At 35.7% G+C, this 1,153,433-nt stretch overlaps 5 protein-coding genes and 1 pseudogene across 13 annotated transcripts; 3 read left to right on the plus strand and 3 right to left on the minus strand.

The window, feature by feature from the left end:
* Window positions 1-120,382: 120,382 nt before the first annotated feature.
* CTH (cystathionine gamma-lyase) lies at window positions 120,383-143,711 on the minus strand. The gene is made up of 12 exons (XM_080800370.1): window positions 143,380-143,711; window positions 140,330-140,411; window positions 138,308-138,403; window positions 136,430-136,539; window positions 134,244-134,375; window positions 130,524-130,581; window positions 129,987-130,064; window positions 128,232-128,384; window positions 126,580-126,701; window positions 125,142-125,194; window positions 121,626-121,764; window positions 120,383-120,961 (listed from the first exon to the last, which is right to left on the minus strand). The coding sequence occupies exons 1-12, from the start codon at window positions 143,545-143,547 to the stop codon at window positions 120,935-120,937; spliced, it is 1,218 nt and encodes a 405-aa protein (XP_080656496.1). The 5' UTR covers window positions 143,548-143,711; the 3' UTR covers window positions 120,383-120,934.
* A 47,118-nt stretch (window positions 143,712-190,829) lies between these two features.
* Window positions 190,830-289,171, plus strand: ANKRD13C (ankyrin repeat domain 13C). The gene is made up of 13 exons (XM_080800334.1): window positions 190,830-191,587; window positions 214,165-214,206; window positions 226,767-226,871; window positions 231,685-231,770; window positions 240,118-240,163; window positions 246,024-246,090; window positions 250,823-250,967; window positions 256,482-256,613; window positions 259,615-259,776; window positions 274,287-274,366; window positions 275,604-275,702; window positions 278,661-278,761; window positions 286,896-289,171. The coding sequence occupies exons 1-13, from the start codon at window positions 191,143-191,145 to the stop codon at window positions 287,024-287,026; spliced, it is 1,641 nt and encodes a 546-aa protein (XP_080656460.1). The 5' UTR covers window positions 190,830-191,142; the 3' UTR covers window positions 287,027-289,171.
* Window positions 289,172-293,468: 4,297 nt separating this feature from the next.
* On the minus strand, window positions 293,469-335,972 carry SRSF11 (serine and arginine rich splicing factor 11). Of its 7 annotated transcripts, none has more exons than XM_080800081.1 (13): window positions 335,880-335,972; window positions 322,729-322,950; window positions 316,272-316,405; window positions 312,399-312,508; window positions 310,315-310,407; window positions 309,570-309,619; window positions 308,053-308,180; window positions 306,166-306,247; window positions 301,695-301,826; window positions 298,824-298,913; window positions 295,481-295,576; window positions 294,943-295,081; window positions 293,469-294,836 (listed from the first exon to the last, which is right to left on the minus strand). In XM_080800081.1, exons 2-13 carry the CDS (start codon window positions 322,926-322,928, stop codon window positions 294,639-294,641), a joined length of 1,452 nt encoding a protein of 483 aa, XP_080656207.1. In that variant the 5' UTR covers window positions 322,929-322,950; window positions 335,880-335,972; the 3' UTR covers window positions 293,469-294,638. The 7 variants fall into 7 exon arrangements, with proteins under 7 accessions (XP_080656207.1, XP_080656209.1, XP_080656210.1 ...); XM_080800083.1 differs by having other exon boundaries at window positions 322,729-322,953; window positions 335,880-335,959; XM_080800084.1 differs by having other exon boundaries at window positions 293,469-294,833; window positions 335,880-335,952.
* A 123-nt stretch (window positions 335,973-336,095) lies between these two features.
* On the plus strand, window positions 336,096-381,455 carry LRRC40 (leucine rich repeat containing 40). 2 transcript variants are annotated; one of them, XM_080802517.1, is made up of 15 exons: window positions 336,096-336,267; window positions 347,459-347,640; window positions 348,709-348,782; window positions 351,466-351,595; window positions 354,785-354,908; window positions 357,985-358,127; window positions 359,554-359,726; window positions 360,994-361,081; window positions 361,199-361,244; window positions 367,059-367,167; window positions 370,239-370,346; window positions 372,644-372,754; window positions 375,161-375,238; window positions 377,513-377,698; window positions 379,949-381,455. In XM_080802517.1, the coding sequence occupies exons 1-15, from the start codon at window positions 336,117-336,119 to the stop codon at window positions 380,052-380,054; spliced, it is 1,809 nt and encodes a 602-aa protein (XP_080658643.1). In that variant the 5' UTR covers window positions 336,096-336,116; the 3' UTR covers window positions 380,055-381,455. The 2 variants fall into 2 exon arrangements, with proteins under 2 accessions (XP_080658643.1, XP_080658644.1); XM_080802518.1 differs by lacking the exons at window positions 336,096-336,267; window positions 347,459-347,640; window positions 348,709-348,782; window positions 351,466-351,595 and adding an exon at window positions 353,709-353,735.
* Window positions 381,456-400,570: 19,115 nt separating this feature from the next.
* On the minus strand, window positions 400,571-958,726 carry LRRC7 (leucine rich repeat containing 7). Its single transcript, XM_080802199.1, has 25 exons — window positions 957,454-958,726; window positions 831,498-831,595; window positions 738,594-738,796; window positions 698,064-698,181; window positions 682,037-682,115; window positions 670,429-670,518; window positions 667,157-667,213; window positions 595,916-595,979; window positions 543,936-544,010; window positions 537,384-537,528; window positions 532,578-532,650; window positions 514,856-514,985; window positions 513,719-513,834; window positions 510,108-510,177; window positions 508,054-508,153; window positions 505,236-505,360; window positions 497,997-498,197; window positions 489,285-489,396; window positions 488,892-489,072; window positions 485,520-487,200; window positions 472,947-473,066; window positions 448,196-448,417; window positions 435,668-435,760; window positions 416,855-416,929; window positions 400,571-401,273 (listed from the first exon to the last, which is right to left on the minus strand). Coding segments are annotated over exons 1-25 (4,338 nt in total). The 5' UTR covers window positions 957,456-958,726; the 3' UTR covers window positions 400,571-401,165.
* Window positions 958,727-1,125,087: 166,361 nt separating this feature from the next.
* Window positions 1,125,088-1,125,515, plus strand: LOC308340630 (large ribosomal subunit protein eL32-like; annotated as a pseudogene). The gene has a single exon. The product of its transcript is annotated as a large ribosomal subunit protein eL32-like (transcript).
* The last annotated feature ends 27,918 nt before the right edge of the window (window positions 1,125,516-1,153,433 follow it).

A 1,153,433-nucleotide genomic window follows, 5' to 3' on the forward strand; every position in this document is an offset into this window, starting at 1 on the left:
TTAATTTATTTTCAGCGTAACAGTATTCATTGTTTTTTCACGACACCCAGTGCTCCATGCAATCTGTGCCCTCCCTAATACTCACCACCTGGTTCCCCCAACCTCCCACCCCCCACCCCTTCAAAACCCTCAGGTTGTTTTTCAGAGTCCATAGTCTCTCATGGTTCACCTCCCCTTCCAATTTCCCTCAACTCCCTTCTCCTCTCCATCTACCCTTGTCCTCTATATTATTTGTTGTTGTTTTAATACAATGTTCTGGGGGCGCCCAGGTGGCTCAGTCATTAAGCGTCTGCCTTCGGCTCCAGTCATGATCCCAGGGTCCTGGGATCAAGCCCCACATCAGGCTCCCTGCTCAGCAGGAAGCCTGCTTCTCTCTCTCACACTGCCCCTGCTTGTGTTCCTTTTCTAGCTTTCTCTCTGTCAAATAAATAAATAAAATCTTTAAAAATATATATATAGTGTTCTTGTCCCAGCCCTAGAGAATCAGACTTAACTGATATGGAGTTGGACCTGGGCCTGGGAATTTTAAAAGCTTCCTAGATGATTCCAACCAGTTTTTAAAGTAATCCTTAAAAAAGTATTTTAAAAAACATCTACCACCTGCTATTATGAAGTCATCTAAAAAGAATCCAAATCTGAGCTATTTCTGTAGCTCCTTTCTGCCATTCCCACAGGGTAAACTCCAGAACAGGGTAAACTCCAGAAGCTTCCTAAACTTGCATTAACTGAGATCATTTAGGGTTAATGCTCCTCAATACAACAGCAGCAGAAACACTAATACTTTTGATGCTTTGACATCTTTGGATCCTACCAAATTCATAGTGCAATAGGTTTTTTTTTTTTTTTTAAATCTTTGTTGACTCATTGTCTCTCTTGGGAAAGTCTTCTCACCCAAGGGACTGTAAGTCCAAGACATGTATCATAGTCTATTTATCCACTGATCTACTGAAGGACATCTTAGTTTCTTCCAAGTTTGGGCAATTGGATAATTGGATAATTTGGGCAATTGTTCACTGCTATGAACATCCATGTGTAAGTTTTTGTGTGGATGTAAGTTTCACTCTTTTGGATAAATATCAAGGAATATGATTCCTGGGTGGTAAGTGAAAGTACATTTAGTTTTACAAGAAAGTGACAAACTATCTTCCAAAGTGGTTTTACCATTTTGCATTCCCACCAGCAATTGATGAGGGTTCCTATTGCTCCACATCCTCAGCAGCATTTGGTGTTGTCAGTGTTCTACATTTTGGTCATTCCAATAGGCATGTAGTGGTATCCCACTATTGTTTTAATTCGCAATTCCTTAATGACATATGACCTTGAACATCTTTTCATCTGTATGTCTTCTTTGGTGAGGTTTCTATTAAGGTCTTTGTCCCATTTCTTAATGGTTTATTTTCTTATTTTGAGTTTTAAGAGTTCTTTGTGTATGTGGATAATAGTCCTTTTTCAGATATGTATTTTGCGAATATTTTCTCCCAATCCATGGCTTGTCTTCTCATTCTCTTCACATTATCTTCAACAGACAGTTTTTAATTATAATGAAGTCTACTTTATCAATTATTTCTTTCATAGGTTGTGCCTTTGGTATTATATCTAAAAAAATCATTGCCATACCCAAGGCCATCTAACTCTTCTCCTATGTTATCTCCTAGGAGTTTTACAGTTCTGCAATCCATTTTGAGTAAATTTTTGTGTTGGAGAGGTCTTTGTCTAGAACCCTCTCCCCTTTTTTCTGCATGTGGATTGCCCAATTGCTCTGGCGTCACTTGTTGAAAAGACTATCTTTGCTCCCTTGTATCTCCTTTGCCCATTTATGAAAGGTCAGTTGATATTTATGTGAGTCTATTACTGACTCCCTAATCTATTCCATTGATCTATCTGTTTATTCCTTCACCAATACCACACTGTCTTGATTGTTATGGCTTTATAGTAGGTCTTGAAGTCAGGTAGTGTCATTCTTCTGACTTTGCTCTTCAATGTTGTATTGGCTATTCTGGATCTTTTGCCTCAGTTTGTCTATATCCACAAGACTATGGAACTTTTTATTGAGATACTACTGACATATAACATGGGCTATGGAATTTGTATTACATTTGTAAGCAATGGGACACCACTAAAATAGGTGAAGGAAGGGTGACATGTACAGAGTGAGCTTTAAAAAAGTAATTTTGGAATTGAATATATTAGGAAAATAATACAATAGGAGTGGAAATATAGCCTTATTTCTCTCCCTCCCTTAACCCCTTGCTCTGCACTCTCCCCTCCCCAATTTGCTTTTCCTTAATCTAGGCATAATCTGTGTTCACTTTAACCCCTACATGGGACCTCCTGTCAAGACTGGGCAGAAAAACCAACATAATGTGAGAGGGGTATTGTAAAAAAAAGGGGGGGGGCAGATATAATAAAAATATATAGTTTTTGTATGCATTTGAAGTGAAGCTGTTATCAACTTAAAATACTGTTATAAATATAAGATATTTTATGTAAGCTTCCTAACCACCACAAAGCAAAAACCTATATTTGATACATTAAAAAATAAAGAGAGAAGAATCAAATCATACCACCACAGAAAATCATCAACTCTTAAAAAGAGACACAAAAAGGATAAATGAGCAAATGAATTATAAAAACACCCAGAAATCAATTAACAAAATAGTAACAGTAACCCTATACCTATCAATAATTACTTTACATGTAAATGCACTAAAATCTTCAATCAAAAGATGTAGAGTGGCTGAATGCACTGGAAAAGAAAAAAGAAAAAAAAGAAACAAATTATTTGCTGCTAAAAGAGCTCACTTCAATTTAAGAACACACAGACTGAAAGTGAAAAGATGGATAAAGATATTCTACACAAATAGAAACCAAAAGAAAGCAGGGTAGCTCTACTTATATGAAACAAAATAGACTTCCCCCAAAGACTGTAACAAGAGACACAGAGGTCATTATAAAATGATAAAGGGATTGCTTCATCAAGGGGATATAACATTTGTAAATATTTATGCATCCAATATAGGTGCACCTAAATATATAAACAAATATTAAGAAATCTGAAGGGAGAGACAGGCAGCAATACAATAAGAGCAGGGAACTTCAATACTCCACTTTCAACTGTAGCCAGAACATCAAGACAGAAAATAAATAAGGAAACACTGGACTTAAAGGACCCATTAGACCAGCTGGACTTAATGGACATACACAGAACATTCCATCCAACAGCAGCAGAATACACATCATTCTCAAGTGCACATGGAGATTCTCTAGGATAGATAAAATATTAGGCCACAAATTATATCTGATAAAATGTCAATATGCAAAATATATATTTTTTATCCTTCCAAAATTTTTTTTATTTATTATGTTTTTAATTTAAATTTTGTTAACATATGATGCAATATTGGTTTCTGGAGTAGAATTCAGTGATTCATCACTTATATACAATACCCAGTGCTCATCATAACAAGTACTCTCCTTAATACCCCCCCAATCTAGCTCATCTCCTTCCATCAACCCTCAATTTATTCTGTAAGTAAGAGTCACTTATGGTTGTTTTCCTCTTTCCTATTTTTCTCTTTCCCTTTCCCATATGCTCATCTGGCTTCTTTCTTAAATTCCACATATGAGTGAAATTGTATGGTATTTGTCTTTCTCTGGCTGACTTATTTCATTTAGCATAATACACTCTAGTTCCATCCATGTTCCTGCAAATGGCAAGATTTCATTCTTTTTGATGGCTGAGTAATATTCCTTTGTATATATAAGTATACCACATCTTTATTTTTTTTAAAGATGTTATTTATTTATTTGAGAGAGAGAGAGCATGAGAGGAGAGAGGTTAGAGGGAGAAGCAGACTCCCTGCTGAGCAGGGAGCCTGATGTGGGACTCGATCCCAAGACTCCAGGATCATGACCTGAGCCGAAGGCAGTTGCTTAACCAACTGAGCCACCCAGGCGCCCCTACCACATCTTCTTTATTGTCATTCAGTCAATGGACATTTACGTGCTCTCCATAGTTTGGCTATAGTTAAAAATGTTGCTATAAACATTGGGGTGCATGTACCCCTTTTAATCTGTATTTTTGTATCCTTTGCATAAATACCTAGTAGTGTAACTACTGGATCAAGGGTAGTTCTATTTTTAATTTTTTGAACAACCATCAAAATGTTCTCCAAAGTGTCTGCACCTGTTTGCATTCCCACCAACAGTGAGAGAAGTTTCCCCTTTCTCCACATCCTCATCAACACTTGTTTCTTGTGTTGTTAATTTTAGCCATTCTCAAAGGTGTGAGGTAATATCTAATCATGGCTTTGATTTGTATTTCCTTGATGATGAGTGACATTGAGCAACTTTTCATGTGTTTGTTAGCCACCTGGATGTCTTCTTTAGAAAAGTGGCTATTCACGTCTTCTCCCCATTTTTTAACTGGATTACTCGTTTCCTGGGTGTTAAGTTTGGTAAGTTCTTTATAGGTTTTGGATAATAATCCTTTATCAGATATGCCATTTGCAAGTATCTGCTTCCATTCTGTAGGCTGCCTTTTAGTTTTGTTGATTGTTTCCTTTGCTGTGCAGAAACTTTTTATCTTGATGAAGTCCCAATACTTCATTTTTGCTTTTATTTTCCTTGCCTCCAGCGACATGTCTAATGTAAGTAAAAAAGTATACAACTTGGGATGCCTGGATGGCTCAGTCAGTTACGCGTCTGCCTTTGGCTCAGGTCATGATCCCAGGGTCCTGGGATTGTGTCCCACATCTGGCTTCTTGCTCGGCGGGGACCCTGTTTCCTCCTCTGTCTGCTGCTCCTCTTGCTTGTGCACGCTCTCTCTCTGACAAATAAATAAAATATTTATTTTTTAAATTTAAAAAAAAATTTTAAAAGACTTTATTTATTTATTTGACAGAGAGAGGGAGAGCATGAACAGGAACACAAGCAGAGGGAGTGGGAGAAGGAGAAGAAGGCTTCCTGCAGAGAAGGGATCCCAATGTGGGGCTCGGTCCCAGGACCCTGGGATCATGACCTGAGCCAAAGGCAGATGCTTAATAACTGAGCCATCCAGGAGCCCCATAAATCAAATCTTCTAAAAAAATAAAATAAAATAATTAAAAATTTAAAAACTATACAATTCAGTAGCAAAAATTCTGATTAAAAAATTAGCAGAGGAACTGAAATACTTTTTTTCCAAAGAAGACATAAAAGTGGACAACACTCTGGACTCCAGGAAATAAAATGAGAAGGGAGGGGGTGGGGGATTGGGGCAGCCAGTGATGGGTATTAAGGGGGTCATGTGTTGTGACGAGCACTGGGTGTTATACACAGCTAATGAATTGTTGAACACTACACCAAAAATTAATGATGTACTATATGTTGGATAACTGAACATAATTAGAAAAATAATAAATTAAAAAAACAAATTCAAAAAATAAAATTCAAAAAAAAGTGGACAGCAGGCACATGAAAAGGTGCTTATTATCTCTAATCATCAGAGAAATGCAAATCAAAGCCACAATGGTATATTACCTCCCACTGTTAGAATGGCAATCATCAAAAAGACAGATAACAAGTGTTGACTCGAATATGGAGAAAAGGTAAACTTTATGCACTGTTCATGGGAATTGAAGTTGGTACAGCCACTATGGAAAACAGAATTTAAGTGCCTCAAACAAATTAAAAATAAGACTATATATGATCCAGCAATCCCACTTCTGGCTGTATTTCCAAAGGAAATGAAAACAGGATCTCGAAGAGGTATCTATGCACCCTTGTTTATTGCAGCATTATTCACAATAGCCAATATAGAGAAACAATCTTAGTGTTCATCAACGGGTGAACAGATAAAGATACGAAATGCACACCAAATCGAATATTGTTCAGACATAAGAAGGAAATTCTGACATTTGTAACAACATGCTAAGTGAAATAAGTCAAACAAATACACATACTGTGTATTACTTACATGTAGAATCTAAAAGATGAACTTGTTAAACTGAGAGTAGAACATTGGTTACCAGAGACTCTAAGGTGGGAAGAATAGGGAAACATTGGTCAAAGTGTACAAACATTGGTGATTATAGTTAATAACAATGTATATATACCTGAAAGTTGCTAAGAGAATAGATCATAAATGTTCTCAACACATACACACACACACAATATATATATTTATGTGAGGTAATAGCAGTGTTACACACACACAAAAAGGATAATTATGTGACATGATAGAGGTGTTAGCTAATGCTATGATGATAACCATTTTGCAATATGTAAGTGTATCAAATCAACACATGTACACCTTAAACTCACACAATGTTCTATATCAATTATATAACAATAAAGCTGGAAAAAATAAAATATGCTGTGGCTGCTTTTAAGTTTTTCTCTTTGTCACTGATGTTAAGTAATTTGACTATGATCATCTTGGTGTGGCTTTCTTCATGATTTTTGTGATTTCATTTCATGGAGCTTCTTGGACCAACAGGAATTTGGAATGACAACCATTATTTCTTCAAACATCTTTTCACCCCTCACCCCCACTGCCCACCAGTTCTAGGATTTCAACTACATGAATGGTATACTGTCTAGTATTATCTAGGCAGAACCAGCTAGATAATTTGCAGGACTCAGTGCAAAATTAAAATGAGGGAGGCCTTATCCAAAAATTGCTAAGAATTTCAAAAGGCACCAGTGGAACATTAAACCAAGTGAGGGCCCCTTCTGAGTATAGGGACTATGTGATAAGAAGTGTGGCTCATAGGTTATCAAACTTTTTTCACAGTATTTCCGTCTTTTTCTCATCCTTCATCTTGGAGAGCTTGTGTTGGTATGTTTTCAAGATCATTTATCTCTTCTCCTGTAGTGTCTGAACTGCTGTTAAGCTCATCCAATGAGTCTTTAATTTGGGGTACGGTATTCTCAGTTCTACAAGTACCATTTGGTTCTTTTGAATTTCTTCCATTTCTCATTATGTTCATGTATTTCCATACATCCTTAATCATAATTAAGAATAATTAATGGTTGTGATATTCTGTCTAATCAGAAAACCAATGTTTCTCAGCACCGTGTGCTATCCAGAATATCTTGTTCAGCTCAAGAAATAAAAGAAAGAAAAAAAAACTGTTAGCTGTTCTTTATAAGACCTCAGTCATCCTGCACATGCACAGCTTAGCATTCAGACAAAACTGAAGAACCGCTTAGAAGACTCCTCTCTCCTCAAGCTCACTTTGCTTGTTCTCTCTGAATACCTTTAGCATTTATTACTTTGTTTGACATTTATTATGTGTTTCAGGGACAGAATCCAGGGAACAAGTGCAATGGTTTAAAGTACTACAATTTCTTAGGTGCCTGGGTGGCTCAGTGGGTAAGGCCGCCGCCTTCGGCTCAGGTCGTGATCCCAGGGTCCTGGGATCAAGCCCTGCATCGGGCTCTCTGCTCAGTGGGGAGCCTGCTTCCCGCCCCTCCTTGCCTGCCTCTCTGCCTACTTGTGATCTCTGTCAAATAAATAAATAAAATCTTTAAAATAAATAAATAAATAAATAAATAAATAAAGTACTACAGTTTCTTTAAAATAGGCTCCATCCCCAGCATAGAGCCCAACACAGGGCTTGAACTCAAACCACAACATTGAGACCAGAGCTAAGATCAAGCATCAGATGCTTAACCAACTGAGCCAGCCAGGTGCCCCTATAATTTTTTTTTTTGGAATACCTTCTCTAAAGTTTTTCCCCAAAATTGCGCAAAAATTATCAACTTCTTATTTATAATAAATATCATTCCCTAGCAAAGCAAAAATGCACTATATACCCACGAAAATGACATTTCAAATCAAGCCCCATGTATATAATTTTTGTCTTTGGTATATAAATATTTGCTTAGATTTAACTTATATACATAGCATAATCATGCATTTTTAAGCTATGTTAAAGATTGGAATCAATTCCAACATGCTTATTCATATATGTTCTGCACCAAGTTTCTAACACATTAGACAATAATAAATAAATGAATAAATAAATAAATGGTTAAAAAGTGAGAGAGAGAGAGAATATCAACTTAACAAGGGCTGCTGAGAAAACTGGCCTTTGTTTACCGGTCAGAATTCAGGACCTCCTGCCAGCTCTGTGCACATATTTAATCTTCTTTTCAGTGTGACTGATTGGTCTTTGTTCTATTCTTTTTATGAATTTTGTATGTTTGCTTCTATTGAGCTCTATAAGAGTGTAGTATCACTCATTAAAAGTTTCTTCAATTATGCTGAGTGAAATAAGTCAAGCAGAGAGAGTCAAGTATCATATGGTTTCACTTATTTGTGGAGCATAACAAATAACATGGAGGACATAGGGAGATGGAGAGGAGAAGAGAGTTGAGGGAGGGGAGGTGAACCATGAGAGACTATGGACTCTGAAAAACAATCTGAGGGTTTTGAAGGAGCGGGGGGTGGGAGGTTGGGGGAGCCAGGTGGTGGGTATTAAGGAGGGCACGTATTGCATGGAGCACTGGGTGTGGTGCAAAAACAATGAATTCTGTTATGCTGAAAAGAAATTTAAAAAAAAATGTAAATTCTCCCTTAATCAGTCTATAAACATTGGAATGTCAAATTAAAAAAAAAAAGTTTCTTCATACCCAACAGCCAAAACAAACTAAAGAAGTAAACAGAAGATGTAACTGTCATCCATAAAACCTAATTTCAGGTTGTTCAGTTCATCAAAATTGTCTCATTGTTCTCATTAACTAGCTTATTTTAAGTAAATGCTAAAAATTTGAATTTCTCAAATATATTTTTTTACATTTTTATATTTTTTCAGTGTTCCAAGATTCATTGTTTATGCACCCACACCCAGTGCCCCATGCAATATGTGCCCTCCTTAACACCCACCACCAGGTTAACCCATCCCCCCAACCCCTACCTTCCAAAACCTTCAGTTTGTTTCTGAGTCCACAGTCTGTCATGGTTCATCTCCCCCTCTTATTTACCCCAATTCACTTTTCTTTTCCTTCTCCTAATCTCCCCCCATGTTATTCCTTATGCTCCACAAGTAAGTGAAACCATACGATAATTGACTTTCTCTGCCTGACTTATTTCACTCAGCATAATCTCCTCCAGTCCCATCCATGCTGATACAAAAGTTGGGTATTCATTCTTCCTGATGGCTGCATAATATTCCATTGTATATATGGACCATGTCTTCTTTATCCATTCATCTGTTGAAGGGCATCTTGGTTCTTTCCACTGTTTGGCGACTGTGGCCATTGCTGCTATGAACATTGGGGTACAGATGGGCCTTCTTTCTACTCCATCTGTATCTTTGGGGTAAATACCCAGTAATGCAATTGCAGGGTCATAAGGTAGCTCTATTTTTAATTTCTTAAGGAATCTCCACACTGTTTCCCAAAGTGGCTGCACCAACTTGCATTCTCACCAACAGTGTAAGAGGGTTCCCCTTTCTCCGCAACCCTTCCAACACTTGTTGTTTCTTAAGGAATCTCCACACTGTTTCCCAAAGTGGCTGCACCAACTTGCATTCCCACCAACAGTGTAAGAGGGTTCCCCTTTCTCCATATGCTCTCCAACACACGTTGTTTACTGTCTTGTTAATTTTGGCATTCTAACTGGTGTAAGGTGGTATCTCAATGTGGTTTTGACTTGCATTTCCCTGATGGCAAATGAAGATGAACATTTTTTCATGTGTCTGTTAGCCATTTGTATGTCTTCTTTGGAGAAGTATCTGTTCAGGTCTTCTGCCTCAAATAAATTATTAATAAAATACTGTCTTAACATATTTTATAAGTCTTGGGTATTGGAAATCCACAGTAGATATAATTTTTTATCAAAAATATTTCCACTTCCAAAAATCAGTTTTGAAAAGCACTATTTAAGATGAACAAAAATCTTCAATGTTCAGAGAAACCCTAGACTAATTCTGGACTTTTATTTTTTCCTGGGCCTTCCTGTTTTTTTCTTTCTTGTCTTCCTGTAATCTCTTTCCTTCATTTCTACCTTATTATGACATGCAAGAAAAGCTACTTTTTCACAAAGGTTTCATAACCATATTTCTAATAATAACAAGGATGTAACAAAATTTAACGAATATTATTTTATTTAAAAACATTTACTTTGTTTCCCATATTTCTTCATTATAATGAGCACTATCGTAAAGATATTCAAGACTATAGAACAGTCCATATTTTATATTATTTTCTCATGACAGACTCAAAGTAATGGAGTATTGGATTAAAACTATTATTATTTATTTCTTGAAAGACTTTGTAGCAAATTATTTTCAGTAGACAGTGAGAGCCACTTCAAACTGGAAAACAAATAGTCTTATGTCAACTGTTCAAATTTAATTTCACAGAAGACTTTCTGCCTATTAAGTAATAGACATGAACCTGTTATGTATTTGTTTTGCATTCCTTCCTCCAAGAAGACTTCCCTCACTCACCCTACTGTCACCCCAAAACTGGGGATATATCCTTCCCTTGTGCCCTCAGGGACTCCTTTGTTTTTACATTTCATAGCACTAACATTGTTTCATAATTGCTCTTGGCCCTAGATTTTATGTACCTGCCAACAGGGCTTTATCTTGTTCAAAGATCTACTTCCCAGAACCTGGAACAGTGTCTGGCACATAGCAGAGATGTGAGAATTTATGCCAAATTGATTAATTATCTTTATTAAGGAAGTAGCTATATATCTGCAGAGAACTAATTCTACTTAGAATCCCACATCCAGACTCTTTCATTCCAAAGTAGGTGACAAAGGGGGCCTGGGTGGCTCAGTCAGTTAAGTGTCTAACTGATTTTGGCTCAAAACATGATTTTAGGGTCATGAGAACAAGCCCCATGTCATGCTCTACATTGGGCAAGGAGTCTGGTTGAGATTCTTTCTCTCCCTTTCCCTCTGTTCCACTCCCTGCCCCCAAATCACACATACACCCTCTCTTAAAAAAAAAAAAAAAAGTAAGGTGACAAACAAAAACTACTAGACCACAAATTCATATAAAAGAAACTTTGAGAATATACATTAGGTCACTTAAGATGCTGACTTTCATTCTAAATTTGCCTCTGACAGGCAAATCATTTATGAATAAATTTTTTACCCTTAATTTCTGCAATGAGAAAATAAACATGATGTCTCTAGAGTGCTAGCATGAACATCATGCTCTGAAATTTTGCCCCAGAGGGAGAGGCCAGCAAGGGAAAACTGTCTTCTGAGATTTATAAGCTAGTCACTTTTTACTTTATGGTTGCTATTATTCCCAAAGTAGGTTATGTAGCAAAAAAGAATATCTTTTTAAGAATTAATATCAAACAACTTTGATATGCTTTTTTGCATCATTAAAGGTCAAGGTCTAAATAGTCACCTTTTGGCTTGGAAGCTCCTTCACTTTCTTTTAATAAGAAAGTCACAGAAAGAGATGTCTGTATCAGTTCCCAGAGAGAAAACCACTAAGGTCCAGGGAAGACCACGGTGAAAAGATGCCTACTTTGGCCATGATTAGAAAAATTCTTCCTATAAGTTTACTTTCACTCACGGACTATGTTCAGGCACACGGAAGGGTGGTCAAGGGCAACAAGCAAAATGAGAATCTGGGAACTGGTGCTGGACAAAACATGCTTTCCTTGGAATTAGTCTATAACACTCATCAATCTTTTGCAAAAGATTACTTTGATGCCCTCAATCAATTCCCAGTGACAATGTACTCCTCCCATAGACAGCTTGTTCTGTGTAACATTTAGTAATGTTGCAATAATGTTGCTGTAATGGAGTTTTAGAAAGGAAGTGCTACTTCTTTCATTGTATATTAATAAAGGTTGATGCATGTCTCAACTGTTTCCTGATAAAATATGACTAAAAGTGAGCATAAGTAGACAGTAAATTTAAATCATCCACTGCCTTCAGGGACATAAACACCAGTTTTCTGCATCTCATACTTACCAGTGAAATTATATTAAGTGGTGAAATAATAGTTCTCTTGGCTTTTGTTTGCTTCCTACCACATAGTGAGGAAGCACTATATCAATCAGTCTGCTTCTTCCTTCTGCCAAATCTATTTCTCAGAGTTTCTCAAAAGACAGAAAGAAGGAACCAGAGATGATTGCTAATGTGTTAGATTATTAAAAATTAAGTCACCCAGAGTTCTCTTTTAAATTCATCTTCCAGGAAGGTATTCCAGGACACCTGAACAAAAGACAACTCCTTGACCACTGTAACTTTCAATTGCTTCATCCAGAAGGTTGAAGGCCAATCTCACAAACTGGGCATTCTTCTTTTTTTTTTTTAAGATTTTATTTATTTATTTTAGAGAATGAATGAGAGAGCACAAGTGGTTGGGTAGGAGCAGAGGGAGAGGGAGAAGCAGACTCCCCACTGACCCAGGAGCCCGATGTATGGCTCGATCCCAAAGACCATGAGGTGAGCAAAATGCAGAGGCTTAACTAACTGAGCCCACCCAGGGGCCCCACTACCTGGGCATTCTAATGGCAGTGTAAATTACTGACTCTAAAAAAATAATCCACTACATAAAGGACAACCAACTAAATACCTGGAGTAAATTAAGCTCAATGCTAATGATATTAGATAGCAGACAACCAGTAGGACTCAATTCATGCTGCATCATGTATATCATCAACAAAGGTGTCTTTTATCATGGGATGCATGAACAGATTTTAGGACAGAAGGGTAAAAACTATAACAAAATAACAACAAATTGCAATGTTTCCCTAAATGTAAACATCTTAAGTGTAACCCCTTTGTTATGCCCTAGGAAAGGCAGAAGATCCCAAGATCTATATATAAAGATCTTTAGTATTCTACATTCATAGCAAGAACCGGTGGTAAGATGCTGTAGTAGGAATCATCAAACAACTTATAGTTAGTATTCTGACATTAATTGGGTGACCCTGTGCGGGACATTACTTATCTCTCTGACATAACCCTATTTGTTCATAAAATCAGTGGATTTTGCTATATGCTTTACATCCTCTTATAGCTATAAAACCTCCCAAATTCTGCAATAATCTATTATAAAGCATGTAATACAGAAGTGTTGTTTTTTTTTTTAAAGATTTTATTTATTTATTTGTCAGAGAGAGAGAGAGAGCATAGGCAGACAGAGTGGCAGAGGGAGAAGCAGGCTCCCTGCGGAGCAAGGAGCCTGATGTGAGACTCGATCCCAGGACGCCGGGATCACGACCTGAGCCGAAGGCAGCCGCTCAACCAACTGAGGCACCCAGGCGTCCCCAGAAGTGTTGTTTTATTTAATGCTGAACTTCAGCATTTAGCATCATGCCCAGCACATAGTAAATTTTCCATAACTATTTCTTGAATGAATAGAGGCATAAATGTTTGTTGAATGAATGCATATTTCAATTTCTTACTAACTATATTATTATTTACATTCAGGGAATACGTGGTGAAGAATTTTTTGAAAACTCCTGAAGTACCGTGAGCTAAAATCCATGATATAAAAAAAACTCATAGAATAAAGATGATATTTTCTAACACTTTTTACTCCATAAAATACCTAGAAATTAATATGTGAGCAACTATATGCTGTCCAATAGACAAAGATCAGTAAGAACTGGTTAGTGTTTGGGGAAAAGAAAAAAGTACACAAAGTCCCTTTTTTTAATCTTTTGAATCTTTGGAACAAATGTCTCCCAGCCTTCTGAGTTTCAATATATGAAATTAACAAATTCTGAGACTACATGTTCAGACATCTAAACTGCAAAGGAAACTTATCGTGGCCTAGGCATGCTTGTTGGACTCCTATTATCCTTGTGCCTCTTATGCATATTTCAGTTTGAGACTAGGAATATATAGTGACTGCAGAAGAAACACATCTTGTGCAAGCTGACATAATGAGTTCATTGCTGGCTAATGAGTTTTGTTTTGTTTTTTTTTTTAGTGAAATCATTTGTATTTGTCTATGTAAACATTCAAACATGCATCTTAAATGTTGGTTTGACTAGAATTAGTGCTAAGCTTTTGCTGTTGATAATAAATAATCATACATTCAACTTCTACTTAGAGACATTTCTTTTCTGTGATTACAAAGTCATTTCATCTGTATGAAAGAGAATTTGAGAGGTCAGTAGAAGCAATGCAAGTAATAAAGGGGAAAACTTACAGAATTCAGTGTGCAGAGACCTCATAGAGTTTAGAAAGGCAAATGAGTAGACAGAAAATAATTTTAATAAATTATTATTTGTTGAGTGTCTACTATGTGCAATAAATTACATAATACTCATAACAATCTTAAAAAATAAATATTGTCACCATCTTATAGATGAGGCAGTTGAGGCTCAGCGAGATAAAGTAACTTGCCTAATGGCAAATGGTTAAAAAATCAGATTTAAATTTAAATTCTATTTGATTCCACAGTCTACACTTTTGACCACATCAAACTTCCAAAAGTCCTTTTGGAATTTTTCATATACCGGCAATATAGTTATAGTGCCTTCTGCTGAGAAATCATGACTTTGATTCTAATTTACACTTTGGTTGTCAAAACTGATCACTTGGCTATTTTATTACATATGCTGCATTTATGAGGTCTTAAATTAAAATGTGCTTAAATTTCCAAATATTTTAGTATTTCAGAGCAGGTAAAGCTTTAAAAAATGAATTCCAGTTTTTAGAGCTAAGGTAAAAACATGCCTTTAACTTCCTTCCTCTGCCTTTCTAATCACATCAATCACGGTATCAAATCCATACTTCTCAGAGATAATAAGCTCTTTCAGAATATAGTACCACTCTCTGTATCTGCGTGTGGGTGTGTATACACTTTTTTTTTTAAAGATTTTATTTATTTATTTGACAGACAGAGATCACAAGCAGGCAGAGAGACAGGCAGAGAGAGGGGGGGAAGCAGGCTTCCCACTGAGCAGGAAGCCCGATGTGGGGCTCGATCCCAGGACCCTGAGACCATGACCTGAGCCGAAGGCAGAGGCCTAACCCACTGAGCCACCCAGGCGCCCCGGGTGTGTATACACTTTAAATATGAGACTGGTTGACTGATCAGTCAATCTATATTTCTATTTTTATATACATTATATTTTTATAGCTATAGATAGATCAACCAACCTCACATTTCAGAAATAAAAATTGACTGCATTCTTTTGGAAGAATCTATAGTTTTTATTTCCAAGTTGTCTTTAATTTTATGTCCTTCCTTCTAATAGAATTGAGGTCCCTGAACTTTTCAAATGGTTTCCTCTGTATTTCTTGCATCTCCGTCTCTTAATTGGTGGCCTCTCTTTCTCTCTTCATTCCCTGCACCCCTACACCTGCCTCACTCAACTGCAGCACCCCAGCATCCATGCTGTTCCTGAAACATGCCAGGGTGCTCCTGTCTGAGAGTTTTGCATTTGACTTTTGCTTTTTTCCTGGGATAGTCTCTCTCTCAGCAGATATCCACAGAACTCACTTTTACCTCTTTTAAACCTTTCGTCAAATGGAAACAGTTCAATGAGCTTTCACTAAAAACTATTACTTTAGCAAACTGCTCCCCATAAGCTACACTTACCCTGCTCTACTTCTCCTTTAGTATTTGTCATCTTCAAACAGACTAAATAATTTGCTTTTTATTTCATCCATTGCTTACTGTCTGTCTGCCCTGTAGCCAATGAATGCTCCATGAGGACTGGGAGCTTAGTTTTTCTTTATTGATATATTCCACAGTGCTCAACACATAAAAAGCCCTTGATAAATATTAACTAAATGAATGAGCACTTCATATATATAAATTCTTAGAGTCAAATTTCTTAGTCAAAGAATGGGTAGATTTTAAAATTCAGATGTTTCCTAGTAAAGAGTTTATGCTTATTATAAAAATTACCTAAGGCAACAAAAATTGTGACCTTAAAATAGAAGTGCCTACATGAAAAAGTGTTCATCATCATTAGCCTTCAGGGAAATTTAAATCAAAACCATATTGAGATACCAACTCACATCAGTTAGAATGGCCAAAATCGACAAGGCAAAAAAGCAAATGTTGGAGAAGCTGTAGAGAAACGGGAACCCTCTTGCACTGTTGGTGGGAATGCAAATTGGTGCAGCCACTTTAGAAGACAGTGTGGAGGTTCCTCAACCTCCCTATGACCCAGCAATTGCACTACTGGGTATTTATGACCAAAGATACAGATGTAGTGAAAAGAAGTGCCATATGCATCCCAGTGTTCAGAGCAGCAATGTTCACAATCTCTAAACTGTGGAAAGAGCCAAGATGCCCTTCAACAGACAAATGGATAAAGAAGATGTGGTCCATATACATAATAGAATATTATGCAGCCTTCAGAAAGGATGAATACCCAACTTCCACATCAGCATGGTTGGGACTAGAGCAGATTATGCTAAGTGAAATAAGTCAAGCAGAGAAATTCAATTATCATATGGTTTCACTTATTTGTGGAACATAAGGAAGAGCATGGAGGACATTAGGGGAAGGGAAAAATGAAGTGGGGGGGAATCAGAGGGGGAGATGAACCATGAAAGACTATGGACTCTGAGAACAAACTGAAGGTTTTAAGGGGGTAGGGGGATGGGTTAGCCCAATGATGGGTATTAAGGAGGGCATGGATTGCATGGTGCACTGGGTGTTATACGCAAACAATGAATCATAGGACACTACATCAAAAACTAATGATGTATTGTATGGTGACTAACATAACATAATAAAAAATAAAAATAAAAAAAGTGGATAGGAGTGCTTAAAACTCTGCAGGCTTCACAGAGGACTCACTGCCTTAGTTTTTCTGCCTCTTGTGACCACCAACCACAATCATCTACAAAACCCCATCACTGAGGAGCAGCAAACATTTCTAAATCTGATCTAGTCACCCAACAAAGGTGCTTAAAACTAAGGTGCAGACAACCACTGTTCTAGACACAATAGTCATAATCTAGGTATTTTGTTTTATGGACCTTCTTTTATATGCAAACCCCTGAGGTAGTGTTCTCACCTTCCTTTTCTAGATTCTATTCTTTGCTGGTTTTGACATACCTGGTCCCAATCCAGGATGCTAATTCTTATCCCGGGACCACACTCTGCTAACCCTTCTGCCTCATGGGACTTGGACTCCTCTTCTTGCCTATTTCTTCAATTTCCATACATTCCAAGTTCATAGTCCCCATGTTCTCACTTTCTATAGAATACATGCTATATAATTTATCATACTAGCTGGACCTGTCCTCAGTTGACCTCCATATTCAAGCAAATACAAATCAAATATAAATGGAAAAAATTATATTTGTAAAATTATAAGTAAATATATATCATGTGTATATGCTCATACTTTCTTCCCTGTCTGGGTCCTTAACATGCAATAATAATAACATACTATTAATGCATGTATCTGTATCTCCATTTCCCTGTTTTTTCTAAGCCTGGTTCCCATTTAAGGTTCACCGCACATTTCAGATAGCACTTTTTCTCCTTTCACATCTCTCTTATTACTGAGAAGAGTTAAGCTTGCTCTTCATTGTGCTCAATTGTTTTGACGCTTTAAGTAAATGGAACAATGAAAGTAACACTCGGCTTTCTTTGTTACGTGCCCTGTGGTTTTCTCCTCGGCCCTACCACGTGCAAGTCCACCTCTGCAGCATTGTGTCCCCATTGTGTTCTGTCACGCGTTCTTCTGTCACACTCTCTAATGACACAATCCACAAAAGTGCCACGTTAACCCAGTTAGATGCAAATATATTCGGATGTATCTTTAACTCCCTTGTGTGCTATGATCCAGCATGTGTGCATTTTTCTCAAAGCATATTTCTACACATTAAGTATTCACCATTATAGTCTTGTACAAACTCCATCTCTGCAAGTTCCATTCCAGCTTCCCCTTTCTCCAACAGGAAGCACAGATTGACACTGATTTAGTGTGCTCTCCTAGATTTCCTTGCTATTTTCACTTCTAAGTCTTCCTAAACTTAAATCCACTTGTTTCTGTCTTACACCCATGGTGTTTTCATTCCCTATTAATTCCTGATGATCTTCCCAGAAAGGTTCCAAAGCCAAGCCTAGAGGGTGACAGAGCTGGTGTTCCTTGTTCCCTATCTCCTCTGGCTTCCAGACTGGACTCAACTCGCTCACATGGGCCATCATTCCAGGCCCCCACTCACCTGTCTGCTCACATTCATTATAGCTGGCATTATTTTCCACCTTAAAATATAGTGCAACCACAATAAAAGTCTTCAGTCAAACATCTCCATCTACACCATCCGTAGCATCAATCTATCAACCATCCAACCTGTGGACTCTATCTCATTTGCTTAACCAAAGATTAGAAATCTCAGACCAGGAAAAGGGTAAAGATCATGCATTATAAAACTGGCAGGGACCTTTTTAGAACAGGTGAATAAGGCTGTGTTCTGTAAACCATATTAGAAACAGAACATCTGACTTGATATATTCAAATATGGCCCTTTTTTTCCCTTTTCAGATAGATTTCAAGTCTCCCCACTCTCATCATTATCTAAAATGTGAGATTTTGCATGCCAATAAATTACCTTGTCAATCTTTTCTCCTGGTTGACAATATGTGCTACAGTCATCAGGACTTGATACCATGTAGTTAGCATCAAACTGCTGTCACCTGATTACAAAACTTAGCTCTCAATTACTTATTTTCAACCAGATCACTATTTTTGAGAACTTGGACAAATTACTTAGGCTTTCCTATTCATAGTTTCCTAACCTGTTAAATGAAAATAATAATTGAAGCCTTGGAGATCTGGCAAGGTTTAATGAAAGAAGAATTTACAAATGGGTGGGCAGACTTTAGAGAAGGTGGCAAAGAAGTGCTCAGTGTTCTCAACAGCGTGAGGGGCAAATGTCATGGCGGTTACCAAAACCAGACAGCTCAGAGGAAAGCAGTCAATCCAGTGTAATTCAGTAGGCAGAGAGCTGGGCAGTAAACACACGGACATCACTCTCCTCCCTTTTCCCTAGATCTCACCAGTATCTCCCATGGGCTGAATCCAAGTAGAAGGCAGAGAGGGCAAAGGAACCCAGTAAATGCTGTCTATAAAAGTCAGCTTCCTGGAGCACCTAAGCAGGAAGGGAGTGGCGTGGAGTGGATCTGGAGGAGCAGCAAAAGACAGTCATCACAATCTATCCATCTTGCTCCTCAACATCCATTCTGATCATTTATCTGGTAAAAAAAAAAAAATCTGTGTCCCCAATATAGATGACAAATTATTAGCTATTACTTCATTGCAGAGTGAGACCATACTCCCGCCTAATTTATAAAACATTAGGTATGACCAGCTCTCTACATACAGGGCAGCAAGAGGAAGCAGCAACAATTAATTAACATGAAATTTAAGTGTTATGGTCACTACCTTTGTGAATACTTACAAAGCCTCCATGGGTAACCACAACTTCCTTTTTCCACAACCAAGTTGTTTACCTTATCTTCTTCATTTCTATAGGATCCAAGTCTTTATTGGTTCAGTCACTGAGCTGCCACAGTTTTGTACTGACCAGGACTATTAGACATGAGAGTACTAAAGGACGTCCTAACAAATTCCCTAGGTTCCAGGCATAATCCTCCTTACCCTGATCATGGAGCATTTTTTCTTTGGCATTTGGGCTCAGTCACTCTGGCAAATACAATGACCCTTTCTCTGCCTGTTGCTTCAGTGGTATGAGAAGCCCAGAGTAGCCAGAGTGTAGTATGAACTGTCAGTTCTTCAGAACTATAACTAATCTCCCTGATGGAAGCATTGCCCTCTTGAGCATTCGGACTTCCAAAGCCCAAGCCCAAGGACAAGCCCAAGACTTCCAAAGCCCAAGCCCAAGTCTTTATTGGTTCAGTCACTGAGCTGCCACAGTTTTGTACTGACCAGGACTATTAGACATGAGAGTACTAAAGGACGTCCTAACAAATTCCCTAGGTTCCAGGCATAATCCTCCTTACCCTGATCATGGAGCATTTTTTCTTTGGCATTTGGGCTCAGTCACTCTGGCAAATACAATGACCCTTTCTCTGCCTGTTGCTTCAGTGGTATGAGAAGCCCAGAGTAGCCAGAGTGTAGTATGAACTGTCAGTTCTTCAGAACTATAACTAATCTCCCTGATGGAAGCATTGCCCTCTTGAGCATTCGGACTTCCAAAGCCCAAGCCCAAGGACACATGTATAGGAGGCAAAAACAACTTTAATGTGGTGTTTGACATAAAAGTAAGAAGTGTTCCCTCCAAATGCAAGTTGGTGCAGCCACTTTGGAAAACAGTGTGCAGAGTCCTTAAGAAATTAAAAATAGAGCTACCCTATGACCCAGTAATTGCACTACTGGGTATTTACCCCCAAAGATACAGATGGAGTGAAAAGAAGTGCCATATGCACCCTAGTGTTCATAGCAGCAATGGCCACAATCGCCAAACTGTGGAAAGAGCCAAGATGCCCTTCAATTGATGAATGGATAAAGAAGATGTGGTCCATATACACAATGGAATATTACGCCTCCATCAGAAAGGATGAATACCCAACTTTTGCATCAGCATGGATGGGACTGGAGGAGATTATGCTGAGTGAAATAAGTCAATTGACTCTCTCAAGCAGAGAGTCAATTATCATATGGTTTCATTTACTTGTGGAGCCTAAGGAATAACATGGAGGACATTAGGAGAAGGAAAGGAAAAGTGAATTAGGGGAAATTGGAGGGGGAGATGAACCATGAAAGACTGTGGACTCTGAGAAACAAACTGAGGGTTTTGGAGAGGAGGCGGGTAGTTGGTTAGGTGAGCCTCGTGGTGGATATTACGGAGGGCACATATTGCATGGAGCATTGGGTGTGGTGCATAAACAATGAATCTTGGAACACTGAAAAAGTAAAATTACATTAAAAAAAAATAAAAAGTGTTCCCATCTACCATGTGAAGACATGGCAAGGAGGTGGTCATTTGTAAATCAAAAAGAGGGAACTCATCAGAACCTGACTAGGCTGGCACACTGGTGACCTTGGACTTCCAGCCTCCAGAACAGTTGAAATTGTGGGAAATTAATAAAAGCAAATCTCATTTAGAATAGAGTTGGGAGGCCAGCAGGTGACACACTCATGCCCTTCCACTCATCAACTATAGACCCCACAGGAAGAGAAGCACCTTGAACATAGACACTTCTTTATTATCCCAGCAGGAAGAGGAAAGGCATTCCTTCTCACGCAGCAACAGCCCAGCCAGTGAGAGAAAGTCACAACTCAGCTAGTGAGAAACCACTATACTTCTAACTCCTAACTGACTCCAATGGACTTTTTATTTATAACATCCTTCCCAGCTCCCCTATAAAAGAGAATTCCTCTCCTTTGGGGGACTTGCCTATGGTTTTGCCATAGCTTGCTTGTCCTTGATTGCAATACTCTGCTATTTCCAAAAAAATCCAGTTATGCTGGTAATAATAATAATAATAGTAGTAGTAACAAAAAATTAGTAGTAACAAAGAAATAAATAAATAAAAATAAAAAAGAAAAGAAGGGCATATCTCTCTTTGCATCCCAGAGCTTCATATTCTGCCTAAGGGGGAGGCTAACATATGTGGGCTGATGACTTAAGGCGTGCACCATGATCTTTCTGACAGCACCCAAGCTTCCAGAGTGCCACCTCAGAGCTGGTACTGTGATTGCTTCTGGCTCACTGGAGTGAGGTAAAATCAATGAACCCTGTGGCCATGACCTCATTACTACCCTTTCCTTGACATGAAATTATGCCCCAATGGTAAAAAAAAATGTTGTGTGGGAACAGCGTGGTGCTAGATACAGCACTCTCAGTAAGTGTGACTGCTGGTGCTGATGCAAGCACTGTGGGCAGGGAGACAAATCAGTACCCAGAATATGTGTCTACTCTGATGGGAGCACAGCACCGCCTCTGCAGGGCTGAAGGAAGTTTGATGTGATCACTTCATCACCAGATGACTGTCAGGTCCCCCTGGAGAATGATACACACCCAGGATCAGCTTTGGTGAGGGGAAGCCCACATTTGTGAGCTCCTGCGGAGCTACTCACAACTGTGTGTAGGTGTAATACACACACTATGAGAAAATGGCAGATGGAGAGCCATCTTGCCAACCCGATTACTGGGGCCTATGCCACAGGGGACGCCCTCTGGTGGCGTGTAAGTGAGGCACAAATGTGCTCACTGGGAAAAAACTGTCACAGACCTCTCAGCCACAGCTTCTAGCTCTCAGACTCTCCTGAGTCATAGCTGTCCTGTGACTACAGAAGATGAGGAACTCTGTAAAGCTGCTACTGAGACCTGATTTTACACTTATTTCAGAATCAGACATTCAGGCACTTTAATTTTTTTCCTTTCACACTTCCCCTAACAAGAAGTTTATTTGGTGACTGCACAACTTCAGAATCTCACTTTAGGGGTGTAAATTCTGAGGCCACTCTTGAAACCAATTTTACCTTGTGAGTCAGGGTACGACCAATCTGGGTAACTACAGAGAATTACGGAGTTAAAATTGCGGGTAGAGTTTAAGGAAAGCAACAAGGAATGAACAGATATTAATGTAATCAGAGAAGGTGGGAGCCAGGAGGGAGAGCTTTCAGCGAAAGATGAGAACACTCATTGAAACCTACTTTATGCCACTCTTTTTATTTAGATTGGCTCATATAATCCTCACTACAACCTTGCAGAGTAGCATTAGTATTGTTTCACAGGTAGGAGCTTCTAAAAGTCAAGGAGCTTGCCCAAAGTCACACAGACACTGAACAGTAGAGCCAGAACACAAGTACAGGAATTTCTCACATCCCAGCCCCTGTCCTTCCTGCTGCCTCACGCCACACCAGAAGTGCTGGACGTCTCTTCTCTCCTGGCACACACCTACTCTCTCTTCCTCTCTTTGATTCCTTTTCTGACCTTCATCCCATTACGGAGTTGGTCCAATTGAAACCACTCAGCTAAACACTGACTCGCCTCAATTCTGTTCCTTCCCCCTGTCCTCTGCTCTGCCCTAGGCTTTGAAGAAGACACAGAATATAAAAGTCTCAGATAGAAGCTTTGCTTATGAACATCTAAAAATATTATTAAAGACCACACACACACATTGATGTTGTCATGCATTGACCCACTATTTCTTGAGGTCCTACTCTGTGCCATGTGTATGTTCTGGGCAAAGAAGAATACCTTAGTGAATAAATATTAAAATCCTTGCTTTCATAGAGTTTACATTCTATTAAGTTGGAGAGATAGATATTAGGGAAGAGGAAGACAATAAACAAAATAAATACAAGTAAATATATAGTGTGTTAGATGATAATAAGAGGGATAGGCAGTAGGTAGGGCTTGGGGAGAGAGGAAGCCTACAACTTTGTTATTTTTTTACTTTTTAAAGACATTATTTGACAGAGAGAGCGAGAGAGCACATGCAGGGGGAACGGCAGTGGGAGTGATCCTATCAAAACAGGAGTCAGGGGCGCCTGGGTGGCTCAGTTAGTTAAGTGTTTGCCTCCGGTTCAGGTCATGTCCGGGGATCAAATCCCACCTGGGCTCCCAGCTCAGTGGGTGGTCTGCTTCTCCCTTCTGCTTACAACCCCCAAGCTGTAACTTTAAGATGACCAGGAGGGGCACCCGGGTGGCTCAGTTAGCATCTGCCTTTGGCTCAGGTCATGATCCCAGGGTCCTGAGATAGAGCCCTACCTCGGGCTCCCTGCTCAGCAGGGAGCCTGCTTCTCCCTCTCCCTCTGCTGTTCCCCCCTGCCTGTGCTCACTCTGTGTGTCAATTAAATAAATGAAATCATTAAGAAAATAAATAAGATGGACAGGAAAGTTCTCATGGAGGAGATGAAATTTCAGCAAAGACTAGAAAGAAAGAGGGAGTCTTATCTATTTAGGTGGAAAGAGCATTTCAAGCAGATGGAATAGTGAGTGAAAGATCCTGAGGGAGAAGCCTGCCAGGCATCTATGAGAAACAAGGAGGAAGCCAGTGTGGCTGGAAAAGACTGACTCAAGCCAAGGTTGATTAGATGAAGTTAGAGTAACAGGAGCCAGATTGTGCAATGCCTTAGAGCTTTGTGAGTTTTACTTCTACTCTGAGTGATAAAGGGTTTCAATCAAGGAGAGACACGATCTGACTTCTGCATTTCAGGTTTGTTTTTTTTTCCAAGATTTTATTTATTTATTTGAGAGAGAGCACAAGCACATGAGCAGGGGATGGGGGGGTAGTGAAGAGGGGAAAAGCAAAGGCAAAGGGAGAAGCAGACTCCCCACTGAGCAGGGAGCCCAATGTGGGACTCAATTCCAGGACCCCGGGACCATGATCCGAACCGAAGGCAGACACTTAACTGACTGAGCCACCCAGGTACCCCTAACTTCTGTTTTAATAGGATCACTCTGGCTACCTATAGAATGTACTATGGGAGACAAAGACAAAAGCAAAAAGATGGGTTAAGAAGCAACTGAAAACACACACACACACACACACACACACACACACACACACAGAGCATTCTGCTATAGTAACCCAAAAGGATGAAAATAGAGCCTCTCTGCAAGCATTACACTAGCATCTTGTCTTCCAGGAAGACCTGACAAAGCCTCAAAAGAATTTTTGTATCTTTAGTGCTTATCAAAGTAAAGACACATGACAAAAGAGACCAACTTTCTGGACTGCCACATAATCATCTTCCTACCTTTGACATCGTTCCCAGAACTGCTGCATGTTTCCAAAGAAAAACCGTAGTGTTCCTAGAAATATGACTGCAGATAATATCTGCAATTACTTTTAAGGAAAGACATTTCCATGTAATTCAAGAAAGAACTGCAGTCATTTTTGCTACTAGAAAATATACATAAACACTATGCAATGTTTTTACATCTTAAGATTCCAGGAAAAGGAACTTTGTTTTTTAAAATACCAATGAGATGATCTGAGGGCCCAGAGCTCTGCAGTAATCCTGATGCTGTCCAGGATTGAGGTTATATAACAAGATTCTCTAATCAGAAATCAAGCAATCAGAGAAGCATGGGGTGAAGTCACTGAACTTCTTAACTTTAGCAGGTTTCTTGTACTTCACACTAGAAAAGCATTGACCTTAGAAATCGTATATATGCTTAGTGCTCCTGGGATCGTAGGAAAATGAAACAGATCATCATTTCTATTATAGTGTCTTCCAGCTTGAAGCAAGAGGTTTTGAGAAGGAAGAAATAAGCAAGGTTTGGGGGGAAAATAAGATGTTGGAGGTTGGAGGCACCTGGGTGGCTCAGTAGGTTAAAGCCTCTGCCTTCAGCTCAGGTCATGATCTCAGGGTCCTGGGATCGAGCCCTGCATCAGGCTCTATGATCAGCAGGGAGCCTGCTTCCCCCTCTCTCTCTGCCTGCCTCTCTGCCTACTTGTGATCTCTGTCTGTCTAATAAATAAATAAAATCTTAAAAAAAAAAAGATGTTGGAGGTTGAATTCCATCTGTCTTACACCTTCATGCCTTGTTAATGCAGTTTTCTTTCCCATCTCTCCTCGATTGGCTCATTCTTATTCATCCCTCAATTTCCTCTGGGGCACATCTCCTGCAGAAACCTTCACTCAACACTGAACTTCTCTAGTACTTGCGTGTGCATCTTATCACTTACCATGCATAGTGATAATCTTGTCCATCAGACTATAAACCTCTTGATGAAAGGAATCTTACTTGTGTTTGTCCCTGTAGAACCCAGCATGTAATTTAACAAATAAAGTACTCAATAAATGTTTATTACTTGAAATGGATTAAAGACTTAAACACAAGACTTGACATCATAAAACTCCCAGAAGAAAACACAGGATAGAAGCTCCTTGGCATTGATTTTTTTTTTAAAGATTTTATTTATTTATTTATTTGTCAGAGAGAGAGAACACAAGCAGGTAGAGCAGCAGGCAGAAGCAGAGAGAGAAGCAGGCTCCCTGCTGAGCAAGGAGCCCAATGTGGGACTCGATCCCAGTACACTGGGATCATGACCTGAGCCGACGGCAGCAGCTTAACCAACTGAGCCACCCAGGCGTCCTTGGCATTGATTTTTTTAGACATGACACCAAAAGCACAAGCAACAAAAGCAAAAATCTAGAGAATATAATGCTAAGCAAAACAAGTCAGTCAGAGGAAGACAAATATATGATTTCACTCTTACATGGAATTTAAAAACAAAACAAGAGGCCCCTAGGTGGCTCAGTCGGTTAATCGTCTGCCTTTGGCTCAGGTCATGATCTCAGGGTCCTGGGAACAAACCCTGCGTCAGGCTCCCTGTTCCTTGGGGAGTCTGCTTCTCCCTCTCCTTCTCCCTAACTCTCCTCCTGCTTGTGCCCTCTCTCCCTCTCTCTCTCTCTCTCTCTGTCAGATAAATCAATAAAATCTTAAAACAAATAAAACAAAACAAATGAGCAAAGGGGGAAAAAAGAGCAGACAAACCAAAAAACAGACTCTTGAGGCACCAGGGTACGTCAGTCAATTGGCTCTTGATTTCGGCTCAGATCATGATCTTGGGGTCCTGGAATCGAGACCTGCATTGGGCTCCACACTCAGTGGGAAATCTGCTTGAGATTTTCTTTCCCTCTGCCCCTCCCTCCTGCTCATATATTCTCTCTCTCTAAAATAAATAAATTTTAAAAAATAAAAATAAAAATAAAAGAAACACACTCTAACTATAGAGAACAAAGGATGGTTACCAGAGGGGATGCAGGTGGGGAGGTGGGGGAAATAGGTGATGGAGATTAAGAAGTGAAGTTTTTGTAATGAGGGCTGGATGATGTATGGAATAGTCCAATCACTAAATTGTACACCCAAAACTAATATAACACTGTATGTTAACCATACTGAAATTAAAATAAAAAGAAAAAACAAACAAAAAAAGTAAAAATCCACAAGTGAGACCACATCAAAGTGAAAGCTTCTGCACAGCAAAAGACATAATCAACAATATGAAAAGGTAGCCTAATAAAATGGGAGAAAATATTTGCAAAGCATGTATCAGGAAAGCAGTTAAAATATATAAGGAAGTCAAACAACTCAATAACAAAAAAAAATTTTTAATTTAAAAATGGGCAGTAGAGGGGCACCTGGGTGGCTCAGTGGGTTAAAGCCTCTGCCTTCGGTTCGGGTCGTGATCCCAGGGTCTTGGGATCGAGTCCCACATCGGGCTCTCTGCTCCGCAGGGAGCCTGCTTCCTCCTCTCTCTCTCTTTGCCTGCCTCTCTGCCTACTTGCGATCTCTGTCTGTCAAATAAATAAATAAAATCTTTAAAAAAAAAAATGGGCAGTAGAACTAAATGGACATTTTTCCAAGAAAGATACCCAAATGGCCTATAAATACATGAAAAGATTTTCGGCCTTACTAATCATCAGGGAAATGCAAATCTAAACCACAGTGAGATAGGGTTTCACATTTGTTACAATGGCTATCATCAAAAAGCCAAGAGATAACAGGTGCTGGAGAACCTATGGAGAAAAGGAAACAATGTATCCTGTTGGTGGGAATGCAAATTGTTGTAGCCACTATAGCAAACAGCATGAAAGTTCTTCAAAAATTAAAAATAAAGCTACCATATAATCCAGCAGTTCCCTTTTTAAGTATACGTCCAAAGGAACGGAAAACAGGATGTTAAAAATATATATGCACTCATAAGTTTATTGAAACTTTATTCACAACAGCCAAAATTTGGAAACAACCTAAGTGTCCACCAACAGATGAACAGATAAATAAGATGTGGTACAAATATACAAGGAATGTTACTCAGCCATAAGAAGGAATGAAATCTTGCCATTTCCAACAGCATGGATGGACCTAGAAAGTATAATGCTAAGCAAAATAAGTCAGTTAGAGAAAGACAAATACCATATGATTTCACTCATATGTGGAATTTAGGAACCAAAGAAAATTGAACAAATAAAAAAAGAGACAAAAAAAACAGACTCTTAACCATAGAGAACAAACCAATGATTCCCAGAGGGTAGGTGGGTGGGGGGATGGGTGAAACAGGTGAAGGGGATTAAGAGCACACTAATCTTGATGAGCACTGAGTAATGTACACAGTTGTTCATCACATTGTACACACGAAACTAATATAACACTGTATGTTAGTATTATACTGGAATTTTTCGAATAGACAAGTTAATAATAATAATTTTAAAAATAACAGATAAAGTAAAACTTGTAAAGAAAAAGAGAAAGCCACCATTATATTCAGCATCAATAGTTTACTATGACTTTTTATGTGCCACATTTCTTTTTTTAAGACAAAATTAAATCTTTTTTTAATTTAATTTTATTTTTTCAGTGTTCCAAGATTCGTTGTTTATGCACCACACCCAGTGCTCCATGCAATACATGCCACATTTCTTAATAATATCATTCTCTTCTTCCCTTGACCCCCCCCCCACCTCAAGATTTCCAGTTTGACAGATTTTCTAATCCTTTAAATTCAAAATTTGGAAACTGCAACTGACTTCTCCCTCGTCCTTTCCTCTGTCCCAGGAATATTCAGCCCATTCCCAAATCCCGCCGTTCCCCTTTAACAGACACCCTCCTATCTCTTTTTCTTTCCACTCTGCAATTCTTTATTTGGAAACTTAGCCCAGCTATTACAATGCCCTCCTAAGAGGTCTCCCTGATTCTGGCCTCTTCCCCTTCTGTGTATAACAAGATTACCCTCCTATATCATCATGCCTCATCCTTGCATAAATTATCTATTTTTTAAGATTTAAGATTTTAAGACGTAAAAGATTGCTTTATCTGATATTCAAGACCATACCTGATCAGAGTCGGTTTACAAACCAGGGACTTCCTGGTTGGAGTCTGAGACCGACCCCTGCATATGTAGAGGGCAAGGAGAGACCGCGGAAGCAGGCGGGTTTCACCGGGATGGGAATTTAGGAGGCTCGTCTTCAGCTCCACAGGAGGACTGGGTTTCCGCATTCCCGCACCAGCATCTTAAAAGTTTATGGATAATCCTTAACTGGGTTCAGTGACTTAGACAGTCCTGATCTCAAAACATCTTACTGGCTCCAGGTTGCGTCCTTGAAAATAGCTCCCACTGTGGGAGGGGTAGCAGAAGGTACATTCCAAGGACAAGGGCGACGGGGAGGAGCCTCCTATGCCCGCATCCGGCTCGAGGGTCAACTAGTGGTCAAGGCCTCTCCTTGACCTCCTCCAACAACGTGGCACTGCCTACTTGTCTGTCTTCTCAATCTCCTCCTTCTCTGCCTCAGTCGCTGTGCTGCTCCAGCCAATCAGGCCTTTTTAAGTTCTGCACACTCGCCCATGTCTTTCCCATAGAAGGACCTGGGTGCCCACTGTTCCTTTTGCTTTTATGATCTCCTCTGGGGCCTTTAGGGAGGCTGGTTCTTTTTTATTCTCCAGTTTTGAGTCAGATATCACCTATTAAGACTTTCCTGAACACCCCTAATGAAGTGACTCTCATTCACTGGTTATTCTCCACCCCATTACCTTGGATTTTATATATATATATATTTTTTTAGTGATTTATTTATCTAAGAGTGAGGGAGCCAGAGAGAGCACGAGCTGGGGGAGGGGCAGAGGGATAAGCAGACTCCCGGATGGGCCCAGAGCCCCACACTGGGCTCAATTCCAGAGCCTCAAGGTCATTACCTGAGCCAAAGTCAGACACATAATCAACCGACCCGCCCAGGTGCCCCTGGATCTCATATTCATAGTGATTGTAGCAATCTCTGATTATCTTACTCATTTATTTCTTTACTTGTTTATTGTCTAGTTCCCTCCACCAGAGGGTGATCTCCACAAAAATAAGAATTTATCTGTTGTTTATTGCTATACATTTAGTTCATTGCACAGCACCTGCTTCACAGAATGTGTTCAATAAATGTTATTGAATAAACTGATGAATTAATTCATACATGAATACCTGAACTCTAGGGTCAAGGTCAATCACACTTAAGTCAAATTCCAGATATATCTTTATTGATTGTATGATCTAATGAAGTTACTTAAATATCTGAGCTTTCATTTCTTAACATACAAAATAAGTATAAGAAAACTTCCCATGTCAATTATAAATATCCCATCAGATGGTATTTGTAATATTCCTGCATAGACACTGGCTTATATTAGATGCTCAGTAAATGCTGCATCTCTTTTCTGTCTGATTTCTGAGTTCCTCTTCTGGTAAGCTGCTTAAGAGTCTCATGCTCTACCGACTGAGCTAGCCGGGCGCTGACTGGTGAGCTGCTTAATACCCCAGGAGCCTCTTTCCTCTTTGCCTCTATGGATCATAGTGGGGATATCCCCTATTGGATGGGATAAAATAATACTTTACAGGGCTGTTCTGAAAAAAGTAATAATAGTGGTTAAAACATTTATTACTCTTACTACAATATCAGACACTAGATTATTGAAATATCCTGAAGAAAGATGCAAGGTATAATAGACATTACTACTGTTTCCAGTATCTGGTATTTTTCTCTTTGCTGACTGTTATAAGAACATACCTCTCCATCTCCTTGCAATCGGCCTTAGGTTTAATAAATGGGCTATCAAGTGACATGTGTCGCTTCTAGACTGTAGTGGTGAAAATCCCATGCAGGATTTTCTAGTCTGTTTTCCTCTTCAGTGTGAAAAGCCTTCTGTTGAGAAGTTTGAAACAAGTTATACCACTGTGTTGCCATTGGGAAGACAGTTATCTACCAGATATCCCAACATATTTTGTATAAATGATACAAAACTCTTCGATGCACTGAGACTGGGATTTATGCTTGCTGCCATAACCCAATTTATCCTGTGCTGACTAATAGACAGAGTCAGGGGATAATTCACTTCCTGGGGTAGTGATAAGCAGGACTTCTCAGAAGGTGACAAGGAATTCATAGGCTTCACTGTTCCCAGGTTTTATAAGAGAACCAGATGCATTTTAGGATGTGAAAATAGTCATAGCGTTGTGACATCAAGAAAATAACTAGATGGGGCACCTGGGTTGCTCAGTCTGTTAAGTGTCTGCCTTCGGCTCAGGTCATGATCCTGGAGTTCCAGGACTGAGCCCTAAATCCAGCTCCCTGCTCAGTGGGGAGTCCACTTCTCCCACTCCCTCTGCTTCTCCCCCAACCACTCGTGCTCTCTTTTTTACTCTCTCTCTCTCTCAATAAGTGAATAAAATCTTTAAAAAAAAAAAAAGAACTAGATATAAATGCCTCGATATATGCAGTAGAAGTCTGACCCAGGTTATCTCTATGGCTAGGGTTACCTAAGGTTATCTAGGGTTATCTAAGGTTATCTAAGGAAAAATCTGAAATTTCACATTCTTTATAAAAACGTTTGCCAAAAAAAGTATATGCAGACAGCAATTATTTGAAAGGTGACTACTGACAACTCATTTCTTTTAAATCATTTGTGTAAGGTCAAGAAGTCAGGTCTACAAGCAAAGTCTTATATCTATAAATTGAAAAATATATTTTATTCATATAAAAGTAAATTAAGAAGCTAAAAACTTTGAAATATTAAAAGAATTATGTGCGCCCTTTGCATAAAATGTGTGGAGGAAATTCTGGCCTGGGGGTTAAAAAAAATTAGTATCATCATGATCCATAAAATAACTTCTTTTAAAACCAGTGAGTCCCCTAGAATTATGTTTCTAATGAAAAACCTTAGGAAACTCACTATGTCTAGATGAGCTTGAGGGTATCCCAGCTTTCCCTCACATGTGTGGCCAGGGAGATATATTCCTCTTAATGGATACTGACTCTAAAAATATTTCTCAGAAGCCACTTCTGCAGTTTCTTTTTTCTTTCGCATTTTTAATCTCCACTTAACAATAAGGCTTTTGGCTGCATCTGACAAATTTACTCATAAGTTTTTGTCATTTTATAAAAATGTTGCACATATATTTCAAATTGGCTAAAATACAACTGATTTTTCCAAACTAACAACCATCTAATTTAAACCAATTATTAGAAAGTTAACACAATGATGCACTCCCTTAACTAATTCAGTTCTTTCCTTAAATGTCACTTTTTCACTGAGTCCCTCCCTGGGCACATTACCTAAAAATTGAATCCCACTGCCTCACACACACACAGTTTCCCTCTCCTGCTTGATTTTTCTCCATAGCATTTATCGTGTTCTAAGAACATACTGTGTATTTTATTTATTTAAGTTTATTATTTATGTATTTTATTTATTTATTATCAATCCTACTAGAACGTAAGTTCCCTGAGGATAGGAATCGCGGTCTGTTCACTAGTGTATCTGAAGAACCCAGAAGAACATCTGGCATATAATAGGTATTCCACAAATATGAATGAATGAGTGAACAAATTAATTCTCTTCCAGGAGACCTTGAAACACAGACCTGACAAACCACTGTGCAATAGGATCTGTGCCTGTGAAATGAAACGAGCCCAGAAAATGAGTTGGCACCCCTCTCAGCACCTTCTAGCTCCTCCATACAAACTCTAGCAGGAAGCAGTGCAGATACACGCAAACATAGGCTGATATGATCGGGGAATTGCTTCTGTTTTATCTATAAACACATCTTCCTGGAATAGGAAAAGAGAGGTGGCAGGTTAGCCAAAGCCTTGTCCAACACTGTATATTCAACAACAGCAACAAAACATTACCCAAAACTCAGCAAGAGCCCAGTGATTCATAAGTTTGTCTCCTCTCTCAAAAGAAACTATGTCTAACACTTCCCAAATTGTACTTGGTGTAAATTGTTTGGATAACGTAACCACAAGGTTAATATAATAGAACTGCCAATATTCTAGCACCCTGGATGAAATAATAAAGAAAACAGTGACGTGATCGTGGTTAAGCCTTAAACAACCTGCCTTGCTTTAGCAACCTCTAAAGCCCTGTTTTTAAGAGCTTAAAAATCATTTCTAACAAACTGGGCTCTGTGACTTTGTCTGGTCTTACCTATTACCATCACCAGCAGATTGTAAAAGATTGGTGATATCCTATGGTTTGTGTTACTGCTTCTAGAGGACTGACACAACAGAAGTGGTTTAGGTCAAATATATTATTTGGAACTGCAATGGCAAGCGGGAATCGAGTTCAAATGACAAAAGCAAAATGCCTGAAATCAAATGCCAAGACTTAAGATTCAGGGTTCAGCAGACAAAATTAGAATTTACGAAGCCTATTTACAACGTTCATTCATTTATTCAATGAAGTACTTATTTAGTGCCTCTTATGTAGTGGTAGTGCAGTCATGAACACAGCACTCCTGCTCACCTATTTCTTAAAGAGTAATTCCATCAGAAGGCTCTCAATTACGGGTAAAATTCAAATCAAATATATAAATTTCAGACAATCCAAAAGCATAATCAAAGAAATGGGAAAGGGATTATACAGATTAAGGCAAAATGAGGACCTTTAATTGTGTTCCTAGGTCAAATGAAGATGATTCATAGAAAAAAAAATTAAATCAATGTCAGGGTCCCCTGGGTAGCTCAGTCGGTTGAGCATCCATCTCTTGGTTTCCTCAGGTCATGACCTTGGGGTCGTGGGATTATACCCATATAGGGCTCCACACTCAGTGGGGAGTCTGCTTAGGGATTTCTCTCCCTCCCTCTTTCTGCCCCTCCCCCCTCTCTAAAATAAACAAAGAAATATTTTTAAAGATCAAATAATTATCAGAAGTACTAAAGAAGAGGGGTGCCTAGGTGGCTTAGTTGGTTAAGCATCTGACTCTTGATCTCAGCTCAGGTCTTGATCTCAGGGTTGTAAGTAAAATAATAAGTGTCAACAAGCAAAACACTACAATTAGTACCAGCCTCTTTTAACAAGTATAGTATGTAGCATAGTATTCTCCCCGGAGGACTCTTGGCATTATGTATCTCAGCCTTCTTTCTCTTATCAATTCAAAAAAAATGGTTTTCTCCATACATGAAACAAACAAACAAAAATGCAGCGATCCTCAGACTTTTCTCATCCTACAAGTTTCTTTTCTCATCATGACGGATACCACCCCACACTGTATTCTACTGGATGGCATAATGGCAAAGAGCTTTGGACCAGGAATCATCATGTCTGGATTTTAGTTCTGGATCTACCACTAATTATCTGTGTGACCTTTGTGTGAACTGTGACAAGTTACTTAGCATACATTGATCTCGTTTTTCTCATCTGTAAAGTTGAACAATATCTGCCCTAACTACCTCACAGGTTGATTATAAAGGACAAATGGCATAATTTGTTTGATAATTACCCATTAAACTATTATAGGGGAAATATAAGTCCAATACCAATGTTTTCCTTAAAAGTTATATTGATGTTCAACAGTGAAAGCAAGTAGAACATATGATTGATAAGATATTACTATATGTAATTAGGATCTCCATCAAATGTCTTTTTAGATCATTATGGTGGATTTGAACAAAGGGATTTTTTAGTTGGCATTCTATCAAGACCTCCAGAAGTTAAAGATTGTTGGGTGTATTATCTATCTAGTTATTTAAAAACAAAAGGCAAAAAACAAACACACCCTTATCCTACCTTGCAGTGTTAAATTTATTGGACAAGGAAGCCCTTAGCCTGAGAAGGTTCTTTTTTTTTTAGACAGATGGTTTTACTGCCTTGGCATCCCACATAAGCAAACCCAGACCTTAGCCTGTAAATGTCTCAAGGTGAAGAAATCAGAACTTAAGGACAATCGATCTCAAATAGCCAATGAGGCTTCCAAATAAAGCAACAATTTAAGCTATAACCAACCAGATAATTTCCTCGCTTTCCTTCTGTGTCTTCTCTATAAAAGTCTTACCCCTAGCTCCGGTCTGTGGAGCATGTTTAACCACATAAGTTGGGCGCTGCCTGATTCGAATAGACATTTGTTCGGATAAACTTTTCACATGATTACCATGCCTCAGTTTATCTTTCAATAGCAGTATGCCTCACATTTTAATACAGAAATCCAGCAGTCATCCTAGACATTTACCTCTCCCTGTGCTAGGCTTCCTTTTATTTTGTCACCAAGTCAATTGTTCTTGATATATGTGCCAAATATGTTCACTTCCCTTTCTCTCCATGGTCATCATTCTATCCAGGGCAAGATCAAGATATTTATGCATCCCAGAATAATTAATAATTCAGTGCCACTCAAAAAATATTCTGTGGGGCACCTGGGTGGCTCAGTTGTTAAGCATCTGACTTTGGCTCAGGTCATGACTCCAGAGTCCTGGGATCAAGTCCCGCTTCGGGTTCCCTGCTTGGCAGGAAACCTGCTTCTCCCTCTCCCAGTCCCCTTGCTTGTGTTCCCTCTCTAGCTCTCTCTCTCTCTCTCTCTCTGTATCAAATAAATAAATAAAATATTTTTAAAAATTCTATAAATATTTGTGAAATATTTGTTCAGGAGAAGGCAAAGTCTTGTAGGGGAAGTGGAAGACAATAGCGCTCTTTTTCTTATGCAATTCATTTCTATCCCCACCCAGCAAAAACAAAAGAGCTTGCCCATTTGATATGGCTACTATAAATTAATATTGGGACATTTTTCTTGTCAGAAGGCAGGTGGGGGTAGTTCATTACTATCCCAAGTAGCTAAGGGAATATTTCTTCAAACCAATGAATACTCTTCTTGAGGGGATTTGTCAAACAAAATTTTCTTCATGTTGAAGCATGCATATTCAGAGTTTAGTACCCTTAGTGAATGGCACTCTAGGATACTACTTGGGTGGTACATCCCTTCATCAAAGTCTAACTTTCATCCTAGTGATCTTTAACTTTGAACTGGACAACTAACTTGTAACTTGTCTTCTTAAATCAGTTCTTGAGCTCCTCTCCAATTCAATTTTTTAAAAAGATTTTTATTTATGTATTTGACAGAGAGAGAGAGAGAGCACAAGCATGAGGAGCAGCAGGCAGAGGGAAAAGCAGACTCCCCACCGAGCAGGCGACTGGATCCCAGGACCCTGAGATCATGACCTGAACTGAAGGCAGACACTTAACTGACTGAACCACCCAGGCACCCACTCTCTGATACTGACACCAATTACAGTATGTTTTTTTCCACACTACCGACCAGTTCTCTGACACCAGCTGCATGTCCTACAATTCAACTCAATTCTGGCACCCTCTACCTGAAGATAGCACCAGAACACACAGGTGAAGGATTCAGTCCCACAGGACTGCCCTCCTCACCCACTCCCGAGGCCAATTCCAAGACCAGATTGTTACCTGTGCTTCTGACCAACTGGCAATAAATGGGAGGTTCCACCAACTCCCACCCTAGGTTTGATTAATTTTCTAGAGTGGGTCACAGAACTCAGAAACATTTTACATACTACATTACCAGCTTATTATGAAAGGATATAACTTAGAAACAACCAGAAGGAAGAGACGCATACAGCAAACTATGGGAAAGGGGGCATTGAGCTTTCATGCTCTTTCTGGGTGCTCTCCCTGAATCTCCACATGTTCACCAACTAGAAGCTCTCTGGCCCTCATCCTTTTGTGTTTGTATGGAGGGTTCATTACTTAGGCATGATTGGTCAAGTTGTCGATCACTGGCAATTGATTCAACCTCCAGCCTCTCTTCATTCTCCAGGGGTGGGTTGGGAGGGAGACGGACTGAAAATTCCAACCCTGTAATCACCTGGTTGGTTCTCCTGGCAACAGACCCATCCTTAGAGTTATATAAAAGTCACCTTATTAACACAATAAAAGACACTTTTATTGTTCTCTTGGCTGGGAAAATTCCAAGGGTTTTAGGAACTCTATGCCAGAAATGGGACTGATATCAAATATATATTTCTCATTATAAATCACAGTATCACACCCTTAATCCTTTTTTTTACACCGTAGACAGAGTGAGCTTTACAAAATGCCTATGTTACTCTCTCACATAAAACCTGCTGATGGCTTCCCATTATCTTAGGACAAAACAGAGTACTAAACTACGTCTACAGGGCCCTCATTATCTACCTTTGCTGTTCTCCAGTTTCACCGGGTGCCCCTCTTTGAATGCCGGACCCACTTCTTTCAGCTCCACCAGTGTGCATTATTCCTTCCAACCTTGACTTCTGCTCATGCTGCCTCCGTCTGGAATATTTCCTCAGGCCCACCCCTATCCCTCCACATGCTTTGCTTACAAACTTTGCTCCATGACCTTTCTGCCTAGATGACACTCCCATAATTTAGTCCTTCAATACAATGCTTCTTTTCAAAGTACTCATCCAACTTATCACTAAATTGTTAATTCTCTACATACATATTTGAATATATGCTGAAATATATGCTTCTGAACTATATGCTCAACAAGATAAAGGGCAGGCATTATATCTCTTTTACTCATCTCTATGCCTCAACACCTACCGTATCTCATACAATATGCCATAGCCAAGCTTCTGAGACTTGAATATGATTTTTCATAACATATTCTCTTTTCTCCTCAGCACGACTTTCCCCTACTCTCTATCTCATGCAATTTCTCTACCTGGAATGCTCCTGTATATTCCTGAAGGCAAAACTCAAATATCACCTTGTCATTATCAGAGTTTTACCCTACCACCCACAGGAAGCAATAACAAATTCCACTTCATTGATCAACAACTTGATACATAGCTTATTAGAATGTGTGACAAATTCTATGGCACGTATTTCTATGGGCCCTACTTCCCATATAAAACTGTGAAATCCTTAAGCACATAAATCATCACTGAAATCATTTATTCTATTCCTTAAATATCTGGCTTTCCTCTTTCTGAGTATTTGGTTAATTTGTGCTTCCCATGCCCTCAAAAGCAGTCAATGATCATGTCACTTGCTTCCAGCAATGAAATATAAGTGAAACTGGAGTTATGGGGGTGGGGCGCTGAGGACCTTGGTGGCATGATTCCCATTTGGCAGAGTCTGAGGGGAGAGACCCATGCTTGGAAGAGGAAGAAGGAAGAAACAAAACAAGAAAAGAAAGAGAAAACGTATCCATATCAGCCTAGACCTATCATCTCCCTGCATTCATTCTCTTGACTAATTCAAAATTAGACATTTAAGAGTCATCTTTTAAAGTTCACTCACTATGACACACCTGGCTGGCTCAGTCAAAAGACAATGGGACTCTTGATCTTGGGGTTGTGAGTTTGATCCCCACACTGGGTATGGAGATTACTTAAATAAATAAAACTTCAAAAAATGTAAAGTTCACTCCAGCATCACTTGTAAGAGTGCCCTTTGTTACATATGATCTTCGCAAAGATATTTGCATGGCAAACAGCTACACGGACAGTGTATCCCTTCAGAGCAAAGGATAGGTTTGGAAGATAGAGATAGTACCTCTCTCTGAAGCAAAGGAAAGGTATGCTTACTGCCTTTTATGAAATATTCAGATTCTCAAAGCTAAAGATTCTTCTCCTGTAACATAATACACTATGCATACAGATGTCATCTGTCACTCTTGGCCCGGTCTCCAGGAATGGCACAAAATTGTTGATTGATGCTCTGGCTACTGCTATTTCTGTGAGTAATAAATTGACCTTGGTCTCTGACTCAGGGGTCTCCCGTCTTCCAACATCGATCACGAGACTGTGTCAGGCTAACTTGTTGGTTGTAAGTAGGGTAAAACCTCACTCTTGATGAATCTTAAATACTAGATAGGTGTTCAAGAATAAATATTTCCTTAAATATTGCTAATAACACAAGTGTGACTCTGTATGTTTTGATATATTACCTCTATTACCCTGTGATTCTTCCTTGCTAAGACAAAACAAGTATAATGAAATTGTCTGAGGAAGCATGATGAATCAGCAGAAAGGCAGAGACATGGTTTTTGAATTTAAAAACCCAAAATATTTAATTTTCAAAACCCCAAACATTTAATTTTCAAGGCTTTGAGTTTCTGAGGTCCCAAAATCTGAACCCTTAAAAATGTAAAATGGGGGCGCCTGGGTGGCAAAGTCGGTTAAGCCTCCAACTCTTGGTTTTAGCTCAGACAGTGATCTCAAGGTGGTGAGACGGAGCCCTGCCTCCAGCTCTGCGCTCAGCGCAGAGTCTGCTTGAGAGTCTCTCTCCTCCCTCTGCCCCTCTGGCTTGTGCTCTCTCTCTCTCTCTCTCTCTAAAATAAATAAATAAATTTTAAAAATAAAAAAATCAAAAAAATAAAATGTACAATGGTGGTATGTGTATACAATGGAATATTATTCAACCATAAAGAACAATGAAATCTTGCCATTTGCCGCAACAGGATGCAGCTGGGGGGTATAATACAAAGTTCAGTAAGTCAGGGAAAGACAAATATTATAGGATTTCATGCATATGTGGAATTTAAGAAACAGAACAGATGAGCAAATAAAAAAAGAGGCAAACAAACAAAAAACAGACTCTTAAATGCAGATGTTTGCCAGAGAGGTGGTGGCTTGGGGAGATGAATGAAATTGATAAAGGGGATTAAAAGTACACTTACCTTGATGAGCACTGAGTAGTGTATAGAATTGTTAAATCATTGTGTCGTCCACCTGAAACTAATATAACACTGTACGTTAATCGTACTTCAGTAAAAAAATGTTAATTAAAAAATCTTTTAATAAACTAAATGTGTGCTTTAAATGATAAATTAGAAAGAATAAAGGGAAAGACTACATAAAGACTCCCTTTTTTAAAAAAAGATTTATTTTTTTGAGAGCTAGAGAAAGCATGAGTTGGAGGGGCAGAGGGAGAGGGAGAGACTCTTAAGCAGACTCTGTGTTATCTGTGGCATGGTGGAGGGGAGGGCTCGATTTCCTCACCCTGAGATCATGAACTGAGCTGAAACCAAGAAGCTTGACAGACTGTACCACCAAGGTGCCCTAGGACTCCCTTTAACAGTGAGGCATGTGGGGGAGGGGGAGGAAGAAGAGAAGACAATGAAAGCAAGAAGGCTATATGCTGTTGATCCCCTAAGAAAGGGTCCTTAAAGCCCGGGGAGTGGGAGGCAAAGAAACCCTGGAATCTGAGAGGACAAGCAGTCTGTGTTCTCTGTTTTTACATAAAACAGAGAAGACTTGACAGCTGTGTCCTTCTTCTGCAGCATAGTAGGAGAGTAGTAGACAGAATACCTGTGAGATTTGTCTAGTTAGAGACATTCCCCCCTCAACATTGGGGTCCAGGTGCAGAGCTAAAGCTTCTTTATATACCAAGTGGGGTTCAGAGACCATGAGGTTCAGACACACATGTCTCAATGAACACACATGTGTTCTAGTGGCACACATGGACTGATTACTGAAAGTGAGAAAAAATTCTGTACATCCCAGCTAATGTCCTGTGCATAAATGACAATAACCAAGGATGAAAAAATCCTCTTGACCCCCTGCAAGCCCCCTAGAGCTTAGATACAATATAGGAAAAATGCATGGGAGAGTGGGAACCCCTGAAATGATTAAACTATGATTTAATCTTAACCAGCAGACAGCATAGGGGTTCAAAATAAAAATATAAAAAACGAGAAGTGCTTTTTTATTTGTTCTTGTACATCCTGGTCTGAAATCTGCACTTGAAAGGCCTGCATTCCTAAAACAATCAATTTTAAGGATGCATTTACTGTGAATCATCATCTAGGGAGGAAAAAAAGGGGAAACCATGTTTTCTTTTATGTTCCTTGCCAGAGTCTCCTGAATTTTCCAGCTCTCATTATTGATGGATTCCCAGAACTGCAGTGAGGTTGAAATCATGATGCCGTCCACCTGCCATTATTTCTACAGCAAGGGGATTTTTAGAGACCACCTCTAGCTAAACAACTGGGAGTCATATAAATAATGGAAACTATTCCACCTTACTCTGGCCTCCTCTGACTATAACTGCTTTGCAGACCCAGGGAATTGGCAATTTCAATTTGATAAATATTTCCTCTGTATGAGTAGATAAAAGAAATTTTATTTACAAAATCCTCAATTCCACATGCAAAATTAATATCTACACTGTATTATTCAGAGCCCAGAGAACTTTAAGATCCTGTATTTTCTGAGTCTCTCTGCATTCTTTCAAAACTGTACCTTAAGGGGTCCACCTTCATCCCAATATATTTTGCAAACAGAAATGTTAAATGAAATTGGAAAACTAGATAGATTTGCAGGCTTCCATAAAGTTTTTTCTTCTAGAAAAAAATTAATCGGTTTTTATAACAATCAAGCAGCAATTCCAAAGGTTAAATTATTTGGACGGGGAAGGGGGGGTTGTTTGTTTTTTATAGTAAATGTTTGTTTAGGTAAACCAAAGATAAAATTATTTTTAAAGTTTCTACCAAACCAAGGCATGCTAAAGAGGTTACATATTTATCTATTCCAAAAGGGAATTCAAGGTAACCAAAACAAGAGAGAAAAAATAAAAGATTTAAAAGAGAATTTGTTATAAAGCAGTCACCAATTCCCAGGTAAAGGTTATATTTGAGAGACATAAATAGAGAGAGAATAAAATTTTACTTCCCCAACACAAATCTTCCACAAACCTGCCTTGTATATAAACCTCTTCCCCAATATCTATGGCATTCTTGTATCATACTGATGTTGTGATGGCCTATGAAATGCTCTCTACACTTGCTGCCCCCCAACTCTGGCCTTATTTTCATCCATATATAAATTTTTAAATTATCTACTAACCCCCTACACACACACACACACACCTCTTGTAGCCCTAACTGATGTCTTCCCGCTGATAAACCCCCAAAATGTCTATAGCTCTCATTGCCAGACCAATAACACCTTTTGCATCCTCCAGTCTGTCACTTATGTCTGACTGATCCAATGGATCATGATGTTATTTGAAGGTCAGGAATGGGACTAATATAATTTTCTTATTCCCAAAAGAGCCCAGCCCCTTGTTAGGACTCAATAATTGAAGTAATTCTGAAAAATCTTCCAGAGTTTAATAAAAATTAAATTCCTTGATTCTACTGAGAAAATATTACACTCTTCCAAGAAGAAGAATTTACTAGAAGAATGGCCTCAGTTTATACTAATTTCGTATAGTAGCTAACTTGAAGAGATACCTGTAGACACCAATTACAACCTTGTGTTTAGGGCTTTTGGACTCTGATTTGCAATGTTTTTCATTATGAGAGGTAAAACAAAACTGAATTTAGCTGTTCCTGAAGCCCCGTATTTCAGAGATTATGTTGCAAATAAAAATAGTTAAGTTGACGAGCAAGGTGGAAATAAACCAGAAACAGTTGGATGATATTTCCCTCAAATCAGGCATGACTTTAAAAGTTTAAGACAAAGGTGATTGGCAAAAAGAAAAGAAAAAAAAAAAACCCACAACATAATTCTGAGTTTAATACCTTCCAAAAACTTGTACAAGATATCTTGATAGTACAAAATAATTTGGCTTCATCCATCCCTGACAAAGTGTACATAAATACAGCCTGCAATATCTTTCTTCTTTATTAGCCTTCAAGATATGTTTCTCCTTGAGTAAATGCACATCCCTCCCTTCTAATCTAATCTCTCCAATTCTTTCCCAGTTGTGCATTTCTTGTGCTTAGCATCATATCTTGGTAACCAGTTTTACAGAGCAAAGAAATAATAAGAGTTTTTAAAAAGCCAGAGATTTCTTTTTCTCGCTGCAGGGGTAGAAATACCTCACACACAAAAAAACGATGCATGAAGGTCAAATCAATACACCTAACCTTATTCTGACTTCAGATTTCAGGTAAAAGGACTTATTTGTTCTCTAACACATTTAAAAAATATAAAATATAAAAATATAATATATATAAATATATATTATATATACATTTACATAATATAAATGTATAGATATATAAATATATAAATATAAATTATAAATATGAACAAGTATTTGTCAGTGAAAATTATGTAATTATGTAAATTATATAAAGAATTATTCTCATCTTGGTAAAACACTCCTAGTACAAACATGCTAATGATACAAACAAATGATGTTAACCCTATAATGATGGAGGTGGTAAGGATGATGATATGATGGGACACTAAAGATCAGGTTTCATATCTAAGCATGTCTATATACCAGCTGTATAACCTAGTGTAACCTGTGTAACCCTAGTCTAGTTACCTACATCCTGCGTCTCAGTTTTTTATCTCTGAAATGCTGTAATAAGGATTAAATAAAATAAAGGATGCTCCTTAAAGAGAATCATTTATGAATGTTACTTTCCTTCAGTATCAGTGAGATTATTTGCAGTCATATGTTACAATTATCATGGTTTGCCCAAGTAGGCGCTTATTTTTATCACCTACCGGAAGAGGCACAAAGTCCAGGGCTGGTACAATGCTTAAGGAAGTCATGCAAGACCCATACTCCTTGCTGACAGCTGGTCTACCCACTTTAGCAGGTGGCTTCACCTCTATGGCCACAAGATTGCTGCTTTCCTCCCAGACAACACTCTTTTCCCCGCAGACAATTTTGATTCACATTAGCATAGCATGTTTTTACCTTTAATCTTTACTTTTAATATTTTTAGTTTGCTTTTGACCCTTTTGCCTTTAATCTTTCTCCACCTTAATATTTAAAGTGAGTTTTTTATATAGACAACATAGGTGGGTCAATTCCTCTGAACACACAAAAGATGGATTGTTGGATTATATGGTCATTTGATTTTTAGAGGAACCACCACACAGTCTTCCATGGTGGCTGCACCTGTTTGCATTCCTACCAACAGTGTACAAGTGTTCCAATTTCTTCACATTCTTGTTAATACTTATCTTTTCTTTAATATTACAGCCCTTGTAACTGATGTGAAGAGATAATTCATTGTGGTTTTGTTTTGTATTTCCTTAATGATTAGTGATGTTGAGCATCTTTTCATGTACCATGTTGGCTATCTGGATGTCTGCTTTGGAAAAATGTTTATTCAATTCCTCTGCCCATTTTAAAATCAGGTTATTTGTGGGATTTTTGTTTTGTTTTGGTTTTCGGCTATTGAGTTGCAGGAGTTCCTTGTATATATTGGATGGCAACCCCTTATCATAAGATATGTGGTTTGCAAACATTTTCTCCCAATCCATAGGTCTTGTTGTCATTTTGTTGATTCTTTTGCTGTGCAGAAGTATTGTAGTTTGACGTAGTTCCACTTTTTGTTTTTGTTGCTTGTGCTTTTGATGTCATGTCCAGGAAATCCTTGCCAAGACACTGTCAAGAAGCTTGTCTCATAAGTGTTCTTCTGAGTGCTTAGTAGTTTCTAGTCTTACATTTCAATCTTTAATTCATCCTGAGTTGACTTTTATGTATGATGTAAGGTAAGAATCCAACGTCATTATTTTACACGTGGATATCCAATTTTCTCAACACCGTTTGCTGAAGATACTATTCTTTACCCATTGTATATCCTTGACTCCCTTGTCAAACGTTGGTTGACCGTATATGCATGGATTTTTTTCTGAGCTCTCTAAAATGTTCCAGTGGTCTAAATGTCTATCTTTATGTGAATACCATAATGTTTTAGGAACCGTAGCTTGGTAATATATTTTGAAATGAGGAAGTGTGATGCTTCCAGCTTTGATCCTCTTAAGATTACTTGGGCTCTTTGAGGTCACTTGTGATTCCATATGAATTTCAGGATTTCTTTTTCTATTTCTGTTAAAAATGCCATTGGTATTTTGATAGGGATCACATTGAATCTGTGGATCACTTTGGGTAGTACGGACATTTCAAAAATATTAAGTCTTGCAGTTTGTGAACACAAGATGCCCTTCCATTTATTTGTGTCTTTAATTTCACTTAGCAATGTTTTTTAGTTTTCAGTGTACAAGTCTTCCACTTCTATACTTAAGTTTATTTCTAAGTATTTTGTTCTTTTGTTCTTTTTGAAGTTATGTAAAGGATTATTTTCTTAATTCCTTTTTTGATAGTTTATTGCTGATGTTTAGAAATGAAAAATTTTATGGTTGATTTTGTAGCCTACAACTGTACTGAATTTGTCAACAACTTTTATTGTGTAGTCTTCAGTGTTTTCTACATATAAGATTATGTTATCTGCAAACAAAGAGAATCTTACTTTTTCCTTTCTGATTTGGATGACTTTTGTATCTTTTGCTTGCTTAGTTGCTCTGGTTAGGACTTCCAGTACTATATTGAATAGAACTGGTGAAAGAGGGCATTCTTGTCTTCTTTCTGATTTTAGACGAAAAGCATTCAGTTCTTTCCTGTTGAGTGTGATGTTAGCTGTGGGCTTTCCACACTTGATTTTTATAACATTGAGGTAAATTCCTTCTATAACTAGACAGTGGAGAGTTTTTATCATGAAGGGTGTTGAATTTTGTCAAATGATTTTTCTGCATCTATTGAGATGACCGTGAGACTTTTATCTTTCATTCTGTTAATAAGGTATATGAAATTAATTTATTTTCCCATTTTGAAATATCCTTTCATCACATGGATAAATACCACTTGATCATCATGTATGATCATCTTAATATGCTATTGAATTTGGTTCTCTAGTGTTTTGTTGAGAATTTTTGCATCTATATTCATTGGGAATATTGGCCTAAAAATTTCTTCTCCTGTGGTGTCCTTTTTTTTTTTTTTTTAAGATTTTATTTATTTATTTCACAGAGAGAGAGATCACAAGTAGGCAGAGAGGTAGGCAGAGAGGCAGGCAGAGAGAGGGGGAAGCAGACTCCCTGCGGAGCAGAGAGCCCGATGTGGGGCTCAATCCCAGGACCCTAAGATCATGACCTGAGCTGAAGGCAGAGGCTTAACCCACTGAGCCACCCAGGTGCCCCTCCTTTTTTTTTTTTTTTGTTAAGATTTTATTTATTTATTTGACAGAGAGATCACAAGTAGGCAAAGAGAGAGAGGAGGAAGCAGGCTCCCTATCGAGCAGTGAGCCCGATGTGGGACTCGATCCCAGGACCCTGAGATCATGACCTGAGCCGAAGGAAGAGGCTTAACCCACTGAGCCACCCAGGCACCCTCCTGTGGTGTCTTTATCTAGGTTTGGTATTAGGGTAATACTGGGCTCATGAAACAAGTATGAAACCATACTTTCTTCTTCAACTTTTTAGGAGAGTTTAAGAAGAATTGATGCTATTTCTTTAAGTAATTGGTGTAAATCTTGTTCTGGGGTTTTCTTTTTAGAATGTTTTTGATTACTGATTCAATCTTCTTATTTGTTATTAGTCTGCTCAGGGTTTCTATTTCCTCACAATTCAATCTTGATAGGTTGTATCTTTCTAGAAATTTACTCATTTCTTCTAGGTTATCCAATTTGTTGGTATGTAATTGTGCGTAATTGACTCTTATGATCTTTTTTAAAATCAATTGTAGTGTCTCCTCTTTCATTTCTGACTCCAAGTCTTTTCCCTTTTTTTCTTAATTAGTATAGCTAAGGGTTTAGCAATTTGTTTACCTTTTCAAAAAAAACCACTTCTTAATTTCATCAATTTTGTTCTAGATTTCTATTCTCTATTTCATTTATTTCTACTATAATATTTGTTATTTTCTTCCTGCTGATAACTCTGGGCTTAATTTTTTCTTCTTTTTCTAGTTCCTTGAGGTATAAATTTATATTGTTATTTGAAATCTTTCTTCTTATTAATTTAGGCATTTACCACTCTAAATGTCCCTCTTAGTACTGTTTTTGCTACATCCCAAAAGTTTTGGTATGTTGTGTTTTCGTTTTCAGTTATTTTTTTTTTAAGATTTTATTTATTTATTTGATAGAGAGAGACACAGTGAGAGAGGGAATACAAGCAGGGGGAGTGGGAGAGGGAAAAGCAGGCTTCCTGCTGAGTGGGGAGCCCGATATGGGGCTCCATCCCAGGATGCTGGGATCATGACCTGAGCTGAAGGCAGAGGCTTAACCCACTGAGCCACCCAGGTGCCCCCATTTTCAGTTATCTTGAGATACTTTGTAATACCTAGCTTTCCTTTCGTTTTCTTCTTTATTCAAATGGATTGTCAAGATTGTGTTGTTTAATTCCCACATATTTGTGAATTTTCCAGTTTCCCTTCTTTATTAATTTCTAGTTTCATTCCACTGTAATCAGAAAGGCTACTTGGTATTATTTCAATCTTCCTAAATTTGTTTGTGATCTAACTTGTGATTTATTCTGAAGTGTACTCTGTGTGTGCTTGAAAAGAATGTGTATTCTGTTATTGTTGCAACATTTTGTAAATGTCCGTTAAGTTCATTTGGACTACAGTGTTGTGAAAGTCCACTGTCTGCTTACTGACTTTCTGTTTCAGTGTTCTACCCATAATTGAAAATAGGATAGCGAAGTCTCCTACTATTGATGAATTATTTTTCTCCCTACAGATCTGTCATTGTTTGTTTTATAAATTTAGGTAATCTGGTTTTGAGTCCATATATGTTTATAATTGTGATATCTTCCTGATGAATTGACCATTTTATCATTATATAGTGACTTTTTGTGACAGTTTTTAACTTAAAGACTATTTTGTCTAATGTAAAGTATTAACAACTGCTTTCCCTTGGTTACATTTGCATGGCATATCCTTTTCCAACTTTTCACTTTTAGCCGATATGTGTCCTTAAATCTAAAATGAGTCCCTTATAGATAGCATATAATTAGATTTTTTTTTTAATCCAACAGCTACTTTGTGTTCTTTGAGGGGTGTTTTTGTCCTACTCCTATCCCAAATTTTTTGTATGTTGAAATCCTAACTTCCAAAGATGATGGTATTAGTAGGTGGGGCCTTTGGGAAGTGATTAGGTCTTGAGGGGTGTAGCGGTCATGAATGGGATTAGTGTTCCTGTAGAAGAGACCCCACAGAGCTCCCTAGCCCCCTCCCCATGTGAGGATACAAGGAGAAATCTGCAACCCAGAGGAGAATCTTTCCCCAAACATGCTGGCACCCTGATCCTGGACCTCCAGTCTCCAAAACTGTAAGAAACAAATTTCCGTGATAAGCTATCCAGTCTGTGGTATTTTATTAAAACAGCCCAAAGGAACTAAGACAGCTTCTTTAAGATGATTATTTTGAATTCTTTATCAGACAATTCATATATCTCCATTTCGTTAGGGTCAATTACTAGAGATTTATTTTATTCCTTTGGGTGGGTCATGTTTCCTAATTCTTGCATGTTCCAGTAGCTTTAGGTTGATGTCTGCGCTTTTGAAGAAACCGTCACTTCTATCAGACTTTATAACTGGCTTTGACTGGGAAAGACCTTCATCAAACTAGCTCAGGCATTTAGCATTCAGTCTTTTTTCTTGTCTTTTCTTTCTTTTTTTTTTTTTCTTTTTTTTTTTTTTTCCTTGTTTTCTGGAACCCGTAACCTCTTGCTCCCTCTGGTGTCTAACTGTGCCGGTTCCTTGGGCATTTACTGGAAACCACAAACGGAAATTGGCCTGCAGGGAGTGCACTAAAACACTGGAGATGTTAAAGACTTACTCTGTTTCCTTCTCTCTCTGCTGGGGGAAAGGGCTCAGTTTGAGCCTTTTCCCAATCTTGCAGATCTATGTTGGCATCAGGGAGCTTTCTCCCTTTTTCCTTTTTCCTACTTGTTCAAGGCATTCAGACAATGACAATCCTTTCAGCACTCAGTGAGAGGCAAGACAGAAACCTGTCCTTTGGAGAGCTCAGCAAAAGAGAGGGAGACCAGGTGCATGCTCCACTCTCTTTCCCCTCAACATACAACTTTAGAAGTCACAGGCTGAGCTGCCAGTTTGTGGGGGTTGGGACAGACATAGATAAAATGAAATCACTCTTCTTACCCATTTCAGTGCAGCTGTTTCCAGTTTTATGTTTGTCTGAGGTGCTGCAACTCCTTAAATAGGTTCTGGACTTCTCCTAAAGATACTCTGGGACTACTGATTCCACCATCTTTCTGACATCACTCAGAAAAGCAGGGAAAATTAGTTTCATTTAACCCAATATACCCAAAATCTTACTTCAACTTATAATCAACATGAAAAAGTGTTAATTAGACATTTTATACTCTTTTTTACATACTAAGTCTTTGGATCCTAGTGTGTGCTTTACATTTATAACAAACTCAGGGTAGCTAATGACTAGTCACTTCACAGACAGTACAGTTCTAGATTTTCCCCCATCCATTTCTGTCTGCATATCTTAGTTCTTTTCCTGGGGGGCAATTCTCTTCATCTATCACTCTCCAGTTCTATAAATGAGGTAGACATTATAGAGAATGTCCTTCCTGAAGCTACATGGTTTCACAGCCCCCTCATATTTTACGTACGTTGGGAGCATTACGTAACTTTAGGGGTTGAGTAAATATAGTGTGTTGTTCGTTAAGTTTGTGTATCTTTGGCAACAGAATTCCCTCAAAAAATAAGCATCGTTTCTCTTCAATTCCTTATAAAATAATCCTATTCAAGACCTTGTGTAGACAGTTCCATAGGATGTCTCAGGAGAGAGCTGAACTTAGAAGAGAACTGTGGCCTCCGTATGATGCTTGCATTGGCTTTGGTGACAGACACAAAAGTGGTTGGCATTTTTATCCTATCAGTCATATAGATTGCAGGCTGAGATAAGTGTCTCCCCTACTAAAGATATACTTCCTGGGGTGACTGAGTAGCTTAGTTGGTTAAGCATACTACTCTAGGTTTCAGTTCAGCTCATGATTTTGGGGGTTGTGGGATCAAGCCCCATGTCAGGCTCCTTGCTCAGTGGGGAATCATGAAGGATTCTCCACCTCTGCTCCTCAGCCCCCTCAAAATAAATAAGTAAATCTTTTTTAAAAAATAAAACTAAAAAATAAAGATATACTTCCTTCTCCCTTTGCTTTCAGTAAGGTGGTCAACCATCTGGCTTGCCTCTGACTAAGAGAGTTCCTAGGATGTAGAACTTTCTATTTTAAGACTGAAATAGTCCCAGGCAAACAGAGGTGAGCTTGCGGGATGAGTTTGCCACACTAGTTTGCAGATAGGTCAGATCTAGACTTAGGTTGTCTCTTTCAGAAATTTTTTCCCCAAAGTTCCATCCCCACTGTATTTTAGGATCTGTTATTTATAGCAGGCTGCCTCCAGGTTTTAGATGTTGTCTTAGTTATAAGTTGTATTTAAATGCATACATCAGAAATGTAATTACAGAAAGTTAACCAAATAGAAGAATATTTTTCTCAGTAACTGGAAGTATGAAACTAAATAGCGCAAGTCTGCCGTGGTAATTCCATAAAAGCACAAAGGAGTCAAGTTCAATCTAACTTTTTTCTACTCAATGTGAGCATTTGGCTTTTGCCCTTGGCGTCACAAAAGGGCTGCTCCAACTTCAGGAACTGCATATGCATTTTAGGCAGGAAGGAGAAGGAAATTTAGGGTGAAGTAGCAAAAAAGGGAGTGTGTCAACTGAGGTTGTACTACTATTAACCAAAAAAGGCTTTCTCAGAAGCCCTGTCCAGTTGAATTTCACATATTCCTCATGCCTGGATTAAATAGCTACTCTGAGCTGCAAAGAAGTCCTGAAGATGAGTATTTTTTTAGGTCCATTGATGCTCCAAAAGACTACAGCTCCTGTTAGTTAAGAAGAAGGGAGGAAGAGATATTTATTAGGTAACTGATTAATAATGGAATACTAATATAATACAGGTAAAATTCATTTTATTAAATTTGAAAGAAAAATCATATAAACTTTTTGAAGATAAAGTAACAATGGAAGGGTCTAATCTTACACAAAATTCTTCACAAATGAATTTGTTCAGTGATTTGATTAAATTCATGACTTTTATGTTAAAAATTTCAAAGAGATGTGGGTGACCCCAAAGGAATTAGATTGAACCAAAGAGAATTTTGTTAACTCCAGTCCTTGTTTCTTTTTGGTAATTCTTCAGTGTCCGTGACTACTCTAAAGCCAAAGTCATAAACTCTGTCACCAGAGTGGTAACAACAAATCAGTGAAAAATATTGGTATAAGACATGTATTTTGATGACATGTTAAAAATTGCTTCAAATTCTTCACATCTAGAGAAAAATTTGCTTTCTTCCATTTTTCTTGAAGTACATTGACCTTTAGGTCTATTTTTCATTTTCCCACTTCTAAGACATAGGACAGAGAAATAGTTTTCTACTGTGAGAAAACTAACAGTTCAGGCACAATGATAAATGGCAACTGGCATTTGGCCTAGATTTGGAAAGCCAATTGTGAGTGCTTGTGTCCCGCAAATACGAGAGAACCCACTCTCTGTAAATGAGGGCCTGTTACAAAGAGCTAAGCATTTATTACTATACAGGAGTTCAGACCCAGTGTTGCCAGATTATGTGTAGGACCCAGACACTTTATATCAAATTTCCTGAGTCTTAACTGTTGTTTAAAAAAAACATAAAAACAATGTACAGAACCGGTAGACATACCGGTTCTATAAATCAGATTTGGATTATGAACCATCAGTTGGATACTTTTGCTCCAGGGAAAACCCCAGAAAGTTCCCAAAAAGCCTTGTATTTGGAAAGAAGTACAGGAGGATTAGATGTTTAGTTATGGGGCAAAGAGGAAGTAAAACTGGAAGACCAGATTTAAAGGAGAAAACAAACAGAAATCACACATGATATGTCCTGATGTCATAAAGGTGTAATAGATGCTTTATTAGGGGCGCCTGGGTGGCTCAGTGGGTTAAGCCTCTGCCTTTGGCTCAGGTCATGATCTCAGGGTCCTGAGATCAAGCCTCACATAGGGCTCTCTGCTCAGCAGGGAGCCTGCTTCCCCCCTCTCTCTGCCTGCCTCTCTGCCTACTTGTGATCTCTGTCTGTCAAATAAATAAATAAAATCTTTTTAAAAAAATAGATGCTTTATTAAAATTTTGCAAGGTCTCTTTGTATACACTTCAGACTGATTTCAATCACTTTTCAAGTAATGGTAGTAATCAATGCACTTTGATAAAAACAGGGCCAGCTAAAGTGGTCAGCACAAATAAATGCTAATCAATAAATGTTTTGCAGATTAAGTACTAAGTCTTAAATTTTGATCTACAAAAGTCTGCAAGGCTGTATATGAAATAGGAGCAAAAATGTTTGGAAGAAAGAAAAGAGAACTACAAATTGGATAAATAAAAACTTAAACAATATAACTGGATGGTTAAAAAAAATGGACTTTGGAATCAGGCAGATCTGGTTTAAAAGCTAGGACTTGGCACTTCATAGTTCTATGATATGTAATAGATTATTTTACTTCTTCAAGTATCAATTTTCTTATATGACACAGCAATTGCACTAATAGGTATTTACTCCAAAGATACAACTGTAGTGATCTGATGGGGCACCTATACCCCAATGTTTACAGCAGCAATGTCCACAATACCCAAACTGTGGAAAGAGCCCAGATGTCCATTTACAGACACACACACACACACAATGGAATATTACTCAGCCATCAAAAAGGGGAAATCTTGCCATTTGCAACGATATGAAAGGAACTAGAAGATACTATGCTAAGGGAAATACATCAATCAGAGAAAGACAATTTTCATATCATTTCACTCATATGTGAAATTTGAGAAACAAAGCAGGAGCATAAGGGAAGGGAGGGAAAAATAAAACAAGACAAAATCAGAGAGGGAAACAAATCGTAAGAGACTCAATCATAGGAAACAAACTAAGGGTTGCTGGAGGGGAGGGCTGGGGGATGGAGTAACTGGGTGATGGACATTAAGGTAGACACATGATGTAATGAGCACTGGATATTATATAAGACTGATGAATCACTGAACTCTAACTCTGAAGCTAATAATATTAATTAATTGAATTTAAATTTTAAAAAGTGTCAATTTTCTTATCTTCAAAATCTCACTAATGATAATCCCTAACTTAAGGGTTGCTGTAATGTTTAAATTGATGTTTAGGCAATATATGTAAAGCATTTAGCAAATTACCTAGCACAGAATGAGAACTGTAATACCTGATATATAGAAAGATTCTCTAAGAATGCATTTATTTTTAATGTATATTTTTATATATAATACTCAAGAAAGCTATCACATGCAAGCAGATTTCACCAGTTTTACCAGTTTGAATCATTTTCCTTGAAGATTCTAAATATTAGAGCATGAGTTTAACTATTGATTTAATATGTTTTCCCTGGTTACACCAGCATTTCTTGTAACTTAAGAAGACAAAATGTGTACCCTGAAGAACAGCATAAGTTTTACTGTGCTTTAACAACAATCTCGTTTATATATGGAGTTAACAAACCAAGTCTGCTTTGCTTTCAAGCGAAGGATGAGACTCTGAATGGCAGCATTGGATAAATGTGGAGTCAAATGTCTACTGAGGCCTAGAAATCAATCAACCATATTTCTGTTACTGACTAATGCAGACAAGACGGAACATTCCTGTGTTCACAGGCCTCCCTTTAGGGTTCTTTAGAGCCTAGAGGAAAAAAGTACCATATTTGTCAGCACTTTTTGAAATCTCAGAAATTGCATTTTAGTAGAAGACTCTGTTCCCTCTAAAACCCTTTGCTAAGGGGGCCTGGGTGGCTCAGTTGGTTAAGCCACTGTCTTTGGCCCAAGTCATGATCTCGGAGTCCCGGAATCGAGTCCCGCATTGGACTTCCTGCTCTGCGGGGAGTCTGCTTCTCCCTCTCACCTTCTCCCCTTTTGTGCTCTCTCTCACTCTTTCTCAAATAAATAAATTAAATTTAAAAAAGAAAAGAAAAGAAAAGTGCTTTGCTAAGTTTCTCCCAGCACTTGCAGGCAGAGACAATCTCTGAAATATCCAAAATAGCACTTAAAGTTTGCACCATTAATTTAACAATTGATTACTCGTGTCGGTTTGAGGGAAGTAAGCGAAGTTACTTTTATCTTGTTTCCCCTCTCAACAACAAGCATATAGATGCTTAACAAATGCCTACTAAACTACACTAAACTAATATTTTCCATTTCCTTTTAATAATGACTAGCAATGTAAATTTCCTACTAATGTAATCTAAAGTACATGCTTGTTCTTGAAAATAAAATGACAGTATAATGAATTCATGAGATTGAAAATCTATAAAAACCACGAAATCAGAGTTAATTCTAATAAAAGAGGGAGAGTGTTGAGTTGAGAAAGAATAAAATATTCTAATTCTAGATTAATACTAATTTTTCCTTAACTATGAGGCACGTTAAAGAGAGAAAATAATGAGCCCATCTGGTTTAAAGTTCAAAATGATTGTGTTAAATAAGAGTACCAGGATATTCTATGACTGCAAAACTCATTTGGTTACCTGTTACAGCACTCAGTGACAACCTATTTTGAGCAATTTGAACAAGGGAATTAAGGTTTCATAGAGGAGAAAATGATAGCAATTCCAGCTATGTAAATGTAAGTAATTCAATAAAATACTATTCCTTCTCCAGAATTTATTAGCATATCAAATAGATGAAATCAGTCTATACAGAGACAGTTCCCATTAGTAACCTCTCTAATAATAAAACAGATGGCATCATTGCAGATAATTTAAAGGCATGGCTCTTTAAAAAAACAGATGTAGGGCGCCTGGGTGGCTCAGTCGGTTAAGCGTCTGCCTTTGGCTCAGGTCATGATCCCAGGGTCCAGGGATCAAGCCCCACATCTGGCTCCCTGCTCGGCAGGAAGCCTCCTCCTCCCTTTCCCACTCGTTCTGCTTGTGTTCCCTCTCTCTGTGTCTCTCTCTGTCAAATAAGTAAATTTAAAAAAAAAAAAAAAAAACAGCTGAGAACTTCTGAACAGAATAGATAGTAGTAAGGTCACCTTCCACAAAGCCCACAGCTGAACCCTTGCTCCCTTAACCAAGCTCCCTTGTCACTTCTGTACTGCACCCCTAAGTGTTGACCTGTTGGATATAAGTAATTTACTAGTAACTTGACTGCAACCTGACTTCTTCTTTGGAGCAATATCATGACTGCCATTCCTTTTATTGTTCAACTGTTTGTTTAAAGTTTGTTTGCTGGATAGTAATCTCTATAAGAACAGAGAACGTTTTTAAAGAACAGCAAGGTAGAATTTATTAAAAAGAACTATCATGATAGTGCTAGGAACCACAGCAATGGGCTTTTGTAGTGGGGAAGAGTGATTGGACTCAACTCTAAGTACAACAAGAAAAATAGGGATTTATAGCAAAGGAGTGGGATGGGGGGTGGAAGGGAGTCAGTAAAATGGAAAATCAGACATAAGGGCGATTTTGGTTAAACTGACCTAATGGGATTCTTGCTGAATGTAGATCATGGTGATCAGACATTACCTGAGGGATGACGGGGGATGAGAGACCCAATCAGGTATTGATGGTAATCTGATATCAAGAACAGGAGATTCTGGTTAAACGGATTCAGAGTGTTCTTGCTAATACTGGACAATGCAGAGATCAACACAAATTAAAAAGTCAAGGCCTACTGGAAAAAGACCTCAAAACAACCCGATAAGAATTTAATCAAGGGAAGAGTCTTTGAAGAAAAAATGTGGAGGGGCAAGAAACTTCGTCCCTGTGATTCCAGATCCTAGCAGAGTGCTTTCATATGGCAAATCTTCAACAAATATTTGTTAAATTAATTAGGATAATAGTGAAAAATGTTGGTCAAATACATTGATTTCTGTTTTAGTGAGATCAATGGTTAGATAGTCTTTCCAACAATAATTTGTCAACAAGTTCTATTATTACTTAGGATCAGTCCTCTTTGGTAATAATAGAATAGCATAAAAGATCAAATCTGAGAAGAGATCAGTGCAATGAAAAGATTAAAAGTCTTTGAATCTTGGGGCAACTGGGTGGCTCAGTCAGTTAAATATCTGCCTCTTGGTTTCAGCTCAGGTCATGACGTTAGGGACCTAAGATCAATCCCCATGTCAGGATGCATGCTCAGTATGGAGTCTGCTTCTCTCCCTCTCTCTATCCCTCTGCCCCACCCCAACACACACACATGCTCTCTCTCTCTTTCTTGCTGTTTCTCTCTAAAATAAAAAAAAATAAATAAAATATTTTTTAAAAATAAGTTTTTGAATTTTATAAGAACTTTTTAAAACCCAAGATAATACATTTATTCTCTGTGTAACCTTAGGCAATTTATTAAACCTTTCTGAGATTTCAGTTACCTAGAAATTTATGGTTATATTAACTAGGTCACTTATCTATAAGTTAGAAGAGGTAACAAACCATTATCTATGGGCCAAATATAGCTTTATAATCTGTTCTTATAAAGCCTGGGAACAAAGAATGGTTTTCACATTTTTTAAATAGTTGCATGGAAAAAGGAAGAGGAGTACAGACCATATGTGGCCCACAAAGCCTCAAATATTTACTATCTGGCCCTTTAAAGAAACAATTTTCTAATCTCTGAGTGATGGTTAAATTTATATGTCAACTTGGCTGGGCCAAGGAATGCCCAGATTAAGCCTTATTTGGGGGTGTGTCTGTGAGCATGATTCTGGATAGGTCAGCTTTTGATCTGGTGGAATCAGCAAAGTCGATTGCCTTCCCCAATGTGTGTGGGCTTCATCCAATCCACTGACGGCCTTCAAAAAGAACAAAATAGAATAAAAAAGCAAAGGAAGGAGATTGTTCCTTCTTGTTTCCTGCCTGCCAGCCTGCTGAGCCGAGACATCAATCTTCTTCTGGCCTTGGAATGGAATTTACACCATGTGCTCCCCTGGTTGTCAGGTCTTCAGACTTGGGCTGGAATTATACCACCACCCCTCCCAGGTCTCCAGCTGGCAAGTGGCAGATCTTGGGACTTGGCCTCCATAATCATATAAGCTAATTCCTCAAAATAAACCTCTTGTATAAACCCTATTGGTTCTGTTTCTGTGAAGAACCTTGACTAATACACCCTAATAATGGTAAAATACTAGAGAATTGATACAGGTAGTTGAGGTGAGATAATGAAGGACTGAGTAAAAAAAAAAATTGCTTTCTATTAACCATTTTATTCATTAGTATAGGGGGAAAAAAGCATTCAATAGGTTAATAATTACCAAGTGCCAGAAGGTATGTTGATTTTCTCCACCAAGAGAATCTCATCTGGAAAAGCAACTGCTGGATTCACTACCAGATTAAGTTTACAATAATACACTTTCATCCTCCGAGATCTGCCTCTCTTCTAAACAGACAGAAAAGGTGAATTGAATGGAGCTGTGGTAGAAATCATCGTTCCTGTTATCTTCCAAGTCCTTATGGGCACTAGGCTCTGCAATCAAGTAAATGCTGTCATAGAACACTTTAGTGAATATAAACTCTTCCTGGTTTGCCTGAGACTTTCTTAGTTTGGGAATTCTAGGACTCCCCTCCATCCTGGACAAACCAGGGTGGTTTCTCCTCCTAATATAAGGACTATAACAGAGGGATTTGTTTCCTTGTAAGTGATCTAAAGAACTAGGGGAAAGAAAATTCAAAATTCAGAGTTTTAGGTTAACCACCCCAAGCCTGGGTCAGGATCTGAAACTGTATGACTGACTGCACTGAAAGGAACATTTGCCTTACCTAGGGATTAGATTAAGTGTCTACTGATGGCAATTTAAGTAACTATTTTGCCCCTGCATGCCATGAAAAGCAAGTGCTCTTTTTACCAATGGAAACAGCATTATTACTGCCTTTAAATCTAGTCATATCCAAGAATCAATTCCAGGAAATCCGGAGCTAATTCAGGATACCAATCCTTAAGGTTCTGTTCTTCTGGAACCACATCCAACATCAGCTTCTATAATAGGGTTCAGTCAGAGAAAAAGAACCGCCATATGTGATACAGAAAAAAGGAATTTATCAAGAGATTAGGCCTTACAGTACTCTGGGAGTTTGTGGTACTGTGTATCCTATTTGAAAGCAGACAACAAAATTCTACTACTTTTAAGAGTAAATTTAATCATTCCAGGTTAAACTCAGCCAATTTAGCATTTGTCATTTTCTGCTTTTCTCCCAAAAATGGCACATGAGTTCCCAAAGAAGGGTCATCATAAGAAGCAGAGGTGGGAGTGCTCTCTTTGGCCCCCACACATACTAAAATTGGAACCATACAGAGATTAGCATGGCTCCTGCGCAGGGATGACATGCAAATTCGTGAAGCGTTCTATATTTTTGCCCTGTGATGTGCCCTGGGTTTGTTTTCTAATAAAAGAAGAAAGTGAAAAGAGGGAGGAGGAGAAGGGGAAGAAGGGGAAGAAGAGGAATGAGAAGTAGAAAAAGAAGAAGGAGCAGCAGCAGAAGCAGAAGCAGAAGCAGCCGCAGAATTGGGCAGCGGAAGAGTGAAGGTAGACTGTTCTCACCTACGTATCCTGGGCCCTACACTCTGCTGCCATCTAGTGAGATTCCAATCCCACTCAATCCTCCATCCACATTGGCATTCACTGAGGCAGCCAATTTCCCACCTGGTCTTTGGTCTTATGGTCCACACCTCTTTCCTCTGTAGTGTCCTTCATCAGGAATTGAAGACTTGCTCAGGTCTACCTAGCCTCAATCCATATCTCTTCTCTCTCTTTCTCTCTCTCTCTCTTTCATTCTCTCTCACTTAACAGCTGCATTCGGCTTAAAGATATGGGGAAAAATTAGCACCACGCCAGTGCCACCAGGGTTCCATCAAACCCTCTGCCGTCAACACTTTTTTTATGATCCTCCTGACATGGTGGTATGGGGCCTCCAGAATACTGTGAAGTGGCATTCTTGTGTGGTTCCAGACAGAAATGAGAGAGAAAACAGATGCTGATACTATGCTGGGCAGGGGGAGGGGGGGGTTCCATCCCTCCTTCTTGATTGAGGACACAAGGCTCCTTCTCAGAGACCTTCACACCCATCCAACTCCATCCTTAACCTCCTCAACTCTTCTCCCTTTTCTAGCCCACAGAAGGTTCATCGTTCCTGCTTTGCCTGAATTTATTTTTGTTTGTTTGTGCTGCATTTGTGTTTAAAACTTTAATAGAATATTCTAAATATTCCACACACATTGAAAACCCGCATTATGTTACAAATGTTTATAATAAGGCAAAGCTGGAGCATTCTCTATCCGCCTGGTGATGATGTTGATGTTTTGCTAGTGCCCTGCCTGAAGACTGTTGTCAGACATTTCAACATCCTGCACATCAATTGAGAAACAGGCTGTACAAAATCCAGGGCTTTTAAAACAAAATAAAATAGTGGAGTTGAGAAATGGAAGCATTAATGATAAAACAAGAACTTAAATTTATGGTACAAAATTGGAAATTTATACTTTCTACTCTAGGCTTCTCAACATGAGAAATCAGAAAAACTAATAAAACGTGTCTCTTTTGGTTGGATCCCATTTAATTTTTAACTGCAAAATGAAAACAATCCTTCTCCTTTAATAGCTATTGACAAGAAGATTCAGATTTTCTGCACAGGCCACTAGCAATGATTAATAGATATTATTTCCTTTTGGACTAAGTTACCAGACCTTGAGTCACAAACGTAGCTTCAGAAATCTTGGAGATAAGCAATAGCCTAAGTGAAAGTACCTACGAACAAGATTTAAGTAATACACAAAAGCCAGTGTGCCCACTTTCCCCCACCCACCCTTTCTTGGAAAAATTAAAAATGTGCAATGTAAAAATGTAAGGAAAACATGAATTTATTCAACTTGGCTTTTCTGAGATGGTTAGTGTAAATACACATTTGAAGCTGCTTTTACATCAAGCAGATTTTAGTTCCTGGAAGCAAAATGTGTAAAATTTTTCTAAATTTTTTTCGAAAAATTTTTCTAATTTTTTTCTAAATTTTTCTAAAGAAACTAAATTCTTTTGCTGGACTGTGACAAAAGATTCTAAGAGCCTCTGAAGCCCACTACCATATTATCTTCCTGATCTGTCTAGTGACCATCCCAACACTACCACCTCCCAAACCACCGTTCCTCCCCACCATGCCCAACCTCAGTATGGCTTCTATTAGGTTCTCCCTCAGTGCAGATGGCCAAGATGCTGGGTACCCACGCTGTAAGAGCTTGATTCTTATTTCTGATAACATGTGAAGGACAAATAAAATTTTAAAAGAAAGAAGGAAGTTAAAATGAAAAGCATTCACTTGAAAAGAAGTTATCTGTAAGTACCATCAATAAGAGTTTGCTGCAGCAATGACTGAGTCTCCTGCCTACTAAGCCTGGTGTCCTGGCATACCCATTGCATGTTCAAGCCTCACAGCAGAGTTCTTGCTTCTTACTGCTGCATTCATTCAATGGGTTGGGTAGCTTTTTTCTAGAAATGTATGAAAGATACACAGATAAAAAATTACAATTGGGGTCAACTTCAGCATTATCTAACTTTTTCCTCCTTTCGCTTTCTATTACCTATGCTTCTCCTTTCTTACCTTCCTCAAAATTATATCAGCATGTCTATGGCTTCTCCAGTAAAGTGATACACAGTATGTGGAACATATTTCCCAGAAGTGAAATCCTTCTTCCAATGCTGATGTGAATTCTGAACCTTCATCCAGTGACTCTTCATCTCCAGATGCCATCAGAAGGCTCAAGAAGTTAATTTACAAAAAAAAAAAATCACCCCAAACTTGTTCAGTAATTGTTCTAACAGTGCCTAGACACCACGTTTCTGTTTTTTCTTGATTGTTTTAGCTGTAATAATTTTTGTTTTTTATAATTAATGTTACACCCATCACAGGCAACTATTTCAAAGCCTTCAAACCAAAAACTTCTGCCTTATCTGGGTCTGATTTTATCTTATAAGGTTTTGTCAGAACTTTATTGGTAAAGTAGTCATTGGGTTCAACATGGAAATCTAAGACAAAAGATATGGATCATCAGGACCCAAAAATTTCACTTTAATATCCTGCAGGTTTGTTCAACATTGGTTCTTCGCATTTCTGTACTAATTCACTTACCTATCTAGAGATTGGAGAATATTTCTAGAGCAGGAAAACCAGCACTTTGAAATTCAGTTGGGATCTGGGTTTCCAACTGTTGCTGCCTTTTCTTCTGGTCTAACTCATTTATTTTTCCTGACTGTTTTAGTCTCTTTGGGTTGCTATAACAAGATACCATAGACTGGGCAGATTATATGCAACAAACATTTATTTCTTATAGTTCTGGAAGCTTCGAAGTCCAAGATCAGGGTGCCAACACATGTGGGTTCTGCTGAGAGCCTTCTTCCGGATTGCAGACTGCCGCTCACTATGTTCTCACATGGTGAGTGAGTGAGCTAGCTCTCCAGAGTTTCTCTTATAATAGCATTAATCCCTTTTTGAGGTCTCCCATCATTACCTAATCAAAGGGCCCAGGTCCTAATACCATCAACTTAGGGGTTAAGATTGCAACATATAAATGTTGAAAGGACATAAACACTCAGACCATAGCGAGGACTCCAGACAATTTACTCTCTGCGTCATTTTCACCATGCCATTCTACCTTGGCTTCTGGAAGTTTAACATCACCACAGAAAATGTTTTCCCTTGCCAAGGAAAGATCAGGTTTAATGCTGCATACTTTATTTCCAAGTGTAATTTCTTCATAGATGTCAGTTTCCAAATAAGCACATTTCACCTGAAGGTGTTTCAGTGCATTGGGACTTCTTAACTGCTTAGGTAAAGTTTCAGTGTAGCTTGAAGGAATGTAAAAGACAGCTTTAAGTCATTCTTGAAAAGATACCAAAACAAAGATTCTGGATGCCCAGGTGCATTAGGTTTCCTTTATTATCACCTACTTATAGCAGCTTCTAAGGAATTTAAAGGAGCATCACCTGTTGTCAGGATTCCTGACTTGAGCCCTCACAACTCCTTTGACCAGGTGGCACGGTGGATGTGCTCACTCTTTGGCCGTGGTCCCCAGTAACACTGCTCTGGTGCCAGGGAGAGATTTTTAAACCTCTTTGCCACATTAATCCAGCTGAGTAGTCTCCCAAATTATATTTTATACCCATGAGAGGTGCTTTTTCTCACTGAAAAGCAATAATCATCATATGGATGTGTTCATGTCTACCCACGTTCCATTTTCAGGGGGAAAAGGAATTCTCTCAAAGGCCCTGGATCTAGGAGCACGGAGGGAGGGATCAGGGCATAAAAAGGAGTGGTTTGCATAAGAGACTCTTAATCTCACAAAACAAATTGAGGGTTTGGGGAGGGGGAGGGGGAGGGGGGTAGAGGGATAGGGGGGTTATGGACATTGGGGAGGGTATGTGCTATGGTGGATGCTGTGAAGTGTAAACCTGGTGATTCACAGACCTGTACCCCTGGGGCTAATAATACATTATATGTTTTTGTTTTTGTTTTTTTAAGGAGTGGTTTGGGTGCAGAGGGGGACATATGTGGTCACATGTTACAATATCATTCCACCACAGGACCTACAGTCCAGTTTCCTTTGTCTGCCTACAAGACAGTCCATGTGCTGACGACTCCTGCCAAGAATTCCAGCCTCATTTCCTGTTACTCCTAGTCCTTCCCTTCACACATGTACAAACCTGTACCTCTAGACTACCTCATCTCTACCTCATCACGCTTTACAACCAGGATGTAGCCTTGTTTTTTTCTACTCCACTAGAACTTTCAGAGGAGGGTTGATAAAGTAATACCCCCTCTGTCTAATAGTACATAAGTACTCAGTTTTATAAATGAATGAATAAAGCAAATGATGGACATTGCTTATCTCACACTGGATTTATTTTAATTTTTGAGTACTTACCTTACCTTGTCTTTTGATGAACAGACATCTGCTCACTTCCCCCACAACCCCGACCCAGGCCCCACTTCCATTATTGCCAGTTCACTGTGAAGTCTTTGAGGACAAGAAAAATTAGCTTGTGTACCCTGAAGCACAAATCACACTGCCTGGAACAAAATTAGTATTTTAACTGAATTCACAATATTTTCTCAAGTTGGCTTTTGCACCTTGTGTATCACTAAATGGACACACTTCTATCCTGCATAACAGGCTTTAAAATACATTTTACAGTCGTCTCACTTTATCTCATAAGATTTACTGCAAATGGAAGTCACTGTGAGTGATCCAACACTTATCCAGCTATTATGAAGATTTCAAAATGCTTTAAAATTGATTCAGCAGTAAAATATTTCTCCATTGCTCCTTGGAGAAGCTCTAGAAATCTTCCTTTTTTTCTTCTCCCTCTAACTTTATTTTATTTTGGTTTCTAAATGTGTTCCAGGACATTAAAACAAACCACTGAGACAAATCTATGAGGCAGTTTAAATGAATTGGAATTTGTAAGAACTTTCCTTTTTAATCTGGGACCTCTAGGGAGTAGTAAAGGCAACGTTTTGCTCTTGTAATCAAATTCATTCTGTCTTTTTCTTTAGAAGCAATAGAGCTTCCAGTATTAGGGCTCATTATTTGAACTTCCATAAGAATTTAAACACATTTGAAATGGTAACTAGCTTTCTGAGGAAAGAGATATGAGGAACTAGAAAATCCATGACATAAAATTGGAATTGAAGATAGAAATCTGATAGCCAGATAACACCCTTGTTGGAAAACTACTGGAATTTAGTCAGTGATGGGGTCCAGTGTTAATTATATTAAAGACTAATTCTCATGCAAAAGCCAAAAACGATTGTGCTTTGTTTTTTGTTCTGTCTTCCAATCTTGTCAATTTCCTCACATGGTATTTGGGTTCATTGCCAAATTATACCATATTGTGGGTAGGCTTCCAGAACCTTCCCACCGCCAAGAGAGGCAATGAGATATCTCACATGCAAGTACCCCCAAGAAATCAAATTACTCTAATTTGATACTTAAAACTTTAGATTCTTAATATATAACAGCATTTCAATACTCTATGCAGAGAGCTATATCATAAATTTAGTGTAGGTACTTTTTTCCTGGAGTAAAAAAAAAAAGTTTAAAAAGTTGTGGGGGAAAAAAATCAATTTTAACTTACCATGTCCTAGGGTGAGGGGGGGATGGGTGAAATAAATGGTGCAGTTGAAGGAGGGCACTTGCTGTGATGAGCACTGAGTGCTGTATGAAGTGTTAAATCACTATATTGTACACCTGAAGCTAATATTACACTGTATGTTAACTACCAGGAATTAAAATTTTAAAAAAGTTTACAAACACTTAAAAAAATATTTGCCACGTCCTAAAGAAGAAAATTATCACTGTATAATAAAAATGAAAGAATCCTCTTCTTCTAGAACTAAGTCAGATCTCATAATAGGAATTTGACATTCAAACAATGTGAAAAATCAGATTGTCAAATTTTGTTGAAGAAGTAACAAAACTACTGCTTTGTTTTATTTATCAAAAAATCATATTAAACCTTACTTGGGAATTATTTCTTCAAGTTAAGCAAACACAAAACTTATAACACAAACACAGAAGAACATTCATGAAAGGATTCCAGCAGAAACAAGCAGACATTGGTACTGTTACTTAACTAAAAGGAAAAAGGAAGTTGCAAGGTTTTGAGCCAAATGTTTGTGGCACCCAGTGTTTGAGGCTAGCATAAACTATTTCTTTGTCCACCAGAGTTAACCATTTACCTCACTCCCAAAGACTCAGCTGAATCACAGCAACACAGACATCTCAGCAACATCCCTCTAGGAGATAAAAGAAATAAAAGAAAACAAATACTAAACTTCTATCATTATTTTCAAAGGAAAAATGTTTAAAGAAGCTTCTCCAACTGGTTTTCTATTTTGTTGTTGTTTCATTTGGGTTTTGAGAGTGGAAGATTCAACCTCATCTTCGGGATCTAGTTTTCTTCAAGTGCACAGCAATGTATGTTGTCCAAATTTGCAGAGTGCTGGTGGAAACATTAAGAATCTTAGGGAATATTAACTGCTTTGTATCCCCTTCAATTTTTGTCATTACCATTTTATGTAATCAGAAAAAAAAACTAACTTATGAAATTAGAGATAATGACGTACAGTAGATGATAAAATTAACTTTCCCTAAAGTGGATCATTAATTTTTATATTAATCAGTTAAAAAGTGGCACTGAAATATGTCCGGCATTCAGAAGGACTCAGATCAAGCCTAAAAGAGCTATTTGGACCCAAGAGTTCAGAAAAAGTTTGCAAACTCAAAATGGCACATTTATGCTTTTCTTGAATCTCTGTCTTATTCTAGTCATCTATATTCCCCACACTTGTCACAAAATTCCTGGACATAAGAACTGGAAAGATATAATTGTGTGCTTTTATAAATGTTCAATTAATGTGCATTTTCATAATTACGAAATTTTTGTGACCAAATAAAGACCCTTATCTCACAACAATTGTTTAGTCTACCCTTTTCTTGAAGAGCACAATACCAGTCTGCCAAAAAAAGAAAAACAAAAGGCAACATCACAGAATGAAAACACCAAAAAAGAAATACTTTGGGGGGCACCTGTGTGGCTCAGTGGGTTAAAGCCTCTGCCTTCAGCTCAGGTCATGATCTCAGGGTCCTGGGATCGAGCCCTGTATCTGGCTCTCTGCTCAGCGGGGAGCCTGCTTCCCCCTCTCTCTCTGCCTGCCTCTCTGCCTACTTGTGATCTCTGTCCGTCAAATAAATAAACAAAACCTTAAAAAAAAAAAAAAAGAAATACTTTTGGAGGGTGGCATAACAGAATAGAAATTCTCTGAAGAGATAGCCTCAATTTATCATTTTTTTCCCCTCTTATCCACTGGAAAAGATCCTCAGTCTCCCAAGAATCAGTTTTTGTTTATCAAGTAGATAAACAAAAGAATCCACAATTTATAATGTAAGAATGATAATAAATTAGAATGCCATTATGTATATTCCCTGTGGCATCTTTTTATCTAGCAGCTGTCTCCTCTGTCTCTGTTCATTCTCAAAAACAAAACTAAATCTAGATAGTCCTCTTATAAATTGTGATATATTTCTGGGAACATTGGAAAATCTTCAGCTACAGTGCAATTGTGTCACACTATATATAGTAAGAAAATTATTATATTTTTGTCAACTTCCTGGTAACTGTTGGAATTAACTCAGGCTTTTATGAAAAATACCCCCCCAAAAACTGTTCTAATTATAGAATTACCATTTGAGTAAGTGAACATAAATTCCAACTTGTTCTAGTATTCTATTAATTTTTTTAAATTTTTAATATCATGTTGTTGGACATCAATAGAGGCATATTATAGTGCCTAGGAAAATGTCTGATACAAAGTAGACATTCAATAAAATTTTTTAAATAAACAATGAAAAAGGGGCTCCTGGATGGTGCAGTTGGTTGAGCATCCAGCTCTTGGTTTCTGCTCAGGTCATGTTCTCAGGGTCATGGGATCAAGCCCTGTGTCAGGTTCCATGCCTGGTGGGCACTCTTCTTAAGACTCTCTTCCTTCTTCTCTGCCCCTCCCCCATCACAAGCACACTCTCTCTCCAAAATAAATAAATAAATATTTAAAAATAAATAAGTGACGAAAAAGATACTCAACTTTATTATCTACCTTCATGTCAAGCAAAGTTTTGTTTTCCTGTTACTGTAATACCTAAATTTAAAACATTCCATCTGATTTGAACCATTAGCCCTACCTTAAAATAATCTGAATTTTTTAATTTAGGCAGCACAATTTAGCCAGACCCACTACATTCTTAATAGGACACGAACTGTGCAGAAAAAACTGCAAGGGTATAACGATCAGCCTCCTGCCCCTGAAGAACTTACAAAATAAGAAGGACAAGTACATTAATAGTTATAAGACAAGAGAAAATACAAACATCATGGTAGAAGAGGGAATATACAACGGTTAACCAGGGATCTCAGCAAAGGTATCGTGGAAAAGGTAACATTTGAAATAAATTATGAAAAGAGGTAACAAAACTTCGGCATATGACATTAGAGAAATAGGAAATCCCAAGGAAAGAAAATACAATGTACTTTTTCAGGTCTATTCAAGGAACTATGACTAACCCAGTTTTACTGAAACAAATGGTCAATGTAGAAATAAATTACAAGAGTAGTCTGAAAGTTGATGTTCAGCTTGGTTGGTTCTAGGAGTCTGTACTTAACTGCAGTAGGTAAAGCTGTAAGGTTTGTATCCATCAGGATCTCAAGCAAACAGCACATTCCCATGATATCAGTGAGTGGGGTTAGATGAAGAGAATACTTAGAAAGGGTGTGTGGGCTGAGTAAGAGACACTAACAAGGGATAACATCCCGCCACCGCAGCAGGGTCAGCACCACTCGTCCCAAAGGGGAAGTGGAAGGAAATATTCCTGGAACCTGCAGAAAGAAGCTATAACTATAAGAAAATGCCTCCTGACATGAAGCAAGACCATCTGCGGAGGTGGGTAGGCAACCTGTGGGTGAGCTAGGAGAAAGCCAGAGAAATAAATATCCTAACTTCTGGTCTTCTCTCTCCAATCTGCTGCTAGTGCCCCCTACTGGCTAAATCCAAATGGGAGCTGGAGGCAAGGAAGCCCATTGATGCTGTCCTAACAGGTCTCCCTCCCAGGGCGTAGAGCAGGGCAGAGAAGGGAATGGATCTGGAGGGGCAGAAGGCAAATATCCGGCTCAAAGTTTGGGGACTCAACTCTTCTTAGGAAAATTAATCTAACAGTCTGGTATTAATCCAATAGAATCAAGAGATGTGTAGCCTAAAACACTAAGAATATGATACAGAAGACTAGCAAAGAAAGTGAGAAATCGGGCCATGGCAGTGGAAAAAAGAGGTGAATATTTATCTATGAGAAATATTACAGTGATAAATTTTGGGGCTTCTAAAGGATTAAATGTATGGGGAAAGGAAAATTAGAAGTCCAAAATTTTTCATCTCAGTTCCTGGGAGAATAGGCCATTTTAGAAACATAAAATTAAGTGCTGTATTTTAGAGTTAAATAAAGTTGCCAAGTCCTTCTCAAGGAAATGGGGTACACTGAAGAATGTGTGCTAAAAGTAGTATCTTAGAAGCCAGGCACAAACCAGGGTCACACCAAAAAGGAATCTAGATCAATTTGGGGCCCAATATCATCCATATGCCCTTCCTTTAAAACAAAACAAAACAAAAAAGCTACTTTAAGAAATCATACCACCAATCCCTCTCCCAGGAAAAATATTCCAAAAACAAAACAAAACATGTAAATGTGTAAGTCATAGGGAAGGACAAATGGGAAATATCTAACATAGAATGAAAAGCAAACAACTGTAGTAATTGTAGTTATAAAACAAACTGTACAGTCATAACTCTTGAAAGGCTGCATAAAATAAAATCCGTGATTTGGCAATAAAATAAATAAAAATTCAAGAACATACCAAAACAAAGATTAGGAGAGGGAGGAGGGAATAACCTTCACTGTCAACAGTTAAAACAGTGTGGTAGTGTCATAGGACTAAACACATAGATGAAGAGGAAAGAATGATCTGTCTGAAAGAGAGATGTGTGCATGTGGGAACTGGAACATGATAAACATGTATTTAAAATTAGGGAAGGGGAGGGGCACCTGGGTGGCTCAGTTAAGTGTCTGCCTTTGGCTCAGATCATGATCCCAGAGTCCTGGGATCTAAGCCCACCCCACCCCTACCCCAGTGTGAAGCTCTCTGCTCAATGGGGAGTGTGCTTTTCCCTCTCTTTCTGCCCTTCCTCCTGCTCTTGCACTCTCTCTCTCAAATAAATAAATAAAATCAATTTTAAAAAGAAAAATAAATAAGTAAATAAATAAAATAAAATTAGAGAAAGGGAAATATGGATCACTCAATAAATTGTTTGGAAACAACTAATCTTTTGGAAAAGATTAACGTAAGATTTGTTATCATTTAGGAATGATTTCATGTGCAAGTAGCAGAAATCCCAACTAACAGTTGCTTAAATAAAGTTGGGGGTGGGGGGTTACATGGTTGTCCAAGAACTCTGGGAATAAGCATTTCAGGACTGACAATGGCTCAACAATGTCACCAAGAACCAGGTTGTTTCTCTTTCCACTCCACCATCATTACTCTGTTGGCTTTTGTTTTCATCCTTATGACCTCAGGATATAGACAGATGTTAGCTATACCTCATGATCTCAGGCCTGTGTTCCAGGCAAACAGAAAGGGGAAAGGCAGAGAGCAAAATGGCCCAACCAGTCTGCACATGCACCCAAATCTTACCAGTGGTGGCATCTGTAACTGGATTATTTTTATCATTGGTTTTTGTTTTTGTTGTTTGTTTGTTTGTTTGTTTTGTTTTGTTTTTGCTTAATCTGAATCTTCCCAATAATCATGCATTGAGTTTTGCCAGATATATATTATGAATCTATTTCCATTTTGCAGAGAGATTGATTAATCAAGGAAATCATAAATCTCTTCCTAAATCAGTAAGCCTCCATTGCTCTGTGACTCTCAGTATTTTGAATTATCTTAAATTTTATTTTTAGCACACACCACTCACTAGATTCCTTCTTGTGGAAAATGAGCTGCAGTGAAAACTTACTTTTATGTACCAAACCCCTGGGAGAACAAAAATTATGGGTTGTCTTAGCAATAATGCTGAGTCTCTAAGAACTCTATTTAATGCATTTAGATAAGTTGTGTATTTCCAAGTATCTAATTGCAACTGTTAAAATTATTCCCAGCATGATCTTCCCGGAAAGGGAAGATGTGGGAATGAGAAGAGAATAATCAACCTACAATGAACTTTTCAATACTTACCTCTATTTTCAGATTTTGCTTAAATATTCTATTCTACCCTAGGATATGTCCATTTTACCATGCAGATGAGTGTAATTTTTTGAGAATCCAGTAATATCATAGAGTACCAAAAAGATTGCTAAATTTTGGAAAGAACAGAGATGTCTGTGCTTGGGTTAGAAATAAATCCTCACAAGAACCTAAATGGTTCTTGTGATTAACTTACATGATACACTGAAGATTTTAATCAGGTGAATTATCTCATAATGTTGTTGGTCAAACATACTAACATTGGTGGCAGAAAGGCAGTTAAAGTCCAAAAGAAGAAAATGGTATTCAATTTCAGGTGACAGATTTTTTTTCTTCCTTCTTGGTCTTCAAATAGCTCAAAGAAGTCATTTTCCATAAGCCATTTCCTAGTGAGTTAAGATGCAGCTGTTTAATAACCACTCTGGACTTCCTCTTAGGAATTTTTAGGGTGCTATAGCAGACGGGCATCCGACCAGGCTGCTTTTCAGTCCTTAGCATGGCGCTCGGTTCATTCCATGTAAATAGAAAGAGGTTAGAAACTGGTGTTTTATGTTCCCTTCATTCTCTTTTCCGCTGGTGGGATTGTGTCTGAATCATGAAAAAGAACAATTGCTACATTAAACAAAACCTGTTGCAGTATTGTTCTCATGTTAGTGTGAATCTCTACTGAGGAGGTTCCTGATCTTTAACAAGTCAATTGACATGTTTGGTTCTCACTTTCCTCACTGGTAAGACAGGTGTCATTGTGAAGATGAAGAAAGATCATGATTCAACAGTGCCTTGCACATAATAATCGTTTAATATGTTTTAGCTGTAATGTCTATTGTTTTATATCATATTGTTAAAATTTGATCCATTTTTCGAGACTCCTTCATTCATGTCCAGCTTTCTCAATGAAACCATTGAGAAAGTCTAAACAATCTGCCCTTACTGATTTTTGTAAGACATATTATCGCCCTTTTTGAGAATTTAATTACATCCTATCTTACAAGTCACTCCCCGGCTTTCTCATGTTCTCCCAGGAGACCTTGATCCTAAAGGGTCTGATGTCCTAATTCTGACCAAAGTATGAAAAACACATGCTTCAGTCCAATAGCCCTGTGTTCTGGAATAATTCTGTGCTCTAATTTGCTCTTCATGCAAATGGATGGGCTCCAACCAACTTGCGTGTCCACTAGGCAGATTTTCCTTCCAACTCAGGTTTCCTGGCATATAAGCCTGGGTGTTAGAGCCTAGCATCTTTCCTTGGACCCACTCTCTTTTGTGTCTCTCACTAGCTCCTGCCAATCTTCTCCCTCGAAAGGGATGAGGTTATTCATTCCTGCTTCCTGCTTCCACCTCCCAATCACAGGTAAGGATTATTTTTAAAATATCCTGATCACGTAAGATCAGAATATATATGTTAGCAATGACTATTCAAGTTTTCTTTGGTTTCTAAATTGTCTTTGTCAAATCCCTCCTCTCTGATTTCAGCAGCAGGACCTCGAGTGCAGCCTATCTAACTTGCCCACAAGCCCACGTGAGGCCAGGCCTGCAGCCTGACAGATACTGTGATAGAACAACTGAGATTGTCCAGACACTTAAGGAGAAGGAACCAAGTTTATACTTTGTCACAATGAGAAGTCCCTGAGGTTTTTAAAAAGGGAAGTGACATGATAAAATTTGCCTTTTAGGAAAATCAGCCTGAGTGCAGTGTGAAGACATCTGGATAATATCTTTTTATTATAAACACCAAACCAGTTATGAAAGGAAGGAAAACCCTGAAGGACAAGAGGCCCAAAGAGGCCAAGAGAAAAAGGTCTAATTTTAGAAAGTGATGTGCAGGTGGAGAGAAATGGAAGCAAAATGTGACAGAGGTTTAATCAACAGAATTTTGTGATTATTTGAATATATCATGGGGTAAGAGAAATAAGAAAAATAAGTTGCTTACAGTCAAATATTGCATGTTTCCTGTCTCATATGCAACTTATGGTGGGAATGATCTCAAATGTTTTCATACACACTTCAGTGCCCAGTAAATATGTATTCAGTTAACCAAAAAGAACCAATAAGTTTGCCTATGTTATCAGCAACAAGCCTGTCTAAAAAGAATTCTCTTATTAAAACTGGAACCTAAGCTGCAAGACAATTTTTATCAGTTTTTCCAGGTTTGCATGGAAAACAATGCTGACAAAAATTGCAGAAGTGCCTGGAAACTAGAATATAAATTCATTGTTTTGGAGGTTATATGCTGAGCTGATCCTTCTTGGTGTTATTAATAATCCTTAGAATTATTTTGGATAGTGCTAATAAAGCTTATTTACTTTAAATCAAACTTAGATCATCTAATTGAAGATACACCAGTGATTCTCAAACTTCAGTGGGTTTTAACACCACCTGGAAGGTTTTGTTTTACTTTTAATTTAAAAAGTCAGAGTTCCCATAGATGGAACTAGAGGGTATTTCACTAAGCAAAATAAGCCTATCAAAGAAAGACAATTATCATATGATCTCACTGATATGTGGAACTTAAGAAATAAAACAGAGAATCAAAGAGGAAGAGAGGAAAAAATAAAACAAGACAAAACCAGAGAGGAAGACAAACTATAAGAGACTCTTAATCATAGGAACAAATGAGGGTTGCTGGAGGTGGGGGTGGGGGGTGGAGGAGTGGGGTAACTGGGCGATGGATGTTGGGGAGACTATGTGTTATAATGAGCACTGGGTATTATATGAAACTGATGAGTCACTGAACTCTGCCTCTGAATAGGTCTCTGAACAATAATACATTATATGTTAATCAATTGAATTTAAATTTTAAAAAATGTTTAAAAAAAAAGTCAGACTTTCTGATTCAGTTGCTTTAGAATAGAGTCCAAGAAATCACTTTGAGAACGACTGCCTTAGAACAGTGCTTCCAAAACCTCAATTATAAAAAACACCTACAGTACTCATTAAAAATAAAGAGTCCATGTTCCACCTCTGCTCACCTCTAAATCAAAGAGTTCAGGGGAGGCATTCAGGTATCTGGTTTTTTTAAAGGACTTCATGGGATTCTTATAATCAGCCAAGTTTGTGCAATGCTGCCTTAATGCACCCCATGAGGTAGGTTCTATTATTAGTCTTATTTTACCAAAGAAAAAACAGAGGTTTAGCAAGCTTTAGTACCAACAGATGGCAAAGCTCTTAACCCTTCTACTAGAGGGTTAAACCATCTTTCATGCTCAAATACAAAAAGTTTCTTAGATGGAAATACCATGAGCCCTTTGATAAAAGGGTCTTTATCTTATTTATTTTAGTATCTCTAAAACCTTGCAATATGCATATAGAATGGTTGGTTAGAACAAAGCCCTGTAAAATAATGCTATGCTTATATAAAATTTAAAACACAGAGCAGCTAACAACAAGCAAATGAATAACCCAGTCAGTTCAAAGAAACAGTGAAATGCAGGGAGCCAGAATCAAGTCATCATTTAAAAGAACCGACTAAAAAATTAAATCAAAATTCTCCACTCAGTAACTCCTAGTAGGGTAAAAATAGATTTGATTTTGATGCCAGAAAATATATTTTATTAAGTATTTTATAACTGGCTTGACATTTAGAATAAAAAGATATTAGCCAGATGTTAAAAGCTTTAAAAGTGCCTTACAGAGTGTTTTACTAGATACTTCAGGATTTTCAGAAGATGAACTATCACTGTTTGCAGCAAAGGTATTACATACACAAACTGTCCTTACAATTTTTTCCTCTAAAATGCTCCACGATTAGATCGAATGACTTTTAAAATATATAGTATTCTGTGCTCTTCTGACTGTAAGCTAATGTAAATAATAATGGTAACGTTTATTAAGTACTCTATGTCTTTTAACACATTGAGTCCTCATAGTAAATATTTAAGGTAAATATTATTACTTTCATCATTTACACATAAGGAAACAGGCCCAGTGAGATATGAAGCTGCCCCGGATGGCTTTGCCAGCAAGTGGTGGAGTTGGCCAGTGAAACCAGGTTGTCTGGGTCTAGAGTTCACGTTCTCAACCAGAATGCTATACTGTCCCCTATATTTTGAATAAAGAAGAGATATCCTCGTTTCACTTACTCTCTGAATTTGTATCTCCAGGTGTCGTTATTTGCAATAATAGAAGCATATTATAGATGAAATGGGAACAATAAAGAGGAAATAATAAAGAATGATCTCTCAGGGCACCTGGGTGGCTCAGTCAGTTAAGTGCCTGCCTTCGGCTCAGGTCATGATCTGGGGGTCCTGGAATGGAGTCCCGCATTGGGATCCCTGCTCAGCGGGGAGCCTGCTTCTCCCTCTGCTGCACCTCTTGCTTGTGCTCTCTCATGCTCTCTCTGTCAAATAAATAAATAAAATAAAATAAAAAGATTTCTCAAGAACAAAAAAAGGTGCGTAATTTGGGCCATGCCTAAGCAAACAGAGAAAGAATAGGTGGCCATTCCACTTACAGAGTTTAGAAAACTGGCTGCCAACGATTTTTCAAAGAGCAATTCTACATGGACAAGCAAATTCTGCCAAATCACTGTGAAAATCTTCTTAATGCGGCCTTGCTACAGTGCTTTCCTAGAGGACCCAGTCAAAGGATCATGCTCCAGGTAGTCTGATGGCTGCTGAATTTTGGTTTTCATTCCACATTCACCTTTTGGGGTTATGGGATTACAGTGTAAGCTGACATCACTGCTTCTCAAAGGGCACTGGAAAATTTGAATGGACTCAGAAGATCTGAGAAAGCTAAATCCCCAAACCCACTGTGCTCCTCTTACCAGTAAAAGCAGACCTCCCTCTCATTTCCCTTCTCCTCCTCAAGGGTCCTGAAATGACCCTACTGAGAGCATGCCAGTTCTCCTCCCATTCTGATTTCCTTACTGAAAGCACACTGGTGTAGGTAAACATTTTAAACATAATAATAATAAATCTCATTAGTTTTACAGTGTAAGATACACAACCCATTCATAATACATATTTGTTGAATGGGGAGTTAGGCAAAGTCTTAAGCCCATCTATTGTATCAAATTCCAGACTCCAGTGAGGCAGATTATAGCAAGAATCTGGTATGTTCCAATATTTTCTTCCTAAGTTTATTTGTCTAAATCCAATCTCATTAAAGGGAAGATAATTACACTAAACTTATAAATGTTGGATCTCCTTTCTGCACGGAAGAGCCCTCCACTTTCAATTAATAAAGATAAAAATGAAGCCAGATTTTCCCAATACAAGAAAAGCTTAAAGTAAATTTATTAATTCTATCTGCAGTGGCTTTTTATTTTCTATTTTTTTAATTTTTATCTAAGTAATATATGAATACGGTTCAAAAAATCAAATGGGATTAAAAAAACTCATAAAGAAAAGCAATTATTTTCTATAATATCCCTCTCCACCTGTCCATTTTACTTTCTAAGGGAAAACACTTCTTTTTTTTTTTTTTCTTATTTTATTTTAAGTAGGCTCTACACCTAATGTGGGGCTTGAATTCACAACCATGAGATTAAGGGTTGCATGTTCTACTAACTAAGCCAGCCAGGCACACCAGGGGAAACACTTCTGAAGTCCTTTCACTATTATGTTGGCAGTTCCTGTCAAATCTGAAAATAATATTTTTAGGCTGCTAATTATTATTTAGCTATTCTACATTTTATTTGTTCACTACTATAATGTATGCATATTTAAATCTGTTCTCCCACTCTCTCTCTATTCTCCATCTTTCTCCCAACACAGTTATATAAAGTTTTGGTTAACATTGCTGAGCTCTGTTTATAGTTTTAGGACTTTGTGAAGCCAAGAAATTTACAGTGATTATATTTCCTTTCCTGTACAAATTTCCTGGAGTTTCTCAATGTTTTTCTTTTCTTCATAAAATTTATTTTTTGTAATAGTTCTCCTTTTTTTTTAAGGCTCAATAGAGCACATCTTCTATGAAAACCCTGTTTTTCCAGAGACTTCCCTCTTGGAGTCTTCTGTTTTCCTGCTGCAAGCCAGGCTGTTTCTCAGATTTATTTCATGACTATCATCCCCATACTGAGCTTCTGGATCCCATTCTGCTTCATGATGGTTTCCTTCTGTATTTTACTGGAGTATACTCTCTATCAAACTCCACTGAGAAATAAAAGTCACTCGGGAGAGATACACATCCACACCTAAAAATGCATTTGAGATACCCTCCACTTGAATTACCATTCGAGCATAGAATGCTTAGTTAAAAGTCACTTTTCCTCTGAAATCTATATCAGTGGTGTATTCTTAGAACCTCCTAGAACAATTTCTAGCACATATTTGGCACTCAATAAATATTCATTAAGTGTATGAATGAATGAATGAATATGATGCTTTTTCAAACTCTTAAATTCTCATCTGTTTCCTGTCATTTTTCTGTATTTTTCTTTCTTTCATTGTTCAAGCTTCTCTCCCAAAAATACAGTGATCCTCCTTGTCTATTCATATTTAGGAGAAAGGCTCTGAAAAATGGATTAAGGCTATTATCCAGATGAATGGTTCTCAAAATATGGTCCTAAGCTTTACCTGGAAACTTGTTAAAAGGAAAATTCTCTGTCTTATTCCCAGTCTTAGTGAATCAGAAACTCTGAAGTTGGGGGGAAAAAAATCTGTGTTTTAATAAACCCTCCAATTGATCCCAATGCACGCAAACGTTTGAGAATCACATAGGTAGGGCCAACACTGGCAGCCGTTGCTTTTGGGTTACCTGGAGAGAAGTGAGCATTGATACAGGGAGATCCATTCTATATGACTGCTAATTTCTTCAGGGAAGAAATCTTGGGTCTTATGCCCACAAGATAAATATCTAACTTCTAGTGTTCTGCTGGATGGTTGAGAGTGGAACACAGTGACTCATGCCTCCGTTATGAGCACAAGATGGACAAAGTGACTCTTGGATCTCTAGAAGTGCTGTAATTTTTGAACAAAGAGCCATCGTTCCAATTCTCTAAGATATCTGTCTGTTTGGACCACTAATTCAGTTTCCTGTTCCTCCTTTCTGAGACAGTATCCTTTCCATAAACTGTAATCACCTGCGGTAACTGAGTATATCTCTGTTCTTGCCATCTGAAAGAACCTGAAAATGTACTCTAAAATTATAAACTTGTCATTATATGTACTATTTGAATTTCTTGCATCTCAAAAAATATGTGTCAGGAAACAAAATAATTTCAGCTCTTCACTTAATACTAGGTACATTTCATGTATTTCCATCGAGGACCATTAGGTGGCACCTTCTGCTCTGCGTATAATCACTTATTTTCTCTTTTCCTTTGGGGCAAGCCATTCATGGAGTTCCTTTGGCCTCTGGGGGCAACTTCTCAAGATCTCCTGAGAGAATGCTTGCACTTTGGTGACTCATTAGTCTGTGGTGACTTATTCAATTAGTTCTGCAGCAAAAAATCAAAGAATGTCTTATGACTGTTGACCATGCAAGTTGCATGGATTTTTGCCTTGCCCGGTAGGAAATCTGAATATGGAATTCCAGATTCAACAAACTACCACACACCTGCCTTAATCTAAAATGTAAAATGTTAGTAAGCTTGTCGCTCCAAGGATACTTTTCCCCCTTGCAATAGGATTCAACCAAATGAAGTTCAAAAGCGAAAACATGGCTCCTGCAAATAAACACTAGTTCCCCACACAGAGTGGTAACAATGGTCCTTTGGCTTTGACAGAAATTTTATTCTTACACATTTAAGTAATGTGCAAATCAGTATTTCATTGATTGTCAGAGGATTTTTTTATTTGAAAGGATTTCCTAAAGATTTTTCTTCAAACTTTTCCTATATATTTAAATTCTACTCATCCTTTAAGAATCTGCTCACCCTGATCACCTCTGACAAATCTTTACCAAAATCTCACTCTATTCTTGCTGAATTAGGGGCCCCTCCTCAGTGATCTGCATACCTCTCACATGGCACTTCCAACACTGTCTTAAAATTGTCTTTTTTGTGAGTTATACCCCCCTTAAAGATCAGGGCTGTGTCATAATCATTTCTATTTCCAGGTTCTGTTGTGAACATTGCCATAGCACAAAGAGGAGTGTCTAGTTAGATTTGCATTTGAAAAACAATAGAGGTCCTTAATTATTTGAGGAGACTGCCTTAATGTTAATTTTCTTTGTTGTTGTTCTTTTTTTTTTCTTAGAAGTCAGCAATCCAGTTAACTAATGAAGTGTATAACAGAGTAATACCAGTTAATATAGTTGAGACTGGGAAAGAAAAAAGATTACTGAACTGGTAGAGATGTCCAGAAACAGACTTGTATCTTACATGAGTGACACACTATTTGGTTGTTTCGCGTCCTTTAAAATGTCATAGATTTTAAAATATGTGAGTTTGGTCATTTGGAGTTTTTCCTCAAAGCTCTCACCTTATGACACTAATGTCTTACTAAATGACATATATTTTCACAACATGAAGCAATACAAAACATACAGTTGCTACAAGTTTTCCAAAAGTTCAGCAGCACTGAAAGATCAAGCACAGAAATTACAGTCACTGGCATACAAATTATCACCTGCTGGCCACTTTGCAAGGTAAAATATAAACGTGCTTCCTTTGAATTTCAGCAGGCTCTTATTGGATTTGGAGGATTTGGGGAAATGTATAGAGACATTCTAAACAGAGGTAGTAAAATGTGGTTTCAGTAGAAAAGAGGAATTTTACAATGAATGATTCTTTAACATTCTGAGGATGAACTGTGAAAAAAAAAGTCATCAAATGACTAAATATTAGAGAAAATATTATTAAAGACTCCACCTACATCTTGGCTGAAAAATGCTGAGCCTGCCTAAAGAGATAATAAAGGAAAACAAGACAGTAACCAACCTTCTTCCTTGGCTAGAAACGTCCCTGTTTTCAGTGTATAAAGAGTGTGAAAGTGACCCAGAAAAGCCCTGCTCCCTGGAATGTAGCCCAGCTCCCTGCCTCTCGTGCTGCCTTCCAGGCAGCCCAACAGCAGGACTAGACAAGAAGCAGAGCTGAGTCGGGGAGAAAAGAGAATGAAGAATGTGAGTGACCAGGACTTTGCTTCTGTTTATAAGAAACTTCCCTTCATCAAGTTCTTCTCAACAATTTGTCTATATGAACCTGCAAAGAGTAAAACTGTATAAAATAAACCCCTTATTTGGTTACAATCATATCTCACTAAGAGCCTTAACTAGGCAGATTTAAATATAATTTCATTTCATTTTGTTGTTTGGAGAGGAACCAATGGGCTGTGTAATTTCCATTCTGGGATGGATCTTGGTCTCCTGAGTGACAGGGAAAGCTGTGTCTTACAGTTTTAAGATGCAGAAAGCACAGAGGCCATGGATTCGAGGACTGGTGCTGACATGACTTTGAGACTTGGGCAAGTCATTCTATGAGCTTTGGTATCTCCCAAAATAGCAATGTTGGGAATAATTACTTCACATGACTGCTGCATGAGTCAGAAAAGGTAACACTAATGACCACCAAAATTTATAATCTTGGAATAAATTTCTAAAGAGTAATTGCTCATTGAGGGGTGGAATTATAGACTATTGTAGGCAAAGGACTCTTTGACAACAGGCTTTCTTTTTGGAGAACAGAAAAAAAAAAAGAGGAAAAGTAAGAAGAGTTTAATTGGAGTCAGTCATAAATCTAATTAATGTACCCAAGAAAAGGTAGGCTTGGCTGGCCACAAAAGTCACAAAGAGCCAGAGTTTTGTTGGGGAGTGATCTGCAGATCTGGGCTTTCTATTCAAAATGTTTGCCACTTGGTGTGTGTTCCTGAAACCCACGGGTTGTTTCCAAACCTTATAGGCTGTCTCCAAAAAGTCTTGAGCCTTGCGCTGTAGACACATCCACTACTTAGAGTGGAAAAAATTAGTACTATTCAGTTTACTTAACTACTTGCAATGAGCAGAAATGGCTTAACTATTCTTATTGTCACCTTCCAGAGGATTAGATTCAGGGTTGGGCTAAGTACCCTTAGGGCTTGAGCCATTTCTCTCCTCGGTATGACCTAATAATACCTCTTCTCCACTGTAAGAAATTGCAATGCTATACAGATGAAATAAATTGATAACTCCCACCAGTTTCAAATGTTCCATTTTCATACAAGCATCCAAAGAACAATTTTAAAATAGCAATTATCCCTTTGTAGAAGACTTTCCACAAATACTATTTCAATTTACTACGATGGACTTTAAGGAAGTAGAGATGTCACAAGAAACCTCAATCAGCCATGCGTATGTAATGAAATCTCCATAAAATCCCTGAACAATGGGGTTTGGAGAGCTTCCAGGTTGGTGAACATAAGGAGATGCTGGGAGAGTTTTATGTGCTGAGAGGGCACCCAATCACCCTCTTCACACCTTGCCCTTTGCATCTCTTTCATTTGACTCTTCCTGTGTTGTATCTTTTTTATAATACACTGGTAATAATGGGTAAAGTGCCTTCCTGAGTTCTTTGAGACATTCTAGGAAATTATCAACTCTGAGGAGAACCTACAACTTATAGCTAATCATTCAAAAGTACAGGTGGCCTGGGACTCGTCAATGGCATCTAAATCAGGAACAGTCTTGCGGGACTGAGACCTTAATTATGGGACCTGAAACTAATTCCACAGAGATAGTGCCAGAATTGAATTGTTGGGCACCCCAGTTGGCACCCAGAGAGTTGGAGAATTGGTTGATATGAGAAAAAAAATTCCACATAATTGTTGTCAGAAATGCTATGAGTAAAAATAGCTTAAGTATTAAGAAAATTTTGAAGAAAATAAAAATAAATTTTTAATACATTAGAGCTTAAAAATAAAGTTAGAAATGAAAACTTATGTTCATATGAAAGCCTACACATGAATATTCATAGTACATACATTCATAGTATTCATTTGTAATAGCAGAGCACTAAAGACCCAAATGTTCTTCAATGGGCAAATTGTTGAATAAACAAACTTTGATACAGCTCCACAAAGGAGTAGCACTTAACAATAAAAAAGAATGAACTATATACAGAAATCCATCAACCAAGAAGGCCCTCAAGGGCATTAGACTCAGTGAAAAAAAAAAGTCAATTTCAAAAAATTGTAATCTGTGTGATTCCATTTCTAATACATTCTCAAAGTGTCAAAACTATAGCAGTCAATGAAGAACAGGTTAACAATTTCCTAAGGGCAGGGTTATGAATGGAGGACTGCAAATACAAAGAAGTAGCATGATGAAATTCTTTTGTGGTGATGGAATAGTTCTGTATCTTAACGGGGATGATGGTTATGTAAATCTATACATGGGATTCAATTGCACAGAACTATACACATAAATGAACGCAGGTTAAACTTAGTTATGGGTAAATAAATTCTGGTTTATTTAACCAGGCTAGTGAATAGTCTGGTTATTAGTCTAGCTAATTTTAGTGGTCTAGTTAATAGTAATTTTAATAGTTTAGTTAGGATTTAATAGACTAGTTAACAGTAATGTACCACTGTCAATGTTGTACTATAGGAATATAAAATGAAACCACTGAGGGAAGCTGGGTGAGGGATACATGTGAGAGACTATACTATTTTATAACTTTCCATAAATTATAATTATTTCAAAAATGCAAAGGTAAAAAATAAAAAATATTAGTTAAAATAATATTTATGACAACAGAGATTTAAATTTTTATATTTAGATTTTGTTAACATCTGCTTTGAATTTCATTAATTTTTAAGACAATAAGAATTTCTTCCCCATGTGTTATACAAAAGTCATTGTCTTTCCATGCTCTATTTCTGATTTCACTTCATTCTGACCTAAAAGTAGGATTCAACATTTCATTGACTTCTCCATTTAAAAAAAAAAAAAAATCCATCTCACCAGGCACTGGTGAACAATACAGACTTTATTAAAATTTGCTTATAGGAAACATTGCATAATATACAACATTAAGTTCTTAATTAGAAAATACAGAAGGAGCCTGTTCACAACTGCAACAAAACCCATAAAATGAATAGGAAAAATATAAAAAAAAATGTATAAAGCTATACCACAGAAATTATAAAATCTTCTAAAAGATATAATTGAAAATTTAATAAACTGACAGAAAAATGTAAAAAATATAAAAGTTCCAGATGGGAGAAGATAATGTTAAAAAGATTCAATTATCCCATTATAATCTTCAAAGTCAAAGCAATTACAATCAAAAATCACAGGAAGATTTTTTTTCAGAAGATTTGATAAGCTTGTTCTTCAGTTGATATGGTAAAGAAAATGCATGATAATAAAAACAATGGCTAAAATTTCAGGTTACTTAATATTTTCCATCCACTTTCATAAATTATCCTATAATCCTCATTGTAATAATATTATCATCATTACAGATATGGAAATTGAGATTTAAAGAAGCTGACTCTTGGTTGTGGCTCATGTCATGATTTCAACATCCTGGGATGGAGTCCCACATTGGGCTTTGTGCTTGGCAGGAAGTCACCTTAGGAGTCTCAATCTCTCTCTCTCTCTCTCTCTTAGCCCCTCCTCCCACTCACATTCTCTCTCTCTGTTTTTCAAATAAATAAATTCTTAAAAAATAATAAAGAAGCTAAATGACTTGTCCAAAATCACCAAATGAGCAGAGGTAAAGCATTACCTCTGATCCCAACTGATCTGACCCAGAGTCTCTGCTTTTAGCTGCTAGATTCTTTTGCCTCTGAAGATATGAGTCAATAAACTCTTGAAAATGAAAATAAGAAAAAAAAATGAGGAACTTGGAATAGTAATTTAATAATGGTAATAACTGGAGAATGTTGGGTATGTAAAATAAACAATAGAAAATAAAGCTCAAGAAAGGATCTATACGCCAGGTCATAGGGTAGCTCTAGTTTAATTTTTTTGAGGAATCGCCACACTGTTTTCTAAAGTGGTTGCACCAACTTTCATATATATGTATATATGCAAGTATAAGAGGCTTCCCCTTTCTCCACATCCTCTCCAACATTTGTTGTTTCTTGCCTTGTCGATTTTTGCCATTCTAACTGGTGTAAGGTGGTATCTCAATGTGGTTTTGATTTGAATTTCCCTGCTGGTTAATGAAGATGAACATTTTTTGATGTGTCTGTTAGCCATTTGTATGTCTTCATTGGAGAAGTGTCTGTTCATGTCTTCTGCCCATTTTTTGACTTATCTGTTTTTTGGGTGTTGAGTTTGAGAAGTTCTTTATAGATCTTGGATATCAGCCCTTTGTCTGTAGTGTCATTTGCAAATATCTTCTCCCATTCCACAGGTCACCTCTTTGTTTTGTTAACTGTTTCCTTTGCTGTGCAGAAGTTTTTTATCTTGATGAAGTCCCACCCAAAAGTTCATTTTTGCTTTTGTTTCCCTTACCTTTGGATACGTGTCTTGAAGGAAGTTGCTGTGGCCAATGTCGAAGAGGCACTCCAATGTTCATAGCAGCAATGTCCACAATAGCAAAAGTGAGGAAAGAGCCGAGATGTCCTTCAACAGATGAATGGATAAAGAAGATGTGATCCATATATACAATGGAATGTTACTCAGCCTTCAGAAAGGATGAATACCCAACTTTTGCATCAACATGGATGGGACTGGAGGAGATTATGCTGAGTGAAATAAGTCAAGCAGAGAAAGTCAATCATCATATGGTTTCACTTACTTGTAGAGCCTAAGAAATAGCAAGGAGGACATTAGGAGAAGGAAGGGAAAAATGAAGGGGGGAGGAATCGGAGGGGGAGGCGGACCATGAGAGACTGTGGACTCTGGGAAACAAACTGAGGGTTTTGCGGGGGGGAGACGGGTTAGCCCAGTGATGGTTATTAAGGAGGGCATGTATTGCATGGAGCACTGGGTGTTACATGAAAACAAGGAATCTAGGAACACTAAATCAAAAACTAATGATGTGCTGTATGGTGACTAATATAATAAAAAATAATAATAAAAGAAAAGATCTATAGATCTATAGATGGAAACTTAGCTTATAATAAGGTTAGCATTTCATATTAGTAAAGAAAAGATGGTCTATTCAATAAAAGCTCTTAGTATAATTGAAAAATATAAAGTTTCAGAGGATGGTTATAGGAGCCGGCTACCAAAAGTGAGCATTTTTAAGCAGTATAATTCCAGAATAAATTGTAGCTGTCTTTTAAGAATGTGTTTTTGGCACTATCCTTCCAATTTTTTCATGCTTCTCTTCTCTGACCAAACAACCCTACCATTAGAAAGGTTACCTAAAAAGAACTACTTTCACCTACGCCCTAAGATTTACACATAGGTATGTTCGATGCAACATTATGAAGAATTTAGAAGCAGGTGTGTAAATATAAGGTATTTACAGAAGGTATTTACAAAAGCATCTCTCAGAAGAGTCATTTTATAATTGACCACCCCCCAACACACACACACACACACACACACACACACACACACAAGTTCTCTCACATTTCTCTGTGCCTTTTCAAACACTTTCTTTTGAACAGCCAAATAGTGTTCAAAGATGTACTAGATAAAAAACAAGATTTAATCGGTTAGAGAGACTGAAAGAAAGATAGAAAAATTTAACACAGATGTCATAATCATTCTGAATACAGTTCACAATTAAAAGTGTAGGATATGCAATTAGCAAGCCTTTTAAAGAAGACTTTTAAAAGCCTTTTAAAAGCCACCAAGTAAGTTGTGCAAAGGAATAATGAAAGAAGTTGTGCAAAGGAATAATGAAAAAAATCCTAACATTATGCAAACATTATGTGCTTTCAGTTTGGCTTGGTACACAACTTCAAGCAATGGCAGCATCAACGGGTTTAAAAACTAAGTGAAATCTTAGCATAGTAATGAAAATCATGTGCTCTAGAAAACTCAAATGATTCAAAACATGGTTCAATGACAGACGATGATAACAAGGCTGCATTAGAAGAATTTGGATTCAATTGTTTCATAATAATGTATGGATGACAAAAAACAGCTACTAAGTTAATATCTTATTCTATAAATATACAGTGTATTAAATATTTATGAGTAACTAAATTAATATTATAAGTGAAGATTTCATCTTTACCTTAAAATTTTATTTATTTATTTGAGAGAGATGACAAGTAGGCAGAGAGGCAGGCAGAGAGAGAGGGGGAAGCAGGCTCCCCGCTGAGCAGAGACCCCCGACCCGGGGCTCGATCCCAGGACCCTGAGATCATGACCTGGGCCAAAGGCAGAGGCCTAACACACTGAGCCACCCAGGCGCCCCTCATCTTTACCTTAAATGTTTATGTATTCAGTATGATCAAAAGACTTTTACATATTTGGAGGCTCTCATTAAAAGAATGAGAGGAGCTGCTTTATTTGGAAAGTTACCCTACTTTAGGGTAATAATTGCCCATCAGTAAGAGAGTCATTAAATAGACAATATCTAAACCATTTGTAGGATAAAATCAAAAGTTGGAAAGAATGTTTAGATCTACATGATGTGACATGAAAATTTCTCCAAGAGAGTTAAAAATGAAACGATACAGCTGATCCTTGAATAAAGAGGTTTGAATGGTGTAGGTCCACTTATATCCAGATTTTTTAAAAAATAAACACAGCAAAGGGGCACCTGGGTGGCTCAGTGAGTTAAGCAGCATCTGCCTTCAACTAAGGTCATGATCCTAGAGGCCTGGGATCCAGCCCACTGTCGGGATCCCTGCTCAGCAGGGATCTCAGGGATCTCAGCCCCTCTCCCTATGCCCTTCCCTCCTGCTTATGTTCTCTCTTTCACTTGCTCTCTCTCTCAAATAAATAAGTGAAATCTTTTTTAAAAAGTAACAAAATAAACAGTAGAGTGTTGTAAATTCGTTTTCTTTTGAAGATTTATTTTTACTTATTTGAGAGGGGTGAGTGGGCGGAAGGGCAGAGGAAGAGAACCTCAAGCAGAGTAGAGTCCCTGCTGAGCGTGGAGCCCAGCAATGTGGGGCTTGATCTCATGAAGCATGAGATCATGACCTGAGCCAAAATCAAGAGATGGATGCCAACTGAGCCACCCAGGCACCACCTTATAATTTTCTTAAATAACATATTCTCTTGAGCTTTCTTTATTGTAAAAATACAGTACCTAATACAAATAACATACAAACTATGTGTTAATCAACTGTTTGTTTTCAGTAAGTCTTTCAGTCAACAGTAGGTTAGTAGCAGTGAAGTTTTTGGAGAGTTAAAGTTGCACTTAGATTTTAGAATCCTTGGGGGTCAGTGCATCTAACCCCTATGTTGCTCAAGTGTCAACTGCACTTGTTTTTTTTGTTTTTTGTTTTTTGTTTTTTTACTATTTGAGAGGGGCAGAAGGAAAGAATCTCAAACAGACCTCCCACTGAGTGTGGAGCCCGCTGTGGGGCTTGATCTCAAGACTCATGAGATCATGACCCAAGCTGAAACCAAGAGTCTGATGCTTAACCAACTAAGCCACACAGGTGCCCCTGTTTTGTGCAAATTTCAAATATTGAGAGACTGTGAACTTTGATAAACAGACTGAGAGTTTTAGAGGGGAAGAGGGTAGGGGAATGGGTTAGCCTGGTGGTGGGTATTAAGGAGGGCACGTTTTACGTGGAGCACTGGGTGTGATACGTAAATAATGAATGTTGGAACACTGAAAAAGAAAAAGGAAAAAAAAGGAAAAGCAAATAAAATAAAATAAAAGGTACTAGAAAGACACACAACAAGACATTGTGAGCAGTTACATCTGGAAAAATGAGAAGTTAAGAGGGACATTAATAGTTTGCTCCTACATTTTTTATTCTGTGAATCCTACAAAGAATATATTTGTATGTTGCTTATGTAAATTTTAACAGAAGTAAATGAAACTGATATGGATAAAATGACATAGAAATATGGCAAAGATAAATTGTTAATTTTTTAATGTGATTGAATAATTTTTATAGAATCATGAGTACATGTATGTGCTTGTATAGATGTAATTCTGTAGGGATGTGTGTGTGTGTGTGTGTCCAAACAGATTAGTATGATTACCCCAAAAAAGGGGGTGGGGTAGTGGGATTTGGAAAATGGGAGGGACAGTCAATATTTCAGTTGTGCTTCCATTTTTATATATATATATGAAATATATATGAAAATAATATATAAAATATTTAAATATATTAATATATTTATTTTTATTTTATTTATATTATCTTCTTTTACATTTTTATAAAATATAGAATATATTTTTATATTTTATTTTATTTATCTATATATTATATAAGGTATATAATATATCTTATTATATTATATATTTATATATTTATATTTTATTTTATTTATGTATTTTATATTTCTTAATAAATATATTATTAAATATATTAATAAATATATCTTGTTTATTTATATTTATCTTGAGTATAAATATATTGTTAAATATATTTATATATTAAATATATTTTTATATATTAAAATATATTTAAATATATTTTAACAAAATATGTTTTATTCATATATTTTATATATAAATTATTTACTTACACATATTATATATCTTATATATATAAAATACAATAAAATGTACTTTATATTTTACATGTTTTAATATATAGATTATATTTATACTTATAAGTATATAAATTTTTAACATTTTGTATCATATATTTTCTAATAATTTGTGTTTTATATAAACATTTTTATATAAATATATTTATATATGTGTGCATGAATTTATATTTATATAGTTATACATATTATATATTATATATTGATATAGTATTTAATACATTAATCACTGTATTATATATTTATATATATTATTATATTTGTATATAAATATATATACATATATACACAAATGTATATGCACATTTATATATCTATATAAATATGTCTATATATAATTATAAATATGCAATATAAATAATTTATGTATTTATATATAAATATATTAATGTATAAATATAAAAATATATTTTTATATTTTATTATATTTTATATATTATTTTTCTATGTCTATACATAATATATATTATAAATATATGCATATATAAAAATATATAAATATATTTATAAAAGTATATAAATATATTTACATTTAATTTATATTAAATTTTTATATAATTATATATGTATATATATAATTGGTAATTTTAAAAAGTTTAAGGTAAAACTTCTCTGCCTGTAATTCACAGTCCTCTCCAATTGGCCTTAAACCACATTCTCAAGCTTTCCTTTCCAACACTTGTATAATCTTTTCACTCAGCTCAAAGCTGCTATTTACATAAAGCCATATATAATCACTCCAAGCCAAGACCACAGGATAGAGTTGTGTAAGACATGCCGTGCACAAGGGCATCTGGCCAGTAGAATAAGTGGGGATTCTCCAAGGGGGTGAGGAGCTCACCAACTCTGGCATAGGCCTAGCAACCTCTCTGACCTCAGCCAAGAGTAAGCTTGCTCTCCTATGAATTCTTCTGACTCAGTCACCATCCTTTATAGAACATTCCTTTGTTAACTTCCTTTTCTCCCCTTTAATATATTGAAAGCTCTTGAGGATGACAAACTGCACTTTACTATCCTTCCAAGTGCCTAGAACACATGTAATTTGGCAAGAGATTGCTGCTAAATGAAGAATGTATTTACAAGTGTGCTATATACACCAAGGTAGCATGAACCTCTCAGTTATTACATTTTAATATATAAACCTAACTTCCACTACAGTTGAGGATCTACATATCATCGCAATATCTTGCTGCCAAACTTTGAGCTAAATAGCCCATGAGAAACTGGGTAAGGCAATATCCAACTTACAAAGGAAAAAAATCACATCATTTAACTTCAAGCTGAGACCAAAACATAATTATTTATTAAAACATAAAATACTTTGCCCCTTGAATATATAGATGAACCAGGTAGGGGAAATAAACATTCTAATCAAATAACAATGCAGGATTGGAGAAAATCAAAGAGAAGAATGATAATTTGCATATGAAGGCAAATTAATTCTGTAAAGTATGTGACAAATATTGCTGCATCCAAAAATGTTCTGTGGACTAAATAAAGAGAGGAAACCCGGCTCCCTATGTGGTCTCTGTTAATAGGTTATTCTCCCGGAGCTCTTATGCTATGATTCAGATCAACAAGGATCATGAACCAGGAGCAGCTCCAATCTGTGGTCTACATTCAAACCAGGATGTGATGATTTGGCTCCAAAGATTGGACTATGGGGAGTTAAATAGTCAATAAGCTCTGGGGATCATATTTGAGTATCTCAGCCAATTTAATCAATTTTCTCAGCCAAATTAATTAATTTCGGTGCCAGTTTCCTTATACAATGTGTTTGTGCACTCAATAGATCCGTATGCTTGATCTTAACTTTATGGTTCCAGGATTTAATACCAGGATATCAATGGACTATATAATGGGCGAAATGAAAATTATCTAGATAGGAGCTGAATCCTTCTGCTATCCTTAGTCAAAATGCCCATGTTATTTGTTACCCACTGATAATAGTTAGAATCTTACTTGATTGCCAATGCACTTTATTCTTTATTGTCAAGATTGTCTAGGAAATGTGCTCAGAATTTCCAAATAATTTTATTTGACCCCCATAGTTTCGGCCCAAGAACTAGCTTGAACTCAAGGGCATAGAGCTAAATACCTGCATCATAAAAGTAGTTCTTTGAGAATCAAAGTCTCTCAAGGTGTTTCATATTTGATTTCATTAAATTTAAAAGTAAATAAGCATAAAAAAATAGTTTTCTAGAAGAAATGGCAAGTGACCTGCAGAGGACACGGCTGGGTCTGTGGACCCAATTCCCTGACATATGCCAGTCTGATATAAGGGGTGATCGATGGTACACGGAGTCCTGTCCTACCTCTGAGAGAAGTGGGTGAAGTTTCCCTATGATACTTTCCTTGTTTCTACAGTTTCTCCAAAGATCCTTCTTTTCCTAGATAGCTTAATTTTGTTGTTTGATATTTCCCAGGGCATGGAGTAAATCAATAAAGTAAATCCATAGAAAAACTAATTCACATTAAGGTATTTGTTACTAAAACATTTTCTACTCTCTCTCCCTCATGCCCCTGATCCCAATTTTAACACTGGTGATACTTCAGCCTTTCCCTCATGCCACATCTTTCCCAGTATATCTGTGTTTCTGAAGACCCATTCTCATGATCATTTTACTCTCCAATTCCTGGTATTAGGAGAACCTCAACATCACCTCATGCAATTCTTCCTTTCTTTCATTTCTTCACTTACTCAGGTATAATAGTTAGTCATTTTTCCTTGATTCCTTAAAATGCATTTCATGTACAGCAGACATTACTGAAGGTTCAGAAAAATGCATATAGTTCACATCAATGCAACATAAATGACCTAAAATTTAATGTTAAGCCTACCTGTACTTAAAAATACTTAAAAATGGCATGCTGCTCTATTGGTTTGGCTCCCTGCTGCAACACCCACCCCCTCCCCACCCTGCCCATTACTCCTGCTTGATTGGTGTAGGCAAATTCCTCTGTCTTCAAAGCCAGCAATGTCATCTCTTCCTGGCCATACTTCTGTTTTCTGTTGTCACATCACTCTGACCACAGCCTCTTCCTAGCCCAAGGTCCTTGCCCTTAATCACAATGTCAAAGTCCTTTTGACCAATTAAGGTAACCTATTCACAAGTTCTGGGCATTAGAACATGGACCACTTCATAGTGTGTGTGGTACAACCGATGAGCTTCTCTCAGGTGAGGGGAATGATGCAGAGAATGGCACTATTGTGCTTACCAAACTGCCCATTCATTGAAACCTTGGCATTCTCATATACAGTTAGTGGAACTGACTTGTCAAATTTGTTCTGGAGGTTGATTTCAAATATATCAAATTAAATGTGTACATTCTCTTTGATTCCACAGAATTTCACATCTATGAAATCTATGGCACAGACATACTTACACATTTATTCATTCAACAACCAGTTACTGAAAGTATGTTATACACCAGGTGTACTTCTGGTTTCTAGGAATAAAGAGAAAGTCCTTGATCTCAAGCCACTATTAGAAGAAGGCAAAGCATAAACAAATATATCAGGCTGATGGTGGTAGAAGTTTTTTCTAGCTGATCAGACCAAAAGCTTTAGAGATTTTCTTAATTCCTCTCTTTCCATAGAAACCACACATCTTACTGGTTCTATCTTCAAAATATGTAAGAATCTGACCACTCTATATACATTCTACATACACTCTATATATACACTCTCTCTATATATACCACAGTGTATATATATATATACACTCTATATACACTCTACATACACAAATACGCATTTACAAAAATGTTTCCCAAAGGAAACCATGACATTACTATCAGATAAAAAGAGAGCAAATAATGGATAGGACACAAACAAACAAGCATCTATCTTTATATCTTATACTCTAGCCAAGTAATTAACAGTTATGACACACTGGCATATCATGAAGTGTTTATAGTTATCTATCAAATTTTTATTTTTTGCGTAAATATTTTTATACCCTACCTGCAGATACATTCTTTTTTTTTAAAGATTTTATTTATTTATTTGACAGAGAGAGATCACAAGTAGCAGAGAGGCAGGCAGAGAGAAAGAGAGGGAAGCAGGCTCCCTGCTGAGCAGAGAGCCCAATGTGGGACTCGATCCCAGTACCCTGAGATCATGACCTGAGCCAAAGGCAGCGGCTTAACCACCCAGGCGCCCTGCAGATACATTGTACTATGATGATATCTGTTGGAAAGATCATTGAGCTAAATGAGTGATATAAAGCAGTACAGTGCCATATACAAATTGCTGTGAGTAAAAGCTAGAGTGACAGTGTAGTATTAAGATGGCACCAAAGTAAAATCTCACATTTTCTAGAACATATGAGAACCTTGTTTCTTAAACATGTAGGCAAATCCAATCAAGACTGCAACCCGTTTGTGGGCAAACTTTTTCTGTGAAGAGTGAGATACTAAATATTTGAGGCTTTGCAAGGACCGGCCCTTTGGAATCTGCTACAACTACTCAACTCTGTCATTAAAGTGCAAAAGGAGTCACAGACAATACATACTGAGCATGGCTATGTTCTGATAATAATTCCAAGTATCATATAATTTTACCTATTAAAGGGTAGGGTGAATATCTAAAAGATACTCTCTTTTTTAAAACATAACCATGTTTTCAGTAGTTGATAGGTCAGGGGCTAGAGTGTGAAGATCCTTGCCAGAACCAGTTCTGTACAAACAACATAATACTGAAAGACATGAAAGTGCCTAGTCCAATAAACATTAATTAAATTAAGTGTCTGCCTTCAGGTCAGGTCATGATCCCAGGGTCCTGGGATAGAACCCCACATAGGGCTTCCTGCTCAGCAGGAAGCCTGCTTCTCCCTCTCCCACTTTCCCTGCTTGTGTTCCCCCTCTCTCTGTCTCTCTGTCAAATAAATAAATGAAACCTTAAAAAAAAAAATAGTGTGCTATGAATCTGGTTCAGAACCACCCAAGTCCTCATTTGGCCTCTGCTAGAAGTGACTTTCTTCCAAGTGCCTGCTGCTAGGCTTCAGGGCAGTGAATGTCATAAGGTAAGAGCAGGCTCTAATCCTTGGTCTATATTCGAAACAAAAATATCTTGACTCTCTTCAAAAGAGCATCCTACCTGAAGCTTAGTAGTCAAGGAACTGCAGGGTACTCTATTTTAGTAGAGGTGCCCAGTTAATTAATACTTTTAGCTGAAACTTCAAATGGATTTGAGAACAGGTGCTCTAATCCTTGAGACTCTGTACTCTTGATGTTCCTTTCAGAGCAGCAGGATTTAAGACCTGGATATAATAGGTATTAACCAGTGGCTGTAGGGCACACCAGAGCATAGAGCATAGAAAAATTACTTGGACTGAACCTGGATTTTTCACTTGGCTCAATAGTTGACACTTATTTACTATGATCTATTAATTTTATTCCAACCGTTTTGGCTACCATTTTTCTTGGCTATAAAATTATTTTTCTTTAATGACAAGATTGCCAAATGACTGACTTCAGAAATTTTATTGACCACCAAAATTTTAGCTTGAGAGCTTGTTCAAACAATTGCACAAAGCTGAATTACACAATTTAAATCATTAAAGCAGTTGGGTGAAGATGAAAATTTCTGAAGAAATTCCATGTTGATTTCATCTTACTTAAAGCACATTTGAAAGCAAACAAGCATTGAAGTAAATATCTTACTGATGATAATTACAATTTTCTCCAGGGATCATTGCTAGGCCCTCAGAGTCCATTGCCTGTCTCTTTCTAGTATGAAATAAAGTGGAGGCCAAGGATCCAGGGAGCACCACATTTGGAAGTAAGTCTTTTATCACTCTCCTTAAAGCATTTTTTATCCCTTTCTCAAAAATACCCATGCCCCTTCCTAAGGCTCTTCTTCCTCATGGGCATGTGGGGCATTAATGTTGCCCAGGACCCTTACTCCTTGCTTAACAGAATGAAGCCTCTGATAAACTATCCAACGAAACATTAGTGACTTAAATACATTAGCTTCATCCTACTTTTTGGTACAGCCAAATCGAATTTTAACCCACATATCAGCATATACAACCTCCAGTCCAATCCTAGATCCTTTCTCGTAGGATTTCTGTGGTTAACCCTCTCCTGCCACTAATGCATCAGAATCCTTCATTATCACCTCCCATGACTGTGGTGTTCCATCATGTGAAACTCAGCTTTATTTCCTTGTTTTCTGCAAAAGGAAAAACAGAAAAATGAAAAACACACAAATCATTTGTATGGTAACCTTTTGTGAAATTCTAGGGACATGAGTGAGGTTATGTAGCAGCAACACACACAGAGGGTTCAATATTATCCCCACCAACTTTGAGAGAGGCATCTTCTAATGTTGCTCGCCTCTTTACAAACACAAGCATTTATTTATTTATTTATTTATTTATATTTTAATTCCATTAATTAACATATAGTGTATTACATTCAGAGTTCGAGTTCAGTGATTCCATCAGTCTTATATAATACCCAGAACTCGTTATATCACGTGCACTCCTTAATGCCCATCACCCAGTTACCCCTACCCCCCTACCCCCCTTCTCTCCAGCAATCCTCAGTTTGTTTCCTATGATTAAGAGTCTCCTATGGTTTGTCTCCCTCTCTGGTTTCATCTTGTTTTATTTTCCCTCCCTTCCCCTATGATCCTCTGTTTTGTTTCTTAAATTCCACATATGAGTGAGATCATATAATTGTCTTTCTCTGACTGACTTATCTTGCTTAAGATTATACCCTCTAGTTTCATCCACACCATGGCAAATGGCAAGATTTCATTCTTTGATGACTGAGTAGTATTCCGTTGTATAAATATATATACCACATCTTCTTTATCCATTCATCTGTCAATGGACATCTGGGCTCTTTCCATAGTTTGGTTATTGTGGACATTGCTGCTGTAAACACTGGGGTGCAGGTGCTCCTTCGGATCACTACATTTGTATCTTTGGGGTAAATCCATAGTAATGCAATTGCTGGGTGGTAGGGCATCTCTATTTTCAGCTTTTTGAGGAACCTCCATACTGTTCTCCAGAGTGACTACACCAGCTTACATTGTCACCAGCATTTGAAAAATATAACCTCTGGCTTCCCTTTATATATCCAAAGACTCATCCATATACTCTGATAATCATGGATCATTTTATCTGAATCTAACTTTTCTCTCTTCCTTCCCAGTCTCTACAGGCAAGGGAGCTGAATGGAGATTTATTTGTTCACTGAAGTGAATTACCAACTAGCTGGAGTTAATTTTTATTTATAAATAACTTTTATTTCATTCCGTAACATTATACATCCTTTCTACGGGGTTAAGTGTTTCTCCTCATAATGTTTTAAACTTATGTTTAGATTTCTCTTCCTGATAGACTATGAGCTTTTCAAAGTCAGAAACCAAATCTTACTGTTTTGTTTTTAATGGTTTATTATGAAAAATAGTCTCATGAACCTCTGGTACTCATTACCCAGCCTCACCAATTATTAATTTATGGCTGATCTGGCCTTGTTTTATTCCCTGTCCCTTGCTCTCCCCAAGATAACATCTTGAAGAAAATCCAGATATCATATAATTGTACCTGTAAACATTTTAGAATGGGTCTCTTAGAGATAAAGATTCGTTTAAAAACACATGACCATAATGGCACTATCATAAAAGTATTAAAAACAACTGCTTCATTTAATCATGATTTGTTTTCTAAGTCTCCACTCCTACACAGCACCTGGCACATGGAAGTGCCCAATCACTGTCTCCTGAACTACTGAGCTCTCAAGAAATCTCATTTTGAGGAGGCAATGTTCAATCTCTCCTTTTCCCCCCAACTTTTCAAAACTCAGTCCAATATTACCTTTTCTATGAAGATTTATTTAATTCTCCCAAATACAGTGAATTACTTCCTCTCAAGGGCTTTTATAATTCATCATTCATATTTTTATATGGATCTAAATATTATGTATTATAATTACCCATTTACTTGTCTGTGTTTCTGAATTTTGGCATTCTTTTAAGGCAATTATTGTACTTTGTTTCTCACAGTAACCTCAACTCCCAGAAAGCCTGGTTGTAAGAGGGATTATCTAATATGTGAAGAAAAAGAAAAGTAGGGAGGACATAACCAGCTGGGGCTCAGTTATACTTCCTGTCATAGGAAGTTTGTGGGAGCATTCCCATGACCCCCACATACCCTGACTCCCCTCCTAAGTAAGTGATAAGACAGAGCTATTTGTCTGTTTTACTTATTGTTTTATCTCTAAAACCTTCAATATACCTTGTAAGAGTTCAATAAATATTTATTGAATGAATGAAGAATAGCCCTTAACCCTACACAAAATATTGATAAGTTAAATGTGAATTTATAAATTGTTTATTATATTAACATTTTTTAAATGATTACCTGCTTTCACAAACTTTCACAAAACCAAAGATTTACCCAAGCATCAATCGTTTGTGTTCAAACCAGGATGTATTCCTCTCAGAAGAAATATACATTATTTATTGTCTTAAAAAATGCCTAATTCATAATCAGTGACATGCCATGAACTTGATTTTAACTTTAAAGCTACCAATATAATCAATGTCCTTGATTGATAGATCCAAAGGCAGAGGGTATTTCTGGGTGTACTGATCTTAATGCAAATGGAAACTCAACAAACAGAATTCTTGCTTCTTCCTTCAGGGTAAAGTTACTCAAATCTGGCAGGGAAAGCAGGGTGGACAGGTTTAGATAATTCGATTTACTGAGATAGAAATTGCAATATCCTTCTTATCCTTGGCTCACAAGCTCAGTTTGATGTACTTTGACCTGAAGATATTATCTGTACACTTGTCTGGTTGTCAGTGAACTATGGGCAATGGAGTCAGAAACCTCTAGTGAATCCTATTGGTCTTCCTCCTTCCAGCCTAATAGTCAATAACCTCAAGTACTCAGAAGAAAATCACCTCATTTACTGCTCAGAAAGACAAATATCCTTAACTTCCAAGATGACATCAAATTTCCATCATATCTGGGTACTTAACTCCCAGCTGTCAATTAATTATCACCTGCCAGTCTGAAACAAAAGAAAAACAGAATAGTGAGGGTATAGAATGTCAAAAAGAGTGAATGAGATTTCTGTCAGCCCCCAGTCTCTTTTTTACACTCTTCCCACATGGCCCATCCACCTATCAGTAACCCTTTTCAAATTTTCATGTTTTTCGTTTTTTTTTTTTAAAGATTTTATTTATTTATTCGACAGAGAGATCACAAGTAGAGAGGCAGGTGGAGAGAGAGAAGGAAGCAGGCCCCCTGCTGAGCAGAGATCCCGATGCGGGGCTCGATCCCAGGACCCTGAGACCATGACCTGAGCCGAAGGCAGAGGCTTTAACCCACTGAGCTACCCAGGTGCCCAATTTTCATGTTTTTTAGACTCTTTCCTGTCCTGGACTAAAATAATCTGATAAACAAATTCATGTCAAGATTTTCATGACATACTACTTTATTCTACACACACACACACACACACACACACATTTTTTTAACCAGGGGACTTCCAATTCATCCTTCAATTTTCAGTGTGTAAAAATTTCTCTGAGCTATCCATTACAGAGTAAATGTCCCTTCTCACTAGAGCTAAAATTATCTCAATAGCAAATTGGGAAGGCAAGCCACAGTGGGAAAAAATATTTGCAAATTACCTATCTTACAATGGACTTACATGAAACTATATAAGAAATTCTCAAAATACAATAATAAAATAGCTCAACAAAAAAATAGACAAAAGATTTGAACTAATGTTTGACCAAAGAAGACCTGAAAAGATGCTCATTATTATTAATTAAGAAAGAAAATTCATACCATAATAAGGTGCCACTACAAACCCGGTTGATTGCCTAAAATTAAAAAGACTGACCATATCAAATGTTACCAAAGATATAGAGTGAAAGGAGTTCTCATATAATGGTGAAAGGAAAATCAAATGGTACAATGGCTTTGGAAATCAGTTTGGTAGTTTTTTAAGAAGTGTAATATACGCCTCCTGTATAACCCAGCCATTCCACATCTAGGCATTTACCTAAGAAAAATGAAAGCATCTGTTTACATAAAAACTTGTATTCGACTAGTGATAACAGCTTTATTTATAATAGCCCCAAGCTGAAAACAGCCCAAATGTTCAACAACAAATAAACAGATAAATAAATTAGGGTTTAGCTTTATAGTTGAATACTTCTCAGCAATAAAAAGGAATAACTATTGATACACACAGAAACATGAGTAAATTTCAAAGTAGTTGTGCAAAGCAAGAGAAGCCAAACAAAAAGAATACATACAATATGTCCATTCATATAAAATTTTTAAAAATACAATGTAAATTGCAGTGACAGAAAACAGACCAGAGGTTGTCTGAGGAAGGGGGAAAGAGAAGAGGAGTTACAAAGAAACACAAGGAAATTTGGGAGAGTGATGGATATATTCATCATCCTGATTTCAGTGATGGTTTTGTGGGTCTCAAAACTTCAGATTATACATTTTAGATACATGTGGTTTATTTAAAGTTCATTTATACCTCCATGGGGTACCTGGGTACCTCAGTTGGTTAAGCCTCCAAATCATGATCTCATTGTTGTGAAATCAAGCCCCATATCGAGCTCTACACCCCACACAAGTCGGCTTGAGAGTCTCTCTCCCTCTGCCCCTCTCCCCACCACTTGCGGGCTCTCTCTCTCTCTCTAAAAAAAAAAAAAAAAAAAAGTTCATTTATACCTCCATAGGTCTGTTAAAACAATGTATTTCTTTAGGGATAAGGACCAAATATTAATTACATTTGTATCCTTGAGTTCTGGATGCTGCCTGCCCCTGCTACATAGTAAGCAGACAATGGCACAGTAATTAGTAGCAACTGGCAAATGAAATAAGACAGTGAAACCAGATCCTAAAGAGAAACCTCATAGTGCTGTGATGATGCAGATTGATTCTGAGCGAGTAAACTCATCTTATCTCAGTTTCTGCAAGAGTTACAAAATATTTGTGGTAAGCCTATTTCATGAGAATACTTTTGGCTTTTAATAAATATTTAGAAAAGACTTATTATCATAAATACCACTAAAATTATTTGGGTGGAACCTTAGTACTATTTGCTGTTCTTAATTTCAGGTTTTCATTGCCTTTTGGCTGATTCTTCATTCAGAGCAACAGAAAAAAAATGTAGTCTGTCAGTCACAAAGTTTGAAAAGAAGGAAGAAAAAGCAAAGCTATTTTATCTATTTTATCTTTGATTAGAACATGATGAAGAGTAAAATCATAAAATGCCTAAACTCCATTAAAAATATTTGGCAATAGATACAATAGTGAATAATTCTGTCACTTTATATAGCACAAGAAGAAATAACTGTGAAGTAGCATACATCCACTTAACCTGGGTTAAAAATTTATAATAAGGATTTTATTTATTTATTTATTTATTTGTCAGAGAGAGGGAGAGAGCGTGCACAAGCAGGCAGAGTGGAAGGCAGAGGCAGAGAGAGAAGCAGGTTCCCTGCTGGGCAAGGAGCCAGATGTGGGACTCCATTCCAGGACCCCGGGATCGTGACCTGAGCTGAAGGCAGTGACTTAACCGACTGAGCCACCCAGGCGTCCCTAAAAATTTATAATAAAACTATAAATCATGCATAGGGTAAAATTCACTCTTTGGCACTTCCATCTTAAAAAATCACCAGGCTCTATACATCTATATTTATTGTTAATGTTGTATCTGAATATAGGATAATAATAATGCCATTAGTTGAACCGAAAATCTTTGCCAAGACATTTCTTCTCTAGAAGGAAAATGGGAAAGACAGAGAGTTGATTAAAAGAAAGAAAGAAAGAAAGACAAATTACTCTCAAATATATGAAAAGATGTTCACTAAAATTACAATGAGATAGCATTTTTCATGCACCAGATTAAAAAAGATTAAAAATCTGGTAACTTCCTCTGTGTTGGCAAGTGTTGGGGAAAGAGGCATTTTTTATCCTTGCTATGGATGAGCAAATTAATGCCTAACATCTGTGGATGACAATTGGGCAATATCTCTCACAATTAAAAAGCACCTAGCCTTTGGCCTGGCTAATACGTATATGTTCAGTATAGTATATCAAATTTATGTTCACTGGGAATAAATGCCAATCACACATGTCCTTTTTCTTAATATATTATTTACTATTAATATAATTGTATGAATATAAGAGATCCCATCTAATATAAAATTTAAGCAATATAAATTTTGTCAAGATTGAAGTTTCCACATCATAGCTTTTCCCATGTGGGCTATAAATTCGCACCAAATGGGTCTTTTTCTCCCCTAAATGACTTAGCAATCCCATCTGAAAAACAGAGACATACCCATAGCGACACAATATTGGACCCAAAATATCTTTTTTATCTTTATTTCTGCTATGCTTAGCACAAGCACAGCACATCTGAGCGTTTCATACAGATTTGGTAAATTAATCTAGAGACTGAAGGGATTTAAGAAACACTGAGGAACTACTGCAGACGTGGAATTTTTAATCTTATGATATCAGTGATTTGCAAAGGGACAGCAGGGGTCTATTTTTGATTCGGAGTCCAAGAGGAATTTGCCAAAGCAAATTTAAAATATCCCCCATCCACAAACACAGCATGTGAAACAGAGAACCAAAACATCAAGAAGTCATTTTTATATATTAATGTAAATAAAAAGGCAGTCGGTGGTTTGCCAAACATATTAGAAGAAAGCATATCCTTTTGTAAAAGACTATTAATAAGGGCTTGATCCTTAAAGACTGCACTTTAAGTAGGTGCATAATCAAAGGCTGGCTTCCTTAGTAAGAGCCCTAAAGGAAGAAACTGACAGATCGTATTCTGTGGGACAAGACCCATGTGGGGATACTCAGCAGAATACAGATAGAACCAGAATGGAAACTATTTCTTTGCTACAATAGATAACGGATGTCACTAGATTCTTAGCCAAGGGAATTGAGGATTATTTCTGAAACAACTAAGAATGCTTTAAACTCTGTTATATGTAAGTACATGAGGTAAACATTTCTTCTTTCAGAGTCTGTTCATTTATCCCTGACAAATCATTTTATTATCTTTATTAACTCCCCAGTTAGAGATATCAAAGTAGTACAAGACTGCTGACTATGTTGCAAATCAGGGAATAGCCTGCATTGAAGAATTGTAATGAAACCTAGTCTAGAAAGGTAAAAGGTAATATTAATTTAGATTTTTCCAAACAGTATTTTTTTTTTAATAGACACGGCTGATGTTCCCTGGTTTGGGGGTAAAAGAAGGAGGGTCAAAGAAGAAGATAGGGTATTAGTTCCTTAGTTCAAAAAATGCTTACTACAGCCCTCTCTTGGAGATTGATAAAGTACACTAGCTTATTAATGATGGAGTTGCTGCAGTAAAGAAACATCTTTTTTTTTTTTAAGATTTTATTTATTTATTTATTTGACAGAGAGATATAGTGAGAGAGGGAACACAAGCAGAGGGAGTGGGAGAGAGAGAAGCAGGCTTCCCGCTGAACAGGGGCCTAATGTAGGGCTCGGTCCCAGGACCCTGGGATCATGACCTGAGCCAAAGGCAGACGCCCAATGACTGAGCCACCCAGGCACCCTGTAAAGAAACATCTTTAACTTTAGCATAGCATTTCTCAAATTTGCTTGATTAGGGAAAGCCTTTTTTTTTTTTTTTTTTGGCATGTAATGTTCAGTAATACACAGAAAGACTTACTATTTCACAAGATATGTTTTGGAAGAGTATGATACTTTGTGATAATCAGAGATATGCAGTGAGGAGCCTAGAATATAATCGGGCCCCCGTAAACAGTAACTGTTTTCTCCCACCCAGAATTATAAATCTGTTCAAGACAGAGACTGATGGTTTAATAACCAATATCCACAAACGGTATAATTTGAAATATCTTGGATAGAATGACTTCCTGGGGATTCTATCTTCAAGAGTTTGGTTGGGGAGAAATATTGCTGGATTGTTTTGTTTAACAAATTGGAGGAGTGGGGAAGAATGTAATGGGTCATAAAAGGTAACAAGTCACAAGACATCTAATATGATCTCGGGAAGCACAATCTCCATAAAAAGGCTTTAAAGGGAGTGAGGTTGTTCAAGTCCCAGCAGGAAGTTTCCTGAGGTAAGAAAGGGGAGAAGGGGAATGCCTGGGTTACTCAGTGGGTTAAGCATCTGCCTTTTGCTCAGGTCATGATCCCAGGGTCCTGGGATCAAGTCCCACGTCAGGGTCCCTATTCAGTGTGGATCCTGCTTTGCCATCTGCCCCTCCCCCTGCTCGCTCGCTCTCTCAAATAAATCTTAAAAATCTAAAAAAAAAGAAAGGAAGGAAGGAAGGAAGGTATAAAGGTTAAGAATTATGGGTAGGAGATCACTGGAGAAATTAATTTCATTTTACAAATATATGTTGACAAACTGACCTTATGTCACAATTCGCACCTGCTGTCTCAGCACAAAACTGGAAAGCATCCATTTTTACTCTCAAAAGTGTTTCAATTTGGATATAAATTACATGAGAACCCTGAACACCTGCCATGTTGCCAGTTGAACTAAGCAGTAATAAAATTTAAAGAATAATAATAAGGCAGGTTCCTTGCAACAAAAAAGTGAACAATCTCATTATAGAGGCAACAATAACATGTCTAAGACAAGCTGAAAACATTAACACGTTTTCGAGTTCAAGGTCAGTGTATAGTACAGCAAATAATTGCAAAAAGAAAGCAGCAAGGAAGGAAGGTATAATGCTTTCGAGGTGTTGGGGAAGGTAGATGGACAGGCTGGTACCTGGAACCCAGACCTGAGTCACTGTGCCCTGAGTGGAAAAAGGATGCATATAGACCTAACTCACTGACTCCACACTGGTGACTTCAGGCTGCCTTTCCTGCAGGAAGGGAACTAAGACTTCATTCCTTAGTGGACTCTCAGTTTTTTAAACCAGTTTCTTCAGATTAGAAGAGCAGGTACTGCTTCTACAGCAAATGCACCCCAAGTAAAAAGCACAACTTTCCCTCATCTCTTTCAGACCACAAACATACCAAAGTTGGGATTTTATTTTCCCCAAGAACATTTTACCTTCCAGAAAAGGGCAGGTTCTTGACCTCTAGAAACCAACCTGTAGGACTATTATTGCTTTTAGAACCCTTTCCGTGTCTAGGGAAGCCACTGGTTCTTGGTCTCTTCATTTTTCACTGTTTCAGCAGTCCCTTGCAAAATGTCAGCTCCTAAATTCAATTTGCTCCCCCTGGTTTCGGGGGTGAAACTCTGCCATTTTTCTAAAAAGCACTAATTCATTTTAACAGGTCTTACTTTTAAATTGAGCCACAGAAGAACACAGCCCTGTGCTCATAAAAGCACAATTAACATTCTGTGAGATTTGGTGGCCTAGGAAGAAGACACATGCTGAGCATGGCACAGAACTCCATAGTTGGTTTTCACAGGGAAAGGAGATGAATAACGAAATGTAATCATCCCCTCTGCAAGCAGCAGACCTGATGAAGAAAAGAGCCCTTTCATGTGGGTGCTTCCTAATGCTTTTCACTGACTTCACATAGCAACTTCAAAGCCCTCCTCTGCCAAGAGCAATTCTCCAATTTGAAGAGCAACACACAGTCTTTTCATAGATCCACGGTCCCCTTCAGACCTCGGGCCATCTGGACGTGGTCACTGGATGGCACTTCATTTCTAGTACCGGAAACAAGATCCTGATTCAGCCAACGAGGGAGGAAAGGGAATATTTTCAGTTACAGCCTTCCTGAAGAGCTAAGTCTTTGGTGTTGGCAAGATACTCACAGTGATCCAAGAGCCCAAGTTAGTACAACTCAAGATTAAAAGACAGCCTTAATTCTTGGATCACTAAAACAGAATCCCAGCGTGGGGGGCAGTTCTTATATGAGCAAATCAATCCTAATGCTATGTAAGACAGAATAAACTAATAAAATGAACAAAATACTGACTTGTGCAACCTTAATTTTTAGGCCCTCAGTGGTACTGTTGTGTAACAAACCACTTGATCCCTCAAACAATCAATTACTGTCTGTGAAACAAAATATAATTTACAACATCTTATTCAAAGGCAGTAGACATTTCTTCAACACAAGATATTTTTAAAGAACAAATGGTAAAATATGAAAGGATTTTAGGATCCCAAATGGTTCTAGAAGGCAATCTTCTACATAGAGATTTTGATCATTTTAGTACATCTTGCTAAAAGACATGAAAAGTGTGTGGAGGCTCTTACCCATTATGAATTGGCTTTTCTAGACAGATATCTCTAACTGGGGAGTTAATAAAGATAATAAAATGATCTGTCAGGGATAAATGAACAGACTCTGAAAGAAGAAATGTTTACCTCATGTACTTACATATAACAGAGTTTAAAGCATTCTTAGTTGTTTCAGAAATAATCCTCAATTCCCTTGGCTAAGAATCTAGTGACATCCGTTATCTATTGTAGCAAAGAAATAGTTTCCATTCTGGTTCTATCTGTATTCTGCTGAGTATCCCCACATGGGTCTTGTCCCACAGAATACGATCTGTCAGTTTCTTCCTTTAGGGCTCTTACTAAGGAAGCCAGCCTTTGATTATGCACCTACTTAAAGTGCAGTCTTTAAGGATCAAGCCCTTATTAATAGTCTTTTACAGAAGACTTTTCTAGGATTTTATGTTTTGTTTTTAATCATCCAATGCACCTTTACATCAATATTCTAGGAGTAATTGCTAGATTTCTACCACCATTTTTTTTTAATGGAACTGATTTGAAATCAGCAAGAGACAACTATGCACAGAACCTTTCCCCCAACAGATTGTTTAAACCAATTCTAATTTTTGATCAAAGTATTACTTTTGAAGCATTTTCTCTTCTGGTATTGAAATGCCATCATGAGTAGCATCGATAAAAGTTCATCATTATTTCTTGTGCTAGAAATTAAGTGAGATTTTCCAATCTGGAGTCACAGGTATTTCAAGTCTGGGAAATTTCCCAATATATCTAATTGAAAATTTCCTCATTTCTGTTTATTCTCTTCTTTTTGGCTTATGTTAGTAGGATGTTAAACATTCAGAAATAAGGTTATCTTTATTTTCTCATTTTCTTATCCTTTCCCTCCTATTATCTATCTGTCTTTTTATTTTTCTAGGGATTTTCTTAATTTTATCTCCTGAGTTTTCTTTTGAATTTGTTTTTAATTCAGGTATCTTAATTTTAATTTCTTGGAATTCTTCTGATTGTACCTTTTTTTATTATATCCTGTTCTTGATTAACAGATGTCATGCTTTTATTACCTCTCTAAGGATAATGACTTTAGTTCCTTTGATGTTTTCTTCTGCTTTCTGTATCATCTCTGCTTCCTCCAATGATTTCCTTTGTTCTGTGATTTGTCTTGATGTCTAGTGCTCCTTAACTATCAGGATGGCCCCTAGAGTTAAATGCATCCCACAGCCTATTTTTGTAAACACCTTGGTTTCACTTTCTCTAAAGACTAAATCTCTAGTCTCCTGTAGGAAAGAAGAGGATTAGTAACTTAATTAGCCAGAATGGGGGAGAAGACAAAGTCAATCTAACTGGTTCTTGTTTACAGACTTTTAAATAATCCCTTATCTGGGGGGCCCTTTAATAACATTTATGCCTACATTATGAATTATCTGATATTCCAATTTCTGAGCTTTTCCAGGGTTCTGCAGGGTAAATTAATTTGCCTGTCCAAAGGGAAACTGCTATCCCTTCTAGCGGATAACACATTCACCCAACACACAAGATCACTTTCTTGGGTCTGTAAAGAGCCTGAGGAAATGTCACCTATACAACAAAGAGCTGGCTTATGTGCTAAAATTACTATCTTGAGAAACTCAACTCAGGGTCAATATATTCTGTGATACAAAGATTTCCTAGAGGCATAATTGCTTACTGAAGACAGAACCCCATAAAGATGAGTAGGGGTAAAGAAATAAAAATGGAAACATAACCGGAATTAAACCATCTGGCAGTGATATTGCCAAATTCGATCTAGAGTGTAATTGAACATCTGCTTAATGACCTTTGAGAGCTCCAGGGAATGGTTTTTAGCCACTGAACCAAGGATGTCACTAACCACATTTCAAGTAGCCCAGAGTATGTCCAGAAGAATGATTTTCTAGTTAAGCAGAGACCTCTTGAGCTTTCCCACAAAATTAGACTGATATTAGAGAGAGTGTAGTAATGGAAATCTTTGAAAATAGATAGAATACATAATACAATTTTGCAAAGGCTGATTTGCTCTTAACAAATCCCATGTTCTACTTTGAAAACTACTCTGAGCTCAGAAATGCTGGCTTCACAGCATGTAAGGCATTTTGCCCTAATTTTAGTTTCAACTAGCCATGAGACAGAGAAAAGTGAGAGAAGAAGAAGATAGAAAAATAAAAAGTAACAAAAGATGATTCATATGAATAAAACAACCACTGACCTCTATTCAAAGATAATCAATGTTTTTTATTTTCTAAGTACGTAATAGAATAAGATGAAGCCTTGCTCACATGAAGCCTACTATAAAGACATAAGATGTGTATGTCAGAAATAAGAGGTCATAGAGGAGAGAGATTATTTCCAGTTAAAAAGACCAGAGATTGCTTTATGGAAGTATGATTTGAACTGGCTTTTAAAGGACAGATTAAATTTTGAAACAGATAGTAATAAAAATAAGAACCAGAAATTGAGATTCAAAGAAAAGCAATACTTCTACAGGTCAAGAGATATTCCAAATTTGAGGCACCTGGCTGGCTCAGTCAGTACAGCATACAACTCTTTATCTCAGGGTCATAAGTTCAAGCCCCATTTTGGGGGTAGAGTTTATTTAAAAAAAAAAGAGAGAGAGAGAGACAGAGACAGAGACAGAGACAGAGACCCACCTGGCTGGCTCAGTTGTTAAGTGTCTGCTTTCAGCTCAGGTCATGATCCCAGGGTCCTGGGATCAAGCCCCACATCAGGCTCCGGGCTCAGCAGGAAGCCTGCTTCTCCCTCTCCCATTCCCCCTGCTTGTGATCCCTCTCTTGCTGTCTCTCTTCTCCGGCAAATAAATAAAATCTTTTTTAAATCTTTTTAAAAAGGGAGCTAGAGAGAAAGATTTCAATTTTGAGGCTTTCAGTGTAATAAAAAGTAAAGAAATGAAAAAAAAATAAGATTATCAAATATACAGATAGATATATATACATATACATACATACATACATATATACATATATACATATATGCACACATATATACATACATATACATACATATATACATATACATAACTAGATATAGTTACAAAAATATAGCATAGTTTAAATATTCAGTCTTACATATATGTCTGTTTTATTTTGAGACAATATTAAAAAGTATGAATTTACGACTTTTAAAATGAAACCCCCAGACCAAGTGGTCTTTTGGTTTCTCACTATCATTCACCCCAAATAGACTCTGGGATATAAAAAGAAAGGAGACAAAATTACAAAGTTTTTTCATAAGAAATATATATGATCTTGAGGACAACAATATACAAGTCAGGTTAAGTGGTTTTTCCTTTTTTCTTCTCTATCTTTAAGAAAGTTTTAAGGAAGTTCTTTCAGAATAAAGGAGGCACACAAAATATAATTTTTAAAATGGCTTAAAAGCATTTATCTATGACCTTCTTATATCAGTCCTCTTGTCAGCTGCAGTAATAATTTGCCTTCCCCATAAACCATCTCACAGACTTTCTTCCACATTGATTTTGATTCTCCAGCAAAAGGAAGGATTATTAAAGCACAATGTGACTTTCCCTGAAATGGCAGCAGACATTCACGTCATAAACACCAGATGATCTCTTTACCAAGAGTCATTTCAACAAGAAAGAAATTGTGCTCTGAGGGAAGGAAGCTTTTCTTCAACAACAAAAACATTCAATAAAAATCATCGTAGATGCCAAAACTCACTAGCTCATAAAGTCACTATTTTATGTTTTGTGAATCCCTTTTGTTTTGCCAATTGCATTTCACACAAAATTCACTCACTCCCCTGGCTTTTTTCCTATGCATATGTTCTCAGGAATCATAACATTTTAGATGATGTTGGTGAACAAATCAGAGTTTATCAGACAGAGAAATTAGCAAATCTATATTTATTTCTCTAGACCTTAGAAGACAATGTGTTGGAAAATACCAGGCGAGATACTGGAAATAGGAGATGGCCAGCAGTCACAACAAAAAAGTTCTGAAATATGCTGGATAAAGTTTTTCCAGGATTAAAAACAAATAAAAATGAGAGCTATGAGTTCTACCTGAAAGTAACCAGAGCATTGTTTGAAAGTAGAGGTGTCGAAGTTATACTTTTGTTAGTTTAACTATTTAAGTAATATCTTTTTATGTCAAATGGAGTTGCTATTTATTAGCTTATAGAAGATGCATACTTAGTGGTCTTTTTTTTTTTTTAAGATTTTATTTATTTATTTGACAGACAGAGATCACAAGTAGGCAGAGAGGCAGGCAGAGAGAGAGGAGGGGAAGCAGGCTCCCTGCTGAGCAGAGAGCCCAATGTGGGGTTTGATCCCAGGACACTGGGATCATGACCTGAGCCGAAGGCAGAGGCTTTAACCCACTGAGCCACCCAGGCGCCCCTTAGTGGTCTTTTTTTTACAATATGATTTTTCTCCATTGATGAGTCAATGTAGGAAGACTGGTACTAGCATCATTTCTGATGGTTCCTAATAAAGGTAAGTATTTTTTAATAAAAAGAATTACAATTAGAGATATGCAATGTATTAGTCTCCTTTGGGGAATTCCCTGTCAGGCCTAGCTCTATTAGGAAAATTTGTTCAGGGGCACATGGGTCATTCAGCCGCTAAGTGGCTGCCTTCGGATCAGGTCATGATCCCAGGGTCCTGGGATCAAGTCCCAGGTTGGGCTCCCCACTCAGCAGGGAGCCTGCTACTGCCTCTACCCACCCCCCCACTCTCTCTTTCATTCTCTCTCTCTCTCACATAAATAAAATCTTTTTTAAAAAAAGAAAGATTTGTTCACCATCCCTCATCAGTGTGGCCTAAGAAGTCTATCACGGCCAGAAGTGGCACCTGGTAGGTTATAGAGGAATATATAGATGGCTCAGGGGATACGGTAGACAACTCCCTCCATGATTGTGATATATTAACTGCAAAAAGTCCCCAACCATTTACCTCCTCCCTGTATCCATATCCCTTGCAATGTGACTGTGACTCTCAGCTCTCCCCATAAAGAGGCAAAGTCTCTTCCCCATTCCTTGAATCTATGTTAGCCTTGTGACTTGGTTTGGCTGATAGGATGCGGTGGAAGCAACACTGTGCCAATATGAGGCCATGGTCTCAAGAGGCACTGCACATTTCCACTGGCATTTAGAATCCTGCTGCTGCCATGGTAACAAGCCGGAGCTAGTGCGAGGGCTAAGAGACATTTAGGGCAAGTGGAACTACTGCTGGATAGAAAATAAAACAAAAATACCCACAGGATTGATAAAACTTGGGCTTGAGGAAACAAAAGAAAGAATTAAGGTAAAATGAAGAGAATGTAACATTTATATCTTTTGCAGTTACAAATCATCATCTCAGATATTTTTGAGAGAATTTATATAAAGGGGGTCACTATTTACAACAATTGTTTCATGTAAATCAACTTGGTAGACCTCCTGAATACTGTAGTTTTATAGGTTATTTGTTTCTCCATATATATATGCATATATATTTATATATATATATAAAATATTATCTGCTGAAATCAATTGTCTGAGAGAATGATTAAAAGAAGGGAGAAGGAAAAATAAATAAATAAAAGGAGGCTTGTAAAATAATCTCTCTTGACAAATGAGGATATGTTTCTGTAGAAACAAATTTATTGACAATATAATCTTGTGGAACATATTTGCTGCAAACTTCAGTGAAATGAATCTCATCAGTGGGTTGCTCTGTCTGAAGTTAGGTACTTTTGGTTAGGGAGTGCCCTTAACCCCTCGTAAGCCGATTGTAGTTTGCTGTTTCTGACGCTATTAATAAAACTCTGGCACCAGAGCAGAAGTTCTTAAAGATTTACCAAGGATTATTGATTCAGTAAGTCTTTTTGAAAACAAAGAACCAAGAAAACACATTATCACAATTTCTAACAACTTTTAAAACACTGACAGTTTGAAAACGTGAAAAGCTAGAAGAGAATGGGATTTTGAAGTGTTTTTTTGTAATAGCAAAGCAAAACTGTAGTCGAATTTGGTTATAACTGATTTAGGACTTGGAGACACAAGATAAATACTTCTCTCTTATAGATTTTCCCTAAGGGGAAAAAAAAATCACCCAACATCCATAAGTACACAGGTTATGTGGAGATTCGAAATGAGCTCTAATCTTGGATCCACACAGTCATACATGTCCATGTGACCACTTCCAAGTTCCTTTTCAGTACCCTGGAGGTAATAACAGTGCTCTTTCAATAACGACTTCTTCTTGTACGTCAGATTCTGTGCCAAGCACTTGACAAGTATTCTATCAGTTGTGATTCAAAATATTCCAGAAAAGTAGGTGTCATTGTCATCCCTATTTTAGAGATGAAGAAACCAAGAGGAGAATAAATAATTTGCTGAAAGCCCCATGAAAAGCAAAACCAGGATTCAAATTCAGGCTGTCTGGCTTCGGAGTCCATATTTATAGCCCAATTTTGTATTTGAAAAAAAGTATGATGTATCCTAGAGATAGTACGTGAGGTATAATATTGAAGTGTATTTCACAGTATTGTAAAATATGCGATCTTACAAGTTAAAATATAAGTTTTATACATTAAAATTGTATTCCCTAATGATTATATTAAAACTGTGCTTAGCACAATTTTCCCCTTCTCTACTTCTGATAATACATTTTCCAGAAGATTGGTGAGTAGGGCAGTAGAGGGGCCTCTAGATCTGAGGGTCCTAATTGCCCCTCTCCACATGGACCTGCTTCTTCCATGAATTTAGGAAATCTGGCTTCTGGCATCCAAGTGAAAGAATCAAGTCAGATTGGTTATCCTTCACCAAAATGGGGATGTTTGTCTAAACGATACTGCTCCTTCCTATCACCACGTTAGATTCAGCTCAATATAGAGGGTAGGACCTGGTTATTGTAGGTCTGAGGAGCAAGGAGGAATCCACTAAGAACTGAGGAAGCTCTTAAAGTCTCAGTCTACCTTGTATTATGACCTGGGAGTAGGAAGGAAGCAGTGTTGTAGATCATCAGCCAGCTTTGGTGAGGGATAAGCAACAGAAAGCATAATCCCCTTCATTCCGCAATCTGAAGACCAGAAACCAGACTAGAGAGCACACAAGCAGATTGTAAACCTTTCCAGAATAAACTGAAGTTATAGCACCTCGGGTTATCCAAGTGAACTTAATCCAATCATATCAGCTTTTAAAAGTGGAAAATCTTCCCCAACTGGGTCACAGAAATGAGACGGGAAAAGGAGGAGAGATTCAAAGCAAGAGGGGCACTCAAACCATTGTTGCTGGCTTTGAAGATGGACAGTGAGCCAAGGAATGTGGAAGGTGGGAGCAACTGTAGACGGCAGACAGCAAGAAAACAGGATCTTAGTTCTACTGCTAAAAGGAACTGAACAAGGAAATGGATTCTCCCCTGGAGCCTCCAGAGAGGAACACAGCCTGGCTAATAATACCTTGATTTTAGGGGCACCTGGGTGGCTCAGTCAGTTAAGCATCTACCTTCAGCTCAGAGCGTGATCCAAGGGTCCTGGGATTGAGTCCCTGCTCAGCAGGGAGCCTGCCTCTGCCCCTTGCTCCTGCTCATGCTTTCTCTCTCATTGTCTCTCTAAAACAAAACAAAACAAAAAACCTTGATTTCAGGGGCGTCTGGGTGGCTCAGTGGGTTAAGCCTCTGCCTTCGGCTCAGGTCATGATCTCCGGGTCCTGGAATCGAGCCCTGCATCAGGCTCCCTGCTCGGCAGGAAGTGTGCTTCCCCCATCTCTCTCTCTCTGCCTGCCTCTCTCCTTCTTGTGATCTCTGTCTGTCAAATAAATAAATAAAATCTTAAAAACAAAACAAAACAAAACAAAAAAACCCTTGATTTCAGTGCTCTGAGACCTATGTGAGACATCTAAACTTCCAAGCTGTAAGATAACAAATTTGCATTGTTCAAGCTGCTAATTTTGTGGTGATTTGTGATGGTAGCAATAGAAAACTAATACGAAAGCGATCTTGGAGATGTTTTGGCTTATCCCTAGTTTTAATCAGTGAGAAACTGTGTTCTAGCTATGCTCTAGAATGTTCTTCCAAACCTGTTCACCTGGCTATTACCTACTCTGCTTTCAAGATTCAGACCCCTTTCTTCCAGATGCTTTCCTTGGCCCTCCAAGACTTATTAGGTATTCCTACTCTATGGTGTCATCGCTCACCATGCACAATTTAGCACAGTGTCTACTTCCCAGAACTCCCACTAAATTTTGAAGAACTTGGGCTTTGTCTTATTGAACACAGTATCTCCTAAATATAACATATTCCCAGCAGTTATAACTCAAAAACACTAAATGAAAAAAAAAAAAAGAAATTATGACTCCTGATTACCAATCCCAGACTCTTTCCCTCATGCTGCCAGAACATTCTATTAAAAATGCCAAAATTATGGCAGACAAATTAGTAACCTTGAAGTGGCAATATGACGTTAGAATCATACAAACCAAATTCATGTCCAGGCTCTACCATCCACTAGATGGCCTAGGCACGTTTCTTTAAAGGTTCGTTTCCCTTAGTGTTAGTTCCTCATTTATAAAAAGAAGGTAGTTAATAGCATCTGCTCAAATAAATGTATGAGAATTCATTAAAATGATGCTTATAAAAAGTTTAGCCAAGTATCTGGCACATAGAAAGAACAAAATAAAAATTGGCCATTATTACTAGGTATCTGTGATGGCTAATTTTATGGGTTAATTTGGCTGGGCCACACTGCCTGCATATTTGATCAAACATTATTCTGGATGTTTCTGTGAGGGTATTTTAGACAAGATTAACATTGAAACTGGTGTACTTCGAGCGAAGTGGATTGGTCTCCATGACACAGGTGGGCCTCGTCCAATCAGCTGAAGGCCTGAAGAGAACAAAAGACTGACCTTTTCCAAAAAGAAAGAATTCCTTAGCACATGGCCTTGAGACTCAATAGCAACATTGGCTTTCCCTGTGTTTCCAGTCTGGCAATACACACACACACACACACACACACACACACAAACACAGACACATCTTATTGGTTCTGTTTCTCTGGGAAACCCTGAATAATAGAGTATCAAACCTGTAAACATATTATTATGTACAATTTGTAAAAATAAAAATATGAGGATAAGTAAGATTCCCATTATCTATTGTAAGCAAATGTTTCCTTCATTTCAATATCAGATGGGATTCTTTCTGTTCAGAGCATCAGTAACAAGGAAATGAAAGAGGAAGTGGCTTAATGAAAAACAAACAAACGAACAAAAACAGAAGGAAAGAAAAAGAAGGGTGAATGGATGCCAGGCAGTCAAAAACAAGAGCTGGCCTCTCTTAACAGCTTAATAAAATCACCCTTATAAAATTTTGGTTATTCTTCCTTTTACAAAAGCTATTGGATTTTTAAGAACCAAAACCACAAGAGGGTATCTGTACTAAATTTTTTTTTTAAAGATTTTATTTATTTATTTGACAGAGAGAGAGAGATCACAAGTAAGCAGAGAGGCAGGCAGATAGAGAGGGGGATGCAGGCTCCCCGCTGAGCAGAGAGCCCGATATGGGGCTCAATCCCAGGACCCTGAGATCACGACCCTGAGCCAAAGGCAGAGGCTTAACCCACTGAGCCACCCAGGCACCCCAAGGAATTTTGTATTTCTTTTCCTTTTTTTTTTTTTTTTTAAATAAACATATAATGTATTTTTAGCCCCAGGGGTATAGGTCTGTGAATCACCAGGTTTACACACTTCACAGCACTCACCATAACACATACCTTCCCCAATGTCCATAACTCCACCACCCTCTCCCGACCCCCCTTCCCCCAGCAACCCTCAGTTTGTTTTGTGAGATTGCCTCTTATGGTTTGTCTCCCTCCTGATCCCATCTTGTTTTATTTATTCTTTTCCTACCCCCAAACCCTCCACGTTGCATCTCCACTTCCTCATATTAGGGAGATCATATGATAGTTGTCTTTCTCCAATTGACTTATTTCACTACGCATAATACCCTCTGGTTCCATCCACGTCGTCGCAAATGGCAAGATTTCATTTCTTTTGATGGCTGCATAGTATTCCATTGCATATATATACCACATCTTCTTTATCCATTCATCTGTTGATGGGCATCTAGGTTCTTTCCATAGTTTGGCTATTGTGGACATTGCTGTTACAAACATTTGGGTGCACGTGCCCCTTCGGATCACTACGTTTGTATCTTTAGGGTAAATACCCAGTAGTGCAATTGCTGGGTCAGAAGATAGCTCTATTTTCAACTTTTTGAGGAAACTCCATGCTGTTTTCCAGAGTGGTTGCACCAGCTTGCACTCCCATCAACAGTGTAGGAGGGTTCCCCTTTCTCCGCATCCTCGCCAGCATCTGTCATTTCCTGACTTGTTAATTTTAGCCATTCTGACTGGTGTGAGGTGGTATCTCATTGTGGTTTTGATTTGGATTTCCCTAATGCTGAGTGATGTGGAGCAATTTTTCATGTGTCTGTTGGCCATCTGGATGTCTTCTTTGCAGAAATGTCTGTTCATGTCCTCTGCCCATTTCTTGATTGGATTATCTGTTCTTTGGGTGTTGAGTTTGCTAAGCTCTTTACAGATTTTGGTACTAGCCCTTTATCTGATATGTCGTTTGCAAATATGTTCTCCCATTCCATCAGTTGTCTTTTGGTTTTGTTAACTATTTCCTTTGCTGTGCAAAAGCTTTTGATTTTGATGAAATCCCAGTAGTTCATTTTTGCCCTTGCTTCCCTTGCCTTTGGTGATGTTCCTAGGAAGAAGTTGCTGCGGCTGAGGTCGAAGAGGTTGCTGCCTGTGTTCTCCTCAAGGATTTTGATGAATTCCTGTCTCACATTGAGATCCTTCATCCATGTGGATTCTATTTTTGTGTGTGGTGTAAGGAGATGGTCCAGTTTCATTCTTCTGCATGCGGCTGTCCAATTTTCCCAACACCATTTGTTGAAGAGGCTGTCTTTTTTCCATTGGACATTCTTTCCTGCTTTGTCGAAGATTAGTTGACCATAGAGTTGAGGGTCTATTTCTGAGCTCTCTATTCTGTTTCATTGATCTGTGTGTCTGTTTTTGTGCCAGTAGCATACTGTCTTGAAGATGACAGCTTTGTAATAGAGCTTGAAGTCCGGAATTGTGATGCCACCAACTTTGGCTTTCTTTTTCAATATTCCTTTGGCTATTCGAGGTCTTTTCTGGTTCCATATAAATTTCAGGATTATTTGTTCCATTTCTTTGAAAAAAATGGATGGGATTTTGATAGGGATTGCATTAAATGTGTAGATTGTTTTAGGTAGCATAGACATTTTCACAATATTTGTTCTTCCAATCCGGAGCATGGAACATGGTACCAAATATTTTTTAAATCTTCCATGCTGTAAACTCATCCAACATGGAGTATTTTTACCAGTGAACTTTTTCTTGGTTCCTTTAAAACAAGAACAACTTCAAACCTTTTTGCCATGTTACAATTAACATTATGGCTATTTGGTGATGATTAAACTTACACTCTTACTTTATGTTTTCAAAATACTCCATTATCATTTGTATTAGTTATCACATATGGCCCAGCCAGATCTTCTGACCTTTCTTTCTGCAATATTCAATTAAATAAAAACCAAACAACCAAACAAAAGAATTCCCCCACACCAGTTGGTGGAAGCAGCTTGTGGCTAAAATGAAAACCTCTTCCCTTCCACCCACTTACCAGAATAACCGGTCTGTTAGTTAATAACAATAGTGCTCTAACTCTGAACTGCGACAGGAGTTGAACCCACAGGTTTTATATGCCATGACTCCAATATTCAAAACATTGTCTATATAATTAGAGAAAGAACTTGAAGGCATACACACAGACATTTTACAAGGGTTATCCCTAAGCCAGAGGCACAGCTAATGATGACTGAGCACCTACTGCATGTCCTTTACATTTATTATGGCATTTACTTCTCTTAACAACTCCATGAAGCAAACATTGTTATTATCCCCATTTTGCTTACACAGACAGACACTGATGCTTAGAGCATTTAAATAAGTCGCTCAAAACAAGGTCAAGTAGCTGGTAAACACATGTGAGTTGGGTTTTGAACAGTCTGATTTCCACCTTTCTATAATGGAAGCCTATTTTTTAAAAACTGCTTTTCTGGGGCACCTGGGTGGCTCAGTTGGCTACATGTCTGCCTTTGGTTCAGGTCATGATCTTGGGGTCCTGGGATGGAGCCCCACATTGGGCTCCCTGCTCAGCAGGGAGTCTGCTTCTCCCTCTCCCTCTGCCCTCCTCCCCGCTCATGTTCTCTTACTCTTGCTTGCTCTCTCTCTCTCTCAAATAAATAAGTAAAAATCTTTATAAACAAACAAATAAATAAATAACTGCTTTTCTGGAGTCAGGGAGCAAGAGTCTCCTATCCTGTTGAAGGTCCTTCTAGCCGGACTAAGATTGAATTGACATAAGACAGATTAGCAGGAGAAAATCAAATTTAATTTTGTACTTACAGGGTATTTACACAGACATGGGAATTCCAAAAACAGTTTTGCAAAATGCCATATATATATTTCTTTCAAACTAAGGAAAAGGGGTAGGGTCTGCGACTTTATTTATTTATTTGACACAGAGAGAGAATGAGCACAGGCAAGGGGGAGCCACTGAGGGAGAGGGAGAAAAAGGTTTCCTGCTGAGCAGGGAGTCTGACCTGGGCCTCTGACCTGGGACTTAACATCAGGACCCTGGGATCCTGGCTGGAGCAGAAGGCAGGCATTTAACCGACTGAGCCTCCCAGGCGCCGGAGTGTGGGACTTTAAAAGGAAAAAATTCAATTCACAGGAAGATGAAAAAGAGCAAATGTTTGGTACATAAATATTTGCTGGACCACAAAGGAAACAATGGGATATAGAGGACTTTGATCAAACAGGCCTTGCTAGATTCTTCCCTATTACTTCTAGTTCATAGTATACTATAGGTGATAAGTCTCCTACTGGAGCAGGTCCTCTATCTAAATTCTTTTCAGGTAGATAAGGGGCTGGGGGTTGGTAAAAAGCTTTTCCTGAAGCCCTTAGGTTTTGACTGCTTTTTGACTAAAAAAATAATCTTCATGCCAAAGTGGCCCAGGTTAAGGCGGCCCGCCCTTGACCCTATCACTGTAACTCCCTAAACTCTAGAGAACAAAATCCTTTTTCCAAAAAAGAAAAAAAATATATTATGGGAGGAAGGGAGGAAGGGAAAAATTTCATCATATTCCAATAATCACATTATAGCCACAGTAACTTTTTTAGACTGGCTGGGAGGTTATCAGATATATGTGGACAAGGCATAATTTAATACTTGCCGTGGATACTCTAGTACCCACTGGATATCCTTCACCATACAGAGCACCCACCCACACTTCTCCAAAGAATTGACCTGTGCTGGCTGGAGCCACTTCACCAGCGAGGTTACCCAAACCCTCTTCCACAGCCACTGACTTCCCTGTCCCTCTCCATCTCCAGTCCATAACCTAATGACTAAATAATACAGGACTATAAAAGGTAAGTCCCCTGGTCCCCATTTCTGTAGCGCATTTATTTCAGAGACCATCCTTGAGAAGTAGGCCAAAGCTAGACTCTGCTGAACACTCTTATTCAAAATAAAATAAGCTGTACGAATAAAATACGTGTCCATCTTAGAGAGTTGCTACCCTATTCCCTTTCCTCACTGGAACGGAAGGTTTTCCTTAGGCGAATTTGATCACATAATAACAACTCCTATAATTGCAAGAAAGTGGTTTGCTAATTGGCTTAAGAATTCTCTATACTGGACTGAAATGATGCAGTGTAACAATGAAATGAGTTCAGAAAACCAGAGCCACAGCCTGCCTCTGCTGTGTAATAAGGATCAGTCACAAAACCACTCTGAATCTTCCTTTCTCTGTCTGTGAAAAATGGACTCTACTCACACCTTCTAACTTAACAGGTAGGTATGAGAACAAGTGAGCCAAGTGAGCTGATAAATGAAAACAAAAACAGACAGAAAAGTCAGGCCTGAACTTTTTTCTAACTGAAGACATTGAGATATAAAGTATAATAAAAATAGTAGTGAAGTGAGAAGTGTCTAATCCCTAGCACTAGGCTCTAGGTGTTTGGTCAGAGGCATTTTACTCAAAAGATTGGGAATGTCTGCAGTTTCTGACAATTCTCACTGGAACAAGTTTAAATTGGTTTTGTGAGCAATAAGTCAACATTGAGTCAAAGGTGGATATTAAAAAAAAAAGACATACAGCAATCCTATCTTCAAGTAATCTTTAATTTCTACCCCAAAGCAATTATATTTTTCATTACACTCATTTTTTTCTAAGTTTGCATTTGCATTATGAAGCAAATGGTATCAGGGTTTCTATTACTGTGGAGATGGAAATTCTTTTTTTTTTTTTTATCTTTGGATAACTTCTAAGAGAGGTTTCCTTATTTTGAATAACATTACTTAATTTTTGGTTTAATTGTGTTCTCTCTTTTTTTTTTTTTTTTTGCCATTGCCCTTATGGTTTTTTTATGAAGCATTTGTTCTCTTCGTGTTTCTCTGAAATGCATTACAAGCTTTCTTTCCTTTGCCCTGAGATTTTCTTTAGGTCCACCTGAGTAATTAGGTGATTGTACTATTTTCACTTTACAAAATTACAGAGTATTAGATTTCCATCTTTGTGAAAATAAATTTGTAGTTCCCAGGTGTTTCTTGGCTTCTCCATGGAATTCAGGTCAGTTAAGGCTACTCTGTGGTTAAAAAGGATCTTAATTTTTAAAAAATATTCCAGATTTCATTGTTACTTTCTATTTACCCCTCACATCTCAGAACTAGTAGTCTTTGGCACAAAATTCCAAAATAATGGACCACCTCACCAGCCTTACCAATGACAGAATTCACTAAGAAAACATACAAGAGCACTGAGCGGATGAATAGTTGCTATTTCTTTTATTGTGTGATAGAAAGCAGCCAGAAGTCAGCTATGAATAAGCTCTCAGATACAAATACATGACTAAATTGAACCAAGAGCAAAAGAAATGAATGAGCTTGCTATACTTTCCCATGTCTGTAATGTTTTCTCCGAAACGTTATACAGCTGAATATAATAAACGTGATGCTATGTGGCTACTTGATAGTACCCACTGGTTTGGTATCAGATACTAATTTCACACCGATTTTCAACAGTGAATGTAGTAAACATGAGGGTAAAATGGAATTTGGAATAAAATGACCTATAAAGCATTTCAGTGAACATTAGTGTTCTGGAAGCCCGACTTCACTTAACCCAGCCAGAACATGGTTCATTATTTCCCTTCTACAAAGCCAGATGTAGTATGAAGGGGGTGGAAGGTGAGCGTGCATTGTTTAAACACTAAATCATTGTCTCAGTGTAAACTATGTTAATGGAGAGAGATGTGCTTGCAGATAACCAAAAGTTGTGGATAAACTGCATAAACCCTAACAAACAGGATGGTGCTCCCTCAGGCAGTAAGGAACAGTGCCCAAAACATGGTTATGATGGTTAATTTTATGTACCAACTTGGCTAGTTTTATGGTACCCAGCTGTTTGGTCAAATACCAGTTCAGATGTTACTTGGGAAGATGATTTTTTGACGTGATTAGCATTAAGTCAGTAGACTTTGAGTAAAGGAGACCAGGCTCCATAATGTGGGTGGCCTTCATCCACTCGACTGAAGGCAAAGCAATTCTGCTTCAGGCCTAGGACACAGAAACACCATGAGATTCCAGGCTGTGGTCCTGTCCTGCAGATTTTGAACTCAAGACAGCAACAACTCTGTGGGTCTCTAGCCTGCCCCATCTATTTCAGACACATCAGCCCCACGGTCTCGTCAGCCAATTACTTAAAATTAATCTCTTTCTCTCTCTCTCTCTCTCTGCACACACACATACACATACATACAGTGTCTCTGTCTTTCTGTTCTGTTCCTCTAGAGAACCCTCTCTAATACAAGGATAGTTACTGTTCACTGGAAGCTCTGAGAGACTGAAGGATAAATGGACAGTGGATAGACCCTACATAAAAGTAGAATTTTGACCTACCATCTGCAGCCAACCTTCCCTGAAAACCAAACTCTGTATCTACAAACAACAAAGAGCAGAGCAAGCCTGCCTGCTGTCGGACCTGCAGGAAACCCGATGGCTATCTCCAGTCACAATTCAAGAAACTAAACATTAACTTCTGGAACAATCGGCCCCAAATGGCCAGCACTTGATTAATAATTGACAGGTCCCCTAATTTTTGTTTATTTTCAACAGAGGACCAAACTTAGAAAGCCAAATATGCCTCCCTAACCAACTGCAGTGAGTGTCCTACCTCAAATGAGGCTGCCTACAGCTTCCCTATGCTAGCAGCCTCCAATCAAGGCATACCTGAAACCTTCCCTTATTTATTTGTTTATAACATGTTATTCATTTATTTTTGAGAGAGAGAGAGAGAGAAAAGGAGCAGAGGGAAGGGGCAGTGGGAAAAGCAGACTCCCTGATGAGCAGAGCCTGATGTGGGGCTCGATCCCAAGACTCTGGGATCATGACGGGATCACACCTGAGCCAACGGAAGATGCTAAACCAACTGAGCCGCCCAGGTGCCCCAAACCTTCCCTCTTTTACACTACAAAGCTTGTCCACTCCTCTGTCAGCCTTAATTTTTCACGTGTTTTTTTTTTTTTTACATTTCTGACAGTGATTTAATGCTATCCATTTAAAGGTCCTCGGACAGTTTTAAATATGGAAATTTTAGTTTCTCATCCACATTAACAGATATTAAAATTTCTACAATGCTTTATGCTCTGCTTCCCTTTGAATCTCTGTCAACATACAAGTGACAGTGGCTGACTCCCTTGGAAGCTTAGAATGAACAGTCCTTGCTTTTCTGATTTGGTCTGTTATCTCTAAGGCACTAAGGTATAGCCTCAAAATGCAGAGCCAGAATTTCCAGACTCTGTCATGTAATTCAAAATGTGAACAATACATAATACATAGCCTATGTGTTCGCCTCCTATCCTGCATTATTAATCAAGTTCAATAATACCCTTTTTAAAGGTGAAACAAATGCCAATAGCAAACAAATGACTAAAATCCTTTAATACAAAAACAATTTTAAACAACCATTTGACTTATGGCTTATTAACAATAACTTGCTGACTGTGAGCTTCTGTTTTAAGCATTTCTCTTTAGGCTCACTAAGTTTACTATTACAGGTAAAAATACAAATAAAAAGTGGTATGTCTCTCTATACAAGTGGCTTTTGACATTCCGTGATAGAATCTCTCATCTGCAAACACTAAGATTTGGACATGATAGTTATACAACTTAATTTATAAAAATTACTGCAAACAGCTGAGACCTCCCAGAGCTGAGGGTTAAAAGGGCCCAGGGATATGAGTTAATGCCACATAATATAGGAATATCACAATGGGATACATTTGGTTATTAGATTTATTTATTTATTTTTTAATAGTAAGTACAACCTTATATCAACAGAATTTCACAGTAGACTTTTCAAGTATTTGATTTTTGGCTTATGATAATTACATGTAAACCATTGCTTTGAGGGCTGTTTTCAACAATACGCAAAAATCACACTTGATTTAAGAACATTCATTTAATAATTTAAGTTCTTCAGAAAAACATAAAAAATGAATTATCATTATATTGTAAACATGATCTATATAAATCTTAACCTATGAAAAAAGATCACAATCCCAAACAGCAGCACAAATCCCACCTCCTTCAGAGGCAAATGGAAACAAAAATCAACAAAAACATATTAACGGAATTGACCTGTCAATTACAATAAGGGAAAGAGGAAACTTTTTAATAAGAATGATCCCTGGAAGGTTGCAGCTCTGACAGGTAATGAGGTCCCTTTACATTTTCACTTGAAAATTCTGCAAAGGCTCATTAATGGTCCATTCAATTACGCAGAGTTGGTCTTCTCAGGAAGCAACTTCCACTAGCAGTTCAAGAATGCTAGTTTCGACCTGCATTTGGAGGGTGCTGTATTAAAATCACAAGGAAGAAAAGTCATTAAAACTGCAGGCAGAGACTTCACTTCTTCCAAGGACTCTCTTCTGAATACTACCATTTTTTAAATATGCCCTTCAGCTGAGTTCCCTACACATTTATATACCCTGTCTATTATAGGAAAGAAGAGGAAACCTTCAGAATTCACAGTGAGGCCACTCTATAAAACAGTGACCACCGGACGCTGGGGTGCCTCAGTCCGTTGTGTCTGACTTTTTTTTTTTAAGATTTTATTTATTTGTTAAAGAGACAGCACAAGCCGGGGGAGTGGCAGGCAGAGGAAGAAGCAGGCTCCTCACCAAGCAGGAAGCCCAATGCAGGACTCAATACCAGGACCCTGGGATTATGACCAGAGCCGAAGGCAGACGCTTAACCAACTGAGCCACCCAGGCGTCCTGAGTGTCTGACTTTTGATTTAGGCTCAGGTCATGATCTCAGGCTCATGGGATCCAGCCCCACGTCAGGCTCTGTGCTCCACAGGGAGTCTGCCTGAGATTCTCTCTCTCCATCTCCCCCTGACCCTTCCCTCCTCACTTTCTTTCTTTCTCAAATAAATAAATATATCTTAAAAAAAAAATAAGAGTGACCACCACTGCCCAGATTAAGCCCCCAAACACACCAAAATAATTAAACTTACTGCTGCTTTCAAAGCTTGATCTAGATCATCGAGTAGGTCTTTTTTATCCTCTAAGCCCACAGAGAGTCGAATCAGTGTGTCACTAATTCCAAGGACATCTCGGTCACTTTTAGGCACTGATGCATGGGTCATGATTGCCCTGAAAGAAAGAATGAGCAAATCAGTATTACAGTAATGTATTGGTCTCAAATTGCAATTATCTTCAGATTTTTCTATTCTAAATATCAAATTCTTCATATGCCTATAATTTTCCACAGGCAAAAAAACAAGGAATTGTGAAAATTATCTTTTCTGGTCATTATTATAAGTGAAAACTAAGATCTTTTACCCTTTCTATACCATTAATATATTCAATCTAAACACTGAAGGTGCCAATCAAGCACTCCCAGGTAGGAGGGAAAACGATAGCCTCCAGCTGTGGATTTTAACATCTGCCTGAATGAAGACTTGGCCAGCAGTCGTAGACTCCACGACCAACCAGCTGGACTTATATAAAAGGCCTGTTGGACCAAGAGCCAGACAGAAGTTAATTCCCTCCTGGTCAATGGATTAATCCAGAACGGCACCCTGTGAGGCGGATCAGAGAAAGACAACCCAGGAACACCACCAGTGGCAACCAGTGAGCATTAGGAATTCCAGCAGATAACCCATGAATGTAGAGGCCTGGAAGGATTTTCAGAACTAACTAGCAACTCATCATCATCATCATTAACATGTATAAAGGTAAAACACCTCCTGGGGGTCAGGCACCATAGTAAGAACTGGGAAACCAAGAAAAACGAGCTATTTTTCTTGACCCTACATAACGAAGCAGAAGGCAAAGACTATGACCATTCATAGAACAGAATAGTCTACCGCACATGCCAAACAAGAAATGGACAAGGACTGCCAGAGCTGAGAGGAGGCAGAAGACTCTGTGGGCTGAGGCTGAGACACCATAGAGGAGAGGCTTGTAGTCTTATTGAGCCCTACATACTTACACTGCCACCAACACTCATCCTTTCCGGGCACACCACCCGCAAAATCAATGCCTGAGCTGTTTTGCCCTATCTCACTTCAGATCCATGGAGAGAAAATCCCGAATGTGGTCAACATAAATGAGTATCTTCTTTGATCACTCCACTAAAGTTGTACATGCCAACATCCTCCTTAAAATGTTCTGCCTTGGGCACCTGGGTGGCTCAGTCAGTTAGGCGTCTGCCTTTGGCTCAGGTCACGGTCCCAGAGTGCTGGGGATGCAGCCCCGCATCGGGCTCCCTGCTCAGTGGAGAGTCTGCTTCTCCCTCCTTTTCTGCCCCTCACCTCACTCAAGTCTGCTTCTCCCTCTGTTCCTTACCTCACTTGTGCTCCCTCTCCTTTAAAAATATATAAAATAAAGTAAAAAATGTTCTGTCTTTTCAGACTTTTAATTCCTCAAAAGAGAGTGTACTCACAGAAATAAGAACTTAGGCTCTGAGAGCAATAGACCTGCACATGAATCCTCTCCTTCACACACCGGCTATGTGGGCTTGTAAAAGTTACCTGTCCTCATAATCAATTTCTTTACCTAAAATCATAATAATAGCTATCACTTATTATAGGCTTCACCATGAGGCAGGTACTGTACTAGTGTACAGTGAATGCATACAGTAAATGAATTAATGCATTTGTGTGCATTAATTCACTTTTTTTTAATGAATAGAAGTTGGATATAACTCCCATCCCAAAAGTTTATCACAGTCATTAATGGAAGGAACATATATAAAGCCTTAGCAAGTACCTGGAATGTCATAGATGCCTAATAAAACATAATAATTCCTAATAGTAATTAACATTTATTGGGCCCTTAGTATGAATCAAGGCATTGGCTTGGGGATATTTTTTTTCCCCATGTTCCCATAATAAGCCTAAGAGCTGAGTAGTGTTACCCACATTTTACAACCATGGAACAGAGAACATGTAACTTTTCTGAGGTTGCAGAGTTAATGTGCATTGTCAGGCTGGAAGACCAGCCCAGCGCACACTGGCTCTGCTTCTTCCCTCCCCTATTGCAATTCTGTTCTCGTTGCAGCAGTTGGAAGTCACAGAATGAGGGTAACAGAAGAGACAAGCCCTGACCTAAATTCACTCGTCCACTGGCAGGCATCGGGGTTATGGCCTTGCTGGCTGGTACATCGGAGGGCCAAACAACTTTAAACCAAATCCCCGAAGAAATCAGGAGGTGTCGATTTTTAAGAGCGCCTTAAAGTAATACACACTTCACGACTATGAAAAACAACCCAATTTCATATGCTGAGTGTGCCCTCTTGTGCAGCCAGACTTACTAGCAAGCATCTTCTGAAAGACGCACAAAAACCTATGTGTGTTATCTTAATTATCTGAGTAATTCTTTGGGTATCATACTTCTGTTTTTAACTTTATGTGAAATTGCCTGACTCTCCCAAGAAGCTGCAAACTACTACAAGAGGACAGCAAATGTGCCTACATTTTGGTAATCCCTGACAGCCCTCAACATAGTGCTTCCAGAACATAGTTATTCCAGAAATGTTTATGAAAAGTAAAACACAGAAACACGCCACGTGCATTTAGTACTCTTGAAAATTATTTGGTAATGATGTTAATTACTAGTGCGATATTTACAATACATGGGCAGAGTAACATCCTATAAAATCAGATACAGCTCTGGAATGTTTGGTGGGACAGGTAATCCATAAATGGTAATTGTTATTTTAATTATTAATCCCATTCTGTGGATGAAAAAACTGTAGCTCAGAGGTAAGTAACTGACCTAGCACGTCTCAAATCCAGATCCAGGCCACTTTTACCTCCTCTCATTGTTTCTATGCGAAACCTCAAGAATGAAGTTGCTAACACATTCCTATGTGACATCTGAGTAATCAGCAAAACTTTCTGAATGTTTCTTTATCTAGAAAATAAGCTGTTGGACCGCTTGATGTCAGGCTGCATGTTCTAATATCCTCTGGTGCTTTGATACAATTAGATGAACTGATTGGATCGGGAATACCAAGTTAGATTTCGGGTTCATCTTGCAGAAAACATGAAGCCATTCAAGGTGTATCCAGAGAAGAGAAAATAAACAGATCTGGTGGCATCTAGTAGGGTCCTCCTCTGACTGTCAAGGGCATGGAGGTATTTCATCAGAAACACAGTCCCCATTTCAAACAAGTCTTGAAATCAGCCCTTCTAATAAAAGTTTCCAATCTCCCTTCCAGGGTGGAGTGGGATAGAACAAGTAGTCCTAGGTCAGAGGTCAGAGATCCTAAAATACAACTCTGCGGGAATCGCCTTCAGGCAGAACGGAAGAAAGCAAAATTGAGGAGGACACGTACAACTCACCAAGATTTTATGAGGGTCTCCATTCTACTGGGTTGAGAGTCCATTCTGATTCAATAGCAAGATGCTATTCTCACTGTCAAAATGTCCTGAATTACTCCTGATTTTACCATATTCCCCTCCAAATAATTGTTAAAGCAGACATCAAAGTTACAACACTGAGAAAAACAGAAATATACTCACGGAAGCTCAGCAAGACTTTCGTATCCTCCCAAGCTCTCTGCCAGAGTAAATAACTATGGCAAAGAAAACATTCATTTAGATCTTTCACTAAAGTAAAAACACAAAAATACAAAACTAAATGTTTTTAACAAAATGGCCCTGGACACAGGGTTGGAAATGGCGGTGATAATGGAAAAAAAGTACAATTTGGGCAAGAAACCCAGAGAAAAATGAAAATAGAATCTGTAATACCGATGTCGCCAATTAGACATATGGTGTGCAAACTTTTAAAACATGACAAGTTGAGGAAGGTGAATCTCTCATACCTTCCTGATTTGGCCCTCTATTTAAGTAATAATTAACATGAACCCTAAAACCTCAGAATTATTACATTTGAGACCTAGTTTTGTGGTTACCCTTTAAATAAAAATCTCTACAAGTCTACCAAGTTATACACACTTAAATTGTTAAAATCTATCACTTACTAAATTAATTCATCCATTTAACTTCCTCCTGGAGTAGGAAAAAAACCCCATTTTTGTATTTAGTGTTATAGTATCATAATTTTACAAATACTTTAAAATTACTCTCACATCTGTATTTAATTAAATATACACTATCTTTCTGCTTTTAGTACAACTTTGAGATACCAGTAGATGCTGAGTAATCTGGCAGCAGCCTATGCATTAGACCTCAGTAATTTAAAACTCTCTGTTGGGTGCCTGGATGGTTTAGTCAGTTAAGTGGTTGCCTTCAGCTTAGGTCACAATCCCTGGATCTTGGGATCCAGCATGGCATTGGGCACCCTGCTGAGCGGGAAGCCTGCTTCTCCCTCTCCCACTCCCCCGCTTGCATTCCCTCTCTTGCTGTCTCTCTCTGTCAAATAAATAAATAAAATCTTAAAAAACAAACAAACAAACAAACAAACAAAACCCCTCAGTCTGTTGCATGAGCTCTACAAGCTCAGTGTATGGAGTTAATAAAGGCCTCTCTCCTGGGAACCCTGAGAGCCTCTTGCCAGTGTGAAAATCAAACAAAGCCCTCCCTTCCTTCACGGCAGGCAGATGCAGCCTGGATGGCACAGGGTTTGGAAAGCCATTCCTAGGCTGGATTTCAGAGCAGCCTTTGTGCAGTGCACTAGCCACACATTACTTTGAAGTCTCACATAATACTGCATTTGGAAAAGGGGTTCCATTATCAATAAATCTGAAAACCAATGCATCAGGACAGTTGATCTCTCTCAGATTGATGGTCGTGTTTGGAGAGTTCAGTAAACAGACATACTCAGATGTCTGCTACTGCACCAATGTCATTTTCCAACCTAAAGCATTGCATGATCAAGAGGTCTGAGGGTATGACCTGCAGATACAAAGACATGAATCTGAGCTGGGTGGAAAGGAGAGTTCATGAACTACTGTAATCTACCTGGCCGATTTAAAAACCTCTTTTGAAAGCTTACCTTGAGGTTCTTAAGAAACGTCTGAGCATGCTGAAGAGTGCCCTTAATATAAAAGGTGATCATCCCCGGGCAGCCTGTGCACTGACGCTTTGCCAGCTCATGCTGAGGATGAGAGGGCAGCCCTGTGATCATGAGGCATAATAAAAGTCTTATTTTCGAGTCAAACATGTAATTTCATAACAAAAAAATTCCATGTGCCTAAAGCAAACTGCAAATAAGCCTAGTAATAATGAGCTTTACACCTTGTCCACATCTTATGACTCATGACGTGTTCTGGCCCCTGTTTCTGGGTCTCTAGCTTCCTTCTGACCCATCTTTTCTATCCGCTCCATGCTCGAGCTACATCAACTAGCAGTACTGCACTTTTTCATCTCCGGACCTTTGTGCAAGCTGTCCCTTTAACCTGGAACATTCTACCCGCTGACTGCCCCTCTATTAATTATATTACTCTGTAATTTCTTGTTTAACACCTGTCTAATCCACCAGACTAGCTCCATGTGGAGAAATTCATTTCTTTTGTTAATAATCGGATCCCAGGTCCTAGTTTAAAGCTTGCTCCATTGTGCGCAAGTCATAAACGTTTATTGAATGAATCAGAATGCTTGTCCTTGTCCTTCTAAACAAATGCTTCCCATTCTTCAAGGCACAGCCCAAAACTGTTCTCCCTCACTCAATTCAAAATACATACAGTCAATAGACACATAGGGCATTTAATCTCATATGTAGTTTTGTCTTGGCTTATCTAAGCTCCGTAAGGACAGGAATCAAACTTAATTCTCCTGTCCACCCTAGATCACATGACTAAAACCTCAAAGGGTTCAAAGTAACCATTTATTTAAGACCACACCACAATTTAATAGACTGGCCAAATAAATTCAAAGAGTAATACATAAGTCTGTTAACCGCACATGAGTTGGCAGAGGTGAAAAAATTTGAAAAGGAATTAAGAGACCTTCAGGGGAGTTTTGGTGTGTAAGTAGCAAGTCTCAATTTGATTAGTATCTGATTAGTATCAAGTCCCAACCTAAAACAGATTAAAGAGCTAATGCAGAATGGCAGCCTGAAAAGACTATAAGCAAATCAACTAGAAAGTACAATGTTGCAATCCTGGAATAGGTAAACACAAGCCTTCAAGCTAAAGACCATGGCAGGAAGGTCTAATGCATAAAATCAATTTTCTAACATCCAAGCAGCCACTAGATTATAGGCAACACAAGGACACAGACCACATCTATCTTCTGCACTACCAGACCCACCACAGAGCCTGACACACAGCAGTGGCCAATAATACATGAACAACAAAGAAATACATGGAAGCAGCTACCTTACAACAGGTGTCATACATAGGATACTTAGGAGAACCCATAAAATCCTAGTGTAAGCATATGTACTTAGAAATCATATCAACATCGGGGTACCCAGGTGGCTCAGTTGGCTGAGCATGTGACTCCTGATTTCAGCTCAGGTCATGATCTCAGGGTTGTGAGACTGAGCTCTGTGTCGGCTCTGGGCTCAGTAAGAAGTCTGCTGGAGATTCTCTTTCCTCCCTTCCTTTGCCTCTCCTCCCAACTTGTGTACGCTCTCTCTCAAATTAAAAAAAAAAAAAAAAAGAAAAAGAAAAAGAGAAAGAAAAAGAAATTATATCAACGTACCAGGATAAATAACCTTTTCCACCCGAGGATTAGATTCCAGAAACTGAGCAACTGCCATTCCATTTTCGAAATGCTTCTCCATTCGGACCTGGAGAGTCTTCAGACCTCGATTGCAGAGGTAACAGTCAACAGGGGAAGGAACTGCTCCAAGAGCTGACAAATGAACATATGCTGGGTTAGTCTGAAAGGTGGGGAGAGACCCAGGAGATTCTCTCACTGCCTTTTTCATTATAGTGATTCTGAGCAACGAGCTACAAAGGCCAGCGTTTGAGTTTCAGGGGCGAAATTAATATAGCAAATCAGAAGCATGAGAATGAAGTGCTCAAAGAAATGGTCTTTTTTTTAAATTATTTTTTTATTTTTATTTTTTTTTAGAAATGGCCTTTAAAATGAGGGGATAAGAAGATCCTGTAAACTAAACATGAACACAGTATGAACGTCTCAAACATGAACACAGTCCTTCCTATGATTTCCATTCAGTGACATACTACACGTAGTTGAACCTTGCATTTCTTTGAACACATGGGAAAAAAAGCATTCAGTTCCTACTGTTACCAAAAGTTCTACCAACATTCTACAGCATTCTATTTAGCTTCTGTCTAAAGCAGCCTAGGAATTACTTTGCCTCCACGATGTATACCTCACCTTAATGTTTTATAAATGAAAGGAATTTATCAAGTAGTAAGTTTTGGTTTACCTCCTCAGTGCTATCTTCTCTCTCTCTCTCTCTTTTTTTTTTTAATTTTAATGCTTATTTTCTTTATTTACTTAATATTTATTTACTTTATTCCTAATTACGTTTGTATCTTATCTGTCAAATCACAATGGTTAAACTAAGTATCTTCAAATAAATCCTTGCCCATACTTGAGATAACTAAACCATCTAAACAGGAAATGGTGTTTAGACATCTGTTGAAAAATGTCAGTTTATATATTAAGTGCTATTTAAAGTTAACCGCCATTCCAGATATAAAAGGTAGAGCATAAGAAAGCCATCATTCCAAATGTTTTATCTAAAGAAAAAAATTGAGTAAGTCCAAAAAGTAAAAAAATCACGTGGGCTTTATCCAATTATGGTCAAAATTAACATGGATTTGAAAATTAACAACACTCATCCCTTGAGTCATGTTGCAAAGCCCTGTTATGTTCTAACTATATTTTTATATCCTAATTTTTCTACTTTCCTTTAAAAACCAGAATCTTGGGCCGCCTGGGTGGGACAGTTGGTTAAGCAACTGCCTCAGCTCAGGTCATAATCCTGGAGTCCCGGAATTGAGACCCACATCGGGCTCCCAGCTCCATGGGGCATCTGCTTCTCCCTCTGACCTTCTCCCTTCTCATTCTCTCTCTCACTCTCTCTCTCTCAAATAAATAAAATCTTTAAAAAAAAAAAAAAAATCTTGGGCGCCTGGGTGGCTCAATTGGTTGGGCAACTGCCTTCGGCTCAGGTCATGATCTCGGAGTCCTGGGATCGAGTTCCACACCGGGCTCCCAGCTCCATGGGGAGTCTGCCTCTCCCTCTGACCTTCTCAGCTCTCATTCTCTCTCTCATACTCTCTCTCAAATGAATAAATAAAATATTTAAAAAATTAATTAATTTAAAAAAAAAAACAAAACCAGAATCTTTCTCCTCCATTTCTCATTTCTTCCTAATTTAGTAGAATGTTATCACTTCATGACATCTAGTAGAAGTACAAATACCAAATGTAGTCCCTCTGAGAGGTTAAGGGGAATTCTGGACTTTTTAATACTTACAATTTTGTAAGAAACGGAGCCTATTATGGAGGGTCTCAGAATTAAGAGACACTAAGCCCATGACGACATCACTGTGGCCTAAAACAAAACAAAAACATTTAAGTTAAAAACAATGTATGTTTATTCTTCATTCTAAAAATTTTTAAAGTGTAACTTTCACTTGAAAAAAACTCTTTGGGAAAAAGTCCTATAAAATAAGTTTAAATAAACAGTATTTAATTTGATAGTACCAAAAGCTATACCCAACAATGAAATAAAAATCATATAAAAATTAAATGTTTCTTTTTAAGCTGTCAGTAGAATAAAACTCTAACTTTTTTTAGTAAATTTTAATACTCTGATCATAAGTTATGAGCATAGTTTTGTCTGATATAAATGAAATCACATATTCAACCAAAGTATACATTTTTTACTTTCTACATTAGTCACAGAGAAAACGTGAATAATAGAAGAAAAAGGATCAAAATATCAAGCTCTGTGGTATTTTCATCTATCCATGGAAAGGAACATTCAAAGTATAGATTATGTATGTCTTACCATTCATATATTTTGTGGCCGAATACATACAAATATCAGCTCCCAGAGCCAAAGGCCGCTGAAAGGAACAAAAGGTTTTCATTTTAAATGGTAAATCACTTGAAAATATGCTTTATTACATGTCTATTTGCAATTGTAAATTTCATTCTTATTCTAACTTTTCAAAAATACATGCATCTTAAAATTTTCCAGGATCTCTGATGGTATCTTTCCCCTTCCCTTACCACCAAGCAAAAATAGAAAGCACTGGACCCAGTATTCAGTCCAATAGCACAAATTTTCTGGAAATAGCAGGTAAACTCAGGTCAACAGGTCTCCTGAACTTTTTTCATTAGAGCAGTTGCTGGCTGGTCCTAAGGATATTACTAAATTTTACAATGCAGTTGCTGGCGTTTTATGACTCAGTAAACATATCAAGTAGCAGACATAAACATTTAGCAATTATTATGTCAAGTGACTATATAATACATTTAGATTTTTGATTATTAAAACCTGATAATGTATGTTGTGATTATTCATTAGATGTGCCATGATCTAGACTCTTAATTACTATATTATACTAGTTTTGTCAAGTGTAAAGTCACTTAGAAATTTTTTTGGACTATTTTCTCTCACCCAATTTTCCTGCAAATCAATCCTTTAGTCTTAAAATGTTTTTGTTTATAGTGAGAATTAGAGCTATAATCAACTTATTCACCAAAAAATATATTATCAACATCTTTCTATTTATTTTTTCCTCTTCTTCTTTTTTCTTTTTTTTTAAGTAAGCTCTATGCCCATCACAGGGCTTGAAATCTTATCAAGAGTCACATGCTCTACTGACAGCCAGCCAGGAGGCTATTTACATTTTCTTTAAAAGAAAGTGTGTGTGTGTGTGTGTGTGTGTGTGTTTTAACCTCACCAGTCATTTAGTCTTTGGAAGGTGTTAGCATAAGAGACTATAGGACTTTCCATTTGGGGTGTTTCAAAAATAGTATGTTTTAAGTTAGGTATTACTCAAAGCACTCTCTACACAAGTGTTTGCACATCTCCAAAGTGATGGAGTCAAACTAGATGATGGTCTCTTCCAATGCTAACATTCTGTAAACTCTGTGGTCAAAAGAAAACAAAAAATGAAAACGAACAACTAACATATGTTGATATAATTATGTGCTGAGAACCATGTTAAATACTTTACATATATCCCAGTGAAGCACTATACAAAATATTTTACCTAACTCAATAAAATCAGTACTTTAAGATTCTCATTGTACAGATGAAGTAAAGGGAGGAAGAAAAACAAAACAGTGATTGGTTAAGAATCTGATTCTTGGGGCGCCTGGGTGGCTCAGTGGGTTAGGCCTCTGCCTTCGGCTCAGGTCATGATCTCAGGGTCCTGGGATCCAGCCCCGCATCGGGCTCTGCTCAGCAGGGAGCCTGCTTCCTCCTCTCTCTCTGCCTACTTGTAATCTCTGTCAAATAAATAAAATCTTTAAAAAAAAAAGAATCTGATTCTTGATTTGGCTCAGGTCATGATCTCAGGATGGTGAGATTGAGCCCCATGTTGGGCTCTGCACTAGACACGGAGCCTACTTAAGATTCTCTCTCTCCCTCTGTGCCCCCTCCCCCAGCTTGCCCTGTCTTAAAAAAAAAAAGGAAAGAAAAAAGAAAGGAAGGAAGGAAGGAAAGAAAGAAGGAAAGAAAAACAAAAACATCATTCAGATTAAAAAGCTGGTAGAACTAGCACTCACATCTAAATTATGGAAATACAGAGGTTCCACTCTCAAACTCTGAAACTTTATGATAGTATGTCCATTCTGCCTTTTGTGACATTTATAGAAGACCCAGAAGATAAAAGGCAGGGAAGAAAGAGAACATATCCAGTTTTCATGACGGTAAAATAATAAGAGGACCTTTTCAAAAGATCTACTGTATGGAACTAATACATGTGGCCACTTAGGGACAACATGATTCTGATTAACTCAACTGGAATGAATCCAGATTGAAAGGAAGCAAACTGCAGTCCCTGACATGCAGAAATGTGATGTGGGCTTCAGAAAGGTAGAAAAATTGGACCTATTTTAGTGACAGTAACGGGGTGGGAGGGGGAGAGGGGAGGGCCAGGCCTGATGAGTAATCTGGGCAGGCCCGGGCTAAAACAATTCATGCAATCTCTTTGGGAATATACAGGACTCACTGTGACTCAGCTAGACCAGCCCTATGCTGTGTTAACTGGCCTTTAATGTAAGTGGTATATGGGATAAGGAGTTGGGATAACTAATCTAAGAGAGAAAATCAGCTGGGAAAAATAGATGATGCCAGGAGATTTTCACTTGGAAACAGACTGCTTCAGCAGATACAAGAAGCACCCAAAGATATATTGTGAGCCAAAGGTAGGTGGCCCATGAAGCTGCCTGAATGCAACATAGTCAGGAAATGTATTTGAGGAAAACAAAATAAATGCGGTAGTGCCTTCTCAATAAAATGGAAGAAGGTGAAGAACAGATTTATACAAACTAAGGTAGCAGCCTGTGCCAACTGCAGGGACCCAAAACAAAAGGAGGGGGGAATATAAACAACTGAGCTATAAACATCTGCCTAGTTTAAGAGTAGCAGAAGATGAGCTGGGCTTTCAGGAATTCTGCAGAAAAAAAGGTAAAGTACAGGAGGTGTGATAAGTATGATCATAAGGTAGAAGCAGGAAGGATACCACGAGGAGAAGGTAAGCTCCTAACAAGGAGAGGAAACAGGGCTACTTGGAGAGAGAGAGAACATGTGGGGAAAGGGCAGACAACTAATCAATAATAGACAGATCCTCAGATGATCTACCAAAAAAAAAAAACAAACAAAACGGAAAGAAGCGTCTGGAAAAAAGTAAGAGAAAAAAGAAAAGGAATGGAGGATGAATGGGAGGGTTTGAGGTGGGAAGAGATGTATGTAGAGGAGTAGGTAGGAAAAGAGATAGTTTAAAAGGAGCAGTATAAAGGACTTGGTACTTATAGCTACAATGTGAAACAGGGAGTAGAAATTCCTAATACAAACAAGGTAAAGATAGAGAGAGCTGGGCACTGAAGGAAGAGAAACTAGAGAGGAGGAAAGTGGAGAAATAATATGTGTGACATACATTGAGATGTCATGCAGGATAGCTTTTGTTTTCCTTCTATTTGGAAGGCTAGCAAGGTTTAATTATATAACATGTATATTACATATATCATGTAACACATTTAAATATATATTAAATTATATAGCCTAAGATTTCATTATATATTTTAATAATTCAATATTATATATCAATATATTTTAAAATAAATATAATATATGCATTAAATATGTAACATGTTTTTCAGTCACATCATATATATAAAAAATAACATAACTGATTAATAACAGCACATAAACATTAAAGTCCCAACTATTTATAAAGCACTGAGAGATAAAAATCACAAAATAAGGCCAGCTCTTTAGAGAGTTTCCATATCCTGAGAGAACTTAAAAGCTTTAATTAAGACAACATTTAAAACATACAAAGTCCCATGCCAGATACGAACCTAGGGTTGGTTGAAGCAATATTAGTTAGTGGTAGAAAAGGTCCAATTTTAATTCTTTGTCTAATCAATAACTATGGTTTGATTCCGTGAGTTTCAAAATGATTTTAATGTAAATAAGTCTTTCCTTTCCGAGTTATGGGTATCTATAGTCTACTATTCATGCCAAAAAAAAAAAAAAAGTATTTTCATTTACCTGGAAATAGGCTGACATAAAAGTGTTATCCACAACCAAAATGATGTCACCATGTTTATGGACAGTATGTGCACAGGCTTCAATGTCAATCATCTTCAAGCTAGGGTTTGTGGGGGTTTCAATCCAAACAAGCTAAAAAATTCAATAGATAACAATAGTTCATAAAAATATACTGCACTAATATACGTTTCATATATTGTAACCATCTGGCAGACTATACTGGAAGAGTGTGGGTGATGAGGTTGTAAGGGTTGAATCTGAATCCTAGCCCCCATTAATTTCTGAGATACCATAGTTAAGTAACTTACCCTCCATATTCCTCAAATTTTACATCTGTACAATAGGGTTGATAATATTTCATAGAGTTGTTATAAAGATCAAATGAGATAATGTTATGTGTAAGAAGAAAAGTGCTCAAGTTAATCATTGTAATTACATTCCATTAAAACATGGACGGGTTTCAAAGACTTAATTCAGTGTCTAGGAATTTTGTTCTCAAAGGTAAATAACACAGAACATTTAAGATCACAGCCTAGAATTTTCATTAAAGAGAACTATCCCTTCAATGCCAAACATATCCGAAATATTAACTTAAAAATTCCAGCTGCATTAGAAACTATAAAATAAGTACCCAGAACTTGAAGAGCATGGGTTTTAAAGTGGGCAGGAGAGAAGTTACACACAACAGAAAACCTGGTCACAGCCCATTTAAGAAAGACAGTATCACATCCTAAAACCTAGCACAACTCAGGCACATAGTAGATGCTTGACAATGACTGAAAAGATCAAAGAAAAGAATTCTGTTTGTTAAACAGGATGCCACTGTATTGAATGACATTACCTACAGCTTTCTTTTTTAAAGGGTTAATGCTTCTTTGTTACTATAAAAATGAGCAAGATATCTAGTTGAATATTCTTCCTACTATATAGAGTCTCACTGTAGAAAAGATAAGGTAATTAAAATAATGTATATTCTACAAGAAATGAATTATTTTTAAAAATCTATAAAAAATTATTTCTGGGTAAGAATCTATTATTCATATAGATAATAAAAATAATTAAAATAGAAATAATAAAGTTGATTTTACAGGGACTTAAAAAATCTACTTCATATGATGAGGCAGATATTTCAGGGGGGAAATAATGTATTAATTCAAGTCAGTAAAGAGCCACTACATAAAGTTCTGTTGACAAGAATTAACATACTCACAATTTGCTTTCCTCCCTTAGACTCAGACCAGCTATTTTAATAAGTATCTTTTCTCCTAAGCAAGATAAAAAACAAGTTCCTTTGAAAACAAACCTTAATCACTCAAAGCTCACCCTGTGTTAATCTTCAAAGTAATTATTTGTGTGAGAAAAGGTTTTCATTTCTTAGCATTCACTACAACATCATCTTGAGTACAATTCAAACCCTTTAATCATTAGCAAAAAGTTGGAAAAGGCTGACTTATAAAAGACACTGGTCCTTCTTTTACCCATGCAGAATTTAAATGAGGCCCCAAGAAAGAATATCACATATGCCATTCACTCAGATACAAAACACCTTCCGGTGGCATGCAAGCTTCCCAGGACGGAGGCTAAAGATTGCTTGTGGCCCATTCTCTACTTGTAACTATTATTTTGTTGAAGTATGGCTTAGAATTCTTAAAAAGCCAGTATGCTTAGAGTCTAGGGTCTTGGCAAGCTTCCTTTTCTGCAACCCGATCTCTGGGATGATTTCTGTAACCAACACCAGCTTGGTAATGCAGTACAGAATCATATGCTTTTGAAAACAATTTTTTTCCAGTTATTATGAGATGGGTACTGTACTGAGCATTTCATATGCCTTATCTCATCTAATTTACACAACCACCTTCCTATAAAGCAAGTGCAATTATTCCCATCTTGCATAAGAAAGTGAGATGTTGGTTAAATAATTTGCCCGTGATCATACATCAACTGACACAGAATTAGAACTTGGATTCTGCTGTGGAATTCATGGGCCCAACCATTCTGCAGGAATATTCTGGAGAAGCCAGACCTATCTTAATCCTGTTGATGGCTTCCATTGGCTTCTAATAAAATGTATTATTCACAGTTAAATTATGTCCTCCAGTGAACAGAATAATTAAAAAAAAAAAAAAAGCAACAACAACAAAAAAACCCAGCACACACAAAACAGACAAAACTGAAAAGTGAGTTACCTTGGTTTCTGGTGTAATGGCTGCCTCTAGCAATTTGGTTTTGGAGCAATCAACAAAAGAAATCTTTAATCCAAATTCAGTTGCCACCTGCCTAAAGTACCTGTTTGTACCTGAGGCAGAAAAAAAAACAGAAAAAATAGGAAGGGCATGGTACTGAGAAATGTTCATTCCTTACTGGTATAAATACTTTAAATACATAAGTAAGTGTCAATCACCAATAAAAGTATAACTAACAGCAAATCTACCTCGGTTAAATCATTTGGCTATCTTGTATAGTAAAGAATATGAGGCTCGGATTTTAAACTGAAAGTTAAAGAGTCCAGTAAAATATAGTTGATATCCACACTAAATAACATGAAGCAGAAACATTTCTGAAAACCTACAATTTCTGCCCTTCACCCATTAAGCGGCATGTTCCCCACAATGGTAATTTATATTAACAATTTCTTCCTAGCACTCAAATTTAAAATAAATGAACTGATGTCAATAAAATGTTAAAAATAAATTTTTAGTCTGATTATATTTTGGCAATAGAATAACTGGTTATTATTCTTTGTACTCGCTCAATCTTTTTGTTATGTGGTTCTAAAGCTTTAATAGTTAAATGAGGCAATGTAAATCAAACAACTACAGTTTTATGGTGAAAAGATAAATCATTCAACTTAGAATAATTTCTCTTATAAACACTGTTCTGGATTTGATGTTTACACAGGCAATTTTAAAGGAAAAATTGTTCTTACTGATAGTTAACCAAAAAAGAAAAGGAAAAGGAAAAATACTCCATGATCAAAGATATATACTGAACTTTTGATGCTGTAGAGTGACCCTAGATAATATGATTGAAAAAGAATGTAAAGAATTATAAAAAATCAACAGCAATTTTCAAGATTTTGTATCAATGTGTGTCATGAGGTTTTCATAATGCACTATAAAAGTAACTGAAGGTGTGCTATTTCTATTCAACAAACTATCATAGGAAACAACAATAAATACAACGCACTCTGCAAATTTCTAAGAGGTTAAAACGACTACTAGGAGTCTCTTATTTCAAGGAACTTACAGATTTAACTTTTTGTTAATAGAAGATAGATAAAATGATAATATTCTAGAAATCACGTTTTAATTATTTGAAAGCATTTGGAATATATATATATACGTACATATATTAATAAAATTTTTTGTGATTGTTTTGATCATAAAAATCAGTCTTGCTTAAAGGTAAGGGCAACCCATCTTCTGTACCTTCCCTCTCACCACTTTAAATAACTTGCATTTAAACTGTTTAGAATCGAAGTTCTTAAATTTGAATCCCTGATGGACTTCAAGGGGTGAGACCCCTTCACCCTATAATTAAAATGATAAACACTGGGTGTAGTCTTAAGCACACTTTTCTACTTTGGGGGGAAAGGGGTCCATACTTTCAACAGATTTTTCAAAGGTTCGCTAAAATCCAAAGCGTATAAATGTGTTGGGAAGATAGAGGGGTGGGTAGAGGCAATCTCTTTGAGAGTGACTTGGGTTATAGTTCCTTTCCACTGCAGGCAAAAATTTTAAGTAACACTAGAATACTCTCTCTTTAGATACTGTCTTCTCTGGAGTAGGATATATTTGAAAGTTGATCAGATCCAACATCCTCGTTCAGGCAATTTAAATAAAATTATTAGTAAACAATCTCTCTTACAGGCAATTCTAGAACATAGACCCTAAAGGTTTATGCTCTTCCTTTATCAAGTCTGGGCCAACACGGAGGTGTCCATTACACCTTTAAAATATAATAAATAATCAATAATCCTGGTAACATTGTTAATATAATTCAGGACCCACTTTACTGTCTTTAAAATATCAGCTGACACAACATGCATGAGAGAGGTCACCTACCTCCATACACATCATCCATACAAATAATTTGGTCTCCTGCTTTTAAGAGATGGGTAATAGTCACAGTGGCAGCTAACCCTGAAGCAAAGGCCAAGCCTAAAATAAAAGCCAAGTTAGAGTAAGCCAAAAAAGTCAAACCTCTGGGTTGAAAAACTTGTTCTCTCTTGACATAAGGACAGCCATCGCTACTGAGTCACAAGAAGTCCCTGATGAAAATACAATGGACAACTACCCGTTTCTATTTCAAAACTAAAATATCTTTAAGAGAAAAACCATGTAATTCTGCTTTGGTGGTAATATTTCTCTGCAACGCTTCAAAGAAATAATTCTTCTTTTTTTTTTTTTTTAAAGATTTTACTTATTTATTTGACAGACAGAGATCACAAGTAGGCAGAGCAGCAGGCAGAGGCAGAGGAAGAAACAGGCTCTCCGCTGAGCAGGGAGCCCAACGTGGGGCTCATGACCTGAGCCGAAGGCAGCCGCTTAACCGATTGAGCCACCCAGGTGCTCCAAAGAATTAATTCTTTACAAAATTCTGAGATTAAAGGCCAACTGCCAATTCAATTACAGTTTAAAAACAACAAATTTTAAACAAAATTTCAAACCTGAGGAACAGAGCTATGGTATGATTCACTCAATAACTATATGGATAGCCAACTGAGCAAATATTTTAATAAAACTCAAAATCTGACCTGGGATGCATCTGGTAAATTTGAAAAATTTTGTTTTTAAAAATTTTTAAGTGTGGAATCTCCTTTCAACAAGTATGATCCCAAAATCTCTTATAGAATAAAAATAATGAAAACAATTTAAAAAGAACCATTTGGCACTGTGTACATTAAACACTATAAAAGAAAATATCCTGACAAAATATCAATGCATCACCTTAATGATAAAAATCACCTGTGACTGGTAGAAGGGATAATTCAATAAACCTGAAAAATGTAATTCTTATAAAATCTTCTCAGAAAAGTTTAGGTCAGAATTACAGTTCTCTAGTCAGCACATCTATAGTCTAATGGTAAATTTATATAGAAGACTAAACTTTATTTAATTTTTTAAAAGATTTTATCTATTTATTTGAGAAAGAATGAGTGTGAGGGGGGTAGGATCAGAGGGAGAAGCAGACTCCCCACTGAGCGGGGAGCCCAATGCAGGACTCAGTCTTGGGACTCCAGGATCATGACCTGAGCCAAAGGTAGTCGCTTAACCAACTGAGCCACCCAGGTGCCTCTAGAAGGCTAAACTTTAAACCCAGTCAAATACAATTGTGTTTTCTGGAGCCCATTTGAGAAAAATGTCTGCCATATGAATACTCAGCCTTTACACCTCCTGCAGGAAATGATGATCTCTGTACAGTACTAAATTACAGAAATTTAGTGTTCAAAATGAACTCCCCTCATCTAAAACAAAAGACCCAACTCCCCAAATCCCCCAAAATCCATATTAACATTTCTAACCCCGGCATTCTTGCTATGAGAAAATTCATAAGACACATTTTCTCTTCACTATTCTATCCTCATTCAGTATCATTCATATAAAAAATATGAGGATGATTTAACAGTAATCCACTCCCTTCATGAAAAAAGATTCAAGGGGTTAATCCCTAATCTCTAAGAACACATTTTCAAGGGCACCCGGTAAATGTTCTTTGGTGTTCTCAAGCGTTATCAGGTAAATGAACCAGAGTATCAGAAAGCTTATATTCTCAGTAGTGTTATAAAACTGTTAATATTTATTTATACTGACACCTTCAGATGAAGAGTGGATTTACCTGAATACTAAATGGCAAATTTGGTCATTTTCCCTCTATTCATATTTATTTTTACCTAATAATTACACATTTGCATATTATACCATCTATGGGAACTTGGACAAAAAATTCAGAGTCTTGGTAAAATAAAAGTTTTGAACTAGCTAATTCTTATTCCTTTCCAATTCTAACTTCTGTGCCTCTATGATTTTGTCTGTACATATAAGAATGGGTTCTCAACTTCACAGACTAGAATGGAAATCACTTACTGTACTTGGCCCCATCCAGTGCTGCCACTGCTTTTTCCAAGCAGTTCCTGGTGGGGTTTCCAGAACGGCTATATTCAAAACCCTGAAGAAAAGAAGTTAGAGTTTATCCTAAGAGATTTAAGCTTATTTTTCGGAGTCCTAATATAGACACCTCGACAACTAGAGGTTCGTCCTATGATAATGATTTTCTACTATTTAGTTATGACATTTCTTGCCATTAAATAGGAGCTTAACATGTCTGCCTTCAGCTCAGATCCCAGGGTGCTGGGATCAAGTCGGCATCAGGCTCTTTGCTCAGTTCAGTGCTTACTTCTCCCTCTGCCCCTTTCCCCTGCCTAGTGCGTTCTCTCTTTACACTGAAGTCCACCAGTCTATTTTAGAATTCTATAGCTGCCCCTTATGGGCTGTATGCCAAATAGGTAAATTACTTAACCTTTCCTAAAGTCAATCTCAGTAGCTATAAAATGGAATAAAATACAAAAAACTAATTTGTAAAACTGTTGTGATGATAAAATTATACAACATATAATGAATTCTCATTGGTGCCTGGCAAATGCTAACTACTAGAGAAATAGTTGTTTTTATTATTAGCATTATTATTATGTTAGACTCACCTTTACCCATTTAGCCGGGGGGACATCACGAAAAGGGAATCACTAGAGCCTACAGAATAAACTTACTTCTAACTTATATTTCATATTCTAAGAAATAAATGATACAAGTCCTGTTTAACACCCTACAGGAAACTATGAACAGATCCTACAAACGCTCGAAGTTCAGATCTCGGCTCTACAAAAGTAACAAAAAATAGACAGTAATTCTTGGCAAAGTGGCTATACACAATTTTTTAAAATTCGCTCTCTTTACATTTACCATACTAGGAGTATTCAGTCAGTCATTTTATTTAATACTCATGGTCAGCTTTCAGGAAAGTGAAGCAAAAGGTTATAGGGAACATCAGAACCAGTAGTCAAACCTAGGATTTAAACATTGACTGAAAATGCTATAGATTTCTCCACATGCTTCATATAGCACATAACAAAACACAACCACTTTTTACACATTGGTTCTGATTTGGGAGCTCCTAGTATTTTTTATATATATATATATATAAAATATATATAAAACATTATATATATTATATATATATTATACATATCAAATAATATATAAATATATAAATAATATATATTATATATATAAATATATATATTTACTTATATATTATATATATATATTTAACTCAAATATGTATATTTAAAGTTTGGTTGCTTTGTTTCCTTGTTTTTGACAAACTTGCTAGACATATTTTATAGGGTTCCAGGATATCCTCATCCCTCCCTCACCATCACCTCCTTGATGTGACCTGTACTCCCCAGACAGAAAAAATCTGTTTGGATTCATGTGGCTACAGCCACTGAAAGGCACCCATGTTTCCGTAATTATTCACTGCAGAGATTTAACTTTGGGGTGGGGGAGAGGCATATTTCAGTGGCAAATTCCCACCTCTTGCCCATTCAATGGCTTTCCAAATGGAACAGGAGAAACAGATGCTTCTCTTTAGCTCCTCAGATTCTCTTTAGTGCTCTTCACTGAGTTTTTAAAGGTACTAAGGGGTATCTGGTACTTGTAGATTTTACCACCCCTGTTGGCTCTCTGAAAATACTTTTTTTTCTCTGAAAATATTTAATTACTAATGTCTGGTTAAATGGTTAACTTTTGTACCAAGAGCTAAAGCTTGGACAGTCACACGTTCACAAAACCCTACACCAGCAACAGACTGCAAGCTTGGAAAACAGGCTGTGTACACATTTTGATTCCAAAAATGCAGTAACTTAGAACCCCTTAGAATTTCTAAACCAGCCCTTTAGAGCCCTTTAGAGCTGTACCTCACAAAACAAAGGGCTACATTTGAAAGAATTTTCCTTGACTTATGTAACAACAAACTAAAGAGGTTTTTGAAGTATAATCAAAACTTTGGACCTACAAAGTTTCTTGAACTGATTTCCTTGAAAGCTCAGCAACTTTTAAGTACTCCAAGATCCCATCAGTGTGTTGCCAAAAGGGATTAACAAAAACTGCTCTATCAAAACCTTACAAGTCATTTATCTACAACTCAAGGTCAGTTCCTTTTGTATAAAAAGTGTGTAATACCAGTCCTGCCCTCTGACCTGGTTGTTGTGAGGATCAAATGGAAAAAGTGTAAATGTGAACACTGTGAAATACCGAACTACTTAGCAATGACAATGTACCATAAAGCTTAACATATATATCAACAATTTATGTAGTAGGTACTGATTAACCCCATTTACTCAGGATTAACCTAAGGCTTGGATAGGTTAAGCAACTTGCTCAAGGTCACCCAGATCAGAAGAGGTGGTGTCAGAATTCAAACCTAGCCCCTCTGACTAGGTGATTTGTGCTCTTAATCACCAAGCCACACTGCTTAAATGATGCAATGGGTTAGACTATTGCTAGTATTATTGGAGTATAGCAGAGTGTAGTCTAATGCCTAAGAGAAGGGTTCTAGAGCAGGTTGGAATCCCAGCGTGTACACATACATCTGACATACTACATTTAAGTCTGTATCTAGCCCATAGCAAGTAAATCACTATTAATAACAGTACAGCCACTGGGCGTGATTTTGATTCTACGTTGAGTTATCAGACCCTGAGGTTTTTTTTTTTATTTGACTCCCTACATGTCTTTATAATTTTTGCTGCTAAAGGTAATTCAACAAAGTTATGACCCTCAGGTTTGAACTGCAAATTTGCCAAAATTACATGAATTTCAGTTCCAAATCTATATGGCAAGTTGGACAAACTGTTCCTTCCAGTTCTGCTTATCAAAAGAAATGTGGTCACTGGACCAGAGAATACAACGATTTAGTACAAGGCATATTACGGGTGTAGTAAACAACCGTTTGGGGTGCCTTCCTGATGTATAAACCATCTTAGCAATTACTAGCAGGCCTTTTTTTGTAGAAGCCATCTCTCTTTACCCGCCCAAACCGGCCCCACCCCCCACCTTCCCAGCCTGCCCCAGCTCACCGAGTGCTGGCCGGGAGCCTCTTGCTTGAACGTGGTGGACAGTGAGATGGGGGGCACTACGGCCTGGGAGGTCCATTGCTCCGGTTCCTGGCCCACATGGATGGCCTGCGTGGCGAAATGTGGGAAGCGAGGCTGGAAACCATACGGGGAGGCGTCCTTTTCCTGCATGCTGAGCTGCGAAGGAGGGAAAGAGAAAAGAGCGAGGAAGAGAAAACTAGAAACTGATGCGCCAGGGCCTGAAAGGGACACAAGAACCAAGAGTACGGGCGCTAAAGACACGCCTCCCTGCCGGCAGCGCGGACAAAAGCCGGACTCCGGCACTCAGTGGCTCCGACTTTAGTAGCCGGCCGGCTGGTTTGCGTTCGCCGCAGGCGGAACCAGCGAGACCCAATGAGCGAAGGCCCCGACGCGGCCCCCGTTCCTCATTGGCCGGAAGCGGAGGCGTTGCCTGGAGCGTCGCTGGGACCGCCCTTCCCCGTGCGGACAGTGGAGTGAAGCGGGAGTCTGTGTGTCCACGTGGCGTGGGTCCCCGCAGGCGAAATTCCTGAGTCCCGGCCGCGGGGAGGCCGCCGTGCTCGCTCCAGTGGGCCACCCCGGCGTCTGGGTGACCTCAGGCCGGAGGTTCGCCGGAGACACGGAGAAAGGCGGGCTTGGTGTTGAAACCGAGTAACCTTGTAAACAGGCCACACAAATAGCCTCTTACTGTAGCCAGTGTCCCTGACCCCTACCCCCAACCCCCTTTGTCCTGAGGGCGGTGCTGACCGACGCAAGCAACCAGGTGGCGATTTGTAGGAAACGCGTGACACAACCTGCCAAACCTGCCGCTTGGATTCTCATTAACTGCGGCGGCCTGCCTTTTAAGGTAAACTGAAATCTGGAATGACCCAGCACTTGCGATAATGGAAACCTGAGTGAGGGTCGTGTTTTTCTTAAGTAATGGCGAAGCGACTGTAGTGAAGATCTCTAATCAGAACTCTGGCAGTTAAGCTTAACTTTTTAAGCTTAAAAGTTCAAATTTGAGCTTTTTCAAGCATCATTATCTTCTTTCGAAGTATCCGGAGAAGCTCTCCGTGATGAAAAAGATTGTATGGCAGAAAACCAAAAAACAAAAAAACCTTATCGGAGCCTCAAATCCTTACACAAAATGCCTTCATTGTTGCACAATTGGCAGCAACATTTTTGTAGGAAAAGGGAAGCAGTCCGTGTGTCGATTTACCTCCCACCTGCACCCAGAGACCCACTTTCAAGGAGCACTTCTTTAAAACAAACAACAAAAATCTCCTTGTTCCCTAAACAATACAGATTTGACCTACTTACTATTGTGACTATTTTCTAGGACTAGGGAATTTAGGAATATTTCTGTTCTTGCAAAGTATAAGCTAAAGATCTGAAACTATTGAACCAGTTAAGAAAGAGGAGAATACAGAATGATCAGTTCTTAAAATTTAAGGACTGTGGCTTTTGCTTTTCAAATTGGCTTCGGGGACACTTAGCCATTAAGCACTAGAGAAGCCGTGCCTAACAAAGGGCCTGTGAGCTTTTAGAGGCCTAGCAAAATTGGTATGCCTGGGGGAAGAAATGGATAGACTCCCAAACACTGATAGATATTAATATATATTTAAATTTTTTCTGTTTGAAATATAACATGTCAACTGCAACTCATCTCGAGGTATATGTAACTGTATATATGTATGTTTTTATGTGACATGTTTAGGGACTGGGAGGGTCTAAAACAGTACCTCCTAATATTTGTGAGCAAAACTTGAGTTGTATAAATATGGATATTTTATTTAGTGTTACTGTAATAAAGGATTCTTTAAAAGATAGCACCAATATAAATCCTCTAAATTATACCCTTTTTTGCTCTTATAAATTGAGACTTTATTAGATGGCAGCTTAGTATTACATGTTGAGGATTCCTATGACTCAGCAATTTTGCTTGAAGGAGTTTTTCTTTCCCATGTATTCCTACATGTGTGCGAAGATGAGCCGGATGTTCTTTTTTGTTGTTGTTTGGTTGGTTTTGTTTTGTTTTGTTTTTTAAGACTTTATTTTCTTATTTGACAGAGAGAGCACAAGCAGGGCAAGGGACAAGCAGAGAGAGAGGGAAAACGAAAGAATGGAAAAGAATTTCCAAAAGAATGGAAAACATCTTAACTGCCCATCCATAGGAAACTGGTCAGTCAGTTATGGTATAGTTCTGTGATGGCTACAGTATGGCAGAGAAGCAGGAAGAAAATAATATGAGCTGGTATGTCGTGATCTCTAATTTCTGAGACAGTAAACCAAGGTGCAAAGTATATGTTAATGCTTCACCTTTTTTCAAAGGAGTATACCATGTTGCATTATTTTTAGGCAGATATATGATTTAATGGATATAGAAATCATTCTGGCAGTAGAGACCTTGGATCTGTAGTGGAAAGGTAACTTTTTTATATTTATTTACTTTTGTGTTCAAGTTTTATACCATGGGGATATTTTACCTTTTCAACAATAATAATAACAAAACTCCTAATTTAGAAATTGCAGTTAAGCAAGTTATTTAGCAAAAAACTTTCTTAAAAAAAAAAAAGATAGCCACTTTGTAGTAAATGCTATACAGTTTGGGATGTGTGCTTATTTTTCACGTAAATTAGCTTGTAAACAACAATATAACATCGTAATACCTACAGAAAAACTATTAATTCCCCTTGAGACTGGGATTCAGCAAGGCATGTGTTTTAGAGGAAATGGAAGACTTCTTATTTTTTATATTTCTTTACTTCTTAATCCTCTTATACAATAAGAAGTTCATTATTACTTTTATAATATAAACTCTTTAAAAACTATGAAAATGTCACTGTACTTCTTGCATATGTATACAAAGACTTAAACTACTCTCACTAAAGGCAGGCTGTGGATAATGATATTGTGACTGCATAGCAAAAACAACACAGTAAGGACCTGGGAGGGATGTCCACATACTATGTTATTATTGTCAGTATACATGTAGGAAATTATTAGATCCGTTTTGTTTTACCTCAAAGGAAAAAAGTTTTGCTCTTCCTTAGGCTTTTGCCAATGAAATTATTAGAAGGGAATTTGGGGCCCAGGGAAAAGTTCTAAGGAGTGGTGTGTAAGTCCTTAGTTTATGGGTTTGTAGATCACTGCAGTGGGCCAAAGCCCTCCAGATATCACTTGTTTGAAAAAAATAATTTAAAGATTTTATTTATTTTCAGAGAAAGAGCACAAGCAAGGGGAGCAGCAGGCAGAGCAGGCAAGAGGGAGAAGCAGGCTCTCGGCCAAGCAAGGAGCCTGATGCAGGACTTGATCCCAGGACCCTAGGATAATGACCTGAGCCAAAGGCAGCTGCTTAACCCACTGAGCCACCCAGGCATCCTGCACAACACTTATGCCACACACTTTCACCTGCCAGTGGAAACAAGTTGTAAAAATAACAACAAAAAGAAACAGTCTGGTTTTGATATGACATAATTGAAAGTGACATATCTTGAGAGTAAAAGTCTTGGCACTGTTGATGGAATTACTAAATTTAATATCAAAAGAGACGTTGGAGAATGAGTTTCTAGCACAATTGCTTTGTTTTAGTGATGGGATGCAGAAAATAGAAGTGACTTGCTCATGCTAACATATATAGTAAGTATCTTAGTCTGAGAATAGAAGAGTTTCAGGCACTTGGGACAAGGGGAAAAAAAAAACAGAAATCATTAGAATGCATTCCACAACGATATGAAAGGAGCCAAATATGACTGGAAAATGTAATGAGGTACTGACTCAGGAACTTTTGAATAACAGTAAAGCAGCTGAGTTTTGGAGTCGGAATGCTTGGGTTTGAAACTCAACCCTAGCACCTGCTATCGCTGTGACCTTGAGCAGTCAATTAACTTAACTCTGTAAATCTCAGTGTCCTTCTCTGCAAAATGAGGAAAATGGTAATACTTGACAGTTCTGAAAAAAATAAGTCTTTAGAAGCTCATGGCAGGTCAGAGATAGGATATGGGGCAAGTAGACTGAATGAATAGCACTTAGGCCAGAAAGCTACTTTGTTTTATATGTTTGCTATTTCAGTATCTTTGCAGAGGTATACTGTACTTAGGCCATGTAGTCCAATGGAGAAAGGGGGTGAGGTTTTTTTGCACGGTTCATAAACTACCACAGAGATAAGATATGAGATATAAGATAAGGTGACTTGTACTATCCAGACATGCAGAAGCCTTTTTCAACTGGTAATATAAAAATTGAAAAGCTCTTGACATAGAGAAAACATTTTAAAGGAAGTAATTCTCCATGTTTTAGGACTATTTGGCTTACTGCAGAGCTGTTAACCTTCCTGGTGGCCAGTGGCATACCCCCAGTTGGGAACCATGGATAGAGGAACTGAAAGACCATACTGAATTTAGTCTTTCCAACAAGGAGAATGGGGACATATGGAGCACTTTGGGAGAAAATTACTTATTATCTTGAAGATTATGGTATCTAGGAAAATGAAAGACAGATATATAACACATACTAGACCAAACTTCCCCATACTGTGGCCCAAGGAATATTTATACAAAAGAAATGGTTCTGTGGCCAAAAATGTTTGGCAAATACCATATATTCAGCAATCTTTAGATTCCTAATGCCCACTATTAGCATGATAAATAGAGAAATCTTACAGTAAGAAACTAAGTATGAAATATTTCTAAAGGAAAACTCTTTCCTGCATATACCTCTTAATATGTTCTCTTCTTCCTATGGCACTTTCCCCATTTCTGCTTTAATAGTGTTCTGTTAACAATTTGAAATGAGCTTCTCTGCACTGGTTTAAAATATTTAAGAAAAGATAAAATAATAAGAGAAGATAAGTCAAGAAATTCGTAGAGAAATTCCATCTCTTCCACTTTTTTTTTTTTTTTTAATGCAAAAGGAATGTCCGTACTTTAAGATTCTCTCTTCTAATCCTTTAAACCAATCACAAATTTCCATGGATGTCCACAACTGGTCAATTTCTTTTCTGAATGGCCACTAAAGCTATTGTGAGAGTTCCCCACTCTTTCACACCCCAACCCGAGGACTCTCTTCCTCTTTCTCTTCTTGACAACTTCTCAGAAAAATAGGTGTGAACTCACATAATTTTCCCCTCTGCTCCCTAACTTTTACTGGTCCTTTATTGTCTTTTGTCTTATCTGAAACTCACACTCTTAACAATAGTAATAGTTATAACAATTACCTTTTGTTGAATGGCTACTTATTTAAGTGTTCTACATAATTAGAGCTGACCTTTGAATAATGCAGGAGTTAGAAGGGCTGATAGCCGCACCCCATGCTATCAAAAATGTGCTGTTAAAAATCTGCATATAACTTTTGACTCCCCCCAAACTGAAATACTAATGGCCTACTGTTGACCCAAAGCCTTACTGAGAACATAAACAGTTGATGAATACATATTTTGTATGTTATATATACTGTATATTCTATTCCTACAATAAAGTAAGCTAGAGAAAAGAAGCTGTTATCAAGAAAATCATAAGGAAGAGAAAATGCCTTTATATTACTGTAGGATGCAAAAGCCGCATATATGTGAACCCATGTAGTTCAAACCTGTGTCATTTAAGGATCAACTGTAGTTTCTAATGCTTAGAACAATCCCAGAAGATAGGGATTGCCTTGATTTTATAAGTGAATAAAATGAAGTTCAAAGAGTTGATGTAACTTGCTCCAGTCACAGAGTTGGTGAATGAAGACTCTAAAATTCCAGATCCTATTCTCTACCTTGTTCTACATTTTTAATATATCCTCCCATCCAATTCCTTTCCCTAGGAAGCAACCATGCTCAAGTTCCTCCTCTTTAAAAAAAAAAAAAAAAAAAAAAAAAATCCTGAACCTCTTCATCCTTCTCTAGCAACAACCCAAATTCTCTTAATCTTTTCATAGTCAATGTATCTTTTAAATATATTTTCAGTTCTTTGTGCCCATTGTAGCTTCCTTGATCAGGTGCTGCTGTGTACTTCAGTCTGTTCCCTTTTCAGCTGACCTTACACATTACAAGCAGAATCATTCGTCTAAAGTGTAGTTTTGATCATGTCAACACTCAAGTCCCTCCTCTCAAGAAAGGACTTTGAAAGGGTATGTGCTATGGTGAGTGCTGTGAAATGTGTAAGCCTGATAATTCACAGAACTGTACCCCTGGGGCAAACAATACATTTTATGTTAATTTAAAAAAAAGAAAAAAGAAAGGACTTTGTCTGTAGAGCTGTAGATATGTGTGTGTGGCCAACTACCAACATTAAGCTATATTCATTCTTCATTAATTTATTCATTCAACAAACAGCTATTCATTGCCAGTTATATGTAATCATAGTGCTTTGTCTTGTCTCAAGTTACCTTGTTACCTCAAGTTACCTGTCATCTGGACTATCCATAAGTCCTGCATTCTACCAGAAAGAATGTTCAAAGTTAAGGTGCAAAACTGACCATGATATGCCCTGTCTACAAAAATTTTTAATTCCTTTATCTGACATCCCAAATCCTTGGTTATCTTGCCATCAAGATATGTCATTGAATGTAATTAAAAAGATATGACTGCTGGTTGGGCTGTGAGTTGGACCCCAGCACTTGGAGGTTCCTTACCCCCTGCCCTGCCCTTGGAATGTGGGTTCCACCTGTCTTTCCCACTCCCAGAGGTTGCTCCAAGGATATAGCCTTGAGGTAGTGATGTGGTATTGAGAACACCTACACAGTTTATGTGACTAAGCCCAGTTAAGGCTTCTATAAACTTTTAAGATTTGGTGGGTGTGTGCAGGGATCTAATCATCTTGCTGCCACCCAAGACAAGCCTCATATGTAGCTTCCTTTTGCTTATTAAAACTGCTACTACCAACCTATAGTGCTCTGCCTCTTTCTTCTGGTCTCTCCCTGTCCTCTGAGTATAGGGGCTAGTTTCAGATTATACCAGGGAAACTTCCAAAAGGATTGCAAACCAACACATCCCTACCCCTCTCCAGCCATACCAACTACATCTAGTTCCTTGAATATGTCAGTGTTCCTTTCATGATTATGGGTCTTTATACATATTGTTATCCTGGGATTTTTCCCTACCTTCCTCACCAGATGAGTGAATTCATATATATGTCTCAGGTCAAGCTTGACCTCTTCTGGCAAAATCTATCTGAAGTTACTATCCTGAGTTAATTTCCTTCTCACAGAAATGGGTTCCATAATAGTTCTTATTGTTTTTAATTGAAATTGCTTATATATATTTTTTTAAGATTTTATTTATTTATTTATTTATTTGACAGAGAGAGAGCACAAGTGGGCAGAGTGACAGGCAGAGGGAGATGAGTAGCAGGCTCCCCGCTGAGCAGAGAGCCCAGTGCAGGGCTCTATTCCAGAATCCTGGGATCATGACCTGAGCCAAAGGCAGATGCTTAACTGACTGAGCCACCCAGGTACCTTGAAATTGCTTGTTTAAATGTCTTTTGCTAAATTATATGTTCCTGGAAGGAAGGGAGCAATATCTTATCCTAGTATCACCAGTACTTACCTCTGTTTCTGGCATACAGAAAATGCTTAATAAATATTTGTTAAATAACTAAATAAATACTAAGCAATCAAGGCAATAGCAACACTCAATATTTGTCCACAAAATGTCTAAAAAAGTAAATAGTGAAAGCACACCGGTATTGCCACACTACTTACTGTGTTGTTTACTTGTTTTAAATGAAACTAACTTCTTTATAAAGCAAATTTGTTCCCAATGAACTATAAACAGCCAATTATAAGAAATTTTAGATATATCCATAGACCCTTTGTTGTCTGTTGGAGTGATTTTTCTGAAGTACAATTATGGCCATATAAAGAAATGAATATGGGTGAGGGAAACAAGATGGCAAAAGAGTAGGGGACCTCATTTGAGCTGGTCTGTTGCATTTAGCTAGGTAACTATCAAATCATTCTGAACACCCATGAATTCAACCTGAGATGTAAGAAAAGACTATCTGAAACTCTACAAGTAGAAAAGCGATCACTTTCTACAGGGAGGATGTGCAGAGAAGTGAATCTGTGGGAAGATATTGGAAGATAAATGGTACTGGGGAGGGAGACTCCTTAAGCCAGCTACTGGACAGTGAAATAGTCCCGGGGGGCCAAAATCAGAACCCTTAGAAATCTGCTCCAGGAAGACATCCCTGCCTGAAAGGTAATCACGTGGTGAAAAGGGGCAACATTCTAAGTGGGGCAGTGTGGTGCCTGGATCCCTAGGTCACAGACATATCGGGTGGGGGGGTGCCTGAACTGGTAGAATTCCCAAGCATTGGAACAGGGAAAGTGGTTACAGCCTATGAGCCTGGGAAGGGGCTCTCAGCTCTGTTTGCCATAACTGCAAACCACAGCTCCATCAGGTGACAGCTCTCCATGTGGGGACCACACAGAAGACAGGAACACAAGCCCCTCTGCCTTCCCCTGGGAGGGGCGAGCAGGTGCATGCATGATTGTAGCAACAACTCTCAGGGTAGGAGCTCTGTAAAGGAGCTCCTGTAACAGGGTGACCCAAAATCAATAAAAATAGATCAACACCCCAACATATAATAGTTGTTTATTGTTATTAAGAAGCTTGGAAATTTCAGAGACAAAAAGAAAATCCTGAAAGCAGCTTGAAACAAGAGGTTCCTAACCTACAGAGGTAGGAACATTAGACTTACATCAGGCTTATCCACAGAGACTGTGCAGGCCAGAAAGGACTGGCATGATATAGTCAGGGTACTAAATGAAAAAAAATGCAGCCAAGAATACTTTATCCAGCAAGGCTGTCGTTCAGAATGGAAGGAGAGATAAAGAACTTCCAGGACAGACAGAAACTGAAAGAATATGTGAGCACCAAACCAGCCCTGCAAGAAATACTGAGGAGGATCTTGTAAGCAAAGAGAGCCCAAGAGTAACATAAACCAGAAAGAAACAGACAATCTACAGAAACATGGACTTTACAGGTAATACAATGTCACTTATTCATAACTTTCAGAAGTTACTCTGAATGTAAATGGGCTGAATGCTCCAATCAAAAGACACAGGATATCAGATTGGATAAAAAAGCAAGACCCATCAATATGCTATCTACCAGAGTCTCACTTTAGACCTAAAGACACCTCCAGACTGAAAGTGAGGGGGTGAAGGATGATTTATCATGTAAATGGACTTCAAAAGAAAGTTGGGGTAGCAATCCTCATATCATACAAATTATATTTTAAGCCAAAGACTATAGTAAGAGATGAAGAGGGACACTATATCGTACTTAAAGGGTCTACCCAACTAGAAGATCTAACAATTATAAACATTTATTCCCCCAATTTAAGAGCAGCCAGTTATATCCACCAATTAATAACCAAATCAAAGAAACACATAGATAAAAAATACAACAATAGTAGGGGACTTCAACACCCCACTCATACCAATGGACAGATCATCTAAGCAGAAGATCAACAAGGAAACAGGGCTTTGAGTGACACATTGGACCCTATTGGCTTCACATATATATACAGAGCATTCCATCCTAAAGCAACAGAGTACACATTCTTCTCAACTGCACATGGAACTTTCTCCAAAATGGATCACATACTGGGTCAAAAATCAGGTCTCAACTGATACCAAGAGACAGAGATTACTCCCTGCACATTTTCAGACCACAAGGCTGAACTGAACTCAATCACAAGAGGAAATTTAGAAGGAACTCAAACACTTGGAGGTTAAAGAACATCCTACTAAAGAATGAATGGGTCAACCTGGAAATTAAAGAGGAATTTTAAAAATTCATGGAAGAGCACCTGGGTGGCTCAGTTGTTTAGTGTCAGCCTTTGGCTCAGGTCATGATCCCAGGGTCTTGGGATTGAACCCCTCTTCAGGCTCCCTGCTAGGTGGGAAGATCCCACTCCCCCTGCTTCTGTTCCCTCTCTCACTGTGTCTCTCTCTGTCAAAATAAATTTTAAAAAATTTTTAAAAATTCAAGGAAACTAATGAAAATGAAAACACAACAGTTCAAAACCTTTGAACTACAGAAAAGGCAGTCCTAAGATGGAAGTACATTACAATACAAGCCTGTCCCAAAAAATTAGAAAAATCTCAAATATACAAGCTAACATCTAAAGAAGCTGAAGAAAGAACAGCAAATAGAGCCTAAACCAAGCAAGAGAACAGAAATAATAAAGATTAGAGTAGAAATCAATGAAATACAAACCAAAAGAACAGTAGAACAGTTCAATGAAACTAGGAGTTGGTTCTTTGAAAGAATTGGTAAGATCGATAAACCCCTAACCAGACTTGTCAAAAAGAAAAGAGAGAAGACCCAATTAATAAAACATGAATGGAAGAGGAGAGATCACAACCAACACCAAGGAAATACAAACAATTTTGAGAACACATTATGAGCAACTATATGCCAACAAATTGGACAATTTAGAAGAAATGGATGTGTTCCTAGAAACTTACAAACTACAAAACTGAAACAGGAAGAAATCAAAATCTGAACAAACCCATAACCAGCAAAGAAATTGAAGCAGTAATCAAAAACCTCCCAAAAAACAGGAGTCTAGGACTGGATGGCTTCTCAGGGGAATTCTACCAAATAGTTAAAGAGGAAATAATACCTACTCTACTGAAGATGTTTCAAAAAATAGAAATGGAAGGGAAACTTCCAAACTCGTTCTATGAAGCCAGCATTACCTTGACTCCAAAATCAAAGACCCCATCAAAAAGGAGAATTACAGAGCGATATCCCTAATGAATGTGGATACCAAAATTCTCACCAAGACACTAGCCAATAAGATCCAACAGTACATTAAAAGGATTCTTCACCACGACCAAGTGGGATTTATTCCTGGGCGGCAAGGGTGGTTCAACATTCACAAAACAATAAACATGATACATAACATTAATAAAGAAAGAAGAATCATATGATCTTCTCAACGGATGTGGAAAAAGCACTTGACAAAATAAAACATCATTTTTTTAAAAACTCTTCAAGGTATAAGGATAGAGGAAACATATCGTAATACCATAGAAGCCATCTACAAAAAGCCCACAGCAAATACTCTCAGTGGGGAAGAACTGAGGGCTTTTCCCTTAAAGTCAAGAACACAATTGTTGTTCAACATCATACTACAAGTCCTAGCCTCAACAATCAGACAACAAAAAGAAACAAAAGGCATTCAAATTGGCAAAGAACAAGTCAAACTCTCACAAACTCTTTGCAGATGACGTGATACTTTATGTGGAAAACCCAAAGACTTCACCCCAAAATTGCTAGAACTTTTGCTAGAACTCATACAGCAATTCTGCAATGTGGCAGGATACAAAATTAATGCAAAGCAGTCAGTTGCATTTCTATACATTAACAATGAGACTAAAGAAAGAGGAATTAAGGAATCAATCTCATTTTACAATTGCACCAAAAACCATGATAGCTAGGAGTACACTTAACCAAAGAAGTAAAGAATCTGTACTCTAAAAATTACAGAACATCTATGAAAGAAATCGAGGAAGACACAAAGAGAAGGAAAAACATCCCATGCTCATGGATTAGAAGAATAAACATTGTTAAAATACCTAAGCTACCCAGAGGAATCTACACATTCAATGCAATCCCTATCAAAATACCATTGACATTTTTCACAGACCTGGAACTAATAATCCTAAAATTTGTATCCAGCCAGAAAAGATGCCAAATAGTCAGAGGAATGTTGAAAAAGAAAGCCACTGCTGGCAGCATCACAATGCCTGACTTCAAGTTAATTACAAAGTTGTGATCATCAAGACAGCATGGTACTGGCACAAAAATAGACACATAGGTCAGCGGAATAGAATAGAGAACCCAGAGATGAACCCTCAACTCTATGGTCAACTAATCTTCAACAAAGAAAGAAAGCGTATCTAATGGAAAAAGAACAATTTCTTCTATAAATGGGGGTGGGAAAATTGACCAGCCACATGCAAAAGAATTAAACTGGACCATTCTCTTACACCATACACAAAAACAAATTCAAAATGGATGAAAGACCTAAATGTGAGACAGGATTCCATCAAATTCCTAGAGAAGAACAAAGGCAGCAACCCTTTTCATCAGAGTAACTAAGTTTTGGAGATCCTCATAGGATGCAGAGAGATTTTCAGGTCATAATAATTGCACTCACTGTATGGCTGTTTGTGGGGGAATAGTAAGAATCTTGCTCTTGAGGAGACTGGATGTATAAAATAGTGGTTGAGTTACTGAGGTCTAGAATTAACATGGTTGAATTAAAATTCTAGTTCTACTCCTTGATAGTTCTGTGAGGTTAGGAATATTAATGAATAGCTCCAATTATAAAAACACAAGCACTATTATTACTTATCTCGACACAATAGATGCTGTAACAAAGATTCTAACACATCAATTTAAAATAAAGGAACTGTCAAAGCCATAGATTTCCTTTACCTTTATGCACAAAAGGAAACGGATAAATTCCAAACTCTTCTGTCTAAAAAACCAAGAGGATCAGTGTTCATTCTTTTAGAGATCAGAGATGTTCATCTGAATACTATTACTGGAAACAACCAGTTCACAAGTGAAATAAGCAGTTCAATAACCAAAACTCTTTAGAGAATATAGGATACATTTCACATGATAAAGTAACAATCTTTGAAGTGCAGGTATATTATATAACGTATTTTCCTTTTAATATCAAAAGGATATTTGTATTTATTTATTTATTTATTTGAGAGAGAGTGTGTGGGTGCCTGTGAATGAAGGAGGAGGGACAGAAGGAGAGGGAAAGAAAGAGAATCTTAAGCAGGGCCATTCAGTGCTGAGTCTGAAGCAGGGCTTGATTTCATGACCTTGAGATCATGACCTGAGCTGAGATCAGAATCAGGTGATTAACCAACTGAGCCACCCAGGCACCCCTCAACAGGATATTTTTAAAGTACCAGAAAAATGAACAGGTAGGTTTTAAATATAAATTCACAATTGCATCTTTATATTAGGCAAAGAAGGTATTTTTCAGAACGTTCTCAACTTGCTGCCTTATTAGAATAGGCAGCTTAAACTAGCTTCATTGTTTGGAATTCTGTTAACTCTGCAGCCTCTAAAAGAACAATTCTCTCTTCTTTATCTCTATAAATTCCTTTTACTCATGGTTGTTCACTAGGATGTCTTGCTATTTTAAAGGCCAAGTATAGGGATTGTATTTGTTGGCATTGAGTGAAAAGTATAAAAAAAACTAAAGCCTCTTTAAAATTACAAAATGTATGTATTTTTAACAACTGAAATATGTGGCATGTAATACTCTGCTTCTACATCTCGCTGCTGTGAATATTAAATGAATTAATACAAGTAAAGTTTTTAGAACACTAACTGGCACATAGTAAATGCTCAACAAATGTTATCTATTATAATCACGCATAATTGTTTTGCCAGAAAATGCACTCCCAAAGAGGTAGAAAAAGGCTAACAAGCCCACTCAAAGTGCTATAAAGAAATATCATGTGTTGATTCCCTCTGATTTTTAAAACCAAATCAAAACAAAAATATTTATCAAGTACCTACTATATGTAGGCCCTATGCTTTGTCCTGTGTGAGATGTGTTAGAAATCTGTGTCAAGATATTGTAAGAATTTTTTTTAAGATTTTATTTATTTATTTGACAGACAGAGATCACAAGTAGGCAGAGAGGCAGGCAGAGAGAGAGAGAGGAGGAAGCAGGCTCCCTGCTGAGCAGAGAGCCGGATGTGGGGCTCAATCCCAGGACCCTGAGATCATGACCTGAGCTGAAGGCAGAGGCTTAACCCACTGAACCACCCAGGCACCCCAGGATATTGTAAGAATTAATGTGCTAGGACAGCAGTTAAAACAATGACAAAACAAAAGCTACAATAACAAGTACATGCATTTTTTTAAAATTAGCTTCTCAAAATTAACAACACAAGAAACAACAGGTGTTGGTGAAGATGCAGAGAAAGGGTAACCCTGTTGCACTGTTGGTGGGAATGCAAACTGGTGCAGCCACTGTGGAGAACAGTTTGGAGTTTTCTCCAAAAGTTAAAAATAGAACTGCCTTGCAATCTAGCAGTTGCACTACAAAGTATTTTCCCGAAGGATACAAAAATACAGATTTGAAGGAGTATAAGCACCCTAATGTTTATAGCAGCATTATCAACAATAGCCAAACTATGGAGAGAGCCCAAATGTCCATTGACTGATGAATGAATGAATGAAAAAGATTTGTTATGTGTATACACACACACACACACACACACGTATGCATATATGTAATGGAATATTATTCAGCCATCAAAAAGAGTGAAATCTTGCCATTTGCTATGATTATATGTATTATGCTAAGTATATTATGTATTATGCTAAGTGAAATAAGTAAGTCAGATAAAGACAAATTCCATATGATCTTGCTCATATGTTGGAATTTAAGAAAGAAAACAGATGAAAGTATGGGAAGGGGAAAAAGAAGAGAGAAAGAAGCCATAAGAAATTCTTAATGATAGAGAACAAACTCGGAGTTTGTGGAAGGGAGGTGGAGGGGAATGGTCTAGATGGGTGTTGGGTATTAAAGAGGGCACTTGTTATGAGCACTGGGTGTTGTAGGTAAGTGATAAGTCACTGATTTATACTCCAGAAACCAATATTGCGTGGTATGTTAACTTACCTAAAATTTAAATGTAAACACACACACACACACAAACACAAAATAAAAAATTTTAAAAATTACCTCCTCAAATGCTTATCTCAACTTCCCCTCTTGCTATGCATCTTTTGCCCTTCTTTTTTGAATTTCAGTGAATTTCTATAAGAAAATTTGATAATAAAATTAAAATATATAATTTAGTTGAAATATCTGACATCTGAAAATTTTTGATTACTTTTGTTGAAAGGATTTAAAAAATTTGAAGAGTAGGGGCACCTGGCTGGCCCAATCAGTAGAGCATGCAGATCTTGATCTTGGGGTTGTGAGTTCAAGCCCCACATTGGTAGAGTTTACTTTAAAATAAAATAAAAGTAAAAAATGAAAAGAGTAGGATGCTGGAAATCTGATGCTCTGAATAAGGTTTCTTGACCTCTACTCCTAATTTCCATCCTTTTTTGCCAAATGGTGACACAGGGCCTATAGGAAGCTGGAAGCAAGACAGGAGTCAACATCAGTCCCCCAGTGGCTCTGCCTCATCCTCCCCACCTTCCAATCCTTTGGCTGGAAGAGTATGGGGAGATAAGAAAACACAGAGGTAGCAATGCCTCACTAGGGACTGGCAGATTACCACCAGTCCATGCAGAGAAAGATAGAATTGCCTTCACCTACTTGCTACCATTCTCAGGCTACCATTACAATCAAACTTACAACTCAAACCTGACAAAGAAAAATACGATTCATTCAAGGGACCCTGAGTGGTATGTCAGGTTCCCCTAGAAACAGTCTTTGCAACTGTAAGATTTGTGTGTAGGGGATTTATTAGGGAGAGTTCTTGGGAACAACAATTGTGATGGGTGAAGTAAAGAGAATTAGTCAGAAGGAAAAGATGAACAGCCATGCCTTTGCAACAGAGGCTCCAGCAGTAACTATGGGTTGCTCTGCACCTGAATGGCCTCTCAGCATTTTTCTGCCTTGACGCAAAGGGGATGGACTTGCCCTCCCATGCACCAGTCACTGGATATAGGTTATCTCCAGGGAGGGGATACATTGTTGAGTGAGGTGGCTCTCTTCAGCTAAGGGCAATTTCTAGAGAGAGACTCAGTAGTGTATCATCAGTCATCAGTATTCAAGGCAGCTGGGAGAATGAGTGTGTCCTCTGGGGGGAATCTGTGTGGCACCCTATGGCATCCACACAAGGCTTGGGAACTAAAGAGAGTGAGATCAATCTGGTAAAAAATGATAAACACTCAGTGAAAGAGAACTGCTAGAGGAACTAGACTTCACCTTAAGTGACAGAGTTATAACCATAAATGTAAGAGAGGTTAAAATAACCATAAGAGGATACTAAGTGTAACTATGGCAACATATTTGAGAAGTTAGAAGTGGATAATATCCTAGCAAAGTAAGCATTACCAAAATTGACTTAAGAAAGAGGGAAAATTTGAATAGGCCAAAGAACAGAGATGAGAAAAGTGAGAAAATTTCAACCATTGGAAAGTTATTACATGCAGCTCAGAGAATTTCATCTTTAAAATTTTTTTAAAGATGTATTTATTTATTTATTTATTTGAAGGGGAAGGGGCAAAGGGAGAGAGAAAACCTTAAGCAGACTTCCCACTGGGAGTGGAGTGAGCCGGTGGGCTCAATGTGGGGCTTGATCCCAGGACCCTGAGATCATGACCTGAGCTGCCATCAAGAACTGCACATTCAACCAAGTGAGCCACCCAGGAGCCCCAACGGCTCAGAGAATTTCAATGTTAGTGTTCATAGGAAACCCCTGAGAATCTAGTTAGTGTCAAATGTGGTTACTAATAAAGTAGATACAATGTTATGCCTGCTACTATAAATTTCCAACAAGCCTCCTGTGATAATAATACTACTGGTCCATAGCCCAGCCTTTGAGTAGCAAGGATTTAAATTGATGAAGTCATAGCAAATGGTGGAAGTTTCTTTGGTTCATATGACAATGATAATATAAAAAGAAGGAAGGAAAGAAGGGAGAGAGGGAAAAATACGAGGAAGGAAGGAGAAATAAAGCTATAAAACAATGTCACTTAATTGAAAATAAGCTCCAGCAACATATCTAAAGAAAGATATAAATAACCAAGGGATGAGTGTGGTTCAAGATTAGGAAATCTAGCAACCGAATCCATTAAAACAACAAATTAGAGGGAGAAAAATTTGTATGATTATAACAACTTGTAATAAAAATGCATTTGATAAAATTCAATCATTATTTTTAATGAAACCTCAAAGTATAATTTTAATACAAGGAAACTACTTAAATGTAATAAAAATTATATCCAAAATGAAATTCAATTGTTATCTTAAATTATTATCTTAAATGATCTTAAAATTGTCTTATTAAAATCTATCTTATTATTCTACATGGTTAAAAGCCTTAAAATCATTTTATTAAAATTTTTTTTTGGTGGGGCACCTGGTGACTCAGTGGGTTAAGCCTCTGCCTTCAGCTCAGGTCATGATCTCAGGGTCCTAGAATCGAGCCCCACATCGGGCTCTCGGCTCAGTGGGAAGCCTGCTTCCCCCTCTCTCTCTATGCCTGCCTCTTTGCCTACTTGTGATCTCTGTCTGTCAAATAAGTAAATAAAATCTTTTAGAAAATTTGTTTTGGTAGTTTTCATGAAATCATGATAAGGAAATAAACAAAAATTAGATAACTAACATAGACATCAGAAGTAAAAAGCTAGTGGTTTGATAGTATTCCTAAAAACACCTAAGATTGGCTAAAAAAAAAAAATCTTCCGGAATTAATAAGGTAATTTAACAAGATGGCCAAATAGAAGAAAATACACAAAAATCAATACCTTATTACCTACATTACCTACATAAGTACCTAAGAGGATGTAGAAAAAGATACTCTGTTCACAATATGAGCAATAACCATAAAATAGAAAATGTGTAGGAGTAGATGTAATAAGAGAAGAACAGAAAGAAAACAAATTATTGGAAAAAAACATGCCATGTTCTTAGATGGGGAGATTCAATAACATAAACATATTGTCACAAAATTAACATGGTGTTTTAATACAATTCCAGTTAGAATCCCAGTAGTGGATTGGGGGTGAGGGGTGGTGACTGAAATACTTTTAGAGGAATGAATGCCTGAAAAGAGCCAAGAAAATTATGAAAAAGGATAATAAGGAAACACTTGTTTATTAGATACCGGAACACACCATAAATCTTCCGTAAATGGAACTACTTCTGTGTCTGAAAGATTTAAAACGATAGGTTCTAAACCTATTTATGTAGGACAGCATAAGAGATCATTGAACAGGTTTTACAACCCATTGTCCATCTGTCTTCTTGTAAGAGGAGGTGAAGAAATTGATCAAGATGCAGGTAGCAAAGATTTTGTTTTAAAAAAATTCCACCATGCTGTGTATTTGTCATCCCTCTCCTCCCTAAGGGGAAGCTATTTTCTCTATCCCCCATATGTGAGTAAAAAACCCGAGATTTCAGAGGACCCCTGATTTAACATGGATCTCCTGGAATTTAAGGTATATAAAGATTACCTTTTTATACCTGAAAAAAATGTAAAAGAGAATAGTTGGCTGGTATCAGGCTTAATGGCAGAGCAAAGAAAGGGGAAGAGTTCAGTTGAGGCGAGCTGCAATTCTGCAATAGTTTGGCAAAGGTTAATGTTTCTCAGAGCATGATGTGGTCCTCACAAAAAGGAGCTATATGTAATAAGAAATCCACCCAAGAAACCTATCTGGAGGGATGAGAGTCTACATGCAGAGTGTACCACCAGAATCTGCCAGCTAAGAAGTTACAAGTGACAGTCAGAGGAGTGTTATATCAGGGACCTATAAGGGGATAATATTTAGTGATGTGTGTGTCAGGGGTGGTCATGAAAGATCCCTGCAAGAGAGTTAGCCTTTGGACAACTACCAAGACTGAGTATATTTGACAGCCAAGAGAGAACTGAAGATGGCACGAGTTACATAAGCCCTTCTGTATCCCTGAAGGTTCTGATGCTTTTATTCTGCCACCCAAGAGAAACAGGAAGTAGGAAGTGAAAGGGAAACAACTGCAGGACCCAGAGGCATGATAATAAAGACTGACCGTGCCGCTCCCTACCTTCTCAGTTCCAAGCCCGAATCAGGCATAGGCTTCGGATAAGCAGAAGGTTTTATATTAGATGAATGGTTGAAGCTTTAATATTTATTAATATTTGTTTATTTATTTGAGAGAGAATGAGTGAGAGAGAGCATGAGAGAGGAGGAGGTCAGAGGGAGAAGCAGACTCCCCAAGGAGCTGGGAGCCGGATGCAGGACTCGATCCTGGAAGTCCGGGATCATGACCTGAGCCGAAGGCAGTCGCTCAACCAACTGAGCCATCCAGGTGCCCCAATATTTATTAATATTTGAATGAAAGTGGCAAAATAATCTGGTCTTACTGTATCTGACTGAGACATCATGGAGGTGGAGCTGAGTGGCATGAAAATCTTTTGACAAAAGAGAACAGGTTTAAAGGTACAGAGATGAGGGGAGCCTGGGTGGGCCCCTTTGGTTCAGTGGCTGACTCTTGATTTCAATCAGGTCATGATCTCAGGGTCATGAGACCAAGCCCTGCACCCGGCTCTGCTCCCTTAGCACCGAGTGTGCTTGAAATTCTCTCCCTCTGCTCCCTCTGTCCCTTCCCCTGCTTGTGCTCTCTCTCTTTCTCTCCAAAATAAAATCTCTTAAAAAATAAAAAAAAGTGCAGAGATGAGAATAAAGTTGTTCATTCAGTTAACTGCTTGCATGATTGTATCAATACAGTATGAGAATAGGAATAAAAGAGCAGTGAACAAAAGTGAGAGTACAAAATTAGATCCACGGTAAAATGAGGGATCAATTAGTAAATTTTGCTGGAGTATAATCTAGGACACTGCAAGGACAGGCTTGGAGTTGGAGTTGGAGACCTCTCCACCCCTAGCCTTGAAACTCAGAAACAAAAAAACACATTTGATTTTAAAAATAAAAGACTTTGGTATGACAAAATTACCCCAATAGGTAAAAAAGGGTTTGGAAATACTTATGATCTGTATGTGATCTACAAAGAGGTCTTACAAATTTATTTTTTTAAGGAAAAAAAAATCCTTCTCTCTAAAAAAATCTGGAAAAAGATAAAATAATGATTTACAAGTCAGAAAAGCAAATCCAAAAGATGAATAAGTATATGAAAAGATATTCAAATTCACTAATGGTCAGGTTATTTAGAGTTACTGTGACAACAAATATCATTTTATACTTATCAAGCTGTCAAAAAATAACAAGGGATAACTGCTGAGAATATTGACTACTTATTTTCTTTAGGCACTACTCTATATGATTCGTATGAAATGGCTTATGTAATCCTCAGTACAACCCTTTGATGAAGGTACTAGTATTATCTTTACGAATAAGACAATCCAGGCACAGAGAATTGAAAGAAGTTGACATTGCTTACCCAGGTAGTAAATAGCAGAGCAAAGATTCACACTCTAGCAGTTACCCGCAGTATGAACCCTGCTTCCCACTATACTATTTATCTTCCTGAAGTGTGGGAAAGGGTACCCCTCACATTACTGATGATATGATGACAGCCTTTTTGGAAAACCATTTAACCACATCCATTAAAAACATGTAAATACATATATAGCCCTTGAATCCATAGTTCCATACCTGGGAATCTAGCCCATATAAATAAAACAACCAGCACATAAAGATAAATGTATAAGGATGTTTATGGAGTATGATGAATTAGGTGATGATATATCCAGAGAATGGAATACTATGACCACAACAAAAAAGAATGAATCAGAGCTGCAACAATTGACTGAAAATTTCTTTAAGGTATTGTTGAATGAGAAAAGCAAGATGAAAATAATTATATATAATATAATCCCATACTTATAAAATTGACCAACAAATCTTTATATGTATGTGTGTATATGATACAATCATAGAAGCCTGAAGAAAAATAAAGAGCCAAAAAAAGCCATAAACCATCATTATAAAATAATGGTTAGGAGCTTCAGTTTAGAGTCAAGTTTTATAGGTTCAAACATGAGATGTAACACTAAGCTGACTGTTAAATTTAGTTACTTATCCTCTTTGTTCTTAGTTTCTTTATCTACGAAATGGACATGATTCCATAAGAAAAAACACGGAGGACATGGGGAGATGGAGAGGAGAAGGGAGTTGGGGAAATTTGAAGGGGGGAGATGAATCATGAGAGACTATGGGCTCTGAAGAACCATGAGAGACTATGGACTCTGAAAAACAATCTGAGGGTTTTGAAGGGGCGGTGGGTGGGAGGTTGGGTGAGCCTGGTGGTGGGTATTATGGAGGACACGCATTGCATGGAGCACTCTGTGTGGTGCATAAACAATGAATTCTGGTATACTGAAAAGAAATAAAAAAAAATAAACAATTATAAATTTAAAAAAAGTGGACGTGATTCCAGTATAGACATCATACGGTTTTTTAGGATGATTAAGTGAGTTAATATACATACCTGAAAAAATATTTTATGGATAAAATTATGTCCACATATGTATACATATTTTAATAGACTTTGTTTTTTAGAGAAGTTTTAGGTTTATAACAAAACTGAGTGGAAGATACAAATATTTTCATGTACCCCCACCCTCACACCTGCATAGCCTCATCCATTATCAACAATCCCACCAGAACGTTCCATTTTTATATTTGATGAACCTGCATTGACACATCATAATCAACCAAAGCTCATAGTTTACATTAGGGTTCACTCTTGGTGTTGTACATACTCCTGGTTTGGACAAATGTATAATGATGTATTCATTATAGTTTCATAGAGTAGTTTTATTTCCCTAAAGATTCTCTGTGCTTTACATATTCATCCATCCCTCACCCTGTCAACCACTGATATTATTACTATCTCAATAGCTTTTGCCTTTCCAGAATGTCATATAGTTGGAATCATACAGTGTGTAGTCTTTTCTGATTGATTTCTTTCACCTAGTAATATGCATTTTAACTTTCTGTCATGTCTTTTTGTGGCTTCATAACTCATTTCCTTTTAGTACTGAATAATACTGCATTGCCTAGTTTGAGGAGTTCTTTATAGATCTTGGATATCAACCTTTTGTCTGTACTGTCATTTGCAAATATCTTCTCCCATTCCGTGAGTTGCCTCTTTGTTTTGTTGACTGTTTCTTTGCTGTGCAGAAGCTTTGGATCTTGGTAAAGTCCCCAAAGTTCATTTTCACTTTTGTTTCTTTTGCCTTTGGAGACATATCTTAAAAGAAGTTTCTGTGGCTGACATCGAAGAGGTTACTGCCTATGTTCCCCTCTAGGATTCTGATGGATTCCTGTCTCATGTTGAGGTCTTTTATCCATTTCAAGTTTATCTTTGTGTACGGTGTAAGAGAATGGTCGAGTTTCATTCTTCTACATATAGCTGTCCAGTTTTCCCAGCACCATTTATTGAAGATACTGTCTTTTTTCCACTGGATATTTTTTCCTGCTTTGTCGAAGATTATTTGACCATAGAGTTGAAAACTCAACACACACAAAACAGATAATCATATCAAAAAATGGGCAGAAGATATGAACAGACACTTCTCCAATGAAGACATACAAATGGCTATCAGACACATGAAAAAATGTTCATCATCACTAGCCATCAGGGAGATTCAAATTAAAACCACATTGAGATACCACCTTACACCAGTTAGAATGGTCAAAATTAGCAAGACAGGAAACAACATGTGTTGGAGAGGATGTGGAGAAAGGGGAACCCTCTTACACTGTTGGTGGGAATGCAAGTTGGTGCAGCCACTTTGGAGAACAGTGTGGAGATTCCTCAAAAAATTAAAAATAGAGCTTCCCTATGACCGTGCAATTGCACTACTGGGTATTTACCCTAAAGATACAGATGTAGTGAAAAGAAGGGCCATCTGTACCCCAATGTTTATAGCAGCAATGGCCACGGTCGCCAAACTGTGGAAAGAACCAAGATGCCCTTCAACGGATGAATGGATAAGGAAGATGTGGTCCTTCTACACTATGGAATATTATGCCTCCATCAGAAAGGGTGAGTAACCAACTTCTGTTGCAACATGGACGGGACTGGAAGAGATTATACTGAGTGAAGTAGGTCAGGCAGAGAGAGTCAATTATCATATGGTTTCACTTATTTGTGGAGCATAACAAATAACATGGAGGACATGGGGAGATGGAGAGGAGAAGGGAGTTGAGGGAAATTAGAAGGGGAGGTGAACCATGAGAGACTATGGACACTGAAAAACAACCTGAGGGTTTTGAAGGGGTGGGGGGTGGGAGGTTGGGGGAACCAGGTGGTGGGTATTAGGGAGGGCACATATTGCATGGAGCACTGGCTGTGCAAAAACAATGAATACTGTTACGCTGAAAAGAAAAAAATAAAAATAAAAGAAAATACTGCATTGTCAAGATGTATCAAAGTTTATCCATTCACACTTACTGAGGGACATCATGGTTGCCTCCAGGTTTTGGTATTATTAATAAAGCTGCTATAAACACCCATGTACAGATTTTTATGTGGACATAAGATTACAACTCCTTTGGATAAATACCAAGGGGAGCGATTGCAGTATTGTATGGTAAGGCTATGTTTGTTTTTGTAAGAAATCGCCAAACTGTCTTCCAAAGTGAATGTGCCATTTTACATTCCCACAAGCAATGATTGAAAATTGCTCCAAATTCTCACCAGCATTTGGTGTTGTCAGTGTTCTGGATTTTGACCATTATACAGTGGTATCTCATTGTTGTTTTAATTTGCGTTTTCCTAGTAACATATGGTATGCTTATTTCCCATCTGTATATCTCCTTTGGTGAAATGTCTGTTGAGGTCTTTGACTTATTTCTTAATTAGGTTATTTGTTTTCTTGTTTTGAGTTTTAAGAGTTCTTTGTATATTTTAGGGGCACCTGGGTCGCTCAGTCAGTTAAGCATCTGCCTTAGGCTCAGGTCATGATCCCGGCATCCTGAAATCAAGCCCCATATTGGTCTCCCTGCTCAGCGGGGAATCTGCTTCCCCCTCTCTCTCTACCCCTCCCTCTGTTCATGCTCTCTCATTCTCAAATCAATCAATCAATCAACATCTGGGGAAAAAAGGTTCTTTGTATATTTTGGATAACAGTCCTTCATCAGATGTGACTTTTGCAAATATTTTCTCTCAGTCTGTGGCTTGTCTTCTCATTGATATTTTCCTTCACAGAAGAAAAGTTTTGAATTTCTGTAAAACCTAGTTTATCAATTATTTTTTTCATAGATCATGCCTTTAGTGTAGTATTTTAAAGTCATTGCCATGCCCAACATCATCTAAATTTTCTCTTATGTTTTCATCTAGGAGTTTTAAGTTTTTGTGTTTTATGTTTAGGTCTATGATTTATTTTGAGGTAGTTTTTGTAAAGGGTGTAAGATCTATACCTAGACTCATTTTTTTTTTTTTGACATGTGGATATCGGGTTGCTTCAGCACTATTTGTTGAAAAGATTGTCTTTGCTCCATTGCATTGTCTTTGCTCTTTTGTCAAAGATCAGTTGGCTACATTGATGAGGGTCTATTTATGGGCTTTCTATTCTCTTCCATTTGATCTATTTGTTTATTATTTTGTCAGTACCACACTGTCTTGATTATTGGACCATTGTAATAAGTCTTGAGGTTAGGCAGTGTCAGTCCTCCAACTTTGCTCTTCTCCTTTCATGATGTGTTATATATTCTGGGTCTTTTCCCTCTCTATATACAATTCATCCATATCCACAAAATAACTTGCTGAAGGTTAGATTGGGATTGTATTAAATCTATAGATCAAATTGAAAGGAATCTATATCTTAACAACATTGAGTCTTCCTATCCATTAACATGGAATATATCTCCATTTATCTCATTCATCTTTGATATCTTTCATCAGAGTTTTACAGTTTTCCTTATATAGATCTTATACATAATTTGTTAAATTTTACCTAAGTATTTCATTTTGGGGAATATAACATAATATTTTCAATTTAAGGTGATTTCAATTAATGTAATTTCAATTTACTGTAAAATTTTCAATTTAAAAGCCCATTTGTTCATTCATGGTATATAAGAAAGTGATTAACGTTTATATGTGCACATACATTTTAATAATTTGATGTTTTTTTCTAGGACCATGTCATCCTTAAATCTATTTCTTAAAAATTTCTTTCTCAAACTAAAAAAATTAAAGTATATTAAACTTTGAGTTTCATGTAAATTCCAAATGTTCATCAATTTCTAGTCTAAAGAAAAAGTCACAGTAAAGGTGGACTGCAGTTAGAAGGCAAGTTCATTTAAAATAATTAGGATGCCTGGGTGGTGCAGTTGGTTCGGTGACTGATTCCTGGTTTTGGCTCAAGTGGTGATCTCAGAGTCCTGGAATCGAGCCCCACACTGAGCTCCACAACAGGCTCAGAGCTCTGCATGGAATCTGCTTGGGATTCTCTTTCTTTCTCCCTCCTCCCCTCCCCCTAGTACTCTCTCTGTCTCTGTCTCTGTCTCTGTCTCCATCTCTCTCTCTCTAATAGGTAAATAAATAATAAATAAATAAAAAATAGTTCAATTGTTCATCCTTGCTATCTCTGGCCCATGAACCTCAATGGGAAAAAAAAAAAGGAGAAGTTTATCTTTCTTGAAACTTGCTAGCATGAAAACACAATGGGGAATTTCATATTTTTCAATGGAATAATTTAGCCCATTGCAGAACATATTGTTCTTGCTAAATGAATCAGTAGAAATGAGTAGTTAATTCATTTAAAAAAAAATGTTTGTTATCAACCTGGAAAAAGATGGTGCTGGTGTTCTACTGAAATAGATACAGTTTTTAAAAATACTGATAACAATAATAGTTTTTAAAGCCTATCCATTTGTATAGCATTTTCAATTTCTAAAAATATTCGCTTATACAATATGTTATATAATCCTAACACTTATCTTCTTTTTTTAAGATTTTATTTATTTATTTGACAGAGAGAGATGACAAGTAGGCAGAGAGGCAGACAGAGTGAGAGGGGGTAAGCCCGCTCGGCGCTGAGCAGAGAGCCCAAGGTGGGGCTCTATCCCAGGACCCTGGGATCATGACCTGAGCCGAAGGCAGAGGCTTTAACCCACTGAACCACCCAGGCACCACAATCCTAACACTTATCTTTTGAGGTTGGTATTATCATGATCCCATTATATAGATGCAATAGCTAAGATTGAGCGTTTAAAAAACTTGCTTGAATTTATACAACCAATATATAAATTGACGTGCCTAGACTCAAGCTTGGGTTTTCTCATTCTAAATTCTAATGCTTACCCAAACCTGATTACCTACTACCTGTAAATATATATACCACATCATCTTTATCTGTTCATCAGTAAATGGGCTCTTGAGCTGTTTGCATTATTTGGCTAATATAGATAAGGTTGCTATAAATACCAGATTTATCTATAAAAATTATAGAAAAATTAAAAGGCTGAAAAAGAAAACCAGTCTAACCTGATATTTAGGTGGAAAGTAGATATTTCCATCTTTTTTCTACCTTAGATGAAAACACCAGAAGAGAACGAATGGGAGGAAGGAGCATGGGAGCAATGACTTAAAATATGTCTACAAATTTTACACTCTTGTCCTCAAGAGTTAGCGCCTAATTCTCATGTCCTTGAGTGTGGGCTAGATTTAATAACTCTCCTCTAATAAATAGAATGATGGGGTATAACTTCAGAAACTAAGTCAGAAGAGAGGAACTTAGGTCCATAGCCAATAACTAACACTAATTTTCCAGAATCTTGGAAAGAGATCCTCCAGCCCAGTCAAGCCTTCAGATGATTGCAGCCCCAGCCAACATCTTGACTACTATGACATGAAAAACCTTGACCCAGAATGTCTTGGCTAAACTGCTCCCCAAGTCCTGACCCACTTAGTTTAAACCCCTAAGTTCAGAAACAGTTGATTACATAACAATATATAACTAATATAAGAACTTTGGCATAAAAAAAATATAAGTGTAAACCAGGAGGCCGAAGAATATTTAGAAAATCAGAGGGACCAGGTTAGAGTCTAGAGGCTGTGTGTTATACTCATCCCTTAGTGTTTATCTCCTACTTGTTTGTACTAGGAGTTAGTAGGGAATTACACATATTGAAAATCACATGTGAGTCCATTTCATTGGTCACTGGAATAGCTGTTCACCTCATTCCTTTCCAGGTATATAATGCGTGATTGCCCAACAGAAGGTGGCCTCTCTTCACTCTGGAAGCAGAGCTACAGACCAATACTTCCTTTTTACTTTCTCATTTTCTCCAGCACTTTAGTCAGTCATCAGTAGTTGGCATAAGACCTTTGACCTGTTTCCATCTTATTCCAAAGCATACTAGAAATAAAGGGCCACACTTTCAAAAAAGTGTCCGATCTTTGAACTAAACTGAAGGAATGGTAAGACTTCCAGAGGTCCTTTGCAGTTATCTAGCCTAATTCATCAGGGGATTAGAATATAAAGAGGAATGATTGCTAACGGGTACAGGGTTTCTTTTTGGGGTGATGAAATATTCTAAAATTGATTTTGGTAATGGTAGCACATTTCTGTAAATATATTAAAAACATTGAATTGTACACTTCAGATGTGTGAACTGTATGGTATTTAAATTATATCTCAATAAAGGTGTTATTTTAAAAAGAAGGGTGGGAAAAAAATAAAAAGAAGGATGTGACGGAGTTAAGAAGATACAACCTTGACTTCTGAGTGATCAAAACCCAACTCTGACTTTGCAGTGACATCAGTGTTGATCCTTCTTCAGTTATTAGGAGTCACGGTTTTGAAAATATAACCTTAATTACTACAAAATAATGATCCAGCAAAATTAATTTATAACCCTTAGAAACAAATGCTTAGATATCTGAATCTTTATGCACTGTTTGAGCAAAGAAAGAAATTAACATTCATTCAGTGTCTGCTACTTGTCAGGCACTTCGACGTATATTATTCATTTAATTCTTGTACAATTCTGTAAGATGGGTATTACTATTCTTGCTTTAAGGGTAACAAAGCAAGTGATAGCGTCTAGATTTAAACTGAAGTTGTCCTTGGGGCACCTGGGTGGCTCAGTAGTTAAGTGTCTGCCTTTGGCTCAGGTCTTAATCCTGGGGTTCTGGGATTGAGCCCTGCCTTGGGCTCCCTGCTTAGTGGGGAGCTTGCTTCTCCCTCTACCTCTGCTCCTCCTGCTTATGTTCTCTCACTCTCTCTGTCAAATAAATAAATAAAATCTTTAAAAAAAAAACAACCTAAGTTGTCCAATTATAGGTTTAATGTCCCTTCCATACTATCACAAAGGTACCATTCAAACTGTTTAGCTGTCATATTTGGGTACCTTAAACAATCTTGTTAATTGCCTTTTTAGTGTATATATTATCTCTCCTTCAGTGATTTTAAGCATCTTATTGGCAGAAATCATTTTTTTTATAACTTTCATATCACCTTTTATTCCAAACAACTGGTCTGGTGCTAAGAACATGTAAATGTTTATGAGGATGAAAATGCTAAACCTGAAATGATAAGAGTAATTTGGGGGTGATAATTAATTCAAGATATTTGGGTTGATACTATAAACTTATGTATCATATATGCCACTACAACCCTTACAATCTGCAATATTATGCAATAAAAATAACAACATTGGATTGAGGTAGACCACTCAAAACATATGCAATTCTATGGCCAAAATGCTATCAAGAAAATAATTGGTACTTCAGAAGAAACTTTGGACAGCCTAGTCAGGCAGCTCAATATGTCTAGAAGCTACTTTAGGAAATAGTAAATATGTCAAGAAGCAGTAGAATAAAAATACTGATGTGAAGACAGCGTGAATGAAGAATTGCTTTGAACTAATAGGGTTGCTATTTCTCCGAGATGGAGAAAGACCCCCCCAAAGAGGAAACCTTTGAAGGGCATATCAGTGGCTTTAAAAATGACACTTATCCTCAGTTGATCATTAGTATCAGAATTAGGGGTGGCAGTTTGCTATCCACTGAGTCAAAACTGAAATTTATTCCATAAGGTGTTGTCTTTGTTTACCAAATATTATCTAAGTTTACCACATTCCTCCTTCCTCTCAGCACTGCCAAACTCCCTTCCCTCAAAAATCTACCAGCTGAGGTCACATGATTTGGGTTGTTGATGAATTGATTCTTGGTCAGGATGTGGAATTTCATTGTTAGCTCAAGGGTACTCATACCTAATACTTGATTATTAGGCTGAAGTCCTTTTTAAATAAAAGTTCCATGTGTCACCTTAATGGAACTTGCACATACACATCTTTCATCCCAATTTTAGTTTTTTGCAAAATAGGGTTTTTTTCAGATATTAAAATAATTAACACTTACTGAGTAATTACGTTCAAGGCACTGTTCTAAGTATTTCACATGTATTCACTCTTTAATCTTCATAATGACCACTGAGATGGAAACTATTATAACTCTCATTTTATAGATAAGGAAATTGAGTCACAAAAAGATCAAATAACTTGCCTAAAGTAACTTACCTTGAGCCGAAGCAGACTGGCTCCTGGGTTCCTATTTATAACCAGTAAATCACCTACTATTTGAGATGATGTCATGTGATATTTGTGGACCTGATCTGATACAAATATTGGCCACTTTGTAAGTCATTAGAATCTTATTTATAATTCACTGAGCAGGGTCATGTAAAGTACTTCTAAAGGGTTTATCTATCAGAAAATGGTGGGGGGGGGGGCGCCTGGGTGGCTCAGTGGGTTAAGCCTCTGCCTTCGGCCCAGGTCATGATCTCAGGGTCCTGGGATCAAGCCCCACATCGGGCTCTCTGCTCAGCAGGGAGCCTGCTTCCCCCTCTCTCTCTGCCTGCCTCTCTGCCTACTTGTCATCTCTCTCTTTCAAATAAATACATAAAATTAAAAAAAAAAAAAAGAAAATGAGGGATCAACTTTTTAGTTAATTCTTATATTTGGGATAGTTAATTATTTTATTATTATGGAACACATTGTTGAGTCCTCTTTAAGGTGCTTATTATATATGACCACTGGTGCTAATCAATGGCTGGATGCACCTTCTGCTTGGCTATCCTCTATTACCAAAGGGATTGATTAGCCCATTCAGTTCTGGCTCAGTACCTATTTTTTTTCTGGAAGCATTTGGCTCACTTAGAGTTCTCTCTCTATATATATCTTGCTTATACAGATAGAAAAAAAAGTACCTGTTTATATTTTACAGGCACTTACTTATGGAATTAACAAAATGCACAAGTGTATTAATGTACCCAATTTATATTGAAATCACTAAAACTTATATATTTATTATATTCATTCTTTCATATTAAAAATACTGTTTGCACATAGTATGTTAACCTTTCTTTTTTCAATATCATTACCAAGTTCATGGGCTTTTTATACTCTACTTGTTTTAGTTAGCAAAATCATAATAATAAAGATTCTGATGCTCAAATTGTTACAACTTGGTGGCTGGAAATCCCTTTACGGTGGCTTTGTCCTTAAATACTGCCCCTGGAATTCTTAAAATTATCTTTATTGTCTAATAATAATAGACAAATAAAAATAGATTTTAAAACATCTTTTAAATATTCTCCACAGAATCTTACTGTTTTTTCCTAGAATAACTTTAGGGACAAAAATCTGGGCTGCTAGGATTGCACACGACATTGGGTGGTAGGCAAAAATGCCGCTACTACTATTGGCGCTTGATCACTTTTAGCACAGAGATGGAGAATTATATTTATTTATAAGTTTATGAGTTCATATTGATTTTTTTCAACTCAACATTATATGACTTTGCATAGTACTTTTCTGATTTTATAAAGTTTCAACAACCACTGAGGCTTTCAACTATGCCTTCATGATCTGTAAACCTCAGCTACCTTGATTCCCTTGTTCGTAAAATTGGTGTAAATTCAAAGGATTGTTGGAATGAAACAACACATGTAAAGTGCCTAAAATGTTTGGTACACATCCATTGTTGGCTGTAGCTACAGATACAAAATTCAGGATGATTTTCTCTTCCTTGGTAACATCCCTTCCTTCCCCTGATCCACAGGGTGTACTGCAAGCCACCATATCAGTAGAATTCAGCCTTCATCCTGAACTATAGTTGTTTGATCTGGGACTGGTATTCTGAGGAACTCTAGATGAAATTCCTGTTTATAAGCCTTAATTATTATTTTCTTTTCCCTCGGAAATAATTGGAATTAGTAGATTATGAATATTCTTTTTTCATCAAAGTCAGTCATTTTAAGATATGTGTGCACCCTCTCCTAAGGATAACAGACGCATGTGTCTGCCTTGGCTTTTATGAGGCATCCTTATGTAGTTCAATCAGTCATGCAGAGCGATGAGACAGAATCTTGGAGGATAAAAACTACCTTGTTTTGTGAATTGGGGATGCGAAGGCAATTTTTGAAGAGAAGGGTCACTGTGTGACAGCAGGCAACCCCAAAGTGTCTAATGCTAACTTACAAAAGGAATTTTAAAAAACTCTGAGAGAAATTACTGATATTCTAGAGCAGTATAGTCTAGTAAAACTTTCTGTGAGGGTATAATCCTTTTATCTGTACTGTTCAATATAGTAGCCTCTAGCCATACATTGCTTTTCAGTACTTGGAATGTCACTAGTGCAACCGAAGAAACAGAGGAAGTAAAGTTAATTTTATATAATTATAACATACAATATATACAGTATAATTATATGCAGCTAGCACATATTATATTGGACAACAGAATTTTAGAAGTGTCAGTGAAACCGTGTATTATTCTTATTTAAAGCTTCAGAATTTGGAATCAATCCTGGGTACAAATTTGGTCTGTGCTATAGATCATCTGAGTGAATTTAAGAACATTATTTTACTTATCTAAACTTCAGCTTGTTTTCAACAGAAAAGTGGGTATAATAACCCCTATTTTATATAGAATAGTGCTACTCAAAAAGTGTGGCCTGCATATTGGTGCCAATCAGTGAACTATTTGTGACAGGTCAGAAGTTAAGAGTGAGCAGTGGAAACTTCTATAAAAAATTGACAGTAATTTTATGTCTTTTGGCTCTAATAAAATTTCATATGACGCATCAGATTTTCATTTTTCTAGGTATTTGTTTTTGTTGTATTTTACAAAAGTATCAGTGTGCAACAGATTACAAATAAAAGAAAGATGACCCTTTACCACAGATGATTTGAGAAGTACTATCAGAGATTCACTGGGAAGATGAAGCTAAAAGGTATAGAATGATGTCTGTTTTGTTACATGTAATTGATAAATGGCTATTATGAGTGTTGGTCTTATAGTTTCTCAATCTCTAAGATAATAGAAATAATTTCTCCTTTGGACTGCTCAGAATATAATCCATAAGGCACAATAAATTAGAGGCAGTACGAGTTAATAGCAATGTATTTCACTCAAATGACTATACTTTTGACTAAAGAATGTGTTGTTAATAACGTATGTAGGCAATGAGGTTTGTTAGTCCAAATGAATAATGAACAGTATGTATTTTAGTAAGAAAAATAGATTATTATAAGTAAAGTAGAGCAGAGAGGATTTTTAAGGCAATGAAAACAAATTGTATGATACTATAATGATGGTTGAATGTCATAGATTTGTCTAAACCCATAAAATGTACAATACTGAGAATGAACCCTAATGTAAACTATGGATTTGGGGTGAGTATGATGTATCAATGCAGCTTCATTAATTGTAATAAATGTACCACTCTGGTGGAGGATGTTGACAATGGGGGAGGCTGTACATATGGAGGGAGGAGGTATACGGGAATGTCTCTGTATCTTCCTCTTAATTTTGCGGTGAACCTAAAACTTTTCTAAAAAAAAAAAAGCCTTTAAATAAAAAGAAAAATAAATGATAGAAAATTTCTGCCTTAATGTAGAAAACAAAGATTGTTAGTCTTTGCTGCATTTGGGACCTATACGGTTATTTGGTGATATGGTTTAAGAAAAAGGTATATATTACATAAGAATATAATTTGTACTCTAAGAAAATAAGACAGGATTTATTACTGGAAACCCCAAAGACCAATCATCATTAATTTTTTTACTGGGTTTTATTAAATAAATGTATGCAGCTATTTTATGTTGAAAAGACTTTGAATGTTAAATATCACATCAAATAATCAATATGTATTTTTTTAAGTTTTTATTTAAATCCAGTTAGTTAATATAGAGTGTAATATTAGTTTCAGGCATACAATATAGTGAATCCGCACTTTCATACAACATCTGGAGTTCATCACAAGTGCCCTCCTTATTGCCTATCAACTATTTAACCCATCCCCCCATCCACCTCCCTTCTAGTAACAGTTGTTCTCTATAGTTAAGAATATGTTTGTTGGTTTGCCTCTTTCTCTCTCTTTATTTTTCTGCTTGCTCATTTGTTTTGTTTCTTACATTCCACATGCAATTGAAATTATACAGTATTTGTCTTTCTCTGATGCATTTTGCTTAGCATAATACTCTCTAGTTCTATCCACATCCTTGTAAATGGCAAGATTTCATTATTTTTCGTGGCTGAGTAATTTTCCATTATGGATATGAATATAAATGTTCCATTACATGTATAAATGTGTACATCCTACCTCTTCTTTATCCATTCCTCAGTTGATGGGCTTTTGGGGTCGTTTCATAATTTGGCTATTGTTGGTAATGCTGCTGTAAACATCAGGGTACATGTACTCCTTCGAATCAGTGTTTTTGTATCCTTTGGGTAAATACCTAGTGGTTCAGTTGCTGGATCATAGGGTAGTTCTATTTTTAACAGTCTGAGGAAACTCAATGCAGTTTCCAGAGAAGCTCCACCAGTTTGCATTCCCACTGAAAGTGGAAGAGTGTTCCTTTTTCTCCACATCCTCGCCCATACCTGTTGTTTTTTTCTTGTGTTGTTAATTTTAGCCATTCTGACGGTGTGAGGTGATATCTCACTGTAGTTTTGATTTGTATCTCCCTGATGTTGAGTGATGTTGAGCATCTTTTCATGTGTCCAGTAGCCATCTGGATGTCTTCTTTGAGAAAATGTTGCATCTTCTGCCCATTTTTTAACTGGATTATTTGGTTTTTGGGTGTAGAGTTTAATATGTTCTTTATATATTTTGGATATCAAACCTTTATCAAACCTTTATCAGAAACGTCATTTGCAAATATATTCTCCCAGTCCATAGGTTGCCTTTTAGTTCTGTTGATTGTTTCCTTTGCTGTGCAGAAGCTTTTTATTTTGATGAAGTCAGTAGTTCATTTTTACTTTTGTTTTCCTTGCCTCAGGAGACATATCTAGAAGGAAGTTGCTAGCTGATGTCAAGGGGGTTATTACCTGCATATGATTTTGTTGGTTTCAGGTCTCACAGTTAGGTCTTTCATCCACTTTGAATTTTTTTTTTTGTAAATGGAGGAAGAAGGTGGTCCAATTTCATTCTTTTGTATATTGCTGTCCAGTTTTCCCAACACCATTTGTTGAAGAGACTGTCTTTTTTTATTGGATATTCTTTCCTGCTTTGTTGAAGATTAGTTAACCATATAGTTGTGGGTCCATTTCTGGGTTTTGGATTCTGTTCCATTGATCTATGTGTCTGTTTTTGTGCCAGTACCATACTGTTTTGATCACTGCAGCTTGGTAACACAACTTGAGGTCTGGAATTGTGAAACCTTCCGCTTTGCTATTCTTTCTCAGTGTTGTTTTGGCTATTTGGGGCCCTTTGTGGTTCCATACAGATTTTAGGATCGTTTGTTCTAGCTCTGTGAAAAATGCTGTTGGTATTTTGATAGGGATTTCATTAAATGTGCAGATGGCTTTGGGTGGTATAGACATTTTAACAATATATGTTCTTCCCATCCAAGATGGAATGTCTTTCTGTTTCTTTGTGTCATCTTCAATTTCTTTCCTCAGTGTATTATAGTTTTTAGAGTAGAGGTCTTTTACCTCTTTGGTTGGGTTTATTCCTAGCTGTCTTGTGATTTTCGATGCAATTGTAAATGGGATTGATTGGTTCTTTGATTTCTCTTTCTGCTGCTTCATTATTGGTGTACAGAAATGCAGCAGTTTTCTGTACATTGAGTTTGTATCCTGAGACTTTACTTAATGCCTGTATCAGTTCTAGCAGTTTTTGGGTGGAGTCTTTTGAGTTTTCTATGTAGAGTATCATGTCTTCTGCCAATATGGAAAGTTTGACTTCTTCCTTGCTGATTTTGGATGCCTTTTACTTCTTTTTGTGGTCTGATTGCTGAGGCGAAGACTTCCAGTACTATGTTAAATAACTGGTGAAATTGGACATCCCTGTCTTGTTCTTGATGGTAGAGGGAAGGCTCTCATTTTTTCCCCATTGAGAATATTAACTCTGGTTTTTTCATATATGATCTTTGTAGTTTTTATTATTATGGATTTGTTGTCTCTAAACCCACTTTATTGAGGGTTTTTATCATGAATGGATGTTATACTTTGTCGGATGATTTTTCTGCATCTATTGAGAGGATCATATGGTTCTTATCCTTTCTTTATTAATCTGGTGTATCACATTGATTGAATCATTGTTGCAACCCAGGAGTAAATCCCACTTGATCATGGTGAATGATTTTTTTAATGTATTTTTGGATTCAGTTTGCTGATATTGTACTGAGAATTTTTGCATCCATGTTCATCAGGGATATTGACCTGTAGTTCTCTTTTTTAGTGAAGTCTTTATCTAGTTTTGGTATTGGAGTAGTGCTAGCTGCATTGAATGAATTTGGAATTTTTCCTTCCATTTCTATTTTTTGGAGTAGTTTGAAAAGAATAGGTATATATTTAATTTTTTTGCCCACATTCAGATACTGTGTATATGGAATATTAATTTTTAATAAGCAAATGTGTTATGATACCAATAAAAAATATTATTGTAATTATGTGACAAAATGAAGCTGTGAATATATCATAATATGTTTTGTTTAAAATTAATCTGAGTGTGTTTCTTCTTTTCCTTCTGCTTCTCATTCTCCTCTTCCTCCTCTTCCTTTTTAAATGATCCATGGTTATTTAAGAACTAATTAGAAGGGTTTTAAGAACTAAGAGAATTGTCCTGTATTTTACATGCATGTGTGTATGCATGCACATGGGCACCCATGCTCATGCAAAAAGGTTGTTTAAAAAGTTTAACAGATATTTTTAAAAAGATGTTATCTATCTATCTAGGTATGAAGGCAAAGGGAAAGAATGATTTTCAGGTAGACCCTGCACTGAGCTTGGAGCCCAACAGGGGGTTTGATCTTATGACCCTGGGATCATGACCTGAGCCGAAATCCAGAGGCTGATGAGATGACCCTAACAAATATTTCAATTGGTAAATCACATCTGTTAGTAATTTTCCTAATTTCCTACTTCCTGAGATGAAACATTAAAACCATTTTGCTTTTTATTTCACATGTTATCAGTATATACACGCAACAGTGAAAAGTCTCCCCAAAACATTAAAAAAAAGGGAAATAGTTATTTGAATTAAAATTAGAAATGATCGGGGTGCCTGGGTGGCTCAGTGGGTTAAGCCTCTGCCTTTGGCTCAGGTCATGATCCCGGGTTCCTGGGATCGAGCCCCGCATCGGGCTCTCTGCTCGGCAGGGAGCCTGCTTCCTCCTCTCTCTCTGCCTGCCTCTCTTCCTACTTGGGATCTCTATCTCTCAAGTAAATAAATAAATAAATCTTTAAAAAAATTAGAAATGATCACAGCATAATGTATAGACTTGTTGAATCACTTTGTTGTATACTGAAACTAGTGTAACATTGTGTGTCATCTGTATTTTAATAAAAATAAGCAAACAAATAAATAATATCTTATTAAAAGATACAATGAAATATAATTATATAAAGTTAGAAAACATTGAAAAATTCACATAACATATATGAGTAGAGGTGTGCAAAGTCATCTAAAGAAATACAATGGCTTCCTGGATCAGACTTGATAATAATCACAGGGAATATTTGTTTGTTTGTGTGTATGTTTCTCTATCGAAGTATAGTTGACACACAATGTTATATTAGTTTCAGGTGTACAGTATAGTGATTTGACAGCTCTAAACTTTATGCTATGCTACAGCTGTAGCTACCATCTATCACTGTACAAGGCTATTACAATACCATTGACTCTATTCCTTGCTATACCTTTCATCCTGGTGATTTATTCATTCCATAATTAGAAGCCTGTGTCTCCCACTCCCCTTCACCCATTTTGCATATACCCTTGCCCATCCCTTCTCACAACCACCAGTTTGTTCTCTGGTATTAGTGGGTCTGTTTCTGTCTTTTTGTTTGCTCATTTGTTTTGTTTTTTAGGTTCCACATATAAGTGAAATCATACAGTATTTGTCTTTCTCTGTCTACCTTATTGCACTTAATACCCTCTCAGTTCATTCATGTTGTTGCAAATGGCAAGATCTCACTCTTTTATGGCTGAATAATATCCCTGTGTGTGTGTGTATCACATCTTTATCCATTCATTTATTGATGGGCACATGTTACTTCTATATCTTAGCTATTATAAACAATACTGCAATAAATGTAGGGGTACACATATCTTTTTGAATTAAAGTTTTTGTTTTCATTGAATAAAGAGTAGTGGAGTTACTGGATTGTAGATATTTACTTTTTTAACTTTTTGAGAGATCTCCATCCTGTTTTCTACATGGCTGCACCTATTTACATTCCCACCAATATAACACATGGATTTCTTTTTTTCCACATCCTCACCAAAGCTTGTTATTTCTTTTCTTTTTGATACTAGCCATCCTGCCAGTGTAAGATAGTATCTCATTGTGGCTTTGATTTACATTTTCCTGATGATTAGTAATGTTTAGCATGTTTTCATGTCCCTGTTGGCCATCTGTATGTCTTCTTTGGAAATATGTCTAATTTGGTTCTCTGCCCATTTTTTAATCAGATTTTTTTGTTTGTTTTGAGTTGTATAAATTCTTATATGTTTTGGACATTAACACCTTATTGGCTATATCATTTGCAAATATCTTCTCCCATTCAGTAGGCTGCCTTTTGTTTTGTCAGTGTTTCCCTTCACTGTACAAAAGCTCTTAATTCTGGTGTAGCCCCAGTAGTTTAAATTTTGTTTTTACTTTCCTTGCCTTAGGAGATATATCTAGAAATATGTTGCTAAGGCCATGTCAAAGATATTACTCCCTGTGTTTTCTTCTAGGAGTTTTATGGTTTGAGTTCCCATGGAATGTTTTAATATATCTGCAGCTTTTTTTTTTTTTTTAAGCAACAAGTAGATGCACATGAGATTGGGGGATGGAAGTGTTAGTCATTCAGGAATGCAAAGAAAATGAGTCATAGAAGCACAAGTTGGCCCTGACCATCAAAGCGTGGTGTGCTGGTGAGGAATGGATTATTATTCCTCCGGTCTTGTGAGTCTCCATCTGCCTCCCAGAATTTCGTTCTTGTGGAAGAGTGCGCATCAGGCTATCAAAATGCAATGCCATTAAACATTAGAATCAAATACTTGACTCCTCTTATTCTGATTCCATGCTCACCAAGCAACCTTCTGCTTATTTGGCTTTGTATGCAGTTTGTCTACCAGGGGGTGTGCTGATGGATACTTCTAGTACACTCAATCATTAATTTTAGATTGGAATGCTATGTTAGTCTTTTATTCTTGGCTATCTCAAGCCCATCCCTGGAAAATGGACTCACTCTCAGGGAGCTGACAAAATTAGATTTCTTTACTTGCCACACTGACGACAAGCTCAAAGACTATGGTGAAACCATCATCATAAGTGCTGCTAAAGAAAGCTCTTGACTGTCAGCCAACATTCTACAAACAATAGTTCTTTGCATTCCCTAGGGCAAATGTTCCTAATAGTCAAGGAACGACAGTTGGTTTAGATTTTAGCAATAGGGGTCAATATGATTGCTTGACTTATTTTTCTACTCTTGAAACGTGGCATCTAGAGGCAGTACATAGGAGAAGTACCTAACCCAGATTTAGGTTTTTGGGAGCTGCAAAGGAAGAAAGTGAGGATAAGAGTTCCCTGAGTACTGGAATTAGAACGTCTGAGAAATGGAAATAAATAGAGTACAGTTGAAGTAAAGATGGTAACCGTATGATACCATACTTACAATACCAGTTTCACATACTGTTTTACCCTGCTCAACATGTTTTAAACTCAACTTTTCACACCCGTATCTCTCTTTTCTTCTGTTGATGATGAGGAGGACATGCTAAGGAGGAAAGATTCTAAGAAACAACTTAAAATCAGGCAAATTTCCTTCTGTTCCTTGGAGGAAGAGTGTTGTAAAATTAATAAAATTAATAATGGTATCTAGAAAACTGATAAACAGGAGAGGAAAAGCTCAAGGAAGCAAACCCAAGGAAGTAAAAGGAAGTTTTATTCTTTTATTAAGGTAGAAGTGCATTGATTCAGGATTCAGAGCTGTTAGTAAGTCACTGTCTTTAGTTAGCAGCACATGGACTTTAAGGAAAATGAAGGAAAAGAACACACTGAGAAGAAAATACAGGTAACAATGAAATTTTAATTGGATTCCATAAATGCAAATGTTAAGTATCAATGCATCATACCTACCATATAATGTAATAATGCCTGCTATATTTATTAAGTTTGAATTTTTAGATATACAAAGCAATTTTTAGAAACTTAACACGTAAGGCTAAGTGTGGTTTGTACAAGCCGAGGAACACTTGCTATGTGTTTATTCTAAACAACAAAAGCAAGACCCAGTTTAAGTGACAGGTGATGTTGATACCAAACTTTGCAATAGGAATGACAGAAGAGAACTTCATTCCAGGTAATGATTTCTAATCTACACACTATGAGGTGGTAAGATTTATGATTTCACCTAGATACTGATTATAAAATAGGGTTCATGTTAAAAGTAAAATTATTAAATACCTCAAGAATGTTAAATAAACCAGCCCATCATTCATTAACTAATCAATTCCTATAGCAAATATTTATTGAGGATCCATTGGTGCCAGGCACTGGGTGGGGGCTGGAGTTGTTATTATGAATACAACTTAGTCTCTATACTTTTAGATATGTATTCTAATGGGAGATACAGACAAGTAAGTCAGCAGTTACACTTGGTAAAGATAAATGTAAGTAGTGGTAAAAGTGTTGAATTCCCTGACAGTACATAGGAAAACTGTATAATCCAGATATAGATGAGGTGCCAGTGAATTACTGACAGCTAATTTGAGGTTTAAGGACAAGAGGGAAGAATATGGGCGATCTTTTGAGGAAAATTGTTCAGGACAGACTGTTGTGTGCAACCTGGAAGTGCCAAAGTTAGAGAGGTAAACAGAGTCAATGAACCCATGATGGTGCTTATAATCCACCTTCAATTCTTTGGACTTTATCTAGAGGGCTATTAAAGATTTTAAAAATATTTATTATAAATATTTGATGCACACACAAAACAAAGTAATACAAAAAACCTGTATAAACACCAATGAACTTAAGAAATGAAACATAAATACCCTTTTAAAAAGGGGGGAAAAACCTAAAAGCAAAAATTCAAAATGCATGCTGAATACAAAAATAGCTATAACAGAATTTCCTTATGGATAATTAACTGAAGGCACTTTTTTACTTTATGCTTCAAAGAAGCCACTATACCGAATTTGGTGTTATTATTCTGATTCTTTTGGATTTGTACTTTATTACATATTAACTCTAAATAACACAAACAAATGAGAGGTAAGTTTGCCAGATAAAATACAAGACAACCAGTTAAATTTGAGTTTCAGATAAAAATAATCTTTTAGTATAAGTATGTTTCAAATATTGAAATTTGCAATACTTGTAATATTGTCCCGCACAATATTTGGGGCATACTTATAACAAAAATTGTTTATCTGAAATTCAAATTTAACTGGATGTCCTGTAATTTTAATTATAAATCTGGCAATCCAAGGATTGAATGGATGCGGGTTTCTGCATATGCACTCATGAGTGGGAAATGAGAGCCAGAGACACAAGAGTTTGGAGGCAATTTTAAGTGATAGTGGCCTGAATCTAAGGATGGCTACTGTAAAATTGAGAGAAATGGTTCAGTTTTAGAGCTATGTGAAATGGTTCAATTTTAGAGCTATTAGAAAGGTCAAGATTTAGTAACTGGTTGAATGTGGGGCTGAGGGGGAGGGAGGAATTAAGGGTAATAGAATTGATATACAGGTTTGGCCAGTGGAACTGCTGATGGAAATAAGCTCTATATGGGACATGTTGAGTTGGATGTTCTCTTGAGGATTATTTAGGTTAATTGATATGGTATGTAGCTGGATGTATTCTAGGCAGTAAAATAGAACCAGGAAGCCATGGACACAAATACTGACCCATATCCATCTATTCCATTTAATCGCTTTACATATCTATTTATTTTATTTTAACCTCTTTCATTGGAAAACCCACTCCTATCCTTGTTCTGTCTCTTGTTCCAAGCCTTTGTTGGTGATCTAAAAATAATTTCACTTATAAATGTTGCAATGTATCTTGTCATATTCATCTCATAATGAGTTGTTTTCTCATTATGCTCTTGGCATCTTTCCTCCTTCTCCCTGCATAAGTCTGTGTGTTTAATCTGTCTCAGAGGAATTCCTTCCTCCCTTCTGGAACTTCCACAGCTATTGGCTCTGGTTTCCTTGGCAACCTCTGCATCTCTGATTTTTTTTCTGATTATTTAAGGGAAATCTGACTAAATCACTAATAGTTGCTGATCAGAAAGAGTAGGAAAAAAAGGAAAGTGCCCAACATTGCCTTGGAGGAAGGAAGTGGGAAGATTTAGAGGAAACAGGAAAATATTGAGACCTAGAGAGATGGATGTAAAATGTATGAAGAAGATATTGATCTACATGGCTTGTTATTTTCATTTTCAGTGCACTGTTAGGAATGTTATAGGGGGATGCTCAAGATGACAACCTCATTAGCCAGGCAGCTGTATCATCCATCCAACCAAAATTCTCCTAGACCTAGCTCAACCAGTATGGAGTGTAAGAAATCATATTTTAGATTATTGTGAAAATATGAAATACAAGCCTTCAAAGAAGGAGGGAAAAAAAAAGATGTAGACCAAACTTGCTTCAATGTTTACATTAGAAATATATTAGTACAGAAAGTAGGGAGGACTGAGTAAGATTAGTGAACTACCAATCTTAGTTGTAGGTCTGCTGATGCATTTATAAAATATAACCAATGAAATTTTATTATTGTGTACAGGGCTTCTGTATTTCATACTTTGACGTGATTGCTTTTATTAAATGAAGACACCATAATGGGGATCAGGTGCTTTGTCTAAAGCTAACAGAGATACATACATACATATATTTCCACTAAAATTCAGAAATATTCATTCTGGGAATCAGGCTTAATCCTCTAGTTATTGTTGGGTGTCAGTGAATTGACCACTATTTGGATTCTTAGCCACACCAGGAGGGAAATGAAAAAGAGGTAGCCTGTAGGACCAGAGTATTATCTAGTAAACTGGATAGTTGAGTTACAAATTCAGATTGTTGGATTGAATTCTATCTTGGTAACATTTTTTTTTTCTTGGTAACATTTGAATAGAAAATAAATTTGTTGTTGAAGTTATTCACTCCTTACCTATTGATATTATTGATCACCACAATGTATTTCATCATATTTAGTCCAAGACACTGTGACAAGAGGCAAGTTGTTTTTTTTTTTTTTTCCCTCTGAGTAAAATCTCCCTTTAAGTCTGAGTGTAGTACTTTTGCTGATCGCTTGTCTTTGTCTCCTTATCATCTTTCCCACCTACTTCCCATTATGAAATAGTTTCTGCAGTTTGGGAGTGTTTATCCCCAACTTGCTGGATTCAGAGATGAGTGCTGATTGGGCAAAACTAATCAAGGTAACCACCTCCCCGGAGGGATTTGTTTAGGTAATCCAGGCCTGAGCCAATCAACACTTTCCTGGATACAGGGATTGGTTAGGATCCTTTTATGAATGTCAAGGAACAGACATCTGTGATTGTGGGCCCTCCCTCCAGACCTGAAGGAGGGAGTACATGGCTCCTGTGACTGTGGGCAGGCATCTTGTTCCTTGAGAGAAGCTGGCCTTTGGAGGACAGTCCAAACAGGAAGAGGCACAATGAGAGTCACCTAGAAACTGACAGGTGGTTTAGACCAGGCCACTCTTGAAGACATATTTCTGCCTCTTTCTGTTATGTAAGTCAATAAATGCATTTAATTTAAGCCAGTTTCAATTGAATTTACTGTTATTTGTAAATGAAAAAAAAAACACCCCAAATTGAAATATTTATTCTTGGGTTTCATGTAAGAATCCAAGAGAGTAGTAAACTTCAGTGTTGTAGGGTTAGGATTATTTATTTATTTAACATCTCATCACTTAGTGTACAATTGTCTTGGTACATTGTAGATACTTTGGGGTTTTATATTCTAATGGATTGATTAATTCAACAGCTGTTTATTATTAATATTAAACTTCCACTATTTAACGACCTGAAAGGCACTGTGCATACAACAGTTTTAGTACTCGGAGTTTTAGTACTTGGAGAGTTCAGAGGACTGGCTGAGGAAGCAAACCAGATATACCAGAGAGGCATGCAAAAGTTAAAATGGAAAATCAGAAAGAAGGCAAAGGAGGAACTCCTAATCCAGAATATTGGGGTGTTGTAAAGAAAGAAGGAGGGGGAAGGTGTCGTTAAAGACTCCTAAGAAGGATTTACTTTAAAAATTTTTTTTTATTATTGAAGTGTAATAACGTGCAATGTTATATTAACCTCAGGTGTACAACCTAGTGATTCAATAGTTCTATACATTACTGAGTGCTCACCATAATAAGTGTAGTAACCATTTGTCATATGTTATTGTAAATGTTTTTGACTATATTCCCATTCTGTACTTTCCATCTCTGCAACTTCTTTATTTTGTTACTAGAAGTTTGTACTAACTTTTCTTTTCGTGCTGTGGACCTCTTTGGTAGTATGGTGAAGCTTAGGTGTAAATGATATTTTGAGATATTGGTAGCAATTGTAATGTGACACGGAAATATCTGTGCTTTCTTGTGATTGCAAAGGCACAAATACTGCTAATATTTTCATGGTTTGTGACCTACCTTCGTAATAGAAAGACATGCTAAATTTTATTTCGAACTAAAGTTCGACGTAATTTTCTGGACCCCTGGATTCTATGCCAAGTTTAAAATACAACAACAACAACAACAACAACAACAAAACCTTGTGCTAAGGAGAATTTTGAAAAGCTTTTGAAAGGCTGAGGGAGGTATCTAGGTGAATGAAATCACAATGGGTTTGGGACATATGGAACATCGTGTGCGCAGGCATGGAAACATGAGAGAGGATGAGGGACTGTCAGCAGATTGTTTTGGTTAGAATGAGGAATGAGTTTGGCAACGTGTAGGAGGCAAAGCTGGAAAGTTTGGCAGAGTCTCCTACCTTTGGAATGTGGGTTGATTACACATTATGGTGATTAAATGTGATCCTGTCTTTACTGTGTTTGAAATCCTTTACAGATTCTCCACTGCCCAGCATATATAGTCATATAGTCCGAATGTTTTACAGTTGCTCTTTGTAATCCAGCCCCAGCTTTCCTTTCTAGTCTTATTTGCCACCACTTTTCCTGTCACATACTATGCTCCAGTGATTGTCAAATATAATGCTGTGTTTATACATACTATTCTCTTTTTTTAAGATTTTATTTATTTATTTGACAGAAAGAGATCCCAAGTAGGTAGAGAGAGAGAGGAGGAAGCAGGCTCCCTGCTGAGCAGAGAGCCCGATGCCAGACTCGATCCCAGGACCCTGAGATCATGACCTGAGCCGAAGACAGAGGCTTAACCCACTGAGCCACCCAGGCACCCCTATACATACTATTCTTTTTATCTCTACTCATAGCTGGATGATCACTTCCTGGTGCCTCAGTTGCCTCATCTGTAAAATGGGGACAGTAAGTACCCCATAGAGTTGTTGTGAGATTAAATAACATAGTTATTGAAACTTGCTTGAAACAATGCCTAACATGTCATAAGCTCTCAGTAAATGATAGCTTTATTATTATTGTAATTATTATTACTACCTTTTGCCCCCTGTGTCCAATCAGCCAACTTCTTACATTCTTTCAATTCAGACAATTACCCCCTTCAGAAAGACTTCCTGATCAACTGACTTTCATTTCCTCCCGAGAGAATTAATAATAAAATTACATCCTCTTTTGTATCATGTCAGGATCTTATATAATTTCAATTCTTGTATTTTTCACAATGTATTGTAATCTTATATTTCTATATCATTTTTTACTGATTATACTGCTAAACCCTTAAAAATAAGGGTCAAATAACATTGATGTCTGCAATGTTTGATTTTACTAGGGAAACACTTAGGAGTTTTCACATCTATCCGTAGTTGGCAGCCACTAATGAGGTACTTTTAAATTCTGGATGCAGTGATAAGATACTTCTCAGATACAATGGTTGACTCTTTGGTGCAGGTTTTAATAATAACAGGGTACGAACACCAGTCATTTTATACATATCCTTTATATGTTAGTGTTTTATTCTAGACTGGACCTGAATTTCTCACACTGCACATTCTTTCTTGGGGAACTCAAAGACTTCTGTGGTATCAATTACTGTGTAATGATAACTCCTAAATTTTAATCCTGATCCCTGCTTCCTAGGGTCATTTCAAAATATTCAAAATGTATACCATCTAACTTCTTCTGGGTGAACAACAAGAAACTTCAATTCAATATGCCAAAATTGAACTAGTTTTTTTAAAGTCTTACCTCCTCTAACATCACTCTTACTAACTTGGTTCATGTTCTCCTAATTTCTCCTCATCTGAATTACTGCATACTTCTTTAAAATTTGATTTTTTTTCTGATTCATAAAAACGAATATTCAAGGAATATAAGAAATATGTGATTTAGCAATCTCATCTTCAAAGATAACCAGTGTTCACTCTGTGCAATGTATATATTCTGCCAGACTTTTACATGCATATACTAACACACTTATTTTTTTATTTATGCAGTAGTCTGTCTCTAGAAGAGCACCCATGTACTTTATTCTTGACATATACTTTTCTTTTCTTTTTTTTTTTTTTAAGATTTTATTTATTTGTTTGACACACAGAGATCACAAGTAGGCAGAGAGGGAGGAGGAAGCAGGCTCCCTGCTGAGCAGAGAGCCAGATGTGGGGCTCGATCCCAGGACCCTGAGATCATGACCTGAGCGGAAGGCAGAAGCTTTAACCCACTGAGCCACCCAGTCGCCCCCATATACTTTTCTAAAGTATGGGAGAGTGAGTGACTTTTCTAAAAGACAAATCTCATCATGCTATTTCCCTATTCAACATTCCCCATTTCTTGTGGGATAAAGTCTAAACTTTTAACGTGATATGGCCCTTTCCTATCTCTCTAGCTCTAGAATAAGGCTGGATTGTGCTACATTCCAGCTTTGAAGCATTAGGGTGGTTTTTCAACTGTCGAGTGAAGATTAAAAATAATATCACATGGAGATAACAGCATATAAAATGCCAAGCATACTGCTTGCCTTAGAATTAATAAATATTGGCTATCGTGGAAGAACAAAATGTTTTTGTATGCATATGTTCAGTCTCTTGGTTTCTGAGTAGGATTCTTTGAGGTGCTGGTTATGCAATGCTTGATCATAATTGGAACAACCCTCACTCCCCACAAAAGGAGAAGAAGAAGGAGAAGGAGAAGAAGGAGAAAGAAGGGCAGAAATAGTTCGATTTGAATAGATTTGAAAAAGAAGATGGGAAGTAAAAACCTGAGTGGCGGGGAAGGATGAAGAGAGGACAGTTCCCACAAGTTATTTGTTTATTTGCAGCGGAATGGAGGTGACAATAAAATTTAAGAAGCGATTTGAGAGAAGCTACTGTTAGTGTAAATGGGACTTTGGAGAGATAAGTGGGTGAAGGCAGACCTCTGGGATACTTCGCTAACCCTCCTCCCTTCTAGCTCCCCACAGCTTTAGTTATTTGATGGAGATTTTAGGGATTTTAAATTTAGGCTTCTTTAGAATTTGACGATGAGTACAATTTGGCCAGGAACTAGCCCAGTGACATCCCAGTCACACAATTATTATATGCCATTCTTTAGCGTCCATTCCCTTGCCTGACACTGACACCCGCTTCAAATTCATTTCTCTAAAATTTGAGTGACCTCCCTTCTTTCCGTTTGCTGAATAGCCTGTTTTCCAAGGTCAGCCCCTAAATTACGGTGACTTTTAGGACTAAAATTTGTCTTTTTTTTGGGGGGGGGGTGCAATCCAGCTCCCCATATTCGTCGCGCAGTGAACTACTGTACCCAACTGTTTGTCTTTCCTCCTCTGCTGAGCTCTTTGGAATGGCGTTTTAAAAATTTACTAGCTTAGTATACGGCACAAAGTAGATGCTTAGTAAATGTTTATTGAACGAGTGTCTTGTGCATCATCTTACTGACATCATATCCTGTGTGCAGTGGCGTCAGTTTGCATTACTCTGCGGGAGGCCCAGAGGCCCGAGGGTTTAAGTTATCGTTTATAACGTGCATCGAATATCTCAAACACAGGTTAAAGGTTTCAGACTGCACCGAAGAAGCGCGGCCACGGCGAGCGGTCGGGTTCTCAGCTTGGGGAGGAAACACGCTGCCTGGGAGGCGCCAGCGCTGCGTTCTTCTCCGCGAGTGGAAGGTGCAAGGGAGGGAGCGGGCACCTCACTTATCGCGGTGTTTCCTCCCTCCTCCCGAGGGAGCTCTCGCGAGAGAAGTCAGGGTAAGATGGCCGTGCCCTGTTTTTCGGTGTGAGGCAGGCGGCTGCGGCAGCAGGGACAGGGATCCTGGTGTCGTGGGCACCTGAGCTCTAGCTCCCCCCAGCGAGCGCGCGTCCCTTAGTGCCTAGGCGAGAGCCGACTCTTCCTCCAGGAGATGCGTTTGTCCCAGGCTCGGGGGAGCGCTGAGAGTACATGCTGCGCTGGAGGCGCCTGGCCACCGCTCTAATAGCCTTGCGCCGCCGCAGCGCTACCTCTGTCGCGGGCGGTGAGCCTCCCGGATACCCTCTCTGCCCCTGGCGGCGATGACCGGGGAGAAGATCCGCTCACTGCGGAGAGATCACAAGCCCAGCAAAGAAGAGGGGGACCTGCTGGAGCCCGGGGATGAGGAAGCGGCGGCTACCCTCGGCGGCACCTTTACGGGAGGCAGGATTGGGACAGGCGGCAGGGGCAAGGGCAGCAAAGCCTGTCATAAGATCTTCAGTAACCATCACCACCGGCTGCAGCTGAAGACAGCTCCGGCCTCCTCCAATCCCCCTGGCGTCCCGGCCCTGCCGCTGCACAGTTCCTCCGTGACTACCACCACCCAGTCCCCGGCTCTTCTAGCGGGCACCAACCCCATTGCTGTCGTCGCAGATGGAGGCAGTTGCCCCGCACACTACCCGGTACACGAGTGCGTCTTCAAGGGGGATGTGAGGAGACTGTCGTCTCTCATCCGCACGCACAATATCGGACAGAAAGATAATCACGGTGAGGAGTGCTCGTCCCTCTCCACCTTTCCCTTCCCGAACCTAGGGTGTGCCTCCCCAGGCCAATGGAATTCTAGGCTTCCCTCCAACGATCTTTCTTTCCTCTCCTTTGCCCATCACCCGGGCCAAATGCCTGTAAATCATGACCGTTTCAGTAATAGCATGCCAGTGGTCAGGGGATTGGTTCTTGTGGGTGCAAAGGAATGTTTCCTCTTTGCCCACTTCAGAGTTTCCTTTCAGAAGCTGTTTTGTTTATCTTTGAGACAGGCCTTCAATGTATTGGTTTTTGACAAATTTTAAATAGTCTCTTATCCAACCTGCCCTTCTTCTTTTGTTTGTGGAACTGTTTCTTCTCTTTCTCCCCTCCTCTCCCACCTTGGGATTTCGAATTTTGAACGTGTAAATGGCCCACCTCCCTCCATTACTCAGGTTCAGATCCAACTTGACTGCAACTGGTTGTTGTGATTTCTACCTGCCATCAGGTTCTGTTTCTTTTTCTCTGCTTTCACGAAACTTAGTTTGATACAAAGTGTCTACACTTTGCATTTAAGATAGAATGTAGAATTGCCTTGGTTGCTGAAAGCCCCACAGTAGAAATTTGTTGGCATTTGATACCTAGAGCAAGTAAAAAGTGACTAGAGCAGCCAAAATTTTGTTGGAGTAGAGTTTTGAGTGTTTTGTTTTATGTAATTGCTAATAATAATGTTTTATCTTGACTGTGATTAAAAATAGTACTATGATTTTTCATAGTAACTTCATCATAGCCTATATGACAAAATAGAGTATCATTTATTATTCAAGGACTGTATTTCTACTTTCTACCTTAACTCATTAGCTGATTTTTTGGGGTTTCTTTTGTTTTAAAAACGTTATATGATTGAGTTGATTTTATAAGCAACAGTAGATTTATTAATGAAAACGAAACACTGACATTTTCAACATTTAATAAGCCATTTTAAATTGGGTAGTTGACATATTGTTGCTAGCTCTGCTTCTAACTGAACGTGACTGTTGTATACATTCAATTAGAACACACTCAACTCTGTTCAAAATAATATATAACACATTAATGAAATGCTTGCCTGAGGAATAAACTCCTTTAATTCCATCAGACTCCAGGCTTCTTATCTAAAATTAGGGCAGAAATTGAGATTAAAAAAAAGAATAAGATTTTTCTTAGTGGCTTTATAATTCTCTAACAACTGCACTTGTATCTGAATTTACAATATTGTAATATTACTGTCATTTATCATAATTCAAATCCACAAAAAAGTACCTGAAAGCTGCACCCAGTTTTTCATTCCTACACTTATTTAATCACTTTACTGTTGTTACAACAAGCATAATAATTGTTTGTTGATGGTAATTATATTCTAACACTTTGGGAAACATATTGTATTAGAAGGTGTGTTGTAGTTTCAGGTTATTCATCATTTATTAGGGAGTTTGAAGAGTTGGCCTTCATAGTATGTGTATATATATGTGTGTGTGTCTATATATATATTTGTTTTTCCCTGTAGGGCCTTGAAATATCTGTGAAAATAGAAGAAAGTTTCTTTTTGAGAGTTAATTTCCTTTGAAAGAAGAGCTAGATAAATATGACTGACAAGTACGATAGAATAGTATTTTACAGTTGATCCTCCTGGTTAATCACAGAAGGTACTGAATTACAGGATTATTGAGCTTCCATATTCTGTAATTCAATGTTAAGTAGTTGGTCTGTTAAAATACAAATTCTGTTCATAGTAACTAGAATCCTAAATCTCTTAAACTCTTGTCCTTCATCCCCTCAACCACTTTTTAAATTGCCTTGATATACCAAATGTTTGTATGGTACTTGTATTTTTGGTGTTTCTGATGATTGTAACCAGTGGTTCACATACCTCTGGAAAGTGTAATTGTTTTTTCCCCTGAAATATATATTTTCATCTCTTGCTGTGAAGTCTCCTAGGAAGAGTAGCTTATATTTAATATGCTACTTCTTTAGTCCCTTTTCTTGGTAGCTGCATAATTTCCCCATTACATTACTTTTATTCCTGATATTTTTACTAACCTGGATATTTTATTTAGATTTTAAGGATATTTTTTACTTCACATTACAGAAGATAAATGTCTTTAAAAAATAAATTTTAAGTCACCAAACAAATATAAACAAATATAAGCTATATATTTTATTTGGATTGTTATAACATGATAAATGCATAGCAGATTCATACACTCATACAGGTACATAGCAAAGCCATACAGTCATTCTGCATCATACCACAAGGTTAGTTTTATATTCACCAAAGAGATTCCTTCTATAATGTGTTGATGATGATTATCATCATCATAAACACAATTTACTGAGAATGTCAGCACTATGCCAAATGTTATCTACATTATCACATTTAATTCTCGCAATAGCCTTGCAAAGCAGATTGTTTTATCCTTATTTTAAAGGTGAGGAAAGTGAAACCTAGAGATGCAGGGAAACTTTGTTAAAGTTGCATATTTGGTATAAATTGCAAAGCTGGGAACTGAACTAATAGCTGGAACTCAAGTCCATGGTCAACCTCTGTAAATATGTCTATTAATTAGGACACACTGTCCTGCACAGAAGTAAATTCTAATAATGTATAATGTGGTAATTTACAACAAAGTTCTTTAATATATATTTTCTCATTTAGTCTTTATAGTATCTTTTTTTTTTTTTTTTTAAAGATTGAATTTATTTATTTACAAGCAGGGGGAGCCGCAGACAGAGAGAGGGTAGAGCAGGGAGCCTGATGTGGGGCTCTATCCCAGGACACCGGAATCATGTCCTGAACCAAAGGCAGACTTTTAATGGACTGAACCACCCAGGCGCCCCTTTATAATAGCCTTATGGAGGGACGCCTGGGTGGTTCAGTCATTGGGCATCTGCTTTTGGCTCAGGTCATGATCCCAGGGTCCTGGGATCGAGCCCCACGTCTGGCTCTGTTCAGCAAGACCTGCTTCTCCCTCTCCCTGCCGCTTTCCCTGCTTGTACTCTCTCTCTGTGTCAAATAAATAAAATCTTTAAAAAAAAAATAGCCTTATGGAGAATTTTTTGCCATTGGACAACTTTCAGAGTTTTTCTGTAGAGCCCAAATCTCTCACACTTCTTTGTTCTGTTTCTTTTTCATGTAATGGCACAAGTAAATGGGCTCCCTCATCCACATGATAGCCCTTTAGATATCTGACAGAAGCTGTCATGTTCTTTTTTTTTTTTAAGATTTTATTTATTTATTTGTCAGAGAGAGAGAGCACAAGCAGGCAAAGTGGCAGGCAGAGGCAGAGAGAGAAGCAGGCTCCCCCCTGAGCCAGGAACCCAATGCTGGACTCGATTCCAGGACTCTGGGATCAAGACCTGAGCTGAAGGCAGCGGCTTAACCGACTGAGCCACCCGGGCATCCCAGCTATCACATTCTTATCTTTCGGTTAAACATTCCTGTCTTCTGTGTCCATTCCTATTAACAGCATGGTTTTTAAAGTCCTTAGATGGCCCCTGAAATAGTGAATACTATATAATGATGTTAAGTAAGTAAATGAAAATCCTATTCATCTTCTTTTTAATGAAACTCAGTTTATCAATTCTTCCCTTTGAGAAAGGTGCTCAAGACTAACCTTACGAGTAAAGACAAAAAAAGAGACCCTTTTGTTCTAAGCAATATATGTTTAGTAATGTGTACTACTAAAAAGCACACATTAAATAATACAGTGCAAGAGTATGTTAATTTTTTAATACTGCTTTTTCTCAAGTGATTAGCTATCTCTCCATTCTATCTCTTCTTGCAGGTTTTTTTTTTTTTAGCCTAAAACAGGACTTTATGTTTATTAAATTTTATCTTGTTAGTTTTGATCCTTTATTCTATCTAGCTGGAAAGCTTGTTGAACCTTAATTTGGTCACTGTTTAGCTCACTATTCATTAGCTCTTTGAGTTCAGTGATCTCTGATTTGATAAACTTTTTTTGGAGTGCGTATATAATGTGTATTTACAAATTACTGACTTGAATAGGAGCAAGGATCCAGCTTTTTCTTTTTTGGTCAAATGTTGGTTAAGTATGAATTGCCTTTTCTGAGTCATCAGTTATTTTGAGGAATATTGTATTTGGATCCAAATATATCTTTGAAATGTAAGTTAAATACAGTAATAGGTGTAACATCATGAATATACTGTGTTCAGATATGCCAAGTGATTATGACTCATTGTATATTTAGTAAAAGCATTTTTTTGGGGTGGGGGAAAATATACCTTTCATTAAATGTACACAAATTTGTTAAATTTTATATTTTTAGTGTATTTGAGTTAATATGTATTTTTTCTTTAGTATAGAATTAAAGTTTAAGTCTAAGCCCTTTTTCACATTGTAAAAATTTTTCTGAATCACTTCTTGCCATTGGTAGTTAAAGTATCATGGTGATATGCTTTTTTAAAAAATTATTAATGGTAATGAGTTTTACTTCTTTAGCATCTTTAGAATTGAGAATGCTTATGGAGCATATAGAACACTTTCTTGATTTTTGACTGCACTTCCTTTTTGTTAAACTTATAATTTTGGTTTTTTCCCCTTGAGTTAAATATCCTTTGGGCATTTGTCAGAAAGTCTTAGGTACCAGAGTGATGAAAGTCCTTGATGCATGAATTGCTTAAACCAGCCTTTCCTAGATGTGAGAAATTTGTGAGTGAGATGTATTCTGAGAGATTTGGCAGTTTCTACTGCCTTTAATGATAATTGCCTGGGATGTGACAAGCCATCTTCTCCATACAGTTAATTTTCATTTTTACTGAGATGTAGCATAATCTTTGTGTAGCTATTTCACACAGTAATTAGAAATTTCAATTGTGAGTTTAATTTCAATTGAGGATATTGCTGCCATTGTTGGTAACTCAAGGGAATGATAATGAAATGGTTAATATGTGTAGCCTCTCTGCCTCGTGGTGGTAGATTTCTTCAGAGAGGGATTTTAAAACATCTTAATTTCAGAATGATTTAAAGTGTATGTTTGAGAGTTGAGGCAGTAGGATAATCTGTTTGGTGCCTATGTGGTAGGTTTATTTTGGTTTATTCTATATACATCTTTAAATTTCCTTTTGATATTTTTCTGCTTTGTGTTTGACTCTAAAATCTTTATGATGGGTGATTTAAGAAAATAATGCACCTTATGTCTGTTTGAGAAGTGACTATAAAGTTACACTTTGCTTGGCCAAAAAAAAATCTTTTTTTTTTTTTTTAATATTTTATTTATTTATTTGACAGACAGAGATCACAAGCAGGCAGAGAGGCAGGCAGAGAGAGCGGGGGAAGCAGGCTCCCTGTTGAGCAGAGAGACCGGTGCGGGGCTCGATCTCAGAACTCAGATCACGACCTGAGCCGAAGGCAGAGGCTTAACCCACTGAGCCACCCAGGTGCCCCCCCCCCCCAAATCTTGAATTAAGCCTTAGATGAACAGTTTTAGCTAAGAAGGTTAAAATGATGGTACATCTTTAAAAGAACAGTAATAGTTTTGTATTTTTTTCCCTCGTGTTATGTGGTCTTCTCTGGACTTTGTTTTTGAAAAGCAGACCTCATTTTATCTTAGAAAAAAAGTGAAGTAGTTTCTGGGGGGTAACATAATCCATTAAAGTGTCCTGCACCCTCACTTGGAATGAGGGTGGTTTGGCAGTGAAATCTGTCACTTCACTGATCTATCAGGCTTGATTCAGTTGATCTTTATGACAACATGAATATGACCTTCCTCTCACCTCTTCTTCCGTGTGCATCTCCTAGCATGTGCATGTCCTTGGGTTAAGTAGACATGTTTCCTGATGGCATCATATGAGTATTAGAAGGTGACTTCACACTTGGAATTGTGATATGAACACATCTGCAGAGCTACCTCTTAAGAAGGTGGGGGGAAGGGGTGCCTGGGTGGCTCAGTGGGTTAAAGCCCCTGCCTTCGGCTCAGGTCATGATCTCAGGGCCCTGGGATCCAGCCCTGCATCGCATGGGGCTCTCTGTTCAGCAGGGAGCCTGCTTCCCCCCTCTCTCACTCTGCCTGCCTCTGCCTACTTGTGATCTCTGTCTGTCATATAATAAATAAAAATCTTAAAAAAAAAAAAAAAAAAAAGAAGGTGGGGGGAATCCTTTTTCCTGCACTGGGGAATCTCTCCTTTCCTGTACTGAGCTGTAATAGGAACAGTAATTCTGACCTTTCAACTTTGGCAAAAAAGGAAGCAGAAATAAGCAGTTATTGATCATGTTGTGTTCTTTGCAGCCTCAATAAGGCAGGAGAATTCTGGAGGTCTCCTGGAATAACAGAATTCTAGGCAGTCTTTCCCTAGTTAATGTCATTCTTGAGTCATAGAAATCTAATGCAGAGTATAGTGTAATAGGATGCTTTGGGTTCCAGAAAATGAGCATAGTTCCTCAAAAATTGGGAGCTGGGCAGACAAATGTGTTCCTGTTCACGTACTATTTATTTCTCTGGGGGATAGATGGAAGATCAGTTGTTTTTTTTTTAATATTTTATTTATTTATTTGACAGAGAGAGATCACAAGTAGGCAGAGAGGCAGGCAGAAAGAGAGGGAAGCAGGCTCCCCGCTGAGCAGAGAGCCCTATGTGGGGCTTGATCCCAGGATCCTGAGATCATGACCCAAGCTGAAGGCAGAGGCTTAACCCACTGAGCCACCCAGGTGCCCCTGGAAGATCAGTTTTAGAGCAATACTGAAGCATGTAAAATGGGGTAGGAAAACGAGAAAAGGTCTTTTTCCTGTCTGAAAATTATAAATGGTGTTTGTTACCAGGATATATGAGGTTTAACTTTGTGGCTTAGTTGAACTTCATCTGTTTTTGAGCCTGTTACTCTTGTTGAAATCCCAGAGATTATGTGCAAAACCAGAAAGCTGTCTCTGTATTTGGAATTAGATCTAGTTTTGAGACTATGCTTCTCTACGAACTAGTTTTTATGAAATTATACTATTTACTTAAGCACTGAAGTAGGTAGATACAATAATATCTTCCTTGTGGGGCATTATAGTCTCAATTGGGAGACTGCACTTAAAACTATTTTCAAAGGCTAATATAATAGTAATATCCATTGATACCAATATCTTACTCTCACTTGTGGTATTAAGTGCTTTTCGGCAGAAGACATTTTTGTTCTTAAGGTTTAGACAGCACTTCAGGTAAAGTTTCATCTGGTACTTGAATTTATACTGCCTGTCAGAGTACTAAAGAGTTAGGGTTATTTGACTCTCTTACAAGTCATCTTTAATCTGCTGGTATAACTTGGTTTAGTGTATTTGGATTCTTGGTTGTAGGTATTTATCAGGCATGTTAACACATGTGTTCTCTTACTCAGCACTACTGAATTCTATAAAACCACCTATGCTGTGTTGAATATCCTCTTATGCGTATATATCCTTAGGTTGACTTTCATAAAGAATCATGTGGAGACCTGCATTGTTCTGGGATGGAATGCTTTTTGGAGAGTAAAAACAGATTTTTACACTACTCTAATGGTTCTTTATATATTTTTTTCTTTTCTTTGTTCATGCATTCCTTCATTTAACAGATACATACTGAACTCCTAATATGTGGCAGTGTTTTAGGTGCTGGGATTATAGCAGTGAACAAAGTGGCTGAAGTCCCTGCTGTCATGGAGCTTACATTCTAATGGGAGAAGATAAATAATAAGCTAATAAATATTTGATATGACGATAATGATAAATATCATGGAGTGAAATAAAGCAGGGTAAGGAGAGAGAGAGTGCTGGGTGTACAGGGGAGGGGAAGTGCTAAGTATTTCAGTGAGGTCAGGGTCACAGAAGACATCAGGGATAAAAGAAGTTTAGTTACCTAAAGAAAATTAAGGAGCAGATACCTGGCAGAACAGAGTTTCAGACAGGGAATAACAAATGTCAATGTACCATGTTCAAGAGTCAGAGGGAAGGTCAAGTTTGGCTGGTTCAAGGGAAGAGTGGTAGGAGATAGGAGATTTGAGAGGTAGCTGTGGGTATAAGCATGTGGAACTTCTGTAGACCATTTTTAAGGATTTTGGCTTTTACTCTGAGGAAAATAGAAAGTGAGGATTTTGAGCAGAGGAGTAATACGATCTGATTTTAGAAGACTCAATCTGGCTGCTATATGAAACAGAAACTTGGATGGGCAAATGTCAAGTTTAACATGCTGTAAAAGTGGGGGTAGCTTTGAAAATAATGAGAAGGTAGAGCTGGTTAGGAGTTTATGATGGATATAATATGTGTGTATGTGGGTTTTAATAGTATAATACTGTTTATGAGAGAAAATACAAAAATTCTCCCTTTTTACCACTTGCTTGGATGGGACTTGAAGGTGTCTGTAGAAGCTTGAGCTATGTTGGTTCTAGTACTTAGAATGTCCTGTTTTCTCCCTAGTTAAGGGGTAGGTGAAATCAAAACTATTTTTGTAATAATATAAAGTCATTGCTTGCCTTTTTCACTAAGCTGACATTTTTGCTGATAGTACAAAAGCAGTGGTGAGTAAAATTGTTGCAACCTGAGTACGAGTCTCCCAAACTACTAGTATTACTTGCTTATTTACTGCCACATACTTGTAGTAAAAGGAAAAAGCCAGTTTCACATAATGTCTTTGTTGAAGTTGTAGAAATTATTAATTTTATTAAGTCTTAATCTCAAGTACTTATCTTTTTGATATTCTTTGTGACTTAATGTAGATTTTGCATGATCTTCTTTTGCATACTAAAGGGAAAACATTTGTATAGTTATTTGAGTTGTAAGCCACACTAGCAGCTTTTGTCATGGAACACCATTTTTACTTGAAAGAACAGCTTATAGGCAAAGTATGGTTATTCCAATTTGGATACTTGGCAGGAATTTTCTGGAAGAAGAATGAAGAAGCCCATGACTTCACAGAAAATAATTGGTAGTATTTATTGCCAAATAAAAAATTCAAGCTTTGAATCAAAAATTAACATTTGGGAAATTCATCTTTGTCACACTAAGGTTGACAGCTTCTCTCACTAAGTTTGACAGCTTCCCAATATTTAAAGACTTCCCTGGTCAGATTGGTGATATTACCAAATGTGTGGCTTTTGTTTTTGTTTTTGTTTTTGTTTTTTTGATATAGTGAAATGTGTTGACATTTGGAAGATCAGTATAACTCAGTCAGCTTATATTTTTCAAATGATCAGTACGTGGTATTTCAAAATCATGCATCAGTAAAAGATCCATTTAAAGTACAAGAGAAACCAGTGCATTTCAGTGTAACTCAATAGAAAAAGTTTATTGATAGGGTTTTAGATTTCACATTGCTGCTAACCTTTAAGAAATCACCACTTACTGGGGCACCTGGGTGGCTCAGTGGGTTAAAGCCTCTGCCTTCGGCTTGGGTCATGATCCCAGGGTCCTGGGATCGAGCCCCACATTGAGCCCCACATCGAGCCCCACATCGGGCTCTCTGCTCAGTGGGGAGCCTGCCCCCCTCCTCCCCCACCCCCCCCCCCGCCTGCCTCTCTGCCTACTTGTCATCTCTGTCTGTCAAATAAATAAATAAAATCTTAAAAAAAAAAAAAAGAAATCACCACTTACTGATTTCTGGTGTAGTAGCAAAGAACATCTATAATTATTTAAAAGTCTATTAAAATACTCTTCTTTCTTTCTTTCTTTCTTTTTTTTTAAGATTTTATTTATTTATTTGACAGACAGAGTTCACAAGTAGGCAGAGGCCGGCAGAGAAGGGGGGTGGGGAGCAGGCTCCCTGCTGAGCAGAGAGCCAGATGCGGGGCTTGATCCCAGGACTCTGCAACCAGGACTCTGGAACCAGGACCTGAGCTGAAGGCAGAGGCTTTTAACCCACTGAGCCACCCAGGCACCCCACTCTTCTTTTTTTCAACTGTGTATCTTCTGTATCTAGATTTTCTTCATATACTTCAAACCAAAGCAAAATTTACACAATTCAGTGCAGAAATAATTATAAAAATCTAGCTATTTTTTTCACTACATCTGTATCTTTACTGGGTATTTACCCCAAAGATACAGATGTAGTGAAAAGAAGGGCCATCTGTACCCCAATGTTTATAGCAGCAATGGCCACGGTTGCCAAACTGTGGAAAGAACCAAGATGCCCTTCGACGGATGAATGGATAAGGAAGATGTGGTCCATATACACTATGGAGTATTATGCCTCCATCAGAAAGGACGAATACCCAACTTTTGTAGCAACATGGACAGGACTGGAAGAGATTATGCTGAGTGAAATAAGTCAAACAGAGTCAAGTATCATATGGTTTCACTTATTTGTGGAGCATAACAAATAATATAGAGGACAAGGGTAGATGGAGAGGAGAAGGGAGTTGAGGGAAATTGGAAGGGGAGGTGAACATGAGAGACTAGGGACTCTGAAAAACAACCTGAGGACTTTGAAGGGGCGGGGGGGGGGGGTGGGAGGGTGGGGGAACCAGGTGGTGGGTATTGGGGAGGGCACAGATTGCATGGAGCACTGGGTGTGGTGAAAAAACAATGAATACTGTTACGCTGAAAATAAATAAAAAATTTAATTTAAAAAAAATCTAGCTATTAAGTCAGACATTAAAGCAATTTATTTTAATTTTTTAAGAGTTTAAAATAGCATACTCTTGTCATTTATTTTTATTTTAGAAAACAATTACTTTTTCATAAAAAATTTATATTGATATGTAATGGAGTTATTGTAAATATAAAGTTTTATAACATTTAATTTTAATTACTAATATAAATATCAATAGATTTGTCCATATAAATAATCCATATAAAAGTTGTTTAATAATTATTAAGAGTATAAAATGGGTCTTGAGACCAAAAAGTTTGAAAACTATTGGTCTGGTAAAAAGCATACAGATTTTAGAATCATGACTTACACATTTCTAGATATATAATTTTAGGAAATTACCTAACTAGTGTTAGCTTTATTTTTCTTACCTGTGAAGTAGGAATAATATTTGTCTCACAGGGTATTGGGCTAAGTTAGGGTTTATAAGGTATATAGCATAGTGCTGGGCACATATAATGGATGCCCTTTTAATGCCTAGCCTTTTGGTTGACAATTTGCATACTTTAGCACTGCAGTGGTCTTAATGTTACTGGAATATTTTTTATTCATTCGACAGAACAGAATTCAGTTTATTTACCAAATTAGAACCAAGGCATCTGATTTCAGATTTAACAGCTACATTGTGGAAAGTTGGCAGAAGGTTATTTTAAGTTTTTAGTATCTTTTATGTAACAAGTTAGCTGAAGCCGCAGGTTGAGGTTTTAGAAAGCTGAGGGAATAGTATAAGAGGTTTAACTGGGACATTTGAGCACTTAGTTTCATGGTATACTTGGCTAGTGAAGTAACTCCAGTGTTGGCTAGAGGAGGAAGAGGATGAGGATGAAGAAAATAATGATGATTTGCATTTAAAATATTGAAAGTGAAGCATGATATTTGGTATCCTTAATTATATGTGTATTTCTGATTATGTATTTACCTGTAAAGTAAGAGGGATTGGATGATTGAATCAAAGTCATTTCTAGTTCATAAATCTTTTGAAAATATGATTAATTTTGACTTGTTACAGTAATTTTAGTTTGTTACTTCAGTGGGTACTGATGATTTACCCCCCCCTTTTTTTTTCTTTCCAAATTTTAGTTTTTTAGAGGTGGGTAGGGGCAGAGGGGGAGGGAGAGAGAGAGAATCTGAAGCAGACTCCACACTGAGCACAGAGCCTGACTTGGGGCTCGATCTCACAACCCTGAGATAATGACCTGAGCTGAAATCAAGAGTCAGACCCTTAACTGACTGAACCACCCAGACACCCCACCTTTCATCTATATATTCCTTGAGGGTTTAAGAAAACAGTAATAATTTAGGTATATAAAGGCCTGCTTTCTTTACCTAGGTACTCTATCTAGACTTGGGTGGATTCTCCTTAATTTGTGTAATTTTTTCAAAAGTTACTATATTCAAATGCTACAAAATTATAAAAAGACATAAAAGATACATTATAAAAATAGTTTCCTTCCTGGTGCTCCTGGGTGGCTCATTGGTTAAGCTTCCAGCTGTTGATCTCAGCTCAGATCTTATCTTAGGGTCCTGAGTTCTGGTCCCCCTTTAAAAAAAAAGTTCACTCCCACTTGGGGCGCCTGGGTGGCTCAGTGGGTTAAAGCCTCTGCCTTTGGCTCAGGTCATGATCTCAGGGTCCTGGGATCCAGCCCCGCATTGGGCTCTCTGCTCAGCAGGGAGCCTGCTTCCTTCCCTTCCTCTCTAGAGAGAGAGAGAGGCCTCTCTGCCTACTTGTGATCTCTGTCAAATAAATAAAATCTTTCAAAAAAAAAAAAAAAGTTCACTCCCACTCATCTTTACCCTCTCAGTTATCCTTCTTGACAGCAACTGATGTTATCAGTTCCTTGTTTTCTTCTTGTCACCATTGTCACCATTTAGAACATGGTCTTTTTTCCTTTTCTCCTGGATGATAGAGAAATGAAGAAGGGTAACTATTATTACCTTTTCTAGTATTAAGGAAAAAAATGGGTATTCACAAATTTATATGTTTGGTTTTAAATGACTTTTTTTTTTAAATGTCAAATTTATTTCTCAATCTAGACTTCTCCCTGGAGTTCCCAGATTTTATGATCATCGCCACTTGGGAATCTCAGATATTTCAAAATTTGCTTGTTTAAAATGTTATTATTTTCTACCTTATCCACTCCCATTTGGCCACCTAGTCATTTATTAAATCATATCATTAATTATCTGTTTGCTCAAGCCTCAGTCATTGGGATCATTTGTCTTACCTCCTTCTCCTAACCATACATATCTAAAAGGTTATTTTGAACACCCTACTTTCTGTCTCCACTGATTGGTCTCCACCGCTGCTTTGAGACCAGTTTTTATTATCTTTTCCCTGGAATACTGCACCAACTCGTATCTAATTTCTCTGTCCGCCCCTCCATTCCATTCTGTATATGGTGATAAGGTGATCTTGAAATGTAATTTGTATAATGTCATGTCCCTGTTTAGATGCTTTCTCCACTTAAAAGTAAGCTCATATTTCTTTATTTTTTAAAAATTTTATTTATTTATTTGACAGATAGAGAGTATGTACAAGCAGGGAGGCCTGTAGGCAGAGGGAGAAGCAGACTTCCCGCTGAGCAAGATTCCCAGGACCCTGGGACCATGACCTGAGCCAAAGACAGACACTTAACTGAGCCACCCAGGTGTCCCTAAGTTCATATTTCTTACCATAATTATGGAGCCCTGCATGATCTGACCCTTGCCTGCTTCTCTGATATAATCTTATACAGATCTCTTTTTTCCTATGTTCTGGCCATACTTGTTTTCTTTCAGTTCCTTGAATCTGTCAGGTTATTTCTGTTCTTTGACTGTGATGCCTTTCTTCTCATTCTTTGATTTCTTAGTTCCTATTCCTCTTTAAGAGCTCATTTTAAAAATTACCTCATAGAGGGATTTTCCTGCCTGAAGAATTAGGTTATGTCTTTCATTATTATTTTTGGTCTTAGCTTTTTGTTATTTTTCTGAATACCTATCAGTCTATTTTGTTGCATTTTGTTTTTTTCTCTTTTGTGACTATAAGCACTGTGAGAACAAGAATTATTTCTAGCTTCTTAATGGTTGAATCTTTCAGATCTAGCACTATGCCTAGAACATAGAATGCTCAGTAAGTATTTATTAAGTGAGAGTGAATGGATTTTAGCTCCAGGTAAAATTTTGGAAAGATAACAGAACCTTTGAACTTCTCTTTCAATTTTATATTAAAATACAATAATAACTCTAGAATCAAGTAAACTAGATTATGAGAGGAGATTTTAATAACAGTAATATGTGGTTATATATAGAAATTATATTGACTGACAGGTATTCTATCCTGGAAGCAATACAGTGTGACATGAAACCCTTACTGATTACAGCATGGGTCTATGAACATAATAAAAGAGCAAGATAGTTACAGAGTTATTGAATCACTATGTTATGCACCTGAAACTAATGTAACATTGTGTGTCAATTATACTTCAATTAAAAAAAATTTTTTTTTAAAAGGGCAAGATAGTAAATATAGGCTAAGCTTGCAGATTGTACCATCTGTTGCATGAAAGCAGCCATCAGCCATGGATAAACAATCAGCAAGTGGTTACATTTTGTTAAACCTTATTTATGTCATGTCCCTGAATTGGAGGATGAGAATGTGCCTAATATGGGAAACAGATGGGTGCTTGGGTGGTTCAGTGGTTGGGTGTCAGACTCTTGGTTTCAGCTTGGGTCATGATCTCAGGGTGATGGGTTCGAGCCTCACATCAGGCTCTATACTGGGCATGGAGCTTGCTTGGGATTCTTTCTCTCTCCCTCTGCCCCTCCCCATCCCTTTCTCTCTCTCTCTAAAAGATATATGGGAAACAGATGGCAGGAGCAAGTCTGTGCCCTACAGCAAGCCTACCCCTTCCTTTTGCCTTCATTTATTGCTGTCCTTAGGATTATAGCAGTAGGAAAAAAAAAATTAAGCTATTTCTAGTACTTTATTGAGTAGAAAAATTCATGCCAAACAAGCAAGTGGGCAAGAAAGCCTTTTTAGTCCACAGCTAGACTAACCTGGGTGATGATTTTTTAAATTAAAAAAAAATTTTTTTTTAGTAATTTCTCTACCCAGTGTGGGGCTTGAACTCACAACCCTGAGATCAAGAGTCAGATGCTCTTCTCACTGAGAGACCCAGATGCCGCTACCTAGGTGATGATTATTACGGCGAAATAAGATGTCCAGTACAAAGGCTTTTGTAAGGAAGAAATCATTAGGAGCATGAATAAATATTTGCTGCAATTCTAGCAACTTTACTTATCCCCCACTTATCTTTCGTTTATTTATTTTAAATAGCTTTATTGTGATATAATTCACATACCATACATTTGATCCATTTAAACTGTACAGTTAAATGACTTTTGGTGTATTCAAAGTTGTGTAACCATAACCACAATTTAAACAGAAATCCTGTACCCTTTACCTTTCACTTCCAACCCCTCCCACCATTTCCCTCAGCCCCAGATAGCCACTAATCTACTTTCTATAGATCTGATAATTCTAGACATTTCATGTAAGTGAGATAAAACAATATGTGGTCTTTATGACTGGCTTCTTTCACTTAGCACATTGTTTTCAAAGTTCATCCCTGTTGTAACATATATCAGAATTTCATTCCGTTCTATTGCCAAATAATATTCCATTGCATAGATGTACCACATTTTATTTATATATTCACCAATTAATGGACATTTGAATTGTTTCTACTTTTTGGTATTATGAATAATGCTGCTGTGAACATTTGTAAGTTTTTGTGTGGACATGTTTTATTTTTTGGGGTATATACCTTTTGTTGGATTGTGTGGCAACTCTGTGTTTACCATTTTGAGCAACTGCTACACTCTTTTCCAAAGTGGCTACAGTATTTTACTTTATATGAGGTTATTTCCCTTCTCTTCTTTGCCAACACTTGTGTTCTTTTTTATTATAGCTATCATAGTGAATATGAAGTGGTATCTCATTGTGGTTTTGACTTGTATTTCCTAATGGTTAATGATTTTGAGCATCTTTTCATGTACTTATTGGCCATTTGTTCATCTTTTTTTTTTAGAGAAGAAGCTATTCAGATCCTTTCCTATTTTAAAATTGGGATTTTTAATATTCTTTTGTTCTGAGAGCTCTTTATATATTCTGGATATTATTACACATATAATTTGCAAAATATTTTCCTCTCCGAGTTGTCTTTTCACTTTCCTTATGCCATTCTTTGTAGCACATTTTAATTTTGATGAAGGTCAGTTTATTTTTGCTTTCGTGCTTTTGTGCTGTGTTTTTGGTGTATCTGAGAAATTGTTACCTAATCCGAGGTCACAAAGATTTCCTCATTTTTTTTCCCCCAAGACTTTTATAGTTTTAGCTCAGACATTTAGGTCCATGGTTTATATTGAATTAATTTTTGTGTGTAAAATGATTGATCCGTTAATATATAGATCTGTCTTTACACAAGATAGATGTCTTTATAAAGATCTGTCTCTATACTGTGTTGATTATTGTGGTTTTGTACTAAGTTTTGAAATTGGGTTGTGTAAATCTTCCCACTCTGATGTTCTTTCTCAATTTAGATTGTCTGGGTACTTTGAATTTTTATACGAATTTTAGGCTCAACTTGTTATTGTCTTCAAAAAAGCCAGGTGGGATTTTTTGATGGAGATCATTTTGAAATTATAGACAATTATGTCATCTTACCAATGTTTAATCCATGAACTCTCAGGATGTCTTTCCATTTATTCAGGTATTATTTAATTTCTTTCAATGCTGTTTTGTAGTTTTAGCAGTATGTCCTGCACCATTTCCCTTCTCTTTGATTCCCATGCAGCAACCATCTCTCAACTATTTGATTCTCTTTGTTTTATCTAGGGTATCAGAATAGAGTCTCAGAGGAAAATGCTTAAATATCAGCTTGTTCTTTTAGCTTCAGAGTTTAGAAGGGGTTTCTGCTGTTCATTTTTTGAACAAATTGAGAGGAAAGTGGGGGCAGTCTGATTGTCCTTTCCCATACTAGATTTGAATAAATCTTCATTTCAGGATGGATGAGCAGAAAAAAAGTCATTTGATGGTCTTTGAAAAATATTCATAATAAAAGATGTGTCATTATAAATATCCTGAAGATACTGTTAAATAAAGTCTTGACAGTATAGAAAATTGAATGAAAGATTTAAAAAATCAATTTGAAAACAAAGACTAGAGGAAAAGGAGAAAAATTTAAAGAATGAGGGATAAACAGTAGATTTCATGTTATGAGTAGTATGTATTTCCAGAGAATAAAATAGAATAAATGAATCAGAAGCAGTACTCAAAGTTATAAGTAAGGAAGAAAACATTTTTGATCTAAAATTGGTTCAGACTCCAAAGTCAGAGCTCATACTGTGTTCCAGGGAAAGTTAATGAAAAGAGATTCTTCATATTTTGGCGATATTTTGAAATTTAATGTGGAATTCTATACATATACAAGTAAAGAGCATAGATGGCTGTTGAACAAATGAATATTAATTTGGCCTCAGACCTCTCCAATATTAGAACATACTTGCTATTAATATCTTCCAACTGTAGAATTCTTTCTAGGCAGGTATTCATTTGTGGAAACAACAATGTTCTAGAAAATAGAGTAACCACCATGTTGTCATTCCTGAAAAGTATTATTCAAAGAAGTATCCCAGCTCATAAGAGATGAATTTATATGATTAATACAATAAAAGAGAAGTTGTATCAGAAAAGGTTGATAATGAACATTGAAACCAGTTAAATATACCATGCATGAAGTCTAATAATCATAGCAAATATGATTACAATCTTGAGAATTAATTTCCAAAAAAAATCTTTTGCTTCAAAATTTAAAAGACATGCACATATTCTATAAAGGGTAAGAGAAAGGTTTATAACTACTAATTAAATTAATGAAACAAAAATGGAGATGAGGAGAAATAAAAGTGTGGACTTTCTCATTTTTTGTTAAAGGGAATTGGGGTGCCTGGGTGGCTCAGTTGGTTAAGCATCCGACTCGTGATTTCAGCTCAAGCCATGATCTCAGGGTCATTAGATCGAGCCCCACATTGGGTTCCATGCTCAGAGCAGAGTCTGCTGGAGATTCTCTCTCTCGCTCTCCCTCTGCCCCTCCCCTCTGCTCATGTGCTCTCTCTCTCTCTCTCTCTCTCTCAAAATCTTTTTTTTTTTTTTTTTTTTTTAAGATTTAATTCACTCATTTTACAGACAGAGATCACAAGTAGGCAGAGAAGCAGGCAGAGAGAGAGGAGGAAGCAGGCTCCCTGCTGAGCAGAGAGCCCGATGCGGGGCTCGATCCCCGGACCCCGGGATCAGGACCTGAGCTGAAGGTAGAGGCTTTAACCCACTGAGCCACCCAGGCGCCCCTCAAATAAAATCTTAAAAAAAAAAAAAAAAAGAAGGAAATCAAATGTGTGGTTTATTTCTTTACTTTGTTAGATAAATATAAGTTTAAAAACATTTTTTTGAGAAAGGTATTAATTTTGCTACAAATAGAATTTAAAATATATGTCTATATTCTGTGTTTACTGTGGAAGATAAATTACATTTTAGAAGTCTGAATAAATAAGAATAGAAAAGAAAAACAAAAGCACTTAAAAAATAGGAATCTCCCAAAGTCTGTTTATGACAAACAAGATTTTCTATTTCTGTATCATATTAGTAATGTTCTCACCATTGTAAGTGAAACTCATTGCAAACTAACTTATGCCCAAAGGTATTTATTGATTCATGTAAATGAAAATGGTAGGGTAGGAGCTAGTATTGGACATGTATGTATCTACACTTCCTGCAGAACAGGACGTTTCTTTGGTTGTTGTTTTGTTTTTTAAATAATCTCTTAGCTTTGCTGTTAGGTAGAGCTTCCTCCTTTTCTCTTGCAGCTGGGCTTTATCTATTTCAGTCAGCTTTTCAACCTCTATACTTAACATTTTGTGCTGGAGAATTCTTTGTGGGAGGAAACTGTCCTATGCATTGTAAGGTATTTAGCAGTATCCTTGGCCTCTACTCTCTGGATGGCATTAGCACCCCCACTCCTCAGTTTTTATACCCAAAAATGTGCTAGACATTGCTAGCTGTTCCCTTGGTGTAAAATTGTCCTTGATTGAGAACCACTAAACTATGTTGTAGAGAATGTTTGGTCCCATACTCATCTTAAAGCACTGTAGTTCTAGCAGTAAAAGACAGTCTTCCCTATGAGTTCTAATAAAAGAAAAAAGGAAAGAAAGAAAAGAAAAAACTTTCGGAAAAGAACCATGACCCAGGTGGTGGTTGTGCCATTTCCTGAAGCATTTTCTGGTTGGATATCAAACTGGTTAGGTTTGAGTCATGTGTTCTCCCTGGTTCATGTACTTAGTGTATAAGATTTGTCATTGAGGAGAAGGACTAGGGAAAAAATTTCCAAAAATAATAACTATGACATCTGTTAAAAGAGAAGAAAAGGACTTTTACAAGACACCTCTAAAGGAGATAGGAAAAAATGGAAAATTTATTGTTGAGTTAATGATAAAAAAATATGAATGGCAAGATTAATTACTGATAAAATTGAACTTCAGGTAAAAATGATTTAAAAGCACTGAGAAAGTAATGGTGATAGAAGTTATAATCATTAGTGCTAATAAAATTATCTCATCTTAATGCATTAACAGTACCAAAGAATGGAAGGCACAGAATTACAGATACGGAGAAAAGTTAGCAAGTAAAATAGAAGTAGAATTTCTGCCTATAGTAATAATAGACTAGATGATTAAGACTAGTCTTCCTTTGAAACAAATAAGAATAAAATATTCAACTTAAGGGTATTGGAGATCTAATGAGATAGAAGAGGATTACTGGGTCAAGATTTAGCAGAAGATGGAAATCCAAAGATTTGAGCCTTACATTTTAGGTTATTTTGCCTCAGTAGCTTTTGCAAAGCCAAAAGAAGTAATTAAGAGGCTGAGCAGCACTTTTTATAGCCTCTCTGGGCTAAGAGGACAAAAGATAGAGGTCAGGGCCTATCAAATGTGGGATATCTCTTAAACACTGCTGTTTGGGCTGGTAACTTGAAGGGCTGCACCTTAGGAATACGAGTGAACAAAAGGTAAATCAGTTCTGATGGAGGCTGGAGCACAGCTTTGAGTCATTTGTGAGGGACAAAAAAAAATGTCAGTCCGTGGGCTAATAAAGTCTAGTACCCCCAGCCACATGTTAAAAGCAAGTGGAAGTATCTGGAGGATTTGTTGCTTAGGCTTCAAAGTTTTTATATAGAGAGCTCATTAAATGCTATATCCAGTATATAATTAAAGATGACCAGCACAACCTGAGTGAGAACCAGGCGGTGGGGGAGGGTACCCATCAGAGCTTCATTTTTTGTAATTATTATTAGAGGCTTTAAATAACAGTATTTTTTATATTCTTGGGAGATAAGAGACAAGTTTGAATATTTTAGTGGAGAACTGGAAATTATAAAAATTAAAATCATGTATTTGAAAATGAACTAAATAGAAATTCTCAAATGGAAAATATAAGCTGAAATTCAAAGCTAAATAAATAGACTTAATAATAGGTTTAGATCCTGAAGAAGACAGAATTCATGATCTTGGAAATAGGTTAGAAGAACATATCTATAATGAAAATGGAAAGGGAAAGAAATTTTAAAAAAATAGAAAAGTTGACAAGTTCTACTGTAATTGAACCCCCAGAGAGAAGAGAGGAAATGGAGCTAAGGCAGTATTTGGAGAGATACTTGCTGAGAGTTTTACAGAACTGTTGAAAGACACTGATTTGGAGATTCAAGAAGTCTGACCCAAGCAGAATTAAAAAAGGACTCCACATTGAAGTGAAATGGCTGATGATTTAAATGAAATAAAACAAGATAAATATAGCCAAGAATGTGAACATTACTTTCAGAGGAGGGGTAGAAAGTTCTATGGCTAGCTTTTCATCAAAAAAGGAGACCATAAGGCCACATATAGTGCAGGGGAAAAATAACAGCCAATCAATAATTACATACTCGGTACAGTGTTCTTCAAGATAGAAGTTGAACACACATTTACAAATAAGAACCTGAAGGAGATCACTTATCAAACCTCCACAAAAGGTAATCTTGAAGGATATGTTTTGGATAGATGAAAAATGATTGTGATGGAAGGTTAGAAATAAAGGAAGTAATGTAGAGCACAAAAATGGTAAGTAAATCTAAATGAATATTGACTCTTTAAGATAAAAATACAAACTTGTAGAACGAGATAACAGCCTGAAGGAAGATACCTAGCTCCCTAAAGAGTCTGAGCAATTTGGAAAATTGAAGTTTGTCTTTTTGGAAAATAGTTTTATACCAATAACTTGGTACCTAGTGAAGTTTACTTAAGTAGTATTGTGAGCAAAACCTATTTTCTGGGGACATGCTTCAATGTATGATTATTAACAAAGTTTGCATATCTCAATTGGAATTCATTTTGAGGTATGAAAACTGCCTAGTAGCTAAGGGAAATTTTATTTTGGAAAATCGTAATGTGAATTATGTTCCCAAATCTTCTTGTTGTTTTTGTTGTTCTAATATTAAGATAGTCCAGGTTTTTGTTTTGTAAAATTATTTACAGAGAAAATTTAAGTTTAATGAATTTATTAAACTTCTAAATTTTGCACAAAAATTGTATTCACAGCCAACAATTCGTATTCCATTGTGCTTGTATTGAGCAAAAGATTTTGTGTGTGTGTGTTTACCATTTTGGTAGTTTTGTCAAGCTAAGAGATTGGTGTAGATCATATATAAGGTTTTTAAAAACATAGTCAAATCCTGTTTTATCCTGTATATGATTTTTTGGTAAGTGTGCAGCTTTTATTGACAAAAATTGTTCATGTGGTGCCTTCTGTAAAAATGCTAATATCTGAAAATTAGTATACATAAATTTATTCAGTAACTTTATTTTAAAGTACTACTGTTGGGGCGCCTGCGTGTCTCAGTGGGTTAAGCCTCTGCCTTTGGCTCAGGTCATGATCCCAGGGTCCTGGGATCAAGCCCCACATCGACTCTGCTCAGCAGGGAGTCTGCTTCTCCCTCTCCTGCCTGCTGCTCCGCCTACTTGTACTCTCTATCTTTGTGTCAAATAAATAAAACCTTTAAAAAAATTATCTTCTGTTATTTTAAAAATAATAAAATTACTGTAGGTTTGCTTTCTTTTATAATCAAGATGTTTTTAGGCTACTGGGGTGGCTTAGAGTATCATTTCGAAATTAATCATTATATAGCAACTAATAGGCTATAGTCCAAACTTCATAGCATAGCCTCTAATCATCATTATCTTTTGCTCATCTTTCCAATTTCATTATTTACTATTCTCTTTACTGCCACTAGTCATAAAAATTTGTTTGCTTCCTAAATATAAACTATTCTTGCATTTAAATTTAATTGTTTTTAACATGGAATACTAGTCATTGTTGCTTTGTTTGCCTGTAAATTTCTAACCCATTTTTCAAGACTCATTCCAGTCTGTCCCTCTTCAATAGTTAATCCTATTTGTACAGGCAAAATTAGGAGCTATATTTTGTGTTCCATTATCATGCTATACTGTCTTCTGATAAATAATAATAGCAATTATTTATTTTCATATAAGACTTCTGAACACATTGAGGACTGGGATTGGGTCTTTTTGGTATCTGTCCCCAAAGATGAGTATATAGTAGGTGTTTAAATTGCTGAATGAACAAAGAATGATATGATAGAGAAATTAGTAACAAAGGAGTCTGTGAAATCTTTTGGGAGAAGAAACCTCAAAAACAAACTGGGTATCCTTTTTTTGGTAAGCGTTGAAGGGTGAGGAATAGAATACATTGTGTTTAGAAACCATGGTATGTCCTCTTACTTTGAATTTGCTGCATAAGGAAGATCATTTGGCAGTCACATTATTTTTGTTTAAAATCTGTCAGTGAAATTTCTGAAGGAAATAAAACTACCTTTAAATAAAATTTCCAATGTTTTTATACTAATATAATTTTTCTTTAATTTTAGGAAACACTCCTTTACATCTTGCTGTGATGTTAGGAAATAAAGGTTAGTAAGTATTTCCTTTCTTATGTTTAACTTCACTCATGTAATTTCAGATTTAGTTAAAATTTTTAAATTTTGTTTTTTGAGTTTTTCAAAATCTACCTGATTATTTTATTTGCTAATTGAGTTAGGTTTCAGTATATTAAAATTAATATTTTCTCATTTTCTGTAGTTTAACTTAAGAGTTAGTCGAAATCCTATACTAATTTTATGCTTTTTGAAACTATGTTTTTTTCTTATTTTATTATTTCATCAGTATTTATAATCTCCAACGATTAAGATTTATTAACTATTGTAATCCTTTTAATATTCAAAGAGTTTATAAGATTCTTTAATAAGGATTGTTTTATATATCTAAACTCAGAAGACTAACCTTTTGTATGTAAGATGATAGTAAGAACTTGTATATTCTTTAATTAAAAAAAACCTTCATCGACAGATGATTTAAAAGATTTACTTAAAAAGAAAAGATTTTATTTATTTATTTGAGAGAGAGCTAGCGCGCGCATGAGTGGTGGGAGGGGCAAAGGCAAAGGGAGAGGGAGAAGCAGACCCACTGAGCCAGGAGCCCGGATGCAGGCCTGATCCCAGGACCCTGAGATCATGACCGAGCATAAGGCAGATGGCTAACTGACTGAACCACCGAGGTACCCCTAAAAGATTTACTTTTTAAGGCTATCTCTAGAAGTAATAAAATCTTCCCAGTGATCCTGGAAAGTGAGGATTTCAGGTAGTGGATCGGCAACTTTTTGATGCTGGATTTTTAAATTTTAGATGTGTTTGATAAAAATTTTTAAAAACATATAGTCAAATTTTTAAAAAGGGTAATGAAGTTTTGTTAACACTTTTCTTCCTTTTGATCTAGAAGTATCATTCTGGAACATCTGTTATTGATACATAGTATAATACATTTGGTGTAAACATTTTATCTGAATGTATACAGATCCCAGGAGTATAACCAGAACTTGCTTTGTTGAGAAACAAAATTCTTTCGTTAGTTTGGTTTTTAAGTTTATATGCTTAAGCGTGTGATCTACAGACTGATTTAATTTTTATTTTAATTCTGTATAAATTGGTGACTCAAATTTTTTTTAGTTCTTTTTAAAATTTAGTTATACTTTTTTTTAAATACCTTCTTGCAAGGAACACTCACTTGAGTAACTTCTAAGTAAACAGATTTATTAAGTGGCTACATATTACAGAAACTCAAGAAATGAGGACTGATTATATCTCAGGAAGAGAAATGACCAGGACTATATGAGGAATTAGGCTTCCCGCCCCTGCCACATCTCTCTCTACCTACCTGCTTACCTACTATATGTCTATCTCCTATGGTGTGTCTGCTGTTTTTTATATATGTGTAAATTACATTTATTATATATAATGCTAAGAGGAAGACAAAGCAAATGTGATAAAATGTTAACAACTGTTGAACCTCAGTATGGAGTATTTGAATGTTCATTGTGATCATCTTTCTATTTTTCTGTATATTTGAAATTTTTTATAATAAAGTATTGAAAGAAAAACAGAAATGGCATTGTTGGGGTGCCTGGGTGGCTTAGTGGGTTAAGCCTCTGCCTTCAGCTTGGGTCATGATTTCAGGGTCCTGGGATCAAGCCCTGCATGAGGCTTTCTGCTCAGCAGGAACCCTGCTTCCCCCTCTCTCTCTGCCTGCATCTCTGCCTACTTGTGATCTTTCTCTGTCAAATAAGTACATAAAACCTTTAAAAAAAAAAAAGAAATGGCATTGTTATATTTTATCATAGATTTACTTTAGCCTGTCTAAATCATATTTCATGGAAATTAGTTTTATGGCATACTGAAAAATGTTTAGAGGAAAATAATAATTTCAAGTCAAATCAATTTGGAAAATAGTGGGTTAATACGTATTAAGCAGTTTTTTTTATTGTGGACTTTCTTAGAACTTTAATATGCTAATATGCATTGTGACCTTCTAAGTTGGGGCAGGTGGTGGATATACAGTCGTTGATCCCCAAAGTTATTTGATTTTTTTTTCCCCCACATGTATCTTGAAAGACTAGAATTCTGTGGAATGTATTTTTGCAGAACACTTGGTTAGATGATTCAGGATCTGAAAATAATACTCACTTTTTCTGAGTCCTTTTCATCTAGAGTAGGTACTATAGATAATATGCTGATCCATTTACATTTTTTTTTAGTTGCATATACTTTTTTGCTTTTTTCTTTATGGCCTTTAATATTTTTGAGATTTGCTTACACAGGAGCAATATTGAAATGTGTAGTGGAAGATAAAACATCTACCTTATTAATTCTATAAATTAATTTTGCATTGTACCACTCTTCAGTCTATGGCAATCCACTTTCTTTTATCTTCTTCCTTAGAGATAAATATGCTATACCTTTACTGATATCATTGTTGAAGGAAAACTTGCTATTTGTATGATTGTTTGTAAACGCAGTAGAAGGACAAATAGTATTTGTTGATTGACTTAAAGAGGGATATCCTAGAACTTCTGCAGTATTACCTTATTTTTTCAACATTGAAGTCTGATTTTTTCCCTGAATTTCTGGGTCTGTTGACCATGTTGTCCTTCTAGTCTGGGAAGTTGTTGAATTATGGATTTGAGTTGAAGTGGAAAGAGCATTATACCTAAAGAAGATTTCAGGAATCTTTAGAAGATGAAATAGAAAAGTAATCTTTATTTCTTACCCTTTTGGTTGGACATCAAAGAAAGGTTCATCAAACCAGTTGCTGCACCTTTTAGTATATGCGCTGCCGAAGCGAGCACAGTTGCTGCACCTTTTAATTCATTCTTCTGGATCCGCAGTTTTAACTTTTTTTCCCTGAGATAACTCTAGAGTTAATATGATTTCTTACTCCCATTAGAGTCTTTCTCTGGATGTTCTTCTTTCTTTGCACTGTCCTATTTATCCTATTCTCTCTCTTTATATTTTATTATCTTTATAGCTCTTGCTTATTTGTATGTGATTTCTGTTCTTCATAATTTCATTTTATTCAGTCTCCTCAGGTCCTAACTTCTTTGTGGCACATTTATGCATTTTTTTAAGCCTTAGTGCCTTGTTGTTAACTATCTTGTTTTTTTATTACTCATTGTTAAAATTACTGGGCGAGGGATTTGATTGATCCCGCCTTTTTTTTTTTTAATGTATCAGAATATGTCATAGGTGACTGGAATATTTATGATTATCTGACTTTTTTAAGTTACTCATTTCTACATTGGTTGAATTGTGATGGGTAGCCATTCAGCAGGCTTTATGGCATATTAGAAAACATAGCTGACATGCCTAGCATATATATAAATCATACCAATCTTATACCTTAGTTTATATAATTGGAATATTGCTTTAAATTGTTGTCCATCTTTTTAATAATTTTAAATTAAAAATTTTAAATGATTTTAGGCTATTAATATATACATACCAAAACAATAGAAATAAAACAGCACAAAGATATAGAAAAGTATCGTCTCTTCTACTTTTTTCCCTGATGTAATTAACATTAATAGCCTAGTGGTATCCTTGTACCCCTTTCTCCTTATTTATGTAACACAGGAGCTTAGTTTGTTTTTACTGAAGTTGAATCACCATACACAGTACTTTGCGATATTTTTCTTTTCATGCAGAAGTTTATCATGAAATAGTTCTGTAAGTCTGTAGATACCTATCCACGTTTATGTTGCCCTAACTTCATTATATGTACACACATCTATACCTACTCACGTAAAACCCTGTGATCCTAGATTTCTTGGAGAATCCACTTTATTTATTTAAAAATATTCTTTTTAGCTGGGCTGTCATCCTCTTTCCTTGTTAACCTCTTTCTTCTTCTTCTTTTTTAAAAATTCCAGTTAGTTAACATACAGTGTAATATTAGCTTTAGTTGTAGAATTTAGTGATTGATCACTTACATACAATACCCAGTACTCATCACAAGTGTCCTCCTTAATACCCACACCATTTAAACCATCCCATTGTCTACTTCCCTTCCAGTAACCATCAGTTTGTTCTCTGTAGTTGAGAGTCTATTACCTGCTTTGCCTCACTCTCCCACCCCGCCTCCCAAGTTCATCTGTTTCCTTCTTAAATTCCACATGAGTGAAGTCATATGGTACTTGTCTTTCTCTGACTTATTTCACTGAGCATAATATGCTCTAGCTCCATCCACATCATTGCAAAATGGCAAGATTTCATTCTTTCTGATGACCGAGTAATATTCCTCTGTGTGTGTGTCTCTGTGTGTGTAGCACACCTCTTCTTTATCCATTCATCACCCAGTGGGCATTTGGGGTCTTTCCATAATTTGACTATTGTTGGTAATGCTGCTGTAAACATCAGGGTGCATGTACTCCTTCAAATCAGTGTTTTTGTTTCCTTTGGGTAAATACCTAGTGGTTCAATTACTGGATCAAAGAGTAATTCTATTTTTAACTCTCTGAGGAAACTCCATACAGTTTCCAGAGTGGCTGCACCAGTTTGCATTCTCACCAAAAGTGCAAGAGTGTTCCTTTTTCTCCACGTCCTTGCCAATACCTATTGTTTTTTTCCTGTGTTGTTAATTTTAGCCACTCTGACAGGTCTGAGGTGACATCTCATTATAGTTTTGAGTTGTATCTCCCTGATGTTGAGTGATGTTGAGCATCTTTTCCTCTGTCTGTTGGCCATCTGGATGTCTTGTTTGAGAAACTGTCCATTCATGTCTTCTGCCCATTTTTTAACTGTATTATTTGTTTTTTGGGGTGTCAAGTTTTATGTTCTTTATATATTTTGGATACCAGCCCTTTATCAGAAACGTCATTTGCAAATATATTCTCCCAGTCCATATAGGTTATCTTTTAGTTCTGTTGTTGATTTCCTTTGCTGTGCAGGAGCTTTTTATTTTGATGAAGTCAGTAGTTCATTTTTACTTTTGTTTTCCTTGCCTCAGGAGACATATCTAGAAGGAAGTTGCCAGCTGATGTCCAAGGGGTTGCTACCTGTGTAGGATTTTGTTGGTTTCAGGTCTCACAATTAGGTCTTTCATCCATTTTGAATTTTTTTTGGTATATGGTGGAAGAAGTTGGTCCAATTTCATTGTATATTGCTGTCCAGTTTTCCCAACACCATTTGTCGAAGAGACTGTCTTTTTCATTGGATATTCTTTCCTGCTTTGTTGAAGATTAGTTGACCGTATAGTTGTGGGTCCATTTCTGGGTTTTGGATTCTGTTCCATTGATCTATGTGTCTGTTTTTGTGCCAGTACCATACTGTTTTGATCACTGCAGCTTAGTAACACAACTTGAGGTCTGGAAATGTGAAGCCTTCCGCTTTGCTATTCTTTCTCAGTGTTGTTTTGGCTATTTGGGGCCCTTTGTGGTTCCATACAGATTTTAGGATCGTTTGTTCTAGCTCTGTGAAAAATGCTGTTGGTATTTTGATAGGGATTTCATTAAATGTGCAGATGGCTTTGGGTGGTATAGACATTTTAACAATATATGTTCTTCCCATCCAAGATGGAATGTCTTTCTGTTTCTTTGTGTCATCTTCAATTTCTTTCCTCAGTGTATTATAGTTTTTAGAGTAGAGGTCTTTTACCTCTTTGGTTGGGTTTATTCCTAGCTGTCTTGTGATTTTCGATGCAATTGTAAATGGGATTGATTGGTTCCTTGATTTCTCTTTCTGCTGCTTCATTATTGGTGTATAGAAATGCAGCAGTTTTCTGTACATTGAGTTTGTATCCTGAGACTTTACTTAATGCCTGTATCAGTTCTAGCAGTTTTTGGGTGGAGTCTTTTGAGTTTTCTATGTAGAGTATCATGTCTTCTGCCAATATGGAAAGTTTGACTTCTTCCTTGCTGATTTTGGATGCCTTTTACTTCTTTTTGTGGTCTGATTGCTGAGGCGAAGACTTCCAGTACTATGTTAAATAACTGGTGAAATTGGACATCCCTGTCTTGTTCTTGATGGTAGAGGGAAGGCTCTCATTTTTTCCCCATTGAGAATATTAACTCTGGTTTTTTCATATATGATCTTTGTAGTTTTTATTATTATGGATTTGTTGTCTCTAAACCCACTTTATTGAGGGTTTTTATCATGAATGGATGTTATACTTTGTCGGATGATTTTTCTGCATCTATTGAGAGGATCATAATCTTCTTATCCTTTCTTTATTAATCTGGTGTATCACATTGATTGAATCATTGTTGCAACCCAGGAGTAAATCCCACTTGATCATGGTGAATGATTTTTCTAATGTATTTTTGGATTCAGTTTGCTGATATTGTACTGAGAATTTTTGCATCCATGTTCATCAGGGATATTGATCTGTAGTTCTCTTTTTTAAATGGGGTCTTTTTCTGGTTTTAGAGTTGGGATAATGCTGGACTCATAGAACAAGTTTGAAAGTTTTCCTTCTGTTTCTATTTTTTGGAATAGTTTTAGAAGAATAGGTATTAACTCTTCTTTGAATGTTCAGTAGAACTCCCCTAGGAAGCCATCTGGTCCTGGACTTTGTTGGGAGACTTTTGATTACTGATTCAATTTCTTCGCTGGTTAATGGTCCATTCAAATTTTATGTTTCTTATTGCTTTAGTTTTAGTAGTTTATATGTTTCTAGGAATTTATTTCTTCCAGATTGATTTTTTTGGCATTTAATTTTTCATGATATTCTGTTATAATTGCTTGCATTTCTGTAGCATTGGTTGTTATTTCTCACTTCTTCTTTTCTTATTTCTTATAAATTTATTTATTTGGGTCCTTTCTCTTTTCTTTTTAATATGTCTGGCTAGGTGTTTATCAATTTTATTATTTTTTTCAGAGAACCAGCTCCTGGTTTCATTGATCTGGTCTACTTTTTTTTTTTTTTTTTTTTAGTTTCTGTATCATTTTTCCACTCAAATCTTTATTATTTCCCTTCCTCTGTTGGTTCTAGGCTTTGCTTTGTTTGTTGTTCTTTTTCTAGCTCCTTGAGGTATAAAGTTAGGTTGTTTATTTGAGATTTTTCTTGCCTCTTGAGTTAGGCCTGTATTGCTGTATACTTCCCTCTTATGACTGCTTTTGCTTTTACCCAAATGTTTTGGACCATTGTGCTTTCATTTTTATTTGTTCCCTTGTATTTTTTTTTTTTTTAATTTCTCCTTTAATTTTCTGATTTGACCCATTCAGTCTGTAGTAGCACTTTCCATGTATTTGTGGACTTTCCAAATTTCTACTTGTGGTTGACTTGAAGTTTGATAGTGTTTTGGCCAGAAAAGATGCATGGTATGATCTCAATCTTTTCTTCTTTCTTTTTTAATTTTTAATAATTAAAAAAAATTTTTTTATGAACATATAATGTATTATTAGCCCCAGGGGTACAGGTTCTGTGAATCGCCAGGTTTACACACTTCACAGCACTCACCATAGCACGTACTGTCCCCAATGTCCATAACCCCACCACCCTCTCCCTACACCCCTCCCCCCCCAGCCACCCTCAGTTTGTTTTGTGACATTAAGAGTCTCTTATGGTTTGTCTCCCTCCCAATCCCATCTTGTTTCATTTATTCTTTTCCTACCCCCAAACCCTCCACGTTGCATCTCCACTTCCTCATATCAGGGAGATCATATGATAGTTGTCTTTCTCCAGCTGACTTATTTCACTAAGCATAATACCCTCTAGTTCCATCCACGTTGTCTCAAATGGCAAGATTTCATTTTTGATGGCTGCATAGTATTCCATTGTATATCTACACCACATCTTCTTTATCCATTCAGAGTCCCCTTTAGTATTTTTTGCAGGACAAAAAAGTCCTTTAGCTTTTCACCAAGTCCTTTAGCTTTTATTCATCTGGGGAACTCTTCACTTCTCCTATTCTGAATGGCTGTGACCTTTCCTTGTTTTTTCTTTTGGGATGAATTCCTCCATCTTGGCATTTTGTATAGATCTCTATCTTCTCTGTGTTAGAAAATCCTGTTATGTTTCCTGTTCCTCTGAGTAATGGCTTTATGAAGAAGAGGTCATATAATGTCCAGGGTCTGGCACTTGAGGAAGTGCCTCTGGTGTGTGCTACCTGTACTCTGCTGCTGTGTTTTCTCTGCCCTTTCCCTCAGGTCATTCCTCTACAGAGGCTCTCCTTGCCTGCAGTGGACAGTGTCTAGACCTTGGCCAGAGTGTGATGAGTTTTAACTAGGTGTGCTCTGGTCTGCTTGTAAAATAAGACCTGATGCTATTTCCACAAGAGTTGAAGCTTTGCAGAACTCTATGGTCAATAGACGTGGTGTGTGTGGGGGTTTGTGCTGGTCTTCCTGGGGAGGGGTCTGCTCGCTGGTCATTGGGTACACTTGCCTGAGAAAAGCAGCACCAGCAGCGCAGATGGGGCAGGAGCTGTTGTAAACATGTTAGGCAGCCAGTGTTGGTGCTGTGCTGTTTTCTGAAGTTGGTTTCTGCTGAGGGGCCCCGGAGGGAAATGGCTCCAGCCAACTCCTTTGTCCCAGAAGAGGGGAGTCCATGCCTGCTGCTCTCAGGTAGCCTTCCCAGAAAAGCAAATAATTTCCCCTCATGTTTCCTAGCCATTTTTGCGATCCCTGTTTTCACACTACCCGTGTCCAGTTTGCTTGCCTGCCTGGAGCAGCACTATTCAGTTTGGGCTCTATCACAGCCAAGCCTGCTTACTTTTAAGATTTTAAGAGAGCATGCTGACATGAGTGGGGAGAGGGGCAGAAGGGGAGGGAGAGGTAGAGAATCTCAAGCCAAACTCTCACTGAGTACAAACCTGATGCAGGCTCAATCCCAAGATCTGGAGATCATAACCTGAGTTGAAGCCAGGAGTTGGATGCTTAACCAGCTGAGCCATTCAGGTGCTCCCAGGTCTGCTTACTTTTAAAACTTCAGACTTTAGGGACCTTGTTGCTGCCCTGGCCCTGACGCAGGTTTGACCCAGAAGGGTGGTGGTGCCAGCGTTAGAGTGTGGTATTTGGAGCAAAGCATGCTAAACAGCCAGTTTCCAGTGTCTGGGTTAGCCTCTGCACTTATGCTGAGGGACTGGGGAATGAAATAGTGCCCACGGGCTCTTTTGTCCACAGAGAGTCACTGCTGTCACAGATGCACTCCAGGAAGAGTAAGCAGTCTCCCTCCATGTATCCTAGGTGATCCTCAGATTGTGCTATCTTCCCAGGGGTGGCATGCCTGCCTTCTCTCCAGCAGTAGGGCAGTTCCCTCAGGTCTCTATGCCAGCCAAGGCCGGGACCTCTAAAACTCCAGTCTTTGAGCCCTGCTGGTTGCAAAACCTCATGAGAATCAGCCCCTCTCATTTTCCCAGCCAATGGCTTTGGGGAAGTGTTCTTGTGCTTATCCCCGTGTGCTCCACTCTCTTGCATTTCTCCATAACCAGGGCTGTCTCCGCTCCCCAGCACCCATGATCCTTTTCTCTCTCAAACCACTTCTCTGCTCTTCCCACCTTCCTTGTTGTGGCCTTTTCTCTCCATTTAGTTGTGCAGTTTATTCTATCAGTCCTCAGGTCGAGTTCTTGGGTATTCAGAATGATTTCATGATCACAATGAACATTCTAATACTCTACCTAGGTTCAGTAGTTATTAACATTTTATCATATTTGCTTTGTTTTTCTCTTAGTGTTATATATATTATTTTCATTGTATCATTTGAAAGTTAAATGTAGACATCATGACATTTTACCACCAAATACCTTAGCATGCATCGCTAAGAATAAGGACTTTCTCTTTCATAACCACAGTATCATTATCACACTTTTTTTAAAAAAAGATTTTACTTATTTATTTGACAGAGAGAGCACAAGCAGGGGGAAAGGCAGGCAGAGGGAGAGGGAGAAACAGGCTCCGTGCTAAGCAGAGAGCCCAACATGGGCTCGATCCAGGACCCTGGATCCTGACCTGAACTGAAGGCAGATGCTTAGCCAACTGAGCTACCCAGGCACCCCTATCATTATCACGTTTAAGAAAATTAATAATATTGTTATAATCTCTAATATCTAATCCATATTTTAATTTTTCCAGTTCCAAAAATTTCTTTTATATGTGCTTTATATTGAATCAACATACTCATTTGCATTTGGTTGTTATGTCATTTTATTTTAATCTAGAGAAGTTTGCCTGCTTTTTCTTCTTCCTTTGTACTTCACTTTTTGAATAGAATTTATAGAATATTTCCCATCTCAGATTTGCCTGATTATTTTCTCATAATGTAATTTAACTTGTTCCTTATCTTGTATCTTTTCTGCAAATTGAAAATTAGGTAGCAAGGCTTGATTTGATTCAAGTTAAATATTTATGGAAAGAATACTGCGTAGGTGATGTTAGGAACTTGATATTACGTCACATTAGAAACACATAATGTCAAGTTATGTCACTATTAATGCCATTATGTTTGGTCACTTATTTAAGCTGATGATCTCCAGATGTCTTCACTGGAAATGAACATTTTTCTCTTTGTAATTAGTAAGTGATCTTGGGATAATACTTTGATACCATGTGAATATCCTCTTTTCCGGCACCATAGCATTTTACATAATGGCTTTAGCATTCATTGAGGACATTTGCCAAAGTCAGTTATTACTTTGGTGATGTAATATACTAATTTTCAAATTCTGCCATTTCTTCTATATTTATTAGCTGGCATTTTTCTGTAATTGATTGTCTTTAGTTTAATGTGTTATAACTAATCATTACTCTTTCTGATGCTCAGTTTCCCAAATTTGGCCAGTAGCTGACCATTTGGCCTTGTTCCTTTGTCCTTTTGATATGACACTATTCTTTTTTTTTTTTTTTTTTTAGATTTTTATTTATTTATTTATTTGACAGAGAGAGAGAGAGAGACCACAAGTAGGCAGAGAGGCAGGCAGAGAGAGAGAGGAAGGGAAGCAGGCTCCCTGCTGAGCAGAGAGCCCGATATAGGGCTTGAACCCAGGACCCTGGGATCATGACCTGAGCCAAAGGCAGAGGCTTTAACCCACTGAGCTACCCAGGCGCCTCTATGACACTATTCTTAAAAAATAGCTGTATATTACACCAGTGGTATAGATGCATCCTGTTAGTCAGTCATTACCCCATGGTGGATATTCATTTAGTTTTCCATGTATTTGCCATTATAAACTGCTACAATATATATTTTTGTACATATATTCTCTCCCTCTTTTTTGGGGGCAGGGAGAGGGAGTAAAGGTCGGGGGAGGGGCAGAGGTAGAGGGAATCTTAAACAGACAACACCAGCACAGAGCCTTATTGTGGGGCTTCATCTCGGGAAATCAAGAGTCAGACGCTTACTGACAGAGCCACCCAGGAACCTCTCTTATACCTATATTCTTATATACTGCTGTAGACTTTCTTAAGCACATTTGTGAAATTTCTATGTTTATATTACTTTATTCTAATAAAACTTAGTATAGTTATTCCTAGTTCTGTGTGCTGGTATAGTTATTCCTTCTATAACTAAGAATCACATTCTTCTTCCACCTGTGTTCAACTACAAGATACTGTCATAAGACCCTTATTTCCTTCAAAACACTTATCATTATCTGACTATTTTTTTTAACTTATTAGTTTACTTATTTTCTTCTCACAAAGGATATAAGCTCTCTGATAGCAAGACCTTATCTTCTCACTGCTTATATGGAGGACTTTAAATGGCATATAATAGGCACTTGGTAAATATTTGCTGAGTGATTAATTGAATGAATGAACCATTCCTTTAGGAAATTTGGAATGGATAGCCATCCTAAATTTCCCCATGAGTCTCAGTTTTGAATGTTTTGCCTATTAATTTACTTTTTATTTCTAATTTTTAAGAAGGGTATCCTCAACCTATAGAAGGGTCTATACCTTAGACTTCTTTTGGTTACTAGACTGTCCAGGTTTGTCCTTGGAATCATAAACAGATTTTTTCCTCTTTTGGGTGTTTTCCTGAAGTAAAAGAATTGTAACATTTGAAAAATAAGGGTTTATGGAAGCATTGCTGGTCCTTTTTGAAAGCACTTTTTTTTCTTTTTCAATTTCTTCTTTTTAAAGATTTTATTTATTTATTTGACAGAGAGAGGGAACGTAAGCAGAGGGAGTGGGAAAGGGAGAAGCAGGCTTTCTGCCGAGCAGGGAGCCGGATGTGGGGCTCCATCCCAGGACCCTGGGATCATGACCTGAGCCAAAGGCAGATGCTTAACTACTGAGCCACCCAGGCTCCCCACTTTTTTTTTTTTTTCTGAAATAAGTTAGGAACTTTCCACTTAACATTACATATATACAAATCCTCTTTTGAGTTTTATTAGTAGAATTTTGATATAAATTACTCTTGGGGATCCTGGGTTATCTTTTAGACTATGGAAATATTCTCAAAATAGTACTTCTTTGGAGAGATACAATCTATTTTTAAGTAATAGAATGGATGCTTCTTGAACCTGAGGATCTGAAATAACCTTGTTTAGATATATAGGACTTTTAAAAATTATTTTTCTTTATAGTACCATGTTTATACTATAGATCTATTTGTATTACACTGGTTTCTTAAATTTCTAAATGATTTTTATATTTAGGGATTCTAAAAATTACACGTTGTTTGATATTATTACCACTTCATGTTTCAGAATGTGCCCATTTACTTTTGGCTCACAATGCTCCAGTAAAGGTGAAAAATGCTCAGGGATGGAGCCCTCTGGCGGAAGCCATCAGCTATGGAGATAGACAGATGAGTAAGCAATACAAATTACTGTTTTTGCTATAAACTCTAAAAATATGAAGTGTTGCATTTGATATAATTTTCATTTAGTGTAACTTTCCATAGTATGAAATGTTTGTAGTTATTTATAAACTTATATGTGAATTATTCATGACTTAGGAACTTGGATATTAGATAGTACATAAAAAGAATTCAGGAGTCATGTTTAAAAGTATATTATTTATAATTTTTTTCTTTTACAGTATTCTACTCACTGATAGGCTTCCATTGTTTTATTTATTCAATATGAAGTATTTTTAAAAGCACCGAACCCTGATTGTCCTTTCTGGCAGCTACTTAATTATATGCAACATTAATTGGAACTGAAAATAATCAGTGTGTTATGACAGTTATCTTTTTACTTTAGTTGGTGGGAATAGGCTTGGCTGAAAGTGAGAAGAAAGTCTCTTTGTTTTGGTCTTTGAGAATTTCAAAAAAAGTCACATGTTTTATCACAGTATACAAAGTGTTCAGTTACTCTACCTTCCCTCCTCCTATTCCGAATTTTTTTTTTCAACTTCATATACAGGTTTTATTTTTGTTAAGCACATCTCAATAGTTTTTATAAAAATGAATTTTATAAAATTTATAAAATTTATAAAAATAAACTTTATAAAATTTATAAAGTTATAAATTTTATAAAATCTAAATCTGGATGAATAAGAATATTATATTTCTGGTAATATCTTTTTACAGTTTGAGGTTGAAAATAATGAAATCTCGACTTGTGGAAGGAACAATAAAATTTTGGGCAGTTTTATTAAATAAGTGCATCAAGATTGAATGTTCTTAGGATGTTATATGGATTTAGTTCTATTTGATACTTCATTTTGGGCTCTTATGTCTTAACTTCATATGTAATCCACATACTACATCTTTGTGGGGTTTCTTTGCAGCTTTTAATGGTGACATTACATTTGGGCTTAGGATTTAATGAGATAAAATTGTGATGATTTAACAATTATATGAGTATATATATATATTTGTTGTTATTCATTGACAGTTGTCCTTTTTGGACAAAATCAAGAGACTCTTTTGAGAGTAAGAAACCATAGTAATCCTAGAATTATGTCAGGGAAAGGACAAAAACATAAACAGATTAAACAAACTGATAATAAACTAGAAGTTGCAGCAACCAGTTCCTTTAGGAACTTTCTTTGATATTTCTAACCCATTAGTGTAATGGAGAGGAAACCAGATGGACTCCTGGGTTTCTGACTTACATTGAGACTTATGTGGCTTTCACATAACTTATTTAGAGTCAGTGAATATTTTTTGAATTCTTAATACAAAGCATGTATATATAGTAAGATGTGGAGAATGAAGACATGGTCTCTGCTCTTTAGGAACTTAATCTATTGGGAAGGTCAAGAAACCATTTTCTTGAAAAATCAGTTACTAGATTTTAATATAAAAGATTGAGGCCCATAGTAGTTAAAAAAAAAGCGATTTTTTTTCTATAGAGTGATATCTTAGATATACATTCTGAATAGTATTCCATTGCCAATCATTGTATCATTATATATCCATAATTATTCAGTGCTTTTAAAAGTTATTTCCCATCATATGAAATGGAAATATTTATTCTAAATATTAAAGAATAGGAAATTTAACAACTCTTAAGCTACATATTTAGAAATATATGGATATAATTATAATGGTATTAAATGGGTCTATACTTTGAAATTGTTTTAAAAATTATGATTTAAATTTTTGATTATTTAGCTTGTGTTACATTAAAAATTTCTAGGCATAGAAAATTACATTATTTTAAAAAATTAGAGATAATCTAATTATTACTGAAATATTATCTAATTAGCAAAATATAATCTGATACTATAAATTATTAGCAAGCACTGTGACCTATTTCTCTTTTGGTCTGATTTCTGCTGATGTTTTTGTGCTGTAGAACGAGATGATACTGTATTTTTTGGAGACTATTTAAAATTATTTCACTTAGGGAGGACACCTGGTTGGCTTAGTCAGAAATGCAGGTAACTCTTGATTTCAGGGTCGTGAGTTTGATTGCCCCAAGTTGTCTGTAGAGATTACTAAAAAATGAACTTAAAAAAAAAAAAAGAATTATTTCACTTTAGAGTTAATAAAATTTCAAGATTATGTTGCTTTTCTGCCTTATGATTGTTGTGTGGTGAACAGTGATCAGCCTAGGTCAGTATTGGAGAGCTATCAGTCTTGGATTTAATTAACTTGATGTTAGATTTGTTGAGTTTGAGTTATCTATGGTATGTCCACAGAACTGTCTAAATAAGAAGTGGGAAATAATTATTTTGGAGCATAGAAGGAAGTGGAGAGCAGAAAATACAGATATAAGTAATTCTTGGAGCAGGAGGACATAGTTCCAAAGGTTTTAGGCACAACCAACTGAATATTTTAAAAGTACTTTGTGTGGGAAAATAAAGAGAAAGTTAAATAAGTTGTGGTTTATTGGAGTTCTTTATTTGAGTCTTTGTATAAATTCTAACACCATCCAAATCCTCTAAAGCTAATTTTATCCTTATTATCAGTCATCGTTAATGTGATTCTTACAATATGGGAGTACAGATCCTGATCCCACAAAAACATACTGCTAATTTTGTATAATTGCATTCTGAATGTTTGTTTCCATTTCCATGAGAAAGTTTGAGTTGATGTTATTTTTTAATGTAATGTAAATCTCTTTATCACTATCTTTTAAATAATGTTTGGCCATTTTAATGTAATTGTTATTTACTACATGTGTTCAGTCAGTTTCAATATATTTACCTGGGGAAAAATATATAACTTCTGCTTTTTATTAAGATTTCTTTTCTATTTATGAATTGAATTCTTTCTATTCCTTACATTCAAAGAGGTTTGTTTGAATTTGAAGGCAAATTGCCTTCCTTAAAGGCAAGGAAGATTTATTAAGATCCTTGAGTTTATTATAAATTATAAAATTTTAATTAATTATAAAATTTTAATTATAACATTTTAATTAATTATAAAAAGAATTCTACTACATTTGGCTAATAAAGCTTTGATATTAAAGTTAAACAAACATGAGGTTAGCCAGATTCATATAAATTTACATCTGGAAAGAACTTTAATGATTATCCAGGTCATTGGTTCTCAGACTATTTGTATTTCACAGGCCAGAAAAAAATTGTATTTGAGGATTGAGGTGGAGTAGGTAACATTTCATTTTAGCGTGTAAAAACTTTAAAAAAAGATAATATAATTGCTTTCTTGCTGTGATCACCATTTTATTAAAAAAAGACATTTTGAAACCAAAAATAGCAGAAAGAATAATCCTTAAATTGAAAAAAATATTCATTTTACTGCATATCACTGGGAACTTGAGCAGTTGGGCACTGAAATGTAGACTTGTATTTGGAAACTATTGACCTACGTCACAAAGCTAGCTGTAGGACTATGTGATGAGATGTGGTCGCACACCTTGGTTTCTAGGGCTCATCTCAGCCTCTTCTGTTGTTCCAAAAGACCATGAGTAATTTAAATTTGTTCTTTGATTTTTGACTCTTTAAAATACAGTGGGGTTATGGTTAGAAGTGTGGTTCAAGGTAAGAATAGATTGCACCATTTTTCAGATTTTTCTCTAGTTTTTTTCCTATTTTGCCATTGTAAACAAAACAAATCTGGTTCAAGCTTTCAGTACAGTCTTCTTTCCTTTTTCTTTTTTTTTACCTTTTGCTTCTGTATTCCACATAAGGCTTTAAGTAGTTTATAAGAATGCATATTGTAAAATAGTAAAAATAATAGTATTTTCAAATGTATGTGAATATGTATATTCAGATATATAGATATATGTGAAAAATACGTCAGGACTAAGAGGAAGTCAGCATGTAGTGATGTACATATTTTCCCCCAGTGCATACTTTCTATCTTCGTATCTTTTGTTAGGCTTACTTGATTTAAGTCTAATATTTTCCCTTATTTTAGTAAATGTTGGGGACTGATTGATATTTGCTAGTCAATTTTAGACCTTTATTCTAATAGGTAAAAATTATATTTACTTAATTGCAGTCACAGTAGTAAGCAATTTATATTGAGCCTTTACAGAAATTCTGTGTAGATTTCACTTTAATTTTTACTTGGCAAATGAAAAAAAGAAACTGAAATTTAGGGATATTAAGTAACTTGTCCATTTACATATAGCTAATAATTAGTAAAGCTGGAGTTTGCAGTTAGGCAATGTGTTTAAATCTCGTCTGAACTATTGAGAAAAGACTATGGAGGGCTTCAGATTTTAAGAGATTCAGAAGTTCTTTTCACGGATAAAATAGGATTTGTTTTGTATTTTTTCTGCTATGTGGTGGTCTTTGAGAGTACAACTTCTAGGGAGAAAAGAACAGATACACCCAGTATTAATTACAAATAAGTACATTTTTATAAAAGTAATATCCAGTGGGATTTTTGAGATCTGTCTTAGAGATCTTTTAGATCAGTGTTACAACAGGACATTCATTGCATCATCTGATTTAGATTGGTTAATCTTGGCTCATTTAGGTAAATCCTCACTGATAATTAAAAACTAGGAATACTAGTGTGAATATAAGTTCATGTTAAGGTATCTCTTTTCAATTTTGTTTGGGGTTTGTAACAGCTTTATTAAACTTATCAACTTATTTATAATGTCTATGTTTATGTCTTTGTATAGTAAGCTAGTGGTGTTTTCTAACAAGGCAAAAAAGCTTTTTTTGTATAAATTTTTTTAATTGAGCTGTAATTGACAATCTAGCATGGTGAAATTTATTTTAAATTAAAAAAAATTTTAATTTAAACTTCAGTTACAGCTCTTTTAAGGAAGCTTAAGCAGCAATCCAGGGAAAGTGTTGAAGAAAAACGACCTCGATTATTAAAAGCCCTAAAAGAGGTAAGCTATATCTCTTTGCCAATCTTGTACTAAAGAGCAAATTGTAAGTGTATTTTTAAGCATTTTTAAAATGTAGTGTAATTTCTGGATTATTACAAGTCAAGAAATGGTAAAAGTCCTGTTTGAACTGAGTAATAATGATAAACCAAAATACCCAGATTATAATGGATAAATTTAATCCTATGGAAGCACCATTTACTTTGAACCAGGAAAGGAGATAAATAATTACTGTTTTCAAAGAATTAGATAAGAGCTCTAAGAAAAAAGGAGGTAGTTCATAAGTAATGGCAATAATTTTCCTTTGTCCTTTGGATTGGAAGATCCCCTAAGAACTGAAGCCACTATCTGCTCCAGGAACAGCATTTTCTTTATATAACAAAACTCTTTTTGTCTATCCTACATCCTGATGGTAAGAGCTGGATGTGCTGGCACAGAAAGGAAGAGAGCTTTGTTTTCTCTTATTTTTTGTCTACTGTATGTTTGATGTCTGAAAGAACTGTGAGAGATAGACCTATCATGTTAACTGTGTCTCCTCTGAAGTATGCTATTTTTGGTTTTATATCTCAAGAGATAAATTTTTTTTAGAATATTTAATCACAGTAGTTTCCTTAACAGTTATAGGCTTTGCTGTCTAGCTTCTAATTTGTGAAATACAAACTTAACATCTCATATGATGTAATTTCATATTTCAGATTTAGTAAATTTGTATTACCACTTTATAGAAAAAGTTTCTATTTCAGAGTGTCATTTTCTTAGTCCATTATGAGGCTGCACAAATAGTCATTTTGGAAGTTTATTTCATAAAACATCTAAAGGTTTGGCTATTTTTACAGTTATAGTTATTATTGTTATTTTGGTTATGCTGATAAATGGACTTTATTGATACCAATTTTTTATTAATTATTTTTATTAACATATAATGTATTATTTGCCCCAGGGGTACAGGTCTGTGAATCATTAGTCCTGCATACTTCACAGCACTCACCATATCACATACCCTCCCCAATGTCCATAACCCAACCACCGTCTCCACACTCCCCCTCCCCCCAGCAACCCTCAGTTTGTTTTGTAAGATTAAGAGTCTCTTATGGTTTGTCTCCCTCCCAATCCCATCTTGTTTCATTTTTTCCTTCCCTATCCCCCAAAGCCCCCACTCTGCCTCTCAAATTCTTCATATCAGGGAGATCATATGATAATTGCCTTTCTCTGATTGACTTATTTTGCTCAGCAAATTGACTTGTTTCTTTGCAAATAGCAAGATTTCATTTCTTTTGATGGCTGCAAAGTATTCCATTGTATATATATATACCACATCTTTATCCATTCATCTATTGATGGACATCTAGGTTCTTTCCATAGTTTGGCTATTGTGGACATTGCTGCTATAAACATTCGCGTGCACGTGCCCCTTCAGATCACTACGTTTGTATCTTTAGGGTAGATACCCAGTAGTGCAATTGCTGGGTCATAGGGTAGCTCTATTTTCAACTTTTTGAGGAACCTCCATGTTATTTTCCAGAGTGGCTGCACCAGCTTGCATTCCCATCAACAGTGTAGGAGGGTTCCCCTTTCTCCACATCCTTACCAGCGTCTGTCATTTCCTGACTTGTTAATTTTAGCCATTCTGACTGGTGTGAGGTGGTATCTCATTGTGGTTTTGATTTGGATTTCCCTGATGCCGAGTGATATGGAGCACTTTCTTTCTTTTTTTTTTTTTTAATTTTATTTATTTATTTGACAGACAGATTACAAGTAGGCAAGAGAGGCAGGCAGGGAGAGAGAGGAGGAAGCAGGCTCTCCACAGAGCAGAGAGCCCGATGTGGGGCTCGATCCCAGGACCCTGGGATCATGACCTGAGCCAAAGGCAGAGGCCTTAACCCACTGAGCCACCCAGGCGCCCCACCTATGGAGCACTTTCTAATGTGTCTGAAGGCCATCTGGATGTCTTCTTTGCAGAAATGTCTGTTCATGTCCTCTGCCCATTTCTTGATTGGATTATTTGTTCTTTGGGTGTTGAGTTTGCTAAGCTCTTTACAGATTTTGGTACTAGCCCTTTATCTGATACATCGTTTGCAAATATCTTCTCCCATTCTGTCAGTTGTCTTTTGGTTTTGTTAACTGTTTCCTTTGCTGTGCAAAAGCTTTTGATCTTGATGAAATCCCAGTAGTTCATTTTTGCCCTTGCTTCCTTGCCTTTGGCGATGTTCCTAGGAAGAAGTTGCTGTGGCTGAGGTTGAAGAGGTTGCTGCCTGTGTTCTCCTCAAGGATTTTGATGGATTTCTGTCTCACATTGAGGTCTTTCATCCATGTGGAGTTATTTTTGTGTGTGCTGTAAGGAAATGGTCTAGTTTCATTCTTCTGCGTGTGGCTGTCCAATTATCCCAACACCATTTGTTGAACAGACTGTCTTTTTTCCATTGGACATTCTCTCCTGCTTTGTCGAAGATTAGTTGAACATAGAGTTGAGGGTCTATTTCTGGGCTCTCTATTCTATTTCATTGATCTGTGTGTCTGTTTTTGTGCCAGTACCATACTGTCTTGAAGACGACAGCTTTGTAATAGAACTTGAAGTCTGGAATTGTGATGCCACCAACTTTGGCTTTCTTTTTCAGTATTCCTTTGGCTATTCGAGGTCTTTTCTGGTTCCATATAAATTTTAGGGTTATTTGTTCCATTTCTTTGAAAAAAATGGATGGGATTTTGATAGGGATTGCATTGAATGTGTAGATTGCTTTAGGTAGCATAGACATTTTCACAATATTTGTTCTTCCAATCCAGGAGCATGGAACATTTTTCCATTTCTTTGTGTCTTCCTCAATTTCTTTCATGAGTACTTCATAGTTTTCTGAGTATAGATTCTTTGCCTCTTTGGTTAGGTTTATTCCTAGGTATCTTATGGTTTTGGGTGCAATTGTAAATGGGATTGACTCCTCAATTTCTCTCTTCTGTCCTGATGTTGGTGTAAAGAAATGCAACTGATTTCTGTGCATTGATTTTATATCCTGACACTTTACTGAATTCCTGTACAAGTTCTAGCAGATTTGGAGTAGAGTCTTTTGGGCTTTCCACATATAGTATCATATCATCTGCAAAGAGTGAGAGTTTGATGACTTCTTTGCCGATTTGGATGCCTTTAATTTCTTTTTGTTGTCTGATTGCTGAGGCTCAGACTTCTAGTACTATGTTGAATAGTGGTGGTGATAATGGACATCCCTGCCATGTTCCTGACCTTAGCAGAAAAGCTTTCAGTTTTTCTCCATTGAGAACGATATTTGCGGTGGGTTTTTCATAGATGGCTTTGGTGATATTGAGGTATGTACCCTCTATCCCTACACTTTGAAGAGTTTTGATCAGGAAGGGATGCTGTACTTTGTCAGATGCTTTTTCAGCATCTATTGAGAGTATCATATGGTTCTTGTTCTTTCTTTTATTAATGTATTGTATCACATTGATTGATTTGCGGATGTTGAAGCAACCTTGCAGCCCTGGAATAAATCCCACTTGGTCATGGTGAATAATCCTTTTAATGTACTATTGGATCTTATTGGCTAGTATTTTGGTGAGAATTTTCGCATCTTTGTTCATCAAGGATATTGGTCTGTAATTCTCCTTTTTGGTGGGGTCTTTTTCTGGTTTTGGCATCAAGGTAATGCTGGCCTCATAAAATGAGTTTGGAAGTTTTCCTTCCATTACTATTCTTTGGAACAGTTTCAGGAAACAGTTTCTTCTTTAAATGTTTGGTAAAATTCCCCTGGAAAGCCATCTGGCCCTGGGTCCTTTTTTTTTTTTTTTTTTTTTGGCAGATTTTTGATGACTTCTTCAATCTCCTTACTGGTTGTGGTTCTGTTCAGGTTTTCTATTTCTTCCTGGTTCAGTTTTGATAGTTTATATGTCTCTAGGAGTGCACCCATTTCTTCCAGATTGTCAACTTTGCTGGCGTACAGTTGCTTGTAATATGTTCTTATAATTGTTTGTATTTCTTTGGTGTTGGTTGTGATCTCTCCTCTTCCATTCATGATTTTATTAATTTGGGTCCTTTCTCTTTTCTTTTTGATAAGTCTGGCTGAGCATTTATCAATCTTATTAATTCTTTCAAAGAACCAGCTCCTAGTTTTGCTCATCTGTTCTATTGTGGTTTTTTTGTTTGTTTCTATTTCATTAATTTCTTTTCTGATCTTTATTATTTCTTTTCTCCTGCTGGGTTTAGGCTTTCTTTGCTGTTCTTTCTCCAGCCCCTTTAGGTGTAGGGTTAGGTTGTGTACTTGAGACCTTTCTTGTTTCTTGAGAAAGGGTTGTATCGCTATATACTTTCCTCTCAGGACCACCTTTGCTATGCCCCACAGATTTTGAAGAGTTGTGTTTTCATTTTCATTTGTTTCCATGAATTTTTTCAATTTTTCTTTAATTTCCTGGTTGACCCATTCATTCCTTAGTAGGATGTTCTTTAACCTCCATGTGTTTTGAGTTCATTACCACTTTTCTCTTGTGATTGAGTTCTGGTTTCAAAGCATTGTGGTCTGAAAGTATGCAGGGAATGATCTCAATCTTTTGGTACCAGTGGAGACCTGATTTGTGACCCAGGATGTGATCTATTCTGGAGAATGTGATCTATTCTGGAGAATATGCACCTGAGAAGAATGTGTATTCTGTTGCTTTGGGATGGAATGTTCTAAATATATCTGTGATGTCCTTCTGGTCCATTGTGTCATTTAAAGATGTTCGGTTGTTGATCTTTTGCTTAGAACATCTGTCTGTTTCAGTGAGGGGAGTGTTAAAGTCCTCTACTATTATTGTATTATTGTCGATGTGTTTCTTTGATTTTGTTATTAATTGGTTTATATAGTTGACTGCTCCCATGTTTGGGGCATAGATATTTAAAATGGTTAGATCTTCTTGTTGGATAGATCCTTTAAGTATGATATAGTGTCCTTCCTCATCTCTTATAGTCTTTGGTTTAAAATCTAGTTTCTCTGATACTAGGATTGCCACCCCAGCTTTCTTTTGATGTCCATTAGCATGGTTAATTGTTTTCCACCCCCTCACTTTAAATCTGGAGGTGTCTTTGGGTCTAAAATGAGTTTCTTGTAGACAGCATATAAATGAGTTTTGTTTTTATCCATTCTGATACCCTGTGTCTTTTGATTGGGGCATTTAGCCCATTTACATTCAGGGTAACTATCGAAAGATAGAATTTAGTGCCATTGTATTGCCTGTAAGGTGACTGTTACTGTATATTGTCTCTGTTCCTTTCTGTTCTGCTACTTCTAGGCTCTCTCTTTGCTTAGAAGACCCCTTTCAATATTTCCTGTAGGGCTGGTTTGGTGTTTGCAAATTCTTTTTAAATTTTTGTTTGTCCTGGACGTTTTTTATCTCTCCTTCTATTTTCATTGATAGTCTAGCTGGATATAGTATTCTTGGCTGCATATTTTTCTCATTTAGTGCTCTGAATATATCATGCCAGTTCTTTCTGGCCTGCCAGGTCTCTGTGGATAAGTCTGCTGCCAGTCTAATATATCTACCATTGTATGTTACAGACTTCTTGTCTCGAGCTGCTTTCACGATTTTCTCTTTGTCACTAAGACTTGTAAGTTTCACTATTAGATGACGGGGTGTAGACCTATTTTATTGATTTTGAGGGGGGTTCTCTTTGCCCCGTGCATTTTGATGCTTGTTCCTTTTGCCATATTGGGGAAATTCTCTACTATAATTCGCTCCAATATACCTTCTGCCCCCCTCTCTCTTTCTTCTTCTTCTGTAATCCCAATTATTTTAATGTTGTTTCATCTTAAGGTACCAATTATCTCTCAGATTCTTCTTTCGTGGTCCAGTATTTGCTTGTCTCTCTTTTGCTCAGCTTCTTTATTCTCCATTTTGTGTTCTTCTATATCACTAATTCTCTGTTCTGCCTCATTTATTCTAGCAGTAAGAGCCTCCAGTTTTGATTGAACCTCATTAATAGCTTTTTTAAATTTCAATTTGGTTAGATTTTAGTTCTTTTTCTCCAGAAAGGGTTTCTCTAATATCTTCCATAGCTTTTTCGAGCCCAGCTAGCATCTTGAGAAATGTAGTTCTGAACTCTCGTTCTGACATATTACCAATGTCTGTGTTGATTAGGTCCTTAGCCATTGACACTGCCTCTTGTTCTCTTTTTTGTGGTGAGTTTTTCCACCTTGTCATTTTATCCAGATAAGGATATATGAATGAGTTTATAAAATGCCAAAAGGGTGGCAAAGACCGCAGAAAAATGTACGCTAACCAAACCAGAAGAGATCCAAAACTGGGGGGAGAAGAAGGGAGAAAAAGGAAATAAAAACAAAAAATAAGTAATAAAATATTTATATATATATACACACACATATATATGTGTATATATATATATATATATACATATACACACACACACACACACACACACACACTAGACTGGTGAATAGAACAGAGCCACTCACTTGATTTTGGGTGTATATTGGTCTCTTAGAAGAACCTACCTCCCAAAATTTTAAAGAAAGAAAAATTTATATATATATACACAAAAATAAGGGTAAACACAATGAAAGGATGGAGTGTGACTGTGAAGAAAAAAATTTAAAAAAAGATTCTAAAAAAGGAATTGGTAAGATAAGTTGGTTGAAAAAAAAAAAAAGAGGAGGGAATGTGCTTAGTCTGGAGACTAGAACAAAGCCATGTGCTAGTTTAGGGTATATTTTGATCTATTTGAAGAAATTGTATCCCAAAATTTTTTAGGAAAAAAAACCCCTATATGTATACAAAAGATAAGGTTAAATACAATGAAAGGATAAAATACGACTATAGCAATGAAGGTTTAAAACGATTTTTGTTTTTTTAGAAAGGTATTGTTAAGATAAACTAGTTAAAACAGTTAAAAGAAGAAAGAGGAAAAGTTAAAAAAATAGAATAAGAAAAAATAAAATTAAAAAAATTTAACTTTGCAAGACTAAAGGATCTTGGGGAAAAAGCCATGAATTGTATGCGTTGCTTTCCCCTAGCTCTGGAGTTCCGCTCTTCTCCTTGATTGGTGAGCTTGGTCTTGGTTGGATGTTCTTGCTGATCTTTTGCGGGAGGGACCTGTTGCAGTGATTCTCAAATGCCTTTGCCCTAGGCAGAATTGCACCACCCTTGCCAGGGACCAGGCTAAGTAATCCCGGGTTCGCTCTTGGAGCTTTTGTTTCCTGAATGCTTCCCGTACTGCTTTGGAGAACGGGAATGAAAATGGCGGTCTCCCAGTTTCCCGCCCGTAGGAGCTGAGAGCTGGGGGCCTCACTCCACAGTGAGCCCTCAGAGATGAGCAGTCAGTCTCTCCTGTCTCTCTGGTCTCTGGCCGCACTCCAAGCTCATCTGGCCTGTGACCAAGTGTTTCTATCTGTTTGGAGGTAGAAACTCTCAAAACTCTTATCTAGAGACCCCATTTGGAGTCTCCAAACCCAGCAGATAACTGCTGCACTGCTCCTCCTGGAGGAGGAAGGTGAGTCTCCCTTGATCTGCCGCTTATGGGGTACCTGCTGGAAGAGCAGTGGTCTGACTGTGCCTTGGATCCCGGTTTAAGGTAACCCTGATCTAAACGCTCACTCTTCCGCTCTGTCTCTGTAGTGGGCTTCCCCGACCCGATACCCTACAGCTCTGCCACACTCAGACACCCCCAATCTTTCTGTGACCCCACAGGACCTGAGACCACACTGTCTCCCTGAGGGCTTCACCCCTACTTAACCTCTGGAGCGATGTCCCTCAGTGGAGCAGACTTCTGAAAGTTATGATTTTGTGCACTGCTCTGCCACTTGCCGGGAGCCGGCCCCTCCCCCCACGGTCTGTTTTCCCGTTGCTTTAGATTCACTTCTCTGCACGTCCTACCTTTCAGAAAGTGGTGGGTTTTCTGTTCCTAGAGTTGCTGCTCTTCTTTTCTTCTATCTCCTGTTAAGTTTGTAGGTATTCAGAATGTTTTGATACCTATCTAGCTTAACTCCTGGGATCTGATGTCATTTCAGTCTGCTTCTTCTCTGCCATCTTGCCTCTCCCAACACTGTTGATACCAATTTAAATGCCTGTCAGTTTCAGATATGCTTCATTGTGGTTAAAATATTCTTGTAGAATGTACAGTTGGTGCATATTTTCCTCTGTAGATAAGTATAATAATGTGTACTATTGTAATGTTTTATTTTGTGATTTAACCATATTTTTTCTTCCAATTCCAGAAATTGAAACTACTTTCTATTCCTGTGTCTAGACCTTTTATGATTATAGATTGAAAAAAAAAAACAAACAAAATATTCAGTAGATATAAGAGCTGTTAAACTAAGATGCATTCAGTAATTATTTGTATTTTGTTTCTCAGCTAGGTGACTTTTATCTGGAACTTCACTGGGATTTTCAAAGCTGGGGTAAGAGTGTGCTGTGTTTCACTGTAAAATATGTACACATGCAGAAATGCAAGTGCAAAAATAACTATTCTGTGGAAATGTTAGCAAATTTGGTACTTGCCTTAAGGAAAATTAAATATTTTTCATTACATTGAATGTAATGCTAGTAAAGCCATACAGTAATACTTAATTATCCCAACCTAAATAATAACTTTCAAAAATCTCGGGTATGGTGCATAAACAATGAATTTTGGAACACTGAAAGAAAATTAAATCAACTTAAAAAAACTTTCAAAAATCTTATTTTTAAGGTTGAAAATTGTCTTTTCTTTTAAACAAAATGAAGGTTTGAATATTGTAATAAATATAAGGAATTCTCAAAGGGAAGAGAATAATTATAGGATTATTAAATTACTGAATTTAAGGAAATTGAAATATAGTACTTAGATCCCTGAATGAGAAGAATTCAGTTAACATTATGATTTTGTATATTTTGTCATCTTTCAGTCATTTTTGCCACTTTTATTGTATACTTTATAGCTACTTGTTTAACATACTGTTTGGTTGCTCACTGTTTCAATTATTTATAAGATCTTAATCCCTAGATATTTTGCAGTCATTTAATGATTTATCTTGGCAAGGTAAGTTTCCCTCATCCGCATTTTAAACCTCAGTCCATTTAGGGAGAAAACCTTCATGTCTAAATAGGAATTTGATGCTAGTGACCTTTACTAGTTAAGCAACTACTAAAACAACTAAATTTGGGTTGTTTTTTGAAGATTTAAAAGCAATTTAATTTGTATGTAGGCTTGGATATAATGAGCCTACATATGTTTTTTTTTAAAGCATTTCAATTAATTTCTATGATACAAAGGTATTTGAATGCTTAGTGATATATATCCCCCAAATCATCATCAAACTAATCAGATATTGACAACCATAAAAGTCACTGTTACTGTTCACGTGAATGCTTTCAAACCCTTTTCAAAATTAATACAGGTGTATGTGTGCATGTATATATACACACAAATGAATACATATATGTATATTTATCCTCAGAATTATTTTTTAATAGGATCATGCCATTATATCGTTATGCAATTTGTCATTTTTACATAATGTATCATAGACATATTTCCACATTGGTTCATGAGGAAGTACTTTATTTTAACAAATATATAATAATGTATAGCATGAATGATTAAAATTTTTATAGTGTTTTTTATCTCTAAATGTAAAGTTTTGATTTCTAATATAATCATTTTTTTCCAGCATTGTTACAACTCTAGGTTATTAGGTTAGTTTTGGCTCCATCAAAATCACACATGATTTTTTTACACTGTAGACCTACCTTGCCTTTATGCTTTATATAACATTCAGAGTCCTGGTGTTTTAGAACACTGAGAGAAAAAGGGATTTGTAGTAGCTTTGTAAAATAAAAGAACTCCAAGTCAGATTGGTGTAAAACCTGAATACTATTTTTTTTACCCCCACTTTTTTTTTCCATCTGTAAAAACCCCAGGCCTGCTTGGCAATCTTTTTTTAAAAATTTTATTTATTTATTTGACAGAGGAGATCACAAGTAGGCAGAGAAGCAGGCAGAGAGATGAGGAAGCAGGCTCCCTGCTGAGCAGAGAGCCCGATGTGGGGCTCGATCCCAGAACCCTGGGATCATGACCCGAGCCGAAGGCAGAAGCTTTAACCCACTGAGTCACCCAGGCGCCCCTGCTTGGCAATCTTATATTGAAGTAGTTCCTTGAGTATATTGGCTCTTTAACTGATTCTCAAGAAATTGTTAGTAGTTTAAATTCTAAAATAGTTTATCTAAAAAGTTTATCTTTTAAAATGTTTTAAAATATTTTAAAAGTAATGTTTCAGTTATGTGAAGAAACAGAAATGTATGTAAGCACTGCTGAAATTATAAATATATCTGTAGTTATAAACTTTATAAATATTATATGATCAAATTTATGACATAGCAACTGTGGTATTGAAAGTATTGCTTCTTGGGGAACTTGACTTTGATGCAAAAAAGTCAGCACATCTGTTTTATTGTTGATAAAGGATTTTACTGATTTCTGTCAAAACTACTAGCATCTAATGGTTAGATATCATGTGTAATTCTAAAAACTAAGCTCACTGGCTATATTTAATTTAGAAACTTTGGATTTAAAAAATGCAGGATAATCCCTATTTTTAGATTTGATTAATCAGCTTTTTTCTAGAATTTAGGTGTGTTTCTCTGCATTGTCAAAGCCCCTAATACTGGGGTACCTGGCTGGCTTAGTTGGTAGAACATATAGCTCTTGATCTCAGGGTTGTGAGTTCAAGCCCCATGTTTTGGGCATGGAGCCTACTTAAAAAAAAAAAAAAAGAAAGAAAAAAAAAGAAGGAAGAACTTATAAATTCCCTTTGCAAACATAAAATGCTACATAAATATGACACTTTATTTTTTTTAACTCTGATATTAAAAAAAATAAGAGCAACCCAGAAATAAGGGAAAGTTAGGAAATACTGAGATCCAGGATTAGGTTTAATTAGAGGTAGTAGAGCATGCACACCCTTTCTCATACTGTTATATCTAGTGTTTGACTGAAAATTGCTTCAGACTTGGCTATTAGCAAGTAAACTAAACTATTCCAGCTTAGGTTTTTTAGGTATAGAAAAACTTTAAATCAGACTCAGAAGTACTGGCTCCTATCTGATGTGGCAAATCATGTATCTTGCCCAAGTGTCTTCATTTTTAAATGAGGTTAATAACTACCACAGATATTGCAAACTTTTATTTTGGTGTGTAAGAAATGAAACTATGTTTTTGAAGGAAGCCCTTTTTAAACCTACTGCAAAACATTAAATAATTTGTAGCGTTGTAATAATCATGACTTCAAATTTAGGTTTGTGTATATAGCACATTTAAACAGAAAAACTAATCTTTAAAAGTTTCTTTATCTCATAATCTACAGAGTATCCATTCTGTATTTGAGACTATTATTTGTGTATTGTAGATGGAAAATACTAGGTTTAGAAACTATTCTTAAGATCAAGGCATAAATGACAGGAAAACCATTTTTTTTTATTATGTTATGTTAGTCACCGTACAGTACCTCATTAGTTTTTGATGTAGTGTTCCATGATTCATTGTTTGCGTATAACACCCGGCTCTCCATGCAGTCTGTGCCCTCCTTAATACCCATCCTAGCAACAGCAGTCAGACAGCAAAAAGAAATAAAAGGTATTCACATTGGCAAAGAAGAAGTTAAACTCTTTCTTTTCACAGATGATATCATACTTTATGTGGAAAACCCAAAAGATTCCATCTCCAAATTACTAGAACTCATACAGCAATTCAGTAATGTGGCAGGATACAAAGTCAGTGCATAGAAATCAGTTGCTTTCCTATACACTAACAATGTAACTGTAGAAAGAGAAATTAGAAAATTGATTCCATTTATAGTAGCACCAATAGCACCAAAACCCATAAGATACCTTGGAATAAACCTAACCAAAGAGTACAAGGATCTAGGAACTACAAAACACTCATGAAGGAAATAGAAGAAGATACAAAAAGATGGAAAAACATTCCATGCTCATGGATTGTAAGAATAAACATTGTTAAAATATCTGTGCCGCCCAGAGCAATTTATACTTTCATCACCATCCCGATTAAAATACCAAGAGCATTTTTTAAAGTGCTGGAACAAACAATCCTAAAATTTGTATGGAACCAGAAAAGACCCTGAATCAAAAGGAAGTATTGAAAAGGAAAAACAAATCTAAAATTAAAATGTAGAGACTCTTCTTTTTTCAGTTCAGTGAATTATGCTACCTTTGGAGTGCTATGTTAAACTCTCAGATTATGCTGAGATAACTTAAGATAAAGAGACCTCGATTGTTCAGTTTATATGAGGGAGGAAAAAAGTCATCACAGAATTGGGAAAATGCAAATTGCCCTGTTTTTGGAATGTATTAAAAGCTAGCAGGAATCTTTTTTTTTTTTTTTTGTCTATGATGTTCCTTTTTCCCTTTTTATTAGCTTTTGCTTTTCAATTCCTCAATTTATTTTGTCTCTGTACTTGTCTGTTCCTGTGTTTCTGATTTTTGATAAATAAGTATTGATACATAATTCTAAATTTTGTTTTGTTACCATAGGTTACCATACTACTTCAAAAGATGCAATAAATTAAGTTAAATTCACAAATTAGGGTACTATCTTTAATTATCTTTTTCACGCTTTACTAAACACTTAAGGACAGGAAAACTGGATCTTGATTAAAGAGCATTAAAGAAGAGCTTTAATCATTTATATAAGATAAATGCTATTATTGCTATTCTCAACTTCTGTTGTTTCATATGAGGAAAGATTTTTATCATATAATGATTACTGAGTCATCAAAAAGAAGGAAACCTTGGCATTTGCAATGACATGGATGGACCTGCTGGAGGGTATTGTGCTAAGTGAAACTAGTCAGTTAGAGAAAGACACATACCATATGATTTCACTCATATACGGAATTTAAGAAACAAAACAGATGAACATAGGGGAAGGGAAGGAAAAATAAGATAAAAATTGAGAGGGAGGCAAATCGTAAGAGACACTGAACTCAAGGAAATAAGTTGAGGGTTGCTAGAAGGGGGTTGTGTATGGGGAAGGGATAATTGGGTGATGGGTATTAAGGAGCGCACTTGATGTAATAAATGCTAGGTGTTATATGCAGCTGATGAATGATTAAATTCTACCTCTAAAATAAAAAAAAAATAGAAAATGACTTATATTCTCTGACTAGGGTCACTCTTAGTTGATATTCCCTTTGAGCAGTAACTTATTTTTGTATAAAGAAATGTCTAGAAAACTATATTTAATGCTGAAAATCATGGATTATATGACCTCTAAGAATTAAAAAAAGACATTGATATATTAATACACCTTTTATGTTAATTAGAAAATAATGATGCTTTTTAAAAAGTTAACTGAAAAACTAGCCTTTAATTTCTCTGAAATTTTTGTTTCTTTTTAACTGAGGTTGATTTATCATTCATTTTTAAAATGCTGAATTTTGTAAAATATGCATGTAGTATATCTTGTACATACATATTCTTATATACATATGTATATGTGATGTGATCTTGATTTCAAGTATTTTGAACTTCACATTTTGGTTTTTTCTTCTTTTGTATGTGGTAGCTTAGTATAGCCTGTATGCAGATTTATTAATCCAAAGAATAACTGTATTTCCCAAAATGTAAATATAGCAGTTAATAAATAATAAAAATATCAGAATATGCTTGTGATATGAATATGAACAATACTGGATATAGAAATCTGTAGGTAAATGTATGATTCCATTTTACAGATTTTGAAACTAAGGTGCAGTGAGCTTAAGTAACCAAGATCACATGTTTGTAATTCAACCTCAAATTAGACTATTTAGCTCTAAAAATGTCTGTGTTTTTAAAATACACATTGCTTTTCTACTATTTAATGAGGTTATATTTAAAGGATCAGGAAGGATCCAGGTTCATCAGGTTACCCATTCAGGATGGTTTGGTTGTCCTAGGGCACTGTTTCCTCATCTGTAATAATGTCCTACAATATGAACCCAAGAGTGACACTGTATTGACTCTGCTGTTCATGTGTGTGTTTGTGGGTGGGTAGGTGGGCAGAGTGGTGAACTATATAACAATTCCAATTAAATAGTAGATTTTTGAAGTTGCTCAGAATTGCTTTATATATTATTTTTAAGTGGAAAATACTATTTTAAAGGAAATTATTATGATTTTAGTGAATTAATAAAATGTTTAAGTTACTCTTTTTCTAATTAAGAAATTTGTAATGTCTCAAAACTAAGTAGTTATCTTTTATCTTTTCTTTTTAAAAATACAGTGCCTTTACTTTCCCGAATTCTGCCTTCTGATGCATGTAAAATATACAAACAAGGTATCAATATCAGGTAAGGTGATTAGATATTTTTCTGAGTAACAAAAAATTGAGATTTAGAGGAAGGTTTTCTTTCTATATTAATAGGTTACATTTGGATGTAGTATTTGATAACTTAAACATGCTGTAATATATTCACAATATGTTATCTTATTTGAGACATCGTATAGAGAAGAAACCAAAGATAAAATCTTGACTAAATCAAAGGTATTAACTCCTATTCAACTGCAGACTAACTAGGAGGCAAACAGAGTGAAGATCATGAAGATCTTAAAATGGGAAGATCTAAGGTGGTTATCTCTCTGATCCTGACTTTTTAAGAAATAGGGACACACATAAGGAATACCCAACTCTTGTTCTTTTTTCTCAATCCCTCTCATACCCCTCCCTCCTCTGCCTATCCATTTAATTACCTATTTAATCATCTATTCCTTCTAGGGAACACTTTAAGGCTAATTTTAATTTTCTTCTTTTTCTTTTTAAAGTTAAGATTGATTTTTGGGTCTGATGGTATTTATTTTACTCATTTTACTTTTATCATTCCTTATATCTTAAACTTTATATTAATATAGGTATATTTAGGGGTGCCTGGATGGTTCAGTAGTTAAGCATCTGCCTTTAGCTTGGGTCATGATCCCGGGGTCCTGGGATCGAGCCCCACGTTGGGCTCCCTGCTCAGCAGGAGGCCTGCTTTTCCCTTTCCCCCTCCCCTTGCTTGTGTTCCCTCTCTCACTGTGTCTCTGTCAAAAAATGAAATAAAATCTTTAAAAAAATACAGGTCTATTTATAAATTATACATATGTAAGATGTATATAATACTAATGAATATGCCAACTTTTATATATATATGTGTGTGTATTTATAAAAAATATATATATATATGTCAATAATTTTGTAAATCTGTGTCTCTCCATGTCTCCAGAATATTAATTTGGACATGTAAAGGTCTAGAACTGGAAATATCTTGAGACTATCTCATAAAAACTCTTTGTTTTAGTATTACTATTTTTAAAGATTTTATTTATTTATCTGACAGAGAGAGACACAGCAAGAGAGGAAACACAAGCCAGGGGAGTGGGAGAGGGAGGAGGAGTGGAAGGCAGAGCTTAATGACTGAGTCACCCACATGCCCCCAAAACTTTTCATTTTATAGATGAGAAAATTTAGAGAGGTGAAGTGATTTTTATAAGAGCATATTGTAAATTAATGGCTGGGTCAGGACCTTTGACTTCCTATTTGTTATCACCATGTCACAAGGTAGAAATTTTAGAAAGTCAACTCTGAGATTTGTTAAGGGTTATGTTAAATTATAGTGAAGAGATAATCTTTAGTTGAAAATAAGTTCTACAGTAATTGTCCTCAAGCAGTAGAATTTGATTAAGGTGGAAATTTCTGGTTTTTGTTTTTAAAAACAACCTCTTCAGATGTTTCTAATTATGGAAGTACTTAGGTATGTTAAATTCATAGTCCGTATAGAAACCTTGCAAAATACAGAAAAATAGAAGAAAAACTAGGAAAGGATTTGATAATGATGTAGATTTATTTCAGCAGCCTATTAACATTATATTATGATTTTTATCAAAAATTATTCATCATTTTAACAATGTTTAGGTGCTTACCAAAGGTAGTAGATAATTTGGGAGAACATTATTATTTTCCATATGCTACTTTTAAAAAGGTTAGTTTTAGTTCTGAGTCTTAAATGTAGGATGAAAGGAGCTTCTTTAAAAAAATTATTTCACATTTATATATGATTTTATAAGTAAATGATATGCATATTACATAATAAATAAAGACAATAAAATAATTGTGTCAGAGAGTATAGAGTAATATAAAGTAAGAGGAAGCTACTATAATTTATCAAGATGCCCACACCTGGGGCTTACAACCAACTGAGGATAAAGGAGATATGTGATAGGTTCTAAAGCTCTCATTACCAAGTTTACCAGATTAATGGAGAGGCTGGGTTTTAGGATGTATGACAAAGGGGTTTTTTTGCATAGATGAGAGGAACCTAATAAAAAAAAACCCATTAAGATTAAATAACTTTCAAATGTAAACATCATGAGATAGATTTTTTTTTTAACATCACTTCAAATGAAACTGAATTTTAAACTATGTTCAAAGAAATCTTTAAAGTTTACTTGTGTTTCATGACAACCATGTGATCATTTAAAATATCTTCTCTGGTGTCAAGGAGAAATGAATACTTTAGTGGAAATAGGAAAGTATGAGTAACTTTATTATTGAGAATATTAGTAAACATTTCACTGTTAATAATTATGAGGCATTCTGTAACCACTGACTGAAATGATCAGGCCAAACTTTGCCTATTTTCAGGCTTTTCCTGTCTCAAGAGAAGGCTCTATATTCTTTTTCATTGTTACTTGGCATTTTTCAAGCTTTTATCTCAAAAAGAATGTTTCCTGTTTTTTTTTTAACATTTTCTATTCAGATTTTTGCAGTTATATAATTTTTTTTCATGGCTAATCACATGGCAAAAATTAAAAATATTTAGACTCAAACGTTTAAAGCAAGGAATAGTTAATACATTAAAATGCCATCATGGTAATTATATCCTTATGAGGCATGTGTAATACAGTAGGCCATCTGGTATGTCAGGGATATTCCAGAAAAGGTACTGGGCAGTCTCCTTGTAATTGCAAATTATAAAAACACAAATAAAAATTGGCTATGAGTGATTTTAGGTATGGCTAGATCTAGGGTTTCAAATGTCACCATGTCTGTCTGTCTGTGTCTTCCTGTTTCTCTCTGTGCATCTCTTCCCTCACTGTTCTCATCTCTATCCCCTCCTCGTATCTCCATTCCTTCCAACCCACTACTACTTTTATCCAGTATAGGCAAGAAGGAAATGGAAGCAGGAGATTGTTCTGTTTCATTCCCTCTTTTATGTGGGGTGTGGAGTTCCTGGTAGCTGAAGTTTGAAGTCCAAATAGACCACTTAAATAAAAAGATCTTTTCCTTTTTTTTTTTTTTTTTAAGATTTTATTTATTTACTTGACAGAGATCACAAGTAGGCAGAGAGGCAGGCGGGGGCTGAGGGGGGGGGTGTGTGTGAGGGGAAGCAGACTTCCCACTGAGCAAAGAGCCCGCTGAGCAGAGAGCCCGATGAGCGGGACTCAATCCCAGAACCCTGGGATCATGACCTGAGCTGAAGGCAGAGGCTTAACCCACTGAGCCACCCAGGTGCCCTTGATCTTTTCCTTTTTGATATTATCAGTAGCTTACATCTTACAGAGGTAGGGGATGAGCCTCTTTTGCTGTCATTATTTTCTCTTATGCCATATATATAGGTAGTAACAGGGTATATTTAGTAGTACAGGCACTAGTAGTACAGTAGCAGGCCCCTGGAGGTGGACCAGGAGCTAGAATTCAGCAATAAAGCAGCAGGCAGGATTCACCCCTTCAGAAGTTTGTGACTTGCTTTTTTTTTTTTTAGGGTTTCTTGATTTTATTCTGTGGGGGTGTATACATTTTATATGGTTTAGAAAGGAGACCCTTGTATATAAGGTAACCAGACTTCCCTCTTTGCTCTTGGTTCCTCCCTGTTATCCTAGCAAAATTATTAATAGTATCACCTTTACTTTTAAAAGGTAGTAGTTTTATTGATAAATTTATAGGTAACCACAGTTACTCTTTTGAAGCAGCATCTAAGATATATTCCAGTTGTCAGATTTTTCTGTGTAGGGAAAACAAGAATGCTTATTTCCTTTGCCTGGAATGAGAATTGAATAACTTAAATGAAGTAATGAATTCTTAGAAACTCAGTAGCTAGGGTATAATCAGCAGCTCTTAACAGCTGTGTCAACCCATTTTTTAGATTAAGTACTGTGTTTTAAGTAGCCAGTAAGAGAGATCCTAATGTGATCTACAAAGCCTTCTGAAAGACTGAAGCACTTTGGGGGGCTTGTGAACTTTTCCTTTCTAGTATATTCCCGAATTTCAACAAACCGTGGTTTGTGTGATTTATTTGAGACCAATCCATTGGGCCTAGACCATGCCAGGTCTTAGTTACCAAGGAGTACGATAAATACACAAGTTTGTGAGTCCATGACTCTTTGGCACATAAATGATCCATAAGGTTTTTAGGCTGTGATGATGGGAAAGAGACTGCTGATCTGAACCTGGGAAGTGGAACAGAAAGGACAAGAATTTGGAATAAGTTAAATGATTTATCTAGTTGAAGAATGAAGCCAGGTTTGGTATTAGATGGCTAGGCCTAAGGCATAGCTGTAGATCAAAAGAGCAAGACTGGACACATAGTCCTTAATCTGAGAATGTGGTCCATCTATTGCTGTATGTGCCCTTCCTATATACTCTCATGAACTAGCAACATGGTCTTGTTGGGATCAAAGAATGTTAGACAAGTCTGCTTTCCATTAATTCCCTTCACAGTTGAAGTAACTTTTATGGAGTAGCTGCAGCAAGAGCAATGGTAGGGAACAAGGTATAGTTATGGAAATATTTGTGAACAATGTGGAAACAATCTTTTTCTTGTTGGAATAATAAAGTATATATTCAGGAAATGAAACATAGGAAAAATGGAATATACATTTAAATATTCTTTCAGTGTTTTTAAATAAAATACTTTAGCTTTTTACTATAAGTTTGACTTTGAAATATGGTGTTAACATCAATTAAACAAGCAACAAAGCTTGTTTAATTATCATAGAGTTTTATCAAAATTTTATTTGTCAGGTTTCTCATCTATCCGTCTTTCACAGGCTTGACACTACTCTCATAGACTTTACTGACATGAAGTGCCAACGAGGGGATTTAAGCTTCATTTTCAATGGGGATGCGGCACCCTCTGAATCTTTTGTAGTATTAGACAATGAACAAAAAGTTTATCAGCGAATACACCATGAGGTGAGCATGTCATCTTGTCAGTATTTCTCTAAATGGTTTTTTAAAAATATCTATGTATGCAACCAAACGTCAATGTAATTGTTTTCAAAGTCTTAAAGTATAGGTGAGATGGTTCATTTCCAGTGCTTTCATTTCTTTACTAATAGCTTTAAGGTTTGTTTGTTTGTTTGTTTTTTAATATTCTGGTCTTCATCCTGATCATTCCATTGAGACCATTTGCTCATAATTCACTGATGATCTTCTAGTTACATGAACTCCAACTTCTTTTAGTTTTCATTTGTAGCTCTGATTTGTTGCACCTGTGCCAGCCCTTTTACCATTTATTATCTTGCTACCTTAGCTTCTTTTAATCTTGCTGACCATCTCCATCCCCTTAGTAGCAACATCTCTTTTGGCTGTCCGTCTGTACTCTTTTTTGTATTCTTTTACTGTCCTTAACTTTTTGGCTACTTTATCTTCTCCCTCTTAAAATACAAAAATATCTTCCTTCTGTTATGTCGTATCTCCCCGTTGGTATTGCCTGTACAACAACCACTGAAAAATCATATACACGTTATCTTCATCCTTTGTTCCCTGAATGCCCTGCTATAAACCAAAGAAAAAGTTTTTCCTGTATCTATACATCATATATAGCCTTAAAAATGTTTTAAAATCAACATTTTATCTTACCACTGTTGCTTTGCTTTTCTCTTCTTTCTTCTCCTCTCTTCTCTTCGCTTTCCTGGTACCTAACACGGGGCTTGAACTCACGACCCTGAGATTGAGACTGAGCTGAGATCAAGAGTCAGATGCTTAACTGACTGAGCCACCCAGGCACCCTGCTTTTCTTTTTTTTTTTTTTAAGATTTTTTTTTTTTTTTTTTTTATTTGACAGATCACAAGTAGGCAGAGAGGCAGGCAGAGAGAGAAGGGAGGAAGCAGGCTCTCTGCTGAGCAGAGAGCCCGATGCGGGGCTCGATCCCAGGATGCTGGGATCATGACCTGAGCCGAAGGCAGCGGCCTTAACCCACTGAGCCACCCAGGCGCCCCATCACCCTGCTTTTCTTTTGTTTTTGTTTTTCAACACTTCATTTCCCTATATAGTCATTCACCACATCCTGTGGCTCCTTCCTTAATATCTCTTAGTTTAGACCCTCCTACTACCATGCCTATTGATGAGACCTTAATTACATTGTATGTGTACTACTAAATACTTTCCTAACTGGCAGTGAGCAATGAAGATTTAGATTGGAAGAGGAGAAGAAAAAGAAGGTATTCCTTGTGGAGGAAACAGGAGGAATAAAGTCAGGGAAGTGGGAATGAAAATGGTATGTTTGACAAACAGAAAAGAGGTCTGACTGTGGTGAAGGTTTCTGTTACTGAGAGTGGGAATGTGGTTTGTGGAAGGCTTTAAAAGCCAGATAAGATAACAGGGTCTGCGGTAGTTGGCAACAGAGAATCATGGCTTCTTAAATAAGGTATTGATTTGATCCACATGTAGTTTAAGCGCTTTACAGCTTTTTTCATTAAGTATTTAAAATAATCTATCAGAGCAAGTAGTAGTATTATCTCCATTACAGATTAGAAAATTGAGGCTTATAGATGTTAAATGACATCTTCAAGTTCACCACAGCTAGTATGTAAGATGGGTTGGGAAAATAGGGAGATTAGAGGTAGGGAACTTATGGAAGAAGTTTTTATTTTTTTACAGTTCTACAGTTGAGTAGTGATAAGGCTCTTAACTAGGATTGTACAATGAATACCTAAAAAAACTATGACTTACATTTCCAAGAATGAAAGATTGTGATTTGGTAGTAGTTTGAATGTAGTGAATTAAGAATTAGAAAGATTTGGGCGCCTAGGTGGCTCAGTTGGTTAAGCAACTGCCTTCGGCTCAGGTCATGATCCTGGAGTCCCGGGATTGGGTCCCGCATCGGGCTCCCTGCTTGGCAGGGAGTCTGCTCCCTCTGACCCTCCCCCTTTTCATGCTCTCTCTCTCTTACTCTCAAATAAATAAAAAAAAATCTTAAAAAAAAAACAATTAGAAAGATTTAAGGGTAAGTATAGTGCTTCTGCCTTGAAGAGTGGAATGATGGTGGTGCCAGTGATAGAACTGGAAGATCTGGAAATGTATATGTTTGATGTTTTAGATGATGTTAGTTTTGAGTCATTTGCTAAAATCAATGTACTTACTTCAACCCTGTCTTTATCAGACTTCTTGGTCTATTATTGGTAACTTAGTTCTTAAAATTATAATTTCCTTACGATTTGACTTTGGTCAAACGATCTTTTCCCTTCTCTTCTTATTCTTTGTTGCCTGTTCCTTTTTCTCTGCCATCTCTCTTTTTTTTTTAATATTTTATTTATTTATTTGAAAGACAGAGATCACAGGTAGGCAGAGAGGCAGGCAGAGAGAGAGGAAGGGAAGCAGGCTCCCCACTGAGCAGAGAGCCCAGTGTGAGACTCGATCCCAGGACCCTGAGATAATGACCTGAGCCAAAGGCAGAGGCTTAACCCACTGAGCCACCCAGGCGCCCCTTCTCTGCCATCTCTTGAATATTGGTGTACCCTCGATGTGGTTCTCTTTGTGACAAACCGTCAGAATAATCTCTTCCATTCCTACATCTTGAGCTACCTGCCATGGGTTGATGATAGATCTCTCAGTGGAGATCTATCTACTTAAGTTTCTAATGGACGTCAAGTACTTCAAAATTCAGCTTATCTAAAACTTAATTCTTTTTTTTCCCCTCTAAACTCCAAACCTGCCCTCTCTCCCATTGTCCTTCCTTTGATGAATGACATCATTCTCTATTCAGTCAGGAGACTGTGAGTTATTTTTGAAATATTTTCTTGTATTCCATGTTTCCTAATTAGAGAACAAGTGTGGTCATTTCTGTCTCCCTAATGTCTTATAATTACCTCTTTTTAATCATACCATTACTGCCACAATTCAGATATTCATTATCTCTCAACTGGACCGTTACAAAATGGTCATCAAAAACATGATCATCCTGGTCCCCTTCTTGTCTCCTTCTAAATTATCCCACATATCAGAGATAGATTGAACATTGAAAGCAACTTCGTGAAACCTGCCTTCTTTAATGATACTTTAAAAGATCCCTGTTTCCTAAAGAATGAAATCCAAATTCCTTAACATGACCTGGAACCTTCTGTGACCTGGCTTTTGCTTACTTTTCCAGCCTATTTTTAATTTACTATCTTAGATACCCTCATACTGAGCTCTTTGCAGTTTTTCAGATGTGCCATTCCATTTAGATCCTCATTTCTTTGTTCACATTGTTTCCACCTCCTGGAATGCTCTTCTTCTTGTACTTCCATACTTTTGGGGCATCTACTTAGTGTTACTTCCTCCTTTGTCAGGTGACCATTATTTTGTTTATGCTCCTACTGAATCTGGTACTATAGTACTTCTAATGCTATATTCATTTATGTAGCATTCTTCCTCTGCTCCCCATGGTTCCTTTAGTTGTATTCTCTGGTACCTAATACAGTGCATCAATACATTCCAGGCTGGAGTTTGGCAAACGCTTTCTGTAAAGGGAGAAATAGTAAATATGTTAGGTATTTATATATATTTTTTGGGCCAGATGGTCTCTGTCACTGTCTCTGTCTCTGTCACAACTACTCAACTCTGCTTTTAGAGTTTATACCTACAAATAGGTATAGACAGTATTTCAGTGAATGAGTGTGGCTATACTCCAATTTATTTATAAACACAGGTGGTACACTGGATTTTGCCTACTGGCCATAGTTCACCAGCCTTTATTCTAGACTTTTGGATAATTTATTAAATAATTTGACCTCTTGCATATTAAAGACAATGGGATAGCTGCCTAGGCAACAAGTGAGCTAGAAGCATGGCATTGAAATAGAAGCCAGAGAGTAAGGCTACTAGTGAAAATATTAGCTAATCTTAAAGTAGCAATGGAATTATGAAAGGATTGGTATTTAGGGTATATGTGTGTGTGTGTTTTATACCTAAAAAAATATAGAAAAGCTTGATTTTGAGCATCAGTTCTCAAGGCAGGGAATAGTTGTTTATTCTAATATACATACATAAATAATAACTGTTCAATAAATGTTTCTTGAACAAATGTTATTAATGATTGATCTTTTTCAATGATGTGGTTAGGAGATGGCCAGTCTATGATTTTTAGAAGAGTTATGTTGCAAAAGTTTGTTTAAAAAGAGGGTTTTTGAAACTTAAGGCAAATTTCTTCATAGACAGTGTTGTATATAGTATTGATCTGAAGCTAATACATGAAATCCTAATTGATTTAGAGTATATTTGAAACATAATGTCTGACAGTTCTATACCTATGCCAGCTATAGTTTTTCTTTAGAAATTGTGTTCAGAGTTAGTTTGGTTACCGGAGCTACATTTTCACCTCTTACAGCTTTAGGATTAATGTCAAGATTTTTCATTCTTCACTTGTAAGGGTGAAGGAAATGGCCCTGTTCCAGTCCCAGGGTATTGCTGTGTTGGTTTTTGTTTTTGTTTTTTTTTTTTTCCTGTAGACTCATAAGTTCAGAAATAGATTATATCTGGATGAAGTTTAGTGGTTAAGAATAGAAAATGGGCCTCTTAGGAAGCTAGAAATCTGGAGATAGGGGAAATAGAGCCTCTAGTCATCATAAAACCTTGTGGACAATTCTTATTCCCTAGTCACTTCTCTAGTTTATGACTTTTTTCTCCTTTCTTTCCCCTTAGGGCCCTGTAGTCCTAAGTATCAGAGATTCTCTTCTTGGCCTATTACAGAATAGAACCTCATTTTATACCTACTCATTTACCCTCTGTACCTGATCCTTTAGTCTTCTGTCTCTGAAGCAAGCACAAACCTTTTTTCTCATTAAAAAAAATAATTATTAATCAATTATTGTGTATCAGCACTGGGAAGTATTTAGAGGATAAACCAGAAACAAGACTAATTATTAAGTTTTGAAACCATGGTTTTTTATTTTCAGGTTCCCTTTCTTGCTATAAGGAATATAGAGAGGATCTCTTTTCTTCTTTCCTTCTCTCCTCTCTTTCTCTTCCTTTCTCCTTCCATTCCTTCCACTTACAGTTATTGGGAAAGAAAGGCTCAAATGATAGTGGTGGGTCTTTGGAGGAAAAAGAGTTAAAGTAAGATTGATCTATATTTGAAGAAAACCTTGATAAGGGAATTTTGTCTCAGACCTCTCAACTTAATCTTTTAAAATTGCTCTACATACTCTATATTTCTGTAATCCGTAATCCAGTATTGTTTCCATGACCTATCTTTAATAGTATAAGAGTACTGTATTTTATGTGCCCCATATTTACAGATTTATAATTAGCCATAATTCTAACTCATTTAGAGATGCAGAGTTAAAACTTCTGTAATTGGTTTTTAGATTAAGACTTAACATTTTTTAGAATCTGTCCTTTTTGGTTTTAAACTCTGTAACATCTAATTGTTGATATTTTCATATGTAGTACTAATAACCTTTGAAAACCTAGATTCTTATATTTAACTTATACCCTCACTGCAGGAATCAGAGATGGAAACAGAAGAAGAGGTTGACATTTTAATGAGTAGTGATATTTACTCTGCAACTTTATCAACCAAATCAATTTCTTTCACGCGTGCCCAAACAGGATGGCTTTTTCGGGAAGATAAAACAGTATGTGTAAATCTTAATTTTTCAACTTTAAAAATTGCTCAGTATTTCATGTTACCAAAATAATGTGGTGGAAGTGCGGAAGAAGTAACTTACTGAATTGTCTCCCAATGGTTTATTCCCTCCTCCTTAATCCAGATAGGGAATTATAATGGTTGTTTGCAGAGTTAGAAGATATTCTTACAAAATTGGAGAGAGAAAGTTTAGCTCATTTGACTTTTGTTGAGAAACATTCTTGCTGTCAGCTGCCTTGTTATTCACAGGGAAACATGGTTCCATTACATTTCTAATGCTTTTATTCCTTAAGACCACAAAGAGGGATACACTTTTGAATTCGTTTCCCTGGACCTTTCTTTTTTCTTTCTACTTTTAGACTTCTAAACTATTTACTCACTCAGTATCTGTTTCTCAGTATTCCATTCGTATGACTAGAATTAAATAAGCTTATGTTTCTAAAAAAATAAATAAGCTTTCATTTCTATAACAGTCATTAAATTAAATTTCCATGGAGGTTCCCTCATTTGTGAATTGTAAATTCTTTCCGTAATTCCCATTTCATCTGTCAGCAAGAGGTTATATAAGGCTATTCAAAATATATTTAAAAATTTTTAAATAGACCTATGAGAAGCATTTCATAAAGTTTTAAATACAATTAATAAGTCATCACAGAGGCAACTGGCTAGCTCGGTCAGTGGAGCATGCAACTCTAGATCTCAGGCTTAGGAGTTCGAGTCCCACATTGGATGTAGAGATTATTTAAAAGAAAAATCTTAAAAAAAAAAAAAAAGAAGAAATCACATAGGTGAGGGCCATGATCTACTGCTTTCAACAATTGGGTTTTAAAAATTATGTTTTATTACACACAGTAGAAATGAATATATTCTTACCGGAAAAGCAAAAATGGTTGTATTAGGGTTCTCTGAGGAGGAAATTGGTAGGAGATCACTCTCTTTCTATATCTATATTTCTACATGTAGATACATGTGTACCTATATACAAAGATTTGGATATAGAGAAAGAAGGTGGGAAGGGTTTTATTACACCAAAAAAAAAAAAAAAAACCACAACCAAAAAAACCCTCCACAGTAACATCTAGGCAGTGTTAGACCAGACAACTGGGCACCATAGTCTAGTTAAATTGACACAAAATTAACCACCACACAACCTTATACATAAATATGAAAAAAGCCCTTATTACTAACTCAGTCCCCAGAGTACTTTGTAGAGAATTATGCATTTGTATATCCTCTAGATCATTTTTTATTCTCTGCATACATAAATATGTATCCATAGTAATATCTAGCTTTAGTTGTTATTTATTTTTTCTAGTGTTATATTGTGTTGTTTGTAGCTTTTTTCTTCACTCTTTAGTATGTTTAGAAAACTTTTTCTTATCAGTAGTACCACTTCATTCTTTTTAGCAACTGCATAGTATTCCATTGTATGGATATATTGTAGTTTATTTATCTAGTCTCTTATTTATGGACATTGTGATAAATGACACACAATTGTGTCCAGTTTTCTGCTATTACAAGTGATGTTGCATTTACCATCCATTTATATATCCTTGCATTGTCTCTTATAGATAGCAAAAAATGGAATGGTTGGATTATGAAGCATATATACTTAAAATTTTTATTGATATGATGATTTACTTTTAATAAATGCTGTTTTATTATAAGATTTCAAAAACTGAGAATTACCTCCTCAGAATTTCTCAACCACAGATAAATTCTCACTATTAGATGTGGGTTCATGAACTTTATTTTCAAAGCATATTTGGCAGCAAATAGTATAGGATTCCCAGTTGTAAGCTCCCACACTGCAATCCATTTGTTGGCTTGAAGTCTTATTTGTTTGTACTCTGTTCTTCTGGACAGCATTAGAAGGATCACCTCAAGAGAAGATAAAAATTGAAGCTGCTATTCATCTAGTGCTACTGCTAAGCAGCTCAAAGCTCTTGAACAGCGTCTAGGTGATCTTCTTAAATCTTTGACAGGTAAGGAGGGAGTCAGTAATACTTACGGTTCCCATTTTATAGGTAGAAACAGGTGCAGAATGCTTTACTTTTTGATGACTGGTAAGAAGGCCACCAATAGCAAGGTGGACATGAAAACAGCCCTAAACACGTAGTTTTGGAATGCCCGAAAACATCAGTAAGATGGAGACCAAGTGATTTTCATGCAGTTAGAAATGGGAAGCTTGTTTTCAGTAAGCTTTTGATCATGGTTTTTATAGCAGGGTGTTTGAAATTGACCGCCCATGGGTCTGAAAAAGGTTGAAGGTTAATGTTGAAGGAGGTCTTCATTGAAAGGAAAGAACAACTGTTTCCTTGATACCATTTATATCACTTGCATTTCCTTATCCCTAATCCATAATGTAAACACTTAATTGTAATTGTATTGGTGAGCAAGACTATTCTGTTGTTCTCTCTTCTTTACTGAAAGCAGCAAGCAACCGTAACTTGAAGTTAGGTCTTGTTAGAGAATAGAGTATTGGAGCAGGTAATTATTTCTAGTTGTGCTAGGGATTCCTATGTGAATTAGAGTATTTCTTTTTATTCTACTTTTTTTTTCTGTCTATAAAATGGGAACAGTAATTATCCCTGACCCCTCCTTGTTACTCATGATTGAATATCAGCTAAGTAAAGTTTTCGGATAGCTTTGTGCTACTTGGGAATAGATTCTAAAGGAATACTATGTGGTATTTTTATTTAGATTTAATTCATTTGCAGATTAACTACCATACATCTTGTGTGTTTAAAATTTTCGTTTATAAATGTGAAATGTATAGTTTAAATATTTTTCAATTTAATAGAATGTGTAAGATAATTTGATAAGCTCAATTACCAAAGGGAGTATTTATTTTCACCTAAATGTTACATGTTATGGAAAAACGTGTATATTATTTTGAAACTTTTTTTTTAATCTAAGATAAACAATTCATTTTATTATTTTGAAATATTTGAATATTTTATTATTTTGATTATTTAATTTCATTTTAGGAAAGAGTAGGAAACTTTTTGGCAGACTTTTATCTGGTGAATGGACTTGTTTTAGAATCAAGAAAAAGAAGAGAACATCTTAGTGAAGAAGATATTCTTCGAAATAAGGCCATTATGGAGAGTTTGAGTAAAGGTGGAAACATAATGGAACAGAATTTTGAGGTATAATGTTTACTTCTAATTTATAATGTTCTAATAAGACTTCATTCCTGGCACTCAGTGAATTTATATAAGTACACTAAGTACACTCACAGGTTTTTTTTAAATTAATTAATATATATATATATTTATTTTACTATATATCACCTTTTATTTTTCTTTAATAGGGCCTTTGGTAATTTTTTGTGAATGTATTCTTGGTCTTTGAGTCTTCATTAATAGATTAAAATTGTTTTATAAGCATGAAACCAAGTGTTAATTTTTAATCCATGTCCCTTTGTATATCTTCTTTTTCCTACTTCACCAACTGAAATCTTGTGTTGCTTTGAAGGCCCAGCTAAAGATTTACTCCCCTTATGAAGTCATTTCTAATCTATACCTTCCCATAAGTTTTATGTAGCATGTGTATATTAAGAACATGCTATATGCAAAAAATTGTGTGACAGTAGGGGAAGGGTAGAGGAAGTTAGGAAATATAAAGGTATATGAGACATTGTCACTGGGATATTAAATTTATTTTTTATTTTGAAAATTTTAGATTTTAGATTTACAAAAAAATACAAAGAATTCCTCAGTACTCTTCATCAAGATTCCCCAGATGTTAACATTTAATTACAATGGTATAGCAGTGTTTTACAAATTAAAGGTGGCATAGGGACCCCTTAATTTAGGGACCCCACTAATTTAGTGCGCTGTGACCACCCTTTTTAAAAGAGAAAAAAAATTAGAACCTCAACAAAGATGTTAGAGTAAAACCAGAACACATGACATGTAGTATGGGTCATTATTTTATGAGATAATATTTTAGGGGTGTATGTGTTTATAAATACAGATATGTGTGAGTGCTGGTTTGAAGTGTCAAATGTGAGTCACAGTAGTAAAAAGATTATAGGTTACTATGAGGAGGCTTGAATCCCTTGAATGTTTAGTTTCTTTTCTATGGTATTGTGCCAGATTATGTTTTAGGGATAGATAAACTTTTCAGAACAATATGCCAGGTTCCAGCTAATGCATGGTAATGCCGTGCATGCCAGGAAAATATTTTAATGTTTCGAAAGTTCATTTGTTTAGTGAAATAGCTATAGTTGAGTTAAATAAGTGTAGGATATAAAATGTCTTAAGAATCCTTATTAAATGTTAAAGTTGTGATTATGCCAGTGTAGTGTGATCCTGTCCCCTTATGCCAGATCCTCTTTTTTTTTTTTTTAATATTTTATTTATTTATTTGACAGAGATCACAAGTAGTCAGAGAGGCAGGTGTGTGTGGGGGGGCGAAGCAGGCTCCCTGCTGAGCAGAGAGCCCGATGTGGGGCTCGATCCCAGGACCCTGAGATCATGACCTGAGCTGAAGGCAGAGGCCCAACCCACTGAGCCACCCAGATGCCCCGCCATATCCTCTTTGTACACCTTTTTCTTTTGTTCCTGGGATAGAGCATCACAGGACTTCATTTTCAGGAAGCCTTCTGGTATTTACTGATCTCTTGATCAGTAAGAGATATAGGACATGATATGCTCAGGAAATAGAAATGCAGATAAACTGAGAGAGGGAATGCTGAGCTCAGTCTTTAAGAAAGCTGCTACTCTCTCCCATCATAGACCAGACAAAAGTCAATTTCTTTGGACTTGCATTGTGATTAAAATTTTATTGGACTTGTTTTTTTTAAAAAATGGTTTGTTGTGGTTTTGGTTATTGCTACCTTTGTTTAAGTTTGGCAGTAAATTATTTGGGGATGAATACATAGAAACAAAACTTTATAAAATAGAATTTCATGGGCCATTTGCCATTTGTCTTCAGTTGTCTGATCTATCTACATTTAAACTTAACAGTACGCAACATGATTTCCTTTAGGGCAGAGATTGTAATGTGATGCACCTAATTGTTAATGGGGCCTTTAAATGGCATTTTAATCAGCAGTAGTTTTGAACTTTGAACTTAAAACATAGTTTAATTCCAAATGAGTATATAATAGAACAAAATAATATGAAATAAATTAACTAATTAAGCTTTTAATTTCTATGCAGAAATCAGAGGAAACATTTCCTATGTGAAGCATAGCCTTTTGAACTGTATAGTTCTTCATGAATATTTAAAATCAGCTCATCAGTTTCTACAAAAGATGAAAAATGTGGTAGGATTTTGATTAGGATGATTTTGAATATATAGATTAGTCAATTTTTACATAAAGGTCTGCTTGATTTTTCTGAATTCAACTATTTATTTTGAGATAATTATAGGTTCACATACATAGTCATAAGAAATAATACAGAGATTCTACATATATACTCACCCAGTTTCCTCAAATGGTAATGTCTTACAAAACAGTAATATAGCATAACCAGGGTATTTGCATTTATAAAGATATAAAACATGTCCCTCACCATAAGATTCCTCCTATTCCCCTTATATAGGCATACCTTTTGCCTTTTTGTGCCTTTCCTTGTCCTTTATTCCTGGCAACCATTAATCTATTTCTCCATTTTAAAAATTTTGTCATTTCAAGAATATTGTGTATAACCCTTTGAGATTGCCCCCCCACCCCACTCAGCTTAATTCCCTGGTAATTTTTCCCAGTTGTAAATCAATAGTTTGTTGGTTTTACTGCTGCGTAGTAGGCCATGTTATGATTATACCATAATTTGGTTAACTATTACCTGTTGAAGGACATTGGGTTGTTTCCAGTTTTTGGCTATTATGAATAAAGCTGCCAAAAATGTTCACATACAGGTTTTTGTGTGAACATAAGTCTTTATTTCTCTGGGATAAATGTTCTTTGGGAATGCATGAAGCTGGCTGCTTGTGTGTGTGCTTGAGGAGTAAATGGGCAGAGGGACCCTTGGGGAGTGGGCTGTAGGACCCTGTGTGCCTCACTGCCCTGGTGGCTGTAGAAGACAGTTCATGCCAGTTGTCTGATTTGTCTACTCTGTGTACCATTCATACTGTAACTGGGCCCGAGCAAGAGCACCTGTTCTGTGGGGTCCCAAACAGACCAGGTTCAGCTAGCCACTTGCCACTGGCAACATCCAAGGGCAGATAGACAAATGGTGGTGAAATAAGAAAGGACTTTATTTTGGTGAGGCCAACACCAGGAAGATAGCTAACTGATGTCTCAAAGACTATGCAAAGTGCTGAAAATACTCCTGGTTTATGTAAGGAAAATGTGGGACAAATGTACGTGGGTATGTGCTGCTGGACAGTAAAGGTCAGGTTGATCATTGCCCTGGGGTCAGTCATGCAGGGTCTTGCTAGTGTAGGGGCAGTTCTTATTGGATTTCTGTCAAGGGATCCTTTGCCTGTAGGGTTTTTTTGTTTTGTTTTGTTTTTGTTTTTTGTTTTTATTTTTGTTTTGTCTGAGTTAAAAGATAACTGGAAAGAAGGAGTTAATTAGAAAGTACAGACTGAGGTCAAATGTAGGTGGTTTTGAAGTCCTTTTTCAACACTCATCTCTAGAATGCCCAGATACTGTCTTTGCTCTGGTCCATTCAGAACTTCCTCCATAATGAAGAGTTCACATCCCTCCCTTCCGGGGTTGGGCTTGGGGTTGGGATGATGGAGGTGAAGGGAGGGTTCTGCACTCGGGTTCAAGTACAATTAAGAGTATAGTTGCTGGGTTGTATGTTTAGTTTTGTGAGAAACTGCCAGAATGTTTTACATTTTCCATTCTTCCAAACAGCGTATGCATGATTGTTTCTTTCATCCTTTCCGACATTTGATATCATCACAATTTTTATTTTACCCATTCTTTTTTTGGTTTTTATTATTTTTTTTATTATTTATTTTACCGTTTCTGGTAGTGTCTTACTTAGCTCATCTGGATAACAAAATACCAGAAAGTGGATGGCTTAAACCATAAGAATATATTTTTCACAGTTCTAGAGGCTGGAAAGACCAAGAGCATAAGCATGCTTTCCTATTTGCTTTCCAGATATGGATTTTCTTATTGACTTACAGATGGCTGACTTCTTGCTGTGTTCTTAGGTGGGGGAGAGCACTCTCTTCGCTCCTTATCTTAGAAGAACAGTAATACCATCATATGAGTCTCGCCCTTGTGACCTCATCTAAAACTAATTATTTCCCACAAAAATAGACTCAAAATGGATGAAAGACCTAAATGTGAGACAGGAATCCATCAAAATCCTAGAGAACAGAGCAAACTCTGTGATCTCTGCCACAGCAACTTCTTGCTAGACACATCTCCAAAGGCAAGGGAAACAAAGGCAAAAATGAACTTTTGGGACTTGATCAAGAGAAAAACCTTATGCACAGCAAAGGAAACAGTTGATAAAACCAAAAGACAACTGACAGAATAGGAGAAGATATTTGCAAATGTCTTATCAGATAAAGGGCTAGTATCCAAAATCTATAAAGAACTTTCCAAACTCAACACCTAAAAAACAAAGAATCCCTTCAAGAAATGGGCAGAAGATATGAATAGACATTTCTCCAAAGAAAACATACAAATGGCCAACAGACACATGAAAAAAGGCTCCACATCACTTGGCATCAGGGAAATACAAATCAAACCACAATGAGATACCACCTTACACTGGTCAGAATGGCTAAAATTAACAAGTCAGGAAATGACAGATGTTGGCGAGGATGTGAAAAAGGGTGAACCCTCTTAGACTGTTGGTGGGAATGTAAGCTGGTGCAGCCACTCTGGAAAATCGTATGGAGGTTCCTCAAAAAGTTGAAAATAGAGCTACCCTGCAAACCAGCAATTGCACTACTCCAAAGATTTTGTGGTTTTGGGTTTACCCCAAAGATGCAAATGTAGTGATCTGAAGGGGCACCTACACCCCAATGTTCATAGCAGCAGTGTCCACAGTAGCCAAACTATGGAAAGAGCCTAGATATCCATTGACAGATGAATGGATAAAGAAGATGTAGTATGTATATACAATGGAATACTTGTCAGCCATCAAAAAAAAAAAAAAAGATATCTTGCCATTTGCAATCATGTGGATGATATTAGAGGGTATTATGCTAAGTAAAATAAGACAGAGAAAAGAGAAAGACAGTTATTATATGATATCAAGTCATATGTGGAATTTAAGAAACAAAGCAGGATCATAGTGGAAGGGAGGGAAAATATGATGGAATTAGAGAGGAAGACAAACCGTAAGAGATTATCATATGAAACAAACTGAGGGTTGCTGGAGGGGAGCAGGGTGGGGGATTGGGGTAACTTGAGTGATAGACATCAAGGAAGACTTGTGATACAATAAGCAATGGGTATTATATAAGACAGATTACTCACTGAATTCTGCCTCTGAAACTAATAATACATTATGCATAAGTTAATTGAGTATAAATTTTTAAAAATGTTAACTGGGAGAATAGTCGGAAGATCCTACCAGGGAGAATGTTGGGGATAGCCCTTGGCACGTTGTAGGAACTGCTTTTGCTTCATCTGTGTTTGTCAGCTCTCTTGAATTCCTTAGGCCAGAGAAGATTTTGCCAGGTTTCTTTTGTTTCATTTTGCTTTGCTTTGAAGCCCTGTGCAGCGTAGGTGTTGTGATACTGAGTCACACTTCCCAGCCACCACTGTCTTTGTGTTCCCTATCATCTTAGAGATATGTGGCCTAGGAAATTGGATGATACTAGTCCATAAGCATACACTTGGCAGAGGAGATGGCAGAATAGCTCAGTGGCCCAGAGGAAGCCCTTCTGCAGAACGTTTTATTCTTTTTACTGCCTTAGATGCTGATAGTCAAAGGAGGGCCTTGATGCTTGTTTATAATTTATGCCTGTCTAATTTTCATGAGGTGAGGAGGCCTGTAATGAAGATCACATTTAGAGAGATGTTTGAAAAATAAAAAAGGAAAACCAGAAGCAGTGCTGAGGAGTAAGCAGAAAGTGCAGGAGCTGTGGCACAAGGTGAATGTCACAACTGAGCGTTACATTTAGTTCTGAATTTCCTCCTAGCGAGGGAAAGACTGGAAATACAGGGAATAATATAGTGTGCATTCCATGAAAGGAAGAAATAACAGCTGGCCTTCAGAGATGCGTGGTTTTGTGACCGGATGGAGGTGTTAGCTAATGATGTGGTGGTGGTCATTTTGCAATATATAAATGCATCAAATCAACATGTTGTACACCATAAACTCATATAATGTTGTATGTCAGTTATATCTCAATAAAACTGAGGCAAAATATTAAAAAAAATCTAATTACCTCCTTAAGTCACCACCTCAAACACCATCACATTAGTAGTTAGAGTTTTAGCACATGCATTTTGGAGGAATATAAACATTCAGTACATAACACATAGTGAATATTGCTATCTTGTTGTTTTATTGCATTTCCCTAATAGCTAATGATATTTCAGTGCTCATCTCTTCATGTGCTTATTTGCCGTAAAATATACAGATTTATATCCTCTCTGATAAAATGTCTTTTCCTGTCTTTTGCCCATTGTCTAATTGGATTGTTTCTTTACTGTTGAGTTTTTAAAGTTCTTTATATATTCTAGATACTAGTTCTTTGTCAGGTGTGTGTGCAGGTATTTTTTCCCTACTCTGTAGCTAATTTTTTTCATCCTATTAAACGGGTCTTTTGAAGAGGAAAAGTCTAATTTTGATGAGGTCCAGTTTAGTAGTTTTTGTTTTATGACTTCTACCATGTCTGTGCTTAGCTCCAAGTCGCTTAGGTTATCTTCTATATGTTTTTGATCAAAGTCTTATATTTCTACATTTTACATTTAAGTCCTTGAATTAATTTTGTTTAAGGTGTGATATATGGTCGGGGTTTATTTTTTGGATGTCTAGTTCATATAGCACCATTAAAAAAAGAAAAGGTTCGTCCTTCCTCCATTGAATAACCTGCTGGAATTTTTACTGGGATAGTGTTGAATTTGTAAATTAAAGTGAGGGTACTTGATATCTTAAAAATACTGGCTTTTCTGTTTCATGAACCTGGTGTATCTCTACATTTATTTAGATCATCTATAGTTCATCTCAGAAGTGTTTTGTAGTTTTTAGCATATAAGTCTTACTCACATTTTACTAAATTTCTCTCTCAAGCATTTAGTATTTTTTAGTGCTTTCATAAGTGGTAATGTTTTGAGATTTCATTTTCCAGTCATTCCTTGATAGTATATAGAAATACATATGACTTGTCCATATTGCTAAATTAATATATTATATAGTTTTTGTAGATTCCTTAGGATTTTCTACAGATGATCATGTCCAGTCATAAAGGTTTACTTTTTTATTTCATTGTTTTTCTTACCTTATTGTGCTGGGAAGTAACACCAATATAATGTTGAATAAAAGTGTTGAGCCTAGGTGCCATGCCTTTTTCCCGAAGGGATTTTTTAATATGTGTGAATTTTAGGAAATCATTATACTAATTTTCAGTCTGGCGTAAGTAATTTCTTAAGAATTACTAAAAGCCGTGGTTATATTGTTATTTGTTAATTCTATAATCCTTGTAAGATTACATTTTTGTTATTTTAGAATAAAAAATATGTATCTCATTATATATTGTTTGGACTTTTGATAGGGAAGAACTGAAGAATTACATATGAGAATCTTTTTGGAGTTCAATTATAAATATTTAGAAGAAATTTAAAGAAAATAGTAATTCTATCAGATACTCATCTGTACATATAATTTGATTTGGTTGAATCAGGTAAGGTGTAGGATGAAAGAACATCAAAATAGAATTGATAAATGTAATCATAAAAAAGATACAAATAATCTGTGTGGTTTTTTGTTTGTGTGTCTGTGTGTTTCCTCTTAGACACAATTTGCTAACACATGGAAAGCAACATGAAACCAATACCAGTTTCATTATATTCAATAGTGGGCATTAAAGGAGAAGAGAAATATTTCAATGCATTTTGTAGATAATTTTAGGAATGTAGTTCTTTTAAACCTATGTAAGCTTTTTAGGATACACACACACACACACACACACACACACACATATACACAAATAATTAAATTGACACACAAGGTTTAAAAATTGGGGTGAAGAAGAGTAAAGGGGGGATCTAATGAATTCAAGAGACATTTAATGATGAACTATGTTTAAAATTTTAACAGAGTTTAAAAAAAAAACACATACCACTATTGAAATTAATGGCTGCTAGGTCACATTTGGTAATACAAAAACAAATCAATTTTGGAAATCAATATGTATATGCTTTATTAACTTTCAAGTCAGGGTAAAATATAGATTACTTGTTCAAATGTATGTATTTTAATTAGTGACCATTAAATACAAAGTGTTACATTATATTGGAGAATAACAAAGGATTTTCCAGTGACCTAATTTGAAAGGACTACCATAAATCTAAATTCAGTTTCTACATTAAAAAACTTAAAAAATTAAAAAAGGTGAATCCATATTCACCTCAACAAGTTTTTCTTTCCTATTTATATTGGCTTAAAACATTGGAGTTGTTTTTAGCAGGGGTATTGTTTTATTTCATGTGTCATTTCATTTATTATAATGGCCTAATGAGATAAGTATCATTACCCCACTTTATAGAAAGGAACTGAGGTTTAAAGAAATTAATCTACATGAAGTCACAGAACTAGAAGGAACAAAGGTAGGTTTTGGTTTTAGGGCCCTTACCCAAGCTGCTTTGACTCTAAGTATATCCCTTTACAGCCAGCCTTTATTGTAGTTGCTTCTTTCTATATGCTCAGACTTTCAACACATCTTAATAACCCTTCAATATGTTGGGAAGTTCAAGTTGGAAAAGGAGTCAGGGAACCTTAAGATATGATTCTGGGAAAGATGCTATTCATAAATGTAGTAAAAAAATCAGTATTGTGATATTTTAAAAATTATGTGCATAGACCACATAGTGGTTAAAAAAATATTTTTGGCTTTGGAGCCTTATTGAAAATTTCAAGAACCTAGAAAATACATATGACAGTTCTGATTGTTTTAAAAAAAAAACATGACTTTTATGTTTTGAAGCTACTTTTTAATAGAATTTCAGTTCTTAAAAATAAATGTCTAATTCTTTTCAGAATGAATTTGTATTCTTCATTGTGAATGGATAGCTTTGAGTTTCTTTCTTTCTTTCTTTTATTTTTTTTTAAAGATTTTATTTATTTATTTGACAGAGGGAGAGATCACAGGCAGGCAGAGAGGCAGGCAGAGAGAGAGAGGAGGAAGCAGGCTCCCCGCTGAGCAGAGAGCCCAATGTTGGGCTCTATCCCAGGACCCGGAGATCATGACCTAAGCCCAGGGCAGAGGCTTAACCCACTGAGCCACCCAGGCGCCTGACAGTATTTTTTTTTTTATAATAAAATTTAAGTGCTCAGAAACTCGTAAGTCACCATACTTGCTCCTATATTTTTGGTGTTTGTTTTCCTCTTTGTTCTAACAAGTTATTGTTGGAGGAGGGAACAATGTTTCATTTATACCTTAGGCACAGAGTCATTGATAAAAGCATTTATTTTGCCCACCATATATATAGAATACTGAGTTAAGATCTATTAATTCCTATGTATTGTTTAAATATATAAAATCTAAATAGGAATACATAGATATAAAATACATGAATGTCTTAAACTTCCAGAAACCTTTGCCATATAATAGAATAGGAGCAAACCTAGCAATACATTAAAAAATCTGTGTTTTTTATATGCTTCAAGGAAGACAGGCATTAGAATTTTTGCATTTAATTATGAAGAAATGTTTGATGATACTTCAATTAAAAAGCCTGTTGACTTGGGAAAATAACATTAGGAAGCCATCTGGTATCCTGTGGCAGCCTTCATGTCTTCCTGTTTTATTAGATAGCTGTGGTAGTAGTGTAGCAGGAACACTGATGGATTTAGCTGCAAGTGTCACTATATAACAAAGGGACAATTAGAGTAAACAAACTTGGGAAGACGTTATTAAGATATAATAATTGATACCATGATGAGATAAAGTACTCAATAAAAGGTTAAATTATAAATTAGATTAATTACAGTCTTTTTTTAAAGATTGGTAATGTATAATGTATAGTTTAGAATGAATTCTAGGGGCGCCTGAGTGGCTCAGTGGGTTAAGCCTTTGCTTCAGCTCAGGTCATGATCTCAGGGTCCTGGGATCGAGCCCCGCAAGGGGCTCTCTGCTCAGCTTGGAGCCTGCTTACCTTCCTCTCTCTCTGCCTGCCTCTCTGCCTACTTGTAATCTCTGTCAAATAAATAAATAAATAAATAAATAAATAGATAGATAGATAGATAGATAGATAGATAGAATGAATTCTACTAGAAACAGAACTGCTTAGGGAAGTTTATTACCTGAAAAAATATACTTAAGTGACATACCACATTATCTAATCATGCCTGGCAAATGAGTCATATATATATATATGAAAATAATATATATCTATATAGATATATATGCATGCATGATAATATGTACATATATATATACATATGTAAATATATATATATATAATGTATAAATCTAGTCACAGTCAAATATATGCAAGTATTAACTAGACTGGAAGCAAGAATAGACAGATTTTAAGCAGTGTTCTGAAAGAGATTATGATTGATTATGGTCTGCTTAGTTAGAGATTTGGGTGGAGATTATAATTGATTATGGTCTGCTTAGTTAGAGATTTGTGTGGAGGCGAGATTAGCCTTTGTTGTTGTTCTGGGTTGGAGCTGCAGTCTTAAATTTTTCGTCTTCCCCTTAGAATTACACGTTTTGTTAGTGTGTATCTGTTTACCTTTTACAGTATCATAAGATACTGTTTTACCTAATATCTTGTTAAAATATTTGAGGGTCACTAACTACATTTTAAGCCTGCTTGTCATTCTACTAAGCCATTGCCACATGCCATAGTATTATGTGTAGTATCCCCATTATATGTATTAAACTGGTATTGATTACTTTTTTTCTCATATAAAAATCTGAGTTTGTGTGGTTTATCTGCTCTGTGGGTTAATCTCATTTTATCTTATTTCTCTGCTGTTCTTAGATGTGACTTTCATCCACATGGTATAAGGTCACTTAATACCTGTTTAGTATTCCAGCTAGCAGGAACTGTAATTCCTAATAGTAATTTTGAAGAACAGGGCTTGCCTGTTTTGTTTGAGAATCCAGTCAGAAGTTGCACCCATCACTCTGCTCATATCCCATTGGTTAGAACTTGGTAACATGGTAACACTTAGCTAGCTGAAAAGATGACTAGAAAAAAAGTCTTTAGTTTAGAAAGTCATATGTCCAGTCAAAAATTTGAATGGGAGGGTTTTTTTTTCCTTCCTTCCTTCCTTTTTTTTTTTTTTTTTTTTTTTTTTTAAACAGTAACAGGAGAATAGATACTGGGTAGACAACTAGTAGTCTCCAATGTCTTATTGGTTAGATACTATCTGATGTTGCTTCTGTTACCATGTAAATACTGGTAACTGTCACCCAAACTATGCTTTCAGTTATTACTTCTAATCCTCAGATCTGTAGTGCTTTCATCTACTCCACTTGGATAAACATAAGTATCTAAAATTTAGTATGTTTAGGGGTTCCTAGGTGACTCAGTTGGTTAAGCATCTGATTCTTGATCTTGGCTCGGGTCTTGATCTCAGGGTTGTGAGTTCAAGCCCCACATCGGGCTAACTGCTGGGCATGGAGCCTACTTAAGTAAATAAAAATAAAATTTAGTATGTTCAAATCTGATCAAACAATTTTGTTCCGCCTCCCTGTCTTCTCTATCTTGAGAGGTGGCACCATTATCTAGTACCATTACCCAATCCAGCAACCTGAAATTTGTCCTTAGACTTCTTAGCTTTTCTTACTCTGTGTCTGGTCAGAAACAAAATCTTGAAGATTTCTAGAATCTGTTTTTGTCCTTCCATTTTGAAACAGTATACCGTTACCATTTCTCATTTATATTACTGAGATAAGTTTGTGACGTACACACTGCTGTCCTAGTGATCAGCCTGAAATAGATTGAACTATGTAATGCCTATGCTCAATAGCTAAAATGTACAGAGTAATGACTACTTGTCAGACACCATTTTAAATTAAGTACTTTATATTTAACAAATCACTTTTATCTTCACAAACCCTGTGAGGTTATATAGTTGACTAAACTGAGACAAAAGAGGGTGAGTAATTTGTCCAAAGTCAGTAATTGGCAAAGATAGGGTTTGATAAGTTTGGCTCCAAAATTTGTGTTTTAAAAACCACATTATACTGCTTAAAGTATTTGTCCATTGCTTCCTGAGTAAAATACAGTCTACTCAGTGCACAAAACCCATCCAAACAACTTTTTCTCGTTTCTTTCTTTCTTACCCCTGTATCTGACTATTTTCTCTTCATGTATTCTACTCATTAAGTGGATACAATACACTTGTAGTTTTCCAGTACACCACATGACTTTTCTGACCTTTGTGCTTTCAACTGGTTATTTTGTTCTCTTTCTTTTAGACTCCTCTGCTCAGGAACCATGATTGCTGGCACTTATCTTTGGCTACCCCAGTCAGAAACCCTTTCTCTGATTTTATGTCATCCTTTAGATCCCTTAATCATAGCCTGCATCACTCTGGATTTTAACCCAACTTCTTTGTGTTTCTTTGTAAAATTTTCAAGAATGGAATTGTTTTTCATACTGCCTGATGCTCAAACATTGTTAGGTTCCTTTTCCCCCCACATCCTTCTGATTTTATTCAAAGATCTCAATCATTTCTAAACAAACAAACATACAAACAAACAAAAGTATGGCCTTTTTTCAGACTTCTTTCTCTTTAAAGTCCTTGTATTGTGATATATAATAGTCTTTTGGCCTCCATGACAACTTGATGCTCTAATTTTTTTTTCCTTATTGATTAATATCTGGCTCCTTTCTGTCTTTTTTTTTTCTCCCCCTTATGCATGTTGTTTTTAGGACTTAGTCATTAACTCTCTGTTTTCTCACTAATTTTTTTTTTTTAATCTATTCAAAGAATTCCCGTATCTTTAACTCTGACTTCTTCCCTTTTCTTTTTGTAACTTCCCTCTGGGAACTTCACGGTATATAATTGTGATTGTTACTGAATACTTTATTCTTTGCCAGGCATTATGCTCTTTCTATACATTATTGCCTTGGATTTTTTTTAAAGATTTTATTTATTTATTTGACAGAGAGAGAGAGAGAGAGATCACAAGTAGGCAGAGAGGCAGGCAGAGGGAGAGGGGGAAGCAGGCTCCCTCCTGAGCAGGGAGCCTGATGTAGGGCTCAAGCCTTGAATTCTTTTTTTTTTTTTTTTGAAGATTTTATTTATTTATTTGACAGAGATCACAGATCACAAGTAGGCAGAGAGGCAGGCAGAGAGAGAGAGAGAGAGAGAGACGAGGAAGCAGGCTCCCCGCTGAGCAGAGAGCCCGATGCGGGCCTCGATCCCAGGACCCTGAGACCATGACCTGAGCCGAAAGTAGAGGCTTTAACCCACTGAGCCACCCAGGTGCCCCTCAAGCCTTGAAGCCTTAACTATGAGATAGGTGGTCATGTGTTTTGCAGATGAGCTAAATTGACATAAGAGAATGTAGTGCCCAAATTTCCACAACTATCAGGTAATGGAGCTGGAATTCCAACTCAGTTTATTGTTTTCAGAATCTTGATTTTTTAACAACTTTAATATCCTGCTTATTAATATCTTATAGTATCCAAAACTGTACTATGAATGGGATCCTCTCCCAGTGTTAACTATTTATCTTATTATTTATATCAGTCTTTCATTTGTTATGCTTTTGCTCCATGAGTTTGTCTTGGTAATTTTTCTTAGCAATTTTTAATACCTACGGCCACTCCCATAGTTCCTTATTTGCCAGTTCATCCTGTGGTGATACAAATTCATATTTAACAAAGACATGTTACCATGTAAGTTTTAAGATCTGACATGACCTTTATCACTATTGTTGATCTCCTTGAACTTTCCAGTTCACATAACTTAGTCTAGTTGTGGTTTTTACCATTTAAATTTCCTTGTCTAAAATATTCTTTTTATTTTGTTTTCATTTAAATCTGAGCCTCAATCCCTAGTCTCAATTTAATTTCCATAGACAATTGCTTTTTTTCCTCCTGAACTTCTGTACTACTCAGTTTTTTGTAAGTTCATTTGGCCATTAATTATACAATACTTTGTATTTCTGACTGTTATGTCTGTATGGTTTTGTTTTTTTTTTTTCTTCTTTCCAACTCTGAACTGTAAATTCCTTGATGCTGGGGTTAGTTTTTATACCTCTCTTTAGTTACCATGTTCAACATCTGGCATAATGCCAGGAACATTTTAGATGATTAAGCCATTGAATGAATGGATTTTATTGCTTTGATACTGGTCTTATTTGAGATTTAGAAAAAAAAATGATAATAAATCTTACCAATAGAGCTTAAGTCACCATGGAATTATCTCAGAAGTAAATCCTTAAAATCATTATATTGAAGAGATTTAATTTAAGTAAAATTAGTAATTTACATAGTTTATTGCATGTTTTTATTTTATATTTTTAAAAATATGTCATTTTTCTTTTTTTCTCCCTCTCCCTCTTTCTTTTTTTCTTTTTTAATTTTTGGCAGCCGGTTCGAAGACAGTCCCTTACCCCTCCTCCTCAGAACACTATTACATGGGAAGAATATATATCTGCCGAAAATGGAAAGTAAGTATTTTTGTTTTATTTTATTTTCGAAAATAGGGGCTTTTTTTGTTTTATTTTGTCCATTGGTTTTTAGAAAGAACAGTTTGTAAAAATGTGGATATTTAGTTGTAAGATTATTTTAGCAAGAATTTTTAGTGCCTTCTTCTCTGAAGCAATTCTTTTATCTTGTAAAATATGGAGTAAGCATGATGAGGGAAAGAAGTAACCCCAGTTACATTTGAATAAGTTGTGGAGCCTTCTTTTTACATCCCTGCTGCCATTTTATACAACCCCAAAAAGTTACAGCACATTATTCTAAGAAAATATATAATGTGAGGAATTTCCCACTGCAGCTGCTTATTTGAGTTTTCTCATTATATGTGAACTTTTATATTCTTTTATTATCCTAGGTCTTTAGCATGGTGGGGAAAGCCATTCACTATTTTTGTGCTTTTTGCCTTTTAAAGCACATCCCCTTTCATTATCTGTTTCAGCCTGTGTCAGACCTTTTCTTGCCATCCTTACATAACACTTTGCTTAATGTTGTACTACTGATCTTTGCTAGAGTACCTACTACATGGTTTGTATGTAGTAAATATTTATTGAATTAAAGGATGATGAGTGAACAAATGGTTTATTTTGAATGGATAAATAAAAAGATTTTTTTTCTCACCAACCCTGTCAAAGAAGGTACAATTGTTTGTAGAAATATTTTTTCCTTTTGGTGGAGAATAAAATATTACCTACTTCCGTGATTAGGAAGAAGTTGTCATGACTTTTATTTCTTTAATATTTAAGGTTTATTATTGTACTTTTCTAACTTCTTCAAAATATTTCCAACTTATAATAGTCTATAGTTAACATAGAATTCTTTATTCTTCTTACTAGTCAGTGATAAGAAGTATAGACAGTAAAAGAGATTGAATAAGTGATCTTAGAGATATACAGTATTTTTAAAGTTTACTTTTTCTAGCAATTTGCTTTATTCCTAAAAACAGTGGTTATTAAATTATATTCAGTATGAAATTTGTTAAGATTTTTTTCTGAACTTTTACTTTATGCTAGTTTCTTTTTTTGTTACCCATGTCTCATTTTTTATACATGTCTTAAGTCCTTTTAGCATAATTTAAATTTATGTCTGTATAGATTAGGAAAAATTAATTTACTAGTGATATGATTAGAAGAGGACAGGTTCTTCATAGGATGATGATAGCATGTAGAAAAGGTTTCCTAATATTTTATTTTCTTCCCATTTTAGAGCTCCTCATCTGGGTAGAGAACTGGTGTGCAAGGAGAGTAAGAAAACGTTTAAAGCCACGATAGCCATGAGCCAGGAATTCCCCTTGGGAATAGAGTTGTAAGTTTGTCACTAACTATACAAGGCTATGAAAGAAACTATGAAACCTTGAAGGGTGTAATAATATTTGCATCTGAGTGTTGCATTTGGGTCCTTTGAAATGAAAAAGCAAATAGCCATTGCTTTGATAGTTTGTGCACTCTTCTAGACAATTTCTGTTTAACTATTAACATTTTTACTATTTTAACCAGATAAATTTTTGAATAGTTTTTTAGAATGATTAAAGTAGTAAATGAATCCATGCTAATTATTAAAAAAATCTAACAGCATGGAAGTTTATAGAATAAAAATTCGTTTACTTTTACCTCATTAATAGTTAATAAGGGAATAACTGGGGTGTTTTTGTCTAGATTTTTCTGTGTGTTTTGCTATTTTTTAAAATAAGATTGAGGAATAGTTTACATTTTGTTCTGTGACTTTCATTTTTTTTTTTCTTTTAAAAAATACATGTATCTTGGAGTTCTCACAATAATTACATTTTTATCTTTTTCTTCTTTCCTTGGTATTTTGTAATATTGATGTACTGTCCTTTATTTTATCATCCTCCTACTGATAAACATTTTGATTGTAGTTTGTCACCATTATAAGCAATACTGCAGTGAACATCTTGAATATATGCTTTCAAACCTCTACTCATCAGACGTTCATTTAGAGAAAGTTCAATTTGTGGAGCACTTGGGTGGCTCAGTTGGTTAAGCATCTGCTTTTGATTTCAGTTTAGGTCATGATCTCTGGGTCATGAGATTGAGCCCGGTGTTGTGTCCAACTCTGTGCTGGCATGGAATCTGCTTAAGATTCTGTCCCACCTTTTCCCTCTGGCTCCTCCTCTCAAAAAAAAAGAAACCCAGTTTGCAGAGGTGGGTGGAATGGGAGTGGTAGATAGGGACAGCTGATTAACAGAATTATAACTTTAGGCTCCTCTCTAAAATAGGGGATGAATGGAAGCACCAGGATATTTTTCCTTTTTAGTTCCTTCGCCTTCTCTGGCCTAGAATATCGAAAATTAATTATCAGAGAAGAAAGGATGACTCCTATTTTCTACAAAAGATATACATGTCTCTCATACTCCTCACTAACCAAAATTTAGAAAAATGGGTAGAATGAGCTAGACAACCATTAATCTATAGATCAGAAAGGAAGATTGTAGTTGTGAGAAGATGTGGGAAGGGCATTTAGCCATACCTACAAATTTGCATAATTCATCTTATCTTGGACCCATCTGACTCAAGGATCACCAGTTTTATGTTCTAATAAAGAAGAAAAATGTGGCTAATTGTAAGATGCTGTCAATTTTAGGAATTACTCAATTTCACAGTTAATATGTGAAAAAAATGGGTACATTAGAATTTATAAAATGTAGCCATTGTAACCATTCCTTCTGAAAACAAAACAAAACAAAACAAGAAACATACCGTGTAAAAGCCAGACAAAATATTCATTCTAGAATAAAACATGGGTCAAAGACAGAAGAAAATTCCTTGTAAGTGGTTTAGAAAAATGTAAAAAGATGTGAAATCAGCAAACTAGGTGATTCTAGATGAGATAAGATAATAGAATTAAATGAAAAGGAGACTTTAAAGCTAAGGAAATAAATTAAGCACTAAATAGCACTATTGCAGAACAAATACATTAGAAACAACAATGAACACAAAAGATGTGTCTGAAAAATAAAATGTGATAGCTCATAGTGAATTTAATGAAAAAAAGATTAAAGGAATTAGAGAAGCAATATTTATGGAGGACAAAGAGGGTTCAACATAAGGATCATTGGTGATCCCCTTACATAGAAAGCCTCCAAAATGTATCAAAATAGCATAGAAGTAGGGTAAAAATTTCTCTGTAAGGAAAGACTGAATCTGTAGTATAACATCAGGTTCTAGGAAAAATCAAAGAATCATTGTTAACAATAATTATCGTGACTAAACTATTTGACTTTGATTTTTTTTTTTTAAGATTTTATTTATTTATTTGACAGAGAGCTAGAGAGAGCCAAAGAGTACAAGTAGGGGGGAATGGTAGAGGGAGAGGGAGAGGGAGAAGCAGGCTCCCTACGGAGCAGGGAGCCCAACTCCCTGGGCTCCCAGGGCTCTATCTCTGGAATGCAGGATCATGACCTGAACCAAAGGCAGATGCTCAACCAGCTGAGCTGCCCAGACGCCCCTGGCCTTTGATTGTTAATAAAGAAATCCAAGAGCAGTTAGGCAAAAAAAGAGGTAAAAACCTGCCTTTACATTTTTTCACATCTTGACATTTCTGAGACAAAATGTGATCAGGTGGTATATCTGGCCAAGATATCATTTATGTATTAGGGCAATTGAAGAAAACATTGAATTAAAAAATATAGCAGCCATTTGGGTCCATTTTCAAAGAAAAATAATACTATTTGAAAATGAAATTCATTCAATTAAAAGATGAAAGAAGAAGTTATAATTAAAGACTAATGTAATACTAAATTCTGGGAAACATTATGAAATTACAATTCAGAGGGAAAGAAGCATAAACTGAAATTTTATGCCAGCCAAATTTCCCTTTAAATATGCAAAAAGAAACACTCATTTATGAAGTCTATAAGAAATCAAGGAATACGAAGAATATGAGAGCCCTTGACACAAAATTGACCAAGAAATTCAGCCACCCAGTGAGACTAATAAAGAACTCAGGAAAGTGTAGACTTCAGGAAGAACATGGGTGTAAGCCTTTTCATTTATATATAGATCTAAAAATCAAACAACTGTGGAAATTATGAATTCACCATCAAATGTAAATGTAAACTTAAACACAGTAAAAGGGTAATAAAACAAAAAATCAGAAGGAAGAAGGAGGTGACATTTCCTCATCCTTAACATCTAGAGATCAATACTACTGTCTAAGTTTGATGCATGTAGTTATAAAACAACATAAAGATACAAAGAAATCAATTTGGAGAATGATAACATTTTTTCTCCTTCAATTTTTCAGGTTATTGAATGTTTTGGAAGTAATAGCTCCCTTCAAGCACTTTAACAAGCTTAGAGAATTTGTTCAGATGAAGCTTCCTCCAGGCTTTCCAGTAAAACTAGGTAAGAGAAAATTTACATGTAATATCAGTGTTTGTTAGAAATATGGAGCTGTTTACTAACATTTAATAAGAAATGTGTTTTGAAGGAAAATGATTTCCAAGTTGCTTACATTTTTATAAAGTTTTTCTCTCATTATATAGATTGAGATTCATGTTTTATCAAATACGTAAAGTACCCAGAGAGTTCTAATTCTATGGGATTTAAGTTAAATGTAAGGGATTTGCAAATATTTCATACAAGAGCATGTGGGTGAACTTATAATGCAATGTGATAATGTTTTCTAATGTCAAATAAGGATACTGGATTTTAGCCCAGATTTTTAGCAGATTTTTTAGTTCTTGAACAGTGGGGATGTTTCTAGGATTAACGTCACTATTCATGGGTAAAGTAGTACTCATACATTTTATTTTTTAGTCTTAAATGTTTAAACTTAACTTAATCTTAAGCAATGATCTTTAAGAAGAGTAAGCTCCCATTTTTGTGCATATTTATCTAACTAAGTGTATCAGAAAACTGGGAACAAGAGACTATTAAGAGATTCTTTAGGAGTTTAGGCTTAGATTTAGCATTAATCTTCAGGAGAGCCTTTACTACCACCCATACTCTATTTGGATGGTGTTAAATATTCCACCAAATATTTAATCAGTGCTTGCTGTGTGCTCGGTGCTTTTCTAGGGGTAAAAGTCTCTGGCCTCTTAGGGTATACCCAGTGGGAAAGAAAAATAAATATGTAGTAAATATAACTTTATTTAATCCCTCGGATGGATTTTATTTTTTAGTCAATATTACTGAAACCACATTTCAGAATAATTAGGCCAAAATGCTTTTCTCACAGAACTAATGCTTTCAGAGGGCACTGGGGTGGCTCCATTGGTTGGGAGACCAACTCTTCAGCTCCGGTCTATGATCTCAGGGCTGTGAGTTCGAGGCCCACGTTGGCCTCCATGCTGGGAGTGCAGTACAGCCTACATAAAAATAAAAAATAAACGAGTAAATAAAGGAATAAAAATAAAAAAAAATAATGCTTTCATTGCTAAAAAGTAAACATGACCTTTTCAACTTTACAAACTTGGGAATAAGCATTTTGTGGGTTAAAATGGATTTTAAAACGTTTCAAAATGTCACTGTAGATTCCCTTTGTGATGAAAAATTATTGGGAACCCAGCGTGTACTTTGAGGACTTACGATAAGATCTTAAGGCAGAAATGATTGGAAAACTAAAGCAATCGAGAGGTGTGTTTGAGTTAGGGACCTAGATCATTATGTGATCGTTTCTGCAGAAGCTTAAAATCCCGCTGTAATTTTCTATAGCCAGAAAATAGTTGAAGCATTGGACTCTCTTTAAGGTACTATATTTAAAGAGGCATGATACCAAACTAAAATAGTGGGCAGGGATTGAATATATGAGAGTTTCAAACTACCCCAGCATTCAATAGATATTAAATAGCATTAATAGCATTAAATAGATATTAAGTCCAAAATATCTATTTAAGTCCTAAACTCCAGTCAAACCCCACAATACAATATAGATTTGTATACAGAAGAAGTATTTTGATTATGTGGAAAGTGGAAAAAAAAGTGTACAATGCTTCTTTGCAGGCATTTCTCTAATGTAGAATCACATTCTTAACAAGGGATTGATAATCTTTGGCTTGCATATTAAAGTTATCAGAAATTTGTTTACCTTTCTCTCTTTTGTCTTTTTGTCCTTCTTTTGAATTAACCCTGTAAAACTCTAGCCCGGGTCTGTTTAATCTTCCACCATTTCTGTTTCTGTGTTCAGCCTAGAAAATACAATTGAAGGGAAAATCATAAAAATTTAGAAATTGTTGTTAAGGTAATTGTGTTTGCAAAATCAGCCAGAGCTTTAAAATGCTAATTATGAATGATCTTTTCTCTTTTTGCTTCTTCCATTCTGCTTCAAGGCTAAATCTGAACCTCTTTTAACAGTCCCCAGCTTCTCCCACCACTTCTTTACACATCTAAGCAGATGATTTTTGCTTCCTTAGTTACAAAAAAAGACAATCAGAAATGAGACCTCCCTGTTACTCCCAATCCCCCATACAGACTTTCTTGTCCCAAGTCTCATCTTTTTCTTTATATTTCCTATCTCAGTGGAAGTGGTACTTCTCTTCTTAGCTTGAATAATCTCTTGATTTGTACTATGGATCTGTTCTCCCATCTCTTTTAAAAACCTTGTTCTATCAGTCTCCCCATATTTTTCTTTTATCTTCAGACTCCCTTCTCCTGCTTCTAATCTCTTAGCTGTTAGGCTTTGTTTAGGTATTTCTCGCTTAAAAATTCAACCAACTAAGTAAAATAACCCCTTTTACTCTTCCCTGCCCAGCACTTGCCTTTAGTCTTCGTTTTCATTGCCAGGCTACTTGAAAGTGTAGTTTTATATCTATCTCCATTATTACTTTCTATTTACATTTTTTTTTTTTGTAAAGGGGAGAAGGTGAAGGGACATAAAGGGAGGCAGTGTTTTCTATTTCACTTGAACTGCTAAAATGATGACACTAGATGACTATAAGTTTTATACACACACACACACACACACACACACATATATAGCTAAAGAAGCTATACAAAGAGGTGTATTCAAAAACACTATAGATAAATGAAATGAAAATGAAATTGTAAAATAGTCAAGTAACCTATAGAAAGATAAGAAAAGGAAACAAAGAAATGAAAAACAGAGACAACAAATAAGAAAATAAAATGTCAGACTTAAGTCTTAATATGTAAATAATTCCATTAAATGTAAGTAGTATAAATAGACTATTTAAAAGAGATTGACAAAACAGATTAAAAAACATGAACTATATGTTCTCTTTAAGGAACTGCCTTCAAATATGATATAGGAAGTTTGAAAGCAAAAGGATGGAAGAAAATGTTTCATATAAACATTAATCAAAGGATAACAGGACTACCTTTTTTTAAAGATTTTATATATTTATTTGACAGACAGAGATCACAAGTAGGCAGAGTGGGAGGCAGATAGAAAGGGCAAAGTAGGCTCCCTGCTGAGCAGAGAGCCCGACCCCAGGACCCTGGGATCATGACCTGAGCTGAAGGCAGAGGCTTTAATCCACTGAGCCCCCCAGGTACCCTAGGACTACCTCTCTTAATGTTAGATAAAGTAGATTTCAGAGAAAAAAAACCAAAAAATACCAGAAACATGTAAGGATATTATTTAATGATGAAAGGATCAGTTCATGAGGAATAGCAATTGTAAATGTATGTGCACCAAACAATAGAGCTACAAGATAGGTAAAACAAAAACCGAAAGAAATGAAAAGAAAATAGATCTACAATTATAATTGGAGACTTTATCACCCTTCTTCCCTAAACAGTTGATGTAACAACTAGACAAAATCAGCAAGGGTATAGAATATCTCTACAACACCATAAACTAAAGTACCTAATTGGCATTTACCCAACTTTAGCTAAATACACATTCTTTTCAATTGCGCATGGAAGATATACGAAGATAGGCCATATCCTGGTCCATAAAACAAACCTCAATAATTGTAAAAGAGTGAAAAATTAATCATCATAGAATCATACTAGACAATAGTAGAGAAAGAAGAGCAAAATAAACCTAAAGCCAACAGAAAAGGAAATAACAGAGTAGAAATCAGGGAAAGAGAAAACAAAACAAATCAAGAACGTCAATGAAGGAAAGAGCCGGTTCTTTGAAAAGATTGATAAAATCAACAGATTTTCAGCAAGACTGATAAAAAAAAAAGGGAGAAAATACCAGTTATCAATATAAGGAATGAAATGGGATAGCACTACAGGCCTTGCAGAAATCAAAAGGATAATAAGCACAATAAGGAATGAAAGGGCAGAAAGAAAGAAAACCTTCTCTGTTTGCAAGAGAGACATGATTCTATAAGTAGAAATCCCAACATTTCTACCAAAAACTAGAATTAATGAGTTCTGCAAGATGGCAGGATACAAATTAAATGTATAAGAATCAATAGTATTTCTGTATACTAGCATTGAACACATAGACACCAAAATTTAATTATTAAGTACCATTTACAATTGCTAAAAAATACTTCAGCATGACTTTACCTAAACATGTATATTATTTGTATGTTGAAAATGATATAACCCTAATGAAATTAAAGGAAGATCTAAACAAATGGAGAGATACACCATGCTCATGAATTAGAAAATTCAACATAAGAAAGATGTTAAATTGCTATACAGGTTTAACACAATTCTTGTCAGAATCCCAATAATATTTTTTTTTGTAGATATAGACAAGATTATTTTAAAATTTACATGGGAAGGCAAAGAATCTAGAATATCTGTATTAGTTTTTTGGGCTGCCATAACAGAATACCACAAACTGAGTGGCTTAAACAACAGAAATTTATTTTCTGAGCTTTCTCATAGCCTTCTGGGGCTATCCATGCCTCTCCCCTAGCTGCTTCTTTTTTTTAAAAGATTTATTAATTTGACAGAGAAAGAGAGAGAGACAGCGAGAGCAGAAACACAATCAGGGGGAGTGGGGGAGGGAGAAGCAGGCTCATGCCAGAACCCTGGGATCATGACCTGAGCCTAGCCACCCAGGTGCCTCCCCTAGCTTCTGGCAATTTTCCTTGGCTTATAGAAGAATCACCCAGTCTTTGCTTTCATCTTCACATGGTGTTCTTGCTGTATGCCTCCAAATTCCCACATTTTGTAAGGACATTGGCCATTGGATTAGGGATGACTATAATGACTTTTAACTTGATTACTTCTGTAAATTGCAGACCCTATCTGCAAAAAAAGTCACATTCTGAAGTACTAGAAGTTAGGACTAGAACATATATTTCTTTGGAGGGGAGAGAATTCAACCCACAACAATAGCCAAAACAATTTTGAAAAAGAAGAATAATGGAGCACTTGGGTGGCTCAGTGGGTTAAGCCTCTGCCTTTGGTTCAGGTCATGATCTCAGGGTTCTGGGATCGAGCCCCACATTGGGCTCTCTGCTCAGCAGGGAGCCTGCTTCCCCCTCTCTCTCTGCCTTCCTCTCTGCCTACCTCTGTCTGTCAAATAAGTAAATAAAATCTTAAAAAAAAAAAGAAAAGAATAAAATGTGAGTAGTCTACTCAGTTTCAGTATTTATTATATAGCTGTAGTGGTCAGGACTGTGTGTTATAGGCTGAGGGATGAATGTATAAATCAACATAACAGAACAGAGAATCCAGAGATAGACCCTCACAAATCTGTACAACTGATTTTTTTATAAAGAAACATTAACAATTCAAGGAGGAAAGATAGCCTGTTCAACAAATGATGCTGGCATAATTGGACATCGAAAGGCAAAACAAGGAACCTCTACCTAAGTCCTGCAGTTTATATAGAAATTAATTGAAAATGGATCATAGACTTGAATTTAAATGTAAAATATAAAACTGTAAAACTTTTAGGAAATAAACAGAAAGCATTAGGGGAGGATATAGGTTTAAGCAAAGAGTTCTTAGACTTCACAGGATACACAAGATGTATAAAATGAAAAATCAATGAATTGGACTTCATCAAAAGTGAAGACTGCTCTGTGAAAGACCCAATTAAAAGAAAGAAAACACAAGAACTTTTAAAACTCATCAGTAACAGAATGAACAGGCCCATTAGAAAAGGGCAGAAGACACAGACATTTCACCACAGAGGATATATAAATGGAAAAATAAGCACATGAACAATGTTCACTATATTAACCATTAGGGAACTGCAAATTAAAACCACAATATCAATTTACACACCTAACAGAATGGCCAAAATAAAACATGTGACAACACCAAATGTTTGTTCAGATGTCGAATTCATTTGTAATAGCCCTAAACTAGAAACAGCCCAGCTGCTCATTGCACGTTCTCTTTATGAGTTCCACTCTGTGTTTATTATTGATATTCATATTGTTAACTCTACCGGATACTTTTCTGTTATCGTTCTTAATCTCACCAAGATTTGACTGTTTTCTCTAGAGTCCTTGTCCGAGCGAATGATAGTTTTTCTTCAGATTTCCTCTGACTTCTTCGATAGAGTTCTCTCTCGATTTTCTTTCTGCCTGTCTACTGCTCCTCTGGAGCAGCCTCCATTATATCTTACTCTGGTCAACCTCCATTATATTCTCATTACAGCTGTGAAAACTTAAGCCAAAGCATGTTACTGCTCTGCTCACAGCCTTCCATTAGTTTTCCATTTCATCCAGAGAGTAAGTAGCCAGATACTTTTTGATCTAAGCCCCATTTGATCTGGGTTTCTGTTTCTCCCCTGATCCCCTTCTCCTGGTGGTCTTCCCTTCACTCAGCTGTTAGCCACACTGGTCTCTTAGCTGTTTCCAGTATACGCCAGACACTTTCTTTTTTAGGGCGTTTGTACTTGTTCCTTCTACTTGGGATTTTTTTGCTGTAGACAACTGTATGGTTCATACCTCAGGTCTTTGCTGAAAGGTCACTTTATCGAGGTTTTCTTAAGACCATCCTTTTCAAGAGCTCTTACCCCAGCACTGAGACTCCTTTCAGCCTACCATGCTTTACTTTTGTTTATCTTTAGTTACAGATACTTTTTACTTACTTACTATGTCTCCCAACCAGAATATAATCTCCATAAATGCATGATTTTTTTTCTCTTGTTCACTTGTTCTGTTCCCTTGTTTCCAGTGCCTAAAATGGATCATTAACTTTCTGAAGAGTAGTAAATATTTTAGGCTTTGCGGGTCATGTGGTTTCTGTCACAACTACTTAATTCTTGTTGGAAAACTAAAGCTGCCATAGACAATAAGTAAATGAATAGCATCCTGTGTTCCAATAAACTTTATTTAGGGGCACTGGATTTTGAACTTCATATAATTTTATCAGCATGAGATACTGTTTTTTGTGTATTTTTTTTAACCATTAAAAAATGTAAAATCTTTTGTTAGCTCATAGACACGAAAACAGGCTAGGCAATGGGCCTTACTTTGCTGATCCCTGAGTTAGGACAGCATTTGTAACTAATATACACACATGGATGATCACCACCCCCCACCCCCCCACCCCCCACCAGGGAAACTCTATAATCTTTATGTAGATTTTTTTTTTTTCCAGAAGAATGTTACTTTCTTCAGTAAAATACTAGCCTTGAAACAATTTACTCTTCGCTGTTATTCTAGACATACACTCACCTTAGCTTCATAGATCATTTCAGGGTTTTTTTTGTTGTTGTTGTTTTTGTTTTTTAAAGATTTTATTTACTTATTTGACCGACAGAGATCACAAGTAGACAGAGAGGCAGGCAGAGAGAGAGGAAGGGAAGCAGGCTCCATGCTGAGCAGAGATCCTGATGTGGGGCTCAATCCCAGGACCCTGGGATCATGACCTGAGCCGAAGGCAGAGGCTTTAACCCACTGAGCCACCCAGGTGCCCCTCATTTCAGGGTTTTAAAGGAAGCTTTAGAGTTTATTTTGTAGGTGAAATCCCTGAAGACCATGAATTAAATGATTTATAGGAATCAGAACCCTTTCTAAAAACTCCTATTAGGGATAAAACTAAGGAGAGTAATTAATGTATTTGACCATTTTTAATGTTGGATTTCACTGTAATTTCAGTGAGAAATATATTTTATGTAAAAAAAATGTTAGGCTGTGTTGTTTTATTACTCCAATTCTGATGAGACTTTTTATCACATATATTTAAGTGATGGATTGTATTTAGTATTTTAAAACAAGAGGGATTAATGTGTTTCTTTTGTATTAGGATGAAAATAAATTAGCTCGGAGTTAAAACAGTATGTATGCTATAACATGAATATAAAGGATGCCAGAATGCAAAAAGTACAAATGTATGTGTCACTGCCCCAAGAAAAAGATAAGAAAGCCAGATGGAATCTGGCATTATAGTTTTAAGATTGGGAAGCAGTGGGAACTTGTGTTTTTGATGTGATTCTTGATGCCTTGATGTCTTTCTCTCTTCACCAATAAAAAACCCTTCTCCAAATAGATACACTCACTATTGGGCATATATTAGGATCTGTCAGGTCCTTCAATAATACTTTTTTACATTTTAAGGAATATGGTTTTCTCTAATAGTATTTATAATCCATAAATAGATAAGAATTTTATTTTACAGTATTATCATTGATTTTCATCTCTAGATATTCCCGTGTTTCCTACGATCACAGCCACTGTGACTTTTCAGGAGTTTCGATATGATGAATTTGATGGCTCCATCTTTACTATACCTGATGACTATAAGGAAGACCCGAGCCGGTTTCCTGATCTTTAACTGACATGGAAAACGATGTCATCTAACCAAGGAAAGTAAGAGAATACAGAGACCCCAGAAGTGAATCCAAACAGAAGGGACAAATGTTCTGAGAAGAAAAGGGAATTACATTGAATCAACACATCAGTAATATGATATTATGAAACGGGCCTTTAAAAAGAATTTCAGCAAGTTTCCTGATGTGCCATTTTCAGTCTTTTTAAAAATATACATATTATAAGTGTAATAGTTTGACACCTTAATGACCCTGCGTACTTCTTATGTAAAACAGCTATAAGTGCTGTGATTTGTTTTTAAAAATTTTTACACTTCTTGTTGAAATATATATGCATATAAATATATCTATATCTATATCTATATCTAAAACACTCCTGGACCATTAACATAAATTAAATGTCTTAAGAGATGTGAAGCCCTTTTAAACTTGTCATCTTATATTCAAGGTGACATTTACAAATATTCCTTCGAGCTTTGTTTTCATAAAATGTAAACTATGTAACATTATGTATAGTTCAGTAATTTGAATGTTTGTTCAATATAATGAACTAGAAGGAATGCAGTTTTCTGTAGATGAATGAACCAAATGGTAACCATTAAACAGTTGCATTTATATGTTGCAATACATTTCAGAAGGAGCGTTCACTCTGCAGGGAATAAGGTACCTCCTTTAGCACCTTAGTGCAATTCATTGTGGTGCTATTTGTTTTTACCTGAATTCTTTCTTCACTGGAAAATGTTTGTTACTAATCTTCCTTTCATAGGACCTCTATTTTTTTTTTCTAAACTTGAGTTTAAAAGTCCTTTTTGTGTTCACGATAAGGTATGGCTAGCATGCTTAAAGATATTCCTCTTCCAAATCTCAGCACTTTAAAAAGTAACTCCAAATTTTTAAACTTGCTTCCTAATAAGTGCAAATCATTCTGATTATTTTGTTTGTTTTTAATGGAATATGGATGCATTCATGTCAGTTTTAAAAAAACAACCCACATATTTTGGACATCCCTACATATTTAATGCTTTCAAAGTAAGGTAAAAACATTTTATATGCTAACAGAATATATTTGTTACAAGCTAAATTCCAGAAATATACACGGGATTGACAATTCCTACTGTTTATTTTTTTAAGTCATAAGAAAATATTTATTGATTTTAATCTCCAAAGTGAAATCATGCATTACTCATTTTTGCATTAAAAATTTTTCATATTTATTCCAAGATGGTTTGAAGGTCCAAGACTGAAAATAAATTAGGAAGAATAATGTATAACAGTCACAAAATGTTATGTTGTATTTAAAGAGCTTAGCTAAAGAAATGTTTTTTAAATGTATCCTGATAAATGTGTCAGAATGCATCTGTCAAATTTTGTAGAGTGACCAATAGTTTAAACTTTTTCCAGGATTTTAAATAATTTGAATGAATTTAGAGACTTTTATTGAAGAGAGGATTTATTTAAAAATCCAAAGCATCAACCATAAGAAAATTTTATAATAAACATCTTTAAAGCTGCATCTTCCATGCTGAAACATACTACATTGCATATGTTGACATTTGATTAAATACATTTTATAATGAAGTAATCATAGTTAAAAATTCAAAGACCAATTACTACCTTATGTGGGTCTGTTGAATTTTGTGGAAAGAGTTGGTAAACCCAGATTAGGTTTATTGAATAGAAGTTGATCCCTATTATTTTGGGAATGCTTGTTGATAAGTGACTTGGAGATTGAATTATCCTGTCTATGATTATTTGAAGTGTGAGACACTGAAGGGTAGTAATCACTGTTGCTTGTAGGCTCCCTGACTTTGTGGGAATATGGTATGCTTCAGGAATATACCGGAGATTTTTTTCACACGTACAGACAACTTGGTGGAGAAGAAACATGGTAAATTGCAGCTTGTGATTTATCAATTTCCTAAAAACTGTGAATATTTTGCTGGGGTACACTGGAGGTAGGAAGACTACTGAAAACTTTTGCACTTGGATTTTCTTTTTAACTCTTATCTTTTTCTTTCATAAAGAATAGTAGATTATCCATTCCAAAATGTCTTTTATCTGATCACAAAGAAAAGCAAATGTATCTCTTATGATGGTGAAAACAAGGTGTTAATTAATGCAAATAAACTTTTCACAATATTAGACTTTTCAAAATGTGCCTTTTAATCCAATTGATAAAGCTCTATGTATGCCATATTTCACGTAAGTATATCAAAACAGCATATATTTTGATAATCGCACATGAAAATTTAGATTTTGTAGAAGTCCATAAAATTCTATATGTCTTCCATTTGTGATTGAAGAAACTATTCAAACTTGGGAGACTATAAAATGGTGACTTTCAGTGGTCCTTCAGAAGTGCTCAGGATTCCTGCCACTAGTACTTATCTTCGAGAAAATTTTTCCCTAGAGACAATTTGCCTCTGTCTGTAGTATTCATATACAGTGAATTGTCAGATTTCATAAAAGGGACACATAAAGCAGATGCTGTGATGACTTTGAGTACAGGTACATATGATGGTCTGGAAATTAACACATTTCAGAGAAGCTGACATCCAACAAGCTGAAAAGCTATGTATAGTTGACCCTTGAACAACATAGGGGTTAGGGGTGCGATACACAGTCAAGAATCCATGTAACTTTTGATTTCCCCCAGACGTAACTACTAGTAGCCTACTGTTGACTGGAAGCCTTACTGATAAAATTGTTCAACACATTTTGTGCATTATATGTATTATATATTTTTACAATAGAGAAAAATGTTGAGAGAATCATAAAAGAAAATACACTTACAGTACTGTATGTAGTAGAGCAGTATTTCTCTGCTGTTAACTCTAGCAAGAAGTACCTTAACCATGTTTTGCAAAATTAACAAAATGCATCCTTACCAAAGTTGCTATATTTGAAACTATGGGAAGTTTCAAAGATGACAGCGAAACTCACCCCAGAGATAATTGCATAGAGAGTGATAAATCACTTGTAAAGACAGCAAAATTAAACTTGCTAAAAGCCCATCATTTGTATACTATCAATTAGCAAAAATAACCCTTGCAAAGCATTTTGTTATCAGAAATCTGGGGCAATAGCTGTCCTAGGCCACCATCTCAAGTATTAATATATTCTTCAGATCATATGACCATCCTTATAGTAGCCAGTGATGAACTTTTGAAACTTTTATAGCTCAGTTTACAATAGTACTTTAAGCCACAATGGCACCTATGGTATGCAGAATTACAATTTCACATTTGCCATAGGACCTATAAATACTGAAGCAAAATCTAAGTGTTTTAAAGGAAGGCACTTGACAATCATTCCTGAATTTGTGTTTTGCTGGTGTAAATGACTAGCCTGAAGTTAAAACTTTGTGTAATATAAAAACAAAATAATAAGCCCACCACTTATATTATCTGTACATCCCATAGAGTTCTCGGTCACTAATGGTGTCCAACGACAACTGGCTGAGGTGTTTTAAATAGTGAGTGTGGGTAGCACTGGAATTCTGTAGGGCAGAAAGGAAGCAGAAATTTTATAGTTTATACACATTGTGGCTTCTCTGCTGACCGCTGTGGGATGATGAAGTGGTAGCAGGGCCTACAATTGCCTCACCTTCCCCTAGATCCTCCCTCAGCTTCTCAGACTCATGTGCCAGTGGGTGTTCACCTTCACGATGAAGGGCCTTGGCTTCCTTAGTACACCCCTGCCACCGAGGTCAGAAGAAAACAAGACCTGACTCAAGTTTCAGCCCATCCTTGCGGGCTCTGGCTCTTGTGGTTCCATCTATTCTTACTCCTCCAACTATCCATCTTCTCTTGTAGACTGCCTGTGGGCTTGCATCTCCAGCATCAGATACAAAGATGACAAACACCTTTGAGACTAATTAAGCAGCCCTCACAGTTAAGGTCAAACCTCTGTAATAAAGGTTGTTTCTAGTGTTTCTGCTCCTTTGAACACTTAGAAGAAAAACATTTTTAACCTACATGGTGCTTGTCCTCCAAAACTTATTAAGCAAGCAAATTTTAACTTTTTCACAGTGAATGAAAAAAGGCAGTTTTTACATTTGGTTTATCAATAAAATTGTATCTTGAGATAACTGAAAAGTGATATTAACCATCATTTGGAACATTCCAGACGTGACCCTGGAACTTTAATTTCTATGCACAAATCATACATCAGTTAACTATAGCTTTCTTAAAAAAAAAAAAAAGATGAAACATTTTAGTGACAGTGCACTGGGGAGAAAAAAAAAAAAAACCCTTACACGGTGATAACTTTTGAAAAGAATGGGAACATGTCACTTCCCTGATTTGTCTAAGGACATCATTATAAACGAATTAGTTCTGTTAGATCCTTTCTCTGTGAATTCTTTACCAGTTACATCTACTATACACTTTGTATATTCTTATAAAACTCCCACTGGTAAATTAGCATGGTTTACACCTGAGTTATTTTGCTGAAGAATGTCTGAATGCGTTGCATATAGACTTTGACATTATAAAATGAAAATAATAGAATAATAAATAATAAAATAAATAAAACAGACTCAATCTGCAACTCCAGGTTGGTCTCAATTAGAATGGTGCTTCTGATAATAAAGCCTTAATAATATTAATCCAGACATATTCTGGATGCTCTTAAAAGTACCAGTAGCATTTCTGCTACATCCATATTTAGCTAAAATAAATACAAGCAAATGTACTTGATTACAGAGAAGTAATTTATATAGAACATAGATGAAATTCATTAGCTTAGAGACAAAAGTTACAATTTCAATTCCAGTCTGAAAGATGTTCACCAATCTTCAAACAGCATGGCCCCCTAAGTATGTAACCTAGTGCCCAACTGGAGAAATTGGTAGCTTTGCTAGAGAAGTTGGTGTGTCCACGCTGATACCAACAGAACCTTATTCAACTCTTAAGAAGCGACACCAAGATTAAGAAAACTTACTGTTCTAGTGAAGTCCAGTTTGATTTTCTTTCCCCCAAGCACCTAACATTTTCCTATGCTCCACAGTATGTAATCACTAGGCTTATCCAAAATCACCTTCACAAAAAGGAAAATGTACCTTTCTCAAAGCTTATCTGTGCACAATTTATCTTAGAGCTTCTGCTAAAACATTTCCCCAAATTATTGTATACTTTAAAAAGCTCCATGATCAAATGCCAAGTAGCATGTACTGACCCAGGCACAGGGCTACATTGTTTTTCTGACGACCAAAACACATGGCAAGGTAGATGTTACTCCCATTTTAGACAGGAAAATGAAGAAACAGGTACCCTACCCGTAAATGAAGCCAAAATTCATGACCAGACTCTCATACAGCCTACTACTTCTCATTTATTGCTGAAGAATTTAAGTAAATAAATAGGACAAACAGTTTTCTAACAAAACCACTTTTATTTTTTATCATTTGTACTACCAAATACAGAACAAAACTCAAGCGTGGTGGCAGTATTCACTTCATTTTAACTGATTATGTGTTAAAGGCTTATGTCCCAGTGCAACCCTACCTTTGTGCATAAAATGTTCACTGAAAAATAACCTAAGTGTGGATTCCCTTCACTGTTAGCATCTTAAGTCAGTGACATTATTTTAAAGCCAAAAATTTCTTACTTTTTAAAGTTAGTATATATTTGTATTCAGAGACTAAGTGAGGGAATAGGCTTTAATATTAGGTTTAACCATGTGAAACTGCCAGTATTACTTGTTTTTTCACTTACAAAAATGGCAGGGTCACATGGTTCAACCTTTATCTACTAAAAAAGTTTTTGAAAGTTTAAACAAATGTCATTTGTGTTCAATTTTGTGTTTAAAAAAGTGCAATGATTAATAGAGGACTGTTACTAGAACTACTTACTCACTATAGACAAAATTCCTTTTGATAAAATCTTTAAAAAGCTACTTACTACAAACTGTAAAAACAATGCTGCTTTTCTATATGGCATTTCAAAGTTAAAAAAAAATTATACTCAAACTTGCATAAAAGCTACAATTCCAAGTCTCATTTCCTCCCATAATGCCAGCCACTCAAACACTACTCTAGTATTTCATAAAATGAATAAATATACTATTTAGTACTGTACAGTAGATACATACCATTGACAATTTCTATACTATTCCAGAAAAGGCAAATATTTATATTTCACTGAAAATAGAAATTTACTAGATATAGGTGGGATCATTTGTCCTAAAGTTCACTGCTTTACTTAACCCCATTCCTACACCCAGAATATGAGAAATAAAATTACACTAAGACTGCTTTCGATAGAAATAAAGCCAACTTTGACAATTCTGATGGCAACTAACTGCTACAGTGGTGGAGTTCATCTTACTATATTTAAATATGTGGATTGAAAGGGGAAAGATCTTGATTTGTAAAATGAATGAGGTAAATGTCTTACATTCAACAGCGTAAATAAATACAAATACAGTTTTACAGGAACATGAACATAAGTTTAAGGGTTTTATTATCAAAGTCTTGTAAAACAATTTCAGAAACTGTACATCAACATGGCACAGACTGTAGCCTACTTTTGTTTATACTGCACAAAAGTGAAGCTTGAAACTCCTGTAACTAAGAAAACAGTTGCCTAACTACTTTGCATTTAACATGAATCACTGTGTGCATAAGATTACTACTGCAGTAACAGTAACACAAATTTATTGGTTTTATACAACTTGAGATCAAATAAAAAGTACATTATCAAATAGATTTGTCTTATTTTAAAAGCATATGAAGGTCAATTTAAAATGCACTACCCCCTTTTTCCAACACTGAGATTAAAACAAATTAATAAAAGAGTGGAAAATTGAAAATCAGGACAAGAGAAAACTTTCTTTTACAGATGGACTCAGGATAGGCAGCTTTCACTGATGTAGATGTGGAATAAATTATTTCAGGAAAAAAAATTCCCAAACACCGTATGAGAAAGTATACAACTCTACTTCAAAATATGCTATTTACTCACTGCCAAAGACAGTTTCATTTGAAATCTTGTTTCTGTAATTAAAGCCTAATCAGCCATCAAAAAAGGTTAGTGCATATATAACCTTTCAAAGTTAAACAAAAGCCACAAAAATTTAGCCACAAGGCTTAAAGGATTATCTTCAGATGTAACTATAAGAATGTTAATCTGTCATGTCAACAAACAAGACCATAAGTAGATCCATCATGTTGGAGGATTTTAATGACATTTAGGATATTCCTGCCACAATTAACATGCAATCAGTGCATTCCCTACATGGCTCTATTACGGCAATGAATCAAATTCTAGAAATACTATAAGTGAACTTACTTAATAAAGGAGATCATACAACATAAACAATCCATGCCTGCTGTAGATGCATGCAGCTTTTCATTTTTGTTATGAAGCAGCACCAGAATAGTAAAACTGCTTGGTTACTCAATCAGATTTCACCATGTCAAGAATTGGCTGCTCATGTATCATTTTCTAAGCTTTTGGATGTAAATAACTAATATCAATATCAGGAGCTTTATAACCATTTATAACTCAGAGCTGTATACATCTAGGTTTGAGATGAACAAATATAGCATTAAGAAATCACACAAAGGAATGACACTGATGCATGTATACAGTTGGATTCCCACAGAGGCAATATTCAGTCACTCATATCCATGTCTTCTTCATGATGATCATCCCCATTCACTTTGGATTCTCTTAGTGAATCACCAGTTCCCTTTTCCACAGAGCATTCTTTTGTTTTAGGGGAACTTGGTTCTGTTGGCTTCTTCTCCTCTTTTTTCTCTTTCTCGCTGTCATACCCTTGTTCCTCTTCATCGTAGTCCCGTGTAACCTGCTTTGCCAAGGAGAATAAAAAAAGTAAACGTCTTCCCAGAAAAATCGCTTCTTAAAAATTACCAGCACTACCCCAAATATCCAAGTAAATTAGTTTGTAAACATACTTTCACATCTTTATCACTCTCTGATTTTCTTTCCCGATCCTTTTCCTTATCTTTACTTTTTTTCTTCTTGCTTGTTGATCGTTCTCTTTCATCTCGGCTTCTTTCTTTGTCTTTATCTTTTTTCTTCTCCTTTTTATGTCTAGAATGACAGTAAAATATTCTCAAAAAAGATGCTTTAAAGGAACCACTCGAGAAGTTTCACCCTTAAGTGTAGCAGTAGGTTTAAACTTATTCAGGCGGTGACTTTGACCCAAGTTCACATGACATGAAGAACAATAAAGACCCGTTTCAAAACACCGGATACAAGTTGTGCACTAGTGATACAGGCAAGATGACTGTAAGTGGTTACAGGTCTAAAATGCCCAATCCTAAACACTTTTTATAATAACACAGTCTCAAGCAGAAAGGAAATATATCAGCATATTCTTATGCACTTTAATTTTTGAAAAGGAAGAAAAAGCCAAGGAGAGTTTTTAAAATAAAAACTGACAGCTTCTGGAATGTAGAAAGTACAGATCCATAGCACCAACATTCTTACCTCCTAGGAGATGGTGAGCGAGACAATTTTCTTTTAGGTGACCTAGGCTTTTTAGGAGATCTTGTGCCACTCCTACTTCGTCGTCGTCGTCTCTCTCTAGAACCACAAATGTGCAAACTAGATTTTAAAATACAGTATTATCTAAAAAATGCAGACACATCATGGCAGATGGTGTCTACTGAAGGAGATTCACTAGGAACTCCAACAACAGGATCTGATAATTAAAAATCCATTTTCTTTTTTATTTTGTTTAGAGACTTTATTTTTAAGTAATCTCTACACCCAATGTGGGGCCTGAACAAAACTCTGAGATCAAGAATCGCCTACTCTTCTAAGCCAGCCGGCACCCCCGAAAGACCCATTTTCAAATACTGTTTTGAGCTGAAGAATCAAATGAGTAATTCTTTCACAAACTGCATCATTTTCCTTTCATGCCTTCAAGAAACCCCTAACTTGTGGCAATTTTTAAAGACAGAACTTCTGGGGTCCCTGGGTGGCTCAGTGAGTTAAGTGTTTGCCTTAGGTCATGATCCTAGGCTCCTGGGATCGAGCCCTGCATGAGGCTCGCTTACCAGGGAGTTCTCTTCTCCCTCTCCCTCTGCTGCTTACCCCTGCCTGTGCTCTTGCACTCCCTCTCACAAATGAATAAACAAACTCTTTAAAAAAAAAAAAAAAAAGGTTAAAGTTCTAATTCAGGAAGGAAAAATAGTCTGAAGCAAACTATTTCAGATCTCAATTTTAACAGTGGCCAGAACAGGTATAATATGCCATGATATAAGAGTCAATTGCTAATAAAATCCCAAAAAATTACTTTTATTAGGTAAAATTCAGGCAGAGTTAGTAGTAGTAGTAACAAAGATCAAACTGACTCCCTTCAAAAAATGATGCTCCCCCCAACCATGCTTTGAGCAGTTAGTTTTAAAATGCATATAGCATTTCCCCTTTCCTTAAAATTGTGGCGTTTTCTTTTTTAATATTCTGCTTCTGTCACTATTCTCAAAAAATTTAAAACTTGCAAGATGACCATTATTACAATTTAGGCACAAGGAAATAATAAAAAATGAAACCCCACACTTTTGGTTGGTTTTTTAAAAAAGCTTTAACTCTTACCAGCCCTCTGTGACCTCCCTTGACAGAAACATTACACACAATCTTGCATTCATCAAATATTAAGTCTGTCAGGTCTGTATACCTCCTATTTTTTGCTACTGCTCTGTGTAACCAAAACTCAAAATACCCTAGATGAAAGAGATGTTTTGTATTTCTGTGTCCCTGTACAGACCGTAGCACAACTGAAAACACAGCAAGTATATAATTAAAACTTAACAGAATACACCTTAACTTAGAATAATCCAATTATTAAAGTAGGATAAGGCACTTATAAAAGTATCTTAAGTAAAGCAACAGTTAAAAAAAAAAAAAAGCCTCTAGTTTTCAAGGTAAGAACATGTATGTTGCCATCCGAACTTTTATGCCCCTTTCCTACCTATGTATTCTGTAGACCTGGTTTAGCATTTCCTTAAGCATTCAAACCTAGTTTATTTTCTTGTTTACATATTTACCTTTAAGAAACTATCACCCTGGTAAGAAACGCTTTAAGTATTCATGCCAACCACTGATCTATTTTGTCTTTATAGATTTAACTACTCTGGACATTTCATATAAATGGAATCATACAATATGTGGTCCTTTGTGACTTTCATCTGTCATATGTTTTCAAGGCTCATCCATATTAAAGCATCTATCAGTATACTTTGTTTTCATTGCTGAACAATATTCCACTGTATGAATATATACCATTTTGTTTACCCATGTTAGTTAATGGACATTTGGGTTGACTTTTGGATTATCATGAACAATGACAGAAGTTTTTGTGTGGACACTGTTTTCACTTCTCCCGGGTATACCCTAGGACTAAAACTGCTGTGTCAAGAAATTCTAACTTTTTAAAAAAAATTTTATTTATTTATTTGACAGAGAGAGAGAGATCACAAGTAGGCAGAGAGGCAGGCAGAGAGAGGGGAGGAAGCAGGCTCCCCACTGAGCAGAGAGCCTGATGTGGGACTTGATCCCAGGACCCTGGGATCATGACCTGAGCCAAAGGCAGAGGCTTAACCCACTGAGCCACCCAGGTGCCCCAAGAAATTCTAATTTTTAAAAGAATTGCCAAACGGTTTCCCAAAGTGTCTATCCCATTTTTCGTTCATACCAGCAATGTACAGAGTTCCAATTTCTCGACATCCTCACCAACCACTAATTGTATTTTTTAAAAAATATTACCATCCTAGTGGGTGTGAAGTGGTTCTGATTTGCAGCATTTCCTTCATGACTAATGCCAAACATCTTTTCAAGAGCTTACTGGACATGTGCTTATCTCTGATGAAGCTATCTTTGCCCATTTGGTTATCTATGATTTTTCGATGTTCTAGATAACAAGTTCCTTACTAGCTCATATATAATTTGCAAATATTTTCTAGCATTCTGGATTATCTTTACCCTCTAGATAGTGTTCTTTGAAACACATGCTTTTAGTATCGATTTCCAATTTACTTATATTTTTCTGCTTATACTTTTGGTGTCATTTAGGAAACCACTGCCAAGTTCAAGGCCATAAAGATTTAATTCTATGTTTCCTTCTAGCAGGTTTTAGTTTAGCTTTTATACTTAGGTCTTTCATCCACTAAATTACTTTAACCCACTGAGCCACCCAGGCACTCCAACTAAATTACTTTATATTTATAAAGTGGGAAACTCCTAGTGAATTTGAACATCAAGATTAAAGAATACAATACTGCAGCAAGTCATGTGTAAATGAGACTGGAAGAAAATGGAGGTAGCCAGCCTTCCTACTAGCAAATGAATTCTATATTAAGAGTGAAAAATAGATTTTCTGTGGAGTAAAGTTACAACACTGAATTTTCACTAGCAGATTAAAGACATAATTACTAGTCTAAGAATGATATAAATCGGAACTTATATGGCCTCTCATTTTGTCAATAATGATTATATATGTGGATATTTTAAACATGACAGAATAATGAAATGAATTTACTGTAGTAATTCAGCATATATTAACCATTAAAACTTGAACTAAATCAGGATGTGAAATACATGTGGCAAACATAAAAACTGACCTCTGTTGAATTCCACGTCATTTCAATTGTAACACCATAACATATTAAGTAAAAAGAACTTTCGATTATACTTCACAGATTGCTTTTAAGTAACTTCAACACTGAAGTATGTACCTATGTATTGGAAAACATTTAATGCTCATGGCCTACTGACATTCTTGCAAACGAGGTTGTAAAATGTACCAAGAACTCATAATGCCACTTCTTACCTGCTTGCACTTCTGGAACGTCTGGCTGTGCTGTAACTTTTTGGTGGTGTTTTGGAACGTTTCTTTTCTTTGTCTTCTTTCTTTTTGTCTCTAATAAATGAACAAAATTTACAAATGCATTAGAAGATTCAGTGAATATAAATACAGCAATGACAAAAACAGAAGCAGAATGAAATCTAATCCTATTTTCTTAAAACATGAATATTCTTATAGAAACGTAATAATAGCTTAAGGGCATATTTGGTAAATAAAAAAAATCATTTCCTGCTATTCCACATAAAACTTCTCTCCAAAAGAGCAAAACAGACTATGTGATGAAAAAAAAAATATAGGATGTTGTCCAATTTCTTGGTATGTGTGGCAATAAACACCAAGATTTATTTATTATTAAAAGATTTTATTTAATCGTCAGAGAGAGACAGAGGAGAGAACATATAAGTAGGGGGAGTGGCAGGTAGAGGGAGAAGCAGGCTCCCTGCCGAGCAAGGAACCTGGGATCGTGACCTGAGCCAAAGGTAGATGCTTAACTAACTGAGTCACCCCCTGTGTCCCAACACCAATAGTTTTAATAATTGTCTCCAGGCTCTTCAACACCCCTTCTTCTCTCAGCAGATTACCAATTTCCCCACCTACTATGACTCTGTGTCCTCTACTGTCAGGCCAGAACCCACAAAGCACTACCAGATTTAACGATTAATACTACCAAATATTCTTCCAAAGTACATACCCCATTATGTTGTTAACCTTTACCATGGACCAAGACAACCATCTACTTTTTTCCCCTGCTACATAGTTTATGCTATCCGGTACTATCAGAAAAATATCCCATCACAATGGACTATTACTATACATACTTCAATTCTAAATCTTTTTAGAGATTCTTATAAATTTACTTTTATTTCCTACAGCATTTTTTCCTCCTAGATTACCATTCTCCCCAAGACTCTGCACAAAAGGTAATCAATGTATTTAATGAATGAGAAGTCCTTCACTCCCAGACATACATACCTATCATCAACTATAATGGTAGAGATTAAAGTATCCCTTTTGTTTTTCTAAGCTAATCCCTAGAGCTCCTATTTCTGTCCTTTTCTTCTTTAGTCACCCTGCTGCCATCAGTTACCCCCTCCCCTTTGTTCATGTCTTTATAATTTCAGATGACTGTTACTTTCCCTCAAAGATACTCAGTCATGTTTCCACAAACTGATCCTCTATCAGAAATCTTTTCTAAGTACAAATCTGAAAAGAGTAGTAACTCCTCGTTCCATAACTTTTCCATCTCTTCCCATTGCTTCCTGGATCAGGTACAAACTCCTTCGTGAGAACAACACAGCCTTCTGTGTGTCATCTGTCTTCCTATACTTTTCCGACCTTATTTCCTAGCCGCCCCCCATACCAAAATACTTGCCATTCCAAGAATTTATGCTAACTTTGAAAACAATATTCTCTACCTGAAACCATGCTCCTCAGTGTAGTTAAATCTATCAAAATTTAATACTCAGTCACTTCTCAATTAATTCTCTTCCAATACTACTAGCAGTGACCCTTCCTTGGTAATTACATTAACCCCTCTTGTATAAAAAAAAGTTCCCGGGGGCGCATGGGTGGCTCAGTTGTTGAGCATCTGTCTTTGGCTCAGGTCATGATCCCAGCGTCCTGGGATCGAGCCCCGCATTGGGCTCCCTGTTCTGCAGGAAGCCTGTGCTTCTCCCTCTCCCAGTCCCCCCTGCTTGTGTTCCCTCTCTTGCTGTGTCCCTTCCTGCTAAATAAATAAAATCATTAAAAAAAAAAAAAATTCCTTGAGGGAAAGGACACCCAATTCCTCTTTGTATGATATTCATTTCATTATGCAAGCTTGTTTGATTTGACTAGATTAAGACGACTCACCCTATAAAATACAGTAACTAAAAGCCTCCTTACAGGCTAAACACTCAGTACAGTTACCCCCCAAATCTTTGCTCCCAGCTGAGTTACATGGTCATGGAGAATAAACTGTTTTGGATTTCAACTGTCCTTATTATTTTAATTACATAATTAAATATGCAAATGGATAATGGATAGTATAAAGTAAAAGGTCTGCTTCTAAAAAATTAGGCAAATATTTAAGAAAGAGATAAGGACAGCTGCTCAAAAAATAAGCATTATGAAACTGTATACATGTGACAACTATAAATAAGAAAAATGTAACAAAAATCTAAGTACTTTTTAAAAGTGATAGTTCTCTTGCCACTGTGAAGGTGGTTCAAGTGAAAAAACAGTGACTTGTTAAATGCTACTCAAGACAACGTATTAATTTAAAAAGGTCTGGCCCTGTATGAAAAAGACGGACTACTGTATGAATTCACATTTAAGTCAAAATACAGTGTTAAAGTACAATGTTTCTTTAGTGACTCCTCAACTTTAACCTTCTACTCATTCCAAATCATGGGACAGGAGGCTCTCCAAATATGGTTCAATGTTTGCCATTAATTCTTAATAAATGTTTATAAGGTGCAGATACTGGGACTTAGAAAGGTAGATTAAGGCACGGTTGTCTGCCATAAACTAACTCTTCAGCATACTGTAAAAAATGGTGGTAGCACTATATCCTTAGCAGGGTTGAGTGGAAAGAAGGAAACGAAAGAATGTAGTAGGACAGATAAGAATTTTTACTACAAAGAAATCATCTCAGTTTTCAGCTGTAAGAAGAAACCTTAAGTTTACAAAGGAGCCCAGGAAAACAAATGTCAGCCTCTTCAAAAATTAAATAGTTCCTTCTCCAATCTAGCCCTCTCTCCTTCCACCACCCCTTTTGTCATTAAGTAGCCCACATCTAGGATTTTGGGAACTTTAAAATTTGTCTTCCCACCTAATGTCAATGGTCTACTGTACCTGGTTTTTGATGTGCTCCTTGACCTTCTACCTCTCTCTCTGGAATGAGATCTTCTCCGTCTTGGACTCTTGGATCGTCGCCTACTTCTTGACTTAGAATGTGATCTCCTTCTTGATCTGCTTCTTGACCGCCTAATAATGAAAAAGCCAATACATGCGTATAAAGGCAAACAGACTAGTTCTGTGACTGTTTCACTTAGCACCAAATGATTCAGACATATGGGTTAACCATCAGCAAGTGGGGGTAATTTCCTATCAGTTGGTGATATTATTTATTTAGTCCATAAAGCATTTTTAAAAAAAAAGATTTTATTTATTTATTTGACACAGAGAGAGAGATCACAAGTAGGCAGAGAGGAAGGCAGAGAGAGAGGGGGAAGCAGGCTCCCCGCTGAGTAGAGAGCACTATGTGGGGCTCGATCCCAGGACCCCGAGATCATGACCTGAGCCAAAGGCAGAGGCTTAACCCTCTAAGTCACCCAGGTGCCCCTCTTTTTTCTTTTTTTGAAGATTTTATTACCTTACGGAGCAGGAGTGACCAGGGTAGGGGTGGGGAGAATCTTAAGCAGACCCTGTAGCCTGATACAGGGCTTAATATCACAATCCCGAGATAAAGAGGTAAGTCAAAACCAAGAGTCAGATACTCAACTGACTTGAGCCCCCCACGCACCCCTAAAACATCTTTGATTCCCTAGAAACTAATACTTTCTAAAACCTAGAATTTCTCACCTTTTAACTTCAATCTTTAAGAACAGTCCTATGCCCTGACACTACAACTCTGAACCTAAAAACTGTACTAGAGAATGAATGAAAATAAAAACTATCTGATTCACTTGCATCATCTTCTGCCAACTATACAGAATTTTAGCATGTGTCTTATGTAATTCCTCACTATGGCAGGTTAACGCTATTGGTCGATTACCAAATACTTAATATTTGCTTACTACATGCTTTATAAATACTTAGTCTTACAATAAGCCTTTCAAGTAGGTACTATTATAATTCATTTTATAAATGGAAACCAGTTAAGATGTGTTGTTGCTTTCTATGATTTCTAATTTTTCTCTGAAATATTATTTTACTTCTTTGAATACAACCTCAGAGATATCTAATGTAGCTCTATATAGATATATACAACTCAGCACTAACTGCCTCTTTTACTCTCATTTCCCCTCACCATTATCACTAGCTCTACATGATCTCTTTCCTGTCATGTAACAGAAGTGTTTCTTTCTGCATCGTCTCCCAGCCTTTTCCCCCAATCCTATATACTTTCTCTTCCAGGACTTAAGAAGCACAATTAAAGTTTTTGATGTTGTCACCGATCCTCTTCCTCTTGTATTTTATTCTAAGAATAATTAAAAATAAACTGCATCCTCTGCTTAAGACTTTTATCATTTAACTTCTAAGGACCATCATTCAACCTGTTTCTATGGAAAACTTCTAATACAGTCAAACTTTTTACATTCACTTAAGGTACCCAGAGAATAGACAGTTCAGAAATGGTAAAGATTTATGTCCAAATCTCAGTTCAACGCCAGCAAATGGAGAGCATTCTTTGAGCCTATTACATAATGAAAAATAATAGCACTTACATTGTGAATATTTGTTATTTAAAATTTAAAATGAAATTAAAAAGTCGGCTCAGTGCTTAAATGTAGGTATATATATGAACTACTGATTCCTTTCTTTCCTCTTACTAATGTGCCAATATAGGTTCTGCTGTCTCCTTCTCTAAAACCACTATTTCAAAACCCATCACTAGTGTCTTATTCAATCAATAAACTTTCATTTTAATCATCTCCTATTTTTGACCATTATTTGGAAACTACTAAAACAATCTCTTTCAATAACATGTCTATATCCTAGGAAATGTTCATGTAATGCTTACCTACCTTTCTGTAAGCTTCATAAAAATGGGGAATAAATTTGTCTACCTTATTCAACACTATACTCTTAAGCAATCAGTACAGTGCCTGACTCTAGTAAAAGGTACTAATAGTATATTTTAGGTGACAGTGACTCTATGAAATATCAAAATCATCACTTTCTTCTTAAGAGTTAAAAAGGATTCTGGGAAATAAAAACTGATGTTATTAGAATTAAACACTACTCATCTTTTGAGTATACTGGCTTTAAGAAAATTACGTCGACCATCATTTTTGCTAAACTGAGTTATTCATTTTTCCTGCCTTTAACGTATACACAAAAAACAGAAGTACAGAAACAATAAATCATAAACATTCTCACGGTTTTTTTCTAAACAAATGATTAATAAAAGATAGTTTCAAAAATCTAATAAGCAGAGGTTTCACACCCATCTACTTACTATAAGGTCCTGAATGTTATTTTTTTAAGAGTAATGTGTTGCAGAGCTACTTTAACACACTTACTAGTTTATATAAGCTCTTTAAAAAAAAAATCAGAAAAATATACAAAATTAGTATTTTAAGTTTGTTGAAAGTAATCGTCATTTTACATGCCAAGATGCTTAAGATACTATAACCCATAATAATCCATTATGATGTATTATTACAAGTGTCCAAAAACACTCTGTTCAAGAAAATAAATGTTTCACTATTATTTCCCATAGGCTGTATTAAAATAATTCAAATTAAAACCTGAGAACACTAGTACGTACTTGGCATATACACGAAAAAAGGACTTAGGTTCTCAAACATTTTAAGTGTTAAATTAAAATATAAGAGCACGGTCCTGGAAAATTAGAATTATTAGTACCACCAATATTTCACATATTTAGCTGATCTTGAGCAAGCTAACAAAAAGGAGTTCCTCAGGTGGAGATGAAGATGTGAGAAAGAGCATTAGGCAGAAAGGAACATTATGAGCAAAAGCATGGAAGCATACAGAAAATGTACCTTCAGGCAAATAGTACCGTAATTAACTGTTCTGGAGTGGCAACTGACAAGTGTGAAGATAAACAGAGTTAAATAGTAAAGAAACGTGAATGCCATTCTAAGGTTTTATTTACCATGGTGTTAAGGCTAATAAGGGTGCTCCTCAAAGTTTAACAAGGCTGTGACGTGATCCAGACTTGGTTTTTTGAAAGACATTTATTAGGAATGAGAGGTTAGGGGAAGATGGGAGGCGGGGGTGGGGGGGAGGAGGACAACCCTGTAACATTTTGCTACAGACTGAATTTTGTGCCCCTTCCAAAATTCTTACGTGAAACCCAATTTCCAATGTGATGATACGGAGGTGGAGCCTCTGGGAGATAATTAGGTCATGACAGTACAGCTTTCATGGAATTAATAACCTTATAAGAGAGATCTAAACCCCTCACCCATTCCATGTGAGGATACAGTAAAAAAAACTTACAAACAAGGGTCCTCACTAAACACCTAATTTGCCAAGACCTCGACCTTGGACTTCCCAGTCTCCAGATCTATGAGAAATTAATTTCTGTTGTTTGCAAGCCACCAAGCCCATGGTATTCCATTACAGCAGCCAAGTGTACTAATGAAATGACTATGAAAAGACCTGACAATGTCATGGGGTCCACAGGCCAAAATTATTTAAAACAAAACAAAACAAAACAAAACCACCACCAAGATATTACTTGCCCTTTTCACTGTGTTGACATATGAACTAACAGTGCAAAAGCAATGGTGGTGTGGAAGGGTTTTATCATCTTCTTAGCACCAATCAAGGTAGCAGGTACTGAACTGCCCTAAGTAGGTCTCTGTATTCTTCACTGGCATTTGCAGTATGCAAGTGCAGTAAAAGAAAAAAACAAAAAAATGCCATTTTCACTAAAGAGATCATTGATGAAGCAGTAAAAAGACTATTCTATTAAACCTGATTCTTTGAATGCTATTAACCTAGTATTATGAACAGTAAATATTAAATCTAGGCCCTTGAGCAATGTTCTGTGCAATGAATACTAAATCACTTGTCATATTAATTAAAGTTAAATGACTGTTGTTACCAAGAAACACAACTCTGTGACAGATCTGAGGTTTCAAGAGAAAATTAAATTTTAGAACACTTGAATCTACCACTGTGAACATGACAGATTCCTAATACTTAAAAGGGTTTTCAGATGAGATGTGTGGTGATATTACCAAAAATTGTCATTTGCAAATATTCATGCATCAGATGGGTAAGTTGAAAGAGAAGTCTCAAGAAGTCTAGTGGAAAGTCAGAACTAGAATTCAAGTCAAAAGTTTCAAGTCTAGTGTTCTTCCACAGTCCTAACTCAATTTAGTGCTCCAGTTCCAGTGCCTTCCTCCCATCCCCAGATTTTGGAGTTTTAAAGTACCAATCGATCGTCTATTTAGCCCATACCTTTTCTCCATGTGTCCACATGTGAACTCAAACACTCTAATGTAACAGTTATTAAAACACCCAAAGCTAAGTAGGTTAACAGCTAGCAAATTAAGAAGGATTTGAGATACAGAAATTATCTTTTTATAAGGTACAATTAACTACCAATAACAAACTATCAAACCTGTGCCTAGAAGATGAGGGAGTCCTCCTCCTCCTAGAACGTGATCTTGACCTTGAGTGCCTTCGTTTCTCTTCTTTCTTATCTGGATTTAAAAAAAAAAAAAAAAAAAGAAAAGAAAAAGGAATCTGGATTTAGAAACCATAAAATAGAAAGATTATGCCCACTTAGAAGTCATTCTAAGAAATTCTTCATTATCTTAATTTTCAGGTTTCATATATCATCATTAAATGTCATATGATCCTTTTTTCTAGGCTTTCAGTAGATCCAAATTATATATCTGATTTTCAACTAACCAAAGCTTCCTTTGACTATTTCATTTGTACCAGATTTGGAAGGCTGTGATGTACTGTCCATAAACAATCTATGAAAAGAATTATCCATCTCAGAGGAGTCCCTATTTCCATTCCTTGGTTCTACTTTCCCCAATACAGCTCTAATTGACCCAGATTAAAACTTTATTTTCATGTGTCATATATTAACATCTCCCAACCAGTACTCAACTGTAAGATAAATATATTTAACAGATTATATAACAAATACAGACATTTTAAATCCTTGTTCCATTAAAATGTTCCTTCTTAATCACTTATGTCCTTCTTTATCACTTATGTGCCTCTGCTAAATAAATTCCTATATATTTATGTTACAGTGGTTGATTAATAAACTCAATATTTGGCCTTCAATTCCAGAGAGTCATGATTCATTCACTGTTCTCACTACACTCTGTGACAGAACTGGCTTTTAGTAAGCTAGCTTTCTTTTCTTAATCTGTCTGAACTACTTCTTCCTCTCTAATTTTCAACTGTGTAAGTCAGGAGACAGATCTAGATGATCTGACTTCCATTTCCTAGTTTTTAAATAATACATAAGCAATTCCTTTAACTTAGGACTTAAGAGAAATAAAGCCACTGCATTCTTCACATGTGGTCTACAATTAAAGTGAGACTGAGTTCGTTCACATTTAGATCATTTCATTAACTGGACGCAATTTATTGCAAATGTCAGTAATAAATTCACAAAAATCTTGGGGAGAATTCATAAATAAACCACTTTCAGTATTTCCAGTTATTAGTTTTCAATGAAAACAGAAAGTTACAGCATGGTGTTCTGGCTCTGGAGTCACATACATCCAGTTGTGTATCTAAAACTCTTACTCCTTGCCTTATGGCCTTGGACTAATTAATTCTGTTGATTAAATAACAGACATAAAGCACTTGGTATTAATTTATCCAACATTATAATTATCTTCCTAATACTGTACATATATAAAACCTTCCCATTTATTAAGAAATAGGAGTGAAAAATTAGTAAAACACTTATTTGATGTGGGAAAAAATAATCCAGAACTAAACATCCAATCTATATAGGCAGACAATAGGATAACCATTCACTTCACCTCGAAAAGACAATCTGCAGAGAGTAAGGTAATATTTTTAGGTATTTGGTTTTCTTTAAACAAATGTCTTAACAGAAGCATCTTTAATAGGTTCTCTAGGTCAAATAAAAGACTAAAATCAATTAGGTTACCCCAACATAAGCTAACGTAAGTCTAGGCACTACTATTAAGGAATGCATCATTGAGGGATGGAGTAGGGTGCCCTGGAGGATGTTTAGCTGTGTCCTGATCTTCTACCCACTAGAGATGCAGTTGGTACCAATATGACAATTAAATACCTCCAGATATTTTCAAATTATGTCTAGGTGACAAGTCCCCTCCCCAACCCAGGATCACTCTACTACACGACCTTTTACCAGAATTTGGAAAATTAAAAGATGATTATAATTAAATTTAAAAATGATTATAATATTCCCAAACTCATGCAATAATCATTTTTGTCAACAATCACATAGTTTAAGATTCAACACAACTGCCTAATGTATTTTTACCTGGTTCTATAGCAGCAGAAATTAGGGACTGTGCTTCTCGTACTCTCTTCATGGCTTCCTCTATTTCTTTACTAGAGGTATCTGATTTCAGACTTGGTGAAACAAGACCAGCAGCTACGTGATTCAACCTGAAACAGAACAAAGAACTGAGATCGAAGTATTTTAAAATGCACATTACAAATAAATGTAAATATTTCATGTATCATTTTAGTAAGATACTACTTGAAAAAGGGGTTATTTCATGTTAATTTTGGTAAAACCATGTACAGTATAGCATCCTTTTCAATGTTTACAATCTGCATTTTAAAGATTGAGAGACACCTGGAACAAGAAAAAATACCTATTTTATTTTGCGGAACATCCATTAACTTGCCATAAACGCACGCTGAAAAATGTTATTCCTGGGAATATAAAGATGCTGAAGATTTATGATTAACAGAACTTTCCTTCATACGATTTAAAAACTTTCTACAGCAGAATTTTCCTGGGGAAGAGTATTACTTCTAAGGTTGCAGAAGGGCAGAAAATGAAGCAGAGGCCAATGGCACACCAAAGTTACTCATGAAATTGTTGACTGGAAAGATGGACCTTTTAAAGGTTTACACAGGACAAAAAAAATTAAAGACAACAAATGTTAAAGATAGTTAAGTATTTGTGGAGAAAGGGCAATGTAAACAAGAATGGGTACTGAGGGAACTTCAACTGTACTGGTGTTATAAGCTGAATGATAGGTACATAATAAGGTTTTATCAGATAACTTTTAAGAAAAAAGGCACTAACTATTATAGTCAAATGATTGTGTTCTCCTTCCCACCATGCTCTCCAACTTACTTATAGTGAATTTCACCAAGCAGGAAAAGCTTAAGTTCAAATTTAATACACCAAGAAATTATCAAGTAAAATATTTCATGACTTTGTTACATATCAACTAGAGAATATAATAGTTACAGCACAAAGAGAACTTTTCAAAGCACCTAAAAAAAGATGTTGGTATTATGTGACATGTACTAGTCTTTTGCTCTGGGACAGTGTTTCCTTCACTTCTGTCTCCCTGACTCCTATTCATGCCCCAGGCTCAGCCTCTCTGATCTTAAGTTCTCCTTGTAATAAGTTCCCAAAGCCCCTGTGTACTTCCTCTTGTTCGATGCACATACTTAATTATATTTAAATAATGTCTCCTTTTCTGACTAGAGTATAAATGCTGTGAAGGTACAAGCTTACAGTAGGTACTCAGTATATATATATTTTTTAAATGAATCAACTAAAGATAGTATTTTGCTCTTTTCCAGTTATCCTGGCAAAAGCTATTCATCAAACTATTCAGAAAGACTCAATTTATACTGAAACAAAACCCTTTGTAGATGGGCTTACCTCTGAATTTTTCTCCTTGTTTCTAGAAAACAGAATTATGTATTGTGTAACTTGAAATAACTTTTTTTAACTATCAAAGAATAACTTCTCCAGACATTCACATACTATATCCGTATCACCAATGAAAACATGGAAAAAATCCTTACTTGGGATCAACAGTACTCATAAGCTTCAGCAACTGATCTGCAGCAAGCGACTGTAAAAACAAAAATGTAACAACAATGAGAATACATAAAATAAATGATTGCTATTTTATTTTTTCAGTATGTTGAAATGCCTTAGGACAATCTGGCCAACATACAAGAAGTTACATTATTTTAGGCACACTAATGATCAACAGAAATATAATGCCAGTGAAATACATCATATAAAGTTAAGCTGCTTTAGCAGTTAAATATGAATATGATTAGATGCAAGTCTAGGTTTTATAGAACAGTTACCTCCTGCTTATTTTGAGACTAAGGAGCTAATACTACAAAAAAATGTATAAAACAAAACTCCAAGTGGTTAGGCAGTACAATAAAAGATTTCCACAAAGTTAGGACTTCAGGAAAAAGTCTGGTGAAATAACAATGAGAGAAAACAAAAATTTCCAAGTAACAACAAATTATGAACCCATGTTCCCATCCTTTCATGACTGTTTACTCTGACTCCAAAAATACTGATGTATTGGCTTCCTGTGACACTACTCTGAATGACACAAAATGAGAAATTCTTTAATGGTTAAGGGGCCAATAATGCAGTGACCTTTTAAACTCCTAATGAAGTTTACATAAAAAAACACTATACTATAGCAATCAGTTATCTCCCATTCTGGAAATGCAAACTTAACAGTTAACAGAACAAATTCTTTAATTATAAAAAATGAGATCAAAAGGTATTCAGTTATACCTGAGAGTTCAAGTTTGCTCCAGGAAGCCCAAGTGCAGCAAGGGCAGGATCAAGAGTAGGAGCTCCCAAAGCAGCCAATGGAACAGCGCCAATCTGTGAAATTTCAAATTTTATTTATTTTAAATTTAATTTCTATTCTTGTTATTTCTGGTATTTTTTCCTGTTGAAAGGCCCATATAATAACCAATTTAAGTCTGAGCTATGTGGGCTCTGTTGCAACGACTCAGCTATGCCACTATAGCTTGTAAACAAAGATAATACTAAATAAACAAATGGGCATGTTTGTCAAATCAAAATTAACAAAAATGGGGTCTGGACCAAGAGCTATAGTTACCTTACTATCCCTGCCATATACAATGTCCTCATTTTTCACTTATTACAGCACATTTATCCCTAAAACCAGAAATTAGAAAAACAAAAAAATTTTATATATTCATGTGCCAATAATTTATATTTGTTGCTTCTCAGGTCCAAATCCACTATCCTTTGTCTTGTTCTGTGATAATGAAAATAGCACCCTTAAAAGCACTTCTCCCGTGACAGCTGGCATGATGTTAAGCTTTATGTGTATGGGGAGCTAGAAGGACACTGCGGAAGGGGTTTCTGTTCCTGGTTCCTATGTTCACTTTCTGATTGTTACTGCAGTGGGATGCCCAATGGCCTTCATCTTTTTAGTGAGTTTCAGTACCATCCTCTTGGGCAGCTTCTTACATGTTCTCTGGGCACTCCAGAGAACTTCTGTACTATCCATCCTTTTGAAGGTCTGAAACTTAGCCTTAAGTGGGAAGAGGAAACCCCTTATCTACTGGGTTTCCTGTGTTCTTTCTTCCTCAGATCTAGACGTATTAGTTGCTTCCTATACCTGCAATTACTGTATATTCATTGAAGTACCACTAAGTAATCTCCTGTTACCAGTCAGTAATTCTTTGTATTAAACTTTCTCTATTCAAATTACCAGTTTTTTTGTTTGTTTTGTTTTTTGTCTTCTGGCTGACAGAATTCTAACCAACGGATGTAAATTATGCAAAGTCCTATTGCAGGCAGTCTAACTTTCTCCCTAAAAACTGTGCTAAAAGTTCTTCTAGCGTCTAATAATATTTAATAAATAAAAGGTACCAAACCTTCTGTACTTTAACAATTGTTTATGGAGTATAATTAAACTAGTGTCCCTATAAAATGTCTACCTTAATTATTACACAATTTTATATAAAGGAATCAATCTATAAATCACCCAGATCCTCATTTTATAGGTTAAAAAAATGAGGATTTAAATGACAAAGTCATACTCAAAATGATGGGAATTCCTGATTTCATCCTTTTTCTGACTTTACAGTTAATGGAACTATTCAGACAGGCAAAATGATGTAACAGAAAAAAATGCTGTTAGAAAATTCTAGTTGAGGCTTGCTGTTTGCTATTATCTGTGAAACCGATGACCAGTTACAATCTCTCTGAATAAGAACAGAAATTTAAAGAGCTTTTTGGTTCTAAAACAATTATGCTTTTTATAGCATCCTATGAGGTTAGAAACACTACCCAGCAAAATTTTTCTCCAACTTTATTTCATCTTCCCCAAGTTAAAAATCTCCATTAAGAATTCACCTTTATTGCAATCCATGTACTTAATTCAGACCTCAAGAGCAAAAGCTTGAATGGCATTAAGAAAGAAAAAAAAGGAAAAAAAAACACCAAAAAGTCTGAATTTCACTTTTATTTTCTTTCTGGGTCCAAATGAACATACTATTTTTAACAGCATGTTCAACAGAAAAAGTCTCATGCCTCATCAAATTCCAGTCCAAACGCCCCCTCACCCACATGGTTCCTTATGGGTTATTTTGAGAGCTAGTGGCAAACCAAATGTAACAGATTTATGATTTTCATCAGAATGCTCTTAAAATGCAAACTCGTAAGAGGTTTTCTTCACTATTTATGATAACAATATAGCCTTTTACAATACTATGAACATGTGGTATCATTCTTCTGTGAACTCTAATCATTACAGCACTTAAAAAGCTCAAGTATGTTTAGGTTTATCCACAATTCTGTGTTTCTATCCTTTAAGAATTCAACAGAACTAGCAGTACCTGGGTAAGTGGGTTAGGGGTAGGCAGGAGTCCACCACCAGGCAGAAGACCTGCCACTGCATTAGCTGGTGCCAACAGAGACAAAGCCTTAGTCTCATCAGGAATAACTCCTGCAGAGAAACATCCTTGCATTAGAACACACTCTTTTGCAAGACAGAAAACACACAAAAACACCCAGAAAAAGTCTCCCTGATACACCACCTGAGTTTGTTGAAAGTACTTATGTTCGCTAAAATATAAAGCTTGACTTCTATGATTATTTATCATTAATTTTATGTCAGAATGAAACTTCAATGTGTGAAAATTTGTTTCCTTTTTCTCTACAAATGGTTAAGTTTCTAGAGTAAAAAAAAAATAGCACAATACACACTACTTTTTTGTTAACACTGCCAAGATTTCATCACCTGTACTCGATTTTTAAGTCATGAACCAAACGTAAGCAAGCACAGTCGGTTCTCCAGGGGTGTGCTCTCAACTTTCAAAAGCTGTTTTATGAACAACGACTCGTGTCGGCTGCTTCACTATAAAGCACACAGAAAAATCAAGATACACAAGACAAAAAAAGTTTGATTTAGGGGTTAATAATATGGTACAGTTACTATGATTTTCTTTTACACCTACCATACAAATTTTGTAAAAATTAAGAGAAGAAAAGTATGTAAAGGAAATATTCTGTTGGAATCAAGCGTAGGGCTTTTGCTGACTCATGAAAATGAATATGAATGTTTCTGAAGGTCTCTGAATACACACAGGATGTGTGTGTGAAAGTGGGTGAGTAAGAGAGAGAGAAAATAGGTAAAACAACATGGCACATTCCTTACCTGTACAGTAAAATGCTTTATGTTCCAACATGTGCCATGCTAACCATACCAAAAATGCTGCTACATAGTGTCAGTTCAAAAGCTAACTTAGCCAAACTCCTAAAGCCAAAAACATGTATGTCTGTTTTTAAAGCCTAATCTGTGTATTCAGATAAAATCTAAGGGCCCTAAAACAAATATTTATATGTAGACAATTTAAATTCTATCCAACAGCAAAAGCCCTATACAGATGGATTAATCTGTTAATGTGCCCAAGCCCCCAAAATGAGAGTTCAATAATACAATTAAACTACATATTTGCAAATACCAGTAGTATTTCTGTAATACATATTAAGAAACTGCATCTCATCATAAAACATACAATATGTACAGGGCACTTAAGAGAAACTGGATAAGCTGCAGAAGAAAACTGTTGGGTGGTATTTTCAGCAGGGCCTGGTATATAGTTCAGGCTGAACCAGGGAAAAGAACTGTAAAACACAACAACAAAAAAGAAAAACCACTGTTAAATAAAGGTAATGGTTCCTTCCACCTATACTGAGAAGTGCCGATAATATAAACAAATGTATACTACACAGCACTGTTATCTTGCTTGTGTCAGAGCTGTCATCAATTTAGATACCAAGAGTTATGGAGGGGTGGGGGGAGAAGATCATTTAGATATAGGGCATTAATGCATCAATATTAACAAACCTACAAAGATTATGGGATAATTTTGCATGCAAAATTATGTCTCAAGAGGATAATATTAAGTATCAACATCTTACTCAAATTAGTGCATTTGCAACATTTCTGGCAAACTAAAATCCTCTTGAATTTATTGTGAGACACCTGATAGAAGATCTGCATCCATTAAAAAAAAAGTCATGCATCTGATCCTCTGATTTAAAAAAGACTATTTAAAAATAAAACTACAATTTAAAAATAGCAATGAGGCCCCTCACCAGTTAATTTTCATGCGTCAAGAGTATTTTTTTTACTGCTGCTTTGATAGAACCATGAAATACTGCATGAATGTGTAGAAATGAAAGAAAAAGAAACAGACAAAAGAAACAAACATTAACCAAGGAACCTAAATAACCCCCAAATCCATTACTATTAAGAGTTCCTTCCAAATCCAGCTATCTCAGTTTTACCAATTAAGACTATTCCTTACCGTAGACTTTGTGTCTATTGTTCTAAAACACTGACCAAGAGCCAACACCAAAGTGTAAGAGCTAAAACTAGGGTGAATGGTGATAAAGGGATTGAGTACATCAGTTATTTAGCAGTGGTAACATTAATACAGCATACCATACCCATAATTAAATAAACCAAAAATAGATTCTGAAACTAAGTATTTCTGTAATTCTATATACATTCCTAAACATTTCATTTACAAAACAGATCTAGAAAACTTACTATAGTCTAAAAATACTTATGAAAACCAGTTATATGATATACTGTATTATGTTCAGGACTTGGGAACTATGATACTTAGCCAATAAGAATTCTTTAAATTTAAAGCCTAACTAAAGTTCTGCACATTACTCACATGATTTGAATTTTGTTTCAAAACTGTACTTTACTTATCCTAAATTTGAATTCTGTAAATTTTCTCTTGGTGATAAGTCTTACCCTATAACAGGTACACCGATATAAAAGAAAACTGCTTAATCAAACACACTAACTCATACGTTTATCAGCATATATATATATTTTAAAACCTTAAAAATAGGGCTCACACACTTTAATATCACGGAGACAGATGTACTATTATTATATAGCATGCCTTAATCCATCTATGAATGCAATTTAATTTCTTTAGAAAACCACAAAGGCAATTTTTCTAAGTTTTAAGGACTAGACATTTCAAAACTTTTACAAGGCATGGTGTAAACGTTCACACTGGTATTCAAAGATCTGAAATAGCATCTAAAATTAACAATATCAAAATTCTGCTTCTACTGACCAGTTTGTTAAGGGGAAAGCATTTAAATTCTGGTCAGCATATATGTTAAATGATTAGCTTAAAATCCAGTAATTTTATCATACTTCAGTGATTTCTTTGATCAAAATTTATAGTTACCAAAAAGCAAATAAAGTAGCAGTACACTGGGAACAAACTAATCATAAAATGTTTCAGAAAATTTTACAAAATGGAATTAATATAGTGCTGTCTTGTCACAGTGGCTTTTTTAGATCCAAAAACCCTGCTCATTTTTTTTCTGTCAAATTACTTTAACAGCCTAAAATGTAAAAAAGAGAGAAAATGTAGTTAACAAATGGTTACACCAGGAAAACACTTGGGGGACTTGAGTGCTTGCTGGCCTTTAGTTAATGTCTAGAATCCCCTGTAGCTGCAGAGGACCCACTGTTTTTCAGTCATCTGGAAGAGTTTTGCATTTGCCTTCTCCACTACAAAAATCACACACACAAATAACAGAGAGAAGAATTTATTATTTAGAGATATCTAGAAAATATAGCAAGAATGAACAAGAAAATCTGGCATAAAAACAAATCACCCAGTGCCCATCTGGCACCTAAGCTACAGGAAATCTTGAACTTTCATAAAAACCAAAATCATTGCAACCCTTGGTATACTGGAATTCAATGTGGGATATTTTTAAAAGTTATCTGTGAGAGGAAGCACTACATAAGTAAAACTAACCTATTATTTATTCAAAACAGAAATAACATCATGCATTTATTTGAAGGTTTCTACGTAAATGTGCATGGAGTGAACCGTTCACCTTCAGGACTTTTTCATAAAACTCAACATTAAATTAACTAAGGTATATCTTAAGAAATTACATTTAGGGATATGGTTTTAACGAACTTAAAAAGTTTAAAAGAAGGTAAAAAAGTTAAGTATCTTATAAAAACAGGCCTGATTTCTAATTTTTAGAATTAAAAAAAATCTACAAGTAAAAATATGGACTGCAGTATAACAAGGGTTTCAAAATGTTAATAGCTTAAACTTCTAACATGCTACTAACGCTCACTCTAAAACTATACTGAGGTAGATGGTCATCATAGGATGCCCTCACAGATAGTTAAACAAAGCACAAACCTTCTGCATATGGTACGACTATCAAAGCTCTGTCAACGAATACAGTGTTTGTCAGATGCTGTGCCACAACTGCTGAGTCCGGATCATGGAACTTAACAAAGCAGACACGGGATGAGACTGGCAAAGGTGAATCACTAAAAAGTAAACATAAAACATAAAAAAAGAGAAAAAAGAATATCAGTTAAAACACAAACATACGACTCACCAACCAACACTTGCATTCCAAAAGTAAAATAGGCAAATAAAAATACATACCACATGTGTTAGTTACTTTAGTTAACCACTTAAAAAGAAAATGACATTTCAAATAAGGTACTGCCCACTGAACTCACAAACTGCATATAGACAAAAACAATCACTGTTGATAAACTTGCATCGTATCAAGTTAAAAACAGTTTGAAACTATAATCTCAAGAGTTTGAGCAGACCACAAAAGTGTCAACATTTTTTCTATAATACCAATACCTGCTATTTTTAATTATAAGTAAAAATAATTAGTTTGGGTTTAGAAAACTTTTCACTACTGGTAACTTTTCAGAGTAAAAAACACAGAATTTCTACTTCAGGGACAAAAAAATATCGTGGGAAAGTACATTTATTTGACAAACAATGAGTTTTCTTGACCCGCCTAAGTGTTGTCTTTTCCACCTACAGCATAACGCTTAGGCATTATAAAGAACTAAGGCTATCTTAACTTAGATTGCCTTCAGAAAAACAAAACAAAAAATGTGTACACATATTGAGATACATAGTATCCGCTAGTATTATTACATAAAGATTCCCTCAGCAAACTGCTTTCTTAAGTAAAAAAGTGATAAAATGGAAACTCTGGTAGGGTAAGATAGATTAGGTACCAAGCAGGATTTTTTTTTTTTTTTTAAGATTCAGGATGGTGCAAATTTCTGCCACAAAACTCCGTGAAAGAGAAAGATTAAATAAAAGTCAGGGGTTGCTCCCATAACGCCCAACCAAAAGTTGTTTGAAAACCAACGCCTCAAAGCAGTAGTAATCACATCATCCCTGGCTATGCATCAGAATCACCAGAGGGTTAAAAAAACCCCAGATCTCACTCCACATCAATTAAATCAAGATCTTTAACATACTCAACGCCTCCTCTTTTTTAATTTTAATACACTGTGACCATCTTAATATGCACCTAAGGTAAAGAACAACTGCTGTATTATAAGAAGCCAACTGCATCTTAAGATTCAATAATAAAAAAGTAAATCCTATAATAAATCTGGATGGCTTTAGAAAAGAGCTTACCACTAACTAACAAATTAGATTTTCATGTATACATAAAAATGTAATTACATCAGATTTTGTTACACTGTTTATTTCAGAGTTAAGTACTTGTTGCAAAGAAAATATTCCTCATAATTTGAACACTAATATGAAGCTATTACATAGCCTAAGACTCAAACCCATTAGAACTTTTAATATTTCCTGAAAGGCACTGCCTGTATACTAAGCACAGTTCCAAATCTAGATTCAAAGCAAAGTTGAAAATATGTCTATCTAAATGGAATTTAAGCCACATTGTTAAGGAAGCTTATTGCCAAAATGTTTTTGAGAAGATACAGTTTTTTTTTTAATGTGGATATAATGTGTTTTAATGAAGCACTACAGGTCTAAAATTTAACAATGTTGCACCCATATAGTGGAAAGAATGCCATTTCAGCAGGTTTAGAACTAAAGCCGTAGCACTTTGTATCCTTTTCTCACATACCCACACTTTTACCACAAAATTAAAAAAGCTCTTTGGAAATGATGCTATCCTTCATTTTAAAACCTAACTTAATGGTTTGGTAAGTAACAGGCATTTAAATTTCTAAAAAAAGTGATCTCTATACTATTTCTTTGACACAACTGTTAACTTACCCAAGAAGAAAATGACTCTATAATATCAAGTTCTTAAAGAATATCAATACAATGAACAGTTCTTTTTAAAATAAAACTAGGAAATACTGCCTACATGTTCAGTGTATTTCCATGAATTTAGCAATTAATATTATTCATATTTTTTCTACCCATTCATATCATAGCTATTACTGGCAGCTTATTACTTGGTTTTATCAAACCTGTACCATAGTAGGGAGGTAAAAACATGCATTAAATACCATGGAAAAGAGAGTCATAGTAAGACAACTCAGAAGGGCAAATAATTCATTTCTCCCCACTTCAAACAACCTTGTTGAAAACAGTTATTTACTGGACCCAAAGTGACATTCTTTGATGTTCTCAGAATTTATTAATAGAATACACATGCTAGTAAGATAGCATGTTAATTTCACTTTCAGACCCGATGTCTGAAATTTTCACACCTTAGAATTTTCTACAAGTACCACTTCTAAAAATTTAACTGCTTTTATTCTTTAAGAAATAATATAGATAAAAAATAATATAGATAAGGCAGTTGATGAGAAGCTAAACAGGAAAGAGCAAGCCCTATATGATGCTTTTGGCTTTAGGTAAAGAGTGGCAGTATTTTTCCTTTTTTTTCCTTTTTTTTTTTTTTAAATTAAAGCATCCTCTAAGGGTTGTTTCCCAATCTTCTGGGATGCACATGGAAAATTCAGATTTCTGTTTTCCATCAAGCCCAATGAATGTGAGAATTCCTTTACAGGAGGGCTTTGACTCTGAAGATCGACACTTGGTATTCACGCCAACTAAAGTTTGAGAACTAAAGTATGAGAACTTTTGGTTTAGACTGGTGATAACACTCTTTCAACTGCCACCTTAATACTGTGTTAGCCATTTCTGGGTGGAGAATTTTGAGCTTATAATACAAACAAAGGCAACATTGACCTGAAAATGTGACTCCGTTCATCTAATATGCCCTCTCTTTCATCGTGTTCTTAGTTATATGAAATAGAGTAAAATGTTGCATGTAATAAAAAATTTTTAAAGATAACCTTACCAATTAGTTACTTATACCTATCATCATTAAAGTATCTATTTTTGGTGCTCACTTCCACAGCACATATACTAAAACTGTAATGATACAGAAAAGATTAGCACGCCCCTGTGTAAGAATAACACTCAAATTTGTGATGCATACCATACTTTCAGTTTTCTTCTAATATATTTTTTGTTAGAATGTCTGCAAACATGTCTTTAGAAATATAAGGTAGTAATTGTTTTGGTGGCTTTTTTTGTTTTTTTTTTGCTGTGAAAGAAATTTATACTTTTAGTTTTCCAGTTGGATGAGCAAAGAAGTTCAAAGTCAGTTTGTGAGTGAATTAACTTTCAAGGATTTAAAATATCAAATATATACTACACCACAGTCTGCTATAGTCATGGGTTTATGGCTACTTGCCTGTGCAAGTCTTTTGGTCACTATTAAAAATAATCTATTTTTGGTCACCGAAATAATTACCTAAATAAGTTATTTAATTGATGTAAACCTTCATTTAATGCATAACTTGGACATATGCTTCACTGGGATCATTAACATTACTCAATAAACACTTTGTTATATTCTCCATTCTGAAATACACTAAAACCAAATATTTAAAGAATACTTACTACTGTAAAAGAATGATTCCACTCATAAATAAAGGACAATCACAACACTGGGTTGAAATACTAATTCAGACACTGGTAGAGTGATTTGGAAGTGCAAAACTACCTATGTGAATTTTACTTCACCTGATCATTAAACACGTTTAAGATAAAAAAGGAAAGCATCTAGCATATACCAGATAATCAATGTTGAATTTCCAAAACACATTTTAGGATCAAGCAGAATTAAAATTTTTCTGTAGAAAGAGAGGAAATAAATGAGGGGAACACCAACAGGCTTTCAAATAGCTCTAAGGGCTGTCATACAAAAGAGAGGATTAGAGTATTATTTCTTGTGAAACAATATGATCACAGCGTAAAATTAAAGGTCAGCAATTTTTGGCTTAAAAGAAACAAGAAAGAGGGATTCAATAAAAACAAAGGGAGAAACCTTGAGGAGGTTGACACTGAACTATTTGGCATAATTCCAGATGCCAGGATCACCACTGCACCAGCTAACCCATAGGCATTTATAACTGAAAGCAGCATTTCAGTAGGTGTGGGTTAAGGCTGTCATAAATGTATTTTCAAAAACGCTCTGTAGGTAATGTTGCTGACCTAAGGAGCCACATATTCTAAAAGAGAAAGGAAGCTAACCTTAACCATCAGTTGGTGATCAGTGCTTTAGAGAAAAACAAAGCAGTTAAATTGAACAGGGGAGAAGCAGGAGTGTCTTATTTTCACAGAGAGTGATCAGGAAAGGTTTCTCTGAGTAGGTGACATCTGAGTAGCAAAAGGAAGCAAGCATGTCACAGGCATATTATCTGGATGAATATGAGTACCTTTGGGGAAAAAAATACGAACACCCCATAAAAAATCAAGTGGCAAACATGTTTACAATAGTCAGAATTTTATATATTCTGAACCACTCAATCTTATTCTAGGAGTAAAAAATATTTGGAATGATGAACCTTTTTGGAGTACTAGTTAGCACTTCACAGCACGTTATCCCTTGTAAGCTGCTCCTGAAAACAGCAGTCAAGCTTAAAGAAACTGTACAAAGTAGTTCCAAATTATGCATGTTGGATTAGCAATTGACACATATTTTTTAAAAAATCGACATTAAATGAACAAAAGTAGGACTCTACATCCATCCTATTCAAATCTAGAAGGCCATGAAGATAGTATTAGCATCTACTGAACTCTAACCTTTACAGTTTCAGATGAGAAACTATCTGTAGTCAGAAACATTTACGAAGGTGTCAAAGAGCAAAGATGTGTCAATTTTTATTTCTTCTTCCCAATACAGCGGGGAAGGAGGCACAGCACCCCAAACCATGTTCTCTGGTGCACATCAGTTATCCTGGTTATTATGGAACTACTTCTTTGACAACAAAGCAAAAGAAGCCAGACTCTAGTCTATCATGACTCTAAGATACTGATCATTCATTAGGTAAAGAGGAACCAATAAACAGCCTATACCTCTGTCAACTTTTTATAAATGCATCATAAAAAGAGCATCTTCAAAATAAAACATTTTAAAGTCAGGAACCGCAACAAAATTCTTAATAACTTGTTGGGCTAGAAAGAATTATTTCATCAATCAGTCCAGTATGTCAGGTATTTTGAGTAATAACATGATTATAATAATCATGTATGTCACTCTCATTTTCTGCCTTTTTGCTGTTTATTAATTTCATGAACAACTTAATAAAGGGCATGTTGTCAGAAAATGGAGTAACAGTAAAATATTTTTCTATGTTCATATTATGAAAGCTACTTGTCCTTCATTACTAAAAGCAGTCGTTTCTATTTAAAATAACGAAAATGTTTCCAGAATTCTACACTTCGTGAAAATCAGTAACTCTGAAACCTTTCTCTACATGTATATTCCCCTAAAAATTAAAAGCACACCCATTTGAAAACATTAAAAATCATGTAAAAGCAATTTAAGTAGAAAGTCATGAAATATGGGAAATGTTTAATATTGCAGTATGATTAACATTAATTATTTGAGTAAAAATATATTTAATGATTTATTACTGCCATCACAACAGTAGATTCCTTGAGAGTTCCAATTTCCTGTTTAGTACTTAAGTGACATCATAAAACTCTCAATGTACAGTGGGTACTCAGTGTTTATTTATAGTGTTACTATAAGTATTTTCACTCTTCACAGAGAGCACACCACTGTTTTATCATTTCAAATGTTCTAACATTTATCACACCTTACTTCAAAGCTTTATTTTTTTCTTTGTAATTAAGCCACTCATTCAATATTTTTTCAGTAAGAATGTGAGACAACAGAATAAAAACAGCCATACACTCAAAATTAAAAAATTTAACATTCTATAGAATTCCTTCGCAAGAACTGGGAAAATGTGTATGTTATTTAAACAAAAGAAAACCTTATGTTTCAGCTGTAACCCATTTTTGTCAGCATAAAAATTAAGTATTCCGGCTCACTGAATTAATCTGTCAAAGAGTATTAACTCTGAATTATATTCACTGGGCCTGAATCAGCTAATGGCAATACTTACAATTAAGGGAACTGACAACAAACCTCGTTATCAAATTAACATAAGAATTAATAATTGTTACTTTTCAAATAACTGAAACGTTTGATTTTTTTAAAAAAGCGATTAAAACTATATACGAAATACATGAAGTGTGGTTAGCCCTGCTCTAACTGCTCAAAAAACCGACCACGTTGTCACAATTTAAGAAGAAAACCACCAAATCCCGAGATTTTAAAAGGCTGTGTCTCTTTAATATCTAAAACACAGGCCCTGCTTCTCCGCGTTAAGCCTAAGTCGTAAGCAAAGGCAACAACAGCCAGCCTCAACTAAAGCAACCTGGTCCAGGGAAGTGTCGACCCCGGCCTAGGAAATGGTGTAGGTTAGGCCCCGAATGGGGAGGAGTTAGTAAAACGGCGATGGTGGACGATACTCACTCTGGCGGGAAGAGGCGCAGTTCGTCGATCTTGCCTAGGAAACCGAAGAGGGTCCGCATCTGCTCAGAGCTAGCGCTCGGGGAGACATTAGTCACCTGGATTACCTCGGTGCCGCCGCCTCCGCCACCGCCGCCGCCGCCACCGGGCCCGCCGCTGGGGCCCGGGCCCGCAGTACTGGGGACGACGGTAGTGTTGCTCATGGCGCTGCTCGCGTTCTCGCTCCTGCTTTAACACATCAAACACACAACAAACAGTGAGAGGGAGGGGGAAGAGGAACCAATTCGCCGGAGAGTAGACAGGAGGGTGTCCGATGCTACAGCCGCTGCTGCCACCGCCGCCGTTCCTCCACCCCGCCGCTTGTCGGGAGGGGGGGCGGGGGGAGATGAGAACGCGCGAGTTCGAGACCACGAGAAAACAAACGGCCGCCCCCACCTCGCTTCCAACCACCTCACTCGCGGGCCCGAGCTCCCCACAATGCCTTGCGGCGCATGGGCGCGTCACCGTCGGCTCCGCCCCGCGCAGGCCCAGCCAGCCTCGCCTGCAGCCAGAGAAACGCGAGAGGCACCGAGGTCTAATGGAAGTCGTCACCCCTGTTCGCACCCCCCCACACTTTTTTTTTGAAGAAATAAGTGGAAGGCATTAACTTTTTATGAAACAAACATTAACTCCTTTGCAAAAAAACTGTACACTTAGCAACTATTCTTACTAGAAATGCCCCCCAAATTTATTTCTTCACACATCATCTACAGATCTGTCCAGTTATTACTAAGGAAATTTCCACCCTAGCAACCAAAATTTTCCTCCCCATCACTATGAAATTTTATAGATCTTTACTATATACACATTTGGTAACACTAAAAAAATTTTTAAAGATTTTATTTGACAGAAAAAGAGTAGAAGCAGGGGGAGCAGCAGACAGAGAAGCAGGCTCCCTGCTGTGGGGGTTGCTCCCAGGACTCTGAGACCATTTCCTGAGGCAAAGGCGGACGCTTAACCGACTGGACCACCCAGGCGCCCCGGTAACATTAAATATGTAACCAATCTGTTTTGTCACTAAAACCTTGAAAAAAGATTTAGCGTTATACTTGCTAGTGCTTAATAAGCAAATCTTATTTCACAAACTGACTTTTTTTTTAAAAAAAAGCACGCTTTACGATACCTAAATATATTCACGTATATAATCTGAAATTCCTACAGAAAAATTTGATTTACATGCATATTCTTGCTTAAAATAATTTTGAAGCTTTGACTATAAAAAGATTGTCTTAATTTTTCAACTTCATTTGAACTACTCTCCTATTTTCATCCAATGTTATACAAAGACTTGCAGTTTTCCAAACATGACAAAATTTTTAATCTCACTGTACCCTTAAATAAATTATTAATGACCAGGCTTCATTTTTTTTCTAACTACCATGCTCTGTTTGGGGCCTGCCTTCACTGCCACAACTTCTGCAAGCAGAGTTAGGGCTTCCTCTTTCTTCTCTGCTCAATAACCAAAAATATACATACTCTACTTTTTTTTTTTTTTTAAGATTTTATTTATTTTACAGAGAGAGATCACAGTAGATAGGCAGGCAGAGACAGCGAGGAGCAGGCTCCCTTGCCAAACAGCAGAAAGCCCAATGTGGGGCTCGATCCCAGCACCCTGAGATCATGACCTGAGCTGAAGGCAGAGGATTAACCTACTGAGCCAACCAGGCACCCTACATACTATACTTGTTATATTAACATTTATCCTCTCCCAAAGTGGTTGAGCTTTCTGGGTCAGTTTAAGACTTAGTGCAATGTCTATCACATAGTAAATGTCCAATAAATGTGTTAAACACATGAATAAATATGCCTTAATGACAGAGCTATTTATTCCAAGACAATTGTTAAATTTGAACATGCCCCTGAATATTTTGGAGGCTAAAACCTGAGGCCTTACAAGAATATTTTTGTTAGTAAATACATCTATGGAATAATGAAGAGTATGATTTGTGAGAGATTAGAACACAAAGTTATCAAGACCTGGATGTAGAGGCAGTTAGCTAGGTTTACTTACTGGCTAAGTCACTTCTGCTAGTTGTTATAAAAACAAGGGATAGGTTTGTTGAATGTAAGCCTCAGGAAAATTACAAATTACAACAAATGGGATGTCACTCTTAGTATTTATCTGTGAACATAAAAAATGTCAAATAATTTATCTTCTCATTTTGAATCAAACACATGTAACTGCCAACTGTAGATTCTTAATTTGATAAAGTTAATTTGTATCAGGCGCCACAAAATGGGAGGCTGCCCTAATGGCCTGGCCCATGTCACAAATCTAAGTCATTCTGCACTTATGGGAAACACCTATCAAGAAACCCAGCATAGATTAATCACAATCTCTAACTCAGCTTTATTTACCTTACCTAGAGAACAGGACCTACTAGCTTTACTTTTTTTTTTTTTTTTAAAGATTATTTACTTATTTATTTGACAGAGAGAAAGAGAGAGAGAGAACATGAAGGCAAGAGACAAGCAAAGCGGGGAAGGGGGGGGGAATGGGGGCGGGGGCTGCAGGAAGGCCCATGCATGGCTCATCCTAGGACTCTGGGATCATGGGCTGAGGTGAAGGCAGACATACAACCAACTGAGCCACCCAGGAGCCCTGGACTGCAAGCTTTATAAAGAAATACCTCAATCTCCTGGCCAATCATACCCTATCTCTGTGCTGCCTCTCCTAATGTTCTCTAAAACATGCTCTTGTCTGAAATCTTTTGGGAAGAGTGTTCATCGGCTTGTGAGGCACTGTAATCCCCCAATCCAAGGACTGTCTTCCCTGTAATAAAGGACATCAAATTCACTACTAATTTGTTTTCTCTTGTTTGTCATTTGACAAGTTCCATACCTACTAGAAATGCCTACCATGTGCCAAACATGCCACAGTGTTCTATAATAAAAAGACAACACAAAGGTGGGGTTCATTCTGCCTTTTTTTTTTTTTTAATGTTAGCATCTTTTTATTCTTTATTGGTGGATACAAAGAAATCTTTCATGTTATTCTACATATATTTAACATATTCATAGTTAAAATTACATTTTCAAAACAAGAAAGTTTTGTGATAAGATAAAATCTTTTAAATCATCAGAAACTAGTTTATGTGTAACTTACTGAATATGCCTATAGATGGTGCCTTCAAGTGGAGAAATAATCTGCAAAAAAGAGTCTTATCTAATAAGGAGAATTTTTGAATATTTTATTTTCAACTCATCTGCCAGGTGGAAAAAATACTAGACTTGGAGCCAAGAGAGTGGCTTAGAATACGACCCTGTCATTTATTAAGTGTGATCTGGAGAAATTTCACTTCACTTCTGAGAATCTACTTCAGTCAGGAACTTAATCATAATTTTGAAAATCCTTCTAGGTCTAATAAATAGATTAAATAATTACTACTATCTTGACTTATTATTGTCTGTTGCCTATAAAAATAACTAAAGACAAATACATAAGAGCAAAAACAAATATATCCAAACTACAGTAATTTTAAATCACTTCAGATTTGTTTAGGCTCCTGATTAAACATAACTATAAGAAATACAGAATCTGGAGATGAGTATCATACCTGTACTTTAACCTCAGTGTCATAAGAGGTTGCTAAAAAACTTGCAAATTCCTTCAAATGTTATGCACCTGGTATGATCCGGGATTTTCCTAGACATTAGGAATACAGCAGAAAAAGATTGGCAATGTCCCTGATCTCCCATAACTTCAGTATGGCAAACTTTCAACAAACATAAGCAACATGTACAGGAATAATGTTTTGCCATGAAAATGAACCAGGATAAAAGACAGGAGAGAATGTGTTATTGAGCTGAGACTTTAATAAAAGGAGGAAGCAAGCCATTTGAATTTCTAGGGGAAGAGCAATCCAAAACAAGGAAATAGTAAATTATAAAAGGTCTTGAGGGTACAAATAAGTTTGAAACTTTCAAGAAAATTTGGAAGACCATTCTTTATTGAATGAATGCTTTCCAGTTTATATTTCAGAGGGAGACTTATAAGGAGATCCTGTCAGTATCATATGGAAAGTGAAGTGAAAGAAATATGCAAAGGGAAGGGTCATAGCTTACCTTTGGAAGTGGATTGGGAAGGCCTCCAGCTATATTTGAATGATAAATATTACCAGTCTTACCAAGGGCTAATGCTATTTCTAATCCAAAGCAAAAAAATAACCTGTCATAGAATATAGTATATGTGTATAGAATATAGTAGAATAGAATATAGTCTATGTGTATGTATAATCACTCTACCCACTAGATATCATGTTCCCAGTAGGATAAATCAAGTCACCTGTTATAGTTAGCTACTTTTGTGCACACTGATAGAAGAAATGAGTTCCCCTAATTGACACAATTTTGCAAATCTGAAAAGCAACAGGACTTCAATCAAATTAGTTGTTAAGCAGCAATTCTTCTCTTGCAAATACACTTTTTTGAGGACAGGGAAGACCGATATATTAGCCTTGTGTTTCCTCATGCCCAACAACATACACAGTATTTGATAAAACTTACTATTATCAATATGCTAAAAACCTCACAAACGCCTCACTCACATAGTATACTCAGCAAAGGCTTGCTGAATGAAGACATGAATGCATTTATCAGATTTATAAGGAAATATGGTTGAGGTAAACTCTCAAAGTATTTGGCTATACATTTTTTCCTCTATGGCTATAGAAAGCATACAAAAGACTGGGAAATAAACTGTGGCTTACAAATCCTCAACTTTAAAAAATTTATCTGCAGATCTATCTTAATTTGAATTTCTAATTCTATAAATCAAATAACTGTATTTCTATTTTATTTCTAATTCTATAAATTAGACACTTCTATGAACATTAATGTCTATTTTAATATTAAATTGTAAAGCTCATGCTCCCCTTTTTTTTCCTCTAAATGAAGGGAAGAGGATAAAGGATGAGTTGGCATTAGGGAACTGATAGATGGGCAGATGGACACACACACTAGAACAGAAATAAAAGTCTACTTAAATTTATTTCCAAATACTAGTTTTATATTGTCTGATTTATATTATCTACGAATAGCAGGAAAATCTGTATTTTTTAATTGACAGGGCATGGTCTGTGAATACCTTGAAAATTAACATAGAGGAAAAAAGTGGCAGCATGAACATTAAAATACTGTTGCCTACATACATATGTACAGTATTCTCAGCTATAATGCATATGCATTACTTGGAAAAATCAAAATTTGTACAGATTTGTTTGGTTTTTGGATTGAAAGGGGTCAAAATAAGTATCTGGATGGAGAAGCTCCAGATACTGACTACTCAATACTATCCTCTATGTTATATTAAGACTCTTTTGGAGCCTCAACTGAGAAAAGGCCATTCCTTTGAGGGACTGTTTCACAATCTTTAAAAAAAAAAATCTATATCTATATAATATATTTATATTATATTTATATTTATATATTATATATAAATTATATTTATATATTTATATAATATAAATATATAATATACTTATATTATATAAGTATAAATATATTAAATAGATATAGATATAGATAAATATCTCCAGTAGAGTTGTATCTTTATTCTAAGTAAAGAGTTTCAAGCATTCTAACATTAAATAGTTTTCCCTAATCAAGGAATTAGACATTTGTGCCATTTTAACCTTTTTTTCCTATGGTATAAAATTAATTTTCTCTTAATTTAGAAAATTATTTCTAAAGTTTGATAAAACTGGTAAAAAAGAAAGTGTACTCAACTCAGTAACGAGAAGATCTACACTAACTGAATGCTTTTAAAATGGCTTTTAATCCTCACAACACTTTAAAGGTATTATAGTGATTAAAAATGCAGGCCTAGAGTTAAACGAAAGGGGCTCTACCACCAATTAAAATAATTGTGAGCTTTGGCTCATTACTTTGTGCTTTGAATTTCTCATCTGAAAAATGAGGATGATAATAATGTTCACCTCCCTAGGTTATTATGAGGATGAAAATACTAATACAAATGCTTAGAAAAGATGAATATTAACTTCTATCATTATCCTTACTCTACAAATTAAGTCTTTCATTTTGAAAAATGAATGGTTACCTCAACTGGGTTCCATTTGACAACATCCCTCTATTCTAGGCTGGTACTGTGCCTTGGACATCATTCATATGAAAGAAGAATCAGAAGAGCTAATATTCATAGTGAGAAGAGTTTCTTAAGATCTCACATTTTAATACAGGCTTTATGGCATATTTTAAAATTATAAAGTAATAAATGCAAAATGTTAAATATTCAAACTATGAGTGCAAAAAAAGTACAAATCCCTCATTTCACTCCTCTGTGCATGTTCTCAACCACTATAATAGATGCTGCCTATAATGAGCCATGTGAGCCCCAATTCCCTTATGTGAAAAATGAAGACAAAGGTATGAGTTCTTAAGATCAGAAACATTATGGATATGAAGTACCTAGCACTGTGTCCAGCACACAGGCACTCAAAAAATGGTATATACCATTACAGGAAAGTCTATGTTCAACTTCCTTATCTTTTCAATGTCTTACCTTAGAGCATTACTGTCAAACGTGAAAATACTTTGTAAACTGTTTAAGTGGTAGTCAACAGGCAAAACACACTTATTATTACATGCCCTTTCTTTTAGAGGCTGCTGCAACTGAAACATAACACCAACAGATTTCAAATTTTCATATTCATTTTTGATCCTAAAGCAGGAATTTACCGATAGTATGCACAGATAGATGATGGCAAAACATTCCTTTTTATTTTTTTTAAATATTTTATTTATTCATTTGAGAGAGAGAGCATGAGCAGGGAAGGGGTAGAGGGAATAGGAGTAGTGAACTCTCTGCTGAGCAGGGAGCCTGATGTGGGGCTCAATCCCAGGACTTAGAGATGATGACCAGAGCCAAAGGCAGGTGCTTAACCATCTGAGCCACCCAGGCACCCCCAAAACATTCTTTTTTTGATAAAATGTAACCACCCAGGGTTGCCTGGGTGGCTCAGTTGGTTAGGAGTCCAACTCTTGATTTTGGCTCCAGTCATGGTCTCAGGGTAGTGAGATGGACCCTCTGTCGGGCTGGGCTCTGCACTGGGATGGAGCCTGCTTAAGACACTCTCTCTCCCTCTCCCCCCTCCCTCATTTCTCTCTCTCTCTCTCTCTAAAACAAACAAAACAAAACAAAAAATCCTCCCCCAAAACAATAAAAAACTACAAATGTTCCATGGAAAAATCTTCCTAGGAAGGTTTCAATTACTTTTCTACATTTTTAAAACAAGATTATTATTCTTATTTTCAAAAGTCATAAGCAATTGCATATATGCGTGATTAATCTTAAAAGTACTGTGACATGGGTCAGAGCAACAGACCATCAAATGACCAAGGCATGGGAAAAAAAAAAAAGGAAAATGTTACTAAGTACACTTGACGATCTAATTTCTGACAAATGACAACGCTGAAGACCATAATGCTTTTTCCCAGTCACCACCCCAGTCACTTGAAGCTATGAACTATGAGCTGGAATTAGCTCACGTTGAGGTCTAAAACATGTGGAGATGTTCATCAAATAATTATTTTGGAGGGAAGAGATGGTGGGAAGGTAACTTTCTAGGAAATGAATTAAAGGCAATAAAGGCCAGAATCTCTAAAGCGGAAAATAATCAAAACTGTATTAACAGTAAATAAATTCAGTGACCAGAGCAAAACATGTATCTCTAGAAAGATGAAGAACAAACTGGGTTTACAGATTTGCACTGTAAGGACCACATATTTAAATGTTCACTAGTATTTCACCATCCCAATGATGGTACCTTTCATGTTAAGTATATGCAACTGTGATACTTTAAGTGATGGGGAAGAAAACTGATGTGGAAAAAAACTCTGGACAGTCTTGAAGTTATTTTGAAAGTTAAACTAGATTTATCCTGATTGCAATTGTGAGTATATTCTGCTTTCAAATTTGAGTATCAAATTTTTAAGTAAAAATCTATTGATTGTGATCAACTATCAAATTATTCTTATATTCTTCTTTTATCAACCTAAGTTGACACTAAGAATAAAGTCTCAGTCATCCTCATATTTTCTTATTAAATTAGTTGGGGAGGGGCACTTGGGTGGCTCAGTTGGTGAAGTGCTGGCCTTTGGCTCAGGTCATGACCCTAAGGTCCTGGGATGAGTCTGCACTGGGCTCCCTGCTAAGCCAGGAGTTTGCTTCTCCCTCTCCCACCCCCCTGCTTGTGTTTTCTCTCTCGCTGTGTCTCACTTTGTCAAACAAATAAATAAAATCTTTAAAAAAATGAAACAGTTGGGGGGCTTTGCTGGTATAGAACAATATTTGCGATGTATAATCATGTGATTTCTCTTTCTGAAGTACTGAGCAAATGAAGTTGTAAGCCGAATCCAACAGAACAAAATTATCAGCAGGGAGTGATATAAAATCAAATTTTAAAACAGTAGATTTTAATTAAAATCAATTTTTATTTTATTTTTTTTTAAAGATTTTTATTTATTTATTTGACACAGAGAGAGAGATCACAAGTAGGCTGAGAGGCAGGCAGAGAGAGAGAGAGGGAGAAGCAGGCTCCCTGCTGAGCAGAGAGCCCGATGTGGGGCTCGATCCCAGGACCCTGGGATCATGACCTGAGCCGAAAGCAGAGGCTTTAACCCACTGAGCCACCCAGGCACCCCTAAAATCAATTTTTAAACAGATTTATTTGTTAGTTGTTTTGTATGTTTTAACACAAAGACAATGATATGAAGTACAGTCTAGGGTTTGGTGCCATAATTTTCTCTCATATTACTTTACTACTTTAAAGCAGGCAAATTCTAAAACCCTATAAAATTAATATTTCCAGTCAGAGAAACTTTGCTCTTGGAAAAATAAGCAAGAAAATAGCTTTCAAAGGTTAGGAATGGGAATCACTGGTAATAGTGGGAAACATTCTCAGATGATTTTAGAAAAGACAATAAACATTTATTTAATGACATAAAAAGATGGCTCTATAACCACCCATTTCAGCTTTTTTTTCCTTCAATGGAAAGAAAATAAACCAAAAAATAAAACTAATAATAATTGTGATTTTAAAAATATGTTTTTAAACTAGTTCCTCCACTATTCTCCAGAGGATAAACACTAGCATGTAGAAGACTTTTTATTTTATTCTATTTTTATTTTTAAAAATACTTATCTATTTATTTTATGGGGGGAGGGGAGAGGGAAAGAGAGATCTTTTTTTTTTTTAAGATTTTATTTATTTGAGAGAGAGAGAGCGAGCGAGCTACGGGGAGGAGTAGTGGGAGAGGGAGAAGTAGTCTCCCCACTGAGCCTGGAGACTGACGTGGGGCTCCATCCCAGGACCTAAGCCCAATGCAGACACTTAACTGACTGAGCCATCCAGGCAATCTTTTTTTTAAGATTTTATTTATTTATTTGACAGAGAGACGGAGAGGAAACAGAAGCCAGGGAGAGGGAGAAGCAGGCTTCCTGCTGAGCAGAGAGCTGGATGAGGGGCTCAATCCCAGGACCCTGAGATCATGACCTGCACCAAAGGCAGATGCTTAACGATTGAGCCACCCAGGTGCCCCTGGAAAGAGTCTTAATCAGATTCTGTATGGAGTCACATGCAGGGCTTGATCTCACAACCCTGAGATCACAATCTGAGCCAAAACCAAGAGTCAGATGCTCAACTGACTGGCCACCCAGGCGCCTCATAGAAGCCTTTTCAAAAGAGGAAAATGAAAATGATTATTTTCCCAAAGCTGGTGAACTGAGAAATTCTTTTGTCTTGAAAGCACAGGGAAATATAAGACCCAACATTTGAATCAAATATTACACTACCTAGAGAAAGCTCACTGCTTTATGACAAAAGTGAAAACAAGGGGCACAACCGGTTAAGCTTACAACTCTTGGTTTCAGCTCAGGTCAAGATCTCAGGGTCATGAGAGATCCAGTGCAAGTTGGGTTACCCACTCAGCGCAGACTCTGCCCGAGATTCTCTCTCCCTCTTCCTGCCTCTCCCAACTGTGCTTTCTCTTCTAATAAATAAATCTTTAAAAAAAAAAAAAAAAAAGTAAAAAAGAGAAGCACAGAGAACATGCAAAAAAATACAAATAATTATTCTAAAATAAAATGCACTCCATCAGAAAAAGTATCACATACTACTCACTAACAACAAAATTCAAAGCTACATTTGAAACTATGAATAAAATGCAAAGTTATGTACTGCCTTCAACGAAATAGTATAGAATGTTTCCTACTGACTTTTAAAAGTTGGTAGTTAGGGCATGAATGGAAAACATGTGAAACTGCAAATGAAATATTTAAAGGAAACTAAAAGACATGTAACAAACACCTGAAAAATTGAATATTTAAAACATGGAGAGCCCTGTCTGACATAATTTTGCTCTTGATTTTAATCACTTAAAACAACTTATTGATGTAAGGACAAACATAGAGAAAACTTTGAATAGTAAGTATATGACAATGTAAAAAATTCAACTCAAAAAACATTAATAAGCAAGATTAGGTTCAACAATGCCAATCAATAATGACAGTGTTAAAAAATGAATGTTCTCTCAATAAATAACTACCATAAAATAGCAGTTCCCACTGATTAGGCTACATTCTGAAAGATAAACAATACTAATTCAAAATAGGCTACATCTACATTTGTTAAGTTACACAAAATGAAACTTCTAGAAATGTCTGCAAAGCAAATTCACTTTGCTATTAGTTGATAACATTTTTAAAATAAATGTGCTTAAAAATTTTGTACAAGTTAATGCCAGCTTTCTTTACTACAGTTTCTCAATTTGCCTAGATAAATCTATCCTAACTGTACTTTTCCGTTTTGAAAAAAATCTAACATGTAGCAATGTTCCTTTTTTTTTAAGATTTTATTAATTTTTTTTTTTTTTTTTGACAGAGAGAGAGATCATAAGTAGGCAGAGAGGCAGGCAGACAGAGAGGAAGGGAAGCAGGCTCCTTGCTGAGCAGAGACCCAGATGTGGGGCTCAATCCCAGGACTCTGGGATCATGACCTGAGCTGAAGGCAGAGGCTTAACCCACTGAGCCACCCAGCGCCCCTCAAAAATCCATTTTTTTAAAAGCAAACATTTTTGCTATGCTCAACTTAGGAGAGGGTTGAGTTTTTTGTTTGCAATGCATTCTTCCTAAAGTAATAAAATTGATACAAAGTGTTAAGTCCCACAAATATAAGTATATATAACTATACTCTCTCATTAAAGAAGCTCAATTCAAGTTGCTTAATCTGTATTTGCTACACAGGTATATACAGTGTACTATAGATATATACAGTAAAATTTTTTATATATGTCAGTGTGTATCTATCGAAGTTTACCACAAGTATACAGTCACTTGGATTTTCAGAATTCCTTTGCCATTAAACAGAATTATGCTTCTCTTATACAAAATGCAGCAATGTTTACTAAAATTACATGCCAATAACGAAATATTTAACTTCAAGTAGAAGCACAATAAATGAAAATATTATACCTTGCATGTTATTTTAAAAAATATTGAACTAAAAAAAGAATCTATGATGGGGGAGGGGTGGCTACTGTAAACTTTTATACTTGAGCAATTCCTCCTCCAAAGGTAGGCTGTTGCGTCCTCCAAAAGAGGAAAAGTTTTTTCTCTAAAAAAAAACCAAAAAAAAAAACCCTCTTTTAAAACATAACTGAAGTGTCCCTTAAAGTGGTTCTAGGAATAAGGCATTGAAAATGATGAAGTAAGAGCCACTAGGTAAATCATGATTAACAAGACTTTGGAGACCTAGGTTCATAGTCTTGCCTATACCACTTACAGAAAATTGTGACCTTTATTCAGCAAGTTCCTTAATCCCTTTCAGCCTCAATTTTTTCACCTGCAAAATTGGTTATTGTGCTGAATAAGAGATAGCTAAGGAGGTATTATCAGCACTGAGCTTGTCACTTACAGCTGTCACTTACAGCTCAGGAAGGTGGCAATAATCATTACTGTTAAGATAAACTTGGGGTGGGAAGGAGGCTTATTAGTGGCCTTGCAAAAACTGGGGTCCTTGCATTAAAACCCACTCTTCTTGCTTGGTAGTGTAACTATTGGTACTTTCCTGCTATTCATTTTTAGTGTAAAGAACTCTAAAGAACCAAGAAGTAAAAACGAGAGGGGGTTAAAAACTGAATTTTACAGGTAGCAAGAACCTGGACTCAGGCAAAAGTCTGTGCTGAGTTTGTCAGTGGGCCATCATCCTATCCTACTGATCCCCAAGTTAATGGAAGATTAGGAGGATATTTCCCGGTATATGCCTTCTGAAACAGAATCACTTCAACACAGTACTGAAGATGATGAGTTCCTAATTATTTGTTGAATGAATCAATACAGGTGTACATTTCAGACAGAAACTAACTATCCAGGAAAACCGATGTACTGAACAAAATTTTCATTTTCTATCCTGGAGCCCCTTTCCTCACGAAGCACTCAACATTTAAAGCTCTATCTTCACTTATTAAAACAAAACAAAACAAAAATACCAAATGAGATAGGAATTGCCCCTAAATTCACGAAAAAGAAGTACGCTTTAAAAACGGCTGAATAAACTCCAAAAGTTAGTCACATGGCTGGTCAGATACAGAAGCAGCTGGAATTCGAACTCACATTTGGGCTTCAAAGTCCAAGCTGTTTTTGCTACACTAAAGTTTGCATCTCCACTTGTCTCTGTAAACTGTCTAGTGGAGAGAACATTCATCATTAAGCTCTCTTTTTTCTCCTCTGATGCCAGCCCTTCCATTTCACACTACCTCCTATGCTGGGCTATAAACTAAATACAACAGCAGGCAAGGCGAACTAATTCTAGGAGTCCGGGTGTACGCGCGAAGAACCGAAATCTGTTTTATTTGTTGGACGAAGGTCCCGGCGCCACCTCCACAAGCGACAAACACACACTAGGGTCCAGAGAGGCTTCAGACCGCGCCCAGGTCTCAAGTTTTAGTCAAGGCCCACGTTCAGGCCAAGCGAGGAGAGAAGGTTACCCTTCCCTGACACCTTCGTCAAGGCGGGAGCGCAGAAGAGAAGGTTGGAGTCGCAATAACAGTACAAACAATAAACCCTCAGAGCCCCTCTTCAGCCCGTTAAACGCACTTACTTGAGCGAAGTAATTGCAAGACACAAGGCCGGCACCGGCAACGGGAAGGGCTCCTCTACCCTCCACCCCAGGCACTGGCGGTGACGACATCCGGACCGCGCCGCCAAGAGCGAAGGCCCCGCTCAAGGCCACGAGCACAGTGCACGGCGCGCGCTCACGACAGGGGCGGGGTAGCACGCCGGCGCCACCTTTAAACGTCACGTGCGGCGCTCTGCTTCGGGACTCAAAGGTTTGAACATGTCGCGCCTGAAGGGAGTGGCGAAGACGGATACCCGAGCGGGTTTTAGAGCTGAGAGGAGAGAGGTCGATGCTTCAGTACCTCAGGGGCTGTTAAAGGCAGCGAGGAAGAGCGGCCAGTTAAACCTGTCTGGTCGGAATCTCAGTGAAGGTAAGATCCAGAGGTACGACCAGATTGCGCTATTAGAAAGCACTTGCCCCTGGCAGGCTCCCTTTCCTTGGCCTGCTTCTGACATCTTTGCCACAGTCTCCTAGCCAGGACCCTCGGGCTCTAATTGAGGCACCCATCATATTCCCACTGGTTAGGTCAGGCCCATTCAGTTCCTACTTTTCCTCAAGGAATAATGAGCATGTTTCCTAGATTGAGGATCTAGATAGATGCCATACAAAATAAATTTGGGACCATCCTCAGAAACCTAGTAAAGATCAACAAGCACCTGTGTACCATGAATGTATAGTAGCCATATGCACTTGTGATTGTCTCTTGTGTAAGGGAGGGAGTGGGAAGTGGGAAGAGAAAATATAGCATTCTTCCTGTAATGTTTTTCTCTACTTAAATTCAGGTTTGAGGGGCGCCTGGATGGCTCAGTGGGTTAAAGCCTTTGCCTTCGGCTCAGGTCATGATCTCAGGGTCTTGGGATTGAGTCCCGCATCGGGGAGCCTGCTTCCCTCCCCCTCTCTCTCTGGCCGCCTCTCTGCCTACTTGTGATCTTTGTGTGTCAAATAAATAAATAAAATCTTTAAAAAAAATAAATTCAGGTTTCAGGCTATCTGGGATTGAAACCTTCCATTTTCTTTTTAATGATTGCTTTTTTATTGTGTCATGTATAGAGTGGACCAAGCAAATACTTTCAGAACAAATCAAAGGGTATATGACATTAAATCTCTGCTCTATTTGGAAAAGCTTTTAATAATTGGAAACATAAATATCTTAAAGCTACAGCTGTACATACACATTTGTTTTTCACAGAGCCTGGAACATTTTCCTTGATACCTGACTAGGGCTTTTTGCTTCCTGTAGGACTCTGCTCAAAGGTCACACCTCAGACAGGTCCTTCCTAACTTGCCCTAATCAATATATATCATTGCTAACACTATGGTTGGTTGTTTTTTGTTTTTACCTGTTTAATTTTTTAATAACACTTCACTCTCAGAATTTATATTACGTATTTGTTTATCGTCTTACCTGCTCTCCCACTAGAATGTTGGTTTCATGAAATCAAGGAGCTTTCTGTTACTCGTTGTTGTTTCACTAACAACCAAAACAGTTCTTGGTTCATAATAGATTCTTATTCAGTGTTTGTGGAAGGAATAAGTGAGTGAATGAATCTTTCCAAATACTAAGTGCTGTACTAGAATGTACTTTTTATTGGAGCCAGATGATTTTGTTTATTAAAAGTTTAAGGGAGCAAATGAATTTTGACTCTTCACTCCATGTTGACATGACCAGGGCTGTTTAGGTTATCATTGTATAAACAGAGCCTACCACAATACCTGGCACATATTAGGTACTCAAAAAATTATGTTGAATGAGTAGATGTATAGTATTTCATAGAGGAGAAAACTGTAAATGGGAGAAGCACATGGTATTTGTAGCTTATAAATCAAAAAGAAGTCCTTGTTATCATAATATAGAAGATGTTTATCTAGCTATAGCCTTCAACAGCCCTTGTCATTCAACCTTTAACACCCAAACCACTGTAATTCTGAACCATGTATAGCCCCTATGGAGCCATGCTCCTTATCTGCATATCTTTGCTTATGTAACTTTGAGATGCTTAATTTCACTGTACCTTATTTTCTCATTTGTAATGTGGTAGTGATAAATAGGGCCTATTAAGGTTTAATTACCAAGTACACAAAGTACTTAGTACATAAAAAGTGCACAGTAAAAATTGTTACCATTTTTATTGCTATCACTGTAAATATTGTAATAGCTTCCTAAATGCTTTCCTGGATTTCTTTAAGTCTCACGCTCTAAATCAGTGTCATTACCAAGAGTTATCTTTCTTAAACCTGGATCTTATTATGTCACTCACATTGAATGACTCCCCATACATCACAAGATTAAGTATAAAATTCTTAGTGCAACATACAAAAACCTTTTGAAATCTTGCCCTTCAGTATTTACAAGGCCCTCCTATCTTTTCTCAGAATCCTATACTTTAACAACAATAACAGTAATGAAAAATTATTTTCCCCGAACAACTAACCATTTAAAACGAAGTTTAGATTGTAGAACAACAGTCTTTTTAGAATAGTTTTAGGTTTCCAGAAAACTGAACAGATAGTACAGGGTTCCCATATACACCCTTACTCCAGCTTATGCTTTCTCCTTTATTAACACCTTACATTAATGTAGTGTACTTGTTACAGTTGATGAGCTAATACTGATACATTAGTGTTAATTAAAGTCCATAGTTCACATTACTGTTCACTCTTTGTATTGTACAGTTCTGTGAGTTTTGAGAAATGCATAATGTCCTATATCCATCATTATGGTGTTATATAGAATAATTTTACTGCCCCCAGAATCCTCTGAACTCTACCTATTCATTGTGACAAGACTGGCAGCCACCAATCTTTCTGCTCCTATAGTTTCGCCTTTCCCCAAATACCATATAATTGGAATCACACAATATGTAACTTTTTCTGACTGGCTTTTTTCACTAAGTATGCATTTAAGCTTCCTCCATGTCTTTTTGTGGCTTGATAACTCATTTCTTTTTTATCACTGAATACTCTATGGTTTGGATGTACCATTTTATCCATTTACTTTTTGAAGGACATCTTTGTTTTTTCCAGTTATTGGCACTTATGAATGAAGCTGCTCTTGGTGCTCAGGTTTTTGTGTGGGTGTAATTTTCAATTTTCAACTAATTAGGAGTGCCATTGCTAGAGCACATGGTAAGGCTACACTTAGCTTTATAGGAAATTGCCAGACTGTCTTCCAGAGTGAGTGTACCATTTTGCACTCTCAACAGCAATGAATGAAAGTTCCTGTTGTTCCTCATCCTTGCCGATATTTGGTATTACCAAGTTTTTAGAGTTTAGCCATTCCAATAAGTATGTAGTCTTATCTTATTGTTGTTTTAGTTTACTATTCCCTAATGACATATGATGTGGAACATCTTTTCATAAGCTTGTTTGCCATCTGTTTATTTTCTTTGGTGTGGTGCGTGTTCAGATCTTTTGTCCATTTTTAAATTGGGTTGTTTGTTTTCTTACTTTTTAGCATGGTTGTCCTTCATCTTTTTATGCTGCATATCTCTGTTCAGTAATATAGGGTTCAATGAATAAGTGATATATAGAAGGCCAGTGGCCTGTTAGTTAGGATTTTTTAAAGTCTGTGTTATATGACGTATAGATGAAAGCTACGTAAGTGGTTATGTTTTTTGACATAACGTAATTGTAGAAAAATGATCACTATTTTCTGATAAACTTTTACTAATTTGTCCCTTTTACTGGTCTACACATTGTTTTACTTCTAAAAATATACTCATTTTTTAAAAAGTCTTCCTAGGGTGCCTGAGTGGTTCAGTTGGTTAAGCATCTGACTCTTAATTTCTGCTCAGGTCATGATCTCAGGGTCCTGAGATCAAACCCCACATTAGGCTCCACAGTGGGCGTGGAGGTTGCTTAAGATTCTCTTTCTCCCTCTGCCCTTCCCCCTGACCCCCTGCTTGTACACTCACTCTCTCTCTCTCTCTCTCTCTCTGTAGCTCCAAATAAATAAATAAAAATAAAAAAGTCTTCTTGTTATTTTTATTATCTCCAAATGTTATTACCTAAAATTATGAATTACTTACAAAAGCAGTGATCAAACATGGCTTCTTTCTGATTGCTTTCAATATGTATGAGAGATCATGAGATATTTTATATGAAAGATATGAGATAATAAATATGAAAGGTTTGAATGCTGTGGGGAGTTACAGATACTTATTTAAATTGCATTTTTTATATACCTTCTATCTATGTTTCTTCCAGATATTGTGAAGAAGCAAATTAACACTTCAAACAATTTATAGTCACATAAGCATTTTAATATGTTTTATTCAGACTTATTTATCAAGAATTGCACGTTAAACAAATTTTTGTGTTGTACTCCAGGTCTTTCTTCCTGCCATATTTATGCAGCAATTTAAAATTGCTCATGTCCATCATTTTATATTGGAAAAATAGAACCTGGCTTTTAATTTTGATGTATATAACCCAAAGCAGTTAAAATTCTGTTTATTCTTTCTCTTAGATGGTGGCCTTCTTGAATTGATTCTTCTTAGTGGAAGCTCTAAGAGCAGTGAGACATTTTATTACCCTAATAGGGTGTTAACTGTACACATTAATTTTTACCTGTAACTGAAATGAATACTCTTGACAGCTTTTATTTTTTTTATTTTTATTTTTTAAAGATTTTATTTATTTATTTGACAGACAGATCACAAGTAGGCAGAGAGGCAGACAGAGAGAGAGAGGAGGAAGCAGGTTCCCTGCTGAGCAGAGAGCCCAACGTGGGGCTCGATCCCAGGACTCCGGGATCATGACCTGAGCCGAAGACAGAGGCTTTAACCCACTGAGCCACACAGGCACCCCTTGACAGCTTTTAGTACCCTTTCTTGATAGGCCATAGTTCTTTTATGAAAATACCCATTTATAATTTTCTTCTTTATAAAAGCTTTATGTCTATTATAGGAAAAGTATAATCTATAGAAAGCATAAAAAGGGAAAATAATCATTCAGGGTTAGTCACTATTGATATTTTGAAGGTTTTTCTTCTAAAGTTTTTTGTGTGAATATCATGTATAATTTGCCTTTTTAAAAAATTTTTAACAAGCTTAGAATTGTATTGAGTTCTGCTGGACTCCTGTTGGGACATTTTTTGGTGTCACTTGAATAATCTGATTATTCTTAATGACTTTAATATTTCATCTTATGATTACTATAATTTACTAAAACGTTCAAATATTGTTGGCAGTTTTTTTAAGTTATCATTCTTAAGTGTCAGTTCTGTAACTTCCTGATAAAGTTGTGCTTAAACAAAATAACTGTTAATAACCAACTTCAAAGAAGAATATTAGAAACATTCTGGAAATTTTTGAATGACAGCTCCTTTTCTGAGCAAGTATACAGAAATATGTCATTGTTTGGTTTAGTATAGATATTGTAGCTTTTTCGTTGGACCAAGTAAAAGAAAGAAAGATGGAGTTGAAAAGGAGGTATTGATTGTTGCCTTGTAGTTACATGACATTGGTAGGATAGTAGTGTAGAAAATGTTTTTGGGTGATACATCAGAAATTGAATGAAAGTAAAAGGTGCCAGATTTTGGAACAAAAAAATGCTGTAAATTTTAAAGGAAACCACGTGTTTGAACTGACAAGAACATTGGTAAGAGGATACTTTTCTAAACCAATTAAATTTGTTTGGAAGCCATATTATTTGAAAGGGAAATATGAGTATAAGGCAATCCTTATTTTGCAGAGAGCAGTTTGGTTAGTTTCCATTTGTGGAATTAAGTAAATAGGTCTAGGGCTTCTAGGCCTCAAGATGTCATGCCATCTGTTTTAAGGTACTGAGAATTTGCCTTTTTCAAAAAAGTATGTACAGTTTGTTACGACACAGTAAAAAGTGTAACATGAACCATATATTTCCCAAGTTTTAAACAACCATCCTTAAATCTTATTAACTGTATTCTGCTTTACTATTTAGCTTAACTCTATTTTGACTACTGGTTGTCTTAATTGAATTTAATAGTATGAGCAGCTAATAAGAATTAACCAAAGTATCAGATTTTAATAATAATTTCAGAAAGAGGGGCGCCTGGGTGGCTAAGTGGGTTAAAGCCTCTGCCTTCGGCTCAGGTCATGATCCCAGGGTGCTGGGATCGAGCCCCGCATCGGGCTCTCTGCTCAGTGGGGAGCCTGCTTCCTCCTCTCTCTCTGCCTGTTTCTCTGCCTCTTGTGATCTCTGTCTGTCAAATGAATAAATAAAACCTTTTAAAAAAAATAATTTCAGAAAGAAACTATTTAGTGGATCATCCAAACAAGCTATTCTGGAACATTCTTAGAAATGAAAACAAGAGGAAAGTGTTTTAATCTGTATACAATGGCAGAATCTTGAGGTAAACATTTGGTTTTTAGTATACTGAAATCCAGGGAAATCTGCTTGTTTGGATTATGAAACAAGGAACTAGATGGTTAATTGAAAGTGCCATTCCTATTTCTTTGTCTGTTAAAATAGTTCTGAATCATTGTTTCAGTCTCTTGAGAAGTATATCTCAAGTTACTATCAGTGCCAAAATTTGTTTAATAAATTAGTGCAGAACTTAAACTTATGTTTATATTAATATGTTCACTCAGTTGCATTTTAGTATGTTTTCTTAGGTAGGAAAGGATGGGAGCATTAGTTGAGTGAATGACATCTGTCATAGATACTGTCACAGAAAAAGTACAGATTGAGAAGAATGGAATTACAGTTTCAATGAGTTTTATCTTCACTATAAAACTGACTATACTCTTAAAGTATAAATTTAAACTTGTTTTTCTCTTAAAGTGATTGGTAAAAAAATGTTTCCTTTTTTATATGTTAAGCATTGTTTCGTTTTTTTGTTTGTTTTTTTACAGTATCCTGCTAGACTTCAAGAGAGAACAGTTCTCTTCATACATTCTAATATAACAATGACTGAGGTGTTCTAAAACACAAAGATACTCAAGCTGAAACTGAGTTCATGCTTTCTATATAACTATTCGATTTTACTCTGGTGGTATGTGTGTATATGTGTATGACTGTATTTATTTCTTATTGAACTTTAAAGATAGTCTGAAAGTGACACTGCAGTATTGTGAATAGTCAGTAGGGGATTCTTTCTTTAATGTAAAGGGGCCATTGGTTGCCACGAATAAACTACTGTGAGAAATTTGGAATGTTTATCAGTGAACTTTCCCTGATCTTTTGCATAGTGCTAGTCTTAACTGGTTGATTCTTGTAAAATCCTCATAATTGGGTAGAGGGTTTAGAGAATGGCATTTGTAGGATAAGCTGATATTAACATATTATTCTGCACCTAGCAAAAGACTTTTTGTATTACTATTGCTACATCCTAGCATTTAAGTTAGTGTGGGGCTCTCTCATTTAATCAACAAGGAAATTGGTAACCAGAGATGTTGGATTACTGGCCTTAGGATTTTCTACATAGATGATCATGTTTTCTACTAATAGAGATGGTTTTACGTTTTCCTTTCCAATCTGAATATCATTTATTTACTTTCCTTACTACATTGGTTAGGACCCAGAGTAGAATTCTGAAGTTGTGATAATGGGCATCCTTGTCTTAAGAAGGCACTGAGAGAAAGCACTTAGTCTTTACATGCATGATGTTAGTTGTATGCTTTTTCATAGAAACCTGCTATGAGGTCAAAAGAATTCCCTTCAGTACTTAGTTTTTTGAGAGTTTTTATCTTGTTTGTCAGATTTTTTTTTTTTTTTGCATTTCTTGAGAATCATTGGTATCTTTTTTCTGTTAATATGACAGATCTCATTGATCTTTAGATGTTAAAACACTCTTGCATTCTTGATGTAATTATCACTTCGTTGTGATGTATTTTTTATATGTAGGTAATAAATTTGTTAAGGAATTTTGGGTCTATAATCATTAGGGAGTTTGGTTTGTAGTTTTTTTCTTTTTCTTTTTCTTTTAAAGTCTTTGGTTTTGGTATCGGGGTAATGCTGGCTTTATAAAATGAGATAGAGATTGTTCTTTCCTCCATTTTCTGGAAGAGTGTATGTAGAATTAGTATCATTTCTACTCCAAATGTCTGTTAGAATTCACCAGTGAAGGGGCGCCTGGGTGGCTCAGTGGGTTAAGCCTCTGCCTTCGGCTCAGGTCATCATCTCAGGGTCCTGGGATCGAGTCCCGCATGGGGCTCTCTGCTTGGCGGGGAGCCTGCTTCCACCTCTCTCTCTCTGCCTGCCTCTCTGCCTACTTGTGATCTCTCTCTGTCAAATAAACAAATAAATTCTTAAAAAAGAAAAAAAAAAAGAATTCACCAGTGAAGCCATCTGGTCCTGGAGTTTTCTTTGTTTTAAGTATGTTTTAAATATTTAAATGGGAATATTTAAAATAGCAAATTCAATTTCTTTAATAGATACAAGGCTACTCAGGTTTCATATTGTTGTTGTGGGTTTTCCCCCCATTTCAGGGAATTTGTTCATTTTATTTAAGCTCTTGAGTTTATAGATGTGAAGTTTATAATAGTCTCTTCCTTTTAACATCTGTAGGATCTAAGGTGATATTTCAATTTTCAAAGAACCAGATGTTGGTTTAATTGCTTTTTATCTATTCTGTTTCATTAATTTCCCCTCTTTATTTCTTTGCTTTTGTTTACTTTGTGTTTAATTTCTTCTTTTTCTGGTTTGTGATTGTAGCTTATATCATTATAAAATGGGGTTATTTATGAAGCAAGACTGGACTTGAGTTGATAATTGTTATAGGTGGGTGGTGGATAATGGAGTGTACTTCATTATACTATTCTTTAAATTTATGTATATATTTGACTTTTTATATAATACTTTAAATATTACATAAAGTAAATGAAGGACACTTGGGTGGCTCAGTTGGTTAAGTGTCCAAATCTTGATCTCAGGTCTGGATCTCAGGATTGTAAGTTCAGGCCCTTTGTAGGCCTCCATGCTGGATGTGGAGCCAAATAAATAAATAAATAACCTGACTGTATCGTAATTTTTGTCGCATTTATATGCCTATTGACATTTATCTTTACCTGATAGTATCTGTTTTATGCATTGGTAAGCTATTTTAGGATAACTCTATAGAATTCCTCTGTAATTAGGACTTTTTGTAACTTTTAGTGGTTCTTTCTGTTTTTGGGTAGGAGAAGAAAAGTGACATAAATCTTGATGCTCTAAGCTCTTGAAGAAGTTGGGATACCTCACAAACAGTAATGGGGAAAAGAAAGAGCAGTGTCAGTATTTCTGGAAAAGCAAATTGATACATGTTCAGTAACACTGTAGTATCAACAGTTATCCATACCTTGATAGTTCCCATAAGGACAAATTTTGCTAACAGAAAAATCTGAAATAATGATAACATTGTAACATTCATTTAGTGTAGTTGATGGGTAACAGATATTTTCATTATGTTGTCTATAAATTTCTTGTGTTCCTTGCCTTCATCCCCACCAAAATTTGTTATTACATTGCTTATTAATTATAATCATCTTAATGTACCTCTATATAGGTATCAGAGAAAAATAGATACACAAATGCTCTATATATTTTCTTAGGAGTAGAGTTGTACATATCATATAGTTTCCTCTGCCTTTTTGTGTGTGTTTTGTATTGTTTTGTCTTGCCTCTTTTTTTGTTCTGGAAATGTTTGTTGGTGACTAAACCTGGATGGCTCATTGGTAACTTATAAAAAAATTTTTCTCAAGAGTAACACTGATATTTAGTCAAATACATGAACATTCCCATTTATATGGGCTCTTTTGGTGTCAATAAATTCATATTCTAATCTGAGTTGATTTGTCATGTCTTATTCTTACTCAACCATCCATACCTATATACCAAAATAATAATAATAATAATAATAATGGTAGCAGTAATAATAGTAGTAGTAGTAACAGTGGCACATTTTATGGTGCTTTTGCTCTCGAAAAAGTTGGGGAGAGTGAATTCTTTTTATTTTGCTTTGCTTTAAAAATAAACCACAATCCACAAACAGAAAAATGAATACTACTATGAATATTCATAGTAGCTGGATTCATTTGTAGAAGTATAAAGTGACTACCTAACCAGAGAGAAGGGGTAGGAGAGGGATCTTTTCATTCATTCTAATATGAATATAGACACCCCATTTTTTTGAAGGAGCGTCAGTCTCATGGATTTCAGAAACTTTGCTTTGCTTCTATAAAACCATTATATCAGATTAGTAATCCTGAATTATACTTCAGTGTCCTGAATTTGAAACTTTGATGACACCTTTCCATTTAGTCTCATTCTGAAATCTTCGTCAGTGACTGCAGGATATAATCAATTGTTGCCTTGATGAAAGTTCTAATCATACTACTGTATAGTCCTACTTTTATGAAGGAATGAAGGACTCTTTTTTTTTTTTTAAGATTTTATTTATTTGAGAGAGTGAGAGAGAGAGCACAAGTGGGGCTGGGTAGGAGCAGGCAGAGGTAGAGGGAGAAACAGGCTCCCACTGAGCAGGGAGCCTGATGTGGGGCTCAGTTCCAGTACTCAGGGATCATGACCTGAGCCGAAGACAGAGGCGACTGAGCCCCTCAGGTGCTCTGGAATGAAGGACTTTAAGATAGTTCTGGTGTAACGCTATAGTAAGTTAATACCTTCTGGAGTTTCAAATTTTTTAGTGGTGAACTTGGACTCTCCCTGTTCAACTTATGTGGTCTTACTTGCTATGTTTAAGAAATTACTGTGTTTGCTGCAGTAGAATTCACACGATGTTGTGTGATGGAGTAAGAAATAAAATTGTATGTTAGGTAAAATAGCAGCTACTAGAATTAGTTATGCCTTCCAGATGTCCACTGAGAGTCAAGGCAATATAGCTATGCAGGTGTTTGAATCCCATTTCTGCTACCTACTAGCTGTATAGCCCTGGGTAAATTCTGTGCCCCATTTTTCTTGTCTATAAAATGAGAATAGTAATAGCATCTATGTCATATAAATATTATGAAGTTTAAATGAGTATGTTAGAAAATTACCTCTTACTTATTAGCTATTACTATTACCAGTGCTTTCTCAGACACTATATACTCCTGTTGTAAAACTTATGACATCATCTTATAAATGTTGATTTTCATGCTTTTATTGTGTTAGCATAATGGTAAAGTCTCTTCCTTACTGTCTTACATATTTACTACAATGTGCTATGCAGAGTATGTGTATAGTAAATATAGCTGAATGAAAATAAAAGTAAGGGACACCTGGGTGGCTCAGATGGTTAAACATCTGCTTTTGGCTCAAGTATTAATCTCAGGGTCCTGGGATCAAGTCCCACATTGGGCTTCTTGCTCAGCAGGGATCCTTCTTTCCCTTCTCCCTCTGCCTGCCCCTTGCCCTTCTTGTGCTCTTTCTCTCTCTCTGACAAATAAAATCTTCAAAAAAAAGTAAGATTTAATATATAAAATACAACTCTGTTTTTGAATAAAATCAACTTCGATTGTAAATTACTGCTTTTTGAATTTTTAAAAAGTTTTACTGTTTCAGAAAATGCTTTTCAATAGATAAACTGAATGGCTATTATAAAAGTATGTCACTTAGTATCTCATTTCTTTTCTTTCTTCTTGGTGTGGTGGTGATGGAAATAGTACCTCAGTGTGTCTGGAGAATAAATGTGGATATGCCTGAGGAAGCTAATCAGAATCTTTCATTCAGTACTACTGAGCGATGGTGGGAGCAGACGGATTTGACCAAACTAATCATATCCAACAATAAACTTCAGTCACTTACAGATGACCTACGACTCCTGCCTGCACTCACTGTTCTTGATGTAAGTTGACGGATATAAATATGGGTCATTAGTTAAAGAGACTCTGAAGGTAAATTTAGGCTTTCATAAGCAGAAAATGTGTTTAATTGGTGGAATGCAAGGAAGAATAAATTATTGATAGGCATAGCCTAATGGTTAAGAGTGCACTTAATAGAACATCAGGTTTCCAATTCTGACTATGTTACTTGATAACTGTGTGACCTTGGGAAAGTTACTTCATTGTACCTCAGTTTCCACATCTGTAAACCAGGACTGACACTATTTATTTTTAAAAATTGTTATTAGAATTTGATGCATTATTACATGCAAACAGAATCCATATTTAACAAGTGGTTGCTGTTGCTCATCTTTTTTTATTGCTATTATTTTTCTCTTCATTATTCTAGACATTAAAGCAGTACTTGAAATTACTTTTTTTTAAAACTTCAATACTGACTTAAATTATTGAACTTAACTTTTTGTGTGTTTATTCAAGGACAATTTTTTAGTCTCATTGCCATGTCATATGGTAAAGCATGAGTAGTTTATTTCACAGTCTCTGGAGTTTGGATGTACTTAGGAACATCAGAAATCTTCCAATTCATGTCAGAAAGTGTTAGATCTGGTCAAATTTCTAGAGAAGATTTTATTTTCCTCATTTACAAAATGCATGGATTGGCTTAGATGTTCTCTAAGGTTCCTTGTATCTTGAAAATAATATGAGAACATAATAGAGGCTCCCCCTCCTCTTTCTTGTTTTTTTTTTTTTTTTGTATATGTTGACATGAATCTTACCATCAAGTGCTAATTGTTTCTAACTCTCTCATCTCTCATGTGAGACTGAGATTCTGCTCAGTGATTTTAATTGTAATATCTAAAATTGATGACTTACCATTTCATGATTTTTGAACAGGAGCTTATTCAACTTCAAATTCCTTTTCTTCTTCTGTACATAGAACAAATTAGTACTCCAACTCTGCTATTGAATTAGAATAACAGAATTATTGTTGAAAAACTTTGTACAATGGTAAACTCATATGTGGTTAATTATAAGACTAAGATAATTGACCTTTTTTTAATACATTTTAGATACATGATAACCAGCTGACATCCCTTCCTTCTGCTATAAGAGAGTTAGAAAATCTTCAGAAACTTAATGTCAGGTAAAATTTAAGCTTATTTAATTTCAATATTGCTAATATAAGGGTGTAAATCTAATATCCTTTAAAATTTTTTTCTAATACTAGAATACTAGAAAAATACTAGAAAAAACTTTCTAATACTAGAAAAAACTTTATCTCAGAAAGTGGTAAAAACAGTATAAGAATTTTGTTTTTTTTAAAAGATTTTATGTATTTATTTGAGAGAAAGAGTGAGATAGAAAGCAGGGGAGAGGGGAGAGGGAGAAACAGACTCCCCACTGAGCCGGGACCTTGACGTGAAACTTGATCCCAGGACCCTGGGATCATGACCTGAGCCAACAGCAGATGCTTAACCAACTGAGCCACCCAGGCACCCCACAGTAAGAAATTTAAATTTTCTAAGATTATTTTTGTTTATTTTTGTTTTAGAATTGCCTACATGTTTTTCTGATTTTACAAATGTAAAGCCAGTTGATTTTTTAAGTCCTTTTTGTTTTATTTATTTATTTAATTTTTAAAAAGATTTTATTTATTTGAGAGAGAGTGTGTGAGAGAGAAAGCACGAGTGGGCAGGGGCCAGAGAGAGAGGGACAGGCAGACTCCCTGTTGAGCAGGGCGCCTGAGGACCTGGGGCTGAATACCACGACCCTGGGATAATTACCTGAGGCAAAGGCTGATGCTTAACTAACTGAACCACATCCTCTTTTTGTTTTATTTTTATGTAACAATTTTTACTGGTTATTTTAGTAACCTTTTATTGATATCTCAGGTTTTAAGTTACTTTGATTTTTTTTTTTTAATATCTCGGTTAAGCAATAGGAAAAAATTGGAAATAATTCTTTCATTAATGATGAAAAATGTCATGGTTTTAGTATTAGTAGCTTTTAAACTTTTCTGAGGATTCCTGGACTTGTTGATAGGTATTTTGGAAGCCAGGTGGCTAAGCCTCTGGCTAACTTTGTTTGCCCTTCAATACACACCTAGACTTCCAAGAAATAATAAATACCTTAGATATAATATATATACAGAGATTAGGGGAAAGGAATTTGGGGAGATTTCATTTAGGAGATAAAAAGGTTTATTAAGTGTTCAAAACACGGTTTGAAAAACTGGTTTATAAAATTGGTATGGTTACAGATCTAAGTGTTCTGTGATTAAGTCAATTGCTTTGAGGGAGAACATTTCCTTTAGTTAGAGTCTTCATCTGTTGAAAAAATTACCACAAATCAGCAAAAATATCTATACATCAAAGGTGCTAATTGTTTAGAGCTACATCAGAACCTTTTCCCCATACAAGTCCAAGGCATGGGTGTGACCTCCAAAGGCAAGAATGGGGAGGGTTGAGAGAATATGTGAGGAAGTATGCATTAGGTATGGCTTTAGCTTTAGCTTCCAGCACTTCAGACTATTAAGCGTTAGGATGGAGGAAATAGTTGGGAAAGAAATGGAGGAAATATGTAGCTAGGATTACATCTCTGCCCAACTACATCCCTGTGAAATCTACAAAGATTTCAGTTAAGTGACCAACAATAATAACCAATTTTTGACATTTTTTTTTAGTGTTTTTTATTTATTTGACAGAGAGAGAGAGAGATCACAAGCAGGCAGAGAGGCAGGCAGGGTGGGGAGGAAGCAGGCTGCCCACTGAGCAGAGAGCCCGATGCAGGGCTTGATCCCAGGACCTTGAGATCATGACCTAAGCTGAAGGCAGAGGCTTAACCCACTGAACCACCCAGGTTCCCCTAGTGTTTTTTATTTATTTTAGATGACATCTTTTGGTATTTTTGTTCCAGCTAGTTTTATTTTTATGTAATTTAAGGTTATTTTTACCCCATTATATTTCTTATTCCACCCTGTTATTTGTTAAGTAATTGTAGATGGCATGAAAATAGAATGGAATTCCTAAGTGAATAGTTGAGATAAATCTGGGAACAGATTAAATCAGGTCATCTCTTAATTATTAGGGAATGTATCATCTTCAGTGACTTGGGACTTGTCAAACAATAAACCGAGTAACTCTACAGAAAGATTGAGCTGAAAAATTGAGACTAAGTACAAAGAAGAGTGGAGTTGCATATTACATTTAGCTGGACATACCAGGCCCTTTAACAGAAATAGCTATTTTTGTCTTGAGTGCTAGCTTAAAAACATAATCCCCATAGAAGCTGTTACTCCACTATAATGTATATGTGCCCATATCTGTGTCAGAATCCTAAAATTCAGATACAGGGGCACTTGGGTAGCTCAGTTGGTTAAGTGTTTGACTTAGGCTTAGGTGATGATCTCGGGGTCTTGGGATCAAGCCCTGCTTCGGACTCCCTGCTCAGTGGTGAGCCTGCTTCTCCTTTCCCTCTGCCCCTTCCCCAACTTGTGCTCTCATGAGCACTCTCTCTCTCTCTCTTTCTCTCAAATAAATAAAATCTTTAAAATAAAATAAAATAAAATTCAGATACAGTATGAAAAATTAAAATTTATGATTTGGTTAAAAACCTTTGTTCTTTTATTTTCTTTGAAACTTTCAATTTGATTACTTTAGATGACTATAATCTTAATGAGTTGTATGTGAAGTTTGATAAGTTTTTAGAACTAGTAACCATATTTCATTTTTATAAATCAGCCCATGTAGTTGGTTAGCAAAAATACCTTTACAAATATTTATTATGTTATTACCAGATTACTTAGCATTTATTTTATCTATCAATAGCCATAACAAACTGCAAATACTTCCTGAAGAAATTACAAATCTAAAAAACCTGAAAGGCCTATATCTCCAGCATAATGAACTAACTTGCATACCAGAGGGATTTGAACAACTTTTCAATTTAGAAGATTTGGTAAGTTGTGATTTTCCTATTTTTATTTAATTTGGGGCTGATGTGATTTTTCATCAGGCTGAGAAATTGGATATATGATTGAAATCATGAAAAACATGGACAACTGATTATATGACTAGATTCTCTGAAACTGCATTTCAATAAGATTGCTAAATTAGTAACTGTTAAATTTGTTTTTCCTATTTTTTCTTATAAAGTCACGTTAGGTTTTAATAAGTAATAGAGTGTGGGAAGGGGGTGATAAGGAATGACTGTTATTCAGAGGATTTTATGGCTTTGCAAAATAAGGGAAATGTGTCTTTAGCATACAAATTCCCATTTCTATACCCGTTCCTTCTTTATTGTCCCTATAACCCTCCTGTCCTTTGGATGTCCAAACAGTCCCTTTAAGGCCTGCCTTTTCTTCCCTATTTTTCAAAATGTCCACCTTACCTCGCACATTTTCATTCCATCTATGTCACATCCTGAATGGAGATAACCATAAAGCGAAACAGATATTATTTTTTTTAAAGATTTTATTTATTTATGTGACAGAGAGAGATCACAAGTAGACAGCACAGCAGGTAGAGGGAGAGGAGGAAGCAGGCTCCCCGCTGAGCAGAGAGACAGATGCGGGGCTCTATCCCAGGACCCTGAGATCATGACCTGAGCGGAAGGCAGAGGCTCAACCCACTGAGCCACCCAGGCAGCCCAAAACAGATTTTATTTTAAGAGTAATGAAAATAATAAGCACTTTGCTTTGTACTTTACATATAGCAAGGTACATAGTTTTATCGCTTAATTCAGATATGGAACTACAGTTTATTAAAAAAAAAAAAAAAAGTACCTTATCTGAAGCCCTGTAACTAATAGGTAATGAATTCAGGATTTTAACATAAGTCAGTTTGACTCCAAAGTGTATCCCTTTTTTCCTCCTACTATACCCCTGAAGGAGTAAGATTCCACTAAAATATTCGATCTGAAAGACTAGCTAGATTAGATTAGTTGTTCTAATATATAATCTATACTGCACATAGTTATTTCCTCTTACATTCTTATTGTTTTTCCTATTACATGTTTTCAAAAACTTAATGTCACTTTAGTCAAAGTTTATTTCTCATTAAAGGGGAAATTAATTCTTTTACCTCTATTTTTTTCCTATAAATACATCTTTCTTGATATTTCCTTCATCTGTTCATCTGTTTGAAATCAACATATATAAATTTCCTTAACTGTTCTTCAGTATCTGTCTTTGTCTTTCAGTGTGATCAGATTGGAAATAAGGTTTGCAAAGTTAAAGACATAGGTAGATAAGATGAGTGGCTAAGGAAAGGGCCATCAGATTTTCTTATAAAGTCTAATGGTAAAAGATAGCAATTGGTATATTAAAAAAAGGAGAGTGTTTAGATTAGAAAGAAGATCTAATAAACTATAGCAGTTCTCAGTTGTTTCCTTTTCATGTGTTCCTAGATAGTCATTTGCATAATGAAAGGATAGTTCAGTTGAAAATTGTGTTCTTAGGGACTCAGTATCCAATCATAAATATAAGCAAAAGTACATCACAACATTAGAAATATAAGCATGTTTAATAATTTAAGCTAGTAATTTTCCTTAAAGTTATATAAAAACTGCTTAGCAATGATACTAAATATTTACTGAAGAAATGACAGCATAAATGCTGATTAATTTGTGTATAATGTACTTATATTTAATTTAATTATTATATTTAATTTAATAGCTGCAATAATTAAATGTTTAACCTTTTAAAGTATTTAATTTATATTTAATTTAATTATTAGCCACAATAATTAAATGTTTAACTTTATTAGTAATTTTGTTGATTTGGGTTCTCTAAAAGATCTTAAGAATTTATGAATTAATATCTTTTCTGTATCAAAAACTTTTAAAGTTTTTTATTTTGAAATAATTCTAGATTTGCAAAAACATAAAGAGATTACAGAGAGTTACTGTATACTCTTCACCTAGCTTTTCTTAATTTGATATTTTACATAACCATGGGACATTTGAAAAACTAAGAAATTAACATTGGTACAGTATTATTAACTGCACTATAGATTTTATTACGATTTTCCCAGCTTTTCCACTAATGTCCTTTTTTTTTGTTCCAGGATCCAATCCAGAATACTACATTGCATTTAGTGTCAGTAACTTTTGATATTACAAAATATTTATTCAATAGTAATCTGTTCATTCTTAGTGTTTAGAGTATTGGAGTTGTAGATTGTTGTTTCCTGTTGTTGATTATGATATGTTATTTTGTGTTATTTATAATTGTAGCTGTGTTTTATAAAGAATAGCTGATCTAGCGTTTTTATCTTTTTCTGTCTTCTTAATTGATTTAGAGTTAGAGAATGCAACTGTTTAATGTTAGGCTAAATGAGTCTTCAGAGAACAAGTTCCCTTAAGTCATTTTTTAAAAATTCATTATTACAACTGGCCCTACCTAACAGTTTGCTGATAGCTAGTGGAGTACTTACCCCTAATTCAGATGTCATAAGAGTTATTTGATTGTCTTTTAAACAGAGTTTCAAAAAACGTTCTCTTCAAAACTGTGTTTATGTTTTAAAGAAAGAAACAGAAACAATAACTTAAAAAAACAGATATAGACACTGATTAGGCAAGCTTAAATGAAGGAAAAGCAGAGAGTAAACTTCTGGACTTAGTCAAAGCAGACTTGCTGAGGTCAGCAGAAGAACCAAGAGGGAATATTTTTTTCTTTAAAAATTAAAACATCTGTTTTCTCAGGTTTATTTTTTTTCCTTTGAAGATTTTTTTTCTCTGGCAATGGCATTTTTCATTTCATACTACAGTTTACCTAATCAGTTTGCCTAATTTATCTTATGTACTCAATAAATATCAGATGGACAGATAGATTTTTTTAATTAAAAACATGATACATGATATAGCATGACTTAGTAATAACAGAAACCTTTATGTAAAGTATTTCTGAAGTTAGAATTCATTCTGATTCCTTTGTGCTCCATTACTGGGCACATGGTCTGAGGTAATGAATGACAGACAGCTTGTGAAATTGTCAGTGGATGAGGGTTATAAAAAATACCACCTCTAAAATAGTCTTTATGTTGTAATCTCCTCAAATCCTCGAATCTCTTTGAGGGATCAATTATTTATTTGCCAGTTGATTAACTGATGGATGGATTGATTGATTGATTCATTATCTTTCTAAAGGATATTTCCAACAATCGTCTTACAACCGTTCCTGCTAGTTTTTCTTCTCTCTCCAGTCTGGTGCGACTTAATCTTTCCAGCAATCAACTGAAGAGTTTGCCAGCAGAAATAAGTGGAATGAAAAGTAAATCTTCTCTATTTTAAAACATACATGAATGTGAAGTTGGTGCAACTTATACTTAGTAAAATAAATTTTAATATTGTTAGTTACAGGGAAGTAAAATAATAGATTTTATGTGGGTAAAGCAAATAATAGCAAATAGTAAGATTTTCTCCAGACCATTATTGTCTAGCTTAACTTCCTAAACAGTTATTACCAAAAGCATATTTTGGCATATCAAAAAGAGGAAAATAAAATATAATTATGAGTTATGGTAAAATTATATACCTGAGATATTGATAGGGTTTTGAGCTGTGTTATCTCTTCATTTATTCAACAATCACTAAGAGGTCATTCCCCTCTAATTGGTGATTCTACTTGTGGCTTTGTTATAGCTGTAGCTTCGTCATGGTCCATAAGTAATGATGCCAGGAGATAGTCTAGTTTTGCCCAAATGGTCAATCATTTTTTTAAAAAGAAAAGGTTAAAATACTGGTTCTATTGAAGTTTACCATTGAACTATTGTATTTAACATATTCTAGAACTAATATTAAGGGATAAAGAAATTGAAGGCACATTTCAGTAGCTTTTAAATAATTATAATTCATTATCTCAGAATTCTTGATTTAGAGGGCAAAATCATTTTTTTGTTGTTGTTTAAAGGCAAACTATTATTATTTCTTGGTTGATGAGCATACTGTATATTAGCTATCTACTCTTTACTTGATCTGGTCTTTTCTGCTAATCATGTATAAGCACTCTTCATTTTTTTAAACCTCCCTCTTGTGGAGGTTATAGGAGTGATTTTGTATAGTTGATTACAGATCATTTTGAGATAAATTTGTAAAATTGTGCTGTTTTATTTTAGATTAGTAGTAATTTGTCATTTGCAATAGGAGTGCATACATTAAATCTTCCATAAATTGAGTTGATATTTTAGGGGAGCCTTTACTTAGGATATCGGTAACTAAGACTTTGCTTATATTAGCCATTTTTCAATAAAGGTAATAAAAAGTAGAGCTAAACATAAAATATGTTATCTTAATATGTAAGAAGCTTGAAATTTTTTTTCATAATTTGAATGAACATATCTTGAGAGATGGGAAAAGAGGGAAATCAATAGGAAAATACTTTGAATTTATAGCAGTTTTTCCAATATACTATATAATTAATGATCAGATGCTTTCTTCCTTTAGCCATGACAGTGATAGCCATGACTTTTAAACTATCACCAGTAGGACATTTAGTTGTTACTTCGCTATTAATGACTGGACCCTAAGAACAATATCTAACATTTGTATGGTTCTTGGTAACTCAGATCCTTTTATGTATATTGTTTTGCCATCACAAAGTTGTGATGTTAGGGGAATGAGTATTTTTTACATTTCAAACGTTCATAAACCTAGGCTTAGACATTATGTTATATATCATAGAGACATGGCTGGAATCACAACAGTTCTATAAGGGCTTGAATCCTTTTACTCCATCCCTGTTATTCTTTTCACTATGCACTGCTTATATTCTCAGTCGGTACTCTTAAATGCAAACAATTGTAAAAATGTAGTGTCTAACTTTTAAAACTTTTTTATAGAATTTACTGGATTTGGGTGAATCACATTGTGACTTTTAAAATTTTTTATTTTGTTATTATTTTAAAAAATTATATTTATTTGAGAGAGAGAGAGCACAAGCAGGGGAAAAGTAGAGGCAGAGGGAGAAGCAGACTCCCCAGTGAGCAGGGAGCCCATATGGGGCTTGAACCCAGGACCCTGGGATCACAACCCAAGCTGAAGGCAGACATTTAACTGACTAAACCACCCAGACTTCCAACTGTGACATTTTAAAAAATGCTGTAGCCAAATAATACATAAATTATTATAGTATTTGTTGAAAGTAGTGCTATTATATTTGTTTTGAAAACAGTTAGCTTCTTTAAATATTAAAAACAGTCTAAGGCAATATCAACTCAGTCTTGCATTATGTTAAAATAGGCTCAAAGGACAGCAAAAAAGTTGTAAAAAGTATATCACCTATTCAGACTAAAGGGTGGAGAATAAATTGTGGAAAATTTATGGTGGCCACTCTAAGTGGAAGAATCTGTGATATGTATTAGGGAGAAAGCTGCTTACTGAATTTTTAAGGGAAAGAAGACCTTTACATCTTTCCATTTTTGTTTTCTTATATGCTTTTTTAAGAAAGAAAGATCCAGGAGGTAAGAGAGATTCTGCAAGTAAGAACATCCTTGTTGAGCTATAGTATGCATTCTTGTTCATAGTATTAGCTAAGACGTTAGAGAAAGCCTGTAATTTAAACAAAAATAGGTAAAGAAAGAAAGAAGACAGGGAGGGAGAAAGAGGCCATATGGATAGATGGAGGAATAGGAAGACAAACATAGAAATCCAAGGCTTTTTGACAGAAAGTCAACTGGCCAAATTTAAATACATGTATCTAAGCTACTACTAGCCGGTTACTTGACATCCATTCATACAGCTAGTATGCATCCATGTCTATCTTTAACTACCTTAAGCTTTTTCTTTTTAAAGATGGAGAATTACTGGGTTGCTGGGTGGCTCAGTTGGTTGAGTGGCTGACTCCTGATTTTGGCTTAGGTCATGATCTCAGGGTTATGAGATTGAGCCCTGTGTCAGGCTCCCTGTGGAATCTGCTTGAGATTCTCTCTCTCCCTGTCCCTCTGTCCCTCCCCCTGCTCTTGCTCTCTCTCTAAATAAAATATTTTTTAAAAAATGCATAATTACTGAGGGAAATAATATCTCATAGCTTGTAGTTTGTATATTTTAGAATACCTTAACAGAGTATTGAAGTATTTTGTTTTTTACCATTACAAAGATGATTTGGACTATTATTAAACATCATTTTTAATGTCATATCTGTTTAGTTATAATTAAATATAAAAGCGATCTCAGTTTATGTTTATTTCATTCAGTGGTATTGAGGATTCTTGATTATTATAGTAGTATTAGTGGCATGGGTTTGTAATTCTTCATGATGATGTACATGTTCTTTGAATGTACATACAATTATAGACCAGTATTTTTCTTTTTATTAAAGAATTTTTGTTTTCACTTATTATGTATTATAGGATTAAAGCATTTGGATTGTAACTCAAATCTCTTAGAAGCTGTACCTCCTGAATTGGCTAACATGGAGTCACTAGAATTGCTTTATTTGAGGAGGAATAAATTACGTTTTCTACCAGAATTTCCTTCTTGCAGATTATTAAAGGTAATATTTAGGTGATTATTAAATAACTATATATTTTCCAAAAGTTAATTATGAAAATGACATTTTTACATTGGGAATATGTATTAGTTATAGTGCTTTGTTTTTTGTATTTTTTTCAGAATTTTAGTATGACTAAATACATTAATGGTATTGTTAGCAGTAGTTGTTTTTTTTTTAAAGAAATAACTTAAGTATAAGAATTTGTCCATTTCTTCTGGGGAGTTGTATATAACTGGAGAAGTTGATGATGAGGCTAACATAGTATGGTGGAGCCATACTGTAGGACACCTGGAGTACTAGGAAGGAATATGTATCTAACTCTGTAAGTTGCCACCTTTTATGTTTACCTGATCATTATTGTGTCTTTTTAAAATTAATTACTTTCTTTTGGTTTTAAGTATATAGCATTATCTTCTAGATTTAACATGTTTTGTTTTCCTTCATGTATACTTTATGTATTAGAGTTAAAAGGGCTTCTCAAACAGAATGGTGGCAGTGATAAAAGGAACTGAAAAAGTTATTTAATTAAAGATTAGTTATACATCTGATAATTATAGATGCCATTAATGGGAGATCACTATATTTAAATATCACTAATGAGGGGCACCTGTGTAGCTCAGTTCGTTAAGTGTCTGACTCTTGGTTTCTTTTTTTTTTTTTTAAAGATTTTATTTTAATTTGACAGACAGAGATCACAGGTAGGCAGAGAGAGAGGAAGAGAAGCAGGCTCGCCGCTGAGCAGAGAGCCCGATGTGGGGCTCAATCCCAGGACCCTGGGATTTTGACCCGAGCCGAAGGCAGAGGCTTTAACCCACCGAGCCACCCAGGCGCCCCCTGACTCTTGGTTTCTGCTCAGGTCATGATCTCAGGGTTGTGAGATGGAGCCCTGTGTCAGGCTCCCTGCTGAGCATGGAGTCTGCTGGAGATTCTTTCTCCCTTTCCCTCTGCCTCTGACCTGCTCACTTGCTCTCTCTATCTCTCTAAAGTAAACAAAGAAATCTTTAAAAAAATAACCACTAATGAAAATGTTGAATAACAACAAACTGATTGTAACTTTTTATGCTCATTCCAACTTATTTTAAAACTTCAAATTTTTTATCAGCATGGTTCTTGGATTTGTATTTTTATTATTCTGTAAATGTAACTACTAAATCATTTCTGTGCTTTGGTTTGTAAACTTGGAACTTTCTGCCAGATTAAATCTTTAATTATTTTTTAAATTATCAGAAAATCCTTGAAAATGTTCTGTTTTTACCATTTTTAACTTTGAATTAGCTTACTTGTAATTGAAAACTTAAGCACGTTAGTAATTAGAAACTTACGTTTTTTCCATGTATTTTTCAGTGATTTGAAGTTAAGACTTCAATTTTATTTTTATTATCTATTGAATACAGAAATACATAATGAGTCATCTTTGGTTTTGTAGGAATTACATGTAGGTGAAAACCAGATTGAAATATTAGGGCCAGAACATCTTAAGCATCTGAATTCTATCCTTGTGCTAGACCTGCGGGATAATAAGTTAAAATCTGTTCCAGATGAGATTACACTGCTACAGTCTTTGGAGAGACTTGACCTAAGCAACAATGATATTAGTAGGTAAGTTTAAAGATCAAAGGAATAAAAAATCATACCTGCATTTTCTTATAATTCATAAGTTAGTAAGTTATTTAAGATTTGTAAAAAACACGTAGAGATCTTTTTTCTCAATTGAATTCACTAAACATTCATTGAACAAGTATCACATGCAGACTTAAAAAGAATGGTTAGAGTTGGTCCTTGGCAACAAGCTTAAAATACTAATAGAATCAGATATATTTACAGGTTACTCTAATCCACTTAGAGCATAAACTAGGAAGTCAGGGTTTTTACCTGTTTCGTTCACTGGTCTATAACTCCTAGATCAGTGTCTGGGTATATAAAGGGTACCTGATAAATATTTGTTGAATTAAATGAATGTAAAGCCATAGGAGAGATAGAAAATGCTTTGAGGGCGTAAAGGAAATATAGGTATCAGCAATTTATTGAGAGGATCAGGGCAAATTTTGTGGAAGAGAAAATGTTTTTAGATGATCATTAGGACTGGGACTATGGTGAGGCAAGTTAAGTTAAATTCTAGAGCACAGAATTTAAGCACACCTTCAGGGTCATGCCTCACTCTAGTCCCACCATATGATCTTTAGAGGATGACCATAATTTTAAAGTGCATATGTATGGTGGTCAGAAGGATTTACTTGGTGGGACAAAACTGCACAAAGAAAACCTTGAAGGTTCAGAACTGAATTTAGGGCTTGAAAGGTAAATTGAAGCCATATAGAAAAGGTCCTTAAAATGCCTGTGAAGAGTAAGTTTTCATTCTTTAAGAGATCAGAAGGTCCTGAAAGATTAAGAACAGAAGCAATTTGATTATAATGTCATTAAAAAATAAGTTGGTATTGTGCATTGATCACAATGTTTGTGGGATAGGAGTGCTTTTGTACATGGGAAAAAATACTAGATTATTAGGGAAGAATTTCATTTGCTTACTTGAAGGATGAAATCAAAACATTTAGTATCCTTGAGTATGGCTGTCTTGAATCACTGATTCATTCAAACTTACTTTTTACAATTTTTTAGCAAATGTTTTGTAGCTCACCTTTTTTTTTAAGCAATCACAATATGACAATTTCAGAACAAATCTGTTTTTTCTCTTACATGTTCAGCATTTATTTCAAGGGGAGATATTTTAGACCTATGTTACTTGAGCTCTCTTTGACACTATTATATGATATATAGTTTCTTATATGTTGTTGTTTTAGAGTCAACTATTGGTTGAATTATACTTACTCTTCATGTTTTCCCTGAAATTGATTTAATCTTTTTGTAGTCTACCCTGTTCATTGGGAAGACTTCATTTGAAATTTCTGGCACTAGAAGGAAATCCTTTGAGAACCATACGAAGAGAAATTATAAATGTAAGCATATTTAGAATTCAGTTCTGGTTTTTAAATTTGAAATTCCAGTATGCCTATTGGTCTCTGAAACTGCAAGATATGTCTTGGTGAACATGTGTCTTCTCTCTACCTTTTCAGAAAGGAACCCAAGAAGTCTTAAAATATCTGCGAAGCAAGATTAAAGGTACTTTTCTACTTTTCCTCTGTTTTGAAGGGTAGTATGAAAGGCAGTGAAGTGCTAACAGTACATAAATTTACATGTATTTTGAGTGTAAATAATTAGAGGAAATGGTCCATGGCAGGTGTGGTTCTAATTATGAATCCATATAGGTCATAAATATGCTGGAGTTATAAAAATATCCTTAAATTCACAATAATAATGATTTATCCTTAATTTCTTTGATTTGTTACAGTGTACCAATTGGAAAATATAACAAAGATTTATTAGCATCCTAGTGCTTTAACTTTGAAAAAAGAGCAAAAAACTTGACTTTTATAATATAGTATATGAATGCTATTGACTAGGAAGGATATTAATAGTTACTTGAGGGGCACCTGGGTGGCTCAGTGGGTTAAGCCTCTGCCTTCAGCTCGGGTCATGATCTCAGGGTCCTGGGATCGAGCTCCGCATCGGGCTCTCTGCTCAGCGGGGAGCCTGCTTCCCTCTCTCTCTGCCTGCCTCTCTGCCTACTTGTGATCTCTGTCTGTCAAATAAATAAATAAAATCTTTAAAAAAAAAAATAGTTACTTGAATATCTGCTTCATGCGTAGTTTTGCTAAATTCTAACAAGTATAAAGATAAAACACATTTTCGAGGGTATATTAATTTAGCATGAATGTGTACCAAAAGAGAAAATGATACTATGCATTTAATTTTTATTTATCTATCTATTAATTAATTTATTTTTAAAGATTTTATTTTTATCTGAGACAGAGAGAGAGAGAGAGAGAGAGCACAAGCAGAGGGAGCAGAAAGCTCCTCTCTGAGCAAGGAGCCCTATGTAGGACTTAATCCCAAGACCCTGGGATCATGACCTGAGCTGAAGGCATACGCTTAACTGACTGAGCCACCCAGGTGTCCCATATACAATTAATTTTTAATGCTTCACTAAAATGGTACTATATCCCAATTTTTATTTTATACATATCATTGTAGGATACACTAGAGTATTAAAGAAAAGTGAGCTATACTAGTGTATTGCTGCATAACAAACACTCTACGACTTAGTGGCTAAATACTGCAACTGTTAATTTAGCTCATGACTTTGTTGGTTATGCACAGCCTAACCTAGCACTGTATTGCCAATCAGTGTATATTACATGAATAAGATAATTATATATTTCAGCAATTTTCATTTTCCACCTTGACCTTCAAATCAAGTAACATAATTTTCTAAGACTCTTATTTCCTTCCAATCAAGGAGTTCCCTTTCTTTTCTAGGTATGCTTTCTCCTCCAGAAAAATTTAATTATTCTGATATGAATCAGTTAGAAGTCATATCAGAATAATCGAAAAAATTTTCAAAGACTTAATTTTTTCAGAGTAGTTTTAGGTTTACAACGAAATTGAGAGGAAGGTACAGATATTTCCCATATATCCTGTCCCCACACATGCATAGCCTCCCTCATTTATCAACATCATTTATCTAAATGGTTTATTCTTTACCAAAGATGAACCTGCATCAACACATCGTAATCATAGTCCATAGTTAACCTTGGAGTTCACTCTTGTTGTAGTATAGTCTATGGATTTGGACAACTGATATGTATTCCCCATTGTAGTATCATACAAAGTATTTTCACTGCCCTAAAACTCTTCTGTGATCTGCCTATTTATCCTCTTATCCCCTCTATCACCATGTATCTGGCAGTCATTAATCTTTTTCTTGTTTCCATAGTTTTTCCTTTTCCAGAACATCATGTAATTGAAATCTTTCAGATTGACTTCTTTCCCTTTGTAGTATGCGCTTAAGTGTCCTCCCTGCTTTTCATGGCTTGATAGTTCATTTTTCTTTAGCATTGAATAACCTATTGTCTGGATGTACTACAGTTTATTTATTCACCCTACTAAAGCAAATGTTGGTTGCTTCCAAGTTTTGGCAATTATGAATAAATCTGTTCTTTTTTGCATGTGGATTTCCTGATGTTTCAGCACCATTTATGGAAGAGACCATCTTTACTCCATTGTATTATTGCCTTTGTTCCTTTGTTAAAAATGAGTTGACTGTATTTATGGAGGTCTATTTATGGGCTCTCTGTTCTGTTCTGTTGATCTATTTGTTCTTTTGGCAATTTCACACTGTCTCAATTTCAGTAGCTTTATAGTAAGTCTTTAAGTTGGATAGTGTCAGTCTTCCAACTTTGTTCTCTAATCAATATTGTGTTGGCTATTTTGAGTCTTTTGCTGCTTTAAGTAAATTTTAGAATCAGTTTGTCACCATCCACAAAATAATTTGCTGGGATTTTGACTGGGATTGCATTGAATTTATAGATCAAGTAGGAAAGAAGGGACATCTTCGCAATATTGAGACCTTTTATCCATGAATACTGTCTCTCCATTTATGTAGTACTTTGATTCATTCATCAGAGTTTTGTAACTTTCCTCATAGAGTTTTTATACATATTTTGTCATATTTATATGTAAGTATTTCATTTGGGGGGATACTAATGTAATTAGTATTGTGTTTTTAATTTCAGGTTCTACTTATTATTGATAGAAAGGAAAGCAATTTATTTTTTTGTTTTTAAAAGATTTTATTTATTTATTTGACAGAGACAGAGAGAGAGAGAGAGGGAACACAAGCAGAGGGAGTGGGAGAGGGAGAAGCAGGCTTTCTGCTGAGCAGGGAGCCCAATGCAGGGGTCGATCCCAGGACCCTGGGATCATGACCTGAGCCAAAGGCAGAAGACTCTTAACCACTGAGCCACCCAGGTGCCCCGGAAAGCAATTTATTTTTATATATTGACCTTGTATCCTGCAACCTTACATAATCACTTACTAGTTTCGGGAGGTTTTTCTTGTCACAACTTTTCGATTTTCTACCTATGGTCGTGTCATCTGTGAACAAAGACTATTTTTTGTCCTCCTTCCCAATTTATATACTTTTTATTTCATTTCCTTACTATATTGCATTAGCAAGGACATTTCAGTATGATGTTCAGAAAGAATGGTAAGAGGAGGCATCCTTACTTTGTACCTAATCTTAGGTGGAAAGCTTCAAGTTTCTTACCATTAAGTATGATGTGAATTGTAGGTTTTTTGTAGATACCTTTTATTAAGTTGAAAAAGTACTCGTCTATTCCTAGTTTGCTGAGCGTTTTTAATCATAAAGGAGTGTTGGTGTTTGTCAGATGTTTTTTATGCATCTATTGATATGATAATATACTTTTCTTTTTTTATCCTGTTGTTGTGAAGCATTACATGATTGATTTTTGAATGCTGAACTAGACTTAAATACCTGGGTTAAATCCCACTTAGTCACCAGTGTATAATTTTTAAATACTTTTTAATATTCAACTTGCTAGTATTTTATTAAGGAATTTTGCATATATGTTCATGAGACATCCTTTGCCCAATATTTATTTTTTTAAATCTTTTTATTATTGAGTTATAGTAATTCTTTATGTATTCTGGATAGAAATGTCTTGTCAGAAGATGGGATCAGGAGGGAGACAAACCATAAGAAACTCCTAATCTCATAAAACAAACTGAAGGTTGCTGTGGCAGGGGTAGGGAGAGGATGACGGGGTTATGGACATTGAGGAGGGTATGTTATATGGTGAGTGCTGTGAAATGTGTAAGTCTGACAATTCACAGACCTGTACCCCTGTGTTTTCCATGTTGAGTTTTATATGTTAATAAAAATAATTAATAAAAAAAGAAATATCTTGTCAGATACATGATTTGTAAATATTTTCTAGTATTTTGTGGGTTTGATTTTTCATTACTTGGTGGTGTCCTTTGAAATATAAAAGGTTTTTTTTAATCTTTTAATTTTGATGAGGTCAGTTTATTTTTTTTCCTTTTCTTTTTTGCTTATGCTTTTGGCTTCATGTCTAAAAATCCTTTGCAAAAACCTATTTTATGAAAATTGCTTCCTATATTTTCTTCTGAGTTTTATACTTTTGTGCTTATATTTAAATACTTGGTTAATTTTGAGTTGGTTTTTATGTATGGTATGAGATAAAGATCCAATTTAATTTTGCATGTGGCTATCCAGTTTCCTTGCACCATTTGTTGAAAATGCTATTCTTTTCTCACTGAATGGTTTTGTCATTTTTGTTGAAAATCAGTTGACCAGAAATACAAGGTTCATTCTGGACTCTGAATTTTATTCCATTGATCTGTATGTCTATCCTGTGCCAGTACTACAGTCTCTTGATTACCATTGATTTATAGTAAGTTTTGAAATTGGGAAGGGTAAATCCTTTGTTCTTTTTTCTCAGTCTTGTTTTAGCTATTTCGTGTTTCTTGCAATCCCACATGAATTTTAGAATCAGTTTGTTGATTTCTACAAAGAAGTCATCTAGGGTTCTGATACGGCTTATTGATCTGTAGATCAATTTAGGGAATATTGCCAACTTGTGTTCTTTAATTAAAAAGTCAGTAAACATACATGGAAAAAAAATTCAACCAATATACAAGGATATATAATGAAAAGAAAATCTGTCTCTTGTATAGGCCCCTCCGAATGGATAATGGACTTCCTGTTTATATTCTTGATGCTGATTATTAAAAGTGACTCTTTGGAAAGTTTTGCGAATACTTTATGTCAATATGTTGTCATGCTAGTCTACACATATATTTAACAACTAAAGCCGGGTTTTATTGCTGGTTTAATGTTGCCTATCTGCTGATGTAATTTGGCAATATATATTACATCTCTTTAAAATGATGTAACCAAAATGCTAGTGTACTTCTAAATACTAAAGCATTTGCTTAATACTAATAAATATCTTGATGTCTTTTATTTCTATTTGATACGGTCTTTTATTCTCTGCTCTTTCTGTGAACAAAATATCCATATGATATTTGCATTAGAACTACTAGCTTAATGATTATTGATTATTGAATAATTGATGAGCTCCATGCAAGAGAAATATACTTCATAGTATTCAACAAATGTTCATTAAATGCCTACTGGGCTGAAGCAAGATCATAGATATTACTGTTTTATGTTCTTTTGGTATGCCTTATACTCTTAACATATGATGAATGCTAGGACTATTTAATTTTCTTCACATTGTTGAAAATTAATAGTTTTTTTTATTTTTTACTTCTGTCTAGATAGTTTGAAGTCTCTTTTGCCAAAAAGTCACAAAGCCCTTTCTTTTTGATGTGTATGAGTTGCTTTGTTCTTTATACCATATAATGGCAGTGTTAAACAGTCTTTGGACACTAGTAAGAGGGTTAATTGTGTGTGAGTAGGCATGTATGTTAGGAAATACCTATTGAAAATAAAGTCCTGCATTTGCTGGAAAAAAAAAACACTCTTAACATAAATAATGTACCAAAAGCTTATCTGATTATGTAAGTCCCTCAGTTTCAAGTGATCAAGGATAATCAGTTGCCATATGTCCTAACTTAGAAGATCAGTATATACCTATTTTGTAGACATTTATGGGAAGTAATATTTTTCCTTTGTTAATAAATTCCTTCTAATAGACCATAATATTTTTCTTAAGAGGAAGGTTTAGTGTCATTGTTTCTTCTGAGAGATTGTAGTTGTTCTTTGAAGGTTCTTTTCTACTCCTAAATTTTCTTGGTAGGATTTATTAAAAGATTTTAAAGCCATATTATAGTAATTTTATCTATTTTCTGTTAATTAAATATTAAATTCTAGACCTAGATTTGAGTTATTAGAAATAAAGTATATGACTAAAGGCATTCTTACCAGTAACATATAGAAATCATGTTTACCATTTTTATATATTTCCAAGAATTTATAAATGACTTTATAATATGTATATTGGATTCACATAACTTTTCTCTTGCCAGATGATGGACCAAGCCAAAGTGATTCTGTTATTGAGACTGCCATGACACTACCAAGTGAATCCAGAGTCAATGTACATGCTATCGTTACATTAAAAATATTAGACTATAGGTATGTAATTTTCTTAAACACTGCAAAACATATAGAAAACTTTGAGAAGTAATCCTTCAGATAAAAGGAAAGTTGGTGAGGAGGAATTCATCAGAGTATATTTGTACTTAGATTAATAGCAAGTGATGGAAAAATAGTGATGAGATAAAAGCATATTAAAAGTCAGTGAACTTAAATACCATTCCTTCAGTGATTTGTATTTATTATGCTTAAGAGGTAGATGTTTATTACTATTGACATTTTTGTAATAAGGAACATTTTGTTATAAAAATAAGATGAAAGTATTGTTTGGTAGTAAAGTTTTTTGACTCAGCAAGCAGTATCAAGAGAGGATTTTATATTGGGAAAGACTCTACTAGTAAATAAGAAATTAATATCAGTTAGTTAATGAAGACCTTAAGCAGGCAAGGCTTGAGAGGTTGTACCCCATTAATACATCTAAGCCAAGTAATATGCCATAATAATATTATGCTCTAGTACATATGTATTAAACCTGGACCAGTTGCAATATTGGTGTATAAGTTGATATAAAAGTCTAAAAAGTTTATATTATGGAAATGTATTTGATTGGGGAAAGAAGATACCTATGCAAATATTGTTAAGTATTCTTTCAGTACTATCTAGGCAACAATGATAAAATTAACCAATGCTGTCAAAGCTTCTACAGTGATTAGTTCATGTCTGGATATTGTAATGAAAATACAAAAGGATACAGACTGAAGTTCAAGTCAGGTGACCAGAGTTATTCAGTTATCTAACAGTAAGCATTGGTGTCTGGCCTCTTTTCCTTAATGTGTCAGTAGGAACCACTGACCTTCTTAAAGGTCAGGATACAGTTTCTAGTTCAGATCAATTGTTTCATTCACATTGTTTCCACCTCTAGTCTAACACTATTTGATGTATATAGAAATCCCTACTCTAAGCCAGCTTCCTTGTTTGACACTGTAATACAAGATGTACTCTTCCATATTTATATTTGTATCCCTCTTTTCTCATAGCATAGCATGGTAGCTTAGCATGCTTCTCTTCCACATAATATACCCATTTATTAATAGACATTTTTGGAACCAGCTAGGTTTCAAATCCTATGCTAGGTGTCATAATACACCAAATGATGATGAGACAGACTTGATTCCTGCCTTAGAATTTTTTTTTTCTCTGCCTTCATTCCCTCATCCCTGAATGGAAACGATTTATTGTGTCCGTATTCTGTGCTGGGCAATGTACTAGGTATTTTGCATATGCTGTTGCTTTTAATCTTCCAAACAATCTATAAAGTAATATTGATACAATTTTATTTGAGATAGCAGCTCCCACTTTTTAAAGTCACAGATAACAGGGCGCCTGGCTGGCTCAGTTGTTAAGCGTCTGCCTTCAGCTCAGGTCCTGGGCAGGCTCAAGTCATGATCCCAGGGTCCTGGGATTGGGCCCCGCATCAGGCTCCCTGCTCTTTGGGAAGCCTGGTTTTCCCTCTCACACTCCCCCTGCTTGTGTTCCCTCTCTTGCTGTGTGTCTCTCTCTCAAATAAAGAAATAATATCTTTTAAAAAATAAAAATAAAAACAAAGCCATAGATATCACAAAAGTATTTTAAAGATAGCACTGAAGACCATACATCTTAGATTGTTTTGATTCTAAATTTATTATAATTTATTTTCCTCAGAGACTTTAATTGAAAAGGAGTATTCCATTTAAAATATAAACGATTCCCAGTATCACAGCATAAATGCCTTCAACTAAATTTTTTTGAAAGGGTGTAATCTTCAGTGTTCGATTACAATAAATCAGTTCCCCCTGATTTGGGCATTTCTGATTAAAAAGATAAAAATCCTATTGACACATAGAAGATAAGGCCATATAGCAGAAGTAGAAGGTATAAAAACTGAAATTTAGGCTGTCTTTTTACCTATCTGTATTACAGTGCCTTTCTTACAGGTTTCTCTATATTGGACTTTATATTTAATAATTGTTTTCTTGTTCATAAAGTCATTAATTTGGCATTCCATCAACAATTTCTAAGTGGATGATGTATTAGGTATTGAAAATTATAAAAGAAGAATGTGGGGACAAATGGCTAATTATAACATCAACAAATTGATAAATCTGCAAATGTCAGAGTACTACTATACTTTCATTTAAGATTAATTGTATGCTTTATTGAAAATCTTATTGAAAAGGAAATTTATTTACATTTATATTTGCAAAAGGTCTGGCCCACATAACAATCAATAGTTCTTCAGATTCTAATTTCACAGAACTGAGGTTAAGAGAAAGTAGTTTTTAAAAAAGCTCCTTAATGGTAAAACCAGGAATGGTTTAGTCTGAGGCCACTACCCTGTCTACCTTGTCACATGCTAAAGGATAGAGAAGTTGGCTCAGAACCTGTTTAGTATAATGTTGACTTTTCTTTTTTAATTTGTTTTATTTATTTTTTTAAAGGTTTTATTAATTTTACAGAGACAGAGAGAGCACGAGCAGGGGGAGCAGCAAAGGGAGAAGGAGAAGAGGCTCCCTGCTGAGCAGAGAGGTCAACGTGGGGCTCGATCCCAGGGCCCTGGGATCATGATCTGAGCCAAAGGCAGATACTTAAGTGACTGAGCCACCCAGGCACCACAGTGTTGAACTTTTAGAAATGATTGTTACCTTGCAGCTAACTACATAGCTAAATAAAGTTGACAGATAGTCCCTGAGAAAAGGGATGGCAACAGCTTTAAAGTTATAGATTCGTTCTATTCTGAGGTAGAGGAATCCATTTACTAATTACGTCCATTACTGTGTGATTTCTAAACATCTTGGACTCTGAAGATATATCTAGTTTTATTCACACTGAGTATGTGAATGCTCAGAAGGTATGGTACAATGTATTGTGATACGATATGTTGTCTGAATTCTTAATGGTGAATATTTTGTGAGTTTGTAGGTTTTGTGGCATTCTTCTTCAGTGTTCTTCATAAGCAACTGCCTTCTGCGTTGAAAACACAAAATCTTTAAGGGCCTTTAAAAGTGAAAAGTAATAATCATATCTTTCTGGACTACTAAGGATGATGCATTTTTAAACCATTTTTCATTTAGTGATAAACAAACAACTTTAATTCCTGATGAAGTATTTGATGCAGTGAAAAGCAACATTATCACTTCCGTTAACTTCAGTAAGAATCAGCTTTGTGAAATTCCTAAAAGGTGAGTATTGTTCATGATGTCATTTCTGTTAAGTTGTGACTCATTTCAGTTGTGTTTGCATCTCAGTGACACGAATAATGATTTTTCATGTTTTTTAATTTAAAACATATGTAGAGTTTTTTTCATTACTGATATTTGAGGGATTTAACAAATTACAATTAAGTATTCTCTGAGACATATTAACATCAGTTCTGAGAGGTATATGAATTTTTTAAAAATTGATTTCTTTTCCTTTTACATTTTAAACATGGAAAATAGGTATTAGGATTATTAAAAGTATAAATTTTTCCATGTAATGAAATACTAGAGGAAAAGTGTTAAGATACCATCAAGCCAGGTCCATGGGGATTAATAGGAATTTTCATTTTGGGCTGTATGTTAATGAATTGCTAAGCCACTGAATTTTTCACTGATAGTAAAAGCAATAAAAAACAGATAATCCTGTTAATATTTTCCTCCCAGAAAAGGATTCTTTACTATTAAATATTAGAAGTTATGTGCATTGTACTTGTACTGTTCAATATGTCTTTGTTGATATTAGTTATGGCAAATCTTTAGGTTATGAGAGAAAATTAGTTTAGTATGATATGGAACTTTTAAAATGATTGTTATCTTGCAGTAAACTATATACCCAAAGAAAGCTGACAAGTAAAACAACAGTAGGGAAGACAGAATAGGTAAAGAACTTGGACAATGGAGTCAATTGCTTGTATCTGTAACCCAGATCAGTGAGCTGTGTGGCTTTCAACAGGCTAACTAGCTGCTCTTAGTTTCTCTACCTATGAAATAAAGATACTACAGTACATATTTTATGAGAATTAAATTAAATGACATAATCCACACTGAGCATTTAACCAGTGCCTGCACTTAGTAAGCACTTAAGTACTTAAAAAAAAAAAAGAAAGGTGATTGGGAATATAAAATTTGACTGTCAAAAACGTTTTTTCGATTTTTAAAATTTTTAAATAGTCAGACAAACTTTAACTTGCTTTCTGTTTTGCAGGGCCTAGTTTGGAGAATATAGATCTTAAAAGTAAATTAACTTTGAGATTCCATATCAAAAAGAGATCTAGTTCATCTCCTCTCTTGTTTAAAGGGCTTTGAGAATACTTGATAGAAGAACTGAGCAGTTAGATTTGCTCTTAGGATAGGTTTGCCTGGGGGATCCTGGATCAAAACTGGGAATGAAGATGGAAGGAGTTAAAACACATCACCTTATTACTTACTTTCTCATTTTACCTCAACCTGGTAATTCATATGCAAAACAATATGGTATTCTGTTACCTCCATTATTTCATCATATTTTTGGCAATTTAGATGACCAAAGAAGAGATAGTAAGGACATAACTTGATCTAGAGAGTTTCTGAGTAATTTTCCTTTAAATTTTTTTCACAAGTCATACATTTCCTTATATGATTTCCTGATTGTGAAAATAATACTCATAAAATTTTGGACGAAATCAAGGGACAGATCTTTTGTAGTCCTATTGCTATTCATGGCATGTTTTATTTCAAACTGTTTCCCCTTTAGAATTATATATACAATTTGTATCTTAACTGGTTTATTTGTCCTGAGTGTTTTCCTATGTTGTAAACAATACTTTTAAAATCTGCCTATAATACTACAAGTTGATTATGGCAATAAATAAAACAAAACATACTGTTTTTTTTTCGACCAGATTTCCAGAAGAATTACCTAAAGGAGTATGGCTCTCAATACATATATCCAAAAACTTTCCAAGAAAGTTTTATCAGTTACATATCCAAACTCATCTTTCTTTAGCACAGCAGTTGATAGTCTTTTTTCATATGGTTTCATTTCTTGGCAAATCATATCTAACATTTCTTGTTCTTTTAGTTAATAACATGCTTTAAAATCACTAAGGTTGAGTAGACTTACTTAGCAATAGTTAAGTCTTTCTCTTTAAGTCTTTGACTTAAGTTGCATAGTCATGACACTTACAAACCTAGGAATTAACTTAGTGTTCTCTTGAAGTCATGATTAATCTAATGATAATTTGGACAAAAAATACTATACTTTAATAATGTTGACATATCATAGTTTAAAAACTTTCTGAAGTACTCAGATACAGAGAATATTATACTATGCAACCAAAAAAAAAAGAAAACCTGTTAATAGAATACAAACTGATTGAAATTGTGAGAAAAGTAAAAGTTACAGAAAATCTTCACTAGCAAAAATAATATAGGATTTTTTCCTCCTATTGTCTGCTTGTAGTTTTGAAGTTCTGACAGTGAATTCAAGAGCTAACATTTTTAAATTATTCTTGTTTCAGAATTGTGGAACTGAAAGAAATGGTTTCTGATGTCAATCTCAGTTTTAATAAGCTTTCCTTTATATCCTTGGAATTATGTATGCTTCAAAAATTGACTTTTTTAGATCTCAGGTATTTATTGATGTTATTGCTTCACTTTTTCATTATAACTTGTCTTCGAGTTTTGCCTAACATTTGCTTGTTCCCTCATGTTTCCTAAGTAAGTGTGGAAATTGCTCTTTAGTTTATTAATTACATCTTAGGACAAATCTAAAATTAAGCATTTAAGAAATATTTTAATCAAATATCTATCATTTGTAGGCAGTTTGTAAGTTAAATAAGAAATAATTTTTTAAAATAGTAGAGCATATTAACACATTCTTTAAATTCATGCTTAAGCAAAATTACAAATAACCCATGGAAAATGTTTGTTTCCTGTTTTTCCTTTTCTGAAAGTAAATAGCATGAAACTGTCAAAATCCTGTGCTAGCATAGAAGATAGCACGGCTTCTCTTAAGAAGAACCTATTTGGTTTCAAAATATTACAGTAAACACTCAAGGCCAGAAAGAAAGAAAAAGACCCCGAAGACTGACAACGAAAGGGAAGAGACTAAGGCTCTGCAGAAGTAATAGAAAGTTTAATTTAAATATGTCCTAAGTTGAAGTGACAGGATCAGAATTGCCACAGTTCTTTGAGAGTAATAATAAATGACTCAGAGGTAGACAGTCAGATATTTATTTGTTTGGGCTTTAAGTCTTTATTTGTAAGCTATAGCTCTATTATCTTCACTTCCTACTCATGTATAATTACTAGGTGTGCTTTTAGTTTATTTCAGCGGTAGCTCCTCTTGCTCTGCTCAAGCAATAGGTAAATAACAATAAGCTAAGTTATATCTGAGGATTTTTCTACCTATAGAGGCTTTTTTTGGGGGGGGGCTTTTGGGATTAAAGCAAATCTACTAATACTCTGCTCCTTTTAAACGTAGAATTGCTTCTGTTTTGGGGTCCAGTTACACTGTCAAAGCAGTGTAAAACGATATTGTAGGTCAGTATTAATGGAGAGGAGAGAATGGATTAATGCACTCATTACTGCTCTTTTTATTTTTGTCCCATTCTTTAGGGTGTGTGTGTGTCTCTGTGTGTATGCCATTGTTTATAGTTTTAGGTTTCTAACTAAGTGACTAATGTACACTTTTATTTTTTTTTTTATTTATTTGACAGAGAGGGAGAGAGCACAAGTAGGGGAGTAGCAGAGGGAGAGGGAGAAGGAGGCTCCCCACTGAGCAGAGAACCTGATGCAGGGCTTGATCCCAGGACCCTGAGATCATGACCTGAGCCAAAGGGAGTTGCTTAACTGACTGAGCCACCCAGGCGTCTCTAACATACACTTTTTATCTGATACCAGTAGGTATATAAGACTTTAGGAAAAGGATAGAAACCATCAGTAGGGTATTTGGTACAGCTTAATAAAGACAATAGCTGTACAGAGGAAAGAAAAACATAGGTGTAGAAAGTATGACTAACATATTAGTAGGCTTGACTTCTGAACACAAAAAAATTTAGAGAAAATTACCCAGTTGTAATAGGTAATAACCGTCTAGTTGAATATAATTTTCTCACTAATTTCCTATTATAAGTAATTATATAGACTCTAGAATCCTTCCGCCTTCTTGTTGTTAACCTTTCTTTTAACATTGTTCCCAGATCCTTCTAACAATAAATGAGATTCTGTTTATACCCATGCTTCATTCTAAGAATCTTAAAAAATATATGCATTGGGCAAATTGAAATTTTACACTTAGAGGAGAAATGGACTTGCTTAATATCTATGCAGTAGAAAGCCCTAAATTTCTAAATATATAGAATCCTATCACTTTCCTCTTTCATTTTTTTTCCATTAAATTTTACAGCTCTGCTTAGAGTAGAATTTCATGTCTGTATGCAAGATACATGTGTTAAACACCAATCAAATATTTGTGAAATCAAACAATGTGGCATGATTTCAAGGGCCCTATCTGTGAGACATATTTCTGAGATCAGTTTGAAGGAAATAAGTAATTAGTTTACAGTGTTTTGCCCTATTAAATGTATTACTAAAGAGTTGGTTGCTTTATAGGTTGAGTATTGGTATTAGGATTTGGCACACTAATCAAATAAATGAGGCAGTTGACTGATTCAGAATTCTCAGGACTCAACCTTAATGAGATCAGATCATGGACTAACAGAGCTATGTAATTTTTTGTCTGATCAACACTTTATTTTTTAAGATTTTATTTATTTACTTTGAGAGAGCATGCATCAGAGAGAGAGTTACCACTGGAGGGAAGGGGCAGAGGGAGAGGGAGAAGCAGACTCCCTGATAAGCTGGGAGCCTGCTGCGATGTGAGACTCGATCTCAGGACCCTGGGATCATGACCTGAGCCAAAGACGAATGTTTAACGAACTGAGCCACCCAGGCACCCTGATAACACTTTAATTATAAATTAAAATTATACATATTTTCAAGCTTTGTAAATCATCTTTTTCTTTCCAATTTAGGAACAATTTTTTAAATTCTTTGCCTGAAGAAATGGAATCACTGATAAGACTACAAACAATTAATCTATCCTTTAACAGGTGAGAGACAGAACAGACTAATCTATGACTAAGGATTTTTATGTAGAGAATTTGAAGGACTTAGAGAATATACCTAAAAGAACCAAATAAAAAGGCCCCATGTGTTTATTTAAATATCCAGGTTTATTTTCACAGCTGATATCCAGTAGACTTTTTGTTCCTTTTAACAATTTTAAGAAACTTGTAGCCTAGTAGGAAGACAGATATGTAAATAAGTAATGAGGATTGCTGTAGTGAAAATGCAGTGCATAGGTAAAAGTGTTTCCTGAGATTGCCTGAAGGCAGAGGAGATAGCATTGAAACTGAGACTTAAAAATTAGGTATCAGCCAGACACTCAGGAATAGGGCATCCCAGGTGGAGCAACTGGCATGTACTAAGGCACACACATGAGAGCATGGTGTGTTTGGGACAGCTCAAGAAGTTTGCTATGGCTTGGGCCGTAAAGGGGGTGGGGAATAAAGGAACAGAAATAACAAGTGAATTTGGGCATGTGAGTAGTAGTGAGTCCTGTCAGAGCTTTGTATGCCAACTAATAGAGTTTATTCCTCAGTCTGAAGATGCTGCTAATAATTAGGAGTCACTAATATTGATTTGGGACTTATTATCTGGTGACACAGGACTAAGTGCATATATTATCTCATTTAATCCTCACAAAAGGTGGTTTTCTGTCATTATGAGAATTAGAAGTTAAGGAAATCATCCTGAGTGTCTATAAAATTTCTCCATGTAGGTATTCTTCCTTAGTTCGCTTTTACTTCTTGTGAGACAGAATTACTGCCAGTATATTAAGTAAATATTAGATATTTATGTTTTGCTAAGGTTCATATTAATACAACATTAAAGATCTGGGGTTTGAGCCCCGGTGGCTTGCCTCCAGTGGTTGGGCTCTTAACTATATCATTTGTTTTGTATAATGCAAGTTGATTCTGGTAACAATCTAAATATTAATAGCTAATGTTTATTTACTGTATTCCAGCTGAAATATAATCATTCAGTCCTTATAACAAGTGTGTAAGTTTAGTACCATTATTATTCCTCATTTGCAGTTAAGGAATTTAAGGCAGAGTGATGTGTCTGAAATATTGCCTATCTAAATTTCTATTCTGTCTCCTTCATTATTGCTCGTGGTTTTTCAAGTGTAGGTTATATTATTGTTGTCATTATTTAAAAATATATACACTTCTCAGATCTCTGCTAATTTTTATTTGTGAACAGAACTATCAATTCTCTATTGTCTAGTGAGTGCTCAGTCACATTGTCAAGTAATGTCTTAGGGAAGATAGCAAAAGCTAACCCTAACTTCTGTGTCAGCAGGTGAGCTACATCTTTTTAAATTATCTTGTTCATGCATTGATGGGAAGAAGAGGAAGGACTGCTTTGGGGCAGTTTGGTCCCTCTGTACTCCTAGTTATTAACTCTCCAGCCACTCGGGAACTTCAGAGCTGTTTGAATTTATGCTTATTATTGATTTTATCTATTTATCTTTCCTCCCTTCCTTCCTTCCTCTCTTCTTCCCTCCCTCCTTTCTTTTTTCCTTCCTTCCTTCCTTCTACATCAAGACAGCAAAAGAAGGGCAGTATAGGAAAGTAAAAAGGCCACAGCTATAAGTCTCTCCTTCAGCTCATCCCTTGTCTTTTCTAGTCCGTACCACAGTTTATCTCACACTGAAACCATGCCAGCCTCTGTCCCCCAAGAGATCCTCAATAATGTTGCATTAATTGCTGAGTATTGCTCTGAGAGCAGTCAGCCTTCCCTTCTTTTTTGTGACATCTTCGGTGTTGCTTTGGATGAGCAAGCAGCAGCCCATGTTAGTCATCTTTTCAAAAACCAAAAATGCACTCATTTTGGAAGCTTCCATCAACATAAAATATAACTTTCTAATATTTACTTAATATATTGGTAGTAATTCTGTTTCATAAAAAGTAAAAGCAAACTAAGGAAGAATACCTGCATGGGGACATTTTAGGTAGAATCTCAGGAGGATTTCCTTGTCTATTAATGTGAAAAGAAAAACATAGGAGAATTTACTCTAAACTTTTGTTGCATTTGCACAATTAATAGAAAATGTTACAAGTCTATGTGTTAGCATATATTTCAAGGTTTCTAAAATCAGTTCGTTTTCTTAAAATTTGAATACAGGACTTAAACCAAACACAAAATAAATAACCCTAAAGGAAACTATATCATGATATCAAACTTAAGGTCATCTATTTGAAGGAATGATTTTTGCCTTGATTCCAATATAGTTAGGTATTCTGTTCATATTTTAATAGGTTCAAAATACTACCTGAAGTTCTGTATCACATCCCCACACTTGAAACAATTTTGATTAGTAACAATCAGGTTGGATCTGTGGACCCTCAGAAAATGAAGGCAATGGAAAATCTGATGACATTGGACCTTCAAAATAATGACCTCCTACAAATTCCACCAGAGCTTGGTAATTGTGTGACTTTAAGGTAACTACATCATTCTACTAAGTGTTTCCATTTATATGATCAATTCATAAGTTGTTTCTTTTCTCTTGTTGAGGTACTCTCACAGGAAAGTTGAATTAAAAAATTTAATGTTGTATTAAAAATAACAGGTAACAAAATCCAGAATCCCAATTCCATTTTTCAAGTTTTACCAAATAATATATTTTTAAGTTTTGTTTGTATGGTATAATATATGTGTACATATAGTAACTGTTTTCAGATACTTTTGTCATCACTGTATATGTGTATAACTTGAAACTCCACTGCAAAAAAAGGTCAGGGAAATATAAACTCCCCAGTTATGCATACAAGGTTTTTTAAAAATCTGATTACAGGCTATCACCATTTATTTCAAGGCCAGCATGGTCTTTCTTATTCTTTGGTTGACTGTTACCTTAGCCTAAAATGCCTCTACCCTGCTTTTATCAGTTATCAACCTAAATATCATCTTTGAAAACCTTCCCTCTTCTCCAAGCGGAGTTAGTCCCTCCCTCTGATTTTCTATCCTGCTTTGTTTGGACTCATTTGTATCATTTCTTTTTCCTCCTTTAGAAAAAAGTTGTCCCAGTGCCTAGAACACAGTAAGCACTCAATAAGTGCTTGTTAAATGAATATAAAGAGAGTTTAAGATGTCGATAGAAAGCCAAGTACTTAAGCAGAATGTGTCAAAAGGAATTTAATTATTGAAAACTATATATGATGGGCATATTTTACTAGGGCAGCACTGACATCTGCTTTGGTGCCTCATATTAATGAATTTTAAGAGGCAAATACAGTTTGTTCTTGTTATTTGCAATAGTTATATTTTATAAAGTCTCTGTGAACACCAAATTAGTGAATACTGAACCATTATTGCTAGCGGAAGTATAAAGTTAGGCTCTTTCGAGCCTCTGATCACCTTTTCATGAACCAGTCAATATGGAACCTTGTTATATGTGTGTTTCTGTATTTAATATTATTTATTCATTAACATTAAACTATGGCCAAACGACACTATAATTCATGCCTGAATGAAGCTTATCTGGTATATATATTTTCTCAGGAAGGCACACAACAGCCTTCTTGCGTTTAGGAAAAGTAGACAACACTTCAGCACTACACTTGCAGGCCATTTTAAACAGTGACATCACCAACACAAAGTACAAAAATGCAAAAACTGTTGCATGACTAAGTAGACCACAGAAAGGGCACTTGATTACAGTGTGAGAACTGACACAAGAACGGAGAGTATCACCTTTCTGGCCTCAGCTGAGAATGTGCCTAGTGATTGACTCAAAGTTTTTGCTCTCTGTGCATATCCAAAAATGGCCTCGAAAGTGCCCTGTGTATTGATTTTGGGGTTACTAATAATTTTTAGTGGTAGGCAAATTAGCACATATGGAGGCTATGAATAGTGAGGATTGACTGTAATTCATTCCTTTTTATAAATTAAGAAAATCAACCTTCAAAGGAATCCCCACAGCCCATGGAAATATTGAAGATATCATTTAGATCTGTTGTATAATATGGTATGAATCCTTTGGCTTTTGTTTATTCAAACACTTATATTTTTAAAAATTAAAATAAAAGTCTCTTTATCTTATAATTTATTTCATTAATTTTATAAAGAAACAAGTCAACCAGTCCTCAAATCTTAATTGAACCTCATTTTAGAACATGCAAATAGATTTTCTGTATGTATCTGGTCAAGGGAGATAAAGAGCAGGGATTTGTCAATGTTTACCATGGTGGAGGGGGCATATATTGATTACATTATAGCCCTTGGTATACTGATAAGTATGCTCATTCTAATGTGTAAATAGAATTCAACCATATAGTTTATGGTCATTATAAGATTGAGAAGAAGATGGGTAAAATGGTGGCTCACGTCACAGCTCCTCAGTTTAACAGCGGTATGATCTTGGGACACGTCTGTCTGTCTTCTCTGAACTTATGTTTCCTTACCTACTAAATAGGAATATCAATGGTGTCTACATCAATAGGATTGTTAAGATAATTGAGAGAGTCAGTGAATATAAATTACTCAGCACAATACCTTTCCTATAATAAGTATTCAATTAATGTTGTTTGAGTTATTATTGTAGTTCTAATTCCAACTATTGAAATGCTTTGATTTGAAAAGGGACAAATAGAGAAAAATACACAGATTTATTTATAAAATTGCAAATGAAATTAGAAGAAAAGCCTCCCTAATGGAAAATGTTATAATTCTTAATTCTCTCTTTTGTTTAGAACACTACTACTAGATGGAAATCCATTCCGTGTTCCTCGAGCAGCCATATTAATGAAAGGAACAGCTGCTATTTTGGAATATTTGAGAGACCGGATTCCTACTTAAATTGAGAGTTGGTTTTATATCTTGGTTATGTTAATTCTTAGATTTCTTACATTGATAAGTAACATTTTTCTAAGGTATTGTGCATTCGTAATGATGATAGCCACATACAGTGTTCATGCATTTATTCTGAAAGTTTTGCATAAGATTTATCCTACTTTCATTCCTTATAAGATGGGAAACAGTTTCTTCAGAAGTGGATTTTTATTTAAGTTAGTTTGATATTTTTATAATGATAAAGCATTTTTGTAGAAGTGGGATTTTTCCCACCATTTCTGTTTGTGTTAGAATTTAATGTGACCAGTTGATTTCAATATGATAATCTAATTTCTACCTTCTTGTTAGATATAAAATTGAATTGAATTTTATTTAAAAGTGTTCTTTGGCATTTAAAAAATAAGACTTTTCCTTACCCATGATAAGACTTCTGTGATTTGGTTGGCCTTGGTATAAGTTTTAAATTAATAGTCATATCTTGCTTTTGTTTTAATCTAGTTGAAATGTTTCTTGTCTAGCCTTTTCCTCACATTTTATGAAACCATTTTGTCATAATTTCTAACGTAACAGAAATGTTACATGAGATGTAGTTATTGGTAGAGAAAACAGTAAAAGTTTTGTTTAAATTACTCTCATAGTTTTGAATTTAACACTTGACAAGTTTTTGTAAAATAATTTCTTACTATTAAGTTTCCATACAGTAACCTACTACTTGTAGATTCCAGAAATTTGAAGGGGTTGGATCTGCATATTTTTCCCTCAGAGTGCGTTTAAAAATACCTTTTGTTCTTCTTTACAAAAGTACTGAAGAACTTATTTTAATTCTATAGATATCAGCAACAAAAAATAACTAATAACATATACCACATAGAAATCTTTGAAATTTCTTAATAACTTACTAAGCAGATATTTATAAACATTATCTACTCTGTTGGTGTGTTCTAATCCAGACTTGTGCTTTTTTTTTTAATTTCCAGGGCCTTACTTTTCAAATTTACTTCTCATCTTCATAAGACTAAACTTGTAGTCATATGGAAATTTTCTAAAGGGGAATTTATTACAGGTTAACTTGATTTAGTAAAAAGAAAATAGAAATATTTCTGTTTACACCAAAAATGTCAGAGGTAGGCTGATCAGTCATTATAAAACTTACCATGTGATTCTGTTAAGTAGCCAATCAATAGAGTATATGTTAATTTATATAGATAGGTAGGTAGCTAGCTTTTGGGTGATTGAAGCATGCTCATATTATGAAAAAGTGCATTGCTAATAAAAATACAACATGTTCATAATATTTCCAGTATTGATTATAATGGTTGTTTTGGCTTAAAAAAAAAAACCCTTTTCATACTACAACTCTGTGGCTAAGAAATCTGCTTCGATATTAAATAAAGGACACTTTACAATAAGGTGACATTTTATTATTTATACAATAAAGAGACTTTTATGTTATTCAAAACACGTTTTTAAATACTGAAAAAGTTGAGTACACCAAAGCCGAAAAATGGCTCTGCTATACACTGCACAGCATTATTTTAGTCCCTGTATTTTGTATCTGTACAGAAAGCATCTTCAAAATGCATTCTAATCACATTGTACACCTTTACCAATTAGTGTCAATACATAAAATAAACTGGAGAGTACAGCTTGCATTTGCAAATTAACTGACAAAGTAATTAATTTCACTGATTCAGTAAATTTAAAATATAGATTCATAGGACTCCTTTGCACATAAAATGAAGCAGCTTTCAAGGTCATTATGGTCTCATACTGCAAAAAAACCATTAAGTACATTCACAATCTATGTTAATAAAGTAGTAAATATGTCTTCATTCAGTTTTTATTTACATCAATATGTAGTTCAACTAAAAAGTACTGTTAATTGTGATACATTTTTAGCACATACAAAAATGACAACTTTTTATATATAATTGAAGCTCAAAATCACAATTATCTCAAAATATTAATTACAATACAGCCATTTCAATTAAACATGTCATGATTTAATTTTTTTTATAAAATGGTAAAATTTTTTACTAAAGTAAGCAATTTATTTTGAATTGGCTAGAGTTCAACCATGTAGAAAACCTTAAATGTTAAGAGTTGTTTCTTGCCCCCTCCCACCCAAATTTGTATACAGCCACCTAGGCTAGCAAAGAGACAGAAAAGGCCCCAATTTATAAAGATTAAGCCTCTTTTGCTATACTGCTGTGGCTTGTTGTTTCTTCCATAAAAGCTTTACAAGGGGAGTGTCAATAAACTATGCAATGAAATGCATGCATTAATATACAGTATGTCTATGTAAAATGTTAGTGTTTACCAGTGCACATTAAAATGTTCACAAAGACTGCAAAAGAAGTCATAAAGTAGCATTTGTAAAGATATACTAGTTGCAAACTGTGAACTTGAAAACTACTTGATAACATAATGAAATTTCTTTGAGAACAGATCCCAATTCACGTTCTTTCTCTGGCTAAAGGAGTTCTAGTTACTTGGCCTTAAGATGTCACTGTTGTCCTGCACATATGGTAGTGAAGTCAGATGTTGAAAAAGAATGAGTCTAGAAGACTGTCTTCATCTTACTAAAATAGTGGCCCAATGTTGCATCACTACATAGGAATTTTTCTTAAAGAAGAGTGAAATATTTCACTAACTGAATTATATGATTTCAAAGGAAAAATGGATAATTTGTATGTATGCACATGTGTTTACCATATGAAAAATATTAATATAAATAGGTGGAATTAGAATGTCTTTACACAGGAATAAAAAGATTGAGTCGTGCCCCCCCCCAATAACTAAGATCCAAAGTCATTAATTGTCAGTTACTTTAGGAATGAAAGAATAATTTTCATGGATACTTAAAAGTCTAAAAACCTAGTACCTAATATCCTTTTACTTATAATTCTTTATAGACCAATTAAAAATCTATCACTGTCTATTTAGAATTGCTGCTGTTAATACTTCTCTGAGTAGAAAGAGACCATATTTCATATTATGGTTTACTTATATACAGTGGGGTGGGGGGTGCTGTTGGATGGTTAAAAAGTGGGAAAAATGAAACTACAGAACTAACAACCTTACTTTTATGAGGTTATTTGAGATGGTCTTTGAAATTTACAAACAATTTAGTAGATTCACCTCTGATTTTTTTAACTAGGAAAAAATTATTCCTTATATGAAGACAGTGCCATTGTCCTTAAGCTTCCTTTAGTCCCTTCTATACTCTGAGTCCAAAAAGAAACTTGACTGGCTTTGAGACAAAAATATCCAGCTTATCTGCCTATCAGTTATCTTTCTCTCCATTCCAAACAGAAAACAGTAAGGCTAGCATTTTCAAGGAGAAAAATGCAGTTGAGGATGTTAAAGGGAAATACCTAAACATCAGAAAGCAGTATAAAACGTTTATTGCATTCCATTGACACTAGGTGTCATCAAAGCTAAAACCAAATTTCCTAGAGTAAAACTTAACATACAACATTACTCACTGCCCTGAACAGATGTCTTTTCCACATTCAAGACCAATGAGAGTCCTCTGAGTGGAAAGACTCTACAAGTATTGAATATAAAATTTATTTTGGCATTACATTCTGAAAATAAATTACCATTCTAACAAATATGGGAACTGCTTTATGTTGTATCTGCCTGAGACTTGCAACTTGTTTTTCCTATGGACTTTCCAAAAAATTACATAAGATTTCCTGACTAGATAGATGTTCTTTAGTAGAGCGCTGGGGAAGGGGAAGAGAGACGGAAAGATACAAAGAAATATTATGTGATTTCTTTTGTCCATTCATCAAATGCTTTCCTTTATCTAACTGCCATAAAAGTCAGTTGACCTGCATACCTGGGCATTATTTAATCTCATTATTTTACCTGTGCAAAACAAGTGTGCAAAGAAAAACACCTATATACCTGTGTCTATACAGAGACACAAAACCTGAGTCACAATAAAAAGTTTTTAATATAAGAAAACTTTTCTTAATGTAGGAAAATAATCTTTAAAGGGCCAAAAATACCTTTGTACAATATAATCAGCTGACTTTAAAACTTCAGTGTGCTTAAAGATCACATATTTTTTTAAGACCCAACGAAAAAAAGATCATTCATTTTCTTAACTAGAGATACCCACATTTTTATTTCTAACATCTATTTTCATTCCCCTGAATTCATTAACTTAAAAAAAAATTAAAAGCACATTCAGCATGTGTTTAATTTCTGATGAACAGTTCCTGATTTTTTTTTTCCAAGTTCTGAGGACATAGGAGATTTGGGGTTGCTAGGCATATAACTCACTGCCAAGCCACAGTGGAATTCTAGAATTCAAAATAAAATGTATAATCTGTTACTAAGGGAAAGATTCCTTGGAAAAATATTTTGTAAATGGAGTTGGGCCAAAGTCTGCAGAAAGCTATTCACTCATTTGCAGGCTCCCTTTCTGCAGACAGTTAACTCAAAAACTCCTTTTTTCACTATGCTCCATTTCCTTCACTTTTGGTAGGTTTCTTACCTTTTCCTTACTTGAACCCTGAATTGTCCCAACTGTAGCCACATTTGAGCCACCACTTCCAAGGTTTCCTTTACTTCTCTACATCTTTGTTATCTCTTCCTCTTCCTCAGGAGCTCAGTTCTCTAGGATGACTCCTTGCCTTCCCCTCATGTGCCACTTAACTACTCATTGGGATTTCTCAATTCTCTGTTTAATTGTCCCCCATTGTCCTAAAATTAGACACCGATTTAAGGCCCCATTTGGGACCTATTTATTCCCTGGGCTGTATACATCTCAGATGCGTACTGAGGATATTTTATAGAAAAATGAGTGCAAGTTGCTTCTCCTGTGTTGCCTCCAAATAGCCATTGCCATTAGTTAAACATTTCTATCTGTAAGTCACTGACAGAAGGGGACGCCATCTGAATAAAAAAAGTTCAGTCCTGGCATCTGTAGTTGGTCGGAGGGTGCTTCGAATACTTGAATCAAAAGGTGAAGGGATTCTGGGCAGTGGGCCTGGTTTGAGAATAGGGTGGGAGAGAACATCAGTGGGGTAGGGGATTAAAGGCATTAGTCTAGGGAACCATAGTCTCTCTCTCTGCCTTTTCATACAACACTTGCCTGAGGATCACTAGAAGGATTTTGTATTGTACAGAAGGCTAAAAGCAGAGTCACACTTTCTCTGCCAATAGACTCGTTACCATGGGAACCAATGCAGAAAAATGAAAATATGACAAGAAGCTGAGGATTAAATGTGGAGAAAATTGATAGGGAGTTGGTTTCTACATGGCAATTTGATCTTCAGAGATTTAAAGAAATAGGATGTTCCTTGTGTGGTCTGTCCAATGAAAATGGACAAATGACTTGCTGGTAGCTGGTCCTGGAGGCTGAGATGTGGGGAATGTGGGGAGAAAGCAGTAAGCATGTTGTAGTTTGGATAAGGGGAGCTCAATAAAATCCAGTGCCATCCCTGGTGAGGTTAAATTCCTCAGCCCAAATGTCAGGTTAACCATATGATCAAAGCTGCCCTTTGAAAGGCAGACTGCTGTGACAAATTCTCTTCTCACCCTTCCAAAGCCAGGACACTTCACCTGACAAAAGTATTGCACACCTAATATATTATTGCTTGAAACATTTTCCCAAACATTAAAAAAAAAAAATAACCACAACTTTAAATTTGTGGTTCCCTTCCTCCAACAAGCAGCTACTGTAAGTAGCCTAGAATTTAAATTAGTTTTTAATTAAGGAAATAATTATTTCACTTCACCTGAGACAAGTCCTCTCTGTGTATACTCCTCTGTTATTCTGGAGTTGATAATAAACTGATTAAACCGGACTCTAGGATTCCAAGGCACTCTGTAACAAAGACTTGGAAGTTTCAGCAAGGACTTGAAGTTTCAGCCTAATCTGAGAAAGGCAGACCTACACATTGTACTTTTAGAGCTCTAGGGCAACTGCACCATCCTGTCCCAAGCTTCCCAAAGGCTGTTCTCTGAAATCCTGTGAGTAAGCCTCATTTCTGTGACTTAAGCTTTTGGCCCATATTTAAATGCAATTGTCCTGAGGAGATGAGGGGAAGTCACACTGTAGATGATTTGATCCTTCCTGGAGAGCTAGTTTTCAAAAGTAGTAGTGACACCCTTTCCCTGACCCACCCTCCCAACACACACAAAAACTAGAAACAACACCAGCCAGGAAGTAGGAGACAAACCGTTATTGGATAGTCGTCTTTAGGGTACATCTAATTGCAGATGATCTGGATAAAATAAGCTCTTTGTGCTTAATACACTGGACATAGATTTCACTAGAAATGCTTATTGCTTTCTCACTAATGATTTGCTATTCTATTTGTTTCAGTTTCTTACTGAAGCCTTTGATAATCCCAACAATGAGTTCTTGAAATGCCAAAAGCCTGTTAATTTCTGTTTTTCCAAGAGTGCTTGGAGAATTCTGAAATCCCATAAAAATGCCTGAAGTTTCCTCCACTTGCAGAGTTTGGAGGCAAACTTGATAAACAGAGATTTGAGTACAGTGGTCTTGCTTATGCTAAAATAATTTCTTTGATAAATATTCCAGTGAATTTCAGGATTTGCGACTTGTATGGTTGGCTTTTGCAGGGAGGAAGCAATATAATAACCTGACATGGGACTAATCTTTAAAGCCACATGAAAGACTGCTTTATACTAGGGACAGGTAAGTGCATCTCTTTCTGAGGGAAGTAAAGCACAGTAGGGTCTTCACAAGTTATGCCTTAGAATTTGACATATGATAAATAAGACACTGCTTCTTTTCATTTCTGATATGGTCTCCAAAATCGGATAGCAGATGCCTGGAGGAAAACTAATTGGTGTGCATTAAGCTAAAGAATGATTAGCTTCTTTGTGACTTTGTACTGGTCTTGGACAGAGTTGAGTTCCTCCTGGCTGAGAGGCCCCCTGACACAATTGTATTTAATAGTTTTACCACATCCATTCATTGTTCACACAAGAACTTAAAACTGTTGTAACACATGTCATGATGTATTGAGAATTTAAATTTGATTCCTTCAATTTTTTTAGTCAATTTGGTTTCTCCTCTCAGTTTTCTTTGAGGTTGTGTAAGTGATTCCCTGCTTTATCATGTGCCCTAAGGAGTTAGAGACATAACTTCCACACAGTTTTCTCTAGTTTAGCAGACAGTTCAGCATATAGTTCACAAAAGAACCAATCTTGGCACTATTAAGAAGTTTATTGCTTTCAGCTCTCCCAAGAATTTGGAAATACAAAAGCTGACTTAATGAGTGGAATGATGATGTCTGCATGGTAGGAATGTGGTAAGTCTAGAGTTCAGGTCCTGACTGTAGTTAATAAAATTGTATTAAATAGTGGAGATTCGCTAAAAGGGTAGATTTTGGGTGCTCTCACCACACATGCATGCACACACACACACACACACAAACACAAAAGGTAACTGTGAGATGAGTTAATTATCTTGAGTAGTAATAATTGCACTAATGTATTTATATATCGAATCCTCATGTTGTACACCTTAAGTATACACAATTTTATTTAAAAAAAAAAAAAAACCTTAAAAACAAGGGCATCATACCCCATAGCTGTTAAATAAACATTCCCATTTAATAGTGCAAAGAAAAAGAAAAAAAAAAGATGCCTTTTTCATGTTGGCCATTGAATATATATATAGATATTGGGCTTTTCCCAATAGTTTTCAAACTTCATGTCCAGCAATATGCCCAAAGTGGTACTTGAGGGTCAGGAGCCCACTGGTTAAGTATTGAAGAAGCACAATCTCATTTTCAGCTGTAAGCATGCTTCACAATTCATTGCAAGTCGTTTTAATAAACTTACATTTTCTAATTTGATGCACAGAGACACTAAATGACTCCAAGGGAAAAACCAGTGCTTCATCTGGCAACCTATTTTCCAGACCATGGTTGAACTGCTATACTTTCTGAACTCATCTTTATTATACAGTTGTTTCACCTCTAGGCTAATTCTAACCTGAGTTAAAAAAAAAAAAAAAAAAAAGCCTTAATTATAACCTCAAAGAACAAACAAAAACGCTGGGATTTTGTTCGATGTAAAACGTATCTGCTATTTCTCTTGCAAGTGTCATTTCTGGCGATATTTTTCCCTCAGAATAATTTACAGGAATTTAGATGGCTACTGCTTCCTAGTGCTTAGAGGTGTTGCCCTGTGGAATTGTAGACAGTGAAGGATCTGGGATAGGCTCCATGGGCACCTCCGCTATCTCTCCGGACGGCATGCATGAGACTCGGTCTGTATCTGCATACTTCCAGGCACTCTTTGATGTTTTACTTCCTAAAAAATTTTATTATAAGTGCTGCTCAGGTTGCTTTACTTACCGAACTCTAATGGGTCCTGTTCTGTTCATAAACTCAAAGCATCCTTTGCTTTGGGTGTTTGCTAACAGTAAAGAGTGTGATCTTTTCCTTGTCTGTAAGTACATACGTATTTAGAATATCTAAAGTTCACCAGAATTATGTGCATTTTTCTTGTGTTTAAAACACAAATGAATTATTTTAGAGCAAAGTTTCTTGAAACACCAAAGGTTCGCTGTTCTATTCTCTCCTTTCCTCAGATTGATCTCTTTAAGTGGCACAGTAGACCTTTGTTGCTAAGCTTCAGTGCTCTCCCTCCAGAAAGGAGGAGATGCCCTTCAGCCTCTCTGACTTTGGCCCTTATAAGATAATCCCCTGGAAGGACAAAGCCAGGTGAAAGTGGAAGGTCAACTCAATTAGCCTAGTGACGATTCCTCCCTGCGATGGTACATTGTAGATGAGGACCACAGTTATTTCCATTCCCATTGTCACCTGAGACATTGTCCCTTTTTGGAAAAGAACATACATGCGGGATAGGAGCCTGCCTTCCTAAGGGAATAGAAAACTTCCACACCCACGTTATAAAAACCGTAAAACTTAATGGGTGTTTGGGTGGCTCAGTTGGTTAAGCATCCAACTCTTGATTTTGGCCTAGGTCATGATTTCAGGGTCTTGGGATCTAGCCCCACATCAGGCTCTGAGCTCAGTGGGGAGTCTGCTTGAGATTCTCTCCCTCTCCTTGTGCCCTTCGATCCCCAGTCCTCTTTTTCTCTTTTGCTCTCTAAAATAAATTAAAAAAAAAAAAACAATAAAGCTGAAAGGAAACATTTGCCATCTTATTAGACTAGGAGAGAAAGTGATAATACATTGTTCTTTGTTCTCCCCTCATATTTTATACCTACACAGCATGTATTGGACTTTGTGTCTGTCTCCCCACTACACTGTTTCTTGAGAGGGGGGACCGTGGCTTACTTCTGTCTCCTACTGTTCTCAAAATCCCTTGCTCTTTAATAATTTTGATTAAATTGGATGGTACAGCAAGACAAAGATAAATTGTTTCAATTACTGATAACTTTTTAAAAAGGATAAGCACAGAGATTGGCTAGAGAGCAACTCTCAGGATGGTCCAGAGGAAGACCTGGGAGAGAATGCTTAAACAACTCTCTAAGCTAGCTCTGTTCTAGCCCACACATAGGCCTGGATGTATCCTCTCAATATGGGTATATATTGGAGGGGGGTGGTGGTGGTAAACATGCTGGAAGTATTTATGGAAAGTTTAAAAAAGAAAAGAAGAAAGTACAGTATTTTAACTTTGAGTAGTTTATGATGATCTAGGTCCCTAGATCACAGGGATAGTCACTATCATTTTTCAGAAATACGTGAAAACCTAAAAAAAAAAAAAAGTGACTGACGTGTGTGTGTGTGCGTGTGTGTGTGTGTGTGTGTGTTTAAGAGACAGAGTCCCAAGTTTGAATTTCTCTGGGAAATGGTCACAAACCTGTATTTGTAATGTTTGCCAGCAACTTTCATGTTTTTAAAAAGAATGTATCTATCATAGTGATGACCTTCTAGAGAAATCTGTCTTGATCATAACAAAACTATGTGATTCTATCAAGTGCAAAATACTTATTGCTAATTGGTTGAACGACACCACAAGTATGGCTGATGAATTATATTCAAAGGTCAATCCCCAAAGAAGGTTGAATGAATTTCCTAAGAAAGAGCACACTATATTTGTGGTTCCTGATCATTGGGCCAGAAGGAAATGGTTTCCTTTGGAGGAAAACACCAGAGGAATTAATAGTTTCACATAGACTTCAGAAAAGAAGAACATGTTTTCCTTCTATTTTTGCTTGGGGTTGGAAGAAGAAAAGATAAATGGTTGGAAGAGAAACACCATGAACCCACAAATAAATAGGGCTTTGATGGAATTAACAAAGGAGAGTCCCAGACAAGGGTACTGGCTAAGCTGTGAGGGTGAGGATGTAATTAGCTTAGAAAAAGTAAACAGTAACATCTGGCTTTTAAAACTATGATCCAGCCATCAGAGGCCCTGTAGTTGCAAATATCTAAGAACCAAACTAGCTTGAGGACACATGTCGCCCAAACTGCCAGAGGCTCTTTACCTCCAGTACCTAGACATTTTGACTGAAAGAAGGGAGGAGGGGAAGATTTTAAACCACCCTTTGAATCTGACTATCACTTTATGAGATATCTTTCGCAACACATTCCTTAATTTACTTTATAATTAGGTAAAATATGATTATGCTAATTACATAGTTAAAATGAAAAATTAGGAGTTGATATTAGATGCCTATCATTGCCAGATGTCATCTGGAAGTAAAGCCACACACAGATACACACATATTCAGACTGGACTTGTTGTAGAATTATGTAAGGAAGCCTGTGCTAGGCACATTTAAATCCCAATGTTTAAGTTTAAAGAGCTCATTTAAAAATATGTATTGTAAATAATTTATAGCAGCTTATCTTTCTACATATTTAGAATGAGCATATCTGAAGGAAGCTTGGTTAAAATAATGGCAGATAGGCACAAAATATTTGGAATTCAAAAGCAAATTAGAGGACTATTAAAATGGCAGGTGTAATAACCTGAACAATTGGGAATATCAAAACTAAATCACACATTTCACCAAGGCTTTGAGAGCAGTCAGTCTCTCTCTCTCTCTCTCTCTCTCTCTCTCCCCCCTTATGATTGGGTCTCTCTATGACTGGGATACAACCAGAGAGGTTTAGTCAAAAAATATAGAAACTACTTAAAATAAGCTCAAAGCTCTTACTGTATTGTCTTATATTGTTTAAACCTAAAGGGTTGTTTCAAACTAATTATCTCAATAGAGTATAGAAATGGGTGTTAACAGTTTTATCAACAGTTGATTAACAGTTACTTATTCACAGTTACATCAGCAAAACAGGTATGAGAATGGACTGTCCAGAGTGTGTGGTCATCCAAGCTAGACAATTACCAAGACAAGGAAGTAAAATATAGATATAAGGGCTCCATCTAGTGGCGGCTTTTCCTAAGTGCAGATATGTCCTGAAAAGTAAGTGGCTCTGTCCAACTGTAGATGAGGATAGTATATATCAGATTTAAGCCCAGCAGTTGAAATGGAGGGTCTTATTGGGATGAAACACATGTTTTGTTGCTTTATCAGGATGGGTTACTGAGTTAAGTAGCAGCCTCTTCTCTGGAGGAAATTAAAAATAACATTAGTTCTTTCCAGAAGGTAGACAGATGAGCCAGATCCTCTCAAGGTCATTTTCTGTCTAATGATAGAGCAATAATTTTCCTCATTCCCCCCCAGAATTTACCTCTGACTATCTTATTTGATATTAGCCTTTATTTCAGAAAACTACCTGGTTTTTTTTTTTAAATGGGATAACTTTAGTGGGTGATTTTCCTTATACTGTGAAGTTGCATGTCTACAAAATTATCCACTACATTATGAAAGTAGTTTCTGAAAATAAATAGCAGTGAAATGAAATGTAATTCTACTATATGTCTTATGTTTCATTTTGAATTCTTTCTACTTCTAGAAGAGTGGGAGGGAGGCCAGAAACCAAGGACAGCTAAAAGATCACTCTTCCAGTCAGGGGAGGAGAGGGAAGGATAGGGAGTTCTGGGGCTGTCTGAAGGACAGCTTATTAGAGGGTGTGTCTGAATCTAAGTCTAATTTCTGTCTTCCAGTTTCTCTTTGTACCTCCCTGTCAGCCCTTTATCTCCCTTCTTTTCCCCTTTTCGAGTTCTTCTCTAATAACTTACTAATTTCTCTTGAAGGAATTTCTCTCAAAATCCAGCCCTCAAGTCTTCTCTCACTCTTATTCTAAAATACCCTTACTTAAAGTACTCTTACTATTCTGAAGTATTCTTACTACTCTAAAATGTTACTCTCTCCACTAATAATTTGTTTTTCATTTTTCACTTCAATTGGTTCAACAGACCGTGACATTCTGTCCATCTGTAAATATATAAACACTGGGCTATAAGACCCAAGTGTAGACCTCTGGAGAGTTTGAGGCACCATACTCTTAAAATGATGATGAAAGTTTCCTTCAAGGTATTCTTATGGGTTCTAGAGTTTTAAAAATCCTGAAAAGAAGCCATCATCAGCCAGCTTGCAAGCTTTCCTCATGTAAAGAGATAGCAAATTCCCCTCACAAAAAGAAAGGGAAAAAAAAAAAAAAAACAGAGGCAGATGGAGTAATTAATATTATTTGTATAAGCATAATAGTAGATGAGAAATGGATTTAAGTTTGGGAATATTTCACTAAATTCTGTAGTCAATGTGCTTTGCAACTCAAATAGAAAAATATGGGAAATATTTCTGAGAGAAAGCTAAAGAAATGCTTTACTTGCAAGGAAATCAGAATCCTATCAGGTAGTAAAGGAACTGTGGTTAAGAGCGTACCAACCCAGGGCTTTCCCCTCTTAGAAACTGTTTTTTTTTTTTTTTTTTTCGGGAGCTAGATTCCCCTCTTTCCCTCCTATAATGGAAGTATCCAGTGAAGTTACTGCTAATGGCAGTATAAATAATTTTCTCTCTACTTTGATACTTTTGATACTTTTGACCTCTATAAAAGTTTGGCAGGGGGCATGTGGTTTTATCAAGTAATCCAGATTTTCTGTGATCTATCTGAGTACTTATCATGTTAATGCTATAGCTTTCTGCAGCTTTTCTTGATAATTTTGGCTGGAGTACATGACATTTTCACTTTAGGGATACAGGTGGTGGAATCTGTCCATGAAAAGATGCCAAAATGCAATGTGTAAACATTGTCAGATTGAACTACAGCCAAAGGCCTGTGGACAGACTCTTCCTTATTCTAGAAGATGTATCATGAAGCAGAAATTTCAGTAAATTTTAGAGCTAAAATAGGATTGGGGACTCCCTCTTCCCAACTACCTTTCCCTAACCCCATTCCCAACCCAACTCTTTACCATTCTTCATGCCTCCAAATTTTAAAAAAATAGCTTGCACAAAGTAATCTACCAAGTCACAATGTACAGGTAGAAGAGCCTTAAAAAGGGTCTAAAACCAGATCTAACCATACACTTTTGTCTTCTCAATTCACAGAGTCACATCACCTCTCTAGGCTTTGGGCCTCCGAGAAAATGAGGGAACTGGGCTTGATTATCTCTAAGATGCCTTTAAGGTCAAAACCATGGCTCTGTAAATTCAAACTCATGCATTCACTTCTCTGAAATATTTCTGGAACCTATATGCATGACTTCTACCAAGATGAGAAATAAAATCCAAACAGATCAAAAGGATAGATGTTATGTATTCCAATTCAATCAACAAAAGCCACTTGTTAAACTTTTTGGACAGTGTTCAGGTCCTTAGGACACGTAAAAGAGAAATTAAACACAATTGCTGATGCACAGCAGAAGAGCCCAAAAGGTCTTAGAAGAAATACTGAGGAGGGAAGGAGAATTAGATTAAAAGGGAAAATTTAAAAAATTAATTAAAAAACAGGCATAGTGAACGAACTGAGAAAGTGAAATGGCTTAAGATTGTGCAAACTGGACACCAACTTCCCATTTGACGCAGTATTTATTGTGTTTTTGTGCTAGGCCTGTCATCCGTTTCATCATTGTATAAACATTTATTGAGCACCTACCATGACAGGCACTAATGATACATGGTGAGCAAAACCAGATGTGCCCTCTGGAAGCTCTTGTGTCTAGAATGCCTCTTTGAAGTATTGTCTGATCCTCTCAAGGAGTATATAGTTGGTATAGTTGATAGAAGAGAAAGCACAAATACCAAATAGCTATGACCTTTGGTGGAATGTGGTAATTACTATAAAATTTACCAAAAAATAATATGACTGTATTATCATAAGAGAAATTTCTTCCAGGTAAGATTAGGGAAAGTTTTATGGTGGTGGTGATGCTTGAGCTGGACTCTGAAGGCTGCGTCTAATTTTGATACTTTAGAAAGGGAACGGGGAGAGGAAGACATTACAGTGGAGGGACCACTGTGGGCAAAAGCTGAGGTTGAAAAGCACAGGGAATACTCAGGGAAAGTTAAAGATTTCTAGGTGTCGAAAACACTGATTATGTATAGACAGAGTAAAGAAAAAATAAGCAATTCCCAGATTCAGAGGAATCAAGCTTTCCTTGGAAGAATGAAGGGATGTCTGCGGTTTGTAAATACGTATGACCCAACATGCAAACAGTGTTTTCATGGGATGGGATAAACAGCATGCAGTGAGAATGCCCTTCACCCCACCGAGGGAAGTGAAGTAAATAAACAGGAAATGCAGCTGGTGAATGAATCTTCAGCTGATTGCATTTCTGAGTGCCTCATTCTAATACTGGATCTTGAGGACTCCCATGCTCCCTGATAATCTATAAGAGACCGTGGTCATAGGAACAACGCTTTGGGGCGGCAGCACAGAAGAACCTCTTCAATCCAGCAGTCCATGCCTTTTAATGTTCTACCTTCCACCTCTTTCCCCCGACATGTCAGGGGCCTATAGATAGACACAGTGCCAGGCCAGGCAGAACACCACCATTTTTCATTATGTTCTCTCTCTCCTTTAGAACAAACCAACTGGCAAAATTCTCTTCTACAGATTCAAGGGACTGTGTGGTTGCTACTTACTCTGTCCAGTAAGTCTCCACTCTTGCCTCTTCTAGCCTATCAAATATTGCCCTACATCTTGGTAAACGTTGATAATGGCCTCCCAAAAGGCCCTAAGACCCAGTATGGAGAACTTAGCACCCAATGGAAGAGCCACCCTCAAACCCAGAAGAGATTTGTCTAGATAACGATGCTACTTCCTTTTGCAATACATGGGCCGAGAGCAGGGACAAAGGGACTCACCACATTGCCTTGTACTGCCTTTTTTTTCTGGAAGCTCTCTCATCTTCCCACTTGATTGTGAGACTCTGTGCAGAGGAGATCATGTCATGCAGAGCCTGGTATATACTTGATGCTCAACAAATATTTATAAACATTGCACTTACTCTTTCCATCATATTCTTCAATAAAATGCCCCCAAATGTTTTGAATTTTGAGTGACATACCTTAATCCTCTGAGATTCAGCTATAGGAATTGTTTCCCTGTGGAGGAAATATGGAGTTTTCTGGTGAGAATAAAAGTCTCTGTACTAGGATATTTTACTCCAGGTATAGAGAGACCTGACTGTAGGCTGCTGACTCCTGTTATTTTAAAGACAGGGGGAAAAAAAATAGAAACAAACCTGGCACAACTAATACAACTGTGCAACACTGGTAGTTTTAAGAAGAAAATGTATATACTTTCCAAACTAGAGAAATATTGGATGATTTATTCAACTTTTTGCTCAGTAATCATGCCCACAGAGGTTGAAAGTTATGCTAGGTTTGAAAATAATATTTGTAAAAGTTTGACCCATGGCTTTTTCTTTGGGCCCGGCCTACACTGGTTCCAACACCAGACTAAGAAGAGTCACAGGGCTTCAGTGCTTTCTACATAAACACTGCCTGGATTTCATAATCTTCCACTCTTTGAGGCGCTGCTATTAACAAAATTAGGCCAAGAAAAGGTGTTTTGGAGCATAATCTGGGGAGATATCAGGACAGCTGCAGAGATACCCTTCTCTTTGTGCCTGTCTTACATCCAGTCCTGTTTTTCATCCTGCTTCACGCTCGGTGGGTCGTTACAAAGTGTGAGCTCACTGCCCTACAACAAAACCCACTAGGGAAACCCTAGCACATGGAGTAATGCTTCTAAACCTTCTAAAGCTGGAACCAGTGAATTATTTCTCTCCCCTCAGTTTTTCTCTCTTCACTTCCCCTAGAACTGCTCTCAGGAAAGATTATGATAATCACATAGTTAAGAGTCCAGAGGAATTCAATATTCCTAGGTTTTCATTTATTCTTTTTAATCAAAAGCTGAGTGTATCTTTCCCCTCCATAGATCAGAAATCTCTGAATTCTCCAAAGTAGAAGTTGTGCAATTTATATCCTCACAGGGGCATGTTTCCAAACCATTCTCTTGTAGATAGTGTCAAAGGTGAGGAAGATTGGAACCTGTCCCAGTAACAATCAGCTGACAGGCTTAGAGAGAGTCGTCAATATGGCAAAAGTCAACGTTTTAAAAACAGAAGTGGAACCATGGTTCTATTAAGGCATTGCCCCCCTCACCCTCGCACACAAGGTTGGTTTGTTGTCAGAGACATAAATGCGCCACCTTTGCACCTGGGTTAATGCTACTACTACAAGTTCCTTGGTCATCTAAGGAAGTTCTTCCCAAACTGGAAGCTGGAACCATGCGTAGATACTCAAGGGTCTCCAGACAATTAGAACTCTAAGGGGGCCTCTTATCCTTGTGTCAGCAGCCACCCGCTGCCGTTGGAACATCATAGCGAGTCAGAGGGATGGGCCTATAGCAGCTACAGCAGCAATGAGGAGAGGTCAGTTTTGCATACAAGAAATGGAAATGCCCCCAGAAGGTTCAGAAGGCAGCTGCACAAGTTGACTGAGTCTGCTTTGAGTTTTGTACAGTGGGGGGTTTCAGAAAATACGTTCTCTGGATCGTTTAGATCAAATGAAGCTGAAGGGATGCACAGGAGAGCGGACACCCATGATCTCTCTAATGGTGCTTTCTAGAGTGCACATCTGTTTTTCCCCAGCCTGTATTCTATTTTCATGCTATCGTATATACCTGGGCGACGGTCTGAGTGATGGGGCAATATTCTGGGCCAAGGCAGGATGCTTTTCATAATGGGAAGCAGTTATATTGCTAAGGAACATAGTTCATGCAGGTGATCTAAAATCTGGAGATTCCCACCCCCCCACCCCCCAATTCCCAGATGATCCGTTAACTACAACCATAAGACAGGGTGCATCATCAACCCAGTGTTTGAACATTTTATTGAGCCTCAGAAAGATTTAGCATTTCTGTGAGAGGAACTTTCCTGGAAACTCAACCCTGCTTTTCTTGATACTAGATAAAGGACCCACCTTCTGAACTGACTGGATTTCCTTATTTGCATAACTTTTTACTGACCCAATGTTTCAGCAAGCCCGCTGTTTGGTCAGTATTTCAAGAATCAGTCAAACATATTGCCTGATTGAATTTACCAAAGGCTTAGAGCAGTGGTCCTGTACCAGCATGCCTATTTATCTGGTTATGGTGTATTGTTGCCTCTTGATAACAGCAGATCCATCAGAACAGACATTCTTGATCTGGGTGCCGGTGAGGGGGCAGGAATTGACAGAGCACAGCATTAAAAGCCAATGAAAAGACAAGGTGACAGACACACTATATTTTCCAAATATTTAAATTTTGGTGGAGGTATTTGATTTGATGATTTATGGTAAAATGTTTTTCTTGCTCCCTTCATCTAATCATTCTGGCAAATCCAAATACTTTCACTTAATATTTGAAGGTGTAAATCTAATTTCTTCATTTTCCTCTGTCTGGGTATACTATCTCTTTAGTTCACCCACTGAAAGATATTTCAGTCCTACTTTTTAAATAAGCAATTATATTAGTAATATGTGTGCAGTCATCTTTCAGATTAAAAACAAATTAATGCTGATTTGTCATCCTCTCTTTAAAACTGCTTTTCATCTTGAAAGTGGTAATCCAATGTAAGACCCAGAAACAACTAGGATTGTTTGATGTTTATATGCAATTAAGAGTTTTAATGAACCGAGACACATGTATTTTATAGGTTTCAATGAGCAATAAATTAGCATGATGTAAATATCAGTATGTTATACTGATTTTGAGTATTCCTTGTCAAAAGTACACTTATATTTTGAAATATTCTCTTTGTTAAAGTGAGTTATATTGTCTGGAAGGTGGGAATTATCTTAAGAGATCTTTTGTGGCAATGTATTTTAGGCCATATAAAGTTTTAAAAATTGACCACGAATGTCTGTTTGGCTTTGCAAAATCTGCAGGAATTCTACCAGTACTTTTCACTCCTTGTTCTTTCCACCCTGATCTTTCCCATTCTCCTTCCTTGTGTCTTACTGATCCGCCAGATTAAGATAGCTTCCTCAGCAGAAAGATCTCAGTAAAAATCAAAGACCAAGAGGCAAATCTATTGGAATCATCGTGAATTTCACTCCTTTGTTGTCGTCGTTTTTCTTTTTCAAAAAGGCACGCCTTTAACTTTTTTTTTCCTTTTCTTTCTTTCTTTCTTTCTTTCTTTCCTTCTTTCTTTCTTTCTTTCTTTCTTTCTTTTGGTGGGAAGGGGTGGTTAACATAAACCAGATTCTAATTTCAGGGAGCAAAGCCAATTACTCCAAAAGTCAATACTCAGAAATTAATGTATTTTTGGTTTTGGTTGCCTATGGAATAAAGTAGATTTTTTAACCCCTCGGGTAATTAGTGATTTTTTTTTCAATCAATCTAAAAAAATGTCTCTTTTCATTATTACCTGCCTTTTCTCAGTATGCAGCATGGCAGTACAATTGACAATGAGGTGCTTTGAAACATATTTCTTTTCCAGTGGGTCAGGAACCCCATTTCTTTTCCTCATTTCCTGTAGAACAGGAAGGATGAGAGCCCTGGGCCAGGACAATGGTGTCACATCAGGAGTGGAAGAGGTGTTTACTATGATCCTTGTAGCTCTGTGCCTCAGAGGCCTCTCCTGGAGCCCTGGGTCTGATGGGGAGACCTGACATAAGAGACGAGACTTGGGTGGTCCTCTATCTGACTCTTCTTCGACCTCTCCCAGAACAGATTAAACAGAACTGACGGGATGAGTTGAGATGCTTCATTGCCAACACTACACCCAGGAGTTTGTTTTTCTTTTAAGTGATCTCGTGAGGCCAGTGGGGGCCTCCATCTTGATTAATGATGATCATCCTATAATAGCAGCTGGAAACCGTGGTACCATGGTTTGGTGTCAGTTTTTGACAAAGGAAATTAGGCTCTGAAAGACATTTCTCATCAGAAACTGTCGATATATTAAAATGCATTTAAAAGTTACTTCTGGGAAACGTATTAAATAGGCCAATCATTTAATCATTTGCTAAATGTCAAACCCTATAAAATCATGGTATAATGTCACCCTGACGTAAAGCAACATCAAAATTAGTGCATCATCTATAAAGTGAAGTATCATTTGCCTTCAAGTGACAAATTCTATTGCCAAAAAATACCACTGTACTTCTAATAAGTGGCACTCATTTTAATAGACCCTACAAAAATACAGTATTTTCAATGTCCCCATAAAACAGTTAACTTACAAATATTACTCTCAGAGCTTTGGTGACACCAGTACATGATACTATTGTGAAAATCCTAATAGAAATACTTGAAACACTACCATGTAAACTAAATCCATTATACATATATATATATGTGTGTGTGTGTGTGTGTGTATATATATATATATATATATGTGGCTATGTGGAAATATGAGAGAGCATGCATACAACCAACTCTGGGAAATTATTCTGGAATTTCAAATTAATATTTTAATCAAATTAATGATTAATATATAAAAGAAATATTTTAAAGGATTATAAAATGAATTTTGATTATTTATAGAGGAAACAATTCTAATGTAAAAATAACAAATTCTCTATTAACTATGCTTTTCTTTCTCTTAATAAGAGAACCCAGGATTATACTTTGAAACATTTTTGGAAAAAAAGTATTTTCTCTATTTTTGCCCACAAAAAACAGGCACTGAAATTAATAATACAGGTAGACCACAGCTCTGAGAAATTATATTTGAAGTTTCATATTTAAATGCCAAAGTTTTTTAATCATCCACCATAACTTTCTAACAACGATCTTTCTTAATGATAAATTTTATCAATCTCCAAAACTCATTTTAAATTATTTAAAAGTAGCAAATTAGATAAAGCAACACACAAATAAATTCCACATTTACAAGTAAAGAAATCACATGGGCTACAGTTTATAATCAACATAAACTTGAAAGAAATTAAGCAATATCTTTCCTGCCACCCATCATTCACTGCTTAAATTTGTGGTGAAAAAGATTTCTCTATAATGACCTTTAGTCTGTTTCTTAACTCCTTGTGTGTATTGTAATTAGCTAAAGGCATTGAACAAATTAGTTTGTCCTATTTTTATTCCGGTCCCAGAGATAAATGGCTAATTTATGAAATATTTCACTCTGTGTTATGAGAATTTAGCAAATGAATATGGAACCAAATATAAACACTTTATACCATATGTACAGTTACTTTCATAAGGCATTATCATGTAATTTTTATTGAAAAAGATTCAATATAGTAAAGTCTTATTTTAAGATATAGTTTCTTTCTCAATCCGAGATGTTTAGTTTATGAAAATATTGTTTTTCTCTATATTCTTTTTGTATATATGCCAACATATACCTGTGCTAGAAATATTTTATGGGAATTACAATTCTTTATATTTGTATTTTCTATATAAAGGCATATACAACTTTGAGGCAGTGTTTCTGATGGAGAGCAGAATTCGTAAAGAGCTTGTATGTGCTTCCGTGCTCCGAAATTATATGAAATCCACTTCGAGAAGAAACTTATTTGATTAAAAAAAAACAAAACAAAAACAAAAACAAAACTGCACCAATGCACAGCCAGAGGCTGACAAGTAAAACTAATACATAACCACATGAACATCATATTTATATAGTTAACATTTTTAAGGATGATCAGTGCTAACATATAATATTATACATTTGGCACTAATGTTTGCCATTGGTCCAGCAAATGGCAAAATTTGTTTCTATGTATAAATTTATTTTTGAACATTAGGTCTGGCTAGACGTATCTTCACTATTTATAAAAAATATTTAGACAGTAAGCTCACGTTGAATAACTAGGTCTACTGTGTTCTGGAAACTCTTCAGTAGTAATACAGCTTTTTCATGTTCCATATGTACAAAACTATGTCCATTTGCCTGTAAACACACAAATAAAACAGGGCAATCAATGCAACATACTTGTTTGTAACCTCATCATTTTTTCTAATCATAAGATTAAAGGGACTCTTGAGCAACCAAAAACTATCAGTTTTCAAAATTCATAATAGAATTGTAACTATGGAAACAGCTAATTAATTTCACCCAGCTTTGATTCAGTTTATTAACCCAACAAATATTTAACAAGCTTCTAGTACTTCCTAACTAAGACTGTCCTAGCCACTGTACTAATCATAGAGATATCCTGGTGAATAACAGATAGATACATTTGAAATATGGTAGTTGTTCTGTGGTTGTTCTTTTGATTTGTCTTGTTTTTACAGGTACTTAGTTGAGATGTTTTGGAAGTGTCCACCAGACTGGACCATTGTCTTCTTGCTATATAATTACTGAAAAGAATAATCCCATCAGCAAGGTGAAATATTTCACTCATGACACACATGGTTGCACATTTAGGGTCTTATTAGATCTTATTTTGGCTCACTGAAAAGTTCTTAGTTTATACATTTTTATATTTTTTTACATTCTTTTTTTTTAAAGGTTTTATTTATTTATTTGGGGGAGAGAGAGAGAGAGGGAAAGAGAGAGAAAGCACATTCAAGGAGAGGGACAGAGAGAGAAGCAAGCTCCCCGCTGAGCAAGGATTCCGACGCAAGGCTCCATCCCAGGACCCTGGGATCATGACTGGAGCCAAAGGCAGATGCTTAACCGACTGAGCCACCCAGGCACCCCTACATTTTTATATTAAAGAGATCATTTTTACTTCCCCCATTTCTAAATGCAAGTATATTCATTATTTATACTGGTGGTTCTCAATGGCATCCAATATACCTAAGAGATCCATCCCTCAGAGGTGAAGCACACTGATATTAGTAACAGTGAAAATACCTGTCATCTTCTAGTTAAGAATCATCAGTCTAAGTATTCAAAATCCATTTTAAACACAGTTAGTCTAAGGTTAAAATTTTGGGATTCAACTGGTTAGTATTTGACTCTTCACATGCTTTTCTGTTGTGAGTGCTCTTTTTTTCCTGTATTAAATTACAGCTTCTCTTGATTGGAATGATTTCTACTATTAATGTATAAAGAAGTGGATCCCATAAAACTTCACTGTCATTAAGGCCCAAATAAAACACAACCTTACAGAAACTTGGTAGGAATAATTCCTGGAAATTCCATGACTAACAATTATGTAAGTTTTCCTCGCATCTGGGACTCAGTTGATTTGGAAGAGTCAGCCAAACTGACTAGGTGGCAAAGTACCGATAACAGAGACGGTTAATTGGTTGACGTTTTCAGTTTTCAATTGACTGATACTAATTTGGGGAACCCATTGCCCTTGCTGTTTTACCTTTTTAATGCTTTCTTAAAATATGATTATTATTTCAAATAACCACTCTAGATATTTCACTGCCTTTGGCTTTTTAAAATTTAAAACAACAGATCACAGTACCGTATAGTCTTTATAACTTAGATGAAAGTCATCTGACACATTATATTTTATCACTAGTTTGTTAAAATTGGTTGACTAATGATATGATAAAAAAAGGTCCTAAAATATTGCATTTCTTAAACCACAGTACATCTAACATGAAAATACGAGGACACAGAAATGTAAAACTATGAAAGCCCATATTACTAGAAGTATACATTTGTTTGTTTGTTTGTTTTAAAGATTTTATTTATTTGTTTGACAGACACAGCTAGAGAGGGAACAGAAGTAGCGGGTGTGGGAGAGGGAGAGAAGCAGGCTTCCCGCGGAGCAGGGAGACCGATGTGGGGCTTGATGTGGGGCTCAATCCCAGGACCCCAGGATCATGACCTGAGCCGAAGGCAGACGCTTAACAACTGAGCCACCCAGGTGCCCCAAAATTTGTTTTCAATGGAAGAATCTCCTTCTCTCTCCTAACCTCCCTCCTCTCTCTCTCTCTAAATATATATATCTCCTTTAATGTATATAATAACATTTAATTAATGGAAATGCTTATCAAATTAGCATCAGCTGTTTTGGTGGCAGGAAATTATAGTTGGGTAGAACTTTGGGTTTGTTCCACAGCCCACATTTCTTGCTTCAGTTGTAGTTAAACCCAGAGAATTGGATTCCATGTGATGTTATTTCTGGTCAGATGAAGATGTGGGATAGAGAACACAGCATATGGTGCCTTTTTCTTTTTATTCTCAATCTGTATCTGACATCAGGAAAATAGCAAACTTGGGTGAAATGTATGCTTCTTCCACTGTATTTTTGAGGAATATACGAACTGCCTTAATGCCCCCAATTTGACCAAAAGATATACCTGAATTGTGAATTAAATTTATTTATTTATGTATTTACTGACTTATTTTAAGCAAGCTCAGTGCCCAACGTAGGGCTGGAACTCACAACCCAGAGAGCAAGAGTTGCATGCTGTACTGACTGAGCCAGCCAGGTGCTCCTAAATTTAACTTTAATAATGGAATTCTTAAATGTCCTTAGTAATAACTTTGTGAATGCTCAGATTTCTGTATCAGAAGACTCAAAACCTAGAGTTGCAATGAACTCCAAACCCACCAAGAATTTTCAGGGAATTGTTTGAAATTTCAGTATCTTAGTGTTTCAGAGAAAAGGAATTCTCTAGGATTTGGAGGTCATGAATGGTATATTTTCCACCATTAGACCTCACCATTCCTGGTTTTAGGAACTACCAGTCCCAAAATAATATCAATTTTAAGAGCACAAGTGGCAGAGAGCCCAGATAGCAAATTAATCACAGCTGTTAATTTTGAATGATACTTTTATCAAAAGGTCTTCAGAAAGGGGTGTTTCACTTCTGTCATTTTTTTTCTTTCTTTCTCTTTTTCAATCAAAAACGTCTGTTATATTAACTGTGCTCAAGGCATTGTGCCTGGCACTGGGGATAGGAGTAAGAAAGAGATGAGACAGAGAAGGCTCCCCTCAAAGAAGTAACCATCCAGAAGGCGAAATTAGCCATGGACATAATGTAAAATAATGCAGAAAACGCCTTACCCGTAGAAGGCACTCAACAACGGCTGAACTGAATTATCACCAGAAGAGATAAATAAAGTATTAGGGTAGCTCAGTGGAACAGAAAGGGAAGAGGGAAAATTTTCAGGGACCCGTTTTCTCTGAGGTAAATTACAAGAGTTTTCCCCATACTCACACCTGGCAAGAGTGTGATTAGCGAAGGGCCACAATCTTGTCTCACTCAAGCCTGGAGCCTCCTCCAGCTCTAGACATGTGAACAGTTGGGTATTTCAAGTAAATTCTTCAACAATCCGTGTAAGGAAAAGAGTTTTAAGATGATCTCAGTATGTAATCATTTTTATGAGAATTTAAAAATAAAAATATCAGTGAACATAGACCCTAGGCTTTAGCATAGGAAACAACCATAAAAATAAGCTAATGTGTGTGTGTGTGGGGGGGGGCGCGTTGATGAAAGCTGGGGTTAGTTTGTAGAATCTTTTCTTCAAAATGAAGAGAGATAACCCAATATGTGAAATATTTAAACAAAACTCTGGAGAGAGAGAGGCAGTAAGAGAGTGAGAGAATGAGAGAGTGAGAGCAAGCATGATCTAGGATAATGCTCTTGTTTTGTAAGTGAAAGAGATACACCTCAGAGAGGCCAAGCCGCCTGACTAAGGCCACACATCCAGGGCTGAATAATCTGACACCGTAATATTTGTTCTGATTATTTCTTTCAATACTTCACTGAAATAATAAGACCATGGTTGCCTCCATTGATCTGAACGGACATTTCATTGATTATGATAAAATAATGACCATTTCCCCCTTAAAATTGTTGCTATATCATCTCCTGACATAATTTGTTCTTTACAGTGCTTGCAAAACCTTAATTCTCATTCAGATTCCTCTCAGGATTAACAGAAGTCATTCCAAAAATACTGGTAGAAATAACATTTGGTCCTAAATTAGAATCTCCAGAAATGCTGAACCTCTCATTCTTATTATAGTGTTAACTCTGGCTTAATTGGGTTCTTGTAGCCATATGTGAGCTTTCTCTCTCAAAAGTGGAAAGACTAAGTCAAGCTATCTGCTAGGACAGTGCCAGGAAACTTGGGAGGAAATGGATTAAAAAAGGAGAAAACTTTTAGGGTAGAATCTATAAATTTGGCATTTAATTGAACAAGGGTAGAAGAAACAAACAAGAATCAGATTGTGATATCATTAATGGAAGATAGAAACAAAGTAATAGCTTAGTTGGGAAGACAATGGGGTTTGTGGCCATGGCAATGCACGTAAAGGAAATGTTGATCATATATTTAGAAACAAGAGACTGGAGTTCAGGAAGGAGGTCAGGGTGGCGGCATTAGCGACAGAGGTTAGGCTTTACTGCCGTTGGTATTCACCACAGAGAATGCTGAGAGATTTATCAGAAGATAAATTTAAAAGGGAGCTTTGTGAAAGAAGGGAAATCAAACCAGGGGAGTGGGATGGGGTTGCAGCTTGTGACATTTAGAGCAAAGCTGAAAGATAGCATTTGCTGTTGCCGTGGGCATCTAGGAAAATCTGCCTGAGGTAAGGGGGCCTAGTCCTTCCTGCAGGAGGATGGCAGAAAGCTGGCTCCAGCTCAGTGGCCGAATTGAAGAACAAGGATCTCAGGGGACAGAGGCACGGAGGGGAGTGACAGAGGGGCTCCTGGGAGATCCAGACAGAAGGATAACGGGGAAGAGTCAGCAGGAAGGGGATCATGGTACTGTGCTCACAAAAGCTGCAGAAAATCCAAGAGAATCAAATCTTTTCCAGTGGCCCCAATGAACCCTTGCTTGCTGCAGCAGAGAGGGAAAAAAAAAAAAGCAAGGAAAAGATAAAGCTTGCTGAAGTCTGGCTTTGTATCTGGCTCTGTTTCCAATAAAACTGGCTTCAAGATATTTTGAACCACCGTCCGGGCTCTGATTCAAGGCTAGAAAGATCCCGCGTATAAACTAGCTTTAATATCGCTTTAAACCATCAGCTTTTAGTTTTCATGCTTTGTAGTGACAAATGAGAGTTATACAGTTGGAGACTCAAGTGCAGAGCCGATTTTCCAGAAGGAAAAAAGCAGGTTGATAACTTAGATCACTGAGTCAAATAAACATCAGGACTCTACCTGTAATTTTAGTCCCCAGAAATATTTGGTATTTAAAAACCAGAGCTTTCGGAAACCTCAAGAGGCTTATTTAAAACGCCACAACTAGGGACTGTCTGGGAATGTCTTCAAATACCAGGAGAACAGAAAGCACGTTATCTTAGAAAGTTTATTAAAGATTAAATGGGTTAATGTATGCAAAGGCATATATCAGAACCTCCAACTGGTCTGGCACACTGGTGCCTGACACACTATGAACCAGTGAAATAAACCCACTATTAATTAATATTACCTCACTATTACTTTCTTGAGTTTTCATTAAGTCACAAGAATAGAAGGACAAAATGTCAGATGGGACAATCTTTTTCTTGTTTAGTTAACCCTATTTTTTTTTTTTTTTAAGATGAAAATGTGAGGATCGGAGATAGTACGTGAAGTATCCAGGCTCACAGAGCTAGTGACTAGGTGGGAATTTATGTCACAGTAGTCAGCTCAGTAACTTGGCAAAATCCGTTTCATTGGATGTTGTGAAATTGTTAATGAATGTTTTAGGTTCATTAAATGAATTGAATTTTTAATATGAATTGAGCCATTTCTTGACATGGAACATTGGGTTAGGCCTGTTGCGGGGGGAAACAATGACAGAAGGGATTGGAAGAGGGGTTTGAATGAAAGAAGATAAAATCTCAGTTCGAGAGAACCTTCTTTTTCCATTGTTAGGACTGAAGAGCAAAGGGAATTTATATTGTTAAAATGAATTTGGCTATCTGGCTCACATCTTGGACAATTCAGACAGGAAATCAGAAAATTATGTTACTATGTTTGTGTAGGGCTTTTCCAATTAAAATGAATACGAGAAGAATCATAATATTTCACCTAGTAGTATTTTGTGGTTGTCTTATGTGTGTGAATAGAAAAAGAGCTGAGGAAGTAGAGGTCACTACTAGGCAATATTTTTGAGGGCAGGTTATAAATCCAATGGATGCTTTCAAAAGTAAATGTAGGGGCACCTGGGTGGCTCAGTCGGTTAAGTGTCTGCCTTTGGCTCAGGTCATGATCTCAGGGTCCTGGGATCAAGCCCCATACTGGATTCCCTGCTCAGTGGAGAGTCTGCTTGTTCCTCTCCCTCAGCCCCTGCTCATGTGCTCTCTCTCTCACTCACTCTTTCTGTCAAAAAAAAAAAAAAAAATCTTTAAACATTTTTTAAAAAAGAAAAGAAAATGTGTAAAATCTACATTTGTGCATTTGATATTTTGAATATATGAGTATTATAAGTGCAAAAGATAATTTGCAGAATCAATTCTAAATTAATGAAATTTTAAAATACATTGTCAAAGTTGGTCACATATATGTTTTATATAAACACAATCTATTATAATAAATGTGTGCACTTTAGGGGAAATAGCAATTTAATGAAAAATGAGAAATAAATGAAATGGCTTATTAAGTTAAAATGAAGTTAATAAGAAAAAAATTCGGGAAGGAAAAAATATTCTGAAAATTTTATGCTTCAAGAATATATAACCCATTAGTTATATGGGTTTGGCTTTAGCCAATTTGTATATATAAAGGAACATTTTATTGTATAATCTTGCAATTGTTTCTAGGAGATATCCTGCCTTTTTAAAATTCCACTTGACATCGGTGCCATAAAATGTTTTTTAGTTGTCCCTTTGCATGATTTAGACATGGATAGATGGGAAGTTAATGAAAATCATATTTACAATCACAACAAAAAAGTAGAGCTTTGCAATTATGGCTCATCAGTTTACTGTAAAGCCTACTTGGTTTTTGGATTCCATCCTCTTATTCCTTCCAAGATTTATCTTTGATTTCCTTCTGGTAACTGTTTTGTTAAATGGGTAAATTATGGATGTTTATACTACAGAAATTCCACAGAGGATGCTGTAATTCTCCCAGGAATTTTGTTGTATCCTTATTATTCAAAGTTTTAACTTTAAAAACTAATTGCTAAGAAGGCTTGGCCACACGGTTGGTGGTATTATCCAGTTTGAAGGACAGCACGACTCCTTTAGAATCCAAAAAAGAAATGCGATTAGGGCCTAGGTGAGTGATTCTTGGTTGACTGAAACTCACCCTCAGGGACAAACATTTAAAGAGGCAGAACATGTATTTTGTACATAGATATACATTAGTACATTAACATCTCTAAAAGCCGATAACTCTTGGAATGAGGGAAAACTAAAAAATACAACAATCATATTAGAGCTACAAGGGCAAGCCTTCTTGGTGTTTGATCCTGACAGCCAGACATTATGAGGAACAGTGGGAATCTTAAATAATCATAATTACGTTTCACATTAGCTACCTGGAATTCATTCTCATTTCAGAATTTTAATCTGATAGAGTACTCTCATTAAATACTGGCATATATTTGGAGCTGAAAATATTGCATAATCAATACTACCTTGACTATAAGTCAAGTCATTTGAAAAATTTTCCTATCAAAAACCTGAACTACAGACCTTAAATTCTTGGAGAGTTCCCACGAAAAATTTACATTGCTCTTCTTTTTTTTTTTTTTTTAATATTTTATTTATTTATTTATTTGACAGAGATAGAGAGATCACAAGTAGGCAGAGAGGCAGACAGAGAGAGGGGGAAGCAGGCTCCCCACTGAGCAGAGAGCCCGGTGTGATGCGATGTGGGGCTCGATCCCAGGACCCGGAGATCATGACCTGAGCCGAAGGCAGAGGCTTAACCCACTGAGCCACCCAGCACCCCCATTGAGCTTCTTAAATGTGAGAAAGGTTGAAGTCTTAATGGCTTTTAATGAAGTATTAAAAAAATCTTCATAGAATTAAGCATAGATAATAATTTTTCTTTTATCTTAAGTGCACACACTTACTGCAGTTTAAATGTTTCATGAATTCTGGCTCAAAAAAGACATGGCAAACTAGAATAGACTCAACTACAGACCTTGTCAATTATTTGTTGAGGAATTTGGGCAAGGAACTGGTAATAAGTAGTAATTCTGAAGACATTTACTTATTTATCTGCTCTGATTCTAGAATGCCTGTTTTCTTCTTATCAAGTGTGTTGAATGAACATCTCTAACAAATGAATTCCCTACCTTGGTTTCCAAAGCAATTCCCTGACAAGCTATACTTTATTTCTTTTTAAAGAAATAGAAACTGCAAAATGAACAGAACTGCAAAATCAATCTCTCATTTTCAGGAGGCTTGTGTAGCCATGTTGGTCTCTGTGGGGTAGAGCACTCGCTCTTAAAAGAAGACAGACTGGAAGATGCTTTTATTAAATGTTGAAGTCATCTTCTTTCCTTTCTTCTTCATTCATTTTCTGCTCAGATTATTTTGGGCATGTCTACTTCCTGGGCTAGGTTAGGTAAAGCCCAGGACTTAGCTATAGTCTATTACATTGTTCACATTGCTTGGCACAGTACTTCCTACACAGTGGGCATTTAATACATGTTTTCCAAATATATAAATAGAAAATCTGATGTATATGATGCTATCAATCAAATTTGTTCCAGTAGAATCAGTACTGTATAATGGAAGAAGCTCAAAGAAGTCATTTAGCCTCTGTCAACAGTAGATACCTTGCAAAGCTGTTGCCTGATATAAATGGCACAATATAGGTGCTTAATTGTTATTTTTATTTCAGCCAAATTATGGAAGTTAGAGGCAGTCTAATGAACTTAACTTGTTTTTATTGGTTTTCCTGTTTTACTTACTCTGTATAATATTCCTGCTTTGATTTGCAATATATAAATTAAACTCAATCCTTTATTAGTTCCCTGTACTGAATTTCATAAATTGAATAAGATATGTAGTGAAACTCTGGCATATAAAACCATACACATTTTTAAAAAATTAGTTATTGTTGTTTTCTAACCAAATTGTATTAAAAATCTTATTTTTCAAATGTATGATACCATTAAAAGCAATAATTTCTCTGAACATTGAGAATTATGTGATTACTAACCCTTTCCCCCAACCTTTTCCCCAACCTCTCTGATGTTTTTGATTTTCAACCACCAAGTAAGATCAACTAAAGAAAAGCGTTAACTCATTTGACTTTGTTGGAAAATGATTTAATGAAATTTCCAAATAGCTTAAGTTCATTTTTTTAAGGGTCCCATACTTCATTTTAACCATAACGAAAATTTCTCACTTGAGATTTTGTAGCTTTTTTGGGGGAAATTTTTAAAAATTCAGAGACATGAATATACTCTAACCCATTCCAGATGACTCATGATGATAATTATGAACATGAACACTGTGGGATGAAGCCGTGGGCCCAGTTAGAAGCTTCTGTAAGAAACATTTCCCAAAGTGTATTCTGTGGAGGTAGTTAGTTAATGTTGTTCGTAAAGAGGGCTGTATGGTTAAATATTTTGGGACATGTAAGTTTGTAAGATTTCTCAGGTTCTGAATTCTTAATACATTGTGAAATCATGAAACAAGGGATAGAATCTGAGATGGCTCTGAAACTTCTTTGAGTAAGGAACTCCTTTCAAAAAAGATATTGTTAAAAAAAAAAAATATATATATATATATATATATATATATATATATAGTAAGGGGTGCCATTGGGAAACACTCTATAGTCTATACTGAATGACTCTGCTGTACTCTTTGAATTTTGGTTCTATCTTTTTTTTTTTTTTTAAAGATTTTATTTATTTATTTGACAGACAGAGATCACAAGTAGGCAGAGAGGCAGGCAGAGAGAGAGGAGGAAGCAGGGTCCCTGTTGAGCAGAGAGCCTGATGCGGGGCTCGATCCCAGGACCCTGGGATCATGACCTGAGCCGAAAGCAGAGGCTTTAACCCACTGAGCCACCCAGGTTCCCGGTTCTATCTTTTTTTTTTTTTTTTTTAAAGATTTTATTTATTTATTTGACAGACAGACAGAGATCACAAGTAGGCAGAGAGGCAGGCAGAGAGAGAGGAGGAAGCAGGGTCCCTGTTGAGCAGAGAGCCTGATGCGGGGCTCGATCCCAGGACCCTGGGATCATGACCTGAGCCGAAAGCAGAGGCTTTAACCCACTGAGCCACCCAGGTTCCCGGTTCTATCTTTTTTTTTTTTTTTTTTAAAGATTTTATTTATTTATTTGACAGACAGACAGAGATCACAAGTAGGCAGAGAGGAAGGCAGAGAGAGAGGAGGAAGCAGGCTCCCTGCGGAGCAGAGAGCCCGATGTGGGGCTCGATCCCAGGACCCTGGGATCATGACCTGAGCTGAAGGCAGAGGCTTCAACCTACTGAGCCACTCAGGCGCCCCCGGTTCTATCTTTTAAAGGAAATTTCTCTCTCTTCTTGGACAATGAAACTGTTAGCTATGACTCTTGCTTCTGGCTATGTGCCTGGATCCAGAGGCTTTCCCCTTGGTGGTCTGGAAAGCTAGGTAAGAGATTCCAAGTATGAAATAAAGTCTTTCTTATGAGTAAAAGGCATGGAATTTAGTGCATGGACTTTGTGACATTAATTATGGCTTCTCGGAAGCACTTTGCTTTGAGATTGTTGAAGAAATAAGCTTTAGCTAAGTAAGATAATACTGTTAGCAGCTCACCACACCTACTGGTCATTTGAAGAAGCATAGAACTTCCATTCAGACAAGGAAGGCTTGATCTGGTGGCCAAATACAGACACAGTACTCTGTCTCTGTATATAGTAGATTCAGGCCTCTGCGGATGTTTTAGTTAGACTTCAGGGAAGTCTAAACTTTCTTCTCACATTCTCAGCCTTGAAAGCTGTGTCTTAGTACCTTCTCTTCACCTGCATCCCCATTCCAAGCCCCCTGCAGGTTTCAGTTCTCCACCTCAGGGCAAAACCTTTTCTTTTTTTTATGCCTGTGGTCTCCCTCTCCAGTAGTCTCTCTTTGAATTCCACACTAGCTCATTCTGACAGAAGTCTCTCCCCTCTGCTCCTGAACACTGCTGCCAGGCTAACCCAGTCAGTCCTTCTTCTGCTCGTCCTCCTTTCTCCTCTCTGTTAAGCCTGGAGTAACTCCTGCTCCATCAAGAGTAAACTCTCTTGATAAGGCCCTCTGCTCCAAACAACCTACCAACAGCTGACTAAAATTTCAGACACGTATTCATTCAGAGTGGGTTCTTGATTTGTCTATATGAATTGTAAAACCAGGTTTTTTTAAGACTAGAAAAAAAGGGGAAATACCTGATTTGTTCAAATTATATCTTTTGATTATTCTATTTTGGTATCTTAGAGATATAGTCATCGACCAGGAATATATTTTGGAAAACACTTAAAATTATGGTACAGTAGAAGAGACTCTGAAATGATCTTCAATTAGGTATGATATTAGTATACCTTATATGAGAAAACTCTGTTTTGATAACTGGTAAAACCTGGATGTAATTGACAAGTATCTATAAATCATTTACTTTTGTTTCTCCTGCCAAATTAGGCTCCTGTCCAGGGAAAGGGGTGGGCAGGTAAATGAAGAGGATAGGGTTTGACTACAGTGATAGAATAGAATATTATACGTATAAATATGATATGTAACATAATGTGTAATGTACTTACAAATGAGCGTTAGGCTATAACTATGAACCACGTTAACTATCAAGTACAATAAATTCCTTTTTTCCAGCCTATTCATCTTTTCAACAGAGTAACTATAATTAATAGATTTTCTGTATTTTAATATATTTTGAATTAAAATGCATAATAAATTAGATTGAATTGTTTAACTGGAAAGAACACTAGAAAAAAGAAACTATGATGTTAAACCAACAAAATTACCACTTTAAAAATGGTCAAATATTGGCAAATTCACATGGCTCAATCTAATAACTTTTTTTTATGATGCGTGTGCTTACATTTGTTCTCTCTCACCCCTGTGTGCTTGGACTTTATGGAGCAAGGTGGGGCTGGGAGGGGTCAGTTTTCCCGGCCTGATGGCTAGCTCCTCCTCCAAAGGGTCTTAAAGCAACATGACTCACTAAACACAGTAGGTCATATGAATATATTCATTAATTATAGTGTATTTATTCTGGGAAAATGAACAGTAAAAGGACGGAAACATCATGTGAATATGTCTTAATTAAGATTATCTTTTTTTTAACTGACTCATAATTTTAATTTAAGCTTTCTGTTTGAATTATATTTATAAAGTGATTTGTGAAAAATAAAAGTCCTTAAAGTGCAAATGTGATTATTTGATTGTTTGAGAACATAATATTTCTTTCTATTTTTATGTCTCTCTTTCTTAATGATGCTCTACTGTTAGATTATTCAATTTATTCTTGAATTTGTAATTTTTCAGTGTTCCATGATCCATTGTTTATGCACCACACCCAGTGCTCCATGCAATACCTGCCTTCCTTAATAACCACCACCAGGCTCACCCAATGCCCACTCCCTCCCCTCCAAAACCCTCAGTTTGTTTCTCAGAGTCCACAGTCTCTCATGGTTTGTCTCCCTCTCTGATTTTCCCCAACTCACTTTTCCTCTCCATGATTATCTCTTAAAAAAGAAAAAAGATTCTCTCTTAATGCACACCTCTTTATGTAATTCCAGTAACATGTTCATGATCCCATAACAGAATAAGAAGAGACAGTGGGTAAAAAGAGTTATAGACAAAGAAAGAGAAAGCTCTTCCATAATAAATTTGGGGCTTGGGGGAGATTTGGGAAACGTGTATCTTTTTTGCTATTTGCTACTGGGTTAGATCAAACCCGGTAACTGCCATCACTTAGGAGGCTCATTCATTGTGGGTTTTTTTTTGTTACTGTTGTAGTTATTTATTTCTTTGTTCCTTTTACCTTGATTTTCTAGGCTGTTACATTGTCATCAAAGCTAGTAAACAAATTTGCGCCAGTGATGACATATTTTAAGGATCTTCTAAATGAGAGGCAGCTCATTTTTTCCAGTGTTCTTTAAACAAAGAGCCAATAGCTTTATAGACAAAAATATAATTTGCCCTCTTAACATCTGATGCTGACAATGATTTCAGTTTAGAATTAGCCATTCTTATCTCTTTCAGAAAGTATAATTAGCCATTTGTGCTTTTTAACTAGTATGAGTGAAACTGTAAATATAGTAATTTGTCTGATTACGGTCTATGTGCATTTTTCTTTTGCTGAAAATGGACTTTGATTTTATTGTACTAGATACAAATGAGTTCTAGAGCAAAAATAAAGTGCTACACCTTTTCTAGTCATTTGTGGAGTGAAGAGCCAACCCAGGTGCAGCTCTCCTGCAGTTTTGTGGTTTTTAACAGATTGAGTTTGTAATTCCTTCCTACTTCTTGCATTAGGAATTGATTTCTCGGTGCGCTTTGCTGTTGCTGTATACCTCTTAGGGACTAGAAACACTCAACCCTCATGTCCCCCCATGAAATCCTTCTAGAATTGCACAGCCAGGAAAGAGTCTTCTAACCCTGCAACTAGACACTAACTGAATTCTCATTTCCCTTCTCCAGCTTATCTATATTCATCTATACTGATTATCTATCTATCATCTATCACTTGTCTATAGATCTATGTATATATAACATTTTAACATATAACATAAACATTTAACATTCATATATATACACATATTATTCATATATATACACATATGTGTATGTATGTGCATATGAGTATGTGTGTATTTGTGTGTATATGTGTGTGTGTATATATATATATATACACACACACACACACATATATATATATATACACATATATATATAAATTATTTTCTGAATCCGAGAGAAAAACCTTTCTTTTGCCAACTCTGTCATGGATGAAGGCTACTCCCAAACTGTCTCAAGCTATGGAAAGCCTCTCTAACCGGTATGGCATTCAAATATCAGAGATCTGAGATTAACTGGCTACATTTTTTTTCAGACTCAGAGATTCAAAATAACTTCTTTGAAATTCAGTAGAGGAAAAGACTAGCCACTTCCTTTGCTAAACAACAGCATTTACCAAGTGTTAGGGAACTACACTGTGAATTTATTCTTGACCGTTTTTCATGGAAATTTATAGAACTATTGAACAGTTGAATTTTTAAGCTGAGGGGACTTCAGCTAATATAATGTAATATAATATAATATATTATATACATTATATATAATATAATATATTATAAAATATAATATAATATAATATAAACCACAGTTCATTTACACATAATAATTGTGAGTCCTATAGACATGATATAAAATGCTTAAGATCAGAGAGCTAGTTAGGAAATAAAAATATAGAACTTCCATAACCAAATGGTAAAAATAAATTCAGAATATTTTATGTGTCTTTTATGTTTCAAGATTTTAGCTCTAAAGATCAGCTGCTGACTTGGTCTTCTGCCTGCATGGAATGGACTCAAATCTGCTGGATGCTGTTTCTACTGTGACATTGTCACGGGTTCAAGCAAACTGTGTTCTTCAGAGAATTATTATTTTTGAAAACTTGAGTTTTCATGATCTTGTTAGTTCATTTAAATTATTTCTGAGAATAAAATATTAAGGCTATATATATATACTATATAAAAATATAAGTATATACGATTATATAGGATTTCTACTTCTCTAGGACTTTTTGAAAGTGTTCAGTAAATAAAAGATAGAAGATCTCCTTAGAGCTGAGTTGTGTGGGGTCCTTGCATTGCTGTAACTGTTTGTAGTCTAACAAGAAGCTTCCTTTCCCACATGTCCTATCTTCTCAATGTCCCTATATCTTCAATATATTATGTGGAACCATTTCATAATTGCTTCAGTGATTAAATACCTAAAATGTCAGATAGTTCCACCTAGTTATACAGTGGATAATTTCAGGGTAATAAGTCAAAATACTGAATCTTAAATAAACTGATGATACTTAAGGGCCTTTCTCTGGAATGTAGGAAATGACTAAGCAGAAGTGAATTCAGAGAGAATAAAGACAGCGAAATGGTTACACCAAGAATTTACTTAACTGTTTACTGGAGTGACCCTTTTCTTTTACATAGAACTTTAAGTTAGAGAGAAAGTCCTTTCCATCAGACAGTACATTTTAATAAGTCACCTTATATTTGATAAACATCTGTTCAAGTATCTGAGAAGGGGGAGTAGAGGCATACAACCATGCATTTCACAGTATTCAAACTGTAATAAGCTTACTGTTGAGAAATTAAATATGGATGAGTCCCTTCCTCATCCAAAGTCACACAGATACCCTGGATCAGTACTCCAATACTCTTACTTATACTTGATAGCTCTGCATAGATCTTGTATGTTTCAGTTCTTCTTGTATCACCAAAAACCCCAGTATTTATATAAACAAAAATACTCAGAACATCTACCATGTGCCAAATACTGGAATATACAGGATTATATAAGATTGACTTTGCTTCTGATTTGCCTCTCAACCCCCCAAAATAAAGGCAAGTAAGAAATGTGAAAAGGACTTATTTCCAATCATTTAATTCGTTACTCCATAAAGTGGGTACATATTTGTTTTAGTGTGGCACTTGAAAACAGTGCTTCTCGTCTCTCTTACCTGAAGGATCTTATCGCCAGGCTGCAGCAGGTTGGACGCTGGTCCATCAGGCTGAACCCTAGTAACAAAGATACCCTATAAGTCAGAAGTAACAGAGGTTAGGATTGTATCACCAAGAACTAGGCCTAGTTAAAAAATTTTTCATTCACATAGAAAACAATGAAAACAGACTAAAAACAGTTTCCACATATAAGCTTCAAAGATTTTTATAGTATTTTAAGCAACGCAACACTCTTCAAGTCAAGTTTAAGAACAGTAACATCTTTACTTGCATAACAAAAGATGATCTTGTTTTTAAAGTGCACTTATGATTTATAAAGTAATCTCATGGCATAGTCTTAATTTCTTTCCTAAATAATTTGAAACACAGTATTACACCATCTTTTATATAATTCCGAAATCCTCCTAAGTTATTCTTCATTGAAAATGTCTTCCATTTGACAGGTTGTAAGTTCAGTGTACACTTTAAAAACCTTATCAGGATTAAATACAGATGCTAGTTTATTTTAATGAGGTATTACTTTGTATATTACTGGTAATTTTAATATAAAATATATATGAACAAATTAAACATAAGAAAATTCCAATATGCAATTTAAACATAATGTTTCTGCCAATGTAGTTACAGAATCCTGAAACTGATTTAGTTAATAAAAAAGTCAAATTAATTTTGTTGCCCATGTATATAAAGCAAACATTTATCGAATGCCTACCATATGCTAGGGCTTGATTACTAGGGTTATAGAGATACACAGAATATAATTTTTGGCTTCAGTGAGCTCATAATATAGAAGAAGAAAAGTCAAGAAACCAACAGTTATGAAATATTAAAAATATAAATAATTTACATAACAGTATGTATTAAATAATAAAGATTATATCTCAATACAGTTGACATTATTTTTTTCCGTTCCTAAATAAATATGAATAGAATAGAAGATAATATTGTAATGTCATTGCCTGTTATTTAGGGAATCATCTTATTTGTTGATTTGTAAACTTAATAACTCTCACTTAAACCCACTAACTTTGTGTATGTGAATGGTTTGATAAGAAGGCCCTAGTTGAAATACTTCTATGTGTGTTTTCATTTAGTATTTCAGATCCTTATGAAGTTATTAATTTAAAGATGTTGAATGATTTTTATCTTTCTGATTTTAATCTATTTTCCTTCCCATTTAAAGATGAAACTATAGACAGCCATCAAAATCCTTAGAAAACTGTGTAACTTTTAACCAGCAATTCAACTTCTAGAAATTAGCTTAAGGACATAACTAGACAAATTCCAACGTTCATTTACTACTATGTTCATCATAGTATTATTTCTAATAATAAAAGTTACAAACCACACCTAAAAGTCTAATAACAGAGAACTGATTAAATAAATTAAAGTCACACAATAATATGATATGTGGTCATTAAAAATGAAGTTCTAGACGGCAGCTACAAAAGTATACTAGTCCTTAGTGAAACAAGCAAGTTATAAAACATTATACTCTATGATGCTATTACTATGTTATCATACTATTTTTGCTGAAACATGTCTATATACATATTTGTGTAAAGGGTATATTCCTAAATATTAGCAGTGGTTGTACTGGGTAATGAGACTTCATATACATATACATATATATGTACATATACACATATATCTTCATATACATGCATATATGTATGTATGCATACATACACATATATACATACATATATATACACACATATGTTTTTTTTCCTTTTTGCTGTCTTTTCTAATTTTTCTACAATGATTATGTACTACTTTTAGCCTTAAGAAAATAATAAAAACTAAAAAAATTTTAGGTTAACCGTGTCACTATTCAGATCATGTTCAGCTTGTTAATTTTGTCTATTCAGTTGTACAAATGGTCAATTCAAAAAGAATAAGAAAACAGTTTATTTGGAAAGGATAGTAACATAAGGACAGTAACCAGACCAGGGAATGACACTGGTTATGAAAACAAAAATAATCCCTGTGGCCCTTTACACACCGGGCACATAACACTCATTCCATCCGTCCAGGAGACTGTATGTGCTTGGTCTTCCTGGCAGTCCCCCTCTTTGCTATTGGGGTCTCTGTACAACAGACAGAATGTGACTGTTGTTCAAAATAAGCCACTACATCTCTGGGTGGTAGAGGTGAAGCTGTTCTGACTATTTATCCCAGCAGTCAACTTCTGGGCTACCTAGTTAATATTGATTGCTTTTCTCCAGCTTATTCTGCGAGAACCATTTTAATAATGTTTGCATGAATCCAGACCATAGGAGCTAAATTACGATCGTGTCTATAATGCTTGGAGGAACGGGTAATGCTCCACAACCTGACTGCTGAAAGAATATGAATGTAATGTATGTGGCAGGTTTAATTTCATCCATCAAAAAGCTCTGTGGGATTCAATCTCTGTTCTGAAGACTTGTTTTCTTGTTGTCGTTTTTAAAGGTTTATTTATTCTAGAGAGAGAGAGAGAGGGAGCAAGAATGGGGTTGGGGAAGAGGGAGAGAGAGCATCTCAAGCAAACTTCCTGCCAAGCGTGGAGCCTGATGCGGGGCTGGATCCCATGACCCTGAGGTCATGACCTGAGCCAAAATCAAGAGTTGGGTGTTTAACCAACTGAGCCACCCAGGCGCCCCCTGAAGACTTGATTTGAAGCTACTCTTAGGATGGCCTGAGTCTTCCAAAGCATTTATTGCTGCTTTCTAAAGCTTTAATATTTCTTTTCAATCAATACATTTCATCAACTAAGAAACTGCTACTGCCTCTTGGTATAGTTTTTTTTTTTTCTATATTTATACAGATATACAGATATATCTTATCAGGCAACAAACTGCCACTTTAGTCGAAGCAGATAGCAATGAGTGTTACATTTGATAAGGGTCTGTGGCATTCATAATTTGTGGAGGTGGAATGTTTCCCAAAAGACTGCTTGCAAAGGCCAGTACCCTGATTTTTCACTGTATTTGTGTATATAAATACAGCCATATGAGAAAAATAACTCAACCCATTTTGTGGTATCTGTTATGATGAATATTGATGACTTTGGTACAGTTTTGGAAAAGCTCATTGTGGTAATGTGTCAGTCTCCCTTTCAATAAATTCATTTTATTCTGAGACTTCAGAGAATACTTTGGCACTGATGACAGAATTCGGTGAGGAATCAGATTATTTGTATTCTGAATGTTAGAACAGTAACTTCCCACTGTTTGGTAAAAAGCCATCATGTATGTTATCAAAGATCCATATCATGGCATCTGGTCAGTTGTATAGCTCTGCTGCAAGACTTAAAGTATGCTCAATTTCTGTAACATTTGGTTGAGTGTTAAATGTGGGACAAATAACCACATAATACGTTCAAAACACATACACCTAAGCTTATAGCAAAACCATTTTGCCCAAGGAAGGAAAATGCCTCAGTAACTCTTTTTCAACAAGGTAGTATATATTAGCACTTTTCTGCTGCTGTCAAGTTATCACAAATTTAGTTGCTTAAAACATCACAAATTTATTATCTTATAGTTCTGTAGGTTAGAAGCCCAAAACCATTTCTACTGGGCTGAAACAAAGGTGCTGGCAGGGTTGCATTATCTTCTGGAACTCTAGGGGAAAATCTGTTTCCTTGTTTTTCCCAGCTTCTAGTAAATGTCCACATTCCTTGGCACATAGTCCCCCTTTTTCATCTTCACAGCCAGCAATTGTATATCTCTCTGACCATTCTTCTATATTCACATCTCCTTCTGACCATAGCCAAGAAAGATTCTCTATCTCTAAGGACCTATGTGATTAGATTTGACCCACCTGGATCCAGGATAATCTCCTCATCTCAAGGTCCATAATTTAAACTCACCCGCAAAGTCCCTTTTGCCATGTAATGTAACATATTCACAGGTTCTAGGCATTAGGATGTGGCTATCTTTGGGGAGGGGGCATTTTTTCCTGGATGTATAAGAAGCAAGAACATAGCTCTGGAATTAGTCTGTGTTCCTCACTTAAAAACTGGGCAAGTTAATTAACTTTTGTGTACTTAACTTTCCCTCATCAGTAAAATGGGTATAGTAAAGGCACATACCTCATAGTTATTACATTTAGTAAATACATACAAAAATTCTTGGAACAGTAGATGGCACTCAGTGTAGCAACAATAAATGTTATCATAATTATTGAAAGTCTGAAGGTTGAGCTACAATCCAAGGTCTTTATATCCAGTAAAACCCATATTGAAAGTTTCTGAGTCTCTAATTGTTCCATATTTATTGTCTGGAAACATTCAATCTGGAATATATTGAAAGGCCAACATTTGTTATCTTTCCCTCGAATGCCCAGCAGATAAAAGGATTCGCATCTCCTATTTAGGGAAGAGGGCTGGGAAGTCTACTATCTCATCTGTGGTTTTCTAGTGGTGGCTCTCAGTGATAATGGTTCTAATTATTGTTTGCTCTCAGCAGTGGACATGGGTCCCAACTAGAAGGCTTTCTGATAGTTCTTAGTAACTTTCAGGGGCTACTTCCTTTGGTAGCTCCAAGTCAGGAGCATTTGCTTTTTACAGTAATAGCTGCTACAATCTAGTTATGGCATCTCTGAGTATATTTTTTCTAATGTCTGACATCTCATAATCAGCATAATCGTTTTCCCCTAGCACCACCTCTAGCGAGCATCCCACAACAGAGCAACAAAATATATGCTGCAACCCTTTCCAAAGAATATATGTTTGCTTTCATCAGACACCAATACCTGGGTGTGCTTGAGTCAGACACAGACCTCCTGGACTCATGCATTACAGAGGGACCCACACAAGTTTGCACCAACGCTAATGTAGAGAGGGCTCGCCAGATGTTGCTAAGAGGCAGGACCTGTTGTCATTTCATTTTTATTCCTCATTTTTTTTAAAAACCAGTTTTTATGCAAGTCCTAAATGGTTTTGTTTTCTCAAAAGTATCCAGAATAGGTTCTTAAGGAAGTTTTACTTTTCACAGGTAATTTTAAAAAGTAGTGAGTATGGGAAGTTTTTCATAGTGTTAAGATTTGATCTTGTCTAATTGGTTACCCAGTCTATACACCTCTAGACGTAAACTTTAATGGACTCAGAAAGTTAGTCTACAAGGCCAACGTTTCTAACTTTAGAGGAGAAAGGAACTTTGTATGGCTTTTTAATGATGAAGGTGAATGAGTGTGACAGTCTCAGCTATTGTAAATGTAGACCCCAAAATAGAACTTGTCTTAAGGGAACTGCAACTTCAATTTATGAAATATGTTTTTCTTTAAAATTCTGAAAAATCCTGGCTCTAGCCGATGCTAAGAAATTGGTTTCTAGGAAGGCCATATCGCAAAGAAAAATTGTACACTGTTATCATTACAATTCAGAACACATTGGTTAAATATTATAGAATATAGTATTTTATGCTTTCATATAATTATGAAAGTTCAAAAGTGTTTCTGGAGGAAAAACTGACTCATAAAGAACAAACACAGCTATAGATTCAATAGATTTTAAAGTTTTTTTTTTTGTTTGTTTCTTTTGTTTTGTTTTGGGTTTTTACTTTCTGCCAAAAGTGTGCAAAAAATTTGTTTTTTCATGGGTCAGGAAGGTTAATATGAAGCTATGTTGTGGCTTATGGAAGCAGAATTGGATCTACATAATAGACTGCATTTACTTAACTCTTGTGATTAGTAGAAGACTTGACACATCAAGGATCTAAAGGTATTATCAGTAGTTCTCTCTATGAATCAGAAATGTGATCACAAAATATTTTAAGATTAATTGCTGACACTTTGGAAAACAGTGTGTAGATTCTGTAAGAAATTAAAAATAGAACTACCCTAAGACCCTGAAATTGCACTACTGGGTATTTACCCCAAAGATTCAGATGCAGTGAAAAGAAGGGCCATCTGTTCCCCAATGTTCACAGCCGCAATGGCCACAATCACCAAACTGCGAAAAGAGCCAAGGTGTCCTTCAACAGATGAATGGATAGAGAAGATATGGTCCATATATACAATGGAGTAATATGGCTCCATCAGAAAGGATGAATACCCAACTTTTGTATCAACATGGACGGGTCTGGAGGAGATTATGCTGAGTGAAATAAGTCAAGCAGAGAAAGTCAATTATCATATGGTTTCACTCACTTGTGGAACATAAGGAATAACATGGAGACATTAGGAGAAGGAAAGGAAAAGTGAATTGGGGAAAATCAGAGGGAGAGATGAACCATAAGAAACCACGAACTCTGAGAAACAAACTGAGGGGTTGGAGGGGAGGGAGGTGGGGGGCTGGGTGAGCCTGGTGGTGGGTATTAAGGAGGGCACATATTGCATGGAGCACTGGGTGTGGTGCATAAACAATGAATCTTGGAATACTGAAAAAATAAAATATAAAAAAAAGATTAATTGCTGAGTGTCAAATCTTAGGCTTTGAACAGTTTGCTACCTTAACAACTGAGGAATCTATATGTAGCAAAAGAAGATATTTATCCATGGCCATTAGAAACCAAAGGAGAGTGGGGAGGGAGGGAGGAAGAAAAAGGGATATTAGCAGTGACTATGATGCTTCTGTGTATTAATGAACTTTAGTCAACAAAACAATGAAATGTAAAATCCATAAGCGATGAACAGAAATAATTGTTTAGAAGCCTAGGAAATTTGACCATCAAAAGACAGAGATATAAATATGCTACAACTGACCAAAGTCCTCTAAAATTTCTCAAAAATCTTATGCACAGATGTTCAAAGGAATAACATATAGTGTATATATTTATTTATTAAACTCTCTTTCACACATTTTTAAATAATGTAAACATTAAAAAAGAAATCACCTGGCTATGTTTGTAAAAAAATTTATTAATAATTCACTGGAGCAACAGGGAGACTGGTAAAACTCATAGAAATTGACTTACACGATTGCAAATACCTTAATGGCAATATAATGGACATGATCTTTTTTTTTAAATTAACATATAATGTATTTGCTTCAGGGGTACAGGTCTGTGAATCATCAGTCTTACACAATTCACAGCACTTGCCCATAGCACATACCCCCCCAATGTCCATAATCCAGCTACCCTAACCTCCCCTCCAACCCTCCACAGCAACCCTCAGAGTTTGTTTCCTGAGATTAAGAGTCTCTTATTGTTTGTCTCCCTCCAGATCCCATCTTGTTTCATTTTTTTAACGGCCATGATCTTAATGGATGAACTATAAGTTGTTTAGGCTTGCATCCTTCTTTTAGATCATTTTAAAGGTTTGTTTAGTAGCCAAATTAAAAAAATATATATATATACACACACACAAATATATATATATTTATATACATAAAAATATATAAATATACATATATATTTATATATAATATATATATATAAAAACATCAATGTAGATAACAAATAAGTATATATACTATACATATATATATGCTTAGTAGTTAAATAACATAAATATATATAGTTTTCAAGATACTGCTTTCTGAGTTGCTAAACATGTCCAAAAAGTAAGCTGTTTATTCCCCTTTATTTGAGATTCCTGTAAGAAATGACAAATTGACTACTAGAATAATTTTTATAGTTTCATGCTGAAATAATGCACTATTCTTTTTGGGGGGAAATTTGAATATAAGGGCTAAAATTATGTTTGGCTTTGGTTATTTTATCATTATAATTTTTCTTTTATTAATTGCTCCAGTATTCCAATTATTAACAAAAAATGAAACATCTCTGGGATGTCTGTCCATTGTGACTGAAAGTACCTTTGCCTCCTATTCATTTTTTGATGAAATTCTTTTCTTTTTATTTTATTTATTTTTTAAAAGATTTTATTTATTTATTTGACAGACAGAGATCACAAGTAGGCAGAGAGGCAGGCAGAGAGAGAGGGGGAAGCAGGCTCCCTGCTGAACAGAGAGCCCGATGCGGCGCTTGATCCCAGGACCCTGGGATCAAGACCTGAGCCGAAGGCAGAGGCTTTAACCCACTGAGCCACCCAGGTGCCCCTCTTAATGAAATTCTTGAACTGAATAAAATTTTCTTTCATTTGATTTTCATATTTCTCTTAAAGGTAAATGCTCACACTCCTTTACATATTGTGTTTTCAGATTTCTGCCTCTTTGGAAAAAAATTTTAAAAATTCCATTTCCTTTATTTCGTGAATGCTCTAAAGCCTATATTTAATATGCCACCTCAAGCGGTAGTGAATTTTTGGATTGCTGAGCTTGAACCGTTTACTGATTCTGTTAGAGCCCTTCGAACAGAGGGTTTTCTTTTCAGCTTCATATATAGCATAAAGAGTGGAAACTATTAGAAACAGGAGTAGGGGACTATAGCTGGCTGTGGATTCTTCTTTGTAGCAATTCCCAAAATAGTACTGGTAATCAGCTTCCTGGTTATCATCACTGCAGGCTTCCTCAAAGCCTTTACAATGGTATAATTTTTTACTCTATTTCAAAATAATGAACTTCAAAGTGAAGGATTCAGTGAAAACTTTTTGTCACTTATGCTAAAATAAGGTTTTTGAAGTGAAGAATTATTTTGTTGGAAGCTAGATTCAGTCAAACTGTGGTTCTTTTAGACTTGGGTTTTGGTTTTATTTAACGGCTGACACATCATCGTGTAGTTAGACCGTTCTAGAAGTATTGCTCAGAGGTGGCAGGGAACTCAGAGGTCCAAAGGGCCAGTGATAAATGCCCAGAAGGCACACAGTTGTGAATTCCTAATACACTGACCTATGCAGTGGCTTTTAGGCCAAGGCTGTGCATTGGCTGTATAGTGGGGAATGACAAAGATGGTTGGTTGGTTGGTTTTTTTCCCACTTTTGAGATGCTCTATTCATCCGTTGTTTGAAATTTTATAGTGGCAATGTTTTCATTTATTATCTGTGTAACTTTTTAACAAGTGTAAGTGAAGGAAAAAGGACTTTGCAGTTGCAGACATTTGAGACTGAGAATGTGGTACAGTTTCACAGGATGATGACTGATGTCACCCCGAGTAAATGCACTGAGACAGCCACGTGGCTGATGAATGGAAGGGAAGCTGTTCACACTCAGTCAGAAGGCACCTAAGAAAAAGTGGTTCTTGATTCTCTGTCTCTTTGACCATTAACATTTTATAGTTCAGAAATGGAGTCCTTCAGAGGACTGAAGCCACCCCAGCTGGTGTGTCAGACAAAACCAAACATACTGTGGAGTCTTTCTTGCAGTAAAAGAACAAGTCAGTCTTCCCAAGTCTATATTATCTCACTAAATATTCCATTCAGAGTCACGGTAGAAACTTTTTTTTTTTTTTTTTTTTGGTCAAGGAGGAAATAGAGTAAACATATGATTTTCCTTAGTCAGAGACTTTGGTATACTTCAGTAAACAAAGAGACAAACGAAAGTAAGATAGGATTCTTCTTTAATCACTGTAATGTTTAGTCCAACACTAAAAGAGGTTGCTTCCTACCTCCTATCAATGAGTGTCTTTGGGGGTTCAATGACAGTACCTTGTTATGGAAATGTCATTTGTATATGGTGATGGGGTTTGATCAATGAGGTTTCAAATATAGGAAGTAGTTTTCTACTCCATTATACTTAAGACAGTAGAATTAGTTACTAAGACCATGTACAGCTGTACTAATTATATTGTGAAGGTGACAGGCAATTAAACAAATGCATATTTGCAGAGACAATAATCATATGATCTCACTGATATGAGGAATTTGAGAAACAAGACAGAGGATCATAGGGGAAGGGAGGGAAAAATGAAACAAGATGAAACCAGAGAGGAAGACAAACCATAAGAGACTCAATCTCAGGAAATAAACTGAGGGTTGCTGGAGGGAAGGGAAGTCGGAGGGATAGGGTGGCTCTCTTTGAGAGAGGATGGATGGACACTTGGGGGGATGGACACTTGGGAGGGTATGTGCTATGGTGGGCATTGTGAATTATGTAAGACTGATGAATCACAGACCTGTACCCCTGAAATAAATAATACATTATATGTTAATAAAAACAAAACAAAACAAATGCATATTTGCAATTTTGTGCCTCATATAATAACCCTTAACTGTTATTATCTACTCACTGCTTAATCTAACTCTGGATTTATTTAAATAATAATTTAAGTAATAAAAATAAACAATTATTTAAATAAGATATATTTTATATATATTATTTTAGTCAATTTTTAATATAAAATATTTTAATATTTAAATTTAATATTAAATTTAAATATATAATAAAAATTTAATAATATATTTTATGTAAAATATATTATTATTTAAATAATAATTTAAGTAATGATAAATAAATAAATGATTAAATAAAAATATTTTAAGTATATATATATTTTAGTTAATTTTTTATTCTTAAAAAATAACACACTGTAAATTCTGATCTACAACTTAATTTTCTGGTATAGTTCCTAAACTTTCAGGTTAATTTGTCTTAGTTTCTCCTGGAAATCTATTCTCATCTGTCTATGGCTTTCTCCTGATTTATTAGAAGGATCTTAGGGAGAATTTAAGTCAGAATTTGCAGAACTTAAGAATCAGCTCTTTGAGTTTACATGATTTCTTCACACACCCAAAGAGAAAACTAAGAGTGTTAACTCTAAACTTCCCTGCTTCTTCTGATCTGGTTTTGCAAACGTTTTCTTTAGTTACCAAAGAACACATATTTGTTTCAATTAGTGATTACTATCTCTTAGGGAAACTGGGACTATATTTGTAGTATACAGCAGTGTCTTTTTTTTGTAAGAAAAAATATTAATCAGAAAAATGACAAGGATTCAAAAGCAGATTTAAATGGGTCTCACTGCAAAAAGTCTGACATAGTCAATTTCTGGGTCCATACTGAAATACCGCTTGCTTTGGCGATCTCAGTTAGATACCGTGGTTAAAAGCATGCAGGTTCTAGGCAGTGCCTCTCCTAGATGCAAGCATGTTGGAATCTCTAGTACTAAGGGGCTTTCAGTTTGAAAGATGAAAAAAATCTACTGTTTTCATCATAGTATAATAAACACTTTTGGGGACCTGCCCAGATTCCCTTTATCAAATTGGTGTTCTTATCCTACAGGTGTTCCTGATGACTCACATCTGACACTTCTCTTGAAAATTACCATCAGCTGGAGCCTACTTACTGTGAAATGCTTGGCAGGTTATACATCGCCTCTTCTCTGGGAATAACTACATCCAATCCCTGATACCAGGGCACACAAGGCTGTTTCCTTCTTCAAGGTGAGACAACTAGTGGTACTAATTCCCCCGAGCACTGTGCCATCACAATTCCCATGTCTTTGCCCAGTTTCTTCCCCGCCCTATCCTGCCTCAGGCCTTTCTTTAAGATTTCACCGGAGAACATCTCTTCCATTAACTGCTTGTATAACAATCCCCATCTCGAGTTTTGCATCTAGGGGAACCGACTTTAAACAAATGCAAACTACAAAGGTTAAAGCTCTGCAGTATCTTCTTGCTTGGTAGGGGTATGTAGAGTCTATTATTCTGCTTGCCAGTGATTCTTTGGAGGTCAGAGTCAGCATAGAATTACTTTGGGGTTGGAATGGAGGAAAAGTGGATGATACTGTTTTTAAATACATATTTTTGAGATATATCTCAAGTATTATGTGGGTAAAAAACATTTAGATAGTATTGCTACAGGCAGAGACCTAGTAACTATTCCTTTTTATTTATTTTCTGTTTTATTTCTCATAATATTTCCAAGAATTCTAGTAGGTTTATAAGCTTTTCAAGCGAGAAAAGAGAAATACTATGACACCCTGGAATACCACTTAAATCATGCTGGAGTAACTTCATAAATGGAAAAAGACTTCACACTTTCCAAAGATCTGTTTGACCCTTAGTAATTAACTTTCTTTCATTGATGGGTCTGTCAATTCTTGTTAGTTATCACATAAGGTATTATTTATGAATTAATTTTACGTGCTTTCATATTTTGATTGAGAAGTGTCTGACACTTTTCCAGTAAATAGTAGCAAACTTGGACATCTCTCAATCTTTTCCCACACCATTTTCTGCCTGAATATTTTACTTACTTTATTCCTTACTAAATGGCTAAAATAATGCAGCAGATGGAACATAAATAATGTACAACTCAAGCAACTAGTACAGCTACTAATGTAGTAGCTATGTACTTGGGCTTTAATTTTGCTGATTGTTATAAAATATCATAAAGTGATAGCAATCTTAATTACAGTGATTTTTCTAAATCTATTGTTGAATTAAAACATCCCAATCAGTGTTCTTATTTAAAGTGGTACTTTTTAGGGGCACCTGGGTGGCTCAGTGGGTTAAGCCTCTGCCTTCGGCTCAGGTCATGGTCTCAGGGTCCTGGGATCAAGTCCCGCATCGGGCTCTCTGCTCAGCGGGGAGCCTGCTTCCCCCCTCTCTCTCTGCCTGCCTCTCTGGCTACTTGTGATCTCTCTGTGTCAAATAAATAAATAAAATATATATATATAAAAATAAAGTGGTACTTTTTAATTGCCTTATATTTTTCACATGTATACCCCAGTGATATTTTTGGGAAGAACCAAGCCTGTGTTGAATTTTATTATATTCTTTCAGAAGTGGAATCCATGTCTTGTCTCTCTATATTATAATGTCTCAAAGCTACATTATTCTATGGGCTAAAGCACAGTGCCATGCCTTTAGAAAGTTTCATTTAAGTGGAATACCTGTAGGAATCCCATTGATAGAAGACTGTGAAGGCTACTTTTCTATCAATATTTCTGAATAGATTCAATCTTTTTCCCACACAAAGAACAGAATATGGAAAAATACACTTTTTATTTTTAAAAAATTTCACTTTTAATGTCCTCAAAGTGGCGTTCTGGACCTCAAATTACAATTTGACTAAGATACAGCTGAAATAATCAGTTGTGTTGTAAAATAATTTATGCTTGGTATTTATTTTTAAAAATTTAGTTTTATATCTAGGGGCACCTGAGTAGCTCAGCCAGTTAGGAGTCCAAAGTCTCGATTTTGGCTCAGGTCATGATCTCAGGGTTGTGATATCTAGCCCTGCATTGGGTTCCATGCTGGAGCCTGCTTAAGATTCTCTCTCTTCTTCTTCCTCTGCCCCTTCCCCACCCCCCAAAAAAAGAAAATAAAAAAGATTAAAAAATAAAAATTTGGTTTTATATCTAAAAAGAAGACGATTTAATCCTTCCTTAGTCCAAAATGCAGTATGTAAACAGAATTATTTCTATCCCTTGCTCCTGACTGTTGCTTTCACATAATTCAGAGTCTTCAAATGACTTTGTGTTACATAATCACTTGAAGTAGAATTAAGGGTAGGACAGGTATATAAGTTATAGTATAAAGTTAATTTCTAAGTATATAAAATAAATCATATGTATCTGGTAGATGTACAAAATAAAGGAAATGTGTTACATGCAGTTTAATGATTATGCAGTAAATATAAATCATATGCTGTGTGGAGTTCTAGGCAAATGTATTTGCTCTTCTTGATTTTTATATCCATGAAGAACACATGACAAGAAATAGGCATGTAGCATGTACTTTTTCTTAAGTCAAAAACATATCTTCTGCCAATTACCCAATGGCACAAGGCTGAGCAAACCTGGAAGATTATTCCTGTGCTTTTCTAACTTCACACTGCCAAGGGTGCCTCTGGCTGTTATTATTCCTGGGTAAAGGTATCAAGTAAATGCTTTGATTCCCAACATCTAGTCCTTCTTCTCTTGATATTAATCATATACAACATATAAACTTTTATTTGATGCAATACCCATCTCCACACAAAGAAAAAGTCCCGTTGTTTTTCTAGGTGAGGAAGGAAGGGTGTAAAGATGTTTAAGTCCTGTCCACAGGCTGTTCTGGCATCTGGAGTCAATCTTTTAGAAGTCATATAGGACAAAATAGAGTAAGGTATTCTAAATTCCAGGGCATTTATTTAGGGTTTATTGGCAGTTATATTTTACATTTGCCATGACTCTAGTATTTTTCCTGTGCTTGGGATTTTACCTGTACTGTAGGCAAAGACACTTAAAAAATTTTAAGAATGTGGATTTATTCTCCTATCATTTCTGTGTCTACATGCAGATTGGTCAAATCAGGAGAAATATGGCATCTACTGAATGTAGTTATTATGTTCAAACTGTGGAGAATTGGTGATTGTTCAGTCCCAATGCCCCAGTATGTATATTTCCTGATGTCCAGTGTTTTGAGGATATCCATAACATGGCTTTTATTTTGATACTATGACTAGATAATTGTTCATGGGACTGTTCAGTACTATACTTTTAGAGCATATAGGGAAAGGGGCTATGAGTTTTCTTTAATATCTTTTTTTTTTTTTAAGATTTTACCCATCTTTTGACAGAGAGAGAGAGAGAGCACAAGAAGAGGGAGAGGCAGGCAGAGGGAGAGGGAGAAACAGGCTCCCTAGAGAGCAGAGGACCCAACGTGGGGCTTGATCCATGATCATGACCTGAGCCAAAGGCAGAAGCTCAACCAACTGAGCCAGCCCCTCTTTTATATCTTTAAGCTTTAGGAGCTTAGTACTTTCTCCTTAAATGAGGCAAGGAAGGCTATCAGTCCCTGAAAGATGAGCTATGTGAATGCATCATTAAAAATCCACTCATCTTCAGAGTCTTGGGCTGACTTGGTACAATACATGGTATCATGTATTGTATCATGTATCATGATACAATAACATGGTATCAGTCATCCATTTTATCCAGTCTCTTCTTTCTAACAACATGAGGTGGAAATTGCATTGGTCAATTATTTGAATTTTGTAAACTTGGATTATTATTCCATGGACATTTAAAAATGGGCAAAGATTTTGTGGTTTATTTCATTGGCAAAATCACAACTATAATGATACTTTAGCCCAAAAGTTATATAATTGCTTAGTAATCTACTGTGTACAGTGCCATTCTAATTATCTAGATTCAATAGAGAATACATGCTGACTTCCAAGCACTTGTTGAAACAAATATCTAGACTATGCCTAATTAGAGGACTTTGTAATACTTTCAATATTAGAATATCATATTAGTCTCAACTCTACAGGGTATAAATTTGTTATGTGGCTCTTCTGCTAAGTGGCATTTGCAGATAGGGGCATGCATCAGAGTGTTTATTAAGAGAAGAGGATTTAGAGTCAGATCAATTTGTGTTCAAATCTTGCCTGCCACAGATCACCTAAATGACCTTGGACAAGTTAATTAACCCCTCTGGGCCTCAGCAAAATGAGGGATAGTAATACTCAACTAACACAAGTTGTTATGAAGATCAGATAAGCATGTAAAGAGTCTAATAGAGTGACCGGCACATTATAGACACTCAATAAAAGGCTATTATTTTTATTACTGTTATTATTATCATCAGATATGTTAGATTAAAATCTTTCATCTCTCTGTAGCATATGGCTGTCCTGACAGCAATGTTTCCTATGATAATAGACCAGATCATGGCTTCCAACCACTTTACTGGAGGGCAGAAGCAAGCATCACGTAGGACCATATTCCTCTGGTTCTCTGCAGTTTTCCCTTTCCAAGTATGTAAAAGCAGTTTTCACCTGGCAGTGAACCCAAAATAATGAACTCCATGGCAAGTGAATAGGTCTGTTCAATTATTAAACCTTGTTCTGTCAATGACATGAGCTGCAGGACTAACTGTGTTCCATCCATTTAGTCCCAGAAGACCATATTCAATTAGGACAACCTCCGAGTCTTTGAGAGTAGTTAAGTTTGTAAGACCGGATGCTGTTAGAAGTTCTCAAAGTCCAGTTTAAAACAGTCCCCATGTCTGGCTTAATCCTGACTTCCCTCTAAAGTCTCAGTTAACTTTTGGACTGTCTTAAGTGTTTTCTGCATGATCTCATGCTACCCCAGAATTTAAATGGGAACTTCTGCCAGATGAACGACACAGCTCACTTTTGCCTCATTCCCAAACTCCCAGCCTTTTGGGATGACTACGTCGTACTTCATGTTTTCTCTGTCTGATGATATAGCAGGTAATCAGTTTGGATCCTATCTCACAATGGTCCTTGGCATTTGGTGAAATGGTGGTTCTCATCAATCGTAATGAAGAGGATGGGATAAATCTACTGGCTACTTTATATATAAAGTCCTGAATGCCTCAAAGACATTCAGTTATCTTGAATATTTAGAATTTTACAAAGCATTCGAACATTCATGAGCAGTACGTAAAATAATATAGTGTGTTTCTGAGAATATAGCAATCCATGAGTTGTTTATTGGAAGAGAATATGTATCATATTAAAGTTTAAGCTTTTGCTTGACTAGGACTCCTTATAAAACATCCAACTCTGACTCAGGTAGTATCTGTTCAATTTAACAATCTGTTTAATTTGGTTTTCTCACCCTCAGCTGTAAATTAGCCAACTCCTGAAAAAAAACCAAACAGTCTCTTTTTCAGCAGTGGAGAGAGGAATATTTTTAAAGTTCATTTTCATTTTCTTCCTTTTTGGCATTTTTGGTTAGTTTAGGTACTGGATTCTACTCTAAATTTTCTGCAACGGCTAAACGAATGGGACATGGGGCTAAAGAAATGCAACTGAATTTCCAAGAGATTAATCCCTTTCCTTGTGAGTGAATTAAGTTCTTGTAATAATTGTCAGACCCAAGGTCTTCAGATCCTCTGTACACTTTTAACTAAATATCCACCCTATGTTTGCCGTTACATCAAAAGTGGTCAATAAATTAAGAGCAATCTTTAGAGTCTTCTGCAGATTTGCAACTTTTAATTACTCTCATCGATTTTGCAATAATAGAGATTCACTTTTTAGATTGTGAAGTGTGTTTTAGAGAATAAACAGGCAAAGAAAAGTGCTTTTGAGGGGAAATCTTTCAGTGGACACATTATCAATCCAAGCTTTATATCTGTTGCATTTAACCAAAAGAGGAAATTATAATATTATAGAAACAGTTCAGTCTCACTAGAGTCATTAAAATGCTACAAATGCGAAATTAAATTGATAGTTCTAAAATGTTCGTATTTGTCATAGTGGAAGAATTACAGGCAATAATTTTAAAACCTTGTATTTATTTTCTCCTTGAGTTGAAAATAACAGCAGAAAAGCAGTAGCATTCAGACCTCTTGACTATTTAGCAATCTGTTCATCCTTAGTTTAAACATTTATTATCCTGTGCCTTCCAAAAATAAAATGAAAAGTTGTATATGCTGGTGAGAAAGGAGAGAAAACATGTCTTTTGGATTTTAACTATCTTAAGAATGATATGATTATTAACTTCTCATTGAAAGAAGTTGGTGGAGAAAATGTGAGACCAGAGAGAAAGAGAAGGGTCAAGATGAATAAAACATAATGATTTGAGGCTTTTAAAAATACCATCATATGTTTCTGATAATTTTGAATTTTCATACTTTTTGTCTTAAACTATACTGATAATTTGATTAAAATTAAATAAACACTTGATCCTACAAAACCATGAATATTTTAATTCTACTATATCAATGGTTATCTTCAACATCATTTCAAAATCGAAAGGCACTAGTCATTTATGAATAGACATTGCTAACTGGCATTCCCCTAATTATATAAGGCTGCCGCATGCACATTTCTTTGTAGAATAGCTGCTTCAACCAACCAGCTGACCGAAGGTACGTCCATCTATAGCCACTGGGGATTTCTTTCTAGTCCCTACCCTCTAAATGTGTATGGTGTGAAAAATTCTACCTTCTAGTCCGCTCTTCTTCTTTTCCAGAAAGGAAAGGAAGAAGGGCATAAAGAATGTGCGAAAACAAGAATATTGGGAAGAAGTAGAGGAAAATAAGGGATTAAAGGCTCTGTTTCAGGTTATAGAAATCTCCAGAGTAGGGACACATAAGTGTTTTCAGAATGAGGTTTTATGATCAGAAATTGATGTGTGGCTTATTTTTTATAATAGTGATGAGTTGAAAGAATCTGTCCCAGGTTGTAACTCAAAGGTAAATCGAGAACCTGTGGAGGTTTTACTCATATCTAATTTCTGTCTTTTTTCATTATCCCAAAGTTTTGTGATGTCACTTAATGCAAATAAATTTGATGAGGTCAAAAGCATATAGTTTCAATTATTATCAAATTATAATTACTAATTGATTCAAAGCCAAGAGCATTAAACACTGATGGTAGCAGGGTAGGTTATGTAACTCGGGGTAAATTTTTTAAAATAAAAAAGTCAGGTATTCCAGGTCCACAGTGGGATCAGACAGGCCAGATGTCAGTATGGGCACACGTTGGGTGTTCAGCATGGAGGTGGTGGTGACCTTTTACCCATGGTTTGAAAAACAGGTAAGCATGAGAGGATGCCCTTAATTTTCTGCCATGGCTAACTTTGATTTTCCCATAGAATGTTTGTTTTCTGTGGTCTTTCAGTTCTATACTTCTAATAGTGAAATATTGTATCAACATAATTAATTAAAGAGATTTCAGTCAGCTGGCCCTGGCAATAAAGCATTATTTGATCATTCTGTTACCATGAGGAAACATTTTCCCAGATAACTGATCTACAAGGAAACTTTTGGAAACAACTTGTTAAAATTGCATTATATAGTTTTCTTTAAAAATGTATACAATTATGAGCAAAACAAAAAGCAAAAAAACAAAAACAAACAACTTTCCTTTGAAAGAGAATGCTGATCTTTTCCCCCTATTCTTAGGATTTGTCAAGCACTGCAGTGAATTTTTTCCCCTGTGCTGAAAGTGTATCTAATTGGCGTCATAACTAACAATTTTATTAAAGCCCAGTACATTTTTTTCTGACCTTTTTTTTTCTGCAGTAAAAGACAGTGTTTTTCTAATTAAAACCGTCAATAAGAAATTCATTTCTTACCTTGTCAGAAGGTTTGAATGGATTTCCTTGTCCGCTAATTCCACCACTGATACTAAATCCAAGGCCAGGATTTTTTTCTATTCTCACACAAAACTATGCAAAAGAGATACAAAAAAGTGATCAAATATATATGAAAGCTAAATATCTTCAAATAACTGCATCACAGTAGAAAAGATCCACATTTCACTTTAAGTTCCCAGGGTTAGTCTATATTATCTCAGTACACAAAAGACAAAGTACTTAGTGCTTCTATAGGCATAAGTTATGACTGAAATTAACCTGAAATTACCTGGGCAAGCAGATATTACTACTTATTCATTATTGGGTGTAGAAATGCACTCTGATTAGCAGTTTGAAAAAAAATGAAAAGCTATAGTTATAACAATAATAAAATTGTGCATTATTTCAGTTACCTACTTTAAATGCACATATATTCTGACCAAGTAGAAGAGACCGTATGAGTAAGTGAAAGAAAATTTGCAAATGTTCAGTGAGGGAAAATATGGCTGTTTAAATAAGTTGCTACTGCTTTCTAGGAGAGTAGCACAATTCATCTCCTTGGTAGGTGATTCTGTTGTTTGGAAATAGCAGGGGTTTTATTTTAAGAAAGGGGAGAACTTTTGATCAGAGCTCAAGTGAGGGTGGAACAGTGAGAAAATGAAATACTCAGTGATAGAAGTTTTGAGTTGGGCACCAGCTCCTGGAGAGGCAGTTATAAGCCTTGGAAGACAGAGGAGAACACTGAAAACAGAAAGAGGTCAAGACAATGGAGAAACTGACAAGGAATAGTTAAGTATTTAGGACTGTGAGGGCTAATATTCTAGTATTCTGTGCTGTATTATCTCTGCAAACCCTAAACCACCAATGAAAATCTGTTAAACACAAGAGCCTTGTGCATTAAGACCTATGGGGAAATGATGGCACGGGAGCAGGTCCATGTCACGCTAAGGCTGTAGTATAGAGGAAGCTATTGTAAGAGTGAATGTAGATCAAGAATTCAGCAGAAGGGAAGTTACTGCCAGGAATGATCTAGAGAGATGATAACAAACCTAGGAATGCTTTTTTTTCCCCCCCCTAAGATTTTATTTATTTGTCAGAGAAAAAGAGAGAGAGAGAGAGTGTGTGTGCACAAATGCACAAGCAGGGGGTAGTGGCAGGCAGAGGAAGAAGCAGGCTCCCCACTGAGCAAGAAGCCTGATGTGGAATTCTATCCCAGGGTCCTGGACTCATGACCTGAGCCAAAGACAGACTCTTAACTGACTGAGTCACCCAGGTGCCCTCAAACCTAGGAATTGTTGATGATCCTGAGCTGGGATATGTATGAGGGCCATGGTGAAAATGCTAGCTTTCCATGTAAAGTGGGATGGGGTGACCTGAGATGATTGAAAGACTTGGGACCCTAGTGGGTGCCTATATTTTGGTTACAGAAAGAAAGAAAGAAAATAAGAAAGAAAAAAGAAAAGAAGGGAAAAGAAAAGAAAAGAAAGAAAGAAAGAAGGAAGAAGGAAGGAAGGAAAGAAAGATTTTATAGCTTTTAAGTATAGAACAAATACTGGAACTAGGTGAACCAAGTCTTACCAGAGATTAGCAGGCCAAAGATTAATAAGGAGTTAAGAAAAAAAAAATCTAAAGAAATACATTCACATATATTTTGTATTTATATAAACATATACTGAGAAAGTTCTTAAAGGTGATTATAAATGTTCGCTTTCTTAGGTAGTGTAATGTCTTCCCCAGCAATCTTGCTTAGTTAGACTATTAATTTCCTTGTGGACAAATGTAAATGCCTAGATGCTCTCTATATTTTTATTTGCAAGATACCTTTAATCCCTACCTCTTAGATAGTTCAAGGCAAATTTGAGTACTGTTCCTGGCTTAATTAGCATATATTAAGAGTCACTGGGAACTGGATTAATTAGGTTTGGCCACTTAATGAGACTATCCTTAATTTACTGTCATATTTCTTAATAATAAATGTAATGTTTAACTATTACATAGTTCACTTGCAACACAAGGGCAAAATACTATCCACTAATGGGATTTTTATGGTAGAGTCTTTAATGAATAGTTTCTAAATTATGGGTAACTGCAATTACCGTAAGTACTTTCCCATATTTTTATTTTAAAGATATGTTTAATTATAACTTTTCCTCTAATTGAGCTAGGTTTGTTAAAACTAGTTACCATAGAGTAATAGCAACAACAGTTTATAACAGTTTTGTACTTATATGGCTCACCATCTGTGGATAGGAACATAAAATAGCTTGATATAGATTGAAGGAATATTTTAGTTTTATTCAATATACCAGTTTACCTAGTATCATTTTTTGTTATCAGTGGTTAATTAGAAAATAGTAAGGAAGGAACTAATATGGTTTAAACATTTTACCTTTGTGCTTCTCCTACACATTTCCAATTAAATTATTTGAAATTTGGGTTATATCTTTCTAATGTGAAAATTTTATATTGCAAATGAAATATGTGGAAAGTATATACACTTCTGGTTTTCCCCTGGCCACTCTAAAACTTGAAAGGAAATGTATGCAACAGATTTTATTTACAAATTAAATTGCTGAGAGTACTTTTTGGTAGTTCTCTTTCAAGGCACTGACTATATCTATTTTATATTATTGTCAATCTGGAAGGCACTAAAAATCTAAGGGAAACAAATTTCATATGTGCCAAGTACGTGAAGAACTGCCTCAATATATTTTTTAATAATAGAAATAATAAAGAAGACACTGTGGTTTTATAAATGTGACAAACAACCATAAATTCTGATCTGAAGCTAGACCGCCCTTGGGCATGCTATGGTATGGCTAATAGGTTGCGTTTTGATCGTCGTGTCCCATAAAGCATGTCACAGAGCGTATTCATCTCACATATAAGGAGTTCCACCTGCCTGGTAACGGGGCCATAAAATGTAAGAGGAGAGAATAGCTCACAGCCAAGAAACAGTCAGAAACTAAAGAGAATTATCAAAGAGGAAATGCAGTGTTCTAGCAAAAGGTCAGAACTAAGAGGCTAATAAATAGCTTATGTAATGAAAATCAGCATTTCAATTTTCTATTAAGATACTGATATCAAGGAATGAAGTTTCTGGCTGAAAATATAAATAATGGGCTGGAAGTCAAGGGTGTATTTGCTTCTTTGAGAGTCTGCTTGCATCATCTGACTTGACTTCATGCTTCTGGTCTGTGTCAATCTTGCTCTATTAAAATACTGGGTCTTATTTTAAAGATTTTATTTATTTATTTGACAGAGATCACAAGTAGGCAGAGAGGCAGGCAGAGAGAAAGAGGGAAGCAGGCTATCTGCCGAGCAGAGAACCCGATGTGGGGCTCGATCCCAGGACCCTGGGATCATGGCCCGAGCCGAAGGCAGAGGCTTTAACCCACTGAGCCACCCAGGTGCCCCTAAAATACTGGGTCTTATTTTAGAGAGGTCTACGATAAAATGGTTTGTTATGTAGCAGCGAGGCCCTGTGAAGTCATAACCTATAATCTCTAGAAGGTAGTAATATGGTCTTGCAATGCTCTACAACCTAGTGGCAAGAATAAAGGAAATGGTAGCTCTTGTGTGTACATGTGAACATACAAACAACATATGTGTGTGTGTGTGAGTGTGTGTGTGTTGGGAGGAATTAGGATTAGGATCAGGATTAGGGAATTGTATTGCAGAAAAATATTTGGTGGTGCTCTAATGAACTGATGTACTCTGATATGTTCTAATTATCATTATCTTTCCTAGGAGTATGCGTAAAAGATTTTAATGGATACCTTTGCTTTTGCTGTCCAAGATCCACTCATCCTAATTCTGGTAGCTATAACCTTAATTTCTCTCTGAATAACTCACCCACTTCTTTATTCTCAGCCTATATACTTTAGGTGAATCATGTTATTTAGGCCTCAAACAAAGCACTATATCCCCTAGAAATATGAATGTTTACAAGATGGGCAGGTAATCCAATCAAAAAGGAGTAATGAGATACCTACTATGATTTCCAGGAAAGAGAATCTTGCTCTCTCCTGCTAGTTTAAAACTACCATGAGGAGAAAGCCTTTTTTGAGACAGGAACCAACCCATAGAGAGGTCATGAGCCCACTTTAAGCCTCATCTGAAGCTTGCCCATCCCTGGAGTTTTAGCTAACTATATATGAGCTAAACCCATCCCCCCCCCCCCACTTTTTTTTGCTTAAGTCTTCTTAGGTTGAGTCACTTATAATCAAGAGGGCTACTTGGTAAAAATTCAAGGGGACACTTGCTTATTTGTTATAAAACAATTGACTTTTCTTGTATTTTACTTTAAAAAAACCAAAATATAGTTGCTTGTGGAAAATCTTTTTGGGAAGTGAAGTAAGCAGAACCTCAAAAATTCTGTACTGATTGAAATTCAAGGTGAGGTTTTGATTTACTAGAGGGCTGTTAATTGTTGAAGCATCAAGAAGGAACTTTATAATCAAGTATATTAAGCTTCTGAGGCCATTTCTATACCTGACTCCTGAGAGTATTATCAGAGAGTATTAGTGAAGACACATCCACATCCATATGGATTTTCATGCAAGTAGGACACTTGGATCACCTGTATTAATCATATCTATTATGTTATCTCTTCATTGACACTCTAGGACAATGGCTGGCACATGGTTAGCACTCAACTTTTATTTTTATAACTGTGCATATACGACAAAAGATACTTTCAAATATGCATTATCAAAGGTATATAATGGCTCCTTCTTAAAATATGTCATGAACTGTTAGAAGGTATGTCAGTTGTTCAATGGCATGCTCCAATTATGTAATTAACTGCTTGGAAAAACCATTATAGCTTTGAAAATGAAAATTGTTATAGAAATCATTATTCACAACTTTATTCCCCAAATATTTACTGATTTCCTACTAAGAGCCAGGTACCTTGTCAGACAGATAAAATATCCTTGCCTTCATGGAACTTACATTCTAATGAGAAGACATCTTAAACATGTAAACAAGAAATAATTTCAGATAGTGAGATGAACTGTGAAAAAAATAAAGCAAGAAAGGTAGTAGAGAGTGATGGATCAGGAATGTGGAACTATTTTAGGAAAAATAGCCAAGAAATCGTATTTCAAATACTCAAGTGACATTTTAGCAGAAATACAAATAATGTAAAAGATCATGCAACAGACAAAAAGAAACATGAGAAAACTGCCAGCCCATAAAGTCAATGATTTTAAATGCCCTGAAGATAGATGGGTCTTTATAAAATCAAGAAACAACAAGATGACATAAGGATAGATGTATAGATCAATGAAACAAAATTGAGAGTCTAGAAATAAACCCCAAAATTTATGGCCAGTAGATCTTCAACAAAAGGTCCAAGGTAATTCACTGAAGAAAGAACAGTTTTTTCAACAAATGGTACAGGGACAACTGGATATCCACATATAAAATAATGACTTTTATCCCTACCTCACACCATACACAAAAATGAACTCAAACTAAATCAGAGACTGAAATGTAAGAGCTAAAACTACAAAACTCTAAGAAGAAATACAAGAGTAAGTCTCTATGATCTTCAATTAGGTGATGATTTCTTAGATATGAAACCAAGTACAATAAAATGGTTGATTGACTTCATAAAAATTATAAACTCTGATGCTTCAAAAGAGACTACCAAGAATTTGAGAAGACAACCCAAGGAATGGGAAAAAAATATTTGCAAGTAATATATATGATTAGGGTCTTATATCCAGAATATATGAACAACCCTTCAAGTTCAGAAATTGAAAACCCAAATAACTTAATTAAAGAATGGTCTGGGGCACCTGGGTGGCTCAGTCAGATGAGCGTCTGATTCTTGGTTTCAGCTCAGGTCATGATCTCAGGGTTGTAAGATTGAGCCCTGCAGCAGGCTCTGTGCTCAGTGTGGAGTCTGCTACAGATTCTTTTCCCCTCTCCCTCTTCCTCCTGCTCTTTCTCTCTCTCAGATAAATGAATAAGTACTTTTAAAAATATATAAAAAATGGGCGAAAATTTTTAATAGACATTTATCCAAAGAAGACATATGAATGGCTAATAAATGCATGAAAAGGCACTCAACATCATTAGTTATTGAAAAAATGTACATTAAAATCATTATGACATACTACTTTATAGGATGACCATAATAAAAAAGACAGACAATAAATAATGGTGAGAATGTGAAGAAATTAGAATACTTCATTGCTGGTGGGAACGTAATACGTGGCATCCCCCATAGGCAGAGGTTTAGAAGCTTCTCAAAATTACAAGTATAATCACCATTTTACCAAGCAATTTCATTCCTAAGTAACTACCTCTCCAAAAGAAAACTACCCCCCCCAAAAAAAATTACCCATTCACAGACTTGTATATGAATGTTCATAGCAATATTATTCATAATGGCCCTGAAGTGGAAATAATCCAAAAGTACATAAACTGATGGATAAACACTTTGTGGTATATCCATATAATGGAATGTTATTTGGCAATACAAAGGAATGAATTAGTAATACATTCTACACTTAGCACATTATGTTAATTGAAATTAGTCCAAAAAACCCTCACATATTGTATAATCTCATTTATATTAAATACCCAGGAGAGGCAAATGTATAGAGACACAAAGTAGATGAGCAATTGTCTAGGGTTGGGGGAAATGAAGGGAAGGGAGTATGGAAAGTTACTGTTATTGGATACAAAGTTTCTTTTTGGAATAATGAATCTGTTTAAATATTACATTATGGTTGCATCATATGGTGCATAGTTGCACAATTGTATAAATATATAAAACCCACTGCATTGTAACTTTAAACAGGTGAACTTTAAGGTATGTAAAATATATCTATACTGTTAGCAACAACAACAATAACAGTTACAACAGCAACAAGTTCAGCATGACTAGAGAAAGAATAGGTGAAGGAAAGAGTAGAAAGAGAGGAGGCAGAGGCCAGATCTGTAGGGACTTTATGACATAATAAGGATGTATATGATTTCAGAAATTTCAAAGCCACTAGGGCTTTTTAAGCAGAAGAGTGACATGTTCTGATTTATATCATGACATGATAATATATAATACATTATCTATAATATGTAAATTTTGTTATAATATATAACTGTATATTATAATAGATTATTATATGAAATAACTATATAACAATATATAATTATATAATATCTAATAATAGAATCAAATATATAAATGTTAATATTCAAGAATAATTTTTAAATTCTTCTATTTTCATACTTTCTTGTGTTGTGAATTAGAGCTGCAAGTCCAATTCAAAATATTAATTAAATCTTTTAAAAAGACATACTAAAGACTAAAGAATAAAATCCTCCGATGTGCCATTTTCTAGATCTTTCAGAAAAAATTAGCCAACCCTGTATGTATCTAGGAAATAGAAACTCAAATGCTTTTTTCTGTAAATAAATTAAAAAGGTTATTCATTTCACTTCCTTCATTTTCTACTTAAGGAAACCGAGAAGATGATACGTAGATTTACTGGAGTACTGAGGGCGTCCTTCTGTTCCTACCCCAGTGCTTACTGAATTCTACTATTTGACTGTACAGAACTTAGAAAGTAAATTTGTAGAATTTGTGGTGTTGAGTTACACATTATTTGTTTCAAACTGTGAATTATAACTTCAGAGTTGCAATATTATTTTAGTTACTGAAGAGTAAAATTTTAGGGGAAAATATTTATAAATAGTAATACTTTAAGTGGGTAGAATGAAGTATGGGATGTCCCTGAAATCAGTTGAGTAAATATTAAATATTAAAACTTTAATAACTATTTTCTAACCATCTTTATCAAATTACTGCTTATTAAATTAAAAATCCATAATTTAAATAAAACAAAATCTTCCACATTTTTATCATCACACACTCAGAATAATGTTTTCTTCACTTGGCCTCAACAGATGAAAACCTCACCTCTGTGAGCCCTTCAGGCAGCTGACAGAGCATCTAATCTAAAGAAATGTCTGAAATCTTGTCTCTTGGCCAACTCTTTCATGTACTCTACATATTCTTAAATAGGAAAATAATTTCTTCCAAGGAAGAGTGGGAAGATTTTGGAGTTTTTTTTTTTTTTCCCTTGAATATTTTGGATACAGGTCACTATGTATAACTCATAGAGGCTAATTCTAATGTAATTCAAATCTAATAAATTCTCTGTCAGGAACAAACTTTAGTTCGGATGCATCACCTCACATCACCACAGGAAGGGTGAGTACAAGGTATTTTAAGAGACAGAAACTCCATTAACATAACTTTTATAACAGTGTATTGTTATAATTGTTCTATTTTGTTGTTTGTTATTGTGGTTAATCTCTTACCATGCTTAATTTATAAATTAAACTTTATCATAGGTTTGTATGTATGGGAAAAATAGCATATAGAGAGTTCCATATTATCCATGGTTTCAGGCATTCACTGGGGGAATTGGAACATATCCCCTGTGAATCGGTGGGGGAGGACTACTGTGTATCCTATACATAGTGTAACAGACACTAACTGCCCTTTCTTTTTGTATTTTCATTCAGACTACTTTTCCTTAAATTAAAAAATGTATATTCTTTGCAATTGGATATTTTTTCAACTATAGCATTGCAATAAGTGATTACTTTTTTAAAATGTAAAATCTCCAAACTTTAATAGAAATTAGTGTGCTTCATCATGCTGTGTAATCTCTCTGTACTCTGTTTATAATGTCTCTTTGCACTTAAAAATTGTAAACAATTTAGTTTTTTTCCCCATATTGTACAGATCTTCCTCGACTTACAATGGGATTATAGGCCAACAAACCCAACATATCTTGAAAATATTATAAGTCAAAAATGTTTTTAATATACCTAACTTACTAAACACCATAGCTTAGCCTAGCCCAATATATATGTGCTCAGAACTCTTACATTAGCCTGCAGTTGGGCCAAATCATCTAATGCAAAACCCATTCTATAATAAAGTGTGGAGTATCTCATGAAATTTATTGAATGCTGTACTAAAAGTGAAAAACGGAATGGTGGCAAGGGTACAGGACGGTTATAAGTGCATTGGTGTTTACCTCTGTGATCCTGGGGCTGACAGGGAGCCGCAGCTCGCTGCCACTGCCCAGCATCAGGAGAGAGTACTCAACTGTGTCTCACTAGCCCAGGAACAGATCAAAATTCAAAATCTGAAGTAAGGTTTTTTTTACTGAATGTGTCCTGCCTTTGCACCATCGTAAAGTTTAAAAATCTTAGTGAAACCGTTGTAAGCTGGGAAATGTATGTACTTGACCAAATTAACATTGTTGTGATTATTGAAGAAAACTCTGTTTTTCTCTTTATGGCTCTTTTGTTGCAGCACTAGAAATGCCTTATTAAAATAGAGTGTCTTGATTTAAATGACTGAAGCCCACATTAGAAATTTTCAGTGACTTCCTTGGTCTTTGCACTTCAGTCACTACTCTATAATTTTCATGTGAAACTGTATAGGTTTAAAATATTTCTTCAGTGCTCCGTATTGCGTGGAGCACTGGGTGTCGTGCATAAACAATGAAAATAAAATTAAATAAAAATATTTTTATTAAATTATTAATATTATATTAATATTTAATTTTACATTATTTAACACAATATTTGATATTATAGTAATATTTGCTATTTAATAAACATTAATATTAAAGCAATATTAATGAATCAGTAAATTAATATTAATATTAATATTAAAATATTTTATTAAAAATAAAATTAAATTAAAATAATAGAATAAAATATTTTAAATATTTTTCTCTATTTTTTCCTTATTAAATATGGGATAAAAGTCTTTAATGTGTGCATGCACACACATATTCAAGAGGTCTGTTTTTAAAAGAAATATAACTTAGGAAAGTAAAAAAATACAGGCAATATTTTCATTATGAGAGTGATATCCAGAAACTTTTTCAGGCTCTTTCCCTCTTTTGTTTTATTTTGCTTTACTTGCTTTTCTATTTGAGATTAGGGAAGTTGGGACTGATAACCGTGAAGTTTCCTCTGATATTTAAATTCTTAAAATGTTGTATTTCTACTTCTTCTATTGCCTTTGTCTATACTCACAGAGCCAGACTTTCTGTGTGTGTGTGTGTGTGTGTGTGTGTGTGTGTGTGTGTGTAGAATTGTATCATTTGACTCTTAAAAAACTTTCTGAATTTTGTTTGTGGGTGGTAATGTTCTCATTTTATAAGGAGGAAAACAGAACCCCCGAAAGAGTTAAAGACTTAATATGAGAGTCAAAATCCAAATTCTGAGACCCACCCCCTAGGTATTCTCTTTCTTGAATGCTATAGAGCTAAATGGAAAAGTGGGGAAGTTATGGGGGGGTGGGGGAGAGAGATGAAAGAAAACAGAGTGGAAGTTGGTGATGATGTGCTGGGAGATGTTTAGGAGCTGCCTGGGGGTAGGGAAGAGTTTGGTTTATAGTGTTTGTCAATTTCCTTGATGTAACTTTGCCCACAGTCTCATTCTACAGTGTGAGGTCACTGAAGGTGGAGTTGGGAGGAAAGGCACACAGTAATGGGCCGGTATGAATCTAGCATGCCATGAGTGGTGGACAGATGTTACCCTGAACTGTGAAAAAATGTCTTCAGATTCGTAACTCTGGAGAATGGGTGGCAGAGTTTGCAGACTAGTACTCATTGTTTAAAGGCTCCTTAGGCTTTCTCATGGTCTCTCCAAAGTGCTTTCTGCTTTGGTATCTGTATGTTCCACAAATATAAATAAACTTCGTCATGGATTATACATTTGCAAAAGAGAAGAACCAAGTTAAATGTCAGTTATTTTTGAAAATAGCAAGTTTTGAACAAGTTATGAATCAAATTAGTGATAATAACAATACATTCTTATTCACCTGGTAAATTTTTACCTCGGCATTCCAAAGCATTTCAGCCTGAAACCAAGGCAGGAAAAAAACTGGGAAGCCGAGAAGAATTTACTTAAGGCCCTTCCTTAACACAGCCATTGAATGTTTCAGTTTTTACCTCTCAGATTGAAAGGCACCTGATGTTGCAGCTGTGGATCAAAACACCTGTCAGCGATGACAAATACCTTCTCTGAAAGAATCATGTTTTAAGTTTAATAAGTATGTAAACTTTAGAGTTTAGTAATCCTCTCACTAGTCAAACTATACAATTGATGTATTTTGAGAAATAATGTAAAAAAGGCCCTTAAATTTAGAGCGCTCAAACCTACTTTCAAAGTAGGTGAAACAGAAGGCATTGATCTCAGTGGATTTTTCAATGTAGCTTCTAATAGGAATCATGAAATCCAAGAGCTTCACTGAGGTTGTGATATTTTAGGGGGGAGGGAATATGAACAATCTTTAACCTTCCAGGTGCCTGTAGTAAAACATAATTTAAAACTTTATTAACTTTTAAAACTGTGTGGAGAGTTAAAAACCTTATATCATTACCTGATTAAAGGCACCTGTCTGATTTCTTTATCTTAAATCCAACACTCGACCTAGATTAAGGTAGGACAGGAAAAAAGTTGTCTTCAAGCCTATGAGTCTGAGAATGATTAATACCTAATCTAAGCCTCAAGAAGGGTATTAAGAACTAAAGGCAATGTCTAGAGCCGCTGGGATTCAAATAATAAATGTCTCTTAACAGTGTGAAAGAAAAAACTGGAGAATGGTAATGTCTGAGATGTTCAGAAAATAAGGCAGGGTGATATCTGAAGCTTTGAGTAGGCAATACTAAGGTGAAATCTTCATTAACCATATTAAGGTGTTAGTGAAGTCAGTAGGAGCTTTGCCCAGTTATCTGAAGAATGAAATAAGAGAAATTAATTTTATGGGAGTATTAAGATCTTAACGCCTTATTTTCTAAGCATAATATAAACCAATAGATAAGACTCTATTCAGTGTTCTGATTCTAAGGAAGAAAACATTCTATAATGGAAAAGTAAATCCCAATTTTAGATAGGTCGGGAGAGCAGCAATTTTTTTTTTTTTTTTTTTTTTTTTTTGCTACAGGGTACTTATCAGTGGTTTTTGGATCATTTCAGAAGTGTTTCCCTTTTAACTGTTCTTTATCATTTTCTTCAAGCAAAGCTTTAACTTTGTCCTATTCAATAACCAGAAGATAGGATTTTTCAAAAAGGTTCCCACCAATAGTTTACTTTTTACACTGTCAGTTTCACCAGAGGCCTTGGTAAACACGCCTAATCCACTGAAGCTCTTTATCATTCAAAAGCCAAGCTATAGCACTAAATTAGAGTTGAAAGTGGATAGGAGAAGGGATAGGATATACCAGAAAGAAACTTTCAATTCATCAGTTTCTCCTTATGTGAAGTGGGCATTTTACCAACTATCAGTTTTTATATCTTGTAGTGTTTAACCATTGAAAATAATGGTAAAAACCCTAGAAAGAGTGCTCCACTCCATTCAACATGGTGGCACATTAATTTGTCCCAGACTGCATTAGTGAGGGAAGGTAAACCACGATCCACTGGATTTCCCTGAACATTTCCTGAAAATTCATCAACGATCACAACTCTTCTCACCTGCTCCGGATAGCCATCCATACTCCTTTGCCCTTTAGTTTGAATTAAGCACCGTCCAGGCTGAGGTCCCCGGGTGGCCTGTGAAGAGGGGATCTGAATAGGCAATGGTGACTGAAATTGCTGGATGGTCACTTTGTTTATATTTCCCTCATATGGCTGCTGCTCCCGGCTACGGTGCTGAAGGCTTTGGGACCCCATCAAAGTCTGGATGTGGCTGCCTGCCTGTGGAGAAGATAATTTGTCAGACAAAGATTCGTGGTGTTGAAAGGATGTGATTAAAGTCAAACACACGTACAGAATACCTATCTGGTAAAGTGGCATCACTTGAGCTCTCAGCCACTGCTGGAAAGGATAATGAAAAAACAGTAAGGGTCTGCCTACTGTGGTTTGTGAAAATGTTAATACTGGAGCAAGGTTGCATTAAATTCATTCGTAGTCATCTAGTGTCTTGCCAAAGATTATTTTATCCCCCCATTTTGAGGGAGCAAAATCTCTCTGAAAAATCTCAAGAACAAAAAGAAGTCACAGCTTAAAAATAAAGTGGAGTTCTACCTGGCATTTTATTTTGACTAACAGCAGGGAGAGAGATATAATACAGGAAACATCAGAGGGAGAATGATAGAGGCTGGATCCTGATTCTGAAGCAAAAGAATCAAAGTGTGCATTTTCCGTTATGTCAAAGGTGCATAAGTGAGGTTGTTCAGATGAGGTTAACCAATATTTCTTCATGTTCTGCATTATTAGATCAAGAGTATGGTTTTTGGAATCTTTAAGTCACATTTAAAATGAACCATGCGGTAAACTCCTGGGAGTATCTGTAGCTCATGGAGGCACAGATGTGGAAGGGTCTTCCAAGTCAGCTCTGTATGTAGATCATCCCACTGTGAGCCTACAGAGACATTCATGAGTATCTCATTTAAAGCAACGATGACCATTTCTCAGTCCTTAAGGGTGGCTGTCGGAGGGAGAGGGCATGCTCACTATGTCTTCCATCTTCAAATGCTATGGTGCGCACCACTGTTCCTTACTCACTCTGATTTTCTCACCTTTTTTTATCATCAGTTTTTTGAGCCATTCTACTTGATATCTTTTCCACCACACAAGTGGTTCTGCTTGTGGGCTGGTAACCCACAACATGCATTTTATAATTATGGATGGTTTAACATGGAGGTCAAACATGGGAAGTGAATGCTTATTAATACTTTTAAACATATATTCCACTGCTGTGCCTGGTACTCTACCTATTACTACAGAAGTGTCGGGGGGGTTACTTTCTGCATTCATTTTCTTTCTTGTTGATCTTTTAAGGGTAGATAATTTGGAATTCAAAACTGAATTTCACCTTTGAATTCATTTGCTAGGAAAGCCCGTGAATTTTGCTATTTGTAACAAATTTGTAATTCATTAGCTAGGAAAGTCTGACTAATCAAGATTTCTGATTAAAAATTCAGATTGGAGGAATAAAGGAAAAATTATTAAACATGCATTCAAGGAACAGATTCATGTGAATTTTTAAAAGCTCTTTAAGAAGAGCAACATTAAGAGAAATAAGGAAATGACAGTGATCATGGGAAATCATTTGGAGAAGACGGAAGGTATAATGGTTCCAAACAAGAGGTGATTTCAGTGAAGAAAATATGTAAAATTATTATTTGGCAATACATATGGGAAAGTAAACAACCATTTGATTATATTTTTAAATGCCCACTGGCTGTCTTGTTATCATGTACAATGTTTACATTCAGAAATAGTAAAGATATTTCAGTCATGAGAAATTGGAGGAAAAGATGCAAAAAAAAAAGAGTCAGACTATCCCAGCACAATGTGAAAATAATGATCAATCCAACACTACCCAATGCAATTAACCAGCAATGGCAAGGCTATAATATCATAAACACAACTAAGATAACTTCATAAAGGACTAATGTACATTTCTTTATTACATCTATGCCCTTCTCAGAAATCTAAATGAATGGAGGTGTTGCAACTTTGAGGGCTATTCTAGATGGTCAAGTTTTTCCCCTTAGTTTGATTCTCTTCAACCTCCATGGAATCTCATGTTCTCTTGTTTGGTAGGAGAGAAACACCATGATAATTGTGTGACATTTTGAGCTGCTATACTCTGAATGAACTCACTAGCATGCTAAGTCATAGTTGGAGACAATGACTTCTCAGAGTCTGAAATGCTGACAGTGGAGGCTGACTAAAACTGACTAGTCTGGCTATGAAACAAGAAGATGATTTTACATTTCAACCAGTTTGTTACCTTCACTGGCATAATACTTATGGGTCTTCAGTCAGTGCTCGAGCCAGTGGACAAAAGGAAGACCAGCAGTTTAATTGAAAGTGATCATGTAGATAAGCAAAGAATTGTTAACATTCAGAAAAACTTAGAGGGATCCAGAACATGGATGCATAATCTACATGAGAAAATTAATAAGGACCACTTAACAATCTCTTCATTGATTAGAACATTCAGGTAATGGTGTATCCAAGGGGGAAAACTGTTTGAATATATTATGTAACTATTATAGCCTGTAGACTTATTTTTCTGGTTTAATTTTCCCTTCTGATGAGACAGTGGGAGCCCAGAATTATGCTTTGATTTGGAACTCCTTGAAGGCAAGCAGCATATCCTACTTAACATCTTTAATGATGACTGCAGTAACTGGCATTTAATAAATAATGGTTACTATCGAAACACTGTGCCAAACAATGTGCTAATAAAACTTACCTTACACATATTACCTCCTTTAGTCCTTACAACAGTATTAGAGGTTAACTATTATGAATTATTATTATCTGATTTTACTAATGAGGAAACAAAGCTAGAAGTTAAATAGCTTTCCCAAGTAGTTTTCACTACTGGTAACAGTAGTGAAACTGGATGAGGATTTGAACCAAGGCTGTCTGACGATGAAAGATCATGCTCTTCCCACCCCCTCCATTTTTTTTTTTAATTATGTACTGTTAGCCAACATAGAGTACATCATTAGTTTTGAAAGATCATATGCAAAACACAAAATGATACTGCAATCCCCTAATCACCAAATCGACTCTCTCCCCCAATAGGTGAACTGTGAATTGAAAAGAAACCATGAAAAGAACAAAAGAATCAAATTGTAGGATATATTACATTTCTTTAGCAGCTCTTTAATTTGCCAAAGGGCCATTCCTACTTATTGAATTAGATCTGTTATCTATTTTAGATCCTATGGGTGTGACACAGAGCATTATAGTTAAACAAATAAGTATATTTAGTAATCTTCCCACAATTATGAAGCGACAAAGCTCATGTTCTCAGATAGTTTGATAAAAAATCAAGTGGGCGTGGAAGGAATGTGCTGTAAAATGATTCTGTTTGCAGTACTGTTTTTTCACTCTCTTTTGGGATTACAGGCTGTACTGAATGGGGATGGGGGGTGACAGCTGTAGAAAGCCAAGAATTAACACTAAATTTTGCATGAAGTTAAGCAAACATAAATGACACAAGACATCTAAAGGGACAATTATGGTGTTGGAGGGACTGTAAAGGGGAAGTGTTTTTTTGCTTTTGTTTTTGTTTTTGACTGGCACAAAGGCTTAAGAAAGGTAATGAGGATGCTCATGATGAAGTACAAAGGGCTAATGAAAATGTAGAAAATGTCAGAGGCTGGATTTGTTCAAGCAGAGGGTTAGCTTTGAGAACACTGACTCATACTGAAGGGGAATTTGAACGTAAAGGTTTCTGTAAAGACTGTGCTACACATTTTGAATGATAAAAAGAAATAGAGAAGATCTGACATTTGTTTTGAACTTTCAAGGGGAGGTTGGACAAAATAACATGTATTTGAGAGGAATAGTGATGAAATATAGTGTTTTCAAGTTGACCCAAAACCATACTGTCAAAATTTACAGAGAAAAACTCCAATATCCATAGGACCCAAGAAAACATCAATGTCAACATCACAGAAAAGAAATATTGATTTGATACCAAAGGGCACTGTTCATGCAAAATTCAGCCCACAGCTAATCAGGCTTATTATGTAGAAATTTAAAGTGTTTGGGAAGTTTTGTATAATAGAAAAGAAATGACTTTCTTACTACAAAATACTTTGGTTCACACTATTCTCTTAGAAAAGACTGTTAGACTGAGAAGTATATTACCCAATCTGGTCATCTGTTTTACTAGCCATCTTGGGTCTTGAACCACTTGGGGTTGCTTCCAAAAATCAAACACAGCTTCAAAGGATGACAGTTTATGCCAATGAGGATATTCAAAGGGACACAACTCATTCTATCAAATTAAGTTCCATAGAGTTCAAAAAATGTTTGGGAGCAGTGTCAACAACACAGAACTACCTACAAAGGATAACTCAGTAACTGATTTCAAGGAACCAGTGACATTCATTTAAATGAATCAGTTTCAGTAGTTTTGTAAAGAAACAACAATAACAACAAAACAGTCCCATTACATTCTCTTTATACCATGTGTTCTATAGTGACTTTTTTTAGTAAGCAGGTTAAGTTTTTTTTTTAAAGATTTTATTAATTTATTTGACAGACAGATCACAAGTAGGCAGAGAAGCAGATGGGGGGGGGCAGAGGCAGGGTCCCTCCTGAGCAGAGAGCCCGATGCGGGGCTCGATCCCAGGACCCTGGGATGATGACCTGAGCCGAAGGTAGAGGCTTAACCCACTGATCCACCCAGGTGCCCCAGTAAGCAGGTTAAGTTTTAAAAATCTAGACAGTTGGATTTCTGATTTTAGGTAGATGGAGTAGATATACTAGTCCCTATTCCCTGCAAGAACAACTAAAACCTTGGATATTTTATGTACACAAATATAAGGAAACTCTGGAAAGAAGACAGAAGAAAGTAGATCAACTCAGACATGGAGACCAAGTAACAGCATGGCAGCGAATCTCTTAGGTTTTATTTTTGGGTCATATATCCCAGACTTGGAGCTGGGAAGTAGGCAACCCCAAAATGCCAACAGATGCAGAAGAGACAAGCTCCAACAGTATCTTTCTCTCTTTAACCAAGGGACCAGAAAAGGGACAGCCTAGAAAAACAAGACTTTTAGACAATGACTATTCTCCTATAACCAAACATCATGGAAAAAACTGTGGCCCCATGCTGACAATGCCAGCAAAAATCAAGTGTGGACTCTAGACTTCTACTCTTATAAAGGTGTAACAAAGACACCAACACTCCTGCCTGGGTAGTGTCCAAGAAGGCCAAGTTAGATACCACTGCATTCACTCCCATCTGCCTGTAGCAAGTCTTCCCTCACCCCAAAGATGCCAATGGAGATCACACAAGGAGCCTGGACTTCCTTACCCACCCAGCAGTAATGAGGCAGCCCTCTACCTTAGCAATAGTATGATTAGAGAAGTCCTAGTAGAGAGTCAGGACCTTCTCTATCACCCAGTGAGGCTACCCCCACTGTATCATTGGAGACCATCTGGGGAGATGCAAATTCCATTCTCGCCTAGCAAAAACAAGAGGACTTTGCCTTAAGTGTCAACGGAGACTGAATGGGAAAATTGGACTTCTCCCTACCTGGCCAGAATGAGGCAGTGACCAATTCTCCTCCAATTGGAGTGGTATCAGAAGAAGCCAGTTAAAACAGAAGGTTTAATACAATCTAGATTTTATAACATTATATGAAAATGTCCAGGTTTCAGTCATACCAAGGACCAGGAAAATGTCAAACTGAATGGAAAAAGATAATAAGGAAATACAAACACTGAGAAGACAGAGATGTCAGCATTATCTGACAAAGATTTTAAAGTAGCCATTAAAAAAATGTTTTGATGAACAATTATGCATGTGCTTAAAACAAATGAAAAAAAAAATAGAAATGCAGCAAAAAATATAAATTCTCAGCAAAGAAATAGAAGATACTAAGAAGAAACAAATGGCAATTTTAGAGCTGGAAAATACAGTCAATGAAAAGCCCAGTGGAAGGGGTAACAGAAGAATTCAGAGAGGAAAGGAGACAAATGTGAACTAGAAGATAGGGCAATAGAAATTATCATGTCTGAATTACAGAGAGCAAAACACACTGGAAAAAAAAATGAACAGAGTATTAGGGACCTATGAGACCATACAGACTTCTGACAATCATATTATCAAAAAGAGAGAAGAAAGAGAATGGGGGTGAAAATTAAATGAAGAAATAATTGCTGAAAAATTCTGAAATTTGTCAGAAGACAAAAACCTATAGATTTAAGAAGCAGAGAGACTAACATTACACAGATTAAACCCAAAGAAAACCATGCATAGACACATTGTAATTAAACTTTTGAAAACTAAAGAAAAAGAAAAATATCTTAAAGGTAGCCTGAAAAAAAAAATGACATCTTACCAGAGAAGAACAATTCAAATGACAGTGGATGTCTCATCAAAAACCATGGAGAAAGGAAAGAAGTGGCACAGTATTTCAAGTGCTGAAGGAAAAAGAACTGTCAACCTAAAATTCTATACCAATGAGAATGCTCTTCAGCAATGAAAGGGAAATTGAGACATTCTTAGATGAAGACAAATGAAGAAAATTTGTCACCGCCAGACCTATCCTAAAATAATGGCTAAAGGAAGTTCTCTAAATAAATGGAAATAATGAAAGAAGATGGAGTAGAACTTCAGGAAGGAACTTTAGGAAGGAAGAAAGAACATGGCAAACAAACATATGGGTAAGTATAATGCACTTTATCTTCTTGAGTTTTCAGAAATATATGTGATAATTGAAGAAAAACTATGGCACTATCTGAGGTGCTCCTAAATGTATGTAGAGGAAATGTCTGAGACAATTATAAATAGAGAAGGTGAAGTGATGTAAAGAGATAAAGTTTCTACATTTCACTTAAACCCTTAAGTGATAAAACTAGCAGACTCTTGTAATTTATGTATATTCAATGTAATAGCAGGAACAACAATTTAAAAAGCAACACAAAGAGATTTGCTAGAAACACTATACATAAATAAAAATGAAATTCTAAAAAATAACACACAGGAAACAGGTAAGAGAGAAAACAAAAGAGAGAAGAAAAACACACACAGAGAGAGAGAGAGAATAGAAAAAAGCAAAAAAATACATTAAAACTTAAACTGGGGGAAGGGAGGGAAAAAATGATACAAGATGGGACAGGGGAGGGAAACAAACCATAAGAGACTCTTAATTTCAGGTAACAAACCGAGGGTTGCTGGTGGGTGGTGGGGTAGGGAGAGGGTGGTTAGGTTATGGACACTGAGAGGGTATGTGCTATGGTGAGTGCTGTGAATTGTGTAAGACTGAGGATTCACAGACCTGTACCCCTGAAGCAAATAACACATTATATGTTAATAAAAACAAAACAAAACAAAACAAAAACTTAAAGCTTAATGTGTCAGTTCTTAGGTTAAATGCAAGGAGACTGAATGCACAAATTAAAAGACAGATCTTGGCAGAGGGGATTAAAAATATTACTCAATTATATGCAGAGTATAGAAACTATATGCAGATATTACTTCAAATATAGCAATAGAGGCAGATAACAAGTAAAAGGATTAAAAACATACATCATGCAGATATTAATTAGGGAAAAGAGAAGAGGCTGTATTAAGACTAGATAAAGTCAATTTCAGAACAGAGAAATTATACTAAAGATAAAGAGGGATCTTATGTTATAAAAACAGTCCACTGAGAGGATACAGTAATCTTAAATGTGTACACAACAAACAACAGAGCTGCAAGTATGTAGAGCAAAATTGATAGAACTTACAGAGAAATAAACAAATCCACAATTATAGTTGGAGATTTCAACACTTTCCTCTCAACAATTGATAGAACTACACTAAAAAATCAGTGAGAAAATAAAAGAATTCAATGATACCATCAACTAACCAGATCTAATTATCATTTATAGGACATTCTACCTGATAGCAGCAGAATACACAGTATCTTCACATTCCCATAGAATATTTACTAAGAATATATCATGAACCAGAAAACAAATCTGAATAAATTTAAAAGAATTGAAATAACACAATGAATTCTCCAACCACAATAGGATCAAACTGAAAGCCAAAAACAGAAAAATAAAACTATCTGAATACTTGGAAACTAAACAGTGCAGTTCTGAATAATCCATGGGTCAAAGAAGTCTCAAGAGAATCATATATTGAACTGAACATAAATGAAAATAGAGCACATAAAAATTTGTGGAACACAGCTAAAGCAGGGCTGAGAGGGAAATTTATCACCCTAAATGCATGTATTAGAAAAGAAGAAGTTTCAAATCAATAATTAAGATCCTACATCAAGAGTCTAGGGAAAGAAAAGCTAAAGGAATCCAAAGCAAGCAGAAGGAAGGATATAATAAAAAGAGTAGAAATTAATGAAATGGAAAGTGAATAACAAATAAAATAGATGAGAAAAAGGCATTGCTTTGAAAAAAATCTATAAAATTGACATGCTTCTAGTAAGATTGTAAAAGAAAAAAAAAAGAATACACAAATTACCAAAATTAAGAATTAAGAAGGGAATATGATTATAGATCCTGTAAACATCATGAGGCTAATATGGTAATACTATAAATAACTCTATACTCGTAAATTTGAAAATTCACATGAAATGGGTCACTTTCTTGAAAAACCCAAACTACCATAATTCATCCAATATGAAATAGATAATTTCAACAGCTCTATAACTATCAAGATTGTAATCTATAATTTAAAAACTTCCAGGAAAGAAATCTCCAGGTCCAGATGGTTACACTGGAGAATTCTACCAAACATTTAGATGAGAATTAACACCAGGTCCCTGGGTTGCTTAGTCTGCTAAGCTTCAGGCTCTGCTCAGTGCGGAGTCTGCTTGAGATTTTCTCTCTCCCTCTCCCTCTGCCCCTCTCACTTGTACGCACATGTTCTCTCTCTGCCTCCCTAAAATAAATAAGGAAATCTTTAAAAAAATAATTAATACTAATTCTACACACTCTTTTCCAGAAAATAGAAGAGGAAGGGACACCTCCCAAGTTATTTTATGAAAATAATGTTATCCCAATAACAAAACCAGACAAGGATAGTACCAGAGAGAGAGAGAGAGAGGGAGAGAGGAAAAAAAAGAAAACTACAGACAAACAAGGATAAATGCAAAAATCCTTAACAAAATACTGGTAAACAGAATTCAGCAATATATAAAAAAAGAACTCTACACTGTGACCAAGTGGGGCTTATATCAGTGGTTGAAAGCTTGTTCTATATTTCAAAATCAACCAATGCAAAGCACCATATTAATGGGCTATAGAAGTAAAATCATGTGATGCTATCATTGGAAGCAGAATAAATTTGACAAAATTCAGCACCCATTTATAATAACCTCCCCTAGAGACAGAGGAATGGAGGGGAACTTCCCCAGCTTGATAAAGAATATTTACAAAAACCATACAGCTAACATTATACTTCATGTTGGAAAACTGAATACTTCTGCCATAAGATGAAGGACACTCACAGATGTCCACACTCACCACTCTTTTTCAACATAGAGTTGGAGGTTCTAGTCAACAAGATAAGGCAAGAAGAGGAAATAAAAGGCATACAGAACTGAAGAGGAAGAAATTAACTGTTCTGATTTGCAGCTGACACGATTCTCTACATTTGAAAATCAGAAGAAGCAACAAAAATAAATTCCTAGAACAAACAAGTGAGTTGAGCAAGTCTGCAGGATCCAAGAGCAAATTATACTTATGTATGTTAGCAACAAATATGTGCTCATCAAAATTTTAAGCAATACTATGTACAATCACTCAAAAAAAGTGAACTACTTAGGTGTAAATCAAATGAAGCCTGCACAGGACTTCTACGCTGAAAACTACAAAATGCTGATGAACGATATCAAAGAAGATTTAAATAAATGAAGACATACTTGTGGATTGGAAGACTTAACATAGTAAAGTTGTCATTCTCTCCAAATTGATACACAGGTTAAACAAATTCTGGTAAAAATCCCAGCAAGATGTTTTTATGTACCTGGATAAGATTATTCTAAAATTTATACTGAAAGGCAATGAAACTAGAATAACTATAATGATTTTGGGAAAGAAGAAGAAAACAGGAAGAATAAGCCTATCTGATTTCAAGATTATTATAGTTATAGTAATCAGAACTGTGTGGCATTGGCAGAGGGACAGACAGATTGATAAATGGAACAGTTCAGAGAGCCTAAAAATAGACTCACAAAAATCTGCCCAAATGATTTTTGGCTAAGGTGCAAAAATGATTCAATAGAGGAAAGAGCCTTTTCAACAAATGGTGCTGGCTCAAGTGGACATCCATAGGCAAAATTAATGAAACTTGACCTATATCTCACACCTGATATATATAAAAATTAGCTCAAAATAGATCACAGACTTAAATGTAAAACACTGAGAATGAAACAAAAACCACAGAGTTTAAGAAAAGATTGGCCGGTCACATAATTGACAAGAATAGTATCAAGAATAAAGAACACTCAGAAGGCAGAAATTATCCATTTGGAATAATGTCAAAAGATATGAAGAAACATTTCACCAAAGACAATAGAGATGGCAGCAAATAAGCACATGGAAAGATGTTCAGTATCATTAGCTGTTAGAAAACTTAAAATTAATACCACAATGAACTATCACCACCCACCATCAGACAGCCTAAATAAAACATAGTGACAGCAACGAATGTTGACGATGATGAGGAGGGACTAGATTGCTCAGAGGCTGCTGCAGGAAACAGGAAATGGTAGAATCACTCTGGAAACATATTTGGCAGTCTCTTCAAAAACTAAATATGCAAGTGCCATATGATTCAGCAGTTACATTTCTGGACATTTATCCTAGAGACGTAAGACTTACATTCAATCAAAAACCTGTCCATGAATGTTTAGACCACTTTTCTTCATAACAGCCCCAAACTGGAAACAACCCAGGTTTCCTTCAGTGTGTGAATGGTTAAACAAACGGATGCATCCTTACCATAATACACTCATCAGCAATAAAAAGGAAGAAACTATTAACACACATACAATGACGTGAATGAATCTTCAGGGAATTATGCTGAGTAAGAAAGCTAATCCCCCAAAATTACATACTGTAGGATTCCATTTGTATGGCATTCTTAAAATGACAAAATTATAGAAATGGAGGGTTGTAGAAATGCCAGAAGTTAATTTAAAAAGTAATAGAGGCAGTGCAGATAACACACAGTCTTTGGAGTCGGATGACTCTGGGCTTTATTTCTCGCTCTATCACTTTTTAGTTATGCAATCTTACGCAAGTTACCTAAGCCCCCTCTGCTTATCATATGAAAGCTATAGATAATGACAAGTGCATCACAGAATATTGTGAAGATTAAAGGTAACATAACAAATTGAGCATATTGCTTGGTACATAGTAAGTACTCAATAATTGCACTGAGAATAAAAAATTCTCTGCTAAGTAAAGGTCTGATTGCTCTTTGGACATAGCAATAAATAATCACCCAAGAAAACTCTTTTTTAAACCTGTTACAATTAATTAATGACAATTTGCATTAGAAATTGCTCCTGAAAGTTAGCCAATCAGCAATAGTCTCTTTCAAATAACTATGCTTCACCAGTTCAAGGTCAATGAACCCCTAAATATTCCAACTTTTGAAAATCCACCAATCCTTGAACTCTAGGCTTCCCTAGACTCCGTTTTACTGAGATTGTGTCTTACAAGTTATTTGTTAGCAAGCTGTAAGTTATGCATTTTGCTTCAAATATTGAAAAATGACCTCTTTTATGGAGGGGTACAGCATACACAAATTTAAAAAACACAATTCTGCCATAAGTAGAGATGATACTACTCACTCTTCACTAATATGGCTAGTATTTTAAGTTGAGGTGATTCACCTTCATTTTTTTCCCTTAGACACCTCCATCCCCATTATTTATATGATTTCAAGAAACTGTCCAGGTGAAGAGCACAGCCTGTGTTCATATATAGTAATTCAGAAGGGATACTAACTAACTTAAGACCTTGGTCTCATTAACAGGCTGTTGTTAGGAACAACATTAAGTGAAAATTTACCTTGCCATAATTAACTCTGTCTTAATTGTTGACAATGATGTCAGAGTCTTATCTAAAATAATTAATATCATAATATCTACCAATAATTAAACACATATGACAGGCACTGTGATAAGTATTTTATATCATGATCTTAATTTTTAGAACCACTCTAGAAGGTACACATCACTGTCCTTTCTTCCCCAAGATGGAAGCTCAACAGCAAAGCTTAAAATTCACAGGGTGGCTCAGTGGGTTAAAGTGGGTTAAAGCCTCTGCCTTTGGCTCAGGTCATGATCCCAGGGTCCTGGGATCGAGCTCCTCGAGCTCCTCATCGGGCTCTCTGCTCAGCAGGGTGCCTGCTTCCTCCTCTCTCTCTCTGCCTGCCTCTCTGCCTACTTGTGATCTCTGTCTGTCAAATAAATAAATAAAAATTTTTTAAAAAATAAAAGCTTAAAATTCCTAAGGGCCAATTAAAGACAAATTTAAGCTCACAGTTTCTTTTGCACTCCTGCCAAAAAAAAAAAAAAAGAAAAAAAAGAAAAAGAGAGAGAGAGAGAGAGCACAAGATCTTAAAAAGACTGAGATTTTTTTTTTCCTGCAGGTTAGTGCATAGTTTAGTTTTTATGTTTTAGTGTAACTGTCATTTTTCCAGTGATTGATTCAATATTCAGTGCAGTTTTGTCGCTTTTACCAGTGGTTTTTGGTGACAGGATTTAGGTTATTTTTTGGAAGATGGAGACAATATGAAACAGGAAGTGGTGGTTGGAATCTTAGATGATATAATTAGAAGTTTGACAGGCTAAATCATTGAGAAACAAAATTAACAAAATGAACTAAATTCAACATGAGGGAAGAATCCGTAGGTAGTTTTCAGTCATGCTTAGGGCTCCTGATTCTGTTCCTTCTGAGATTCACAAAAGTAAAGAATTTGTAAATGTGTCAGATTAAAGAAAATGGAGATTTAGTAAACAAGTGCATTTAAGAATAAAATACTGGTAGGGTCAAAAAAAACAAGTTGAAGAGGACTCAAAAATCATTTTTAAGCGCATGACTGGTGCCAGAGTTTGTTTCTTTCTTCTGAATATGGAACAGAAGAAACAGTACCAACTTGTGGCAAAAAGTCCTAGCTAGCTATATACCGGATATATTCCTGATACTGAGGGTTATTTACTACTGCAACAGGGCTATGTTATAATGTTTTCTGAATTTTTTTGGTTGAGTGGAGTGGGAGGGATATAGTAAGAGTGTAACATAGTGATTAGACCAGGCTGTAGAAGACATTATTGGGCTCGTTTTTTGTTCCTCAATTCTATGCCTCTAGCTCCTTGTCTAATAAGGTTGTTTTGAAGATGATATGAGAATGTTTTGTTAAGAATATCTATGTTAAGCATCATGATAGAGTCCACCGTGTATTAGCGATGATTGTTCTATGATCATGATAACCAAACTATTAAGCATTATTTTTCCTTCTCTCTTTCTCTCTCCTTTTTAATATTCAGTTAGGGCAGTTCTGATGCCAAAAATCTATGTTCTCCCATTTGGGCATTAGGGAACAACTTGGAACGAAGCTCTGAAGCTTAAATAGAGGAGGCAGGAAGATGTTCTTTCCTCTGCCCTGAGGATTGTGTGACATTACATTTTGCTAGCACAGTGCAAAATTTTGGGAGTGGCGTTACTCAAAATATTTGTTGACAAAATTTTTAGAGTAAAAAACCGGTCATATACTCCAGTGCTCCAAATGACAGACAAAAAGGTAGGGCAGTAAGGCCTTTCCCTTCAGTGCATGGGCCTTAGGATGACAGCTGGCTGATATGTGCAGACAATCTTTTCCTGCTTATTGAATCTCATAAGCATATTCTTTTATGATTAAATGTCAATTTACAAAACACAGCTATGGGACTGGAAATTATTAACCAAATGGGAAAAACAATAAAGGATCCATAACAGCAAAAATGATGACATTGGAGCTACTTGACATTTTCAGCCTACATTTTGTTTTGTGATGGTGCTAACTTACACATTCCTGAAATAAAATAAAAGAAAGATGTTAATAGTAACAACAAAAAATTGACAATTATTCCTTCCACCCTTAAGACTTCTAAGAAACTTTAGATAGTAGACTAAATCAGATAAAAACCAAGTGGCAAGAAATGGAATCTTAGTATTTGGGCATCTACTATTTGGCAATAATCCTTGATCATTTGCCAGGTGTCATGTTGTTTAGGTCTTCAAATTACATACTAAATCGCGGACATTTTATCACATTGGGTTAATTTTGCTTTTTTTTTTTTTTTTGCTTTTGTATTTCTTCTAAAATGAAGACAGTATAAATGTTATTGAGTTATTTCAATTTTCTGAAGTAGAACAGTCATTTGTCTGAAAGAATACCTATATCAGGATTTTAAGAAATAAATAGTTTTAATCTGCTATTCTATTGTCTTAATTTGTGGCAAGGTTTTTTTTTTTTCCTCCTTTACTTCTGACTTAATAGTCATTTCATAGACACTCTTTGGGTTTGCACTTTAATTGAGGAAATAATTTAGGGTCAGTCCGGATGAGAATGATCTCCTGATTTTATGACAGTGATGTTCTGATGTCTTTCACTACTGGAGACAGCTGTATTGTGGTACTGATATTAGGAGATAAAGGGATGTACTCTGGAAGTTAAAGAACTAATGCTGTTTGAGCAAAAAAATTTTAAAAAGCGACTATGAGACTGAACAGTGTTTTATTCAACTGTCACTTTTGCTGTAAGTTAGAGACTTTTTTCCATTCACATTTCCATAACCTCCTATCTTCATTATTTTTGAGAACAAACTTCATTCCATAAGAGTAATAGAGTAAGTTTAAAAAATCTGAGTAAAATAGTACTAAAATTAATTGATTAAAAATACATCATCCGGGGCACCTGGGTGGCTCAGTGGGTTAAGCCTCTGCCTTTGGCTCAGGTCATGATCTCAGGGTCCTGGGATCCAGCCCCGCATTGGACTCTCTGCTCAGCGGGGAGCCTGCTTCCCTCTCTGTCTCTGTCTGCCTCTCTGCCTACTTGTGATCTCTCTCTGTCAAATAAATAAATAAATAAAATCTTTAAAAAAAATAATCATGACAACTAGTTCAGAATAAATCTGAAAGCTCTTAAAATGTTTTTTAAAAAAATACATCATCCTGTTTGCATTAATAAGATATATCTTTGAAATGGGTCATTAAATAGAGGAAATTATGTCATTGATTTCTTCAAATCCTTCTTCCTGATTCAGGTGTTACCAAGGACATGGTACTGCGTTTGGTGAATGCCCTTTTCATGAAATTTTTGATTTCCTACAGGCCACGTACTCTTGCTTTGACAATATAGTTATTGTTTAACAAGCAAGTCTTTATATTTATTTGGGCTTCTTTCTCTTATATGAATAATTTGCAATTATGGAAGGCATTGGATCTCATAGGATATATTCATTCTTATTTCTCTAATTTAGGGAAAGACATGGCCACATTGATTTACTGGAAAAGGTAACATGATAGTCAATCAATAAGCTGGGTTTTAAAAGAGTCCATCTGAATAACAGGTCTGATTCTGGTGACATAAAAAGAGTGCATCATGAAATTTTCGAGACTAGATTTGAGCCCTTAGCTTACAACTCCTATTATTGTTCTTTGGATTGTTGTACATATTTTAACTTAACCTCTAGTAGTGCATTTTTATCCTGTTCTGGAAAAATAACCAAGAGTTATGCCATTAAGACCATGTTGAGGCTATTCTAGTAGAGAAAGAAGAATATATGTGTTAAGCAGGGAAGATGAATGTTCTCAATACAGTCACTAAATATAAGCATCAGAAATTTCAAAGAGCCTCCAGTGAATAATTGGTGGATGCCTAACAATATTATCAATAATTGCTACCTAGCCACAAAAGCCATATAAGAGATAATTTTTACCTACCTACTTCTACTCCTCACCCCTTCTAACCTGGAAGGATATTTGTGTGAGGGTGGGTATGCGTGCCTCCCAGGCAACTGGTATGTTGCTTAAAACTCGTTTTACAATCAAAGGGTAAAATTAATGAGTGGCTACTTACTGTTTACACAAACAATAAGTTTCAAATTATTTCCGGATACCAAAACTCTAAGAAAAGCAGGGTTGCATTACTGTAGATCTAGACAGTCGTTTTCAGGGTCCTGCTAGGGATGAAGGTTCAGACATTTGGTATCTTCCCACTGATATTCCCCTCTCCTTTTAAAACTTTAGTTCCCTGAAAAAAGTGGTTTTTGGTCAAGAGAAGAACTGCATATATTAGCGTAAGAAATGTCTCTCTGGGGGCAACAGACTGTGCTAAGAGGTTTTTTTTTTGTTTTTGTTTTCATTTTTGTAATTTAAAAATCTGTAATTGTATGACTTCATCAATTTGCCCTTTCAATGACTCAATTCTTGTTTGGGCAGAGCTCACCGACCGTGGATGGGTTTGGCTGCTACTTCTTCCTGAAGCTCAGCAGCCCTTGTGGAATACTGCCATCACCATGGATATCACTGCAGTCTTCATATTGCTCAATACAGAACCCTAAGTGACACCACCGCTAGTGAAGGAGACAGGAAGAGGATGAAGGAAGCAAGGAGAGTCTCAACCTACCAGGTGACTCAGAAAGATCTTTTCCTAATGTTTAGAAAAATGTTTGGAGTTCAAAATTGGACTCCTATATAAAGGAGTCTAATCTGTTTTTAAGTTTCAGTGACGGCCCAGTCTACCAGAAAAATTGAAGAAAAATTTATTCTGACCAGTACAAAATTTGCTCCTAGCAGAGGAGAAAAATGAGGACTGGGAAAGAGAAGCAGAAAAGTGGGAGCCAGGTTTGTGCTTGGCATTACTCACAGTGATTGGGAAAGTTGTTCTCATTTGCTTATGGACTGATGAAGTCAAGGCATTGCTCCTGGAGGTTCTTCACTGTCAATAATGTACATTGCTTTGGGAGGGAAAAATACAAAGTCTCAGGCAAAACCTACTCTACCTGATATATTTCTTTCTGTATAAAAGGAGAGTTTAGCTATAGAATTGATAATTGCTAAGGTTTCAGAATATTTTTTTTTCATTTCAGTTTTATTTTAGACTAGAACAGATATTTCTGACTCTGATGTAGTTGATGGAAATGAGAAACATGTCTATTTCTCTGTATCTTATTATCCCTTATATGCAAGGTTTATTGGGTTTTCCTGTTTCTTCCACATCTTGACTGGCGCTCTCTCTCTCTTTCTTCTTAAAGATTGATTTATTTGGGAGAGAGAGAGAGGGAGAGTGCACAAGTGGGAATGCAGAGGGAGAGGGAGAGAGAATCTCAAGCAGGCTCCATGCTGAGCACAGAGCTGGTGTGGCTCCATCCCAGGACCCTGAGATCTTGACTGAGCCAAAACCAAAAGTCAGATGCTTAGCTAACTATGCCACCCAAGCACACGTTGACTTGCTCTCTTACAGTGTAGATCTTACTCTACTTTCTGCCATCCCTACTTTTTCCGGTATTTAAATATTTGACTTTCTTATCTATTCTAGACTTTCCACTATTTCCATGTAAGCAAGCTATATCCACCCTCTCCCTTGCATTTGATATAGGGGAGTCCAACAGCACTATGACTGTGTCTCAGCAAAATTACAAAAGCCAAGAATTGTTGTTATTTTTATTTTCGTTACATATATATAGAGTGTGGGTAGCTTTGCTTTTAATAGAAAAGGTTTGGAGCAAGTTACTTGTTAATGACTACAACTTAATGGTTATATGATTTAAATAAGATATTTGTGGCATAACACTAGGATGCTTTTATTTAAATTACTAAATATATAGGTTAATTTTCATATGTCACACTTTAAAATATCTACTTCTTATTTAAAAATGATCAATTTATTCTCACTTTTTTGAAAAGTTCTATAATAGATTGACTTTTGTTACCAAATGAAAAACCAATTCTAGTAGAAATTTGATTCAGTTTTTTTGTTGTTGTTGTTCTTTGCGGGGGGGGGGGGCAGGGGAGGGGCAGTGGGAGAGGGAGAGAGAGAGAATCTTAAGCAGCCCTGAGATCATGACCTGAGCCAAAATTGACTTGGATGGTTAACCAAATGAGCCACCCAGGTGCTCCTAATTTAGGTGTTTTAAAACAAAAATGATGTCTTGACCATATGGTCAGCAGCAACACAACATGAGATTTTCAGAAGGTATTTTGAATCTTTTCTTTCTAAATATGTATAGAAAGAAATGGTAAAATATACTAAGATACAGGAGAAATGCTATAATTAAAATAAGGAATTAAATTAAGGAATTAAAATTAAAATAAGGAATGAATATTCCTTCCCAGAAACTTAATTAAATAACTTTGTAATAATTCATATGATCTGAAAAAGCAAAAATTCCAGTTTGGGGGCCTGGGAAAGAAAGGATAAAAAGGACATGAAAATGATCAAAAAGCCCATATAGTTTCTCTTACATTTATTTAAGTTTCTCCTAATGAGTTCCTGGGCAGGCCTCAGAGATGACAAGCATCTGGCAATCATGAAGCCCTTAATGGCTGGGCTGGCATTGTAGAGGGGAGAAAATCACGGGCAGATTCAGCATGAGGGACAAGTTTGTGAGCCAAGACTAAATTAGCTGCGTTTTTATGCTTTTCTTTTCAACTGTGTCCATTCTGATGTTGACCCTTGATACCTATCTTTATTATCCTAGCTGCCAAGTCATTATCTATTTAACCTAGGAAAACAGACACATGGGGAAGGAAGAGTTGCTAATATTAAAAGAAACTTTTGAATGTCTAGTCTTTACATATAAAAAATTTTCAGATTTAATATCAGTAGGATTTTAAAGTTTCTTGTTATCCTTTTCAGGAGGAAATGTTTTAAGTTTCATTTGTTTTAATATGCTGCTTTAGCCTTTTTGCTGCAATGCTTTTCTGCTCCAGCATTGTTTTATCTTTTGGTTTTATATCTCCCAGGGATATTCAACCTTAAGACTCTCCATAGTTTTTTAAGACTCTCAATATTCTCAAAAGAGTTTGTCATTTCAGAATTAAGGAAAAACAACCTTGTCATTCCTATGGAAGGATTCTGCCAAATCAGGGTATAATGTCTGAATTTATTTTTTATTATTTTTTATTTTTCTTTAAAGATTTTATTTATTTATTTGAGATACAGAGAGAGAGAGAGAGAGAGAGAGAGAGAGCAAGAGCAGGGGGAGGAGCAGAGGGAGAGGGAGAAACAGACTCCTGCCTGAGCAGGAGGTGGGGGCTCCATCCCAGGATCCTGAGATCATGACCTGAATGGAAGGCAGGAGCTTAACCGACGGAGCCTCCTGGGTACCCCCAATGTCTGACTTTAACATGAAAAATTTTTCACTTATGTTTTACACTATGACCTTCCTGCTATTTTTTCTTATGTGTAGGAGAGTAATCTAAAATATTTAGTCACCTGTGAAATCTTGGCAAGTAATCTAACCTAAACTCCATGTCTCTGAGAAACTCAGTTTCTTCATACGGTGGATAAAAATAATAGTACTTATAGGATATTGTTGTCATGGGGATTAGGTGAAGAAATACATGAAAACATCTATGCCTGACACGGAGTAATATTTAACACATGGTACATAATAGTTCTTACGTAGGATGACTTATGTAGTTCTTATGTAGGGTGACTGCAGCATAATCCCAGACTACAGCAGTTAATGCAGAGATGTGGTGGGAGTCTAACATGCAAATGCTCCTGAAACCACTGTTGTTTTCAGCCACTGAAGAGTTTTTAATAACAATTCTTAAAGTGCTTGAGTAGTACGGCTTGGAATTCAGAGGGAGATTTACATAGCCGTGATATGTTCTTCTAGTAATGACTCCCAGAATTTTTGAATTAATGGACATTTAGAATATGAGATTTTGGATACTGACAGGACAAGAGAGAATTGAAAACTACCACCTACTATTACATCATCAAAAAAATAAGTCAGTTAAATCCCACCTCTTGCCACTCAGAAAAAAAGAAAATGAACAAACCAAAAAAGCCAAGTCAAGACTTAACACACTCAACATTAGCCATGCTCAGGTACCCAGGACAGAAATAGCCAATAAAGAACAAAATTTTTCTGATTGATGATCTCCTTTGTCTAATTATTTTATGTGTCTAAAAAATTTTGTGTTGGAGGGTACCCAAATTTGTGCTCCTTTAGTGCCAGGAGTACTTATAGGCATACCCATGAGTACTACCAATATTAGATCAACAAAAGAGCTATGATAACCAGAACAGAGAGCCACAGTTCAATCAAATTTCTAAAACTGTGTTTCCCACCAAATCTCTGAAGCATCACAGTGGTTTCTGAGCACAGCAGTATCACAGCACTAATGTCACACAGTTGGAGTATCACAGTAGTAACAGAGGTGTATCTCTCTAGGCATAGCAATAACATGAAAGAAAGTCTAATACAGAGACTTTAAGAAATACACTCAAATGGAGCTGGGTAAGACTTCTTCACTACTTATTCTCTTTTGATTCCCCATTCTATTTGTAGTTCAATTTTTAATTTTCCATTCTTACTCTGTCTAGCTTAATGACTACTCACTTCAACTGCAAAGTAATATTGATTTTTAAAAACATTCATTGTAAAATGAAATATAAACCCAATAAATAAGAGTATCATTTTCATAGCTATTTCAGTAAATTCTGCAGCCCAGACTAATAATTCCATTACCATTTTCATTTTTTAAGGTTGTTTTTCACTGAATATTAACTGACTATATTCAATTATTATATAATAAAAAACTAAATTTGAAAATTTAGAGCATTCTTTATATTCTCTACTCTGTGATAATAGGTAGACACATTTGTATGTTCTACAATCTCATATTTTAGACCAAAGAGCTATAATGTGGGGGTAGTCTGAAAATGCACATCGTGATAGTAAGAAGATACAAATGAGCTTATATATGAAAGACATGCTACATATTTCACATTTGACAAAACATATAAAAAGTTATGAAGTTTTCAGATAGATTAAGCAATTATTTGGTCTTCAATAAGATCAACAACCTCACAAATGTTTAATCAGTATAGGATTGCATGGGGTTCTTAAAGTAAGTAGAGAAGCAAACAAATGATCATTATGATTTGTATTGATGATATGATTAAACATTATATTAGGGTGTTTGAAGATAGATTTCAGGTAAAATGTATATATGGAGGATAATGTAAACATCTGCTAATTCCATTTAGAGTAATAAGTGAATGAATCTTTTTCTTTTATGGGAATATTATAGTAGAACTTTGCAACTATGCAAGTGGATATAGTTCCCGCCTTTGGTCAGGCAACCTCCCCTCGACTCTGATAGGTATTCCTTCAACTTCCTGCCATCACATTCATCCTCTTATCTTTCCTCATAAATAAGTAGATTCCTCTCCTTTCTTCTCTGAGATTTTCGACTTCCTCTTCATCAATAGCTTCTCATCCGCCTTCAAATATGATCAGCAGTCTGTCATCTTAAATATTCCTTCTGGCTTCCTTACATCCTTTTTTAGATTCTACTATAATTGTCTCAGTCCTTTCAAGTGGAAGCTCCTTTCTTGAGTTTTCTAGGTTTCTATGTTTATCTTCTCCTTAATGTAAGTTCTAATGGATTCCACTCCATCAGTTAAGTAAACTGCTTTTGCCAAGGCCACCGACGACCTCTCTGTTTCTAAATCCAAAGAGCCTTTAGTCATACTTACCTTGCTTGATTTTTTCACATCATGTGAACTGCTGACCACTCCTTCCTTAAAACATTTCCTTCTAGTTTTTTAGTGGTCACTGGAGTTGAGAGCCCTATCTATTCTACTCCAACTAATTAGTCAAAGCCAATCATATAATTCCATAGACTTGCTAGGGATAGGAAGTCCTTAGCTGTTTTGGATCAGTGAGATATAAGAAGAGGTTTGTTGAGAGATTTAGTGTTGAAACATTCTGCTTGTAAGAGACAGCTATTGGGAATTTGGTTCTCTCCCTTGATGGATTTGAAAATGGAAGCTTGTATCTCCAATTGTCGTTGGTAGCCAACTTAAAATAATGAGAGAAACCAATTTTAGGATAAAACCAACAGTATGGATATGAGTGGAGAGGGAAAAAAGCCCTAAGTATTTAGATTATAAAACTGAAGACTAGATCTGAGGCTTACTCTAGATATTGATAATCAGCTAAGTATTTAACATTCAGGGCTATTTACCTTGAATTTTCTATAACTTGTGGCAGAAAGAACCCTATTGATACAATCTTTAGTTATTCCTCTCCTGTTCCTTCTAAGAACTTCCCTTAAATGTTGGTGTTCCATGGAGTTCTGTGTCACCTATCTGTCTCATTCACAGTTAATTATGACATGTATCTGATGATTACTAAGTTTGTATCTTCAGCTAAGATTTCTCTCCTGAACTTCAGATAAATATATCCAAATAAGCAGTAAACATTATCTCTCAGACAGTCTACATATACCTCAAATCAACACATTAAAACTTAAATTAACCTCCCCTCCTCCACTTCTACCTATCACTCTTTTTGTATTTCCAATCTCAGTGCACGGCACAATATCAATCCCTTGTCCAAGTTAGAAACCTGTGTATCAATCATGGAACTTATATCTCTCTCCTATATCCTATGTCCAGTCAATCACAACATCATGTTGGCTCACCTTTGAAGAAGATATTGAATCTATGCATTTCTTGCCACCACCCATTGCTTCCATTTACTCTCCCCTGTATTACAAAATAACTTTCCTAACTGGTTCCATCGCCTTCAGTCTTTCTCCTCTACAATTCATTCTCTGTAAAGCTATAAAAGTGTTATTTAAATGAAAATTTAATCTTGGCTTTCCCCTGTTTAAAACGCTTCACTGTTCCTCTTCTTATTTCCTTCAGAATAAAATGCAGCGTGATCAAACTTCTATTTACCTTCCAGCCTTATTTCACATCACTCCTCTCAACTTCCTTTAGTTTCTTTACGGAACAGGTGCCCTTTCCAGATTCTTTCATAGCCCTAGATCCCAAATTCATAGCACTAATCACACTACATTATGTTTATCTTCTATGCTTAATATTGCCCAATAGGAAGATTAATAACATGTAATACATGCAAATCAGGTCATTAACAAACATTTTAGGTAAAATAATGTGATAGGTAATATATATGTATATTTTAAAAAACATCGAAGGAGTCATCAAGAGGAAAATCATCACCTAGGTTACAAAGAAAGTATGTGATTATATATATGCAAGTTATGAAACATAATTATAAAATAAACACTCATGTACTTAAGAACTAAGTGTAAGAGCCACAATTCAATTTAAGAAATAAAACGGCAGCAAGAATAATACAAATTTCCTCCCTAATCCTACCTCCAGCCTTCCCTTCAGAGATAACCATAATCATAAATTTTGTTAACCATTCCCTTATAAAAATAGTTTTCTGACTCATGTACTTATGCCTAAACAATATATTTTTAGTTTTGCTTGTTTTTGAGATTTATAAATATGATAGTTTTGATGTGTTCCATCTTCTGAAACTTGTTTTTTGCTCAAATTATGTTTCTAAAGTTTATACACATTATCATAATTATGATTAACTGATTTTCATTGCTTTAAAATACTTTTCTGTGTGAATAGCAGAGTTTATTTACATACTTTCCTGGTGGTAGGCATTTGGGTTTTTCCAGTTTTCTACTATTATAAATATTACAAGTGTCTTGAATAATATCTTGGGAGGGCAATTTTTGGATAGTAGGGTATGTTCATGTTCAGTTTTATAAGATAATTTGATACCAAAGTGATTGTGCTTTTTATTCCCGTGAGAACTATGAAAAGGTTTCCATTGCTCTTATAGTTGCAAACAACCTACATTTTTCAGACTTCTTAATTTTTGTGACTAGTAGCTATAAAACAGCATCTTTTTTTTTGTATTTTTGATTGACAAAAGTATTTAGTTTATAAAAATGTTTATTTACTCTCCTAGTTCCCCTTGTATTTTACCATTCTTTTGTAGTGTTGTATGTCTTTTGTTGTTGACTATATGAGTTTTAAAAAATATATTCTTGGATACCAATCCCTTGTCCCTCATATATGCTACAATTATCTTCCCAAGGTTGTGGCTTCTTTTCTTCCCTTCATGGTGATTTAACATGTGATATTATAATTACCTACCTATCACTTAGGCTACCTCACTAGACTAAAAGGTCTTCAAGGTAAGACACTATCTTACTCATTTTTGTTTCCCAGTATCTAGCAAGTGCTCAACACATAGCTGAACACATACAGTTGCTCAATAAGTATCTATTGAATGAATGATTGGATGAATGAACTGCTATGACTTTAAAAATGGTAAATCGAACTTTTTTTAGTCAAATTTCATTTTACACAAGTTGACTGCACCAGACTGCTAAATTAAAGAGGATCAGAAGTATGCATTACACACAATCCTGTGCTTACACTTCAAAGGTGGGGCACCAGAAGGGGGTACAGTATCTGCAGAGAGGTGGCAGGATGTTGCTTACAAAAGTTTGTTACCAATTCTTAATATTTGGTAGTGTTCATTTCTCATCCTTTTCAATCCACTTACAGTTAACTGAACTCCCTATAGTGGGATAATGTTTAGCCCAAATTTATTACAAAATTAGAAATGATGTTAAGACACAAGATATGGATTACATATTACAATGGATGCGCAAGATTCATGGTTTGTGTCATTAATTTGAAATTGGTTACCTTTTTAGTAATGGTGTCCGGAGGTACATCCCGCCTGCCAAGAGGATAAGGATTCCATTGGCCACTAGGAGATACATCTTCTTGTCCATTGTCTAAAATGTTGCTTTGCTGGGACGGGGTCTATTGCGAAAATGGTATGGCATTTCTTTAGTGATGAAATAGACGTTTATCATAGTTTTCTGAAAAGAGTCCCTAGTGACTATGACAAAATTAATTTTGTTTAATTGCAGAAACACAATATATCCTGAACTGGAAGAATTGTTATACACTATTTACTCAGTAAGAATTCTAAATTGACAACTTTTTGGAAGCAGTGAGAAATTCAATTAAAATAACCACCTTAGAGTTATTTACTGAATTTTAAAGAAAAATTTAGGTTATTTACAGTACCTGAATAAAAAAATAATCAGAATAAAATTAACCAATTGTTAAAAAACACAACATATAAAGCTTGCTTAATTCAATTCTTTAGTATGATCTTACCATTTAGAATATAAACGGAAACCATATAATACGTAGTATGTAGCTTTCAATATTTCAAACCATAACCTAAAACAGATTTTATAAGGCTGTACTGATTCTGGTAGAACATACCTTGCACTAATCCAACATAGTGTTAATGCTAGCATAGTGTAAGATTTATGGTACTATGACATTATCTACAGATTGCTTTTAGGGAAATATGAAAGGAACATAAAAAATATTGTGCTATTAGAATCACAGTATAAATAAATGACTGTTTTGATTTTAAATTTATTTATATAGATCATTTATGATTTAAAGTTTAAACTCTTCATATATTTTTAGCTGATTTACTGCTTATTATTTTTAACAAATAATAATACCTCTGTCATTATTATTATTAATATTGGATACCAGGGAGGGCTCCATAGTCTGATCTGAGTAATTGCAAGTAATTATACACCATCAGAAAGACAGCCTCCAGTGGAGGATATAGTACTGGTATATTTTTCCTGTGGAAACAGATCAACTTTCCTGTAAGACTTTCTCCTCCCCTAACCTACAGCATATCCAGGTACTCCTTGATTTTCTGGGGAATTCTTATATAGGTGGGAAATTATGCCCAGTGTTTCCTATGTCATTTCATGTACATGTTTTGAAGTATCCCTATGGATAAATAAAGCCTAGTTAGAGGCTGTATGTACAGCTCTACTCTGTGTGAGGAATTGTCCAACCCCAAGATGGGAGAACAGGGCCATTCTCTTCACAACATGGCACAGATGGGCTGCTTGGCAGCCCTCATCTGTTACACAGAGTGGTCCTAGTTGTTTTTTAAAAAACAATTATATAACCATGCAATCTGCATTCTGACTGCATGCATTTTTTTAAAGAGATTTCTTGGAACTGTTTTAAAATAAGATTATGACACTAGATGAATTTTTCCTAAGGTCTAATGGATATAATGAAAAGTAAGGAGATAACTCAATTTTCTTCTTGTGGTTTGGCCATAAGAATTCCTTTTCATGAGTCTATCAGAAAGTGTGAAAAAGAGAAAACAGGTACTGAATTGAAGCATCTGGGTTAGAGGAAGGAATTCACTTGTGTTTGTTTGAGAAATTACATGTAGGTAACACATTAAAACTACATACTACTTGAAATAAAACCAGATAACTATTTAATGTCTGTTTGTCTGTTGTTAAGCATTAATTTTCTAGTCTTTTCGTTTTTGAGATTAAAACATTTGCATATGCCCACACACAATTTTTCTACATATTAAAATAAGACAAGTCAAATTATTAAAATTAAGCACTTAAAATATAAATTTTCAGCATAAGCACTACTCACCGGTGTTTTTTGTTTGTTTGGTTTGGTTTAAATTAATGATTTAAACTAATATCCATGTCTTTCTGGCTTGATTTCTTTGCCAGGGAAGTAGGATAATGAATGTATTCATCTGGTTAGGTGTGTGTGCAAAATCTATTTTTGAGAAGAGGACAGAATGTAACACAAGTATTTTTTTTTTTTTCCTCCATATCATCCTCCTCTCCTTCCTATTTCCTCCACTAGTCTTGCTTCAGTTGCCTAGACAGGACTCCTAGTCACAGAGAGCAACTAAGAATTGCAGAATTCTTTCTGGTGTTTAAAAAAAAAAAATCCTTTAGTCAAAATCTTAATATCATGATGGTGTAGGCTCTTCCTTAGTTTAAGAATCAATCTTTCTCTTTTTAAAATTAGAATTAACAACCACACCACTTCTACAGTACAGGGGTCAGAGGAAACATAAACATGCAGACACATGAAAATAATACTTTCACTAGACACCAAAATTAAAAGAATTTCCTGAACGCAATTTCCTTTCTTCATTTCAAGAATGCTCTGGCCTTTTTGTTTTTCATAAGTGAGACTCCCTGGGGCTTAAGTTTGGAGAAATAGAAAGACCATGAACACCATTTATTAATGTTGGGTGGGGAGGTGGTCCAAAAGAAAACTATATAGTGGGTTCACATTCTGTCTCAAAAGATGTATAGCTATTTACAAAAAAATTATACTTTTGATAAAGTGCTACTGACTTGTATATAAATGCAGTTGCTTTGTTGTTAAAATTCTATAAAGGATTAAAAGGAACAACTGAAAAATATAAAAAAAAGTAATGAAGCTATCACTGTTGAAATTTGTTATTGCAGAGATAATAAAATTGAGGTTCAGTTATTTACTCAAATATTTCTAGCACCACATTCTAGATATTTTCTTTAGATACTTTAAAATAGTAATCGGCATATATAGCTAATTAAATATAAAAGACATGGAAAATCACCATAATGCACCATTTTCTCAGCTTCTAAATTCTGTAGGTCTTCAGATATTTATTTAAGAGAATAGAGAAAATGGTCATTATAATTTAATGAACACCCACAAATTATGTTTGTTAAGAAATACACTAATGCTAAGGAGAAGTTTTGCTGAAGGGATACAGTCCCAGAAATGACTGTGGACGTTTATAGATTTAACATTTATGTTTTTGACTACCATAAAGGATCATAAGTGTCTACTGGAAGAAGTAATTTCTAATTTTGCTGAGGCATAAATGTGCACGAAAATCTGTGATATATATGTGCATGTGTGTGAGTGTGTGCTTGTGGTGTGAGGATGTGTGTATGTACAGGATTCACAAATATGAATAAATGAGCTTAGCAGATCTAGTAGTTTTGCTTTGGTTAGCTAATTAATGGGTGTACTGAATGCTTGACAAATTAGACTTACTGCATTTAGCTGGAGAAATTATATGAGGGTGGTATTAACATTTGGCACTTTGCAAAGCTCTTGGGATATATGCCTTAAGAACTCAAAGATCTATTTTGCTTAGTAATTGGCATATAGTTCACAAAATGCATTACCATAGATTTAAAAATGTTTTAAAAATAATCTTCCCAAAAGTATTTCTCATGAAAATTGTTAGATTATTCATTTTCTGCACATATTTAAAAAAATAGGTATTAAAAATATATGCCGTTTCAATATAAATGATTATGATGTCAAGGGGTTTATTCTGAAGGTCACAATATAATGTTCAGATGATTTTTTAAACCAGCATTTCATTGTCATCTTGAAAAAACATCTGAATGAATACTAACATTATTATTTTGGTAATTTTAGCCATTGTCCATAAGGATTCATGTGAATTTACAGGATGGAGGGTTTTTTTTTTTTTTTTCATAATTAGAAAGATAAGTGAATCTTTCTTGAGTGATAGGTAGCCAATAATAAATGCAGTGGAATCAATAGAAGCTATAGGCCTAAGTTGCCCCAAGGTGCTACATTAATCTTGCTTTGCTTTCAGTGGAAAAAAAAATGGAATTAAGTAAGTAACCCTTGAGATCAGGGTGAATAAATGCATATCAAATATTGGTACTATTTGATCCTGAGTCATCTACATAGATGCGGTAAGATAGGACATTAGAAATTTAAAAATAATTTAGGTGCACACATTTCTGTCCAAATTTTTCTAATCCAAAAGATAGTGGGATGAGTATCAACTAATAAAACAGATAGCAAGGCCATCTTCTTCCAGGCAAAATTCTATGAAAAGATTATTTAATACATATATTTCCATAATTTCCTGAAGTTGTAATTTACATTAGTGTCTGTTTCAATAATCCAATAAGCAGTAGGTGCTATGGTATAATATTATGGTGGTAGAAGTTAAAAAGAAAGGAACAAGAAAAAAAGTGTCAATTTCTCCAGCATGGAAGGGATCACACTATACTGTCAGCCACACACCTGCAGAGGGGATCTAGCAGAGGCCAGTGATTTCTTCCCCACCCCCACTTGTCTCTGGGGCTGCAGTAGCAGGAGTGATTAACTTGGGTTCACAATCTTTGACCTTTCACTGCCTTCAAGCATATTTTTGATAATACCGAGTGCCCAGGAAATGCAAGTGAATCTTAAAAAGCGTGAGGTTAACTGTGAGCATTTACTGGGTTCTGCTAACTGAGAGAGCCCTGTATCTGTAGCACATGAGGAATGATTTGGGTCATGATAGGTTTTAGATCAGTTAATATACTCTACTGTGTAGCCTTTTCTCCATCCCATAAGATCTGTTTTTCTGGATTATTATGAAGATGATGTAAGATAATAGTGTATATGAAAGAGCTCTATCAAAAATGATGAGTTATGTTCTCTGAAAATGTCAGGTTTTATAAATATTTGAGAAGGCTTCATTGTATGGTAAAAACAGCAGGAAACCTGGTGCCAAGCAGAGTCAGATTCAGATTCTACCTACTACTACTTTTAGGTGCAAGGGTAACAATAGGAAATTGGTAGAATGTAGGTAAATTCCTTTGTGTGACACATGAGCCTCAGTTTCCTGGTCTGTACAATGGAGATAAATACTTCCTTTGAGGGTCTGTGAGGCTTGTGTGAAAAAACATATTTAAGGTACCTGATGGTACCAGGGACAGTGTATATTCTTAATAAATCCTTGTCTTAATTCTCCTGATGATATATTTATTCTACCATTAATTTGGATTATAAAAATGGCAATTTGAATTGACATTTTACAATATTATATTTCTCTCTAATAACATAAACTTTCAAGGCAATAACTAAGCTCAATTACAACAGAACACATCCGAAGAAGCACATGGAACCATTAATAATGTCATAGAAAGTTGCCTTAAATGCTTTTTGGAGAGGCAGGAAATAAATGATAAATGAATGAGTGAATGAATAAATAAATGGATAGATAGAAAATAGTAAAAATTTTATAATTTAATAATGATTTGCACATGTTAAGTGCCTGGTTATAAGTACTATTAATTTTTTTAGGAAATTAGAATAAACATCAGTAAATAAAAACATTAAAGGAAATTCAATATTAAAATAATTTTGTTGTATATCTTGACATTTTGTTAATATGTTGCCTAAAATTACCAAAGAACATGTAATTTACTGTTTATAGTATAGGGAACCTATATGGAGCTTGTAATCCATGAAAAATGTACAAAACTTGACCTGGCATGTAATAAATATGAACAAATTAGAAATATTCAAAAACACAGAAAAATCTGGGAGACTCTTCTCTCTTCATCTACATCAATATTCACTTTGTAAATAGAAGAACAGATTCTTCAGTCTTCATTTACAAACAACTATCTTTTTAAATTAGTTTATTATAAATTTGTTTAAAACATTAAAAAAAAAAAAAACTAGATAAGTTTGATAACCAAACAGAAACTCAAACCAGAAAACAAGTAACACCCCGAGTTAGGACCTCAGCTAGTACAAATAGTGCCTTTCTGTCAGTTACCAATATGGAGGTTGGGAAAGGTTAGAATCACAGAAAGGTGCCCTTTCCGGGTACACAAGCTGCAAAAATAGCATCTCTGTGCGAAAGAGAAAATACAAAAAACCGCCTCTCTTAATTGCAAGAGGTACGGTTTGCCAAGCAGAGTATGGGGAAAGGGTGTGGACTTAAGTCCCTGAACGTTCCCTGAGGAGTCGCTGTAACTCCATTTCCGGCATTTAACTGGTAATACGTGAAAATGTTAATTTAGGTTCCTCAGGACATCCAGGGCTATTTGCCACAGCACCCACCTAGAGATGGCTAGTATTGTCATTCAGAAATTTTAGAAATAAAAAGAGCTCCCATATTTCCATGGGAGAATGAACAGTTTTATCAACAGAAAAAACTTCTTTATAAATTGATCTTACTTTATATTTTCAGTGCAATTCTCATGGCTAACAAGCATTTAGAGACTGCAAAGAAATCTTAAATTGCTGGTACAAATTTTTATTATCTTAAGTAGCAAGACAAAAATGTTGTAATAGGTTTTTATGCATTTGTAAGTCAAAGGAAAATAATTTTTGTCTCTCTCCTCTCCCAGTGAGGACTCAGGGAAATTGAACCTCGACCATAAGACCTGTTAGCGATGGTCAGTGGAGCCAAGAAAGGAAAATTTTAAGAGAGGGCGACTCTAAAACTTGGCAGAAAAAACAAAGGCATTTTCAAATTAAAGCCCCTCTGCAGAAGAGCTGTGCCTGAGCACAAAGACGAGGGGGCGGAGAATTAGAGTGGAATCCATGGGAATAAGTAGAGTCTGGAGTATTCCTGAAACATCAAGCACCCAGTGCCCATACCTGACAAGGCTCCTATACTGGCAGCAGGATAGGAAAGCTGCCCCAGATGCCTAAAGCTGAAAGTTTATAGGCTTTAAATTGGTAATTTGGAATCATATAATCTTTTAGGGGTAATGGAGCCAACCGTCCTGTCTATATTCCTTTTCCCTCCCTTGCTTTCTCTTCTCTCTCCACACTCCCCGCCTCGTGTGGATAACATATTGATGATAATTCATTTTAAGATGGAGTCTTTCAATTCTCAAATTATTTTTGGCTTGCAATTTAATGTACCTTCCAAAGAGAATTCCTTTAGGTCATCTAACTGAGGAAGGTTGAAAAGTCTCTAAATATTAGAACTCTGCAATATTTCTGATATAGATTCTCTTAGAGCTATAGTAACAGTTAATGAATCCGTTCCCTTGGGTACCCCAAACAAGATCAGAAAGTTAATATAGCAACATAGAGGCCCCAAATTGATATTTGGGGAACAGTTTAAACATTGAGAAACAGCGTTTCAAGTATATTACCATTTTTCAGACACGGAATATATCCATATTGTTCTATAGATGGCTGAGTTTAATAGGGCTAAACATTAGCAAGATAAGGGGCTTTCCACACAATTTCAAGGGGTGCAAACAACAACTCCTTCCTATCAAGATCTTGCTAATCTGCTCACTAAAATTTGAAATTCCAGCCTGTTAGTTTAAGGGCTTGATTCCTATCAATTGCCAAGCCCATCAGGAGAGGGTCCTAGTTAGATGGTGTCTTATCTATTCCTAAGTGCAAATCCAACATTGGAAAGTTCTTAATTTAGTTAGTTTTTTTTTCCCCCCAAAACAACTGTGGGTGATGAAAAAGCTGTGAATATAGATGTCTCTTTGGTTTTATTCCTCTATGGACAGTATGAAGAAAACTATACAGAGTTAGGAATTGTTATTAAGACTAATTTAACAATAAAACATGGATTTGAGGTCTTTGGCCTTCATTTTGCTGGGATGGGAATTTGTTCCTCATGTTCATTAATTTTATTATGAGAGAAGTATTTGGAGGCTACTGTCACTCTGTTATCCCTACTTTGCATTGTTTTTCTTCATAAAACTTACTAGGCTAATGACTATATTAATAATATAGTCATAATGACATATTGCATGAAAATGACTCATTAGCCTCTAACAAAATGTAACTAAGACAGAGGCGTTAGTCAATTTAAACAGGTAAAATGTGCATTCTCACTTTTACCTGAATTAAACAGCAGAAAAATTCCTTCGACAATGGAAATGTTTCGTCTTCCACTATATTTCATTTCAAATGAGCCTACAATTACATTGAAAGCCCTGTTAACGTGTTCCTTTTCCATTAGTCTAGGATGAGTAACAATTTGCTAGCTAAGCCACGAGGTTGTTTCTCAAGTTTTATTTCCGTGTGATATTTTCCACAAAGACAATGGGCTGAAGAAGCATTTAGGAGTGCCAACCACTTCATTTCCATTGTAATTTAGGTCTCTATGTCTTTTCCAAAGGGATCAGCTGAAATCCAACAATAATTTCTAGCTCTGTTCTCAGAATGCATCAGCAAGGGAAGAGAGGGCTATCTCCAGAAACATTTTAAAAAATATACGTTTATGTATCTACACACACACAAAAGAAAGGAAAACAAAGAATAAAAGAAAAAGAAATGAGTAATAAGAAAATGAGCCTTGAAGCAACTCAAAAAGCCATGTACCTGCTCAATCCAAAAAGCAAGCTGTTATGCAGGAACCTGAGAATCATTCTAGCTCTCAATATTCGTTTAGCAGCTAAGAGTTTGGGCTCTACATTATTTGCCCTCGTGCTTTTTGGACTCGGGAGAGTCTATAAGCAGGGTTGTATGTACAGCCTAAACACATTAAGTGAACAAACAACATTAATTGGCTTTGGTATGCTGACACATGTAAGGCAGTCCATACTTACTTTCTGAAGAGGTAGTTCTTGTAGATCAAATTTAGACTTAGTCTGCAAGTTTAAAGTCATGCTTCTGCCTGCATGCATTGCTGAAATACCTCCATAGGGCAGCATGCCAAGGTTAACTGTGTTGTGTTTGTAAGCAGCATTCTGAGTAGAGGAAATAATCATGTGACAGGGTGTGAACACATGCTCAACAAACTGATTATTACATGAACATGTTTAAATTTATAACATTTAACTTTAAGCGGGCAAACAGTAACTTTCTTTTAAACATGCACTTGATCAGACAGAAGCATACAGTAAACAGTGTTAGTTATGCACATAATGAGTACCATCCAAAACTACAGAAAAGACAAAAAGCAAGGATACATTCTGTTTTACATTTGCTACTAACTCAAGGGCATAGAACCTATCTCTCATATATTATGATCGTAGTGATTTTGGACAAATGTTCGCCTGTGGTAGACTATTAATTAAAAAAAAATTCAAACAATGAGATCCTAATCAAATTTTGCCAGCTCCAGATCTCATGTCTCTTTCACATTGTGAGATAAACACATACAAAAGACAGATACCAGCTTCTAATTCTGCCCTAAAACGAAGGCACTACAATGTTAAAGCCAAAATCAGTGTCCATTATTGCTCAGTCTATAGACATAACTACAGCAACTCCGAAAAAGAGCAGGTCAAAAAAAATCATTCAACCTGACTATTGGCTCACTGAATTTACTGATTAATTTAATCAAACCAGTCAAAAAAATTGTACATGGATCCAAAGTTTCTGACGTTTTTTGTTTGTTTCTTAAAAGTTACATTTTAAACTGGAGAAATTTCATAGTGATACTAAAGGAAGTATGATTTGAGCTGTTAAGGTTATTTATCTAATATACCTAAGTACCTATAGAGCACTCTGGTGATATCTGAATTGTGGCTATCTTTCAGCAGGTGCATCTCAGGTTACTCTAGGGATTTGAGAGCTAGTTAATTTTTCTTCTACAGAACTTCATTTAAATTAAAACATTTTGTATGTCCCGTCATCAAATAGTTTCCATTAGTACAATCTCCACTTTCCACCTTCCATAAAAAAGTAGGAATTGACAGTATTTGGTCCCTTTAAGTAATTCTCTTATTTTGGGAAAAAAAATTTACACAAATTAACTTAGTAAACTTTTTAAAACTGAGTGTTACTGAACAATAACAACAGGCAGTTATTCTATTCTAAAGGCATTGTTTGCAAAGTAATGATTTTTAGCATCAGTTTCACTGAACTCAACTGAAAGACAATTATACTCCTGACAGTGTGCTGGTCTACCGATCATACTTGTTATGGGTCCTTGATTATTTCATCCAGTGATCTTTCATTGTCACCATGCCAAAGTTGAAAAGGACACCGGACATTTCAATCTAGCACTTGAATGATTCCTTGAGGTTTAAGATTATTCCAGGGTGGTGCCCTCTTAGCTCCTGTAGAAGGGTAGTAGTCTCGGACATACACATTTGTGTTTTAAATTCTCTCACAGTGAGGCTCTGTTGTGGAATCATGAGCCTTGAGGTTAAACTACAGGAGAAAACAGCATCTTTTATCTATGGCAGTACTCGGAGCTGCCTCTCCAAGGTCAACAGCAGGCAAGATCTTTAACCGACATTATCTTGGCCGGTTAAGCTTATCCCATGTCCAGGCCTCTGGGCAGTTCTCTCTTATGAAGAACGGACAAAGGGCTTGTAGTTTCTAGTTTAACTATTTGATTTCCAGGTTTAAATCCTCAACTGAATTTCACTGGAAAGGAAACAGACCGTATCTCCGGTGCAGTCTGACTCTGAACACTATGTTAAGAAGCACAGCTATGTCAAAACTAGTCTTACATAAAAAGTCTGTGCTTCCGTACCCTGAATTAATCTTTTTGAGTAGCTGGGAAGTTCTAAGTAAGCTACAGCCTGAATAGCTCAGTCATGCACTTGAGAGGGGGAGAGAAATGTTACTTGGAGAAAATAAGAGGACAAACTTTCAGGATCTAGTGCCTTGAAGCAATACTGTCCGGTAACTTAATTTCTTGGACTTAAATAAGAAGCTATGGACTATATATTGAAATTGCTCTGGGAAATGAAAGACAGACTAAGGGAATTATAAACGAAGAGGGGAAGCATGGAAACTAACTGAAAAGGAAGGTGTTGTCACAGTAATAGAAAACACACGAGTTTACTTTTAGTTTTCTGGTTCTGGGCTGGGCAGGGCTCGTAGACTTCTGCCAATCTAAATCCCCCTCCCCTGGTCCTATTTTCCTCTCTCCAAATTCCTGCTCCAGCTAGAGGAGTAGCTCCAATCAAAGGAGAGGAACCATTATCTGAGAAACCAGTAAATACATGATGGTACCAAATGCTTAGCATTTTGTCTTCTTTTTCATGCTTTGTTTTCACTCACTCCTCTGTTGCCTCAAATTACTAGTCATGTACATATGCTCTGAAAAGCTTCTCATAACCTTTCTTGACTAGTTCATCTTACCCTGTTACGTATGGTCGTGTCTACACGAGGCCAGAGTTCCCAAACTGTACTGTATTATTTGGCCCCAAATATTTCCGCCCTCCAAGTTATCTGTCTACATGGAGGGTATAGGTTGAGGTAAGGCATGGTGACAACTGACCAGGTGTCTCCCACTGACAGCCAGTCATGAGGCTTTGATGAGGCTCCCTTCAATGGGACTGAGCACACCTATTTGAAACAGACATTCTGATGAAATAGTTTGTAAGGCAGAACCAATCTCCACATTGAAAAACTAACACCCACACCCACATTTGTTAGTTCACTTGTTCCTAAAAATAATTGTTTTCTTGTCATGTAGACACGACCTACAAACAATATAATTATTTAAAAAGACTATACCTGAAAACACAAAATTCAATATTAAGGAAATATATAATAAATGCCATGGCCTGTGCTTTTAGAAGGACACCAAATAAAATAATAAAACTATTGAGCAAAACTTTCTAAAGGTATATTATTACCCAGATCCCTATTTCACACTAAGTATTTAAGCCCTAGAAAATGAGAGCAAAAGGCCCTATTGACAAAAAGGACCTTAAGGTTCCGAGGTCAATGCAGAGTACACAAGGCCCTCTACACCAAGCCACAAAGTACATTCAATGATAATGGTCAATTGATCATAGTTCTAGAAAATGAAATATCAGTCTCTTAAGGAGATATAAATAGGCAACAAAGAGTAATTCTAGGCTTTGAAACAAAATATATATATATATATATATATTTTTTTTAATCCTCCTCAATCACTATGATTCCATGCTGTATTGTGACTCAGTCTGTAACTGAATTGGGATTAATCTCCTTTTTTGGTTGCAATATACACACTAATTTGTGCCTTTGTAGTCTTCATAAAGACATCATCTATTTTTGTTGCCTATAGTATGATTTGAATTTAAACAATTTCTTTTTGTATAAAAATCAACATTCTAAGTGGCAGGATTTTTTTGTTAAGTCAAACAATGTGTAGGAGGGCATTCAATCTCTGCTTATTTTATTTTTCTGTTTCTTGCTGGGAAGATTATTGCTCATTAGAAGTAATAACTTTAGTAGTCCCATAGCAGTAACTGTATGCAAATTTTATAAACAAATTAGGCCTGACTTTATTATAAGTGAGTCTGTGCAGAAAGGGGCAAAATACTCACTTTTTACAGATTCAATAAAAATCATACTCTTTAGGTCGCTAGAGAACAGTTCTGTGTCCTAGGAGAGGCATCCCACCTTAATGGCTAGAAAGCAATTGAAGCACCATCCCACATAATCGAGTCAAATTCTTTCTTACTAACAATATTTAGGCTAGATTTGATAAATCATTCACCTACAGGTTATGGACTCTCGAAGAGCATTAAACAATATCCACGAGAAACTATTATGATCAATTTCCCCACAATAGAGAGAGAAATAAAATGCTGATCATCTATTCATTCATGTAGTTCATGCTTCACTACATGTGCTTAGAAATGCCAATAAAGGAAAACTAAAGGCAGGAGGGATATTCTTACAGAGAAATGCCAGACATACCCTGTCTAACCTTCTAGCTTCTATATGTCTAAGCAGCTGTTGTCTCCAGTCTGCAGGCATTTTACCACAGCTCTCCTCTCCCTTCACAGGAGTGGGCCTCGTCTTTATATCACTGTTATCTGATGGCTTGTCACCATAGTTACCCAAGTTATAGTCAGATGGTATTTTTTCCAAAAGAGCTGCCATAGTAGGCCTAGCTGAAACTGGCCTGGTTTGGGAGGCACCGTAACTCTCTGTACTGTAGCTTCTTGCAGACAATGGCCTCCTCTGGGTAAGGTTTTTAACTGGAAAACTTCCCGCCTGAGCTTTCACTTCTTGATATGAAGGGTGTTCGTCTTCATACCTGCCATTCCTTTTCAGGAACTGGGACTCAGTCACTGAAACGCTGCTTTGGCGATCCAGACCGCCCCTGTACGGAGGTCTGCCGTACCTATCACTCGGAGGCAGCTCATGAGGTTCACTGACCCTTCGAAACATGGCCATTTCTGTGGAGCTCGCCAGGGAGTCGGCTCTTCTCAGGAAGCCTGCCCTGGCACCTTGGCTTGCAAACTGGGCATTCACCACAGCATCCTCATTCACAGATGGCTGAGAAAATGAAAACATTTGCTCCATGGGTGGGTATCCTCTGTAAGCTCTAGGACTAACCAAATCCTTGGCGATGTTTTTGCCGGGCTGTTGCACGTACTCGGAATTGTGTTGAAAGGGGGGCGGTATCCTCTTTTCGGCTTTAACTTCCACTGCTCCTTGGGGATTGAAGCTTTGGTCAAACTGATAGACTTTTTTGGTCATGGAAGCTTTCTGTTGCTGCGGCCCTTTACTACTTCCATAAGTGAGCATCTCGTCGTCCAGCATTGGGACTGACTGGCTTCGAGACATACTGGACATACCATGCTCCGGTCCCAACATTTTATCTGGCCGTTCATGGCTTCCTAAGTGATCACTCCCAGTAGCATAGTTTTCTAATGGTATATTATACACCTTGTATGTACCAATGTCAATCTCATCGATACTCTGTGACTTTTTGAATTTATTGGACTTGATATCTTTCATGAGTGGGGAAAGCCTCTCTGTGCTTTTACTAATGGAAATAACACCTTTAGATGATTCTGGGCGGCAGTGGATCTGAGAAAAGACATTGCTAAGACTCCTGTTGGGATTGGAATCGTGATACTCCCATGGTACTCCTGGAGAAAAAGGACTAGGTATTTCAGCAGATTCTTTTATATGCTCTTTCCTTTCAGGCAATGGGCTGGTGGTGGGGGTTGTCTCTAATTTGGAAGGGAAAGCGGTCCTGTCTTCAAAAGGACTAGGGGTTCTGGTCCAATTCTGCCAAGGATTGGAAGGAGGCACTTCTGTTTCTGGCGTGTGTCTGTGTGTAGACTGCTCAAGTTCCAGGGGAACACCAACAATCCTATCCTGCCTAATCAAAGGCCTGCGTCCGTGAGAAGATGTGCTTCTAGATTTCGAACTTAAGAGAGGATTGTTGTTGGCATTCTCGCCTGTGGTCTCCTCTGCAACAAACCCTGTGTTATCGTAATGGGAACCGTCAGTCCAGTTGTCAGTGAAGGCGTCGCTCATTGGCAGCCGGTCAGGACGCTGTGGTAGATTCCCTGGGGGAACAGCCTCCCGCTGGCTGAGTAATGGCTTTGAATCAAGAGGCTGTGGGAAAGATTGTGCAATCCTGTGAAGACAGTGGGAAGAAGAAATATGAAAACGAGGAAGAGCTGGGTCTTTGCCAGAAAGAGAACAAGTAGCCCAGAGTGCCACAATCCTTTAACGGATGTTTAACGGATCATTCATCCATGCCTCATTTACAATTAAGGTGGCACTGTTATTTCATATCCCTTCCCCAAATCCACCCCTTTACCTTGCTCTAACTTTTATTTTCCCCTTGTAATCGTTACCTTATAACATAGCATATCATTTACTTACCTATTTTATTTATTGTGTACTGTTGTGTGTCCTCTGCCCTCCTGAGGGCAGAGATTTTTTTTGTTTTTCTCTTCAGGCCTAGCATAGTGCCTGGCACATAGTAGCCATTAAAATACATATTTGTGGGATGGTTAAATGAATGAAAGAAATAGATAGGTCTTCAGTAATGGTCCTAACACTTGTCTGATAATTAGAATCGCCTAATTCTTGGTCCTCATCCCTGCAATTTCTGATTCAGTACTTTTCCAAACTATTACTGGTCAAGAGTACCTTTCCTATAAATACCTGATATAGCTACTGAACCCAAATTGTCTTCAAGTAACATTTATTTGAAGGCCAGGTATTGAAAACCCTGAATTCATTGTTTAGGGAACATGTTTTCCTAGAATATAAATTATATTATATTATGACTTTTGGTCATTGGTTTGTTTACACCAGTGAGCACAGTATTTCTAGAAGATGCTCATTTTTCTAGGCTTATTCTAAACTGTTTGCACACTAATAACATTAAATTATGTATATTTTTTATCAGTGAGAGAAAGACTTTTAAGTGTTCTTGCTAATTAAAAAAACAGTACATTTAGAAAGAACCTTCCAAAGCACCTCATTAATCTCAACTTCTATCACAAATAATGAACTTATAAAGTGAAAGAGTTAAGATTTTTATGATGGACACTGATAGGAAGAAAAAGTTATCCATTAGTTACCAAAGAACATATTGCTAACAGTACTGATCTTATCAATAAAATATGAGTGATAATTATTGACTACCTATATCATATGATGATTTGTATTTGTTGCCTGTACTGTAAAACATAGCCACAAGGTACAAAACAAGAGAATAAGAACTGGGTAATTACTACCTTATTGAGTCGCTTTATTGTGCTCTTTGGCTTTTGATTTTTATCTGTAAAATGGAAGTAAAATAAGGTAGGAACCATTTTGGAAAGAGTAAATACTTTTGCTTACAACCTAACTTTTCCATGTGGTAATAAAATGATGATGATGATGACAATGATGATGATGATGATAACAATGAAAATTTTACTAAATATTTACTTTGTACTAGGCACACAACTGCTTTCCATGCATCTCAGTTTAATCCCTAACCCCATTTGGGATAGTGAGATGCCCATGTATATCATAAATAAGTATTGGGCAAACAGGATTTTTGGTTTCTGATTTTTAAAATTCTGTTTCTATTATCTCGACCTGATAATCTCTTGCCATCTCTCCCTTAAACAAAGGTTTTGCTGTATAAAATGGATTCATCGTCTCCTGGAAATCCCGGGGGGACTGTGTTTGCTTACCTGCCCCATCCATCTGTCTTCTACACCATTCATGTGCTGAATATAATTCAAAAATTAAGATCCCATTTTTTAAAAAAAAGTTGCTGAAAGTAAGCACTTGGGAACAGAAAAAAGGGAATTCTAAACACACCTGTTACCCCATAAAGAATTATGTACTGCATCTTTAGCTGTTGTCTGCAAGGACCCCACTTTAACCCGCGTGTTAGAGGATCCTGAGGAAGCCTGGGAAGGCGAGTAGTCTGAGTAAGTGCCTGAGGAAACACTGTTATTCAGACAGTGAGTTTTGTCAACTTCAGACTCATCAGTTGATTCTGAAATGTAAAGGGGAAAATGTTATAATGCTATGAACATTGACAATAATGAACACAGAAAAGCAAGTATGAGAAACAGATAGTATAACAATGTTAGGAATATATATTTGTAAAATATTTCTATAGACTATGGTGAATCATAAGTTACGACTGGAGATTAATCATGCACATGCATTTGTGGCATATTTTCCATATCAGGTTCGCAATGTTACCTTTTTTGTCCTTCCCTAGCAGAACAAGTTTGGGTGGGTACAGAGGGGTCTCAGCTAATGAAGGGTGAAGTTCCCCAATCCTCATTTCATTAGCTGGATGAACAAAAGAATCCTGAGAGATATAATAATATAGGACAAGGAAAGTAAACATTTAAACATTGGTTAACCAAGATGGCAATATCTTTATTTGGCTCAGATTTAAAGATGGGGCTCTAGACTGTAGGTCACTGTGGAGCGCTAGGAGAAGTGAATCACATGTTTCTCTGAGGTAAGTACTAAAATGTTTTGTTTTTCTAATTTAAATGAGTCCACTTGTTCATCAGACATATTTTGAATGCCTTCTTATATGCCTGGCACTGTGCAAAGAACTGTAGAGTTTCCAAAGAAAGACAAAATGTCACCCATGTCCCTCGGAGATTTACCATCTAGCTGGGGAGATGAGATACATCTTTATAACACAGGACTGAATTATGATAAGCTGTGAGAATATGATACATACATGCATATATATGTTATACATATAAATGTAAGAATCTAAGGGGGGAGTTCCATTAAGAATTCTAAGAGGAAAGTCCATCACTGACCAACTAAATTTCTTTTCATCCTCAGCTGTCCTCATGCACAACTGGGTCCTTTAAATCCTGCTTTTGTTGCCAGTCCCCTCTTAACTTCTGTTTCCCAAATAATCTTATCCTCAATTTCTTTAGTTCTATGATGACTTCTTCCTAAGGTTTCTAGTTTTCCCATGATTAATCTAGCTTGCTAAATCTTCATTCTAAATCCATTCATTGAGTGTAATGAGCAACACAGGTACAAGAATATAACTTTATAAAGACAAATGAACATGTTAAAAAAGCCCATGAATTTTAAACTTCTATAATTAAAATTATTATTTCCAGTTAACCAGATAGTGAGAGAGCACTGGGGTAGGTAAAATACCATATTCTCACTTTCTTATACATATAAAAATGTCTTGTCTATGCCCAGGGGGAGGTAGTGATATAAATTTACACATAGCAATTATCTTTATGGCTTTTTCTCTTAACCTTAGGTTAATTTGAATTCAAAAAAATAACTTTCAGTATTTTCTAGTTTTCTCATTAATTAGTACTTGTTAGTTTAAAACATTAATGCAACATATTTAGAAATATTTTATTAAATCAAAGAAAGAATATACTTGAGCACAAAAATATAGTAAATGAAATGTGTCCTACCTTCTAACTAATTAGTTACAAACAGAAACTCTTATTATATATGTTAATGTCCCACATAGTGAGTGACAGGCTCATGTCTTTGGGTATTACAAATAGCCATTTCTTTAATTCCTGGCTTAAGCTCAATTTTTTGGTTTGGTTTTGGTTAGGTTTGTATAAGAATATTTACCTGTGAAAAGCCTAGCTATATATATCTGATACTTGTTAATTATTTAAAAAAATATTTCTAGTCGAACCTTTCATTTCCTACAAGTGAATTTTGAGACTCAGCAAGGTCCATGCTTATAGAGATAATTAGACCAGATCCAGCATAGAGGCAGAATTCTCAGGTTCCTGTTCAATAATCTTCCCTTATATTGAGCTGTCTTCTAGTGAGCTCAACTGTGAGCACATTACAGACATTTAAAATCCCATTCCAGATTTGAAGAGGGATAGGAAAGACAGCGGGATTGATGGAAATTCTGGAGATGAAGAGGGAAATCTGTTTTCATGGATTTTGAAAAGTATTTCAAGATATTATAATAAAGTTTCAAGGTGACAGAATAGAGGGTAAAAGCCTTTACACATCTTTGTAGAAATTTATAGATAGAAGCAGACACAAGTTTGAGAAAAGTCATAAAATATGTTAAGGTTTATAAAAACATATTCAATTACAAGGCGGCATAATTCTATTCCATTCCTGTTTTATCATTTATTAATCAGGTTATCTTGGGCAAGTCAGTGTACCTCTTTGTACCTTATTCAATTAGTCAGTAAAATGAAGGTAATAGATGAAGGTAATAGATGGAATTAGTGCTATTTTCTGTCTAGTATTAACATTCTATGAATCTAAATGTAACTTATTTGTTGAAATAATACTTTAAAAAGGAAATATTCTTATGATACCTGATACTGAAGTACAAGAATTTTGTTTTAGTCAACAAAAGAACTGTACAAGCATAGAAATGTAAATATAAATTAAAGGTTTCATTACTTTGTTTTCCTCATGATTTATACATTCAGTATGCAAGTTATCTTGCATGTATGGATCAAATTTTCAAATTTGTTTCCCAAGACTGTGGCTGGAGCTTGTCATGGTAGCTGTGGAATGACTCGGATCCAAATCTCTTGTTCTGCTCAAGAATTTCTACTTTGAATCACAGAGAGCTATAGTGACTAGGAAGAGACTATGATAGCAGCTAATCATGAGTTTGCACCTTTTCTCTAGAGTTCTGCGGCCCTCCACTAGGAGGAGTAACACTAGTGAAGCAAGAACAGTGGATTCCCACTGACCCAGTTAGACACTTATCTTCATGAGCAAAATGATAATAATGATGATGATGTTGAAGATGATGATGCCAATCTATTATGTATCTGCTACTGCACTGCTATGCTCAACACTTAATCCGTATCATCTCTGTTAATTACTTAATTGTTAACCTAGTTCTTTACTGTTATTTATCACTTTTAAGTTATTTGTTATCATCATCTTTGTTTTACAGTTAAGGAATTGAAGGCTCAGAGAGGTAAAGTCATAATTCCAAGTCCCAAACTCAGTGAGCGGTAGAGCCAATATTTTTTTTTTTAAGATTATTTATTTATTTATTTGACAGAGATCACAACTAGGCAGAGAGGCAGGCAGAGAGGGAAGGGGGAAGCAGGCTCCCTGTTGAGCAGAGAGCCCAATGTGGAGCTCGATCCCAGGACCCTGAGATCATGACCCGAGCCGAAAGCAGAGGCTTTAACCCACTGAGCCACCCAGGCGCCCCGGTAGAGCCAATATTTTAACTGAGATTTGTTCTACTGGAAGGCCTTCTGTGTGATACTATGTATGCTATATTGTCTACCCTAAGAAAAGCTCACCTCTCCTAATTGGACTTCACAGAACAGACAAGTTAACTGTCCAAAGAAGGAAATTAATTGTTGATTTCATCTCTATAAATTCTTTTATAGAGGCTGGAGGAATTAAGTTCATGTCAGAAAAGTGGGTGAAGCTTTTGGGGCTACTTCTATGGTGAAGGCAGTGGAAGTTATTGGTCAGGAATCAAATATAATGAGGGTCCCATTTTAAGCATATTGAACCATATTTGCTTCTGGTAAGGAGACAGAAGAGAGGGGGAAAGAAAAGGTACGGTCTCTTTTTTCTTTAACCCATTGACCTTGTGTGGTTCAAACTAAATCGCAGTCGTCACTGATGTAGGGAAAGGGAGCCTAAGGTAGAAGTGAGAGGGGGAACAAAAGCTTTCAAGAGTCCGGGTCTGGTATTAATAAGAGCATTTAAGGACATCTGCCCAATTAAAGGTAATTGATTACTCTCTATTACCAGGAAATAGATGTGTTTCCTCTATAGAAAGAAATTGGGCAGAGTCTCCTAACAAAGGAAAAAGTCCAGAACCTTTATGAACATGGTGGACATAGTAAATAGGTATCGGTGAGAAGTTTTCTGTAATGCAGAGTAATGGCTCATAAAAGGATTAAAGGCAGATGGGCAGGATTAGCACATCATTCTCTTGTGGAAGGGAAGGGAATTATAGCTTTCCTCTTTGCCAAGAACTGTGCTTGCAGCTATGTAAAAATACTTGTTTTCACCTGATTTCATCTCTACAAAACTCTAAATGTTATTGTTACCTGTATTTCTAAAGATACACAAAGCAAAGCTCAGACAGTTTTCAATGACTTGTCAAGGTCACAAAATTGGTAAAAACGTAGATTCAAGATTTGAATTAATGTCTGCTAGACTTTAAAGCACTTCCTCTTGCTCCCAAACTGTGCTCCAAAGTACCTGTGATGCTGTTATTAATTCACAGGGGTACAAGAGTTATTTTAAAAATTTGAGGGAAACAAAGCAATACTTGAAATCAGTCAGATACTATATGAATTGGTGGCTCTCAGTTTCAGTATTAGATTGCACTTTACTTTTGATGATAATCTTTGTGAAGTTGGGTTTTTGTGTTGCTGTGATCAAAAATCAAGTGCTATTTGAAAATCAATATGAAACAGAATTGTAGTATCTGATATGATTCAAGGTTTGAGAAGATAAGTGGTGTCCCACAGGTGCACAAATTTCATTAATCAGTTTTGTTATTTAAACATGAAATAAAACTATTATTTTCCCTTTAAATTTATGTGCACTATTTTTCAAATGACCACTGGGCAAGGCGTAAATATGTATGAAGTTGCTCAGACCTTATACTTAATGAATGGAACTGTTTGGTACTCTTTTGGTCCATGGTCCTTGCAACAAAATTACTAAGACACTGAAAGTATTTGTATACCAAGATTTTTAGAACCCCTAGCCTTTACTCATTTTAAGTCATAACTTTACCATATCATTCTCCTTCCTTCCTTCCTTCCTCTTTCCTTGCTTTCCTCACTCTCCTAATATTCTTCATCATGATATTTTGCCTTTACTCATAATATTGCATTAATGTATTAATATGGTAAATTGTTTTTAAAATACATGCTATTCAACATATAGGTGATAAAATATAACCAAGTATGGCAGCCAACACTTAATAATGATTAATTTGACAAAAACTTAAGAGAAATTGTTCTTCCTTTCAATTAACTTTTTTTTTTTTTTAAAGGATCTTATTTATTTGGCAGAGAGAGGTCACAAGTAGGCAGAGAGACAGGTGGAGAGAGAGGGGGAAGCAGGCTCCCTGCCTAGCAGAGAGCCCGATGTGGGACTCGATCCCAGGACCCTGAGATCATGACCTGAGCTGAAGGCGGAGGCTCAACCCACTGAGCCATCCAGGCACCCCCCCTCAATTAACTTCTAATTTGACAAAGAGACAGACATGTTATCAGTATTACAACACTAGACTCTATCAGTTGTTCATGTACTCAACAAATATTTATTGTGTCTGACTCTGTACTAGGCACTGTGCTTAGACACCAGAAAGACAATGATCGACAAGACATACCTGGTTTCTGCCCTCATGAAACTCAGTCTGAAGTTAATAAACAACATAATCATAAATGTTTTCATTATCTTTAACACGAATTAACAGGATGATGTGATAGAGGAAATCAGAGGTTCTACTGACCATGGTGCTCAGGGAAGGCCTTCCTGTTGAGGTCATCTTTAAACTCAAATTTGGAAAGATGCGGAAGTGCTAGTCCTCTAAAGAGCTGGGTGCTTTAGACTGAATGCTTGTGTCCGCTCAAAATTCATAAGTTGAAACCTATATGATGATATTTGGACGTGGAACATTTGGGAGGTGATTAGGTCATGAGGATAGAACCCTCACAAATGAAATTAGTGCCATTGTAAGAGACCCTAGAAAACTTCCTATCTCCTTTCAAAACTGTGTGAGGTCACAGAGAGAAGATGGCCATCTATAAACCAGGAAGTAGGCCTTTACTAGATGCTGAATCTGTTAGAACTTTGATCTTGGACTTCTTAGCCTCCAGAACCATGATAAATAAATGTTTTTCTTTATAAACCATGTAGTCTATGGTATTCTGTTATAGCAACCCGAATGGACTAAGACACTGGGAAAAAGTAAATGTAAGCTTCATAGAACTTATATAAAGAAATATGGAGGTAGAAGACAACCTTTATACCTCCCTGTCCTCCTTATTCATATGACCCTCCCTTCTGTTTTCTTTGTCTAGCATAACATATATTAAAACTCTTGGTATAGGGTTTGCAAATAGAAAGAGATCAAGAAATGTTGATTTACCTTTCCTTTTCCTTTTCTCTGCTGCATTTATAATCTATTTACCTTGTTTATTCTTATCATTTTCTGCTTCTGGTTCTACTTACCTTATTCTTTTTTCCTTGGTTTTCCATATTTAACCATATGGATAAATGTATCATGCAATGTGTAATATTTTCTTCCACATTCTTGACAGTATGAACTAAATAATTACTTTAAAATGTCATACAAATGCAAAACATACAATAAAATGCTTAATATACACTGATCAGCTGGACACTTGGCTATCTATGTTTATTTTATCTGGAAGTTGATAATATGGAGGGTGGCCCCTCTATCTGGGTGAGCAATTCAAAAAGGGAGGACGATAAAGAAAGCAACAGCTTTGCTTTGTTTTAGGATGGATAAAAGTTGGGGAAAGAAGATCTAGAATCTCAATTTTAGAAAAAGTATTAAAATTACCAGTGAAATTTCTATTCAAGATAAAAGGCCAGGAGAAGAAGAAAACTAAGAAAAGTTGGGGTAAATCACTGAAATAATTATAAAGCTTAAGACTGAGTTTCAATTAGATAGGAAACTAGTGTTTTTAAGAAGGGAAAATTAGATTTGTGTCTTAAAAAGATCATTATTAGGAGCACCTGCGTGGTTTAGTCAGTTAAATGTTAACTGAACTGGACTGAATTAAAAATTTGTATTCTCTGGGGTGTCTGGGTAGATCAATCAGTTAAGCATCTGCCTTTGGCTCAGGTCATGATCTCAGGGTCCAGATATCAAGTCCCTCATTGGGCTCTCTGCTCAGCGGGGAGTCTGCTTGTCCCTGTCTCTTTGTTCTTCCCCCTGCTTGTGCTCTCTCTCACTCTTGAATAAATAATATCTTTAAAAAAAAGTTTATTGACAAAGTAATGAGAGGGCTGGGGACAACGTGGGTCAAGAAGTGGACAGTTTTTAAAATAATGCAGAACTGAGGGCCTGAGGAGGTTGAAGGAATACACTTAGATGAAAATACATAGATTTAGGTGACCAGAGAAGCAGTGAATAGAGAGAAAGAAGGAAAAATAAATCAAGATATTTTCCAATTTCTAGCTTGAGTAAGCTAACAGATAATGGTGTTAGCAGAGATCAAGACTGGGCATATAGGAGCAGAAGCAAATTTGGGGAAGAAACATTAAATTTAATTTTGGATTTGTCAAGTTTTAAATGCTTTTGGAATAATTTTAAGATTTATTTTTCTCTAGTAGGGTTATCACTAAATTTATGGCCCAAACCATCTTTTCCTTGCCTCACCTATCCTAAGCCGGTATTAAGCAATTTTAGAATCTTCTTATTTAAAGTAAAATCACTCAGTTTATGGGTTAGCATGACCTCACAATTATTTTAATGTTAAACTGTGATTACGTGAGGTTTAAATATGAAGTGTAGTTGTATTTAGTGTGTACCTCCTAAATGTTGGCTTTGTTCCTTTTTATATTATTGCAGTGTCTTAGAGATAAAAGAAAAGTCTGTTTCTCTTCTATTGCCTATCTGTGATATTTTAAAAGGAAAACGTACAATAATACAATAACATTGATTTCATTCATGTCATTTGCTTATTTTGCAAAAACCCCCCTAAAACAAGGGAAATGAGTATTTACCTAAGTTTTCCTCCCTGGATACCAAGCTGTAATCTTCTTTTCTGGGGCAGGCTGATCCCTCCACTGTCAGGCATTCACACTGTGCTTACTTTTGCTCAAGCTTTTCCCTTTGTCTGGAATGACTTCCTCTCTTTCGACTTTAAAAAGAAGCACCTCATTTTCAATATGCACTGCAATCTTAAACTGTTTCACACGACTTTTTAATTGAGTGGCAGTGATCAGGTCTCTCTCCAATTTCTTAAAGTACAATTATATTCTCCATCCCACAACTAATCACGTGATCGTAGTTCAGATACTGTGTTCTCTAATCACTTCATCTGTGGTAATTTTACCTGGCAAGGCTCTAAATTAGTTGGGGACTGTGTGCACATTTTATATTTCTTTTCTCTCTCTCACAGTGTTTAGCACAGTGCTAAATATACAGTTGGTGTTTAATCGGTGCAACAAATTGACGCTGTGAAATGCAGATTTGTAAAAGGGTTTCACGAACTTAGATTTTTGAGAAGTAGGCATAGTAACTTCTAGATGTACTCATACCAGGTATGTTTCTAATGAAGATAAAAAGGTGATAACCAAATTAGCTGAAGAGTGGATGAGATAGTACAGAGGTGGCATAAATGTAGTTGAATTCTTTTCAGACCACACAAATGGGTAAGGATGAACATCAAGTTTATTCTAAAATATAGGAATTAAATTTCACAAGGCTAGATCCAGAAGAGCTAAATTTCAAACTTATCTCCTCTTTGTCATGTTTATAGTAGTGTTTCTTATAAAGGTTTTAATCTAAACACAAAAACAAATGAAAAATGGCTCTAAATCTGATTGAGAATTTTACTGAGATTTGCAGAGTAAAAAAAAAAAAAATCTTCATTTAGTCTTTTCTAATGACTCATACAATAAAAGTTTGGGGTAGCCAAAAGAGTATAGTGAAAATGATATAATGCATTTACTGGCCAGGCCTAGCTGAGTGAGCAAGTTATTCCTTCTGTGTGTATTGGAACTTTTGGAGCTGTATTAATAATTTCAGACCATGAGGGTGTCATTTACCTGTAATTGATTAAATGCAACCCTCATAGTTTGAAAAAGTAGCGAGACTCCTTTGTATTTCAGGGGAAAAAATGCACTTATCAGAGAAGATCTAATCAGTTAAAAAAAAAAACCATATAATTTAGTAATTCCAAAAAATCCAAACCACACTGGCAATTACCAATAACCTTGAAATACCTCCACTGTTATCTCCTTTGGGGCTACAGGCCACTTGTGTTCATATTTTTCTTTCACAGTTTGCTCCGTGTTAGCAGTTGGATTTGAATTCTCAACACGCACTCCATGGCTTGGCTTACCCACCAGATTTTGTACAGATTTTACCATATTCTTTAAATCCTCTGGGTAAGGAGTTGGATATCGTTTTAGGTTTATTTCAACCTAGAAGTTTATAAAAAGAAATTTAACATAAAAATACCTTCGGCAAACATGTTCATAAAACGACTCCATTTTATGTGCAGTAGTAAAACCAAATGCAATATAGTGAGTGTTGAGCTGGCTGAGAAAATGTAGAGTAGAGCACATAGTGTTCTTTGCACATTTTGCCCTCATGGGGCTTCTTCCCACCCCGCCACCTTCTAGATTAAAAACAATTTTTGGGTTATATTCTATCGTTAGACCTACCCTGTAGATGGTTGCAATAGCAGTAGGTCAAATACATAAGCAACTGGTAATCCGAAGATTTTCAGCATTCTATTAGGTGTTTTTACACTTTAGAAGCTGTTCCTTCCCTATCTTAATTATTTATTAGTTATTTTCATGTTAAGCTGTCTTTGGAATATCAACATAGATGATAAGAGGAGACCCCAAAAGATTTACAAGAAGAGTTTATCATGGATTAAAAAATGGGGAATTGAAGTATTTGCTACCAAATATTCATTAGCTCTATGCTAATTAGCATGTTATATCAAAAGGTCAGGCAGCTATGTCTTATGAATACCTAAAAAGAATAGGCTTCAGGGTGACTTTTACATTTAGCTTTTACCCTAATAAAGTGATGTGCTTTGTGGGTAATGTCTTAAAATAAGAGGAAAATTAAAAATTGAGGAGATTTTCTAAGATATTCTAGATAAACATGTAAATTTTGGTTTATATTACCCAGTTATTTATTTCCACTCTTGAATTCACTTTTGTTGTGTCAGTCTGACTTTAGGGAACATATATGTTAATGATTATTCTTCACATTTAATTCAGAGAGAGAAAATATGAGACATTTCCATATAGAAAATCTCATTATCAGAATATTTAAAATTTCCTTAAATGGGTATAAATGCAAATTATCCATGGTGAGTAAAAAGGAGTGGGAAGGAAAACAAGGAGCAGATTTATTTGTCCCGGCTTATTCCAACTGTCATGTCTTTTTGCATCTGAGTAGAACCAACTTTACAAAATGGAATGGTTTATGTGATTGTGGTGACTATGTTTCTGTGGAAAGTGTGTGGGGGTAGGTTGGGAGGAAGGGAGAAGAAAGCAAATCTGAAGAAGGAAGGAGTGGGAATGAGAGGAAAGGAGAAAGTTGGGGGGGGCGACACATACCACCCACCCACACCCATGTAATTCATGGGATGTAAGAAACTATGGTGGTGGAATAGATCTGAGGATTATAACTATGAATTCAAACACTTTTGCTCATCTGCAGTTTTAACAAATCCACCAACTTTGTTATATTTATTCTTCCTTGTGGCTCATTTTCCATATCAAATACTGGGATTGGACTCCACTTGATGACTTCTAACATTCCTTTCAGTATTAAACATACAAAATTCTTTTTCCAATATCTTTTGCAAAGTTGAGGAAAAGCCAGATAATTTTACTAGTATAAGTACTGTTGTAGTCTTTTACACTCCCAAGCAAATAAGAATGAAATTAATAATATATAGAAATAAAGCTACCATTTAAAAATATAACCCAAGAAAAAGTTAGAGGTCTCAGAAAAAAAGTGTACCTTGTTAAAATGTAATATAAATATAGCTCAGGGTACTTAATTTATAATGCATTCTTAAATAAACATAAAGAGAATGATATCCATGCTAGACAAAGTCCATTGGGATGCATGCATTCTTGGATCTGCTGTTTAAGTTGGTATTAGAAATGTTAATCACAAATTAAGTCTAATTTTAAATTATATTGTTGAACTCATTTAAAAGTACTTGATAGCAAAGGCCTAAAAGTCAAAAAACTACATTTAAAAAAATATAGATTGTGGAGTGGTACAGCTATAATGCCAATTAAGAACATCTTTTAATTTTTAATGACCAATGGTATATGAATGAAAAATAATTTTCATGTAAGACAATAGATTAAAATTTTATGTACCTTAAAAATCCTCATTGCTAAAATTACACTTCTAAATTGAATAATGTAATTTATTTTTTGTAGATGCTATGTCTCATCTGACACAATGAGATGACTATTTACTAATGGTCACAGTGCCAATATTTTCTGGTTATTTTACAAGCAAGTTAATATAATATTTTAGTCACATCATCAGAATATGTTTGGGTACTTTATCTCTGAAAAATATTTAAATTTAGAAACAGAAGCAGATTTGTCAGGCTAATGAAGCTTAAGCTTTAGAGCCTATCACCTGCGTATGCTCTTTCCATTTCTTGTGAGGGGCCTACTTTTTTATTTACATGATTATTTCATATTCTTTTCCTTAAAGAAGCCCTTCTCTGAACTGTGGGAGTTTCAGGTCTTATAAAACTAGGATTTGTTCCACCTAGACAACAAACTCCTTGCTTCCTATTTACTAGTCTACCAACAGAACTTGCCGGACCTGGAGTCAGGAGACCTAAATCTAAGCCACACATTTACTCCCAACAAGCTGTCAGCTACTACTTTTTCTGTCCAGTTTCTGTTCATGTAAAATGGGAATGATAATATCTTTAATCTAGAACTAAAATGAGATAATAACTATGAAAATCTTTTGGAAATGTATAAATTCTATACAGAGATTAGATACTATTTTCTAAAATCAGATTTTACTTAGGTATTTTTAAAATCTGAATTTTCTTGGCAGTTTAGATTTTACTATATATAATATATATATATAAATATGTACATATATATATATATATATATATACACACACACACACACACATATAAAACTCCATACTACTTGTAACTGTTTGGACTTTTTTCAGATTGTTTATAGCAACAACTATCATTTTTTCAGTATCTGCCATCTGCCAGGCACATGCAAAATGTTTTATAAAGATATTTAAATTATTAATAGTTATTTATATAATAAATAATTCTTATTTTATTGTTTATTGTTTACCATAGATTTGAATATAAATAAACTATAATTATAATTATAATTATTGACATTCATTAAATATTTATAATTAATTATAATTATATATAGTTTAAATTTTATAACCCATTGTGGCAGCTGTTCCTTTTCCCCTGGGAAAATATGGGCTCAGGCACTGAATAGGGCTCAGGCACTTAAGTTCCTTGCCCAAAGTCATACAACTCAGGTCTTTGACTCCAAAGCTTATGTCATGTTACTCGGCTCAAGGCTATTCTCTGATATAAGTAAAGCACATATTTGTACAATCCTGTAGAAAAGAGTGTGTGTAAGTCTAAAATATAAATTTTATTGAGTTAAATAACAAGATAATTTCAAATTTTTAAGCAGTTACTTTATAACTTCTTCTTAAAAGAAACTATAATATTTTATAATTGTTATGTTTGTAAGCTCTGTAAAAGTATATTTTATACCCTTTACAGATTGTTTTGCCTATGCCTTCCTACTTTTTAACTCTTATGCAATGCTTCAGAAATAAAAAAAAACTATTATTAATACTTCAGTCATGCCCAAATAAAAATAATTTCTTTATATTTCTAAATATATAGGCTAGAAATATTCCCTCATTCTAATATGGGATGGAGAAATAATGTAAATTCATTTATGATATAAATAGGTGGGAAAAAACTGTCAATTGTTCTTATGAAAATGTTGCATATATCACTCACCATAAAGTATTTGTTCATTTTACATATACATTTTATTAAAATGCAAGATTTTCACTGCAATGTAACTTCATTTTAATTTTAGAAAAATAGAAATGTTTCACAACGTTCTATATATCTCAGATCTTTAAAAAAAAAAAAAGTGCAGTTAATGCAAATAGCAGCTGCAAGATGTTGGAGACTCCCAAAAGTTTAGCAATAGAAGAAAGAATTTGTGTTAATAGCTAGGGCATTAGAGATGGTATCTTTAATTCTCAAAGAACTGTGGTTTTCTTATATAATGATTAAATTCTTATTTGGTTTGACTGTAAATTCCAGTAAGAGAAGTAATAGTTAATGCTTTGATTACTGATCATTAGGGATCTTATTCTGGGAATTAATCAGAAATTTTACACAGAAAGGAAGCCTATAGGAGTTTTAGTTAGGATTCTCAGCTTGCCTTATATTGCAGAAAGAATATAAGACACAGAGTAAGAATCTAGTCCATTGCATGCAGATGGTAAAGCTTACCAAAAATGTAATGTCCTTTCACATTCCATGAAGACATTTTTTTTTCATTGAACTTTTAAACACCCAACCCACTGAGATAAGGAAGCCCTATTTGCCACAACTCCCAAACCAATCTTCTCTTACAGGAATTGTCATCATCTGTGCCTTCAAATTAGAGGGAAATTGATGCTTTTCAACAGATGTCCATCTTTGTGCTCAAAGTCCACTCAAAGCAAATCTCAATTCAAATCTCACGCTATTTTAAGAATCAGGTTTTAGTTACTTAATATCCCTCTGAATTGATAATACAAAAATGTGTGTATGTGTGGGGGCAATTTAGATTTTATCAATAGTGTCATCAACATTCTGCCCAACTATTGGTATTCCCACACTTTAAAGAAAAAAAATCTTTAAAAATAAAAACATAAATAAAAATGAAGCACCCAAATAAAAAATCATGCCATATATCCCACCATTAGGCACCTCATTATTTATGTTCCCTCCCCTCTGACTTGGTCCTCCCACCCCATTGCCAATGTTAACAAACAAAAACTTAAATTGAGGTCAAACATTGGCAATTGGATGGTTCCTATAGGATCAACATTTCTTACCCCAAATCATGCAGAACATACCCCATAAAACCACTGTTCCAAGGTTGCCTCTACATGGGGGATTCTCCTACCCCAAACACCTAGGCCTACCTGTCTGCCACTTAGAGAGGGAAGAGTGGTGGATTGTGCTGCAACTGGCAATGGAGTACACATGCTCCTTTCCTGCTGGAGGCCACTTATACAACCCCATGCCAGCTGTGGGTCATTCTGGGGGACGGGCATATCTTGGATCTGCTGATCACACCTGGCCCATGGTGTGCAGCAATCGCCAGACAGTCTGGCAGGTTGGAGAGTAATCCCACGCTGGCCCCTTTCCCAGGGGGCTTGGCAGGGGTGATCCTGTGGGAGAAGGAATCTCCATTTTCTGGGAGAAAGAGGAGCACTGTAGCAATACTTTCACTTTATCATTTTTCTACTCTTGATTTTTTTTCACTCTGGGTAATGCATTTAAAACAACCATCAAAAAATTAGTTCGAACTCTCTGTAATAAAACAGTACCAATATCATATGAGGCTAATGGGTCACAATTTTTTCACACAATGCAGCATTCACACTACACTATACGCTCTATAAGTAGGGCATTATACTCTAGTCCGCTTGGAAGCTGATGGCATAGGTCAGTGGTTCCTTTTTTAATTTTATATAAATGAAAGGTAAAATGGTGCTAAATTTAATGTATATGTAATGAACCAGAAAAGTGTGATTGATTTGGTGTAAGATTTCTGTATATTCCATTCATCATGCTTCCATGATGATTTATTTAGAAGTTTGTTTGTGTTCTAATTTGTCCAATAGCCAATGGCATTGGAAATAATCAAATTAGTCAAAACCAAGTGTTTGAGGTTTTCGAAACAAATATTGTTTCACCAAAATATAAATAAATCAAATATAAATAAGCACAAAGAAAATTCAATCTAAAGTATAATGAGCCTACTCTGATTATAAACAAACCTGACCACATAACACACAAACAGGGCTTCTAAATAACTGTTTGCTTTTTATGTTTTCATTGACACATATACCAGAGTATATAAGTATATAAGAGTACTATTTTCTTGTTAGAGCCTTCAAATATGGATTTTTAGGAATAAGCATGTAGTTTTTGACATTCAGTGAGGTAAAAGAATGAATCAGAGGTCCAGTATAGAATGCATCATCCATTGGTTCTAGATTTAACGTATGAAATCTTAAAAGTAGAACTGAAATGCTGTAAGGGTCTTTGTTTATTTTTAGTTTGGCAATGCTATTTCTAGAAATTCACAAATTTAAAAAAAAATGTTTCTTTGGTTATTAGATAACATTAACCAAGCATCCAGAAACATTTTTTTAAACCCAAATCATTAACAAAACTATCATTTTGATTTGGGAATCCATTTTGGATTTTCCACAATGATGTAGAGGTAAGCCTTGTCAGTTACCTTACTGTCTAAATCTAGTAAGGTTCCAGGGTGTGTTGGTTTAAGAAAAAAGTTTAGAAAATGTGGGAATGAGGGGACAGAAAAAACACATTACACAATCTAGATCTGTTAATAGGATGCACATACAATTACTTAGGCAATTAGTCACTCAGAATGAGAGCTGTTAGTATTCATGATAGAAAAGGTACACAAATATTGCTATAAAAGATTAGAGATTCAAGATGTTGCCATGATGACAATATGATGATCTGATGATAAAATCTATCTAAATATCAAGTTTAAATAATGAAAAAATATAGATTTTAAAGTTCCGCTTTGTTACTTGACTTAGATTACTTCCAATAAAGGATTTTTAAAATGATGTTTGAGGTGAAAAAATTGAATATCACCTGCTATTAGGCACTTGTCTCCTTTAAAACTTGTTTTCTCATTTAAGAAAACTCATAAATTCTTCTCAGATACCCCAGAGACCTAAAATCTTTCAGAGATTTTAAAGCCAACACAACATATTAATCCACTGGCTCGTCAATAAATGTATATTTTGGTCTCATATGGTCTGCCTGGTGCCTTGCTTAGTGATTAAAAGAAAACAATTTTAGTGTTTCAAAAATGTAATAAGGTTCGTAGGTAAAGCCTATCATCCAGATTCATTTGTTTTGGTTTTCTCTCACCTTGAATCTCTTTCATGTTGTCACTCTGTAAGATGGGGTGGTATATCAAATTTGCTCAGTCAGAATTGGGACATTCTGAAGGACACAATGCTTTTCAAATTACCATCATGCTCTAATGAAGGAGACACAAGGATGTATCTGACCTTTAAGCAGAGGTCACTCAATTTGTCCCAAAGTCTATTTTAATAATAACAATGGACAAACAAAAATAATGAGAGGAAAGAAGAAACAAAATGAAAAGTTTCACCTTAACTTTCCCAGCATTTTCGTCATCTTCCTTTTTTTCTTCAAATTCAAAGGCAACAGTCATGCGTTGTTGTCTCTGCTCTTCCCACAGTGTAGGGTTAAAGCTGTCACTGTCTGACTGGAAATCTACAGTTAGATTCCAAAGTATTATTGCTTTTTTTTTTTACATGAAGTGTTATTAATAGAGCTTAGTACACTATGCAAAAAATGGCAATAGGTACTACAAACAAGTACAAAAATTTTTAAAAAGGGGAAAATAAAGAGAAAGAAAGAAGGAAATAAAGGAAAAAAGAAGGAAAGAAAGAGAATAAAGGGAATAAAATGCCCTTGATATTTGTTATGTGTTTTCTTACATCTTAATTCAAATTCAGCTTTCCTAAGTACATATTAATTATATACTGGGATTGGAAAGTTTTCTAGTGTGGAGAACGGGTTCTCCAAAGGATAATAATAATAATAATAATAATAATAAAGAGAGTTGGAATATACATTTTAAAAACATTATTTTTTAATCTTCACACTAGCACACCAGTGGTAGTACTAATATATCCTGTTTGTTAATAAGAAAACTCTCGCTAAGTTTAAGAGATTTGCTCAAAGTTGTCCAGCTTCTCTGGGTCAATGCAGGATTCTGTTCCATGTCTGTGTGATTATAGAGCTTTTACCCATATTTGTAGTCACTAAACTCTATCAGGATTTTATAAAAGATACTACATAACATTGGCTTTTCAGTAAAATGTGTGCAATTGCAAGCTTTTCTTTTTGGTGTGTGTAAGCAGTTGTGGGGATAATGGAGGGGAGCTTGTTTTTAGGGTAACTTTAAAATTACAGTCTCAAAACTAGTCTAAATATGTCTCAACAAGGAAAATAAGTGGCTTATAAATCTTTAATTTATATCAAAATATAGGCTGATAGTAATATCTTCCTTACCAACATTAATTGTGAAGATCACATGAAAAAGCAATACAAGTACTTAGTTTAGCCTAAATTCTTTCCCAAAAAATGAACTTTATCATGTATTTCCTTTTTTTGTTGCAAGAGATTCTGAAAATTCATTTATTATACTTCTGCCTGAAAAGCAAAAAGGTAACCTACTTAAAGTTCAAGAAATTTTTCTATTACCACTCTTCTTTCCTCAAAGGAAAACAGAACAGAACATAAATCAGGCTAATTCCTTAACGTCATGCCTTGCCTGACTAGATCTACCTTACTCCCTGCAATAAATGAGGAATTTAATCTACAAAACAAAGAAATTTCCAGGAATTTGGAATCTCAGAATTTACCAGGAAATCTGAGACTCTTTCCACTTTTCCCTACATTTTTTTTTAAATAAAATACTTTCATAATCTAAGGATACTAATATGAAAATATAAGTAAAGTTACATGAATAAAAAAAATCCTTACTTAAGGTTTTTCTTATAGCATAGGTAAACATGGTGACTTCTCTTGTATAAATTTAAAAGCTCAGTTTTACTGAAGAATAAAAAAATATGAAAACGATCTACCCTTTTCCTACTTTTGTAAGTCAAAATTTGAATAAAATATTCTAAAGTATCCCAAAATGATTCACTTATATTTATAAGTCAAAGACTAAAGATGTTTACTATAATTACCCCTGAAAATAGATCCATAAACAATGAATTCTGGACACTGAAAAGAAATAAAATAAAATAAAATGAAAAAAAAAAAAAGTTGTTCTCATTCAAGTGGATTGGGTGGATTTAGTCCATGGGTGTATTAAAGTGGGTTTACTCTTCTAAGAATTACCATTACTGTAAGACTGTAGAAAACATGTGTGGCTGACTGTTCTGGCTTGGGCTAAGGAGCCTATTTGGAGTTCTAAATGGTAAAGGACAAACTTCCTTTAAAAATTTTGTGAAATTTATCATCAGAAAGTATAGAAGATCAATTTTTAAAAAGGTTTAGATTTTCAGTAAGTATTCCTATCAGAGCTACTGACATCACTTAGAGAAATTCAACTTGAAAGAGAAAGAATGGTCATTATTTTCAAGTCATCTCTTTATGGTTGACTGTTAACGTGAAATGATTTGGGGCCTGGGATCACTGGACAAAATGTTTAAATTGCGTTCGTGAAATTGGTGAACACAGAAAATAAAACGGTTTGTTGAACCTTCCTTAAGGTCTGACTCCTCTTAGCTCATTTCAGTTAGCTGGATACTATATTTAATGACCTAATCTTGCAACCCACCAAGGGAAGTTGTTCCTAGAAATCAACATTTTCATGTAAGATATGAAGAGGGAGAGTTACATTTTTGGAATCTTATTTAAAATAATATAGTTGATGTTGATTTTGTATTGTGCAACTTTAGTGAATTCCTTATCATTTCTAGCAGTTTTTGGTGGAGTCTTTCAAGTTTTCTATATAGGTATCGTGTCATCTGCAAATAGTGAACGTTTGACTTCTTCCTTGCCAATTATGGAAGATAAGATTCATGCTTAGGGTTAACCCCTGGATGATTTATATGTGCCATGTAATTATTTTTTTTTAATTTTTATTTATTTATTTGACACAGAGAGAGAGAGCGAGCACAAGCAGGCAGAGTAGCAGGCAGAGAGAGAGGGAGAAGCAGGCTCCCTGCTGAGTAAGGAGCCTGACACGGGACTCGATCCCAGGACCCTGGGATCATGACCTGAGCTGAAGGCAGTTGCTTAACCAACTGAGCCAACCAGGTGCCCCCATGTAATTATTTTTATAGCCTTGCCCATGGGCCAGGATTCCTGGCCAGAGATCAGAATAAAATTAATTCCTTTAATCCATAATTGTGTAAGCATAGAAGAAATTTTTACTGACAATTTACCTTCATCACCACGAGGTTGCTGGGGAAACATGTAGTTAGTCAGTACTCTTTGCTTTGTTTCTGGATGGGCTTCAGTTTGTAAAGGGATAAGGGCTTTGGACTAGAAGCAAAGAACACATAAATTAGATTAATAAGATAGCAAACATGAAGAATACTACTTTTATAGAAGATAATGGTCCATAGTCTGGCCTCAGTGAGCTGAATGAACAATTAAAAGAAAGGCAAGGAAAAAAGTAATGAAATAAGAAAGGATTTCATAAAATAAGACTATTGCTGAGGAATAATCTCAAATTCTAAGGTCTTCATATTGAGAGTTTCTTTTTCTCTAGTATACTCTTACAAAACCTATTCATCTTCACTGGTAATGTCACTTTTAATCTTAAAGAGACCCAGATGTATTACATTGTTTCAACTAAGTAAGCTTTTGGTATGGTTCTATATGCTCGTTCATTTTTACAAGCTGTTGCCCTAAAAAGATAAAAGGAAATTGCTATCAAATTGATGCTATTGCAAGATCATCTATGAGTTTAATTAGGTTAAAACATAAGCATTTTTTAAGAGAGATTTCTGTAACCAAAGACAGAGTCTATGTAAAAATAAACACCTGTAGTTTTGTATCTGCTATATCAACAATATATTTCTTATGGATAGTAAGATTCCATTCTTTATTGTTAATTTGATTTTAGAAATACTATCTGAAGGGTGTTTTAGAGCTCTGATACTATACACTATACATATTAATATACTACATATATAAATATATTGGAAATGAGGATATCTAATGTTCAAAAAATCTACTTATTTCACGACATTTATCAATAGGAGTGAAGCACGAAGGGGATTTGGGATGCCAATTTGCCTCATGAAATGGAGTCAGAACACATTAAATCATTGTTCTAAATAAAAGTTAAATGATGCAGTCACTGTTCAGTTCATTCTCCCACAAGAATAATAAATCATGATATTAGTGTATGTTTTTTCACAATGCAAGACTGTAGCATTGACTGTTCCATTAGAAAAGCTCACATTGAATCCAGAAATGATTTATTTATAATGATACATTAATGCCTTGAAAAGTCTATAGTTCATTGATAAGATTTGAATTTGAATGACAATCTAATGTTTTTACTCAGCAGATGGAAGCAGGTGCTATACTGACTATAGGAACACAAACATTCTAGCGCTTACATTTTGTAGAGATTTATTTTATTTTTTTCACAAAAAAAGCCTAACACCTAGAAGTCTGAACAATTCATTTACCAATAATGCTGCTTTTATCCTCAGGAAATAATGATAAGAAACTAAATTCAAGATGATTTGTTTTTATTTGGCCATTCATATTTGGGGATAGCTGTTTCAAAATTTAGGATTATAAGAAAAAAGTAAAAAAGACCAATAAACTATGTCAAAATTTTCTATCACCAGTTTTTTTTCTGGTGGCAAATCAGATGTCTTCAACTGTTTCTTGTTATTTTCCTTATTAAAATTATTCATTAACACTCAATTACAGATTCAATTATAACCTACTTTCCTGAGTATAAAAATAATATAAAATCAATTTTACAGAAAGTACTCATAATATTTGCAAAAACTATCTGAAAACTTCTTGTATAAAGTTTTAGAATTAAGTCGATTATAATTAAAAGTATGAAAAAAAGGAACATGCAGGATAATAATTCCCTCTGTGGGGACTGCGTTAATGATTTCTTATTCTTTACCTTCAGAGATATAATTAAAGAATGTCCCCTCAGGAAACATATGTACTATCAAAAATAACAATGTATGAAAATGATCATTTTGTGTATTAGATCTCTGAGAATGAAATAGATGCTGAATCAAAGTATTTAAAGAGGGTGGGTATTATAGTACTGAATTTTCTGTAGCAATGAAATACATACTTCAATTGCTAGCATTACAAAAATCTCTCTCCTGGAAGATAATCTATATTTTGTAGTAATTGTCAAGGGTATCTATTGGGAATAAGTTAGTAATTCAAAGTTTCAATTATAGTTTCTCTTAATAAATAAAATAAATCAGGTAATAAAAGTTTTTACCTGATTGTCAGAAAGCCACAAAGCTGCAAGCTCTTTCAGTTTGGTAAATGAGAATGGTAAATTCTTCAATCTGCAAAAACAAGAAAATTCTAATAGCATGGGTGAAGGTGGATATAGTTCATTTTTATGAAGAATTATTTTTAAAATAATGTAACTTATTCATTTCATTCTTCTGAGCAATCTTTAAAAAGTGAAAATTTCCTGCTTACAACCCTTTAAACGCTTCCTATCATATCTAGGATAAAATCCAAAATTGTTGATATGCCTTGTCAAACCTTATAAGATCTGACCCCTTAGGCCTCTTCAGAAACTTCTGTGACTTTTCCTGACTTAGTCTTCCCAGTGCCACTGATGGGCATTCTACCAGCCCACTATGAGGATTAGCCAAACTTCTGTCTGTCCGGAATACTCTTTCTCCCCAAGTTAACTCGAGGCTAAGATTCATGGATTAATTCATTAATTCATTAACTTAAAATATAATTTGGTTCTACACTATGTTCCAGTCACTGTACTAGGAGAAAAATTTAGCTAATATAACTAATATAACTAATATAACTGGCCTGACAAAATATTTTAAGTTCCTGATATTGTGCGATTCTCAATGTCTTACTCATATCTTTTATCCTAGCATCTAGCAACATGTCTGTCCCATGGTAGTTACTGAAATATCTTTTATTTCTTGAATAAATAACTTCATTAGTAGCCCTTCTACTTTCTTACACCATACCCAAAAATGAACTCAAAATGGATCAGAGACTTAAATGTGAGGCCTGAAACTATAAACCTCCTAGAAGAAAACAGACAGTAATTTCCTTGACATCAGCTGTAGAAACATTGTTCTAAATAGTTTCCTCAGGCAAGAGAAACAAAAACAAAATTAAACTATTGGGACTACACCAAAATAAAAAACTTTTGTATAGTGAAAGAAACCATCAACAAAACAAAAAAACAACCTGCTGAATGGAAGAAAATATTTTCAAATGACATACCTGATAAAGGGGTTAATATCCAAAATATATAAAGAATTTATATAACTCAACACCAAAAAACCAAATAGGCCAATTAAAAAATGGGCAGAGAACCTGAATAGTCTTTTTTTTTTTTTTTTTTACAAAGAAGGCATACAAAATGCCAACAGACATATGAAAAGATGCTCAGTATCATTCATCATCAGGGCTGCGCATCAAAACTACAATGAGATATTACCTTATACCTGTCAGAATGGCTAGAATCAAAAAGGCAAGAAATAACCAGTGTTGGTGAGGATGTGAAGAAAAAGCAACCCTGCTCCACTGTTGGTGGGAATACAAACTGGTGCAGCTGCTGTGGAAAATGGTATGAGGTTTCCTTAAAAAATTAAAAATAGATATACCGTATGATCCAGTAATTCTACTACTGGGTATCTACTCAAAGAAAATTAAAACTCTAATTAAAAAAGATATATGTACCTCTACATTTATTGTAGCTTTATTTACAATAGCCAAGATATGGAAACAACCCAAGGGTCTATCCATAGATTAATGGATAAATATGATTATAATGAAAATGTGTACATATACTGGAATATTGCTCAGCTACAAAAAAGAATGAGCTCTTGATGTTTGCCAGGTCCCACAAGGATGGACCTAGAGGGTATAATGTTAAGTGAAATAAGTTGGACAAATAAAGATAAATACCATATGATTCCACACATGTGTGGAATTTCAGAAGCAAAGCGAGCAAAGGAAAAAAGAAACATTAAAAAAAAAAGACCTTTACATACAGAGACCAAACTTGTGGCTGCCAGAGGAGAGGCAGGCGAGGGGATGGGTGAAATACATAAAGGAGATTAAGAGTACACTTACAGTGATGAGCACCAAGTAACGTATGGAATTATTGAATCAATATATTGTATACCTGATACTAATGTAACACTATATGTTAATTGTACTTGAGTAAAAGGAATCAAAAATAACTTCACTTGTAGTACTTCTAATTTTGGGTCATTTTAAATATTTGATAAGCATATTTTCTATATCATCATGCAGATTATTAACAAATAAAAGTTGAGTGGACTAAGAATTTAAGAGACTTCTGTAACTTATCATGAAAACCTCCCTCCAGGTTAACAGTAATGGAGCTCAGTCTTATTGGGTATTGTTTTTTTTTTTTTTTTTTTTAAGATTTTATTTATTTATTTGACAGAGAGAGATCACAAGTAGGCAGAGAGGCAGGCAGAGAGAGAGAGGGAAGCAGGCTCCCTGCTGAGCAGAGAGCCCGATTCGGGACTCGATCCCAGGACCCTGAGATCATGACCTGAGCCGAAGGCAGCGGCTTAACCCACCCAGGCGCCCCAGTCTTATTGGGTATTGTAATGGAATCTACTGCGAATACATCTCTTCTTATGATTTCTCCATGACCATATTTCCTAATTTTATTCATAAGAGTATCAGCACATTTTAAAAATGTTTTGCTGAAAGTCAGCAACATTCAATGCATTTCCCTCATTTTCCTGTCTGGTAATCCAGTCAAAACAGGAGGTAACTGTTGGTTTGATATGACTTACTCTTTTACCAAGCTATGAAGCTTCCTTGTCATCTTGATTTTAAAAATGAAAACCAAAACCTTTCAATAAAATGTTTTATTCCCTCACATGGGAATATTATTGAATTACTAAGTGAATAGTCTTTGAAAATCACATTATTATTAATATTTGTCTTAAACAAACAAATGAGAACTCATACACTTATCTTGAAACTTACAGATCTGAATATTCTTAATGATTCCATAAAAGTTATCTTTGACTGTTTTGTTGCAGGCTCTCAGTTTCTTATTCTATCATTCGTCTGACTGAAACTTACTGAAAACAGAGTTCATACATTCTATTCTGTAGAATCACTTTGTCTACTTAGCAGTTATCTTCAGTCAATATTAACTTTTTTTCCTTCCCTATTTGAGAACAATTGTGGAAACAAAGATGAATTCAGTTTTGCTCTTTCTTTTTGCCTCTCCACCACTATAACACCTCTGTCACAAGAACGGCACCTATCTTTTTGGTTTTTTTTTTGCCCTACTCTGAACATGACTAAATAACCATTTAGTTGTCCTTAAAATGATGTACACATTTTATGACTTTTGAGTATTACCTAGTTGGCAATATTCTTACTGGCATTCCGGTGGTGTTGACAATACACTCATTGCCCCATTAATTTACTGGAGACATAAATGTGGAGACATAAATGTGTACATGAAAAAAATATATATGCACATACATGCATTCATACTTACATACATGATTTTAATTAATATGATTTATAGCTTTTTATTATAACTTTTTCAGGTCTTCATAATATGCTTTCTGCATATAGGAGGGTTTTGGTATATAAATTTGGTGTATAGATTTTATATAATTTAAACATACAACATAATATATGATCTGAATTTACTAAAAAAATAAAATTTAGAAATATCAGTTTGTAAATAATTTGGTTTCTGCCATTTTCTCAATAAAACGTTGATTTGCATCCTATATACTTCATAAGACACAGAAAATGTTTCTAAAATCATTAACAATGAACAATAATTTGCCTTCAGTAAATAACTAATGTCATTTTGAAATGTTGCAGGAATACCTGTTGTCACTCAAATTTAAGACTCTTAGCTTCTGCATCTGTCCAATCTCTTCAGGAAGAAATTCCAGTTTATTGGAACGTAGAGACATGACTGTTACATTCTTACAGCTCCCAATCTGTGGTAACAAAAGAAAGTAAATAAGGAAATACACAGTGAACTATTTTTGTATTAATTTTAAATATTAAAATAACTTAATTTACAGATTTCCTTATCACTTTTAAGACTCTCTTAATATGTCTACTGCTTTATTTTTTATAATCACTCTTTAAAATGTATGTATATATTATATATATTTCTTTAGATGTTAAGACAATATGTATCTCATCTTCTTTTGCATATTAGGAAGGAAGAATTTTCTTTATAATTTTATTGTTAGAATGCTCATTAGCTTCATTGTTTTCATTAATAACATTGTTTTTACAGTACAACCAAGTGAATACTAATATATCTATGTTTCTAATGGATCAGTCATTCACAAAAGATAAAATATTGTTGACATTTCCATGGCCAAGTTAGTTTTATTTTGTGTTACAATGATACTTGTCATGTTTATTTATAACTTTTTGCTCTAAAATAATGACATATTGACGACTGTTCCCTCTTTATGGAAGTGGTTAGTAGAAAATATTAAATTGAAAATATACTTCGCATTTTTTTCTTGACATTAATAAATAAAAATCCCACTTAGAAATAAAAACTAACAGAATCTTTTGGTGAATTCTAAAATAAAAATAATATTATCATGCCACATGATAGTTTAAAAAAGTTATTTACATTAAAAGTCTTTCACTTCAGAAATGGAAATGTAATTATCTCAGAATGTCTTATTACTGTTCTTAAAAGTGAAATATTTAAATTAAATTATTTAAAATTGTATTCCTTAGCATTGATTAACTTACAATATTTTATTACTCTTCTTTGCTAGTAATGTTTAAGTCAAATGGGTTTTCTGGGTCAAATATAAGAACTTAGCACTTATTATTTAAAAAAAAATAATTAACACATACATATGTAGATAATTCCTATATACATTGACAGCTCAACTCATGAATCTACATTGCCATTGCACTTATTAAGTCTTAATGTCAAAACATGTTAGTTAAAAGTTAATTAACAGAAACAAGTTTATTCCTCACTTCTCGGGGTAATTCTGGAAGGAAATTCTCATCGACAGCTAACGTTCGGAGACTGTGAAGGTAACCAATAGTAGAAGGTAAAGACTCCAGTTCATTACAGCTACAGTCGAATTCTTCCAACAAAGATAAACTGAAAAGTTAAATACATTAGTTAGATATATTAAAAGGTAAAATGGTGAACGAGCTTTTAAAATTCACATATCCAAGTTCACTGAACAAAAAACCTTATTCATCTGGTGACAATAGTATCATATAAATTATTTTATCAGTTTAGCCAAGTGGTTCAATACCATTTAATGAGTGGTTCAATTTAGTAAAATAAATTTGGCTTATTTTTTCCCTTTCTAAATTCCCCTACCATTTAACTGAGCCATTGAAAATGATACAAGGTTTCGTTTGTTTGTTTTAATACAACGGAAGTGTGGGTTATAGCCTGTTCATAATGCATGTCCTCGGAATGGATGCATATAACTGGAATAGCAGAAGTCTGTAGAGAGCAGGTCCACAAAAGGGAGGATAAAGGGGGCAAAATATTGACAACAAACCATTGGTTGAATTTTAGGTATTTTACTAAGCATTCTAAAGATAAAAATAACTAATCTTTATCTTATAACAACTCTATGACATAGTCACTATTTTTTAAAAATTATTTATTTATTTATTTATTTGAGAGAGAGAGAGGGAGAGAGAGAGAGAGAGAACATGAGAGAGGTCAGCGGGAGAAGCAGACTCCCTGCTGAGCAGAAAGCTCGATGTGGGACTCCATCCTGGGACTCCAGGATCATGACCTCAGCCGAATGCAGTTGCTTAACCAACTGAGCCACCCAGGCACTCAAGATAGTCACTATTTTTAAACCTATTTTTACAGATAAGGAAATTGAAGCCTACAGAGGCTAAATAACTTGCCCAAGGGCACACAAAGTAGGAAAGCTCGGACCCAAAATGCACCCAGTGTGCCTCCACTGTATTTTCTTGCCTCTTAGCCAGTGTGCCTGTAGCAGAGACTATGGATAGGGCTCATTTCAGCCAGCAGATATGTTTAGTTTGATTTACATAGAGGAGCAGACGGAGAGAATCTCAAGCAGACTCTCCACTGAGTGCAGAGCCGGATGCGGGGCACAATCTTATGACCCTGAGATCATGACCTGAGCTGAAACCAAGGGTCAGATGCTTAACCGACTAAACCAGCCAGGCATCCCTACATAATATTATAAAAAGTGGTAAACTCTACATAATGACCCAGATGTTTGGTGACTCTTGAAAGAGGGAAATCTGGTAATACCAGTCTGGTATTCTTCCATGACAAGCGACAGAAACAGAGTAATGGCTGCTGCCTTCACATCAACACAGTTCTTTAGCTGGTCACAATCCCTACTACTCCACATACAGCCAATTTTAACCCACATCCACAAACAGAAATTGTATAAATGCACATCCATGTTATCACCAGGAAACAAGACATTTCAATATCTGGTTTGAGATAGCTGGGAAAGAAGGACGGCCTGTCACTGAGGGAGCACTATCTGTAGTTAAGTTGTCATTGATATTGTTGTTAATATTATCACAATGTTATTACCATTCATATTATCGTTATTACTGTAATAGGAAGGAACCCCCACGTGTGAGGATCTCGCTGTTGTAAAGGGAAGAATGAATTAGAGTTAATAAGAGTTAGAGTTGTAGAATCAGCTTCCTTTTTTTGCATCTTGGAACTAGCTGGCTGGAATGCAATTTATTCCCACCATTTAATTAATGAGTAAACATAGAAATTAAGCATATGTGTTTTAAGTCAGTCGGAACGGATTTGTGCCCCAGCTCAGTCACTTACTAAGTGTGTTATCTTGGGTATCAAACAATAAAGCAACGACCACAGCTCAAAAACTGAAGCTGATTTTATTTACCTGCCAGGCGAAGGAACATACTGGGGAAGAAATTCACTGAGTAGTGATCTGATGGGGAAAAGTCAGTGCCAAAAGGAGAGTAATCACAGTGGAATATGTCCATTAAAGATTAAACATTTGCATTATGGATTGGGTGAATGAGTTCACAAGTCTGTGTACAGTTAAGTAAATCAAGTCCCATGAACCACGGGTCAGGAAGGAATAATTTGGTAGGTCAAGTCTGACCCTGACTAAGGCAACTTGTGGTTCCTAGTCCTTACCATCTTCAGTTGGTTAGAACCAGTTGCAGTGAAACATGGCATTCAGCTTTGAATAGTATCTCATAAGCAAATGCTGCTTTAGTGAACAATTGTCCTTTTACACAGACAAGGCATGTAGCTTTTTCTCTGAGTCTTAGTTTCTTCACATTTGCAAAGAGAATACTAATAATTCCTGCATCATGTAGTTGCTCTGAGTGTTTTATGAAATACTGTTTAAGAATTTAGTATAAGACCCGTCATAAAATACATGCTCAGGAAATATTTTCTCTTTGTATTAGTGAACCCTGATAAATTCATTTCTAAATCCTTTGAGGCCCCCATATGCAGGGGTGAGTATATTGCTGGGTGCCAGGTACATATGGCTGTGTGTGTGTGTGTGTGTGTGTGTGCACGCACGCATGCGCGTGTGGGGTGTGTTGGTGTGGGCAGGAATCAATGTATGTGCAAAACCCAGTAATAGTTTATTTCTTAGAAAAAAAGTCTAGCCCAGTGCTTCACATATATAATGCACTTAATAAATTTGGTAGAATTGAATAAACCATTTGTCGATGGTTTAAGATTATGTACTCAGCAAAGGGTCATAAGCTACTGGAGACGTTTAAAAATAAAAATTTCAAATGCATGTTCAGGGGTGGAAGTCAAAGATTTAGTTCAAAAGGTAATGAAGTTTTCTCATTTTTCCTTTCTTTTATAAAAACATTTTTAAAAATAAAAACATGTTTTGAGGTTAGCCTTGAGTCCCAGTTAAGCAGCCCTTACTTTGCATAGTTCTGATGTGAACGCATTTCAGTCATCATGGTTTCATTAGATAACATTATTCCCCCATCACCAAAGCTCAAACTTCAGTATATTAACTGTGAGTAACTGCATAAAACATAAACTTCGCTCTTAATTCTTGGGCCCACAAATCACAATGTAAATAATGGATGCACATCATGTGATTCATCACATTCCCTCTTTCTAAGGCTGTCAGTGATTCGTCCCTAAACATCTGTCATTGGGTTCACACCACAAAAGAGTACATCATGTGGTTGTTTCGCCTTCTTGTAAATCAGTAGAGAGATACTATAGGTGCACTAATTTAATATTTTTGGCACTATTACTGTTGGAAAATGCTCTTGGTCTCCCTAATTCTCTTGGTGATTTAAACAAAAATGTGAAAACTTAAATAACTTTATTAACCCTGCCAATGGACCAAGGAGTTATTTCAACTCTGAAGGTCTGTTAGCTTACACAGACTTTGGAATAGGCTATCAATGCTACAGCTGGAGATCATATAATTTCTTTGTTTTTTTTTTTAAAGATTTCATCTATCTATTTGACAGACAGAGATCACAAGAAGGCAGAGAGGCAGGCAGAGAGAGAGAGAGGAGGAAGCAGGCTCCCCGTGGAGCAGAGAGTCCGATGCGGGGCTCGATCCCAGGACCCTGGGATCATGACCTGAGTCGAAGGCAGAGGCTTAACCCACTGAGCCACCCATGCACCCCGAGATCATATAATTTCTTTAGCTGAGTTGTGGAAAAAACATAAAGCGTACAAATAAAAATGTGCAAGCATCATGGCAGGAAGTCCTGGCAAGTACTATGCACGCATTGCAGCAGAAACTTGTACCACACCATGCAGACAACATTGCAGGACATGCACAAACATAACTGGAGTTACGGAAGAGGCAGCTGACTGTGGGGATGCTTCCTGCCACTCTTCAAAGACCGTACACATGCTGCTGGAGGAACTTAACAGCAAGCTTGTTGACATAAATGAGGAAAGTGGTTGTAATGAAAAGGATGAAGATGTCTTAGAGGAAGTGACGCTGGTAATAAACTTCACATTAAAGGAACTCTCAGGGATGTTTCATGACATGGAAAGCACAAAGGATAGAAGTCTGGATGCCTCTTTAAGCTTAAAAAGACAATTCACCAATGTACAGGAACGATGTTCACTCTGAATTATGATTTACATGATGAAAAGAAGGCAAGTATGTTCAAAATAATCTTGATATCTTTTTTTTTACAAAAAACCCATTTTAATTCTTGATGTTCATACTGTCTACAAAGACAGCGAACTAGACAAATACTAGTTTTACTATTTTTCCATTTCCTTATACACTTATAACCAACCCTAATAGTGTTTAATGTTTTATATATTTATTTTTTTATTTTTTTTTTAAGATTTTATTTATTTATTTGACAGACAGAGAGCACAAGTAGGCAGAGAGGCAGGCAGAGAGAGGAGGAAGCAGGCTCCCTGCTGAGCAGAGAGCCTGATGCGGGGCTCGATTCCAGGACCCTGAGATCATGACCTGAGCCGAAGGCAGAGGCTTTAACCCACTGAGCCACCCATGCGCCCCGTGTTTAATGTTTTAAAAAAGGTTTTAAAGACCTTCAGACAGAACTATCATAGTTTTGCCTCTTTGATTATTTTTTTTTAAAGACGGTATTTATTTATTTATTTGTTAGAGAGCGAGAGAGAGAGAAAGCACAAGCAGGGGGAGTGGAAGAGGGAAGGGGAGAGGGAGAGGGGGGAATGCAGGCTCCCCGCTGAGCAGAGAGTTGACCCATGGGGGCTCTATTGCAGACAATTAACTGACTGAGCCACCCAAGCGCCCCTCCCTCATTGATTATTAAGACTGTTGCATGGTTTTAGCTTGAATGGTTGTTTTCACAGTCCTTCACGTCTGTGCAAAGTGAGAATTTCCTGCACTGAAAAAGACAACGTTTTGACTGCACTATGGGCTGTCCTCAAAGAATTTTACATCTGAAAGAATTTTACATCTTTGGGTTATAGAGAAAGCTATTAGATGCAAAATACATACTCTTCAATGATCTCAGAAATTCAAAAGATTTAAACTCATAACATTCCAGCTGACTTTGTTAATGGCAATCTTGTTAGGAATCACTTAGAGTATTTTAAAACGGGATCCTTGGCAAAAACAGTTACATCACATTACTCAGATGATCACTGGCTTTCAAAAGATAGAGCAAAACAAGGGAAGTTGGTCACCCCAGAAAGACAAGTACTGTATGATCTCACTTATATGTGGAACCTAAAACAAAACGAAAATGAGCTCATAGATACAGAGAACAGATTGGTGCTTGCCAGAAGTGGGGATAGGGAATGGGAGAAATGGGTGAAACGTGGTCAAAAGATGCAGACTTCCATTTACAAAATAAGTAAGCCATGTGGATACAATGTCCAGCATGGTGGCCATAGTTAGCAATAGTGTATGTATTGCATATTTTAAAGTTGTTAAGAGAATGGATCTTAGACATTCTCATCACAAGCAAAAAAAAAAAAAAAAAACCAAAACAAAACCTATGTATGGTGATGAATGCTACTAGACTTATTGTAGTCATCATGTCAAAATATACACAAATATTGAATCATTATGTTGTATACCTGAAACTAATCTGTTATGTCAGTGATATCTTAATAAAAATACATTCATTTGCTTTTTGCAAAAATAAGATAGACCTAAAGTTCCTCCTTTTTTTTTTTTTTTAAGAATTGTTCTCAGGAGTCTATAATTGTACACATTAAAAGGAAAAACACACTACAAAGAAAGTGTAAAATACTTTAAAACAGCACTTCCCAAACTTCAGAATGCCTATGAATCAGCAAGAGAACTTATTAAAATTCAAATTCAGAGTCAGCCGTGTGGTGGGCCTAGAGCCTGCATTTATAACAAGTTCATAGGTGATTAAATTCTGCTGGTCCTAGGAACACACACTGAGTTAGTTGTAAGGCTTTAAATAAAGTCCCTGCAAATATTTCAAGAGTAGCATTTAAACACACAGACACACACACAAAATCGACATGCTCATAAAATCTAAAATCTATATAAATATTACAAGAATTGTGCGCAGTAAAGCTTTGCCTTAGTTCACACGTTAGTACAACTACTAAAGTAGGCTACTGAAGGTAGTAATGCTTGAAATTAAACAAAAATAATAGTATTGACTTAATTTTCTAAAAATACTCTCTACATTTTTCTCTAGTTTGGTCTTCATGAATTAGTTTTGGCTGGGAAGATATTATTGTATCATTAACCCTCAATTACCTAGCTAGTATGTAAGAAAGATTGTGAATATATTACATGGATAATCTGTAATTTCACTTTAACATCATTCATGACTATGAGAAACCATTAGATACTATTAAATGTTCTATTAACATAGATGCTAACAAACGTAAAAACAAATGGATTTGGACTTCATTTTCTTTGTTTAGTTTTAAGTCAATAGAAATAATGTAATACGGTGAAAAATATTCAGACAGGCTTGGGTTCCAATTTTAGTGTGACCACTTAATAGCTGAACAAATTTTGTCTATGATTAATTCTTGTTTTCCCATCTGTAAGATTGGTTGATAATGTCTAATACTGAGAGTTTCAAAGAGGATTAAATGTATGCTAAGCCTATGGTGTGTATGTATGTGTATGTGTGTATATATATATATATATCTCACTTCAATAAAATGACCTGTTCTAAGGTGGAGGTACCCTGAAAAAAAATCTTTTTTTAAAAAAGATTTTATTTATTTATTTGAAAGAGATCACAAGTAGGCAGAGAATTAGGCAGATAGAGAGGGGAAGCAGGCTCCCCGCTAAGCAGAGAGCCCGATGTGGGGCTCGATCCCAGGACTCTGAGATCATGACCCGAGCTGAAGGCAGAGGCTTAACCCACTGAGCTACCCAGGTGCCCCTGAAAAAAAATCTTGAGTGATATTTCTGAAATATGTGAAAGTTATCCTGTGATATTCCTCCCCCCCCTTTTTTTTTAAGATTTTATTTATTTATTTGACAGAGAGAGATCACAAGTAGGCAGAGAGAGAGAGAGAGAGAGAGGAGGAAGCAGGCTCCCCACCGAGCAGAGAGCCCAATGCGGGACTTGATTCCAGGACCCTGGGATCATGACCTGAGCTGAAGGCAGAGGCTTAACCCACTGAGCCACCCAGGCACCCCGATATTACCTTTTTAAAATACATTGTTTCATATAAACAAAACCTTCTAGTAGGTAAAACGTAAAACTACCTGCAATTGAGGTATGCCTTAAATTTAGGCATTGGAGATGCCTTAATTTAAGAGGATGTGTAGAATTTAATTGTATTTGCAAAGATTTAGTAGAAAGGGATATATAGAAATAAGTTGGAGATACTGTGGGTTTGGTTCCAGACTACCAAAATAAAATTTATGTCACAATAAGGTGAGTAAATTGAATATTTTGTTTTTTACATAATATTTCGGTACATGTAAGTTATGTTTATACTAAATTACTGTGTACTGTTAAGTGTACAATAGCATTATGTCTAAAAAATGTACATACCCTATTTATTTATTTATTTATTTGTTTATTTATTTTTGGCTATAAAATACCAACCATCATCCGAGCTTTCAGTGAGTCATAATCCTTTTGCTGAGGGTCTTGCTTTGATGTTGATGGCAGCTGATGTTGATCAGGGTGGTGGTTGCTGAAAGTTTTGTGAAATTTCTTAAAATAAGACTACAGTGAAGTTTGCCATATCAGTTTACTCTCCCTTTCATGAACCATTTTTCCGTAACATGTGATGCTGTTTGATAGCAGAGCTTCTTTCAAAACTGGGGGCAGTTCTCTCAGCCCCTGCTGCTGCTGTATCAAATAAGTTTATGTAATATCCTTTGATGTCTTTTCAACAATCTTCACAGCATCTTCACCAGGAGTAGATTCCATCTCAAGAAACCAACCTCTTTCCTCATCCATAAAAAGCAACCCTTCATTCACTGCATGTTTTATCATGAGAATGCAACAATTCAGTCATATCTTCAGGCTCCACTTCTAATTCTCTTGTGACCTCTACTACATTTGCAGTTACTTCTCCACTGAAGTCTTGAACTCCTCAAAGTCATTCATGAGAGTTGCAATCAACTTCTTCCAGACTCCTGTTAATCTTAGTATTTTGACCTCTTCCCATGAATAACAAATGTTCTTAATGACATCTAGAATGATGAATCCTTTCCAGGAGGCTTTCAGTTTACTTTTTGCAGATCTATCAGAGGCATAATTACCTATAGCAACTGTAGCCTTACAAATTATATTTCTTAAATAATAAGACTTAAAAGTGAAAAGGACCCTTGGATCCATGGGCTGCTGAATGGATGTTGTGTTAGCAGGCGTGAAATCATCCATCTCATTGTACATCTCCATCAGAGCTCTTGGGTGAAAAGGTGCATTATCAATGAATGAGCAGTAATATTTTGAAAAGAATCTTTCTTCCTCAGCAATAGGTCTCAACAGTGGGCTTAAAATATTCAGTCAATCATTTTGTGAACTGATGTGCTCTCGTCCATGTTTTGTTATTCCATTTATAGAGCACAGGCAGAGGAGATTTTAGCAAAACTCTTAAGGGTCCTAAGATTTTTGGAATGATAAATGAGCATTGCCTTCGACTTAAAATCACCAGGTGGGGGTGCCTGGGTGGTTCAGTCAGTAAGCATCTAACTCTTCAGTTTGGATCAGGTCATGATCTTCTTGTTGTGGGATTGAGCCTTGCCTCAGTCTCCACACTGAGTGGGGAGTCTGCTTCTCTCTCTCCTCTTTGTCTCTCCCCTCACACTGTGTGCATGTATGTGCCTGTGCTCATGTGCTTGTGTTCTCTCTCTCAAGTACATTAGTAAATCTTTGAAAATATAAATAAAATCACAAGCTGAGTAGCCCCTAACAAGAAAGTCAGCCTGTCTTTTGAAACTTTGAAGCCACACATTAACTTCTCTCTAGCTGTGGAAGTCCTAGGTGACATCTTCATCCAATAGAAGGCTGTTTCATCATTTTCACTGAAAATATATTGTTTAGTGTAGCTGCCTTTATTAATTGTTATAGTTAGATCTTCTGGATAACTTATTGTAGCTTCTAGATCAGCATTGCTGCTTTACTTTGCATGTTTATGCCATGGAAACAGCTTCTTTCCTTAAACCTCATGTAACGACCCTGCTAGCTTCCAAGTCTTCTTCTGCACCTTCCTCACCTCTCTCAGTCTTCAAAGAATTGAAGAGATTCTTGTTCTGGATTAGGCATTGTTGGGGCAGGGAATGTTGGGGCTGGTTTGATCTTCTAACGACACCATGAAAACTTTCTTCATATCAGCTATAAGACCATTTTGTCTTCTTATCATTCATGTGTTCGCTGGAGTAGCAGTTATAATTCCCTTGAAGAACTTTTCTTTTGCATTCACAACTTGACTGGTCAGCACAAGAGCCCTAGCTTTTGGCCTCTCTTGGATTTTGACTTGCCTTCCTTGCTAAGCTAAATCGTTTCTAGCTTTTGATTTAAAGTGTGAAATGTGCAACATTTTCTTTCACTCAAATACTTAGAAACTGATGAAGGGTTAGTATTTGGCCTAACTTCAATATTGTTGTGTCTCAGCAAATAGAGAAAGCCGAGGAAAGGGAGGAATATGGGCAAACAACTGATTGGTAGATGAGTGGGAACAAATGACATTTACAGATAAATTTGCTGTCTTGCATAGAGGCAATTCATGGTGTTCCTAAGTAGTTACAGTCATAACATCAAAAATTGCTGATCACGGGGTGCCTGGGTGGCTCAGTGGGTTAAAGCCTCTGCCTTCAGCTCAGGTCATGATCCCAGAGTCCTGGGATTGAGCCCCATATCGGGCTCTCTGCTCAGCAGGGAGCCTGCTTCCTCCTCTCTCTCTCTTTCTCTCTCTCTGCTTGCCTCTCTGCCTAATTGTGATCTCTGTCAAATAAATAAATAAAATCTTTTAAAAAAAAAAGATCACTGATCACAGATTACCATAACAAATATACTAATGATGAAGAAATTTGAATTATTGTGAGAATTACCAAAATGAGACATAGAGCCGCAGAGTGAGCAAATGTTGGAAAAATGGCACTGATAATGCTGCTCAGTACAAGGTTACCACAAACCTTCAATTTGTAGAAAAACTCAGTATCTGTGAAGTACAATAAAATGAGGTATGTCTATAATAACCAAAGAAAGAGATATAAAATTTGTTTGGAAAAGTCAAGTTGCTCAAATAGCTATTGCCTGAAAGCATCAGGATACCGCAGGAGTTAAGAGACCAAACTGCAGCCAGTCAGCTGGGATTAGAGTCTGGACTCGAACAATTACTAGTGGCAATATCCTTGTCAAGTTACTTAATTACTCTGTACCTTATTTTCATCACTAGGCACAAGAGGGTGATAACGGTAGTTAACCATGTGTTACGAGGACTAAATACAGGTAAAACACTTAGAATGGGCCCATAATGAATGCTAAGTAACTTTGCAATTATCCTTATTTTCAGAGATTGTAAAATCAATTTCATTTAATGTAAGCCAAGAATCAAGTTTTAGACTCTACCCTTAATTTTGTCATTAATATTAGGTAAGTTGCTTGTGCTGCTTCTAAACAATGCAAGAAATTAACAAAATTGAAACAAATTCTTTTCTGTAATGTTTACTCAATGAAACCACCCAGTTTTTGTTCTAAATCCTACAGTCTAAGATGAATTCAGTCAAATCATGGTGGAAATAGCATTTGTTGGGAATAGTCAGTCATTTAGAGGTCTTACACATGAAACATCCATGTAGACTGATTTTGAACAGAGTTACCATCATTGCCAAGACAATATACTTTTCCTTTGACCCATTTTCCCATTCTTCCAAAGTAATTACTGATCTTTCCCTTCCTTTGGATTCTTTAGGAAGTTAATTAGGTTGATTGAAAAGAATATCTGCATTTTTTTTTATCATATGTGAAAAATACTACCCAAATGTAAAATTCTATTCAGTATTTTTTTAAAGTGAACATTTCTAAAATCTATGAGTAGAAAAAGCTTTGTTCATTGCAAAAGACCACTAAAAAAGATTCTATATGCCTCAAGATAGGATACTGATTTTTTTAACCAACCAAAATATAGAGACATTTATGTTGCATTTATAATTTGGCCACAACGCATAAATGGTCACAGTCCTAAAATACCGAGGCAGGGAGTGCAGGAGAAAATAGGCAATAAAAGACAATGGCTTTTAAATGGAAATCATTGCTGGTTTTTTTTTTTTTTTAATTTTTTTATTTTAATAAACATATAATGTATTTTTATCCCCAGGGGTACAGGTCTGTGAATCGTCTGGTTTACACATTTCACAGCACTCATCATAGCACATACCCTCCCCAATGTCCATTTCCCCACCACCCTCTCCCATCCCCCTTCCCCCCCGCAACCCTCAGTCTGTTTCTTGAGATTGAGTCTTTTATGGTTTGTCTCCCTCCCAATCCCATCTTTTCATTTTTTCTTTTCCTACCTCCCCCCAAACCCCCCCACCTTGCATCTCCACTTCCTCATATCAAAGAGATCATATGATAGTTATATTTCTCCGATTGACTTATTTCGCTAAGCATGATACCCTCTAGTTCCATCCACGTCGTCGCAAATGGCAAGATTTCATGTCTTTTGATGGCTGCATAGTATTCTATTGTGTATATATACCACATCTTCTTTATCCATTCATCTGTTGATGGACATCTAGGCGCTTTCCACAGTTTGGCTATTGTGGACATTGCTGCTATAAACATTCGGGTGCACGTGCCCCTTCGGAGCACCACGTTTGTATCTTTAGGATATATACCCAGGAGTGCAATTGCTGGGTCGTAGGGTAGCTCTATTTTCAGTTTTTTGAGGAACCTCCACACTGTTTTCCAGAGTGGTTGCACCTCATTGCTGGTTTTGTACCTTAACTGAAATCTTACACAATCTGCGAAGTTCCATTTGATCATTTCTTTGTACCTTTCTCAATAACTTTACTTTTTCTATAAGGATAATTCTGTCACTTTGGGAAATACATGACAATCTTTTTCTTTTGTGTTTTAAATTCCTCTCTCTAGATCCTTAGACTTTACAACCAAATACTATGATTCTAAAGGCTTATTCTTGAGGACTCTGCCAAAAAGCTCAGAAATAGTTTCAAACAGTGCTTTTCTTGAGAGTATAATTTTATAAGTTTAAATTGTGTATATCATGGACTAAATCTTTGTGTCCTACCTCCCAATTCATATGTTAAAGCCTTAACCTCCAGCGTGATAGTATTTGGATAGGGGCTTTTGGGAGGTAATTAGGATTAGATGAAGTCATTGGGGATAAGGCCTTTGTAATGGGATCAGTCCCTTATAAGAAGAGACACTAGAGAACTAGTCTCTCACTCCCTCTTTCTCTGTCTCTCTCTTTATACGTAAAGAAAAGGTTGAGTGAGCACACTGAAAGATGGTAACTGTTTGTAAGCCAAAAGCAGAGTCCTCAGAATGAAATCTGCTTTGCCACCATCTTGATCTTGGACTTCCTAGCCCCCGGAACTGTGATACATAAATTTGTGCTGTTTAAGTCACCTAGTCTGTGATATTTAATTATGGCAACCCGAGAAGACTAAGATAGTATATTATTACATTTGAAAATCCATATAAAACATTTTTCTTTTTAAACACTAGATGTTTATTCATATTATATTACTAATCCTCACTCAAATGAACATAAACAATAATAAATAAATGTCTTTTTAATTGTTCCTATTAATGACTATTATAAGTCTCACAACAACATCTGAGGTGAATTATTATTTCCATTTTTCAGATGAGAAGTTAAATGATGATACAAAAGATAAATAAGAACCTGATATAAGGAATGGAAAAATATCACAAGTTAGAATGTTCTCTAACTTATATACAGAGTTCCCAAGACTTATTTGTCCATAAAACTTATCTTTGTGTCACACCTATTAAAATCCCAAGTAATAAATGTTTTGAGAAATATAATTCAGAAAATGCTGATCTAGCTTGTAGGTATACTACAACTTTTCAGTTTAGGGGAGGAAACTGCAGTGGTCTGGGTGGGCAGAAGAAAGAAGAGAGAAGAATTAAGTTGTAAAAACAGTAAACATATTTCTTGAATCCAAATCCCAGAAATATCAATAACTTTTTACTTTATCAAACTATTTTTTGAAGACATTTAGTGACTATGTAGCACTTTGTATTTATTAATACATTTAATCCTCACAACATTCTTATGAGGTCAGTATTAGTATTATTACCTCCATTTTATAAGGAGGGAGCTAAGGCTCTGTTACCCAATAGTAAATCAAAGAGCCAGATTTTGGGGACGCCTGGGTGGCTCAGTTGTTAAGTGTCTGCCTTCAGCTCAGGTCATGATCCCAGAGTCCAGGGATTGAGGCCCTCATCAGGATCCCTGCACAGCGGGAAGCCTGCTTCTCCCTCTCCTGCTTCCCCTGCTTGTGTTCCCTCTCTTGCTGTGTCTCTGTGTCAAAAAAAAAAAAAAAAAAAAAGAGCCAGACTTTGAACCCAGAAGGGCTGGCTCCAGAGCCAAAGCAACCATCCACTATGGTAGACTTCCTCTCTACGGCAGCTTCATTTTGTTTTGTATTTTTGTATTATTTTATTTTATTTTATTTTAGATCTTTTAAAAATTTATTTGACAGGGAAAGGGAAAGCACAAGCAAAGGGAGCAGTGGGCAGAGGGAGAAGCAGGCCCCTCGCCAAGCAGGGAGCCCAATGCAGGGCTCGATCCCAGGACCGCAGGACCCCAGGATCATGACCAGAGCTGAAGGCAGTTGCTTAACTGATGGAGTCACCCAGGGGTCCCTAAAGCAACTTCATTTTAAACTAGCATTTCAGGTAATTCTGACACAGGCACAACAGGTTTAGGTTTGAGAAGATAGCTAATAACTGAAAGCTGAATCTAGAGAGTTCTCAGTCTTTAGCATACATCAAAACCCCCTGACGGGCTTGTTTACACAGAGCCTGCTGGCCCAATGTCCAAAGTGTCTCGTTCAGTAGATCTGGCATTGTCTCAGAACGTGCACTGCTAACTAGTTCCCTGCTGAAGCTGATCGGCTGATCAGACAACCACATGCTGAGAACCACTGGTTTAAATGAGACTATGGAAAAACTTGAATATTGTGTAAAGGAATTTGAGTTTTACCCAGTGAAGGGTGTGTGTGTGTGTGTGTGTGTGTGCGTGTGTGTGTGTGTGTGTGTCTGTGTTTTGTCTTTAATTTCTTAACTAGTATAACATTTTATAATAAAAAATTCAAAAACTACAGAGAGTATATAAGATAAGCAAGTCTCTCTGTTTGTTCTGTTCACCAGCCCCCACATTTTCTTCCTTAAAGCCATGTACATTTCTAGTTTCATATGTATCCTTCCATGTTTAGGAAACAGAGGGAAAAATGTTTTTTAGCATTCGGGTATCTAGAATAAAGTTCATTTATTTTCTTGTTATAACAGTCTAGTACCTAGACTACTGGAATTTACTATCTAGGGTATTAACATCATACAGTCTAAAGATCTGGATCAAAGAACTAGAAAATTATAGATGTAAGTAGATATTATAAATTAGGAAACTAAGCCAACAGAGAGGTTAAATAACTTGTCCAAGTTCACTCACTGAGTGGCATAGCCACAGTTCACACCTATGTTGTTTGGCTCCAAAGCCAGTGCTCCTTGCATTATCCCTCAGGAATTTGAGGCCCAAGAAGAAAAGGCTTACCCAGCTTTGCTTAGTTACTTAGATTTTCTGATTCCCAGTCCAACAGTCATTCTGTTTGACTATACTCAATGAGGGAATGACTTTTTAAAATTTCCATGCAGATTTTTGAGTTTTTATTGCTTTGACCAAGGCTATGAAGCTAAGAAAGAGAAGGTTTAGTATGTATTTTCTCTTCCTGTGGAAAATCCTTTGCTTCTAGAGCAGTGGGATCCGTTAAATTACCAAGTATTACAAAATGTAATGTATTAAATTACCAAGTATTACAAAATGTAAAGTATTACAAAATGTAATGTAACTCAACTATCATGTATAGTAAGAGGCATCATAGGTGAACTAACAGCTTAGCTTTGAAATCTGTTAACTTTTCTCAGCCTCAGTCTCTAACAGTTGATAGAGGGAGATAATAATACACATAGAAGATGATTAATGGGGGCCTTAACTAAATAGGAATGTGTGTAAAGCACCAAACATGGTATTTGGCACAATGCGAAAAAAGGTTATTAATTATTATTTTTCATTATACATTCAATTCGTAGAGTGGCTACGAATTCAATTCATTTAATATTGGACTACTAAAAATGACATAAGATAATTCTAACATTAAAATGTTCTAAGTGCAGAATGAGAATATCACTACAGCAGGTCTTAACATATCTAGGATTTTGGTGTCCAGAGTTCTAGGTAGAATGTTTCTATCTAGACTATTCTACTCGTTATGAGTCGAATAAATGCAGACTATTCTACTCTTTATGAGACACTTTTTGCATGTAACTTGGGGTGCCATTAAGTAAGATCATAATCAAATTTTACCTTTAGGTCTTGTACTAAACCTCTGATCTATCAATTTCGAATTCTCTAAGAAAAACAAAGCTATCATTGCTATTGTTGTTATTTTTACTTCATACAAATTGCATATTAAGGTATACTATAAAATTTTAGATATTTAGTTTATCTTATGCCATATATGCAAATACAAAACATTTGTATTCAGGTGTTACCTTGAAGTAAGACTGTAAGTTAGACAATGGCTCTCATAATTTTACTATATAAAACATGATGTGATATAGAACAGATATCTTCAAAGTTGGTTGGTCTTAGGACCCATTTGCACTCTTAAAAATCATTGGTAACTCAAAGAACATGTATTTGTATTTTTTATATCTATTGGTATCACTATATTATAGATTAAAACAGGAGTTTTTTTTTTTAAGATTTTATTTATTTATTTGACAGACAGATCACAAGTAGGCAGAGAGGCAGGCAGAGAGAGAAGGGAGGAAGCAGGCTCCCTGCTGAGCAGAGAGCCCCATGCAGGGCTCGATCCCAGGTCACTGGGATCATGACCTGAGCCGAAGGCAGTGCCTTTAACCCACTGAACCACCCAAGTGCCCCAAAACAGGAGTTTTGAAAAATAATTAGTATCTATTAAATAATAATAGTAAACCTATACCATGTTAATTAACGTATCTTTATTCCAAGTAACTATATTTTTTCTAAAAAACATTTAGTGAAAAAGGTGACATGTTTTTATTTTTGTAAATCTCTTGAATATTTGGCTTAATGGATGGTACTGGATCTCTTCTCTGCTTATGTATTCGATCTGTTGTGACATATTGTTCTGACTGAATTATATATAACAAAATCCAGCCTCACACAGATATGTAGTTGAAAAAAGAAGGAATTTTTCATAGTCTTTTTGGATAATTGTGATTTTTTTTCTTTGATACTACACCAAAAATCAACAACCACCAGTTTTTTAGGAGATAACTGCAATGTGGAATCTGAAATTATATCAATGAGTTTTCTTATTCTTCATACCAACACATTAAAATCAACTAGTCTATTTTGCATTTTGAATGGGTCTTTTACTCATGTCTGATTTTGTAATTCATACATTGGTCCTTTGGAAATACTGCTTCACTGAGTTATACAGATTTTCAAGATGTTCACACATTTCATAGCACAATATCAACAAATTACATTGATTTATATCACACTAGTCTTATCAGAAAAGCTTGTAAGTATTGGGAAGCTGTCAGGCTCATAGTGGCAGATAGGAATTTTCCAAAATTCCAATTTTTGCTTGATAGCTCAAATTTTACTGTGAGTGACAAATACTGTCAGTTGTTCTCCTTGAAGAGACAAGCTCACTTAGTTCATTTTCGACAAAATGTCTGCCCAAAATCCAAGTTTAAATAACCAGTTTGTCAGTCATTCTTCTTTTTCTTAAAGACTATTTCTTTTTTTTTTTTAGAGCTGTCTTAGGAGCACAGTAAAATTGAGAAGAAGGTACAGAGATTTCCCATACAATTCCCACTGGCTTCTTTCTTTCTGTTTGTTTATTTTTTTTTTCACCAGTTTTTGTTTTGTTTTGTTTTAGTTCATTCCTCTAACACTTCTCTTTTATTTTCCCTGAAACAATAATCAAAGGAAGGCAAAGAAATCTAAAAAAAAAAACTTAAAGAAATCTAAAAACATGAGCTTTATAATAAGATTCTTAACCTTTATCCCTGCAAACCAGTAATCAACCTTGAATTGAATAGGCCCATTTATCTTTGATTAATCATTTTCATACTTTTAAAGGCAAATAACTTTATTTTTTAGAAATAACATTTACAGTACTATTGTATAGTACTACTACTATAAATAACAATTACTAAATATAATATATAAATCGCTTATGGTGTAATGATAACATACTATAAACTATAGAGCTTTGTACAAACTGATTTGATTTCACAAGACATGTTCAAGTGAATTTTGAGCTGCTACTCAGTCAAAAACATCAAATTAATAGTATCTGGAAAATTACAGGCAATAACACTATTAATGATCTGGGTAATCTCTTTGCTTATGAAAGAGTCATAGCTATTTCTCATGGTATTGTATAGTGTCAATGCAATGTTCAGATGTAAAACTAAATTAAAACAGGAAATGTATTGTAGTAAAAAGATTCAGCATATCCTTTTGTTTCTGGCTAAGAGGGGCTGATTGGTATGAAACTTTGGCACTTACTTTCCGATTGTGTTGGGTAGTATCGTAAGTTGATTGTCATCTACTTTTAGAGTTGTTAATTTTTTCAACAGTCCTAAAACAGAGAAGAAGCTTTATTAATACACAAGAACAGATCTCTGACAGGAAATACAATAAGAAAGAAAAGAATCACTTGTGATGACTATCATGCCAACTGGCTACACTCTGCTTATATAAACTTACAGCTATATTTGTGTGTAGTCTAATCTTGACTTTCCAGTTTTAAAAACTTTGCTCGCATCAGTGGGAGTTCAAGTTCATCAATGCAGACAAATAAACACAACATAGGGCTCCACAGAAACTGAAGACAGCAACACTACCACATTTCCCTTATCTAGTATACCACAAATGGACCAGATGAAAATTTTTGAGCCAGCTGTGATTTAATATTTAATTAACTCCTAAGATAATAACTAACATCCCTGTTGTGATACAAATTAAAAACAAATCTGAAGTAAGCCTAATAATCAACGAATGGGTACTGAAATATTGCGATGCAGTGGTTCTAATTATGGACTTGGAAAATTACAACATATGACCTCATACTCTTTGCTACCATAAATCCTCGAGTTGGATCCACAGAAATCACAAAAACTTGCAATTTTAATATACAGAACAGAACTGGCCAAGAATCGAAGTTTCAACTATTTATATTTCACTGTCAGATTTACGCCTCCCATACCCTTACTGACTGCTCTATTCCCAGGGTTTTAATGAGTAATAGCCACAGAGTAATTGAAGAACAGCTTCTTTTACCCAGCTACGATGTAGTATCAGTCTGGCTTAAATAACCAAGGCCCAAGGGCAAAGCGTGGTTAATTTTTGTTTTGCATTGGAAATATGCATATATACTGCAGGTTAACTTTTTTGCAGAAAACTTGTGTTCATGGATAGAGTGGGTTCCATGGTCAAATGTGTTTGGGAAAAGCTAAATTAAACATTAAACATATTTCTTTAATGAAGTTTTTCTAGGACATTTTAATATATTAATGTAGCAACGTGACTTTCCAAAGTTATTGCGGAATGCCTGTGAGTGTGCGGCGTACCTTGTACAGCTAGTGTTTTGTGAATACGCTTTGAGAAGCACTGCCATGGGCCACGCCCACCCACCTCAAGTATTCTGAAGATTCCTTAAAGTCATAGAGTAAGTCAGAATAGATCTGAAATACAAAGCGGTTATTGCACTTTAAATTTCAGTATGCTCAGTTACATATTCTGTAGAAGCACTCAGAATCTCTACTCTAGTGGGGAGAAAGGTTCTCACTGTCAGACTGCTGTGAGAGAATATCTACAAAATATTGGAGCTTAATACATCAGCTTGTGCCCTCAGGATACACTGCTGAAAACAGCAGCACCTGGGAAACAGGACAATTCTCACCGGGGTCATTTATCTCTGAAGTTTGCTCCCCCACTGCCATATTCATCTATGTTTCAAGGGTGACTGAATCACTTCAGCTTCGCTGGTATGCATGTAAGAAATATCAACCTTGGAAATAGAAAAGAGCTTGTTCATCAATTGTGGCAAGAAAACAGGGGGTGATGGATTAGAGCTAAATTTTTTATGACTTGGTAGCCCTTATCAAGCTACTGCACCTGCCCACCAGTGAAGCTAGAGGAGGGTTGGCAGTCTCAATGTCATCTGACTGGGGCATAGGAGGTTTCAGGCGGGGTCACAGATCGCTGTGCAAATACCATGAAACCGAGTTGCTAGGTAGCCTTTAAGGGAATCACGGCACCAAAGTTTGAAAGTAGTGGTGAAAAATCTTGAGGCGCGTTAGGGACAAAAACCAAAAGGTTGATGCAACGGGACTTTTTGAAAAATGGAGTGGTGGCTCTGTCACCCGCTGGAAGCTTCTGCAGCTTTACAGGCGGAAGCAAGTTGGTTCTCTCTGCTTAGCTCCATATCTGTGGATTTAAAGGAAGCTTGCTCAGCTGTGATAGGACTACTTTGTTGCTCACATATTCCATCCAAGGGAGTGCTCTTTGGAGAGATTCTGCAGCTTCTATAGGAATATGGTTATATATATATATTTTATATATATATATATAAAAATATATATATATATTTTTTAACTTTCCAAAATAATTTAATCAATGAATTATTTTAGGGCCTTAGAACACAGCTCTCAGTCTCTTATCCCAGATCTTTCTCTTGACCAAGAGGGGAATTTTTGGAGTAAAGTCAACCATTCTACATGTATAATCAGGGATTCTGGAAGCTCTGCAGATGCATAAATGTAATTTTCAATGAAAGGTCAACAGGGCCCAAAGGTAGAGTTTGAGGCTGAATAAGTTGTTATAACAAAGTTACTTTCCTCATTTGAGAGCCATTCAGATTCTTAGTGAAAGTGTTAAATACATAGTACTGCCTATCTATCCTAGTCTGCTTTATGCCAGCCAAATACCTAATCTAATGTTTTCTATCACCCATCCACGCTGTCTTCCCCAGAGCAGAAGGCTAATTTCCTAGTCTGCTTCCTTAAAGGAAGATATTTTAAACAAATAATTATATCATCTTTTATTTTACTATGGGTCATTTTCATTTCCAAGATTTCTAATTGTTTTTTTTTTAATAACCACCTATTCTTAGTCATAGTTCTTGTTTTTTGTTTTTTGTTTCTTATTAACATATAATGTATTATTAGCCTCACGGGTACAGGTCTGTGAATCGCCAGGCTTACACACTTCACAGCACTCACCATAGCACATACCTTCCCCAAGTCCATAATCCATAGTTCTTGTTTCTGTTTTATATGTTATTATTTTTAGGACCGTTATTGTAACTTTTGTCTATTTGAGGATCTACATATACTTAAAAATCATTTTTTTATACTGCTTGATGACTTTGGTTTTTTTCCTGGGTAAATTTTCCTATTTGAGTTTTTTGTTGTTGTTGCAACATTAGTTTTCCTTTGAGATTTCTGTTTGCATGCTCATTTGTGACGGTGACTATTTTCTCCTTATCTGTGCTCACCCCTCCTTGTCTGGCAGTTGTGTGGTCATCTACCCCTGACACCAGGTTTCTGGAGTTCAGAACCAGGTCTCATATTAGCAACACGGCACTCTCATCCCATGTGGGTAGTGCAGATCCGGTCCAAACTAGCTGTGACTTGCGACAGTTTTCAGCAGTGAATCTGTATCTGTTCTCATCAGTGTCAGCTCCACATACTAATCGTAGATTGTTTCAGGCTCTCTTCACAGAAAAGGAGCTGCTGCCTCAGTTTCCTGTACATTTGGATTCTGCTGCTATGCTTAAGGTACTCCCCGCCCCCTGCATAAATGGAACTCACACCACCACTGCTGTTGTGGTCTGGAGCCCATCAGGTGTGGGGTCATGGCTCGATTTCCATTCTAGCTCAGGTTCGTGTAGATGTTTATTCTTCTTAAGCATGGCTAAATTATTTTATTTGCTGAATATTTAAGGAACCCTTATTATAAACTAGACACAGCTCTTGGTACTGAGGAGGCAGTAAGGAACAAAAATATGTTCTTCAAATATAAATCATTTTTCTCTTCTCATTATGTCTTTGAAGTGATGGGGAGTGGTGATTGAGTGGGAGTTCAAGGCCTGTAATTTGAGTGGTTATCTTGGCCGGAGAAGGTCATCTCTGTCTTCTTAATCCAAGGATGCACTTTTAACCATTATACTTCCTCACCTTCTGTGACATAAAAGAGTATTTTCTAAACTCATCTGATTATAAGTTTCATCAAAGATTTTAATAAAAACAAATCAGAGGACCTATCACAAATGTACTGAATCAGAATTTTCAGAGAAAGAAACTGGAAATGTGTAAGTGTTCAATAAAGCTCACAGGTAAGTGCTACAATGGAATGAGCTGGAAAAATACTGTTATAAACTATGTGGTTACATAAAAAAATTATCAATTAGAAAGAAAAAAAAACCTAGCCTGCTTTGTTAAAACTAGTATTTTCTATCAGCAATGAAAGAATGGTGAAAGCAGAGACAATAAGATATTGAAAAAAATTTGAAATACTGCCTTGTTTTCTTGCTCCCTTTCAATCAGAGTACCTAGGTAGTAACTTAATTTTCAGAGGCTTTAATAAGTTCCAGAATATATGACACATTGAATTCAAACTAATCTCTGAAGTTAAATAATTGGCTGATTACCCTCCTGAGTCCTCTCATAAATAATAGTAAGATGTCCATACAAAAAGATTTGCTCATTATTAAATTCGAAGGAGTCCTTAGTTATTTTACTCATGTAAAAATTTGTAACAAAAATGGATTGTGTGCTTGACATATATAACACACAAATTCTCTGCTGTCATGAATCTTAACAGCATATAAAAGACAACGTATCTGTTTTAATAATAGAATCACAAGAGATTTTATATTTATTATACATTTTTATGTTATTTCTAGGTTACAGCACTGTTATAATAGTATTGAAAATAGCGTATGGCAACACTAATTCTATGGTGATAAAAGGAGACATACATGGTTATCAAATTACTCTAAATCTGAGAAATACACTTTTTACAATAACATTTTGCAACTTAAAAGATCTGAATTTTAAAAATATGTTAATTTGGTAAGATCGTTTAAAGGAGAGACACTTCTTGAATTTGACAACTAGTGTTACCATTTCATTTCAAAATATTGGTAAAATACTATTACTACATCTTGAATAATGAACTTGATAATTTATCAATATCAGTCAGGCTAACAGTATATTCTCTATATCTGTTAATAAACTAGGACTATGACAAAAAAAAGCAAATGATATATTTTATATAAATATTCATCAGATAATAGAATATTCTCACCTATAGAGTCAGGCAACTGTTGCAACATGTTGGATGACAGTAAGAGGTCCTCAAGGGCTTCACATCCAGAAATGTCCATGTCAACCGTTTCTATTCTGTTTTTTGACATATCCAGGTATACCAACATCTTTAACTTCCCTATAGACTTGATAACATTGCATAAACTCAGGATTAGTTGAGAAACTTTCATAAGACATTTGAAAGTTATAAAAACCACAACACTGTAAAATTAATTTTAAAAGCAACTACAACAAGCATTGGCAAGAACATGGAGAAATTGCAATCCTCATACACTGCTAGCAGGAATTCAAATTGTACAGCCACTTTGAAAAACAGTTTGCTAGTACCTCTAAACTTTAAGCAGAGAGTTACCATATGACTAAGAAATCCCCCGGCATATCCTCAAGTACACATTATATGTTCACACAAAAATGTAAATGTTCGAAGCGGAATTATTCACAACAGCCAAAAAATGGAAACAACCAAAATGCCTATTGATTGGTGAATGGATAAACAGAATGTGGTAGATCTACATGTTGTAATATTATTTTGCAATAAATGCAAATATATGCTACAAAATGGATGAGCCTTGAAAACATAGTGGTGAAAGATGCCAATAGCAAAAATACCTGTTGTGTGATTCTATGTACATGAAATGTCCAGAATAGGCAAATTTATGGAGTAAGAAAGTAGATCAGGGTTGCTGGACGTTGTGGGGAAGGGGACATGGAAGTGATTGTCAGTGGCTTCAGGGTTTCTTCTGGAGATAATGGAAATGTTCTATAATAAGACTGTGGTGATGGCTAGACAACCATGTTAGTACACTAAAAGCCACTGAACTGTATATTTTAAATGGGTGAATTCTGTGGTATCTCAACACAACAATCTCAAAGCTGCAGAAGAATAAATAAATAAATAAAGATAGATTACCACCAAAACAACATATGTCGACGACATATGTTGTCAACAACATATGTTGATTCTTACAATTTCAAACGCATAAGAAAGGTTTAAATCATGATTTGGACTTTATCCTACTAAAGAGATTCAATATTTTGTTCATTCACCAGTTCTTTTTGAGGGTCTACTATGTGTCAGGGTTTGTGTTACACATGGGAGAACAATCATGAATAAGTCAACTAAGTATGAGAAGAGACTTGTTGTGATTCAGACAGAGTCTTTATCCTTACGGAGCTCATAGTGGTGAAGGAAACTGTCAAATAAACAAATAAGTATAATACCGTATAATATATAAAAGAAAACAAAGCATGTGGAGAATGCCATCGACACACAGGGCTGCAAAATGCCTGGAAGAAAAATCTTGTCGGGGGGGTGCCTGGGTGGCTCAGTGAGTTAAAGCCTCTGCCTTTGGCTCAGGTCATGATCCCAGGGTCCTGGAATCCAGCCCCGCATCGGCCTCTCTGCTCAGCGGGGAGCCTGCTTCCTCCTCTCTCTCTGCCTGCCTCTCTATTTGTGATCTCTCTGTCAAATAAATAAATAAAATCTTAAAAAAAAAAAAAAGAAAAAAGAAAAATCTTGTCAAGAAAAGGAGAACCTGGGGTGCCTGGGTGGCTCAGTCAGTTAAGCCGCTGTCTTTGGCTCAGGTCATGATCCCAGGGTTCTGGGATTCAGGCCCACATCGGGCTCCCTGCTCAGGGGAGAGCCTGCTTTTCCCTCTCCCTCTGCCTGCTGCTCTGTCTACTTGTGTGTGCTCTCTCTTTCTCTCTCTCTCTCTCTCTCTCCCTGCCCCCCTTCAAATTACTAACTAAATAAGTAATCTAAAAAAAAAAGAAAGAAAGAAAAAAAAAGGAGAACCTATACCTGGAAGAGAAAACAACATGTAAGTTCACAGCAAATGTGAAAAATCATGGCATGTGTGACGAAGAGTGGAAAATTCGATTTGTAGGACTATAGGAAGCCAGGCATTAAATGTCCTTACATGTTATGTAAGAAGATGTCAATGCTGCCGTACAGGCAAGGAAAGCTGTTCAAGGTTTTTAAGATGGGGAATGACACAATCAGATTTGTGCTCTAAAATATCAACATCAGGGAACTGTGGAAGAAAGATTCTTTTGGGGAGTGGCAGAGACCCATCACAAGGATCTGGAAACATGTAGCTGCGGAGATGAGAAGGACCTGAACTAAGGCAGCAGAAGTGAGAATGAAAAGGGGATGGGCTCGGGGCGCCTGGGTAGCTCAGTGTGTTAAAGCCTCTGCCTTCAGCCCAGGTCATGATCCCAGGGTCCTGGGATGGAGCCCTGCATCGGGCTCCCTGCTCAGAGGGGAGCCTGATTCCCCCTCTCTCTCTGCCTGCATCTCTGCCTACTTGTGATCTCTGTCTGTAAAATAAATAAATAAAATCTTAAAAAAGAAAAAAAAAGAAAAAAAGGAAAAGGGGATGGGCTCAAGAAAAATGTAGAAGTGGGGGAAATCGATGAGCAACCAATTACTGAGGACAGGGAGGAACAGAGTCATGTGGTACGATAACAGAAGTAACAGGGGCTGCTTAGCTGGGACAGGAGTCAGAACAAGATGAAAGTCCTCATTTTCATTTTCTTTCAGGGCATGTTTTCCAAACAAATGTCCTACACAAGTCCCTGTTCACTGGGTTATCTGTTCATCTAATCTACCTGTGTACACTTTAATATATTGTCTCTAATTATTTGACAATATAAATAAATAAATAAATAAACTTACTATGCACACAAGCACAACCTTTGCACTAAGCACTTTATATATATTATTTGATTTAAGACTTCATATCCTTGCTACTCAGAATGCGTTTTGCAGACCAGCAGCGTTGGCACCACCTACAAGCCTGTCAGGAATGTAGAATCTCAGACCTGTTCCAGACCTACTGAATCAGAGTCTGTACTTCAACACACATTATAGCTTAGTAATTCAGTAATGGCACACACTGGGTTCCCTGGGAAACAGAGACAAAGAGAAGCTTATGAGAGAGTGTTCTTAGGATCGATGCCAGTGAAAGACACAGGGGAGAAAGGAAGCACGGCTGGCCAGATGAAGAAACTGAGATGACGTCTTGAGAAGTCTGCAGCTGGCCCTTCAAGACTCATGAAATTGGGATTGCCTTGCAGTTGTCCTGAGGAAAAGGTGAGGAGCCAGACGTTTATCACTGGTCATTGGGTGGAAGTCTTATGGAATAGGAATGTGACCCTGGGTGGAGAAGTTCTCTTCAGTTGGAGGAACTCCTGAGGAGGCTGGAGACCTGCAAGTAGCACTCCCAGAAGCTTCAGAAATAGAGTCAGTTCTTCATTCCAGGAGGATGATGCATGCCAGCATCTATTACAAGTAACTTTCCAAGATTATCCCATCAATAAGGGGTGGAGCTAAAATTCAAACTCACTTTTCCCAGATTACATACTACAAAGTCTATTGATTATCTTGTCAGTTACTGAACTCTAACTCCCTAATAAACCCAGCACATATCTTTAGCTCTGCTCCCTCACTCCGGGTGGAGGCAGAGAATGTGAGCAGGGTCTCAGAGTAGATGAGGGGTTGCTAAGCTAGGAACCGAGTACTTTGGGTGACTAGGTCAGAGCTCTGAATTCCCCCCATGCCTGGAAATAAGTCACTTGGAAAAATACTGTCACTTTACTTCCAGATTTCCACCCTAAGGAGCTATTATGTTACCATGGCTCATTCTTCTCTTCTGGTGAGCAAAAAAAGAATGATGTATGTGTTTGTGTGTGTGTGTTTCTTTTTTGTTGCTTTATCGTGAGAAAATATCTTTACCCCTTGAAAGCTCTTTCATTGTTATCTGCAGTGCAACTCAATATTTTGGCGTAAAATTTCTAAACATCATTTTTAGAAGCAAAATTACACTTTGGTGTTTATTTTTGAGCCTTTCTAAACCCTCACTTTCAAACACCTTATAAAGGCAATAGTAACCTGGAATGATAAAGGCTTTTGAAGTCCAATGTCTCAGAGTCCTTGGGGGATACTGAATCTTGCTCCAAAACCCCTTGACAAAAAGGGGTCTATAAGTGAGCAGTAAACACCAAATGAAAGGAGTGCAAGCCGTCACAAACAAAAGAAGATACTGAAGTTTGTTTAAGAATAAACACAGGTTCAATGGGTTGTTTAGTCACATGTTGATTGATCTTAGAGGGACAGTTAAAAGACAGCTATGTAGAAGACTAATTTTTTATCATCATCTACTTGCTTCTCTGATTTATGAAAAACAGAGTAGCAAAATGATAGCTCAGGCTTTCAAAAGTATTTTACAAGTAATTTAATATATTATGATACATGAAGTAATAACAAGATGAACTTGCTTTTTTCCTCTGTGTCTTGTGACACTAAATATTTAGGAATGATCATTCTGTGAAACTGATAGACACAGGATAGCTAAAGCCTGCATTCAAGATTAGCTTTTCAAGGACTTGTGTATCTAGGTACTTGCATAGCAACTATTCGCCAGCATAGACATTCAGAAAACCATGCCTCTTTATGGCAAGGAGGTGGGGATACTCCCACAAGGAACAGAGCAAAATATGAAACTCAAGTGCACTAACTAAAATGAGAAATCTACTTTTATGGGGCGCCTGGGTGGCTCAGTGGGTTAAAGCCTCTGCCTTCAGCTCCGGTCATGATCCCAGGGTCCTGGGATCGAGCCCCACCGGCATCTGGCTCTCTGCTCAGCAGGGAGTCTACTTCCCCAACTCCCACCCCTCTCTGCCTGCCTCTCTGCCTACTTGTGATCTCTGTCTTTCAAATAAATAAATAAAAAAAATCTTAAAAAAAAATAAAATGAGAAATCTACTTTTAAAGTAGTGTGTAAGAAAAATCTACTCTTGAAACAGACAAATTAGGCAGCATTATCTGTTTCATGGACAGTTTGATCACCACTTTTCCATTTAGATAAAAAGCTTACTAAAGAATTTGAGGTCTGAGCTGACTTTCAAGGTTGGATTTCTGGAAATGTCATGACTATGAAAAGTAAGATGAACGTAATTCCCATTTTGCCTTCTGTTGATTCTAGAGCAGTGGCATTCTGGAACATCATATTGAACAACAGCTTCTGGTTCTGGTTTGAATTATCACCATCTATCCATAACATGGGGATGGTAATAAACCTTACTTCATAAGCTCATTATGAGGATTTAGTGAATAAATATTTGTAAAACACCTAGCATTTATCATGAGCTAGGCATTATCTAAGTGTTTTTGAGTTAATAAATATGTCAAAGAGGCAGGTATAGACTTTTCCAACTAGACACATATTTTGATCCTCATCTCTGCACAGGGAATAGATAAGTGTCTTACCTGTATTGCCCCAGGATCTGTACATGCCTTGAATATGGCACAAATCAGACTCTACTATGTGTAGTGGAATCCATATCTATCTTTCCTGTTATGTGTGAGCTCCTCAAATAAATATATTCAAGGTCATTGAAGATATTATCTTTGTAACCCTAACATTCGCTTAGTTTCTGGTTCATAGAGGTGTATTTATAAATAGTTTTTAAATAAATCAATATATAAATGATGTGCATGCTTTTTGTTTTGTATCTATGATGACAGTATAAATGTATTCTTTTGATAAGAGAAGAAAGCATTTTCTTCCTTAATCTTTTGCCAGATTTTCTCCTTTATGTGGCTTCATGCTTGTTCAAAAGAGAAAAACCTCTTGTTCTAGTTGCTTTTGCAATCATTTTAAGGAATTTTTAATGTCGAGTCAAAAGAAGAATTAAACTGGCTTTGACAACACACATCTAAATCTCAGTGACTGAAGAGTTATTAAAAATCCAGCTGCTCTGTCTGCTTAGCCCAATGCAAGGGATTTGGAATTGGCTATTACCAACAGGAACACTGCGGCTGATGTGTGTGTGTATGTACATGCTTATTTGAGTGCATATATTATGAGTGGCAAGAGGCAGTATTTCATGCAGCCATTCTTTCTCTGAATGGAAAAGGCAGGAACGTTCATACTCAATGAGTTGACTGGTAAACCTTCTACTTGGGAGATATTACTGGATTGTCTATTAGTTGAAAAAAAAAAAGGACTCTAGTTTAATGGCCTATTTTTAACTCTTTGTAATTTGTCATATACCATTTTCAAAAATTTAAATGTATTCTATTGGAAATCACCCAAACTGAGAGAAAGATTTTTATTTTGTGGAAGAGCTCTAACAATATGAGCAGAAACAATTATCTAGTTACCTATAGGACTATGTTTGATTCTGTAAAAACAAGACTTGGATTTTATATGTAGCATTTTCTTTTTCCATATATAGCAATATAAATTTCTCAGCTTTTAAAACTCAGTATGTGGAGAGATGAAAAATGTAATCCTGCGAGAACAAGAAAAATCTTTCATACATTATATATACCTACATCATTCACAGAAGGTATATGAGGAAAAAAAAACCAACAAAAAAACACCAACTAATGAAAAACACTTGGAGACCAAATAAATGTTTTACATTGAAAGGCAAACACTGAGATTTATAAATGAAGATTATTATTAATTATAACTAATATATAACATAGATTCTAGACAACATGTCATAATAAAAACTTACATACCCCAGGTAGCACTTGTAATGCATTATTATCCATCCACAACTCTCTTAAATTTTGTATTTGATCCAGAACTTCAGGCTAGGAGAGAGATAAGGAGAAAGAGAACAAAATTAGTCTTTTCTTAGCACAATATAAGCGTAATTTCTTGAATCTGGAAACTTTATTTGGGAATCTAATATTAATCCTCCAAACAGTCCTAAATTTAACAGACCTCCATCAAATCTGGTAGTCCCTGAGGTAGTCAATCTAGAGCTGATCTGGAAACAATCAGAACAACAATCTGGAGGGAGACAAACCATAAGAGACTCTTAATCTCACCAAACAAACAGGGTTGCTAGGGGGAGGGGGGTATAGGGAGGGTGGTTGCGTTATGGACACTGGGGAGGGTATGTGCTATGGTGAGTGCAGTGAAGTTTGTAAGCCTGATGATTCACAGACCTGTACCCCTGGGGCAAATAATACATTATATGTTAATAAAAATAATGGATAAAAAAATTTTTAAAAAATCGATTACTCTTTCTTAATACCCTATAATCATCCTTTAGAGCATTTATTATACCCTAATTACTCAGTGTATTTGTCTTCACTAGAATATAAGCTTTTGAAGGGCAGAGCAATGTTTGTTTTTTAATTACTATTCCTCATCCCCATTGTTTGCCATGGTACTTAGCATACAGTTTTTATTATGTGTGTGTAGTAGAACCTTACACACATACTCCCCATAGGGATTATGTTCCCATGAAATGATGATAGTATGAATTAGACCCACTCATTTCTTATCCCTTCATTTACTTGACAAATTATTATTAGTTGAATACTGGGGATGTCTCATATGTGAAAGGCACAAGGCAGGATCCACAATTTTCAAATCTAGTTCCTGCCTTGAGGTAGCTGATGATATAATCAAGGAGACAAATACATACAAATAACTGAAACAGAAGGTAGCATACGGGAGAAAAGAATAATGTACAGAAGTTCAAAGAAAGGAGAGAGAGAATATGATCTAGGTATAACACACAGGGCATAATGAAAAATTCTAAGTCCCTAGATTGAAGTTGTCTCTAAATTCCAGCAAAATATATAGAGAGGATAAAGGAAGCCATCTCTACCAACATCCCCTCTTGATTTGTGATGAACTTTTTATGATTTCTCTCCAAAAATTTTCCCATTAGGTTCCTTCAGGCCACCTGAGTCCCTTGAAGTTCATTCCTTTTTGTCACTTCAGGGAAGTGAGAATGCTTAAGCTAATTAGTGCGTTGTATTCACTTGGCCCCAGGGGTTGGCTCAAGGATGGGAACAGGATCCATTCAGAGCAGATGAGAATCAAAGTTTCTTTCACTGAGACTTCAGGGGCAGAGACCCTTGTTCTTTTCTGCTGGATTAGAAACTGGAAGGGTACAGCTCTGGGAGCTCTGGGCATGAAAAGCAGGGAAAAGCCTGTTTGAGTTAAAAGATGGATCCTGATAACATATTAGGCTGAAATTAAGCCACACCTAAAGTCAGATGTTTTGTCTCTTTCAACTGAAAAAAAAATTATCACTGAGAAAAGATACAACCATAGTTCAATAATATTTGAGACCTAGTTGGGAAAACCAGTGTATTTTACAGGATAATAGTGGGAAAGAATGGAATTATTCCTATGTTATGATGAGAATATTGGTAATTGTCGGTTAGCAGAAGTTATATGCACACATCTTTGACACTTTAGGAAGGCTTCAGAGACTGCCAGGACTACTTTGGAGAGAGTCTCTGGTGACCTTAGACTGCAATTGCCATGGAATATGTTACTATTCTTTGGAGAAATTTCAGCTATAACAAGGATGAAAGGATAAGGAAGGTGTGGTGTATATATACACAATTGAATATTACACAGACATCAAAAAATTGAGATCTTGCCATTTGCAATGATGCGGATGGAACTAGATGGTATTATGCTAAGCAAAATAAGTTAATCAGAGAAAGACAATTTTCATATGATCTCACTGATATGTGGAGTTTAAGAAACAAGGTAGAGGATCATAGGGGAAGAGAGGAAAAAATGAAACAAGATGAAACCAGAGAGGGAGACAAACCATAAGAGACTCTTAAGCATAGGAAACAAACTGAGGGTTGTTTGGGGGTGGGGGGTGGGGGGGTGGAGGGATTGGGTACCTGGGTGATGGACATAGGGGAAGATAAGTATTGTAATGAGCACTGGGTATTATATAAGACTGATGAATCAGACCTGTACCCCTGAAACAAATAATACATCATATGTTAATTAACTGAATTTAAATTTTAAAAAGTTAAAAAAAACTCTCAATAAACAGAAAAAAAACCAAGGATCAAAATCTAAAGTTAGAGCATGTGTGAATAAGTGTGGGAGATTTTTTGTGTAGGAAAATATTCTTTTACTTAGATGAACTACTCTACCTGTATGTTAAGCTGGGCAAGAATGGAAAACAAATCAAGTGCGAAGCACACTCTGATGTGCAGAGGCTTTGAGGCAGAGGGCTGGCTAGGAACAGTCAGGCTAGTTGGGAAATATCAGTCACATGGTGCAGATTTCCCTAAGCCTACATATCATGGAGACTTTAGAAAAAGATTTTCATACTGGTAACTTCAATACAACCTTATGCTTGTAATAAGATGGACATTAATTTATAAATGTTGAACAATGAGCATTATTTAAGATAACCTCGATTGTGCTGTGGTAACAAATTAATCCTGAAATCTCAGTGGCTTGACGCCATATGGCTTACTTCCCACTCCCATTACATGTCCATTGTCCTGGGTTTCTGCCCCCAGAGTGTTGTGTTGCCACCATCTCAAGACTTCCAGAAGAGTCAAAGCAGAGAAGAGAGTATAGAAAACCAGCCACTGCTCTTAAAGATCTCAGACTGGAAGTGACCCACATCACCTCTGCTTATAGCCCCGTGTCTAGAACTGTGTATAAGGCTGAGACCTCAGTTCAAGAAAGGATGCAAAGTATAAGAGAAATTCATGGATATTTGGTGAATATTACTGTCCATGCCACACAGTGACATCATATAAAAAAAAGGAATGACAAGAATGGATACAAAGTACTTTAATAATTTAGTTATCCCTTTATTCAGTAAATACTTATTAAATATCTCCTCAGTTCCAGGCATAACACTAGAGTATAATGCCCTCTGCCCTCAGGAAACTCATGTTCTATTTCTAAGGCAAACACAGAAAAAGTAAATACATCTTATTATGGAAATATAAAGAAAGGGGGACCTACATACTCTAGTAATGAGGAAGCCACGTAAGTATTCATGGAGCCACATACATATTCATGAGAAGGAGTTGGTCAGTAGAGAGGAGAGGACAGTAAGCACATTTTAGCAGAGGTGAGAAACAGCATGATGAATGAATGGCAACAGGCAGTTTGTTCTACTGAGTGTTAAGTTTGAAATAGAATGAATAGCAGAAAATGAGACTAACAAAAGAGGGTGGGGTCTGTGAAGTCCTTATATTTTGTTAAGGAGCTAGAACTTTATTTTATAGGTGAAAGAACATCACTATGCTATTTTTAATAGGAAGTGATTGTGGCAGATTGGTGTTTGTTTTTTTTTTTTAAGATTTTATTTATTTGTTTGACAGACAGAGATCACAAGTAGGCAGAGAGGCAGGCAGAGAGAGAGGAAGGGAAGCAGGTTCCCTGCTGAGCAGAGAGCCCGATGTGGGGCTCGATCCCAGGACCCTGGGATCATGACCTGAGCCGAAGGCAGAGGCTTTAACCCACTGAGCCACCCATGTGCCCCGCAGATTGGTGTTTTATGTATATCTGTCCTGGTGGGAAAAAGAAAAGAAAAAAAACTGGGAAACTTAATGGGGCTAGTAATGAAAGAGATAATGAGTAATAAAGAGAAGAAGTTGGATTAAGGAAACATTTAGAAGATGAAAACAGTAGGACTTGGTGCTTTGATATAGGGGTGAGAGTGGGGGTCACGGGTGTCCCCCAGTTTCCCAGCACCTGTGGTGCCGCCAATGGAGATGCAGGATATTGAGACAGAAACCGATATATGGGAGAGACTGAATTCAGTTTTGACCATGATTTAGCTTTAGGTCCCTATGAGACACTGGTGGAGATGTCCAGGAATTGGTTAACTATTAAAATCTGAAGCTTAGGGAATAGGTCCCAGCTGAGGATACAACTTAGGTATCTTTTGGGAGTCGAAACACATGAGGACAAGTTCCCTGTGGGGGAATGGGAAGGAATCAGAGGTGCTGAGGGAGGAACCCTGAGGGAACACTAATGTTTGAGAGCTAAGAACAGGAAGAGCAAACTCAGAAGGCAAGAAGGAATAGAGTCCAGGAGAGTAAGGGGTTACTAAAGCCCAATGAATAGTGTTGTATTAAGAATAAGGAAGTGTATAAGAGCATCATTTACAGCAGAGGTGTACAGTGAAATAAGAGGCTGGAGATGCCCACTCAATTTTGGAAACGGCAGTATACTGATAACCTTAGCGATAGAAATCAAGGGACTAGGATGAAATCAAGGAAGTCAAGCTGATAAGAAGACACTAGCAAAGAGGGCCAGATGAAAGACAGATAAAATGCTATAAAAGTGATGGAGTAAATTCTAAGAGGTGACAAATAAGATGAAATTGATAGCACAGGAAAAGGAGCAGGCCTTGAACAGAAGCAGGACACCTCTTTCACTGAGACTCAAGGGAAGATGTTAAGGATGATTGTAGGTGAGCTTGATGGGGGGAAGAGAAAAAGTAGAGAGAGGGCATGTCTGAAAGTCTCAGTGTTTCTTGATGAAGCAGAGAGGAAGGTAATCTGTTGAGCAGGAGAGGTCAAGAATTTTGTATATATAGAGCACTTGGGGAGAATAGTGCATACTAGTATCGTTTGAGGGGACTCAAAGAGCAAGTTAAGGGCAATCAAAAGAGCTCTATCAATGGTAATTATTTTAAGTTTTTTGGGGACCAGGTGGGAGCCTGACAGTCTAGGAAAAAACAGAAGAAGCAAGAGATTTCAGGTTTGCATGAGGTCAGCGAGGAGTGTAGTAAAAGGAGGGATTGAGAGATCTAGGAGTGTGAAAAATTCTGAGAGCAGAATTTAAGAGTTTAAGATTTCAAGGTTTCTGGAGTGGTTCCAGGCAATGCCAGACTTGAAGCCAGAACTCTGGGCAGTATGAAATGTTGGTGTGTGGGCAGGGGAGGATGCTGTGGAAACAAAAGGCCTTGTGTGGTCTCTAAAAATTTGGGTAGACTCTCACGCACGGTATAATGTGCTCCCTTGGCTGTGTCAGAGAAGGTGGCAGATAAAGCTGACCAATTATACCTGTAAAATGGCTCTCACAGTGGGTTCTACTGGGAATCCTAGACATCTATGACTACTTGAAAGGGATAACTAATGCTAACCTTTATATCTACTTTATTTCAAAGGTTCTCATTTAATTTATTTAATAACACCATAAGGTAATAATAGTCCTACTTTATGGGTGAAGAATCTGATAATAATTTCCTGGGGAAAATGAGAATGATTTTATGAGGGTTGCATAACTGCAGCTGGGATAGTTCCTCAGGTCTTCTGGCTCCAAAGATGACATCATGTTACAGCTTAAAACTGAAGTTCTGAAATAACGAAGAATGCTGGTGATCACAGATGCCCAATAAAGAAAGTAAAGCATATGCTAGATTAAAAAAAAAAAGATAATATTTTTATTACTGGATGTTATAATAAAATGTGCCACAGAAGAAATTTCAGCCAGTTCCTAATAATAGCAGAGAGAAAATAAATTTATTAGATCAATACGTGACCTTGCTGAAACAAAATCCATAACATGAAGATGATGAAATGGCATTTCACGATCAATAAACAATCTTAAGTGGATCTTTGACCTAAACTAAATGACTTACACCACCCAACCTTATACGTAAATTGTCTTTTTTCATACTACAGATCTTCCTTGATTTATAATGGGGTTACATCCTTATAAACCCATCATAATTTGAAAATATATGTCAAAAATGCATTTAAAACACCTAATTGAGAATCATAGTTTAGCCTAGCCTACCTTAAACATGCTCAGAACACTTACATTAGCCTACAGTGGGGCAAAGCCATCTAACTCAAAGCTTATTTTATAATAAAGTGCTAAATGTCTCTATTGAATACCATATTGAAAGCAAGACACAGAATGGTTGTAAATGTATCAGGTTGTTTACCCTGGTGATCCCCCCAGTGGCTGGGAGCTGCGGGTCACTGTCACTGCCCAGCATGACAAGAGATCATCCCCCTGCATATTGCTAGTGGTATGATCAAAATTCAAAATCTCAAGTCCAGTTTCTACTGAATGTGTACCATTTTTGTACTGTTATGAAGTTGAAAAATTGTATGTTGAAACTTTGTAAGTCAGGGACCATCTGTAATTAATTTCATAGCAATGTCAATTGTTTCCATTAAAAATGAATGAATTTACTCAAAATGGCTTCAGGCATTCAAAGCTGGTGAAAGTGTGTGAGCTGGGCACTCATATAAAGTGCTTTGAGGATTACAGATTAGCATATTCTTGTAAGGAAAACATTTTCAAATATGTTTCTTATGTCTCAAAAATATTCATATTTGCTTTCAGGCAACTATCCTTATTGAGATACTCTGAAATATAGAAAAATATTATGGTAGAAAAATTTCACTGCAAGAAGTTGGTCACATTCTAAGTAAACAATAGCCTAAGCAAATCATGATAAAATCATATGCTGGTATAGAACACAACAATAAAAGTGAATAATCTATATTTTTAAGTATGCTGATGGATAAATCTTGCAGACATATTGAATAAAATAGGTATAAAAATTCATATAGCACAAACTGATTTCTATAAATTACAAAATAGTGATATGTATATTTATATGTATGTGTATATACATGCAGTTAAAATAGGAATATATGGATTAGAAGCACATCAAATTCAAAGTTGTGATTGTGCCGTGATGGGAACAAGATTAGGACGGACAGCATAAAAGACTTCCATTTGATCTACGGTGTTTTATTTATTTCAAAAAAAGATTAAACTCAAATATAAAAAGTAGTTAATGTGTTCATTTTGTTTAGTAGGAGTTTGATATATTTCTTTAAAATTTTATATTTTATATCTTTATAAAATATGCATTTTAAAATGTAAATACTTATAAATGGTATATTTTAGAGAAATATTTATATATTCTACAAAAATATCCTTTAAAAATTTTTTTCCTCTCTTCCTCTATGATCCTGTTTTTTTTTCTTAAAATCCACATATCAATGAGATCCTATGGAAATTATCTTTCTCTGATCAACTTATTTCGCTTAGCAGGTATACCTTTATATGTTTTCACTTTTTTTAAAAGTTAGAAAAATATCAGAAGAAACTATATAAAAATGTTAATTTAAAAAATCTCAATGGTGGGCTTATGAATAATTACATTTTCCTCCTTCACATTTTTTCTATAATTTCCAAATTTTCTATAGCATACAGGCATCACATTTAAATAATAAAAAAGATTAGAGAACATTTTAGTCTTCTACATTTATACCAACCTAAACCACTTTAGAATTCTTTTTGAAGTGACCTTAATTTGATTAGTTAAAATGAGCTAAGAAAATGATTATATCAGTATTAACATAAACGGAACATATGTTTCGCATGACTGCAACAAATTGCAATAACTCCTGTCATGTATACACAATTTTAGGCTGTTGCATGTGTTACTTTTATTCCACTAATTTGCATAATAGTTTGATTGTATTTAAACATCTATTAATTTTTTTCTTCTGAGAGGTTAAGAGAAATATTAACTGAAAAGTATAACATTTGACACTTATCTAATTTTGTCAAAATTAAATTAAGAAACCTTAAAATTTTAAATTTTAGATAAAAGACTTTAGGGGGTCCCTGGGTGGCTGGGTCGGTTGGGCATCTGACTCTTGATCTCAACTCAGGTCTTGATCTCAGGGTCATGAGTTCAAGCCCCACATTGGGCTCCACATTGAGCGTGGAGCCTACTTAAAAACAAATTAAAAAAAATTAAATTTAAATTTTAAAAAGAACTTCAAATTTTAAATGTCTTAATGTTGATGAAATGATCTGGGGATATAATAATAACTTGTTATGCCAGACACTGTGAAGAACTCGAAGGCAATAGGATAGAATCTGTTTCGAAATGCAGATAAATAAAAGGCTTTTTCTCAAATCAACCAATGTAAAATACCAAATGCAAATCTGAAAAATTATATTCTCTAGCCATAGTGATGTAATTATCATATTTCATTGAGATATTTCAGTTACTACATTTCTTCTTAATTTTGAGATCAGTGCTTAAAAGTATTATTTTTTTATGTTTGCCCTCTTTGATAATCTTTAGAGTTTGCAATTTGCCAAGGAACCAAGATGACATTCTGAGAAACTTCCTCCCATTTCTCTTTAAATTTTTTGTTTAATAACACGCTTGGTGTACTACAGCCCTTTAGCTCTCATAACTGGGAAAATTTCCATTCATGCATTTCATAGTGCACAGTTGAAACCCTTTCTGATACACAAAATTGGATGATTAAAATTGTTCTGCTCTAATGATGAGCCTGCTTGTTCATTCTCTCAATTGTTCTGTCCTACATGCCTTGAGACCGTTTAACTTCTTCAGTTAATTTCTTTGGAGATGAAAAGTTTAGCTCCACAGGGTCAAAGCTTATTTCCACTTTATGTTAGTTTATGTTTCCCAATTTTATTTCAGATGTCATTCCCACTGAAATGTTCATGTTTTAAAGCTTTATTTTTAATTTAATTACTGCAATTAGTTAACATTTAAGAAAGTATATTTATATTCTAGGAATTATCAAATGAATAAATAAACAGGTATTCTTAACAATAATAAGATGCACTGCTGAGAAAATGTGATTAATTTATAACTAATTGAAACACTTTCAGCCATAAAGTTTAATGAATATTTTAATATGAATATGAATTTAATATATTCCATTTAAATACTCAGATGAGTCTATTGATGGCACACAGGAAGAAAATCTACAGATGACATGATGTTGAGAGGGAGAGACAATATATGAAATGATTGAATTAGTGTTCAAAATGATCTGAAAATGTTAGAAGACTGGATAGCTCTAATCATGTGAAGTTTAATAGGGACAAATATAAAATCCTGCCATATGTCTCCCAAACCAATTATACACATATAAATTAGAAGCAGAAGTAAATGTGAAGAAAATTGTGGATGTAAGTCAAGAGTAAGCTCAGTGTTGACTAATTCATTTCTTTGTAGGTACATTCATTTAGTCAAGAAATACTACCTGCCCCATGCAAAGACACTACAATGATCTCTGGGCATATGACTCAGAATGTGGAGGGCTGTTTCAAGATCGTTTCTGTCAATATCCTGCTCCATATATAACCATTAGCCCACAGAAGGACTACAGTATTCTGTTCCCTTCTAGGTGTCCAAGTGTAAAGGTGTCTTCAACAAAGCAGAGCGTATTCAGAATAAGCCATAGGAGAAATGGCAGAAATGATACAAACTGTTTAGACTGGAGAACAGAAGATGTAGGCATAAAAGATGCCTGTCTGAGTATCTGAAGGGTGTTGTACAGAGAGGAGCTGGATTTCTCCTATCTTTATCCCCAGTTCAGAATTAGAATCAGTGAGGAAAGTTGCAGGAAGGTAGATGTAAGTCAGCATCATAAAAGGAGTGATTTTTCTCTCTCTAATTAGATCTAAAATGAAATAATCTAACTTCCTGAAGGAGAGAGTGACTCTTCTAACAGATGACCAAATAGCTCCCTAAGAAGATAAAATTAATAAGAACAAAACAATAACAACAACAAAAGCTAACTTCTTTTGGTCACTTACTACAATAAATCACTTTTCAAGGTGCCTTTACTAAATTATTCTTACTGAATCTTGACACCTATCCAATGAAGTAGGAATGATTATTGGACAAGTAGTAAGCGGGGTGATTAAGAGCATGGTTTCAGGAGCTAGACAGAGTTCAGCTCAGGGTTTTGTTGACTATGTGCTGTAAAATCATAGTTTGGGTTCCTTATCTGTAATAGGTGAATGACAGTGGCTCATTAATGAGGATTAACTGTATTAAAGTATTTAAATGCTTAGAACACTGACAGGTTTTAAGTGCTTGTGCTCAATGCTCAATGAATATTAGCTATTATCCCTACCTTACAGACAAGGGGATTTAGGCATAAAGAAGCAAATCACTGTGCCCCAAATTTTATGACTAATATATACAGGGAAGGCAAGAGCCTCATCTTGAAGGTTTGTTAGATGATGAATAAAGATCAAAAGGTGTATCCCAGAGAAAAGTGCTAAGTGGTTCATTCCTAGCATGGTGCTACTTGGGCAAGGCAGCTTTAAGATGAAAGTGCCAAAGGAAGAGATCAGATGCTCAAGAGAGACTTTAATTCATTCAACACATGTATTCCATCAGTATTTATTAAGCATCTATTTTGTACCAGGCACTGGAGAAACAGCAGTGAACAAAACAAGCCCTCACAGAGATTACATTCCGGTGTTACATATTTCCTGGGGCGAACCCCATAACACGTTAACAATTAGGTAAGGGAAGCGATTCTGATTACACGATTTCCATTTTAATGTACTATCCGCTCCTGCACAGAGATGATAAGGTTTGATGATCTTGTCTGAATCTAAATTTGAGAGGGAAAATTGTGTAACACATACACACTTATCTCATAATTCAAACTGGTCTTCTTTCTATCCTTCTCCAAACAACTGCATCCCCTTCCTTCCTCCACCCCGTCTCTACACTGCAGACACTATGTCCACTCTTGCTTGAAACAAAGTTTTCCTGCTATCCAAAGGATACAAATTCCAGATGCCTTTACCATATGATACGAAACAACTCTCATCTGACCCTTTTCTTTCCCTACACCCTCATTCAAACTTGAGCCTCAAGGAAAACCTAATCCTGCATTTCCTAAAGGTATCGTGCTTTATCTTGCGATCAGGTCTGATCTGATCTTGATCTTGTGATCAAGGCTGCTGATCTGATCATTGATTGGGTTAGGTATCCTTCCCCCGTGTAGGGATTCCTTCTAGAGCATGTTTTATATTTTACTGTGAGCTCCTTGAAGCAGGGACTGAATCTTGTTTACCTTTGTATCTCCAGCTCTTTCCAATGTAATACGCTAGTGCTTTACACATTCCATCTGAATTGAACAATATCACCAATCCACATGCAGAACCAATCTCTTCCTCTACTTCATTTCACTAAATCACTCCCAGAACCCTGCTTAAACTGTCATCACAATTATCTGTACCAACTCTGAAATCTCAATTGCAACTATACCCCTGATGACCACCAGTGCCTAAACTTTCAGTCTCTTACGTCAGTACCCTAGAACTCCCCGGAGCAGCTCCTGGTATGACTGATACGCTGCGTCTACCTTCATTCATCTATCTTTCCTTCCTTACTAAGCTGAGAGTCATGATTAACACTCCATCATTATAAATAGTTTCTTGCAAATATCACTTGGCAAATTTGTCCTCTCTCCTTTTGCCACATTCACCCAACCGAACTGAACCTGGGGTGAAGCCAACTTTCTGCCTTTTCTGCTACTGCACTGAGCTTTGTCTGGAAGAAATCACAAGCTGGCTGATTGTCTCACTTTAAATTCATGACAAATACCTGAAACGGGGACGGAATACTGCCAGACAACCATATTACTTTTCCTTGAGAAGTTGCTTTTCAACTGAGACTATTTCAGAGCTCTTCAATATTGTCAAAGATTGTATCCTCCTCTAACCCCAGTTCATAGCTTACCCTATTGTTCACTGAAACACACAAGCAGGCAATCAGAGGAGGATTTGGTCCATAGGTAATGAAGCTTAAACTTCAAGGCTCTCCCATGCATGTTGAGGCACATTTGCAAAGGAATATATTTTAAGGACAATTGCTTAAGATTGCTCTGGTTTGCCACACAGACATTCCCCTCCATCATACTTCTTTGTGTATAATGGGGCACATTTGAGATCTGGCTTCGTTGAAATTGAGTTGGGGATACAATTTGGATTTAGCTCTATATGTTTATGTGTTTTGTAGTCACCTCTGTCGTTCTCTGGCCCTTCCAAATGCATATTCCCTTCCTGCCCATTTGAGCTCTAGATCACATCTCTTCCATTTCTTCTTCTCTTTGCAGGGATCCAAGCCTGGACTTATCCCCTTTCCCACACACATCAGTCTCTGTCTCCACTGGACCATACAAACATGCTTCAGTTTCTCTGATCGTTAAAAAAAATATTATTTTCATCGTCTCTCCAGCCTCTTTCAGTTACTTTCCAACTTGTTGCTCTTCTTCACAGAGCAACTTTAATTTCTTTTTTAAGATTTTATTTATTTAATTAGAGAGAGAGATAGCAAGAGAGAGCATGAGCAGCAGGGAGAGGGAGAATCAGGCTCCCTGCTGAACAGGGAGCGCAACATGGAATTCAGTAGGGCTCAAGCTCAGATCCTGGGATCAGGACCCGAGCTAAAGGTGGGTGCTTAACCAACTGAGCCACCCAGGTGCCCTAACAGAGAGATTTTAGAAAAAGTTTGGTCTCTATTTGCCTTTGCTCCCTTATCTCCCATTCACTCTTCACTGGAAACTGCTCTCGTGAAAGTTATCATGACCGCTACTTCAGAGCTGGGGTCCCTAAAATATGGCTACATAAGTCAGACTTAGTACTTAGTTGTTGAAGTCAGATGATACGGGACAAAGAGCAAACCAGGGAAGAAAAATAATATTAAATGTACAAATGGAGCTCAACTGACTAAAGGAAATTTTATAGTTATAATTATTTTCAAGACAGAAAAAATACTGCAACTGCTAATGCAATTTCAAATTCTAGAATCTTTAGGTGACATATAGGTGTTCTTAAATCAAATTATAATTACAGTAAATTGTTATACCTGTTTTCTACATTATACCTATTTTCTCTATGTCTTATTAATGTTTGAAGTGTTGAAAATACATACATACATTTCAGTTACAACTTATTCTATAATTTACACATTTTTATGAGCTAATCTCTGAAAACACCTAGAACTATTTTTTTTCTTTTGTATCAGATAGGTATCTTTCCAATATAGATATTTCACTGAACGAAAAACAAATCTGAGTTACTATATTTTATTTACCACTGTTGGCCAATCCCCTGATATGAATTAACTTACAATAGTGAGAATTTTTTTTAAAGATTTATTTATTTTGCAGAGAAAGTACATTTGAGTGTGTGTGTGGGGGGGGGAGAGGCAGAGGGAGAGAGAATTTCAAGCAGACTCTGTGCTGAGCACAGAGCCTAACATGGGGCTCAATCTCATGACCCTGAGACCACTACCTCAGCCAAAACCAAAAGTGGGATGCCTAGCTGACTGCGCCACCCAGGTGCCCCACAGTGAGAAATGTTTTTAATGAAGTTGCTAAGCTGTACGTAACCATCTATTACAGCATTACTCGTATTTTCTGTAGATACTGGAAAACTTCTTTTCGTCTTGGTTCTTCATGATACCATTATTGGATTTTACTTAAATATAGTGAATGTTAGTTTATCTGGCAAACCCCAAACCTGAAACTTCTTTAAACTTTTAGTTCTGCACTCACTACTGTAAGCTTCTGGAGCGGGTCTTGCATCTTCGAATCCCTAACACTTGGCAGGGTGCCTGTTGCAAAATAGTCCACCAATGACCCTTGAATGTCATAAGGATGTACTGCAAAACCGAAATACCTTCTGAATCTCAGACTACTTCTATTCAGAGTGTTTTCAGTGAAAATTGGTAATCAATATCTGGTATAAATGATAATTAGTTCTCCATAAACTGTAGAATGACCAATTCCTTGAACAGAAAATAACAAATTGCTACTAATCTGCTGAATAGTGAGAGTTGCAGCAAATAAGAAACTGAACTGTCAAGTGTGCGTGCATTATCTTTTACTGCTTGGAAGTCCGTAAATGATAAGGGAGATCATTATGTTTTATGCCAGTGTCTTAAATTTGTTCAGTGGAAGTGAAGACCTACATTAAAAACTGTAAATCTTTCCACAGGAAGACCATTTCGTTGTGTTTTGTAGCAAGAGTAGTGCGTTAGAGGCAGACAAGAAAGGAGTGAAGACAAGACCCATTCACATTTGGGTTCCAAAACCATTCTGTCTCCAATTTATAACAGTTACAAAGTTCTAAAAGTGAGTTGTAACCATTGTATCCTTACCACTTAGCTTAGTGGATGTTTAACATATATTTGTTAAATGAAGACCGAGAGTAATTAGTATTATTGGTGGAAACCTTTAATCTTGCTGTGCTTTAATTTTCCCATTAGAGAAGTGGAAACCCTTATATTTATCCTACTTTACTTCTCTACATAGTAATGTTAGGTACCTCAATCACATCTTGCATGTTATGCATCATGGGGTTTTAAACTACTTTTTCTTTTTCTTTTTTTTTTTTTTTTCTTAAAGAGAGAGGCTGGGGAGTGGCAAAGGGAGAGAGAGAGAGAGTGAGAGAGAGTGAGAGAATCCCAAGCAGGGTCCTTGCACAGTGCAGTGACTGCCACGGAGCTTGATCTCACAACCCTGAGATTGTGACTTGAGTTAAAATCAAGAGTCAGATACTTAACTAACTGAGCCACCCAGGCATCCCTAACCTACATTTTGAGAACATAAATATTTAAAAACATTATTAGAATTCTATGGGTTATTTTAAGTAGAATTTGAGTTATTAATTATGCAATTTTTAATTAGTCTTTCATATATTAGTGTTTAGTTATTACTCCTGCATATGTCATCTTCTACTTTTAGAATATATTCTGATTTTTATTCTCTAAGTGTGCATTTAATATCAATTAAGAATCAGATCAGAAAACAAATGGCAGAAGGGTTGCTGAATATTTATCATATTTTTTCCATATTCCACATAAACAATATAAACTGATAAAGAAAATATAATATTTTACAACGTCTATCCCTAAACATGGTTACTGTAATACTTATTATCTAAATAATAATACAAATAAACTAAACCTACCTCTCATTATTAGTATTAAAACTTACACTATTTATTTATAAATATTCTAATTGGCTGCCTATGAAGGTTTAATAAATACTTATCAAGCACTCACTTCATCTCCAGCACCATGGTATGGGATATAGGAGCAGGTGCATGTGGGGGAGGGAAAACTAAAGAGTATTACAATATAATCTGAGACAAAATATAGATATAGGTTCATGGAGAGAGATTTAGGATTCCAAGATAAATACTGTGGTAAAAATAATAAGTAGTAAACAAAGCCAAAGAAAAAACAAAATGAACTGAGGAAAATATTAGTCTCCCTGACCAAACACTTTATAGGAACTAGTGAGAATATAAAGTCACTTATCTCTTTAGTCAGATTTTAACATTTCAATTGTTTCCACACTTGTTCTAAAGCTCTTTAAAAGTCTCAGCTTAATCTTCCCTGCACAAATTCTATCATGTGAACTATACCATCAAATTATATATTTTTTATTAGTTTTATACAACAATTGAATGAGCTGTTTGCCAAGGTATATTAAACTGTCAATACAGTTCTACATCAGTACACCCAAATTATTCTTATGGTACTGTGTTGATTCCTTTTATTAACCCCCATTTGAGGGCTAATTGCTACTATGTAATTTAGTAAAATTTTAATATTTATTGGTGCAATCTACAGAGATCAAGGCTATGTAATTTGAAATTACATGCTTGATTGTTTTGCTTGTCACTATAAAAAATTGGTACGTTTTATTGGACAATTTTTTTTTACAAATGAGCAATGAGTTTTGAGGTTGTAATTCGAAACAATTTATATTGTATCAATTTTAAATAAGATATTTCCCTTTCTATATAATCTTGCCTACTATTTATAATTCTGGAACTCCTTAAGAGTTGTCATAACATACTTTCACCTTACCTACCCAGCTTTCCACCCACAGTTTTGTGACTCCCTGTCCAACTATATTGCAGTCACCGTGCACTCACCATGCTCCTTCCTGTCCCTTCTTCTGCCTAAAGTGTTTTTTCTTCCTTCTCTTTGCCTGGTTAATTTCTAATTACCCTTTAGATTTCAATTCAAGATCACTTCTTCAGGAAAATCTTTGGCCAAGTTCCATTATAGACTCCTCAACACTTGTCATGGATGGTATTTTATATATGTGAGTGTACTTGATTATTTGTTTTCCGTACTGGACTATAAACTCCAGGAGGGCTGGGACAATCTTTGTTTTTACTTTACTTTTGTATATGAGAGTTTGATAGAGTGATCAATAAATATATTCATCCCAAAGATATTTATTGACCACTTATCATATATCAAGCACTGTGCTTAGTGTGGGGATATAACAGAGAAAGAAATAAACTCATAGAGCTGCCTTCATTCATCGAAGAGTTGTTGAATGAATGAAGGAATGAATGATAACTTGTTGAAACGAATGATTCCATATCAACCTTTCTTCCACGTAAGGATGAATCCTTTAATTTGTATCATATGCATGGTGCTTTACTATTAACATTTTGTGTACAGCACCTTGCAAGTAGTAGACTGCTAATGAAAATTTGCTGGATTGGCGAATGAGTTAATTTCCAAGTGAGTTCATTTTAGATGCATAGTTGGTGCTGGCTATGTTATAACACCAAAGGAATATATTTTAATTGCAAATTTATTATCCACTTAGTAGCAAGTTAATCTTTTCTTCGTGTGTGAACAAGAATGCTTTTTTAAAAATCTTGCTTTATCATTATTATGGTTATTTAATATTCAAATTCACTTGAACAAGTCAATAAGGGATTTTGCTAAAAATGTGAATTCCAATTAACATAATATGAAAAAAAAGTTGTCCAGACTTCAACTTGTAACATATGCTTCGGTCTATTTTTTTCTTTTTCATATGGAGTTGTGAACAGATGCTTGGGCAGGTTAGTTCTGTATTAAATCTTGTATTTCTGCACGTGTTATGGAGGTGGATGCTTGCCAAGTCAGCACTGTATCTCCCTTGTTGGTCATTAATCACATCAGAACCACTTATTTTTGCTTTTATTAAATTAAAATGAAAATGAGAGTTCTGCTAACAAAGGTTTATTTTATAGAGTGGGGAGGCAGCCTCATCTTTCATTCCTCTGCCACAAGAACCTCTGCTCTTGTTAAAATAATCTAATCACCAACCTTCAGCATGCTCGTATTTCCTCATCTCCCTCCATTCCTATGATCTTGTCAATCTTCTGGCTGGGATGCTCTCTTCCCTCCCCACCTATCCAAATCCAACTCATTCTTCAAAGCCCAGCAAGTCTTATGTCTGATGGAAACTTTTAAAAATTATACCAATCATCAGGAATCCCATTAGCATATACCAATCCACAGAGTCTGAGAATCTACTATGTTCAAATAGCTAGGCCACAGAAAGGAGAAACACAAACATTAAGTCTTTCCCTTATGATGCTATAGCTTAAGAGAGAAAATAAGTCATCATTCATTTAACAAATACTTATTAACTGCTAATCATTTTCAAATTTACTGTGAATAAGAATTATTTAGAAGTTTGATAAAATGTCGATTCCTGGGTGCCTGGGTGGCTCAGTGGGTTGGGCCTCTGCTTTTGGCTCCGGTCATGATCCCAGGGTCCTGGGATCAGGGTCCACTCAGGCTCTCTGCTCCTCAGGGAGCCTGCTTCCTGCTTTCTCTCTGCCTGCCTCTCTGCCTACTTGTGATCTCTCTCTCTGCCAAATAAATAAATAAAATCTTTAAAAAAAATGTAGATTCCTAAGCTTCACATGAAACCCATGAATCAGAACTCTTAACAGTGTGATCTAGAAGTTTAAGTTTTTAAATTTTTAAGTGTTGATGGCAATTTGAGAGTGCTTCTTTAATATACACTGCTTATACATAGGGGTTACTAAGATGAATGTACATATTCTCTGCCCTCAAGGAGCTCACATTCTAGTTAGGGCAGATGGTTAGTCACAATAAAAATGAAAATTTTGTAACTATTACATTAAAAAAATAGAACAGGCTTGTGAAATGGTTTCAGGGACCAGAGAGGATAGAAAGAGACAATAGTAGTGGATGCACTGCAACCACACGTTAGCCTCATTGGGTTCTGAGGGATTGAAAAGAAATCCTTTTTATGGGCCATATTCACCAAGCACTGAGGGTGGGAGAAGGGAAGGTTTTGTGTTGCTATCACGTACCTACATAGACAGGGACGACTATAACATAAGAAAGCAATGAGTGTAGTGGAGATCTCTTTATGGAGGAATTTACAGGAGGGGAAGATAATTTCTAGCCAGTAATATTGGAGAATTTTTGAGGAGGTGCTGTATTTGAGCGGAGCCTCGAGGAAGGGTAAGATTTATAAACTGTAATATAGAGATGGAGATGAGGGAAAGCAAGGATTTTCCAGAAGGAAGAATTAGTACAAGCAAGGATAGAGAGGCAGGAAAGCAAGCTGCGTGTAAGAAGAGCAAGCAGTTCATTTTGGCTTAGTGAAAGGTACAAGAAGGACAATTTTTATTTTTCTTGTAGTTTTAGATTTAAGAAAACATAATAGAAAGGAAAACTGGACCAGAGATCTTACAAAACCCTGGATGCTAGAACTCAGAGTAACATTTACTAATTCGATAACTCATCTGACACTTAACATATACTACTTTGATGCTTTGTCTCCCAGGAAGCTTACTTTTCTTTCTTTCTTTTTTTTCCTTTTCTTTTTTTGAGAGAGAGAGAGAAAACGCCTGTGCACATGTGTGCATGCACACGAGCAGAGGGAAGGGCAGAGGGAGAGAAAGAATTCCCAAGCAGGCTCAACGCTCAGCACGGAGCACAACATGGGGCTCAATCTCAGGACCCTGAGATCACGACCTGAACCAAAATCAATAGTCAGTTGCTTAACTGACAAAGCCACTCAGGTGTCCCAAGCTTACACTTTCCTTGAAGAAAGGAAAATGTTGCATACTTCTTATTAAGTCCTTCAGAATGTAGTGCAATGCTTGGCATACAGGAGGAGTTCAAAAAACTTTCACTGACTGGTTAAGAGCGATTGCTTTTGTCTCCACAAGAAGGCTTCCAGGGCACACAGGAGGACCATGCACCACTGGGATTGTCTCTATTCTGTTGGGACCACATAAGGCATATGAAGAGATTGTCACCATCAACAGTCACAGAGGTCATGCTAGGAGGATGTTGGAGGTGTCTAAACATGAATAATGACATTCTAGTCCACTGGAAACTTATACAGATGCATGCTCCTCTTTGTTTTCTCTGCATCAACTATAAATATTTTCTTGAATTTGTATTTCTGTCTTATTAGCATAATATAAAAATGTGTTCATGGAATGAAAAAAGTACCTATCCTGTAAAAATGAATTGTTCTAATATTTTAAAAAGTAATATCTGATTGATGTAGCTTTATTTGGACTACATATTTAAGGAAGAAATGTTTTGTTTGGTTTGGATTTTTTTTTTTCCCCAAAGTTAAAGAACTGGCTTTCAAATACTCCATTGATTTTTGACTACTGAAGAGGGTTAAAGAGGCTTCGTCCAGAAAAGCCATGATCCTTAATCCATCCTACAACAAACACATATGTTTAACATATTCAATAAATGCATCCAGACAAGGAGATAAAGATTTACTGAAAACCTATCCCTTGTTTGAAAATGCTCTAGGTTCTGCAAAATACTGGTAAACAAGGGAAAAAAAATGCTCTGATTTTGTGAAACTTAAATTCTAGTAAGATATAGTAGTTTGGTTCAATTGTCCCACTAACAACAACAATAATAGCAATAATAATTATTATATTGCATAATATTTTAATGTTTGCAAGACTTTAATTTGTTGTGCTATTTTCATAGCACTCTTCCCTTCTGATTCTATACATTCTCCTCATTTTTGTTTTTTTTTTTTAAAGATTTTATTTATTTATTTGACAGACAGAGATCACAAGTAGGCAGAGAGGCAGGCAGAGAGAGAGGAGGGGGAAGCAGGCTCCCTGCTGAGCTAAGAACCTGATGCGGGGCTTGATCCCAGGACCCTGAGATCATGACCTGAGCCAAAGGCAGAGGCTTTAACTCAGGCACCCCAATTCTCCTCTGTTTTTTAAAAAAATCACTCATTTTGCCCCTCAACCCTCCTTCCTTCTGGCAACCACAAATTTATTCTCTGTATTGGTGAGTATGGGTTTTGTTTTGTTTTTCTTTTTAGATTCCACACATAGGTAAAATCACACATTATTTGTTTTTCTTTTGGACTTACTATACCCACCGTAGTTCCTTCAAAGTCCAACCATGCTGTCACAAATGGCCAGACTGCATGCTTTTTTTAATGGCTGAGTAGTATTCCAGGGTGTGTGTGTGTGTGTGTGTGTGTGTGTGTGTGTGTGTACACCATATCTTCTTTATCCATTCATCCTTTGGACACTTAGGTTGTTTCCATATCTTGGCTATTGTAAAGAATACTGCAGTGAAGATAGGGGTGCATATATCTTTTCAAATCAGCCTTTTCATTTTCTTCAGATAAATACTAGAAGCGGAATTGCTGGATTATAGAGTAGTTTGAATTTTTAGCTTTTTGAGGAATCTTCGTATTGTTTTCCATAGCGGCTGCACCGAATTTCATTCCAACCAATGGTGGAATTTAACCTTTTAACCACATCCTCATCAAAACTTGTTATTTCTTGTCTTTTTGATAATAGTAATTTTGACAGGTATGAAGTGATATATATATCTCATTGTGGTTCAACCCTCAGTGCTCAGCACAGATGCCATTCTTTTTTTAAATCTTTTTTTTTTTTAAGATTTTATTTATTTATTTGTCAGAGATCACAAGTAGGCAGAGAGGCAGGCAGAGAGAGAGGAAGGGAAGCAGGCTCCCTGCCGAGCAGAGAGCCCAATGTGGGGCTCGATCCCAAGACCCTGGGATCATGACCTGAGCTGAAGGCAGAGGCTTTAACCCACTGAGCCACCCAGGTGCCCCTCACAGATGCCATTCTTAATCTGCATCACCTATTTTACCCATGCCCCCACCAATGTCCCCTCTGGTAAGCATCAGTTTGTTTTCTATAGGTAAGAGTATGTTTCTTGGTTCTCTTCTGTTTTATTTCCCCCTATGATCATTTGTTTTATTTCTTAAATTCCACTTGAGTGAAATCATATAGTATTCGTCTTTCTCTGACTGACTTATTTTGCTTAGGAGAATTCTCTCCAGCTCCTCATCCCCCAAATAAAGGCAACATACTTGATTCTTTTCCCCTCTTATCCACCCCAACCCTTTCTGTCAGTTCTTTTTTTCTTAAACGCAACCTTTTGTTACCTTCATTTCTTCCGTCTTCATTTCTTACTTCTGGTTATATAATCTGTTTCCTAAACTATTCAATAATTTTCATGTATCATTGTTTTTAATCCGTTCTTATTGAAGTTCTAGCTCTTATCAAAATTTCTGACACATAGCAGGCTATCAATAAAATATTGTTGATTGAATGATTAATTCAACCTTCATATCAGAGGTAAATTGTAAAATTTAGACTTGAATATTGTAAATATTGTAAATTGCAGACATGAATTATTTTCTTGCTCCACAATTTTCAGGCTAACTCTCATTTATGAGCTGAATACCAGATTCTTAGCATGATATTCAGACTCCAGTGCTCTTGCTTCAGTTCATTTTTCTAATCTCACCTCCCTTTATGCTACAAAAGAATCTGTGCTCCAGCCATCTTTGACCACTTCAAGCTTTCCAAGCCTACTCTTCTAACTTCTACCCTTCTGTAACTTTCATGAGGTGTCCTCTTGCCCTTACTTACCTTTCAAGTCTTTCCTCACCTTGAACCTGTCTTTCCTCCCAAAGTCACTCTTGTTATATTTTATAATCCATTTCTCCATCTATCTTTTATTTGCTAATTGTGGGGCTATTACTTGCACTTTCAAAATTTCTGAAAGGTAAATTTATGTTTTATTCATCTTTGTGTTCTCAGTGCCTGCATAAATACAGAGTAAATGTATGATGAATGAATAAACAGTAAGTCGATGCAGATGTGAAAATAGGTTTTATCTCCCATCTCTCCCCAAGTTCCACTAAAATGACAAAACAGAAACAAAACTGAAAACAAATGAAAGGGGAAAAAATGGTGCTGCAAGTAAACAGGAAAGGGTAAAAATAAGAAGACAGAAACTTAGAGAATTTTGTAAAAGATACAGAGTAGATTCAATTATATTTTTAAAAAATTCAATGCCATTCACCTGTGACTTAGTACAAACCAAAAGGGTCCCTCTGGGAAGTCAGAATATCTCTGTTTCTCTAATGAGTTCCAAGTTTCTGTAAATTAGTACTGCTTTTGAGATCAAAAATTTGCAGTACCTATTAAAATGAAACATGTATAACCAAAGATCCAACAATTCTAAGAAGCCGTGTTTTGCAGATATTTGCATGCATATATAGAGTTGGTCATTGCATTATTAAAATAGCAAAATAGTGGAAAAAAGATAGATGTCCACCAATAGGTTATAGATTAAATAATGTGATGCCTACTATAGGAAACCTTTAAAAGTATGAAAGTTGTACAATGCTCACTTTATTTTCTTCAGTGAAAAAAATGTGTATGCTCATGCATCTTTGTGAATGAATAGAAAAAGAAGAGGTAAACACATTAAATTGTGTTTACCTCTGGGGAACGAGACTGTGAGGTTATTGAGGAGGAATTTTCTCTTTTTCCATTATATACCACTATATTGAGATCACTTTTGTAAATAAAGAGCAATATAAACAGTTTAACAATTTAAACAGAGAAAATTTCTAGATGTGAAATAGCATGGGATGGGAGAGAAATAGGCCATTGTCAGTCCATAAGGAACAACTGAAGGACTTCAAGATACTTGGGGATTAGTACTCAGGGTTATTTCACTAGCTGAAACTGCTCATTAAAGATCTACCCACTGGCTTCTCATAGCTAACTTCAGGCTGGCACAATCAAAACAACAGTGAAATTCCATATTGTGTCTATCCTTATCAATAATTCTTCCTCCACACCTTGCTGGCAAGTGCAGCTGTACACCCTAAGTATCCTCTGACAGTGGCTAGAAAAGAAGGTGGGTTAAGGACTGCTCTGCAGACCTAGTAACTCAACTAGAGTATCTCATAACAGGTGGCTGACCACAACATTATCTCAGCATGGGCAACAGACTTTGAATTGGGGTTTATTACCTGAAGAAGGACCTTCTGCTGCAATATATCTTTCTTGAAGGCCCCAAGTGATATCTGCTTATTTGTCTACCTACTTGCCCACTTACCATAGCCAATATGTAGTATCTTGCTTGGAGTGAAGAAGGAGAGGGAAGAAGGGAAAGAAAAACAAAATTTCATGGGATAAATTATTTTACAGTAGAAGTGGTTTGGCTCTATGTTCCATCTCTTGGGAAAGCACTGACCCTTGGCTGAGATAAGGGCAGTGAACTAATTAATTATTTATAATGTACTATTTAAAATTTGAAACTCCCCTGGTGGTACCCAGGGCTGATTTTTTTTTTTTTTTAAATTGGGGCTTATACCTGGCATCATCAGTTAGATAGCCTGGCTTGGCTACATGAAAAGAAGGGTACAAAAAGCATCACTGGAAACTTATAGGGAGTTTTCTTGAAACTAAGATTTATCATGTAAATCATGATGCTTTTATTTGGAGATGAAGCACATCCTTGCATGAATAAGAAGGATCTTGGGAAGCTGTATTTGAAAGGTTCTTTGTCCCCTGATGTTTGTCTGCATTATCTTTCTACTGCTCTACTGTATCATTTGCCTTTATTGAAAGTCTTATATGCATATGCTCTGTGGAGACTTGCAAATCCTTTCAATTATCCAACATGTTGTAATATTTGCAAAAACAATGAATACAGCATAGCTATATTAGTTTTTCAATGCTGCATAACAAGTTACTGAAAACTTCATAGCTTAAACCAGTATTCATTTATTAGTTCTCAGTTCTGTAGGTCAAGAATCAGGGCATGGTGTGGTTGTGTGTTCTGTTTAAGGGCTCAAAAGCTAAAGTCATGGTATTGACTAGCCTGCATTATCATCTGGAGCTTGGAGTCCTCTTTCAAGCTGATGTAGATGTGGCAAGATTCAGTTCCTTAGGGTTATAAGAGAAAGGTCCCTGTTTCCTTTCTTTCGGTCAACTATTTCCTTGCTGGGGTCACAGATAACAGAAACTAGCTACATACCTTGAAATATGGCTTCTTCCACTGGCCCTCTCATACTTTTAATCTCTTTAATTAAAAAGAGGCCATTCCCTTTTAATAATAACTTCATTAGGTTAGATCCAGCCAGAATAATCTCCATTTAAGGTCAGCTGACTTGGAACTTTCATTATATCAGCAAAATCATTTCCTGGCAGTACTTGTATAGTGTTTGGTTGAATAACTGGGAGAAGACGTCTATATTCCAGAAGGTGCAGATCTTGGGGATCATTTTGGAATTCTGCCTTTCATAATGGTCCCCAATTATTAATTGAATGTATTAATACAAACCACAAAAGAAAGTAGGAGACTGTTGGGAACTAGAATGATTCTACTTTTATCTATTATATACAATTATAGTCTGTAAAAATTGTTTCTGTTATATTTTATTCATACTCCTTACTTTGGTAATCACATCTAGTCTCATGGTTTTTGATGGGCCAGCTGGGAAACCGGGGGTCCAAAATGGCGGATCTTCCTGCCAACCCCCTCCAAGATGGCGGACTTTCCCACCACCCTCACTGCGGCCTCCGTGTCACCATCAGGAGACTGAAACTCTCCACCCAGGAGCTTCCAAATTGGGAACTGCCCATCACAGACCGCCCTCACCCCATACCTTCTGATCACCAAATATGGACGTGAGCCCATGCCCTGCCTTGGCCTGATAAAAGACCCCTGCCAACTCCCTCCCAGTGTGACTTCCCCCACTCCCCTTTTCGGAGTCGAGGAACCTCGCCCAAGGGTGCCCACCTCCTTCCGGTGTGACTTTCCTGGCTCCCCTTCTCCTGAGCCCTGAAACTTTGCCAGAGAGTGCCTTTAATAAATCTTGCCTTGTGCCTACCTCGCCTGGGGTTGTGTTTACCTCTCCTGCAAAACTTTACATTTGGTGCCGAAACCCAGGAGGAGATTGAGCCCCCACCCCGGTGAGGTGGCTCTCTCCTCTCCCTAGCTGGACCTGGACCTGCCTTTCCAAACGCCACTTCCGAAGCCGTGGTGAGTTTCCCCCGATTCCGCGCCTCACTCCGGAAAGCCCTGCCCTAATCGTGGCTGCGTCAGGGCGGACCCCGCCGGTCACCAGGTGACCTCCGTGACTCTGAGAGGCTGGGAGACGTCCTAACCTCTACGGCAGTCGACACAGTTTTTCCGTAACCCAGTGGTGGACGAGGGGACACCTTCCTCCAGCCCTTGGGTTGCCCGGCAATGAATCATGGGGACCTCCCAATCCAAATTCGACCCTAAAACATCCCTGGGGTGTTTTAGGCCTGTTGGCCAATCTTAAATCAGTCCCAATGGCCTCCGGAAGGCACGTTTAATTATCGGATTCTCATGGACCTACATAACCTCCGCAGACACCAAGGCAGATGGGCCAAGGTCCCCTATGCTCAGGATTTCTGAACTAGTGCCCTTGTCTACCCCTTCCCTCCCCATTCCTATCCCAACTCCTGACAAAGTCATCTGCAGTAAATGTGAAACTTCAAAGTTTACTGAAGGTCAAATAAGCTCGTGTTATTTTTTAAAAATCTGTTAGCAAAGAAATGACTAAACTGATGGTTAATTGTCTGTCTCAAAGTTTTAATGGGTAATTGCTGAGATAGCTTTCAAAGTCTTTGGTAACCTGAAAGTTTAAAGTTTTGCTTGGATGACAAATGGAATTAAACTTGTTGGACATTTAGGTCTTTTCCAAAAAGGATAAAATGCCAGGTCATTGATTACTGAACATAGGTTTGTGCTTTTGACTTCTTACAGCAAAGAAAATAATATTTAAATCTGTTAGTAAGCATGGTTTGTGCTTAACTGACTCATAAATTGGCATCTAAAGAATTCTGTTATAACCATTCACAATTGATTAATAACTGATTAGAGGTTAATAACTAAAGGTGTTTCTAAGAGTACAAAATTCTGCTAACCGTAAGACTGATGGAAATAAAGGAAACAACGCTGTATGTAGGAAAGTAGAAGATATGTAAGAAAGATTTAAGGAATGGGAGTACATTTTATTGAAAGTAAAAGGAGATAATTTTGTCCTAAATGAGATGGTTGTTCGGGACAAAACCTGAATGCAAAAGAGAGTTGTAGAAGGTTTATGAAGGGAAATCATTCAGGAACCCAATGAAAACCCGGCCACCTTTCCTAACTGACTTACGGGGGTGCTGACTCAATATACTCGCCTAGACCTGGCCTCTCCGGCAGCGGTGACTACTTTAGCTACCCACTTTATTTCTCAGTCAGCCACCGACATTCAGAAAAAATTAAAGAAAGTGGAGGAGAACCCTCAAACTCCCATTTCTGATCTGGTGAAAATGACATTTAAAGTCTTTAACTCCCGAGAGGAGGCAGCAGAACTCAAATGCCAAGCCAGACTCCAACAAAAGGTCCAACTGCAGACCCAAGCCCTGGTAGCAGCCCTGAGGCTGGCAGGTTCTGGGGTCAACAGAAGGGAGCACCTAACCGCATCCCTCCGGGGGTCTGTTTCAAGTGCGGAGCTGAGGGACACTGGGCCCGTCAATGCCCCAATCCAAAAGTGCCTACTAGGCTGTGCCCTCAATGCCGCATGAGGGGCCACTGGAAATCGGACTGCCCCAGCCTCGGGGGATTCCCAGCGTCTCCACGCTGGGGAGACCCTGAGACAGTAAGTCCTGCCTTCCAATTTCTTGGATTGGGGGATGACTGACGGAGCCCAGACTCGGACACCCCTCTCACCCATGCCGAGCCCAGGGTCACACTCCAGGTAGTGGGTAAGTCCATTTCCTTTCTGTTGGACATGGGGGCTACCTATTCTCTCCTGCCTTCCTACTCGGGTCCTACTCGTCCCTCCCCAGTCGCAGTTATGGGAATTGATGGTACTTCCTCCACTCCAAAGGCCACCCCACCCCTTATGTGCAGCCTGGATGGGTTCCCCTTCTCACACTCCTTCCTCATTATCCCTTCCTGCCCTGTTCCCCTACTAGGCAGGGACATCCTCCACAAACTTCATGCCACCATTCATCTCTCTCCCTCTCCCTCGACTTCTGCTCACCTCATCCTCCCTCTACTCCCCTCTGATTCATCCTCTATCCCAGAATGTCTCCCCTCCATAGACCCACAGGTATGGGACATTTCCAGACCTGTAGTAGCAACCCACCACACCCCAGTCAGGATATGACTCAAGGACAATTCTACATTTCCATCCCGCCCACAGTTCCCTATCTTGATGACCCACTGGGGAGGACTTAAGCCCATCATCGACCGCCTTTGGCAGCAGGGTCTCCTTATCCCCATTAACTCTCCAAGCAACTAGATGTCACGGCCCAGGGATGGCAACCCTGCTTCAGGGCCCTAGCGGCAGCCACTTCTCTTACAAAAGAGTCCCTCAAAACTTACCTTAGGATAGCCCATCGGGTCTTCTCCCCCCATCAACTGATAGACTCAGTCAGCCACAAATCCTTGGCACAACTCACTCCTTCCCGTCTCCAACTCTACCACCTGCTGTTCATAGAAAACCCCTACATCACACTGTCTCCCCTTACCTAAATCCCACCACTCTCTTGCCGACACCTTTGTCTACCCCCACTCCTTCCCACTCCTGCTCTCAACTCCTGGAAGAACTCTCTCCCTCCCATCCAGGACTTTCGGACCAGCCACTGCCTGACCTGCCTGCCTCTCCTCCACCCCGCCTATCTTATCTGCCCTATCTGACCCTTTAGGAGCCCTCCTAAGGGCTCATGCAGATTCAACTATCCCCGCCCCCGGCAACAGCCCAGGTGGAGACTTCCCCCAAGCCCTAAATCCTGGGGACCAAGTTCTCCTACGAGAACTTCACCCAGAGTCCTTACAGCCCAGGTGGACCGGCCCCCATACTGTTATTCTCACAACTCCCACAGCGGCAGAACTTCTAGGACACCACCCGTGGGTACACATCTCCAGTCTAAAACCAGCCCCACCACAGGATGGCTGGACTTCCCAAACCCTGGGGCCCACGCGGTTGTGGATTTCCCGCACCACTTCTCCTCACCCTCCACTGAACCGCTCACCCTAACCCTCCTAAATTCTAGCTACAAACTCTGGAAAAATGTCTCCTGGGGGGCAAGACTGCTGGATCTGTTTTCCTTTTTCCTCCCTTACTAACATCATTGGGATACTGATTCCTAACCCCTGGCCTATACCCAGTTCCTCCACTAAGACGGTCCACATCAGGCCCATCAGCACTCCCATACTGATCCTGAACCTCACCTCCTCCACATCTCACACCACCCACAACATCTCCACTCTCCCCTACTGTACCCCCTCAGGAATCTTTCTCTCCTGCCCAAAAGGGATCTATCGCTGTCTAACCACCAATGATTCCTTGGATTGTACTGTCATCCTTCTGTCTCCAACCACCAGCATCTATTCATCTGAACAACTCTTATCTCAGCTGTTCCCTACCTCTCAGAAGAGGAGAGCTTCCCTCCTCCCCTTCTTAATAGGGGCAGGACTAACAACTGGGGTAGCAACTGGGGAGGCAGGGCTGGGAACCTCCATTAACTTCTATTATAAGCTCTCCCAGGCACTCAACGAGGACATGGAATGAATATCAGACTCTCTCACTGCCCTACGGACTCAAATCACCAGCTTAGCCGCTGTCACCCTGCAAAACCGATGCCCCCTGGATCTCCTCACTGCCGAGAAAGGGGGAAGGTGCCTCTACTTGAATGAGGAGTGCTGCTACTTCGTCAACCAGTCGGGCATAGTCACCTCCAGTCAAGGAGCTCAAGGACCTGATCCGAGCAAGGCATCAAGATGACTCTAGTTGGGGCTTAAACCCCCAAGCCTGGGTAACCTGGCTCCTCCCTTTGGCAGGGCCCCTCTGTATACTCCTCCTGTTAATCTCTATCGTTCCCTGCCTTATATGCTGCCTACAGGAGCACCTGCAGGAAATGACCAGGGTATCAGTCAACCAACTCCTCCTACAGCCCTATTCCCACCTGCCCACATCCGATGGCCTCTACTACGATGTCCCACTGCCAGCAGGAAGCAGCCAGAACAAAGTCGACACCCCCTGACACCAATATAAATATAAAGAGGTCAGAATGATGGGCCGGCTGGGAAACCGGGGGTCCAAAATGGCGGATCTTCCTGACATCCCTCTCCAAGATGGCGGACTTTCCCGCCACCCTCACTGTGGCCTCCGTGTCACCATCAGGAGACTGAAACTCTCCACCCAGGAGCTTCCAAATTGGGAACTGCCCATCATGGACCGCCCTCACCCCATACCTTCTGATCACCAAATATGGACGTGAGCCCATGCCCTGCCTTGGCCTGATAAAAGACCCCTGCCAACTCCCTCCCAGTGTGACTTCCCCCACTCCCCTTTTCGGAGTCAAGGAACTTCGCCCAAGGGTGCCCACCTCCTCCCGGTGCGACTTTCCTGGCTCCCCTTCTCCTGAGCCCTGAAACTTCGCTGGAAAGTGCCTTTAATAAATCTTGCCTTGTGCCTACCTCGCCTGGGGTTGTGTTTATCTCGCCTTCAAAACTTTACCGTTTTAAATTATATATATGTTGACATATATATGTGTGTATATATATGTATATACACATATGCATACACACTGACATTTCTTAAATATATTTATCTGGCCTGAACTGCCTAGATTCATAGTTAACAGACTTCTTGACTTCCCCACTTGCATCTGTAATAGGAGTATTAAACTTCAGATTTTCAGAATAGAACTTCTGATCTTTTCCTTTAAAACTATATCTCTTTTCCTCAAAATTTCTAGCTGGGCTGACTGGTGAAGGTCTTCCCCTTTACAAAACTAGTCTGTGAAAAATGGGGAAAGGAGGGGGTTTTCAAATGTTCAGACACCAAAACAAAGTGTCATGGAGCATTAATAAACAGGGACTATAGCTCAAACAAAGGAACAAAATAAGTTTCCCCAAACCGATGCTAAATAAATGGGAAAATATTAATTAACTGACAAAGAATTCAAAATAACCATCATAAAAATGCTCAGTGAGTTTAGGAGAATAAAATATGAATAAAATAGATATTTCAAGAGAAAATATAATTAATATAAATATATAAAATATTATATATATATTTAAAACCCAGAAATTTTTGGAGCTTGAGAATATAGTAACTGTACACAGAAACTGAAAATTCTCTATAGGGTTTCAACAGCAGACTTGATCAAGCAAAAGAAAGCAGACTTGATCAAGGAGAAGAAAAGAAAAGTCATTTGAAATTATCCAATCAAAGGAGAAAAAGAAAAAAAAAAAGAGTGAAAACTGTGTAAAAGCTTAAGGGACCTCTGGGATACCACAAAATACATTAATATGTTCGTTACGGAAATACCAGAAGAAGAATAAGAAAGAGGGCCGAAAGCATACTTAAGGAAGTAATGGTTGAAAACTTCCTAACTCTGGGGAAGGAAGTGGTCATCCAAATTAAAGAAGACATTAAAGAAGAAATAAATGCCCAAATAAGATGAACCCAAAGAAATCAATACCCAGGCACCTTGTAATCAAAGTATCTAGTCAAAGACAAAGAGAGAATTTTGAAAACAGCAAGAAAGAAGTGACTTGTCTCATGTAAGAATATATCTATCCATATGACTGTAATGGATTTCTCAGAAGAACTCTTACAGACCAGAATAATGTGTGATGGTATATTCAAAGTGCCAAAAGAAAAGAAATGCCAACTAAGAATACTATATCTGGCAAAACTATGCCTCAAAAATTAAGGAGAAATAAAGACTTTACCAAAAAAAGTTGATAGAATTCAATACCTGCCTTACAGAAATCCCAAAAAGAGTCCTTTAAGTTGAAATGAAAAGATGCTAAACAACAACATTAAGCATACAAAAATATAAGTCTTGCTGATAAACAGAAATATATAGGTAAATGCAGAATACTGTAATTCTGTAACAGTAGTGCTTAAACCACTGTTAATTCTGGTATGGAAGTTAAATGGCAAAAGCATAAAAAGTAATTAACTATAAAATATATTAATAGATACACAATATAAGATGCAATTTGTGATATCAATAACAAAGTATAGGGAGGGAAAATAAAAATGTAGTTTTTTTGTGTACAATTGAAATTAAGAGGTTATTAGTTTAAAATAAATTCTCCCAATTATAAGGTGGTTTTGTAAGCTCCATAGTAAAAACAAGAAAACACCTATAGTATACACACATGCACACACACACACACAAGAAATGAATCAAAATATGTCACTACAAAAAAATTAAAAAACACAAAGGAAGACCACAAGAGGAAATAGACAAAAGAACTACAAAGCAGACACAAAAAAATTAACAAAGTGGTAATAGTAAGTCATTCCTGATCAATAATTACTTTAAATGTAAGTGGATTAAACTCCTCATTCAAAAGACACAGAATCATGGCTTTTGGGTTTATTTGGTTTTGCTTTGTTTTTTGACTGAATGGATATAAAAAACTAGGCCCGACTATATGCTGTCTACATAAGACTTACTTTGGATTTAAAGACACACATAGGCTGAAAGTGAACGAATGGGAGAAGATATTCCATACAAATGGTAACCAAAAGAAAATAGGGGCAATCATACATATATCAGACAAAATAGACTTTAAACTAAATACTGCCAAGAGACAAATAAATAAGTTACATAATGATAAAAGGGTCATTCCACCAAGAAGATATCATAACTATAAATATATATGCACTCAATATCAGAAAATCCAAATGTATAAATAAAACATTGAATGAATTGAAGGCAGAAATAGAGGGCATTATAATAATTGAGGATTTTAAAACCCCACTTTCACTAATGGATAGAACATCCAGACAGAAGATCAGTAAGGAAACACAGGACTTAGACGACACTATAGACCAAATAGATCTACCAGGCATACAGAAACATTTCACCCAATAGCAGCAGAATCCATATTCTTCTCAAGTGCACATGAAACATTCTCTGGGATAGACCACATATTAGGCAACAAAACAAGTCTTAATAAATTGAAGAAGATTAAAATAATATCAAGTATGTTTTATGACCATATGGAATGAAACTAGAAATTGACAGCAGGAGGAATACTAGAAAATTCACAAATAGGTGCAAATTAAATAACACTCTGAACAACCTATGGGCCAGGGAGGAAATTTGAAAATATCTGGAGACAAAAATGAAAACATAACATATTAAAACTCATGGGATGCAGCAAAAGTAGTAATATTTTATAGTGCTAAGTACTCATATTAAAGAAAGAAGAAAGATCTCAAATGAACAATCTACCTTCACACCACAAAGAACTATAAAAAAGAAAACTAAGCCCAAAGTTAGCAAAAAGGAAGAATAATAAAAATTAAAGCAGAATTAAATGAAATAGATGAAAAATAATGGGAAAAATCAATGAAACTAAAAGTTGTTTTTCTGAAAGGATCAACAAATGGACATCTGTTTGACTAGACTAAAAAAAAAAAGAGGAAACTCAAACAAATAAACATGAAAGGAAAGAGGAGACATTACAACAGATGTCACAGAAATAAAAGCAGTCATAAGAGACTACTATGAACAATGAAACCCCAACACTTTGGATATTTCTTAGAAGAAATGGATAAATTCCTAGAAACATAAAAACTACGAAAACTGAATTATGAAGAGATGGAAAGACTGAACAGACCAATAACAAATACGGAGATTGAATCAGTAATCAAAAACTTCCAAAAAAGAAAATGCAGGACCAGAGAGTTTCACTGTTTAATTCTACCAAACATGTATAGAAGAATTAAACCAATCATTTTCAATCTTTCCAAAAGACTGAAAAAAAAAGGAACACTCCAAACTCATTTACGAAACCATTACCCTGATGCCAAAACCAGGCAAAGTATACTGCAAGAAAAGAAAACCACAGGCCACTAGATGTGATGAGCATAATTCAAAAAAACCCTCAACAAAATACTAGTTTAGTTGAATTCAATAGCACATTAAAAGAATGACAAACCATGACCATATGAGATTTATCCCAAAGATGCAAGAATGTTTTAGCATATGAAAATCAATCAGTATAATACACCACTTTAGCATAACAAATAATCAAATAAAAATCATCTTAATAGATATAAAAAAGGCATTGACAGAATTCAACATCCTATTCTGATAAAAACAGTCAACAGACTAGGAATAAAAAGGAAGTATCTCAGCATAATAAAAGCCATATATGAAAAGCCCACACCTAACATTATATTCAATGGTGAAAAACTGCAACTTTTCTTCTAAGATCATGATCAAGGCAAGGATGCCTGCTCTCACTACTTCTATTTAACATAGTACAGGAACTATTAGAGGATAGGCAAGAATAAGATTAAAAAGCATTCAAATCAGAAAGGAAGAAGTAAAATTATGTTTTCAGATGACATGATTTAGATGTAAGAAACCTGGACTCCATCAAAAAAACTGTTACAGGGGCGCCTGGGTGGCTCAGTGGGTTAAAGCCTCTGCCTTCGGCTCAGGTTATGATCTCAGGGTCCTGGAATGGAACCCTGCATTGGGCTCTCTGCTCAGCAGGGAGTCTGCTTCCTCCTCTCTCTCTGCCTGCCTCTCTGCCTACTTGTGATCTCTGTCTGTCAAATAAATAAATAAAATCTTAAAAAAAAAAAAAAGAAGTGCACAGAATTCTGACATTTAAAAAAAAAAAACAAACTGTTACAAAAAAGAAACAAATTTGACAAAGTTGTAGGTACAAAATCAATATTCAAAAATAAGTCAAAGGGGGGCCTGGCTGGCTAAGTCATTATGGCATATGACTCTTGATCTTGGGGACTTGAGTTTAAGCCCAAGTTGGGCCTAGAGCTTACTGAAAAAAATAAAATCCTTAAAAAAAAAGTTTCATTTATTTATACTATCAATGAAATATCTGAAAAGGAAATTAGGAAATTAACCCCACTTAAAATGGAATCAAAATAAATAAAATACTTAGAAATAAACTTAACCAACATAGTGAGATACTTCTATATTGAAAACTCCAAAACAATGATAAAGGAAATTGAAGACATAAATAAATGGAAAGACATCATGTATTATTCATGGATAGCAAGACACAGTATTTTTTAAATGTCCATACTAACCAAATTGATCTAGAGATTCAATGCAGACACTATCAAAATCACAATGACATTTTTTACAGAAATCTAGAAAGCAATCCTAAAATTTCTATGCAACCACAAATGATCCCAAATAGCTAAGACAATCTTGAGAAAGAACAAAATTAAGGTCTTACATGTCCTGATTTCAAAACATTATGAAGATACAGTAATTAAAACAGTAAAGTATTGGCATAAAGAGAGACATATAGACCAAGGGAACAGAATAGAGAGCCCAGAAATAAATCCACTCAAAAATTATTGTCAAAAAGTGCTTAACAATGTACAATGTGGAAAGGATAGTCTCACCAACAGAGAGTTTTGGGAAAACTGGATATCTACATGTAAAAGAGTGCAACTGGACATTTATCTTACACTATACACAAAAATCAACTCAAAATGGATTAAAGACTTCAATGTTAGCCTGAAACAATAAAATTCTTAAAAGAAAACATAGGATAAAAACTTCATGACATGGGTTTTGGCAATGATTTCTTAGATATAATATCAAAAGCACAGACAACAAAAGCAGAAACAAAGAAAAGGGAGTACATCCAAGTAACTGCGCAGCTAAGAAAACAATCAACAGCATAAAAAGGCAACCTAGGGAATGAAAATAAGTATTCACAAATCACATATCTGTTAAAGAATTACTATTCAAAATATAGAAGGAATTCCTACAACCCAATTTGGAAAAATGACCCAATTAATATATGGGTAGAGAATTTGAATAGACATTTCTCCAAAGAAGACATATAAATGTCCAGCAAGTATATGAAAAGATGCTCAACATCACTAATTGTCAGGAAAATGCAAATAAAAATCATAAGGAGATCACCTCATATGTATTAAGATAGCCATTATCAACAAAACAAAAAAAATTACAAATGTTGGTAAGGATAAGTAGAAACTAGAACTCTCATGCACTGTTGGTGGCAATGTAAAATGGTGAAGGCACTATGGAATATGGAAAACAGCATGGAGGTGCCTTAAAAAAATTAAAAATAGAAAAGCCTTATATATGATCCAGCAGCCCCACTTCTATATATATATCAAAAAGAACTGAAATCTCTCAAAAATTTATTTGCAGACCCATGTTCATCTCAGCTCTACTCCTAATGGCCTAAATGTGGATAACATAAACGTCCATGGACAGATAAATGAATAAGGAAAGTATGGTATATTTGGTATAAATGTATATATCTATATGGATATATAGATATATATATTTATATAAATATTAATCAGCCTTAGAAAAAGGAAATTCTGTAATATGTGACAACGTGGATGAACTTTGAGGACATTATGCCATGTGAAATAAGTCAGCCACAGAAGGACAAATACTACACAATTGTACTTCTATGAGGTATCTAAAATATTCAAGCCTGTAGAAGCGGAAAGTAGAATGGTGGTTTCCAGCGGGAAGAGTAATGGAGAGCCGCTGTGCACTGGATGCAAAGCTTCAGTTACACAAGATGAGAAAGTTCAAGAGATCTGCTGTACAACATTGCACTTATACTTAATTATAAATATATAGTGAAATACAGTACTATATACTTAAAAATGTGTTAAGAGGGTAGGTAATGTTATGTGCTTTCCCCCACAATTAAAAGACAAAAAGATCTGAACAAATAAATAACCTGGCATTTGGTATAGTAGTCTATTGCAGTAGAAATTTTGTCTTTTAGTTGCTTAGATCTCAATTCATGAAATCATTATTAACTCCTATCCCTCTCATTCCTGACATCCAATCTGTCAACAAATCCTGTCGCTTCTACCTAGAGGCAGATGTACTTTAAAGTTAATGAGGTTCAAAGTTTCAGGTCTCTTACTTGCATGAACTCCTTCCCAGATCCTGGAAGGAAGTCTGGCAGTGTGTTCACCTGGCTACATTTTGTACAATTTGCAAAATTGGGATTGTTTTCTTTTTTAAGATTTCAAAAATGGAAACATAATTCACATACCATAAATTTCACCTTTTTAGAATATAAAGTTAAATGTTTTTTAGTATACTTACAAAGTTGTGCAACCATAACAACTATCTAATTCTAGATAATTTTCTTCACCTCCCCCCCAAAAACCCCATACTCAATCTCCCCACTTTCCCTTTCCCCTATACCCTGGAAACTACAAATTATTTTCTGTTACTGAGGATTTTTCTATTCTGGACATTCCATATAGATGCAAACATATAATACATAGCCTTTTGTTTCTGGCTTCTTTCACATACCACACTGTTTTTAAGGTTCATCTAGATCAGTCCTTCATTTTTTTTTTTCATTGACAAATATTCTGTTGTATGGGTAAACTGCATCATGTTTATCCATTTATTAGTTAATGGATATTGGATTTTTCCACATTTTAGCTATTATGAATATGCTGCTATGAATATTCACATTTAAGGTTTTATGTGGACATGTGCTTTAAATTTTGGGGGGTAGTGTGGTCAAGTAAATAATGGCTCCTTATAGATGTGCATATCCAAATCCCCAGAAACTGAATACGTTATCTTCCATGGAAAAGGAGAATAGAGGTATGATTAATTCAAAGATCTTGAGATGGAGAGGATGGTTATGCAAGCGGCCCAATATAGCCCCAAGTGTCCTTATAAGAAGGGGACTGGAAGACCAGAGAAGGCAAAAATGGAGATATGATGACAGAAACAGAAACTGAAGTGGCGAAAGGAAGTGGTTATGGGCTCAGGAATACAGGTGGCTTCTAGAAGCTGGAAAAAGAGAGAAAACTGATATTTCTCTAGCCCTTCCTGAAGGAACACAGCCTTAACAACATCTGCAGAACTATAAAACAATAAATTTGTCTTGTATTAAGCAACTCAATTTTTCATAATTTGTTACAGTTGAATATTGGGAATCGTATATTGGAACTTGGAAGTGGGTGACTGCCATAATAAATAACTAAAAATGTAGAAGTGGCTTTGGAATTCGGCAGGCGACAGAAACTAGAAAAATTCTCACTATAAATTTGTGACAGAGAAACCTAGATTGCCTTGAACACAATGTTAGTAGAAGTATAGACGATAATAACTCTCTGCTAAGGAAGACTCTGAAGGAAGTGAAGGAAGAAAACATGGTTAAGAAAATCTGCATCATCTTAGAGAATACCTAGATCATCATGAAAAGACTGCTGGTAGCAACATGGACAGTCAAAACAATACTAGATGAGAGCAAAGGAAATGAAACATGTGTTAACATGGGAAATGGAGGAAAGGGGGTCTTTGTTATATAACAGCTGAATTGTGACATACAATTATGTGGAAAGCAGAGCTTGCAACAGGTAAACTTAATTTTTAGCTGAAGAAATTTCCAAGCAAAGTTTTGAAGGTGTGTCCTGGTTTCTACCTGCTGATTACAGTAAAATGCAAGAAGAAAGAGATACACTTAAAGAACTGTTAAGCAAAAAGAAACCGGGATTTATAACAAATTCACATCCTATCCAGATTACCAAAAAAAAAAAAGCTAAAATTAGATTCACTGCCAGGAAATAAAGCCAAGGATGTGTCTGGGAAAACTTTTGCTAGTGCCTTGTAAGTATTAAGAGGTCAGATCATTCATTCACTCATTCATTTACACAGAGGTCCTGAAGAGATTAGGTAGATGTCTCATGGAACCTGTCAGAGATCTTAGAAGAAGCCAGGAGTAGAGATGGGATTATCCAAGGAAGATTTGTAAAGGAACTTCTTATGCAGTGAAGAAATCGTTGATATATAGGGAGACCCACAAGGTTCTTAAGACTATTGCATCAACAGAAATACTGCCAGCATGGGCTGGAAGGGATAGAGAGAGGACAAAATGAGAGAAGACAGCAAGATCCTAAAATTCTAGAGGTAGGAAACAGGTTGTTCAATCCACTTGACTGCAAAAACTTGTGTACCTTCCTGGAAAAGGAAGGATGACTCAAAGGGTGGAGTTGTAGGCACAGAGTGATAAATCTTGAGCCCCAGATGTTATTCCCAGGCCTTGAAACCTAACAGAGTTTTCCTGGTTGGATTCTGAAGTAGTTCTGAGGGTACACTCCTTTTGTACTCCTATCCCCCACTCCTCTCCCTTTTTGTATGGGAATGTCTATAACTGTTATCCCATGCTTATTCCACAATTGTATTTTGGAAGCAGATGAACTGTCTTCTAGTTTCACAGGTCTACAGATGGAGAGGAGATTTGCTCCAGGATGGATTATACCCGGAACTTACCCATGCCTAATTTAGATGCTTTAGATGATGAAATTTAGGACTTCTGAACAGATGAGATTTAGATGAGATTTTGTACTTGAGTCAAGTTGTGATGGGTGAGACTTCTGGGGAACTTGGGTTGGCTTGGGTGCACTTTCATGTGGGTCAGACATGAGTCTTTGCAAACAGAGGCCAGACTGTGGTAGCCTGAATAAAAGACTTCGAATGATGCCCATGTCCTAATCCCCAGAATCTGTGTATGTGTTACCTTACATGGTAAAAGAGAATTTGCTGTTATGATTAACTTAAGGCTCTTGGAACAAAGAGATTTTCCTGGATTATTTGGGTGATCTCAATGTAACTGCAAAGGTTCTTATAAAAGGGAGGCAGGAGAGTCAGAAAAGGCAGAGAAAGAAATGTAATAATGGAAGCAGTCAGAGTAGGAGATGTACCGTCTGAAACAGAGAATGAAGTGATGTGAGAAAGGGGTCACTAGTGAGGGAAAGTAGGCAGCCTCTAGAAGCTGGAAAAGACAAGGTACAGATTCTCTCATGAATCCTGGAAGAAAAAAAGCCATGATGATATGTTGATTTTAAGACATCTGACCTCCAGAACTATAAGATAATAAATTTGTATTGTTTTAAGTCACTAAGGTTTGTGGTCATTTGTTACAATTCAACAGTAGGAAAGGGATACAGGTATATGCCTCGTTCTGGAATATACAGGTATATGCTTCATCCTGGAATAGTGGGTTGAAAGTAAAACACTTTAACTACAATTTCTATCTTGACTTTCCCTATGTTGTGGTTTTCTTCATGTCATGTTGTGATAGAAAGGCCACAGGTATTTTGGGGAGCTGGATACAAGGAAGTTGCCTAGGAATATAGGTTTGGTGGAATATATTTATATGATTTTCAATCTTGTTTGCATATAGTTACCTTGTTCCTAGCTATCTAGGGTAGAAAACACTTCCAGTAATTCTCCTGCCATTGTGCAAACTCCCTTGACCATCATGACATGAAAACGCAGGGCCAGAAGACACACTGAACGTGAACATTCCCTTTGGTTCCCAGCACCAGAAGTACATTGGTGGAGGAGGAGGAACATGCTTGAAATGTATGGAGCCAGAGGTTTTCCTAAATTTGGCAACAATCTTAAAATTTTATAAGGCATATCAGTGAAAAACTGTAAAGCTGGAATGAATGTTTCTGAACTACCAGTAGTAGAAATCATGCTAAACATTGGATTATTTTCATTATCTTCATAGAAATGATATTTATATAAGATATATGTAATGTGAAGACTGTCAAAGAGTATAAAGTCAAAGCATACGGAGAAAAAGAGCATTATAGATGTGTTACTATGTTATTTTCCTGGACTTGATGATGTTTACAGCACTTGTTAGCTTTTTAAAATTTCATTAACTTCAATTTTATAATTTAAAATTCATCATTTCTTTTTCCATCCTAATAAGCATTTCACTTTTGTAATTAATTATGTATTCCTAATTTTTGTTATTGCTTATTGAAAGGGAGTATCCCCAGTTTACAAATTCAGATCCTATTTCTGGCTATATCTTTCAAATTTACCCAGAAATCAACTCCTTGCCACCTCTGCTGCTACTACCTCAATCTAGGAGACTATTATTTCTTGCCTATATATTGCAATAGCTTTCTAATAGGTCTATTGACTTCCTCTTGGCCCACTTTCCATTTATTCTCAACACAGCTGTCAAAGTGATCCTGGGAATGGAATGGAATGGAATGGAATGGAATGGAATTCACAAAACATGTAATGTAACATGCACTGTAATATAATGCAATGTAATGTAATATAACTTAATATGTCAGACCACAGATTTTACTTGTTCAAAACCTTCCAAAGGGCTTCCATTTTACTCAGAATAAAATGCAAAATCCTTAAAATTTCTTATAGGATTCTTTCCACCCTTCTTTCCCCCCACAATTAATTTTTCACCCATTCTTCCAACTTACTCTATTCCACCCATTTTAGTCTTCTTTGCTGTTCATATGTTAGTTTTGCTCTCATCTCAGGTGCTCATAATTTCTGTTTCCTCTGTCTAGAACTATCTTCCACCCAGATATTTGCATGGTTCACTCCCTCATCTACTTTAGGTTTTGACTAAAATGTCACCTTCTGAGTGAAGCTTCCCTAGCTAACCTAACTAGTTACACCTTCCCATAAACACACAACTCTATCCATCCCCCTTTCCTTTATATGTCTCCTTGATGTTTTCATTGTCTTTTAGTTTTAGTTTATTGTGAGACCTGAGATCAAATACTTTTTTTCTATTAATTCAATTTCAGATCATATGTTCAAATATTACCCTTTCAGCACATAAGGGAGGAAGAAGTAAATTTTAGTTTGATTATTTCAAATACAGTTTTTTGTTATTTTTTGGGTGATTCACAATCCCTATTCACAACTCAAGAATATACTCTTGGGTTTACACCATGATTGCACAATACTTCTGTTTTCTTTGTAAGCCTTGATTCTAAATGTATACTCTTATTTAATGTAATTTGCCCTGGTTCAATTACGGATTATTTCTTTTTTTCTTTACTTTCTCTGGTAGAAACTGTTGACAGAAACACCAGGATACTTGACTACATTGAGACATATGCCATTCTTAGAAAAATCTATTTATGGAAAGGCCAACAGAGCTAATTAATTTCATTTATGGTACCTAGTCGTGATACTGCCGTAACAAGAAATGGCAATGAGGGAAAAACTGCTTCCTTTGAAAACAGGCAAAGATGGGTTGTATTATTGCTAGGGAAGGGAAAGTTTGAAAGCAAGAAAAAGAGTTTCTTTATTTGCTTATATCACATTGGAGTTTGCTTATTAAAGCCCTAAGTCAACAGATGTTGTATTTATAAAAGTGGAGACCCCAATCTGATCATCTTATGAAAAGAAGCCTCCACAATTATTTTCAGTCAGAAAATACATTTTATTTGAATGATTCATAAAGAATTCCTTTCAAATTCCAGAATTAGTGGGAAGAGTATTATTTACTTATTGATCGCAGTGGTAAATTGTGTACTTTTGAGTTTCATAGAGAAACTCATTTGGAAGTTTGTCTCAGAGTGAATTGAAATTGATTTCTTAAAGGATATCTAATCGTAGAATGATTGCTTTTCAGGTAAACTAAAATATTTCTCCCACTTCTATTATTGTTTAGTTTGAATTAAAAATTTCCAGTTTATATAGGTATGATTTTGATGATGAGAACTGACTGAACTGTTCACTTTTTAAAATCAAATGACTCATTCATTCACTCAGAAGCGTTTATCAATTTTCAGTTGGAAACATGGTGCTCCACTAAGTGCAGGAAAAACTATCCAGAGGAAATGATGCCAAAGTGGAGTCTGCAAAAGTAAACACTTATTTTATTTTATTTATTTATTATCAGTACTTCTTTACATTTGTTTTATTTTGAATGTGTAAACTCTTGCCTTTCAGCAGGGAGCTCGTTTTTCTAAATTCTACTTCGCAACTCTGAGGTTAACAACATTTCTATTTCAACAGGAGACTCTGTGTCAGGAACTGACAATTGGGTGGTCTGGAGAGAGACTTGGAGGCTAGAGGAGGAAGATGGGGCTGCTGCTTCTATTTAATGCCTGGTCATTTTAGCATCTCAGTAGCAACAATTCTCTCTGTGGTGACACTAAGGTTCAACAACAGCAGCAGTCCTCAGTCTGTAGTTTTCCCACACACCTAGAACCAGCCTTACCATGGCCCCTCAGAGACACCAGTACCAGCCTCTTTACAGGTCTGAGTCCCGTACACTACCTTCTTCCATTTGATCCTTACCCTACAGGTGCTAGCTGCTTCCTACAATTATCACCTCTGTGATCCCTCAGTGTTTCCTTTCTGTCCTTTCAGTTTTCTAATACATGAGTTAACTGTTCTTTATATTAAATTTCTCTAATAATTTAAAAAAAAAGTTTCACTTCTCAAGTTTCTTTTGATATATTAATAATCTCTGGCAATGCTTGTGATGAACATCTACAATCAACATCCTAAATAATTTTACAAATGCAGGAGATGGAGGAGTTAATAATTAGGATGTATCAAATATTTTCCCTAAAAACATTAAGAAGATTGTAAATTGCATTGTGCTATTTTGTTCTTTTTAATATTTTATCTGAAGAAATAAATAATTGACAAAACTTGATTAGTAGGTATGGCAAACCTATGCTGTGAATACTTAGGAAGGAAATTGCTAGATATGCAAATATAGTGCTTGCCTCAGGTAAACATGCATCCCAGCTAATTAAAAATGAGCACAGCTTGGGCAAACTAGGGAGGTGAAGCCAATGGCAGCTATGCTTTTAGTAGGATGAGTTTAATTTAATTCTAGTCAATTTAAATTACAAGTTATATCATTAGCTAAAGTACTCGATTATTCCAAATTTCTATGAAAACACATTTGTATTATTCATATTGTCCAAATAAATATTCCATTGTAGAAGCCAAAGGGAGGTAGCTCAAAATGTACCACTTTGGCATATTTTGAACTAAAAGTTACTTAAGTGTAAGAATACTCCAATTCCCATTTGTCTCTAGAAACCAGGAGATAAATCTCCCATGTGAAAGTTACTCTCCCTGTACCAAGAGGTAGAGACATTCTTATTATCAGAGATAGGGAATTCCGAGCCAAGAAAGCTGTATAAGCTAAGCTTGTATTTTTGCTAATTTACTATTTCAGCCTAGCTCAAATTCCGTTTATAATTCCTTACTTACTGAAACCCCCAAACGTAAGTTTTCTTTGTCTTGCCAATTTTATACAGATTTATTATCTTTTCTGTCTAAAAAGCATAAAAACTGCCTGCCTGGGTCTCTTCGGGTTTCAATTTCACTATTGGGACTCTGTACACAGTCAATTAAACTTTTTCTTTTTCTCCTCTCGTTAATCTGTCTGATGTCAAATTAATTCTTAGACTAGCTGGAAGAATCTCGAAGGCTACAGTAAAATCTTTCCACCCCAACAATATACAACTATTGACATTTCTTCTCAGTGTCTCCATTCTTTATTTATCTATTTGAAATTTTTATTTAACCCTACAAATAAGGTGATAAAAATCAATAAAAATAAGTCATTTTTAATATTGATATTAGAAATTCTTGCTATGGTGCTCTGTAGCCTTAGTAAGCATTCAAAATGGTGATTTGCAGAGTACAGAATATTTTTCAAGATTCTCTAAGAAGTTTTATGAGATATCAATCCTCTAATATAGTTCATAGATAGCTGAATTTGTGAAATGTTTTTATAAAGACTGCTTGACACACTGTCTCAAATATTAGATAGTTAGAATGATACTGTTCATTTCCTGATGAATTCCCTAGACTTTAAATGCAATCAGTGTTTGCATTAGCTTTTAAAATTAATTTTTTAATCACATAATATATATATATTTATTACTCTTTAAATATTTTTTATTACAAAAATTTAGGTGTTTGTTTTTTAAAATTCATGTTGTGTTCTTTAATCCAGAATGAATGGCCCATAATTTAGAAATGTTTCTGTCAGTAACTGGTACATTAACTAGTTCAAAGAGTTGACAATACTCTTAAAAAGATCTAACTATCACACCTCACGTTTTGGAAAATTAATACTGGATAATTTTAGGTAGAGGGGCAGAAAGATTTTCTTTAAGGAGATGACATAAACATCTCTTAAATTACACCTTATCTTGTTACTTTTCCAAAAAAAGACCTTACTAAATAATTATTAAAATAGGATTTTAAAATGATATGTATATGATATGTATGTATATGTATATGATATGTGTATGATATTAATATGATATGTATGATATCATACTCATTCATATTTAGTCCAAATTCCAGATGAAGATACAGAACACATAAATAAAAGGAAACATTTGAAGAGATAAGGACTGATAATTTTCTAAAATTGATGAAAAAAAATTAACCCACAGAAAATGAAGGCACACAAGAATAATGTATAAAAATAAAATACATGAGCATTGATTTTTTAAAAAATCCCAGAAAAGATTAAACTTGAATGCAGTTTATATAGAAGGTCAGGATCATCAACATATCATGATTATGTTGCATTTCTTTCAGAGAAGCAAAAGCAGTTTTACATTAGAAAACCTCTATATAAATAAAATTAAAAAGCATGGGAGAAGATATTTGCAAATGACATATCCAGCAAAGTGTTAGTATCCAAACTATATAAAGAACTGATGCAACTCAACACCCCAAAACCAAATAATCCAAGTGAAAAATGGGCAGAGGGCTTGAATAGACATTTTTCCAAAGAAGATACACAGATGACCAAGAGACACATGAAAAGATGTCCAACGTCACTTATCATCAGGGAAATGCAAACAAAAACCACTATGAGCTATCACCTTATAGCTGCCAGAATGGCTAAAATGAAAAACACGAGGAACAACAAGTTTTGGTGAGGATGCGGAGAAAAAGGAGCCCTCTTGCACTATGGGTGGGAATATAAGCTGGTGCAGCCACTTTGGAAAAGAGTATGGAGGTTCTTAAAAAGTTAAAAATAGACCTAAATTATGATCTTTCAATCACTACTGGATATTTACCTAAAAAACACAAAACCACTAATTCAGGTACATGCACCCCTATATCTATTTCAGCATTATGTACAACAGCCAAATTATGGAAGCAACCTAAGTGTCCATTGATAGGAGAATGGATAAAGATGTGGTATATATACATGGAATATTATTCAACCATAAAAAAGAATGAAATCTCACCACTTGAAACTACATGGATAGCTCACAAGAGTATAATGCTAAATGAAATAAGTCAGTCAGAGAAAGACAAATACTATACGATTTCACTCATATGTGGAATTTAAGAAACAAAACAAATGAGCAAAGGGGAAAAAAGAGGAACAAACCAAGAAACAGACCCTTAACAAACTGATGAACAAACTGATGGTTGCCAGGAGGGGGGCAAATTGAGAGAAGAGTGAAATAAGTGATGGGAATTAAAGAACACACTTGTGATGAGTGCTAATATATAGAACTGCTGAACGACTGTATTGTACACTTGAAACTAGTAGAATATTGTATGTTAATTATACTGGAATTAAAATTAAAAACTTAATAAAAATAATAAAACAATATATATTAATATCTTAAAAATCCTCTATATAATTTACAGCATTAACAGATGAAGAAGAAAAAACATTATCATCAGAAAAAAATGTTACAGAGCTTGGCATCGTCTCATGATAAATTTTATCAGTACTGTAGAAATAGGAAAGTATGATCTGAACTCAAGAGCATCTATGCAAAACTTAGAGTAAGGAATGTTCTTAATAACAAACATTTAATGCATTCATATTAATATCAGAAATCAGACAGTAACATTTGCTTCAAGTCAACTATTCTCAGGTTATTTGATTACCTACACAGAAATCTCTAATCTATAGACCAATTATTTATATTAATAAGAGGGTTTAGATGGTAGTTACTATAAACTTAAAAAAGTCAAGTGGATTACTGTATACCTGCAATACAACATTGGGACTATAAGTTTTGAAAATGTACATTTATAACTACAACAAAATGATGAAGTACTTAGAAATAAACTAAAAATGTATAAAGCCTTTTTTGAAGAAAATTTTAAAACTTCACTGAAAGATGTTAAAATGGACAAATGGAGATATGTCATGCATAAAGAGACTCAATATCATGAAAATATCAATTCATCATAAATCAATGAAAATTAATTTATAGAATCAATGCATTTCTAATAAAATCCCAATGACATTTTTCCCTTTTAAAGAACTTCATAAACTAATTCTAAAATTTATATAAAAACTAAGTATCCAGATGCCCAAGTTGTAGAGATTTACTCTATCAAGTATTAAAAACATTGTGTTACTTAAGATGGTATGATTTTGGTACCCAGATCATAAACTAACCAATGAAGCACATAACCTTATGAATATATGGAAATCATATTTTATTAAGAGGTTGCTTTCATTCATGGGGAAAGGCAGGGCTGCTTATAAATGTTGCTTGGAAAACTATCTTTTCAGAAAAAAAATAATATATTCAATGTAAAATAATTAAGCCCAGATGGAACTACACCTGACTATATATAATGAAACCTTCAACCTTTTAGAAGAAAACATATGAAAAGATCTATTTGACTTTGGGGAGGCAAGAACTTCTTAAGCAAGACACAAAATATGCTAGGCATAAAAAAAAGTATGCATTTTATTACATTACAATTAAGAACCTCAGGTCATCATGAGACACCAAGAAGAAATTAAAAAGAAAACTGCAGAGACTGGGAGGAAGTATCTGTAGCACATATAACCAACAGCAGATTGGCATCTAGAATATATAATAGATCTCGGTACATCTACAGGAAAAAAACATCCAATAGATAAATGAGCAAAAATACATAAACGGGCATTTTACAGAAGTGGAAACACAAACTGCCACCAACATATGGAAAAAGCACCAGTCTCACAAGGGATGAGGGATAGGCAGATTCTGGTCACGATGAGATGCTAGCCATTATACTGGAAAAAATATGAAGACTGGCAATATAGTGTGGACGAAGATGTGTAACTGTAACTGTAACTGTATAAGAGCTTGGGGGCTCTTATATAGAGCTGGTAAATGAGTACAACTGTTTTGAAAAAATACATTATTTTTCAAGTTGAATATGTGCACAATTAATGACTGGGAAATTCTACTTCTAAACATATGCCTTAGAGAAATTCTTATAGGAATATTCATAGTAGCAATGTAATAAAAAACTGGACAAAAATGATTGTGAAGAAAAAAGTAAATAAGTTGTAGTATAGTCATATTTTTAGAAAGCCTGAGAACAAGCAAAATGAAACTGTAATATTTAGGCATACGTATAAATGTAGGGTATGTTAAATGTAATTCAGGATCGTACTTGTCTCTGGGAATGAGGCAGAATTAGGTAAGAGCCTACAGGTAGCGGTACAGGACTGGTGATACTCTAGTTCATAAAAATACGGCAGTAGGCTCACAGAGATGCATTTTATTATGTTTTGTAACTTAAACATATATCATTTTATATGTATCACATTTGATATAATGAAATTTCAAACCTCTCTGATTGCATTATTTTCTCTAAATTTTGAATTTCAATTCACTACTTATTTTTGGGGTACTATTTGACAGTCTTCCTAACTCAGCTGCAGAGAAAGCTTCTAAAACATAATGTTTGTAAAGAATTTATTTGAATTTGATCATCATGCATTAATATAAAATAGAATGCATCCTATAATTCCAACTTGGTAAACAGAACTATCTCTATAAAAACACCTAGAACCAGTACGTATTATGCGGCAGTTACAGTGCAATTTCAAATCTCACTTCCCTGACCTCCCTCCACTCCATCAGCAGGAGATAAGAAATCAGGCCTTTCCTGGGATCCTCCTCCCTAGTCATTCCTTTTAGGAGTGTCTTTGTGGCAGGGAGGGGTATGGAGATGAGGAAACCTCCCACAGAATGGGAGCTGCTGGTCCAGGGACAACCGTTCTCTGTTTTCCTTCACCATTGCTAACCGTGTCACTCTCCCTGCTGCTGTCATCAGGTTGTAGCCCATGCCAGCCTGCTGTACTCTGAACCACACACGGACCACTTTGCAGTCCACTCTTTGCCTCCTCCCGGCTCAGCGCTTTTCTCTTTCTGGTTTGCAAAGCATCTTTCTTGTTTTGTTTCTTAGAGCTGATGCTTGATGAAGGTTCCCATGGCAGATTTTGGGGCAGATTTTGAGTGACACTTTCCTTATTATCCTTCAATACTGGGAAGAGATAGGGAGGGGAATGAGAGGCTGGGAGCTAGAAGCTGGGGCTTGATTACGGGGATGGTCATGTGTCCTGACTGTTTCTGGATCCACCAATCCCATCTTTCTCCAGGCTCTGCTGCTCAGTCGGCTTTGTTTTCCGGTATTCTCTCTGATTTGCTCAGGGGGCCTTCGTATTTCCACTAGCAGTGCTTAATTGAATACGACTCTTAGTTCATTGGATAGATCTATATATACCTAAAATACATACCTATCACAGGACTCCTGGGGCCCATGGCAACCACTGAATCTGTTTTAGTGTCCCTGACCATTCTATGACTTTGGAAAGCTCCTGATTATTCTGTGACAGTTAGAAGGCTGTCTACCCAGAGTTTACAGAGGAGTTTTAAGAACTGATGCTACCCAATGCATCAACCTAATATTTCCCATCTCTGACCTGGTCCTGAATAATACTCATTTGATCTAACCAAAAAGAAAATGGTGGTGGCAGGGGAAGAATATACCAAAAGTATCGATAATGGTTATAGAAAGGGAGAGATCAGGGATGACTTTTAGTATAATTTTTACAATTTTTAAAAACTTTTTAAATTTTAAAAAAAGTGGACATGTGTTAATTTTATATTGACAAAAACAAGCCACAACAATAAAAAAACCTCTGAGAATCCATCATGTTCTCAGAACTTTGCCCAGTATTTTCTGGTGGTTACTGCTGTTAGAAATGTAAAATAATTCTCTGTTTAGAATCTTTCATTGAGACAGAGGCATCCTTAAGTAGATCTTTCTACTTCGAACCTAATTTAGGATATTTACATTGAATCTCAAGCAATGAAACTTCTGTTCTTTTTATTAGACTTTCACAGTGTACAATTTTTTGGACTTATTATCATCTTCCTTCCATACCTGTCTCTTTAGAATGTCACACAAAATGAATTCTCTAACAGTAATCTCCTAGGTGTCAATACCTAGCTACAGAATGGAACTTATCCCCTTCTGTACACATGACATTGTTTCTAGAGGCCTTTTATCAAAGCAAATTCTCTTATTTTCTTATTAAAAGTTGTTACTTTCAGAGAAACAATAGATAGTCCCACACATATGACTAACAAAAGCCAGACATCTGATTAAAGTGAATGACAGAAATGTGAAATTCCATAATTATACTCCCCAACTCTCCTCCCTGCTGCCAATGCCAAGTAACCCAGTATTATTGGATAAGTGGTCCAGGAACAAATGAAAAACTTTTTTCTTTTTTTTTTTTTTTTTTAAAGAGACTTGCTTTGTGACTAGCATGGAATATTGGGAGTTCAAAAACAAAAATGTTTCTCCTCAATGATGATTTCTTAGATACCATAAAGCATGAGTTATTATGTTTTTTAAGGTTATTTTTACTATGTCTACTTTCAAAAACATATAAATATATCCTACTTATCTTTTTGGTCCAAATATTTATAGATTTGATTTCCAAAGTCATATACCTGACAGAATAAAAATTCATAGAAATATATATTTAGTGTTTATTATAGATTCTATTGCATGGAATTTTCCCAAAAAGCCTATGAGCCAAATAGCTTTTATACCCTTATTTTATTGAAGAGGATATTGAGGATAGAGAGTGAGCTACAGACCCAAATGTACCTGGCTAGCTAGTGACAGAATTGAGAGTCAAACCTCAGTAGTCTGAATCCACAGTCCATGTTCTTACAACCACTAGACCTAGCTCCTGGGCCGATTGTAGCTTCTTAACAACTGATTTCTAAACTCCCAGTACAAAACAATTTTGCCATAGCTATTCCCTACCCTTACCAATCTATCTACCTATATTATTAATAAGTATCTACCTTAAAAAAGCCTGAGGTACATTGGATTATGTATTGAATCATTTTGCCCCCATATCTGTGTTGAGGTCACCCTGCAAACTGCCCTGTAATGAAACTGAGTGCATCCAAAATAGGGCAAACTTGGTGGTATGATGTAGCAGGAGGAAGGAGGCTCCAGAGTCCATTTTCCTCTGGCCTCTCTCAGTTTACGCATCATGTGCACTCTCAGAGCCTGCATGTGGGTTACAGGGTCACTAATGTATTAAGGCTAGAGAGGTATCTTCACAACAGAAACTGGGGATGGATGACATGCCTGATGCTGGAGAGGAGACAAGATACAGACTAATAGATCTAACAGCCAATGAGAGCTGAGTGGTGACACTGCAAGCAAGGAGGAGCTGGCCAGTACTCAGGGGGAGTAGTACCTAAGGCCAAAGAACTGACTATAGTTTCAAAACTCCAGTTTTAACATAAAGGGCAGGATCAGCTGCAGACATCAGGCCAGAGGCCAGCATGTCTGGCAGCACACTTCTGAAAGCCAGGCTGAGACCAGGGAGTCCCCTTTCTTCAGAAAGATGTATAGCCTCCTTTGTACATGCCTAAATTCCATGTTATGAACAGAGGCAGGGGAAGGTATGAAGATACATGACAGAATTGTTATGCAAGAAATGTGAACACAACCAAAAGGGATCTTATAACTTCTTAAATCAGACTACACTTTTAGTTTCAGAAGAATAATTGTCAGCTTTTACCCTCAAGAAACAGCTGAGAGGCTCGGATAATAATGGCCAAATTAGTTATGGTCAAAGTCAAACAAATTAATTCTTTGCACATTCAAGATGAAGTATGGATTATACCATGTACACCGGCGTTTACTGAGAATCCCTTTTTTCCAGGTCCTGCACATGCATTATCTCATTTAATTCTCACACAAACCCTCTAAAGGAGGAGCCATTATAATTTCCATTTTAGAGAAATCGAAAAAGAGACTTCGAGAGGTTAAGTAATTTGCCCAAGGTCACATTATTAGCAACACAGCTGGGAGAGAATAGTTGATTACTTAATTAAATGTTTTAATTTAAAAATAGTTAAAATACATTTTAGATGAATTTCATTTTTGAAATTTGAAGATGTTCAAGAGGAGGCTTCTGAATTAGAAAGAGTCTACTTATGAAGGACTCTTTGCTTTCTAATTTGCATTTGAGATTTTGGTCTGCAGGCATATTTTAAAGAAAACTTAAGCCTGAAAGGAGCAGTCAGAATTCTGTCAATTTTGGTGGCAGCGAGATGGTAATATGTGTTCACTAGAAAGACACTTTCAGTACAATTTTAAATAGAAGGTCTTTAACCCTTCCCTCCACTAAGGAATTCTCAAAGGCAGAAGTCTTCAAGGTATGAACTTCGAGTTAATCAAGTCTTTAACTCTTGTCCAACAACATAAAAGCTGTGTAAATTGGTGACCACTTTGAGCTCATTTCCATAAAGTTAACATGGCAACATGTCAAATAAGGGTTAAATGAGATAATATCTGTGACATACTGAACTTGGTGCCTGCTCATATCTGGTGCTCAAAACTGTCAATTTGCATCTTCTTACCTCATCTGCTTCTCTCTCTTCCTCTCCTTTTTTGTGAATCTAATACTATCTAGTTCTTTATGGTTTATCATATAGTCAAACAATCACTTTATATCCCGGGTTTCATTTTGTTTTTATATTTCAAAATGCAAATGTGCACTTGGATAATTCAATACCTGGGGTTATAGAGACAAAAGAAATAATCTCTTAGAGCGTATTTATAAAGTTTAGAAAATGCATTTGCTTACCAGCTCACTGAATTCATTATTGCCTAGGTCAAGTCTTTCCAACTGGGCCAGTTTGTGCATTGACCTATAACAGATGGAGAAAAATACTATTGTGAGGCAGTCCATGACACATTGCTCCAAAAGACATTCCACCCACCCCCTGTCAGATTTACCTGGCTTTATAGTGCACAGAAATGGGAGTATTTTATAGAGAGGCATAAACTGCAAATATATAACAATATATGCAAACTGCTACCTGCTTATCATATTTCCAAAAGCCAATCTATGGTAGGAATACAGAGCTGACTGCTTAACACAAATCCAGGAAGCTTGTAAATATCTATACCAGTAGGAGGTATAGGGATTGGTCCACAACATCTACAGTTTTAAGAATTTTCACAGATTTGGGAACCAATGGGTGAAATAAATTCTGAGCAAAGCATTCTAAAACCCCACAATATGGCCATCATTTCATCATCAATCTTGCCATTTTCTACTTCACTAAATGAACTTCTGTTATAGACAGACTCTTGGATTCATTGTCTCCTAAAGATATTGGCTGGGATACATCTCTGTAAAATAGTAAAACCTTGAGCAAGAGTTGGTGCCAAAAGCAGGGGTACATTGGCCAGTGCCACATGTAATCAGCACTTCTTAAGCCATTCTCAAGTATAGCATACCATGTAAGAAAAGAGAGTGTTTTTCTGAGTTCCAAGTTTTTTTATCCTCCCACTAAGCAGAATGCTATCCTTAAGTCCTGACTATACAGAAATTCAGGAGGCATCATTGACTCAAACCTTGGAAATTTTAGTTTCTTTATCTTTAAAATGGCTACTGTAATTATCTCATAGTGTTTTTTTTTAACATTAAAATACTATTATAATAAAGACACTATCAGGCACTCAGAAACTGAGAACATGGGTGTACCCATTGTTCATTCAGCAGCTATTATTGAAAGACTATGCACCAGGCAATCTTTTGGAGTTTGGAGGACAGCAGTAAACAAAAGGAACAAAAACTCTTGCCCAAAGGGATTTCACATGGCACTGGTGGGAGAATTACAATAAATTACAATAAGTAATTAAGTATAAGTACTAAAATAATTAAGTATAATAAAATAATATATTAGAAGGTTATAAGTGCTATGGTGAAAACTTCACAGAAGAGATAGATATGAAGAATGGATATGGGGGATTGTAATTTTTAGGAGGCAGATCCAGGTAAGGCCTTATTAAGAAAATAAAATTTGAACCAACTCTTAAAGGAAATGAAATAACATGCTAGTGCATGAACTTTAAAGCAGGAACTTGTTGCTTCCTTGAAGACATTCTAGGGGACTGTGTGGCTAAAGCAGAGTGAGAGATAGAGATGGGGGGAGTAAAGAGATGATAATGAAGAGTTAGATAATATTAGGTCTTACAGCCCCATGTTAAGACGTAGGCTTTGATTTTGATTAAGATGAAGGGTCGCTAAAAGGTTTTGATCAAGGTTGTGACTGAAGTGACTTATTTTAAAAGGATATCTGTGATTGCAGTCTTGTAAATAGACTGAGAAGGACAAAAGTGGAAGGCAGGAGATCACATACAAGGCTAATGGAAGAAGCCAAGTGAGAGGAAATAGTAGCTTGGAGCAGGGTGGTGGTAGTGAGATGGTGAGAACTGGTTGGCTTCTGAACATACTTAAGATTAGAGTTAAATGTTCTGTTGCTGAAATATCTGTGGGGAGTAGGAGAAAGTAGAGTCAAATATAACTAAAAGTGTGTTTTGTTCTGAGTAACTACAAGGACGAATGAAGTTGTAATTGATGGATAAGGGAGACAGGGTAGAACAGGGTTTTGGGTAGATCAGAAACTTGTTTTAAATGTTTTCCACCCCACCGCCACACCTCCCCACATATTCGAGGTGATGGATGTGTTAATTAACCAGATGGGAGGACTTCTTTCACAATATATGTATACATCAAATAATCACCATATATACTTGGAATACTTTACACTTATTTGTCCATTATACCTCAATAAAATTGAAGAAAAAAATGTTGAATTTGAGATTTCTATTGTAAAGTCAACTAGAGATGTCAAGCACGCAGTTATATACACAAGCCTAGAGTTTAGAGAAGTCCAGGGAAGAGAGATAATTTGAGCGTGGTCAGCAAAGAGACAGCATCAGGTCTTGAGAGTCTGAGATAACTAAGGGACTAAGTGTAGATGAGATGAGAATAGGTCTAAGATGACCTGAGGATGAGCCAACAAAGAAGACTGAGAAGTGACAAAGGACAATCAGAGAAAAACCAGAGGAGTGTGAAATATGGGAATCAAGTAAAGAAAGTGTTTCAAGGTGAAGCAAGTGACAAAAACTGCTGATAGATTTGAGAACTGACCACTTGACTTAACAACATGAAGATGGATAGTCACTCTGGGAAGATCAGTTTTCTGTTTTAAGCCTTTGCTAATGACATAAATATATTGATTTCCTATTATCTCTCAAGTTTTAGAGTTATCAAGATGAAAAGTATTATTAATATTAACCAGTAGCTCATAATCTTGAGAGATATAGCTAAGACAATGGATAATTTTTACCGAGTGGAATAAGTGTCATAGGAAGTATGTGTAGGTTTCTAAAGAGCACAGGGAGAGGTACTTTCTCAGTGTTGGGAGTAAAAGTCTCCACTGACACCTCATTTTGGAACACTGATCAGGCAATAAAATCAGAGGAGATGGTCTTTTTTGAAGGAAATATCAAAGGGGAGTGTTGAAAGAGATCATGACCCATTTCAAGGAACTACACGTTAGTAAAAACAATTAGAAAGATAGTACGAAATAAGAAATAATATGTAGGCAAAAGTCATATCATAAGGTCATCCATGTCAAGCCAGGGAATGTGGTTTTAGCTTGAAGGCAATGGAAGACTTTAGAATGTAGATTGTAAAGATTTATCAGATTTGTACTTTAGAAAGTTCACTCTGGCAGCTTCAAATGGTGTGAGAAATGGAGGGAGGATGTCTAGCAAAGGGGCCCAATAAGACCATCCTAAAATGCATGTGGAATATAACTGGGGCCAGAAAGAAGACAAAGGTAATATGAATGGCACCGTGGGCAATGAAAGGTGCTCTGCTGAAGACATAGCTTGGTAATGATGATGACTGACTGGGTGTGGGAGGTAAAGGAGAGGAGGGAATTTAAAATAGTTTCGGATTGAATATCAGTGGGGGAAGACTGGAATGGAATTAGAGCAAAGCGTGTGTGTGTGTGTGTGTGTGTGTGACAGAGAGAGACAGAGAAAGTTGGGGGTAGAGGGAGAGAGCCCAGAGCTCAGGTAAAGGTCTTGACTGGAAATAAAAATTAAAAAATAAACAAGGGATATTTTTTTCTATTCCACCTGAAAATTATCCCTTTTTTAGTTCACATACCATTTGTTTTCTTTTTCATGATTTACTTGATATTTACCACTTGCTTCCTTGAACTATCAGTTTTTTTCATATGTATATCCCTCCTTTCTCCACTCAGATCTTAAAATATGTTTCAAGGTGACCAGCAGGGCCTGTGTGGGACCACTAGTCCAAAGATGGTTTTGAAATTGTGGCCACCATTGTAAGAAGAACATCTGCCTCACCTCTTGCCAGATCTATACCACTGAATAGGTGCTTCTAGGAAAGGGGGTGTTAGTGGCTGGGCCCCTGAAAAGAGAATTGGATTTTCTTCTCAGCCTGGGAAAACCAAGAAATGGCAGATTCTTGCAAATCTTGCTCCTAGACCACACAGCCCAGTAAGAAAATGATGAGCACCAAAGCCTTGAGAGTCAACATGAAGGACCAAGTAGCCATGTGTGACAAATGAATGAGAATCAATTAGAGGAGTAGCAGAGCCACTTGCATCAGACTTAACCATGTAGCCTTAGGCAATAAATATTCTAGTAAGAACCACCATGAGCTGAAGACCAAAGTCCTTTCCACAATTTCCTGGATTTATGAATTCTGTAGTTCTCACTGATCCCCAAGGAAAATATCACATAAGACCGAGAATAATTTTTTTCCCAGCTTTAGAGGTGGAGAACCAAGAAAAAATTAATTTTATTAAATAAAGAGATGAGGATGTCTTATTTTTTTTTTTAAAGATTTTATTTATTTATTTGGCAGAGAGAGATCACAAGTAGGCAGAGAGGCAGGCAGAGAGAGGGAGAGGGGAGCAGGCTCTCTGCTGAGCAGAGAGTCCGATGCGGGACTCGATCCCAGGACCCCGAGATCATGACCCTAGCCGAAGGCAGCGGCTTAACCCACTGAGCCACCCAGGCGCCCCTGATGGGGATGTCTTATACCTGAGTGTCCTAAAACAAATTTTATTCATTCTAGAATGTATATTTTCTTTATGCTAAATAATAGTGACTTCTTAAATCATTCCTGGATTTCCAGGCCCCTAAACACTGTGATTATATTTATCAATTATTTCTCATCTAAAACAGGGCCAGCTCAAATCTGGCACCTCTGTTTTTTTGTATGTAAAGCTTTATTGGAACACAGCCATGCCCATTTGTTAACATATTACCTATAGCTGTTTTTTTACCACAGTAGTGGAACTGAATAGTTGAGACAGAGATCATAAGGACCACAGAACCCAAAACATTTCCTATTTCTGTAGGCCAAGTGGCACTCAGAATTGAACACTACTCTCTAGATGTGGGCTGATTAAGACAATGTATTTAAAAAACCTATTATTTCTTATCTGTATCAGTGTAGTATAAGTTTGGTTTCTGTTGTGAAATGATAGATAGCCGCTATGTCACTCCTAAGCATTTTTCTCTTCCTGTGCTACTTAGGCTACTACTTCTGAAACCCTTGGTTCACAAATTCTTACCTAGAAACCATACCTTAAATGTATAACATAGTTTCCTACAATTCCTTTGCCATTCTTCTAAATGGACAGTATTTTCCATTTTTCCTTGTTGTGGAACAAAAAAAGACTTCCCCATGATGTTTTCTGAACTTTTCTTGAAGCTTATTTAAGTTTTGTTATGTAAAATAGCATTTTTTTATCTTAATTTTATCTTGGTTTATTTTTCTGATCCTTGTTTCCATCAGTGTTTATTACTGTCACCAAAGTTTCCTTCCATTATTATGTTCTTCTGTTTTCGAGTTGTCTTTCCAATACATGATTTCTTACATTTTATATCTTTAAAATGATTATACTCTTACTTCTGTTTTTTGAAATTATCATTCAATATTAGTTCTTACATTTTTATACCTTTAAAATTGACTGCCTCTACCCACAAGATTTTAAACAGTCCATAACACGGCCTACTGCTTTTCTTCTTCCTGTGGTAGTTGTTAAACTATAATTGTTCTGTCAAGTTGTCCAACAAATGTTCCTTTTAGCTGAATATATGTAATGGGTTTTAAATTTCATCAGGATACAAACAAGTAAGATGTTGTGAGAAAAAGAAAATAGAATCCATGGTATTTGGCGTTAGTAGTTTCTTCGTTAGTACTCATTCATTCACTTAAGTTTGTCCTTCTTACGGCAGGCACCATGTGGACATCGGAGTTACCAAGATTTCTGTGAAGTTACAAAGATTTCTGGGATGAAGAGTTTCTCAACTTGGCACTACTAACATTTTGGACAGGTAAATTCTTTGATATAGGGGCCTACTGTGTGCATTATAGAATAGTTTAGCACATCCTACACAGTCTCTACTCCAGAAAGACTTCTTTTCTAAATGGGGATAATCTTTTAAAGAATAATTAATTCAAAGTGTTGTAAGTGCTAAAGTAAAAATATGTATAGACTGCCATAGGAGCTCAGAGGAAGGAACATCTAACAGTTCAGTAATTAGGGAAATTTTAAGGAGAGGTGACATTTCGGTTGGGTTTTAGAGGACTTTGCTATATGAATCATATATATTTACATATGTGGAAAAGAAACAATGAAAATACTAAACAATGAAAATCTAAAGCTGAGGTTCTGAGATTGTAACTTAAATCCACAATATTAACATGTATCCTTGAAGGATAGAAAAAATTCTGGTCCAAAGTCAAGAAACTCTAAAAATTCCCTTTGCAGTTTGTTGCAGAAAACCCTATGTCTTACCCTCATGGCTGGACACAGGGACTTCTAGGATACAGCTATCTTGTGCATTGAGGGATGGTTAGCAGCATATCAGCAGCACCCTCTGCAGCTTTCACAACCAACATATTTCCATACATTGTCAAATGTTCCCTGGTTGGGAGGCAGGGTGAGGTTGGAGGGTGGGAATTGTCTCTAGGTGAGATCCACCATGCTAGGGGAATACTTTCAGTCTTTTATGTTCTTTCCTTACTGATTAGTAGGAGGGTGAGCATCTCATCTTCATTTGTTTACCTCCTTACTGTACCACTGGGTTCTCCTGTGGGCTGTCCCTATGCAGTTCACACCAGCCTGCTTGAGGGAGGCCCTCGTTGGATGATGCTCCTTCCTTACCCATAAGCACCTGTGGGTCAGGGGGAGCCTATCTCTCCATCCATTCCCTCAGGGGAATCCAGCTGGTGTGATTTCCCCTTACAAACGGCTGGCCTTGAAGACATGATTGCCAGCATAGGTGAGAGAACGATGTTAGGACTCGGTCCCAAGTTTGGGCCACGTTCTCTACCGGTAATGCCGACAATTTGATCTTCATCTGCCTGAATCAGATATCTTGCTGATTATTTAGATTCATTTGTAAGTTCACCTAGGAATTTAAAGGTGCAAGTTCCAAAATAATTGGTTGTATTAAATAATGTTAACAAGCTATGGTCCTATTATATAAATAAAAATTGTAGAAATGTTTAAATTTCTGTGATTGTTACTTTTATCATTGCTGTTTCTCTTGACTGTCATGTTCTTTGCCTAAATCTTCCAAAAGGTGGTTGCTTTTCCTCCACTCTGCTTATTTGTTTTCTCCTCACAATAGTCCATTCCCCATTACCCAAAATAAAATCTCCTTTGTACCTTTACCTTCTATGTTATTTTTCTCTTAACACTTACCACTGAAAATATTTAATCTATTATTTAATTAAATACTTTATTTTACTTAATTAAATGTTTAATACTAAAAATTAAAATCTTTTTTGTTTGCTTACTCATTATTTTTATCCTGCTAGATTAAAACTCCATGAAAGCAAGTAACTTGTCGGTCTTATTCACAGCATGAATAGCTTTTCAATCAGGGCTGTTTAATGAAGACATTCACCCATGCATGAAAGAAGGATTCTTTATCAGTGAGAAGTTTGAGTTCCAGAATATTTACAAAGACAAACCGCTCAATTTTTATCAGGTATCTACAATTAATTAACAGTTGCCAAGGAAGCAGCTACAATTAATTAACAGTTGCCAAGGAGATATTCTGATAGGTCTATTTCAACAAATACTATAATGAACATACATTAGCTCATTTATTAAGAACTATGAATGATGGTAAATACAGATAAAGCTGAGGTTCACTAGTCTCTGGATATGCAAATCTTGTGTTAAGTTGACCTAAGGACATTTCTAATAATAAGGTTTTTTTTGAAATTTAAAAAATAAAAAAATATTCTGTGAAATGTTTAGGTAAGTTTTTTGCACTTTTGAACATCTGAAACTTAACAACAAAACTATGAATGTGGAGTACTTGAGGGCATGGAGTCTGGATTCGGACTACCTGGGTCTGTATCCTGATGCTACCACTCACTAGCTGTTTGATTTTGAACAAATTAAAGCACACCTTTCCACTCAGTTCTCTCATTCTGTAATAATCCCTACTTCATAGAGTCGTGATGATTAAATTAGTTAATGTAGGAAAAGCACATAGATAGTGCCTGGTATGTGGTAAATGCTCTATAAGAGTTAGCTATTAAAATAGTGAAGGTTTTCAGAGTTGGAAATAACAAGAGATTTTCTAGGTCAGAGTTTTTGAAAGTTTTCTTAAGGATTTATAGATATTGCATGATTTTAAAAAATTTTCAGATGTCCAGGACATTTTGGCAAAGCTTGCTAAAAATGTTAAATGGAATATATCTTGAAATCTGGGATGTGATACCTCCAGTTTGTTTCATAATTCCAGTAAAATTAATGGACAGTGTTATATTAGTTTCACATATACAATTAGTGATTTAACAATTCTATACATTACTCTGTGCTCATCATAAGTCTACTCTTAATCCCCCTCTTCTATTTCACCCATCCCAACCCCCGCCTTTCCTCTGGTAACCTTGGTTTGTTTGGTACATTCAAGAGTCTGTTTTGTTTGCCTCTTTTTTTTTTCCTTTTATTTCTTGAATTCTACATGCTAGTGAAATCATATGGTATTTATCTTTCTCTGACTGATTTATTTCACTGATACCTCCAGTTTTGTTCTTTCTTCTTAAGATTGTTTTAGCTATTTGAGATCTTTTGTGGTTCCATACAAATTTTAAGATCATTTATTCCACTTCTGTGAAAAATCCTATTGGTATGCTGATAGGGATTGCATTAAATCTGTAGGTTACTTTGCGTAGTATGCACATTTTAACATTTGTTCTCCCAATCTATGAGCATGGACTATCCTTCCATTTGTTTATGCCATATTCAATTTCTTTCAATGTTTTTATAGTTTTCACTGTACAGATCTTTCACTTCCTTGGTTAAGTTTATTCCTAGATATTTTATTATTTTGGTGCAATTGTAAATGACATTGCTTTCTTAATTTCTCTTTCTGCTACCTCTTATAGTGTATAGAAATGCAACAGGTTTCTGTATATTGTTTTTGTATCCTGTGACATTCCTGAAATCATTTATCAATTCTAGTAGTTTTTTGCAAACTTTAGGGCTTCCTATATATTATATCATGTCATCTGCAAATAGTGAAAGTTTTATATCTTATTGGCAGCACTTCTCAGATGAAATGTACAAAGGTTCATTGTGATTCTCCAACAGATGTAACTAATTTAGACTGTCTATGTGACCAAGGGACATTTATTTTTTTCTTTCCTACAGACTAGGAGTGTACTTTGAAAAAATTCTTTTTGCAGATGATGGAATTGAATTCTTGTCCATGAAAACACAGGGCTAGGCATATTTAAATAGCTTATTTGAATATTTAAATGTGATCAGATCATCTTCAGTTGTCTGCTTGAAATTCTGACCTGTTAGACTCTGTACCTCAGCTCCCAATATTCACTTTAGGCTCTCTTTCCATTTCTCTGGACTGACTTACATATTTTCCTTAAAGACCATGCTGTTTCTTGCCATTTGACCTTATGTTCTACAACTTCAGCAAAGGGATATGCTCACTTCTCACTAGAGGAGAACTGGTGACTTGTTCAAGGTCACATGGACAGTTAGTAAAATGGCTGACTAAGAATAATAGAGTCATTCTTTTCCCAGCACTAGGCAGTCATCTATATCTGGCCTGAAATATTTAGATTAACCATTGTTTAAATATGAATGTTTTTATGAAAAGCATGTGCTCTAGAGGCCCCCATAGTCTCTGCTAAGGGCCAACAAACTTTTTATGTAAAGGGCCAGACTGGAAGTGTTTCAGACTATATGATCTCTGCTTCAACTACCCATTTCTGCAATTGCAGTGCAAAAGTAACCACAGATAATATGTTAACACATGGACATGGCTTTGTTTCAATAAAGCTTTATTTACAAAAAACAGGGATGCCAAATTTGGACCTTAAGCCACAGCTTCCCAACCCCTGGTCTTTATTGCTCTTCAAAAACTCACATATAGGTGGCTTTCTGGGTTTACAATTTAATTCTGGTCCCTAAAAACAGTGAAGTTTTCAAACCCCTGAATGTAAATATGATAAGTTAAATTAAAAACTGAGAATATTAGGGAATTTCCAATAGATAACTATTTACATTAATTAACTACTTGAAATTTTCATTTCTTAGTGTATATGCTATTGGAATCCAGGGACATTTGTTCTTAAGACTCTCATTTTGGTTGCATTTATGAAAATTGAATCCTTACTAACATGTTATTACTTTATAGAATTTACCCAATTGCAAATCTGGAAAAAGATTCTAACTGAAGTGGAATTTTCCAATGATGGAAAATAATGCAATATCTTGGTGCATCTGCATACAGTGTATGATTTTCTTTTTATCAGATGCAGAGGTTTTATTTATTTAAATGTAGAATTATCCCCGAAGCCACATGAAGTTGGCAGGACTATTGTTTCCCCATAAATTCCCAATGTAGTAACCTAGGTTTGCTGACTCTTGCAGAATTCTGCCAATTTTTGGCATGGGTTTATGCATCCCAGCTTTTAACTTGTCTTTCAAATGTGCTCAAACACTCTGTCTAATTAGTGGCTATTCATGGCAAAGGATAGGAAAACTCCTCTCAGTTGTTAATGTCCAATGTTTCTCTCTCATCGAAACAGGGAAAGAAAATATTACTTTTCCATACTTTTCCATTACCTTTCCATTTTGCTTAATCTTTGTTTAGTGAACATTTGTATTTTACAATTTAGACCTGCCAAGTTAGCAACAACATCACATTCTTCCCTTGTTTATGATTTCTTTTTAAATGACCCTCATATTAAACATTTTTGAAAAAAATCATTCTTACAGGATAGGTACTAAACACTGGAAGGCCTAAGAATTGACATTCTTTAGAAAGGCAACTATGGGGGTGCCTGAGTGGCTCAGTGGGTTAAGCATATGCCTTCGTCTCAGTCATGATCTCAGGGTCCTGGGATCGAGCCCTGCATCGGGCTCCCTGCTTGGCGGGAAGCCTGCTTCCCTCTCTTTCTCTGCCTGCCTCTCTGCCTATTTGTGATCTTTCTCTCTGTCAAATAAGTAAATAAATCCTTAAAAAAAAAAAAAAAGAAATGCAACCATGGGCACAACTTATTTTCAAGAAAGATAAAGTTATTATCTTTACAAAACAGGAAAAATTAAAATATAGCATCTGATGGCAGATAAAACATAATTTCTATGATCAAATGTATTATATAAAAATTCTGCCTTAATTATTACTATACCTTAAACCAATGTCATAGTTACAATTTTTATTGCTCCTCATCATTGCAGTTCAACTTCCTCCTACGAAGGAGACCAGCAAAATGCTAAACTGGCTTCCTGGAATTTTCCAGATGGATATGTAGCCAAACTAAACATCTATTACTTTGTCAAAGAATATTGGGAAGACCATTTTTTAGACACATTTGTTAATAATTCTCATTTAGGATATTCTTCCCTGCAGTGTTTAAATTATTAGAATAAACATTTGAAATATGTAATTGACATAAAGCTGTCACATATTTTGAGCATTTCCTTTCGAAATATATTTTCCTTATAAACATTCAACATTTAAAGGCTAATGTTGATTTTATGATGACTTATTGGAAAAATTCTTTCTTGTAATTAGTTATCTCTATTTCAGTGCAGAACATGAAAGAAAGATTCTATATGAAGAAATAGTCCCTTAAGTAGCATCTCAAGAGTACTTCTAGTTTATACAGTAAGGTATACTTGTCCAGTGAAATAGATTAAAGTGAAAAACAACTATAAGGACAGCAACTGGCTATATAGAACAAATTCTGCAAATTTTCCTTTCAGTGAAAAGTTTGCTTAGGTAAAGGAGAGACCCACATTTCATTCTTCTTATTCTCTACAGTCTAGTTGGATTTATAATCAGAACTAAACATTTATTCATTTTTTACATGAATTTTCCCACTGGCCCCAAATTATTGGGCATTCCTAACTCACGACAATGCAGAAAGATGTAGTGTACTTGTAAGGTTTTTTTTTTAGCTCTTTGTGAGGGAAAGGTGCCATATAAGCAAGAACTATGACAATTATCTCTGTGGATGGCTACCTGTTGGAACTGACACTTCTAGTCTGCACTGCCACAGTCCAATCAAAATGTTATTGAGAGGGGCGCCTGGGTGGCTCAGTGGGTTAAAGCCTCTGCCTTTGGCTCGGGTCATGATCCCGGGGTCCTGGGATCAAGCCCCATATCGGGCTCTCTGCTCCGCGGGGAGCCTGCTTCCTCCTCTCTCTCTGCCTGCCTCTCTTCCTACTTGTGATCTCTGTCAAATAAAGAAATCTTTAAAAAAAAATTGTTATGGAGAACAGAATCAGGTATGAGGATGCTCATCTTCACTACCATATAATTGCAGCCTACATTGTATGGTTATGAAGAGATTTTGAAGGCTACTGAAAAAATACTTAGGCAGGCATTAGGTATTTTAACACTCTTAGAGATAACTGAGCAGGGAACAATAATGACAAGTTCCTTGCCTAAGAGATTTCTTTAACACATATACATGTGTGTGTGCATGTGCACGCACATGCACACACACAACACACACATGATTCAGGCTCATAGTGTCCTGGCTATACTTCATAGAAAAATTTATCACTGGTTATACTGGACCTTCTAAATATTAATTCATGTACTTTTTAAAAAAATTCATGTACTTTTACATAAACTTGGCCTTAGTTTATTGATACCCTGATGTATAATATGGATGGATATAACCCTGCCATGAAGGTGTCAGAGAATTTGAACTTCAGAGGATAAAAGCCTTTGAAAATAATCTGTCAAATTAGCCATGGCTGGCAATTAATCCCAAACAACTGTCATTATCCTCCTCTTTCTTCCTTGCCAGCAGTATCTGCTCTGCATCAGAGACTGGAAATGCCCGATAATCACTAAGCACACCTCCTACGAAACTAGGAAATGAACACATGACTCAATTTTGACCATTAGATCAGAAAGAGAAGGAGGAGAGATTATGGGGTTGATTGCTGAGGGAGATTCTGTGAAAAATATTCCTCCTTGATTTAAAAAAGAGAGCTGAAGGAGTAAGATTGTGGAGAAGTGGGAGACTGAGTTATAATCAGATCCCAGGAGTTCAACTAGTTACCAAACCATTCTGAACACCTACAAGCTCAACAGGAGACCGAAGAGAAGAAGAGCAGCAATTCTAGAAACAGAAAATCAACCACTTTCCACAAGGTAGGACGTGTGGAGAAGTGAATCCCAAGTGATGGGAAGATAGACTGTGGGGGGAGGGGCTGGTTCCTGGCAAGTGTTAGAGCAGCTGAGCACAAAATTGGAATTTTTAGAAGTTGGCTCCATTGAGGTACTTTGCTCCAGAGGCTAGGTGAGGGCTGGAGCTCTTGTGGGGACAGTGTGGTTTCAGGACCCATGGGGACACAAAAAGACCCGGGGTGTCTGAGTGAGGCAGAGCTCCCAGGTATCAGACTGGGGAAGCTGGCTATAGACACAGAGCTGAGCAGTGGACTCTCAGCTCAGAATTACCTTAATCCATGATCCAAAGCACAGTTGGACCACTGCTCTTTGAGCAGGGACCCCACAAGCTGCAGATCTGGGGAGACCCCCTCCTTCCTCCTCCAGGTGCAGGAGCACACTGCAGGAATCTGTTGGGTTTGGAGACTCCAAATGGGAGCATGTGCCAGAGGTAGAAATGTTTGGTCATAGGCTGGGTGAGCTCAGAGTGTGGTTGGAAACCATGGAGTTGGGAGGGATTGACTGCTTTTCTTTGAGGGCACACTGAGGTGTGGGGTCTGAGCTCTTGCTTCCTATGGGGTGAGAGATTGGGAGGCCGCCATTTTCATTCCCATCCTCCAAAGCTGTATGGAAAATGTTCAGGGAACAAAAGCTACAAGGGAACCCAAGCAGATTATTTAGCCTGGCCCCTGGCAAGGGCAGTACAATTCCGCCTTGGGCAAAGACATTTGAAAATCACTGCAAAAGGTCCCTCACCTAGAAGATCAACAAGAACATCCAGCCATGACCAAGTTCACTGATCAATGAGATCTCCAATCAGAGAACTCCAGGGCTAGGGTAAAGCAACACACAGAATTCATGGCTTTTTCTCCCATGATTATTCACTCTTTCAAAGTTAAATTTTATAAATTTCATTTTTTCTTGTTATATTTTTAAATTATTTCTCTTTCCTATTTTAATGTTTTTTAACTATTTTATCTTACCAATACCTTTTTGAAAATCTTTTAAAATTTTCATTGTTATAGTCATATTTTATGCCTTCATTGTATTTAACCTTATTTCTTGTACACATGTAGGTTTTTTTTTCTTTCAAATTTTGAGATAAGTGATACCATAAGATGAAACAATATTAGAATAATTGGGATCCCAGAAGAAAAAAGGGGGGGAGGTATATTGGAGCAAATTATAGCAGAGAATTTCCCTAATTTGGTGAAGGGAAGGAGCATCAAAATCCAGGAGGCACAGGGAATCCCCCTCAAAATCAATAAAAATAGGTCCACACCCTGTGATCTAATGGTAAAACTTACAAGTCTCAGTGACAAAGAGAAAATCCTGAAAGCAGCTTGGGACAAAAGGTGTGTACCATACAATAGTAGAAATACTAGATTGGCAACAGACCTATCCAGGAGAACTGGCAGGCCAGAAAGAACTGGCATGATATATTCAGAGCATTAAATGAGAAAAAATATGCAGCCAATAGTATATACAGCTAGGCTGTCATTGAAAATAGAAGGAGAGATAAAAAGTTTCCAGGACAAACAAAAATTTAAAAAACTTGCAAACACCAAGCCAGCCCTACAGGAAATATTGAAAGGGGTCCTCTAAGCAAAGAGAGCCTAAAAGCAACAGACCAGAAAGGAACAGAGACAATATACAATAACAGTCACCTTAAGGGCAATACAATGGCATTAAATTCACATCTTTCAATAGCTACCATGAATGTAAATGGGCTAACTATCCCAATCAAAAGACACAGGGTATCAGAATGAGTGAAAAAACAAGACCCATTGATATGTTTTCTACAAGAAACTCATTTTAGACCCAAACATATCCAGATTTGAAGTGAGGGGGTGGAAAACAATTTACCATGCTAATAGACATCAAAAGAAAGCTGGGGTGACAATCCTTATAGCAGATAAATTAGATTTTAAGCCAAAGACTATAATAAGAGATGAGGAAGGACACTATATACCATACATAAAGGGTTTGTCCAGCAAGATCCAATAATTTTAAATATCTACACCCCTAAAATGGGAGCAGCCAATTATATAAATGAATTAATAACAAAATCAAAGGAACACATCAACAAAAATACAATAATAGTAGGTGACTTTAACACCCCCCTCACTGAAATGGAAAGTCTTTGCAAAAGATCAAAAAGGAAATAAAGGCCTTAAATGACACACTGGAAAAGATGGATATCGTGGATATATTTGGAACATTCCATCCCCAAACAACAGAATACACATTCTTCTCTAGTACACATGGAACATTCTCCAAAATAGATCACATCCTGGGTTACAAGTCAGGTCTCAACCAGTACCAAAAGATTGGGATCATTCCCTGCATATTTTCAGACCACACTGTTCTGAACCTAGAAGTCAATCATAACAGGAAGTTGGAAAGAACTCAAATACATGGAGGCTAAAGAGCATCCTACTAAAGAATGAATGGGTCAACCAGGAAATTAAAAAAATATTTTTAAAAAATCATGGAAACAAATGGAAATGAAAATACAACCATTCAAAATCTTCGGGTCACAGCAAAGGCGGTCCTGAGAGGAAAGTATATAGTAATACAAAGCTTTCTCAAGAAAAAAGAAAGGTCTCAAGTACACAACCTAATCCTATACCTAAAGGAGCTGGAGAAAGAACAGCAAAGAAAGCCTAAACCCAGTAGGAGAAGAGAAATAATAAAGATGAGAGCAGTAATCAACGGACTAGAAACAAAAACAACAGTAGAACAAATCAACGAAACTAGGAGCTGGTTCTTTGAAAGAATTAATAAGATTGATAAACCCTGAGCCAGACTTATCAAAAAGAAAAGAAAAAGGACCCTAATTATAAAATCATGAATTGAAGAGGAGAGATCACAACCAACACCAAAGAAATACAAACAATTATAAGAACATATTTAAGCAACCATACACCAGCAAATCGACAATCTGGAAGAAATGGATGCATTCCTAGAGACATACGAAGTACCAAGACTGAACCAGGAAGAAATAGAAAACCTGAACAGACCCAGAACCAGTAAGGACATTGAAACAGTCCTCAAAAATCTCCCAACAAACAAGAGCCAAGGGCCAGATGGCTTCTAGGGGAATTCTACCAAACATTTAAAGAAGAATTAATACCTATTCTCCTGAAACTGTTCCAATTATAGAAATGGAAGGAAAACTTCCAAACTCATTTTATGAGGCCAGCATTACCTTGATCCCCAAATCAGACACAGACCCCAACAAAAAGGAGAATTACAGTCCAATATCCTTGATGAACATGGATGCAGAATTTCTCACCAAAATACTAGACAATAGGATCCAACATTACATTAAAAGGATTATTCACCATGACCAAGTGGGATTTATTCCTGGGCTTCAAGGTTGATTCAACACTTGCAAATCAATCAGTGTGATACAATACATTAATAAAAGTAAGTACAAGAACCATATGATACTCTCAATAGATGATGAAAAAACATTTGATAAAGTACAGCATCCTTTCTGGATCAAACTCTTCACAGTGTAGGGATAGATGGTAAGTACCTCAATATCATCAAAGCCATCTATGAAAAACCCACAGCAAATATTATTCTCAATGGAGAAAAACTAAGAACTTTCCCCCTGAGGTCAGGAACATGGCAGGGATGTCCACTATCACCTCTGTTATTCAACATATTACTAGAAGTCCAAGCCTCAGCAATCAGAAAACAAAAAGAAATAAAAGTCATCTGAATCAGCAAAGAAGTCAAACTCTCACTCTTTGCAGATGATATGATACTTCATGTGGAAAACCCAAAAGGCTCTAGAACTGCTAGAACTCATACAGGAATTCAGGAATGTGTTAGGATATAAAATCAATGCACAGAAGTCAGTTGCATTTCTATACACCAACAGCAAGACAGAAGAAAGAGAAATTAAGGAGTTGATCCCATTTACAATTGCTCCCCAAACCATAAGATAACTAGGAATAAACCTAACCAAAGAAGCAAAGAATCTGTACTCAGAAAACTATATAGTACTCATGAAAGAAATCGAGGAAGACACAAAGAAATGGAAAAATGTTCCATGCTCATGGATTGGAAGAACAAATATTGTGAAAATGTCCATGCTACTTAAAGCAATCTACACATCTAACACAATACCTATCAAAATACCATCAATTTTTTTCAAAGAAATGGAACAAATAATCCTAACATTTATATGGAACCAGAAAAGACCCTGAATAGTTAGAGGAATGTTGAAAAAGAAAACCAAAGTTGTGGCATCCCAATTCCAGACTTCAAGCTCTATTACAAAGCTGTAATCATCAAGACAGTATAGTATGGTACTGGCACAAAAACAGACATATAGATCAATGGAACAGAATAGAGAGACCAGAAATGGACCCTCAGCTCTATAGTCAACTAATCTTCGACAAAGCAGGAAAGAATGTCCAATGGGGGGAAAAAAAAAACAGTCTCTTCAACAAATTGTGTTGGGAAACAAATGGCCAACAGATACATGAAAAAGTGCTCAACATCACTCGGCATGAGGGAAATATATATCAAAACCACAGTGAGATACCACCTCACACCAGTCAGAATGGCTAAAATTAACAAGTCAGGAAATGCAGATATTGGCCAGGATGTGGAGAAAGGGGAACCCTCGTATACTCTTGGTGGGAATGCAAGCTGGTGCAGCCACTCTGGAAAACAGCTTGGAGGCTTCTCTACAACCCAGCAATCACACTACCGGATATTTACCCTAAAGATACAAATGCAGTGATCTGAAGGAGCACATGCACCTGAATGTTTACAGCAGCAATGTCCACAGTAGCCAAACTATGGGAAGAACCTATATGTCCATCAACAGATGAATGGATAAAGAAGATGTCATCTATCTATCTATCTTATGCAGCCATCAAAAGAAATGAAATCTTCCCATTTGTAACAATGTGGATGGAGCTAAAGGGTATCATGCCAAGTGAAATAAGTCAATCAGAGAAAGACAATTATCATATGATCTCTCTGATATGAGGAATTTGAGAGGCTGGTAGGGGTTCGTGTGGGGAGGGAGGGAAAAAATAAAACAAGATGGGATCGAGAGGGAGACAAACCATAAGAGACTCTTAATCTCACAAAACAAACTGAGGGTTGCTGGGGGGAGGGGAGGTAGGAATAGGGTGGCTGGGTGTGGACATGGGGGAGGGTATGTGCTATGGTGTGTGCTGTGAAATGTGTGAGCCTGATGATTCGCAGACCTGTACCCCTGGGGCAAATAATACATTATATGTTAATAAAACATAAATAAAATAAAAGAGAGAGAGAGAGAGAGTCATGTGATTTTTTTCCCCTGTCCCTTTTATTCCTCTTTTTTCATGGCTAGATAAGAACGTGATGTCTAGAGTTGCAGCAGACATTGTGCAAGCATATGATGTAACAAGTCCAAGGATGAAAGCCAGTGTGATGGGGAGAGCAGTACAGAAATATGCAAAAAGCCCAGGCGTTTGATAAAATCATTATTACTGAAACCAACTTCGGAACTACTTACCTTGAAACTTTTTAATGAGCAACAATGTACTTACTGTTCAAGAGGTCACTTTTACTTGGAATTTTGTTTCTTATAGCCAAAAGTGTACTTTCTACTACACTCATTCTACCATTTTAGTCTTTGGGGAATCAAGAGATAAATACATTTTAAGTAATTTTAAAAGAAATAGAAAATATAAAGGAAATAATGTGCATAGTTTTACATGTTGATCACTAAGGTTAAAAAAAAAAAAACACTTCTACAAGTCATTCAGGGTTTATGGTAGTTGGTGATTTTCTTCCTGCATCTGACCTCAATATTCTAGTGTTCCATTTTTACAATTTCACTTTTATAAAGTATTCTGTGTATTTTTGTGTGATGTCTGATGTTTATAATTTCTGCCTTTCAGAAGCCATGACTGTGATTCTACATATATTCTTTTCTTTCACTTTTTATTACTTTAAAGTTTCAGGACTCAGGTAAAGATGTTAATATTTTTCTAGTCTGTATTCCTCTTCTTTTTTATATTTACTATATCTTCAATGAAAATTACTCCATAAATAATTTTCTCTAAGTTCATTTGCTCTTTAAAATAATGTGTGCCTCAGACTCAACTAGATATTTCTTCTTTGTAAAGTTATTGTTAGAGAGTCTTCCCTAAGCATGTGAATGTTAAAACCTGTATTAGTGCTGTATTTTTTGGTAGTGTCTGTCAATACAAAGAAGTAAAATCAAATTTTATTTAATAATGGGAATGATGCATGCTTTCAGCTGCATAGTAAACTTAAAATGGGAATTTGAGAACAAATTTTACTTAGGATGACTTTCTGGTTGGCCTTCACCAGGACTAATTTCCCCCCCCGCGGGTATAACTTGACATACAGATTATCACGCTAAAATATGATTATAACAGTCAGCACTTAGAAGTTGTGAAAGAAAGTATAATAGAATAGCTATCAGAAATAATGGACTACACACTAGAAATAACAATGGGTAAGAAATCTCTTCTAAATGAGACCACTGTGAAATGTGCCTCATAATGGAAACTCATTTCAATCAAAGAACTGTAAAAGACACTGAAGTCTAACTGCATTACTTCTTTTGGTTAATTATACTTATCTAAAGTAAATCTAAATCTTGCTTTGAAATAGTCATAAGTTCAGCCATTGCTTCTCCACATACTCTCAATAACAATTCTATTTCTGAACCTGAATTTTATTGAGGAAAGATTAACTTTTCGTTAACATGATAAAACACTTAGCTAATTGTCCAAAGAAGAAGAAAGGCCTAATTCTTCATATCATTCTTAACATTGTAGAGAAAGTAAGATTATCTAAACTCTTTACTTTTTTTTTTTTTTTTAAAGATTTTATTTATTTATTTGACGGACAGAAATCACAAGTAGGCAGAGAGGGAGACAGAGAGAGAGAGGGGGAAGCAGGCTCCCTGCTGAGCAGAGAGCCTGTTGCGGGGCTTGATATCAGGACCCTGAGATCATGACCTGAGCCGAAGGCAGAGGCTTTAACCCACTGAGCCACCCAGGTGCCCCAACTCGTTACTTTTGTACTACACTGATGCTTCACTTTACAAATGTTCTATAAATTAAGCTTTTAAATTCATTAAGCAAATAATTCTTTCTTTAATAACAAATATCTACTGAACACATATCAGATATTAGGCTAAGGCCTAGGGCTATGATGGGATTGCTGCCTTCATGTACCTCACAACCCAAAGGAATGATCATTAAAGGTTATAATTATTTACATTAGTTATGTTATTATAAGCTACATTATTAGTTATACTATTAGTTACAATTAGTTACATTATTATTAACAATAATAATAAATACTGTGTTTTTATTATGTGTGTGAGAGTGATTTGAGGATTAATAAACACAATCACTGCCCTGAGGGAGATTACATTCTCTCAGAAAATTCAGAAGTTAAATGATTATGAAATTAATATACTAATTTATTAAGCCTTGGATTCATGCTACCCAGAAGATGTGAGAATGGTATGGGAACTTATAATTCAGAGCCCGATCTAGAGATAACCTCATGTCAGGTAGTGCCAGAATTGGGGTTTAAGAGAAGAGTTCGCCAGATGAAGAAGGCAGAAAGGATATTCCAAGAAAAGAAGATGATGCTAGTATCAGTCAGTATAAACCTAGGTGTTTAAAGTATTAGATATGTTCTGAAATAGCTGACATGGAGGGGAACAAAGGAGTTCTTTGTTTTCTTAACGAATGCCCAAAGAGACAGAAAGTTCTTTCTCAAGAGCAATTCACTCATACAGGTGACCTTTGACCAACATGGGTTTGAACTGTGCTGTCGTACTTATGTGTGGACTTTTTTTTTCTATAAATATAGTACAGCAGTGTAAATGTTTTTCTCTTATGATTTTCTTAATAACATTTTCTTCTCTCTAACTTACTTTATTGTAGGACTAAATGTATGCACAAAGTACATGTTAACTCACTATTTATGCTATTGGTAAGGCTTCCAGTGAATGTAGGCTATTTGTAGGTAAGTTTTTGGACAATCAAAAGCTATATGAAGATTTTCAACACCTGGGGTGTTGGTTGCCAAACCTCTACCTTATAATTTGATACCACCTTGCCTTTGCACTTTATACATATTATAATCTACAGCCGAAATAAGCCTTTTATGGCATTCTAAAAGTAAGGTTTTCTAATGGAGCCATTCTCTGTTAGCTTTTGCTTTGTATGTCATGAGACTCAATTTGGCTCTTTTAATGTATCTCAGAGGACTCCTCAGATTACAAAAAAATGCATTTGGGAATAATTGCATTATACAAAGAGGAATTTTTAAAGAAAGTGTTTGTTGTGATTTCACTTCTTTAAAGATTATTGTTATTAAAGACTGTCATAATTTTTATAATCACAAACAAGAAACCCAAAGCTTTTGGTTTGTATGTATCCCATACAAAGTAGCTCATGGGAAGCCGACCAATAGAAAATAACCTTTACAAGTCTATGTAAGGGACGTAATGCAATATGATAACTTTAGTTAATAGTGCTCTCTGATATATATGTAAGTTGTTAAGGGAGTAAATCCTAAAAGTTCTCATTACCTGGGAAAAGAGTTTTCTTTTTTTCCCCCTTCTTTTTATTGCTTCCATATTAGATGATGTATGCTAACTAAACTCATTGTGATAATCATTTCATGATAGATTTAAGTCAAACCATTATTTCAGATGCCTTAAACTCACACAGTGATGATGCCAATTAAATCTCAATACTACTGGAATAAAACTGAAGAAAAAGAGCTTATTATAAACATGAATTGTATTATATTCAAACAAAAAGGAAATAAACTTGAAAAAAATTATGTAAAGAAATTTGTCCTAGAACACCAGCAAAACAGTAGGTAGAGTCTGTCAGAGCTCTCCCTCTCTCTCCTGTGCAGGAACACAGCAAGAAGGAGGCACCTGCGAGTCTGGAGGAGGCCCCTCTCTGGGAAAAAGAATCAGCCAGCACCTTGATCTCGGACCTCCCAGCTTCCAGTACCATGAGAAATAAATTCCTGCCATATAGTGCACCCTGTCTAAGGTATTTTGTTACGGCAATGCAAGCTGACTAATACAATACCTAATAGTTGGAAATTGTACGCTTGAGTAATTTTTTAATTGGCAGCCCAGCCTCTAGTGTTTTGGTAATTGCTACTTGAAGAGTCCTGGTAGGAGGCAAAGCTTACCTACTGAGAAAGGAGAAGGCAGGCCTGACAGCTGACAGCTGGTAGCTAGCTGGGTTACTACCCACAGGCCATGTTATTTCCCTACTGATCTCAAACAATTTCATGAAATATCAACTTCAGTGGAGGGCTCTTCATGGTCATGATGGAATAAAGCAAAAACAAGGCAACTACAAAATCATACCTGAATAAAGACAAAAGCAAAGACTTTCTACCTCCACTACTCTGAGGGGTACGACCACTTCTCCAAAAGCAGCTCCAGAAACTCTTCATTCCCCTGGTCTCACAGGGTAAAAATACTAAAATCTTCACTAACCAAATGCCCCAATTTTAGAGAATTCCTAAACCAGAAAAGACAACCATGTTCTTGATCCTTCTCCAAAATCACCTACTGTTTGTAACTCCCTCTCGCTGACATGTTGCATGGTTCTCCATGGTGTGCAGCCACTCTTGCTGCAGCAATTAATATCCCTAAGGTTGGTGAGGAGGTTCATTTGGTGGTCTTCACCTGCTGGTTATTTAAATCCCTTCTGGAAGCCTCTAAGCTGGTTTTCAAGCCTCTTTGGCATCCGTGAATTGGATGCCTGGGGTAGGCAAGTCAGACATATGGGCTACTCCACAGTAGCAGCCTGTGGATAACATTATGGTGGGGCAGCAGCAGCAGCAAGAGAGGTGACAGCAACAGCGATGGCAGGCTCTGGTGCAGTAGCCCAGGACAGCACCCCGGGCCGGCAGAGGACCAGCATGGGCAACTTCATGCATTTGAGGACTGAAATAGAACTCTCCTGTCACAGATGCTCTTCTAAGTTCCAGGTCAACATTTTTTTTTTTTATTAAATTTACTGAATAGCATCATTAAATATACAACATGAGTTTATGGTTTATCGTACTGAACACAAAACTAGTCATATTCCCAGACCCCCTCTATTTTCTGTTTATGTAGTTGATATTATGGAAATCAGAACCCCCTGACAATTATTCACTAAGGCTTATGGATTCTGTCTCTAAAATCTATTTCTTTTCATTTATAGTTACCGTTATAGCTCTGGTTCACAACTCTGTTTACCCATGGGTTATTTCCATGGCTTCATTAACTGGTTATCATGTCTTCTATTGTGGTCTCCATAATCCACTCTCCACACAGAAATCACAGAAATTTTTTTAAAATGCAAGTCAAACGATGCGTCATATAAAAACTCTTTGGTTCCCCTTTGCCAGAACAAAGTTTCTTTGAGAATAAAAATTTACATGACACTAGAATGTCCAGAAATGCTCTTGAGTTAAGATTTCCAGGGCATGTCCAATTGAATATAGAACATAGAATGGAATGTGTATTGGTGTCCATACTTTTGTCTAACAGAGAACTTTTTTGGTCTCTATTCTAAGCAGAAAGTGACTTTGCTAAAAGGGATTTTAAAAACTCTTCGCCATTCCTGTAGTACCACAGTGGCTCAGAATAGGCTGATTCTATGAAGCACTTATTCATCCATTCAACAAATATTTAGTAAGTATCTACTATGTATTAGATCTTATTCGAAGACAAAAGAATATAACAAAGTAAAACATAAAATCTCTGCCCTCACCGAGCTACCACTTTAGTGGGGAGAGATGTATAAAGAGGAAATAAATACAAATATATAAAATATCATGGGGTGGTAAGTGCTATGAGGAAAATACAGCATGATGAGAATGAGTGAGGATATTTGGAGGAATGCTATTTTGTAATAAAGTGTTCAAAGAAAGCCAGTCTGAAGAGCTAACATTTTATCAAAGGTCAGAAAAAAATGAGGAAATGTAATGACATAAAGTAATATATAAAAATACAGAAATCTATACTGAATAAAAGCATGAGTCTGGAGTTAGACTGGAATCAACCATAAGCTCTGTGATCTTGGGCAGGATATTTATCTTTTTGGTGCCTCAGTTTCCCTGTTTGTGAAATGGAAACCATGTGAATACCTATATTGTTTGAGTTGTGCATCTTGAATAAGTTAGTAGATATAAAGTGTTTAGAGCCCACAGTGAATAATAATAGGAGATATTATTATTTTGAAAAATGTATGCTAAAACAAAGAGTTGAATGAAGTTTGGAAGAAGGAAGAACTTTCAATATCACAGAATCAAATCAATAATTAGTAGACCATAAGGGAAGCAAAGCTTTTAGCCAAATAATGAAAACTCAGATGCTAAGTTTTGAGCAGGCGCATAAACAACCATTTATCCCATCATCCCAGTATTCATTGGATATCTATCCACCATGTTCCAAGCACCTTGCCAGGAAATGAAAGTGAGAAAAATAGACATTATATTTTTCCCCCAGGCAGTTTATAGCATAACAAGAAAAATAGTAAAACAAACAATTATAGTAAAAGGAATAAAGGTAATGGTATAGAATGTACTCCTAGAGTATATAACTAGAATAGTAGTAAGGGCTATGAAATTTAAAAAAAAAAAAAAGACAAAAACAGGCATGCCCAACAACATATAGAAAATCTTCTCGACTAAACCAAACTATTACATTAACCTCACTTTCAACTTTTAATCCAAGTATAAGATACCTATAGAAAAATACATATCCAAAGTATAATGCTTACTGAATTTTTATACAGTGAAATTGTTGCCCATGTAATCAGTATCAGGATGAAGAAACAAAATATTCTAGAGTCCAAAAGCAGCCCCTCTCATGAACCCACTCTTTTAGTCACCACCTTACCTTCCCATTGATAACCACTATCACAATTTCTGATAGCATAGCCTGGTTTTGTCTCATGTTGTATTCTACATAAATGAAAACATATATTCTATATTCCTTGTGCCCAGCTTCTTTTCCTAAACATTCCTACAGAGACTTGTACAGACTATTCATAGCAGCCTACTTGTGATAGTCAAAAGCTACAGGAAAACAATTCACATATCCATAGAGAGGTGAAGAAATAAAGCATAGCATATTTATACAAAGGAATACTATCAGCAATAAAAATTGATAAACATTACAATATGGACAAATAAAATAACTACGCTCCCAAAGGAAGCCAGACAAAAAAAAGAATATATTCTGTGATTGCATTTATATAAAATTCTGGAAAATTCAAACTAATCTGTAGTGAGAGAAAGCAGAATAGTATTTGTCCACATGGGGAATCAGTGAGCAGTGTCAGGAGGAAGCTTTTGAGGGTGATGGACATGTTCATTATCTTGATCACGGTGATGCTTCCACTGGTGTATATATTTCAAAACTTATCAAGGTGGGCATTTTAAGTATGCACAGTTTATTGGATGCCAATTATATTTAAATGAAATTTTTTAAAAGCAGATTTGGGTATCTTACTAACCAGTATTAGCAAAATCTTCCTGAATTCAATATGTATTCAAACCTCTAAAAAATACATCATCACATATCTTCAAAACTTTAGTCTACTTTGGATGGATTCTACTCAGCTGTGCCAAGGCTTCTGATTCAGGCTGCCAGGGTTCAAATCCTTCCCCCTCACCTTATCAGCATTGTGACATGGGGCAAGTTATTTCCTTATGTTTCAGGTTCCTTATTTATAATAGGGATAACAATAATATCTATTTTAAAGAGTTAATGTGAGGGCTGTATGAGTTAGCATATGTAAAGGATTTAAAGTTCAATAATTATTAGCAATTATATTATGTATGAAAGTTAAGATTCTGGTAAAATTAAGTGGGTATAATTCCTTGCAAAGTTGACTGAATTGAGCATATTTCCTTTATGGATCTTACTCATCCACAGGCATACAAAGACTTCTTCGAATAAGCTCTCTTCTACTTTTCAAATCTCATCTCAGTCTCCTCTCTTGAAATGCACAAGCTAATGCATCCCACCCAAATGAATCTCCTTGTACTTTACATAATTCATCAGTTTCTCTCTCATCTTTCTGCTTTTGCACATGACTTTTGTTTGGCTTAGAATATCTCTTTCAGAGAATCAAGAACTCATTGAGAGGACCAAATATATTTCTGAAATTCTCAACACATGGTATAGCTCTCATCACATTTTAAGTTCTTAACAAATGTTGGACGAGTTTTCCCTGATTCCAATTTTCATTCTTTTATTGAGTTTTCTGTCACTAATGTTAAATACACTGATTTCCTATCCTGTCTCCTAAGCTTGGTGTTGACTGAATGTACAATTTTGCACTTCTGATAGAATTACTAACTGATGAAATTACGACAGTTTACAGATCTGCATCTCACTGGGTCCACATTTACTACTCTTTTTTAATCCTCTTTTTTCCTCAGTCTCCCTTTACAATTATAGATGCCCACATAAGGCTATTAATCACAGCAGACTGATAAGAATGGTGTTCTTTTGCTTTTCCCTAAAATTCTATTGTTTCTCTTTATTTTTTCCCTAAGTTGCAAATGCATACCGATTATCTGCATCACAGAAAATAAGGGTTTGACTTTCAAGTATGAGAGATTTTGTATTAAGAAGAAAATTTAAAAATTTTATAGAAAAACAAATGCCTTGACATGAGAAGCTACATAGTTTTTGTATTTATTATATCAAGGAATATTGAAAGTACACTGTTCAGTTAATTACTATATGGAAACATCCTGGGCTGCTTAACTGCCTTTTATGGTAATTACTGTATAAAACAATTTATATTTCAAAGTTTTACCAGTTTGTGTGAAATCCTTCTGCAAAGCATAAACTTAAAATAAAAATTATAATTCTAAACATTTGTCCTCAAGGGGAAACACAATATAAAATTAATATACATCAATAAATAGTATGAGCTGACACAAAAATTAGTCCCTTGCCTGTGGCACAAAGAATATTATTTATATGATAGTAAATAACATTAAAGTTCTTATTAGCTGAAAGGGAAATATTTTTTATGCCTTCCTTACAAGGCTAATGTGCAGGTCAGAAAAACTTATTGTTAAAAGCATTTTTTAATAGGCTTTGAAAAATGTAATGCATGTTAGCTGTATGATATATTGCTACCTTTACAATCTTGTATCTTTGGAAATGAAAAAAAAAGAAACCACATTTATTTTAAAAGTTTGAAAAGATAAAATTGATAGCTATGGACACTGAGCCACAAAACAAAGGTACAATGAACATCTTACATTATTAGAAATAACCTGGCACTCTTATAACCTTATGAAATTCACTGATCATCTCCTCAAGGTATCATTTTGAGGACTGAACACAAAATGTATCCTGACGTACACTTCAAGAGAATAAGCAATTCTTGTCATGTGTGACAAAGATCTCTAATGTACTAGAAGTATTAATGTAATTTGATTTCTAATCAAGTGCTGTGAAGGTAAACCAATCAAATGAGCAACATCAGCATACATAATTTGAGGTTGCTAAAATATAATTTAGGCAGAACTATAATCTATAGGTAAATGGTGAAGAAGATATATTATGGAGTACTAGAGAGAGAAGTGGGTTTGAATGGAGGTTTATCAGAGCGACATCAGTTTTCCCATTGGTAAAAACGTGGGAACATACACCTTACACAGTTGTTACAAGGTTTAATGAAATCATGTTTGTGGATAAAGAGTCTTGCATATCCACTAAGTAAATATTAATTTCTCTTCATTGTCAAGGAATACATGCCCATTTGTAAGCTAAATCAATTTTGTGCAGGTTAATGTTTTATTAGAAGGGAAGACAAAGTTTGAGTTGTAACGCAGATGGCTTCGTGCATCTTCAGGTCTATCAAAGCACCAGATGCTCAGAAGGGATTTAAAAATAAGTATTGTACCATGTTTAAATACACCGATTGCTTATTTATAGGATGTTGCATTACCATATATTTTCTCAAGTTTTTAACTCCTGCCTTAAATACCAACTCTTCCTTGTTACTCACATAGTCAAGAATCCTTTAATAGCAAGCAATTAGTCAGATCCAAATACCTCAGTGTACCTTTACACTTCTATTTCACTGTTCCTTTTGACTTACTTCAACCATCCGCAAAATCACGGCTTTCCTTATTCCATACATTGGACTTTTCTACATCTATCATTTCCTCTGACTGGGAGCCTCTGCTTCCCCCCCCGCCCCAACATTGGAAATGCAACTTTCCTTTTAAAGCCTAGATTGAATGTTCTCAAATCTGCCCTCCTTTCCTCCCAACAGAAGTAGTCTTATTCTCTCTCTCTTTCTTTTTGTAAGTGGTACTTCCTTTCTTTCCTTTCTTCCTTCTTTCTTAGCTTTACACATCATTTGCAAGCCGCTATGCTAGGTACCCTGGAGGATGGACTAAAACGCCAACCCTGTCCTCAAGAAACAATTAGAAAATACAGAAGGAAAGGACAGAAATAAATAACTAAAATCTAAGTGGGATACAGAGGATGGAAGGAGAGATGTGTAGGCTAATATATGGGAAGAAGTGCTGGGTAAAGTCCCACAGTGTGCGCTCCTACTGTGTCACGTTCCCTCACCTCCAGGTTCCACGGGAAGCCCACAGGGGATTACAGTTCTCCTCTGATAACTTTTTTTTGAAAGAATCTTCCAATGACTGTTGTCTTTTTCTCCTCTCAGAAAACAGAGGTGGAGGAAGAGGCTAAGTGGGCAAAGTGGAAGAAAAATAGAAAAAATGTCCATCTTATCCCATTCCATTTTAATGAATCTCTTTCTCTCCCCAACCGCAGAGTATGCTAATATTTGTCCCACAGCTCTGGACCTTTCACAAAAGAGTATCAACTTCTTATGATTTAAGTACATGAATTAGTAGTTGATCTCTTCTCTTTTTAAGACCAGAGTTTGAGTTTTGCAGTTGGTAGATGTTCCTTATTACTCTAAAAGAAGAAAACCAACAACAATATGTAGGGTTCGGGATTTGTCTCATCCACTGTGGGCTAAGCCAGGAGACTCTAACTCTGTGACTTAGGGATTGAGTCCCATTCCTTAATCTGGGATGGGTCCACAGGGTCTCTGGCCAGAGCCAAGAAGTCACTCTTTATCTCCAGAGACCACAGTGTACCACAGAATCCCTCCAACAGTGGGGTATGGCCTGGGTACTTTTGGCTTCCAGGGACACAAAGATGAGGTTTCCAGGAAGGGATTTTTTTTTTTTTGGTAGGTCCTCTGGAAAACTATGTTGCTTTGTTCTGAGATTCCAATCTTGCTTCGTTCACCTGCTTCTTGGCCTGAAGCCAACCATGACATTAAACCTGGATATTCTTGTCAGGCTCTCCTACTGAGTTATTTCTTTGTTTCTGAGCTTGTCCTTCCAGGTACACCCAAGTGGTGGGCATATTCCAGTCAGCACTCAGTCTTTTTATATCATCAGCTGTACTATAATCCTGTGTTTTTTTTTTTTTTGATAATTAGTAGTCCATACAAGTAACTCCAAAACTTGCTTTATGTTCAATCCCATAGCATAGCCAGATCAGCATGGCAGCCCTTCTCAGCTAGTGAGGTAAAGCTGGAAAGTAGGCCCAGAGAATGTGCCAGAAGCCTTATCTTTCTACTCTTCCTTTGCAGAAAGAACTTTTAATTTTCTCAATACTTGGGTGGCCTCATAATGCCACCTACGTGTTTCTCCAACTGAACAAGAATTCTGGAACCGATCTTGCCTTCTCTAAAAAATTGGAGTTCTAATCTCAGTGTAACAATCGCATTTGTCCCAAGTGGTTTTCCAAGGAAAATACAGCTTGTTCTAGATTCACTTTTGAGCTTTTGTGCTTTGACTGCAGATGTCAGTCTGTCACGATTTCTTGGCTTTGTCTAAGGTATTGCATTCTTCAGGGAAGGGATTTTAACTCAGGAAACTAACAAAGCTTGTGATATCTATAGATACTAACAACAAAAGTCCTATTCACAAGTGTTTACAGTGTTTACAAATACTTGTTACAAACCTTTAAGATGAGGAGGAAACAGAAGTTCAAAATTTAGTCTTCAGCAAATTTTATTAAAATATCTTGACATGCTTTCTTCTACTTTCACATTGCTGTGCATTTCTGATACTTCCACCCTGACTGAATGGTCTTTCCATGCCATCCTGTCCTCATCATCTTGGTCCCTCTGTCCTTTGTATCCTCTACACAGTGGCCAGGCTCTCAGGACCTCCTTCTTATACCTCTTGTATTCTCAGTATTCACAGGCTCTTTGGGAGTGACATACTGCTATTCTGTTTGTCTCATAACAATCGGATAGAAATCACAAAAGCGTTATGTTAAGTGAAAGATGCCAGACACAAGAGACTCCATACGTGATTCCACTTACATGAAATGTTCAGAGAAGGGAATTTATAAAGACAGTAAACAGGTTAGTGGTTGCTGGGGGCTGCTATGGGAACTGATATCAAAATGAGGATAGGCTCTAAATGAGCACAAGGAATTTCTGGTGGGGGTGATGGAAATGTTCAAAACCACATTGTGCTGATGACCACAAAACTGCGCATACACTAAAAAATTATTGAATTGTACACTTAAAATGGGTGAGTTTTATGTTATGAAATATATACCTCAATAAGCCTGTAAAAAAAAAAAAAAAAGAATCTACTGAGTGGCTTTTTTTCTTTGCTTCCTTATAGGGGCAGTTACCTGTGAATTCTTACTTACAGTTTATCCCATTATTCACAAATCTAAATGACCATTTCTCTGCTTAAAACTTTTTCATTAAAATGTTATCATTGCCCACAAAATAAAGTCTAACTATGGCATACAAGCCTCTTTGTGATTATCTCCTCTAACCTACCTTATGGCTATTCCTTCCTCATGCACACTACTTGCACATTTAATCCCTTGATATATTCCTCTTCAAGTAAGACTCCCTTTCCTACTGCCCACTGTTTAAATTACAATTTATTGTCTAAAAGAATCCATTTCTAATCCATACATTTCTATAATCCCATGTAATTTACTGTCTTGTATGTAATTCATTGCTTGTCTAGACTGTTATCTGCCTAACAGAAGGGGGTCTGCTGTATTTGGTGTCTCTAATATTAGTCCCAAGTCTAATATTAGTCTAATATGAGGCACAGAGTAGGTCTTCAATAAATGTTAACTGAACTGGACTGAATTAAAAATTGGTATTCTCTAAGGTGCCTGGGTGGATTAGTTGGTGAAGCATCTGCCTTTGGCTCAGGTCATGATCCCAGAGTCCTGGGATAGAGTCCCGCATCAGACTCCCTGGTCAGTGGGGAGTCTGCTTCTCCCTCTCCTGCTGCTGCTCCCCCTGCTTGTGCTCACTCTCTCTCTCAAATAAATAAATAAAATCTTTTTTTAAAAGTTTGCATTCTGTCCAAAATTTGCCCAAGCAGAGAGGTGACTAAGAATTTGGGTTTCAAATGTTATATCCATATGTATCATACATCTGAAATCAAAGCAAGTTGTGTGTGGGAGGAGGAGGAGGCAATTATTGGTATGACAGATTTTTACTTCGGTGAGATTTTGAGCAACTGTGTAGTCTGTACATCCGCAGGCTGTTCTAAACCGCTTCTGTTCTGAACGTGTTATTTTTTACTGTAATGACATCCATTTGCTGTACTTTTGCCCTACTAATATTTGCTTTTTGTGTCAGTAAATAAATATAAACTATCTGTCTTTATCCAGTTTATGTTAATTGCTAGTGGCAGAAGCAAGCAATATAAAATAACACTTACAACATCTACAATGACTTCTTTACCTTTTGTTTTTGACTAAAAATTGATAGGAAAATCATATTTTTTGTGACACAACTGAGATATGCCTGTTTTGCCCCAGAAAAAATTGACTTGATTAAAAAAAACAGAAAATGGCAGAAATCTTGGTAAAATTTGATACAAACAGAAAAATAAGGATGGGAAAGTATATGAAATTCTTAATGAACTTGCAGGAAAATAGGAAGATGTACCCTATTTTCTGAGGTATTCCTAAGAGCCACAAAAATTGACCTTCACTTCAGGAGATGTCAAGAGGTTGAAGGACAATTCAGGCTGTTGTCTACATGGTAGTCCAGGTTTCTGGAAGTGTCACTTATCTCACGAGGTAGGAAAGAGTTGTATTGTACTCCGTATCCTGGAGAGTGGATAAGCATATATTGTGCTGCCTTCTTCTTAAGGGGTATGTTTTTGTTTTTATTGTTAAGTACTTTTAAGTACTTAATAATAATAATTAAGTACTTTTAGTCAAATTCTGGTTTAATATTAATATCCCACTACTCATGAATTTATAATCAATATATTTTAAATGATTGCACAGTAGGAAATTATTATTTCAAGAATTCCAAATGCTTATAAACACATGTCCTTTTACCATTTTACCTAGTTTAAAGATACCTATCTTGAGGCTACACATTATCTAACTACAAAATGGACATATTTAATATTTTTGTTAAGTTGGTATGTGTGACTCCTCTTAGGATAAGATTAGTGTGACATAAACATTATGAATGAATTTATAATCATCTATACTTGTTGGAACATTAACAGTGATGAAGAGCACTAATAGTGGGCAAAAATGGACCAAGTGTTATGTTCAGTGGTATTAGTTTAAATATTTACTTTTGTAATCACTTTTACTGATGCAGTTTTAAACCACTCCAGTTTTGACAAGTTATTCAAGTTACTTGTTAAATTTCTTCTCATTAAGAAAATTTCCTCCTGGGGTGCCTGGGTGGCTCAGCGGGTTAAAGCCTCTGCCTTCGGCTCAGGTCATGATCCCAGGGTCCTGGGAGCGAGCCCCGCATCGGGCTCTCTGCTCAGCCGGGAGCCTGCTTTTCTGCCTCTCTGCCTACTTGTGATCTCTGTCTGTCAAATAAATAAATAAAATCTTAAAAAAAAAAAAAAGAAAAGAAAATTTCCTCTATCCTACAAATACAAGCTTTCAACTGTAATTATCATAAGACCAGAAACTCAACATGGCTTACTGCAGTAAGATCATGCCAACAAAATCATTATCCAACAGAACTACTGCACATTGCTGCAGACTAATTGCAGCTTCATAAGACTTTACAGTTTTAACAATGGAAAGTCCAATTTCTCCCTTGGAACATGGTAGAGGCAGAACAGCAGTATTTCTTTAATCATTAAAGCTACTTTCATGCAAAATGTTTTAAAAATCTCTAAAATGGTATTTGAAGGACATGGTGAGAACCTGTTATAAACCTACGCTAAAGTAGCACAATTTACTTTAAAGCAGAGTCAGAGATTTACTTTTGTATTCTTAGAATAGCAGCATACCTTTCAAAATACAGTTTCTAGAGATAGAGGCAATATATGTAAGAATGACAAAAGTCAATTAACATATGGCACACACAGCTAAAAATAATGTTGTACAATTAAGTAGATTTACGAATTTTTACATACAGATCTTCGTAAGTACTCATGAAAAGAAATCAGCATTCCCATCATTTTAACTAAAAAAAAAAAAAAAACCCAACATATTTTCATACGTATTTGTGCTTTTAACAAAGGGCTAGCATTTTAGGACATAATTTTATTATTTTACATATTTTGTGTAGTTAAAATACATTAAAACAGAGTACAAATATTCAGAGAAGTGCATTTCAACTCTGTAGGGTAGGTTTTATAAAAAAATGGGAGTTTGTAATTTCCTAAATGACAAAATGGAATAAAAACAAAACAAAAAATGAAGAACTATTAAGCTCAATGTTTCTTGCTCATATGTGGTTAGAAAAGAACTTTCTAATTATATTTAATCAAGCAATAGTTACAATAGAAAGAGTATAAATTCTTTGTATCTTGCTTTGCTCTAAAAAACAAGTTAAGGGGCACCTGGGTGGCTCAGTGGGTTAGGCCTCTGCCTTCGGCTCGGGTCGTGATCCCAGGGTCCTGGGATCGAGCCCCGCATCGGGCTCTCTGCTCAGCGGGGGGCCTGCTTCTCCCCTTCTATCTGCCTGCCTCTCTGCCTACTTGTGATTTCTCTCTCTGTCAAATAAAAAAATAAATAATCTTTAAAAAACAAGTTAAGATGGGGTGAAGAATGAATATGTTGTACTGCACCAAGATGAAGCCCTCTGTAAGTTGAATTTCAAACTCTTCAAAATTTCAATAGGAAACCTAGCCCTACTTCTAAGTCATATGTTTAAAGAGTTAAAAGCAAATGCACCCATTATGTCGATTATTATTTACTTTGCAAAACATCATTACAAAGACTCATTTTACATGCAAATTGAAATGCTATAAGTCATTGAACTGTACAGATAAAGCCAATGTGGTTAATTAACAAATGTGTTTTATAGTTATAAAATTAACTGTTTCACATTAAATTACATAAAATGAAAGGATACCAAAACCAATCAATCACTGGCTTTTCATATTTTGACTTGGGGCTATCTGGGAATAATCTTTCACTTTGCAAAATCAGCTCACAACGGAACATTTTTAGGAAGTACGGCAGAAAAATTGGGCAACCATATTCAGCCTCTGGAGAAGATAACTGACTAGAAAAGTTCTCCTTGTTATTGCATTAGGATGGCTTCTAAAACGACCAATTATTCTGATCTATTAAAAAACACTTATACAAAAATTATATGTGACAGCAGCTTTAGATTATAGATAATGAAATAAATTTGATAAAAATATGGTTAATCATGTTTTCTAAGACTGATAAAATTTTGTATTTACTCAAATTTAAGGCAACTGAACACACTTGTAAAAAAAATCAAGTTTCTCTGTATTAGTCAGAAATGTCATTGTTAAAGTTTAACAAAGACCAAACATTTTGCATAAATCTAGGGAGTAAGAAGGCAGCCCCCATCAGCAGGTAGCACACCAAAAATGTTTGGTTTCAATAGTACAGTTTGGGAGAACTACCTCTACAAAGTCTATTCGTGCTGATGCTCCTGATGCTGCCATTTCTGGTGCCCGAAAAGTTGCTGCCTCCACATCCTCTGTTGTAGGTGTCACTCACTGTATAGTCTCAGGCGATTGGGCAAGGGGCACACTCTGGATCTTCAGATGCTAAGATGAGAAAAATCAATTTCAATGCCCAAAAGATGGAACTCCTAAGGCAGAAGGTGACTAAAATAATTACCAACTGGTCTACAGTATAGGGAAGTGGAATGTCTGTATGTTTTAATGCAATTCCATAGAAATAGGTTGTAAACAAGATTTTTGTAAGGAGGTACAGCTCTAGGATTAGGAAGAATATTACGTAAGATAGAAACAAAATTAAACTGAGTGGAATTGGACCAGATAACTCAAAACATGTAAACTTCCTGAAAGGAGAAAGCAAAACGTTCACATAAAGATAATTGAGAGATATTTTCTCAAAAAAATAACCTGCTTAAACTTTCATTTCCAAGGTTATTTGTGCACATTTAAATTAACTTTCTTCAATAACAAGCATTATTGATGCATGCCATTTAAGGCAGGATATAAATGCTCCCATTGGTATCTTACATCAAATCTCAGCAACTTTTTTTTCTCTCTGAATATAACAGATTTTACTATTATTACTTTTTAAAGATTTATCCATTCATCCCAGAGAGAGAGAGAGAGAGAAACACATGGGAGTGAGAGCGGGGGTCAGAAGGGCAGAGGGAGAAGGGGAGAGAGAATTCTCAAACACACTCCCCGCCTAGCGGAAGCCCTATGTGGGGCTCTATCCCATGACCCCACAACCCAGAGATCACAATCATAAGATCAGGACCTGAGCCAAACCAAGAGTCAGATGCTCAACCAACTGAGCTACCGTAACATGAAATTTTTTTCTCAAATATATCAGTTCCCATTACACATAGAATAATTCAGCTTGATCTGTATAGTTTTTGAAAAAAGTTCTTATATGAGAAAATATCACTGAAGAAAAACCAGTGAGAGATACATATGGAGGACGACATGCTGTAGAAGACTACATTTTATAAAACAAATTTTGACTGGAAGAATGTTTTGGGTTGTAAAAAACAATCATTCCTCCCAATTTATAAATTAAATATTTAAACAGCAGATTTTGCCCAGCATGTTTTAATAAAAACATGTGTAATTTGTATCTTGAAGCATATTTGAAAAAATCATTGACTTGAATGCAAAATGATAAGTGCACATATTAGAACAAAATAATTTACAAAATATTTAGCATCTCTGGAGACACAGCAGTAGCACAAATTAATATACCATGGCTATTTTGAATTAAATCAGTAAAGTAACCATCTTTTTTATCTAAAGAATGGCATTTTTATGACAGTCATTTATACAGCTTGTGCACCTGAATCCATTATATTTGATATACTATAAAGGGACAAATGATCACAAATTATAATGACAGATACTTATTGAACATAATTTTTCAGCAGAAGCCATCCTGAATCAATTAATCATGCTATTACTCTGTTTCAATTTTGTTCTCTATTTTTTCCAGAAAAGCCACTAATCACATTTCACTTAATGACTTATACATATTTTATTTACAATTTTTGATGTACTACATTTTTTCAAATTAATTAAATGCTTTACTAACACATAATTATTTAAAAATGGGATATGCTTAAAAAAAGCAAATTATAGCTTCTCAGATAAATGCAATTATAGTTATACATAATATTAAATGATAACAGAATACCTTAGCTACAATATAAATTTCTCTTTGCTCCATCTAAAGATACTTCTGTATTTTCAATTAAAAAATAAAAATATAATTTTACATTATAATACTTTTACATACAACTGAATATAATGCACATTAATATTAAAGCATTTTGACAGAAGGCAAGAAATAGAGTCCTCAAATCCATATAATTATTAATTATATAAGAAAAACTTGGCAAATGCTCTAAAAGTTGAACAATTCCAGGCTTACAATAGGTAGATTAGGAATGCACATGAACTATTTGAATAAAAATTACCTATCTGCATGTTTAATTGACAGGCAATACATACAGTTTCTTTGTGAGGATATTTTGTCTTACAGATTTTATAGAATTTTAGTTTCATTTACTTATTTTTTGGTGTAATATTAAGTAGTTACTTAAAAGAGGTGTTTATTTACAAATTGACATAACTATTTCACATCACTAACTCTCCCAATGTATATTTATTAAGTCCATATTCTTAACTTTAATGATATAAGGAAAATAACAGCATATGCAAATATTACAAAAGTTTTATATTTTATATTTTCTCCTGTATCTTATAAAGTAGATGCAGATAATACTATGTAGCTCAAGTTGAAGATAATTGTGCACTTCATGTATTTTTCTTGGATAATTTGAAATATGCAACTGGATAGCTGTCAGACTCAAAACAATAAAATCTTAGTGTTTTGTCTCAGAGCTCTCTGCCTTATCATTTGACCTCAAAGGGCATATAGATTACTCAAGAATGAATTTGTGTAACAGAATAGTAATATAACAGTCAGTATTCTCATTCCACTATTAAACCAGCTAAAATTCAATACCACCTGAAAGCTTAAAGTATTACAGCATACAATTTGCCTTTAAAGATAGGGCACAAATACAAATCATTTTTTAAACATCAGAGGTGATCAGTAGAGACATCTTTAGAATGGCAAGTAACATTTTATTCTTTAAATACATTGGATAAATTTTTCCAATCTGTGTGTCATTTGCTGCATAAGCTTATTAAAACTTAAGGAATAAAGACTATACTTTTGAACTCAATCACAAGAGGAAATTTGGAAAGAACGCAAATACATGGAGACTAAACAGCATCCTTCTAAAAAATGAATGGGTCAACCAGGAAATTAAAGAAGAATTGAAAAAATTCATGGAAACAAATGATAATGAAAACACAATGGTTCAAAATCTGTGGGACACAACAAAGGCAGTCCTGAGAGGAAAATATATAGCAGTGCAAGCCTTTCTCAAGAAACAAGAAAGGTCTCAAATACACAACCTAACCCTACACCTAAAGGAGCTGGAGAGAGAACAACAAAGAAAGCCTAAACCCAGCAGGAGAAGAGAAATAATAAAGATCAGAGCAGAAATCAATGAAATAGAAACTAAAAAAACAATAGAACAAATCAACAAAACTAGGAGCTGGTTCTTTGAAAGAATTAATAAGATTGATAAGCCCCTGGCCAGACTTATCAAAAAGAAAAGAGAAAGGACGCAAATAAATAAAATCAAGAATGAAAGAGGAGAGATCACAACCAACACCAAAGAAATACAAACAATTATAAGAACATACTACGAGCAACTCTATGGCAACAAATTTGACAACCTGGAAGAAATGGATACATTTCTAGAGATGTATAAACTACCACAACTGAACCAGGAAGACATAGATAACCTGAACAGACCCATAACCAGTAAGGAGATTGAAACAGTCATCAAAAATCTCCAAACAAACAAAAGTCCAGGACCAGACGGCTTCCCAGGGGAATTCTACCAAACATTTAAAGAAGAATTAATTCCTATTCTCCTGAAACTGTTCCAAAAAATAGAAATGGAAGGAAAACTTCCAAACTCATTCTATGAGGCCAGCATCACCTTGATCCCAAAACCAGACAAGGATCCCACCAAAAAAGAGAATTACAGACCAATATCTTTGATGAACACAGATGCGAAAATTCTCACCAAAATACTGGCCAATAGGATCCAACAGTACATTAAAAGGATTATTCACCACGACCAAGTGGGATTTATTCCAGGGCTGCAAGGTTGGTTCAACATCCGCAAATCCATCAATGTGATACAATACATTAATAAAAGAAAGAGTAAGAACCATATGATACTCTCAATAGATGCTGAAAAAGCATTTGACAAAGTGCAGCATCCCTTCCTGATTAAAACTCTTCAAAGTGTAGGGATAGAAGGCACATACCTCAATATTATCAAAGCCATCTATGAAAAACCCACCGCAAATATCATTCCCAATGGAGAAAAACTGAAAGCTTTTCCGCTAAGGTCAGGAACACGGCAGGGATGTCCGTTATCACCACTGCTGTTCAATATAGTACTAGAAGTCCTAGCCTCAGCAATCAGACAACAAAAAGAAATTAAAGGCATCCAAATCGGCAAAGAAGAAGTCAAAACTATCACTCTTTGCAGATGATATGATACTATATGTGGAAAACCCAAAAGGCTCCACTCCAAAACTGCTAGAACTTATACAGGAATTCAGTAAAGTGTCAGGATATAAAGTCAATGCACAGAAATCAATCGCATTTCTTTACACTAACAACAAGACAGATGAAAGAGAAATTGAGGAGTCAGTCCCATTTACAATCGTACCCAAAACCATAAGATACCTAGGAATAAATCTAACCAAAGAGGCAAAGAATCTATACTCAGAAAACTATAAAGTACTCATGAAAGAAATTGAGGAAGACACAAAGAAATGGAAAAATATTCCATGCTCATGGATTGGAAGAACAAATATTGTGAAAATGTCTATTCTACCTAAAGCAATCTACACATTTAATGCAATCCCTATCAAAATCCCATCCATTTTTTTTAAAGAAATAGAACAAATAATCCTAAAATTTATATGGAACCAGAAAAGACCTCGAATAGCCAAAGGAATATTGAAAAAGAAAGCCAAAGTCGGTGGCATCACAATTCCAGACTTCAAGCTCTATTACAAAGCTGTCATCATCAAGACAGTATGGTACTGGCACAAAAACAGACATATAGACCAATGGAACAGAATAGAGAGCCCAGAAATAGACCCTCAACTCTATGGTCAACTAATCTTCGACAAAGCAGGAAAGAATATCCAATGGAAAAAAGACAGCCTCTTCAACAAATGGTGCTGGGAAAATTGGACAGCCACATGCAGAAAAATGAAATTGGACTATTTCCTTACACCACACACGAAAATAGACTCAAAGTGGATGAAGGACCTCAATGTGCGAAAGGAATCTATCAAAATCCTTGAGGACAATGCAGGCAGCAACCTCTTTGACCTCAACCGCAGCAACTTCTTCCTAGGAACATCGCCAAAGGCAACAGAAGCAAGGGCAAAAATGAACTATTGGGATTTCATCAAGATCAAAAGCTTTTGCACAGCAAAGGAAACAGTTAACAAAACCAAAAGACAACTGACAGAATGGGAGAAGATATTTGCAAACGACATATCAGATAAAGGGCTCGTATCCAAAATCTATAAAGAGCTTATCAAACTCAATACCCAAAGAACAAATAATCCAGTCAAGAAATGGGCAGAGGACATGAACAGACATTTCTGCAAGGAAGACATCCAGATGGCCAACAGACACATGAAAAAATGCTCCACATCACTCGGCATCAGGGAAATACAAATCAAAACCACAATGAGATACCACCTCACACCAGTCAGAATGGCTAAAATTAACAAGTCAAGAAATGACAGATGCTGGCGAGGATGCGGAGAGAGGGGAACCCTCCTACACTGTTGGTGGGAATGCAAGCTGGTGCAACCACTCTGGAAAACAGTGTGGAGGTTCCTCAAAAAACTGAAAATAGAGCTACCCTACGACCCAGCAATTGCACTCCTGGGTATATATCCTAAAGATACAAACGTGGTGCTCCGAAGGGGCACGTGCACCCGAATGTTTATAGCAGCAATGTCCACAATAGCCAAACTGTGGAAAGAGCCTAGATGTCCATCAACAGATGAATGGATAAAGAAGATGTGGTATATATACACAATGGAATACTATGCAGCCATCAAAAGACATGAAATCTTGCCATTTGCGATGACGTGGATGGAACTAGAGGGTATCATGCTTAGCAAAATAAGTCAATCGGAGAAATACAACTATCATATGATCTCTTTGATATGAGGAAGTGGAGATGCAAGGTGGGGGGGTTTGGGGGGAGGTAGGAAAAGAAAAAATGAAAAGATGGGATTGGGAGGGAGACAAACCATAAAAGACTCAATCTCAAGAAACAGACTGAGGGTTGCAGGGGGGAGGGGGGACGGGAGAGGGTGGTGGGGAGGGTATGGGCTATGATGAGTGCTGTGAAATGTGTAAACCAGACGATTCACAGACATGTACCCCTGGGGATAAAAATACATTATATGTTTATTAAAATAAAAAAATTAAAAAAAAAAAGACTATACTTTTACTATAAAATGTAGTCATTTGACAAATAAGGAAATTTAAATTGTATAGATATTATTTGTATATGAAAGTTTGAATTAATAAAATGCAATTGTGTGCAAGCTAAAACAACTTTTTTGTTTTTGTTTTAATTTTTAAAATTTAAATTCAATTAATTAACATGTAATATATTATTAATTTCAGAGGGAGAGGTCAGTGATTGATCAGTCTTGTATAACACACAGTGCTCATTCAACTTTTGAGACTCCTTTGCTCTAAAATATACCTTATAACATTTCAAAATATTTTATTGATATGCTAAGGTATTTCAAAAGAATTTAATAAATAAGTGGAAGGGTGTTTTATCTCTGGCCTCCATGTCACTACAGAAGGTGTGTATTAAGAGCTACAAAAGGGAGGGAGTGACAAGATTCTGTTTGGGGAATTCAAGAAATACTATGAAGAGATAATCTATGATCTGAGTATTTTTCAATAGGAGACTAGCATACAGTGAAAAAGAAGATATTCTAGGCAAAGGGAATTGCATGTATAAATATATAAAAACTTTAAAGCAAATAACTTAGAAATGGTGAGATATTCTTTTATAAGGGAGCTTAATATGGAGGGAGTTGTTGGAATATGAAGCAGTTTATCATAAGTCTTTATATATTTATTTCTATACTCCATTCTTTTTGTTCAACCTAAAAATGTATTTCTTTACCTATTCAGGTCAAATTCTTACTTCTGTACTTGATCCCAGACCCTATCAACATTTTCTAGGAAGGATCTGGATTCTTTTTTTTTTTTTTTTTTTTTTGCAGGGAAGGGGTAAGGATCTGGATTCTTAAGTTTTCTTCTCTTTCTTCTTCAGTGTGGTTCTCTCTACTGGCTCCTTACTCTTGGGCTGTGTGCAAGCTATGGCTCTGCTACCTACTCTCCTACCCATAGCATATATACATTTGTGCCTAGCTCAAGTTAACATTTATTTCTTGTTTGCTGAACTAAAATTTACTGAGCAGCTACTTTGTGTCAAGCAAGGTACAGAGAACAACAGAGAGCAAGATGAGCTGGTCTTTGTCTTCCTCTCTCTTCTGAGAAAGGCAGTCATCAGCCCACTGCTCTAGATTTCTTGCCCCTCTGACTTAATGAAACTGCCTCGCTCTTAGGGAGCTCTTAATTGTCCTAGTAGTTAGTCATGACAGTTTTGAGGACATAGAAAGCAATCTAGAACTGACTTCCACATCTGCTGCTGTCTGCTGAGCTGACACTAGTTATTTGACTTTTCTTTGAGTCATCATTTTCTTAATCTATAAAACAGACAATGACACTTATCTCAGTTTGCTGAGTGAAGCTCAAGATGAAATACAATGCATGCTTTACAGCTCTTTGCCCGGTGCCTGGCACATAAAAGTTAAAGGAACTGTTGTTAGGTTCACAGTCCAAAAAAATTTCTAATTCCAAATTCAACAAATATTTCTCAGTCTTTATCTTCTTTAGGATCTCTTTACTTTCTTTGCCTATTAATTATTCCCTTCATTAAAGCTTTTCCTTAAATTCTACAAAAGGCACTCTTCTGCTTCATTTCACGTGTTAATGCCTCCTTCATGAGCTCATTTTCTCTGTTCTGTAAATATTGTTTTTCTGTTCTAAGTCCATTGCTCTTATCACTTAATACAAAGGATCTGCTCCCATAACATATGTACTAATGACGCCCAAATCTAGACTTCCAGTCCAATTTTCTTTGGAAAAGAAATCTCTGAAGATTCCTATATTTAACTGTAATCTAGATAGAGAACTGAATCTTGCCAAATTGAATTCATTGTTTCTCCTTTAAACCAGCTGCCCTCTCTGGATTTTTTTTAAATGGTCATTTACCTTCACTGATTTACATTAATAATTCTGCAGAACATTGTGATTTCTTACCTTGATTATTACAACAGCCTGTTAATCCATTCCTTCTTCCTGAAATTCATATTCCACATGGTTGCCAAAGGAAATTTAATCATGTCACCCCCTTATGAATTGAATTGCCCTCCAGATTCATATGTTGAAATCTTAATCCTCAGTACTTCAGAAAGTGACTATATTTGGAAATAAGGTCTTTAAAGATATAATTAAGTTAAAATGAGGTCACTAGAGTGGAACTTAACCCAATATAACTTGTGTCTTTATAAGAAGAGGTGATTAGGATATAGATTCACAGAGGGAAAACCATGTGAAGACATAGGGAAAAAATAGCTATCCACAAATCAAGAAGTGAGACCTCAGAATAAACCAATTCTGCTGAAACTTTGATTTTAGATTGCTAGCTTTCAGAATTGTGAGAAAATAAACTTCTGATGTTCAACACACTCTATTTGTAATACTTTGTTATAGTAGCCCAGCAAATGAATATACTACCTTGTGTATATTTCTTCAGTAGTTGTTCAAAGTACGTGGGATAGAATCTCAACGTCACAAGCCTCCACAGAGCTACTATACCTTTCTTTTTAGTTTCCTCTCTGACCACCTTGTGTCATCACATTATGCTTCAATAACCTTCTACTGCTTATAGTTCCTTGCACACATTGTGTTCTTTACATTTGTACCTCTGCTACAAATTCTTTGTACCTCTGTTACAAGGTAACTGTACCTGTACCTTAATCAGGAAGCCATCCTTTACCCTAATTTGATTTTTAAGTAATATATAAAGAAAAGTTTTAAAACATAGATACATAGAAAAAGGGGGGGATTCACTATAACCTTTAACACTAATATAACCATTATAACTCTTTAATGCTTTTCCTTCTAGCCAGTTACACAATTGAGATTTTTACACAACTGAGATTTCACTGTACAAGCAATTTTGCATTCTGCTTATTTGATTTGATATTATTTTTGAGCATTTTCTATTATTTAAAAAAACACATAATTTTAATGACTCTATAATATATTTTGCCATGTTGGTGCACCTTGATTAATCTAATCATTCTTCCACAACTAAATTCAGAACTTTTCATTGATTGCCCCGGGCTTGTTCATGAATTTTATGTTATGATTCCCAAACTTTTAATTCTAGACTTCTCTCCCGGTCTTTGCATCTGTATATCAGTTGGACCTCATTACCAGAGTATTTTACCAAAACTTAGTCCAAAATGAAGCTCAGTATTTTTATCTACTACCATTCCAACCCTTCCCATATCTCCCAAACCTCTTTGTACCTGTCTCTATTCACAATAATTTACCAAGTCTCCCAAACTAGCAGCCAGTGGGTCATCCTGACTTTTCTTTCCGTCAGTCTTTCCTAATTCAAATTCAGTCATTTACTAAAGTGTTTTGACTCTCTCCTAAGTGTATCTGCGGCTTTCCTCTCCACTCCACTGTCATTGATTTAAACTGGTTCACATGATCTCTAGGCAATTGAAATCATCCCCAAATCTTCCCCTCAGTCCACAGACTCTTCAATTCTATCTTCTTCACATTTGCTTCATAACTTTCACTGTAACTGTTAAAGTTGCAAATCTAATCCTGTCACTCCCTAGCTTCATTTTTTTTCAATGGATCACTGAAAACTGTGTTTTAACTGAGATGTTGAATAAATAACTGAGTTATTTACTGAGATGTTGCCTTTTTTACTTTATAAATACTTTGGAATGCAAATGTGTTTTTTGCTTCCATGAGGATTAATTTTGAAAGGTTCTTAATTGCCCTATTGACTTCAGAGTGTGCTTGAGATTGATTTCAATAAATTGTCCTATATTCTAAATTTAAAACAGATAAACCATGCTCCAACCATTTCTCGTGGCACTGCAATAAGTGTTTTATACACAAATGCACACACATATATATATTAGATTATTATTTATTTGTGTGTTACTCATTCCTTTTTGCAACCCTCTGAGGAAATCAGCCTGACTTTTCCATTTCAGTGTTTCTTAAAGAACTATATCGTGACTGTTTACCTAAATGTGTGTGCCTGACTCCATCCTTAAACTGGGAACTTGGGGGGAAACATACTATAAAAAGTAAAAATTGTTAAAAGATTTAACTATCTGCACAGTAGGTTCAAGGTAGGAAGAATATCAAAAGAGTAAGAGGAGACTGAAAAATAAGGACCTCGTATAAAATAATAATCAGAGCTGAAATAAAAATATTTTTTCATTTCTAAATTCTTTTGGCATGGGAATATATGGTAATTCTGTGAAGTTCTCTATAATGTACATCTTACTAAAATGGTTTATTTAAACCGATGTCCCAGGGGTGCCTGGGTGACTCAGTGGGTTAAGCCTCTGCCTTCAGCTCAGGTCATGATTTCCAGGGTCCTGGGATCGAGCCCCGAGTCGGACTCTCTGTTTAGCAGGGAGCCTGCTTCCCCCTCCAACTCTCTGCCTGCCTCTCTGCCTACTTGTGATCTCTGTGTCAAATAAATAAATAAATAATCTTTAAACCAGTGTCCCAAAGGGCCTTAGAAAAAATGTGACTTATTATTCCTACTCTTGAGTTTATATATATATATATATATATATATATATATATATATATTGAGTTTATATATATATATATATATATTATATATATATATATATATATATATAAACTCATCAAGATTTAGTCAATTTGCAAATGTTGGAAAAACAATGAACATATTGCTAAAAACATTATTATCTTAAGAATAACTAATTAAATCACAAGTAATAATCAATAAAAGTACACATTCATCATCTCAAACATGGAACTTAATGGAGCCTTGATGGTAAGCAATAACTACCAAAGAAGCACTAATGCAAAACTGATACTCAGCACTAACAAATTAATTTTAAAGCTAATTGAAAAGAAAATTTGCTTTGAATAATACCACTATTTTTTATACAATTTTTATTATATTTTTTAAAGAATGTTCTGATGCATTCGTTATATGGGACACTTGGTTATATATATGTTCTTAAGGATTATAGTAGGAAGTTTTGTAAAGAAGAAATGGTTAGTAATCCTAAGAACCAATGAAGGTCCATGACTGAGAACTGTGGATGCCATCTGATCCTAACCTCTAAGACTTATTAAATATACTTTGGGAGAATAAGATATACCTTTCAGATATCTAGTCCGCTGCTGTGTGTCACACGTTGCTTGTTCTCCACAATCTCTCCAGTTTTTGCTCTACTTTGTGAAAATTGATAAAGGGAAACTTCACTAAAATGGGATAGGAAGGAAAGAGGGAGAGATAAAGGGGGGCACCACTTAACAACAATTATGCCAGGAACTGTCAATTACCAGACCTCAGCAGAAGAATTATCAACTGGAAAGAATCACCAACTGCAATGCCCTCCTCCCTGGAAAGAAGGATGTACACTGCATCTCCTATAAGAAACTGACTACCTGGGTGGCTCAGTTGGTTGAATGTCCAGCTCTTGGTTTCCGCTCAGGTCATGATCTCATGGGTCATGAGATGGAGCCAGAGCCCCATGTTGAGCTCCACACTCATCAGGGAGTCTGCTTGAGGATTCTCACCCTCTGCCTCTCCCCCATGAGCATGCTCTCTCTTTCTCTCAAATAATTAATAAATAAATAACTCTTAAAAAAAAAAAGAAATTGACTACCATAATCCCCCTGGATTTAGGCTTTTCTCCAGTGGACTCATGCTCAAAACAGCCCCTTCCAAATTCGTCCTTCTTCTCCATTAAATAATGTTCCTTGCCTTTGTTTGTTGGACTTGCCTGTGGTTTTGCCATGGCTTATGTGTCCTGACTTGAAATTCCCTGTTAATCCCAAATAAACCTATTTTTACTGGTAAAATTTTTGTTTTGTTTGGTTGTTTTTTAAGGTTAAATAATGTCTAGACTCTACAGTTGTCCCAGGTCTGGCATAACAGCCCTGTCTCCCTTGAAAACCGCATCTTCCATAAAGGACATTTAGCTTTAATAGAGAGGAAGCAAGTAAAACATTCCATTTTCTCTCATTTTCTCCATCTGTTATTTTGTTTTTTTCAGATGCAGTGACTCAAAAAAATTTTTTTAAACACAGCAAATCTACTTTTTCCATTAGAATGCTCATCCACTTGGGCTCTTTCATTCCTCAATTTGAGGGTTAAAAATAACAATAGAACTAAAGCAAAAACATCTTGTTGAATTTAACTTGGATTTCATTCTTTTGCCATTTGAGAATTTGCTATCTTAATGACGACAAATATACTCAGGATGAAAAGTTGGGTGAGGTACATTTAGGCCAAGTTTTCCTTTCCAAACATTCCATCTCTCACTAAATATTCTTTTCCACTTGATGGTAATACCAGAGAGCTATATCTTTACTCATTATTGCTGGTGAATCTTAAGTTATCTTGGTCACAGGCTGGTTTTCAGGTCACTCTTGAAGCAACAGGTACTTTGATCAGTAGCTCTGTGTCTGACATTTATATAAAGGGAACTCTCTTTGGCAACTCACTTTTCTGATGTTCTTGAGGTCCTTAACTCCTTGGCTATTGGAATCCAGTGGCTATTAGTGTTGATTCCAAAAAGTTCACTATGTCTCCATCCCATCAGCTACTCTTAGTTCTTCCTTTTGACAGTTAGTGTCTGACACAGAGCACGTATTTAATGAGTGTTTGCTGAATGTTGGACAAACGTTTTGCAGGTGCTCAACTGACATCTCAACTAGGATCATGGGAGGTATGAAAGTACTTGCACTCGTGCTTAGGTAATCCGTTTCAGGCAAGGGAAGTTGTTTTCTGCAGGTTTGTTGGGGGCTAAGGTGGAAGTAGTTCCTCTCTGCTAGGATGTTTTCAGGAGAATAACTAAAACCACTTCGTTTTAATATTTTTGGTCTCTACTCATTCTGTCCCTAATGACTAACTAAAGCAAGTAACTCTGATTACAAATAGATCCTGAAAGATTCTCAAAAACTATTTTATCTTTGTGTCCTCATACTCCTCTTCACTAGAAAAAATAGTCAACTTCCCATGAACAGCAAAGATGGTCATATATTTATTAGTAAGTGTCAGTCTGTCTTGTATGATATTTATTAGTCTAAATATTCAAGTTTCCCTAATATATAATATGGTACTGCCTCAGGTATTCTATGTATCTAGTTTACAAAGAGATTGCAATCACATCAGAGGACGTTAATACCTCTTGTTTTAAGCAGTATTTCATTAGTAGTAGAAATCTTGCAAACCGTCCTTCAGTGTGATGATGTAATTGCCATACTACCCTCTCTCCCAACCTTCAAATACATGGCTCTAGATAGGTGATGTTTTTTCTTAATATCAACAAACATGGAATAAAATTAGTGAATAAATTACTACATGAGTAGTAATAAATTACTTCATGAGTGCTACATGAAGATCCAAAGCGGATTTCACTAGCCTTCTGTTGTGAACAGTATATTTTTTACATACATTCTTAATAGTATATGTTTGAAGCTGTGTTGGATGTCATCCTAGGCCTTTTTTTTTTTTTAAGATTTTATTTATTTGTCAGAGAGAGAGAGTATACACAAACAGGCAGAGAGGCAGGCAGAGAGAGAGGAGGAAGCAGGCTCCCTGCCGAGCAAGGAGTCCGATGTGGGACTCGATCCCGAGACCCCAGGATCATGATCTGAGCCGAAGGCAGCGGCTTAACCAACTGAGCCACCTAGGCGTCCCTAGGCTTTTATTTTTAATTTTGTCATGAACCCATTCATCCAACAATCATTCTATTTATTCTACACACATTGTACTGCTTTAGGTAGTGTAGAAGGAAATATGAAAGACATTCTGCCATAAAGGAAATCATAGACCTGTGAGGGAAATAAGCAAGTGAATCAACAATTATAGTATAACAGGATATATATATATATACACACATACACACACACACACACACACACACATATGTATCTTAATCTTATATATATGATATACTTTCAAATTTTATTTCTTTTTTTTTTTAAGATTTATTTATTTATTTATTTGACAGAGAGAGATCACAAGTAGGCAGAGAGGCAGGCAGAGAGAGAGGGAGAAGCAGACTCCCTGCTGAGCAGAGAGCTCAACGTGGGGCTCAATCCCAGGACCCTGGGATCATGACCTGAGCCAAAGGCAGAGGCTTTAACCCACTGAGCCACCCAGGCGCCCCTCAAATTTTATTTCTTTTTACTGTGAGAACATAGAAAAGGGATAAGCAGGACAGTCAGAGTGGGTTCTGAAAAGGATTTCTGTAGGAGCTTATATCCATTGAATTATAAAGGATAAGTAAATTAGTTAATCAGAGAGTAAGGAAAGCTATACTAGACTGATGAAATAATACAAACAAAGGCCCAGAGATAAGAGTGTATAATTCAAAATCACAGGAGCATGGCGTGCCACCAGGGGGAAGAAATGGTGATGAGATAAAGGAGAGATAGTTGAGGGGCAGGTCATGAAGAGCCTTTACCTTAAAGAGGATGGATTTTTTTTTTTTTCTTGAAGGTCATTGAAGTTACTAAGAATTTCAAGGTAGAAAATGACTTAAGATTTGCACTTCAATTTTGGAAAAACAGAGTGGAGTGTGGCAAGAATGAAGGCAGGAAAATGGATGATTTTAATAGCTGAGGCATGAGATTAACAATAACCTGAATTAAAGCAATGGTAATGGAGATAAAGGGAAGGAAGACCTTATTTGAAAGTGACTACTCATAGTTGTAATTTTACATTGACTTATGTGGTTATTTGATCAGTGATTGTCTCTTTTATTAAATATAACCTCCATGAGTACAAAGATAGGGTTTGGTTTTGCCCACCCTCATGTCTCCCAAGCATAACACAGTGCTTGATGAACAAGGGCTTAATAAGTATTTGTTGAATGAATTCTATAATGAGTAAATTCAAAAAGTACATTCATATTAAATGTATACTATGAATTAGACAGTAAACTAGGCAGTGAGAATACAGTGATGAACAAACTAGGCAAGATTCCTATTCTCATGGAGAAATTTTAGAAAAGTAAGAATAAGTAATAAATAAGAGAATTTGCGATAGTAATCAGTGTTACCAAGAAATTAAAATAAGGTTTTAGGAAGTGCTACAGTGGGAGTGGCTACTTAAAATTAAAGGGTCATCAAAGACTTTTGGAGGAGGGACATTTGATTTAAGATTTAGATGATAAAAAAGGAGCCAGCCACGGATGGATCTGGGGGCAGAGAGTTCCAGACAGAAGGAAATGAATAAGCGAATTAGACAGATTTGACAGAACTTGTTGACTGATTGAATGTGGGAGTAAGAAATAGGCTTAGGATGATTCACAGGATCTAGAAAATGTTATTTCCATTATTTCTAAATGAACTTGGGGATACTGGAAAAAGCACAGATAGTGATGTAAATGATGAGTTCTCACTGGAACTGTTGACTTTATGGTACCTGTGATGCACTGAAATATATAATAATACATTTCTAAGATTCGTTCTAAGAAGAGGAAGAATACACACCATAACTCTCTAGAGGATTCTTGCAATAGTGTTCTCTAGGTTGAATTCCTTATTTGACAGTATCTTCAATTGATGACATTCGTTGACAGTCTTCCCAATACCTCCTGCTGCTATTCAGGGCCAGGAGATGCACTTCTGATTCAAAATTTTCTGTTAATGGTGTCATCCAAATACAGCAACACCGTTAATTATTGGTAAGCTTTAGAAAGGACTAATTATTTCCAGGCAGATCTGAACTCTGCCACTATACTCTTCACTAGAATACTTCAATAATATTTTAATGTCTGCTTTTTTATAAAAATAGTTTCCCTTCTGTTAAAAAAAGGCCCAGATCTCTTGGTATTTCATCCAATACTTTTGCCTAGCAAAATAACCTGTATGTCTTATTTAAGGATCTACTACCACTTTTCATGTTCAACCTAGACAACACGGTTGAGTTCAGACCTGTGTTTCAAATACTGTCTTGGGCTATAGGTGGTTTCCATTGTGTGAGAGATGAGAAGGAGGAAAATTAGACTTTTTTTACTGAGGATACTTTGTGGTTAATTTTTGAAGGTGTTGTACTGACTAATGTCCATCCAAGTATGAAATGCCCTTTGTATCAGACATGCCAGAGATTGCCATTCTATATAAATACATAGACACTGGAACTTCACAATGAAACATTATCTCAAAAGAGAAGGTTCAAACTCAAAGAATTTGATCTGATAAACCTGTCCTACTTGTCAGATAACTAAAAATGCCAGAAAACTAGACTGTCTCATTTAAATTCTAAGATTATTTTGTTCAATTGAAAGTCTTTGGAATTATAAGGAAAGATAGGTTAAACAAATATTGAACTTCATTAATGAGTAATTTTTGGAGAAATAACATTTTTATGATATTAATCTTCCCATGGAAAAAATGACATATCTTTCCATTCATTTAGATCTTCTTTTATGACCTTTGATTAGAATTTTATAGTCTTCCTTCATAAGTATTATGCCTTTGTTGTTAAATTTATTCCTAAATATTACTTAATCTTACTTTCTATTGAAAATGGAATATTTATTTTGGTTTCTTTCATCTTTTTTTTCTAGAATGGAAAAATATTGATATTTATATTTATTTTGTTTCCAACCATGTTGAAAACTTTAGTAGTATATTAGGGTTTAGATTCGCTGAGTGTACATAAGTATGAATGTATGGTTAGCAAGTAATATAACTGTTACTATCAATTCTTCTAATTGATTTATGGGTAAGACAGCTCTATCTTTGAAACCTTATCTACCTTTAAGAGTTATACAATATTGGGCAAACTGTTCAACCTCCTTTAGTTTTATTTTCCTCATCTATAAAATGTAAACTGATAATGGTATCTATATTACTGTCATACTATTTGGATTAAATGTATCAATAATATAAAACACTTTTGTACAGTGCCTGGCAGGTATAAAACCCTGAGAAATGTTGGCTGTTATTATTACTACTGCTCCTGAGGAATTCATAGGCAGATAATCAGTTGTCCAGCAGTATTGCTTCTTAATAATATTTAAAGGGAGAATAGATATAAGATTTTAAATAGGTAAGCTGGAAGGCCTTAGATTCTTTTGGAGAGCAAGAGGTTCTCCAGGTAATATGGAAAAAATGATCCCAACAAAAAAAAATACAATGACAGCAACCATTTAGCAAAACAGAATCTAGCAAAGAATACATATTTCATTCAATGAACCTTCTCAAATTAAAAACAACAACAACAACAATGCAACAATCTAAAAAATCTCTTATTAGAAATCCAATGTTTGCATGAAGAAAGAAAAATAAAAGAGAAATAGAATGGTGAATTAAATTTTGTGAACTGTGGGAAACATCGGAAAAAAGAGAATTGAGCTTATAAGTTGACTGTAGCTTATGACTATGAAATAAATATATTCAGTATAAATGTTTACTCACATCATTAAGCTCAATTTAATTTATTAATAAAAGAAGATTAATAGTTTCTTCAAATATTAACACATCTTATTGAAATCTAATTCTCTAGGAAAGTTTTTTGTTGATTTAAAAATGGGTCAAAATTAACGCATCGTATTTGTCAGTTTAGAAAAACTTCCTGTACTGTTTTGGAGCCCTCGTTCCTTTCCCAGCTTTGCTAGCTCTTAACAAAATCATTACATTTAGGGAAACATTGACAACATTTAAGTTTTTATAATTTAACTAAGAAATGTTTCTCCAAAAGTGATTAATTTACCTTGTTAAAAGAAAGAGACTTAATATAAGAATTCGTTAACCTTAATTACCACCACAGAAAAATAAAAAGGAAAAAAAATTCCTGGCTCAACTTATAACAAAAACTTGTACTAAATGAAAAGAGAAGACAGAATATTCAGATTAGCTGTCATTTAATAGAATATTGGATTTGGGGATTATAATTAATATAATAATGATAGTTTTATAATACATATATAGTAAATCTACTATATACGTATGTAATATTAGTATTAAATGTTAGAAAAGCTAAAGGATAAACTTTAATCTGGATAATGCAAGAATCACAATGGATGTATTATCTGCAAATTAAAAAGTATTTAAATTTGTCTGCATCTAATTGTTGGAAATGATCAAAAATCAATTCTGATACATTTACTAATGTAATTCTCATATACATCGATGTTACAAACTGAGCCACTCTCAGCAGAAACATGCAATATTATGGGTTGTACACGAAACAGTGGATTTGGGTTTGGGTTGACCCGGCAAATCTTTTTGGGGAGGGGGAACAGTGGAGCTTATTTTTGCTTGTGAATAGTGACATTTATTTCCTGATCAGTTTCCTAGGGTTTAAAGTCACTTTATACTTGCAAAAACCACTTCCTTAAACTTCATCCTTTCCAGATCTTTATAAAGTTTGCCCTTGATTGTTAGTGCCATTTTCTATTAAGCACTTGATTGGAATACAAATACAATCCAAGTTTAACCTTTCTCATTTCTGTGTAAAGGGGTTCTTTGTTGGATGTCAACATAGAAATTCAACTAAACTGAGCTTTGTGGGTACACTAAAAAAAAATTATAGTCTCCCTATAAAAAAAAGTAGTAAGTTATCTTCAAAGCTACAATGGAGCAGGATTATCATTTTAATAACTATTCTTTATGTGTCACACAATCAGGAAAAGGGATCTTTGCTAAATGTTTTCCTTACTAGCAGTGATCCTTTCCTGAAATTGCCTAATAGGAAGACTCACCAAGCAACAGTTGCAGTAGGAAAGAATTGGATTCTTTTTTTTTTTTTTAAGAATTGGATTCTTAAGTCAAACATACAGAACCACTTCTTAAATTTTCGTAAATTTAAATGGATTATGTTATGTGGAAGTTTGTGTTTTCTCTTTGTATTCTCTATAGATTTTCTCACAATATAAGCTATGGTGGCATGCTTTGAACATATTAAAAGGTTCATGGAAATATTAAACAAGTCAGGAATAATTCAAAGCAATAACTATAAGAGTGTAACAATATCACACTGTATTTATGAAAGCACCCATAATATTATTCCTTATTCATCCTTATGCATTTTTCCCTCTTTGAATAAGACTTTATTGCTTTTACTTGAATTAGAATATATTCAGAAGAAAAATTAGCACTTGTTTCAGCAGGCATACCATCTTCTTTTGGTACTGGCTTGACTGACTATATGTCTATCCTCTTATTTACAGAACTTATACCCCATTCCACCCACTGTCAGAGTCCCCAGTCAGGACAGTATTCTGCCTGACATTCACTGCCATAATTATAAGAACATTTGACCAAGGCAAAAATAACATTTATATGTTAACTGCATTTGGCATGCTTGTGAAATGTTGATGGGGTTTTCATGTGCCACAGCATTCTAAGAACAACTTTTCTAAATTAGCCAGATATAATTCTAAATGAAGGTTTTGAATTTATTTCTATATGATTTTCATGAGTATTCAAGTAATTACATTGTATTTTTAAGACAAAAAAAGTTTGAAAATATGATAGATCTTAAACCTGACATAAAACATTCTATTATATTTACTACCACTTAAGCACAGAAATCACAAAGAGAGCTGAATATTTAACCTTAAAAGTATCACAACATGTATCAATACATGTACATAAGTCTACAGATCTTCATTATCCACTGAGTGAACCAAAAACAATAATTTGAAAATTTTCAAATATTATTTCTACAAATAAACACATCTTTCTTTGGTCACATTATTGACCCATAGATCTACTTAAGGAATTGGTTGGTTATGTTTTGATCTGGGTGAGTTTGCAGGCGTCAGTATGAGACTATGAGACACATGTTGTCTGATTTGGAGTGTGGGGTATAGGGGAACACTGAAAAATACTCTCTGGTTGTATTATGGTGTAGGTGTATCACTAGGACTTCTGGTTCCAAGTTAAAATATGTGTTCTGTGAAAACAAATGACATTTATTTCCTTGTTTATTTAACAATTATTGATCAGTGGTTCAACTCTGTACCAGGAATTGAACCGTACTGAAGAAGTTACTACAATAAATATAAGGATTCAGAGAAGAGTTCCCAAAGAACAAGAGGTCAGATAACTCAGGAAATGCAAAATGGACACTTGCGCCGTGGCAATTTAGCAGAAATACCTTATGACTTGTGGTTAGTGGGCCGGAGGGGGCGATTCTAATATCAGTGCTTTGGCTTCCTGAGCAGTCATTACCTGGCTCCTGCTATGTGGCTACCCCTGGGAGGTACAACAGACCAAGCAGGAGCTGAATAGGTAAACTTAGAATCCAGAATCCCTGTCGGAGGATGAAAGGGAAAATAGAAAAGAGAACACCAGGAATGATCTGGCATGGTAATACTGGTGTAGCTTATGTGGGTATGGCTCCCTTTGCTCTGAATTTCTTTTTATCTTGAGCAAAGAATACTGTGATATTTGATTCCCTGTAAGAAGTTTCTCTTGGCTTCATTTCTGTTCCTTCCTTCTGAAGCTTAAGAAGCACTTTCATTTAGTGTGCATCAACTATGTGCAAACACTACTGGTATATAATATACATATTACATTATCTATAATGCCTAAGTACATGATACATATAGGAAACTGAAGTTTAAAGAGGGTAAGTCATTTGCTCTAATAGACACACATACTAAGTCATGAAAGAGATCTGAATTCATGTTTGTCCACTTCGAAGTCCAAGTCTCTTCCACTTGGCCACAGTGTTTTTCCTGCTCCTGAGGGTGAGTTAAGGAAAAAGAACCCAGATTTGATTTTGTAAACTTAAAAAAAATATATCATCAAGAGAACTTCTGGTTTTTTAAAATGCGGGTATATTTTGGAAATTTACATTCGATTTTAAAAGATTTTTGATTTTACTATTAAAACTGTTGGAATAGCTCATCTAACAGCTATTTGTTTTTCAAAACAGTAATTTTTTTAAAAAGATTTTATTTTTATTAGAGAGAAAAAGCCTGAGTGGGGAAGAGGGGCAGAGGGAGAGGGAAAAGCAGATTCTCCACTGAGCAGGGAGCCTGATATGGGCTTGATCTGAGGACCCCAGGATCATGACCTCAGCCAAAAGCAGATGCTTAACCAACTGAGCCACCCAGAGGCCCTGCATTAATTATTTTTTAATGCATACTTGTGAAGAAATAACTTTATTCTCTGTGAATTTACCAAAGATTTCTGGATTCCCACTGTATCAGGTCATCCCAAAAATGATGGTTAAAAAAATAGTTTATGATATATCAAAAAATTCATATTCCTATTTCATCTTCCTTTTCTGGTAATTACAGATTAAAAAGTCAGTATGTATTTCTATTTTAAAATACAGATGGAAAAAAGAAACAAACCAGTGGAAGAAACTTAGGGAAGTTAATTATTCTTGTTACAATTATATCCAAGTTCTCAATTTATAAACAGGTTAGAGTTAAAACAAAACTATGTTGATTTACTCATATAAAATTTATTTTGCAGGTGGAATAGGGATAGCAAACATAATCAATTTATTTACTGGGATTCTGTATCATCTTTCCAAGGAAAGATAAATAGAATGTCTTCTAGGTTTTATAAAGAAGTAAACTTGACTTACGAACCAATATGGAATGTTAATCATTATATTTAATAAAGAATATACAAAATATTATGTAAATTACTGAATTACAACTGAAGCAAGAATCCCAGGTGTTTCATTGTTACTGTAAATGGTAATAGCTATCCACTGCTCAAAGCAACTGAGTTTATATTTCTTATCTACTTTATCCCAGTTTGCCAAATTTTAGTTCTGCCTTCATCTTAGATTAGACTCTTTCAGCGTACTTCTTATGACAATTCAAATACTTATTTTAAATGCAAAATTTTCTATCAGGAATTATATCTAAAAGAAAAAAAAATGTTGGTAGTTCCATGCTCGTGGATCAGAAGAATAAACATTGTTAAAATGTCTATACTGCCTAGAACAATCTATACTTTCAATGCCATTCTGATCAAAATTCCACCAGCATTTTTCAAAGAGCTAGAGCAAACAATCCTAAAATTTGTATGGAATCAGAAGAGACCCCAAATTGATAAGGAAATGTTGAAAAAGGAAAACAAAGCTGGGGGCATCATGTTGCCTGATTTCAAGCTTTACTCCAAAGTTGTGATCACCAAGACAGCATGGTACTGGCACAAAAACAGACACAAAGACCAGTGGAACAGAGTAGAGAGCCAGATATGGACCCTCAACTCTATGGTCAAATAATCTTCAACAAAGCAGGAAAAAAAATATATAGTGGAAAAAAGACAGTCTCTTCAATAAATGGTGCTGGGAAAACTGGACAGCTATGTGTACAAGAATGAAACTTGACCATTCTCCATCATACACAAAGATAAACACAAAATGGATAAAAGACCTCAATGTGAGGCAGGAATCCATCAGAATCCTAGAGGAGAACAGAGGCAGTAACTTCTTAATAATTCAAGTAGAAGACAATTCCATAAAAAATGGCTTATTTTACAATTTCAGATAGATCACGAACCACCAAATAACGGTTCCTTCAACACAGCAATGGAACACACTGTGTTAGTGTTTTTTGTTTTGTTTTTGTTTTTCATGATAGCAGTCTCTTCAAGGGGATGTGCAGTAGTTGTATTTGGGTATTGCGCATGATTTAAAGATTATGTAAACATTGCATTTAGTAAGCCACAGAAACTTTGGTAAAATGTGTCTATCGCAAATTATAATTGCATTTAGATATTCAGATACAAAGTGTTTTAAATGGTTAGCTTTCCTGGCAATAACATTTGGCAATCTAGAAGAGGCCATATTGCCTCACAATACTCTGTGCCTTCATTATTTCTTTCTTTAGAATACATTTTCATTTTACATAATGCTATGGAAATTCATTCCATAAAAAAGTATTATAATAAATTTTCTTATAAGGAAATATAATCAAAGAACATACTCAGAGTTGATATTTCTTTTTCTTCCTTTTTTTTTTTTTGTTTATTTATTTGGGAGAGAGAGTGAGAAGAGAAAGAGCACAAGAAGAGGGAGGGTCAGAGAGAGCAGCAGACTCTTTGCTGAGTGGGGAACCTGATGTGGGACTGGATCCTGGGCCTCTGGGATCATGACCTGAGCTGATGGCAGTCCCTTAACGGACTGAGCCTCCCAGGTGCCCCCCAGAGTTGATATTTATTTTTTCAGTAGAAATAAATAATGTATTACATTAACTCAAGAAAATAAAGTCCTTGTATAACTAATAGTGTCAGTTTAAGCCATGTCTTTAAATTGCCATCATTTTTTAAAGAAACAAAAAAAAAATAGCAATACCAATTTGACACCTTAATGCACTCTTTTCAAGGCTAAGTTGAATGGAATGGCGAAAGGGTACACAAGCAAAATGAGAAAAAAGAAAAACAGTGTGCATTATGTGTGAGTTAAGTTTTCAATAATCAAGAGCCAGCCGCAGTGTGCGGATTACTTAATAAAAAAACACTGCAGACGTTAAGTTTCTATTCATTTCTGGTCCTTATAACCAATCAGGTATTCCCCAGGTGCCCACCAAGTGCTTGGCACCATTCTAGGCACTGAAGCACTCCTTTCTTAGACAAGTGCAATATAATGTGATAAAGGCCATTATAGAGGAATGTACACAATGCTATGGTAGCAAAGAGTAAGGAATAACTACTTGTGCTCTAAGTGTTCAAAGATACTTGCTAGAAAAAGTGGCATAGGATTTTATTTTATTATTTTTTTAAAGATTTTACTGATTTCTTTGATAGAGAGACACAGCAAGTGAGGGAACACAGCAGAGGAAGTGGGAGAGGGAGAAGCAGTTTCCTGCGGAGCAGGGAGCTGGATGTGGGGCTCAATCCCAGGACCCTGGGATCATGACCGGAGCCAAGGCGCACATTAATGACTAAGCAACACAGGCACCCCTAGGATTGTATTTTAAAGATTAATTTTGATTGTATTTGAAAAAAGAGAAGAACAAATAAACATTCCTTTCTGTTTCACATCCTCGCCCACCTCTATTCTTTCTCTGAGATTCTGTAGTCCCTGATCCTCGACATTCTCCTACCATGAGCCGTGAGTTCCCTTGATCCTCTCCTCCTCCACTGGGAGTACCTGGCAAAACCCAGTCAGCTATTTCCTGCCGTGCCTGCAGTAAAGTATCTGACTTTCTGAAGAAGACTGCTCAACCTTGCTGAACGGATTTCCTTCAAATATATAACTTAAATTGCAAATGGACAGTCAACACTGCCTGATGATTCTCTGACATCACCCTTGTATATTTGCTTTCCCATTCTATAAGCCAACTACCCTTTCACACTTTCTCACATCCCCTCAAATCTCCAACATTTCCTATTCACTTGATAACTTTTCTTCATATTTCATAGAGAAAATCAAAGCAGTTAGTTGAGAATGTTCTTATTTTTCTTTTCCCAAGCCAGCAATCTATGCTTATATCCATTTTCTTTAGGACCCTTATGTTTCCACAATAGAAGGATTTTTGCTTCTGTAGCTACATCACTCACTTGTGTTCTCCATCCCATTCCCTCAACTCCTCAAGCATTTGGTCTTATAACCATTTCTCTTCTCTCCTGCATCTTTGTTTTCTCTCTTTCTACTAGATCATTCCCATCAGCTTGCAAATATGCTTTGACATTACCCATCTTAAAAATCCTTTCCATGACACCAAATCTCAATCCAGTTACTGCTGGCTTTTTATTGTTCCATTCTGCAACTAAACTCCTTGAAGGAATTGTCTGTACTTGTCATCTCTTTTTGTTAATCCCTATTCTCTCCTAAACCACTCCAATGAGGCTTCACATAATGCATTACTGAAATAGCTCTTATCAATGATCTATATCTCACCAATGCCAGTGCTTAGTTTTCTACTCCAATTTTACTTGACCTCTAATTGGTGATGCAATTGACTCCTCTCTTCCTCTTTTAGACGTCGGTGTACTTCTCACATTTGAGTTCCTTCTTAACTCTCTGGTTGTTGACTCTGAGGTTCTTTTGTAGGGTCATTTTCCATGCTTAAACTATAAATGTTAAAGTGTTCTAGATTCAGTTCTGTGTTCTCCTCTCTTTTCTATATTCTCTCCCTTGATTACTTCAACCAGTGTCTGAATTTTAAATATTCTCATGCAATGAAAACTCTTATAATTGTATCTCTGTCTTCCCGAGCATATGATTTATGTACCCAACTGCCTACACTTGATTGTCCAATAGGCATCTCAAACTTCCCACTGCCAATATCCAATTTCTGATTCCCTTTATCTGCTCCTCTTTGAATTTTCTCTGTATGAGAAAATTTTGCCACTCTCCATTCTGTTAGTCAAACCCAATCTTTGGGAATTTTTCTTCATTCCTATTTTTTGCTCTGACCACAAATTCTTTCCATCAGTAAGGCTCTTTTCTCCAAATGGCTCTCAAATTTGACCATTCACCATTTTTACAGATATAATTCTAGACAAAGCCATCATTATTTTTTATCTTTCCTATTGCAATCATTTCTTAATTGGTGCCCTTCTTTCATTTTGTCCACCTAAAACCCCTTCTCTGCAGAACTGCCATACTTTGTAAAGTATGATCTTTGTAAGGCTTCAATCAAATCACACTTCTCTCTTGCTCAAATCCTCAAATGGCTTTCTATTTCAATTAGAATATAATCCTCATTTTCTTTTTTTTAAAGATTAAATTTATTTATTTGACAAATAGAGATCACAAGTAGGCAGAGAGGCAGGCAGAGAGAGCAGAGGGGGGAAGCAGGCTCCCCGCTGAGCAGAGAGCCTGTTGTGGGACTTGATCTCAGGACCCTGGGATCATGACCTGAGCCGAAGGCAGAGGCTTTAACCCACTGAGACACCCAGGTGACTCTATAATCCTAATTTTCAAACACGAGTCACAAGGCACTTTATAATTTTGCTCCACCTGATTCTAATCTCATCTCATACTCGTTCACTCCGTGCTCACTATGTTCCAGCTACACTGGCGTTTTTATACTCAGGATACATTGGGCTTACTCCCATCATCCCTGCTGGTTTGGGTTGTTTTTACTTTTCCTCTAGAACTTTGAATCATTTTCATTATTCAAATCTAAGTACAAAATGCCACCTTTTTTTTTTTTTAAAAGGTCTTTCCCAACCAGCCTAACCAATAAACAAACAAAACAAAAACCCAAAAGCAACAATCCACCAATTAAATATAAACCCCCTAAACCCAAACACTTTCTATAAAAACATCCCATTTTCTTTAAAGCAGTTACTTATCTTATTTCTTACTTATGTTTATTGTCTCCCTCCACCAGACTTGAAAGTATTGAAGAATAGAGAATCTATTGTTCATTTTCTCTATTACTCATTGTCATATCCTCTAGCACCTACAATAGTGTCTGACACATATTAGATACATGTGTATTTAATTAAGATTATTTTTAAACTGACTTGTTCATTATATAAAGTGAGAACATACCAGTAAATGTGCAGAAGCACAAATCTGCAAGTCGTATTTAGAGACTTAAGCAGGGAGTGTTTGGAGGGAAGGTAGGGGTCAGACTGCAAAGGGTCTTGAATGTTATATTGAGTGGTTTGTATGTTACTGTGCAAGTAGTGGAAAGCCAAGGGTTTTAAATTTTATGTTCTCCTCTAAATAGAGCCTTCAGGTATGAGATCTTTCTTTCATACAAATAAAGTATATATTTTAAAATGCATATCCACTTAGTTGGATATAATAATTAAAGAGATGCTTTTTGTGATTCTATTTAGGATAAGAAATGTCTTTTCTTTTGCTTCTGAAAATTTCATGATACATTCAATCAAAGTTTTCCCTTTTAGAAGTTAGTTTAATTTAGTAATGTTTCATTGTAAACAGAAGAATCAATACCTTTCATAGCATTTTAACATAATGAAAACATATAAGTTCATTCATTTATCTAAATTGCTACTGAATATTTCTTAGTGGAAAATGTACTCTTTTTTAAAAAATTATTTATTTATTTATTTTTAAAAGATTTTTATTTATTTATTCAACAGACAGAGATCACAAGTAGGCAGAGAGGCAGGCAGAGAGAGAGGAAGGGAAGCAGGCTCCCCGCTGAGCAGAGAGCCTGATGCGGGGCTCAATCCCAGGACCCTGGGGTCATGACCCGAGCTGAAGGCAGAGGCTTTAACCCACTGAGCCACCCAGGTGCCCCTAAAAATTTATTTTAAGGAGAAAGCACATGCACATGAGTGGGGAGAGGGACAGAGAGAGAGAACTTTCAAGCAGACTCTCCATTAAGCTCAAAGCTTCATGCAGTGCTTGATCTCAGGACCCATGAGATCATGAAATGATCAGAAACCAAGAGTCAGACCTCAGCCAACTCAGCCACCTAGGTGCCCCCCAAATGTATTATTCTTAACTTTTAACTCATGTAGCATAATATTTTCTATCCCATTTTTTTAGAACAAACATAAATCTGAATACTAATGCTTGGTAAGTAAGAGTCTTATCATTTTAATCTGATTTATTTTATTTCTAATCTTCCTTATAAAATTATATGGCATTTATTTTATAACTTTTAAGTTTATTAATTATGTGGTAAATGTTAACAGAAGCCTTTTTAACATATTGAATAAAGTTTAAATATAAAGAAAAAATGAATATAAATACAATTCTGTTAGGTAAAGTTTTGGGATCTTTTTGAGGATAAGTAATATAAAACTAAATACAATGGAATACTAAGTTTGGAAAGAAGAAATAATAATTATTAAAGGCCATAAAAGGACAACTAAAATCTTATATTACTAAAGAAAATATAAAACATACATTCAAGGAAGTTAATGTCATGAAGTTAATATCTTATGTGAATTTTTATTTTTAATATTGCTCAGGCACTGAACTTAAATGTCATAGAAACTGTGGAAGACATAGCAACTCAGAAATATTTCTCTTGTGTCTGTTCAGCAGAAAATCAAGCTTTTTAAGGATCTATTTTGCATACTGAAAGACCTGAATTAACCCTGACTTGAGTAGGAGAGTGGAAACATAAAGAAAGCAAAAAAATCTATAAAGAGATACATTTCATCTGTCTTATTGGTCTTATTGAGCCAACTATGGTTTGTTATTTACTCATCAAGGATCCACTTTAGATGTAAAAATCAAAACGCGGGTGGCAAGGAAATCTTTTTAAAGGCCGGAGTAAAATCTATCTCCCAAAGTTCAGTTTTGTTCTGCACTTACTAGAATACTGTAAAAGGGCCTTAGCGAAGATCAATTCACTGGTACCATTTGAATGTCCCTTGTTGCTGAGACTGTATGGCATTACAAAATTTGTAATTGGGAAAAAAAAGCATATTGCTTAGCATTGCTTACTTGATAGCTGAGCTATGGAATTGAAGCTTTTTTAAAAAAAAATATTTTATTTATTTATTTGACAGAGGGAGAGATATCACAAGGCAGGCAGAGAGAGAGGGAGAAGCAGGCTCCCCACTAAGCAGAGACCCCTATGAGCGTCTTAATCCCAGGACCCTGAGATCATGACCTGAGCCGAAGGCAGAGGCTTCACCCACTGAGCCACCCAGGCGCCCCAGAATTGAAGCTTATTATAAGGTTTTTGAGTCAAACTATAATCAGATCAAAATTTCTGTGAAAACTTTGCCTTGGAAAATCTCTAGCAGATTTTCTAAGCTACTACTCTGAATGCAGAATCTATGGCTAATTTCACAGTGAAGTAATGGGAAAATTAGGGATGATTTGATTTGGAATTTTTCAGACAGAGAAGGGGAAGATTCCAAGAAATGCTTGGAAATACAAAGGTGCATTGTATACTGGATGTAGCAGAGAGATCCTGTGGGACAGTAATGTTGAGAGTTAACGACATGAGAAATGTTGACTCCAAACCATGAAAGGTCTTGACATATTTGTCTTCTGTGATCTGTGAGCAGTCATGTGAGCTTTTAAACTGACATGTATCATGGTGTGTTTTAGTAAGGAAGCACTAACAACAAGAGATGAATTCCAGTGGGGGAGATAAAAGGAAGAAGGAGTTATTGGAGGCTAAGGCAAGTAATACTAAGGACCTCAAGTTAGGCAGTGACAGAACGAAGGAAAGAGTTCTTGTGTGTGAAATAAGTTGATGGCCAGTGGATCTGGGGACAGTAAGACAGGAAAAAAAGGACTGAATTTTCTAATTTCTGTAATTAGGTGGATGGTATTGTTATTAGGCAGCATCTAACTAAAAACCTGGGATTTCTGTTTTGTTTTGGTTGGTTTGGTTTGGCTTTGCTATCAAGTGATGGGTAGAAGAGAGAGATAAAGATAATTTTGGTTTTGATATTGGTGAAAATTCCATTTGAGATCTGGCTATTAGAATGTGGATTTGGAATTCATGTAAATATTTACAATTCACCACCACAGAGGTAATATCTGAGACCATAAGGATAGATCTGTTAGCTAGGTCTTTTGTGTCTTTGTGTATTTTTTTGGCCCAAGATTCTGAAACCAAGATCAATACTTGGCCTATGATGTTCAGAACATATCTTTAGGAAAGATACTACATTTATCCATAAAGCAAGAAGCAATCATCCATATTAAATGGCTTGAATTTGCAAATATGGATTTATAAGTACAGGAAGTCATAAATAGTGGATATGTTCCTCATGGTGCTTTTTTTTTTTTTTAAAGATTTTATGTATTTATTTGACAGACAGAGATCACAAGTAGGCAGAGAGGCAGGCAGAGAGAGAGGAAGGGAAGCAGGCTCCCTGCTGAGCAGAGAGCCCGATAAGGGGCTCAATCCCAGGACCCTGGGATCATGACCTGAGCCAAAGGCAGAGGCTTTAACCCACTGAGCCACCCAGGCGCCCCCCTCATGGTGCTTTTTGAGAGTTTTTGTTAATTTTTTTCTTGTGTCTTTTACCATTTGAGTTCAATTTACCCACTTTTAAAATTTTAGAAATCTTAAAAAGAAAAAATGTCTTTAAGAATTAAAACTAAATATTAAAATTTTTATATACTTTATTAAAGAGAGACAATCATTTATATGAGTTCCATTATAGTACTGCTTGAAAAATAAGAAAGACATATTAGCATCCCACGTAATTTTTAAGAATTTGTTTTAAAGTAAATTAAAAAAACCACCATTCCCTTTCTAATAAAGAGATTGTTATGACACAAAATAAAAAATATACAATTTATGTATTTTTAAAATACACTCAAGTTTTCTAAGTGCCATGATATAGCTACTTTTGTTTAAATATGTCTCTAGTTTTAAATGATCACAAGACTCATTTCATCAACTGTTACCCAAAACATATTTTCAAGTTTAATGGAGGTAATGACCACTGAGTATTCTTTAAAAATGATGACACTGAAGTTCTTAGAGGTTAGATAATCCATAAACAACAAGCAGCAAGGGCTTGAACAGAAACCTAGGTTTGTCTGACTATAAAGTATATACCTATTGCAGTACATATGGCTCTTCTCGGGTGAAATAGAACCACATATAGGCTAATTGTTCTGTGAGAGACTAAGCTTCAAGCTCTTATGAAACTGAAGCTGTACCACTTTCAACCTCACTATTATACCAGGCAGTTTTCATCTTTTGGTAAAGTTACTCATTAAGGATTGGAGTGGCTATTAATTGAAATACTCTGAAACACAAAAAATGATTTGGTTCCATGGTTTTATTTGCCCTTTGTGCCCTCTCCCTAGCTCTTGACTGGACTTGACATAATGTTAGCTAACCATAATATTCTAAATCTTAAATTTACATCAAGAATATAAGGCTAAATAGAAGTACAGATTAGTTCAGAAGACAGAGAGCTCACAGCCTTTCCTTTGGTAAATCTTGGAAAGTGTGCTTGATATTTTAGAAGGGACTCTCATAATTGCATTGCTATAATGTGTCATAATTTATAGAATGCCTTTAAATATAGAATGTCATAATTATTACTCATTTCATTTTATTTTAAAATACAAGAACAGGGGAGAAGAATAAAGAAAATACCTTGTTCTAAATGCAACTCTCTAAAGCCAGAGGTCACTAATAAGGTTACCCTTGGTTCGTTAGCTTGTCATAATGTCACTTTTAATAAAGATCACCTGGAATGGGATGGTACCATGTGTTTAACAAAACAGCATGCCTTATAAATTGATACATATTCCTAATAGTATAAGGTAATATAATGATAAAAAAACATTTTATTCAGTTATGTATTATAGTCACAAAAATAGAGTTAATAGAAACATCAAAAAGCTATTCTGTAAGCTGTTCCTGACAATGGAATTTTTTGTTACAATGGCTCTAAGGAACCTATTGATGTATTTCATTGAAACAACTTGTACAGTAATGCCAAATGAGATAATTCATTAAAAGGATACTGAAATGAGAATAGAAAATGATTTAGTCACACCTGTCCAGTGGGAAAGCATATTATTTTATGACTTTTTCTTCATTATTCTGACAGTGATAACTGGCAGTAAAATAGATAACAAAGGAAGAGACCTTTTAAAAGAGAAAATGTGACAAGTACATTATATTTTTCTAATCTGCCTATAATCTTACTTAAAAAGAAAAATGAACATACATGACAACTGAAAACATGTATTTGCAAATGAATACAAATTTGATTGATAATTATAGAGTATTTATTACCATTCAGGATGGAAAATACCATATATGGAGAAGCTTTATCCCTAAAATGTTCATTTTTATAGAGTCATTTTAGTACATAAATAAAATTCTCCCCTTGTCCTCAATATATACATATAGCTCAAGAATGACGCTAATCATTTTCTCCAAGGCAATAGTGTTTCTTTTTATTTGAAAAGGTTTCTATCTTAAAACAGCTTTTTAAAATAAAGTTTTATGTTAAAACAATCATAAAATTTCAAGTTCCAAAGTATCATACCAATACTTTTTCTGAAGTACTTGAGAATAAATTGCAATCCTGGTATCCCATCATTTCCAAATATTTCAGTGTTTGTTTCCTACAGACAAGAACATTCTCCAACCAAATCAAAACACAACTATCCAAATTAGGAAATTTACATTGCTACATGGCTACCATCTAATCCTTGGATTCCATACAAGTGGACTGATTGTCCCAATAATTTTTTTAATAGCAAAAGAAACAATTCAGAATTAGTGCTTTTAGTTATAATGTCTTCTCAGTATGAAATAACCCCTTAATCTTTTCTTTCTTTCTCTTTCTTTTTTTTTTTTAACCCCTTAGTCTTTTCTTGACTTTCCTAATCTAATGTCTCTCATTTAATAATGCTTTAGTGTAGCTCTGGTTTTAATTTAGATTTATAACTCAAGGGATCTTTTGTCTTAGAGAACTTCCAGATAAAGTATATATTTCAATGCCATTTATGAATAGTTATATGTATGTTGTATGTGGGTCCTTAAGGCATTCTCACAAATATGGGGCATTTTTATTTAAAAATAAAACTTACCATTATCACTATTTATATGCTGTTAGGTTACTTCCTAAATAATTCCTAAATTTCATTTCATTTTTTAAAAATTTATTTATTTATAGAGAGAGAGAGGGAGATTGCATGATAGGGAGGGGTAGAAGGAGATGGAGAGAGAGATACTCTCTAGCAGATTCTGTGCTGAGATGGAATCCCATGCAGGACTTAATCTCACACCCTGAGGTCATGACCTGAGCCGAAACCGAGAGTTGGACGTCTAACTGATGGAGGTGCCCAGGCACCTCCTGAATTTCATTTAAATATATTGTTCTATCCTTTCATTTTTATCTTTACGAATATAATGTTTCTTGACTAAATGTATAACGTTTTAATAGCAAAAGCAAAGAAATAAGTTACACTACTTGTGGAGTTTCTTTAGTTGTTATAAATATTAATTTCCTTAATTTGAAATTATTTTCCTCCCTTGATGTGCCTTAGCTATTATGTGTAACTTAAAACCACCAGAGGGAGCATGTGTGTGCGTGTGTATGTGTGTGTGTTTGTTACGTGTAGGTTTAAAGACCTAAGCTCAGCTATCAGCTATTGATAGACTCATCTGATTTTAATATTTGATATTTCTTATAATTTTCAATGGAGAAAAGTAATCAAGTGACACAAAATGTCCAGGTCATATAACAGATATTTCTAATTGTCAATCAATATATTGGCATTCTTATTTATTTATTATTAACTATTTACCAGATACTGTTTTAGGCACTGGAAATCCAGCAGTAGCAAAACAGAGAAAAAAAAGTCTTCGTAACAGAACTTAGGTTCTCCTGAGGAGATCATCTCCAAGTAAACAAAGAGTCAAAATAATTCAGAGAACCATAAATAATATGAACGAAATCAAAAGGACTAGTGGAATGGCATAAAGGCTGAGAAGGGACAAACTTAGGTGATGTACTCTGAAGAGGTAAGATCTGAAGAAAGATGTAAATCATAAGTAAGGTCTAGCCATGCAAAAATTTTTGGTGAGAGAGTTCTAGATAGACAAATAGGTCGTGTAAAAACTCCAAAATGGGAAAAACTCATTTTTTTTGCTTCCCCTCAAAAAATGTAATTTAGGAGATAATTCTGCTATGAGGACAATTATAACGTGAAATCTAGAAGTTTTCTTTTTGCTTATTTGCTTTTTTCAGATGTTCAATATCCTCAATTATTACACATAAGCAAGACCTACTGTTTCAGGGATTTTTAAGCAAATGTGTATCTGAGAAATTTAATTTTCTCACTCATTCATATACCTAGAAGAATGATCATAAAGAAACAGTTTATAATAGTAACTTGTATGTGGTAACAAAAAGAATTTGTCCTAGAATCTGCATATATCAAAATATGTTGTTATGTCAAAATATTAGTTTATTTAAAGGATACATATTTTAATGTAGCTTATATTATAATTCTTACACATTTTCACATTTTGCACAGATTGACTTTTAAGACAAAATGAAAAGAAGAGAAAATCATTGAGGGTGCAATATAAAGACTTAGCATCTTTTTTGTATCTCTAAGGAAAGCATGAGCTATCTCTTGTTGGAGTAATCATTACAAAACTAAAATCGTTGTTCCTAAAACGATGTTTTTCCTTTATTTTCTTTGGAAGTAAAAAAATAAAGGACAGTAGAAAGCTCTCACATATCTCTTAGTTACAGGTTTAGATTGGTGATTAGAAGGTATTATATTTAATATATTGAAAAGTTTATTTTTATTCAAGACAAAACTTTATGCAATTCTCATTTTATAGACAGCAAAGCTAAAATATATTCTCTGTATTTTGTTCAGGGCCTTGGTTATTTAGATTATTGTCTATAAGTTAAAAAATAGCATACTAGATCAGATATAACTTTGAAAATGATTTTTTAAAATGCAAAAGTAAAATAGCTATACAACTTATGCATGCATAACGGTCTGCCAAGGAGACCCAGTGTCATTTCTACACATCTCTACAATGTTTTTTAATGCCAGACATAGTTAATATAATTATTATATGAACTATACATATATTATATTATATAGCTATATATTATATTATATATAATATATAACCATATATTATATAACTATATATATTAACTATATTATTATATTAACTATAAATATAATAGTTAATAGTCTAGTATTTTTATTCTGTTTGATAGTGTGCCACAATTTAAAATCCTACAGAATGCCCTTGCACCAGCTACGAGCATCATTACTCATTACTATAAACTGTTAACACAACTACCTCATATTAGTGCTTATTATCAATATATAGTCATATTTTAATTTGTATTTAAAATTTCCATTTAGAAATATATATATATTTAAAAACCTGACAATCTGTGTCAGATTTATTTTATACTTATATCAAAACTATTATTTGAAAGCAGAGGGGAAAGGATTTTCCTCCACATACTCATATTTTGTCCTTGATCTAAACGTATACATTTAGATGAAGGGGACAACTGTTCTTTTACTATCTGTGATTTGGTTTCTACTTAGCCATATATCCATTCTATTTTAAATGTAGACATTTAAAGCATTACGGATGGCAATGTTGGCAACTAGCTGCATTTGCAGAAGATTACTGCCAAACAAGTAACACTCTCAACCATATTCCCATCATTGTTTATGCCCCCAACCTGGGAGAGGTGCCCTCCATTAGACCTATATTGTATAATGCTTTGGCTTAGAGAAAAGCTACTCAAAATTGCAGGGTGTCCAGGTTTGGAGACATCTCCTCCTTTTCATGTTCTCTCTTTGTCTTCCACTTATGGGGGAATTAATAGATGTTTTATCTCTATATTTTTAAAATGAAATCATATCATTATTGAAACTTTAATATTGCATTGACAGAATTTTCATATATAATATCATATATGAATGTATTTTAAGGTTTGTATTGATATTTTGGTTAAAAAAATCAGTGAAATTCAGTCTAGTTAGCTTAGGGAAAGGATTAAAAAAAACTGAGTTTTGGTCCTGCAGTAGAAAGGTCTCGAAGTCCTGCTTATATGTTGGAAAATTAATCACTGTACATCACTTTCTGCAATTCTGTAGGAGGGTAATAAGAGCAGTTTAGTACTTTCAATAATTTAATTGTAACATATTCAAGTCCTTTTGATTTATTTGGGTAAAAAATTCCCCATTTTAAATAATTTTTGACTTTCAAAAATGTTTTTTTCTGTACAAGACAAAATTCTATTATTAGACATGAATAAGGCAAGGCAGGATGAAACAAAGTATTTTGTTAAACTAAACATTGCATACAATTTGGAGGATTACTTTTCCCATAAAAATATCCTGTGCTTTTATATAAACCAAATTTTAAATAGACAAGTAAAAAGGGACAGTTTGAAAGAATGTATAAAATTTCTGACAAACCATTTTGGATCTTTAGAAAAATTTTAATCACTTTTATGAAATGTTTTTTCATATTCTTGATTTAAAAATTGAAAGCTATCACAGTCCATAAATTAACTTGAAGAATTAGCAAGTGATTAGATTGAACCTTTTGAAACTGCTGATTGTTTTCAGCTATAAAAATGTCAGTTTCATAAGTTTCAATGTGGTAACTTCCTGGTGTGCATGTTCCGCTATGAGAAGAACCTTAAATGGATTCTGCCCGCATTGACTTGTAATTACACAGTTTTATAAAGCACAATATATTCTTACTTAATATTAATCTTATAGTGTACTGTGCTTTTCAGGCTCTAGGAAAAAACTGTAGAAAGATTAATTCAATCAAAATGGCTAAGCACAGCCAAAATAAAAATAGTCCTTTTTTTCCTATTACTTAAAGTCACAATTCGAACTTTACAAAATACACAGTCACTTACTTTGGTAGAGTTTTCAAATGATTTTCTCTTAACTCCAAGATCCGCAATTTGACAAGTCTGTAAAAGTGAATAAAAAAACTGCTCCTTAATATTTCTGTATAAAACAATATTCCTATGAGCAAGTCAGTTATCATTGCATTATCCAAACAACTATGTCTGAACTTTACATATCATGGTTACAGGCTTTAAAGAATTATACAGATCGATTATAAGTAGGGTTGCATCAACATTGGACAATGACAAATACCGGTTTACTAAAAATAAAGATCATGCAAAGAAATCATTGGGTCCAAGTGATCTAAATTTCATGTTTTATAAAAATATATACACTGATGTTTAATTGTAGGTAACAGATTCTTTAATATCTACTTAATACTAGGTCCTGTGTTCACTGGAATATGGCAATACTCTCCCTCAAGTGACTCTAAGTGAATTTGTAAAGCAAATAATATAGCACACTAGTTAAAAGCTTGAGCTTTGTGGTCAGATGAATCTGGGTGAAATCCAGACTGTCATATTCTATCACTGTGACTCTGGTGCATTAATCAAACCCTCCTATTTAGGTTCCTACGTCTCACACTTACCTACCTGTTAAGCTCTACAGTGTGAGACACACTATTGTTAAAATGTCTATAACTGAGCTTTAAAATGTACTCTGTTGAGGCGACGTTAGAACAACTGTTAGGGGCGCCTGGGTGGCTCAGTTGGTTAAATGTCTGCCTTCAGCTCAGGTCACGATCCCAGGGTCCTGGGATAGAGCCCCGCATTTGGCTCCCTGCTCAGGGGGGCTGCTTCTCCCTCTCCCCCCGCTATGCTCTCTCTCACTATCTCTTTCTCTCTCAAATAAATAAATAAAATCTTTAAAAAAAGAACAAATATTAATTGGATTCTCTGAATTCTTGGTGTTTGGGGAATATTTCAGTATTTGAACTATTTCTCCCACATTTACGTGGTTTTTAGATATTCATCTAGATCTCTTCCTCTTTTCTTTGTGTTTTGACTGTGACCAAGTTTCTAATTTAATTTTAATTTTAAAACTTTTAATTTCTATATGAAATAAAATGATTCAGTTATTCAGAGCATGGGTATATTGCTAGTAAAATAGGTTTCTTAAACATCAGTATGTCTCAACTCTTCTCAATATCTGTACTAGTATGAAGTTATTTTGTGACCTACTTTGGCTTTTAGGGGCACCAAATCTCACATTTTGGAAGGAAATTTAGTAATTCTCCAGCTGAAGGTTAAAAATCTTTTTAGACTATAATAGAGCGTGGCAGACTAAAGTAGACTTTAGTCTTTAAAGTAGACTTAAGTCTTAAAGTAGACTTTAGTAGACTAAAGTAGAGCATATCTTGGGAGACAATTTACACAAAATTAAATTCTAATTCCAAGTGGTTCTGGTACTATGTTTTCTGTTTGGCCAGATATCTTCCTTGACATTAGGATCGCTAAAAGAGAAATGAGAAAAATTTAAGACAAAGAAGTATGATCTGGGGTGATAAATATTCTCTGATTTGATAATTCAAAAGATTTTGTATTGTTACAGTCAGTACCAGAAAAAAATGACAGTTTATATGAACAAATGTTGAAGTGCCAACTCATTTAGACACTCGACAAATGCTCTTTTGAGACCTGTGAATTTTAAAAACCGTCTAACTATATGGTGTTCATATGTGGTATGATATCATGATCTGCAAAAGTAATGGAACGTGGGAAATGTTGATATACTCTCTGCATATAAAATGAGGCTGTTACATGTTAAGAGACTTAATTATTCTACTGAGCTCTTCTTAACACCAACAGATAGGTATTGAGTTATACCCAATTTATTATTTGAACAATTTCAAAAGTGATCACTTAGAAAAATACAGTTGATGATAAATGTAAAATGTCTTAATTTTTAAGATATATCTTTTATATATAAAAAATAATTCATTGTAAAATATCTGGAAAATATTGAAAAATATGAAGATGAAAATAACAAGGAACCAGTCTTTTATCTCACTCATATATTATATTCAAATTGGTGAAATATAATTTATGTATTTTATTATAATATGCTTCTAAACATAACTTATCGGAATTAAAAAAATATTTCCCTAACCCGTATTATAAATTGACATACTATTATCATGGAGGTACCATAATATACTCAACTAATCTCCTGGACAGATTTGTGTTTCCACTTCTTTTCATATTGTAAATAATGACAAATATCCTTGTTTATAAATCTTAGCGTAGTATCTGATAAGGATATCATACATTTCTAGAAATAAATTACAAAGGCAGTAGTTGTAAATATTTTCAAATCTTTTAAAACATACTGTTATGCATGAAAGTTGTAACATTCTGAAATTCCATCAGCTGTGTGAGACTACCTTTTTTCCTTGTACTGTATAAAGAATTTTTGTAATATGATCGAACATAAAGCTCTTTATCATTTTAATTCATATTATTTTTATTGTTTGTGAGGATAAACACTTCATGTATTCACTACCAGTTTGTACATTTAATCATGAATTCCTTGTGGATGTCATTTACTCATTTCTTTTCTAATGAGAACCTTGTCTTACTTATTTGTAAGAATTCTTTATATCTTAAGGATATAATTTGCTTCCATATATAGTGGAAATGTTTTCCCAGTTTATTGTTTTACCTTAATTTAAAAATATTTTCTGATATTATTTTATTTTAAACATATTTATGTAGTCAAGTCTATCTACCCACTTATTGTAATTTCCTTTGTTTCTAAACTATAGAGGTATTTCCCAACCCAAGAGCCATAAATATTCATGTGCATTTTTTCCAGATTATCTCTGACGTTATTTTTTGTATATTTAATTCTTCAATTCACCTGGAATTTATTTGATTATTAGTGACATGTAAAAACCAATATTAGGGGCACCTGGATGGCTCAGTGTGTTAAAGCCTCTGCCTTCGGCTCAGGTCATGATCCCAGGGTCCTGGGATCAAGCCCCACATCGGGCTCTCTGCTCAGCGGGGAGCCTGCTTCCTCCTCTCTCTCTCTGCCTGCCTCTCTGCCTACTTGTGATCTCTGTCTCTCAAATAAATAAATAAAATCTTTAAAAAAAAAACAACAACCAAATTTTACTTCATTTTGGAAAATGTTTCATTAAGTAACATTGTCTCACTTAATGAATAATAATGAGTCTTTAATCATAATTGTTACCTTTGAAGCCTCAACTACTGGCGCTGGTAACTACTCATCTAAAGTGAAATAAAATTTCATCGTTTAAATTTTGTATTCTTACCTTCCAAAATTAGCTGGAAGAAATTCAAGAAAGGCGTCATTCAGGTAGAGCTGGGTCAGATTTAGAAGCTGCGTGAAGCCATCGGGGAGTCTAGAAAGGAGTTAAAGGTTTAGTCACTGCATCGATGTTGCCATAGAAACAGAACAAAAATATATATCTCTAAGGAGAGAAAATAGAAGTGTAATACATTTTTCAATTCTCCTTTGGTATCATAGTAATGGAAGAATTTATTGAGCATGTTGTTACAGCTTGAAAATTTTGCCTGTTATTAAAATAAATGGCATTCACCCACCTCCACACTGTTCTCCTATGTGGAGATTTATGTCACAGCAACATCATCTCCTACTGTTGCCCTAACCTTATGCACACCAGTGAGATATTTTTTATAGAAATTTCAAGTTGTATGCCGTGTTTTGTAATTTTAAATTTAATATTCTTTCTCAACAGAATATTCATATTTATAGTCAGGCAAGGATATCTACTTACTCTTTCATGAAATCATTACCATGTGTCTATACTTTTTACAATGATGACTAAAACTGCCCAAGAGGAAGGGATAAGTATTCTGACTCCCTAACTGATAATGCATGTACACTGCAATTCAAATTTGTTCAATTAATTTTCCACAAAAATGACCGAGAACATTGAAACTCTGACTACACAGAACCCTAAATACTTTGAGTCATTAAGAGATTTGAAAGAAATATCCTTTGTGAAAATTTACCAGCTGGATGAAATAATTATTTGAAATATTTAAATATTTTTCACCAAAAAGATTTAACTCAACTTTCCTGGAGACTTCTTATTAGAATATTTAAATTTTTCCTATAATTAAATTTCTATTTAAACAATTTTAAATGCCTTTTCAATGGTCTAGACAAGACTATGTTCTTTTACAAAATACCCCTAAATAATGTTCAAATTTGTCTTCATCTCAAAGTATAGCCCTACCTCCCTCCTTGAGTTTACTGACAAAATTATTTAAAGACTTGCCTATACTCACTGCTCTTTATTACTCCTCAAGCCATTGTTTTCTGGCATCTATCCCAACTCTATTACTGAAACTGCACTCACTAAAGCCTCCAATGACCTCTTAAGTCTCAATTCCATTAACTCCATTTCATTTTGTATCCAGCACTGCCTAGCAACAGTTGTCACCGATTGTTCTGTCTTGGCTTCTGGTACACCTTTTTCCATTTCCCCTCCTCCTCCTTCTGGGATACTGTGAGTTTCTCTTCCTATGCCCAATCTTTTGTTATGAAAAGTTATATATCTAAAAGAGTACATGTGTATCTCACAAGCAGTACCTTGAAAGAACCTCTGAATGCCCTTCCCTGACTACCTCATCCTATTTGTTCCTCAAATTCCTGAATAATGTTAATTATTAATTATTCTGCTTTTTAGTTTTACTATACTCTGCCTACTTCAATCCCTAAAGGAAAGTGTGGTTTTTGCATGTTTTTAAATATTATATAAATTAAGTCACACAATGAATATTTTCCTGAAACTTTTAAAAGTTAGTGTTGAATTGTGAAATTCACCCATTTTGATGTCGATGACTGATCATCATAGTATTCCACTGTATGACTATACCACAATTTATTATTCTACTTTTAATGAACATTACAGTTGTTTTTATTTTATTATAAACATTGTTTCTGTAAATATTTTTAACATATGTCCTGGTGTATAAAGATTACTAAATTATATCCCTCATCATAAGAAATTAATGTCCCTCAGGAACAGCCCTCAACTAATGACTAGCAAGACTATAAATACTTCAGCTTCTTCACCCATTATGTGTGCCACCACTTTGATACATGTTTTACACTGTTTCCCAGAGTTCCCCAGAGAGATTAAGGTCCAGTTGTCCATACTAGTAAATAGTCGGATAACACACCCTCGACAAGGATTTCTTGAGACCATATCCTAAATCTAGTGCTTAGATTCTTTTCTAAACACCCACTTCTGAGGAATCCAAACTAAATGCAATTAATATTATTACCTTACTTTGTACGAATTCTTTACACACTGTTAGGATACTCTTCTATTGATTATTTTTGTTGCAAATATCTTGTTCCAGTTTGTATTTTGAAGTTAGATTGTTTTTTATGGCTTCATAGAAGTTGTTTCCACAAATTTCCTTTAAACAGAGGTAGAATTCATGAAAATAGAAAAAGAGAAAGAAGGCAGAGGAATAATGTAGAGGTGAGAATTCACCTTAAGAGAGTAAGAGAAGATGAGTTCTAGAGAAAAATACTTTCTGTACAACAGTGTTGGGCATTAAGATTTGAGAATATCAGTAGGGGACAGGGTTTAGAGGACAGGGTTTAGAGGGTACTAAAATCTTAACTCCAAGGTTTGAATTTTATCCTATAGGATTAAAAAAATCTATGAGACATTATTGTTTTTCTCTAAGTTATCTTTTGTTGAAATATATTAGTTCATATCCTGAGAGTATAATAGTTTTTATGATAATGGTCCAGATGTCCAACAGATTTCAATATACATTTAATTACTATCTTACTCTAATGTCCTTATGGTTATTTTACTCAAGGTATCATTTATGAATTTTTAAAAAAAGAAGATTAATACATGTAAAATGACAAGAATGCTAAAACCTTTGATCTAATAATTTACTTTAACATGGTAGCTATTAATACATAAAAAAGCTTTAAAATGTCAATTTCCTACTTTTAAGGACAGTTTGAACTAGTCCACCTTCCCTTAGTCTACTATTCTGCATATGTATGTACACTAAATTTATATTATACTACTTCTTTGATTAAAAATATATTTGTTTATTGCTGCTTCTCAGGCAAAGGCCTTTTCTTTTTTTTTTTAAGGTTTTTTTTTTTTTTTTAATTTATTTGACAGAGAGAGAGAGAGATCGCAAGTAGGCAGAGAGGCAGGCAGAGAGAGAGGAGGAAGCAGGCTCCCTGCTGAGCAGAGAGCCCGTTGTGGGGCTCAATCCCAGGACCCTGAGATCAAGACCTGAGGTGAAGGCAGAGGCTTAACCCACAGAGCCACCCAGGCACCCCCGAGGGCCTTTTTTTATGCTACAAGGAAATCTGGTTTCTTGTATAGAACACTTTAAGGATTTAAGAATTGGCCACACTGTACAGGTTCCAATTGTAAAACTGGACTGCTAAAAATAAGTTATATGAAAAACCAGAATACAAAGTAAGATAGTTTTTTCAGTCTGCTAAAAACAAAGATGTGTTGACATTTTATATCAAACTTTTCTTATTTAAAAAAAAGATGTAGAATTAAAGTGCTTATTTATACAGTATGTTTTATTTAATACTATGTATATTTTTATTTCAATTCACTTCAACAAGAATATATTGAATAGTTACTCTGTACTTATATTCAAAATTAGTATCTTTCTCACTTTCTCTACAGAATTCTACTCACAGATTTAGCAAAAATTTACCAATTATTTTTATACCAAACTGCTTATACCAAACACTGAAACCAACTGCTTTATACAAGTGTTAGGTATTTTCTATTCTAGGGATAAATTATAAATTGTTTGAAGACAATGAATTTTAAGAATGTCCTCAATGAGCTAGCACTATAGTTTAAAACATATTATTTGAAAAATAAATTCAGTAAGTATGCTAAAGAAAATAATTTCATTTATTTTTAACTTTATGGTACAATTTTGTAGCTTCTAATAGAGAAAATGGCCCCACTTATCAATATTACCATTTCCAGAGGAATTTACAAGGAGTGATGAAGAAACTAGTAAGCTATCTAACTATCCAACTATCTAGTAGCTATCTAACTATCTAGTAAGCTAGATAAACTTGATGAAGATGACAATCATGGGTTATCCTCCTCCAAGTTCTCCAGTGAAATCCAACATTTTACACTAAGTTAGGTAGTTAATAAGGAAATGATTTTGCCATCCAAAAGTAATTGGTAAGGCTCCTGGGTGGCTCAGATGGTTGGGCATCTGCCTTGGGCACCAGTCAGTCATGATTCCAGGGTCCTGGGAATGAGCCCCACATCACCACACTCCCTGCTCGGTGGGGAGCCTATTTCACCCTCTCCCTCTACTGTTCCCCCTCTTGTGCTCTCTTGTTCTCTCTCTGTCAAATAAATATATAAAATCTTAAAAGAAAAAGGAAAAGTAACTGATTGTTTTCCACATTTGACTGATCTAATAAAGAATTCAAAGAAGAAGTTCTTTATGTATATTGGCAAGTAATTCTCTCACCACTAAAGAAACACATTCATTTTATTAATCACTTAAATTCAAATGGTATATTCAGACTACACAAAGAAAGTATAATACAACAGACACCCATATATTTTAGTGGTTGAGCATATGGGCATTGATGTTAGAAGACCTGGGTTTGAATTATAGTTCTTTCAATAGTTATCTCTGTGACCTTTATAAATCTTTGCAAGACTCAATTTCCTTATTTGTAAAATGATGATACTATTATCCACTTCCAGAGTTTCTTTAGTGATTAAATGATTATTTCTCCCATAGTAATTACAGACTCTACATATTTTAAATGTATAAATTATAAAATTAATAATATTATAGAATATTTGGAATAAAAAGAGAAAAGAAAAATATTGCTCATAATTCTACTTTCTTAATACAACTCTCATTACCATTTCATGTATTTTAAATCTGGTTTCCAATTAAATGTTTTAACATCACTGCAAAATTGTATCATGCTTTCTCCCTTTACTTTGTAATTATCTTTCAGTTTTGCTGTATAATCAGAGTGACTACATTATCTATCATTCAAACTAGGACATTTTTGAGAATTAAAAATGAGCTATTATTAATCATGTCACGTCAAGAGGTATAAACTGGGATGACTTGAGCAAACGGAGACATATGGTTACCCTATATATAATCTTTGTATCCATCCAGTGGATGTGCCATAATTTATTAGCAATGTCATTATTATTATGCATTAAAATGTGTCATATTTTCAAAATGTATCTTTTAATTTAAACCAAAGTCAAATGTTTTTTCAGAATTGGTGAAAGGATCTCAGGAATTTAAATGCTATCTTCATGTGTTTCTATCTGTAAAAGGGTATGTAGATAATGTTTACCTACTTTATGAGATTGTCATAAAGATGAAAATGAGATAATGTATCTCAAACTCTGAGACACGATAGGCTCTCAGTAAATGCTGGTTCATGCTTTTCTCATTAAGTAGTTGTTTTCAATTTTATTATGATAATTTTCGCTAATGACTTAGTTAAGGCATTGAGACTATACTATAAAGTTCACATCTAAAACTAAAGCTAAGATGTTAATACTCAGCACTATATCGATTATATTCCAGGGTCTTCATGACTTACTACTTTGTAGACTTCTTAAGTCAAAGAAAATGAAGAGAAAAGCCAAAGAAAAACCAATGAAACACAAACATGGTTTTTTGAAAAGAGCAATTAAATTGACACATCTCTATTCAGACTGATCAAGCAAAAAAAAGAAAGAAGATACAAATTGTGGATGCTAGGAATGAAAGAGAGAGCAACATTAGAGAACCCATAGATGTTAAAGGGTTGATAAAAGAACACTATAAAAAATTTTGATGCCAAAACATTTGAAAACTTATATAAGTGTACAAATTCTTGAAAATCACAACTGTCAAAGATCACTCAAGAAAAAAGTTAATTTGAATAACCCTATTGTTATTATGGAAATTAAATTAAAAACTTTCCCTTCAAGAGAAGTCCAGGCTTGAGGGCTGCACTGGCAAATTCTACCAATATTTAAGGAGGAAATAATTCCAATTCTATACAAACTCTTATAGAAAATAGAAGAGAATGTCTCCCAACTATTTTTATGAAACTAGTTTTATTTTGTTACCAAAACCAGGCAAAGAAATGAAAAGAAAAGAAATTTCAGACTAATATGCTTCATGAATATAGACAGGAAAATCCTTCACAAAATATTAGCATATCTTTCATTAATTTATTAAAAAAATAATAGCCATTAATTTATTTTAAAAAGTAATACTTCTTGATCAAAAGTGTTTATTCCTGGAATGCAAATTTGGATTAACGTTAAAAAAACATTCAGTGTAATTCACCATATCATTACACTGAAAAAGAAAAAAAAAAACCCCAGCATATCATTATGTCAATAGATGTTTGGGAAAAAAAAGGACTTTGACAAAATTCCATATATCAAATTGATAATAAAAGTCTCAGCAAACCAGATATCAAAGACATGGTGGATAGATTCCAAGGTGGCCTCCATGACCCTCACTTCCTGATGTTCATGACCTTGTATGATTTTCCTTTAAGTGTGATAAGACTTGTGATTTGCTTCTAATCAATGGAGTATGGAAAATATAAGATGTCACTCTCATAACTATATTACACAATACTGTCTTACTAGAATATTAACTCTACTCAGCTGCTGACATTAAAGAAGCAAGCTGCCACATTGTGAACTGCTTATGGAGAAGTCAACATGGCTGGGAACTGTACCAACCTCTAGTGTGTGGCCTCCAAGTGTGGCCTTGAGCTGAGAGCCACCGAAAAGCTGGGCTCTCAACTGTATATTAGCAACTAAACGAATTCTGCCAATAACCTGAGTGAAACTGAAAGTACATTCTTTTTCCATTGAGCTTCCAGATGAGAATACAGCTTGACTGATACCTTGATTGCAGCTTGGTGAAACTATGAGGCAGGGAATCATGTTACAACATGCCCAGATTCCTAACCCACAGAAACTGAGGGATAATAATGTGCTGCTGAGCCACTAAACTAAAGGTAATTTCTTATATAGCATTAGAAAACTAACACAGATTTTGGTATCTGGACCTGGGATTCTGCTGTAAGAAGTTCCTAAAAATGTGTACTGGTGTGGGAACCAGCTGGTGGTCAAGAGACTCAACAATTGTTGAAGGACCGCACAGAGAAAGCTTAGATTTCCTTGTAAAGATTGAAAGTAGAAACCTAAACTTAGAGTAACCTGCTGGGGAGAGCTCAAAAGGAGATGAGGAATGGATTATTGAAAATTTCCCCAACCTAAAAAAAGGCATGACTGAATAAACAACAAGTAACAATCATACATAATGGCGAAAGTCTCAGTGCTTTCTCCCTAAGTTGGGAAAAAGGCAATGTCTCTTTTAACCTCTTATTCAGCATTGTACAGGAGGTCCTATCCAGGACAATAAAGAAAGAAAAGGAAATAAATAAAAGACACACAGATTGAAAACGATGGAAAAAAAAAAAAAAACACCCCAAACCTGTCTACATTCACAGATGACATGATAGTCTACATAGGAAATCACCCCAAATCTAAAAAAAATCTACTAAAATAAGTGAATTTAGTGAGATTGCAGAATATAGGGTCCATAAAGAAAAACTGGTTATATTTCTATATACTAACAATAAACAATTGAATAACAGAACAATCTTTTGCAATTGCACAAAAGCATGAAATACTCGGAAAAATTTGAATCATATGTTGAAACCTACAAGGCATTGATAAAATAAATTTTTTAAATTTTTATTATTATTATTTTTTAAAGATTTCTTCCTATTTAGTTGACAGAGAGAGAGCATAAGTAGGCAGAGCAGCAGGCAGAGGAAGAGGGAGAAGCAGGCTCCCCACCGAGAAGAGAGCTAGAACAGAGAGCCTGACCTGAGCCTCAAACCCAGGACCCCAGGATCACGACCCAAGCTGAAGACAGATGTCTAACCTACAGAGCCACACAGACACTCTGATAAAAGAAACTTTAAAATATCCAAGTAACTATAGAGATATACTATTCTCAGGAATAGGACTATTCAATATTTTTGAGATGTTAATTCTGCTCAAATTGATTTATAGATTCAATATAATTTCTATTAAAATTCCAGAAGGATTTGTTATTTTTGTAGATATTAGCAAGCTGATTATAAAGTTTATATGAAAAAGCAAAAGGTATAGATAGCCCAGGTAATTTTGATAAAGAAGAATAAAGTGCAAGGACTCACACTCCTCGATTGTATGAATTACCATAAAACTATAGTAATATAGTAATAGTAGACAGTATGGAACTGACATAAGAACAGACATATAGATTAATGTACAAAATGGGCAATTCAGAAATGGATCCAAACACATGTGATCAATTGATTTACAAAAAACAGTACTCGGGTAATTTTATGAAGAAAGGATAATTTTTTCAACAAACGTAATGGAATAAATGGATAGCCATATGCAAATAAACAAGCTAGCAAACAAGCCCGGGGAGAGGCAGAGAAGAACCAGCTGACCCTGGGCTGAGGACTGAGCCTGATGCAGGGCTTGATCCCACCACCCTGAGAGCATTACCTTATCTGAAATCAAGAACCTGATGCTCAACTGACTGAGACACCTAGGCACCTCTAAAAATTAGCTTTAAATAGATCGTAGACCTAAGTGTAAAGCCTAAGTTCCAGAGGAAAGCATAGAGAAAAATCTTTAAGACTATGAATTTGGCAAAGATCACTTATACAGGAAGAAGAAGCATAAACCAATAAAATAATTTATGAATAGCTCTTCATCAAAATTAAAATCTTCCTTTTGAAAGTCACTGTTTTAAAAATGTGAACATAAGTCATAGAATAGGAGTAATTATTTGCATACAAATAAAGGACATTTAGCCAGAATATATATAGAATTTTTTAAAGATTATTTATTTATTTGTGAGAGACAGAACACAAACAGGGAGGAGGGACAGAGGGGAAGGGAGAAGATTCCCCACTGATCAGGGAGCCCAGCTCGGGGCTCGATTCGCTCTATCCCAGAACCCTGGGATCGTGATCTGAGCTGAAGGCAGAGGCTTAACCAACTGAGCCACCCAGGCACCCCTAGAATTCTTATAATTCAATAATAATAAGATAAAATAATAAAAATGAACAAGAGATGCGGGGCACCTGGGTGGTGCAGCTGGTTAGGCATCTGAGTCTTAGTTTCCTTTCAGGTTGTGATCTTGGAGTCATGAGGTGAGCCCTATGTCAGGCTCCTTGTTGAGCATGGAGTTTGCTTGAGACTCTCCCTCTCCTTTTGCCCCTCCCTCTGGGTGTACACACTCTCTAAAATAAATAAATAAATAAGTAAAAAAAAAGAAAACGAGATTTGAACTTTTACTGAAGAAGCAATAAAAATTGTAAATAAATACATGAAAATGAAAACATGTTACTTGGATATTAAAGATGTAAATTAAAACCACAGTGAAATGCCACAATGAGGTACAACATCTGCTAGTGTGGGTAAAAATAGAAAACAACAACAACAACAATAACAACAACAACAACCACCTGATAACACCAAATTCTTTTTTTCTTTTTTAAGATTTTATTTATTCATTTGACAGAGAGCACAAGCAAGGGGAGCAACAGAGGGAGTAGGAGAAGTACACTTCCCAATGAACAGGGAGCCAGACTTGGGGCTCAATCTCAGGACCGTGGGATCACAACCTGAGTCAAAGGCAGACCCTGAACCAACTGGAACCACCCAGGTCCCCTGATAGCACCAAATTCTGACAAAGATGAGGAACAACAGAAATTCTAATTAATTGCTGATGGGGAAGACAATGGGACAGCTTTTTGAATAGGGTTTGGAAATTTCTTATCAGGTTAGACGTATACACACAGTACTACCCAGTATACCACTCCTAGGGGTTGACCCAATAGAAAACATATACTGACACAAACATCCTAAATGTCTATCAATTGATGAATAGATAAATAACTTATGGTATTTCCACACAATGGAATATTACCTAGCAATAAAAAGGAATGTAATACCAATTCTTGAACCAATGTGGATAAATCTCAAAATCACTGTGTTAAGTAAAAGAAGTCAGACACAACAGTATGATGTTATTTATATGACATTTGGAAAAGGCAAAATCATAGAAATCAGAGAAATGGATGATTGAGCTGAGGGAACTTTTCAGGGAGATGGAAATAGTTTCTATCTTATTATAGTTGTGGTGCACAACTGTATACATTTGTCAAAATTCACTGAGCCATATAGGTAAAAGGTAAATTTTACTATATACAAATTATATCTTAAAAAACCTTTAAAATTAGTATACAACTTAAATTGACTTTTGTGTAATTTTTAATGAATTCCCAAACTACTTAATGCTTTTAATGTCAGACATTTTTTAATGAAACAAGTCATACTCATCTTTTAAAAAGCCAAATGTATGGAAGGAATTCAGAAATACAGCCAATAAAACTACAGTTTTGAAAACAATTCATCATCTGTCCTGGATTATGACTTAAGTCAAGCATATAGCTGTGGTCTTTATGTGAAAAACTAGCAATGTTTATTTGTTGAGAGAACTGCATTCTAGATTAAGAGTTTTGGAAAATTCTTTTCACAATTTTTTTTTCTCTTCAATATTCTACTTTTGAGGTAGAAAATTTGTTCCCTTTCAAACACATTTTATTTCTTGATGTTCCACACTTTCTATCAAAGGCCATAAGTTATTTTACAAACAATTCACTGTAAAAATTCATCTAAACTTTTATCTCCTTTTATAATATGTTACTAGTCTCATCTACAGCCTCTTCTCATGACCCTTAAAGAAACCATCCTCATTACTCCCTCTTCTCAACTATATTGATGAAAAAATTTCCCTTCAAACTCCCTTTGATAAACTTCCTTTGTTCTTATAAAAGACACTACTCATTAAATGCCCTTCCAGTGGGCTTCAGTTTCTCCCAGTCTCCCCAATTTAATATGAACCGATGACCTAAGTTTTCTTCTCAAATCCTACTGTCAGTTTTTGTATAATTATAATGTCAGTCTTACTGAGACTCATTATCTGCATCCCAATACCACTGATTTGTTTCAGCCTCTCCCAGATATTGCTGCTACCGTCCTTCCAGGTTTTATGTCCACTGCTATTGTTAAGTGACTTTAACTTTCAGATTCATGACTTCTCCAATCCATTCACTCTGTTTTTTCTTGACCTATTTGATTGCACAGCACACACTATGCCTACGACATAACCATAATTTACCAACATTGATTGATACATGTTGGGTCTCATCTTCCCATGCCATTTCTCTATTAACAGATCATAAGCCACAAATGCTCCATTTTTGATCATAGAGTCTTTACCATCCAAGGTGCCATTCTGTTATCCTCATAGAATTGTCTTTTTGCTCTTCTCTGAACACAAATAGTCTCTTTTTCTGGTTATAATTCATTTTTCAGCTAGAATTACATGATCAGCTATTTTCATGCACTTATCAATATCTCAAACTCTTGTACTCTCTTGAACTTTCATTAGATCCTTGATGTTAATTTTCTACCGTGATCATAACTAATAATAGTTTCTTTCATTTCAGTGCTCTTTCATGGAATGTTGCCTGAGAGCCAAAAGATGATGACATAGTTTACTTCAAAGTAATGCAATCCTGTGCCAATTAGGCCTTCATCATTATTCAGCAATGCTTTTAATCATCTTTTGTTAAACTATTTTGATTATTTTCTTATCATTCTATTAAATTGAATTTTAAATGAACCATTTATAATTCATTTATTATGTGAAGTTCCTTTATCTGTGTACATTATTATCCAATGGAAACATAAATACAAGTAAAATATAAACACTCATACTCACTTAGAAATGGGATTGACACTGGCTTCAATAATTGTTAAACACTTACAACACTTAATGTTTTCTGGAAATTCTTGTACACCTAAAATGTAAAGAAAAAAAAAGCACATGAAAATGTCCCAGCAAAAATTCTTTAAACTATAGTTCTAATATTAAAAACAATTAATTAAAACTATGAATTAATACACAGTATAGATATAATATCAATACACTGTTAGGATAATCATTTAAGTAAGCATAATAATGTAATAACATATTAGTGTTATGTAATATATATACTTTAAATATACACTTTAAAATAAAATTTAAATTTAAATAATATTTTATCACAGTAATAAGAAATTGGATATAAAATTGAAGACAATTGTATATTTGGCATTAGACGGATCTTGGCTCTATACAAATTTAAAGCAATAAAAATAAGTATTTGGTCAGTAAGTGCTGCTACTAGGGGTAGGGGATATCAGATATAAAGAAAACAGAAGAAGATAAAATTTTTCTTTTATTTTATAAGATGGGAAGATTGAACACATATGTGTGAAAAATATCTAAGGATATATCACAAAACCAATAGATTCCCAAATTACTGCGGGTCTCTAACAAATTTTATGCAAGTCTTCCTTGTTGGCTGCACAGAGTGTAGTTCTGCATCTGCCTGAAAGAGTGAAGAGGTGAGCAGCTCGTCCTTGGGTCCTCTCTGGAGTGTCTGAGATAACCAGCCTGGCTCAGCGCCCTTGGAGAACTGCTCATCTGCTGTCAAAGTTGTGCTGTAGGCTATGTGATAGAAAAACATAGGTCTTTCTACAAAACTGAAAATCAGCAAGCCACAAACCTAGCCCATAAATGTGAGGGTCAGAGAAATAAAAGATATTACAATTGATATAAGTGAATCAAATACAGTAGGCCCTATAAAAGAAAAGAAGGCAGAAATATGAAGCTATTCTTATATGTCTGCAGTACTACCTGCTCTAAATTTTTGAAATGATTATTAAGGGTGTAAAAAATTTCCACAAAGTACTAGTCCTATTCACTGCTTCATATCTGACAAAAAGATACGGAACATTTTGCAGTAGGTTTTTGTGGAACGTTTTAATGATAGATACACAAGAAAGAAAACCCTCCCATTGACCTAGACAACCATGTCCACAAAACCTTGAAGTGCAGTGAAGCAGCAGGAGGACAGTCAAACCAAGGCAAGTCACTTACCCACTGCAAATGAAAGATATAAAAAATTACATGGGGATGTTTCTCATGCTTTTTCTCCCTACGTGAAATTTCATCAGAAACTATGCTGTCCTAAAGTTATTGCTGAAGTATTTCAGCTTCTTAGTAAGAACTGAAGGACGTGTAAAAGTTGCATTATGTATAAATTGAATGGGAAAAGCCAATTTTCTTTTTTAGAAAGACCATAATACCTAGAGATGCCCTCATTAACTAGACTTTAACAAAACAGCAAAGAAGTCAATAATTCAATCCCTGAGATGTCCTCAACATTTTCCTTTAGTATTTATATTTACTTTGGATATCAGCAACTAAGAGGGGAATAAGACTTCATTTACCCTTTAGCTTTTGCTGTTTGGTCACCAATTTGTGCTCATTGCATACTGGAGAACCTGGTGCCTTATCTCTACAGGTGCTTGCCTTGGGATGAATTTTCCTTAAATTATGTGTAAACCAAGACATGGAAATAGAAGCAAATTTAAAAATGATTTTAAGAAAAACACTGTAGGGGCGCCTGGGTGGCTCAGTGGGTTAAAGCCTCTGCCTTCGGCTCAGGTCATGATCCCGGGGTCCTGGGATGGAGCCCCGCATTGGGCTCTCTGCTCAGCGGGAAGCCTGCTTCTCCCTCTCTCTCTGCCTGCCTCTCTGCCTACTTGTGATCTCTGTCTGTCAAATAAATACATAAAATCTTTAAAAAAATTAAAAAAAAACACTGTAATTCTTTATCTTCTACTGAAAATGGAATTCCCTGTTGTGGTGAAAATACTACTAAATTACTTGTTTAAAAACTTTTATTAGTTGTTTGCAGTTCCAACTTAAAGTTTTTCAAAGAAGATTCTATTGAATTAAGGTGGAATCCCAACTTCACACTTACTGGCTCGGTAATCTAATGCAAGTCATTTAAATGCTCAATGTCTTAGTTTCCTACTTTGAAAATTGGTGATTATAAAAATGGTTTCAAAGAGAGTTGTGAGGAGAACAGAGAGATAAAGCAGATTAAGTAATTGGCACAAAGTGCTTCATAAATGTTATCTATAATTATTAGAAATACAGTTGACCCTTGAACAGCATGGATTTGAACTGCAAAGGTCCACTTATCCATGGATTTTTTTCAATAGATACATGCAGTACTGTAAATGTATTTTCTTTCTTAACATTTCTTTTCTCTCACCTATGTGGTTGTAAGAATACAGTATTAATATATTTAATACACAAAATATGTGCTAATCAGCTGTGTGTTTTTGATAAGGCTTCTAGTCAACAGTAAGCCATTAGTAGTTAAGTTTTGGGAGAGTATAAAGTTATTTATGGCTTTTGACTGTGCAGGGGAATGGCACTCATAACCCCAGCGCTATTCAAGGGCAGCAGTAAATAGAAGCAAATTATCTTAGTCAAGAAAGGAACCAAATATCAAAATGACCTGGCTTGAGGTACTACATCTACAAAATTTATCCACCTAAGAGAACAAAGCAAATAAGTAGGAATTAGTATGCTGAATGACTATTCTAATATCTAATTAACATATATCTGAGATAAATGCTCTAAAACATTTTCAGGGGAACTTTACCATATGTACTAATATATGGACCCTAAGGTTTAGGAAAAGTTCTAGAGCATATCTTTAACTCATAGTTCAATCTAAACATGAAGAGGTAGTTTAGCAAAGATTTAAATGCACAGATTGGAAGCATGACCGCATCTCAGTGTTGTTACTTAACTAGCCCTATAATCTCATGTGATATAATATCTGAGCATCACGTATTCATTTCTTGTCTAATTCACAGGGTTGATCTGAGTATTAGATGGTAGAAAGGTAAAGCAAGTAGTATCATGTCTGGCACTTAAAAGTGCCTAATATATACTAGATAAAATTCATGTATTAATATGCCACAGTATAAAATAATTTAATTCTCTTAATAATCTTGTGAGGAAGATATATTAGGCAATATTGTTTTCATTTTATGGATGAAGAACTATACATTAACAAAGATTAGGTAACATATAAATATCTAAAGGGTGTTTATAGATGAGAATGGATATAGGTTAATTCAATTTTTTAACACTACATCTTTTATTCCTTTTTATTTCATTATGTTCCTTCCTATTAAGATTATGATAGATTTGGTTATAGAATCCACACCTTTATTAACCAGTCTTTGTGGCTGATCTGTCTGGTCCTCTGAAACACAATGTTTTCAATTAAAAAAAAAAAGTTTATGTTTGTAGCGCACGCACACACACACACACATTTTCTACCATGAACTTTGTTTTGATTTTCAAATGCATTCATCTAGAAATAGAGGGATATATACCCTCCACTTTAACAATATACCTATTTCAACCATTTTTACTTGTGATAACTCTAGGAAATGAGGAGGTCAAGCATTTGTAGACCATTACAATTCAAGTTCTATTCCCTGGTTTTCAGTTGAGACAACACATAAACTTTCTAACACAAGCCTGTGAGGAACTCTCTTCCAAGGGTATTAAGAGTTCACTTTCCTGACTCCCTGAAGGTTCAAGCTCATTATATTTAGACTAGATTCAAACCTTGGCTGAAAAACCAATGAGAACTGTGCTCTAAAATAATTACATGGCAAAGTATAGTCAAAATGGAGTATTTAGTTTTTAAAATAGACTAAGTTCTATTCACAAAAAGTTGATGATACCAATAAATGTTTATCTGCTCAATTAGTATTTTCCCAATATGTTCACTTCATTAACCGTATCACAAGACCATTTTGAATATGTTCACAGAAATACCTTCAAATGAGAAATGACATTTCTGTATCCTGAACTTAAAACAGAAACAAAACTTTTAGTGTAATGGAATTAATCAAAGTTGCATTAACAGAATATTAATAACTTGAAGTAAAAAAGATACAATTGACTACTTTATCTGATTAATTGTTTTCTTTGCCCTTCCTTTTTTAAAAGAAGTTAGATTGAATAAGTTCCTGCTCAACTTTCAATTACTCAAGAACTTATCCACTTTGTGGATTATTCATTCTTGTTCTCTTTCCTGCTTCCTCCATTTGATCATTACACATCTCTGTCATTCTTGCAGAGGGTGTGCAGAAGAAGGGAAAGAGGAGAATTCTCAAATCAATCAAATATGGATCTCTCCTGCTTAGCATGGGAGAAATTGAAAAATCATAGCTAAATTTAGATTTTAGTATATCTGGTTGTTTTTATTTGGACTATCTTATCTATTACTAATGCAGATGACTACCTCTTGACAGAATGATCTTAAACCTATAAATATAATATGGATTTCAACCTTATTTAGTTATAAAAAAGATTATTGGTGTCAAAATAAAACAAAACTAAATTGTCATTAAAATTTTGGGTTAGACTTTAAGTTGGTTTTAAGTTGATATTAAAGAATGAAAGCAAATGTTTTTCCCATGCAATAGATAAGTACAGAGTCCAAGCGAAGCAAACAATTTTGTCATTATCAAACATAGAGCCTAACAATAACAATAGCAACATTGATCCTTATGATCATAAATGAAAGCCAAGCTGGAATGTGACATTTTTATAACATATAAACTGTTTTTAACTTTTATTTTCTGAACATATTTATTTAATGTTATAATTTTTACCTGTCCTCATTCACTCCCTTACCTACATCCTCAATATAAATATCGATACAAACATATTTAAATTCTATCATCTGCATGAAAATTTATTCAACTATTTCAGTCCATGTCACTCTTTCCTCTTAATACCTAGTATTTTAGATTATACTATGTCTGAAATTAAATATCACTAAGAAATGAGATATAGTACTTCTTTACAAGTTGAGGAGTCACTGCTTTACCATTTTATTATATATAGTTTTCTGATATTTGATTCACTAACTGTGATTATAATGTTCCCAAGAGAAAAGGGCCATTCATATATTCAACAAATATTTGAGTATCTACTCTGTTAGGAACTGTACTAAACATTGGGGACATAGCATGATAAAGATGGACACATTCTCTTCATTTGCAGAGCTTTTATTCTAGCAAAAGAATTTGTACAATAAAACATAGAGAAAATTAATGTAAATATATAAAATTATATAGTATCTTAGCAATAAGGAATGCTAAGGGAAAAAATTTAAGAGCAGAATGAAGAAGGATTAGAAACACTTGGGAATTTTGAAGTTAACTCGGGTGATTAGGGTTAGCCTCATTATTGATTAGGAAGATGGCATTTGAGCAAGGACTTAAAAAAGGTGAAAGAGATAAGATACAGATGTCTGGATGTCTGAGAGTGGAAAGTCAGAATAATTCAGGCACAGGGAATAGATAGTGAAGATGCTATGAGGCCTGAGTATGCCTAGTGTATTCTAGAAATAAGTAAGGAGTGCAGAATGGTTAAAATACAGCAAAGAAGAGAAAAGTAGCAAAAAGTTAAGTCAGAGAGATAACAGGGGTGTGGATATGGGGGTTAAGATGAGGGTATCTACACATATAGGGCTTCTCAAGCCATTGCAAGGACTTTGGTTCTTACTATAAATGAAATAAAGAAACACTGAAGGACATAACGGTAATTTGGTCTGTTTTATAGTTTAAGAGGATTGTTCTGGTCCCTGAGTAGGGTGGCCTTTCTAGGAGGAAAGCCAACTGGAGGTTTCTGTAAGTAAAATATGAGAAGAGTTGATGGTGGCTTACTCTGGGTGAGAGTAGGGGAAGGAGTGATAAGTGAAAGGGAGCTGGATGTATTTTGAATGTAAGACCAATAGGATTTCCTGATAGATTAGATCTGGAGTATGAAAGAAAAAAGGGAATCAAGGATGACTCAGCTTTTTGGCCCAAGCAACTTGAATGAAGGGGTTCCCCTTAATTTAGACTGAAAAAGCAGTATGTGAAATAGGTATTGAAGAGAAGATAAAGAGTTCACTTTTGGACTTGTATAATTTGAGATGTCTGTTAGACTTCTAAGAGGGCATGTCAGGTAGGTATTTGTTTATGAACCTAGAGTTTAGGAGATAAGTATGGACTGCAGGTCAAAATATTGGGGAGTCATTATTATATAGATAGTATTTAAACCATGGGACAAAATGTGGACACCAATGATGTAAGATAGTGAAGAAAAGAGGACCAAGAACTGAGGCACGAAGGACTCCAAAATGAGGATAGGAAGAATCAGCATACAAGACTGAACAAAGTCAATCAGACAGATGGGTCAAAAAATAAGTGAGTATTGACTTCTAAAAGCCAAATGAAGTAAATGTGTCAAGCAGGAAGAAGTGATCAGTTGTTTGAAATTATGCTGATAGGTCAAATGAAATGATGGCGAAAACTGACTGTGGATTAGTAATGAGGAGATCAGGGTGTCCCTGACTGGAATGATTTTGGAGGAGTGGTGGGCTTGAAGACTGGAATGGTCTAAGAGAAGATGAGGGGAAAGAAACTGTAGATAGAGAATATAGACATTCCCACCTAGACTTTGGCTGCAAGGGGGAGGGGGACGTTCAGGGAAGAGGAGACAAGAAGCTTTCTTTAGAATGGAAAAATGAAAGAAAAAAGGGAATCAAGGATGACTGTGTGTATGTGTATGACATGTGTATGACAGCATGTGTGTATACTAATTAGGGTCAACAAGCAGAAAAGAAAATCTTAATGATGTAACAGAAAACAAGGAGAATTGCTGAAATGGTATCTATGGGTAGGAAGGAGAGGGTGATTACAGTGGAGAGACTGGCTTCAGAGAGGAACAGGAATATTTCATCTGTGCTAACAGGCAGGAGTCAGAGACTGTGGGTGCAGATGCTTGTAGATGGGTAGCTATGATGGTAAGTGTCTGGGGAAGTTATCATCTGAGAGCTTTAATTTTTTAAGTAGAATAGAATCAGTAGCCACAAAGATGGGCGAGAAGGCATGGTAGGAGTTTGAAGGCAGAGGAACACAAATGAAATAATCACCAGAAGAGGAGACTCAATGCACTAAGGAAATGTAACATGACATTGGGGAAGTGTGTTAAGGCTTCACTTCAGATTTTTGATCATAAATTTAAGTGACGTCAGTCAATGTGATTGAGTGGTTTTTCCAGATCCTTTTAGCAATAGGTGGAGAGTTGGATTCAGCCAGGTTTGTTATTTCACTGAGCAAACAGAGGGATATGAAAAGAGAAAGGGTATCAAGGGTATCATGTGATGAGTTACCACAGAATTCAAGCCATGCAAAGAGGGCAAAAGAAAAAAAACAAGCAAACAAGGCAAGGTTGGAAGGATATGTCAGAATATTAATTGATTGGTGGTTCTGATAGATTAAATGATGATTGCAGTTGTATAAGAAAGTGATCTGAAAAGAGGATGGAGTCGGAGAATGAGATCCATCAACTGACATTCAATTTCTTGATATTCCTGACAGTACCTTGATCAGACTAAGGAAAACAATGAAAACTCAGCAAGTGTTTATTAAATTGGATCTAATTATATTTTCACATCAACGCTTGAGACAATGAACTAAAATATTTTAGAAATATGGAAAAAAATACTTGATTTTAGTACAGAGGCTTAAGATTCAAAAGTATCTCTTTCTAATCAAACATAATATAAAACACTTCCTACAAATATCAAATTTTGAATGAGTTAGTGCTCTCTCAAATGCATTAAAATTTATGTTTATTACTTATAACTTTTGTATGAATCAGTACACGATAATAGTTGTGGATAGTGCATGTTGACAAGCTCATTTTCTGAATTTCACAGATATCATCAGTCCAAATGGTTTATTCTGTGATATAAGTGCCAAATAATGATAAAAGACAAAAACAAAATGTTATTTCTTGTCTAAAATAAAGGAGGAAATATATTTATGAGATTTTGATATTTTCATCTAATATTTATTTTCGTTGTGACACTGATTTTTATAATTTTCTCTCAATTTTGAGAAAGCAGGCAGGCTATTTGCATATCTAGTAAACTGGATTAGATTTAGGAGCAGAAAAAAATGGAATTTATTGAGAAAATGTTATAAGCACTTTGCTTTATTTCATCTTCACAACAGTTTTTTAAAGTGTTTTATTACTCCCATTTAACTAATGGAAAAACTGAGTCTCAGAGGCTAGCCAGGATTTGAAACCAGTCCAACCTTATCCCAAATACTATCAAATCTTATTTATGTTAGGCTGCCTCCATCAAAACTAGGATTTAAACTACTTTGGGGTATAAGTCCTAGCTACCAAAGATTGGCAATGTAGCATTTATAACAAAGTACTCTATGTTGCATTTGTTCCATACATACTCTCTAGGTCAAATACAAACAACCCCACCTTTCTGGAATTCTGAGTTTAGTGCACTCAGGATTGACTATGCAGCGTTTTTACATGGAGCACTGTAAATTGCATTTGTTCTTTAATTACCTTCAGTCAAGTTTCAGATAGTATCAACTTCCTGAAACTGAGTTGTAGTAGTCAGGAATAAAGTTCCTTATTTCTGATGTTAATACATCTGCAACATGTGCTATAAGCCTAGTTCAGAATATTTGTGTTCTTTATATACTGCTCAACTGATATTTATTACAGGGAAAAAATAGGGGCTACTCAAAATAGGCAAAGTGTAAGTATGAATAAATTATAATGATGTCTGATAATAGAAGGGGTGATGGGGAAAACTACAAAGTTAATAAAAGAATACTTCATGTCTATCATTCTTATCATGTGTAGAGGTAAGCAGCTACACCTAATGAAAAATTTCAGTTAGACAGCCCATGATGAACTCAAGTCAACCTGGAAAGGTTAAGTTGCGTTAATTATACCAATTTAAAGAAGATAATGCAATATGAAACATTCTTGGAACACTTTCTAACCAGAATGATTAAAATAAAATAATTTGATATATAAAAGGAGAAATATGATTTTATTTTGGAAAATTAGTTTGTGTATAAACCTACATTCCCCAAAGATATTTGATAAATGGGACAATACTCTACTGAGTAGGAAGTAGTGGTTATAGGGAGATTTCAGAGGGAGCAATCTATTGCATATGAGAAAGCCAAAAGCATTCAGCAATTAGGTTAGTTGGGAGAAAATGTACAGGTCAGTTACACCTTAAAAGAAAGAGAGAGAAAAAGCAAGAAAAATAAACAGACTGGAATGGTTTGCTTTACCTCTAATCACTCTAGTGAAGAGAATCAAGAACTCAGTAGGAATGCATGCAAGGAGAATCTAAAGGTCTCCTGCAAGACTCTGCCTACTTTACTGGCATTATAAAGAGAAAAACCAAAGGCAGTTAAGGTAATCAATAATCTGAGACAGTCATACAATTGATTCTGCCTTAGGGATATGTCTGGCAAAAATTTTGAGAAGTCTTTGTGACCTTGACCAACAATGAGTTGATTCACAGAGGAATCAATCTGACTTAGACAAAGTGAATTAAAAAGTGATACCTGATTGCCTCTCCCTTTCTCTCTCTACTTCAGAAACAAACATTATGAAAAATAGACATTCATAATAGCAAAATAAACTATTTAATAATCTTGCTTCATATTTGACCAATGAATTTTCCTTCATTATCAATCAAGCACTTTATTGAGCACTTACTATGCCTGCTTATTGATAGTGGCTATTGAGGATCTAGAAACAGTGTATGGTGCAGCAGTTCTTGTTCTCAAGGAGTTTATACTGATGTTGGGAGGAAGTATAGAGTACTAGAGAGAGGGCTCACATGCATCATTACCAGTTCAATTTTGTTCTCTTACAATTTTCCAGGATTTACAGAGACACAGAAGACAGGTTAATCACTCAGCTCAGAAAAGGCTCTGTTGCAGCTCAAGGAAAAGTTATCAGTTCATGTGACAGAGCTCAGAACAGACCTCAGAAGAACGAGGGTGTGAGGGAAATTCCTTTTTTTAAATTTATATATAGCTATATAATCAGATTGTAAACCCCATCCCCTGATGAATTAAGTGTTAGTTATACCTGTAAGCATTGCTTATTGATTTTATTCCTTGATGAAGACGTCAAAAAACAAGTGAAAAATTCTGGCATGATGCTGAGAAGGTGGCAAGAGAACAGACCTGTTACTTGTTGCCATGATATTCTCTAATGGAAATACAAGGAGTCAGTTCTCATTTTATTTCAACACTATAATCTTGGGTAAAAGTAGACTCTATAGAAAGGAAAGGTAGTCTTACAGTAAGGGAAGAGCTAGTGATTTTCAGATAAATAACACATTAAGAGTGTTGTAAGGGAGCCATTTAATAGGACAAAATACTAAGCTTTACTCTAAATAAAAGGTCTCATGATTTGCCAGACACAAAAAAGAGTATTTACTATTAATTGATAACAACTGCGTGGTAACATTTTCTCCCCAGCTCACATAAGGTGACTCAAAATAGATTTCCCTAGGAATTTATATACATACTACTAGAGTCATCTATTTCTCTTATGCTCAAATTTTTAAAGATTTTATCATTTAATTGGTTACTCATATCTTCTTTTTCTAGTGTGTTTGAGAGAAACTCCCTTTCCTCACTGAAGGCTGAGGATATTATTTGTTGTCACTGTTTTGCATGCATTTGGGGAAAGGGTGAATAATTGGCAAGTTAGTAAAACACATAATAATGCCTTCAACTCTGATTGCCTTTCATTTTAACTAACAATAGTGATTTTGCCCACTATGATGCTGTTCAAATCTGTTCTTGTACAGAAATAAGTTTTAGATGATGAGAGAAAAATCACTTAATTGCTGCAGAATTAAGAAGGGCTTTCATGTTAATTCATTTTCATTAAAGTCCTTAAATTACAGTATCAGTCTCTCTGAAGCAATGACAAATCAACAATCAGACTTAAAATTGAACCACTGCCTAATTAAACCTTATCATTCATTGTCTTGCTTTATCATATAAAACAATTTATTATGGTTATGTATCAGCTCTACAAACAGGCATAGGCTATTATTCAGAGATCACAATATCATAAAATGCATTGATCTCTGATACATGGGATTTTTATTTTGCTTTGAATTAAGATCTGAGGAATAAATGATAAAAGATCCACTGGCATGGAAGGTGACACATTTATCCATGGATTGCTGCATGTAAATTTGGTAACGGAAAGACTTAAGAGAGGAAGGGTGATCTACATGCAGCATGAATGTTTCTTTACTTGTCTCTCTCCTCTCTCTGTCTCTTTCTTTCTTTATATATGTACACATGTATCTTATGTAATTCTATATTGTAGTGTTAGTAGATCCTTAGTGTATATTCAATAACCAGAGAATATGTAGTTTTAGTTTTTATTATAAACAAAAGGTAATATTTTAAAAATTGACAATATACTTGGCCACAATGTGAAAGTCAATAAGTAAAGAGATCAGTATCATCCAGACCATGTAGTCTGCGTTATAGTTCAATAAAAATCATGTGATGACTGAAAAAGCCCCTAATATATTAGAATACAAAAAGCAACTGAGTAAATCCTAAGAGAGTAGAAGGAGCATAATAAAAATTGCTGCAGTAGGAAGTGGAAAAGTAAAAATAAAAATGGAAAATAAACCAAGCAATACAGAGACAAACAAGGTTTATTTGAAAGATTAGTAAAGTAGAAAAACTTCTGATTGGATGGATGATAAAAAAGAGAAACATAAAAACAAATGGCATGAGCAAACAATATTAGAAATAGAAAGGGAGAAATAGGCACACATATGGTAGAGATTTATAAAACATGAGAGAAGCCCATGGGCAATGCATGACAATACAATTGAATATCTAAATGATGGAATAGGTGATTTCCTAGGGAAGTATAACTTTTGAAAAAGTAACACAAAAGATATGAAGGTATAAAGATGGGTAAGAAAAAACTGTCATATGCAGAAAATATAATTTTATACATAAAAATTCAAAAGAATCTAGTGGTCATGTATTTAGCACCATGATTGAATATAAGGTCAAGATATTAAAGTTCGTAATGTTTCCAGACGCCTGGGTGACTCAGTCGGCTAAGCACCTGCCTTTGGCTCAAGTCATGATCTCAGGGTCCTGGGATCAAGCCCAGCATGGGCTCCCTTCTCCATGGGGAGTCTGCTTCTCCCTCTGCCTCTACCCGTCCCCCTGCTGTGCTCTCTCTCTCTCACACACATAAATAAATAAATTTTTTTTAAAAAGTTAGTAATGTTTCCATATAACATCAACTAAAATTTTAAAAAGTACTTAAAAATGAACACAATATAAAACTAATAAACTACTTAGAAATAACTCTAACAAAATGTGTGCAAGTCTCTCTTGAAAGAAATCACAAAACCTTCTTGAAAGATGCAAAATAAGACCTAAGTAAAGGTAAATAGCATGCTCATAGATTACAACTAGTTCTCTCTGTGTAAAAAGGGCCAGGAAATATTTCTCAGAATAAGTGACATCTTAAATGTCTTTTAAAGGTGCCGAAGACTCTAGCTGAGGAGGACAGCAATGGGGAGGAAGGAATATTTGAGGCAGAGAAAACAGTATTTTTCCTGTGTCACAAGTAATCAGGCTGATGCATTTGGGAACAACAATTTGGTATTACCCGAGAATGAAATGGAAGGGGATATGAGTCGGTTGGAGTTGTGGTTAGGGAGATAGATGAAAGCCATTCACACAAATTTGTAGATAACTTTTCTGTACATAATAGTTCACTTAAATAAAACTTTTAATATAAAAGAGTATTTTTGAATTATGGAGGGAATATGGTGAATCAACATGTCAGGTGGCAGAAATGGATATGAAAAGTAAAGATTTGGGGCCACATGGACAATCAAGATCAGACTTAACCCCAGCCTCCAAGTGAATTAGTTTCATCATAAAAGGTCACTTATCAAATTCAAGCACATTTCAAGCAAATTTTTGCCTTGACTGACTAATACTTGAGTGATTCCCTGCCTCAAAATTAAACATTCTACTGTCAGTACATAAATGCCAATATAGATTACATTCCTGCATACCTTGACTTGTCCACCAGGACTATTCCAACCTTGTCAACTGTGATGCTGACACTGCACTTATTTTTTCCTATCTACTGTTTCTTCCCTTGACAGATTCCTAAAGGATGTATTATGTTCTTTAAGTGACTGTCTAGGTCTCTGCCATAGAATTCAGGGACTGCTTTCTTAGGTGTAATTTTGTGAAAGGACTGATGTGTCGAAATCTTTTGCTGTTTGTGTAACTTCTATCAATGGCTGATATATCATCATGTTTATCAAACCTTTTGTACTATACTAACTTTGCAGATTACTTCACCATGTCTAGCACATCTTTTTGCATAGATATTTCCAGAATATAGAGATCATAAGCACAGCAAAAACTCCCCTAAATAATATTCACAAGGACTTGTAAGGATGTTCACGGACTTCTTTCTGAATCAAAGAAGTATAACTTGCAATTCACTTTCTGGCAACAAAAATTTCTTGGTGTGAGAGGCCCACTAGGAGACTATTATAAAATAACGTGTTTCTTAGGAGTTTTGTGTTTATTATTTGGGGATGATTTTTTTTTTTCTAATCCTCCTGGAAAAAAAAAACCAGATATTTATTTACTCAGAATACTCAGCTAAACCTGTCTGAAGACCAAGGGATGTGTTATTTTTGGCAACATGATATCGCTCAGAATTGTAATTTGAGAACAGAATTTGATATGTGAATGTATTTAAATAGGTAAGCAGCGTAAATACAGAAATATCTATCCACACAAATATGTGGCCTATAAATCTATTCTTAAAATAAAGGTAGACAATGTCATCTTTCAGTGGGTCTAAATCCAGCTCCCATTATCTCTAAGTCAACACATGTTCCTCTTAGAATTGTCTTTCAGAAAACCCTCTATGTGGTAAGTTAGACTGGTGTAGAAAGATGTGTGTGTCCCTGTTTGTACTCTATTGTTTTCTTCAAATGAAATGTTCTCCTTTATTCAGATGCTACTGTGCCTCATTGAATTCCTCAAGCCATAGCCTTTATTGAACTATTCCCTAATAATAAGATAATATTGAAGTATAACTGATACATAAAGAACTACATGTATTTAATGTATACAATTTGATGACTTTGTACATATGCAAATACCAATGATACCATCATCACAAATAAGATAATAGACATGTCTCAAACCTCCTAGGATTTCCTTCTGTCCCCCTACTATTTGTTTTTTTGTAATAAGAACAGTGAACATGAAAATTTGCCCTCTTAACAAATTTAGAGTTGCACAATATTGTATTGTTAACTATAGACACTATGCTGTAACATGGATCTCTATAATTTATTCATCCAGCATAAATGAAATTTTATACCCACTGAAAAACAACTTCCGTTTGTCCTGTCTAGGCTTAGGTATCATTTCTTAGGGTAATTTTCCCTGACCACACCAGATGAATTTACTTCACTAGTATACATGGCCTTAATTCTAATTGTTTATCTAATCATCCATAATTCCTTGTTTAATGTCTAATGCATCTACTAGAATGTAAGTTTCATGAGGGCAGAGGTCTGTTTTCATGCCTATTCCTTTGGCACCAAACATATTACCTGAAAAGTAACACACACATGAACACACACACACACACACACATACAAAGTTTAACCAACTTGCTTAAGAAGGGGTCATGTTTTATATCCTAATAGTGCCTAGACATAATCCTTTTTGATTAATCCTTATTCTAATAAAATGAGGAGACACATTCATTTGGAAGGAAATCAAGATTTATGAATATCTGAGGACACAGGAGACTCCCACAAACATTAAAAAGAAAATGTCATCGGGGCGCCTGGGTGGCTCAGTGGGTTAAAGCCTCTGCCTTCGGCTCAGTTCATGATCTCAGGGTCCTGGGATCGAGCCCCGCATCAGGCTCTCTGCTCAGCAGCGAGCCTGCTTCCCTTCCTCTCTCTCTCTCCCTGCCTGTCTGCCTACTTGTGATCTCTATCTGATAAATAAAATCTTTAAAAAAAAAAAAAAAGAAAGAAAGGAAATGTCATCCACGAGAATATCAACATCAGCATCAGCACTTAACAACATCACCACACATGTAAGTTTGGGCCAGAAATATAACAAATATTACTGAGCACTTATTATTTTCCAGCCACTGCTCAAGACATTTGAGATAGATATATCCATGACCAAAACAGAAAATTCCTCCTATTTAATAACAGAATTTACATCCTGAGGCAGGAGAAGATAGGCAATAACCATAATAAATAAGTAAATTCTGAAATACTGAGAAGATGGTCAGTGCTCTGGGGAAAATAGAGCAGAGTAAGGGGAATTGGGAGTTCAGTTCCAAGTAGGGTGAAAAGGTAGGTCTCATTGAACATGTTGAAAAAAATTTTACTCTGATTATGAGGAAAATAAATAGTGTAAAGGTAGTAAAATGTTCTAACAAAAGATTAAATCAAATATCTGAATACGAAGAGAAAAAAGGCCTGAGTGAGTCAGGGACTTTAAGTAGAAGGGAGAGAGATTTTTCACTTTGGTTTATAGTTTAAGATTTAACTTTTCGGGGCGCCTGGGTGGCTCAGTGGATTAAAGCCTCTGCCTTCGGCTCAGGTCATGGTTTCAGGGTCCTGGGATGGAGCCCCGTATCGGGCTCTCTGCTCAGCAGGGAGCCTGCTTCCTCCTCTCTCTCCCTGCCTGTCTCTCTGACTAGTTGCAATCTCTATCAAATAAATAAATAAAATAAAATCTTTTAAAAAAAATGAATAAATAAATAAATAAATAAGATATAACTTTTCAACAAAATTAACTCTGAGTTACAATAAAATTGAATAAAAAGTATTATATCATTTACTAAGAGAAAACAAAGCATATTTTTAATTAAAAATTCAAGTTATTTAGAGATAAGATGAGAATCTTACCATTTTTACTGATGTCGAGTTCTTTAAGATTAACTAAACTAGCAATAGTGGTTGGCAGATTTGAAAGATCATTATCAGGAATACTTAGTTTTCTTAGAGCTTGACAGTTGAACAATTGCTGTAAAAGAAAATAATGATTAATTAGATCTCAATTTGGTTAAATCCATTCATAAATAAACTCAGGAACAAAATCCAATTCACCATCTTTATAAATGAGGTAATAAAAGGGTCACCTCCCACCTCCATATTCTCAATTATTTTCCGAATGCTTCACATACCATCTCCATGTTCATGCCTCACTATTCTCTGCCATCCAAATTCAAAACACAAGGTATTCTACCTTCCCCTTCTGTTTACTATTAATGTGAAATTTGTCCATTCTTACTGATTTTTTTTCTTTCAAATACTTTCTGTAGTTGTCACTTCCTTTCTATTCCCACAGCTACCACAATAACCCCAGTTCTCTTTCACGTATCACTTCCATTTACAAGTTCAACAATTGTTTATATAACATTCAAGAACTGCAATACAGCTGAATATGTGGGCTTACGTTTCTTTTGTGTCCCTCCACACTGCTTCAAGGCTCTCTAGCAAATGAAACACTTAACTTTCGATATTTAAAAAAAAAAAATCACTAGCGATTGGTTCACTTCTGCCAACAGTCCAAAGTGTTAAAATGGGGAAGAGTCAATTGTTAAACCAATGCTTCTCAAATCCAGCATGGTTTTAATCATTGCTAAGTAGAGGTGCTTATTTAAAATGAGAATTCTTGGACTTGACCCAAAGAAGGACTGACAAGGTGGATCTGGGATGGGAATCAAAATCTGCATTTTTAATCAAGCAGTCCAGTGATCTAATTATTTTGATATATGTGTTTCCAGTATTTTGGGGGAATACTTTTTGGAGAACAATGTTAGATTTTTTAGCCATGTCAATCTTATTTTAAATGCCCAAGATATAAACATTTGGGACAGAATTTCTTATTCATTTCTGGAAAAATTATCTTGATGAGATCTTTTCTATTCGACATTTCTAGTTCTATTTTGCTGATTTCTCATAGATAAAGTGTCTGGATCTATGACTATGCAATTGGCTCACAGTACATTTAACTACCGCTTGCTCTTTCATGTAATTCACTATTTATAGGCAAAAACAATGTAGTGCATAGTTGTTATTTCTTAACTTGTTAGTTTTCTAAAAAGTAGATTGTGCCTGTTGTTTCTTAAGATAAAATATACAATTTCTTGCTTTTGGTAAGCCATTTTGGCTCCTTACAAAGATTACTTCCAATACTTCACGTAATGCTAGAATTTCAACATGCTATGCAGAAGTGTTGCTACCTTTTTTTTAAAAAACCTAGAAAAGAGGACTTTGATGGATTGTTTTCACTAACTACTAACTTTCCTTTAAAAATAGAAAGATAGATGTCTATATTCATTGTAGACATTAATTTAAAAGTTTTCTCAGTCTCTATCATTCTCTGAGAACCATTAGATCCACATGCAATGTGGTTTGTTATAGATTTATAGATTTTAAAAATTCAGTTGACTCATGACTGATGTTGGTCAGACATACTAACAACTCTTTAATCTGATTACTATAGCAATTTTATACAAAATTCAGACAATTTTCAAAACGGTTTTTTTAAATTCAAGTTTAATCATCTCAGCTAAATTCTCAGTTTTATTCAAGAATTGATTATAGGTCCTGGTTTTGTCAAAGATTAATTGACCCTATAGTTGTGGGTTCATTTTGGGGTGTTTTATTCTGTTCCATTGATTTATGTGTCTGCTTTGTGCCAGTACTACACTGTCTTGAAGACTACAACTTTGTAATATAACTGGGAGACCAGAATTGTGATACTTCCACTTTTGCTCTTCTTTTTCAAGATTGCTTTGGCTTTTTAGGGTCTTTTGTGCTTCTATACAAATTTTAGGATTGTTTGTTCTAGCTCTGTGAAAAACACTCTTGGTATTTTGACAGGGATTACATTAAATGTGTAGACTGCTTTCAATAGTATAGACATTTTAAAAATATTTGTTCTTCCAATTCATTAACATAGAGTGTTTTTCCATTTTATTGTGTCATTTTCAACTTCTTTCATCAGTGTTTTACAGTCTTCAGAGTAGAGATCTTTTACCTTTTGGGTTAGGTTTATTCCTAGATAGCTTATGGTTTTTGTTGCAATTGTAAATGGGATCAATTCCTTGATTTCTCTTTCTGCTTCTTCATGATTGATGTATAGAAATACAACTGACTTTTGTATATTGATTTTGTATCTTGCGACTTTTCTGAATTTGTGTATCAGTTCTACCAATTTTTTGGTGGTGTCCTTTGGGTTTTCTATAGTGGAAAAAGTCTCTTCAACAAATGGTGTTGGGAAAACTGAACAGCAACATGGAAAAAAATGAAACAGGACAACTTTCTTACACCATACACAAAAGTAAATAAATTCAAAATGGATTAAAGATCTAAATGTAAGACAGGAAACCATTAAAATCCTAAAGGAGAACAGAGGCAATGACCTCTTTTACATTGGCCATAGCAACTTCTTATTATATATGTCTCCTGAGGCAAGGGAAACAAAAGCAAAAATATACTATTGAGACTTTATCAAAATAAAAACTTCTGCACAGCAAAGGAAGCAGTCAACAAAACTAAAAGGCAACCTTCAGAATGGGAGAAGATATTTGCAAATGACATTATGTGAAAAAAGGTTCGTATCTAAAATATATTAAAAAAACTTAGTAAACTCAACAACCCAAAACTAAATGATCCAGTTAAAAAGTGGGCAGGAAAAAAAAATGGGCAGAAGGCATGGATAAACACTTTTCCCAAAGAAAACATTCAGGTGGCTAACAGACACATGAAAAGGTGACCAACATCACTCATCATCAGGGAAATATAAATCAAAACTACAATGTGATATAGCCCCACACCAGTCAGAACGGGTAACAGCACAAGGAACACAGGTTTTGCAAGGATGTGGCAAAAGGGGAACCCTCTTGCACAATTGCTGGGAATGCAAATGTGCAGCCACTCTGGAAAACAGTAGGAGGTTCCTCAAAAAGTTAAAAATATAACTACTCCAGGATCCAGCATTTGCACTACTAAGCATTTACCCAAATGATACAAGAATATTAATTTGAAGGGATACATGCAACCTGATGTTTGTAGTAACATTATCAACAATAGCCAAATTATATAAAGAGCCCAAATGTCCTTTGATTGAAGAATGGATAAAGAAGATGCAGTGTCTACACACACACACACACACACACACACTATAATATTACTCAGCCATCAAAAAGAATGAAATGAAATCTCACCATTTGTAAATGATGTGGATGGAGCTAGAGACTATTATGCTAAACAAAGTAAGTCAGCCAGAGAGAGACAAATACCATACAATTTCAGTCATGTGTGGAATTTAAGAAACAAAATAAATGAACATAGCATGGGGGAGGGGGAAGAGAGAGAGGGAAACCAAGAAACACACTCTTAATTATAGAGAACAAACTGATGGTTACTGGAAGGGAGGTAGGTGGGAGGATGGGTTAAATGGGTGATGGGTATTAAAGAAGGCACTTGTGATGAGTACTGGGTGTTGTAGTAAGTGATGAATCACTGAATTCTATATCTGAAACTAATTTACACTGTATGCTAACTAGCTGGAACTTAAATAAAAACTTGGAAAAAATGAAATTAAGGAAAAAGAACTAATAGAGATCTCTATATTCTCCTCCAATTTTATTTTATTTTATTTTTTTAAAAGATTTTATTTATTTATTTGGGAGAGTAAGAGTGTGAGCATAAGTTGAGGGGAGGGGCATAAGGAGAGAGACAAATAGACACCCCACTGAGCAGGGACCCTGATACGGGCTTGATCCCAGGATCCTGAGCTCATGACCTTGGCCAAAGGCAGACACTTAACTGACTGAACCATCCAGGCACCCCAATTCTTCTCCAATTTTAAATTAAGTTATTCAGCAACAAAAGGTATGGAAACTCCTGAACACCCTATTACATGGACACTCTAAGACTCCTGTGGTATACAGGCTAAGAGCATGGCATTTGGAATCAGCTTGATGTGGGTTCAATTCCCATGGATCTAGTTATTAGCTGCGTGATCTTGGGCAAGTTACCTAACGTCTCTGGACTTGTGAATTTCCTCACTTGTAAAAATGGGAAAAATAACATTCTCTAACTTGAAGGGTGTTGAGATGATTAAATGAGTTATTTATTCATATTCAAATATCTCATCAGTTTTAAGTACTGCATTTTTTCACATATTAACATCTTTGATATTTGGAATGACTCTTATAATCAAGAGCAAGTTATAATTTTGGGGGTTCCTGGGTGGCTCAGTCAGTTAAGTGTTCAACTTTTGGTTTCATCTCAGGTCATGATCTCAGGATTGCGAGATCAAGCCCCAAGTCCAGCTCTGTGCTCACCACAGAGTTTGCTTGAGATTCTCTCTCCCCTCTTCCTCTCTCCCTCCTTGCACTCTCTCTCTGAATAAACAAAATCTTCAAAAAAAAAAAAAAAAAAAGAGCCATCAAAGATGGCTTTTAAGGATTGTATCTTTTAAGGAATGTACACTTTTTTTTTTCTTTTTTTTTTTTTAATTTTATTTATTTATTTGACAGAGAGAGATCACAAGTAGGCAGAGAAGCAGGCAGAGAGAGAGGAGGAAGCAGGCTCCCTGCCGAGCAGAGAGCCCGATGTGGGACTCGATCCCAGGACCCTGAGATCATGACCTGAGCCGAAGACAGAGGCTTTAACCCACTGAGCCACCCAGGCGCCCAAGGAATGTACACTTTTAAGGAGTGTATCTTCCTTAGTGGTACAATAATGACATATAATCAGTAACCTTGGAATTAATGAAATGAATTACTTGTAAAAGTTTGGCACATAGTGAGAGTTAATAACTGTTGGCTATTCTGAATATTTATATACACAAATACACAGGCACACCTATATAGTAAGCTATTTCTTATTTTTCTTTTTAAAAAAATATTTTATTTATTTATTTGGCAGAGATAAAGACAGAAGGAGAACACAAGCAGAGAGAGCAGCAGGCAGAGGCAGAGGCAGAGGGAGAATCAGGCTCCCCACTGAGCAGAGAGCCCAATGCAGGTCTTGGTCCCAGGACCCCTGGGATCATGACCTGAGCGAAGTCAGGCACTCAAGAGCCCCTATACCTTATTTTTCTAGATGATGAGGTCTTCAAAGCCAGGAGTCAAGTCTAATTCATCTTGGCATTAACTTGTTTCACCTCTGCACATGCCAGAGTGGCTAGCACCATATCCTGAACATAGTGTATGCTGCATAAATATCTTTGAAAGTATACTTAGATAAGTCAAGGGAAAATGAGGACAGTGATAGATTCCAGCTGAGAGTGGTACTTCACTGAACTGGAAGTTTCAGATAGGTAAACAATCTCAGTGGAATTTAAATTTCCTAAACAAAGCAGTGAACTTTGAATATGAGTCATGATGTCTAAAAATTGGCAAAGAAATTAAGAAAGCATTTTAATGATTCTTTCAAGATTCAAGCTTTGAATGAAAATGAAATAAAGAAAGATTATGAACTAGCTGTGATTCTTTCATATAGTACAAAACAGCAAATATAATTAATAGCTAATTAGAGTAAGACTGTTAATGGTAATGGTTATCCTGTCTTTCATTTGCTAATGATATTTCACATTTCAAAAACATTAAAACTATTTTGAGTCTTAAAATATTTTTGCACTGAAGTATTCTCTTTCTTAGGCGAAAGGAAGTAATTTAACTCTGACAGAAATTGGTTTTAGAAGAGTATGCAATTTAAATTACTGACTCCAGAAAGCAATGGTTAGATATTTTCTAAGGAGCTGCCACAGAAGATAAAGGCCTGAGTGAGGAAAATAAAACACATTTAGACCCCAAAATGTATATTCTAAGAGGTATATTATTCATTTATTCATGGAAAACCATGAGTTGATATTTGTTGCAAATGAGATACTATGCTAAGTGCAAGGGACAAAAAGTGAATAAGACATAGCCGCTGAGTTCAGATTGCTTACAATTTAATATTTACACACTCAATTAATTGCAACGTGAAAAAAAACTCCATGAAGATAAATACCAGGTGTTATGTAAACACAAAAGTAGGATATCTGCACCAAATGATGTGGAGGATAGTGGTGGGGTGGATTCATGAAAGTATACTTAGAAGGGAGGATTTAAAAAATGAATCACCCAAGAGCAGGCAAAGTTAGACAGATGAAGGCTAAAGGGGGATAACTTTGTAACTTTCTGTAGCATCTGAAGATAACTCCCAACTCAAAAAATGTGTAATTTATCTAGTTTCAGATGATTTGTTTTAAAGCATAAGGAGACTTGGATCTTGGAGTGAATACTCTGAGTCTACATTTACATGCATTTAAAACATATTTAATGAATACCTATTGTATGCTATGGTCCACGTTCCACGTTGAAATTAAAGACATCAAATGAGGGACACCTGGCTGACTCTTGTTTTGGGCTCATGCCATGATCTCAGGGTTGTGGGATTTGAGCCCTCCATGGGGCTCTGCTCTCAGCAGGAAGTATGCTTGAGATTTTCTCTCTTCCCCTTCTTCTGCCCCCTTCCCACCCATATGCTCTCTCTTTCTTTAAAATAAATAAATCTTTAAAAAAGAGACATGAAATGATCCTGTCCATTTCTGGTTTTTAGCAGCATGGTGGACTAAATATTGAAAGAAAAAGATTTTAGAGCAGCAAAGCTACACACACACACGTGCACACACACTCCTTGAATGCATAACTAAGCTCTGTCTGTAAAGTACAAAAATCCTCAAATCCCAGAACACCAAGAAAAGAAAATAATACATAGAGATAAGTAGGTCTACATTTAACTTTTGCTCTGGTGATATCTGTTGGTCTATGGTGCCTGAAGGCTTAGATACTTTTGCAAACAGAGGGATGGAAAATTCCCTGGGGTCTGAACAGACTGGGAGATTGGCTTATAGACCACTACAGTTAGACTTGGGATTGCCCAAGGGTGACATCCTCTGTGAGTGAAGTAGAAAAAACAGTCCTTCAAAGAAGGTCATTGGGGAATGCATGCTTTTCTCAGTTTTGACTCTGTGTGAAGTGAGGAGAAATAAAGAAAAGGGGAAAAAAAAAGAGGGAAGGGGACAGTAAGAAAGAAAGAAAGAAAGAAAGGTAAAAAGAAAAAGGAAGGAAGGAAGAGAAAGAAAGAAAGGAAAGAGAAGACACAAGAGAGAAAGAGGAGGGAAAGGAAAAATATAGGAAAGATAAAGAAGAAACAAATAAGGAAAGGAAGGTAAAGAAGGAAGGCCAGGAAGAAGAAAGGAATGAAGGGAGGGAGGAAAGGAAAGGAAAGGAAAAGTGTACAAAAAAAGAAAAGGAAGAAATAAAAACAAAAACAGAAAGAAAGATGAAAATTAACCTTCTAGGGCTTACCAACCACAGCCTATCTTCTTCCCCTGAGTTAGAGTCTGGAATTCACAATATCTATAAGGCTCCCTAAAACCCAGTTCAGAGTTACAGGTGGTCCTGGATTACTATTGCCCCAAATGCTTGGTAAAAGTAAATACAGATCTCCTCCGAAGGAACACTTTAAATTAAGACCTCAATGAATTCCCACAGACAAGTTCTAAGAAATATGGGATCATTTTTTTTTAAAAATCACTAAATATATAATTCAATAATCAACTGAACGAGATGATGTAGAAAAACAAATAATCCTGCCTCTAAATAATGCGGATGTTAGAATTACAAAATGTAAACTACAATTTATATGTATTTAATATGTTTAAAGAAATAAAAGTGTGATTTGACAGCATGATGATAAAAGAGGAGATTATCACGGAGAGGTCACAGATCAGAATAAACATTGCTGGAGAAGGCAATAGTGAACTAGTGTTAAGAAGAAATTAACTGTGGCACCTGGGTGGCTCAGTGGGTTAAGCCTCTGCCTTCGGCTCAGGTCATGATCCCAGGGTCCTGGGATCAAGCCCCACATCGGGCTCTCTGCTCAGCAGGGGGCCTGCTTCTCCCTTTCTATCTGCCTGCCTCTCTGCCTACTTGTGATTTCTCTCTCTGTCAAATAAAAAAAAATAAATAATCTTTAAAGAAGAAATTAACTGAATTAAAAAACAAGGGGATGGAAAATAGAAAAGACTGGTTATATGACATGAAGAACACAATAAGAAAGAGCTTTTAAAATTTAAGTAAAACTTATTAGAGAAAAAGAGGATGAGACGCCTGAGGAATTCCAAATTTGTTCAGAGACCCTCATCTTGATTGATGAAGCTCAAAAAAATCCTAAATAAGTTAAATGAAAGATAACCTACATTTAGATTTACATGAATTTACAGAGTATCAAAGTCAATAGATCTTAAAAATTACCAAAGGAGAGATTACCTTCTAAAGATTGAGAATGAGAAAGAAAGAAGATTTAACAATTAAAGCAATGACTCATTAGATGTTATTACTAAAGTACTAAGAGTAAATAATGTAATATTTGCAGCAATTTTTTAGGAAAAGGGCAAAATGATATCATTTTTAGATAAAGACAAACTGAGTTTACTACCAAGATACTTTCATTAAAACAACCACCAAAAGATATATAATTTTTTAAAGATTTATTTATTTACTTGAGAGAGAGAGTGGGCAGGGGCAGGGGGCAGAGGGAGAGAGAAAGGGAGAAAATCTCAAGCAAACTCACCACTGAGCGTACAGCCTGACTTGGGGCTCAACCTCGAGACCCTGAGATCATGACCTGAGCCAAAACCAAAAGTGGGATGCTCAACTGACTGAGCCACCCAGGTGCCCCTCAAAAAATATCTTTTAAGGAGAAGGCAAAGGACTCTAGCAGACACATTTGAGCTGCAGGAGTAATAGCATTAAAATTGTTTTAACTTAAACAGGACATGTGGTTTAAAACCAAACAAACATTAGCTATATAAAATAATGAAAAGATTTCTAATTATAGTATTAAAAATCAATGTACGTCAAAACAGTTTGATAGTGGCATAAAACAGACATTTAGATCAATGGAACAGAATTGAAAACCCAGAAATAAACCCACTCATATACATTCAATGGATATTTGACAATGGAGCAAAAAAAAAAAAAAAAAAAAGCAAAAAAGGGTAGTCTTGTCAATAAATAGTGATGGGAAAACTGGATAACCACATATAGAAGAATGAAATTAGACCCCTATCTTATACCATTTATAAAACTTAATTCAAAGTGTATTAAATACTTAAATGTAAGATACAAAACTGTAGGACTACTAAGAAAAAACTAAACATAGGTTAAAAAGCTCTTGACACTGTTTTTGGCAAAGATTCTTGGGACATGACATCAAATGCACAACCAATAAAAACAAAAATAAACAAGTGAGACTATATCGCACTAAAAATGAATAAAGATATAGTGTATATAAACATTTATATATAATGGAACGTTATTCAGTCATAAAAAGAAGGAAATCTTGCTTTTTATTACAATATAGATGAACCTCGAGGGCATTATACTAGGTGAAATAAGTCAGAGAGAGACAGACAAATATTGGATGATCTCAATTATATGTGACATCTAAAGAAGTTGAACTCAGAGAAAGAGAGACTAGAATGGTAGTTGTCAGGGACTGTGGGATGGAAGAAATGGGAAGATGTTGTTGGCTAAAGGGTACAAATTCCCAAATATAAGATAAATAAGATCTGGAGATCTAATGCACAGCATGGTGACTATAATTATCAAAACTATATCATATACTTGAAAGTTTTAAGGAAGGCAGATCTTAAATGTTATTACCATGCATATACACATACACTCACAACTCCTAATTATGTGAAGGGATGGAGATGTGGTACCTTACTGATACTTAATTACTTTATTGTGATAACTATTTTGCAATATGCGTATATTTAGTCATCACACAATTTGCGTATGTTATATGTCAGTAATAGCTCAATAAAACTGGGTAGAACTAAAAATCTGAACAACAAATGCATATGTATCAGGGAAAAGCTAGATTAAGAAAGCCATGTGTTAAAAAACACTAGCTCACCAGGAATATATAAATCTGAACTTGTATGCACCTACTATCATTATCTTTAGAACACTTAAAGAAAAATTTCATTTATCTACATGGAGGTAACATCATAACAAGGTATTTCAACAAATTTATCTCAGAAATTGATTAAAAACAGACAAAAAGAAAAGCTATAGAAGAATTGATGGCAAGTAGATTGTCCTGCTGGACACAGAATACTGAATTCTAGCATATATAGAACATTTTTTTTAAAGCGCATATGAAAAATTTGCAATTAACCACATACTAGACATAAAGAAAGTCTCAACAAACTTCAAAGAATTTGCAACAAAAAGACCAAATTCTTGGATCGTAACGCAAGTTATAAATTATTCACCAAAAGATAACTGTAAAAGCTTTGTAAAAATTTAAATTTGATTACTCATGGGTAATAAGGAAGCATGTATTTTGTGGGTCATTGTATGCATCTTATGATTGTTTTGTCTTTTTAAAATTTTTTATTGTGGAATGTGAATATACAAGCGTATATATAATATGTATATCCTTTTAAAATTATGATGATAAAACAAAGACCCATATCCCTCAATCTAACTAAACAAAGCTACTTTATGCCCCTCCCAATCACGTCTTTTGGTTCCTACCTGACCCATCTTGAGGCAACCAATTTCTTGAATTTTATTTTGCTCATTCCCTCACTTTTATTTATATTTTTGCCACAGTGCCTACTAATCCTAAACATATATATTGTTAAGATTTGTCTGTTTATATGAACGGAATAATACTGGAATAATACTGTATGCTTTGTTCTGCAACTTACTTTCTCATACAATATTGTGTTATCAACATTATTCCATGTTGAAGTATATCATCTATTTATTCACTTTTACCACTTCGTGCTTCATAAAACACAATTGTCTTATATATTCTACTCTTGATAGACTTTTGGGCTTTTTCCACTTTTTTTCTAATATAAGCAATGCTGCTAAGAACATTCTTATATATGTTTGCTAGTGCACATGTACAGAAGTTTCTCTAAGGAGGTAGGCATATGCTGAAATTTACTAAGTAAGAGAATTTTTTTTCCCAATGTACCTCTAACAATTTAAATTCCCACTAACAAAGATAAGAATTCTTATTTCTTCATACTTATTTCTTCATACAAATTTCTAAACTTTGGTATTGTCAGACTATTTAATTTTTCCCCAATCTGTGATACATACCATGGTAACACATTTTACCTAATAATTAATAAAATTGAACATATTTCCTTGTTTTATTCATTTAAAAGAGCTCATCGCATATTCTGGATACTGATTCTTTGCCAGTTCTCTCAATATATGGCTCATCTTTCCATTCTTTTTATGGTATCTCTTGATAAAAAGGCATTTATGGTAGTCAAATTTATCTCTCAGTTTTAATATGTACAGATGGCCTCCTACTTTTTTTCTCCCAAAAGTTTTAATGCTTTGACTTGACTCATTTGGAATTTATTTTTGAGAATGATGTGAAGTAAGGATCCATTCTTTTCCTTTTATAGATGACCAGTTATTCTAGCATCATTTTTAAAATAGTCCATTATTTCTCCACTGATTTACAAGACAAGTTCTGTTTGTATATCTGATTTCCACATAAAGGTTTCAGCCAGAATGTGAAAGGGTCTGAGTCAAGGCTTTATCCTACAGGAAGTGCTCTAGTTATAATATTTAATCATTTGAGTCAACTTTACAGTTGCTGTCTCCAGAAACACACACACACACACACACACACACACACACTCATTTGCATTCAATTTCGACAACTTGCAAATCACTAGAAGCCCATGCTTGGATCTGTGGAGCAGGTTAAGGACCTTGTAATAGGTCATAACATGTTATTTCCCAAAAAGCAGATGCAATCGGGTCCATCTGCTTTTCGTTTTCATTGTCTTTCTGCTCTCTTCAGGACAAAGGCCAAACTGTATTGTGGCTTTCAATGTCCTTCACCTCTCCAGTTTCTCCTCTGGTCATTCTCTGGTTCCTTGTCTCTTCCTCACACCCTGTCTCTACTGGCCTGCATCACATCTCCTGCCACACTCAGCAACTCCAGTTTCTGCACCCACCATTCTCTGCCTTGCTTTTGCAAAGCCAGGTCTTCAGCTGAAGCTTTTCTCCATCCCACCTCATCCTGCTTCCCCTCTACCCCATCTCTAAGATGAGGCCCTCCCATCTTTCAGGTCACAGCTTAAGACTAGTTGACTTGCTCCCCTTGTGTACTTTCATAACATTCTGTTACTTATCCCTATCGAAGCCTGGATGTCAGTGTTTCGGGACTGTTGGACTGCAAGCTTCTCTAGTTCTAACAGCATCTACAGGGTATCATGCAATGCCTGACACATTGTCATCTTGTCTCCCTCCGTAAATCCCTTGTTCTTTCATGAATATTCTAATGCAGGGGAATTGCAAATAACAAGATAGTTCAGGCACCATTTCCTGTGCCTGTTATATAGATTTTAAAATACATCATCTTTACTTCTAGATTTTAAGCTAGATTTTAAAAATATATTTTAAAATATATCATCTAGATTTTAAATTAGATTTTTAGATTTTAAATTTTATTTATTTATTTTTTAAAGATTTTATCCATGTACTTGAGAGACAGAGAGTGAGAGAGCGAGCATGAGAGGGGAGAGGGTCAGAGGGAGAATCTGGGAGCCCGATTCAGGATTCGATCCCAGGACTCCAGGATCACGACCTGAGCTGAAGGCAGTCTCACAACCAACTGAGCCACCCAGGTGCCCCTAGATTTTAGATTTTAAGCTATATTTTAAAATGTATCATCTCTACTTCTTACAACAATGTTGCAAGCAAGGTATTATTATTCCTACTTTGGACATGGGAAAACTCAGGAGGCTAAATTTTATAACATCATAAACCTAGGAAGTGTTGAAGCCAGCACTCAAATTCAGTTCTTTCTGGTATAAAACCATTCCTACTGCAGTGCCCTGCTCCCTCCTCACCATCAGATCGGTGTTTTGGAAAGATAATGGTGACAACTGACAACTGGTTGGCAGCTGCATAGCAGGGGAGAGTGAATGAGACAGTGGGAAACTTGAGTCTATCAAAATGGTCCTAGGAGGATTTAGGGAAGAAAATTCAGATTCAATGACTATCTTTGACAGCAAGGACCTAAATTAAAGTAAATGTGAGTATATGTTATAGCACTTTGCTGTCCCTGGAATGCTATATAAATGCAAACTACTATAATTTGGATTAGCATTTTATTACCACCTTTGTACTCAGGCTTGGAAAATTAAGGACACAATAAAAACATCGTGAATGTAAATTACTATATCTGCAAACATAGTTCCTTAGGAAAAATAAGATGTAAGATGTTTATTTTTCCACCACAAACAAAAAATATTAGTTGCTTGTGAGTTTAAAAAAAAAAACACTTTACCTGAAAAGTTTCATATAAGATCATAAATATTCAAGGAGAGGGTTATTGATGCCATTTGTTGGCACAAGTGGATTCCAACAGGGAAAAGGACTGTCTAATGAGCTGGCGTTGCTGAATCGCTGATTTCTTAGTTCTTCCTTTGAATCCCTTTAAAAGTGTTCAGGCTATGTAATGTTTCCAAGTTCTTTTGAAAGCTCTTTCAAAAAATAATTATTTTATGCACATGATAATAAAACATTTTAAAATTCTTCAGTTTAATACAAATGTTAATTATCTTTAGAAAAGAGCCAACTTAAAAATAATAGAGTAAAAAATGGTTTTATATAGGTAATTGGTGAAATGGTAAGCTTCTAATTATGACATTCATTTGCTTCTTTTTTTTCCTTCCTCTCTCTCTTCTCTCCTCTTTTCCGTTCCTCCTCCCCTTTCTCTCCTACTTCTTCCCGTCTCTCCTTCTCATTTCCCTTCCTTCCTGACTGCTGGCATTCAGAGAGCATCTCTTGAACATCTACTCAGTAGACAGACACAGTGCCAAGACCCAAAGATAAATAACAAAAGTATCTATTTCCTCAAGTATACAGTCAGCTAGTGGTTATAAATTCAGAAAAAAAAATGTAATGTAATAAATACTAAAATGAAGAGGGGGCTTTGCGAAGTGCATTTTACTCCAAAAGAAACGTTTCTAGACCTTGCCTTTAACCTAGAGAATTTGGATGTGTGGATTTGCATGCCTTTCAAACTAGTCTACACTGTTTCCACACATTTACATCCACTCCATAAATGTTCATGCGCAGGGGAAGTGACTGATTCAGATTGTTATTTTTGAGAGACAACTGGTACCTGTGACCAGAAGCAGGCAGGTGGGTGATCAGAAAACAGGTGAAAAATAATGAGAGGCTTAGTTAAGGCAATGTCAGGGGGGGTGAGGAGGGAGATGCATCAGGAGGGGAAATCTTTCAGATATGGTGTGAGTAGTACACAAGCAGTCAAAAAAGGGAGGGTTTTGTGCAGTAGTGGAGCTATAGGTTGATGTGGATGGTGTGGGGCTAGGCGGTGCTGATAGCATCAGATAAGACTGCAGCTGTAGCTAAAGGGAACACTTAAAATCCCTTCTAGGGCACTTGGCAGTATTGAATGTGCAACAGAGAAGAGCTCTTTTCTTCCTCACATAAAGATGGCAACAATAGGGGCGCCTGGGTGGCTCAGTGGGTTAAGCCTCTGCCTTCGGCTCAGGTCATGATCCCGAGGTTCTGGGATAGAGCCCCGCATCGGGTCTCTGCTCAGCAGGGAGCCTGCTTCCCTTCCTCTCTCTCTGCCTGCCTCTCTGCCTACCTGTGATCTCTGTCTGTCAAATAAATAAATAAACTCTTAAAAAAAAAAAAAAAGATGGCAACAATAATAAATACCTAAACATTTTATCCCAGAAAACAGTAAATATCACTGCTGTTGTTTTTGAAATATGGATCTTTTCAGCAACAATTTGTACAAGGGTGTTGTTGAATCATTTCTCCCTTTAGAACAGCAAGTTTATTTTAGCATTTGTCATTGCCTTAGAAGGAAGGAAATATAGATCTGTTTTATTGGAATAACAGCTGTCAGTTTGAATATACAAGGCATAGCAACCTTGTCAGACCCATTCTACTTGAGAAAAATATGCATTTAAAAGTTTTTAAATGAAAATGGTTTCTAACTTATAAGCCCCTAATTACTTCACTTGATGGTAACAAGCTAATAACACCAAAAAAGAAATAGGAAAAAAGTGAAAGCTGAATTTAAAAGTAGCTCTTCAAATGTTTTTACCTTTGACTCATCTTAATTGCTGCTAGACATTTGGGGCAAATTCCTGATATCTTTATAATACTTCAGACAAGTGATGTCTGTGTGTACATGTGTGTATGTTTGTGTGTGCATATGTGCCCACAGATGTACCTTGGGGGTTTTCTTTTGTTACCTTTTTAGTAACTACTACTTAGGGAAAAAAAAAAAAGCTGGCTAATTGACATTTATAAAAGTATTGGATTTGTCTATAGAGAGAATAATCAATATGGTATGCGAGCAATTGGGTTAAATGGTATTCATTTAGACATTCATATATACACACAATGTTCTTGTCTATCTATGCTTCGATCAGTTGTAGGTTACTGATCCAATCTGTGCTGGCTAACCCTGCCCAGGTCAGCAAACCAGACAGAAAATGTTATAGCTGGAGTCTCTTTTCCATTTGTACTGATAGTGGAAAAGTTAATAAGCTTTAGAATCAAACAAACCTAGATTTGAATTCTGACTTCACCCTAACTGGCCACATGCTATTTAGCAAGTTCCATACATTTTCTCTAAGACTCAATTTAACATTTAAAAAGCTCAGTTGGACTGTGTTAATAATGCACTTCTGCCAAGCAGAATTTGCTGACACACACAAGCCCCAGCAAAATTAGATTAGTTGACTAATCTACACAGTAGATTGTCTACTGTGGTTTTAAATAATCTGTGTAATGGTTCTACAGTCCACTTTTACAAAATCATATTATAATTATTTATGCAACAAATATTTAGTGAGACCTGAACTCTGAACCAAATAATGTGTTTCCTGTTGAAACAAAGATTAAATAGACGTAGTCCCATATTCTAGAGTCTTTCTTCCTCAATCCCATTTCCTTAGAATCCAGTAGGTATTCAGTAAATAGGTATTGGATGAATAATGGCCTTAGGTTTGGTAAGTGTCACTTAGAACTGTACACAGGGTAACATGGAGGCAAAGTGGAGAGTGAAATAGCTGCGCATGAGTGAAGGATGAGGGTTGTGGGAGGACGTGACAACTGGGAAGACTCTGAAGGGAGCATATGAGGCAGAAGAAACAGCATGCACTTAGAGGCAGGAAAGAGTTTTGTGTGTGAGGGGCACTTCAGAAGACAGCAAAAGTAAGAGACTGGAGAGGCGAGCTATAGGGAAACAATGCCTCACATTAGCATGATGTACTCAGCAGTGTGCTTTTATTCTGTATGTTAAAGAGAAGACATGGAATAGTCTTAGCCTACGTTGCGGCCCAGTCATGGTAACATTGGGATATATTACTGTTGACTGTGTGAAGAATAAATTGGACCAAAAAAAAAAAAAAGTTGGCTTAAGACCCATCAATAGGAGACTGTTCCATTACTCTGCTAAGAGATGCTGAGGGACCACCAACAAAGGCTCTGTTGATAAAGTGAAGAAGTAAGATTAGATTTAAGAAATATATAGGTGGCAAAATTGACAGGACTGGCTGTTGGTCTGGTGCAGAAGGTAAATAAATAGGGAGGGAATGACAGGGTCCTGCTATTGCTACCAAATAGACAGTCACCAACTGAAACAGAATATAGAACAGAAGATGAGTTTCAAGGGGGAAAACCAGACTCACTGAGGGGCATCTGGGTGGCTCAGTCAGTTCAGCATCTGCCTTGGGCTCAGGTCATGATACCAGGATCCTGGGATCAAGCCCCACATCGAGCTCCCTGCTCAGCAGGAAGACTGAGTCTCCCTCTCCCTCGGCCCACCCTCCAACGTGGGTGCTCTTGCTCTCCTAAATAAATAAAATCTTAAAAAATAAAAACACTAGACTTGTTGAGAATGAATATTTAAGTAAATCCAGGAAGCACATATAAATCTGAAAACAGGGCTGAGCTGGCAGAGGGCACTTGAAGTAATAAGCACTGGGTGTTGAATGCAACTGAAGAATCACTAAATTCTGCCTCTGAAACTAATAATACAGTAGATGTAAATAAAAATTTTTCAGAAAAAAAAAAAAAAGCTTTATTGCCTAGCCCAATGAATTACCTAGTTTTTGCCTTCCTTGGCTTCTCTATTCCTCAACAATTTCACTATCCCCTCATTAGAACTCCTCACTCCCTTGATCCTATGACTCTGTTCTAAACAGAGTTCAGACTTCATGCAGTTCAGACTTCAGGCATCTCCCATGCCCTGCCCTGTTGGTCTCTGCCCTGCTCCATTGCTGCAGAAAACTAGAACTTACTGGGCAGGCTGGTGACAGTGCTTCCCAGGCAATGACAGAAGGAGACATCATTGATGCTAATGAGTGAGTTCATATGGTGAATGTATATTATAAGCTTTTATGTAGTTAATTCTTAATCATTTAGAACAAAGAAAGAGAAACTTTTATCTTATTTAAGGCCACTGACATAGATAAGAGACAACTGAAAGCTCTGGGAGTTAAATTTAACACAATTAACCTTTATTACCACCTCAAAAAAAGAGAACAAACGTTTAATTAATTTGCTTAAAATTTAAAGACATCAGAGATAACTCTCTAGGCAATAAATACCACACACATACACACACAGACACACACACACACACATTCACTCATGCCAAAATGAAAAATCAAGTGAGGCTAGTTGTCACTAGGAAATCAAGCAAAAAGATTCTAAAGAGATATATAGAGGGAGGAGGAGCAAGATGGTGGAGGAATAGGAGACCTAAATATCATCAGGTTCAAGGAGGTCAGCTAGAGAGCTATCATACCATTCTGAACAGATACAATCTCAACAGGAGAGAGAAGAGAAGAAAAGCACCAATTCTAGGAACAGAAAATCAACCACTTTCTGGAAGGTAGGATGTGCAGAGAAGTGAATCCGAGGCAACATTCAGAAAGATAGACCTCTGGGGGAGGGACCAGCTCCTGGTAAGTGGTAGAAGAGTGGAGCACAAAATCAAAACTTTTAGAAGTCTGCTCCACTGAGGGATGTTGCTTCAGAGGCTAAGCAGGGGGTGGAAACTTCATGGGGACAGTGTGGTCTCAGGACCCGCCTGGCCACAAAAAGATCAGGGGTGTCTGAGTGTGGCAGAGCACCCAGGTATTGGAGCGGGGAAGCCAGCTATAGAGATGGAGCCGAGGAGGGGCCTCTCAGCTCGGGATTACCTTAAACCATGATCCAAAGCACACTTAGGCCCCTGCTCTTCAGGCAGGGACCCAACAAGCAGCAGATCCAGGGAGACTCACCTTCCTCCTCTGGGAGGAGCTGTGTGGGAGCATGATGCAGGAATTAGATGGGTTTGGAGACTCCTAACAGGGCCATGCACCAGAGACAGAAATGCTTGGTCACAGACTGGGTGAACTCGGAGTGCAGCTAGAGACCAGGGAGATGGGAGGGATTGACTATTTTTCTCTGAGGGTGCACTGAGGAGTGGGACTCTGAGCTCTCAGCTCCTACGGGGCAAGAGATTGGGAGGCCGCCATTTTCATTCCTGTCCTCCAAAGCTGTATAAAAAGTGTTCAGGGAACAAAAGCTCCTGAGACCAAGAACAAGCAGATTACTTAGCCTGGCCCCTGACAAGGGCAGTGCAACTGTGCCTTAGACAAAGACATTTGAGAATCACTGCAACAGGACTCTCCCCCAGAAGATCAGTAAGAACATCCAGCCAAGACCAAGTCCATGAATCAATGAGAACTGCCAAAATCCAGAGGTAGGGGAAAGCAACACACAAAATTCATGGCATTTTCCCCATGATCCTTTGGTCTTTCAAATTTAAATTTTTTTATTTTATTTTTTTCTGATTCTATTCTTTCAATTTTTCCACTTTCCTATTTTAACATTTTAAACTATTTTATCTTATCAATACCTTTTTAAAAATCCTTTTAGATTTTCATTGTTATAGTCATATTTTATTCCATTATTGTATTTAACCATATTTTTTTGTATATATAGAGGTTTTTTTTCCTTTAAAAATTTGGGATACAATTTCTTCTAATAAATCAAAACACACCCTAAATCTAGCACATGGCTTTGTTCTAGTCTTCAGCCTGACCACATTCCTTCCTCTTTTTCTTTTCTTTTTTCAACCAACTTCTTATTTTATCAATTCCTTTTATAGAATCTTCTTAAATTTTCATCTTTACAGTCATATTCCATCCCTTCATCATGTTTACCCTTATTTTTGTATATACATAAGTTTTTCATTCTTTAAAATTTTGGAAGGCAGCTTCTTCTAAGATATATGGATATAGATATAGATATAGATATAGATATAGTTTCTTTTTTTCTTTTTCCCCATTCTTCTCCCCATGGCTTCAGGTCTCTTCTGATTTGGTTAGTGTATGTTTTTCTGGGGTCATTGCTACCCTTTTAGTATTTTGTTCTCTAATTCATCTATTCTTATTTGGATAAAATGATAAGGCAGAAAAAGTCACCACAAAAAAAGAACAAGAGGCATTACCAATGGCTAGGGACCTAATCAATATGGACATTAGTAAGATGTCAGAACTACAGTTCAGAATGACAATTATGAAGGGGCTAGTTGAACTTGAAAAAACCATGGAAGATATTAGAGAATACCTTTCCAAAGAAATAAAAGAACTAAAATCTAACCAAGTTGAAATCAAAAAAGCTATTAATGAGGTACAATTAAAAAATGGAGGCTCTTACTGTTAGGATAAATGAGGCAGAAGAGAGAATTAGTGATACAGAGACCAAATGGTGGAGCTCCTGGGTGGCTCACTTGGGTTAAGCAATGGCCTTCAGCTCAAGTCATGATCCTGGAGTCCCAGGATTGAGTCCTGCATCAGGCTCCCTCCTTGGCAGGGAGTCTATTTCTCCCTCTGACCCTCCCCCTTCTCATGCTCTCTCTCACACATACACTCTCTCTCTCTCAAGTAAATAAATAAAACCTTAAAAAAAAAAACCCACCAAATTATGAAGAATAAAGCTGAGAAAAAGAGAGACAAATAACTAATGGACCATGAGGGGATAATGTGAGTGATAAGTGATACCATAAGACAAAACAATATTAGAATAATAGGGATCCCAGAAGAAGAAGATAGAGAGAAGGGGGGCAGAAGGTATATTGGAGCAAATTATAGTAGAGAATTTCTCTAATTTGGCAAAGGGAACAACCATCAAAATCCAGGAGGCACAAAGAACCCCCTTCAAAATCAATAAAAATGGATCAACACCCAGTCATCAAATAGTAAAACAAGTCTCAGAGACAAAGAGAAAATCCCGAAAGCAGCTTGGGACAAGAGGTCTGTAATATACAACAATAGAAATATTAGATTGGCAGCAGACCTATCCACAGAGACCTGGCAGGCCAGAAAGGACTGACATGATATATTCAGAGCACTAAAGGAGAAAAATATGCAGCCAAGAATACTGTATCCAGCTAGGCTGTCACTGAAAATAGGAGAGACAAAAAGATTCCAGAACAAACAAAAACTAGAAGAATTTGCAAACACCAAACAAGACCTACAGGAAATAATTGAAAAGGGTCCTCTAAGCAAAGAGAGAGCTAAGACAGACAGAAAGGAACAGAGACAACATAGAGTAACAGTCACCTAACAGGCAATACAATGGCACTAAATTCATATCTTTCAATAGTTACCCTGAATGTAAATAGGCTAAAATCCCCAATCAAAAGACACAGGGTATCAGAGTGGATAAAAAAACAAGACCCATAAATATGCTGTCCACAAGAAACTCATTTTAGAAACAAAGGCACCTTCAGATTTAAAGTGAGGGGATGGAAAACAATTTACCATGCTAACAGACATCAAAAGAAAGCTCGGGTGGCAATCTTTAGAGCAGATAAATTAGATTTTAAGCCAAAGACTGTAATAAGAGATGAGGAAGGACACCATCATACTTAAAGGGTCTGTTCAACAAGAATATCTAACAATTTTAAGTATCTATGCCCCTAACATGGGAGCGACCAATAATATAAACGCAATAATAACAGAATCAAAGAAACACATCAATAATAATACAATAATAGTAGAGGACTTTAACACCCACCTCACTGAAATGGACAGATCATCTAAGTAAAAGATCAACAAGGAAATAAAGGCTTTAAATGACACACTGGACCAAATGGACACCACAGATAAATTTAGAACATTCTATTCCAAAACAACAGAATACACATTCTTCTTTAGTGCACCTAGAACATTCTCCAGAATAGAGATCCTGGGTCACAAATTGGGTCTCAACTGGTACCAAAAGACTGGGATCATTCTCTGCATATTTTCAGATCACAATGCTTTGAAACTAGAACTCAACCATAAGAGGAAAGTTGGAAAGAACTAAACACATGGAGGCTAAAGAGCATCCCACTAAAGAATGAATGGGTCAACTAGGAAATTAAAGAAGAATTGAAAAAATGCATGGAAACAAATGAAAAAGAAAACACAACTCTTCAAAATCTTTGGAACACAGCAAAGGTGGTCCTGAGAGGAAAGTATATAGCAATACAAGCATTTCTCAAGAAATAAGAAAGGTCTCAAGTACACAACCTAACCCTACACCTAAAGGAGCTGGAGAAACAACAGCAAAGAAAGCCTAAACCCAGCAGGAGAAGAGAAATAATAAAGATCAGAGTAGGAATCAATGAAACTGAAACCAATAGTAGAACAAATCAATGAAACTAGGAGCTGGTTCTTTGAAAGAAGTAATAAGATTGATAAACCCCTGGTCAGACTTATCAAAAAGAAAAGAGAAAGGACCCAAATAAATAAAATCATGAATGAAAGAGGAGAGATCCAAATACATAAAATCATGAATGAAAGAGGAGAGATCACAACCAACACCAAAGAAATACAAACTATTATAAGAACATATTATGAGCAACTACATGCCAGCAAAGTTTACAATCTGGAAGAAATGGATGCATTCCTAGAGACATATAAACTGCCAAAACTGAACCAGGAAGAAACAGAAAACCTGAACAGACCCATACCCAGGAAGGAGATTGAAGTAGTCATCAAAAATCTCCCAACAAACAAGAGCCCAGAGCCAGACAGCTTCCTAGGGGAATTCTACCTAATATTTAAAGAAGAATTAATACCTATTCTCCTGAAACAGTTAAAAAAAAAAAAAGAAGGAAAACTTCCAAACTCACTTTATAAGGCCAGTATTACCTTGATCCAAAAACCAGACAAAGACCCCAGCAGAAAGGAGAATTATAGTCCAATATCCTTGATAAACATGGATGCACAAATTCTTACCAAAATACTAGCCAATAGGATCCAACAATACATTAAAAGGATTATTCACCACAACCAGGGCGAATTTATTTCTGGATTGTAAGGTTGGTTCAACATCCGCAAAGCAATCAATGTGATACAATACATTAATAAAAGAAAGAACACGAACCATGATACTCTGAATAAATGCTGAAAAAGCATTTGACAAGGTCTCTTTTTGATCAAATCTCTTCACAGTGTAGGGATAGAGGATACATACCTCAATATCATCAAAGCCATCTATGAGAAACCTACAGCAAATATTCTCAATGGGGAAAAACTGAGAGCTTTTCCCATAAGGTCAGGAACATGGCAGGACTGTCCACTATCACCACTGCTATTCAAAATAGTACTAGAAGCCCTAGCCTCGGCAATCAGACAACAAAAAGAAATAAAAGACATCAGAACTGGCAAAGAAGAAGTCAAAATCTCAGTGTTTGCAGATGATATGATACTTTATGTGGAAAGCCCATAAGACTCCACTCCAAAACTGCTAAAACTCATACAGGGATTCAGTAATGTGTCAGGTTATAAAATCAATGCACAAAAATCAGTTGCATTTCTATACACCAACAGCAAGACAGAAGAAAGGGAAATTAAGGAGTCAATCCCATTTACAATTGCCCCCAAAACCATAAGATACCTAAGACTAAACCTAACCAAAGAAGCAAAGAATCTGTACTCAGAAAACTATAAAGTACTCATGAAAGAAATTGAGGAAGACAGAAATGGAAAAATGTTCCATGCTCATGGATTGGAAAAACAAATATTGTGAAAATGTCTATGCTATCTAAAGCAATCTACACACATAAAGCAATGCCTATCAAAATACCATCAATTTTTTTTTCAAAGAAAAGAACAAATAATCCTACAATTTACATGGAGCCAGAAAAGACCCTGAATAGTTAGAGGAATGTTGAAAAAGAAAACCAATGTTGGCAGCATCACAATTCCAAACTTCAGTGTCTATTACAAAGCTGTCATCATCAAGACAGTATGGTACTGGCACAAAAACAGACACATAGGTCAATGGAACAGAATAGAGAGCCCAGAAATGGACCCTCAGCTCTATGGTCAACTAACCTTTGACAAAGCAGGAAAGAAAGTTCCAATGGAAAACAGACAGTCTCTTCAACAAATGGTGTTGGGAAAATTGGACAGCCACATGCAGAAGAATGAAACTGGACTATTTCCTTACATTTCCTTCACACACACTGCTTTTTAATGTATAACAATGAAGAAGAATTAGAAGGTTAATAAATGACAAAAATAAAATGCTGACCAAACAGTCCTGCAAGGCAGATGTTTGCTCTTTAAATAGGGGAGAAAAAAAGAAGGGAAAACCTTCCCTTGTCTGTGATTCAAATTCAAATGTGCCTGACTCTAAAGGCCTAGCACATTCTATACCAGACATTTTACTTTTAACTTTTCTTCTCAAAAACTAGAGGCTGTTAGTGGAATTTTGGATCTGACCTTCAAAGTTAAATAATACCAGCTAGCAGGCAATAAGTGTGAATTTACATTATCCGTGTCCTTTTTTCTCTTGTTTCCTATCATTTCTCAGCAGTTGGGGAACAGTTCATTATCTCTGAAGTCTAGTGGAGGCTCTCTCTTCAACTCTTCCCCTACAGTACCTCTAACAACAGAACACAGAGAACATGACTTGTTATCTTTGCAATGTAGATGAATTTTGCACTTGATTCCATAACATATTCATGTTTCTGTCTTAAAAAATCTTTCTAATTAATTGTCTTTCTAGAAAAGTGTAGCACATGCATTTTTTTATTATGTTATATTAGTCACCATACAGAGTACATCATTAGTTTTTGATGTAGTGTTCCAAGATTCATTGTTTATATATAATACCCAGTGCTCCATGCAATACATGCCCTCCTTAGTATCCACCACCAGGCTCACCCATTCCCCCCACCCCCCTCCCCTCTAAAACCCTCCATTTGTTTCTTGGAGTCCATAGTCTCTCATGGTTTGTCTTCCTCTCCGATTTCCCCTCTTTTACTTTTCCCTTCCTTCTCTTAATGTCCTTCATGTTATTTCTTATGTGACACAAATAAGTGAAACCATGTTATAATTGGCTTTCTCTTCTTGACTTATTTCACTCAGTATAATCTCCTCCAGTCCCATCCATGTTGATGCAAAATGTTCACATGGTCATTTTTTATATATAACTAGAAACTAGTTCTTTGGAAGTTCAGCTGCATAATCACACTGAAGTAATCCCATGTCCCCACAGCAAGCTGAGAATGGTCTGACTTTCCAGGATTCCCTGGTCAACAACTGGATCTTAAAGTGCTTCTAAATCAGAAAGGGCATTCTGCTAATACAAGCAATTTGAACTCACTTTAGGAACAAAATCGGCCTTTAGGGAACTGATAGAGGATTATTTCTCTAGATTGTAATAAAACAGTTTATAGAGAATTTATGCTCTAATCTCTCTAGAAATTTGGGATAAATATATTAAAAAAAAAAAAACAAGAAAATAAGAGAAGAAGCAACTTCATTTATGCTCTAGAGACAAAATCTTCCGTCAGTTCCCTAAATGCTGATTCTGCTCCGGAAGTGAAGCCAAATTGCTGCATTAGTAAAATGCCTTCTCTGATTTAGAACTACTTTACATACTACCACAGACTGAACCAGGAAACGAATAACATTAAAACATGTAATAATCAGTTAACAACTGTTATAAGAACTAATAGAAACAATAGGTAGCAGCTATTGACCCGCCTTTTTACATTTATATTTTTAATTTTTCATCATTTAATTTTCTCAAGTGATACTCTATAATTTACTTGAACACTGGACATTTATATTCATCACTGCATCTTATAGATCATTTTCAAAAGAAAGGACCACAATATGGTCAGATCCAGCAAAAGGCTAACCCCTGGCTTTCTCTTCCAGTTCAATTCTCTTTCTTCTAATTTTTTTAAAATTAATTTTTGTTCTTATAAAACAAAAATCTTTTTTTGTATTTTTGTCTTTTTGTTTTTATAAAACAAAAATCTTTTTTTGTTTTTTTGTCTTCTCCATTGTCCCCTTCTAGAGGTAGTTGCTGTCATCTTTTTAAGCTATTATTTCTTTTATTTTCTTCTATATTTCTAGAGAATACACATGTATTTCTACTTATTGTTTTATCAATTGTAGACATTGCTTATTTACAGTTAACCTTGAGCAACATGGTTAAACTGCACAGGTCCACATATCTGTGGGTGTTTGTCAATACAGCTCAGTACTTGTAAGTATTTTCTCTTCTTTATAATTTCCTTAATAACATTTTCTTTTCTCTTATTCTGTTATAAGAATTCAATATGTAACACATATAGCATAAAATATGTTGACCAACCATTGTATTATTGGCAAGGCTTCAGGTCAACAGCAGACTATCGGTAGTTAAGTTTTGGGGGACTCAAAAGTTATATGAGGATTTTTGACTGTGCAGGGGTCGGTGCCCCTAACCTCTCTGTTGTTCAAGTGTCAAGTATATTTCATATTATGGCAGTTGAAAACCATTATCATTTCTCACCATCCCATCATTTCTTTATTTTTCCTCATCTTCCCAGTATACCCACATCCAAAGTTCTTGTTAAATCAGTAGTTAATGCTGATATTAATAATGTTTATTTGTATACTGTTTGTTGTTTACTTATAAGCCATTTTTTTTGCTGAAATTGCTTCATGTTTTATTTGCTTGGTTTTCAATGCATTTATCCGTAATTTTTCCCAGATGCTCAAACAGCTCTGTCAAATGCTCTGTAATTCATTTCCAAATGCTAAAGCACATCAGATAAATTTTATCTTATTTTGATTCTGGAGGAACTCACTTCTGCACCCTGTGTAGTGGTCTCCAGTCTGGACAGCTTGCTCTCTCAGTGTGATATGCATATGGCTTCCATAGATATTCATTTGCTAGTCCTCTGAACTGGTTCTGGTTTCCCAAATTCCATACCTTCTGTCTTTTGGCTTACTCCTACATCCTCTAGTAGAAACCTGAGAGTCACCTGTGACTCACTTTGCCTCTTCCCTCAAAATATAAATATGAAACAGATGACCAAATCCAGTAAATTTTGCCTCCAAAAAGCATTTCCAACCCATGTTCTTTGTTCCATCCTCAGCATTTGTAACTGTCCCTCAGAACAATGTACTGTTTAAAATATAACCTATGAGAAACTATACTAGTTATCAAGCATGCTTAGATATAGCCTGAAGAAAAACATGTACTGGCAACAGGCCTCTGGGGGAGAGGATGATATATGTCCTTGCAGCTGGGATCAATGGGCTTGCTCAGGATGGAACGATGCTGGCTTCATTTTTCCAGTATCTCCCCTTGCCTCGAGAGCATCAGCAGTTAGTCTGACAATCCTTTCATTTGAGCTTGTTCACTATAGATCATGTACTGCGTAACCAGACATATTTTGCCTTTCTTCTTACATATCTACAAGATTCATGGTCAATGTGTAATCTACTCTGGCTTCTTTGTTGGTTGTTACTCACTTTCTAATAAATACGAGACTGAGGAGTTGTTCAGGGTGACAGTCTTTTCTACTGTCATCCCTTGCTCCCGTTCTCTTGCAGCTGACTTGTTTGTGCTTCATTCTCCTGTGCGCCGTCAGGAGGCTGCAAGTGTTACTATGGGAGGCCAGGTCATCATCACCTCTCACAGATTTCTTTAAGTTTTGCCCAAATGGTCTCTCTGCCTCTGGGCCTATCCTTTTATTCTTAGTGCAGCTAAAACTTTCCAAACTATATTTCTGATCTTGCTATTGCCAGACAGACCCTTAAATGAATTTCCACATATTTCAGGATAAAGTTCAAACTGCCTATCTTAGTGTGGAAAGCCTTCATAACTCTCCAGCCTTGTTTCTCATTGTCTCTCTTGCACTGTGTTTAAGCAATACTTAACTTTTCTCAGTTCCTTAAATATGCCTCATTTGCACTGTCTCTGGAAACACAGTTCTCTCCTCTTCTGGTGAACTTTACTTAAGGTAAAGTCTTAATTGCAATGGCATTCCTCAGGAAAGATGCTCCAGTGAATGTTTCCAAAACACCCACTGCTTCTCCACCCATCATAATAAACAGCATACCTGATACAATTACATGTTCAATGTCTGCCTTTCATGCTACAGAGCGCATACATCTGTTCAACAGCTGTTTTCCTAGTGACTAGGGAAGTATCAGGTACAAAGTAAATGTTTTTTCATGAAAAAATTAATAAATATCTATAATAGGTTGCAAACTCCAATTTTCTGTAGGAGCTAGATTGATAACTTTAGTGTTAGGGGGCAGCTTGGGTGGAATCTGTGCCAAACTAAATCTGTTTCATCAAAAGAGCCGAACAATCCTCAGTTCTACTTAATTGTTACCTATTAGGAATATGGACTCCCTTCTTCATTCAAAAAAAAAAAAAAAAAAAAAAAGAAGAGATAAGCCAGGAATCTGGACTTTTTATTTTTTTAAGATTTTATTTATTTATTTGACAGATAGAGATCACAAGTAGGCAGAAAGGCAGGCAGAGGGAGAGAAGGAAGCAGGCTCCCCGCTGAGCAGAGAGCCCGATGTGGGGCTTGATCCCAGGACCCTGGGATCATGACCTGAGCCGAAGGCAGAGGCTTTAACCCACTGAGCCACCCAGGCGCCCCAAGAATCTGGACTTTTTGATAAAATCTGGTATTTTATGAATCGACCACTAATTCATTAAGGAGAAAAGGAAAAAAAAAAAAAAAAAGAATAGGCAGACCAAGCAAAACATGGCTGCTTGTTTCAGATCTCTGGGTAAATAATAAATATGTATTTCTAGTCTTGATCTGATGAGGCTGTTTCAGATCTATCACTCTCTTGGGGTATCTTTTTGAGAATCTTAGCTGATATCACATAGTATGCATCTAAAACACAATTTGTCATGTTTTTCTACATAGTAACCACTTCTAATATATTTTTTAATAGTGTTACTTTCCCAAGTCTCCAGGATGAAAATCTTACCATCTTTAATCTCTCCTTGTTCACCCCTGAATCTAGTAAAATGCCAAATTCTGAAAGGTCTTCCTTCGGATTAGTGAACTGAAAAGGATTTGGAGTGATATAGGCCAAATTTGTATTTTTTAGTTGTACAACCTTTGGTAAATTCTTCAACCTTACATTTCAAATGTAGAAAACAAAACCTGTTTGTCAAGATTGTGCTGAGGACAAAATAGCTATTATTGCATATGAAGTAGGTGCTCAATAAATATCCAATACACTTCCTGCTTTCTCTTTACTTGCTCTGTTACTTGTTTTCTTCTTTTCTGTTTCCACAGCTAGCACACTGGTCCAGGCACATAAGCTAATGTAATTTTATCCTGACTCTTACATCTGCTTTTGAACTATTCACCATGTCAAGAAAAAACTTTACAAAATATAGCTACTTTATACATTTAAGGCCCTCAATTCCCTTTGTAAATTATATTCCTCCGTAATCCTAAACTTTACACACCCCCATTCTTCCACCCTTTCAGCTCACAAAGGATTGACATTCCGATGCTATCAGTTCAATGGTTCAAGCATTTCTTTAACGCATTGAGACCTCAACCATTTGAATCAAATTTCAACATTGTTCCTGTCCCTCAGGTCCTACAAACTATCATCTGTACCTATATTTTCTTCTTTCTCTCTCACTAAAATGGAGGAAGCATGCCTGTGCCTCTCAAAGGCAACCCCTTCATGCATTCTGTAAATCCTATGTCCTTTTGCTTTCAGGACTTGAAATTATTTTTTTCTAATTTATTCTCATTAGTGTACAAATGTGACTTAATGTCATTGACCTTGAAATCAAACAAACAAACAAACGAATTATTTATCTTTTTTTTTTAAACATTTTATTTATTTATTTGACAGACAGAGATCACAAATAGGCAGAGAGGCAGGCAGAGAAGGGTAGGGGTTGGGGGAAGCAGACTCCCTGCTGAGCAGAGAGCCAGTGGCAGGCGGGGCTGGATCCCAGAACCCTGGGATCATGACCTGAGCTGAAGGCAGAGGCTTTAACCCACTGAGCCACCCAGGTGCCTCCAAAATATTTATCTTAACCTCAAACTTCTCTCTAGCTGGTCTCATTTCTCTGCTCTCCCTCACAGTATAACCTTTTAAGAAAGATGTGTATCTCCACCATTTTCTTTTCAATTCACTTCATTGGGTTTTTGCCCTACTACTCTTATCAGGGTCACTAATTACTTCCACACTAATAGATACATTGGTCTCTCCTCTGTCATTTTAGCCAATCTCTTAGTTTACCACTCCCTCTTCTTAAAACACTTTAAACAACTTAAAACACTTAAAACACTTTCTGTTCTCTTCTGGCTTCCAAGACAACACATGGTTTCCTTCTATATCCACAGCTGCCTTTTCTCTGTCCTTTTCCTTTAGCAATAGCAACTCTTTCTAAATCTCTATGCAAGTCTTTCAAATCCATGCAATTAGCAAATCCCATTAACTTCACTGATAAAGCTTAGTCTAAAATGCTGCTTTTTCTCCACTACTCTCAACCTAGCTGAAGCCACCAACTTCTCACCTAAATAACTACTGTAGCCTCTAATTTCACCTTCACTCTCCACTAGCCACAGTGTATTCCCACATTGCAGCCAGAGTGGTATTTTACAAACATAAGTTATTTCACATCACCCTTTTCCTTAAAATCCTTCAGTGGCCCCTGATCTTACTTACTATGAAATCTTAATTTCTTCCCTATCTCACCTGAATTTGCATGATTTAGCCCCACTAATTACCTACCTCTCCTCCTGCGTCTGCATCTTGCACTGTTCTTCCTCTCACTCTTTATACCCCTACTTTCTTTCTGTTCCTTGAACATGCCACTCTCACTCCTGCCCTAGAGCATTACTTCTCCCGGGAATGTTCTTTCTCATATGTGCATAGTTAACTCCTCTCTGTCATCTAAAACTCAACATAACTGTCCTCCGTTATTGTCATCATGGCACTTCCTATTATCTAACATTTTCTTCTAAAAATTACTTCCATTCTCTCTTTGCAGCAATGTAGATTTTGTGAAAATAGGAACTTGTAGGTTTTGCTCAATAATGTATCTCTGGTACCTAGAACAGTTGTCTCAACATAATTGGTACTCAAGAAATGTTTGCTGGATGAATGAACAAATCAATGAATATATTTTACCTAATATTTGTTTTTTTATACCATTTCAAAAAAGTTGGCAGTAAAAATCAGCAAATGGGTTGGTTTATCAGATTTCAACAAGATTTTATATTGGGTAAAAGATAGAAATAAATGATTAGATGAAAAAAATGGTATGATGAGTAAGACTTCAGTTGGAAGACTGTAAAAGAGTTCAAAAAATGACTGGGGTACTCTGGATGTCCTAGTTTTTCACTGACACATGAATAAGAGATGTTGATACTATAAACCTTTGAAACAGTAAAACATTAAACAAAAATAGAACTCAGAGTAAGACAAAAATGATCTAAAATTTTCCATATATAAACTATGTTGTTGTTTTTTTTACAAAATTTGTTCTTCATCTCATTTTTTCTTGAGCCCCTATAGAGTCCACCTACACTATTTATTTATTGAAAAAAAAAAAACTATGCATTTGAATGCCAAAATAATTGCAATAGAAGAACACATTTGGAGAAAGATGCTTCAGGCAGAGATTAAATAGAGTCAAATTTTGATTATGCATGCATCACTCACATGAGTTTCATTCTGGAGGTGGTTTTCTATACTCAGACAAATTCTATACCTTTGGCACCAGAGAAGAGTGATGTACCATGAATATCTGAGGGAGCAACAGAGTTGAAAAGGTCTTTTTTTTTCACCCTCCTTATTTAAGCCCAGGGTCTTAGGAACCCTCCATAGATATATGTGGTGCTCCTTATGTAAAATGCCAAGGTTATGGATAATTCTGAGTTTCTGAAAGACAGACACTTAAGGAATTATTTATTAATATGCAATTTTAAAAAACGAGGCAACTTTGTTAAACAAGTAGCAGTTTTCATGTTTTCCATTCGTAAATTTAGGCCATGTTTAATCTAGAGCCAGGCTTTTCATATTTCTCAATCATGACAATTGTTTAATCAGCAACTATAGTGATGCAAGTAGTGCCTTTCACTTTGAAAGGTTCTTTTTGAGAAGAAAAAAAATCAATTATCATTCAAGTTTTGATAAACTAAAATCAGAATTAGGAACTAATATCTCAAAATGTGTCACCCTAAAATATTTTTTCTGCGGTTCCTTTGATCTCATGACATTTCTCACAAAACTAGCAAGTGACCTTGATTTCAAGTAATTTTATTTAAAAGCCTGAGAAAAACATGCCCTCAGACTCCTAAATTAGAGACAGCAAATATCAGTGAATAAAAAGGAAAAAGAATCAATTAAATTGAAGATATATGATACGTTTAACACTGGAGGACACTGTTTTTTGCTTGTTGAGCATCCATTCCTCTCCTTCTGTTAGAACCTTAACATTCCTTTTGAGGACATCTCTCATAGTGTATTAATTGGGAGGCAACATGATTACATGGGGTTGTCTGGAGATTGCATTCCTCACAAGAGCAGCAGCGTGTGGCCCATGCTGCTACTGTGCAGCAATCCAGAGCTCTCTTATTTCTTATCCTTTTCCCATGTAAAGTTCTCTAGTATCCTATTAAATTAATGATCCCATGATATATTTCCAATAAATATTCATCTTTACCAAAATAAGCCATTTCTCTTGACTCGAGTTATTTTTCATTCTACCGTTTTCATAGAGTTTTCAGATACTTTATATGATTTGATCCTCACCACAATCTTCAGAAATGAACAGAAGCAAATTTGTTAGCCTCTATTGCAAATGAAGAAGCTAAAGTTCAAAGGGGTTAAATAATATGTCTGAAGTTTCATGGTTAATTAGTATCAGAACTTGTGTTAAACCTAGGACCTCTTTCTCCAGACCTCTCTACATTGTATTGTAGTACTTACATGATACTAACCAGTCATAGCAGGCACTGCTCTGTCATAATGCTTCCTTCAGTGGCTTATCATTTTTGTCTATTTTTTTCTTCCCTTCCTTTTTTTTAAAGATTTTATTTATTTGACAGAGAGAGAGATCACAAGTAGGCAGGGAGAGAGGGGGAAGCAGGCTCCCCGCCGAGCAGAGAGCCCGACGCAGGGCTCGATTCCAGGACCCTGAGACCATGACCTGAGCTGAAGGCAGAGGCTTAACCAACTGAGCCACCCTCATTTTTATCTATTTAAAAGGAATCTTGGGGCTTCTGGGTGGCTCAGTCAGTAAAGCACCTGCCTTGGGCTCAGGTCATGATACCAGGGTTTTGGGATCAAGCCCAGCATAGGGCTCCTTGCTCAGCGGGAAGCTTACTTCTCCCTCTCCCTCTGCCTGCAGCTCCCCTTGCTTGGGCTGGTGTGTGTACTCTCTCTCTCTTTCTCTGTGTCAAATAATAAATAAATAAATAAATAAATAAAGTTCTTAGGTAGAATTAAGCTAAATTATAAAATAAATAAAAGGAATCTCAAATGAGTGAATCACAAAACACTAAGTTTGAAAGAGATATTAAAGGATTTATTCCTTCTCCATCCCCATACATGTAAAAGTATGCCCCATGACATCCTTCCTTTGTTCCCTTTATTTTAAAGTCAGAGAATACATTCCTTAACTTGAGAAAATATCATGTAGCAGATCTAATCTATATGGACAAAGTACTCAGAGTTTGATAGGTTAAAAAAAATGCAGAATGCATGGTATTAGGTCATGGATTGCAGAGGCACAAAAATTACCCCACCTCACTTCAACCGGCCCAGAACTGCATCAAAAATTAAAAAAACAAACCACCATTAAATGAGAGAGTTTTATTTTCTGTGTCCTATGCTGATACACTCTAACTTTTCCTGTCCTTCCTTATCTTTGGCCACTGTCAAAAGTCTTATTCTTTGTAAAATAACAGATATCATATTGGAGGAAGCTATCTATGCTGTTTTATAACAATGATAAAGTATTAAGGCAGTATTTGAATCCTGGTTAACACAACTGAATTGTATAAGAAATCCAGAGATACACCTAAGTCTTAGATTTTGTTGGGGGGAACAGTGGTGGTGGTGGTGGGTGTTATTATTTCATATAAGATAATGGGAAAAACTTCTCTGGTAAGGTGATGTTTGAGTAGAGAACTGAAGGAAATGAAGAAGGCACAGGCCATGTAGAATGGTGGCAGAGGGAAAAGCAGAGGCCAAGTCTCTGCGCACAGAGTTTGCTTGGCTTTTCTGTATAGGCTCATGACAAACAGCTACAATACAGTTGTCATAGCCCATTTGCCGGTCATCAACTTTGAGCTCTATTTTACCTGCTGGCTGCTGGCACAATTCAGCTGCATTTTTGCTGCTCATTTATTTTCTGAAGAGTCAATGAGAATTTCTGCTATTCACGGCTCGGTGACTGGAGTCACGCCATGGCAAAATTTTCATCAGTCTAAAATATCCTTCCTTTGATAAATTCCTGACTGCTTCATACTGGATGACCAATGCTTCAGCTACACAACCTTGTATGAGTGGAAACCATGGAGCAGTGGGCACCAAGCAATGGTTTTTAATGTAGCCCTTGCTTGGCTCCTAGCTCCCCAGTGTCTGTCTGTTTTTCCAGAGAAGCAACTGTAGATATGGGAGGCATTTTTTTCTGGCATCCCTTACTGTTAGCTTACTGACTATATCCTACATTGCATGTATATTGTGAAGAGTTACTTTCATTTTTTTCTATATACCTCTATGAACTTGAATTTAAACAACTGCTTAATTAAAAACAAAATACTGAAAGAAATTGGATACTGGAGCTCAATGTCATGTGTACTATGGATTATAAAGCTCCAAACTGTTGCATTTGTATTGAGAAAATAATTACACACATGCATTCCAGAAAAATAATATTTTTAGCAATTTGGCTGCATTTCAAAAGGTGTTCTATCTTATTTTTTAAATGTGGCATACGATATATGCCTGATCGGTGTCAGGCTGAGACAACAGAGGCCAGATGAAGATATTATCAATATGCCCAAGAAAATAAGCAAGTTTTAAGAATGTATAGTTAAATATCCAAATGAATACTTGCTTCTTTGGTATTCTTCCTAATTATTTAAAAATAGTTGTATGACTTTCCTGTATCTCACCTGTATTGAGTCCCTCTGAGTGTCATATGGCATTCTGATAGGAAGCTAGAACCTCTCCTTTCTCATATATAAAACTCATATTTTACAAGTAAAATGACCTTACATTTTAGATGACTTGAAAGATTGGAAATTTCTATAATTAGCTTTGATAGTACCACACAATTGAGGCTATAACCTTCTATTCATTATGAGCCAATAGGTTTTTGTAAGCTATAGACATCCAGATCAAAATTAATTGAGATTCCAGGAATTTGAGAGGCAGAGTGCTGGGTTTGGGGGGTAGGGAAAGAAAAAATGAAACAAGAGGGGATCAGGAGGGAGATAAACCATAAGAGACTCTTAATCTCACAAAACAAACTGAGGGTTGCTGGGGGAAGGGAGGGTATGGAAAGGTGATTGAGTTATGGACATGGGGGAGGGTATGTCATATGGTGAGTGCTATGAAGTGTGTGAGCCTGATGATTCACAGACCCGTACCCCTGGGGCAAATAATACATTGTATGTCAATAAAAATAATTAATAAAAACATAATAAAAAATTAATTGAGATTCAATGTTTCTCTTACTCATGGAGTTTTTACCTACATTATAAAATTTCCCAATTTTATCCCAGTCAAACAGGTAACTCCTAGGCAAGTTCCTATGGTGGGTTTGTACTAAGCTCCTTAGATCATTAAGGCATGCCCTCTCTGCACAAGGAACTATGCTTCTGGCATTACTACCCTGATCCTTCAAATATGTTAAAGGAATTCATATACTTTGCCTTAAAGTTCTGTTTTTCTAAGACAAGTTTCCAATTTTTTTTCTTTTGACCATTTTTCAAAGACCATCTTAGTTACACTTCTCTGAACACATTCTAATTATTAGCTTGGTTTTAGACATTTATATATCAAATAAAAATGTCTGTCCACATGGAGGTATTCAACAGATGAATAAGCAAAATGTGATGGAACTCAGGAGAGAGGTCAGAGTTGGAGATGGGTTTAAGGGTTATCTACTTAGAGGTGAGAATTAAAACCAGGAGACAAGATAATGTCCCTGAGAAAGAAAGGAAAAAGAAAATTGCTGAGAAACAAACAATTAAACTATAAAAAGCAAAATGATAGTACAAACCCACCATAGGAACTTGCCTAGAAGTTACTTGTGTTTTCCCCAGTAGTCATGACAACTGTGTGTACAGGGATAAAATTGGGAAATTTTTTTGTTCAGTTACACACTGAGCTTTTGACTTGTTACTGAAGCATAACCTATTCTATCCTAATGAATGCACAGTCTTTGGTAATAACTTTGGATAGGAACCTAACATCCCATGATCCTAAAAGAAGTTAATTAACTTTTCTGGCCTGGGTTTGCTTATTAGTAATAATTGAGGGCTAAATTAAACAATCTCCAAGGTTGCATCTATTCAAATATAATACAACACTGTGATATCTTTGAGTCAGAGAAATTTTCTGTGTAAACCATGGTGTTATCACAAATGTGTTAGTGCAGCTGGTAGAATCGAAAACCCACACCCATTACAGACAGGGAATTGATTTCCTAGAAGTTGTCTTTGGAGATTTTAGAGATAAAGTCATGCCACACGATTTGTTTTGTTTTGTTTTTAGAGATCCAATGCCCAGAACTATCTTGGGATGTTACCAAAATCTTACTTTTGTTTTACTCAGGATAATTAACATGGGGATTATCCTTCATCAGTGATGGGAGAATGATGACTACCAATTATTGCATGTTTCTTTATTCCAGGTATTTCATATGCATCATCTTACCCAGTATTCATTTATCTATTTATCTGCCCATCATCTACCTAACCACTAGCAACCTCTATTATTTTCCCATTTTTGCTAATGAAGAAACTGAGACTCCCAGAAAATAAAATATCTTCCCAACCAAATAGCAGTGCTAAAATCTAATCCCAGGTTTGTCTGGGTCCAAAGGTCAGGTTCTTAATCTCTAAAATGTCTCAAGGGTAGATTGTAAAGTTTAGTATGGAAAAAGTTTTCTAAGGTTGCTACTTCAGATTTTGTTCCATCCCCTTTTACATGTGGTTAAATTGACCTCATCTGTCAAATTCACTCTCTATGTCTTTCAATTTTGGTCACATATTAGCTTTTCCAAATTACTTCTATTCTTTTTTTTTTTTTTTAAGGTTCCTCTTCAGTTTCAAGAAGTTTCTCAGCAATTTTTCTCTTTATTGCCCCCCTTTTTTTTTAATTTTTGTCTTCCCACACTACTTTATAATAATATGCACCTGTTATTCTGTCTATAATTTTAAGTTCCTGGTTCAAAATAAGAAGCAAAACAGTACTAAATTATAAGCTGTGCAGGTTTTCTGTTACTGCATGAAAGACATGTCATTTTGTATTTTTACCTTTTACTATAGCAAATTAAGTAATACAGATTGAACCATTCCTAACCAAAAAACTTCCTGTTCTTTCATGTCTATTTTTGCATCTTTTCTGACATAGTCTCGACATATCTTTTTCTAATGTCATTAACCTTGACTCTATTCTATACCTGTTGTATAACATCTTAGAGTAGTAATTCTTGGTCACCTAGAATAGTCTCTGAATAAAATATCAGAAAGAATTTTTTTTTAAATTACAAAGGTAATTCTTTCTGTAATATAATGTCAAAAATACAAATAGCTATCTCATTTACTCAACAAATTTGTAATTACCATGGTAACAACGCCAAGGAAACATAAAGAAAACTGAAATAAAATGGCAGACAAAAAAAAAATTATTTAATTAAATTTAAAGATTAAACTCCCTAGAGACTCAATACTTCGTCTACTTTTCCTCAGGAAACAATGACTATATAACATTTTGTTTGTAGTGTACACTGTGGTAATCTCCCTACAGTCCTTGTACTCCTTCCCTTTATGTTGTGACCAGCAATCACAAATCCACAGAGGTGGCCTACTAGTGTTTAATTCAATCAAAGTAATCTCATTTTTCTTGTCATCGTGGATTCTATAGCAAAGGGACTCGGATCAACAATGAACATGTAACACAATTAAGGCCAATGAAACCTAAGAACAAGTTGAAACTTTCTTATCCTTCTCAGAAAAACAGAGAGCTTTTGTTTGACTTCCTGTTTTTCTAATATGCACAAAATATCCATGTACTGTTATGATCATGTCTCAATTTCAGATAACTTAGATCATATCTCAATATCAAATTCATTAGAAGAAAGTAACACAGGGCTGTTTTATGAAAGCAACACCTTGAATTTGGGAACTCAAAGAAACCTTGAGAGATTATGTGAAAGATCTTTGAAATATATAAAGCATAACAATAATAAAAGATAACAATTTCTCCTCAATTCAACACACTGAGAAATTAAATTGTCTTTGGTTCACTTGTATTATTTTTATGTACCGTTAATCCAAGCTTACATAGGCTACAGGTGACATACATGACATATAAGACTCTCCAATGACACTATCTGCCTAATCCAAGGAGTCAAACAATGCTGTGTGACTCTCAATGCCTTTCATCTGCATCCTCTATGTTCTCCCTCCTCTACTTACATGTTGTTGGTACTCCCTCATGTGTACCTTCACTTCCAGAATCTTTACAGCTCTACTGTCCCTCTCCTCACCCTCTCCATATGTACCATCTTAGTTTTTGCATCTTTACCTTTTGGTCAAGCCCTCCCCCACCCCTGCAACAATGAAACTCTTCTCTACAATGGTATTTGGCTCTTTGGCTCTAATTACACATTATCATGCTTCTGCCTCTAATGCTTTAGTTTTCTCTGTGATTAGGTGGTTAGATCCTTGAGAGTAAGGATTGAGGCTGATTTCTCTTGTACCTGCCTAAACCCTCAAACACTGTGTAGTAATAAAGATGTTAAATAAATACTTGATTGATAAACCATTTTTTACTATTTGTCTTACAGAATTTGTTGCATAGCTCTAGAAAAAGACTTTAAATAACTAGATTGATTTAGGGCTCCCAAGATTCAGCAGATAAAAATATAGGATGCCAAGTTAAATAACTATTTTTTTTTAGTATATCAAATGCAATATTTGGGGCATAATTATACCAAAAATTCTGGGTTTTAGTTTAAAATTCAAATTTCAGTAGATGTCCTTTATTTATCTGGCAATCTTAGATGAGGCTGCTCTAAAAAAAATATTTATTTTTCTAAATTAGAGCTAAATGTCACATTTATGAGTCACTTAAACTTTATACCATTTTTGCTAATCAAGTCCTACAGTATATGAAGTTCTCTTCATTGGTCTACCTGGCAGGACAAGAAAGAGATTGAATATCCATTATGTGAAAGTCATAACGTGTACAAGGAGGCAAAGATGAATAAGATGCCATCTCTGCCCTTTAGAAGTTCATAGTCTTTGGGAGAAACAGCCCATTTCATGCCAGCCTCTTCTTGATATGCATCTACGTGGCAGTCTATACAGTTAAAATTTTTTTAGGCCTGACCCAGATCTCCTGACCCAAAATCTAAGACAACATTATATAGTTTGGTTGTCAAAAATGAAGTATATTTGTTTTGGAGTACAAATTAAATACTTCCTGCCTCTGAAGTATTATATTAATAATAACTAATATAATTATATATCATATATAATTCTATATGATATATAATTATAATTATAATTCATAATTTATAATTTATAATCCTAAGTGAAAACAATTATTCATAATTTGGTTTGACCAGCACATTATTCTCAGAATTTGATAATGAAGTGAGTTTTCATTATGGAAGTTTCTTTTCCTGGTTTCTGGGTATTTAAATATGCATTTTTTAGTATAAACAATGGGAATGTATAGTAAGACATTTTTTCCCTCTGAGCCACAAGTAAATCCTTCACAAGTAAATGCTATGCCTACTATTTAATGTGAGTCATTTATTTCGATGATCATTAATATATGGTGGTTTAGATTTTGAACCTCTCTGCTGTGTGGCCTTGGTCTGTGTTAGCTACTCTTTTATCATCCAGTCTTTTCTGCAGTGGAGAACAGGAGACAGGAGAGATTTTCTTTGCCTAGCACGATGTCATAATGGCAGTGTGTGTGCAAAATTTGGTATTAGTTAAATTTTTAGCTCTACCCTGTTTATACTTACATGCCATATATTCAGTAATGACTGTAATAATAAAAAATTCCAAATTCCAGAAAATACAGCATGCTTTTCATAATAGTATTAAACATGTAACAGTGCATGTGTGTATGTGTAAAAGTATTTCTTAGACTTAGAACATACAACTCAAGGTTTTAAAACAATGTCTCCTTAATGATAAAAATTTCACTTCTGGAATACAGTGTCATATCTTTCCTTCATTTCCCAAATATAAGCTATTGATCTCAACCCACTGATATTGATCTCAATCTGTATTTTCATGGAAACTATTTTCAATTAAAATAATGTGTAATTCAGGGGCACCTGGGTGGCCCAGTCAATTAAGCATCTGCCTTAGGCTCAGGTCATGATCCCAGTGTCCTTAGATAGATCCCTGTATTGGGCTCTGTACTCAGCAGGGAGTCTGCTTCTTCATCTCCCTCTGCCTTACCCCCCATTTGTGCTCTCTCTCTCTCTCATATAAGTGAAAAATAAAATCTTTAAAAAATAAATAAAATAAGATATAATTCAAAAAATGATGATTTTCATGGAGTTCAATTGGCCATTAACATATCCCATGAAGTTACAAATGAAGTGGTATTAAAAGGTACCAACAAGAATATTGGGGAAAGTTATATCAGTTTGAACAACTTGCCAATTACTCAGATAGAAAGCTGTAATTAACATTATCATTATGCCAAGTCCTTGAATATCATACAATACTCATTTATAGTGTATATTTTTGGTTGTCAAAAATTACCTTGGGTAGCTCTTCAATTTGATTGGCATCTAGGTAAAGCTCCTCTAACGTCCGCTCAAAGTTAAAGACCTCTTTTGGCACCTGCTGAAGACTGCAGTGGGAGTAGTCTAAAACTGAGATGATTTCTTCTTCACCTCGGAAACATCGGCACGGCACCAGTCGGCCGATGATTTTCCGCTTGGTGGTCATCTCCAGGCACTGCACTAGAGAAAAAAACAGAAAACAAAACAAAACAAAACAAAACAAACAAACCATGCTTAATTGACTGAATTTGGAGGGCATTCCTGTAATATTAAAGCCTTAGAAATTTAATTTTAGTATATGTTTTATAATTATATAATGTTTTTAAAGTTTATATAGAACATATACATGCACTACATCATTTAATACTTGAACAGCCCTGCAAGGTATGTGAGATAGGTTTTATTCCCATTTAACAAATAAAGAAATGGAATTCAGAGAGGTTAAGATATTTCCCATCATCACACAGTTTTGGAATAGCAGAATCTCGCCAGAATACAATCCTGACTCAGTGCAATGCAATTACCATGCTTACTTGATACACAGAACTATAACTTTTTTTTTTTTAAATTTTACACAAATTACATGGCAGAACAGAAATATCTGGAATTTGTTGGAAAAAATTACATTTTTTTCCATTTCTGTAAAAATATTCAAGTTTCACTTCTAAGGTTTATGATGACCTCTTTTTGGCCTATAAATTCAATCCACTAATGAACATATATTTATTAAATAACCCCTATGTTCCAGGCACTGATCTAGTTACTGGGATAGAGTGATAAATTAAACAAAGTCCTTGTTTTCATGAAGCTTCTATTCTATTGGGGTTGCAGATTAGAGATGGGTTGGTTTTTTACTTCAGAATGAGAACCTATCTTTGTGAATCTTATGATTTTAATGGTAGAAAACAACTTATAATCATGGTAGAAATTCCAATAATATCTTTCTCTAGGTTAAACAGACCAAATGCCATGAAATCTTGCACAGGCTTGTACCATGTCACCTATAACACTTCATTAAATCTATTGATTTTCATGTTATTCTTCTAGACTCTAAGTCTTTTGAGAGTAGGAACTATGTTTTATTTATTTTGCATTTGTCTTAAAGCTTGACATACAGTAAATATTTAATAACAAATGTAGAATGAAATAAACAAATTTGTATGAAAGCACAAAAGACCCCCAAAATTCAAAGCAATCTTGAAGAAGAAAAGCAAAGCTGGAGGCATCACAATTCCAGACTTTAAGTTATATTACAGAGCTGTAAGGATCAAGACAGTATGGTATTGACACAAAAACGGACCCATAGATCAATGGAACAGAATGGAAAACCCAGAAATGGACTCACATGGTATGGTCAATTAATCTTCAACAAAGCAGGAAGAAAAACAGTCCCTTCAACAAGTGGTATTGGGAAACTGTATGTCTTCATGCAAAAGAATGAAACTGGACCACTTTGTGAAACCATACATAAAAATATATTCAAAGTGGATGAAAGGCCTACACATGAGATAGGAAACCATTAAAATCCTAGAGGCGAACATAGGCCGTGACCTCTTTGATGTTGGCAGTAGAAACTTCTTACTAGACACATCTCCAGAGGCAAGGGAAACAAAAACAAAAATAAACTGTTGGGTCTTCATCAAAAAAGCTTCTGCACAGCAAAAGAAACAATCAACAAAACTAAAAGGCAGCCTACAGAATGGGAGAAGATATTTGCAAATGACATATATGAAAAAGGGCTAGTATCCAAAATCTATAAAGAACTTATAAAATTCAACACTCAAAAAACAAATAATACAGTTAAAAAATGGGCAGAAGACATGAATAGATATTTTTCCAAAGATATCTAAAGATAGCTAAAGGAAACATGAAAAGGTGGTAAACATTACTCATCATCAGGGAAATAAAAATCAAAACTACAATGAGATATCACCTCACACCAGTAAAATGCCTAAAATTAACAACACAGAAAACAACAGGTGTTGGAGAGGATTAGGAGAAAAGGGAACCCTCTTACACTATTGCTAGGAATGCAAACTGGTGGAGCCACTCTGGAAAACAGTATGGAGGCTCCTCAAAAAAGTTAGAAATAGAACTACCCTACAACCCACCAATTATACTATAATGTATTTACCCAAAAGGTACAAAATATTAATTTGAAGGGATAACTGTACACCAATATTTATAGCAGCAGCATCAACAATAGCCAAATTATGGAATGAGCTCAAATGACTGATGAATCAATAAAGAAAATGTGGTGTGTATCTACACAGTGGAATATTACTCAGCCATCAAAAAGAATGAAAACTTGCCATTTGCAATGACGTGGATGGAGCTACAGACTATTGTGTTAAATGGAATAAGTCAGTCAGAGAAAGACAAATACCATATTACTTCACTCATATGTGGAATTTAAGAAATAAAACAAATGAACATAGTGGGGCAGGGCGGGGCAGGGGGAGGAGGGAGCAAACCAAGAAATAAGTTCTTAACTATAGAGAACAAACCAAGGGTTGTTAGATGAGTTAAATGGGTGATAGGTGTTAAGGAGGGCACCAGTTGTGATGAGCACTGGGTGTCATATATAAGTGTTGAATCACTAAATTCTATACCTGAAACTAATATTACACTGTATGTTAACTAATGCAATTTAAATAAAAACTTGAAACTAAAAAGAAACAAACATGCAAGCAAAAAATGAATTCATAAATGAATAAACGAATATATTTAGGGCTCTCCTCCCTCCCTCCCAACCACCATCAGCTATTGACAATTTATTTGAAAAACTTGTCATTCTAAGTAAAAGGTCACTACTTCTGTGAATGTCTTTCCAAGAAGAATGATTGGAGTCTTCCTCTGAGTTCCCAGAGCACTAATCACATTACTTCCCAATTACATGTTCTATTTTCCTCCTAGGTAAGTTCTTTGAAGAAAATATCTTGTCTTATTCATTTTTGAATTCACAGACACAGTATTGTTTGCTGGCTATGGAGTAGTACTAAATGAGCATTAATTTGAAACATGAGCTTTTTTGGTTAATTTATTTGACTTACCAACATAAGTTTATTACTAGAAAGTAGTGTTAGTTTATAAAAACAACATAGCATTTTGTTTTTTAAATTGCTTAGGTTAAATCAAATTTGGAAGGAAGTGAGTAGAAAATGTTTAAGAGTTGTTGGAAATTCAGCCCAAACCTCCTTATCCTTTCTTTAACTTCCAAAATTAATAAAATGATATTTTGAGGACAGGTTCATGAGTCAGCACTTTCAGATGGTTATTTGCACTTGGCATTCTGTAGAAAGCCAACCAAAATCATTAAAAGAATAACCTTTCTTCTTTATTACTTTCTATCTCTTGAACTCCTACACTTCACATTTCTAGGAGCCTGAATCTCAAGGTTTTTTAATGCTTATTTTAGTTGATCTTACTTGAAATCCCTGATTATGGGTTGGTGGCTTCTCAGTCTCTACCTGTGACCTGGCATATATTAGGTAGCAAGTAAATGCATCTAGTAAATATCTGACCTACTTAGACACCTAGTAAATGTTTGTGGTAGCTATTACAGTTGTAAAGCTAATGATGATGGCTTATACTATGAGAGTAACAGTAAAGATGGAAAGAAGTGGTGGATTGGAAAGATATTTAAGAAGCAGAATCCAATGGGTTGGTGATGGATTAAATGAGAGGTAGGAGGGGAGACTGGGGGAGACAGAGGTGTCTTGAAAGCTTCCCAGGGCTTTTGTTTGTTTGTTTTTATTAACATATAATATATTATTTGCCCCAGAGGTACAGGTCTCTGAATCATCAGTCTTACACAATTCACAGCACTCACCATAGTACGTATCCTCTCCAATGTCCATAACCAAGCCAACCTATCCCTCCCACCACCATCCAGCAACCCTCAGTTTGTTTCCTGAGATTAAGAATCTCTTTATGGTTTGTCTCCCTTCCCAGGTCCCATCTTGTTTCATTTTTTCCCTCCCTACCCCCCATGACCCCCCACCCTGCCTTTCAAATTCCTCATATTGGAGAGATCATATGATAATTGTCTTTCTCTGATTGACTTATTTCACTTAGCACAATACCCTCTAGTTCCCAGGTTTTTAATTTGAGTCACTGGTAGTCACATCAACCACACAGCTATAATGTCATGCCCTGTCTGCCTCTCTGACCCACAGATGAATACACAATCAACTTCTGATGCCTGTGTTGCCCATTGCCTATCACTCACCCTATTGTGTCGAACCATGTAACTATTTCTTTATACCTGTCTGTTGCTGCCACTGTAAATTTTTAAATATAAATCAAGAGGAAAAAGACTATCCAGGCTTGTACCTAAACCATTTGGCCAGAAGGTCCACTGTCCACTGAGACTTTTGGAGCTCCGTTCACTTAAGACTGTTTTCCCTTTCATTGTCCCAAAACTTAGGCTCTTCTGGTCATCTTTTCTATCCCTTCTCTCATCCCCACAATGTACTGAAGTTTTTCCCTGGCCCAAAGTTTTTCCCTTTCTCTCTTCTCTACTTCTTCTTCTCTTCTCTACTTCTCTACTCTGTCTGAACTCAGAATATGTGTTATATCAGGATCGACAATTCCACTGAGTTTGTCGTCTTCACTGTATGCTTCCTCATAGTCTCAACTAAAACTTGGTTCACTTGTAGTCTTTAAAAGTGGAGCATGCTGACATTCTCACCTCATAAATACTTCAGGACTGAAAAGTGGAATTGTTATCCCCCTTGCTCTCTAAAAACTATTATTCTTCTCTCCTGTAAAACCTCTCTTCCTTTGATGGTCTCCTTATATAGTAATATCTTCCTCTCTCAGGCCATTCATTTACCATCTCTTTAACACTCTTCTGTACCCATTGATAATTTTGGTATCTCATTTCTGAACTATCTCAATCATAACTCCTTCTAATCTTGATTTATTCTCCCTACATTAATAACTTCCAATTTTAAAGCTGTTCTTTAATCTAAATTTCTAAATAAATTGATTATAATGCTACTCCTTAATTTTTCAACTACAGGTTTGTAGCATGTAATGTGGTGGTTTAACTTCCTGCTAACAAATTTCAACACACTTCTAATCAAGCAAAAATATATAGAAAGCAATATTGCTTTAAATTAGTAGTATTTATTTTATTATGACTATATACTACTATAATTTGATCACATTTTATTTCTTGTGCATTTTTTTGTTTCTTTAAGAATTTCCTTATTTTTTCTTTGCTTTATTTTTCTATGTACCTTTCATTAATTCAATTCTCTATTTCCTCTTCATATAGTCAAGTGAATATAATCTCTCGTTTTACCCCTGGAATAATCCTTCAGGAACACTTGTATTTTCTTGTTCTTGTCTGGAATGTTTGTTTTTCTAGATTTGATATGTATCTGTTATCCTAAAATATCTCTTCACTATTATTCTGTGAATTTTCCATTTCTTTCTTGTGTTACATCTCCTATTTTCTGAGTCCCATGTCTTTTTCTTTCTGGACTTACTGGAATAAAACAACCAAGGTGGAATACAAGATCTAGTAATTTATTGAGGAAGGATCTCTGGTATGTGAATCTCTGAACATGATTCTATTTCACCTACAAACAAGTGAAAGTTTGACTGGCTATATATTTCCAGGTCAGAAATAATTTTCTTTCATAAATTTGAAGACCTTTTTTTTTTTGTTGTTATTTTCTAGCTTTTAAAATTGTTGCCAGAAAATCCAGTTCCATTACTATTCAAAATCCTGTGATTTTCCCTTCCGCCTAAACATCTTAGAATTTTTATGTTGTCTTCAGTCTTTTGAAATTTCAGGTAATGTGCTCTGATGTTTTTTTTAATCCATTATACTGGGTACTGGAAAGATTCTTCCACTTTGGAACCCCTTATCTTTTAATCTTGTTAAATTTTCCATCATTATTTAATTGGTAATTTTCTCCTCTTTGTTTTTATTTTCTCTTTCTCTGCAATCTCCATTAGTTGGATGTAGAAGCTATCCCCTACTTTTATCCTATAGTTCAATTATTTTTTTCTTTTGTAATTTCTGTGTCTTTGTCTTGTTATTCTATTTGCTGAGAGATTTTTCTCAGCTTGATCTTCTAAATCCATTTTCTGTATTATCATCTTTTATCAGAGGCATATTTTTACTGCAAAAGTTATTTGTTGCTTCCTGAATATTACTTTTACATAGTATCTTGTTTGTATTTGAGGGTGCCATGTCATTTTCATTTCTCTCAGAAGATATTAACTATAGGCTTTTTGTCTTTGTCTCCCTGCTCCTTGCATTATTTCTGAGTTCTATTTTCTGTGTTTCTTTTGATCTTTATCTTTCATAATAGGGGTTTTCCGCAAATATCTGGTGATCCCTGACTGTCCTGCAGAATTGAAGAGTGAAGTTCTCAAATGCTAATTGGAAGTTTTATATGCATGATAGGTTTCACCGCAGGATGATCTGGCAGCAAGCCAAAGAATATTCTGGTCTTCTGCCTGGGACATAGCTATGTAGCCATATATAATGAGTATTTTGGTCAGTTTTCCTGTTTTTAGTACTAAGTATCTTCTGTTTCTTGCCTGGTACCTGCTGTCTCCCAGACTGTAAGGAGGTCTGTGCAGTAACTCAGTTTTCATACCCCTTCATGTGTACTTTATATTGTAGATAACAGTGTATTTTGTATGTAAATAATGATATTAACTGTATCTTCCTTCTATTTCATCTCAAAATTTGTTGAAATTTCTTATTTCCTGATGCTTTCTCTTCTGTTTTCTCTGTCCATATGATTATGCATATTTTATTTTATTTATTTATTTTTAAAGACTTAATTATTTGAGAGAGAGAGGGAGACAGTATGGCAGGAGAGACAGAGGGAGAGGAAGAGAAGCAGATTCTATTAAGTGTGGAGCCAGACACAGGGCTGGATCTCATGACTTTGAGATCATGACTTGAGCCAAAATCAAGAGCTGGATGCTTTATTGACTGAGCTACCCAGGTGCCCTGAGTATACGTACTTTTTAGTTTCATAGAATAATCTGGGTTGTAAGAATAAATTTATAAGGAAGGCAAGAGATTAACTTCCATGTTTAAAATAAAGTTCTCTTTTAATCCTTTTCATACTTTTCCTTTCTTCCTACCCAATCTATTAGGAACATTGGGCAGAGAACTACATCCTTCTTTTGGAACTGCTCTTTCTCTGGCTCTCTTGACATCATACTCTTCTGACATTTATTCTTCCACTTTGGCTCTTCCATTTCAGTCTTTTGAGAAGGTTCCATCTTCTCTAACTGAACACTGAGATTTATAATATTAGGTACGCTCCTACATCCCACCCCCCTGCCCTGCCCCAGGCTTGTTGCCTTTCTAACTCTACACTCTCTCCCTTTACAATCTTCTTCATTTACCTGACTTCATTTAACTTTGATAATAGGTGGTTGCAAAATTTCTTTTAACTCTACTCAGATTTATTTCCCTCATCATTTCCACTTTATGTTTTAAGGTCATCTCAAACATAACATGACAAAATTGATGTGATGCTCTTCAAAGGTACAGAGCATATCATCATGGTCAAGAGCTTGGACTCTGGCCGTGTGTTTTATCCCTATGTTTAGTCATCTGCCAAATAACAGAGTACATACAAAGCACTTAGAATTGTGTCTTCACGTTTTAAGCATTCACTAAGGGTTAGCAATTACTGCTTTGTCCAAACCTCCTCCTCTTCCTGTGTTCTCAATCTCAGTGAACAGCAATACCATTCACCCAGCTTCTCAAGATAGAAACCTTGGTATTGTTCTTGACTCTTCTAGTTCCCACACTCCACATCCCTAACAATCACCAAGTAACAAAGATTAAATAGCCTGAATATTTCCTCAATCAAGCCTATTTTTCTTCATTTCAAGTGCCCAGCAACCTAGCTCAAAATATTATCTCCTGCATTCATACTTGTCTATTATTCTACCACAGGACAGCCAAAGTGACCTTATGTAACACAAATATTATGTCACCCTCTTGCTGCAAATACTTCAATGACTCGTTTCTGCCCTCTAGGCAAAGTCCAAAGTTTTTACTGTGGCGTGCCAAGTATAATATATTCTTGTGGTCTGACTCCTACCTTCCACACTCACACTCAGCCCCCTTTGGAACCAGGCCAGGTAGGTACCACTTCTGATTGCTTTCTGTGTTCTTCGCATTCATGATTTCCTTTGCATTTCTAAGACTAAATTTTCTTTTTTTACACAGGCCCTCGGAAACAAGACTGCCTCTATATAGGACAATTTCCCTTGCCTTAAAAAAAAAAAATACATTACAGGAAAATAGCCTCTCCTTATTCAATAAAGCAGGCTGAATATGTTCCAACTATATGCTGCAATTCTCTTTGATTACATTTCAATAATGTACTCAATATCAATCTTGTTCACTAGATTGAAAGCTCTGTGGAGACAGGGACCATGTCTAGCCTGTACAACAATGTATATTTCCAGTCACTTGTCTAGTATCTGGCTTAGAGTACTTTAAAAATATTAACAAGTAATGAATATAGGAGCTAAATATAATTATAATGACTTCTATTTGTACATATTTTGAAAATTTCAAACCAATTTATAATCTATTACCTTGTTTTTCACAAGACATAAGTATTGTATATCGTTTTCCATATTTTAATAGTGGACTAAAGTTTAGTGAGTCTGTGATATACGTACAGTCACACACGGAATAATTAGTAGACCTGAAATTGGATCTCATATCTCCTTACTCCAAAGCCATTGATTGTTTTTCTCCTTCAGCAGACTCTGTATTACATTAACAGTCATGTATATAGATTAGCATATGAGAATTTACAGAGACATGAATTTGCAGTTCTATCACACACATACATACACACACTCACACATGCAGGCATGCACACCTGCACATACTTGATAGTGATTTACACATAAAATATTCCACAGGTGCAAAATGGAACAAAGAGTAGCAGTGAGGGAAATATCTAGCAATCAATTTTAAAGACTTTTTTGAATGTCAAAGGGATAAAAATATAGCAAGATAGAATGGAGAAAGTGTTTCAGGAATTGGGTAGAGCACAAAACACAAGAAAGCACATGTATGTTACATACATGATATACAGAAGTGCACATATGCTTTTCTCTGAAACCTGACAGTGCCCAGTGTACCACAGAGGGTGTGTAGCTTCACATCCAGTATTTAGACTTTGACTCAGAAGCAATCTGACTTCTTGTGTTAACATGGATCCTTAGTACACATTCAAAAAGTAATTCTTAGATTTTCAGTTTTTCAAAGGGATTTAAAAGGCGAGAGGAAAATATGTAAACAGGTATTCATCTCTTTCTGTTAAAGCGCTACCAGTAAATTCATTGAAATATAAGATAAGAGATTCTCAGGGCACTGCATAGATTCTCCTCTCTCCTGAATCACATATGTATATGTGTGTCTATATATATATATATATATATATATATATATTCTAAATTGATCATTGAATTGATCTAAATCAATCTAAATTGAATTGCTAAAGAGGACTTTTCCTTTTCTGTACCACAGTGTGCAGTCAATAGCCTCCCTTTCAATACTCTCCCAGAGCCAAATCCATTTATACATCAGGGCTTGCTAACCTGGACTAAGCTAGGTGAAGTAACAAAAAGATTCATCTTGCTACATTCTTCAAATCCTTGTCTATTGATTAAATCAAAGATAATTTTTACCACTTGAGAATTATGTCTGCGGTAGTTGACTGAAACGATATGTGTATCAAAGTACCTGAATTTCAATACCATTGTGTTCCCTAGGATTTTAGACCCATGTTTGTCCATGTTATCCTTACCTAATATCCCATACCTGGAAAGATAAAAAGACAAAAGGAAGTCCAATCTTTCTAAGATTTGTGATAAATACTCTGGCTGTTCTCATTCATTGGCACAGCCTTACATTTTTGAAATGACAAATGTTTCTAATTTATTTGCTGAGAAACCCTGTGCTTCACTAAGTGTGCCACCAGGGATATGGAAACCTGCCAAACTCTCTCCATGTCCTACTTCAAGAAACATCTTTAAAGCCATTACCTAACCTCAAGTGTGCCTCTGAAACCCCCTTATCCAGACAACATACAGGGCGATTCTAGGACTCTAAGTGGAATATCTGAGGCTTCTTTCTCTGTTTTTTGACTGTTGAAATAATTATATTTCAAAAATACTCGGATTTCATGGGTTTGTTTTCATTTTATCATTACAATATCTGAAAGCCTGCAACTGTTACACATGGTTTGATTTGCTATCAATACAAGGAAACCAGTTTATCTTCATGACAATCAATGGACTGCTATTGGGACAAACCCCCTTATGGTCTTTAATGCTGATATTATCACACCAGCAATCAAAACACACAGAAATCAGGAAGGAAAGCATGATGCCTAGTACCAAGAAGGAGCTTCTTAAATATTTCTAAGTTCTGCTTTTAGACAAGTTATTTATTTTAAGAATAAATGCTCAAATTCTTTAAATGCTCCCTTCTCTCTCCGCACATTCTTCCCAAGAATTTTCATCTACTGACTTCAAAGAGACTTCAAAGAGGTTCTATGAATGATTTCTAATATAAACCTTTATCGCAGATGTAGTTCCTAACTGCTTAATGAACTACCAATCTTTAACTAACACTCAACTTGTCTAAGGCAGAATCTGGAAATACTTATTAAACTACTCTGTACCAGACAGTGCTCTCTTTCTTGATTTCCTGTTTTGATTAATTGTGTTTTCATTCTCTCAGTTTTGTACCTTTGAGTCATCTTTAATTGCTCCTTTCTTTTCTTCTGTATTAAACATTTCACATCTTTCCCTTCCTTCCGTTACCATGCATTCAATCTAGTTCAGATCCTTGCCATCTCCTAGGAATATTACTGAAAGTAATACTGAACAAAAGTACAGTATTTCCAGTTATCTTTCTTCTACAATCATTTATTCAACAAATATTTACTAAATGTCTGCAATGTGCTAGATACTGGCCTATATGCTAGGAAATAACAGTGAGTAAAAGAACTCTGGTCTCTGATCTAATGAATTCACTGGATTATGAGGGAGATGAATATTAAATAAAAAGTTTTTCAAATATGTCTGTAATTGCACATTATGATAATTGCTATACAAGAAAATATTAGTGCTTTATCACTTTATATACTGACATTTACATTAATATCCTGATTAATTTTCTAAAAGGTATGTCCAGGGTGCCTGGGTGGCTCAGGGGGTTAAAGCCTCTGCCTTCAGCCCAGGTCATGATCCCAGGGTCCTGGGATCGAGTCCCGCATCGGGCTCTCTGCTCAAGAGGGAGCCTGCTTCCCCCTCTCTCTGCCTGCCTATCTGCCTACTTGTGATCTCTCCCTCTGTCAAATAAAGAAATAAAATCTTTAAAAGGTATGTTCATTCCCCTGTTCTAGAAGCCTCACTGCATCTACATTTTCAACAGCAATATTTCCCAACCCATGTTCCTGGGCTGTATTTTCCTCCAGGAAATAAGCAGTGTGCATTAGCATATTAAGGGCTCAGAGGGATCTTGTGATAAAGAATTATGCTTATCTTTGTTCAAACCAGTGTTTCCTAAACCACTTTTTTAAAAAATTAAAGAGTTAAAAACTTTATCACTATAATTAGGATTTAGTATTCTGAAACAAACATTTTAGGAAAGGCTAGTCTACAAGATTCTTTAGCTTGACATTCAAGCTGTTTTCAACCCAACTTTTCAGCTCTATTACTTCGACAAGCTTGTTTTTCCAATTCTATGCTCTGGCTTACACTACTCCCAATACTGAATGTTCCTTATCCATTTTCTTCATCTAAACTCATCCAACCATCTATGGTAACACCTTTATTTCTTTATAAATCATGTTGAATGATTTTATTTGTTGGCTATCATAATTTGTTTGCAGATCTTAAAACATCATAGTACCAGATATAACAAAAATCTGTGAATTGGAACTTCTTGGAATAATAAATGGAATATTTTATTTTACTCTTTATTTCCTTGCCTACTAGTCACAGTGTGTGCTGTTAGAAAAACATTCACAGCATTTGAGTTCGGATCACTCATGGGAGATCAAATTTTTCTTTATAAAGTCTTCTCTAGCTGTTACACACTATAAATAAGGCTGCTTTCCTTGGCTTCCTTCTCCTTACCATTTATATTGTCATCTTAACACTAACTACCCTAAAGAACATGACCTAAGAATTAGAGAAGCGATCTGGAAAAAAATCTATTGAGAGAAGGTTTGTAATAAGCGATGGCCTATACAAGCTTACTCAAAACTTCTCCTTATTGTATCACATAGATGAATAAAAATATTTTACTACTTCTATCCTTTTCTGTCCACACATCCTGTATTGGAATTTTTATCTATTGATTTACTTAAATATGTAAATATAACTATAGAAGACAGTAAAAAGCAAACTTCAGCATTAGATTAAATATAGCTCAAGTTCAGGGAAAAGTTCTAATTCTTTAAAAAAATGTTTAGTTTTATTTCTTGAAGAATGTTGCTTTCAGGTCAAATTGTGAACCCCAGCCAAGATTAGTATGAAGAAACAAATTTCTAAGCATTAGGACACTCTCAAAGATTTAACTTTCTTAAGGTGATAAACTAAAATAATAAGTTTCTAGGAATAGCATCTGAAGACTTGTTTATATAGAGATACAGAGTAAGAGAATAGAATGGAAATAGTCATACATAAGCTATTGATTACTAGAAAGTTAGGTTCTGTTGGAACCTTAGTCTAATCATTTATCTCACCCTTGAAGAAATTATTCAGATGATGGTTTTATACCTTAATATCTCCTGAATTATTTTTATACTGTAGTATAAGAGAATAGTTTATGTTCTTAATGATGACTGAGTTATTAAGAAAAGATCTGTTATTCAGCATGATTTACTGAACAGCCAGAGATATGTATAATACATTTAGATGTAGTTTAATTAAATATTTTACTTAATGAAAATCTGGGTATATGATCAGCAATATTTATTTTTGTAAAGAGTCAACTTACCTCCTTGTCTTTTGTGATGGTGACAAAATGTCAATATGGTGCCCTTTGCAAGACATGATAAAAGACCTAGACTTTTGATCTGATATAAGCAGATGGAAGACAGCATTTTTAAATAGTATTTCATGCTGCTTTATACTCATTCTTCAATCATAACTATAGATAACTTCTAACATTATCTATCTTTATTGATACTTTAATTAATGCTAATGATGGTGGCACTTGTGCCTTCAGGACAGAGAAAATGCCGCAATTCTAAAACTCTGCTAAATAAACAGGGCTTGTAATGATAATCTTTTAATCAATTAAGTTGCTTTGGGTATAAATCTAGGCAGTTACTTTATAATTGGAAAGATTTTAAGAGAGTCATGAAACATATAAGCCTACTTGATGTCACCCTAAGGCTGAAAAAAGAGTTAATATAAAAGAAAAATTAATTTAAGAAGCGTTTTGCAAGGAAGTTAAAGACATGTGATAATGCACTCAGAGATTTAATAATTGTTAAATGAAATGTTCATGAAAGTTAACATGGCAGAATCAGACTCATTTTAAAATGGAACTACTTTGTTATGATTCTGAGACTTTTTTCATTGTTAGCCTGTGATATGAGATTAAAAGTGCAATTTCACACAACAAATTAAAACATCTTGAGTATTTAAGTATTTACCTTTATTCATGTAAGTAATAAATATATGTATATATATTTATATACTATATATGTGATTTTTGCTGTTTGTTAATATTGTTACTGAATTAAATTATTTAGGAAATGGTGAAAGGCAACAGGATTTGAGAAAATTAAGAAAATAAAATCAGGAGCAAAGTTCTGCAACTTTGCAGAATTAGGGAAGGCTTTCAAAAGTTAAGAGAGCTCTTGGAATGAAAGAGCCTACCTAAATGATGGGGTCCTTTTGGTAGACAGAGTATATTTCACAAAGTGCTATCAGAGTAAACATTTTTAAAATTCAAATCTAAACACATGTAAAATTCTTCACAGTCCCTCTGCTACATTCACTATCAATCCTGTATGGCTGAGTCCAGAATATACAAGCCTCTGCCAAAACTACAGTCTCCTTCCAAACCACACTCACACCTTACGTTCCATGCTTCTGTGCCTTTGTATTTCCTGTTCTCCTGACCTCTCTTTCTAGGTAATTTCTTCCTTATCATTTTCAACTATACTCAGGGATTATCCTTGTAGAAAAATTTTCTTCTGCTATCCCTGTTATAAATGCATTGTATCCTCCTAAAATTCACGTGTTGAAGTTCTAACCTTAAGTACCTCAGAATTTGAAAAAAAGGTTGCTGCAGGTATAATTTGTTCACATGAAGTCACACCAGAGTAGGTTAGGACCGTACTCTAAAATGACTGGTAGTCTTATAAAAAGAAGACCATGTGAAGAGATGCACACAGAGGAAGTAGGTGAAGGGACATGGAGAAGACAACCATCTATAAGCCAAGGAGACAGTTCTGGAACAGATCCATCCCTCACAGTCTTCCAAAGGAATCAACACTGACAAGACTTGATTTAGTATTACAACCTCCAGAATTATGAGACAAATTTCTTTTGTTTGAGCCATCTAGTTTGGGGTCTTTGTTACAGCAGCCCTAGCAAACTAACACAATCCCCTTCTTTGCTTTCTGTTCAAAAGTTAGATGGTTATTCTCCAATGTCTATAAAACTCAGGGCCCAATAAGGCAAACACTTATTACAATTGTTTTCTTGTCAATCTCTTGAGGTAGTGAGAGTTCTTAATTAGACCATAAACTCTGTCTTTTGTTGTTGCTGTTGTTCTCCTAATCTAAGACAAATATACAATATGAAATTCTCTTTGTACAGTTTAGTAAATAGAGGCAAAGATGGAACTTTTGCTTGGTCTTATATTCACCAACTATTTGAAGACTTAAAACTGCAATTTCAGGTGCAGCTAAAATTGTCCAACAAAAATATAAAGTTAGACACTCTGAAGAAAAACATGTGTGACATCACAAAAAGAATAAAATGGATAGGTTACCCCCTCATCTCAGAAATAAATATCCTGAAAAGAAATGACTCTCAATGTCTTTCATCAATACACATAGTAAGTATAATAAGTATAATAAACTACTTGAACCTAAAAATTTAAACTGAAGACTTAAATAAAGATTTCAGATGTGTCTTGAAAAATTGATATGGTGGTTATCATTGAAAAATGATGGGCATATCTTGTTTAGAAGGAGCAGTTCTAATAGAAGAGAGAGAGCACTATATGTCAGTATGGACATCCTAAACTGATAATGGAAGTAAATTGAAGAACATTTGAAAGAGAATAGAAATAGAAATTTTATTACCTTGAAAGTACACTATTAACCACCAGATCGTGTGATATCTGAGTGGTATTTTTCTAATGAGCATTATTATACTAGCAGAGAGAAAAAACAAGAATGAGAAAAGAACGTTAGACATTGTAGGCACATAATTCTGCTCAATCAAAATATTGTTACTTAAAATCTTCCCTGTTATTTTCTTCAGAATTTAAAAGTAATGCATATTGGCAGAGGACATGAACAGACATTTCTGCAAAGAAGACATCCAGATGGCCAACAGACACATGAAAAAGTGCTCCACATCACTCTGCATCAGAGAAATACAAATCAAAAAACCACAATGAGATACCACCTCACACCAGTCAGAATGGCTAAAGTTAACAAGTCAGGATATGACAGATGCTGGCGAGGATGCGGAGAAAGGGGAACCCTCCTACACTGTTGGTGGGAATGCAAGCTGGTGCAACCACTCTGGAAAACAGCATGGAGGTTCCTCAAAAAGTTGAAAATAAAGCTACCCTATGACCCAGCAATTGCACTACTGGGTATTTACCCTAAAGATACAAACGTAGTGATCCGAAGGGGCACGTGCACCCAAATGTTTATAGCAGCAATGTCCACAATAGCCAAACTATGGAAAGAACCTAGATGTCCATCAACAGATGAATGGATAAAGAAGAGGTGGTATATATACACAATGGAATACTATGCAGCCATCAAAAGAAATGATATCTTGCCATTTGCGACGACGTGGATAGAACTAGAGGGTATCATGCTTAGTGAAATAAGTCAATTGGAGAAAGACAACTATCATATGATCTCCCTGATATGAGGAAGTGGAGATGCAACGTGGGGGGCTTGGGGGGTAGGAAAAGAATATATGAAACAAGATGGGATTGGGAGGGAGACAAACCATAAGTGACCCTTAATCTCACAAAACAAACTGAGGATTGCTGGGGGGAGGGGGCCTGGGAGAGGGGGTTGGGGTTATGGACATTGGGGAGGGTATGTGCTACGGTGAGTGCTGTGAAGTGTGTAAACCTGGTGATTCACAGACCTGTATCCCTGGGGATAAAAATACATTATATGTTTATAAAAAAATTTAAAAAAAATTTAAAAAAAAGTAATGTATATTTATTATTAAGAATTTGGAAGATATAAAAGAGTGGAATAAAATTCACTACATTCATATCATTAGGTTCCACTACATTCCTATCATCCAGAAATCTATCTATAGTCTAATCTATCTATAGTGTATCTGTCTAATCATCTATAGTATCATCTAAACTATAAACAAATTGCAGTATTTTCTATCACTCATTTAAGGTTGCACTCTAAATATATGCATACATACATACATGTACACACATGCACAAACATACAACACACATGTATAGTATTAAAATTAAACATATTGTTTTGTCTTGTGCTTTCCTACTTAGCATTATACTATGAACATTTTCTCATATCATCAAACATTTCTGGAAACACTTTGTGAAGATAATGAAATATTCTATTGTGAATATGCCTACCAATTTATCTGACCAGTCTTTACTATCTTATCAATTTATAAATTTATAGTATAAATTTATATTAAATATATGAATTTATAAATGGATAAAATCTTATAAATTTCCTATCATAAATTTTCCAATCTTTTTCTTATCTTACAAATTTATATGCTTGCCATTTTCCCCAATTATAACTAATGCCTTGGTAAACAATTTCAAACACAAGTTCTTATGCATTTACTAGGTAAAAAGAATTTAAACATTTTTACACTTCTTCATAAATATTGCAAACTTGCTCAATTATTGTACTAATTAATACTACCCAGAGTATCACATATGAATACTTATTTCCTTGCATAGCAGATGTTAGTTTATTTTCAATCATTGTCAGTTTGATAGAGAAAAGTATAATTTGAAGTATTTATAATCTTTTCCTTTATTTCCATCTTCTTTAATTTATGCTTATAAAATCAGTTCTTTGAATGAACATAACTCAATGGCTTACAAATAGGAAACAATTTATTTTTCACCAATCACTATCTTTAAATATTATCTTTGGGAACTCTCTTTTCCCCTCTTGGATAAGGGATTCTGTCAATTCTATAGCTTTCTCATTTTTTTGTCAGAGAAACAGTCTCCTTTAGATAATTAGTCTCATTCTCAGGTATAGTTGCAGAAAAATGTGTGAATAAATTTCCAGATATTTTTGTTAAGTCTATGACTGGCCATGGTTTTTGAGCGTATGGGTCCACTACAATAGAATGATATAAATGACTATAAAGGATACACTTTTATACATGAAGGGTTAATAGAATTTAATGTCCCACTTGATTGTGTTTTCATGGAAGGATTTTTAGAATAACATGAATAAATGGGGAAGAAAAAAGTTCTAAAATTTTGGTCTCTGTTGTCATTAATATATCCTTTCAAATGGAAATGCCTCTTGATAACACTTCTGTTAACTGACCTTGGAATTTTGCACCAACCTTAAATCAAGAATATTTACTTTTCTTATGAATATAGAATGCCACAGAGCAAATAATTCTTACAGTAATATAAATTCAAGGTTTTACTTTGTTTCATGAACCCAGTTAGAGTTCAATCCACCTCTAGCAATTATAGAGATATAAACATATGTATGTGGTCAGAACAAATCTTTCTTCTATTTCACATTTTCTAGATGTATGTAGAACAAAATAAGGTACAGCAATGCGTGTCAATGGAGACAAAATGCACCTAGTTGCTCAGTGAGTAGCAACAACTGTCTTCATAGACTGGCTCTGAACCAAGGGCCAAATCTAATCTGAAGCAGAAAAGGAACATAATTTCATTATTCTCCTGGGCCATCTGCTTAGTTTTTTTAAGAATATTAGAAAGGAATTCATTAAATGAATTTATATGCATCATGTTTGTGTGTTTGTATGTGTATGCTGAGGTTAAGAGCATGCACGGTTCAGAGTGGGGAATAAGATGGACACTGAGATAAATGAATATAACAGATAATTAGAGTAATTATCTGTTTTCTTTTTACCTTCTTAGAATAAGCATTTCATTATATTTTTAAAATATTTTCCCCATAGTAAAGAGAAAATGTTTAGAATGATTAATTTTTTTCTGTTTGTTGCAGAGTTATCATGAGAACTATGGTCTGTTTTATAAAGAATATAATACATATAATTGAGGAGAGTATAGAAATTAAAAATAATGTAATCATATATTTTAGACATTTTCTACTTTTAAATCAAAATAGAATAAACATATACAACTTTACTACCTCAATATAAGAGTAAGATGAAAAGACTATTTTTCTTCTTAAAAATACCATTGACATTTTTTACAGAGCTGGAACAAATAATCCTACAACTTGTATGGAACCAGAAAAGACCCCAAATAGCCAGAGGAATGTTGAAAAAGAAAACCAAAGCAGGTGGCATCACAATTCTGAACTTCAAGCTCTATTACAAAGCTGTTATCATCAAGACACTATGGTATTAGCACAAAAACAGACACATATACAGAACAGAGAACCCAGAAAGGCACCCTCAACTCTACAGTCAACTAATCTTCAACAAAGCAGTAAAGAATATTCAATAGAAAAAGGACAGTCTCTTCAACAAATGGTGTTGGGACAATTGAATAGCCACATGTAGAACAATGGAACTGGACCATTTTCTTACACCATACACAAAGATACACTCAAAACAGATGAGAAAGGACTCCATCGAAATCCTAGAGAAGAACACAAGCAACAATCTCTGCCACCCAGCCACAGCAACTTCTTGCTAGACATGTCTACAAAGGCAATGGAAATAAACATAAAAATGAGGTAGGAGGAAGCAAGATGGCAGCAGAGCAGAAGGCTGACATATCATTAGGTCCCACAAGTTCAGCTAGATAGTTATCAAAACATTCTAAAAACCTACAAACTCAACAGGAGATAGAAGAGAAGAAGAGCAGTGGTTCTAGGAACAGAAAATCAACCACTTTCTGGAAGGTAGGATGTGTGGAGAAGTGAATCCAAAGCAATGGGAAGATAGACCATGGCAGGAGAGGCCAACTCCTGGCAAGTGAGAGGGTAGCCAAGTACAAAATCAAAAGTTTTAGAAGTCTGCTCCACTGACGGACGTCACTCCAGAGGCTAAGTGGGCATGGAGGCATTGCAGAGACAATGTAGTCTCAGGAGCCATGGGGTCACAGAAAGACTGTTGGTGTCTGAGTGTGGCAAAGCTGCCAGGTATCAGAGCAGGGAAACCGCCTACAGAGATGGAGCTGAGGAGTGAGCTCTCAGTTCGGGGTTACCTTAAACTGTGATCTGAAGCACAGTGGGGCTACTTCTCTTCGAGCAGGGACCCCGCAAGTGGCAGATCCAGGGAGACTCCCTCCTTCCTCCTCCAGGAGCAGTGGCATGGGAGCACATGCAGGAATTTGCTGGTTTTGGAGACTCCAAATGGGGCTGTGCGCCAGACATAGAAACACTTGGTCACAGGCCAGGTAAGCACAGCATGCACCGGAGACCAGGGAGACAGGAGGGATTGACAGCTTTTCTCTGAGGGCGCACTGAGGAGTAGGGCCCAAGCTCTTTCCTCCTCTGGTTGGAGATTGGGAGGCTGCCACTTTCATTCCCATCATCCAAAACTGTACAGAAAGTGTTCAGGGAACAAAACTACCAAGAGTGAACCCAAACAGATTACTTAACCTGGACCATGGCAAGGATGGTGCAATTCCAACTTGGGCAAAGACATTTGAGAATCACCACAACAGGCCCCTCCACCAGAAAATCAGCAAGAACATCCAGCCAAGACCAAGTTCACGGATCAACAAGAACTGCTGAACTCCAGAGCTAGGGGAAAGCAACACATAGACTTCATGGCTTTTTCCCCATGATTCTTTAGTTTTGCAAAGTTAAATTTTTTAAAATTTTATTTTATTCTTATTCTATTTTTTAAACTTTTCCTCTTTCCTCTTTTAACGTTTTTTAACTATTTTATCTTATCAATACCCCTTAAAAATCTTTTTTAATTTTCATTGAAATAATCATATTTTATCCTTTCATTGTATTTAATCATATATTTTGTATACATATAGGGTTTTTTCCTTTAAAATTTTGGGATACAATTTCCTCTAATAGATCAAAATATACCCTAAATCTAGCACATGGCTTTGTTCTATTCTCCAGGCTGATCACACACACACACTCTCTCTCTCTTTTTTAATTTCCAACCAACTTATCTTATCAATTCCTTTTTTGGAATCTTTATTAATTTTCATCCTTACAGTCATATTCCATCCCTTCATTGTGTTTACCCCTATTTGTGTGTGTGTATATATATACACATACATATAATATATGTTTTATTTTCTCTCAAATTTTGGGAGGCAATTTCTTCTAACAGACCAAAATATACCCAAAATCAAGTGTGTGGCTCTGTTCTATTCACCAGTCCAATATATATATACATATACATATATATAGGTATACACACACACACACACACACACACACGTATACATATACATATGTTTTTTTCCTCCTTTCTTCTCCCCCTGGTTTCAGCTCTCTTCTGATTTCATTAGTGTATATGTTTCTGGGGTCATTGCTACCCTTTTAGTATTTTGTTCTCTCATTCATTTACTCTGATCTGGATAAAATGAGAAGGCAGAAAAACTCACCATAGAGCAAGAGGCTGTATCAACGACTAGGGACCTAATCAATACAGACATTGGCAATATATCAGAACTACAGTTCAGAATGATGATTATCAAGATGCTAGCTGGGCTTGAAAAAGATGTGGAAGATATTAAAGAATCCCTTTCTGGAGAAATAAAAGAACTAAAATCTAACCAAGTTGAAAGAAAAGGTATTAATGAAGTGCAATAAAAAATGGAAGCATTTACTGCTATAATAAAGGAGGCAGAAGAGAGAATTAGTGATATAAAAGACCAAATGATGGAGAATAAAGAAGCTGAGAAAAAGAGAGACAGACAACTTCTGGACCATGAGGGGAGAATGCAAGAGATAAGTGATACGATAAGATGAAACAATATTAGAATAATTGGGATCACAGAAGAAGAAGAAAGAGAGAGGCAGAAGGTTTATTGGAGCAAATTATATTAGAAAATTTCCCTAATATAGCAAAGGCAACAAGCATCAAAATCCAGGAGGCACAGAGAAAGCCCTTCAAAAACAATAAAACTAGGTCCACACCCCTATTACTATCATCTAATAGTAATACTTACAAGTTTTAGTGCCTATATGCTGTCAACAAAAAACTCATTTTAGACCCAAAGACACCTCCGGATTTAAAGCAAGGCAGGAGGAAAACCATTTACCATGCTAATGGACATCAAAAGAAAGCTGGCGTGGCAATTCTTATAGGAGATAAATTAGATTTTAAGCTGAAGACTGTAACAAGAGATTGGAAGGACACTATATCATACTTCTTGTCTGTCCAACAGGAAGATCTAACAATTTTAAATATATATGCCCCTAACATGGGAGCAGCCAATTACATAAATGAATTAATAACAAAATCAAAGAAACACATCAACAATAATACAATAATATTAGAGGACGTTAACACCTTTTTCACAAAAATGGACAGATCATCTAAGCAAAAGATCAAGGAAATAAAAGCTTTAAATGACACACTGGACCAGACGGACATCACAGATATATTTAGAACATTCCAACCCAAAACAACAGAATACACATTCTTCTCTAGTGCACATGGAACATTCTCCAGAATAGATCACATCCTGGGTCACAAATCAGGTCTCAACTTGTACGAAAAGATTGGGCTCATCCCTGCATATTTTCAGACCTCAGTGTTTTGAAACTAGAACTCAACCACAAGAGGAAAGTTGGAAAGAACTCAAATACCTGGAGGCTAAATAACATCCTACTAAAGAATGAATGGGTCAGTGAGGAAATTAAAGAAGAACTTTAAAAATTCATGGAAACATATGAAAATGAAAACACAACTGTTCAAAATCTTTGGGACACAGCAAAGGCAGTTCTGAGAGGAAGGTACATAGCAATACAAGCCTTTCTCAAGAAACAAGAAAAGTTTCAAGTACACAACATAGCCCTACACCTAAAGGAGCTGGAAAAATAGCAAAGAAAGCCTAAACACAGCGGGAGGAGAGAAATCATAAAAATCAGAGCAGAAATGAATGAAATAGAAACCAAAAGAACAGTAGAACAAATCAAAGAAATTAGGAGTTTATTATTTAAAGAATTAATAGGATTGAAAAACCCCTGGCCAGACTTATCCAAAAGAAAAGAGAAAGGACCCCAATTAATAAAAATAATTAATGAAAGAGGAAAGATAACAACCAACATCAGTGAAATGCAAACAATTATAAGAACATATTTAAGCAACTATACACCAGCAAATTTGAAAATCTGGAAGAAATGGATGCATTCCTAGAGACATATAAACTATCAAAACTGAACCAGGAAGAAACAGAAAATCTTAACAGACCCATACCCAAGAAGGAGATTGAAGCAGTCATCAAAAGTCTCCCAAGAAACAAGAGCCCAGAGCCAGAGAGCTTCCCAGGGGAATTCTACCTAATATTTAAAGAAGAATTAATACCTATTCTCCTGAAACAGTTAAAAAAAAAAAAGGAAGGGAAACTTACAAACTCATTTTATAAGGCCAGTATTACCTTGATCCAAAAACCAGACAAAGACCCCAGCAGAAAGGAGAATTACAGTTCAATATCCTTAATAAACATGGATGCACAAATTCTTACCAAAATACTAGCCAATAGGATCCAACAGTACATTAAAAGGATTATTCACCACGACCAAATCGAATTTATTCCTGGGTTGCAAGGTTGGTTCAGCATCCGCAAAGCAATCAATGTGATACAATACATTAATAAAAGAAAGAACAGGGGTGCCTGGGTGGGTTAAAGCCTCTGCCTTCGGCTCAGGTCATGATCCCAGGGTCCTGGGATCGAGCCCTGCATCGGGCTCTCTGCTTAGTGGCGAGCCTGCTTCCTCCTCTGTCTCTGCCTGCCTCTCTGCCCACTTGCAATCTGTGCCTATTAAATAAATAAATAAAATCTTAAAAAAAAAGAAAAGAAAAGAAAAGAAAGAACAAGAACATGATACTCTGAATAAATGCTGAAAAAGCATTTGACAAAGTCTTTTCATGATCAAATCTCTTCACAGTGTAGGGATAGATATATACCTCAATATCATCAAAGTCATCTATGAGAAACCCACAGCAAATATTCTCAATGGGGAAAAACTGAGAGCTTTTCCCATAGGTCAGGAACATGGCAGGATTGTCCACTATCACCACTGCTATTCAACATAGTACTAGAAACCCTAGCCTTCACAATCAGACAACAAAAAGAAATAAAAGACACCTGAATCAGCAAAGAGGAAGTCAAACTCTCAGTGTTTGCAGATGATATGATCTTTTATGTGGAAAACCATAAGACTCCACTCCAAAACTGCTAGAACTCATACAAGAATTCAGTAAAGTGTCAGGATATAACATCAGTGCACAGAAATCAGTTGCATTTCTATATATCAACAGCAAGACAGAAGAAAGAGAAATTAAGGAGTAGATCCCATTTACAATTGCACCCAAAGCCATAAGATACCTAAGACTAAACATAACCAAAGAGGCAAATAATCTGTACTCAGAAAACTATAAAGTACTCAAGAAAGAAATTGAGGAAGACACAAAGAAATGGAAAAACAGTCCACACTCATGGACTGGAAAGAAAAATATTGTGAAAATGTCTATGCTACCTAAAGCAATCTATACATATAATGCAATGCCTATCAAAAAGCATCAATTTTCTTTCAAAGAAATGGAACAAATAATCCTACAATTTATATGGAACCAGAAAAGACCCCAAATAGCCAGAGGAATGTTGAAAAAGAAAACCAAAGTTGGTGGTGCCTATCAAAATACCATCAATTTTCTTTCAAAGAAATGGAACAAATAATCCTACAATTTATATGGAACCAGAAAAGACCCAGAATGGCCAGAGGAATGTTGAAAAAGAAAACCAAAGTTGGTGGCATCACAATTCCAGACTTCAATGTCTATTACAAACCTGTAATCATCAAGACAGTATGGTACTGGCACAAAAACAGACACATAGGTCAATGGAACAGAATAGAGAGCCCAGAAATAGACCCTCAGCTCTATGGTTAACAAATTTTCGACAAAGCAAGAAAGAATGTCCAATGGAAAAAAAGACAGTCTCTTCAACAAATGGTATTGGGAAAATTGGACAGCCACATGCAGAAGAATGAAACTGGACCTTCTCCTTACACCACACACAAAAATAGACTCCAAATGGATGAAAGACCTCAATGTGAGACAGGAATCCATCAAAATCCTTGAGGAGAACACAGGCAGCAACCTCTTCGACCTCAGCCACAGCAACTTCTTCCTAGAAACATCACCAAAAGCAAGGGTAGCAAGGACAAAAATGAACGATTGGGACTTCATCAAGATCAAAAGCTTTTGCACAGCAAAGGAAATAGTCAACAAAACCAAAAGATGACTGACAGAATGGGAGAAGATATTCACAAGTGAAATGTCAGATAAAGGGCTACTATCCAATATTTATAAAGAAAATATCAAACTCAACATGTATGGAAGAAATAATCCAATTCGAGAAATGGTCAGAAGACATGAACAGACATTTCTGCAAAGAAGGCATCCAGATGGCCAACAGACACATGAAAAAGTGCTCCACATCACTAGGCATCAGGAAAATACAAATCAAAACCACCTGTGAAATACCACCCCACAGCAGTCAGAATGGCTAAAATTAACAAATCAAGAAATGACAGATGTTGGCAAGGATGAGGAGAAAGGGGAAACACTCTTACACTGTTGGTGGGAATGCAAGCTGGTGCAGCCACTCTGGAAAACAGCTTGGAGTTTCCTCAAAAAGTTGAAAATAGAGCTACTCTACCACCTAGCATTTGCACTACTGGGTATTTACCCTAAAGATACAAATGTAGTGACCCGAAGGGGCATGTGCACCCAAATGTTTATAGCAGCAATGTCCACAATAGCCAAACTATGGAAAGAACCTAGATCATCCATCAACAGATGTTGATCCATCAACAGATGAATGGATAAAGAAGATGTGGTATTATATATACAATGGAATACTATGCGGCCATCAAAAGAAATGAAATCTTGCCATTTGCAATGACATGGATGGAACTAGAGGGTATTATGCAGAGTGAAATAAGTCAATCAGAAAAAGACAATTATCATATGATCTCTCTGATATGAGGACTTTGAGAGGCAGGGCAGGGAGTTGTGGGGGTATGGAAGGAAAAATGAAACAAGATGGTATCAAGAGAGAGACAAACCATAGGAGACTCTTAATCTCATATAACAAACTGAGGGCTGCTGGGCGGTGAGGAGGTACAAATAAGGTGGTTGGGTTATGGGCATTGGGGAGGGTATGTACTATGGTGAGTGCTATGAAATGTGTAAGCCTGATGATTGACAGACCTATATCTCTGGGGAAAATAAAACATTATATGTTAATAAAAATAATTTAAAGAAACATAAAAATGAACTATGGAGGCTTCATCAAGATAAAAATCTTTTGCATAGCAAAGAAATCAGTCAACAAAACTAAAAGGCACCTCTGGAATGGGAGAAAATATTTGCAAATGTCTTATTAGATAAAGGGCTAGTACCCAAAATCTATAAAGAATTTATCAAACTCAACACCCAAAAAACAAATAATCCAGTCAAGAAATGGACAAAAGACATGAACAGATATTTCTCCAAAGAAGACATACAAATGACCAACAAACACAAGAAAAAATGCTGCACGTCACTCGGCATCAGGGAAATAAAAATCAAAAGCACAATGAGCTACCACCTCACACCAGTCAGAAGGGCTAGAATTAGTAAGTCAGGAAATAACAAATATTGGCAAGGATTTGGAGAAAGGGAAACACTCTTACACTTTGGTGGGAATGCCAGCTGAAACAGCCACTCTGGAAAACAGTACAGAGGTTCCTCAAGAAGTTGAAAATAGAGCTTTCCTATGACCCAGAAATCACACTATTGGGTATATGATCCAGTAATATGAGGTATTTACCCCAAAGGATACAAACGTGATCCTAAGGGGCACTTGCACCCCAGTGTTTATAGCAGCAATGTGTACAATACCCAAATGATGAAAAGAATTAAGATGTCCCTCAACAGATCAATGGATAAAGAAGATATGAAATACACACACACACACACACACACACACACACACACTCCTCAATCCGAAAAGATGAAATCTTACTATTTACATTAATGTGCATTGAACTGGAGAGTATTATGCTGACTGAAATAAGTCAACCAGAGAAAGACAATTATCATATGGTTTCACTTGTATGAGGAATATAAGAAAGAGGATCATAGGGGAAGGGAGGGAAAACAGAATGAGAAGAAATAGAGAGGGAGACAAACCATGAGAGACTCTTAATTATGGGGAAAAACTGAGGGTTGCTGGCAGGGAGGTGGATGGATGAATGGGGTAATTGGGTGATGGGCATTAAGGAGAGCACATGATGTAATGAGAACCGGGTGTTATATGTGACTGATAAATTACTGAGTTCTACATCTGAAACTAATGATATACTATATGTTGGCTAATTGAATTTAAAAAAATAAGAATAAAAATAGTTAACATTTCAGTCTATTCTAAAACAGCAGAACACATTCTTTTCAAGTGCACATGGAACATTCTCTAGAGCAGATAGACCACATATTAGGCTACAAAATAAGTTTCAACAAATTCAAAAAGGGTAAAGTCATTCCTGTATCCTTTCTGACCACAACACTATGAAACTAGAAATCAACCACAAGAAAAAAATCTGGAAAGAGCACAAATGAAAGGAGGTTAAATAACAGGCTACTAAACAATAAATGGATCAGCCAAGAAATCAAGGAGGAAATTTAAAAGAAAAAAATACGTAGAGACAAATGAAAATGAAAACACAGTGGTCCAAATCATTAGGATGCAGCAAAAGCTGTCCTAAGAGGCAATTTTATAGTCATATAGGCCTATCTCAAGAAGCAAGAAAAATATCAAATAAACAACTTAACCTTATATCTTAAGGATCTAGAAAAGTAAAAAGAAACAGAAAACAAAATCAGCAGGAGGAAAGAAATAATAAAGATTAAGGCAGAAATAAATGAAATAGAATTTAAAATGGTAATAGAGTAGATGAATTAAACAAGAAGCTTGTTTCTGGAAGAAATGGGCAAATTCCTAGAACATATAGCCTCCCCAAACTAAATCAGGAAGAAATAGAAAACTCGAATAGACTGATTACCAGCAATGAAATTGAATCAATAATCAAAAAACTCCCAACAAATGGAAGTCCAGGGTGAGATGGTTTCATAGGGGAATTCTATTAAACTTTAAAGGAAAGTTATTATCTATTATTCTCAAATTATTCCAAAAAATTTAAGAGGAAGGAAAGCTTCCAAACTCATTCTTTGGGGCCAGCATTGCCCTGATCCAAAACCAGATAAAGGACTGCAAACAATAAAGAACAAAAGGCTAATATCTCTGATGAACATAGATGCAAAAATCTTCAACAAAGTATTATTAGTAAAGCAAATTCAATACATTTTTAAAAAGATTTTATTTATTTATTTGACAGAGATCACAAGTAGGCAGAGAGGCAGGCAGAGAGGGGTGGGGGTGGGGGAAGCAGACTCCCTGCTGAGCAGAGAGCCAGATGCGGGGCTCGATCCCAGGACCCTGGGATCATGACTTGAGCCGAAGGCAGAAGCTTAACCCACTGAGCCACCCACGCGCCCCAAATCTAATACATTTAAAAAATTATTCACCACAATTAAGTAGAATTTATTCCTGGAATGCAAGAGTCGTTCAATATTCATAAATCAATCAACATGTTACACTGCATCAATAAAAGAAAGGATATGAGCCATATGATTATTTCAATAGGGGCAGAAAAAACATTTGACAAAGTAGAACAACCTTTCATGAAAAACCCTCAACAAAGTAGGTTTGGAAGGAACATAACTCAACATAATAAAGGCCATGTATGAAAAACCCACAGCTAACATCATACTCAATGGTGAAAAACTGAAACCTTTCCCTCCAAGATCAGGATCAAGACAAGGATGTTCACTCTCATCACTCCTATTCAACAGAGTCCTGGAAGTTCTGGCCACAGCAATTCAACAATGAGAAGAACTGACGATAATAAAAACACATCCAAATTGGTAAGGAAGAAGTAATGCGTTCATTATTTGCAGATGACATACCACTGCATACAGAAAATCCTAGGGGCACCTGGATGGCTCAGTAGAGACTCAGTTAAGTGTCTACCTTTAGCTTGGGTCATGATCTCAGGGTCCTGGGATTGAGCCCGCTATGGTCTCCCTGCTCAGCGGGGAGTCTGTTTCTCCCTCTGCCTCTCCAACCCCCGGCTTGTGTTCACTCTCTCTCTTTCTCTCAAACAAATAAATAAAATCTTAAAAAAAGAAGAGAAAAGAAAATCCTAAGGAGTCCACCAAAAAACTGCTAGAACTGATAAGTAAATTCAGTAAGTCCACAGGATACAAAATCAATGTACAGAAATCCATTGCATTTCTATATATTAATAATAAACAACAGAAAGAGAAATTAAGAAAGCAATCCCATATGTAATTACACATAAAAGAATAAAATATCTAGCAATAAACTTAACCAAAGTCATGAAAGACCTGTACTCTGAAAACCATAAAATACTGATGAAAGAAATTAAAGACAATACAAACAAATGGAAAGATATTCCATGCTCATGGATTGGAAGAACAAATGCTATTAAAATGTCCATACTGGGGTACCTGGGTGGCCCAGTGGGTTAAGCCGCTGCCTTCAGCTCGGGTCATGATCTCAGGGTCCTAGGATGGAGCCCCACATCGGGCTCTCTGCTCAGCAGGGAGCCTGCTTCCCTCTCTCTCTCTCTCTGCCTGCCTCTCTGTCTACTTGTGATCTCTCTCTGTCAAATAAATAAATAAAATCTTAAAAAAAAAAATGTCCATACTACCCAGAGCAATCTACAATGAAGGCCCTAACAAAATACCAACAGCATTTTTTATGTACCTAGTATTAATAACCCTAAAATTTGGGTGGAACCACAAAAGAACCCAAGTAACAAAAACAATCTTAAAAAAGAAAAAACAAAGCTGGAGGTATCACAATTAAGATTTCAAGTTATATTATAAAGCTGTAGTAATAAAAACAGTATGGTACTAGCACAAAAATAGGCCAATAGAACAGGATAGAAAGCTCAGAAACCCATGATTATAAGGTCAATTAATTTTCAATAAAAGAGTCAAGAATATGAAATAAGAAAAAGACAGTGTCCTCAATAAATGGTGTTGGAAAACTGACTGGCTTTATGCAAAAGAAGGAAACTGGGCCACTTTCTTATACCATACACAAAGGTAAATTCAAATCGGATGAAAGGCAAAATGTGAGACCTGAAACCATCAAAATCCTAGAAAACAGGCAGCAACCTCTTTGACATTGGCAGTAACAGCTTTTGTCTATATATGTCTCTTGAGGCAAAGGAAACAAAAGCAAACATAAGCTATTGGGATTTCATCAAAATAAAAGGTTTCTGCACAGGGAAGGAAACAAACGACAAAACTAAAAGACAACCTACTGAATGGGAGGAGATATTTGCAAATGACATATCCAAATAAGGAGCCTTAGTATTCAAAATACATAAAAAAATTTTCGGGGCGCTTTGGTGGCTCAGTCATTTAGGGTCTGCCTTTGGCTCATGTCATGATCCCAGGGTTCTGGGATCTAGCCCCACATCGGGCTGCCTGCTCAGCGGGAGGCCTGCTTCTCCCACTCCCCCACTCCCACTCCCCCTGCTTTTGTTCCCTCTCTCACTGTGTCTCTGCCCAATAAATAAATGAAATCTTTTAAAAAAAGAATTTATTCATCACCCAAAAAGCAAATAATCTAGTTTAAAAATGGGCAGAAGACAAGAAAAGACATTTTTCCAAAGAAGACACACAGATGTTAATAGAACCATGAGAAGATGCTCAACATCACTCATCATTAGGGAAATGCAAATCAAAACTACAATGAGATAATACTTCACACCTGTCAGAATGGCTAAAATTAAAAATACAAGAAACAAAAGGAGTTGGCAAAGCTGTGGAGAAAGGAACCCTCATGCACTGCTGGTGGGAATGTAAACTGCTGCAGGCACTCTGGAAAGCAGCATGGAGGTTCCTTAAAATATTAAAAATAGAAATATCTTATGATTCAGATTTTCATTCTTTGGATAAAATGAAAACACTAATTCAAAAGGATATGTGTACCCTTACGCTTAGCATAGCATTATTTACAATGGCCAAATTATGGAAGCAGTGTCCACTGATAGATGAATATAAATATATATATATGTGTGTGTGTGTATATATATATGTATATATCTCATACATATGATATATATATTATATATATAATGGAATATTCCATTATATATATATATAATGGAATATTACTCAGCCAAAAAAATGAATAAAATCTTGTCATTTGCAATATGGATGCAACTAGAAAGCATAATGCTATGTGAAATAAGTCAGAGAAAAACAAATAGCATATGATTTCAGTCATATGTGTGAGTCAAGAACCAAACAAACGAGCAAATGACAAAGGAAAGAGACAAACCAAGAAACACTTTTAACTATAGAAAACAAACTGGGGATGCCTGGGTGACTCAGTTGGTTAAGCAGCTGCCTTCGGTTCAGGTCATGATCCCAGCGTCCTGGGATCGAGTCCCACATCGGGCTCCTTGCTCGGCAGGGAGCCTGCTTCTCCCTCTGCCTCCGTCTGCCAGTGCTCACTCTCTCTCTCTCTCTCTCTCTCTCTGACAAATAAATAAATAAAATCTTAAAAAAAAAAAAAAAGAAAGAAAACAAACTGATAGTTACCAGAGGTGAGATGGGTGGGGAAATGGGGAAAATAGGTGATGGGAATGAAAGAGTGCACTTATCATGATGAGCACTGAGTAATATATACAATTGTTCCCTATATTGTATACCTGAAACTAATATAACACTATACATTAACTACACTGGAATTAAATTAAAAACTTAATAAAGTTTTTTTTAATTTTTTCCATTTTATTTTATTTCTTTTCAGTGTTCCAGCATTCATTGTTTATGCACCACACCCAGTGCTCCATGCAATACATGCCCTCCTTAATACCCACCACCAGGCTCACCCAACCCCCCACCCCTCTCCCCTCCAAAACACTGTTTGTTTCTCAGAGTCCACAGTCTCTCATGGTTTGTCTCCCCCTCCAATTTCCCCCAACTCACTTCTCCACTCCATCTCCCAATGTCCTCCATGTTATTCCTTATGTTCCACAAGTAAGTGAAACCATAAAGTTTTTAGAAAACTTTACATTTTAGGTAAATATCTCAGATTGTTTTCCCCTGTGAATTTCTGCTCCTGTCCAGATTTTCTGACAACTACTCTCACTGTCCTTTAAACTTATGCTCTTGTTATTCTTCCCCCAAATCTGATCTTTTTAATGCACTGCCATCTTTCAGTTATTGAATTAATACTCATCCAGTTTCCTAAACTAAATATCAGAACCATCCTCTACTCTGTATTTTCTGCCACTTTTCTCTTTCAATGTCACAAATGAAACAGATTTTCAAATGCGGCTCCTCCTTCTCTGTAATCATTGCCAGTATGTTGGATCATGTTGCCTTCCCCTCTTCCTTTGACTTCTTAAATAGCTTTCAAGTAGGTTTCCACATAGCTTACCACGTAAATGTTGTTAACTTCTGCAACCCAACACATCCACGATGCCTCTGCTTTCTTCCATGCTTTTGCAAGTTCTTTTCTCTGCCAGGAATGATATTCACTCTTTTGTTTTTTTAACTTGGAGAAATCTTAATCATTCATCCTCAAGGCAGCTCAAATGTCACTCTCTCTGCAAATCTTTTCCAACTTCCTTATGATGTAAGTTACTTTCTTCTTTTGCCCTTAGAGCTCTTTCTAGCATTGATTGTGGTAAGTTGTCAAAGTTCATTCTAAAGATTTATCATCACCCAAACCTGCTCAGCCCTTACAAAGACAGGCAATTCCAATTTTTTTTAAAAAATATCCATCCCTAACCAGCTAACAATTCAATTTCTTTTTTTTTAATTAAATTTTTTATTTATTTTCAGCGTAACAGTATTCATTGTTTTTTCACCACACCCAGTGCTCCATGCAATCTGTGCCCTCCCTAATACCCACCACCTGGTTCCCCCACCCTCCCACCCCGCCCCTTCAAAACCCTCAGGTTGTTTTTCAGGGTCCATAGTCTCTCATGGTTCACCTCCCCTTCCAATTTCCCTCAACTCCCTTCTCCTCTCCATCTACCCTTGTCCTCTATATTATTTGTTATGCTCCACAAATAAGTGAAACCATATGATACTTGACTTTCTTTGTTTGAGTTATTTCACTCAGCATAATCTCTTCCAGTCCTGTCCATGTTGCTACAAAAGTTGGGTATTCGTCCTTTCTGATGGAGGCATAATACTCCATAGTGTATATGGACCACATCTTCCTTATCCATTCATCCGTTGAAGGGCATCTTGGTTCTTTCCACAGTTTGGCGACCGTGGCCATTGCTGCTATAAACATTGGGGTACAGATGGCCCTTCTTTTCACTACATCTGTATCTTTGGGGTAAATACCCAGCAGTGCAATTGCAGGGTCATAGGGAAGATCTATTTTTAATTTCCTGAGGAATCTCCACACTGTTCTCCAAAGTGGCTGCACCAGTTTGCATTCCCACCAACAGTGTAAGAGGGTTCCCCTTTCTCCACATCCTCTCCAACACACGTTGTTTCCTGTCTTGCTAATTTTGGCCATTCTAACTGGTGTAAGGTGGTATCTCAATGTGGTTTTGATTTGAATCTCCCTGATGGCTAGTGATGATGAACATTTTTTCATGTGTCTGGTAGCCATTTGTATGTCTTCATTGGAGAAGTGTCTGTTCATATCTTCTGTCCATTTTTTAATATGATTATCTGTTTTGTGTGTGTTGAGTTTGAGGAGTTCTTTATAGATCTTGGATATCAACCTTTTATCTGTACTGTCATTTGCAAATATCTTCTCCCATTCCGTGCGTTGCCTCTTTGTTTTGATGACTGTTTCTTTTGCTATGCAGAAGCTTTTGATCTTGATGAAGTCCCAAAAGTTCATCTTTGCCTTTGTTTCCTTTGCCTTTGGAGACATATCTTGAAAGAAGTTGCTGTGGCTGATATCAAAGAGGTTACTCCCTATGTTCTCCTTGAGGATTCTGATGGATTCCTGTCTCACGTTGAGGTCTTTTATCCATTTCGAGTTTATTTTTGTGTACGGTGTAAGAGAATGGTCAAGTTTCATTCTTCTACATATAGCTGTCCAGTTTTCCCAGCACCATTTATTGAAGAGACTGTCTTTTTTCCACTGGATATTTTTTCCTGTTTTGTCAAAGATTATTTGACCATAGAGTTGAGGGTCCATATCTGGGCTCTCTACTCAATTTCTTTTTAAATTTCATCAGAAAGACAAGTCACAGCACTTTCATGTGGGTTTTACTAAACTTACATATGGATGACATCTAAGTGATGAATCATCTTTCTTATAAAATGTCTTCTCTAATGACATTTATGTTCTAAAGAACACCCTGGCAGGTTATAATAAATAAGACCAACTATTCTTTCTTTAAGAGTAGAGTATCTTGTGTACTTATTTGTGGCTCAGAAATGCTATTCTGCTTTAGGCACAAAATAATGCATATGTTTTTAAAAATTCTTTGTCATTTATACATTATAATTATGCCCTGTAAACAATAACAAAATGACAAAATTGAGAGCATTAGTATAACCATATTTTCTATCACAAAGATATAAAATAATTAAGGACTATGTCATAGCTCTGTGAAAGAACTGTCACCTTATTTTTCCGCTTTAATCTGAGAATGGTTGACCATGCTAGGGCAGAATCTGGCCAGTGAACATTATTAAATAAACGGGTCTTATATCCCAAATTATTCATTATATATTCAGCTATTACTGAGTTAGCTCACAAAATTAGACACACACATACAAATATGCACACATATACACATACATAAATATATTTTAATGACGATATATAATCTAAAGACACTTAACACATCCAAAATTAATACATAAAAATATAAAATTATTTTACTCATAAAAATACTTTGCTTTTTTTTTAAAGATTTTATTTATTTGACATAGAGAGAGAGAGAGAGACAGTGAGAGAGCGAACACAAGTGGGGGAGTGGGAGAAGGAGAAACAGGCTTCCCGCTGAGCAGGGAGCCCAATGTGGGGCTCGATTCCTAGGGTGCTGGGATCACGACCTGAGCCAAAGGCAGATGCTTAATGACTGAGCCACCCAGATGCCCTCCAAAATACTTTGCCTTTAAATCACATTGGTTTGGAAATCTTTCCATGGGAAATATTCTCTGTTAGTTGGTTACACATGAATTATACAAAGTGGAATGGTTAAAGTATACTGCATTAAAATATCAAGAAATATACATTCTAATTCTAATTCTGAGGCAAACAAATAAGTTTAAATTATTTCATGTTTAGTTCTACATAGGTAAAATAATAATTTTTGACTGGAATTTCTCAGTTCTTTAACAAAACTAATGGCTTATGATTCTTATTATTTCATATACCTGCTCTGTTTTACTCAGTTTAGAATCTGTAAGAATTTTTGGCAATTTCCCCTTGAGATTTTGGTCACATAATTTGCATTAACACATATATTTTTATATTCCTGTTCTTGCTCTTTTAAAATTATGTTCAAATCCCTATTAGCTTTTTAAATCTTTGCATCACTTTCTGAATAATTTGTATTGGCTTAAATGAGATGAAAATTCATCTTGAAATGTCCTGAGGGTTCTAAATGGAAAGGATATGCTCAGATCTTTTTTTCTATCTTGCTATTCAGTAAAGAATAGTTTGAAGACGACTGAGAAACCAATCAGGAGGTTCTGTGGTCAAAAAAGAGGTAGAGAAGAGCAAAGTAAACATAGTAAAACATAAAGTAAATAAATAATTTAGAGTTACAATCAGCAAGACTTGGTGATTGGTCACAGCTGGTAAATCTCCTTTAGCTTGCTGCTATATTAAAATACCTCTGTGGGCTAGGAGAACTTGGTTATTATTTTTCCTATCTCCTCCTTGTACATGCCTCTGTTCTTTATTCCCAAATGCCTGCTTCCCACCACTGGTTCTCTCTACTTTGTATCTTGGTGATTTCTCCCTTCACTGCTGGTCTTTAGCATCTTTATTTTGCCAGGATTCTTCTTGCCTTTTCTTTGGTTTCCCATTCTCCTAGTCTTACTTATTCCCTCAGGTCTTAGGTTACATGTTACTTCTGTGGAGATTTACTGGTCCTCCTGGACTGTAGAGTTGCCAGATTTAGAGAACAAAATAATAATAATAATAATAATAACAAATCAAACAACAAACACAACCAAAAATAGGATGCCCAAATAAATGTAAAATTCAGATAAACAATGGATAGTGTAAGGTGTAAGTATGTCCCATGCAATCTCTGGTATAGGTTTACCCCCCCAAAAATTTGAAATTCAAATTTAACTGGGCATTCTGCATTTTATCTGGCAAGACTGAGAACTGCTGTTAAATGCTACATAGTTCAGTGAATTTGGCACTTTCTACCCAATGTTTAAATGGTTCCCTTCACCACTAATCTACAGAATAAGATCTGAGTCATATTTTCCTTACTATAGTTCCTCCAGTGCCCGGTGTAGGATCAGGCACATAGTGGATATTTAATAGATATTTGTTGTATAAATTTATGGATAGATATTTGCTTGCTCTGTTTTGGGAGTTGGCAATGCTATGAAGTGAACTGTGTTCCCCTAAAATTCATAGGTTGATGCCCTAATCTCTAATGTCGCTGTTTTCAAAGAGAGGGACTTCATAGAGGAAATTAAGGATAAGTGAAATCTTTTGAGTGGGTCCCAATCCAACAGGACTGGTGACTTTATAAGAAGAGGAATAGACACCAGGGACCTGCACACACAGAGAAATGGTCATGTAAGGACACAGCAAGAAGGTGTTTTCTGCAAGCCCAGGAGGGAAGCCTCAAGAGAAAGCAAGTCAGCCAGCACCTTCATCTTGGACTTCCGGCCTCCAGAACTGTGCAGAAATAAATTGTGGCTCGTTAAGTCACACATACATGATATTTTGTTATAGCAGCCCTAGCAGATGAGTGAATATAGATGAATATAGCAATCCCTGGTATGTGTAGCCATCGTCAATCAATATACTTTTTCCCTTCTGTTTAGAAAATTGACCAATCATACAATAGAGTTGATAACCTCTCATTCTTTTTCTCCATTTGGTTGCTCTTTGTCTTAGAGGTCTTTTCTGATATTACTCATATCATGAATGCTGGATAATTATGAAACTAGATTCTGACTAACAGACAACAAAGACTTTTTTTTTTTTTTTTAATGAATTCAGTTTGCCTAGTGATTGTTCTTTGTTTAATGGCATAAACCAGTAGCCAGTTTCTCCTCTGGTGATTGACATCTTGAAAATTAATACTTATAGCCTGAAAAATTTATCATATACAAATTAAACTTGGTTTTTTGGCAAAATATGACTTTATATCTTCATTAACTAGTTCTTCACTAGGTTAAATGAGGCCTAAATTATCTAGTACGGTTAACCAGTAAACTATCTAGTTAACCAATAAATATCCTGCTTCTCCTTTGATAATAAAAATACAAGTTTTCAGAGCAATTGGGAAAAAAAAATGAATGCACAGGCCTATAGTCAAATTAATTAACTTTCTAAAAGTGTACTCTCAATCTTATTTCAGTCTTGTGTTCTCTCATGTGGTATCCCTTCTGAGACTGTACAGTTTAAATCATCCTATGTTTGCTAAGCAGCCTTGGCTGTAAAAAGAGCCTCAAACCGTCCTGATCCTTGTGAGTTGGAAGCATTCCTTCTCCTATATTCCTAGGCTTACAGTGGACCTGCTAAAAGCCCACAGCTGGCCCCCTCTATGACTTAACACCTTTAATTACCACGCTTACCCTTATCTTGGTCTGCCTTCTGCTAGCCTCAATGAGGGCAAGGGAAAATATATAATTTAAATTATGGTATTTCCTAGCTAATGTCTATCCCTCTATCTTTTCTTTTCCAAGTCAGAAAAAAAAATAGATGGGAAAAACCAACCTGATTTGCTTTCTTTATGGCCCTTCTACATAAGCTCAACTTAATCTCAGCAGTGTACTTTGCCATCATCATTATTTCACCTCTGCTTACTATAGTGACCAGCTACCGCTATCTTGAGTCAAGTCTCTCAAACCCTCTTTATTGTTCAGTATGGGAATTTTACATTATACCCAGTAACCCAAAAACTGCAGTTTGGGGTATAATTATAGTTTGTTTTTCCTCTCTTAGGAATTTCTCACTTGGCCACTTTTTTTTTTTTTTTAAAGTCCTGTTTTTTTCCAAGCTATTAAGAGTCCCCCAAGAACTTACTCCTGCCTATCTACTTTTTACTGCATCTCTAGGGTCCACTTAAGTCTTTTTTTTTTTTTCTTCTTTTCAAGCTGCCAAGAATCATATTTGTAATTTTTGATAGTTTATTAAGTAAAGCAGTCTAGCTCTTTCTGTGTCTTATTTCTCTCACATAAACTACCCTGGGGGGGTCTTGCCTTTTACAACTAACAGATCCATCAGTGTGTTGTTTTTGAATAAAAATAGCATTTTCCCCTCTCTCTCAAAGGGGTACTATTCAATATTTCTCAGCAATTGGCTCAAACAGCAGCCTACTATTAAACTAACACTTTGTAAAACAAGAAAAACACATTAAGACAATTTTTTAAAGGTAGATCTTTGTTTTAGAGTTCCAGGTTTCAATTTTAAAAGATACTTTATGAAGTGAAAGTAGAAAAAAAAGAGAAGTAAAAACTGGCAGAAGAAAATTTAAAAAATAGGTTTATATCACTATCAGAGGTCCCATAAAACACTCAATTACAGATTAGTGCTAGCTCGGGAGTAGGTAAAGCAGAATGATGAGAGGTCAAGAACATGGACCATGAAATTATAAGACCAAGGTTCAAATTCACAGCTTTACCAATTACTAGCTCTATCATTACAGTTACCTTCACAATAAAATAGAGTTATACTCTTCGAAATAGGACTGAGTAAATAGTGCAAAATTTCTCATCAGATCTCAATATGTTTTCCATTTTCTATCATCTCTGTGAGACAAAGATGGCTTTCCTCAAGTAATTCAGCCCTCATTGGGCACACAAAAAAGTTCTCAGTAAGCCCAGACAAGATATTTTTCCCTCTGGAATAAAATAAGGCAGTTTCTGCCAAACACAGTCATATTCCTTGTTGGACAAATGAAATGTGAATCTACAATCAAGTTCCCTGGGGTGAGGGTGTGAAATAAAGGCAGCCAAAAGCTCCTTCTTTTCCTTCCCTCCTGTCCTAAAAAAAGGAAGAGTAAATTCCAGACCTAATTATTAAAAGATTCAGCTTCTTAGTCTTTGATCCAAAACTCTAATATAAGACTATGGTAAGTTTAACTATATCAGGGTTGATCAAGGGAAAGGCACAAGCCTTACTGGGTAGCACATGGATAGGTTTGCAAGAGAGTTCCGGGAAATCCCTCTGGAAAGGAGAGCTTCCAGATGCCAGAGACAGTTGTGTGGAATCACCACCCAGAAGGGGAAGAGGGCAAGGCATCTCCAGTGGAGGGGGGAATTGAAGAGGGCATTTAAGTCTAGAGTATGTTGCTCACCAGCAAAATAGGGAATCTCTGAGTTGAAAAGATGCAAAGAGTAGCAGCCATTTGAGGTCTTTGTAGCCATAGGTTTGTCATTTTCTATAGGTAGCATATATTGGGTGCAGTTTTGTGGGGCATGCAAAGCAGGCAGACTTGAAATGGCTAAAAATACACTTATTTGGGCTCTATTTAAAGCAATTGGATATGTAAGAATTTGAATTTGGCTCTGGCAGGCTTTGAGCTAGCAGTCCTAGCCTGCTGTGAAGAAATAAATATAGACGCCAATACACAAAGGTCATCTTTAACTCATTTATATAACAAAGATTCATACTTTCAGAACCTTTGTTTACAACTTTGTTGTCTCAAATCAATTCAAGGGCTGATAACATCAAAGGCAAGGTAAAGATAATGATGATGATAATAATTATAATGGCTACATTAATCACATGAAGGCCTACCATGAATCTCATAAGAAGAAAGAGCTGGAAGATTTTTCCTTCCATACTGCAGATAGGGAGACTATATGCCAAAGCAGTGAATGTGTTGAAATTCAAGCACATGAAATCTGTATAACTACAAAATCTGTATTTGTGCTCTACATACACTCTCTACTTATCATGAGAATGAACTTTTGTATGAAAATTAACCAGGGGTGCCTGGGTGGCTAAGTGGGTTAAGCCACTGCCTTCGGCTCAGGTCATGATCTCAGGGTTCTGGGACAGAGCCCCCGCATTGGACCCTCTGCTCAGCAGGGAGCCTGCTTCCTCCTCTCTCTCTCTCTCTCTGTCTGTCAAATAAATAAATAAAATCTTAAAAAAAAAAAAAAAGAAAAGAAAAGAAAAAAGAAAATCAACCAGAATTTTCTGCCACTTTCCAGATAGAAATTCTGTTTTAGAAGATCTGCTCCTTTGAAAGAGGTTCATTATTTAACTTATTCACACACATTAATGAACTATTTTTGAAAATCAGCTTCTGGTGATCAAAATGTCTCATTGTCATTGAAATACTGGATTATGTTAAAACATGATAAAAACATTAAATAATTTTTATTTGTATAAAAAGCTAAAAATAGAGAAATAGTAACTATAAATATTTTCTTATTTTCTAAGAGGTGAAGATACAGCAAAGTGACTTAACACATGTTCAAATATTAAACATCATAGAGCTATTGAATAAATTAATAATTGTCTATTCTTAGTGAATCAGTCATTAAAAGTAGTCAGGAAAAGTAAATCTTATGGGAATTAAAAAAGAAGCTATGTAACACTTTTTCTGTACTGTTTAATCTCAAAAATCCCAAATGTCATTTTTCAAAATAGAAAATTGTGAAATAATTAATTGCAACATATGTCGTGGTGAGACTTGCAGAAAAGCAGCAAAAATTTTGTTTTAAAAATAACAGAACAATGCTACTGTTAATAAATGTATATATATTCCAAGCACCAATTCTGAACATTTTACCAGCAAAAAAGTGAGCAAGACTTAGAATTAAATTTCTATTGCTTTTATTGAACTTAAAAAATACATTGAGTTAAAAATAAATTCGTAAGTTCCTAGTGAAGAAAGAGAGAGAGATCAAAAAGGGAACTTCTTAAAAGAATGCTAATACAATGTAGAAAAATGACAGGATATGCTCATTTTGCAATCCCTAATGAGAATTCAGTTAAGGATCATCAGTGGATGCTGCAGCTACTGGATAAAAAGTCGCTGGAGTTAGGATATTCATGCTTTCAGATCCCACACAGTAATCACCAGATACAAGGAGAAAATGCATAATGGAGGGATCTGACACCACCTAAATTAAATGTCCAAATTTATTATCATCAGTGGTGGGACAAAATGACATTATATGCATCCTGATGTGACAAAAAGCATACAATACCAACAATCTGGTAGTCTTGCCCAAATGGATTACCTAAATATAATAATGAAGAAAAGATTAGCAAATCCAGTATCTTGGATATTTTAAAAGATGACTGGCTAAGGCTATCTAAAAGTCTAGGTGGTCATAAATAGAGTAAAGCTAAATGACTTTGAACAAAATGACAATTTAACAAAGACAATATTTCTCTGCATAAAGAAAAAACAAGTCCGATGTTGAGAAATCTGTGGATGAGGTTTTCCGGGCTAGCAAAGAATGGTTTGATGTCTTAAAGAAGAGAAACCCTGGTCATGACATATATGACAAAAGTTCAGGGGAAACCTGCAAGAATGGATGTGGGAGACACCAGTTTACAACAATTTTTCCACTATTATTCAGAAATAAAATTAAAAATAAATTGGGAGTCACTTGTGCTTAAGATCGATGAATCAGGTACTTAGTTAATGCAAATAAAGAAACGAGCAGAAAATAAATAATCAAATCATGTTAGTATCCTTGTTTTCTGAACACCTTAAATAAAATTACTTTGCTGGCTTAATTTTTACACTCTCTTCTCTGTCCCTGGGTGAATAACGTGCCATCTTATGGAATCTGAAGAAAGACATATCCACAGAGAAATGGAACAAGGACCAATTATAAGCTTAATTGCGTGTCTAACAGGGAACATCAAGTATCATCAGGAATCTTGCCAGAATTCCATTTAAAAAGCTTCAGATTAAGAGTCAGGAGACCTGAATTCTAGTCCCAGTTCTGCCATTAAGTAGTCACATGATCTGAATCAAATCACCCTTTATTTTTTAAGTGTCTTTACTTATAAATACATTGGTCTCCATTGCTATAATTCTCTAAATTTACCATGTCTTTAACAGTTAAGAAAGTACATGTTCCATATTTTTTCTTTCTTTATTTCCTACTAAAACCCATCTAGAGCTTGTCCCACACTGAAATCTCCTTTAGGAATTAGATATACCTTTCACATCTAGCTGGAGCCAAGTCCCTAGATCAATTCCTGAGCCACCGACAAATTCCCTCTTTCTCAGGAATGTATGGAGCCTTATTAACCATAAAAATGCTTTATTTCAGTTAATCAGAGAAAGGCAATTATCATATGATCTCTCTGGTATGAGGAATTATCATATGATCTCTCTGATAAGAGGCAGGGCGGAGGGTTGTCTGGGGTAGGTAAGGAAAAAATGAAACAAGATGGGACTGGGAAGGGAGACAAACCTCCCTTAAAATGAAGGAAATGCAATTAATTTTCACAGTTTCCTTGGCTAATGATCATGGAAGGAGCTGGAGTTTGGAGTCCAGTGTTCTGTCTCCAATTCCCTTATTCTCCAATTCCCTTATTCTCCTACGTCCTTATTCGATGTAGCAACAACTATCCACTCTGTCTTGTTCACAAGGAGAGCCCTACAAAGTAGATAAAGCCAGTGAACTGCAGGATTGCTTTACCCTTCTTTCTCTTGCTGCATATTTTATGGTGTTTAACATGCAGCTCCATTTCTTGTTAAATGCATTCTCCAGGCAAGCGGACAGATGGGATGGGTTTTGTGTGTGTGTGTTTATATGGTATTTTCAAAGCAAGAACAAATCCACCTTTTCAAACAGTCTCTTGGTTTTGTTTTGTTTTTTGGCGGGGGGAGGGTGTTTTTTTAATTAAATGGGAATTTAATATATCAGAACTTCACAGTTCCACCTCCCCCCCACAAGAAAGCCAAGCCAATACATCATAAATATTAAACTAAAAATATGGCCCTATATATTCTGAAAAAAGTAATAAAGCTGCCAGTAAATACACATCTCAGGTGGCTGCCAGGGGCAGCTGATATTGCATTAAGCACCTACAAGAACACAAGGATGCAGGATGATTAAAAAGGGGTTGACATAATGATATAATGCATGCTGATTCAAATTCCTCCTGGGAACTATTTTTATACTATATTTACATTCAGAGCTGCCATATATAAATAATCATCAAAATGATTAACAGCTTTTATTTAACCTTTTCTATATTCATGAGTATGAAATGATAGTAAGAATTCATATTTATAATTGTATAGTCTGTTTATTTAGTGCCTTCTAAGGAAATGCAAACCCCTACATGGTATGTGTAAAATCAAACTCTTCAATACAGTCAGAGCCCTGCAGTAATACATCAAGTCTTGGTTTGTAATTTCTAAATTCCTTAACTTAGAGCTTCCATGGAAAAGCTTCTTTGTAATGGTAACCGATCTAGGCAAAGCAATTTTGTAAAATACGGTTATTTTTCACATAACATGTATTAATGGAGGTGGCTGCAGAAATCCACTTAGCTTACTTCTGCCCCTCTGGTAGAGGAGAGGCTAAGAGTAACCATGAAGAATATGAAAGAAAAGAGAGCTATTTAATTGCAGACCATATGAGTAAATGAAGCATCTAAGAAGAAAACCTGTCAGTAAAGGAGTCAGTTGGCAGGACAATGGTGGTGGAGAAGAATTTGGAGGAGAGAATTAGTGGCTGCAATCATAAAAATATCTTACAGTAAAATATTTAAAACAGAAGCTTACCCTTCCTATTTCTTTCTTCACTCTCTTCTGGATGAGGGAGGGACCCAACCCAGATCCTGCTGTGGATGGAACCATTCATTCTCCCAGCTGCTGGAAGGTTGCCTGTTAATGGTTCACAGGTGCATCTCTCTCTCTGGTACTGCCTTTTACCAAAGTGAATTATCTTATCCAGGTTATAATTCTGTGATAACTGGTTTATGCTGGTTTAAAAACCCAGCCACCTTATCTTACTTATCTTACCCAGCCTAATTCTGAAGGGCTTCTCCAGTTCCAGTGATACACATGGGCTTTATGGAAGTCTCTGCTACAAAACTCACCGTAGTTTAATTTCTCTCTCTACCCAGCACTCCCCAATAATCCTTATCTTTATCTCAGAGCCTGTTTCCGAGGAGTCCAATCTACAACACATTTGAAACTTACTCTACAGTGTTACAAGGTTCTTCCACAGGTTCCCAACAATGTCTTAACTACCAGATTCCAGGAACCCTTAGACTTCTTGGCAGTTTATAGCTAACCCTGTTGATTTTTTTCCCCCTTAGCATTCTTTACTCTCTTGCTTCCATGAATCTGCTTACCTTACTCCTCTTTCTACCTTTCTAAGGTTTTTCATTTTTGGTTTTGGTTATGTTTTCAGTTATACTCTTACCTCTTGCTTAGTACTTTTTCTTGGGAAATCTCATTTACACCCTTGGCTTTAGTTCCCATCCTCATGGTAAAACCTCCTGAATCCAAATATTTACCTTAGATCTCTGTCCTATATTTAAAATCTCCAGTAGGTATTGTTCCCCAGATACTGCATGGCTACTCCTGATAGACATTCTTCTTACCTCCCAGCATGATCCCCTTTATACTATAACCAGAGGTACCATATTCAATGCATCAGTACTTACTGGTACAGCCATTGTCCCCCTATCGTTGCTTTGAGAAGACGTTATTCATTTCATGAACCTAGGACTCTACAGAGTTTTATAATGGTAATAAAATTTTCCGATGTTCCCTCCATCCAACTGGTCTCATGTAAATTCTTTCTTCCTGGCAGTATAGTAGAAAAAGAATGGTTCTTTGAGTCATATAGAAATAGATTGTGATACTGATTATCCCTTTAGTAACTGTGGTAACTGTAGAAGTTACTTAACTTCTCTGCAGCTCAGTTCCTCATCTCTCTTACAGAGGTACAATGAGGGCTAAGTGAGAAAATGTGGTGTATAAATATACTTGGACTGCATAAAAGTTACTCAGTAAATGTCATCTTCCCTCCCTTCCGCCCTTCCTTTCCTCTCCAGGTTTATTGTTCCAGCCATGCTTTAAACAACTAAACCCAGTTTCTAAATTCCACCTAAAAAGTGCTTAACCAGACCATAGGTAGGAAGAGGGATTTTTGTTTAGCTTAGGTAATTTAGAAACAAAGTCAGACAGACATGGCAGCTTTGGGACTCATTCACCTGGCATCAGAACACCTCAGGACACAGAAGCCAGGTTGCTGGGCCGCACAGAGATCCCCAGGGCAGCACACGTCTGGCCAGGAGCCTGGGGTATGCAGCTGGTCTTAGTCTCTCTCTGCTTATCTTGGCCTCGCCAGTCAATTATGATTTGTGTCAACTTCACTGCTTCCCTCTAGTTTCCCTCTCCCAGGATCGCTATTTTGTGGCTCACCCCAGCATTTAGTGACTTCTTTCCTGTCATAATATTCATAACCTTTAGACATCTAAGTTACATATAGGAATTATAGGATTTGGAGAATCGTGGCATCAATTTCATCCTTTAAATTTTAAATTTCTGTCCCTATAGTTGCTGCCTGTAATCTGTAATGGTTGGTTATCAATTTCAGGTTCTCAATGGATAATATTAGATTATTTTTAATTTCTCTCTGATTGTCTAGCAAAAACTACTGATGCACTTTCAGGAGGATACTCATTTGGAGGTGGTTTGGGGTTAGAATTATTTTTTTTTTAAGTAGTATAAGTTTATTACATTTTAAGGAAACCAAATCTATAAATCAAATAAAGGTATAAAAGGACTTATTTAAAAATAGCAAATCCCCATAGTACATTTATATGATTTTATTTACAGAAACTCATTGTATAATTTTTGTGCATATCTCTGCTATTCAAAAGTATAGGCCTTTGACTTCTCACCTAAAAAAAGAAACAACCCCTTGAGTGATTTCTACATCTCCTGTTTCTCTCTATTCCAATCCATATTTCACACAGTTGTCAGGATTTATCTTTCAAATTCATAGGCCTAAACCATTGCTCCCTTGTGCAAAACACATACATTCATGAGGATGTGGATTTCATCTGTTTTGTTTACTGCTATAACCCCAGGGTTAAACATGCAGTAGATGCTCAATAAATATTGGTTCAATAAATAAATCTTGCTGTAAAATTACATAAATTGGTCCTTTTTTGGTATAATTTTCCAATGTTATATTCTCCTTTACAAACTATAAATGAAAACTCTCTTAATAAAATAATTTAGAACATGTTAATAAGTTCTGAATATAAATTCTGCTTTGAATATACTTTCTTTTAAAAGAAATTTGTTTAAATTTGTTTAGTTTGATTTCTATTTATTGACCCTAAAATAATTAATTTATTGATTGATTTTAATTGATTTTAAAAATTTTTAATTCAAGTATAATTAATATACAATGTTGTACTAGTTTCAGGTGTACAACATAAATACTCAATAATTCTATATGGTACTCAGTGCTTATCACAGTAAGTATATGCAATCTCCTTCACCTATTTTACTCATCCTCTCACCCACCTCCCCTCTGGAAAACATGTTTGTTCTCTATATTTAAGTCAGTTTCTTTTGTCTCTTTTTTCATTACCAGGATCTGATGTGCTTACTATGTGCCATGTGTCCTGTTGCTTCTTAAGCCAATCCATTTCTCATACTGTTCTCAAATTTGTATTTTATTTGAATAGATCAATCACTTCATTTATATGGCATGAGTTTTGTCATTTTCATTTGCTGCTTCATTCACAACACCTAGACAATCTTATGAGGCAAGTACAGTTATCATCCATTTTACAGATGAGGAAACGGAGGCAATGAGAAGTTAAGGAATGTGCTCTACTTCATACAGCCTTAAACAGTAGTTCTGGGCTTTAAACTAGATGATTCAACTCCAGAACATGCACTTCAACCACTAGACTCTGCAGCCTTTATGACATATACATCTTTGCTACCCTTCGTGCCTATCTAACACTGTAACTTTAAAGAATAGGGGACTCTAAATAACACAGAAGATAAATAGTGACAAAAGGAAAAGCTTTAATTTCCCAGTAACCTCCCTAATAATTTATGGGAACTAGCCAATAAAACATGGAGATAAGTAAGTGATAACCCAAGAAGACTTTTAGCAACTTATTTAGCATCAGAAAAATTGAAAAACACCAATATTCTTCCCCGCTTCTTGGCATTTTGTGATACTTTTTTCTCTTAACCCACTAAGTCTCAAATGAGGTTTACCATCTTTCATTTATTGACATCTCTTATCTAGAAAATAACATTTTCAGATAGCTACAAAAAAGTATGAAATGATCTTTGTATTCCACATTAGCTATAAAATGTTCCATAATTGTAAAAACTCTTTCATAATCACAAGTGAATTAAGATTAAAATAAAAAAAATAATTCCGGAAGATGGACTTCCTGTCATAATCTATAAAAACTACCCACTGCTTCTAGAGAACAAAATACCAATATAAATTATATGTGGAAGAATTCCAGCAAAAATGAGTTAATTCCACTACAAAAGAAAAAGTGTATTTTGCCTCACACTAAAAAAATGACAAAAATTCACATAAACAAAATCAGATTTTAACTGAGGAAAATATTTGCAATATATTTAAGAGAAAAAAGACTGGGTTTTGTACTATAGAAAGATCAGTTACAAAGTTTTAAGAAAAATCTAACACAATAAAAAGGTAGGCAAAAAAAAATCAATATGCAGATTACAGAAGAGTATGTGACTAATATCCATATGAAACAATGCTTAATCTCTCTAGTAGCCAGGAAAATGCAACCTGAATTTATATCCAGCAGAATGAGAAAAATAAGGAAGGAGTGACTGAAACTTATTTCTGGGTGGCAATGTGGGGAATGGATATTTACATACCTGTGGCAATCTCAATCACATAGCTTTTGAGTACAATACTCACCTATTAATTTTAGAAAGTCATATGCATCACATTATGGGTAATGGTAAAAATTGGAACAAGCTCTATGCAGGGCAATTTTACAAATTCTACCAAAATTACAAAAGGCATAACAGTGTATATAGCATTTCCACTTGACTTATGATATGCTTCATAGATGCAAACCAATCTATGCTTATGGTCATTTAGAGTAGCATTGTTTGTGATAGCAAAAGACTGGAAGTGATATAAATCCACACAAAAGGCTATCAAGGAGTTTACAGAAAATTAAAATAAAATAAGAAAGTTCCTTACAAACAGATATGAAATTATATCCAATATTTCCTACCAGGTGAGAAAAAAGGTATTAAACAGTTCCCAAATATGTTATTATCCAAAAAAGAAAAGAAAAATAAATGCATGGGTGTGTACATATATATACTGGAAAAATATTTCTGAGAATTTATGTAATTGATAATACCAGTTACCTCCTTCTAGAGAGGGAAACTGATTGGTTGGGGGTAGAGTTGGAAGAAACTTTTTTCAATTTATATCATTTAGAAGCTTTTGACTTTTTAACTATATAACATTATATATTAATATTGATGATTTTTTGTGTACAACAATGCTAATGTACTTAATGTCAGTGAACTGTATACTTAAACATGGTACATTTTATATTATGTATATTTATCACAATAAAATGATTTTAAAATTACATACTATATAAAAATAACATAATTCAAAATTTATATATATAATATATGTTATATATAAATTTACATATATGAAGTGTATTTATATCCCAGCAAGCTTATATCTGTTATGTATCCTTTTGGAAATTTTTCTTATTTATTTTTTTAAAGATTTATTTATTTATTTTATAGAGAGAGCATGTGAACAGGGAGAGGGAATAGATGGAGAGGGAGAGAATCTCAAGCAGACTACTTGCTGAGCATGGAACCCAACATGGGGCTCAGTCCCACTACCCTGAAATCATGACCTGAGCTGAAATCAAGAGTCAGATACTTAACTGACTGAGTCACCCAGAGGCACCCTTGAGTATGTATCCTTTTGGAAATATAAGTAAATAAATGAGGATATTCAAGTTAACTCATATACCATTATATTAAGAGGTGAAAATTATAAATAGAGTAAATCAACTCTAAGTGGGGATTGTTTAATAAAACTTATCCAAATATTATAGAATCTAATACAACCATTAAAAAGAATACAGTATAGGAGCACCTGGGTGGATCAGTCAGTTAAGAGTCAGCTCAGGTCATGAACTCAGGGTCTTGGGATCAATCCCCACATTGGGATCCCCGCTCAGCAGGGAGTCTGCTTCTCCTTCATACTCTCCCTCTGTGCTCTCTCAATCTCTCTCTCTCTCTCTCAAATAAATAAATAAAATATTTTAAAAAAGGAATACATTATAAATGGATAAATAAACTATAATATGTCTTTACAAGGAAATATTACTCAGTGTTAGAAGAAAATAAGCTATCAAACCATAAAAAGACAGGGAGGAAACTTAAATGTATATTATTAAGTGAAAGAAACCAGTCTGAAAAGGCTACATACTGTTTGATTTCAACTACATGACATTCTAGAAAAGACAAAACTACAGAGATAGTAAAAAGGTCAGCAGTTGTCAGGGATTAGGAGGCATGGAAGACAAAGGAGTTTTAGGATAGTGAAACTATTCTGTATGATACTATAATAATGAATGTCATTATACATTTATCTAGACCCATAGAATGTACATCAAGAGTAAAGCCTAATGCAAACTATGAACTTTGGATGATAATAATATGTCAACACTACTTGTAACAAATGTACTACTCTGGTGAGGGATGTTGATGGTGCAGGAGACTATGCTTGTGTGGGGTCAAGTGATATATGGGAATTTTCTGTACTTTCCGCTTAATTTTGCTACAAACCTAAAACTGCTCTAAAAAATAAAGTCTATTTTAGGAAGAATTCTAAGAGAAAAAAGTGGAAAAAATGAAAAGAAAAAAATACATTAGTCTATGATAGTTGACAAGTAGAAGTTTCCATTGTACACAAAAACAATATACAAAAAGTGTTTTTTGGTAGCATCAATGTTTCTACAGACAGAAGCTGAAAAAGCCATATAAATTTAACATCAGCTTTAAAGCATTAGAGCTGAAGAACCTATAAAACTAGTTGGGTTAAGTTTTCAGAGTGAGGAGAACCAAAGAGAAGTGAGCTGAGCATCAAAAGATCCTTTCTCTAGAAGCATTTGTCATTTTTATGACAGAAAATAAGAGTCTGAAAATCTGGGTTAAGTTTGATCAGAGGGTCACAATTGGAGAAAAACAAATAACAGGTTTGGGTGGTCTGGAGATCCTACAGTAAACACTGGAGAATTGAGGAACCTTAAATGTATAGCTGATCCTTCCTTTGAATCATTTGGTGTATTTTAGTGCATCATGGCACAGAAAACTAGAATTTTAGATAAAAACCTCTGAAACACAGAGTAAAATGCCCTGCCTTATCAATAAATTCATGAGGGGGAAGAATCATAGTAAATATATCAAGATTTCAGATGAAAATCTTAGTGGGCTACATATTAGAAACAGGAAACAACCAGAGATAGACTGAAAACCCAAACTCTACTCATCTTAATCTCTGAAAAAATTAGGTGGAATATTTTTTCTACTTTCCTTGCCAAAATATTATCACCTCAAGACTCTAAAATTTTGCATATCCCATGTCTGGCATTTAGTAAAAAATTACTTAAAGAGATTCAAAATGACCAAAATATAAGAGAATAAACAGACACTAAGAATAGATGTGTAGGTAATCAACGTACTAAAGACAAGAACTTTAGAATAACTATGATTGATATGTTCAAGAAAATAGTGGAAAAGAATAGTGGAAAAGGTGGACAAGATAGATCGGATGAAAATAAATAGAATTTCACCAGATAATTAGAATTTATAAAAAAGGACCAAATAGATATTCTATAATCAAAAATGTAGTATCTAAAATTCAGAATTCAATAAATAAATTTAAAATCATATTAGAAATTGGATAGTGAACTGGAAGACAGGTCAATAGAGAATATCCAATTAAAGTAGAAAGAAAAAGAATATAAAGAATAGAGTATAAGAGAAATGTGTGCACAGTGAAAAGATCTATGTAGCTGAAGTTCCAGAAAGAAGGGAGAAAGAATGGGATTGAAACAGTACTTTCAAAGATGATGGCTAAGAATATACCAAAACTGATGAAAGCTCTAACTCAGAAATTCAGGAAAATTTGCAAACTATGGGAAAACAACTGAAAGAAAACCACACCTAGATGTATCATAAAGTGCTGAAAATAAAAAATGAAGAGATAATCTCAAAAGGCTATAAACAACAACCAAAAACAGCTCAATTAAAAATTAGGAAAAGGATTTGAATAAACATTTATCTAAAGAAGATATATGCAGGGGAATAAGCACATGAAAAGATGTTCAAGCACTCATCACTAGATAAATGGAAATCAAAACCACAATGAGATACCATTTCATATCCATTAAGATGGGGGCCATCAAACACACACACACACACACACACACACACACACACACACACGCACAGATGGGTGCAGAATATGGAAAAATTGGCTTGCTTTTGTACCATTGGTGGAAATTTAAAATGGTTTAGCCACTATGGAAAACAATATGGCAGTTCCTCAGAAAACTGAAAACAGAATTATCAGATAATTCAAAAATTCCACTTCCATATATATAACCAGAAGAACTGAAAGCTGGGATTTGAAGAGACATATGTATACCTATGTTCATTTGTAATAGACAAAAAATGGAAACAATCCCAGTGCCCATCAACAAATGAATGGATAAATAATATGTACTATATACATAGAATGGGATATTATTCCACCTTAAAAGGAAGAGAATTCTGACACTAGCTATAACATGGACAAAACTGAAGGACATTATAAGCCTTTCACAAAAGTACAAATACTACATTATTTGATTCCATCTAGTCTACTCCAGAGAAGTCAGATTCAGAAAGACAGAAAATAGAATGGTGGTTTCCAGGGGCTAGGAGAAGGGAAGGAGAATGGGAGTTAACTGCTTAATGGACACAGAGTTTCGGTTTTGCAATATGTAAAGAGTTATGGCGATGGTTGTTGGTGATGATTGCACAACAAAGTGAATGTACTGAATAACATTAAACTGTCCCCTTAAAAATGGTTAGGATGGTAAATTTTATGTTACATGCATTTTACCATCATTTAAAATCAATTTTTAAAAGATTTTTTAAATCCTTTAAACAATAAAACAATCATCAAAGGAGCACCCATGAGACTGATGACTTTCCTCCCAACGGAAAGAATGGAGCTACAACACAATGGAATGATAACCTCTGAACCACTAAATTCTACGACCAGTAAAAAATAATGTTCAGTCGGGACGCCTGGGTGGCTCAGTTGGTTGAGCAGCTGCCTTCGGCTCAGGTCATGATCCCAGGGTCCTGGGATCGAGTCCCACATCGGGCTCCTTGCTCAGCAGGGAGACTGCTTCTCCCTCTGCCTCTGCCTGCTTCTCTGTCTGCCTGTGCTCACTCTCTCTAACAAATAAATAAATAAAATCTTTAAAAAAAAATAATGTTCAGAAACAAAGATGAAATAAAAAGTTTCAGAGAAATAAAAACTGAGAAAATTTATTTCTAGCACATTGGCACTAAATGAAATGCAAAAGAGAGTCCTTCAGGCATGAGATAATGTATTCCCTAATGGAAACACAGACACATGGGAAGAAATGAAAAGACAGACTGGTGTCAGAATTGTTCTGAGTATGGTAGCCATGTGAAAGCAAAGAAGGAACACAGGAGAAGGACTGGGTTTCTCCCAACAGAGGCGAATAAAGTATTTGTCAACCTACTGTGAGAAATCATTTATGAGATTACTACATGAAATAGTAATAGGCCATATATATTTGATAGGATTACCCAGTAATAAAAATTTCCTTAACCAAGATACATTAAACTGAATTAGTTACTTGAATTAGGGGAAGTTTTGGGGAGTTATAATGATATTCTGAGAATAAGTAAAGCTGAGTTAAAAATATGAAACTATGCAAGATAATCTGAAAATAATTCTATTATTGGATTGATATATGAGAAGATAAGGTAAAGAAAAAAGGAACTATATGAAAAAAGATTCACAAATTCATTTGGCCTCTAAAATTGAATTATCTCCATCAGGGCTCCCAATGACTGACTGACAGAGATGTCTAAAAGCTTTTTCTCCCTCAGTCATCCTCCTCCTAGGCTTTCCTGCAGCATTTCACATAGCCAACCTTTATGAATCTTCCTACTTGTTTAGTTTCTTTAAAAAAACAAGAAAAAACAGAAATACTAGAAGCCAATTTTCCTTTTATTGCTGACTACTGATTGGTTTTTGTGGTTGATTTCTCATTCTCTAAATAGAATTTTGATGATTGAATATTGGTCCTAGGAATTGTACCTATGGTAATATTTCCCTTCCATTCTGTACATGTTTTCTGCCTGGTGTAATCCTGGTGGCCTCAACCACTATGTCTATTCAGAGAAATCTTCTAGTCCTACCTCCAGTTCTGTATTTCCACCAACCCTGCTATCCTCAACCTTTTGCTATCCTCAAGGCACCGACTAAACTAAAGTTTCATTCCAAACTAAAGTTACCATTTTAACATCATCGACTTAAAGTTAACTGCTCTTCTCTTAATGTTCCAGATCTCAAATAATGGGGCCACTACTCATCCAAAGTTCCTGTAGAATCCAGCAAAGAGGGTATTGGTTTCAAATCACAGTCCTATCCTTACTGCCATCACTTTAGTTTGAGTCCTCAATTCCCCAGTTGCATGACTGCAAGCATCAGCCTCCTGGGCTCCCACCACCAGACTCTCTCAACAGCCTTCCAGATGTTTTTCCTTTTTAAAATAATTCTTCTTTTAAGTTTTTCAATACCTTTCAAATTATGGTCTTCTTCATTTCCTTCTGAGCTAAAATTGATGCTGATGCTGATTCTTACCAAGGTGTTTCTAAAGACATTTTAAGATTTTTCTCTCCATTAATACAGGATAGGCCAATTAAACTGTTTTAAAAGTCTGAATTTTGAATTCCAAAATTCTTTCACCTTGAAGTATAAGCTTGTGTATCACTGTATGACATCCCAAGATAAAAAGTCTAAATTTATAAACCAGATTCATTAGGCTTTCATTCATACTTTTTATCTGAGTTTTATTGAGTTATTGTTTGGCATTCTTATTAAAGTGTGTGATTCTAAATGTATAAACATTTGATACAGTTTGTATGTGATGTGTTTTTCATCCATGACTTGTCATTTATAAAGCCTTAAAAAAAAGGGAAGAAACTACATTTGGCTTATAAAGTTCTTTAGGAGTCTTTACTGTTAAGCAGCTGAAACACAATTTTAAACAATGTGTATAATTATAGAAATTTCTACTCCAATAAGATTTTAAATATGGAGATATGTATAATTTCTAAAATATTTTGATTGTGGATACTGCCATCATACCATATAGATTTTTCTTTGCAGAACATTTTCTGACTCTGTTAACAATCTCCAAGATACATTTGAGGACAAAGAATCAACTCCAAACACTTTAATACGGAACAATGAGATTTTCAAAGATTCTTCTTGCCATTCAAATAATCTTATTTACCCTTCTCACATTCTTAAGTCTTTTTTAAAATCCATTCACCCAAACATTACATGTTCTTATCATCGACCCTCCTGTTTCATTTCTTGAAAATGTCAGTGAGTACTGATGAATGGAAAGTTCCTGCTTAATGTCTGGATTTCATTTGGTATCGCCTTGAAATTTTGAAATGTAACCTTCAAAAGTGAATGTAATTTCATTCTATTTCTTAAAAGCATGATTATAATATAATTCCTGTTAATGGTTTATGAGAGGAATTAACACGTTTTTACAGTGGTTTAATGTGTTACCAGGTATAGGGAGATTCTTACTTTTTTAGAAAGGAATATATTGTTGAGTTAGGTCTCTAAGTATAAGTCCTAGAAAAGATACAAAATTTAAACTCATCTTTCTGACCAAAATCATTTCACTATTATTGACAGAAAATTTGTTTCCTGAAATCCATAGTTACCATTTTTCTTCCTAACTATTTTTGTGATGCGATATAGTTAACACAAATAGTACTAAATATGAATTTAAAATTACAAGACTATTTTGTAATTATATAGTAAAATTCCCAGAACACTACTGAATTCTATATACTTAAGCATAGTAAAATAACATAGTATCTACTTGCTAGTTATTCCTGTCTCTGCAGACTTCTAGGTTGTGACCACTTTGACTTGCATTTTTTTCATGTAGCGGGCTCCTTTAAAAAAAAAAAAAAAAGAAAATTTAAAAAATTTTAATTAACTGTACTTATAAATTGACAAATGCATCTAAATGAACATAATAAGCAAGAATGGAATGTGAAGAGCTTAATCAAATGTAGTTCTGATTGTCAGGTTATACATCCTAATCAGAATAATTCCACAAACACTACCATTTTAAATATTTGAGCTGTGACTATATAAACTCAATGTGGAAAAGAAGGGTGATATTATTGTCCAATATTCCTTCTAAAAACAATTCAGTATCTGCAAGGAAAATTTTTTGCATAGTGATTTTCCTCCTTGCCTCTTTTATTCCTAATAACTGAATAATAAATGTGAAATGTTATTTTCCCTTGTTCTTAAAAATTATAAAACAGAATTTCTTTTAAAATATTTCATAATTTAGATTCTTACAGGTCTGATTTGCCTTTCCTCTAATTATTCTGAATGAATAAAATTTATGCTCTCACTATTACACCTTAAACCCTGATTTGGTAATCCCCAGTGATCATTAAAACAAAGTGCTTTGACACTGGCATTTATTATGTGCATGTGTATTCATAGCTAAATGTGTTCAATATATTACAATTAAGATAATTGAGCCTAAAATATACATTTGCATTTGTAATAATAAATTTATTTTTAAAAAGTGACTATAGTGAGATTAATGCAGATATGCACATTTATTTAGTATTGTAGTTTGTACTCTGTAACATTATAACCCATGGTTGACATGGGGGATAAAGAAGAAAATGACACCTTGAAGTTATTTGTTTGAATACTTAATGTAAAGTCTTTACATTTATAAAACCCAGGAATCTCAGTATAATTATTAAATCTATAGGTTAGGATGATAGGAAACATCCATTTATCAGTGGAACAGAGAGAAGTATCTAAATGATACATAGAGTCAGGCTGAGCCTGGTGTGTTTTAGGAATCATACAGGAAAGCTTTATCAATATTATTTAGTGCTATTTCCTAAAAAGAAATTTAAAAAGGGGAATGAAAGGACCAAGAAAATATTCAGAATCTGCTTAATAAAGCCAAATGTACATAATAACACTAAAAAAAAAAATTTTTTTTCTTGAAATTAGGACTCTAAAGGATACTTTGGAAAATAAAAACTAAATTGAAAATACATAAATCACAGTTAATATGCTGGAGATTATGTTTATTTAATTGATGCAATTATTTACTTGTATAAAATGCACAATCTTAAGAAAAGCTTAGCAAACCACATGTTTAGGCAGAAGTAATTTTCTGATTACAAATGCATTATTAAAATGAAATAGGAATTAATAATTTTTATAGTTAGTCTTAATACCTTTGTCTTTTTTATACTAAAACTAAAAATGATTTACATATCACAATTACAGTTTACATAATGAAGTGCTTACAGCCTGATATATTATCCTGAATTTCATAAAAATACAAAGATACAGTCTGGTTAAATACCATTTAATATAGTCTAGCATCTAGATTAGAAAACTGGAATCATCTATTGTAACTTCTTTATCTGTAAAGTGGCAATAATAATTAACCTTAAGTGTCTCATAAATAATCTTTAAAAAATAATATAAAATAAGTTCTTTTTTGTAAGATTTTATTTATTTATTTGACAGAGAGAGCAAGAGAGCACAAGCAGGGAGACAATAGGGAGAGAGAGGGAGAAGCAGACTCCCTGCTGAGCAGGAAGCCCGATGTGGGGCTCAATCCCAGGACCCTGGGATCATGACCTCAGCCAAAGGCAGGCACCCATAAAATAAGTTCTTAACAACTAAGTACACTTCTTAGGAGAACATCTTCGCTATTATTTTGTTCTATTGTAACAAGTAAAATTATAAGCCTAACATATATTATTCCACTGCCCAAAAAAGTGATATATACTTAAAAGTAAATTATTATATTCTTGTTTTCTGTTCTCGTTGCTACTTTGTTAAATGAAAGAAATATGTCTGAAGTATTAATATTATTATTGTAGTTATATTATTACACTATATGATATTATACTATTTATAGTATACTGTACTATACTATTTTAATAGTTATATTAGTATATTATAATTATATTATTATAGTATAATATATAGTTATATTATTTTAAGAATGAATAGACTTGCTTTTATTATTTGCAAATCACTGGAATTGGGCCTTGTCTTGGCTAGTGGACAAACACTCATCAGGGAAGGGAAATAATGTTAGGAGGACACACACTCTTAAACACAGTTTATATATCTTTTACAAGAGACCTAATGTACATATTTACAGGTAAGACCACATTTTTAAGGCCAGTGTTGAAGAGGAAAAAAACCTTTTGGCTGTAACAGAGATCAGCATAGCAGCCTTGAAGATAACCTTTTACTTAATAACTTAAAATAAGATGCTTAAAAGAAAAATAATTTTCAAGTGTTTTTTTCAGCATTATCACTGTTCCTTTTGGTCTAGGGTAAGCTTGGCTAAGTGCCTAAGGCCCCAGGTTAAAGTCCATTTTAAAAGCCTTAGTGGGAGAACTTATATATAGAAGCATTGTGTGCAAGTCTTTTGAAAGTTTTCTTGCTTTGGGCTACACTTATTTTATGGTATTTCTGGTTTCCAGTTTTTTAGTCAACAGGCTTGAAATATTACCTCCTCACTTGATACCTAAATTGTATTAAATGATGACCAAAAAAAAATCATGTTATGCATTAAATAGATGTTAATTCTCACTAGAGCTCCTATTATAAACCTTTTCTTCCCAAACTTTCCATGTCTTTTGATGGCCTGAGCCGCATTTAAGAGGCTTGACCTGCCTCTTCCATCTGCTACTCGAAAGTAGAAAGTGCACATCAACAGTCCTTAAGGTATAAATTACTACTTAAAACATGGCCTCCCGGGGGGCAAGTCCTTGTTCCGTCGTGCTTCTAACCAGTGTCTGTCACTCTGTAGATGCTCTAATATTTAACAAGTGTTGGTACAGCACTTGGGCTATGACAACACAGTAAATAGGCCAGATTCGGATGCCAAGCACCACAACTCCAAGCTTTAAATTTCAATTATATTTAAATGAGAATGCCTAATGTGTTTAAATGTTCATTAAAATTAACCTTTCACATCCAAAGGGCACAGTGTGTATTCCTGATAACACTAAAATTTTAGACTTAAGTTTCCAACTACAACTGAATAAATGAAAAATTTAAAGGGCTTGAAATGTCAAGAAGTCTCTGAAATAGTGTTTCTGTGATGTGATTACTAATAGTCACAGACTATTTAATGCCAATAATGTTCTCAGAGCTAATGAAGTATAGGTGCCGCATACCAAAGAAACTTGATAATATTAATCCAGGCAAGAATTATAGCAGGGAACATATTTAAGTTGAATTACAAGGTTGAAAGAAATTTTAAATAGCCATAGTCTCTTCATTATCTTAGGGGGAATTTCACCAGAGCCATCCTTAGCAAGTGAGGATATTTTGAAGGTCACCAGTATCTTCAGAAAATTCATTAGAATTTGTTGTCACATCCTACAGGTATTGATCTATAAGAATTAGAGTGGGAGGGCTTTCCAGAAAATGTGAGACTATACACCCAACACTGCATTTGTGAGATCTGAGTAGAGCAAAGGATGTTAAGTACTGGCAATGTAAGTCATTTGCCTTTAAAGACAGAGCTTGAAAGTCCAGATATGAAGACATTTCAGAAACTAGAGAGCAAAACAGAATTCCCAATATAAGACTAAGGCTTTCCAGGTGCTGCCTGTATAGCCTCTCAAATAAATTATGAATAAACTCCAAAAGAGCTTATCACTGAAGGGCAGAGATCGAAAGCAGATTTAAGTATAATCTGAGACAGGATATGACAGAAGTGTGCACATTTTACTACAAGAACCAGGTTGGGGGAGCAGTCAGCACACTGTGTAAGTTTTGGAAGCTTTCTGACTCAGCGATCAGTCAGTGCCTTAGATGCCCTAAGGATTTTATACATTTTATTCAATTTTAATTGAATTTCAATGAACGAAATCAGGATTCTTTAAGTTTCTTCCATGCACATATTTTACTTTAAAGTCTGGTAAAAAGACAGAAAAAATGACAGAGCGTCATGAATCACTATAAGCCTTTTGTGTTCTTTTTATATTTACTCCCTTCTCCAAATCCCTTAAACTTTCCAGGGAGGGGAAGGAATAGACAAGTATGGAACTGCTTACATTTGAGGTTGTTACTGCCATCTAGTCTATTCTTTCTTTCTGGTCTAATATAAAATTTCATGGGTGAGACAGACACAAGGATAATTGAAGACAAAAACCAAAATTGCTTGGAAAGCAATAAACTGAGTACTTTGAATCAGAATAACAAAGGAGACCTTTTGCAGTATATTGGATCATAAATATTCAGAAGTATTCCTCCCCCCCTCCCCCCCACCCCAGTATTTCCATGGGAGGCATATACCACTGATGTTGGGTTTGGCTCTGTGATTTGCTCTGGCCAACAGAACAGGAGCCAAGTAATGGTGGACCAGTTCTGATCCTAGACCTTAAAAGGCCTGTGCGTTTCTGACCATACTATTAGAGCCTTGCCATGCTTAAGAACTATGGATTGAACATGTCCAGATTAGCCCACTGGTTCTAGGAGTAAAATGAGAGATCAGAGCAGAGTTACTATAGCAGAGGCATCATAGATCTGCTGACTTCCATCTGACCTCCAGACGTGAACAAAACCAAATGAAATCAGCAGAACCACCCAGGGAAGCCCAGCCTGGCTTGACAGATTCCCAACTAAGCCCCAGACACTTGGGTTACATAAATGCTCATTACTGTAGGCCATCGAGATTTTTGTTGCTGTCTGTTTTGCAGCATTATTGTAGTAATAGCTAAGTGATACATCTCAGATAAGGGGGTCAAGAAAGGCCTCACAGAAAAGGTAACATGTAAGCAGACACCTAAGGAATAAGAAAGACCTGTGTATGTAAACAGCTGATAATTAAATTTGAGGAACAAAGATCGACATTCAAAAAGGTACTAAGACATATAGTGTACCCGGAGGAACTAAATAATATCCAGAATGGCTGAGCCTAATCAGCATGGAAAAGAGTAACTCAATGATAGATTAAGACAGAAGGACGTGACAGATCAGACCTTGTATGCTCTGGTAGGAAATAATTTTTTTAAATTTTCAAGAGCCAATAGAATCTTCAGATTACCTGTTTAAGCCTAACTTAAAAGTGGAAAACGAGTTAGAAGAGAGGACAAGGAATACTTCACTTGAAAATATACTTATATGGCAAGCATATTGGTTTTACTTTAATTTGATGCATCATATGCACTGTTGAACAACATGGATTGAAACTGTGTGGGTCCATTTATATGAGGCTTTTTAACAGTACAGTACTGTAAATGTGTTTTCTTTCTTATTATTTTCTAGTAGTATTTTCCTTTCTTTACTTTATTGTGAGAATAAAATACATAATACATATAACATACAAAATATGTGTTAATCAAATATTTACATTATTGATGAGGCTTCTATTCAATAGGAGGCTACAGTAGTTATGTTTTTGAAAAGTCAAAAGTTATATGCAGATTTTTTAAAATCTTATTTATTTATTTGAGAGAGAGAGAGAGAGAATGAGCCATGAGGGGGGTGCTCAGGGAGAGAGAGAAGCAGACTCCCTGCTGAGCAGGAAGCCCAATGTGGGGCTTGATCCCAGGACCTGGAGATCATGACCTGAGCTGAAGTCAGATGCTTAACTGACTGAGTCACCCAGGTGCCCCAAATGCAGATTTTTAACTCTATGGGGATAAGGTGGTTGGTGCCCCTGATTCCCACATTGTTCAAGGGTCAACTATCCATTAGCAGCTTTGAGAGTGCTGCTGCAGATCAGAGACCCTTTCATATTTCCCCAGTACTACTACCTGTGGGTCTGGTGTGACAGATAGGAGGAGGAGCCCTTGCAGTCTGACCAGTTTCATAGAACATTTTGCTGATCACTTAGTCTACTTTTATTGGTGTAATAGTGTACATAATTTTCCTTCCCTGGTGGTATCTTTATGGCACTTCTACTCTCTTTTAATATTCCATTGAGCAACACAGTCCAACAGAGTATATAATGTGCAGTGAAGGATACAAAAGAATATAAACAGGCTACTGTAACTAAATTTCACTGGCATTTCACTGGCATTACACATTGGATTGTCCAGGTTTTATTGCTTTTTGTCAGTACTAAAGTGGTTGTCTGCTTCCTCACTGGTCTCTAGGACTCCGATTTTAGTTACTTCCAAAGCTGTAGTATAGTCTAGAGATAACTTTCTAAAACAATTCATCATGCATGCTTGACTTGGGGGAGCAAGGGTGTGGAAGAGAAGAACTAACATTTACTGAGTGCATATTATAGTGTGGATGTCATCCTAGGTGGCTAGAGATGATACGTCTCACAGGTTGGTTTCCCCTGCAGTAGATTCTGCCTAAGACATAGATTTGAGAATAAATGCTTTATTTGGGAGGCAATCCAATGGAACACCAGTATAAGAGTAAAGAATTGAAACAGGAAGTAATGAAGCCACTGCCACTCTGGGCAACTGAGTCTGTATCTACATGGAATATAACTCAGGGGGGTGGGGAGGGGTGAGGAACGTGAGCATTTATTCTCCCACTCCCACCTATCAGTGACTGTGGCTGCACCTGGAGGCGTTAACTTTCAGGCTGCACTGAACATCAGCTGAAAGAATGTTCTCAAGAGGATTCAGCAATGCTTGTACTTAGATGCTGTGGGCACACAGTAGAATGTTAAAGGTCAAGAGGACATGGATGGGCCCCCAACAGCTACAGAATCCTTTTCTTATTTATTCCTTATTGATGTCACCATTTCAAAGAGACTTTTTCTGATCAATTAATTTGAAGACATAAACCCCAATTCTGTGTCACTTCTTCCTTTCCTCTTGAGCCTATATCACAATTCTTTACTATTAATTTGCTTCTTTCCTTACATATTTACGCATTTGTTCCTAGACTGAGCACAATGAGGTCAATAACTAAGTTGGTTTTGTTCAACATCTAGTACAAAGGAGGAACCCAGTATTTGTTGAATCAATTATTTAATGACAGCCCTATGGAGTAGGTGGTGTGACTTTCATTACTGAATGGGAACCCAAAGACCATATTGGTGGTGACAGTGTTCTAATCCAGGATGGTCTGACATAAAATCACATACTCCTAACCACACTGTGATAATGACATCATGCTGTTTTTCTATTTGCTGCCTCAGAAAACTCAATTAATTCCTATTTGCTACATCATTAAATTTAAATTCCTCTGCCTAACTTTCGATTCCTTCAATAACCTGGCTAGTTAGATTATTCTTGTGCTTTAAAAAACTGGTGCACAAATATATTATAGGATGAATGAAATAAATGTTGCCTAAAACCATATGTTAAAATGACTTCCAGATTGCTTATTGTCAATAACTATTTTAATATGAGAAAACAGTGTCATCTGGTCTCCAAAATGTCCAATGTAAAAGGCTAAATGAATGTAAATAGAGCAGTCAGAGGAGGGTGTGACTTGCCCGGGTTTTTATTTTATTTTATTTTTTACAACAGAATGATGGTGTAATGCAAGACAGTTCCCAAAGCCAAAATAACTTGGACTCAAAGTAACTGAGTTCTATCAAACAGCAAAATTCCTCTTAACCATGCATAGGTAAGTGATTTTGCTTTAGATAGTTGGGCCTGAACAAAAATCACACAACTATACAAGCAAAATGAAACCAGGAAGAACAAAGTTTAAAAATAACAGAATCACCACCAAAAAACCCCTAATGTATTCCTTACTTATATCTGCTAAGGATGTAGAGATGCTTTCATTTGCATTATCTCATTTAAGACTCAGGACAAGGTCTTTAATATCACTGTAAGGCCTGACAAAAGCAAGAAAAGAATTTAGCATTGAGTAAAGAAGCAACTGAGTACTAGGGTAAAATTTCACGTAAGAAATAATTAGGTAATAAAATGATTTTTTTTTTTTTTTGAGAAAAGATGTTGTAGAATGCATTGTTTGATCACAATATTTGAAGCATTTTCCCATGCTATCAGGATCCTATAGGTGCCTCTTCTTTGGGAGGATCATAGCTCCTGTCCCAATATTAGCTGAGGCCATGTGACTTACTTTGGCTAATGGAATATAAGCCAAGGGAAAGTTTTATATCAGCCTCTGCTGCTACTAGTACTATTTGCTGTCTGTGGCAAACCCTAGCTATAAGCTCCATTTTCTTTCTAGATTCTGGAACAGAGAGAATGCAGAGCAAAACCCCAGCCAATATGTAGCCAACATGTAATAATAGTGAAAAATAAATTTTGCTATTGAAAATGCTAAGGTTTGGGGTTACTACTGTAATGGTAAAGCTGTCTAAGAAGTAGGTATAAGTGTCTTTCTAATTCTGGGGAAATTTACAAATTAAAAATTAAGATCATGCATGGACATTGGGGAGGATATGTGCTATGGTGAGAAATGTGAAGTGTGTAAACGTGGCGATTCACAGACCCATGCCCCTGGGGCTAATAATACATTGTATGTTAGTAAAAAATTAAAACATTTTTAAAAAATTTTAAAAATTAAGATCATGAAGAAAACCACTTTCCATTCATAATTTTGAGTTTAACTTAAGAAAAATTAATAAGTGATATTAAATATGTTTATAATATTCAAAAAAATTGACATATGAGGGCATAAGAATGTGTGATTCTGAATGAAATGAGAAATGAGTTGTAATGTGAAGGGGAGCAGAATAAGCAACCCCCAAATATGCCACTTTGGCATATTGATTATTTTGAATTAAAATTACTTCAGAAAGAGCTGATACAAAAATGGCCTTTGTCCCCTGAAAGCAGGAAACAAATCTCCCATGTGAAAAGTACCTTCCCTGTACCAGGAGAGTAGAAGGCATCTTTATCACCAGAGAGAGGGAATTATGGGCCTGAGAAGGCAGTGCAGACAAATATTATTACCTTTTCAATAATTTACTACTCTAAGGCCAAATCTCTTTGTCAATTCTTCATAAATTTATTCTTTCTTTGTTTATTCTTTCTTTTGTCTACAAAATTAATTGTTTTTTGTTAATCTGTGTCAGTTTAATTATTAGGCCAAACAAAGCACATGGAAGGGAAGATAGGGAAAGTTTTCTGCCCGTACAGAGGTTTATCTGAAATTGGTAAGGGAATTTTATTTAGTTGGTTAACAACAGTATTGTGATGCCTAAAAGAACTTGAAAAATACCATATTTATACATTTAATCGATTAGATTTGCAAGAGTGGTTTAAGTGTCTAGGGAGGTTTTGCTTGTTATATCAGGGCTTGAAGAACCTGATAAAGAAGATAAAATGTATTAGATTTATGAAGAAAATAAAAATATTTTTAAAATTTAACAGATTTTAAATAATTAAGTTTTTTAAAAAAGATTTATTTATTTACTTGAGGAGGGGGTGGGTATGGGTATGCACAGGGGAAGAGGCAGAGGGAGAGGCAGAGAGAGAATCTCAAACAGACTCCCTGCTGAGTGGGAAGCCCGACTTGGGGCTCAATCTCACCACCCTGAGATCATGACAGGAGCTGAAATCAAGGGATGCTTAACTGACCGAGCCCCCCAGGCATCCCCTAAATAATAAAGTTTTAAAGTGATTGTTGGAATGTACCAGATTTATATACAGAATAAGATTTGGATATTTAGCTTTAAAAAAATTACTGAGAAACTAGACTTAAATGCAAAAAATTAACTCATAAAATAAAAATTAATTTAAAATTACATATAGCCATAAATAGTTCCAACTGTGCAAAAAAGTCTTCTTATCACATTAAAACTCACAATAACAGAAGCACTATGAAGCAGTACTACATTTCCTATTCTATGGATGAGGAAATAGAGACATAGAGAAATTAAAGTTGCCCAAAGCCAAAATTATGGTAATTTATTCGATTTAGTAATTCTACAATTTCCAAAATAGCTTTCAAATGCTTCCTAAAATGTACTTTATTCTCTTTTTGCCTTTAAAATATTAAGGTATGTTTACTTTTAAAAGTTTCCTAAATTTTCAAGTATAAATAAAGTTCTAGCTATTATAGATATTTGTTTATTGGTAGAAAATTATTCCTTGATTGATTTTTCTTTTGACAAAAGAGTAAAAAAGAGAGAAATCATAAAAAGGAAAAGAAAAGAAAGAAAAGACTTATTAAGAGACTAGAATTAATGTAACTTTTTGCTTCCTGGAAAAGAAGCAACAAAGGAAAATCATAGGCCACAAATTCTTTTAGCCTGTTTTAAGGAAGTTCACTAATTCTGATACAAGATTCTTAAAGGGGTTTAATTAATTTTTTTATGTATCTTTTAACCAAGAATACCTTTAAATAAGATCACTGACCGAACACTACTTTTTCAAGTTTAAGAAGAATTGGAAGACATTTTGGTAAACATAAGTGATTAAGTCAGGTGCATGATAACCTCTATCTATACTTTTATGTTCATAGCTTTTTATGATAAATCATTGTTGTTAATTAAAAAACAAGGCTCACAATTAAGTTAATGTATGTTAACATATGCATTATATGTATATAGTACATATGTATACATACACATACACACATTTACACAATTTTGAGAATTTGAAGCAACAATTATATAATCTGTTGAATAGTTTCCATATATCAGATTTCAAGTTATTCTTACATAGATATGTAAATATGTTACTAGTGTGCTATCATAAAAGACTCTAAAAGTATGGCATCTTTGGGTAAATAAGGTAACAAGTGCAATTTAAGATTAAAAAGTAACTTCAATTCTCATAGTCCCATCTAAAATTTTTCTAAAACACATAGACTTGAAATTGGAAATCTAAAAATAGAGTACCAATTTTATAAAACAAAGGAAATAAGATTTATTTGTTTTTGTCTTGAAGCATTAGACAATTAGAAATAGTAAATTATCAGCTTTTAACCGTGTGTGATCTTTAAAAATGATATCACAAGAGAATGTTTTTGTGAGATTTTCCAAAAAATAAAATCTCTTTTTCCAAGAAAAAAATAAATCAGGACAAGGTAAAAATAAATTGTGGTTTGTGAATATGAGGTCTTCTGTATTTAAAAGTTTTGATATTTTCTCTCCAGAATCTTCTAAGGTTTCACAAGAACTAAAAAGCATTAAGTAATTAAAGACTGTATTCTGTGAAGGAGGATCAGTAAGCCAGGGAATAGGTCATCTAGTGAACTTTATTCAATGGTAGTATACATAATATGTAACACCAGAAATATAAATTACATCTATGTAATAAACATTACAATTGATCCTAGAAGAAAAAAAAATGTCTGTATAATGCTAGTCATAAAACTGCTCATCCTTTCCTGACTGTTACTGATTGTTTTTTGATCATAAAGGTCATTATGGCTATTAAGCACATATTATACTATGCCCGGAATACTGTCTACATTTCACATATCATCAAAATATTCATCTCAATAATAAGTGTTCCAAGTGCTATAATTATATATCCAAAAATCATTTTTGCATTATTTATAATTTTTAAGTTCACCTTTCTATCATACTCAGTCTTAATACCCTTCAGTATACACCGTGTTCCTTAAAAATTGGTAAATATAGCCTTTGAGTCAAGAATTTAAAAGTGAGCTTTCAATAGTCACTTTTCCCTTCTTCCCCTTCACAATTACTTTATAACCAGTTTAGTTAATTGCTTGCCTGAAGGGGGAAAAAAAAACCTTGAAAAACAAAAAGCCTTTTCTGAGGCTTAAAAATCATTTTGTGACCAATGATGCAGAAGCTATAGTTCCACCATGGATTATCCTTGGTAATACAGTCTAGCCAGAGTAATATTAATAACAGGATGCCAGCAAAAATGTTGCTGATCACAAAAGATGTCATATTTACTGTCATCTGCAGTGTTTGGCTCCATAAGAGAGCAATAAGAACTGACACCCTTTATGACGTGTTCTATCTTGCCCGACAATAAACTGATAGGCATGTGACATGTCAAATACCAGAGGTGAAAATATGTTCTTGATTAAACATGGTGTGTGATGACCCATGAACACATAGGTAACATTAGTCACTCTTCAGGCATGCAGTCGAATGACACAACAAGTCACATATATTTTCACATTTAAAATTAAGAAGAGTATTTAGATTTAGTCTTGATGGCAGGATGTTTAAACTCACATGAAATAAAGCAACACAATGCCTGGTTTTAGGGCATTTGTTATAAAAAATGTAAATTAATTTAAAAACAGAAATTAGAGCAAGACTTTCTGCACTTTGTACCATATGGACACACCATTAGTTGAAACAGTTAAAACATATAAAATGTACTCGTTCTTTTGGCCTGTACAACACTGACTTTTGTAGACAAAAGAAAGAATAAACAAATGTCATTTTAGAACCTTTTAGAACCTTTTCTTCTTTTTTAAGAGAGGTAGGGGGGTCAGACAGAGAAAGAGAGAGAGGGAAAACAAGCAGGCTCCATGCCCAGCATGGAGCCCCACCCTAAGCCCATTGCTGGGCTTGATCTCATGACCCTGAAATTATGATCTGAGCCAAAGTTGAGCCGGACACTTAACAGACTGACTCACCCTGGTGCCCCCATTTTAGAATCTTTAAATATGGATACCCTCTGTGTATCAATTTGAAAACAAATTAAGCCAAGTTTTTCAAAAAGCATGCTCTGATTAAATATTTTTCTTTAATAAAACCAGAGAATCTTCCAAAGGGACTAGAATACATTCCTTGCTTTTGGAACTTTTACTTCATAGAAACAATTAGTCATTCTACATATAAAAACAGCCTCATGTTTTCAGATGTTTTAGATATTAATCAGAGTTTTAGATGTTAATGAGTCCATCAGTAAACTCCAAGGAACATGAATCCGTAAATATACCACTGGCTTTAACATGCTATCAATTTAATGATTTTCTTTTTCATTTTAGCATCAGTGATAGATTAAAAAAACAAACTGAAGTGTTTGTATTTTTTTTAATGCAGATGTCTTCTGCTGCTCATTAATCAATTCATTTAATGAGAAAGCATTTACCAAACATCTCCATGTGTCAGGTACTGGGCTCACCATTGGGGATGCAGATAGAACAGACACACCATCCCTGTCTCCACAGAACTGAGAGTCTAGTGAAGCAAATTTCACAAATCAACATTCTATTAATACTATTTCTGCTTTGGGGGGGGTATTTTATGCTAACTTCATTCCATTTAAGCTGCACTGATTTTCTAACTGATACATTATTCTCTTAATGCTCTTCTTGGTTCCTTTCTATTAAATCTGATTTGATGATTCAGAGAGGAAGTTTCTTAAAGCTTGGTCTGTACCTTTTATCCATAATTTTAAAACCACAAGTACAATTTTATCTGGTACAATTAAAAAAAATAATTTGATGCTGTATTTTATCAAACACTTTTCCTGAATCTATTGAGAGGATCATACGGTTCTTATCCTTTCTTTTATTAATGTGGCAAAAACCCCTCAACAAAGTAGGGATAGAGCGAACATACCTCAACATCATAAAGGCCATAAATGAAATCACAGCTAATATCATCCTTAGTGGTGAGAAACTGAGAGCTTCTTCTTTATGGTCAGGAACAAGACAGGGATGTCCACTCTCACCATTGTTATTTAACATAGTACGGGAGGTTCTAGCCTCAGCAATTAGACAACAAAAAGAAATAAAAGCCATCCAAATCAGCAATAAAGAAGTCAAACCTTTACTATTCACAGACAACATGATATTCTATGTAGAAAACCCAAAAGGCTTCACCAAAAAAATTGATAAATCTGATACATGAATTCAGAAAAGTTGCAGGATATAAAAATCAATGTACAGAAATGTGTTGCATTTCTATACAACAATAATGAAGCAGAAAAAAGAGAAATCAAGGGATCAATTACATTTACAATTGCACTAAAACCCATAAGATACCTAGGAACAAGCCTAACCAAAGAGGTAAAAGATCTGTACTCCGGAAACTACAGAACACTTATGAAAGAAATTGAAGAGGACACAAAGAAGTGGAAAAATATTCCATGATCATGGATGAGAAGAACAAATATTGTTAAGTGTCCATATTATCCAAAGCAATATACCGATTTGATACAATCTGTATAAAAATACCACTAGCATTTTTCACAGAACTAGAACAAACAATCCTAAAATATTTATGGAACAACAAAAGACCGTGAACAGCCAAAGCAATCTTGAAAAAGAAAAAAACTTGAGGCATCACAATGCCAGACTTCAAGTTATATTATAAAGCTGTCATCATCAAGACAATGGTTGGCACAAAAGCAGACATAAGTCAATGGAACAGAATAGAAAACCGAGAAAAGGACCCACAACTATCTGGTCAACTAATCTTCAACAAAACAGAAAATAATATCCAATGAGAAAAAGACAGTCTCCTCAACAAATGGTGTTGGGAAAACAGGACAGCCACATGCAGAAGAATGAAACTAGACCACTTTCTTGGACCATACAAAAAATAAACTCAAAATGGATGAAAGACCTAAATGTGAGATCTAAAACCATCAAAATCCTAGAGGAGAACAAACACTTTGACTTTGGCTGTAGCAATTTCTTACTAGACATGTCTCCAGAGGCGAAGGAAACAAAAGCAAAAATATACTATTGGGATTTCATCAAAATAACAAGTTTCTGCACAATGAAGGAAACAATCAACAAAAAGACAGCCTACAGAATGGGAGAAGATATTTGCAAATGACATAGCTGATAAAGAATTAGTATCCAAAAAACATATAAAGAAGTTCCATAGAACTTCTACAGAAGAACTATAAAGAACTTCTAAAACTCAACACCCAAAACAACAAATAATCCAATTAAAAAATGGGCAGAAGACATGGATGGACATTTTTCCAAAGAAGATACCCAGAAGGGTATAAGACACATGAAAAGATGCTCAGCATCACTCATCATCAGGTAAGTGCAAGTCAAAATCACCATGTGCTATCACTTCACACCTGGCAGAATGGCTAAAGTTAACAACACAGGAAACAACAGGTATTATTGAGAATGTGGAAAAAGGCGAAGCTTCTCCCACTGTTGGTGGGGATGCAAACTGGTACAGCCACCCTAGAAAACAGTATGGAAGTTCTTCAAAAAGTTGAAAATAGAACTACCTTATAATGCCAGCAATTGCAGTACAACGTAATTACTCAAAGGATACAAAAATACTGATTTGAAGGGATATATGCACCCCAATGTTTATAGCAGCATTATCAACAAAGCCAAGTTAGGGAAAGAGCCCAAATGTCCACTGACTGATGAATGGATAAAGAAGATATGGTATAGGGTGCCTGGGTGGCTCAGTCCATTAACATCCAACTCTTGGTTTCGGCTCAGGTCACAATCAGGGTAGTGAGATCAAGCCCCACCTCTGGCTATACCCTGGTTGTGGAGCCTGCTTACAATTCTCTCTCCCTAAAAAACATAAAAATAAAAATAGAAGATGTGGTATACATATATACATATACAATGGAATATTACTCAGCTATCAAAAAAATGAAACCTTGCCATTTGCAATGACATGGATGGAGCTAGAGTATATTACGCTATGTGAAACAAGTCAGTGAGAGAAAGACAAACACAGTATGATTTCATTCATATGCAGAATTTAAGAAATGAGGCAAATGAACATAAAGGATGACTATCCCTTTTTAAAGGGATAGAGGGAGACAAAAATACAGTTGCATCTCAGTGATGTCATGAAATATGGTTGCTCAAAATCTTAATTATAGGGTTGTCTAAAACAGAATAGAGTGCAACATACTTGGTTTTGGGGATAAGAAAGGATTCTAGAAATTTTCTACAATTTTCTATATGTTCCTGGAGAGCAGATATAATAATAGGAGAATCAGATGGGATTATCAAATTATGGGAGGCTTCTTGTTGATTTAGATAATGGCAGCTTTGCATAGAGCCTTTGCTTTCTGGGGCATGGTTTGGAAGTCATTCTGGATCAAGTATTTTGACAGGGGATCAATTTTGTTAGGTACCAGGGAGGTGGCATCAACATTAGAAAATATGGGGGTTGAAAACTAAATTTAACTAATACAGGACAACCTGCATGGAGTTATGGTACCACATGGATGTATAAATTTTATCAGGAGAAGCTTTCTGTGTTGCCTTTCATTCTGAAACAGATGTTCTAGGTATTGATGTATAGTCACATCATGGCAGACTGTGCCCACAAAAACTTTTGTCAGAGATGTTCATGGTTATAAGTGACATAGAATTGTGGTAGGAGGAGACAGAGTTACTTCTGTCTCCTTCTCCTACTTACTTCTCAGGATTCCATGAGGAGGCATTTTCCCTAAACTTCCTAGGCTCTTGCCCTGTGCTCTCTTTTCCATGGATATAGAAAAGAGTTTGCTAGGTTCTGAAGAACTGAGCATAAATGCAGAGCTCAGGCCCTTACTCTCCGTTCCTCCTGGAGTCTGCCTGTGAACATTTGGTTTTACTCTCTAAGGCCTCAGAGACTAGGTGGGCTATTTTTCAGACTGTAGCCACATATTTGATTCACATCCTTCAATGTTGGTTTTATCAGCAATAAACATAAGTAGATAAAAAGTAGATTTGGTGATTCAAATTATACCTGGAGAAGTTTTTGATGGGACCAGGACATATGGCTATGGGCTTTCAGCTTTAGCAAGTGGGCCATGCAGGATTTGACTCAGGTTTTTCTTATAGTTCACAGCAGTTTTATTCTCAAGCAAGTGGTTGTTTTCTGGAGCATGGTTTGGAAATGGGACTGTATTGGCCTTGTTAACTTTAGTGAATAGTAGCCAGTATCAGAGTTACTACTGTATGACTGTGAGCTTTGGGCTGAATAATCCCATGAGAATTTGTCCTTGCCTTATAATTCAGAAAACACTCATTGTGGAAGCACCCATAGAAGGGTAGTGAATATGACTAGTAAACAAATGAAAAGTAAAAGTGAGCCCTTACAATGATGAAAATCTGCCCTCTCCTAGGTGGAACTGAAAAAGATATTAAACAAGTCATTTAAATTACTGTATACCTAAAGGATATACAAGGACATAGTAAAGCCTGTGTGTGGAGCACTTAGCCTTTAGAAGTTAAATTTGTGTAGGGTATCCAGAAGGAATTAGGGTGGTGTGAAAAGAGGGTTCAGTTTTACTATCAGAACAGAAGCAATAGAAAAATAAAAACAAAATAAAGGAAAACTGGCTGATTATTTTGGAGAAAAAAAGGTATTTATTTAGGAGAAATACTGAGAGTATGAGATAGATTAGGCAGATATGAAGCAGAAAATGGGATCTTGAAGACTGAAAGAAACAAATACTAAAAGGAAACGGGTAGACCCAACTCTGACTAAACTGAAAGAAATAAGTAGAAAAGTAGATGTTTCAGCTATACTAAGTCAAATAATTGTGACTAGAACCTAAAGAAATCTAAACAAAGCAGAGTGACAGAATTTCAGCAAGAAATCTAGAATGAACCCCTGAGAGAGGGCAGAATCAGAGCAACGGAGGACGTGGCCTTTTACAGCTGTAGACAAAAAGTCCAGAGTAACAGCAATTAGGAATTACAACTTGAAGAATAGAGAACTCTACCAACGGTCTAGCAAATCTGACAAATTTAAGAGTAGAAGGCAGAAAATCAACACAAAAAATTTAAAGCATTCTTAGGTGAGTTTCAAAGTGATGAAATCATTAGAGGTGGTAGTACAGTATAGCTTTGCCTTAAGGTAAAATTCCAGAAATTTATAAAATCAGCATTTCAAAGAAAGATCCAGCAAAGATAAGACATATTAAAGAGGACATATTACAGGAAAAGACATGCAGAATAATAAGAGATCAAGTCCTCGTTTGAGCTTGTGTAACTTCATGGGAATCTTCCTGGGTGGGATTATCCAACACAGGAAGGAGAAGATGGATATAATTTGTTTAAATAGTGAAGGCTTTGAAAGACTCAGTATTTACTGATTTCCTGTCTCATATGGGAGATCTCACAGGACAACAGTTATGAAAATATATTAGAAAAATATGGGGCGCCTGGGTGGCTCAGTGGGTTAAAGCCTCTGCCTTCAGCTCAGGTCATGATCCCAGGGTCCTGGGATCGAGTCCCACATCGGGCTCTCTGCTCAGCAGCGAGCCTGCTTCCCTCCCGCTCTCTCTGCCTGCCTCTCTGCCTACCTGTGATCTCTGTCTGTCAAATTAAGTAAAATCTTAAAAAAAAAACAAACTATATATATATATATATATATTTGCCTCCAAAGCAATGAAAAAACAAAGCAAACCAAAACATACTAGTAAATAGTACTAGTTTTACATTGTTAAAGAAATAGATCAGCTAAGGAGACTACTTAAACTCTTAGAAACTCAGTTGAGACCCCTGAAATAGGGTTGCCAAATTCAGCAAATAAAAATAAAGGATACTCTGATGGTTAATTTTCTGTCAACCTGACTCTCAGCCTAGTCACAGTACCTCCATATGTGGCCAAACATTATTCTCGATTTTTCCTTGAGAGTGTTTTTAGACGAGATTGACATTTAAATTAGTGGACATTGAGTAAAGCAGATTGCTGTCCATAATATGAGAGGGTCTCATCCAATTAATTGAAGGCTTTTATAGAAAAAGATTGATCTTGTCTAAGTAAAAACTCTTTATTGTTTTTGTCTGTAATCTGTTAACAGATGGATTTTGGATTTGTTTTGCAATACTGTCTCCTCCCTGGGTCTCCAGCCTACCAAACTACCCTGCAGATTTTGGACTAGTAGACCTCCATAAGCATGAGAGCCAATTCTTTTTTTTTTTTTTAAATTTAGAAAGACAGGGAACACACAGGCAAGGAAGGTGGTGAGGGTGGAGAGAGGAGTAGAAGGAGAGAGATAAAGAGAACCTTAAGCAGGCTTCAGGCCCAGAATGTAGTCTTATACAAGGCTTGATCTCAGGATCCTGAGATCACAACCTCAGCAGAAATCAAGTGTTGGATGCTTAACCTACTGAGCCACACAGGCACCCCAATATGTGAGTCAATTCTTTAATATATACACATACATACAAAGAGAGATAGGTCTATATTTAGTGAGAGATCTCTCTATTTAGATTTATAGGTACAGATATCTGTGCTGTATTTATAATTAGAAATAGTGGGGTTTCTAATGGTTTATTTACTCACTTGAGAGAGAGAGAGAGCACAGTGGGAGGGGCAGAGGGAGAAAGAATCTCAGACTTCACACTGAGTGGGGAGGTGGAGGTGAGGGGGGGAATCTCACAACTTGAGCCAAAACCAGGAGTCAGATGCTTAACCAACTGAGCCACCCAGTTGCCCCAAGATGTAGTGTTAAAAAAAGAAATAGCAAGCCCAAAATGGAGTCTTTGCCCCCGACAATAGCAAACTAAGACTTTAAATATAAAGTTTCAACCTCTTCCAGGAATGTGAGCTTTTACCAATCAGTCTAAAATTTCCTGAGCAGCACTAATGAGGTAATCTGCATGATAAAAACCCTGCCATTCTCCCCCCCACCCCCCCCATAAAACTTGTGACAATCCTTTCTTGTCTTTGACTAACAACTTCTTGCCCCTCCTTCTTATAAAAACCTTCCGGTTTCGTACAGTTCCTCAGAATGCCTCTTTACTTGCTAGATGAGATGATGCCCGATTCAGGAATCACTTAGCAAACCCAATTAAATCTTCAAATTTATTTGGTTGAATTTTGTTTTTTAACAATAGATAGATGGATAGCCTGCTATTTCTGTTTTTCTGGAAAACCCTAATAAAGACACTCAGTTATATGTTGTAAGGGCCTATACAGCCAGAGCGGCCCCACCCCAGTTGAACAGCCATTTTGTTGTTTATGCAGTAAAAATTAAATTGACCCTGACCCCCTCAGGGGAACTTATTTAAAAGTAAGTCCAGAAAACCAGTCCCAGGTAACAAAGCCCAAATACAAGTGTGGGTCAGGTCAGGCAGAGATAACAACCCGAATGCAGGAATGAGTCGGGTCAGGTGGAGACATCCAATCAGTAGAGCTCGCATACTGTCTCCCTAGCTGCCAAGGAGTGTGGGCCCCGCCTTTTGGGCGCCAATTCTGACCAAGGTGATAGGCTAGTTCAAATAGCTACTATGGGGTGAATTGTAATTTAATTGGCCACCCACGTGGGACCTAGCATGACTGTGCAGCTTTCTCTGTGTGTTACAATCTCATTGGCCACCTGTGTGTGGCCAGATCCAACCACATGGCCTTTGCTCTATAAAAGATAGTCTGTAAGGCAGGGAGGGGTCACCCTCTCTGTAAGGGGCGACCCTGACTGGTCTGTTTGATGGTCGGTTTGATTCTTGATGCTTGGCATGAAATAAAGCTTTGCTTGACCTTCGCTTTGTATCAGTCTTGCTCCTTTGACCTATTGGGGGACCCAACAATGTGAGTTTCAGATAAGGAATAAGCAATTTTTTTTTAAGATTTTATTTATTCATTTGACAGACAGATCACAAGTAGGCCAAGAGGCAGGCAGAGAGAGAGAGAGAGAGAGAGGCAAGCAGGCCCCCTGCTGAGCAGAGAGCCTGATGCAGGACTTGATCCGAGGACCCTGAGATCATGACCTGAGCAGAAGGCAGAGGCTTAACCCACTGAGCCACCCAGATGCCCCAGAATGAGTAATTTTTAATATAAATGCATCCTAAATATTATCTGAGACATATTTACACTAAAAAATTATTTGTTACATATCTGAATTCAAATTTAACCAGGTGTCTTGTACTTTGTCAACCTTCCTCTAAAAATTATAGAACAATAGGAGATAAAACAGACCATGAGCCTATTTCACTTCTATAAAAAAGATACAGTAGAAAGAAATTCTACTAAACACCCATCTGGAACATTCTAATGTGGAGATAAGCAAGTTTTTTTGTAAGAGCAGATATTTACCTTCCTTAGGTCCTTACAGGCACATAATCCTCCATTAACAATGGGTGCTTTTGGTCAGGAACATGCTGAGGTTAATTCTCCAGATGAGACAGACAAGAATGACATGACTAAGCAATTCCACAGAAATGCATGTGGCAATGGTCACTAGGGTCCTAGGACCAAACACACCCTCTCATCAGACTGTAAAAATCAGGCCATTAGACAGACTCCCATTCAGTACGCTGCTGGAACTCAAAAGTCTGGAATCTGATGATTCCTCTGATGATTAAGGTGTTCATTAATACAAATTTCTAAATTTTGCAAAAAGGCAACACAACCTTCATAGCCTCTCTCTAGAGGAGACTGTATATATAGGTGACATGTCATAAATGGATCAGGCCAAAATAACATCTGAATTGTCAAGTTCTCCCAGTTGAATTTAAATGCAGAAGTCCTGGATTCTAGATCGCTTGTAGAGCCCTGTGGCTAACTCCTCCTTGCTCATTTGTCATCCTTTGTATGAGGTCTAGTCTATTCTCCCCACTTAAAATTGCCCCGAAATCTCTCTCTAGTCCTAACCCCCATAATTTTTCTTGTATTTTTCTACAAAATGAATCACCCTCTAATAAATTACTACTTATTTATTTTGCTTAATGTCTGCTTTTCCCAACTAGAGCATAACTCTGTTGAATGGGAAAGTTCCCCTTTGTTGGTTTTTAAATATTTGCTCACTATGGATCACAAGCACCCAGAACAGAGAGAGAGGCACAGGGAAGGTACTCAATCAGTATTTGTTGAATAAATGGGTGAATTTAATCATACTGCAGAAGCTTTGATAATCATGTAGGACATTACTTGGGACAAGTAAAACATGAAATGAAGTGTCAAGACTGGTTTCAAGTAATCTTAGAGTGAAATCTATATTGCTTCTCCTCTCTGCCCCCAATGATCCCAGAAGGATCCACAAAAGAGTAGCAGTTGGTATCTGGGTTGAAGCTGCCCTAATAAATTTCCCCCTCGGTGTTTAAGGGCTTAAAATTTAAGCCCAGTAACTTAAGAGATAAAAATTCTTGGGGACACAGTAAATGGAGATTCTTTCCATGCACTCATCTAATTTCTGTGTGGAGACATTTCCCCAACATTCCTGACTTCTTTTTCGTTTCTAGGAAAAAGCAACAATTTACTTAATTCATAAATTTTGAAGAAGAACTAGGTATGTGTGTCTCAGTTCATTCCTCCATCTTTCTTTGTGATGAAGCTGCTTCAGGAGATACATTACATTGATCTGTTCCTCAGTGCTATAAATTTTGTGAGAGAAATTCCCCAGATGAAGAAGCCTGCGGTTTTTCCTTATTGCTGTGGCTAAGTAAATAGGTATGCATACACCTGGAGTGTAGTATGAAGTAGAACATTGTTGCCAAACATCTTAGCTATGACCCCCAATCTAGCATTTAAAAGTAATGAAAAACTGATGCTTGATCTCAGTCTGACACCTTGTCAATATCTGAACTGGTTCCAAAATTGTTCTAGAATACAGAAGTTATTTATTGGATGCCTTTAAACTCTAGTACGTTTCATGATATGAATCGAATTGCATATTTTACAATTCCTTGCTTACTTTGTAAATTTTTTTTTTAAAGATTTTATTTATTTATTTGACAGAGAGAGAGATCACAAGGAGGCAGAGAGGCCAGCAGAGAGAGGGGAAAGCAGGCTCCCTGCTGAGCAGAGAGCCCGATGTGGGGGCTCGATCCCAGGACCCTGAGATCATGACCTGAGCTGAAGGCAGAGGCTTTAACCCACTGAGCCACCCAGGTGCCCCTACTTTGTAAATTTTTATTGGAGTAATGACTATATATCAAATATTGTGCTTAATGCTAATAATAGATGAATAAGGCATGTCTGCTTGCCCTTAAGCTACTTATAACCCAATAGGGAGGAAACAGATATGCAAGCAACAGGATAAAATACCACGCTCTAAGCACTGCATTAACAATCTGTACAAAGTGTTCCAGGGACACATAGAAGGGAGGTCCTGCCCTCTGCCAAGGAGAAGAAGAGAAGCTTTTGTAAGGAGGAATGAATTAGCAGGGGGGTTACCACAGAAATGAGAGGAAGGATGTAGAACGGGCTGAAACTTTATGTGAAAAAGCCTTTCACCAGCTAACAGAACCAACTCTAAGGAAAAATATGTAGCAGGTCAAATTTGTTTTTCAAACTCCTCATCTATGTATTTGTTTTCTGACTTTTCCTTTTCTCCCTGGGCATCCAAACATCTCTTGATGTTTGATTCCTTCTAATTCTTGAGGTCAGTGATCTAAAATCACTTCTATATTAAAGAGTTTTATGATCTGACTGGAGTTTCCCCTCAGAAGAATTTGCATTTTAAAAGAAGTTCAGTGGAGGTTCAAGCCCTTACACAAATGAGGGATATGTTAAGCCAGAGGTACTACAAAAATAAGTGCTGAGAATCTTTTCCTTTTCTTTCTTTCTTTCTTTTTTTTTTAAAGATTTTATTTATTTATTTGACACAGAGAGAGCACAAGCAGGGGGAATAGCAGGCAGAGACAGAGGGAGAAGCAGGCTCCCTGCCAAGCAGGGAGTCCTATGCGGGGCTCGATCCCAGGACCCGGGGATCATGACCTGAGCTGAAGACAGATGCTTAATGACTGAGCCACCCAGGCACTCCGCTGAGAATCTTTTCTAAAATTGTATCCTGAGTAGAATCTTGGAGGAAGCTGTTTGCAGAGATAACTAAGCAAGCTGGCTTAAATCTATGGATTTTCCAGAGAAGAGCTTAAGATATATTTTTTTAAGTTATTTGCCTGGATTTCTACTACAACTCTGAAAACTGTCTAAAATATATCAGCTCTATACTATATTTGCATGAAACAGATTTCAATTATCTAATATCTAATAATGTTCAGGCTGTGAATCAAATTTAATCTAATCTCCCTTTAATCTTATTTTTTATCATGCCAAAATAATTAGTCAGTAACATGTATTGATTTCAGTTGTGATGATAAAATTCAACTGAGTGCAACTTCAGTTTTTGTTATGGCACAATCTAAGATATTAATACAAAGTGTAATATTCAGTAAGTTTTCCTAGCCAATGAGAAATCACTGACCACTTGTTTCTCTTGAGTGATCTTTCACTAAAATTGTATACATTATTGGCTTTGTTATAGGACTTAAATGTACACCTTAAAGATGGATCTAAGCAATGAGGAGTAAGGAAAATTGGTCTTCTGGAATGGAGTTACTGAACTAAAAGAGATAATCAGAGGTGGGTAGGAATGTGCAATTCAACAACTCTGATATTTTAGGTACATGAATGCTAATTTATAATTCTTTAAACATGCAAATATGTTATGTGCATTTCCTTGTATGTATGATATTTTATGTTTAAAAAACTCTTAAGGATTAAGGAGAAGGTGAATCCCAAAGAACTAAAATGAGGACGTAGCACAGTGGAGTTACATAGAATAGAACAGAAGAAATGAGATGGTTTTTGGAGCCAAATTTATGTTTGTATTCCAGCACTGGCACTTACCAGATGTGTGACATTGTATACATTAACTGAACATGTCTGAGGTTCTATAGCCTAATCTATAAAATGTAACTAATAAGTATTTAAGCTTTAAATGGAGATGCAGGAGAAATGGGTCTCATTCTAAATCAGAAGAAAATGGGATGTTTAAATTAAAGGAAAAGCTGAAGATAATTCTAATACATACTGCCCACAAACTATAAGGCATGCACAGGGAAAAAAGGCACTGAATTACATATACGGGCCCTTTACTATCAATGCCAGGTTTCCTGACCTCTCAGGTAACATCTCTTCTATCCCTTATTCCCATTCCCCACCTTAAAATATTTTAGGATAGCTGAGTAAATATAGACAAATAGATACTACAAGCAATAGTATGGGATATATTGCTGAATAATTGTATGATAGGCCAAGTGGCAAATACATTATCTAAGATTGCTTTTAATACTAAATCAACTCTTTAAAATGACTGGTGCTGTATAATAGTCCTAAGCTAATGAGTGCATAACATTTTCCTGGAATATAGTCATGGTACACGAATAGAGATATAACACAATTTAGAACAGTGAAATGATAGGGAACGTTTTCCAAGAGCTTCTTGGAAGTTTTCTAGCATAAAAAGAAGTCCAGGAAAAGATAATATTTCTTCCTTTGTATATTGACATTGCTATGCATATGTACAAGGTCTATAAGTGTATAGACTGAGAATTTCATTAGATTTCTTTATTGAATATGATTTTCATTAGATTTCCTCTCCATCCCCAACGTGTAAGTCCCTAATCAAATGAGTGAAACGACAGTAGCTCCAGGTCACCAACATCATAGTTGAGTCACTGCAACAACCTGGTAAAGGGATCCAGTACAGACCTAAAATGAGGTCAGGTAGAGAAAGGGATCTTTTAAAATAAAGCATCCCACTTCTGCACTAATGTCCCATAGTTCTTTATCTTGGTTATCATACATCATCCAAGGCTTGATTAGTTTTCAATCCCCAATACATTAACACTTATTTATTTTATAATTCTTAACAAGGGTGGTTTATCACCTTTCTGAAGAAGGAAACTAAAACAGGAAACAACATGTCAAAAGAAGGGGTAGCTTAAAAGCAAGAATAATCACAGCAAAAGTGACAGCTGACAACTTGTTAGGGAGGAAAGCACAGATAGAATTCTATTACCACACTTCACAGTAATGCATGTTTACAAAACTGTCCTTGAATCACCAGGAGAAGGTTAAATCATGTTCAGTAACTTCTAACGTGAAGGCAGGAACATGACTACACATCATGATTTTCACCAAACTGGTTAATAGAAGAATATTTTGACATTTGGAAAGGTAGCATTCAGTTATTTGAAGACAATATAATTTTAATATTTATTATTTGAAGTTATTTAAAGACAGTATAATTTTATATTTAATAAAATAATTTGATAATATCAAATATATTGTTTGCAATGGGAAGTATAGTATGGTTGCCATAAGGATAGAACTATGTTATAAAAGGTCAAATAGAAAAAGAACCTCTTCAAAGAATTTTTCTTATTATTCTAAAACTCAATGGATAGGTTTTGTGGAATTTTAGTTTCCATAATATTTACTCAGTATAATTGTAAGGGAAGATTACACCTTCATAAATATTTCTCTACATAAATACAAGTGATTTTTAAAAAAGATTTTGTTTACTTATTTGAGAGAGAGAAAGATAATGAGGGAGAGAGCACAAACAGGGAGGAAGGGGAGAAGCAGGGAGCCTCAGACATGGGTCTGGATCCCACCACCCTGAGATCAGGACCTAAGCCAGAGGCTTGGTAAATTAAGCAATCTACTAAAACACCTAAGCATCCAAAAACAGTGTCTTTTTTAAGCAGGTCACAATCATAACTATGCTACCAAGAACTTCTTAGCTATTAGAACTAAATTGTTGAAAAGTATAACAAAGCTAAACTAAAGGGGAAGTATATATAGCTTGAAGTTACAGGGAAAGTCTAAGAAAATATAAATTTGTAAAAATAATTTGAGAATTGGTGTATTCTCTTGATGAACTGACCACTTTATCATTATGGAATACCTTTATTATGTTTTACTTTGAGCTTAATTTTCCTGATATAAATATAGTCACTCTAGCTTTCATTTACATAGTGTGACATATATATTTTTTATATTTAATCTTCCTACATCTTTACATTTAAAGAAATTTCCTATGGGCTGCACATAATGTCTTGCTTTTTTATCCTTTATCCTTGCCTTTAATCTGAAAAGTTCTGCCTTTTAACTGAAGCATTTATATCTTTATAATTAATGCAATTACTGATATCCTAAGGGTTAAGTTTACCATTTTATTATTTTGTTTGTTCCCTTGGTTTCTCATTCTTCTATTTCTTTTTTCTTGTCTTCCTGTGGGTTATTTGGATGTATTTTTAGCTCAATTTTTATTTATTTATTTATAATTTATAAATTATTTTTATTTATTTATAATTTTGAGCATGTCATTTTAGTGCTTGTCCTGGATATTAAAACATACTTATGTAACTCCCCGCAATCTACTGGGTTCAATGTTACTACCACTTAAAGTGAAGTAGAGAAACCTATTTACATTTAGGTCCCTTTCCTCTCCACACTTTATATATGTACTTATCTTAGTTATTTCTTCTATATACATTGTGCACCTTATCAAGTTTTGTGACAATTTTTGCTACAACTGTAAAATATGAAATAAAAAAAACCCTATTATGTTTAGTTCTATTTTTATCCATTATATATATATATATATCCATTTCACCATTATTTGAGTTTTTCTTCCTTTATAGGTAAACGGCTCGTCTTTATTTCTCTCCGGCTGTTTATAAGGGTTTCTTCTTTAGTTTTCAGAAGTTTAATTATGACTTTGGAGATATTTAAGGGTTTATCATATTTGGAGTTCATCTAGCCTCCTGAACATCTAAATTTATGTCTTTAACCAATTTGGGGAAGTTTACAACCAATATTTCTTCAAATACTTTTATCAAATGCTCTTTCTCTTTTCTTTCTGAGACTCTAATGAGAAAATACTAGATCTTTTGTTATTTTTACACAAATTCTTGAAATTCTGTTCATTTTTGTTAAGTCTATTATTCTCTTTGTTGTTTAGATTGAGTAAATTTGAATAATCTGCCCTCCTGCTCACTCTATTCTCTGCCATTTTCACTCTACTATTAAGTCTATTCAGCAAGATTTTTATCCTGGTCATTAAATTCTTCAGTTGTATAATTTCTACTTTTTAATAACTTTTATTTTGTTGTTGAGAGTTTCTGGTTTTTTTCATTGGTTTCGAGAGATTATGTAATTGTTTATTGAAGCATTTTTGTAATGCCTGCTTCAATTCCTTGTTAGATTATGTCAACATCTGAATCATCTTAGTATTGGTGTCAGATAACTGTCATTTCTCATTCAGATTGTGGTTTTTCCTGGTTTCTGATAGAATGGTATAATACCATTTTTATCATCTTTCTTTTTTTAAGATTTTATTTATTTTTTTGAGAGAGAGAGAGCAGGAGTAGGGGGAGGAGCATAGACACAGGGCTGAATCCCAGGACCTGGAGATCATGGCCTGAGCTGAAGACAGGCAGACGCTTAACCACTGTGCCACCTAGACACCCCAATACCATTTTTGTCTTGCAAATACATAGTAATACTATTGGTATGATACAATTTTCAATTGTATTTTGGACATTTTGGTTATTATATTAGGAGACTCTTCAATGTATAAGAATCTTCTACTTTTACCAGGCCATAGACCCTGGCCTACTTTTGTGGGCTTCAGTTACAATGACAGTTTTCTAACTCCTTGTAATGATAATGCCATTCTGATCTGCTTTATTCTTCCGGCATTGTTGGGCTATCGCTCAAACCCTACTGGTGACATCTGCGACAGTGAAAGTGCCCTTCTGGGCTCCCTAAGGTTACTGAGTTATTTTCTGGGAAGACAGAGAAACTACTGTGTCTAGGTCTCCTTATGCCACTGGGTGCAAGGTAGGGATAACACAGGGTTTCACTGAGACCAGATAGGTCTACTACCAGATAGGTCTGTGTGCCAGGGAAAGTAGGGTTGGATGGCTGGGCTCTCACTGATCTGCTACTGCAGATGGATTAAACTGCCTGTCAGCTAGGATTTTAGAATAAAGTTTAGGGCTCTCTACAAGGTATTTATTGGGCCTCTCCTGTCCTATTCCTTTGGACTAGAAGAGCAGACTTTTCTTGATGGTGATGATGATGATCAATGTCTTTTGATAGTGCCAGTTTGCAGTTATCTCTGGTGCCCAGGGTATATGGATAAAAAGAAGTACTCAAAAAGTACACAATGTTGTCTTCCCTTAATTACTGAAGTCCAAATTTCCATTCTTCTTTTAAACTTTTAGAACCCTTTCATCATGGTCCATTGAAAATTTTCAAGGTATTCAGTTGCATTTAGAAGGAAAGAACAAGAAAAATGAGTTCATAACAACTGCTTTAAAATAAAAAAAAAAATTGTTCTTCCATTTTTCTTTCCTCCCTCCCTTTCTTTCCTCCTTCCTCACATCCTTCATTTCTCTCTCTCTTTGTGCTTCTCGGTCTCTAATTCTTTCTCTTCTCTTCCCCTCTCTTTCTTTCCAACAGATTCCTTTGGTGTACTTTTATTTTAAAAGTTAAGCAATTAATTTCTTCACTCTTCTGAAATATTTGTTAAATATCTCCCAAGTTACAGCCACTACACTATGTGCTATTGATATAATGGTAAATAAGACAGATATCTAGTCAAAGAGCTGATAGTGTAATTTGAAAATGTTTGTCTCAACGTGTTTGGATGCAGATCTCATTTAAGTGATTGTATAGTACACTGAAAGACATTTTAATATGTGGTCACCTGTTTTTACTGCCTTGAAAAGTAATTCAATTAAGTCTTTGATGACTTTTCCCTTTGAATCACTTTGACTTCTTTCTTGGAACAATTTGTAATTCTTAGACTGGTTGTCACTTTTTAATTTCTCCACATTTGTCATTATTTCCCTTCATCTTTTTGTTGTTGTTGTTGTTTTGGTCATATTTCCTTTGTATTCTTGAGTTTTCTATATTTGTTTTTCAAATATCTTACATTTTACAATGTTAATTCTTCTTGACTGACTCCAGTGAACATTTTGTCCAGTTTTCATGTTTAAGTTTTTTGTAGTATCTTTCCTCATCCATGTTGATTTTTATTTCTTTCTTTTGCTTTTTGAAAAAGAATGATGTTTTTTCCTTATTGTTACTTTGCAGTTATTTCAGAGTATTCATCTTCTTGTGATTATTAAAAATTTCATTCAACTTTAAAATTTTTTTTTCTACAGTTAATATTGTCCAAAAGTATACACTCCTTTTAAGGTAATTTTTGTCATTCCTGTCATTCTGTCATTTCATACCATTTAAAGATATGTATATTCTGCTCCCCTATTGCTGAATATGTTCAGGAATTAAAAGAAAGTACGTGTAGTTGAAATACATAGAGTAAGGGAATAGATTATGAGATGAAGCTGAAGGGGTAGATTGCAAATTAGACTCTGCAAGGTCCTATAAACTATAGCAAAGCTTTTGTCTTTCTTGAATGAACAATGGAAAGCCATAGGATCATTTTAAAATGAAAGGTTTTCAGAACACTATGTAGGAAAACAACTTATAGGAGTATCTGGCAGAATCTTAAAATCTTTGCAGAAATGATTTGTGAATAGATTCACCACATTTTCAGAAGGTAAAATTAAGAAGCCTTCAGATTATGATGGATATAAGAGGAAAAGGAGAAGAAGATATGAAAAAATCACTCCAAGATTTGTGCCTTTCAAACTTGGATGATTAAGAATATATAATATTCAGACAAAAAAAGGAAAAAAAAACAGTGGAAGAAGTTCAGGTTTTGAGGGAAAGACTTTGGAGAATTCGAGGTACTTTTAAGACAACCAAGAGGATGTATCAAGTAGACATTTGGATATACAGGGAGAGGTCTGGGTTAAAGTTATCAATTTGTGAGACATCTGATTATAGGATTAACTGATGCTGTGCATGGGTGTAATGAGATTGTTCATGGAATGAGTATACTTGGAAGAAGAAGACTTCAAACAGTATTTGGAAATTTTAACATGTAATGGCTAGAAAGAGCAAGTTGAATATGCAGAAGAATAACCAGAGAGATGGAGGAAAATGAGAAGATTATTATATTATGATAGCCAAAAAATTAGAAGATTTTCTAAAAGGAAGAAATAATCAACAGTATTGATTCTTGCTAAGAACTGAAATGAAAAGAGCATTATAAAAATTGTCTGGTGGATTTAGTAAGTGTTATGCAGAATTCCAAGATGGACCCATGATCATCATACCTCCAAGTGCTCAAGTCCTATAAAATCCCATTCCCTTGGATGGGGGTAGGATCTGAGACTTGCTTTAAGCCAACAGAAAATGGAAAAGGTGATGGTGCAGGTAAGGCCCCAAATCAGTTGACTGTGAATTAAACAAAAATATATTTTCTTGGTTTAATTACTGAAAGCCCTTAAAAGATGGGCAGGGACTTTCCTGAGGACAGGGTCTCCTTGTTGGCTCAATGAAGAGAGCAGCCTTATTGAGAACCTACATATAGCAATAACACCTCCAACACTTAAAGGTGGTCTTCAGCTAAGTCAGCAAAAAGCAGGGCTTTGGGTCATATAACCATAAGGAAACAGAGTCCAGAGTGCTCACCATTACACTATGGAACTGCCAACCGTGAGGAAACAAATCCTTCAAAACAGCCTGTGTAAGCTCAGAAATAGATGCTTCCTCAACTGAGCTCATGATGAGACTTCACCTGGTAAGACCCTGAAGGAGAGAACTGGGCTAAGCCTAGCCCGGACTACTAACCCCCAGAAACTGCAAGATAATAAATGAGTGTTGTCTTAGTCACTAAGTTTGTATGGTTTGTTACAGGGCAATAGAACACAAATAACAACACAAAGTGATTATTGGTGGTCTGAATGAAAGCTGTTTCAGTTGAGCGGCTGGGTAGGATCCAGATTGCATGGTTTTGCAGGAATGAGTGGGAGATAAGTAGGTAACTCTTTACAGAGGCTTACACAGGAATAAAACAAGAATGTAGTGCTGTAGCTGAATGGGGCTGTGGTTTGGAGAACAAAATTTATATATTTGTTTTTTTAATGGGATGTAACTTGAGCATGTTTCAAAGTCAGTCTTTTATAGGAAGCAATTTATTTTTACTGAAAGTCTGCTTGACTATGCTAGATGTAGAAGAGTGAGATATAATTCACATGAAATAATTGGTTAAGAGCTATGTCTGATGACCTAATGTTGATCTTCACATTGAAAATACTGCAGAAAAGTATAAAAGATTATAAAAGACAGCAGTGTGAATTGTGCTACTTAGCAAAAATCTTCTGTATGCAGTATCTCCAAATGAAAGCAGGCTCTCCTTGCATCTGAAGGAGTCAAGTTTTACTATTCCAACTCTCAGTAAAAGGAAGACACTATCATTTGGCTTTCTATGATGGTTTTCTAAGATGGCAGCTTTCCATGGGAATTGACCCAGCAAGTCTGGTCAAGATCCCATATGGAATTTGTAGAATAACAGAGAAAGAACTATGTCATTGTGTGAGAAAATTACTACCTAACATGAATTACTAACACTATTGCAAGAATTTCAGATTTATGTCATTTGTGTTTATGTCATTTATGTCATTTGTTTGCTATGCATTATTGTTTTTAAAAATAGTGGTGGTAATTTCTATTAATTTCCATTTCTGATTTATTATCTTCACACAAATACTTACTTTAGAATAAGAAGAACAATAATAACAAGTGAAAAGAAGGAAGAAGAAAGAAAAGAAAAGTTGCTATGTCACAGGTTCTACACCAAGTACATGTTACAGGCATACCTCATTTTTTTCCCATTTTATTTTATTTTTTCAGTGTTCCAGAATTCATTGTTTCTGCACCACACCCAGTGCTCCATGCAATACGTGCCCTCCATAATACCCAACACCAGGCTCACCCTACCCCCACCACCCTCCCCTCCAAAACCCTCAGTTTGTATTTTATTGCACTTCACTTTATTATGCTTCACAGATAACTGCGTTTTTACAAATTAAAGGTTTGTGTCGAGCAAGTCTCTCTGCATCATCTATAAAACAGTATTTGCTCATTTCATATCTCTCAGTCACATTTTCGTTATTCTCACAATATTTCAAACTTTTCCATTACTATTATATCTGTTATGGTTACCTGAGATCAGTGCTGTTTGATGTTGCTATTATAATTGTTTTGGGGAGCCACAAACTGTGTCCATATAGGATAGCAAGTTCACTCTGTAAGTGTATGTGCTATAACTGCTTCACCAACCACCATCTTTCTCTCTCTCCCCAGGTTTCCCTATTCCCTGAGACACAACAATATCAAAATTAGGTCAGTTAATAACCCTATCATAGCGTCTAAGTGTTCAAGCAAAATGAAAAATCTTATGTCTCTCACTTTAAACCAAAAGCTAGAAATAATTAAGCTCACTGAAGAAAGTATGCCAAAAGCCAAGACAGGCTGAAAGTTAGGACTCTGGTGCCAAATAGTTAGCTAAGACGTAAATGCAAAGTTAAAGTTCTTGAAGGAAATTCAAAATGATATTCCAGTGAACATATGAAAATGGTAAGAAAGTGGAATAACTTATTGCTAATATGGATAAAGTCTTCATGGTTTGGATAGATCAAACCAGCCTCAACATTCCCTTAAGCCAAAGCCTAATCCAAAGCAAGGCCCTAACTCTCTTCAATTCTATGAAGGCTGAGGAAGCTAAGAAGAAAAGTCTGAAGCTAGCAGAGGTTGGCACATGAGGCTTAAGGAAAGCAGCTGTTTTCGTAACATAAAAAGTGCAAGGGGAAGCAACAAGTGCTGCTGTAGAATTGTAGCGAGTTACCCAGAAGATCTAGCTTCAATAATTAATGAAGATGGCTACACTAAAAAACAGATATTTAATGTGGATGAAACAGCCTTTTTTTATTTTTACGATTTTTTTCATTTATTTGAGAGAATGAGAGAGAGCAGAGGGAGGAGCAGAGGGAGAGGGACAAGCAAACTCCCTGCTAAGTGCAGAGTTCAACGAGCAGCTCAATCTCAGGACCCTGAGATCATAATCTGAGCCGAAATCAAGAGTCAAAGCTTAACCAAATAAGCCATGCAGGCAGCCCTGAAAGAGCCTTCTATTGTAAGAAGATGCCATGTAGGACTTTCCTTGCTAGAGAGAGGTAGTCAATGCCTGGCTTCAAAGCCTCAAATGACAGGTTGATTCTCCTGTTAGGGACTAATTCAGCTGGTGACTTTTAAGTTGAAATCAATGCTTAATGACCATCCCAAAAGTCCTAGGGCCCTTAAGAATTATGCCACATCTACACTGCCTATGCTCTATAAATGGAACAAAGCTTGGATGACAGCACATCCATTTATAGCACAGTTTACTGGATATTTTAAGCCCACTGTTGAGAACTACTGCTTAGAAAAAAAATTTCTTTCAAAGTATCACTGCTCACTGACAATACACCTGGTCACTGAAGAGTTCTGATGAAGATGTACAATAAGATTCATGTTGTCTTGATGCCTGCTAACACAACATTGATGCTACAGTACATGGATGGAGGAATCATTTAGACTTTTAAGTTTTATTACTTAAAAAAAACATTTTGTAAGAGTATAGCTGCCATAGATAGTGATTTCTCTGATATATCTGGGCAAAGTCAATTGAAAACCTCTGGAGAGAATTCAACATTCTAGATGCCATTAAGAAAATTTGTGATTCAAGGGAAGAAGTCAAAATTGTCAACTTTAACAGGAGTTTGGAAGAAGTTTATTCTAGCCCTCATGGATGACTTTGAGGGATTCAAGACTTCAGTGGAGGAATTAACTGCAGGTGTGATGGAAATAGCAGGACCATTAGAATTAGAAATGGTGCTTGAAGATGTGACTGAATTGCTGCAATCTCATGATCTCATCTTAGAAAATAAGAAATTGCTTCTTGGGATGCCTGGGTGGCTCAGTGTGTGAAGTGTCTGCTGTTGGTCAGGTTGTGATCCCAGCGTCCTGGGATCGAGTCCTGCATCAGGCTCCTCGTTCAGTGGGGAGCCTGCTTCTCCCTCTACCTGCTGCTCCCCCTGCTTGTGCTCTCTCTCTCTCACAAATAAATAAAAATAAAATCTTTTTTTTTTTTTAGGTGTTTCTTATTGATGAACTAAGAGAGTGGATTTTTGAGATGGAATCTACTCCTGGTGAAGATGCTGTGGATATTGTTGAAATGACAACAAAGGATTTAGAATCTTACATAAAGTTAGTTGATAAAACAGCAGTAGGGTTTGAGAAGACTAACTGCAATTTTGAAAGAAGTTCTACTGTGAGTAAAGTGCTATCAAACAGCACTGCAGGCTGCAGAGAAGTGGTCCATGAAAAGAAAAGTCAATCAATGTGGCAAAATTTTTTGTTGTCTTCTTATAAGAAATTGCCATGGCCACCTCACCCTTCTGCAACCAGCACCCTGACCAGTCAGCAGTCATCAACACTGAGACAAGATCTTCCACCAGCAAAAAGATTACAACTCACTGAAAGCTCAGATGACAGTTCGCAATTTTTAACGATAAAGTATTTTTTATTAGGGTATATACATCACTTTGTTAAACAAAATGTTATTGCACAGTTGACAGACTACAGTATAGTGTAAACATAACTTTTAATATGCACTAGAAAACCAAAAAAAAATCATTTGACTCATTTTATGGCGATATTTGTTTTATGGTATTTCCATTGTCTGGAACCGAACCTGCCTATCTCCATATAAATATCTTCCTTTAATTCTCAAAGCAACCCCACAAGGTAGATTATCCTCATTTTTCAGATAAGTAAATGGAGTCTTAGATTAAAAAAATAATACTCAGTTTCCTGCAGCTGGTCGCATTAAGTGTCACATTGGAGAATAAACCCTTCTGTGTGACTTTAAAGTTAATGTCTTAATTAACTAATGTGATATGCTGCTTCCGTTCTGAAAAAGAGCCTTCTTACTTAGGGAATTAACACTGGTCTGTAACAAGGCAAGAGGAACTGCTCATTATACTAACAAGGGATAATGAAGACCTCTCTGAAAGTGAATAGCATTTTATAAGTTTCTTATTTCTCATTATGTCTTTCCATGTTCAATAACTCAGTCAACGCAACTGAGTTCCTGTAATGATACTTGAAAAATTGCCCTGACTGCCACAGTCCAGTTGATGAGGACTTGTTTTGTTATAATACCAGCATCAGTTGTGTTATGTACCTTAATTAAACAGCAATAAGACTTAACTCTAAAATATGCCTATTTTTATTAGTCTTTTGTATCCATGATGATTTACTATCGTCTGCAGCCAGTTATCTGACTTAGGCTAGAGATTTTCAAATTTGAGCTTGCATCAGAGTGTCCTGCAGGGTTTACATAGATTACTGCACCCAACTCCCAGAGGTCTTGATTCAGTAGATATGGGTTAAAGGTCTTAAAATTTGCATTTCTAATAAGTTCCTAAATGCAGCTACTGTGGCTGATCTGAAGAGCACACTTTGAGAAGCAATGGCCCAGAGCTGGGTTTAAACCCCTTTCTGTAAAGAGCCAGGTAAATACTTTTGGCCTTGTGGGCCATATAGTCTCTGTCATAACTACTCAACTTTTTCTCTGTAATATGAAAGCAAACATACACATACCTAAATAAATAAGAGATAGCTATGTTTCAATAAAATTTTATTTACTGAAACAGGTGTCAGACTGGATTTGGTCAATGGACCCAGTGGTCAACCTTCAGTCTAGACTAACTCAGAGTTTTAAGATCACTTTATCTATATTAAATAGCAATTCTGAGAGAATCAATGATAGATTGATCCACAAAAATCCCTTACAAATTTTAAAATAAAAGCTGAAGACATATACCAGAGACTAGCTAATTGTGTTAAAACAGCATAAAGGAAAACCCCACAGCTTCCCTATGAACCCAATAAAAAAGCAGTATTTTTGGGCAAGAATCTGCACCTTATAGTTTTAGTTTTATGATGCCCAGAACTCAATCTTCATTTTCAAATTTTAGTTTTAATTGGGTATTTTATTTATAGTGTTAAAAGTTGTAATTCTATTGATTAATAGAAAACCAGCATTAAGAAAAAGGAAAGAAAACTAACACTATACTGAATGACATAGATTATAACCCAATCAGGTTGTCTATTAACTCTATAATCAAACAAAATATAATGAAAACACTCTACGTGCCATGAGTGTGCCCAGCTTTAATGTACTTCCTCTGTACTCAGAATGGTGTACTTCAAACTAACTTAAAATGTCAATATAATCTTAAAGGTCTATTAAACTATATATGCCAATAAAATCACAGCATTAATTCTATCCTTATAAAATGTAAGTTTCTGTAAAAGGACAAAATTCACATACATTTTTGCCATAACAGAATGTGCTTTAGTTCCCTGAAAATAATTATTCACAAACAGCATGAGGAAAGTTAGTATTATAGGTCATCTCATAAACTTAAAATGCAAATATTTTGTCAAATGTCTCCAACAATGCTACAGACTAGAAATATTAAAATAAAGTCCTGAGAGACAATTACATATTTGAATATTTACTAACTTGCAGATAGAGTAAAATGGTTTTATGGTAAGATATATAACTTCCATCTTTCAAAATCTTTTCCTAAATTTGATTAATCAAATGTTTCCTTTTGACCCATGGCTTTATGTTTACCATTAGATATTTATTCTTTAGTCTAATGCAGTGGTTTTCAAAGAGTCCTCAGGTTAAAAAAAATGTTGAAAGAGTGTTGTGATCAAATGAAAGTGGAATCTATTGTATTTAAACACAGTTCAAAAGTTTTCTTTTACTTCAGGACTCCTCAGAAACATTAATATTCATGGTAGGAAGATACGGTAGATTATTTAGCAGTTTCCAATTTTATTTGAACATGGAACTCAATTATCAGTAGGAGATCTTGAAGTACAAGAGAAACACTTAAGAAAACAATGTTCCTAGTATCTGAATCTAGATATAATTTGTCATATGTTTTGAAAAAATAAATTTCATTTAGTTTAACAAATATTTACTAAGTACTTCTATCATTAGATTAATCACTTAAAAGTTAATCCTTTATTTTAAATGTTACTCACCAAAATCTACCTAGAACTTATTTTAATCCTATTAAACATACTTACACTCTTCTTCAGGCCTCTTCCGAAGTGCTGCACGAACTTCTTTACAAGGACTTCTCTGATATTGTGGGGGATTCCTTCCCCTTATTAGGTTCTCCATCCTATAAGAGAAAACCAAAACTAAGTCTTGATACCGAAATTTTGATAAAATTTGACTTTTAAAATTGTCTAAATCAAGAATCAATAGTTCAGGAATCTACTGAGGTTCAGTACACAACACTATTTAGTACCTAGCAAAGAATAAGACAGTAAGGAGTAGCAGGGAATCTGGTAAACTGAAGAGTGACTTTTCCAAGGAGTTCTAAATTTAAAAAAAAAAATTAAAAAACACCACATAGACAAAATTCAAATGCCCATTCTGCAAGTAGATTGTTAGGAATGGAATGTTTGAGTCTGTGTCCCCTATCCCCAACTTCGTATGTTGAAACCCTAATCCCTAGTGTGATAGAACTCAGTTACTGGCAACATTAGCGATGCTGACAACATAGCAATGATGACAACTAGAAAGTAACAGTAAATGGATCAAATTCAATTTGAGTTAACCAATTTTATAGTACATTCTTTGTGATATTTTTTTGGTTTCAGTAAACCTTACAGTTTTGTGTCACCAATACATAATCTACTCATTTCGATAGCCCTAAAATACTACTGAGGATAGACAAAAGAAAACTTTTTTATGTATTATTTTTCCTTTTGTATTTCTGACTACTGATGATGTGAAATTGATTCCATTTAACCTTGTTTGCTTTCATATAACAAGTTAGAAAGCACTACTAAGACTCCAAGAGAATTTTACTATTATGGTTTCTATTGGAATCAAATATCTGCAGGTCAACTCCCACATGAATTGTGGGGCCCAAAGCTTGCATCCTAAGAACACTCACAAGCAGATCTGTAGATCATATGCAATGAAGTTTGGCTTAAATGTGATGAGCCTAGGTTCTAGAAGCAGACTGCCTATGTTCAAACTATCATTTAGTCTCTCTTAAAGGATGGTTTTAGAGAATGTTATCTGCTTTGGGGCCTTAATTTTTCCATAAGTAAATGAGGAAAACATAAGCCATCTCATAAGACTGTTATGAGGGGGGCGCCTGGGTGGCTCAGTGGGTTAAAGCCTCTGCCTTCGGCTCAGGTCATGATCTCAGGGTCTTGGGATCGAGCCCCACATCGGGCTCTCTGCTCAGCAGGGAGCCTGCTTCCTCCTCTCTCTCTGCCTGCCTCTCTGCCTACTTGTGATCTCTGTCTGTCAAATAAATAAATAATAAAATCTTTAAAAAAAAAAAAAAAGACTGTTATGAGGATCAAATATGTTAATACATGTAAAATGCTTTACATACATTCTCCATCTCAATTTGAGAGCTCAACAAATGTAACTGTTGTTTATCAAAATTATCTCAAATAAAAATGAAATCATATACTAAAATTTAAATGTCCAGTATGTTAGGAAAACTATGAAAGCTGGCCTTTTTTCAATAAAGAAAAAGAACAGATAGCAGTGTTGAGGAAAAAAAAAATTCTGACTAAGTTAATGTCCTGGTTATTAGAAAAACACAAAACATCCATGCACATGAATTGCCAGTTTTCAGAAATAAATAATAAAATATACTTCATTTTATTTAATAAGATTTAAGATTTACTATATGTTAACCTTTCACAGATAGTGAGATGGATAAGTGAGTTGTTATCTTCATGAACTAACTAAAGTGTTACATGCCGTATTCTTTCTTAGAGAATTTAGAAAATATTTCAGAATTGTATAGTGCTCTGTGACCTTAGCAACAACAATAAATATATTTTAGAATGTATTACCATTTATCATTTATTACATTTTTTCTTTACAACAACTTCCTGAAAGATGATATTGAAGATGAGGAAACTACGGCTCAGGAATATTCAGTGACCTGGTCATGGTTACACATGAAATAAAAGGCTCAAGTGAGATTTAATCAGGATTCTCAGACTTTTCATATTTTTCTTACTGTTTCTTAATCTATTATTTCCATGAGTTTTTGATTATTATAATTCTAGTAGGAGACTGATATTTGAGATTCTACTGTGTAATGAATAATAAATGATGAAATTCTTCTTTTTCTAATATTTATTTATTTGAGAAAGACAGTGTGAATGGGGGAAGGGACAATGGGAGAGGGAGAGAGACAATCTCAAGCAGGCTCCCTGCTGAGCATAGAGCTAGTTGCCGGGCTCAATTTCACAGCCCTGAGATCATAACCTAAGCTGAAATCAAGAGTCACTTAACTGACTGAGTCACCCAGGCACCCTTAATGAGGAAATTCTTCTTAAATTCAATACTATATTAACCTATACCTATATATAAATGGTGTACATGTTAGATATTTATATAAATATAATACTACACAAATCTATATGTTTGTCTATAAGGTTATTTGCTAATTACATGTTGATTTTTGACCATTTAACTATTTTCTCTGAAATGTTTGTTCTGTCAGTGACACTTTAGAAGGCAGATATGCTCGACACTATATCACCAATGCTGTACCTACCAGTGACATTTTAAGCTTTTGAGAACCACCAAAAAGGTGACTGGGACCAAAGAAACTCACTATAAATTATATATACAACACACTAATAGATGAAAAAAAATGTAAAGCAGCTTTAAAAGTTCTTTTTTCCCTGGAATGCTAAACATTATGCCCAGTAGAAAACACACTTTGAATTAAATTAACACTTTACAGAACAATGTTCATGTCCAAACTATTATATAACTCTGTGACTTTCATCTTCCGAGATTACACTCCCGGCTGCTTGAACTCTTCCACCAGTGTCATCTATGATCTACAGTTTGCATTAAATGATCAGACAAAGAGACCAAAAATGAAGTTTTGGAGCAAAGCCAGGACACAGCAAAGGAACTGTTCTTGCTACTTTCAAACTTGGCAAGCCACCAGTGGGAATGTGTTAACAGTGCCAGCAAGGAGAGATTAAGTGTAATGACCACAGGCAAGACAGATGCACTGACAACTCATTGAAGAGCTCTGAAAAGTGCAGCCTACATGTCAATGGCTGGGAAGAAACAGAGGCAGCCACATTAATAATAAAGAGCATGAAAAAGCAATCAGAGATTATGAGTAAAGGTATCTACAACTCTCTTGGTGGTATCTCCAAAACTTAGGTCATAATAATAATCTGAGGAGCCTTAAACAAGTACAAATTCTGCCATTCCCAGTACTAAAGATTTTCGTTCAGTAGGCAACAGTCAGGTCCCTATAGATTTACTTTTTAACAATCAAATACTTCTGAAGTAGCCTTACATTGATCCCAATACTGAAATTTGGCAACCCCTACAAATAGAAAATATACACCTAGATATACAGGAGAGGGAAGTTCAGTGAATTCACTCCAGGATATAATCATTTGCAGATACAAAGGTGAAGAGAATGCAGTTAGGACAGATACTACAAAAATGGAAAGATTAGTCAAAGAAGCATTGTCAAAGGCTTGCCAAGTCCACTGGTAGTCTACCAGATGAACTAAGAGGCTGCCAACTGATAAGGCTGATAATCTCAATAATGAAGTGATTTTTTCCAACAAGATTTGGCAGATTCAGCTGGATAAGAGAACAAGTTTAGATTAATCTAGAATTGTGGATTGGGTTAGGAGTATGACTAGTTAAGAAAGGACGTGAAGTTGGGTTTAAATATGGTTGAATGAATTTATACGGGATGGAGGAGGAAGAGGAAGAACAACTGAGTCACTGGAGGACAAAGGTGTTGAGTTAAGAGAATAGAGGTATCAGGGATAAGTATTTCTAAAATGCATATTATGTGCCAGGTGCTATGTTAAGTTCTTTATATGTACATTATCTATGTCATTCTTATTTTATCTGGACTCAAGAGCCCAGGCTACTGGCTACACTATGAACTATGCAAATAGAACTTTCTGTAGTGATGGAAAAGTTCAGTATCTGTATTGTTTCACACAGCAGCTGCTAGCCTTATTCAATTGTTGAACATTTAAAATGTGACTAGAGTGACTGAGGAACTGAATTTTTGATTTTTGAAATTTTATTGAGTTTAATTTATTTAAATTTAAATTTAAATAGCCACATGTGACTACTATAGTAGGCAACACAGCACGCCTAGAAGTCTCCATATAGCACATGACTGGTACTGAAGAATTGTGAATTAGTCAACAAGAGCAGGGAAGTAAAGTTTTGGGGAAGTGTTCCATATGAGGATCTTTAGAGACAAATGAACAACTTACTCCTCAATGTGGAATTGGTTCACAGTAACCTCCTAAGAGCTCCTTTGCAGAAACACAGTTTTTCACACAACTATGGAGCTCTGCCTCTAGTACTTCTAAGTGCCTTGAATATACACTTAAAACTCATTCCTCTCTCTTGGCCTCTATGTATAATGCTCCTTTTGACTCAAATGAGTCCTCCTCCTACTCTATCTGAATTATACTTAGTCATCTTCCAGTCTTCATTATAATATCACTTTTTGAGATAATACAGGATCACTCTGACACCTTAATCTAATGAGGTCCCAAAATATGGCTCCACTTTACAGCCTAGAGTTTTCCATTCTAACAGCTATCACAAATAGCAATTATATATTAGTCTTCCAGAATTTCTATTTAATGTGTGCCTTCCTCTTGTACTATGAAGTTCCATGAAGACAGGATTAATATTGATTTTATTCTCCACTTTATCAGTGGAATGAAGAAGTTGTCATAGTGTTTGGCATTCATGAATTATATGTTGTTTGAATGATGAATAAACCTATCTCTCCTAAACCTGCCATGAAGGAAACTATGTTCTGGGATCATTGGGTGTGAACCAGGTAGTTGACCTGGTGAGTGACCTTCTACATATTGTTGTTATTGCCTTACCTGCAACCTATGTCCTTTCCCTCAGTCATTCACTGGCACTTCCTGACACTTTCCTAGTAACCCATTGTCTTGCACTCAAAAGTAGCCTCTCAAAACTGCACTTTCCACCTGCTACCAGACACCAGAGAGCAGGGCAGATGATCCCTGATTCCCTTTGTTCCAGGGCCTAGGGATGGGAGGAGAGGAAGAGGGAGCTGCTCTCCTTAGTGTGATGCTGCTCTGTGGGGACTTTCCTCAGCAGAACTAGGTGTCCTGATTAGTATGTGTGGAGGAGGGCAGTGATTTAATTGTGACATAAAAGAACTGGATTAAAAAGTAAAATCAACTTGTTTTGCTCACAAGATACCAAACATACTGAGACTAATTTTTCCCTTCTCATTGAGCTTTTACTGTATTTACTGCTTTGTAAGCACAACCCAACCTGGAAAAATGTAGTGCTTTATGGATTTACTTGATGACCAAACAACTTAGATAAGCCCCTAAATGAAGTTCAGTGCACAAGTAATGAATTGACTATTAGCAAGCCCCATTGTTAGTGCTCTATAGTCTCTCTAAGACTCCTAAAGGAATTTTTTAAAAAGATTTTATTTATTTATTTGACACAGAGAAAGAGATATCAAGTAGGGAGGTCAGCAGGCAGAGAGAGGGGGAAGCAGGCTCCCTGCTGAGCAGAGAGCCTAATGTGGGGCTCGATCCCAGGATCCTAAGGTCATGACCCAAATTGAAGGCAGAGGCTTAACCCACTAAGTAACCCAGGTGTCCCCTGAAGGATTTTTTTTTAAGTCAGCTAAGTAGATAAAAAATAAATCATAAAGAATATATATCCTTGACTTAGTTTCTAAAAAAAGTAAACATTTCAAGAATGTTTTTAATAACTACTGTTAATTAAACCATCTTGAACAAATGCAGACTTTAAAAAAAAATCAGACTAGGTAAAAGAAGCAAGATGGCAGAGAGAAGGAGACCTAAATATCACTGGGTCCCAGGAGTTCAGCTAGACAGTTATCAAACAGTTCTGAGCATCCACAAACTCAACAGAAGATCAAAGAAAAGAGTATCAATTCTAGGAACAGAAAATTGACCACTTTCCAGAAGGTAGGATTTGCAGAGAAGTGAATCTGAAGCAATTTATGGAAAGATAGACTGTGGGGGGAGGGGCCAGCTCCCAGCAAGTGGTAGAGCAGTGGCGCACAAAATCTTAACTTTTAGAAGTCAGCTCCACTGAGGGACATCACTCAAGAGGCTAAGCAGGGGGTGGAGCCCTTGAGGACACAGTGTGGTCTCAGGACTTGTGGGGTCACAAAAAGACCAAGGGATTGTGGGAGAGCTCCCAGGCATTGGAGTAGGGAAGCCGGCTGGAGAGATGGAGCCGAGGAGAGTGCTCTTAGCTCAGGATTGCCTTAAACTGTGATCCGAGGCACATTCAGGCCACTGCTCCCTACGAATGGTAGATTCAGGAAGACTCAATCCTTCTCCTTCAGAAGGAGTGATGCCAGAATGCACTGCAGGAATCTGCTGAGTTTGGAGACTCCAAACAGGGCCGTGTGCCAGAGATAGAAACACTTGGTCACACGCTAGGTGAGCACAGAGTGCCACCAGAGACCCGGGAGATGGGAGGGATTGACTACTTTTCACTGGAGGTGCACTGAGGAGTGGCGCTCCAAACTCTTAGTTCCTATGCAGCCGAAAATTGGGAGGCAGCCATCTTCATTCCCATCCTCCAAAGCTATATGGATAGTGTTCAGGGAACCAAAGCTACCAAGAGCAAAACCAGGCAGATTACTTAGCCTGGTCCCTGACAAGGGCCTGCAATTCCACCTTGGACAAAGACAGTTGAGAAGCACAGCAACAGGCCCCTCCCCCAGAAGATCAACAAGAACATCCCGCCAGACCATGCTCACTGATCAATGAGAATTGCAAAACATCAAGCTATGGGAATACAACACATAGAATTCATAGCTTTTTACCATGATTCTTATGTCTTTCAAAGTTAAATTATTTTATTTTATTTTTTCTTATTCTATATTTTTAATTTTTCCTCTTTCCTATTTTAACATATTTTAACTATTTTTTCAATACCTTTTAAAAAATCTTTTTAAACTTTCATTGTTACAGTCATATTCTATCACATCATTGTATTTCACTTTATTTTTTTGTATCCATATAGGTTTCTCTTTCTTAAAAATTTTGGGATACAGATTCTTTTAACAGATCAAAATATACCCTAAATCTAACACATGGCTTTGTTCTAGTCTCCAGTCTGATCCTTTCTTTCCTCTTTTTTTTCTTTCTTCAACCAACTTATCAATTCCTTTTTTAGAATCCTTCAATTTTCATCTTTATAGGCATATTCCATACCCTCATTGTGTCTACCCTTGTTTTTGTGTATATACATAGATTTTTCTTTCTTTCAAATTTTGGGAGGCAGTTTCTTCTAACAGACCAAAAGACACCAAAAATCAAGTGTGGGGCTCTGTTCTACACACCTGTGTGTGTGTGTGTGTGTGTGCATGTATAAATAATATATATAAATATACTATAATGTTTATATATTTATATATTTTTACATTTATATATATATTTTTGTCCTCCTTTCTTCTCCCCCTGATTTTGGGTCTCTTCTGATTTGGCTAGTGTATATCTTTCTGGGGTCACTGCTACCCTTTTAGTATTTTCCTCTCTCATTCATCTATTCTTATCTAGATAAAATGACAAGGTGGAAAAACTCACCACAAAAAAAAAGAACAAGAGGCAGTACCAATGGCTAGGGACCTTATCAATATGGACAGTAGCAATATGTCAGAACCATAGTTCAGAATGATGATCATCAAGGTGCTACCTGGACTCAAAAAACGCATAGAGTATATATTAGAGAATCCCTTTCTGGAGAGATAAAATCCCTTTCTGGAGGAATAAAAGAACTAAAACCTAACCAAGTTGAAATCAAAAAAGCTATTAACTAGATACAATAAAAAATGAAGGTTCTTACTGTTAGGATAAATGAGGCAGAACAGAGAATTAGTGATCTAGAAGACCAAATGAAGAAGAATAAAGAAGCTAGCAAAAGAGAGACAACCAACTACTGGAAAACAAGAGGAGAATTTGAGAGATAAGTGATACCATAAGATAAAACAATATTAGAATAACTGGGATCCCAAAAGAAGAAGAAAGAGAGAGGGGCAGAAGGTATATTCGAGCAAATTATAGCAGAGAATTTCCCTAATTTGATTAAGGGAACAAGTATAAAATCCAGGAAGCACAGAGAACCCACCCTTCAAAATCAGTAAAAATAGGTCCACACCCCATAATCTAATAGTAAAACTTACAAGTCTCAGTGACAAAGAGAAAATCCTGAAACAGCTCAGGACAAGAAGTCTGTAACATATGATGGTAGGAATATTAGATCAGCAGCAGACCTATCCACAGAGACATGACAGGCCAGAAAGGACTGGTGTGATATATTCAGATCACAAACAAGAAAAATATGCAGCCAAGAATACTATATCCAGCTAGACAGTCATTGAAAACAGAAGGAGAGATTTAAAAAAAACTTCCAGGACAAACAAAAACTAGAAGAATTTACAAACACCAAACCAGCCCTATAGGAAATATTGAAAGGGGTCCTCTAAGCAGAGAGAGAGCCTAAAAGTAACAGACCAGAAATGAACAGAGACAAAATATACTAATAGTCACCTTATAGGCAATTCATATCATTCAATAGTTACCCTGAATGTAAATGGGCTAAATGCCCCAATCAAAAGACACAAGGTATCAGAATGGATAGGAAAACAAGACCCATCGATAGGTTGTCTACAAGAAACTCATTTTAGACCCAAAAACTCCGGATTTAAAGTGAGGGGGTGGAGAACAATTTACCATGCTAATAGACATCAAAAGAAAGCTGGCATGGCAATCCTTATAGCAGATAAATTAGATTATAAGCCAAAGATTATAATAAGAGATGAGGAAGGGAATCCAAAAAGAAAATCTAACAATTTTAAATATCTATGCCCCAACATGGGAGCAGCCAACTATATATACCAATTAATAACAAAATCAAAGAAACACAGTGACAATAATACAATAATAGTAGGGGACTTTAACAGCCCCCACACTGAAGAGGGCAGATCACATAAGCACAAGATCAATAATGAAATAAAGGCTTTAAATGACACATTGGACTAGATGGTCATCACAGATATATTGAGAACATTTCATCCCAAAACAACAGAATACATATTTCTTTTCTAGTGCACATGGAACACTCTCCAGAATAGATCACATCCTGGGTCACAAACCAGGTCTCAACTGGTACCAAAGACTGGGATCATTCCATGCATATTTTCAGACCAGAGTGCTTTGAAACTAGAACTCAATCACAAGAAGAAAGTTGGAAAGAACTCAAATACATGGAAGTTAAAGAGCATCCTACTAAAGAATGAATGGGTCAACCAGGAAATTAAAGAATTAAAAAAAAATCATGGAAACAAATGAAAATGAAAACACAACTTTGGGACACAGCAAAGGCAGTCCTGAGAGGAAAGTATATAGCAATACAAGCCTTTCTCAAGAAACAAGAAAAGTATCAAGTACACAACCTAACCCTACACCTAAAGGAGCTGGAGAAAGAAATGCAAAGAAAGCCTAAACCCAGCAGGAGAAGAGAAATAATAAAGATCAGAGCAGAAATCAATGAATTAAAAAACAAAAGAACAGTAGAACAAATCAATGAAACTAGGAGCTGGTTCTTCCAAAAAGATTAATAACATTGATAAACCCCTGGCCAAATTTATCAAAAAGAAAAGAGAAAGGACCCAAATTAATAAAATCATCAATGAAGGAGGAGAGAAACACCAAAGAAATACAAACAATTATAAGAACATATTATGAGCAACTATGCACCAGCAAATTTGACAATGCGGAAGAAATGGATGCATTCCTAGTGACATATAAACTACCAAAAGTGAACCAGGAAGAAATAGAAAACCTGAACAGACCCATAACCAGTAAGGAAATCGAAGCAGTCATCAAAAATCTCCCAACAAACAAGAGCACAGGGCCAGACAGCTTCCCCGGGGAATTCTACCAAACATTTAAAGAATACCTATTTTCCTGAAACTGTTCCAATTATAGAAATGGAAGGAAAACTTCCAAACTCATTTTATGAGGCCAGCATTACTTTGATGCCCAAATCAGACAAAGATCCCATCAAAAAGGAGAATTACAGACCAATATCCTTGATGAACATGGATGCAAAAATTCTCAACAAAATACTAGCCAATTGGACCCAAAAGTACATTAAAAGGATTATTTGCCACAACCAAATGGGATTTATTGCTGGGCTGCAAGTTTGGTTCAACAAAATCAATGTGATACAATACATTAATAAAAGAAAGAACAAGAACCATATGATACTCTCAATAGATGCTGAAAAAGCATTTGACAAAGTACAGAATCCTTTCTGGATCAAAACACTTCAAAGTGTAGGGAAAAGGGGTACCTACCTCAATATCATCAAAGCCATCTATGAAAAACCCACAGTACATATCATTCTCAATGGGGAAAAACTGAGAGCTTTTCCCCAAAGGTCAGGAACATGGCAGGCTGTACACTGTCATCACTGCTATTCAACATAGTACTAGAAGTCCTAGCCTCAGCAATCAGACAACAAAAAGAAACTAAAGGCATCTGAGTTGGCAAAGAAGAAGTCAAACTCCCACTCTGCAGATGATATGATACATTATGTGGAAAACCCAAAGACTCTACTCTAAAACTGCTAGAATTCGTACAGGAATCCAGTAATGTGTCAGGATATAAAATCAATGCACAGAAATCAGTTGCATTTCTATACACCAACAGCAAGACAGAAGAAAGAGCAATTAAGGAGTCGATCCAATTTACCATTGCACTCAAAACCGTAAGATATCTAGGAGTAAACCTAACCAAGGAGGCAAAGAATCTGTAGTCAGAATATTATAATGTACTCATGAAAGAAAATGAAGAGGACACAAATAAATGGGAAAGCATTCCATGCTCATGGACTGGAAGAACAAATATTGTGAAAATGTCTATGCTACCTGAAACAATCTACACATTTAATGCAATCCCTATCAAAATACCATCAATTTTTTTCAAAGAAATGGAATAAATAATCTTAAAATTTATATGGAACCAGAAAAGACCCTGAATAGCCAGAGGAATGTTGAAAAAGAAAACCAAAGTTGGTGGCATCCCAATTCCAGACTTCAAGCTCTATTACAAAGCTGTAATCATCAACACAGTATTGTACTGGCACAAAAACAGACACATAGATCAATGGAACAGAATAGAAAGCCTAGAAATAGTCCCTCAACTCTATGGTCAACTAATCCTTGACAAGCAAAAAAGAATGTCCAAAGGAAAAAAAGACAGTCTCTTCAACAAATGGTGTTGGAAAAATTGGACAGCCACATGCAGAAGAATGAAACTGGACCATTTCCTTATACCACACACAAAAATAGACTCCAAATGGATGAAAGACCTCAAGGTGAGAAAGGAATCCATCAAAATCCTTGAGGAGAACACAGACAGGCACCTCTTCAACCTCAGCCCCACTAACTTCTTCCTAGAAACATCGCCAAAGGCAAGGGGAGCATGGGTAAAAATGAACTATTGGGACTTCATCAAAGCTTAAAAAAACCTTTTGCACAGCAAAGGAAACAGTCATCAAAACCAAAAGACAACTGACAGAATGGGAGAAGATATTTGCAAATGATGTATCAGATAAAGGGCTACTATCCAAAATCTATAAAGAACTTATCAAACTCAACACCCAAAGTACAAATAATCCAATCAAGAAATGGGCAGAAGACATGAACAGATATTTCTGCAAAAAAGACATCCAAATGGCCAACAGACATATGAAAAATTGCTCAATATCACTCAGCATTAGGGAAATACAAATCAAAACCACAGTGAGATACTACCCAACAGCAGTCAGAATAGCTAAAATTAACAAGTCAGGAGATGACAGATGTTGGCAAGGAAGTGAAAAAAGGGGATCCCCCCTACACTGTTGGTGGGAATGCACGCTGCTTGCAGCCACTCTGGAAAATAGCATGGAGGTGCCTCAAAAAGTAGAAAATAGTGCTACCCTATGACCCAGCAATTGCACTACTGGCTATTTACCCTAAAGATACAAATGTAGTGACCTGAAGGGGCACGTGCACCCAAATGTTTATAGCAGCAATGTCCACAATAGTCAAACTATGGAAAGAACCTAGGTGTCCATCTTCTAATGAATGGATAAACAAGATGTGGTATATATATGCAATGGAATACTATGCAGCCATCAAAAGAAAACCACAAAATCATGCCATTTGCAACTATATGGGTGGAACTAGGGTATATGCTAAGTGACATAAGTCAATCAGAGAAAGACAATTATAATATGATCTCTCTGATAGGAGGAATTTGAGAGGCAGGACAGAGGGTTTTGGGGGGTAGGGAAGGAAAAAATGAAACAGGATGGGACCAGAGAGGGAGACAAACCATGAGACTCTTAATCTCAGGAAACAAACTGAGGGTTGCTAGGGGGTGGGGAGGGAAGGACAGGGTGGCTGGATTATGGACATTGGGCAGTGTATGTGCTTTGGTGAGTGCTGTGCATTGTGAAAGCCTGATAATTCATAGAATTGTACCCCTGAGGCAAATAATACATTATATGTTAATTTAAAAAATAAAAATAAATAAAAATAAAACAAATTTTAAAAAATTAATCAGATTTACCTTCCATTGAGCTTTTATTTAACTTGATCATAAGTGGAATTAGACACAATAAATTGCATACCTATAAATAAACACAACCCCTTATATTTAAAATAATAATCAGTAGGATTAGGAAGCTTGGTAAGATACATTATAAAATGATAGCATTTGTTGCCTTTGAATCTAACAGTGAACACACAAGGAGCATTTCTGTTAGAATACAAAGCCATATGATATTGACTATGATCTGAAAACTCATCCAATAATTTTATGATAAAGAGGTTAATACCTTTTAATTCATCAGAATCTAAGTATTAAAATGTGTATCATGTGACAAAAGTTAAGCATCTTTTTCATTCCATAGCCACTCTATCTTCCATGGTATCCCTTAGCACCATGCCTAGACTATAGTAAACACTCCATAAATACTTAACAAATGATTTAATAAATGATGAATGAAGTCTGCTCTTCTTAGCAGGAACATTTAGAAGATTGTTCTTTTTCAGTACAAGTTTTACCCATTCTTGAAAGACTATTTTTATAAGAACCAGTTCCACTCAGAAATAAATCCAACCATTTCAAATATACTCAGTGCATCCTTCTGAATTTTCCATATTATATCTATTAAGCTTTGGAAGAATAACCAACAATTTTCAAGCTAGTATTAGTCTCCATGTCAGTTTTTGTGCCCTTTACTCACATAGATTCTAAACCATTTGAGGGCTTTGACACAGTGCACTGCAGTTGTCAAAATACTTTCCCATAATTTATTTCATTTCATTTTCATGACAACTCTGAAATTTGTATTAGTACCTCACTGTTTTATAGATGGGACAAGTGGAAATCTGAGCAATTAAGTGACATATGCAAAGTAACACAGAAAGGCCAGAGGCAGGACTTGAACTCTATTCCTTTAACTCCCAAATCCCAGTCTTCATTTCAAATGCCCCCATGCATAGAAAATATTTATTCTTTTCTTTCTTCTAGTGTCTCATGTGGTAGGATTCATAAGAAGTGAGTCATAGATGCAAAAAAATCTTAAAATATTGAATATTTACAAGTAATTATCACTTTTATGCTTCTGTATGGTTAAGAACTCAACAGAAGGAATTCATGGCAAACTAAATAAATACAAATAATGAGGATTAAAAAATAAAACTGTGCTTAAGCATACATATGGAAAAAGGAAGAATAAGATTGTTATTATTTTTGGAAATAATGACTAGCAGTCAGTCCTGCAAGGGGGAATGAAAAGAATAAGGGAGTAGCATTCTGTGACCATCCATCCTCACAAATTTTAAAACCAAATAACCCCAAGTGAAGCCAAGCTTCAGAACTCCTTATTTGGCTTAGAATTCAAGAAAAAAAAGGAAAGAGTTGAAGAAGCAGTAGAAGTGCTCTTGCTTTATCACCGAATGGCTATTTTCTTTTAAGTGAAGTTGAGCCTGAATTCAGCACAGTGAACCAAACCCCAGACTAAAACTATGCATGCATGTTGAGCAAACAACTGCCATTAAGAAGTCTCAAATGTTTATAAAGATCTGAACTGCAAATGACATTGCAAAAATAATCAATACCCAATTATCTCAGCCAAATGTGTTGAGATGATAGTTAATAAGGACAAACTGAAGTTAAAGAGCAAGATTACTGTGAAAAGAAATCACTTCTTAACTACACTTGAAGTGCTTGAAAAGAGAGTGAAATGCTTAACAGAACAGAAAGATAGACACTGTAAGGTTGAGTCAGAAAAGTAGACACACCTGAGTTTAAGGGCCAGTGATAATTTACCAAGACTGCAGGGATCATTAATAGTTTTGGAGAAGAGAAACTTATTTTTACATTGCCTTGTCATACATTTAAAGGATGACAAAGCTATAGTATATTGTTTTCACCTTTTTCCAAAGAAACAGAATTCAAAGTAGATGGGTATTATTATGGACTTCTTGAAAATCTAGAGTTCACCTTTTGTAAACAACAAATCAGGAATGGGAATGGCATATATAATTTACTCTATAAAGGTTGTAGCAGACAACTCTTCCATGAAAAATCTCTGAAATTAATGGAAAGAGCATGTGTAGCAATGGAAAAAAAAAATTCAAGCTCCTCATAAATTCAGGAACCACACTGACAAAATTCTAGTTTAAACTGATTCACTTCTCATTTTTGTGTTTTTTACCGATACACAAAATAATATTGTATCAGTAGTCTGTTACCTATACAATGATATTTTATTGACAAATTGACAAATTTTATTTGTCATTTATTGACAAAATTTATTTGTCAAAATATTGACAAATTTTATTGACAGTTGGTATAAGGAGTAGCAAGCTTCCCCTAGTGAAAGTCCTTCCAGAAATTAATAATTACATGCAAGATTTAGGAATATTTTCATTAATGAAATTACAAAGGGATAATCAACAATGTTCACTAAACTCAGTTATTTTTAAAAAGTCCCTTAAAACTACATAAATTAAGTGACTAATAGAAACATTTGCATACAAAAATGAATGACATTCACAGGATGACAAATATGCAGAGAAGGCATAAAAAGAAATAAATCAATACATCCAAAATGCTCAAAAAATGTATATTTTACTCTCAAGAGCAAAAACAGAGAGCTGGCAATGAGGAAGAAATATATCAATTTAAAATGGTAAGAATTCTTAAAGAAGTCTTAATGTTCAATCAACACAATTATGCAAAGATGAAGTTGATACTAAAAAATACCCCCAAAATGATAGGTTCTTGAATATTACCACTCAGATTATAATTACAAATTATATCTGAATCACCCATCATTGTTAAAATTCATAGCATATGGAAATAATTTCTTAAAAAATTTGTATTTTGGTTATGGTAAAATCCAGATATACAATTATCTGTCATCTAGAAATTATTACCATTTAATACATTTATAATCCTAGTATGATTCCTTTTCTACATTCTCTTTTCTTCCCCCCATACTTTGACTTTAAAGGAAGAGAAAAATACCCAAGTTAACATTTATGAAATGAAGAGACTAATGCCACCGAAATACAGAATCATCTCTCTTCTGGAACACCTTCTGATTTTGCCTGCTTCCCCAACTATCCTGTCTGTCTCTGTCCTATTAAGGGTCCTACACATACATCTTATCACCCCAGCCTCCACCAAAAATCCTTGAGGACAGAAGTTATCTCATCTGTGAGGATCTACTACAATTCAAAGAATACAACAGAAATTAAATATTCCTTTTTAAATGATTAAATGAATAAATGTGTCAGAAATAAATGTATGTCTTATACAGCTCTAATGTGATCTATGGTTATACTACATCTTCATATATATTATTTATTCCTCAGGCTCTTTCGTAGGAATTAGCCTAGGAATACTAAGATCACAGGCTTAGTGTTTTATAGATGAAGAAATTGAGACTCATTTACCCAAGGTCAGCACAAAGCCAGACTCATGTCCGGATTTTCTGATTCCTGCTGATCTTCCCACCTCCGCACAGCTGCCTAAATGAAGGAACTGCTCTGCTCATTTTCAGATTATTCCACTTTGACGTGGAGCCCTGTTAAGTCTCAGAAAAGGGCCTCCTATCACATATGGTAGTAGTTTAGATGCAGAAAAAAATGTGTGTGAAAGTGCTGTAATTATTTTGTAAGAAAAGCATGTATTCCTTTCTCAAAGTAAAATGGGGAGAGTTGGCAAACATGAATACATGTTATTCTTTTCAAAATGAGCCTAAATATCTAAACAAGTGTTATAATATGTAAATTAAGAATCATAGTCTTTATAATGGAGGGATGTAAAGACCCAAGTTCTTCCTTGTAGCTCTCTGCCTTCAGTCTGTTCTTCTGTATCCTATTCCTGACGAATCTCTTTTAATTGCAGTTATCTCCCACAGGCCGATGGTTCACCGCGACTAACCTGAGATTTCTGAATGTGAGGACAATGTTCTCCTAGTAACTTCTTTAGATTGTTGCCTATGAGTCACAGAAGATACTCAAATTTTTTTTTTCAATAAATGAACTTCTATGATAAATCAAGTGAGTCCTGTCTGATGGTGATGCTGTTATCGATGACAAAAGCAGGTAACATCATAACCAGAACCATATTTATAATTTCTAGACTATTTTGAAGTACTAACACTTTGAATCTCTTAGTATCTTATACTAAAATGAAAAGAAAAAGGAACATGTGATGTGTTTTACTAAGAAAGAGGAGTCAAGATGATTCATCTAGGAAGATAGATTTCTGGGAAAAACCCAATTATGTTCCTATTTGAGGCTGAATGAGTACCCGAACAGCCTGAACTACTCAGATGGACATCACATAATTATGTGCTAATTCTAGGAGCATTTAAAAAATCTTTCTGCTTTTTCTAAAAATTTATGGGATCACAGAAAAGGATCACATCACATGGTGTTATGGCTATTTCACCTCAGAACTCCTCACTGGGCATTTCATTCAGTGTCTTTGCCCTACAAGTCCAGAGGGGTGTTTTTTTTTTTCTTGGTTTCCTTTTGCTTTTCTTCTATTGTCTTCATCTGTGGGTATGTAAATATATCATCCATTAAAAGAATAGGACAGCTCACATTCACAGTCTCTGTGGTACAACCCTCCTTCCCTATGGTCTATTTCCAATTCAGCAGCCAGGGAGTCTTTTTAAATCAGGAGTCAGATCTTGCACGGCACTGCTCCTAGCACTCTGAAGACTTCCATTTTACTCAAAGCAAAAGCTCAAGTTTTTACAATGGCTCAAGTGGCCCTTTGCGTTATGCTTCATAACATTTTCTTCCCCTTTTAGTCAATCCACTTCACTATATACAGTATACTATATACAGTATGCTCCTGCCTTGGGCCTTTACTCTCGCAGAGTCCTCTGGAAACTCTTCACTTTGGTCAAACCTCTATTTAGAGGTTACTATTTCAATGATGTCTAGCCTAGCAACCACATTTAACACCATACTTTGAGTAGCTTTCCCGATATTTCCCTCCTGTACCAATACTTCTTGTTCTATTGTACTTTACCTTTACCTTAGTGCTTATCAACTTCTAATATAATCTCTTAATCTACTTATTTATAGAATTCACTGTTTATTAACTACAAAGCTCACATGTGCTCAGAAAAGAATATTATCCAAATGTTGATGATTTTTATTTTTGCTTATATATTAATTGGTGAGAAATATATGAATACTTTCCTAACATGCTGTGAATTTGTCTATCTCTCTTTGTACTTCTGTCATTTTTTTGTTTTATATAATTTGAGTCTATAGTACTGAATATATAGAAGCTATAACATCCTGATGAATAGGACCGTCTACCATAAGATCTAATAAGGCTGTTGGCTTCAAACTCTGTTTATCTGATAATATAGTGGCAAGAGCTCTCATGGATAACAATCACCTAGAATATAATTTTCCATAATTTAGATTAAACTTTTTGGGTCCTTATATGTAAATTATGTTTCTTGGAAAGAAAATACTATTATTTGTTTTAAATCCAGCTTTTTACAAACTCATTTTTAAGCCAGAACATTGTATTTGCATTTATCTGATTTTACTGATAATAATTTGGATTTTTTTTTCTAATAACTTGGATTTATTTCTGCAATTTCATTTTGTGTTTTCTATCTATACAGAGTTTCTATTTCCCTTTCTTCTTTCAAATTAAGGGGTTTTTTTTCCTGTTTTCATTTTATTTTTGTCTTCTATTTTGGAAATTATGATTTCTATGTTTACATATATCCACATATTTAATGTTTGCTTTATTATTCTTTATTCTATCTCAAACATTCTACCTTTGATAAGTATCCTTCTTCCTAAAGTTCATCCTTTAAAATTATCTGTGAAGTGAATCACGACATCTTAAACTACTTACTTGTTCATGTGCATTTTGTACCTCATTTTCAGAAATAGCTCTATAAGATGAAGAATTAAATGTGGAAGGATAACTTGTAGGTCTTTAGAGGTGTAATTTCTAACTTGTAGCCCCGCTGTTGCTGTTGAGAAATCAGTTATGATTTTAGCTACTTGTCTTTGGTAAGTAATCTTTCTTTCCTATCTAGCTGATTTTAACTTTTTTTTAATTGTTCTGTTTTTCAGTTTTACTATGATATGTATATTTGTAAATTTCTTTTTATATTGGGTCTGCTTTTTTATTTGAAATGTATTGTCTTTTAACAATTCTAAAAATTATTCATTGTACTTTTGATTATTGCTTTTTCTTGTTTTTCTCTTTTTATAACTGTTTAAATGTAACTTAGGCCTTTGCACGTTAACCTCAATGTCTCTTAACTTCTTGTGTTGGGAATTCTCTCTTTGCCCTGCTAAACCTCCTTCCTGCACTCTGTTCTGTGTCCTGGCACACCAGGATGTATAACCTCTATGTTCTGCATCAACGTAGTTCCCTTGCCTTTGAATCCTGGTATGTTTGACCAGTGAAAGGTATTAGCAGGAAAAATGAGTGGGAGAGGAGAGGTAGAGGTATTTATTTTCCCCACTGCATTCTTCTACCAAAGTTTGCAGTCCTCTCAGATGATACATTGCTATAGCTACAATGACAGCTCTCTTAAGTTTCTCAAAACCTGTCCTTTCCCATGCTACTTTAGACACAATGGTGAAAATGGTTCTTTGCTGTTGTTAGCCCCAGGATGCTTCATCATATCTTGTGGGTTTCTTTAATTCTGCCAAATGTTTTTAATAATGTTAATAATTTATATATATATTTATTTTATATCATAATACATTATATTAATTTATTTATAAATTTATACAATATTTACAATATAATTTATAAAATTATACAATATACAATATATATTATATTTTAAATAAATTTATACATATATAATTTATGTTCTCATAAATCCACTGATTATAGACTGCTGTTCTTTTCTCACATTTTCATGTCTTGTTTCTTAAAACACGTAAATTTAAGGTAATTCTAATACCTGAAAACTTTGTGATCTGATTCTTTTGGTTCTTCTTTCTGCCGATTCTGATTCATAGTGCCATGCTTTTTATGGTTTTTTGTTTCTTTATGTATATTGTGATTTTATAAGATAAGCTAATTTTTCTTGGAAATTTTATCTTTGAGGATTCTTTGAGGTCCCTATTAGAGTGTATTTAGCTCACAAAATATCTAAGCTTTACTTTCTGACTGCGTGGCCATTTCCAGCCACCAAAACAAGAGCTCAAGTTTCCTATAGTTTAGCAGATGGTCCTAGGGCAAATCTAGCTTTAATTCTTACCTACCTTCCTTGGTTTTCTCCTTGGTTTAGCGTTTGGCTACTTCTTTATTATCTGGAGAGCTCAGCAATTCATTTAAAGAAATGTAATTTATATTTCAGCCAGATTTTTTAGTTGTTTTCATGGGAAGGTACTTTCAGGGTGTGCAGTGCTTCACACTAACAATAATATATGTTACATTTTTTTTAAACAAACTTTCGGGGTGCCTGGGTGGCTCAGTGGGTTAAAGCCTCTGCCTTCGGCTCAGGTCATGATCCCAGGGTCCTAGGATAGAGCCCCACATCAGGCTCTCTGCTCAGCAGGGAGCCTGCTTCCTCCTCCTCTCTTTCTCTCTGCCTGCCTCTCTGCCTGCTTATGATCTCTGTCAAATAAATAAATAAAATCTTTTAAAAATATAAATAAATAAATAAATAAACAAGCTTTCACTTGTCATGATATATTTTGGAAGGGTAAAAGCAAACCAATAGAAATTACTTAAAATATTACCATTGTATTCAAAATGTGAGGAAATTGAGCCTTAGAAATGCTAAGTATGTGAGCTGCAGAGGAAGGAGGAAGAAGGAAAGATAGGATTCAAATTCGCATTTCTCTAATTCCAAGATCTCTATGCTATAAGACTTCTGTTGACATTGGCTTCTTTGCATTATATCAAAATAATATTGCTAAGAATGTACACATTCTTAGCAATATTATTTTGATATATATATAGTTACTTTAAGATTAAGTAAGAGCCATTGAATGGTCACGCCTGTAGTATAAAAGTGATGAATTTAAAAAAGTTACTAAAAAGTATACTAGAGAACATTAGTAAAATAGTATACGGAAATTTTTAAGCAATGGATTTCCATAATTTTCAATATTAATAAATCAAAGGAATTTATTTTACTTGATAGAATTGATAGAAATGGTCTATAAACAAGCTTGGAAGATAAATAAATCTTTGTATTTGGTGAAGAACGTGAAATAAATGAACAAATGCAAGGCAACATGATAAAAATCCAAGGCTATTCCTAGAGAAAAATTTTAAATAGGAAAAAATCCATGTGCATGAACCCTCAAATATCTTCTTGTTTATTTTCCTCATTTCCCATGCTTTCTCTGCCTTTATTCTATCTAGATTCTCTGCAGATCTAAAGGTGAATCATCTTACAATGAATTCATTTAATATTACTCCTTATAATATTTTATAGAGAAAAAACCTATTAGGGAAAAGATATTATCTATGCATTTTACTTATGGTTGTTCAGAAACAGCATCTGGATGAAGAGGATCCTTGGGAATCACTACTTTTTAAATTGGACAACAAAGATATCCTTCTAATCTGGTTCCACATGTAGTTCTATGTGTCATTCTGAAGTAATCCTACCTATAAGAATTTTCTTGAAGCATTGATAATTTTTTTAAAGGTTTTATTTATTTATTTGAGAGAAAGAGAGTGAGTGAGAGAGAAAGCACAAGCCAGGTGGGAGAGGCAGAGGGAGAAGAAGATTTCTGCTGAGCAGAGTCTGATGCAGAACTTGATCCCAGGACCCTAAGATCATGACCTGAGCCGAAGGCAGACACCCAACTGACTGAGTCATCCAGGCACCCCACATTGATAATTCTTTACATAAAATCATCTGTGCAAAAGACAGTGCCATTAAGAATCCAAGAAATTATTGTTTTAAACAAATAATTATAATGTTATTGACTAGTCCTTTTATTTTAAAAATATTAAGTTTTGGTCTTCCAGATTAATCATATAGTAATAATATCTCAGGAATATTTATCACTAAGAAATATACTAGTGCTGGTGAAAAATTAGGTCATGTAAATTTGGGTCATTAACCAGTAACTCTCACATGCACACAGACTCACAATGCAAGTATCTAATTTTGGGTCTATAATTGACTGTAGATTTTTATACCTTTACAAATAACTATGATTTTTAGATTTTTTGTTTCTAATTGGAAATTTATGTCTTCTTTTTTCCTTTTCTTTCCTTCTTTTTTTTCATAATTATGATGTAGAAAAGGATTATAGTAGTTATTTCTTGATGCTTTCCATTATATTGTCACTCTAATTTATCTCTACTATCATTAACATCATAACATTCATCAGTATTTAATCAATCTTTAGGATCTAAAAGTTCTGTTTAGGTAAAAAGTTATTTTGAAAATCTACTTTTTATGACAGAAATGTTTGTATTATAAAATATCTTCAATAACCTGAAAGATCTTTTTAGGAAACTAAAGTCACAGATGGATGACTTCACAGTTTTTTTAAAAAATCTTTTCCTATTTACTTATTACTATATACCAAATAAGCTAAAAGTCATTCTTTCAAATGTTACACAATAACAATTTTTTGATGTTTTAATTCAAAAATTACTATGTTGAGAAGGGGTGCACTATTCTATATGTAGGCCTTTAATTAGTTCTCTTGATATTTACTGCCTCTCTTTCCTTCTGTTCTGTTTTCCCAAATTTTGGATTATGGATGACAAAGATTTCACTGGGGAAATGAGAATAATAAGGTTTTGAGGCTTGATTTGAGCAATCTTTCTGGTGTTGAAATGTTCTTTCTCATAAAAAGGCATTGATAATAAGTGACAAATTTATCATTATTCTAATAAAATGTTCCAACTTTTTAAAAAATACCACTGCTCTGTGAAATTTCAGTGTCTGGAGACTACTGAATTGCATGATCTTGGAGAGGATCTTTTGGGAAAACATGGTATTCTTGACCAACATGATAAATTAGACATTGGTAATACTCTTACTTAGGGAAATAATACTAAAAAGCAAGAGGAAGAGCTTAGCACTGTGCTTGGCACATGGTAAGTATTCCAAAAATAGCACCTGACTGCATGTCTAATGAATGAAAGTACAATTGGAATTATAGGTGGATATATTTGAATATGTGTTACCCGGTTAGAAGTTTTGCACACTGAATTGATTTGGAGGACTATGTGCCTGGTAGCACTATAATGATAAGCACATAGTACACACAAGTGAATCCTGAAGCAAACAAACACCAATAACCAATAGACAGCATAAATACTCTTAACCAAAATTTATCTGAAGATATAAGAGAGGAAAAAGGTAACTTCCTTTGTAAATCCAGATCAATTTCAGTACAAAATTTAAAAGGTAATAATCACAACAAATAAAATATTATTTCTTTCTTTTTTAAAGGTTTATTTGTTTGTTATTTGAGAGAGAGAGAGTGGGGGGAAGGGGCAGAGAGAGAGGGAGAAAGAAAGAATCTTAAACTGGATCTCACTACCCTGAGATTATGACATGAGCTGAAATCAAGAGTAGGCCGCTTAACTGACGAAGCCACACAGGCACCACAAAACAATCTTTCTTGAATGTATTATCCTACATATAAAAATATTTTCTCATTTTTAAGCAGTATTATTTTACATAGGAGTCTTTAAAATAATGAATCAGAACTATCTTGCTAATATAGAATAAAAGTTATGTTTGCTAGCAGTAAATGATACAAGTCCTAAATTTTTTACCTAGAATGACATTTTTTTTTTCCTACACTGGCTAGCATTATTAAATAGGTATTGATAAAAATATAGTTAGATTAATAGATGCATTAATAACATATTATATGTCAATACAGTGATCTAATCTGAAATAGATTTTATCACACAAAAAAGATTTTATTAGACCTTGTATTTAAATAAGTTGCCCTCTGTAGACCTTGTATTTAAATAAGTTGCCCTCTGTATTTGTTAAAATAATAGCATATTCTTGATCAGAAAAACATGGTGTATTACTACAATATGAAAAGATATATTATTTCATGTTATTACTTGTTTTATACATTTTAGCTGAAGTCTAATGTCCAATAAATAAGAAGGTATGGAAGAAAAGTGGTGTCTAAATAGATTGTGTTACGGTCCGAATTGTGCCCCTTGTCTTTGAAATTCATATTGGGGCACCTGGGTGGTTCAGTTGGTTAAGTGTCTGACTCTCAATTTCCACTCAGGTCATGATCTCAGAGTCATGAGATTGAGCCCCACTTCTGGCTCCACTCAGTGAGGGGTCTGCTTGAGATTCTCTCTGTCCTTCTGCCCCTCCCCTCCTTTGCTCTTTTCTCAAATAAATAAATATGTATTTTTTAAAAATAAAATTTGTATGTTAAAGTAGTTATCCCAAATATACCAGAATATGACTGTATTTGGAAATAAGGTCTTTAAAGGATTGCTTAAATTAAAATCAGGCATTAAGATGGGCCTTAGTCCAATATGAATTATGTCCTTATAAGAAGTGGTAGTCTGTACATACAAAGACATACCAGGAGCATGCACATGAGGAAAGACCATTTAAGCATTTAAGAACATGGATGATAAAAAGGTAGCAATCTGCAAGCCAAGGAGAGAAGTCTCAGAAGAAATCAAACCTACTGTCAATTTGATGTTGGGCTTATAGCTTCTAGAGCTGTGAAACAACAATTTTCTGTTGTCTAAGGCATCTAGTTTGGGATAGTTTGTCATGACATCTTCAGCAAAATAACACAAATTCCATCTTTATTAGTTTTTTGTGTTAAAGGTTAATTAATTATTTTATTAACTCAGATTTTGTGGTCTGATTACTGACAAATAAGAAATGTTTACTGTACTTGCCTCTGTCACGTTGGATTGAGATCAAGACAGAATGACTTTATGGCGTGGGTGTAGGACAGGATTTTTAAATACTAGAATCTTGTGTTAATGCAAAAGCTTAACTCTTAAACAATCTCCTTCATAATTTTGGAATTTTATATTGATATTAAATAATTTCCAATAATTTATATTGATATTAAATAATTTTAATTATTAATTAAAATATCAATTTTAATTGATATTAAATAATTTTCTGGAATTTTATATTGATATTAAATAATTTTAATTAAATAATAAATAAATATTATAATTAAATAATTATTTAATATTAAATTGATATTAAATAAAATAAATAAATAATCAGTATTTATTTATTTATTTTTTAAATGAAGTGCTGCACGGGTCAATCATAATTTTTCCAAACACCATGAGCAGTAATTTTCATTAGGGAGCAAATCAAATACCTACAGTTGGGGTGGGTGTGGGTAGAGTTAATTTTTTAGATCAGAATCATAGCTTCTCTTTCTATGGGGAGATGTCTATCCTGGAAGAAAACACAAAGAAACATTTTGCTAGAATGTTTCTGTGGGCTTAGTCAGCAGTGTTCATTGCAAAATACTTAAAATATTCATTTTTACTTATCTTGTTTTCATTTATTTAGAAGTCTCAACTACATGAATTATAGCTGAGACTATGCAAAGAAGCCAATAACAAAACAAAATTAAACCTCTAAATTCATAATAGCAAACTTAGTTCTGAGACTCAAGTGATTATACAAGTGATATTACAAGTGATATTATTGTGACGTATATTAAGTGACGTTCACATGAGTCCTTGTGCTCAGTAAGCAATCAATAGGGGCACCTGGGTGGCTCAATCAGTTAAGCGTCTGCCTTCGGCTCTTGTCATGATCTCAGGATCCTGGGATCAAGTCCTGCATCAAACTGCTCAGCAGGGAGTCTGCTTCTCCCATTCACTCTCCCTCTGTGCACTCTCTCTCACAAATAAATAAAATCTTTTTTAAAAAAGTAAGCAATGAATAAGTATGAGCTAATTTTATTGTGGTATATCAATATTTGTAGTCATGGTATTTAAATATGAGGAAAAGTTTAAAAGATATTTATTTTATTAACAAAAGCAAAGTGCATAAAACACCTATGAAAATGACTATCAAATACTGCTGAATAAAATGGATGCTGAGTCTTAATAATAATTCAGCTTCAATTAATAGGCTAATAACCAAAAATATTGAAAATGTATGATTACAGGAATTACATAGCTCATTTATCCTCACAGGAACCCTAGAAGGTCAGCAATTCATAGAGGACATTTCTCAAAGTCATTCACAGCTAGAAAATGATCAAGTGAGGATTGGAATTCAGGCCATGTGGCTATTGAGTTCACATTGTTAATAAAGAGAATTAAACATTTCTTTTAAAACTAAAATTCACTGTGCCTATATAATCTCTATATGTTACTTTATTTAATCCTTCAAACAACATTATAACATTTTTCCCCTCCAGAAAAATCCCATTTCCCAATTATGGTAGAAAACTGTGAAGTTATTGTAATACGCATGTGGTTAACCTGGAGCCTTCTCCTAACAACCTGGGGGAAGCATCTTTCACTTAGAGTACAATGAATGGTGGCCTGTGGAATTGTGGATCTTGGCAACCATGAGTTACCACTGGCATCTACTAGATCAGACTATCAGCTCCTGAGAGCAAAAAGTAAGCTACGTTCACTGCTATAGACTCAATACCAGTCAAAGTGGTTGGGATAAATCAGCATTCAATTTAATGAATATTAAATAAACAAATGTTGTTATAAGTTTTTGATAACATAAGACCTGCAGTTTTTTAAATTATAAAGCATTATTTCAAAGGGAGCAGTTAACTAAAAATATATGAGTCATTGAACAAGAAAGTCATCATTCCACATAAAGTGAATTAAACCAACTACCACATTGTTGCAAAAAAGCATTAGTTAGCCCTAGTGTTGTAGAAGCTCATTTGACAAATGTTACATAATACTTTTCATTTTCAGGACAACTCGTCAGGCTTTGTTAACATTATTGAAACACTTGTAGTTTTGTTCATGTTATCACATGGTATATTATTATGACAAAAGACATTATGTCAATGTATAGCTTATACACCATCTCATTAATATGAGAACTCAAATTTTTAGCGATTCTTAGAGTAATATTCGTAGGTAAAATTTCAAAATTTGACAAATAAGAATGTTTCCATTTTGAAGATTACTGTACTTGGAATGCTTCAAATATTTCTTTTAAAAATTTTTTATCATTTAAAAAATAATTCTAATATAATCAACACACAGTATTAGTTTCAGGTGTACAATATAGTAATTCACCAATTTTGCACATTAGTCAATGCTCATCATGATAAGTGCACTCTTAATCCCCTTCACCTATTTCACCTATCCCTCCCACCTCCCCCCTGGTAACCATTGTTTGTTTTCTATAGTTAAGAGTCTGTTTCTTGGTTTGTCTCTCTGTCTCTTGTCTTTTTCTTTCTGCTAGTTTGCTTGTTTCTTAAATCCCCCATATGAGTGAAATTATATGATATTTGTCTTTCTCTGACTGACTTATTTCAGTTAGCATTATATTCTCTGCTTCATCCATATTGTTGCAAATGGCAAGATTTCATTTTTTATGGCTGAATAATATTGTATATTAATATTACAATAATATTGTATATTACAATATAATATATAATATTGTACAATAATACTGTATATTATTCAGCCATAAAAAATGAAACATATATCTCACACATGAGATACATATATCTCACACAAATGATACATATATCTCACACACACCACATCCTCTTTATATACCTACACATACACCACATCATTATCCATTCATATACTGATGAACTCTTAGGTTGATTCCAAAATTTGACTTTTGAAAATAAAGGTGCAATAAATAAAAGGGTGTATATGTCTTTTAAAATACATGTTTTCATATTCTTTGGGTATGTATCCAGTAGTGGAATTATGGATCATGTGGTAATTCCATTTTTAATTTTCTGAGGAACTTCTATACTGCACCAATTTGCATTCCTACCTTCAGTGCACGAGGGTTCCTTTTTCTCTATATCCTTGCCAACACTTGCTGTTTCTTGTGTTTTTAACTTTAGCCATTCTAACAGGTATAAGATGATATCTCATTGTGTTTTTTTAACTTTTACTTACTTATTTATTTGACACAGAGAGAGAAAGAGAGAGAGAGTACAAGCAGCAGGAGCAGCAGAGGGAGAGGGAGAAGTAGACGCTCCACTGAGCAGGGAGCATGATGCAGGGATTGATCCCAGTACTCCAGGATCATGACCTGAACTGAAGGCAGAGGCTCGACCAACTGAGACACACTCAGGTGCCCCTCTCATTGTGGTTTTAATTTTCATTTTCCTGATGATGAGTGATGTTGAGCATCTTTTCATGTGTCTGTCAGTCATCTGTATGTCTTCTTTGGAGAAATGTGTGTTGTGTTTTCTGCCATTTTTTAAAAAAATATTTTATTTATTTATTTTGACAGAGAGAGAGATCACAAGTAGGCAGAGAGGCAGGCAGAGAGAGGGGGAAAGCAGGCTCCCCACTGAGCAGGGAGCCCGATGCGGGGCTCGATCCCAGGACCCTGGGACCATGACATGAGCTGAAGGCAGAGGCTTAACCCACTGAGCCACCCAGGTGCCCCCCTTTTTTAAAAAAATATTTTATTTATTTATTTGACAGAGAGAGAGATCACAAGTAGGCAGAGAGGCAGGCAGAGAGAAGGGGAAAGCAGGCTCCCCACTGAGCAGGGAGCCCGAGTTTTCTGCCATTTTTTAATTGAATTATTTTTTGGTGTTGAATTGTATAAGTTCTTTATTTTTTTAATATAAACCCTTCATTAGATATGTCATTTGCAAATATCTTCTCCCAATCAGCAGACTCTTTTTTAGTTATATTGATTGTTCCCTTCTCTGTGCAGAAGGGTTTGTTTTGTTTTGTTTTGTTTTGTTTTGATGTAGTCCCAATAGTTTATTTTTGTATTTGTTTCCCATGCCTTAGGAGACATACCTAGAAAAATGTCCTTACGGCCCATGTCAGAGAAATTACTGCCTGTGCTCTCTTCTAAGATTTTTTATGTTTTCAGGTCTCACATTTACGTCTTTAATCCATTTTGAATTTATTTTTGTGTATAGTACAAGAAAGTAGCCCAGTTTCATTGTTTTCCATGTAGCTGTCCAATTTTTCCAACATCAATTGCTGAAGAGATTGTCTTTTTCCTATTGCATATTCTTACTTCCTTTGTTGAAGATTAATTGACCATATAATTGTGAGTTTATCTCTAAGTTTTCTATTCTTTTCCATTGATCTAGATGTCTATTTTTGTGTCAGTACTATATTGTCTTGATTACTGTAGGTTTATAGTGTGTCTTGAACTCTGAGATTATGATACCTCCAGTTTTGTTCTTCTTTTTTAAGATTGTTTTAGTTATTCAGGGTCTTTTGTGATCCCATACAAATTTTAGGATTGTTTGTTCTAATTCTGTGAAAAATGCTATTGGTATTTTAATAGGGATTGCATTAAATCTGTAGATTACTTTGGGTAGTACGGACATTTTAACATTATTTGTTCTCCCTATCCATGAGCATGGAACATCTTTACATTTGTTTTGTCATCTTTAATTCCCTTCATCAATGTTTTATGGTTTCCAGTGTACAGTCTTTTACCTCCTTGGTTAAACTTATTCCTAAGTATTTTAATATTTGTGAAGCAAATATAAGTGGAACTGTTTTCTTAACTTCTCTTTCCATTGCTTTATTATTAGTCTACAGAAATGCAAAGGATTTCTATATATTGATTTTGTATCCTGTGACCATACTGAATTCATTTTTCAGCTCTAGTAGTTTTTTGGTGTATCTTTAGAGCCTCCTATATATAGTATCATGTCGTCTACAAAAAGTGAAAGTTTTACTTCTTCCTTGCCAATTGGGATGCTTTTATTTCTTCTTTTTCCTGTCTGATTGTTGTCACAAGGACTTCCAGTACTATGTTAAGTGTGGTGAGAGTGGGCATTTGCCTTGTTCCTGATCTTACGGGAAAAGTTTTTGGTTGTTCCTTATTAAGAATATATACTCTTTGGGGCACCTAGGTGGCTCAGTGGGTTAAAGCCTCTGCCTTTAGCTCAGGTCATGATCCCAAGGTCCTGGGATCGAGACCCACATCAGGCTCTCTGTTCAGCGGGAACCTGCTTCCCTCTCTCTCTGCCTGTCTCTCTGCCTACTTGTGATCTCTGTCTGTCAAATAAATAAATAAAATCCTTAAAAAAAAAAAAAAGAATAAATACTCTTTATCATGTTGAGGTATGTTCCCTCTAAACCTACTTTGTTGAGGGTTTTTATCATGAATGGATGTACTTTTGTCACATGTGTTTTCTGTCTCTATTGAAATGATCTTATTCTTTAATAGGATGTTGTAGATATCCTATTTTTTGTTAATATTATGTATCATTTTAATTAATTTGCAAATATTGAAACACCCTTGCATCCCAGGAATAAATTCCACTTAATTGTGGTGAATAATTTTTTAAATATATTGTTGGATTTGGTTTCTTAATATTTTATTGAGGATTTTTGCATCTATAATTATCAGATATATCATCCTGTAATTCTCTTTTGTTTAGAGTCTTTCACCTGGTTTTAGCATCAGGGTAATTCTGGCCTGATAGAATGAATTTGTAAGTTTCCTTCCTATTTTTGGAATAGTTAAAGAAGAACAGTTATTAACTTTTCTTTTAATGTTTGGTGGAATTCATCTGTGAAACCATCTCATCCTGGACTTTTGTTTGTTGGGAGTTTTTTATTATTGCTTCAATTACATTGCTGTTAAGCCATCTGTTTAAGGTTTCTATTTCTTCCTGATTCAGTTTTAAGAGGTTATATGTTTCTAGGAATTTATCCATTTCTTCTAGGTTGTCCATCTTCTTGGCATATAATTTTTCCTAATATTTTCTTTCAATCATTTGCGTATCTGTGGAGTTGGCTGTTATTTCTCCTCTTTTGTTTCTGATTTTGTTTGAGTCCTCTCTCTCTCTCTCTCTCTGTTTTTTTTTTGTTTGTTTGTTTGATGAATCTGGCTAATGGCTTATCAATTTCTTTGATCTTTTCAAAGAAACAGCTCTTGGTTTCATTCATCTGTTCTATTGTTTTAGTTTCTATTTCATTTATTTCTTCTCTAATCTTTATTATTTCCTTTCTTCTGTTGATTTTGGGTTTTGTTTGTTGTTATTTTTCTAGCTCATTTAGGTGTAAGGTTAGGTTATTTATTTGATATTTTTCTGCTTTTGAGGTAGACTTGTATTTCCATAAACTTCCCTCTTAGAACAACTTTTACTTCATCCCAAAGATTTTGGACCATGTGTTTTCATTTTCATTTGTTTCCACGTATTTTTTTTTTTTTAATTTCCTCTTTGACCTCTTGGTTGTCCCATTGATTGTTTAGTTACATGTTATTTAACCTCCATCTGTTCTTTCCAGATTTTTTTCTTGTGGTTGATTTCTAGTTTCATAGTGTTGTGATTGGAAAAAAAAAAAAAATGGTATGGAACTATTCTCGTTTTTAACTAGTTGAGACTTGTTCTGTGGTCTAACATGATCTGTTCTGGAGAATATTCTATGTGCACTTGAAAAAAATGTGTGTTCTGGTGTTTTAGGATGGAATGTTCTGAATATATCTGTTAGATCCATCTGGTCCAGTGTGTCATTCAAAGCTACTGATTCCTTATTATATTTCTGTTTGCATGATCCGTCCATTGATGTAAGTGGGGTGGCAAAGTCCTCTACTATAATTGCATTACTACTGAGTACTTTCTTTATGTTTATTATTAGCTCTTTTATATGCTTGTGTACTCCCATGTTGGTGCATAAAAATTTATAATTGTTATTTTTTATTATTACCTTTATGATTATATAGTGTCATTCTTTGTCTCTTGCATACTCTTAGTTGTAAGGTGTATTTTGTCTAGTAAAAGTATTGTTGGCCCTAGCTTTCTTTTCACTATCATTTGTGTGATGAATGCTTTTCCATCTCTTTACTTTTAATCTGCATTTGTCTTTAGGTCTGAAAGGAATCTCTTGTAGGTGAATGCTTCAAATTCTCAGAAGCATTCTAGTACCCATATCCCCCCTTCTTTACTGATAGAGTTCCAATTTTGTTCAGGGTAGTAGTTCAATAAATATTAAAATCCTCCATCTCCCAAACTCCTTGGAATATAAGGTTGGCAACGTGACCCAAACCAGGCTAAAGTTCTATAAGTCAATGTTACTAGGGGCTTAACTGTTTAAAAGAGACAGGCACTGTTGCCCTCTTCTCTATGTCTTGTCCTTCTGCCCTTTCTCATCTTTCTGATTATAATATTAATATGATGTTAAAGATGGCACATGCAACATGCTGGCAATAAGCAGGACAAAATCCATACGGCTTAGTAGACAGTTGGAAGAAGCTGGTATTTCTGTTGACATCTCTGAGCTACTTCACCAGCCTGATATTAGTACTTATAGTGGAGATAAGAATAGAAAAATAAAACACTTATTCATTTAAGTCAGAGTCAGTTTTGGAGGACTTGTATTACTAAAACTTGAGTGCATTCCATAACTTACACAAGTATCTTTTAGTAATAAATGTATTCAAGTAAGTATATATCTCTGTGAATTCTTTTAGTTAACTTCCTTAAATATTTATCAAATAGAATTTTATTATATAAATCTGAGCAAGTCCACAGCTTTCTCAACCTGCCTAATTGCTCTAGGGATTCATTTGCTAACTGGCTTGAGGAGACAAATTAGTTTTGAGATATGGAATATTATTCCATTTTAGAAGAAAACCTTGATCATGATGGGCAACAGGGTACACAAATTGAAACCAATCTGTTTAAATACTGGCCAACATATCGTATATGGTAATTCTGATGATTTTTTCATCAAAATTGTATACTTTTGTTAATTACACTTATGAGAATTGCAACCCATTTATGTTATTAAAATAATTTATCACTTATTAATGGTGAATAAAATGGCAGGCAAATGGCCATATTCACTATTAACTCGCCTTAACCTTTCTCTCACTTGTTTGCCGAAGGATAACATGTAAAGCTTTTCTTGTAGGCTAAATAGCAGCTATCATCTCTCTAAAAATGAACCTGTAATGCATAAAACAAGTACATTCAGCAAGGGTTCAGAAATGACTTATTAAATTTGAAAAGTTAGATGTTCTGTTTTAAGAATCATAGCTTGGTTTTGCACTTGGTTTCATTATACAAGTGCACCATCAGGGAGTCATCTTGAGGTCTATTTGGCACATACTCTGTGTGATAAACTGAGTGCTTCAAGAGAGGTTATTGTTTCTTACAACAACTCTTATTTGGGAAGCAAGTATCTATTAGGAATTTAAAATGGAATAACCACCATTAAAATATATCTTTTCTCATGTGGATGTTTTTGAATAAAAGGTAGAGATAATAGAGGTTTACATTTTCATATTTCATTTAAAAATGTTCTTTGAATCATATATACACAGGTTTTTTTTTTTTTTTTTTAGATTATTTATTTATTTATTTATTTGAGAGAGAGAGAGAGAGAAAGAGACAGGACACAAGCAGTTGGTAGGAGAAGAGGGAGAGGGAGAAGCAAGCTCCCCATTGAGCAGGGAGCCAGACACAGGGCTGGACCCCAGGACCCTGAGATCATGACCTGAGCCGAAGGCAGTTGCTTAACCGACTGAGCCACCCAGGTGTCCCTACATACAGTTTTCTTTAGCAAGATGAAGGAGATATACTAACAAACAAACAAACAAACAAACAATAAAGGAAGTGAAGTAACAACCTAACTAACTAAACCAGTAACATAAATTTAAAACTTTCACATTCTGGGAATTTTTCTCAAGTTTCTTATGCCGCTTATGTTTCGATAATTTATCCTGTTTCTAAGATAAACATGTGCTTTTCCTACTGTGCTTCTGACTTTTAAGTAGATCACCCAGTTAATTTCAACTGCTACTGCCTTTTAAAATAACTCTGATAGATGTTGTGAAACAAAATAAATAATCTTTGAACTGACAGATGTTATCGGATTTTCAAAATTTCACTATGACCAAAAGGGATTCATAATTTGGGTCTCAACTACAAAGAATGTTAATTACTTTTCTTGCAAACTTTAATTTTTTTAAATCAGTATCATAACAATGAATAAACTAGGTCAAACTTACCTCAGCAAACAACTTTTGTAAGTATATTTATTTCTTTAAATAGACTTACATATTTAAAACTACATACAACAATATGAACAAAATATTTTTAAAGTTACCATTATTTATGTTCTCTTAAGTTTATTCCAGAACTTAGTTATACTCAGGGGGTAACTCTGGCTTGTCACCTAATTAGAAAGAGTTGACATTCATCACTTATTTTTACGAATCTAGATGTGCCAAACTGTCTTGGGGATGATTTAGCTGGAGGCCTCAGTCCATAATTCTGGAATTGACATCTATACTTGTCATCACTGCTGTAACTTTCACATAAGGATAGCATTCCTATCTGTGGCAGCTATAATCGAATGAAAAATGTGCTAAAATATACCCATTAAATTAGGTAAGCTATTGACAGTGCCAAAGTAATGATGCTTGCAATCTGCTCCCAAATTCTGCCAAAATGTTCCTGCAAATTTGAAGCATTCAGAATACATTTAAAAAGAAAGAATAAAAATTTTCCGATTATAAGAAACCATACATTGCATCTTTTTCAGAGAGAATGGTTAGAATACAGAGCTTACAGACATGCATGTATAAATCAGTCAAATACTTCATAGACAACCCACAAAAGGTGGTTAATAAATATTTGCTTTGTGTATGAAACAATGTATTCCTGTATAACAAAGGAGATATATGCTTGGCTTTCTATCACAAAGTTTTTTGACAGTACTCCAAAGCATTTTTTTAGAAGTAAATTTGCTCTTTTTTTATGAGGAAGAAACAGAATCAGCAGTAAGGTGACAGGGAAAGAATTTGCCTTGAAGAAGAAAAACACAAAATAAATTATATAAAGTAATATTTTTACTGTTGTGCTATGTCCTTGAGTTTCATTAGCAGTGAGTCGCACTGACTTTAACGTTTGTTTGCGAAATGCTGATAGATTTTTTTTACTATATATATATATAATCAATTGTATGCTTGCCTGTCATCATTCATAAAGGATTCATTTCTGTCCTGAGATTAAACCTCCTTGAGGAATGAGCCCCATCCCCACGTGACTATCACTGAAAGGCAAGAGTTAGCCTACAAGGGACTCGTTTTGAAATCCAACTTATGGGGTTCCTGGGTGGCTCAGTCGATTAAGCGTCTGCCTTCAGCTCAGGTCATCATCCCAGGAGACTGGGACTGAGCCTGGCATTGTGCTCCATGCTCAGCAGGCAAGTAATCTACTTCTCCTTCTGCCCCTCCCTCTGCTCATGCTCGCTCACTCTCTCTCTTTCTCTCTCTCATTTCTCTCTCCCTCTCTCTTAAATAAAATCTTTGGGAAAAAAATGTCTTAAAAAATGAAATCCAACTTATTCTTTACTCATTCTTAACTGCCTCTGCCAGGTGCTAGGTAAAGTCTGGGGTGCTTATAGTGTAAACTGGGGCAGTTTGTTAACTGCATAAGGACTCTTGGCTTGGAAAGTCTGTTCACCAAACCATATGCTCCTGCATGACTCTCCATCTGCATGGAGAAAGGGGAGTCTCCTTTCAGTTAGCACAAAGACACCATATGGGTTAACAGTGCCTTTCCTGATATCTGTACTGAAGGGTTTCTAGAGCTTTATTATACTCCTCTCAGTTTCCACTCTCACCTCCTTCCAATTCCATTACCCAAAGGTTTCAGATTATTCTCTTAAAAAATAATAATTATAAAAAGATGAATGTAATTATTTCCCTTAACCATTGATAGTTCCTAACCTCCAGATATTTAATGAAATTGTATATATCATACAAGATTCTTCAAAACCTTTGCAGCATTCATTTCCATTCATTTTTCCACAGCCCTAAAAGTCTGCTTAAGGTCTAGGTTAGGTAAAGCAAAAAAATCATTCCTCACTTACCAGAACAAAAAGTAGTTTCCCCGCCTTTAAAAGTGGCAAGTAACAACAATAATAATAATTATTCACAATTTTAGTGCACTCGTTGTATGCTAGGCACATCGTTTTAAGCTTTTTATGAGGTAAAGTAAATAGTTACTGTTATTATTTCCATCTTACAATTGAGTAAACTAAGGCACAGAGAGGTAAAGTAACTTAACACAACATCAGGTTACCAGTAAGTAGTGGAACCAGGATTTGAAGAGTACAGAGTCACGGTGAGACAGAGAATCCAAGGATATCTATATGTTCACATTCCAGTAAAAATAACCTCTTAAAAAACGAAAACTTTGAAAAACTGCAACTTAAGATTATTAATAAGTATTTGCATCTGCGTCGGTACATTATCATTTTCTCAAAATAATAATAATATATGCTCAACATTTTCCGGTGGCTTTCTATAATACATAGAATCAGTATTATATACTCTGTTCTACCTAGAACATATCTCTTTGTGCTATCTAGAACATGTCTCATTGCCTACTTTTTACCTGGTGTCTCATGGTAAAAAAAATAAGCAAACAAACACCCAAACCAAACAAAATCCACTTTGAATATTTATAACAAAGAGAACAGAGCAAAGAGAAATTGGTTGAGCAGAAGGTGGAGAAGCTGAGAAGCCCTACAGGGGAGGGAGACTAGCAACAGGAGATAACCACTGTCAACACTAGTGTGTAGTAAAAGAGGAAGAAGGCATGTTTGTGAAGCTCGTGATATCAATTCATCTGGCAGAAGCTGGAACGACAGTAGGCCTATTTAGCACAACCAAATGGAGGAAATGTAGCTGCTACCAGGGTAAGTCCTTTTGGCAGAGGAGTGGAAGAGAACTACCTTGGCTTCTTCATTTCCCCCTTCTCTCTTCTCCAAACAGAATCTCCCACTGGTTAACTCCTTTCAGAAATCAGCCAACAGGGCGCCTGGGTGGCTCAGTCGGTTAAACGTCTGCCTTAAACTCAGGTCATAATCCCAGAGTCCTGGGATCGAGGAGTCCCACACAGGGCTCCCTGCTCAGCAGGAAGCCTGCTCTTCCCTTTCCCTCTGTCTGCCGCTTCCCCCTGCTTCTGCCAAATAAATAAATAAAATCTTAAAAAAAAAAAAGAAGAAGAAGAAGGAGGAGGAGGAGGAGGAAAAAAGAAACCAGCCAACAGGTCATTCCATGGAGCATGGAACAATGAAGAAGGAGAGCGAGGACTGACTCTAAGGACACATAAGCCCAGGCCCTGAACATTCAATGAATGCCTCATTCTTAGACTTTCCTCAGAGAGATCTCTCTGTTCCTTATATATTCTTCTACGAAACCATACAATTCACTTCTCATAACACTTTGAGTATTATTTTTAAAATTAATAATAGTTAACAATTTGTGAGTTATGGACATGGACAGACACTAAATCCTGTACACATTCTCATCTAAACCTACCAACAATCACGACAAACAAATCTGTATTCTCTTCTAATGGGTAAGTTCCACGAGGGCCCAGTGCATGTCCACCTTGCTTTCTATTATTAGCTGAGCATTTAGAATAGATCCTAACATGTAGTAGGGAACCCACAAGTTTTTATTGAATCATTAAAGTTCCTTGAAATAATCTGGGGGAAAAAGGGGGATTATGGGTTAAGCTTAAAATATTTTTCATATTAGCTAAAGATATTTTCATTTATATTCAGACAAACTTACTCAAAGAATCACTGAATTTTATAACCTAGCCTGTAACTAATTAGTGTTCAGGATACTTAGTTCAATTCCAGATGATAAAGCTATGTATTAACATTTGAGAAAAAAATTGTCAAAATGTGTATCTTGATGAATGTAATTTGACTGTTTCAGAGTCTTTCTGAAGCAAATTTTTGCATAAAGTTTGTGACTAGTGGTTTTATTCCTCTTTAAAATTGATGGAATTTCTTCAAGTGCTTAACTCATTTTTATTATTAATATCTATAAGTATGTAAAGGATAGCAAAATCATTTCACAAATAAAGTTTTCTAAGTCTTAAACAGTTTTTCTTTAGTAGATTTTTATCTAACATATTAAAAGGAAGCCACAGCTCTTTTGATAATCAAGAAACCAAAAAAATGTGAGCCAGTAAGTACGGGAAACCCTATCACTTGCCAATTTAACAGCTATTCTCACTTCTTTAAAAACAAAATTCCAATTTGGTTTGGGAAAGTGACATGCTTAGTCTCAGGATATAAACAATGTTTTTTAAAGCAAATATGGAAATTCAATTCTTTCCCAGGTGTACATTTTCCAAGCTTATTTAGGTATTTGCATGTGAACTGATTCTGACCTATGGGTGGTAAAACTATTGGGGGTTTCTGGGAATGATATCCCAACTCAAAGAAAGAAAAATCCTTTTTCTTGTAGTGATGCTCAGACTGAGGAACCTGTATGAGACTTAGATTCAGAAAGGCAAAGAGAATCATAGAGTTTTGAACATCACTAAGCCCCTAAAAACTGACAAACTGCAGATTCTCCCACCTTCAGACCTCTTGCTAAGTTAGTTTAAGCCCTTGTTTGGTGTCTTTTGGCTAAGTGAGAATAAACAAAAAGTTACATATATTCTAACAACTAAGATCAGAATAATCCTTAACCAGAAATGTACTTTATATGAAAAAAAAAAGGAACTAAGTATATGATATACAGAGAATAAACGCTGGAAGTAGATTATAACTATTCAATGTAAATTCAAACAGAAACCACGTTTGATACATTTTTATTATAAAATATTGCAAACTAATAAATGCTGCCTGATCAACAAAAATATGTGAATTATAGTGACTATTACCTTTCATTCTCTCATTATTTCAGAAGTATTTATTGATAATATATCAGGCGCAGTTCTATACGGTGAGAATTCGGAGGTAAATACAGCAGACAAGATTCCTATTCTCTTGAGCTATGTCCAGGAAAGGTGGAATTAAGCATCTAATGACTAAAGGGTAGAATTCAGCGCAATGCATATAGTTGGAAACTATAAGAGCTTTCTATTTACAAGACATGGAATAGGCTAGGGTGGCCTTTTGCTTTGGCCTGGGAATGTGATAAGTTCTCCATCCAGGGTAGTAGTAGGAAAAAAGTGCAGTGAAAAATTAATAGCCTAAGCCTTGAATCAAGAGGAGATGGGATCATTCTGTTTTAACTTAAACCTTGGCCAATATATTTATGAGACATGAAATATGAAAATAATGACTCCTGGCTGAAATAAATGCAGAACTGCGCACCATATAGAGTGGTCTGTCATCCAGAACAAGTGAAACAAGTGAGATTCCTGTGGACAGTAACTCCAACTGAAAATAAACTCAAAATGTAAAATTCCTCATTTCAAGAAGAAACAAACTACCATATGAAAGGTCTGCAAACCAACAAATGGCACAATTTACTCCACAAGAACTGTAGATAATAGAAGCCGCAGAGTAAGAATATTTTAGTGTTCAAGGATATAAAGATATAAAGGAAAAATATTATTTCAGAAAGCAAGAATGTGTGTGTGTATCCAAACTATATCTAGCCAACTATTTAGCTATCTTGGATGATTTGGAAAAGTCAATAGAAATTAAATATATATAATCACTGAAATACACAAAACACCAATGGAAAGTTAAGCAGCAAAAGAAAGCCAGTAGAAGAGAAAAACTAGTACATTATAAGTACATTGTTCTGAAAAATCACCCTATATGCAGCATGCAGACTAAGGTACCTGAAAAATATTAGAGAGATATTAAGGAGCATGGGTGATTGCTTGGATATAGTTAATAGACATATAATGGGATTTTTTAAAAAAAGAGAATGAGAGAGAAACAGTATTTGAAGAATAGACAGAGAGTTTTCCAAAAGTAAATACATGCAATAAGTTTCATGTTAAAGAAGTCCACAATCTCTAAGTAAAATAAATTTTTAAAAATCTACACCTAAATAAATTGTAGTGTGAATACAAAACATTAAACAAAGAGATAAGTTCTTAAAAGATACCAAGGAGAAATCAATACCAATCAGATAATCAGTAATTAGAATGGTAGCAGACTTCTCATAAGCAAAAATGATAGCCAGAGTTAAAATTTTCAATGTCAAAAAAATTAATGTAAAAACTTAGAATTTCAATTTACATCCACTGTTAAAACATTCAAGCCTAAGAGAAAAGTAAAGCCACTTTCATTTAAAAGTTGTGATTCTTCTTCAAAAACATCTGAAGAATAAACTGCAAGAGAAAAACTAAATTTAGTAAGGGAAGTCAGATGTAAAGAAATTTCAGTCAGCAGAAAAAAAAAAGGTAAAATATACTGGTAAATTAAAAAAGTATTGACCTTAAAAATTAAGCAAGACAAAATTGGTAACCTTTCAGACAAATAATGGAACTAAAATGCTGGGGAAACGTTAACATGCAAAATTTGGTAACAATTATTCTAAAGAGGTTTTTTTTTTTTATTATTTCAACCAAATCTTACAACTAAATTTAGTAAGGGAAGTCAGATGTAAAGAAATTTCGGTCAGCAGAAAAAAAAAAAAGGTAAAATATACTGGTAAATTAAAAAAGTATTGACCTTAAAAATTAAGCAAGACAAAATTGGTAACCTTTCAGACAAATAATGGAACTAAAATGCTGGGGAAAGGTTAACATGCAAAATTTGGTAACAATTATTCTAAAGAGGTTTTTTTTTTTTTTTATTTCAACCAAATCTTACCCTAAAATTTTCTCCTTCCTCCCTTTCTTTTTCTTTCTCTTTCTTTGAGAGAGAGTGAGAGCACAAGCGGGGGAGTGGCAGAGGGAGGGGGAGAAGTTCCCTGCTGAGCAGGGAGTCAGATGCAGGACTTGAAATCAAGACCCTGGGATTGTGACCTGAGCAGAAGACAGATGCTTAACCCACGGAGCCCCCCAGGCACCCCTCTTCTTCTATTCTTATAGGCCATAACTCTTCAATCAATATTTGACAACCAATTTTCTTTAATGTTTTCACAACAAATCATTTTCTGAGTCGTTCTCCTCTACTGAATATTCAAGATGATATTTTCTTTCATATTTTCTAATTTGTCCTTCCCATCCCCATCCCATGGGCCTCATCCAGACCTAGTGTTGATCAATCAATAAATAAAGTGTGTAGATGACTTTTGGCCCCTTTTTTACTCTTGAATACAAACCCATTCCCCACCAAAGACCCCACCAAAGGCCCATTTTCTGCTGGTTGATACAAACCCATTCCTCACCAAAGATATCTGCCACAATGAGGTAAAATTTCTCTTACCCTCAGCTTCTATTCCTCCAGTTAGTGGAAGAGATGAAGGACCTGAAAATTTGCTATATTACATTTTAGCATTAATAACAGAGGTGTTTTTGTCTCTGCCTCCAATGCCTTATATAAAAAGACATACATTCTAGGATTCTGTTCCCTACTATGACTGTTCTTTATTTCTCCCCAGATTTTTCTCTAGGAATTGAGGTCTTTTAAATTGATGTGAGGAGGCTCTAAATCGTGGCTGGTGGACCGGACTCCTGGCTGCCTCAAACAGGAGCACTCACGGTATGTAGTTCTCAATATGAATGACCAGCACGACTTCTGAAGAACAGAAATACTTAAGCCCCATTTCAAACGCACCAGAAAAGACTGGTGGGATCAAATCCTTTCAGGAGATCCCACCATATATTGGAGTACCCAGCACTGAAAACCACTACTCTAGAGGTTCAGCTGCGCTGATTTTAGATGGATACAGATTTTTCAGAACCAGAGAAAACATGGGGAACCATGAATGTGCGCTGCATCAGGGAGCACTGTGCAGAAAACCACAAAGATGAACATTCCTGCTTCTCAATAGAGCGATTTTCCTGTAGCAGCATAGCACAGCCGCCCATGAGAACCCCTCTCTTTATAGAATGTGCGCATTAACTTTTTTGTATTTCAAATTTCCTTGTCTTCATAGCTAATTTGTGGTATGTTTAAAGAGACTGCATGAAGGACTACTAGCTAGACTAGAAAACATTGACATTCAAATTGGAAGTCAACATTTAACTTTCATTATGCCAAGAAACTGCAAAGCCAAATATCTCGTTTCTGTATCACTGCTATTCTAAATGTTATATATGTGCCACTTGTTATTACAACTGCTTGAAATATAATAAATTTGTCTATTCATACTATTTTATTGCTTTAGACCAAAAAGATGAAGAAAAATAGAAAATAATGGCTTAGGTGGAAATTTACACAAAAATACTCATCAGACTTTCAGATCTTTTTAAAAACACTCCTTAGGGGCACCTGGGTGGCTCAGTGGGTTAAAGCCTCTGCCTTCGGCTCAGGTCATGATCCCAGGATCCTGGGATCAAGCCCCATATCCGGCTTTCTGCTCAGTGGGGAGCCTGCTTCCCCTTCTCTCTCTCTGCCTGCCTCTCTGCCTACTTGTGATCTCTGTCAAATAAATAAATAAAATCTTTAAAAAAATTAAAAAATAAAAATAAATAAAAATAAAAACACTCCCTAACGGGTAGAAAAAAGAATAAAATCAACAAATATATAAGGCTTTAGTACTTAGACATAAATTCTAAGTTATTGTTATAGCTACAAAATAAAAACATATGGCATATATTATCCATACTTCTGTTTTAAAAAAAGGGAGTAGAGCTAAAGCATAATTCCAAGTATGCTAATTGGCTACTGTGTATACTTTTTAAATCATTAACATAAGTAATATAATTTCCAAAATCTCAGAATATCAATGATGCAATATTCATAGGGAACGATAATAAGGTATCCACTACAAGTTATGAAACATTATGTAACATGGCTTCTGAGCTTGAAGATTTTGTAATCTGGGTTAAGAAAAAAATTTCGCACTAGACTTTATTTTAAATGTTTACTAGAGGGGAACCTGGCTGGCTCACTCAGTTGAATGCCCAACTCTTAGTTTCCATTTGGGTCATGATCTCATGACCCTGAGATTGTCTCTCCCACTACCCCTCCTCCCACTCCCACTATCTATCTCTCTCAAGTAAATAAATAAATCTTTTTTAAAAAAAAATATTCACTAGAAAAATCTTTTGGGCACCAAGATTTATTATAGTTCTAAATCAAAATGAGCTGGGACGTTTAATATATGATTTCTAGAAAATATGATCTTTAATACAGCATTACAAATGCATAGTAATATCTCTTTGTGAGTTCTTTTCTTGATAAGACATATTTCTTAATTAAACATCAAGTTATGTATTACAAAATATTTTCTCTAAAAGGCAGTAGAATGTTTTTGGTTAAGATTGTGTGCTCTGGAGTCACATATCCGGCTTTCACATAGCAGTTCAAACACCAGCCAAATGATCTGAACAGTTACTTGTGTTTCTGTGCCTCACTTTCTTGATCTATAAACAGTAAAGAATAATGAAAATCATGAACAAATTGTCCTGAAATCAGGTTGAGCAAGTACAGAAAAGAAAATCAGATACACCAATTTTGAGGGATAGGTATCCTGATTTACTGAAATTCCATACAGAACACACAAAATAGAGAACAATTAGGGGAAGACAAGGCAATTTTCCAGAACTGAAGACTTGAGCTTCTGTGTTGTGAAGGCTTGCCATATGACTAAGTATTTTATGATGTTTGGTGCTATAGTAAATTCAATTTTAAAGCTTTTCATTTTGAAAAGCGTTGTGGGTAGTACATAGAAATGTAATTTAGTTTCATATGTTGAACTTATATATTTTGAACTGGCTAACTTTTATTAATCTAGTAGTTGTTTTTATAGATTCTTTCAGGTTTTTGGGGTTTTTTTAAATTTCTTTTCAGCGTAACAGTATTCATTGTTTTTGCACCACACCCAGTGTTCCATGCAATACGTGCCCTCCTTGATACCCACCACCTGGCTCCCCCAACCTCCCACCCCCCACCTTCAGGTTTTTTATAAAGTCAATCATGTCATCTGTGAATTTTAAAAAAAGGGAGTGAGTTTCACTTTTTTTCCAAACTTTATGTCTGCCTTTACTGCAGTGGCTAGAATATCCAGTACAATGTTGAATACAAGTTATGGAGAGGGTATTCTCGCCCTGTTCCCTATTTTAGGGGGCTGCATTTAATTTATTAAGTATAATGTTTGCTGTGGAGTTTTATAGGTACCCTTATTTAATGGAGGAAAATTTTCTTTCTATTGTTTTCTATTTCTTTTCTTTTCTATTGCAGAATTCCTAAGGATTTTTGCGATTAAAGGGCATTGAATATTATCAAACATTTGTTATGCACCTGTTATGATGGCTATATGATTTTGCTCCTTTATTCTATAAAGTCATGTGTTATATTGATTTTTTAATGTTAAGTCTCAGATAAACCTCAATCATTCATGATATATTCTCATTTTTATATATTGCTAGATTCAATTTGCTAACACTTTGTTAAGAATTTTTTGTGGTCTATTCCCTAGTGAGGTATCAGTCTCTTCTTATAATATCAGATTTTGGTAACAGGATTCGTTTGAGAAGTATTTCCTTCTCCAGTACTTTTTGAGAGTCTGCTTAATACTGACATTATTTCTTCTTTTAATACTTCATAGAATTTGCCGGCCAAACCATCTGGTTAAAAAAGCAAAATTCAATTTTATCTGTTTATAACGCACCTTTGAAAGATAAAAACACAGTACACTGAAAGTAAAAGGTTAGAAAATGATAATCATGCAAGTTGGAAAAATAAGAAAGCTTGTGGAACTAGAGTTACATCAAAAAATGTAAAATATGAGACAAGAAATAAAACCAGAGACAAAGAGAGACTTTTGATAATGATAAGGAGGATGATTTATCAAGAAAATATACAAATCCTAAATGTGCATGTACCAAGAGACCTTCAAAAGCATGAAGCAAAACCAACAGAATAAAAGAGAAAAATAGAGAAATCCACAATCATAACTGAAATTTTAATACCCCTATTTCAGTAACTGAATAAGTGGAGAGAAAATCAAGAATACAGAAGATCCAAGGGTGCCTGGGTGGCTCAGCTGGTTAACCGTCTGAATTTTGGTTTCCACTCGGGTCATGATCTTACAGATCATAAATAAATATTTTTAAAAATGTACTGAATTTGTTTTAAAATTAAAGAAAGAATACAAAAGTTCTGATCATCACTCCTAATCAACTTAATCTTATTGACATTTATGGAAAATTATACCCCAAAACTTCAGAATACATCTTCTTTCCAAGTGCACATGGGGCATAATTCAAGATAAACCAAATACAGGGCAATGAAATAATAAAATCTTTCAAAGCTTAAGGTTTTGCTCTAAGCACTGCTTTTGCTACATTTCATGAAATTTGGCATTTCTTTATTTTCATCCACAAAATACTGAAATATTTTCTAATTTTTGTTTGTAATTTCCTTTTCATCATTTAAAATATTTGGGGATTTTCTGGTTTTAATAAATTGATTTCTAAATTAATTCTGCTATAATCAGAGAACATATCCCATAAACCAAAAAAGAGTTATGGATTATGACAGTTTATAAGTAGAATTAATTATAAAACAAAGTTTAATATAAAAGCTGTAAAATGGTATAAGAAAATGGTGTAAGAAAAGATCAATTTTACTATTATATGGGGGAAAATAGTGCATATGATTATAAACACATAATCACATCACCAATTAAAAGGAGAAAGAGCTAGGGGCGCCTGGTGGCTCAGTGGGTTAAGCCTCTGCCTTTGGCTCAGGTCATGGTCTCAGGGTCCTGGTATCAAGCCCCGCATCAGGCTCTATGCACAGCAGGAAGCCCGTTTCCACCCCCAACCCCTCACCCCCCCACCCCCACCTGCCTCTCTGCCTACTTGTGATCTCTCTCTCTCTCTCTCTGTGTCAAATAAATAAATAAAATCTTTAAAAAGAAGAAGAAGAAGAAGAAGAAGAAGAAGAAGAAGAAGAAGAAGAAAGAGCTAAATCATCTTTGCTTTTACAAGGCATTTCAGTAGAATTTTGTAAATGCTCTCCCATGCAATTTTCAGTAACCCTGTTTTATCCATTTAACAGATGAAGAAATAAAGCCTCAGAAAACTTAAGTAATGAAGTAATTAAGCCTTAATTGGAAATGGCAGGACTGGATTTGCATGTTCATGTGACAGATTGTAATCTGTGCCCCTTGACACTGTATATTATTTCTATATGTAATTTGGAAAGACATGTTCCAAATTGTTTAATGTGCCATTAACTACTCTGTTAACTACTTAGTTTGTGGATATTTTTAGTATACATAATAAGCCAAGTTAGATCTTTTGTCCCTCAGATAAAAGATTTAATTTTTTCTTCTTATAGGAATTAAATATATCACTCTGTACATTGACAGTTGATTTAACATTTTGTCACCCTCAGTCCACTAATTGAACTAGAAGCTTACCACCATTTAAGGACCATCCTAGAACTACCACTCAAACATCAGTTTAAAGTGAAGCTTCTCCTACCACTCATTCTGGAGTGGTATTAAGAAACACATTACTAACTTAGGATAAGTGGTGGGATTGTTGGTACAGCATATCAATTAGTGGCCGAATGCTAAACCAATAAGCATGTCAAACTGTCCAGTGAGTTATTACAACTATTAATAAAATAAACCCAATGTGATCTACTATAAGAAGCACCACATTGTTTATATTCCCATATATCAGGGTTTTGGGTTATAGGTTGATTTACAATGTAAAATCTGCATTTTAAATAATTAAAAAACATTTTCAGTATTACTTTCACATTGTTGAACTTAAAGAATATATTTTTCTGTTAAAAGAATGGAATTCATGTGATAGTGAATAATTTTCTTTGTTAATAAAAGAAAGAAATAACAGGCAATTCAAAAGTCATTGAGATTTAAATTAAGATTACATTAAATTATTTTTTAACAGATTGGTCTTCTAACATAGATATACTTCCACTAATGTTCAGAATGGAAACCAACATAATTTTCTATCTCTGTGTTTAACAATTCTGGGTGCAGACATATCTTCCTGTCCCTATGTTAAACAACAACAAACAACTTGTTACAGGAAATAGTTGTCATTATAAAATGAGACTGTGAATAGTAAATGACGGGGTGCCTGGGTGGCACAGTGGGTTAAGTGACTGACTCTTGGTTTTGGCTCAGGTCACAATCTCATGGGTTCTGCGGTAGAACACTCAGCAGGGAGTCTACTTAAAGATTCTCTCCCTCTTCCCTTCCCCACACTTGTGTACATACACTCTCTCTTTCAAATAAATAAATAAATCTTTAAACATGAAATAGTAAATGAAAGTAGCTTATATATCAAGCCTATCAGCTTACTCATCAAGACTGATTCAAAACACTTGCTGTAACCAATAATTTAAAGCTATTGTCATAAACTGACAAACTCTAATCAATTCTCCACCTTGTAATTCACTCTAAAATTAGAGTAATGATTACTCTAGTTAGATTACTCTAGTAATCATTAATCACTAGTATTGACTAATCCAGACCTGTACTTCTTTTTGATGGCTTTTATTGCAGTGTAGGGTTAGAAATAACCAAAAGAATGTGACTAAAAACTGCAATAAGTGTAACATCTTGACATTGTGTTAATAATAGGAGTAGGAGTACTTTCGTGTATCTAACAAATTAAGCAACGTTGAGATACTGTGTAGTTTCCTGTCCCTGTGTTAATATTAAGAACAAGCAATAAAAACCTTGGTTGTAGTTCTAGGAAATACTTAGTCCTAAAACATAATTCTGTGGATTAACCAAAAATTTTGTTTTTCAAGATTATTATATTGTTTACCAACACTCACTTCATTTTGCGCTCCAATCCCAACATTTTTCTCTGCTTGCAGAACCTACCTGAAAATCTCAGATTAGTATCTTAAAACCTGAAAGATCCCACCCTGAGACACTACTAAGATTCTCTCAAAGTGGTATTTTATTATTTATTGTACTTAGGCTTAAGAAAGTTAACTTTGTTTGATTAAGACATACTTTTGCTTATCTTTTAAGAATGTCTTTTAGAAAATCAACCACTGGGGTACCTGGGTGGGTCAGTTGGTTAAGCATCTGCCTTTGGCTCAGGTCATGATCCAAGGGTCCTGGGATTGAGCCCCATGTTAGGCTCCCTGCTCAGCGGAGAGTCTGCTTCTCCGTCTGCCCCTCCCCCCTGCTTGTACACACACACACACACACACACACACACACACACACACACATACACACACACATACATGCTCTCTCTCACGCTCTTTCTCTCTCTCTCAAATAAATTTAAAAAAATCTTTAAAAAAAGAAAAGAATTGAAGAAAGTTAGGGCTCTAATCTGGGTAAGGCTTTAGCTTGAAGGAATATTGGGGCAGCTTTGATCTATCTAGACCACTAAATCTTTTCTATATCAGCAATAAAGCTATTTTGCTTTCTTACCATTCATATTTCACTGGAGTAGCACTTTTAATTTCCTTCAAGAACTTTTATTTTGCATTCATAACCTGACTGACTATTTGGTGCAGGAGACCTAGATTTTGGCCACTTGACTTTTGACATGCCTTCCTCAATAAGCTTAATCATTTCTAGCTTTTGATTTAACGTGAAAGACATTCGACATTTCCTTTCACTTGAATACTTAAGAGTTCATTGTAGGGTTATTCACTGATCTAATTTCAATACTGTGTCTCAGAGAAGGAGGTCTGAGGAAAGGGAGAGAGATGGGGAAATGATCAGTGGAGCAGTTAGAATACACAGATATCTATTCACTAAGGTCACTATATGGTGTCCCCAAACAACTACAATAGTAACGTCAAACATGACTAATCACAGATTAGCATAACAAATATAATAATAATGAAATATTGCAAGAATTACCAAATGTAACACAGAAACAAGAAGTGAGCCATTGAAAAAACGGTACTGATAGACCTGCTCAACACAGGGTTGTTACAAACCTCCAATTTGTAAAAAATGCATTATCTGTAAAGCAAATTGCAATAAAATCAAGTATACCTGTAATATAGAATGTTGACTATAATCACTATGTCATACATTAAATCTCCAGAACTTATTCTTCTTCCAACTGCAAGTTTGTACTCTTTGATCAACACCTCCCCAGTCCCCCCCAGCTCCCAGTCACTGGTAACTACCATTCTACTTTCTGTTTCTACAAGAAGTTTGCCTTTTTTGGATTATACATATATCTGACATCATACAGTATTTGTCTTTTTTTGTCTGACTTATCTTACTTAGCATAATGCCCTCAAGGTCCACCTATGTTGCTGCAAATGATAGAATTTCTTTATTTTCATGATTGAGTACAATTTCATTGTTACTGTGTGTGTGTGCACATGTGTGTGTGTTTGTGTGTACACACACATCTTCTTTATCAATGCATCCATTGATGGATCCTTACGTTGTTTCCTTACGTTGCCTGCTGTAAATAACCTGCTAGAATAGCTGTCATGAAAAGACAAGAAGTAAGTATTGGTGAGGATGTGGAGAAAAGGTTATCCTTGTGCACTGTGGTGGGAATGGAAATTGGTGCAGTCACTATGGAAAACAATACGGAGATGCCTTAAAAAATAAAAAATAGAACTATCCTATTATCCAGCAATGCCACTTCTGGTATATATCCAAAAGAAGTGAAAGCAGTATTTTTAAATGATTATCTCAAAGATCTTTGCATACCACACAGTAATTACGTAAGGTACTAGCTAAAGTTTTCAAAATCAACATACAACTACATGATAATAAAGCCCAGTGGTTAAAGCAGGCTCTTCTACCAAACTGCATAGATATACTTCTTGACTCTTCTATTTTTTAACCCCTGTAACCTTAGCAAGTCACTCAGAATCTTTTTGTGTCCCAGTAAAATGTATATATTAATTAATGTATATATTAATATATTGATCTGATTGGGCTACTATATGAATTAATGTGTTACTAGATAAAAGTATTTAGAACAGTACAAGATATCTTAAGTGCCTTTAAATTATTATCATTAAACATTAGCTCCTATGTCATTAATTATAAATGAGTTAAACCCTATTATACAGCAAACACTCTAAGATTGGCTCACAAGACAAAGTCTAACTGTAAGCTACTTAAGGATCCAACTCAAAGAAAAATGACAGAAGGATTCAAAATAAAGTATTAGAAAAGTGAAATCCAATAAAATAAAGTATTAGGCAAAAATATTCCAGAAAACATGAACAAAATAAATATTAAAATAATATAAAAATATTTTAAAGAAAGTAACTTTAAATTGGAAAGATGTGGTGAGTTAACTTTGATAAAAGATATGGTCCATAATCACAAATCTTAATGTAACAAATAACAGGATATTAATATATAATCTGCAGAAATGTTGGAAATGCAAGAAAATTAAAATAAATGGGATAAAAGAAAATAAAACTCCTTTTTGAGAATTTTTTTCTAGAACAACTAAGCAAAAACTGAGTAAGTAATGAGATCTGAATTCTGTATAAATGATTTCATAGTTGCAAGTCAAACATGGTAACTTATGGAGACTTTATATTTAAGTAATGATGTTAAGCTTTAAAAAAAATACTTATCAGATGGGTGCCTGGGTGGCTCAGTGGGTTAAGCTGCTGCCTTTGGCTCCGGTCGTGATCCCAGGGTCCTGGGACCGAGTCCCACATTGGGCTCTCTGCTTCAGCGGGGAGCCTGCTTCCACCTCTCTCTCTCTGTCTGCCTCTCTGCCTACTTGTGCTCTCTGTCAAATAAATAAATAAAATCTTAAAAAAATACTTATCAGATATTATCCCACAAAGAAAGCCCCAACAAATTTTCAAAAGCACAAATTGTAAATGCTTTATTTTTGTGATTTCATTGCAGGAAAATGATAAGGTAATAATACAAAAGAAAAAAGAAAAAAAAATTCTCAACTATTTGGAAATTACATAAATATCTCACTTAACTCTAGGAGTGTCTGGGTGGCTCAGTTAAGCATCTGACTCTTGATCTTGGGATCCAGCACCCATTTGGACTCTGTGCTCAACAGGGAGTCTGTTGAGAATCTTTCTGCCTCTCCCTCTGCCCCTCCCCTCCTGCTCATGTGTGCTCTCTCTCTCTCCCTCAAAAAATAAATAAAATCTTTAAAAGAATACTTAGTTCTTAAGGTAGAGAGAAAATTAAAATAGAAACTTCAAGCGAGTTAGTAAAATTACAGCCTTAAAATTATGTATTTATTCATTAATTCCATATATATTCACTATTCTAGTCACTGAGGTTCCAGTGATGAACAAGACAAACACAGTTCTTGTGTCAAAGAGGGAAAAAAAAACCTTGAGAAAAGCAATACCAAAATACAGTGACTAATAAAACAGTGATTTGGAGTACCAAAAGATGTAAAAGTGAAAAACAAATATAAAGTGGCTTCTTGAAAAATAAAAATCAGGGGCACATGTGTGGCTCAGTCAGTTAAGCGTCTGCCTTCAGCTCAGGTCCTGATCCCAGGGTCCTGGGATCGAGCCCCACTTTGGCCTTCCTGCTCAGCAAGGACTGTGCTTCTCCCTCTCCCTCCCCCACTCATGCTCTCTCTCATGTTCTCTCTCTCTCTCTCTCTCTTTCAAATAAATAAATAAAAACCTTAAAAAAAAAAAAAGAAAAATCAGTAAAGTGGGATTTTACACAGTAATTATGTTAAAAGATTCATCAAAAACATGCAAAATTAAGAGTAAATGATATAGAAAATTTTAAATACTATAAAGGGATAGTTGGCACTCAGTTATTTTTAATTCTACAGATATTTATGGACCACATAATAGTCTCCAGGTACTATGTTAGGTGTTGGGAATGCAATGGTGAACAAAACTGATTTCCTCATATAGCTCAAAATTTAGTGTGGGGGCTACAAAATGTGTTCAAGGAAGAAAAATAAAATGTACTAAGTGTTAGAGGATGGAAAGAAGCAACAGATGCTATGCACACACCTAAGGGTGGCCATTCACCCTGTCTTTGAGACCCAAGAAAGGGTTGCAGAAAGAAATGCATGGGGTCCAGGCTGGAAGGACCAGCTTGTGAAAAGTCCTAAGGTTAGAAAGAACACATTTTTATTAGAAAATTTAAACAAGATTCAGACTGCCTGCTGCACAGAGAAGAAAAATATTAAGGAAGAAAAAAAGGAAACAGAGGTCAATCAGAAAGTCTTGTAAGGCATGATAAAGGTTTCAGATTTTGACCTTAGGTCAACAGGAAGCCTTGGAGTGACCTAAAAAGGAGACAGACACGATCAGATTTAAGATTAAGATGAACACACTGGCTAGCTACGGAGTTGAAAATAGGTTGTGAACACACTGAGAGAAGGCTGATCCTCAGGTTGAGTTTCTTTCCCAAGCAGCCAGCTAGAGCATAGTAAGATACAAAGGTAGGGATTAAGGTTTTGGGGAAAGGTGGTGGCAGAAACCTAAACAACCCACTGTTACCTAACTTAACGGAACTCTTTACTAAGGGGTATCTGACATCTTTGATTACAAAATGGCATCTACTCTCCCCTTTTTTGGCTATTGTTCTTTGTCAAAAGCTCTCTCAGAGCATTATGGAGAAAGGAAAGAAGGGAAACTGGCAGGGTAGGATCTTGGCGTTCCTGAATCTCTGGCCACCATGATATCAAACAGAATAAGGACATCAACTTGATTGCAAATTATCAAAATAACATCAAACTCAAGGATAATTATTATTGTCATAGGAAAGAGTGTGTGAAATTAGGACAGATGAGGTCCTGTGGCAAAACTCTGAGGAATATCAACAATTAAAGATTTTGAGTTAAATTAGTGTATAGACAAAGAGGTAGTCAGAAAGCAAGGAGCAAAATAAGTACAGTATGCTATCATGTGAAAACAGCAGAAAATGGGATTTCATGAAAGCTGTAGTCACTGTGGCCATTAGTCATTTGACTAATGAGATGGAAAATCTAGTGAGATGGAAATCCTCACTGCTATAGGTTAAGGTATATGAGGTTTCAAAAGTGCAGGCAATCAATGTAGACAATGCAGACAATTCTCTCAAAGAAAGAGATTTTTGAAACATGTCACCCAGGAGCCAAAAGAAAAGAGAATCACAGATTTGGCTACATAACTAGCAAACAATTTATAAGCCAAATAGATAAGTATTTATAGTTCCTCATTATGCATTTACTAATATATCCTAGAAACATAAAAATAAAAGGCTAAAGGATATACACAACTGATAGAAAAAGAAATAGCCAATGAATATTCAGAAAGTACCAATATCATTACTGGGAAAAAAAAGTACAACATTCAGTTTTCAGTTTAACCAAAATTAGTTATTAATAACAATGTTAAGTGTGGCAAGTACAGGTAAATAGAATTGTTTATGGGTTGGTAATTGTTACAGTTATTTTTCTAAGTCAATTTGGCAGCAGCTATAAAACCTTTAAACACTAAAATCCCATGGCTTATTGGTAGCAATCCTGTACATCTACCCTACACAAATATGTACTAATTTTACTATTGTCTGGATTGCACAATATTGAAAATAGTCCTCAGTGTGGAACTAATTTACCCTTTTAAGAAGGTTTGTTGTAGGGATGCCTGGGTGTCTTAGTTGGTTGAGTGGCCAATTCTTGGTTTTGGCTCAGGTCAGGATCTCACAGTCATGGGATCAGCCCAGCACTGGGCTCTCCACTCAGCACAGAGTCTGCTTCAGATTCTCTTGCCCTCTCCCTCCCACTCACTCTCTCTTAAAATCTGAAGAAGAAGAAGAAGAAGAAGAAGAAGAAGAAGAAGAAGAAGAACAAGAACAAGAACAAGAACAAGAACAAGAACAAGAACAAGAACAAGAACAAGAACAAGAAGAACAAGAAGGAGGAGGAGGAGGAGGAGGAGGAAGAGGAGGAGGAAGAGGAGGAGGAGGAGGAGGGGGGAGGAGAAGGAGGAGGAGGGGGAGGAGGAAGAGGGGGAGGGGGAGACGGAGAAGAAGAATGTTGTTTGTTGTAGGAGTGCTTGGGTGGCCCAGTCAATTAAGTGTCTGACTCTTGATTTGTGGCTCACATCATGATCTGAGAGTCAAAAAATCAAGTCCCACATCAAGCTCTCCACTAAGTGGAGTCTGCTTGAGATTCTCTCCTTCTCCCTCTGCCCCTATACCTTGCTCACTCTTTTTCAAAAATTAATTGGTAAAACTTAAAAAGTCTTGCTGTAAACAGGAGAGAAATAGATGGTAAACAGTAGGGACAGAAACCAAAGTACTGAAGGACAATGTGTTTGTCTTTAATGAAAAATCCTCGTGGAAGTTAAAAGAGGAAGGGAATGAACAAGAGAGAGATGTTAAAATGCAAAGACCACAGGTAATGGATGATGGAGGTAGAAGATAATGTAATCCCAGACATGAGGAGAAGAGTCACTTTATGCGAACTGTGGTGTAGGAAGGAAGAGAAGAGAATGGGTACACATGCCAGTGTGATTATAGATTTAGTAACAAGGGTTTGAAAAGCTTCAATCTGATGATGTCTATATTCTCTCTGATTTAAGAAGAAAAGTAGTTTAAGTTGCTGAGAGTTAGAAGAGATATAGTCAAGTTACATTTGGGGGAGGTCAAAAAGATAATAACGAACCAGTATATATATATAATGATAACAAGAGCATAATAGAAAAATACAGAAATGTTAATTCTTATGGCACCATGGGGTTATATGCTTCTGCCAATAGTTAATAAAGGCAGAGAGAGAACTTGTCACTGACTAAGAAGAACAAAGAAAAAGGAACTGAAGATATATTGGAGAGACAGTGGTTAAAGGTTACAAAGAGATGGCATTTCCAGCTGATAATGATAGTAAAGGTATGAATAACATACTCTTTGAAAGAAATTACTCTACCAAATATATAAAACTGTCAATCAATCTTAATGTACAGTTTCATTTAAAGTTTAAGCAAAATTCTTATGCAACTAAAAATATTTTCAAAGTGGTTATTATAAAGGCTTTTTGAGAAGAACAAATAGATTTTTATCTCAATAGACTTTATTTTTTAGAAAAGTTTTAGGTTTACAGCAAAATGAGCAGAAAGTAGATAGTTTTCATACTCTAGCTTCCCTGATGTAACCACAGTCTTCCCTACTGTCCACATGCCACACCAGAATGGTACATTTTTTACAACTGATGAACCTATGTTGATACATTGTGATCAATACCACCCAAAGTCTATGATACACATCAGGGTTCACTCTTGTTACTGGGTAATGTGTAGGTTTTGACCAACAGATAACACATATATTATTATGTAGGCATTTTGTATTTTTATATAAGTGTATAACACAAATGTATAACACATGTATGTACCTACCATTATAGTATCACACTGAATAGTTTTGCTGTTCTAAAAATTCTCTGCGTCTGCCTATCCATCAGTTCCTGCACCTCCAATAGCCTGGCAATCATTGATCTTTCACTATAACCACAGTTTTGCCTTTTTCAGAATATCATACAGCCATACTCATACACTATGTAGCTTTTTCAGACTTGTTTCATTAAATCAGTAATATTCATTTACGTTTTCTCCGTATCTTTTCATGAATTGATAGCTCATTTATTTTTAGCACTGAAAAGTATTTCATCATCTGGGTGCACCACAGCTTACCTAGTCACCTCCCAAGAGACATCTTGGTTGGTTTGAAATTGTGGCAATTATGAATAAAGCTGTCATAAACATCCACATGCCAGTTTGCAGATATACTATTTTCCAAAGTGGCTTTAACATTTTGCGTCCTCACTAGCAATAAATGATAGTTCCTGCTGCTCCACAACTTCAGTTGTCAGTGTTTTGGAATTTTGCCTTTCTAGCTAATGTACAGTGCTGTCTTATTGTTGTTTTATTTTGCAATTTCCTAATGGTATATGGGGTTGATCATCTTTTATATGCTTATTTGATATCTGTATACTTTTTTCAGTAAGGTGTTTTTTCAGGTCTTTTGCCCAATTTGCAATCTGGCCATTCATTTTCTTATTGTTGAATTTTAAGAGTTCTTCATATATTTGGATAAAAGTCTTTTATCAGATGTGTCTTTTGCAAATATTTTCTTCCATCCTATGGTCTGTCTTCTCATTCTCTTGACATTGTCTTTTGTACAGCCAATAGAAGATTTTAATTTTAATGAACTCCAACCTATCAATTATTTCTTTCATGAATCATGCCTTTGGTGATGCACCTAAAGTCATCATCAAATGCAATGTCATTCAGATTTTAATCTTTATTATCAATTAAGAGTTTCATACTTTTGCAGTTTACATGTAGGTGTATGACCCATTTTGAGTTAATTTTTGTGAAGGGTGTAATATCTATGTCTACATTTCTCTCTCTCTCTCTCTCTTTTGTATATGGACTTCCAGTTGCTCCAGAATTATTGAACAAGAATATTTGATTATTCTTCCACCAAGACCACATTGTCTTGATTACTGTAGCTTAATATTAAGTTAGAAGTGTGGGGTGCCACTCCTCTAATTTTGTTCTTCAAAATGGCATTGGCTAGGTAATGAACTTTAGAATCAATTTGTCAATATCCACAAAATGACTTGCTGAGATTTTTATTGAGATTGTGTTGAATCTGTAGATTAAGTTGAGAAGAGCTGACATCTTGACAATATTGAGTCTTCTTGTCAATAAACAAGGAATATATTTCCATTTATTTAGTTCTTTGATTTCTTCAGAATTTTGCAGTTTTCCTTGTATAGAACTTACACATACTTTGTTATAGTTATACCTAAATATTTCATATTTTGGGTGCTGATGTAAATTGTAAATTGTGCTTTTAATTTCAGATTCCAATTCTTCATTGCTGTTATATAGGAAAACAATTGACTTACGTGTATTATTTTGTATCCCACAACCTTCCTATTATTGTTGCTTAGTTCCAGGAATGTTTTTGTTGATTCATTTGAATTTTGTATATAAATAATTATGACATCTGTGAAAAAGGTTAATTCATCCTTTTCATTCATTCTGTATACCTTAATTTAATTTTCTTGCCTTATTGCATTAGCTAGGGTAACACTGAAAATGAGTGGTAAGAGAGAACAACTTTCCCTTGTTCACAATTTTAGCAGTTTCTCACTATTGAGTATGATGTTAAAGAATCAATAGTTTTTTTTTTCTTTAAAGTAGGCTCCACTCATGGCCCTGAAATCAAGAGTCGCATACTCTACTGACTGACCCAGCCAGGTGTCCCCAGTAGTTTTTGAAAAAGAAAAAATCCCAATGAGAAAAGTCGAACACCAAATATATTAACTGGAACAAAACTAACATATTAAACTCTGGTATTTGTACAAAAATATAATAATGAACAAATATATAAAGCCAGAAATAATCTGAAAATATTAGTATATACTAATATGGGTTATAATTATAAATTAGTATATTTATACTAATATAAATTTAGTATATACTAAATAGGGGTTTCAAGTCAGTGAGAAAACAAAATGTCATTTAATAAAGATATTGGCAAAATTACTTTCCTTGGAGAAAAAATTTAAATATTTACTTGTTGGAAAAACCGTAGAGTAACATGCAGAAGAATGAAAGTGGAATACCTCCTTACAACATATACACACACAAAAAAAATTCAAAATGGATGAAAGACCTAAATGTGAGACAGGAAACCATAAAAATCCTAGAAAAGAACACAGGCAGCAACCTCTTTGACCTTAGCCACAGCAACTTTTTACTAGACACATAGCCAGAGGCAAGAGAAACAAAAGTAAAAATGAACTATCAGGACTTCATCAAGATAAAAAGCTTCTGCACAGCAAAGGAAACAATCAACAAAACTAAAAGACAGCCTACAGAATGGAAGAAGATATTTGCAAATGACATATTTGATAAAGGATTAATATCTAAAATCTAAAAAGAACTTAAAAATCACCTAAAAAACATATACTCCAGTTTAAAAAATTGGCAGAAGACATGAATAGACAGGTGGCTAACAGACACATGAAAATGTGCTCTTTGCTCATCATCAGGGAAATGCAAAACAAAACCACGATGAGATACCACCACATGCCTGTCAGAATGGCTAAAATTAACAGATCAGGAAACAACAGGTATTGGTGAGGATGCAGAGAAAGGGGAACTCTTTTGCACTGTTGGTTGGAATGCAAACTATGAAGCCACTTTGGAAAATAGTATGAAGGTTCTCAAAAAAGCTAAGAATAGAACTACCCTAGGATCCAGCAAGTGCAATACTAGGTATTTACCCAAAGGATAAAAAAATACAGATTCAAAGGGGTACATGTACCCCAATGTTTATAGCAGCATTATCAACAATAGCTGAATTATGGAGAGAGCCCAAATGTCCTTTGACTGATGAATGTACAAAGAAGACGTACTGTATATATATTTAATGGAATATTACTCAGTCATCATAAAGAATAAAATCTTGCCATTTGCAATGACGTGGACAGAGCTAGAGTGTATTACACTAGGCAAAATAAGTCAGAAAGAAACAAATACCATATGATTTCTCTCATATTTGGAATTTAAGAAACAAAACAGATGACCATATGGGAGGGAAGAGAGGGAAACAAATTGTAAGACACTCTTAATGATAGAAAACAAACTGAGAGTCAATGGAGGGAGGTAGGTGGGAGATAGGCTAGATGGATAATGGGTATTAAAAAGGGTACTGTTACGATGAGCACTAGGTGTTATAAGTAAGTGATGAACCACTGAATTCTACTCATGAAACCAATATTGTACACTATTTTAACTAACTAGAATTTAAAGAAAATTTTGAAGAAAAGACTCTTTGAATAATAAAGGTGATGGGGATTGAGAAGTGCACTTGCTATGATGAGCACCCAGCAAGTGTTGTGTGGAAGTGTAAAATCACTATACTGTACACCTAAAACTAATATTACACTGTATGTTAACTAACTAGAATTTAAATAAAAAAAACTTTTTTAAAAAAGGTAAGGCAGGACTAGAAGTCATGACAACAAAAAAATGAAAACTCTGGAGAAAAAGAAGGTATCACCATAATAACATGGTAACATAATAATATGGTAACATAATATAAAAACAAATCTTTCAATATTAATAGTAATAATCCATACCAACCCTTCTAATTGAAAACAGGCAAAAAATCTGCCCCAAATATTTTTAAACACCTAACAGCTAACAAGGCGGTAAAGAAATAGGGGGTAAAGATCTAGAATAATAATGATGCAGACAGATGAGTCTAGCCTTTGGAACAACTTTCCATTAGGGGCAACTCTAAAAAGGGGACAGAAAATTGAGTTGAGTATTTTTGATAGTCCCTTGAGGCTAAGAGGAAAAATAAGATCATGGTCCTCAAGCAAGGTGTTCTCGGGGTTTACATCCTAGGAATAAGGGCAAATCAAATATAGACAGGCCTCAGCAGAGACTGAAATCCATCCTCGAATCATCTTATACTTTATAGAACTAATAATACAGCCTCAAATAAGTTATGAAAAAGTTGGACATTCTAGAGGCAAAAAGAGTTAATCTGCAGTCACAGTGAGAGTTTTTCATTCAACTCTCTCAGAAATTGATTGAATAAGAAATCAGAAATCACTCTTAATTATAGAGAAGAAGCTGATGATCACCAAAGGAAAGGTGGGTGGTTGGATAGGTGAAATAGATGATGGGGATTAAATAATCCACTTACCAACAACAGAATTTGTTGAATCACTATATTATACACCTGAAACTAATATAACACTGTATGTTAACCATACTGGAATTAAAAACCATAATAAAATTTTAAAAATAATTGAAATACATGGGGCGCCTGGGTGGCTCAGTGGGTTAAAACCTCTGCCTTCGGCTCAGGTCATGATCCCAGGGTCCTGGGATCAAGCCCCACACTGGGCTCTCTGCTCAGCAGGGAGCCTGCTTCCCTTCCTCTCTCTCTGCCTGCCTCTCTGCCTGCTTGTGATCTCTGTCAAATAAATAAATAAAATCTTTTAAAAATAAATAAATAAATAAATAAATAAATATAAAGATAATTGAAATACACACCAAAAAAAAAAAAAAATCAATAAGTATATAGAAGTTTTGAAGAATACGATTTTTTAAATGATCTTATTTACATTTACAGGACACTGTATCAATAATTGTACAATATACATTATTTTCAAATATACATGGAATATTTACAAATTTCTTCACATTTCAAAGGATTGAAATCTACTATTCCCAGCAGAATTTAGGAAATCATTAGCAGGAATAAACAACAGAAATAAATTATTGAATAAACAACTAGTGCTACACCATCTCCACTTTTTCTTTCTTTGAAAAATACCTAAGCTATAGACTTTTACATTTTAGTGCCTGTGACAGGTGTAAAATGGCATATCACTGATTTTTTAACATATTGATTCAATAATTCTATATTTTTTGCAATGCTCAACACAGTAAGTATAGTTACCATACAACATTATTACAATATTATTGACTATATTCCCTATGCTGTGCTTTTCATCTCTGCCACTTATTTATTTTATAACTGGAAGTTTGTACCTCTTAATCCCTTTATCTGTTTTTACCCATCCCTCCCACCCACCTTTCCTCTGGCAACCAACAATTTGTTCTCTATTTAAGAGTCTATTTGTTTGTTTTGTTTTTAAAATTCCACATATAAGTGAAATCATATTAAAAAAAAAAGAAAATTCTAGATGCTTGCCAATTCAGAGTAAGTATTCTAAAAAACCCATGGGTCAAAAAGAAATCAAAATGGAAATTAGAAAATATTTTAATAGACTAATAAGAAAAATGTTACATGCCAAAACTTATGAAAAGTTTGTAGATATACTTGCTTATAGCTAAACTTATTTATAGCCAAGCTTGTGAGGAATTTATACCCATGAATTAATGTATTAATTAAAAAGAAAGACTAGGGGCGCCTGGGTGGCTCAGTGGGTTAAAGCCTCTGCCTTCGGCTCAGGTCATGATCCCAGGGTCCTGGGATCGAGCCCCGCATAGGGCTCTCTGCTCAGCAGGGAGCCTGTTTCCTCCTCTCTCTCTCTCTGCCTGTCTCTCTGCCTACTTGTGATCTCTGTCTGTCCAATAAATAACTAAAAAAAAAAAAAAAAATTTTTTTTTAAATTTAAAAAGAAAGACTAAAAACCAATAATCAAGCATCCATTTACAGAAATTAGAAAAAGAGCAAGAAATTAAACTTCTCCAAGTAAAATTTTAGAAATATTAAAGGGACTAGAAAAAACTATTGAAATATCAAGTAAACACACAGTTAGGAAAATTAACAAAGCTGAAAGGTGGCGCTTTGAAAAGACTGACAAAATTGATAAAGCTAACTGAGACTGATTCAGAAAAAACAGAGAAGATATATATAATACCAGGAATGAAAATGAGGGCATCACTAAACATTCTACAAACATTAAAAAGTAAAGGCTTTTATGAACATAATATATTATGCTCATATATTTGTACTTAGAAAAAAATGATAATAATTGTAAGAGATGGTATAAATGTAGATGATATAAATCCCCCCAAACCTAGAAATAAATCTAGAAATAAGTGATTTTAATTAATAAGAGAGCTTATCGAGGTTGCTGGATATAAGATTAATATTCAAAACTCAATTTTATTTCCAAATACTAGAAAAAAAATTTTTCTTGTGACAGTATAAGTGCAACTAAAATATAAATAGTGATAGTGAACACTTTTGTCTGGTTTTTAAGAATCAGAATAAAATTTCAGTATTCACCATTAACTACGATATCTGAAATATGTCTTTTGTAGACGCGCTTAATCAGATTAAGGAAATTCTTTGCTATTCCTACAAATAGCAATCAAATCATCATATTGTATATTTTAAATACACAAATGTTTTGTCAATTATACCTCAGAAAAATGTTTTAAAGTACCATTCACAATAGCATACAAATACATGAGATTAGAATGAATTATGCATGTAATATCTTACAAAATACCATAAAACATAATTGGGGAAAAGTAAAGAAGATCTATAGAGCTAGAGGATATATGGATTGGAAGATACAATATTATTAAAGGTGTCAATTCTTCCCAGATTTATTCACAGACTCCATAAATCTTAATCAAAATCAAAGCAGGTTTGCTTTTTTAAAGGATTTGGCAAATTGTTTTTAAGATGTATATGAAAATGGATCTAGTATAGTTTACTCTCATGTAATAGAGATAGGGGCCTATGCAAGTATAGGCAATTAAAGTCTACTATATAAAGTATACAGCCAAGCCAATATAGAAGAACAAGAAAGGAGGGCTATTCTCACAAATAGTATAATTATAAAGCCAAAGTATTAAAATTTGTAGTAATGGCTTAAGGATATAGAAATAGATCATTGGAAAAGGATAGAGTTTAGGAACAAATGATGCCTATGTGGACACTTGATTAGTAATAACTCCTAGATGAACTAGGTAGTCACATAAAAAAATTAAATAAAACTTGATATCTACTTTATAGTACATATACAAATAAAATCTAGATGAGTGTAGATTGTAATATAAAAAGCAAAGAAATAAAACTTCTAGATTGTAATATAAGAGAATATCTTCATGAATCTGATAGCCACATATTTCTTAAAGAGAATACAAAATGCATATTCTACCCAAAAAAGATTGATAGAAATTAGATTTTAAAATTGTAAAAACATTATGCTTACTAAAAGATTAGTGGAAAAACAAACCATAGAGTAGGAGAAGATATTTAAATCACATATAATCAACATAAAATATTTATACTGAATATTTAAAGAAATCTTACTAAGAAATAAGAAAAGGATGACCTATAAAAAAAAATACACGAATCCTGAGCAGGGACTTCATAAATAAATATATCCAAATGGCTAATAAGCATACAAAAAGGTGCTCAACATCATTAGTCATCAGGAAAATGTTAATTTAAATCATAAGATTCTATTACATGTCCACTGGAATGGCTAAAATTAAAAATGACTGATAGTACCGGGCATAGGGACCAATAAATAACAACAGGAATTCTCTGCTGGAGTGACTATATATAGTTCAGTAATTTTGAGAAACAATTTGGCATCATCTACAGAAGTTGAATATACATACATCTTATTACCAAGCTATTTAACTACAAGGTGTCTATACCCAAAAGAAATGTGTGCACATATCCCACTCTTTTCCCTTTCTCAAAGGTCCAAAGAGCAGCAGACCTGGACTCTGTCTGAGCGCTCTCAGAGATGCCAGACAAATTGGTTTCTGCCCTGAGTAGGCAGACCATGAACCAAGTACTTAAGATATAGCCTTGAGTTTTCATTTGCTAAATTGAATAATGGTATGGTCTCTGATACGTTATGGGGAGTTTTGAAAAGATCTTTCCTTTACTTGGAAAAGCAATGCATATGATTAACATTTTGTTCTTTTCCCTGAGACATTGGGCCTTTTCAAAATCCATTATGGTCCATTTTACCACCACTTCAAGGTGGATTTCTATACAGTTCTCCAGAATTTCTTCATTGTGAACATTACATCAGGTCTTAGGTTTCATTGAGAGCCAGTATTTCCTAGGAGTTCCACACCTGTGGATACTGAGGTATAAAGTCCATCATATCTTCTTCTAGTTCCAGAATGATCATGGGTTGTCCTGAAGTTCATATCAGAGATGCAAAGTCCAAACAGAACTATATATTATCATCGAGTTATAAGAAGAAAGACAGATTTTGTCTTTTTATGACTTTTTTGAATAGACTAGCATGTAGGAAATGGTCCTGAACTAATGAAAAGCCATAAGCAAAGAAAAGTCATTTATAGAATAACTATGGTGAAAGTGTGGTCCACATGTGAACAACGGTTTCTGTCCCAAAACCAGTGCCAAGAAAATAATTTTAACATTTAAAAATAATTTTTAAAAATAAAATTGGAATTAAAAATTTTTAAATTTAAATTTAAAAATAATTTTTAAAACCATCTACTTTCTATATGATGTTCATTCTCACAGAATTTTCCACCTATATTAGATAATTAGTAAACTTAGAAGAGTAGAAAATATATTTACCTACAGCTACACAGAATGAGGAACTCTTATACATAAGGCATTATTAAGATAGAAGATGAGTAAGGCAGGATTTCTTTGTTCAAGGAAGTTATGAGTATAATTTCAGAGTAAGCCAAGTACACAAACAGATAAAGTAAAATAAAACATAATAGAGGCTCTCAGAAAGATACAAATAGAAAACTGGGAGTTCAGAGAAGGAAAATATTATATATAATAGTCTGGTAAAGCTTTGGGTAAAGGTCAGGATTCAGAGAGACATTGAAGAATCAAAAGAATTTAATTAGGTCTGAATAGGTTGGAGAGGACATCCTATTCCTCTGATGAAAGAAAAGACATAGGCAGTGAAAGGGCTGAGAGAGGACAATAGAAATTAGAAAAAGAGTGGTCTAGTCCAATAAGGGCTTAGAGAAAGTCCATGGTAGTAAGGGAAGAAGTGCCAAGGCATGCCACGAGGCTTCAAATACATTCCAAGTTGGAATTTGTACTTAATTCAGTAGACATTTGAGGGGCACTGAATGTTTGAACTATGGGAGTAGTTCCATCAGTCACTAACGAGTAGGAAGAGTTGGAGTGAGAAAAATAGAAAAAAACTGAGGAAAAGCAGGTGAATTATGTAGTATACTTACTGCAACAGTTCTAGAGGACGGTGATGAGATTCTTAACAGGCAGGATGGCAGCAAATAAGGAGAGAGGTGGTAAATTTACCTCTTCCAGAGACGGAACTTGCCAGGGTGGCTGCTACTATACTGGTTAGAAAGTCTGGTACAAACATCTTTACAAATAAAAATGATAGAAACTGACAAGGCAATTTACAAGTTCAGACTTTGAAAGTAGAAAAATAAATGCCACAGTCTAGTAAAGAGATTGAGTATAATTATTGAACAACTATGATATTTCAGCCAAGATATTTTCTAGAGAGAGAAAAATCTCTTGTATGTATCTGAGACAAGAACATGTTCTGAATTAAGTTCTAAAGATGTCCTAAAATCCCAAGATTCCAGACAATGTGTGTTAGAGTTGAAAATCTATTAAGACAAAAAAATTTAATAGAAAATCAGATGTCCAGGCTTTGACTTGCAACAGTCATTTCTCTATAACAGAATATAAGAAAGTGGAAAGTACAGAGACAATGGAATTGAAATAAATCTAGATTTGAATTCTGGTTCCAGAGGATGTTTGGTAAGTTTCCTTACCATCTTGCACCTAGATTTTCTCACCTGTAAAATGGAGATAATCCTTCCCCATGGGAATTTTGTTCAAGTATTTAAATATACACGTAAAGCACCATGTCAAGGCCAATTTATAGTGAGGGTTCAATAAATGGTAATTACAGAAAAAGAGGACACATATTTATAAAACAAGCAAATAACAAGTAGAAATGAATAGAAAAAGATGAGAACAATCCTTGTAATGGAAGGAATATTGTCAAGAACCTTCTAATTGCAGCCACATTAAAAAAAGATGAGAACAATCCTTGTAATGGGAGGAATATTATCAAGAACTTCCTAATTGCAGCCACATTAAAAATAACCATAATTTCAAACACACAAAAAAATGTTGAGAAGAGTGTCATTACTTGCAATTTTGTGAATTTCTTTAATGTTGGCCTAACATAATTATATTTTCATATCTGATTCTGCATATGGAAAAATTTGACCTCATGTGGATAAGTGGTTGGAAAAAGAAGTATTTTAAGATGACTGAATATTCTTCTTTGATACTTCACAAATCTCCTGGTTTCTTAGGGCCTCACTGCAGACTTAAAGCCTCAAAATACAGAATTTGAAACTATACCATGGACTTGATATTCACTACATTAAAACCCATGGCTCTATCTTGCACTCTGAAAGGACAGTTTAGTGCTATATGATTTTGCAATATCAAACGTTAGTCCTTTGGAAAACAATGGATTATTGAGTTGTACAGTATCTTCAAAACATTGACACATCTCATTATACAGTATGAATATCACCACCAATCTCATCAGAAAAGTCTTTAAACATTGGGAAGCCTTCAAGCTGACCATGACACAAATTTCCAAATTCTGGATTTCTAAAATTCTAATATTTACTTGAAACCTTGAATTTTACCATTTGTCACAAATACTGATCATTGTTGTCTTTGAAATAATTGGCTCATTTTGTTCATTTTTGAGGAAATTTCCACCAAGTACCAAAGTCTGAATTGTCTGTTCTTTCAGGCAGAAATCATATTCTAGAAAAAAAGACAAGTCTATCTTGAAACACAAAGAGAAAAAGAGCTTTTCCTTGAGACTGCCATTGTGCTTTGGTGCACAGCTAAAGTTGCTTTATGCACACACCCACTCCTTCATGAAGAATACGAAAAAGATTTGCACTCAAAAGTCAAGATTTATTATTAAAATAATTATTCTTCCATCATCAAGGATGTTCTTAAGAAACTGATGATGTTTTGCCTGTAAATGAGTGGTGGTGAAGAAGACAGTGACTACAATTCAATTTTGATGCCGTTGCTTTGATTCATGTGAAGTCACCAGCAGTCCTTTCACCATTACTTTTTTACATCAGTACAAATGCCAACATATTGAAAAAGGAATATAATGTCCACTAATAACTTAAAAAGGAAAGTTTGGCCTTCTAGGCCACCATCTTCCTACAAAGGTCCATGGACCATAATTTGAGAACTGCTAATCTAGGAGAAAGAAAATAACTGGGATAGGTATCTCTGAGGCACTAAAGCAGAGCTTGCACACGTGCCAACCCCTCTGCCAAATAAAAAGCTACATTGATTTGTGACAGGACTGAGAAATAAACTTTTGTTGTTGAAGCCATTCAATGTTGAGGTTGTTGATTACAGCAGTAAGCCTCTGAATATAGAGATTGATAGTTGGGTGCTACCATGACAAAGACTAAAATATGGGGCATTAAGCTAATGTTGGATGTGTGGGCCACAGATGGCAAGGAGTCAGAAGCTACAAGGCTTGAAAGTCTTATTCTGCTTTTCAAACATTTGGTAAATCTATCTCCTGGATAACTTGGAAAGCAGGCACATGTTCACACAGCCCACAGCTCTAAGAAAGTAATGAGAAAGAATCAACATGACCATTACTGATTGTTATTGCTTTTTTAGCAGAATGTTGAGAGAAAGAGATGAGCTTAAAAATGAGCAGGTTTGTTAGCAGAAGTGATATTTAGGAGAAAGTCCCCAAATTTGAGGACTTGAAGGAATGCTAAATTTAACAACCACTTCTAGGTTCCATAAAATAGGAAATAATTTATCTCTGGGAGCCAAAGGCCTCCTAAATCTTAATCCTTAAGGTAATGATCAGATTCAGGAAATAAGCTCCCTAGCCTTGTCTGATCACCTAATGTAGCTACCATCTAGTGGAGAGAGACCAACATGTACAAGAAAGAACTTTGGGTGTAGTTACTGACACAGAATTGACTAGAATCAAATAGATCAAAGCCTAATAAGTTTTCAAGAAAATTTTACAGCTAAGGAAACCAGAAGCCTAAATTTATTTGATATTTAAAATAACTGTTTGGGGCGCCTGGGTGGCTCAGTGGATTAAAGCCTCTGCCTTCAGCTCAGGTCATGATCCCAGGGTCCTGGGATCGAGCCCTGAATCAGGCTCTCTGCTTAGCGGGGAGCCTGCTTCTTCCTCTCTCTCTCTCTGCTTGCCTCTCTGCCTACTTGTAATCTCTGTCTGTCAAATAAATAAATAAAATCTTTAAAAAAAATAATAACTGTTTGGCCCCAATACTTGCAATTGCCAGATAATGCTGTGAACATGAGGCAGCTATCAAGATAGGCTTATTCTGATCTGGCAATGGAAGCTAATGCAAGAGGAAGAACTTCCCTAAAGCCTGGAGCCAGGAGTCAGGGAAAGATGGATGAGTATGTTTTTCTTAATAGAAATGGAGTCTAATTAAGGAACATCCCTCCCACCCACACCACAGTAGGGTCTTCACCTCCTGCCTAGTCATACTTCATAATTGTTATAGACAAGAGTCTTCTATTCTGTCTCTCACTAAAACAAGTTTCTGGTCTCTTTTCCTGATTATGTTCAATCACTGCATATTATCATGTATGAAAGTGTGAATTACTTTTCCTTTTAGTTTTTAGGCTGCTGGCCCACAAGGAAGCGCATCCAGATCTATGGAGAGCAGTGCCTACCACCCAAGTACTGCTCCTGGTAGTTGACCTGGATCCAGTGACTAAATGAGATCCTTTCTTGAAGAGAAATGAGTATATTCTATGCATGGGAAAACAAACAGATATGTGATGTTCAGAAGAGTGGACTATATAGCAGATGCCGCTGGGGCTGACCAATTTGCATGTTCTATTCTTGTTTCTGAGCAAAGTGAGAGTACATTTTCCCTACCCTTTAAATGTGGCCTTGTGACTTGTTTTTAAACAACGGAATGTGAGTGAAGTGATGTGCACCAATTGCTTAGTACCTGAATACCCCATTCTCTTTCTTCACCTGTTGGCTAATGAAGAAATATCTGAAGATTTAGAGGAAATAGAAACAGAACAATAGAAGGAGCCTAACTCTGGATGACTGCTTGCACTGAGTGCACTCTATGGGCCAGCACAGAACATTCAAAAGAATGTGAAATAAACCTTTTATTACAATTACCTGCTGAGATTTGGGGAGATTTTTGTTATAGCATTCAGCTACCCTGACCATAACGGCTGAGGTGCTGAGTTCTGCAAATAAAATAATTTGCTTCATTTGTAAACTTAAGCCCCAGCAGCTCTCAGAGTATTTTTGATTTTTGACTCAAAGAATATAAAACATCTTTTCACTTAAAAAGATTTTTGCACCACATTCTATCCTTGTTGCTAAGGTATTCTTCTAATAAATAATACTCCCACGATATTTCTGACCTTGGTTTTTTTTTTTTGTTTTTTTTTTTTGTTTTTGGTTTTTGTTTGTTTGTTTGTTTTTCTAAACTGGAGATTCAATAGCTATTGATTGGGAACCTACTATGTGCCAGGCATTGTAGTGGGTGCTGTGATACAAGGATAAGCAAGTCAGATGTGATCCATTCTCTCATAATAAATGGTATGCTTGCTTTGCTGATTTATTTGCATTTGACTTATAGTTTCTTGATTTATGTTAGATGCCATTCTAGTCCTTCCTGGAGCTGAACTCTAATTTTTAGCTGCTGCCACCCATATTCCAATGTAACTGGGACATCCATTCAATCGCCACAGCTGTGAGTAAAATGTATTTAAAAAGGGGCACTAACAATGAAACTGGACACCAGACAATTGCTGGTTGTGTTACTGATTAGAAATTGAATTCTTTTGTCATGTAGCTTGAAATAGATGGAGGATTAAAAATGCAAATACAATATGGAAATTAAATTCTTCTCAAAGAACAATGAATAACTTTGACCTCCAACATTTAAATATTATCAAGTGGTTTAAAGTTAAGCACAAGTTCTGACAGAATTTCTTCAGGAACACATGTTCCTCTCAATTTCCTGCAGTACATTACATTATGAACATGGAAGTTTCATTGAGTATAAAGTAGTTCATTGAGGAAAAATGCTTTGATGACTCTCATTGCCCCTACTCTGGCCCATCTCTTCCCAGTCTAAATGTGTCCCTTCCACTTTGAAATACAGGTCATGTCAGTTCTCTGAAAACTTGGCAAGGCTAACATTTTTGACAACATATCTTTAAGGTTGAAGTCAGACCAACATTGGTTATTCATTAGCAATATGGAGTATTTTAAGTGAAATTTCTTTTCAGACGGTCTTTCTAGGCTTTAGATTATTATTTCCCCTTATCATAAAGTCCATGAATGTATAAAGTCATCAAGCCTTTGGAAAAATTCTTTCCCACTGAATTTTCTATAATAATAACTCTAAATAAAAGATTACTAAATTAATCAAGGAAGCAAACACAAAGGACTTGAAGGCTTCAGTATAGTACAGAGTATTTTTATTTTATTAAAAATTTGCTTATGAAGGTGCTCTGGATTTATATGTGCTATGGTATTACTAAAGATTTTTTTTTATTTTAATAGAGAATAATTGACCTATTTTTTTTTAAGATTTATTTATTTATTTGACAGACAGAAATCACAAGTAGGCGGAGAGGCAGGCAGAGAGAGGGGAAGAAGCAGGTTCCCTGTTGAGCAGAGAGCCCAATGTGGGGCTCGATCCCAGGACCCTGGGATCATGACCTGAGCCGAAGGCAGAGGCTTTAACCCACTGAGCCACGTAGGTGCCCCTTGACCTATTATTTTATTTTATTCATTTATTTTTTTAAGATTTTATTTTAGAGAGAGAAAGAGAGAGCACATGCAGAAGCAGGGATGGGGTAGAGGGAGAGGGAGAGAGAAAATTCCATGCAGATTCCACGTTGAGCACAGAACATGATGTGGGGCTTTATTTCATGACCCTGAGATCGTGACCTGATCTGAAATCAAGATCAGACGCTTGACTGACTGAGCCACCCCGGCACCCCTCTATAAATTATTTTAGAATGTAAGCACAAAAGGTAGGCATACTTTTTTTTTTTTGACAAAAACAAAAAAGATCTTTTTTTAACTAATAAAAAACTAATACTTTTACTGATTTAATCTTTTTACTAATATACATTTTACTGGATTTTACTAATAAAAATCCACTTTCTAAGTAGTTGAAATGGACATTCAATTTTATTTACTGCACCATAATTACACTAAAGGTTATTTTAAATAGATTCAATGTTTACTGTGAGCTTCTTCAAGGCGAATACTAAGAATTATACTTCTTTGGTAAACACTGCGGTGTGAGCACAGCACTCCTTTCAAAGATGGCACTTGAGAAACATTTATTGAAAGTCTTTGATAATCACATTTAAATTTTGCTTTGTCTTTTAAATATAGTACACTAATAGTTTCATTAATAGGAATCTTGGTAATACATCATCAGTGATTAAGTCCCATTCTCTGATCAGCCCCAAGGGAGTAAAAATTCTTACCTTTTGTGTGGTTATGGTGTGAAGGAGGAGTGCCATGAGATGTTAGGAGGTGATAGCTGCTTGATCAGTGGGATTTTCTCAATGCAGTGTGTAGTTGACAGTATTTATGCTATTTTTGCTAAAATAGTTTTTCATTAACTTCATAGTAACCTGCATTTCATACAATTAAATTTTTTGCACCCTCCTCAAATGTTTTGCTTCATTAACGTATGTATATTCATATATATAATATTGCATGTACATTTATACTCCTTCCTTGTTTCAGGAATGGGTACTGTTTAAAACAAATCTACTTACAATGGTTTAAATAAATAACAGTTGGTTTTTCTTTACGTTGTTACAATTCTGAAAGTAAGTAGCTCATGACATTGATTTAATAGCTCAGCAAAGTCAGCTCCTTGTTCTCTGTTATTATTTTGGTCTTTTCCTCAAGATGGTTAATGGAGATTTCTTTCAACATGATAAAAAGGCTATCAGTAGCCTCTGCTTCTTTTACTAGAAAACTCCCAAATCATTTCAAGAACCACCCCTAGTAATCTGCTGTTTTATTGATCAGAATTATTGTTACAAGCCTCCCTAGATGCAAGGGAGGCTGGGGAAACGAGAAATTACATTTTTAACCTCTATAGATACAAGTGGCAAGAGAGAAGGGAAGTAAGAGTTTTTTCTACAAAAGTGTTTATAAATTCGTTACAAAAGGATTACATTGTTGGTACAACCTAACAGAGGATACTAAAGGAGGAAGAGTAATTACATAGATCTATAGTCCAGCATATTTATATTTAATCTGAATATTTGATGCCAAATATGTGGCTAAAAGAATGTGTTTAGCTTAAAACAAAATATTTGGCTATTAAGTAAAAGTAGGGAAAACTATCCAGGCTCTTGCCAAAAGACAAATACAGTATATCTGAGCTAGTTCTTAACCTACCCAGTGGGGTACATTGTGGAAATATCTGTAGGTTACATACAGGGACTTTTTATATAACCCGTGTCTAGTCTCCAAATTTGTGGCAAATTGTTTCCAGTAATTTAAGTAATTAGAGTTGCCTGGTATTATTAGGTATTCTGCTCATTCCACAGTAAGTAAATTAGTTGCATTTTACAAATGAGAAAGATCAAGCAAGTTGTTAAATTTCTGTATCCCTCAAGTCACACAGAAGTGAATAGGAGAGCCAAGATAAGTAATCAGTGCCAAGAAAGGGAACATGAATGAAGACAATGAAAGTTGCCTAAGGGTGATTTAAATTGCTCCTGTTCCTTCCTACACAAAAGAACACAGCCCAAATTGGTGTTTGGCCAGTGATCTCAACATGCCACAGAGGCCAGGACAAATGAGTTTTATCTGCCTACAGCATTGATAGGTAAAAATAAACACATTCCCTAGCTAGTTTGCCTTCAGTTTTAGTGGCATAGAAAAGAGTGATACACTGTTATCACATACTCCAGTGTTGTATTCCAATTGTATTTAATAGTGCTTGAAATATGTTGACAATGGAATTGGGTTTGGAAATTGTTATAAGGAACAGTTTCTTATTGTGCTCCTGGGTGTCTGTCTTAACAATAAAGTTCTCTGAGAAGAGGATCTGCCTCTATCACACTTATTTCATGTTGGTGTCCCTCCCATGTGCCATTTCAAGCACAAAAGTGATTAAAAAATACTCATAATAAGTGTAAATAAACCAGTAAAATTTTACAAAAAAGAGCTTATGTGTATATATATGATATATTCATGGATCTATCTTAATTAATATGAAATAAAAAGTAAACTAACTGGTTTGTCAAGAAAAGAGCTATTGCTAAAAGGTAAAAAAAAAAAAAAAGAAAGAAAAGAAAGAAAAGAGCTATTAGGTGTCTCGATGAGATGAATTTTTTTTCTTATTGCTAAAGTTTTATGAATGATAATATTGTGTTCTCACAATCATATGTCAGATAAATATTTTTGCACGTTAGTTTTTACTGTTTTCCAGGCTTTTAATGAAAAGCCATATTTTTTATTATCCTCTCCTCTTGGATTTTGTTTGTGTGTATATATATATATATAGATAGATAGATATAATGTTTTCTGTCATTTAACTGTAAATATAACTTAATGACACTAGAAAGACATCTTTCCAAAATAATTCCTCTTCTTTAGCTTTCTCTCATAAGTCAATTATAATGGTTTTGGGATATCCACCATCACAATACTTACAGAAATGCTTACATTTGCTGAATCTAGAAAAATGCTGCTTTGCTCAATATTTAGAAATATATGTTTATTTAAGCAGCAAATATTTCAAATCAAATGGGCTCACTATATCCTAGTCAATGTGCGAGGGATTGAGAACACAACAATGAATGAAACCTACTCCCTGACCTCACTAATTATACATATAAGCATTAAAAGTCCAAACTTAATACAATGTGGTCAATATCAACATGAATGTGCTGAATGTTTAATGTCTATGCTTGAGAGACATCTCACACAGACTGGAAGATGATGCTTAGGCTGAAAATTGAAGGACAAGGAAAAGAAAACTGAAGGATGAGTAAAATTTCAGTAAGTGAAGTTAGTGGGGGAAGGTAACATTGTTTGAGAAGAGGAACTAGCATACGGAAAGGCCAAAAAGTGAGAAAGAATATGCCAAACTAGAGAACATTTTAAATAATGCCAAACTAGAGAACATAATAAACAATTAAACAAAATTGTTTAATATGACTAGAGCTGATAGTATGTAGGGTGAAAAAACAAGTCTTGGTTTTAGCACTTGCTATGTGACCTTGGGCACTTAATTGACTTGGATAAGTTCTTTAAGCTCCTGAACCTTACTTTCCCCATTTATATGGTAGAAATAATGGTATCTTCAATATAGAGTTGTAAAAATGACTATGTGTGTATACATATATTTATTTTACATAATCAAGTTAAAAACATTAGGAATGCTTTAGATAAATTACATAACCTATTGTAAAATACACAAATCAATTTAAGAAAAGAGTTCCTCATACCAACATTCTAAAATTCCTGATGTGTTCCTTCACCATTATAGGAATGCACGTAAGGCAAAAAGAAGCTCAAGTAATAAGAGTTTCAGAATAAACATAAATTTCTCATTATAAATTTTTCACTAAGGCTTATTTTCAAGTCAGCATGTGACCTTTTCTAGTAATTAAACTCTGTATATTAAAACATAAAATAGCAGAATATCCAAAAACCAAATTTTTAAAATCCTCAAAAATTTAATTTACATGTATTCAAATGTTTTCCAAGTATTGAAATATTAATTCCAACAAAAGACTACCAAAATTATATAAAACATAAGTGTTTTTGATTAGAAAAAAGCATGAGCGATAATTTTTTAAATCTCATATCAGATCAAGATTTGATGTAGTCACTTAAATTTTTAAATTCTTAAGAATTTATAGTACACTATTTTATTGCAGAAAATACTGGTTTGACCTTACACCAGTTAGAATGGCCAAAATTAACAAAACCATATACAACAAGTGTTGGAGAGGATGTGGAGAAAGGGCAACCCTCTCACACTGTTGGTGGGAATGCAAGTTGGTGCAGCCACTTTGGAAAACAGTGTGGAGATTCCTTACGAATTTAAAAATAGAGTTACCCTATGAGCCTGCAATTGCATTACTGGGTATTTACCTCAAAGATAAAGATGTAGTGAAAAGGGCCACCTGTATCTCAAAGTTCATAGCAGCAATGGCCACAGTTGCCAAACTGTGGAAAGAACCAATGTGCCCTTCAATGGACGAATGGATAAAGAAGATATAGTCCATATATACAATGGAGTATTATACCTCCATCAGAAAGGATGAATACCCAACTTTTATATCAACATGGACGAGACTGGAAGAGATTATGCTGAGTGAAATAAGTCAAGCAGACAGAGTCAAGTATCATATGGTTTCACTTACTTGTGGAGCATAAGGAGTAACACGGAGGACATTGGGAGAAGGAAAGGAGAAGTGAGTTGGGGGAAATCGGAGGAGGAGACAAACCAGGAGAGACTGTGGACTCAGAAACAAACTGAGGGTTTTGGAGGGGATGGGAGACGGGGTGAGCCTGGTGGTGGGTATTATGGAGGGCATGTATTGCACGGAGCACTGGGTGTGGTGTATAAACAATGAATTTTGGAACACTGAAAAGAAATAAAATAAAATGAAATAAAATGGAAAAAAAAAGAAAATACTGGTTTGGTATATTATTTAAATTGCAGTTCACTGAAATACAATTATTTACTTTTTTTTTTAAGATTTTATTTATTTATTTGACAGTCAGAGATCACAAGTAGGCAGAGAGGCAGGCAGAGACAGAGAGAAGGGGAAGCAGGCTCCCTGACGAGCAGAGAGCCCAATGCGGGGTTTGATCCCAGGACACTGTGACCATGACCTGAGCCGAAGGCAGAGGCTTTAACCCACTGAGCCACCCAGGCGCCCCCAATTATTTACTTTTAATACAATATAAGTCAATAACATTAGACCATATTAGGATTATTCAAAGACATCATTAAATTGTGGGTGACTCAGAAAAGCAAAGGAAGTATTCTTACAAAAACAAAACAAAACAAAACAAAACAAAAAACCTATACCTGAATTTCAATTTCATAAAGCCTACAAATCTAACACCAGTTCACAAGGGAAATAAGGTGGGGGGAAAAAAGATGGAAAATGAACAGGCTAAACAATACCATAATAGATTAGTAAAATCTAGGTCATAGAATTTTCTTGAAGAAAAATGATTCTATTTCTTCAACACATGAATTGCAAGAGGAAACAGGAAATCATTACGAAGTTCAATTTTTTTTTTTTTACAAAGTTCCATTCTTATCTGTTGGAGATACACACTGAAGTCTTCATATGTAAAGTGATATATTATCTGAATTTTCTTTAAAACTTATGTAAACAAAATAAACAGTATAAATGAAACAAGAGTAGTAAAAATGATGATCACTGTTGAAAGCTAGCTGATGGGGATACACTAGGGTTCATAATATTCTTTTTATTTTTTCTCTCTATATAAACAGATTGTGGGAAATAGTTTACAAAATGTCTCTGTACAAATTCTCTCATTTTTAGGCATTTTTCTGCATAAAACTGTGGCAAGATGTCCAGTGTTTACTGTTCCACTGTATAAGAAAAAAAAAAAAGTAACAAACTAAATATCCAAAAAGGAGTATTGGTTAAATAAAATACACACACACACACACACACACCCCACACCCCATAAGAAACCACAATATAGGAACAATTATTCACATTGGCTTGAAACAGGGCTTTTTTTTTTTTTTTAAGATTTTATTTATTTATTTGACAGAGCGAGATCACAAGTAGACAGAGAGGCAGGCAGAGAGAGAGAGAGGGAAGCAGGCTCCCTGCCAAGCAGAGAGCCCGATGCGGGACTCGATCCCAGTACCCTGAGATCATGACCTGAGCCGAAGGCAGAGGCTTAACCCACTGAGCCACCCAGGCGCCCATGAAACAGGGCTTTGAAGTAGACAGGTTCAAATCTACACCACTTACTATCTCAGCCCCACTGTGTAAGTGACTTAACACATCTCAGCCTCAATTTCTTCATCCATAAAATGGAAATTATAATAGTACTCAGATTAGTGAGGTATTTTTAGTATTAAGTGCTATTAGTGTTTATTTCTGGGTGGTAGGATCAGTGTTGATTTTTTCTTTCTCTTCAGTTTTAGTTTTTTCTATTATCTATGTATATGCATAAAAAATTAAAAGCCTCATAAATTTATCTAATGTTTTTATTTACACAGTAAAATTTTTCGGCTAAGATTAGAATAATGTAAAGATTAACATATTTAATAATTTTCTATTATTGTTCTGTATAACTAATCATTTCTATGAATATGTAGAAGTGGGTTAGATTTGAATAATGAGAGGGTAAAATATACTATCTGGCTGAATTGCAGAATAGAGGCAATATTCTAACAATTGTAATAAAGCGAGGTTGGTCCAAGGTCAAACTGTGAAGTCCAAAGTCTCCTTACATTCTCCTTTGTCTTTTACAGCCTGATTATTTCTCATTACAACTAAAAAGCCCAATGTTTTCATGCTGCCTCTGTTTATCATCAGATATCTCATTTATCTGGAAATACGGAAGAATACCAATTCATAATATTTATGTTATGTTAGAATATCTGAACATGTTTTCTGATAAATTCTATTTTTTTCCAGTATATAAAGTTGAAGATATACATGGCAGCTTAGATAAAATCCCACTTTTTATTTTAAAGCTATCTGGGTAAAACATTTGGTAGAATATACATCTCTGAGGACAGGGTTCTTACATATCTTGTTCATTTCCAGCAATGTCCAGTAAATTGTCTAGTACATTGAAAACATCTAACAAGTTTGTCAAAGAAGCTGAAAAGAAACTAAGTTAGGGACTACATATGGCAAGGTAACTGGTGTGTGATATTTTTTATTAAATTATTTTAAGGTGTGATGGGATGCTGCCTGGCAGAAAAGGACTCCCCCTGAGTGACTGGCAGCACCTTCCCTTCATCGTGATGTGACATGATATCCAGACAGCCAATGGGTGAGTGAAACAGAATATCAAATGTGATTGCAGAAGTCCCAGGAGACAGGAGATGGTGTCACAGTCTTTGGGGGTAAGGGCCATGCCAGCAGCCTCACAGAGCCTTGGGATGTGAGGAGGATGGCTGCAGCAGATGTGATGACCAAATACAAATTGGCTAAAGAAAGGCGCCTTAAAAAGTCTTTTCAGGTTAGTCTTGAAGACATAAATGAAAAGAGAAAGGAATAATAACTTAGCAGAGATCAGGAAATTCCAACTCATATGTAGCTGTGCTATACCAAATAATCACTAACATTTCTATACTGTTTAAAAATCATCTGAACTATAGGGGTGCCTAGCTTGCTCAGCCATTTGAGTGTCTACCTTTGACTCAGATCATGGTCTCAGGGTCCTGGGATCCAGCCTGAGCCAGCATCCAGCCCCACGTTGCACTGGGCTCCTTGCTCAGTGGGGAGTCTGCTTCTGCCTGTTCCTCTGCCCTCTCCCTTGCTCATGCTTGCATGCTCACTCTCTGTCTCTCTCTCTCAAATAAATAAATAAAATCTTTTTAAAAAGTGATCTGAACTACAATAGAATGTTTAAGATTTGGAAAATGAAAAATCCAAAATGAGAGAAGCCCAAGATATCATCTTACAGCTGAGAAAAGAATGTTACATCTTGAATTTCAACTATTTGCTTTGAAAGAAAAACATATTTCAGAACAAAGAGAACCTGCTCAGGACCAGTCAATATGTCCTTTTGGAATGGGCTCCAATAGAAATGATGACTCCAAGACCTTATTTATGAAGGTGTTTGCATCAAGTTCACCCTAAGGAAGCTGACCTTCCAGAACAAGGAGAACCATTACAAATAGAAGAGCTAATACCAGCTATTGCTCAAAAGAGTCATTTTTGTTTTTGTTTTTAATATTCCAGTTCAACTGAACATAATCTACTAACAATGTCTCTCACAGAACTGGATCTGTCCATACATCATTTGAAAGCAAAGTTTTAATGATCTTAATAATTTTGATAACTTGGATAACTTTGAAATGATTTACTTATCAGGGAAATCTTTTGAACTGAAAAGAAATATATTTGCAGACCCTCTAGTAAACATACACATACCTGAAAGTGTAGAACAAAATATTTGTTAATGTAATAAGGACAAATTAACTAATTACCAAGGCTTATTCACCTAGAAAAAATTACCAATGCAAAAGAAGCTATCTCTAAGACTACATTTGGGCAAACTAAAATGAAACTTAGAAATTCACAAGGAAGGAGGAGTCAAGATGGCGGAGAAGTAGCAGGCTGAGATGACATCGGGTAGCAGGAGATCAGCTAGATAGCTTATCTAACCATTGTGAACACCTACAAATCCAACGGGAAATCGAAGAGAAGAAGAGCAACAATCCCAGAAACAGAAAATCGATCACTTTCTGAAAGGTAGGACCTGCGGAGAAGTGAATCCAAAGCGACGGGAAGATAGACCCCGGGGGGAGGGGCCGGCACCCGGCAAGCGGCGGAGCGACGGAGCACAAAATCGGGACTTTTAAAAGTCGGCTCCACTGGGAGACATCGCTCCAGAGGCTAAACTGGGGGGAAACCCAGGCGGGGTCAGCATAACCCCAGGACCCGCGGGGTCACAGAAGGACTGGGGGTGTCTGAGTGCCGCAGAGCTCGCAGGTATTAGAGCAGGGAAGCCGGCTATAGCGACAAAGCCGAGGAGTGAGCTCTAAGCCCAGGGTTACCTTGTGCCGGTTGCAGGCTGGGTGGGCTCGGAGCGCGGCCGGAGGCCACGGAGACAAAAGCGACCCGGCGCTTTTCTCCAGCTCCAACAATTGACTGCTTTCCTCGAGGCGCGACCGCAAGCCAGGGAGGCAGGGCTATTGGGCGCTTTGCTCTGAGAGCGCACTGAGGAGCGGAACCCCAAGCTCTCGGCTCCTCCGGGCCGAGAGATTGGGAGGCCACCATCTTCATTCCCGTCCTCCGGAACTCTACGGAAAGCGCTCAGGGAACAAAAGCTCCCGAAAGCAAACCCGAGCGGATTCCTTAGCCCGGCCCCTGGCAAGGGCGGTGCAATTCCGCCTGCGGCAAGGACACTTGAGAATCACTACAACAGGCCCCTCCCCCAGAAGATCAACAAGAAACCGATCCAAAACCAACTTCAGTCACCAAGAACAGCGGAATTCCACAGCAGGAGAAAGCAAATCCTACCTGGACAAAATGACAAGGCGGAAAAACTCACCTCAAAAAAAAGAACAAGAGGCCGTACCGAAGGCTGGAGACCTAATCAATACAGACATAGGTAGCATGACAGATCTAGAGTTCAGAATGACAATTCTCAAGGTTCTAGCCGGGCTCGAAAAAGGCATAGAAGATATTAGAGAAACCCTCTCCGGAGAGATAAAAGCCCTTTCTGGAGAAATAAAAGAACTAAAATCTAACCAAGTTGAAATCAAAAAAGCTATTCATGAGGTGCAATCAAAAATGGAAGCTCTCACTGCCAGGATAAATGAGGCAGAAGAAAGAATTAGTGACATAGAAGACCAAATGACAGAGAATAAAGAAGCTGAGCAAAAGAGAGACAAACAACTACTGGAACACGAGGAGAGGATTCGAGAGATAAGTGACACCATAAGACGACACAACATTAGAATAATTGGGATTCCAGAAGAAGAAGAAAGAGAGAGGGGAGCAGAAGGTATATTGGAGACAATTATTGGAGAGAATTTCCCTAATATGGCAAAGGGAACAAACATCAAAATCCAGGAGATGCTAAGAACGCCCCTCAAAATCAATAAAAATAGGTCCACACCTCGTCACCTGATAGTAAAATTTACAAGTCTTAGCGACAAAGAGAAAATCCTGAAAGCAGCCCGGGAAAAGAAGTCTGTAACATACAAGGGTAAAAACATTAGATTGGCAGCAGACCTATCCACAGAGACCTGGCAGGCCAGAAAGAACTGGCATGATATATTCAGAGCACTAAACGAGAAAAACATGCAGCCAAGAATACTATATCCGGCTAGGCTATCATTGAAAATAGAAGGAGAGATAAAGAGCTTCCAGGACAAACAAAAGCTGAAAGAATTTGCAAACACCAAACCAGCTCTACAGGAAATATTGAAAGGGGTCCTCTAAGCAAAGAGAGACCCTAAAAGTAGTAGATCAGAAAGAAACAGAGACAATATACAGTAACAATCACCTTACAGGCAATACAATGGCAATAAATTCATATCTCTAAATAGTTACCCTGAATGTTAATGGGCTAAATGCCCCAATCAAAAGACACAGGGTATCAGAATGGATAAAAAAACAAAACCCATCAATATGCTGCCTACAAGAAACTCATTTTAGACCCGAAGACACCTCCAGATTTAAAGTGAGGGGGTGGAAAACAATGTACCATGCTAAGGGACATCAGAAGAAAGCTGGGGTGGCAATTCTTATATCAGATCAATTAGATTTTAAGCCAAAGACTATAATAAGAGATGAGGAAGGACACTATATCATACTCAAAGGGTCTGTCCAACAAGAAGACCTAACAATCTTAAATATCTATGCCCCTAACATGGGAGCAGCCAACTATATAAACCAATTAATAACAAAATCAAAGAAATACATCGACAGTAATACAATAATAGCAGGGGACTTTAACACTCCCCTCACTGAAATGGACAGATCATCTAAGCAAAAGATCAACAAGGAAATAAAGGCCTTAAATGACACACTGGACCAGATGGACATCACAGATATATTCAGAACATTCCATCCCAAAGCAACAGAATATACATTCTTCTCTAGTGCACATGGAACATTCTCCAGAATAGACCACATCCTGGGTCATAAATCAGGTCTCAATCGGTACCAAAAGATCGAGATCATTCCCTGCATATTTTCAGACCACAATGCTCTGAAGCTCGAACTCAATCACAAGAGGAAATTTGGAAAGAACGCAAATACATGGAGACTAAACAGCATCCTTCTAAAAAATGAATGGGTCAACCAGGAAATTAAAGAAGAATTGAAAAAATTCATGGAAACAAATGATAATGAAAACACAACAGTTCAAAATCTGTGGGACACAACAAAGGCAGTCCTGAGAGGAAAATATATAGCAGTGCAAGCCTTTCTCAAGAAACAAGAAAGGTCTCAAATACACAACCTAACCCTACACCTAAAGGAGCTGGAGAGAGAACAACAAAGAAAGCCTAAACCCAGCAGGAGAAGAGAAATCATAAAGATCAGAGCAGAAATCAATGAAATAGAAACTAAAAAAACAATAGAACAAATCAACAAAACTAGGAGCTGGTTCTTTGAAAGAATTAATAAGATTGATAAGCCCCTGGCCAGACTTATCAAAAAGAAAAGAGAAAGGACGCAAATAAATAAAATCATGAATGAAAGAGGAGAGATCACAACCAACACCAAAGAAATACAAACAATTATAAGAACATACTACGAGCAACTCTATGGCAACAAATTTGACAACCTGGAAGAAATGGATACATTTCTAGAGATGTATAAACTACCACAACTGAACCAGGAAGAAATAGATAACCTGAACAGACCCATAACCAGTAAGGAGATTGAAACAGTCATCAAAAATCTCCAAACAAACAAAAGTCCAGGACCAGACGGCTTCCCAGGGGAATTCTACCAAACATTTAAAGAAGAATTAATTCCTATTCTCCTGAAACTGTTCCAAAAAATAGAAATGGAAGGAAAACTTCCAAACTCATTCTATGAGGCCAGCATCACCTTGATCCCAAAACCAGACAAGGAACCCACCAAAAAAGAGAATTACAGACCAATATCCTTGATGAACACAGATGCGAAAATTCTCACCAAAATACTGGCCAATAGGATCCAACAGTACATTAAAAGGATTATTCACCACGCCCAAGTGGGATTTATTCCAGGGCTGCAAGGTTGGTTCAACATCCGCAAATCCATCAATGTGATACAATACATTAATAAAAGAAAGAGTAAGAACCATATGATACTCTCAATAGATGCTGAAAAAGCATTTGACAAAGTGCAGCATCCCTTCCTGATTAAAACTCTTCAAAGTGTAGGGATAGAAGGCACATACCTCAATATTATCAAAGCCATCTATGAAAAACCCACCGCAAATATCATTCTCAATGGAGAAAAACTGAAAGCTTTTCCGCTAAGGTCAGGAACACGGCAGGGAAGTCCGTTATCACCACTGCTGTTCAATATAGTACTAGAAGTCCTAGCCTCAGCAATCAGACAACAAAAAGAAATTAAAGGCATCCAAATCGGCAAAGAAGAAGTCAAACTATCACTCTTTGCAGATGATATGATACTATATGTGGAAAACCCAAAAGGCTCCACTCCAAAACTGCTAGAACTTATACAGGAATTCAGTAAAGTGTCAGGATATAAAGTCAATGCACAGAAATCAGTCGCATTTCTTTACACTAACAACAAGACAGAAGAAAGAGAAATTGAGGAGTCAGTCCCATTTACAATCGTACCCAAAACCATAAGATACCTAGGAATAAATCTAACCAAAGAGGCAAAGAATCTATACTCAGAAAACTATAAAGTACTCATGAAAGAAATTGAGGAAGACACAAAGAAATGGAAAAATATTCCATGCTCATGGATTGGAAGAACAAATATTGTGAAAATGTCTATTCTACCTAAAGCAATCTACACATTTAATGCAATCCCTATCAAAATCCCATCCATTTTTTTTAAAGAAATAGAACAAATAATCCTAAAATTTATATGGAACCAGAAAAGACCTCGAATAGCCAAAGGAATATTGAAAAAGAAAGCCAAAGTCGGTGGCATCACAATTCCAGACTTCAAGCTCTATTACAAAGCTGTCATCATCAAGACAGTATGGTACTGGCACAAAAACAGACATATAGACCAATGGAACAGAATAGAGAGCCCAGAAATAGACCCTCAACTCTATGGTCAACTAATCTTCGACAAAGCAGGAAAGAATATCCAATGGAAAAAAGACAGCCTCTTCAACAAATGGTGCTGGGAAAATTGGACAGCCACATGCAGAAAAATGAAATTGGACTATTTCCTTACACCACACACGAAAATAGACTCAAAGTGGATGAAGGACCTCAATGTGCGAAAGGAATCTATCAAAATCCTTGAGGACAATGCAGGCAGCAACCTCTTTGACCTCAACCGCAGCAACTTCTTCCTAGGAACATCGCCAAAGGCAACAGAAGCAAGGGCAAAAATGAACTATTGGGATTTCATCAAGATCAAAAGCTTTTGCACAGCAAAGGAAACAGTTAACAAAACCAAAAGACAACTGACAGAATGGGAGAAGATATTTGCAAACGACATATCAGATAAAGGGCTCGTATCCAAAATCTATAAAGAGCTTATCAAACTCAATACCCAAAGAACAAATAATCCAGTCAAGAAATGGGCAGAGGACATGAACAGACATTTCTGCAAGGAAGACATCCAGATGGCCAACAGACACATGAAAAAATGCTCCACATCACTCGGCATCAGGGAAATACAAATCAAAACCACAATGAGATACCACCTCACACCAGTCAGAATGGCTAAAATTAACAAGTCAAGAAAAGACAGATGCTGGCGAGGATGCGGAGAGAGGGGAACCCTCCTACACTGTTGGTGGGAATGCAAGCTGGTGCAACCACTCTGGAAAACAGTGTGGAGGTTCCTCAAAAAACTGAAAATAGAGCTACCCTACGACCCAGCAATTGCACTCCTGGGTATATATCCTAAAGATACAAACGTGGTGCTCCGAAGGGGCACGTGCACCCGAATGTTTATAGCAGCAATGTCCACAATAGCCAAACTGTGGAAAGCGCCTAGATGTCCATCAACAGATGAATGGATAAAGAAGATGTGGTATATATACACAATGGAATACTATGCAGCCATCAAAAGACATGAAATCTTGCCATTTGCGACGACGTGGATGGAACTAGAGGGTATCATGCTTAGCGAAATAAGTCAATCGGAGAAATATAACTATCATATGATCTCTTTGATATGAGGAAGTGGAGATGCAAGGTGGGGGGGTTTGGGGGGAGGTAGGAAAAGAAAAAATGAAAAGATGGGATTGGGAGGGAGACAAACCATAAAAGACTCAATCTCAAGAAACAGACTGAGGGTTGCGGGGGGGAAGGGGGACGGGAGAGGGTGGTGGGGAAATGGACATTGGGGAGGGTATGGGCTATGATGAGTGCTGTGAAATGTGTAAACCTGACAATTCACAGACCTGTACCCCTGGGGATAAAAATACATTATATGTTTATTAAAATAAAAAAAAATTAAAAAAAAAAAAGAAATTCACAAGGAAGAAAAATAGAAAAGAAAAGTTAACAGAAGTAGAAAATCAATGCATATATCAAGGTTTAGAGGGAGCCAAAATGAAAATTAAAAAAGAAAAAAAAGAACAATTCCTAAAAAATATTTGGGGGCACCTGGGTGGCTCACTGGGTTAAAGCCTCTGCCTTCGGCTCGGGTCATGATCCCAAGGTTCTGGGATCGAGCCCCACGTCAGGGTCTCTGCTCAGTGGAGAGCCTGCTTCCCCCTCTCTCCCTCTGCCTGCCTCTCTGCTTACTTGTAATCTCTGTCTGTCAAATAAATAAATAAAATCTTAAAAAAAAATATTTGGATGGCCCTTTCAGTTCCAGTAATGCTTACAATTTTAATTTGGTTTTATGTTACTACTTTCTGACCAAACAAAATAAGAAATGATTCTAAAGAAAGGCAGTAACAATGAGTCTGAAATGAGCACTAGTGAATTAAGTCCAGGAGATGATTATGATGACTTCTATTTGCCTTCCACAATGCTTACTAATACTTCAAAACCTTGCCAATAAATCATAGAGCAGCCTGATCATCGGGTCTCTATCAAAAGAGAATAAAACATACCAAGGAAAATAAACTAAAAATTCCAAAACAACACAAATTCTTACCACACACCACCTGTAACTCTTCAGTCACCCGGTCTTATTCTGAGAGATATCATCAATGTCTATTTGTCTCCTTTAGTAAAAATCAGAAAACTAAATCTTTTTCCAAAAAAGAACAAAGAATAAAAAAGCACAATATTGACCTTGCTGAAGTGTAGGTACACATCCAGCATGAACTATAAGGCTCTAACTGACTTTGAAATAAAAAAGAAAGGTAACTTATTTAGGTGTGTGTTTCTTGAAATCTATTTCCCAATGATTCAAAAAACTCACCACTCTTAGAAAAAAATGTAAATCAAATATAATGACACTTCTGTTGGATGATTGTTGAAATATGTCCTATACCTCTCCCCTTCCTTTGCTCAAGAGATAATCTGTAAGATGGTACGTAAGTGGGTCAAACTGCCATGAGCTCTATAGATTATGAAAATCTCCCAAAACTGCACTGAAAATATAATGTTTTATTTTAAGCCTTCAATAAAGTTGGGCTTATTTTTTAAATATACATAGCTGGACTTGAGTACTATTGTAGTATTATAAATAGATTTCTTATAGTCCCTAAAACTTTATTATAGTCAAAATGTATATTACACTTCATTGGAAATCATAAGATGTTTTATTTATTTTTTATTTACTTTTTAATTTAATTTAATTTAATTTAATTTAATTTTTAAATAGACAAGTTTATATATTATATTATATTCACAAGTGTAACTACCATCCGTTACCATACAATGTTTTTACAACATCATTGACTATATTCTTCATTTTGTGCCTTTTATTTCTATGACTTATTCATTCCATAACTAGAAGCTTATATCTCCTATATTCCTTCATACATTTTGCCCATCATCTGTTTGTACTCTGTTATCTATATATGTTTTAATTGTTATGGTTTGATATCTTCATTTTTTCCTTAAGTGAGAGATATGAGAGTGAATGACTTTTTTAAGACAGATGGAGGATCTTTTGAAATTCCTTACTTTAATATTTGAATAAAGTAATTACTGGATGTTCAGAGTATGATACACTGTAAGTTTCATGTAAATCCCTTATACCACGGTTGTACTTAATTTCTTAAATAATATGTGTTTGAGATCATGGTTAGAGAATTGATTTCTCAGGCTCAGGAACTAGGTAAATGACTACCTTTGAATTAGCTCCAAATATATGTTAAAGTATGCCTCAGTAAAACCACAATTTAAAAAATGCTGCAGACTTTCAGGATATCACTTATTAAGTCAAAAATCTAAAATGTCAAATGTATGAATGTCAAGGACATTTTGTTCTTGCTTTATAGGATTTTTTTAAATCAACCAATGAGAGAGAATTAGTTTAGTTCAGAAAGTTTGAGACCTACATACACACACACACACACACACACACACACACATACATAAACACACACATACACACACACATATACATCTTTAAGATTTAAAGCAACTATTGCTTGTCCTTTTAAAATAAAATTTTTATAAGATAAAAAATAATTTTGAGTTTGATTTAAATTTAGTTTTTAGATAATATTACTCTAGATCTTTGCCTAGCATTAAGATCATTTCCTACACCTGGCACACTAATTTTTTCAGCTGTAATCCTCAGTGAGCCTTACATTCTAGGCAAAATAGGTTTTCTTTCTAAATAAACAAATAAGTAAATAAATAATAAAAACCCTTGCCCTCCTACTTGTGTGTGTGTTTTCATACCATGTCTTTATCTCTTCTTAAACTACTGAAAAACTTTCCATCTTTCAGGACCTACATCAAAATTCCCTTTTCCAGGGACTATCCTTGAGTACTTGAGCCGGTAGTTGTCTCTGTCTAATCAGAATTACAGTCACATAGCACTTAACTATATACCTCAGTTAAGAGTATCAGTACACAAATTGCACACCCCTAATAGACATAACCAATTCTAAAGGAGACATTTTGTCTTATTAATTTTGGCATCCTCTACAGTATATAACAAGGGCCTTACACAAAGGTGGTTGTCAGTAGCTTTGTTGAATGCAACATATATATTTAACAAAACAGTCCAGTTCTATCAGGACAATCATCCTCACTAAGGTGAGAAAACACCTGCCTAGCTAGCCAATCATGCAGATACCCAATGAGGTGCCCTATGTTAAAACCAGATTGTTTTCACACATTTCCTGAATGATTGATTTTCAATATTTTGTTATTAAGATATTTTGTTATCATATACATTAGGTACCTTTTCTACCTTCTCTGTGTAGTACCACTAGTAGTATAAAGGGTTTTTTTGTGTGTGGGTTTTTTTTTGTTTGTTTGTTTTTTGTTTTTGAGATGTATTTATTTCAGAGAAAGAGAGAGAGAGACAGAGCACAAGCAGGGGGTTGGGGGATAGAAGAAGAGAGACAAGCAGACTCCCTGTTGAGAAGGGAGACCCATGCTGGGCTTGTACCCAGGACCCCAAGATCATGACCTGAGCCAAAACCTAGAGTTGGAGGCTCAACAGACTGAAACACCCAAGTGCCCCAGTAGTAAATTTTTGGCTTTCCTTTACAGAGTACACATCACTAATTTGTATTATCTCTCAAATCCTGAAGTGGCAGGAAGTTTCTTAGCACTACCCTATACTGGCTGTGATAAAAATGTTGGCAGATTTAAAACTAATTATAGCAAAACTCATGAAACAATAAAAAGTGACACCAAAGACATCATAGTCCTTCATCAAAGCCTAATCCATCATGCATATAATTCTCTAGGGGTTTTGTTCTCTACGAGAGCTAGTCCAACAAACCAAACCACTAAATCAAGTTAAGGTGTTATTGACTTCATTTTTTTCTATTTCCACAAGGCACCTGAATCTTAACAGAAGACTTCTGTAATGCATCTGTCTCTCACTAATCAAGAGGATTATTTGGGGATTTTACAAATTTTAAATTATTTTAAGTTATATTTAAAATTTTTAAAAAGTAATTTTTAAAATTATTTTAAAATAAAACATTATTTTTAATTGACACCTAATTAAAATTAAAAATGATTTTGTTTTGAAGACCACAAATAAAATTATGGTTTTTAGCTCTGTGGGCTAGGATCAAATCCAGAATGACTCAGCCAAATAAAATAAAATCAGAAACTGTATAATTTTTTAGAGGTTTTAGATCTCGAATTGAAAGCAGCATATCCACCTATGTAAAGTCCTAGAAAGCACAATAGAAAAGTCATAATTTTCCTTCCAAAAAGTCGTGGATAAAATTGGCTTCTCCAGGTAAAAAGAAAAGAAAAAAAGATCTTAAAATATTGAAGAACTTGATACAGTTTAAAAAATTACAAGGCTGACTGTGGAAAGAACCAAGATGCCCTTCAACAGATGAATGGATACGGAAAATGTGATCCATATACACTATGGAGTATTATGCCTCCATCAGAAAGGATGAATACCCAACTTTTGTATCAACATGGACGGGACTGGAAGAGATTATGCTGAGTGAAGTAAGTCAAGCAGAGAGAGTCAATTATCATATGGTTTCACTTATTTGTGGAGCATAAGAAATAACACGGAGGACATGGGGAGATGGAGAGGAGAAGGGAGTTGGGGGAAACTGGAGGGGAAGACGAACCATGAGAGACTATGGTCTCTGAAAAACAATCTGAGAGTTTTGAAGGGGTGGGGGTTGGGAAGTTGGATGAGCCTGGTGGTGGGTATTATGGAGGGCACGTATTGCATGGAGCACTGGGTGTGGTGCATAAACAATGAATCTTGGAACAATGAAGAAAAGTAAAACAAAAAAATTAAAAAAAATTACAAGGCTGCTATAAATTGAATTTTTTACACTACTAATATGTTTGAAAAATAATGCATTTATTTTGTAACCAAATTCTGGGGACTAAGAAAAGGCATAAGCAAAGCAACTACAAAGGAGAGTGGTTACTATATTTCCTAACTTGTCATCTACAATCTGATATTCCAGAGCATATACAGTAATTTTAAATTTAAAAACATATTTAAATTTAAAAAAAATCAGACAGTTGAATATTATTAAAGAGATATAACATAAACATAAAAAAGTTAGAGCTCTTATAACAAACATCTAGCCCCCAGGATCTAAAAAGCAACAAAGGAAACAAAAATTTCTGCTTATTTTTTTGCTTAATTTTTACTTATTTTCACTTTTAACTTGATTCCATTAGTCTTTTGGGTTAAGATATTAGTCCAACAGAAGTTATAATGTGTAGAGACTATCTGGTAGATTGGCATTTCAACAATGAAATATAATTAATATGAGTTACAGTAAATGTAAGAGTTACATTTTTATGAAATGAAAAGTTATAAAATATAATTAATACTACATATCAAATTATTTTCAACATACGTAAGCTCTTTTCCTAACAAGCAAGGGAGCTCTTCCATTTATCACATCCATCATCAGCATTACCAAATTTCACCAGGCTCGCATAACTTACAAAGTTTACTGATGTTATTCCAAGTCATTTGAATTCTACTATCTCAGCCAGGTACTTATAGTAGACTGAATACTAGCTTCAAAAAGATGTGTCTAAATCCTAAACACTGATAATCGTGAATGTGATCTTATGTGATAATAGGGTCTTTGGCTTTCAACATGATGCAAATTATGGGTAGGCTTTGCAACCAACCATGAGCATCCATAGAACAGAGACAGAAAAAGAGAAAAGAGACAATGAAAAAAGCCATGTGAAGATGGAGTTAGATACTGGAGTGATACATTGTATAAACCAAAGATTGCTAAAGGCTGCCTGAGAGTCTGATTTTTCTTCATTGCCTCCAAGAAGGAGCCAATCCTGCTAACACCTTGATTTCAGACTTTATTGTCTCCAACTATGAAAGAATAAATTTTGTTGTTTTAAGCCACCCAGTGCGTGGTAACTTGTTTATGGTAGTGCTAGGAAACTAATATAATACATAGGATATGTGTATGGTGTAAAAATGATAATGAATATCAATAATTTTTAAGTCAATTTAAATTTATTTTACCAAAATCCTTCTTATTTGAAATTTTCCATTTTAAGCCTTCTTGAAAGTTAGAATATATATCATAACATCCAGGTATATAACATTTGTAAGAATCATGGTTTATTTCAAAGTATATTTACTCTTGTATCTTAGTTTGTTTATAATATTCTAATTATTAAGCATTGTGATCAGTCTTAGACTATTGATTAAGAATACTGCCTATGTCATTTATTTTTTTTTAATTTTTTTATAAGCAAGATTTTTTTTTTAAGATTTTATTATTTTAAGTAATCTCTACACCCAAGCTGGGGCTCAAACTTACAACCTCAAGATCAAGAGTCGCACGCTCTACAGACTGAGCCAGCAAGGCACACTTGCATATGTCATCTAGTACCATCAATTAATTATGAAAAAGTAAAAAAAAAATGTATGTATTAGAATGAATCCATTTAGAGATGACAAGAAGATGCTGTCAAAATTTTAACTGAACTAGGAGACAGAAGATCTGGGTTTTGTTTCTGGCTTTGGCATTTTAAAGTTTTAAGGTAACATAAACATGGAATTAACTAAATCTCAGTTTCTTTATTTGTGAAGTAAAGCTGAGAAAACTTGCCTATCTAACTCCTTAAGATTCTCTTTGAAATAAACTTAAATGTATATGAGCATGTTTTACATATTATTGAGGTTGTATACTTCAGTGTTTTCTAATTTAGGTCATGTTTCTGATCATAAAACTGCAGAGAAACTAGGAGTGTGAACTAGTGGAACTAGTGCAAGTAACCTTACAAAACTGAATCTAGCTGTTAAAACCAGCATCCTCTTCTAATGGTGTAAAAGTAATACATTGGACCAACAAATTTTAAGTTGAAAATCATTTGGGCCTCAAGACCTGCATACTCACATCATTCTTAGAAATAAATGAATAAGAAGACAATATGAAAGAAGTTGGTAACATAACCTAACATCTGTATTTTCTCATGTTGATCTGGGAAAAGTTTGATAAATAGATACATATTTTAAAATATTAATCACAAACAATTTGCAGATTATATCATTATGTTAAAAATGACTACATTGGCAGGGAAAAGGTGCTAACATAAGTAATTTGTAAATAAAAGGAGTCTATTAACACTAAAGACAAAAGCAGTTGCACAGAAATACTGTCCTGTAGTTGATAAAACTGTTTTCCATACAGAAATGCTTTAGCAGTTCTGAAGCCACTATGTCTATGTGCATATGTGTACATATGGTGGGACTGAACCATTAAGTAAATGGATATTGAATGGTGGAAATCAATTTTCTTACTATTGCAATGGGAGATCTCAGAAATACAAGAGGAAGAAGTTAGAATGATCCACGTGGTAATGGGTTAGAGTTGGGAGATAGCAAGAATTCATGTTTAACTTAATATAGATACAGATAGTAACACACAGATATATTTCTGGAGGTTATATATATACACACACACACACACACACACACACACACACACACATATATACACACACACATATATATACACACACACACACAGACATACCTCCATATATATATATGTATATATACACACACACATACATATATAACCTCCAGAAATATATATGTGTGTGTATATATATATACACACACACATACATACATACATACAAGTTGTATATATATGTTAGTATTATGCATACATTTCCTTGCTCTGTCAGCTGAGAGGGCCCAGAGGCAATAATACCCCAGTAGCAATACCGCAACTAGTGCTGTGATTTTGCTGATACCATTCTTTTTTTTTTTTTTAAGATTTTATTTATTATTTGAGAGAGAGAAAACACAAGCATGGGGGGAGGGCAGAGGCAGTGGGAGAGGGAGAAGCAGACTCCCTGCTGAGCAGGGAGACCCATGACTCTGACTCAGGGCTTGATCCCAGAATGCTGAGATAATGACCTGAGCTGAAGGCAGATACATTTAACCTGCTGAGACACCTAGGTGCCCTTCTGATACCATTCTTTACAAAATGTACCAGAGCTCCATAGAAAAATTGCTGTTTCTATGACTGGGACAAAAAATATAGAAGATAAGCCTGGAGCATCTGGTAGGGATACAAAGTCAAGAAGTGATTAAACGCATGTCAAAGGAACATAGGAGCCCAATGAGAGTACCTAATGGTTAAAGCTGTAACAATGTGAACAATAAAATAAATAAGGTTATATTGTATTATAACCCAAAGTATAAAATAAAGAGCCATGAGTTCATACCGGTACGTATAACTGTATTCTTCCTCCCAAAATCCTATAGACCTAGGCCAGTCACAAGAAAAACACAACACAAGTCTCAATGGAGGGATTTCTAGAAAATACCTGACCAGTATATCTCAAAACTGTCAAGATCATCAAAAGTAAGGAAAATCTGAAAAAAAAAGTCACAGCCAACAGTAACCTAGGGAGATATGACGATTGAATACATTGTGGTATCCAGAATGATACTCTGGAAGAGAAAAAAACATAAGGTAAAAACTAAGGAAATAAGAATAAAGTATGGGATTTAATTAATAATAATATATCGATATTGATTAACTAATGGTAAGACATGTACCACTCTAATGTAACATAAGGAAAGGAAAAGTGACAAAGGGGATATAAGGGAGCCCTCTGTAATATCTTTGCAATTTTTCTTTAGATCTTAATATACTTACTGTTAAAAGAATTTTTTAAAAATTATATTTATGGCATTCTAGAGAAAGGCCTACTCAATAAATCCCCCATTCCAAAGACCTCTCCTTATGTGGGAAACTAGGGCATACATTGACTCATGGTCACAAAAATCATTAAATGAAATAAACTGAGAATTTATACTTTGTTCAATATATTGTCCTCTATACTACAATATCAATTTATTTCTCTAGACAAATATAAAATTTATGGGTTTAGTTTTCTATTACTTGGTGATCCCATTTCATAGACTCTGTACATAATTCAACAAATTTATCTACATGGCAGCATTTCAATGGAGCTCACAGTGATTCATTACTACTATATATGTATATTTTTAAAGATTATTTATTTATTTATTTGACAGAGATCACAAGTAGGCAGAGAGGCAGGCAGAGAGAGAGGAAGGGAAACAGCCTCCCCACTGAGCAGAAAGCCCGATGTGGGGCTCAATCCCAGGACCCTGGGACCATGACCTGAGCCGAAGGCAGAGACTTTGACCCACTGAGCCACCCAGGCTCCCCTCCTTACTAGTGTATTTAACTGGAAAATACTAAATAGCATTTAGAAAATATCATTTTTATATGTTACTTTTTTGGTTAACAGAAAACACAAAACACTATCTTTTCTAAACATCATATATGTGACTTTTCTCTAACTCAGTGATTCCTTAAGGAGAGTTTGTGTGTGTTTTTTCTTGCAGTTCTAAACCTGGTTCTTGCAATCACTTTGTGGTGATCATCTATCTATCTGTTCCTCCATGACCACATTTCTAGTTTTCATTTTGTCATATACTTTGCCTCCCTTTCATTTTGTCATTTTGTCATTCTTTCATTTTGTCATATACTTAGCCTCCCTTCTTCAATCCTGTTACTTCTGGGAACTCTGGTATATTGTATGAAGAGCACAAACAACAGAGTTAGAGGTCTTGGGTTCTGCTACTTTTTCACAATTTGAAACAAATCTGTAACTTTTTTGAGCTTCTACGGATTGTATAAAGATACAGTCAGATACATGCTAAAGTCTGTATATAGCTACTTTGTTTTCTATAGGAAATTAAAGATAACTAAGCTTTATAAGAAAAATTTTTGAAACAAAAAGTACAGTAGAAATTAGGAGTACAAGCAGCCAATAAACATTTATTGAGAGTTAGCCTTTATGTAGAGCTTAGGATGCATAAAATGAGCTTAGAGCATAAGATGTTCAGTACTATATTAAAGTGCTTTATATCCATTATTATATTAAATCCTTACATAGTAGATTTATTACCATTTCCTTTGACAGCTAAAGAAATTGAGCCCTAGAAAGGTTAAATGTCTTGCCCATATGAGCTTTGGTGCTGGAATTACGGGGGAATTATTTTTTCAGTTTGGAGTAGTATTTTATTTTATTTCATTTCATTATTTTTTGCTAAATTTTAATTTTCCTAATATATCTGGATAAACAACAACAAAAGAGAGAGAGAGGAAAGAGAAAGAGAGAGAGAGAAATAAAAATGATATAAATCTCATATAATCACTCCAAAGAAGTGGTTGTTTCTTCTTCATGAAAGTCAATTGTATCATTTAGAATGGATTTGGCTGAAAGTGATAGAAAACTTGGCTTCTTTGGCTCAAACAATAAAGAATACTGTTTTAAGCTGACATATAAGGTAAATCTACTAGACTTGGTCTGAGCAATATCTTGGAATTGTCACCAAAGAACTAGGGGTCTTCTATCTCCCTATTCTGTCAACTCCTAAATCAAATTAATTCTAAGACTGGCTCATTTTCTGGTTAGATATGGATGCATCAATTTCAGATATAATATCTAAATAAGAAAATATGCGTAAGAATAAAAAGGGCAGTTTATCTTTTGTGTATCTTCTTAGGAGTGAGGAATTTTTTTTTTTTTTTTTTTTTTTTTTTTTTTTTGCAGACCTCCTTTCAATGTCTTATTGGCCACAACTGGGCCACTGATAATAATCACTGATAATGAGATTGAAATGGCCAATAATTGGGCTAGACCAATCATGACTGACCCTGGAGCTGGAAAGAGCTACATCTCTCCTAAGATTTATGTGGGAGGGCAGATACCCAAATAAAATACTCAAATAAAATCAGGGCTCTGCCAGCAAGAAAGAAAAAGGGACTGGATGTCAAGTATATAAATAGTCATGTGTGCTGCCATCCCAAAATCATGTAAATGGAAGAACCAAGACTAAAAAACCCTAGGCTCCAACAATCATTACTTTTCATTTGTAGCTTGTTGCTTCAGTTTATCATATGTGACTCGATGAATGAAATATTACTTTCTGAAGCTTATATAATCAAAAGTCTTATCATAGTTTTATTGTACTAATTTTTTTTAAATGATGAATAACTTACAACATGGCTTAGGACGCAGACTGGAATTCTTTCTATATTCGGTCTAGTCTTCTGCTATAATTTACATAAATTATTTCATGAAAATAGAAGGTCCAAAGCAACGCAGTGAAGCTCTCAGTGAAAATTTAGCTTGTGTATATGCTCACAGATTAAAGAAGCACTGTAACAAGATAAATGATCAAGAAAGCTGCCTATGCACTTCCTCAGGTGTGTACAATTCTTGGTAATTTTAACAAATTCTTGGTATTTGTTTGGTACCCATTCTTGGCAATTGTAACAAAATTAACAGGACACGTATGCCAAAAAGGAATTGGTATGAACCACATCTGCACTCCAACTATTTGTGTAATCCTCTCTGGTCCCTTGATTCTTCCTTTGTTGTTTTTTTGTTGTTGTTGTTTTGTTTTGTTTTTAAAGATTTTATTTACGCATTTGACAGACAGAGATCACAAGTAGGCAGAGAGGCAGGCAGAGAGAGAGGAGGAAGCAGGTTCCCTGCTGAGCAGAGAGCCTGATGCGGGGCTCGATCCAAGGACCCTGGGACCATGACCTGAGCCGAAAGCAGAGGCTTTAACCCACTGAGCCACCCAGGCACCCCTTGATTCTTCCTTTGTAAAACTGAAATCATTTCTACCTCACACTTGTGAGGTTCACATTAACTAAATGTCGGAAATGAGCAAGACTTCTTTCTTTCTACTTTCACTACAGAGACTCTTCCTAAAGTTTCAGGCACATTTGTGGCAATTATTATGCTTCACTTGCCATGCCAGTTCAGGTTAAAAAAAAAAAGCGTGTGAACAAAGTATATGAAATCCATGGTGATTCTGAAATTATTGGAAATATGGGACTATGAGAGAGAAAGAGGGAGGGAGAGAAAGAGAAAGCACTTTTCAGTGGAACCAAAGTTAATAATGTTCAGTAGACCCCTAAAAAAATGTTCAGTAGAATACTGAAGAATGTGAAAATTGTAGGATATTGGATCATTGACTTTGATAATGCCATCCTTGACTTAACCAGTTGCATCCAATATCCTTTTGTGCATTTTGGCTGAAAACACCACAGTATTTGGGATGGTTAATTTTATGTGTGAACTTGGCTGAGCTACAGTGCCCAGATATTTGGTAAACATTATTCTGGATGGTTCTGTGAAAGTGTTTTTTGGATAAGGTTAACATTCATTTAAATTGGCAGACTTTGGGTAAATAGATTACCCTCCATAATGTGGGCAGACCTCATCTAATCAGTTGAAGACCTTAATAGAAAAACACTGACCTCCTCTCCAAGCAAAAGGAAATTCTGTCAGAAACTGGCTTTGGGCTCAAATTGAAACTTCTCTGAGTCTATAAACTGCTGGTCTATGCCATGAGATTTTGGACTCACTAAACCTCCACAATATTCATATGAGTAATTCCTTAAAATCAATCCTTTCTCTCTCAATCTGTGTGTGTGTGTGTGTGTGTGTGTGTGTGTGTGTGATGTGTTTGTATACATATATATACATATATATACAACTATCTATCTATACATACGTACATATATCCTGTTTGCTTGCTTTCTCTGGAGAACCCTAACAATGTATGAATCCTGAGCCTGTCTTAAACATTTCTTGATATGGTTGGAAAGGCACATATAATAGGAACAGAAGACTTGGTTTCAGTTGGAGCTCTGCCATTTCTTAATTCTTGGTAAGTCTCTTTGATCGCTTCTTGGTTGCTTTACTTCCCTGGGCTTCTATTTTCTATATTTAGTGCATGGTGGTAATCCCATCTACCTTACAAGATAGCTATAGATATCAATGAACATGAAATTCCATTTGCTGTCTGGGAACAGTCCCTCAAAGAACATTCTCTACTGATTGTTTTTTCTGTCAGGTATTCCTTGCTTTCTTTCTCCCTGTTTTCGAAGATTTTGATTAAAGTAAGTTCACTGAGTCACAAAACTATTTGCAAAAGTGGGAATATAAAAGTGATCACATTGCTACATGTTTTTATATGATATTTTTTGATTCAATATGCTAGTAGTCTACATTGAAGCAAAAAGCAAATGGACATCACCTGAAATAGTTAATCAAGCCTAGTGGATTGCTTCTCACATATTTCTTCTTAGTATCTTTTCCACATTCACTTACTTTGGGGTTTCAAGTTGATAACCTCTTTTCAGTATACAGTAATTTACTGAACATTTATTATGGATCTGGCATTTCCTTAGGTGCTAGAGACACTGTGCTTGATGCTGGAGTTCGAACTAAATCTGGAAGATTTATTACTTAAATTTTGGCTAGTGGGACCAGTCTCATTTAATGGAAATTTCATTTATACTATATGGTAGAAGGGGACAGAAACTAGAAAATGTGGGAAAGACAATAAGTTTTCCTACCTTATAAAGGCCCTAGGAACCCAAACCATTTAAAGGATAATGGATTCAAATCGTTCAGAAAATCAAATATAATCTTTGTAGTCTCTGAACTTTTATACACACTTTTTTTCCTTAATCTATGAGTGTTTCTCCAGCTTCGTCCTCTTCTCTTCCCAAAATGTAAATGTCACTTCCTCCCAGACAATTTCCTCTCTTTTTGAGTCTTGGTTACTTGACTATGTTCCTCTCTCATGTCACCATGTACTTTTCCCTATCATAAAATTATAATGCCTGCTTTGGTTTTATTTGTCTTTCCCTCAAAACTGTTAACATTCTGACAGCAGGGGCCATGTACATCTTGATTGATGTTTATGTCCAGGGCACACAGTAAATACTCAATAATTATTTGTCAGATAAATAAATGAATGGATCAGTTAAGCCACAATTGATACAGAAATTACAGATGCTTTCCCTAAATCTAATGATCTTCATGTCTCTACCTCATTCATTCTTTCCTGTCATTCAGCAATTATGTAATAAGCTTCAAGTCTGTATATCAAAATCAGAATTAAATACTCAACATGTTCTGCTTATGAAAGCATATCTGGATATGAATTAAGTTATTAGTTATTGATGTTGAAATACTTATTCCCAAGATACTCTATAAATTACTTATATATTTTTTTATACTCATCACAATAACACTATGTTCTTACTATGAAAAAGGATTAGACTCAGAACAGAAAACAAGAAAGATTTTGCTGTAAAGTATCTGGACAGCCCTTCACCTACAAATGCAAACCCACAGGTACGATTGATTGTCCGTATGTATGGTTGATGATAAATTCTTACTTAGAAAAATCAAGTAAAAGGTAATTAAAGCAATTGTCAAATAACACAAGCTACTCTATATGAGACTGTTTGGTAGCCTAAGGGTAAGCAATCACTTACTGAATATTATTACTAAATACATTCTTAGAATAACAATATGTGTTATATTAGAAAAGCTAAGCAAGTTAAAGAAAATTTGCTGAAAACGTTTTTTAAAAGATCTTGTTTAGGGGCACGTGGGTGGCTCAGTGGGTTAAAGCCTCTGCCTTCGGCTCAGGTCATGATCCCAGGGTCCTGGGATCGAGCCCCACATCGGGCTCTCTGCTCAGCGGGAAGCCTGCTTCTCCCTCTCTCTCTGCCTGCCTCTCTGCCTACTTGTGATATCTGTCTGTCAAATAAATAAATAAAATCTTTAAAAAAAAAGAAGATCTTGTTTATTAGACAGAGATGGCACATGCATGAGAGAGAGTGGGGAGAGAAAGCAGGAGCAAGGGAAGAGAGAGAAACAGACTCCCTGCTGAGCAGGGAGCTGGACTTGGGCTAGATCCCAGGGTCTTGGGATCATGACCTGAGGTGAAGGCAGATGCTTAACCAACTGAGCCACCCAGGAGCCCCTAAAAACTTAAATAGTATATCGTAGCTAAATATTTTCAGAAGAGGCAAATGATGGAATACCTATATAGATTTCATAATATGCCATCATATATTATTGAAGTGCCATCTGGCAGAGTTAATGGTTGTTGGAATGAGTAATGTGATACACAATTTCATCATATCTGACATGCAGTGAAGCCAGAATAGGTTGAACTTTACTAAATGACTACACTTAGTCTTTTGCACTTGTCTATTGCACCATTAGAGCAAGGAAACCTAGTTAAAGAAAACAATGTTGTAAACTTACCAGCTGCAATAATAATTACTGAAAGAAATGAGTTGCCAGGCAGATATCTATCCTATAGTGGTTAAAAGCCAAACTTCCTAGGTTTGAAACTCAGCCCTATCCATTACTAGCTGTAAACCTTGGGCAAGTTACTTATCCTTTTTATACCTTACTTTCTTCATTTGAAAAATGGACACAATGATAGTACCCACTTCATGAAGCAGTTGTGAGGTTTGAATGAATAAATCCATGTGAAATGTTTAACATAGTGTCTAATACATGATAAATACTAAAAAAAAAAAAAAAGACAATGATCATTTTTTATAAAATTCTCTTTAGGTTCAGTGACATCATCTTCTATGTATGTTGATATTAAAAGGGAATGATGTAAGACTCCTTCTCATCTTTTAAGATAGTTTAAGTAACACCTCCTCCAGGTTGAGGAGGAGTTAGCCAGGCAAGCTGGTAGCAAAGTCACTGAGGAGAGAAGCAACATAATGAATGAAAAGGAAATGCAGGATTTGACCAGATCTAGGTTTTCGAAAGATACCTGTTAGCACCAGAGACTATGACTTGGGGGAGGGAGGAGATATGGGTGGCAGAGAGCCCATGTAACATGCTAGTAGAATATGTCAGGCCAGAAATTATGAGGATCTATATTAGGGCACTGGCAACAAAAAGAGAAAAACAGTGGTGAGCATGAAAATTTGCAAGGAGGGTATGGACAGGACTTAGCAATGAATAAGATATAGGATGCTAAGGGGAGGGAAAATTCAATATCAAGTTCTGAGAAGCAGGTAGCAAGAGTAATTCCAAAGGCATTTCAGGACCTTTAGGAGCCATAACAGAATTGTTAGCATCAGAATAGGGCCTTCCTAGGGTTTCTTTTTAAGAAGAGAGTACAATCGCATTTATTGTTAGTGTTTGTATTCTGGAATGCTTGCCAAATAAAACTGGTCACAGTAAGCGCCCAACATTAGTATAATCCATTTGGAAAATAATTTGATGGTATGCATAAAGAGGTATAAAACTGTTCATAATCAATCATATAAGACTTTTACTTCCAATAATTTATTTCAATGAGTTTAGTCAATAATGGGATAAAAACTGTGTATGCTAAGATGTACTTTGGACGTAATTGATACTAGGGAAAATGTCTGTATAGCCTGAATGATCTTCAGGAGACTAGTCATATTGCATATCAAGTTCATAGAATGTCCTACAAACAATAACAATTATAGATTGTAATAACTCCTACTACTTTCTGAGTTTATCGTACTTTATAGATTATCTCATTTAACTGTCATAATTCACAACAGTAAGTACTATTATCCTCATTTTACAAATAAAAAAATTAGGCTTCAGAGAATTTAAGAAAATTTCCCAAGGTCACCCAGCTAATGAGTGGCAAAGAGATTGGAGATGTTGCCTGTGGATAATTGTGTTAAAGGATAGAGCCAGTTGCGGTGTTCCCGGATGTAAGAAGCTCCCAGTCTCTCCTTCCACCAATGAAAAATAGCACAACAAGGATTTAAGGTCAGATCGGTTTTATCTGACTACAAAGTGCTCTGCTCTGAACACCATGCCTACCAAAGAATGTTTAAATAAGAAGAGATAAATGTCATGCACAGTCTGTGGTTTCAATTGTAAAATGTGCATGCCCAAAAGGTAAATAGAAGAAGGATACAAGAGAAGAGAACTACTGTGTTTTGTAAGTTTTAACAATTTCCTTAGGTTGCAATTTGTTTACAAGGAAAGGATATCAAAAATAAGTGGATATTAGGGACACCTGGGTGGCTCAGTTGGTTGAGCAACTGCCTTTGGCTCAGGTCATAATCCTGAAGTACCGGGATCAAGTCCTGCGTCAGGCTCCCAGCTCCACGGGGAGTCTGCTTCTTCCTCTGACCTTCTCCTCTCTCATGCTCTCTCTCATTGTCTCTCTCTCAAATAAATAAATAAAATCTTGAAAAAAAAAGTGGATATTAGAGTTAGGAAAAAAAATCTTCTATATTTCATTTTACACACCCAAGTCTCTTGATGACATCTCAAATTGTCAGTACATTTTTTTAAAAATCAAAGGATAGAAGCCCCCGGGTGGCTCAGTCAGTTAAGCCTTTGGCTCAGGTCACGATCCTGGAGTACTGGGATAGACCCCTGATAGATCAGGCTCTCTGCTCGGTGGGGGCAGGGGGAGGGGAGCCTGCTTCTCCCTCTCCCTCTGCCTGCCTCTCTGCCTACTTGTGCTCTCTCTCTCTCTCTCTGATAAATAAATAAAATCTTTTTAAAAAATTAAAAATCAAAGAACAGTTATTTAATATCTACTATTTGCTTAAGAATAAAAAAGAAACATTCTTTTAAATGCCTGTGAATTATTTCTAAAAGCAAAACAATACAAAGCATGTGTTAGATGTCCAAATATAGTTTGATTATTATTAAAACCACTTGGATTCTATTGTGGGTTTTTCATGAACTTAATTATTTTTCACTAATTTGCTTATACTAGAGTATGCTTCTTTATTTCTCAATTAACTAAAATTCCAAGAATCAAATTTCTAAATGATCCAAATTAAAAAATTCTCATTTTCTATGCTGCATTACTCAGCCTTTCTTCCATGCTACATACTCTATACCTAAATAAACTTAATTCTCTGAAAACCTGATTCTTTGAAAAACCAGTATATCTAATAAAACAAGATGTTAATTAGGAATATTACATAAAAATTTTAGAAAAAGAAACTAAAGGCTTTATGAGGCATTAAAAGGTAGCTTTTAAATGTCAGGATTCCTAGGCTTGGATCATAGCTTTGCCTCATAAGACCCTGAGAAAATCACTCATCCTCTCCAATCACACATCTACACTTTCTTCATTTATAAAACTGGGAAGATAAAATTCCCTTTCTCCTAGAGATGTTGTAAAACCTAATACATGCTGGTCATTAAAGTATGCCTGATATTAGCTGCTATTTTTAAGTCTAGAATGCCTGACATTTATATTCCCAATATAAGTTCTTACATTTCTACAGTGTTCCCTAATGCTCACTGCCATAAATTCAGTCCTGAACTCAAATCAGGCAATCTTTGCCCTGTAGATAGAAAATTTACAGTGGTGTTTGGCTAGCATTCAGTGCTTACAGTGGAATGACTTAAAACTCAAAAGTTATGAAAATGAAAAAGTGTTGCCAAAAAGTCAGCTTTTTTGAGAAAAAATATTACTTGTTCTGTCTTCTTTTTCCTTTTTATTCTTTTGTTAGAAATAAAATATAATCCCTCTAATTTTTTTATTCTTAATCCCTTTCAAGTAATGTTCTTACATTCTTTTGAATCAGCAGATTTTATATAATGATTTAATTTCATTTAAAACTTTCATTAAATTGGAACATCTGCTCCATTTTAAAGACTGAAGAGCTATGGTATTTGTGGTTTGGGATGCATGTGTGTGTGTGTGTGTGTGTGCGCGCGTGCGCGTGTGTGTGTTGGTTTGTGTGTGTATTGTGTATGTGTGAGGGACGAAGGAGGGAAGCTGGAAGAGTTTAAGGGAGGGAGAAGAGAGAAGAGACTCTGAGGCAAGATAATCTATGCCACCCTATAGTATCATGTGGCACAAAGTAACGCAATTGTCTTTATTCCTCTAGACAATAAGGTGTTTAAGATAAGATATTAAGTCCATCCCCAGCACTTGACATAGTGCCTTATACACAGGGAACGTGGTGAGATCAATGTTTTTTGGTTTTTTTTTTTTTTTTTTTTTAGATTTTATTTGTTTATTTGACAGAGATCACAAGCAGGCAGAGGCAGGCAGAGAGAGAGGAAGGGAAGCAGGCTCCCCGCTGAGCAGAGAGCCCGATGTGGGGCTCGATCTCAGAACCCTGGGATCATGACCTGAGCTGAAGGCAGAGGCTTTAACCCACTGAGCCACCCAGGTGCCCGAGATCAATGTATTTTTAAATAAGTGTTTACAGGATAAGAAAGAGAAAAAAATAAAAGAAGGACTGATAACACAAAAATATGAGGAAAGTTTGTCTATTATTGAGGTAAGATGGTAGATCAACTTTAAAGAGATACTGTATAAATACATGGGATAAATTTGCTAATGTCTTTTTAATGAAAATAAAAACGTCCACTCCTTGCTTTATCTAGTTTTTTTTTTCCTAATTGGATGAAGAAATGGGTAGTTAGGATCATCAATCTTGGATCACAGATTTCTGGTGAATTTCCAGATAATATAGAAAAATAAAGAATATTTATCTTTGTGATACTGGGTTATGAAATCAGAGGGAGTTGTCAAAATACTAAGGATCAGATATATAAACGTCCATAGAGTAAATCCATCATAGAAGCTACTGTTTTTATTATGCTTTTCTATAGGGAGATTATTTGAGGATCATATGGTTTTACTTCAAAGCATGTATGATTTATGTTTGCCAAATAGAGAGGTTTTTCTTCCTGACATCTATGAGACAACCACTGTTCGGCCAAATAGTTCTTACCCACAACCTTTTTATGTGGCAGCAATATAAAATGTTCCCAACATTAGATATCAGTGTGAACAAACAGAACTAAAACTTATGTAAAGTGTCTCCCATGTTAATTGAACACCCTACATTTTTTTTCTCTTTGTCATTGATTATCACTGTTTTTGGTTTTTGCCTGTTTTGAGGAAATCCTCAGAAACTTGCAAGGAATAAAGTAAAGGAAGACCTATAACTGCTGAGCACAGTGTCTCCCTCTGGTATGCTATCCAGAATCAAAGGTCAAAGATTATATCTTGCTGTTTTCATGGGATTTTTTAGAGTTTATTTTCCATTTCAATCAATCATTATCATCCTCATCTAATGAAAATTAAACTTCAATTTATGTATGACTAAGGTTTTCTACATTTAAGCAAAATACCTATAGTTTCTAACCACCACTTCTTAATATAATAATTATAAATGATTGTCTATGATATTTTGTTGCACCTTGTATTTTTCAATGTTTTCATATTTATTTTCTCTCCATCTTTACATCTCTGCAGGAGTAACAGAATGTAAAAAGATTAAACTTCTATAAAAATCATATCTTTTATGTGTCTTTTATATCTGCAGCTCATATTTGATATTAAGCTTGGACTAATGAGCTGTCTAGAATACACATGCTCAGAGATAAACAGCACATCTGTGGCAGATGCAACTAGGTCATGGTTGGCATTGTCAGGATTAACTGGACACACCATCAAGTTAGAAACCTAGAACATGATGTCTACTACTTCCTAAATACTCCAAAGACATATCTTCACATGACATTCCAGTCAATTTAATATTAGTTTACAGCTTCTCATGGTAGTGACATCTAGAAAAAGTTTTTCAGTTCCCACTGTTGCTGACAATTTGGGGGGTGAAGTAGGCTTCTTGTGTGCAAAATGCCATAATTTCTTAAGCTTCTGCAAAGTTTGCAAAAGTCCACCACAGCTGGCTGATAAAGCTATAATTGTTAGTGGACACATCATTGTTAATATTATTAGACTTTGCTAATTCTGATCACTAGTTAGCTCTGTTAAGAGTTATGGAAGGAAACAAGATGAAAGAAAGATCAGAGAACTAAATTTATTGAACAGTGACCACATGCTAGGAATTAACTGGGTGTTCCATGTATATTATCACATTTAATACTCAGAGTAACTTGATTAAGATAGATATTATTAGCCCCAGCTTGTTGATAAAGAAATTAAGTATAGCTTTTGTCTTCAATTTCTACTCTATTTGGGGATACAGAACAAATGGAACAAACAAATTAGTTACCTTATTTGGGGGGGAAATTTTAGGATATAACTGGTAGTTTATTTTAAAGAAACAGTAGGAAGTCTAAATTGTACAAACTAATAATATTATGGCTATATAATATTGGGGATATTTTATGGATAATAATCTTTCCTACCTTCTATACCTCCTATATCCCTTGAAACTGTGGAGCCACTGGCCTTCATTATAGGGGGAGAAGATGAATATGGCTGAAAACAAAGAAGTTATTGCCCACCCTTAAATTTCAAAATAGAGTGTTTAAAGCCCTTGTCTGGCACAATAGTCAGAAAGCCAGATACTTGTTGAGATAAAGGTTCTTTTTGGAATTTCAAAAGCTGGACATTAAGTATCAAGGATAAGCTAGGAGAAATGGCAAAGTTGTAACTGTCAGCCACAGAATACAAACAAGTATTTGACTACTTAATATTTGACTTCCTACTCCAAAGGAAACAGGCACTTTACCATGTAAGAAGTGAGAATGACTCAAAGTGAACAAAACCAGTGTAGGCACACCACAGGTGGCTAATGATCATCCCATTATTAGGATTAAAATCTCAGGTGGATATGAAAGAAATATCCAAATAGCTTTAATGGCATCTCTTGAGGGCTTGTGCTTCTCTTCCTAAAAATATAACCCTAAAAGTCTAAAAGCTTCTTAAAACATCCCAAATCTACAATTGGTACCTGAGCAAAAGACTGAAGGGATCTCTACAGACATGGGGAGATGTTTTGACATAAGGTGTGAGTAGATTTTAAGAGTTATATTTTGGCACATCAGAGTTTGTGAACTGTAATTACAAATTTAAATTTATCAAAATATTACATTAAAAACACCTAGTTTTTAATAGTTTCTTAAACATCTTAATATATTAGTCTTGTTCGATACTTATGGCCAAATGGTGAGGTAGATATTAATATCTTCTTCTTTATACAGATGAAAAGACCAACACTTGGAAAAATTATGCAGCCTGTTCCAGACTAGTAATTCCTAGTTATAACTTGGTAAAGCTAGAACCCAAATCCAGGTTTTACAATGATAAAGCTCATACTTTCTCCACTATTCAATACTGGTTTTATTTTACTTAATGTTGATATATTCAATGTAGAAAACTAATTGTTTAGTATATTCTTTATCTGCATCTAATAACAAGAAGAAAAAGGCAATTTAGAACATAGACTTCACATTATGCCTGAAATAATTAGTAATATGTGTAGACAAGTTAGCTGTCAATTTTTTATCAAGTTCATTTATTTTTTTACTATCTATTTACTCTCCAAATATTTATTGAATAGGTACTGTGTGCTAAGAGCTGAGTGTACAAAAAAGAATAAGATGCTAGTTCTGATACTATAATCCTTCCTACTGGAAAAGACACATAAACAATTAAAATACAACAGAATTAACCTTCTGATAGGAGATATGTGCAAATTACTTTCACAACACAGAGAAAAAGCCACGAGTTTTCTCTGGAATGGTAGAAGGAGAAAAGTTATAGAAAGCCTTCACAGAGAAAGTGACATTTGGAACTAGAGTATAAAAAATAGGTAGAAGAAATTTTCCAGTATTTCTGGCAGATACCATGGCTTGGGGCAAAGCACGGTACATTTTTTGCAGCTTCTAGTAGCTCAAAATGGTCAGAATATTAAAGGCATATGGGAGAAGAGTTAAAGCAGAAGTCACTGTGTGTATATGCAATCCATGTCAAGGAGTCTGAGCACAGGAAGTCAGGGATGGTTTTTAACCAGAACTCTCCTAAGTCGACCTGGGTATTTTACAAAATCTCAAGGCCAGGGAGCCCCGCTGAGGTTGGAATGGAAGAAGAACAATATAGTCGAAAGTCAGGGGCCACTGCAGTAGGGCATGGGAGACCTAAAGAGGCCCTGAACTAGGAGAGCAGTAGTGGGACCAATGAGGGGAAAGGAACTTGAAAACTATTTAGAGATTAGAAATCATAAAATGGAAAGATAAAACATATGTTGATAAGGGAGAGAAGAAGTAAGGGAGGAAAGAAGTAAGGGATGTCAGGTTTGGACAACTGAGGAAGCAATAGAAACAATAATTAAAGATTGTCTGTTTTGTGTGTGTTGAGTTTGAGGAGTTCTTTATAGATCCTGGATATCAACCTTTTGTCTGTACTGTCATTTGCAAATATCTTCTCCCATTCCGTGGGTTGCCTCTTTGTTTTGTTGACTGTTTCTTTTGCTGTGCAGAAGCTTTTGATCTTGATGAAGTCCCAAAACTTCATTTTCGCTTTTGTTTCCTTCGTCTTTGGAGACATATCTTGAAAGAAGTTGCTGTGGCTGATATCAAAGAGGTTACTCCCTATGTTCTCTTCAAGGATTCTGATGGATTCCTATCTCACGTTGAGGTCTTTTATCCATTTCGAGTTTATCTTTGTGTACGGTGTAAGAGAATGGTCGAGTTTCATTCTTCTACATATAGCTGTCCAGTTTTCCCAGCACCATTTATTGAAGAGACTGTCTTTTTTCCACTGGATATTTTTTCCCGTTTTGTCGAAGATTATTTGACCATAGAGTTGAGGGTCCATATCTGGGCTCTCTACTCTGTTCCACTGGTCTATGTGTCTGTTTTTATGCCAGTACCATGCTGTCTTGGTGATCACAGCTTTGTAGTAAAGCTTGAAATCAGGTAACGTGATGCCGCCAGTTTTATTTTTGTTTTTCAACATTTCCTTAGCAATTCGGGGTCTCTTCTGATTCCATACAAATTTTAGGATTATTTGCTCCAGCTCTTTGAAAAATACCGGTGGAATTTTGATCGGAATGGCATTAAAAGTATAGATTGCTCTGGGCAATATAGACATTTTAACAATGTTTATTTTTCCGTCAGGGAGATTCAAATCAAAACCACATTGAGATACCACCTTACAACAGTTAGAATGGCCAAAATTAGCAAGACTGGAAACAACATGTGTTGGAGAGGATGTGGAGAAAGGGGAACCCTCTTACACTGTTGGTGGGAATGCAAGCTGGTGCAGCCACTTTGGAGAACAGTGTGGAGATTCCTCAAGAAGTTAAAAATAGAGCTTCCCTATGACCCTGCAATTGCACTGCTGGGTATTTACCCCAAAGATACAGATGTAGTGAAAAGAAGGGCCATCTGTACCCCAATGTTTATAGCAGCAATGGCCACGGTCGCCAAACTGTGGAAAGAACCAAGATGCCCTTCAACGGATGAATGGATAAGGAAGATGTGGTCCATATACACTATGGAGTATTATGCCTCCATCAGAAAGGACAAATACCCAACTTTTGTAGCAACATGGACGGGACTGGAAGAGATTATGCTGAGTGAAATAAGTCAAGCAGAGAGAGTAAAGTATCATATGGTTTCACTTATTTGTGGAGCATAACAAATAATATAGAGGACAAGGGTAGATGGAGAGGAGAAGGGAATTGAGGGAAATTGGAAGGGGAGGTGAACCATGAGAGACTATGGACTCTGAAAAACAACCTGAGGGTTTTGAAGGGGTGGAGGGTGGGAGGTTGGGGGAACCAGGTGGTGGGTATTAGGGAGGGCACAAATTGCATGGAGCACTGGGTGTGGTGAAAAAACAATGAATACTGTTACACTGAAAATAAATAAAAAATTTAAAAAAAAAAGAAAGTAACTGAAAAAAAAATAGAAACAATAATTAAAGAGAAGTGATTTAAGACAGAAGACATTATCTATTAGTAAAGTAGTCTAGGATATTATACCATATTTTAACACATGCAAACTTAAAAACATTCCAGACAATAGACATCTAGGTATACAAATATGTACAATGCATTCCTTCAGGGGCGCCTGGCTGGCTCAGTGGGTTAAAGCCTCTGCCTTCGGCTCAGGTCATGATCCCAGGATCCTGGGATCGAGCCCCACATCCAGCTCTCTGGTAGGCGGGGAGCCTGCTTCCTCCTCTCTCTCTGCCTGCCTCTCTGCCTACTTGTGATCTCTGTCTGTCAAATGAATAAATGCATTCCTTCAGGTAAACAGACTAAAGGCTAGAAAATAATACCTCCTACAAATTACATTATTTAGATACAATTGTGAAGAGGGTATGAATGTGTTAGGAATTATTAGAATCACTCACTTTACATTTTGTTTCTCAGAATTCAGAAAATGATAAATCCAATGTTTAACAATGAATGGGATTTTTTAGGATCTTAATTTTATTGCTTAGTAATGGACAATGGACTGTATTTTAGAGAAATATGTAATATACATGAAAGCTTTAAGTAACATTTGAAATGCCAAGAATAACATTAATTAAAAAAATTTTTTTACACTAATAGTTTGACTTAAAAAAATCAACATTGGCCTCTAATAAACTGAGAAGACTTGTTTTTCAAGTACAATGAAAAATATATAACATGTATCAAGACTTACTGGAATTATTTTAAGTAAGAGGCATGCATTATGTCATCTAATCCTCCCCTAATACACTATCAAAAAAGGATTACTTTGCATATTTTACAGATCAGAAATGGTGTCTCCGAGAGACTAATCCATCCATTGTCTCACAGCTGGGGAGAAGCAACACTAGAGCCTGTTCCAAACCAGCCCTAGCTGAAAGCCTTGCTCCTGACCACAAAATCTACACAATCTCTCTTCCCATGTTGTCTTCATAATCAATAGAATATGCATCTCACTATGACCTTGAGCAACTCACTGGTACTTTTAGGGAAAGCATGTACTCAATAAAGCGAGAGGTATGAGAACTAGCATCTATTAGGCCTTGACTAGCAGTGCTGGGCTCTTCACTTGTTACTCTGTATCTATTATACTATGTAACTTTAAAACACTCCCATGAGGGAAGTTATTATTGTACTTGTTCCCATTTGAAAGAGAGGGAAACAAAATCAGAGGGAAATGGAGAAAGCTTTGGACCTACAAAGCTCACAACTTAACTGGTAGAGTAGAATGGAGAACCAAACTGCACAGCCTTTGTCCCACCCACGCCTCATGATGGCTCCTTGGGGGAATATAAGCAAGGTCTCTTGGGAGAACTCAGCTCAGTTTAAACAGAGAGCAATATCTGTATAAAGAAGGAGTAGAGAATAAGTTTGAGAAACTTGTAAGTGGAATCCGAAGGTTTGTGAGCTTCAACTTAAGATGTTAAGATTTTTATAAACAGTGGGAAACTACTGGAGCTCTCCCAGAAGGAAAATTAATTTTGCAAAGGAGGCGCTCACAAAGATTACCTTGACGGATGGGTGAGGGAGACTAAAGTCAGAAAGACCAATTACAATAATACACTAAATTCTTACACATTAGGAAGTAGGCAGGCAGAACAATGACACAAATAAAACAACTTCCGAGTGGGACAGTATTTTAAACTGACAAAAACTTACATTTATTTTGGAATTTTGGTTTATCATCTAATTATAAAGGGAGACAATAAGCCTGGCTGAATGGCAGATCAGCTCTTAGCACTTCCACTAAACAATTGTAGATTTAAGTCCACAATCACCCTCCATTCTCTACAAATTCATGTAAGAATCCACAGTCCTTCCATTTTAAGAATCATTTTTGTAAGCAAAGATTTTCCTTTAGTTGACATTAACCATATTTGTGGTATAAAGAAACCAAAGCCATTATATCATAAAATATATAAGATAAACAATGCAACAGTTTGCTAATTAAAACTTTTAGAGGAATGTATTTCCTGGTAATAGTTCATATAGTTCTTTCTGAATTCCCCGGTGGCTGGCTATGTCATTCTGACAAGGTCAGTGGCCCTCATTTAACAGGCTGCAAGTGCTTTAGCACATATTGTACTTCTAAGAAATGTTTATTACTGTGATGGCCCACAACTTATTTCTGACCTCTGCAGCTTCTTTCAAAGCTTCTCTTTTTATCTTTATGGTGCAAATGAATGTCTGTATCATAGATACTTCCATATGTGATGGGAATTATTTTTATAATAGTTGCTTTATTTACAAATATATATGTTTATATATTATGCACAAGATATAGACTATCATCTTTACAAAAGCTTTATATTTCATCTAGTCTGAACTAGTGGTAAATGTATCCCTGGGGAAAAAAGAAGGATTAAAATATTCTACAATATGAAATTTTCCTTATGTAATAAAACTTTCCTGTAACTCTCTAGCTTTTCAACAAGAAACAAAAGTACTTTTTTATTTTTATCCCAAAAGAAATGGAAAATCAATAAATTATTGTCAATGGGGAGGAGATAAGGAAATGTGACTTACATGTCCAGAATATCACTAAAACAGTGGTGTGCTAGATACTTTCTTTTACATAAATTATTTAATCACTACAACTATAACTAAAATGGGCAGTATTATATTCATTTTCAGGATTAATGAATTATGATGTAGAGAGAGAATTAAAAATGATTTTCCTATGGTTGCCTAGAAAGGAAGTAACAGAAGAAACTTTAAACCCATATATTTGTTCTGCCTGCAATTCAACTATGCATGTCACTAAACCACAGATGCCAGCAAAATTAAATTTTGACAGGTATCTAAAATAGAAGACCCCCAAAAAACTGTTAAATATTTTTGGCATATGTGATAGTAGAGAAAGGAAATAATCATTCTGTTTACCTTTGCCTCTAAAGCTCTTTTTTGCTGCTCAGCCTGGAGTCCACTTTCACAAAAACTGAAAACTGCCTCAATAGGATATTTAGGATGAGAAGTCATCTCAAGGCCCAACAAGTACAAAAACCAAAACCATCCTAATGAGCTGTATTCAACAAAATGAGTCTTTTCATCTGCTTCAGATTATCCTGGAGTTGTGTTTTCTCTACGATTTTGCTTATTTAGCTGGGCACAGAAGATATTCATCAAGAGGCAGAATTGGCAGTCCCAAATACTTTCTGTCTTGAAGCCTCAAATACACACTGATAATTGGTGTGATAAAGTGAAACCCTCTTGAGAGTTTTTGTGTGGCTATTATCACCCTTTGACAATCGAAGAAAAAAAAAGCTAATGCAACGCAACACTACTTATACTCATTGAACAATTCAAATGACTTTGCTTGACTCTAAATTTGTTGGTAATCTGCAGCTGAAATTAAATAATGTCTACATTTTCTTGTAATTTCCTCAATTGGGGGTAAAGTATTTTTTTCTGTTAAAAAAGGAAGTGAGAAATTATAAAATAATTATACTTTGGCATGATAATTCTTGAATATAAAACATAATTTTCAAGCACAGCAGTCTTACTTGTCTTTTATGCATTGGGGTTGTTTGTGCTATTTCATTTGCTAAAAGAGTGCCACAATTATAAAAGTGTTTGAAAACCGTTCATCTAGTGGAGATTGTGTTACCATCCAAAGTAGGAGTCCAAGTGGTTTCAAAAAAACACCCAAGGAAGTTAAACATGAAGGATTTAATCTGTTTACTTTTCAAGAATTTATTTTAATTAGAAATACTCTCTATTTAAATGATTCCACCTGTCAATACAACAAAACAAAAACTAAAATTTTCTTTGTGAAAAGATGGTTCGTGAAATAATGGTATTAATTCAAGGTGCTAGGTAAAGTGGACACGAACAAAAATAAAATATATAAGGTTTGAACATTAAAGGAAATTTCAGATTATAGCTTTATCAACTGAGTGTTATCTCAAAAACTCCAAAGTATATCCATTCTTAAAATCTAAATCATTCCACAGATCCCCCAGGTTTTCATTAAAAAATAAAACTTTATTTCATAACTAAGCTTCAGTACTTTGAAAGAAATTCTGTTTCCCCAAGCTAAAACCAAATTAGTATTAATCTAAATTTCAAGATGAATGCTATTTTTTTTTTTCCAAGGGCCACATGCCAGGAAAATAGCCATGCTAGGGAAATAGTAGGACAGAGTAAAAGTAATCCATCTCAGGAATTTATAAAATACATTTCAACTCAATCAAAGACCTAAACACCCAAAACATATTTGCAAGTACTACTGTATTAAATAGATCTTCATGCTGGCCAGGATAAACAACAAAAAACAACAAAAAAAGGGCGCCTGGGTAGCTCAGTGTGTTAAAGCCTCTGCCTTCGGCTCAGGTCACGATCCCAGAGTCCTGGGATCGAGCTCTCTGCTTGGTGGGGAGCCTGCTTCCTCCCCTCTCTCTCTCTGCCTGCCTCTTTGCCTACTTGTGATCTCTCTCTCCATGTCAAATAAATAAATAAATAAAATCTTAAAAAAAAAAAAACAAAGAAAAGAGAGACTAGAGAACTCACAGTTGATACCCATTGTCGCTATCATCTTTGGTGCCAGTCCACCTGAAGGCAATTATGTTAAGGTAGGAAAACTCAGAGTGTAAGTGCTGAGAACACTACGAAGGTAGGCAATAATTGGAAAAGACTCAGAGTTCCTAATGGCATTACTGAGCCTTAATCCTAGTGTGGATGTTTAGCCGTCTATTCTCTTTCCATGCCACTCTTGATTGTGTAACTTACTGTGGCCAAGGGAATGTGGAAGAACACAAAATATGCTGTGTGTGAGTAGAAGATTTCATGGAACTTGATGGGTTGGTATGGCCTCCTGCTCCTGCCCTCTTCCAGGGGAACAACACATCTCAGATAAGGGCTACTCCTTCAGGCTGGATGCTGGAGGTTGGAAGACTGGGTGAACACAGCCAAGCAGGATTGTGGCTACCCACACATCTCCAAGTGAGAAATAAATCTCTGTGGTTGTAAGCCACTGAAAGTTTTGGCTTGTTGGTTACCGCTGCAAATGCTAACTGGAAGAAGGAGTAAAATCACTCTGTCACTCCATTAAGCCACTAAGTGTTGGTTACTTGCCGTTGAACACATTCCTAAAGAATGTATCCATAATATGTACATGAATGAGTGATTATCACCTATACATGCACTCTCCGGGCAGCAACTTAACAGTATGTCTTAACTGACAAAACTTAGTGCCAGGAAATCATAAAGGTAAAGGCCTCTAGGAAAGGGACGGCACACAGAGGATAACTTGCAAATGTATGCGGCCTTGCCTGGAGAAGTCCACAGTATGGATACCTGGGTAGTTACAGAGCTACAAGGTGCTACAAAGTACTTGAGATGAGTTGTTTAAATAAATGCTACCAATGGGTAACAACCTTTTGCTCATTTTAGGAAACCAAATATAGAAGGATCAGGAGTAGATGGTTCTTTTCAAACTTTAAAGCATAATGGAGAAAGATGGAAGAAACTAGAATTCAGAAGGAAAGGATATGCACTGATGTTTTCTTTTCATGCCAAAGAATAATTAGAAGAAAACTATGATAGCAATATAAGGCGAGTCACTCTAGTGCATACTCAATGATCATTTATTTGAAAATACTAGCTTTCGTCAAAAGAAGCTTTAATTGTTTCCACCACAAAAGTATTCACTGCATTTCCAGTAATTTTTATATAGGGATTTTTTGTTTTATAAATTGATGCACTGATTCATGTTTCCTCAATGTGTCAGCCACTTATTCAGTTTCCTTTATATTAGTGTCAATATTCTAGTTATACTTGAGTAGATTAGCTCCCTCTCCAAGTTTCCCCAGACAAGAAATTGTTCCTGTGTGTATCCAGTTGTTCCTGTCAGAAATCTTACACTAAGTTTTGATACTACACTTTTACTTACTAGCCGTCTCCCAATATCAATTCAGCAACAAATCCAATAGGTTGTACAAAGCACATCTCAGCTCTAGCCACCTTTTTCCTTTCCACTACCATAATCCTAGCTTGAGACACCTTAAAGTCTTGCCCAACCTACTGTAAACATCCCCTAATTTACAAAGCCTTACTTCTACTCTGGCCTTCTAATACATTGTAAACATAGCTACCCAAATGATCACTTAAATATATCAATCAGTTCATAACCACTCTTCCATTTAAACATGCTTCATGACTTTGCATAGGATGTATAATAAAAAAATCTTACATTTTTAACCTGGTAAATAAATCCTGAGATCATCTGGCTCTCACCTGTCTCATTTTATACCACTCTTCATCTGATCCCTAATATCCAGCCACACCAGCTTCTTTCCAATCACTCTGCCCTCCAGCACACCATCTCCTCCTGACTTACAGACTTGGCATATGCCATTTGCTTGGCCTAAAATTCTCCTGATTCCTCCCTTTGCCTGGCTAACTTCTATCATCTTCAAGGTCTTATTTAAATATCAGCTCCTCAGAGATGCTACTTCTCCTGCTCAGACTTTATTATATTCATTCGCAGTACCTTGGTCTTATCCTTCTTAGTTCTTTGCATAACTTGAAATTCTTATATCCCTAGAATGATTATTTAATGTCTGCATACTATATTAGTGCCATGGAAACAGGGGTCACATTTGTAATCAGTCTTGAGTAGAACAGGCTCTGGCACAGAATAAGAGCACAATAAATATCTAGAATGAATTAGTTAATTAATACATAAACAAATAAAATTTATCAAATGGAGAAAATTTTGCAGATTCCAATGGATATGGTATTTTTTATTATAAATATTGTTCCAACCATCTGCAGAATGGGAAAATATATATCAAATATGAAAAAAAATTCATTTGTTTACAAATCAGAGGAAGGGTTACTGCACTGTACAAGAACAGTAGCAAAGTTCTTGGACTTCTGGTGTATCAAAATATGAGTGTATACTAAATTAAAAATTGAGAAAGTCAAAGTACTTGAAACCTTAAAATTTTCTCAAGTAGACTGACCTTTGTGTTTTTCAAAAATAACTTTGCTAATTGTTATAATTTTAATCAATCATTAAATAGAATGCATTTTAGTATTAAATTCTAAATAGAGGCATGTTCGAATAATGTCCCTATAATTGTAATCCCATAAATTGGACATCAGGATTTCACCTGCCCTAGAATTTCATTCAGCAAATGAGTGAAAGGTTAACAATACCCCCATTCCCCAAATCTTAACACAATACTTTATTTCTTGCTCATGCTACGTATCGAATACATGTGTGCAGGGATGACTTTATTTGGTGGTGTTGTTCAGGGACCATGCTGATAGAGGGTACATCATGACACATGCCTCTATAATTGCTATATCAGGGAAAAACAAAGAGCGTACAAGGTCATAAATACTTCTATTCAAGAGACCCCTCACTTTTTGCTCCTATCGCACTGGCCAAATTAAGACATTTACCATGCCTCACATCAAAGATGAACTGGGAAGTATAATCCTATGATACTGGGTGACTTGGCGGCTCAGTTGGTTAAGTATCTCCTTTGGCTCAGGTCATGATCCCAGGGTCCTGGGATCAAGCCCCAAGTGGGGTTCCTTGCTCGGTGGGGAGCCTGCTTCTCCCTCAGCCTGTTGTGTCCCCTGTTTGTGTGCTCTATCTCTTTGAAAAATAAATAAATAAGAACTTTTAAAAAAAAAATCCCATGATGGTCTTAGAAAGAAAAGAGAAGAAGAAATCGAAGGGAATACCGATGGCTACAAGAGTCACTTAGAAGCATTCAGAACCATAAGTGAAACCATTCATTTGCACAACATGCACTTTTTCTGCACTATGCTGTGAGCTAGTTTGCCAGGGATGAAAAAAAAAATCAAGTAATACTATATAGGTGGTGGTTTTGGAGACAGTCATTCAAGAAAACAATTACTTAACAATGCTAAGAATGACACATATTCGCATATTGAATTATCCTGAAAAGACCAACTACACACAAAACATACACTTTTTAAAAAGGGGGACCATTTTAGAAAGCTTAATCAAGGAACTCTAAAGTTTCATTAAACTGCATTAACATTCTATATATTTCTCATTCAGACAAGCACTCTAACTTTACAATGATCTTTACTCAGCTAAAGGGTACCTTTCTAACTTGATTCAGATCCAGAAGAGACCACAAAATGCTTCAAGCAGTCTTTCAAGTAGCAGCATAGAGTTTTTTTGTTATCTTCCCTTTCAGTGCAAATACCAGAAGCTATCATATTATTTTTATAATGTGAGCATCAGACTATAATTCTTGACTCCCAATAAAATATTGTATCTTCTATACCCACGAATACAGTATTCTGCCCATTGTTAAGCAATAATATTAAAAATATTAGGTGACATTTAAGACAGACTATTCATCCATATTCCCCGAATCCACGTTCAACTGTCTTTTTCTACATTCTTATTTTTCACACATGATCATATAAAAAGAAATTCTATCAGGAAAAAGGGGAAGAAGATTAAGAACACATTACATTCTTAAAATTACGGACAATTTTATACATGCAAAGAAGACATGCACCCTCGAGGCTTGTGGCTGTCCTGGCCACATGCAGAGCCAAAAAGAGTGCCAAGGGCATCCTCAAGACTGATTGCAGAGAGTTACTCTGTTAGCAGTCACTGTTCTACCATGTCTTCAGGGCTGAATTTATGTTAATTTTTAAATATTAGAAAAAGTATATACCTTATACCTGCTACAGAAAACAAGTGCCCTTGGCCCACTCAGAAGACAAGTGCCCTTGTAGATTAGGGAGGGATCTGCAAAAAGTGTACCTGGAACTAAGAGCTTGACATATATACCACTATATTTAGGAAAAGCAGACATTAAACACTGTTTATACAAAGCTTGTTCTAACTTTTTTAGACCACCAGCACATTTTAGACTTTAAGAGAAATGATTCTCAATTACCGTCTCCCTAGTTTTTCCAACATACTTTCATAAATGAGCATGTACCCTGTGCCAGTACAGAATGTGATCCTGTTAATCCATATTAACTATTAATACATATTGTTTTCTTTATGATTTTTACATAGAAAATGGATGTGCATTGCAATTCTGGCAGTTTCTTCCTGTTCCAAAGTACAAAAATACCTCACCTTTGCACCTCTCCTCCTTTGTTCATATCCTACGTTAGTGTCTACTGTTTTTTAATTTCAGCAGCTTGCTTATTGTCTGCATCAAGCAAATCTTAGCTATGTTGAAGTAGAAAAAGCAAGAAAGCAGGTTCAGTAAGCAAGTAAGGAAGCAAACACAAACACCCATACTCCTTGTATTACACATCTAAGTAACATCTCTTTAAATAAAGTTAGATACTTGGAAAGATAAAACGCTATTATTATGGAGGCAATTCAAATCCTCAACTGGTGAAGGTTGACATCTTGTCTTATCTTTAACACCAAGTTTTAGGACATTCAGATTTTGTCATGTAAAATGGTGTGTGGGATTATATTCACAGATACAGAAATATGTTCCGTTCTATCACACCCACGAGTCCCAGAACAGTACACTGAAAGCTGGCATGAATAAGAACCATTCTACAAATGAAAAGCATAGCTAATGTGCTGATATGTAATGCACTAATTTAGTCATCATGGTTTTTCTTCAATTTTAAACATCATTGCGGCACTAAAAAGTTCTAATTTGTCTTTTAAAGGGGGTTCTTAGATGTGAAGTATGTAGGTATATCTTGTTAAATCAATACTTTTGTTTGTAAATATTTCTGTATGTCATTGCTGATGAACCAAAGGCATATTTTAAGAGATGTAGATCATAATTTCAAAGGTGATTTATTATTTTTGCAAATACGTTTTGGCAGTAAGTTAAAAAAAAAAAAATCCTGCCCTAAATTTCCCAGTAACCAAACTTCTTGATAAAGTAGACTCAGAATTTTAGCATTAGAAAAAAATTAAGTGAGAAGTATTTATTTCAAATTCGTTTCATGAAAGAGAATTAAGCCATAAGAGTTATATAAATAGCTATTTAACAGTAAGGGGGAACTTGTTATTTCAGAAGACCCTCCAAAATGTAATTTTGTAATGCAAAAATATTCACAGAAATGAATATGCTTCACAAATTCCAATTGTATCACATTTTGTTTTCTTGACTAAAATGTTTTCCTAATCAAAATCTAAGGCAATATTATATAGAAAGTCCTAACCTCCATTCAAATCATTCTTGTTTTTTGGTAAGAAACCTCAGTGATTGATCCTTAATGAAATTAGCAAATTTAGGAAATAATTCATTTTTGTAAAGTGAATTAAACCTTTCTCCATTATCCAACACTAATTTGGTGGGTATTATATTAAAAAGATCAATAATTTAAAACAACACTTTAATTTTCATTAAAGAGGACATAGCATCCAAATTTAGAATGGTTTAATATGAGTGAAATTAATTCCATATTTCTTAAATAAAGGTTCTCTAAAAAATAAAATAGCTAATAGACATTAAATTTATAGTATTAAACTGCCTAGACAGTCAAATCAAAATGGTAAGATAAGATGATCATCCAAAACATGTAGCCCAAAATTCAGGCCAAAAATGACATGAGAAAGAGATGCATTTTGGGCAGGGTCATCATACTGGCTGGTTTCATTAACTGGATTTATTTGGACTAAGCGTCTTTTTCCTATTTCCTTTTCCTCAAATGTAAAGGACTCCGATTGTTCCAAAAGTGTGGTTTTACTGGCAGAGGTTGGGAGCCAAGAGATCTGGTTCTATTTCTATTTCTCTCACTAACAGCTATGTGCCCTTGAGCAAGAAAACAAACTTAGCAGCGCTCAGTTTCCTCTTTTGTAAAATAGGACCAACTAGCGACCTTGCTATCTCTAAAGTGTTATGAACTCATGAAATAAGGAGATTATAGCTCTGTGTGTGTGTCTGCGTGTGTGCGTGTGTCTGTGTGTGTTGCAAAATGGAACAATTATAGCTGTATGTGTATGTGTGTGGTATGCCAATGTTCAATATGGTATTACCCTAAGGACATTGCTAATATTTAACAATCACTCAAAGTTTAAGTAGGTATTTGATTTAATTACAATAGCTTTTATAATTGTCTTAAGAAATTAATCACACTTGAAGTAAGGAAGAAAATTTTTTCATGTCTTGAATTACACTGACTCAGAATAACACCAGAGTAAATATCTAATGTGGTATCAGTGCTCAGAATATGTATTCTGAGGGGCATCTTCATCCCACATGACTCTGTAAGATGTCTGTTTGCGAAAAGAGCTACAATGTTGAATATATTCGCTGCAGAATACTCAAGAAGCTACTACTCAAGAAATCTAATTATTTGCACTTTTAAATAATTTTAGTTGCACTGTCACCTTAATTTTTTAAATTCACCTAACACATTTTAGGTTTGTGTCCACTAATCTCCTTTTTGGTCCAACACAGTCTTCATAACACTTAAGCACTATCTCAGAAAAGTTTATTTCTTGCCTTGCTATTACCAAAAAATTTGATAATGCAGCCAGACATCTATAAGACATTTTGCCACTACACAAAATTATCTTTATCTCTTTCAATATGATAATAGTATTAAAAAAAAACTGTAATTTTTCTTGGTGAGTTAAGCCAAACAGCTCATTTTCAACTGTTTTTCTCACCATTTCCTCTGCGAGGACTGTGTTTCACCATACCACCTGTGAAAATTTCCTCTTGCCCTGTGAAAATTTCCCAATGATACTGATAGTACTTACACTACCAGTATTTTTCTTTTCAGGTCAGCTACCTCTTTTCCATAATTGAATTGAAATTTATAATGTCTCACGTGTTTACCTCTTGGATAACACAAAATTCAATTATCTCTAACTGAACTCACACACACACACACACACACACACACGTGTTCTACAATTCCCTTGTTCTTTAACAAATTTGTTATGCTACTACTTTGGGCATGGTATCACTATCTTCTGATGTTAAATATGCTCTCCATCTTACTGAACTTCAGATAGGGCAAAAATACCCTGGCACAACTGAAGAAACCACATCTTTAAGAAGACAGTAAATGAGTTCCTTTTAACAATGTAAGCATTTACTACATTGTTAAAATATTTAAACAGATCATGTCAATGCTAACATAAATTTCAATACTTCACCTGTGGTAACTGCAATTGCCTTCCTGTGTATTAAAGTAAAATAATAATTTTGTATAGATTTTAAGTAATTTATCAAGCAGTGAACAATGTAATGAAAATGAGTATATGCAGGAAATCCTTCGGGTTATTAAATTTATTTAATATTTTTTCCATGTGTCATTGAATAACAAATGATAATTTTCTATTATGGTTAATAATTTAAATAGCACATACCTCTCCAGGGGATTATATATCAAATATATCATCACAGTTTCAAAGTGGAGATGACAGCTCTTGACTTAAAACTTGCTTTATTGAAAACCTCCTTAATGTACATTTATATGACAGATTCTAATAGCTTATTAAATGTTTCTGTCATGAATTAATTACCAGGAAGATAAGCAGCGGATCTTCTGTACCATATTAAATTGTGATCACAAAAGTAATATAGTGCTTTATCACCAAATATGTAAATATCTTTGAAAAGCTTTTTCAAAATATTAATTTTTCTTTACTTACTAGGAATAACTCTATAATCTATAGATTTCAGTCATCTAACAAGTGTTAATTTATGTTTATGAGGGAGAGAGCGTAGTATGAAGAAAAAGGTATAGAGGCCAAATCTAGATGTAAAGCTCTATCACTTTCTAGCTGTGTGATGTGGACTTGTCATTTCTGTCACTGAACCTTAATTTTGTAATCTTTCAAATGGTGATAATAATGCATCTTATGACTATTTTGAAGTAAAGCATCTGAATTATGATAGGTGTTTAATAATTGCTAGCTGCTATTATAATTATGATTACAGTTCATGCACTATGTTAAGGGAAGCAAGATGACAAAGAATGGCTTCTGATCACAAAAGCTCATGGATTTCTGAGCATAATCACTTAATTCCAAGATAGGAAATAGATATGTTTAACTCTTTCAATGGCAACCTTAAAAATATACTATGCCATCACAATATACAACACCCCCCACACAAACATTACTATAGAAAAACTGATTTGTATCAAAAAGTTTATGTTCCACTCCTCTAAAGTATTTCCAAATCACTCCTCATGCACCACTTTGTCTTATTATTGGCTATGCACTAGAATTATAAATTAGCAATTATTACTATCTCAATTTTATAGCATTAAAAGAGACTAATTATATTACCAAAGATCACGTGTTAATTTTGGAAGTAAGAAAACTAGTTTTCTAAGGTTTTCTTACTCTTCTTTCACTACTTCAGGATAACTCACTAGAGCATTTTCTATAAAATATGACTATTTGTAATGATTCAAACCTGATTAACCAAACGTGCCTAAAAACTTCATAAAGGAAAAATATTATTGATTTGGGGTCATCCTCTTCCAAACACTGTTGATTTACAGTGCCACTTTTGAGTCTTCCTTGACAATTCACAATTCAGTATTTTAACAAACATGCAAAATCTACCATCTTTGCCTCCCCTGTCTGCTTTTGTGTGTCCTCAGAATAGAATTTAATTGTTATACTATATGGTCAAATTGTCATTTTAATATTAAAATTCAATTTTTTAAAATCCTGAGGCTCTAAAAACTCTCCATTAAATAGTGATGTGGCCCCTAGATTTAAGAGATAGAACATTAAAAAAAAAAAAAAAGACTTCAGGGTTCTCAGAAGATCCTAGAGTCATCTCCAAGTCATTTCCTTGGAAATATGAACTACTTAATGGCCATTTGGCTTGGCAAAAACTAAAGGTCTGTTCTGTGTCACAGATTTGAATTAATGATCTTCCTGGAGACATTGCAAATTCACATGACTGACTAGAGTGGCCCAAAAAAGAATATGGGTAGTACTCTACAAAGTAGTCATTGTTACTGGAGAGAACAAATGTTCCAAATAATGTCTTTTATTGATGGTGTGATTGCTATGACTGTTATACTCAATGATTAGCATATATTTTTTAAATGAAGAATTTTCTGAAAATTATGAAATAATTTATTGAAAGAAGAAAATGTAAGAAGATCCAGAAATAATTCAAGTGGTAATTCACCAATAGTTAGTCTTTGTGTATTCTATTAATTTGGACATGGAATGAAGTTATAATATCATGGAATGTGTGATCCATTCTTTTGTTAAGACCACAGTCCTCCTACGATGCAATTTTGATACATCAATTATCAAGTTATCAATTAGTCAAGTTAAAATGTAACTTATCTTCAAATTTTTAAAGTTTCTAAAGGACAGACATTTTAAGTCATGATTAAAGAGACCAAGTTTTTATGTCAATATTACCATGCACTATGAACTGCAAATAAGAGAGAACTAAGAAACACCCCTGGGAATTAACACCATGTGGGTAAGATAGTTATTTAATGATGTTCATAAATGATAAAAATTCATAGTATATTTACATGTATCTTCACAATTTTTTTAAATTCCAAAGCAAACAAGAATTTAGACACACAAAAACTTTAAGCTATGTTCTGTATTTTATAAAGGAAGCAGAAAAATTAAAAACCTACAAAAGGAAGCAGAAAAATTAAAAACCTACAAAAATTAAAAACCTATAAGATTTTAATTAAGAAAATTTCAATGCCAGCCTAAAGCAGTGCTAAAATTCTGAATAAAACATGGCTACTGTAACTGGACCAGGTTTCTTTCTTTAAGAAGTTGTTTCTAATTCTGAAGCTGCATATGTGCAGGCAGGCACACGTGATGGAGAATAGAAGGGTTGCCATGGTAAGTACACATCTTTTCTTGGACAGTGAAGTATAAAAAAAATATGTATAAAGAACTCTCACTTCATAATATGTCATGGAAATTGACTCTGCTTTCCCTACCACCACATATTATATGATGCAATGCAGTATAGTACAGAAATAGCCCACATTTTAAAAACTTCATCCCATTAAGATGGCTTATAAAACACGGAGCGAAAAAGGGAATAAGAAATCTCCAGGTCAGGTAACTCTATTTAAATGGTGGGTCTAGAACAAGTTCTACTTCCATTAAATTAATAAATAATCACACCTCGGGAATACTTCACAGGCCTTCAGACATCTCCCCGGGAGTCCAAGTGCAAATATTGCTACCCACTCATTTCAATATACTTAAGCCCTAGGACTCTTATTTTCAAGGGAAAATAAAAGCATTCTAACATCCCTACTTTCTCATTCTTGCCCAGGTGCGATTAATGATTTTCAGGAAGCAGAGATTTGACCCTCGTCTACTGTCTTTTGCAAAAAGATCTTGAGGTGATTCTCCTGGAGTCGGTGAAGTCAGCTCGACGACGCCTGGATGGAGGCGTGACACGGGCTGGGGAGGTAGCAGAATCTGTTGCGAATAGCAGCAGGTTCTGAGGCGCTGGAGAACCCACGTGTGCCGGGGCTGAAGAACTTTTCAGCCACGTCTCCCGGAAGGAATGCCTCACTTTTAAATAGGGGACTAGCTGGGGCGAGGGGTGGGACGGGAAGTGGGCGGTAAAAACGGAGAAGTGGGCGGCAGAGAAGGTTCAAGCCCTTCGTAGGTATGTGTCTACCTGTGCTCTTCTACCTTATATTCTCGCCCCTGGTCAACTTTATTATTTTTCCCTCTAATTGGAGGACTTAAGCGACCGGATGCTTAGCATCACATAGGCTCAGCCTGGAACAAAGAAAATCGAGTTCCTAATACAGTATCTCTCCCGTCGGAGAGATCACGTGTCCTGCTTTCGCTGGAATGCACTCTTCTCGCCCACGCTATAAAATCTCTATTGTGCTTAGAAATTTTGCCAAGGTTAAAATGTGATCACATACGAATTGTTTTTCATTTATCAAGACAGCCACATTTCATCGTATACAGGTGCACATATTTACGTGCTGACCCAGTTACCACTGCAGGTAAACTCAATGTGTTTAAAGTGTGGTGGGAAAGTAATCAAAAAGAGCAGGTGGAGGACCTTTATGCCTCCCTGACCATCCCCCCCCACCCCACCCCCTGCATCATTTCTAATCCCTTTTGAAGGAGAACTTCGAAAGGAACGTGGGAGTCGCAGATGGTTCCATTCTGAAGCCGATTCCCGGGAGTTGTGAAAGTGACCCCTTCCCTTTTCTGCCTGGCGCTGCGCCCTTTCGCCCAGCCCGCTCGCTTTGTGACTTGGTGGGGAGGAGACAGTGAGGGAGAGGGCGGAGGCGGGTCCTTTATTCAGCCCTGATGGCCAAGAAGTAGTATAATGAAGCAGTTTTGCAGCCATCGCCGTTATGAAGTCACACTATTTTTAAAGGCATTTTGTTCAACCCTTATCCCCTCACCCGCATTCTTGACTCGGCAAACAGTAAGACTAGAGACCTTCGGGAACCAATCTAATTGTCCGTGAGCCAGGATGCCATGATTACCGTAATGTTAATGTGCTTCCCTCTCTCTTTCATCTTAGGATCTGAAACTAGTCCTGCATCCTTAATGACTCTAAGAGAAGGATGCAAGATGCTGAAGGGGGCCCAGCTCTGGGACTGGGAATAGTGCAGGTTCACCAGCTTCGCCTTGCAACACAAAGGAGATGTGTGGGCAGGAGTTGTCTGGCTTAGGGGGAGAAAGGTATCGTTCTCCCTGACTCTCTGGAAAAGCTTTCACTCCATTGCTCCCCCACTTCTTTCTGTCCTCCAATCTGTCATACTCCTCTTCTCCATCCCCCAAACCCCACCCTTTCCCTTCAATCCCCAAGGCATAAAGATCTTCTAATTGCATTTTCCAAACAAACGGACATCAAACAGTAATGCTACACCGTCCAAGATAAAGGAACAAATGCAACCTGCCACAAGTGTGTGTGTGTGTGTGTGTGTGTGTGTGTGTGAAAGAGAGAAAGATAGCGAGAGACGATCAAATGGGCGCTTCATCCTACAGACACCTCCGAGAAAAAGCTCGCTGAAGATACCCATGATAATAAAGAGGAGCTAAGACTACCTCAGCTAGATCAATGGTCCCAGTACCGGCGCCCAACACTCGCTCTTTACCTTTCCTTTTCGCAGTATGTAACCCTTTAGGGTCTCCCGCCAGCCCAGGCCACTCGGTGCTCCCATGCACCCACACAGCTAGCACCCATTTCCAAATGCTCCGCAACCTACCACATCCCCGCCGCCTCCACGGGCCACCTCGCGAGCAGCTCCCTTGAGAGCGCTGAAGGCTCTTGTCCTCCCACCCCCGCCCCCCTCCCCGCGGGCGCTTGTGTCCCACACGTCGGGCGCTCACTGTCACCGAGGCCACAAACGGCGACCCCCCCCCCGCAACCCCCCTCCGCGACACGAAACAAGAGTGTGCTACTCACATCGCAGGGAGAAACTGCCCATGAGGTTTCGGAGAGAGTGAATCGTGCAGCTGCCAACGCTTATTCCTTAAAGTGTTCGGGGGTCCGCAGTGGAGTGGGCACGAGGGTCCTCGCAGGAAGAGAGGAGGGGTGGAGTAGGTGGAAGAAGACCAGGAGAAAGGGGATTCCAGGCAGGTGCCGCGTTAGACCATGATGCTGGTGCCCTTCAGGTGGACCGCTGGAGAGGTTCCGGCGGGAAGCGGCCGAGGGGAAGCCCAAAGCGCTGCCCGGGAAGGCTGGAGCGCATTCACTCCCCTGCCTCCGCCTGCCCTGCGCGCCGCGCTAGCGACCGCAGCGGCGGCGGCGGTGGCGGAGGCGCAGCTCCCTCCCCACCCCCAGAAGGCTCCACAGACAATAAATTCCAGGCGGAGAAAAGACGAGCAGAAAAGGCGAATCTTGCACCCAACTCTAACACACCCTGCCTGCTGCTGGGCGAGAATCCCCGGGGACCCGGCGCAGCCGCGGCTTTGAGGAGCCAAGCGCTCCCGGGTCTGCAGGCGACGGCGGCGGTCTTTGTAGGTGGCTGCAGGTCCCTTCGGCGAGAACCCGCTGCCCAGGGACTGGGTGTCGGTGGCTTCAAGCCCGGGGTTCGCCAGGAGTGGGGGTCCTCCTCCGTGCAGTGGCTCGGCGCACAGGTGCCAGGCTTGGCAGGCGAGGAGACGCCGCTCGTGGCTCTTGGCTGTGTCTCCCCGCTCTCCCCGCCCCCTCTCTTTTTTCCCACCCCCTTTTCCGACGACACCAGCTGCAGCTGCTTCAAAGTGTGAAAAATGTCAAGGAGATTTTCCAACGATAAGAGGGGGTGCCCACTTTCACAGCCCTCGGCCCCTTTTTGAGATCCTCCCCTGCACCTCTGACCTCTACTTGGGCTCCCCAAAATTGTGAGAAGAAAAATCCCAGTCCGGCGGAGAACTGAAATGCTCGCCTCCTCCGGGCTTGGTCACAAGCTGCTTTTAGAGAACGGGACAAAAGGCCGAGCTCTCAGGGTTCCTTTCGTCGCCCACGGTGCTCCAGGCAGGTGCTCGAGGCACCGTGCCCGGCAGCGCTCCGCCACCGGCTCCTCCTGCTGCCGGACCGGCCCGTGGCGCTGGAGTGGCGCGGCGCGGCGTCCTGCAGCGCGGGCGACTCCGCGGCTGTAGCGGCTCCGGGCCTCTGCGCCTCCCTGAGCGCCCCTGCACCCGCACCAGCTCAGTGACGCTGCGCTCGTGGCTCCGCAGGCTCCTGCGCCTGCTATCTCAGCAAAGAGGCGGCCGGGAGCGCCTCCTCGGGGTTTCCTCCCCCGCCCGCCTTTCCTGCTGCAGGTTGTTGGCTGCCAAGGAGAAAAGTCTCTGCTTGCGGGTCGGTCACTTCATATCAGTCAAGCCAGCGACCTTTCTGCCTGCTCTGACATTCCCTTCTCCTTCTGGGGCCGCGGATGCTAGCCTGAGAGTGCGCAAAAAGAGAAGGGGTTTCCCAACTACCCTTCATGGTTTCACCGCCACTCCTCTTGCTGTGAACACACACTCTCACTCACACACACTCATATGCTCCTTTACATAAAGGCACACAGAGACACTTTATTCTCACATACTTCTCTTCAAACTCTTATAAGCAGCAATATGTTAAGAAACATATAGATGAAGCTAGTACTACATTTAGACTTTTCTTTTATTCGCAACACCCATCTGATGAGTTCTTTCTTTGACACTGGATTTATTGTGTTGGAATCATTCTTTTGTGCAATATAGGCGATAGGATTTGTTTGTTTGTTTCCTCCTTATGGAAGAGAAAGAATCTCCCTTTCCTAATACAGTCAGACCACATGGCTTTCAATTGCCACTCTGGGTGGATGTAAGCTCACAGCCTGCTAAAAAGAAAATGCACTTGCTTATATTCTTAGATTTGCAATGCTAAAATCTTCAAGGTCAAAAACCTTTCTGGCTGCTAGGGATTATCTAGGAAGAGATTTTGCAGATTACAGATTTAATCTGCATAGCACCAAGAATGAGGATTATTTCCCACATTACCTGGGGCATGAAGATGGGCTGACTTTTAAGGACAACTTCCCAGTATTTCGTATCATTTGCATGTGGAAGAGAAAATATATTTTAAAAAGTCTTATAGTTTTTACAATGTATTATAAAACACCACAGGGGGGAAAAACGGTCCTGAAAGGGCAAGGAGATTAAAAAGAAATCGTTATAGTGATAGATTTTTGAGCTGACCTCTGTGGAGTTTTGTTGTTGTTGTTGTTTTTTACCAATAGTTTTGTCCTTGCAAATATATTACCACATCTCAGTGTCTCAGCTGGATGGAGTGAGATGAAAAATTTTAGGTACTGATTGAAAATATAAAAAACTAACCTCACACAACAATTATACAATTGTAGCAATCTTTTATAAACTTCCAGTTCTTTTAAATATAGTTTACATAGAATTTTCACTTTTCTAAAACTACCTGGTGGATAATGTTATCTACACTTATAGGAAGGGCCCAAAGGTTCAACCAGAAAGGTACCCAGCTGCCTTGTATTTGAACCCAGAATTTCTTATTTTAACTCCAGGATTCATTTCCTCATATCAAAATATTTGAGAAAAGTCTTCTACTTAAAATCATAATTAATTATAAGTAACTGCAGATCCTTACAAACAGGCAACACACCTACCAATGAAGTCACCTCCCATGTGTTAAATGGAACTGTTTTCCTAACTCACGACAAACTTGTGAGGAAATGCCTTTCCAATGGGGAGAGAGATTTTTTGCAACTCCAAATTTAAAATTGATGATGTCCTTATAATATATTTCAAACTATATGTCGTCCTTTTCCCTTTATTTTATGTTAGAACCTTGATTTCAGGTCACAAAAACTCAAATGGATAAAAGATTTAAACTATGTATAGAAGTGATGTAGTGTCTATGGTTTTTAACAACATGATTTTAGCATTAAAAAAAAAAGGAAAAGAAGGAAGTAGAATATTTTCTGTAGAATAGGCTTTGGATACAATGGTCCATTTTTTTTTTTTTTCCTAAGATTCATGAATCTGGAACAAAATGTGGCTACCTTCACTATTTAAACAATGAGGCATACTGAAGAGATTTCAATGCTTTCATAGAATTATGGAACTATTGAAATGCAAATGCAGATGCTGTCTTTAAACTCCAAGTTGCCCTGTCATCAACCCTCTGGAAATGCAGATGACTGTCTGAAAATTGGAGAAAGAGGAATGAATATCCTCAGGCTGTCATTCAAGTAGAGGTCTAACACTAAAAATAACAACAACTTCAAAAGTTAGATCAAGGAAGTTTTAACAGATTAGCTGTTCAGATTACATCTATGAATGGCTAGACATTACCCCCCATAAAATTTTGTAAATTGTTCCTCAATGCCTTTGACCCACACTACTACAATTATTGAAATGATCATCTATTCCCAAATCTAAATTACTTGAAAATAAAAGACATGTGGTGATATTAAACAATCAGGTGCCAACTATCTTCCTAATGTTTCTCTTTGGAGGCCTGAAATGTCACCCTGTCTTAAATATTTCCTCTCTTGCAATTCCTGATTAAAGTAAAACTACTTAGGGAAAGCACAGCACTTTTTGCTTTACCAACTGTTAATATCTCAGATAACTGGTTAGAGACTGGTCCTTGGGGAAATAGAAAAACGTTGTTAAAATTTGATGTATGGAAATACAGATCTGAAAAGCTCGTTGCTGGTAGAGTTTGGTAGGACAGGATCTTTATCAGTGGGGTACGAGAAGGGTAGGGAATGCTGCATTGTTGTGGTCAATCTTTGAAAAGCCGGAGAAGCTCTGAATAGGAAGTAGGAATCATTAAGATTCTTTCTCTTAGAAAGAATTTGTTAGATGGCCTTTACTATGAAACTAATTTCTCAGATTAGCAACCTGTCTAGCTAAAGAGAATGCTTCTTTATTGTGTTTTTAATTTATCTGGATTTTTTTAAAAATTTTTAAACCTTAATTTGCACACTTAAGATATACAAAATACAATGAACACCAATGTACTCACCACACACCTTAAGAAGGAAAGATTGAAGTTTCCTCTCCCACTCTTCTATTTCTGCTCCCCTCATCCCACAGAGGTAATCTCATTCTTAAATTATATGTTAATTAATTAATATGTCATTAATTAACTAATTTCATGCACTTTTACTGCCAACAATATTTTTGCATTGCTTTGGAAATTTAACCCTTACACAAATGATATAATGGAATATGTATTCTTTTGCAACTTGCTTATGATTTTTAAAAACACATCATGTATCTAAGACTAATTGATATTCATGTGTGTCACTCTGGTTCACTAATTTTTACTGCTGCATGATAGTAGATTGTATGAATTTATCATGTTCACATTCTGATGACAAGTTTTGCTTTTATAATAATGCTGTTGTGAAAGTGTTTGTATCTCTTTATGTATGAGTATAAAAGTTTTTCCAGTTGATATAGCACTTGGGAGTAGATTTCTTGGGTGGTAGAGTATATTCAATATTAAATTCTTTTCAGTTTACATTTCTATTATCATTTATGAGAGTTTCACTTGAACCATATCTTGGCAGTTCTTGGAATTATCAGACATTTTCATGTTGCCCAATCTTAGAAATATGAAATGGTATTTCATTATGGTTTAAATGCATAATTCCCTGGTTACTTATGAGATTATCTTTTAATAGGTTTATTAATAATTCACATTTCCAATATGAATTTCTTGGTTTATATATATTTCACTCATTTTTCAACTTGGGTTTTCTTAGGTGTGTGTGTCCTGTATTATAATCCTTTGTCAATTTCTTTTTATCTTTAGTTTTCACTGTTAATATGGTGTTTTTATGAAAAGAAGTTTTAATTTAATATAATCAACTTTATCAGTACTTCCCTTTATGATATGTGCTTTGCATTTATTTAAAAAGAAAAAAAACACCGTTGCTATCCCAACATTAAAAATATATTTTCCTCTATTTACTCTAAAAGCTTTATAATTTTAATTTTTTACATTTCAGACTTCAAAGATTCTGAAATTATGCATATGGTGTGAGGTAAGGGATCAATTTTTGTTTGTTTCCATTTTTTTTTCCTCATAAAAATCTGATGCCTCCTCTGTCATATGCCAGCTCATTGGTCAATTTTTGGCCTATGCATTTGGTTCCACCTGTCTTGTTATACTGTCTCAACTGGAAACTGTTCTAAATTCCTTCAGTGCTTATATATAGGAAGAACATGGCATTTCATCTTATTCTTCAAAATGTCTTTGAGTTTTCTTCATCCTTCTCTTTGGGCTATTGATTTGTAAGCATGGTGTGGATCCATGATAGCTTCTTTAATTTTTTTCACACCACAGATCTCTTGAAAACAGACTGTGAAAGCAATAAGACCTTGCTCTGTCTAGTACTATATCAAATTGGCAAGTCTCTCTCACAAGCAGTTCCAACTAAATTTATCATGCCAGTACTCTAACAGGAAGGTTATCTTAGATAAAATATGAGTAAAAAGACCAGCTAACAGGAATGAAATATCTTTTTTAAAAAGTAATGCATATGAGTTCACTAACACATTATAGCGTAAAAATTTCCTAAGAACTTTGCTATCTCTAAGTAGGTTCATATCTATATAAAAAATTTAAAATAAAGTTTTCATTCCAACATTAATACGTGTTGTTAAAGTATCCTACAGGTCTTCCTGATTCTAAAATTGCAGTATCCTATGTTCTTAAATTTTAATATAGTACATTATTATTAACTTGAAGAGATAAGAATTCTAAAAAAATACCAGGTAGGAAATTGATGTTTTTTTCTAGCAAAGTTTTTTTTTTAATTTTTTAAAGCTTTTATTTATTTATTTATTTGACAGATAGAGAGAGAGTATAGCCAAGGGGAGCAGCAGAGGGAGACAGAGAAGCAGATTCCCCACTAAGCAGGGAGCCCTGCGGGGGGCTGGATCCCAAGACCCTGGGATCATGACCTGAGCTAAAGGCAGATGCTTAACCAACAGAGCCACCCACGTGCCCCACAGAGTTGTTTTTTTTTTTTCTTTAATACAACTACAAACTACCAAAGAACTTCCAGTGATTTGCAAATATATTAATTCAAACTGCATAATTAACTCGAGTTCGGAAGATTGCATAAACACACAATACAGAGCATATGCAACACTCAACTTCCCTTAGATAACATAACCCTTTAATCTAACAATCTGTTCACTGTTAATATTAATTTTTTTCTATACTAAATCAATCAGTATAGAAACACCAACTATCTTTCCTTAGAAGTTAGGACAATGGGGCACCTGAGTGGCTCAGTGGGTTAAAGCCTCTGCCTTTGGCTCAGGTCATGATCCCAGGATCCTGGGATCAAGACCCACGCTAGTCTCTCTGCTCGGTGGGGAGCCTGCTTCCCCCTCTCTCTCTGCCTGACTCTCTGACTACTTGTGATCTCTGTCTGTCCAAAAAAAAAAAAAAAATAGGGCAAAATAATATTTATTGCTTTTTTTCTGCTTTGTTCTTTGTCCTAGCTTCAGATGGATAACTGAAAAATTAGCTACCATTAAAGTCTTCCAAGTTTTACTTTTTCAAATAACTGCTAGAATAGTGACTTGTTATGGTTGATATTATGCAGTCATATTGGTCCATTTATAATTGCTTTCTTCTTTAACACAAGTCGTGGACTTCAACTATCGTATCATGAATTTGCTTTGGTCCAGAAAAATAATTCCTAGGGAAGAATATCTTTCCATTCAATGATGAGAGAATAGACATAGCCATAAAAATATTATGAGTACATTTTTTTCAATATTTAAGATAACCCTTAAATATAGATGGAAATGGTGAAGGTAAATATAAATAGGATTAAATCCTAATTTAATTATGGCAAGATATACTGAACTGTGATAACTCTGATAGTTTTGTTTAACAAGTTTTTTCCTTTCTCATTCTGCACAATCTTGTCAGTCTATTTGCCTGAGAGAATAGTCAAATGATGATGCCAAACAATTTGATGAGTTTATTAAATTACTTATTTTTAGTAAAAGCAGCATGACGGTTTAGATATCTTACGTAGTCAGGAGCCCAGGACTTTTTGGTTAGATTTCACTATTTTGCTTACTTCAAAGCCAAAGAAATGTCTTTCGATATATAAATCATCCTGGAACATGGTATGCTTAAGAATGGTGGTATTTAGCATGGAATCTAATCAAAGTTCAAGGTAGAGACTTGATACTATTGATTAATCGGATTAACTTCCTTTTACCAGATTTTCTTTCTTGCTTGCTTGCTTGCTTGCTTTCTTGCTTTTAACATTTCATTTATTTATTTGACAGAGAGATCAAGAAAGCAGCAGAGGGAGAGGGAGAAGCTGGCTCCCTGCTGAACAGGAAGCCTGATGCCTATGACCAGGCTCAGTCCCAGGTCCCTGGGATGATGATCTGAGCCAAAGGCAGATGCATAACTGACTAAGCCACCCAGGTACCTCTAATTTTATTTCTTTAAAACATCTCTACTTTATCATCAGAAAAGAATAGTGTTTGTTGAACATGAAACAAGTAGAGATTTATTGAGATTCAGGATAACATTTTATTTCAGTGAATTTTTCTCTCCAACAGTTTTCAGCTGATATCTTATAATCTATAGCTATGAAAAACCCAAATTCCAATATTTTATGTTAAATGAAAATCTTTTTTACACCTTACTCTTTGATAATAAGTTAGCTAGTTATACAATTCAAAGTTGTTATTATTTCTCAGTATTTTGAAGATACTGTTCCATGGGTTTTGGCGTTCATTGTTGCTGTTGAAATATTTGCCCTCAGTTTAATTGCCGTTTCTTTGTAGCCAATCATTTCTTTCATTGTTGTTATTGTTAGATATTTCCTGTCTGTGAGTACTGATGTTTTTAAGAATGATATGATTCCTTTTATTTCCTAATTTTTATCTGATTTTATTTCCTTTATTTCTTTTTATGCTTCTAGGAATTAAAAATTCATTTTGGGGAAAAATAATTAAGCCTTTATCTCCTTATATATTATCTCTCCCTCATTCACTGTATTGTCCCCTTATTTTACCTTCCAAGTCTCTTAACCACTTTTTAACATTTTTCTCCTTTTGTGTTTCTGTGCTACATTTTATGTAAACTTGTGTGCTTTATCTTCCAGTTGACTAATTCTCCAACTATCTAATGTAATGTTTTTAATCTCTTTAACTATATTTATATTTCAAATTCTATTTTATGTATCAAAATTTTCTGATCTTTTCTGAAAATGTCATGTTTCTCGCTAACACTTTTGATTCCCTGTTTTATATTACATGCTGTGTCTAATAATTTTAATATCTAAAGTTCAAGGCATCTAATTTGGGGTGCTGACTTTTTTTCTCCTGATGCTTGCTAATGGTGTTATATTACCTTGGATTCTGAGCTCATTTTCAGTTGGATGTTCTGTATGGAAATAATGTAAATCCTGGGTTGAAGATGTTTTCCTCCAAAAGGATCTGTATTTGTGTTTTTTGGCTGCCTTGGAGAGTGAGCTTTCCAAATAACTTCAATTTTTAGCTGTGGGTTTCCCAGGCTACCCAAGTGATAAAAAAGACATGCCTATGATTATAAATTCTCAGAGAAAAACTTTCTTCTCCACTCCTAGCCAAGGGTGAAGCTGATAATGTACCTTGTAATTACTATACCTGGGTATTTACCAGGGGTACATAATTTTAAATTAGCCTTTTAGTGAAAATGTAGGTCTTCATGTTTCCCACCTTTAAGTAGAGGTCTCAGTTAACTCTCATCTTTCTTGGGTGAAAGGTCTAATATTCTATTCAGCTGCCTGTTAATAGACATATTCTAGAATATTCAGTGTCATGCCTTCAGAGGAATTACATATTTAATTTTGTTTTGTTTTGTTTTGTATGATCTACATCCAACATGGGGCTTGACTGACAACCACAAATCAAGAGTCACATGTTCTGTGACTGAGCCAGGCAGCCCCCGCTCTTGAATTTGATGCTTCTTATCACTGTGATTTTCTGTTTTCTTTTAATTTTTTGGCCTCCAAGAATCTTCTTTTTGGAATTTCACTGTCCATAAAATAATAAATAAAGACAGTTTTTTATTTTTATCCAGCATTTCTAGATATTTTTTTTCTAAAACTATTTCCATGATATTTAGGCTGCCATAGTTTGGAAGTGGAACTAATTTATCTGTTTACATCAAAATTTTTGAGGTGATATTTTTCACTGTCAAAATGTTGAAGCTAGCAGAAATAGCATTTGTGTATTTCCTTTTTGTAGAGCATGCTATTATTCTAAATGGTGGCGGTGAGAATGAGCCTTGTCATCATGAAGTTCTTACAATGGCTCTGCTGACTTTACTGATTGGTAGCTTTTAAGTAAAACAAACAAAAACATGTTTGGTTATCATTTTTTGATGTTCCTAATATATTTTCAGGGTCAGTGTAGGCAAAAATTTCAATACCAGTTATCATCAGTTAGATAATGAATACATTCATCTGAATGAGTTATTATTATTATTGTTGTTATTATAAGACCCACTATTAGATAGCATTCGTGGTTATTATTAGATAGCAGTAACACAAACAACTGGAATTACAAATAGTGTTCATCTACCAATTAAAAATTCAAATATGAGACATAAGGAAAAAAACAAGAAAATTTACCTCCTTTTGGAATAGATGGACTCTTTGATAAAGAGCAGTGAATTAACTAAATATTTTATATAATAATATAAATATAATAATATAGAAAATAATTATGTCATGATTATTATATTGTTACTGAAAACTATAATGTGTGAAAATTGATAGTACCAAAATCCCTCCAAAAAATGTTAAACTATTTTATGTTATCATAAATCGTGTATCAAAATTCTTCTTTTCCCACACAACTACTGACCTTGGGTACTAGCCATCTTTTAAAACTTCCCAATCTAATAGAAAAGCATGTTTCATTCCTTCACTTGTTTATCTGCAATAATTTTTAAGTTGAGGTTAAGCATGTCTTTTTATGAAATTTGAAATGCAGACGGTTTACCTTATTACTTGTAAATGGATAAGACGATCTTGTTTCATCATATCTTCTACCTGTGGCAAGAAAATAACTAGAAATGAGGTAACAGAATAGAAATCAAAGTCTTTCCTCCAAAAAAATCAGTTTTTAGTTAAGTCCCATGAGACTTTAGTGGTAAAAGGAAAAGGTGTTGAAGTTCTCTCAATTCATTACATATCCCCACAATCCCAACCCCCAGTTCCTTCTCATTTCTCTACCAAGAAAAAGGTCACGGATCTGAGAATGTCTGATATCCTCCTGGATTTAAACCACATCAATAAACTAACCTTCACCTAGTTGACTGAAAGGAATGTTTTAGTGTTCAGACAGGAATTTGGACATTACATAGATGTAGCCAAAGTGTTTTTGATAACCTTATTCTTCTTGCCAGACACTGACAGTTCACATTGTGTAATCTTCAAACTCAATAGCATTTCCCTAGTTTCATTGTCTGCAAATGCCATAGACCGGTATCTCTGAGCATGGGTTACTTAGTGTATTTGTTCCTGCATAGGAAAAGAAAATGAAATACAGTTCACTGTCAGGCATTTTATCTTAAACTTGATTATTTCTAATAAAAAAGGATAATATTTGTTTCTATACAGTTTCCTTATGCAATATAAGGCATTTAAAAAATAAGAATCTGGGAAGGTTGGGAATAAATAGATAATATGAAAATCATTATGAATGTAATTTATTTATATTATTAAACCAGTGAAGATATGTTTTGTTTTGTTTACTTTCATTATATAAATAGATAATGGATTGCTATGCAGACACTATCTTCTTAAAGCCCAACAAGGTGTTACAATGTTAAACTCATACCTAAAATGACCAGGAAGATTTTAACATTGTTATTTAAACTTTCTATATTGTATACCTTTAAATATGTCAAGATAATATTCCTGTTTCTCTAAAGTACATACCTGGATAATTTAAGATTTCTATGCCTATGCTAACATCAAATTTAAAGAGATTATTTTACTTCCCTGGAAATAACTCAACATTTTATTCAGGTAGCAGAGTTGTTACATTAAAAACTCCTTAATTTAAAATTGAACTTGATGGCTTATATTACTCACAATGTGTGTTTAAATATCTTTGTAACTGTAATCTGTACCAAAATTATTTAACCAAAAAAAATTTCCTTTTTATACTTTGACGATTGTTTTTTCTATGCCTTCTAATATGCCTATTTTTTAGAAAATATATTCTGTTAGTTGATTTTCATAAAAATGACTACAAAATTAAACCTTTCAGGTCTGTTTTCAAATTCTACTTCATACTGAATGTACAGTGAATTATGTAAAATGATATTCAACACATTTAATGAATAACTATTATATGCAAAACGTTTTAAGTGCAAAGGAGAATACAAATCACGGTATCAAGGCTCCCTGATGGGCAATGACTACTGTGGGCATTTGACTCTCTTAAAGAATAGGAAGAAGGTCAAAAACTCTATTCAACTGATGAAGTTTATTCAACAATCTAAACAGTTGATACCAATATCTGTTACCTTGCCCCATTATGACGTGGAGAATTTGAAACTAGAAGGTAGACTCCATTTTAAATTTGTTGTTTTCCAAGAAGGAGTCCATTATTTCCACCTCCAGCCAGCTGCTCTTGGATGCACCACCTCCAGACACCTGTTCTCTGATGATGGCACCACAAGAGCTTAAAGATTTTTTGCCTTAAATTGAATAACTTCTCTCACAGGCAAGGTAAATCAAAGTGCAACACAGATAAGCTTTTAAACATGGGCAGAACACGTGCACATGCCCTTACTCTTCTTGTTGCCCATCTTGGTTTTACTTTCCTCATGACACAGCACAGCAGTCATGTAAGTTTATCTTTCATAAACCACATCCATTATGGATGTGTCTATCAATTCTTGCCTCTAAATTCCCATGACCTTTCACAGTGAAGGTGAAATAGACCAAGACTCTGACTTCCAGGAGCTTAAAGTCCAGTAAGTTCACATAGATATTGTTTGAAAAACTCCTAACAAAAGGGACTACTGGATTCTCTCCCTTTCAGTACATAAAACTCAATAATTCACCCCTTTCCAGAAGTCTTGGAGATAAGGAAATCTTTCCTTTACTACTCACCTGGTGGTCTATTCTATTTAAGCAAACTAAATAATATATAATACAGTGTTTACCCAGTGCAAGGAACTATGGATAAGATAGAAAAGTAGAGTGAAATCTTTTGAAGTATATTCAATCTCTCTTCCTCCTTCTCTTTCTCTCTCTCTCCATATGTGTGTGTGTGTGTATACACATATATATATATTTGATATTTGAAAAATATTTATAATTCTCATTGTTTCCCAGGATCTGATGATTCATAATAGCTAAATAAGTTTATTATTGTCATTTTTCTGAGGACTGGAATGGGCATGGATCTAAGAGCTGAGGATAGAAGCTAATATGAGATACACTATTCTATGAAGTAAAGCAGGTATTGGCAGTGCTGACAACTGATATAAACAGGAAATCAAAGAAGAAGGTAGAAGAAGCTAGGATATCAGCCACTATTTGGAATAGAATTATAGAAGAGATTCCAGGGAATGAGATAGTGTGGGGAAGAAAGAAAATCAGATGGTGAAATTATGGGAGTCAAATACCAAAACATGATTCAGCTACATGACTCCATCAAATCTTCACAAAAGAAGATGAACTGAGGAAATGCTGACCGTCTTTAGATTTCTCACAGCAAGCAATGAAGGGACCAATGGCCACATACTGACTTCTGGAGGGAGGAGACAAAATCAGCCTCTGAGCATGCTCCACTTATCTGTGAACATGTAAAGTAATAATTGATGAGGGAACACAGCCACTTCTGAAAGAGTACATCAACAGGAAGTATTTGATGAGTTCATAACAAGGGTGGTCAGGAAAGTTTTCAAACAGGAGGGAAGATTTCTAAGTCCTTGCCAATTTATATTGAAAATCTCCCACTGCTAAATAGTAACTCAAGCGGCACTTTCCTATATGCCTTACAAAGCTCAGGAACTCTTAAAGCTCCTTAGGAGAGCATGCTTGTGTACACCTATAGAAAATATGCATAACAGAATTTATATTCTAGAGAACAGGAGAATATGTTCCAGCCTTGTTCATAGCCTAGCATCAGAAACTAATTATGATTGTTGTGCGTGAGACAAGTGTCTATCCCAGAAATCATTATTAGCCTCTTAAACTCTGACATCAAAGCATTTCCTTTAAAGTTTTTGGTAGTCCCTTGTCTACGTCATGGGGCAGAGAAGCAAACTGAGTTGTTTTATTTTTCTTTTGGAGTTCTCAGATGCATATGTTATCAACTTCAGACATGGTCTCTTAAATTACATTTCAATTTAATTTAATTTAATTTAACTAATCCAAGCAACCACAAAATGTTTATAAAGGAATATGAAAAGAGCCTCAAAACAATAGCTAAGCTTATTATCCTCACTAAAGTATTACCTAAAGTACTAGGTATTATATTTGGTATCCTCACCAAAACTTAATATGCTTGGACTATCTTTGCATTGTCCTAGGTCCTTCTTATACTCTTTTCTGCCCTCTTGAACTATGATCATTCACATAGTCATTTTCAATATCTTGGTAACTTTGATGCTGTAAGGACATTTGTAGTCCTAGTCATTATGGAAAACTGAAATATGATAAATCCCAAACTTTTCTCTGCCATATAAAATTGATTAATAAATAAAAAATACCAGAGGATACACTAAAGAGGTTACCAGTTGGAAGTACTCTGGTTAGGAGGTTAAAAGCAAGACACTAAAGTCAGGCAGATCTTGGTTTTGATCTGGTTCTACTAAATATTGTCCATATTTCGGCATTTTTAAAAGATCTGTCAGTGCCTCAGTGTCTTCTATAAAATGGAAATGATATCTGATTATCTATGTTCTATGAATAGTGAATAAAATAACACCTAAAAAGTGCTTAACAACTACTTGGCACATAGGGATTCATAAATGATAGTTATTATTTATCATTAACTGACATATTTCAATGTTAATTCAGTCTAGAATCAGAAATAATCACTTTTGCACAAGAAGGACTGTAAGTACAAATAACAAGTGCCTTTCCCACTAGAGTATAAGTGTTATGCAGACGGGGATGTTTATCAGATTTACCATTCTATCCCCATAAGCCTTAGCACATAGATGTCATTGAATTGTACATGTTGACTACTGGAGATACACACACACACACACACACACACACACACCCCTGGAGAACTTTTATGGTACATTAATGGTCCCAAACCAAATTTGGAAAATTGTATATCTACAGAGAGTCAATCAGGTATTCAGACTATGACTGAATACAATTTGCCAAATTTCACCAAATCCTGCTTTGGCTCATGTGAAGGTGGAGCCAGGTTTGTGGCCATCTGTTTATGACAAAAATACTAACAAAAGTCAACTCAGTCATTTGGATTTATTTTCATATATTTATGAGTAGCCACTGTGCAATGTTATCTTATAAGGTACAAAATAATAAATAAGATTTTTTTTTTAAGATTTTGTTTATTTATTTGAGATAGGGATCAACAGGTGGGGAGGGCTGGGGAAGGAGAAGAAGACTTCCTTCTGAGTAGGGAGACAGATACGGGGCTCAATCCCAGGACCCAGGGCTCAATCCTCGGAGTCAGGGCTCAATCCCAAGACAGAAGGATCACAACCTGACCCCGAGTCTGATATTTAATGAGCCACCCAGGGGTCCCAATAAATAAGATTTAATCTTATAATCTAATAAAGAAGAGAAGCACTGGTAGAGGAAAAGAATGATAAAGACAATTTAAGAAGTACTATTAAGGTAGTACCATCAAAATGTACTGTGAGTGCTCAAGTATGGAAATATTTCATTATTAATTGTAAAAAGTAATTACTAATAACTGATTAACACATTTGGTAAATAAATCTTATATGATCTATGTATCTGTTCTCCCATGACCTCTTGATTTCATTCTCTACTTACTACCCTTTCTGACAATTCTGGGTAGTAGATAGAATTATTTTGAGATAGAAGAATCACTGAAAACTTCTTTCTTTTTTTTTAAAAAAGATTTTATTTTATTTATTTGACAGAGATCACAAGTAGACAGAGAGGCAGAGAGAGAGTAAGAGGAGGAAGCAGGCACCCTGCGGAGCAGAGAGCCCGATGCGGGGCTCGATCCCAGGACCCTGGGATCATGACCTGAGCCGAAGGCAGAGGCTTTAACCCACTGAGCCACCCAGGCACCCCTCACTGAAAACTTCTTATGAGAGCTAGCCCATGAATAAAATTTTGAGGCATGAGAAAGCTAGCTGGAGAATAATATAGAAAAGACTACCTTTCAAAATTAAAAATAGTATTTAAGAATTTTTATGGATTCCACCATTTAATTAGAAGGAAATGTTATCTATGTGATTGTGATTATTGTTTTGATAGTTCAGGTATATTTTTCATTCATTTGTGCTTGTAAATCAACTTCTGCTCCATGAACATGTGATATCACAAATGGTCCTGATTGTACTCTGCATGGCTTTTTCCTCTTCCAAGCATTTCCTCCAGTTTCTCTATTCCCTGAATGACTTTTTAATAGTAAAGTATTATATACTTTTTATTTTGTTTCTTTTTTTTTTTACTTTTTAAAAAGATTTTATTTATATATTTGACAGAGAGAGACAGCGAGAGAGAGAACGTAAGTGGGGGAGTGGGAGAGGGAGAAGCAGGCTTCCCTCCTCCCACCGAGCAAGGAGCCCAATGCTGGGCTTAATGCTAGGCTCAATGCTGGGCTTGATGCTGGACTCAATCCCAGGACCTTTAGGATCATGACCTGAGCTGAAGGCAGATGCTGAACAACTGAGCCACCCAGGTGCCTCAGCTTTGATTTTAAAATAAATCAGTTTCATTATGTTTAAACTGTATTTAAAATAATCAAATAAAGATGATATCCAGAGAGTGATATGTATGAGAGATCAGTCATTTTAGGCACCAGTGTGGCCTGTTTTAAAAATCAGAATCAAGTTTTTACATGTGATAAAATAAGTTTCATTGTACTGTGAGCTCCTTGAGTTCACAAGCTGTATCTTTCCATTGACTGGCATGTAGCACATGCTCACTCAATCTTTGCCTCATGAATATTTATAGTGTTAATATACATTAATCACTGATTAGTGGAGAATGGAGAAGTTAATGTTGAATAAGATTAAAATTCATTCACTATTCCTTCAACAAAAACTAGCTCAGATCTGGGATACCTGCGTGGCTCAGTTGGTTAAGCAACTGAATCTTGGTTTTGACTCAGGAAAGGATTTCATGGGTTATGAGATGGCAGGCTGTGCTGAATGCAGACTCTGCTTGAGTTTCTCTTTCTCTTTCCCTCTCCTCCCATCATGTGCACACGCGTGTGTTCCCTCTCTCACATAAATAAATAAATAAATTCTTAGACGACGACAACAACAAACTAGTTCAGTTCTAACAATTTTTAAAGAACTGTTCCGGGTACTGAAGATATGATAATGAATAGCAGGTTTCAATTGTGCCCTCAAGGACATTCCAGGCTAGAAGGAAAAACAGACGTCAAGCCACACTTTAAGTCTTCTTGTGGCAAGTGCTATGAAGGAGAAAGCACCCAGAGCAAATGACAAGAATCTGTTTCTGATTGTAATGCTGACATTAAAGTTAAAATTTTTAAAAATGTTCTTCTAAATATAGCAAAGAACATGCTTATTGTTAGAACTGAGAGCAGATTCGGAGTAAGTAACATAAAAAAAAATGAAACAGGAAAAACTAAGATGAAAAGTTCCTCCTTTTCTATGATAAGTTTTAGGCAAGATTTTTTTTAAGATTTCTTTCTTTTTTTTTTTTAATTTGAGAGAGAGAGTAAAAGCAGAGGGGCTGAGGGACAGCTGGAGAGGTAGAAGTGAGAAGCAGACTCCCTGCTGAGCAGGAGCCCAATGCGAGGCTCATTCCCAGGACCTGAGCTGAAGATCTGAGATCATGACCTGAGCTGAAGGCAGATGCTAAACCAACTGAGCCACCCAGGCACCCCTAGGCAAGATTTTTAATACCTGGAGGAACCCATTTTAAACCTGAAGGGACCTGAAGAATTGAGGAATAAGGTAATGGGGAAGGTAATGAAATGGACTGATTCTAAACATTATATTGCTAAAGCACCTGTCACTATGCTTTACATGCAATATTTGTTCAAAAATGTGTCAAGAGACTAAACAAATTAATTTATGAATAAGTCAAGATGATGGGAACCTGGGTGGCTCAGTGGGTTAAAGCCTCTGCTTTTGGCTCAGGTCATGATCCCAGGGTCCTGGGATCGAGTCCCACATCGGGCTCTCTGCTCAGCAGGGAGCCTGCTTCCTCCTCTCTCTCTGCCTGCCTCTCTGCCTACTTGTGATCTCTGTCTGTCAAATAAATAAATAAAATCTTAAAAAAAAATAAGACAAGATGATGGGTTAAATGACACTTGGAGGAGACTACCAAAGTTAGATTATTTTAATTAGGAACTAGGAGTGAATTTAGAAAGAAATGATATGACAATGACTTGAACAAAGGGATTTTGTATTTCTTTTAAATCTTGCTCTTCAGTGCTTCAGTTTGTTCAGATATTATTTCTAATGTCCCATAGCTTTCTTATACTCCTGGGCTGAGGGTCAGTGCTCGTCCAGAAGGATATTTTTTTTTTTAAAGGGTATCTATCCATCTACCTAGTATCAATGTAGATTGCCACTGCACTACTCCTCATTAGAACTCACATTTCGAGATTATACTGTTTCTAAATTTTAAGTGAATATGCCATTTTTAAAAGAAATACGCATTATTTATTAAATCACAAAGTGTTGACTACACTGGATTAGGTCACGGTGACTGTAGAGACACTTTTTTTTTTTTTTTTTAAGATTTTATTTATTTACTTGAGAGGGAGAGTGAGAGAGCACAAGCAGGGTGAAGGCCGGGGTGGGGGAAGCAGGTTATCTGCTGAGTAGGGAGCTCAACGCAGGGCTTGATGTCAGGACTCCAGAATCATGACCTGAGCTGAAGGCAGATGCCCAATCTGCTGTGCCACCCAGGCACCTCCAGACACTGATTTTCGTACAACTCCTCTCCCCTCCCCTGCTTTGTACGAACAACCTGCTTGCCTTCAGAAGTAAATTAAAACAACTCTGCTTTTCCCAAGTTAAGTGATAGGTTTTGGGGAGAGTAGAGCTGTTCAGAAGAAAAAGGGTTAAATTACATCTCATACAGGAGATGGAAAGGGATATATATTGTTGGTTTCCTTATGCTCAGCCATTATCCTCTTCTACTTATTAACCCAATGATTTTAAGTCACTTTTAGTAGCACATTCTCTAACCTGAAATCAAAATCATTCTGATTAATGGGGAGTTTGTGTGGATCTGGTGTAAAATAAATTATGCTGTTAGTTTATATTTTAGTCTATTGATACAATATTCTGATCACACAGCGAATATTATATAGAAAACATAGATGGTATACATTTTTTCTTTAAAAATAGTAACATCCTTGGATAGTCATCAATGTAATACTTGGTTTGGTATAATAGTACTCTCAAAGTTCTCAACAGCGCTGAAAAGGTAAGGTATTTGTTAAAGCTATAGCAATTGTAGTTAAACAGCTCATCTGTTAGTGCAGCATCATAAATTTTTATTGCTATGAAAAATATAAAGCCAAAGTTTTAAAAGAGCTTACCTGAGGCCTGAATCAATCAACCAAATGGGTGGGGAGGGTGTTCTAGACAAATGGAAGAATATGAACATCAATTGCCCTACAAATTATTCCCTTTGGCCAGAAAGCAAGAGATGAAGGTCAAAAATCTATAGCATTCTACTTAATGGGAAGTTTGAGAATAAAAAACAGCTATCTTATTGAACTTAGGATGCTTTTGGCTACAGAGATCAGAAAATATGACTCAGATTAGTTTAACTGATAAGGAAAGTCATTTGGAGCTCAAATATGAGCTCCAGATGGAGAGAAGTTCTCAGGGGTGGTTGACCTAAAATGTCAACAGCATTATCAAAAACACAGGTTCATCCTGTATCCTTACTCACAGGCACCCTAGATGACTAGGTGGTTGCTAATGGTTACTGAAGCTGTATTCTTTCTTCTTCATATGGAGACATGGAATGAGAGGAAGAAGGGCTTTTCATGACTCTGTTTTAAATGTTAGGAATAATTTTTCAAGAAACTTCTATCAAACATCTCTGGTTCTTACCAACTTGAATCAAATCACTTGTCTATTCTATGATTAATTCCAGATAAGGGGGAACAGGTCTTTTAAAACAATCAGGATTATCATAGAACTAAGAGATAGGGACATTTTTTTCCTGAGGCATGTGAGCTGCATGGAAAGGATTACTATACCTGAATAAAACTGAGGTTCTGAGAGGAAGAAACAAGAGATAGTTGAGTTAGAATAAGCAACAAAGGAAGCCAATTGCTTTTTATTCATCAAGAGCCTACATATTCAGATATGCTGGTAGGAATTTTTATTTAGTAAATTATTTAATTAGCGTATTATTTCCAAATTAAAATGGTATTCTATGGGGGAAAAAGATTTTTTTAACTGGCAACTTAAAAAATTATGTAAGTCCTTTTCATGACACAAATACATTTCGTTGGGGTGCCTAGGTGGGTCAGTCATCAAGCACCTGCCTTCAGCTCAGGTCCTGATATCAGGGTCCTGAGATCAAGCCCTGCATCGGGATCCCTGTTCCATGGGAAGCCTGCTTCTTCCTCTCCCACTCTCCCTGTTTATGTTCCCTCTCTTGCTGTGTCTCTCTCTGTCAAACAAAAAAGTAAAATCTTTAAAAAAATACACTTTGTTGTTATGCAGAAGAGTTTTGGCACACTTCATGTTTTCGTTACACAGAATATATTTTAAAAAGTATATTCAAAGGTTGAGATTTAATTTAATAATTTTTATTTCTGCATCAAGAACAGTCTTAAGTAAAACTGCAATTCTTTTTATGTTTTATTTTTAAAGATTTATTTATTTATTTTAGAGAGCCAGAGTGGGGGTGAGGGATGAAGGAGAGGGAGAGAAACTTAAGCAGACTCCCTGCTTAGCACAGAGCCCAATGTGGGACTCTTGATCTCACAACCATGAGATCACAACTGGAGCTGAAACCAAGAGTTGGACACTGACTGTTCTACCCTGGTGCCCCTGGAATTCTTTCTTTTATTATTTTTAAGAGTGTGAGTTCTATTTTTAGTTATTATTTAATGAGAGGGTAGTGAAATACAACTGACAGTACAGTTTGGTGCCACTGCCCTGATTCTTGCTACAAAGATGGCAATTTAACCCACCGTTCAGTGTGAAATTCAACAGTCTGAATAAAACAAATAATGTCTTCATATTATTACAAAAACATTTCTGTCCTTATGGATTCTTATAAAAGCTTTAAGATGCTTGGATGCAAGGGTCTACAAACAAGTCTAAGAACTACTATTTTAGGGATGCCTGGGTGGCTCAGTCAGTTAAGCATCTGCCTTTGGCTCACGTCATGCTCCCAGAGTCCTGGGATCAAGTCCTGCATCGGGTTCCCTGCTTCTCCCTCTGCCTGCTTCACCCCTGCTTGTGCTTTTCTGCTTGTGCTCTCTTTCTCTCTCCCTCACAAATAAATAAATGAAATCTTAAAAAAAAAAAACAAAACTTACTGTTCTATAGAGACCTTATAAATTTGGCCAATTTAACTTACAAATTAAGGTTAGTTAAAAACAAAACAAAACTGCAACCTTGTTCTTCTCTTGGCACTGTGGTAGGTGTTAGGGCAAAAAAGATGTATAATATAGTGTTCCTGCTTTCAAGAAGCAGGGATATTCAAGAATGATTCCAGGCCTGGGAGTTGAATTATGAATACGTAACTACCTCTCCGTGTTGTAAGTATTCTGATCTTTCTCACTCATCTCCACTCTTCTCGGTAGTCAGGGGGTTGCTTTTTATTAAAAACAAAACAAAACAACAACAACAACAAACCCTACTTTAAATTTTTAAAGATTAGCTAGTTGTAATAATTTTCAATTTAAGTTAGTGTCTTGCTCAGAGAAGCTGTTTTCTAAAGTTTTACATCCTTCCTCTGCTCTTCCCCAAAATGGCATTTGGAATTCTTAGGGAGATTACTGTGTCCTTGTGGTGCTAACAGTGATAGAAAAGGCACTTTGTATCCATAGGGCAATCAGGTGTCTTTTTGAACTCTGTATTGACTATTTCCTTGCTCATTTGGTCATTGCTTCTGTAGCTGACATTCAGTGACCAAGTTGGAATTATGTTTTTCCTGAGCCTGATTAAGGGACTGTCATCTTCCCAGATAACTTGGCCCCACCTTAGTCCTCACTGGCACTTAAGCTTTGGATACAACCTAATTAAACCCTAATCTATAGCTTTGGAGTTACTTTATTCTATCGCAGGAATGTTTGTAGTAAACTCACCAGCAAGTTACTTTCTGTGCCCCTGCAGGGGATGTCTAGAAGCCTGTGAAACCCCAGAGCATTTCTGGACACTGACATTCCGGGCAAGTAACCAGTTAGCATCTGTCCAAACACACCTAACATTGCCTTTATTTTGTTTAACAGGGTTGCCTCTGGTTGTGCAGTATCATTCTGTCAAAGGTTCACCTCACCAATACTAGTGAAGGAATACCTTTGGGCCCAGAATGGACACTCATCTATGTAGCAAACAGCCCTTCTTTAGCCTAGAGATGAAAGATCAGGACACACAGGTCCTATTGCCTAATTCCTTTACTTCAGGATTTCTGCACTTTTCCAACATTCATCTGAGGTCAGAAGAGGTAAAATTTCCGCTTACCCCAGACTTCACCAGGATTTCCTCTAAGTCACTGTAAAGTTCCAGAAAAGCCATTTAACCTCTACTCCCTTTCCAAGGCTATACTAGTGGAAAGACTGCAATGAGCACAATTTATATGACAGAAGAGTAAAGATATACCCTCTTACATTTTGATATGGTAATGTATTAGAAACCCCAAGAAAGAAGTCAGTCACGTGGAATTTTTTTTTCTTTCTTTCTTAAACTTGGCCACAAACCTTTAATGAAAAGAGTATTTCAAGAGATAAATTTTCTTGAAATTTTGGGGAACATTGGAGACTTTCAAAAATGAATAAATTAACCATAAGATCAGATCCAGGAGAAAAGTCCAGAAAGATGAACACTAAGAATGCATCACCTACTGATCAATGGGGAGTTTCCTGGAGATGTTAAGAAGTTTTCATTTACTTTTTTAAAGAGATTGTAGAGAGCTGAGGAATAAGCAGGAGATGAGAAAATGGCAGTAAGTGACACTATACTTTCCAAGGAGATGAGTTGAGAAGCGAGTGAATTAGAGCATTGGCTAGAGGAAAGACCCATTCATAGAACTTACCTTTGGTGGCTGAGGCATGAGCTTGTCCACACTAAGGTCAATGAACTACTCAGAAGAAGTTATTGAAAATTGAAGACAAAGGAGAATGGAGCAAGGCCCCAAAATCCATAAAGATGGATCAGATAAGGATTACAGTTAGAGGTTACTGTGGAAACAGGATGTGCCCTTGAAGCAGGAAGGATGGAATCATGAATGTGTGTAAATATCCAAATGTTTCTACATAGAGAGAAGAGATGATGGTGGTTTAGGCCAGATTGCCTTAAGTTTTGTGAAAGTAGGAAACAAAGATATTTGCTGAGAGTAACTATCATAGAGGGTTTGAAGAAAACTGGAAGGAAAATAATGAGGATCTGGAAAGTTCTCTAAAGGAAGTGACTAAAGTACTAGTTGAATATAAAAAGTGATTAGGTGCTAAGATTCGAACCCATGAATTTGGTAGCACCAAGGTGCATAGACATAAAATTTTTATCAAGTAGCACTCAGTAGCCTGGATCAGAGAAAGTCAACTGTGGAAGTAATCAATACTTGGGATTTTCCTATATGGATGACGCAAAAGAACATGAATTTGAAGAATCTGAGCATGTTGGCAAGAGAATGGTTCAAGTAATCAACTGAGAAATCCACGGAAGAAATTGAGGTCAGAAAGGGACAGATAAAATAGGTACTATAAATAGAAGGATCAAGTATCTCATTGTATTCAGAAAGAGGTATAGTGTAGGCAAATAGTAATAATAAAATAAAAAATTTTAAAAATCCAAGTTGAAAGGGACACTGGGTGATAAAAAATACCTAGAGTGAAAACAACTGAAGTGTGTTCTAGGTGAGTTTTTCTGGCAATTAGAAGTAACAATAGTTCATTATTGTCCCAAACGTATAGCTGGTTTTCCCAGGGCTATGCATTGACCCCTTGATCTTTACCCTACTGATTTCCAAAAGTTGTTATAAATTAAGTTCCCCTGCACATGTGAGTCCACTTCTGTTCTACTCTCATGATTGACTATGTCAAATGAGTCTATAATAAAACAAATACAGTGGGTTTCAGTGACTGATAGGATAAGTTCTCTTCCAATATACTTCAAAATATTCTTGGCTCTTCTGGTCTAATTATTAACATAAATATTTTTTTTTTTAGTTAAGCTTTTCAAAATCAGTGAAAACCCTGATGAAATTTTGATTGGAATATTATTGAATGTGCAGATTAAGTTGGGAGAATTTATCTTTTAGCAAAAGTGAATGTACCCATTCTTGAATAGTTTGCTAGATTTATATTCTTATATGTTCTTTATGACCTTGCTTATCACTGGGATTTATTGTTGTTTTTTTACAGATTATTTTTTATATTGTGAATACAATTTTTCTTTAAAACTTATTCTCCAACTGATGCTGATATTGAATGGAAATTATGGATTTTTTTATGTTGATCTTATATTTAGAAGCTTATTGATTAATAATCAGAAGCTATTAGGTTTTAGTTATTAGTTCTCAGAGTTTGTAGAATCTACTAGTTTTATATGCAGTCATACTGAAGCAGAATAATATGAAATTACTTTTTTCCACCCAAATACCTACATCAATCAGTTGGGAGGAACATATGGGTAGAGAATAAATATAGTCAAGAAGCAAATGTTGTAAGTATTTGGGGGAAGAACATTCTAGAAAAGTGGATTTTGTTTTACAGTATTATTTTTATAGTCATTTTATTTCCAAATATTAATATTCTCTCTTTCTCTCTTTCAACCATAGCTCTTTGTCAACTTTCTCATTTTTTGTTGTTGTTTAAAAGATCCAGTTTTTGCTTTCATTAATTTTATGTTCCCTACTCAATAATTTCTCTATATATTTTCATTATTACCTTTCTCTTATTTCCATTTGCTTTGTTCTTTTTATAATTTCTTGAGTTAACCTCTTACCTCATTAATTTTCAATCTTTTTCCTTTTTTAATGTCATTGATTTCCCAAGGTATCTCATAAATTTTGATTTTTAGTGTCTTTATTGTCAAGTTCTTAACATTATGCAACTTATATTGTGATTTCTTCTTTGAGATATTTTGATAAGATATTTGAAAGTATTTTTTTGATTTAAATCATGTGAATGGTAGCGTGTGTTTTCTTATTGACTATAAGAGTGTTTTATGGTCAGAAATCATTGAATTTATCATTTTTATTTGATTTTTTGGAGATTTTCTTTCTAGTAGATGACCACATTTTAAGGAAATTTTATATGAGCTTGAGAATAGAAATTCTCTAATTGATGAATTCTATGGTCAATTTAATAATTATGTACCTTAAATCCTCTATTTTTCCACTAATTTTTTATGCTCAATGCATGTTACTAAATAAGTCTATTGAAATTTATTATGATTATAGATTAATCATTACCTTTTTTGTAATTTTCTAATATTGCCTTATGTATTTTGAAATGTTATTCCATGTGTTTACATTTAGAATTATAGTATCTTCATGGTGAATGTTATCATTTTTTCAGACGCTTCTTTTTCCCAAACAATATTTTTGCCATTATTTCAGTAATGGAACCATGCTATCTTTCTATCACTATTTGTCAGCATACTATTTTTCCATCTCTTCATTTCCAATTTTTGTCAACCTTTATGTGTATGTCTGAAACAGCAGATGTCCTACTAAGAATCATATATTGGATTTTAGTACTTTTAATACCTCCTGAGACCGTCTTTTAATAAGTTTATTACATATATACTTATTGTCATTACTGATAAACTTTGACTTACATTTAACATCTTACTTGTGTTTTCTTTTTACCAGGCTTTTAGCTTTTTTACTCCTTTCCTGCTTTGTATTAGATTGCTCCAGTTGTGTTCATAACCATTTTTATTTTATTTTCCTCTCCTCTATTGATTTGAAGTTTACACATTACACATTTATTCTTTAGGTGAATACTTGACTTAATAAGTTTCTTCCTATTCATATTTCTGGCTTACTCCAGAAGACTACTGAAACCTTACAGCATTTAAATTCTCCTCTTCATATTCCATGCTGATATCTAGTATTTTAGTTCTAATTGATCTTATACCTTCAGAATTAGACATCATCATTATTATGTTCTATATAATCATGCTTATTCAGATTTGCCAGTGCCAATTACTGTTTATCATATTTCTCATATCACGTTCTTTCTTTCTGAATTTGAATTTCTCCATAGTAAAGGGTAGACTTTGGTGGCTATTTCAAACAGAGTCTATAAGTGGCTAAGTCTTTAGGCTTTGTCTGACATGTACTTGTTTTCATTCTTTTTTTTTTTAAGATTTTATTTATTTATTTGACAGTCAGGGAGATCACAAGTAGGCAGAGAAGCAGGCAGAGAGAGAGGAGGAAGCAGGCTCCCTGCTGAGCAGAGAGCCGGATGCGGGACTCGAACCCTGGGATCATGACCTGAGCCAAAGGCAGAGGCTTTAACCCACTGAGCCACCCAGGCATCCCCTTGTTTTCATTCTTGATTAATGATTTATATGGGAGTGGAATTTTCATTTTTTCATTCATTGATAGTCAATTAGGCTGTTTCCATATTTTGACTACTGTGAATAATGCAGCAATAAACATGGCAGTGAATAAGTCTCTTTGGTAATCTGTTTTCATTTCCTTTGCGCATATACACGGAAGTAGGATTGCTGAATCTTATGGTAGTTTTATTTTTACATTTATTATTTATTTATTTATTTAAGATTTTATTTACTTGAAAGAGAGAGAGAGAGACCACAAGTAGGCAGAGTGGTAGGCAGAGGGAGAGGGAGAAGCAGGCTCCCCGTTGAGCAGAGAACCCCATGTGAGGCTTGATCCCTAGACTCTGAGATCATGACTTTAGTCAAAGTCAGATGTTTAATGGACTGAGCCACCCAGGGGTCCCAGTTTTTAACTTTCTAAAGAACCTCCATACTGTTCTCCATACTAGCTGAACCACTTTACAATTCAACCAACAGTGCACAACAGTTCCTTTTTCTCCACATCCTCACCAACATTTATCTTTTGTCTTCCTAATGATTGCCATTCTTAAAAATGTGAGGTGACATCTCATCTTGGTTTTGATTTGCATTTCCCTGATTATTAGTGATGTTGAGCACCTTATAATGTACCTGTTGGCCATTTGGAGGTTTTTGAAAAAATGTTTAGTTCCTCTGTCCATTTTCTTCCTTTGTCTATTTTTTTTTTCAGATTTTATTTATTTATTTGACACAGAGAGAAATCACAAGTAGGCAGAGAGGCAGGCGGGGGGCGGGGAAGGGGGGGGAGGGAAGCAGGCTCGCTGCTGAGCAGAGATCCCAGTGCGGGGCTCCATCCCAGGACCCTGAGATCGTGGCCTGAGCTGAAGGCAGGGACTTAACCCACTGGGCCTCCCAGGAGCCCCTTCCTTTGTCTATTTTTAAATCAGATTTGTGTTGTTGTTATTTAGTTGTAATGAGTTCTTTGTAAATTTTGTATATTAACCCCTTTCAGATATATGGTTTGCAAAACTTTCTTCCCATTCTGCAGGTTGCCCTTTTTATTTTGTTGATTCTTTTCCTTTGCTGTGCAGAACCTTTTAAGTTTGATGTAGTCCCATTTGTCAATTTTTAACTTTCTTTTTGCGTGTGTGCTTTTAATGATATATTAAAAAAAAATCATTGTCAAGACTATGTCAAGGAACTTCTTCCCTATTTTTTTTTCCTATGAGTTTTAGGATTTCAAGTTTTCTGTCTAAGTCTTTGATCTATTTAGAGTTAATTTTTGTGAGTGGTATAAGATAAGCATTTAATTTCATGGTTTATCTTTTTTTTTTTTTTCTGTACTCACCTCTTGTGGAGGTTTTGTTTGTTGTTTTGTTATATTGTTTGTTTTTTCTTTCCTGTGGGGAACCCATGAGTACTAGGTTTTCAAACTTTCCGTAATGCAAAGCTTTGCTTTCTGTTGGACTCCCTAGAGTCTTCCTAGTATTGGGCCAACTTTTATACTTAAAATCTTAGAATTCCTATTCCATATAAGTAGTGTCAACATGAACCCCACACCATGTAAGACTCAGCATAGGATGGGATCTTTTCTTTTTCTTAGTTTAGAGCAAATATGAACTCTTAGGGGATATCAGCTCTTTTTGAGTATCTAGGTTTCAAATCCTCACCTTACTCTGGTCCAAGTCTCATCTGCTTCCTGTTGTTTGTTAAAATCACACAGCTTAACCCCTAGGGATTATAACTGATTAATACCTGTCTAAATTCCCACAGCATCAACTAATGTCCATATTGAAATGGCATTTGGTTACTTCTTTTCTGTCATCTGGGATTTTTTTCATCTCTTCCATTAGAGGTTGTTTATGTATTTAAAAATTTTTATATTTCATCAAATATTGCTACATATTTGGGCAGGAGTCTTTTCCATGCCAACGCAGTCTGCCATAATGTTGGAAATCTGTTTTTCCTGTTTTTTTTCTGACACATAATATATGTGATAAAAAACAGATTAAAAAAAGTTTTTTTCTTATTATTGAGCAACTGAGTGGATGTAGAGATCTAGTGCTTAAGAGAGAGAGATGTGTATTCATTTACTATGTTCATTTACAAAGAAGATCATACATTTTTAGCTAATCAGGACTTCATAACAACAACCATGTTTGACAAGGATCATCCTTATCTTCTTTATATAGATGAGGAAACCAAAGACGAGATTAAATAAATAACCCAGAGGCAACAGATACAACCAGGATGATTATTCAAGACACTACTTCCAAATACAAGTTCTTTTCTTCATAAGGCTGCTTATAAGTTTAGTTGAAACTTCTCAGATAACATGACTATTATTCTGTGTAGTGACAGTTTGAGTCATCACCTCAATGAGTATTACAAAATATCAAAGCCATATCAGAAAGAAACCAAATTTCTCTCAGTATTTTGTGTGGTGTTTATTTAACCTGTTCTGAGATCTAAAATGTGGTCAAAACCTTTAGGTCAAGGTGAGTTCATGATAAGCAACTACTTGGATTAGAACTCTAGAGGAGAAAATAAAAACTTAATGTGTGATGGTTTTGTCCTCCAAGTCAAGAAGTTAAATTTACTTTTTCTTTTAGATTGACTGGAATCAAAAAAGGGAACCATAATTGAGATTCAAAATTATATAGCTGTCTCATATTTTTTTTAATATTAGTAAAACTCTTCGTTTATAAGACATTTACTCCAACTTTGGGTATAAGATAGAGAAAGCAATTTCTTGAATTAATACATCAATACATTATCAGAAACAGTATGTGTGTGTGCATACACACAGACATGCATACATGTACATTATATATATAAACATATATAAATGTATGTTTTAGATGTCTTTAGATGTCTAAAACATAATCATGTTTTAATTTCATACAAAACTAAACTGTAGGAACTAAACTGTACATTTTAAATATTTTATCAATTTTCTATTTATGAATGAATGTAAGAGCTAGAAGCAAAATTAGAGATAATTTAATTCTCCTTCTTATTTCAAAGATGAAATAATATCAGAACAGAGCCAAGGCTGAAATGTTAGTTTTAGCACCTTTCAAATATATTATAATTCTTCTTAATATATTGAAATATGAAGGGTTAAGTAATTAAACAAAATAAAATGTTTATTTTATTCATTCTAAACCTGGGTGTTTAAAATAACTATTACCACTGAGTTCATTTATTCCGTATCTTATTAGATCAAGTTGTATCTATTTAGACAACAGAATTGATTGTTTCAAAATTCCTTATTTTTAATGTGGCTGCTTGACATGGTGAAATCAATAGAGTTAATGATACAAAGCTCACATTAAAATATTAAAAAAATGTGAGACCTAGCATTTTTGCTTCAGTGTTTGTCACTAGATTTGAAAGTAGAAACAATACAAATATTGACTTATTCTCAAAATAATTCTCTTGAGATAAAAAAAATAATGAAATGGGTAACAGTTTTCCACTGGCAGAGCAGTAAGGATTACGGACTCTGGAGTGAAGCCATCTGGCTTCAGTTCTGGGTGAGTTATTTAACCTTTTTGTGCCTCAGTTCCATCTGTAGAATGGCGATCCTAACACCATTGTGAGAACATGTGTTGAATATGTATAGTGCTTAGAAGAAGAGTACCTGGCACCGAGTTAATAGTGAATGAGTTAACTATTATTGTTATTGTTGGTGATGGTATTATTTTTAATTAATAAATTTTATTTTGGTAAGAACACTTAACATGAGATCTACCCCCATAACAAATTTCTAAGTGTACATTATTGTTGACTGTAGCTACAATGTTGTACAACAGATCTCTAGAGCTTATTCATCTTGCTTAAGTGAAAATTTAACCCCATTGATAAATAATTCTCTATGTCCTCCTCCATTTTCTCCTCTCCCAACCCCCAGGAGGCACCATTCCATGATTGGACACTATGATTTTGACTTTTATTTTTACTACTACTATAATAACTCTGACAGTAACGAGTCTTCAAGATAGGTTAGACTATCTGATAAGTTGGAGAAGAAAATGTATATTGAATTGTTTAGACCACTAAGGTTTATAGGGATTTATAGGAATTTAAGCTAATGTAGAATTTATTAACCAAATCAAATATGCTGTTTTCAAATAGAAATTTAATTCCTGGTCAAGAACAGAATTGAAAAATTGTGATTCCAGATGATTGAAGTCTCTTTTCATTTTCTGGATCTGTGTTAACCATGTTCTCTATATTGAGAAAGAGGTTAACCTAATCAAAGACAATATCAATACTACAGATCACTCTCAAACCTGAGTATTTGGTAAAGCCCAAAGTGAAAATAATCAAAACTTACTAATTCAAAGGTAGTATAACCATGAGAGTATAACTGAGACTTAGTAAGACAGCCTTTTCTGCAGTATTGCCTAATTGACTTGTAAAATATGGATAATAAACTCCTTACTTAAATTAATATATACGATTAGATCCTTCTTATTTTCTTTTCTCATTCTATATGTGACTCTGTGTGCCGACCAAAAAAAGCATTCATAATTGGCAATTGGAGGATTAGCAATTTTCGTGGACTATATCATGACAATTTAGCTTATATCAGACTGTATTTACTAAGGAAACCATAGGTCTGTGGGTTGAAAATAATTTTAAGAACACAGAATTGTACTTGTAACAGACAATGTATTTTCCTTGCTACTATCTATTTTACCCATTTTGTGGCCACCATGCTAGTCAAGTGATTCTGACCGCACCATGAGCAGCAATTGGGTTGAACAATCAGAGAAATTCTGTTTCCTGCCACAGTTAATGGTTTAGGAATGGGCACATAACTCATGCCTACACCATCTTGTGTAAGATATTCTCCTGATTAAAGCGGATGTAACCAAAGTTATTTCATTCAGAGAGGGAGCTTAGCACATTATTGGCAATGAGTAAATGAAAGAAGCCCACTTTTTCTCCTGGATGTTATCAAGGAAGCATTAATCTGCTGTTTTTCTACCATGGGGAAAGCACTCTGAAGAAGCAGCTAGTCCATAATCATGGCTAAGTTGAGAGAATTAAAGAGAAATGTAGCTGCAAAGAAATGTAGATGCATTTTAAAAATATTTGCTCCTTAAAAAAAAGTTCCCAGGACATCTTTTGACTCTATCTTTACAATGTATTTGGGATCTGACCAACTTGTACATTTATTACTACGACTTAGTCTAAGCCACCGCCATCTCTTCTTGCTTGGCTTATTGCAATAGCCTTCTAACTTGTCTCCCTGCTTCTACCCTTGTCCCCATTCAGTCTATTCTCAGCACAGGATCCAAGTTAAAGTGTATGATCTGGCCAGTTCTCTACTGAGTGTCAGCTAATAGCTTTCCATCTCCTACAGAGTGAAATCTAAGCTTCTTACAATAGTGTCAAATGTTCTATGTGCTGTGAACACTCTTTTCGTGACCAATGCTCTCCACCTTAACACTCCCTCACTCTGCTCAGACCAAAGTGGACTTCCTCCTGCTTCTTAGCATCCCAGGCAAACCCCTACCTTTTACTACTTATTCCCTATGCCTGGAATGCCTTCCTCCCAGATATTCTCCTAGATATTCTCATAGATCACCTTGTCATTTTGTTCAGGTCTTTATTCAGATGTTACTTTTTAAATGAGAACTTTCAAGACCAAACTATTATTACAAGCACCACTGCTTGCCACATGCATACACTCACCACAACTCTACGTGATTCCTCCTCAGCATTATTTTTCCCCATTATCTTCATTATCATGTATTGCTATTCATTTACTTATTGATTTTACTTTTTTGCCTTCTCTTAATTGAATATAAGTTCTAGGAATGTTTCTGTTTGGTTTGCTGTTATATCACCAAAACAGAGTACATTTCCTGGTACAGAGTTGGCACTTAATAAAAACTTTGTTTCTGAGTGACTCATGAATCTCTGAATGAAATTTTGCCTAAAGTCTGATCTCTTTTTGAATTTTTTGTTTACATAAAGCAATGCATCCCTTTCGTTATGCAAGTAAATTTAAGTTGAACTATCTTTTCTTTGCAACTGACAGCATTGTAACTGAGACAGTAATTAAATATTTGATGGACAGAATGAGCCTGCCAGAAGCAAACCTCGAGACAGATAACAATTCATGTGAAAGTGATTTATTAAGAAAAACTTTGTTGTGGGTTGAATTGTGCCCCCTCCACCCCCACCAAAGATGTTAAAGTCCTAACCTCTGGTACATGTGATGTGAATTTGACCTTTTGGGGAATAAGTCATTACTCACGTAATTAGTTAAGGTGAGATCATACTGGGATAGGGTGGGTTTTTAATCTAATATGCCTAGTGTGCTTGTAAGAAGGGAAAATTTGGACATAGCCATGAATGCAGGGAGAATGCCGTGTGAACACGAAGGCTGAGATCAAGTGACGCTAACACAAATCAAGGAACAACAGAGATTGTCAAGAAACCGTCATAAGCTAAGCCAGAGGCATAAAACAGATACCTTCATAGTCCTCAGAAGGAAGTAACCCCACCAACACCCTGATCTTGAACTTCTGGCTTCCAGAACTGTGAGATAATAAATTTCCACCCAGTTAGTGGTAGTTTGTTAGAGCAGCCCCAGGAAACAAATATAAACTGCTGGGGGATTTAGGAAGTAGAACTGAGATGGGAAGGAAGGCAAGCAAGGAGACAAAGGTCCACAAAGGGTGACTTTGGTTCAATCTCACAGAACTGTGTAAACACTGCAAGTGCCACTTCTGAGCTATCTGGGGCAGAGGCAGGAGAGCAGGAGTTTTGAACTCCTGTACACAGCTGTTATTGATTAGGTTTACCCGAAGGCACTGGGTAGGCAGAAGGGGCACTTCTGGTTTTCCTTGAGCTCAAGGAAGAGCTGGTTGCAGCAGTTAGCAGCTAGCCTGTGAGTAAAGATCCATGGATGTTAACTGCTAGCTTTTGGAGGAAAAGAACAACAGCAAGTTTTATGTGGAAATTTGGTAAAGGGCCCTGAGGATGGGACACCTTGGTGGATCAGTCAGTTAAGCATCTGCCTTTGCCTCAAGGCCTGATGCCAGGGTCCTGGAATAAAGCCCTGAGTCGCGCTCCCAGCTCAGCAGGAGAGTCTGCTTCTCCCCTTCCTTCTGTCACTTACCCTGCTCATGCTGTCTCTCTTGCTCACTCTCTCTCGCAAATAAATAATTAAATAAAATATTTCTTAAAAATAACATAAAGAGCCTGAGGATATATGCAAAACCTGAAATCATCTGGCACAGTGGGTTAAGAGGCAATCAATGAACATTGAATAGTTGAAGAAAAGGGGGGAAGTAAACCAGACATTGCTTTTCTGTATAGTAAGGTTTGGGTGGTTATTTTTATTTACATTATTTGAGGTAATAAACTTAAAAATGACTATTATAAACATGTGTATTGAGTTGATAAATAACTTCCTGATGTTTAAAATAATATTTGATTTGCACATCATGGAATGATACAAATAAACAAATAGGAAAGCAAATATTAAGATACAACAATGAAAATTGTATGAAGGGCGCAACTGTCCTTTAAATGATATGTGTGTGCGGTGGTGCCTGGCTGCCTCAGTATGTTAAGTGACCAACTCTTGATTTCAGTTTAGGTCATGATTTCAGGGTCCTGTGCTTGAGTCCTGCATTGGGCTCCACCGCAGGTATAGAGCCTGCTTAAGATTCTCTCTCTCCCTCTGCCCCTCCCCCTCACACACTAGGCATGTACTCTCTCTTAATAAAATAAAATAAAAAATATATGTGGTGTGGATGTGTGTGTGTGTGTGTGTGTGAGAGAGAATCTGTGTGCGATTTGAAAGGATTCACATTTAATTTGTCTGCAAAGCCTTAGAAACCAGAGTAAGCAAAAAGAACCCAATAGATGGTATGCTGATTTAATAAAGTATGTATGTTGTTGGTACTCAGGTACAGGGCAGTTTCATTTTGAGATATGTTCTTGCCTGCCTACAACTGAGAGACCAAGAGGGATAGGTCTCTAAAAGTTACACAAGAAGCTCTTGATTCTGCTGCTTATTAAAAGAAAATCTGTTTCTATATGTATCTAAATCCAATAAAGTTAAAGAATTATAGTAATAAAAGATATTGTTACTGACTGTAAGGTGATCTCCTTTATGCAAGAATCCACTGTCTTTCCTACTACACTCAGGTCAAGATTACATTTTCGTTTTCATTTGTGACTTTTCTTTAGAACACTTTTTATTTCATGGAGGTCATTACTTTTGATACATTTGATCAAATCCATGAACTGACTCAGAATTCTGACCCTGATATTTATACAAATAAAAGTTTTTGTAGTTATCCATCATTGCACTATTTTATTTCTTTGTATTATAAGGTATCTATGCATAATGAGCATAAGAAATATTTGTTTTTCTATTATTTTGGAAGACTTTATTAGGGGCTTAACCAACAACCATTTATCCTTTCCTCCTTTCTAGTAAAACCATAATTTTGTTCAATGTGTCTGGCTACGTAGATGAATCAACATTTGTCCAAGCCTATCATAATTTGAACAATCCCATTCCTCTTGGTTACTGTTTGGACCAATGAAATGCAAATATCTATGGAGGATTTCTGGGAAATATTTTTCACCCTGGTAGAAACTTACAAAAGGGAGAAAGAAGAACCCTTCCCTCTCTTCCTCATTTAGACACTTGTGACCTTGAGAAAACAAAGACAAGGGGCATCTGGATGGCTCAGTGGGTTAAAACCTCTGCCTTCGGTTCAGGTCATGATCCCAGGGTCCTGGGATCGAGCCCCGCATCAGGCTCTCTGCTCAGCGGGGAGCTGGCTTCCTCCTCTCTCTCTCTGCCTACTTGTGATTTCTGTCTGTCAAATAAATAAATGAAATCTTTAAAAAAAAAAAGAAAAGAAAAGAAAAGAAAACAAAGACAAGAAGCCAGCAGGGCATGTATACATAAGAGGAAGAATTGGAAACAAACTCTGGGATCTTAACAATGTTGTTGAGCTGCTATAAACAAATGTGGGACCATCCACTTTTAGTTTTATTAATAAATACAAAATGTCCAGTATAAACTACTATCATTCATGTTCTCTTTTACATTGTCCTAGGTGAGACAATTATCTTTTTACGTGTTTGTCTAAAAAGTTTCTTTTCCTCTGATATGTAAACATGAGGTTTGTGCACCTGTGTTTATTTTTCAATATTCTGGCTATGAGTTATTCCTTGAAGCATACATTTGGGGTGTGTGTGTGGGTGTGGGTGTGTATTTGTGTGGGATCATCGTATCATTTTTTCACATAGTCTCTCTGTTTTACCTCACCGTCTAAACCTGTGGTTTTGTTGGTCTTCATCTAACATGATACTACATGTAGGTAGGGCTCTTGAGATAGACAAAGTTGAGGTCAAGTCCTTATTGTGTCTTTTAAGAGCTGTGTTAAGTTAATCAAGGTACTCAATCTCTCTTAGGCTTCAATTTTCTTATCTGTAAAATGAGGAAACCAATGGCATCTTCACTATCTTTTATTACGATGATTAAAAAAATGCTCAGTTCATAACCAGCAATGATGCTTACAAAGATAATACTTCTGTCCTAAACATATGCATTAACCATAATCTGGTTAGTGTTTGCTTGTTTGCCAATGGACTCGGTTCCATGAGCACAGAGATTTTGTTTGCTTTCACTACTATATCTCTAGTACCTTGAATAGTGCCTGAAACATGGTAGGCACTCAGTAAATATGTTAAATGATTGAATGGACTTAGTTAATGACCTTGGTTTTGGTGGTTCTGTAATCTAGGGCTAAGAGTCTTAGAGAAAATTGCACAGTTTCATGGGAAATAATTTACCTATATACCAGCATCGATATACAACGGGCACTGTGAAAAGAAATCTGAAGATCAGGGGTTGCCTAGCTGCTGGATGGGGCTGGCAGACAAGTTTTGTCTGTCTTAAAAATGTTTCAACATTTTTTGCAATTAATTGTCTTTTTTTTTTTTTAAAGAGAGAGAAAAGCTACATAAAATAAGTTTCTCTTTGAAATGAGAAGATTTTAAATCACTGAGTGGCAATGAGCTAAAACATAGTAGCAGTTCGTTTTAGATTGTTTGGGATCTCAGAATTCTTGCCCCTCGGTCCCATTTTTCTGACACTGGTTGCCATCCCTCAGTTCTCTTGCACTGCAGTTTTTTGTTTTGTTTTGTTTTGTTTTGTTTTGTTTTGTTTTCTTTGTTTGTTTCAGCTTTGCTGAGGCATAACTGACAAAGAAATTTTCAGGCCCTTCAAAGTGTACTTCTGTAGTACTATAATGATTTGCTATATGTATACATTGTAAAAGAATATCCCTTATCTAGTTAATTATACATCCATTACCTCACCTATTTATCTTTGGGGTGGGGGTTAGAATTTCCCCACATTTTTGTTTAGGTTACCCTCCTTCATTACCCTCCTATTGTCAGGCCTGGACGGTACCTGAGTTTGCAACTTCTGCAGATCAGACCCTTGAAACTTACCTGGGGCTTGCTGCTTCATGAAATGTATCATTTCCAAGTCTTCCTTTGTCAGGAAACTTGATTAAAAAGACTCAGGATCAAGAACTATTATTTAATTTATACTGTGGTGTCTCATTAGTTTTCATTTTTAAACAAAAATTAACTTTCATTTTTGATCTAAATTTTAAAAAGTGCATGTAATTTAAAAAATGGAACTGAAAAGTTATGCATAAATGATAAAATTAAACTTCTTTTTCAGTTTAATTCAATGTCCAAATAGCCCTGTATTCTGAATCTGCTTATTGACTTATGTTATATAGGGTAACCAATTGTGGAACTGATTCTCCCAGCTTTGATGATCCCCTCACAGCCTGCAAGAGAGGGCAGGTTAAAGAGTTAGGAGAGAGAATCCCTGGAGAATGCTCTTATGTGCTGTGTAGTTTTTACCTCTAGAAGGTGGAGGGTGAGAAATGCCTCCCTCTCAGCTCAAGATGAATGAGAGGGGCCTTGAGAGGGATCACTCTGACAACTTGCATATTATCTTTTAGATTTTATAAGGACATACGTCCTGGTAACTGACTTACATCTAGTTTGAAATAGAAAGTCGTATGTGGAGTTGCCTGCCAGGCTGCAGAGCAAACAGAAGAGGTTTTTCCCATTTTTTCTTTCCTTTGGAGGAAGCTGCATTTCCATTCTGCTTGGTAGGAATGTGAGACTTTCCCAGGACCCCATGGGACATGCTCAGCAGCCAAGTTAAAACAGTATATCTTTTTTTTTTTTTAATATTTTATTTATTTGACAGACAGATATCACAAGTAGGCAGAGAGGCAGGCAGAGAGAGAGAGGGAAGCAGGCTCCCTGCTGAGCAGAGAGCCCGATGCGGGGCTCCATCCCAGGACCCCAGGACCATGACCTGAGCCGAAAGCAGAGGCTTTAACCCACTGAGCCACCCAGGTGCCCCAAAACAGTATATCTTAAAGGCTGAAGGTGTTACTGGATTCCTAAACAGAGGGTATCAACCTAAGAGGGCAGGTTACTAATGGAGAACCACTATTGTCCACAGCAAAAAAGGGAGCTTTTATTGAGCAAGCCCCAGAAAAAGCATCCTTGAGAAACTCACAAAAGTGCCACCACCCACAAGAGAAAAAAAAAAAAAAATCAAAGGGTAAGGAAAAAGATAAAGCAAGAAATAGAGAAGCTTTCCTTTGTCTCCTGTCACTGTTTCCCAGCCTTCTCTGCAGGCTTCCCAGCCTAAAACATTCCTGAAGATGAGAGAAAGATTTTAAAATGGGGAAGACAATGGAGATCTGCAATAATCACTTGAGTCTGGACAATGTAAATTCTATGCTTAGATCTAAAAATGACCAGAGAACATGTTATTGTTAGAGAATAACCTAAAGTAGTTATTGTATCTACCAGAAATTTTACCCGAAGGAATAGAGAAAAAGAGACAGCAGATCGTATTTGAAATAGGAGGGGAGACATCAATTTGTTTTCCATTTGCACCTTATTGAATCTTGCCCATGTATCTAAAATCAGTCACCCTTATATCCAAAAGTATCTGTGCCCAGAATGTCTTCTCTATTGTCTATATTCCTCTATTCCCAAAGGCAGCCACTGATCAAGCTTCTTAGCTGCTTCTTCTGGTATTTACATCCATTGCTGCTTCTTGTTTTCTTTTTTGAAAAAAAAAAAAAAGATTTTATTTATTTACTTGGCAGACAGAGATCACAAGTAGGCAGAGTGGCAGGCAGAGAGAGAGAGGAAGGGAAGCAAGCTCCCCGCTGAGCAGAGAGCCCGATGCGGGGCTCGATCCCAGGACCCTGAGATCATGACCTGAGCCGAAGGCAGAGACTTCGGAGGCAGAGACCTACTGAGCCACCCAGGCACCCCACATCCATAGCTTCTAAATACAACTCTGATTTCTCTTGATTGATTAATTTGGGTAGAAGCTATTAAACTTTTCATTATAACAGGTAAGAGTTTGAATGAGCTAACCTTTCTTCTCTTATATTCTCAATACAACCACATCATAATTTTTGGTGAAATTGTTAGTATTTACATTACTAGAATTAAGTAAATTGCTGAGCCAGGTAGCAGACTCCGAATATGTTTCCTTTTTGCAAAAACACATTTAAGTTGACCTAGAGCTAATTATTGTCTTATTTTTATTCATTTTCTCAGTGTTACATGTACCAATTTTTTTTTTTCTAAATTCTCTAACAGGTCTGCCAAATATCTGACAGTAATGTTCATAAATACTGCTAAACATCAGATGATTTATCTTTTCTATGCTTTTATTTTCATCTGTTTTCTCCCTGTCTCTCTCCCCTCCTCCAGTTTTCCTCATGCAATTCTTAGTTTGTTGCTTTTTGTTTGTTTGTTTTTTCCTGCTCCTATTTAGACAGATTTCTTTCTCAGCTGTCACCCAGGAACTTCCTTCACTTTTCTTTTGGAAATGCCCTTTGCTTAACTTCTTTGTTGCTTAGGGTTTTTTAAATCTCCCTTTATTTCCTTGTTCTGCTGAGATTCAACAATCATTGGTCTCCTAAGAAAATGCATTAAATATAATTTTTTTTTACTCTTCACATGTATAAAACTTTTATCCTCACAATTGAGAGCTTGGTTAGATATATTATTTTAGGTTGGGACGAATTTTCCCTAAATACGTTGAAAATACTGCTGGTTGTTTCTGGTGTCTGGAGTTGTTGTTGAAAGTTTAATGCCACGTTTTCTTCTTATACCTTTGTATCTGACCTGTTTCTCTCATCTGAAGATTTTTAGGCTCTTCTTAGTATCCAGTATTCTGATATTTTATAATGCTGTCTTGTTACGGATCATTTTTATCTGATGTGTTAGATCCTTGCTGAATCTTATCAATGGAAAGACTCAAGTCTTTTGGTTTTGCAAATCTAATTTTATTATTTTTTGATAGTATCTACTGTTTTGTCTATTCTATCAAGAGTTTCTATTATTTAGATGTATAACCCCTTATACTGACTCTAATTTTCTATCTCTTTCTTCCTGTTTTTGAAATCTTTATCTTTTTATTTTCCTCCGAAGTGATGTTCTTTGTCAGTACCTTGAACTATTATTTTTTAATACTTTATTTTGGTCATTATATTTCTCATTTTCAAAAATTCATTCTTCTTTGCTCCATTTTCATAGAATTCTCTTTTATTAATGCAATGTGTTATCTTTCTCAAATTAATTATAGTCTTTCATTGCTTTTTTAAAAACAAATGGACCATACGACGTAAATTAAGAATGATTTCTTCAATGATCATTTCTTGATTGTTATGCTTTAATTTGAAGGCTTTCATTTTAAAAAATAAACAAAACTTACCTGAATGTTAAAATGTCTACTCGCTTCATTCTATTATTTTTATCTAACTATATCTAACTATAGGACTATTTATCATACAGACAATGTAAGTAACACAAGATAGCATTTACTTACATCGTTTAATAACATGAATTATTTCTTCCCTTTGCATGTATAATGTTTTGTGGATGAGACCTTTGGTGTTCTGGTCACAAAAACCACTTTTTTAACAAATTGAGATTAACATCTAAGTTTCATTCAGAATCTATATTTAGGTCATGGATAATATAGGGTAATGAAATTTTCTTGCAGATTAGCATATGTGGAGAATTATTGAAATCTTCCATTTATAGACTATCACAATCGCACTTGTGTTTGTGTTTTGTTGCTGATTTGGGGACCATCCTTTCCTAAAAAAGCATGCAACATTTCCACTTTGGATAAAAAAGCAACATATATTTGCCATTTGCTGAAGATGAGAGATGTGAAAGTCTGCAGCAGTTGGTGCCAATACGCTGCCGATGCCGCAGCAGTGGTAATGTATTCATGATGTGAGCAACTACATTTCAACAGCAGCAGTTTCTAGATGTGTTTAGTCAACTTTTGGCCTTTGCAAGGAACATAAATATAGATTGCTTCGTACACAATGCACATCCATCAAATTGGAAATAGAATGGACCCTTACAAATGGTAATATAAAAATCCATGAGTGTGATGGGGAACAAAGTAGTAAAAGTTTTATTCATTATAATTTGAAATCTGACGGGTAACCTATGAAGTATTTATTGTTTGGATGTAGAGTGTCTACTTAATTCATGCTACAATCTATTAGCCAAGGAATCCAACAAGTCAAAAATGTTCCTTATAATATCTAACGCTAAATATAATGAAAGATGAGGTTAGCCCTGCCCCAAAATCAGTGTGATTCTTTAGATGGTTAATGGAACTAAAGTTTATATAGCTTTAAAGCTTTTAACTGTGCTATAATTGATAGATTTTAATGACTATAATTATGAGTATTTTCTTTTATTTATTTTTAAAGATTTTATTTATTTGAGAGAGAGAAAGTGAGCGAGCGAGAGAGGGCACATCAGGGGGAGGGGTAGGGGAGAGGGAGAAACAGATTCCCTGAGCAACAGGGAGCCCACCGTGAGGCTCAATGTCAGGACTCTGGGATCACAACCTGTGCTGAAGGCAGATGTTTAACTGACTGAGCCACCCAGACACCCCAGATATTTTCTTTATAAAAAGTGTAGTATAGGGGCACCTGGGTGGCTCAGTGGGTTAAAGCCTCTGCCTTCAGCTCAGGTCATGATCCCAGGGTCCTGGAATCGAGCCCCGCATCGGGCTTTCCGCTCCGTGGAGAGCCTGCTTTCTCCTCTCTCTCTGCCTGCCTCTCTGCCTACTTGTGATCTGTCTGTCAAATAAATAAAATCTTTAAAAAAAAAAAAAAAGTGTAGTATAGGGGCGCCTGGGTGGCTCAGTGGGTTAAAGCCTCTGCCTTCGGCTCAGGTCATGATCCCAGAGTCCTGGGATCGAGCCCCACATTGGGCTCTCTGCTCAGCGGGGAGCCTGCTTCCTCCTCTCTCTGCCCGCCTCTCTGCCTACTTGCGATCTCTATCTGTCAAATAAATAAATAAAATCTTAAAAAAAAAAAAAAGTGTAGTATAGACTTCCAATTTCCACTTGTATTTTTTTCTCCCCTCTTCCAAAGTAATAGAGACTTTAGCTAGGTAGAATGAAACACAATAAAGATAATACTTCCAAACCTCCATTTCAGCTAAGTTGTCCACATGACTAAATTTTTGACAAATGGAGTGTTCATAAAAGTGATATTTGTGATTTTTCAATCCTTGCCCAGGAAGAGATGATCCACATTACCCTCCCTTTACCTTTTCAGTAGCTGCAATGTCAGCATAATGGTGAGACATCTACTACTCAGGCAAGAATAATACTTTACAAACCATGGAGCCCTTGACGAAGTCATGCAATAGAGTCAACAAATAAATTCACACTTTTGAATAAATAAGAAATAAAATACTCTTGTTAAGTTCTTTCACACAATCTTGCTTGGTCCACCATACCAGAATTAATTTCTCCCATTCTTATAGTCCCTTATCATATAAGTGGAGACCTTCTTATGTTTTATCTTATTCTGTTTGGCGTTCATTTTTTTCACCTGTGTGTATTTGTTACCCTTTAATATAATGACATGGCTTTTCCTCTATCGATTCCATTAAGAAACAACTAGTATATTATACTCAGTCCCACTGCACTCCTTGAACAAGCTAAGAATATTTTTCTTCCAGCATCTTTGCATTTGTTATCCCCACTCTTTGGAATACTATTCTCACAGATATGTTATAAATACCATATAAGATATTATGACCCATTTTAGGTCTCTGTTGAAATGTTACCTCTCCCAGTTGTCTTCCCTTGTCCTTTTTCATTTTAACCCCTTACTTGCCTTATATGCAATCAGCAAGGACACTAGACCAGAAACCTTGAGGAACAGCTGAGCTAGAGAGAGGACATATCAGGGAAGGATTCCTGGGGGTGACAGGAGTGATTTTGGGAAATCGAGCTCAGAGCACATGGGCAGAACTGGAGAAAAGAGAATGTTAGGGTGATCTCTGAGTAAGTTGCATTTGAAGCAGTCAAGGGATTGTCTTATGGTTGGCTGAATAGTTGGTGACTAGATTATTTGCCCACAAGTTTAAGGGAATTAAAGTTGAAACCTGGGAACAGAGAGTACCCACAGTAGTTAATAACCCAAACTGGAGTTTGGTTCCCAAACTCTAAAGACAAGCTTCTAGTCTACCTAACCCAGTATTCCATCACAAGTACCACAGGCAGTCAGGCAAAAAGAAAACCTCAACACAAATATGAGAAAATAACCAAGAATCATTGACAATTCAAGAAAACTGACACCATGAAAGACACCCAACTCAACATCAGTATTAATAAAATGGAAAAATAAATGTGTATATTATATATTTTGTATTATAAATATATTTATGAAGATACAATATAATGGAGAGTATTTCTGAGCCTACCATGTATAATTAAAAAAAAAATTGATGGGAGCCTGGGTGCCTTCAGCTCAGGTCATGATCTCGGAGTTCTGGGATCGAGTCCCGCATCGGGCTCTCTGCTCGGCGGGGAGCTTGCTTCCCCCTCTCTCTGCCTGCCTCTCTTCCTGTTTGTGATCTCTCTCTCTGCCAAATAAATAAATAAAATCTTAAAAAAAAAAAAACCTTTCCTGTTTGAATAAAATATTTTTTAAAAAAAATTGAAATGCATATCAGAGAGAAGGCAGATAGACACAGACCAGAACAAAGAGGGCTTTCATTGTTCAATTTTAAGATAGAGATTTAAATTCCATGCCTGGGACAATGGTTTTAAGGCCAAACATATTTGATTTTAGTTGAAAGAGAAGATTGTCCTTGTTTTCATAAGCTGAGTTTTTTTTTTTTAAAGATTTCATTTATTTATTTGACAGACGGAGATAGCAGAAAAGCAGGCAGAGAGAGAGGAGGAAGCAGGCTCCCCGCCAAGCAGAGAGCCCCATGTGGGGCCCGATCCCAGGACCCCGAGACCACAACCCGAGCCAAAGGCAGAGGCTCCAACCCCCTGAGCCACCCAGGCGCCCCTCATAAGCTGAGTTTTAACTATACAGAACAAAATATAGAGGACTGAAAAAAAAAATTGCCATAGAGCAAAACCATGGAAAGAGGAAACTCAGAAGGGAGAAGCCTATCAGTTATTAGCTGGTAAATGTAGTAGCAATCTCTGTACTACCTCCTGCAGTTCAAATCTCAGTGTGCATGCATGTGTGTATATGGGCGCATATGTATTTGATAAAGATGCTCTGAGACCTCCCAAAATATTCTTATACAGAGTAGCAGGGATTTGGATTCACATTTCCAAATGCAGAGAGGAGGCAAACTTCTTAGAGATGTCCAGGAAGATTAAGGGACAATGGAGGGGGGATATGTAACTAGACAGATAATCTGAAAAGAAATGTCACTTGGTGAAATCAAGTAGGCAAGTAGCTAGGAAATTCCGAGACCCCCTCTCCTTCCAATCTTTCTACCATCAGCAGTGGTAGAAGGACAAAGATATTGAGAGGGCAAAGGAAGGGGATATAGAGTCTGTAGAATATGGGACAAAAGCTCAAGTGACACCAGACAACAGCAGCTGATGTCAGTGCAAAGTGAGATCCAAGTTTAGGTGTGACCGAATGTGTAGTAGTGAAGGTCAGTAAAGACAGAGGGTGACATTCATAGCAGATTGCACTTCTCTGATACATATATATGACTCTGTAACACTTTTCAGTTGTATAACAGAAACTCCCCTAGATAGTTTAAGCAGAAGATTAAATTATATTCACATTCTGTTTTATAGCTACAATTGCCATAAATATTAAAATTTAATTCTTAAATAGAATTATGAATAAATATTTTATGAGTAAAATAAATATAACATTTCATCAATAAATATTTTATTTTTTCAGTATTTTACTTTACAACTTTGCTACATAAATTCTTTATTTTGATTCATCTTTCATTCAACTGGATTACGACAAACATTTAAAAAAATATTTATTTATTTATTTGAGAGAGAGAGAGAGAGCAAATAGTGGAAGGGGCAGAAGGAGAGGGGAAAAGAGAAACCCAAGCAGACATCATGCTGAGTGTATTTTAAAATGTCTTTTTATTGCCAACACATGTGAGTGACAATCTAAATGGTTAAAGCTCTTGATTTGCACTCTTATCCGTCAGCTTTGGACACTGCTCCATTGTCAACATCTAAAGTTGCCGAAGAGAAGTATGAGTAAATCTATTGTTTTTCTTTGTAAGAGACCTACTTATTTTAGCTGAATGTTTCTTAGATAAGCTAAATATAAAATTAATGACAAATAGAATTTGCAACTGCCAATTTTTACAATTTCTTTCTGACAAGTAGACTTCAATGAGTCCTTTCAAGGTGCAGATTTATGTCATTTTTTTATTTCTGGGAAGTTTTCTTTCATTAATACTTTTAATACTTTTTTTCTTGTTTACTAGATCAGTTCTCTTCTCTAAGCATAACCATAATCTTTGTGTTGCATATCTGCTTTTTCACCAGTTATCCTTCTTTAATTGTTTTCCAGTGTATTGTGTGTGATTCTCTAAAATCTCTATTGCATGCCATTGATTTGATCTGAAACGTGACTGTTCTTTGGCTTGTGTATAAGTTCTGGTCTATCTTTCTTGTTTCCTTTAATTTTTTTGTCCTTACTCTACTTTAATCTATTTCTTTTAATTTATTGTCATAACTTCAATTGCATAAAATCTGTTTTCCTCAGTGTCCTTAATTATAACATAAATATTTCTTTTTAAATATATGTTGTCAGTTTTTTGCTGAAGTCCTACTTTTTTTCTGTTTATTTTTGTTTAAGTAGGATAAATTCTATTTAAATCCATGTCACAAAGTCACAAGTAGAACCTCCTTGACTATCTTTATGTTCATCTATTCATTTTTTTTAGAGATTCATTTATTCCAGAAAGTGAGAAAGCAGGCATGCACACACACACACACACACACACACACACACACACCCCTAAGTAGGGGGGGGAGGAGTAAGGGAAAGGGAGAGAGAGAATCCCAAGCAGACTCTTCATGGAGCACAGAACCGAAAAGGGGGCTTGATCTGGCGACTTGAGATCATGATCCCAGTGCAAACTAAAAATGAGAAGCTCAATGGTCTGAGCCACCCAGGCACCCTTGTTCATCTGTTCATTCAATGCACATACATTTACTGAGTGTCTATGCTGTACTAGGAATTCTTTTTCGCCTTGGAGACATAAAAGTTAACAAGATGGGCAACAGACCAGCTCTCTAGGAGGCTATATTCCAGTGTGAAAACTTAGGCAATTAGATAAATACACAGGATAATTTTTAACATCAGTAAATACTATGGAGAAAATGACATGTGGGAATGTAGTAGAGCATGGCTGTAGGACTGATTCATATTTAGCTAATATTAGATAAAGCTTTCCTGAAGATGCTAGAAACTAAATTATAAATTCAGTGTTTAGTATTTTGGCTGCTGATTGAAGTCTCAAGGGGGCTGGGACCCTGTGCAATGCAGTCCAGCTTATCTCAGTTTTTTAATTATCAGATTTGTTTTATTAAACCAGGAATATATTTTTCCCATTGATGGTGAGTTACCTTGAAATTCAGTTTCTTCTTTGTCTTGTGACTGGCCCAGTTATTTCACTCAAAATTTAAGTGAGGGAGATACCACGTAATTAGTAAAACTTTTTACTATCATAGTCCAAATATTATTTATCTCTGTACAGTTATTTCTAGAAGGTGTACCTCTAGTTCTCATTTTTTTTTTCATGAAAAGGGCGGATTAGATAATAAATGGTCTTCTAGTCCTGATTTGATGACTTAAAGAAGTATGGGTCTTCTACATTCTACCACAAAGCCCACTATTACTTTTAGCCTTCATCTATTGGAACCTAAAAGTAGAAATTTCTAACCTACCCTTTATAACACTGCCCCACACTCATGAAGAAATGAGATGTACATTGGTTCTCAGCATCTGTCCTTAAGTTGGTTCACAACTGTTTTGTATCAGGTGGGTTTTCAACAAAATTTGTGGCAGGAGGTTGAGCTCTTTATTGATTTTAGAATAGATAATATTTTTATCTAGTACTTGGACATTTTCGTTGTTAAATTCCTTGTTTTTTAAGGAGGGTTATTTGCTAACATGCACTTATTCCAAAAATTTTACCATGTTTGTTGAAAGTCCTCCCTTTCAGTGCTCTTCCCTGTACATTTAGAATATCTGTTATTATTTTATATTTTACATACATGTTACTTATATATGTTATAATATATATAATATATGTTTTGTACATATGGTATTCTAACATTTAATTACCAAAATATATCTGTTCATCATATAGGAAGAAATAAAGCACAATATTGTCCTCCCTTTATGGAAAAAAAAAAACATTTTATTTGTTCTATCTGCTTCAATATGCTACAAGAAATATATATTAAAAAAACACCAGAAGACAAGCATTTTATAGTAATATATTTAGTTCAGTAAATTCTCATCATCTTTCAGCCCTACTGAATATTAAAGTATGCATACGTGTATGCATACTGTGAACAAACTATAACTCTCAATCACTATATATTCTGCAGGGAGATATAATGAAGAAAGTGTGAGGGGAGACTGATTAGGAAAAAAATGTATGTTTTGCTTTTCTGTGCTCTTAACTACAACACTTGTCACACATATTTTAAATATAATGAGCAAACCCAAGATTCTTCACATTTCTCTTGCCTCCAGAAACTGGCTAAAGTTTCCACTATTAATAATACAGGAAATACTCTCTAGAGAATTCTAGTAGATTCTAATACTGTGAGAATATCATTTATATTATGTAGTCCTTTGTAGTATTTGAGGGCAGTGATTTCAGGGAAAAAAAAATAAAACCAAAAGTGCTACTAAAACAAAAGAGAAGAATCCTTTAAAAACTGGTTTTTGTTTACGATTGGCCATCACCAGATGGTGGCTCTTGCATCACAGGATGATTCACTGCAGTATAGAAATAATTCTTTAAAATCCTTAATTATATATATTTTTATCTTATACTTTAAAAATTTGTATAGTTGGTTTGTGTTCTTCATAAAAAGTTAACGTAGTAGGACACACATTTAATTTATAAATAATTAAATGGGTCCACAAGTCTTAGAGGTACATGGTCAGACGTTTTTACTAACAGAGTGCATAATGAGGAAAAAAATGGATATCCCTGGAAGCAGATCAGACTGCCCCTCCATCCTCCACTGAACTGTGTTTGCACCTTCGCCAAAGACAATTTACTGTACTTGTGTGGGCTTCTTCCTAGATTTTCTATTATGTTCCATTGACACTGGAGTCTATCCTTTTATCAGTATCATACCGTCCTGATCAATGGAGCCATGTAACAGGTCTTAATATCAGATTTTTTCCACTTTATTTATTATTTCAGCTATTCTAGAGATCATATCTCCTGATATCCATTTTAGAATAAGCTTGTCTATGTCTACAAAAGAACACTGAAGTATTTTGATAAAAATTGCTTTAAACCTATAGATCAACTAAGGGGAGAATTGACATCCTTAATATGAATATTCCAATCCTGAACACAGTATTAATCTTTTTCCCTCAAATCTTTTTTCTGTGAATATTATTGAAATAATATACCACATTAATATGGATATTATTCACATAATATGGTAACAAACAGAAACTTGGTCTTATTAATTTAGATTTCTATTTGTCTTTTCCCCACTACTTTTCCCATCATTTTCTCTATAAAGTTACATTCAGATTAGTTTTTTGTTTTTTTGTATAATTGACATACAAAGTGCTATATATATTTCATGTATACAGTTTAATGAGTTTGGAGATAGGTATACACCCATGAAACAATCACCACAATCTATGAGCCTCTGTATACTTTGGCTATTACTCCTTATTCTCCCCTAACCCCAACCTCTGGCAACCACCATTATACTCTCTACTTTTTAGAGTCTGACTATTTACATTCTTTATATAGTGGTATCACATGTGTTTTGCCTTTTTGTGCCTGGCTTATTTCAATCAGCAGAATATCGTCCAGTTTCCTCCACATTGCCATAAATGGCAGGATTTTCTTCTTTCTTAAGTATGTATAATATAATACTGTATATACCACTGTATATACCACTTTATACTGTATATACCATATACCACATATTCTTTATCCATCATCTACAAATGGACATTTAGGTTGCTTCCATGTCTTGGTTATTGTAAATAATGCTGCAATGAAATGGTAATGCAAACATCTCTTTGAGATTCTGACTTCAGTTCTATTGGATATATACTCAGAAGTGAAATTGCTGGATCATATAGTAGTTCTGTTTTTAATTTTTTGAAGAATCTCCATACTGTTTTCCATAGTGGCGGCACCAATTTACATTTTCACCAACAGTATACAAGGGTTCCTTTTCCTCCATATCCTTCTTAACAATTATCTTTACATATATATATATATTCTACATGTGTATGAATTTATAAATATTTAATTTATATATAGTATATATAAATTTATATGTACTATACATAATTAAATATACTATATATAACCATTCTAACATGTGTAAGGTGCTCATTGTAGTTTTGATTTGCATTTGCCTGATGATAAGTGATGTTGAGCACATTTTCATATACTTTTTGGCTGTTTGTATACCTTCTTTGGAGAAATGTCCATTAAGTTCCTTCATATGTTTTTAAGTTGGATTTTTTTTTTAACTATTCAGTTGTAGGAGTTCTTTGTCTTTTTTGGATAGTAATTTTCAATTTTTTGGATAGTAACCCTTTATTGGATATACTTTGTAAATATTTTCTTTCATTCTGTAGGTTGCCTTTTATTTTGTTGATGGTTTACTTTGTTGTGTAGAAGCTTTTCAATTTCATTTAATCCTGTTAGTCTAATTTTGCTTTTGTTACCTGTACCTTTGGTGTTCTATCCAAAAAATCATTGCCAAGCTACTGTTAAGAAGATTTTTCCTTATGTTTTCTTCAAGAAAGTTTAATGGTTTTAGGTCTTACATTTAAAGTTTTAATCCATTTTGAGTTTATTTTTGTGTATGGTGTAACGGTCAACTCTTTTGCATGTGGATATCTGGGTTTTCTTAGCATCACTTATTGAAGAGATTGCCTTTCCCCATTGTGTATTCTTAGCACTCTTTTTGAAGATCAATTGACCATACCTGCATGACTTTATTTCTGGGCTCTCTATTTTGTTAAATTGGTCTATATACCTCTTTCTATACTTGTACCTGTTCTGATTACTATAGCTTTGTAACATATTTCAAATTAGAAAGTGTCTTGCCTCCAGCTTAGTTTTTCTTGATCAGATTACTTTGGTTATGAGAGAGTTTTGGGTTACAAAATAATTTTAGGATTTCTTTTTTCCTGTAAAAAATCCCATTGTGGTTCTGATAGAAATTGTATTGCATCTCTAGATTGGGGTTGAGTGGACATTTTAACAAATAATTCATCTAATCCATTAACACAGCAAGTTTTTCCATTATTTGTCTTTTAAAATTTCTTTCACCAAAGTTTTATAATTTTTGATGTATATATCTTTCACCTCCTTTGTTAAGTTTGTTCCTAAGTACTTTATTATTTTTTATGTGTAAATAAGGTTGCTGTCTTGATTTCCTTTTCCAGTTTGTTGTTGCTAGTATGTATAAATGCTACTGATTTTTTAAGATATTGGTTTTCTATACTGTAACTTTTCTAAATTTATTTTTTTATGTGGAGTCTTTAGAGTTTTCTACATAAAAGACCCTGTCATCTGTAAACAGAGATAATTTTACTGCTTCCTTTCTGATTTGGATGACTTTTATTTATTTGTTTTGCCTAATTGCTCTGGCTAGGATTTCTAATACTATGGGCATCCTTCCCCTTGTTCCAGATGTTAAGAAAAACGAGTTTTTGCCACTGAGTAAGATGTTAACTGTGCCCTTTATTGTTGACATAAGTTTTTTTTTTTTTTGAAAATTTTTACCATGAAAGGGTGTTGAATTTTGTCAAATATTTTTCTGCATCTGTTGATATGACAATGCTATTTTATCCTTTGTTCTATTAATGTGGTATTATCACATTGATTAATTTTTCCATGTTGAGTGATACTAGTATCCCAGGATAAATCTCCCTGGATCATGGTATATGATTCTTTTAACATGCCATTGAATTTTATTTGCTAGCATTTTGTTGAATTTTTTGCTTCTATGCTTATCAGGAATTTCGGCCTGTAGTTTTCTTTTCTTTGTCTAGCTTTGGTATGAGGGTATGCTGGCTTCATAAAATGAGTTTAGCCCTCAGGTTCCATGGTGTAGTGGTTAGCACATCTGCCTTACATTAAATGAGTTTAGAGTTTAGATGTGTTTCCTCTTCTATTTTTTGGAAGAGTTTAAGAAGGATTGGAAATAATTATTTAAATGTTTGGGAGAACTCACCTGTGAAACTGCCTGAGCTTTTCTTTGTTGAGAGGTTTTTGATTACTATTCAATCTTTTTATTGCTTCCTGATCCCTTCAAGTTTTTTTATTTCCTTTTGATTCAGTCTTAGTACATTATATATTTCTAGGAACTATGCATTTTTCGCATGTTTTCTAGTTTGCTGGCATATGATTATGCGTAATGGTCTCATGATTTTTAAAAAATTTCTGTGGCATCAGTTACAATGTTTTCTCTTTCATTTCTGATTTTATTTATTTGAGTCTTTCTCCTTTTTATTTTTTTAAAGGTTTTATTTATTTATTTGTCAAAGAGAGCAAGCATTAGGGGAGCAGCAGCCAGAGGGAACAAGAAGCAAGGAACAGAGCAAGGAGTTGAGCAAGGAGTCAGATGCAGGATCCGATCCCAGGACCCTGGGACCATGACAGGAGCCAAAGGCAGATGCTAAACTGATTAAGCCACCCAGGCATCCCTAGACTCTCTTTTTTCTTATTCTTGCTAAGGTTTTGTTGCTTTTATTTATCTTTCAAAATAACCAACTCAGTTTCATTAATTTTTTGTATTGTTTTCTAATTTTCTGTTTCATTTATTTCTACTCTAATCTTTATTATTGCCTCTCTTCTGCTAACTTTGGACTTAGCTGGTTCTTCTTTCTCTTGTTTCTTGTGGTGTAAGTTTGGGTTGTTTATTTGAGGTCTTTCTTCTTTCTTAATGGAGGTGTTTATTGCTGTGAACTTGCTTCTTAGTATGGCTTTTGCTATTATCACATATATTTTGCTATGTTGTGTTCTCATTTTCATTTGTTTTGATATTTTTGAATTTCCATTTTGATTTCTTCTTAGATCAAAAGGTTGTTTAAGAATGTGTTGTTTAATTATCATATGATCTCTCCGATATAAGGAATTTGAGAGACAGGGTGGGGGGGGGTCACAGTGGGAAGGGATGGGAAAATAAAACAAGATGAAACCAGAGAGGGACACAAACCATAAGAAACTCTTAATCTCAGGAAACAAACAGAGCGTTGATGGAGGGGAGGTGGGAGAGGGATAGGGTGGGGCGTGATGGACATTGGGGAGGATATGTGCTGTGGTGAGTGCTGTGAATTGTGTAAGCCCGATGGTTCACAAACCTATATCCCTGGGACAAATAATACATTATATGTTAATAATAAAAAAAGAAAGTGTTTAATATTCACTTATTTTTAATTTTCCAGTTTTTCTTCTATTGATTCCTAGCTTCATTCCATTGCGGTTAGAAAAGATTATTGGTATAATATTAATATTCTTAAATTTATTAAGATTTGTTTTTTAACCTAGCATATGATCTATCCTGGAGAATGTTCCATTATTGCTTGAGAAGTATGTGTATTCTGGTGCTGTGGGATAGAATGTTCTCTGTTTTTTCTTAGGTACTTCTGGTCTACAGCATTGTTCAATTTACTGTCTCCTTATGATTTTCTACCTGGATGTTCTATCCATTATTGAAAATGGGATATTAAAATCTCCAACTATCGTTATCTATTTCTCCCTTTAGATCTGTCAGTGTTGCTTTATATATTTAGTTGTTCCAATGAGAGAGACCATCTTTGTCTCTTATGACTGTTTCTACTTTTTTTTTTTTTTTAAGATTCATTTTTTTCTTTGAGAGAAAGAGAGTGAGCAAGGTGGGGGAAGGGGCACAGGGAGAGAATCCCCAAACAGACTCCCTGTTGAGTGTGGAGCCCAATCCTGGGCTCGATATGACCCATGAGATCACAACTTGGGCTAAAACCAAGAGCTGGATGTTCAACTGATCGAGCCACCCAGGCACCCTTCTTATGACTATTTTTTACTTAAATTCTATTTTGTCTCACTTAAGTATAGCCACCCCTGCTTTCTGTCAGTTATCATTTGCATGAGATATTTTTTCTCATTTTTTTCACTTTTAGACTATATCTATATACTTAATTAAAGTGAGTCTCTTATTAGAAAGCATATTGCTGCATCCTGCTTTTTTTTTTTTTAAATCTATTCAGTCACTCAATGTCTTTTGATTGTAGAGTTTAATCCATTCACACTAAGAGCAGTTATTGGAGTGCCTGGGTGGCTCAGTCAGTCAAGTGTCCAACTCTTGATTTTGGCTCAGGTCATGATCTCATGGTCCTGAGACTGAATTCTGAGATGGGCTCCAGGCTCAGCATGGAGTCTGCTTATCCCTCTCCCTCATCCTGCTGCTTGTACTCTCTCTTTCTCAAATAAATAAATAAATAAATAAATTTATTTTTAAAAGCAGTTATTGATGGGTAAGGACTTGCTAGTCCCATTTGGTTCATTGTTTTATGTTTTTGCAGTTATTTTGTTCCTCCTTTCCTCTCTTGCTGTCTTCCTTTGTGATTTGCTGATTGATTTGTATTGATATGATTTGATTCTTTCCTATTTTTCTTTTGTGTATCTTCTTTAGGTGTTTTCTTTTTGGTTACCATGATGCTTACATTAAACATCGTATAGTTAGAACGTTCTATTTTAAGCTTTTAACAGATTGTATATGTAATTCTCTAAGTATTCTCAAAGCCACATGCACACCTTATTGTGCTTCCTATCATATTGTATTACCAGTGTTTGTTTCCTTTATCATATCTTCATAGGCTTCATCATATCTTCTAGGCTGAGAGAGTCTTAAAAGAAGGGCCTCTGTCTTACTTTCTTCATCTCTCTAATGGTTGGCATATGATGTGTGTTTGGTGTTTGTTGATTGCAATTAAAAGGGCTTTACAGTTTTCTAAAATCCTTTATACTTATTATCTTGTTACCTCAATTACTATCCACTCCTGCACTAATTCTAAGAAGTAGATTATTTTATTTTCATTTTCTAAGTAAGGGAAATGAAATTTAGAGAGTTTCAGTGCCTTATTCATTGTTATAAAACTTACAATGATGTACTATTTTCCTAATCTAAGATGATGTGTTCTGTGTTCATATTTATTTTGAGACTAGAAAGATAGATATTTTACAATTTTTGTTTTTTCAACAAGAGAAAGGAAAAAGGAGATGTAAATCAATTAGAAAATTCATATTATTGAAATGTTTCCATCGCACTAGTTAAGGGTCTCTGTATGGAAAATGGAAACAATGGTGAAGAAAGTTATAATCACCATTGCTAAGTTATTTTCTATTTCCAATCCACTGTATTTAAAATGGAAAATGGAAAATCTCCTTGTGGCAAAAAGAAAAAAAAATGAGGTATTGATTTATATTGTGCTGCCTTGGTTAAAGTTGTGTCAATAAAATGCCACAGATAAAAGTAAAACACATATTTCATTTATATTCATAATTGAAATCTCTCATCTGAGTTTTGATAAACAGCTGGATGCTCTAGAACAACTGAATGGTTGGTATCCTGCAATATAAAAAGTCATAGGGAAATTCACTTTCTTTGACGAAAAATCTGCTAACATTGAATTGTTGATTTGAGGTAGTATTTGCAATGTCCCTGGCTCATCCAAATTAACTGAACGTTTGACCTCAATATGGGTGCTGACACAGCCTAAGTGGAATGAATGCTGCTTGATTTTGATGAAATCAAAGCAATGAGCTGAAGGTTTTTTTAAATCCTTTTTAGACAACATTTTAACTAAAACAAATATAAACCATTATATAATATATGAAGCTTGTGGTCTGCAAGTGTTCCAGCAATAAGCAAACTAAAATATCTTTCTATTGGGTCAGAGAACCTTACATTGAAACCAAACAAATCTTTGAATAAGCTTTAAACAAATATAAAAGCTATAACCAGGTTTAAAAGATAAAAGCTTTAAAGAGATATAAAATATTATGGCTTTAATATTTTCAGTTAACCGCTTTCAAAATACTACATTTTTATCTGGGTTAAATTTCAACATAATAATAATAAAATCTTTAAATGAGGCATAAATAGAGCTACTATGAAGCACAGAGTATTTGTTTGCTATAATTTTTTAATGATTAAATAATTATCTTCATAAAATTTCTTAGAACTTTTGGTTACTGTGTATACTTAACTTTCATTTGAATGGCTTTTATGATCTTATAACCCTACTTATTCTTAATTTTTTAAGAGATTTATTTATTTATTTGAGAGAGAATTAGTGCGTGCCCCAGCTAGGGGCTGAGGTGGTTTGGGGGTTGACAAAGACAGAGGGAGAGGGAGAGAAAGAACCCCAGCAGACTCCACACTGAGCACAGAGCCCAACTTGGGGCTAGATTCCACAACTCTAAGATCATGACCTGAGCTGAAACCAAAAGTCATATACTCAATTGACTGAGCCACCCAGATGCCCCCGTTCTTGATTTTTTTTTTAAACCTTTCTTTTAAATCTGTTTACCTGTCACCACAATCCAAATCTAAGCTTCATTCCAAGTGCTTTCCCTTTTCTCTATATTCCTTTTTAACTTCCAAGTACTAATCTAGCCTGATACTTCCAGGTATTTTAACATATCTTTTCTCTATCACCACATCTCCTCTTAATTCAGTTCTTATCACTTGTAAGCTAAAACTTCCCAATTGTCCATTTCCTTGCTGCTAGTCCTGCTCCTACCAAAGCAACTTCCATCCATTGCTTCTGAAATTAAGGTCTATTCATCGGAGCATTGGACTCACACAGGATTTTTTTCACCTGACTTCACAAAAAGATAAGTGTAGAAGTAGAATATGCCTGCCAAAACACTGATGTGTCTTCAGATAAATAAATTTCTTGTGAATTAACAAAGTGCCAAGTCTTAGAACTAAATTTAAATATATATAATTGTATATTATATGTATATAATTTATAATATACAATATTTTATATATACAACCTATATTATATATCACAAAGCATATATTTATATATGTGATTTTATGTATACAATATACATACATTATAATCTATATGTTACTCATATGAATATCATAATTATGGCTGCATTGCAAATTACCCCCAAGGGATAGGATGGACAATTCACTGCAGCTTAGTCACTCAAAATTCTGATCCTTAAACCTGGTATTTATGTTTTCTCTTTGCTGTCTGAATTTGATTTTTTCTTTGAACACTGCTTGACTCAGTATTTATAGCTCTTGAGTTCTCACTCAGCTTCTAAGAAAATTATAAATATTACTTCTTTCAAGGAAAAGTAGCAAAGCATAGTATAGTAAAAATTTTGGCTTATAAGTCAGACAAAAGTAATCCAAACTTTTCAGAACTGAGTGCAGAACTCCTTCACTGTCCACTGTCTGCACATTTAGTTTTAGGTCTGACAGATTAGGTTCCTTTTCCCACCTCTCACAAGAGAAGGGAGGAAGCTGGAATGCTATAACAAAAGTCATTCAGTTAAAACAAACAACCAAAAAAACACTGGTCTCTTTAACAATACCATGTGAAAAGCAACCAAAGCCAAAATGTATGAGAAAGCAATTACTACCTTCCTTTCCCAATCCACCCAGGATACAGAATATCCAACCAGCCCTCTTCCTAGAAGTGAGGTGCTGTTTCAATAATCATTCTAAAACAATAATTTTGCTTAGGTGTTGTGGGAGAGCAAGAGACAAACAAAAGAAGACAAGAACAAGAACAAGAACAAGAACAAGAAGTGATAGGAAAGCATGACACATTTGGATTTCTAGACCGGGTTTTAAATTCTGAATCTTCAATTCCACTTAGATTTCTTAAGTTACCTAAAATTTTTGAACTCTGGTTTGTTACTGATACGAATGGACTTAAAATACCTACAGCTTCAGAAGTAATTAGTCATAACAACAATAATAGCTAATATTTATTTACTGTTTCCTCCATATCAGCATAACCTAAGTGCTTACATACCTTACTTTATTTCATCATTCATTAACATTGTTGAATAGGTTCTATAATTATGAAAATGGAGAAATTTAGTATTATTTTGCCATAGTAACTTATACAAAAATTGGTAAACAGGCAATTCAAATCTAGGACTGTCTGAATCTGGAACATAAGCGTCTACCATCATACAACACTGCACTGGATTAAATGAAAATATGTGTGTGAATGTAACTAACACATGTGCTAATTATATGTCAGTTTATCTTTCTATTTTATATTTATAATATTCACGATTTCAGCAATGAAATCATAATAGTGTTAATTTTGCAGACCCCAGTATCAACAAGTCTAAAAAGTTTTAAAATATTTTCAAAGCATAAAAAGTAGAACACAAGATTACAGTAAATAATCAAGGAAGGCCTCTTAAAGATAAAATGTAAGATGACTTTAAAGGAGATGGTACATGTAGATCAAAAGGAAGGACGTGAGAAGGTAATTTGCCCTCCACACAGATCCATATGTAAAAAGTTATTATTTTAGAAAGAACTAGTTTTATTATTGTTTTCATTGATTTTTCAGTCTCTGTTAAGTTCTTCATTTGCCATTAAAAGTTAAGTGCTTTATTTCCCCAATAAAATTGGCTTTGAGTTGTAATAACCTATTTGAGTTCTCTGAGCCATATTCCTGTGAACTCTAAATTTGAGTGTTCAGTTCTTCATTAACATCTTGATTTACATGTCCCTAGAGCTGCAACGGCAGCTTGATTCAGCATAGGCCCATTAGTGGAAATGCTTTGATGGAATCAGAGGCAAATATTCTTTTGCTTCACTGGGCATGTGTTGAACAACCAGAGGTATTCATAAGCAAAAATGCTTAGTAAGTAAAACACAGGTAACAAAACTAGACATTCACAAATTTTTTTTTTTTTGGCAGAAATGATATATTGCTGTGAGACCATTTACCAGACTACAGAACTTGATATATTGTCATTATATTAACTTACTTAGGAGTAGTTTGCTGTCTGAATTGGGCTGGATCCATGTACATAAATTTGTCACACTTAAGTCAAATAATAGTTTCCTCTCTATCCATATCCAGACATAATAAGTGTTTGAGTGTAGACTCCATATTAAAGTTCTATATATAGTTAAATCATGAAGTGTGCCACCATTTTGTTATGGCAATAAATTCAACAAAACACCAGGTTAAATGTTTGTACTTATAAAATGTTCCTGAAACATTGATATAGATATGTTGATAATCACCAAGGAATCCAATTTTACTATATATTTATGAATAAAAACCCAATATGTTTGCAATTTTTTTAAAGATTTTATTTATTTATTTGACAGACAGAGATCACAGGTAGGCAGAGAGGCAGGCAGAGAGAGAGGAGGAAGCAGGCTCCCTGCTGAGCAGAGAGCCCGATGAGGGGCTCGATCCCAGGACCCTGGGATCATGACCTGAGCTGAAGACAGAGGCTTTAAGCCACTGAGCCACCCAGGTGCCCCAATGTTTGCACTTCTAAGTCAATAAAATCTATAAAGGATGAATAAAAGGAATTCCTGAAAAGCATAATTAATGGAACTGATGATTAGCATTAATACAGACCACGTACTGTGGTAGATGCTGTGATGGAAACTGAAACTCTCTTGAGGCCCATTTTTTCCTCTTATTTCTTTTGGCATTAAACCTCAAAACTCCAAATAAGACTGAAAACCTACCTGATGTTAGAGACTATAATAGCCATGTGACTAAATTTGGGTCAGCGGGATGGAAGTTGAAATAACGTGTACAACCTGTCTTAACTTCCTGAAGACAAGCGTTCTGACCTGGACTTCTATTCTCTCTTGTCCCCCAAAACATGAATGAAGACGCAGAGGTCAGCCAGCTTGAACCAGGAGCACGACCATGCCATAGTATATGAGAAAACATCAACATGGAGAGAACTGAAGTCCCTGAATGACCTTGCAAAGCAGGCCTCACCTACCCATCTTGGCCTCTCAGATGGCAGAGAAATACATTTCTTTTTTGGAAATAACATAATTTTAGGAGTTTTGTTATAACACCTCAGCCTATACTGTGAATGATAAATGGGCTTTACGTATTGGTCCCTTGATTTGATCTTTAAAACAACCAGTTGGCATGGGTATTATTATTTTTATTATTATTATTATCTCTATATTAATGATCCAGTCTTCAGCTTATACATAATTTAAAAAAAATTTGAGTACACAACTTATGCCTTTTACACAATCATTTGTTTGTTTGTTTGTTTGTTTGTTTTTCTGGATTCATATCCCCCTTCAATGCCCATGTAATCCGCAACTGAATGCCTTTCTCTCCTCTATTCCTAGGTGTCTGGCTCCTCTGTGACTTCACTGGCTCTGTCTTGCTACTTCAGCAGCTATTCTCAGTCATTTCTGGATTCAGCATTTCCCAGAACTGCAGTTGTGAGGTGTTTTGGTTTGTAACGTGTAAATTTTCAGTATACATAACTGAAAAACTATATTGAAAAAGTTCCATTTTTCATGAGTTCTCGTTAACCAAAGAAAAATAAATCTGATTACATTAAAAAGATCAATTCAATGAAATACATGTGCTCTGCATCTTGTAGGTGTAGCGACTGAAATCTGGTTTACTGCACACATCTGAAAACTTCCATTCCTGGCTCACAGTCTTCTTCTTCCTCTCCTTTCTCCTTAGTGACCTACGTATCAACAATCTCTATGGAAACTGGAATCTCTGTTGGTTTTGTTTTGTTTTGTTTTGTTTTTCCCTCACCACCTCCCAGTGGCCTCTCTTCCGCTTCACCTCAGCCATCTAGTCTTCTGGATGCACCTGGGTCCTGTCATCAGAAACCCAGTCGTCTCTTACATCTGGGTTTCAGATACCCCAATATTTCATCATAACTTTCTATACTTCTACGACATTTGTTGTAGAACCACAACTTCTCTAATTCAACTTCCGTGAGACCTAAAACAGGACTTCACATTTTCTCACTACCTCTTTGCCTCTTCCCTCTTGTCTTTACTACATTCCTGTTCAGGTTGAATTCCCTGGTCTGTGATTATAATCACGCCTTGGCAAACATTCTAGGCTCACTTGCTCTTCTCTCCCTTTTTTGTTATCACACGATATATCGTCAACCCTAGAGAAACCAAATTATTTTCTCCTCTTTGCCTGTACTCGAGGAAGTGAATATTGCCTGAGAAAACCACAGAGCACTGGTTTCAGTTTAAAATCATAACCACAAACCTCAAACAGGTCCCTGATTCTGCACATCAGTTCTGCTTTGTTTTTCTATAAAATTCATTTCTCACTCTCTGAAATAATTATTTCACACAGTGTCCCATCTGTTCCTGCTTTCCCCGGTTGTGGTAGATAAAGTCTCCCTCGTCTTTGTTTTCTATATTCCACCCTTTCCATCTTGAGCAACTGACTCTTTCCTTTCACCTTTAACTTTTCATTTATCACCTCGTTCCTTCTTTATATCTCTACTTCAGCCAGGTAGAAGGATGCTCTGACAATAACCCCACTTTTCTGAATCATCATTTCTCTCTTTCTTTTGTATATCATTCTAATGAGTATATATAAAACTTCCAGAGCCCTTTTCATCTTACAAAACAAAACAAAACAAAACAAAAACTTCCCTTGATTCCACATGTGCTGCCTAGTTTCTCCACATTCCTTTGTTTCTGTTCATAATAAAATATTTTAAAGTGTCATCTACAGTCTTCATTTCTTTTTTTTTTTTAAAGATTTTATTTATTTGACAGACAGAGATCACAAGTAGGCAGAGAGGCAGGCATAGAGAGAGGGAAGCAGGCTCCCTGCTGAGCAGAGAGCCCGATGCGGGGCTCGATCCCAGGACCCTGGGACCATGACCTGAGCCGAAAGCAGAGGCTTTAACCCACTGAGCCACCCAGGTGCCCCTATAGTCTTCATTTCTTCACACCCTGTTATTTTGTTAACCTTTCTAATCAGTATTCTATACCTACCAAGCCACTGAAATTGCCATTTCCTAAGCTTATCATAACACACCTTGAAGAATCTTTCAACATAATTAGACCACCCTCTTTTCGAACAGAACTTTTTCTCAGTTTTTATAACACTATGCTCCATTGGTTTTCTTACAAAGGTTTTAGTTGCTCTTTCTATATACAACTATTGAAATTCTGCATGTAGCTCGGATCTTGGTTCTTGTCTTTACATTTCTTTGCTATATGAGGTCATCCATTCCTATGACTTAGAAAATTATCTTCCATACATATATCTACAGTCCTGACATTTTCTTTTGATATCTTGACTTCTTTATCTGAAGAAATATTTCCTTTGCCACTTACATATTTAACAAGCACCTTAGAGTTAACATATCCTCAACTAAAACCATTGCATTTTCCCCAAAACCTATTTCACCCCCAGGCCTTCCCCATCACACTAAAGGGCACTAAAATTGAATTAGTTGCTCAATTCAGAAACCTGATAGTTCTTCCAGATATCTCCATCTCTTATAGATTGCATAACCAATTCAACCCTGTTCCACTGGTTCTCTACAGTGTATTCCAAATACGTTTGTTCCATTCTGTCATCATTGCTTCTCCCCTAGTGTATATCATCATCTCCAATCTGAGTGATCTCTTAACTTGTCTCCACAGTTTCACTTTGTACCCTTGCAATCTACTCACTAAACCTTCATATGAGCAAGGTATTTTCTAACTTAATACTCTTCCCATTGTCCTTGGCAAGAAGGTTTTTTTCTTTCATCACGGCACACGTTGCCTGCCTGTATGTATGCGCTGTTGCTTGCCTACCCACCAAACTCATGTTGTATCACCCTTCCTCTTGCTTCACTTCTGCGCTTCAGCCACATTCAGTTTTTGATAGTCTCTGTATACACGAAGCTCTCTCCTAGCTCAGACTCTACACTCCTCTTTTCCTCTAACTAGAATCATCTTCCTTGTGTTCCATGAAATCTCGTTGCTCATAATTTAGGTTTAGGTTTAAATATCTCTGAAAGCTACTACTTTTTCTATGTATTGATTTATGTAAAAAAAAAAATAGAAGATTTTGTGGTTGCTGCTGTTGCTAATGCACATCAGCCTGCCCAATTACCTTCAAGGTATATAGCATTTAATATAGGGGAAGTATTATAGAATTTGCCCTGTGTTCAAAATAATTTACTAGGAGAGTGCTAATGAAGAGAAGACTTTATGGACAATTTTCTTTTTGATAAATAAAACTTCTCCATAGTTATTCAAGGTGAAAATTAATGCAAGTTTATTTTTTTGATTATTCAGGTCACAGTCAAGTTGCTGTAGATTATGCTTAGCTGTGAAATAGCAACAAAACTCAGTGTGTGTTATGGTTTGCATACTACTATGAGACAGTGTACTGTGTTATTTATCTATTCTTACATGTTCTCACTCCAGATTTAATGCTGGAAAGAACCCTAGGGAACCGAGCTAAAGCCAATATGGATTAAAGTCCTTAGAAAACTATTCATGACACAGAGTACATAATCGAGTGTGTATTCTCTACAAAACACTCTTAAAAATTCAATTTGATTGATAATATGTGTTACTGAAGGTTATTTTGGAATGGTGCTGCTCTTGTGATAATAATTAAATGTCTGCCTTGGTTTTACAAAACCTTTATAATTTGGTTGGAAAGAATTGTCTAAAGGTAAAGCTGGACTCAGCAGGACAGTAATTTTATTTTACTATCTTTCAAAAAATATAGTTAGCTTTCTGCTTAAAGTATAAACAACATAGACAATGATGCTTCAAATGCTGTCTTTAACTAAAGCAGTTTTGCTTAAACCAATTTGGATGTATCTTTGCATAACAATGCCCCTCCTGCCCCATGCCTGAATATTTGGAATCATATATTCCTACTAAAATTGGTTATGAATAAGCCATATGTTAAAAGGTATTTAGATATTTCATGAACCTTTCTCTTCGTTTTCCTCTGATTCTACCTTATAAGGATTTCATTTCTTTGAAAGAAATTCTATGAATTCCATTCTTTAATGGCTGTGATATTTACTATCTATTAATTCAACATTAAATAATAATGATGTTATGTCATCACAGCCTTTACAGGTTCTACTCAAGACTTGTTTTTATAAAGCTGTTTTGAAAAAAACAGTTTCTATAATTTGATTTTCTCTTTATGAAAGAGCAAGGCTAAATGGGTAATCTTAAATAATATAATGTGTGTTTTAACTAGAACAGAAAAGCTTTTATTCCTTTTATTCCTTCTATTTGTGAATGTACTAATATATGCAAAAATCTCAATTCTAAAATGGTTGTAGCATATACTTGTACCAATCATTTCTTAACAAAATAAACACAAAGTTAATTTGCTCTTTGAACCCATATCTAATCAATGCCCACTGAACATTGTGCTAAGTGTAGAATCACATACACGATATTATTACATGATGTCAAACACAAAAACAATTCTGTAAAAAACTGTAGGTGACCACGAAACCTTTGACATTCCTCCTATTGCATATTCTCTGTAGGATAGATAATTGCTTTTATCGGTAGAATAAAATGGAAATATGTTGTACCAACTTCTGAGTATACACCCCAAAACTGACCCAACCATTGGGCCATTTCCCGCCTCCTGGTTTTCTTGCCTCTTATTTCTTTTGAGACTTAGTGATCATGCTGTGTGGAAGCCCAAATAGGCTTATCAAAACACACAGGCACCAATATGCCATCTGTGGTAGCCAGCCTCTAAAGTGACCCACAATGATCCTTGCTTTCCTGGTATTCATCGCCTTATGCAACATCCTCCCACACTGAATAAAGTTGAACTGTTTGACTAATCAAATATTACAGGAAAAGCAGTGTGTGACTTCTTCAGCTAAACATTAAAAGCCGTTGCAACTTCTGTTTTGTTCTTTCTCAGACCACACTCAGGAAAGCCAGCTGCCATGTCGTAAGGTCACTCAAGCAACCCTATGGAGAGGTCCACAGAGTGAGGAACTAAGGTTTTCTGCCAACAGCCACTACCAACCCGCAATCAACGTGAGTAAGCCACTTAAAAGATTTTCAATCACGTCTTCAGGTGACTGTAGCCCTCGTCAATGTCTGGCTGTAACATCATAAGAGACCAGAAGAAAAACTCAACGAATTCTCTCTCAAATACCTGACCCACAAAAACTATGTGGAACAAACAAAAAGACCCACAAATATTTTTGTTTTTCTAAGCTGTCAAATTTGAATTAAATTGTTATGCACTAATAAATAACAAATATATCAGACATTCATAAGACCATCTTGGAAATTTATTTTCCTGCCTTTGTTCAGCCACTCCACTGCCACTCTGTGAACAAAAACAAACCATCCTTGCTGAGTTCTGTCCAAATAGCAGATTTGTGAGCAAAATAAAAGATTATTGTTGTTTAAAGTTTTAGAGTCATTTGTGCAGCAATCAATAACTGGAACATATAAGGATGATGTAATATATACTCCTACCATCTTACTTAATCTTACAGACTTAATCTTACAGATGCAGGTAAGTAAAGTCACAAGTCTTATAATGGGGTAATAAATTGTGCCACTGGAGCATAGAGCACAGACCTAACCTAAGCATAAGAGTAGGGATTTTGAGAAGGCTTCCCAAAGTAAATAAGTCTTGCAAGTTTGTCTGGTAAGATAAGAAACTTTTATTCTGATAGGTGGAAATGTGGCACACCCAGATGGATATTATTTACTTCTTCACTCCTCATTGTCCTTGGAAATCCAAGTTTACGGTCTTCTATAAATAATAAACTACAACTACCTTAACAGAATACAACTCTATAAAATTGATCAGTATTATTATCATACAAAAAATAAAGCCAATATTTGATAGGAACAAACACATTTAATATCTTTGATTAAATGATGACTTGTGTTCTAGCTGTAATTAATCATTACCATGTTTATAGAGAGGACAGTCCAGTCCCTTATCAAAACAAAACCTTTTTATGCTGATAACAGATCTGGATTCAAACTGTTTGGTTTTGGAATCTGTATTAAATCCTTACAATTTCCACAGAGTGTTGTCTCTTTGTCTTATTCCCACTGTCTTTCTGGGCCATTCTAATCCCCCTGGTTGATAGCGACCAGTTTGAGGAAAGCAATATAAGCAGCAAGATTCTACAATCAGTTTGCACAGGTTATCAAGAGAAAGAATTTATACCATTTCTCAGTTATAAAGGATTTTTAAGACAATGAGACCAATATGTAGAATTGATGAGACTACATGAATATGCAACTCCATATTTATTATATACCTTAACTTTTAGCAAAGTCATAAGGAAAAGTAGGCATGCCATCCAAAAGATTTGTTCAAGCACAGATTCAAATCAAGCATTCTGTATACAGTTAAAGTTCTTTCACTCATGACCTTAGTTTTTGTTGACTGCTCTGACATGGTGTTGATTAGACAATGTGTGGCTAGTTCTATCTCTAATTTACTTTGTTTGCTTATAATATTATTCACCAGGATGGCATTAGTCTAGACAAGTCCTACTTTCAGGGCAATCAGGAGGAGTACAAGGGCAGCACAGCTTTAACTCATATTTTAAGATACTTCATGAAACATCCACTGTATTATTTATTTACTTCATTGTCGTGGTATTAAGAGCACATAAAATTTGTGCAATTTTCCCCTTCCTGTCTTCTTTTCTTTTCCCAAACAGACTTTATTCCATTGGACCGGATAGATTATTAATCCAAATGTAGTATTTGGGGGGTTTTTTTAGGATAAAAATATACAATTTTTATTATTTTAGTACAAGCCATAGGAACATAATATAACACTAAGAAGTAATCATTTGCAATTTCAACATAGTTTAGTTGATTTCCTATACATCCAGAGGTATAATTTTTTGCCCATTACTTTCAACATTTTGCTGAAGTATGCACCTGGTACTAAATTCCAAAACTAACTAATCTTATGTAACCTAATTACCTTTAATAGTTTTCCTCCCTCCTTTTAACAGAATCCCCTTCTCATCAAAACTGTCTATGTTTGTTAAGATATCTCTTTGGTTGTTATAAAAAACGTAAAGTAACATGGCTTAGATAACATAGAAATTTCATGCAAGAATTCAAGTATAAAGAGTCCAGATCTTAAATTGAAGATCCATATACTAGAGACTGTCATTATCATAGTGCAATTACTATGTACCCCAAGATGATTGCTAATATGAAGGATACCTTCCAGCCAACGGAAAAGGGATAAGGAGGAATTGGGAGCATGCTCCCTTCTGTTAGAGAATCAGACTGGAATTTGCACAGATCACTTTAATTTACAATCCTAGCCTCACCTATTTGCAAGGGAGATTGAGAGATACAGAACTTTCCTGGAACATGTGACATAGCAAGATGTGGGAGCTCTATTTCTAAATAGAAAGAAAGAAGTGATGATGGATGCCATCCAATTCTGTGAAGAAATACAAAATGGGAATATTCTACTTCTATTTATGATTTATGGGGAGATTTTTATTTATAATAGACACTGAATAAATATTATTTTGTCTAGTTATGTAGAATATATGTTAAGGTGTAATACAAAAAAATGTAAATATTCTTCCTTCTGAAGCAGAGACTTAAGAAACTCGTAAGACTTTTCTCATATTGAGGGACAGAAAGCCACTCAAGAATCTCATGCATCTTAGACGGGAAAGTGGAATTAGGAATTTCAAACTAGAAAATTAGGAGCTTCCTCTGCATCTCTCAAGCACTGTATCATCTGTCTGTACTCAGCTATGCCCCAGAGCTGGCTGCATTATCTCCACTCCAGTCCCCACCACATTCTGATTTGATCAATTTATACACATGCATATATTCAGATAATGGCTACAAACTTCAGCTTTATGTCATGGCCTCCTAGCTATAACATATTTTATTAGCAAAGCCTTTCAGGTTCCAAATTCCTGAAACTGGAATCAGAATGAACCAAGTTCAATTTTCCAACAATTCCACAAGTCACTGTCCAGCCTATTTGTGTTTTCTCTGAGTCAGGAATTCAACCATGGCTTCATCAACAATATCAGGTGTCATTCTGTTTGTTTGTCTGTGTTAGAATAAAAAGCAAAGTTCTAAAGCCCATGTTTTTCAAAGGGCAACTATTATATCAAGATGAGAGAGGATAGGGTAGGTAGTGATAACTGCCAGTAGTTCATTCCGCAAGTCATTTGCCATTATTATCATCATGACATCATCATTATCATCATCGACAACCATCATCATCTTTATATACCTGAGATTAACTTTACACTTGGTCAATAGACATTTACACATCCTGAATAGACATTTAGAACTCTAGAACTTTAGAAAGAACTTTGAGACAAACCCAAATGCAATTAGCAAGACAAATGAGTTTAAAATCACTGAAAAGCTTGAGAACTTCTTAATTCCAAGTGCTTGTAAGAAGACTAAATAATACAACAGGGGATAGGAAAGGGTGATGTCAAGCTTAAATATGGCAAAGTTAAAAAACAGAAATGAGAACTATAAATAAGAAAGAATAGTAACGAAAAAGAAGAAGATGAGTTAGAGAGAAGAAAGGAATACATTATAAAGAAAACAGAAATGCATAAAGTTGTGTTGAGAATCGGGTGGGTACAGGCATGTACTAAGAGACGAATTTCAAAAATTAAAAAAAAAACGTTAATTATATCAAAAACACAAAATCCAGACTGATTTATTTATTTATTTATTTATGTAAGGTATTCATACCAGTGACATCAAATTTTCAGTAGGTTTGGCTTATGCTGTTTCAAGAAGCAAGGAAGAATGCATGCTATTCATAGCCATCTTCCATTCACGTAATCCTTGCGCATTGATTGCATGCATAGAATATGCCAAGCACTACTAGCCTTCAGGTCGGACTCCTCACTCAGCGGTTCTTTCGATAAACTGGCATAGCACGTATGTCAAATATTAGTAAATGCTCGAGGTGCTTTGAACATAAAGTTATATGGAGAAAATGAATTTTTCGGGAAATAATAGTCTCTGATACTCACTTTCTATATTTGTTAAGCAGAGACATTATTCTGTAGCAAATTTTTGACCTAACTTACTGACCATTCAGAAAATGCCAGAGGTATGTATATCTGAAGTACTGAAACTAACGGGGCTGTGACAAACTTATTATTTATTTAATAATTATAGGCAGTCAGTGAAATGTTTTGTATTTAGGAGGTCTTTTCTAACATGTTTATGATTTTGGAAAGAAAACCTGAATTTTAAAAATCAAAGGATTATTTTTCTCTGATTGACTTATGATATGTCGTGAGTGCTGTGAAATGTGTAAGCCTGGCAATTCACACACCTGTACCCCTGGGGCAAATAATACATTGTATGTTAATAAAAAATAATTAATAAAACATTTTAAAAAATCAAAGGATTGTCTCGATACTGTGATGGCTAATTTTATGTGTCAACTTGACTGGACCATGGTGTTCAGCTATGTGGTCAAACGTTATTCCAAATGGTTCTGTGAGAGTGTTTTTGGAGGAGATTAATATTTAAATCAGTAGACATTCAATATTTAAATTAGTAGACATTCAGTAAAGTAAATTGTCCTCCTTGATTTGGATGGGCTTCATCTAATCAGTTGAAGATGTTAACATCTCCGAAGCAAGACAGAATTCTCCCAGAGATCGCAGCATTGGCTCTTTCTTGGTTCTCCAGTCTGATGCTCTTTCAACTTGAACTGCAACATCAGCTCTTTCTGAGTCTCAAGCCTGCATAACCACCTTGCAGATTTTAGATTTGCCAGCCTCCATACTATGTGAGCCAATCCTTCACATAAATCTCTCTATAAATTTGTGTGTGTGTTTGTGCATGTGTGTGTGTGTATCCTACTGGTTTGTTTCTCTGTAGAATCCTGATTAATATAGAATACAAATACACCTTCTATGGATATTTTTACTTCATTTATGTGATATATATTTTAATAAATAAGCATTTTAAGCTTGAAACCTCTATTTCATAAGTCTTCAGTTCTGAGGCATTTTTCAGTTTGTCTAAAGAATTTTTTTCTGACACCATCTCCAAAAGAAGATATTTTGTCTTCCCATTGAATATTACACAAAAACTTGCAGGATAACAAATGATGACTTATATATTCCCTAGGAGAAAACACTGAAGTATTTTTATAGTCCTTTCCAAAGAAGATAGTCTTGGCAAATTTCCTGTGAAACTGAACTGATATGGACCAAAGACAGATCCACATGTTAGATGTAGTACTTAAACCTCAGTTTGGCTAATCTTTCTTTATCTTTTGCTGAATTAAGAATATTAGGCATTAATTACTTAAAATTTTTATTTAGAATTAAGTAAACAATGTCATGTTTACAAATTCATGAATCCTCACTGAAGAGATCTATGTATTTTCATATTCTTTTGCTTTTGGCCTTATGACTGTTGATTTCTTTCTTTAAGAAACACTATCCACCCACCCCCCAACATATCCATTTGATTAGTTTTTAGGTGTATCTATTTTGTTTCTCTTGCATCTTTGGAGCATACCATTTATGAAGTATGTGAATAACAGGAATGGTTTGAAAAAGCACATTTGGCTCCAAGTTCCAACAGTGTGAGAAAAATGAGACTCAAGTCTCTTTATCATCCACCAGTGTTTCTGGTAAAGTCTCCTTGTCCCCTATTTTTGCCACATTTATCATTCATATTGTTATCCACTCTATCCTGATGACCTAGAAGTGTCACTGTTATTCTTCTAGTTTCTACTGGTGACCTGAAGTGCTTAATGTCTTTTGTGAGGGTAATTTTCTCAAAATTCTACCTGTGGTCCCTTTCCTCCTTATTAAGATCTTCAAAAGATGACCTTGCTAATTCAATATTTTTGTCATATCATCATGTATTCTACTAAAGTTTCAGAAAGACTCACTTGAAGCTTCCAGTTTCTTCTAAAACTCCTCACTCTAGGTACTTGGGGCAACTCCCAAGGAAACTAAAACAAAAATATATTTGTGTGATACTCATTTCCTGTCAATAAATGTCCTTCGCCACCAAGCACACAAACTCTCAAGATGTTGTTAGGATGTGCTTAAATGTCCTGAGCTTTAAAGAAATATTTACCTATTTTCGGCCCTTTCTGCCCCATTTTATTAGAAAGTTTTAATCCAGGCATCCTGGAGCCCATTGTCTGTATTCTGGAGCCCCTTTTCCCAACAGTATGTCCCTTTTGGCAAGTAGATTCCTGTTGAGATGGAAAATTTCTCTTAAGCGCTTTATTTTTTAGATACAGGTGTTGGTTTCACAAGATCTTTGTTCACTTCAAACCACTGAGCTTCTACAGGGCCTCTAAAACTCTCAAAACATTCATTAAGGGAAAACCAAACACAAGTTTTGTCAGTTTGCCTCCTATCCCTCTACATGAATACTATGATCCAGTAAGATTTTGATTATATAATAACCCCTCATTATACTTGAATGTTAGTCCATACTTTCTTCTCCTTTGATATTCTTGGTTGTCAGAAAAGATGTTGGACAAATAATAAACTGAGGCACAAAGAGGCTAAGTAGCTAGGCCTTACACAACATTAAGTATTAGAATTGGGAAATTATTTTTCCCTATAAAGGTACAAGGTACTATTGTTGAATAGAGTAAAACTATAATAACACACACACACACAAACACACACACACCCTCTTCTCTCTCTCTCTCTCTCTCTCAAAAACAATATGCTCCTTCACTTCTATGGATTATTTTAAGACTTCGAAAGCCCTACTGAGAGATAATCTCTAATCAGCAATAAACAGCAATGAACTGTCCATAACCAAAGAAAAATAAACTGGCATATAAAGAATATTCTTTGGGGTGCCTGAGTGGCTCAGTTGGTTAAGCCTCTGTGCTCAGGTCATGACCTCAGGGTCCTGGGATCGAGCCCTGCATTGGGCTCTCTACTCAACGGGGAACCTGCTTCCCCCCTCTCTCTGCCTGCCTCTCTGCCTATTTGGGATCTCTCTCTCTGTCAAATAAATAAAATAAAATCTTAAAAAAAAAGAATATTCTTCAATTTTATCAGTTCTGGTAAGAGTGGTGGATCATTCACTGAGAGTGTGGCCTGCCAATTTAATGAGAAAAGCATAAATTGCTGAATTGTGGTTTATGAAAATAGTTCCCAATTGCCTGTCCTTTTTGGGAAGTAAAATTATAATCGCTTCCCTAGTCAAAGTTATCATCAAGTGAAATAAGTAAACAACAGAGTAAGGTAGCTTAAAATCACTTTGGCCAGGTAAGACACAGATCTAAAGAAATTCACAGTCAGTATATCAATGTGTTCCAAATTTTGAAAATTATGGGTATTTCTACATATTATTTTCACATTTACAGAATAATTTTGGTAATTTGACATAACAGTACATGGTCTGTGCTTATTTTTTTAAAAGTTTTTAAACTTTACTTTTTTAGAATAGTCTCAGGTTCATAGGAAAAGTGAGTGAAAAGTATGGAGTGTTCCCATATACTCCTTTGCACATGTGCACAACCTCTCCCACTACTGACATCCTGCATTAGATTAGCACATTTGTTACACTTGCTGAACCTACACTGATGGATCATCATAATCTAAATTCCATAGCTTATATTAGGGGTCACTTATAGTGTTGGATGTTCTATGTGTTTGGACCAATGTATAAAGACATGTATCTAGCATTTACAGAAGAGTTTCACTGTTTTAAGAATCTGTGCCCTGACTATCTTCTCTCCATTCCCTATCCCCTGACAACCACTGATCCTTTTACAGTCTTCACAGTTTTGTTTTTACCACAGTAATAGATAGAATTATATAGATTGTAGCCCTTTCGATATGTGTATGTTTTTAAGAGCAGTGAGATCATGACCAGATACCTCTGGCACACCTTTGCTCATATGTCATTGGGAAGAACCAAGTCACTTGGCAGACCCTAAACAAACCCACTGGAGTTTATCCTGCTCAGTGTTGACATGCACTACATGAAGATGAAATCACAAGTGAGGTGTCTTGTGTATGATATGACACAACGAAATGAATAGGGGCTTTCAAGTTACTTTGACCTAGATTTTGCCCTGGGTTGGCTATTTACTTGAGCCACATTTTTCTCCTTTGTAAAAAGCAGATATAGATACCTATAGGATACTTGTAATGATTGGATAATCATGTAATGAAACTGACCCAATGTTTGGCAAAGAGTTAGTGCTAAGTAAACATTTCTTTCACAGGATACTCTGCCTCTGTACATGCTACATTCACAATACAATACATGTGATTGAATATAACTTAGAATGATGGAACCGATTCAACTACTCATATCTATAGCAACAGATTTGCATAGACTTACAAAGAAAAATTATTTGGATTATTTTAATTAAAATGGGTGGTCTCTATAGATTGTTACTAATAGGTTATTTCTTTTTCTTTTTTTTTTTTTAAGATTTTATTTATTTATTTGACAGAGAGAGACCACAAGTAGGCAGAGAGGCAGGCAGAGAGAGAGAGAGAGAGAGGAGGAAGCAGGCTCCCTGCTGAACAGAGAGCCCAATGAGGGGCTTGATCCCAGGACCCTGATATTGTGACCTGAGCCGAAGACAGAGGCTCAACCCATTGAGCCACCCAGGTGCCCCACTAATAGGTTATTTCTAAGTAAAACAAACAAACAAACAAAAAACCCATGCGTTGTTTTTACAATTCTCATTGGCAGCATTGTTTTATTTTGCTGAGTGAAAAAGAAATAATGCATGTGATTGTGGGTATAAAGTTGGGATGAGCCTATGCAGAGAAATATCTTTTGTTTTTTCTCCTTAATCTAGGTGGCATATGCCCTGATGGAGACACTAATTTCTTTCATCCACGTTTTTTTTATTTTCTGAACTTCATTAGATTTTGAACCAGATTTGTGAAGCTTTGCTGAATTTTCCTTGTAAGAAAATTATTTTGAGCTTGTCAATCCATCAGCACGATGACTGGGAAATATTTTAAAGAAAATATGAACTGTACTCACCAGGAAGCTGAAAATATAAAACAGTGGTTTTGACTTGTCACTGTAAAAGAGCATGACAAATTCATTGTTATCCTGACTTCACAGTCGTCAGCTGTTCTACATACAGTGGTCACATAGGTGCTATGGTTGTCACTAGAAGTAGAGCTCGATGTATCTTTACAAAAACATCAAACATTGCTGCACTAACACAAAGGGAAATACACATTACTCCTGGTCAGACAGGGGATAGCAAAAGGTCTGTGATTTAGTCACTATGTGATCAGACAATTTTAGCAATGAGGTTAACTGTGTTGTTTTGATAGGTATAGGGGGCAGGTAGGTTTGTTTCTCTCAATTTCCATGCCAGTTTCTTGTCAGTTTTCCTACAAAGGTGTGCAGCTGTTTGAAAAAAGGGATCCTATGAAAGAGCATTTATCAATTATCAAAGTAGAGGAGAAGAAAAATACATTTTCCAGGGAGACTACCATATGCTAGGCACTGCGCAAAATGCTGAGGACACACAGGTGGATACAATAAGATCCTCATTCTTAAAAACAATCTATGGGTGGGCAAAACTGAAGCTCTGATACAAGTGTGGATTTTGCTGGCACCGAGCCGCACACAGAGCACTGTGGTAGCGCGTAGAGGCGCGGCAGTTAGGGGAAGCTCGTTTGATAATTACTGGTGTACATAATGCAGAAGAAGCATGGTAGGAAAGGGCATTTTAGGCCAGCACAAGGCCGCAGAGGTAAGAATGAGGGGGGGACTTTGGGGAGCTGGTGGTTCAGTGCAGTTGCAGTTTTCAGTTGCAGGGGTGGGGGTCATGGCAAAAGATCAGAGATCTTGAAGATAGGGCAGGGAGGAATCAGGTCAGGAAGTTTCTCTAGGCCACAAAGATCTTATATTTTACCCTGGAAATTACAAGATGCCAGTAAAAAGGCAATGGACATATTTGTAGAGAAGTTTTGTAGCAGCATGGAAAATAAATAGGCTGGGAATAATATTAGAACTAAATCCTTTGCTTAAGTGCTATAATACTGTTACTCAGCTCTTACTCCCCCAGAGTGATTCCTACAAATGTTGCAGAAGGAGGATGTTAAATTACACAGGAAAAGATCATCACTATTTCTGTAACCAAGGACAAATAATACAACTCACAAAAGCAAGCAAGATTCATGTCTGCCTCCAGGGACACTTCTCATTAGATAAGGGCTACACTATTATGGTCCTCAACAGGATAGAAAACCAGGCTGCACATGAGAACTCATGGTGGAAAGGTATTTTCAGCAGTTAGAGAACAGAGTACACCGTTAGCTATTTGATCTGGGAATGCAGTCTCAGATGCTGCCAAGAAAAGCCTTCTGGCACTCTGTGGGTAAGGCCTCTGATTATTGCTTCTTGCTTCAAAGATGTTGGCCATTATCTTAAGCTCACCTATCTGCTTGAATTCAGACAAAATCAAGAAATGAAGGGGCCATTAAATTAAAGAAAGTTGTTTTCAATATATTCAAGCTTTGGGTTTCAGGAGTCCCTGAAAATGATAAAATGTGGCAGAAAGACATCTGGAAAATACTAATATGATTTTAACCTTTTAACTTCAATAATAATAATAAGTTTTCTGTGGCTGGAGGTATTTAGATTAGGTATATGTTAGTCTGGGAATTGACTCTAGCCTATGACGTTTTTATTCTTTTAAAGATAATTTTTGTATTCTTTTTTTTTTTTTTTAAGATTTTATTTATTCATTCACAGGCAGAGATCACAAGTAGGCAGAGAGGCAGGCAGAGAGAGAGGAGGAAGCAGGCTCCCTGCTGAGCAGAGAGCCCGATGTGGGGCTCGATCCCAGGACCCCGAGATCATGACCTGAGCCGAAGGCAGAGGCTTTAACCCACTGAGCCACCCAGGCGCCCCGATAATTTTTGTATTCTGAGGCAAAGTGAACCCACCCTATAACCAATGCTCAGTTCTAGAAATAAAATATTATATGATAAAGCTAAAATTGAAAAAAATATAAAATCTAAAAGCTACAATTACTTTTCTACAAAGTGAAACATATTCAATAAAAAGCCTTTATTTTACTGAGACTGCATCTTTTTCTTTCTTTCTTTTTTTTTGATATAAGATATTCTTTCTATTGAGAAATTATATTTGTAGACCTTAGGTTTTCTTAGTTGATGTTGTTATTGTCTTCAATTTGACAAAATGATAAGGTAGCAAAGTAACACTGACTTCCCTAGATACCTCTTGAAATGTATGTCTTTCACCAGCCATGAAATTCCAGAGTATAGATAACTACATAAAAGAAATGATGCAAAGAGTATATATTCATTGAATAGTGGAGGAATAAAACATATTTAAATTTTTTCTAGTCTGAAAATAAAACCAAATAAATGCAATTTTATTTTAAGAGTTAAAGGACTTTTTTACTGTATTTTTTTTGGCTCATTAAAAAAAGTTATTTTTTACCTGTCTGTTTCTCTGAAAAAGTGTATAGCCAAAGTACATATTCTTTTTTTAAAATGTTTATTTTTATTTAAAAATGTTTTCTTTTTTCCACAAATTTTAGCTTGCTTCTCAATACCTCAAGAGATTTTGAAATCTTAAATGTTAAGCAGCTTATGTTTTCAGATTTTTAAAAAACCAACAAGACTGAAAGAAAATTTAATTAGGACATTTGTAGTTATTGCTTAAATAAACTATACTTCTAAATTTAATATAGCAAATATAATGGTTTTATGAGAAAATCGAGATGCATGTATTTTATGCTTCCAAGTAACTTTAAACATATTAAGAATTTTTAAAGGGGGGACACCTGGGTGGCTCAGTTGGTTAAGCAGCTGCCTTCGGCTCAGGTCATGATCCCAGCGTCCTGGGATGGAGTCCCACATCGGGCTCCTTGCTTGGCGGGGAGCCTGCTTCTCCCTCTGCCTGCCACTCTGTCTGCTTGTGCTCGCTCTCGCTCCTCTCTCTCTCTCTCTGACAAATAAATAAATAAATAAATCTTTTGAAAAAAAAAAAAAGAATTTTTAAAGGGTATTGTATATTGTACATTTTAAAGTATTTTGTGAAAATGTTTTTTCCTGAAAATATAATTAATAACAATAAACTACTTTGCCATGATTTCAGCTTGTCGAGAAATTTTACAATATAAGAAAAGATCATGGCAAATTGATTACTACTTCCAAAAAGGCAACTCAAAACCATATTACTGATGACAAGTTGGCTACATTAGTTTTGCTTACAGAAAGATAGGAGTTTAGAGAATGATGGTCGAGCAGAACTGACTGTTTTTCCAATCAAAAACTCAGGCTGACATGCTTTATCTAGCAGCTATGAATAATGTCCTCATTTTTCAAAACTGTTATTATGTGCCTGCTCAAGTTCAGGAATATAGTTGTGTCCCCTTTTCAGTTTGTTACAGATAAAAGAAAAACCTACCAATATAATTCTAGATAACAGGTATATTCTAGATAACAGATATACAACTAATGAATATTATTTCTCATGATGATAAAATAGATCAGAATGAGGCATCCAGGAAAGAAAGATATTGGACATATGGTAAATGGTTTAAACTGATAAGCCACAATTTTATACAATGTACAACTAAAGCCTCTGAAATGTTACTCAAAGGCTGTCTAAAATTATTAAAAAAGAAAAGTAAAGATGTATTCAGGTTAATATATGTTGACTGGGTACATCTTATGTCTTAGATCTTGTACAAAATTTTGAGAAGAATACAATGGAAAACATACCACAAACAACTGGAGAAATAGATTGATCCATTGATATAATTAAGGATATTAACCTAACAGCTCTATTGACATGCAGTCCTTGAAATTACTCCTCATGCCCAAATATAACACAATTTTTAACTTTGTAAGTGATCAAAGAGAATTCAAATTTATTTATATTTTTAAGTAGGCTCCACACCCAATGTGGGGCTTGAACTTATGACCCTGAGATCAAGAGACTCAGGCTCAAGAACTGAGCCAGCCAAGCACTTCCAGTGATAAAAGAGAATTCATATTGAAATAAGATGTTATTTATAATTATTAAGTCATACAAAATTAATTATTATAAAAGTCTTTAATGCTGGAGAGCTAGAAATAAAAATGCAACAATTACACTTGTAAGTGGTATTGCAGATGGCACAATATTTTTGAATTAATTCTGAAAAAATAATTCTTCAGAAAAAGCTATATAAATTTAGATGCCAACTGCAGAAAATTTTAAGGGACATCATCATACATATCATAGAAGGATATTGAGAAAGTTATAGAACACCAGTTCAATGAAATATGATGTGATCATAAACATCTGTTATAAAATTAAAGGTAAACCTTGGAGATATTGCAGGTTCAGTTCCAGACCACTACAATAAAGCAAATATTGCAATAATGTAAGTGAAATGAATTATTTGGTTTCCCAGTGCATGTAAAAGTTATATTTTCACTGTGCTGTAGTGTATTAAGTGTGTAAAAGCATTATGTCTAAAATCCAATGTACATACCTTGATTAAAAAGTACTTTATTGCTAAAAGATGCTAAACATCATGAGCTTTCAGAGTGGTAATCATTGATCACAGACTACCATAAGAAAAAAAAATTCTGAAAAAGTTTGAAATATTGCAAGAATTACTAAAATATGACACAGAGACACATATGAAAAAATGCTATTGAAAATTTGTGCTGATAGACTTTCTTGACATTGGGTTTATGCAAACCTTCAGTTTGTAAAAAAGACAATGTCTGTGAAACACCATAAAGAGAAGCTCAATAAAAAAAAAAGTATGCCTGTAATTAAGTGATTTCTTAGAAATATTCATTCTATGTAAGTCTCCTGGCTATGATGGTTAATGTGTAGCAGACCAAAACTTTCACCTAGAATAATTAAAAAACAAAACAACAACGACAAAGTTTCTAATGTACCTGTGTGTGAGGGACCATATGAAACAGAGAAGGGAAATTTATTTAAGTGTGCCTAACTTTCTTCAGGAACATTTGTTCATATTCTGCATAGATCCAGAGACCAAAAGCAGCCAAAGCAGCCTGAATTTGAAAGTTTAAGATCTCAGTGAGAAGAAAGGTGCAAATAAGTCATCTTGACACCAGGTACATGTTTACTGCCCAAAACATTTGCTATTTCAGCCCACATGACAAGAAGCTAAGAAATCAAGCAAAAAGTGATTGCAAAGCAGAGTAGAATTTTGGTAGCCTTCTGCTGTTGAGCAAAAAAATGGAGTTTAGAAGCCCCCAAGAATAAGGACTTTAAAAATATAGCCTAGACTGTCAGCTGGGCTCCCTGGAGGGCTATACTGTAGGAACACGGGCAAAAAAGAGAAAGTTTGAGCCTAACAGACACTGAAAACCAGCTTTAAGTCAGTTCAGTCCATGAACAGATTGAGCTGATAGGCCTTCTGTTGCTTGTCATAGAATAGGGTAAACCGTCTCTAAAGGGATATAATATTATCCAATCTCATAAATTTTCAGATGCAACATATGACATTAAAATATATGTATTTTTGACATATGAAGAAATAGGATCAAGAGAAAGAATAGGCAATACAAATAAATCCTAACCCTTTAAGAGAAACTGGAGTTACAAACACAGCAGTTGCAATGTCCATAATGATATAAAAACACAAAACAAAATGAAAAACAGGAAAATATGACCCAATTGCAAGAGAAAAGACAAAATGGAATCTATCTGCAAAAAGACCTAGATGTTGGAGTTAGCCTTCAAGGATTTTATAGCAAGTATAAAGCTATCCTCATTGATGAAAAAGAAATGCCACTGATGTGTGTGTGTGTGTGTGTGTGTGTGTGTGTGAGAGAGAGAGAGAGAGAGAAGAGAGAGAGAGACAGAGAGAGAGAGACAGACAGACAGACACAGAGTTTATCCCGACTCCTCCTCATCTCCTGGGTCCAGGTCCATGTACTGACTGGTAAGTGGGCTCACTCAGTGCTCAGGAAGATGCTTTTGTGTGTGGTGTTAGTATAGGAGTACCAGATAATTCCATGTTTGTTGTGGTCTCTTGCTCCACTGTACCCAGGTGGATCATATGCATGAAAAGAGATGTAATTATATTGGTTTAAAATGGTGATGACCAGGTGTCTGTCATCTTTGGGTACAGGGAACAGGTACCAGAATATGTCAGGTATTCTCTTGCCCAGGTGGAGAGAGAAGCCACATGTGATGAGATAAAGTTTGGCCTGACATGGTGTCCAGGTTGGGGACATCATGACACATGATCACATTCACAGTATGGAATAAACAGTGAAGCTGAAAGGCAAATAGCTGACAATGAACCCCACAGGTGTGTCTCTATGTTCATGAACAACCAGCATGTTGGTGACCTTGCTGGTTTTTCAGGCTTACACCAGTGCCTCCATCTCATGCCAGCCACAGTTCATGCACTGGACAACCCAGAACACCAACTTCAGTTCCTTTGCAAACATCTTGAGGTGGGAACTGGGGAGATAGTAATCATGATCTCAGAATTCTTGACCCCTGCCTATCATTAAAAACTATGGAGTCAAGAAGATAAAGGGTAAAATTTTCAAAGCATTAAAAGAAAAATAAAATTCACCAAAGAATTCTACAGGCAATGAAAATATTCTTCAACATAAAAGGCAAAATGAAGATATTTCAAAATAAAAGATAACTAAGAGAGTTTATCACTGACAGATCTATATTATAAGAATTTTTAAAAGAAGTCTTCCCAGTTGAAGGGAAATTATACCAGATAGGAATTTGGTTCTGTCAGAGAAAATAAATAGCATCACAATTTGTCAACTATTTGGGAGACTGTAAATATCTTATAATTCCTTTAAAATAACACTTACCATATAAAACAAAATTATGACATTTTCTAGTGGAGGTTATATGTTCGAAATATTACTATAGCATAAAGGATGAAGGTTGATAAGTGAATGTGGTTACAGTGTTTCTACATTTTTTTTTGTATGAAATAGTACAATATTAACTCTAAGTACACTGCATAACATTATGGATGTATATCGAAATACCTTGAGAAGCAACCAAAAATAACAACACAAAAAAGTATAGCTAAAATACCAACAGAGAGATTAAAGTGGAATTCTAAATATATTCAAATAATCTAAACAAAGGCAAGAAAGGAGTAACAGAGACTAAAAATGCAGAGTGGGAAGCAGTGTCAAACAGCAAACGAAAAATAAAACATAAGGCCTAAATTCAATCACATTAATAATTGCATTAAAGTTTAATGTAGTAAACACTCTAATTAAAAGTCAGAGATTATCAGAATGGATTAAAAAAAGCAAGATCAAACAATTTTTGTCACAGGAGAAATAGCTTAAATATATAGACAGAAAAAAGTTGAAAATAAACAGAAAATATATAGTATGTAAAGATATATTATTAAAAAGATATATGTAAAATTATATTATATAAAAGATATATTATGTAAGCATAAAAAGTCTAGAATCACTGTATTAATATCAGATAAAATGGAATTCACAATAAAGCGTGTTATCTGAGATAAGGAAGAACACTTCACAATGATAAGAGTCAAGTTATAAGGATAAGCTAACCATCATATATGTCTCTGCAGCTAATAACAAATCTCGAAATACTTGAAATAAAAATTGACAAAATTAAAGGGAGAAACAGACAATTCTGCATAATGCCTTTTACTTTTTTCTTCTGTCAATATTCATATAATATTTAGGCAGAAAACGCAGTAAAGACATAGATGTTCTGAACAGCACCATCAGCAATCTTGACTTAATTGATATTTATAAAACCCAGCAATTGTATCCAGCAATTGTACAATATACTTTCAAATACATATAGTGTGTTCATCAATATAGATGATATGTTAAAATAAGTCTCAATAAATTAAAACATAATTAAAATTATAGAGTGTATACTGTCTGACCATAATGGAATTAAAGAACCTAAGAGGTATTAGATAACAGTAAGATATCTAGGGAAAACTCAAATACTCAAAAATTAAATCACATACTACTAAATAATCCATGGGTCAAAGAATGTATCCAAGGGAAATTATAAAATATGTCCAGCTAAGTGATAAGGAAAATCTAGTATATCTGAATATATGGGATGAAGCTAAAGCAATGCTTAAAGAGAAATGTATAGCTTTAAAAAGAAATATTAGAAAAGAAAGATATTTAAAATTAAGCACCCAAGTTTCCAACTTAAGAAGGTAGAAAAAAAAATTAAAGCCAAAGAAAGCAACAGGGAAGAAAACAACAAAGAAAAGGGTAGCAATAAAGAAAAGTAACCAAACTAGACTTAGCACAAAAGAGATATTACAGACTCTCAGTATCAAAAATTGAAAAAAAAAAGATCATCATCATAAATTCTACAGATACTAAAAGTATAATAAGTGCACTTTATGGCCAAGTTTGTAGGAAGAAATTTAACTTAGATGAAAAAAATGAGTATCTGAAAAATTTAACTAGCCTGACGCAAAATAACACACACACACTCACACACACACACGCGCATGCATCTTTACCTACTTTTTGCTACATATTTTCTAAAGGTATAAAGGTATCAAAGATGTTTAATTTCTTTTTTTTTAAAAGATTTTATTTATTTATTTGGCAGAGAGAGCACAAGCAGGCAGAGAGGCAGGCACAGAGAGAGGGGGAAGCAGGCTCCCTGCCAAGCAGAAAGCCCAATGCGGGGCTGGATCCCAGGACCCTGAGACCATGACCCGAGCCAAAGGCAAAGGTCCAACCCACTGAACCACGCAGGCGCCCCGATGTTTAATTTCTTATCCAAAATCTTCTACATGCACTCCAGAATCACAGGTTCTCACTGGAAAATTTTCTCGAGTATTTAATAAAGAAATATCATCAGTCTAAACATTTTTCAGGAAATAAAATAGTAGGGAACAATTACCAACTTATTTTATAATATTAAAATCTTACAAGGAGAACTCAAAAAAGAAAATTCATCCCCAAATCTTTATTAATATTGGTAAAAGTCCTAGCAAATCAAATATAGCAATATATCAAAATCATGACTAAGTAGGTTTATCCCAGGAATGCAAGATTGATTTAAAATTTGAAACCAACCATTTTAATTTTCCATTTTAATATTTTAATAAAAAAGAAAAAAGAAAAATATGTGGTATATTCAATGCTGTAGAAAAAACACTGACAAAATTCAACACTAATTTAAAAAAATAACTGTCAACAAGCTAAAAATAGAAAAGAATGTCCTCACTCTATAAAAAGATCTTTGAAAAATTATTTGAAAAATATTATATTCAATAATACAATATTTAACACTTCCAAAATTGAGAACAAAGATTCACATTCTCATGACTTCTATTTAACATTGTAGTAGAGAAACTAGCCATAAGATAAAAAAGAAAAGTAACAGGCACAGATCAGCAAGGAAGAAAAAGAGTGTTCTTACACATAACATGATTACTTATGTGGAAAATCCTGTGAAATCTACAAAACAAATACGGAACTGAATATTGAATTTAGCAGTGTTGTAGGGACACAAGATAAATACAGAAAAATCAATTTTATTTTTATATGCCAGTAGCAAACAATCAGAAAATAATATTTAAGAAACAATTCCCTTTACCATAGCAACAAGAAACTCAGTGGTTAATGTATTAAAAGATGTACAAGATTTCTACTCTGAACTAAAACAGAAAAAAAAAAAAAAACAACAACTTTTGAGCAAATTTTAAGAAGACCCAACCTAACACACAACACGTCATCCATTGATTGGAAATGCGTAATTTTATGTGGGAATATAAAAGAAGGAATATCCAAGGTATATTGAAAAAATACAAAGGTAGAGATCTTATAGTACTTTCAAGTGTGGTGCTGGTATAAGGTTTGATAAATACATCAGTGAAATAGGATAAGGAGCTAAGAAACAAATCCTCACTTTCAACAAAGGTGTCAATTCCAGGGGAGAAAGGAAAACCTTTTCAGCAAACAGTCAATTAGATATATATGGCAAAAAAATAACCCTTAACTCCTACCTTATATCAGAAACACAAATTAGTTTGGGATGTATTGTAGACCTAATCATTAAAACTAAAATTTCAAAGGGGAAAAATATTTCAAAGAGAATATAAGAGAATATATTCTTTTTTAAAATTAATTAATTTATTTTAATAAACATATAATGTATTTTTATCCCCAGGGGTACAGGTCTGTGAAGCACCAGGTTTACACATTTCACAGCACTCATCATAGCACATACCCTCCCCAATGTCCATATCCCCACCACCCTCTCCTGTCCCCCCTTCCCCTAGCAACCCTCAGTCTGTTTTTTGAGATTGAGTCTTTTATGGTTTGTCTCTCTCCCAATCCCATCTTCTTTCATTTTTTCTTTTCCTACCTCCCCCCAACCCCCCCACATTGCATCTCCACTTCCTCATATCAAAGAGATCATATGATAGTTGTCTTTCTCCAATTGACTTATTTCGCTAAACATAATACCCTCTAGTTCCATCCACGTCATTGCAAATGGCAAGATTTCATTTCTTTTGATGGCTGCATAGTATTCCATTGTGTATATATACCACATCTTCTTTATCCATTCATCTGTTGATGGACATCTAGGTTCTTTCCATAGTTTGGCTATTGTGGACATTGCTGCTATAAACATTCGGGTGCACGTGCCCCTTCGGAGCACCACGTTTGTATCTTTAGGATATATACCCAGTAGTGCAATTGTTGGGTCATAGGGTAGCTCTATTTTCAGTTTTTTGAGGAACCTCCACACTGTTTTCCAGAGTGGTTGCACCAGCTTGCATTCCCACCAACAGTGCAGGAGGGTTCCCTTCTCTGCAACCTCGCCAAAACTAGGAGCTGGTTCTTTGAAAGAATTAATAAGATTGACAAACCCCTGGCCAGACTTATCAAAAAGAAAAGAGAAAGGATGCAAATAAATAAAATCATAAATGAAAGAGGAGAGATCACAAACAACACCAAAGAAATACAAACAGTTATAAGAACATACTATGAGCAACTCTACACCAACAAATTTGACAATCTGGAAGAAATGGGTACATTTCTAGAGACATATAAACTACCACAACTGAACCAGGAAGAAATAGAAAACCTGAACAGACCCATAACCAGTAAGGAGATTGAAACAGTCATCAAAAATCTCCAAACAAACAAAAGTCCAGGAACAGACGGCTTCCCAGGGGAATTCTATCAAACATTTAAAGAAGAATTAATTCCTATTCTCCTGAAACTGTTCCAAAAAATAGAAATGGAAGGAAAACTTCCAAACTCATTTTATGAGGGCAGAATCACCTTGATCCCAAAACCAGACAAGGATCCCATGAAAAAAGAGAATTACAGGCCAATATCTTTGATGAACACAGATGCGAAAATTCTCACCAAAATACTGGCCAATAGGATCCAACAGTACATTAAAAGGATTATTCACCACGACCAAGTGGGATTTATTCCAGGGCTGCGAAGTTGGTTCAACATCCGCAAATCCATCAATGTGATACAATACATTAATAAAAGAAAGAATAAGAACCATATGATACTCTCAATAGATGCTGAAAAAGCATTTGACAAAGTGCAGCATCCCTTCCTGATTAAAACTCTTCAAAGTGTAGGGATAGAGGGCACATACCTCAATATTATCAAAGCCATCTATGAAAAACCCACTGTAAATATCATTCTCAATGGAGAAAAACTGAAAGCTTTTCCGCTAAGGTCAGGAACACGGCAAGGATGTCCGTTATCACCACTGCTGTTCAACATAGTACTAGAAGTCCTAGCCTCAGCAATCAGACAACAAAAAGAAATTAAAGGCATCCAAATTGGCAAAGAAGAAGTCAAACTATCACTCTTTGCAGATGATACGATACTATATGTGGAAAACCCAAAAGGCTGCACTCCAAAACTGCTAGAACTTGTAAAGGAATTCAGTAAAGTGTCAGGATATAAAGTCAATGCACAGAAATCAGTTGCATTTCTTTACACTAACAACAAGACAGAAGAGAATATATTCTTAACCAATAGGTGGGTAGAAGTTCCTTAGGCAATCACAAAAAAATTAATGACCACAAAAGAAAGTTTAATAAATTAGACTTTATTATCACTAAACACTCCTGCTCATTGAAAGATACCATTGAGAAAATAAATAGGTAAACTAAAGACTAAGAGAAAAACTTTTTTTTAAAGATTTTATTTATTTATTTGACAGAGAGAGAGAGAAAGAGATCACAAGTAAGCAGAGAGGCAGGCAGAGAGAAAGGGGGAAGCAGGCTCCCCACCGAGCAGAGAGCCCCATGCAGGGCTCGATCCCAGGACTCTGGGATCGTAACCCGAGTCGAAGGCAGAGTATTAACCCACTGAGCCACCCAGGTGCCCCTAAGAGAAAATATTTCTAAAACCGTATCTAACAAATAAGTGGTATTCAAGATACAGAAAGAACTTCTACAACTCAATAATAGAATGGCAAACAATCCCTTTAAAAATTCTGGTAAAGAGGGGCACCTGAGTGGTTCAGTAGGTTAAGCCTCTGCCTTCTGCTCAGGTCATGGTCTCAGGGTCCTGGGATCGAGCCCCGCATCGTGCTCTCTGCTCCGCGGGGAGCCTGTTTCCCCCTCTCTCTGCCTGCCTCTCTACCTACTTGTGATCTCTGTCTGTCAAATGAATAAATAAAATCTTATGAAAAAATTTTGGGTAAAGAATTGAACACTTTGCAAAAGATATACAAATGGCCGGTAATTCCTATTTTCAGTATTTACTCAAGACAGATATTTAAAAACATGTCTATGAAAATATCTGTACTAGAATATTTATAGAAACTTTATTCATAATACCCAACAAATGGAAATAAATCAAATGTCCTAGGAAACATTGGATAGGAATGGATAGGAACCTAGGAAAATGGATAAACAAACTGTGGTACAGGGCTCCTGGGTGGCTCAGGTCATGATCCCAGGGTCCGGGAACTGAGCCCCATGTCCTGGGACTGAGCCCCCCATTGGGCTTCCTACTCAGCAAGGAGCCTGCTTCTCCCTTTCCTCCCTACTTGTGTTCTCTCTCACTCTCTTTCTCTCTCTCTCTTTCATATAAATAAATAAAATAAAATAAAAAACTGAGGTTCATTCAACAACTGAATGTTACTCAGTCATAAAAAGAAATAAATTGATGATATCAACAATGATATGAATGAATCTCCAAACAGCATACAATTTCATGGGTTATGTTTCAATATTATAAAAATATCAATTGTCTCTAAATTATTCATAGGTTTACTGAAATCTCAATCAAAGTCACACTAGGATTTTATTTTTGTGGAAACATCAAGTTATTCTAAAATACAATGAAAATGCAAAGATTAAATAATAGACAACACGATCTTCTTCTTCTTCTTTTTTTTTTTTTTCTTTTCGGAGAGAGAGAAAGAGCAACAGAGGGAGAGAATCTTAAGCAGGTTCCATGCTCAGTGCTGAGCCTGAGGCAGGGCTCAATCTCATGACCCTGAGATCATGACCTGAGCCAATATCAAGAGTCTATTGCTTAACTGACCAAACTCAGGTACTCCTAGCCAAGACAATCTTAGGACAAAGCTTGAGGTCTACCACAAGTCGAGATTTAATATAAAGGCACAGTCATAAACAGAGTGCCAAAAAAGGTACTCTTGTATCTTGGACAAACAGACCCATGGAATAGAGTCCAAAAGCTGATTGATATATACATGCTTATACAGATGACACTAGCAGCATGGAGAAAGAATGTTTTTTGTTGTTTTTTTTTTTTAAATAAATAGTGCTAGGCCATTTGTATAGAAAACAATGCAGCTTGAACTCACCCTCAAATCATACACAAAAATTCTTTCAGAATGTACTGTTGAGGGGCACCTGGGTGGCTCAGTCAGTTAAAGCAGCTGCCTTCATCTTGGGTCACAATCCTGAAATCCTAGGATGGAGTCCCATGTGGGGCTCCCTGCTCAACGGAAAGCCTGCTTCTCCCTCTCTCTCCGCCTTCCACTCTGCCTACTATACTCTCTCTCTGTCAAATAAATAAATAAAATCTTTAAAAAAAAAAGAATTACTGTTCATATAAAGCAAACTTTAAAACTTCAAGTTCTAGCCATGAGATATTTCAGGAATATCTTTACGTCTTTAAGCTAAGCAAAAATTTCTTAAATAGAATTCAGATCCCTATCATCAAAGGAAATGACAGATAAATTAGATGAGATTAAAATTAAGGCCTTTTTTTTCTCAAAAGGACATCATTGAGAGAGACAAAGCAAACTGTAGAGTGGGAAAAAAACTAGTGGTGCATATATCTGGAAAAGATTTGGACCCAGAATTAAAACAAAACAAGAACAAAATAAAAAATAAAAATATTTTTACAAGTGATTAATTAAAAGAGGCAAGAAGCCAGATAGAAAAATGAAAAGTATTACACATACACCAGCACAATTAAAATGAAAGTGATCAGTAACACCAAGTGTTGGCAAGAATGTGAAGAAACACGAATTTATGTTCAGTCACATACATTGCTTGTGGAAATGTAAACTATGTAAAACCACTTGGGAAAACTGTTTGATAAGATCAGCGGGTGAAAGCATGCATGCCTAGTAACGTAGCAATTCCTTTCCTAGACATATTAACAGAAATGCATTCATATTTGCTGCAGAGTCATGCACAAGAATATTCATAGAAGCTTTATTTTTAAAAGCCCCAAGCTTGAAACAGCTAAAATATCCACCTATATTAAATGAAAAAAATTTTATGTTCATGTAATATAACATTATTCAGTAATGTTAATGAACAAACTGTTCATTTATGCAAGACATGTATGCATTTAATGTGCATAATGTTGAACAAAATAAGCCCAACACAAAATAGTATATTTACTCTATGATTCTGCTTACATATATTTCAAAAATAGAAGAATAGAAAAAGCTAATCAATGGTGATTACATATTGATTACCTTAGGGTTAAGGACTGAGTATAAGGAAACTTTGATGTGTTTGATAATTAAATCTATGAAATAGAAAGATGTGTGTATATTACTCTATGAACAGTTTAGTGGCTAACAGCTCTCTGATGCTTTTAAACACTCTACTCATTCCCCCATCACCTATCTTACCACGTCTTCTTCAGTGCAGATGAGGTTGCTTCTGATTTTATAGAGATGACTTAAAATATTGAGAATAATCTTCTTTAGCTTCTTTTCCCACATGTAATAGCACCTACATATGTACAAATATCAGTTTTCCTATTCAAACTAATCACACCACTTATGTTCTCTATCTGATACCCTTTATATTCGCCAGAATATGGAATTTGCACCAATCATTTTTTCCTGTTCTTAACATGCATCATATTACATCCTATATGGCTCCTGGTGATCTTATTTTAATAAGCAAAGGAAAAACTGAAACATTCTTGACCCTCTATCCTCATCTGGTTTTAATTTCTTTTTCTCATGTAATTCTTTGATATTAACTACTTCCAAAGAATAATTTAAATTTATGGTTTCTTTCCCTTTATGTCTACACAGTTTACTATGGCTGTGTAAAATATTATCCAAAACTTAGTAGCCTAAAACATCTAGAATATTTCATCTACAATTTGAGAAGGGCTCAATGGGGATAGCCCATCTCTGCTTCAAATGTATCAGCTGGAACAGCACAAAGTCCAGGGGCTAAAATCATTGAAAAGATTGCTTACTCAAGCAGTTGGTGCTGGGGTTAGCACAGTGATGTTAGGTGGGTCTGTTGGCCAGAATACCTATCAGGAAAATCTTCATGTGACCTATGCTTCCTCACAACATGGTTGGTAGGTTTTAAGAACTAGGGATGAGAGAGATAGAGAGAAGGAGAGAAAGACTGGGGGTGGGGTGGGGGGGGGTTATTTCCTTTATGATCTAAACTTGGAAATCATGCCCATCACCTCTAGTTCATCCTGTTTATTGAAACAGTCACAAAGTCCTACTCTGATTCAAGGGAATAAGAAATAGGCTCCACTTTTGATGGGGTATATCAAGATTCTAGAAGAAGATTTGGAATCAAAACTATGTCTGTGTCCAACTTTGGAAAAAAACATATATCAGAGTGTTTCATTCATACTTCAACCTTCTACAGTCTGGTTACAATGTCCATTTTTGCAATAAAACTCCTCTGCAAATATCACGAGCAACCAAATAATTGTCCAGTCATATGGTATTTCTTCTCTTTTTATCTTACTTTACTTGCACACAACATTTAGCAAGGTTGACCACTTCCTTCTTCTTGATAGACTTCCTCCTTTGTTCCATTGGTGTCACTATCTCCTGATCTCTTGGTACTATATGGATGTGCCTTCTCAGTCTCCATTTTAAGTCCCTTTTCTTCTGCCTTTTGTATTTTGAGGTTTCCTAAAGTTCAACTCTTAGCTCTCTTCTCATCATTCTATCTAATTTCAATAAGCAGTTACTTATGGTCTTATAACTTCATTTACTTAGTATATGTCCTGAACTCCAAGCTGAAACTAGTGTTAACAAATTATGTGATAGATTTCTGTGCTTTTATGTCCTACAGGCAACTTGAACTCTACTTCTTCAAAACCAGCTTTACCTTATGCATCTAGTTCTACTCTTTCCCCCTTGTACCTTCCAACCTGGACTTTCTTTTGCATTTGCCATCCTGACCGTCTTTTGGGAGGCTAGGTGTCATTCTTGGCTCCTCCCTTTTCCATGTGGCAGTTATGTTAGTAACAGTGCTCCATTATTTCCAGATCCTTATAATCTCATACAGATTTTATTCTCTCCTTTGTTTCTGTGGTTGACTTGTTTCAAGCCTTTATTATTTTCTCAAGGACTATTGAAAAGGTCTTGTAACTGCTTTCCTTCCAATTCACCCTCCGTACTGTAAGCAAAATGATTTTTTAAAATGCAAAGTGTATCACAGTGCTCTTCTGGGTAAAATTCTTCCGCAGCTTTCTTTTGTCTACCACAGTATGAAATCTAAAGTCCTTGCATGGCATAACACATTTGGAACCCGTGGCTCTGACTCCTCCAGTTTAAATCTGATTTTTAATCTAACCAAAGTAATAATAGTATCTACCACTTACAATGCACAATGCAGAGATAGAATTCATTATTTCATATTAGTTTTATAACATTCCTTTATATTGGAAACTAAGTAATATTTATAGATAGTAATATATAATTTTAATGTATATTTCATAATTACTATTTATAATCACAATGATTTTACATAAATTTACATAAATTGAGATTAAGAAAAGTGAAGTTATTAGCCCATTGTCCCCTAATGAGTTAGTGACATAGCTGAGTACAATTCAGATACAAGTTAGCCTACTGTTAGAGCCCAGGATCATATGTTCCACAGAGTGGTCACAACAAACTACTTGAAGTGCTCTGAATGTGCTGTTTTTAATTCAGGTATTATTTACACTGTGTTGCTGTTTCCTTGCATTTATATAAATAAGAGAGAGCTGAATTGCATTTCTTTTTAGTTTGCATAGTTTGTATTCAAAGGAAATTTAATTGTCATGCAAGAATTTATCAAATTTTAGGCAGTAGATCTAAATCCTAGAACAAGTGAGAAGTGAACTAGAAGGTTTTCTTCACATTTTCATGATAATTAATGCTGGATACTTTGAATATAAACTTGGATTTTTCTTGACAATTAGTTGATGGGTTTTCAACCTTTACAATGAAATAAACAGCACCTGATGCATTGTAAAGATTTTTTTTCTCAAATAGATATAAACTAAGATGTGGAAGATTTCAAGATGATAATTACAAAGTCATGACATTTATTTATTTTGCTCTGTGGAGACAGACTCTTTGCAAGCTTCTTATACAGAAACCGAAAAATAATGTATTTTCTGTTAAAACTTGAAGGTGTTGGAGTGATTTCAAGATATGCACATAGGTAGGAGGTATATATTTATGCTGTTTGGAGGTTGCTCCATGTCATTTTGATAGGGAGACCAGACGTAAGTAGATACAACAAGAAATCACTATAAATTTTCCTCTGACAGTTCCTATAATTGCAGCAGTGGTTCAAAGGCCTATGCTTAATTTAGAGATGTTCACATACCTGCATGGGAAATACCAAATTATGTAAATGTTCATTTCATAATTGTTTGTCCTATTTAGTACATACTAAAGCAACTTCCCCATGTTTTGTTCTTGAGATAAATGAATCCATAATTAGCCTTTGCACAGTTAAATAAGCATTAAGAAAATATTCCCATTAAAATTTGTTCTGAATTATGTTTTGTTTTTCTAGCTCAGCACTAGAGACCTTCCCGTGTTTGATAACTTCATATGGGTCTACCATTACTGCTAACATTTCTTTCTCTAGCCTTAGTGGCAAAGGTATGGGTATTTCATGTTCAGATGATATTTTGGCCCATTTTTAAAGAGATAAGTGGACGATTTTCATTGTGAACATGGATAAGTGAATTAACCTCACTGACCTTCAATTTGCTTCTGTAACACAGAATAATAAAAGCAACTTCATGGGGTTGGTGAGTATCAAAAGAGATACTACTTTTGATGTACAAACTGACAAGTTGTGACTATTCATTATCTGTAGTCTATGAATTATTCTTTCCAGCAGTCCCATCTTAGAAAGACTCTTGTTAAAGGACTATTTTCTATGTTGAAAGAACTAAAATATTTCCAATATTTTAAAATATTTTAAAACTGTAAATTTGCTTAGTAGTAAGAAGACATTTTTCATTATTTTTCCTTCTATAAGAAAGGTATAACAATACCCAACTTGAGGATTCTTGTTAAGAATTCAGTGAAAAAAATTACACTAAAATCAATAAGAAGAGCACAGGGCATATGGTAAGCACTCAGTAAATATGCTGTTATTATTAATATTGTGTAACCAGGTCCATAAGCAAACATTTGGAGGCAAAAGGGACCAATATAGAAAATAATCTGTTATTCTCATTACATAAGGGTAGTTGGTTTTCTCCAGTGAACATGCCCCAAGATATTGGATATGAACACAAATTGAAGATTGTGTTAAGAAACATTTTCTCTTCTCCTTTTATTTATTCACTCCACAAACACATTTTGTTAATTTCCCAAACACGATATTTAATAGGTGTCAGCCCAGTGACCTTGAATTTGTAAAAAAATTTAAAAATGGATTTCTTAATTGGAAGAAGGTAATCCATCAACCATGAGACCCAACAAAGACAAAGAATTGTGAGAATTATTTAGTTATAGTACTTTTTTCTTATGTGCTACACATTGTTCCAAGTACTTTAACAATACTAATTTAGTGATTATGATATGTGATTATGGGCACCTCTACTACTATTTCCACCTACATATAGCAAAATTTAGGCACATAGAGATTAAGCAAAATTTTCAAGGTCACACTTCTAGTAACTGGAGTTGATTGAAACACGAGTAGTCTAGGTTTACAGCCTTTGTTGTTAACTACTACATGGGATTTTTCTAGAAAAATTTGTTGCCCTTTTTATGACAGCTTCTTTCTTTGACTTACACAAAAAAGGTCAATATCCCACCTTTTGGTCTGTTGCCTTACTGGGCCATGGACCTAATCTTCATGTGAGAATAACTTTACATTTTCATTACTTGGCCAGGCAAGTACAGTTAGTCAAGACCACTCAGATTTCAGAATAAAAACTTGGGTGTTATTTTCTTTGCTGTGTGAACTCTAACTTAGTCCACTGTTTTCCATAGTATATTATTTGTGTGTGTGTGTGTGTGTGTGTGTGTGTGTGTGTATGTATGTATGTATTTCACAAGGGAGGATCTATGGTTAAATAAGTGGGAAATGTTAGACTAAACAAACTTAAATAGAGTTTTTAAATCAAAGGCTCCTCAAAAGTTTTGATATTTCATGCATATTGGGATTATCCACAGAGGGAATTAAGGAATAAGAAAAAAATATTCACAAACTCATTTTGATTTAAACTTTTTTACAGAAAATCTAAAAATCTCACACACATAATGCTTTGAAGAAAAATTTTTGGAAATGTTTTGTTACTTTGTCTGTGAGACATAGTTTTTAAATTTTTATTAAGAAGAATTTATTTTGGGGGGTGCCTGGGTGGCTCAGTGGGTTAAAGCCTCTGCTTTTGGCTCAGGTCATGATCCCAGAGTCCTGGGATCGAGCCCCCCCCACCGCATCGGGCTCTCTGCTCTGCAGGGAGCCTGCTTCCCATCCCCCTCTCTCTGCCTACTTGTGATCTGTCTGTCAAATAAATAAAATCTTTTTTAAAAAGAAGAATTTATTTTTTATATTTAAACTGGGCAAAAATCCTATAATTCTGAAGAAGAAGAAAAAAATTGTATATAGATTACTTTGATTCTCTGCTATGATCTGATGTAAAATCTGTTAAAATATACAGAAAACTTCTTCCTTGGGAACCTGGAGATAACTTAGAATACCAGGATGAAATTCATATTTAAACTAATACAGTGCATCCTCTTGGAAATTTATGTTTCATTTCTTAATGGTAGGAAACCTATATTACTCATCCTTGTATTCCTTGTGCCTAAGAGAGTTCCTTGCACAGAACAGCTCTGGGTGGAATGAAAATAACAAGGCAAATTTTAAAAGAAATTCCAAGTAGAAATGCCCACTGAGAGTGCCATAAGATTATTTTTTTTCCAAAAACATTGTAATCCTTTTGTAATACAAAAACACATACCTCTTAAATCCAACAAAAACTTGACTATTGGACAAATACAGAAGAAGTAATTATCCTCATTGATAAGTAGAAAAGAACTTTTGTCTCATTTTGGGGCGCTGGGTAGCTCAGTGGGTTAAAGCCTCTGCCTTAGGCTCAGGTCATGATCCCAGCGTTCTGGGATCGAGCCCCGCATCAGGCTCTCTGCTCAGCGGGGAGCCTGCTTCCTCCAATCTCTCTCTCTGCCTGCCTCTCTGCCTACTTGTGATCTCTGTCTGTCAAATAAATAAATAAAAATCTTTAAAAAAAAAAAAAGAAAAGAACTTTTGAAGACATGAATATAAGTAGTCAATATGAAGTATTTATGAATTATTTTTAATTTATCATTTTCTTATCTTTTCCTAGTCTTATAAAATAATTCTTATTCTAAAAATTAATTTTTAAAAAAATAGGTTAATTTTCTCATGATAGTGTGATGATTTTTATACCTGAAATGCCTCTTGAAATGTAGGAACTTCAGTCTATAATACTCAATGCTTTATATGTAATTTCTACAAACAACATCAAAGATTTACTTAAGATTTATTGGGTGTCTATCTTGTAATCATTCACTCTCTTTTTTCTTACGAAAGCTCAATATTTTTAGAAATCCTAAAGTTAACAATCAACACCTTGACACATAATCATGTTAATTTAGATCATCAGAAACATAACTTTGGGTTTGGAAACAAAACTGCTTAGCTATTTTGTAGGACTTAGGATGACACAGAACATTAATTTTATTCACATAAGTTATGTCATTGTGTAATTAACAGTACTGCTACTAAAAACATTAAGATCCTGCAATATCCTAGCCCACTGTCCCTAAAGCCATATAGGTCAATGTCCACTGCCTAACCATTGAAACATTTGAGATACTCCAAAGGAGAGAGTAGGTGTTAAGATTATATTGCAGTGGTTCCAAGGTGAATCAACTCGGGCTGACAGTGCTGCTTATGAAAAGTGCTGCTTATCTACACCCACAGAAAGTATAGATATAGAACTAGAACATAGGAAGAAAATACCTTCTTCCTGACTCAAATCTGAAGACTGCCTCTGTTAACATTCAGGCCCAAACACTTCTACTTTAATACTCTATCTTCAGCATACTGAATTGTTCTATTATATTTAGATATGACTGGTATAAATATAACTCTTTCCCAGTGGTGTTCATTGAAATATTTATCTTTTATTATATACCCTTTTCTTCTCTCTCTTTCCCCATCTGTATTTCTCTTTCCACAGTTGTTTAAAGATTTTTTTCTCCACAAGTATTTTTTCAAAATATAATGCTCTGACTTTAAAACAGTAAGTGATGATGACAAATATCCCAACTTTAAACATCTATCAGTGACCTGTGTATTACTGACTTAATAAAGACTAAAAATGTCAAATCCTTGGTAGATTTACATTCATTTTTATAGCAATTGTTAGACTTAAAACATAATTATCTGCTCTATATTTATATCATGAATGCCTCAGGACAAAAATATATCTCTTCTAAATGCAACCTACTTCCTTAATAAAGATGATATTTATTTGAGATTCCTTTGGTCGAGCCTTTCAAAAAATGCATTTCATGCAGTCTTAGATAGAAAGGTATTAGAAGATGTCAAAATAAAATAATAAAGCCAATAATGAATATATTGTGGTCTAAATAGTAACTCTAATTATACACTTTAATTCTAGAATTATACCCTATAATGAAGTACACATACCAAAAACAAATGTATACAAGTAAACTTTCCTTTCCTTTAGATATAGAATTTTTACTTTATTTTGAAGACAATGCAAAAATAAAAAATAAAATAACAAAAAGCAAAACAAGGTGGGCACTATAATTATTTTATTAAATTTCTGATATTTAATCAAGAATTAATAGACATTTCAGAAAGAAGTACTAAATGTCCAAGAAAGTTTGAAACAGAAATATACCCACACCTGATCCAGATATTGAGGTGATGGGACACAGACATAAAATAATTATTATTGATATATTCGTGGAAATAAAGGAAAATATTGAGAGAGAGCTAGTTTGTGTAAAAAAAAAAGATTCTTATGGAAATGTTTTATGTGAGAAATATCATAATTGAAATACAGAACTTGACAGATTTGTTTTAACAACAAATTAGACCAACAGAAGAAAGCAATAGTAAATTAGCAGACAGAGTAATGAAAGTTTCCAGTTGATATACAGAGACAAAGAGAATGGATGAAAATACACAAAAGAGTGAAAGGATCAGAGTGAAAAGATTTAATGTAAATATAATTGGATTCATAAGTAGGAAAAAGGGGGATTTGAGAAAAGTAATATTTGAAAAAAATAGTGGTTAAGAATTTTCTAAAACCAATTAAAGATATCAGGCAGTGCGATTCAGGGATTTCCATGAACCTAAGAAAAATGTCAAGCAGACCATTGTTAGGCACATAGTAGTAGAATCCACTTCACAAACACACACACACGCACACGCACACATACACACATACACACAATTTAAAACCTTAAGAATAACCAGAGAAGAGGGACATTGCTTTCAAAGAAACATGAATGAGATGAACAGCTTACTCATAAATAGAAATGATAAAGCCAAAGATAATATATTCCATTGTTAAAGTGCTGAAAGGAAGGTAGGTTCAACCTCAGATTCTACACAAAGCAAAATTATTCATTACTAAGTAATATAAAATAAAGCATTTTTAGACAAAGATTGAGATAATTTATTTTCAGCAGACATGCAGTTTGAAAAATACTGAAGGGTGCTCTTCAGACAAAGAAAATTATCTCAGATGAAATCACAGAAAAGAATAAAGAGCACCAGAAATGATAAACAATGGGAAGCACTACTGGGAATTAGAGCATATTAATCAGGATCAAGTCAGAAGACAGAAACCAAACCAGTTATTAGAATTGAGAAAGTTTAATGTAAAAATTTGTTCAGTAGTCAAAGATAGCTAACTATTAAAAGAAGTAAAATAGGTCCATAAGTAGAATGTGCAAACAAAACAAAACAAACAAAAACAGCTGTTGTTTCTAGGCTGAGGGAGAATGAAAACTAAAAGAACAGAGGACTTAAGGGTCTCTCCCTACCAGCCCCTGTTTCAGCCCAAAGCTGAAATTCAGGCTTTTAAAAAAAGACCATGGCTCCCATAGGAACAGGCTGTATCACAGTGGTGAAGAAAATTTCCAGAGGGCACAGACCAGAACTGGTCTTTACAAATGATCAACCATGGTTAGAAAACACAAGCAGGTTAGAGCTCTTCTATGGAGCTTAGATCTCTATGATGGAAAAAGTTCCTTGAGAATGTAACCATTGCTGCTATGCAAGCAGCCCACAGGATCTTCTCAGGAGCAGCCATTGGGTGGGGCGAAATGGATACAGAGAGGGTTACCAAAAAAGCACAATGGGAGCTCTGAGAAATAACCAGTAGGTGGGGAGAACAAGAAGGTGTGGTTGAAACTGGTCTGTGAGGTCTATAGGAAATCTATACTAAATATAAACATGAAGGTCCTGACCCAGAAGGAGAGTGTCTTCTTTCCGCTATTGCCTTCCGTTGTCACTAGGGCTTATGTCCTTGAAAATGATAAACAAAACTTAAAACCGTTTCCCAAAATTGATATGAGGTAACCACTAACCAATTCCTTACCATTTAAGAAAATTCTGATATTATAATCAAATACTGTGAAGAATAAACAGTCAAAAAAAAAAAAAAGAATAAACTGTCACTGCCTCCACACTATAAGTTGTATTATAACAACGTTTTATAATATATTTTATACTCCTGAGCTTCATTCTGTTTTTTGGTATGAGTGTTCCTGGTTTGCCAACTGCCTTTTTGGTGGGTGCACAGTACACTTTTATGAATTACTACTTTGGTGATTCATTGGTTTTACTTCTGTTATTTCTGAACTTCAGATAGAACTTACTAAAAGGGTAACAAAAGTCATTATGGCTGATAAGCTCAATAAGGGAACAAATAGAATAATGAAACATGATTGATCCTACAAATATTAGAAAATGAATAGAAAAAAAAGATTGGACAAGAGTAAGAAAGTAATATGGTAGATCAAAACCCAAATAGAGTATTATTTATATATGGGTATAAGCCAAATGCCCAGTTTTAAAAAAAGATTTTAGAACTGGAATGAAAAATACAAAGACAGGCCAAGATTGAAAGTGAAATGAAGAAAAAAGCGTTACTGTAAAAACTGTGAGTAAAAGAAAGCCAGGGATACTATACAACAGAAAACTTGCACTTGGAGGCATGAAGTATTATGAGGGCCAAATGGGACTTTTTACAATAACTAAGGGTTTATTCAACAGAAACACAACATTCCATAATTTATATTATAATGCAATTAATAACAAGGATCCAAAATACCAATAGCAAAAAGCCTCAGAATTATAGGAGATATAGGAAAACATTTAATTACAGCTGGAGATTTTATCATACCTCTGCCACTAACTGAAAGAAAAAACAGACCAAAATTCAGTAAGGAATAAAAGATTTAGATATCTTGATCAACAAAATGTCCTAATTTACATGCTTGTAGTGCAGCATCAACAAATGCAGAATACATTTTATATTCAAGTACACATAGAACATTTACTAAAACTGACCAATTATTGTGCTGTAAAGCGAGTGTCATAATTCAGAGCATCTGCTGACCACAGAGAACTTAAGCAAGTATTCAATTATAAAAAGATAACTAGAAAATCCCCAAATACTTTGAAGTTAAGCTACATACTTGTAAATAACTTATGGGGTATTTTAAAATGAATATTAGAATGTATTTGAATAAGTTATATTAAGATTCCACATATCAAAACATGTGGGACCAGCTAAAGGGATATGTTTATATATAAATCCATAAATTAGAAAATAAGAAAAGGTGAAAATTAATTATTATAATCCTCCATCTCAAAAAGCTACAAAAAAGAACAGCGGCAAATTATCCCCAAAATATGGGGAAAGGGGAAAAATAACAATATGAGAAAAATTCAATGAAATAAAAACAGACATACAATAATAGAAGTAAAAAAAAACAAAACATACAAGTTGATTCTTTTTAAAAACAAATACGGATGCCTGGGTGGCTCAGTCAGTTAAATATCTGCCTTTTGCTCAGGTCATGATCATAGGTCCTGGGATTGAGTCCTGTATAAGACTCCTTGCTCAGCGGAGTGCCTGTTTCTCCCTCTGCCTGCTGCTCCCCTTCATTGTGCTCTCTCTCTCCCTTTTAAATAACTAAAATCTTAAAAAAAAGCAAATAAAATTATTTGTCTTTTAGCAAGACTGACCAAGAGAAAAAGGAGAGAATGAATGAAAAACCAATTCCAGGAATAAAAAGGAGGATATTAAAAAAAAGAAAGAAAAAAGGAGGTTATAATCACATATTCTACAGATATTACAAAGTTTACATGAGGATAAGATGAAAACTTTATGCCAACAAAACTGAAATTTAAACAAATGGAAATTTTGCGCAAAATAATTTATTCAAATTAAAATAAGAAATCTTAATAATTTCACATTCATTAAAGAAATTCAATCCATAACTAATTGCCTAACAATGAAATCAATTCTTTCACTTATGATGTAACAACAATCTTACACAAACTCTTTCAGAGAGTGGAAAAAGAGGTAAAACTTCCCAAGATTTTTTATGAGATCAATATTATGTTTATAAAATTCAAAACTCATTCATAATAAATACTGTTAGTAACCTAAGAATAGATGGGCATGTCCTTAACCTAATAATCTGTAAAAAAAAAATTGGCAAAGATTATCAAAAGTTTCTTGTGTATAGAAAGAAGATAAAGATATTTGCTATCACCACTTATTCAATATTGAACTGCAAAACAAGCCATTCCAATAAGGTAAGAAACAAATAAGAAATATAAATTTTGGAAAGAAAGAAGTAAAACTTCCATTATTAACAGAAGCCTTGAGTATGGATATAGAAAACCCAAAATAAACTATAAATAAATTCTTGGAGTTAGTGAATAAATTTAACAAAGTCACTGGATACAAGGTCAATATAAAAATCATTTGCATTTCTAATCACTTTTAATAAATTAGAAAATGGAACTGAAAAAAATATCTTTGAAAATAGTTTTTATATATTCTTGGAGAGAGGAAGATGGCAGCATGGTAGGAAGAACCCAGGCTTTCCTCATCTCACAAATACAATTGTAACACAATCATCTTAAGCACCCCAGAAATTGACCTGAAGAATGGCAGAACAAATTCCACAACTTAAGGTAGAGAAGAGCCACACTGAAGAAGGTAGGAAGTATAGAAATGTGGTTTGGGAGAGAAAAGGATTAGGGCCACTGTAGTGGGGTGGGAGATGTGGTTGTGGAGAAGGGACAGAGACAGAGTAACACAGGGGAATGCACAGGTAAAATGAATCCCCATAGCAATAGCCTTAGATAGCGAGAAGGGCTGCATTTTAGAGTTCTAGCATCAAGCAGGGCTTAGGCCCTAGAGTTTTAAAAGTTAGTACACTTGTCTCTGGAAGAGCTCAGAGGATATTGGGCTGCTCTTGGAGAGAAGACACAGCAAACAGCCTGTGAAAATACAGCATGGAAACAGTGATCTGAAGAGAGCTGGGACAAAGATGGGAGCTTAGTTGCTCACCTCAGATCATATCCCAGAGAGATAGCACTCTTGAAGAAACCTCTTAAGGAGAAAAAAAACTGGCAGGCACCATTTTCCTCCCCCACTCCCCAGCATAAGCACAGGGCTACCTGTGGGAACCAGCATACACCAACACTTGCTCCTAACTTGCTTACACCAAAGCCTTACACACACACACCCATGCTCAAGGAGAACTGCGCCTCTCAGTCACACTTGCTGAAGCATGATGGGTTCCCTTCCCCAGAAGACAGGTCCTAACCTCTGCTCACACCATGTTTCCCAAAGTAGAAGTTTTGCAGAGCCTTGGTTCCAGTGACAGTGACAACTGAAAAAAATATCTCATTTTTTTCATTTCAAATCGAAGCACACCTAGTTAAAATGTGTCATATTCAGGCCAAGAACCAAACACTCCCCACAAAAGGCAAAGATAGCTTTTGCAGATAACCAGCCTGAAGGATAAAGCAGCCAGAACAAAATATGAACAAATAAGAACATATGCAGCACACATTTGAGACACTCCCAAAAGAATCAGGCCCTGGGGAACAGGAGATACTACACAGCAGGGCACTACAGGACCTTTTCTTCATAAGCTTATTACCCTCAAGAACCAGAGGTACAGCTGAATTTCCTAACACAGTGAAACAGGAACAGAGATTCAGACAAAATAAGAAGACAGAGAAATTTATTCCAAATGAAAGAACAGCACAAGGCCATAACCGGAAATCTATTAAATAAAATGCCTGATAGAGAATTTAAAGTAATGATCATAAAGATACTCATTAGACTTGAAAAAAGAGAGGAAAACATGGGTAAGACCCTTAACACAAAGATAAAGAATAACATAGCAGAGATAAATTCTCAATAAATGAAATGAGAAACTTGTCTCTTAAGATTGGCCAGTATTGCTATAAACATCCTTCTTATAGTCAATTTTGCAACATCCCAAATGTTTTGCACTGTTGTGCTTTCATTTTCACTTATTTCCATGTACTTTTTAATTTCTTCTTTTATTTTCTTGTTGGCCCATTCATCTTTTATTAGCGTGTTATTTAACCTCCATGTATTTGTGTTCTTGCCAGATTTTTTCTTGTGGTTGACTTCTAGTTTTGTAGCATTGTGGCCAGAAAGGATGCATGGTATGACTTCAGTGTTCTTGAATTTATTGAACAGCAGGATGGAAGAAGCAGAGGAATGAATTAGTGACCTTAAACACAGAGTAATGGAAAGTAATCAAGCCAAACAAAAGAGAGTAAAAAGAGCTATGCAAAATGAGAATAAACTTAGGAAACTCAGTAATGACATCAAAAATAATAACATCCGTATTAGAGGAATCCTAGAAGAAGAAGAAGAAGAAGAAGAAGAAGAAGAAGAAGAAGAAGAAGAAATGGGAAAGAAAATGTATTTGATAAAATAGTAGCTAAAAACGTTCCTAGATATCCAGATCCAGAAGGCATGGAGAATTCCCATCAAAGTCAACAAAAGCAGATCCACAACAAAACATATTGTAATGAAATTAGCAAAATATGGTAGTAAAGGGAAAAAAAAAAGAAATTAAAGCAACAAGACAAAAGAAGACAATAACTTATAATAGAAAACCCATAAGGCTTATAGGAGATTTTTCAGCAGAAACATTCCAAAGCAGAAGAGAATGGCATGATACATTCAAAGTGCTGAATGGAAAAATATGTGGCCAAGAATATTGTATTCAGCAAGGCTAGCATTCAGAATAGAAGGATCAATAAAGAGTTTCCAAGACAAACATAAAAAAAGTAAAGGAGTTCATGACCACAAAACCAGCATTGCAAGAAATATTAAAGGGGAACTTTTTAAAAATTTTTATTTTTATTTTATTTTTTCAGTGTTTCAAGATTCATTGTTTATGCACCACACCCAGTGCTTCATGCAATACATGCCCTCCTTAATAACCCACCTCCAGGCTCACCTATCAGGGGATCCTTTGAGTAAAAAGAAGTATAAAGGTAGGAAACAAAGGTGGTAAAAATGAATATTTCTATTAAAAAATCAGTCAAGGAGCTCACAAAATGAAAGGATATAAAATATGACAACATATACCTAAAATGTGGGGAGGAGAGGAGTAAAGAATGGGTTCAAACTTAAATCTAATCTAGACTGCTATATGCAAAAGAGGCTATATACAAACCTAATGGGACCCACCTATCAAAAAACATTGATAAATATGCAAAAAATAAAGAAAGAGAAATCCAAATATATCACAAAAGAAAATCAGCAAACCATGAAAGAAAGACAAGACAGGATCAGAGTAAATTTTTAGAAAGAATTATAAAAAATAATAAAGTGACAATAAATACATATCTATCAGTAATTACTTTTAATGTAAATGAAATAAATGCTCCAATCAAAAGATATAGGGTGACAGAATAGATAAAAAAATCAAGACCCATCTATAAGCTGCCTACAAGAGACTCATTTTAGACCTAAAGACACCTACAGATTGAAAGTGAGGGGATGGAGAAATATCTATAATTTATTTATTTATTTTTTAAAAGATTTTATTTATTTGACAGATAGAGATCACAAGTAGGCAGAGAGTTGGGCGGAGAGAGAAGGGGAAGCAGGCTCCCCGCCCAGCAGAGAGCCCAACGTGGGACTCCATCCTAGGACTCCGAGATCATGACTTGAGCCGAAGGCAGAGGCTTAACCCACTGAGCCACCCAGGCACCCAAAACATCTATCATTTAAATGAATATCAAAAGAAACCTGGAGTAGCAATACTTATATAGAACAAAATGGACTTTATTTATTTTTAAAAGATTTTATTTACTTATTTTAGAGAGAGAGAGAGAGCGAGAGCGAGCTCAAGCAGGGGGAGGGGCGAGGGAGGGAATCTCAACCAAAATCGCATCTGAGTGTAAAGCCAAACCTGGGGTTCAATCTCATTACCGTGAGATCATGACCAGAGCTGAAATCAAGAATTGAACACTCAACTTTCTGAGCCACCCAGGCACCCCTGGACAAAACAGACTTTAAAACAAAGACCGTAACAAGAGAAAGAAAAGGATACTATATAATAATAAGGAGGACAATCTAACAAGAAGATATTATAAATATTTATGCACCCAACATAGGAGCACTTCAATATATAAAACAGTTAATAACAAACATAAAGGAACTAATTGATAATAATATAATAATAGTAGGGGACTTTTACACTCCATGTACATCAGTGGACAGATCACCTAAACAGAAAAATCAATAAGGAAACAATGGTTTTGAATGACATACTGAAACAGATGGCTTTAGCATTTATAATCGTAACATTCCCATACTGAAATAGAATATACATTATTTTCAAGGGCACATGGAACATTCTCCAGATTAGATCATGTATTTGGCCACAAAACAAGCCTCAACAAATTTAGGAACCTCAAGTCATACCATTAATCTTTTCTGACCACAATGCCACAAACTAGAAGTCAACCATAAGAAAAAAATCTGGCAAGACCACAAATACATGGAGGAAATGACATCCTGGTAAAAAATGAATGGTCAACTAGAAAATAAAAGAAGAAATTAAAAAGTACATGGAAACAAATGAAAATGAAAGCACAACAGTGTAAAACCTTCGGGCTGTTGCAAAACTGATTATAAGACAGAAGTTTATAGCAATACAGGCCTACCTCAAGAAGCAAGAAAAATCTCAAAGAAACAACCTAACTAAGGAGTTAGAAAAAGAACAAGCAAAATCTATAAAGGAGCTAGAAAAAAAAAAAACAACAAAAAAACAAAAAACAAATAAAACCTAAAGCCAGCAGAAGGGAGGAAATAATAAAGATTAGGGTAGAAATAAATGATATGGAAGCTAAAAAAATAATGGAACATATCAATGGAAACCAGGAGCTTGTTCTTTGAAAAAAAAAAAAAAATCAACAAAATTGATAAACTACTAGCCAGACCTACCAAGAACAAAAGAGAAAGGACTCAAATAAGTAATGTTACAAATGAAAGAGGAGAAATAACAACCAACATCACAGAAATACAATTATAAGAGATTAATATGAAAAACTATATGCCACCAAATTGGGCAACTTGGAAGAAATAGACAAATTCCTAGAAACAAATAAACTACTAAAACTAAATCAGGAAGAAATAGAAAATTTGAACAGACCAATAACCAGCAAAGAAATTAAATCAGTAACCTAAAAACTCCAAACAAAAGTTCAGGACCAGGTGGCTTCACAGGAGAATTCTACCAAACATTTAGTTTTTAAAATATTTTATTTATTTATTTATCTATCTCTTTATTTATTTTTATTTGGCAGAAAGAGAGAGAGAGAGAGATAGTGAGAGAGAGAACACACAAACAGGGAGAGCAGCAGGTAGAGGGAGAGGGAAAAACAGGCTCCCCATTGAGCAGAGAGCCTGACATGGGATTTGATCCCAGGACGCTCAGATCATGACCTGAGCCAAAGGTCTTAACTGACTATGCCACCCAGGCACCCCTCTGCCAAACACTTAAAGAAGAGTCAATACTCTTCTCAAACTATTCCAAAAACTAGAAAAGGAAGCAAAACTTCCAATTCATTCTACATTCTCATACCAAAACCAGATAAAGACAGCACTAAAAATGAGAAATACAAAGCAATATTCCTGATGAACATATGCAAAAATCCTCAATGAAATACTAGCAAATGGAATTCACCAAAACATTAAAAAAAATAATCCACCACAACCAAGTGGGATTTATTCCTGGGTTACCAGGGTGTTTGATATTTTCAAATCAATCAGTGTGATACATTGCATCAATAAAAAAGGATAAGAAAATTCTGATCATTTCAATAGATGCAGAAAAATCATTTGACAAAGTGCAACACTCATTCATGATAAAAGCCCTCAACAAAGTATAGGTTGAGAGGGAACACACCTCAACATAATAAAGGCCATATATGAAAAACCCATAGGTACCATCATGCTTAATGGAGAAAAACTGAGAGCTTTTCCCCCAAGGTCAAGAAAAAGACAAAGATGTCCACTTTCAGTGTATTTCATCAACATAGTACTGGAAGTTCTATCCACAGTAATGAGACAACAAAAAGAAATAAATGGCATCTAATTTGGTAAGATGTAAAACTTTTACTATTTGCAGATGACATGAAACAATATGTAGAAAACCCAAAAGACTCCACTAAAAGCTGCCAGAACTGATAAATGAACTTAGTAAAGACACAGGGTACAAAACAGATCTCCAGAAATCTGTTTCATTTCTATACAACAATAATGACACAGCAGAAAGAGAAATTAAGTGTATTAATAGTATTTATAATTGCAACAAAAATAACAAGATACCTAGGAAGAAACCTAAACAAACAGGTAAAAGACCTATACTCTGAAAACTAGAAAACACTGATGAAAGAAATTGAATATAATGAAAAGAAATGGAAAGATATTCCATGCTCATTGATTGGAAGATCAAATATTGTTATAATGTCTATACTACCCAAAGCAATCTACACATTTTTTTAAAGGTTTTATTTATTTATTTGAGAGAGAGAGCGCAGGAGAGGGAACACAAGCAGGGCAGTGGGACAGGGAGGAGCAGGATTCCCGCTGAGCAGGGAGCCAGATATGGGGCTCAATCCCAGGACCCTGGGATCAGGACCTGAGCCCAAGGCAAATGCTTAAAGACTGAACCACCCAGGCAATCCACAGTCTACACATTTAATACAATCCTTATCAAAATACTAACAGCATCTTTTACAGATCAAGAATAAGCAATCCTTGGGCACCTTGGTGGCTCAGTGGGTTAAAGCCTCTGCCTTTGACTCTGGTCATAATCTTGGGGTCTTGGGATCGAGCCCCACATCAGGCTCTCTGCTCAGCAGGGAGCCTGCTTCCTCCTCTCTCTCTGCCTGCCTCTCTGCCTACTTGTGATCTCTGTCAAATAAATAAATAAAATCTTAAAAAAAAAAGAAAGAATAAGCAATCCTAAAATTTGTATGGAAACACAAAAGACCTCAAATAGCCAAAGCAACCTTGAAAAAGAAAAGCAAAGCTGGAGGCATCACAATTCTGGACTTCAAGTTATAAAGATGTAGTAATCAAAACAGTTTGGTACTGGCACAAGGACAGACACATAAATCAATGGAACAGAATTTAAAAAATCCAGAAATAAACTCACAACTATATGGACAATTAATCTTTGACAGTAGGAAAGAATATCCAATGGAAAAAAGACAGTCTCTTCAACAAATGGTGTTGGGAAAACTGGACAGCAACATTCAGAAAAATTAAATTGGACCACTTTCTTGCACCATACACACACAAAAAAATCAAAAGACCCAAAGACTAAAGACTAAAGACTAAGCACTAAAGACCTAAATGCAAGATCTGAAACCATAAAAATCCTAGACAAGAACACAGGCATTAACTTCTTTGACATCAGCCATATCAATTTTTTTCTACATGTGTTTCCTGAGGCAAGGGTAACAAAGCAAAAATAAACCTTAGATAAACATCAAAATTAAAAGTTTCTGCAAAGTGAAGGAAACAATCAACAAAACTAAAAGGCAATATCTGGAAGGGGAGAGGATATTTGCAAATGACATTTCTAATAGAGGATTAGTACCCAAAGTATATAAAGGATTTAGTAAACTTAATACCCCCCAAAACAAATAATCCATTTAAAAATGGGTAGAAGATATGAACAGACATTTTTCCAAAGAAGACATATGGCCAAAGATGGCCAACAGACATATGATGATGGTCATCATCACTTATCATAATGGAAACGCAAATCAAAGCTACAATTAGATATCACTCCACACTTGTTAGAATGGCTAAAATCTGGGGCGCCTGGGTGGCTCAGTGGGTTAAAGCCTCTGCCTTCGGCTCAGGTCATGATCCCAGTGTCCTGGGATCGAGCCCCGCGTCGGGCTCTCTGCTCTGTGGAGAGCCTGCTCTCTCCTCTCTCTCTGCCTGCCTCTCTGCCTACTTGTGATCTCTGTCTGTCAAGTAAATAAATAAAAAATCTTTAGAATGGCTAAAATCAACAACACAAGAAACAACAGGTGTTAATGAGCATGTGGAGAAAAAGGAAACTTCTGAGCTGTTAGTGGAATCAAATTGGTGCTGCCACTCTGGAAAACAGTACGGAGCTTCCTCAAAATGTTAAAAATAGAACTACCCTATAATCCAGCAATCACATTACTGGGTACTTAACCAACAAATACTAAAACAAAAACACTAATTCAAAGGGATATATGTACCCGTATGTTTATAGCAGCATTATTTACAATAGACATGATATGGAAGTAGCCCAAGTGTCCATCTGTTGAGGAATGGATAGAGATGTGGCATACATCTACAATGGAATATTATTCAGCCATAAATGAAATGAAATCTTGCCATTTGCAGCAACATGGATGAAGCTAGAGAGTATAATGATAAGCAAAATAAGTCATACCCTATGATTTCACTCATATGTGGAATCCAAGAAACAAAACAAATGAGCAAAGGGGAAAAAAATAGACAAATCAAGAAACAGACTCCTAATTATAGGGAACAAACCAGGGGAGATGGATGGGGAGATGGGTGAAATAGCTGATGGGGATTAAATAGTGCACTTGTGATGAGCACTGGGTGTTGATGGAATTATTGAATTACTATATTGTACACGTGAGAGAAATATAACCCTGTATGTTACCTAACTGGAATTAAAATTAAAAACTTAAAATATCAGATATCTAGAAATAAACCTAATGGAAGACCTCTATAGATAAAACTACTAAATACTGAGAAAACCAAAGATCTAGATAAATGAAGAGGTACTGCGTATCCACGTATTGGTAAACTCAATGTTCTAAAGATGATATTCCTTCCATAAATAATCTAGAGAATCAATTCAATCCCTATTAAAATTCCAAGAGGTGTTTTTTGTTCATTTGGGAGGGAGGAGGGATAGAAACTGATAAGGCAATTAAAATTGTTTATGGAAATCGAAAAAGCCAAGAATAACAAGAAAATATTTTTTAAAATATTTTATTTATTTGACACAGAGAGAGAGAGAACACAAGCAGGGAGAGCAGCAGAGAGAGAGGGAGAAGCAGACTCAGTGCTGAGCAGGGAGCCCAACATGGGGCCTGATCCTAGGACCCCAAGATCATGACCTGAGTGAAAGGACAGACACTTAACTGACTGAGCCACCCAGGCATCCCTAACAAAAACAATATTAAAAAGGAAAAAGCAAAGGTGGGAAAGAACTTATACTACCAAGTATAAAAACTTACTACAGACGTACTGTAATAAAAAAAAGTATGGGTACTTGTGCAAGGAGAAACAAATAGTCTGATGAAAGCAAACATTGCAAACACTGCGGTGCAATGGAGGAGGATGGTCTTTTAAGTAATCGATACTGTGTTGACTGATGTCATTATAGGAAGAACATGAACCTTAACCTCTAATTCGCACATACAAATACAATTTTACATGGTTTATAGACCTTACGTGTGAAATTTAAAACAATAAACCTTCCAGAAGATAACATTAAAGAATATCTTTGTGGCCTTGAGATAGGCAATTTTTTTTTAAATGGGAAACCAAAAACATTCATCATAAAGGAAATGATTGACATTGAACCATATTAAAATTTTAAAAGTTCATCAAAAATTCCATTAATAGAGTCAAAATTCTAGGCACAGACCAGATAACAATATTTGGAGTACATGTATTTTACAAAAAACTCATATCTAGAGTGTATACAAACTTTGTATTAAGCCATTAAAAGGGGATAAGTGGCACAATATTAGAAAAGACCAACAAATATATTGGCTTGACTGTAAACATATTAAAATGTGTTCAGTATAAAAAAATGCATTCCATGTCATTAATCATAAGGAAAATATAAATTACACTTTCAATCAGATGCCATTCCAGTTAAAATAGTTGAAAAATTCACAATACCCACTGTTGGTGCAGATGTGGATCAACTACAACTCCCATACATGGCTAGTGGGGAATTATAAATCGGATCAATGATTTTGAAAATGGTTTAACAACATCTACTAAAGCTGAAACTGTGCACCTTATGGTCCTGCAATCCTAGACTACATATAGGTATAAACACAACAAAATGGAGACCAAGACATGTATAAGAATGTTCAAAGCAGCATTATTCAAAATAGTCCCAAACTAGAAATAAATGTTCCAACATTTAACAGAAAAATGCTCTCAACAAGAGAATGGATTAAAAAAAAATTTATACTGATGTAACTCAGAAATAAGAATGAACAAATTGCTGCTTCAGGCACTGACACAAAGAAATCAGAAATATAACCTTGGGAAAAGAAAGCGAGACGCAGAAGAGTACATATAATGTTATTCTATTCATGTAAATTACCCAAACAGATAAAAACTAACTGATGGTGATGGAAGTAAAAATATAATTTCCTTAAGATAGTTAAGACTTGGATGAAAGCATGAGCAAGGATTTGGGGTACAGATATCCTATATTTGAGTGGCATCTACATGGTTGTGGTCATTCACTTTATCAAGCTGTATACCAAAGATTTTTGAAGTTTTCATTTTATATTTAATTAAAAACTTTATAACAACAATAGTAGTAGCAACAACAATAAATGTGACAATCATTTGTGAACACTTATTCTAAGTTAAGGACACAGGGTTTTAGGGTAACAGTTTCACTTAATTCTCCCATCAGTCATATAAGATAGTGCACTAATTTTAGTGATAAGAAATTGATTGTAGAAAGGTTAAACAACTTCCTTGTCAGTGGCAGAGCTGGTATTAAAACGCAGGTCTGCTGACTTCAGAGAGCAAACTCTAAATCACTCCAAAGTACCATTCTCAAGTGCTATATTAGATTGTGCACATTGAAGGGAACAGCTGCATGCTGAAGATCTGTCTATCTTAGAGAAGATACAAATAAAGAGGGTGATAAAAAACATTTAGGTTAGAATGACTGAGTACCACTTAGGACACAATTGCTGCAATCAAGTTATGAAAGAAACCATGTAACACTGGCAGAATTATTGCCATTGACTCGGATGAAATGAGGTCTGAAAGAGTGTGCCATGGGTTATTTTCTAATGTCATCTGGGCATGAGCACCATCCAAAGGGCTTACTGAGTCACAGCAAGCAGGGTAATCCAAGAGGTAGGAAAAATGGCAAGAGTCAGTGAATGTTAATGAAACATTTGCAGGCAGCACAAGGGTGGAAGTCGATGGTTTGTTTTCATCTCCTTAGAGCACTTTTTCATCTATTTGGTCTAGGGAATACCCAGAGTTTTGAGTGGTTTCACAGGTAGAGAGTGAGAAAGGCAGAAAATAGAGAATGGGACTTGAAAAATTTTAAATACTTATCCCCTTACCATAAAAATCAACCTGATCCACTTAGTAAAATTAAGTTTATATAACTCATAGGCTTCAAATGAAATAATACATATCAGTGCATTTCAATCTTTCTCCCTCAATGCCCTCAGTGGCAGAAGACAGCGAAGGCCAAACCCCCATGAATCTGGCTAAGCAGCACAAATTAGCTGAAGCAAGTATAATATTTCTTTAAAACTGGATGTTTCATTTAAATTTTTTTACATTTAATAAATAGTAGCTACTTATATTACTTTCTGGCTTTATTTTTGCAAATGTTCTGAATCGGCATGTTTATTAATGGAATGTGACCAGCAAACATATTTATTCTGCTATTGATTAAATCTAATCATTACCAAATCATAATATACATGTGTCTATTATCACTTAGCTGTGTGCAAGCATGTGGACAAGAATGCCATTTTACTGTCAGTGCAGTAGCTAATACTGAGTAATTGTTGAGGGAAAGTCTCAATGAAAAGTGCCTTGGGGAGTAAGTATGGGAAATGCAGAGGTAGATAGGCATCTGTCCCCATGGAGCTAAAGATGTTCTGTGTGAAAAAAAAAATGTACATTGCATAAAATAAACCATAGCTATATATAAATAAAAGAAAAGCTGAATATGGTGAGTGGTCTCACAAAAGATAAAAAGGTAAATTTCATCTGATTTAGGGAAGAAGAGACAGTTTAATAAGGGATGGCATTTAAGTGGGGCAGCAGAATTTCAAAGAACAGTGAAAATTGGATACATGCATTTTAGGTGGAGAAGACGTGTCTAAAGGCATAAACACAAGAAACTACAGTATTTGCATGTAAAATAATAAAATTTGCCCCAGATACTGTAGAATTTGGCCCAATTATCTGTGTATACTGAAAAAACTAAACTAGTAGGAACAGAGTAGGATGATGCTTATCAGGCCTGGAAGGTGGACTATTTGGGGAGATGTTAAAAGGCATAAACCTGAAACTGGAGGGTAAGTTCTGGCCAGCGAAGTGATTATAATCAATAATATTGTATTATAAACTTCAAAGCTGCTAAGAGACTAGATCTCAATTGTTCTTACTACAAAAAAATGATAATTATGCAACATGATAGAAGTTTTAAATAACACTACGTGAACGTGGAGAACATATTCCAATATATGTGTATCAAAACAACACTGTGCACACCTTAAACTTACACAATGTTATATGTCAATTACATTTCAATAAAAAAGGAAGAAATTGTCTTCTACAATGTTCAAGTGGTCCCAGTTTAGTTTTACTAGAGCCCAAAATGTGTGTTTTTTTGTTTAAGTGAAAAGTGAACCTAGAAAAGTAAATTAGTGGCAAAAGAAAAGGAGGGCTAAAACAATAATAATAATGAGGCCTTACTTCAATGCTAAGGGATTTTATCTTTTTAGTTTTTTTATAGGCAGTAGGAAGGTTTGAAGGTCTTTTTTAAGCAAGGGAATGACAAAAATGGGTTTGAATTAAACATGACAAATATTTGTAATATATATAATGTACCAGGAACTGCACTAGACACTAGAGGTATAAAGATAAATGAGATCTGAATCTTGCCTTCATTATACTTAGAATATAACAACAGAGACAAGCATACAAACAGTAATTGCAAAAATAAAAGTTTAGATAAGTGTCAGAGACTTCATTGATTAAAAAAGGCAAAGCATTCTATTGGGAGTGTGAATGTGTGGGGCAAGGTGGTGTTTAAAAGATGAAAGTGCTCTCTGGGCTGATATGGTAAAGTAAAGCCTACTAAGGAGGAGGAAGCAAATGCAAAAAAAACATAAGTAGGTATCAGTGAGTTGTGTTATGAGAACTACCAGCAGTTTTATATTTCTGAAGCCTGAAGAGTGTGTATGTGTGTGTGAGCATATGTGTATACTCACATACGTTGGGGAAGCTCAGTAAAAATGAGAGAAGAGACTGGAGAGTAGTTAAGAATCTATAGTATGAAACTGAATTATAAACTGTATCCACTAAAGTGGATTAGAAAATTATAAAAAATTAGCTTCATAGGCAGCATAGCATCTTGGTTAGTAGCCTGGCTTCTGGAGTTAGTGATTTGACTGTAGCTTAATCAGTGACCTTGGGAAAGGAAAGGAAAGGAAAGGAAAGGAGAGGAGAGGAGGGGAGAGGAGAGGGAAAGGGAGGGGATGGTAAGGGAGGGGAAAGGAAGGGGAGGGGAAGGAGGGGGGGAAAGAAGAGGGGAGGAGGAGGGGAGGGGAGTGGAGAGGAAAGGGAGGAGGGAAGAGAGAAGAGGGGAAGAAGGAGAGGAGGGAAGGGAAGGAAAAGAGGAGGGGAAGAAAAGGAAAAGAGGAAAGGAAAAGGGAAGGAAAAGGGAAGGGAAGGGAAGGAAGGAATAATTTGTGGACAGAAGAGGAATGGTCAGCAAAGACACATTGAGTCCAGAGAAGCCGTGAGGATTCGCCTTTATTGGTTGTGCTAAGTTAGCAGAATCACAGCTAGAGGAATCTCTGTGTAGACCACTCTAAAACAAATATCTGTAACTGGATGTATTGGAAACCTCTCTAGACTCTTACTTCTTTAAACATATCGCTAAATTTGAAAAATATTGTAAGAAAAAAAACAAAAAATAAATGCTGTGGAAAAGCATTTCTAGAGACTGTGGGAGGTACTTCATTGAGTTTAGAAGATGGAAAGGTGTAGAAGCCATCCTTCTTCTGTAGGTGGCAGCAGCAGGAGTTGCAGCAATGCCCATTGGAAGTAGTGGTTCCAGAAGGGGCGAAGGTGAGTGAGAGACAGCTGCTGCCAAGTGCCAGAGAGCACAGCTTAAGGAGTATCCGCTGTGTGTGAGCTCTTGGGTTTCTGTGGAGTGATGATGACTTCTTACAGTTCTTAATCTGAGGGTAATAACACAAACCTTTTTGTTCCTCGACCTTTCAACATTTTCATTATCTAATAGCCTGAATTAAATTCCTGTGTACTTTAGAAACCTTTAGTTATTTCTGCTTTTCTCATCTGGTGCTTTGCTTAGGACCAATATTCTTATACCTTGGGTAGCTAGGTTTTTTGCGTTTTATCCCACTCTGTTAAGCAGTAGTTATGATGAAGGACATCTTGAGAGACTCAATAGCTACAACACTGAGGATATCACGGACCTTTACATGTTATCAAATTATAACATAATTTAAATTCAGCTTTTCCATATTGCTGATATTTTTTACAGTGTAATATTAGTTTCAGGTGTAGACTTTAGTAATTCAATACTTACATACAACACTAGATGCTCATCTTTATCCCCATCAGCCATGTCTCTGAATATTAAGAAAATGACTGTGAAGAAGTGGGACCCCGAGGAAAGAATAATTTCATTTGGGTGGGTTTGGATGACTTTGAGAACTTTGAACGCCCATAATATCACGAGCCTTACCTTTTAGGAGCAGCCCTTTATTTTCTATTTGTGGAGACTAGACTTTGCTTGAAGAACATAAGTGACCTTATCAATCTATGTCTATTTGCCTCAAACTCCATTCTGTAACCTGCATTTCCACTTGTGTCTCAAATGCCCAAGATATGTTCCAGTGGAATAAGTATGGGGGAGAAATGTACCCACTAATAAGTTTTGCAAAATTCTGGTTTATATCAGTAGATACTGGGAATCAAGAAACCATAAAAGACTCTCAATCTCAGGAAACAAACTGACAGTTTCTGGAAGGCGGGGGTGGGAGGGATAGGGCGACTGAGTGATGGACATTGGGGAGGGTATGTGCTATGGTGAGTGCTGTGAATTATGTAAGACTGATGATTCACAGACCTTACTTCTGAAACAAATAATATATTATATGTTAATAAAAAATAAAATAAATTCCTAAAAAAAAAAAAAAGAATGCATGCTATGCTAGATCAGGGAGAATGAAACCACGTTACACTAGGATGATTTGGCTGCACTTACTTAGCTGTTATGGATTGAATTATTCTCCCTCTACATACATATGTTGAAGTCACAACCTCTAGTACCTTAAAATATAATCATATAGACCCTTTACAGAGGTAATTAAAATTAAATAAGATCATTTGGATAGGCCCTAATCCATGTGATAGTAGTTGAGGATACAGCCTTCAAAGGGACAACTGAGTTAAAATGAGGTTATTAGGGTTGGAATCTAATCCAATATGATTTGTATTCTTATAAGAAGAGGTACAGACACTAGACATGGATGTGCAAAAGCCATATGAGGACACAGTGAGGAGGTAGCCATCTGTAAGACAAGTAGAGAGTTCTCAGGAGAAATCAAATTTTTAAACTGCTTGATCATGGATTTCTGGCTCCAGAACTGTGAGAAAATACATTTCTGTTGTTTAAGACACCTAGTCTGGGGTTTTTGTTATGACAGCCCTAGAGAACTAATACACTGACATTCAGTATTTAATGGGTTCGTCTAAGCAGCCAGGAGTGGATGGAGGAGTTCATTTGATTGATTTGAAATCTTTGAGCTCATTTGATACCTCAACCTAATGATGACCTAAATTCCATACCAAAACTTTTCTGGTATAACGTAGAATGATGGTCCTTTGGGTGCAAATAAGAATCACCTGGAAGACTTTCTAAAACACAAATTGCTGGGATTCACTTCCAAAGTTTCTGATTTAGTGAGTGCGGGTTGAAGGAAGAGAATATGTTTTTTTTTTTTTTTTTCTTATTTGACAGAGATCACAAGTAGGCAGAAAGGCAGGCAGAGAGAGAAAGGGGGGGAAGCAGGCTCCCCGCCTAGCAGAGAGCCCAATGTGGGGCTTGATCCCAGGACCCTGAGATCATGGCCTGAGCCCAAGGCAGAGGCTTAACCCACTGAGCCACCCAGGGGGCCCGAGAATATGCATTTTTAACAGTCTCGAATGATGCTGCAACTTTTGGTACAAGGACTTAAGTGAGAATCACTTAGGCAAGTACACAGGCATTTCTTTCATCAAGGAACTTCTCAATTATTTGGTGAAGGGAGCATCAGCATTCATTAAAATCTTTAGAGTGAATTTCCTCTGCATATCAGGAATGATTTTGGAGACCATGGAGATAATAGGATGGCAGAGGAGTGAAGCCCTGGTGCCAGTATTTAAAACACCAGGTATGAGATGGGATATAGTTAATGTAATAGGCAGCAAAGTTAGAGGACTATCAAAATGTTTTACCCACAGGGAGTTTTAGGAGTGGATAAGTAACCGCTTTGTTCCTAGGAATGTAAGAGAGGAACAACCTATCAAAATATCTAAATAACATAAAAATAAAACTCTTGATCTGATGGCCAGAACTCCAACTTGAGTTGTCACAAAAGGTTATTCCCGCCCCCCCCCCCCCAGTTGCCATATCTAAGCCAATTCAGAGATCAGGAGTCACGTTATTGAAGGAGAGGTTAAGTTCCCTTGTACCAACACAAGTAATACTGTAAATCTTTAAACCTTTACTAAAACAATTGAGGAAATGAAGAGAGATAGACTTGGGGAGGGTCACTAAACAATGGCTCAGATTTGACACTTATCCCCAGACCTAAAATGACACTGTGGTCTAATAGTCTAACTAGGTACTTAAAGAGGTCAGGTATTAAATAAAATTTGGTTTAAGACTTTCTCAAAATAAGCCCCAGTGATGAAACAGATATAATCAGTTCCTGGAAGTATAGTTGAAATACACACTTTTTTGGCAGATAGTAAGACTCTGCATTGGCTTCCTGACTTGAACAGTAAGGTCTATCATATGACACAACTAAATAGAAGCCACTGAATGTCAATAACAACCAAAACGGAAAATCAAATGTAATCCTGCATCCCTGAGGGCATTTCAAAAAGCAGTATCATTATCAAATATTTGAAAGATGCAAGGTAGTGATTCCTGTAACATCTTCATTTAATTTACTTTTTGAATTATGAAAAAGACCAATGGGTCCTGGAGAATGACTATGCATTATCATAAACCTAACCAGGTGGTTACTTCAATTGCAACTGCTGTTCCAGATTGATCTCCTAATTGGAATAATTCAACACACTCCCGAACATTTGATACAGAGTTATTGAACTGAAAAATGCTTTTCTTATACTGTTTAGTAATAACAATGGTAAGTAGCTTGGTTTCATCTGAAGTGACATTTGTACACCTTTCCTGTCTCATGTCAGGTTTAGGTCAGATCTGTGGCTTTCTTGTAAAATCTAAACTACAGGAACATTGACCAGTTTGCCTTTACAAAAAAATCACACTGGTCACCCACTTTGATGACATCATGCTATTTGGACATCACAGCAAGAAGTATTCTAAATGACGTTGTAAGACATAAAAGTCCTAGTGTGGAAGATACATTTATTTCTTTCAGTTTAATAATCTGGGACATGAACAAGTTGAAAGACAAATTTTACTTCCTACATAACTTACTGCTAAGGAAGAGGCACAATGCTTGGTGGAACTATATGGATTTTAGAAACAGCATGTAATTGCATTTATGGCTTCTTCTCTGAGTCAGTTACTAATTAACCCATATACTTAACAGTTTTGAGAAGTACCTAGAGAAAGAGAAAATTTGCAACAAATCCAGTATGCAATGAAAGTCTTCCTCAACTTGGACCATATGACCCAGTAGATTAGATGATGTTGAAAATATATATGACAGAGATTATATTGTTATAAGCCTAAATGGGGTGAATCCCAATGTTTAAGGAACAAATTCTTTTTATCAACTATTCCTTTTTAGAACAAATCACCTCACTTTTTATTGGCCACAAGTAATGTATAAATGCTAGACCATGGGACAAGTGACAAGAATTGGGCTTATCTAACCCATCAACCCAGTGAGTGAAGCAACATATCATCATCAAGTGGATGTAACTAATACAAGGCTGGGTTTGAACAGGTATTGAAGGCACAAGTAAACTGCATGATTTTAAACCATTATTGTGGTTATATTGTTTACTCTCTTCCAATAATTTCTATGATCCCATGGAACAGAGGTTGGCAGATTTTTCTCTGTAAAGGGCTAGATACTAAATATTCTAGGCTTTGTGGGTCTTAGTGGCCATAATCAGACCTATTCAACACTGCCAATGTAGTGTGTAAGCAGTCAGAGACAATATGTAAACAAATGAATGTGACTATGTTTACATAAAACTTTATTTATTTATAAAGATTTTATTTATTTATTTATTTAACAGATGGAGATCACAAATAGGCAGAGAAGCAGGCAAAGAGAGAGGAGGAAGCAGGCTCCCCGCTGAGCAGAGAGCCCGATGTGGGGCTCGATCCCAGGACCCTGGGTTCATGACCGGAGCCAAAGGCAGAGGCTTTAACCCACTGAGCCACCCAGGTGCTCTAAAACTATATTTATAAAAGATGGCTGGATTTGGCCCCTGGGCCATAATTTTCCAATCTCTGTTATAGACAGTTCCTTACAACTAGTTGACTAAAGGAGAAAAATGTTAGGCCTGGGCTTTCTAATCACTCTGCACAATATGCTGGAATTAGCCAGAAGAGAACTATTGCAACATTATAGGCTTACTCAAGGAAATTCCTCAAACATAGAAAGTAGGGAATTCTCCCAAAGAGCAGAAATTCAAGCAGTTTATCTAATTGACATTTTATTTTAATAGAGAAATGATAGATATACATTGTATGTATCTTCACTGATTCATGGAGCATAGCTAACAATTTGGCCAGATGGTCAGGCTGTTCAGGACTTGGAGATAAAAGGTTGGTAAATTGTTAACAAAAAGATGTACAGACAAGGTATTTGGTAGACATTTTAGGACAGGCACAGACTGTGATGGTATTTGTGTCTCACGTGAATAACCAACAGGGAAATTCAGAGCAGAGGAATATCTCAATAGGGAGGTAACATGTATCTTGTTGTGGCCAGTGAAGTTCAGTCAAACTCTTTCTTTAAGCCACTGTGTAGTGTGTTGAATTGTGTCCTGAAAAATATATGTCCAAATCCTAGCTTCTCAGTACCTATAAATATATCCTTATTTGGAAATAAGGTTTTTGCAATAATGAAGCTAAAGATCTTGAGGTAAGATCATCCTGTATTTAGGGTGGTCTCCAAACCCATTGATTTGTGTCCTTATAAGAGAAAGAAGAAGATCTGAGACACAGAGACAAACAGGGAAGAAGCCCACATGAAGATAGAAGCAGAGACTGGAGTTTTTGCCAAGGAACACCAAGGGTTGCTGGCAAAGTTCAAAAGTAGAAAAGAGGCATGGAACAGGTTTTTCCTCAAGGCCTCCAGTAGGAATCAATCCTGAAAATAACCTGATTTCAGCCTTCTGGACTCCAGTACTGAAAGAGAATAATTTTCTGTTGTTTTAAGCCACCCAGTTTGTGATGTTTAGGTGGTCCTAGGAAACTAATATATGGTGTTTGCTTAATGGAAAAGTGGACTTGGCATCAGGATTGAAGACTTTGCTCAACCATCAAGGCTGATATGGTGACTGCTCATGCAGAGTTCCCAGCCTGCCAACAAATGAGTCCAATATTGAGTCTAGAACACAGCACCACATTGGGGAGAGATCAAACCAGCCATGCAGTGACTGACTGATTACACTGGATACTTCCCTTATGGAATGGGCAGTGGTTTATCTCAACTGGTTAGACTTTTTCTTGGTGTGAACATGCCTTCCACACTCGCGATGCTTCCACATGTGAACTCATTGATTGCCTTATTTATGGTCAAGAAACATTGCTTCTGATCAAATAGCTACTTTTACATCAAAAGAAGTATAATAATAGTTTTACACTATGTAATTCATTGTTTCTACATTATCCTGTTGTAGCTGGCCTTATAAGATGTAGGAATGGCCCAGTAACTAATCAATTATGGTGTCATGTGGGAGGCAAAACCTTGTAAAGTCAGAGTGTTGTCCTGTAAAATCTGGAATATGTTTTGAAACATGCTGCTGTTGTTTCCATGGCCATAATTGGACTTCCAAAAAAAGTTGAGGAAGGGGGTAGAAGAATTAAAGTTCACTAAGATTCTATAAGGAGGGATAGCATATGTTGGAAATGGTAAAATTTTATTTCAGCACATTTGCTCTCAGAAAATTTCACAGGGACTCTTGTCTTTAAAAGAAAAAAAAAATCTTCCTATTTTTAAAGAGGTGGAAGCTAAGGTAATTAAAAAGAAAAGAAACACTTTCAAAATTAAATTAGCATAATGAAGCAGAACAGGAGTAATATTTTATCCAGCAGATGTCAATCCCTGTTAATGTAAATTTAAAGCTATTCCAATATCAACAGTTGTGTGAAGTAATAGGGTGTTGTATTTTGGTTAAGTAATGGGGGCTTGGTAAAATATTACATTAGAAATCATATTGCCAATGACGGCTTTTCAGTATTCTTACTCTACTCCTAGTACCATTATTTTTTTATAGTTAAACTCAAATTGTATATAGTTTTCTATCTCTTTCCCTTGATTTTTTTTTATAAGCTACCACATTCTTGTAATATTGAAACTTGGGAAATTTTATTTTCTGGTTTTCTTTTTAATTTTTATTGTGTACTCTGTCCTCATTGTTATAAGCATAGCTACCTCTATTCTTTAAGACAATGACAGCTCAGATAGAGAATGATGAAGCACACATATTACCAACTGTAAATATCACTTTCGAAAAGTTATTGCATTACATTGAATATCAAAGTGTTTCTAATCACATCTATAAATCTTAGGGGTATGATTAGAATATACAAGCCCAAAATAATGATTTCCATAATATGCCTAGAATTGGAACATAATGAAACATCCAATTTATAAACTTACAGAACCTAAACATTCTGGTATTATATCAAGCCAAAGAACAATACCATTTTTTAAATTACGCTTTAAAAATGAATGTATTGTATGCTGCCTTGTACAGCAATACCTCAATTAAGAAATACTCTGGAAAGAGAACTGTTTTAACGAGAATCATACAATTGAAAAAAAAAATGTCATCAATCATGCTAAATAGAGCTGCCTATGATTCTACCCACCACACAAAAATCACTCAGTGCTCACATCCACATGTCAGGGCCCAATTGAAGGTAAGTAAAACATTCTTTTAAAAGCCAGTATAACATTTGTATTAGAAAATTTTTATAATTTTTTGTATTTTTCTCTGCAAATCCTGAGGGACTATTCCCAGAAATTCAAGTGCTAATATTATACCTCTACCTATTAAAATTAAGGAAGTTATGATGATTGGTGACCTACTCTTGTTGTATTGACTGGATCCTGTGACTAAATCTCAATCATCATGCATATTATCTTATTTAAGCCATCACCTTTTAACTCAATTTCCTCCAATTTTGTTAAAGTAGAATGACTAGTACATTCCTTGGTCCATAGCAGAAACTCTACTCAGTGAATGATAGGTACTTTGTTACTCCCCTCATCTCTCTGCACTTAATAGATTTTCATGAAGACGAAGGTTCTGATGGTTCTGAAAGTAGAAACTACTGTAAAGTATCAGTGTATTTGGAAAAGAAGAAAACTATGATTTTCTTTTTATCTTCTTTTTTGCTTTGGTGGATGGAGAGTAGGATAAGCAGGTGAGCATTACTGGACAGTTGAACAGAAAATGCCTTCCTTGCAATTAGCTGTATTTTGGGAGAAGTTTGTTAATTGATGGGGGCGGGGGTGGGGAGGATTGTCCAGGTTCCAATGAAGAAGTTTAAGCTCCCAATGCTTACTTAAGCTCAATGGTAAGCCAAATTCAGGGTCCTGGGGGAAGAAGAGAAGCCTGGCTACAGTTTGGTCAAATTAAATTAGTGGGCATTTTGTCCAGATTGGTCAGTAGAGATGAACAGATTAGCTAATCATTTATGTGACAGATAATGGGAATTTGGAGGTTGTTTCTGGCCTTGTTGTAGATAAACAAGGTGGTCATCTGGGAGCTTTATCTAGGTCATATGGGGAAGAGTGTCTCTTTGCAGTAAACCATTTCCAGGAATTAAAAAAAAGAAAGAAAGAAAGAAAGAAAGAAAGAAAGAAAGAAAAAGGTAAGGGGATTTCTTAACCATTGCTGCTTTCTAGGAATGCAGGGCTCAGGTAAAGCTGAACAATGTCAGTCCTTACTATTTCCTCTAGGTGAAATAGTAAAATATTGGGGAGAAATCCAGGCCTTCTTTGAATGGTCACTCTGTTATGCAAACAAAGTTTGGCTGCAAATCGCAGGTAAATCCACAAATCATCCACTCCCATAGACATGTGAATTGTACCAGCTGTAGCACACAGGAACTGTTTGGGATAGCGAATTCTACCTTCAGGCAAAGTTACCAACAGTTCAGGTGATACCTGGGTTATTCTGGACATTGTATTTAAAAGGGAGTAAGTGAAAACGAAGCCCCTTTTCACCTTCGACCTCTTCAATATCTTGTAATTTCTGTTTCATTGAAATCAAGTAAACAGAAAACAGTTCGATTTTGTCAGTTTAACATTTTCAAAATAACATTAATAATATTGATCTATTAGCCTTACTATGAAGATTTGAGATAATATCCAATGATAGTATGTCAGATAAGAGCAGAAAGCTTGTGGAGGAAATATTTTGTCACATAGAGGTGACCTAAATCCTTAAATAATCCCAAGTAAGTGACTTTCTAACACTCACTAGTTTCTTCTTCTGCCCAGTGAATATTTACTGAGTACCTAGCATGTGTCAGGACATGGATAATGGTAATACAGAAATGAAGGGGATACTTTTCCTGCTTGCCATAACTTTATAGTCTAGTAGAGAGATATAATATTTAAAATTTGCTTATAATTCAATGCTGCAAGTACATGTACAAATCAGTACAGAATCTTACTAAAATACAGAAAATATAAGAAACTGCTGTCTGGGAAAACATAGGAATCTCCTCACATAAGAGTGATATTTGGATGAAATGCTGAAAGATGAATGAAATTAGCAAGACAGAAAGTGTGGAAGGACCTTCTGGGAAGTAGAAATTAGTGGTTGTAGAGGCAAAAAGGCCTCTACAAAAGGCAAAAGGGAAATATGTCATATTTGAAGACCTACCTCTTATGTAGATAGGGTGGACAGAGAGTGAGATAGTGGAGAAATGGCTATGGGCCATAGTACAGGATGTGTCTCAAAAGGAGATCTCAGAAAACTTGCATCGGAATTTCCTGGATTGACTGCTGAAAATTCAAATTTGTGGTATGTATGTATGTATGTATTTATTTAATTTAGATTTATGGTCTTTAGTTGAGACCTACTATACAAGACTGTTCATGGAGTAAGGATTTAAAATGTGCATTTTTAATGAACAATCCAGGGGACTCTGATGCATTCTTGAAGTTTGATATTCACTGCTATAGAGGTTTGCAAATTTGAATGACAAGGTTCATATTTACTAAACTGTAGAGGTTACATTTTACCCTATATGTATTTAAAGGCTTTAAGTATTTTAAAATGAAGGTTTTAATATTGAAGTTACACTGATCACATTTTCCATAAAGGAAGATCACTGGCTGCAGTGTCAGTGAAAAATGGGGAAAGGTACGTGTGGACAACACAATGATAAAAATGAATTAAGATGTGATCACCCCTCCAGGCAGGAGATATTGCTGAAGATTTAAACTGAAGTAGAGTGGAAGAAGATTTGAAAGACATTTAAAATGCATAATTGTCCAAGTGTTGTGAGCAGCTGGACATGAAGGATGAAGTGGAGGAAAGAGCCTGGAATGAAAGAAAACACATTCTTGTTTTGGTGACTGATATTTCATAAAAGTGCATATGTATTAATGCACACATTTGTGTGTGTTTAAGTGCTTTACATACTTCGCCTTAATAATGCTTTTAATAACTCAAAGGGAAGCAAGATATCTGTCTTTATTTTATCTCTTACAGTTCATGAGACAGAGCCTTAGAAATGTTGTGTAAAGATGTCCTAGATCCCAGATTACATAACAAGTTAAGTGTCAGTGACAGGATACAAATGCAGGTCGGCTGAGACTAGACTACACTTTTACCCACTACACCCACCATTTCTCCATTGAATTAACCAAAACATTGTTTAGGAAGGGAAGCTTGCTATTGTTCTACTCATACATTTCGCTGAACACTTCTCTAAGGAAGTCTGTAGTGTCCTGGCCAGATTATTAAACAAGAAACAACAATAATTTGTTTCTCTGTACACTTTACTTTTCAGCTTGCTTCTGTATTAATTACACAGTTCTCTCTTTTATAAGGTTAAGATCTGAGAATTAAGGAATTGTTCTTTCTTTGAATAGCATAGTGCCAAACAAATTGGTCTGTTTAGAATCACAACATTGGCCACCCCTTCTGTCCCTATGGGAATGGCATCATTTTTATTTTTTCATAGTAGATGATCTTTTATTTAACAAAATGTCTCTGTTCCACAGTGGCTGAGTATTTAGGAGTCACATTCTCCAGTTTTCTTGATTCCAGGGTTTAGAATACAATTTATGTTCTACCAACAAGAGACATTTGAGCATGATTTGAAGGGTGGAAGAGAGGCAGAGCCATATTCTTTTTTTTTTTTCTCCCCTTTGGCAGTGGCAGGTGAGTGCATGGGCTTTAGCAGATGTAAGATGCCATAGAGATTTTGTTGTGATCATCAAGAATAGCTTCCTATATTTTTCTGTCCTCCTTGGCAGAACCCAGTTGCCACCTGGTTCTCCACACTACACCTGTGGTGGTAAAGCTGAGAGCTAGTTAAATTTCCCCTGGTGATTCCATCGTCAGCCCTTTTAATGGTTTTGTAAGCAATTAAGTCCCTGTGTTAAGTCCCCTTTTTGCTAAAAATACTTAAAGTGATTTCTATGTCTTGACTGAAACTTGGATTTGGAATTGATGATATTGAACTTTATCTAAGCCTTATTTACCTAGAAAATATGGATAGTTATGAATTACACTTACTCATTTGTTCTCAGCCATTTCTGCCCTTACACACTCCAAGATAAGACCTTCCTTCATCCTTCCTGATGACTCCCACAAGACTGCAAGACTTCTTTGTTTACCTGCCTCTGTAAAACCTAAACCCCTTCCTTCTCTTTGAGATATTCTTTAACAATGTTATCCCTATTTACAAAATAGCCTGACCAAAATTATCTCTTTGATTGTCTGATCCATTTTGTCTTTCACAGAATCATGCTTTGCTAATATCACTCTACACAAAGACTACTTATATAGGGAATTCATAAGGACTATACCAGCAATTCTTTTAAGATCAATGGATAAGAGTTTCTCATTTTCAATCATCCTCCTCAGACACCATTTAACAATATTTGCAAATGACACTATAAACAAAGAGTTGATATCCAAGATCTATAAAGAACTTCTCAAACCCAACACACAAAAAACAAATAATGAAGTCAAAAAATGGGCAGAAGACATGAGGAGACACTTCTCCAAAGAAGACATACAAGTGGCTTATGGGTATTAAAAAATGTTCATCGTTAGCCACTTCACAGATGTAGTGAAAAGAAGGGCCATATGCACCCCAACGTTCATGGCAGGAATGTCCACAATAGCCAAACTGTGGAAAGAGCCAAGATGCCCTTAAACAGACAAATGGATGTAAAGAAGATGTGCTTCATATGCACAATGGAATATTACTCAGCCATCAGAAAGGATCAACATGAATGGGACTGGAGGAGATTAGGCTAAGTGAAATAAGTCAGAGAAAGTCAATTATCATATGGTTTCACTTATTTGTGGAACATAAGGAATAACATGGAGGACACCAGGAGAAGGAAGAGAATAATGAAGGGGGAGAAATCTGAGTGGGAGATGAACCAGGAGAGACTACAGACTCTGGGAAAAAAACTAAGGGTTTTAGAAGGGAGAGGGGGTTGGGGGATGGTTGTGCCTGGTGATGGGTATTAAGGAGGGCACAGATTGCATGGAGCACTGGGTGTTATATGCAAATAATGAATCATGGAACACTACATCAAAAACTAATGATGTACTGTATGGTGACTAACATAACATAATTTTTAAAAAAAGAAAAGAAAGAAATTTCCTGACACCCAAATGTAACTGTGGGTTTAAATGACATCATGATTAAGAACTTATTACAACTTATTCTAGGATAGGAAACTTACTCCAATCTTTAGTAATAATAATAATAATAATTATAGAAACATTAATAATAATGGCCTACTATACTAAAATTGACTTTTGCATATCAGGAAGCAGATTATTAAAATAAAAGCCATTGAGATCTTGCTATTTTTGACAACATGGATGGATCTTGAGAATATTTTGCTAAGTGAAATAAGTCAGACAGAGAAGAACAATATCATATGATTTCACTTAGATTTGAAATCTAACAACAAAACAAATGAGCAAACAAATAAAAACAGAAACAGACTCATACAGAAAGCAAACTGGCAGTTGCTGAGAGGAAGGGGTTGGGGGGATGGGTGAAATAGGTAGAGGAGATTAAGAGGTACAAACATTCAGTTATAAAATAATTAAGTCATAGGAATGGAAAGTACAGCATAGGAATATAGTCAATGAGATTGTAATAATGTATGTGACAAATGGTACTTATACCTGTTGTGGTGAACACTGAATAATGTATAGACTTACAAAGTCACTATGTTGTACATCTGAAATTAATACAACACTGTAGGTCAACTATACATCAATAATAAAAGATTAAATAATCTAAACACATCAGTTAAAGATCAATGATTTTCAGAATGTATTAAAAATAAATATGCTAACTATAAAAAGGAAAAAAAGAATTGAGAACTTCTATCTTTAAAAAAAATAACACATAAAATAAAATAAAAGCCATTCTGAGACTGAGTCATATTATTTTTAAAACTTCTATTACTTGCATTTGGGTCCTAGAGCAGGTCACTTACCTCTAAAGTTCAGATCCTCTATAAAAGAAAAATAATTTCTTAAAAATTTGTGATAATATATGACAAAGGAGCAGTCTTCTTTAGAAAGGTATATTTCTATATATTGTATATTAATATAAATTTCCTCTGTGGGAATGCTTATCTAATAAAAGTACAGATTTTAACATAGAAAAGTTTACCTTTATAATCATAGCCTGAAACCCAAACTTTTTTATTAGTTGCATTCATCATCTTGTCTTTATTTTATAAATAATTCTTGAAATAAACAACACATGTCTATAGGAATTTGAGACTGTAGTATAACATTCATGGCATTTTACACTTAAAATAAGGTTAAATCCTTTATCCTTTTTCCAAGAAATGTATTCTGTTATACCTCTATGTTATCACTGAATAAGCCTACCTCCATATTCAATTCATAATAGCTAATTTTCCCCATCAATGATTTTTGTCTTCTTTTTGCATGTGCATAAATATGGCTGGTGTTCTAAGTATGGGGTGACAGGAAGTGTGATGCAAAGAATAGTAAGAAGTGAATAACTGTAGAGATTTTTTATTAAACATATTAGGCTTGCTATATTGAAAAGAAAACAAAGGTACTATCAGAGTAGACTAGTTTATGCTGTGATAACAAATGACCCCAGTTCTCAGTGGTTTAAATACCCATGGTTTTATTTCTCATTAATATAAGTCATCAGGGAACTATCTTCATCCCAGGGGATAGAGCACCAGCATCTCAAGTGCAGTAAATCCTCATACTAGAGTAAAACAAAAGACTCCCAAAGTCTTACTTACATAGACAACTAAATGCTCTGGCTCTGAACTGGCCATTGTCACTTTCACTCAAACTCATTGGTCAAAACTTGTTACTTGGCCCTACTCTATCTCAAATTGTGCCTAGAAGGTAGATGGAAGAAAGCTGGAAATACTTGGTACACAACACCAGTAATGACTACCACAGAAACTGAAGGAAGTGATCAATCCTGTAAGATTTTTGTGAATGGTATTATATGGGTTGGCCAATTTGGGTTATACTCATAGGTGGTATTTGGGTTATATCTACGTGAAGCAATTTAGAAAACTTGACACCTTTTATTTGAGAGAAGATCGATATACACAGGTAGTATTTAATAAGATTGCTTTTGCCTTTATAACTATTATATCCTATGATTTTCTCATTGTAAGATCATCCACGTATTAACTAAATATATACTATATACAAGGTACTCAGAGAATATGAAGATGAATCAATGTATCATATACTTGTGGAACTTATAGTGTACAAAAAGAGATAAGACACATACATATATATATTACAGATGTTATAAAACAATAAATGTGAGTGTTTGAAGGATAAAAAGATTACTTTGGCATAGGCAGGAAAATGACAGTAGAAAAAATCATGTTTTTGTTGGATCTTGAAGATCCCACCTACACCTCTCCTGCCTTCCCTTACTATAGATAATAGAGACAAAATTATAATCACTAAGTTGGATATAAACATTAGAAGGACATAAAATATGTTTATTTTTCCCTAGAAAGTCCTCCTTTGACTCTTAGATCTGGTCAGGTACCCAAGCTACATGTTTCTATAGCATGTCCCTTTCGTAAGTTACCAAGGAGTTAATAGTGAGTAGTATTTGAACACCTGTAGAAGGAGGAAATGAGTATTCTAGGGAAAAGAATGGTATGAGTAAAGGTACGAGTGAAGGTAAGGTGCTTGAACATGGTGGTCTGTATGAGAAACAGAGTAGATTAGCAAAGAACATGTGGAGACAAGGAGAGAGAATATTGGAATGTAGTAAAAACATGGCAATACGATAGAACTTAATTGTAAACATCATCTAGGAATTTCATCTGATAGCATATCAAATGTCATAAAGTTTGGAAAATGATCTAGGGAATCTCAGGTAGGCCCAAAGATGAAACAATATCTATAAGGCAACAGAAACAAAAGCAAAAACAAACTTTTGGCATTAAATCAAAATTAGAAGTTTTGCACAGCAAAGGAAACCAACAACAAAACAAAAAGACAACATTCTGAATGGGAGAAGATATTTGTAAATGACATACCCAGTAAAGGAATAAAAACCAAAATATATAAAGAACTCATACAAATCAACACCAAAAACAAACAAACAAACAAACAAAAAAACCAAAAAAACCCAATACTATTAAGAAGGCAGAGGACCGGAATAGACTTTTTTTTCCAAACAAGATATACAGATGGCCAAGAGACATGGAAAAATGCTCAATGTCACTAATCATCAGGGAAATGCAAATCAAAACTACAATGAGATATCACCTCACATCAACTGGAATGGCTAAAATCAAGTAGAAAAGAAACAAGTGTTGGTGAGGATGTTGAGAAAAAGGAACCCTTGTGCACTGTTGATGGGAATGTAAATTGGTATAGCTACTGTAGAAAAGAGTATGGAGGCTCCTTCAAAATTAAAAACAGAAATACCACATGATCAATAATTTCACTATTGGGTATGTACCCAGGGAAAATGAAAACACTAACTCAAAAAGATATATGCACCCTTATGTGTACTGCAGCATTACCTACAATAGCCAAGACATGGAATAAATCTGTGCTCATCAATAGATATATGGATAAGGAAAACGTGGTATATATACATAATGGAATATCACACAGCCATAATAAAGGATGAGATCATGACATTTGAGACAACATAGATGGACCTAGAGGGTATTATGATAAAGGAAATAAATCAGACTAAGAAATAAATACCATGTGATTCCATTCATAAGCAGAATCTAAAAAATGAATAACTAAGTAAAAGCAGAATCGTAACTATAAATACAGAGAATAGATTGATGATTGCCAGAGGGGAGGGTGGTGTGGGGTTCGCAAAATGTGTGAAGGGGAGAAAGAGATACAGGGCTCCAGTTACAGAATGAATAAGTCATGGGAATATGAAGCACAGCATAAGGAATACAATAATATTGTAATAGCAATGTAATGTGATAGATGGTAGCTATACTTGTGGTGAACACAGCATAATGTGTAAACTTGTCAAATCAACAAGTTGACATTATGTGTCAACCATACTCAAATACAAAAAAAGATGAAATAATAACTCTATTTTTTATATGACTTTGAGGAAATTAGGAAATTAAGTTGTGAATGAATATTGAAATAGCATTCTAGGAGAAAACCTTCAAAATAATCTAAGAAAAAGTTAACTCTAGCACATTTAACATGTGTAGCTTCCCAAAGGTAGTCACAATTAATTACTATGTGGGACCAGAACTATGGAAAAAGTAATAATATAAATCTACTCATCCATTCACTCACACATTCATTATTTCAGCAAGCACTTAAGAAACCCCATTGATGTACCAGGCAACTAATTTAAATGCTGATGATATCTGTAGACAAAAAAGACTTTGATTCTAGTAGGAAGGGACATGCTATAGAAAGATGTTGTTTGAGTACTTAATGTAAGAGTCAGAGGTAGCCTTTCTAGAGAGAAATAAACATATTTCACATCTCTTCTAATGTTGTTTACATTCAAGTTTAATGATCATTATTTTGTCTCTATTGTCTAATGTAAGGGAAGGCAGGAGAGGTGTAGGTGGGCTGGAATCTTAGAAAACAATTTTAACTGTACTGTGTGTATCAGTCAGGGTTCTTGATTACACACAATGGAAACCAAGTCTGGTTGATTAAAGCATAAAATGAATTCATTGGAAAGTATTTAGGTAACTAAAAAATCACCAGGTAGACCAAAGAAACAGGCAAATAAAATAAGCAGAAACAATGGAGATTTTATAGCCAAAGTTATAGACAAAATCATGCTATAGAACTAGTGTGATGACAACACCACTTGCCCTGCTGATAACCACAATTCTCAGTAGCGTATCTACCAAAAACTGGCAACACTGGATCCTGCAGACTGCCTCTGATGGTTGTCACTAGAACCCGATGCGGCTACTACCACTACTACTTACTCCAGAATAAATTTTGCACTCTTTCTGATTCTTCATGTCACCATTTCCCAATTTAAAAAATAGGTGTGTCTGATTGCCTATGCAGACTCTAAGGTGGCTCCAGCAATCCCTGCTTCCTGGCATTAATGCCTTTGTGTAATGCTGTCACCGTCAGCAAGGGCAGGACCTGATACTTGCTTGTAAGCAACAGAGTAGACAAAAATCACAGATGTATTGATTGCATGTACATGATTATGTTATATAAGATTGAAATACCCATTTTCCATAGAAATACTTTTCCTTCCTGGCTTTGAGGATATAGGGCCGTATTGGAAAGGCCCACATGGTGAGGACTGAGGGTTACCTCCAGCTGATAGCCAGCAAGAAACTGAAGCTCTCAGCCCAACAATTCACAAGAAATGGAATCCTGCCAATAACCTCATAAGCATGGAAGCAGAACCTACCTCAGTCAAGCCTTAATGAGGTTGCAGGATATGGAACAAAAAAGAGACCTTCATATACTGTTGATGGGAAAAAAAAATAGCAATTTATTTTGTAAATTTTGGAAGCTAAAAGTCCCAGCACAAAACTCCCTCCAAAGACTCTAGGGGAGAATTCTTTGGTTCTTTGAGCTTTTGGTGGCCTCTGGCACCCATTGGATTTTTACAGTATAACTCAATCCCTGTCTCTATCTTCAAATCACCTTTTCTATGTCTCTGTCATTTTCTGTGATGTATAAGACAACTCCTACTAAATTTAAGGCCCACCAAATCCAGTATGATATTATTTCAATTCTTACCTTAATTATCTTCACATTAAATTCCCATAAATGCGCATTCTGACTATGAAGAAGTACTCCAAAAGCCTCGCCATGTGATTAGTTAACTGTATCTTGATTTATTTGGCAAAAGGTGACCTGGCCACTTTCTTCAGTGTGATTTGAACTACTTGTCTATAATTCAGTCAAACCACATTTTAAGAGGACTTAGGTGAGATTCATCCCTGCAGAATAAAATGTCTTAGAATCTAATACCAAACCCATGACTTTTCTGTTTTACAGTTCCCACCTTTGCTTTACCTATGCTTATATGTGAAGAAAGAATTCACATTGAAGTCCACTGAAATAAAGAATGGAGTAAAACTCTACACTGACAGGAAGACTGAAAAAAATGCTCTGAATGAAAAAAGGGAATGGAAGGGTTTTTTGTGAGTAAGTTGTTTGTATTCTGAGGTTCAAAATTTTGCAAGAGCTTTTTGAAGTCAAGTGATTCTTTTGCTTGTGAATTATGGCCAGTAAGGTCATGTTTATTGTTTTAAACTTCAATCTAGATTCTTTTTTTTTTCTTTCTTATTTTATTTATTTGAGAGAGAAATAGAGAGAAATCTTGAGCAGGGGGAGGGGTAGATGGAGAGGGAGAAGCAGACTCCCCACTGAACAGGGAGCCCAACATGGAGATTTGATCATAGGACCCCAAGATCATGACCTGAGCCAAAGACAGTTGTTGAACCAACTGAGCCACTCAGGTGCCTCTAATCTAAACTCTGATAGCAAGCCCTGATAAAGAACTCTCCATAAATTTTCTTCTGAATTTCTACATGCTCAGCAGGATTGAGATCTGCAGGGGAGGGGGAGTTTATAAAGGAAAAAAAAAATAATTTGGGACATGGTTTACTATAAGACAATAGAAAATTTTTGTTATATAAAAGAAAATCAATTTCAGAAATTCTACATAAAATTTTATATGAATTTGGATATGAATTCAATAGTCATAGGTTGACCTTACAAGAAGATGGTGAAGGTGGATATGACCAATCCCCAAACTGCCACCTATATACCCTGCCATTTCTTAATGGCTGTCTTTTCTACATTCCTCTTTATCTGATGTTGGGTATTTCCTTCTCTTTATGTAACGAACTCTTGAAAGTAATATTGATTTGCAGTGATTAAATGTCAATCTTCCTTCCACATAAAATGACAGATCCTCTGCTTTATTTTCTTTAATTATTTTATTTATTTATTTGAAAGAGAAAGCATGAACAAGGGAGGGGGAACAGGGAGAGGGAGAAGCAGACTCCCTGCTGACCAGGGAGCCCAAAGTGGAGCTTGATCCCAGAACACCAGGTTATGACCTGAGTCGAAGGCAGATGTTTACCTAACTGAGCCATATAAGTGTTCCTGATCCTTTGTTTATTTACGTATTAAATTAAGAAATATTTCTAGTATCAGTCAACATCATTCTATAGTTTAATGATTAACAAACAGAATCATGATATAGCAGGGAGCCTTTACATACACAATTTTGAATTTCCTGTATAATGTTGCAAGATGTTAGTATATTTTACTATCTATATATTAAGCTCTTAATGAAAATATTCAGAAGAAATATAATCTTGGATCACAGAAGACAAAATGGTCATTGGCAATCTTCTAAACATTATAGAATCATATCAGCATCAAATTTGATGTTCATCACCAGTTCATCACCAAGTTTGATTTAGTATAAAATTATAGTTTTGTAGTAAATCACAATACTTTAATTCTAGTTCAAGGGAGAGAAACCAAATCCAAGATGCGGTTTCAGTCATTTGGTTTAGACATAGACATAATACTGACTTCCAAATCAATATGTGGACTGGTACCAAATGTTCTGATCACCAATAGGATTGTTCAGAGATAATCAGTCAACCCACCAAAAACTTAGTATCATTCAGATAAGCTTCTTAGAAATATGTTTTATTCACTCATTCAAAAATATTTATTAAATTACCTCTATGGATCAGACCCTGTGATAGGTGTTTTTATCCTGTATTAGGTGTTTTATTGCTCTTTGTCCTCATAATTCTTCAGAGTAGGCAGTAGAGATAAGATACGGAATTCAGCAAGTAAATTATTTGACTTTCACCAAACATGCTAAGAACTTTTAAAATTTTTTGGTAGCAAGAAAATAAAAGGGAAGTAAGCAACTTGAGATTTACTTTTGTCATATAATTGGTTATCTGGAGATACATAAAATATCTGCTGATATTGATTCAGTAGCTCAAATACATCAAAACCTGTATACTGAAATTCTCTTGATCTATCCCTAACCCACACCCCTGCCCCAGCTAAAGCGTCAACATGACCAGGTTCTAAGAAGAAGAAAATAGAAAGAAAGTAGTGTGGGTGATACTAATCCAATGGCTTTAACCTAGAAAACAAAATCTTTCCTAGGAAACATTCTACCAGATTTCAGCTTATATACCATGATCTGTAACACATGGTACTTTCTACTGCAAGAAAATCTGAAAAAGTGATTATTTATTCCTTTCAGTCTCTGTGATAGAAATAGCAGAGAAAAGAGGTGTAGGAAATTGGTGTTGGATTTCCCATACAACACAACCAGAAATCATCACAATACTTTATTTTTTAAAAAGATTTTATTTATTTATATGACAGAGAGAGAGAGATCACAAGTAGACAGAAAAGCAGGCAGAGAGATGGGGAAGCAGGCTCCCTGCTGAACAGAGAGATCAATGCGGGGCTCGATCCCAGGACCTTGAGATCAGGACCTAAGCCGAAGGCAGAGACTTAACCCACTGATCCACCCAGGCACCCCAAATCATCACAATACTTACCCAAAACTATTGCCCATATTCTTGTGACAGGAAAACACACACATACACACACACACACACACACACCCCTGAACAGTAAGCCGGTTGGAAAAGAGCTTGCCAGAGTGTATGTACACGTGTTCACTATATATGTGCACATGTTTATATGAATGTGGGAAGGGTAAATGAAATACGGAGATCAACATCTGGAACTAGATAAAAGATACAGAAATGGGAAACAAGACCAAGAAAGAATAGTAAGAGTTAGTTTTTATATGTAGCGGCTTATTTGTAATCCAGAAAAAGCTGCGGAAAACACATTCCACATGGTATCACTCTCTCAGCGGCTTCTCATTGCTTAAAAATTTTGGTAGATCCTCTTAACTTGATTTTTAAAGTCCTTCACTATCTGGCTTCAGACCCACTGTTTAACTTCCGATCTTAATAACTGCATTCTAGCGACACAGGTCAAACCTATTCCTTAGTTATGCCCCATATTTCTCTAACTAACTCATGCTATCTCCCATCTTAATGATCTTTGTTTAAATTTTCTTGTTTTTACTCACAATTTCCATTGTTCAAAGTCATTTTTTTCTTTTTCTTCCTTTCCATTCTTTCTTTCCTCCTTCCTTCCTTCTTCCCTCCCTCTCTCTCTCGCTCTCTCTTTCTCTCCTTTCTTTTAAGAGGAAGAGAGCACAAGTGGGGTGGGGGAAGGAGAGAGGATCTTAAGCAGGCCCTATGCCCAGTGCAGAACCCCACATGGGGCTCAGTTTCACGATCCTGAGATCATGACCTGAGCTGAAATCTAGAGTCAGAGGCTTAACCAACTGAGCCACCCAGGAACACCTGCTATTCAAAGTCTTAGGCATCTTCTAAAAAACATCTTAGATGACAACTTCCCCATAAAGACTTTTGATTTCTTTACCTAAGTGTAAACATTCAAACAACTGAACCTTCATAACACTTAAAAAAAATACTCCTTATATGATGTCTGACTTGCATTTTTTTAATTAAATTTTTTATTTATTTTGAGCGTAACAGTATTCATTGTTTTTTCACCACACCCAGTGCTCCATGCAATCTGTGCCCTCCCTAATACCCACCACCTGGTTCCCCCAACCTCCCAACCCCCGCCCCTTCAAAACCCTCAGGTTGTTTTTCAGAGTCCATAGTCTCTCATGGTTCACCTCCCCTTCCAATTTCCCTCAACTCCCTTCTCCTCTCCATCTACCCTTGTCCTCTATATTATTTGTTATGCTCCACAAATAAGTGAAACCATATGATACTTGACTCTCTCTGTTTGACTTATTTCACTCAGCATAATCTCTTCCAGTCCTGTCCATGTTGCTACAAAAGTTGGGTATTCGTCCTTTCTGATGGAGGCATAATACTCCATAGTGTATATGGACCACATCTTCCTTATCCATTCATCCGTTGAAGGGCATCTTGGTTCTTTCCACAGTTTGGCGACCGTGGCCATTGCTGCTATAAACATTGGGGGTACAGATGGCCCTTCTTTTCACTACATCTGTATCTTTGGGGTGAATACCCAGTAGTGCAATTGCAGGGTCATAGGGAAGCTCTATTTTTAATTTCCTGAGGAATCTCCACACTGTTCTCCAAAGTGGCTGCACCAACTTGCATTCCCACCAACAGTGTAAGAGGGTTCCCCTTTCTCCACATCCTCTCCAACACACGTTGTTTCCTGTCTTGCTAATTTTGGCCATTCTAACTGGTGTAAGGTGGTATCTCAATGTGGTTTTGACTTGAATCTCCCTCATGGCTAGTGATGATGAACATTTTTTCATGTGTCTGGTAGCCATTTGTATGTCTACATTGGAGAAGTGTCTGGTCATATCTTCTGCCCATTTTTTAATATGATTGTCAGTTTTGTGTGTGTTGAGTTTGAGGAGTTCTTTATAGATCCTGGATATCAACCTTTTGTCTGTACTGTCATTTGCAAATATCTTCTCCCATTCCGTGGGTTGACTTGCATTTTTAAAATTTAAATCTGTACTTGTTTTCTTTTCATAAGAATGCTTTTCTTGACCTTTTGTTACCTTTAGCACCAAGTGTAATACCCTAGATAGAAAAAGAAAATGAATGAAATAAATGTGTTTATTTGAGGAAAAACACAGAATTTTCTCCTGATTACTTCTATTGATATTTAGTTATATCTCATCACACCTTAAAGATTATCAAGAATCTTTAATAAAGGTAAGCAGCATTCAGAGTTGCTGGATAACCTTAAACAAAATATTTAAATGGAATAATAGATTTTGAGGATAAGAATTTGTACAATGGACCTATTGAAAACATAAATACCCATTTATAAGCATGAACTTGTAGGAACAGTATTTGCAGCATCCTAGCTCCTTCCTCTCCCAAATATCCTATGTTTGATATAAATTTAAAATGCATATGTTTCAGGGGCCCCTGTGTGGCTCAGTTGGTTAAGCATCTGCCTTCAGTTCAGGCCATGACCTCAGGGTCCTGGGAATGACACCTGGTCTGCTTGGGCTCCTGCTCAGTGGGGAGTCTACTTCTCCCTCTCCTTCTGCTTCCTCTTGGACCGCCCCCCCCCACTAGTGCCACCTTGTGCTCCCTTTAATAAATAAAATCTTAAATAAATAAATAAATAAAATGACTGTAATGTCTAAAGTCTATGGAATAAGATCAATCGTTAAACATAAAAGAAACAGTGATTTTATTTTAATAGTGTTTTTCCAACCAAAAGGTTTTTATTAGGTTTTAGGAGGAATTTGTTTTAGGAGAAAAAATCTTTCAGCTTAATTAATTCCTACCTGAAGGTCAATTTCATATAAAATTTATGTATCATCACAACGGATTCCATAGTCTTCCTGTTACATGTTGGAGGGGCTACCAGTTACTTATTAAGTATGTTACTCTGTTGCAATTAATGTTAACATCTGCACTATGATCACTAGAAGAGTCAATTACTGTAACACTCTTGATATTGAATGACTACACGTGGCCCTTCCTCAACAACAGCAGTTCAAATTGGATTTCATCCTATTAAACTAGCTCATTCTTTGATCCGTAGTGATTGTTTGGCATTAAGCATATCGATAGCATTTCAGAGTTTATTATATGCTTCTGCAGCTCATATGATATTGAGTGTAATATGATTACATGATAATTCTGCTGGGCTACCAAAGCCAATAGGATGAGAGTGTGTCAGAATGGAGAATGTTTAATGGCAGTTTAGTCAGGATCACAGTGTAATATTTATTCCCAATGTGTATGTCTGTGTGGGGGCAATAATGTCATTAATAGAAAACTGAAAATCAGTTCTTTCGTAGGAAAAGTAACATTACCTCCTCTTGCCTTTTATGTAGGAAACAGAGGCAACTGGAGGAGAAATACATACATATGAAACAGTGCTGGAAGGCACAGCAGGATGTATGCAAAACATTTTAAAGGAAAGTAAATATCAGGGCTAGTATTGAAATACTTACCAAGGAATTTTCTTAAAATTGTTTTGTACCCTTTAAACTTCCTCCTTTTGGAGGTATAACACAGCACAAAAGCATGGAAAATAAATCATTTAAGATAAGAAAAATCAAATCCTTAGCTTTTCAAAAGCCTAGACTTTAAAGAACTCAGATATATCATGCCATGGATGATAACTTTGAAAGGAAAAGTGAAGAAAGAGATTATCACCTCATCTCTCTCTAGATTAGATGGATGTTCTCTGGAAAAAAAATGAAAACACAACAGAGATAACAATATCTTGGTCTATGGTGTCTCTCCAAGACGTAGATTTGTACCTTGCCCTTGTCTCACCACATACAGAATTCTTGAGGAAGAATATGGGAGAATATTATGGATATATTTAGAGATCTAAGAGAAGAGAGGAATTATAATTTCTTCCTCAGAGTAAAGCCTTGAGCAACTACACAGCAAGCACACAGCTAGAGCAAAAGGCAAAAAAGTACTAAGCTAACATCTTTCAAACTGGAAGTACGAAAGGTACTCATAGCTTGATGAGTTTATAGTTAGCAGAATCTATCTTTTGTACATAGTAAGGCATAGGTGTTAGTGCCCTAAATTTGGAACAAAGAGAGAGAACAACAGACTGTATTAATCTATAACTATACATCAGATGGGCACACATGTGTGTCAATGGTTGCCAGAATAAATAAATAATAATGTAGACTTATTGTGCTAGCCTACTCCTAATATGGCAAGACCACGGTGCTACAGAATCCCCTCCTTCCATAGAATTTGAGAATAACCACTGTGGAAGGATGGTAAGACTCCAAATTATCTGCATATTTCTGGAGGAATATGGATTTAAAATAAAGTTCAAAAAATAAAAGAAAATTGGGGCGCCTGGGTGGCTCAGTGGGTTAAGCCGCTGCCTTCGGCTCGGGTCACGGTCTCAGGGTCCTGGGATCGAGTCCCGCATCGGGCTCTCTGCTCAGCGGGGAGCCTGCTTCCCTCTCTCTCTCTCTGTCTGCCTCTCTGCCTACTTGTGATCTCTGTCAAATAGGTAAAATCTTTTAAAAAAATAAAAAGAAAAAGAAAAGAAAAGAAAGTCCATTCATACAAAACCTAAACAGTCCACTTTTACACACTTCCATTTATGGCTTACTCATAAATATAGTATATCACTGATGAGGACTACTTGGTACTCAACCTGAGTTTTAATGATAGATATGCCTTCTCTACTTAGAAAGTAGAGCCACATATAAGGTATTAACATTCTAACACAAGCAGGTTCAAACAAGAGTATCCCATGATTCAGAATATAGACCATGTAGGCAGGAGAAGAATGGGAAGATCAGTAAGTAGTCCTTAGGGTATAGAATCTTACTGTTATCATTTTCTTAAAAAAGAGAAATTTAAAAATATTTATTGTAACCCAAATACATGTTATTTAGAGTAAATCGTATATAATTACATAGAATAAAATAAACTGACTTCTATTTCCACATTATGAATTTCTTAACAAATCAGTTCGTCTTCAGATGTCCTGAGATTAAGAACAATATCAAGCATTGTTGCAGGTAGGTAATTGACCAATGCCCTCTCCCAGGCTTTTATAATTTGGAAGTCCCTGGGTGGGCAAAATAAGTTAGTAATACACTTTACCACATGCATTTTATCAAGACATCCTTCTTTCTATGTTTTCTGAATACTAAATACCCATTCTGGAGTTAACTTCTTTGACATAGATGTTGGGCCATCCTGACCTTCTAATTATATATGACTGGATATAATTTCCCTTAACTCTTTATGAAGTACATATCTGAAAACAAGCAGAGTTCATAGGTCATTAAAAATGGCATAAATGTTCCATCTCCCATCCACCCTTCTTTAACCTTAATCTGTTGAACAAAATATTTGATACTTTACCTACATCACTCATGTAGAAACCTGATATTTCCTCAAGTATATTCAGTGTGCAGCAAAGATTAGAAGAAAAAAAAATCAATGTTTACTGAATACACTGTTCTACTGAGGAAATGAAGTGGAGGGGAAATACAATTTCAAAATGTAAAAGAAACTAGAAGAATAGACTGAACCATCCACATGTTTACCCCCAAATAAAAGGATGCCAGTATAAACAAAATGATGTCCAACACAACACATAGCACACTTGTTTAAACCAGGAATGTATTAACATAGGACTGAGGGGTGATTGGAGGCATTAGCTGGAGTATGCATAACCAGATAAAAGAGATTATCTTTTTTATTCTGTATCTTAAAGTACAATTTTGAGATTGAGAAAAACGGTTTTGAATTAGTCTTGTATTCAAAGTTTACGTAAGTTATCCTTGGAGAAATTTTTCAAAAAATTCTAAAACCTACTAAATAAAGGAGAACAGCATCTTTACATTTGTTTTTGTCATCCCCAGGGTAAGTACATGATTTCAAAATCTTCCACAAGCTAGAAACCCATAGAAAATGTATTTTGCTATGAAAGTTTGGTATCAGAATCTGTTGACAGCTTCTATATTCTAAGGCAAGCAAATAGGCTTCTGTTATGGACTAACTATTATGGACTATATGCTTCTGTTATAGTTTGTATCCCTCCCCCATCCCCCAAATTCATATGTTAAAGCATTAACTCTGAATATGATGGTATTTGGAGATATGTCCCTTTGGGGGATAATTAGGATTAGATGAAGTCAGAAAGATTGAAATCGCATAATGGGATTAGTGCATGTATAAGAAGAGACATCAGAGATCTTACTCTCTGTCAACAAGCACGAAGAAGAGGTCATATGAACACATAGTGAGAAGGCTACTATCCGTAAGCCACGAGGAGAACTTCTACCAGAACCTCACCATGCTGGCACCCTGATCTCAGACTTATAGCCTCAAAACTGTAAGAAAATAAATTTCTATTGTTTGAACCACCCAGCCTACGGTATTTTGTTATGGCAGGCCCAGCTGACTATTACAGGTTCTTAAGTAATGAGTGGGATCAGAGCCACAAGAGTTCAGAGGAAGGATGGAAGTATTTTTAGTCATAATTTCCTGTGTTGTCCAGGCCTAAATCTTCTCAGTCCTCAGAATCCTACACAATCACCTCTTCTATTTCTACCTAAAAGCCTCCTTCCATTTTATGACTTTTGGCTTCTGATCTTTGATGATAGTAACCAACAGGTGTTCCCCTTTAATATTGCTATGTATGTCTCCAAGACCTAAGGTCTACTCTACTTTAGATCATGCAGCCATCTGTCCATTGTTATTTCACTGAAGAAGCAGAAAGGGACTTAGAGTATTTAATGGGATTTGAGATTAGAAGTGAGGGTGAGGAGAAAGAAAAAACTGGAAATTAATATTATTAATTGACTGTATGACTTGAGAGAGGAAATTTGAGGAGGGACACACTGTTCTTTAAGGATGATTTAATAGGAGATAAATAAACAAAAGAGCTTCAATTGTAACATAGTCCAGACTAAAATCATTTGGGTTCTCAGAGATGGGCTGAGTTCCCTGCCCACATTTTAGGGGTATGAACTTGATGTGATCTGCGTAAGATCACATCAACTCTCTGGGCCTCAGTTTCCTCATTGGTAAGATTATAAGTTTGAACTAGATGAATTCTAGGATTGCTTTCAAATCTCTTTGGAATAAGATGCTTTTATTTTTGCTTTGAATTCTGTCAGAGAAAGTTTCTATTTCAAAAATAATATAGGTCACCTTTATTCATTTTTTTTTCTGGCACCAGCTGGGTTTCTTTACATCAGAAACCCAGAATCCTAGACTCTGAGTTCAAAGGAAGTTTAGGTTATGTAGCCCATTTCACCCAATGTAGCCATACAAACATTGCAGTCTCGATATCTAATGGAGACTTGATAGGCTCTTAATAAGCTCGCTTAGAAAATGTTCACAAATCATCTAGGAGAAATAAATTTATTTTGTTGAACAAATCAAGGTCTTAGAAATGCCTTGCAAATAGTGATTTGTATTTAATGTCTACCTATTGGTACCAGTCCATTAGTGAACACTAAATATGCTTCGTTTCCACCTAATTAAATGTCCTTCATTTCTTTAGTCATTCCTCATATAACATGGTCTCGAGATCCCTCAGGTCTATGTCAAAATTGCTATAAAAATGTACTGTTCTTGAAGCTGATTTCTAATTAATTGGATGGTCTATGGTTGAGTACTTATGTCAGAATTCAAGAAACTATATAGTCGATGGAGCCTAGGAAATTCATTCACATTGTAAGTGCAAGACATGCTGTCATCAGTTATGATGCAGGAGGCCATCATTTGCTAAAGAAACCATGACAAGGTTTTGGGGATTATAAAGCATGTAACTCTGGAGTTTGTTAAACAAAGAAAAAAATGACCTTATTATAACTGAATATACGGTACACTAAAATTCTGCAAAAAATAACATCCTTTGCAATTAAAATAAGGGATAATTCACGGAAAAAAAGGTTTTCCTAATTTGTACTTTAAAAGTTGTCATAGATGCAGTATTGATGAGACACTTACCTTATATCTGCAAGGCATAAATAAATATAAACATACGTTCATTTAGACATCCTTCCTTGACATAAAGGGGACAAAGCTAGTAATTTATAAAACATCAAAGAGTTCCTCACAAATATTTCCAACCAAAAAGGCAAATTCCAAAATGATTAACGAAGAAGGATCTTTCTATTCCTCTTCAGAGGATCTTTACATCTGTAGGATCAGCCCCGACAAGAAACTACATCTCTCTGATATCAAAACCATTTTATAGTAATTTTTTTTCACTTTCTGAAGGATGTTTTATTACACACACAGAAGTCCTGAATTACTGTGTCACAGGCTCTTCCATTAGGCATTTCTTGAACTTTGTCATTTTTAAAAAATGTATAAATTCTCTGTGATTCCCCATTGCCTATGGAATATCCACTTCTTATCCTAACCTTAAGATGCTACACATTTTCAATCTACCCTATTCCTTCCCCTTCTACCTCCCAAGGTGACTAGGGGTCTCATCCCATAACAGCATCAGTTTAAAACCCAAAATTGCATCATCTAACTTATCTAAATAATGTATCAGTGAGTAATCAATTAAGATGGAAGTTATGGCAACAATTCCTCTCCATCTCTGGACTTTTGAAATGAATGAAACAAATTATCTTCCCTCAACACTCCTAAGGTATTGTATTCCTGCTGATGCAGGAATACAATAATTATGGGCATTACTGTTTAAAAACAAGACAAAACAAAAGACTTCCCCTTTAGAACAGAAGCATGAGCCTAATGTAATTTTGAATTCAGGTGGGCAAAGTCTAGATAGACTTCCTTGATTAGGCTTCATGGCCTAGATATAATCCTCTGTGGCTCTCAGTTCTGCCTTCTGGGCACTTGGTAATATCCTTGGGCTCTTGGTTCTGCCTTCTAAGTCATCCTTTCTTTTTCATAAATAATAGAAAGTGTTTACAGCTGAGAATTTCTATGTCTGCCAGTAGAAACTGTGGGGTTCACAAGTCTCTTTTAATTTCACACTCTTTCTGTTTTTTTTTTTGTAGTCCAAGCTGGAAGTGTTTCTGCTGACAGAATTTCTCAAGAATCTTGTGGGTACATATGTGTCCTATGTAGATTTCACAGGGATTCATTTTATTAGACAAAAGCCACACCCACAGATTTTTAAGACAATACCATCTCTACCCTAGCCTCCTGTTGAAGTGGATTAATGACAACACTCTAGCTTCCTAGGGGCTTTCTGGTTTGAATGAGATCTGCAAGGTATATCCTTAAGTTCTTGTGAATGAGTCTTCTGATCTTTCTGAGCTTCACCAGAGGACTGGAGCATCACTCCCTTAGCTTTTTCTCCAGAGTATGCTTTCTAGACAGTGAATCTTTCAGCTATATAGTTCTTCCCTTAATCTGTCTCCTCTTCCATTTTATTATAAGTAGCAAGAATAAGTGATACTAAACTTTTACATCTTGCTTGGAAATCTCCATAGCTAAATACGCAGGTTCATCACTTAGAAGTTCTGCCTTCCACATCACTGTAGGACACAATTTCTACCACTACATAACAAGGGTCCATCCTTCTTGCTTTAATTTCTAAAATACATTTCTCACTTCTTTCTGAGCCTTCAGCAGCAGCATTTTCTTCTTCTTTTTTTTTTTAATTTTTAAGATTATTTATTTATTTATCTGACAGAGATCACAAGTAGGCAGAGAGGCAGGCAGAGAGAGAGAGGAAGGGAAGCAGGCTCCCTGCTGAGCAGAGAGCCTGATGCGGGGCTCGATCCTAGGACCCCGGGACCACGACCCAAGCCGAAGGCAGAGGCTCCAACCCACCGAGCCACCCAGGCGCCCCAGCAGCATTTTCAATGTTCATGTTTTCCCTAACTTCTGTTCAAGGTAATTTAGGCTTTGTCTTGTATGACCCTCAACATTCTCTTCAAACTTCTTCCAGCTTCTGGTCAGTGCTCGGTTCCAAAATGATTTTTAGATATTTGTTATAGTAGTACCTCCATTCCAGGTACCAAAATTTGTATTCGTTTGCTTTGGTGATATAAAAAATCACCACAATTTAGCAGCTTAAAACAATACCCATTTGCTAATTCATAATAATGTAGGTCAGATGTCTGGATATGGTATGGCTGGATTCCCTGTTTAGAGTATCACAAAGCTAAACATCAGGTCTTTACTGGGGTTGCAGTTCATATCTGTGGCTTGAGGTTCTCTTCCAAGTGATCACTGGGAGAACTCAGTTCCTATTTATTGTAGGTCTGAAATCCCCCTCTCCTCGCTGGTGGTCAGAGGGGGCCACCCTCAGCTCCTTGAGGTCAATCCTCTCCATAGGCCATTCAGAGCATGAGTATCTGCTTTCTTCCAGGTCAGCATGGGCACATGTCTCTTAACATCTTCTGCTACCAGTCAGAAAAAACAGTGTACTTTTAAATGGGTTATATAATTATGTAAATCCACCTGAATGATCTCCCTTTCTTAAAGTCAACTGTGTTATCTGATGCAACCTAATCACTGGAATAAAATATATTATCCTCATTATAGAAATATAATTTAAAATCCCTAGGATTATACAGGACATATACACAAGAAGGGTGAGAAATTGTGCAGTTCTTCCTACCATTATGATAATACTTAAATAACCTTAACAGTATCATCTAGGCCAAAGTCTGTTTCTAAAAGCCTAATATAAATCAGTTTTAATTTTTTTTCCATCCAAATGTGTATCAAGGAGACAATAATAGTTGTAATGTTCCTAGAATTATTGTATTCTCAACTTTATTATTTTAAGTAATACTTGAGATGTCCCAGGAACTCTATAATATTATAAGACCAAATTTACTAAATATAATACAATAAAACCTAAATTTTAATCTATAAAACTTTTATTAAGAAAAAATATTTAAGCACAGGTAAATCAATTATACTCAAAGATCAATCATCTTTGCCTGTAAAAATTGAGCTTACAGAAATCTTTATGGAAAGAATTATGGATGTTCTCATACTATACATACTTGTATATTAATCAATATAAATGCAACTATTGAGTACCAAATGGGAAAATAGTTTTGGTATATAGATGCAACTGAGAAAGACTTGGAAGGCTTTGTGCAGTAGTTCTCAATCTTGGCTGCCAAAATACACCCAGGGAATTGAAGAAAATAAACTCCTGTGTCCTATCCCTAAAGATTTGAATTCAATTGCTGGTCATGGCCATAATAAATTTTATAAATGGCCCTAACTGTGATCTTCCGGGCTTTGACATCTAAAGTGACAAAAAGGTACTTCAAAAATCAGCTGCTTTCACCAACAATATAATGTTAACTTTAAAAAATTGAAGTTTCATATAGAGAAAAGTACAAAGTCACAAGTATATAGCTTAACGAATGATCAAAAAGGAGGACACCTGTATAATGCCCACTCATGTCAAGAAATTTAAATAACACAGAATTGGAGCCCCCATGTGACATTTCCAAAGTATTAAACACTTTCTTCCCCAGGGTAACTTTTTTTTTTTTTGTATTTTAATACCAAAGATTTATTTTGCCTATTTTGGATTTCATACATACAAAATAATAGAATATTTTTAAGAATTTGTATTCTTTCTCTTAATATTGTTTTTGAGGTTCATCCATACTATTACATATAGCAGAGATTTTACTTCCCCCCACACTCTATATTTTCTGAATTGTACAAATATATTTTAATTTGTTTATTCCTCAATTTGTAACAATTATAAATAATGCTGCTGCTACAAATATTCTTGACTTATACATACATGTCTTGGTGTACATATGTACACATTTCTAGGTCTGGAATTTCTGGGCCATTAAATATGTAGATGTTCACTTTAATAGCTATTTCAATGTAGTTTTCTTAGTGTAATTGTACCAATTTATATTTCTGCCAGCAGCACGTGATAATTCTCATTGTTTCACATTTACCAACACTATAGTCAATTTTTTAAGTGTTTAGCTAGTATTGTAGCTGTGTAGTGATGCAATGAAGCATCATTTCCTTAATGATAGCAATTTGGATATCCTCCCATGTAAAGTGCCTGTTCAGGTCTTTTGCCCACTTTGCTGCTGGTTGTCTGAATTTTTCTTATTGATTTGCAGAAATTCTTTACATAATCTGGCCACAAGTACCTATTTGGGCATATATTTTGCAAGTTTTAAGAACAACATAGATTGTTTTTGCCCTCTTTTAAGAGTTTCTTTCATTTAAGATACATTTTAATTTTAGTTTAGTCAAAGATGGTTCTCTTGGATAGTTATCTATAGCTAGGTTATATTCTATACACTTTATTTGTTTGCCTTTACTTTTAGGTTTATTAAACATTATTTTTATATGTAGATCATGAAATATCTTGCAATTGTTTTTCTGTATGGACATCCAATTATCCCAGCACCACTGGTTGGAATCATTAGATGATATTTTCTAGAGATCATTTCACATTCTAAATAATGTTATCTTATTCTAGTAGATTTGCTTCTGTCACATCCTAGGTTAAGGGCATTTAATGTTAAAGGAAAAAGGCATTGAGATTTGATGCCCTAAGAGAGCTAGTATATTTCAGATTGACTATTATTCCTGAAGCATAAATTTTTGGTGTCCAATTTGGGACCCCTCACTCTTGGTGGGCTCTTACCTCTAATTTTTATTCTCCTAGTCTGTGAGTCTTCCAAAAGTTTCTGACCACTTTCTTAGCTTCTCAGCTACTACTTTCAAATTAGCAAATGCTTTGAAGGGAAAAATTGCTCTCAGTGTCAGATCTATATTTCTGTGTTTTCTTCATCTTTGGGATCTTAGTCTGGTGAGCCTATTTGTTTGGTAGCTTATAAATAATACTTATATACAGACCTTACTTGATTATAAGGAGAATTGGCTTAAAATAGTCAACATTGTCTGAAACAAAACTTTAAAAATGTAATTTAGAGTCTCTAATGGCTATCTAACTTCCTAAAACAAATAGGAAACCAGTAAATTTCTACTTACTTGACTCCTTTTGATATGGATGAAATACCTGTTTAATTTAATTCATTATAAGTACTGAGTGACTTCTAAATTCTATTTTAAAAAAGGCTATGTAGAATCAGCTGGTGGCAGGTCTGTGTCACCATTTTTAGCCAGAGCACCAAGTCTTTTAGGCATCTTTCAAATGATAACCCAGAGATAGATACTGACTTTGTCTCTGAAAAATCTCTCTTGGTAATGGGGGTGGTAGAAATTATCTGTGTTTGTAATAGTGGTATCTGGAAACTAATGACAACAGCTGTTTCTGGAGTATAATCTGTACAATGACAACTATGGTTCAGAATGTGATTTGGGGAAAAGAAAAACACCATGATATCCTTACACATTTTGGTTTTCCCCCATTTATTGTTTTGTCTCATGTCTTTGATATTGATTAAAAGAAACATTGTTTTGGTGGATATAGCTATATGGTTAAGTGGAAGTTACAGATCTGTGGCGCTAGCTAGCTTACTCAGGCCAAAACAAAGATTAATTTTGTCTGTATTACTCTACGTTCTCTCTCTCCATCGTTCTATTCACATTCAAGCCTTAAATATGTTTAACCACATGACATTATGGTGATTAGGGCATTAGAATTGGTCTTTACTTATTGGCATGTTCATGTTTTCATCCTTTGTTTCACTCTAGATAACAATAATTATGCTGAAAATAGTGGGGGGGGGGCATTATGAATCCATACATTTCTCTCAGGGATTTTCACATTTGGTATTTTCAAAGATTACAGAAAATAATTTGTGACTGTTCCTTCTTTTACGATCATCAGTGGAATTAAACAACTTAAATATATACGATCTACAAAAATTAAAACATTTCTAAAAGTGTGGCCTATAGCTGACCTGAGAGGGTCTGAGGATCTGTAGAATATATGTTCAATATTTAGGTTTTTAGGTCTTACCCCAGATCCAAGTCCAAATCTCTAGAGAAGGGCCTAGTAATTGGCATCTAACAAGTTTTCTATGCAAGCACAATTCTTACACCCATTACTGATGTTTACAGTGAGAAAATCTGTCACATACATACCTCAGAAAGCCTTCTACAATAGGTATGATTATCTCCAATTTCCCAAAGAGGAAACTAAGACACAGAGAAGTAAACCACTGGAACAAATTCACATGAAAATTGAGTTGGCATGCCACCCAGTTCTGACACTAACTTCAATGCTTGTCTCACTGCATCAGCTTTATGCTCTAGAAAGAATCTCCATCTCAGAAAAGAGATTTTTTCCCCCCACATATAGCCTCCTAAGCTGCACAAACCCAAACAGCCTAATATTTGCTCTGTGACAGCAATTATTGAAATAGTGTATTGTTAACAACTTTCAATACATACCCTGGGCTTTTAATTTTCAGAGTGCTTAATTTTGGCAATGCACTTCAGTGCTCACTTAAATATTCTGAGTATAAAAGCTCTGCCCTGGAGAGAGCAAGTTTAACACCCATGACTGATAGTGCAACGTGAGGTTACCAGGAGCAGGGATGTTGCCACTGTTAGAGCAGATTTAGATGACTTCTAACAGCCTTTGATGAAAGACTCAGCCTCAACTCCACAGAGGTGAAGCTCATCAAATCCACTTACAACTACCTTCTATAATGGACAAGAAAAAGGGACATTTTTTCCTATCCAAGATCTTGAGCATTTTTTTGGCCAGCAAACTACTGATAAAGACTTATCTTCTATAATTTATTGGACTGACTGGAATTGGGGGTATTTTTGTTTGTTTTTCTCCCAAGCAAATACATGAAGAAAATAAGCATGGCCACTATTGACATCTCCTGATATTAAACACTTATTATATGCTACAAAACTCAGCCTAGAGCCTCATATAAACTGCCTAACTTTGCTGATCACAACAAACTTATTCTTTGATTTCATAAGAGAAAACTAAATTAGTCTAAAGAAATTAAGGAACTTGCCCATCCATCTTGGCTGGTAAACCCTTGTCCATCTGAATTTTAACCACTGTATTACATTTTCTTCCTTGATGTAGTAAAGATCTACTTTTAAGAGATATAGATGTGTCATGATTTAAAACAAGCAAAGAGAAAGACCATAGAAGCATCTTTTATTTTTTTCCCATTGCATGAGAGTTATTCCAGTAGTATAGTAACAAACAAATATTCTCATTAAATCACAAGGAAGATGGGGGAAGAGAAGTCATTCATTAGTAATTCTGCCCCTTTTGCATTCCTGAAAATCAGAGTAGTTTGAAATTGGATTAACTGCTCACTCAGACTAAAGAAATACACTGGCCAGTAATGGGCTTGTATCTCTATCAGGTCAACTAGCCACTAGAACAAGTAGAGTTTTAATATGGTAGAAAAGGCAAGGGAACTTAGAGCTTAAAGGAGAAGGATAAAGACCCTTACAAGTCCAAAGAAAAAGAGCACAGTTTTGAGAGTATGTGCCACTAAACTCAGGACAAAAAGGAATGCAGGGAAACTGAGTCCTGCATAGCTGAATCTAACCCTCAGATGTGCAGAGCACAAAGGAAAAAGAAGTGCAATGAATGTAGCCCAGGTAACAGTATTAATAAAAGTATTTTTGGGGGAGTTTCCCAAATCTGTATTAGGAGGCAGAACTATATCTTCAGAAGGAATTAGTTATAATTTAGGAGCTATATCTCCTGAATGGCTCTGATTCAAGCATGCAAAACAACTTTGAAACCCTGCTGGGCAGCAGGAGGTTTTATTCTTTTGTAGTATTATTCTCTGAACTTATATAAAACTGTCTATTTGATAATGTTATTCATATCTGTTATTTATATCTGCACTTCACTTTTTCCTAAGTTCACAGTGACCACTGTATCACTTAGTCTCAGTTAATAGTTTTATATAATTATGTTCATTCATATTATTTTTTCAGATAAGAAATTAAATTAGCTTATATTCTTATCATTATAAATCCATAAATAGTTGAGCAAATGGGAGAATAAAATGTCTTAAAATGAATGTGGATAAAATATTACCTACTGGCACTCTACTAATACTATTGGGGATTGTGCTCTTAGGATATAGCATTACCAAAGACTACCCATGTATCAGTTAGGTATACTAACCACTCCAGAATTTAGCAGATTAAAAAACTACCTTTTATTTGTTAGTGGTTTGTTAGGTTCCCTGGGTGGTTTTTCTGGCGTGCATTAACTTACACAACTATATCCAGCTGGTAGGTTTGCTGGGGATTGGTTGTTGTAGGGATGGCTGGAAAGCTGGGCCTCTCTTTGCTTGTAGTGATTCATCAATGGAGACTAGATTGACTTCTCTCTTTTTTAAAGCTTTAATTCAAATTCTGGTTGGTCAACATACAGTGTAATAATAGTTTCAGGTGTACAATATTCAACACTTCCATCAACACCTGGTGCTCATCACAAGTGCACTCCTTAGTCCCCGTCACCTATTTTTTTTAAAATATTTTATTTATTTATTTGAGAGAGGGAGATCACAAGTAGGCAGAGAGACAGGCAGAGGGAGGGGGAAGCAGGCTCCTGCTGAGCAGAGAGCCCGATGCGGGGCTCGATCCCAGAACCCTGGAATCATGACCTGAGCCGAAGGCAGAGGCTTAACCCATGGAGCCACCCAGGCGCCCTCCCCGCCCCGTCACCTATTTAATCCATCCACCAACCACCTCTCCTCTGGTAACCATGAATTTGTTCTTTATAGTTAAGAGTCTGGTTCTTGGTTTGCCCCTGTCTCTCTCTCTCTCCCCCTCTCTCTTTTTCTAGGCTGGGCTTCTTAAAATGCAGTTTCAAACAGCATTGCTAGAGTGTAATCCTCAATTCCTTTTCAGGGTCCACTATGTCCAGTTTGTCCTACTGGACAAAGCAAATGACGAGGTCAAGACCTGTGTCAGTAGTGAAGGAGACTACACAAGGGTAAGGGTATGAATTCCAGGTGTAATTCATCGGGAGCCTTTAACATAGCAATCTACCATAATCACTCTCCTTTCTGTCTTCATATGAGAGTTTTAATCTAACATTTCCACCTCAAACTTCGGAGTAAGTCATGATTAAAGACTGACTACTGTCCAAATAGAAAAGATAAAAGTCCCGTGGCTGAGGCAAAATTTACTTCATTTGTCAAAGTTTCATCTGTTTATTCTTGCCTCTAATCCAGTCCTTGGTTCCTTTATCCAATTCCCTCCCACTGACTTATTTCTTGCTATGAACATCCTTTTCCCTGTCCTCTCTTTTTTAAAATTTTAATTTAATTTTTTTCAGTGTTCCGAAATTCATTGTTTATGCACCATACCCAGTGCTCCACACAATACATGCCCTCCATAATACCCACCACCAGGCTCACCCTACCCCCATCCCCCTCCAAAAACCTCAGTTTGTTTCTCAGAGTCCACAGTCTCTCATTGTTTGTCTCCCTCTCCGATTTCCCCAACTCACTTCTCCTCTCCATCTCCCAATGTCCTCCGTGTTATTCCTCATGCTCCACAAGTAAGTGAAACCATATGATAATTGACTCTCTCTGCTTGACTTATTTCATTCAGCATAATCTCCTCCAGTCCCGTCCATGTTGATACAAAAGTTGGGTATTCATCCTTTCTGATGGAGGCATAATACTCCATTGTATATATGGACCCATCTATATCCATTTGTCCGTTGAAGGGCATTTTGGTTCTTTCCACAGTTTGGTGACTGCGGCCATTTCTGCTATGAACGTTGGGGTACAGGTGGCCCTTCTTTTCATTACATCTGTATCTTTGGGATAAAGACCCAGTAGTGCAATTGCAGGATCATAGGGTAGCTCTATTTTTAATTTCTTAAGGAATCTCCACGCTGTTTTCCAAAGTGGCTGCACCAACTTGCATTCCCACCAACAGTGTGAGAGGGTTCCCCTTTCTCCACATCCTCTCCAACACTTGTTGTTTACTGTCTTACTGATTTTGGCCATTCTAACTGGTGTAAGGTGGTACCTCAATGTGGTTTTGATTTGAATCTGAAGATGAACATTTTTTCATGTGTCTGTTAACCATTTGTATGTCTTCTTTGGAGAAGGGTGTGTCATGTCTTCTGCCCATTTTTTGACATATTACCTGTTTTGTGTGTGTTGAGTTTGAGGAGTTCTTTATAGATCTTGGATATCAGCCCTTTGTCTTTACTGTCATTCCGTGGGTTGCCTCTTTGTTTTGTTGACTGATTCCTTTGTTGTGCAGAACATTTGATCTTGATAAAATCCCCAAAGTTCATTTTCATTTTTGTTTCCTTGCCTTTGGAACATATCTTGAAAGAAGTTGCTGTGGCCGATGTTGAAGAGGTTACTGTCTATGTTCTCCTCTCTGATTTTGATAGATTCCTGCCTCATGTTGAGGTCTTTTATCCATTTCGAGTTTATATTTGTGTACAGTGTAAGAGAATGGTCGAGTTTCATTCTTCTACACATAGCTGTCCAATTTTCCCAGCACCATTTGTTGAAGAGACTGTCTTTTTTGCACTGTATATTTTTTCCCTGCTTTGTCGATTATTTCCTCATAGAGTTGAGGTCCATATCTGGGCTCTCTACTCTGTTCCATTGGTCTATGTGTCTGTTTTTGTGCCAGTACCATGCTGTCATGGTGATCACAGCTTTGAAGTAAAACTTGAAATCAGGCAACATGATGTCCCCAGTTTCGTTTTTTCTTTTTCAACATTTCCTTAGCAATTTGCAGTTTCTTCTGGTTCCATACAAATTTTAGGATTGTTTGTTTCAGCTCTTTGAAAAATGCCAGTGGAATTTTGATCGGGATGGTATTGAAAGTATAGATGGCTCTAGGCAGTATAGACATTTTAACGATGTTTACTCTTCTGATCCATGAGCATGGAATTGTCTTCCATCTTTTTGTGTCTTCAATTTCTTTCATGAGTGTTCTATAGTTCTTCGAGTACAGATCCTTTACCTCTTTGGTTAAGTTTATTCCCAGATATCTTATGGTTCTTGGTGCTATGGTAAATGGAATAGATTCTCCAATTTCCCTTTATATTTTTTCATTGTTAGTGTATAAGAAAGCAACTGGTTTCTGTACATTGATTTTGTATACTGACACATTACTGAATTGCTGTATGGGTTCTAGTAGTTTGGGGGTGGAGTCTTTGGGTTTTCCATATAAAGTATCATGCCATCTGTGAAGAGAGAGAGTTTGACTTCTTCCTTGCCAATTTGAATACCTTTTATTTCTTTTTGTTGTCTGATTGCTGTTGCTAGGACTGCTAGTACTATGTCAAATAACAGTGGTGAGAGTAGACATCCTTGTTGTGTTCCTGATCTCAAAGGGAAGGCTGTCAGCTTTTCCCCATTGAAGATGATATTCACTGTGGGTTTTTCATAGATAGATTTTATGAAGTTGAGGAATGTTCTCTCTATCCCTATACTTTGAATCATTTTAATCAGAAACAGATGCTCTTATCTTGTCAAATGCTTTTTCTGCATCAATTGAGAGGATCATGTGTTTCTTCCCTCTTCTTTTATTGATTTGTTCTATCACATTGATTGATATGCAAATGTTTAACCACCCTTGCATCACATGGATAAATCCCACCTGGTTATGGTATCTTCTCTTTTAGTACTTGCATTAGTTAGAGATCAGGCAGAGAGGAAGAACCAGGAGGAGACACATATATTAAAAGATTTACTGCAAGACTCATGCTGATTGTGGGGCTGGCTAGAAAAGTCAAATCCATAGAACAGGCCATCAAGAAAGGCAAGCTGGCTCTCTGTGACATGAAATGAATCTACAGTACACAGATGGAATTACTTCTTTAGCGAAAATTCAGCTCTTATTGAATCAAGCCCACCCAGATTATTTAGGATAATCTCCTTTACATCAAATCAACTAATTAATGACTTTAACTACATCTACAAAATACATTCATAGCAACATCCAGATTTGTGTTTGACAGAATCACTAGAGACTGCAATCTAGCCAAGCTGACACATTCAAAGACCACCACATCACTTTTCAATACTTGCTTTACAACAGCAAATTTGAAACTTTGTAGGGGCAAGTTACTCCTTGCCCCCCCCCCCAAAAAAAACATGTGTTTTCTCTAAATTCTACCCTGGCTTCTTGTGACTCACAGTATCTACCTAATCTTATATTCCTGCAACATTTTATTCTCACAGATTTAGTGGCAAAATCTGGTCATATAAATTTCTAATTTTTAGGTTACTTTACTGTTTTTTTTTCTTTTCCAGTTTTCCAACACCTATAAGTGATTATAATTGTGTAACTGATTCCCTACATAAAACACCCTCTCTTTAAATACTTGATATGTTTGTTCTTTTCATAACAGGACCCTGACTAAGACAATACGTGAAGCATAGTGTAACATCAAATTCATTATAGCAACTCAGTACATAGTAGTGTTATATATATATATATATATATGTATACGTATGTGTATATTATCTGAGTGCAGCCTTGGTAATGCATATGTACATGCTTACGTTTTTTTTTCCTTTATAGATACCTTTCTACTGATGCATCAATCCATCTGCCTTTCATTCTGTTTTTTCCCACAGAGCCTAATCTACTACAGTCTGCCATCTCTGTTAACAACTACTCCATTTTTATAGTTACTTTGGTGCAAACACTGGGATTAATCTTGACTTCTCTTTTCCTCCAATGCCATACCCAATATGTCAGTAAATTCTATTGTTCTCCTTTCAAAATATTTGCACCTCTCAACACCTGTCCTGTCACTACCTTGGTCTTAGCCAACTTCATTTTAATTCTTTGGAGGACATTGCTTGCAAAGGTCATGGTACTCTTTTAGAAATTAGTAAAAAAATCGTATAAAACCTACATGAAAATCTGGCTTTTTTTTTTTTTCCTGTGCCTTCTGGCATTTGCTTTTCCTTCTGCCTAGAATGTTCTCTCCTAGAACTCATCTGGTTTATTCTCACAATTCCTTGAGTTCATTACTCAAAAGTCTGCTTTTTCAGTTTAGCTTTCCTTAGGGTCCACATCTTGCATTTCGACTACCAATCATTTCCTGCTTCCTTTTTTTTCCTTTAGCATTTTTCTTGTTTATTATCTGTATTCCCCTCATATAGCAAGTTAGCTTCATGAGGGAATGATTTTGAGGACTTTGTTCCTTGCTAAATTTCCCAGTCCTAGAAAAGTGCCTGTTATGGAAAAGATACTCAAAAATTACTTGTTGAATGAATGAGTTAATATGTTATTTAACGGATACAATGACTCTGGATGACAATATTATTAAGAAAAAATGGAAGAAACAAAAACAGAAAAAATCTTAGACAATATATGCTAAAGTAGATGTGAAAAAATACTGTTACTTTTCAGCTTTACGAAAATTTCAAGTTTTCTTTCATTGCAAATAACCACCCTAAAACATTGTAGGGCATCAGAAGGAAAAATGAAGTAAAATATAGAACCAGAAAATGAAAAAATATTTTTTAATGGCAGATAATAAGTTTCATAGGGACCTGAAATTGAAAAACACACTTCAGCAGTTAACAGGGAGGGGGATGATTTTTGGTATTGGTGTAGTACTTAAGATCCTCTCTCTTCATAGAGCTCAGAGAGGCTTGAAAGATCTAAGGCTAAGAAACAAATTAGGATTTTGCATGAAATTTGAGGGTATTTTAAAACTCCTGAAATTCAACCAGGGACTATCCTCTGCACCACAAGTTAAAATTTGAGGAATGGGAAAAAAAAAATGCAAAACCCTATGTCTGTTCTTACCTAATTATGGAAACCAGTCTTAAAGCCATGAAAAGTTAAGTAGCAAGGGGAAAACAAATGAATGGATTAATGAATGAAAGAATAATTGCACACATATATACATGCATATGTACAAAATTTCTAGAAGGGACTATACAGTTAATAGCTAAATGAGAGGAACTATATTAAGTGCTAGCAAATTAGGTAACAAATACACAAGAAAGCAAAGTTAGTGTCAGTTAGTTGACCTATAAAATAAATTAATCCAGCATATCAATATTAGCTTTAAAAAGAAAATATACCCCAAATAGTAGTTGAAGTCCATCCAGACTTCCTAGATATGATAATTCTACTCTGTTGTCCTCATTGATATTGCTGTATGTAGAATATTCAAGGCGACATAATAATAAATGAGCTCCCCAGTCAGGCCAGTATTTGGTTTTGAAGTAGTATGACATAGTGGAAAGAATTTGAAGTAAAAACGAAAAACAAAAAACAAAAACTAAATTTTAAATATTTTCTATCATTTGTTAAATGTTTTCTTGGAAAAATATTGACCTTTCTGAGCCTTGTTTCTTTCTCTATAAAATGGGGATATTCTAGCTATTTATTGCTGTGTAGCAAATTACTTTACTCAGTGGCTTAAGACAAAAACAATTAACTATTTTATTTTATCTTATGCTTTTATGTGTCATTAATTTGGATAGGCTCAGCTGGACAATTTTTCTGTTGACTCCCTCAGTGTTGACTGAGATCACCCACTGGTATTGATTTGGGTAATGGTTTTGACTGTAGGGTCATAGATGACATCATTCCCTTGTCTGATACCACGTGGTATGTTTGGACTCAGCTGGTATTAGTTGATTGGAACACCTACATGGTAGTCTCCCTAACATGATGCCCTCAGAGTAGTTGGATTTCATTGTGGTTTAAGACTGGAGTGAAAATTTTCTAAGAGAAAGGAAATGGAAGGTGTTAGTGTTTAATGAGTCAGCCTAGAAACTGGTACAACATCACTTCTGTGTGTTCTTTCCATTATGGCAATCACAGAGATGACCTACATTCAAGGCAAGGACACACAAGCTCCATCTCTTGATGAATGGAATGTCAAAGGGTTTATGGTCATCTTTTATCTGTTTCAGGGAATAATATTTCCTACCTCATTAAAGTTATTATGAGTTAAATAAAATTTAATATATATGAATCAAGTTTATTGAAATACTAGAAAAAATTAGAAAGTAAGCATACTGCATGATTATCTCCCAACAACTGCTCCTACAAACTGCATCTTTTCTAGGGTTCATTTTTCCTCTAATTCTGCAAAAAATATTCAGCAGATATCATAGAATGGTCCCTCTTAGGTATTCCAAGAATACTTTCTGTTCCCAAGTTTTAATAACAAGTCAATCCATAGGCATTTGAAACATTGAATTTTCATTCAATTAAAATCTTTTCTTTTCCCTTATCCTCTAGTTGGGATGAAGGGAAGACTTCCGTTCTTATTTTTAGCTGACACTTTCTAATACCAGATCGCTGTTTTGGGAGACAATAGAAGATGGGAAAGGTATGAAGCAAAGAAGGTCTTACTTGTACTTGTAATTACTGTTAGTGATATTTACCAAATGTTGTAAATATTCATAGTCATTTCCTGTGTCACTTCTGTGGATCTCTGACTTCAGTTCCTTGATGCATGTGATAATTTTCAGTGGGTCACATCCATCTCCATTTAGCTTTTTCCTCTAACACCTCTGGCTTCCTTATCCCAAAGTGTCCTTAATCTTTGAACAAAGGATATTGGCCTAGAGTTATTTTCAAGACAACTTATAGCTATCTCTTTTCTGGTACATGGAGATCACTTAGGAATCCTTGTCATGGTGAACTCTGGAGGTATACCTTATTTTCAGTGAAGACTTTTTAATTCTTCTGCTCTGGGCTACTTTAGTTAGTCAAAGCTCTCAACCTTTAGACTTTTTAGATGTGAGTCAGATGCCAGTCACTGCATCCTTCAAATTTCAGGACGTGCATTCAGACTCTCCAAACTCTTATAACATCTCTTCTTCTCACGTGAGACCAAAGTAATCTCCTTCCATTCCCTGTTTTTCACAGTGATTGACATGGAACAGTGGAATATAGGACATATTGGCAATTTCTTTAAAGCAATCCCAAGGTCTGCTTTCTCTAATTCCTCACATCTCTTTTTTTATCCTTGACTTCAGTAATGAGCTAAAAATTTCAATGCAATTTTTACAGTTTCTTAAAGCATGTTCTGCCTATGTAATCTGATATTTTGACTTTTTGAAAACATAACACCAAAAATTTGACTCCCATTAAAAGGAGGGTCTATGTTATCTCCCTTTAAATGTGAGAAGTTTTAATTAATAAAATATGGTGGAAGTAACATCATGTGGCTTTTGATGCTGGGTCATAAAAGATGATGAAGCTTCAGCCTTGTTTGCTGAAATATTTGCATTGGAATTCCTGAGCTTCCATGTAAGTGGTCCAAATACCTAGAGGCAGCCAAACTTTGAGGAAGCCAAACTCACCTAGAGTGAATACATGTAGGAATTCCAGTCTGCAATTTTAGTTTTTGAGTCCTCTCAGCTCAAGTGCCAGACATACGTGTAAGTAAGACTTTAAACGATTTTGGTTCCTAGTTTTTGAGTCACCCCCAGCCTTGGAATCAGCTGAGATATCATATATTGTATACAAATTCCTGACCCACAGAACATGTGAGCATAAGAAAATGGTGTCTTTTTGCTTCTGAATTTTGGATTATTTTGTCAAAACTGTAGTAACTGGAACAAGCACTTGACGTATATGTGTGTATGTGTTTTCCCCAGTGCTGAGATCTCATTCAAACCTGAGGAAGAAAGAGTTAGTGTACTGTTTCATAAAGCATTTGGAATACAATATGTATTTAATAAAGATAGTTGTTATTCTTCTTGAATAGCACAAGAAATAAAAGCTCTACAAGACTCCTTTACTCTCAGTATGACAGAATCCAAAAATCTTTAAAATCATTTTCCTAATACATGCCAGTAGGACTAAAAAGGGGCTACCCAGCCAGTCTGTATTGTTCCATGTTTTGCCAAAACATTTGCTTGTTGGCATGTCAGAAAACTGCACCATTCATATGATATGTAATCTGATCCATGACTAAGGATTATATGTATTTCTCCTATATACAGCCTGTCAAATGCAGATGATAGCATCTGGGAGAAAGCTACAGAGCTCCATCCAAAATAAGTATTAGAAAATCTCATTAAATCAGAAATCAAAATGCTAAAAATAAATAAAATGCTTAAACAGTATCTGCTCCCACCCATCACTTCTCCTAACTCAGAATCATGAAATCATGGAGAGCTCTGTGGGACCAGTATGGTATGAAAATTGGTCAAGTCTTCAGACTTGGTGGCAGAGTCACACACAGCAAAAGGACTTGACTCATCTATTTAAGAAATTCATCTTGCTTTCACAGTGATTTTGCTCCTGACAAGTTGTAAGCAAATGGATTATCTTGCAAATATCGAACACACTAGAAGAGCACACTAGTTCAAGAAATATTTTGTTCTTTAACCAAATGAAGGTTTTTGACAGTTTGATAAAGCCCGTATTTTTATGTACTGGAGGCCAAATTCCTCAATACTGTTTACTATATTGTAGTGGATTACCTACAGAGTTGTTTGCTTAGCCCCTCAACTAATCCTAAAAGAGCTTCCTCTATAGTATTCATGGTGATATGCTGGTCCTATATCAATCAAACTTAAATTATTTCCGTTCAAAAGACCAGCCAGGGAAAACATTCTTATTATCTTATCTTGCACCAACTGCCTATTTGCAACAATTAAGTACAAAATGAACACTGGGGCTTACCATGCCAACTGTATAAGAAGTTTTTTCACTATAATGACAGGGACTGAGCAAGCAACTTGAGTATCTACTCTGTGAAGCAAAGAAAGCAAAATTATAGCCTATCAAGTAGAGAAAGCATCCACAGTGAGCATGGAGTATGAATGAAGCCAACAAAGAGAAGAACAAAGATGAATGATAAAGAGGAATCCTAGTATCATTTAAGTTCTGAACTCCCTCCTTTCTTGAGGCCAAAGAGATCCCTGATCCTTGGTTCATGGGAGATCACATTAGGTGTATAATATATCCTTCCTTTACTTTTTTAAACTACTTACTTAAGCTAAGAACAATATGTCTCTGCATGTTGTTCCAACAAAATCCTAGAACATTACAGCTTCATCTTTTAACATTCTGTTTTCATACTCTGAACTTTAGCCATACAAATGTCTCATAGATCTCTGAATTTCAGTCCTTCCTCTTGCTAGTTATTTGCATATATTATTCTTTCTGCCTTCTCCCTTCCTACCTCTACTGGTCTGACCCAGCCTATTCCTGTATATACTCTAGCTCTCAGCTGAAAAAGCATTTATTTTAGAAGCCCTTCTTCACCCCTCACATCAGGCTTAAATTCTCCTCAATAACCCTAAATTCCCAGTATACCTCCTATCATATGAGGTACTTCACTAAATTTGTCTGTGTCTTCCAACAGACTGTTTAGTCTTTAAGACACAGGGACCTGGGCCATTCTTGCTCACTATCTTATCTCTAGGTCCTATAATATTGTCTATCACATGGTTTTCAATGGCAATCCCTCAAATAAATGTATAGGTTTACATAAAGCAAGCAATACACACACACTAAAGATATAAAAATCATATTGGTTATAAGGGAAAAATACATAATAAAAACTGTGAAGCAAACAAAATGTGTTCTTTTGCATCTGAATAGTTTGTACTTATCTCTTCTTCCAAGTGTGGTTTCCTTATTTTTTTCCAAATGTGATACTTCATTTTTTTGTTTGATTTCATGGATCTGCCTTTAAGAATTTCTCATACTCGAGACTCTTTATTTTCCTTTTTTTAAGCAAAATGTAACAATTTTGTGTCCTATTTCTTCATGTCCTACTTTGGACTGGGCACCCACTGACACATTAGCACAATAGTCATTGTTAACATGCAAATGAGCTTTCATTTTTCCAGTACGTGCATAGTAAGAATGACTTCTGAAGAAAATGTCTTAACCAAAAAATATGGCTTGCATCATAAGAAATTAAGGCAAAGGCAGTCCAGAAAGAAGGTAATATTTTTGAGAAAGACTCTATATTCCTCAAGTCAAATTAATAGCTGCCTATCTCCCTCTTTCATAGAGTCAATCCTACCCACACATAATTATCAGTATATCTCATATATGAAAAGAGAATTAATCAATTATCCCTTTTAAGCCCATAAGAATAAGCCCCTTGTAGATGATTAAACAAAATAATATATAACATAAATATATATGATGGCAATAACAGGACCTAAATAATCCTTCCACTGCTTCTACTCTATTTAGTGAATTGTCCTTTCTTTCCAATATCTCTTAGTATATAGCTTAGTCAAAGAAATATGGGGGATAAGGAAGAGACAACCAATAAAACTTGCTACTTCTAGCTGAAGAGAGATGAATAGTGGCTAAAACTCTTACAGAATGGGTCATATTCTCTAATCTCTTTACTAAGCTCTTTGAGAATTTTCTTTGGTGAATTTTAAGGTTATCACTTTATTCATATCCTTTTACATCATTTTACCATATCACATTATAATTTATTTCTGTGTTCATGTCCCCTGTGGAATTGTTATGTATTCAAAGACAGGGTTATTGTTTTGATTTTTTATACCCAGAATTTGTTACTGTCTATGAAGTCACTAATGCTGTGTGGTAAAATAAAGAGAATACATTCTCATATTACTATTTACATGGGTGCTTTAGTGACTTAAGTCTAGACCTCAAATGATCTTTATTGCTTCCCCTTAATTGTTTCCTTCTGAAGATGCAATGGAATATTAACCAGGGTTCTGTAACACACTACCCAGAAAGGAATTAGCATGCACACCTCACTTAATGTTAAAAAGCAAAGGCCAATGGTGAGGCTTTCTCAGTTTCTTCCTACCTATGAATATGTTTACTTTCATAATTTCTACTTACTCTCTTAGGGCTTCCTTGAGATGGCTATTTGCAATTGTACATATATGAAAATTGTTTAATTAAGAGAGATGCCTCTGTAAGATTTAAAATTGTCAGATCCTTATGGTAGTTTGAAATTATGAAATTTTGAAACTTTTTCTCCAATTTAACCTTTATCTACCCACTTGTTTGTACCTTTATTTTATAATATTCTTTATGTTAAATCCCAACAGTTTTTCTATATTTTTATGTATGGTTGTTTTAAATTTGCAATTAGTTTTAAATTAGCTCCCATAAATTCTTCTTTATGTTCCACAGGCACATTTGTTCACCCACCTTTCTGTTCACTCACTCCTTTTAAAAAAATTAATTAATTTTTAATTTATTCATTTGAGAGAGAGAGAGAGAGAGAGAGAGCAAGAAAAAACACAGCAGTGGGGAGAGGCAAGGGGCAGAAGCAACCGGGAGAGAGGCAGATTTCCTGCTGAGCACAGAGCCTGATGTGCAGCTTCATCCCAGGACTCTGGGATCACAACCTGAGCCAAAGGCAGAGGCCTAACTGACTGAGTCACCGAGGCGCCCCTGTTCATTTACTCCTTAAACATTTATTAAATACCTGTTTTTCAAACCATAAGAGACTCTTAATCTCAGGAAACAAACTGAGGGTTGCTGGGGGTTGGGGAGGAGGAATATGGTGGCTGGGTTATGGACATTGGGGAGGGTATGTGCTATGGGGAGTGCTGTGAATTGTATAAGACTGATGATTCACAGACCTGTACTCCTGAAGCAAATAATACATTATACGTTAATTTAAAAAAAATATATCTGTTTTGCAGCTGGCATTTGGGCTATTTGTTTGGGATATAAAGAACAAGATAGCAATCAAGGAAATTGCAAATTTGAAAAAAACAAATGCACTTCAGTGTTTATATATTTTAGAAGAGTTTTGTTTGTTTGTTTGTTTGTTTGTTTGTCATGAAAACTCAGCTTGAACTAGCATAAGCAAAAATGGGAGCTAAAGTAAGAGTGGCCCATTCTGGATCGTGTGCCCATCCTGAAAAGATGGACTATCTCCCAGTGGCAGCAAGGGCGTGAGAGCTTCTGAGTCATGAATCACTCCTTATCAATGAACTGTGACCATTGATTCATGTCCGTGTTGTGTAGAATAGCTATTTCCAAGGTAATCATATAAATGGGTAAGGAATAATTACTAGAAATGAGCATGTGTAAACAAAACTATTTTCCCAGCACAGTGCTTCAGTGATATTTTAGGAAACTGGTGTCACAGTAGCTTAAATATTAGGAGAAGGAGTCAAAGGAACTTCATAAATATGGTATATCTAGAGTTTAAAGTCTTAAGTGATGAGGAAGTATTTGCTAGTTGGGTAAAGACTGAGAGTAGAAAACTACTCCAGACAACATAGCAGCTGGGAAGAAGCCTTGAAAGTGAAAGAGCCTGAGGAGTTAAGAGCGCAATGTGTGATCAGAACATAGTTTATAATCTGTGAATGGGAGAAGAGTAATTGCAGAGGGAGATTCAAGAAAAGACACAGGTTGGATAGGCAGGGGTAGATTAGCTACTTTCAAAATTTTAAGCAAGTAACTTTTCTTTCTGAAATTAAAAGTTTACATGGAAATCTAATACATACAATAGATAAAACACTGGCTTGTTCTGATTGAAGGCAGAGAAGTGAGTACAGAAGCAAAACTGGTTCAACTTACTCTTGCAATCCCTTTAGATTCTACTATAATACCTTGAGAACTACTGAGGTGGGCAATGTGGTGGTAGGCCAGGGGCTGAAAAAATTGTATTTTTGAATGAGCAATTTAAACCATATGGTTAGTATGGCTGGAGACTCAAAATGAGGGTATTAGTTAGGAGACAATTTTAAAAGTCAAGTCTTAGTTTTTGAATAAAAAACTAAAACTGTTTAAAGTTGGATAAAGGGGAAGAAACACTATAAAACTGTTCCTTGGAAATAATAATTACCTAGCATTCAAACATCTCAGTTCATAATGATAAATACAGCAACATGAATGAATCTCAAATACATGCTTAGCAAAAGAAACTACACACAAAAATGTAAATATTGCAAATATTCATTTGTATGAAATTTTAGAAAAAGCAAAACCAATCTCTAGGAACAGAATTCACATCCGGAATTGCCTGGAACCATATCTGCTTGTGATTGTGGGGAAGGCGGGGAGGCAGGGGACTGACTGCAAAGGGGTACAAAGGAACTTATTGGATTCATGTAAATATTGCGTATTTTGATTGTGGGGGGAGTTTCATGGAGGTATAAAAATTTTAAAAAACCATCAAGTGGTATACTTCAAATTATACCTCAATAAAGTTGATTAAAGAAAGAAGAAACTCTTAATTCAGATTTGGATCTATTACTAAATAACTGGGTGACTTTAATATATCCAGTATATCCTCTGAACTTCATTATCTACAACTGCATGAGAGGAATAATGAATAACTGTCCAGTCTACCTAACAAGTTTGCTTATAAGCTAAAGTCAAATAGATAAAGAATTCAAAAGCAATTTTTTAAATGTAAAGCACTATAACGTAAGTTATGAGATATTATTATTAGATAAGAAATTTTAAAAATGGGATTATTCTTATAATAATTGTTCTTATAAAGGGTCTAGAATTAAGTATATTTTAGAGAGCAGGTATAGTGTTTGCCTACAAATCCTGTCACAAACCCCCGCTATTGGTTCAAAACTGCATCAAAATTATGCTGATCTTTAAAAGAACTAAAAAGATTAAGTGGTGAAAAATATGATTCATTTTCCTCAAATTCAGCTACAGAGTAAAATCATGAAAAAGTACAATTCATATATTATTCTTGTTAGAATAATTTTGTTTCACCATGATCAAGAAGCATTTATAAACCATTTACTATTCAGAAAGCCCTGTGTGCTTAAAAAGAAATATGAACTGTTTTAAGTTTAAGTTAAATTTCATCTTAGTGTATTCATGATTTAATGTTCAAGCTATCAGGAAGCATTCAGGACCCTATATCTAGAATAATGAAATCGATGTCAAATATTTACTGTCATTTTCAACTACCTATAATATACCTTGGAATAGCATGGATAATTAGAACCAGATTTCAATATACTTGTACAAGAAAAGGAGTTTGGACATAGCTTTAAAACTTCAGAAATTCAGGGGTGCCTGGGTGGCGCAGTTGGTTAAGCCTCCGACTCTGTTTCAGCTCAGGTTATGATCCTGTGGTCTTGAGATCCAGCCTTCCATCAGTCTCCGTGCTCAGCTCAGAGTCTGCCTCAGACTCTCTGCTCTGCTCCCTCTCCCCCTGCTTTCTCTCAATCTCTCTTCCCTCTCTCAAATAAATAAATTAATTAAAATGTTAAAAAAACACACCAAACTTCAGAAGTTCGGTTGAAATGGGTAAATAAATAGAATAGGAGTTCTAGGAGTTGTTCTCTTATGCTCCTGGAAAAGTAAAACTATTGTAAGAAACAAAGACAAACAAATCTTTAATTCTACTTGTGGTCATATATAATGTCTGATTTGTTTCTGTTTCCTATGGAAAGGTGCATTTGTTATCTGAGAAGAGGTATTGCAACCTGGCATTGGTAAATTTCCCATTATCCAGGCAGCAACCTTCAGTGTTTATAGTCTCAAAACTTCGTCTCATAAAGAAATTAAGAAGTAATGTATTTTGTAGCAACAGATCCCTATAAAGTGAGTTCAAGAGTAATGAATGGAGCAGGAATACCCATATCAAAGTTTATTATAAGAAGTAGAAGTACTGCAACAAAACAGATAATAGGTGAACATTATCAATCCATTTCATCCAAAATATAATTAGAATCTCAGTTGGTGGGCATGGAAATAGAATAAGAGGCATGGGGGAAAATGGAAGTGTAATAGTATCAGGCTAAAATAATTTGACATGACTGTGTGATAATGAGAATGGTCTTGTCAATGGGATAGAAACCAGAAGTACTACAAGGCCCCTCTATTTAGGCCCGTGCTTTAATGAGATGGACACTCTTGTCCTTGAGACCCTTCTTTTGTCATTCTGCTGTGGCAGACCAATCTCTCACCACTTCTAATTGATGGACTATTTTATATAATTAATATATTCATTTAGATAACTTAGAATATAATAATTCTGAATTATGATACATTGGACCTTATAGATATTTGTGGAGGGCAAACATTTCTGTCATTTTTATTTATTTTCTTTAAAATGACAACAATTACAGGTTTTTAGGGAAGAAGTTTCGCTTTGTTTACCACAAAGCAGCTACCCCACAAATAAATGAAAATTTAATACCTTTTCTCCATTTTTAATAAAAGACAATTGTTATCACCTATAGATACCCAAAAGAAAAACAAATACTCTGACACCATAACATTCAGTAATCTGCTGCTTCTTTTCTCTTTGTTCAAGAATACCAGTAGCCATAGAAACATGGTTACTAATCAATCTAATTCATGTTATAACTTCTAGTTACTCTATTTATCATAACTAAGAAAGGAACTATATTCTCCTGTAATTGAGAGAGGCATTTCTCATAAATGAAATGTCAAAAACAAACAAACAAATAAGCAAACAATCATGATTCAGTCTTTGTGCCCAGCCAGAGAAAACATAATCAGAAGAAATTGCTATAGTTTCAAAGATAGATATTGCCAGATATTTGGATACCACTGAAAGTTTATTGAAGTGTTTTTCCCTTTTGACAGAGAACACTCAGAGAGTTCACCTAGGATAATAATAAACACAAAGAGAAGACAGAATCAAGTCTATTTGCTTCTAAAGTAATATCTCAGTTGATCTATAAAAGCAGAGATCCATACTCAAGGGAAAATCCTCCTTAATAAGACATTAAGGAGAAAAATATGCATATTACATATTAATAATTCTTTTTTAAAAGATTTTGTTTATTTAGGAGAGAGCAAGAGCGAGAGAGATCACAGAGGGAGGGGAAGAGGGAGAAGCAGACTTGCCATTGAGCATGGAGCCTAATGATCATGACCTGAGCTGAAGGCAGACACTTAATAGACTGAACCACCTAGGTGCTTCAATTGCCAATACATTCTGTGGCAAGAAAGAAAGAAAGAAAGAAAGAAGAAAGAAAGAAAGAAATGGATGCAGGAGGGAAAGGAAGGAAGGAAGGAGAATGAGGAAGGAATATAAGAAGTATCAAGGTGAGGGTGAGAATTGAAATTTTAGGTGAGGTATCCTGACAAGGTATTACTGAGAAGGTGGCTTTCTATTAATAGCCCAAAGACTGAAGGAAGAAGAAGTAATCCACGATGATATGTCAGGAAAAGGGTGGAGAATTCAACAGAATTAAATTACTGAAGCAGAAGCATGTCTGGAGTGTTGCAGGAGTAAAAAAATTTGGTGTGCCTGGAGTTGTGAGTGTGAGTGGTGTAGTAAATGAGATAACATAGAGCCAAAGCATGGGAGTCTTTGGCTTTGACCATTTGTAAGAACTAGTCCTAAAGGAAAAAAAAAAAAAAATCCACTCAAGACTTAAATAAATAGATCAAAAAAGACTGGAACTTCTTTAAGTTGGAAGACTGGAACCCTCAAAAATATCTAGAGCATGTATCACATTTAAAGATCAAATGTTAAAATCATTCTCTTAAACATCAGGGATGAGTGAAGGATGCGCACTCTCACATTCTCACCACTTTTCCTTACACATTGCACTGGAGGTCCTAGTCAGAACAGTTAAAAGAACAAAACAAAGAATCACAAAAGAAACAAAGGTATAGTGATTAAGAAGAAAAAAAAAGAAAACTATCAATATTGCAAATGATATGACTGCTATTAAAAATCACCAATGAATCCACAGGTAAAATACTAGAATTAAAAAATGAATTTAGGAAGTATAATGGGTATCAAACCAATATACAAAATAAAGCAATGATTGGTTTAAAAATATAATTTAAAATAAGTCACTTACTACATAAGGAAGAAAAAAACATATGTCTAAAAATAAAAAAGTGTAATACTTTTATGAAAAAGATTATGACATTTATTTGAAGATGACACAGATTTACATATGAAGTTATATCCATGTCTCTAGTTAGAAAGATTCACAGTAATAAAAATGTCACTTCTCCCTAGACTATTTCAAATCAATATTCCCACAGGGTGGGGATGGGTGAAGGGAGTCAAAAATTAAAAAAAAAAAAATCTTCACAGAATCTTTGTAAAATTTTATCTAGTTTTAAAAATTATTTGGAGTAAAGGGCTCTCTTCTTCAGTGCTGCCTGTGGAGGTGGCACCCATCTCCTACTCAGCATCATGGCCTCCCTCAGACCTCTGGTGAAGCCCAAGATCATTCAAAAGAGGAGCAAGAAGTTCACCTGGCACCATTCAGATGATAATACCGCAACTGGGGAAAACCCAGAGACATGGACAGTAGGGTGCACAGAAGATTCAAGGGCCAGATCTTGATGCCCAACATTGGTTATCGGAGTAGCAAGATAACAAAGCATGCTGCCCAGTGGCATCCAGAAGTTTCTAGTACACAATGTTGAGGATCTTCAAGTACTACTGATGTGCAACAAATCTAACTGTGCAGAGATCGCTCACAATGTCTCCTCCAAGAACCACAGAGCCACTGTGGAAAGAGCAGCCAGCTGGCCATCAGAGTCACCAATCCTAATGCCAGGCTGTGCAGTGAAGAAAATGAATAGATAGACAGCTTATGTGCATATTTATTTGTGTCAATAAAACCATAAAACTACAAAAATTATTTGGAGTAAAGGATCAAAAATAGCCCTGAAGAAGATTTTCTTTCCCATAACAAAAATTACTTTGAAACCATGATTATTTTAATAGTATAGTATTGGCTCAAGGATAGAATTCTAGATAAATGTAAGCAAATAGAAAAGTCCATAAATGATTCTATCTACATATGAAAATTTAATTTAATTTATGACATAGTTGTCGGTGCAGATCAGTTAAAACAAATGGTTTTGGATCATTATTTATCCATTTGGGGGAAAATGTCAAGTTAGCTCTCTACATCATTCAAAAGAATCAATTTCAGATAGATTTAAATGGGAATGGAAACCTCTATAATTATTATAGAACATTTGTGACCTCAGGGCAGAAACGAGTTTATTAAACAAAATTCAGAAAATCCAAATCATAAAACAAAAGATTAATAAAATCCATTATTAGATTAAAATGAACAACTTCTGATCATCACAAGACTTCATAAAGACCAAAACATACAAGCTAAGAATTGAGAAAATTCTCACCATATACAGCTAAAAAAGTATTACTACCATACCAATCAATCAATAAAAGAAAAGGAAATACCCAATTAAAGTTGTACAAAAACCCACAGAAAGACATTTCATAGAAGAGGTACACGAATGACCTTTGAATACATGAAAAGATGTGCAAACTCATTAGCAAACCCAGAAGTGCACTGATGTCTCAATAACTCTTCATTTTAAAACAGTGTTGGCAAGAATGCGGAGCAATGAGAATATTCGTCCATTACTCACGAAGTGAAAATTTTTGCAAACACTTTGGAAGAGTTTGCCAGTGTGCTGTAAAATGGAACACGTACATTTCCACTTTTTTGGTATACATACTAGGGAAAATCCTGCACAAGTGCAAAAGAAGGTAATTTATAAGGTTTCTAGCAATGTTCACAAAAGAAAATAAATGTTAATATTTTAAATGCTGATTAGTTGTAGAATAGATTAACAATTGTATTATATTAATACAGTATTACTCAGTAGTGAAAATAAATTAACTACAGCTATAAACTGGGTCAATCCAATTCCCCAAATATAATGGCTGTAGAAATACACCATAGAACCACACACAACATGATTCTATCATTAAAAAACTTTAAAATAGGAAACTCTAATTATATATTCTTTAGAGTCATTTATATATGTGACAAAAACTATCAAAAAATTTAAGGGGCTGATTAGCACAAAAATTAAAATGATGTTTCTTCTTGAGGTGAATGAGGTTGGTGTGATTGAGGAGGGACACACAAGGGGCATCGGTGAAGTTTTTAAAATACTAGTCATCTCTTACCTTGGGCTGTGGGTTCTAGTTATGTCTTCACTTTTCTTTATATTTGAATGTTTATATTTATATTTGAATGTTTAAGAACTCTCTAAACCTCTGAACTGTCTACACTATAATAATAAATGTCATTTTTATTTATTGATCCTTGTATCATAAAAACCGAGGTTTCTAAATTACCTCAGCACACTTTTATGATACAGACTCACACATCTCCAGCTTTATTTGATTAATGTACATAACAAAATTTTTCATATTTCCTCAAAAATCTTCCCCATGTATAGAGCTGTACTCTTTGATCACCTAAGAAACTCGTCTGGTAGAGGAAAAGTCAAATGAAATAAATTTCAGGCATATAATTATCCTCAGTTTTGCCTGACTCAGCAGAGTCTAAGAACTGTTGAATTTTGGATCAGATGCTCTGCCAGCTGTTTACAGATTGTAGCTCAATTAATTCTCATGAACTCATGAAACATCTGTTATCACTTCTATTTTGCAGATGAGAAACAGTCTCAGCTATGATTAAGCTATTTATGTATCACTACCCAGCTAATAAACTTTAGAAGAGAGAATTAATCCCTGGTCATCAGATTCTGAGGCCAAGACTCTTCCCATTACACCCCATAAGGAGAGTGGGATCACCAGGTACCAGAGACATCAAGCACAGTACCTTCAGTGGAAATAGAGCTCAATAAGTATTTGAGGAATGAAGGAATAAATAAATGAATTTCCTGCAAATGTGGTTCTTACTTGAACATTGATCATTTTGTTTCTAGTCTCTGATTTTTTTTCCACCTTCAGTTATGTCTCTGTATAACTCTGGACTACAAAAATTCATTTAATAATTGCAAATCACTTTCTCATAAGTGGAACATTTTAGACAACATGCTAAGTAAACAATCTTACCATAATCCAATTATTTTAACTGTTTTCTTCTTTCCTTTTTTTATGATATTATATTTTGCCTAAGAAAACAGGGCGATAGCAACACACTTTACTAGTAGCAACTACTAATGATAAACCCTGCTATGAAAATTTCACAGGATAAAAATTTAAAGTTATAAAAAATAAATTAGGTCTTTGGGTTACGAATTCTGTAATTCCAAAATGCTGCAAAGTCATTTTATAAAAGTCACATTGTGCTACATGAAGGAAACTTAGTTTTTAGCAAAATTGTTTCTCAGACCCCAACTATTCTTAGTTTAGAGTCTAGAGACTATTACTCCCTTGCCACTGAAGTAGCTATGCATGTTAAATAATCACTGTGCGTCAACAGCTCCTTAATTTCTAAGCAAGATTAATTCGATAAGCAAGCCTCTATACTATTCCTCAAGATCTCTATCCACCAGCTTGGGAATATTTTGCTAATAGAATCACAGATTTTTTATTGTAGAATTAGTGAAGTGGAGAAGAACATTTATTTGCATGTCATACATGTAGTATTTTTATACCTTACAAATAATGAAATAAAGTACTTAGGTTTTATCTAAAAATAATTTCTAGATGATACAAGGGAATTGGTGCTGAGAAACAGCCTGCTCTAGGATTGCTGATAGTTTTCATGCATCATAAAACAACTACAGATTTGGTGTCTTCTGTGTTAAACAGTGAAGAAAGACAGACTTTTCATTTCCTGGGTAATTTATACTTAATGTTGATAGAATAATAAATCTCAACAATTTCATAATTCCTTCCTTTCTCCCTCATCCCCTCTCTTTTCTACCTTACTTCTTTCCCTCCCCCATCTCTCTTTCTTCTTTCATCCTCTTGCCTTTACTCACTCTTTCCTTTCATTCTATTCTAAGGCAACAAAAGCAGAATTTTTAAACCCTATTATTGCAATAGGAAAAATTTCGAGGTTTTGAATAGTGATGTAGCTTTAATAAGAATTTAATACTTAAACTATTGTCTTAATTTGCCATAAAATTTAAATTTTGCCATAACATACTCTGAAAATAATAGGGAAAATTCAATGTACAGAATACTTCTAGAGTAGGAAGTGGAGCTGACATCTAATGCTGGCCATAGACTCATCCCATCTCTATGAAATAGAGTGTTTATTAAAGGAAACTCAAATGAGATTGCTCATGTCAAACCAAGTTTAAAAATGGCAAAGCTTCATATCAATTGAGAGCAAGAGAATGTTTCTTTCCTACCCTTCAGTGTTTGGCGTTACAATGTCTGTAACATTTCCTGGATTCACTATAAATTCTATTTGGTTATTTGGAGAAGAGGAGTAATTTGTAAATGGAAGTCTTCCAAACTGGTCTCTTTTTTTTTAAGATTTTATTTATTTATTTGATAGAGATCACAAGTAGGCAGAGAGGCAGGCAGAGAGAGAGGGAGAGGAGGAAGCAGGCTCCCTGCAGAGCAGAGAGCCCAATGTGGGACTCGATCCCAGGACCCTGAGATCATGACCTGAGCTGAAGGCAGAGGCTTAACCCACTGAGCCACCCAGGCGCCCCAAACTGGTCTTTTGATAACAAGTTGATATATTTGATGTTGGCAGGGTAGGGGGAAACTCATGAGAATGTCATTTTACTTAAGGCGAACCAGAAGAATGCTTTGCCTTATAGCAGTAACCCTATTCAGTATTCAACTTGTCAGCCATATCACAATAGGGAATATTTTAAACTGATTTTATATTAAATTCAAACACATAAAGCAGGTACATAAACATTTATCCAAGCTATCAAATGAACCAAATTCTTAGAGTGACAGTAAATATATACACGTGTATATCTTAAAAGATTAAGCCTATTCTGGCTTCATCTTTACTGTGTTTCCATAATTTCCTCTCATGTAACTTGCTTTGTTGGTCTGTATTTATAAGTAAGTGTAAGCTTCCAGAGTGCATGGCTCAAGGACACAAAAATGTTCTGTTTGCAAATTTTACTTGCTAATGGAAGCAGACTGGCAAGGTGGAAGTGGGGGTGGGAATAAGTCAGAAACGAGGTGTCAAAAAAGGATTATGGAGATATTTAAGGCTTTACTGAGTATGTCAAAATTAATTAATTATTTGTAAAATATTACCCAGATATTCATCCATGATGGTATTTACATTGATTAACATGGTGAAATACCATTTTCTCCCCTTGCTCCTGATAAGTTCTTGTGGAAATTCTAATTTTGAGTTTTAGTTTTATTACTTATTCCCATAAGATTAGGTGAATCCCATACGCTCTCTGAACTTAGCTTCTTCTGTAAAATTATAATAACACTAAGCTCAGGAATGCTGAGATTTCCATTATTATTCTTTTTTTTAGATTCCACATATAAGAGATATTATACAGTATTTGTCTTTCTCTAACATTTCTATTAGCATAATGCCTTCAAGTTCTATCCATACTGTTGCAAATGGCAAGAGTTCATTCTTTTTTATGGCTGAATAGTATTCCAATATATATTTCTTTATCCATTCATCCATCCATGAACAATTAGATTGTTTCCATATCTTGGCTCTTGTAAATAATGCTACAGTGAAACAGGGGTTCAGATATCTTTATAAATTAGTGTTTTTGTTTTTCTTCAGATAGATACCGAGAAGTGAAATTGCTGGAACATATGGTAGTTCTATTTTTAATTTTTTTGAGGAGCCTCCACACTGTTTTTCATAGTACCATTTTAACAATTTACATTCTCACCAGCAGCTCACAGAGGTTCCCCTTCTCCACATCCTCACCAATACTTATTATTTCTTGTCTTTTTGATGATGAGCATTTTAACAAGTGTGAGGTGGTATCTTCTTGTGGTTTTGATTTGCATTTCCCTGACGATTAATGATTCCAAACACCCTTTCATGTACCTGTTGGCCATCTGTATGTTTTCTTTGGAAAAATATCTATTCAGATATTCTGCCTATTATTTAATTGGAATGTTTGTTTTTTGCTATTGAGTAGTATGATTTCTTTATGTATTTTGGGTATTAGCCCCTTATAAAATATAGGATTTGCAAATGTTTTCTCCCATTTAGGTTGCTTTTTTATTTTGTTGATAGTTTCCTTTGCTAGAAGATCTTTAGTTTGATATGGTATTACTGGTTTATTTTTGCCTTTGTTGCTTTTGCTTTTTGTGTCAGATTAAAAAACTCATTGCCAAGACCTATGCCAAAAAGCTTACCATCTACGTTTTTTTTTTTTTATTTCTAGATTTGTGATTTTAGGTCTTATGTCCAAGTCTTTAAATCATTCTGAGCTAGTTTCTGTGCATGATGTAAGATAGTGGCCAAATTTCATTCTTTTACATGTGGCTATCCAATATTCCCAACACAATTTACCAAAGAGACTGTCTTTTCTCATTGTATATTCTTGACATCTTTGGTATAAATTAATTGACTGTATATTCATGAGTTTATTTCTGGGTTCTCTATTATGTTCCATTGATCTATATGTCTATTTTTACACCAATGCCATACTATTTTAATCACTATAGCTTTGTAATATAGCTTGAGATCAGGTACCATGGTGTCTCCCGCTTTCATCTTACCTATAAACACTTGAGGTTTTAATAGATTAATAATTTTTGCTTAATATACTTTTATTTTATTCTTATAAATAAGTTTTAGTCCTCAGGAATCATCAAAACAGCATGCTTCATTTATATGAACAACCGTGCAACTTTTAAGATACTTTATAACTTGAACCAAGTGTGTAGTTCCTGTTTGATTTATCCATGAAACAAAAGAGTGGCAATGCAATGATCTTGCTAGCACAAAAGAAGACACAAATCAAGATTACAACACTTCTGGGCATTTTAAAAAATATCTGTTGTTATGACTGCCCTTTCTGCCTTGGTGTGGTAGCAAGACTCCAGTTTGTCACCACCTCTCTCCCAAAGGAGTTTTTAGTCATGGTGTGAGCCATGACTCCTTCGTGGGTTAGTTCAAATTGATCAGTTGAGGGTTGTGAGTGGGACCTAAGTTAGATAAAACAGACTTCTAATAAGACAGGAAATCAAATATAACCAGAAGACATTCTAATACCCCATATTCATGTCTTCAGGAATTTCCCACTAGCCTCCATATCCTAGAGAAAATAGAAGATTGAAAGAGTGATGTCTGATAACACTGGCATCAAGAATGAAAAATCATGGTCAAAAGACATTGTTAGTAACTGTTATATTCCATTTATAGCATTTTGAAGTTTCATTTCTATGTCACATATATTTCATTACATTAATTTTGTTGAATGAACAAAACTAATTTATTAAACAGAGAATGTCTAAGGTGCTTGCCTTAAGATTTCCCAGGTTAGGGAAGTGGTCCTTGGCCTTGAAGTCATATGGGAAGAGTAAAGAGCATCCACCACAAATGAGAAAGAGAGGTAACTAATTCTTGTTCTGAAAGAGTATATCCTTATTTAGCACTCAGTGTGCCCAGGTGGAAGAAGAAGAATAGTCCATATCCAAGTTAGCTAGAATTCTACGTGCTTTGCAATCTCCATCCCAGAAACTAATGTCCTCAAACTTAAGTAATATCTTAATTCATGCAGAGGGATTGTCTTGTTTAGCTCCAGATTCATTCCTGGATTATGATAAGCAAGAGAAGGAAAGAGCCTTGATCTTCTCTAACAGCAAATTAATTTCCCCCAAACAACCATCTTTTACATATTCCCAGCTTAAGTACTGGAAGATCTCTCTATCTACACTTTTTTTCCTGGTGACCTCATTAGTTGTTGCTTTTAAATCTCACCTATATACTGACGAAATTATACTGCATAATTTCAGCCTTAGATGTTTCTTAATTCAAGATTTGAGTATCCAACTTTCTATATTCCCACTTGGATGTTTAATATTATGTCTATTCTCCCAAGTTTTCCTTCGCAAAGTAATTACCTTTATGTTCATGCTTATTTTGGGAAAAATCTTTTATTTGCCCATTGAAGTCCATTAGTCCTATAGATTCTGTGAGATAAAATTTTCTTTTATGTCACCACCTTTCTTCCTCCCTCTGCCTCTATCTCTCACCCTGTGCCTCTTTCCCTCAAACACTTTCCCAATAAAGGGAACATCATCCTTATTATCTGGATTTTGTAAGCTTTCTAATTGCTTCCATTCAATCTAATTTCCTCACACATTCACCAGAGATTTTTTTTTTCAACTATATGATAAAATCCAAATTCCTTAAACTGGAATGCAGTGCCCCTAATGATTTACTTCACCTTCTCTTTAACAAATATTTTTCCACAAATATTTTTCCACATGACCCATAGTGTAGCCATAGTAAGGAATATCCATTTCCCATAAAGTGTTGTGCCTTTTCCATATGCTGAAACAAATGCCTGAAATTAAAATCTCCTCATTCATTTCCTGATGGATTTTCACCTATCTTTTAAGATTCAACTCAAGCATCACTTCTCTGAATTCACCCTAACCCTTGGGAGCTACTGCCTTTTGTTTCTATCTCTGTCTACCTCTATTAAGGTTATTTTCATTTGGATTCTTTTTTTGTTTTTAATTTATTTGACACAGAGAGAGGGATCACAAGTAGGCAGGGCAGCGCACACAGAAAGAGAGCGAGGGGGAAGCAGGCTCCCTACTGAGCAGAGAGCCCAATGTGAGGCTCGAGCCCAGGACTCTGGGATCATGACCTGAGCTGAAGGCAGAGGCTTAACCCACTGAGCCACCCAGGTGCCCCTTTCATTTGGATTCTAACAGTATAAGACAATATGAAACTTTGCCCTTCTTCTCTACATATTAGACTATGAATTTTTGACACTAAGGATTTTTCTTCTCTTCCTTTTTGTCATGCTTATCTTCAAATCAATAAGAACCTAGCACAAAGTCTAGCAAAAATTGATGCTCAAAAAATGTTTATGAAAGAATAAATGTTGCTATATAAAAAGCATTATTTTAAGATAAATAACTTAAGAATTATTTAACATAAATATGTTATGTAATCTATTAGGTGTTTAGTTAGATATATTCCTCATTAACACCATCTTCACCCTAAAATATCTAACAAGACTGCAATCTAAAATGTATTCTAGCTTTTACTTTGCTGTGGAGAAATGAAATAATATGTATGGAAACTGCATTTAAAGAGAGTATTATTAAATCTCTGGTATAGTTATAAGGTGTGATACCTTTATCTGTGAGTTGAGGTTTGAGGCATTTTCATAACAAGAAATTTTAAGTTTGAGTGTGGAGTGGTGTTACAAAGGAGATCCCTGCAAGTGAGATGTTTTAATCATCTACAGTTACAGAAGAAAGCCCCTGAAATTAAAGAAAACAAGCATCTCTGGCTTTAGTTAATGCAGGCTTACCTCAGAAGTTTTGCAGGTTTTGTTCTAGACCACTGCAATAAAGCAAATACTGCAATAAAACAAGTGAAATATTTTTTTGTTTCCCAGTATATATTAAAATTATGTTTATACTATACTGTAGTCTACTAAGTATGCAATAGTATTGTGTCTAAAAACACAATATATATCCCTTAATTAATACTTTATTACTAAAAATTGAAAACTATTATATGAGATTTCAGTGAATCATAACCTTCTTGCTGGTGGAGGGTCTTGCCTTGATGTTATGGCTGCTGACTGATCAGGGTGGTAGTTGCTGAAGGTGGGGCGGCCATGATAACTTCTTAAATTAGGTAAAAATGAAGTTTGTTACATTGATTGACTCTTCCTTTCACAGACAATTTCTCTGGAGTATGCTATGCTCTTTGATAGCATATGGTCCATAGTAGAACTTCTTTCAAAATAGGAGTCAAGCCACTCAAACCCTGCTATTTCTTTATCAACTAGTTTTATGTAATATTCTAAATTCTTTGTTGTCATTTCAGTAATTTTCACAGCATCTTCACCAGGAATAGATCTCAGCTCAAGAAACCACTTTCTTTGCTCATCCATAAGAAACAATTTCTCATAGTTAAAGTTTCATCAATAGGTTGCGTCAATTTGGTCACATTTTCAGGGTCCACTGCTAACTCTAGTTCTCTTGCTTTTTCTACCACAACCGTAGTTACCTCATCTACTGAAGTCTTGAACCCCTCAAAGTCAGTCCTGAGGATTGGAATCAACTTCTTCCAAATTTCTATTAATGTAGATATTTTCACTGCTTCCTACAAGTCATGAATTTACTTACCAACATCTAGAATGGTGATCCAAACTGTTGTTGATGTTGACATTCTGACTTCTTTCCATGAATCATGCATATTCGTAATGACATATAGAATGGTGAATCTTTTCCGGAAAGTTTTCAGTCTACTTTCCCAGACCCATCAGCAGAATCTCTAACCATGGCACCTAGAGCCTTATGAAATGTATTTCTTCATATTATGAAATGTATTTCTTCAATAATAAGACCTGAAAGGTGAAAGTACTCCTTGATCCATAGGCTGCACAAAGGATGTTTTGTTAGCATGCATGAAAACTTTAATCTCATTGTACATCTCCATTAGAACTCTTGGGTGAAAGGTGCATTGTCAACAAGCATTAATATTTTGAAATGTATCTTTTTTTCTGAGCAGTAGGTCTCAACAGCAGGTTTAAAATGTTCAGTAAACCACATTGTAAACATATGTGCCATCATGCAGGCTTTATTGCTCCATTCATAGAGCATTGGCAGAGGAGATTTACTATAATTCCTAACGGCCATAGGATTTTCAGAGTGGTTAACGAAATGATGACTTCATCTTAAACTAACCAGCTGTATCAGCCCCTAACAAGAGAGGCACCCTGCCCTTTGAAGCTGGGCATTGATTTCTCCCCTCTAGCTGTGAAAGTCGTAGATGACCACTTCTTCCAAAAGAAGGCTGTTTCAACTCCATTGAAAATCTGTTGTTCAGTGTAGCCACTTTCATTAATTATCTTAGCTAGGTCTTCTGAATAACTTGTTACAGTTCTACATCAGCATTTGTTGCTTCACCTTGCACTTTTATGTTATGAAAAAAGCTTCTTTCCTTAAACCTCATATGTCAATCTCTGCTGGCTTCAGACTTTTCTCCTGCAGCTTCCTCACCTCTCTGAGCCTTCACAGAATTGAAGAGAGTTAGGTCTTTGTTCTGGATTGCGTTTTGGCCTAAGGAAATGCTGTGGCTGCTTTGATCTTATATCCACCACCAAAACTTACTCTATTTCTGCAATAAGGCTATTTCACTTTCTTATCATTCATGTGTTCACTGGAGTAGCATTTTTAATTTCCTTCAAGAACTTTTCCTTTGCATTCACAACTTGGTTAACTTGATGCAAGAGACCTAGCTTTCAGCCTATCTTGGCTTTTGACATGCCCTCCTCACTAAGCTTAATCATTTCTAGCTTTTGATTTAAAGTGAGAAATGTGTGATTTTTTTGCACTTGAACACTTAAAGGGCACTGTAGGGTTATTAATTGGCCTAATTTCAATATTGTTGTGTTTAAGGAAATAGGGAGGCGTGAGAAGAAGAGACATGGGAGAATGGTGGTCAGTAAGGCAGTCAGAACACACAGACCATTTATCAGTTAGGTTTGCTTTCTTATATGGGTGTAGTTTGTGACACCCCAAAACAATTACAATAGTAACATTAAAGATCATTTACCTCAAATCACCATAACAAATAAAATAATGAGAAAGTTTGAGATTTACAAGAATTAATAAAATGTGACACAGAGACACAAGGTAAGCAAATGCTATTGGAAAAATGGTGTTACTAGATTTGCTCAGTAAACAGATACCACAAATCTTCAATTTGTGAGAAACAAAATGTTTTTGAAGCATGATAAAATAAAGTGCAATAAAGTGATATAGGCCTGTAGTGATCATCCTAGGCAAAATAAAAGGTTAGAAATCTAAATCTGGAAGAGGTCCATATGCTAAGAAAAATATTTTAAAATATTAATGAGAAAATAGAAAAAGCAATTTGAAAAAGGAACATAAGGGTGGAATTCAGTAAGACCTTGAATCAGCACTTTGCCTTCTGGGGGAACTTATGCCAAATCTCCATTTGCCCAAAGGACCTGGATACAGTAGATATATCTGCCATCACTTTCTACTTCATAATGAGCAAAGGATAGATGGGAAAATAAGTGAGGAGACAGTTTTTAAAAAGGAAAACCCTCTTCTACCTCAAGCAGTTATTATTTTTATTAATAGCATTAATAATGGAAGTAAACAGATTAAAAAGAAAAGCAATATTAATAAAATAAAATAACCAGTGATGGTGCTCAGGTTTAGGGTGAGCCTGCCAAAGGATACCAACTTTGAAGGACAAGTTGCTCCCCAGATACCTGAAACTGTATTTCTTACCTTTTCCGCCCATTTGTATTCTGTTATATGTTCAAATTCAGATCAAGTTAGAGTTACTGGGCATTTTAGAAGTCATTATCTAATTGCTCCTTTACTTAATAGCAAAGGAAGTATATAAAGCCCAGAAAGATTACATAATTTGCTCTAAATTACCCTGCTGGAGAGGAGTAGCACTACCAGATCATATATTTGCCAACTACCAATTTGATACCATTTTTGCCCCATGAATTCTACAGTCTATTTCAAGCATGAAGTCTGACCGCTTGAGTGCATGCAGCAGAAGACTACAAGTAAGAATTAAATCCCATCTCTGTTACTGACTACTTGACATAGGCAAATCATGTCTGTGAGCATCTACTTCTCATTTGTAAAGCAAGAATAATAATAAATGGAAAAAATTAAAGAAATATCTATAGAATGCCAGATTCTGTGCATGGTTCTAGAGATATAGAATTGATTGGAACATAGACCATACTACCAATGACCTCACAACTTTTCAGTACCGCACTTTCTAAACTGTATTCTGTAGCATTCTCATCCTATAGGAGGTTAATGATGTTTTGATGGAATGGTATGGGAAATGATTAATTTTATGTCATCTTTTGGAGATTTGCAATGCCTATTAGCATATTGAAGGCTTTCAAAAATTCTGCTTAAAATCAGTTTAGTATTAACAAATACAGATCTGAGATAATGTTTATGAAAGTGCTTTGTTAAGTGTACAATGGAAGACAGATATAATATTCATCATGCCTTTTTCCAAATTCTTATTAGTCTATTCCACTTGACTTTTTTACTTCACTATTTTTTTTTCCTATCGTTACTTAATTTCTCCTAAGTAGGTAGTCATTTATAGGTTCTAGAGGCAAATTCAGATTCAGCTAACATCATTTGCCAGGCACTGAGCTAAGCACATTCTCTATGCTTTCTGGCTCAGCATATAATAACCAGTGTAAAAATATTGGCTGCTGTGAGGATGATATTGAGCTGCAGATTCTTCCGGTCACACATGAGCTGGTGATCACTACCCATGGTATCACGGATGAATCAGAGCAGTTACCTTAAATACCTCTCAGAATTAAATTGCTATTCATTTTCTGGGGTACCTGGGTGGCTCAGTTGGTTAAGCGACTGCCTTTTTCTCAGGTCATGATCCTGGAGTCCCGGAATCGAGTCCCACATCAGGCTCCCTGCTCGGCAGGGAGTCTGCTTCTCCTGCTGACCTCTCTCCTCTCATGTTCTCTCTCTCTCTCTCTCAAATAATTAAATAAAATCTTTAAAAAAAATTACAGGGGCACCTGGGTGGCTCAGTGGGTTAAAGCCTCTGTCTTTGCCTCAGGTCATGATCCCAGGGTCCTGGGATTGAGCCCTGCATCGGGCTCTCTGCTCAGCGGGGAGCCTGCTTCCGCCTCTCTCTCTGCCTGCCTCTCTGCCTACTTGTGATCTCTGTCTGTCAAATAAATAAATAAAATCTTAAAAAAAATTACAAAAAAAATTTAAAAAATAAATAAATTGCTACTCATTTTCTCATCAGTTCTTATGAAACTTGGTCCTTAATGAAATATAAGATTTTGTTCTGAAAGTCATAATAAAATAAGAACAATAATAAGGTGAAATAAAGGGGATTAAGAGTACACTTATTGTGATGAGCACTGAGTAATGTATAGAATTATTGAATCATTGTACACCTGAAATGACTATAACACTGTATGTTAATTATACTTTAATGAAAAAAAAAAGAAAAAGAAACTGCTTCAGAATGTTTAGTAACAAATGCTGACATTAAATAAGCACTTTTATGTTCAGACTCTGTATTATACAAGAGACAATATAAATGTATATGTAAGCATTTATTCCTTTCTATAATCCTATCAAGTTATTGTTGGGTTTTCCCATTTTTCAGGCAACTATTGAGATAGTCCTTTTTGAGGGGTATATCTCATTAACATGGTAAAACAGATTTAGTGACATTTAAATGTTAAACCAAAGTTATATAACTGTAATGAAACTGGTTTGTTGATGATGTATTTTTAATTTATTTCTGGATTTGGATGGCTAATATGTGCTAAGAAAGTTTATAGCAGTGTTCATGAAGGATACTGACTTGTATTTTTCTTTCCTTATGATGTTTTGCTAGGTTTTAGTATTGAAGATATGCTGGCCTTATAAGTAAACTGGGAAATATTCCCTGGCTAAAATAGATTATGAAGATTGTTATTTTTTCTTCCTTAAACATTAAATAGACTTTCATAAGAAAATCTTCTGGGACTGAAGTATTATTTAGGGAAGGCTTGGATAATGAATTCTTTTCACATATATTTGTTATTTGTATTTTCTATTTCAACAACTTGTATCAGTTTTTTTTAATTCTGTGCTTCAAGAAATTTGCTCATTTCATCAAATCATCAAATTAATTGGCTTTATGTTGTTCATAATATTTTCTTATTATTCTTTTAGTATCTGTAGGATCTGTAGAGATGATCCATTTTTTATTATAGACATTGGTAATTTATATTTTCTTCTATTTTGTTATTTATTGATTTAGCTAGGGTTTTATATATTGTATTGATTTTTACCAAAGGATCAACTTTTGCCTTTGTTATTTTCCTTAATTATGTCTGTTTTATATATCACTGATTTTTTTGTTCTTAGTTTCCTTTTCACTTTCCACTTACTTTGACTTAAATTTTCATGGATTTTTCTAGCCTCTTATGCTGGAAAATTATAACACTGAATTTAAACCTTCTTCTTCGCTAATATAAGCAATCAGAGCTATAAATTTCCCTCTAACCACTGCCTTAGTTGTCTACCACCAGCTTCGATATGTTGTATTTTCATTATCACTCATTTTGATACATATTTTAATTTCTTTTGTCATTTCTTTTTTGACCCTTGGCTCATGTAGAAGTGTGTTGTTTACTTTTCAAATAAATGAAGATTTTGCAGATATTCCAGATACATGTATTGATTAATTACCAAATTAATTTAATTATCTTATGGTCAAAAAAACTCCTCTGTAAGAATTAGTGTTTTTAAATTAATGAGAGTTATTTTATGGCCAAGATAAATTACCTTGGTAAATGTTTCATGTGCACTTAAAAAGAACGTGTATCCTGTAGTTGTCGGGTGAGGTATTGTATACTAATTAGATTTAGTTGCTTAATTTTAGTATAATTGTTCTGTCAATTACTGAGAGAGTGGCGTTAAAATATCCAACCATGATTGTAGATTTTTTTCTCTATTTCTGTCTTTTATTTTGCTTCATGTATTTTGAAGTATGTTATTACATATAACATTATTATATACATATGTATGTGTATAGATATATAATATGAGAGAGACAAGAAGTTGTGTGTGTGTGTGTGTGTGCGTGTGTATACCTGTTTTCTTTGCATGGTGTATATTTTCTATTCATTTACCTATCTGTGACCATGTTTAAAGTACATCTCTTACAGACAGCATATAGTTGGGTTACAAAATTTTATACAATTTGATAATCTCTGGTTTTTAATTAAAAGGCTTAATTCATAAATTAAATGAAGATATATTCAATGTAATTTTTATATTGTTTAATTCTAACATCTAGCCAAATGCATTTTTTGTTCTGTGTTTTTTCCTCCTTTGTTTCTCCTTTTTTATATTCTGTTCAATGAATGAATAATTTGAGTATTCTATTTTAATTCTCTTAATGAATTTTTGATTTTCATTACTGTTCTCTAATATGTTTACATATTGTACTCCAGTATGCATCTTTGACTTATCAAGTATTCCTAGAGTTAATATTTTATCCTTCACAGTAAGTTATTAAAAAACCCTAAAACTATAACAATAAAACTCCATTTTCCATCCCATTCATTGCTTTGTTGTCATCATATATCTTACTTTTGTAAATATTAACTTCACAAGGCAATGTTGCTTTTTAAACAGTCATTTATTCCAAAGAAATGAAAAAAATATGGTAGTCCATTATATATTTTTTAAAGATTTTATTTATTTATTTGACAGAGAGAGAGATCACAAGTAGGAAGAGAGGCAGGCAGAGAGAGAGGAGGAAGCAGGCTCCCCGCTGAGCAGAGAGCCCGATGCTGGGTTCAATCCCAGGACCCTGGGACCATGAACTGAGCCGAAGGCAGAGGCTTTAACCCGCTGAGCCACCCAGGCGCCCCGGTAGTCCATTATATTTACCCAGATGTTTATATCTCTTAGTGTTCTTTAATCCTGCTGGTTATAATCTGAATTATGTCTCATCAAATTTCATATGTTGGATTCCTAACTCCCAGTACTTCAGAATATGACTTTATTTAGAAATAGGGTTGTTGCAAATGTAATTAGTTAAGATGAAGTATTAGAATGGGCCCCATTTCAACATGATTGGTGTCCTATAAAAGGGGGAAGTTTGGACACACACATGCAAGGAAACTACCATGGGAAGATGCAATCAGAGATCAGGATGATGGTCTGCACATCATCCACCGATTGCCACCAAATCCACCAAATGCCACCGATTGCCAGAAAACCGCCAGAAGCTAGGAGAAGTCATGAAACAGATCTTCCCTCAGAGTCTTCAGAAGGACTCAATGGGCTGACAGCTTGGTCTTGGATTTCTAGGGTTCAGATCCATGAAGCAATTAATTTCTCTTTCTTAAGCCACTCAGTCTGTGGTACTTTGTTACAGTAGTAACAAACGACTAACGACTAATACTCTGCTCTTAGATCCAAGTTTCCATCTAGAGATTTTCCTCAGCTTATGATGGGGAATACCCTAATAAACCCTTAAGTCAAAATGCATTTAATACAACTAACCTACCAAACATCATAGCTTAGCTTAGCCTACCAAAACATGCTCAGAACACTTACATTAGCCTACAGTTGACAAAATCATCTAACACAAAGCCTATTTCATAATAAAATGCTGAATATCTCATGTTATTTATTGAATACTGTACTGAACATGAAAAACAGAATGCACGCAAGTATATCTGTTGTTTACCCTTGTGATTATGTCCTGGACTGTTAGCTGTATCTCGCTGCTACTGCCCAGCATCATAAGAGTGTATCATACTGCATATTGTTTGACTGGGAAAAGATCAAACTTCAAAATTCAAAGTACAGTTTATTTTCAATGTGTTATTACTTTTGCATCATCACAAATGAAACCATCATAAGTTGGGGACTGTCTATAGTATCATTTTCTTTAGCCTGAAAAAAATGTCATTTGGTATTTCGTGCTGTGTTAGTTTGCTGAGTCCAACACTGCAAGCTAGGTCCCTCGGCTTTTGTTTATCTGAAAATGTTTTTATATTACTCTTATTTTAGGAATATTTTCACTACATACAGAATTCTTCTGGGGGATGATTTGGTGGATAATATGTTGTAGAGAGTCTAAATTATGATGTCTTCCTTTAATGGATAGGGAGTTTTGTTCTGGCAGATAATTAAATTGTTGGCAGATACTTCTGATCCCATTGAGCTTAGGTTTACTATTTTTTTAGGAGGATAACTTATTTCAGTTCTGTATTTTAGTCCTATGACATCGGCCATTATGCTAGGGTTGGATTCTTACTCCTCCCTACTTACTGAAAATCTGAGGTGCCTGTTCTCGCTGTCTAGTCTCGAACTGCAGTGTCTCCCAGCAATGTACTACTTCAGGTATCTCATTCAACTCATTGGACCCACAGCACTTACTCTCTGCCAGGCATTGGAAATCTTGCAGTATTATCCTTGTCAATAAATGGCATGGCATTCTCTTCCGACTTCTGGGGCTTCTTCCCTCCATAGCTACCTTTGTTTGGTTCTCTGCCATGCATGTTAGAAGTGTTTCAGAAGCCTCAAGTTCAGGTCTTTGCCTTCCCCTGTGCTTTACTTTGGGCCCATCTCCAGGGCCCACTCTCAGGAGAATGCCCCCAGGTAGAGAGCTCTGGTGAACAGAGGGCTCCCTTACCTCAAGTTTTATCTTACTTTAAGAACCCAGTCCTGTACTGCCTGTTTTACACTGCCTGAAATCAATTGCATCACATATTTTGTTCGGTGTTATAGTTTTTACATCAAGATGGCAATTTCAGCCTACTTACTCAAAAATTTCCTGTTGTAGCTAGAAGCAAAAGTTCCATGATCATTTATATTTTACTTACCTAAACATTGGCATTTTAAATTGATTCACTGAAAGTCACGGGTAACAGTACACTCAAAGAATGATATCCTAGCTTCTAAAATAACAGATAATTGGAAAATCCAAATGTTTTTAAATTTGATTACTTTTTGTTATTAACAATAGAAGAAAAACAATTTAATTGCTGAACATGTGACCATGGATTCATATTTTATAAAACAGATGGCTCAAACATGAAGTTATACATAGACTACAAGTTCTGTTTGATAATTACACTAAAGAAGCCAGTCAGTTTTCTTAAATTTGGCATACCCATCCTGGGTTTTGATTATGTCGTATCTTACAATGTTTCCATCAAAACATCTATACTTTGATTCATTTATTCTTCACTAAAACTGCCTTCCTTCCTTCTTTTTATTTTTCAAAATCTATCTCAACCTAATATTGTCCCTTTTTATATCTGCATGCTCCTATCCTCTTCCCACATCTTGCTTTTAAATCCACCCAATAATTTTATTTCTATTTTCCAGAATTGTATGTAGAATCTGTTTCTCTAGAATGATATTCCCCTGTCTGATTACAAATTGTACCACACCACCTCACACATTTATGGCTCAAAATACTATGAGCTTGCCGTCTGTATTTTCTGTAGGTACATCCAGTTCTTTAAAATTAGTAGAAAACAAGTTTTCCCACTGTCCTTAATGCCCCAAAATTTAGCCACTCCCTTTTTCCTGTAGTTCTTTCTGATCTCTTTTTGGGAATATTCCTGACATAAATAAATTAAACCCAGAGCGTTTAAGAACGTCATCTCAGAAAACTAGCCAGAGCTGCAGTTTTAAATTAACCTTCTGAAACTTATTTTACAGATGAATATTTAAATAAATAAGTCCAAACTGGAGGAAATAAGCAATCTTCTGAAATGGGCTTTACAAATAATGATAATAATAAAAATGACTTTCGTCCCCTATTCCTTTGTGTAGCATCCATGCAGACATTGAAATTACTGCTGTTAACTTAGGTACACATTAATTTTCAGAAATATTTCCTTTATAAAGAGGCAAGAAAAGTCCTACTTCCTGATAAGTACTTCAAATTTCCAGTTCAAGTGAACAGAAATTGAATGGAAATACAGTTCATAAAAAATGTAAGCTGAAAATAAGTAAGTTCCTGACATTCAGTAGAAATGGCAGCTTAGATGAAAGAAGAAAATTTTGTTCATACCCAGCATCAAATGTATCTGTAATATGTTTGAGGAAGTAATGAGAATTTATCTCCTGAGGTCAAATAATACCCATTACTAAAGAAGTTTCAATTACTTGATCTGTGGGCACATACACACCAGGGCCTTTAGTACATATACCAAAAGAAACATTGTAATTGTGTGAATCATCTTTTCTAAGCTTAATATCATGTCACATGTTCTGATAACAATATTCAATACTGCAATCAAGATTATTTTATAGAATAATGTTGTGACCATAACTACATATGTGTGTGTGTGTGTTTGTTTATAATATATAATTAAACTGAAAGTGTAAACTAACATAAGTGGATACTATTATGCATTAGACATATTGTATATTGATTTCTAACAATAGTGTTATTCCTAGGTAAGAATTATTAGTCTTTATTAAATATAAAACTTTAAGATATAACAAATAGGGATGCCTGGATGGCTCAGTCAGCTAAGTGTCTGCCTTTGGCTCAGATCATGATCCCAGAGTCCTGGGATTGAGCCCCACATCAGGCTCCTTCCTCCATGGGAAGCCTGCTTCTCCCTCTCTCTCCCTGCCTGTTGCTTCCCTGCTTGTGCACTCTCTCTCTCTCTGTCAAATATATAAATATAATCTTTTAGGAAAAAGATAGAACAAGTAAGTAAAAAGATAGAATATGAATCTAGGTCAATCTAATTCCAAAGCCTGTATTTTTTTTCATTTTATTTCTTTTCAGTGTTCCAGAATTCATTGTTTATGCACCACACCCAGTGCTCCATGCAATACGTGCCTTCCATAATACCAATGCCTGTATTTTTAAGAACCTCACCTTTCAAGGAAAGATTAATAAGGAAGTCATTAAGCATTCAGATTAAGAACATGGAAATTGAGATACAGGCAGTAGTAATTGAAAAACATGATAGAATAATCATGAAAGTAAAATTTATAGAATTTGGCAAATATTTGCATGTTGGTAGATGAAGAAGAGGAAGAATTTAGAGATTTTATGTCAACAGTTCTTAATTCTCAGACCCCAAGCTCCCCATATATAAAAATATTACTAGTAATTTTCCCTTGTTTATGATGAAACAAAATTTCTAGATACTTAAAAACTATGTGCACCCATTCATTAAACAAAACCAGTGTAATGATTTAGTTATAACATATAAAACAAAGATTAAAGAAAAATAATTTTAACAAATGTACTTCAACATGTAAACCACAGCACAATTACCTTGGGAAGGTATAATGAAGCTGTAATGTCTTGAATGAGTGAATGAATGAATGAATAAATGCAGTGACTCTTCAGATGTTCACACCCATATGAATAATCACTTCAACCACTACGCTATAAGTGAAGATACATGGGATGGTTGTGTATTGGTGACTCAAACACTGAGCTGTGTTGCTAACAGTGACATAATTTTCCATAATGGTGAAAAACTTTTGGCAGTGTTTAGGAAAAAGGACAATTTACATAGTGTATGAATTTCTGGAAATTCAATATATATCAAAACTGCCTAAAATTCTTCCTGATTAATGTAAAACAGAGTTGAATTCTAAGCTGTAAGAATTTTTTTAAACATTTTTTACTTATCTGAATTTCTGGTAGGACATTTAGAATTCACTCAAGATGTCGGACAATTTGGGGAACATGATAGCCTAATCTGCAGGCTATCTAGCATCTCTAGCCCCTACACACTAAGTAGTACTAGCAAACTTCAATCCTTATATCAACCACAAACCAAAAGTCTCCACAAATATCTCAAATGCCCCCTCCAGAGAGTTCCTCTCCTTTTGAGAACTGCTACACTAATATTTTGAGTCTAGGTATTGAGGATTATGTAGATGCCATTAATGAAGACAGGAAACATGTAAGAAAGAACAAGTTTGGTCAAGATGGTGGAGAAGTAGCAGGCTGAGACAACATCGGGTAGCAGGAGATCAGCTAGACAGCTTATCTAACCATTGTGAACACCTACAAATCCAATGGGAAATCGAAGAGAAGAAGAGCAACAATTCCAGAAACAGAAAATCGATCACTTTCTGAAAGGTAGGGCCTGCGGAGAAGTGAATCCAAAGCGACGAGAAGATAGACCCCGGGGGGAGGGGCCGGCACCCGGCAAGCGGCGGAGCGACGGAGCACAAAATCGGGACTTTTAAAAGTCGACTCCACTGGGAGACATTGCTCCAGAAGCTAAACTGGGGGGAAAACAGGCGGGGTCAGCATAACCCCAGGTCCCGCGGGGTCACAGAAGGACTGGGGGTGTCTGAGTGCCACAGAGCTCGCAGATATTAGAGCGGGGAAGCCGGCTACAGTGACAAAGCTGAGGAGTGAGCTCTAAGCCTGGGGTTACCTTGTGCCAGTCGCAGGCTGGGTGGGCTCAGAGCGCGGCTGGAGGCCGCGGAGACAAAAGCGACCCGGCGCTTTTCTCCAGCTCCAGCAATTGACTGCTTTCCTCGAGGCATGACCGCAAGCCAGGGAGGTGGGGCTGTTGGGCACTTTGCTCTGAGAGCGCACTGAGGAGCGGAACCCCAAGCTCTCGGCTCCTCCGGGCCGAGAGATTGGGAGGCCGCCATCTTCATTCCCGTCCTCCAGAACTCTACGGAAAGCGCCGAGGGAACAAAAGCTCCCGAAAGCAAACCCGAGCGGATTACTTAGCCCGGCCCCTGGCAAGGGCGGTGCAATTCCGCCTGCGGCAAGGACACTTGAGAATCACTACAACAGGCCCCTCCCCCAGAAGATCAACAAGAAACCCATCCAAAACCAACTTCGCTCACCAAGAACAGCGGAATTCCACAGCAGGAGAAAGCAAATCTTATCTGGACAAAATGACAAGGCAGAAAAACTCACCTCAAAAAAAAGAACAAGAGGCCGTACCGAAGGCTGGAGACCTAATCGATACGGACATAGGTAACATGACAGATCTAGAGTTCAGAATGACTTCTCAAGGTTCTAGCCGGGCTCGAAAAAGGCATAGAAGATATTAGAGAAACCCTCTCCGGAGAGATAAAAGCCCTTTCTGGAGAAATAAAAGAACTAAAATCTAACCAAGTTGAAATCAAAAAAGCTATTCATGAGGTGCAATCAAAAATGGAGGCTCTCACTGCCAGGATAAATGAGGCAGAAGAAAGAATTAGTGACATAGAAGACCAAATGATAGAGAATAAAGAAGCTGAGCAAAAGAGAGACAAACAAATACTGGACCACGAGGAGAGAATTCAAGAGATAAGTGACACCATAAGACGACACAACATTAGAATAATTGGGATTCCAGAAGAAGAAGAAAGAGAGAGGGGAGCAGAAGGTATATTGGAGACAATTATTGGAGAGAATTTCCCTAATATGGCAAAGGGAACAAACATCAAAACCCAGGAGATGCTAAGAACGCCCCTCAAAATCAATAAAAATAGGTCCACACCTCGTCACCTGATAGTAAAATTTACAAGTCTTAGCGACAAAGAGAAAATCCTGAAAGCAGCCCGGGAAAAGAAGTCTGTAACATACAAGGGTAAAAACATTAGATTGGCAGCGGACCTATCCACAGAGACCTGGCAGGCCAGAAAGAACTGGCATGATATATTCAGAGCACTAAACGAGAAAAACATGCAGCCAAGAATACTATATCCGGCTAGGCTATCATTGAAAATAGAAGGAGAGATAAAAAGCTTCCAGGACAAACAAAAGCTGAAAGAATTTGCAAACACCAAACCAGCTCTACAGGAAATATTGAAAGGGGTCCTCTAAGCAAAAAGAGAGACCCTAAAAGGAGTAGATCAGAAAGAAACAGAGACAATATACAGTAACAGTCACCTTACAGGCAATACAATGGCACTAAATTCATATCTCTCAATAGTTACCCTGAATGTTAATGGGCTAAATGCCCCAATCAAAAGACACAGGGTATCAGAATGGATAAAAAAACAAAACCCATCAATATGTTGCCTACAAGAAACTCATTTTAGACCCGAAGACACCTCCAGATTTAAAGTGAGGGGGTGGAAAACAATGTACCATGCTAATGGACATCAGAAGAAAGCTGGGGTGGCAATCCTTATATCAGATCAATTAGATTTTAAGCCAAAGACTATAATAAGAGATGAGGAAGGACACTATATCATCCTCAAAGGGTCTGTCCAACAAGAAGACCTAACAATCTTAAATATCTATGCCCCTAACGTGGGAGCAGCCAACTATATAAACCAATTAATAACAAAATCAAAGAAATACATCGACAGTAATACAATAATAGTAGGGGACTTTAACACTCCCCTCACTGAAATGGGCAGATCATCTAAGCAAAAGATCAACAAGGAAATAAAGGCTTTAAATGGCACACTGGACCAGATGGACATCACAGATATCTTCAGAACATTCCATCCCAAAGCAACAGAATATACATTCTTCTCTAGTGCACATGGAACATTCTCCAGAATAGACCACATCCTGGGTCATAAATCAGGTCTCAATCGGTACCAAAAGATTGAGATCATTCCCTGCATATTTTCAGACCACAATGCTCTGAAGCTCAAACTCAATCACAAGAGGAAATTTGGAAAGAACGCAAATACATGGAGACTAAACAGCATCCTTCTAAAAAATGAATGGGTCAACCAGGAAATTAAAGAAGAATTGAAAAAATTCATGGAAACAAATGATAATGAAAACACAACGGTTCAAAATCTGTGGGACACAACAAAGGCAGTCCTGAGAGGAAAATATATAGCAGTGCAAGCCTTTCTCAAGAAACAAGAAAGGTCTCAAATACACAACCTAACCCTACACCTAAAGGAGCTGAACAAAGAACAACAAAGAAAGCCTAAACCCAGCAGGAGAAGAGAAATCATAAAGGTCAGAGCAGAAATCAATGAAATAGAAACTAAAAAAACAATAGAACAAATCAACAAAACTAGGAGCTGGTTCTTTGAAAGAATTAATAAGATTGATAAGCCCCTGGCCAGACTTATCAAAAAGAAAAGAGAAAGGATGCAAATAAATAAAATCATGAATGAAAGAGGAGAGATCACAACCAACACCAAAGAAATACAAACAATTATAAGAACATACTATGAGCAACTCTATGGCAACAAATTTGACAACCTGGAAGAAATGGATACATTTCTAGAGATGTATAAACTACCACAACTGAACCAGGAAGAAATAGATAACCTGAACAGACCCATAACCAGTAAGGAGATTGAAACAGTCATCAAAAATCTCCAAACAAACAAAAGTCCAGGACCAGACGGCTTCCCAGGGGAATTCTACCAAACATTTAAAGAAGAATTAATTCCTATTCTCCTGAAACTGTTCCAAAAAATAGAAATGGAAGGAAAACTTCCAAACTCATTCTATGAGGCCAGCATCACCTTGATCCCAAAACCAGACAAGGATCCCACCAAAAAAGAGAATTACAGACCAATATCCTTGATGAACACAGATGCGAAAATTCTAACCAAAATACTGGCCAATAGGAACCAACAGTACATTAAAAGGATTGTTCACCACGACCAGGTGGGATTTATTCCAGGGATGCAAGGTTGGTTCAACATCCGCAAATCCATCAATGTGATACAATACATTAATAAAAGAAAGAATAAGAACCATATGATACTCTCAATAGATGCTGAAAAAGCATTTGACAAAGAGCAGCATCCCTTCCTTATTAAAACTCTTCAAAGTGTAGGGATAGAAGGCACATACCTCATTATTATCAAAGCCATCTATGAAAAACCCACCGCAAATATCATTCTCAATGGAGAAAAACTGAAAGCTTTTCTGCTAAGGACAGGAACACGGCAAGGATGTCCGTTATCACCACTGCTGTTCAATATAGTACTAGAAGTCCTAGCCTCAGCAATCAGACAACAAAAAGAAATTAAAGGCATCCAAATCGGCAAAGAAGAAGTCAAACTCTCACTCTTTGCAGATGATATGATACTATATGTGGAAAACCCAAAAGGCTCCACTCCAAAACTGCTAGAACTTATACAGGAATTCAGTAAAGTGTCAGGATATAAAGTCAATGCACAGAAATCAGTCGCATTTCTTTACATGAACAACAAGACAGAAGAAAGAGGAATTGAGGAGTTATTCCCATTTACAATCGTACCCAATACCATAAGATACCTAGGAATAAATCTAACCAAAGAGGCAAAGAATCTATACTCAGAAAACTATAAAGTACTCATGAAAGAAATTGAGGAAGACACAAAGAAATGGAAAAATATTCCATGCTCATGGATTGGAAGAACAAATATTGTGAAAATGTCTATTCTACCTAAAGCAATCTACACATTTAATGCAATCCCTATCAAAATCCCATCCATTTTTTTAAAGAAATAGAACAAATAATCCTAAAATTTATATGGAACCAGAAAAGACCTCGAATAGCCAAAGGAATATTGAAAAAGAAAGCCAAAGTCGGTGGCATCACAATTCCAGACTTCAAGCTCTATTACAAAGCTGTCATCATCAAGACAGTATGGTACTGGCACAAAAACAGACATATAGACCAATGGAACAGAATAGAGAGCCCAGAAATAGACCCTCAACTCTATGGTCAACTAATCTTCGACAAAGCAGGAAAGAATATCCAATGGAAAAAAGACAGCCTCTTCAACAAATGGTGCCGGGAAAATTGGACAGCCACATGCAGAAAAATGAAATTGGAGTATTTCCTTACACCACAAACGAAAATAGACTCAAAATGGATGAAGGACCTCAATGTGAGAAAGGAATCTATCAAAATCCTTGAGGACAATGCAGGCAGCAACCTCTTTGACCTCCACCGCAGCAACTTCTTCCTAGGAACATCGCCAAAGGCAACAGAAGCAAGGGCAAAAATGAACTATTGGGATTTCATCAAGATCAAAAGCTTTTGCACAGTAAAGGAAACAGTTAACAAAACCAAAAGACAACTGACAGAATGGGAGAAGATATTTGCAAACGACATATCAGATAAAGGGCTAGTATCCAAAATCTATAAAGAGCTTATCAAACTCAATACCTAAAGAACAAATAATCCAGTCAAGAAATGGGCAGAGGACATGAACAGACATTTCTGCAAAGAAGACATCCAGATGGCCAACAGACACATGAAAAAATGCTCCACATCACTCGGCATCAGGGAAATACAAATCAAAACCACAATGAGGTACCACCTCACACCAGTCAGAATGGCTAAAATTAACAAGTCAAGAAATGACAGATGCTGGCAAGAATGCGGAGAGAGGGGAACCCTCCTACACTGCTGGTGGGAATGCAAGCTTGTGCAACCACTCTGGAAAACAGTGTGGAGGTTCCTCAAAAAACTGAAAATAGAGCTACCCTACGACCCAGCAATTGCACTCCTGGGTATATATCCTAAAGATACAAACGTGGTGCTCCGAAGGGGCACGTGCACCCGAATGTTTATAGCAGCAATGTCCACAATAGCCAAACTGTGGAAAGAGCCTAGATGTCCATCTACAAATGAATGGATAAAGAAGAGGTGGTATATATACACAATGGAATACTATGCAGCCATCAAAAGACATGAAATCTTGCCATTTGCGATGATGTGGATGGAACTAGAGGGTATCATGCTTAGCGAAATAAGTCAATCAGAGAAAGACAACTATCATATGATCTCTTTGATATGAGGAAGTGGAGATGCAAGGCGGGGGGGGGGGTTGGGGGGAGGTAGGAAAAGAAAAAATGAAAAGATGGGATTGGGAGGGAGACAAACCATAAAAGACTCAATCTCAATAAACAGACTGAGGGTTGCAGGGGGGAGGGGGGATGGGAGAGGGTGGTGGGGAAATGGACATTGGGGAGGGTATGGGCTATGATGAGTGCTGTGAAATGTGTAAACCTGACAATTCACAGACCTGTACCCCTGGGGATAAAAATACATTATATGTTTATTAAAATAAAAAAATTAAAAAAAAAAGAACAAGTTTTGGAGGTGCAGATAATAGGACCAGTTTTAGACATATTGAGATGGAATTAATATAGTATATTCATGTAGGGCTACCTATGACAAGGTGAAAATGTAGAACAAAAATTTAAAAGAGATTAGACAATAGTTTGAAACTATAGGAATGGTAGCTGGTCAAAGGGGGAAGATGTAGAATCTAGAAGGAGAGAAATATGAAGACAGATCCATCATAAATTACATTTAATGGAAAGACAGTTGAATGGCAAACAGCAAATAAGACAAAGAAGATACAGAGGGATAACAGAAGTTGGGCATATACATGTTAAGGAAGAAAAACAAAAAGATTTAGAAAAAATAGTGATTGGAGTTCTCAACTACTCGAAAGAAGTGAGGGAGAATGAGCTGAGGAACTTAGACAGTTGGGCAGAATTTGGTAGTGTGATACAGCTAAAAGCATATTTGCAAAGGATTGAGGAACAAAAAGATGCATTGCTTTCTTCATCAGTTCTACTTGGCATCAGAATCTGGTAACATTTGAGTTTAGTTTAGGGCAGGCAAATGCTAAGAAAATCTAGACCATTTAGAAATTAAAAATCTGGTAATATTATAGAGCCCACATTTCCATTGGCATATGCATTTGGAATTCATCATATTATCTTTGCAGTCTTCAATGGATCACAGATGTGCAACTGGTCTCCACATTATATAGAGACAGAAACTCTTCCTTGCCATGCTTACCTAAGTTCCTGTGAGTGCTCAGCTTCTGAGATCAAACCATTTCCAAAAACTCCGGTGCCTGATTAGAATCCTGGTTCTCACTGAAAGGACCTTGTGGTATCCTATGGGCCTGGGTCCAAATATCACTACTACCTAAAGGCATCTCTGAAACTCTGACAAGGCCAGATCACCAGGTAACATTAGCATTTTTTCAGCTCCAGTAGCAAATGCCCTTGTGGACACTATATTTGAATGTCAGCATTACACCCAGGATTTTTGCATCTTGTTTTTCTCTAATAGCCCTCATGCTCCAGCAAAAATGGGGGCCATTCATTGATGAATGAAATCAGCTAAAGAAAAAGAACT

The sequence above is a fragment of the Martes martes genome (genome assembly GCF_963455335.1).
Source record: "Martes martes genome assembly, chromosome: 4".
NCBI lineage: Eukaryota > Metazoa > Chordata > Mammalia > Carnivora > Mustelidae > Martes > Martes martes.

What these genes read in the sequence shown, in the direction of transcription:
- CTH (XM_080800370.1), bottom strand. Translation starts at nt 143,547, where the DNA reads ATGCAGGAAAAGGACGCCTCCCCGTATGGTTTCCAGCCTCGCTTCCCA. An exon ending in TATGGATGATGTGTATGGAG is followed by an intron (nt 136,540 to 138,307) that starts GTAGGTGACCTC and finishes TTTCTGCCTCAG; the next exon opens with GTACAAACAGGTACTTTAGG. An exon ending in CGTTTCTTAAGAACCTCAAG is followed by an intron (nt 125,195 to 126,579) that starts GTAAGCTTTCAA and finishes TCTTTGCCATAG; the next exon opens with TTATTTACTCTGGCAGAGAG.
- ANKRD13C (XM_080800334.1), top strand. Translation starts at nt 191,143, where the DNA reads ATGACCGGGGAGAAGATCCGCTCACTGCGGAGAGATCACAAGCCCAGC. An exon ending in CGGACAGAAAGATAATCACG is followed by an intron (nt 191,588 to 214,164) that starts GTGAGGAGTGCT and finishes CTTTAATTTTAG; the next exon opens with GAAACACTCCTTTACATCTT. An exon ending in TAATGGAACAGAATTTTGAG is followed by an intron (nt 259,777 to 274,286) that starts GTATAATGTTTA and finishes AATTTTTGGCAG; the next exon opens with CCGGTTCGAAGACAGTCCCT.
- SRSF11 (XM_080800081.1), bottom strand. Translation starts at nt 322,928, where the DNA reads ATGAGCAACACTACCGTCGTCCCCAGTACTGCGGGCCCGGGCCCCAGC. An exon ending in ATGAGTACTGTTGATCCCAA is followed by an intron (nt 308,181 to 309,569) that starts GTAAGGATTTTT and finishes GTTCTGTTTCAG; the next exon opens with GTTGAATCACGTAGCTGCTG. An exon ending in TTCTGCTGCTATAGAACCAG is followed by an intron (nt 306,248 to 308,052) that starts GTAAAAATACAT and finishes TTTTAAATCCAG; the next exon opens with ATAAGAAAGAAGAGAAACGA.
- LRRC40 (XM_080802517.1), top strand. Translation starts at nt 336,117, where the DNA reads ATGTCGCGCCTGAAGGGAGTGGCGAAGACGGATACCCGAGCGGGTTTT. An exon ending in TGGTCGGAATCTCAGTGAAG is followed by an intron (nt 336,268 to 347,458) that starts GTAAGATCCAGA and finishes TGATGGAAATAG; the next exon opens with TACCTCAGTGTGTCTGGAGA. An exon ending in AGCAACAATGATATTAGTAG is followed by an intron (nt 359,727 to 360,993) that starts GTAAGTTTAAAG and finishes ATCTTTTTGTAG; the next exon opens with TCTACCCTGTTCATTGGGAA.
- LRRC7 (XM_080802199.1), bottom strand. An exon ending in CATTACAAGTGCTACCTGGG is followed by an intron (nt 537,529 to 543,935) that starts GTATGTAAGTTT and finishes AATGTTATCAAG; the next exon opens with TCTATAGGGAAGTTAAAGAT. An exon ending in AATTCTTTATGGGGTAACAG is followed by an intron (nt 487,201 to 488,891) that starts GTGTGTTTAGAA and finishes CTGTCTTCACAG; the next exon opens with GATTGCACAATCTTTCCCAC.